This window comes from Bubalus bubalis, chromosome 1 (assembly GCF_019923935.1).
Source record: "Bubalus bubalis isolate 160015118507 breed Murrah chromosome 1, NDDB_SH_1, whole genome shotgun sequence".
Taxonomy (NCBI): Eukaryota; Metazoa; Chordata; class Mammalia; order Artiodactyla; family Bovidae; genus Bubalus; species Bubalus bubalis.
The window spans coordinates 104,295,060-105,448,492 of NC_059157.1; the positions used below are offsets into that span (position 1 = coordinate 104,295,060).

The 1,153,433-nt window shown below is 38.4% G+C and overlaps 2 protein-coding genes, 4 long non-coding RNA genes, 1 other non-coding gene and 1 pseudogene across 39 annotated transcripts; 6 read left to right on the forward strand and 2 right to left on the reverse strand.

Annotated features, from left to right (window-relative positions):
• The first annotated feature begins 9,398 nt into the window (after window positions 1-9,398).
• Window positions 9,399-26,004, forward strand: TIGIT (T cell immunoreceptor with Ig and ITIM domains). 3 transcript variants are annotated; one of them, XM_025280821.3, is made up of 5 exons: window positions 9,399-9,659; window positions 9,761-9,895; window positions 10,898-11,338; window positions 13,625-13,731; window positions 25,498-26,004. In XM_025280821.3, the coding sequence occupies exons 2-5, from the start codon at window positions 9,838-9,840 to the stop codon at window positions 25,726-25,728; spliced, it is 837 nt and encodes a 278-aa protein (XP_025136606.2). In that variant the 5' UTR covers window positions 9,399-9,659; window positions 9,761-9,837; the 3' UTR covers window positions 25,729-26,004. The 3 variants fall into 3 exon arrangements, with proteins under 3 accessions (XP_025136606.2, XP_025136552.2, XP_006073735.3); XM_025280767.3 differs by lacking the exon at window positions 9,761-9,895 and having other exon boundaries at window positions 9,405-9,659; XM_006073673.4 differs by lacking the exon at window positions 9,761-9,895 and having other exon boundaries at window positions 9,413-9,659; window positions 10,898-11,227.
• An 8,619-nt stretch (window positions 26,005-34,623) lies between these two features.
• On the reverse strand, window positions 34,624-904,022 carry ZBTB20 (zinc finger and BTB domain containing 20). 30 transcript variants are annotated; one of them, XM_045166164.1, is made up of 14 exons: window positions 854,969-855,779; window positions 735,522-735,573; window positions 680,256-680,301; window positions 565,229-565,302; window positions 437,960-438,007; window positions 361,794-361,979; window positions 361,046-361,171; window positions 315,972-316,071; window positions 236,163-236,202; window positions 112,953-113,053; window positions 104,448-104,612; window positions 103,877-104,064; window positions 70,702-72,306; window positions 34,624-58,964 (listed from the first exon to the last, which is right to left on the reverse strand). In XM_045166164.1, exons 11-14 carry the CDS (start codon window positions 104,456-104,458, stop codon window positions 58,543-58,545), a joined length of 2,226 nt encoding a protein of 741 aa, XP_045022099.1. In that variant the 5' UTR covers window positions 104,459-104,612; window positions 112,953-113,053; window positions 236,163-236,202; window positions 315,972-316,071; window positions 361,046-361,171; window positions 361,794-361,979; window positions 437,960-438,007; window positions 565,229-565,302; window positions 680,256-680,301; window positions 735,522-735,573; window positions 854,969-855,779; the 3' UTR covers window positions 34,624-58,542. The 30 variants fall into 30 exon arrangements, with proteins under 30 accessions (XP_045022099.1, XP_045022481.1, XP_045022688.1 ...); XM_045166546.1 differs by adding an exon at window positions 211,628-211,683 and having other exon boundaries at window positions 361,046-361,979; XM_045166753.1 differs by lacking the exons at window positions 315,972-316,071; window positions 361,046-361,171; window positions 361,794-361,979; window positions 854,969-855,779 and adding exons at window positions 724,388-724,644; window positions 821,114-821,242; window positions 903,867-904,022.
• Window positions 103,734-106,910, forward strand: LOC123328310. 2 transcript variants are annotated; one of them, XR_006639965.1, is made up of 4 exons: window positions 103,734-103,859; window positions 104,244-104,401; window positions 104,770-104,852; window positions 106,733-106,910. It is a non-coding gene; the product is annotated as an uncharacterized LOC123328310 (long non-coding RNA). The 2 variants fall into 2 exon arrangements; XR_006639969.1 differs by lacking the exon at window positions 106,733-106,910 and adding an exon at window positions 105,458-105,583.
• On the forward strand, window positions 864,536-872,676 carry LOC123328172. The gene is made up of 3 exons (XR_006543056.1): window positions 864,536-864,674; window positions 872,186-872,304; window positions 872,623-872,676. It is a non-coding gene; the product is annotated as an uncharacterized LOC123328172 (long non-coding RNA).
• A 94,554-nt stretch (window positions 904,023-998,576) lies between the features above and the next one.
• On the forward strand, window positions 998,577-999,274 carry LOC102415508 (annotated as a pseudogene).
• A 106,633-nt stretch (window positions 999,275-1,105,907) lies between these two features.
• LOC112584636 lies at window positions 1,105,908-1,142,411 on the reverse strand. Its single transcript, XR_003108963.2, has 5 exons — window positions 1,141,370-1,142,411; window positions 1,140,621-1,140,745; window positions 1,120,672-1,120,848; window positions 1,109,789-1,109,880; window positions 1,105,908-1,106,961 (listed from the first exon to the last, which is right to left on the reverse strand). It is a non-coding gene; the product is annotated as an uncharacterized LOC112584636 (long non-coding RNA).
• On the forward strand, window positions 1,111,267-1,111,339 carry TRNAS-GGA. Its single transcript has one exon. It is a non-coding gene; the product is annotated as a tRNA-Ser (tRNA).
• Window positions 1,142,412-1,142,569: 158 nt separating the features above from the next.
• On the forward strand, window positions 1,142,570-1,145,280 carry LOC123334040. Its single transcript, XR_006551788.1, has 3 exons — window positions 1,142,570-1,143,005; window positions 1,144,071-1,144,134; window positions 1,144,475-1,145,280. It is a non-coding gene; the product is annotated as an uncharacterized LOC123334040 (long non-coding RNA).
• The last annotated feature ends 8,153 nt before the right edge of the window (window positions 1,145,281-1,153,433 follow it).

The following is a 1,153,433-nucleotide window of genomic DNA, read 5'->3' on the forward strand; positions in this document are numbered from 1 at the left end:
TGCATTTGGCTGTTATGTCTCCTAAATTTGTTTTACTCTAAAATAGTCCTCCTCCCTCCTTCTTTCTCCTTGCCTTTGTCTTGAAAAAGTTGTTCCACATTTGCATTTTGCATTTTTCTCTGCTCTGTAGTTGGGGGGAATTTAACCTGTTCACTTACACATTGTACTATGTCTTCTATAAACTAGAAGTCTGCTCAGACTCAGGTTAAACATTTGTTTTTCCCAATAGTCATATACGGATGTGCGAGTTGGACCATAAAGAAGGCTGAGTGTTGAAGAACTGATGCTTTTGAAATGTGGTACTGGAGAAGACTCCTGAAAGTCCCTTGGACTGCAAGGAAATCAGACCAGTCCATTCTAAAGGAAATCAACCATGAATATTCATTGGAAGGACAGATGCTGAAGGGGCGGGAGGAGAAGGGGATGACAGAGAATGAGATGGTTGGATGGTGTCATGGACTCAATGGACTTGAATTTGAGCAAACTCTGAAAGATAGTGAAGGACGGGGAGGCCTGGCATGGTGCATGGGGTCGCAAAGAGTCAGACATGACTGAGTGACTGAACAACAACAAACATTTTGGGAATGAATATTTCATGGATGGCAGCTGCACTTAATTTTGGGTCCTATTATTGCACAATATGCCTGACTGTTCAAGTTTGAGTGGTGTTTAGATTAGTCACTGGGAAAAAAGTGGGGATAGCTTCATCCCTCCCTTGAGCTGTTGCACTTTCTCCCTTGTGAGCAGAAAGCAATCTGTGAGGCTGCCTTAGCACCTTGGAACATCTGCTTTGCCATCACATTTCACCTAATGGTTTCCATTTCCATCAGAGATCCTTAACTGAATCAACAATTCCATTAGGGTTGATGAAATTTATTCTCTATTTATTAGCTAGAATTATTCTGTAAACAAGTGCTTTCCTTCATCAACGGGGCTGTTTTTTGTTGTTATTGTTTAGTTGCTCAATCGTGTCTGACTCTGGGACACCCATGGGCTGTAGCCCACCAAGCTCCTTTGTCCATGGGGATTTCCAGGCAAGAATACTGGAGTAGGTGGCCATTTCTTTCTCTAGGGGATCTTTCCAACCCAGGAGTCGAACCTGCATCTCCTGCAAGTCTTCTGCATTGCAGGTGGTTTCTTTACTGCTGAACCACCTAGGAAGCCAACTGGGCTATTTAGTCATCCTTAAATACAATTCCAAACAGAAAGACAGGATAAATCCTGTCAACTTGAATTGCCAATTTTTAGAACAAGGAGTTGGTGTGGTAACTATCTCCAATAGTGACAAATGAGGCTTGCTTTGTTTAGAATTTTCTGTTTTTGGAGTATCATTTATGGATTTATGGACTTTAAAATATTCTTGTAGCCATTTATCTTTGTCACACAGTAATGGGCCCAGCTTTGGCCATTTGTAGCTCCTGCAAATTGGTCTCGTCTTCTTGACATGACTCCATTAATCTTTGAAAGAGTGAAATGTCCTGGGCTTGTCTTGTATACTCCTTGATACAAACTTGGAGTCAGTTGTTTCTCTTAGAAGCCCTGGTCCCTCAAATGCAGAATGGTTTTAGAAAGCATTCTGCCTCTAGGGATACTCATTACTCCTGGATTATTGTTGTTTGGGGGCTCTTTCAATGGGCTACGCTAGATTTTATATTTATATGTGTGTGTGTTAGGGCTTCCCTGGTAGCTCAGACGGTAAAGTGTCTGCCTACAATGCGGGAGACCCAGGTTCAACCCCTGGGTCGGTAAGATCCCCTGGAGAAGGAAATGGAAACCCACTCCAGTACTCTTGCCTGGAAAATCCCATGGACTGAGGAGCCTGGTGGGCTACAGTCCATGGGGTTGCAAAGAGTCGGACACGACTGAGTGACCTCACTGTCCTGGGTGCTGTGCTAAGTTGCTTCAGTTGTGTCTTTGTGACCCTATGGACTGTAGCCTACCAGGCTCCCCTGTATATATATAATATGTATATAATTTGTGGCTTTATATTGATCAAATTTTCATATTTAACCATCCAGGTTTTACTTAATTGTTTGAATTTGTACTTCTGTTTTCTCTTACACTGAAAACTTGGCTTCTAACAATATTAATGTAACAACTTGGTTGTTGCATCATTATTTCAAAATTATAATACATTGGAAGGACTATAATACTATGCTTTTATCCTAGAATATATTCCAGTGAGTAGATACAAAGTGCTAAGTTTTAAACAGGGTTGATTATTTTCTCTGTGTGATTGTGCTATTGATTTTAAATTTGATTAGATTAATTTGTTTCTTTTTTTTCCTTTCATTTTTAGGGAGTTTTTCTTTTTAATTTTTATATAATATGAATCATTTGAATATGTAAAGCACTCATATGTCTTAGAAGTTCAAAGCTATATTCCAAGAAGTTTCTTTTCCATTCCAATTCCCCCCTCACCTTCCTGTACCTCCTCTGACCACCTAATGGTAACCAAGTTTTAAAATTAATTTTGATCAGTTCTTAGTGTTTCTTATTAAAGATATAGGCAAATTTTTACTCATCTTCTTGCTCCCTTTGCCCCATTCCACAAAGGCTGCACACTAACACACTGGCTCCACACTTTCTCATTTAACAAAGTCTCCTCGTGATCATTCCGTATCCATACATTGAGATTGGACTTATTCTTTCTGTGGTTGCCCAGTTCTCCAATATGTGGCAGTACCATAGTTTATTTGATAAGGGACTTGGGTATCAGTTTATACAGCCAGGAAACTACTGATGGATGTTTGGATTGTTACATGTTTTTGTTTGTTTGTTTTTGCTAGTGAATTATGCCTTGATGAATAATATTGTGCACATGTCATTTCCTATTTAGGCAATTAGGTCTTCAGAATTTATTTCTAGAAGTGGGATTCCTGGGCCAAAGGGTAAACAGTGCTGTAATCTTGATAGTTATGGACCAGTTCTCCTGCAAAGGAGTTGTATGATTTTTTTAATTCCTAACAAAAATAAATGACAGTATTGGTTTTCCCACAGCCTTACCAATAGAATATATTGTTAAAATTTTGATTTTTGCCAGTTTGGTGGGGTAGAAATGGTATCACGGTATAGTCTTAATGTATCTCTCTCTTTATTGAGTAGAGTGAACTTTTCAAATGTTTAAGGGATATTGTATTTCTTTTTCTAAGAACTTTCAGTTCATGAATTTTGGTCTTTTTCATATTGATTTCTAGAAATGCTTTATGTTAAGGAAATGAATCATTTGGTTGTGAAGTAAGTTCCAATATTCTTTCTTAGTTTGTCAGTTGTCTTTTGACCTTTATGATTTTTTAAATGCAAAAGACTCTTTAAAAAAATCTTTATGTAGTCAAATCCCTCAACAGTTGTTTTTAATGATTCCAGATTTTGATCACAGTTTAAAAATTTTCTCAACTTTTAGGTTTTAAAGGAATTTTCTTTTAGTATTCGTATGGTTTCATTTGGAGCTTCCCTGGGAGCTCAGCTGGTAAAAAATCAGTCTGTAATGCAGGAGACCCCAGTTGATTCCTGGCTGGGGAAGATCCCCTGGAGAAGGGATTGGCTACCTGCTCCAGTATCATGGGTTTCCCTAGTGGCTCAGACAGTAAAGAATCTGCCTGCAATGAGAGAGACCTGGGTTCGATCCCTGGGTTGGGAAGATCCCCTGGAGAAGGGCATGGCAACCCATTCCTGTATTCTTGCCTGGAGAATCCCCATGGACAGAGGAGCCTGGCAGACTACAGTCCATGTAAAGAGTGGGACATGACTAAGTGACTAAGCACACACACACACACACACACACACATGGTTCCATTTGAAAATGTATTGGAGTAAAGAGTTTTAGTATGGCTTTTGCACACTTCTTGCTAAATTTATTTCTGAGTATTTTATTTTTGCTGTTGTGAGATTTCTCTTCCAAAATATTTTCTAACTAGTTAATGATTGTATATAGGAAGACTACTTTTTAATTTAGATTAATGCTATATCCTGCTAATTTTACAGAATTCTATTGTTTGTGATATTTCCCCCGTTGAGTCTCTTGTTATGATAACATAACTAGAAATAATTTTATAACCTTATTTCTAACTCTTACTCCTCTAACTGCTTCTTTTAATTGCATTTGCTAATACTTCTGATAAGTTGTTAACTAGATGTGGCAATACTGAGTGTTCTTGTCTTATTTCTGAATTTACCGAGAACACCTCTAGTGTTTTTCCTTCAAAAGAGATGTTGACTCTGGGCCTGGTGTGTGTGTAATTATGTTAAGAATTAATTAAAAAAAATTAATTTTTATTTTACTGACTGGTTTGTTTTTCCAGCCAGTCATAGGGATTGAATTTTCTTTTTAGTGTCAGGAAATGACCATATGTTTTTCCTATGAAGATCTTGTACTTAATATTAATATAAAAGGATTTCCTAGTATTGAATCATCATTTTATGATTCATGTACATGTTTATTCACCCTGCGATAAACTCTAACTGGTGCTTATGTATTTTGTTTAATTTGCTATTGGCATCTGTGTGACAATATTTTATTTAGAATTTCCCCTACCCTATTGGTAAGAGATTAGGATCTGATTTTCTTTTATTGTGAGCAATCTTAATCATTTTTATAATAACTTGAAATTCACTTCACACAACAAATTTGGAAGTGTTTCTTTATGTTTTTTGTCTGTATATTTTAAGTAGCATTGGAATTATCCTCTCTTTACAGGTTTGTTATAGTCCCCCTGTGAAACAATCTTGGTCTGGCATTGTTTTCATGGTGGAGTGAGGATGCTTGACTGTTGAGATGGTCTTTGAACCACACATTCACATGTATTTCTATCGCAATCCTCCTTGTCCCGGATGCTGAGGGATGCAGGTAATAGGAAGTAGGAAGTAGAAAGTAAGTTTCCAGGGATAGAGGACATCTTTCCTGTGGGAGACAGGGCTAGGGGATGACTGATAAGAAAATCACATCCAGGATGGGGGAGAATGGGAGGGGAGCGATGTCCGTGGGTGGGAGGGCTGTGAGAGAGGCTACTGGAAAGGCCTAAGTTGAGGACAGAGGATCAGCTGCTTCCTCCCAAGACTTTTCTTCTGATTGCATTCCAGCCTCTCCTGGGAGTCTCTGTCGTATTTTCACAGCTGGGAAGGCAAAGGGAATTTCCCATAATCCATGAACCTCCTTGGCAGCCTTTGTTGGGGAGGTCCTCAGGGTCACCTCACCCAAGGGGGCTTGGACAAACAACAGCAATCCCACTCCCGAGTTCCTCCTATTTGCATTTGCTCTGAGGCGGTTGCCACCCACAAACCTGGTGGCTCACAGAATTACTAAAGACCGTGAGGTCAGAGATATTCCTTTCATGTTGAGTAAAATGACTTCACGGTGGCAAAGGCTGGGTGGGGCTGAGGGGGATGCAGGGCAGGCTCTTCTGGGTACCCGGGGTGGCTGTGTCCCCTTATCTTCCCAGTTTCCTGGCTCCTGCTTTCTCAGCTCTCTGTAGGCCCTCCAGCCACAGAACAGCCCACAGCAGGAGGCGCTAGCCGGTGAGGCAGAGAGTGGGAGCACTTGGCCGGGGAGGCCCCCGCCTCTGCAGCTGCTGGATGTTGCACTCGGTAAGAGGCTGGGGAGAGTGGGGAGAAGACAGTCATGATATCCCTCAGGCTTCCGCACCCCTTCTGAGCCGGAAGGAAGACTTCGGAGAGTCTGAAGTTCAAAGACACAGCTGAGAGATGGGCCTGTGCCCCGAGAAAATCCTAGGCTGTGTTTCCTATGTATGAGACATGGCCTTGTGGAAAGTGTGACCACTCTCAGTCCTGTGGGTCCAGTGCTGTGACCCTTTCCAGGCCATGGGCTTCCAATTGAAGATGGGAAGTAGGCTGTGGGCTCAGGGGAGGCTTATAGGGCAAAGGGAAGGCTGGGCTGTGAAAGCACTTGAAGGGCCTGGGGAGAGTTTTACTTTCCAGGCCAGGGCTTCTTCCCCTTTTACACGCAGATGGAGTCCCTTCCCCAGTACCTTCACCCACCCCACTGCCTCAAAGCTAACCACACCTGTCCAACCCACAACCTCTCCAGAAGTCAGGGGAAAAAAGTACTGTGGCTCCTTTTAGAGCTTTAAATGCAAATATGAGTTAGCACCCAACTAACCACAGAGGAGCCTGGCAGGCTACAGTCCATAGGGTCGCAGAGTCAGACATGACTGAAGCGACTTAGCACACTCACGACCACAGGGGTTCATGCTTTGCTGCAGGGACTGCTGATGGGCCCCAGAGGCTCAGGGTGGCTTGGGGAACTGTTGGTTCAGACCTGCTCCTTGTGGTTGGTGCTTGGCTCTGGCTGCAGCCAGTGACCTTTCCAGGAGTGGGCCCAGGAGGGGGCTTCAGAGGAATTTGGAAGGTTCCCTGGGGAGACTTTTCCATCATTCACCTTCCTCCAAGGCCTTCTCAGGGTTTGACTGGTACAGTGGCTACTTTTCTGCAGTAACATTTTATCCTTTTATTTGATATCAGATGCCTAAGCCAGAATGAAGAGGTTTGTAGAACATTGGCTTTGCAGTCCAGAGACTAGGGTTTTACTCCTGGCAAAATACTCTACTTAGACAGGGCTATTCTTCTCTGATCTTCCTTTCACTTCCTCAGTTAATGTTTGCAGCAATACTATCATTGATATAGTGATCTCTTCTGTGTTCAGCACTGTGCTGAATACCTTACCAGACATCAGTTCACCGAATCCTCACAATGACCCCATGAGTGGGGGTGAGGAGGGGCCACTACTGTTTTGGTTAACAGATGAGGAAGCTGAAGCTTCAGGAGGTTGAGCAATTTCACAACATCACCAAACCAGTATGAATTCTGGCCCCAGGTAGCTTTCATTCCATAGGGTGTTAGTCACCACCTTCAATGGTGTTTAGAGCACCATTGATCAGAATAGAATTGCCTGTGTTCCTCTTTGGACTGATTGTTTAAAGAACAATTCTTTAACCTAGTCTAAGTTTCTTTGGATTTCTCATTGTATAGTCATTGTTCAGTATCCATGGGGGTTGTTGGTTCCAGGAACCATGCAGGTGCTCAAGTCTCTTACATCAAGTCTCTTACATAAAGTGGCATAGTATTTGCATATACTCTAGGCACAGCCTCCCATATAATTTATACCATTTCTAGATTACTTATAATATTTAATAGCTGCTGCTGCCGGTAAGTCGCTTCAGTCATGTCCGACTCTTTGCGACCTCATGGACAGCAGCCCACCAGGCTCCCCTGTCCCTGGGATTCTCCAGGCAAGAACACTGGAGTGGGTTGCCATTTCCTTCTCCAATGCATGAAAGTGAAAAGTGAAAGTGAAGTTGCTCAGTCGTGTCCGACTTGTAGCGACCCTGTGTACTGCAGCTTACCAGGCTCCTCCGTCCGTGGGATTTTCCAGGCAAGAGTACTGGAGTGGGTTGTCATTGTCTTCTCCAATTTAATAGCATGTAAATGCTATGTGAACGGGGCTTCCCAGGTGGCGCTAATAGTAAAGAACCCTTCTACCAATGCAGGAGACGCAAGAGACAGACACAGTTTCTCTCTCTGAGTCAGTGCGATTCCCTGGAGGAAGGCATAGCATCCCAGTATTCTTCCCTGAAAAATTCCATGGACAGAGGAGTCTGGTGAGCTACAGTTCATAGGGTCGCAAAGAGTCGGACACGACTGAAGTGACTTGGCAGGCAAGCATACTATGTGACTAGTTATAGATACAATGTAAATGCTATGCAAATAGTTGCCAGTGCAAGACAAGTTCAAGTTTTGTTTTTTGGAACTTTCTGGAATTTAAAACAATATTTTCTATCTGTGATTGGTTGAATCTGCACATGCTGAACTCATAATTCCAGAAGGCCAGCTGTATACAAGACAGGTCCTGCCTCTTGTGGCTTCTACCAGCCCCTACTGTAGAAGCAATCTAAGTTTTTTATGGTCCAAATGCCGGAGTCCACTTCTCTCTGTGCTTTATTCCCGTCAGCTGCTCACTGCTCTCCCACCCTTGGCTCTTCTGCCTTGGCAACAATTTCGGAAATGCCCCACTGGTTCAACCTCTGCACCCACATTAGGTCTCTTAGCTTCTTCAGCTGCAGCTCTGTAACTGTGGAGAGGCGGTGGAGGGGATGTGTTGATGTGAGCCTTGAAGGACAGGTTGAATTGGGGTGAGCAGAAAGTAGTTGGTGAGGCATGTGTTGTCTAAGGGGCTGGGGTGGGGGTGAGGTGTATGTTGTACATGGGTCATGGTGTAGACTTGGGAGTAGGCAGTACCCAGGGAGGGGAGGAAACTGGTTTGAGATCGGGCATCCTGCAGGAGGAAAGGAGGACAGGAGTCTGGGCCGTGTGGGATGCTCAGGGTGCAGGCTGGAATGAGGGGCAGAGCACCAGGCTTCCAGTGTTCCCCCTGGCAGAGCAGCAGACTTTTGGGACATGTACCGTGGGGCATGTCCAAGGCAGCAGTGGCGAGCCCTGAGGGCAGGTGAATGTGTAGCCTCCGCCTCCTCTCCCCAGAGTGAGGCTTCACCAGAGAGCAAGCTTTGACTGTGGACTGTCTGAGAGCAGGGGGCTCTGATTATCCACCCTCGTATCTTCAGAGTCTAGTCTCGAGTCTGGTGCTTCACAGGCACTCAGGGGCTTTCACATGAATGAACAGAGAGAGGGGGGAGGGAAGCAGGAAGGAAGGGTGGGCCAACAGCAGGGCTTAATGATGAGCTGGGAGCTCCAGGCAAGTGTCAGCCAATCTCAATCCAGGGTCAGGCAACTGGGGCTTGCCCTCTGCATCCCCAAATGGTTGTGGGGTCACCATTCATGAGAAAACTCACTCTTCTGGTCTTCTCTGATTCTACTGGGTCAGAGAGACTAAGCCTGAATTCAACAACATCTCAGTCCAAATAAATAAGAGCGAAGAAATAAGATTCAAGGAGAGGGAATCTTAGTTCTTTCCCTCACTCAAGGGAAAGCTGCTCTGTTTGGTCAAGACTTTTGTCTTGTTTCTGAAGTAAATGGCTCTTGTTCCCACGATCATTAGATTTCAAGTGCAGTTCCTGGCCTTTAAGTGCATAGACTTAAGCTTCTCTCCTCACCGCACACTCTTTTTTTTTTTTTTTTTTTTAAATTTTATTTTATTTTTAAACTTTACATAATTGTATTAGTTTTGCCAAATATCAAAATGAATCCGCCACAGGTATACATGTGTTCCCCAGTGGGAAGAAGTCGGGGCAACCCAGTGAACCCCATCAGGGACAGGTTCCCCAGGATTGTGGGCATTACACAGATGCTTTTGAGCTTGTTCGATAAAGGCTGATTTTGTTTAAAAAGTGCATTGAGACAGAACTTGAAAACTATAGGCTAATAGTGATCCAAAGACCAGTGTATCTCTAACCACATTTTTGTTTATTTTTAAAGTGTTTCCTTCATGGTTTTTCTTGTGGCTTGCCCAGGGCAGTTTGTGCTCTTGTTGTGAGCTTTATCTGTCTTTGACATTGTTTTTGCTGAACTTGGTTTTTCCGAGACCCTCTCTGCTCAGAGGCTCAGTTTCACCCTGCCATCAGCAGTCAGCCAGTTTCGGTGGCAGAAGGGGCCACAGCTGCTTCCTGTCAGCCCCCCGGGCAGAAGCATGCAGTGGTGTCTCCTCCTGATCTGGGCCCAGGTGCTGAAGCAGGCTCTCCTCCCCGCATCAGGTAAGATCTGAAGTCTAGCCCAGGACAGGACCGGGAGGGAGAGCGGGCGGGAAGGGGAGGCTGGAGCCAAGGCCTCATCCATCTGACGGAAGGAAATACAGTTTTCAGAGTCCTGTGTCCCCTCGTGGGAGGAAACGCTGTCTCTGAGAAGGAGCTCCAGTTCTGTTTTCGGTGGTAGATGAAGGACTTGGGGTTGTGGGGTGCCTGCCTGGCTAACCCAAAAAAAGAAGCAGGAGGTGAGAAAGGGACTAAGGAGGAGGGATGATGGGTTTGCTGGGCGAAGTCCCCTCCTGCTCTATCCTCCTTTCTTCTGTCCTTGAGGAAACTTCTAGAAAAACATAGTATGCTTTTTGTGGGTCAAAAACATCATTGTCACAGATTACAGACATTCTACTGCTATAGATTGAATTTATGTTAAACCTATTTCCTTCTGTATTAAAAATAATAAATAAATGTGTCTGAGGGGGCAGAAATATTTAAAAACTGTTATAATTTTGTTTCCCTGTTTTCTGAACCATCTGCGGGGGTCAGTGCTGAGGAAGGTGGTTTTGCCTGGGAGAAACAGAGTTACTCTCCAAGCTTCCTTTCCTTTAGATTTCGGGGCTTTTCTGAAAATTTTCCAGGCACCCCCAATGGCAGTCAATCGAAACAGCCAGGTCTTATTTCAAAGGATAATGGGCCCCGCGCAGAACTGGCTGCCGATAGATACAATCAGAAACAGAGGTGGTGGCCGACAAGGGCCTATATTCTAGGTAGAGAGACAACGTAAGTGTGTGGAAAAAATCAATGAGCTCATCAGGAAATAATATTCCAGCAGAGTGTCTTGAGAGGGTGAAGCAGCTACATTGTATAGGAATTATGGTGTTTATGGGGGAAAGACAGGACGAACTGGAGAGACTGTCATTCCAAAATCCAATTCTGGTATTTCCCTGGCGATCTAGTGGTTAAGACCTTGCCTTCCTGTGCAGGGGGTGTGGGCTCAATCCCTACATGGGGAGCTAAGATCCCACATGCCTGATGGCCAAAAAATCAAAACATAAAACAGAAGCAATATTGTAACAGATTCAATAAAGACTTTAAAAATGGTACACATCCAAAAAAAAAAAAAAAAAAAAAACAACTTAAAAAAAATGAAGCAAAACACCGAAAACCAATTTTGGCCTCAAAGACTTCTTGGAATTTCTATGGAAAGGTTCAAAACCAGCTGCTAAAAATGCACACTTCTTTCCCCTCCCTAGGAGCTGTGACAGGCAGAATAGTAACAATGGGGAACATTTCTGCAGAGGAAGGTGGCTCTGTCACCTTACAATGTCACCTCTCCTCCACCACTGCCAAAGTGACCCAAGTCAACTGGAATCTGCAAGACCAAGTTGTGGCCATTCATCATGACAGGTTGGGGTGGCACATTGATCCTGCCTTCAAGGAGCGAGTGGTCCCGGACTCCAACCTGGGCCTCACCCTCCGGTGGCTGACCAGTAACGACACGGGACAGTACACCTGCGTCTATCACACCTACCCTGACGGGATTTACAAAGGGGTGCTCTTTCTGCAAGTCCTACGACACTCAGGTATGCCTGGGGCCAGGTGGCTGAGGACCCTTATGCTCGATGATCGAATCACTGCAGAGCGGGACCTCCCAACCCTGGCTCACATTCACATCACCTGGGAGCTTTCAAATGGTACGGAAGCTGGCACCCCATCCCAGACCAGTTCAGTCAGAGCCTATAGGGGCAGAGCAGGGTGTGTTAGATTCTAGAAGCACTCTCGATGGTTTGAATAGTCAGCCATGACTGAGAACCACTGTTTGGATAAAAGCACATCTTATATGTTTTTGTTAGGAAGACCAGTTGTTCAGGTCATTTGAGAAGCGTGTACACACTCAGTCGCTCAGTCATGTCGGACTCTTTATAACTCTACAGACTGTAGCCCACTAGGCTCCTCTGTCCATGGGGTTTCCTAGGCAAGAATACTGGGGTGGGTTGCCATTTCCTACTCTACAGCATCTTCCTGACCCAGGGATTGAACCTGAGTCTTCTGCGTCTCCTGTATTGGCAGGTGGATTCTTTACTGCTGCACCGCCTGGGAAGAACCCGTTTGAGAAGGGATCACATAAATTACTTTAGCAGTGATCATGCCAATTAGATTTAGCCTCTCCATTTATAAAGGATTAAAGCTCAGTGTGTACTAAGTGTAAATGTACAGCAATTTACATTTCTGTGGTACTTGATGGTTTCCCAAAATGCTCTCAGCTTCATTATCCACCTGCACACTTAAACCTCTTTGGAGGGGGGAAATGACTGTTCTAATGTGAGGGACAGGATAGAAAAGTGATGATGGACCCAGACGGCCTGGGTCCAAATCCTAGTGTTGCTGTGACCTCAGACAAGATTATGGGGCTTCTCTGTGCCTCATTTTTCTCAACTGTGAAATGAGGAGAAGATGTAAGACCTTATGAGGTGTGAACATAGGATTGGATTACTGACTAAAAGGAAATGCCCTTAGAATAGCACCTGGAATGTGGCAAGCATGAGGTCAGTGTTAGCTATTAATAGGATCCCCCAAACCCCATCTGACTGTAGGGTGGAGGAAGAAGCTGAGCCTGACCGTTGCTCAGAGTGGTACAGCTGATTTTAATACTGGTTTTCAGGTTCCACTCACACACCCTCAGAGCTGCTGTCTGCTGCCATCAATGGTGTGGGAGTTTAACTCTTATGAGTTAGCAAATTGTGTATGTGCAAACTGAGGAGATAAAAGTTGGCCTGCAAGTTTCTTCTCAAGCGCTGCTTCCTGAGGGGCACCCACATAGGCCCAAGTATCATGTGGGGAAGAGCCTCCATCCTTTGCTGGTTCTATGGATGGCCCTCTGCAGGCCCTTGCACCCCTCCAGCCTCCATCCTTTGCTGGTTCTATGGACAGCTGGCTGTAGCTTAGCTCCCCCTCAGTCCTCTTTGCCTACCTGTGGCCAAGACAGGAGACCGGGTCCTCAGGGCAGGAGGAAAGCAAGCTGGGCAATTTGGGCGCGCCTCCCTGTCCTGGTACCTTGCAGGCACCGTGCGTGCTGTCCCATCCTAAGTGATGGCAGGCCTTAACCACCTTCCTGGCATTCAGAGTCCTCTGTCAAAGGGAAGAGGGCCCAGCCTCTGCTACACCCCTCTCCTTCCAAGACTTCCCTGGACACCTGGATTCTGCCCGAGATCCTGGGAAGGAGGTGGGCATGGGAGGGGGCAGCCTGGAAGCTCGTGTGCCTATAATCCAGCACACAGCCTGGCAGCTGTCCTGTTTCCCTCACACCCTCCTCGGGTCAAGTATCATCTCTCCAAGCCCCCCGACTCTTCCTCCTTCTTGTCTATATTTTACATCTTGATACAGATTCTCCTTTTCGTGCTTTAACTTGTATCACGAGTATTTATTAGGTGTCTGCTAGGTTCCAGGTGCTGGCAAAACAGCGAAGGGTCAAGTTCCAGAGCCTTACCCCCTCCGGGGTCTCACAGCCTAGTTGAGATGTGTTATAGGCTTAAGGTGAAAGGCTATATGCCTTTTTCCTTCTTTGTACTTTAATGTTAATTTTACTTTTTAATTAAGCTTTTCAAAATATCAGATTGATTATAAACACAAAGTTTAATAAAAAGAAAGTATTCACTTTCTTATTTTTTACTGAATGTTATTTGTTTCACTTTGTGACTATTACTGAAAGTGATTTTGTCGAACAGAAGAAAGGAGTGTTAAAAACGGTCTGCTGTGGTGTCAAATGCATGAGGCACAGCCCTGGAGGGATCAGTTAATCATTTCGTGATGGGCCTGGCAGATGCTCTGCTCGCCAAAGGTTTGAAGACTCCAGTCCTGTGGTTTGAGAAAAGCCTGGCCAATCCCCACCCCTGGTGCCTGGACACTGAGGTTTCCCTGGATAATGGTTGCCCTTTGCTTCTGGCCTCTACCTGCTCACCTTAGTTTTGTCTTCCCTCTAGTGGCTGAGTACAGCGCTGGGTTCCAGATCCCATTGCTTGGAGCCGTGGCCGCAGCGCTGGTGGTCATCTGCATAGCAGTCATCGCAGTGGCCACGCTGGCCAGAAAGGTAATGGCTCTGGCTGCCCCTCTCAGTCCTGGGCACCCCATCCCTACCACCCATCCTATCCCACCCCTGGTCCTTTCCTGTCCCCTTGCTGTCTAGATGTGACTCCCCACCCACCCCCCTGCCCCCAGCACTGCTCTCTATGCCTTTTGCCACAGTACTTTCTCTGCCTTTCAGCGGCGTTGTTTGTGCTAGTTCACTGTCCCTCTCCCTTGTCTGGGAGCTCCTGAAAGTTTGGACCTGAATCCTCCACATCATGCTGTCGCCTACAGTTCCTGGCTTCTGCTTGGCCCTTAAGCTACTCCTCTGAGAGTCTATTTATCTACTGTGAGCTTGATGCATCTTGGGCATCTGCTCTGTGCCAGGGGTTTTTGGACATTAGCTCCTTAAATTTTAATAGCCAGTCACTAGTGCTGGTTACCTAGCATTTCTGCAGGATGAAAAATCAACACTCCAAAAATTTAGGGGCAAAAGGTGTATGGCAAGATCAGTAGGTTGTACATCCTCCATTACATTTGTTTAAGAGGCCATGTGGCTGAGAGAGTATTGGATGGGAAATTGGAAATTTCTATTCTCAGCATGGAGTGTGTGACGATAGGGTTGTTGTTTCATCTTCTGGGTCTCCAGTTCTTCATATGTAAAATAGGGATTATGATTCTGCATGCTCTATATCCCAGGATTGTGATGAACAGCTAGCATATTACACGTGGAAGCTTTGTAAACAATGAAGAAATATATTTTCTTCATATATTCATGTCCTTGTGTGGTAACTGGCAGCTAATGTTGTGTGCATGTGTGCTAAGTCATTTCAGTCATGTCCGACTCTTTCCAACCCTTTGGACTGTAGACTGCCAGGCTCCTCTGTCCATGGGATTCTCTCAGCAAGAATACTGGAGTGGGGCCATGCCCTCTTTGAGGGGATCTTCCTGGCCCAGGGATCAACCCAAGTCTCCTGCATCTCCTGCATTGGCAGGTGGGTTCTTTATCACTACTGCCACCTGGGAAGCTACTGATTTGGATGAACAAAAGAATACCCACTCCTTTTTATCTGCCCTCTTGGGTCTTTTTAAGCCATCCAAGGTTGCCTTAATTTAAGTTACTAAACAAACATTTTGGAGAGTACAAGCCTATGATTCCTAACACTGTTTTCCACCCCATACCAGATCCTCCTCCCCAGCCTGCCTTACTTTCCCTCCAACTCTGACTGTACTCAGTTAACAACTCAGCTCTACAGCCTGCTTTATTCTCTGGACTGGTACCTGGTGCTGTTATTCCTGATACATATGGGTTTACATCTACCACCTTATTCTCTTCATGTTTGTTTTGCCTGTTTACTTCCCTAATCTTTTTCTTGCTGCCTTTTGAATTAAGTATTTTTATTATTAAAAGCATGTTTAGTAGTTATGAATTTTTTTTTCTTTAGTAGTTACACTAGAGATTATAAAACAGACCTCTGATTTATTAAGTCTAATATGTATTAGTGCTTTTATCATCTCTTGGATTTTGCAAGAACCTTAGAACACGTTAACTCTTTTCTTATCTCCCCAACTTATTGCTATTACTGTCATGGATTTTAGTTCTCTTTCTATTTTAACCACCCACCTGAAAATGATTATTGTCTTATGAGTCAATGTTTGTTTAGATTTACCTTTCTATTGCTCTTCACTTCTTCACGAATGTTCTTTCTTATAACTAGAATAGTTTTCCTTCTGCCTAAAGAATATCCTTTAGCATTTCCTTGTGAGCAGGCATGCTAGTGGTGAATTATCTCACTTTTTGTTTGTCTGAAAATATCTTAATTTTCCTTAATTTAGAAGTGATCTATTTGTTTTTCCGGGTATAGAATTCTATGTTGGCAGTGATTTTCTTTCAACACATGGAAAATACTGCCCCGTTGTCTCTGACTTCCCATATTTCTGTTGAGAAATTATACGGGAGTCTTATTTTTGTTCTGTGAAAGACAGTATTGGTTTGTTTTCTTGTTCTTCAAAATTTTTCCTTCTCTTTGGTTTTCAGCAATTATATGGTGATATAATTGGATATAGTCATCTATGTATTTATTCTGTTTGAGGTTCAGAGTGCTTTTTGAATTTGTTACTTGATATCTTCTGTCAGTTTTGTATCATTCTTGGCTGTTATTTCTTCATATATTAATTCTCTGTCCTTCCTTTCCTTTCCTTCTGGAATTCTAATCACAGGTGATATTTTCAACATTTTCACTTTTCCCCACATCCCTTACCCTCTTTTTGGAATTTTCCATCCACTTGTCTCATCAAATGTTTTCTTTGGATGTGCTTTCCAGTTTACTAAGTATCTCCTTTGATGTATCTAATCTTCTGTTAAACCCATCCATTAAGTTTTTAATTTCCGTTATCATATTTTTCAGATCCACAACTTCTATTTTGTTCTTTGTTTGAATAGCTTGCAGTGTGCCAAAATTCCCAATCTTGTTTTTAATTCTTTGAAAATATTAATCATAGTTATTTTGAAATCTGTGCCTGATAATCCTGTTTAGTTGTGTTCTCTCTGGTCTTCTAATATTTTCTCTTTTCGCTTGTTTCTTGGACCTATCTTATCTTCTTGACTGTTAATTTTTCATTGAGTGCTGTACTTTCTACTTCAAGACCTGTGGCAACAATTTGAAGCTCTAGGTAGTATCGTCTTCCTCTAGAGAGGATTCCTTTGGCTTCTGCCAGATGACCAGTGTGAAAGCACTAGCGTTCCTGTCTCTTTAATTAAATCAGTGGTGAGAGAATTTAAAGCTGGACCCAACTTTGCTACTTCCTTACTGGTAGAGGGTAGTCCTTTGGGATTCTAATTCAAAGCCTGTAGAGTTTGCCAAAGTCTCCCTCCTCAGTGATTTCTGAACTCAAAGTTTTGTCCCTCCAGACAGAAACTCTGTGGAGTTTATCTGCTTCTTGGCCAAGACTTTCAGGAAATTTCTCTAGAAGAAAATCTCCCTCAATGATCATCTCATCTCTCTGGGCTTCCTACTCCTAGACTTTGCGCCCTAGCCCAAAATTTCTCACTGATTTGATAGATTTCAGATGGCTACAAATAGACACTTATATTATTTAGCTTTTCTAGCTGTTCTCAATGGAAAGTTTGGTTCAAAGCAACATAGGTAATCATTATTCCACCAGAAGCAGAACTCCTGTTTCTGACATTGCATTTCCTATCTGCAATCAAAGGCTGACTCTTTTTTTTTTTTTTCCCATAGTTATTTTATTTGGCTGTATTGGGTCTTAGTTGCAGCAGGCAGGATCTATCATTGGGGTGGGGCTCAGGTTTCTCTCTAGTTGAGGTGTGTGGGCTTTAGTAGTTGGTGTGTACAGGCTTAGCTGCCCCATGGCACGTGGGATCTTAGTTTCCCAACCAGGGATTGAAGCCACACGCCCTGCATTGAGAGGCAGATTCTTAATCACTGGACCACCAGGGAAATCCCTCAAAGGCTGAACTACAAGCAGAACACATTTAGCCGGCCCACCCACTGTGTACCTTGCGCTATATTGGGTTAGGACCCCCAAATTGAGTTCTAGCCCCGCTGTACCTGATTCTTCACCAGCCATTTAGCCTGAATCTGGCTGGGCCACTGCCAGTTCCAGAGGGAGAGATTTAGACAGCTGTGTGTTCTTAGGCTCAAATTCCATGTGTCTTGCTTATTTTGAGTTCTTGTCTTCTTTTTCCTTTTCTCCATCTCTCAGAAATGGACCATCCTTTGATTTTCTCTTCTTTCTTATTTAACATCTATTTAAGATCTCCTCTGAAGATCTTCAAGAGCTGCTTCCCTCTCCAGGCCTCAGAGTTGAGATGAAATTGCACAAATTAGAATTGCTTAATAAGAAAGTGCTATTGTAATGTTTTTCCACTTAGACCTCATGATAATTTACATTTCAAATAGCCTTAATACTGTATAAGTGTCTAGACTTTGTGTATACTTTCCTACTGTTAATTCTGCTTATGGCGTCACACTTTTGTGCATACTGATGCCTATCACCACTGACTAATCTTGAATTTTCAGTCTAATATCTTACATCTTAAATTCTTAGTTCATGTAGATAAACCCACTTTGCTTTCTGTAACCTATCATCAATACCAGGGTATTGATGTAACAGCAACATGTTCCATTTGACACACATTCTGTCTTCATTCAGATCTGAAAGGGAAGAAATCCCAGGAGCCCTTACTCTAACCTTATTTTACTGAGAACAGATTGGAATGAGGATGGGTAAAGGAATTTGGTAGCAGAACCAACGTCTTATTCCCCTCTGAGTGACAAATTGCCCAGGTTTCCCCCAGTCAGGGGTCTAAAAGTGCTTCAGGCACCTGTTGGACTTTGCAGATTTGGTCCAGAGGAAGTGAAAGAGATTTTCCAAATGGTAGGAAAACTCATGTGATAGGTGAAAGTTACATAAAGTCTAATACTAGCATAAAACTGCCTGGTCCACCAACTTGCTTGCAAAAGTTTCTTGTCCTATGGTTCAAACCCTCACTTCCAGGTTTATGAGGCAAACATTTAGGTTGCTGACTGACTTGGTTCATAAGGATGTGGCCACTATTCCTTGTTGTTCAGTAGGCATCATGGAACAGAGTGCTGGGGATCCAGCAGAGGCTGAAATGTGGCTAGTGCTACTGGAGAAATCAATGACTTAATGACTTATAGTATTTTCATTTATGTCTTAGCTATCACAGTAGATGGGTTTCGTAATGAAACCTCCAGGGGAAAATGAATGCAAGAAAAGTGATTGACTAGAGGAAAGAGGTGAAGAGAACAACGATTGATCTGTGAGCTGGAAGGGAGTTGTTATGGTAGCTGGTGAGCAGATGTCCTCTGCTATCACCAGTACTCTGCAGCTCTGGCACATGGAAATATGGAAGGCTCTCTACAAGCAGCAGAACACATTTTCCTGTTAATGATTAAGACTGGTTCATTTTCAGGCCAGTATTCCAGACAAGTTTGTATAAGGGAAAGGGGAAGAGGTGAAAAGAGAGAGTTCAGTAAGTATCGAATTCTGTGGCTCCCCTTCTACAGTGTTTTATTCACCAGCCCCCTCTTTGACATGTCTGCTGCTTCCCGTCCAAATCAGTTCCTCTCTGCTTTTTCCTATGCTTTGGCTACGGCTTCCTGTCTTCTTTCTCTTATTGCTCAGATGTATTTTATCCTTGTAGTATTTAAGGTCCAGCAGAGAAACATAGTACACTTAAGCTGAGTAGTTTGAGGACAGTTTAATAAAGGGATTTACAAAGTATTGGAAAGCTTAGAGGGAAAGCATAAGGGGGCGGGTAGGAATGTATTGTTACCATCCTAAGATCTTTAGGGGAAAGGAGAGAGAATGATTACTGAAACCTGGAAGGAAGGGTGATGACCAGGCCCTGGAAAGAGAGGGTTGTGAGGAGGGGACCACCTTGAGAAGTACTATAATCCTTGATTGAAGATCACAGCCGGTCCAAGTGCACCCTGCAGAGAGAAGGCTGGGGAACATATACCCTCAACCTCACTCTCCTTCCCGCCATTCTCCTACTGTTGCTTTGCATTGACTGAACCCAGACTCAAGCCAGAGAGCAAGAGAAATCACTGGGTCAGTATGAATCCACCTGCAATGCGAGAGACCTGGTTCGATCCCTGGGTTGGGAAGATCCCCTGGAGAGGGCATGGCAACCCACTCCAGTATTCCTGCCTGGAGAATCCCCATGGGCAGGGGAGACTAGTGGGCTACAGCCCATGGGGTTGCAAAGAGTCGGATATGACTCAGCGCCTAAGCACAGCAGAGCACGTGTGTGTAGTTCAGTCTCCTTAGGGCACAGAAGGATGGAGAGTGACGTTGAGGGGTGAACAGACAGTATCCACACCATTACTATTATAGATCTTGACTTGCCATGCTTCAATCTTCTCTCATGTATCCTTGAATTCTTGATTATACTTTTAAGAAATACCCTTGTCAGCTGTCCATCTATATTTCTCCTGGGACCACTGGGCTTTATTAGCCATCTTAGTACCACTGTGGGCCAGGCTTCCTTGGCTGCCATTTCAGTAATTACACCCACTTTGTTTCTTACATGCTGCCATCTGCCCCGTTATTATTTGGGGATCTCCTCATCCCTGTCGCTGCTGGGGATCCAGATCTCTACATCATCGCCTACTTCAACCCCAGCATACAGAGGAGCGCTACCTCTGAGCCCCTCAGTGATGCTGGTGGTTTCTTCATTAGCACATTCCTTTCCACTTTAGGAAAAGCGTGTCCTTTGGATCTTCTCCAGAAACATAAGCAGCTGCTGAAGTTTCAAAATTATGTAGTACAGAGATTGGCAAAGTTTCTTTGTAAAGGGCCAGGATCTTTTAGCTTTTGTGGGCCTTCCAGTCTATGCTGCAACAATTCAACAATGCCATCATACTGTGAAAGGACCACAGATAATATCTAAATGAATGAGTTGGCCATGTTTCAATAAATCTTTATTTATAAACACTGAAATTTAAATTTTATATACTTTTCATGTTTAATAAAATGTTATTCTTTTGAATTTTTTGAACCACTTAAAAATATAAAATCCACTTTAGCCCATGGGCAGTGCAAACGCCTGTGGCGCCCCAGATTTGACCCATGGGCCTCAGTTTGCCAATTCCTGATTTAGTAAGTTGTACTGGGAAAAATGGGCTTTCGTCGAAGCTCAGTCAGTAAAGAATCTGCCTGTAATGCAGGAGACCTGGGTTTGATTCCTGGGTCGGGAAGATCCCCTGGAGAAGGAAATGGCAACCTACTCCAGTATTATTGCCTGGAGAATCCCATGGACAGAGCAGCCTGGCAGGCTACAGTTTATGGGGTTGCAAGAGTCAGACATGACTTAGAGAATAAATCACCACCACCATTGGGAAAACCTCTGTCCTTTCCTCTTCTCTACTCTTAGCAGTGCACAGAACACTTCTGCCACCAGAAGCGCCCACACTGACCAATTCTGCCACATTATCTGAACGCCCTATAAGCAATCCAGTTCTGATACTATCTACCTGTAGTTGACATTGGGTCCCAACAGTTAGGGGCTCAGTCCTCCAAGACAGCCTTCACTTCAGATGCCAGTTGCAAGTCCCAGGCTGTCACCTGTGTCTCTGACTGCTATGGCTGCTTAGTCACATCTGACTCTGTGCAGCCCCATGGACTGTAGCCTGCTATGCTCCTTGTCCATGGCAATTCTCCAGCAAGAATACTAGAGTGGGTTTCCATGCCTTCCTCCAGGAGATCTTCCCCACCCAGGAATCAAACCCAGGTCTTCCACATTGCAGGCAGATTCTTTACCAACTGAGCCACCAGGGAGGCCCGACTAGTTGTAAATTGAGGTTCCCACAGTCCCCTCCTTGGATTTGATAATTTGCTAAGATGGCTCACAGAACTCAGGGGAACACTTACCTGCATCAGTTTATTATACAATAAAGAAGTTGATAAAGGATACAGATGAAGAGCCAAATGAAAGAAATGCATGGGATGGGGTCTCCAAAGGTCCCAGGCACAGGAGCATCTGTCCTCATGGAGCTGGGTGTGCTGCCCTGCAGGCGTGTGGCTGTATTCAGCAACCCAGAAACTCTCCAATCCCATACTGCTGGGGGTTTTATGGAGACTTCATCACACAGGCATGATTGGGTATTAACTCATTTTCGAGTCCCCTCCACTCCCTGGAGAATAGGGGTTAGGGCCAGAAGTTCTAAGCTTCTTTCTCCTCATGGCTTGGTCATTCTGGTGACCAGCCTCCATGTGAGGGCCAACCGAAAGTCACTTCACTGGGGCAAAAGACACTCCTGCCATCCAGGATATTCCAAGGGATGTAGGAGCCTTGTGTATGACATTCCTATCACTCGGGATATGTTAGGGTCAGGAACTGGGATTTAATGAAGACCAAATATTAACTCAGGGTAGAGACCAACATATGCTTCTCACTATTCCACATGGGTCCATGACGGCAGTGTCTGGGGAGTGGGAACGCTGGTCGGGTGAGGAGGCGATCTGAGCAGAATGCCAGCTGCATTTCCTTCAGACCCCGGGAGCCAGTAGGTTGCATTATTTAGGAGTTTGGGCTATGAAATCAGACAGACCTAGGTTTTGGATCCTAGCTCTACCACTTGAGTAGCTTGGCCACCTAACTTTGCTGACCCTCAGTTTCTTCATCTGTAAAATGGGAATAATAATTATGGCACTGCCCTATTAGAGTTGTAGAAAAACTCAAATCAAATAATTCAAGCAAGACACCTGGTGGTGTTCCTGATATGGATTAGTAACTGTTCTTTATTAAGTTCTTATAATTATTATAAAATTTATTTACTATAGCACTTCATAATACCTGGTGCTCAATAGTTAGAGTGCATAGACTGATGAGGACTAAATGAATGGATGTTATTTGATGACCAGCTATTGGGAAAAGTGCCCCCAGGGGACCGTCTGTAAGGGAAAGGAGAGATGGGTGTGTCTAGCTCTGGGACAGTGACTGCCAACTGTCCTTATGTTCCCCAAGAGGACAGCGTGTGTCCCGCAGATGTTCATACTGCGATCTCCATAGCTCCCGTTGGTCCTTTAGAGCAACATCAGTGCATTAATCCCAGACTTGTTTTCTATGCTGATTTTGTAGGGGTCCCAACACAGGATGGATGGAATGAAACAGACCAGCTGAGAGACCCATCTCAGGCATATTTACATTTCCCAGAGGATTTTTGGGAGCCAAAATAGTCCTGTGATTTAAAGGCAAGGGTAGGCAGTCTAAGAATGGGAAGGAGAATACATATACCATCAGGAAAAGTCACAATCAGCTCTTTGAGAACTGGGTATCAGTATTTTTCTTAAATGGATAGAGCTGCATTAAGGGATATAGGACTCCTTTTAAGCACAGCATCACATGACCCACAGTTACAACCCTTTTCTTCACACCCACAGTAAGGTGCAGCCGCTTCTCCTGAAAAGGAGGGAATGACACAGCCTGCAGGAGCCAGCTCCTCAAGGCCAGCAGTGGGACCCTGCTCCTAATTTTTCATATGTGTCCAAGGTGCCCATCCATGCAACCCACCCTTCTGTTCAGCCTCTCTGCATCTACTTGCATCCTGTTGAGCTTGACACTAGCCAGTGAAGATGGTGCTGTTTCTTATTTTGAAGCAGTGAGGTGGACAGAATGAAATGTGGTTTGTGTTCATTGTTGTTTTCCGAGCCTGTGTGCAGCTCTTTGTAATTCTGTCATTTGGATCTATGGTGGGGCTGGGTGACCTGCTTTGGAGCAGCATCTGTGAAAGCTGAGAGACTGTCACCTTTGCATGGTGTGCCACCAGGCACTTCTTCTGCCACCCTGCTTGTGCCTGCTGTTCTTTGCTTTTTTTTGCCTCTAAGCATGACCCTCACCTGTGATACTGTCATGGGGATGTGATGGCTGATTTCACATCCTTGATTTTCCCAAACAGATTTCACTGTCTGTCCTCTTGTCTCATAAGTACATATATACCTGTCTCACCATGAGTCTATATTTTGATTTAAAAAATCTTGTTCATTTAGATTTGGGGCTAGTGGGGTGGGCCAGAGAGAGAGAGAGAGAGTGTTGTGTGTGTATGTGTGTGTGTGTGTGTGTGTGTGTGTATGTTTTAGTCCTAAGACATACAATAAGCATCTGTTATGGGCTCTGAGGTTACCAAGAAGAACACAGCACAGATCCTTCCCTCAGGAGAGCTCACAGTTGGGGTCTAAAGAGACAGAAGGGTAAACAATTCTAGACAGCATTGAAGGTTACAATGAAGAACACCCAGGACCACAGTGGAACACACAGGAAGGATATAACTCTGCTGGAAGGATCAAGGATGTCTTCCTGAAAGCGTGCTGTAGAGCCGAGTCTGGAGGAAGGAGCAAACAACTTTTCAGGGAGCTGCGGGCAACGGACAGTAGGGGTAACATACACCCAGTTGGAGAGGCGGGAAGCAGTGCATAGCATTTGGAAACTGCAAGATGACAGGCAGTTTGGCTAAGAAGAGCATGGCCCAGAGTCAGACAAACTCAAGTCAGAACTGAGATTTCGCCTGTCCGAGCCTATCAGCTCACTCAAAAGTAGAAAATTCAATAGGTGGTTGCTGAGATGACGTAAAGAAACGAGCCCACTTGGTGCTCATAGCAGATTCACAATAAATGGTGCCTCTTTGGCACCCAGGCCCTATACTTGAACTTGGGGTGCTGGTTAGGGAAGCACTGCAGGAAATGAAGCTGGAAAGGCAAGTATGACCAGATCACAAAAGGCATTTTGGGGCACATTACTCACAGTCTCCTGTGGGGCATATGGTGAAACTGTGGACTTTCTTCCCAGAAAAACGCACTTTACAAAATGTTGTTAATACAGCTCAAGGGGTTTGAAGTCCACCTGTGGCATTTATAGGTGGTTAAGCACCTGCCCATAGACACTGGGGGCCATGGATGAGTTTTAGGCAGAAGCATGGCAGGATCCAACTTCTATTTTTGAAGGATGGTGGCCGTGTGGAAGTTGGAGCAGAGGTTAGAGGGTATCTAGAGAGTGGTGAGTCTGGAAGTGCAGGTGAGAGATGAGACATGGAAGTGGATGCGAAAGAGGGGCTCAATTTCAGACCTATTTTGGAATAAAATCAGATGGGATTTTATGGCCCACTGGAATTTTTAAAAAGTTATTTATTAGGCTCTAATATTTGTGTGTGTGCTCATTCGTGTCCAGCTCTTTGCAACCCTATGGACTGTAGCCTGCCAGGTTCCTCTGTCCATGGGATTTTTCAGGCAAGAATACTGGAGTATTGCCATTTCCTCCTCCGGAGGATCTTTGTGACCTAGGGATTAAACCCACATCTCTTGCATTGGCAGGCAGATTCTTCTACCACTGAACCACCTGGGAAGCCCAAGCTCTGATATTTACTTATTTATGTATGTTTTGGCCAACTGCACAGCATGTAGGATCTTAATTCCCTATCCAGGGATGGAAATCAACATCCCCTGCTTTGAAAGCACAGGAATCCTAACCACTGGACTGCCAGGGAAGTCCTGGCCCATTGGAGTTTAGTATTAGCCTCCAGATTTCTGGTCATCTGGTACCATAAATCAGGACAGCTTGCTGCTTGCCCGTGGTGAGGGGTGAGGCTCAGGGTCTGCAGCTGGACCTTGGTGTCTGGAGCTCAGGGCAGAAGCCTGGGCTAGTTTGGATAGGGATGTGGGGATCTTCAGAGGACAGAGGGTGGGTGGAGATGTACGTAAGAATGAATTGCTGAGCTGCTGTACAGAGGAAGAGAGAGTGTCAGGTGTCACAGACCAGAGGTAGAAGCCTGGAAGAACGTCTTTATCTGGGGAGATGAGGTGTAAGCGGAAAAAAAAAAAAAGGAAAAGAGCAGGCTCAGCTACGGAGGGATGTGGGAGACTTCCTCAGGAGGAGGAGGAGAAGCAAGAGAGAGTGATGCCATGGGAGCAGCAAAGCAGGGAAGGCGAACATCTCAGAGGGAAGCAAGCAGTCAGCAGCGTCAGAGGCAGCCAGGGAGTGTGAGAGACGGGCTTGGAAGCCGCCTCGTGGGCTCAGCTGACCAGAAAGAGAATGTGGGGGAACCTGGAGCCCTTCAGTGGAGCGGTTGGGGCTGAAAGCTAAGATGGATCAAGAAATTAAGGGTTAAGTAACTAGTGTTGATAAGAACACAATGTGTGTGTGTGTGTGTAAGATATTATTACTGGATCACGTTGGAGAGGTACTTTTGAATGATATCCCCACATATTCACTTTGTGGGTTTTTTGTTTGTTTGTTTGTTTTGGGAAGAAATCTCTCCGAATCCGTTCTGCGGAAGGTGACCTTGGGAGGGGGCCGTCTGAACCGGAGGCGTGCAGGCCCAGGGTCGTGTCCTCCCCCGGCAGCTGTGTGCAGGCGGATGCCGGGCTGTGCGGTGACCAGGGCAGCGAGGACCACGCCGAGGCTGAGCCGCACGAGTACTTCAACGTCCTGAGCTACAGAAGCCTGGCCAGCTTCAGCTTCCCCACCGAGACGGGTTAGCACCCGGACATCTTCCGGGAGACCCAGTCCAGTCTTTGTCATCACAGATGGACGTATTGGCATCTGCACGTCACGGCTCTGTGTGTATGCATGTGTGTACATGTGTGTGCGAGTGTGTTCTGTCGAGTGAATGCATGTCAGCCTCCTCTGTGTCTATGTTTCCTCTACCAGTCCCTCCAGTTCCATGGTGCAGACCCGGGTGAGGAGCTTGTGTTTGATTACAAATGCAAAGTTATAAAACCGAACAAAGACCTCAGCTGGTTTTGAAGCTGGCAGTGGGAGCAGATCCTGTGGCTGAGATCTGCATCCCCCCTGAAAGCACTGGGCAAGGCTTAGGGCTACAGGGCTTTGTGGTGGGTGATGGTGGTGGGGTGACTGCAGAGACACCTCATTTCCTTTGTCACTGTCGTTTTCATCAACGTTCACACACTGGAGGCCTTTTAGGGATAAGGCATGCTACCAGCTTCTATGGGGCCTCCCAGATGGTGCTAATGGTAAAGAACCCACCTGCCAATACAAGAGATGTAAAAGACGTGGGTTTGATCCCTGGGTTGGGAAGATGCCCTGGAGGAGGGCATGGCAACACACTCCAGTATTCTTGCCTGCAGAATCTCCAGGGACAGAGGAGCCTGGCACACTACAGTCCATATGGTCCCAAAGAGTTGAACACTTTTGAGCGACTTAGCACGCATGCAGCTGCTTCTGTGCAGAGCTTGGAGGATGACTAAATGCAGACTCTTTCAGAGTCCTAGCCCTGTAAGAACTCACCTTTATGTGGGGAGACAATATTTACATTAAAAGGTAGTGAGGAGATAAGGGTCTAAGACACAGGCCTCTGGGAAGAGATGTCAGTTCAGGGTGAGATGGTCAGGATAAGCTTTTCTGTGGGTAAGTGGCTTGGGAGGATGTGGGGAACAGTGAGGCTGGGCTGAGAGAGCAGGAGTTTTGTCTAGGGAAGTCATAGATAGGAAAGTTGAGAGGTAAAAGTCCCACATAGAAGACCCTGGCACCAAGGGAGCAAGCAAGACTTCAGAGTTTATTTTCTGGGCAAACTATTCAAATCTCCTTTTGCCGGATGTACTCAGAGGCCAGTTATGGCCGAATACAGAGAACTCTAGGCTCTTTCAGCCACATGTGGTGGGGAAGCCCACGGAAATGGTGCGGGTCCACAGCAGGAGCTATAGTTTGACCCTTGAACTGTGATCTACTTCTTCTCTATCAATCTACCATTGAGTCTTTGAAGAAAGAATCTGTTTCCCACCAAAGAGGAAATCTTAGTTTTTAAAATAGAGACTCTTCCTAGAAAAACAAAAGAGGATGATAGCAGGTTTAAAAAAATGAGCACCTCAAACTAGCTGCCCAGAACCCTTACAGTCATGCCCTTACCCTTTTGTGCTGGGGTTGGAGTGGCATTGGAGTGGCTCATTTCTGGCATTCAGGCTTTATCCTCCCACCACCTTTCTTAGAAAAATGAGGGAAGTGGCGTTTACAGGAGACTGATTTTCTTCCATGGGCACAGGAACTGAGAGAAAATGTGAAGCAAGACTGTCCTTTGCCAGAGGATCCCCTGGAGAAGGAAATGGCACCCCACTCCAGTTTTCTTGCCTGGAAAATCCCATGGATGGAGGAGCCCGGTAGGCTATGGTCCATGGGGTCGCAAAGAGTTGGACATGAGTGAGCGACTTCACTTTCACTTTCTTTTCACTTTCAAAATAGAGCATTGCCCTGCTCCCTCAGAATCAGGCTGTTGAGGGAGAAGACAATTCAACTCCTTCTCCTCCTTGGATTTTGATTTTTCTCACTTCTGTGTCAAACAGGTATATAGTCAGGAGCAATGAACTGAAATATGTCCAGAGTGCCAAGTCCTTTGGAAGAGAGATAGATACCTGTAAAAATGCTGCTTTTTGCCATGGCAGTTCACAATTTCTTTCTTGCAAGGCTAGTGCAGACTGGTTGGGAGTAGAAGACAATTCACAATTCACAAATGAACTAACATATAATGACAAAAAAGGGAGTGGTATTTTGATTTGAAGAAGATGCAAATTTGGTTGAGGCTGGACCAAGAGTTGGATGCTATTTAACATGACTATGATAGTTATTTAACATGATTATATAGGGAAACATTTCCAAATGTCATTTGGATGGTACTAAAAATACAAAGGGACCCATAGATGTTGCAAATGGGTCAGGTTATTAAAATGAATTAGACAAAAAATAATTTTTTTTGAATTAGACAAAAAATAAATCTGAAGTGGAATTCATTGAAGCAGATTTTCTTTGGAGAACCGAGAAGATAGTCCCCTAAAAGCCATATACCTGGATACCTGCCTGTCCAGGACAGCAGCCGCTCTCCATGTGTGGCTCTCACATGGCATGTGGTTAGTCCTATTGAGCTGGACTGTGCTAGAAGTAGAAAATACACACCAGATTGTGAAAACCGTGTGAATAACAGAAATGTAAATGGTCACATGATTAATTGAAGAATATTGATTACATGTTGAAATTATAATATTTTGTATATATTGTATTAAATAAAATATATTATTAAAATGGATTTAACCTGTTTCTTTTTACTTTCTTAATGTGGCTACTGGAAAATCTAAAATTGCATATGTAGCTCCCATTATATTTGTGTTGGACTGTGAAGCCATAGACTTTAAATCCCAGTCAAGGTGGTACCTAAGGTGGTGTCTATCTCTTGCTGGTGGGCTCTGTCTCTCTCTCTATCATTCAAAATAGGGCCTGAGGAAGGTTTTCTCTCTTATTGTGTCTTTTGAGAAATATGGGAAAAGATCACGAGAGAGATTGAGGTGGGGGACCACTAAGTGTAGGCAAGAACTCTTAAGAGCTTCTGGATCCCCTCTTAGAGTCCATGATAGGGGGAAGGGAGAATAAATGAATCAATAAATGTGAATTTGAAGAAAAATACATTTACACCATACCCCTTATCACTCCACATTCTAAGCCTGGGCATATAATCCAATGAATTACACTGAACTGATCTGTAACCCAATGCATTACACTGAACACGTAAGAGAAATTATGAGTCATGGACTTTTGAGGCAGGTGATCTTCATGAGTGGACAGAAACTTCCCATGCAATTTTATCTTATGACTTGTTCCTTCTCATCTGGACAGGGGGTGGCTGTGTGTGCTTCACAAGAATGGCAGGGTTCTGGTGGGCTCAAACCCCACCAAAGGAGGGAGTCAGCAGCATGGCTGTAGCTGCCAACTATGAGAAATCAGTGTTTTGTTCAGTTTTCTGGTTCTTTCCAGTCCTGCAACCTTGCAGTCAACTCCCACATCCACTCCTAAGCATACCTTCCCAGAGACCCAGGAGAGCGTTATGTGTGTAAAAGAGTGAGTTTTCTGGAAGTCAGAATTATATTCTTTGATGTTTGGGGTTTCCCTGGTGGCTCAGATGGTAAAGAATCTGCCTGCAATACAGGAGACCCGGATTCAATCCCAGGGTTGGGGCGATCCTCTGGAGAAGGGAATTGTTACTCATATTCTCGCCTGGAAAATTCCATGGACAGAGGAGCATGGCAGGCTATAGTCTATGAGGTTGTAAAAAGTCGGACACAGCTGAGCAACTAGTAAACACACTTTGGGAGAATTTTTGCATAAGTTAGAGTCTAGGACTGTGTGCTGTGCTTAGTCGCTCAGTTGTGTTTGATTCTTTGCGACCCCGTGGACTGTAGCCCAGCAGGCTCCTCTGTCCATGGGGATTCTCCAAGCAAAAATACTGGAGTGTGTTGCCATGCCCTCCTCCAAGTGATCTTCTGAACCCAGGGATTGAACCCAGGTATCCTGCATTGCAGGTGGATTCTTTACAGTCCGATCCATCCAATAAAGCTTTCTATAATGACTGAAATCTTCTATAGCTGTGCTCTCCAATATGGCAGCAAATAGCCATAAGTAGTCATGATTTCAATCAGCACTTGAAATGTGGCTAATGTGACTAAGGGTGTTAATGTTAAATTTTATTTCATTTTGATTGATTTAAACTTAATGTAAATAGCAACATGTGACTGGTGCCTAGCGTATTAGATGTCACAGTTCTGGTAATTGCCTTGTGTTTGGAGAAAACACAGAGAGGTGTATCCATCAGCCACTGGATAGATCTTCAGATGTTATGCATTTGAAAGGGCTATCAACAGGAAGACACGTGGAGGTCTTCTGTTCTCTTCTGGCCTTTGTTTGATCAAGACAAGCATGGTACCAAATGCAAGCTATGCATTTCCTTATTTCACACACTTCCCCATAGGTATCTGAGGTAGCTAAGTGGCTCCTGTAAACAGGGCAAGAACTGGCAAGAAGTTTGCAACTCACAGGTGTTATGCAGGGATAGACTTGCATCACAGGACTTTCCTTGGACTACAGTCATCTTGACTTCATATCAGAATGTTGTGAAGAGCATCACCCCTGCTGCTAAAAGTCTAGCTGATTGTATAGACATCAGAAGAGCAGTAGCTATGGTGTGTCATGGATTGGGAGTCAGGGTACTTGTCCAAGCACTGAATGCTACTAGTTAGTTTCAAGGCATTGGATAAGCCACTTAACCTATTGACCTTCATTACAAATGTTTCCTCATTTGTAAAATGGTAATGATAATATCTACCTTATAAGGTTCTTGGAGAGATAAAGTAAGATAACGTGGTTGAGTTTTTTGTAAGCTGTAAAATGTAGGATTGATGTTATTATTGTGCTAGGCATTGCTTTTAACGATGCCACAGGGGTCCCTGGGGGGGGGCATCAAATCTTGTTGGGATTTAAAGAATGCTCAGAAGTTGCATTCTGATGCTGGGAGGGATTGGGGGCTGGAGGAGAAGGGGACGACAGAGGATGAGATGGCTGGATAGCATCACTGACTCGATGGACGTGAGTTTGAGTGAACTCTGGGAGTTGGTGATGGACAGGGAGGCCTGGCGTGTTGCAATTCATGGGGTCGCCAAGAGTCGGACATGACTGAGAGACTCAACTGAACTGAACTGAAGAAGTTGCAGATATATTCTTGCGGCCTGCAAGCTCTTGCTAAGTATTTACAACTTTTGTGTGTTAAGTGAGATGATGGTCTTTAGCAAAGTCAAATGTAGCTTGGATATTGATGATCTTCTTATAATAGGGTATTGTTGTTGTCTTCAGTCTTCATATTTGTGTTTCTAATTGTTGATTTCAAGACATGTGAACTTAAATCGGAACAGATTAGCATGCTCCAGGAGGGTAAAGCAGTGGAAGAGTTTGCAGTAGTTGAAATACTAGGGAAGTGATGGAAGAGCTGGCCTCACCTCACACACTGTCATGTAGGGCTGCTGCAGCTGGACCAAGGCAGGCAGTGCGCCTCCCTTTGTGAGCCCTGACTTCAAGCCAGCGAAGCATCATCCAACATATTACATTCATGTTGTTTATCTGTATTTATTTTAATAGTTTTTTTAAATTACAGTATAGTTGATTTACAATATTATGTTTGTTTCACGTCTACAGAAAAGTGATTCAGTTATACATGTATATGTGCACACACACATATATATTCTTTTTCCTTACAGATTATTACAAAACGTTCCTGTGTTATACAGTAGGTCCTTGTTGATTATCTATTTTATATATAGTAGTGTGTATATGTTAATCCCCAACTCCTAATCTATCACTTCTCTGCTTCCCCTTTGGTACCATAACTTTGTTTTTTTATGTCTGTGGATTTATTTCTGTTTTGTAAATATGTTCATATTTTAGTTTTATAATTCTATAAGAGGCACAAGCATAAAAAATTTACTTGGTTTTATGTTTGAGAATATTTAAGAGAGAGTTTAATAAAAACACATTCCATTAATTATTGATTAATGTATTAATAGACATTAGAACAAAAATAATCAGACTCTCCCCATGGGGAGGGGTCTATGAGAAGTACTTATAAAAAATGAAGTAGTAAGTTTGTTTTTAATTAATTAATTATTGCAGTAGAGTTACTATGTGAGAAGTACTTTTCCCTTTTTTTAAAAAACAATTCTTTAACTGGTGGGAAAATTGCTTTACAATGTTGTGTTGCTTTCTGCTGTATAACAATTCAGTTCAGCCATAATTACACTATATCACCTCCCTCTTGAGCTTTTCTCTCCTCCCCCTTCCCACCCCTCTAGGTCATCACAGAGCACCAGGCTGGGCTCCTTGTGTTATATAGCAACTTCTCCCCAGCTGTTTCACCCATGGTAGTGAATATATTGGAGCAGAGAAGGCAATGGCACCCCACTCCAGTACTCTTGCCTGGAAAATCCCATGGACGGAGGAGCCTGGCAGGCTGCAGTTCATGGGGTCACTAAGGGTAGCATACGACTAAGTGACTTCACTTTCACTTTTCACTTTCATGCTTTGGAGAAGGAAATGGCAACCCACTCCAGTGTTCCTGCCTGGAGAATCCCAGGGACGGGGGAGCCTGGTGGATTGCCATCTACGGGGTCGCACAGAGTCGGACACGACTGAAACAACTTCACAGCAGCAGCAGCAGTGTGTATATGTCGATGCTGCTTTCTACATTTATCCCACTCTCTCCGTCTCCCTGTGTCCACACGTCTGTTCTCTGTATCTGCATCTCCATTCCTTCCCTGCAAATAGTTTCATCAATATCACTTTTTTAGATTCCACATATATGCGTTAATATAAATATTTATTTTTCTCTTTCTGACTTAATGTTTTTTCTTTTGTAAGTGTATACACTTGGCTTAAGTTTGAGAAACACTGGTATGGTATATATATCATTGGATTTCTGAAAGCTTGACTTCAAGTACTAGTTTATTAATTGGTTTATATTGAGAAGGACACATATTTCTAAATTTTGTTTCTATAAATAAGTGTACTAATGTTTCATAAAGCAATTGTAGGGATGGTTAAAGTACATGAAGGAAAAACTTTATTAACTGTTAAGTTTCATATGAATAATCTATGTGCCGTTACTATAGATATATAAGCCAGCAAGGAGATCCAACTAGTCCATCCTAAAGGAAATCAGTCCTGAATATTCACTGGAAGGACTGATGCTGACGCTGAAACTCCAATACTTTGGCCACCTGATGCAAAGAAATGACTCATTTGAAAAGACCCTGATGCTGAGCAAGATTGAAGGCAGGAGGAGAAGGGGATGACAGAGGATGAGATGGTTGGATGGCATCACCAACTCAATGGACATGAGTTTGGGCATAAACTCCGGGAGTTGGTGATGGACAGAGAGGCCTGGCATGCTGCAGTCCATAGGGTCGCAAAGAGTTGGACACGACTGAGCGACTGAACTGAACCGAACCACATTTTCAACAGGTAGGGAAGAAGCCTAAAGTGTCTGTGGACAATTCACAGAGAGTTCAAAGGCTCTGGGTGAAGTTGGCTGGCATTAACATGTTGCTGAGATTCATAGAAATCAAATAGGGGAAGATCATGCATCAGGAAAATATTTTCTTCCTATTTTTTATTTCCTAGAATATCAGGTGAATTTAGGTGTTTGGTGAGCAAGTTGCAAGAAGTCAATATTTAATTCATAGAGGTCACCTTTCAGCCTAGATTTCTCCCCATCCCAGGTCCATGCCTGGGTCTCTTTGTATTCCTCACACTGGTGGAAATGTCCATCTACCTGCACCTCCTCCAACCTGAAGCCTGCATGTTCCTGAGAGTTCCAGATGGGACTGTTTAGTCCTTGGACCCTTCCTTGATGTACCTGCCCAAGTATCTTTTTGTTAGTTTATAGGGCTTCCCGTGTGGCTCAGCTGGTAAAGAATCCACCTGCAGTGTGTGAGACCTGGGTTTGATCCCTGGGTTGGGAAGATCCCCTGGAGAAGGGAAAGGCTACCTACTCCAGTATTCTGGGCTAGAGAATTCCATGGACTGTATAGTCCATGGGGTCGCAAAGAGTCGGACACGACTGAGTAACTTTCAACAGTAATAATAATAAACTTCCACACCACTGAGAGTTTGAATGGTAGAATCTAACTCTTGACATATATGAATCTTTATTTATTTCTAGTTGTTAAATTTTAAAGTTCACCAGAGCTGAAGCAATTTCCTCCATTTCTTGCAAACACTGCACAGTTTTGAGTGAAATGTAGATGCTTACTGGAGACAGCAAATCTAATTCAGTTGTGATGACTTCACCTGGGACAAACAAGATGTACGTTTTCTCCATTAACCGGCAATTTCCATGAGAATGATGAGGTTCAAGAGCTCTTATGGTAGCGTATGAGAAAGAGCCTATGGAGCAAATAGGAGATCTTTGGGAGTCCCCAGATGAAGACATATTTTGAGCCATGAGTTTTCTTTGAATACGAAGATACAGGGATAGATGGGCACAGTGTCATATAAGGTTGGTTATTTCCACAGTAGGCAGAGAGATACTGGTACAAGGAGAAGGGGGAAAAGGTGAATCAATTTAGGTAACAGTAAATGAGCCATAGGGCTTCCCGCTGGTTAAGAACCTGCCTGCCAAGCGGGAGATGTGGACTTGATCCCTGGGTTTGGAAGATCGCCTGGAGGAGGAAATGGCAACCTACTACAGTATTCTTGCCTGGAAAATTCTGTGGACAGAGGAGAATGGCAGGCGATAGTCTATGGGGTTGCAAAGAGTCAGATGTGACTTACTGACTAAGCAACAAGTACAACAGCCAACGGTCCGTGTGCACTTGCGAGGTGTTGTCAGGAGGCCCAGCTGGCCTCATATTTCCCCAAAGTGGTTTCAGTATCATCGATCCTGGAATTCTTGCTTATCGTAGCAAGAGGGTGGATATGTTGAGAATTTTTCGGGCCCTTTAGGTTTAATCCTCAATTTGGATCATCTCAGACTAGACCCAGGCCACACTGTATGAAAGAATGTGTAAAAACAGTGCCACCAAATAAAGAAGACACAATAGGAAACCAAGAGAAGAGTTTTTTTTTTTTTTAATTATTCCTTCATATTCAAACTTCACAAACAGTGTGAACTTGTACAATACCTCAGAAAGTGAAACTTACAAAAAAAGTGCTGGTAACATTTAAAAAAAAAACAACAAAAACCCCAAAAAACAAACATCATTCTTAGCAACATCAATTACTCTTCCACACAAAACAGAAACCTTGTAAAATTTATTTTCGTATTTTTAAGGCGTAATACTTCCGTATAAAGTATATGCAAGAGATAAAACTTCACAGTATTCCAAAATGTCACAATAATAATAATAATAATATAGTATAATGAAGCGCTACAGTTAATTTTCTTTTTTTGAATGTTTTTTTCCTGTTTAAATAACAAATACAAGTCACAGGTAAATATACGTGAGAAAAATACGAGGCTAATATTAAATGGCAGGTAAGGATACTGTCACTGTAAGAAAAAACTGGCAGGATGTGTGTATTTAGTCTATATTTTAAAGCACTTGATAGAAAAGGCGTATGCAAGGTTTTTCAAAACAAGTTTTTGTTTGTTTGTTTGATAACTGACAACAATTTAAGAGTATAATGAGGAAAAAAAAAAAGGAACAAACTCCCTCTCAAAACTATTGACCTGCTCATTCCAAACCACATGTATATATTGACGGGTGGATGGGTGTGTGTGTTCGTGTTTCCATGGGTTGAACGGTACACAGACTGATACAACAGTGTCCCTTGCCCACCTGCAAGGATTGGAGGGGACAATCTCTGCGGTCATCAAGCCTAGGTTCCTCGTGGGAAATTATTCTTTCAGTTTAAAGATCTCTTTTTCCTTGCCTCTTCTTCTTTTCAAACTCCTCCCCAATCCCCAGGTCCTCAGACTGAAAAGACAATCTGGTTAGAAAAGTTGCCCTCCGTTCAAGATTCACTGGGAAATAGAAACCACGTAAACAGTGACAACCACACAAGACACTGAAAATACCACTTGGACGAATGAGTATGTTTCTGTATGTGGTGTGTGTGTGTGTACAGTAGCAATTGCAAAAAAGGGACCATGTTCCTTTCCATACTAAGATACAATGTGATAAGAAACATTTCTGTGCAGGGAATACGGTTTCTTCGAATCTTATCACAACACTGTGGCGGGAAGATCAGGAAACGGGTTCACCTTTCAGCAGTCACCACAGTAAACTTCATTGAAACACGCAGGCCCCGCCCTCTAGTCTGTGCGCATGCGTGTGTTAACAGCTAGCCATTCAGCCAACAGGTAACAGAAAGACAGCAGATAGCAAAACACGTCAATAAGGTGCTCAAAGAAAAAAGTGGCACCCATTCCTTGAATGGGTGGCCACATTAAGGTGCTTCAAAAAAGGTTTTTTTGTTTTTTTTTTTCAGTTTTATTTCAAACATTAAGAGTACTGGTTTGCAAATGGTGGTTCTGAGTCAGGCCAAGGGTTTTGAGATTTCTGACTTCTTCCACTGAAAAGGGCTTTCGCTGTAGTCGTTTTGTTCAGTTTTGTTGTGGGTCATTTGAGTTAAAGAAAATTTAATAGCCGAAAACTGAAATCAAATCAACATGACGAAAAGAAATAGGTGAAATGGTATAGAACATTACTGCATTCCCATTGGATCAAGATGGTTTCGCCCATTTTTCCTCTTTCACTAACACTGTTCCTTTTTTTCTTTGTTACAATCCATTCCTTGTGAACATACAGAAATGACCAAAGTCACTGCAAGTGGCTGTTTTTATTTTTTGTGATCTGTTGCAAGAGTCCAACCTTGTTTCCTCTGCTGCTGTTTGTGTAGCATCTGGTTTTGTAATGAGCATCTGGATTTATGTGCATGTGTGTATATATGCACATATACACACCTATACATGTATAATATATACACTATATATATATGGATATATATAGGAAGTGTGTATACATTTATACATAATATAGTGTATATCGTTTCAACTGGAGATAAACTGAACTGGGTTCAGACACTAGCACATGTTTATCTTTCCCCTGCCCCCTCTGTACATTTTAAACAGTCTGGAGCTTTTATTTATTTTTTTAAAGTGCATTTTCAATGCAGAATGACTGTAATCCAATGATTTCTTGGAAAACATTTTTGATGAGAAAAATCTGACGGTTTTCAGCCCCCAGTAAGAGAAACCCGGGTTCGGTCGTGCCAGGGGCTGACGTGGCAGTGCCAGGCTTGTGCCTGAGTGATTACTGGGCGTTCTGGACTCCGGGCACCTCAGTAGCAGCAGCAGCAGCACCTTTGGGAGAAGGCAGAGATAGAAGAGGAAGGAGGAAGGAAAGCTCAGGTGAGGAAGGATGAGTTTGCGGCGTGTTACAGGTCAGAAGTGCTCACCATGTATGGATGTGTGCAGTTCCTGCTCGGCTTCGGCTAAGAGATGCCATCTAGTCCCCTCCCCACCAGTGGACACCAGCCTCCCCACGCTCCGCCCGCTCCAGCATTGCCCGGGCGTCCCCACTCCCCAGGCTGACTTTGGGTCAGCTCCATGTGGGGATTTGAGTGCCAGCGTCCAGTAGGAATAAGGCACCAGAGAAATCAAAATGTTACAAAAAAGATGCAAAACCCCGTTTCAAAGAGCCTCTCCCATTGCTCCGTTAAAATATTGCATGTGATACCATTCGTGTGTAAAATGTGTCAAATGCAGTCTCTGAAAGGAACTGGAGGCCTGTCAGCACCAGAGATCTTTAGGAATGCACCCTTTGTCGAAACACACCCACGCCCCCCACCCCCATGCCCACCCCACGCCACATGCATAAGCACCAGATTGGGAGAACAAGGTTGTGCGCCATTGCTCACCTCATTTTTGAGAAGGATCAAAGAAGTCTATGAAATCAAATTTTCAGGAATTGCTCAAAAATTAAATGGGTGTAGGCTGTCATGTATCTGGTTACTGGATGCTCTAAATGTCCAAAGAATATGATTAAGGGGTTGAAATCTTTGTACTGACGTTTGGGGAAATGTGCTAAACAAAAATTACTTCCTAAATGACACCCAAGTCCTCCCCCACTAACATTTCAACCTCCTCTATTGTTTAAATGCTGTAAAAAAAAGAAGAGGTTCATCTAGCTATAAAAGGAAAAAATGAAGGCACATGATTTTATTCGGTCCCACAATCCTTAAGAAAAATGGTATTTTGCAAGTATGTGTGTCTGTGTGTGTCTGTGTGTACACGTGCACACAGGTATGAAATGGGAGACCAAGGGCCATTGGGGCAGTCAAAGGAAAGTTGGAAAAGGAGAAGAGGGAATTTCAAGACAGAGAGAAGAAAGGAGAAAGGAGGAAATGGAGGCCTCTCTTCAGCTTTCTGTCACAGACAGTCTCTAGATTTGGCTGCTTTTGGGTCCAGAACGAAATTCATTTGTCTTGGTCTAGAAAGTGCCCCCAGTTTAAATATCTCCAGTTAATCATGTTACAGCTTTTGGTGTTTCCCTTTTCCCTTCCCTCCAGCCAAATGATTAAAAAAAAAATCACAGTTTTAAAAAATTATTTTCTCAATGTTGAAAAAATATGGAAAAGCTATTGAACAGCCTTAGGGCACTCTGCCTCTCCATCTTCACAGTGAGCAGATGGATAGACAAGCCACAGAGACAAAGATGAGGCAGGCAAGCTCCCTTGTGCTAGAGGTCCCTTGCCTCACCTTCCCCAGGGCTGGGGGGCCCTTCATAGCATCCACAGCATTTTCTTTCAACTGGATCCTCCCTACCCCACCCCATCCACGGAAGGTGGGCTGCTGAGAGAGGTGAAGCCATTGCACAGAGCAGAGGTCTTAGAAGACAAGGATGGAGGTGATAGGGGTTGGGAGCTCTCCCCTCAGGCAGGTCAGCATGGCCCTTGGGCAGGATGGGAAAACTGCCCACTGGCAAGTTGAAGCCGCACTCACACGGACTTCATGACCCTTCAACTCTCATCTTTATGCCTCTGTGGCCTCAGAGTTGGCACCCAGTCCTTAAGAAGGCAATGATCCAAGACAGAGAGGCGGAGTCAACCGGCTGTGTCATACCAAAAAGGGCTACGGACAGTGGGATTTCATAAAGAAATTTAACTTTGGTTTTCCAACTTTTTCAAACCATAAAAATTAAAGCAGGGCTTCAGTGGCTTCCATCATCTGACAGCTGTTACATTTTTCTCATTTGGCAAGGCTAAGGCGGGGGGGAAGAGAAAAGGGGTTTCCCATAATTGGTTGAAGACACAGGGTGGTAAAATGCTTCCACACTTAAACTCACAGTCCAGTGTTTTTGACATTTCATAAATAGCTTTTTTTTTCTCTAAAAAAAGAATAAAACAAGAACAATCCCTTTACTTACTCATCTGAAACAAAATAAACAGCAGTGGGTACAAACTTCTTCTTGTAACAATTACAAAAAACAACAATATAATCCCAACTTTTAACACGCATCTTGAATCAGTTATTTTTTTTTTTTAACCTCAAAACTGCAGCATATCCTTAAGGGCAAACTTTTCGATTAGTTTTTTTCTTTTTTTTTTTTTAAATAATGTCTTCACCAAAAAAACAGTCTTGTACCAATAAAATGCATTCAAAAATAGAAAATATTACACAACAAAAATATGTATCCTTCCTTTCCAAAAAAGATTCTTCACAAAAAAATGTAGAAAAAATTCCAACAATTTTTTTCCTCTCCTAAACATTAACTTTCAGTCTAGGGCACGATTATTTATTGATTTAAATGTCTGCTTTTGCATAAAACATGGAAGATGCAAAACAATTACTGTATAAGGTTTGTGAAGTTACGTCTACTCCCACCCCAACTCTAAAACAAAACAAAACCAGAAAAACCCAGCAAACATTAAACAAAAGATACAGCTGGTTGACTAGGAAAAAAAAAATCTGTTTCCTTTCACTGTGCATTTGTATGGGTTAACTGGCTCTCTCAGTGTCTGGGAATGCTCAAGAAGGGAGACCAGATTGGAGTCAAGAGGCTCTTTAGCATGAGCTGATGTTCTGAGAATCCTTTACAGTCTCCCATGTCATGGGCTTACCTGCTGCAAATCCTCAAGGAGAAAAGAAACATCCTGCCTGAGGATGGGCAGAGGACTAAGCTGTGTCCACACTTGTACTGTACAAATACCTCTACACAAGCCAGTTTCTCCATCATAGCACGTTTTTCTTCCCCCTTACAATAGAGCTTAAGCCTAGAAGGAAAGGCAACAGAGAGCTCCAGTGGTGTGTGGAAGGCTGGGGCCGTCTTCTCTGTAGCCACCTTGCCCACATTGAACCAGTCTGGGCATTAACTATAACAATAACGAGATCTCTAATCTTAACGGAATGTCCTATTTTCCCATCCCCACCGAATCCAGGTATCTTTTTAATTTCAAATGTTGTAGCTTTTAAACGATTTATTTTTTCTTATTTGATGGTATTTCTCTTTCATGTGGGAAGTATTTTGTATGGTGTTTTCAGTACAAATAGATTTTTTTTCCCCCTATTACTTACTTGGTTGCTGGTTTTTTCTCTGCGGTTTCTGTTCTGTTTTGTTTCTGATTTTTTAACAGTGAAATATGTCCAATTTTATTTCCAGTGCATTAAACAAATTTTAAATTAAAAGAAGAAATAAAACTTTCCCCCCATCCTTGTAAAGGAAACGACTGGTAAAAGTACAATATAATAAAATCAGGCATTGCCAAAAACAGCATGATGTGCAACCTCAATTACATTAAAGAAAAACAAACAGACAAACAAGAATTATAAAACATAAGCATGAAGGAGCCAAGACTATGTAATCCCAACTATGGTATGACTGGCAAGCACTGGTTAAAATAGGTAAGGCTACTCTTAGATTTCTAACTCGACATAGTTAACCACTGCTCTTCGGTCTTTTCCTTCTTAATCTTTCACTCACTAGTTCTTTATATCTTTAAAATGAACAAATTTGTTTTTATATTTTTGGTCTACAGTAGAATTACATATTAATAATATAATAAACAGATACTTCATTAACAGATTGGTACTGCATTCATGTGGGGAAAATAGAAAAAAAGCACTCACAGAAACATAGCAAATGGACTCTATTCTCATAAAAATAACCACAAATATGATAGAAATTATCATCAGGGCAACAGATTCAACTGAAAACAGGGCAAAAAAGAGATATTTGGGGTAATACAAACTCCTGACAAGTATGCCCTAGAATTGCAGCCTCCAAACCTTTCCCATGATTTCCACCTTTCTATAGGATCACTCACAATTCAAATGGAAATGGAAACAAAAGGAAAAAAAAGTGGACAGGTGATTGAGCAAGCCAAAGCTTCCAAGTTATCTTAGTTGACTGGTCAAGACCAGCTGGAGAGCATTCGAGAAACTGGTAGGCCACAAGGGAGACACTGATGGTATTTGTTTTTAATTTTGGAGGGGTTCCCAGACCACTGTTAAAGAGAGAAACCAAGGAACCAAATAATTCTTCTGGTACCATATATTGAAATGAAATATAATTCCAATAGAGAAGATATGAAGGTGAGTTGGAAAAGAAGAGAGAGGAGAAATAGGCAACCTTTGGGCATCACCTCCCTTTGTTTTCTTCAACACGTTGGTTTCCTTCTTTCTGAGCATCCTTTAGGATTAGCTCTGGGTCCCAATGTCCTCTGAGCAAACATGCATCAGCTCAGCTTTTGACATGACATCTATGCCTACTGGCTTCCCCAAGGGCTCAATGGCTCTGCAGCCTCCCCACCCCCATGCCTTTTATGAAGGAGAGAAGGGTTACAAAGCTGTAATGACAGAAGCCTTTCCACTAACCATTCCTACTTGATGGTTAATTCACACCGATGGTCCAGTGTGGGAATAAAATAAGAAGGAAAACAATTGATAAGAGCTGAGCTTGGTAATCAACAAGTGTGAAGTTGCTTCCAGGAAAAAAAAAGAAGAAGACAAAGAAATGGGATCAGTCAGAAAATACTGCTTTTGGTTTCTTTTCACTTGGAACTATCCTTGATTTTCTCTCATTCAGTCGCTCCAGTTTAACGTTTAGAATCTAGTGCAAATATCATCACATCACAGCATTCCAGGAGCAATACCCTATCCCTTCATCCTAGGGGAGTATTATCCCTTCAGACCTCCTCAGGAGACTGGGGCAATGATCCAGGAAAGCATAACTAAACAGATTATTAACCTAGTACTTGCTACAACAAGAAAGGCACTATCACAACAGACCAGCCTCAGCATTTTCCTTGCCATGGGCATGGATGTTTTAACCCCTCCAGCAACCACAATGAAACCCAAACTGTGGCTTTTCCAGTACTTGAATTCATTGGCCAGTTATCTGATTTCCCTATTGGCCCTGGCTGTTGGCTCCAGCCACGCAGAGCAACGACCTGCTCTGTGTACGCGCTGCCCCATGTTTCACCAATGATCCTTGTTTGGTTCTTAATGATTTAGCTCACTCTCTTCCATGGAAGTTTCTTTCTCTCCATCAGTCTCCAGGTCATGACTCTTTAAAAGACTAGTTTACAGTGTCAAGTACTATCGTATATTTTTTTCCCCTATTTTTTTTAAACTTCTAACCAATCCCTAAGTCATAGAGACAATTCAGTAGCTCCTCTAACAACAAGTCTCCTGTTATATATCACTGTGAACAGAAAGAAAACCTAAGTATCATCACTTGACCACCAAAGCATATCCCTTGAGCCTGTTCTATTTCTTTTGCCTTGTAAGAAAGGAAGTGGGGCTCTAGAGATTAAAATCCTTGGTGACAAAACTGGAGTGGGTATGCAAGTTTTAAGGAAGAAGTTATTTTCCAAAAGCCTCAAGAGAAGTATCCTAGGACAGTTAATGTGAATATATTTTAAAAGGTCAATTATTTCTGTGTATAACTTTGGTTTGGTACAGTCAGTATCTTCTCAGTGCTTACCCAAAACATATCTCTAAGTATCTGTTAAGAGCTCTGAATTTCGAGTTTCTTATTTAAAAGGGAGAGAATACTTTGAGTGCTGAAGGGATCGCTTACATTAGTTCTGAAAGCTCTAAATGGAGTCTTCTGCCTAGCAAGGCTGACAGCTTCCTTAAAAAAATTTCAACTTGGAAAAGTAGATTTGGATGGATACTAAGAGGGAGAGAGAAAGACAGGTATCACCCAAGAATTTTCCACATTGATGCCCCAACATGTGACAGTGATAGAGACATTCAACAATACCCATTGATACGAGTTGTGATCCTTTCCTACTGAACCAGAATCTTCAAAGCTGTCACCTTGGATACTGGAAGAGTCCTTCAGCATCTTCACTCTCCTATTATTATTCCCTACACAATCCATTACTTTTCCTGTGGTGAAAGATTCTTTTATTAATAGTCACTAAAGAGCTGTCAAATTCTAATTATTTCTGAGATTTACAAAGGCAATAAAAATAAATCAAATAAAGGAATACTGAAAACAAAACAAAACAAAAACCAATCCAACTTCAAAACTAGGCTTTTAGGCACTGTTAAGGTCTTCTGTTTTAGAAAGGATAGTCTCTGATGGAGCAGCTAGTAAGTAGGTTCCAATTAATCCTCCAACTCTTCCTCCAATTTCAAAGGTGGCCTAGCTTGTTTCAAAATAAACCTTTCACCTCACTGGTTTTCATGTTTATTGCACTGTTCCCTTACTGTCATCTTAAAGGATTTTTACCACATGCATGGCCTTCCTCTTTGGTTAGCCTGATCTAGGTTTCACCCAGTGATGAAAAAGCATGCTCAGGCTGAAAGGATACCTCCAGTACAGACAAGGTGAGGTTTTTCTGAAAGGAGGCCCTACCCCTGGCCGAGGTGAAGACTTCCCTGTCACCTCTGTTGGCTTCCTCACCATTGAAACTTTTACTGAAAGCTTAGTTGGAGACAACGTTGGGCAAACTTCTCCTTTTAAACATCTTCAATGTACAGTACTAACTCAGCTTCTTTATAATAAGAAAACAGATCCTATCAGCATGGCAGTTGCTAGGCCTGATCAAAGTTGGCAGATTCCACAGATTCTCACCAACCTCGATAAGACCGAGCATGATGAAAACAACCCTCCGTTTCTGTGGTGCTTCTAGTTTCGTAACTTGCATCTTTCTTTCCCATACCTCACACACTCTCTCCCGGCACAAGTAAATACGTTTCAGTAGTGCAATGCAGTGCAGTCATATTTATTTAGTGCAAAACAAAAACAAAAACAAAAACAAAACCAGAAAGCCCTATTACAGACCCAAGCTCAACCCTAAACAACACTTACTAAAAGTTACCAGTGCCACAAAAGTGGGGAATTCAGTCTGCACCTCACACTCCTGTGAGTCATCTCTTTTGTTGTCCCTGTTTGTTTCCAAGGAAAGAAACAACTAGCAAACACCTAGGCATTATTCTGTAAAATGTTAAGCCAATAGGCAGAATATAAAGGGAAGGAGTTGAGTTGAAACCAAGGATAGTATTTAGAAGAGGAAAATAGCTATTTAATGCAAAGGTCAGTAGTGGTTTTTATTGAATGGTTTTCATCATGTCAAATGGCTCCGATGCTAAAGGGAATAGGTACAGAAAAAGATAAAGCTTTCCTGTTTCCCAAAACACGGTCCTAAATTTAACAGTGCTGGGTTCTTATTTTTGAATAGTGCAATCAGCTTTTCCTCAAGGGCTCCAGGCAGCAGCCACCTTACCTAACATAAATAGAGATACTAAGAGCACTCACTTTTTCACATTGACCTCATCTCTCACCTCAATCTTGTCCTGTCCACTTTTTCTGACTTCACATAAATACAGATCTACATACACATACACAGAAATTCTCAAGGCCCCTCTCAGGATGATACATTGAAAACGGGTACAAATAGCTCAATGACACACTAACACAAAAAGTACAATTATTAAATATAAAAGTGAATTATTACACCAAAATTGAGTCTGCATTGTACCTCTTCTAATATTATTAAGAAAAGAAAAATTCATAGCAGGATGTCTGATGGAGCTTACTTTTTGCTTGAGATTCATCTGGACTTAGTTTGGGATATGGGAGTACTGAGTGATTGTGGAGACAGGCTTTGCCTTTGACCATCCTCCAGCATCATTCTCTCCAGTTTGTCTGGGTCTCCACCCTCCAGGTGTAAGTCTGCTTGTCTGCACATACCCACACATACCCTGGAAGTCTCAGGAGAATCAATATGCAGTTTAGAATAGATTCTAGAAACATTTGGCAGGGTGGGGTGGAGGGGTCAGCACACTCAAAGTACTTTGAAACAGTATGTTCCCACAGAGTTTCTTGATTCTGTCAATTTCTTGCCTTGGTTTGCCATGAGGATTATGAAGAGACTCTACTTTCATTTACTCTGAAAACCACAATTCTTTTAACAATAGAGCAAAAAACTAAATTTAATTAGATGTATGAGAGTTACTCTTAATGTATATCTCAATAGGCCCCTGGGAAAATGTAATCAATGGGACAAAGGAAGAGGTTTAAATGATGACAACGCTTTTGAGAATTCTCTCCTTCAAATCTACATATAGATCGCTTCAAATCAAAGTTTGTGCCAGGGGCAGAGTAACTCACCTTACTTTTCAAAGAACCCTCTGGTAGTGAACATATACTAAGCACTTTGGTCTATGTCTAAATCTTGTATCAGATTTGACCATTATTTTATTGTCAGTTCTTTCTGCATAAGCCCCAGAAAGCAGAGTTAGGAATAGGGGCAAAGTCTATAATTTCTCTTATATGGGTTTGATAGTATTAAGAGAAGTCTTAAATCACAAAGAAATGAGGTTAATTCTTAGGCTGATAATAGTGAGAATGGGTGAGAATGGCAAAGGGTAAATGGTGCTGACTTTCCTTGCTAACTCTAAGAACTGGCTTCAGGAATCCAGAACTGTATCAAATTTAGTCCCATCACATGGTCCTGTTTTCCCTCTTTGCTTTTCCTCTGTTCACTTAATTGAAATTGCAATTATTTTAAAGATTCAGCCATGAATGCAAATTATAGCACAAAAGACAGGTTATAAAAAGGTTGTCGGGCTATCTGTAAATTGAGTTGAGTTGAGAACAGTATGCTTGTATGCTTTCAAATGAAGCAATACAATTTCCTCTTTTTTTTTTTTTAGTTTCTAATTTGGTTTTTCCTTCTTGTATAGTGGTGTGAATATGCATGGGTGAAGTACTGACAATGCCAATCTCCCTCTGTGATTGTCACCTCCAGCGCCGGGTTAAGGACATGTGAGACAATGGAGGACTGATGTTTCACCATTTATGACTTTGTGAACACACGCAGTTTTGAAATGAAGAGAACAGAAATCTGAACAATTATAGCAATCCATAGATCCACTGGTTTTGTCATTAGTAGTATTCTCTTTTTCTTTTCTGGTGATTCTGTACTATAGTAATAAAAAATATCCAAAGGGGGTTTTCATTACATTATCCTCAGCCTTATTTCCAAAATTTGAGGAGGCAATAAGATTTGTAGTGTGTAACTCTATGACCTTCCTCTGCAATCAATTCCCATAAGTTTAGGTAAATGGGGTTTCTTTTGCAAGGAATAGCATTTATTTTAACTATTCTACCCTCAAAGTGAAGAGAGAATTTTTCTCCTCAAAGTTCTCAGGTGCTACTAGAAAAGGAAGATAAGCTTTTCATGGAGAAAAGACTCCTTAATGATAGAATGGAAGGCTTTTCATTCTAAGATGGAAAGGAGTAAGATAAAAGTGGGCAGTGATTTGACTGATGCCTAGGGCCAGGAACAGTATCAAATTAAAGAATCAAAACTTGACTGTCTTGAGAAGAAAGAGATAAAGGCTAACAAACAAATCAACAAACAAACTTTACTAAAATACACATTCCTCCAGTTTCAGGTTTCTAAAAAGTAATAATTATGCTTAAATCAAGGTTTACAGATAGCAAACAACTGTTTTAATGTGTACAAGTATTATCCCTTTGCTTTACTATGTTAGTTTCACTTTCTTTGAAGGAATTGTATCTGTGCACACTTGTCCTAAAGTCCAGTGCAGAAAATAAACTGGTTTGTTACCAGCCTCAATCTCAGAACATTTCCTAAGCTATATTTGCAAATCCTAAAACTACGTATCTGTAAAATTAGATGCAGAGTTCCTGAAATGCATTGTGGTGGTGGTGGGGACAGGGGGAGAAAGCAAGCATTTTATGGAGGGAAAAAAAGGACATCCCTTCTTGTCCTCCCAAATATATACTATCATGTTTCTGACCATTATTTTGCTGCATTAGTTACCATTAGGGCTTCTGACAGATGTCAGCTTAGAAAAGTAGGATGCTTGAAAGCAATAAGAAATTCACGTCCTGGACTAGCTAGATTAAACAGGATTTAGACATTAATCTAGACTCATGCAGAGGCTGTGGTGAAAAATCCAGTGTCTTGGGGCTAGAGCTCTTCTTGGAGAGCTAAAGGAACAATGGTAAGAAGGCATCCTGGAAAAAAAAAAAAAAAAAGAAGGCATCCTGGGGGAATCCTGGTGATAAACTGGACCAGGTAGAACCTACAGAACCAGATCCTCTCCTCCTCCACATTATACTTTAAATGATGGCATTCAGGATTTAAAAGAGAGTCTTTTATTCTTTCAGAAGTTAATGCCTGAGGAGAGGAATACTTTAGATGAAGAGCACTGTAAAAAATAGAGTCAGAAGGGACGAAGGAAGAGAAGGAGATCGGAATGATGGGGAGAACATGTTCAATTAAAATGAGTCATAAGCAACATAATACCGATTTTAAGAAGTGTTGGTTTCCTATTACATTCATGACTCAGAGTCTTTTGAATCTCTTTATTTCATCGTTCTCTAAGGTGTGAGATGATGTTAACAATTGGTTTGATTACAGTAAAAGCTGGGTCAAGCCTCAAATCAAATTCAGACTCCATTTCTGACATGAATGTTGCTTCTGTTTGTCAACAGGTAAAGCAAGAAATGAAAGCATACCCCTGGGTGCTCAAAACCTTTAGGTAGCACTCTAAAGGCCACAGAATGGTCCTCCCAAGAGCAGCGAGCCAAAGCAGTATCACAGTAAGTGTTGGACTTTCAGGTCAAGAAAGACTGTGTTATAGAGTTGTTTGGACTGTGTCTTAAACATCCTGTAAAGGGGTAGAGCCAGAACTCTATGGGTCTTTGGGACAATGCTCTGGCAACTAGATGGGAGTAACTCATTGAAATGAGACCTAGCATGATGACCACCAAGTCACATGGTGAATGCTTAGGTACTAGGGAGTGTATTACATGGCTCTTCAAGTATCTGATCTGCCCTAATATTATTCTATTTAAGCACAGGTTAACTTTACCTTTTAAAAAACATCTGGTTGCAAAATAGACATTTTAGAAACTTTAGGAATCCTTTCATCCCTTAGTAAATTACTGCTTAAAGTTCTAAACCAATCAACAATTGTTTTTCAAAAAGATAAATGCAAGAAAAAAATTCTTTCTAATTGTCTCCTATGCCTTTGAGTGAAAGTGGCTTTACTTGTTTTAGAAGAGCTCATTAAGGCTTGAATAGTTATCAAAATTATTCTGAAATGTGACCCCTTTCATTAGATTTCGCTAGGTCTAGACTCTGGCAACTATGTCATTTGGCTAAATATTAGTAGGAGTCAAAGAATCATCATTGATGATTTTTTTTTTCTCCCCCTCAGAAATGGTCTACTCATATCATGAATTCGAACACTGTGGTATTTAAGAAAAGAGGGAAAAAAAAAAAAAGCCAGAAAATATTTTTCTCTTTATCTTTGGCCAGATGTGAAGGTGAAAAGAATTCATGACCTCAGCTAATACGGCTGACATTTAAAACTGTGACTCAGGTCCTCCCACTCTCAAAAGAATATTGATAACTTTGAAGGCCTGAAAGTACAGTGAAGGCATGCTTCACTCTGCCTACGAGTCTGCTGAGCTCACTTGCGACAATGTTCGTTCACCACATAAAGCTTAAAGAAGGACATTCAGAAGGGGGCGGGGGAAGGGAGGGAGACGAGCCCTCAGGGTTCATGATGACTTTCTTTTTTTTTTTTTTTAATTTTATTTTATTTTTAAACTTTACATAATTGTATTAGTTTCATATCAAAATGAATCCGCCACAGGTATACATGTCATGATGACTTTCTTAAGGCAGTGAGGAGAGGAACAGGTAAAGCATTAAAGAGAAACAAGAAATAATAATAATTAAAAGGAAAAAAGAGTGAGGAAAAGGAAAGAGAAAAATAGTGCAGTTCATACAGTTTGGGTATCAAGGGGTCCGAGGCAAAAGAACAGCTCCTCTCACCCTCAACTCACAATTATGGGCTTCCCTGGTGGCTCAGTTGGTAAAGAATCTGCCTGCAATGCAGGAGACCCGTGTTTGATCCCTGGGTTGGGAAAATTCCCTGGAGAAGGAAATGGCAACCCACTCCAGTATTCTTGCCTGGAGAATTCCATGGGCAGAGGAGTCTGGCGGGCTACAGTCCACGGGATGGGAAAGAGTCAGACACGACTGTGCGACTAACTTTCACTTTCTTTTCAGTAGAAATATATGTAGTTGAGAACTTTGGAGAAACAGATGGATAATTTGCTTTTGGACTCAATACTCCTTCCAAGCAGATCAGAGCAGGTAGTTCCTTAATGAGTACTGGGAGTGGAGGGCAAGGAGGGAGTTGGATAAGAAACGGGGCAGGGGGGGACTTGTTGGAGGGGCTGTACAGGAGAATGGGGTGGGATTCGAAAATAAACATTTACTAGAAAAGATGAAAGGGAGAAATTGGTGTTACACTGAGAGGCCTTAATAGCCGTTCAGTGTGGGAAGGGCTCTCACGCTGAGTATGGTGAACAGCTGTTTTCATCTTGTCCTGAATGTGGAGCTGGTCTCAGGCACCCAGGATAGATGTGAAGTTTATCCATCCGTGGGTTGTCTAGGCACTATGTTGAGTAGCTGAAGGAAGCTGAAGAAGCTCTTTATCTAAAATTACTGTTTGAAAATACTTCTTGCTAGGGAAACAGGATGCCTATTTCTGATGTTTCCATGGGGGCCTTAAAGAAGGAAGGCGCCAAGTCCCCACCTTAGCAGACAACTGGAGATGCTGAGGGTGACAGAGTATCTACACATTTCTGAGTTCTAGTTCTATCAGCCTCTGTCACGAAAAAGTCCCTCAAATTCTGATTTTATTAAAAAAAACTCCTAGGAAAATGAATATTATATTGCTAAGCTGCCTCCAGGGAAGCACAGAAGACAAGTTAAAATAATTGCAGGCATACTGAAAACAGAAAGGAGTCAGTAAAGAGCTAGTATTAAAAATCAGTATTTGAAAATACAGTTGGGACAACTAGGCATTTAACTGCCTCTTCTTCTCAGATGAGCAGCCCTTTGAAATGCAGCCTGTAACTGTTGGCCAGATCATATGGAGGTTACGTGGCCCCTTGGTCATATTTTTAAAAGCAAATATAGACAGTGACAGTCCTAGAGGGGATCACAGATACATTCATATGCACTTCTTTTGTTCTTCAGATATTGAGAGGGTCAGCTAAACAAGATCACTTTGACTATGAATCTCTTTGTGTCAACCATACTTAACAAAGTTTTCACTTTCCTACATTTGCTAAGTCCGAGCTTAAAAAAAAAATTCTAAAATCCTGTAAAGACAATACTGAAGCTGATAATATAAAAAGCAAACTAGAGCAGTCATGATTATTATTAAATGCACCAGATTAACTGCAGCAGGTTGGTGATGGGTGATAAATGTGAAGAAATAATATTTCAATCAACTTGTGATTGTAGGCAGATTCAAAAGGAAAAATGAATATAATGTAATATATATTTCAATATAGAGTTGTTATATATAATGTGTATGTTCTAGCTTTCAGAAATACTGCAATGTAGTGTACTGTACTTAAGTAAGCATACCTAAATAGTAACTGATATTCTTCCACGAAGTCACTAGTACTGTTAATTAAAAAAAAAAATTCATTTTTTTTTCCAGTAAAAAGAAATACCTATGGTTACAGTCACAGACTTCTTTTGGATATAGAAAGACAATATACATTTTAAAAAATAATAACAACAAAAAAGATTGTAAGTAGCCTTACTTAATGGGAGAGGGGGAAAGGTCACCAAAATAGAAGAGGAAAGAAAATGTCCTCTGAATTCTGTGAGCAGAAATAATCCACATGTCATAAAAAATAAGAAGCCACCTAATAAAAGAAGGGTGTGGGAGTGGAGAAAACTGAATTCGACTGTTTCCAGGCCACCCTTCAAAGTCAGCTGTGAGAGCCAGGTCCGTTGGTTCAGAACAGTCCACTAGAGCGCATTCTACTTTAATGTTTGAGCTGGGCAAGAGCCGTCAATTCTTAGAGATTACCAAAAAAGATTCTTCTGAGAGTCTATTGGTCTGCTAGACATGGTAAACAACCCACTCCTGGAAAGACTTCGGCAAAGGCCACACTGGTTTCAGGAGACACAGTTTATGAATGATGATGGTTTCCTGCAGATGCAGGCAGGATTAAGGAAGCTTTAGTCTGGGAGTCAAACTCACAAGTGGGTGGGTGTTTGTGCGCATACACTGGGTTGCATAGAGGAAAGGAATGGAGGCCTTTGAGCCACGGAAGGGCTCAGGCCAAAGTCTGTACGGGCCTTGCCTGTCTGGCCCCAGTGCCCCTCCTCCACAGGAAACCTGGGCGAGAGGGGGGTGCCCCAGACTGCTCTCCCTCTTGTCTACTTGCCAGTGGAGGACATCTGTTCTACCTTCTTCTGGAGGAGAGCAGCCTGTCACCGTGGGTTCGTTGTGGATCCAACAAGCTGCCTTTGTTTCTCCCAACTCTGACATGCTGCAAAAAGCAACAGAGTGGGCAGGTGACTGGTTCCTGGGAAGGGAGCCACCAGCCTTGAGCGCAATGGTGGGAAGAGGCAACCGTATCTATGCACCAGGACCTATGCCTGTGTGTGCTTTGTTTGAGATGCACACACGACCAGACTATAGCAAGCACACACGCAAAGACACATGTCCACACACACGTCAATAAACCCCATAGAAGCGCAGTTGGTTACATGCACTCAACTTCACACAAGCATATTCAAGTTTCTCATGAAAGCGGTATACAGAAATCACTGATGGTTGGGCTCCTTCAGAATGTCCTAAAGCCTCATCACAGACAGTGGACAGCACTAACGCATCCAACTAAGGCAACAGAGCAGAAGATACGTGAGACCTCTGACCAACTGGAAATTCCAGACTCTATCTTGTTGTCACCGGGGAATATGAACGTGGAACAGTTTTGTACGGAGAGCACCTCACCCTGCGTGTGTACATGCATAATGTATACTCATTTACAGACATTTTGGACAGCAGCTGTGACATACTAGATGGGTTAAGTCCCTTTCATTACTAGAATCTACATATAAATTGCAATGATTTTGCTGGGCAATGACAAACTTCTGTTGCAACAGTAGTAGAAACAGATGTCTCCTAGGGGGTTAATTTTTTTTTTTTCTGTCTTGGGTGTATTAGAATCTCATTGAAGCATTTTGAATCAAGGAAACCACTGAATTTGAAAGAGGGCTAGTTAGGGACTTTTTACACTCTAATTAGGTATCGCAAAAGCCAGGACTCCAATAACTGTAGCTAGATTTTCCCTACGATCTGCAGATTGTGCTCCTTCATTGAAGATTTGAAAGTTGTGAGTTTGCATTTAAACAAAAAGCCACCAGATAAACCAGATGCTCACTGAAACTGAGAAAAAAAAAAAGTTTAGCGATATACACTGTACAGGAAGAGAAAGCTTTTTGTTGCGATTGTTCTCCCTGCTAAGGAAATGATTCAAACTAGCATCTTAGGCACCTGTGATCATGTCTCACGGGACTCACTATTTAGCTAATAGGATGTCTATTTTACATCCAGCCCAGACCTATGTTACTGAAATAGGATAAGAAATAGCAGCCATTCCTAAAAGCAGCCAGTTCCATACATGTTTGGTGCCTCCCTGTAAAGTCACTGTTTCCATAGTCTTCAGTCATGAATAGGGCTCAGTTTTGCGATAATGCAACCATTAAAAGGCAAGAAAGGGTTACGTCTTCACACCCTTCCAATCTCTCTATTTCTGTTCTCTTCCCTGGGCTTTCTGATTTAAGGCAGTAATTCTTTACTATAAGTGGCTTCCTGTGAAAATACCTTAACTGAGGTCACTTCAGATTAGATTTAGTCTGAAATTATTCAGTTTTTGGAGCAATAGGCTGGGCCTGAAGAAACACTGGAATCCAGGCATTTTTGGTCAGCAGTGTGGAAAAATGATGTTTCTTGTTTCAACACAGGGCATTTCTACCCCTCATGCAGTGAAATACATAGTTGTGAAAAGGGACCCATGCTGTGCAGCCCTCATCTTCTACCTCTTCAGCCTAGAAAGAATCCAAACAGACCCTCGTGCTTCACACTGTTTCCTGGGATCTATTCACGTGCACCACCGACTGCTGCAGAGTCAGCATTCTGTAGATACTCAGAGACTGAGCAAGGTCTTTGGGGTGTTTTGGTCAGGTTAATCATTTGAGTATCTAGTACTAGAAATGATGCTTTGGGTTAGTAGTTTCCAGGCTCTGTGTTTACAGGAACACTGAGTCACCACAGCTTTCCTTCTTGGGGAGGTTGATGCAGCATCACAAATGGCAACTCTGCACAAAGAGCTGTTGGGAATGTTCTCTCCAGAGCAAGAGCTCCTCTGTGCCCCTTTTTTGTCTCCATTTGCAGCCCGAGCACCAAGGCAGAGATTGTTTTGAAAGTTTGCCCCGTGCCATCTATTTCCTGGGCACCTAGGAGAAGAGCCCCTTTCTCTGCGAGAACACAGAAGGGGAAGCAGCTGCGGCCGCCCCTCTGCAAGGTTGCACTTGGCCTTGGGGAGCCTGGTGCAGCTCAAGCACCCTCTTCACACACTAGACACCGAGGGGCACTGGGTTGCCTGGCTCTTCTGTGGAATCAGGGAGTCTATTGAAATTCTAGTGCGCCCTTCCTTTTGTTTGACACCAAGTCACATGGTTGTGTCTTCAGTGTCCTGTTTTTCTCTTTATAAAATCTTTCTCTGGGGGACAAAATTGGCCATTTAAATAAAGTTCTTTTATAGTGAGTGTAGAGGTTTCTCAGAGCCAGAAATCACTCAAAAGAAAGTCTGTTGACCCTACTCGTGGAAAACCCCAGAGCTTTCTCTAAATACATCTTGCCAAACCTCCTAGTTTTGTGATTGGATGCTTTCTGGCTTCGGATTATTGGGTGCTGAATACATTTTGCAAACCTTCTGTTCTCTTCCCCATGGCTCCCAGGTCCCTGGACTTCAACTCATGACTACATTAAAGAATTCTTTTATACGATGTCTTTTAAGTCAGGTCACAACAGACAGGGCACCCCCTCCCTTCTCCTAAATTCCAAGGGCATCTCAGGTGGTGCCTGCTCCTCCTTTGCACGTACTGTTGGTGTACTTGGACGATGGGGGAACAGGAAGTCTTCAGGACCAGTGTGAAACTAACACACCCAGAGGAAACCTTTTCTTTTTTCATATCACAATGCATGCATTCTAACTGCTCATGAGTTAGAAGTTTTCTTGGTCCTTATACAATGTTGGGCTGATACAAAACAAAACCCTGTGACTTTTAAACAAAGTAAATTCAAGTCTTTCTTTCTAAGGCTAGGAGCTACTGTGACCTCCAAGATGCCTAGGAAGAAATGGGCTTCAGCCTGAACAACAGCAGGAAATTATCCACGACACCTACTCATAGAGCATTAGGAATCTGGGGAAGAAAAAGTCTGTAAAATTGTATTAAAAGCTAAAGTTTACAATGCAAACTATATAGTAAGAAATATTTTGATATAGAAATTTTCATTTCAGATTCTTTTTTGTCCTGGCTTATTTCTCAACCTTTTCCCCTGTGTAGATTTCTATCAGATCCATGTGTCCCAATTTCTTCCCGTTTTTGGGTTCTATTTTACTTACTGGGAGTTAGGGGGGTGGGTACAATTATTAGCATTTATTATATTAATGGGGCAAAATTGCCTGTTCTGTGAAGATGCTACTGATGTTTTAGAGTTAGGACATTTTATTTTTCATAAACTACATCTAAATGTCTTGAGATAAACATTCTCCTTTGACTTTTCTCCTTTCCCTTGTCCAGCTAATCCAGTTTTAAATCATAAATTGCTTAAAAAAAAAAAGTACTTTTCCATACCAGTTCTTATTCCCTGTACTTATCCTAAGAGGTCTTATATCTGGAACATTTGATTCCATTACATCTATTGTTTTTTTTCCTGGCTACTGAAAATTTTCTTTTTTAAAAGCACTCATTAACATCCCAGCATGACGTTTGAAATGTAAGAAGACTGTTGGATTTGAAACTAGAAAATAAAAAAGAATCCATGCTTATCTTCTATTCTTAAAGCAAAATGTTTCCCCTTTCCTAAGATGTTGGTGATTATTTAATTTAAAAGGAAGGATTGATAAACTAAAAGCTCCTTTATCCTTTTGAAACAGGTACAGACTGGTTTATTTCCCCTAATGTAGGTCAGTTAGGAAAGCAGCTCTTTCAGAGACCAGAGTATGGAGTAATGACCCCACAGCAAGTTCCCTCTCCCCAAATTTACATCTCCAACTTCAGTTTAGCTTCTTCCTTTCTCCAGAGGACAATCTGTCAACTGTTTTGGACTATGAGATGTCTGGGAGGAATATACACACAGTAAGAAAAAGTCTACTGCTATGTAAACCTGGATAGCACATATCATTAAAATGATTACCTCATTAAGAATTCTTTAGGGGTCCTCCAACATTTAAAAAACAGAGAGAGAAATACTTCATTTGAAGGGGAAGGATGAATATTAGGGTTTAAACTCAACTGGAATTTTTTTCCCCTACATGTTCTAGAACAAAAGGTAAATTTTAACCCAATTGCTCAGTTTTTTTATGTGACAAATCAACATTTAGGCAAATGGGTCTCCCTCAGATTTGAGAAGCAAATAGCTGAATGTGGTCCATACTGGCACCCAGGATCAAGTTTCTGGGGATCTTATAATGTTGTCTACTTTGCTAAGATTTGAGTACGGACACCATTTTAAACCAGCTACTGTCAAATAATTCAAAATATTTTAAAGTGGCTCTTGACCTTCTTCCATTTGTAACATATGCTGAGTGATTTCATGTCATTTTCCTTTAGATTAAAAAGATCTTTTTTAATGTCAAATTTTTTTCTGTATTACATCATGGGTTGAATGACTTGTTTTTCAAAATATCAAAATTCTATGACATGGTTAATTAACTAATGCTCCCTCTGTTGGTAGCAGGTGGAAATACTGGAGTCTAAGATAGCTACTTCAAAAAGCACAATTAGCAAAAGAAAATGGACTTTTTCTGATTTCTGAAGCTGTTTCCCACCAGCTTTTAAAACAGGTCAATTTTGGATACATAGTTTGTGGTAGGACTCCTCTTAGAAATCAGGATGGGCAATACTTGAAGGTCAGTTAATCATCCATGGCTACATTAAAATTTCTAGCAAAATATTTACTGAATTAAGGACCAAGGACCAAATCAAACTCACATATACGCCAGTTGTACTAACCTTACTAATTATCAGCAAAAACTTATGGAAAAGATACAAGTGAACCAATACTAAAATAATGAGTAAAACCAATTTAGTTATTACACAGTTGCTTCCCTTGGAAGATTTCTCCCCATTTGTTGCACAGTTTTTATTTTTTTTTTTTTATAAATAAGTTGCTGATAGGAAAATTAAATGCAAATGCAAAGTAATTTTGAAACTGAGATACATCTTTCCTTCTTTTTTTTTTAACTGTAGTTTAGTGTTTCTGCTTTGTTTAAAGATATACTTTCCCCCTTACAGGTATTAAAATATGCCCAGCAGTGAAATCACCTTTGGAGTTTTTATAAGGTTTAAGAATTCCTATGTTTGAGTTGGAATCCCTTTAGGACACTGTCTATAATGGAAAAATCTCTATTCTGATACCTTAATCAGGACCGAGGAGAGAAATCTCAACTAGGAAGAGAGAGTGGCATCTAAGATGATGCAATGAATTGGTGGTCTTCCGGACGATGGATGTTGGGCATCTAGGAGATTTTTGTTAGTTTCTTTAAAACCTTACCAACAAGCAAGGATTGACAAGGCATCTAAGGAATAATCATCTTATTTAGCCCTCTCAACCAGGGTGGGAACAGAAACTGATCTTTGAAAGGAAGAAAGTGATTGTAGCATTGAGGCATCCTGATCTGCAACAGGCTTCTGATAATGCCGTTCTCTGCAGTTGTGAAGGGTGAGGAGGGACAGCAGAGTTTCGTGAACTCCTCCTCCCGGCTGACCACAAAAGGACCCATTTGTCAAGACTTCTAGAGTACTAGTGTTTCATCAAAGAAAAAAGGTAAAGTCAATAGAAATTCTAGAATCACAAGATCTCAATGAAACTTTCAGAGAAGCAAGACATCTGTTTCTGAACGATAAAGTCCCTCCCGTGAAAAAGAACAGAATTCTAGATGAATTGGTGAAAAAAATATTCAGTGGAGCAACATAAGCTTGCTAAAAGTTGAAAAACTACATATCAAAATACAAAGCAGCAGTTCAAATTACAGCAGGGATGGGCTGGCCAGAGGCCCTCAACCCAGGCAACACTTAAAATAATAAAAATTAAGAAAAATTTAAAAAAATATGAAGAAAATATCCTTCCTCTCTTTCAAATATAACTTTAATTGCCTTTTATTCTTTCTATCTGGAAGCAGTATCGCTAACCTTAACAGTCTTGACTTACCAAAAAATATATATATGTGTGTGAAATAAAATAAAAGAGAAGGGATTGGTGGCAGTGTATGCAAAACCGAAATGAAAAAAAGAAATTACTTTTAACAATCTCACTTTTTTTGTATTTTTTTTTTACACAAATACTGTTGTAAATATATTAAAAAAATCAGCATTCTATCTGGTAAACGTCACTTTTGCCCCTCTATAAAATTTTGAATTAAAAAAGCCTCAAGAACTTTTTATTATTCCCCCCACCCTCCATTTCTCTTTCTTTTTCTCTTCCACAAGAATATATCCTGACACTTTTTTTTTTTTTTTTTGCAAAGATTGTTGGAAAGAATCCTTCTCTTGTACCTAGAAACATAGGTGCAAACCTCTGATATCTTTGTTTTATCTGCATTCCTGCCTTTCATGAAAGTCCCTCTTGATTGTGCTGAGGCTGGAGCTCAGCGAAGACACTGAATAAATACGATAGCCACTGTTGCTTGATGCTTGTCCAAGTCTTCCTGGCTTCTGCTGAAAGGGGGGTGTGGAGAAGGTGGGCCAAGGTGTGTGGACCCAGCAGAATCTGGGGGAGAAGCCTGCCATTTGCCTTCCCCACACCATCAAACCTACACCCCCTCCCACCCCCACAGCCCTTTTTACAGAAATCAGACAACGTGGCAGGTGGAAAAGAGCAGGGCCTTCCCTCTGGGTTTTCAACCAGAAAGTGATATATTCCACAGTTTTAAATGGTTACTGTGAAGTCCAAGCGGCCAGAATTGTGAAAATGTCCACTGAAACACTGCAAGCGGTGTACTTAAAGACAGTAGGCCTTTTAGATTTTGTTATATATTTTTGTAGTGCTCTTCACAAGTGAAAAAAAAAATTTTTTTTTTTACTTTTTTTTTTTTCTAAAGATTTTTTTGTAAAGAAGGGTTGTATTTAGAGGCCAGTAGCTAGAGATCCAACCAGTGGACCTCCGAAGCACTACCAGGCCTTAAGGCCACCATCCAAGGGAGGCTGGGAGAACTATCACTCCCCCCGAGCCTCCAGAAATGTAATGTACCAGCAGGCAAAAAACAGTTCTTCATGTAGTACAAAATGAAACGAAACAAAAACAAAAACAGAAAGTAAAAACGAAACCAAAACATTTCTTAAATTCTAGTGCCATAGCTTTTTTGTTTGTTTCTTTTTTGTTGTTTTGTTTTGTTCATAAGAAAGAGAGAAAGATACTACTTATCCATCAGACACGTGCATCCTCATGTGGTCGTTGAACTGCTCGATTTGGTCAAACTTTGCTGGACAGACGGAGCAGACATAGGTGGTCCCCTCCGTGCAGGCCACCACCCCGGGGGGGCCAGCGCGGGACCCCGGGGGTGTGCCCGCAGGAGGGGTCCCGTTGCTGGCACTGTGCAGGGCCACGTGTCGCTCCAGGAGGGTCTTGTGGGAGAACTTCTTTTTGCAGATGTAGCACTCATAGGACTTCTCGCCCCGGTGGAGGCGCATGTGCACGTTGAGGGAGCTCTTCTGGGTGAAGCGCTTGTTGCAGATGCTACACTGGTACGCCCTCACTCCCGTGTGTGTTACCATGTGCTTGATAAGGTAATCCTTTAAGGAGAAGGAGCGCCAGCAGATGCTGCATTGGTGGGGCTTCTCACCTGGCCACAGGGGAAAGACAGCAGGCAGAACGAACAGAGCAAGACACAGCCAGGGAGGGAGAACAAGAGACAGAGAAACAAGACAACAGAAAACAAAAACAAAAACATTAAAAGAAAATCTGATTGGTTAAGGGAGCACCCCTGATGGAAAAGATCCAGTCCTTCCTGGACTCTCACGTTCTGAGAAACCTTGCTTCAAGGTGCTGCCAGGGAAGTCTAGACTGCTTCAGGTCCCCATGCCAGAAAATGGTTCTCTTGGAAAGCTACATGACATTCTCCAGTAAAAGTCTTCTAAGATCATTCTGTGGAGAGAGAGAGTGCTACTTCAAGGGGCTCACTTTCAATGCCTTCATTAGCTGTATGTCTGCTATTTGCATCATCAAGCACATAAGAAATAAGAGAGAGAAAAGTTCTTTGGAAACATAGGGATCTCTAGAATCTTTGGGAACTAAGGACGGTGGTGACATAGCTTGCCTCTCTGGGGACAATAATCATTTCCAGTATTTTGTCTAGCAAATGCACTCGTGCCTTGATCATAGGTCTGGAAAATATTGGTTTTTTAGGAATAAGTCATTCTAAAGAGCTATGCCTTTGATTTTTTAAAAAATGTATTTTAGATAGAAATCTTCCCAAAATGTAACTTTAGAGAGTTAATTGGTTATTCTGTCTAGACTGCCCTGAGCTGCAGACTGGCCTTGTCTTGTGTGGAGGTTGAGTAGGTGGTAGATAATATGATGATCTCAGAGTCAAATGGTTCTGTTTAAATCTAGGCACCGAGGCACAGCCTGCCACTCTGACGAATCTCCAAATGCCTCTGAGGTACACGGTTCTGCTTACCTCACTGTGCTGGTGTTGATATAAAATACATGTGAAATCACTTTGCAGACCACCAAGAGTGGTGTGGGAATACTTGCATGGTGTTCTTATTATAAGACTATCCATCCCTCCTCCACCATTAAATGGTTCCATACGCCTTTTTTTGAACTCTTGGGTCAATTTTAAAAATAGTTTTCTCTTTCTTTGCTCTCAGTGTGTTGGCTGAAACCCTTCTTTCTCCTCAGTTTACTGCTTTGGTTTGCTCTTGGCTTAGAAACCAAATGATCAAACTTGCTAAAAGCTGTGACGTATATAAGAATATTGTCACTGAATGACCACCTGAAATAGTCTTCTATAAGTAATGTCCATGGGCCTGTACCATCTCTTTGGATAAATAGAGACTTGGTTTTGTTGGTGCTGTGTGCCCTCATCTCTGCTCTTGGAGGGTGAGATGAACTGCATTATGGTGTTTCCATCGTTCCCACCTCACCACTGACTGCCCAAGGCAGGCAGCCAACACGGAAAGCCTGTCCATGTACCCTCCCATGTTGTTTGCTGTTTAGCCACTAAGTCGCGTCCAAACACTGGTGTGGGTTGACATTTCCATGCATGTGTGCTAAGTCGCTTCAGTCATGTCCAATTCTTTGCAACCCTATGGACTGTAGCCCACCAGGCTTCTCTGTCTATGGGATTCTCCAGGCAAGAATACTGGGGTGGGTTGCCATGCCCTCCTCCAGGGAATCGTCCCAATCCGGGGATCGAACCCACGTCTCTTATGTCTCCCGCATTAGCAGGCAGGTTCTTTACCACTAGCGCCACCTGGGAAGCGATTTCCATAACCCAGCCAAAAGCCGGAAGCCTCTGAAACTCTTTGGTCATATTTCAACATCTGAACAAGGCATCAGGGTAGGAAATCTTGAATTTGAGTTAACTTCCACTTAAAATATGTGCCTTGACAGTCTTGCCGTTTTCCTCCATCATGAAACAGATGAGGTTTGGTGTGTCCTAGTGATGATGGTGAGGAGCACAATCACATACATGCTGACTGTGTGCCAAGCTCAGGGTTAGTGCTTTCTGTTCATGATATGCTTTATGAAACTTTATCTCACTGGAAAGCTTTTTTGATGTGTTTGTAAACAGAAAAAGATATATTTCGAAGCACACGATCCTAAGAAATGGCTGTTTGGTTCAATTATAACTCCACAAATTTCTAAACCAATTTCATTGAACTTTGAACTTTTTCCTTTAGTTAATCACAACCTTTTTGGCCTGGCTTTCTCTCCGCTCTGCTGTCTTCCAGTCTTCCTTTCCCTTCATCTTCACGGATGAAACAACATGAGCCATAGGCTCACAGGGATAGAAGAGTTTCACTTTTAGGCTACAATGGGAGAATTTAGAAGCCTTGTTCCTACATGAAGGTTCAATCCCTGCATGGTGTTTATATAGGTACATTTTTTTGAAATAAGAGATTCCGTAAGAGAAACAGTCATGCATGTTATTTTTAGCTGGAACATTTCTGTCAGCCGTAAACATGCTTGGAACTCAAGCTGGTCTTTGCCATCCTCAGGCTTTCAGTGCACTTTCTAGAGGCTGTGACAGGCCGGCCAACTATCTTTTAAAATATGTCCACCTGTCACCTTTAATGGGAAGTGTGCCTTCTTAAAGTTCCAGATGGTATTTTGGCTGCTAGGAAGTTGAAACTCGGTCTGTGTTAAAAATTATCCTGCTGTTTCAAACTTTCACCTTCTTATAGCGTATTTTTCCCTCTAGACAAGGTCAGCGATGATGGCTTTTTACTTTCGCACCTTTCTAATCTATCCATTGGTTCTTCACAGGTGTCGTCTCTCCCTCCATAGCTTATATATGCATGTCGTTTATATATGCACCTGTGCACCTAGCACCGAGGTCTGGCCATTAATTATCCGTGTCACCCTGGGTTTTCTAAGTGTTTTCATCGCTGTGGGTTTGTTCCCCTTCTGTAAGTGAGGAGTTGGACCAAGCACTTGCCACATTCCTTTGCAGGTTTAGTGGCCTTCTGTCCACCATGGCCCACGCCCCAGAGGACTCTGGTCCAGGTCTTGTCAATGCGTGACCTGAGGGCAACTTGCTTAAGTCACTCAAGGCGTCAGCAATCCCACATTTTAAATAGGACAATGTATTCTGCCACAGAAAAAATGGTGTGGTAGTTAAGGAGGAAAAATGTTTGCAAAGCACTTGGGAGCTCCATACAGGAAGGTGCTCTGAAATTATTCGGGTGCCTCACTGGCAGAGCATTGGCATTCCAGGGACTGCCTGACTACTAAACAGGGTGCATTTTCACATTAGTCAGGTGTGAACAACTCATTTCTTTATGTTTTGATTTGAAACAGTATCACTCACTAGAAATGAGTGATTCTTTCCCATTATTTTCCTGCATATTACTTAGAGCGAACCCCAAACGGCTTTCAACATTATACATGAAGTGGACGTGGCTGGTGTTGCTTGGTGCTCTCAATATGGAGAAATGAAATTAAGATGAGTGGTAGCAGATGGCTTTCTGGGTCCAAGCCTGTGGCCAGGAACAGCAAGTCTGATAGGTTAGAAAGGGATACAGAGTACCAGGCAGACACTGGGATTAGACACAGGATGAGGAAGCTCATATAAGCCCCTGTACTTTAAAATGATCCATTTTGGGACCATACAGATGCCGGAGTCAGATATGAATTCCATTTCCTTGGCTGAATGACCTGGGCATGTTACTTCACTCCTGTAAGCCTCAGTTTCCTTATCTATAACTTGAGAGTAATACAGTAAGCACCTGTCTTGTGAAACTATTTTGAAAATTAAAGCAATAAAGCACTTTTGCACAGAGTATGTGATCATTTCAAGAAAAATTCAACTGTTCCTTTCAGCACAAAGGAACTGGTAATAAATGAAATCAACTGAAAAATGACTTGCATGGCATGAGGAAGCCTACTTAGGATTTTGCAAAAAACTGTTTCAGATAATCAATAAAGCAAGTGATTATACTGTAGCTATGCAATTCAGAGTTAAGGGTCTAGTCTAGTCTCAGCTACATATGCTAATGGAAAGAAGTGGCACCATGAAACAAACGCCAGCAAAGAGACAGAGGATTCTTAGCAGGCAGCAACTGTACTCTGGAGGCTGAAAAACCAGACAGCAAGTGGTGGAACAGAAGCGGAGGCAGTGTCCTTTATGATTCCGTGTGTGTGTATGTGTGAGAAGGGAGGAGTAGTGAATGCATATATTTTTCTCCAGTTTCGGATGCCTGCTCCCTAAAGCATCACTTTTCAACTCCTCCTTGTGGACTGGGACTGACACTTACTCTACCATGACTGACAGTGAGAAAAAAAGAGAGGAAGAAAGATATATTCAGGTTAGAGGCTGCAGAAGGTCTGCCTAAAATTTGAGGCTGAGGCACTCCAGTTCTGAAGAGTGACCTCTGAATTGGGGGCTCAGCAAGAATCCATTTATTCTGTGGATTCTTTTTCATTCTAATCAGGCTTTTCCTAGGCTGCAAAGAGGACAGTGACTGCTGTTACAGGACACTTTTTTGAAATACTGTTCCCATCTAGTTCTCACATTCTCTCGGCCTCTCTCATCTGCTCTAGCATACACCTTCCTTCAGGTGAGTACAGTGTGGGGCAGTGTACAGAAAACGTGGTGTTTGCCGAGGGGGCAGAGGGCAGGGAGGGAAGAGTAGGCGCAGGGGGAGGTGGCTACTGCTGAGGAAAGCAGAAGGGGTCTTGGAAATTGCAAGTCCTCTGAATGGGGACAATTAAGATTGGAACAGAAAGGGGGAAAGGTCCAGTGACAAGAATGGAAGGTGCTCAGATGGAGTCATGCGGAGCCTTCACTGGCTGAAGAATCTGCTTTCCACCAGAGAGGTCTAGTTGGAGGGGGACGTTCAAGACCACCTACCAGCCTTTCTCCCAGTCTGGGGTTAGAGGGTGCAGTCCTGGTGCCAGCTTGGACAGTGAGGCTGTCTGGGAAGGGGTGGAACTGCCTACTGGGGACGCACTGCATTTATGAGACCTCTGTGGCTTTAGTGACAAGTACAAATTTTGATGTCAAGAAGACTTTTAAAGATGTCAGGGACCTTCGTCCACATTACTTGACTTTTCTTACAACTTTGTGAGCGGGTAGAACCTTTTCCTCTATCCTTCAGTACTAAGTACTGTTAAGATCTGTATCTTACATGACAAGAAAATGAGGCTCAGATTGATTATAGAATTTACCTAAAGTCACTCAGAAACTGGTAAAATCAAGGCTTTCTCACTTCAAACCTTACATTTGTTTGTTACTCCACTGGCTTGATGTAATTAGTAGCCCAAGTTCTATATGAGGATTATAACATCATGCTCTTGATCGCACTGTTATTACTCTATGGATACCATTGTTACGTTACTATCATCGCTATATCTATTTTTGTAAAATTCAAGGCCAAAATAGCTGAGCATCTCAAAGTAACAGAAAAAATGATCAATTCTGCAGAGAACACTAATGGGCATTAGTGACCGCTGAGTGGACTGTTGATACTCTGACTCAGAAAAGGTCCACATGTCTACCACTTGTTGGTAAAGAAAACACAAGTGGGAACACAGGTACAATATAGTCTTTGTATGTAGAAAAAGAAGAGAAGAAAAAGAAATTTAAGTCTTGGTAAGAAAATAATGAATTTATGAATAGGTTCCCCAAATTAAATTCTCCTGGAAAGTATACTTATAAATTTGAACATTCAGTCATTCACTCAACCAATATTTGTTAAGCAAATACATATGCTAGTCTGTACCATCTATGGATTTTAAAGCAGAAGTCCTAACACTGGCTCTTAAAAGAAAGTTCCACCTGGACAGCACTGCCAGGTAAAATACAGTTAAATCTAGATTTCAGACAAACAACACACACTTTTTTAGTGTAAGTACATCACAAATAGTGAAGGGGTATACTTAGACTAAAAAAAATATTTGTTGTTTATCCAAAAATTCATCTGGGCATCTTTGTTTTCTAAGTCTGGCAACCTTATACCTGGTGACAAAGAAATACCCTGAATGCCATCTTAGTCAGCCTTGTAATTCTGTATGCAATTTTGTTGTATAGAGCAAGGTACAGCAAACAGAATGTGGTATCTGAAATTTGTTCTGATCATTGGATAGTACTTATATAAATGTACAAAGTATATTTGCATTGTTTCTATGGAGCTACATCCTAAAATAAATAAAACAACTCTGTAGAAAAAAATTTTTTTTCCCTTTTGAAAGTGATTAGATATCATTAGAGAAGAATTCAGTTCATTCGTTGATCAAATATTTTCTGAATGTTTACCATGTGGAAGGTATTATGTTGGGTATATTGAAGCGTAAGATATATATGATATATATCATATAATTGGGCTTCCCTGATAGCTCAGATGGTAAAACGTCTGTCTACAATGCGGGAGACCCGGATTCGATCCCTGGGTTGGGAAGATCCCCTGGAGAAGGAAATGGCAACCCACTCCAGTATTCATGCCTGGAAAGTCCCATGGACCTAGGAGCCTGATGGGCTACAGTCCATGGGGTCGCAAAGAGTCGGACACGACTGTGTGACTCCACTATCATATAATTATATATAAAATTGTTTCTGCTTTCATAAAGTTTACATTCTAATGGGAAAGCATAAAAACACTCACATAATGATAATATAGGGCTTCCCAGGTGGCTAAGTTGGTAAAGAATCCACCTAAAATGCAGGAGACCCCAGTTCAGTTTCTTGGTCAGGAAGATCCCCTGGAGAAGGGATAGGCTACCCACTCCAGTATTCCTGGACTTCCCTGGTGGCTCAGATGGTAAAGAATCTGCCTGCAATGCAGGAGACCTGGGTTTGATCCCTGGGTTGGGAAGATCCCCTGGAGGAGGGCATGGCAACCCACTCCAGTATTCTTGCCTGGAGAATCCTCATGGACAGAGGAGCCTGGTGGGCTACAGTCCATGGGGTTGCAAAGAGTCACGCATGACTGAATGACTAAGCACAGCACAGCTATAATAAGTCATTATTATAAGTTAAGTTATTGCTATAAGTTAAGTTATTGTTATAAAATTAAGTGCCCAAAGGAGTACATTTGCCATGGAACCTTGAATATGCAAGATATTTGCTTCCATTAACATAATTTATCACTATAAAATCAAGCTGTTGTTCACTACTCTGATTTACTTTTTTAAACACGTAGGTTTTTGTGAGTGGAATTTTGGGGAACAGTGTTATATAACAAAAACAACCTGAAGCCATCCTCCTCCTAATCACCCAGGCCGTCTAGGGAAGTGATTCACAACTCAGTGTGGATCAGGGCTTGTTAAGACGTAGGTCACTGGGTTCCCATTCAGATCTGGGCTGGACTCGAGGATGCACATGTTGCTGTTGTGGGGACCACAGCTTGAGAAGCACTGTTCCCACGTTATCTTTGAATTTTCCCTATTGCGTGCCTTCTCTGCCCACATTCACCCCAGGCTTATCCTCCTGTGTCCTCTGTCTTTCCCTTCCGTCCCATGCCTTTTTTTGCTTTTTCTCTTGGGAGAGGGCACAGAGGAGTCCTGCTTTGTTCCATGAGAGGATGGTTTGTGTTATCTTTGCCTTTTCTCTAATTCTCTTGTTTTTAAATGTGTCCTTAACTCTTGTTTTCCTGCCCCACAACATTTATGAAACTTCAGTAAAGCAAACTTGAGAAATTCCTAGAAGAGATGAAGTCCTTTCGTGGTTTGTTTGGCAGTAGATAGAGTGGTTTAGTGAGAGATTTTCTTTAAAAAATCTTTAAGGAATGAAAAAAAAAAATTCATGCCATGTAGGAAGTTCAAGGGAAACCCAAGGGGTATCACATTGCTTTGGCATTTGCATTCCAATGAGGAAGGAAACATGTTGACAGTTATTACTCAGAGATTGGAGACAGAGCAAAGAAACTCAATGTCTCTTGGAGGAGGAGGCTAAAGTAATGAGGATTTTAAAGAAAGCATTAAGTAGTACTTTACCTTTTATGCAGAGCTCTCACATGCATAATACCTTTACAGTAGCTCAAAAGGCAGGAAAATTATTGTTTCCACTTGAAGCTCAAAGAAACTGAGGGTAATGAAATTAAGTGACTTGTGTATGGTCACAATTAGAGGAACCAAAACTGAACCCAGATAATCTAATTCCAGCACAGTCATCTTTGACTTATGTCCCTACTCTAAATATCAGTGTTATAATCATCAGGAAATATGCTCTACAACCAGTGCTCCCTTGGTGCTCTAAGGTAGAGGTTAGCTCCAAGGTCAACATGATGGACTACTTATTTGTCACAAACATGTCCTTTTAATGACTATGTGGATCATTAACATAGACTTACACAGAACTGTATTTGGAATTCAGATCTCAGAACTGAGTCTCTCCGATCGTTATAAGTGTGAAAGCTGTTCAGTTGTGTCTGACTGTTTGCGACCCCATAGACTATACAGTCTATGGAATTCTCCAGGCCATAATACTGGAGTGGGTAGCTATTCCCTTCTCCAGTGGATCTTCCCAACCCAGGGATCGAACCCAGGTCTCCTGCCCTGCAGGTGGATTCTTTACCGACTGAGCCACCAGGGAAGCCCCCAGTCCTTGAAAGCAAGTATCATATTCATTAAAAGTTGCAGTTGCTAAACTGCAAAGCTGGTTACCATGCATAGTGGCTGTGATGCTGAGAACCTAAGTTTTTTTCCTTTTAACTCTGTAAAGCTACTCTTTCCTAGTAAGATTCTTTTTGGTTAGATTAAAGGTAGGAAACAGAATCCATCTCTACTCTTCCAGTATACCCAAGACTTTCTAGAATCTTATTTTACACTAACATTTGGACTCTTTGCTGTGGATTTTTATCATTTCCACTGGGCTCCTGTAAAGTTGTGAGGCTCCACTTTTTTGATGTTTTCTCAAGACATTGGAGAGAATTTTGTTTTGAAATGTCAGCCACAGTGAATCCAGGTCCTGAATTACTTCCATATGTTCAAGCTGTCTTGCCTTTTGAAAACTGAGACCAATTGTTCCTAAACTTTGTTAGGTTATAGATTTCTTCACTTAGACAAGTATTGATAGAGAGCTGACCATTCCAAACTGCCACTGCCAAATGATTTGGGGGTGAAATGGAAATGTTGATTCTTTTAGATAAGGTACTCAAGTGATAGATGTACATTATTTATTGTTCCTGGATGTGGTCAGGTTACACACACCATTACAAAGACCTTTATAAATTATGAGGAATTTCATAGTTTCCCAGAGATCTGAAGGCCAACCTTTGAGCATAACTCAGATTTATAAAATGACTTTACTTGTAGCCTTTGTATCTATGATGTCTAAATTTGCAAATCCATTGCTGGTTTTCTTATGGGCAAATCAAGTTATTTGGGTTAACCACAGAATCCTTTGGTAAAATTGAATAAATATGTTCATACACCAAAGAGACAATTTTCTGTAGTACACCAAAAATTTTATGCTCCAGATTTAAAGCCTTATTTTGACATGTGATCTAATAGAGTATGTAAACTTATATCTGCTGGGTCTACTGGAAGAGATGCAAAGATGGGGAGGGTAGACACATTCATGGATCCAAGACCAGAGACGTCAACTTTGGTTAAGAATACATCTCCACAAATGGTCGCTTTTCCCCTCCTTAATCCTTAATTTGATGGATTTACAAGGTAGGTACTCAGAGGAGGAAAGGACATAAACTATGGGACAATACCCTATAAATCATAAATTGCCATATAAATAAAAATATTACTACTGATTAATTTACTAAATAATGATGATACCATACCACATGGAAAAGGTCCTCGATTGACCTCAGGTTATTAGATATTCACATTTACCCTAAGTAAATACAGTGACTTACTGGTTTTTTCCCTAAATGCAGTAGTAGTCAGTATGTTTTTTAGAGGTGTGAAAACTGTCATCTTTAAGAACTGATTCACACAAGGGCACATACATAGATATTTACATATTGTTCTGACTTAAGTTGAACTGCACAGAAGGAAAGTTTCGTCTTAAGGAATGCTCTGTTTCCGTTGTTCACTTCCATGTTGGTATGTCTGTTGCAGTCCTTCCCTTCTATTCCCCAATTTAAATTGATCTGCTTTATGTCCTATCCCCTAGCTAGTCCTGCTGGCTGATCTGAGAAACAAGGTTGCTTTGAGGAACTAACTTATTTTCATGTATTGTAATTCAAGTATGTAACTTCCCCTGACAATTTATTTGTCATTTAACAGAGATATTCTAGAACTAGAGGGTTAGCAGATGAATGACTCCCCTAATCAGTTCAGTTCAGCTCAGTCACTTAGTTGTGTTTGACTCTTTGTGACCCCATGGACTGCAGCAGGCCAGGCTTCCTTGTCTCTCACCAACTCCCGGAGCCTTCTCAAATTCAGGTCCATCGTGTTGATAATTCCTCATAATAGGAATTATATAATTATATATATAATTATATATAATTCCTCATAGGAATTATGACTCTCATAATAGGAATTTAAAATATGGTGATCATCACTGAGTTAGTTACTTTTAGTATAAGAGAAGCCATGTGAAATCATATCACATATATAGCCCCTTATATGGAGGAGCATCCGTGGAGTTCTCACTTTTGTCTGGTCCATTGTAGAACTAGGAAAGGGCACTCACTGGCTGGGAGATCAGGAAATTTTTGCTCTAGAATCATGGGCTCCAGGGATGAAGCACTATCTTGCCCAACTACTTACCTGATGAATAACTGAATCCCCTCTATAAGAAATCACTATGAAATGATTATCCATTCTCTCCTTGAACACCTTTAATTATAGGAACTCACACTCCCAAGGTTATCTACCTATCTTTAGAGCATCTCTGCTTAAACTTCCTCTTTTATTTAATTAAATTATCTTTATAGCTTCTAATCATTGGTGCATTTCTATATATGTGAACACAAACAGAACAAACTTAATGTATCTTCCCTCAAATCATTTAAATAATGCTAATAGTGTGAACAATAGCTTCCATTTATAGAGTGCTTATTATGTGCTGGAGATTGCTTTAGGAACTTCTTCATATGTATTAATTCATTTAATCCTCAAAACAGCACTACTATCTCTATTATCCCCATCATATAGACAAGGAAACTGATGTATAGAAATGTTAAGTAATTTTGCCAAGCTGACAAAGCTCGGTAGGCACTTTCAATTCAAACCTACGCACCGCCAAACACCTCTAGCACCTTCAAACATGACTCATATGCCATGGCTTCACAGCCCTTTCCATCTTAAACATACTCCTTTGAGTGTGCCCCAGAGTGTCTACTGGCCTTTTAAAGGGGAGAACCCAGAACTGATTGTGGTCGCTAGATGTGGGAAATAGAGAACTAGCACTGGAAAACAGTGAGCTTATCACCCCTCTTCATTTCAGGGACCATAAGTGTAGCCTCCACTGGCATTAGCCTTGCTGTGGCCTCTTCAAGCTGTTGGTTCATATGAACCAACAGTAAATTTCATATGAAACTTACTACAGGCTAAAACCCTTATTCCTGTCTGGCCTATATGACTTGGGTCTGTAAAATGAGGTGACTGGAGTATGTGATCTCCAAGGACTTTTCCAGTTCTAAACATCTAGGATCAAAAATATGTTTCAAAGTTCAATGTATTTCAAGGATGTTGTGCCTGCAAATTCTGTATCAGGTTTTCTCATCTGGCCCTTTCCCACAAAGGGTTTCTGTGATTTTGGTGACAGGATGCTTGGTTCGTGGGATGGGAGCATAGTTGGGGCTTCTAGAAGATGGTTTACAATATGGCTTTCTGTAAAATCTGCAAGATGACTCCTACTTTCCCTTCCACCTACAGGTCCTGCCCCTCCCTTCCCCCAGCCCTCTCGGCCTCTCCCCCTGCTGCCAGGCTTCCAGCCGGGCCGCACTCACCTGTGTGTACGAACATGTGCTTGACGTAGTTCTGTTTGGCGGTGAAAGTCTTGTTGCAGAGAGTGCACTCATAAGGCTTTTTTTCGCCCTGCCCACTGGCTGTGCTGTGGCCTGCGGATGGGGCCAGGGGCTGTGGCGCTGGCAGCTGTGCAGTAAAGGTCGACAGGCCGGGCTGGGACACTGTCACAAACTGGGTCTGCTGGCCTGCCAGGGGCTGCGGCAGGCTGAAGAGGAAAGGCTTGGGGCCGCTGCCCGCAGGCTGGGTAGTAAAGAGGGCCGGCAGGTAGGTGTTACCGGCTGTGCCAATGACCTGCGTGTTGCTGGTTAAGGTCAGAGGCATCCTCAAGTTGCTGGTGAGGGTTTCGGTCTGGCGTAAGTAGAGCTGGGTACTTGGCAATGGCTGCCCGATGGACGTGTTGACCGAAGGCTGCTGCAGGACACTTTTGTCGGAGCTGTTGCTGACAGTGATCACCGTGTTGTCCACCTCCACCTCGTTGCTTCTTTCGGGGGAGGAGGCACCGGTCTCTAGCTGGTGCGGCTGCGGGGCGCCCTCGGCCGGGGCTTCCGCAGCCTGCTCAGGTTGGGCGGGTTCGGCCTGGCTGTCCCGCGCCGCCCCGGGCCCGAACTGCTGCTCCACGGAGTCGGGCTCGGTGCCTATGGAGGAGCTGACGCCCGAGTCGAAGCTTTCACCCTTGGGCTCACTCTCGGTGCCCTCGGCCTGGTCGGTGTCTTCCGTGCACTCCTCGGACTCATTGCGCTCCAGGATCTGCACCCTTTGCTGCCCGTAGTAGTCGTAGTCGTCCTCCATCTCCTGCTTGATATGGATGTTGCCCACCAGGGTCTGGATGCGCACGGGCCGGGGCTGCTTGCGGCAGTGCGTGGTCTCGGGGGTGGTGGACAGGTAGCGCTCCATCTGCTGCGAGCGCTCGTGGATGCGCGTGATCCAGCTGGGGTCTTCTATGTGGTGGTCGCGGGGCAGGCCGAGCGCAGTCTCGTGGTGGCTGACTACTGCGCCGCTGTAGAAGGAGCGCTCGCCGCTGCCGTTCTGCATGGAGCAGGCGTACAGCGCCGAGTAGATCCTGTCCACGCTGTGCTGCGGGTGGCTCTGCAGGTAGCCTGACTCGGTGTCGCTGCTCTGGCCGGAGGTGCCCGACTCAGGAGTGCCCCGTGGCGTGTCCTGGCCTGAGTCCTGGATCCCCGGGAACACATCGCCCACGTTCTGCGACACGATGCGCGTGCACTCATCGATGACAGTTTTGATCTGCAGGATGCTGGCGGCCGTGAGGATCTGCAGGGCTTCCGACTGTGAGACGCGCAGCACGCCGCTGTACATGAAGTCAATGAGCTTTTGCACCGACTGCACCGACACCACCGACGGGATCTCGATGTCGCTGTAGCCCAGCAGCAGCTTGTCCTGGAAGAAGGGGCTGCCGGCGGCCAGCACGCAGCGGTGTGCGCGCAGCATGCTCCCGTGGATGCGCACCGTCACGTCACAGAAGTGGCCACGGTTGCGCTGCTCGTTGAGGGTCTCGAGCACGGAATTGCTGAAGTTGTGAAGGTTGATGCTGTGAATGCGCTCGGTCATCCCCTTGCAACTGATGTCACCTGCACGGTGAGACAGACACAACACAGGGCGTGGGTCAGAGCGAGCTGGCTGCATCCCTAACATCTGGGTCTCAGGTGGGCAATGCTCATGGCTCCTAGCAGCACCCCTTTGCAGACACAAGCAGGCTCTGTGGCAAGATGGATAGGCTTTGATTCAGGTCGACCTGTGGGTATGATGTCCTATGGTAACAAGGCCTTGGATTTTGTTGCAACAGGGCCCCAGCTATTTGGGGTACCAAATCCATAATTGATCCCCTAGACCTGCAGCCAGGGTTGTCAGCTGAAGTACAGCGGTCTAAAAAACAGATGGGTCATTGCCTGCTATTCCTATAGCTTCAGCAAATAAGAACCAAAAGGCAAATGAAGACTTGTTCTCAGGAAATTCTGCCTCCACTTTAGACAGACCTAAGCCCAGGTCCTTTGGGAAAGCTTGTATTTTTCTCAATTTATCAAAATTCCTTATTTTATTCATAGACCACAATATTTAATTCCCTTCCTATTAATTAACATGGCACATTCCACAAATCCATACCACATATGCAAAAATTCTTGGAAAATTCAGCTTAGACTAAGGTAGACATCAAATAGCTACCACAGTGTTTTCCAGTGGAGGGACAGGCTCTAGAATGCAATCTTCTTGCTAAAGGAGCACTTGCCCACTGTCTGTATCGACATTTTTCTTATCCTCTTTGGTGAGACCTGTTTGAATACTTTCTAGGGTGTTGTACGTTATATGGTGGTTGTCTGAATTTTCTGAGGCTTAATGAAGAAGAAACGTCAGAAAGGTCAAAGATGGCAGTGTTGACCTGGGAGACTGGAATACACTAGGTGACCATATTCTTCATTCCAACTGGGCACTTGGGAGGACTGTTAGTAAGCAGGTCAGGACGGTAGGGTTAACCTTGAGTGGGATGTACAATTATCTCAGGAATTGGGTGCTCTCTGCTCTTGCAAGAGGGATATATCCGACAGTTGCCAGGAGGAAGGCAGCAGTCAGCAACGTGGAACACCGGGACAGCCTGACCTACTGCCATCCTTCTATCCTAAGGCTGCACAGACAAGGGATAGGCTGGTAACACCTGGATCCCAGATTGAGAAGGAAAACATGTGTCTATAATACTAGGCTGAGGGCTTTCCTATTGTTTTCCTATTCTCTTAAGAATCCCTCTCTCCAAGTCATTCTTCAGTCATTCCCCATTCTTGCCTTTACAACTGAATGATTAGCTTGAGGGAGGCCAAGTAAGTAGGCTTTCAAAACTAGGTGACCTAGGTATGGATTGTTGGTGTGACCCAGATCCCTGTGTCTTGTTAGAAGTAACCCAGAGGTAATGGCCTGCACACACAGGAATGCCCGCCTCCTCAGGTTCTTTCTCCTCTGCCTTGGGAAAGAGGACCTGCTCAGAGAAGTCTGAGCTCAACTAGCTTTTCTACTTGATACAATCCATCTCCTCATTCTGAGTTCAGCTGTTGTGATTGCATCCTTATATACTCATTCATTTCCTTTGCTCCCAACTTTACATTCAGTCAGCCTCACAGAAATCCACTAAACTTAATAAATGCTGCCTACAGGCTCTATGTTATCTTTGAGTGATATGATTTGTGCAAATTTTTACGTAAGAGAATTCCCTTTCCTTCGAATTTCTATTAGGTCTGTTAATGTGTCTAAAACATTTCATTAGATGACTGTTTCTATTTTTCCTTTTATATAAAACAAATTGTCCTTGCCAGGTTAAGGAATCAAGGTGAATCCCTTATAACTGTTAACACAAAACACAGCACCAGAGGAAGGCCCCAAAAACCTAGAAAGGATAAAAAAAAAAAAAAAAAAAAAAAAAAAAAAACCTAGAAAGGAAAATCTAGGAAATCAGTCAGCAGATCATATTCTAATGTCTTACTGAGTCCCTCATGCTTGTGCCCTGTGATAATAATGAGAACAATTTTTTTAAAGTGTCAAGTTTTAACTACTTTATGTACATTGTTTCATTGAGTCCTCACAACAATCCTGTAATGTCGGTAGTATTATTATCCCCATATTTCAGATGAGGAAACTGAGGCCAGAGGAACTGGGAAACCACTCAAGGCCACACGGGTAGTTGGTGGTCAAGCTGGCATTTGAACCTAGCAGTCTGGGTCTAGAGTTCACACTCTTACCTGCTTCACTGTATTGCATGCTTTGCCCCTGAATGACGCCTGGTTCTTAGGTGTCCACGGGTCTGCCATACAGGTGTGTAATAAGGCCTGTCCACTGTACCCTCCAGCTACTTCTATACCTATCCATAAATTAGTGTGCTGTCTCATAGCCTCAGTCATCTAATAAAGCACATTTTTAAAAACTTATAAATGGAATAATGCAAGAGATAAAAGAGAGTTCTGGCACTAAAATGTAGAGGTGTCTATATACAATTTTACCATCACCAAGGTCTCTTTCATTTCATTTTATTAAGTAAAATGGTAAGCACTAAAATTGGCTAAGCCTCTGAGTAGGATGGATTTATTAAAAATTTTTTTCCACACAGGTAAAAACACTCTTTAAACACACAATTGCTCATAGCAGCAGTCACAGCTATATCACTTGAGTTGTCATATATGACAAAGAATTGTCTTCCTTCTGATAACTCTGGGAAGAAGCTCAATGACAATTATCATAATAATTAATAACCATGTAGCATTTTACAGTGTACAAACTCTTTTACAGGTATAAACTCATTTACTCCTTATAACAATCCTATATATTTTCAGGACAGGTCCTATTATTACTATTTGATGCAAAAGGAAGTTGAGGGTTTCAAAGTATCTAAATGACTAGCCCAATGTTTTCCAGAGCTAGTAAGTGGCTGAGGTGGGATTAGATCCCATGTCCCTTTGATGCTCTTTTTATCACGATACTGGATCACTGACAGATGAAATCTGGATTACCCAAAGACTGAGGGCCATCTAATTCTCAGAACATAGAAGAAAAGATAAAGACACGGAAAGTGATGATGGAGCTTGCTGTAGAGATGGATATGGTCACCAACAAGAGCTGTCATTATGTCACACACATTTGTAGATACAGGCACACACACACAAACACACACAAACTCATGAAAAAGAGTTCAAATTGCTTGTTGGGCTGATCCACTCAAGTCTAAATAATCAGGTAAATGTACAGCAATAATAACAAAAAATTGTCTGCTAAATAATCCGAGTTATGATTTTTTCAGTAATGCTGTTGCCAACTTCATTAAAAACCACAGAGACAAAACCTGCACACATATATAGCCTGACCTGACCAACCTAGTTGGATTTTTGCAGACACAATTTTTAAAGATCTCTGAGTGCACTGGTCCTGCACCACAGTGAGCAGCCGTGAAAGGCTGAATCGGTTTTTGCTGATATGTGTACAGATGCGACGGGGGACCCTGCCGGTCCATTCAAGCATGCCTCGGCCCTCCAGCACACAATGCTGAAGCAAGTCCTTTCCCAGGCTTTCTTTCATTTTCAACACTAATACAGTGGGAAAGAGTTTCTGCCACAGCAAGGCAATGTCCAGGCTTTTGTGAAACAGGTCCTTTTCATCCAGTGGGCATTAATGTATAGATTCCAACGGAATAAATCTGAAATACTCTACTGTAGAAGATTTGTTCCCCATTGAAAACAAATCTTGATTAGATGGTTATTCAGAGACTGTATAGGAAGGAATGGTGTGAAAATGCTAACTCCATTCTTTCTTAGATTGGCAGTGAATAGGCATTTGGGCTATTCAAAAAAAAAAAAAAAAAAAACACCAACCTTCGACTCTACAAAACCATACAACTTTACAAAGATTTTGTGCATCTGGGGACGCCACGATACGCTTCCTCCCCCCATTCCCTCCAAAAATCCCCCATGGTGGTGTGAACATAGAACTGATGGGGTAAAATGGAAAAAAAAAAAAAAAAACTGACAAAAATAGTTCTCTGCGTGTTTTAAAATAGTAACCCATCTTCTTTCCACTAGAGTAAAAAATATAGAGTCAGCCTGTGGTGGCATTCACTGGAACACGCAAGGAATTCTATTCCTGAATGTGATCGCTTACTCTAAGTGATTGTGTTCTGCGGGTGAGCACAGTATGGATGAGGCGAGGCAGGAGTGAACACCGGAGGGGGATTCTGCTTGTGGTGAAATAGCTGATGGAGGGCTTGGCTGTCTATGTTGTAGGAACCCAGCTCCTGCCTGTCCCTGAAACGGCGGGTGTCCAGGGATAGGACTAAGCACTAGAATAAAAAAGCTGCCTGTGCACAAGGGAAAAGGAATAAGAAAAGGAAACAGCAGGCAATACAATCTCTTTTAATTAGGTGTGAAATCCAGTCCTTTCTCAGTCCAGATATATAAAATGAGACTAGTGCAAGGGCGAGATGCTGTAGAGAGAGATGGGAATTGGAAGGCTCTGTGGCTGGGAAAGAAACACGAGCTCTCAAATTAAAACCAAGATGAATTTTGGTTGACAGACCGAAGTCAAATGTCAGGGCCAAAGAGCCCTCGAGTTTTCAATCTGGGCCACCAGGCTCATGTGTGCTAAGTGGGTCAGCACATGAAACAGGGCCAGGTGGCCAGGCCTCCACACCCAGCCTCTTATCACTCCCTTTTCCAGATTGTGCTCAATCGCACACCCAAGTTGCTCTTTCATATTATCAGGTGATGAGTGATCATGTTGAACTTTCACATTTTGGCGCTACTTCCCAAGCTGATCCCATTGGGAAGAATCCAGTTTTTACTGGAGAAAGCTGGGATACATGTGCAACTAAGGCCCCTTTCTCCCCAAATCTACATCCATTGTCCTGCCAGATGCCTGACCTCAGTCATGTCTGTTTTACCTCTTTGCCTGGGGTGGACGCTTGCGGAGTCTCTGTACCACAGGAGGTTAGAGGTTGCTTGCTCACAGATTCCACCATCTAGAGCAGATGGTCCTGTATGTCCCTCCCCTCTCTATCTCCCTGGCATCTCCACAGGGTGGCTCTGAGGAAATCACTAATGCAAGTGGGAAGCAGTAGGCAGAGCAAGACTTTCTTCTACCCTAGCTCCATCTGTTGTTGTTTAGTGACTAAGTTGTATCTGTCTCTTTTGCTATCCCATGGACTGTAGCCCACCAAGGTCCTCTGTCCATGGGACTTTCCAGGCAAGAACACTGGAGTGGGTTGCCATTTCCTTCCAGGGGATCTTCCTGACCAGGGATCAAACCCATGTCTGCTGCTTGGCAGGCAGGTTCTTTCAGGTTCTTTACCCTGAATCACCTGGGAAGCCCCCTGGCTTCACACACCTAGCATATCCCTGCTCTCACTGCCTCTGTAGGTGAACTGTGGGAAGGTCATCAGCATTTGAGAAGCAGATGCCTCATACGCTTATCCATTCCTGGTGAGCAGGGGGTGCTTTGAGCTATCTCCCAATGAAGGTTTTCCCTGTCTTCCAGATTGTCATAGCCTGGATTACAGGAACCATTAGCTATTCCATGTTTTTTTTTTTTTTTTTTTTTTTAATGATTGGTAATAGAATTCTTCTCCTAAAACTGAAATCAATTCTTCAGTTTTCAGAAATTTGACTTTCAAACATATTTTCAGTAATTTTATATATATATATATTTTTAAGTTGCTCAGTGGTGTCCGACTCTTTGCAACCCCATGGACAGTAGCCTGCACCAGGCTCCTCCATCCATGGGATTTTCTAGGCAAGAGTACTGGAGTGGGTTGCCATTTCCTTCTCCAGGGAATCTTTCCAACCCAGGGATCGAACCCAGGTCTCCTGCATTGTAGACAGATGCTTTACCATCTGAGCCATATACAACCTGTAAAAGTTGGGAGCACTCTGTATGAAATTTTATAATCACTGCCTATTATTTCATGTTGATGGAAATATTAAAACTACTAATGATATTTTATTTATGATCTCAATATTTTGGTTAGGTATGTTTTGTATTACTTGAATTTTCATTCATATATTAATTCATGCATGTAATGAACTTTCATTCATTCTGGAGCACATTTTAAGTATTTAAAGGTCCTTAAGAAGCATATATATATATATATATATATATACACACACACCCAGGCTTCCCAGGTAGTTCAAATGGTAAAGAATCTGCCTGGGATGCAGGAGACTTGGGTTTGATCCCTGGTCAGGAAGATCCCTGGAGAAAGAAATGGCAGCCCACTCCACTATTCTTGCTTGGAGAATTCCATGGACAGAGGAGCCTGGTGGGCTACAGTCCATGGGGTCACACAGAGTCGGACACAACTGAGCAACTAACACTTTCACATATATAATGGAATACTATTCAGCCATAAAAAGAACAATATTTCACCATTTGCAGAAACATAGATGGACTTGGAGGCTATTATACTAAGTGAAAATAAGTCAGATAGAGAAGAATAAATACTGTATGGGTGACTGAGTGATAGTCGCTCAGTCGTGTCTGACTCTCTGCGACCCCATGGACCGTAGCCCATCAGGCTCCTCTGTCCATGGAATTCTCCAGGCAAGAATACTGGAGTGGGTTGCCATTTCCTTCTCCAAAATACTGTATGATATCACTTATATATGGAATATAAAAAATACAACAAACTAGTGAATATAACAGAAAATAAGCTGACTTGCAGATACAGAGAACAAACTAGTGGTTACCCATGGGGTAGGTGGTATAGGGTGTGAGGAAGTGAGAGTTACAAAGTACTGGGTGTAAGACAGGCTCCAGGATGTATCGTACAACGTGGGGGATACAGCTAATATTCTGTAATAACTGTAAATGGAAAGTAAGCTTTAAAAATTGTATGTTTGTTGTTTAGTTGCTCAGTCATGTCTGACTCTTTGTGACCCCATGGACTGTAGCTCGCCAGGCTCCTCTGTCCAGGGGATTTTCCAGACAAGAATAGTGGAGTGGGTCACCAAGTCCTTCTCCATAAACATTGTATACAAAATAAAAAGTTATTTTAAAATGCATATTTCATATACTTATGTAACTATAAAATCAATGAAGGGACCAGTATCAGCATTACAGTTGTATGAATAAATGTATGCACATAAATGAATAAATGAAAGTTTTGTGATGAATTAACATTACATTTTTACTTGAAAGAGTAAAAATAAAATTAGGCCACACTTTAGCAACTATGTAGGACCTATGGTACACTCTTCTATGTAAAATTTATCCTCTCCCTCATTCAACTCCTTATTTCACTTCTATTCTGATTTCTTTTTATAGCCATACACAAATATATTTTCCTATTTATTAATGTATTGAATATTTTTTCAAGCCAACTTAAATCCTTTTAGTTACGAGGTGAGTTTATTATCAAACAATTAATCAACAAATAATTATATATTAACTTTATGGGACCAATTATAAACATAAGTTAACACTTCATTTTGGGGTATTATCAAGCCACATTCTTTATGAATTTACATACTTTGAGCATCTGATTCCAGTGGAGCAAAAGACTGAAAGTTCAAATACCTTTACTGTCTTACAGTACAAGTGGCGAAAGCTAAGTTTTAACTCTGTGAACAAAGGCATTGGATAACTGTAATTCTAGACAACATTCTGAAAGACACCTATGCCCTCATTCTAAAGCTGTAGTGAAATGGCTTCTTCTTGAAGAGGGAGGACCTGCTGGGACTAAGGGAAAAAGTCAATGAAATCTGAGGTTGATGCCTTTAAATCCTCTTATGCTGTAAACCTTTTGAGACACCTTTAGGGGTTTGATTTTTTCCCCCCCTAAAGCTCTTTCCTTACAAATTTAGCTGCTGCCCTATTGTAACCTTTTCCTTTGTTCACTAAATCTGAGGAACGAAAACACAGAGATACTGCATCTGTGGGTGGGATGAAAAAATGAACAAAAGGATCTACTTAAATTCACAAAGTATGCAGTTTGAACTTGGCTTTGACAGAAGGGTCTATATATTCAAATGCATAGTTAATAAGTCCTTTATTTTGCTTAGGAGAAACTGTACACTTAAAAAGTGTTTACATAAAAACCAGCATCTTTTTACTTACTAATCTATTCTCCTTTTGATCTCTTCATCATCATATACTTATTTTTTAGAGGAAAAACAAAATTTTAACTGCAGTGACTTGAGGCACTCCTTTGGAAAATATCATCAACTGGTGATGAAGTATAGTTAGGTAAGAAATTAATTTTTTGACTTTGGGAAAACTTTTATCTGAACTTCGATAAGTGAGAAAACAGAACCCTATAGTGTCATTTTACAAAAGCTTTTTGACTGAAATAATCACAGAGTTCCTCAATTCACAAAACTTCCTCTGCTGCTCACTGTTCTGAGACTGCTTTCAAAGCAGACATTCAGATTCATGCTCAAATGTTCTCTTTGCTTGTGTCTCCCTAGAAAAAAATAAGCTGCTTTCATTGTGACAACCAGTTTTTAAGCATAGCTCTTTGTTGGCAGGAGATGGATTAACTTTTTCGGTATGGAAAGTGTGGACTAGAGCCATGATAGATTGTTCTACTGAGGAATGAAGGCCTTCTACATGCAGAAGACCCGGATTCAATCCCTGGGTCAGGAAGATCCCTTAGAGAAGGAAATGGCAACCCACTCCAGTGGGATTCTTGCCTGGAGAATCCCATGGACAGAGGAGCCTGATGGGCTACAATCCATGGAGTTGCAAAGAGTTGGACATGACTGACATACAGCATACAGCTTCTCAAAGTAACAAGGAAAAGCCAAGGAAAGAGGTAAATTTGTTTTGCTGGATAACTGATTAAGACAGAACAGAGGTGATTTGATGTGGGCCAGTTTAAGAAAGTAGCAGAAACTACATCTCAACAGCCCACCTAGGGTAATACATTATAGAAAGAGGCACAGGATTTCCTTAAGAAAAAATAAGATGTAAGTTCCTTTTTGGCTCATGCTGAGATGAAGAAGAGTCTAAATAAATGTTGTTAGAACTTAAAAACTTGAAAAGCACTGGTAAGTAAGTGAAGTGGAAGGTATAATTTGTAATTATTCTAATTAGGAGTAAGGTCTGTATTTTAATCTTATTTTTATTATATTCTTGATTGTATCTTTTATATAATGTTTTATTATATTATTTACATATTATATGATAAAAGATAATAAGCTGTTTAAGAGTCTTCTATTGCTATAGGTAACATTTTAATTATCTTGACTTATTTCACCAATTTGATTTGATCTTATCTTCTCATTTTTCCCCAGATAAAATCTCTGCATTAATTCAAGAAGCTGTGTGTTAGTTGTTCAGTAGAGTCCAACTCTTTATGACCCTGTGGTCTATATGTAGCCTGCCAGGCTCCTCTGTCCATGGGACTCTCCAGGCAAGAATACTGGAGTGGGTTGCCATTCCCTTCTCCAGGGGACCTTCCCAACTCAGGGACCGAACTCGGGTCTCCTGCATTTGCAGATATCTTGATGTAGTACATTCATTTGTCCCGAGTCCTAAGATTATCATGCTTTCTCTACTTAACAAATCTTAGGTACCATTTAAGAACCCAATTCAAAGTTTTTCTTTTCTGTGGAGCCTTCTTTGATTACTGAACTCCATCCTGAGTTCTTTCTTTTCCTAGTTCCCATTGATGGTGAGGTAAGAAACAAACATTAATTTCTATTTTTTAACGGAACTATAAAACTTTCATAATAATAAGGCAATTAAGAAAGACCAAGTCTTGCCCTCATTTCTGGGCTCCCTTGGTAGTTGTGGCTTCTGAGCCCAGCTTCCCCTCAAATGAAGAAGGTGCCAAAGTGTGAGGTACACGACTCCAGTTGGGTTGACTGCTTGGCGCACTTTTGGAGGCTGGAAATAAAAAGGCGCTCACTTAGGAGGGACAGTGATGATTTGGGGCTGGGTCCATACTCAGTAGTAAAGACCATTACTACTGCAGTGCTGGGCAGTCAGATGGACCAGTCAAATTGGCGACTTCGTTAGGTAGACAAGGAATATTGATGATGAAGACTATTATAGACTAAGAATCTGACCACTCCTGAGATTTCATGAGTCTTGTACAAGTCTAGAGAGGGGAAGGAAGCCCTGAAACTTGACTAGATTTTTTGCTAACCTTACTGATAGGGACCTTGGTTTAATTTTCTATAGAAAAGTAAGGAAACATTTCTTGTACCTCAATGTTGTAGGATAGATCGGAACTTTCTCATAGTCCTTCACAGTGTGTCATTGATCATTCTGTCTTCATTTTTCTTCATTTGTGCCTGACTTCTCTCTATGAGAGGGCTTCCCAGATAGCTCAGCTGGTAAAGAATCCGCCAGCAATGCAGGAGACTCTGGTTTGATTTCTAGGTCAGGAAGTTCCCCTGGAGAAGGGATCGGCTACCCACTCCAGTTTTATTGGGCTCCCCTGGTGGCTCAGATGGTAAAAAATCCACCTGCAATGTGGGAGACCTGGGTTCGATCCCTGGCTTGGGAAAATCCCCTGGAGGAGGGTATGGCAACCCACTCCAGTATTCTTGCCTGGAGAATCCCCATGGACAGAGGAGCCTGGTGGGCTACAGTCCACGTGGTCATAAAGAGTCGGATACCACTGAGCGACTAAGCACATATTATCTCTATAAGAAGGCTCTCAGCTTCCTGGAGGCTGGTACCTTGCCTTGTTATAACTACAGCTTCATCACAGACCACTGAATCCTCACTTTGCCCACCACACTTCTTTCCACTGAGTAGGTCTCATCTAAGCATTTGTTTGCTCATTTCTCCCCTGCATATCCCAGACATGCTGATGACAACGTATGGGTCCTGAGGATGCTCCTTTTCGCTGAGCTGTGTCTATAGGCTCTAGGCCCAAGGCTATTTTCACCCCTGCAGTTGTGGGCAATGCTGTTCCCCTGTCCTTTACCGCAGCACCCCTTCTCATTGGGGAAGTTCAGTGTTCAGTATGAATTCAAGCTCTAAGGCAAATGGTGTTTTATGTGTTCACTGCATTTCCCACAATCTGTGCTTCTTCATTTGTGATTTTTGACACGTCATACCATCTGCATTGCTTTGGTTCCATTCCCCCTCAAGACGCAGCTCAATGGGGCCTCAAGTCATGTGAAGATGCAGTGGAACTCAAAGCTGAGCCACACTTTGCAACTCAAAATGAGAAGAGATGGCCAATCTGTGAAGTGGTACCAAAGCGATAAGACTGAACTCCCACCACTCTTGCTTAACTTAGGGAAGCTCAACTGCTTGGTAACAGATGTTACAGAGATGATCTATCAATCAGCTTTGACAATGGGTATTTATATTTGCATAAACAGTGTCAGGGATTGTTTAGAATATTTTCACTTGGTGGCCACTGGGTGTCCTCATTTGCAAAGTAAATATGCATCATTTAGTATGGGTCACCAGAGAGAATAAAAGACACTAGTTTTCTCTTTGGCCTCTCGCATACGAGGTAGAAGTTTATTGCTGAACTCATAACCAGGTCACATATTAATACTGTTTAAAAACCTTCAGGTCATACTGTTAAGGTTTATAATCAAAAGTAACTTCTGCAGATTCCAGACATGAATTTACAAGGCTGGGCTTCCTTAGCAGGGGGACTGTGATCCAGCTAATAGAATGAACCCTTATTCATTTGAAAATTGGCATGGGATTTTGACTATCTGCCGAGAGAGTCAGGAGAGAGGAGTGGAGAAGGTCTTAATTTATTCTTGAAAGGAAAGAGAACAGCAAATATCTCCATGGGATATTTGTTAAATTCTGTTTTTATCTCAAGTTTTCTGAAAACCAATTAAAAATAATAATGAGAAAGATAAAATATGCCCTTTGCTTGGAAAACCTGAAATAATGTGAAAAATAGTAAAATGAGCTGTGCCATATAATGCTTATCAATCATTTCATATTTAGAGACAAAGAATTAAGTTATTCCTTGGTGAACCAGTTATCCCACGTGTAAAAGAAAGATACTTGTGCTTCACAAGGATGTTGTAGGACAAATAAAATAGAATAGGGTTCCTAAGAAGAGAAACAGTATACAAGATAGATTGAGGGCATTACTCATATTCTAATTGTGGTTGAGTCAGTTGTGTGACTTGTTCCTGATGGCAGACAGGAGTCAAGGCCAGAGCTCATGCAGCAACAAATAAACTGTTTTGGCCACACCAAGGCATTGGGTGTGACATACTGCTGGGCTATCGCTTCATGCTCCCTAAAGTGATTTTTGCATGCTTAGGATTGTCAATGCTTATATTACACACGTCGCTGATGAGATTATTTCCTTGTATGGCCAAAAGGATTTCTATCTCCCCACCTTGCAAATTCTCAAACTGGAGATTCAAAACCACTACTGACTATAAGAGTACTTGCTTTCAACGAGCTGAACTTTCTCAAAAGCAAAATTAACAGTAATATTTTTTTCACTAATGTATACCCCAGGTTAATAATTATTCTCTGGCATGTCATTTCAGTATATAAATTAGCAATATGATTCTGTGCCGTAGCAATTATTTATACAGATAATATCAGGGAAACTACGAAGATCCACGAGCTAGTCACTGCCTTGCAGATATATTCTCTGGTCTTACTTGGCTTTGCTTAACAGCCTTTTTTGTTTTTAAAGGACCACACAGCCATGCCTCTAGTACACCATCTGTAACTCTTAATCAACTGTTTAAATCCGCAACAGGACACAACAGCCAGGTCACTTTCACCCTGAGTTTCTACTAAAGGATCACCATGTATTCAAAGTATAAGGAGAAGTGTCTCATTTCTTCTAATAGCCTTTGATTTCTGTTCCTTTAATTAGTAGATTCGTTTCTGGACTACTGTAATCCTAACACATATCTGCAGAGCCCTCCTGATTGTGTTCTACCCTAAGCCTTTCTCCTTTCAGTCTTCTCATTCTGCTCCTTTAATTTCACTTTGAGCACTTCTCAAGGCTCAGTGACCGAGCACCACACAGCCCAGGTCTTATCTGATATGCCGGCGCCTGGTGTGGTCTAAGACACACTGATGTTTTGTTCTTGAAGGACAGGACTGATGTTCTGAAACCTGGACTCCAACACAAAGGAGATCATTAGCCCACTTTGAGTGTCTCTCTTCTTTCCTCCTGCCTGGCCCCCTCCTACCCTCCCCAATACTTCCTTAGTCTTGTGCGCTGGCAGCAGATGGCAACCATATTCTGAAGCTGAGTCTGTACGAAATCGTGCCATGGAGAACAGAGTGGTTTCAAAGTTAGCTTTCTATTCAAGTGGGATGGCGGAGGCTTCTGGAGGCATGAACTCATCTCTCATTCATATAATCCTCTCTACATTCAGCCAGGAATTTGTTTTCTGACACATCTTTCTACTGTCCAGCCAGTGGAAGGAGGGTGGGCAGAGAGCTGGAGGGCCCTTTCAGCAGGAGGGCACCAGGATTCTATTCCATGCCAATTGCTTGTTTCCCTGGGCCAGCTCCGTCTGCTGCAGATCACATTACATCCTTCCCCTGAGAGAGGCTCAGGAGCATGGGTGCAGAGTGGATTTCTCAGGAACCATATCTTTGCTAGACTGACACACGCTGTACTCCCTAGGCCAAGCTGAGACCTGGGAAAAGGGTGAGACCAGGAGGGGGGTGTGGGGTTGCTGAAAGCTGTGCAGGATGGTACAGTAACGAGAAGTGGGAGTGGGAAGACCTTTCCTTTTTGTTGTTTCAAGGTTTGCTGGAGCTTTTGCCTAATCATCTGTTTGAGCATCTTGAAAATAAGTGTCTATTTTCATGATATCTATCAAAAACAGGCACCAGATTATCCTACAAACTCGACCTTAACCCTCCCATATTGCTACTCGAATCAAAACATGTAGCAGCCTACATCCAACAGAAAGTGGTTCTGTTTTCCCAGCATAAAAACTAGCGGGTATCTGTGATACACTTTGTTTTGTTGGTCTGCTGAAAGAAAACAACTAGGTGAAAAATCAGTAACTCTACTTTTACAAATGGGAGAAATGCTCACAAACACACTCACTTTTGCTCAGTTCTCCCTACCACATTCATTCATTCATTTATTTGCTCAGTAAACATTTGCTGAGCTCCTACTACGACCAAGCACTTCTCTGCTAGGTGCTAAGAAATCAGCAGTGAACAAAATAGAGTTTCTGCCCTAACAAACTCTTCCACCCAGACAAAATAAATATTTAATAATTTAACTTCTAGAATATTATTTGAGGACTAGGAATAATTAATTTGTCTTACCTAGTATTTCTTCTGATTCTTTCTCAAACATGTCTCTTGAAGGTCCACACTCCTTTAACCACGAAGTTCTGTCCTGAAACTCTCTCTATTGTTATATTCATTCCTTTCTTGGATACAATGTTGAGAGTTCAGATTGCAACTGGTATCTTTTTTTTTTTTTTTTTTTTTTGGTAGAATTGCAACCCTGAGGATCCAGGATCATTACTTTGCAAGCTACACATGTATTTTCTCTGTAAATATTGTATCATCTAATTTGCATCTTTGGGTTCTGCTGATTAGCCATCAACATGTGATTTCAGGAATATGGCATATGAGATGTACAAATCATGACTCAGTAAGTTATTATTTTAAAACTCTGACTTGGGATTTATACTGACTTGCATACAATCTAGTTAAGCATTTGATCTGCGACTATTACTAAAAGCCTTATAGCTCAAGTTCCATACCCATGTGTCTCTGGAATTCTATACTCAGCAGCAAAAGGGCTCCGCAGTTGAGAGAAGCAAATGCCTGAAGTTATCTCCACCCATTACCTCAAACCACGTAGGCACCACGGGACAGGAAAGGCTCACTGGGTACGATGAGCCAACAGGTCTTACTGAATTTCTTAAGACTATGTTTTTTTCCCCAACTGCTGAAAACTGCTTCAGAAAGGAGGAAGGTAAGTGAGCTGAGTGATTAAGAGCAATCCTACTTGGCACTAAAACACATTTACACTTCTAACTTTACCTCTATTTTGATTTATTTCAAAATACTCTGAAGCCATCAAGCAGACCGTCTTTCAAAAAGATAATAGGTGCATTTCTTTAGTTGTAAATGTGTCATTTCAGAAGGGGCCCTCTTCTCTCTCTGACGTGGCAGCACAGCAGTGTGCCCATTCTCAAGACCTGATGCTTTGGCCTCTTCGGGTAATAGGGCTGGAAGATGGAGAGTGAAAAGATGCCTGAGCACAGGAGGGACAGCCATGGGTTCCACAATGCACTCTGAGGACAGACTATACACTCATCCACTCTCCATAATTTGAAAATATCTCACAGATTAGAATATACTTGAGGACAAGAAAGAACAGAGTAGCTTAATACTACACTATAATGTAAATAATTGGCTAAACCTTTCCAAGTCCATAAAAAAAGATTCAGGAACTTTTTTTTTTAAACTTCGCTGAGCCAGTTTCCTTATATGTAAAACGGAGTGTTTTGTAAGAATGATAGGTATTTGACACAAAGTAGATGCTTAGTCGTATTAGTTCTCTTCCAATATTTAGAAAACACAAGAAAAACAGGGGAATAAAAGCAGGAAAAAAGATGATGGAAAAGCTTCCTTGTCTGCCCAGGCCTGAATCTCAGAAGGGACATGGAGAGGGGCATGGCCTTTTCCTGAAGTGGAGAGTAGACCCTCCTACAGACCCAGGGCTTCTGTCTCAGTCACTCTCAGCAGGAGGGAGGGATGGAAAACTTGCTACAAGCTTCACTTATGTTGCATCACTTTTAGTCCGTACATTATTGTCATTCTCATCATGCACTCCAGGACACAGAAACATAGGGAGGTTAAGCAAAGGCACGTAAACTTCATGTATAGGTTGAAGTCGGCCATGGGGCGAGAGCAACAGAGGGTCAAACCCTTAGTCCATTGTCAACATGTTCAGGAAACAGCTTTCGAAGTCTGTCAGCATACCTGCCCGTCCCCTGCGGGCACCCTGAGAACCCACATCCGACCTTCTCCTTTGAATCTTAGTTTCCTTTTAGGGGGCGGGTTTGAGGACACAGGTTCTGACTGGGGTTTGTCCTGGGGAAGTGCCTCTTGCCTTCTTTTAGTTCCCTGACACCAGTCTATGGAAAGTTACACACTGGTGTCCACACTGGCCTGTATCTGTGTGCCTATCTTTTTAGGGCATTCACAGACTCTGAGAGGCAGGCGCAGTCATGGTGCTGGTGGAGTACCTGAGGCCTCCAGGTCAGGAACTCCTCCTCTGGAGGGAAATGGTGCATGCGTGCCAAGTCACTTCAGTCATATCCGACTCTGTGTGACCTCCTGGACCTTAACCTGCCAGGCTCCTCTGTCCATGGGGTTCTCCAGGCAAGAATACTGGAGTAGGTTGCCCATGCCCTCCTCCAGGGGATCTTCCCGATCCAGGGATCCAACCTGTATCTCCTGCATTGCAGGCAGATTCTTTACCATCTGAACCACCAGGGAAGCCTGGAGAGAGAGGTTACTCTCTGCTTAAAGTGAAAGTGAAAGTCGCTCAGTCATGTCCAACTCTTTGTTACCCCATGGACTATACAGTCCATGGAATTCTCCAGGCCTGAACACTGGGGTGGGTAGCCTTTCCCTTCTCCAGGGGATCTCCCCAACCCAGGGATCGAACCCATGTCTCCTACTTTGCAGGCGGATTATTTTCCAGCTGAGCCACAAGGGAAGCCCAAGAACAATGGAGTGGGTACCCTATCTCTTCTCCAACGGATCTTCCCGACCCAGGAATTGAACCTGGGGTCTCCTGCATTGCAGGCAGATTCTTTACCAACAGAGCTATCAGGGAAGCCCTGCCCTCTGCTTAAAGCCTCAGCCCATTGTCACTACTGGAGGACACCAAGGCTGCGGAGGAATGCTGCTCGGCCTGTCAGCCCAGGTATCTGAGGCTGCTTCAATTACTCCTCTGGAACCTGAAGTCAGGAATAAAATGGAATAGGCTAGATTTAGGGATTTTTTTTCTTCAAATTAGAAAAAAACCCAAAAAAAAACCCAGGCCTGAGTAGGGTTTTTCCTATGATATTTCCCTGAAAAAAAAAAGATAGACTTCCTCTTCCATGGGGTTAAGTTCTCAGAGTTGAAGTTCAGAATTTGCAAGTGCATTTTCCATAAGATATGGGATTACACTCTGTAGCTCAAATTTATATACACTTTCCTTTCATTATCGCCTTTATATCCAAGTACCAGTTGAGATATGAGGCAAAGAGACAATAAGTGATTATACAGGAAAGGAAATGATTACGGCAGAAAACTGAATGGCAAAGTTAATTTAGTCACCACTTCTTGAAATTCTTTATGTGGTATTCTACATGCCACACCAAGCCTTCTTAAAAATTATGTCTGCCCTCATCTAAGACTGTGTGAGATTTTGGTGTAAAATTGATAACATGAACCTAGCTAAAACCACAGAGGATAAATGAGTCAGGGAGAATTCTTTTCTGGAGTTGGAGAGGAAAGGAAAACCTCCTCAAGGTCCATTTTGACGTCAACTATGAATTCACTGTTCCCTGTGAAATTATAAAAGCTCGTACTCAAAATTCCTCCATGTGGCTGTTTGTATAATTTCTTGTAGCGATAAAATAATTTTCTTACTTAGGTTTACAGTAATTTAATAGCAGAGCAAAATAACATTTCATTTAGTTGTTTCCAGAGCACCACCCTGAAGTAGGAGGAACTGCAGATACTTTGTTTCCAGGGGACTGTGGCCTTAGGGAAGTCTTTAACCATCAAAGAGAACAATACAGACTAAGTAAACAAGTTAAACATGGCCCACAAATAATGAACTTGATGATGTCTGTGACAATGAGAGAGTACATGAGAACAACACACAGGCTTGTTGTTAGTAACTACTTGAATTGGATCTATCATGAAAGACAGTCACAGAACGTGGCATTTTAAAAATGGATTATGGTTTGAAATAACTTGTTTTAAAAGTTTTTAGAAAATTGAAAGGCTCAAAGTATATAATACCTGTCCTCTACCTAATGCTCAGAGATTACTGAGGGTTAGTGAATATTTGTGAAGTCATCCAAAGAGGATGTAACAATTCTTGCAAAACATTAGTTCTTATTAGCTACAGGGAAGAGAAAGAATTAGAGAAAGAATTAATGTAATAAAATTACTGATTCTTTGGGCTTGGGTGGTGATTTCAAATTTCCTTTACATACATTTATCATCCCAGTTGCCCTGTAAAATGAGAGATCTAATTCTCTCACCTTGCCTGTTTAATTGCAGAGTCTCCCTTAACACTGGTTTTTATTTTTCAGTTTATAAATGGGCTTGGGGCTGCTGTATCATAAAAATATTCATACCCTGCTTTTGCATTACCTGTTCATTATTTCTTTTTAAAGTATTAAGCTTTAAAAAAAAAAAAAAACTGGTTCATAATTGTTGCTTTCCTATTCAATTCTGTTTGCTCCCGAACCCTTTTGTATGGTGTTTTTGTGACGCATCTGGCATCTGACTCTTTTCTCTCGGCAGCCTCCAGGAATCTACCCATCCTCCTTGTCTGAGCACCCAACACCACTGACCCTTCTTTTACCTGGTGGTGTCTCTCAATTGTCCTGCTTTTCAAATTTCCCTTACATATATTTTTGTATATATGCTATGTCTTAGACCATCTTTTCTTTCCCTCCTTTGAGGGTTCACCATTTTCTTTCTCTTTCTTATCATGCAATGCATAAATATTTCTCAAGGTTCTATTTTCATTTTTTTTTTCCTCTCAACTAAATCTTTTTTGAATTTACTTCACATTCATGACTTAAAATATGGCCCTTTTGGTCAAAGCATTTGCTATTCCTAATTTCAAATCCCTCCTGCTCTACTCCAGAACCCTATAATAGAGCTCAGTGTCCGTTGTCTCCACGGGGTCTACCCTGTTATCGCATACTCAGTGAAAGTGAAAATCTTAGTTGCTTATTATTGTCTGACTGTGTGGGACCCCATAGACTGTAGCTCTCCAGATTCCTCTGTCCATGGGATTCTCCAAGCAAGAATACAGGAGTGGGTAGCTATTCCCTTCTATAGGGAATCTTCCTGACTGAGGGATGGAATCCGGGTCTCCTGCATTGCAGGCAGATTCTTCACCATCTGTACCACCAGGGACATCTCATACTCAGCATTGTATAAAATTGACTTGTATTCTGTCCTCTAGTTACTTCTTTTTCATCTTCTCTCTTTGATTTCTTGGAACTGTCTTTGATGATTTCTTCTCTCTTATCTAATACTCTGTTAGCTCCTGGACCTGCCCACCCTCATCCATAACGTCTGTTGAGTCTAGATCCTCCCCATTCCCCTTTCACCAGCCCCCTCAGGTAACCAATAATCTGAACTACTGACAAAGCTTCCTGGACTCTGTCTTCTCTCTAGTCACCTTCTTCCATGTACAAGCATGTTCCACATCCCTGCTGCTAGATTAGATCTTCCCAAAGCAAAGTCCAGATCATGGCAACCCCTACCTAAAACCCCACCACAGCTTTGCCCCAGAATGCAGACACCTTATATGTTTTCCTAATGCCTCACCACCAATAAAATTCTGTTCATCCTTCAAGGGAGCTCAAATGGAACCTTTCCTGATAAATTAAACTGGGTGTTAATGTTAACTGGATTATAATATATTTTGTGAACTTTCTAACTTCTAAGATAATGGTGATTTGAGAGTATGGACTAAGAATTCTTGGTGGCAGGGTCTGTTTGTCTCCACCTTTCTGCCCCTGCAGAACTCACTGTAGTGCCAGACACCTAAGATGTACTCTACACATGGTTGCCAAGCCAGTGAATTGAGTGAATCGATGCTCTGGTGCGTCCAGGTACATAAGGACATAGCTTTAACCACCCTGCAGGGCGGTTGGTGTGAATATGTCTAAACTTTTCCATGAGACTCTAAGTCTCTGAGCAAAGGGCTCCAGTTTATATTGAAAAACTGTATCATGTCTGATGCCTAGGCTTGGTCCTCTACATTGAAAGCATCCAGTAAACTGATGGATGAATAGTGCTGACTCCTTCTGATTCAGAAAATGTACATTCTCTTATTCGCAGACTCAGTAACAGGCAACACAGTATGGTGAGGATGGAAGGAGTAAGATTATATGTTTGGCTCTTCTACTCACTATATTGAGAACCTTTTGGTATGACCCTTGTTCTCTTTGGGCCTCAGTTTCCCCATGTGTATAATAATAGGTTTAGACCAGCTTAACTTTACTCTCTTTCAATGCTGATAAAAAGTTCTAACTGCAATACATTCCTTAGAGAGAACAAAAGATGTAGGAGCCTAAGAAAAGCAAAAAAGAAAGCAGCTGTGCTTATTCAGCCCATGTAGTAATGAGAGGTTTTACTATGGTACCTGGTATGAAGTGATTGGGGGAAGGATCTGACTTGAAATTACCTTCAAGCAAGGAATTCCTAGACTCCTCATGCATGCTCCCAGTTGATCACATATCTGTCTCTGAAGACAGTACTACATTTTTTAAAGTCAGAATGTGAGAAGCCCTGACAGATATGAAGGAACACTAATTTTATATAATGAAATTTGCCACGAGTAGAGGAAGCACATATGAAACTGTCACCAGCGGCTGCAGATAAAAATTAAAGATGTGCTCCAGCAAGATGAGAGAGATGGCAAAATGAAGAATGGAACCCTGAAGATCAGCAGTCAGCCTTGACAACTACACACGGACAATCACAAGCACATGCACAGAGTATCTGGCAGAGTGAAAGGCATGGTGTGACTCAGAGCAATGGGCCAGAGGACCAGATCTGCCAAGGGATTGATTGCTAGAGTCTGGAGGGATCTGGAGGGACCACGAGTCAGTGACTGAGTTCCGCCTGGCACTTCTAGATGACTCTGTGACTCCTGGAATAAACCTCTTAATATGAAAAGTTATTTTGAAGCATTTCATCAATAAATTATCTCTAGATGCTGCCTAATATTTGCCCACATCTACTGATCTCATGCAAAGAAAGGCACTTTCACCCATTAGAAAATAAGTGGTGTCTTGCTTTCTTATTTATCTGGAAAGCAAATGTCTCCAAAGGAACATGCAGTTCAGCCCAGCTGACTTTTAATGACAGGCAGTGTGACTCAAATACAGACTGTCCTGTGAGTTTATATTAAAATGAGGCAAACTGTAAGAAAGTCTGAGTCTGGTAACTGAACTGCTCTGTTTGCTGAGAACACCATGGTCTTTTTGTGCCTCTGTGGTTTTGCTCCTGTCCCTTCTGGCTATAAGGCCATTCACTCCCTCCGCTGCTTTACATACACCTACTCCTTCCTGATCCAGGTCTAATGTCACCTTTCTTGAGAAGCCCTTCCCACTGATTCATGAGCCTGGGAGCTTTTTGTGCATCTTCAGACACTTCCATATTGTAATCGTCTGTCCCTTTTATAGGTTTAAAAGTTGGTGAAAGTGTGTGGGAACACCATGAGTTCCTAAAATTTGGGGACAGTATTTTGTTTGTATCTTCAGCCCTGGTCCCTAGCTGAGGTCTTGGCACAGATGGAGGGGATTGACAGCATTTAATATGTGACTGAACGGAAGAAGGCAGGAGTGAATAAGGTAAGAGTGACTTCCAGAAGTTGCTGCATCAAGTGGCCATGGAAGATATCCAGTTACATTAGCATTGTAGGGAAAGGATAATTTTTATTTAAAAAAGGGAAAATTTTATAAAAAGTAGATTATGACATGAAACTCCAAGATATATGATTTTGAAAAATAAATGTGTCCCCAGATATACTATGCAGAAACTCTAGGAAATAAGAGCAAATAAAAAATTGACTGGCCTTCTAATGTATAAGTGTGGGATTAAGAACTGAAACCTCTAAATAAGAGGGTATCATAGGTAATAAAAATAATTCCAAAGAAATTATGTGTCAATTAACTCAGAGAAGGAAAGAAGGGAAAGGCTATCTTTAAAGAAATGAACCCACACATAATAAGTAAAAGGTTTACTTTGTTAATGAAATAGCAGGAAAAACAAGTTTAAACCATTGGTGATAAAAAGGTAAATATATAATTCTTTATAGGAAGTAGAATAAAGAGAAATGTGAGACACTCTGGGGATAATGAGAGCATTTAGTTACATTAAAGATGCTCTATTTACTGTTTAACTGATACGGAATCTTATTAGAAAATTAATAGAAAGCCATAAGATAATAACGATCTGTAGTGACTTATTTCATCCCATGTTGGCTCTATTTCTTCTGCAAATTAGTGTGACCCCAAAATGTTTTCAGGATTGTCCAACTTGTCCTAAATTCCATAAATAAACTCTTTCAGAGGATGCTGTTTTTTGCCATGTCTCTATTACAGTTCTTCACAGATGGACCATTTTTGTCCTTCCAAAGTCTAAGAATAACTCTTTCAGTTATCAAGACATACCAAAATCCAGTTCAGCTGCTCCTGTGGGATTCCAGTTAGTTTAGACACATCTGCTGAGATACACGCATTTGAATCCAAATGAAGCTTTTGTTTGATGATACATTTTGAACATTTATGAAGGTTTTTTGGGGGCCAAAATGTTTTTCATTTTTTTGGCACTCCAAACAGAGATCTTCAGTTATAAACACTGCCTTCTGAGCACCTCCAGCAGAAATCCAATCTTTTCATGCGAACAGGTGCCTCAGGAAGTTTTTGGAATGCTTTACACTGAATCAGCTTTCTGATTGGAAACTTTCTGAACATGCAGTCAAATTTGCCAAAGAGACCTTCAAACTTGCATGAGTAGTTTTCACTCATCCAGACATACATTCACACGTACAGACAGCCCTAGTGAAAGCAAGTCAGAGCTCTGTAAGACTGAAGTCTTTCTCTTAAAGGTTAAATACAACACTCAACCAAACTAAACAAAAGGAATAAATACATGACGGGAGAGATAATGAATAAACAGCAAGAACCTCTGTTCAACTTCTCCATAAGCATGTTCCCCTTAAATTTACTTTACCTGAGAGTTTAGATGGCACATCCCTTCAGTAAAAATCCACCCCAGTTTCAAATAATACTCCAAGCATTTGTGTTCTTAAACACTGTGGCTGGGGGGATGGCTACTAATTCTTTTCACTAACAAACGTGTTCAAACAGTTCTTTTTGAAACACTTCCTTCTTTAACACAAATAGGTCAACCAGATTCAAATCTGAAGGAATGCAAAACTACTCTCTAAATCAGGGTTCTTTGGAAAAACTTCTATTTTACCTGAGTCCCTACAACTTTTGTTTTCCAGTTTGAATATAAACTGAAAAGCTGTGACAGAGTAAGACAACTTTTGAAGCCTTACGCCTGAACAGTTATTACAGAGTAAAATCACTTCCCCATTGGGCATGGCCGGAATTCAGGGGAAATCTGCTTTCAAGTTTGTCTGATGGCCCTGGACCAGATGCTCCAAGGTGGCCAGAAACCTTTGTCTACACCCACTTAGCAGATTTCTGGCTCTTTATCAGGAACTAAGAGGTTTATTTGCAGAAATGAATCATTTCCTTCAAAATATCCTTTACCCTATTTACATGCTTGCATATTCTTTCCATTTTGTTTTCCCCCTACAGCTTTACTAAGGGAATTAATTATCTAGAAGAACAGGAACATACAGTAAGTACAACTGAGATACAGGATGAGACACAGTATGTCATCTATTAGGCCTGGCTAAGACCAGCAGCTGATGCTAAATGGGAAGGAACATGCACCAAATGTTTTTTAATCACAAAGTTAGTAATTAATTGCTCTTTAAAATACATTTTATGCTTCTTTCTGTCTGTGTACATGAAATGCACATTTATTACATGCCAAAAATTACAACATTATGGTTTAAATGTGACTGGCACGGAAGTCCGGAAATCAGAGTTAATGTTCCCACAGCAACTTTAATTCTGTCCGTGTGCACATGTAGAGCTCTAATCGTCTTCCGTTCCAGGATAATACATATAGATGGTTTGGGAAGGGAAACTCAAGACCCATATCCTCAACTGTAGTTACCGGAAAAAAACAAAGGATAAAAGCTGTGCTCCTTTCCACGTACGTGGATAAAAAACAATGTCCCCACGACCGGTGTTGTGTAATCCGGGAACGCAAGAATCCGCTGTGATGTCGGCACTCAAGGGGACAGTTTCTGTTGCTGTGGGAACCTGAACTTTGCATTTCCTGACTTTGGGGTAATTAAAATGTTAGCCTTAATGTGGCATTAATGGAGTTTGCCATAAAGAAATCCTCTTTGTTTTGTTCTCATAAAAAATTGCTTAAAAGTTCATAATGAACCAAGTGTACTAAAACCTTCAGTCCGGGGGACTGACGCAAAGGTTTGGGAGGGGGGAGGCCAAGTGAGGTGGACAGCCTGAGAGAGCAAAGGACGAGACCACCCGGCTCCTCCCTCAACAGTGCTCAGCCCCTCAAGATTCATGCTACCTACAGAGCTAAAGTTAAACCCGCCCACACAACAGTTTGGTAATGTGTAAAGGTTAAATTAAAAATAAATAAAAACTGTTAACGCATAAGTGCATCTTGGCAAGGACACAAAAAATGAGACAATCTGATGAGGCCAGTGCAAGACACGAGAAGGTAAGTAACCACAGATGTCAGCTTCCAACAAAACAAAGACATCAAACTAGGTCCTTCCAAAGTAGGGAGGCAGCTAAAGAGGGTAGGGGAAATCGCTCCTCCCTTTGACTCGGAGCCTTATCTGGAGGAAGACAAAATGGAAGTGTCTGTTACATGTACATGACTGAGATGTGCTAGGCTTGACAGTTGTCAGGAAAGGTTTTCTTGGGAAGAGCTCCGACTGCTCTCCTGCCTTGGTTTAGTGCTACTTCTAGGTTTAAATGGAGAGCCTGGCTTCGCCCATCCTCAGCCTGTGCAGCGGAAATTGTTTTGTCAGATGCCTAGGGGTTCGATGCCCTTTGCATTCGGAAGCTCATCTTAATGTTTACCAGGAGACAGTTAGAAGTGGTGAGGAGGTGACACTCTAAGGGGTGGTGGGGGTATATTTCTAGAAGGTGATCATAGTGGGCGCCCTGGAAAGCAGCACATGTTTCAGTAGCGATATTAACCTCATCATTTCATCAAGGAAAGCATTTCTCAGCCACATTCCCTCTTGCTTTGACTTTTACTGGAATCTTTTGCTGGATTTGAAGTGGCTCAGCAGGTTAAATAGCCATCAGAATTTCAGAGGTCACACTTGTCCTTTTTGCTCCAAAATGTGGGCTGTGTCTTTTAGAGGTAACAGCGCCATGGGTTCCCCGCTCTGACCAGTTCATACGCAGAACTGACTTTGCATTCATGGGTTTGCTTATCCATCGTGTTCTATAACCCTGTCACGGATATGAGTAGTTGCACATTTTCAAGAAACCTGTTTCGAGCCAGGAATACGATATCCAGGCTCGGAACAGAGAATTCAGGTTGCTCACAGTGACAGCAAATCCACAAACATCCCCCTCTCTCCTCCCCCTAATTATCAAGCATTCATCTACATGGGTGTCAATTTTCTCAGTTTTCACATCTGTAAATTGGGAAGAATTATAATGACCGACAGAAAATGGTCATTAAACCATGCCTAAGAATAATTTTGCTAAACACAGTTCAGTTCAGTCGCTCAGTCATGTCTGACTCTTTGCGACCCCATGAATCGCAGCACACCAGGCCTCCCTGTCCATCACCAACTCCCGGAGTTCACTCAGACTCACGTCCATTGAGTCAGTGATGCCTTCCAGCCATCTCATCCTCTGTCGTCCCCTTCTCCTCCTGCCCCCAATCCCTCCCAGCATCAGAGTCTTTTCCAATGAGTCAACTCTTCGCATCAGGTGGCCAAAGTACTAGAGTTTCAGCTTCAGCATCACACCCTCCAAAGAAATCCCAGGGCTGATCTCCTTCAGAATGGACTGGTTGGATCTCCTTGCAGTCCAAGGGACTCGCAAGAGTCTTTTCCAACACCACAGTTCAAAAGCATCAATTCTTCGGCGCTCAGCCTTCTTCACAGTCCAACTCTCACATCCATACATGACCACAGGAAAAACCATAGCCTTGACTAGACGAACCTTTGTTGGTAAAGTAATGTCTCTGCTTTTCAATATGCTATCTAGGCTGGTCATAACTTTCCTTCCAGGGAGTAAGCGTCTTTTAATCTCATGGCTGCAGTCACCATCTGCAGTGATTTTGGAGCCCAGAAAAATAAAGTCTGACACTGTTTCCACTGTTTTCCCATCTATTTCCCACGAAGTGATGGGACCGGATGCCATGATCTTTGTTTTCTGAATGTTGACCTTTAAGCCAACTTTTTCACTCTCCTCTTTCACTTTCATCAAGAGGCTTTTTAGTTCCTCTTCACTTTCTGCCATAAAGGTGGTGTCATCTGCATATCTGAGGTGATTGATATTTCTCCCGGCAATCTTGATTCCAGCTTGTGTTTCTTCCAGTCCAGCGTTTCTCATGATGTACTCTGCATATAAGTTAAATAAACAGGGTGACAATATACAGCCTTGACGTACTCCTTTTCCTATTTGGAACCAGTCTGTTGTTCCATGTCCAGTTCTAACTGTTGCTTCATGACCTGCATACAGATTCCTCAAGAGGCAGGTCAGGTGGTCTGGTATTCCCATCTCTTTCAGAATTTTCCACAGTTTCTTGTGATCCACACAAAGGCTTTGGCATAGTCAATAAAGCAGAAATAGATGTTTTTCTGGAACTCTCTTGCTTTTTCCATGATCCAGTGGATGTTGTCAATTTGATCTCTGGTTCCTCTGCCTTTTCTAAAACCAGCTTGAACATCAGGAAGCTCACGGTTCACATATTGTTGAAGCCTGATTTGGAGAATTTTGAGCATTACTTTACTAGCATGCGAGATGAGTGCAATTGTGTGGTAGGTTGAGCATTCTTTGGCATTGCCTTTCTTCGGGATTGGAATGAAAACTGACCTTTTCCAGTCCTGTGGCCACTGCTGAGTTTTCCAAATTTGCTGGCATATTGAGTGCAGCACTTTCACAGCATCATCTTTCAGGATTTGAAAGAGCTCAACTGGAATTCCATCACCTCCACTAGCTTTGTTCGTAGTGATGCTTTCTAAGGCCCACTTGACTTCACATTCCAGGATGTCTGGCTCTAGGTCAGTGATCACACCATCATGATTATCTGGGTCGTGAAGATCTTTTTGTACAGTTCTTCTGTGTATTCTTGCCACCTCTTCTTAATATCTTCTGCTTCTGTTAGGTCCATACCATTTCTGTCCATTATCGAGCCCATCTTTGCATGAAGTGTTCCCTTGGTATCTTTAATTTTCTTGAAGAGATCTCTAGTCTTTCCCATTCTGTTGTTTTCCTCTATTTCTTTGCATTGATTGCTAAAGAAGGCTTTCTTATCTCTTCTTGCTATTCTTTGGAACTCTGCATTCAGATGCTTATATCTTTCCTTTTCTCCTTTGCTTTTCGCTTCTCTTCTTTTCACAGCTATTTGTAAGGCCTCCCCAGACAGCCATTTTGCATTTTTGCATTTCTTTTCCATGGGGATGGTCTTGATCCCTGTCTCCTGTACAATGTCACAAACTTCATTCCATAGTTCATCAGGCTCTCTATCTATCAGATCTAGGCCCTTAAATCTATTTCTCACTTCCACTGTATAATCATAAGGGATATGATTTAGGTCATACCTGGTGTGGTGGCGGCGGCTGCCACCAGTGCACTAAGCGCGGCCGAGAGGAGCTACCCCACGTCCGAGGTTAGGGGCAGAAGCCGGAAGGACCCCATGCCCAAAGGGCAGTAGCCAAGAGGAGTTACCCCACGTTTGAGGTCAGGGGCAGCGGCCAAGAGTGTCAGGCTGCAACGGCGCAGGAACGGCGGGCGGAGAAGAGCTACCGGAGTCCGAGGTCAGGGGCTGCGGCTGGGAGGAGCTACCCCGCGTCTGAGGCCAGAGGCTGCGGCCAGGAGAACCAACCCCACCCCAAGGCCAGGGGCGGTGGCCAGGAGAACCAACCCCACGCCCGAGGCCAGGGGCGGTGGCCAGGAGAAGCAATCCCAAGTCCGAGGCCAGGGGCGGTGGCCGGGAGGAGCCACCCCACGCCCGAGGCCAGAGGCTGCGGCAGGGAGAACCAACCCCACGCCTGAGGCCAGGGGCGGCGGCCGAGAGGACCAACCCCACATCCAAGGAGCGGTGGCTGCTTGGGCGCAGGAGGGCCTAGAGAAGCTATCCCACGTTCGAAGGTCAGGAAGGGCAGCGGTGAGGAGATACCCCTCGTCCAAGGTAAGGAGCAGCCGTGAAGAGATACCCCACACCCAAGGTAAGAGAAATCCAAGTAGGATGGTAGGTGTTGCAAGAGGGCATCAGAGGGCAGACACACTGAAACCATACTCATAGAAAACTAGTTAATCTAATCACACTAGGACCACAGCCTTGTCTAACTCAGAGAAACTAAGCCATACCCGTTTGGGCATCCCAAGATGGGCAGGTCATGGTGGAGAGATCTGACAGACTGTGGTCCACTGGAGAAGGGAATGGCAAACCACTTCAGTATTCTTGCCTTGAGAACCCCATTAACAGTATGAAAAGGCAAAATGATAGGATACTGAAAGAGGAACTCCCCAGCTCAGTAGGTGCCCAATATGCTACTGGAAATCAGTGGAGAAATAACTCCAGAAAAAATGAAGGGATGGAGCCAAAGCAAAAACAATATCCAGCTGTGGATGTGACTGGTAATAGAAGCAAGGTCTGATGCTGTAAAGAGCAATATTGCATAAGAACCTGGAATGTCAGGTCCATGAATCAAGGTAAATTGGAAGTGGTCAAACAAGAGATGGCAAGAGTGAATGTCGACATTCTAGGAATCAGCGAACTAAAATGGACTGGAATGGGTGAATTTCACTCAGATGACCATTATATCTACTACTGCAGGCAGGAATCCCTCAGAAGAAATGGAGTAGCCATCATGGTCAACAAAAGAGTCCGAAATGCAGTACTTGGATGCAGTCTCAAAAACGACAGAATGATCTCTGTTCGTTTCCAAGGCAAACCATTCAGTATCACAGTAATCCAAGTCTATGCCCCAACCAGTAACGCTAGAGAGCTGAAGTTGAACGGCTCTATGAAGACCTACAAGACCTTTTAGAACTAACACCCAAAAAAGATGTCCTTTTCATTATAGGGGACTGGAATGCAAAAATAGGAAGTCAAGAAACACCTGGAGTAACAGGCAAATTTGGCCTTGGAATACAGAATGAAGCAGGGCAAAGACTAATAGAGTTTTGCCAAGAAAATGCACTGGTCATAGCAACCACTCTCTTCCAACAACACAAGAGAAAACTTTACACATGGACATCACCAGATGGTCAACACCGAAATCAGATTGATTATATTCTTTGCAGCCAAAGATGGAGAAGCTCTATACAGTCAACAAAAACAAGACCAGGAGCTGACTGTGGCTCAGATCATGAACTGTTGCTAAACACATGACAAATAAAAAGGTGCTATAAAAATTCAGGCACTTGCAAACACTTAGAACACCACATACTGGTGGAATGTTTCTGAAGTTAAAGATACTAACAAGTCAAGGGCACTATTTTTAAATGCCCCAAATCTGTTAGTTCTAAATAGAAACTGAATATTTTACCTTAAAGAAATTAGGCTTTTAAATTAATCTATGGTAAGAATGACATTTGAAAGTAAAAAAAAAAAAAAATTCTCTTGAATGCAAGAAGAGCATCCAAAAATTTTAACAGCTTAAAATAAATCTCTTTCCTGTCTTCTCTCAAGCAATCTCCAAATGGACAGATTTCTGTGAATCTTTCCTCAAAACAATTTTCTTCTAAGTGTAGGCTCAAATCAGGACAAACTACAATCCAAATATATTTGGAGAAAAGTATAATCAATTTAAACAACAGGTTGGGACAGAAAAGACCTACACATCTTACTGGCAAAATCAGAATGACTTTCTGAACAGCTGGAGATTAGGCTTCTCCTCCCTATTTGTTCCCCTTCCAATGGCATTCAGACCTAACTGAGCTCAGATCCACTAGCTTCCTCGGGGTCACCAAGGGGCTGCTCCTTGTACATATTTCATGTTAATGCCACGGGCTGGCCAAAGAATGCTTATGGTAAAGTATAATCAACAGCCCAGCGCTGTTTCTTTCTATTCGGCAAAACATTCATTTGGCTGTAACGGGATTTCTGGGCTAAGGCCATTCTATGTAATCTTCCCCATAAGCTGTGGCAGAAAGCCAGACGTTGGAGGTCTGCATGCAGGAGCTCCAGGCCCTTCTCCACAGGAACAGGCTACCTTCCTGGTAGGTAGGGACAGTGCGCACATGTCTATGGGCACTGTGCCATGCTATTTTCCAATCTTCCTGTAATTACTATTAGGCTGGAGACTGCCAGGCAAGAAGGCCAAGAATGTTACTATTTTGACGGTCCACAGAACACAGTCCCCGCTTCTGACCCCCAAGTTTCTCTATGGAATCAGCAGCTTGGTACAATGCACACAGGTTGCAGAGACTTGGCTCTTGTTATTTCTCGTTTCGTTTTCTTGCGACAGCTGAAGTGTGGTCTCATCTCGGTCATGAGCAGAACAAGGTGGGGTCCCTTTATCTAGAGGTTATTATGATGAAGAAAGTACAGGATGGAATGTCCCAGCCTCATTCACCTCTCGCCCTTTCTGCAAAGTTTTATGTTTGCTTTGTCAGAAAAATAACAATAGGAGATTTAGAATCTCATTTCCTAATTAATAATTTTTGCTTTGTGGACAGGATAAATGGAGTTCTTTTTTGAAAAGAAAACTTTCTTGGTCTTAGCTTAATCCAAAAAGACTCCAGCTTTCTGCCTGACATCACTGTGGAGGTCAGTTCTGAAAAGCTGTTGGAATAAAAGGAATATTCTTTCCCAATGGGCTCCAAGTTACCCTACTTCCTTCCATCGTCAACACACGTGTTGCTCTCTCTGAAGAACTGAGCTATGTTTCAGAAAGAGAAAATATCTTCTAAACGTGATTTATCAACTTTCTTAAAATAGAATTTGAAGAAGTGACTCTCAGATTAGTGGGAAGACAGCGAAAATAAACAGCAATGGAGTGATTTCAATAGCGACAATCTCATTAAGCTGCCCATTTCCAAATTTAGCCCGTAGGCAGTTTTTTTAATTAAAAAATATTTTTAACCTGAGTTCTTATTGGCTACGTGAAGTCTGGGTGGCTTCTGAATTCTTGGAAGCCATTCTCTTTTCTTCTGTAAATTTATGCTGTCCTTTAACCACTTCAAAATAAATTAAAAACTGGAAAGAGAAATTCAGCCAAGCTACAATAACTAATGCAAAGCTGACTTGTGTTATGTAATTTCAAAATGGAAGTTTCCTTTTGAGGTCCATATTTGGTCGTTGAATTTCATCATGGTGGAAGTACCATTATTCAGATCATGGGGACAAAAGAATAATTAGAAAATAGCAACACGGCTTCTGTTTTTGAGTTAATGTTATGAAAGAGAATGCGGTTCATGTAATTAATCTGCCTTTTGAGGCCAAATGGCTGGTCACTTGGTTTTAAAACACACTCTAGCTTTGAAAATATAGATGTTGGCTGACTCAAAATGGTGGCAAGTTACTTTTGGCTACTTTGGAAGACCAAATGGAAACAGCTTGCTCTGAATGCAGAAAAGCCCGGACCCGGGGGAGAAGCCTGCTGCAAGGACCGTGAAGACACCGTCACCTCAGTGGTGTAAGTGGTGTACTCACAGTCAGATGACCCGGGATGAGCGTGCGAGTTTGTCAGTGAATGTGTTGAGTGGATGAGGGCTGGGCCTGGAGACAAAACAGCTTCAAAGTTCAGGCAGGGAAGGCCCGGCTTGGCGCTGGATCCACCCGGCTGAGTAATCTCATTCTCCTCAGATGCCTTCTGGTTTTCAGCTGTCTTGGGTTTCTTCCTGAAAATAAACAAAGGGCCCTTTGAAGGAACTGACTGCATATTTGGGAAAAGGCATTTTTAGAATCTGTTAAAGATAACTTGATTTTTTTTTTCTGAGGGGGGATGGGAAGGAGTCCAGTATGTCCCTTGTTTTAAAACAAGCTGATTCTTGTTTTTTTTTTTTTTTTTTCCCTCCAGTAATGGCCTAACTGGGAACACATGAAAGCATATGGGCCAAGCAAACAGCACCACATTTGGACTCTGTTGGCTGCATAAAAAGACCCTGTCCCAGAACTTTAGACAGCTTGAGCTACGTATGGCTGACATTATCCAAGAAAGCATCCTTTCTTCCCCCCGTAAGAGTTTTAACATGGTCTGGAAAAATACTAGTGGAGGCTTTACCGTTCTAGCATTTGTCAGGAAGCTTAGAGACAGGACCCGTGGAGTAACGGGAGGAGCACTGGACTGGGAGTCAGGAGACTTGAGCTATGGTACTAGCTGTGCCTCTAACTTGCTGTGTGGCACTTGGGCACCTCACTTCACCTCTCTGGGCTTCAGTTTCCTCATCTGTAAAATAAAGGGCTTGGATTAGAAGGCCTTAAAGGTTCCTTCTGGTTTTCAACTTCTATTCATGGAACACATTACGGAACAGTCAATTTTCTTGCTGTTATTAGATTTTGTTTTAGATCAACACATAATTTCAAATCACAATCTAAACTTGCAGGCTGTACCAACGAGAGGGATAGTGATGAAAAACTTTTTAGAGCAGCAAATGAAAAGTGAAAAGAAGAGCTTAGACTCCAGCAGGTAAAGAAGAAAGATGTCACATAGAGATCCTCTATTCCCACTCTTTACTCATCTGAAGCTTAAGATTCCCTTTTTAAAAAATAATTTAGTGCATGATCCTGGAGTGCAGGAGTGTGACTGTTTGTTTGGGAAAAGAAGGGTGAAGGGAAGTAGAAAGTAATTGCGATTTGGGACCATAAATAGGAAGTGGCAGCGCTCAACCATCAGTCAGCTCCTCTCCCTAGGCCCATGCAGCTGATAGAAATGAATACATACTTAGCTTACGCTGCATGTACCCTTGGCCCTGCTCAAACCAAATTATATGTCATACTCTGAACACCATCCCACCCACCCCCACCAGTTTCCTTGGCTCTAAGCTTTTCCTATCATCATAGTATAGTGAACAGAAAAAGTATTTGTAAAAAATATTTTCTGGTAGAAGATTATGTGTGGTACAGAATTTGTTGTAAGTGGGTCTGTTCCCATGTTTCCCTTGTTTCCCTAAGCATGGCAATGGACTTGTTATACAGAATATTTTGTATTGAAATTTCTTGTACTGGGTAGTTAAATCTGCCCTCGCAGAATATGGTGTTATGAATTAGCATACTGTGTTTCTGGTCCAACAGGTTGTGAAATCAAATCTGCTTTTCCAGAGGGCAGGAGGCAGAGATGGCACGGTGAAGATGAAAATAGAGGGAGAGTGTTTAGACGTATTTTTAGGATGGAGGAAGCCAATACAAAAGCAACAAACTGCAGTCCTTTACTGTTGAACGGTGACTAAGGAATGAACCTCCAAATCTTGAGTGTCTATGTGTCTAGGAACTGATTTCTGGTTTTCAGTGTAAGGTTTCTGGTCTATGTGTCTAGGAACTGGTTTCTGGTTTTCAGTGTAAGGAAGTACCCAACTGCTTTTTCTTCATGAAAATCAGCGCTTCCTCTCCAGTCCCTATCCCTCTCACCACTGTCTGTCGCCAGGCTTGTCGCCGTGTTGGACACCTCCGGGTCACACATCTTCCTCTGCCTTAAAGCCATTTTGTCAAGTCCTGAGAAATTGTGCAGCCTTCATATTTTGCACACCTGTGTTTCCTTTCTGTTTGCATTGCTGTCATCTTAACACTTTTTATTTAGACTGCTGTTTACTTTCTGACCCCCATCCTCCTTGACTTCTCTGCTGCCACAGCTTTGCCATCACTGATCTGAATGACCATGTCAGGCTGACAGCTCCAGGTGAATTCCATGCATGTGAGACTGCAAACTCTCTGAGGGTAAAAAGCATCATAGTTATTTTTGAATTCCCTGCGTTCACCCCTTCGTTCCTCCTTCCTTCCCTCCACCTATTCATTTATTCATGTATTCATTCCACAAATACTTACTATGTGCCTGCAATGTGCCAGCATGGGCTTGGAAATAAAACAAGCCTGGTTTCTGCCCCCCTCCCAGATCTGCTGTCTCGAGTATACTGTTAAGCAGAGTAGCTTAGACAAAGCTGTCATTCAATATATGGTTTTGTTGATGGAATGAAATTGAGTTGAAATTAAAGTATATTTTGAGAATAGTTATAGTCTGAATCCAAATTAAGTTTCCTACTCTTTATGCAGCAGGGAAATCTACCTTGACAGGCTGTTTTCCTTGGAATCCATGCAGTACATTTGATAAGAGTAGGACCGTTATGCCCACTGAAGCTAGGCTGGTCCTCATGGGTCATTTAAATATCGAGATGAAACACAATGACAGACATCACGTAACATAAAAAGTTTATTTCTGATGTTCATAAATAAGGTCTAGGCTAGTTTCAGATGTACTGATTTCCTTGGTTTCTTTCAGGAAATTGAAGAAGCCATCTTTCAAACGTGAGTGTATGACCAGCCCACCAATATTACTCTTTGATTTTAACTTTGCAGAAGTTGTACTGTTCTTTCTATCGATGGCATCGCTTCCTTCTCTAGATTTGATGCTGCCTCCCACCTGACATCTTGCATCATACCCTCCTGTCTGTCATCTCAAGGATCACCTCTGGGGACCATTCATAGCACAAGACACTGAAACCATCTCTACAAATACAGAATATTGAAAACTCAACCTTTTGGCTCACTCCTTCATTTGTCTAAAATCCCTTTACTTGTTCTTAGACCACTGGGCTATTTCCCAACTGCACATACCAGAGAGACATTCACTGACCTTAGAAACAATGCGTTTTCCATCTCACTCTCTCTAATAGTGGACTGCTTTTTCCAGAGCTGAGAAACTCTAAAACATAGCAACCATCTACATTTAGACATGCACAGGTGCTGTTATTTTGACCCTAGTTTTGCAGCTCATATTTTATTGAGGAGGAAAAAGGAAGTCCTGTAGTAATTAATTGAAAATACCTTCTTTGGTCGTGTAAAAGAATTACATGAACATGGCATATTCAAGGGCAAGTCTCACCAAGCCTCGGAAGCTGTGTACTAGTCCCTGGAGCCTTTAGAGGGCAGCAGCGTACCAGCTGACTCCAGGCAGCGTGTCAGGCAAACTCCCCACCAGACCAGAACCTTCCTCCTGGTCACCATGCCAAAGGTTGGTTTGCCAAGCTCTCTGGCCGCTTAGCTTCCTTCTTTCTTTTCTGTTTCTCTCTCTCTCCCTCTCTCTCTCGCCTCCCACTTCCCACACTCCCTCTCCCTCTCTCCCTCCCTCCTCAATGTTAAAATTATACACTCTGATGAAGTCGCCCCTCAACCGGAAAATGAAAGCTCCAATGAAAAAGTTAGACGAGCCAACGACAACAAAGGGAGAAATTGGGAGAAAGGGGAAAGGGGGCTGGTAAGGGGGAAGGATTTAAGAACAAGAAAAGGGCAGATGTTTCGTAAATATATGCAAAGCAAAACTGGGTGTACCCTGAACATTTCCACAGAGAAACAGACCAATCACTGTGCACTTCCTCCCGCCACACTGGTAGAGCTCTGCTTTCAAAAAAAAAAAAGTGTGGCCACAGGCACCTGCCTTTCAATGGTCAGTTCTGACATGCTGACTATCTCCCAGTTATCCAAAGAGAACAAAAACATTTTCATCTCCCCACAGCAAACATTTCTGTTAGGAGAAAAAGGCTGCTTCGAGGAGTGGGAAGGCGATTTAAGGTGACGGGCGGTTGAGCTGGCCAGCAGGATCTACTGGTATTTAACTCTCATTGTGCTGGCCATGGCAACAAGTCTGGGGCTGAAACATAGCAGTGAGTAAGGTTGTGGGTGATGTTGGCTCTTTCCTTACTAGACCATATTGTATGTGGCAAGAAATATACATGAAAACATATTGAGGAGATGGTAGGTAATAAGCATATGAACTGCATGGAAATTAAGTAGATTGGTGGCATTTGATGTATAGATTTCACACTTCTTTGCACATATTGCACACATACAGCGATGGCAATGCTCTCTGCGACATATGGAAAATAAATATTTTATCTCTGTGAGCTCTCATCAGTCTCCGGGGGCTGCTGAGGGAGAGTGTTCTCTTCACCAATTTTCTCTCTTCACTGGGCTCCCACCCTCTCCTGCACATTCACATGCCTTCCACTCATCAGCCTGGTTGGGTGGAAAAGAATTAGAACCCCTTTTTTAATAAATACTGAGTCACTGGATCATGACAGTTTTGACCCCTGCCCCACCTGTCCCACATCTTTTTGGTATGGCAATCTTTTCCTTGTTCTGCTTCCCAATAATACACGGAAGAGGCTTAGTACAGTATTTGGGGAGGAGGGCACAGGGGAGGTGGTAACAAACCACCTCAGTGGGGGCTGGCAGTAGAACTGAGCTCTACCATCCAGTAGCCGTGTACCTGAGGCAGATTCCTCTGCCTCTCTGGGCCTCAGTTTCCTTATCTGTAAAATGGAAATAATAAACATTCTAGGGCTGCTATGCTATGCAATGCTAAGTCGCTTCAGTCATGTTTGACTCTTTGTGACCCCCTGGACTGTAGCCTGCCAGGCTCCTCTGTCCCTGCAATTCTCCAGGCAAGAATACTGGAGTGGGTTACCATCTCCTTCCCCAGGGGATCTTCCCAACCCAGGGATTGAACCTAGGTCTCTTGTGTTTCCTGCATTGGCAGGCGGGTTCTTTACCACTAGCACCATCTGGGAAGGTGATGTGAAGATTAAATAATTCCCGTTGAGTGATGGGCACAGCGCTGGCACACAGTCAGTGCCCTGGGAGGGTAGCTCTTCCACAGGGTGTCGGTTGTGCAGTTTTAATTTCAGCTGGAAGGAGGCAATTCTTTTATCTTAGTCATCTTTTCAAATATCTAGATTTGGGCAGGGGCAAATGGACTATAATGGTAGCAAAGGCAGAAAGAATGCTAGGATAAGCAGACTCCTCTTCAACACTTTCTTTTCTTTTTTTTTTCACGGTATCACCCTCCTGACACCTTCTTTCTGTTCATGTGTTTGTCATTGCTGCTACTACACCATTAGCTCCACTTGAAGTTGGGGGTCAAGCAAGCTGCACTTGGCCTAGAGAAGCCCATCAAACCTGAGCACTATGGTCTATTCATAGAAACCAACCTTTGGCACTCTAGCTTATCACGTTTTCTTACAGTTTATCCTTTCACCGCTTGGTCTAATGTTCTCAGATCCATTTAAGATGTTTTCATGATTCAAATATTTTATTCTTTCAATTTTTTTAACCTTCTTGGCAAGGTTGATTTACAATGTTTTTCAGTATATTTCTCCCTCACTGTATCAGTCAGGATCTTGGCAAGAAACAGATGGCACACTGAAAGGTTTTAACTGAAGAGAGTTTAATGAAAGGACTCTCTACTGAGGTACAGAGGAGGTTACAGGACCCTCACGGGAAGCGATGCGCCGAGGACTAGCGATAGTGCATGGTTGCTAATCTCAGCTTTAAACTGCTAAACCGAGGGGGTGAGGAAAGGTATGGAGCTCCCTACGTCCAGTCAGAACTGGAGCTGGGAAGGGGTCTGACTGAGAAGTACCCTGACCGTACTCTCCTGTCTCTTGCTAATGCTTACTATTGTTGTTGTTGCACAGTTGTGTCCGACTCTTTGTGACCCCATGGACTGCAGCACGCCAGGCTTCCCTGTCCTTCACCATCTCCTGGAGTTTGCTCAAGCTCATGTCCATTGAGTCAGTGACGCCATCCAATCATCTCATCCTCTGTTACCCACTTCTCCTCCTGCCTTCAATCTTTCCCAGCATCAGGGTCTTTTCTACGAGTCAGCGCTTTGCATTAGGTGCCAAATTACTGGAGCTTCAGCTTCAGCATTAGTCCTTCCAACGAATATTCAGGGTTGATTTTCTTTAGGATTGACTGGTTTGAACTCCTTGCTGTACAAGGAACTCTCAACAATCTTTTCCAGCACCATAGTTTGAAAGCATCAGTTCTTTGGTGCTCAGCCGTCTTCATGGTCCAACTCTCACATCTGTGCATGACTACTGGAAAAGCCATAGCTTTGACTATATAGACCTTTGTTGGCAAAGTGATGTCTCTGCTTTTTAATACACTGTCTAGGTTTGTCATAGCTTTTCTTCCAAGGAGCAAACATCTTTTAACTCCTTTTGGCCAAATTCAAAGGTAGCCGGAGAAAAAGGCAGCCTGGGTGTCGTAATCTGGAAACGTCGGTCTCTTGGGCCATGTATCAGGGCAGGGAATGTTCTATGGTTTTGCATGTGTGTCAGGGGTGAGGGAGGGATGAATTAGCATACTGTTTCTCCCCTCTCCATATCCTTTACCTTTTCTCCCATTATACTTTCCAGAAGGAAAGACACAGCAATAAAATGAAAGCAATTCTCTCTTGGTGTCCAAGTGCCTATTTTGTCTATTTGCAATTTATGGGGGAAGAAAACTGAACATAAGCTCTGTGAGAGCAGGGATTTAGGTTTGTTTTATTTGCTGCCATGCTTCTGGTCCCTAGAACAGTGCCTGGCACTTGGCAAATACCCAGTAAATTTTAGTTGACTGAGTAAATATACTATTGTCTGCTGTGCCAGACACTATACATATATTATCTCATTTAGTCATCGCAGCAATCCAGGTAAGTAGGCAGGTTGCTGAGCCTGGTTGTGCAGGTGATATGCAAGTAGGTAGGTTTTAAAATCTAACACTTACCTCCTCCCTATCCACCCTTCAAGCCTTGAGACTTCACCCGGGTATTGTAAACACATAGAGAGGGATTCATTTGTAATTAGAACACATTTTTATACCATACAAGGTTTCCCAGGTGGTGCTACTTTGTAAAGAATCCGCCTGCCAATGGAGGAGACTTAAGAGATGTGGGTTCGATCCCTGGGTCGGGAAGATACCCTGGAGGAGGAAATGGTAACTGCGGGCTGCCCGTATTGCTGGGAGAATTCCATGGCCAGAGGAGCCTGGAGGACTGCAGTCCATGGGGTCACAAAGAGTCGGAGACGACTGAGCATCTGAGCGATGTTTATAGCATATTCACTTATTGAATGAAGGTTTTGCACCAAGCAAGTCTCTGTAAGTTTTATTATTATTTCTCTTTTACATATGAGGAAGCTGAACTTAGGAAAAGCAAAGGCTGCAAGAATTAGAACCCAACATCTCCCTCCTCAAGGTCCCGCAAATCATGAATACAGGCACTGGTGTTCAGCACAGAGGCTCCCTTGTGGGCTTCCTAGAAATTTTTAGGAAATCTTAGGTCCCAATTTCTGTCCTGATTCTGGATTCTAGAGAATCCAGAATCCTTTCCCTCCCAAAGGATAAACCAGGCTGAGACTCTGAGACCAGCTGTGCCCTTGTGTTTGCGGTACTGTGCTCTGTGATGGAAACAAACTCGGAAAGCTCTCCGGATGTGGGGATTTCTAAGGCAGTCTTCCGCTTGAACTTAAGGGTGACGGTGTTTACACAAGTGAGTTGCCCACATGGGTACAGAATGAGGACACTCTATTTCTGACCTCTTGTCATGTCTTTCGTCCCCAGTCCCTCCAGCCCATTAGTCCTGTGGATCAGTCTGATAGTTCCGGTCTCCATTCAGGCAGGCCTGATTCTCATCTACACATCCACCACCATCAATTACAATCCAGGTGACTGACAGTGTTAAAGGTAGAAAGCAATGCAGAACAAAACAATCCAAACCCTGACTTCCTCCTCATTGGGTTTGATTTGTGCCCAGAGTAGCTAAAGACATAGAGAATGTGAATGTGAAAATCCTACCTGAAGCCTGGGAGAAACGTTAGTTTCCTAGGTTTAGCATTTTCCAGTAACAGAGATGTCTGTAAAACACCATCCCGTTTCCTGCCTCACACCATAAAGGAAAACGAGCAAGTACAACAACCAGCATGAGTTTTTGTTTTAAAATGTATAATTATTTTGCATGCCTAGCCTCTAAATAATTTAAAGTTCTGGCTTTTCTAGTGAAAGAAGGCATATATTTATCTGTTACTTCTAGCAATGATTAATCAAAACTCGATGTCACTTTTTCATCAGTATTTCCTGTTGGCATCCAGCTCCTACCCCAATTTACTTCTTCAACTTGACTTGCAGGGGTCGTACTTCTCCTATGTAAATGTCTGACTTGAAGGGAACTCAATCGAGTACCCTGAGCCTTGCATCCAGAGGGCAGAGCTGACCTGGGCACAATGGTTTAGAGATGTGGCTGAAGGAGCCCACAGACACAAGGGTGGGTGTTGGCCCCTTGGGTAGCAAGGAGACTGCAGCATGGGGACACAGAGAGGCAGCTACATCACAGGTGGACATGAGCACAGAAAGCTGGCTCACAAATGTGACCAGGGCAGCGTGAAATGACAAGCTGCAGCAAGATGCAACAGAGCTGCACAGAAGGGCGATGAGAGGCAAACACAGAGGGCTGCAGCTGCCATGGCTTCAGGCCGCGGCACAGATGACCCAGCAGAACAGCACCGGTCCCTGCAAAGTGCTTGCAGCTCAGCTCAGCCACCTGGGAAGCGGGCGTGATTCTGCCCGGGGCTCACACTGCAGGCTGGAAGCTGAGAACCAGTGTGGGCACCTCAGGACTGAGTCTGGTTACATCACTGCATCCAAGAGATGAAGCCATCTAAAATTTCGTCTGCTCTTACAATTGTGAGTGCTTTTTTTTTTTTTAATTAAACAAAGTGAACTGAGAAGCCTTTCAGTGGAGGCATAATGTACTCACAGTAGTTTTCAAATAAATGGTGTCACTCTTCAGGTAAATCACTCCAAGGCTTGGGCCTAGTGCAGCTGTTCATTGGGGCAGGGAACACAGAGCGGCTGCATCTGGATCAGACAAGAGACAAACAAAAATAAGGCTGTCAAAGGAGGAGGCAATGGAGATCACTAGTTCTGAGAGAGCCAGAACCCTCGGACTTGGTTGAGAGTCTGGTTCCGCATTTTGCACCAGAGACCTGGCGAGTCAAGGGAGGGAGATGGAGATGGTGTTGTCCACGCCCCATTTTCAGCATTTCTACCCGACTGCCTGTCTGGTGTGAGAACATCAATAGCACCCGCCAGTACAGATGGGGCTGAAGGAGCTGACGTTGGAGCTGACGTTGGTCCTAAGTTGGAGCTGAGGGTGAGGGTAGAGCAGTGGTCCCCAACCTTTTGGTACCAGGGACCAGTTTCATGAAAGACAATTTTCCAATGGACCGGGGGGAGGGGGATGGTTTCAGGATGATTCAAACGCATTACATTTATTGCTCACTTTATTTCTATTTATTTTTATTTCTGAGCTTCCCTAGTGGCTCAGATGGTAAAGAGTCTGACAGCAATGCAGGAGACCTGTGTTCAATCCCTGGGTCCGGAAGATCCCCTGGAGAGGGGAATGGCAACCCATACCAGTGTTCTTGCCTGGAGAATCCCATGAATGGAGGAGCCTGGCGGGCTACAGTCCATGGCGTCGCAAAGAGTTGGATATGACTGAGCAACTAACACTTTCTAACACTCCTTTATTTCTATTATTATTACATCAGCTCCACCTCAGATCCTCAGGCATCAGATTCTGGAGGTTAGGGACCCCTGGGGAGGGGAAGCGGGGGCGGTGCCCCTCCACCTGGCTACAGCTGACTCCTCCAATGCTCATTTCCCCTCAGTCTCTCCCTCTTTGTCGCTCCAAGATTCTTGCCTGTCTTACAGATGCCCACGGACCTGAACGTGTTTCTGACCTCTTGCCTTCTTGCCAGCCTTCACTGCAGGCTGCTTCCTGCTGCATCCTCTAACCCTGAGAGGTACAGCCTCAGGGGTTACAGAACGGACTCCCATCTGTCTCAGAGACTCATACCCAGAGGTACTTTTCCCAGGCCTTGGCCCTTTGGTCACCTGGGCCTGATGACCACTTTATTCCGGAAGCTCTCCTCCCTTCTCATCAGGATACGGCACCATCCTGACTTCGCTCCTGCTCTCAGTTCTCTCTTCTGCTTCCTTCCTTGGCCTCTTCTCTTTCCCCAAATGCAGACATACCTCAGGATACTCTTCACAAGCTTTGCCTACACACCCACCCTCCATGGCCTCAACAATCACTTCTCCAGAGAGAACACCCACATGGCTATCTTTAGTTCTCACTTGTCTACAGAGCTCCAGACACTTATTCTAAATAACTGCTGGTTATTGGTTCATTGATTCATTTGTTTGTTTGTTCATTCATTCACTGTTTACATAGACTCTATTAGGCACCTGGAAAAGATGAATAAGATGGGGCCTCTAACTTTGAGAAGCTCACATCTCCATCGTACACTTCACAGGCACTTCTAACTCAGAAAGTTTCAAGCAGAATTCATTGCTTTTCCCTCAAAATAAGTGCCTTCTCTAGTCTTCCCATTTCCTGCTATTGGTACCATTTCCTTCCATTACTTGTGCCTACAATTGAGGAGTCTTGTTTAATTCCCCTTTATCTTTCATTTCCCATAACCAATAAGCTGCCAAGTCCTGTGGTTTTTACTCAGGCTGTGAATCAATGCTCACTTTTTATCCCTTTATCACCTGTTGCCTGGACTTCTGTGAGTGCCTCCTACTTAGCTTCCCTTCCTCCAGATCCTCTTTACCTCTTGTTCACCCTTCATACCAGCAATGCATTTACTGTTCTGAAGTACCATTCTAAATACATCATTCTTTTGCTCTTTGCTGGATTAAATGCAGACTTCTCAGCTTGGCATTTAAGGTTTCTAGAATATAGCCCCATTCTAATTTCCTTTTCTTTTCTTTTTTTCTACAGTCCATTCTACATTGCAGAAGTTCCATTCCTTCCCATCAGGGTCATGGTCTTTCCTCCCTTTTCCTAACATCTGCATAGAGCTTCCTTAAGGGCAATCCAAATACCATCTCACTTATATGACATTTCCCAAAGCAAAGTGCCCTTTCTTGAATCCTAAAGAACTTTTTGCACCGTTCCCTTTGCACATTCTATGAAAAAGGAAAAGAAAGTGTTAGTTGCTTAGTTGTGTCTGACTCTTTGTGTCCTCATGGACCGTAGCCCGCCAGGCTTCTCTGTCCATGGAATTCTCCAGGCAAAAATACTGAAGTGGGTTGCCCTTTCCTCCTCCAGGGGATCTTCCTGACACAGGGGTCAAACACAGGTCTCTGGCATTGCAGTTGGATTCTTTACAGTCTGAGCCATCAGGAAAGCACTTACATATCCTATGGACTCTAATATTTATTTGTGTAACATTTCTTCCTGCTTAAGCTTCTTGAAGGCAGAGACCATTTTTACTCTCTTTAACCCCATTGTGTGCAATGCCTTACACACAGCTTAGCACTCGGTGGCTATCTGCTGATCCAAATTTAAAAGGAATAAAGATGCTTTCTTGGAGTCATGGAAGTTGAGACTGAACTGGAAAGACCTTGAAGCTCATCTACTCCAAACCCTCATTTTTCAGATGAGGAGATCAAGGGAACTGAGTTGCTCAACACCACATCCTTGCTAGTGGCTGAGTAAAGACAACTGATAGAAAAAGTCACAAATCTCTAAACACCTACCAGTGCTTTCTCAGAACAAGTAGGCCCAGCAGACCATCAGCAGTGACCACACAGAGAGAGTGAGGAGTTGGGGTGCATAATCTGCAAGGATACACTGGGTTCCACAAAATGAAGAACTTTGTTTCCCTTACTTTAATCAACCAAACTAATAAATGGCTTTTTATAGTTAAGTGTTTTAAAAATGAGGGTGGATTTAAAGAACAAGGGAGCAAACCTTTCTAATAATACAAGCAGAAACATTTGTGACAATATTGCAAATACCACTGGAGTGATCAACTCAGGGTGAAAAAGCAGAATGAAGAAATTTCTCATGCTTTGGAAAAGCAGTGCATTCAGCTGAAGTTCTAGGTGAGAACAGGCTGTGGTAATTCTACGGTTAAATTCATCTTTCTATAGACACATAGGCTATTGGCAATCCTGCTATTATGCCACACCAATAAATCTTTTCCCACCTAGCTTTGCCCAGTTTTTATCCTATAGGTTTGTTTAAATGTTTACTTATTTTCCTTTCATTATATCTCCAATCTCCTTGTAGAAAAGGATAGTGACTGCTTCCAAGACTGTTCTAATTTTCATCCCTTATTCTTCTCTTGTGGTAGAAGAAACATTAACTGTTTAATCTCCTCTCTATCCTCATCCTCAAACAGAATCATTTTCTTTCACCTGATGATGGAAAGCCCAAGAAAACATGTTGTGGGGATAGCAGTGTTTCCCTAAGTGAGGAAAACAGACTTTTCCAGGGGATCTCAGTGGTTTTTATGTGTCCAGAAGAACTCAGCTCTTAAGCACTAGCCACCAGTCCTATAAAACTTCATCACCTCCCCAAGTGAGCATGCTATTCATGTTACTCACTGTTAATCCCAGAGGAAAACTTGGTACTGGTTATCATATTCTCTTGGCCAATATGGTGGAGCCATGTGAGGTACTGAGAGATCCATTATACAGTAACACCCTAGGAGCCACATAAACAGCAAATTGGGTTCAAGGGCGCCTCACAGTTCTTACTAAATCGTCACGTGGCTGGATAGATTATCAACAGGTCATCAGACAGAGCTTCCTTCTCTTTGCTTCCTTGGCAACTATATTAAAATGATAGAGGAAATCACTAGTCGATATGTCTAGTACATTGCAATGAAAAATTACCTGGAAGCATACACATCCATTGTGTAATTACGTAAGTGTACATTTTAAATGTGTCTAACATTTGATTTAAATTGTGCATATTATAATTAAGTGGAGACACAATCTTTCTGTCCTTTAATCAAACTCCTCTTATCAGCTCCACAGCCTCTTGCTATGAGTTTCCTTTCCTTTTTGGGCAAACTGTCACCTCTCTCCTTCTTATTTCCCCTCTTGCCACAGCACACACCCGAAGGTTTTTAATTAGAGCTGCTGCATGGTGTGTCATGTTCTACTGCTTAAGGAGTAGTGATGTTCTAAAAAAGACCCAGGGAAATTGACTACATGAGGTTTCATATTTATCCTTTTTCAATGGTATCCATATCCAATGTACTCAGTTTTTAAGTCAAAAGGTAAGAGGCTGCTGGGGTCTTACATTTCCCCCTGAATCTGGAAATCCAGCTGTTCTCTCTGCCTCTTATATCATCGCTGTAAAAATGAATCTTCTCTGGGAGCCCAGCTGGCAAGGTTCTGGATGGTGTCAGAGGCAGAGGAGACAGTGGGCCATTTCCATTCCAGACGCTGTATTGTTGATGGCTCTGCAGATCTGTCTCGAAGCCCTCAGAGAGCAGGGCTGTTATGTAACATGCCGCCACAGACTGCTGTGAGGCACTCTCTGTGGAGGTCTCATTTTAGTATGACCATTTCCATACCAAATCATTCTAAAATGACAGATGGGACTTCTATGACAAAAGCTTACCAAAAAAAAAAAAAGTAACAATAATTTGTTAGATGTTTAACTGTTGTTAGGGACTGTATGAGGAATTTATTCAATCCTCAGCCATGATGCAGGTGTTAATATACCCATTTTATAAATGTGGAAAAGTGAGACCCAGAGTCCTCAATCAACTACTCTAAGATTAGGAAGCTGTGGGTAGTGTGAGACCCATGTCTTACTGACTCTAAATCTGTGCTCTTTTCACTTTACAACAACTGCTCCAACACAGCACGAGCACGTTTCTAGTTCCCACTGTGAGTTCAGCACAAGAGAGAGGTTTATGTTGTTTCCATGAAGGTTCAGAGTCACTGAAAGACCTGGGGGCAGAGATCTCAGGCGGAGGAACTCTTTCAGAAATGATGACTCCTTCCTAGCTCTTTTCTATTTGAAGATGAGGATGCTTTAGGCTGGTTTTCTCAAATGCTGATGAACAAATGAATCACCCAGGATTTCTCATTCAGCGTGTCTGGGGATGGAGTCTGTAATTCTACATTTCTACAGGCTCCCAGGTGATGCTGATGACATCAATCTGGGTACCACAGATCCTATGTCTGACACTCACCTTCCTACTGAGGGTCATTTTCAAAGGAGCAACTCAAGCTGAAAAACTTGGCTACCAGTTCACACAACACGACTAACTTCTGATTCAGGGCCAGTTTGTCAAGTCATCGGACATTAGGCAGAATTCATGGAGTTTCTGGCAGAGAGCACATTATGGGGAAAATAAAAGAGTTTCTGGATCCCTCAGGGCTTTCTTCCCCCCAACTGGAAATTAAAATGATAATGTCTCTAACATGTAAAGTTCCTATTTTTTACATTATTGTTATTTTTAACAATAATTATCTGGTAATAATTCAAATAACACCTTTCCTCTGAGAAATTCAATGAGCTTTACTAACCTTAATTGTCTAACAGCAATTCCCAGGTGTAGATAGAGCTGTCTCAAAGATCACAGTAAATTTAAAATTGTCCCACTTCCCTCCTTTCTTTGCCCCAAATGTAGTGGTGAATTAGTGGCAGTTCAGTTCAGTTCAGTCGCTCAGTCGTGTGCGACTCTTCATGACCCCATGAATTGCAGCACGCCAGGCCTCCCTGTCCATCACCAACTCCCGGAGTTCACTGAGACTCACGTCCATCAAGTCAGTGATGCCATCCAGCCATCTCATCCTCTGTCGTCCCCTTCCTCTCCTGCCCCCAATTCCTCCCAGAATCAGAGTCTTTTCCAATGAGTCAACTCTTCAGCATGAGGTGGCCAAAGTACTGGAGTTTCAGCTTCAGCATCATTCCCTCCAAAGAAATCCCAGGGCTGATCTCCTTCAGAATGGACTGGTTGGATCTCCTTGCAGTCCAAGGGACTCTCAAGAGTCTTCTCCAACACCACAGTTCAAAAGCATCAATTCTTCAGCGCTCAGCCTTCTTCACAGTCCAACTCTCACATCCGTACATGACCACAGGAAAAACCATAGCCTTGACTAGATAGATTTTTGTTGGCAAAGTAATGTCTCTGCTTTTGAATATGCTATCTAGGTTGGTCATAACTTTCCTTCCAAGGAGTAAGCGTCTTTTAATTTCATGGCTGCAGTCACCATCTGCAGTGATTTTGGAGCCCCAAAAAATAAAGTCTGACACTGTTTCCACTGTTTTCCCCATCTATTTCCCATGGAGTGATGGGACCAGATGCCATGATCTTCGTTTTCTGAATGTTGAGCTTTAAGCCAACTTTTTCACTCTCCTCTGTTCACTTTCATCAAGAGGCTTTTTAGTTCCTCTTCACTTTCTGCCATAAGGGTGGTGTCATCTGCATATCTGAGGTTATTGATATTTCTCCTGGCAATCTTGATTCCAGCTTGTGCTTCTTCCAGCCCAGCGTTTCTCATGATGTACTCTGCATATAAGTTAAATAAGCAGGGTGACAATATACAGCCTTGACGTACTCCCTTTCCTATCTGGAACCAGTCTGTTGTTCCATGTCTAGTTCTAACTGTTGCTTCCTGACCTGCATACAGATTTCTCAAGAGGCAGGTCAGGTGGTCTGGTATTCCCATCTCTTTCAGAATTTTCCACAGTTTCTTGTGATCCACACAGTCAAAGGCTTTGGCATAGTCAATAAAGCAGAAATAGATGTTTTTCTGGAACTCTCTTGCTTTTTCCATGATCCAGTGGATGTTGGCAATTTGATCTCTGGTTCCTCTGCCTTTTCTAAAACCAGCTTGAACATCAGGAAGTTCACAGTTCACATATTGCTGAATTAGTGGCAAGGGGTTACTAATTGGCAAAGACCCACTAGCTCCTCATTTGAGGCACAGGAAATTTCATAAGGCAAGGGTAAATCCAAGAAATAATCAGCAGAAAGGTGGTTGTGGGGGCAGAGAATATTGGTGAGAGGGAAAAGGAGAGAGGTAAAAGGAGTAAGAAAAAGAAAAGAGAAAGTAAAATCACAGAACTGGATACATGATCTTGGATGAGTCATGGCTCAGCTTTTTCATCTGCAAGAAAAAGATTTTATGATTTTTAAAGTCCAACTCTGAAAGTGAAAGTTGTTCAGCTGTGTCCAACTCTTTGCTACCCCATGGACTATACAGACCATGGAATTCTCCAGGTCAGAATCCTGGAGTGGGTAGCCTTTCCCTTCTTTGGGGGATCTTTCCAACCCAGGGATTGAACCCAGGTCTCCTGCATTTCAGGCGGATTCTTTACCAGCTGAGCCACAAGGGAAACCCCTTAAAACTGTAATAGTCCCCTGAGAAGAAAGATGGGGGAATTAAGTGGCTTATCCACCTGTTAAACTATTAAACTTGTTAAAGAAATCCATTTGACTTTTAACTTTTTAATTAATTACCTGAAAGGAATTCTGAAGTCTATGTCACCAATCTCACCTTTTTGGAAACTGATGAGAAAACCATTTAATGAATAAGGCACCAGAAGTATCATAGCCAGAAAAACTAGTCAGGAACCCTATCTTCAGCTTTGTGATGCTATAGGAAATGATTTACTTAAAAAAAAAATTAGCTCCTTAATTAACCACTAGTTAATACCCATGTCCAGAAGAATCATCACTGATGGCCTGAAGACCCCTAGCATAGCCCTGCCAATAGAAGGTCCCACTATCTGTCCCTTTAAATTTGTGTTAATTTTCTCTACAGAGATGTTGATTCCTCTTTGACCACTCACAAACTCTGTTAATAAGAGCTGCTCATCCCGGAACCTTAGTGATGTTAGATAAAGTTGATTTTTGTTCTTAAAATAAGAGATCTTTGGGATATATACATATGCATATAAACATGTTTATAAATGTTTGTACATATGATAATACTTTTTCTGGTTTTCATGAATACTTGTGATGGAAATCCCTTTTCTAAGTCATTAGATACTGGAATCTTCTGGTCCAGAAAGCCTGCCACAGGATCTAGTGATAAGGTCACTTCAAACTCCGTAATGAGGATTCCAACATGAGAACAATATATGGTGCAGCACATGACTTGGTGTTATATCAGAGTTATCTATATTTTGCCCCTTGCACTGAGTATATTTTCTGGAATAATCATTGCATTGTGTCTAAATGGAGAAACATCAAAATGGCATTACCTGAAAGAAGATACTGTCACTGTCCCCAAAGTGAAAACCCCTTTCTTCTCCCTGCCCCTATAGCCTCCATAGTAGTGTGGCTACCATTATAAAATGCTTACTGTGCAGTAGGTCTTGTGCTTGGCACTTTTTATATATTATTTAACTTATCCCTTGGACCATAAAGAAGGCTGAGGGCCGAAGAATTGATGCTTTTGAACTGTGGTATTGAAGACTCTTGAGAGTCCCTTGGACTGCAAGGAGATCAAACTGGTCAATCCTAAAGGAAATCAATCCTGAATATTTATTGGAAGGACTGGTGCTGAAGCTGAAGCTCCAACACTCTGGCCACCTGATGCTAATAGCTAACTCATTAGAAAAGACCCTGATGCTGGGAAAGATTGAAGGTGGGAGGAGAAGGGGATGACAGAGGATGGGATGGTTGGATGGCATCACCAACTCAATGGACATGAGTTTGAGCAAGCTGGTGGAGATGGTGATGGACAGGAAAGCCTGGTGTGCTGCAGTCCATGAGGCTGCAAAGAGTTGGACATGACTGAGCTACTGAACAACAACTTATCTCTTACACTCACTCTTTGGATGTGGGAATTTTCTGATTTTACTCATGAGGAAACTGATGTTTAGGAAAGGTGAAGGGTGAAGTTTTTTTTGCCATAGATCATGATGCTAGAGGGCAGCAAAGCAGGGCTCCAGGGCCAGATTTTAAGCACAGTGCTCTGGCTCTTAATCTACACCAAGCTTGTGATTGCTAAGCAGCTCTCTCCTGCTTTCATTCCACTGCTGTTCATTTGAGGTACTCATCATAGACTTATAGTATTAGATTCTCCATCATGGTCCACTATTGCCACCTTAAATCTTTTTTTAACCTTTTCCAAAACCTTCTCTACTTGATTTATGTTTTCCTTTCTTACTTTGATTAATACATCAATCCAAACCCATTACCATTTTTTGTTCAACAAATCTTTATCATCATTTTGCTAGCTGCTTTTTGGCCCTCATTCTCATTCCAAATTATTCTTCTGAGGCCTCCCATTTAATCTCAAATGTTCCAGCCTTAGCTTGAGAACTTGCCTTCCTTAATGCCTAAAGAAACTTCATTTTTCACCTTTTTCAGCAGTAGTAGGCTCCTGCTGACCTCACTAAATGTCTGTTCATTCTGACCTTACCCCATGATCAACCATTTCAACACTCTTCTCAGTGACTCTCCAGATTTCCTTGCTCCCCTAATTTTCTATGTACTGGGCCTCTTCTTATGTTATTCAATCACGAATCTGTATCACCACTCACCATTCCCTGCCACTCTTAGTTCAAAACTCTACATGTGCACACCATCTGTAACCTCACTCCTGCTTAGTGTTGCTTCTGAGTACAAGCCTATAGTAGTTTTCCCTCATATGTTTTACTTTATCAAGTCTCATTCTTCTTTCTCTTTTTCAGTTGATGATCTTGCCTCCTACGTTAATTAGTAAGAGGAAATAGACCGTCTAGTGTGGTAAGCTCACAAGCTCTCACTTCCATCTCCAATATCTTTGAAGTTTTCTCATGTTGTCTCCTTAAGATATATCAATACCCTTTTCTACAATCTCCTCCTATCTTGGAGGTTATCCTCTCCTTCCCTTTGGGCTTCCCTGGTAGCTCAGATAGTAGCTCAGAATCTGCCTTCAATGCAGGAGACACTGGTTCAATTCCTAGGTCTGGAAGATCCCCTGGAGAAAGCAATGGCAACCCACTCCAGTATTCCCGCCTAGGAATTCCCATACACAGAGGAGCCTGGTGGGCTACAGTCCATGGGGTTGCAAAACAGTTGGACATGACTGAGCAACTTTCACTCACTCATTTGGTTTCATCAATGGTGTTTTCTTCTGTACTTAAAGACATATTCATTCACAATAGTAGTAAATTGATCATAAAATATAATGTTTTCCTCTGTCATCTGCTCTTGCCCTTCAAAATCTTTTCAGGTGGTATATTTCAAAGTGAGTTTTATAGAACACTAGAACTTCAAGATGAACCTCAAAAAAGTCCTTTAGTCAAACAAATACAGGAAACACTGAAAACTATATGCCTCTCTTATAAACTCAAAATGTACACTGTCCAAACTTATAGGATTACAGACCCACCCCTTATTCCCCAGTTTTTCTAATGGCACATTTAGTAACTTCAGAATATGCTTAGAGAAAAGATGCTTTAGTAGATTTCTCCTGGTTCTAAAGTCATTAGCCTAGGTATGTTAGTTCACTGAATCTATATCAAATAAGCCCTCTCAGATATCCTTTCCGTCAATACTCCATTTGGTTTAACCTAGTTAACTTGCAGAATGTCAGAAAGACTAAGCATGTTCGTATCTCTGAGTACCTGAACATACCATTTTGACTGTTGGCAAGGCCTCTGTGATCTTTTTCTCATTTAGACCTTTCCTTCTTTCAAGGCCCATATCAAATCATGTATCTTATGAAAACTGCTTCAGCCCATGTTGACCTCTGCTGCTCATATAATAATACTTAGGTAAATGGTTATAGTTTAACCCCTGTTTCCTCTATCACTTGGTAAGAATGCAAATTCTCCAGGACATGGGCCTTGGTTTTTGCATTACAGAAATTCCAGCACCCAGGGTCACCCTTTGTTGCAATACTAGGGGGTTATAATATTAATAGTAGTCAGGAACAGAAATAGTTAACACTGGGGTATGTTAGGTAAACACTTGATTTCCGTAGCTATGGAGACAATTTAATATGCTAAAGGCCCAGGTGAATGTACCACCACCTTGTGGGGAGGAAGCACCATTCACTATTGCCATCATCACCTCCATAAATAGAAACTTGTATGCTTTGGGGAGATGAAGACCAGATCTAGAAGAGCAAAGGCAGCTCTGTCCTTAGGTAAAGATGAGACTATGTGTTAATTGACAGCAAATGGGGAGAAAGTTAAAATAATCCAAAACCAGGGGAACAAATGCCTCTCTACCAGTGACACAATCATTATTCACAATCATTGTATCATGGTATCTAGATGGTAAAAACAAGCCTCTTTTTTCTACAGAAGGAAGTCAGTCTCATGAGAGGATTATCACTGCTCCTTGTCACAGCACTGGAATACAGACTATGCCATTCTGCAGGGTGGTAATCACTTGCAAGATGACAACGGACTGAACGTGCTCCTGCCTTCCAGGCGGCTTCCAGTCTCTAATTCTTCGGGTCAGTCTCAAGACACATTGCACTGAATACGTCAAGACAATCTGGCTGCCACCAGCACAACATTGTAACCCCCAATGAACTGGATCACTTCCATAAAGCTCTTTTACCGCCCCATCACATGGGCTGCTGAGCAGGTTTTAAGTCTCAGGTAGGTCTGCAATAACCAGATATTAAGGAGCTTTGAGTTTTTCAAATTAGATGTTATCTGAAGTTAAGACTTAATGGATTCCCTAATAGTGAGCTTGCAGTGAGGCTAGGACTAGAAATTTGTTCTCTTGATGCCTAGTCAGGGAGTTTGATTATGAGAGAAACAGAGTATATCTTTTTCCCTTAAAACTGCAGCAACTTATGATTTTCACATTTTGGTAGAGGAGAAAATGCATTTCATTAAGGTACAGCTTGTGAAATATTTTGCTATCTTTCTGGATAAAAAGTGGTATGCAAACCAAAGATCTAATTAAAAACTATAAATGAGAATATTTTACTTAGGCTTACTTCAAAATAGGTACAGATTGTATTATGTAATGTATGAAAATAGTAGGATGAAGGTAAAAATGCTGTAATAGAAAACTCTGTTGTTGGTCCTTCATTAAAATTCATAGCAATGTATGAGAGTATTAGTAGCAATAATCAATGATAAGCATTTTTAAAACTGGAATTTTTATTGTGGGAGATTACTGGGTAGGTGAAGCTAACTGGCTTAGTTATTTTCCTGTCATGCCCCTGTTCAGAGTTGCCGTTCTGGACAATTCACACATTTGAGAGTGAAAATGAAGGGTGACCTGACTTTTGAATGTGTCCTAGGCCACCAGGTCAAGGTTGTTGCCATCTGAGAACCATGGGCAGTTTCTGCAGTACAGTATCTTAATGTCTTCTTTTTGTGGTTAAAATAGTTAACTTTTATATTCTACGTGAAATCTGAGATCTCTACAGCTTTCTCCTGTTGTCATGTGTGATGGAGACAACGGGATACTATTGGCAATCTTTGCATTGATTTAGACACATCAAAGCTTATGTGGTACTTCCATAGACACTTTTTAAAAGTGAATTCTCTCCACCATGAGTTTACATAGATGAGAAGAAGATTGGGGTTGGGGAGGGAGGGTAAAGCTGCCCAGCTAATAAGCAGTAGAGTTTAATCTAAAAAAAGTGATTTTCAGTAGAAAATCCTCTTTTATCACCCAAAATGTCCATGGCTGCCAACAAGCTTTGCGGCGAATCTGAGAAGTAGAGGACTGGGTGGGGAATCAGAAATACCTTGTCTTCCTGGATCTGATAAATACTAGTTGTATGATCTTGGTCAAGTCACTAACTTTTCTGAGTCTTATCAAATCATGAATGAGGAAACAATGAATGACATAATTACCTCCTAGCTATGAAATCTTTCACCTGTAAAATGATATTGATTAATAATGGGTGCGTGGCCTATCTCCCAAAGTTGTGAGCTAAAAGAAGCTGATGTACACTGAAGTGCTTTGCATTCTGTGAACTATGGAATCAACATAGTCTCAAAGAATGGCCACTGGAGGGACTAGGGAAGGGCCTCTGTGTGTGTCCACACATACAGCCAGTCCACTTCCACTCAGGTTTGGGGATAAGCTGTAATAGAGCACTGGCAGAGGCTCAAACCCCTCCCCTTCCAGGGAGCTGCTCAGTGTCACCGAAGCGAAGTTAACTTGAGTAGGTGAGCCCAACTTTCAAGTTCCAGCTTTGCTGAGTAGAAGCCACAGAGAATCATGAGCCACCCTGTAGGTGACAATCACTGCTCCTCCAGGTGTGCCTGAAACACTGGGGAGACCCGGGGAGAGCAGTACAGGAAGTGGGGGAAGGCGGTCAGACCTCCCTGCTCCACAGGCCCAGTTTTCTCCTGCACACGTGACTCTCCATCCCTCGTGACTTCACCTGGCAGCCCCAGGAGACAGAATAGACCCAAAAAGAGCAGGAGCCTCCCCTCTGGATAACCTAAGCTCTCTGATGGAAAGACAGAGGGTATCAGCAGAGAGGCTGTACTGAGTCGGCATTGATTTCTCTGGCCTTTGTCTGCATCTGGTTTCCGTCTCGTTTGGAGGTGGTTACTGTTACTACAAGCGGCATGAATCATGTCTCTGTTAAAAAACAGAGCTTCAGTTGTCTTACATAACCCCTGATAACTGAACGTCTAATAATAGCAAGCCATTTACAGGTAGAGAGTCTGTCTTCCTCCCAGACACACACACACACACACACACACACACGCTACTCCCAGTGTCTCACAGTAAAGTGAGGCAGGCAGGGAGGAGGCAGAGGGAAAAAGGGGACAACACAATCGACTTTGGAGGATTTTAAAAAATAATGAATAATCATGCATCACAGGACCTGAGGACCAACATGTTTAACTAAAGTAAGTTTTATAGACTGTAAGAATCAGGCATTCTTCTTTAAAGTATATGAAACAGCAAGGAATCCAAACATACCTCCTCTAGCATTCTATGACTGTATAAAACCCCCAAAGACAGGAGGGAGTGCAGGGGCTAGGAAGGAGAAGTTTTACTGAATTTGAAACTAGCTTACAGCAGGTAGGTTTAATCTTCTCAGGACTTTTTCTCCTCTCCTTTTTGTGTGACCAGAGAAAGATATCTCAAAGGTTCCTGGCTATAGTCATTATGCAAAAATTCCAGACAGTGAAGAGCAACTGGAAACACGGCTGCAGTGTCCCGCTCTGCAGGCAATGCCTTGTCGGGTGCTATTCCCTGAGCCACTATCTTTGGGATGGAGAACCTTGCATCTGAAGACTTGTGTTTTCCCATGAACATAAACTCTGCCTTGTAGGTCAATATGAGGTCTTTTCATACACGACCCCCACTCCACCGCCCATTAAGGTGATGGCCAAAAAGCAAAATAAGAGGACAGGCTGAAAAGAATGACTCAAAAATTACGAATGTAAGTTTTCCTTTAAAACACTCATTTGATTGAGGACAAAAAAAAAAAGCCTCTAGATAGCAAGCTAAATAGTGTATGAGAAAAAAATAGTCTAAATTTGTATCATGCATGTCTCTATTTCCTTATCATGACCATCTTAAGAACAATCAATTCAGGCTATGTTTTTGGAGTATGCATTCCCAGGAGCCCAATAGCTCTAGGGAATAGCTCTAGAGAAATTGGACCAAGGGAGGACTTCTTGGAAAATCATCGACAGGCTACATCCAGTCACTCATCTGGGCTAGGACCACAGAAGGAAAACGTTCTTCTCTGTTTTGATTGTTCAATAACATCAAACAGTGAGCTTGGCTATTTCAAACCAAAGAATGCCTTAGGACACACCCACTTTGAGGACCAGCACCTGGGTTATTCTGTAGTCTCTTCAGCTGTTTAGGAATGCAAAAGGCATATGGATATAGTTATGTGTCAGGATGGCTGTGTGTGCCCTCAAAATAGGATTTATTCTGCCTATTTCCTTTTGGAATATGTCCCACATCCATAAGCAAAAGATTTTTGCATAAGAGGAGGAAAGAAGAGAAAGAAGAACAATAAACAAGAAGAGAGGAGTAGGAAGGAAGATGACTAACGTCCCATTATCGCTGCCTGCAAACCTGGCAGGAGTGGATACAACACTTCTAACTACTGCTGTCTAGAAGTCTTTGCTACGTGCCATGTGGATATGGTTTCTGAAGGAAATGAGTTCTAGATTTTTCTCATGAATATCCAAATGCAGAAAGCAGGGGCTCTTGACCATTAAGTCACCCCCACAGAACAGCAGTGGAAGGTAACTGATGGGGCTAGGCTCTTACTTCATTCACTTTGTGAATTAAAATGCTCTCAGAGCTGGTGTGTCGGTAGACTAGATGTTTTAATAAAAACAGCCATAAGACACCACAGTTTCTTCCAGGTGAGGCTTTCCCTTCTACCTACTGTGAATGTACTGTTGAATGATTCCTGTTTCTGGAAGAGCAGGTGGCTTGCCTCTTCTCCTTTTCTTGGCCTCAAAAGCCAGGCTCTTCTACAAAACTGTCAGGGCACTGCTCACCATGGTATGTTTGGCACTCAAATTAGGACTTGGTGGGCCAGACACATTTAAAATGTAAGCGTGGATTGTTATATTATTTTGTGTTGCAATAGTAAGAGGATTCTGGATTGTGGCTGGCAAGCCGATCATAACCATATGCAGTGCAACAAGCCACATGACACAGCATCAGAAGTTCAGAGGTAATATTTTCAAATGACCCAGAGATTTTTTTTTATAGAGAAAAGATGGATGCTTTCCCCCCTTTCAATAAGTATTTATTGAATGCCTATTGTCAGTGATGGATTTTTTACTCATAGAAGGGAGCTGGGCTATGCCAGACTCTCACTGTGTTCTTTCTCTTTTAATACTGAACAAAATATCAGTAAAATATCAAGTACAGCATTTTTTTTTTTAAACCTGATAGGCAATCAGTATGTAGAAACTGGCCATGCAGATGAGAGAAGGAACTGGTGATACTGATGGCAGTGGGAAGAGCTTCCTTATAAAAGCACATCAGTTTGAGAACATTTCCGGGACAATTCAGGGAATCCCTGCTGACTCAGTGGTAAAGAATCCACCTGCGATGCAGGAGATGTGGGTTCGATCCCTGGGTGGGGAAGACCCCCTGGAGAAGGAAATAGTAACCCATTCTAGTATCCTTGCCTGGGAAATCCCATGGACAAACGAGCCAGAGGGGCTACAGTTCATGGGTTTGCAAGAGTTGGACGTGATTTAAGAACTAAACTCTCAAGGACAATTCAGAGGGAATACCTAAGCAGATCTGGTTTGACCTATGTATGCATTCCAACAAATATCTAGAATTCTATTAACCTTTAAACACCTAATAATATGGTCATGCCATTTTTACAGGAATGATTTTTTTTTTTTAAGAAGAGGCATCTATATTTATGTAGTAAGCTTCTCTGTGTTTGTAGAATACTCACAATACTTCTGTACATGCTAAGTCACTTCAGTTGTGTCCAATTCTCTGCGACCTTATGGACTGTAACCTGCCAGGCTCCTCTGTCCATGGGATTCTCCAGGCAGGAATACTGAAGTGGGTTGCCATTGTCTCCTCCAGGGGATCTTTCCAACCCAGGGATCAAACCCGCGGCTCCTATATCTCCTGCATTGGCAAGGGGGTTCTTTACCACAAGTGTGACCTGGGAATCCCAGAACACTTCTGAGAACCCATCTTACATTTTAGAACCATTTCTAAGAATCCAGCAATTTATTATTTTACAATCAACTTCAGTGCTTCCCTGGTGGTCCAGTGGTTAAGAATGCCTGCCAGTGCAGAGGACGTGAGTTGGATCCCTGCTCTGGGAGGATCCCACCTGCTGCAGAGCAACTAGGCCTGTGCACCACGACTACCATGCCAGTGCTCCAGAGCTGGTGAGCCACGGCTACCGAGCTCTCATGCCCCAACTGCCGAAGCCCGCGTGCCCTGGAGCCCACGCTCCGGGACAAGAGAAACCACAGCAATAAGAAGCCCACACATGGCAATGAAGAGAAGCTTCTGCAACTAGAGAAAGCCCTTGAGCAGCAACGAAGACCCAGCACAGCCAAATATTAAGACATAAACAAAATCAACTTCAAAGCAATTAATTAAGGAGCTCATTGATAACCATGATGCACAAAGTGAGGATGGTGGGATAAGGCAAAGTTAGAATTCTCCAAAATGACTGCATAGAAGCTGAAGAAATGACGGCCCATTTGGTTGGAAGGCATCTGACTACAGATCAGATGACGTGGGTCCCCAGTTATGTTTGTCAAGTGGCTTAGATAAGACACCAGAGAAGGAAATGGCAACCCACTCTAGTATCCTTGCCTGGAGAATTCCATGGACAGAGGAGCCTGGCAGGCTACAGTCCATGGGGTTGCAAACAGTCAGGCACGACTGAGCGATTATGACTCACTCACTCACTCACTTAGATAAGACAAGTCATCAAACTTCTCTTGAATCTCACTTTCACTTGCATAAAGCAGGAGTCCTGGATCTGATGGTCCCTAAGATTCCTTCCAGTGGTAACATCTGATGATTTTAAAGTAAGGAAAGATGACAAAGTAATTCCCTCTTCCTCTCATTTTGCTAAACAGTTTAGGGTTGATTTCCCCTGATCTGTGACTATGTGGTTCACATTCAGTTTTAGGTTTATGGGTTCTAGAAGTCACACAGTAAATTTTCAAGTCATTTTGCCTTATGTACATGAGAAAATGATAGTGAAACAACTCTTCCTTTCTTTCCATATCACTGTTTCTTCTCATATCAGACTCACACGCCTACCATAAAAACACAATCATCCTCGTCACAGGCCCTCACTCATGCTCATGCAAGCTTATAGATTGGGTTATTTCTATATTTATGTCCTGGCTATTTTTTCTCTTCCAACTTTTTTATGAAATCCCTGGTAAGCATAAAGCTGCAAAAACAAAAACAAACAAATAAAACAAAGCAGCTCTGTTTGAATAATTTACTTCAGTGAAGGGAATATAAGAAAACATTCTAATGGGGGAAAAGCTTAAAAAAAAACACTCCCATATCCTAGAAAAGACTAAATAAAATGTTTTATCAGTGATAATTTCATATGTTGTTATTCTTTTTCATCACAGAGAATGCTACATATTGGGTTTATGGTCTGTTGTACAGACGTGGATATTTTCCCCAATATTTCTCAGGCCACTGCATCCTTGAAGCCAAGAAGGCCCAGAGCCTGCCGAGCTGGCTTTACATAGACAAAGGAGCCACACAGAAAACCCAATACCTGGAGCTTATATCATATCCTGCCTAGGCACTCCAGTACTCATGACTCGTTCTTTTCCATCTGCGTCCTGTTCCATTGCTGTTTGATTCCCTTCACCTAGAATGCCCTTTCTTTGCTTCCCTTTACTGCTCAAAATTCTCCCTATCTTTCAAGACCCACCTAGCTCAAGCCCCATTTTAAAGAAGCAACTTAGATTGATCCAACTTGGGACCCAGGAGTAAGTTTCATGGCTAGCAATCAATAATTAGCCCTTGTAATAACTGGAGTCACTGAAAACACATATCTAAGAAGTTCTCAGAGAACACCAGAGAAAAAAGTTTTAGAGTTGCAGGGTCCTCATAAAAGGAGAAAGAAAGCTAGCTTTAAGAAGAGGTCCGATATAGAAGCTGTGGTACATAAAGTAACAGTTGTAGCCTTGTAAAGAAAGGTTGTATCTTGTACAGAAGGGACTTTTTTTTAGAATTGCCTGACCTTTTATTTTTTTTAATAAAGTGGAAGATATTCTTTCTCAAGAGTTAAGACACTGGATATAGCAATGCACAGTACCATGAAGTTTGATTGCATTAATTATGAAGCTAAAATATCAAGATCTTAATTAGAAAGAAAATGGGGCACAGAGTAAAAAGGCAAAGACAGAGGTGTGTGTATAAAATCTGAATTTCATCTTCCCTTACCCCTCCTCAGTCCAATGGCCACACCAGGCACTATGATAAACTCTGCCAGCGCCTAGCTGAGCTTAAGTGATGAGCCGTGATATATTCTGATAGTAAAAGATTGAATGAAGCTAAGGAATGCTGGATGCTGTTATACATGTATATGATTTTATTTATGTGTATATTTTTATATCTATATATACAAACATATATATTTGTATGATGTTTGGCAACCTCACCCATGGTATTCCTGTGAAGTAGGCATGTGGTAAACATAATTAGCCCATTAAACAGATGGTAGGGCTCTGGCATATCTCACCATATTCTAAAATGGTGGAGCTGTGAGCAGGGACTGGAGAGGGAGTGCAGTTTGATATACGGGTAACTGCAAATCTCTGTGAATTGCTACTTTCCTGAAGACAATCTGGGTAGGTTGCATTTGGCTGAGAACTGGGGATGGTTTGGGAAGCTTTAAAAATATACAAGGGGACAACTTTTCACATTCATTCAGATATAGTATCTTCATTTTTACTCACTAGAGACATTTTTTGAAAAACAGCTTTTTCTCTTAACTCATCTGTGTTCCAAGCAAACTCTCAAATTGCTGAGCAGATTAAGAAAAAAAAAGAAAAAAAAAAATCTACATGCCAAGTAGAAACAGCGGGTAAAAGACTTTTTTTAATTGTCTTTTACAAAGTGCACTCTTGGAAAGGATCAAGTTGAAAAGAGGTTTGGTACCATAAACATAAACACGTAGCTCTCACTGTAGTTCAGTGACCAGATAGGTGCAAAAGCACGTGTGAGGAACTTGTACCCGGCTGAATTATGTGGCCGTGGCATTGCCACTCCATGGTACAGCTGGCTGCAGAGAGCCTGTAATCAATATTCTAGTTCAATTCTTGGTCAGCTGAAATAGGGGCTAGCAGAAGTGAAAGAGTTACTAAAAGTTAAGACTTGAATTTACAAATGTATTTGAACCGGCTTCAAGAAGACATGAAACATCAATACATCTGGAGAATAGAACTTGCAATTGACTGCTCTTTACCATCTGGTCTCAAGAACATTTTCTGCTTGGAAGTTGCATAAGCAATGAAAAAAACACACAAACAACTTCCTGCACCATGCCTTTGGTCACTCATAATGACGCATTACAAAGTAAACCAGCTAAATAGGAGAAACTGCCTTACTCCAGATGACAACATACATTATGTAACTAAGATCAGCGACAGAGAACATCTTTAAGACATTTAGACTCTAAAAATTTCAAAATAAATATCCTTCCTTGTAAGGTGTTTGTTGAGTAGTTTTGGCTAGATTGGTTTTTAATGTCACTACAAAATCATATCTATTTTTTTCTAAATTGAAAAAAGAAAACCAGAAAAAGCTATACTGGGGAATAAAATGGTCATATATATATTTTAATGACACAAACTTGCCTCTTTAAGCAATAAAATATGTTACACTTTTTTTAAAAATAGAAAGATTTTATGTATCCCTGTTTTCTTAAACATAATAGGCTGTTATCATTTATATTTCTTCTTATAATACAGGATCATCCTTGCAAAGGTCGATTACTCCTGTTTTTCAGAAATATATTTCTATTTCTCTTGAGAATCAGCCTCTTCTCTCACTGTTCAGTCTAACGGCCACAGGAGCTGCAGCCCACGATCCAGGGCCATACCTCATCGGTGTCACTGTCCCAGTTTTTAAGAGTCATCTCCTTCTTACCTTTTACGGTAGGTGTATTTTCTACTCTGCTTTGGATTGGAAAATCAGATGAACGAGTGCTATAGAGTCAATATTACCTGTAAGGGTTTGGTTGGAAACTTTGGGATACTCATTTTGATGTTTGAAGATCTTATTTATTTCTTTGTTCAGGATTGTAATTCAGAAGTCTGAACTGCAAGAAATCAGACTTCCAGATATTATTGTACAACACAGCGTGACATTTATGCTTTTTTATTGCAAGGGTTTTTATTTTTGAAGAGGTTACCCAGAAATCCATTTTTGATCATTTTATTTGTTAAGTCTCTGATCCATTCCATTTCACTCCCTTGATTTCTGCAAGCAATGGAACTAACATGATAACATTGAGAAGTAAAGAAATAACACATTTTTTAGGATAAGATGGGAGAGTCTTGGTAATTAACTGCATCATAGGGATGGAAGCCAAAGTATAGTCGTTAGAAAATTTCTCTGGACTTCTAATTTTTTCCTAGATTTTGAACAGGACTCTGGCCTTACTGAATATTAGAAAAACATTAAAAAACTATAAAGCTATTTATGTTAACTTAAGCATTCAGAAATGTATTAATAATATCTGATCATCCTTTTTCCCTTTCCCCTAAAGAAGAAATCACTGTAATTCACAATCTGTGATAGTTGGGATAGGTATTTTGTTGAAATTTACCTTTTCCCTAATCTCTGAAAATAGGATTTCAAAGTAAATTAATACTGCTAAACTGTTGGGAGGGAGGGAGGAGAACCATGTTTAACTTATAGGAGAGAAAAATGAAAACTTGAAATATTGAAAAATACTCATACTTTGTATGCTACTGACAATTCTTATTTATTGATATCAGTGTTTAAGAAACTCTACCTGTGAACACTTTGAAATGTCAGTTCAAATCACATTTAAATATTCCATGATTCATACTTTCAGCCAGTTCAGATTGGTCTCTCTTTCCCAGTTTATCTGAACTGGTGAAGTTCTATTAAATAAACATCTGTAGCTTTCGAGAGTTACATTTTTACTTGTTTGACATATTGTGGGTTTTTGTAATAGTGCTTATATGATAAAAAGAAACACTAAGTGTGAGAACTATTTGTTAGAGATTATGTTTGGATCAAGAGAGTTTGCAAGAAACTATCAATTTTACATCAGCCAAGGTTATGCAGACTAAAGCAGAAGTTTCACCCATTCTCCACAACAGCATCTGAAGACATGGTTAATGAGCTCTGAAATTCATTCACAACGTTGCTAATCTTTTAGGAACCTTATAACCTTGCCCGACATTTCCATCATCATGGGAGGAAAACCTTGACAGAATTAGAACCTGTCATCATGATCTCCCTTCCTTCTAGCGATTCACCTATTTTTTTTTTTTTTTTTTTTTTTGGTATTGGAATAGTCATAAGACTCCGTGTTTTGAAATTCCATAGAAGACTTAACGATTGAATAATTTTCTCACATCTCTGTTTGCACTTTCGTAGTCCGGTGGCATTGATTTGTGTCTCATAAGCAGACACTTCCTTTGTTGGTTACAAATCAATGCCATGAACAACCTGCCAGTGCATTCCCACTTCCCCATCCCCTCTTGCACTTTGAAAAACAAAGGGCAGTTTTCTTTGAAAAATTAATTTCATTGGTTGGCAATATATATATATATATATATATTTTTTTTTTTTTTTTTAAAGAGAGAGAGAGAGAAAGACCCAGAGGTTAAAAAAAATGTCTGTGGGAAAAAGAGCTCCTCACCATCTAAAACAGAGACTGCCTAGCGGGAGGGCAGCACTCTATCCTCCCGGTTTGCGTCCTTAATGCAACCATGGTCCTCACTTTCTGCCCAACACAGCACACTGGGAAGCCACAGTCCGATATGATTTCATGGCAGGAAAGAAACAAAAAGGCAGGACAAGTTGAGAGTATTCTGCTTTTATTCAAACCTTCTAAGATGGGGCAAAAGGGAAGATAATTTTTTTTTTTTGCTAGGAGGAAAAAAGCACAGGCTTTCTCTATGTGAATGTGAAAACTGAGTTCTGAAGATACCCTGGCACTTTTACCCCAAGTGGATAAGCACAAATAAAGAAGGACAAAGAAGTACTATCACCATTCTGAATGCTCTTGCCTGCACTTAGCTACAGGTGGAAAGCAAGCAGGCACGATTTGAATTACCTAGATTAAAAGAGCAATTTTCTATCCTCTTTTTTTTTTTTTCCTTTTAAAAATAGCCAATCGATTTTGGCCTAGCTATTGCTGACTGTACTGGGTCCATTTTCATACACCACTGATTAAATGGTGTGCTCATGGCTCAAGGCACCTGAGCAGGAGCAGGCAGAAGCTGCTGAAGGAATGCGGATGGAGACCATAGGCCACAGCGCAGAAAAGCCACAGGTTCACACTCACTGGGGCCTCACAAAGGCCGTAATTACTAGCACTGGACTGTTGATAGCACATTTTAGACTTCGACTAGCTGAATATAATTCTGGGAGTTTAAAGCCTAGAATTCATTTAGCTTTTTAAATTCTGACCTTAAGTATCAAAGGAAAAAAAAAATCAAAGTCCTTTTTTTTTTTTTTAAAGAAATATGGATGGGGAAAATACTCTGTCCTAAATTGCGATGACATCTGACACGAAGCTGGGAATCTGCTTCTCAGGAGCTAGCTTATTTAACTGCTTTATGAAAGTTACATTTTCATCTGTTACAGAATTAGTCATCTACCCAAAGAGGATCCAGTTGTTTGGAGCCCTTGGTGGGTGAAACTGGATAAAAATGAAACCCAGAATACAGGACTTTTATGTAGGGTGACTCTATACTGAGATTCATCGAGCAGTCCTCTGAAAAGAGAGACCTCTTCTAATTCTGGAAACCAACCATCTTGGTTATGATGAGAAATCTTCAGAAATTAACCAGAATCTGTGTGGCTGGGAAAATAAACTCAGTAGGGATTTTCTCAGATCATTCTTAGAGAGACTCAACATCTACAGATGTGTCTTCAGAAAAAGACAAGCCCACCTGACAGGTGAGGCTGGAGCTCAACAGTGGATCTGAGGACATGGGGACTGGGTCTGGGAATTAGCAAAATCCATTTCTAAAAAGTCAACCTACTTTTTTTTCCCCCCACACCTACTGCTTCCTCTCTCCCTTCCCTCCTTTTTTTCCTCTCCCATTATTGTTTACTTAATTTGAAATCTGGCCTTATTGTGGACGGAACTGTATCCAGAGGTACTATTAAGAAATTTCAGGCAGAAGGATTTAATGAGGGGCTTAGGAGTTTTTGGAGAGGAATAGGAAATTATTTAGAGAGAAAGGAGGGAAAAACTAAGAAGTTAAGTATCAGAATTAGCACGATGGCTGGAGACTAGCTTTTGCGAGACACAGAAGGTCTGCGCTCTCCAGAACAAAAACAAACAGGAAATAACAGGGCCAGAGCTGTCTCTCTCCCCCATGCCTCCCTCCCAGTAAATTTAGGGAAAACAAAACAAAACAGAAACGTGTTCAGATCAAAAAGTTTTCTTTCAAATGCTAGAAAGTGACCAAAGTAAAAGAAAAGAGAGTTGGTTCTAGAAGGTAAAATGCCAAAGGGACATCATATTTTGGGGAGAGGAGAAATTAGGGATCAAAGACACACACACAGTCTGGAGAAAAGTCAGGGTCTCTAGCTGATAAGGAAGGATGGAGCCGACAGGTGGCAAATTAGAAGGCTGGAGGAGAGAAAGGGCTTTGTTTCGGGCAGTCCACTTTCTGGAGGAGGGGTGGGGAATGTTAGGGAACGTGACTCCTCCTGGGGTGCGGGGGAGACAAGAGGCTGGGAGGAGGGAAGGGAAAGAACTAAACTAGGGAGTCGTCTGGGGGCATAGAGTCAGGTCAGGGCTCATTCTCGATGATAAGAGACTCTGAGAACCTGGTTTTGAGGCTTAGAAAAAACGGTCGCTGGAACGGATGGCTACCTACAGGGTTAACAACACGCTAAGTTCTTTCATTTCCAAACCTGATGCTGACGTCCTGCCTAGAGCAGCAAGCATATACACGCAAAACTTCAAAACTCCACCAAATGGGGGTTTGGGGCCAGAACGGGGGTGTGTGAAACATGCCACCATCCTCATGCACACCCCAGGACAGCCCAGGGCTCCAGCAGGGAAATTGCCAGCGAAACCAGAGACTTCCAAGCCACCCCACAAAGATAAACTACCCCAGGTCCCCAGTGACTTCAGGCAGCAATGGGGACAGTTTCCATGTTCCAAAACTAATTCAACAGTAAGGAGTGTCCGTAAGAATAAAAGCGGGTGGGAGTGGAGGATGGAAATAAAAGCGGAAAAAAGTGTCCTTGTTGAAAGTTTTAAATTACAGGCTCAGTAAAAAACTGGCATTCCACCACATCCGGTCTAGTTACCAAATGGAAAAATAGGGTCATTAACATGTTTATTTGAATTACATTAGTCCTTCTCTTTCATATTTAATTTATTCTGCTAGAAAACACACACACACACACACACACACACACACAAGGCTCTGCAGGCTGGTGAAAGGCAGGGGTGTAATGGATCAGGAAGCTAAAATGCAATGATCTTCACCCATTATCTACCCTACTAAGGCTTTTCAGAGCTTACTAGGATCATTCGGGGATTCTGCCTCAGGAGCAGAGAAAGGGTACGGAAAGAAGTAAGGCACAGATGCCACTGAGTTATTAAAATACTCAGTGTTTTAATAACATTTGAACTAAGGAGTGGGCATGGGATTTTAATAGAAAGGAAGTTCAGGAAAAGAAGAAAAAGCTGGGATAGGTGACCTCTTCTCTGGACTGAATGTCCAGATGCAAGGTTGAGGCTAGGGCTCTTGAACAGTCTCCACCTGACAGGGACGGTGTAGAACGCAGAGAAATCCCTGTTATTGGCATTCTGGGTACTAAAAGGTTAAGTCTTCAGGATGATCTCATGAGTCTTGCTGTGGTCCAAAACAGTTCCGATCAGCCTAAGTATAAGCAAGTCTAACGCAATACATTAAGGGGAAAATGAAAGAAAGTATATTTTTAGGATGGCATCTAGAGATCACCTGGTTGTCACCGTAGTCTTGGCAAGACCAGCCCTTGCTCGACAAACTCGTTACACTTGCACACATAATTTAATCAGTTTTCCTCATCCATAAAATGGGACCATGAACAGTTAGCACAGAGTGGAGAGGCGCGAGTAGGATAATCTATGTAAAAGTGTTCTCCAAAGCACTGTACACGTGTAAGACATTCTTATTTCCTGAAAGACTGGTGCCAAGCACAGGCCCACAATGTGGCAAATATCCTTAGAAACAGGACTAGAAACAAAGCAGGAAATGCTCTGACTAAACTGAGGGGGACACGGATCTCCCATCTCAGCGCTGACTGGTTGCATCGCTCGCTACCTGCAGGGATTTCTCACCGGGATACTGACCTGGAGTTCACAGATTGCCTTCACAGTAGGCTGCCACCCACTCAGAGTGAGTCATATAAAGTTCAGATCTTTGTGCTAGGATGCTAATATAGAGGTAAGCAGGTTTAGGTTTCTCAGTCGCAGATTTCTGCTGGAATTGTCAAAATGTAGCCCCCTCCTTTCACTGTCAGTCAGCCCAACCTAGACTTTGTTCTGGGCCCACGAGTGCTCCAAGCTCAGAACTTCCAGTTTCAGTGGAACAAAATGGATAGATCTTAGGATCTCCAAAATGTGTAAAAATTTCAGTCTCTACCTTACCATTTAGACAAGTTTCTCACTTTGCCACAGACAGAATCACATTTTTGGTTATGATTCTTCCTTTTGGTCCTGTTTGTTGGATATTTTGCCAGCTGCCTCTAAGCTGAACCTTGGCTCAAATACAACTGTGTTGACATTCAGGTCATTCTGGTTTGAGTCCAGAATGACTATACTTAGGATGTAATTTTGACAGAGGATGCGGAGAGTTAAATGACAACAACTCGAGTAAAGATAATGGTGCCCATTTGTGGGACATTGTTTCTGGATGAAGCACTTCAATAAACAAACAAGCAAGCACATAAATAGATAAGAATAGGAGGAAACTCAGACTCAACAGAAACAAGTCATCATATAAGATGAAGATTTCCATTTATAATGACCAAATCCAGGAAGGGGTATGATATATGTCTATAAAAACATGATAGGCCTGGGTAGTGTTTAGTATATGTGATACAGACGTTATCTCATTACGCTTTAAAAGAAACAATTTAAAGAAAAGTAAAAAATGCTTTATACAGCAGGCAGTAAGCTTAAAAAATTCATTAAAGGTTGATGACAGAAATAGTATCATGAAGGCTTAGCTAAATTCATGGATAATGAGATAAGTTTATAGTGGTTTGTTCAGGCAAACTAGGATGTCTGGAGGAAAGGAACTCTAATCCTTGAAGTTAGCAAAGGACAATTGTGTCTTACGTAACATTTCCCTGGGCCTGTGATCAGAAGGTGTGTGCTGAGCTGAAACGTCCATGGGCCCACCCAGTGGGGCTTTTCTCACAACGATATGCTCTTAAGAAACTCGGGGCTAACTCCAGCACTGGCAGAGGGCATGCTGAGGCCAGATGTGCCACAAATTTTGGAACCTACAGCCACATGTGTGAGACTGCCTAAGACGTGGCTTTGTCTGTAGTAATTGCTATCATCTCCATGCTACAGATGACAAAACTAAGGATCAGAGAAGTCCAGAGAGGAACAGTAATTTAATAATGGTTACTCAGACCTGGGATTTGAATTCAGGATTATCTGCTTCCGAAGCTGTGCTGCTCCACTGTTGCTGCTTTCTTCCCAGTAACCTGAAGCAGTAACAGCTTATAATGACCAGTGTCACTTGTTAAAGCAGTATGAAGTCTTGTTCTTCATGTCCCTCCATATCTAAATTGTATTTCAGTAGTTCCTTGCTAAGAAACATTCACGGCTTTACATTAAGATGACTCCGGGTATCATTAGGAGGGAACAAAAGAAGCAAGCAGATCATGGGAAGGGAAAGGCCTGTGGCTAGTAACACAGACAGCCACACATTACTATACAGTACCCCTGATTATGGTGTATACTAGCAGCAAATCTTACTTCTCCATCAACTTACCTAAGGATTCATTCTTAGTTATCCTAATCTTAACATATGTATTTCAATAAAAGTAACATCTAAGAAGGGTTATCATGGATGCCTCCTTGCCTTATTAATTCTAATAATGACTGAGTTATCAAAGTGGAAGATGGAAAAATGCAAGAAAGATCTGGGTGGTGGGGAGAAGCATGGTGAAGAGAAGTAGACGAATTAGAGAAAATCCCTGGTTCACTTTCTCAGGCTCTAGGTGATTTAGTCCTCATGAGCTTGGTTTCCTCCATATTTTGAAGAGTTTAAATTCAGTAGCAGAAGACTTTGTGATATAAGGCTGCTGCTAACCCAAAGGCTATGATAATGAATTTTAGGAGGTTTCTGTCCCTTGTAACAAAAATAAGAAGCCTTTCAAAACTGTCTATGCCTTTGAATAAGTTGTATCTTAATTTCTGTTCTGTAAAGTGGGGCTAGCTATTTTTTTTTTTTACATAGTCAGGATTTTTGTATACATTTATAAGTGAATAGGAGCTACTTAGGTGTATTATTAAAAATTCAGGTGAAAGTAGAGTCACCTACGATCCTCGACCCAGAGTTCCCTTCCATTTTCTTTTTACATTCCTGTTCAACTTTTTCTGTTTTTTTTCTTTTTCCAGGATTTTAGCCACATGTATAATACATTTCAATAACTGAGAATTCATTGGTTTCACAAATATTCTCTAGGAGATAGACTACCCAACTAGTGACTATCACTTGCCAGTGAAAAATCAGTATGGTTTAATGTTATTTAGAAAGGATTGAAATAATTCTCTGAGTAGAAATTATTTTATTATTTAAGAATAAGTTTACCTAAAGACTTACTTTCCCTTAACACCAATTTGACAATCTCACCCCAAATATAGCCTGGGAATGTGGCATTACCAAACCTTGCAAAGTTATGTCATGATGTCAATGCTTAATTGAATTAAAGAAACTGGTAAGTACCCAAGAAAAACAGAATGTGAGAAAAATGTCAGGAGTTATTGTCTAGACTCAGAAAAATGTCAGGGGATTATTGTCTAGGCTTCTCATTGTGTTAAAATATATACAATGGAATATTACTCAGCCATGAAAGGGAACAAAACTGTGCCATTTGCAGAGACATGGATGGACCCAGAGACTGTGATACAGAGTGAAGTAAGTCAGAAAAACAAATATTGTTATACTAATGAAAATATGTGGAATCTAGAAAAATGGTACTAATGAACCTATGTGCAAAGCAGAAAAAGAGACACAGACATAGAAACAAACGTATGGACACCAAGGGGGGAAATGCAAGTGGGGTGACTTGGGAGACTGGGTTGATATACATGTAAAAGCTATGTAAATAGTTCCCAAGCACTCAACAACAACAACAACAAAAAGACTCACAACATATTTTTTCCTTACTGATAAACTACCACTGAAGACTGGTTAGCTCAGCCTCCTTGAATTGACTCCTGACAGTGTTAAGGTGTGGGCTGATCTCTGCCTGGCTCATGCCCTTTGACCTGGGGGAGGAGGCACACACAGGGGATAGAGCACGAGAGTGGGGCCAGCAGCTTTGAGCTCTGGTTCTGGCTTTTGATACTAATGAGTCGTGTTGAGTTGGGCAAAATGACTGAACTGTTTAGGCCCAAATGCCTTCATCTGCAAAGTGAAGGACTCCTTTCAAATCTAAACCTCCGATTTTGTCTGACTGGTTTTCTTGGTTAGAACCTGGTTTCAATGAGGTTAACATCATAAATTCAGTTCTCATGCAAGTAAGACGGCCCAGGACAGTGCTTCACACATAGCACTTGCTCAATGAACATTTGTTCAAGGACTAAATTTTTTGGTATGGAGAAAAACTGTTTCATAGTTGAAGATTCTAATTTAGGTTAAAACAGAGAGCTGCCAAGAGAGACCATAGGGTTTAATACCAATGCATCTGAGCTCCTGTGCAAAATAATTCAAAACACAGGTCTCACTAATGTTGAGTCAGTGGTATTGCTATAGCTGATTGTGGTCTAAGAACAAGATCATCATTTGCTACTCCTCAAATCAACAAAGAGCCCTCTTCCCAATATGATCTTCCAAAAAGATATTGGTTCTAAAAGAATTCTCTGAACTTGAGATTATGGAATAGCTCATCAAATCCTCATGACAATCATCTGACGTATGAAAATCACAGATAAAGTTCTCTTCATTTTTCATGTGGGAAAAGAGAAGCCTGCTTCCATTCTGGGTCACCTTAGTTGCGACAGGGGTGGAAATAAGTTCACCTTTAATACTTTAATGTTTGAATCACTACCTCTTTGTAAAATACTTGAGTTTAGGCTTTGCCCTTATATTGGATATTCAGTGATTTGGGTGGTGATACATGGCCCAATTTTGCTTCAGACAATGAGAATCATGTCATAAAACAACATGTAAAATATAAATTAAACAGGACAATATCAACCACCTGACCAGCGTGATCAGATAAACCATAGTTTGAATTCTTTGGCAGTACTTTAAAAACTAACTAAAAAGAGGGACTGGAACCTTGGAAGATGAAGAACTGAACATTAGAATAAGTCGCCTCAAATCATGAATGTTCTTGGATATGTTCAGTTTGCTCCCAACATCTAGGGTTTTGTTTTGCTTTTGGTTCCATGACTGTGCAGTGCTTCCTTTTTCTTTTGGAGTCTGGCTATAGATGTGGAGGGGAAAACCCCATCACAGAGGGCTGATGGAGCTCCTCTGCTGGCTTACAGAGCAGATCTGTAAGTCTCAGATCTCTTGGGCTGGCCAGCAGTGACAAGTAAACACTGGTTTTATTTTAGCAGCCCTGTTGTAATTCTGCAGGCAGCTGTCCTTACTGCACACAAGCAGTCCCTCTTTTCAGGGGGTTATAACTCAACCATCAAAATACCAAAATATGCTCTGGTTTGAAACTTGGTGTACAGAGTCCCAAGCCCCAGAATGACTGTGGTTTACTTCCAAATTTAAGAAAATATTGAATTTTGTAAGTTATTTGTTTACTGTTTTCAAATATGTTTGAAGAGTCTTTTAAACTTTCCATAGGAAAATGTACTAAAAAAGACACACCATTTTAGTACCTTTGGTAAGTCATTCTGAATTTCAGCACACCACTGAAAGGACCAAGTGGTAGGAAAGAAAAGAATTTATTTATTTTCTTACCAAATACAGATGTTTTGACCACTTGGGTCCTCATCAGTGTTCAAAATATTGGTGTGTTGTAACACAATAAAATAAAATAAAGGCATTAAACTCCTTTGTTTCATTCCTTTCAGTGATGTGCAGAATGGATTAATGAGTTCTTGTTTTGGCCCTTGTATAACTCAAAAACTCATTTCAACTTAAATAAATTAAGTAAGTAATTAGTTCATAATATGGCCTAATCACCTCTGGTATTTTGAAACAAACAAAAACACAAAAATGGCTGTTGCACATTTGCACTTAATTACTTCCATATAAAATACCCATGTAGATTTTATTATAGGTGACAAGCACTACAAACCTAAGCTTTGTTTGCAATAGAAAACCTGGGCTAAGGTATTGTGTAGATTCTGTGCCCTTCCCTGCTATTTTCCTAAAGAAAGACAGTCTATGAACCCACATTCCTGCTCTCTTAATTGGCAAAGGAAAGCACTTTATTTCAAGAACTCTGGAGAATAGGTTACTTCCTACCGAGGCTCAAAGGATGTTAATAAAAAAAATAGTATCATTTCTAGAATTTATGCAATGTTCAATTTTTGCTCTTGGAGTCTGAGCAGTTCTTGTTTGCATACATGTCTATCTAGGGATTGCTCTTGGTGATCAGGACAGCCTTATGGAAATCTTTCCAGATGAATACACCCAATAGAGCAAAAAATCTTGCTATGTCTCTAATGTAAAGGAAGAAAGGACTTTTAACAACTGTGTAATTGTGAGTTTTAGCCTTAAAGGAATTCTCTTGGCTCAGCTTTCTTCCACCCTCCCCCTCAGATACTTAATAATCAAAGTATATGCCAAGAAACTAATGATGCAAACCAGAGTATCGCAATGAACCTGGATCTCTTTCCCATTGTGTAGTGTGCATAGTATGACCAAGATTGGACCCAGAAAGTCAAGGAAAGAAAATAGGCAAGCCAACGTGATCTATCTGAAGGTGCTGTTACCCTGGGTAGATTCACAGATCCATTTCCAATCCTCTATAAATGGATATAGAGAGGCTGAAGCTTTTAAGCTAATCTAACAAGCTACAAAAGGAAGAAGGAGCAAACCTTCGCTAGTAAACACCCAGGTCATTTTCTTAGCATGAATACACTGCAGTGTCAGACGCACACCTCACTGTTCTTTGGATAATACATTTATAACACCTTTTGAGTTCTTAAACAGAAATCAAAGCACAAACAAAAATTTCCCCAAGCTGTGACAGCTTTATGCATTTCACTCACTTTAGAATTTAGACCCACTTTTCTTTTTGAGGTTGGGGGGAGGATGTTTGGCCTGGGAGAGCTCCTCCTTTAAAAGCTTTCTGACTCATGCAAATCCATTTAATGCAGAGCTGCAACCCTTGTCAGCTGTGACCGTCTCTTCACTTAGTGATGCCTGACACATAGTAGGAACTTCATAAACACTTGCCTTCCAGGATTGAACTAGCCTTAATGCAAGGGAAAAGAGAGTACATAACAGAGTTAGTTCTAAATGAGCTTGAAGAAGCACTGACAGATCTCGAGGACATTAAAAAAAAATTCAAGCCATGAAAACAGTTGGGATTTGATACAGTTTCCCAAGGGAAGTAGTGGAAGTTTCATCACTCAGGGCATTTAAAATGGGAGTAGACAAAACACTCGTGGGGTATGTTGAAATAAAATATGCGAAGTCCGTCTGTGAATTAGTGTTTACTTTCAATATAATTATAAGTGAAGCAACACTGTAATGGGAATTTTTCATACACAGGAAAGCTATGGCTACTACGTTTCCACATCGACCATATGTTGCACATATTGGTTGGTGTGGATGTGTATCCCTACTGCCCTCTAGTGGATGAAATGTAAGACCTACCTGATCAGACCAATCTAGCAAGCTTCTATGGCCTGGGGATATATCAATCCTTAATCATTTAGGGTAGAAAGAAAATAGCTGTGTTGATGCATTTTCCATCAAATTATAAAATTGAAGGGCATTAAAAACAACAGAGTCAAACTCTGTAATTAAGACTGCCATTTAATGTTTGTTCGCACACGGTATTCATTTCTGTGTATCCCTGCCAAAGATCCATTGTGTAATGTTGTCCTCACATGACATTAAAAACACCAGTTCCCTGGAAAATGTAAAAAAGAAATCATGCTGCCTTGAAATACATGGAGTTTACTTTTGGAAACAGAAAATTAATACAGACACAGTACAATAATTTGAAACACAAATAACGGCTAGAAAAAAACTTGAAAATCAGGACTACTCTTTAAATCTGAGCAAGCATATTAGCAAGCAATGGGTGTGCTGGCTGATATTCAGAAGAGGGCAGGGAAAACAGGCTTCAGAACAGGGAAGCTGCTTTAAAAAGTACTGACCAAACACACTCTTACCCAGAGTAATGGGACAGGAAAATAAGTCAAAATATATATTTGGTGCTGTGAGTACATTTTAAATGCTATCGTATTTAAGTTGCTTTTCAGATGTAGAATCCAGATGCTCTACGCACTGAAGAAAGATATGGCTCTGTATAGTTCCTTAGTGTTTTGGCATTAAGACAAGGGGCAAATCTGAAGGCAGTTCTCTTTGTATAATATTAACTGCTTTAAAGAATTTATTCTTTAATCAATAAACTTTAGTTTCAAACATAGCATGTAAAATCATCCTTTTAGCATACTGAGAGGGAACAACTGTAAAATCTGAGTTGCAAAAACAACTGAAATACCAGGTAGAATAAATGAAATCAGAATGAAGAGAAACATATGCCATGCATGCTGAGTGTAGAGGGCCAATGGCCATTACTACAAATGGCAGGTGGGTGTGAAATGGACCAATTCTGTAAATATCATAAATTATTAGAAGCCGGTGGTAATGTGGATGGTGTAGATAGGTGGACATATGAGAGGAGGAGAATCTGGATGGGCATGAAGCCAGATTATTCCCTTTGAAGGAGTGACAGTTTTCACAGCACCTGATTTGGTAGAAGAGTGAAGGCTTAGCAATCAAGGGTTGCTAAGGGATTCCAGAGGACTTCTTGTCAACTTCAAAAAAACAACAGACCTTCCTAGATCAGGACTTTCATAGTGGTTCAGTGGTACAGAATCCGTCAGCAGTGTGGGAGACCAAGGTTCAATCCCTGGGTCAGGAAGATACCCTGGAGAAGGAAATGGAAACCCACTGCAATATTCTTGCTTGGAAAATTCCATAGACACAGGTGCCTGGTAGGCTGCAGTCTATGGGGTCTCAAAGAGTCAGACATGACTGAGCAGGCAGGCATGTATCTACCTAGATCAAGGTGGAAAACAACATGAAATCTCTCATCCCCTGACTGACCCAGAAGAAAATCTGACCCAATAAATATGCTAGAAACTTGGTTTTCACCTCAACTAGATTTGTGGTTGCTGTTGCTTAGTTGCTAAGTCATGTCTGACTCTTGCGATTTTGTGGACTGTATCCCACCAGGCTCCTCTGTCCATGGGATTTCCCAGGCAAGAACACTGGAATGGGTTGCTATTTCCTTCTCCAGGGGATCTTCCTGACTCAGGGAACCCATGTCTCTTGCATTGGCAGGCAGATTCTTTACCACTGAGCCATCAGGGAAGCTCAACTAGATTTACTGTACAGATGACTGATGACTGGAAGCCCCAGGAGAGTTTGGGGTAAGCAGTATGGGGCCACAGGGAAGTAATCCAGCCAATTTCCTATTTAGCACCACGGACAGAGCTGTCAGCAGAAAGGAACATCCTTGAAGTTCTCCTTGGAGTTAAAGAAATAATGAAATCAGTGCTGCGTTTAAAGATGCTTCTTATCCCCAGTATAACTGGCTTGTTGGATTGTATTGGAATGCGTTCTGTGGCTTCCCCACAGTGCAGCCATTGGAGATGGAAAGGACCTGCTCTGAGTAAAAAGGTGTCTTGCCCACCTGTGGGCATGGAGGAAGGAAAGGTTGATTTCAGAGAATGATGCCTCCTTGACCTTTCTGTCACTTTTGGATTTTGAAAAATCATAGAACCCTGAGGAGTACTGTACCCAGGCCTTCTCAGGATGAGATGAGTCCACATGTATTTCAGCCTTAGGATCTCTAGGGCACAGAAATTACTATGGGACAGAACTAAGGGAAGAGATTAAGTAGAAACAACCTTTAAAGAAAGTCAAGTACCTCTATTCTATCTCCTGTTATAGCAGATCACAAATTAGACGACCCTCTTTTTTCTCTTAGTTCTGGTCTTTGCAGGGTGAAAAGCACTGTTTAGTTCTATAGCTGAGTAACAGAATCTGGGAAATTAATGTCATCTCTGTTACACCTGAGCAGTGAGTGGGTCTCCTTTGCTGCCCTGCTGAAGCTTGACACAGAGACCTAGTTTAATGAAAGAAAGCATCCTGGCATGACTTATCGGACATTAAATCTTACTGTCACTTGCTGAAAATTTGGTCTAAGCTTTTCCCACTTGATTAACAAAAAACTTATCATTTCTAAAAGAACCTGATTGCAGGGAACTTCTGGGTTGCAGTTTTCGTCATTTTTTAAAGGATTTTTAGAGTTTTCTTTGATTACTATTTTTCTTAGGCCCTTATGTCCACAAAGGAGTTTAGGGGGCTGTAAAGGTAGTCAGAACCTGGAATTTCTGTCAGCTCACTACACGTGTTCACCAAATGGTAAAGTCCTCACATGAAATCCCAGCAAGACAAGATAAACTCTGTCTGCCCAGCAGCCTTTCAGAGGCATTAAGGGTAAGAGAGAAGGTAAGTAATTCACTATGCGTCCCCATTTCTATAATGGGGAAGGATGTCTTGATACATTTACAATACTCCTCTGGGGATATTTCATCAGTTATACCTAAACTCTAATGGACAATAATTGATTTGAACTTTCCACTTAGCACAGAGCTGTAAACAGCTTCACTGCAGACGGCAGCAATGAGCCGACGTTTTGTAAAGTGGAGAGAGATTCAGAAAACTTTTGTACTGGGTCAGGCTGTAGCCTAACAGCTTTTGCATCCAGGGAAGAAACAGTTTGTCCTCCTGGTTTTAATAGCTGGGCTAATCGAGCTTCAAGCCTTCAGTAGGTATAGGTTATCTGTTGAAGGCATTTCATTTTAACCCCTCACTATTATGATGGGTTTATAACTCAGCCATGAAAATGCATTCCTGATTTAGGCATACCTCAGGACATACTCCAAAACATAACTTTCAGAATGGTAATTTCCTGATGAAGGAAAAAAGACATTAAAATCATTTTAAGGCTAGAGTTGTTTGGTTTTTTTTTTTTTTTTTTCCCAGCTCTCTCTGCTTGTTAAACCTCTGAGGGAACACACTCCCTTTCCTCAGTGTCCCTCATCTGGTTGGCATCACTTTGCCTCTTCCCCTCTCTCCTCAACACCTCATTTTGCTTCCGGCTGTATCCTGGTGCAGTCTCCCACAGAATGGGCCCGAGGCCTGGTCTGCTGCTGGCACTGGCCGAGTACTAGGGTACCTCAGTGTCCCAGCTGTTTCTGCAGCCCCTCCCTAGCTCTGCTGAACACAGAAGGAAGCCAAATCTGAGGGATTCTTTATTCTATTTAACTCCATTTTGCTTAGACCACTGCCTCTTTTGCTCGAACTGTAGGTTTCTTACCTTGTTCTGCAAGTTCTCTAGATGGGATTCAAAGCCCACCTGGCTGCCGCTCTGAGACAACAAAGGGCAGAGACCCCCTTGGGACTGTTGCTGCTGCTTCTCTGGTGTCATCGTGGCAGGACCTTCTACAATCACCAGTTATAGTTTTCTGAAAGCAACTCTGGTCTGCTGTGTGAGGAATGCGCAGCAAGGAGGTGCATTTCGTGAATATAATGCTACCTGTCATTACTTGCCTTATGTGAGTTTGACACAGAATATGAATGTTCTGGTAATTCGACTGATGAGATTATCAGAGCAAAAACACCTCATTGTTAGAAAACAGATTTACCCTCCACCCTCAAGTGAAGCTCCCTTTCTAGAAATCTACAGGAAAAACAAGATACAATCAGACATTTTGTAAAAAGTCTAGGTTCTGAAATGGATTAAAATCAAACTAAACATAACTTGCTCCACTTGGCCTTGAAAAAAACAGTCTGTGAATTCTGAACATCAAACCTAGATCTGGTTTTGATTCTCATTGACTATATAGGTAACACTAAGTGGAGAGAAACATACCCATATATTTATATTCATTCACATTCATGTATATTCATTTGCTGATGAGATGAATGAAATTATATAATAAGCTGCTAGACAAAAAGCTGTTATATATTTAAGGTTCATCACATTTAGAGTGCCATGACCAATGACTGATAATAGTCAAAGTTCAATGCATTGTTTTCACTTCTTGGGTAGAATACAACATGGAAATGACACTTCCTACTTATTGGCTTTTGCTCTAACCAAGCTCTACTCTAAGCAAGCCCTTTTCTTCCACAGTCAAAGGGAAACATTTCAATATTTGACCTTTGAATCAAATTTGGCATCCTCAAATTTGATTTTACCAATGTTTAAAATTCACCTAGGATTCAGTTGAGTCACCAAGACCCTTTTTTCAGCAATAAGCTTCCATGGAACACTCTTTAATCAGAAAATTTCAGACAATGGTACCCTGTGATTTCAATTGATTTTCTCAACAATCAACAGTTTAACAATTATAAGTCTGTGGGTATTTATATTGCAGACCATCACTGTATCAGGTTCTGCTCTCATAAATTTTGCTAAGCATAAAATGTGCTTTAAAAATAAAATGACAAAAGTTAACAAAGAGGTGGATAACTTAAATTCACTCCGTCTTTTATATCAACCTTGGGATTCAGAGTTCCATAATTAATGGAGATGGGAAAAGCTTAAAGAGCGTTCAGGGCAAAGGTCAAAGAACTCTCCCTCCTTCCTTGCCTCAAATATTTTAAGAGGTGATTTAAAGAGCTCCAAAACTGCAACTAGCTGTTGAACAACCATCGGCAGGAAGATACTGGAACCCATCAAAAACAGATACCCCACATCCAAGGACAAAGGAGAGGCCACAGTGAAATGGTAGGAGAAGAACAATTACAATAAAATCAAGCCCTGCTGCGTGGGAAAACCAGAGAAAAATAATACCAAAGAAGTTCTCACACTGTTGTGAAGGTTCTAGGCCCCACATCAGGCTCCCAGCCTGGAATTCGGCCAAGAGACTGGGAATCCCGAGGGAATCTGACTTTGAAGGTCAGTGGGATTTGATTACAGAGCTTCCATAGGACTAGGGGTAACAGACTTTTGGAGGGCACAAACAAAATCTTGTGCACATCAGGACCCAGGGTAAAGGAGCAGTGACCCCACAGGAGACCGAGCCAGACCTACCTGTGAGTGTTTGAGGATCTCCTGCAGAGGATGGGTTAGCAGTGGCCTGCCACAGGGATAGGGAGCACTGACAGCAACAGTCCTGGGAGTTGCATTGTGGCATGAGCCCTCTTGGAGGTCACCAATAGCCCTACTATAGGAACTTATTGACTCCAGGACTGGGTGCCTCTGGCCAAACAACTAACAGGGAGAGAGCACAGTCCCATCCATCAGCACACATTTGGATTAAAGTTTTACTGAGAACAGCCCTGCCCATCAGAGCAAGACCAGTTGCCCCCACAGCCAAGTCCCTCCCATCAGGAAGCTTGCACATGCCTCTTATCCTCATCCACAAAAAGGCAGAAAGAAGAAACAAGAACTGAAATCCCATCAGCCTCTAGAACTAATATCACAATCACAGAAAGCTACCTAAAATGAAAAGAAATAGGATTATGTCCCAGATGAAGGAACAAGATAAATCTCCAGAAAGACAACTAAATGAAATGGAGATAGGCACCTCCCAGAAAAAAAAAAAAAAAAAAAATCAGAATAATGATAGTGAAGATAATTCAGGATCTCAGAAAAAGAATGGAGGCAAACATTGAGAAGATGCAAGAAATATTTACCAAGGACCTAGAAGAACTAAAGAACAAACAGACAGAGATGAACAATACACTAAAAGGAATCAGTATCAGAATAACTGAGGCAGAAGAACAGATAAGTGACCTGGAAGATAGAATGATGGATATCAGTGCTGCAAAACAGAATATAGAAAAAATAATGAAAAAAATTAAGACAGCCTAACAGATCTCTGGGACAACATTAAATGTACCAACTTTCACATTATGGGGTCCCAGAAGAAGAAGAAGAAGAGAGAGAATGGACCCGAGAAAACATTTGAAGAGATAATAGTTGAAAACTTCCCTAACATGGGAAAGGAAACCGTCAACCACGTCCAGGAATCACAGAGAGTCCCAGGCAGGATAAATCCAATGAGGAACATACCGTGACACATTGCAATCAAACTGACAAAAATTAAGGACAAAGATGAATTATTAAAAGCAACAAGGGAAAAAAGACAAATATCATACAATGGAAAATCCATAAGGTTACCAGCCAATTTTTCAACAGAAGCCCTACAAGCCAGAAGGCAATGGCACAATATATTCCAAGTGATGAAAGGAAAGAACCTAGAACCAAGAATACTCTACCCAGCAAGACTCTCATTCAGATTTGATGGAGAAATCAAAAGTTTTCCAGACAAACAAAAGTTAAGAGAATTCAGCACCACTAAACCAGTTTTACAACAAATGCTAAAGGAACTTCTCTAGGCAGGAAACACAAGAGAAGAAAAAAAATCTACAAAAAAGTAAACCCAAAACAATTAACAAAATGGTATATATTGATAATTAGCTTAAATGTAAATGGATTAAATGTACCAACCAAAAGACACAGGCTGGCTGAGTGGATACAAAAACAAGATCCACATGTATGTTGTCTTCAAGAGACTACTTCATACCTAGGGGCACTGACAGACTGAAATTAAGGGGATGAAGGTAATACTGAAGCAAATACTGAAGAAGGTATTTCACACAAATGGAAATCATAAGAAAGCTGGAGTAGCAATACTCATATCAGACAAAATAGACTTTAAAACAAAGAGTGTTATAAGAGACAAAGAAGGACTTTACATAATTATCAAAGGTTCAATCCAAGAAGAAGATATAACAATTATAAATATATATGCACCCAATATAGGATCACCTCAATATGTAAGGCAAATACTGAAAAACATAAAGGGAGGAATTGACAGCAATGCAATAATAGTGGGGGGCTTTAATGCCCCACTTTCATCAATGGACAGATCATCCAGATAGAAAATCAGTAAGGAAATGCAGGCCTTAAATGATGCTTTAGATGAGTTGGGCCTAACTGATACTTATAGAACATTCCATTCAAAAGCAACCAATCCTAGCAATTCTCTAGGATTGACCGTATGCTGGGCACAAAGTAAGGCTTGGTAAATTTAAGAAAATTGAAATAATATCAGGCTTCTTTTCTGATCACACTATGAGACTAGAAATAAACTACAAGAAGAAAACTGTAAGAAACACAAACATGTGGCAGCTAAACAGTACACTACCAAACAACCATTGGATCACTGGTGACATGAAAGAAGAAATGAAAAAATACCTAGAGACAAATGGAAATGAAAGCACAATGGTCCAAAACGTATGGCATACAGCAAAAGCACTTCTAAGAGGGAAGTTTATAGCAATACAGTCTTACCTCAAGAGACAAGAAAAATCTCAAATAAACAACCTAACCTCACATCTAAAACAACTAGAGAAAGAAGAACAAACAAAACCTAAAGTTAGTAGAAGGAAGGAAACCATAAAAATCAGAGCAGAAATAAGTGAAACAGAGACAAAGAAAACAATTGCAAACATCAATGAAACTAAAAGCTGGTTCTTTGAAAAGATAAACAAGAGTGATAAACCTTTAGCCAGACTCATCAAGAAAAAAAGGGGGAGGATTCAAATCAGTAAAATCAGAATTGAAAAAGGAGAAGTTACAACTGACTTCACAGAAATACCAAGAATCATATGAGATTACTATGAACAACTGTATGCCAATAAAACAGACAACCTGGGAGAAATGGACAATTTCTTAGCAAGGCACAGTCTCCCTAGACTGAAACAGGAAGAAACAGAAAACATGAACAGACCATAAGCACTGAATCATAAGCACTGAAATTGAATCCATGATTAAAAACTTCCCAACAAGCAAAAGTCCAGGACCTGATGGCTTCACAGGTGAATTTTATCAAACATTTGGAAAAGAGTTAACACCTATCCTTCTGAAACAGTTCCAAAAAGTCGCAGAGGAAGGAAAACTTCCCAGTTCATTTCATGAGGACACCATTACCCTGATACCAAAACCAGACAAAGATACCACGAAAAAATAAAATTACAGGCCAATACCACTGATGAACATAGATGCAAAAATCCTCAACAAAGTACTAGCAATCCATATCCAACAATACATTAAAAAAGATCATACACCATGATAAACTAGGATTAATCCTGGGGATGCGAGGATTTTTTACTATCTGCAAATCAATCAATGTGATACACCATATCAACAAATTGAAGAATACAACCCATATAATTATCTATAGATGCAGAAAAGGCTTTTGACAAAATTCAGCACCCATTTATGATGAAAACTCTTCACAAAGTGGGCATAGAGAGTACATACCTCAATATAATAAAGGCCATATATGACAAACCTACAGCTAGCATCATACTTAATGGTGAAAAGCTGAAAGCATCCGCTTTAACATAGAAACAAGACAGGATGCCCACTTTCACCATTTTTATTCAACATAGTTTTGGAAGTTCTAGCTACAGCAATCAGAGAAGAAATATAAGTAAAAGGAATCCAAACTGGAAAAGAAGAAGTTAAACTGTCACTGTTTGCAGATAACATGATATACTATATATAGAAGATCCTGAAGATGCTAACAGAAAACTACTAGAACTCATCAATGAATTTGGTAAAGTTGCAGGTTACAAAATTAATCCACAGAAATCTGTTGCATTTCAATACACTAACAATGAAATGGAGAAGGCAATGGCACCCCACTCCAGTACTCTTGCCTGGAAAATCCCATGGATGGAGGAGCCTGGTAGGCTGCAGTCCATGGGGTCGCAAAGAGTCAGACATGACTAAGAGACCTCACCTTCACTTTTTACTTTCATGTATTGGAGAAGGAAATGGCAACCCACTCCAGTGTTCTTGCCTAGAGAATCCCAGGGACGGGGGAGCCTGGTGGGCTGTCATCGGTGGGGTCGCACAGAGTCAGACACGACTGAAGTGACTTAGCAGCAGCAGCAGCAGCAGCAACAATGAAATATCAGAAAGAGAAATTCAAGAAGCAATACGATTTACCATTGCATCAAAAAGAATAAAATACCTAGGAATAAACCTACCTAAGGGGACAAAAGACCTGTACTCTGAAAACTAAGATGCTGATGAAAGAAATCGAAGAAGATATAAAGAGATGGAAAGATATACCATGTTCATGGATTGGAAGAATCAATATTGTCAAAATGACTATACTACCCAAGGCAATCTACAGATTCAATGCCATCTCTATCAAATTACCAATGGATTTTCCACAGAACTAGAATAAAAAGTCTCAAAATTTGTATCAGTTCAGTTCAGTTCAGTTGCTCAGTCATGTTCGACTCTTCACGACCCCATGAACTGCAGCACACCAGGCCTCCCTGTCCATCACCAACTCCTGGAGCTCACCCAAGCTCATGTCCATTGAGTCAGTGATGCCATCCAACCATCTCATCCTCTGTTGTCCCCTCCTCCTCCAGCCCTCAATCTTTCCCAGCATCAGGGTCTTTTCAAATGAGTCAGTTCTTTGTATCAGGTGGCCAAAGTATTGGAGTTTCAGCTTCAACGTCAGTCCTTCCAGTGAACACCCAGGACTGATTTCCTTTAGGATGGACTGGTTGGATCTCCTTGCAGTCCAAGGGACTCTCAAGAGTCTTCTCCAACACCACAGTTCAAAAGCATCAATTCTTCAGCACTCAGCTTTCTTCACAGTCAAACTCTCACATCCACACATGACCACTGGAAAAACCATAGCCTTGACTAGATGGACCTTTGTTGGCAAAGTAATGTCTCTGCTTTTTAATATGCTGTCTAGGTTGATCATAACATTCCTTCCAAGGAGTAAGCGTCTTTTAACTTCATGGCTGCAATCACCATCTGCAGTGATTTTGGAGCCCCCCAAAATAAAGTCAGCCATTGTTTCCACTGTTTCCCCATCTATTTGCCATGAAGTGATGGGACTGGATGTCATGATCTTCGTTTTCTGAATGTTGAGCTTTAAGCCAACTTTTTCACTCTCCTTTTTCACTTTCATCAAGAGGCTCTTTAGTTCTACTTCACTTTCTGCCATAAGGATGGTGTCATCTGCATATCTGAGGTTATTGATATTTCTCCCAGCAATCTTGATTCCAGCTTGTGCTTCATCCCATCCAGCCTAGCATTTCTCATGGAGACACAAAAAACCCTGAATAGCCAAAGCAGTCTTGCAAAAGAAAAATGGAGCTGGAGGAATCAGGCTCCCTGATTTCAGACTATACTACAAAGCTACAGCATTTAAAACAGTATGGTGCTATATTTCCAAAAATGGAAATATAGATCAATGGAACAGAATAGAAAATCTAGAAATAAACCCATGCACCCACAGTCACTTAATCTATGACAAAAGAGATAAGACTACACAATGTTGGAAAGACAGTCTCTTCAACAAATAGTGCTGGGAAAACTGGACAGCCACATGTAAAAGAATGAAACTAGACCATTCTTTAACCCCATACACAAAGATGAGCTCAAAATGGATTAGAGACCTAAATGTTAGACTGGACACTACAAAACTCTTTGAGGAAAACATAGGCAGAACACTCCCTGACATAAATCACAGCAAAATCTTTTTTAAATCCATCTCCCAGAATAATGGAAATAAAAGCAAAAGTAAACAAATGGGACCTACGTAAACTCAAAAACTTTTGCACAGCAAAAGAAGCAATAAACAGAGTAAAAAGACAACCCACAGATTTGAAGAAAATATTGGCAAATGATGTGACTGATAAGAGATTAGTCTCCAAAATTTATAAACAGCTTATGACACTTAATAGCATCAAAACAAACAACCCACTTAAGAACAACAACAACAACAAAAATAATAAAATTTGCATTAAAAAAAAAAAGAAGAGCTGAACAGACATTTCTCTAAAGAGGACATAGAGGTGGCCAATAAGCACATGAAAAGATGTTCAAAATCACTAGTTATTAGATAAATGAAAATCAAAACCACAATGAGATATCACCTCACACTGGCCAGTATGGCTATCATCAAAAAAATCCACAAACAACAAATACGGGAGAGGGTGTGGAGAGGACACATCCTGCACTGTTGGTGGGAATGTAAATTGGTTCATGCGCTATGGAAAACAATATGGAGGTTTCCTAAAAAACTAAAAATATAGCTACCATATGACCCTGCAATCCCACTCCTGGGCATATATCCAGAGAAAAACATGGCCTGAAAAGATACATGCTCCCCAATGTTCATTGAGCACTCTTTATGATGGCCAAGACATGGAAACAACCTAAATGTCCACTGATAGAGGAAAAGATAAAGATGTAGTATAAATATATATATAATGGAATATTACTCAGCCATTAAAAAGAATGAAATAAGGCCATTTGCAACAACACGGATGGACCTAGAGAGTGTCTTACTGAGTGAGGTAAGCCAGACAGAGAAGGAGAAATATCATATGACATCCCTTACATGTGGAATCCAAAAAGAAATGATACAAATGAACATACTACAAAACAGAAAGAGACTCACAGACTTAGAAAACGAACTCATGGTTGCCGGGAGAAGGCATAGCTGAGGTCTTTAGGAAGGTCGTGTACACACTGCTATATTGAAGATGGAAAACCAGCAACAACCTATTGTATAGCACCTGGAACTCTGCTCAATGTTATGTGCCAGCCTGGATGGGAAGGGGGTTTGGGGGAGAATGGAAACATGTATATGTATGGCTGAGCCCCTTCTCTGTTCACCTGAAACTATCTCAACATTGTTAATTGGCTATACCCCAATACAAAATGTTTCTGGTGTTAAAAAAATTAAATTTAAAAAAGTGATTAAATTTTAAAAAGAGGTGATTTGATAATGGTTTTCAGCAAGATGATGTATTAATAGATGTTCTTCATCCATAATTCAGATCAAACATTTAAAAGGGGGGGGGTTAAGAAACATCAGGGATTTAGGTTAGTTATAATATTCTGCTATATATTTCAGGGGATATTAAATCCTCATATGACATACTGTGATGTCCTATTATAAGTTTTATAATAGGTTTCCTAGCTAGAAGGCAGGGTAGGTAAACCAAATGAGTCTTGGACTTTAGCTTTTTAAAAAAGTTAAGAGTGAGTTATAGAGCTTATCTTGAAATACTCTTTCACAAAAAGCATATGTGTGATATGAGGACTGGCACTCCCTCTCCATGCCAAGTTGACTGCTGTCTCAGGGAACCAATCTCATTAGAAATGTCTGATCCAAGTATTGATCAAGTTCTTATAAATGCTTGGCAGAGGTCATGGAAGCAGATACAATACCTATAAAGCAAATAAGAAATGTATTTCCTTGTTTGCTTTCAAAAATGACATTTACTGATTTTTTTTCATTATAGTATTCAGCTGTATGCAGTCATATTATAATTGTCATAACCTTACTTCAGGGACACATCTTTTAAAACAATGTATTATTCAGCAACCTTCAGTAAACATGCAATTTAGGAGTGGAAAAGATGCACACAGAGACAAGTAATCATAGATACAAAGCATGGCGAATTTCTGTGCCATGCACTTCACACCCCAACTCATCTCGCAGGGAAACTAGAGAAGGGGCAGAACCATTTCTATTATGATAATTCACAAAGGGAGGCCATATAGATATGCATGCAAGTCTCTCCCCACCTCTCCATTTACATGCCAGGATTTCAACTCTGCGACACTGAGTCCCTTCATTTAGCCAATTAGTCTTTCCAGCTTCATGTAATGCACGCCAAGAAGAAGGAGAAATAGAAGTGCTGACGTTCACTGCTTTGAAAGTTGCTATTCTAATGCCAAAGCTGCCTCTTGAGCAATTTCCAGAATGTATTAACATGGGAGCAAAGCTCTATTCTGAAAGACATGGATCACATTATGCAGGAGAGCCCCCTTCAATGTGTCACAATCACACAGAATCTCGTCCATCTCTCTCAAGATCTTTACAGTTGTAGTTAGCATGGACTCAAGTTTATGGTCCTTACTCAGGCAAAACCTAGGAGGTCTTCCTGAAGAAAAGGGGCCAATTTAAAAATATTTAACAAGCAAAGCACGACATGTTTTCTGGACCATAGCATTGGCCAAGTCTTTGCATGGCTGTACTGAAGAAAGCCAGTCAAGGTCCAAAGAAAACTAGCTTCTCAGTTTAGGTTAGAGTGTCATATTCTTCAGTTTCAGTCTTCTTCTTTTTTTTTTTTTAAACCAGCTAAGTCTAGGTTCAATTTTAATTATTTTAATTCAGTATGCAGCCCCTAGAATTTCCCCTCAATGTCAAGGATCAAGCTGAAAAGAGTTGATATTTTAAACAAAATATAAATATGCTTCTACACTTGCAAGACTTTTGTGCATCTTGTGCCTGCTTACACATGATCCTGATACTTAGCAGGCAATCAGAAGTTGCTCTGAAATACTAAAAACTATTCATTCCCCTTATTCTGTTGACCATCCTGGCCACAGCTGATGGAGTGATGGAGATTTCAACATCACCCTCTCCTTTTCTCTTATCAATGGATTTACACAAGTCAGTTTGTGTCAGTCTGGTCTCTACAAATTCAGCCTTTCTTTGCTTAATTCATGACATCCACAAGAAGTGAGTGGACAGGTCCTTCATGGAGGGAGCACAGCACATGGATGGAACACGTCACTGGGATCAAACACCCTTATGACCTAGTTCTGGTTCGTCTACAAGTTAGCTTTGCTTACATGACCACTTCTCTCTTTGAGACTTCCTTTTCCCCCACATACAGAATTTGAGCATTGGCTAAGAGAGCACTGCAACATGCCTTCAATGTCTTGTTTCCCTAAAAAGCTTCTCAAAAATGACTTCTTAGTCCTTTCTTCTGACGTTTAAAATCTTGGCTCAGTTTTATCCCTTCAATTGTTACCTCAACATTCCTTTACTGTCTCCTAACTGGGTTGTCCCTTGAAAGGCATCATCTTAAGGTTCATACTTTTTTTCTTCTTATATTCATGCATTTGAGGGGTTGATGCACACATTCATCTTTTCCTATAATCTGCCTCTTTTAGTTATGGTTAATTAAGTTACTTAGTCAACACTTCAGAATACCTTTGATTAGAAGTTCTGCTAGCACCTCAAATTCCCTACAGAGCATTCTCTCTTTCCTTTTAAATCATTCTGCTATTCAAATGCTACAAAACCACAGTCCATGACACCATCCAAATCCCCAAACTTCTGCTAAACTTTCTGTAATAAAATATTTTGCTTCCACGTCCATCAACAAAAGAATGGATAAAGAAGATGTGATACATATATCCAATGGAATATTACTCAGCCATAAAAAGAGCAAAATAATGCCATTTGCAGCAACATGGATGAACCTAGAGATTGTCATATTGAGTGAAGTAAGTCAGATAAAGAAAGACAAATATCATATGATATCACTTATATATAGAATCTTAAAGAAATGGTACAAATGAACCTATTTACAAAAGAGAAGCTGAGTCACAGACATAGAAACAAACTTGTGGTTCCCAAGGGGGGAAGGGGAGGAAGGATAAATTGGGAGATGGGGTTGACTTACACACTATATAACTAATAAGAACCTACTGAATAGCACAGGGAACTCTATTCAATACTCTGTAATTATCTATGTGGGAATAGAATCTGAAAAAGAGTGGAAATATGTGTATATATAGCTGACTCACTTTGCTGTACAGCAGGAACTAGCAGCATTGTGAACAACTATACGCCAGTGAAAAACTAATTAAAAAACCAACCAAATAAATCTGAAAAACAACAAAAATCAACTAATCTGCTGGAATTTTTTTTGTGTGTGCTTCTTCTAGGTATGTAAGAATATAAAAAATTTCTTAAAATGATCTTAACTCAAACACACATTTTTTATTATTATCCTTGGCTATCTCTTGATCAGGCTTCCCTGGTAGCTCAGCTGGTAAAGAATTCACCTGCAATGCAGGAGACCCCAGTTCAATTTCTGGGTCGGGAAGATCCCCTGGAGAAGGCATAGGATACCGACTCCAGTATTCTTGCCTGGAGAGTCCCGAGGGACAGAGGAGCCTGGCAGGCTATGGTCCATGACGTTAACAAAGAGTTGGACACGACTGAGCAACTAAGCAGAGCATAGCACAACTCTTGATCACACTATACGTAGGATATGAAAATTGCCTCCTCACTCCAAACACCTTCTCAATGGTTTGATTGTCACAGTTCCCTTTTTAGTCCTCCAGAGGATTTCTATCCTACTTAAGATCAGTTATGAATTCCAGACTATCAGCACTGAAAGTCTTTTATAGGTTTTATATTTATATTTTATTTATATTTATATTGCTCATTTAATCTCTCAGAAAATGGTGCCATGAAGGTCTCCCTATATCCACTAAGGACATCTCCTTTGCCTTTTGGCTTTTTCCCATTGAGAGTCATTCCTTTACGTGGAAAAGTCCATCTCTGAATCTTTCCCACACAAGCCTGTGTCTGTGGAATAATTCCTCAGCACTGAAGAACATCTCTCCTTCCTTCAAATGATTACTTACAGGCTGCTTCTGCTAGAGAGACTTTCAAGATTGCTGTCAACCAGTGGCCAATCCTCTTAAACAAGGTAAAAACCACTGCATCCGCTTTACCACACTTTAAAAGATTTATTGTACTTTAAAAGTATTTTATGGGACTTCCCTGGTGGTTCAGTGGCTAAGACTCCATGCTCTCAATGCAGGGGGTCCAGGTTCGATCCCTGCTTAGGGAAATAAATCCCACATGCCAAAACTAAGAGTTCACATGCCAGCGCTAAAGATCTTGCATGACGTAATTAAGACCTGCTCCAGCCAAATAAATAAATAAATATAAAAAAATAAATGTACGTTATAATTGCTTATAAATTTCACTGATGGCAGGAAAAAATATAGTGGGTACTCACCCAATACAGTTTGATTAATTTGTTGCATTGCAGCTACAGGTCTTAATTTTAAATAGTATATATGTGTGTATACACACACACACACAGACACACACACGGTCTTGTTTTGTTACTTTAAGACATATAAAGCTACTTAAGTCTCCTGATTTTGGGGAACTGTCAACTGTTATGCATGTAGTAGGCATCAATAAACACTTGTTGAATTGGACTGAAGAGGAATCATCTTAAACAGTTTACTCTTGGAGGAGGGAGCAATCAGAAGAAGACTATTAACATAAATATTCTATAACAGCATCTAAGTGTAATAAAAATAATACTCAAATGAGAGTTACTCAAATTTCTCTCATCCTCTTGATTATTTAATATTATATTGATAAAAATATATTTTTAAAAATAGCTTTGATTTTAAAACACTAAATTTACACACCAAGAATTAGACACTAGAAAAATCTCATAGTCTGATTTATTTCTCTGTAATATATCTGTCTTGAGAACATCAGCAGGAATACACCAAAGAAATATGTCCCTCACGGGATCAACTATATAAAAAGACAGAACACATCATCAGCACAAAAATCATTATCCATCTAATTTCTCCCATTCTGGATGGCTCCGGTGAGCCCCTCCATCATTACTGACTAGGGTTAAGATAGACCTTAATGGATTAATTAAACCAAAGTGGGACTGCACTGCAGACCAAAGAGGAGGAGATCCTGATACAGGGCAGGCAACAACCCCTGTTCTTTTACTCAAATGAGTGAGACTTGGCTCTTCCCAAGTGCTGTTTATTTGTACTGCAAAGGAGTTGTCTAAAAATAAGATTTGGTGCCTATTGTCTGGGTCTTCCCCTTAGCATTCATAAAAATTGAATACTTGGGTGCTAATCAAAAATTATCAGGTAAGAAATTAAATGTTAAGACTCTTCTTTGGCTTCAGGAAGGTGGGAGCATCTGAAAGAGAGGTCAAGTGACAGAGACAGTGTGCTCACCTTGGTCAGGAAGGCCAGGTGCGAGGGAGGCTATTGTTGGAGCACTAGTGAGATTCTGAGTGCTGGCCAGGACACAGAGAACTCTCAAAGAGCTGACAAGAAGAAATGCCCACCACAAAGTCACCGTGTGTGTGTTAGTCACTCAGTCGTGTCCGACTCTTTGTGACCCCATGGACTGTGTAGCCTGCCAGGCTCCTCTGTCCGTGGGATTCTCCAGGCAAGAATACTGGAGTGGGTTGCTGTGCCCTCCTCCAGGGGATTTTCCTGACCCAGGGATTGAACCCAGGTCTCCTGCATTGCAGGCCGACGCTTTACCGTCTGGGCCACCAGGGAAGTCACAAAGTCACAGGGACACACCTAAAGGCAGCTGTCAGTAATGGAAACCCTGAGAATTGCTCATATAAAGAGGGTTTTGAAATTCAAATGTGAAAGGAGAAGATGTTAATCCAAAGGCACAATTTAGGGTCTTTTTCTGCTCCTAAAAGGAAGAGGAAAAAAACAAAAACCAAAAAACCACCCAGTTAGTACTGTACCATACTGGCAGTTTACTCTTTCATGAACAAAATCAGCACATTAATGACATGAACACCTACTTTCCTGATGGGGACAATCACACAACGTTAAATATGCCGGTATTAAAAGAAGAAAAACAAAACCCCCAGGAACACGTCACTCTGGAAATGGTGAGGCTGACTAGGGCAGACTGTCACTACTATCAAGCGTATCCTGAAAGTCTATAAAAGCATCTATGAAGCCATAATGAGCTGGCAAGCCTCTTTTCCACCAAAGAGGAAGTGTCCTTAAGGATTCCAGAAGTGGCGATCTGGGCAGCTTTCAGTTTCTTTTTTGAAATAACAGGAGCAGGGCAGGCTCCTCTGGGGGTCAGGCTGGCCCCACCATGTTGAATGTCTGTGTCTAAATGATAAGTAATTGAAGTGAAAAGACACCAGTTTCAATAGCTGCTCTGAATTTTAAAAGCAAGTACAAATTCCCAGCCCCTTAGTAGATTTCATTTGTGATTCCTGCATTAGGGGAAAAACTGGCACAAAGTTCAAACAATAATAGTATAGCTCTCAAAAACACACGTCATTTCTTACTAAAGAGAAAAAAAATAGAATTATGGAGTTGAAAAGTTTTCCTACCTTAGTGATTATTTAATCTAGTCATTTTGTAAATAAGGAAACTGAGGACTGGCCAGTGATCATAGAGTTAATTATACAGCTGGCAACTTTATCAGTAATGAATCTATAAATAGATTCAGGGCTATCAGTGACCCAGTGGAACTGGGTCCCTCAAGGTCTTTCATTCAAACAATTATATAAATAAATCAATATATATACATACACATATATAAGTATACACACAGAAGGAGAGGTCTATTGATACAGGTATTTATACATAAAATATATTGCTGGACAGTAAAAACAGGATCCTGTGTCACTATCATGGTCCAGAGGTCACTGGATAAATTTGTTTACTCAACATTTACTGAGGTCCAACCTATGTGTATTAGGAAAGTAAAAGGGTATGATTAGACATAGTTTGTGTTGTTGCAAAGAATCTTACATCTGCAGCACAATCAGATAGAATAATGGAGCAGTCATACGTGTTCCCATTGGATAAATATAAAACCTAATCATTAGGTTTGAATCAAGAGAGGAAGGACCCTCTATTAGAGACTGGAAAGAATTAGGAATTTTTCTAGTACCCCAAATCTAAAGGTCGAGCCATTGATTTCAGCTGTTCTATGCATTTGGACATGCTTTCCCTTCAGAATCTACTCCAAATTCACTGCCCTAAGTAGCTCAGAAACAGGGCTCTTGAGGCCAGGCTGCTCCACTCCTGCCCGTCTCTGAGAGGGTATTTAGGTCAAGGATGAGGGTGGAGCTGGGGATGAAGCAGCAAAGAACCTGGCTGAGTCCTGAGTCTATTAGCTCCAACACACTACCTAATCTCCCAGTCATTTTGCTTACAGCTATATCTTAGTATACAACACAGCAGAATGATTTCCTATGTGGTGAACAAAAATCGAGAGGCTAAAACCTAAGTAATATGATTGGTTCAAGTAATCTGGATATGGAGAAAAATCACTAATAGTAAGCTTAAGACCAAAGACGTGATCAGATCACCCAGGCATTTCTCTTAAAAAGAAGGGAGGAGAGAAATAATACATGTAAGTGTCTACCATGTTTCAGACACTATGTTAGGGGGTTTACATATATTATCTCACTTAATTCTGACAGAAACCTTCCAGAATAGAAGTAACCATCCATTGTTCTTCAGGTGAAGAAACTGAGGTACAGCAAGACAGTGGTTTGACCAGCCTCACAAAGTAGAAAGTGCTTTATGACACTCCTATATGGATCTAAGTTTGTCCAGCTACAAAACTTGTATTCTTTGCCAAAGTTTGCCAAGCAGGAAACCCAGAGGTGAAACAACTATGAATGCCATCGGAAAATATACTTAGTAACTGCTATACACTGCTAAAATTGGGTGCAGACAGTTATACAAATACAAACACACAGTTACTACCACCTTGACATTTAAATATGCTAGCATGAACAAACTGACATTGGACCCACCAAAAAAGAATATTACATGTAGACAATTCAAATGACTCATGTCCAGAAGGGTATTCTTTTCCAGCCATAGAAGACAGTCTACCTGGCACTGCAAAGCTTTTGTGAAAGTAGTGCTTAAAAACAAATGAACAAAAAAAATCCCCAAACTCTTTCAGTATCAGAAAAACATGCACAATTCCCACAAAAATCTAGCACAATCAATTCTCCAATAATTGCCAATCATAGGGATTTTTTTTTTTTTCCTCAAAAAAAATTTAAAGGTGAGCACAGAGTTTGTGCATAAAGGCTTCCTTTTCAATCCAGGGTTGACATTGTCACTGCCTCTGCTTACCTTGTCTTCGTAAAGTGTGGGAAGGGAAAAAGGTTTGAGTTTTTCTTCCACATATGAAGGCTTAGCTGTGGGGAGAGGTTGTTGAGATAAAAACACCGAGTTTCTTTCCTCGTGGTAGGCTGGGGCATCAGGAGATTCTCCTCCCCGCTGCACGCCACCATTCACACACACACACACACACACACACACACACACACACTCTCCAGTTCAAGCTTGAGGGGTAGAAAAAGAAAGAGGGGGCAAGAAAAGTGGGGAAGGAAGAGAGGGAGGGATAGGAAGAGTTGCTAAGGAAGTAGTGCCGAGCTCCAGAGTGCTCCAGAAAGTGAAAGTATGCGAAGAGCCCGCTTAGAAGCTCTCAGCTCCTAGCTCTCCAGGGATGGCTCTTGCAGAGCATCAGCTGCAGAACTCAAGCTTTCTGTGGCCAGGATGGCGCTGAAAGAAGGAAGACACTGGGCAGGGGCTGGAGAGTAATACTGCAGAGCTTTCCAGCCCTCCCACCCCACACTGTAAACAAATCTATTCTCGAAATACTGTAACTTCCCAGGGTATATCTGAATGCAAGGAAGAGGTACAACTAAGATGAAATGTGATGTGAGAATCTTTTTAAAATTTACTATGTCATGATTACTTATTTAAATTATTATTTATCGACTGCAACCTCTCATTGCCACTTGATAATCATGATTGACAGCATGTCGTTTTAATTACTTTGTGAAAGAAATAAAAAAGGAGGCACTGAGGTAGACTGGGATTGTATTGCCGTAATAAGAACACATGACCAATATCCCCAAATCAACAGCAAAAATGTTGATGGCATGGTCCTGAAGTCATAGGGGTTTGTCTGCTTCTTCCACGGTCAGAACCAAAGGTGAAATTTAAGGTGTGATAGGCCCTCAATAGGTGGTAACGATGGCTACTGCTGTTAGTCTTTTTTGAGTAAAATTCACAGCTGGGATTCCAAAGATTCTCCCATGCTGGAACCTGCATTCACATTAGCTTTTCTGGGGTGTCGTTACACACAGGGGAGGGGAAGGGTGGAAAAGAAAGCATCCTCGTCTACTCCCTTGATGGGGGTGAGGTGAAGGCCACGGAGAGTAACGGAGGTGCAGTCGGCTCTCTCTTGACAGACAGCAGTGTGGGACGGGGTGTGGGGGGAGGAAATCCACACACTTGTATTTTGCTAATGTAAAAGTCCCAGTGGAAACATTAGCACTCAAAGACATTAATGTGGATTTGGGACACTCCCTGAAGGATTTTGATTCCATTAGAAAAAAAAAAAAAAAGACAGTGACAGATATAATCCTGCTTTGATATGTTTAATGCCATTTAAAGAGAAACTGCACCCATTTACCTCAGGCCGGGACACTGTGAGTTCAAAAAGTGAAATATCAGTTCTCAGTGCAAAGAAAAAGCTTGGAAAATATTATGTGAAAATTAATTTGGCATGCTTCTTTGAAATTTTAGATTTCTGGGATGAGCAAATGGGTACAGTTTTCTTTTAACTGTTTTTGAACACCATGTGTTGAGAAGAAAACAACAGAATGGCAATTGCTCATCCAAAATGCTAACTTGTGGCATGGCACAGTCAAGATGGCCTGCCACAGCCAAAAAGCAGGTGTGTGCTATGCCTCTCACTTCAATAGCACGCCCGCCACATGTCCCTGCAGTCGGCAACCTCTTGCATTTGCTTTTGGAACCTTTCTGAGGGGGGACAGTAAACATGACTCAACAGAACGTATAGCCTGGGACGGCTCCCCGGCTTTCTGCGAGGCAGACTCTCTGAGAAAGAACGGAGGCAAAACTGGAATAATGTATCTAATTTGGAAATCTGTGACCTAGCATGGAAGTGACTGGTTTCAGATCATTTTGTGTGGCTGAGGTGGAGGATCAAATCAGGTTGGAGCATGATGGTGACGCTTTTGCGTGGCCGGACAGGCTCTAAGCAATCGGCTGTCTCATTTGGGCAGAGGACACAGTGAATAGGTCATATGCACCTAATGTAAAAGCTTGGCGTAATAAACCTTCACCCCTCAGGTCCACGCAGAAGCTCAACACACATGACGTTCACAATCATTTGGTGTGCTGGGGTGCCAAAGCTTCCTCAATCTGACGTTATGAATCTGATATTACATTTGTTCCAGAAATTAAAATGCTTTTATAGAGACTAGTTCTCATTCAACTATTTAACACTCCTATGAGGAACAGGAGACAGAAAAAAAAAGATTTTTCTTCTGCCCTGTAAGAGGCCTGATAAAGAAACCAAATTAAAACTCATGACCATTTTTTTTAAGCCTTAGCCAGGTACTATGTGGAACGAAATCTGAAGATACCTGTGTTGCAAGTGTTGACAAGGTCTGAAATAAAGGTGTAGATGGGGATCAAAATAAGTATTTCAACATAAAGAAATGGGAAATTATTGCTTTATTCTATGATTTTAATTGATAAATCAGTAATCATTTATTAAAAACCTACTATGTGAAAATGCTGTTAGTGAAGAGGAGGGAAGAATGAAACCTATAAATACTAAGTTGGGGAAAAATCCTAGAGCTTTACAGATATAACTGAATGATAAACTCTGTAAGCTGCCTTCTGGGTTGGCATTTATGGAGTTTAGAAATGCTAGTTTGTTGCCAAATACTTATATGCTACTGTTAATTTCATTCATTAAAATTATATTATTCACTATGTACCTTTTATTTCTGATGGTACATTCTAGGTGTTGAAGGAGATACAAATTGTGTATAAATACAATCTCTGTATTTATGAGTTTACTGTGCAGTGATAGGAGTGCACAGGAGTGATATCCTGGTGTAGGATAGTATGTAATCAGTGCCGAGTAAGACATATAAATAAGTGCTTTAACAGTTCAGAAGAAGTAAGACCTCTTGGCTATGGAACAGCCCTTCCATAGATTGACTAAAGTTTCTCAAAGCAGGAAAGGAAGGGATTGGAACCTAACTTCAAGGCACCAGCCATCAGTACACAGAGGGGCTAGCTATCTATGAAGGGAGGGATATGTACCCTCTATCAAAGCACCTCTCACACTGAGTTGTCCTGTAATCAGTGTTGACCAAGAACTTGCATGGCTGAAAGAGGAATCAATACAGATGTTAGGCCAGGTCAGTGGTTCTGCATTAGCCCTAGATATTCAGGTGATTATTAATTCACTGTTCAAAGTTGGCATTACAAAGACATCATATTTTTTCCCATAGAATTATGAGAAATTCTGTCTTTTATCCACATCAGAGTAATGGGAGGTACAATTCAGGGCTCTTCCTTGCAAGTGAGGAAAACACTTTGCCCATGCAGAATGCCATTGGTACAGAAATCACAATGTTTTTCAGAACAGCAGCAAATGAAATTCTTCACCTCACCTTAGGTGGGTGAGTCAGAACCCATGCTCCCTAGAAACAATGACAATGGAGTTGGGGTGTGGCAGCTATGTTGGGATTACATAAGCAGTCAGGTTACCATTCAGCAGGAAACAGAATTTGAGTACCCTGACTTCTAGGTCTGGGTTCTATCTATAGAATCGCTTTCTTTTTCAATTTTTTTTCCCTCTTGGACACTCTAGCCCTTTACATCACGAATAGTGGCTTTCTGTAGTTGGTCTCTCTCTCTCTCTCTCTGTCTTTTTAAGAGGAAGGATGGCTTTACTGATGTGCCTTTTGTAAAGAATTCAAGGTTGTCTGGATCTTCAAAGAATGCAATTGAAAAAAAAATACTGTTTCTTTGATTCAATGGTGCTTACATTTGGGCAGAGTTTTCTTTTTCCATCCTCAAATACAGTATTTGAGACAATCTGCCCACAATGGAAAGCTTTTAGAGCTTCAAAAGTGTAGGCGAACCAAATCAGAATTAATCTCTGTGAAAACGGAGACTCGGGCACATGGAGAAAGTTTAGAAAAAAAAGAAATCTGGGCAGGAGGCAGTCCCACAGAAAGATGCCTGACATCCCTCCTAATTTAAGATGAGCTGGAGTAGAACAGGTGAAGAAGGGCCATGGAAAGTTCTAGCTGCCATGTGATCTGCCGTCTTGATTCTATTCATTTACCTTGAGTCTGTGTTATCAAGGGGTCTAGTTGATTTGCTTAAGATGTGTCTTGTGGTCTGACTGTAGGAACCCAGCGAAGGCTGATACAGGGGAGTCTAGGTTAACTGGGCCTAAGGTGAAATGGCCAATAGCTATTAACTCAGAAAGGACTGACCAGACCAGTCCGCAGGGTATCTATAGCAGTGCTGCATTTTATTATCATATTAAAAGCCATGCATTTTATTGGGGGAAAAAAAAACTGCAAACCACAGAGGCAAAAAGGGTAGATGATTATAATGATCATCTTTGAATACTTGGTGTATGCTCATCGGTTTTTCTTCATATGTGGATTTCTCTACATATGTCATCTCATTTGATCCTCAGGCTAACTATGAGAGGTTGATATTTTGCCCGTTTTCTTAGTGAGGAGCCTAAGGTTCAGAGAAGTTAGGTGAGCATCCTCTGGTCACACAGCTAGCAGAGGCTAAGCTGGGATTCAAATCTGAGCAGTAGGACACAAAGCCTGAACTCTTTTCTGTGCCTTGTGCTTTTCATGGCATGAAATCAGTGTTGGGGGAACTCTGCCCAGCATCTCTGGTTAGCAGAGTGAATTGCTTTTATCATTTGCCAACATGTCATAGAAAAAAACCAAAACAACAACAAAAAAATTAAAACTCCTGGCTCTAGGAGATTTCCTATCAACCACCTGAAGTTTGGCTTGGTTACATATTATTTGAATATTTGACAATCTTATAAAAAGTCTAACAACAATAAAGAATTTTTCATTTAGGCTAGCTTCTATGTTAGTTAAAAATCTCCTATTCCTACATAACAATGTGCCTGGGGGACTCTCTCACTGCCAAAAACATATCTGAAAACGCTGAAAAGTCAGAATTTGGGGCCTATATACTGACTAATATTACCAGCTGTGAGTCGGCTTGAACATCAGTAATATGATATTTCCCGCTACAATTTGATTTGGTTAAAATGTGTTTGAAGTTCACCCTTCTATTAACTAGAATTACCACCTCCTGAAACTGGAGGGCCCCTGAGAGCAGGCTGCTAGTGCAATCCAACCTCCCACCTGCCATCAGTGCATTTCCTGGCAACAAATACTATTAAATTGATAACTACAGAAATAGGTCAAAATGTCTTTTCAATAGTTGTTAATGTTCCCCTAATGTTCCATCTCCTCCCTTTGATTCTCCTGCTAACATTTTCTCTAACATCACAGGAACAACAACTAGTCAAGAGAAATGCTAGAAGATGGAGAAGCTGGCAGCCGTGGATAGAGGAGGTCTTAGGAGTTCCCCCAGTTCTCAGATAGAAAAGCTAAACTTCCCTAGGGGCCAGGGGCCCCAAACTCAGCTCTGCTGCTCAGTTGACCCGGAAAAAAAAAAAAGCCATGTCCCATATGAGCCTTCATATCCTCCTATGCAAAAGAGGAAAACTCAAGATGACTGATTATTCAAATTTGCAAAATGCTCAGAGTTCACAGGAGATAAGAGTCTTGACCAATCTCAAAGCAGTGGGGTTTTAAACTTATGCACACTACGTTCATAACTATACCTGTTAGAGCCTTGGCTCTCCAAGGTAGAAACTTACTTTTATATAAAGAAATGACATCACAGCATGTTTTTGTGACAGAGACCCTCTGCGGTCATCCCAGGTTTGATTATTCACTATGTAAACCTACATTTTTTCACCCCCTTTTCTCTCCCAGGAAAAAAATTGGCTTCTCCGAGTTCATATCACATATGTGACCAAAGATAAAGAGGCAGAGGGGTGGGCACAGCTGTATCAGGGCACAACTGATTCTAGGCAGATAGTCTGGCTCCAAAGAGAGGCCACCTCCCTGGGGCCCGGAGCACAAGCCCCCTTGTTAATGAGGTACAGTTCAATTTCCAGCACTTCTGTGAGGCTAATGTATCTTAGGGTGGCTGAACCCCTCATGCCTGGGTGCTCTGATGGTTTCAATCCCCAGAGAGTTACCTCAGTGTAAAGTAGTTTTGAATTGGAGCTGGGGAGAGGGGGTGGCGGGGAGAGGGATAATTCTGGAACAGGGAGGTTGAAGGAAAAAAATCAGATAAATGCAAGGACCCTGGGTCCCTGAGGCAGAGGAGAGGAAAAAGGGGGTGGCTATGAGCGAAAAGTACTCAATCTGTTTACCATTTTCTGCTCAGGGCCCTGTCCAGAGCTGGTGAACCACTGAAAAATCTCTTGAGAGACCCTATGGTCTCTGAGTCGTGTTTTCAGCTTTCCTCTGTGCCACAGGTGTGTTGTCACTAGACAGGAGGTCAGCTGATTTGAAAACTTGCAAAACTTCAGCCTACCTGGTTCAGGCAAATCAAGGTTATTCTAATCGCCTGTAATTTAAACTTATAGAGACCGCACAGTCTGCCACTTCTCCATCAGATTCCTTCTGCCCGCCTTCCTTTCATGAGGGAGGGAGAGCAGAGGTGTGGAAGAGAGCACACCAGGAGAGGAGGCAGGAAGGGTAGAAAGGGCTCGCTTTCCTAGGTTTCTGCTGTGAGTGGGGCTTTGTGTCAGGTAAGCCTGTCTCTGGGTTGGCTCCGGCAACCCAGGAGACACTGTTAGTGTTAGGAAATGTTTTACAGGTTCAGGGAGGCTAACTAAGTAGCCTCAGGGAGGCTACTTAAGGTGGCCATCAGGTTCCTTCTCCCAGCTCCTATCTCCTCTGGCATATTTCCTCCTCCTCCTGGTAATGGGTCTTCCCAGGTGGCACTAGTTGTAAGGAATCTGCCTGCCAATGTAGGAGACAGAAGAGACACGCGTTGGATTCTGGGGTCGGCAAGATCCCCTGGAGGAAAGCATGGCAACCCACTCCAGTATTCTTGCCTGGAGAATCCCATGGACAGAGGAACCTGGTGGGCTACAGTCCATGGCTCACAAAGAGTCGGACCCGACTGAAGGGACTTAGCATGCCCATGCACCTGATGATGGGAGCTTAGAAACCAGTTTACAAACCAGTCATCTAGAATATCTCTTTTGGGAATATTGAGGATGCCCTGAACCATCAAGGGTATACCTGGCTGGGAGTCAGGAGCTTTGAATTCTTCTGGTTAAGACCCAGTCCTACCAACCTTCACTAAAGACACATGGACACACTTGTATGGGATCTGGTCATGACCTCACATCCCTGCCATTCACACTCATCAAGGTGGTGGCAGGGGTGTGAAAGCACCAAATTCAACAGAATCATTCTCATTAGATGTTGTATGTAGATTAAAGAGAGGAATTCCCTCCTCCTAATGCCTGTTTGGGTAAGAAGGAAGGAAAGATTGATAGGAGCTGAAAGCAGACGGGGTCATGAGAAAGATGTGGAATGCACAGCAGCAGCCAGGGTAGGAACTTAAGAGAGCCTGAAGGCAAGGCTAGAGCTGGGACATAAAATTGTTTTTAGCTTACATGGATGTGTTTGATCACACAATGGATGGAAACTCCTAGTCTATGCTAGATGTCCTGTTTAAAATCTCCATTGAATCGTTGAAGTCTATTTTAACTATTCAATAATAGGCAAATACTTCATTACCACAACTATTTCTCCCAAGTATCCATCTCTAGCAAAAATAATATTTGGCTGAGACCACTACAACATTTCTGGTGACAACAAAAGACCATCTGGATGATAACCAGCTTGAGGTGTTTGCAGGAAAGAAGGAGAGATGGGTTCTTCCGAAACATAATGTACCGATAGAAATCTTCAGAGTTGAATGCAGGAATTAGCTTCTGAGAAATTGAGAAAGAGGTTCATTTTCAGTAGAAGAGGATATGGGACTGATATCTTCACTTGGCATGCTAGGAAAAGATAAGTTCCAGGCAGGATCGGCTATATAATCTGTGGGGCACAAGGTAACATGAAAATGCAGGATCCCTTATTAAAAATCATTAAGAATTTCAAGACAACAACAGCAGCGCATTAAACCACACCGAGGGCCCTTGTGAGCGCAGGGCTCGGTGTGACTGCACAGGTTGTACAGACAGGAAGGCGGTCTTAATTCTAGCTGTATTGTTGTCACCAAGGCATTCTAGTCCCATTGTCACCAGGGCCTAAATTAAGAAAGATGCACCACCACTCTCAAAACTCTCAGTTCACCCTGTCTTCTTAGGCTACGGATGCAACCGAATTCTGCAGGGAGGATCAGAATGGTCTGCCAACATGTTTGATGGACTGCAGTTGTGCTGCTTCTGCTCCATTTGTTACAGCCTCTAATCCCCACTTCTGTTACAACCTAAAGATGCCCAGGATATCAGTGACTGGGAATTGAAACATAAAAACACAAATTTCCCTGGAAAAATGAAAAACAAGCAAAAATAATGAAAAAGAAGTTGAGTTTCCTGGATATAAGTCCTACCCCTGATTTCTTTCTGGCCTTACCTTGAGCAGGTCTTGGGCATGTGCATACAGGCTCAGAAAACAGGTGAATTACCACAATAAGTCTTTTCAGTTTGGAAAAAACAGAGGAAACAGGAGAACTTGGTCTTAGCCCAGTAGAAACTTGCTGGGTTCACTAACTGTGTACTTGCTCTCTCTTTCTGTCTGTCTGTCTCATTATGCTAAGTTGGAGCTATGACTTCACTCTCCGTGGAAGCTAAGTTTCTCTTTCCTGGATGCTTGGAATGGGCCAGAGAAAAGCTATTAGAGGGTAATGGTCATGTCTAAAAAATCACATTTATTTATCTTCACCTGCCCTCCTCACGTCATTATCATTCCACTGAGGTCTGTATATAGAAAGCAGAGATTAAATAGCCAAGATGAACATCAAAAGAATAACAGCAGTACCGAATAGATGAATGTGGCCTCTTTCCCAATGGTCTTAGGGGCTTTATATATACTGAGCCTGATTCTCGCAGGGGCAGACCAAGAGCCTGGGCAGATGCCTGGGATGTTTGTGTAGGCTGACGCTGACCCTCTCCTAACTATATATCCCTGTTCCATTTTCTAAAAAACGTGTCTAATATAGAGAACTAGCTCATGTCTACAGCCAGAATTATACTTTGATACTAGACCTTGATTTAGGACTTTTCTTAAAAAAGGTATCTTTTGTTTTGCTTAACAGGTTTGTACTGCCTTGAGTAAGGCCACTAGGGTCCATAAGTAGATGGAAATGCATTTGACTCTGTCTAGTTACACTTAGTTTTCAAAATGTCTTCCACTCCACAGAGATGATATAGGCTTGGTCATCATTTTCAAGTGTTTTAACAATTGGTAGGGCTTCCCTTGTGACTCAGTCGGTAAAGAATCTGCCTGGAATGCAGGAGACCTGGGTTTGACCTCTGGTTCGGGAAGATTCCCTGGAGAAGGGAATGGCGATCTGCTCCTGTATTCTTGCCTGGAGAATTCCATGGACAGAGGAGCGTGGAGGGCTATACTCCATGGGGTCGCAAGGAGTCGGACAAAATGGAGCCACTAACACTTTTAACAAGTGGTAATTAGCAGAAGAGATCTTAAAAAATATAGTGATTGACCTTCACCACAGATGCATACATAAAATCCTGATTCATTTACTCTGAAATCATTCTCCCCTGCTGGAAATAGATAGCTATAATATATACATTTATATATGTGTGCACAATCAGCCTTAGCAATACCACTGTGAAGGAGATGAGGATAGATGGTTTTCTATTTATTTGACAAATACACTATTACATAGACAGGTTAAGTGATTTGTCCTATAAGGAAAGGTGGAGATGAAAAAAAAAAGATGAAAAAAAAAACCCCCAAAAAACACCTGTCACATCTGTCCTCAGGTTATACCACTCTGGAACTGTGTAGCCATTATTGCTTTTGAGCAACTTGATCTAAATGTTTGGCAAGGCAACTTTCCTGAAAAAAGATCTTACACTTCTTTCTTTTCCATTGACACTTTCTTTCTCCCTCTTTCTTCCTCCCTCTGAGATCATTATAAACTCTTGGTAAATGTGGCTGCTCTAAGTTTATGTTTGCTCTTCCTGAGTTCAGGTGGATTTTAGCTCTTCAGACAGCATAAGAAAAAAAAATCATCTCTGGAAAGTAATAATGATAAATAATGCTGAAACAGTGGGTTTGAGTTAATGTCATGGCAACAGTTGATATGGGTACAAGTGAGGTCTTGGACTCACCATTCACAAGAGCTAGTCTACTGGTTCTGAGTTGACTTAAGAAGAAGCACAGGCTTCTCTGAGGCAGAACACACTTGTCAATTCTCTGCTGTCCTCCTGGGACTTCAGACATGGGCCAAACCTTTCTGCTGCACCTTTCTCTGAAGTGCTGCAACTTGGAGCTGTCTCTGTTCTACACTAGGGCTACATCCTCTAAGTTCTTGACCTCAGATAGTCCTTCTCTATTTTGGTACATATTTGCATGATGCTCATGGTGCTATATTTGATTTAAAATATTGGCCTGACTGTTATTTGGCCAAGGAAAGACTGTTATGCTATCACTTTAATTCTTTATTATCTATTTTGCTAATTATTTATGTGAATAAAAAATATCCTCAACTCCTTGCCTCTTTTCATGCTTCTGGTTAATGTTTCACAATGTTATCTCACAAAATACTTGGGAAATACAATTTGGTTTTAATAAGTCCTAAACAAAACACAATTGTGAAAGAAAACTGATAGAGAATGATATAAAATAAAATTTGAAGGTAAGTGTGATGAGTTACTTAGTTCTGAAATATCTATCACTCTTAGTCCTTTATAATAGAATGCAATATTGCCAAGAAACTTGTTACCCATACTAATTGTTTTTTTAATGAAGGGACAAAGTGATGTTTCTTTTCTGATGATAAGAACTGCAAGCCCAGCAGTATAACAGCACCCGAGTGGCGAATGAGATGAGAAACTGGCTTCAGTGATTTCTCTTAATGGAGACTGCTCAGTCAAGACCTTCAAGCAAGCTGCTGCTGTTTAGGACCCAGACTCCACAAGGAACGTCCCGGTTCCCTACAGAACCTGGGCTGGCTGTCATCCCATCCTGTATCCAGTCTGCAGTCGCTACTCAGTCATGTAGAGCGTGCATCTGGGGACGATACACAGTGGAATAGGAAAGGCTACAGAGCTCTGTCGTACCAGCACGTTTATTGTAAGGAACTAGTTATGCTGCAACTGCTTTGCTCTTTTATATTCTAGGCAACACACTGGTGAATATAAGTCATAATGAACATATTCAACATTTTTTTCCATCAGTTCAATACATTATTCATAAATATTAGAGATGGAAAAGACCTTGTTGATTACCGAGTCCAAACTTTCTTTCTGCACTGCCCTTTCCCCCCAACTGTTGTTGTTAGCTCAACAAAACAAGACAACGACAAATCACATGAAGAGAGGAACAAATTCACAAGTTTAACAAGTAAAAAGGAAAGCTCCAATGAAGTTCGTATTGAGGGTAGGCAAGTCCAAGACCTTCCCTTCCTGCTGGTGGAGCTCTGAAGAAAGAGTATGGTAGCCCTTTGCTGTGAAGATGAGTCAAGGGAGAAAAATGCTAATTTCTTCTCTTGAGAATCACAATTCAAGGTAAAGCCCAAGAGGCAATCCCACGTCCTTGGCCAAGTGCTTTCTATCTGTCTCTACGACCTGGTGTGGATTCAGGCATTCTTCTCTCCTGTTGGAATTTGAGATACTGACAGTAATGATAAAATGAAAATGTATAAATGAATAGAGAGTTAAAACTACTAGAGAATGCTCCCTGGGATTATCTGTACTATCAAGATAGGAAAACTTTGCAGATGCTACTGTCTCTCTAGAGGAATAAATGCTTGCATTTTAATATTCTCAGCAGCTGGTTCCTGTTGAATGCCATCAGGATGATTCAGCCACCCACCAGGAACACCAGTAACAGCAAGTGCACACAGAGAAATCTGCAAAACTTTCTCCTCTTGATGCCAACACTATTACTCTGGGCAAGTCAGAACCCTTTATTGAATTACCAGTTCTACTAAATGTGACCTTGTTCCCCTCACAAATACCAACTCGCTCTCAAATAAATGGAACTTCTGGCTGATAAAGATGCAGCATTCTTCCTGATTTGAATACACCCCGCCGTCAGGAGCTCCTTGACTATGGTCATGTGACCTGCCCCTTTAAATTTTCTCACTATTCACTGTGACCCCGAAGAACCAGTCAGGTCCGTACACATTCCAAGTCCACCTTGTAGGCCATCCTGCCTACAGCTGACCCTACACATGTAATGCTATATCTCTACCCCGACATGCCCCAAGTTATTTTTCATTTGCCCGTTTTTAGAAGTCTCTCATTTCCACAGAATGGAGTTGTACGCCCAGAAAACAGAAATGTGAAGATGAACTGCATTGACCCTAGATTTCACTGATACAGAATTATCAGACCATATTCAACTTAAGACAAAAAATTCTATATTTGCCCCCTTCTTCAAACATACCAAATTAGACACTAAAAGAGAAAAATGCCAAAGATGACAGCTAGCTATCAAAAATGTCTCACTGTATCATTTTCTGGTCCCCAAAGTAAAATCTAAAGACATTCACCACAGATTCAGGTGCTCTCAACAGCCATGAAAATATATGGCTGGAGAGGGAATCTATAAATGTAATGAATACACAATTGGCTTATAACAGATGCAACTAAAATTAAATTCGATATCTTGACCCGCTCTCCAAAGTGAAAGTTTCTAGTTCAGGCTGCAGACAGAGGTATAACCAGCTCATTAATCACATGAACCAGAACTATAAGCTGACACTTCCGGAGATGCTTCAAAGAGCAGTCCTGCACGGCTGGGGAGTCTGTGGGGAACCCGAAAGGGAAGGCAGAACTGACAGTTTAGAGTGAGCAATACTGCTGTCTTTTATGGTATCCACAGGTCAGCCAGGGTGACTATTCTAAACTTCCAGGGAAAAAACGGAAAGGTTTTGTAAGGAAGTAATGGGACCTATGGACTTGTATAAAAAGATTTGATACATTTTTATTCAGTTCCTATTATGTAAAAGTAATTGTGATTGTTGCTTGAAGGGAAAGGGAATCTTAACAATAGTAGTAGTAACAACGACAATGATATTGAGTGATGACTACACTCTAGTCATGGTGCTGAGCCTTCTATATACTTCATTTCAGGAATTCTTACAATTTCCCAGCAAGGTAGTTAGTAGTGTTCATCTTCCTCCTTTACAGATGTGGAAACTGAGGCCCAGTGAAATTAAGGGCATTACCCCAAATTACATAGACCTGTTCCTTACATTATAAATAAACACACAAATGGCTAATCTATAAGACAAGACAAAAGCCATTAAAGGACAGAGTATTGTAGAAATAAAGAAGGCAGAATTGCTTCTGCTTGGGACCACCAGGGGAAAAGGAACAGGGGTGTGGGAATGTAGTGTGTGCTTAGGAGACAAGGAGTAGCCTAGTTAACACAGCACTTTCTGGTTAGAAGTCATATTTTGATAAGATGGTAAGATACATTGATCTGTACAGGAAGATTTCTAAAAAGAAGAACTTCTTTCTAAAGTATTTTCTGACTACAATTTCTCAAAAAATTTTTTTCTTTCTTTCTTTTTCTTTTTTTTCCATTGGTGGGAATAGGTGGAAGAAGAGAAACGAGATACAAGCTTACCTTGGAGGGGATATGAGGATCGTGTAGGGGGAGCAATGTTAGGAGCAGAGGGTGTCCAGGGAGTCCCAGGGTGGGTGCAATTTCTTTCATTTCCCAGAATGCTGTATCCTTATCACACATATTTGACCCTTGCCCAATATACAGTAGGGTTATTGGTATCGAAATAGGAACCCTAAAGTCTTGGTTACTCTGCTTTCTTCTTCAATTACTTCTGGAATTTTTTTTTTAGAAATTTGTTTTAGGGGGTCAGGCTTATGATATAGAGTAGTAGCTAGAAAACTTGAATTGTAGTACAATTTGCCTTCCTCATCTTGAGAAAGTTTGATCATTTCTCTGTTTACATTTTCTTATTAGCATGGTATAAGCTCAAAGAGCATTTCTTCTTCTGTTGAGCAGCCTGCCCCTCTGGTGAAAATAAAATCTTGTGCTTTCCCCAAAATTTGCCATTCTTCTCTGTAGAACCACTGGTTTACAGAATCCAATGTATAGCACCACTAGTCAAGATGAATTCGTGGAGATTCAGTTTCTCTGCTTTTTAAGCTTTTATTTTAAACAGTGTTTTCCAAATGTAAGTCGTAATATATGAAATATATATTTAAAAAAATTCTGCATGGTCTTGCACCAGATATTCAGTATTCTTTTCTGGAGAGTTTGATAATCCGCTCATCCTTATTGAGATATCTAAGGCTCCTTCAAGCTCTAAGATGCCATGATTATGATTCTATGATGCTGACACTTGCTTTGTCGACACTTAAAGCGGAGCTTTTCAACTTCAAACAATAGCATAAGTTGCTGTAACAATTACACTTACATGAATCTTAAGCAAATGTACATAACAGCTCTTTACAACTATTATCACACTGGACAGCCACAGCCAAAGCTTAGGAAGTTGTTAAAATTCTCTGCAAAAGCAAATTCTGATTCTAGAAGGAAAAAGTACTGCTTTTCTATCTACTTTTAAAATTAACTCTTGGGTTTTTTGGTTTTTTTTTTTTTTTTTGGTATCTGTTAATTCCACAGCCAGCTATAAGCTTTAAGCATCTCCAATAACTTTCATCATTAGCTTCCACTCTGTCATGACTTCTGTATCTCACCCTCCTGACCCTGGCCACTGAGGTCACTCTTCCTGATGTAATCAAGCATGCTTCTTTGTAGTTACATTCGTCACAGTGCTCATTAGAATTATCATCATTCCTACTGCACCTTAGGTCGACGGAATTAAATGTGCTTATGTGATTTGTTGTCATTTTAATTTTTCAGCCAGGATTTCTTCATCCAGAAGGACAATTTCATTTTATCTGATCAATAAATAACTAGCCAGTCAAATGACTCTGGAAAGACTGGTAGAAAATCATTCTTTGGGGCAAAACCTTAAGTCTAGAGAGCTTTTTAGAAACCTGAAAAGTGGCATTTCACTGACCTGGAATCCATAGGTTCGAAATATACTGATGTCAAATTAGTCTTCCAATATAGTAAAGCAATAAGGATAAAATATACATGATTTATATTTAGGTGTGTGTTGAATTTAATAAATTAGTTAGGAGTCAAGGTATTTTTGAAGAGAATTCAGTCTGTCCACAGTGACTAATTCACTGACTCTCAATAGCCTAAAATATTTTTTGCTGTAGCTTTAACCTCATTTTTTTCAAGATAAAGAATATACATAGACTGTGAAGTGGCAATGCAGACCACTGTGACCTTCTATATATTCCTTAACTTTTGCTCTTTCTATGGTCAGGGTACGTACAAATAAATAAATGTACAATAGTTTAAGTCTAGAAAATTTTTTTTGGCTAAACTCTGAAAACATAGCTTAAGGCGAGTTGAAAGCGTGACATCTCATCATTTCTCTATATTATAAGGCTTACAAATGCCACCTTATAAAAGATATATTTGTTTATTTTCATGTTCAATCAAAAGTGTAGAGTTTCAGGTCTAGGAATGGATTACAGATCGTTTTCTCCTGGTTATTTTTGGCTTTAAGTATATTGATCATTTTATCATTTTCTTGTTTTAAACTGCTTTAAACACAGCACAAATGTTATTCTCATCATGCCAGAAATGGGTTTGGAATTGATTTTGAGTTTCCATCAATTTTACTCTTTGCTCTCTGTGAGAAGTTTTTCACTTGGTTAAATTCAAAAGGATAGTTTTGTTCAAAAGATGTCAGAATACAGCATTTGGAGATCCTTAGCTGGACAAGAAAACTGACATTTTCTACTTTTCAAGAAAAAAAAAGTAATAAAATTTTGCATCTATTGCTATGGACTTTATTGAAATTAGGGAAGAATCATTCATATGAATGCAATTTCAAGGGCTTCTCCCCTCTTTCTCTTCATGTAAGTGTTTGACAAAAGCATGTATCTTCTGAGAAGCTGGCCTGATTGGTCCAGGTTGGCACTGTTTCAGTGTTTGGCCTACGGCGGCTGCTTAGGAATAATTTCGTCTCATCCTCTCTATTTTCCTGGACTGTATCGGACTCAGACACGTGGTATGCAAAGGAAATCCAAGTCCCTTAAAAATGCTATTTCTTTTGGTACTAAAGCCAAGCCCAGTTCTACTTTGGCCAAATGATCTTATCAAGATTTACAAGAGATATTCAGTAATATCTCCAATCTGGGAGAAGACATTCCACTAAGAAAGATCATTTACTACATACAGAATACATATATCTTCCCATCCGCTACCAGGGAAGGACATGATCAAACTTATCCTATTGTTACTGAGAATAATATAACACCGATGCAAATTTTATGCCATTATTCATTTCAATTGATTCAAAAAGAAATAAACAAGTAGTTCTTTCCATATTAAAGCAGATATACTGAAGATCTATTTTCAGTTATTGCTGAAAATATTTTGGCTTCCATAAAGGAACCGTCCTAACACCGCTGGTTTGCCCTCCTCTGCGCTGTCACAATTCAGAATTTGTCACATTTCAGCCAGGTTCCCTAGACTAATTGGATGAAACAACTGCATTACAGTATTAAGACTCCTTTGCAGAATCAAATGAGAGGAGATCTGCACAGTTTATATAGCCTGGAAGATTTGTAATCAACACAGTCCAAATCCTATATGTTACAATACATCTTTCTACGTTTACAGTAATAATCACTTTTATAAAAACTGTTATGATTTAACTTCACACTTAAGAACATCAACAAACATAAGGAGAAATTTAGATATATAACCTTCATTTCCCACCCTATCCTTACTTCTCCCCTGTGCTGTTTCGTGTTTCGGAGCAAAATGCTTACTCTTTTTTGAAGAGTCACGAAATCTCTTCTCTAGCAATCTAAGCCCTTGATTTTCTGTGTGTAGCATGACACACCTTGAAACAGAAAGCCCCACACACCAGAGTGGGACGTTAATTTAAATACAGACTTAGGGGGAAGAGCTCCATCTACTGAATCAGTTAGATCACAGTTTGTACCCTATAGTTATCCCATTCACTCCTTTCAACCTCTTAAAGACTCTGAGGAGAACTGAAAAGTTACAGACCCCCCAAACAGCTTTGAGTCTGATGCCATTTTGAATATTTTCCAGTTACCCCGAACCTCTTTCCTTCGCCCTTCCCAATCTCCAAAGCTTTCCATGTTTCAACGTAAAAGAAAAATGGGATGCTCTGCTGTATAAATCATACCTGGGAAAAGGTAGAAAACCATTGGTAATAGAAAGAAAAGCCCCAGATAGCTGACGGGAAAGCAACAGAAAAAATTCACTCTACCTGACCCATTGGCAGCCCAGGTAAGAAGCAAAGAGAAGAGTAGCCTACTTATTCCTCTTGCCTTGCATCATCGCTGGGGAAGTCTGCAGCCACCCAGGATCAGCTCTTCTGGGCTCTCCCCAGTTGCACAGTGTTGTTGTGGCATTGGGAATTTGCTGTGGCTTCGTAAGATTATGGGGATATGCTTCAGCAAGCCAAAAAAGTCACAAACAAAATTCAGGAGAGAGAAAAAAAAAAAGTACAAAAACAGCTGATCTGACTGGGGAAGCGCTTGGCATTTTCCTACATATGCCACAATTTTCTTTGGTATTTCCTGGTTCTATGATCAGAAAAGTTATCATATCGTGTTTATTACTGTTGTTTTTTCAGGGTTGCTGGTGGCGAGGGGTGGTACGGTGACAGCAAACAGAGTGGGGAGCAGCAAGGTAAAGATTACTTCTACTGCTGTGAAAGCTTTCCAGGGTATCATGAGCTTACAAAGTTCCTTCTTCAGAATACTGAAGACATATAGAAATCATATATAATAAAAAATAGCCATAGTCTTACTGGATTGAGAGAGTAAAAAAGAAAAAACTTTTTAATACGGAACAAAGCAAATCGTATCTGAATAAACCTGAATGTTAATATAGCTGCATAAGATTCAAGGGTATGTAAGACATAAAAAGACTATAAGTTAAGCTAAATTATTAGAATACAAAAAGACAGTAATAAGTATATACACATATTAAATAATCAGAGGGAGGCTACAGTTAGTTGGATTTTTAAATTACAGAAAAATACTAAAATGTAATAAATTAACAAAAGTTTGGATGCATGCTAATCCTCTTTTATGCAAAAATAGAATTAATATAAATGTAAAGTGAAGCTGTGAGTGTGTGTGTCTGTATGTGTATTTGCAGAAAGTATTACTGACTGACATTGAAATATGCTATGTTACATAGAAATGAAAACTTTGAATTATTTTAAATTGGGCATTTAAAGTATCAAATTAACCTGGCAGGTTTTTTTCTTTTTAAAAAATATTTTTTAATTTTCAAGTTCTGTTTTAAATCATGGAAAGAAAAAAATAGAAAAGCACTGCATAGATGCACAATATGTATTTTGTGAAAAATTTCATTTGCATTTCTTAGAATATTTAGTTCTCAAAAAACGGCTAATTGGCTTTTCTTCAAGCCTCTGCAAGACACAAGACAAGTTCAGTTCTGAGTCAAGAAAAACTATGAGAAATTTCACCTCAAAATGAAATTTATTTGGATAGTTCTAAAGGCCTGAAAAATGAGATTATCTCCACCATAACTATAACAAACAGCTAATGAATAAATAAATTCTGACAACAATCAATAAGAACTGCAAAGCCTGAGAGGGTCATCGCAGACTTGAAAAAGGTAAGCAAGTGAGGAAACATCAAACAGACTTAATGGAGATAAAGCATTCTGAAAAATGCAAAGTGTTAACAATCACCGACAGGAAAGAATATACTTCCACAGGGATGACAACAAGAAAATGAAACAAAACAACACCAAACAACTGGAAATATATATTTCCTGGAGCAAAGTATGACTACTGATTCAGCAAGAGGAGAACCTACTTCTTTGTCACTCCCTTTGGAAGCCTTGCTTAAAAAAAAAAAAAAGGTTGCACAAAAGATACATGTGTTCTTTTTCTGGTATTATTACAGGCCCACCTAGATTTAGATTTAGCTCTCGATTCCAGAGGAGAGCAGACATGTTCAGACTAGCACATCCTTGTTCTGTAAGCACAGACTGCTGTCATCTCGCTGGCAAATTCTCGGATCCCCAAATTTATGCACAATAGATGCTCTTAAAAATTTTCTACTTCAGTCAAATACCTCACTGAGTTCAATTTTTTATTATTTCACTCTGCTAGTATTAAGCTGAAAAGTTAAGGCAGGCGACTCCCATAAGAAAGGAAAGTTGAATAGTACTTACCCTAAGTATAATGTGCAAGCCTTAAAGGGGGTATCTACTTCTGCTCTAGGGTTTTTAGAAAGGAATCCAGGTCTAAACTCAGCTCTTGCCCTTTTCCCTTCTGGAAAACTGAGTAGACTCACAGAAGGTGGCTCTGAGAAAGATCTTACAAATCAACAGCCTTACCTGTGGCCATTCAGAAGACTGCACTTTGGTGTGTGTTTAAAACTATGAATAAAGTCAGATACAGCGCATGCTCAGCAGACAATTTAAAAATATTTATAACATTGTTGTTTCAAAAACAAATTTTCTCAAACAAAGCAAAACTCACATTTCTGATCCATGCCAAGTTTAACGTTCTGAGACAAAGCTGTTTTGGAGTTTTCCGCTGGGGAAAAAAAGGGCTTCTAAAATTTTTTGTTGAACGAAAAATAGTTCTCTCTTCCCTTTTGGGTACTCTTAAAGAGATGGAATAAAATTTGCTCTAAGTTTCAACAAAATCCACCTCGGGCTAAGATAAGGCAGTAGAAATTGGAGATCTATAAAAAAAATAATTTTGGAAAGAGTAACAAGGAACTAAAAACTATGAGTTTAAAGAATTTAATGATCATCTGTACCTTCAAGGCAGTCGTGTTTGTTACTATACAAAAAAAAAAATCTTGATACAAACAGGATATATTATGTATACATAAGTTATGCATTGATAAGAATAATGCCCAGACAACTCTTGCATATCTAGAGAAGTTATTCTTTACTTTTGCTAACTAAAATCCGAACTCCTGAAAACTGAAAAAGAAATATATCAAAAATACAGGAGAAACCCAGGAATAATGTCAGTATATTTCCTCTGTTTTTCATAGCAGGCATGGAGAAGAAGGCAATCACATATCTATTAAATTTTGAGTTACACAAAATAAAAATTGGATCAAATACGGGTTTTAAAGTCCTAATTACTGCAGCAGGAATGCCTGTTCCCCCTGGCTGGGAATTTTTCCTCTTTCTCCTCCTGAGTGTCCCTAAGTATTCCATTTTATCATCTATCACCAAACCCTGCATGGCCCACAGATCTCCTAGACCTTATTTAAATTTCTCACGTAAGTCTCTGAATGACTTTCAGCCCCTGCTCTACTTTCCAGGGGTGCTCATCTGGCCTCAGAAAGGCTCCACAGACACATCGTTCAGTATTTCTGACACTTTCAAGCTCAGCAGAGGGTGCCAAAAAAAAAAAAAAAAAAAAAAAAACCCAAAAAACCGATATTAAAAAAAAGTTTATTAAAGTGAAACTAGGAGTGCAGATTTGAAGAAGTTGCCTCTACTTTAATTTCCCTCTCAACTCAGCACAGGTGTTTCCTAACTTATACTATTGTGCATGCTGATGAGGGGGAGGGTGAAATGAAGGTGAGAGAGTGGGCTAAACATCGACCAGGACCAGCAAGCATTTCGGATCTCTAGCCTCATGTGTTAATGGACGTGTCTAAAAATGGACCCCCCAAAACGCCTAGAAGGAGGTTTCTTTTTGGCAAATGATTAAACCAGTATACTGAAATAATTAAAGCTTTGTCCTTAAAGAAAGCATCAGATCAACAGAACAGAAACAAAGATAAAAATTGCACACACATATGCATGTGCACACACACTCTCTCACACACAGATACACACAACTAGCGGGTGAAGGGAGAGGGAAATTAAATAAAAGAAAACAAACAGAGTCCTAACAGGCCATTCTCCGAAAAGGAATCTAAATAAAAAGTCATATGATATCTGATAGTGCAGGACACGTCGCCAAGAACTGGAGCGGATTGCCTACAGGAAGAAAGAGCCAGTGTATTCCAGCTCAAAGAGCTTTTCTTTCCTCCTCCTCTATTTTTTTTCCCTTTTCTCCTCGACTGTGAATGTGTTACTCTCAGGTCAGATGCACGAAGAATCGCAGAATGACAGCTATCACCTTTCCCTACTCCTGGCGGCACGACTGGCTGATAGGAGCTGCCTGAGTTGGGATCGAGAGGGGCTGGTGCAGCTTTCATATGAGCCTCTTCAGGAGCCCCTCTGTCTCTTCCATAAACCCCTTTGGTCACATCAAAAACAGACACCCCCTAAAAAGTACAAGCAGAAAACAAAAATGCAAACACAACAGCCCATGGCAACAAAAGAGTTCAAGACAGAAAAAAAAAAAAAAATCAGAAACAAGTCAAAAGGGAAAAAGAAGAGGAAAAAAAGCTCTTGCTTTCAATATAAAACTTTTCCAAGACCGAGTTTCTTTTCTCTTATTTTGATGACTTTCTTTTTAAAGATCTTTTTCTCCTTAAGCACTCTTAAGAGCATTAAAAATCTCTACAGAAATACAGAAAAGTCTCAAGGCAAAACACTATAAGAAGTGAGTTACCCTAGAGAAATTTGGATTTGCCAAAAGTTCCCCTCATTCTAATGTCTTTCAGCGAGTTCAAGTGCAAACACTGGCCACCTAGCTCTTGTTTTTTTCTCTGATGGGTCATTACTGAGGCAACACATACACACTAAGGTTTTCCGAAAAGACTCCTTGTTATCAAGTTACTTCAAACATAAGGCGCTCACACCTCCCAGCCAGAAGGGCTTACTGACTAGACACCACTCTCTGCCCTGTTATGTATTACATCCCTGAGAAGCAGTTACATAAATGTATTCTAAAAATATGGAAAAATGTATATATCTATATTTTCCCTACAGTTCCCCACCCCAGGGACAAAAACAGATTATATTTTCAGTGGATGAAAAAAAAATAAAAGGAAAGGAAAGAGTTTCTGAACCTTGAAACAACTGTTGTAGCTGGTTTCCACTTAGTTAAATAGTTATTTGTAGTTAGGCACTGCCTATAGTATATATTTAAGGATTTTTGTGGTGCTTGTGAATTTCCCCCTTGTTCAGTTTTGTGTCTATTAAGTATCCTAAAGAGATTTTCAAATAGCAATCAAAATATAAACACATTAGGAAGAAAACTTTTAGAAAGAAAACATTGAGTTTACAATTCAAGGATGTTAGTATAAAGATATAAATGTACAGCATATATAAAAGGTGGAATTGTTTACACATTTTGCACAGACAGTTCACATGATTTCTTTCTTCTTTTGTTGGAGCATTAATTTGAAAATGATAAGCACTCTGGAATGTTTGCTACAAACACAAATTCATGGTGAAAATACACATGCATAGGCAGAAAAATCAAATGGAGAACACGCAAAGCTACGTGGCAATCAGAATCATAGAAAAATCTCTGTCTAGACTATATTTCGCTTGAACTAGTAGATCACGGATGGGCAGTAATCGCTCTGGGTTTTTTTTTTTTTTTTTTTTTTTGCCATTTACATCATTAAATAGAAACAAAAATAAAATACAAATATCTGTTCCTTCAGTACCTTGTCTTAATAACTGACAAGCGACACAAGCAGTACCTTTTAAACGGATGCAAAAACTTGTGAGACCGAATGAACTAATGTACCCCATTGGTATTTTGGGAACCCAAATCCCATAGTTAACTTTTTACTCAAGTGGCAAAAGTAGAAGATGTTCTTGCCACTAAACTGATTATTTTGTGGAGTCTTGTTCTCTGCTCCACAGGATTTTAGGGACCCAGAATTGGGTAAAAGAGATAGTAAGAGAGGATGTATCCTGAACAACTTTTATTGTGAGTAGAAAAAAATACCATGGAGTGAGCATAAGAAAAGTCGGATTTAGAAAGATTAAAAGAAGAGAAAAGAGCAACATATCCAACTTAATTAGTCTTTTTCCTTTTTATTTTTTATGTATATATATATTGGGGTGATGGGGAGAAAAGATAACTGGATTTCTTTGGGAATGTCTTTGTGTCTTTATAGAGTGAATGTTCTGTTCCTGTCTCTCTCTTTTTAGGCGAAAAACTAATAAAAATAGAAAAACATATATCAGACATTAAGCTCACTCCCCCCACCACCCCTTCCCTTTGTAAAGAACTCTTTGTTCTCTAGTGAAAATGCTGAAAAATCCCCGGGCAGCTACTCCCTGAAACAAGTGCAAAACACTTAGAGGCTTTTGGGCTGGCTGGGAGCCAGGAACCCTCCCGCTGTCTGGTTAGAAGAGGAAAAAAAGAAGAGAGAGGGAGAGGGAGAGAGGGGAAGAGAGATGGGGGGGGCAGAGAGAGAGAGAGAGAGAGAGAGAGAGACAGGAAGAGAGAGAGAGAGAGGAAGAGAGAGAGAGGAGAGAGAGAGGGGAGAGAGAGAGAGAGAGAGAGAGAGAAATTGGAGCTTCCTTTAATAGACATAGGAAGCAGCGTTTTTTTTTTTTTTTTCTTTTTCTTTTTTTCAAAACTGGCGGTCAAGCGTTAAGTAACTCCCGTCTAAATCCACCTGCTAGAAATGAACTTGGGTAACCCCCCAGGGGTGCACAAAGACAGGGAAGACAGTAACATACTCCATACTCTTTCCCACCCCCCGTTGTACTGCTTCCATTCTTTCTGCTCCCATACACAAATGCCCACAGATCTCACACCACCCCCTTACCCCCCAACAACAAACACAGCGAAATACATGCTCCCTCAGTCTCCTAAAAAAAAAAAAAGGCTTTTCCATCTCCGTTGCGACACAGTGATAAGGGGTAGCGAACATCTCATACCTGGTGTGAATGCTAATCAGTCAGGAGTTCTCCTTTTCCCAAGACAGGGAACTGTTTCCTTCCAAATTTATTAGAACCTCCTCCACTGCCTCTTTGAAAAACCTTCTTTGTCACCCTCTCCCAAGTCCCGATACTTCTTTAAAAAAAAAATGGCTTCGGAGCTCCTTCTATTCTTGATATTGATTCTCTCTCTCTCCCCCCACCCCTCCTCCTCTCTCCTGTCTGTGTCTCTTCTGAGTGGTCTATTGATAAGTCCCTGGAGGCACTGGGTCAGCCTGCCCGTAGGAAACCAGACACAATGCACAAATCTCCGAGTGCCATTCTGCCATCAGCAAGCAGACCACGTTTAGGAGAGAGAGAGAGAAAAAAAAAAAAAAAAAAAAAACAGTAGAGCAAGAGACAGAGAGAGAGAGAGAGAGAGAGAGAGAGAGAGACCAACCGAGGGAGGGAGAGACCGAGAGAGAGGAGAGGGGGGGAGAGAGAGAGAAGGGGGGGGAGAGAGACAGAGAGAGAGAGAGAGAGACACGGAAGGAGAGAGAGAGTGTGAGAAAAAGACTGATTGGAACAGGAGGGAGGGAGAGAGAGAAAGGGAGAGGGAGAGAGCGCGCGAGAGGGAGAGCGACACTGCCAGTCAGGTTAATCATCCCTACTTTAATTAGCTGTTCGGCTTAGACATAAAACAATTGAATTTGAATGATCTGTCAGCAGGCTCGGCTGAACCAAAGGGGAAAAGCGAATATTACAAAAAGACTGTTGGTGTGTTCTGATAAGCAATACTGCTCGTACTGACAAATCCTCAAAGGGGGAACTATTAAAACTTACAACTAAACAAAAAGTGCAAATATAAATGGCACTAGATAGAGGTCTTTTTTCAAAAATGGAGTTTTCTCCCCTAGTTTTATCAACGGTAGATATTTATATGCAGGTACCAACATATTAGGGTCTGTGTGTAATGTGTGAAAGTTTATTAACGATGGTCTAGGAGTGTAGCAGACAGATGCTGCAGAGAACAAGACAGGTACAGTCAGATGCCGAGTCTAGATCTTGGAGGGAGATGGATGCTGGAAGAAGAGGCACCGTGGCAAGAGATCAGCACAGACAAAGTCAGTGGGCAGACAGGCAGACAGATTTTAGGCACGGCACGATCTCGTCTAAAAAGGCAAAAGTTCTGATGCAATAATAGGTGCAAAACAATCCATCCATCCTCCTCTCCCGGGAGCACTCCAAGGTACAGTTAAAATAGATTAATCTTTGTGACAAACAGAGCTGGCAAGGCAGACTATGGCAGACACTGAAGGCGATTCGCAGACCCAAGAGTACCAGAGCCGGGAAAAGCCACAGAGATCAATCTCTCCAACGCCCTCATTTAACAGATAAGGAAACTGAGGACTAGAGACTCAGGCTAATAAATCACAAGGGCAACGGCAGTGTCGACATCAGAACCCGGGGCTCAAGTGGCCCACCAGTGGTTTCTGTTTCCATCAGATTAGCCAACTTCTAGCTTTCTTGACAAATTCTGGCCCAACAGGTATGGAAATCACTGTTGTCTCCAGAATAACCAGATACTTCCATCTATATAGTTAGTGCCCAGACCTCTAATTTTTAAAAACGTCTAAGTAGTTAACTGGAATTCTAGGGATTTAAGTGCTTAATTCGTTCTCAGAGAAAAGCAGAAAAATATAACATTGTACAGGCCCGATCTCAGCAAGGTATAGCTGGTGCCACACTCCAAGCTGGTGAAGACCAGTGGATCGATCTACAAAGACCTCTCCCAGAGTTTGCAATTCTCTTTGTGAATTTCATCTGCTACACATCACCAGGTAAAAAGATGTGGTTCTTTCATACAGCTCATTTTTAAAATATAGGCACACTGTGGGTGAAAGTGGTTGTCTTTCAGCTTACAGCGTCATTTTCAGTCACGGATGAGATTTGTTACCTGGAAGATGTGCTATAGGCAACTCTTCCTATATATTTCAATTGAAACGAGTTACTAAATTAGAAAGGGGACACTGTATCATCTACCCACGTAATTGATGGTATCTTTTTAGGACACACATGATCATATTCAAGAAGAATCTCCCTCTTACAGCAGATAATTGAAGGTAAAAATTTTTTTAAGGGGGAAGAGGTGCTTATGAAGAGAACAGTGCCATCAGATGTTACAGGAGAGATTAAATCTCTTGTCCTAAAACAAGAATGGTGGTGTACATAAAAGCAAAAACTCTCAGTCATGCTTCAGCAACGACATTGCTACTTAGGGCAAAAGAAGAAAACTGAAAGAAATGTCAGGCACCTAGAAGCCCAGTCGTAGGCAAGTAATCTGAGAGAAGTCATGGCCAGAGTAATTTAGTTTATTTGCATGCCAACCTCTTTAACAATGGCTGCTGCGGCATGTCTAAAACACACTCTCCATCATCAGTTGATTCAGGGGAAAGAGGAATCAGTGATTTTGACACCGGCAGGGCCTCCTGCAGGTAGGTCTCACAGCATCAGGTAGGCAAGAACCCAGGGAAGACAGTGCAGTCCTTAGTGAATGTGTTCTGGGTGATCTGTGTGAAAGGGAAATGAGCTTTAGCCTCAAATGGACCATTATAACAGTGCAAAAGTCACAGCTGCTCTCAGAGGCTCAGTTTCCCTACCTGTATAAGGTGGTGATATCCATCTCATAAAGTTATTTTGAGGATGACATGAGTTAACACAGATAGAGCCCATGGTCATTAATTACATGGTAGTTTTTATTGAGGTAGGCAGACAATCAGGGTGTGAAAAAACAAAACTACATACTATAGATGTGCTGAGTGTGTAACAGTCAAAGCATGCAAGTTCAAGACACATAGTACATCAAGGATCTAATACACAGATTTCTATTCAACAGAGTAAAGTTTAGGGCCCTAAATTCTGGAATGTAAAATTCAAGGATTCTCTGAGGGGTATATGATCTTCTTGTCTCCAGACTTTGGCATATTTCCTGGTTAATAATAATAATAACAACAACAATAATATTCAATATATCACCGAGCGCTTGATTTGTGATAAGCATTCTGTTAAGTACTTATTTTCATCAAACTTTAGTGCCCTGTGAATTACCAATCCTCACTTCATAGAAAAGAAAATCAAGGCATAGAAGAGTTAGGTGACTTGCTCAAGAGCACACAGCTAGCAAGTGTGGAGTTGGAGATGAAACCCAGGCAATCTGACTTTAAAGCCTGCATCCTCAGCCATGATGCTGGGCTGGCACACGGAAGGTATTCAGTAAATATGTGTTGAATAAATGAACAGATGCATAAAATACCAGTGTATTGATTTCATTAGAAAATAAGTGAAAATCTATGCACAAGCTCTTGAGCGAACCTTGCGCTCAGATTGTGCAACCTGTAACTCCTCTGCAGCTTGCTTCAGGTGGCAGCCCTTCCTCAGAAGCCAGGGTCAGCCATGTCTCTGGATGGTGTTGGAAGCAGATGAGGTGAACATTGCTGGCTATGACCACCCAGGGCATTTAAATATCTGACGGCATTTTCAGCACTTTGAGGGTAGTGTTAGCACACGGGTTATTAATTGGCTTAATTCCAGTTCGGATAATTACATCGTGTCTCTTTAATTTTTCCCTGACTATGCCATTCTTCACTTCCTGTCACAAATGTGCTCTTTAAAAAAGCATAGGAACACACACAAACATATAGTTGTATTTAAGGTTTGTATAATCATCTAGGGTGTTCTTTTTTCTAAATGATTAATACATAGTAGCCATGTAATGAATGAATGGGCAAAAGAATTAAAGTCGTTGCAAAATACAGATAACTAGTTGAAGCTGAGATTTTCATTTGGCACTGAAATAAACAGATTTTTAAACCATTTCCTTGGTGACAGGATTCCAATCATTTTTTTTTTTATCATGGGCAGATATTTCAAGAACTGATGACCTGCTCATGATAAGCTGATTTCCTTATACTATGTAGTTTCCAGCATAAAAAATAGCAATGAAAACTAATATTTTAAAGTAGAAAGTAAGACTAGGACCTAAATGACACCTAAATGACACAGTATACTGAACTCATAGGTTTTAGAACAGTCGTTAATCCAGTTATTAGATCCTGACTTATTTAGCAACATTTTTTTTCCACCAAACATATTACTAGAATAATCTTCAAATTATAGAAGAAACAGAAAAAGCTTCCCAATTCAATAAGCTTCGAAAAGTTTGACAGTCATAAACAGACACCACCCATCTCCTTTACCCAAAGAATTCTTGGCCTTTGAAATACTGGTTGTGTCTACGTGATACCAAAGAAAATCTCCTACAGGCATCCATTTAATCATGTGCACAAATAGTTAAATGCTTCCACTGCAGAGAAAGGTTTTTTAGTCCTTTTCAGTGTACATTTGTATGAACAAATCACCAAATATAAGGAACACAGAAAGAGAATAAAGGGTTAATTTATTTACTATGCATGACAGTTTCTAGACCTTTGCTTCCTCAGCTTTTAGTTCACAATTCCATGCATACTCTGCACATAATAATAAATGCCATAATTCAATGTATGCCATAATTTGATTGATTTTCAAGCACCTTTTCTGGTTCAGCTCTCAAAGCTTCCCTTCCTATAAACTTCCTCCAAATTATTCTTTGTGGTCCTCTGTAAATCATCATTTGAAACTGGTGTTTGTGGGATGACTCTAATACTGTAGAGAGATCTGTATCAAACTAGCTATGTTTCCTTTTGAGAATCAGTGGTCAACTTCCATGTCCTTATCGGAGAACAAGACAAATTAAAAAAAAAAAGAATAAAACCCAAGCCCTTTCCCACCTCTTCAACTCCTGTAATAATGGACAGCTGTCATTCAGTGACTGTCCTCTACTTTGTTACTCATGCCTTGAGACTGAGATCTTCAGGATGAGGTCTTTACACTCTACTTGCCGTATTTAATGTATTGTCTGGTATCACAACTGGCCATGTTGGCAGATGATATCTCAGACAAGCTGGAGGCAACAATTGTTAACACTTGTAGTTCTTCATATGCAATTGCAATTTATTTTCTATGTGCCTTAAGTTTCCAATATGTAACAGGGTTATACTTATTGGTGTAAGCCTAGTGATTTGATGCTTAGACTAAAGTAGTATTATTGGATGGGATATTTAAGAATTAGTAAGGGAGAAACACTTGTAGTACTAGAGATTTTTATAGAGTAAGCACTATTTTTTTTCAGTAAGAAGTCCTTGGATAACACGTTCTACATTTAGGTGAGTTTTTAAATTCAAAAGAAAACTTGACAATATTTATACTCAATATTAGAGATAGTAAACAAACTCTTGGTTTTAAATTTAAAATGTCATCGAGAAACAGCCTGATTGATTTTATAAAAGCATAGGATCTTAGACCTAGGTGAGTAGGAGATTCTCTGGTTCTTTCAGTTTACAGAGGAAAGCTAAGTGGCTTATTTTATCTGATAAGTACTAGAACCCAGTTTTGTCTGTTTCCTGGTCCCATGCCCTTCTCAGTCACACTGGGCAAGAGGGCTGTCACACTCTTGCCTTTCCTAGCCCTGGCCATACTCCTTTTGCACGTATATTTTTTTTATTAAAGAGCCTGTTAAATTCTGGTGCTGAGAAAGGGAATCTACATTTCAACTGTAGTCTGATAGCCATGCCACAACAGGACTGTGATAGGCCAAATAATGACCCTGAGAAAGATATCCACATTCTTACCCCAGAACCTACAAATGGTACCTTATAGAGCAAAGCAGTCTTAATGGATGTGAGCTAAATGTAATTACCAGTGTTCCTATAAGACAGAGACAGGTGGGTCGGAGCTAAAAGTAAGAGATGTGATGACAGAAACAAGAGGTTGGAGTTATTTGTGGAAGGGGTCATAAGCCAAGGAGTGCAGATGGCCTTCGGAAGCTAGAAAAGGTCAGGAAACGGATTCTTCCCTAAGAGCTCCCGGGGAACCAGCTCTACCACCAGCTACCTCTATCTGGACATCAGTTTAAACAGCTAAAATATTTCTTAGCTTTTTTTTTTTAAAAAAAAAAAAGTAGATATATTACCTGTTGGTTCAAACTGAGCTTGTGATACAAGACTTCTTACCAGTCTTCAGAAAAATATTGACTAGAATAGGTCAAGAATGGATTTCTCCCTCTTTCCTCTAAGAACTTCCTCCTAAGCTGACATGGAGAAATCTATCTTAATGGACATCTTGGTTAACAGATGAGTTGCCTATGGATCCATCTAATCATGTTTGCCTATGTTTAGTCTTACAACAAACAGTTCTTCAGTGGTGGGTTGGTACTCAGCACCAAGTTAATCTACCACACTCAACAGTAGGTTTTAGTTAAAAGCAAAATGAAGGGTTTTGCTGTGTGATTCTTGGAGACCAGGAGACCTAAATTTTCTCTAAACAGTGAGGTGCTCCCTTACTAGCCCCACATCCCACATTTGTTTCACTTTTACCTTGTGGAGGTCAGAAAGGGAGAAAAGCAGCAGCGTAAGGCAACATGATGCAAAACTAACTTCCTTTTTAGGACTGTCTTGCCTATATATATCATGGCCACTCAGATACATGCACAATCTGTAGGACAGTGCTCCTGAAAGACTGGTTCTTGGCAGCATCAGCATTACCTAGAAACTTCTTAGAAAAATAAATTCCTGCATCCTACTCTAGACCTAGTGAACCAGATACTCTGAGGTGAATATCTGAATGCCTATGAATATATGAGTGCCCTTTGAAAGTGAAAGTTGCTCAGTTGTGTCTGACTCTTTGTGATCTCATGGACTATACAGTCTATGGAATTCTCTTGGCCAGAGTACTGGAGTCGGCAGCTGTGCCCTTCTCCAAGGGATCTTCCCAACCCAGGGATCAAACCCAAGTCTCCTGCACTGAGGCAGATTCTTTACCAGCTTAGCCACCAAGGAAGCCCAAGAAGCCCTTTAGATAATTCTAAAATCCATTTAAGAACCATAGGACAAATCTGTGAGGTCTGGCAAGTATAGTGAAAAACCTCTTGGGCTATGAGTGATATCACCTGTTCATCAGGGTGGATTTAATTGTGGCTCTGTCATGTGCCCACTATATGACCTTAGATCGTGTTCTTAGTTTATCTCATCAAGTACAAAAAGGGAATGACAATATTATTGCCCTCTCTATGCAAAAGGATAAACAGATCATGAATATGAAAACACTATATGCTTTATAAAAGTGTTAGTCCCTCAGTTGTGTCTGACTGTGACCCCATGGACTGTAGCCCACCAGGCTCATCTGTCCAGGGGATTCTTCAGACAAGAATACTGGAGTGAGTTGCTCTTCCCCTCTCCAGGGGTTCATGTCCCAGGAATATAACTGCAGCATTATTATTACGGAATAAATATCTATTTGAACTGCAAGTGTCCTGGAACCAAAGTGTGGGGGATATCCCCTTAATAATCACATTAACTAAGTAATATTAGTAAAAAAGAATTCAAGAAGCTCAAATGTTAGGTCTAATTCTCCAAGCCAAAATGAAGCCTGTAAGTCTGTAGAGTTTTAAAGGATGTGATAATGAATGGAGAACCCACTGACATTTTTAGCTTCTAGAACCAGGTGCTGAATCTTTTGATTCGAAAACTCCACCTTTCTGTTCATCAAGTAGCAAAATGTAGTGGCAGTTTTGAATGCTATAGTGCCAATGAAAGCCTGTGGCTTGTGAGATTCAGAGTCATACTTCTTTATAAATTCCCAGCACCAGTCAGTTTTAGTAAAGTGGCCCATGATTGCTTTCATTTCCATGCCATATTAACTAAGCAAGAAGCTCCAGGAAGCCAGCCCAAAGACAACTGACTATATTCTCAGATTTTTCAATGGAGAAGACATAAATCCTAGTAGGTGGAAAGGGTTGTCCAGATTGAGAGTTTTTCAGATATTGAAATCCAAGCTCTTAAGGAGCCCAAAAATATCTCTCAATGGGTTAGACAGAATCATAATTTTTATGGAAAATCATCAGGACTTTATCCAATCTCATAGTAATGAAAATTCACAGTAATGGCCAATGCTCTATAAAGGCGGGGCACATATATGTTGTAAAAGATAGCTAACCATCAGTTTTCCTTCTTGCATGAAATCATAGCAATTATGCCTTTTGGACCAAGGGCTCTTCCAGTCTCTCATGATTAAAGTCTATGTGTCACATTTTGGCAACTCTTTGGTGCCTGGTGCCTTGCAGGATTGTTGTGGTGTGGAAAAGGGCTGCTTTTGGGTTGCAGCTTCCTCTGAACCAGTCACATCGTGTGCATCGGGGGAAGCATCTGCACCTTGTAAGAGCTCTGTGTCCTTAAGCAAGTCATCTACCCTTTTAAGCTTCATAGATTTTTCACTTGTAAAATGTGGATATGTGACTTCATAATCTCATAAGTTGTTGAGATCACAAGTTGAAGAGCAAAAAGTATAATATATTCCAAATGATTTGTAAGCTAAAGATCCCATTTGCTTGGCATTATTGATGTGATTATTTACACTTCAACCGAAGAGTAAAGGTATATATGGAAACACCGTGTATGGTAGTCTGCATACTTCCAGACATTTAAGGTGTATATACCACCATGGTTTTCTCTTGAACTTACACTAATTTCTTTGTCAGGTTAGAGCTAAGGTGGTTACCAAGGATGTTACTTCCTTTAAGTTCCTACATGATCTTTGGGTTGATTATGATCAACTGATCATAGACGTTGCTGCAAAATTTATTATGGCTCTGTTCTGGCCAATTCTACCCTGAACATATTCCCTAAGAACAAATTCAGGGCTATAAAGCAGAAAAAGAAAAGAAAACATGGCATCAAAAGCTGGTATTGAGGAGTGAAAATATCTTCAAAGGCAAACCGGGGTCTCCTGCATTGCAGGTGGATTCTTTACCAGCTGAGCTACCAGGGAAGCCCATTTCTCAGTTAATTTACATCAAACATCTACCTAGAAATGTCTATCAGTTCAACAAGTATTCCTGAAGAAAAATCTGTAGCTTAGTTACTGAGTGCTCAACATTTAAAAGGACAGGAACATATATTTTGCCAATTTATTGGCAAATTATTATTGCTTGAATTGCCTAACCTTTGTTTAAATTAACCTATGAGTCGAGTTAAGATGAAGTGGTCACGGGTTGTTGCCTTTCAGTAGCTTTAAGAGTATATGGTACTGAATCAATGAGTCTTTCCAATGGAACGGAAATTACCTGGTATATTTTACTGTAAATAATTAATGTAATTGTGTAACAAATATATCTAAATACCTAAAATGGTTATTTAAACCTTTAATTTTGATATATAACCCCATCTTTTCTGTTGTACATCCTTAATTAGACTATATGCTTGTTGAGGATAAACCCTGACTTATACTTCTATGAATTTCCTATTGTCTCCAGTACAGACATTTATACATAGCATTTGCTTCCAAAATATCTGCTTTTTAATTGGATTCACTTCTTATTGGTTTTTCTTGGGGGCAATTAAACCACATAAAGTGCCCATAGATAAAGGTATCGTTTTCACTGAGGTGAAAGTTGTGATTCTTAATTTTTTTTTTTTAATTATGGATTGGGACATTTTTTTTTCCCATGTGACACTTAACCTGACTAATTATAGAAGTGAATAGAAAAACATGATTCTCTTTTAAAAAGCTCACTTTACCTGCAACATTTATAGGAATTCAGCTAAGATGTCAAGCAGAATCACTCTGCACAATGAAGGGGACGGTGAGTACATACTCCAGTTTAGACTCTAGATAGATTAAATTAAAGCAAGCTACCCACAAAGTTACAAAAACATAAACACGCACTCTCTCACAAACTCACATGTGCATATCCTTAAACTTAAATTAATGCAAAGAAGAGATATATTCTTTTGTTCTAGTGGAATACAAATGATGAAGACTAATAAATGAATAAGCAAAGCGCCGGGTAACCAAATCAATGTCTGCTCAATTCTGGTCAAGGAGGTGAAGTGAGGTTTCCCTTTGAGTCAGAGAATGTAGTGGATAAAAAGGACGTGAATAGCTGGGGGGATTTCCTGAGGCCATTGCAGACCAGCTCACATACTGTTAAGAGGCTCGTTTTTTTATGAGACTTTTGGTTGCATTTGTAATGCTCGAGGTCCCCTAGAGCATTAAGTGCCACATCACAGCACAACAACTACAGGACTAAATGTGAGAAGGTGCATTCCAAGCTTCTTTCTCTTTCAGATCCTAATATCCGGGAGTTTGTAGATATTTGCAAGACCGTTTTTCTTCCTTTGTTCCCCTCTGCCCCCGCCAAAAAAAAAAAAAAAAACAAAAAAACCCTTCCTAACAGGACTACATAGAAAGGACTTTCTGTTTTCAGTAAAAATTCTTGTGCTTAAAAAAATGACCAATTGTAAGACCTGTGAATTAGTACAGTTAATTATTTCCATAGATAGAACATATTTCATTAAAAAAAAAAACAAACTTGGTCTGACTGGTAAGTTTGTTCTAGATTAAGGATTTAGCCACAGTTTGATAAGTATTTGTTGTCTATCAGGCTTGGTGCATATTAATTGATGCATATTTTACCATTTTACTACTGCATTAAATTATTGATAATTTGAAATTATTAGCCAGTACTGCCACCAGTTTTTTTTTTTTTTTTTTTTTTGAACAATGCCACCCATTTCTTTCAAGTTTGGTTCAAAACAAAAAGTCTAGACTCTAATTTGTCAAGAAAACAACTGTGAAGTTTAGGAAAAGGATAGGAATCACCAAAAGAATGAGATCCAATTTTAAAATCGCTGCTGCTGCTAAGTCACGTCAGTCGTGTCCGACTCTGTGCGACCCCATAGACGGCAGCCCACCAGGCTCCTCCATCCCCGGGATTCTCCAGGCAATAATACTGGAGTGGGTTGCCATTTCCTTCTCCAATGCATGAGAATGAAAAGTGAAAGTGAAGTCTCTCAGTCGTGTCCGACTCTTTGAGAACCCCATGGACTGTAGCCTACCAGGCTCCTCCGTCCATGGGATTTTCCAGGCAAGAGTACAGGAGTGGGTTGTCATTTCCTTCTCCATTTAAAATCACTAGGGAGAACAAAAGCTCACTTAATCCTCAACGAAAATGTAAAAGTAGGCATTCTGGTTATGTTGATGAAGAAGCTGAGGCTCAGCGAGTTTAAATAAATTCCTTAAGGTGCAAGGTTGAGAGGTGGCAGTACTGTGTGTTGAAGCTTCCAAGGTATTGCTAGTGGTAAAGAACTTGTCTGCAATGCAGGAGACATAAGAGACCTGGGTTCGATCCCTGGGTCAGGAAGATCCCCTGGAGAAAGAAATGGCAACCCACTCCAGTACTCTTGCCTGGAAAATCCCACTGACAGAGGAGCCTGGCAGGCTACAGTTCATGGGGTCGCAAAGAGTTGGACATGACTGAAGTGACTTAGCAGAGTACAGTGCTATGTGTCACACATTGGTCTGTCTGACAATGCCTGTTCTATTTTCTTTTACATGCTCCATTCCCAGAAGGTCTCTGGCTATCCAGAAGTTTCTTTGGGATGTGACATCAGGTTCATGGGGTGACATAACAATTATAACAGCTATAATAATTGTTAAATGTATATGTATTAATATTATGTATCAAGTATATATATATATATGCTTCATATACATATGGCTATATATACTCTATATGCCATGTAAGTGAATACTTAATAGCCAACATGTAGCAATTACAGTATACCAGATATTATTCCAAGTACTCTAGTATTTAGTATTTATTATTTACTGTTTATTACTATTTACTTAGACTCATAACCTCTGTAAGGTAGAAAGTGTTATCATCTAGATAACATTAGGTGAGATAACATCTAGATGAGAAAATAAGGCATACAACTAGAAAGTGGCATCGCCCAAGCTCCTCTCCACTACCCTACCTCTCTCAGGTACATCTTCCTATTTGTTACTACCTTGAGAACAACTTGACCTCTGCCTATCCTTGCAAGACTTGCTCCCTCTCAGGAGACAATGAGTACATCTTAGAAAGTGGAGCAATTTAACTATTTACTAGTCAATAGTTTACTTGCTCGGGAACAAAAAGGATGCAACTTAGTGGAATATTCCCATTTGTAGAAAGAAAGTCTCCAAAGCAAGATATTATGGCTTGGAAAGTAAGGGAAACACTTTGGTTAGGGGGCACTTTCTGGGTCTGTCAAACCCTAAAACACATACAACCACTGATCCATAAACTCAGTTTAACTCAACATATATTTAAGGAGCACTTGTTATGAGCAAAAGACTCTGCTCTAGAACATAGCTACATAAATGAGTAAGAAGCCACAAACCTAATGTTTAGAATATGTGAGAAAATAAACACCACATAACTAAAATACAATGCAAAATAAGATCATTATCATAAAGGGTTGATGACAAAATCCCATAGGCTCAGTGGCTTGGGAAATATCATTTGATGATGGATGCTGGGAAAAAGTTATTCTAGGAAGGCAGTGTTTGAGATGGACCCTGGAATACGGGAAAAGTTTCAACTGTTAGAGTTTAGGCCAGGGGCACAGAATGAATAAAAGCATGGGGATAGGAAAGCACAAACTGTTTTTGTGGCTGATATGACTAGCTTCTAGAATACTTGAAGGATAGCAGCAGGAGTTTGAGACGCTGGATGGCACATTCAGGTGGGAATGTATATTTGGCAGCTGGAAACCTATATCTGTGGTAGCAGAGCCCACAAGCCAGGATGAGATACTCAGATCTTCAGGGAGGCAATAGGAATGTCTGATTGAAGCTAAAACTGCTCACAAACTTCAAGAATTCAGTGAGGGAAGAAAGGAAGGCAAATGTAAATTTTATGGGCAGAAGAAAGGAGAATGGATGAAGGGGCAAGAAGGAGCACTCTGATGAACAGGAGACTCATGAAAACAGGTGTTACAAAGCTCAAAGGGAAAGTGATCTAGAGAAGTGGAGACAGATGGTCAAAACAGTCAAATCAGTAATGGTGGAGCTAGCGCTGCCTGGAGGAAGAGGCATATTTAAGAGCTGGAGTCTTTCTTTATCACTAAACTCATCTTTGAAAGGACCACCTCTTATCCCTTTTTTTACTCTATGCCTAAACTTGTATATGTACTCAACCACATACATAAACAAACTATTTCTTTTTCTGGGAAAAATTTATGGCATTATTGACTCTGAAGCACCCAACCTACATCTGGAAGCTTTATGAGTAAAGTTCAGATTTTGTTGTTTGATCTTTATTTAAAAGATGACTAATTTTTGATGCTCAAGTCAGTTGCTTTTTGATGGGAGTGCAAATTTATTCACATTTTATTTAACGAATACTTTCCTATCTGCCAGGCATTGTGCTAAGTGCTGGGATCAGAATAGTTTCCATAAATGCTTAAATGGCTTTTACCTGTGAGTTTTGCCTCCTATAGTTGGCACAAGTTGATGCACGAGTTTTTGTGTTCATATTACAAAGTACATATTTATGTGAAAATTTTCTGTTCCAAAATGCTTTCAAAATGTTTTGAATAATTTTTGGTATCAGCAAAGGGTGCTTTAGAAGAACAAGCCAATTCCAGGTCAATGCATTGCTTTGCCATGGTGGTAGTCTAGTGTGTGGGCAAGCAGGAAGAGCCTCTCAAGTATTTAAAAGAACTTTGAAAATCTTATTCTTAATTGTATCCTCTAAAGAATAAAGGCAAGAAGAATAATCAGCTTCAGACAGAGAGTTGAAAAACAGCTTCAGGATATGTTCTAACTGATGAGTTAAAAATGGAATAAAGAAATCACATGGAAGGGGATCTACAAAAGATACTCTTGAAGCTTATTTATTAACTTATTTGTATACATTTCTTTACACATGTATACATTTTTAAAGCCAGCTCTAAGACATCAGTTCAGCTTTTTCCCTATGTGTATAAATATTTTTTCTCCTAGAAAATAGGTGTCATATACATTGTAAACTTCCTTCTTTCAAGACATATATTTTTAAGCCCTGTATAGTATTTCATTATATGGCTATATCAACATAATTCAAAGCATTTCTCTATTTTTGGATAATTTGGTTGCACTCCAATTTTGTCATTTTCAATAATGCTTTGTTCAGAAGCACCTGTATGCACACAGCCTTTGCAATATTATCATTTATTGGAAAGCTTTAAAACTTAATACCACAAGCAAAGAAAGCAAGGAAACGATACTTATACTGTAAGCAAAGAAAGAAAAGCCAAGTGCCACTGGTATCCAGGGTGACAGAACAAATGAGTGAAGTGGATGTGGCATAAAATGTGGGGTGACAGGTACTTTGTCTAACTGGAGAAGACATGGCTTATCTGAAGGGAACGGTTATTACTCAGATCCAGATATCTGTCCCATGCAAAAATTCAGGTCTAATATTTTAAGATCGCCATATTTCCTAGAATCTGGAAAAGATCTGGGTTTCTTTTTGGTGAGACCTTTTGATCTTTAACTGTTGGCTCAAACTCTCAAATTATTTTTAAGTATTGTACGGACAAAAATTTTTATAGGCTAATTTGATGCAGCTCACAGGTCATTGGTGTGTAAGCTTCAAATTCAAGAAAAGGAAACCTGGCGTTTGAAATATATTTCTAGGCAGTGAGTTAAACAAATCAAGCTTGCTTTAAGTGTTTGTAGTAACAGGAGATAGTACTGGAGAAACAGAACCTAAACATGAAAGTCTTGGAAGACAGGTAAATTCTGCTCCCCATTTAATTATCCATGAAAGATGAGCTAGAAGAAGCTTCTCAAATGTTTCAGAACTCTCAAAGAACCATGTTTTATTTACATAGAACTTTAACCCAGTGCACTGTATGATGAGATCTAACCATCATTTCCCTTAATTTTCCATCTGAACACATATTTCACATTAACATCCACCTGTACTACTTCCTTTCATAAAGAGGAGGTGGTATTTGGCTATTCTCTGGTTCTGATTCATGAGAAATCAGCCCAAGACCAACATTTCTGTTCTTAACAGATTTTGGTTTTTAAATCTGTAGAACGCAGTGTTTCCTTGGGCTGAGTTCTAGCATGCCAAGTTTTGGCTGGCCACAGACTTTGACATCTGAGTGAAAAATCTTTCAACAATGGCATTTAAACTGAAGAATCAACAGACCTTTAATTATAACACTGCTTGTAATCTCCCCTCCTCCCCCTCCTTTTATCATGATGTTCAAATTGCCTAAAATCACTAACTGCACGGACAGCATGTTATTTCATTTGCCATTGGAAAGATCATCATTTAGAAACTTGGTAGCTTGAGATCCTGTATTAATTTTTGAAAAATCAGTATTGTTTTATTCACTATAAATTAAAGAGGCATATGCAATGAAGTCAAAATTATTGATTCATTAGAAATAGGAAATAAACCCTCAGCATAGACATTTTCAATTTACTATGTTCAAGATTTATTTAGACCAGAATAGTATTTCTACTTGGAAATTAGGCATTAAATATATCAAAATATAGAGTATCCTTTTTTTGTGAAGTTTCTCTAAGTGCCAGGGTATCTTTCCATAAAATGTTAAGTGATCACTTTTTACGGCTTTTTAAAAATGACACAGCCAGAAAGTACTGTGTTTCCCTGGGTTTCATCTGTGTTTCTCTTATATAACAACAAAAGACACCTTTAAACTGCTAAAACACTAGAAATCCTTTGAAAGCTTTCTTTTTAGATATAGATACTGAAAAAGTATAGTTTATATATCCAGTCGGTCTATCTGGATATACTTAACGATGTGCATTCGTGCTAAGTTGCTTCAGTGATGTCTGACTCTTTGAGACCCTAACCGGGGTTCAAAACGTAAATGTGGAAAATTATTTCCATGTTCTATAGTAGCTAAATAGTTTTTTGTTTTTGTTTTTAAATTGAGAGCTTGGTTATATGTGGAAGGTGGACAAAATTTCAGTTCTTTTTCATCTTGAAGAGAAACCTGGCTCTAGATTTCCAGGAAATTCATTTATTTAGACTAAACATCAGGTTTTTATATATAATTTCTAATCTTCATGATATGTCTGCAAGATGGGTATCATTAATTTTTGGGCTGAAACATTTGATTTATCTGAGCCTCAGTTTCCTCACCAGTAACAGATTAATTATAGGAGTTTTTGTGTCTCTTTGTCATTGAATTTTAAGTGGTGGCATTTGGATGTAACCCCAGATCTGACTTCAAAGCGTTTGCTTTCTCTCTGGGGGCAGAAAAACACCTCCCTGAAGAGTAGACCACTCTTCCCTGTGTTACTGACCTTGCTTTCTTGAATACAATGGGTTATCAAAGGGACACTTAATTATGTTCAGCACTCCCTCATGACTCTCAAATTCATCTTCATTCAGAGTATAAAATTCACAGTATAAGAAGTCATGTCTCTGATTTCCTGCAACAGACCTGGTTTCAAAGCTTGCCTTTTATTATCTCCACAAATATGCTTGTATTTATAAAACTATGTCCTGTTTTTGTTCAGAAAATATGGTCCCTATCATTATCAACTTTGTGTGTCAAGTAGCCAAAAAAAGTCAGGCGCAGGAAACTGGTTCTGACCAGCCCAGCACACTCAAGGATTAGCTCCTCCAAGACAGAACCAGCAGAGGAAATCTGAATCAGTGTTGTTGAGGGAAGTGCAGATAATAAATAATATTAATAATAGTAACTACAGGTATTGCACTATTAACAAATGTTCCTGATTCTATTTATATATCATAGTTAATCCTCACAATATGCCCATTTTACATATGAGGAAACAGAGGTTTGGAGATGATAAATACCTCACTTAAGGTCAAACACCTAGGAAGTGGCATCTGACTCCAAAGCTAAGTAAGCTTCATCTGTGTTATTAAACTATCTCCAGGATGAGGGGAACAAAATTTAAAGAGCAGTTATAAGATTATAAATAGAAAATGGAACCAAGACTCAGAATTTGTAGGGGGAACAGATTAGGAACAGGCAGCGGGTCCAGCATGGTAGAGGTCAGTAGGTGTTTGATACATGGGGTGTCATGTGATAGTAGAGTTAGAGCAACATGCAGAGCTGAAAAAGAGAGGCGGGGTGCGGGGGGGGGGGAGGTGTGTGTGCGCGGGGGAGGGGGGGAAGGCGGTGGGGGCATGTGTGTGGGGAGCAGTGGAAGAGATACATAGGGCTGTTGGGCTGATTCCCTATGTTATTTTCTCCTGCTGCTGCTAAGTCGCTTCAGTCATGTCCGACTCTGTGCGACCCCATAGATGGCAGCCCACCAGGCTCCCCCGTCCCCGGGACTCTCCAGGCAAGAACACTGGAGTGGGTTGCCATTTCCATCTCCAATGCATGAAAGTGAAAAGTGAAAGTGAAGTCGCTCAGTCGTGCCGACTCTTAGCGACCCCATGGACTGCAGCCTACCAGGCTCCTCCGTCCATGGGATTTTCCAGGCAAGAGTACTGGAGTGGGGTGCCATTGCCTTCTCCGTTATTCTTTCCTACACATGTAAATAAAACTTTGTGTGTTGGGACACAGCGGGCAGATAAATGTGTCTGAGAGCCCTACTCAAAACTCTCTCTCTTCACATGTCATTATTAACTGGAGGAAAACAAAACTGGTTGTCTAATGAGATTCATTTGAAAATACAAATTTCTCTAAGAGGTCTAAACCTCATTCACACCTTAGAGTAAATGATTTTAATGAGGCTACCAGACCACCTAACTGAGTGTAAATAGTCAAGATGCCTCAGTTTGACTGGGGAAAAGTAATGGATAACTGTGGGGCTGAGGAGTAGAAGCAAGGTGCTGCATGGTGATACAAGTGAGGGGGAGAGAAGGATTTCCCTAGTAGAGAGGGAAGGCACCAAATCTACTTCTGTGAAAATACTGTTGAGATACACGTGAATGTAACGTACCAGCATCATCATTATCCTTAGTTCTCCTCTGCACTTGGCTCTAGAATTTTGATAGTAGTCAGAAATCAATTAAAAATCACAATTGGTTGCTAATTTCTGATATAAATAAAGACTCAGCAGAATGCCCTACTTAGAGCAGCTCCTCAGTAAATACTAGCTGGGCAAATGGGATATCAAAAGTAGTCTGGAAGTGGGAAAATTTCAGATTTCCTGAATTCCAACCTGTTTCTCCAGTCCAACCTGTCAGGTCCAGAAGACTGTTTCCTCAGGAGGAAGGGAGAAAGAATAGAGAAAGTAAAAGAAGAACTGACACCTTAGTGCTCTCCTTCTTCTCATCTGCATGGCCCAGGACAGCATGTTCTAGATTCTGGGCCTTTAGAATGTACCTCTTATTACTGACACAATGCTGAAATAATGGCGCTATCTTCAAGTTCAAACTATGAAATGCATGAAGAAAAGTGAACCAAGCAAAGAGGGTGTGTTAAAGATGAGCCCTTTAATTAAGGAGAAGCTTCATCCCCCACTGGAATTGCAAGAGATTTTTTTTTTAAAGTTTCACTCTAGACCTGTTCTGGGTCTGTCCTATGGTCTAAATGTCTGTCTTGCCCCTCTCTGCTCCCCCATCTTGGGCTTCTAATTCTCAGTATGGTGATATTAGAGGTGGGGCCTCTGGGAGGTGATTAGGTCATGAGGATGGAACCTTCATGAAGGAGATCAGTGCTATTCTAAAGGAGGCCCCACAGAGCTTTCCAGCCCCTCGGGCCAGGAAAGGAGAAGTTTGCCACCCAGAAGAAGGTCGTCACCCGACCATGTTGGTGCCCTCATTTCAGACTTGTAGTCTCCAGAACTATGAGAAATAAATTTCTGTTGTTTATAAGTCCTTTAGTCTATGGCATTTTGTTATAATAGCTCGGACAGACGAAAAGAGTCTACACAGGTGCTTCTGAAATGCTGATCCATGCAATCTCAACAACTGCAGCAGGAGCATTAAAATCAAGTGTAGAGCCTGGGCACCAGTGAGTTTGAGGTGCATGGCTAGTCTCCAGGTGCACAGAGAAGCGCTCCTGTTTGTGTGCACATGCCTTATCTTCCCTAGTTTTCTGCCCCTTCCATCTACCCTTTCACACTTACCTTTCACATTGTATAACATCACAGGATCTTCTAACTTATGTGCTTTTCAAGTATGTTTTCTATCTTACTGTTGACTTAAAGAAGAGAGGGGGAATATTTTACCATAGATGGAATTTGACACTAAACTTGTTATTTTGGATATGTTTTCTTACTTGTGAATTGTGGCAAAAAATACCCATTTTGTCTGAAGACTGGGAACACTTTAGAATGTAAGAGCTGGAATGTGTAGCCCAGTGGTTACTAACCCTGGCTGCATGCCAGAATCACCTAGAAGATTTAAAGAATACAGATCCCTGAGCCCTGGTCTCTGCCCCTCCCTTCTCCAAGTGATTCTTATATAATGTCAGTTTCGGCTGCTTGCAGCCAGTTACGTTGACCACAGATCTTAATCAACATCTTCATTTAACTGATGAGGAATCTGAGACCCAGAGAGGCGCAGTGACTGCTCTAAAGTCACAGAGGAACATACTATACGTGAAGATAAAGGCTGTGGGTAATGTGAAATTGATTCAAATAGCCATATTCCAAATTGCTTCATTACTTTAGAGTATATTTTGTATGTTTTTATGTATAATTCATACATCTGCAAGCCACTTATGCAACTTTCCAAATATGGTTAAGAACAGAAAGAAAGTGAAAAAGACGTGCAAGCAGCCAGAACTGGAATCAAGTAGACCACACATAAATCCCTCACATCTCTTGGAGAAACTCTGCTCTTGCCACTGTGTCCTCTTTGTCTTTGAGGCAAAGTCCTGATCTCCAAGCCCAGCCCCTCTGCTGCACTGTAGCCTCCTGTCTCCAAAGGCCCAGTTGAACTTTCACGGCTACCCAGTCAGCACCTTCATGCTTTATGTTTAAAATTAAACTCATGCTTTCCGCTCCAAATCTGCTCCTGTTCTTAGCCCTCTGCTTCTGTTTATGGCCCCACTTAGGCTCAATAGTAAAATGATGTCTTTGGTGCCTTCCTCTCCCTTGCTCCCAAATATAACGGATATAATTCTTCTGCCACATCTCATCAATGTTTGCCGGCTCCGTTCGTTCCCTCTGCCCCTGCCCTAGTTAGGGCCCTCGCTGCCTCTTCCTGGACTATTGAGATAGTCTCCTACCTGATCTGTGTCCTCTGGTCTCTCCCTTGTCCAATCCATCTTGCTCACGGTGGCCAGATTCATCTTCTGAGGCACAGCTCTGAGGATGTTACTCTCCTACTAAAAACTTTCAACAGCTCCCTATTGTCTACTGAATAAAGTCCAAATTCCTGGCCTGGTAATCAAGTCCTTTCACTTTCTGGTCCCAATTTATTTTTACCACTTTATTGCCCACTACTCGCCTTCACACACTCCATGCTCTAGTTAAACCCAACTACTCCTTTGCAGAGTCATTGCCATTTGATTCTTCCAGGCTTTGCTCATGGTTTCTGAAATGTTCTTTTCTTCTGTCTGCTCAAGTCCTGCTTGCCTTTCAAGGCCCAAATTCAGCATCGCCTCTTCTTGTAAAGCCCCCAGTTAGCCCTTTTCTGAACTGCAGTAATGCTAAATCTCTACTGCTTTCAGAGAGCACATCACTTTCTACTATGGCTTCCAGTGAAGTAGGCACGTATCTCAGACCTGCTGCTGGATTAAAACTTTTCTGATGGCAGGATTTGTGTCTTGTTTATCTGTGTACTGCTGAGTACACACTGTACTGCACTCATTTACATATTTGTCAAGTGAATGAGTAAATGCATGGACTTTATGGGCAACCTAAGTGATGTTAGTTCCCCCCGCCCCCCATCTGAAGCAGATTAGAAGTAGCACATTAGAGAAGGAATGAAGATTAAGATGAGGCTGGCACAACAAGAAGAAACTTAATCACTAAAGAAGGGGAATAAAAACTATAAAAAGGAGACATGAGAACTAAAAATATTATGGAAGTCTGGGGGTAAATAAGCACAGAAACAAATAATCTTAGAGACTAAGGACCAAATAGTTAATACCACATGCAACTGCTTGGAAACCACAAAACAATATTCAAATATACAGAATTATTTTTATACTTCCACATCCTCATCACAATCAGTAGAAACACAACAAAATTGTTGTTTAGTGATGATGACCCTCAATCATTTATAAAAGTATGAATTATGGTAAATATATTCTAAGAAAGCTAAATGTGTGTATCAATTTAAGATACTATATTGAAACTTAATAAAAGAAAATATCTTTTGATAATGAAGAAGAGATTGCATCTGTTATGTGGGATACTCTGTTTGTATAAACTCATTTCCACAGTGAAGTCAGATAAATAAACTCTCTCCCTTTACACACATATATTTTTCTAAATATAAAAGAAATAACTTTTTATCATTAAAAATAAAATGTGCTCATGATATACAATTTAGGAAAACAGAAAAGGGGGAAGATGAAAAAATACAGTCTTCCAGGATCTATAACTTATTACTAAAAAATAGTTGTGATTACATAATATGTATAATTATGTAATTATGTATGCCATCCTTGAGTATATAACATAAATAGTCCACATTATTATAAGCTCTTCATAAACATTTTAATGATTCAAAAATTCTATCTAATGGATAAATCATAAAGCACTTAACCAATTCCCTAGAGTTGAGCATATAGCTTATTTCCAGTTTTATAACATAGCTATGTCTAAGAAGATTTGCCATGAGGTGATTGTTGAAGTTGAGTGAGGAATTCATGAGGGTTCACTATGATGTTCTTTGGGGTCGCACAGAGTCGGACACGACTGAAGTGACTTAGCAGCAGCAGTAGCATGATGTTCTTTCTACTTTTGTATATGTACAAAATATCTACAGTGAAAAGGTAAAAAATGTTTATGATAAACATTTTGTATACAATGTTTTTTATTTGTAACTTTTCTTAGCTTAGACGTTAGTACTAGCTGCCTTGTTCAAGGTCTGACTCCATCATTACCTAGTTATGTAATTGTAGGCAAACTGCTGATGTGTCCTCTGCTTCAGTTCCACCATCTGAAAAATGGGTTTAATAATGGTAACTGATAGGGCCCGGAGTAAGGATTATCACATGACATGACATGCTTCACATGCTTTCCACAGCACCTGGAATGCTGTTAGTGTGCAATAAATATTACCTTGAAAAAACAAAATGCTGGTAGTATAATTACATGTGTTGTGGTTATAAAAAAATCATCATATATAAACTGAGAGACAAGCCAGAAATAACACAGTGAAGTATTCATCATGGCCATCTCCAGGTGAGGTGTTTATTCTAAAGATACTGCCAATGCTAAAATAATTTAGACTCTTAACTACCATTATGGAGCACTTTCTATGTGACTGATACTGGACCAAATGCTTCACATGTTTTATCTCATTTAATCTTCATCAGAATTTTTGGAAGCAATTACTATTACTATTCTAATTATATAACCAAGGAACTTGAGGCTTAAAGATTAATTAACTTGCCCCCAAGGATATAAGAATAGACAGGGCATGTTGTCAAAAACAGGTCTGAACCCCTGGAATTCATCCCTAAGCTACTGGGAATGGCCTTTGGACGTTGATCTTTTTGTAAAGACCTCAGTGTTTCTAATCTTTATCCCTCAGAGGCAGATTTAAGCTTTGGACAAAATTTTGGCCCAACTTCGGAAGTTAAAATGGACCTCTGGTTAGAGCATATTTTCTTTCCTTTTACTTTCATTAGTATTATTTAATTTAAAAAATGCATTCTAGAAAACCATTTAGACAAGAAAAAAGAAATCCTCCATAAATAGGCAATTTTAAATAAAATTTTAAAAATTATTTTATTTTAATAAAATAAGCTATTTTTAAAGAATGTATATCTCATGGTCCAAAAAAATTAATATGCATATTGTTGTTCAGTTGCTAAGTCATGTCCAACTCTCTTGTGACCCCACGGACTGTAGCCTGCCAGGCTCCTCTGTCTGTGGGATTTCCTAGGCAAGAATACTGGAGTGAGTTGCCATTTCCTTCTCCAGGGAATCTTCCTGACCCATGGATTGGACCCATGTCTCTTGCATCTCCTGCATTGGCAGGTGGATTTTTAACCACTGAGCCAACTGGGAAGCCTGAATATACATATTGGTTTACAAAGATTTCCCACTGGTTTGATTAAATTATGTCCACTGTAAAATAATTATCAAACACACACACACATATGCACACTCTTTTGGAAACTTATAAAGCAGTCCATATTACATATTTCACTTTAAATATATAATCTCTAAATGTGTATGCATATGTGTATACGTGTAAGATACAGACAGTGAACGTTTGAATTTAGAATATGCTTCAGAAGTCTGAAAAAGGTGGTTTTCTAAAGATGTTATGAGAAATTAAGTCACAGGAAGTCTTAATTTTAAAAAAGTGGTCAGATGGCAAATTGAGTCTTTTACTTTGGGTCTCAGGAGGCTACTCCTTTGCAGTGTACTCTAGATGTTGTTCAGTCGCCCAGTCACATTCAACTCTGCTACTCCATGGAGTACAGCACACCAGGCCTCCCTGTCCCTCACCATCTCCCAAAGTTTCCCTGAGTTCATGTTAATTGCACGGGTGATGCCGACTAGTCTAGATAAGAAATACCAAAGGGAATGCTGCATCTCCTCTGGCTCAGACAGCACATTTATGCATCTGTATTTTAAAAAACGTGCCAGCTCTAGCAAGCTCACAGTACTGAGCAAAGTGCTACAGTTACAGCTGGGAATTTGTCTTTCAGGACTGGTTCTATTTACTGGTTGGTGGTTTTTGTTTTTGGTCTTTTTTCGGGGGAGGGGGTGTCTATTTCTCCCTGGGGGTCCCGGTGGAGTGTTTTTTTGTGGGGTATGGTGATGAAGGAGGGAGTTTTTCTGAGTTCTATTTTGGATTTTGGTGAATAGGAAAGCAGGGAATTTGCCAGCCTGTTACTCAGTTATACTGAAACACGATGCCTCAGATTTGGAGCACAGAAGGTGCTGAAAAAATTTTCTGAGGAGGTCTTGAAATATCCACGCCTGTCTTCAAGGAAGGACTTGTTTCTCTCAAAAATCACCCAGTAAATAATAGAGTACGTTGTTGCTATCTCTCTTCCCATAAAGGAAGTGGCCCCCTAAGTCCTACCCAAAGGCATCACACTTGAAAGGAAGCCATTATGATATTGAAATTTATGCTATGTTCTTTAATTTTCAAGAGACTATTAAGAGGAATATGCTTGAGTGTGGGCCTTCTTTACAAAGTCACTTCTACATATGTACACTGTTAGGAGTATGGGCTGCAAATGTTTGAACAAGCTGTATTTCCATATTTGCATTGTCCAGTCTTTTTTTGTTTTTCCTATTTTCCTGAATATGCCTGAACATATGTGTATGAACCTACAATTGCATGGCCATGTCTACGCAAGTTTCCAATTCCATAGTATCTTCAAATGGTTAGGCTTTCTAGAAACACAGCCACATAATTTGTTTTGATTTGAAAAACTGCTCGGCAAATGCATGCAGGTCATAATGGCAGGTAACAGACCATTTATTGAAGTGCTGAAACAAACAGAAAACAAAGTCCAGGACACCATCACAGAGCTGCGCTTCCCTTGTGAGATCCTCTCGGTTGAGGAAGGATTGAGTGAGACCACAATAAAACAAATACCCGTAGGCTTTTCAAACAGTAACAACCAGTTCAGGGTTAGCAGCGTTTCAAGACCTTGATGGGACAATGAGGTCCTCAAGCTTTGCTCTCAGACGCTGGATTGCTGCTTAAGTAGCCTTTATCATTTCCCCCCTAATTTTGGTTGAAGATGCCCTTGAAATTAGATCATATTTGTTCCTAACAAAGCATATGCATATTGTGGCATCACTCTATAACCAACGATTGGTTTTAGCTCTCTGAAGAAAAAAATTCCAACAACCTTTCATGCTGAGATTTCTCATGCTAGTTCTCAGCACAGAAGTGATTTTTTTTTTTTAAAGTTGCATAAAGCCTAGCAAGGTTTAAGTTTTCCCAGCAAGAAGAAAGTGTTTTTCAGCTGTTAAATTTTTCAGATGCTTTTTTTGAATTTGGATAGAACTCAAAAACATGTTTGTTTTAAAATGTAAACCTTTTTATGTACAGAGGTTTGCATATAGAGAAATGTTATTACTATGTTTAAAGGTACTTTTGAAATAAGGAAGTCATGGGTACTTAAATATAACAGACCGTATGTTGCTTTATGGACATTTCATTAGGTGCTAACATAAATATGCTGTTCTGGAGGACCATGGAGCACAGGTTTGCTGGTGGGATCACCTATGACATTGGTAGTGGATGTATTTCTGTGTGGGAGCAAATGGTGGCCAGGTTTGGACTGAACAGCATTCTTCCAGTCAGCTGGTATGCTTTCCCAAGACCCTTTGCTCCAGTTGCATGGCACTTTTTGGCCCTAAACTTGCTTGATTCCTCAGCTTGTTGACTGGGCCAAAGTTGAGACAGCATATGGTATTTTAAGCACAAAAATGTGGAAACGCATTGAGGTCTTGGCAGAGAGGCAGAGATGAGGGTAAATCATCAGAAGGCCTGATGTCTGCCTATTTAATGGGTCTCAGTTCAGTTCAGTTGCTCAGTTGTGTCCGACTCTTTGCGACCCCATGGACTGCAGCATACCAGGCTTCGTTGTCTATTAATGGGCCTAGTCACTCTTCAGTTATAAGCACATTGTAGGTATGCTGAATAGAAAAACATATTATCTTGATCTACCTATTTTTTCCAAACATTTTTACTCAGGACTCACAGTAAGTTCATTTTACATTGTGATCCAGTGATTGTTTACATACATGGATGGAGATAACGTGTATACACACAGGTACTACACACACACACACACAGGGTTCCAGAGACAGAAGGTAACCAATCTACTCACATTTTAAACCTTAGGATTCTTCATAATTCTATTGAGTATTTAAAAAAATATTTTATGGAAGTTGATTTACAATGTGTTAATTTCTACTGTATAGCAAAGTGATTCAGTAATATATATGTATATATGTATAGGTACATATATATATATATATATATATACACACATTCTTTTCCATTGTCGTTTATCACAGGGTAGAATAGTTCCCTGTGCTATACAAAAGGACATTGTTTTTTATCCATTCTATATATAATAGTTTGCATCTATTAATCTCAAATTCCTAATCCATCCTTCCCCCCGCTCCCCTACCCCTCTCCCCTCTATAGAATATTCTATTGCTTAGAAAGTTGAATATCAAGGATGAGAAATTCAGCAAACTTCAAATTTCTAATCAAGTACTTTCCAAGATTAAGAAAAGTACCTGGCAACTCGTTTCATACATGATATTTTACATGTTTCAATGCCATTCTCCCAAATCTGCCAGTCCAGGTTTGAAGCACGATACTGGATGCTTGGGGCTGGTGCACTGGGACGACCCAGAGGGATGGTATGGGGAGGGAGGAGGGAGGAGGGTTCAGGATGGGGAACACATGTATACCTGTGGCGGATTCATTTTGATATTTGGCAAAACTAATACAATTATGTAAAGTTTAAAAATAAAATAAGATTAAAAAAAAATAAAATAAAGAGAAAAAAAATAAAAAAAAAAATAAAGAAAAAGAAAAGTACCTGATCTCTGGTTTAGTCTTCGAAATGCCAACAAAATTTACTTTTTCCCTTATTCATTCATAATTTATTCATTCTCCAAACATTTATTGACAGTCTACTATATGCCTTACGTTATATACCTGCAACATATTTCTAGGCCAGTTACTTCACAGTTTCTTTAGAATTTATGGCAGGGTTGGCCAGATGATTCTCAAAAAGGAGAATCTTCCAGAGTAAAACAACTTGTTCATAGTGCTTCCCATCTAGCACCTAAGAGCTCTGATAGCTTTCCTCCTAACCTCTTTCGGTAAAACATCAGTCTATTTTATTTACTTTACATATTTAATCCTAATTCAAAATGTTGAATGCAACCGTGAGACTTAACATAAGTATATTTGAAAATAACTTTTGCATAATAAGGTCTTCCTCATATTTATGTGATACATAGAGGCTATTTACACAAATTTTCCATGCTACAGATATGCAGAAAGCTGACTGTTAACTATTTTATAGTGGTTTTGAAAATAAATGTGCTAAAGTATGTGAAGTTCTAAGAAGCAAAGTAAATAAATATTATCATACTAGTATCTCCAGAGACAGTGTGTCTGCTCTTCTCTTGTTGAGGGCAGTATATGTACAATAAGAAGACAAGTTCTAAATATTTATTACCAGACTTTCTTTAGATGGCCGTGTCCTTCTATTCCAGTAGAAAGCATTATGGAAGTATAGAGCTGGAGCCCAATTCAATTACTTGCATGGCTCTTCCAGGAAATGGTTAACACTGTGGACCATGGACTTAGAAAATGCAGAAGACTGACGATACACACAGGTGGAGGAGACATGAGTCTCTCTCTTCATCATGTAGGTCACAATTCAAGGTTCTGGAGTTGCTACATTTTAAGAGTAAAATGTTTTGAGGCTTTTAAGAGAATTTCAAATGAATTAACTTTATTTGGGGAACTATGATTTGGGAATGATTAAAATATTATAATCGGATATTGTTTCATAAACATAATTATAGGCCACCTTTTCAAAAGATCTCAATAACTCAGTTTTTTTATGGGTATGGTCACTTGCCTGCCTGACTCCATCTTCCATGGAAGATGGAAGTGATTCCATCTTCCAAAGCATGTTACTTTGCACAACTGACAGCTGGCATGTGGATATTGATGCAGAGAAAGAAGGAACTGCTAAGGTTGTGGAAGTTGGGACTTGGCAGGCTTTAAGCACAGAGGGCAAAGGCGCCAGAAACATGGGCAAACAGCTTAAAATTGTCCCTTCTTATGTTTGTGCATTGTTTCTATATGGAAAATTACATTTCTCTGAGAGTATATGTGTAAATATGCATCTGCTAGTGTTTTAGCAACTCTAAGTTACCTAAATTAGTTTTGATCAACACTGTCGGATTTTTAAACCCACCAACGTAATAAAAGCAAGTTTAAAAAAACACAAACAAATCCTACAGTACATTGTGTGCTGTGCTGTTCCAAGCCTCAGTTTCAAGACAAAAGGAAAGCGAGACTTTGTCATTCGCTAGCTGTTAATAATCAAGAGAAGATCTGCCAGACAAGCTCTTCGAGGGCTCTGTCTGTCTGGACCAGGTATATACTGAAATACACAAAGGGCTTTGCAGGGGGAGAAAAATGAGTGTTCATGGACAATGATGCAGCTTTCTTAATTAAGATTTTCATTACTGATACATACATTAAGTTCTGCAACTGCAAGAGCCAAAGCACTGTCATGTGCAGGTAGATGTCCCTGATTCCATCTTCAGGCAGTAAAGCTAAAACATATTAAGTGTGCACCCAGCAAATGTTGTGGGAGCCAGGAGAGTTCCAGAAATATTTCTGTTGAATGCAGAGAGGCCCCATTAAAAGCAAATTTGTAATGCATCTAATAGGCGGGAGAAAAGCCCATACCAATAGACTGTGTGCGCATGTGTCCCTGTAGGGGATTGCTCTGAGCGTCCAGCCACAGCAAAAGGTAGCTGCAGCTGACCTAGAAATAATCCCTACAATCACACGAATAGCTCAGGCCTGAAAAGGACCTTTGATCTTTAGGTTTTTTAATGCCTATTGTTGAGAAAGGAAATAAAAGACTGATTTGGGGTAGTTTTTGGAAGATGGCATAGACTCCAGTCCACAGCTGGCCCTGACTCTGTCCCTCTGGGTCACTCTGTCTGTTTTCCCTGGATCCTCAGGCTGGTCCACAAGTCAGTGTGGTCTGCCAAGGGTGTACTGGTCCCAGGAAATAATCTGACTGTGGTGTGGAGAAATCTTTCTTCTTAGATCAAGTTATTTTTTGCTAAGAGATGAGAGGAAATTAAACCCTGCACAATCCTAGAAATGGATGAATATCTAGAGTACATGTTTTTGATTACATCTTGACTAAAGCCTAACTTGTTTTAGAGTGGCTGGCACTGTTAATGTGCACCCAGCTCTCCCTTGTTTTTCTGGCTTCTAATTACATCCCTCCTTGTTTCAACTCTATGTCCCCTTGGGGAGCTACCCGTAAAACTCCCATCTACTCTTTAAAAGAGGCCTCTATCTCTTGGTCATTACTAAAGAGGAAATGATTATTAGACACTGGACTTGATGAACGATCATTATATCACAACAGTCAAAAATTGTACATTCATATCTTATTAGGTAAAAGCATTTATTTGGAATTTAAATGTAGTCCCTCATTTTCTAAAAAAGAATAAATCAGAATCCAACACCAAAATCACTTAAAAGGTAGTCTTTAAAGTGTTTTCACTATAGTTCTTTGTTGTTTGGGGAAAAGGGGGAAATTCCCAATAATTGTGACCAGTAAGATTTCTCTTGGATTCCTGCTCCAAGATTCAGATCTCTGAAGTAGTTTTCTGAATGTTAGTGTACATTTCTGAAATTTGTCTCTTTTTAGAGAGTTGGAGTGGATGGTGAACACACAACCTACTGTGAGGTGGTTGACCTCTGTACAGATTCTAGATAGGAGATGTTCATGACTGGTGATAATAAGACGACCAAGAAATTGACCCTTTGTATTATCTATATTAATAAATAAATAGAGATAGATAGATTGTTATAGACACCTTGTCAACAGATACTTCATATATTTGGGGGAAACTAAACAGTATTAAGATTCTTTCTAATCTTCACTGAAAAGTGCTATTATTAAAACTGGTAGACTGGTAGTCATATAGGCTCAAACACATTCTAGGAAAAAAAAATCTACATTTTCTTACTCTCCTCCCCAACATTTTATGATTTTTGAGGCCCTCTTTTGCATCTTCATGTTAATTTTTTTTCACAGTGTTTATCACTGCTTTCATAAAATTTTTGAAAATTTTAAAAATTAAAAAAATTATATATATATAATTAAGTCACTTTGCTATACAAAAGAAATTAACACAACATTGTAAATCAATTAGGCTTCAATAAAATAAATAAAAAGTCGTAGAGGAGTATGCAGAATCTCTTGGTGAAGAACCAATGTAGTAGACTATTCGAGTTTCATAATGATGGAAAAAGGAGGGGGCAAAAATCCCAGAAAATGATTCTAATCAGAGACTTCCCACTACTTCTCTTATGCACCCTTGACTAACTTGTATGGACCAGAATGAAGGACATTGCTAGAGGATTTAGGTGTAATTTTTACTCAATTTCTGTCATGAGACACATGCTTCTTGCATTCAAAATATAGGATTAACTTTAAATTAGAGGTGATAATTACTTTCCATGTACCAAAGTCTAGAAATTTCCAGGGGGGAACTAAAAGTGGAATCAGTTTTAGCTTATTAAAAGTGTGAGAGGGTAAGGTGGCCATTCTAAATAAATATCTGGAAATTATTCTCTGGGATAAGGTTGGTATTTCTGATTTATCTTCAATAACCTCACATTAGAAGAAATGAGAAAATGGCTCTCTGGGGAGGCCTTACAAATAGCTGTGAAAAGAAGAGAAGCGAAAAGCAAAGGCAAAAAGGAAAGATATAAACATCTGAATGCAGAGTTCCAAAGAATAGCAAGAAGAGATAAGAAAGCCTTCTTCAGCGATCAATGCAAAGAAATAGAGGAAAAAAACAGAATGGGAAAGACTAGAGATCTCTTCAAGAAAATCAGAGATACCAAAGGAACATTTCATGCAAAGATGGGCTCGATAAAGGACAGAAATGGTATGGACCTAACAGAAGCAGAAGATATTAAGAAGAGGTGGCAAGTATACACAGAAGAACTGTACAATAAAGATCTTCATGACCCAGATAATCACGATGGTGTGATCACTCACCTAGAGCCAGACATCCTGGAATGTGAAGTCAAGTGGGCCTTAGAAAGCATCACTACGAACAAAGCTAGTGGAGGTGATGGAATTCCAGTTGAGCTATTCCAAATCCTGAAAGATGATGCTGTGAAAGTGCTGCACTCAATATGCCAGCAAATTTGGAAAACTCAGCAGGGGCCATAGGACTGGAAAAGGTCAAGTTTTCATTCCAATCCCGAAGAAAGGCAATGCCAAAGAATGCTCAAACTACCACACAATTGCACTCATCTCACACGCTAGTAAAGTAATGCTCAAAATTCTCCAAGCCAGGCTTCAGCAATACGTGAACCATGAACTTCCAGATATTCAAGCTGGTTTTAGAAAAGGCAGAGGAACCAGAGATCAAATTGCCAACATCTGCTGGATCATCGAAAAAGCAAGAGAGTTCCAGAAAAACATCTATTTCTGCTTTATTGACTATGACAAAGCCTTTGACTGTGTGGATCACAATACACTGTGGAAAACTCTTCAAGAGATGGGAATACCAGACCACCTGATCTGCCTCTTGAGAAATTTGTATGCAGGTCAGGAAGCAACAGTTAGAACTGGACATGGAACGACAGACTGGTTCCAAATAGGAAAAGGAGTTCGTCAAGGCTGTATATTGTCACCCTGTTTATTTAACTTATATGCAGAGTACATCATGAGAAACGCCGGACTGGAAGAAGCACAAGCTGGAATCAAGATTGCCGAGAGAAATATCAATAACCTCAGATATGCATATGACACCACCCTTATGGCAGAAAGTGAAGAGGAACTAAAAAGCCTCTTGATGAAAGTGAAAGTGGAGAGTGAAAAAGCGGGCTTAAAGCTCAACATTCAGAAAACGAAGATCATGGCATCCGGTCCCATCACTTCATGGGAAATAGATGGGGAAACAGTGGAAACAGTGTCAGACTTTAGTTTTTTGGGCTCCAAAATCACTGCAGATGGTGACTGCAGCCATGAAATTAAAAGACACTTACTCCTTGGAAGGAAAGTTATGACTAACCTAGATAGCATATTCAAAAGCAGAGACATTACTTTGCCAACAAAGGTCCTTCTAGTCAAGGCTATGGTTTTTCCTGTGGTCATGTATGGATGTGAGAGTTGTACTGTGAAGAAGGCTGAGCACCGAAGAACTGATGCTTTTGAACTGTGGTGTTGGAGAAGACTCTTGAGAGTCTCTTGGACTGCAAGGAGATCCAACCAGTCCATTCTGAAGGAGATCAGCCCTGGGATTTCTTTGGAAGGAATGATGCTAAAGCTGAAACTCCAGTACTTTGGCCACCTGATGCGAAGAGTTGACTCATTGGAAAAGACTCTGATGCTGGGAGGGATTGGGGGCAAGAGGAGAAGGGGATGACAGAGGATGAGATGGCTGGATGGCATCACTGACTTGATAGACATGAGTCTGAGTGAACTCCGGGAGTTGGTGATGGACAGGGAGGCCTGGCATGCTGCGATTCATGGGGTCACGAAGAGTCAGACACGACTGAGTGACTGATCTGATCTCTGACAGAAAGAGTGCAGAAAGAATCTATGAAAGGAAAAAAAAAAAGTATCACTACAAAGACCTCTTCTACAAGAGAGTAGAAAGACTCTTTGACTAATTAGGTGGTATATGTACCATTGTTGTTGTTGAACTCAGTGGCTCAGTTGTGTCAGACAGACTCTGCTACCCTTTGGACTGTAGGCTGCTAGGCTCCTCTGTCCACGGGAATTTTCAGGCAAGAATACTGGAGTGGGTTGCTATTTCCTCCTTCAGGGGATATACCCAGGGATCAAACCCATGTCTTATGCACTGCAAGCAGATTCTTTACCACTGAGCCATTGGGAAAGCCCATTTGTACCAAACATATATATAATGTATATCCTATACATACACCACTGCCCAGCTTTCAATTGGCAATGATGTTTGGGGAAGAAAAGGGTGAGAAAGAATGGAGGGAAGATTCATGCTAATAAATAACACAACACCAATCATCATTATTAGGTCCTGTTTGGCCTCTGAGTATAGGCCATGTTATAGAGGCAGGGGTATAATATGTGACATTTTCTAAGGGCATCAATAAGAAAGTTAAACATTCGGCACTCTGAGCCTACATTATGGCAGTGCCAGTCTTTAACTGCTCCAGGGGCATCACTGAAGCCTAGCTGGTAGTCAGATGCTCCCACTTCTTGGGCAGTTTCACTGCTCAGGTAGAGGAGTTATTTACTAGGCCTGGTTCCTACCACTTGCCTCAGCTTGTAATTGGCCTAAAGGAGCTTCTGTACAATCTTGAACATGATAGTTTCTTTTCTGCTTCCCTTCTGGACACTGCCTAAGGATTTAAGGAACTGCATATGACTTCTGGACATGGTTTTTCTTTAAAGACGTAGAAAAAATGCCCCAGAGCACATGGCATCCCTTATCATCTGCAAATGAACTTTTTGTGCTGAAGGAATGCTCCAATTACCACTCAGAACAGTGCTGCACAACTCTTGCCCCTCAGAGAGACTTGGGGTGCACATGCCGGGAGCCAGATGCTCACTATTCCAAAACACAGGGAAGATGCTCTGTCAGTCTGCGCTGTGAAGGGCAGGGGAGGATGCTGTCAGCGCGGCATTTCTGCCTCTTAGCGTCTTTCACTTTCCCTGAAGTTGCTGAAAAATATTCCATTTCATTAAGTATGTAGTAATACACATGGGAGTCAGAGAGAGGGAAAGGTGGAGGACACTGATGACATGGCCTCTAGCACTTTATTTATGAGAACATCCAGAAATCTCTATCTACATCTGGTAGAAGAATAGTGTCAATTCTGCCCTGGAGACACAGATCAGGCAATGTTGCCAGTGTGTATTTTTCCCTTCCCAATAATTTACTGATTCTGGACTCTGATGGCAGAGCTCAGATGATCACTTTCACATTCATATGAGTGAACAATTAGCCTGTCCCTTTGGGGGAATGGTGATGTCAAATAAACATAAATGTGTGAAACCAGGGAAAGTACTGACCGTCCCTCACCCAGAAAGAAACTCTGCTGGTCTCCCGAGTGGTGCTTCTCTCCCCACAACTTTCCCTGGGAGAGCGGTGAGGGTGGGGGGTGCCAGCAGAGCACAGGAAACAGCGCTAGAGGTGACCTCACAGGACAAGAGTGGGCACTGCCTTTGCAGCAAAGGGTGAGACTAAACAACAGAACGCCTGTGAGGCTGCTCATTCGCCCTTCGCATGTTTTTACTGTATTATTCACCTTTTCATCGTTGATTATATCTACTTTTAAAATATTAAGGATATGTCATAGTATTTCCCTAGTTTTTTAAAAAATACTGTTTACCACAGTGATTTCTATTTCCATGTAATAAAATGTAATATCCTTTAAGTTTTCAGATGGGATTGTATGCTTGGAAAAAGCATCTTGTACCCCAATATAAAAATATTCACTTACATGGCAAAAAGTACAATTGACAACTACAGAATTAGTGAAGATGCAGAGAAATGGGCAGCCTCTTTCTTTGCTGGTAGGGGTATACATGGTTTTCCCTAGTGGCTTAGCAGTAAAGAATCTGCCTTGCAATGCAGGAGGCCTGGGTTTGATCCCTGAGTCTGGAAGACAGCATGACAACCCACTCCAGTACTCTTGCCTGGAGAATCCCATGGACAGAGGAGCCTGGCAGGTTACAGTCCATAGGGTTGCACAGAGTTGGACTTGACTGAAGTGACAAAGCAGCAGTAGCAGCAGGGGATATACATTGATACAATTTTGCTGGAGGACACTTTAGCAGCAGATAAATTTTACTTTGGCAGTTTCACTACTAGAAATTACCCTAAGGAAATAATCAGGCAAGTGAATTTAAAAAAAAAATGCATATATGTATAGAGATGGTTACTGTAGCATTGTTTAGTTAGAAAAAATTTCCAAATATCCTAAATGTCCATCTGTAAGTGACTTATTCAATAAATTACCCTCTACTGGAGTACAATGTGGCTGTCAAAAAGATAATGTAGATCTATATTTATTATTATGGAAAATGCCTGTTACAATGAGTAAAAAAGCAGATTGCAAAACAGCCAGCAGATTTTCCTTTTATTTTGAAAAGAGAAAGACAAAGAAAAATAGACAGATAAATAGATATGTTTGGAAATATATTCCCCAAAGTGTTAACTCTCTGGGTAGTGAGATTTTGAATGGATTTTTTTCTTTTACATCATTACTATAACAAATGCAAACCAAACTAAATGTATACTTTAGAACTAAAAAAATAGAATTTGAATTTTAGGGAAAAAAGCTTAGATAAATCCTGTAACAACTACTTAAAAATTTAAATATGAGTTTCATAGTCATTCAGTTCAGTTCAGTTCAGTTCAGTGGCTCAATTGTGTCCGACTCTTTGCGACCCCATGAATCGCAGCACACCAGGCCTCCCTGTCCATCACCAACTCCCAGAGTTCACTCAGACTCACGTCCATCGAGTCAGTGATGCCATCCAGCCATCTCATCCTCTGTCGTCCCCTTCTCCTCCTGCCTCCAATCCCTCTCAGCATCAGAGTCTTTTCCAATGAGTCAAGTCTTCGCATGAGGTGGCCAAAGTACTGGAGTTTCAGCTTCAGCATCATTCCTTCCAAAGAAATCCCAGGGCTGATCTCCTTCAGAATGGACTGGTTGGATCTCCTTGCAGTCCAAGGGACTCTCAAGAGTCTTCTCCAACACCACAATTCAAAAGCATCAATTCTTCGGCGCTCAGCCTTCTTCACAGTCCAACTCTCACATCCACACACGGCCACAGGAAAAACCATAGCCTTGACTAGACGGACCTTTGTTGGCAAAGTAATGTCTCTGCTTTTGAATATGCTATCTAGGTTGGTCATAACTTTCCTTTCAAGGAGTAAGCGTCTTTTAATTTCATGGCTGCAGTCACCATCTGCAGTGATTTTGGAGCCCAGGAAACTAAAGTCTGACACTGTTTCCACTGTTTCCCCATCTATTTGCCATGAAGTCATTAGCAATTAGTAACTCTCTGAACAGGGTGACACTGTTGCCTGACCATCTCTCGATGGATGGCGTCACTGCCTGCCTTCCTCAAGTTTCCTCCAAGTTTGCCAATTCAGGTAACACATTACATCTTAAAAGACTTTAAAGTATAAAAGTGCACATACTGGAAAAAACCCAAATATCTATACTTAGGGCATTGTTAGGAAAATTCTGGGAGTTTTATATGATAGGAAACTATTCAGACATTATGGTGGCTGTATGTAATTATACTGAAAAGGGCTTACATAATATTTAGTAAACAATAGAATACAACCTTACACATACAGTATATGCTCAATCATGTTAAATTCAGAAGAAAGACTAGAAGGTGATCTAAAAAATTGTTAATAATCACTTTTTCTGTTTAGGGGGATTGTGAATATTTTCTCCATACTTCCTTAATATTTTACAATAAATGTGAATTATAGAATCATGAAAGAAGTAACTATTAAAAAAATACAGCTGTGTTGTTCAACAGCTGGCAAATTTTATCCCAGATGTATCTACAGTTGAGTTTTGAGTCAAATGGTCTTAATGTCATTTCCTAAAGGAAATCTAGGAGAATGGAATGTGTTCAAATAAAGGAAAGCTGTCATCTTTGCAAGCCACCACTTTATAACAGAATACATCTGAATGGGGAATCCTAGTGTTATTGGCAATTAAGAATTTACACATTCTTTAGGTCTTTTTTATATCTTGTTTTATGCTACTAGAAGCTGAAGTTTAGTTAATCTTTAGTACTCTGAAAGGTCTCCAGGTCTGGAAGCTATTTTGGAGCCTGATGACATAGGACACCATTAGGAATGGAGGCTCATCCATTCATTTTAAGTGAGAGTTCCTTGGAGTAACAAAGGTGAGCTGCTATACCAGGTCTTCTATAGATCATTAGCTTTCTTTCCCTTTTCCCCTTCTTCTCTTGTACCTACCCACTCTTCCTCTCTCCATACCTTTTTCCAAGAAAATAAATAAATAAATAAACAGTCTATGTACAGTTAGATGGAAGCTCTTAAAATTCAGAGAAAATTCACCCAGGACCAATACCACACTTCAAGTAGATGACCTAATTGTTCCTAAATGATCATATGTTAGCAAAATGATGATGGAAGAAATCAGAATTGTCACTTACATATGTATGTTGTATATTAGAGGCTTGTCAATAAGGCAGAGAGTAGATATTTAGTGAGAAAGCAAGAAAATAACTAGGTAATGCCAGAATGGGAGGAAGGAGAAGGCAGAAGAAAGTAATGACGTGGGTTTCTGTGTCTTTTGGCAAAGGTTATCTAATCATCTGTTCTTGGCCTTTTGGACTAGATGTCAGCCTTTAAACTAAACTAGACTGTTTTTTCTGTACCAAACACAGTGCCTGGTGCAATGTAGATGCTCACCAGAGGCTTAGAGAGTTGAACAGAGCCCTTTTACTGCCTTTTCATTCTGGCCTCAGATTGGATCAAAAAGAAACTAAAACCCCTAATATCTTTTCACGCTTATTATGTAAAATTCCATCCTAATTTGAACTAAAAGGCACATCTTCTCTAAGTTTCCACCTTGGTCACTGAACTTCTGGAGAAAGTCACACAAGACAGAATGGGTACTATAAAAACCCACCAGACTCACCTAGACCTTCCGCACTGCCAAGGAGAATCCCACTGTGTTCTTCTGGTCAACCTGTCATCCTGTTTGTCCCAAGAACTATTTTACACTTCTACTTTCCTCAAATCTCCTCCTCACTTACTCTTGGCAGCACCTTGCTCCCTAGGAGCAACCATTTGGGACACCTCTCAACCTTTCAGAACCAAGCCTACACACAGCTTGCATCTATCTCTACCCTTCCTTCTTCTTTCTTGTAACTATGGAAGAGATGTTCATCCGTCTATCCTTCCGCTTGTGCTCAGGACCCCGTGTCTCTGTCCATATCAGGAACCATCCGTTCAACAGTCATCTTATCCTATTATCACTCCTATACACTGAATCTCTCCTCTCTACTGTATTTTTCTAAGCATATAAAAATGCTAAAATCTCCATTCCCCTCCAGAAACTTCTTTTGACCTCACCCCACCCCTCCACATTCCTAAGATATTATACTAGCTCATTTTCTTTTCCTTTAAGGTAAAATTTCCAAGACTTACCCACATTTGCTCTGTTTCTTCACTTCTTATGCTTTCCTCATCCTTTAACAAATAAGTTACTGCTTCTACCTCTTCAACAAGCCACCTTTTGCTAAAGTCAACAACAACCTTCAGACTAATATATTAAGTGATATATTTTTCAATCCTTAACTTACTTGACTTCTCAGGGGTCACTAATGACCACTCTCTTTGAAACACTTTCTTTTCTTGGCTTCTGTGTCAATGTTTTCTGATTTTCCTACTGCTGCTGCTACTGCTAAGTCACTTCAGTCGTGTCCGACTCTGTGCGACCCCATAGATGGCAGCCCACCAGGCTCTGCTGTCCCTGGGATTCTCCAGGCAAGAATACTGGAGTGGGTTGCCATTTCCTTCTCCAATGCATGAAAGTGAAAAGTGAAAGTGAAGTTGTTCAGCCATGTCCGACTCTTAGTGACCCCATGGACTGCAGCCCACCAGGCTCCTCTGTCCATGGGATTTTCCAGGCAAGAGTACTGGACCCCTTAGCTATTCCTTCTGAGGATACTCACAGCCTCATTTTTCCCTTCCATGTGATTAAATACTGAGTTCTTCAAGTCCCAGTTTGGGCCTTCTTCTCCATCTAACCTCGTCCCTAGGCAATTATCATCCATGCCAACAGCTTCATTTGTCTTCATTTTACTTCTGAATTCCAGTTGTATACATTCATCTGCCTACCCAATATGAATACTTCTCTCTATCGAAAGCATTTGACACTAGACATCTCAGAAACAGATCTTAACCCCAGTTCTCCTCTGGTGTTTCATAGAACCCTGAGTGGCACCATCCTTCATATTTTTAACAAACATAAAACCAGTAGTCACTTCTTTCTCCTTCATCTCCCACATCCAATCCATATATTTGTTTCAAAATTGTATATTTTGTTTCTGAATTACCTCTCAGTTGCCTTCATCTTGCTTCCATTCCCATCGTCAAAATCCAAGTCTATTTTTTATCTGTTCTATTACTATAGTCTCCTTACTTTTGCTCCTCCTAAACCATTTACCACAATGAAACTAGCTTAATTTTTTAATTTCAGGTTTATGGTAGTTTATTATGCAATTGTAAGAGATAATACAGAAAGGTCTGGTATGCCCTCTACCCCTCTCTCATAATGGCCCAATATAATATCTTGTTTAACTGTAGTACAATATCACAATCAGGAAACGGACACTAGTACAATCCATCCACCTTATTCAGATTTCACTCATTTTACATACACTCGTATAAGTGTGTGTGCGTCGCTCTATGCTATCATATCCTTTTGTAAAGATTTGCATGATTACCACTAGTCAAAGTACAGAACGGCTACATCCTAAGACTATTTTGGGCTACAATTTTGTAGCCACAGTCAGCCCCATCTTCCCTCACTCCTTAATCACTGTTAATCTGCTGTCTATAATTTTGTCATTAACCTGTGGCGGATTCATTTTGATATTTGACAAAACTAATACAATTATGTAAAGTTTAAAAATAAAATTAAAAAAAAAAAAGAATGTTATATAAAGGAAATTGGCCTTTTAACTCAGTGTAACATCTTTGTTATTAATCCAAGTTATACATATCAAGAGTTCACTACTTCCAAGTGTTGAACAGTTCCATGGTTTGGCCATACTATGGTTTAACCATTACTGATTGAAGGACATCTGGGTTGTTTCCAGTTTGGGGCTATTGTAAGTAAAGCTGCCATAAACTTTGTTTTCTGTGTGGATATGTTTCCATCTGTTTGGGATAAATGTACAAGAGTAGCAAGATCTTTTTAGAATACAAAATTGATCATGCCACTTTCAGTCTTAAATGTGCTTTTCCATTGCCCTGAGGCAGGTCCTTAACATGTCGTCAGAGATCCTGAAGTCAACAGGCCCTGAATTATCTCCTCAACCTCAGAGGTCAGCTCAGAGTCACTTCCTCAGGGAAGCGTCTTCTGTACTTCCAGACTCACTTAGATCCCCCTCCTATATTGCTTGTAGAGGACCTGGCACTTTTATTTCACAGCAGTAAGCACAGCTTGCAATTATAAGTTCTTTTGTGTGACCATTTGATTAATGTCCCTCTCCCATCCCCCAGATTGTAAACTCCAGCAGGGCAGAGGCTCTGTGTGTTTTGCTATTAGGTTTTCAGCACTTAGTAGACATTCACTTTGTGTTTAATGAAATTCCACCAAGATTTTAAGACAGATAGTCTTGGATTCAAGTTCTGTCTGTTACTTCCGAGGCATTCTTGGAAAAAATTATTCAAACATGCTAAATATCCATTTCATTTTTATAACATGATCAATTTTGTATTCTAAAAAGATCTTGTTACTCTTGTACATTTATCCCAAACAGATGGAAACATATCCACACAGAAAACAAAGTTTATGGCAGCTTTACTTACAATAGCCCCAAACTGGAAACAACCCAGATGTCCTTCAATCAGTAAATGGTTAAACCATAGTATGACCAAACCATGGAACTGTTCAACACTTGGAAGTAGTGAACTCTTGATATGTATAACTTGGATAACACACAAGACTTAATAAGAGTAGTTTAAAAGGTTAAATCATATAGCCATTAAAAATATTTTGTCTAGTACCCAAAGAAAGGCAAGTACTCAACAAATTTTATCACTAGCTTCACAAAAGATAAGAGTTTTTGTTTTTGTTTCCAATTTGGGTTTAGTTCATTGTCTTCATTTCTTGCTTGTTCCTGGGATTCTGATTCTGGTAATTTTAAGAGTCTAAAAAGGAACCCTCAGTTTAGAACTCCAATAATTCTATGACAGCTGGTTTCAACCTCAGGTATGTCCCCTTAGGCATTTGAGAGCCTTATCTGACCTCTTGGCTCTGGTTTCCATTTTCATTTTACTCAGTACTTCCTCCTCTTGTTTCCCAGCTTGTGGATCTTAGGGTTTGCAGGAAAGCCTCTTCCCCCTCCCAGTTTACATAAAGAAGTTTTCTAAACATATCTTGCCTCATTCCTTATGCTAATACTTTTCCATGGAGGAGAATCATCCTGTTGGTAAGGCAGCCCTTGGTCCCTGTTTCTCAGTTGGCTGGGACTTATCTATTGAAGTTTCTGAGTCTTTCTCCTTTCTAGACTGCTTAGACTAGAGGGAGTCAGTGACCTGGAAAGGCATTACTCTTATGCAGATCCAGATTTCCCCTTGGGAGGAAGAGTCATTGAGCCCCTTCTACCTCTCATGCTAAGTTCTGTCCTTCCACCTCGACTTTAGCAAAAAATTTTGGCTCCCCAGCTATCACTTTTTTTTATTTTTCAATGGGCTTAAAATTTGAGTGGGGAAAAACTGCTTTTTATTGTACCCCTTCAAAGAATCCTACACTTAGGTTTATACTTTTGCTCAGGATATCATTTCTTTACTTTTCCTTTCTTTCTTTCTTTTTTTTACATTCAAGCCATTTTTCAAGACTAGCTAAATGGGAAGCCTGGGGTGCTGCAGTCTACGGGGTCACAAAGAGTTGGATACCACTTAGCAACTGAACAACAACAAAAATCGCATTTTACACGATGTTTTCCAGCCCATAAGTTTTCTTTCATGAAAGAAATCCTATAGTACTTATTGGAGTATCATTCCTTTTGGAATTGTTATTATCTTATGTGTATATGGAACACTCAATAGTATGGCTTCTTTTCGTAACTCAATTTTAAGTTTCTTAAGAACACACAAGGCCAATGTGCTTGTTTATGTTTTAACTCTCCACTAAATATGATTCTGAATCCTAGCTTGAGCTGTTTTCATTTTAGTAATATACTCTCCCATTTCCTTTATGAAAAGCTTATGGAAAGCATTGTTTAATAGGTAGAAAGGCTAAAAGGAAAGGAAGCAGAGAGAGGTAATGCTCCTGGCTATGATAGACTGGTCCGTAGTGTGTTTTGATTCTCTGAATCAAAGATAGAAAAAAATGGCCACTACTACTATGGGGAAAAACACATGAGGAGGAAGGGTCCTGAAAATGATATCTGAGCAATGAAAGACAGTGAATATTTTAAAGATCACTGAATTTAATTTATTCAACCTAAATGCATAAAAGTACAGGTGGGGACATTATTTATGCAGGTATATGCAAATCACTTTATAAAATAGGCAAAGCCCTTCTGCTTTTTATAAGTTGCCAAGGTGGTTCCTGATATTTTAAAAGCTATGCACCTTTCATGTAATTTCCTAAGACTTGGAATCCCTCTATCAGAATCTCATAGTCATTGTCAGAGCAAGTTTATTTTTTTTCTCTCCTCTGGGACATTTACAAGGCTCTCATAACCATCATAAAAAGAGTGGTTTCCACAGAGATGTGACTGGAAAAAATCACTTGGAAATCGCTGAGGAGCAAGTCACAATGTTCAAAGCAGAGAACATAGGCTTTGAAAACATGAACCCATCTGACCTCTTGAATTTAGAACAGTGAATTCCTGAGCTCTGAAACATGGGGCCCGGCTGTGCATGCCATATTGGTGCTATAAGACTGGCAGTAGGTTGGCTGTGGCATGGTCTATTTCAAACTCCTTCACAGTGCCCAGTGTTGCATGTTCCCAGATGACATTTGGTTGGCAGAAGCTGGGCCTCCAAAGCTGGCAGTCTGGAATGCAGCCCACTGTGTTTTGACAAACACATAATTGACCATCTGATCACCAGCCTACGTTCTGCACTCAGGTCACTGAGGGGACCTGGGCTTTCAATAGGTCCCTACTCCTTATCTTGTTCATCTCTGCAAACATTTCTCCAGAAAGTAATACAGAGAAGACTTATGCACACCCACACATATCTTCCCATTTGCTAAAGAGAACATGGCACATGCAACAGAAGCTGCTGAAAACCTCCTTTAAATTGTCCTGGCAGCCCAAAGTGAACAAGAGAAAAGCACGCTTATGGTGAACTCTAATTCAGAAAGAAGGAACAAATATCCTGCATTGTTTCAACACTCGGCTGTGCATAAGTTGCAATTCAGTTCAATGGCTCAGAACTTCTTCTCAGAAAAGGGCAGCCATGGGAAAATGATAGGAACTGGGGCTTTGATTGGCTTTAGGAGGATCTTATTAAGAACTGGCTTCATTTTCAGGTGAAAGAAGGGAAAAGCCAGACTGGCAATATCCCCTCCTTCTTGGCCTGCCAAGGCCACTATGAGAGAAGGAGACACATATTTCTGGAAACCAGTAGGCCCAACTAAAGTTGAGGTCTCCAGTGAAGGGACTGTAAAGGAACATTTCACCTGAAATTTGGCCCCACACAACATGTGAGCCTTCATCCAAGAAGGCAAGGATTGTGCATGGGGCCAAGCCAGGCTGGCGTTAGGCAAACATCAGTGTCTATGCCGCACTACCCAGTGGCCTCTCCTCTCCTTTCCCAGCCCCACTGCACAGTTGAAGCCCTTGGTTTTCATCTTTGACCGGCTCTCCCTTTTCTCAGTCAGTCACCAGACTGCTCTTTTTCTAAAACATAAATCTACTTAAAATTCTTCAAAGCCTCACCAAGCCTGTTACTTCAAGTCCAAACTCCTTGCTCAGCATACAAAGCCTTCCATGATCTGCCTCCTGCTTACCTGCCAGCCTCATCTCCTCTGAAAGGATCTCCTTCAGTCACGAAACTCTAGTCGAGAACTCGGAACCTGCCTGCTGTGCGTCACCTCCTTTGCGCTGGCTTTTTTTCTGATTACGATCTTCTGTTGTTTCCCCCTCCCCCATATTCACCTGGTAAACTACAGTTCACTCTTCAGGCTTTTAGGTTCCGCTTGGGCACCTCCCATGTGCAGGTAGGTGCTCCTGCTTCTTTTTTGTTCCCTTGCTACATCTTGTATACCTCCATTCCAGTGGCCATCACATGGCATGGCCTTTATTTATGTATATCTCCCTATCAGGCTGAGATTTTTAACAATGGGGAGCATTTCTTATTTATTTAGCAGTTTTAAGAACAGAGAATAGTGACTGGTTTTCCATAAACGTTTGTTGACTGAAAACTGAATAAACAGCCATACGTGATAATCCATCAAAACCTAAGCTAAGCAGTAGTAGTAGCTTCTACAAGCAGGATAGGAGCCTCCAAGCAATGCAATGAAGGCAGAAGACCCCAGTAGTAAGGCACTTTGGATGGTTATCACTGGGTGAAAGGAAGAGTGGGAGATCAAGGGTGTGATAGAGGAATGTCTTGTTAACAGAGAAGGTAGGCAGTGAATTTTCAGGCTTTTCAACATTTAGTTTTCAATACGGAAAGGTCCTTTCTGAGAATGCATCTGAGTTTGAACTGTGGACAGTTCTACATTATAAGAACCTGGTTCTCAAATAGGGCGAGTCTGTGCTATCTATTTCAAGGTAGCATGTCAGGTCACGGAGGGCTCCTCTCTGCTCTGCTAAAGATGGATGGGATGAAACACTTTCGGGGGAACGTCTGGAAGCTATTCAGCTCCTATTGAAATCTATGTCAAATCCAGACTGGGACTTTGGACTAAAGGCAGTGCCAAGGAGAAAAAATTCGAACAGGCAGAATGTTGCACCTGCCTGGAGGAGGCCATTCAGTGGCATTAGGAGCTAGAAGCGCTAAGGGATAATGTGTTCACCTGACCCCAGGGAACTTTCCTTCTCCTTCTGATGGGCCCCTTGGGCACCACCTCTGGAGCCATCAGCTGTGTCTGTGGGCACATGAGGTCAGCAGAACTGTAACAGGCCACGTCACCCTTGAAATAAAGGCAGTCTCAGGATTTGAAACAATCTAAGCAAGCATGAAGCCTGGCCTGGGAGGTGGGAAAAGGTTAGTGGGTACATGGATGGGCTCTCAGTCTAGTCCAGGTCATTTGCTCAGCCTCATCTCTGGTTAAAACTTGGATCTTTCTAGAAGCTGCCAGATTGATGGCTGATGTAGTATAGAATCAGTTTCACATTTTCCTATGAGCCAGGCATGGCCTTTCAATTATGTTTTTTATCTCAGAGGTCTCCCCTCGATTTCTAATCTATGACCCAGGTCTCCAGGCCCGTGCACTGCTTGTGTCTGAAGCTTGCCCTCCAGTGCTGACGTCATAATAGCTGAGCCGGCGGGCAGGAGTGCACAGTGCTGACTCATCCCCGATGATGTGAGGATTAATGCCTTGTCTAACACACAGCTATTATGTGAACTGTTTTTACACAAAAGAACTGTAACAAAAATGATTTGCCAGTCAGAGGACTAGAAATACACAGTGCTAGGTAACTGGAGTAGGGACACAGAGACGTAAAGTGGTAACTGCAAGCATGAACGCCGACACCCTCCAAAGCACTGACAGACCCACTCTGTCAACACCGAGAATGAGGAATAACAAGACTTGTCAGGGGCAGAGAGGACCCACCCCTGCTGTATAAATGCATTACACACAGCACCAGTCTTTGGGGAGTTTAATCAATCTCCTTTCTCTGTCAAATAACTGTCACTTTAGACTTTAGCCTTAGCATCCTTTGGAGGATATTGCTCCCCTAAATATATTTGCAACTCGCTTCTAGGAATGTGAGTGGAAGCCACACACAAGCAAAAGAGCCATGGGAACACCCTTTCTGTGCAAATGATTGCAACACACGAAATACCTCGCAGTGCGAAGGCGTCAGTGAAGTAAGACAGAGTGTTGTGAATAGGGGACAGCGTTCACTAGAGAGTGAGAAGCAGCTGGAAGGACGCTGATAATATTTATCCCGTGAGGTGACTACCACTACCTGTAGCCTCACTTGGGTAGTGTCTTACACAGTGACTTTGATTATCTGGGTTCATGGCCCCAGAATCTCTTTCAAGCAGCTCGAGGTAAAATTTATCCAAACCAACTCAGTGCAGCCTAATTTGGGCTTTAAATAATAAATATTCTCTCTTTTCATCTGAAATCAAGTTATTATTTTTCCCCAAATGACTTTCCATCTTTTCTAAAAAGAGAATGGTACCTTCTATAAACCTCCTAGCATAGGTAATCCTGGATTTCTCTCTTTTTTTTCCTGGACTTTACAGTTTCACAGGATTTCAGCCTAAATGACTGAAGCTTTATACTTCAGTCTTATACTTCCTGTAAAAGGATATTAGAAATTTTGTACAAAAAATGAAACCTCTGATCTAGAAGTTGAAGTGAAAAGCTATTGAACCTAGCGATGGGTATATAACTGAAGAATAAATAATTGCCCATTGATTGACAGCAGAGCAAAAGCCCAACTGTTGCTGGTATCTGACTGAAGAATGTAAGCTGTAGTCTAGAAGAGCAGTGACTTTTGCAAACAGCAGCTGTGGCCAAGTCAAAGGCAGTCTTTATATAATACAGCCCAGTGGCTCGGGCTGCTGGCCTTTTCAGCCCCGTCATGATGGCAACTACCACTACCACCAAGAGCATCGACTCCAAACAGGAAAGAAGCCAATACACAGTTACGACGCGCTGCAAACCACAACAAAGCCAACGGGAAAACATGCCAATAAAGACTCACATTTCCCAAACCAGGCACTTTTGTTTTTTTTGAAAAGTAAAGAAACCATTTTACTTACACAAAGAGAAGGGGCAGGCCACAGGCTGACGGTCAAGGAACTGAAAATTAAAGACAAAACAAGGAATTAAAAATAAACCCAATGATACTGTGGAGAGAAGGAAAGCAAATTAAGTTTAGACAGGACTTGTTGCTCCTGAAGCATGAGCAGTAAGAGCCCATTTTGTCACCTGGAGCCCAAGATTCACGACTCATAAAATGTCCAAAGATGTGGCCTCTTGCTGTCTGATCCATGTAGAAGGGGTGCTACCTCTTTCTTTGTCAGCTTTATTTTGATCAGAATCATATAAACAGTTTCTAGAGTTACGCTGTTCAATATAGTAGCCACTAGCCATATATACCTATTTAAATGTAAAATACTTAAAATTTAATAAAAAAGTAAATGTTTGGTTCCTTGGTCTACTAGTCACATCCCTAGTGCTCCACATCCACCTGTGGCTGGTGGCTGCCTTACAGACAGACCATTTCTATCGTTGCTTAAATAGCTATTGGGTAGCACAATGAGAACAAGTAAAAGCTTTACTATGTTGTACATGGCAAATCTTAGCTAATTTTGACAAAGATAGACTTTCATAGACTTTGCTTCTTTGAAGGGTAGATTTAGTATGTTTAATGCTTTGGATACATTCAAAACCTCCATGTGCTGTCAGTCATTACCTGACAGTGGTTACTGCCTTGTCTGCTGCATAGCACCAGGCTAGGAATGTGCCCTCTGACCAAAGGATTTTAAACAAAAGCATCTGTCCCCTAAAATGCATTTCTAATAATAAAAACTTCAGTTTTCTGCTATACATCAACATGAATCAACATAGGCAGAAACCAACATAATATTGTAAAGCAATTATCCTTCAATTAAAAATAAATAAATGTAAAAGGAGGAAAAAAAAACACAAACTTCAGTTTTGGGGGTAGCTGACCTTAACAGTGTCTCATTCCCTATTTCAAGTCTGACAATTTTCTTTTGTAATCGTCAACACACAAGTCAAATAAGCGATTAATGGGCTGGCCTGCTCACTATTGTTTTGATAGCTTTTCTTACAGAGAAATAAAACTGAAGTAACAGAAGATCCAAGAGAATAAACCAAACAAGGATGCTAAGAAGACAAAGCAGGTCTCCTTATCCCACCCCACTCAAATATGTCAAGGACTTAAAATACACTGGTTGAATTTTTGTGTCTCTGACACTATAGCTTTAGCCACTTCACATAAGGCCTCCAGAAAAATGCAAAACAAACTGTATTAAAAAAGATCAAGTAGAAAGACCTGATTAAATAAATTAGCATAGAATAAGGCTAAAGCAGAAAACTGGCAATTAGAGCTTCACTTCTCAGTAAGTTTTCTGGACAAATGCACCATTGTAGAGCTTCCTCCAAAAAATACATCTTTCTTTTTGTGGACTAGATGAAACCCTGTTCCATGAACATGCAGGAGTGAAGGATGGTGTTTACCTCTTTGGACAAAAAGAGTTAAGTTGAAAATCTGCAGCTTGGACCATAAAGAGAGGTCGGGGGTCTCCCAGTGCTTTTAAATTGTTTCGCAAAATTGATGAGCTTAATGAAAATTTTAAGCAAGATAATTAACTTATGTATGATTTACTGAAAGTACACACAAACTTGAAATATATATGTGAGTGTCTATATATATATATATATATAGACAAACTAGCTTCAAAGACTTTAAAACTCTAAGTTTTGCTACATTCTAGTCCCGTCTACAAGCTGGGATCCTAGACTATCACACTAGTGCATCTTTTAAACTATTTTTCCTTCCTTCTTTTCTTCTTTTCTCCTTTCCTTCCTTCCCACCGGCTCCCCCAATATTTTTGAGGTTGCTTTCTTTCCCAACCTTTGAAAAAACAGAGAAAAATATGATTGGTGGTTAATCTGTGCAGTGTGCTCGCTTATTTTTCTGTTGTATGTTATAAACCCAGTAAGTCTCAATAATAATTATGCTCTTTTTGAACTATACTCAGCATTTATGTTCTTATATCTAAGCATACAACTTTCTAAATTTCAAGGAGTATTTATTCATAAAAGTTAATCAGTCAAAATTAAATTTTTGATGTGATCAAAAGAGATCGATGTAAATTATACCCAGATTGACTAATATATCCAAGGTCTGGAATGAAAAACTATCTTTCCTGGATGTCAAATGACACACAGGCTGTCAATGACAGGAATCCAAGATGGAGAGAAAATTCACAGTGTGTATGTCACAGTCTAAGACAAATTAAAGCCAAGTTAAATTAAAGATTTTATTGGATATAATTGTCTTTATGTATTAATGAAAATCAATAATATCTATCCCAAATTTAATATTAAGGCTAAAAATTTAATCTCAGAGTTCTTCTACAATTTATAAATGTTCATAAATGTCAAAAGGCCCCTGTTTCTTGATTGAATTACAATCTGCTATGCAATTTTGAAAATATGTATTAATCTGCATGGGTTTATTTTTGTTCAGCTCAAATTGTTATTTTATTGATATGTGCCCTTTCTGCCTAAGTGATATTCACTTTGTATGTCTGTATATTGTTTTCATCTGAAACGCAAAGAATTATCTACAGTGGTTTTGCACGAGATTAAAATCATTTGCATTAAGCATGCTGGGTTCAAAGCACAAATATCTAGCAAAGAGTAAAGAACTGTAAAGGCCAAATGAATCAGGACCTTAAAACAGTAGGGGAGGCAAGAATAGAGAGAGGGAGAGGGGTTAAGTCTGAGTTTAGTTTTGTGATATCTGAGTAGAGTCCGAAATGCAGTACTTGGATGCAATCTCAAAAATGACAGAATGATCTCTGTTCGTTTCCAAGGCAATCCATTCAATATCACAGTAATCCAAGTCTATGCCCCAACCAGTAACGCTGAAGAAGCTGAAGTTGAAAGGTTCTATGAAGACCTACAAGACCTTTTAGAACTAACTCCCAAAAAAGATGTCCTTTTCATTATAGGGGACTGGAATGCAAAAGTAGGAAGTCAAGAAACACCTGGAGTAACAGGCAAATTTGGCCTTGGAATACGGAATGAAGCAGGGCAAAGACTAATAGAGTTTTGCCAAGAAAATGCACTGGTCATAGCAAACACCTTCTTCCAACAACACAATAGAAGACTCTACACATGGACATCACCAGATGGTCAACACCGAAATCAGATTGACTATATTCTTTGCAGCCAAAGATGGAGAAGCTCTATACAGTCAGCAAAAACAAGACCAGGAGCTGACTGTGGCTCAGACCATGAACTCCTTATTACCAAATTCAGACTTAAATTGAAGAAAGTAGGGAAAACCACTAGACCATTCAGGTATGATCTAAATCAAATCCCTTATGATTATACAGTGGAAGTGAGAAATAGATTTAAGGGCCTAGATCTGATGGATAGAATGCCTGATAAACTACGGAATGAGGTTCATAACATTGTACAGGAGACAGGGATCAAGAACATCCCCAAGGAAAAGAAATGCAAAAAAGCAAAATGGCTGTCTAGGGAGGCCTTACAAATAGCTGTGAAAAGAAGAGAAGCGAAAAGCAAAGGAGAAAAGGAAAAGATATAAGCATCTGAATGCAGAGTTCCAAAGAATAGCAAGAAGAGATAAGAAAGCCTTCCTCAGCGATCAATGCAAAGAAATAGAGGAAAAAAACAGAATGGGAAAGACTAGAGATCTCCTCAAGAAAATTAAAGATACCAAGGGAACATTTCCTGAAAAGATGGGCTCGATAAAGGACAGAAATGGTATGGACCTAACAGAAGCAGAAGATATGAAGGAGAGGTGGCAAGAATACACTGCTGCTGCTGCTAAGTCGCTTCAGTCGTGTCTGACTCTGTGCGACCCCATAGACAGCAGCCCACTAGGCTCCTCTGTCCCTGGGATTCTCCAGGCAAGAATACTGGAGAGGGTTGCCATTTCCTTCTCCAATGCATGAAAGTGAAAAGTGAAAGTGAAGTTGCTCAGTCGTGCCCGACTCTTCGCAACCCCATGGACTGCAGCCTACCAGGCTTCTCTGTCCATGGGATTTTCCAGGCAAGAGTACTAGAGTGGGGTTCCATAAGAATACACAGAACTGTACAAAAAAGATCTTCACGACCCAGATAATCGCGATGGTGTAATCACTCATCTAGAGCCAGACATCCTGGAATGTGAAGTCAAGTGGGCCTTAGAAAGCATCACTACGAACAAAGCTAGTGGAGGTGATGGAATTCCAGTTGACCTTTTTCAAATCCTGAAAGATGATGCTGTGAAAGTGCTGCACTCAATATGCCAGCAAATTTGGAAAACTCAGCAGTGGCCACAGGACTGGAAAAGGTCAGTTTTCATTCCAATCCCAAAGAAAGGCAATGCCAAAGAATGCTCAAACTACCGCACAATTGCACTCATCTCACACGCTAGTAAAGTAATGCTCAAAATTCTCTAAGCCAGGCTTCAGCAATACGTGAACCGTGAACTTCCAGATGTTCAAGCTGGTTTTAGAAAAGGCAGAGGAACTAGAGATCAAATTGCCAACATCTGCTGGATCATCGAAAAAGCAAGAGAGTTCCAGAAAAACATCTATTTCTGCTTTATTGACTATGCCAAAGCCTTTGACTGTGTGGATCACAATACACTGTGGAAAATTCTTCAAGAGATTGGAATACCACCCACCTGACCTGACTCTTGAGAAATCTGTATGCAGGTCAGGAAGCAACAGTTAGAACTGGACATGGAACAACAGACTGGTTCCAAATAGGAAAAGGAGTATGTCAAGGCTGTATATTGTCACCCTGCTTATTTAATACTTCTTCTATACAGAGTACATAATGCTTACTTCTATACAGAGTACATCATGAGAAACGCTGGGCTGGAAGAAGCACAAGCTGGAATCAAGATTGCCAGGAGAAATATCAATAACCTCAGATATGCAGATGACACCACCCTTATGGCAGAAAGTGAAGAGGAACTAAACAGCCTCTTGATGAAAGTGAAAGAGGAGAGTGAAAAGTGGGCTTAAAGCTCAACATTCAGAAAACGAAGATCATGGCATCCGGTCCCATCACTTCATGGGAAATAGATGGGGAAAGAGTGGACACAGTGTCAGACTTTAGTTTTTTGGGCTCCAAAATCACTGCAGATGGTGACTGCAGCCATGAAATTAAAAGACGCTTACTCCTTGGAAGGAAAGTTATGACCAACATAGATAGCATATTCAAAAGCAGAGACATTACTTTGCCAACAAAGGTTTGTCTAGTCAAGGCTATGGTTTTTCCTGTGGTCATGTGTGGATATGAGAGTTGGACTGTGAAGAAGGCTGAGCGCCGAAGAATTGATGCTTTTGAATTGTGGTGTTGGAGAGGACTCTTTCGAGTCCCTTGGACTGCAAGGAGATCCAACCAGTCCATTCCGAAGGAGATCAGCCCTGGGATTTCTTTGGAAGGAATGATGCTAAAGCTGAAACTCCAGTACTTTGGCCACCTCATGCGAAGAGTTGACTCATTGGAAAAGACTCTGATACTGGGAGGGATTGGGGGCAAAAGGAGAAGGGGACGACAGAGGATGAGATGGCTGGATGGCATCACTGTCTCGATGGACGTGAGTCTGAGTGAACTCTGGGAGTTGGTGATAGACAGGGAGGCCTGGCGTGCTGTGATTCATGGGGTTGCAAAGAGTCGGACACGACTGAGCAACTGAAATGAACTGAACTGATCAGTCTCCATGGAAGTAAAAGTATTATTAACTGTAACTGAAAGATTAGTCCATTCTGATTTCTGTGTATGCAATGTTCCAGGGCAATGATTACCAACTTTTGAAGGTGATGCAGATGCCTATGAAAATCTCTCTTCCTAAAATTCTTCAAAAATAACAAGTTTCAAGCATCTCCCAAACTCCAAGGAGGTCTTCTAAGAATTCCAGGTTAGTAACCCTCGGCCTAAAGGGAGAGGGGAGAAAGTGTTCTTTCAGTCCCCTTGCTCATCACTTCTAAGATGTTTTAACAAGTTGCTATAAAGTTAAAGCCAGGAGTAAATGAAATGTATGAAAATGGAGCATACTACATGGGTAAATATGTGTGGCTAGAAACACACAGACTCCTTCACGGGACTTCCAGACTCTGACTTTCCTAGTCCTTGACAACTTCTTTATTAGAAAGGCCATAGAGCCTTAGGGACAATAAGGTAAAGGAAATAATGAGCAAAGGAATGATAATAAGAGGTACTATTCACTGAAGACCTTCTGTGGTTTCAGGTATCCTAAGTAAATGTTCTTCAATTTGAATATGGGCAGACCCAGGGAAGTGGAGCAGTCTGACGAGTATGCAAAGCCACAAAGTAAATAATAAAGATGTGGCTGTCTCTTTAGAGAGTCAGTTGTCCTTCTGGTTAAGTAATTCAAAATCTTATTTGTACATGTACTCATTTATCCAATAATTACTTCTTGAAAGTTACACACAAAAAGAACAGACCCTGTTCTTGTCCCCATGGAACTTCCAGTTTGGTGAAACAAACAAGGATTTGTTGAGGAGCAGAAAGCAGAATATGTACATATTTTTAGGATGAAGCCTGAGACTCTGCTGAAAGCCTAATTTGCGGCACACTGTTTCAGGCATCAGTTCAGTTCAGTTCAGGCGCTCAGTCGTGTTTGACTCTTTACGACCCCATGAATCGCAGCACACCAGGCCTCCCTGTCCATCACCAACTCCAGGGGTTCACTCATACTCATGTCCATCGAGTCAGTGATGCCATCCAGCCATCTCATCCTCTGTCATCCCCTTTTCCTCCTGCCCCCAATCCCTCCCAGCATCAGGCATCAGGCACCCCAAATACTGGATGCTCACCTTAGCTTGAGGATCATCTGCCTAGAAGAGTTTAAAAAGCAGCTCTAAGAGTATATTATTTAATCCTGACTACAAGAGTATATAGTGTCATTTCTACTTAGCACCCCACTCCAGTACTCTTGCCTGGAAAATCCCACGGACGGAGGAGCCTGGTGGACTGCAGTCCACAGGGTCGTGAAGAGTCAGACATGACTGAGCAACTTCCCTTTCCCTTTCCCTTTCTACTTTACCAGAGAAAAAATGAGATTTGAGAAATTAGAAAATTCACCTTAAATCAGACAGTTTCTTGGATTTAATAAGTTTGTACTGTTCCAAAGTGTATATATTTATAAATCCTAAGTTCCCGTACCTTAGGTATTCCTCTCTTTATGCTTGCCCTTGACATCTGGACTAATTCAGGAATTCGTTAGGCTAGTTCAGGCTTCTCCTTTGGAAGGAGACATATTTGGCTTGATTTGGATTCTACATATTGGATGGTGGTAAGGGAAAGCTGTTGTTAATATTACACCTATTTTATGGGCAGAAGCTGAGCCACTTGCCAGTTGAGGTAACTGGCTGGATTAACAAAGGAGCCCAGGGGGTCAGTCTCTCATCCTCTTGACTAACTCCAAGGCTAGGCAATGGTACTGTCCAAGGGCTTTTCTGCAAGTGGGGTTCACACTGGCTGGTAAAGAGTGAGAGAAACTTGCTAAGGGAAAATAATAGTACATTAAAAAAATGGGAAATAATCATAACTCACTCACAAAAACTGGTTACTTTTAGCATTGTGAATAGAAAAGAGAGAACTTATTCATCACAAATGAATCAGAAAATTAGAATGTGTCACAGCATTGATGACAGAGCTGAGGAATTCAGATGAACTGAAGTTCAACACTTATCCTTCTATCTGAACAGGGTAAATGGTGAGACAACAGGACAGAAATGACCTCTTAGACATCCCTTTAATCCTTCCAATCTTTCTTTTCCAACTACTCTCTCTAATATTTAGGTGGGTTTATATCTTTGTTTTCTATGAGATAACATTTTAACATTCTTTTCATGTTCTAGAAGTATTGTGTTAATTAATTCTTATGTGGGAGTCATTCCAAACAGTAGGATGAAGATTTTTTACCTTATTGATTTTCCTAATACCTTTCTGGCTTCCAGTGTTTTCAAAGGAAGAGGCATTATTGGATTTTTAGATTCATATGTCTCTCAGAATAAGTGCCAGCTTCATAGGTTCCTGTCAATTGATATTCCATCTTCACTCTGGATACATGATTTCCTTTATCTGACAGATTCAAGAAATTTTATACTAGATTTAATGACATTTCATGCACCCTGAATTTTGAGGTTTTTAATTCTCTATTTTCTACCTGGCAAAAGATTTACAAGTTAAAGTCAGGTGGAAGGGTTATTCAGATGTGCATACAAAGCATGCTCAATTTCCCATTAGGTACTCTGGCGTCTCCTGCAAGTTTCTTGGTCTTAAGGGGACTGACTATAAATGCCATAAATGGTCATTCATATCTTGGGGGCCTGCTTTTCAAGACAATCTTGAGAAGAACAACAGGAATATCATAGTGATGCTTTACCATTCCTTAAAATACTATGATAATTCTGAATAATGCCTACCTTCAAAATTTAGATGATGAAATAATGATCAGTAAAAGGAGAGAATTCAAAAACTAAAGTTCAGGGGCTTCCCTGGTGGTCCAGTAGTTAAGAATCTTCCTGCCAATGTAGGGGCAGGCTGGATCCCTGGTCAGGAACTAAGATTCCCACATGCTGCAGAGCAGCTAAACCCATGAGCCACAGCTACTGAGCCCACATATCTTGGAGCCCACGTGCCACAACTACTGAAGCCTGTGCACCACAGCTGGAGAGTCCCTGTGACAAAGCGGAAGACACCCCTGACATCATGAAGATTCTGCATGCCACAACTAAGACCCAATGCAACCAAATTCATAGATATTAAAAAATAAAAAAACTCACATGTATCCCATTGTTCATTGCAGCACTATTTACAATAGCTAGAACATGGAAGCAACCTAGATGTCCCTCGACAGATAAATGGATAAAGAAGTGATACATATACACAATGGAATATTACTCAGCCATAAAAAAGAACACATTTGAGTCAGTTCTAATGAGGTGGATGAACCTAGAACCTATTATACAGAGTGAAGTAAGTCAGAAAGAGAAAGATAAATATCATATTCTAATGCATATATGGGCTTCCCTGGTGGCTCAGAGGTTAAAGCGTCTGCCTCCAATGTGGGAGACCCAGGTTCGATCCCTGGGTCCAGACGATCCCCTGGAGAAGGAAATGGTAACCCACTCCAGTATTCTTGCCTGGAAAATCCCAGGGATGGAGAAGCCTGGTAGGCTACAGTCCACAGGGTCGCAAAGAGTCGGACATGACTGAGCGACTATATATGACTGAGCGTATATAGTCTACAGTCCATGGGGTCGCAGAGTCGGACACGACTGAGCGACTACATACGACAGCGTATGTAGTGACTGAGCGACGCATATATACAGAATCTAGAAAAATGGTACTGAAGGATTTATTTACAGGGCAGCAATGAAGAAACAGACATAGGAACAGACTTATGGACATGGGGAGATGGGAGGAGAGGGTGAAATGTATGAAAAGAGTAACATGGAAACTTACATTATGTATGTAAAATAGATAGCCAACAGGAATTTGCTGTATGGCTCTGGAAACTCAAATAGGGGCTCTTTATCAACCTAGAGGGGTGGGATGGGGAGGGAGATGGGTGGGAGGTTCAAAAGGGAGGGGATTTATGTATACCTATGGCTGATTCATGTTGAGGTTTGACAGAAAACAACAAAAGTCTGTAAAGCAACTATCCTTTAATAAAAAAATTAATTAAAAAATAAAAAAACTCAAGTTCAGCAATTAGATTTGGGGCCATTTCTGAGCCTGAGACATTGCTGAGATATAACTTGAGACTCTCCCCATCTCACACTAATCCGCCTGAGTGTTCCTGCTTCTTACAGATCGAAAGCCTGAGGAATTAGAAATGAAGTAAAATCAGTAGGGCTGGGAGGGGTGGCAGAGCAGGGTGGGAGGTAGTGTCAGGGACTGAATTTGCTTAATATATTTAGGACAATTTCTTACAGCTCCTAAAACAGACCTAACTCGATGGCATGATGACAGTTTAGGAGCTCTTTACAATCTGACTCCAAACAACTTTTCCTTCCATATTTCAAACTCCCAAAGTTATAGCTTTATAGATTCCAAATGGATTGGTATACCAGGACCTTTTATTATATAGTACATTAATATTCTTTAAGGGACACTGAAAGGGCTTCTCAAGTGATACTAAGGGGTAAAGAACCTGCCTGATAATGCAGGAGATGTGAGAGATACAGGTTCAATCCCTGGGTCAGGGACGATCCCCTGAAGGAGGGCAAGGCAACCCATTTCAGTATTCTTGCCTAGAGAACACCATGGTTAGAAGAGCCTGGCAGGCTATATAGTCCATAGGGTCTCAAAGGGTCGGACATAACTGAAGTAACTTAGCATGCATGCAAACAGGAGATGCTGTAATGATCTGGCATTGTTATCATGTGGCCCAATCAAGTAGAAACACTTGGTTGTAATGCTGCTCACAGCCCATCATTAATGCCATTTGGTACAGAAAGTTGTGCCTATTATAGGACAAACTCTTCTCCAGACTCCTTGGTATATATAAACACAGAAAGTAACATGTTAGTGTACAGAGGGCTTTGGAATAAATATGGGCACAGCAGGAGGAAGAACCATCCAGATCAGTGTGAACAGAAGGCTGTCTTTACTCAAATGGTTTCCTTGAATTTTTTAATACAAAGGGAAAAATTATGACACAGAATTTATATAAAAAGACATAAATGAAGCAGGTACTTTTACCCGATGGTCAGTTAGATACTAAACCAAGAGGACAATGTGGGCACAGTCTGTGTTTTAAAGACTTGATAAGAGCTTTCTGTAATACAGATTGGAAAATGTTACTTCTGTCCTTGTTACCACCAACTATTTGTTTAAGAGCAATCCAAGATCTTTCATGATCTGGATCTAGCCCCAATCCACCTCTCTTGTTTTCCCCCACCACTGCTTCCTTACACACTGTGACAGACTATTTGCTCTCCCTGAACATGCCCAGGACACCTCTGCCCCTGAGCCTTTGCTAACAGTTCACACTAGAACCTCCCAAGCCTAGCACAGTGTCCTAAACACAGCAGGACCCTCCAATGTTTGTTGAATAAACGCTGTCTATTTATTTTACGAGACAAAGATGATAGAAAAAAGTTGTTAAATCAGTAAAGGAATAGCAGCAGAAAAGGTCAAGGAAAAGTTAATTTTAGCACGTTTTCAGAGTGGGGGCAAGATGAGCCTTTAAGATTAGGAAAACTGATGCTCTTTATTCTTGGGTCTAGCCAATGCTATGAGTCAGTTACTTTTTTGGGAACAAGTTTCAACCTCAAGGTTAAATGAACACAAATGCTCTGTCCATCAGCATATAATGAAAAAGCTGTGGCTATTTCCACATCAGCACAGTGAAATTAAAACATGCAGTGCCTTTCTCAGGGGCATCATGTATGACAGACCTTTTAAAAATACTGCCCCTTTCCATTCATGTACAGAAAGAGCTATAAAAACAAAAGTAAATGTTTAAAAAAACTGGAATAATATCGCATACAAAAGAAAGAGCTGAGGTATATCTTCATAGTTTTCTGACTATAAGCAGGGCTGTAAAGAGGATAATGATAGGCATTTGTGTCCTAGGGCAAAATGATATTAAACTGTCCAGTGAAGAATTTAAGACTTTAGGATGAACATCTTAAATGTACAAGTGGTAAATAATCAAATAGATTGCTAAGAGCTGTTATGAAATTTCTATCTTCACGGTTATTTAAAAATAGGAAAGATCCTCGTCTGTTTCTGATGGAATAAAAGCAGCTCTATCTCCAGTCAGGAGGGTGAATTCAATAGCTTCTCTAGTCTCGTTTTGCTCTATATTACTACAAAATCCTATAACATGCTGATTCCCTGAATTGTATAGAATTACAACACAGTTGAATAAAATACATTCTATGGTTTGAAGAGGACAGTGTGACACAAGAAGTCTGTAACTAAATTCAAAATAGTGTATAGACTGCTTGTATATAGATTCAATTTGCCAAGTGTATATTAATTACTCAAACAGAATTGAGCAAACATATACTTGAATCTACTATGGTTTTTAACATAATGATTAGCTAGAGTGAAACATTCTAACAATTAATTCTTTCATGTCCAAGACATTTTAGCTGAATATTTAATAAACCTGTTATGAATATGCATATAAATTCAATACCCAATTTTTTAAAAAGTTAGAAAAAAGACCAAAAAATTATATACGATTTCTCTGTTATTATTCCCAGGACTATCTTCAAAGACATCAGGAGAATTGGTGAACAAATACTTTTAAATGGCCAAAATGGGCTCCATATGATTAAGAATGTAAATCTAATGACAGACTCAGGGAGAGCTCTAACAGAGGTGGCAAATTACTGGCTTTCTTATCTATTTACCTTTCGGCTTTGGAGCTCAGCAGAAGTGTCCTTTCCATACAAGCACACAAGATTAGATGAGCAGTTCCAAAGACCTTGTCTGAACCAAATCCATTTCATGTAGTTTGCCACATTTCTTAAACAGAAGATGAGCCCTTTCTATCTATGGCCCAGATTTGGGTTGGATCGCTGAACTATTGCCCAGCTCTTATAAGCAAAGCACTAACATGTACCAATCAACAGGCAGCCCATAGCAGAGGTATCAGGAAGGTCAAAATACACACACATAAGACATTGGCAGTACATTATAGAGAAAAGCTATTTCTAAAGATGGACTTTGGCTACTTAAAGCCTTTGAATGTTATTCAACTTTTGTTAGGGGAAAAAAAAAAATCAGTCCCAGTGTTACTTGTAAAGATCTGGTTAAAAAAAGAGATCAAGACAGAGAAATGTAGTTTTATCTTTCAAACCATTATTTTCATAAGGACACAAATCAGAGATAAATTATGACAATTTCTTCATAGCTGACTTCTTGGAAAATATTGTTCTTATCTCCACTAATGACTTCTGGAGGTTGGTTATTGCTGTGATCAGGAGCTGGGAGGATAGAGGCCTAAGACCTTTCAATAGAAACATTTTGTTCAATATCAGTTCAGAAAATAAAGCCAGCATTAAGCTGACTTTGATAACCTATCATATCATTATGGTTGATTCACTCCTTATGCTGTTTTGAATGTGAAGAATGAGTTGAACAGTAAAGGTGTCAAGCTAACCAGCAACTGGAATTTGAAAGGCTATGGTTCAAAAAGCTGATAATAATGTTAGAATTCATAAAACTTACTCCTGGTTCCCTTAGTCCATCCCTTCCTGGTTTCACATCCACATTCCTATCATTAGGCAGGTAAAGAAAAAGAAACAAATGTGATCGGGACTGCCTCTTTGGGGATACAGTTGGTTCTCCATCCTCCCCAACTGTAACCTGCTCTCGGTTATCTGAAAAGTTATCAATTGAAATGCTTTAATACTTCTTCTTAGGGGAACTGGCATTTTAAACTATCTCTACAAGATCCAAATTCAGGTTTTTCCAAGGTAATGAGGAGGGTATTTGGTGATTCTGTGTTTGTGTGTGTGTGTGGTGGTGGTGGTGGTGGTGATGGTGGTAAGTGGTAGGGGTCATGGTAGACTCTCTGAACTATAGATACTGCAGCTTTATTGCCCAAGGGGGTCACCTGATTTCCTATCTCAAGAAACAAAGTTTCCTATGGTTTAATTGCAAATAAAGATATATTCATACATATGCATATATCATATATATATTACATATATATTTATAGATTGATGGTGGGAGGAGAAGGGGATGACAGATGATAAGATGGCTGGATGGCATCACCGACTCAATAGACATGAGTTTGGGTAAACTCCGGGAGTTGGTGATGGACGGGGAGGCCTGGCATGCTGCAGTCCATGGGGTCGCAAAGAGTTGGACACGACTGAGCAACTAAACTGAACTGAATATATTTCTGATTGAAAGTTATAAACATTTGGGGAGTTTCTGTCTATACACTCTATGAAGTGTTCCTACTGATGTCAGAGTAATTTAGGTAGAAACATAAGGAAACATATACGGTTTCCTCTGACACTACAAACATGTTCTTCGTTAGTGATTTCCTCCTGGTTAATTGCCATTCATTCCTGGCTCTTTGGAGCATGTGCTCAAGTAGACTTTTTCACAGTATCTTTCCAGTGGGTGAAATTTACTTATAAATACCTGAATACTTGTATTCACCTATTAATGGCCTAGGAATTGAGGATGTTTTTTTGTCTGCTATTTCACCTTTCACTTCATGAAAGGATTAGATTGTAAACAGCCTAGCAGAATCCTTCAGGCCAAACCCTGGCTGAGCTGATCTCAGCAGGCAGGGAACCAGTGGCAACCTATGAAACACAATTATGAAAATAGAAAGGATTCACTCATACTTTCAGGAAGAAATTACGTTGTTTCCAAGATGACACCTAGAAAATAAGACACATTACAAGACACTGAGCAAGATATGACTTTAAAAAGAGTCAGCAGAGGTAAATTTCAAAAAACACCAGATTTGCCAGAGCCTTCTCAAACTGTAGATATATTTTCAGTGTCTGACCTGCACCAGACACTTTAAGGGAAGTCCATTTGTCTCTGACCAATGAAGCCCAAAATACCCATGCACAAAAGGCAGTGAGTATTTCTCATCTCCAAGGGCAATCAGTTTATGCCCAGAGTATGAGGGTTCATGGCTTTATTTTAATTTTATAAGTCTGTATATGCCTGGTTCCTCCTGCATGAATAGATCCTGAGGAAGTGACCCGTCCACAAGCCCACAGAGCTAATTAACCCCATCCTGAGGGTTACCCCTCCCTCATCTCACTCATCCACTCAGTGTTTTAAATGACCCAGCAGTAGCATGATCAGATGATTTTTTTTTCTCAGTGAGGAAAACATGGTGTTGGGAGAGCTAGGATATGTCTGCTCTAATTCAAAACAGCAGTGGGACCCTAAAATATTATCAAATAACTTTTTATCAGCAGTGCAGAAATGATCAAAAATGCTTGAATGAAATCTTTCATGATATTCATCCAACTTACTGAAGTTTCTATTTTTAAATAACAAATAATACATAATAAATACTGAAGTAGAGAAGTTTGAGCTATATCCAGAAAAAATTTTTTAAATCTCCTTTTACTAGGAAAAAAAAAAAAAAAAAGGACCCATAGCCTCCTTCCTCATCTTTAACAACTTAAAAAGAAGGGCCAATGAGAAGAATGACACAACCCATCCTTTTTCCATTTCAAGGAATAGGCTCATGTTTTTCCAGATTTATTTTTGCCAAAGTGAATGTCTTGAAAACTCTGAGATGATCGCTGTTTTCTAACTTTTCAAAAAAGAAAAGAAAAAAGTGAACATGATGATGGTGGGTGATTTAATGGAATCAGCTTGTCAACATGATGAAACTGAAAAAGCTTCTACAGAATATGTCCACATGCTAAAATAAAAAATCTTTAACATAATGTATATAGTGTAGCATGATTTTTGTTATGGCAAAAGAAGAGAATATCATTAATTTAGACAGTAAGTGTAAGGTTCTGCTAAAAACTCCATGGATAAATCATAGAAATACATCTTGGCCAGACAAATGGAGCCAGACAAGTTCTAGTTCTTTCAGAAGCTATCAAAAGAGCCATCAGATTTTAAGTCTGTCATCTCTCATATGTGATAAGAAAAATTCTCAGCAATTCCCCTCAGTAATACTAGTTACAGCTTCAAAGTTTTAGCAATTTATACATAAAAGGACAAGAAAATGACCTTTTGTGAATGTCCCATTTTAGGCAAACCATAATATTTCTTGCATTCTTAAAAGTAAGTGTGGCAGATTGGCTCATTTTGGTAGGGCTTGGTGGGAGAACTTGCACATCTTGTGTGAACTTTTAACCTCTCCTTCCTCTGCAGAATGGTTTATGCACACACTATTTAATGTCCAGGAATTCTGTAATTCTTAGCACGGTGGTCAGTCAATACAAGGGAAAATCATCTAATATTTAAAATTCATGTTTAGAGTGTCTTAAATCCTATGATCTTGACCTAAAAACCTTATGAAAGTTCTAAAACAATTGAATGCTTCTTCCTAAGTGTCTTATAGGTGTGGTTGCCAACTGAGAGTGTTAGGTTGGTAAAACTGGGTTAATAGGCAAAAAAGGTGCTGGATGAACAATGTTTTTATTTACACTGGTTGGAAATTGTATATTTGATTTATAGCCCAAATCAAGCTCTTATATCAGTGCCTCCAGTCTTTGACTGGAACTGCTTCATTTGATTTCAAAGATTCCTGCCCATCATTGATTCTTGGGATTCTAAAGGACTTAGGTCTATGGCGTCCAATCCCTCACTACTTCTCTAATCTCATTTCTCATCACTTGCATGCAACATTGGTCCAACTGCAATAAAATATGTTTACCTAAGTGGAACAAGAATAGAAACGTGAATTAGGATTGAAATGAATAAACCAATTAGAATTAGTGACTCTATGTTCTTGAGAAAACTCAGCTTTCCCATTGGCGAGATACCTGTGTTTTTAACTGAGCCTAACACAGTGTCTGGACCTTCCTTGAGAATTAGTTAGATACGGGAAAACATGCAAAGCACTGTCGATATGGAGGCATGCTTTCATTCACTAATTTAACAGAAGTTTTTCCAGAGTCTACTATTAATTACTCTGCTGATTAGACTCCATTGCAGCTCTCGAGGACCTCTACTGTAATGTACACTTTACAGTTTTTATGTCTCCAATATTACTGATAGGTTACTAGCTCACTCTTGTAAGTTATCCTAAACATAACCATCTGCCTATAACAACTTCTTGTTCCTTATTCACTCTTTTCAATTGCCCTGTGACATCCAGCAGCAGCAGCAGCAGCAGTAGTTGTGTTAGTTGCTCAGTCATGTCTGACTCTTTGCAACCCCATGGACTGTAGCCCGCCAGGCTCCTCCGTCCATGGGATTCTCCAGGCAAAACTGGAGTGGATTGCCATTCCATTTTCCAGAGGATCTTCCCGATCCAGGGATTGAACCTGGGTCTCCTGCATTGCTGGCAGATTCTTTACCATCTGAGCTACAGGGAAGAACTGGCATGTCCTAAGTCGCTTCAGTCGTGTCCGACTCTGAGATCCTATGAACTATAGCCTGTCAGGGTCCTCTGTCCACGGGATTCTCTAGGCAAGAATACTGGAGTGGGTTGCCATGCCCTTCTCCAGGGGATCTTTCTGATCCAGGGATGGAACCTGGGTCTCTTCTGTCTCCTGCTTTGGCAGGTGGGTTCTTTACCACTAGCGCCACCCAGGGAAACCCCAACATCCATTAAGCCCTTATCAATAATCTGACCCTTTGTGGTCTATATTATCAATTCAGTTCATTTCAACTTAGGTAAGAAACTCCTTCCCCACCATCAACTACCTTGTCTTTTTCAAACCGTCAAGAAAAATCATATATGTCTGCCCAGTACTATTTGTTTGACATGGATCCTTACCATCTTATTTAAAACAGCATTCTTCTCTTTTCTTTTTTTTTGAACAATTGATGGGGTCTCCACTCCTGAGATATATATCTTGAGTTTCAGGCAAATTATGAGTCAATGGTCTCCCAGACACAACACTCACTACTCTCTGGGGAGAACACTTCAGACCCCAACAGAGGATTATAACTTTAAATAAGCTCAGCCTCTGGAAGGATTTAATGGAGCACACATCTCTGGCCCCTTGCTCCTTGTAAGGAGGTACCCTGCCATTATGTTTTAGTCTTTTCTGAACATAGCTATCTTAGGTCGGTTACAGTGAACATGGTATGGAGAACATGAATTCCTCCTCAACATGTTTAATTTTTCCTCCTCAAATGCCGTATATACAAAAACACAAGCATTTAATGTATACAGAGCAGCAAACATTCTCTCCCTGTTTCTTTTCAGATACTTTCTTCTCACATAAACAGTGGCGATAGAATTATAAGTGCCATTGTTCTGCCTCCATGTTAATATTCTTACTATCTTGTATAAACAGGAGTGAATGAATATGTACATGACACCAATCAATCCCTTTCTTAAAAATGCAGTTCTCATCTTTTTAAACAGAGGAGGATGAATTAATGAATTCAACATGCAGTTTATCTGTTTATATTTTGAATGTTAATAAAGTAAAACCAAATTATTGCCTAAGTTCTTTTCAGATTTATATCAGCCATTAACACTTTCCATGCCAGCCTGGGCCAAGGGAAAGTAGAACTAGTAGCCTTGGGTCCAAGTCCCTGGAGTCAGCTGGAGAAGATGTGAAGCAGCTAGAGCAGGAGGAGATAGTCACTGGCAATGAAAGAAAAAAAATATATATGTGAGAAATATACATATATATGTAAGAAAAAAAATGTATATATTTGTAGAGCACATTGCTAGGAAGAGATCATCTGGGGGCATTAGGTAAGAGAAATATCAAAACCAAACATACAAGTGCTCTGAGGGGACTAGGGAAAAGGGAAATACTATTCTTTTCATCTCCTCATTGACTTCCCTTCTTCCTTAGTATGCTTTCTCTTTCTATCACGTCATACTTCTCCCTCCATTCTTCAGGTTTCCCTCTATTTCTAACAAAGAAGCATTTAAGAAAATTTTAGGAAACAGTGAGATCCCTCCCCCCCAAAATGAGAGGAGACTTATGATAACACACTGAACATTTTTATATACACAAGAAAATACAACCTATATTTGATTGACCAAGAACTAGAAACTGGGACTTTTGAGATTTAAAAAATTCATGGTATGTCTGGTCATATTAATCTCCAGACCAGCTGGTTTTTTTAGCATCACTGGAAAGAGCTATAAGAGAATCGTGAGCATAAAAAAATAAGGAAAAAATGGAATTTTATAAGGATTTATATCTGTAAAGAGAAAGGGGCTTTAGAGTTGTCTATTGAAATTCCCCTCAAATTACCAAGGGAAGGAATTTAGGAATTCTTGTTGGGTTTAGGGAACTACTAAACCCTATTATGTTCATTACAGTCATTCAAGCAAATAAAGGATAACTAGAGCATGGTATCTCACAGTGAATAACATGGTCGGTTACTCTGCCACTCTGACATATGGAGGCAGGGCCCACAGGACCAGGGGTCTCCTTATGAATACTACAGAGAGATGCTCAGGTTCATCTGAATGCACAGAGAATGAAGGATTAGCGGGATGGTGTCAGCTGTGAGGTAGCTAAATGTATTCTCTAACCAAGCACCATCATTTTGAGCCTTGCCTTCTTGGAAAAAAATTTCAACACAGAGTTTATGGGAATCCTTTATTTGGTCACTGGGTGGGGGAGGATGCTGGGACTATGACAATATTCAATGGCCAGAGACAAGAGGAAGCGAGAAGAAAGAGGAAACCCAGAAAGCAGGAATGAGTGCCAAAAGAAGGGTGCCAGCTCTGGAGACTCTCTTACAGAATAAATAGAGAATCTTAAAATAAGAAAAAAGAGAGCATGTGTTGAGGAAAACATCAGTATACTTTTGGAATCTGAGGCAAAAACGAAAAATATTTGTCCCTTGCCAATTTTCACCATTGTATCATGGAAGATTCCTTTTTCTTCCACTTTAATATATACAAGTACATTATTTTCCTAAGGGTCAGCCTTCTGTGATAATGACAGTCTTAAGTTATTGGCAAAGTTGAGAATGAAACTCTGACTTCCAGGCTATGTTTCTAAGTCCAGTCTATGCCCTCCAAAGTGTTCAGCCTGTTTTCTGTGGTTTCTTTGGGACCAGTGGCAAAAGATACATGTGGTAGGGGCAGACTTCCTTCTTGGGATATATGCAGCCCCAGAAAATAAATACCTTTTCACCATGACTTTTGACTTTCATTTTTTTCTCTTTTCTCCTAGACTATTAATCTTCAATTTCTTCTCTACCAGTCTGGGCCCTCATGGTTAGCTTTTAAGGCGTCCACCATCAGTTTCTTCGTCTATGACTTTCAATTGTTCCTCACTAGTTCTTGAGGCCATACGAACCCATTCATGTATGTTTGCCTCAACTCCCAGGCTGCTGAGCAAAGCTGAGGGAAAATCACAAAACTGGATCGCCTGGTGCCCTTTCAGAGTTCTGGTTTCCAACCTGAGCTGGGATTTTGGAGCTACTTTACAGTTCTTTCATCTTTTCTTAGTCAGTTTCCTTTTTCAGTCCCCAGTTTCCTTTTATCATGTAATTAACTGCTTGCAACTTACCTCCTACCCTTTATTCTCAGCTACTGTATTAACCTTGCCTTCTTTTCAAACAGAAGACAGAGCTATCAAATGTCAGTCCTATCACACTACCCATCCCTGACATCTCAGATACTTTTTTGCCTAGCATTAATTATCTCCTTCAGGATCTTACTATATCAGTTACTCCTTCTATCTTCTGCATTTTCCATTTTCCTACTGCATGCCAACATGCTTCAGTTGCCCACATGTGAAACAAACAATAACAATCACAACAAACTAACAAACAACAGATCATCTTCTGTGGACACAGTCTTTCCTTCCTTTGAACCACTTTTAAGCTTCCTAAACCGATTCATTCCTCAACACAGTAAAATCTGGTTTGTCTACCTGTGTTGCCAATTAAATGACCAAGGTCTCTAAAAACCTCTGATTGCTAGCTCCTAAGATCCATTTTGCCTGGAGAATCCCAGGGACGGGGGAGCCTGGTGGGCTTCCGTCTATGGGGTCGCACAGAGTCGGACACGACTGAAGTGACTTAGCAGCAGCAGCAGCTGCAAGATCCATTTTCCAACCTTGTTGCTTTATTTCTTTCTTTTTAAAGTCAGGTCCATTGATAAATAATTTGCATACAATAAAATTCACCTTTTCTTTTCATACCTTTCTACAGTTCAATAAGTTTTGACTTCTGAGTTGGTTTCTTGATATGTGTAAAATAAAATCCAAATGCTTTGAATTCATACACAAATCTCTTCAAAATCTCTTAACAGTCTTCCCCATGTAATCCATTGTCTGGTCATATACCCTTTAGCGAGATAAGTTCTGTACATTTAAGCTTCTAGAACTTTCTTCAGTTTCCTCCCTGTAAACATACATGTTTTTGTGTAATATAGTAAATGCTGTATTAATATCACATCTAGTTCCATATAGAATTATAAAACTAGATGCTATTTTGAGAAATTAATGTTTTCAAAATAGAGTGTAACTTTAAAGATCCCTTTTGTTTTAGTGTTATGGGTTGAATGGTGTCCTCCTCAAATTATTATGTTGAAATACTAGCCCCTAGAACCACAGAATGTGACTGTATTTGAGAATAGGGTCATTGCAGATATGACTGATAAAGATGAGGCAATCTTGAAGTAGGGTGGATTACTATCCAATAAGACTGGCATCCTTTTAAAAGGGGGAATTCGGACACAGACAAACACATGAGGAGAACGCTAGGTGAAAATGAAGGCAGAGATTAGTGTGATGCTTCTATAAGCTGAGGAACACCAAAGATGGCCAGCAACCATCAGAAGGTCGGGGAGAACTATGGAACAGATTCTTCTTTAGAGCTCTTGGAAGGAATCAATTCTACTGACACTTTGATCTTGGGTATTTAGCCTCTAGAGCTGTGAGACAAGAATTTCTGCCTCTCCATTTTGTGGCACCTTGTTATGGCAGCTCTAGTAAACTAATACCTTTAGTAAATAAACATCTTTGAGTATGCTGGAATACTAATTTGCTCATTCACTTACCAAGTCCTTAACGGATACTTCGTATGTGCTAGGGGCTTCCCTGGTGGCTCAGTGGTAAAGAACCTTCCTGCCAGTGCGGGAGATGTGGGTTTGAACCCTGGGCCAGGAAGATCCCCTGGAGAAGGGAATGGCAACCCATTCCAGGATTCTTGCCTGGGAAATCCCATGGATGGAAGAGCCTGGTGGGCTATAGTCCATGGGTCACGAAGACTCAGACACGACAGAGCAACTAAATAACAACAGCACTAGGTGCTGGACACTGTTCCAGGATGTGATGAAGCCAGGTACACATGAGAAACTCAAACTGTTTGCTGCATGAATGACTAAGAACTTCATAATGTTCCTGTATTTTGTGTGTATTTACTAATAAGCAGTTAATCTATTCATCAGCATCAGATCAGATCAGATCAGTCACTCAGTCATGTCCGACTCTCTGTGACCCCATGAATCGCAGCACGCCAGGCCCCCCTGTCCATCACCAACTCCCAGGGTTCACTCAGACTCACGTCCATCGAGTCAGTGATGCCATCCAGCCATCTCATCCTCTGTCGTCCCCTTCTCCTCCTGCCCCCAATCCCTCCCAGCATCAGAGTCTTTTCCAATGAGTCAACTCTTCGCATGAGGTGGCCAAAGTACTGGAGTTTCAGCTTTAGCATCATGCCCTCCAAAGAAATCCCAGGGCTGATCTCCTTCAGAATGGACTGGTTGGATCTCCTTGCAGTCCAAGGGACTCTCAAGAGTCTTCTCCAACACCACACTTCAAAAGCATCAATTCTTCGGCGCTCAGCCTTCTTCACAGTCCAACTCTCACATCCATACATGACCACTGGAAAAACCATAGCCTTGACTAGACGAACCTTTGTTGGCAAAGTAATGTCTCTGCTTTTGAATATGCTATCTAGGTTGGTCATAACTTTCCTTCCAAGGAGTAAGCGTCTTTTAATTTCATGGCTGCAGTCACCATCTGTAGTGATTTTGGAGACCCAAAAAATAAAGTCTGACACTATTTCCACTGTTTCCCCATCTATTTCCCATGAAGTGATGGGACCAGATGCCATGATCTTCGTTTTCTGAATGTTGAGCTTTAAGCCAACTTTTTCACTCTCCACTTTCACTTTCATCAAGAGGCTCCTTGGTTCCTCTTCACTTTCTGCCATAAGGGTGGTGTCATCTGCATATCTGAGGTTATTGATATTCATCAGCATAGGACTGATTAAGTGCCTACCATTTATTCATTGATAAAATATTTATGGCATACCTACTATGTGTCAAATAACATTCTAAGCACAGAGGATAAAATTATAGATAGGACAAATTCTCTACCTTCATGAAACTTGAGTTCTAATAGGGGGACATCAGACAAAAACAAGGAAATAAATTATGTAATTTTACTCTGTGCCCCACAATGACAGTCATAAGTATTTATCCTGTAAACCCTCTAACTCTTGAACAATGCCCAGGGCAATACTGATATTAATAATATTCCTAAATACCACTCCCTGTTATTTCCCTTACATTCCTGCATTCTCCATATAAGCCTGAATATTTAAAGTCATTAATATTCCCTGGTGGCTCAGATGGTAAAGAATCTAAATGCTATGCAAGAGACCTGGGTTCAGTCCTTGGGTCAGGAAGATCCCCTGGAGAAGGGAATGGCAAGCCACTTCAGTATTCTTGCTTGGAGCATCCCATGGACTGAGGAGCCTGGTGGGCTACAGTCCGTGGGGTCACAAAGAGTTGGACAGGACTGAGTGATTAATTCTCTTAAGCTGTTCTTCAGACTTTCTGATTTAAGCATAATTTTAGGAGTTTATACATTACTTCAGAGTCTACAAACTAAAGATTAACACATTGAAGTCTGAGAGTGGAGCTAGGGTAATCCACAGGCAGTGTACAGGCTAAAAATGTTTGGGTAGGACACCCAAAGTTGGCTTTCTCAGTCAGCCAGTGTCATTCAACACCTATTTCTTAAGTGCTTCCAGGATGTCAGCCCCTGTGCTGAAGACAGAAGAACTGTGGGAAAAGCAGGCATGGTGCTGACCCCCACCAAGCTCATGTTCTAAAGGGAAACACCTGAACAGCTGGTTTCACAGCCCTTTCTTACTTACAGCTGTGGTGGGGCTGTGTGAAGACGCCGAGAGAGCTCGGGTCGGGGACTCGGCCACGAGGGGCTTGTGAGAAGCCTCCTTGAGGAAGTGGTACCTCAGTACTGACTTTGGGGCTGGGGTATGTATGGATCTTTGTTTCAGCAGGGATCACAGACTCTTATGTTTCTTCCTCCTCCTCTCCTTTCATCCATGTACACATTTCAAATACTTAAAAGCATTCTTCAAATACAGTAAGAACACCAAAACTAAACACAAGAGAAGGACTCTTCAGAGGAAAGGGGCCAAAAATAGAAGGGGAAAAAAACCCCTAATCTCACCATTTGTTTTGAAAACATCCAAAATGATTAAAACACATTATAAACTAAAACATATGAACTAATCACTTGCCAAGTTTCATTTTTAAATCATAGCCGTTCTTGAGGTTCATAAACTAAAAAAGAGTCTTCAGTGTGAACTTGTGTTTTTCTTTGCTTGGCCCACAGTTGGCCGGCTGTGAAGCTGTATGGAGGAAAATCCAGCTGGTCAGGAACACATGGAGTACCTCCACTGGAAGGTAAGCTCCATGAGATCAGGCCTTGGTCTATTCATAGCTGTGTCCCTAAAGCACAGAAGAGCACTTGGAAAACAATGGGGACTCAATAAATGCTGAATGGCTGACTGAATGAATATTCTGGGGCTTTGAAGGAATTCTCCAGATAGCTTTTCTTACCCAAGCCACATCTTGCTTTAATCCAGTGGTCTGGGGGCAATTTTTATCCCCCAGGAGATGTTTAGCAACATCTAGAGACACTTTTAGTTGTAAAGCTCTTGGACAGCAAGGAGATCAAAACAGTCAATCCTAAAGGAAATCAACCCTGAATATTCATTGGAAGGACTGATGCTGAAGCTGATGCTCCAATACTTTGGCCACCTGATATGAAGGGCCAACTCATTGGAAAAGACCCTGATGCTGGGAAAGATTGAAGGTAGGAGCAGAAGGGGGTGACAGAGGATGAGATGGTTGGATGGCATCACCAACTCAAAGGACATGAGTTTGAGCAAACTCTGGGAAGTGATGAAGGACAGGGAAGCCTGGCGTGCTGCATTCCATGGGGCTGCAAAGAGTTGGACACGATTTAGTGACCGAACAACAAAATCTAGTGGGTAGAGACCAGAGATGCTGCTCAACATTCTACAATGCATAGGATAGCTCTGCACCACAAACATTTACCTATCCCCAAATTTCAGCAAGGACAAGGACAAACTCTGCCTTACGCCCTTTTTTTACTATTGGGCTGTATTTGTGAGTATGGGACTCCATATATTTGGGAGAAGTTGAGTCCTGGAGGCACCAACCTGAAGAGCCTCCTTGCTTCATCCTCATTCCCTTCATGGTCCAATAGAACTGCCCCACTGGGCCTTTTGGCCCCACTGGATCAATATGCAGTTTCTGGGGAAACCAGCTGAAAAAGATCTGTCTTTACAATGGTAGGGAACAATTTTTACTGTGTATTGGTAATTTCACTGAGCTTATCAAAGAATATAACCTAATTTAAATAAAATTAGCTTGTTTAGAGTCTACTCATGTGTCTGTAAGAAAAACAAATGTCCTCCCCTAATTCAACCAGTTTCTCCATGTCTGATCAGGACCTGCACATCAGTCTAGCTTTATAATAAATAAGATCAGCTTCAAGAATCCACCAAACCCCAATGATAATACAGTATAGAGAGACGGGATTGATAGCTTTTCGTCTGCTCTGTTCCTTGCCTTGTGTATTAAAATAGTAGTGCTTGTTTCGGCTTCAGTTGGGAAACTTCCATGGTGCCAGAAGAGTGCATGTGCCGATTTCCCCATGATGGTGGTTGCTCCAGGAATCTTGGTATTGTGGCATGGGTCCCAGTTACCATAGAGACTGCATACACCAACAGTGCAGCATTATGATTGGTGAGGAAGGCATATTTTGCAGAAGCTTTTTGGAGAGATAAAGAGAAGACATGGGAAAGGGAGGCTCTCAATAAAGTCACACAGCAAAGAGAAGTCCCTGACCATCACAGATTCTAGACATTCGGGACGATAGAGATTACAACTACTATTACAAAGCCAACATAAACTTTTCCCCCCAAGGCTGTGTCAGTCAGGAGAATTTCAAGTATGAGGAGAAAGAACTGATATATTCTCAAACAAAAAAAGTAAACAAATGAACCTACCAAGGTCTCGAGGTAACAAAAATGATACGGCAAGAAAATATTTTTAAGTGATTCAAGGCAAAGGAAGAAAAAAGGAATCTAAGAGAACAATAAAATCAAAAGTTACATTCCTGAGGATGGCTGATTTATGGATAGGCTGGCAAAGAGTAACTTAAGTTCTGAGTACCTATGTTTCCTGCCTTGAAAGTGGAAAGGAAAAGAATAAAGATGAGTCCCCTCTCATTTTTAACAAGGGTCTCCATAAACCTCCCAAAGGCTTGACATTATAGCAGATGAATATGATGCACGCCAGTCAAAGAAAATCCGACAAAAACTCTTAGCAAATACATAGAGAACATTGCCCATGATGCAAGCTGGCTCATTCCATAGTTTCATAAAATAATGAGAGCTTAAAGTGTGTTTTCTGACAGTGTGTTTTCATGTACATACTATTTCTCTGTATACATTTTGAGGTATAGAATTTTTACAAAGATCAAGGCATGCGTTCCATGTAAAGGGTCCAAGTGTTGAACTGTAGATATTTTCAAATAGGAAAGAAGGCTGGAGACAGGATGTGGGTCAGTGCAGGGGATGAGTGAGAAGGAACTTAGGAGAAAACCAGTCTAGGGAAATGTCAGGTAAGTGATCATAAGTTCCGTGATGTCCAGGTCTATGTCTGGTAATGTTTTATTACATATACTTTAGCCTAATATAGCCAGTGGAAACAGTGACAGACTTTATTTTCTTGGGCTCCAAAATCACTGCAGATGGTGACTGCAGCCATGAAATTAAAAGATGCTTGCTCCTTGGAAGAAAAGCTTGAACAAACCTAGACAGCATATTAAAAGCAGAGATATTACTTTGCCAACAAGTTCCATATAGTCAAAGCTATGGATTTTCCAGTAGTCATACATGGATGTGAGAGCTGGACCATAAAGAAAGCTGAGTGCTGAAGAATTGATGCTTTTGAAGTGTGGTGTTGGAGAAGACTCTTGAGAGTCCCTTGGACTGCAAGGAGATCAAACCAGTCAATCCTAAAGGAAATCAATCCTGAATAGTCATTGGAAAGACTGATGATGGAGCTGAAGCTTCAATATTTTGGCCACCTGATGCAAAGAGCTGACTCATTGGAAAAGACCCTGATGCTGGGAAAGATTGAAGGCAGGAGGAGAAAGGGAGGGCAGAGGACAAGATGGTTGGATGCTATCACCAACTCAATGGACATGAGTTTGAGCAAGCTCCAGGAGATAGTGAAGAAGAGGGAAGACTGGCCTGCTGCTGTCCATGGGGTTGCAAAGAGTTGGGCATGACTGAGCTACTGAACAATAATATAGCCACGGGCCACTGGAAATCCTTGTCTCCAAATTTTAATTATCATCAATATATTAATAATCTCTGAAAACTATATCTTGAGCCATTAGTTCTCAAATCTATCTACAATTTTGAGCCATTAGTTCTCTCCTGACCTCTAGCCCACTATATCAAATGACTTATTGGACAATTCCAACTGGATAGCACAGCATGTCTAAAGTTCAATCACCTTTTCCTTTATAGTTTCTCTCCTTCCTATGCTCCCTATGTGAGCAAATAGCATCAATATTCACCCATATGTCCAAGTCTCATACCTGGGAATCATCACCCCTCAAATAATCACCAGATTTGTAATTCTAATGTAATTTCTTTTAATAATCAAAAGGCTTTTGTGCATAGAAAGCAATATTTACAGTTAATTGGGTTTTAAACTATCGTGTGTGTATGTGTGTACCTATCTATATACACATATATTATCCTATTTATTAGTCTAACAATTCCTATACAAAAAAGGAAAATGTTTCCAGGAAGGGTGAGGTTACTAGGTAGAAAATTTGGGACCTTTAACTATTTCAACTATTCAGGGGGTTGGAAGAGTTAGGATCTAATCTAGGAGCACCTTCTGGAATGATTCTTTAGGGTGTCACCAATGAACACACTGAATATTCTTAGAGTGACTATGATGATGAGGAGTTTTAAGGTAACATTCTACAAAGGGAATTTTACAACCGTGTCTTCTGTGTTCAAGTTCTGTGCTGCTTGCTCAGTCATGTCCGATTCTTTGCGATCCCATGGACTGTAGCCCACCAGGCTCCTCTGTCCACAGGGATTCTCCAGGCAAGAATACTGGAATGGGTTGCCATTCTCTCCTCCAGGGGAATTTCCCAACCTAGGAATCAAACGGGGGTCTCCTGCATTGCAGGTGGGTTCTTTACCAGTTGAGCTTCCCAGGAGTTCTGCTCTTACCTACTTCTTTTATAATAAACTTTACACTTGGTAGCGTAATAAAAGTAGACAGTATTTTGTTTTCTCCATCAGCCAGGTACCTTGACTCTGGTGACCTTTTACTTTTGATGTTTCTCACATTTCTAGGTGTCTTGTTCCCACTCCACCACTTTAGCTTAGGCCTCCATTACCTGTCATTTGTAATATGGTAAGGGCCCACTGTACTATGTCCCCTTCTGTTTCTGAGTCTTTGCACATGTCACTACCCGTGTCCATAACAGCCATATTCCCTGATAAGCATTTACCAAATGAAAAAAATAACAAATGCTTTAGATGTTGCTGCTTTGGGTACTAAACAGAAATAGTAGCCCACCTAATATTCTGGATAAACCTGCACAAAGTGCTCTTACTCTCAAAATTAATTTTGAAGAACTTGAATATTTTGCCATGGAGAATCATGGGGGCTGTGTTACAATATTAAGTTTTGCATCTAATAAAAATGCCTGCAACACAGAGAAAGAAGGACTCATTTTTTTTTTTCTTCAATTCATCCAGCAAATATTTGTGAAACACCCTTTATATATCAGGCACTGTTATAGACACTGGAAATTTCTCAGAGTACAAAACAGACCAAAACTACCCCTCCAAGATACAACCCCCCGCGATTATGGGCTTATAGGCTATGACAAGGGGAAATAAATATGTAAATAAAGCATTCATCTGAAGGGAATGATCTCTATGATGAAAAATGAAGCAAAGGTAGGGGGTACGATTTTAAATATGGTTGCTATGAAAGGCTTTCCTTAGAAGTGAAAATTGAGTAAAGACCTGAAGATAGTAAGCAACCAAGACTTATCTGGGAAAAGCATTGCAAGCCATGAGAAAAGTAAGTGCAAAGAGCTCTGAAGTGAAACATGTATGGTGGGTGAGGGAAGCAAGGAGGTCAATGAAGCTTTGGAGGTATAAGCCAGGGCTCAAGTGCTAAATGAAGACACAATTAACAGAGGAAACTGATTGTGTAGGCCTTGTGGACTATTGCATAGGCTTTTGTTTTTCCCCCTCTGGATGGATGGGGAGTCATTAGAGACTTTTGAGCACAGGAGACATGTGGTCTGACTTACATTACATGCATTACAAAGTATCCTTCTGCCTACTATTTTGAGAACAAACTGCTTGTGGCAAGTACACAAACAGTTTCAGAAACAGAAAAGGTAAAGATAGGAGGCTACTGCAGTAATCCATGTAAGAGTTAGGATAGTAGTAGTGGTCAGGATGAGAAAATGGTAATATTTTGGATGTATTTTGAAAGTACATTTGCAGAATTTGTTGGTAGGTTGGATTTGTGAGATAAATAAAAGACTGTGAGAGAAACAGATTTTTGATTTGAACAACTCTAAGGATGGAGATGCTATTTACTGGGCTGGGAAAGAATGCCTATTTGTTACGTAAAATAAAAGAATTCCATTTGAGTATTTTACGTTTATGGTGCTCATTAGACTTCCAGTGGAGATTTTGAGTAAGCAGTTGAATATATGAGCCTAGAAGTCACATATTCTAGCCCAGGGTAAAGGCCTGGACTAGAGATAAAAGCTTAAGCTGTAAGCTTGGGTATGAATATTAAGGAAGTGAACAGAGATTAAAAAAGAGGTTCAAGGACTGAGTCGCGTGACCCTCCAGTGTTTACATGCTGGGAAATGAAAATGTATCAGTCAAGAAGAGTGAGAAGAAATGGCCTGTGAGGTAGGAAAAAAATCAGATGAGCCTGGAGGACTGAAAGCTAAGTGAAGAATGTGTTTTGATGGAGAAAGTTATGCAAACAATGCTGAGAGGTCAGGGAGGACTGTGAATTGGTTGATGGAGTTAGAACCATGGAGGTCACTTATAATCTTAGTGTGAACTGTTTTACCACATTGGTGGGTGCAAAGGTAATCAGAGAGGGCTCAAGAGAGAATTGGAGAATAGGATTGGAGAGTGTTCATAGTGAGTATCATGACATTTCTTGAGAAGTTTTGCTGAAATGGGAATCAAAGAAATAGGATAGTAGCTATAGTGAGTGTCAGAAGAGAGTATTTTTTAGGGGGAGATAAATGACAGCATTTTGTGTGCTTGTAGGAAAGGTTTGGTAGATAGGGAAAACTGATCAAGGAAGAGAAAGGGTGGAGCTTTTACAAGAGCAGTGTAGATGAGTGTGTGAAAGACGGCGGGGTCTAACGCACATAGAAGGGTAGGTTGAACAGGAGCGGGCAGAGTTTCTTCACAGTTATGGGGAGAAACCAGGGTATGTGGGCACGGATGCGGATGGGAGGGTAGGTGTGATGGGGAGTGAATGCGCAAGTTCATTTTTGAGTGCTTCTATTTTCTCAGTGGAGTAGGAAGGAAGGTCATAAGTTGAGATTAAGGATGGGGAAGGAAGTGTTCAAAGTTTGAGAAAGGGAAAGATGAGAAATATTCTTATAGCAACATGGGGAAGGGAATGGATAGTGATGCTATGCTATGCTATGCTAAGTCACTTCAGTCGTGTCCGACTCTGTGTGACCCCATAGATGGCAGCCTACCAGGCTCCCCTGTCCCTGGGATTCTCCAGGCAAGAACACTGAAGTGGGTTGCCATTTCCTTCTCCAATGCATGAAAGTGAAAAGTGAAAGTGAAGTCGCTCAGTCGTGTCCGACTCTTAACGACCCCATGGACTGCAGCCTACCAGGCTCCTCCGTCCATGGGATTTTCCAGGCAAGAGTACTGGAGTGGGGTGCCATTGCCTTCTCCGATGGATAGGGAAGTGTGATGTAATTGCAGGGCAGCACTAAGAGCCTCTCTAAGCAGTTAGAGTTTAAAGGGAGAGTCAGGTGACCTGTATGTTTTTCTCCAGCCACATTCAGCTAGCCTGTAGGCATGGAATAGATGGGGAGTTGCAAATGATCAGTGTAGTTGAGACTAGCCAGTTGAGGACAGTGAATCAAGAGACGATCAAGGGGACTAAGGATGTATGCAAAGATATGATTAGAATCGTTGTCCATGGAATCTAGGTATACAAGGAAGGGGTAATATGAGGGCCTCGGGGTAGAATCATTGTACTGGAGGCACTCGGAGGCTTCAGGGATTGCTGTAACAGAGGGGACAGTGGAATTGGGTTAAGAGAATATTAGGTGGTTGGTTGGAGAGTGGGATGCTTGAAACTGAGATTATGGAAAATTTGTAATTATTAGTAAATAAAAGGTCAAAAGTATAACCACGGGAGTGAGTAGCTACGGTAGGGTAGAGGACAGATCACGAGTGAATTAAGGGATTGAGAGGTAAAGTATCAGAAAGATTATATATTTAGACACTGAAATGACCTTGTATGGTGATGTGGTAGAAATGAAAAGAGCGTTAGTGAGCCAGTGGCTAAAATCATCAAGAAACTGGAGGTGGCAGCCAGAGATGTAGTGGATCACCGCAGGGGACAGAAAACTTTTCCTACCCGTCCTCAGCTTTCCCCCTCTCTCACTATCTTCACAGCTTATATGACTGGCATTAGTAAACTTTTAATTTCCCAGACTAGCTAGCTGTAAGTAACCCATGACTTCCCTTTGTTCTTTCTATTTAAGTTATTCCTAAGTCTAAAGAATTTCCACTTTCAAATATTTACTCTTCTTTCTCCCCATTTTGGGCCATCACTACTCTTGCCAGTCACTCTTCCCTATAACTCAGTTTAATGTTCTTTATAGTACTAAGCACTGTCAGAAATTATCTTGTTCAGTTTGTTTGCTTTTTGTTGCAGGGAGATTCTATTTTCCATCATGAGAATGTAAGCTCTGGAAGGGGAAAAGCCTTGACTGTTTTGTGTTTGAAACATAATATCCTCCGCAATAAATAACCCTAGAATGAATTAATGAATGGCCCCCTGTTACATGCTGATGAATCCTAATTTTCTGTTTCACATACAGGCATTACTTTACCTACTACCTCTTTCTACTTCCTCTCCTGCTCAAACCATCCATTTCAGTAAGTTAAGGGCATTATACTGCTCCCCCTGAAAATTTTGTTAATTTCTATCCTGGTGATTTTATCATATTTCTCCCCTGTTTTTAAGTCAGTCCCCCACACACCAGTTCTTCAAGGCTAAGCTTTGGTCTCTTCTCTTGGATGGCTCCTGCATGATTACTCTGAGACCTGCTGATTTCTCCCTTCTCGAAAAACCTGCTATGCTTAATAACATCAGCTGCCTTATATTTTGTAGTTGTTTAAGCAGTGTTCATCTTCTCTTTTCAGTTTGAATATAGGTTTATTTTTGGCTCAGGGATCCTGACTTACATCTATGGTATCAGTTCAGTTCAGTTCAGTCACTCAGTCGTGTCCAACTCTTTGCGACCCCATGAATCACAGCACGCCAGGCCTCCCTGTCCATCACCATCTTCCGGAGTTCATGCAAACTCACGTCCATCGAGACAGTGATGCCATCCAGCCATCTCATCCTCTGTCGTCCCCTTCTCCTCCTGCCCCCAATCCCTCCCAGCATCAGAGTCTTTTCCAATGAGTCAACTCTTCACATGAGGTGGCCAAAGTTCTGGAGTTTCAGCTTTAGCATCATTCCTTCCAAAGAAATCCCAGGGCTGATCTCCTTTAGAATGGACTGGTTGGATCTCCTTGCAGTCCAAGGGACTCTCAAGAGTCTTCTCCAACACCACAGTTCAAAAGCATCAATTCTTCGGTGCTCAGCCTTCTTCACAGTCCAACTCTCACATCCATACATGACCACTGGAAAAACCATAGCCTTGACTAGACAGACCTTTGTTGGCAAAGTAATGTCTCTGCTTTTCAATATGTTATCTAGGTTGGTCATAACTTTCCTTCCAAGGAGTAAGCATCTTTTAATTTCATGGCTGCAGTCACCATCTGCAGTGATTTTGGATCCCCCTGCCAAAAAATAATCTGACGCTGTTTCCACTGTTTCCCCATCTATTACCCACGAAGTGATGGGACTAGATGCCATGATCTTCGTTTTCTGAATGTTGAGCTTTAAGCCAACTTTTTCACTCTCCTCTTTCACTTTCATCAAGAGGCTCCTTGGTTCCTCTTCACTTTCTGCCATAAGGGTGGTGTCATCTGCATATCTGAGGTTATTGATATTTCTCTCGGCAATCTTGATTCCAGCTTGTGCTTCTTCCAGCCCAGCGTTTCTCATGATGTACTTTGCATAGAAGTTAAATAAGCAGGGTGACAATATACAGCCTTGACATACTCCTTTTCCTATTTGGAACCAGTCTGTTGTTCCATGTCCAGTTCTAACTGTTGCTTCCTGACCTGCATATAGGTTTCTCAAGAGGCAGGTCAGGTGGTCTGGTATTCTTATCTCTTGAAGAATTTTCCACAATATATTGTGATCCACACAGTCAAATGTTTTGGCATAGTCAATAAAGCAGAAATAGATGTTTTTCTGGAACTCTCTTGCTTTTTTGATGATCCAGCGGATGTTGGCAATTTGATCTCTGGTTCCTCTGCCTTTTCTAAAACCAGCTTGAACATCTGGAAGTTTATGATTCACATATTGCTGAAGCCTGGTTTGGAGAATTTTGAGCATGATTAGCGTGTGAGATGAGTACAATTGTGCAGTAGTTTGAGCATTCTTTGGCATTGCCTTTCTTTGGGATTGGAATGAAAACTGACCTTTTCTAGTCCTGTGGCCACTGCTGAGTTTTCCAAATTTGCTGGCATATTGAGTGCAGCACTTTCACAGCATCATCTATCAGGATTTGGAATAGCTCAACTGGAATTCCATCACCTCCACTAGCTTTGTTTGTAGTGATGCTTTCTAAGGCCCACTTGACTTCACATTCCAGGATGTCTGGCTCTAGGTGAGTGATCACACCATCATGATTATCTTGATCATGAAGATCTTTTTTGTACAGTTCTTCTGTGTATTCTTGCCACCTCTTCTTAATATCTTCTGCTTCTGTTAGGTCCATACCATTTCTGTCCTTTATCAAGCCCATCTTTGCATGAAATGTTCCCTTGGTATCTCTAATTTTCTTCAAGAGATCTCTAGTCTTTCCCATTCTGTTGTTTTCCTCTATTTCTTTGCATTGATCGCTGAGGAAGGCTTTCTTATCTCTTCTTGCTATTCTTTGGAACTGTGCATTCAGATGCTTATATCTTTTCCTTTTCTCCTTTGCTTTTCACTTCTCTTCTTTTCACAGCTATTTGTAAGGCCTCCCCATAAAGCCATTTTGCTTTTTTGCATTTCTTTTCCATGGGGATGGCCTTGATCCCTGTCTCCTGTACAATGTCACGAACCTCAGTCTATAGTTCATCAGGCACTCTATCTATCAGATCTAGTCCCTTAAATCTATTTCTCACTTCCACTGTATAATCATAAGGGATTTGATTTAGGTCATCTATGGTATACTCCATAATAATTAACATAACATAGGATAGGTAATGAATGTTCCAAAAAATACCATGGCTTCATGGAATAGTTTCATTGACTTCTATTATCCTCAACAATCTGACCAACTTGACTCCTTTCCCACTTTTCATTGTGCTTTTTGCTAAATCTGAGTATTCTCTGACTAATATTGTCTTCAGTACCATGCCCTCCTGTCCAAAGCAGAGTTTTACACCCTTGCATTGCAATTTTCATAACTACATCATTGGCTTTGCCATTATTGTTGCTGGAGTTTTTTTGGCAATTTTAGTATATTCAGGACACAGCTGCCAAGATTATCTTTCTTCTTGGTTGATTTGATTCTTTCTTTAAAAAGAAATCCTTGCAGTTCTTTTTCATCACACTTTACGTATCCCCTTGGGATTTATTTTTTCCTTGGCTCCATCCTTGGCCTGGTTCTTCTCTAGTTTCTCTAACTGTGTTCAGTCCCTGCTTCTCACTAGATTTGCCCTTTGTCTCATTTAAAGGAATTGGTTTTCACACCTTCTTTCAAACCACCCTGTATATTTAGAATAGTTTCTCAAATAATATAAAATTTATAATATTTATGAATAAGTGACACAATGCCAAGATATTCTGTCTCTTCTTTCAAATAACATCTGAAGATGCACCTGTACCACTGAGTTCTATATTTAAGATATTGAATAAGTATCATTCATCCATCTGCTTTCATTCTGTCTTGCATTTTTCAAGACCTGCTTAAGAGTTGTATTGTGAGGTCTTTGGGGCTGGGGATTGTCTGGCATAGAGTTCACAAACTGGCCTTTGCTCTGTATATTCATATTTCTTGACAAATAATAAATAATAATAATAGCCCATTGTGCTTTTTTACATTCCATGCATAAGTCCCTGGAAAAAGGAAAACTAATAACCAGGGATTATGATAGAAACATTGAAACAAAACTAACCTCTTACTAGGTTTTGCTACAGTAACATAGACTTCTAGGCCCATATTCTAATAAATAATTACCTACTTAAGTCATTTGTAAATCGTTCCTTTGCCAACATTGTGTATCATATCAAATGCCTATGTGGCTTTTAGGACAGAGAAAAACAACTAGAACATTACAGCTATGTGGGGGATCAGAGCGAAAGCAGCAAAATAAGAGGTTTACTCTGCTGGGTGCACAGTTTGTAAGAATTAGTCTCACAAGCAGAGCTACTTGACAGAATACACGCCCGCTCTCCAGTTCCCTCCTCCCCCTCCCTTTCTCTCCGCCACTCCAGACCTCTTCTCAATAGCGGAAGACTTGCTTTTTCTTCTTTCTTTCTTTTTCTATTTTTTTAAAATCCAGGTGGGTAGTGTGTATCATTCTGTATGAAAAATCTGCTTTTCCTGTGAGTATAACAAATGTTCTGATTGAAGCTGCTCTATGAAAACGGCTGTATGTCTAACGGAGGAGGGGACTGTGGTCATGGGCGGAGTGTCTCCATACTTATCCACAGATGAGCCACATTCAAACTCCAGTTTTCAAATGAAGACAAAAATGTTACCATTGCCTTGTTACTGCAGTGGCCACTAGATGGCAGGTCCAAAAATCTGAGTGGAACCTCAGAGGAGGGCAATTCTTACATGGGAAGTAAAATAATTCTGGTACTCAAGCACTGGTTTATCAATAAGCCTCTGTTCTTCACCAAAACATTGGGTGGACAAGGCAATATCCATGTGATTTCACAGAACTGCAGTGAGAAGGAAGCCCTTTGATATCTAGGTGTGTAGAGTATTGTCTACACACAATCCACATATAGCTAGATTTTTAGACTTCTATTAACAGACTTTCTCAGACATGGTTTTTATAAATGTTCACTTGTATTTCATTTATCTTGTGGTCCTGGCACTACCTTGCCATAATCTCAGGGGGTATAAAATGTAGTTGTTTAATCTGCCTCTGTAAGAACACAGAGAAAAGACTGTCAAACAGGCTGTGAGATAAATACACACACACACACACATACACACACACACACACATACACACACACACATACAAATAAAACTGCACTCTGTATCACTTAGCAAAATGTATTTACCAGTAATTCTAATTTAGAATTTTATATATCTGTCTATATGTCTATCTATATCTTTATTTTCTATACTAGAGGCTGATCTTATATCCATGTAAATTGTTTTAGAAAAGAGAATGAAAGACATTATTGAATAGGAAAAACAAGTAGTCCCCATGATTGAAGCACATATGAGTAATGAGTAAATTTAGAAAAGTTCTTTGTCTCACCCAGTGTTGTTTGCATTTTCCTGGACTGAGATGGAAGACTTCTAAGAGTGGAGCTTAAGAGGCTACGAAAGAAGTCATTCTTACGCCAGTTATTCTGAAGGTAGATTGCATCTCTCTCTTCAGGATTTTTTTCTTTTTTGGTTACTAGATTATCCTGACATAAGTGGTTTGACTACATGGACATTGAGCACTTTTCTTTACCTTTTAATTAAAGAACTGACCTTATGATTTTTAAAAGTAAAAAATCGCAAGTCTGAGATAATTTATCCTTCTCACTTGAGAAAATATGTTCTAAAGTCAAATTTATGTTTGTACAAAAGCTGTGACATGCATTTTGATATACATTTCCGCATCCTTGCCAATTAAAATTCTGTAACAATGAAAGCAACATAAACTCAATTATAGCCACACAACTCTCTCATCACCTTTTGTTCCCTCTTTCTTATAAAATTTAGGTAAAAGAATAATAGTAAACAAGTTGATTTCATCTACCCTTGCTCCGTATCTTTGGACAGTTAAGTGTCTACATGAGACATGAGAAGAGAACATATACTTATTCTTATTTTTCAGAATAAGAAACAAGCTTCTTTTTTTTCTCATAAGGAATAAATATGGACTATCCTGATTAGCAAGAAGAGATTTTACATCAGCACTAGCTGACTTCCTTTCGTTTGGCAGTAGAATTTAAAATACGATGACAGAAACAATTTATGATGAAGTTCCATGGTTATTTCTACATAATTGTGGTGAATGGAATTTAACCTCCTCTTCTCCTCCCGCCAAAAACGCTAAAATTTGTGCCTGCCTCACAGAAAAAGCACTGGAATGGAAGCTGAAGCCTGGGCTCTACCCTGATTTTGAGGGTATTTCACAGGGTGAGAGCCAGAGGGTATGGCCTCCCTCTGGGCTCCTCTTCCTCACCTCTGAGGCTTTAAGGAGAAAGTCTGGGATCCTTCTCTGCTTTAACATTCAATATCCAGAGAAGGGAATTACCATGCATCCCAGATATTTTTTTTTTTCTCAGAAATAGACGAATTTTCTCAGATGAGAGAACAATACTGTTAAGGACTTTGTACTGAAAGTGAACACGTCCCAATCAGCATAGTGGATCTGACTCACAGAAGGGAAGCCAGAATTGATTCTTTCTTTCTCCATTCTGCATCACTCTTCCACGGACTCCCCCATGGTCCATAAATCTAAGTCCTGCCCCAGAGGACCTTCTTGGCAGTCCCTGGTTGATTATTCCCCAAACCCTTTACTTTTCCTCTTGGACATAGAGCCAAACTCTGTTTCCCAGTCCTCCCTGCAGACAGCCACGGCCTTGTGACCACATTCTGACCAGTGGGATGTCAGCAGAAGTGACATGCATTGCTCCAGAGCTTACCCATAAAAGTTCCTTCGCAATTATTGCTTTCTTCCATCAGCAGTCTTCTGGCTGGAGGTCACCTGAAGGTGACCTTGGAAGCTATGTGCTGAAGATGACAAAGCTTTGGCCAACCTGGATCTCTGACCAATCTTTACATGAGCAACAGAGGAAATTTTGCATTAGGCCTCTGAGACATGGAGGTTTAAGTAAATAGTATAGAAACTAATATTATCTTAATTAAGAAGCCCTCTAAACCAGAGATTTGCTCTCCCTCCAAGACATTTTATGTCTCAGTGACTAGGTTTTCACATTGTAGTAGATTCCTTACTGATATGTAAGATCTTTGAGGACAATATGTATTTTATTCATATTTATTCATATTCTCATCTTCCACAGAACTCTAGCCAGCTGAATAAGTGCTGAATAGAACATGGACAGTTTGGAAATTGTAGAATGTAGTAAAAGAAGTATTGATTAAAAAAAAAAGTCCTAGCTTTTTTCTTGTCCTATTTTTTCAGAGTGGTAATGCTATACTGTGACCACCATGTATGTGGGTGTGTATGCTTAGTCATGTAGCCTTTTAATATATTTTATGTATAGCTTTCCTAATACTCATGCTCCAGAAATTAAGTGCAAATTAAATATTTTGAAAAATTAAAAAATACAAAATCAGGAGATAAGTGAAGTGATGAATTGAGAAATGTGAAAAATAAAGGATTAAAAATTGTCTGGATCATCATTACATGGGTCTTCTACTAGCCGTTATGAAATTATAGCTATAAACTATTACCTCAGATAAACCACCGTGCTTTTGGTACCTTACTTTCAGTGTTAGTATTGACCTCTTTTGAGCCAAATTCCTTAGACATTTTCTGTTCTATTTTTAGCTGGTCTCCCCATAGCCCCTCCCTGAAACACTTCACCCTGGTTTCCTCAATACTGGCCGGATTTTCTCATTCTCTGTCTCTGACTGTCCTCTTCCATCTTTTCTTTGGCTCTCTTTCTCATCCACTCTTTAAGTATTAGAATTTCCTAGTATTCTGCTCTGGGTTTTCCCCGCACAGCTTGTTCTTGAGTCATCTCAGTCGTATGGTTTCACTGACCACTTCCTCACAAATAACTCCTGAGTACATCTGGCCCAGCACTCACTTTCTCTAGAGCTTCATACCTGTATTGTCTATGGTCTCTTGGACACTTTAAGACAATCTAAACATCTTGTAGCAAACTTGAATATGGCAAGTCCCAAAGCAAAAGCATGACTTGCCTTTTCCTGGCAAACTTCTCCCTCCTTCTCTGCTCCCTGTCTTGGTAGACGACACTGAGTTAGACATATGAAACTCTTCTTACTCTTCTCTGTCCCTGATCTAAATTAGCTAATTAAATTCTAAATCTTCAAGTGTCTTTACAGTACTTTTGAGATTTTTAGCCTGTTTGAGGACTAGAGAAGTAGAGGCAGATTAAAAATAGGACTTCTTTTAACTCAATGTTGAGACCTACCACTATGAATTTCTTCACACAAACATAAAAGAGGCAAGAAGAACAGAATGACAAAAAGATTTTCAACCCTTCCATCACACCTGAATTACCCTGTGAACTGGCAGAGAATCACGAGAACTGTTCTGAGAGTAAACATTCTCACATTCCATTTCTTCAATCGGGACTGCTTTGAAACAAAATTTAATGGAAAGAAAAGATTTTTTCAGAGGTGACAGGAGCTGTCCTCACTGCTCTTCCTTCCATAACCTCTGCAAAAGAAGAGTTTAAAAAATGTCCCTAAAGCCCAAACCTGCAGAAACTCTAGGCCTGTGGTTTCCATCCCTTCCTGGGTATAATTGTGAGGGCTTCACTGGTGGCTTAGACTGTAAAGAAACTGCCTGCAATGCAGGAGACCCAGGTTCGATCCCTGGGTTTGGAAGATCCCCTGGAGGAGGGCATGGCAACCCATTTCAATATTCTTGCCTGGGGAATCCCATGGACAAAAGAGCCTGGCGAGCTAGAGTTCATGGGGGTCGCAAAGAGTCGGACATGACCTAGCAACTAACACTTTCACTTCTTCTTTTGGGTATAATTGTAAGGGCTTGCATTGATTTTAAGTGTTCTATTTTCCACTGACATTCAAATGAGACTCCTCCCTCATCTAATCAGTTACTTTGATTTCTTGATCTTAAAATTCATTCTTCAATGTTTTCTACAATTCTTCAACATTAATAATAACTTCCTATAGCAACTATGGTTCTTTTTCTTTCCCTAGTGATATATTTATCATCTATTACACAAACCTCCTCTTTGCTTCCCCCCTTTGCACCACCAGCTCTAACATCTTAAATTTTCATTTGACATACTGCTTACCTAAATTATTTCATGTGTGTTCCCATCCATGGAAATTCATTTTTGTGTGACATAAATCCCTACCCTATTCTATTTCACAGTAATAAAACTTTATACTGAATTGCCAAAGAGCTAGGTAACCAACCACGCAGTTTAAATTAAGTGCAAGATACACATGTTTGAATATTCTTCTCTCTGTCTGAGATGTGTAGAGACAGGCCCTGTTTGTGTCTGAGCACTCTGTCATCCTACTCAAACTGTTGGAGTTAAATCACATAAGAACAGTTTTCTCACTTTGAGTCAAAAGTAACTTCTGTTATGAAAAATAAAAAGCACTGTAATGAAATCATATGTGCATTAAAAAACTCTTATAAATAATGGTTATGATTCAGTACAGTCTATGAAAGAAGCAGCTCATGACTTGAGCACATGCCAGTGAGATTAAAACTCAGCCAGGGTTGGCATTCTCATTGATTGCTGTCCCTCAGCACCTTCAATGACTTCCAGTCCTTGTCCATGCTAACCTTTGCTAGCTGTTGTAGCCATGGTAAATATCCTGTTTATTGGATTTTATTAGCATTTTAAATTTTGACATTTGGAAAAAGTACAATCTTCCTTCTTTTTCATTCTGTCATTTTTAATGTATAAGTGTCCAGGCTTTTTCCAATTTTAAGTTTCTTTCTCCTAGCTTCAGAAAATTATAATTTTGGAAAGTCACAATTATATTGCTAGTTTGTGGCCAGAACATATCAACCTCATACAACAAAATTTTAGTCAGAGGCGTTATTCATACAGCTTAAGCACCAGAGTTTAATTCTGTTTTAGTTATTTGGCATTTTTGGTGAAATGAGTTTTGGTTTGAATCACCCATTTAACTATGTCGATTCTCCACCTCTTTTGGTGATATAATAGTTATAATGCTAGATATCTGCTCAGCACTATGAAGTTTTCAAGGTGCTGCCATATACACAGTTCTTATTTAATGCTCAGTATGTTTTGTTATAAGCAATCAGATATTACAGCTATTTCTGAGATAAAGAAACACAGAAACAGAGAGTGTTAATATTACTCCAGATCACACATGGTTGGCAGCGAGACCAGAACCAACTCCTATTCCAGGGTTCTTTCCACCACATGCATGCATGCCTGTGTGCTAAGTCGCTTCAGTCATGTCTGACTCTTTGTGACCCTATGGCCTGTAGCCTGCCAGGCTCCTCTGTCCACTGGATTATCCAGGCAAGAATACTGGAGTGGGTTGCCAGGCCCTCCTCCAGGGGATCTTCCCGACCCAGGGATCAAGTCCATGTCTCTTACATCTTCTGTACTGACAGGTAGTTTCTTTACCACTAGCAGGACCTGGGAAGCCCTCTTTCCACTACATCACATTATTATTATCATTAACATTTATTTACCACTGCATACTTATTATTGCTTTTTAATTATCCAACCATCATGTCCTTCTCGTCATGGCACTGATGTACTTAACCTATTTCATCTGATCTCTTTCCTAGGTTGTATCCACCCTCCCAGTTCTCCATGGCCCTCACTAGACTGTGAACGACTTGAGGACAATGTTTCATCCATGTTTGGATTGCTAGCCCCTGGTGAGATCCTACCATGTGTTTGTAAATATTCACCTTCTCTTAGTTGTAAACTGTTCTCAACACATGAATTAAAAAAAAAATGATATAAACGTTAGTATTATCTGAGAGGAAGGCATTTCCTCCATGTCACAAGTAGGAGAATGGAAAAATCAAGAGTGAGTAGCTTTCTTTGAGAGTATCAGTGAGTCAGTGATAGAGATGTGAAACAAAAACAATCCAGGGATCTTCATGCTCAGGTTACATCTCTACCACCACAGTCGAACTCACTGGGACCAGACAGAGTGTGGGGCTGTGCAAACAGCATGAATATAGTATTTCCACATCCCTTGTGCAGGCTATAATTGTTTAAAAGAACTGTGGCAAACTGGACATTTTGTTCCCTTCTAATTTATCTGTGTTCCTGTAGCCGTGTCTTCACTTCTAAACACTAATCACTTCTCTAGGTGAGCTTAAGTGCCTAATTATTAAGAGCCCTCCAAATTTCTAGTGCCATCTTCAATATAGTTAGTGCCCTTTCTGTCCCATTTGCCCCCTGTGCTTGGTACTGAATCAGTGTAGCAAATATCCCTAATGAAGAATCATGACACAGGGTTAATTTTACAAATTAAGCAATTCCTTTAGTTTTTATGTCGATTCCTTTCATCTTTGAATCCCCATCCTCCATTTGCTTAAAATACATCCTACTGTGAAACTGAAAAAACAATGTTACTCTGACAGTTCAAAGGGAAATTACTGAAACCTAGGCTATTTTCTACAGATTCTTGTCACCTGTCAACTCTTGCATGTAGCATCAGATAACCTAGTCTTCCAGGGAATGGTAGGACAATACATTAGCAGATTTAATATTAATCTCTAGAATCCCAGATTTATTCCTGTCCAGGTTAAGTGCTCTTTTGGTTATTATACCAAAAAATAATACAAAAAATCGATTACAACCATTAATGGAGGCTTAAAATATTAACTTCCATAGCTTTAACCCAATATCTATAATTAAATGCAAAAAAATGCTAAGTTAATGAAATTTTAAGGTTGAGCTTCTAATTGCACAAAAATCATGAAATTTAAAATTAAGGTTTCTAGTGCCACTATCTTGTTAGTTCTGCAACATTTCTCATATGATTTTCTGCAATATATGTTTCATTTAAATGTGTATGTGATAGAGTTCCTAATAAAGAATATAAAGTACAATAGCTTGAATTCACCTCATAGATGTCTGCTTAGAGCTTTATATAATCAAAAGTATTGGGAAAATGCAATTAGTTTTAAGTTACAATGCCCCATTTGAGTGATTATCATGCTCTTGTTTAGGAATTTGTCCTTTTCCCCTATAAATCCTTTAACCATCACTTCTAGCCATCCCCTGGAGAAGAAAAGACAATTTATGTAAAAACAATCAATCTGTGGGCTGGGATAGTACATATGAGTCTGTTCTTCCAACATTTGACAGAAGGTATTCATGTGAAACTATGACTTAAGAGAGTATATCAGAGTATTCAAGTTTATGGGTATATTTAATAGACAAACCAAGACTCTGGGGATGGTTCGATAGGGATTCAATCCTTTTAATGCTACTTACTAGCCAAGGTGACTTTGAGCAAATTATTTAACCTCTCTGAGTCTTATTACTGGAGTAATTATACCCATTTTGTAAGGTTATCGTGAAGATTAAATGAAGTGACGTATGTCACACAGGTTTTGTAAAGCTCTCTTGGAATTTATAGTACCATTTCAACTACTACCATTACAGAATGAATAACCATACTTTAACCATCATTTGGTTGTCCATATGTATTTCTGAAACACAAAATTATCATTTAGGTTTATTCTATTAAAAGGTATATAGTGGTGTGTTTTATATATATATATATATATATATTTTTTTTTTTTTTCATAATAGTTCCCTTAGGATAGGTATGTGTCTGTGGCTTATTACTCAGCATACAGATGTGTTCAATACATGATGCATCAGGTACATCAGCTAATTCTGAAAGCAAACGAATGAAATGAATTCCTAGATATTGAGGTACCATGCTCAATATTTTCTTCAAATGTTATGAAACAGTTGTGTCTAAAGAAAGACTATGCTTGAGAAATTCTAGTCCAACATGCAATTTAGAGGGAAAGTTAAAAATCATAAATATAAGGACTTAAAGCTAAAGTGCCACCTCAACCAAAACAATAATAAAAACTCCTAAGTGCATCCTGGCACGAATAAATAAAAGCAGCAAAAAAGCCTGTTGTGGACGATGCAGAGCCCAGGAAGGCAACCAAGTGACTAAACAGTAAGGCAGGATTATCCTCATTTGGGAGGAATCCATTCCAGACAGGAATTAAGGGGGAGGGGGTGAGGGAAGGAGAAAGGAGGTTGGGAGGAAGGGCTTTTGCATGTAAAAGCAGCTAAGTTACTTTGTGGAATGAAAAGGAAATTTGCTTTTCCCTGTCAACAGTAATCTTGTTCGAGGTCTAGCAGACAGGTACAGAAAAGATACATGTGTTCCACCTACTTGGCTTTTCTCTTCTGGCAGTGGGGTATACAGGCAAGGTTCAGGTTAATCAAACCCACTCAGAGTAACATGGCCAAATTTCTTTCCAAAGGTATAAATACATATTCTTCAATAGCTTTATTCAATAGACTGATAATTTATTGCACAGTTCCTGGCACATTCACAGCCAAATGGATTTGCTCCTGGGTGTACTACAATGCAATAAGTGGATTTAAATGAAAGGTAGGGAGATTTATACTGAAGCCATGAATCACAATTGATAATTACTGAAAGCAAAAAGTTTCATATACATGTAATACCCAGAAAAAAAAAACAACAATAATTTCTGAACCTTGTTGGCTTTTCCTATGTTAAGACAGTGGTAGAGATGAGATTTCAAACAGAGGAGTAGCTGGATCAATGATGTCAGCATCACGTATCATCTCTGATTTCCTGTGATGTGAAGCAAATTAACCTATCTTCTTAGTACTTCATTTTATTACCAATTAATAAACTGACTATAAAACCTTTGACTAATATAAATTCTATTAGAAAGTGGCCTGTTTCCAGAATAAGCCAAGGACCCTAGATTTCTAAACCCAAAGACTTATATTCTCCAAGCTTTTTAGCAATATCAGCATACATCTATAATATTGCAGTTAACTCTTTTAAGACTAAGAAAGTAGTTAAGGTTTCAATGGTCATGAAGAAAGCAATGGCTATTTTCTGAGAAAGGCAAGACTTTTCTTTCTATGATAGTTTAACTCAAAAACTTTTGAAGTCCTTTTCTTTAAAGATTTTCATAATTTACCTTTGAGAGTAAGCATGAAAAAATCTCAGGAAATGAGTAAATATTGCTAATTTAAATACCTCCCTCCCCACTCCAGGAAACCTCACAACACTAGATGACAATTTGGAGGTATTTCATTCAGCAACAATTTAACAAGCACCTACTAAGTCTGACATGAGGCAGTGACCCAAAGCGTTCATATCATAGTTCACCATCAGCTAGTATCATAAAGGCAAGACTAGTCATAGTTAGGTTTAGTGGTTTTGGTTATAAGGTAAATGAAGTTCAAAACAGTAATCATTTAAGTTTTATTTGATTAAAGAATTTGAAATAATCATTTATATCATTTAAGTGTTTGTCTACAAATGATCTCCTTGCTAAAATGCTGAGAATTGCCACCTAGAGCCATTTTTGAAATAATGAGAACAAATCAGTAACAACAACAAAAAAAACCCCCAGTGATTTGGGTGAAGAAATCTATTTTATTTAAAAAAAGTCATATTACCTAAGACCAAAAAATTAAATAAAAAGTGTTCTTAAAAACTAGATTTTTATCTCCCAGCTATGTTGAAAACTTTTTCATTCAGCCTGTATTTAATTGTTTACTAATTGAACATGGAAGATAGATAGTATCTCTACGAACTTCTTTTATTCCATCAATATATTGAGAAGAATGACTCCCTATTTCAAGCAATTATCATGAAGGAACCCTGTCAGAAAACTACAATGAAGTGGCTCATGAAGTTGATACAAAGTTAAATAAAATACAAGAATTCTGCTCATACCCCTTCTTTCTCCTTGGAATGGCAAAATTCATGAGAATCCCTGGATATGAAGGAGGGAAAACTGCTTTGGATATTTATGCACCTGGCTAGGCTAGTGAAAAATGAACATGCACCTCATTGTTACTGGATGCTTCCAGATGGCCTTTCGTATATAACAAAGAGGGCTGCTAGTAACTTGAGAGTGTTTAGAATAAAGTCCATTTATTCTCTTTTTGGGGTAATCTGAACATTGCCCTTCTCAGGACTTTCTGTTTCTCACATAAACTACCATTTGTGAACCACTTTATAGTTTGCAAAATGCTTTCACGTGTGTTGTGTTGTTCAGTTAGAAGGCAGCAGAGTGGGGACTAAGAGAAACGGCTTTGGCACCGGAGAGATCCGGCTGTTTACCAGTCACTAGCTGTGTCCTATGTGCAAGCTGCTTGGTCACTCTAAACCTTTTTCTCACTTGTAAATTGGGATAATAATGCCTACCTGCAGTGAGGTAGAGGTTAGCTATGGTGCTGGGAAAGTGTGATTGTCATCGACAACCGTTGCAGGGACACCGAAGGCTTCTCATAGGCTGCTTCTCTTTATCAGGCTGGAGGAAGGGGTTCTACCCCATTACTTAAGAGTACATAATCCAAGCCTCTAGTTAAAGTAATGGTCTCTTCAAATCTTTGATCTGAACCATCTTCATAAAATATTTCTTTAATTCATGGCCAAAACAGACCTTTCTATATACTCTCAGATAGACAGCCCTTCTTTGGGAGCAAGATATAAAATTTAATTCTAGCTCTTTTTTAACCCTGAAACTATGTTCCCTGAAGCAATCCATGTGCTGCCATCAGATTTTATTAGGTGGGCTAAAACAGAGTCAGAAGGAGATTTTCTTACATAATAGCTGACCCCAAGAGACCTTCAGAGAGTCAGTTAAAGTTTTCTAATGAAGAATTTTTGAGATCCATAAGTACAGGAAAAATCTTGATGGCCTCTCTCCCTTACTGGTTCATTGATAATTCTCAAACATGGGGCTGGCACAACTAGAGTAAAATTCTGCAGAGTGTAAAGTGGTGGGTGTGGATGTTTTCGGAGCCAGTCAGTCTCTGGCAGCTGACTGAGTCACACTTGTGCTTTGCTGCCCACTTACATCTTCAGAGAGCAGCCTGGGTGGGGATGCTCATCAGATGTGCTCATTTAAGGACAAACCCATTTGAATATTATAACAACATTTGGCAAACTTCCTCTACCGAATGGTGAACCTGGCCCACTGCCTCTGAGAACTATTGCTTGGCTAGGAAACATAGGTCCTTTGATGTTCTTCACATGGTAGATCATATTCAGGGCCTCCCGACTAATAAATAAGTCTTGCTCCTCAATCATTTTCAAGCTCTTGACCTGCACCAGTGGGTTACAGATGTGTGGTGCATCCTTTTTCAACATATGGCTATTTTCAATCATGTCTGGAGAATCCAGATGTCTTACTGAGATCCAGTGGTCACATGCTTAATTAGGCAGAAAGCAAATGTCTACTGAAGAAGTTCTGGGTGGAGAATTCTGCACCGTACTTAAAGCAACACTCTCTACTCCCTTAGGATGTTTGTAAGTCTTTCTGGGAACTAGGAGCAACAAAACCTATACAGGCAACACTACTTAACACTTACAGATCAACACACAAGTGAGTACAAACAGGATATATAAAGACTTCAGGGTAATAGGACAACAGAGGATGTGGAAGGGAGTGATGGATCTACATTTTCTAAAGTGAGAGAGAAGAGCATCCCAGAGTGGAGAGAGAGCATGGATCAGGGCATGGCTATGGGAAAGGACAGGCTCATTGACCCCTGATATAGAGAGCACAGGGCAATCAGAGCAGGAGGGACACTGTAGGTGCATGAGGAACTGACTCACTTGGTCACAGAGACTGCCAAGATGCCAACCAAACCCCTGTTCATTCTGCTTTTGGGGAGACAGAGTTCATGGTGACCTTGGTGTTGGGGAAGAGAGGCCAAGGAGAATAAGTGTTACTAGAGGAGGTGACAATCAGAGGATGAATTGGGATTTTAATCTAGAGATAGAAAAGCAGAAGAGTAGTATCCTAAACCAAGAAAATGAGATAAAGAAATGATGGGTGACAGCAATGATTTTAGACGCTTAAAAGACTGTTTTCTGAAAACAGTCTGAAGGAAAGGTGGCCTATTTCTATTGGTTCAGAAAGGAGATGCGAGCCATTTTCTCCAGGCCCACTGTGAGGTCCTGAAAATAAACAGAAGAAAAAGGACAACTCAAGAGATGTTGGGAGAGAACTAGAATTTAGTGACTAATTAAATGGGAAGTGAAGGGCAAAAGAAGAGAATTTTAAAATGATACTAATGTCAGGGCCTGAGGAAAGGGTCTGCTGCTGCTGCTGCTGCTGCTGCTGCTGCTAAGTCGCTTCAGTCGTGTCCGACTCTGTGTGACCCCATAGACGGCAGCCCACCAGGCTCCCCCGTCCCTGGGATTCTCCAGGCAAGAACACTGGAGTGGGTTGCCATTTCCTTCTCCAATGCATGAAAGTGAAAAGTGAAAGTGAAGTCGCTCAGTCGTGTCCGACCCTCAGCAACCCCATGGACTGCAGCCTTCCAGGCTCCTCCATCCATGGGATTTTTCAGGCAAGAGTACTGGAGTGGGGTGCCATTGCCTTCTCCAAGGAAAGGGTCTAAAGGACAGTAATTAGAAAAGAAAGTAGATTCCTGGAGTGGAAGATGCTTTGGGCAGTGATGGGATATCCAGATGATTAGGGGTGTGTATGTGTGTGTAAATCATAGACACAGATTTAGAAGTAAAGCCCTTTTTCTCTAATGTTACATAACAGCTTACAACTTTAATTCAGCTACCTAATTTTTTATTAAGCAAGTATTTATGAAGGACCTATATGTGTGTAAGGTTTACAATACAACTATGTGTAAAGCTTATACTAAACAGACATAAAAGTTCCATCACTCAATGGAAAATGGTTTAAACCTGTTTGCAACATTATATAAAGAGTACATTTTCATTTTTTACATTAATTTTCTATTGTTTGTAATTCTCGGGCCACCGATAGAGCAGTGCTTTCATCAGTGATAGATGTACCATCTCGACATAATTTATAATCAAGTAATTTGTATTAGTATACTTGGATATCTTTTTTTTTCCTCTCAAATAGCATTTATGCATTTAAATGAAGCCAGTGAATAAGATGTCTTTTGGTTACAGCAGGTTTAAATTTCTACCCAGATCAGTCCTGATTAGAAACCATGCAGCTCCCGGAAAGGATACATGCTCACTCGCTGCCTCACATGAGTTTTGGCCTTATGGCCATTGTATTAAAACTACTATCAATAATATTGTGAATTCCTGCTTGTTTAGGGTTGAGAGGAAAAAGCAAAATACACACTTATTTTGCACAAAGCAATGTGCAAGAATCCAGTGGCGGTAGCTTCTGTTCATCCTCAATTCAGGTGTGGTGGAAAGCCATGGGGAGCTGACCTACACCCCTCTACTAATCTCTTACATCATCTCCCTTCTCTCGGGCAGCTGATGTCTAAGGAGCTGCAGAGCCTCAGGCTATCAGTCAGTCTCAGAGTCAAGTTCACCCATAAGTATACCAAAAGGAAATCAAGTTTTAAAAACATGGCTGGATTCTTTCTTAACCATTAATATAAAGGAAGAAGAGCACAAGAAATGGATGTAGAAATCTTATTTCTTTATAACTATTAAGACCTGAAAACTTACTTTGAAGAAAACTAGTCATGGAAAAGAAAATAACTTTTTCACAGAGGTTAAAAAGTACCCAAAGAAATAAACATATGAAAGCCTCTTAATATACCAAGGTATTACTCTATTTATTTCTGACCTTTGGCTACTGACAAAATATGAAGGATGACAATTCTATAGCTATTCTATATAATGGCAGATGCTCCTCTTATTCAAGGAAACAAAATCCTTTTATGACATTTCACTAAATGTCCATCCAACCAAAGAGCATTTTATGTGTTCATTTTAGTCTTGTTCACCAGTCCTTATAACTATAAATAAGAGCTTACCTTAAGCAGTCCACCTTGTGTGTGTTGAATATTTTCTTCAAGTGTTAATTTTATAGTACATGATGTAGTAGAGTGGGACAATTATATACAATTCTATCAGTCCCATATTTATATTTCCCTATCTAAAATATATTTAAATTAATGGCAGAATTCTGGTAAGTGTTCACTGTATATCCTCACTGTTTTTTTTCACCACGGTACTATTACTGGTACCAAAACGGCCCCTCATGTCTTAAGTCTATATAGTGCAATCCATTCTCTATTATAGTATCATTTTCTTTTTGTAGATAGAAATTTGGCTTTCACATAGCAATTTCCACCAAACTATAAAAGTGCTAATGATGCCCAATTTAGGACATAAACAATTTACTACTGTCTTCCTTTGAGCCTTTCTCTTTTTTAATTTCTCTAACTCATTACACAAAGAATATTCTTTCCTGTAAAGCTATGGACAGGGTTGATTTCATAACCGGTTACAAACTGACATTTTTGAACTGATGTTGATATCAGACTTTTGGTTAACCTATCAGTTAAGAAGTATACTTTGTACGTGACACTTTTCTTGCTTGAGCAATTGACTCCAAATATCTTACTTTTATTTTGCTTTTCTCACTTTCCTTTCTACTTCTATTTAACTATATCTTCTTTATTTTTTTAATCAATCAGCACATCTGATCCTATTTTTCTTATGCAATTAAAGTATTTCCTGAGTACATTTTAATTCAGTAATTAGTTGTATTTGTATCACTTAATCCATAGTTTGCTTGATTACTTGGCTAAAGCACACATTTATCAAATTGACTAATATTCACTGTGAATAAACCAAAGTCCAAATTGCAAGTGGATTTGTCTTTAGCTTGGTATAAGCATGGCACTAGACAAGACTGCCATTCTTTAACTCTGTTTCTTCTTCACTTAAAGAGTAAGCCTTGAAGACAATAAATGTGTTGTTTTAGCTTTGTGATCTTTTTTGGTTATCCTTAAGGACTAACATTCACCCTTTAGGAAGAAAATTACAATTTCTTACTTTCTGGTTTCATACTTGATTTCTTTATTTTCTCCCAGTTTTCTTCCATCTTAAAAATCATAATTCATGAGTTATCTTTTGAACACACAGAGCTTAAGATAAATTTTTTTAAAGAGGATCTGGAGTAAAAGATGCCCAAGTTTAAGAAACAAAGGGAGCTTATAGCTTACTTTTATTGTCTTTCTAATTTTGGATATAAAGATGTTTTTATTTATAAGTCTGTCCTTTAAGTAGTATGGAAAACTCTCAAAAAATTCCCTATTTAAAATGAAAGAGATTCAATTAGAGTTATACTATTTATTGAGAATTTACTATGTCTAAGACATTATACCAAGTAAACTTATTTCACTTAAAGAATTTACATCTAGCAGAGGAATCAGACTAATACCAGATGATGATGAAAATTAAGTACTAAGTTTCATACAAGCACCACCAAAAATTGTAGGGAGAAGGGTGCCTAGGAGGAATCAGTGACCTTTGCTAGAGAGAAAGGTGAAAAGAAGTAGGCATGAAGGATTGCATGAAAGTAATGAACTTTGAAAGGGACAGACAGAATAGCGCAATGGTTAAGAGTATGGATATTTTCAGTTGAGCTTCCTGGGTTTAAATCCTGGCTCTGCCACAAGCCACCTGTCTAGCTTCCTTTCCTGTATTTCTATTTGGGCTTCTCTGGTGGCTCAGAGGGTAAAGAATCTACATGCAGTGAAGGAGACCTGTGTTATATCCCTGGGTTAGGAAGATCCCTTGGAGAAGGGAATGGCTACCCACCCCAATATTCTTGCCTGGAGAATCCCTTGGGCAGAGGAGCCTGAGGAGCTACAGTCCACGGGGTCACAAAGAGTCTGACACAACTGAGCAACTAACGCTTTCACACTTTAAAGATAGACAACATTTGACAAATGGAAATGAAGAAAAGGTATATATGCAATCAAGTAAAGAAAAGAGCATTAGGTCAAAAGTGAGATATTCAGGGAAAGAAAGTGCTCTTCTATGGAAACCACAGATAATATTTCAGATTTTACTCTTACAAACTATTTTAAGTGAAGTTCCACTCATTATGTGGTATTCAATGTAAAATTTTCTCCTAGCCTTTAAGGTACATTACTAGTGAAGCCAGAAAGGAAGTAAGTAGATTTGAGGCTGTCACTGAACATATCCTGATTGTGCCTCAGATGTTTCTGTAAACTTCTAATACGGTCTTTAAAGAAATAAACCTCACAGAACTTTTATTGTTTTAGAACACTTTTAATTCCATAAATAAATGGAAACATCTGCAGCTAAAAACATGGAGATTCTAGATATCTAGGTATCTATTTCCTATTAGAGCTTAACTATATTTCCTTATTATTTTTGTCTCTAGCTAAAGTTCTCTGGCAACAGACATCAAGGGAGAAGACCTCATGAGTTATGAAATCTAATCCAAAAAGATGATGGAGTCAAGGACAGTGGCACCTTTTTAAACTTTTTACTTGAATCCTCATGATTTTTTACTTCCTTAAATTATTCACTACTCTATTCTACTTTACAACCATTGAAATAACAGAAAAGTTACAGAGATTCAGTAAATGTTCCCGTGGCCTATTTCCAAGCAGCCCAACATTAATGGGGTAAGTAAAGGCAAAAGAGCTTTTTCTCTGACATGAGTTTCTAAACAATATAATTATGGTTTACTCTATGGTTATAAGCTTTAGGAGCTGCCACAAAAAAGTCTCTGCTGCAGATGTGGCCACTGTCTGCTATCCCCAGCAATCTGATACATGTTTGTTGTTTTAAACACACACGTGCATGCGCCTGCATGCACGCACGCACGTGCACACACACACACACATGCAAAATCTTGTAGTTCGTAGAGCAGGATGAAGCTGGACACAAAGGTCAGGTATTCCAATATGGTTTCTTTCTATTTGCTTGTTCATAACCATGGTGGAAGCTTACACATTTGATGCATGTAAAGACTGTATCTATTACCCTGTGTTCCATTTCTGACCTCAGAATTATTTTTTTCAACAATGCTGTTTTATATAAGCACAAAAAAATAAGTCCAAGCTGACTACTGATGTTGGGTCACTCCAAGAAGCGTCTTCAATGTAGCTTCAAAAATTTACCTTCTCTCTAAATCTAGGTTTATTTCATGGAACAGTTATACAGTATCTTTCAAGAAAGTAACTGAGAATAACCCCTCACATTTAATTGGGCATTTAGACTTGAGAAAGGAGAAGGCAATGGCAACCCACTCCAGTACTCTTGCCTGGAAAATCCCATAGACAGAGAAGCCTGGTAGGCTCAGTCCACGGGGTCGCTAAGAGCAGGACATGACTGAGTGACTTCACTTTCATGCATTGGAGAAGGAAATGGCAACCCACTCCAGTGTTCTTGCCTGGAGAATCCCAGGGACGGGGGAGCCTGGTGGGCTGCCGTCTATGGGGTTGCACAGAGTTGGACACAACTGAAGCGACTTAGCAGCAGCAGCAGCAGACTTGAGAAGTAATCCAGTCCAAGACTTTACCATAATATCTTATCTATTGTCATAGATATCCATGACAATATAAAAGACCTTAAGAACTCCAGCATTTTGTTTGCTACATAGATCTAGGATGTTTCAAATAAAGTATTAACACTTCATGAGATAGTAGCTCAATTTTTACTAATTCCTGGCATGTACATTAAGCTATTTTGCAGGAAAATGTAATAAATTGAAGTATAATTTAACTCCTATTTTCCCAAACGCTAGCCTCCTCTTACCATCTTTCCTGAAGTATTTCCTTGATCCTTGGAAAGTCAGTGAAAAAAATCAGGATTTTGTGTTTGATTATGTGTACATTTATTAATAGCATACTGGGCTTCCCTTTTCTGATACTATTAGAGATTAATTATGGCTTTCCTAATCCAACCTTAGTATTAGACAGGTAAATTTTATTAGTTAAAATGAGCACCATAAATTCACAGTGTAACTTATCTGGTACATTCCTTCTACTCTAGTTTGAAAATATGCTGTTCAGGGCTGAATGGCTCAAATATAATCAGGTTTTATTTTTAGAGATGCAAACTCTATACTTGTATGTGACCCCATCAACAATTAACTATGTCCTAATGGAATTAATACAGCATATGAGTTCAGAATTGGGTAGATGAGAAGAGGAAGGGAGAATGAAACTCATTCACTCCCTTGCTAGGTTCTGCAAAATAGCTTCCTTATTCCCACAACATGACATTTCTCTTCCTTATTTCCAGCATAGTTAAGGTCAGTAGCCCTAAAAATCTTCTACATAGAGATTTACGTGTTTCCCCTAAAAACATAAAGATGAGCTTGTGGTAAAAAAAAAAAAAAAAAAAAAAGATGTCTCCTGCTAAATTATAGTGTCAAGATGGAACAGTTACCAAGCAAAATTTTGAAGATTTAGTCACACTTCATGCTACCTTTCTATTCTTGTCTGCTTCACAGATTTGAGGACGGGGGTCACAGCTAGTTTATCCCTTTTGGTTAGAAAGCCTTTCCAGATGAGGTCATCATTTTCATTACTCTGTTTCTTTCTCTCTCACTAGAGCATCTTTCTAAAGGCAACGGAGGACCTCTTTAGTGAAATATTGAAGGCAGGGGATGCCTAGAATGATTAAAAGACACAAAGCTTTCCCATAGCACTTGTTCTTTTTTCTGTAAGGAGATGAGGTAATATATAATCTCCTTCCTATATTACTACCACAAGGGCAATTTGTGGGAGGAAGAGATGGATTTCTGGGAGTAAAATCCTATTGCATGGCCAGGGCTATTTTCAGAAGGGCTTATCTTCAATATCCTCATTTCAGAATTGGTCTCTTTGCTCAGAGCAGTAACTTGGGCAACACTGAGAACCCCTAACTTCAAGGCAGGAATGAAAGTTATTTACTTGTTGTTGAAATACCTGATGAAGAAAAAGGAAGATGTAAAAACAAGCAATTCTGCTGAAATAAGGTGATGTATATGAATAAATGTCACATCCTTCTGCTATTTCTCATGTGGTTTGTGTCTCATACCTCTATTTACTCGTTTGCTCTGCTGTTTCTACCACTGGGCAGCCCACATGTGTAATCTAGACAGACAACTAGTTTGCTCATACATAATTAAATAGTCTCTAGAGGCAGTAGATCTTTTTATCTTTTTAATACCTCAAAACTTGCTTCAAGGAGGAACAGTTACAGAGAATCTTACCATATGTCTGATTCTTTGTGACCCCATGGACCATAGCCCGCCAGGCAGCTCTGTCCATAGAATTTTCCAAGGAAGAATACTGGAGTGGGCTGCCATTTCCTCCTTCTGGGGATCTTCCCAACCCAGGGATCGAACCTGCATCTCCTGTGGCTCCTGTATTGGCAGGCAGATTCTTTATCACTGTGCCACCTGGGAAGGCTGAACCTTACCATAGGACATGGAATTTGCACTTGTCAAAGATATCACTACACATGTAAATTAGAAACTAATCATTACTTCCTTTCTGGATACAGTGCCAGCTTTGCCTCAGAGTTTATGTTGAAATATACATTTTTATGAAATATTTCTCACTGCAGTCAGCATCAATTTAGGAGTATCAAACATTGATTCCCAGTCCTCTCATACCTCAAAACCAAAGAGAAGGAAGAGCTGAAAAGGGTAATTGACAAAGACCTGGACTCTCTTACATTTTAAGAGGCCAGTTGTATTTGTAAATTCCTGATTAAAAAACCTGACAATCGTCAATGCCAGACTATTCCTGGACTTCTTCATCATATACTTTTCCCTAAAGTCTCTCAAAGAACTGAAAGGCGTCCAGAGATTAAAATAAACTTGACAATCATGTTGCAACTCAAACAGATCCTGATTCTTTTCGTCACTTTTTAATTCATTGCAGATGGTGTAAATGGGATGTTTACTGGCTGGCAGGTAATGAGTCTTGTTGTAGATAATAGTGATGGACGGGCTCTCACGCCTGTTGACAATCCAGCATCTCAGCTGCTGTATATGGCTATCACCTATTGCTTGGTAGCACGCACACTATCATGACAGGATGCAAACTGAAGTCCATTTCTCCCAGTAGAAACGATTATTGGTACATCTGAATCTCACTAGTCACATATGAGTTGCACTGATTTCATCCTCACTGTCCACACGGGTAGACAGTCTAAGATGTGATCTAATGTCTACTGCTCTAAAAGGAAAAGGTAATCTGTTTAAACATCCAAACACTCTTCTTCCCAGGTACTGCCATTCATCACCACTGTCAGTGCTTCTGTGGAAGAGTAATGACCCTCAGGCATGGGATAATGCTCCACAGGGGCCTTATGAATGCCACTGCCAAGCACAGAAATTGATCGGTTTTCAGTGGAGCTGGTATGTGCATCATGAAAGACCTGCACTTACTCACTAAATTACAAGTGGCTGTTTACTCCTTATACAATAAAGCCTGGGTTAGGGAGCCACAGACCCTGCTGCCTTTAATTGTCCCAAACATGTGAGCACTAGATTTGGGCCTGTCAGTGAGATAGATTTAAACAGCTTGAAACTGAAAGTTGGATCAGAGTCATTCAAAATTGCATTGGGAAATAACGTAGGTACTGTTGCCTTCCATTCTTTTTTCTTTTCCTTTTTTATCCTCTCCAGCTATGGAAGGTAACAACATCCCACTTTCCAATATAAACACAATTTAAAACAAAAACAGGGTAAGCATGCCTATGAAAAGTTAAATCTTTGTTTACTTCCTGTGGGTTTCCCTCCATTTCTGGATTGCTCATGCATTGTTTCTACAAAGTAGGATAAAGATGAACAGTTACATAGTATGAACTCGTGATTTTCAAAATATCTCCCAACAGCTCTATTTCCACATTCAACCTATATTGACCTTTTCCTTTAAATCCTCCCTACACTCCCAATCTCATCTACGTTTACTATCAAATCTCCTTGGGAGATAGGCTAACTTGCACTCTATAAACTATTCATACCTTGGTAAATGTTCTATTCTTTGAAAGTTTTATTCCAAATATATCTCTTCCTCAGCTAATATACCTTTAATTTTTAATTTCTGTTCAATCTTTTTTTGCCAATAGCTTCAACAGCATCAAACATTTAATGACTGTAGTTTATTTTTCAGTAAATAAGTTTTGGTAGTTCTATTACTAGCTTATGAGATTTTTATGCTTTTTTTTTTTTTTTCTTTAAGTGGGTAGAGATAGCCAAAACTGGAGGGACAATAAAAGATACCCTTCAGAATGTCACATGTTAATTTACAAGACACTGGTTGGTCTTGCCTTGAAAATTGTTTTTCAATGTGTATGTGGTGAATGGCTCAACATAAATAAACAAAGGAAATGAAATCCTTTATCATACTGGCTCATTCCATTTTAAGAAGATTCACTATATAGTGAATGGGTCCTTATGAAATTATAGTTAGGAGAGCTCTTTCTACTTGAGAGTTCTCTGTTCCTTTGGCAGTTCAGTGTTATGCCCAACTTAACTACACTTTTTGTGTTCACAATTTTCTGATTATTAATATCTCTAATGATGGGACTCAGACATTTTCCTGGGAAGAGAGACTTACAATTAGAGAAATCTTAATAATTAGTGAAATATACCAATGAGATAATGAAATTGGAAGCTCTCAGTATACTGCCAGAGATGAAGAAACCTTTTTGAAAATTAAGAATATGTTAGAAGACAAAAGATCAGATAGTGAACTGAGTTGAGTGACCTTTGATGTAAAGTGTCAGTTAGAAATGTCAATCCAATTCAAGACTGGATACAAAGGGACATTGTGTCACTGAGCAGAGAGGTATTAAGTTACCTGATTATCTTCTCTGGAAGAATGCATTATGGTTTAGACACTTTTATTACCTGAAAGATGCAGACAAATCAGGAAAGATTAACAACCAGTTTTATTAGGAGGTAGCAGATGAGCTAGTCTGAATAGCACTGGTTGTTAAAAGTTCTGTATTCTCTTCCCAGCTTTGATATGCTCTCACGTGGGAATAGTCATTCCTGAAATTTAGATAGGATAATTTATATTCTGTTCCCCAGAGAAAGGGCAGTTTGGGAACTGAAGGGAGGGAAGGGTTTAAAATAGCAGGAAGACCTGGGGCGGCAGAAGGGCAGGAAGTTCTATTATAAGATTTTCAACTTTAATTAAAACAACAAAACAACAACAACCATTTTGTTAAGCTTTCATTTAAATAAGCCCAGTACATTTAGTATGTGCAATATGTCTTTCATATTTAGTACCTAATTGTTTTTGGTACATGGAATAAGATTATTCCATAATACTAAACTATTATGTGCATGTTTCCCTGGAAATGTAATTTACAAGGTCATTCTAGAAACTTTGATTATGAAATTCAATATCACTTTCAGCTAGTTACCTTTAATTCTAGTGCAGCTTTCTCATCTCTTTACACATACCCTGAAGCTGTAACCTCTGGTTTCATAAGAGCATCCCATTGGAAAAGGCTCCTATTCCTTGCTTTCTGAATTATTTTCTAGATATATTTTCAAGTACAATTGCATGTCTTACCAATTAATACCAGTTATGAATATTATTGAGAAATGATTCATGTAATTTTCTAGTTAATTAGTGAAAATAAGTTGTCCAGAAGCTAACAATAAATTACCATTTTTACACAGGCCATTATTCCTGGGCATATTTATTATGATTTACCATTTATTAAAGGGTTTCTATTGGCTGACAAAGTATAATAGAGCTAAACTTCTTTCAAGGAATGAGGATGACTCACTAACGTCCCAATACATTGTACTAATACCTATCCCAGGACTTCATCTTTTAATTCTATTGGGAAACACCTATAAACATAACATAATTTATTTCTTTTCTGATGTTCATTCAAATTCATTTGTCCCTAAACATTGTAGTTATCTTCTCTGTAGACTACTTTGAGGGGTAGAGTGGTGAAGAATCAGGACATTTCAATTCACATTTAAAAGTAGCAGAAGAAGGATTTAGTTGACAAGTTATCTTAGTTATCTTAGGCGAGAAGAGGCAGACTTATGATGACCCTTAGTACAATAAGCCCAAGCTCTCAGTCACTCCCTTACCTATTGAGGTGCTCAGTTGCTGGTGACTTTCTCAGTTACTTTAACGATCTTCTCCCCACCAAATAACTCTCTTCATTTGCAAACATTGTTGGACTGTGTTCACATTTCCTTTTCCTCTTCCTCTAAGGAAGAATGTTTTTAGGCCAAAATAATCCTTGAATAGACCAAAGACGGGAATGCTACAGGTCATAAATCAGTTTCGGCTCTCTTGGCTACTCAACATAAGATATCGCAAAATCTCCATGAAGTAATATATTACACTGTCATGAGATTATTTCCTATCTTCAGTTTTGGAAATTTTCTTAACTATTAGTGGGAATTACTTCTCTTCTTGCTCCCCTACTCTTCATTATCTCTATACAGCAAAGACAGTGATTTCCTCAAATGTGAAATCAAATCCTATTACATAAATCTCCAATAGCCACCCACCACCATGAGACGAAAATTCAAACTTCCCACTTTGAGGCCTGCATAATCTGGTTTCCAACTTCTTTTCTGATCACATCTCCAATATATTTCTCCTTATTCCCTGACCTTTTTTCATAATTCACATGCCTAACTCACTTTAGGCTCAGAGTTTTTGCTGTTGCTATTCCAATTTCCTCCAGATCTTCACATGACTGGTTTCTAACATCACTTGAGTCTCAGCCAGAGGCCATCTTTGTACATGCTGTATCTGTTAGGTTATACTCGTATTTTCTTCATTTCACTTGTCAGTGTGTGCTAGTATGTCTACATATTTATTAACTCTCTCCCCTAACTAGAACGTCCCATGAGGAAAGAGGACCTGTAAGTCCAGGTCACTATTATATTTCCAGTGCCTAGAATAGTGGGGGCTCAATAAATATTTGCTGAATGAATGAGTAAAAGAGTGACTGAAAAATAACAGAATGAATACTGGAGTGTGCTTTTCATCCCAATGGTTCTTTAAATGAACCTCAAATGCTTAAAAAACAAAAATGCACTTTCCTAGCACATTAGCATCAAAATTGCTAATTTTACTAATTAAAAGACTAGGCCTCAATGTACATTAATGACTGGTACAAAATCATGTGACAAATAAGGATTTCACAATTCTGATCTCAAATTATGTCAGATGAATTAGTCCCACAGTGTTTTTCTTAGAAGAAAGTGTAAACCAGGGATAATTAATCTGAGGTCCAACATTAGGCTTTAGGTGGTCTGTGAATCCTCTGAAAAGGTATTATGTCATCTTTTGGGGAGAGGGTCAACAGCTTTCACCAAAATTTCAAAGGAAGCGGTAAGTGGGAGGAGGCTAGGAATCCTTTCAAGCAATAGCATTGTAAAGCACTATGCTATCCCACCCCTTCCTCCATGATACTGCTATTATGTTCTTTTGAATACAAAGATGCTAGGTAGCAAGTTTCAACCACTGCCTATTTGAGTGTTTTTTTCATGCTCATTGTCTGTGTCTATTAGGTAAAGCTCACTTTGCCCTACAGCATTCTTACAGTTTTAAGACTGACACTTTTTGGAAAGAGATACATGCCTACATCCTCAATTCTGCTAAAATACCTTTGGCCAGTTGGGATTCAATCTCCTTTTCACCTGAATATGTTATATACAATCATTTTGAAATTCTCTGGCATTTATTAATTATAAAATTTGGGGAAAAATTTAATCCAAGTCCTAGAAGGTTCAAATGAAATAACACTGGGTAAAAAATAACATAATAGGAAAATAAAACAAACAAACAAACTGGGTGTGCTGAACCATATGAAATTGCTGTTTCTCTAAGTCAAAACGGTTGAATATTGGCAAAGTGAAATGGTTCAACCCGTGGGTTGTTAACTGCTATTGTTGTTAGAAAAATGATTCTTACTCTCCAATTCTCCCTTCCTGTAAACATTTCTATTCATGTGAAATGTATTGTGGGTAACTGGTGCTGGGGGGTGGGGTTGAATTTGCCCATTATTTTAATTCATAATGCATAGGCCTTCTTAATTCTTACCATAGTAGGTACCTCCAAATGACAGAGAGCCTGGAGAATAGGTATTAAAAAACTAAATTCACAGAGGCTTATTTTTCTCATACCCAGATGCACTTTTAACTGGAAAAGTTTTAAATGGATGTCAAATCCATGGAGCAAGCTCATGGGGACCATATTGGTTTCCTATTGTTGCTGTAACTAAATACCACAATGTTAATGTCTCAAACAAATCTGTTAAAGAGTTTTGGAGGTCAGAAATCCTTAAATCAAGGTGTCAGTGGATTGCATCTTTCTGGAGATTCTAAGACAGAATCCCTCTCCTTATCTTTTCTAGCTTCTAGAGGCAGGCTACACTCCTTGGCTCATGGTCACTTCCTCCATCTTCAAAGCCAGCAGTCTAGCATCTTCAAATCTCTGCCCCCCGCTCTCTGATTCTGCTTCCTTTGTCATATGGCTTTCTCTGACTCTGACCCCCTTTCCTCCGTCTTTCTTTTATAAAAACACCTGAGGTTACTTGAGGCCTATCCAGAATCCAAGGTAATCCTTCAATTTCAAGGTTCTAATTTACTCACATTTGCAAAGTCCCTCTTGCTATTTAAGGCAATCTATTCACCAGTTCTGAGGATTAGGGCATGGGCCTCTTTAGGGAGGGCTTTCCTGGTGGCTCAGTAGTAAAAAACCTGCTTATAATGCAGGAGACACAGGTGACACAGGTTTGATCTCTGGGTTGGGAAGAGTCCCTGGAAGAGGGCATGACAACCCACTCCAATATTCTTGCCTGGAAAATCCAATGGACAGAGGAGCCTGGTGGGCTATAGTCCATGGGGTTGCAAAGAGTCAGACATGGCTGAAGTGACTAAGCACGCATGCCCGCTCTTTGGGGAACAGGTCCATTATTCTATTGCTGTGTTCAAAATATTCCAGGACTCAAATTGAAAATAAGATAGTATTATATTTCTTTACAGCTGCATAGAAAATTTTACATATACCCACTTATAATTTTTAAAGACACAGAAACTTAACTCTCTAGCCTCACTTTTGGCATAGTGTGAGGAAATCATAGTCTAAGTTTTGGTTTGTAGGGTCTTACAAACCAAACCTAGTTTCAGTTAGTCCTACTTATATTCTAACTTGTCCTTTCGGCAGAATTCATACTACTATCTCTAGTTAAAGAATTATTAATATGGTAAGTTCTTTCAGTAGTACGTTCTATTAACTCTAAAAATAAAGACACAGATTTTTAACCAAGAACCAACCAGGACAGATTCCCACACTTCCCATCATATCTGTCTTGTGCCTGCCTTCAGGCACTGTATACAATCTGTCTGAATAAGCTAACCAGCATTTGCAGATGTTAACACACGACTGTTGTTCAGTTGCTAAGTTGTATCCGACCCTTTGTGACTCCATGGACTGCAACACACCAGGCTTCCCTGTCTTTCACTGTCTCCTGGAGTTTGCAGGTGTTAAGGTATGACTCTACCATGAGAAATTTCCTCCCTCTGATCCTTGCTTGGATAAACTTAACTCAGATGACTTCCTTCTTATCTCACTTAAAAAGACCTGTCTCCCTGACCTGCATCTCGCCCATGTACTATCTCAGTGAACACTAGCCCTTAAACATTCCAGCCTCATCAACACAGGCCCATCATGACAGCATAATATCCTTGTCCTGCTAGAAACTATTCAGCATCCAGAGGACCATCTTTATGCTGATAACACTAAAATATAAAATAATGCCAACAGCTGGTGCTACAAATGGCTTTTAAAAACGATGTTCATTCACTAAAATTCCTCTTGCTACTTTTGACATGAAACACGCAGTCTCTAATTATTCTGATCAAGATGGTGAAATACAAAAACAAACTTTAATTGTGTTTAACAGATATTTAATCAGGACTCACTGAACTACAGATTAAAGCTGAAATTCATAAACCATAATTACCCGATTGTCGCAATCTTTTGGTCCACATTCTCCTTCCGTCTGGGCGTCTGGCACCTTGCCCCGAATTTCTTTTACTGTCTTCTCAGCTTCGTTACTGTTCATGTTTTCCAGCAGAGATTTAGCACAGATTACAAAATATCTGTTCTTGGCAACTTTCTTCATTAGCTTTTTTTCCCCCTTGCAAAAAAGTTTATTTTTTTTTTCCTACCAGAGTAGCTGGAAACAGGCGTACATTTAGGGTGCTTTGGTGACGCAAACTAATTATACAGTTATCAGAAGATAATAAGGCAGTGATAACGAGAGTTACTAGTGCTACCACGTAGGTATCATGCAATTTCTCCAGTATGGCATGCGGTGTATCCCAGTCACCATGTAATTACCTCGTGTCACGACCTCATTGTTTTATGGAAAATGCTTATCTCACCCTAACAAAACCTTTTCTGCCACATTTGGTAAAAAAAGTGTAACTCTTAGTTCTTATTTCCAGTACCACTTATTCCCAGTAAGATGCTATCTTGCAAATTTAAGAGAAATACCTGTCCTCTCCTAAAAATTTGCTTTTACATGGAGCAAATGGAGCAGTTCTGTTTTCTTTTGCTTTATTTAACCCAGGTGAAAGAAGTAACTACCAACAATACATCTTTCGCTTCTGCTTTTTCTTTTTTTTTTAAACAACAACAACAACAAAAAACCCACAAACAAACAAAAAACACCAAAAGAAGAAAAAAAGACCCAACCTCACCCTATTTACTTAGGATTCGTTTAGTCTGGCACTTCCCCCCTACTCTTCCCTTTCAAATCTCAGTCACTCACATTTGTTTTTTCCTAGAATTATGGTGTAAATCATTCTTAACAAGCTAGCTTGAAACATGTCTCACTCAGTAGAAACACATAACGCCACTGTAATTGAAACATGGAACTGTGAGCTTGAAACTCTTTCTATTTTTTTGGGCCTCTCTTCAGAAGGACATGCCGAGTTTCCCTCACAGTGCCATAACCCCTGTGTCACACAGTTAGGATAACATCACAGACCAAGGCAAGAGTATAAAGAGAAGGCGCTGGCAAAAGAAGAGGTGGGTGGTTCCTTTATTCCCCCTAGTTGAGCAGACACCCCTATGAGGCAAGGATTGTAGTTACTACTTATTTATCTCAAGTCGGTGGCTTGAAGTTTGACCTCACCAAGACCTCTGGATATGACATCCCACCTGAGAGTTCCAGTTTAAAACAGGATAGAGTGGCTTACTTTACAGCACAGATGAAAGCTGTTTCCAATTCTGCTTTTATTAGTCATCTCCCAGTCTGATCGCTTCCATTCAATTGTACCCACTTAACTCAAGTTGGGGTCAAAATCACCCCCAGATTTAGAAGGGCCAGAAAAATTGCCTTCCCATCCTAGAGCATTGTTCTTCAATCACACAGTTCCTCTAAATATAGTTGATGGCCTTTGAGATGCAAAATGCATCACTTAAATGTAGTAGAGGTCCCTTTCACTGCATTGCCAAATCTATTTAGCAGAATCTTCCTGGAATAATCTGTCCCTAGACCTGAGGATGCGCAGTGATTTTAAGCATTTTAAGCTAACGATAATGGTTAGTGCTGAGAACAGATGTACCTGGCTGTGATGTGATCTATTCCAGTAGGCTTTTACGAGCTGTTCATTCCTATTGACTTAGCATTTTATGTCTCTGCTTTTGCCTGGTGTGATGGTTACATAGGGGTGTCGTGTGTGTATTTTCCTGATGTGTGATGGCAGCATAGGGGGCTGTGTGTATTTTCTCAGTGCAATGGCTACACAGGGTGTTGTGTGTGTGTTTGCCTGGAGTTATAGCTGCACGTGTTATTGTGTGACTCTCCTCCCACCCCCTGGTTTGATGCCTGCTGGCAGGGTCCTATGTGTATCTTTTTCTTAGTGCGATGGTTGTACTCATTGCCCTGCTAATGATGGACATTTCTAGCGATTATCTATCTACAGGGTCCTGGGGAAAGAACAGCAGTAAAATCAATAAACGGTTCTAGACAGGGCCTTGTAAACATGAAATGACACCCCTGCATAAATGCCTTTTCCTACCATAGCATGTTAAATCCAAGTGCTGTTACCTTATTGGCATTGGGATAAAATTTCTATGGTCTCTCCATCTCTTCCATATATTGCAATCATTTGGGGGAATTTGAGATTACTGCTGGTTGGAGGGCTTTTACACATGAATCTGTCTAATGACATTTTTCACTACATTGTCCTACGCATCACCTCTTATACTCCATCCTGACTTGCTCTGGGATAATAGCTGATATTCTGAAAGTGAACATGCCTTTTATTTATTCCTGCAGTCTCACCAGGCCCTCCCCACATGCCCACTACATCACACACACACACACACACACACACACACACCCCGCCCCCTCCCTTACTGCTCTCTAGTCTCTGTATCCCTCCTGTGTTCACCAAATGGAACTGACAAAGCAAAGAACCAATGAGGTTAAAGTCTTTTGAAATCCCTGGAATACAGATGAGCTGGGAGGCATCTGGAAACAAAACCAGACACTTGAAATCAAAGAGACAAGTAAATTACTATCCTAATCTAGGAAGAATAACTAAAGGTGTCAGTGGGGTTCCATTGATAGCACTTGGCCCTGAGCCAGAATGCCAAGGGTTCAAACTCCACACCAGTTTTGGGCTCAGGCCCAAGACTTGACACTGCAGGGTGCAGCAGCATGTGCAGCAGTGTTAAAGGTGTCAGCCTTCTGCAGAGAGGTTAAGTCCAAGTCCTTCTGCCTGCTTGTCATTATACCCCAGAGGGATGCAGAGATAACCCTCGCTTCCTCTTCAGTGCCTTTCTCAACAGGACAGACTGGGGGGGAGCCAGGACTCAGCAGCAGTATTTACTAATATCAGTAATGTACAATTAGTGAAATGCCCCTTTTCTGATAAGGCTGCTTGAAGAAATAAAGTATGTGCAAGAACATCCAACTGCCTCCCCTTCTCCCTCCAAAAAACCTGATGGCTTTCCTAAAGATTCTTCCATCAATGCAAAGAGCTAAGTTTGGAAACCTAAAACCACGTGTCTAAATGAAAGGAAATGTTTTCATTGGAACAGCTTACATGTCTGGTACGCTTGCATAAAAACTATTGCATAGCATTTTAGAGCTAAAATTGCTATAAAATGCTTAATACAGTAAGAATAATTATGAGATTTTGCACGCACAGCTGGTATACAACTAAAGTCTCAGCTACAAATTCAGTGAGGCATGGGAAAACCATTTATAAAAATTCCTGGTATGCCAATTTGACTCACCATCAACAGCCCATCAACACTTCTCCATTCTTTAGGTGGAGAGGGGAGATATTTACCTACGGAAAGCTTTATTTCTCCTTTTATGGCTGTCATTAATACTGGATTCAAGGAATTCTAGTCATTACTTGACAGTGGCAATATAAATAAATTCTAACAGGACACAACTGACCTGAACACAAAGCTTTTCCATTGAGCACAGTAGGGACAAATATAGTAGGCAATGAACCAGAAGACCAAACTATTAAGTTTAGCTGCAGAACCATCCCCTCTTGTCCTTCCTCTTTCTTCTATTCCTTTACCGCTTCTCATCTCCCCTCTCCTTTTCTAAGATTCAAATCCTTGAGTGACTTCCTAGGTACTCTGGACGCCCCTGGTCACAGCCCACCTGGCCTTGCCTTCCCCTGGATAACACCCCAAGGACAGAACTCCACTCTCTCCTCAAATTATAATGGTTCTTTCTTCTCCATTCCCTTCAGCATCAGCTAACGATTATTTAAAAAGGAGCTAAGTAATTTGGATGAGCTGTTAATGGTTAATAATAACTCAATAAAGATTATTTCTTGATTAAAATTGAATTAAAAGATAAGGAAGAATCTCTTTATTATGGCTTTATAGGGTCTATGGAAAATGCCATAATAGATGAGATGACTGTCATCAGAGGCATTGCTGAATGCTTCCTTGCATGGCCTTGGTCATAGAAAGAGAAGCCACAGTGGATATATAGGAACCCTCTGGGAGATAGTGGGGGACACAAAGGCAGCACACTACAAGATAAAATGAATTGGACCAGAGTCAGGAAATCAAAGTTTGAACATCAACAAACCTTGCCAACATGTGTTTGAGTAAGTCATTATATTCTCTTAGCTGAACAATGAGGCCCTTGGATTAGAAAATCTCCATGGCTCTATCTAGCTCTGAAGTGAAGGTTGTGTCATGGCTCTCTGACTGAAGATCAGTGACTGTTCCTAGGTTAGCTGCTTCCTCCAGCTAAGAATTAGTGGCTCTGAGTATAAATGGCTGATATTCCACATGGAATCTAACTGAGGGAGTACTGATGACCGTAAATAAGTCTTAAGATCTTTGCCTCCTACCTGCACCTATGACTTCTGAGTCAGCTCCTTGATGTTATCCAAGTATTTTCTTAGCATTTTGTTTTTCCTTGTTTCAACAAACATTTAATGAATTCTCTACATATGAAATACAGAACTAGTCATTGAAGACAAGGCAGAACAGGACACCATCTTTGTTTCCAAGAAGCCCCAGTGAGTCTACTATTCTTGTCCATTCCATCACCCCTTCACTTCTGTGCATTACCATGTATACTTCTAAAACTATAAATGTAGTATAGAAAAAAATAAGGGGAATTAGACTTATCTAACCTGTGCCCAGTTCAAAGTGCTATTTATTGTCAGCAAAAGACTCTGATAATAATTGAGATTAAAAATTATAGTCATTCAAATGTGCACTTCAATTGTACAAAGGGTATTTATCAACATGTATTTTGAGGTCACTGATGTACATTAAGAACAGCAATTTGGGTGGCAAGAAGATTATAAAGGCAAAACAATCCTTCCTGTAGTAATCCTGATAAAACTGTAGGATTAAAATCAGTGAATAGTCTCTGGGGAAGTAAGAATACAGAATTTTTTTTTAGTATTTTTTTCTTCTGAGGATTTTAGGTTCTTATTCCTTCAAACTTTCTTCTTGAATTAATACTAATAACTGCCACTTATTGCATGCATATTAAATCATAAACACTTTCAATATAATATTGCATGATAAGAAAATGATTTTGCAATATGGATATTATTACCCTCATTTTACATATGTGAAAACTGAGGCTGAGGAGGGTGAAATAATTTGTCAAAGATAATACAGTGTGCAGAGTTGGGATTTAAACTTGGGTTTGTCTTTGTCTGTGAAACATAGCTCCATAAACATGTCTTGGTTCTGCCAAATCTATTCAAAAATAAATAATCCTGCTTGAATGCTTTGTTAACAAACAAGGAAAACAATCTTCATATTCTTTCTTCACATTCATTCATTGCATTACATATAGTACGATGAAAACAGGAGATGGTTAAGATTTTTCTAAGAGTTGGCTGCCTTTTCATATTTATTTGGACTGAGATGAATAATTAAATTTGGGGCTCTCGATCAAAGAATGAGCTATTTGCTATCTGCATAAGTATTTGTTGTTAATTGATCAGACACGGATAAGGTGTGTTATTACAACTATATTTGAGGTCTGATTTACATTGTTCTACTGCATATTACCCTGTGCTGTTTTTCATTTTCCTGCACTTTGGACTTTTTGTTTGGTTTTTATGAATTTAGTCACAGTTGGTTGTGTATTAAACTTTGTAAAAATGTAACTCTAAGAAAATTAAAAAAAGAAAAAGAAAATATTTTCAAAATGATGTCAAAATCAAATCTACCCCTCACTAATTTGATTTGTAGGAAATGGAGAGTGAAGTATTGTAAGCAGAATGCTTTTAAATACATCCTAATTACTTCAATGTGCAAATGCATTGACTAAATCAAAGCATGCATTTAACACTTTGCACTTCAATTGTGCTTATTCGTCTAAGTTCTATAGATAGCAATTTCATTTAAAAAAAAGAGATAAACTTCACTATAGTTAGTAATTCTATAGTTACCTGGGGAAAATGATCATTCTTAAATTCAAGCTTACTTCTCAAGTCTGCTCACTTTTGGACTAATGCAGAATATCATTAGTGCAAAATACAAAATAACAGATAATTAACTGCAGCTACTCAAGTTTTCCCAATTGATCCTATCTTTCTATTCTCTTCTGCTGTTAGTGGGTGAGGTGAGGGGTGGGACTAGTGAAGCCATACAGGATGAAGCAGACAGACTGAGTCCCGAGCAATGAAGCCATGGACTGGAGGGAATCCACAATCGAGGCTGGGATGGAATTATCATGTCAAGGTCACTTAGGGCTTGGTCTGGAGCCACCTGCATCGGAATCTCTTGAGGAATATGCTAAAAAGACATTTCAGAGTTTCATCCCAGAGCAACTAAACTGAATGAGTATCTCTTGAGGTGGAACTCAAAGATCTACATTTTGAACAAGCTTCCCAAGTAATTCTTAGGCTACTGAAGCCTGAAAAGCACTGGCTTATGTTCATTGGAAGGACCGATGCTAAAGCTGAAACTCCAGTACTTTGGCCACCTCATGCGAAGAGTTGACTCATTGGAAAAGACTCTGATGATGGGAGGGATTGCAGGCAGGAGGAGAAGGGGACCACAGAGGATGAGATGGCTGGATGGCATCACCGACTCGATGGACGTGAGTTTGAGTGAACTCTGGGAGATGGTGATGGACAGGGAGGCCTGGAGTGCTGCGATTCATGGGGTCGCAAAGAGTCAGACACGACTGAGCGACTGAACTGAACTGATGGAGTTCTCTGATTCTACACCCAGGGATAGAATGCTAGTATACCTTTGTTCCTTCTGTCCCAGTTGTCAAGATATATGTGCAGGTACAAATAGCTGACCTGGGAGGCATTAATGATAGTAACGATAGCCCAAAGGCTAGATAGTCATGTTTAATATGAACAATCTCATCTGATCCCTACAATAAGGATTGTAACTTAAGTGTTATTACTATTCCCCTCTTTCAGATGAGGAAACTGAGATTCAGAGAGATGTAATAATTTCTTGTTTTGAATGTCACACTGATTATTGCAAGAGTTCCTAAGTTTTAACTCTAGCTCTTAGCCTTGTGGAAAAATACGTTCTTGAAAGGTGTTTACTTTCAAAGATGTTCATGATTTGGTGGTAACATCATTGTAAAGGGTGTTAAGTACCTAAAATAAAATGATAACATTACTGTAAATGAGGTACAGTGCCTAAATACTAATAAAGTTGGTTATTTATTATAATACATAGGATGTCAGCATTTGTATTCAAGTAACTCTTCTCCTCTGTATTTTTATAATTACTAAAATCATCTAAACTAAATTGCTGATCTTTGATTAATTCATTCAACAATTATGCATTTTGCCAAAACCTGAGGTATAAAAGCTAAATAGGACACAGCCTCTGCCTTCACTAGGTTTACAGTTCAGAAAACAGAGATGAACATGTAAGCAAATGGTTCTGGTTTACCTTGTGCTCAGTGGGGGCCTGAGTTAGAAAGACAATGGTTCTTCTCTGGGCAGAAAGCAAAAAGGGTGTGGTCTGGAAATTTTTAGTTACTCTAGCACTTTTTGCCATTGGCCAGTGTAAGGAATTTTGATTTTTTAAGATTACATTTTTACTTATATAGTTTTGTTAGAAAAAGGGCAGACTGAGTTACTTGTGTACTTTGGGCTGATAAAACTTTATGTGGTTTATTCTTTCTGGCATCCAACCGGGTTTCTTTTTTGGCTAAATTCTGGGTACAAAGCCAAGTTAGTCATTATGTTTATTCATTCTTACATAAAGCAGCTGAAATTTTCCTTCTGAGATGGATGCCTGATAAATGTTATCAGTAGTAGGTCATGCCACTCAATAAAAGTGACCTATAGATACATATTGGCTATGTCCTTTGTTTTCATCTGTTTCAGTTACTTAAAATGCTATTATTGGATTATGAAATTTTTACAATATGAGAAATTTAGAAGTTAAAAACGGTTGAAAACAAAGAGTACTCAAGATTTCTTCCCTTGAGATAAGCTCATATACATGCAGATGTGACCTGAGCATATTAATGTCAGAGCTGATTGATGAACTAAAAAAATGAGGTTCTGGAATGTGAAAGCACAGGCTGATAACCTAAGGCAAATGTTCAAGAATCCAAAAAAAGAAAGAAAGAAAGAAAGAAACTCTGGGAAACACTGGGCAATAGAAAGTATATGATATGATGTAGAAAATATATATCATATTTTAGATGATAAGATTCTAAAAATTGATATCTCAAGTACTTCAAAAGCTTAATAAATTGGAAAAGGAAGACATTTTAATCCCTTTATGAAGTGATAAATAATAGACATGTGTTCTTTTCTCAAGCTGAATTATTATCAGATTTGGAATTATTTTTATTTACATTATTTACTGTTTGCTTAAAATTTTTTACTTTTCTAATCATTAGAGTATTTTCAGAATATTTAGAAAAGTTAAGGAAAAGAAGAAATAAAATATCACTTCATTTCATCATACAGAGGAGGTACTAGTATTATTCACATTTTAATGTATTTCCTTTGATGTAACCAAATACTTTCATTCATTTTTCTATTGATAATTTGGGACCATGTCAGGTATACAAGTTCCTTTTGGATCAGGCATTTTCAGTTACAATGTTTCATGAACATTTCCTAGTAAATTAATATTTAAAATATTTTAAAATTAATAACTGTAGTTAATAACTTTATACAAATAATATATACATATGTTCCATAATTTGCTTAATAATTTATTTGATTAAATATTTAAGATTTTCTCTTCTTTTACTTTTATAAATGACATTGTGATGAATAGGTCTTTGTACACAAATCTTTGAATTTCGGGTTCCTGTAGATAAATTCCTAGAAATTAAATGACTGGGCCAAAAGATACATTTTTTAAAGAAAGTTTCTTGATAATGTAATGCCTATTACCTTTCAGAATTTGGTGTCAACACATGACCCCCCACAATTACTATTATATGAATGACAGTTTTACTGTGCATTTATCAGCATTAAAGATTACTGTTTCTATAAATCATGTCTTTGAGTACTAGTGAGTTAAAATATTTTTTCATATGTTTATCAGACAATTGCATTTCCTCTTTCATAATTTTTCTTTTTATAATCTTTTTAGATTTTTTTGAACAAATAGGTACTGAACGTCTCAGTACCTTCTTATCTTTTGCTTCCATTTCATTTCTGATGCTGTCACTATACCGTAGACTCTCCTTACCTAATCCTGAGCCTGGACATCATGTCTGCCTAGTCTGTAGCTCATATTTCTTCCATTCTGATCCATTCTGTACACTGCTGCCTAACAGGACTTCTGAAAATACTGCTGTTGTCATGTCAGTGCTGACTAAGATCCTACATTAACTCCCAGTTATTATTTATCTATTAGCTAAATTCAACTGCCATCTTCAGGGGAAAATTAATCCCATTCTTGGCTATGTCCTTATGAATTCTGTTGATTAACATAGGTTATTGAGATATGGAACTTATATGCAGTTAACTTTTTATATGTGAGTACATATATGTGAGTATACAGAGACACATGCACCCAATATTGAATACTAGATATGAGTCTTGAAAGGGGATTTACAGAGCTTGAAGCCCAACTTTTTATGTTTATAAGTGAAGAAACTGACTCAAAGAGTTCAATAAATTACTCAAAGTCATAGAGCTAGTTAAATGATAGAACTGGGACTAGAAACCAAGTCTCCCAATTCCTAGTTCAATGCCTTTAAGTAGGGAATAATAAAAAAATCATTTGTATAATTTAAAGAATAGAAACAGCTAGGAAACCCATTTAATTTCAATCTGTTCTTATGGACAAAAGATTGTTAAAATCATGTCACATAGAAGGGTTGAGTGTTCTTCTAAACATGAATAATGTACTTATAAATTGATCAAATGTGTTATTAAAATTTTCATAAAATTTGCACATCAGCAAATGACCCAGTTTATACTAGTTTGCTTTCTTCTTGTTAATCTATATTGTTTTACTTAATCTGCTTTGCTACAATAGAAGCATGGTGTTTTTATTCTAGCATATTGCAAGATCATCATTAAGTTTCTTGCTAATATCTGCTGCTGCTAAGTCGCTTCAGTCATGTCCGACTCTGTGTGACCCCAGAGACAGCAGCCCACCGGGCTCCCCCATCCCTGGGATTCTCCAGGCAAGAATACTGGAGTGCTCATATTTAGTGGTATTCAATGGAAAATCCAATTTTCCTAGCAACTTCTATAAAGAATTTCCTCTGACAATAATTGGGGATTATAAGAACTACCCTAAAAAGAACTATGTCAATGTGCCTCTATTTAAATAGTAAACAACACAAACTATTTTGTAGGAGAATGGGCTGTGAGACTGGGAGTTGCCAAATATACTAATTATTTAGAGGGATAGGGTAGGGCAGAAGGGGTAGATGTGGGAATAGCTATGACTTGAACTAACTTGGATAGAAGCTCATTGATTGTAAAGGGTTGATTTAAAAGCATGTGTTTGCCCAACTAAATTGACAGAAAGAGTATTTATTAAATCATATGGCAGTTAAACAGTTACAATATCCAACGTTTAAATGAATAGGTGGGTCATCCAGTGCTAGAGGACGCTAAAGAGATCTTAGCTATGTTTTCTTTCTCTGTGTGAATGTGTGTGCACACAAACTAGGCCTATTCATTTCATACTCAACAAACGTGTTTAAGCACATACCAGAAGCTCTCTATTACTGAAGAAATGATCCAGCTTTCTGTGATTATCCTCTCCACAGCTATATCACAGAGATGGATAATAATCTATACCTGACTAATGCATTATAACAAAAACTGAGAAAGTGGGTAGGAGGAGAGGAATGAAGAAGCAGCACCCTAAATTTCTCATTTCATGCAGCATATGATTTCTTTAACAGCGATAATTAAAAAATAGTTAATGTTTTAAAAAATAACTGCTACTTTTTCTAATATTATTTTAGTATTTATTTTATCTATTACATCTACTACTAATAATATATACTATTTATTATTTTCTAGTATTCTTCATTATTAGAAAAATAAACTTTGCTTTAAAACTTCTAAATTGATATACTAATAACAAACAGTTATATACCATAAGAGAAAAAGACAGAGAGAACCAAGAAGGCAGAATAACATAGAAAATACTCATTTTTTACAACAATAAATATTAAGTCAATTAATTTATTATTAAAATAAAAACCATAACATAGGCTTAAAATTCCACAAAATCTAACCATACAATAGTACTTTAAGAATACTAGTTTTGTAGTGGAGAAAACTGAATTTAAATATTACTTCTGCATTTACTAGTCATCACCTCTTTCCTAAGGAGAAATTTACTTAGCTTATTTATATCAATTTCCTTAGTTTATAAAACATGAATGAAAGTGACTATATAGAGAGGATTGAATAAAACTATCTATAAAGTTCAGTGCCCAGCACCACTAAATAATCAATAATAATAAATATTATTTGTAATATTTGTTTTAAAATGGTGTATCTAAATGAAAGAGAGGTAAAAATCAAAGGAGTGTTATACAAGATATACTGATAAGTGAAAAAACTGATACAATATAAAATGAAAAAATCTAAAGAGGCAGAGTGAGACTTAAAAAGAAGAAAGTAACCATTTCTGCAAAGAAACTAAAAACAGTGAGGAGGGCTGAAGCCATAAGCCTACTGAAATCTGGATAGAGAAGCACATAGAGGTGGCTGGGAATCTAGGTTTTTGGAGTAATGGGGCCAAAAGTGTTCCATATGAAATGGTGGACCTAAGTCTGTTTTGCTACTTCAACAAGAGGCTGTAAAAAATATGGCCATCTGCTGCCTGGGGCAATATCTTATACAGAGCTGCAGGCACTGAAAGGTGGAAGGATGAAGGTATAGATTCAGTCTCATGATCAAATATTCTTAAAGGTAAGCTAAAGACACCATTATAAGATTTGGATTGGGACGAGAAAGCCAGGAATGCAGATAGAGGCAACTGGAAAACCATCAGTCAAGGAGGTATGAAAAAATTAGAGAGAGAGTGCCAAGAGGGAAGACAAAAAAGCTTTATGACCAACATTAACCTGCAAAACAAAATTCTAAAACACAGCAAGGGAAGTTCATTTCTAGCTATTTTATTCTTTTGATGTGATGGTAAATGGAATTGTTCCTTAATTTCTCTTTCTGATCCTTTGTTGTTAGTCTATAGGAATGCAAAACAACCACAAAATTAATAACTGGAATATTCACTCCAGATAAATTTGATTTTATAGAATTGTCTGATAATGATTTCAAAATGAGTGTATTTGCAATGAACTTTAAGCCCAGCAATAAAATCTATGTACTAGGTCAGAAAAGAATTAAAAAAAATTTTTTTCAATCAAAACTATATACAACACATCTCATTATAATGGAATTGAATTCAGAATCAGTAATAAAAATAGAGTAAATACATGTTTGCCATGTAGAAACATATACTTTTTTTTTTTTTTTGGCTGCAATGCATGGTATGTGGGATCTTATTTCCCTGACTGGGGATCAAACCTGTGCCCCTGCACTGGAAGCATGGAATCTTAAACAATGGACCACCAGTGAAGTCCCTAGAAATATACAGTTCTAATTAAGGGTAAAAAATAAATCAAAAGAGATATTACAAAATATTTAAAATTAAACAAAACTATATATCAAGACATGTTATGCAGCTAATGAGACACCTGAATGAGAATTTCGAGACAGATTCATTTTAAAAACAATAAAAAGTATTAAAATTGAATGAGAAAAAATCAACTCAGGAATCTAGAAAAAATGATCTAAATAATAAAATAAAAAGAAAAAATAATGTTGACAAAAGCATAAAGTAATGATATAGAATGCAAAGACACAATCAAGTCAATAAGCAAACTCAAAAGACAATTTTTGAAAAAAGTAAATAAAACACAAAAGTGTCTAACAGCCAGTAAAAGAAGAGAAGAGGTTAATATAAATAATATTAGGAATAAGAAGGGAACATATCTAAAGATAAAATTAAATATCATAAGAATTTATGAAGAGCTTTGTACAAATAAATTTGAAGTGTAGATTAACTGTTAACTGTATATTTTCCAAAAACACCTCCTTAAAATTGACTTAAGAAGAACTATAACACTTGAATAAAGCAATAGCTATGGAAGTAAAGGAACTGATGATAATATAACATCTACCTTACACTACCTACCACCTACTAATACAAAATATTAGGTCCAGATGATTTTAGAGGTAAATCTAACCAAATCTTCAGAATAGGTAATCTGTATAATATAAAAATAGTTTCAGAAATAGAAAAAAATAAGAGAGAAATGTTGCTCAACTTATTTTACAAGGCTAGTATCACCATAACACCAAATGTCTATAATAAAAATTTTAAGAAAAGACTAATCTCCCCATGCAAACATATATAGAAAATTATCAGCAAATTAAACTCAAGACTGGATTTAAAAAACACACCAGGACCAAGTAAAAAAAATTTTTTTTTGCAGGAATGTAAGAAATGTTGACTATTAAGAAATGTCTTAGTATCATATAAAATACTAACATATTAGTGGGAAATTTTATCATGTTATTGATGCAGAAAATGCATTAGATAAAATTCAATGAGTATTCTTTTTTTTAAAAAAAAATTTATTTATTTATTTGGCTGTACCAGGTCTTTAGTTGTGGCAAGTGGGATCGTGTTCCCTGACCAGGGATCAAACCCAGGCTCCCTGCACTGGGAGCATGGAGTCTTAGCCACTGGACCACCAGGGAAGTCCCGAGTATTCTTGATTAAAAATACTTAGCAAACTTTAAATAGCTGATGGGAACTTTTCAATAATAATTTTGATTTATCAAAATCCCAAGCAAATATCACATTTCCAGAACATTTCCATTAAAGAATGAAACAGAACATTCCTAATGTCATGGCTTTTACTCCACACTATATAGAGATCTCTGGAGAAGGAAATGGCACCCCACTTCAGTGTTCTTGCCTGGAGAATCCAAGGGACAGGGGAGCCTGGTGGGCTGCTGTCTATGGGGTCGCACAGAGTCGGACATGACTGAAGCGACTTAGTAGTAGTAGTAGTATATAGAGGTCTCAGTAATGCAATATGACAGGAAAAATAAATTGAATTGAAAATTAATTGATAAATTGGAATTGAAAATTAAGAGATATATTGGAATTATTTGCTAATGATACACATGTCCATGTAGAAAACCTAGGAGAATTTCAGTTTAGCCAGTGGAACTAGTAAGAGAATTCAGCAAAGCTGTTGAGTACACACCAATAATAACAAATAAGCAATAAAGTGGAAAACAGATTTTATACATAATATCATGAAAATTAAGTCATATGAGAGGAATTCTAACAAATAAGATCAAGCAAGACTTTTATGGTGAAAATTATAAAACATTATTATAGAACTGGAAGGAAGAACTCATCAAGTGCAGCTCTCAATGTTAAAAAGACACAGTGTCATAAGAATATCCATTCTCCTCCAGATTACTATCTAAAGTTAATGTAAATACAAATAAAATTCAACAGGGCTTTTGCTAAACTTGACTAAACAACCCTAAAATTTACATTGAATAGCAGAAGGCCAAGAGGAGCAAAAAGAATTTTAAGGAAGAACAATGTAGAGAGATTTACCTTACCAAATAATAAGATACCATTGCATCTTATTGCAATAATTGCAATAATAATAACCATTGCATTATAAAGCAATGGTAATTAAGGCACTTTGGTGTTAGCACAAGAATAGAGAAATAGTCCACTGGATGAAATAAAGATACTAAAAACAGATTTGATGTAGGTGAAAGAGGCATTACAAATTAGTGAGTAAGGATGACTAATTTGTTAAATGGTGCTGGGATGACTGTGTTACCCACAAGGAAAAAAAAAATAAAACAGGATGCATGTAAGATACCATACACAAAAACAAATGCCAAGAAGATTAGAGATCTAAATGTAAAAGAAAAAACTTTAAAACTGTTAGAAGAAAATATAGGAAGGTTTCTTAAGGATCTTGTCATATTGAAGGGTTTTTAAAATGAGTCGGACACGACTGAAACGACGCAGGAGCAGCAGCAGCAAGAGGACAAACCATAAAGGAAAACATCAATAAACTTAACTGCATTAAAATCAGAAGGTTTAAAAATAAATGCCACTATATACAGTTAAAAGAGAAAACTAAAAACTGGGAAAGGATATTTGCAATCTATATTGCTCAAAAGATGAGAATCCAGAGTATTACAACAACTACAAAACCAAAACCAAAAGCTGTCCATAACAGTAGCCAAACAAATAACTCAATCAGAACATAGGTGAAGATATAAACCGGCAACACACATGAACACGCATGAGGAAATCCCAGTGGTTTATAAGTGAAAAACATTTTCAATGATATATTATTCAATCCCCTCAGTCTGACAAAAATGTAAGAACCTTGGTCATTCCAAATGTTGTGAAGCATATGGAGAAGGTCTCATAGACTGCTAATGAGAATATAAATCGATACTATCACTTGAAAAAGAAAAATTGCATAATTCTTAGTAAAGTTATTAAACTTTAAAAAATAAGAAGTTATTTAATAAAATTTAAAAATATTTTTTTTTCTTATAGTTAAGCATTTCCTCCTTTGCTTCCAAACATGTACAAAAATGTTAAGTACAATTTTGGTGGCAAATGGGAAATACCAGAAATAATGTTTAACAATTAGAGACTCAGATTTTAGTGACACATACAGTAAAGTTCATTTTATATAACCCATAATGTATGGTTTATGTAAAACTAATTCATGATGATAGAAATCAGAAGAGTTGTGCTGTGTTTAATCTTGTGTTAAAGTTTTGGAGGATATAGCCTGTAAGGGGGCATGAGGGATTCTCCTAGGTATTGTGGATGTTTTGCATGTTGGATTGAATATTGTTGCATGCATGTATACTCACATAAAATCTCATCAAGCTATACAATTAATCTGTGTACTTCACTGTACGTAACTTAGAATAATACACGATAAAAACAGGTTTGGAAATAAATTTTCCACATTGAGGTTTGTTTAACTTGGGTGCTGGATTCTTGTATGTTCACATTATAATTCATACTTTTATATGTTTGAAACATTTTACATTAAAAATGACAGGACAGACTACTGCTTTTCCTAACTAGAATTAATCAAGGTAGAAGAAAACACCAGTGTCATCTTTTCCTCTTCACTGTCCATGACACTAGGGCCAACTGTTCCAGGAATCAATAAACACTTCACAGCCAAGTGTACTTACAAAGTGATCATTTAGTTGAATCAAAGCAAAACTTTCAATTCACTCTTTGACTATGTGTAGAATCCAGGCTTTCTTAAGTGAATGACCAGCATCATGTATTAATACAATGCTGCTGCTGCTAAGTTGCTTCAGTCGTGTCCGACTCTGCGTGACCCCATAGACGGCAGCCCACCAGGCTTCCCCATCCCTGGGATTCTCCAGGAATACAATGCTACCAACGCATGAAGATCAGTCATCCATTTAGGTGTTTCAAACATGAAGTGGGGGATTGCCAAGGATTTTCTGATGTGAATCAACAGGTGGTTTGGCATTAATATTGCTATTTGTTTCTGGGCTTCACCTCTGGTTTCAGAAAAGAAAAAGAGACAATACCTTTTCAGTGCTGTATTTCAAGTTAACCATATGGAAAGCAAGGTTTTATTCCAGCCAATTCTCTTTGTCTCAAAGCGCGGAGGAAAAGTGCCAGCCACTGCTACTCTCGCCACCAGCCACGGTACAGATGTTTGGAAAATGCAAAAATAGAGAAATGAAACAAAAAGGAAACCCTCAAAAATAAGTTTTGCATAAATGAAAAATGGAGTATATAATTATTATAGCTGCAAAAAGGTAAATGCATTTTTTTTCCCATTGTGTTAAACGGAAAGAACCAAAACAAACAAAAACATTGATGTTTTAACTTAATGTTTTGTTGAAACCGACGATTACAAGGACCGACTCGTATGTGGCTAAAAATGGGAATAAAAAACAGATTTCTTTTAATCTGATAAGATTTTTTACCTCAAAGAATTCTAGAATATGACCTACTTAAATGAATACTTATAAAAGAAACAGATTCATTTAAAAATTCATGTTTTCAGGTGCCAAAATGGGAAAGGAAAAGTGTTTCTATGAAATCTTATAAGAGAAAAGAAATAATTGAAATTATAATGGTTCCTTATACAACTCAGATAAAACATAGCTTGGTAAGAAATGTCTCAAAACTGTTCAACTGTACATTCCTGAATTAGCTTAGCTAATTTACAGACAGTTTTTCCGAAAGCAAACATCCTGTTAGATTTAAGCACGCCAATGTAAATCATTCTTTGTTTAAAAGAAAAAGTTTTTTAAAAATTATGTAATTTCTGAGAGAATATTGGCTGGATTGTAGGTCAGACCACGATTTAGGTCTGACTCTGCCACAGTCCTGTTGTGTGTACCTTTGTTCCTGTTATAAAACAGGTCTGGTCTCAGCGTCCATATCTGTGAAGTGGACACGTGACACAGAGGCACAGCCCTATCGTCAAGCTCGTTTCCAGTCCCACCATTCTATGAATCCAAGGAAATCACTCCAGCACAAGAGCTTTTGTTTTCTTCCTTCCTTTCTTGCTTTCTTAAAATAAACAAACAACCAGATAAGTAAGTAAATATATATTAAAAGCACATATACTAATCATCTATCTCTCTGAACAGGAAGAGAGAACATTTTTTTTTTTGTTACCATTATCTATTCCCTAACGTATATTTAAAAAGAGAGTTCCCATATAAAAAGATCTTTATTTTTTCCTGAATCAAAAATAGCATATCATTTCTTTGCCATTTAAGTTCTATGAAGAAAACAGAAAATCATTACAGAAATCATATTAGGAACTTTAAGAAGGAAGAGAAAAGTCACTAAAATTTCTTTTAAAATTCAATGGTTTGTTTACATGTTTTCTGTGACAGAAGATGTAACTGCCACTTCAAACTACGTTCACTTCCTTTTCCTGGGGCAATACTTAACTCTTCACACCTTTCCCACCTGCCTTCTGAGGTAACGAGGCTGAGGTATAGATTACAGTCTGAGATACCTAGGATGGGAATTAAACATTTCATCTGGGAGACAGGATTGTGATCAGTTTGCCAAATCTAAAAGAAAATTAAGCCCCATTACTACTTTGGCAAGAAATTTGAGTTCTCGTGGCTGAACAATGATCATCATTTTTACACAAGACTTTTCAAAATGAAAGCATCTGGGGCATCAACCGGAAAAAAAAAATCTGAGAATGCAGCGTTTTCTGTCAACATTTAAACCAGGTAAGACACAAGCAACTGCCCTTAACCCTTACAGAGAGGTATGAAAGAATGAGGGTGACTGACACCTTGATGAACAATGGAAGCTCCGCTTTATGAAAAGGCCTAAGTCTTTGGGGCGAAAGCGCTATTGCTCCAAGTGCTGATCCACCTAAGGCACCAGCAGAGGCAGAATGCTTGGGGGCAACAGGCCAGGCTCCTGTTTAAGGCTCCAGCTCTGGCTGCACGCTGCTAAGCCTGGGACCCACCAGACACACTCAGGGAACACCAAGTGTGGGTCCACCTGCCAGGGGAGGGCCTCTCAAACAGAAAGGCAAGAGTCTGAAGTTGCATAGTGTGTGAGCACTCCCTACTGGCTGCTGAAGTTGGAGATGAACCGGTGGTGTTTTAGAAAGGGCTGCCCCAGGTTTCTGTGAGGAGGCTGAAGGACACAGCTCTTTTTCTAGGGGATAAGGGTGTGGCTCTGATTAGGCTTAGACTGGTTCAGATGTTATGCTACTTGAGAAGCAGGTGAGGAGAGCTTACTGATAGGAGGAAATCCAAGAACGGGCAAAAACTGTGTAAAACTGGTTATAATTTTCATTAACTCTTTCAGCTACAGTACCCCCTTCTTATCCAAGGGGGCTAGGTTCTAAGAGCCCCAGTGGATGCCTGAAACCACTGATCCTGCCAAACCTCATATCCACGATAGCTTTTGCTGTACATACATACCTATGATAAAGTGTAATTTATAAATCAGGCACAGTAAGAGATTAACACCACCCAATAATAAAATGGAAACAGTATAACAATATACCATAATAAAAGTTACGTGAATGTGATCTCTCTGTCTCAAAATATCTTTCTGTACAAATCAAATGACGTTTCCGCCTTCACTAAGCATCATCGTGCGCTGTGGCCTCAGCAATTACAGTCTGAGGTGCGACAGCAGAACTAGCGTGAATTTCTTTTTCCTTCTTCACAATTTCGCTGAGAGAGATTCATTCCTACCATAGATCTTCGTAACCTCAGCATACGACTTTTTTTCCTGAGTAAGTTGAGAACTTTCACCGTTTCAACAAAAAGAAACACTTTACAGCTTTTCTTTGGCATAATTGATTTGCCAGCATTACCGCTTTTATGCATTGGGGCCATTATTAAGTAAAATAGGGTGACTTCAACACAAGAACCGGAGTACTGTCTCGGTCGATCTCATAACTGAGCTGCCTACTAAGTGAGTAACTGGTGGGGTGCTCTGGACAAAGGGATGATTCACATCCCAGGTGGAATGGCAGGAGATTTCATCATGCTACTCAGAACAGTGTACAATTTGAAACTAATGAACTGTTTATTTCTGAAATTTTCCATTTAATGCTTTCAGACTGCAGATGGCTGTGGCTAACTGAAACCGAAACTGGGGAAGGTGGAACTGAGGATAAGAAGGGACTTTTGTATTAACATTTTATATACAGGCCCGTGTATGAGCATGTGTGTGTTTGGGGTGGAGGGGGTGAGGAGGAAATGAATTTCTGTGTGGCTCACTTTGTTTTAGTAATAGGAAATCTTGGGACAGTCCAATGTGTTTATACCATTTATGTTTTACCAGAAAATCCCATATATAAACTTGATGGAACTGCCAGATATGTTCGCTATACCACTACACCTAAGCCCTAGACAGTGGTCTCAAGTCTAGGGCAATGATACTGGAATACTGAATGTTCCCAGGGCTCTGCTCTGTTCTGGTTCTTCTGTATAATAAGATGAAGGTCAAAATGGCAGCCTGCTAAAAGCAGAAGCATTTCAGTTGCAGGAATAACTTGCTTGTCATCAACTTGTTAATGCAATAGTCAAACATTTCTTTGACATGCACAGTATCAGCTAACTTCAGCAGATAAAGGGTCTAGAACAGGAAGATGCTGCAGATGCTTTAGCTTGGAGGAAGGCTTAGCAGAGCCAAAACGTCAGCAGGGCCTGTTTGTTCCATACTTTCCATCGGGCTCTGTGAAAGAAATGTTAGATTACTGCAATGACAAGTTTGTGACAAGCAAGTCATTTGTGCAACTGGTGCGCTCCTGTTTTTATCTGTTTACCATTCAGACTTGTGAATGCCATTTCAAGCACTTACAGGATTTCTGGCTCCCATTAAGGGGAAATGGTTTCTCCATGTTTAGAATTTTCTGCCTCAAAGAGAATTACTAAGCAATTATTTATCCCTGTGGTCACAGTGTCACACAAAAGCACTCTTGAGTTGTTTAGTTGGACTCTGAATCATGAAATGGAGTCCTGGGGACTGGATAGCTTGGAGCATCAGAAATTTTTCATCTAGTTTATTGGAATGACTACAAAGCAAGCCTGTAAGAGTCAATAAAATTGTGGCCAGCTTGAAATACCTTGCTCTTTTGCTCTAAGATCATATATCAAGGCCATATGCTTCAAGGCCCATAAACTCACTTGTAATGAGTAGATCCTGAGAAGCCAAGGCCTGACTGTGTCACAGACGCTGACATGTGATCTAACATATGATAGTCTTGGTGACAAGGACTGCTTTAACTTTTGAGAAGAGAACTTACATGGCCTTCTCCCCAAGTTCTGAGGGTAACCGGAGGCCCTATCCAAATCCAGGAAACGTTTTAAGTGTTTGGCAAAAGGTAATATCATAATCTAAAATTAATACTTGGGATCATCCTACCAATGATGACTTCTGCATAGCAAAGGGCAGATTTTGGGTCAAGAATTCAAGACTGTCTCCTTAGATTCTTCATCTGAGATTGCTGAGTGACTTTTAGTAAGTTATTTTAACCTCCTAGGAGGAGGGTACAAAATAATATCCCTGGTGGCTCAGAGGGTAAAGTGTCTGCCTACAATGCAGGAGACCCGAGTTCAATCCCTGGGTCAGGGAGATCCCCTGGAGAAGGAAATGGCAACCCAGTCCAGTACTCTTGCCTGGAAAATCCCATGGACTGAGAAGACTGGTAGACTACAGTCCATGGGGTTGCAAAGAGTTGGACATGACTGAGCGACTTCACTTTCATTCTTTGTTTACCTGCCATGAATGATCTCATGGTCAACGTCATAATACATGAAGAATGCCCTCAGAACTCAAGAACAGTATTTCCTAAAAGCCATGTATTTCTCCTAATGATTTCAAATTTTGTCCATTATTGGCACTGAATTTCTAAATGATTCTAGGTATACCTCTTGAAGAACATGGAAGCATGAAGTTCTGAAGCGAGAAGGCAGACACTTACAATATCTAGGGAAGCAAGTCAAAGCTGGAACAGAGCTAGAGTGTTAAGAACCAGCCAGAAAGTGATGATGAAACATGAGGCAGAGCTTGGTATGCATGACTAAAGAATGTTACAGAAATGGATAATTGTCCTTGCTGAATAAAAATTTTATTGTTAATAATCATTTCCCAGACACTACAAGCATAACACAATTTACATGTCTAATATCATCTTTACAATGGCTCTGTGGTGTGTGTATTATCAATTTCTTTTTACTGTGGAAACTAAAACTTTAGAGAAATTCAAATACTTCGCCATAAATCTGTAAGTAGCAAAGGTGTGACGCTATTTTCCCTTCATCCAAAGCCCTGATACTCTTAACCACTAAAGAACTAAAGTCACTTCCACTGCCTGCAGAAGACATTTCTCCCTAGTTTACTGGAAAACATTTTCATCTTAAAATGTAGATATTCAAGAATTTGATAGAAAAGGCCTGGTGAGATTATTCTGACTTTAACTGTGTTGCAATCCTTGTTAGGCCTCTGGGAAAGCTGAGCTTCATCAAGATGTCGTTTCTTTTGCCTGGACCTGAACTAGTCCGGCTGAAATGCACTGTGGAAGAGGTGGAAGGGATTCTAACCTAATCGTATCTTTGTGCCATGAGTGCGGTGGTGTTTGGCTGCATCTCCCTGTGTCCATGCCAACTTCTTTCTCTCTCTTCATACGCATAGCCTCTAGTTCACCCTACTCTTTGCTCCTAAGTTACCTCCAGGGAGACTTCTTTTGTCACTTGTCTGCTTTTGTTTTTAGGTGTGGGGGAGGGGCGGACATCTTTCTTACCATGACAAGGATTACTGAAACAGTCTAAACTTCCAACTTTGCACAGAATGTAGCCTTTGTTCAGTCTTCTGCTTTGTTTCTCTTTAATGATAGCTTTGCCACAGGTTTTCCCTATGTAACTCAGAGCTATGCAAATCAAACTGGTTAGCAAGACTGCAGCTGTTCTATCTCAAAATGAGTCCGAGAGGTGGAGGCCTGAGTGAGGCACGTCTTCTGAGTATTACACCTCTAATTAACAGCTGCTTACCTTGCACGAGTAGCAAAGAATGAGCTCAGTGAGATCTGCAGTGGCTTTCCTTGGTCCGTTTTTAGTGTGTGTTTAGACTGGATCATAAGAAGTTTTAGCTTACACAAACTTTTAGTTTCCTGGTATTTATACTTCCCCAAGCACAAGATTCTTACTTAAAAGTTACTCAAAAAGACACCATGCATCATGCAGAATCGTAAAATCTCAGGGCAATGTGTAAAGGACCCTAAAGTCCTGTGGTCTGCGTCTTGACCTGGTGCCTGAGTTTGCTTGCTGGGGCCATTCAGTCCCTGTTGCACACCACCAGGGACACGGTGCGCTTAACCTCACGGGCAACCCAATCCTGCTCTAGGACTTCTGTTTGTACAACATGTTCTTCCTTTTATTATATCTTAACATGTCTTTCTAAAATTCCCCATCATGGCTTCTAGTTATTTTTTTTTACCGTGTCCTCCAATCCTGAAAGCTTCTGGGAATTCGTAATTTAATGGTTCATTTAATGACAACTCTTGTGCATTTCATATACAAACAAGGGGGTTTAGATCATCTTTTTGCCTTGTCCCTCTTCCCTCACCACACAGAACTTAAATACCTTTTCTAGCCCTCTGTCAACCCTGGGAGAAATGAAAGGCAGTCAGTCTACCCAGTTTTATAATTTCTTTTTGGATATAGATAACACAAATGGCAAAGCATTCTTAATCTCTTTGATTTTCTGTCCTATCCTGGGGAAGATCTTTCTAGACCACCTCAGGCAGACTTGACAGCTACAGCTATTCATAGGGTGACCATAGAGTTTACTGTCCAAACAAGGCCACTTTTTGAGGGTAAAAGGACTCTATCGATAATTATACCAAGATCATAGGCATAGAACAGAAATGTCCTGGGCATATCTACACAGTACTTGTCACCTTCCTTCTAACCAACTCCCATCTCTTCACACCCTAGGTCTCTATTTCTATGTCTGCTTCTCATTCCTGTCTGTCTTCACTCTTTAGCAATGGGCACATTTATCCATGCATCTCTAGTTCCTCGAAGAGAACGTGGCAGGTAGGAAGAGGTAGGCTATATGTTATTTTTTCTTTTAAATTGGGGATATATTTTTTTTCCTCCTTGTATACTCTGGACTTCTTCCCTTATTTCTTAAGCAAATACCAGCAACACACATTGGTTTCATATTTCTGGAGATGAATCAGAAATACTTAGTGTCACAGGAAGGGAATGATTTAATAGAAATGAGTCTGACTTTGAATACTGAGAGCAAAAAGCAGAGAGTGAAATGTGTTAACTTTTCCACTAAAAGTCTACTGTACCTCTTTACAGAACACCGAACAATAAGTTCTAATCTCTTTGTTCACAAGTAGTTGTTTCAGCAGCTGTACCCACAATTCCAAGTTCATAGTAAATCAATTATTATAGGCAATAATGGCAACATAGTGTGATGGTTATATTTGTGATCATATGAAACAAAGGGTAGCACAGGGAGATTCCTGAGAATTCTCCACTAAGACATTGGGGGCACTTCTGTTGCTTTCAGAAGTGTCCTTTTTCTGTCCTTTGGCCAAGGACATTTAGTAGTGCTGGTGCCTTTTTAGCAGTGTTTGTTTCTGAGTAATAGTGATTTTAAAAAGAGAGAGAAAAAGAAAGTCCTGAATCATGAGAATCACCTAGAAAAGGCGCTCCTTCCCTTCTTTACATGTTTAGAATATTCCATAAAGATGAGAGTTTATCCTGTTTAGGTTTAAGCACTTTCAAGAAGACAAACCCAGAACTTCTCTTTCAGTGTTTAGAAGCCTCACTATCAAGAGTCTACCTCATTTTCAAACCTAAACATGTTCTGTTGTAGTGTAAGCCTATTTCATCACTATGCGGCCTCAGTGAAGAAAAGAAAGTCTTATTTCTTACTTCCCATAACTTGCTTAAAAAAAAAACTAGTCTCAGCTCACTATCTTAACCTTCTTTTTCTTCTAAAAGATGAAACAATCTCAATGTTTTGACTTCCCCTTAAATATTTTTTTTCAAAATTAATTTTATTTTAGTATAACTGGTTTATAGTGTTGTGTTAGTTTCAGGTAAACAGCAAAGTGAATCTGTTATACATATATCCTCCCTTTTTAGATTCTTTCCCCATGTAGGTCATTACAGAGTAATGAGTAGAGTTTCCGTGTGCTATACAGTAGGTCCTTTTCAGTTATCTATTTTATATATAGTAGTGTGTCTATGTCTGGAGTAGAAAATGGCAACCCACTCCAATATTCTTGCCTGGAAAATTCCATGAACAGAGGAGCCAGGCAGGCTGCAGTCCATGGGGTTGCAAAGAGTCAGACATGACTGTGTACATACACACACCGTATACATGTCAATCCCAATCTCCCAGTTTATCCCTCCCCTTATCTCCCACTGATAACCATAAGTTTGTTTTCTACATCTGTGACTCTGCTTCTGTTTTGTAAATAAGTTCATTTGTACCATTTAAAAAAAAAATTTCACATATAGCGATGTCATATGATGTGTGTCTTTCTCTGTGTAACTTTCTCTACTCAGTATGACAGTCTCTAGGTCCATCCATGTTGCTGCAAGTGGCATTACTTCATTCTTTTTTATGGCTGAGTAATATTCCATTGTGTATATATACCACATCTTCTTTATCCATTCATCCATTAATGAATGGATAAGCAATTTAGGTTGCTTCGATGTCTTTAATTTTAAATTTTACTGGGAGGGGTTTAATAACTTTTTCTCTCCAAGGTGTTCATATCTAATTTCAGTTGTATTTCAAACAGACATGATAAAGTGTATGATCTATGCATAGAGGAAATAGTAGAAACATCTATATTCTTCATGTTTCTTACATAATCAACTATTATAACTATGCTTAAATCTCAGTTTTGCATTTTATACTCTTGATTAACTTTCTATGCTCTGCTTCTAGATGTTGTTTTTCCCTTGAAACTAGTCATTCTTTATTTTCAGTCCATCAGTGATGTTTACCAAACCATCATAGATAATGGAAAATATGACTTGCAAGAAGATTTAAAAACAAAGTTATAAGCCTTTCTTTGTATGAAACAAATTTATAGAGAAAGAAGACAACTGTAAAGAGAAGAAGAAACGTGGATATTCATATTTAAGTATGTGGTGTTAGTTTAGTAAAGATGTGCAAACCAAAATGTCTATATGAACTCAGATATGAATGATGAGAGAGTGGGATGAGTTGCCACTTGTGATGTTTATTTTTCTCCCTGAAGAATATTAACATTACCTTTTATTTAACAACATTCTGTTGATTTTCTGTTTTAGGGAATGTTAATTTCAAATGACTATCTTTTTTCTAAAGTGGATGGTTATATCTATGTCTTAAACTGTTGTTATTTGGAAACTGTGCATAAAAGCACTTTACTTTCAAAGCATGCATTCCCTGTCTGACATCTAAAACAGTGATTTACAGCTAACTGCTTAGAATTCCTGGTGTCCCATTGCTCATGGGATTTTGCATCACTCTTCCCTGACTATTCCTCCTTAAAATATAATTTTTACACTAAAATTCATTTTTTTTTTTAAGATTTTTGAAATGCTGCTACCAATGATTTAGAATACACTGGATTTGTTAATACTGGAAAACATGTGTCTATTAATCAAGGTAGTAAAAATACAGAATCCAAGATGACATACCATTTCTACATTTTTTCATATTGACTACTGAGAATTCTGAAGTTCTTAGCATCAAATAAGCAATTTAGAAATGGTTTTTGTTTGCTTGTCATTTGAGAAAAAACCAAAAGTTCTGCCATTTACATGGAGTTAGATCATAACTCTAGCTTTGCCTTAGTTCACCAAAGCTCTCATTGGACTCAGAAAGAAGACAAAGTATTATACAGCATGGCCTTAAGATGGTTAATACCTAGAGTCCTGCTATTGTCAAAGGATTACCAAATATGTTTTACCAAGGCCTTCCTGGGATAGTTTATTGCACATAGGTTAGACTTCCATGTTTATAACTTGCAGATAGTAGTATTGCTGCTGCTGCTAAGTTGCTTTAGTTGTGTCTGACTCTGTGCGACCCCATAGATGGCAGCCCACCAGTCTCCTCTGTCCTTGGGATTCTCCAGGCAAGAATACTGGAGTGGGTTGCCATTTCCTTCTCCATGATAGTAGTATTAAATGGTTGTAAACGGTAGTTTCCCAAATAGTGAGTTTCATTTTGGCAAGAAGAGAGTGAAGGTAAATATGAAGGTATCATCATTCACAAACCAGAAAGGTGAGCTAGACCATAACTGTTTCTTGGGTGCTCAGCCACAGAGCACCACTCTTTTTAAATCGAACTATAGTTGATTTACAATGTTGTGTTAGTTTTTGGTGTATAGCAAAGTAATTCAGTTATGTGCATATATACACATATATTCTTTTCCACTGTAGTATATAATAGGATATTGAATGTAGTTCCCTGTTCTATACAGTAGAACATTGTTTATTGATTTTATATATAATAATTTGTATCTGCTAATCTCAAACTCCTTATTTATTCCTCCCCCACCCCTTTCTCCTTTGGTAACTGTAAATTTGTTTTCCAGGTCACAGAGCACCATTTATGTAAGAGTCTGAATTTCTATCATGACTTTAATTTTGAATTTCATTGAATGTAAATATAATACTGTTGTTATTAAGCAGCTCACTTATTAAATTTATAGAGAAACTTTCTCCAAAATAGTATATTTAGTCTAATCTATTATTTCATCTAATCTATTGTCTATTTTGACCCATATATTGCCTTTACAGAATTTTATTCTATAAAAATCTACATTATATATTTTCTAAACAGCATAATCTATTCTTATACCCAAGGTATTCCACTCCCAACATTCAGTTCCAAGAGATTCACAGAAATAACTCAACAGTCATTACTTTGGGGTACATGGATGGTCTCTGGGTCCATGACTGCTAGTTAAGCAGGTCACTTCTGAGCCACTATTACATGAGTAGAAACTGCTTTATAATTATTGGGTAAGAGAACACTTTCATTATGGAGGAACATATTTCAAAAGCAGTGGCTTTCAAAAGCAATGATCCCCATTCTCATAAATATTCTCAGAAATTCGGTATTATTTCCCTCCCTCTACCCTTTTGAAAAGTAGATCTCAAAGTGAGTACTGAAAAGCACTCCTTTGGTAATAATAACACCTCTTACTTTGAGTTAAAAGTTGGCAAGCAGATTTTTAGGAGGGCAGAAGCAGTAGTCATTATAAAATCATTCAGTCACTAATAAACTAAAAATAAAAATGACAGTTTATTGGCCAAAAATAGAGGAGGGCAAAGGTAACCTTGTGGCTGGAACTAGATGGGCCATTTGCTTCTGCTGCCTTTTGGGGTGGGGGTTGTGGTTCTCTAGTTTAGTGGTGCCTAGCACTAAGGCATCATGGAAGCATCAACAAAGCTCATCTACATAATAACAATAGATTTGAATTTATGTTAAGATAAACTTTTTTAATTAAAAAAAAGGTTTTATTTTTATATTTTGATTGTTAGGTTAATAATGTGATTTTATTTTTTTCAATTTTTATTGGGGTATAGTTTATTTATAATGTTGTGTTAATTTCAGGTGTGTAACAAAGTAAATGACCATGAACAGAGGAAGATATGATACCCATCTACAATGGAATATTACACAGCCAGAAAAAAGAACAAAATAATGCTATTTGCAGCAGCATAGATGGACATAGAGATTGTCATATTGAGTGAAGTAAGTTAGACACAGAAAGACAAATATCACATGATACTGCTTATATGTGGAATATACAAAGGAACTTATCTACAAAACAGAAATAGAGTAACAGATGTAGAAAATAAACTTATCACTGGGGGATAAAGAGGGAGGATAAATTAGAAGATTGGGATTGACACATACACAATGCCACATATAAAATAGATAACTAATAAGGATCTACTGTATAGTAGAGGGAGCTCTACTTAATACTCTGTAATGGCCTCAATGGGGAAAGAAGTTAAAAAAGAGCAGATATATAGACCTTTTAAACAACCCTATCAACTGTTCAGTTGCTTACAGCCATATAGTTAGGCAGCTATGTCTTTTCTGGCAGGGTAGCCAAGGCAGAAGAGGTAATATATGTGCCTTTCCTGCTGCAGTAGGATCAAACATATTCCCAGCAATTTGGTCCCACTGTTCTCATTTTTTCTCATGTCACTCTATTAGAGTAAACAAAATATACACCAGGAAAGAAAAGAGCTGAAGAAGTTGCTGGGATTTCTAAGGAAGAAGAACCCAAATCTTTCCTGCTTTAGGCAAGAGAACATTTTACTATTAATGAAAAGAGAGGGCTAAATTATAGCCCATCAAATTTCAAATACAGTTCCAAAGAATGTCTAAAAATGATCCAAAAGAAAACAAAATTCCTCCTGTTCTTAACTATAAATTCTGAAGGCTAATCCTATGTTCTCATCTTATTCCTATTTCTTGCTCTGCCCTAGAAAGGATTAGTGTCTAACATTAAACACATAATATACAATAAAGAACATAAATAAAGAACAATGTATGCTCATAAAATTCTGAGTTCAGAGCAAAAGGAGGGTAAGTTCTTAGCCCAGCAGATGAGTCTTACTGACAGTACTAAAGACACGTTTCTAACTCATCCATTGAAGATTCTGAAAATGTTCTCTAATATGTCTTGAGATAAGGTTTTGGTGGTGTAAAAATCTTGTGACTAATATGGCATATTGCTGTTTTTGATTTTCTTCCTCTCTGGGACCACAGGAACATATCTAAGTATAGACAGAGGCAGGAGAGCATGTTTCTCTCTTCATTAGAAGTTATACATGTTACTATATTCTATTGTGGAGAAGGCAATGGCACCCTACTCCAGTACTCTTGCCTGGAAAATCCCATGGATGGAGGAGCCTGGTAGGCTGCAGTCCATGGGGTCGCTAGGAGTTGGACACGACTGAGCGACTGCACTTTCCCTTTTCACTTTCATGCATTGGAGAAGGAAATGGCAACCCACTCCAGTGTTCTTGCCTGGAGAATCCCAGGGACGGGGGAGCCTGGTGGGCTGCCGTCTCTAGGGTCGCACAGAGTCGGACACGACTGAAGTGACTTAGCATAGCATAGCATATTCTATTGTAAATGAACTGGAAAGAAAAATACCAAATGCCTTGATGCGGGGATCGGATGTTACATATCCATGTATACCTATGTTTTCTTTTTTTCCTATTCTTTCATTTTTTGTGCCCTTTTTTTTTTTTTTTTTTTTTGAGGCTTACCCTTACACTACCAGACTATTTCTGGTGGTTGCAGCCTCTGTGACATTCCTTTGACCATCCACACTGTCTAGTTCAATACAAACTCCCAAGGGACTTTTCTCCTACCAAAGATGGCAACTGATTGAATTAAAATGATGACTTCTGTATTATGTCATAAAAAACCTGGAGTTAAAATGAACTTTTAGTCTTATAAATAACTCCTAATTATTAGGCAAATAGATATATGTATTTCCCTTTCTGAAGTATAACTAAAAGCCCTGGAAGTCCTAAGTTTATCTTCAGTTGTTATATTGAAACTGCAGTAATGCTGTTCCTTAAGCATTTCTTTTCTCAATTCCAACAAGAACCACCCTAAAATCTTCTACGGTATATAACAGATCATAGCAGCCCACATGAAAGCAAATGCTCAAATGTTAAGGACTTAGTGAAAATCCAGACTGGGAAAGATCTGTGAGTTACATGAAGCTTGGGTGAATTCATTCAACTGCAGAATTTATTGCTGGTCCAATGGATTAAAGGAAAAGGAAAAGTAATGGTACTGATCCACTCAAGGGGCTTCAAGAACTTCAGGATAGTCTCTTGGCTATCTGGAAACCTGGATTATTTGACCTGAGCATGACCTAAAGTTATGCAGATCTCCAAGACACTCTTATCTTCTACTTCCTTTTGTTAAAGTTCAGATTCTTGAAGTATTTTCATTATAAGGTATGCACAGGTTACACATGGGTTGAGGGCATATGATAGTTTAGAAACTATAGTGTTGCCTTATTATTGGTCTCCCTTACAAACCCTGAAAGGTCAATATGCTATTATCTGTGGCAGTTCATGGCGAAGTTGACATAATACTGTTTTAATGATTCAGTTTATAAATGGGCCATTTCACTGGTACAGTAGGGCAGACTCTAAGAAGCATTTGAAATTGTAAATAGTTTTTGTTCCAGAGAACAACCTTATCTCTCTTAAATCATTAATATTTCTTCACTATGTAGCTAAATCTCTATCACACTAGGCTGATACATAGTCTAGGAAGATTTTACTTAGAAAGCCCCAACATACAGTCTGCTTTCCACATCCATCGATGCTATTTTATGGAAGAATCTTGGACATCTGTGAATTTTGGTATTTGTAGGGGTCCTGGAAAGAATCCCTCATGGAGATGAAGGGACAACTACATATATGCATTTCTACCATAAAATGGCAACAACAATTCTGTTTGAAACATCATAACCTAAGCAAAAAGAAACACCTAAAATATAATAAAAGTGCATCACCTGTATGCTGCTGCTGCTGCTAAGTCGCTTCAGTCGTGTCCGACTCTGTGTGACCCCATAGACGGTAGCCCACCAGGCTCCCCCGTCCCTGGGATTCTCCAGGCAAGAACACTGAAGTGGGTTGCCATTTCCTTCTCCAATGCATGACAGTGAAAAGGGAAAGTGAAGTCACTCAGTCATGTCCGACTCCTAGCGACCCCATGGACTGCAGCCTACCAGGCTCCTGCGTCCATGGGATTTTCCAGGCAAGAGTACTGGAGTGGGGTGCCATCGCCTTCTCTGCATCACCTATATATATATATATATATGTATATATCAGTTCAATTCAGTCGCTCAGTCATGTCTGACTCTGTGACCCCATGAATCACAGCATGCCAGGCCTCCCTGTCCATCACCAACTCCCGGAGTCCACCCTAACCCATGTCCATTGAGTCAGTCCATCTCATCCTCTGTCGTCCCCTTATCCTGCCCTCAATCTTTTCCAGCATCAGGGTCTTTTCAAATGAGTCAGCTCTTTGCATCAGGTGGCCAAAGTATATAGCTATATACAGATCTTCCTTGACTTATGATGGAGTTACATTTTGATAAACCCATCACAGATTGGAAATATCTTAAGTAAGGAATGCATTTAATACACCTAGCTACTGAATGTCACAGTTTATTCCTAGTTTACCTTAAACATGCTCAAAACACATTAGCCTACAGTTAGGCCAAAACCATCTAATGCAAAGCCTAGTTTAAAATAAAGTGTTGAATATAGCTCATATTATTTATTGAATACTGCACTGAAAGTGAAAACCAGAATGGTTGTGTGCGTACATAATGGTTGTAAGCATATCACTTGTTTACCCTCATGACTGTGTGGGTGATTGGGAACTGCGGTTCGTTGCCACGCCCACCATCGGGAGAGTGTGTTGTATTGCATATCATTAGCCCAGGAAAAGATCAAAATTCAAGATTCAAAGTAACATTTCTACTGAATATATATTGCTTTTGCACCATTGTAAAGTCAAAAAATTGTTAAGTGGAACCATTATAAGTCTGTCTATAAAACCCACCAAATCAAGACTGTGCAACAATGCTGTTGGCTTCAGTTTCATTTTAGCAATTATTTTAGATTCCTCTTTTTGTACATAGAGGGGAAAATGACATTGTATAAATGAAGGAAACAGGAACGTGCAGAGGGCGAATGCAAGATGCCCATATACTGTCTACCAAGTGTTGCCAGTTGTGAAAGATTTGACATGCTAATATCCACTCATTTGGACTCGTTACTGAGACACTAAGAGCTTGATAGCTGGCAGGCACTACATTTAAGTGCGGTTACAGAGGCCCCCAAATATTGACAGAGTGCCAGATTCTGAGAAACTATTGATGTACACAGCCGGCCACAGCTCCAGACACCTCTCAGACAGAGTCTTTAAATGTCACAGATAAATGAATTTTCATGAAACCGGGAGAGAGAAAGGAAGGACAAGAAGAAAGAACACAGAATGGGAAGCAGGATAAGAAGAAAAAGAATAAAATCAGTTTTAAACCATTGACATGAAAGCATGTGGCATCTCATCTCTAAAGAGCCTTACAAAGGATGAGATCAAGCCTTCTGAAGGCATTCTGTGTTACCAAATGCTAAATCACCTTGAATAATTTCATTGTGTTTTTAAAAAGTTAAGGGAGATACAGGATAAAGAATAGCTTCAACAAACAATTTCTGAACAAAACATAGCTCAAATGTAAATATTGCAGAACTCAATGTTGAAAAATTCAAAATAAAACAAAGGAACATAAAATCAGGGAACCATGGGTACAAATAAACATCAGAACAACTTCTAAGCTGTTCTCTATGTATACTAGAGGTTAAAAGTCAAGGTACCATGAAATTTGTTTTTCGCCAAGGCACAGATGTGTCCTCTAACAGTCTCCTTTCCAGAGTCCTACTGAAAGCAATGACACCTGAGTTTATAGCAAGACATTGAGGAATAGTTCCTTCTTTACCTCTCTCTCCCTGACTTTCCACAGAAAACATCTACCAGGGAAATATATGAGGTAAGTCAGTTACTTGACACACGATAACAGAAATGAGCCAGGGTTATAACTAGAACAACCAAGTGTTCCTTAGAAATCATGTGTAACTCAATACATTTTAAATGTAAATGAAGCCTTTTCACTTTGAAAGTCTCACATCTGCTGAGGGCACCTTCCCTTGACCTTGATGCACTGTGTCATTAAAAGCAACAGCATTTTCCAGATTAGTTAGAACATGGTTTGCTTGTGCATTTACTTTCCCATATTAGAGTTGTGCAATCTCCACATTTTACATAGACCAATCATGCCAATGCCTACAAACAAAATTCTTCCTTCTTTTCAAAAGCACGTGGGTAATTTTTTTTTTTTAACCTGCAGCAGTGTGGTTTTGAGAAGCATCATTTGCCTCATTACTAGCATCATAGTAAGTCTTGATATATTAATGGATTACTTTTCTTCATCTGATTCTCTCTTTCTTGGGTACCAGGGACATTAGAAGTTACTTGAAGAATAAAGTTCCACAGCTCAAATACGCTAAAGGAGTTTTGTTTTTGTATCAACTTTTCAATCACTTCTTAGTGCTTTTCTTTTTATGATAGGAGATAAAATGAGTTCCTTCCATGAGAAAAATAATTATTTTCTGTGTTTTTGAAGTCTTTTATTTTGAAGACAAAATTAGCTTTAACTCAAGTGGAAAATGCTGTAAAATCTCAGATACTGTAATCAGTGACTGTATTAAAGCTCTCAAAAAGTCGGCCAACTTCCATGTGAGGCCACAATTCAGCCAGAATCACAGAGACATTTTCCACCTTACCTCTGGCCATTCTAACATTTTATACTGTAAAATTATGGGTCAAGACAACTATCTCTATCATGTTCATACAAATACGCATACACACACACTGTCATTTTTTCCTCCTGTGACTGTGTAATAAGCAGAGAGAGATTCTGATTTACTCTAGGTTAAGGTCTAGCAAATATGTAAAAATGGGCATTAAATTTTTCTGATTATAAAAGTATTGATAATAATCATCCTCAAATATTTAGCAACTAATTAAACACCTGTGGTATACCCCTACAAGGAATACCATGAAGTTGTTAAAGAGAATGAAGTAGATTTATATGCTATATGACAAGATATAAGACATATACTATATAGTCTCTCTTGTATGAATAACATGAGGACACATACAGGTACAAACTGGCATATACATAAATACTGTTTGTGGGGAGGATGTATGAGACACTTAGGATTGGAGGGACGAGGAGAACTTTACTTGATGCTGGGAAAGACTGAGGGCAAGGGGAGGAGAGGAGGACATGGTTGGATGACATTATTGACTCAAGAGACATGAGTTTGAGCAAATGCTGGGGAGATAGTGAAGGACAGGTAAGCCTGCTACTGCTGCTAAGTCGCTTCAGTTGTGTCCGACTCTGTGTGACCCCATAGATGGCAGCCCACCAGACTCCCCCGTCCCTGGGATTCCTCCAGGCAAGAACACTGGAGTGGGTCATATAAGCCTAGTGTGCTGCAATTCATGGACTTGCAAAGAGCTGGACATGACTTAGTGACTGAACAACAGATATTTTTAAATTATTCATTTTTCAACATGTTTAAAAATTAACGCCAAAGTGCTGGGAAGACTGGACAGCTACATGTAAAAAAATGAAATTAGAACATTCTCTGTAACACCATAAGCAAAAATTAATTCAAAATGTATTAAAGACCTAAATGTAAGACCAGATACTATAAAATTCCTAGAGGAAACCATATACAGAACACTCTTTTACATAAATTGCAGTAGCATGATTTTTGGATCTATCTCCTAAAGTAAATAAAATAAAAAACAAAACTAAACAAATTGGACCTAATTAAATTTAAAAGCTTTTGCACTGAGAAGGAAATCATCAACAACATGAAAAGACAGCCTACTGAATGGGAGAAAATATCTGCAAATGATACAACCAATAAGGGATTAATATTCAATGTATATAAGCAACTCATACAACTCAACACACACAGACACACACACACACACACACATACACACAAACCTGATTATAACAAAAAAATGGGTAGAAAATTGAATAGACATTTTTCCAAAGAGCACATGTAGATGACCAATAGGCATATGAAAAGCTGCTCAACATTGTTAATCATCAGGGAAATGCAAATCAGAACCACAATGAGATATCATCTCATACCTGTCAAAACGGCTATCACTAAAAAGAACACAAATAACAAATGCTGGAGAGGATGTATAGAAAAGGGAACCCTAATATGTTGTTGGTATAAATGTAAATTGGTGCAGCCACTGTGGAAAACAGTACGGAGGTTTCTCAAAAAACTAGAAACAGAACTATCATATGACCCAGCAATTCGACTCATGGGTATATATCTGACAAAAACAAAAACACTGATTTGAAAAGATAAATGTATCTCAGTGTTCATAGCATTTGTCATAATTGGCAAGATATGGAGATAACGTAAGTGTCCATCAACAAATAAATAAAGAACATGTGGCATGTATATACATTATATGTACATTATATACATGGCTACACACAGTGGAATACTGCTCAGTCATAAAAAGAAAGAAATTTTGCCATCTGCAGCAACATGGATAGACTTGGAGGGCATTAGGCTAAGCGAAACAAGTCAGAGAGAAAGGCAAATACTGTATAATATCACTAATATGTGGAATCTAAAAAATGCAATTAGTGAATAAAACAAAAAGGAATACTCAGATATAGAGAACAAACTAGTGGAGACTGGGGTTATCAGTGGGGAGAAAGAAGGGGTAGGGGCAATAAGGGGTAGGGAATTAAGAGGTAAAAATGATTAGTATAAAATAAACTACAAGGATATATTGTACACAGGGAATGTAGCCTACATTTTATAACTATAAATGGTTATAACATTTAAAAGCTGTGATTACTATATTATACACCTATAACGTACATAATATTGTACATCAATTCTATTTCAATTAAAAAATTAATGCCAGTAAGGATATCTGAGTGCAAAGTTATGAGAGAACTTTTTCCTTGTTTTTTCTCTGTATTAAAAAACAATATAGGAACTAAAAAAATCTTCAAAATAAATTATGTAAATGTAATTCAGGTTAGTTATAAGAAATTTGAAAGCACTAAAAAAGCATAAATAAAGTCAAAAAAAAAAGCGTATAATTCTGTGACCCAACAGTAACTGCTGTTGAATTTTTGGTGGGTTGTGTCCAGTTTGCAAAGTCTCTTCTCTGTTCTACTTTAGAAATTAAGAAGGCTCCTTTTCATTCTTTTAGGGACAGGGACCCAAAAGAGTTTCAGGAGATGTTTTGCTCTATAGCTCCCTGGACACCCTCCAATACCACATTTTTTTTTTTTTTTTTTTTTAATTTCTAGGACATTCTTGGAGCAGCATAAGCTATATGTGACACTTCTCAAAATTTCACAGGTCTTCCTTCCTCTGGTGTTGCTCTCTGAAAAGCATGATCCCTGTGCCACCTCCTGATCTTCACAGAGTTGGAGCTGAGGGGACCTCATGATGCCCCACAATTATTGTAATATGTGCACTTAAATCATTTCTGGAGGACTCAGAAATGCTGTTCTCCCGAACACACAGAGATGCTTCTCTGAAAGATATCTGGCCTTATAAGATCTTGAAAAGTGAAGGAAGAACACAGATATAGAGGTGATATACTTTTTTTTTTTTTTTAGCAACTGACCTAATGATTACAACACTTTTATTTGTTCCGGATCATTTTCTGAAAAAGAGTATTAACCCTCTCTTCCATGTGGACACTAGAGGATTACTGTTACTGTATGTCCTTTAAGTGCTTTATCCTCCTCTCTACAAATTTAAGCATCTTCCACCTTCATTGTTGCTGTTCTTGAAAATAAGAAAAGACTGATAATCACTATCTTTATTATGGGTAACTTCCATTGATTGCTTTCTGTGGGCTAGGCAGTTTACTTACAGTTATTTCATTTAATTCTCAAAATACTCTTTTTGGTTATTATTATTATTGCTTTATTACAGATGAAAAATCTCAGATTCAAGAATATTGAAAAACTGCTAAGTGTCACAAATCTAGTAAGAAGCAGATGAAGACTCGAATCTATACCAGACTGATTTCAAACCTTACTTAAGACTATTTTCCAGATTAGATTTATGTGACTCCTTACTCACAGGTACAAATCATGCCCAGAGTTTTCTTCTCTCTTCATTATCTTTCTAAAACTGTGTCTGTGTATGTGTGTGTGTGTAGGAGAGACAGAGAGAGAAAGAGAGCCTCAGATAAAATGTTATAAAATTTCTCTAGAACTCCATTTTCCTCGCCTCTAAAATTGATAGCATCTACCTCAGAGGTTTATTGTGAGGACCAAATGAGATAATATAAGTGAGAGCACTTAGTACACCTAAAATAAAACATCATCATTATTGCTGTACAAGTTTCCCTCCTTTGCATAATGGATGTGTTCTAGAGAAGGTGATTATGAAAATGTATAGGCTTAACTTCTATTATCAAATCACAGAGCAATTGCATTATAAAATCATAGAAAAAAAGACTCAGATTGAGAGGAAGGCTTGATGTAAGGCAGGGGTTCAGGTAGAGGTTGGGTCTATGAAAGTCATACTGGGAGCAGTCTGTATGTTGGCAGCACTTTCTAGATTCTCTTATCTCCCTCTCCTCAGCCTCCTTGGTCTAGTAATTTCTCAGCTCAGTTACTCTAGCAGTTTTCTGAGATGTTTTCCTTCTTTTCCTTTGTCTGGTGATGAGGCCCAATGGAATTTGTAAGCAACAGTATTTCTCCTGATGGCCCTATCTCACACATGATACAGAACAGTTAGAAATTCCCTTTAACTTGAGATTTCCAGTTACGTAAATTTGTTAGTGCCCTACTTTCTCTGAATGTTTAGTTATAAGTTTCAGTCATATATGTATTAATAATATTTGCATTCGCTTCCTCATGTTTATTATTTTGAAAGGCTTCTGGGTCAGAAACTATGTCTTCTACTTTTTTGGAAACCCTACACTTACTAGTGAGTCCTATAAATAAAATGAAACTTTAAATAGTACTGACTTCACCTTCAAATCCTAACTAAACCTGACTCTGGGCTTGGAGTGCTATTTTCTCCATGTAGTCTCATCAGATATGAGTGTGTCATGTTACTAACTGAGGCCAAACTATATGCTCCCACAGTTCACTTCTAACAACTGGCTGAGTCTCAGTACTTGCCTTTTCTTGAGGTACCAGGACTTATTGTCATATCAATGCCTTAATTTTCTCAGCACATCTTTTACATGTGGAAAATATTCAGAAAGAATGGAATTTAAAAAATAAACCATGTGCTGCCCAGATCTTAGGAAAAGCTGTGATGTTTGAAAGCATCAGATTCAACTAATCAAAGGCACAGAAGCCTTATTAAATGCATTATCTTTAGAGCTCAGGTAGGAAACAAGATCCAACCTCAGCATACCAATGGGTATCAAGTGAGAGACATCAGCAGAGCCTGCACCCTTATGAGGTAGTTTAGATATGAGTGTGGAGTCTTAGCCACTGGGCCACCAGGGAAGTCACATTAGATACATCAGCTATGCTGCTGCTGCTGCTAAGTCGCTTCAGTTGTGTCCGACTCTATGCGACCCCATAGACGGCACCCCACAAGGCTCCCCCGTCCCTGGGATTCTCCAGGCAAGAACACTGGAGTGGGTTGCCATTTCCTTCTCCAATGCACGAGAGTGAAAAGTGAAAGTCAAGTCACTCAGTCGTGTCTGACTCTTCGCGACCTCATGGACTGCAGCCTACCAGGCTCCTCTGCCCATGGGATTTTCCAGCAAGAGTACTGGAGTGGGGTGCCATTGCCTTCTCTGTACATCAGCTATAAGTATTCTTAATTTCTAAAAGGGAACCTTGTTTCAGATTACCTTACATATGGAGAAGAAAATGGCAACCCACTCCAGTATTCTTGCCTGGAGAATCCCAGGGACAGAGGAGCCTGGTAGCCTGCCATCTGTGGGGTTGCACAGAGTCGGACATGACTGAAGCAACTTAGCAGCAACAGCAGCACATATGATAGCAGCTTGGAAGCCACCAGACAGACTCACTAGATCAATTCTAGATCAGTTCTAGATCAATTCAAACAAGGCTCATTTATATTTTATTTAATATTTTTCATAAGACTAGGATCTACTCAGGACCACTTTTATTTTACTGCTTGTTCATTTTCCCACATCAGTCCTCTATCCCCCCATTTTACCATTCATCCATTTATTCAGTATATAAAAATATTAAACACCTTAGGGGATGGGTATATAGATAGATGATTGATAAACAGATCAATCAATCAATAGATAGATAAATAAATAAATAGTAGATAGCTGGCTTGACAAAATATATGAGAAGTGACCTTAAGAAATGGTTAAGGAAAGAGATTTCACATAGAAAATCCTTTAAACCAGGTATTAAAGGATAGATGGGATTTCAAAGTATACAAAGGGAAAATAAATCATTTCAAGAAGAATAAATTGTATGAACAAAAAAGGTCATCATTGGGAAAAGCAAATCACTTGGTTTGTGAAAGAGAGTAGCAAGAAATAAACTGGTAATATTTAGGCAAATTAGGGCTAGATCACAGGGGAACTTGAGTGACAACCAAAGAACATCACTCTGTCAATAAACTACATCTGAAGGAAGTTCAGTAAACAACTCAAAAGCATTATAATTTTAATAGACAGTATTTACTATATCACAGACCCTGAGGTTTGGGGTTCCATGGGGGAGATGCTACCTTAGTAGTAGAGAAAAGGTCCTCATAGCTATTGAGTCTTATTTCCGCTAAGGTTCCATCTATTAAGATTAATCATATCACATGACTTAAATAAGAATCTTACCCGCGCCTAATCACATTGACATTGGTCCTTCATTCTCAATAATAAAATGCAAGAATAGTAGAGTGGGTTGCCATTCCCTTCTTTAGGGGGTCTTCCCAACCCAGGGATTGAATTCAGATCTCTTGCATTGCAAGTGAATTCTTTACCATCTGACCCACCAGGGAAGCCCAATAAATTCTACAGCGTTGGCTAAAGGCTGATGAATCTGGCTTCAACGGGAGAGCTGAGTAACTTAGGCACATGTGAGATGTCTGTAGACAAGTTTGACATAAGCTGAACTTGAATAGAGCTAATATGTTCATACATAATTTGCTACTTACGTATGTTTAGCTCTGGTTCTTTCTGTGATACAGAAGGTCATTTCAATGTATTTGGAACTTTAAGATATCCTCACATATCCTTCAAAGTTTATTGCTAAATGTGTAGGATTCTTTGACTTTAGTCATCCAAGAAACACCCCTTTCCTAGTACTTCCTTTCCCCCTCTCTCTTTCTTGTTCTTTATAGTACTTTCAGTCCTCTGATATGCTTTATATTTCGCATGTATTTGTTTATTTTCTGCCCTTCTCCTCCAACTATTAGCACTTTGAAGACGAGTTTTGTTTTGTTTTTTTTGGTATGTGTCTGTTTTGTTCACTGCTGTAATGCCAGTATCGAAGACAAATACTTGTTGAAAGACCACTTTTGAAAATGAAGGTAAAATATAGAAGATGGTGAGCCAATACTAACTAGAGTGTGGGAAAATAAAGTTTTCTACATAAAACTTCCCTCAAAAAAATCATATGCTGTATCATTTGAAAATATCATCAGCTAATGACTTCATGACCTAATTTTCTATAGAACATATTTAAAAATTTTATCCATTTGCTTTTTTACTGTTTTTGAAATAACAATTTCATTCTTTCCATTGACTGCAGATGGAAATCATAGCAAGGAGAGATGCTTTGGGGTACAGCAGATCAATTCAGGACTTTTGACTCCAGGGGCTAGGTTCTATGCATGATTTTATACCAGCTTGTAATTCATAATTAATAAGATTTTAGTGCTGAATTGCATAGGATACTAGAATTTGAACCAATAAATAATGTCATTAGCTTGTAGCCTCTGCTAGAACATGGCTTTCTCACAGAAACAAAGAAACAAACAGCAATCCAGAAAGAAGAAAGGTGAAGACCTTGAAAGGTTAAACATGGCTATTCTTAATTTTCCTTTTAAAATACAGATTGGCCTTTTCATAGTAATTATATTGATGCTTTTGGAAGAAAATGAAAGTGTTAGTAACTCAGTCGTGTCTGACTCTTTGTGACTCTATGGACGGCAGCCCACTGGGCTCCTCTGTCTATGGAATTCTCCAGGCAAGAATACTGGAGTGGATTGCCATTTCCTTCTCCAGGGGATCGTCTCAACTCAGGGATCGAACCCAGGTCTCCTGCATTGCAGGCAGATTCTTTACCCTCTGAGCCACCAGAGAAGCTCCTGGAAGAGAGGAATGAGATTTAGTATACAATGCAAATGACGGGCTTCCCTGGTAGCTCAGCTGGTAAAGAACCTGCCTGCAACACAGGAGACCCTGGTTCCATTCCTGGCTCAGGAAGCTCTCCTGGAGAAGGGACAGGTTACCCACTCCAGTATTTTGGGGCTTCTCTGATGGCTGAGATGGTAAAGAATCTGCCTGTAATGCGGGGGACCTGGGTTCGATCCCTGGGTTGGGAAGATTTCCTGGAGGAGGGCATGGCAACCCACTCTAATAGTCTTGCCTGTAGAATCCCCATGGACAGCGGGCTGCAGTCCATGGGGTGGCAAAGAGTTGGACACGGCTGAGTGACTAAGTGCAGCACACACAGCACATGCAAATAATAGCAGGTCAACCACAGCTTATCAAGCTCTGGAACACTGTGGCTTTTCCTTCCTAGGTCCTCTTTTATTCTGAAAATATCTTTTGGATTAGAAATATCATTCAATAGATTTCATTTTCAATACAAAAATCTAAACTATCAAAGTGTCAAAAGAAAACATTGACAAATCCTTTCATAATCTTGGCAGGGGAAGGACTGTTTACCTGACTCGGTATCTAGAAGCCATAATAGAAAAGATTGGTAAATCTGATTATATTAAAAGCAAAGTTCTGTATGGCAAAAATATATATCTCATAAGCAAAGTAATTAAAAAAAAACTGGGAAAAATATTTGCAACTCATATAGAAAAAAATAGCAATAAGTCAATAAGAAAAAGATCAAGAACCTAATCAAAAGAAAAGACAAAAAGTTAAATAGGTGCCTATGAAAAACAGTTACCAAAATCATTAAAACATATTAAAAGATTCTTGGCATCACTCATGATAAGGAAAAGGCAAACTGAAAATACAGTGAGATATCATCTTTTACCTATACAATTGGCAAAAATCCCAAATTTAAAAAAATACTACTTTGTTGAGGCTGGGAGTAAAAAGGCACTTTCATATATTGCCAATGGGAGTCCTCAGCAATACAACTCCTGTCGAGATCCATTTGGTAAAATTTCTCAAAATTTAAGATGCATGTAATCCTTTGACCAACAATTTTACTTCTGAGAATTTATCCTGCAAAAAATTTGCACATCTATGAAACGATTTATGTACAAGGTTGTTCACTGGAGCATTGTTTGAAATGACAAAAACTGTTTATAAATAGGAACTGGTAGAATAAACTATGATACATTTACATAATGGAATACTGTGCAACTGAATAAAAGATTAATGTAGCTCTCTATGTACTGATATGAAAAGATCTCCAAGATATACTGAAGAATGCAAGATTGAGAACTGCATTGAAAATGCACTGAAACATGTGAGATGGCTAATTCAAGAATAATCTCATATAAAAGTGAAAATGAAAGTGTCTTAGCTATGGCAAAAAGGTTCCCTTGCTCCCCCATCTTTTAGCCACTGGTGTAGCCAATATTTGGGCAAATGTGGCCAGTGTTCAGCATCCCTGGGACTGTATCACCTTGAATCATAAAATGCTCTAGGTTCTCCCCTCCCTAGCTCTGTAGCTTTCTTATGATATTATTAGACACCTGCTCCTTCCTAAATCCAATAGAGTTATTAGTAAAAATCTAAAATGCCATAAAATGCTTCAACCGTGAACTTGTTGGGACAAATCCCATCTAAAAGCCTGGCATGATTCCCAATATGTTCTACTTTCCACGTGTTGAGTGGAAAAGATCTGGTAATCCACTTGTTACTATAAAAGTAAAAGAAAACACATTTCTCTAGGAGTTTATATGTATGAGATTATTGAAAATAATGAGTGTAATATATTCATCTGATAATATTTATCAAGATTCTAAAATGCTCAGGTGAAGTCTGAGCGCTGAAAGTAGCCATGAGGTTATTAACATGAGACAGAATATAGCATTAGGCTGATTATTCCAAAGTATTCAGCATTACGCTGAATACTTTGGAAGCTTATATAATCAGTGCATTATAATTAATAATAAATTCAATAGCAGCAGCCTAATTTTTTGTCAAATAAGCAACACATTCATTCACTAGTCAGAAATTATAACAGTAGTCCAACAACCCGTTTCCCTAAAGATTTCCTCATATTTTAGTCAGACTGCTATTTGGAAGAACCCAGAGATCACAGAAAAAAGCAGGGTTACACTCCTAACTTTGATTTCCTAATTCCTTTGGGTCATTAGTTATTTTGGTAAACGGGTAACCAGTGGGTTATCCATTCTGGGTCGAAATGTCTTCCTCTGTGTTCTGTTATTTATTTTAGGCAATTATTTTAAAACAATGAGGTAAGTAAGTAGAGAGTATTGATTGATTCTTCATTAGTAAAACATCCAGTACATTCTGGGTATTTTGCTAACATTAAAGGGCGGCCATGAAATTAAAAGACGCTTACTCCTTGGAAGGAAAGTTATGACCAACCTAGATAGCATATTCAAAAGCAGAGACATTACTTTGCCAACAAAGGTTCGTCTAGTCAAGGCTATGGTTTTTCCTGTGGTCGTGTATGGATGTGAGAGTTGGACTGTGAAGAAGGCTGAGCGCCGAAGAATTGATGCTTTTGAACTGTGGTGTTGGAGAAGACTCTTGAGAGTCCCTTGGACTGCAAGGAGATCCAACCAGTCCATTCTGAAGGAGATCAGCCCTGGGATTTTTTTGGAAGGAATGATGCTAAAGCTGAAACTCCAGTACTTTGGCCACCTGATGCGAAGAGTTGACTCATTGGAAAAGACTCTGATGCTGGGAGGGATTGGGGGCAGGAGGAGAAGGGGACGACAGAGGATGAGATGGCTGGATGGCATCACTGACTCGATGGACGTGAGTCTCAGTGAACTCTGGGAGTTGGTGATAGACAGGGAGGCCTGGCGTGCTGTGATTCATGGGGTCGCAAAGAGTTGGACATGACTGAGCGATTGATCTGATCTGAAAGGTACAAAGATGAAGATACAGTGCAGGCGTGCATACCAAATCGCGTCAGTTGTGTCCGACTCTTTGTGACCCTATGGACTGTAGCCCACCAGGCTCCTCTGTCCATGGGATTCTCCAGGCAAGAATACTGGAGTGGGTTGCCATTTTCTCCTCCAGGGGATCTTCCCAACCCAGGGATCGAACCCATGCTTCCTGCAGCTCCTGCATTGCAGGCAGATTCTTTACCCCTGAGCCACCAGGGAAGGCCAAAGGATACAGCGTGTGTGTGTGTGCAGTCGCTCAGTCAGGTCCGACTCTTTGCAACCTTTTGGACTTCAGCTTACTGGGCTCCTCAGTCCATGGGATCCTCCAGGCAAGACTACTGGAGTGGGTTGCCATTTCCTTCTCCAAAGGATACAGTACTTGCCCTCAAATATTTTGGTCTATTGTTGCGAATGTAAAATAAATATGCAAATAATTATGACATGGGGTGATGCCTGCTATAAATGAGTTAAGTACAAATCACCATGGGAAAACAGAGGTATGGGACACTGACTTTTAGTGAGGTGAGGTGGAAAGGGACACAGGTAGAGGCAACAGAAAAAAAAATTACAGAAAAAGGCAGAATAGAGTCTATGCAGGGAACTGCAGGTGGCTCCAGACAGAGTTCTGGGTAGCACTTGGAAATAGCAGGAAATGAGGCTTTAGGGGTGGGTAGAGCTCACCCAGGTTGTGATGGAAGTACCACTTTAGATAAGATGATCAGGGAAGGCTGAGACCTGAATGAAGCGAGTCAGCCATGCAAAACTCAGCGAGAAGAGCATTCCCTGCTGAGAACTGTACTTGGTGTAGAGATAAGTCTATTCCAAGGAGTGGTTAGAGGGCTGGGGCTCTGATTCCTGGTTGTCAGAGATGAGCAGAACTATTCCAAATACTATTCCCCTGACTTTTATCTAATCTCATTTGTTGTCTCTGGAACCATGGCTCTTTCCCATCAATGAATTCATTCAGTCCCTGTAATCAACTCTGATTAGTGTTGTTTAACATCAATCTTTTCTACTTTTTTTCAAAGAAAGATACCAATCAGTTCTGCACACCCCTGCTTGTTAAAAGCAGCACCTCTCCTGCTGACTTACCGTTCTCTTAATCAAAAGGGCAGGAGGAAGCAGTTGGGATTCACTTTTCTTTTTTTTTTTTTTCTTTCAAAGTACACAAATGTCAACTTCCTCAAGGATGTTTGGCATAGCAGAGTTCAGTCATGTAACGAACAAAGTCAACTTGATCAAAAGGTTGCAGGCTGCCCACTGCTGAAATGGAGGGAGAAAAGGAAACTGAGGATTTCTCTGAAGTGTGAACGAGCACAGAGGCCACTGTCACACGTGTATTTACACTGAGGACACGCTGAGCCGACAAGGGAGCTCAGGAAGTGTATACCTCTACAGCTATGCTTCTCTGTCTTCACCTTTGAAACTCAAGCCACATTCTGTTTTCTTTCCCACTTTTATTGTTATCTCCAGCTAGGGACTTTCTCTTTAGCTTTGTAGCAGCCCCAAGTCATGGACATGTATAGGTATTTAAAAAATTATTTTGACTGCCAGTCTCCTGATGTTTAGCTGAAGAGTATAACCATCCTTGCCCCCATGAACTTGAAAGTGTCAGCATGGAGAACACGTTGTTCATTCATTCACTCATACCTTCCCTTACTCTTTTAACAAATCAGTATCCATCATGTGGCTGTCAATATGACAAACCCTTGTCAACGGTTCCCATGGAAGACACTTCTGTCAGAAGCAGAAAAATTTTCCAAAGAGTTTATTATTTTAGATTAAACCATAACTCAATTTGATTTCAAAAGTAGGCAACAAATCTGTAAATAAAACTTAGGGATATGTCTAAACCTGAATACACATTCCCATTAAGCTCAGAAGTCGTCATATATGGTCCCCAAAGTTAAAGAGGTTATTTCATGTTTGTAACAATGTAGAGCTGGTATAGTTCACAAAGAACATTTTGTGCAAGCTCATCATTATTATAATATAAAAAAAAGTGACAAGAAGGGGTAAAGTCATAGAGCTCTGAGTTCCAGCCAGAACTAGAATTCAAACTCCAAATTCCTAACCTAAGGACTTTTATTTCATTTATTAGGTAGGTCTGAGGGATGGGGAAAAGAGGGATACAAAGTCTTAAGGTCACTGATATGGAGGGACAAGGAGAGACAAAAGATTCTAAAAAAATCACTGGCCTAAAGAAAGGCTCTCCTTTACTTTCTTGAAATGCCTCTCAAATCTTGGGAAGAACATAAGAAGTATGTATATAAGATCATCATTCCCACCTCTTTATATGTTCTGAAAAAAATCTCAGAGCAGTGTTTCCCAAAATTCCTTGATCATAAGCATCAACTGGGTTTCTTGCTTCAGATACAAATGCCAAGGTCACTCCACGGAAGTTCCTGATTCTCTAGGTCTGGCTCAGGGGAGGGCGGACCCAAACAATGGGTATATTTCACAGGTGACTCTGATGATTCTTAGGATCAGGGATGTCTGGGGAAACAGTGTCCTAGACAAACCTTTGCCACAGCAGCTAGAAAATTCTTCATTCCTAATGAATTGTCCCATTTCAATGTTTCTGTTGTGCCTTTTAAGCAAGTGTAGGCGGAGAAGGCAATGGCAATCCACTCTTGTACTCTTGCCTGGCAAATCCCATGGACGCAGGAGCCTGGTAGGCTGCAGTCCATGGGGTCGCTAGGAGTCGGGCACAACTGAGCGACTTCACTTTCACTTTTCACTTTCATCCATTGGAGAAGGAAATGGCAACCCACTCCCGTGTCCTTGCCTGGAGAATCCCAGGGATGGGGGAGCCTGGTGGGCTGCCGTCTCTGGGGTCGCACCGAGTCAGACACGACTGAAGTGACTTAGCAGCAGCAGCAGCAGCACACTCATAGTAAGCCATGAACTTACAAGTTCTTTAACATGACTTTGATACATGTACAGAGTTTTAAGGGCTTTTAGCAACAGCGAAAGGTCAAACAGGGTTCTTACCTAGCTCATTCTCACAGAAGCAGCAACCCTCAACTCCCAATAATCAATCCCTAATTTATTTTTGTAAACAAGCTTTTGCTCAGGCAACATACTTTAATAGAATATAGGACTCCTTTTTTTTTTTTTCCATTTTTAGTTTACTGTCTGTCTGTCTGGTTGATCAAATTAATTTTTACCCTGCTGAAGATGATATTCAGAAAAATCATCCTGTTTTTGCATAGATATTAAGAATAATAATGAGGAAGGCATATGAAATAAAAATGACTAGGAAAAGGAAGTTCTACATTTGAACCCTGTCCCTTTCCTCCTATTCAGTGAAACATCTGTCATATATCTTTTTGACATATAGAAACAGGCCCTTTTCATATCATCTCTTCTCTTTGATAAGACAGTCTATTTCTTTCTAAATTCTCCCTGAGACTAACTCTCCTGTTTTCCTACCTACATTTTAGAAAGGCAAAATCAGCAAACACTGTCTCAAATGAGCTCACTTCTTGTATCTTTCGGTCAGATTTTGTTAAATGGATACTGCACAGACCAACTAAAAAACCCAAAATACTCCCATCACTTCTTTTACAATAATGCCACAATCTTGAGCAAAATTGAATTTTGGGGAAAAGAACGGTCCATGCCCTCATATAAGCATGAGAGGAGGGGCAGCGACTATAGAGAATATCTGTTAATTGCTGTTGTATTGTAGTTATATTAAGAATTGCACAATTTCCTTTATCGAATTAAACTGGGAAACAGGCCTAGATAAAAACACTTGTTTGCTTTGATTGTTTTCCTCAGTTCTACACAAAGTAATCATAAATTCAGTTTGCCGTCATTAGTATGTTTTCATTTTGGGGGGAAAGTATCTTTTTCCTCACAAGGAATAGTCATACCGAGATGATGAAGTCCACAGTCAATGATGTATGTAGTTGTAGGGGTGTGGTAGCTACTAAAGTAAGCGCCTAGTTCAGTAGACTGTTAGAATTAGGAAGCTTGATGCATGGTAATTTTTCCTATTGGGAGGGAGCGTGTCTCCTGAGTGGGGCAGAGGCTGAGAGGCAGTGAGTGGTGCAGCCTGCAGCAGGAAATACACTTGACAGGCAGAATCCAGGAGCATCAGACAGCCTCAGAGCAGCAATACAGTGCCAGGAGACAGCAGAGACGTGTGGGCCCTTGAGGCACGATCGAAAGATGATCGATGGTGGGTGACCATGGTTTTTAAGAGTCCATCCTCAACGACAACAACATTGGCCACCGCAACACTGGCAGTCAACATTTTAAAAATCTCTCTAATTATGTCGATGACCAGACTAACTGCCCAGGTTGGGCTGGAACTACAGCTAACAAGCTGCCCCTAGCCTCCTCCAGGATTCAAATGATAAAGCCACAGCAATCACAGTGGTGGTCGCAGCAGCAAGAGCACGGCTTTGACCTGCAGTTCTTGCCCATCAACGAGCTGTGACCTGTCTGCTCCCACTGACAGGCAGATAAATACAGAGATCTGTTGGCAAGTACATATTTATGTGTAGCTACAGCTCCTTCATCCAGACCTACAGAGAATGCATAACAGCTTCCAGTGGTGTAACACATGGGCCCACTAATGGGGTGAGACCCATTACTCACAAATGGGTGAAAAGAAGCATCAATATGCAGGTCTTAACCCCAGTTTGTGGGCAGAAACCTGTCATTCCATTGCAGGCCGATAGGTCTCCTATTCAGACAGTCCTTGTTTAATTTTCCAAACACCCTTCCTCTAAATGGTGCCACTCTATGCTGTGCAGACAGACAGGTTTGACAGGCAGAGCCATCTATTTCACACTCCCTATGCCAACTGCTGGGAAAAATTAGTCTCGGTAAGTACCCAGGATTGACTTGCTGGGGAGGCAAACGAGTTTGGCACTTAGGAGGTATTTTCCATATCAGAACTTCGGATGTAAGCCTCACAGAGGGTCGTTCCTGTTCAAAATGCATGAAGTCAAGAGAGTCTAAAAAGGTGTACTAGTGGTCTACTTCAGGGCATATGCTATGCTGAAACCAGAAGATAAAGAGAAAAGCAAGGCATGGTCTTCTTTAGAAGGAGTTCTGTGTAGGCAAGAAAAGGCAGTCACTTAAAGAGCCATAAGATAAAATGGGGCACTTGTCTTAGGAATGGAACACAGCAATGTGCACATATGATTCTTGGCCAATAAAAAAGTTGAATACAGATGTGATATGCTGGCCAAATTGTTACCCTTCAAGAAATGTCAGAACTGTCCAAAGAAAGGCCAATTGAGTGCATGACTGATAATAATGGCACACAGCAAGAGACAAGTTAATGAGCACCATTTCTTACAACCAAGTACGAGGATACCTTTGGGATCTCTGAAACTGTTTAAGAGTAAGACAAAGCTTGGGATGTTCTTGAAATCTCTGCTAACATATAGTTTCTACTGAGGCTTCCTTTTGATGTTGATCTGGTTTAACTGCAGAAGGAAGGGAGAAAATGTGGGAAAAGGGTTCTACCACTATTTCAGGAGTTAGATAGTGAGAGTTAAGAGCTACATAGTTGAGAACAGTCCTCCAGAATCTCTCTGAGCGAATTAGACGCTTTGATATGCAGGATTTCCAGAGCCTCGCCTATCAGGAACCGTAAGTGTGAACCCAAAGGAGCCTGTGTGTCCCCTGAGTTTATTCCCCAAGGAGTCGAACTTCTAGAGCACATTGCATTGTTCAGGAATATAATACAATTAAGCCCTTACTGATCAGAGGCTTGAATAAGCCTGAGGGTCCATTCTCCATACTGATCCTGCCTTGTAAGTAGTGACGGACTTCACTAAAATAAAAAAGCAAAGAGGATCCCACTTTTAGGAGACATTTTCCACTTAAAGTTATGGTGGGATTAGGGTTACAGTTGGTCGGAAAGAGACATGGAGAGTGCTGTTAATGTTTTTAAAAATGTCCCTTTTCTATCTTCACAGTCATCCTGTTTTTTGAGTGTTGGTTGCTCAACATCTGAGTGACCATCATTGCCTCTCAGTTGGCATCTCTGACTAGTCTTAACCCCCTCAGTCCACACTGCACATTATAGGCAGGTTAACTCTTATAACACCGCCTTCATTTATTTCTGCTAGCCTCACTAAAAAGTGTCAGTTATTCAGCAAATCCGTATTGAGTTCTAACTGTGTAACAGTCATTGTTCTCATCAGCCATATAACATACACTTTAGACTCCACCTGCCTTTTGAAATTCATGTCCTAAAAATCTTCAGCAACATGGATCTCATTTCTAATTTCATTACTTCCTGTACACATTAACTTCATTCCCATTGCTGTGCCTTCTTTCAGGTTAAATTTTTTTTCTTCTTTCTCCCTATTTCTTTGTTATCTGATATTACTTCACTGCATTCCATCTTCCCTTCTCTCCAACGCACCCTTAATTTTTCATCCTTCATGCCCAGCTTTTATAGCTACAGCTAAAGTTCTCCCTCCGCTATCAAGCCTTCCATATACCATTAGAAGCCACTCTGATGGGAGTTCTCACAGCACTCACCGCCTTTCTTTACTGCTCATTTTGGTGCATAATAACAGGCTAGTGATTTCTACCTAATTAGCTTTAGGATCTAATTACTAATCTCTGCAATAAGATTATACAAACTAGAAGCTCCTTGTAAGCAGGTGTAGTTCTGATGATGGTGACGCCTGTGACTATTGTGAGATATACTAATTAAGTTTAGCATCACACTTGCTTCTAAATTTAAATTGTATCTCTTCGTTTACAAACTTTTTCTCTCCTCTTTATGAATCCTGTCAAAAAAAAGGTAACAAAAAGAGGAACACAAACACATTAAAATGTAATGGCAACTGATATTTACCAGTTGCAATGATGTTGGATTTTGCTGTTAGTTTCTCTCCTTTTGACATGGATATTTACTATTATACATACTCTACACTAATGCCAATATTGCCTAATTAAATTTTACATTAATTAAGTTTTGCGTGGTGTTAGCATCAGCCTAGGGGTAGAGCAGGTATAGGGCAAGTGAGACCAGGTTCAGGATATCAGATCTCTGATATTCATCAAGAGGCTGAGATAAGGACATTGTGGCCGCATAATGAATGGTCCAACACATGGTCTGCCAAGGTGGATGAATGCTGTTTCTTACAGATAGGGCTATCAGGTTTCAATTATGATTGAGGTAAGCATATTTTTCGCAAAATATAATCAATATAGAAAAGGATATGTGAATATATGACATGAAGAGCAAAATCAAGGTTAGAAACAAGGGTATCAGATTAAAATACAAATGGATAATACAGCTTGTAAGATTAAAGTCCAAATTTCGAATGGGAAGAAGGTACAGGCAGAGGCATAATGAACACAGTTCTGAGGATACTGTCTGTGGATCCACAAAGGAAAAATGAGGCAGACAGGAGGGCAGGTCTACTGTAGTGACTGGATATCAATACTGAGAGTTTCAAATTAGGCAAGAGGAGAAAAATAGCTAGCAGAGTCTGGACTGGAAGACAGAATAGTAACACTGAAATTAACATATAGGTAAAGCTTACGCCCAAGGCTGAGGTAAGCAAGCACTGTTAATTGGACAGGGTGTGTGCAAGTGTGTTTGCCTGTGTGTATTTGTGCATGCACACACATGTGTAGGTATTTCCCTGACATGTATTACCTGAGACTCTGTAGCATAGGAATAAGTGATGAACAGCAGGATGATAATGGTAATTATAATAGCAGCTAATGTTTATTGAGTACTTACTGTATATACCAGTAAAACATATAAATATTTTACATTTATTGGATCATTTACTTTGCATAATAATTTTATGATGAAGGTATCATCCTCATCTCCATTTTATGTACTAAGAAACTAAGAATGAAATAGCATTTCTAGGATCACACAGCTAGTGACCCAGAGACCAGAGAGTGACCCAGTCCCAGAGAGTCTGCCCTCCTAATCACTCTGCTATGCTGCCTAAATCCAGAACAATAGGAGAGTTGTACTTCCTCATGATGGAGCTTATCTATGTCTACATAATCTCTCCTTTTTTATTCCCATATATATAGATGATTTGAGGATACTCTTACTAAGAACAGTAGCACTTCTCAGAAATGTGACAATGACATATTATGTTGTTCAGGAATATAATGAAAATATTGTGGTAACAGATGAGAGAGATTCAGCTCTTATAGACTTTAATTTTTAATTATACTATGTAACCAACAAAGAAATATTGTGGTGAAGCAGTAGAACAATAATCAGGCTAATATGGAAAGTAAAACTTTAGTCTCTGCCACTAACTGTGGGTCCCACTATCTACCTCTCCATCCTCCATTCCTTTTCAAGGTGATATGAGGGTTTATAAGATAACCGAGAAACACATTTGCCTTATGAGGAGTCATAAATTCTATTACTATTGTGGTTTTCTGAATCATGATAATCCTTTGGGAATTTGTATTTAAGGCAGTATGTAGATGGATGACTCCCAAGTCCAGGAAAGAGAGTGACCAAATAGAATGTTAGCCATCATGACTGATAAGCTCAAACTCCAATGTCTAATTTTGTAGTGGCATCTCTGGACACAGTTGATAGTTAACATGGGGGTACAAACATTTTCATTAAAAACCAAAGAGAAACATACATAACTTTGAATCTTCCCTTGTTGGTCTCCTAGATCAATCCCAAAGCATCATCTAATAAACATGATGACAATTTGCAATTTTATTTAAATTTCTTTAGTATATAAACATTCAAGTCAATTATTTTGGCTTCCAATTTTCAGCTCGACTATATCTCAGGACAGAATGGACTCCTTAAACGTCTAGGGAATCATTTAGACGTGGGTCACTGTATCATCTGTACCTTACTGGGTACTACTCTAACTCTTCAGTACTAGTCTTTTCACAAGTGAGCATGGGTCAAGGCAAAGAGAGGAAAGAATGGGGCAAATAGTTACAAGCTGTAATCCCTGTTGTACAGGTAGGTCTAAAGGTCCCTACTTTTCTAGCCTCAACATGCTGGAAGACTCTGACCTTAAACAGAATAGAGAATGTCTTCAAGTAGGAAAACCAAAACACCTGTATTCTGAACCTGTTGGAGAGTTTCTGGCCCTTTTTAACATTTGACCTTCAATGAATAATACAACTGCTTTTAGCCCTTAGCTCACACCAGTTGCAAAGGTGGCAGATACCTGTCATATTTTAGGACAGCTTATCACCTTAACCCCTGGAGTGATAGAGTATTTATAGACACAAAGATAGAAACATAAAACACATATGTATAGGCAGGAGTTCCTTGGAGGTGGCGATTAGGACTAGGCAGTAATTTTAGCTTGAAGTTCCTATGACTTAAATAGCCACTTGAGCTCTGCTCTCACAGTTTACGATGTCAATGGAACCCCTAAATGAAATTACAGCCTTCTGATACGCAGCAGGATATCCTTTCTTTGCCATGCAATATACACGGCCAGAGAAATTGCTCTGTACATGGAGTTTCACTAAGGCAGAATTTATCATAAGGCTGCTCTGCTAAAATATCATTAGGCTGTTATTCACTGGATAACACATCTAATGACTCGGGGTGCACTTGATAGCCATGTTTCAGTGAACACACACGCACGCCCTGATGTGAACTGGGCACTCCAGTGCTTCAAAGCACTATCGATTTCAATTCTACCATAATTTACACCTGGCTTGTTTTGCCAATAGCTTGAACCCATGCTAACACTGGAACATACACATTCAAGTATTAGAGGAATCAGAAATGAACTGTGTTGCAAAATGCATGCAGCAGACTTTCCAGGATTCTGCCTTTATCATCTCCCTTAATGCTACTGAAATATCCTATACTATTTTCTCTGTTATTTTGTACATTTCTTCTGTTAGCACTGTCCATTGTTGACGGTGAGAGTAATCTCATATTTGTACAAACTGTGGGTACTTCCAGGGAAGGAACTGGGTGCTAGTCATCCTGGTTCCTCCAACATCTAGCACAGCACCTGGAGCATAATAGTTGCTCATAATAATTTTAAGTCTCTTCTTCCTTTCTCTGTTCCATAAATGTGGTTTACTCCAGGGGTTTGCTCTCTTTTGCTTTCTACCAATACATTTTCCTTGAGAAAAGTGCATTCTTTAACTATGATGCTGAAGCTGATGCTTCAGATGACTGCCAAACTTACATCTATTCCTGACCTATCTACCACTTTCCTGACTAAATCCAACAGCCTACCAGGCATCAGTCTGGATGTTTCCCCAACATCTCAAATTGAACACAGTCAAAGACAAATTTATCCCCTTCCTCCAGCCTACAAGACCCATTCCTCCTCCTCATAGCTATCTTGCTTAGTTGTGGAAGGCAGAAACTTGGGAGTAATCCGAAATTCCTTTCTCTTGTTGCCCAGCCCAAAGGTTATTAAGGTGTGTCCATTCTGCCTCTTATCTCTTGAATGTGTCTCTTCCTTTCTATTCCCGTAGTTATTGTCCTAGTTCAGAGCTTCATTGTGTTCTGTCTCAACAATTTTAGTTGCCTCCTAACTCATTTTTCTGTCTCTCTTCTCCCATTCCTCCACTCCATCCTCCACCCTGCTGCCTGGGTGATCTTCTATAACACAATTTGATCATTAACCTTCTCTACTTAAAACTTTTAAATGGCTCCCCACATACCCTAGGATGAAGTTAAAAGTCTTTGCATGGCAATCAAGACCCAACAGGATTGTTCCCTGCCTACATCTATAGCATAATTTCTCTACACTCCTCCACTAAACGTTAGTGATACTGGTCCCCAGCTCTGCTATGCTATTTCCTACTGAAGTGTCTTTGCCCCTGCTGGTCCCCTTACTGAATGTCCTTCCTCCCTCTGACCACTTGGGAAAATCCTTCAAGGCCTAGAAGGGATTTATTAGCTCTTTTATGAAGCTTTTCCTAACTCTACAGCAAAATACATTCAGGTAAACTTTTGCTATTTTGTGCCTCCAAGGTTCCTTGCGCATCCTTCAGTTATGATTCTTAGCATATGGCATTATCCCAACTTGTTTCCCTATCTGTCTCTCCACCAATGAGCAACTTGAGGTCATGTCTTTTCATCTTTGTATTGTCAATGACAAGACCAGACTTTCACAACAGCATGCTCAGGCTCCCACTGCCTCTCCTGTCACATCTACCACTCTGCTGCATGCCCACTCTCATCCTGCTACAAAGACTGCCTTGTTACCACTCAAACTTGCCTGACACAGTCTTGCTTCTTCACCTTTCTCAAATGTTGTCCCCTTAGGGAGGCATTCTGTTTCCATTATTTTAAAATCGCAACCTTAGCCCTCACACAACCATACTCTCTTTGTCTCTCTCCTCTTGTTTCACTTTTCTCCATAGTACTTACCAGTGCTATCTAACATACTTTATATTTTACATATGTACCTGTTTTTCATCTTTCTCCCTTGCCTAAAATTCAAGTATTTTGAGAATAGAGACTTCTGTTGGTTTTGTCTACTGTAGTATCCCAAGCCCTTGGAAAAGCCCTAGGTTCACAGTATGTGCACCTTAATAAATACTTATTAATAAATGAATCAATCTTTAACTGTTAGAACAATACCTGACACAGAATATGGTTCAAAAGTGTTTCTCGCATTAATAAGTATATGAGTGAATGAATGAATGTTAAATCTATGTTTAATGAATGTAATGAAGAGACAGTCTTTGTAATCTGATCCTCATAACAATGCTGATAAATAAGTCAAATGGGTACTATTATCCTCATTAGACAAATGAAGTAGATGAATAAGGTTAGGAGCCTAAGTTAAGGCAATGTGGGTAGTTGAAGCTTTGCTACTCTTTTTCATTTCACTGTTAAAAGGAAGAGACATTTTTTTTTTGCACTCTGTTCATGATGTATGTCTAACATTTATTACACTATTTTGGTTCCTTTTGACTAGGAAGGCAATTAACAGGAGATGCAAGGTGCTAACACTTTTTATTACAATTTGTGTCTTTCCTTATTAGGTGCTTTTCATAAAAACAGATCCTTTTCTTTCATTTTCAAAAGTGGATTAGGCACTCATACAATTTTGCCCCTCAGAGTTGTTTGTACATGACTACCCAAGAGGGCATCATGCTACAAATCCTGCCAGAATGAACTGGAAGGTGAGTGTGGCATTTGTAGATTGAAAATGAACAGGTTGTTTGGTGCCAAGTTTGAGCTAATGGAGATGTCCTCTATGTGTTAACACCCAAAGGAGAACATATTCAACAACAAAACATTTCAGTTTTTGGCATGTCTATGGAGAGTTAACTTTCCATTGTTCAAGGGTTAATTATCCATTATGTGAATCATTTCTCTTTCTCCCTCTGGCTGCTTATATCTAGGAATTCAGTTTACTAGAGGATAAAGGGGAAAAATAAAAAGAGAAGGAAATAAAACCAGTACATTTCATTTATATATATTAGAAGCTCTAGAAAATAATTCAATGTAGGAGACAGAATTAGATGTAGCTTAGTGATTACTAAGTTGATTGACCATTGATGACAGATATAATTAAATTTCACAAGATATTTTGGATTCTTTTAATTATTGTTTATTAGGGTCAGTTTGTTGTATATGAAGTTAGTCTCTGAATGTTATTTATGTCAGCAGGGTACCGTTTAGGGTGCTGGAATGGTTCCCTCTCCTCTGATGTGTCCAGAGCACCAAATGTGCCTTAGTATGCTCCAGCTTACTGATTGAAGAAGCACCTAGAGATCCCACCAATTTCTTTATGCATTCATGAGAAACAACTGCACTTGGCTATTTTCAGTTATTATCTGCCTGAGACAGGGCATTTAATTAGTACTTTTTAAGATAGTGGAAATGATTGGGCAGTCTGTCCTCTTGACCCTTTCTTTACTGTGTTGTCTGCCCAACCCTCTCCTGTCTAGTTCACGGGTATTCATAGCTAGTCCTCATGCCTTTCCACATCTGATGTCAACCTGCGCTCCTTAGATATTGAGTTTGAGGACAGGAAGAACCACTGACTGACTATAAGCAAATACTGACAAACTGGAGAAGTTTTTGGTCAATATGATACTTTACAGGTGAGTTTGGTACTTTCAGACTGCAGGAGCAGAACAGCAGAACAAATGTAGGTATTTGGCACCCTCATGAGTCCTAGGAAATGAATGGAACTACTGCATGCTCAAGACTCCATGTCCCATCAGAAATCACTTGGGCATTGTGGAGATTAGAAAAGCTACCTTGGCAAATGATGCCATCAGCTAGTTGGAAGATCTAATATGGGAGTTTAAAGGATTCAGATACAGAAGAATTTATTGATTTGTTTTCTGGACATATTTCTTCCGTATGATTAGCAATATGTACTCAATGTCAATACACTGCCATATAGATATCATCCATCCACTCATCCATTCATTCATTCATCACCTATTCATTGATCCTCCACTCAGATTGAGGCAATTCAACATTGGTTGGAAGGGAGGTAAATAAACATAAAAGGTAGCACCTGCCCTCTATCCACTTGTAGTTTCATATATATCAAAAACTTCAATACAAAGCAGTATATGATGTGTCAAATGAAAGCTACAGATTTTTAAAATGCAATTAATGTCAGAAGGGAAAGTTCACTTTTAATCTAGGTTTTTACAGAAAGCTTCAAAGAAAAAAGTGTGACTTCACAAGGATATGTCTTGGCTGGGTATCTTGAAAAGGTATCTGGGAAATTATAGTTGCTGATGTTGATATGTAAATACAGCATCAAAGTATTTAATGTACAACTAAATCACTGAGAAACTAGAATAAACTGGGTCATTTGATATAAATTCATTCTTACAAAATAAAGTGAATCATTAAATATATTATGAATTTTCAGATAATTAAAAGCAATTTCATTTCTTTCTACTTAAACTACTTTATACATATAGCAATTAATATTTTGAAGTTGTACATAAATAGAATTTAGGCTCATAATTTAACATGTGTGTTTGATGAAGGATAATTACCAATCTTATCAGCTAACCAAATCTTATCTTTTGCAGATACTGTTCATAAATATTTGTGTAAAATTTCTGTGTTGTCAGTGTGATAGAACGTCAACTACATTTCACTTATGGTTAATTTGTAAAACGTTTGATTGAGTTTAGAGGCAAGTGAACCTAGCTAGGATTTGGTTATATTTTTAATAGCTGAATATAGGTATGTTGCCTGGAGGAAGAAATGGCAATCCACTCCAGTATTCATGTCTGGAGAATCCCATGGACAGAAGAACTTGGCGGACTACAGTCCAGGGGGTCTCAAAGAGTTGGACACAACTTAGCAACTGAGCATGAGCACAGGTATACTGAATACAGATTATACACAAGGTAACATACATATATAATCACATGATACAATGAATCAGCACCTTCTTCCTAACGTTTAAAAACACGTGTCTTTTAAAAGGAATCACATAAATATCAAAAAACATTTCTATATAAATAAGAAAGAATAATTTCTTATTGAGATAATAATAATTCTGTCATGTAGAAATGTTATTTGAATCTATTTGTGACTGCCTAATTAAATGAATATAACACATGGGCAGTGCTTACAGCAAAAATGTACATGCAAGAAAATAGATATTTTATAACATGCATCTTCTGAAATTAAAATAAAATTTTTAGAATCAGCACTCAGAAAATTGAATTATCAATAGTACATTATGGAGGTTTATAACACAGGTTTTGAAAAGATCAGGAAACTATTTACAACCATTTCAATGGAAAGAAATACATCATTATCTTGCCTTTCTATCAAAGGTGTACTGATCAAACTAACTTAAATACTCTAACTCAGCCATGCAATTCTTTCTTCCACAGCCACGTGGAACTCCAGGTCTTGGCAACAATAAGGAAAATTTCTCTGGCAGGTTATCTTTTTAAAATGTCATCTTGGGATATACTCTTAGATATTTGTGTTTACCTATTTTCTGCTTAAATATGCTCACAACATTTTGTGTACAAGCACAGAGGATTTCAATAGTAAAATGTTTTCTAGATGTTAGCTATCCAGCTTACCCTGAGTGCAGTCTTAGCAGATATCATCTCTATGAGAGATAACGGACAATTCTCCCAGGAGTCTGTGGAGCCTGAGTGTTAACTGTGAAGGCACAATCTCACATAGGTCTTGGTAGTAATGGGTAAAAGTGAGTTACATTTATATATCACACTTTAAAAAATTTTAACACTATTTTCCCTTTCAGCTTCTTTCCTCAGAAAAACAGAGAACTAATGGAAAATCCCCAAGAAATATTCCGCATGCATGCAGTATAATTAACATGGCCTAGCTGAAATAAGCAAGCTTTCCATTAAATACCATCAAGCTTTGAGCATACTGGTCCTAATGAAACTCTGGGACTGCTTCCTATCACAATGACAGCTCAGGAATTTGATGTGCCTCACAAACTATAGGAACCATGAAAGTAAGCTGACTCTGTGTCCTAGAGGTCACTGACAGAGCCTGATGAGGCTGTAGCAGGGGTCAGTGTCTGTAAGGAACATGGGACTATATAAGCATGAGCTGGTAAGGAATCCTTCTGCCAGTTCAGGAGAGCTGCAGGAGACACAGGTTCAATACTTGGGTTGCGAAGATCCCCCCGGAGGAAGAAATGGCAACCCATTCCAGTATTCTTGCCTGAAAAATCCAATGGACAGAGGAGCTTGGTGGGCTATGGTCCACGGGGTTGCAGGAGTCGGACATGACTGAGCATGCACGAGTTCTATGGTTAAGAATCTGAATCACCCAGAGTAGCAAACAAAATTCCAAATGTAAGCATCGATGTGATATGCTGAATGATTGCACCAGCTTGGACAGGAGTCCACACAACAGGCACACACAATACACATCTGGTTAAATGCAAAATCAACTAGTGCTAAAGCATTTCCAACTTTGAGGAAGAATCTACTGGCAATGTGTTAATAGCAAGGAAAACTAAAACAATAAATTAGCATCTCTTTCCAAATATTTAAGAACATCGAGTGAGTGCCCCTTAGGCTGGGTTGTGGTTCTTGGAAGTTTTAGCCTATGAGAACCATATTGGGGACATCAAAGACTCCTCCTTGCCTCCAAAGAGCAATTCACTTCAGATGCTGCCACACAGTCAAATGCTTTTATGGCCACCATGTTTTTTTGGTTTTTATTTTTTCCACTCTTAATATTTTGGAACACACTGGATTCTTAAAATTGGAAAGAAAACAAGAAAACACAGTGAGATCAAATACCTCTGAAAAAGCAACTAAGTAGGGACCTGATGGTAAAAGATAAACACACGTTCCAACTGAAACTCCACTTCCAGGGAGAGTGTGAATTATTAACAAGGACATGGAAGGCAAGTAATGGCACCAGAAGCTGGTCTGTTGACTCCTCTGCTAGTCTCATATCACACAGCGTGCCACCACCCCCATCTCATTTGTTAGACAACTTCAGAGCACACTCAATCAGAGGCTCTTATATTGAGGACGATACTATATTTGGGTTTAATACTGTGAGGACAGTCATCTAGTTTTCCTGTGTCACGATGATAAATTTCCCTGGAACCAAATAAGGATTCCCCTTGCATTCTTCTGTTTAATATCATGAATGCAGAAGAATAAAGACAAGGGTATGACAAATAATATTTTCCAAAGGTTGGGTGGAGGAAGTTTCCCAAACGTTTAAAAACAGCCAGTTCTTAGCAAAGTGATCTTCAGAAGAACAGTATTAAACAATATTCTTGTTCCACGCAGCCACTTTTACTCCTTGCTTAACTGGGTACGTTACGTATTCTGAGCATAATGTAAATGTGCAGAGGAGAGATGCACAAAAAGCTGGTACAGAGAAACTCCAAACGGATCCTGAATCCCACTTTCACTTCCCCCTCCTATAACCCCATCTGCTACCTCCCAGCCGCACTCACTCACCTATCTTTCTCCTCCCACCAGCATGTTTGCTAGGCATGTCAAGGCTGACATCCATCGGTGGTAGCATGAAACCTAAGCCTGCAGGCTCCTCCTGAGCACAGACTCAAGGCTCAGCCATTGTCCATAGAGTGCTCTCAGCTGTACATAGTAAAATCTTCATCAGGCCGTTGGATTGTTTGGTAGCTTTTTAAAAAAAAAAATTCCATTTTTTTTCCATTTAAAAAACACTCGTTATTTTCTGACTGCCTCAGAGACACCAAGAATAGAATCCTTGACACATCAAATTCTGGAACCTCACCACTCACCAGGACTGTGGTTCCTGATCCAAGGAGTGTCGCCTGAGAATCAGCACAGACTCCCGAGGCTGTCCAGGCCTGGCAGCTAAGCTCCCTGCTTTGATTAGTTCGTCGAGTTCACGGTGTTCCAGAGTGCTGAAGCACAGAAATTAGGGAGGGGAGGTGGAAGGAAAATCACTGGAGCCTCTTACGATCTAACTTCCACTAACTGAGAGGAAATGTCTTATAAATAAACAACAGCAAGAGAAACAAAAAAAAAAAACCCATCCCGTCCTGCCAGAGGAATGTACATTATTGTCTCCCGACGGAAAACTTTACACCACACCAGAATGCAGCCATTTCTCCTGAAACTACCTCCCTCAAAACAGAAAGGAAAAGAGAATCAGAAAGAAAAGGAGAACAAAAAGAGATTTTTTTTTTCATCTCCTTGAATTCTGTTGGGAAGTTCATGTCAGTTCCCAGTAGACACATAAGCAGTTTCAACAGTGTCACTGTTCTAGGATTTCTTGTGGAGGCTGCTTATTAGCAAAATTTCATTTCTGCCCAGATGACTGCTGTGCCATCCGGACATTTTCAGAAGGGAAGTTCAGGGAAGGGGGGAGGGTGCGATTGTGGAGGAGAGGAAGAAGAGAGGACAAAGGAACATTCCTGATGAACCGGAATGCCCTAGACTCGGCCATGAAAAAGCCAGCCCCCGCCCACCACCCTACTATTGCTTGTTGAGGGCATGGTGATGCAGTGTGTTTAATCTACTTACTCTTTCTGCTCGAGAGGCTGAGGTTCCTACATTTCCAGCTCATGCTGGACTGTACCGTAAGCAACAAGTGAAATGAGTTCAGTGATCTCATTCTAGTCCTTCGACTCCTGTCCACATCGCTAAGCGACTGCACAGCTTGGCACAGGCCAGGATGAGTCAGCAGTCTCTGGTCATGAGAGGCCAGGCCTGGAATAGCAGGGGTGGGGGGGTGGTGTTAGGTCAGGAGCAAAATGAAGCAGAAAGGCAGTTTAGATGGCAGGGCTCAGCTCTGCAATTCACAGAGATACTGCAGGTCAAAATGAAAGAGCCTCATCAGCTCTGGGGTGAAGACTGAAGGACTGTACAAAAAGGAGCAGCAAGGGAAAAACTTAGAACAGCTGCCTACCAAACATAGCAAGAACAAATTAGAGTACCGCAGACCGAAAAAGAGGGCATCAGTAGAGCCCTGGAGGAGAAAAGATGCTCATTAAGATCTCTGTAATACCTTTTTTTCCATGTGCTCCTAAACTTGATTTAAGAAAAAGTGGTTACCTATACACTATCCTGTGGTATTTTGGTATTGCTTTCCCTATTTGATAAGTAGCAAAACAAACAAATAAAAGAAAAGCGGTACAGTAAAATCACAACAGGAAGCCTCATGTTCCATAAAATAATGTGATTATAAGTAAAAGCCTAGTATCTCAAAGATGTGCATTTGGGTCAATGACATCCTCGCAAAATCTGGTCACAAAATGGTTAAAGAGAAGCACTCCAGTTAAGCTTGGGTGGCAGTAGAGAAGAGCTAAGAGAAAGGAGAGAAGTAAGTTCAGTGTTGAAACACAAAGGGAATATGAGATGGTGTCTGTATTTCTGCTCCGTGGGGTCAGCATGGACCTCCATCAGCAAGTGACACTTCTTGTCAACAGGACTTTCCCACGCCTCTTCCTGTCAGGAGTACTGTTATATAGCAAGAGGAGAAGGAAAATAAAACAGCCAGAGGAAAAAAACAGGTTCAACCTAAAAAATAAATCAATTAACAGACATTTTTTTGGAGGAGGCTAATAGCCTGAATGAGTCAATGGATAAAGAAAAGACTTAGCGTAGGAAACAAATTCAGAGGGAGCGTTTCTAGATAAGGAAACTGAGGTGGGGACAGAATGGTCAGCAAATAGTGGTGATGGCCCCCAAACAAGGGAGAAAGCAACTTGAAAAGTCAGATGGGGTACAGCAAGAATTGCAGGAAAAAGAGAACACCATCAACAGGGCTGGGAAACACTAGTAAAAGATTTCTTTACAGAGCTTTAAAGAGAGCTAATAAAGACCCACTGTGTATTCCTATTATTGTCTAAAGATGAATAGTTGCATAAGATGTATAAAAAAATGTAGAATAATTTTTTAGTTTTCATTCCGGAGATCATTAAATCATCTCACCACCTCTTTGATAAATGCTTAACCTTAAGAAAATGAACTTTCTAGCCTCAGTTTTCTTTTTTTGAAATGGAATATTATCACCTTGAATTATTATAAAGATGGAATCAATGTTTGCTGATCCTTATCATGGTAGTATCTATCACAGGTTGGATACTCAATGAAATGCTAATTGTTTGTATCTTATTAACCTATCATCTTCCTAAGTACTCAGTGAAAGAATCATTTCCAGTGTTGTTGCAATAGATTCAGAGGATCCAATAGGAAGACCTTAAATCTAGTAAATTCCTCAGAGAACGTTGCTTCAAAAAGCTTGTTTCTATCTGGAGATTTGAAACGTTATGTATGAACACAGAGGATGTTAAAAACCTATTATGTTAAAATCTCAATTTGGGGTATCTATATTGTTCAAGCAGCTTGGAACTTAATAACACTAAGTAACTAGAAACCTGAAAAAGAAGAGGGATTTTTAGAAGCATCTCCAAAAGCAACAGGATAAAAGTGCTATTGGCCTTGACTGCATGATGAGGGTTTTTTACCAAAGGGGAAAACTTAGTCCAGTTGATCATCCCAGCCTAATTGATTAATTGTGGGTCTGACCATCTGGCTGATGAATGCTGACACCCAGCACTGATTACTGTGTAACACAAATCCGGGTGTGCTCTGCCTGCTGCCTCCCACAATAATGGCAACGCTGAACTTCAGGTTAGCTTATTCAGGCCTCTTGGCTCAGTCTCTTCATGGAACAGTGGTTGTGGCAGGGAATATTTTACTAGACCTGGTCAAGCATTATCCTCTCTTATTTCAGTTACCCACTCCTTTCCAACTCCACGCCTACCTGCTCCTGAGCCCTCTTCTTGTATATAATCACTTCCCATGCGAAGCATTCCATCTGTAGTTTTCATCATACTGTCTGACTCTCTCATTTCCGGTTGCTCTATTCTGAAACATATTCAACTTGTCTGAAAGACCCATACTGTTATTTCACAGGGTATCCTACGGAAACATTTTTATTGTCTCTCCTTTGTTACTGGTTTATTTCAAAGTATCCTGTGCTTCCAAATAAAATTATTTCACCTAACTCATGAGCCTTATTATGAGGCCCACATATGGCTTAAGTTTTCCAGGAGGTTAACAGAATACAAAGGTTAATAGAATATAATTCTTGCATCTTAAATCTACATTTGATCCTTAGGGTGTCCCTGGGAGAAGATTCTCCCTACAAGGACTCTGGAGCACATTTAAGTGCTAGGCAAAAGAGTCAGGCCCACGTAAATAACAGGAATCAATGGGAATGCCACACACGAACTAATCAAGACAACTTGTACATGGGAGAATTCTCAAAGTAAATCAAATCTGAATGTGTAAATATAAACCCTGGGGAATTACAACCAAATTATTTTATTATTTTTTTGTAGAAAGGGATGGAGGAGTAAACTGATAGAAAATATCTTTAGAAAAGTTGGCCAGAGAATCACAGTGAAAGAGAATCATTCATTTCCCCTCTCTTTTTTCTCGGACTGATTTCCATCTCAGAATTCATTTTTCTTGCTTCTCACAGATGCTGAATTCTTCTATGTTCCAGGCTGGGTTAGTGTTAATTTTCAGTAGAGAATGGCAGTAGCATGCTGAACTACAGAGTTCCAGACTGGGAGTTGGGAAATGTTTTTGGCCTGACTGTCAGTAAACAGCTATGTGTCTAGGGCAAGTCAAGTCCCTTAACTCCCCATGTCTCAGTGTCTTCATTGAAAAATGATAGGGTTGGACTGCATGAACTCCATAGTCTCTGCCAACATGAAGATTCTATGGTTCTATAGCTCATTTCCTTTTTCTCTCTGGCATCAACTGCTCAGCAACTCTGCTTCTAGTCATTTCCCTGCTCTCAGTTACTGATGGAAAAATATCGCCTTCATTTACTACCCAGTATTTGGTATTTGTAACCTTTCTCTCTCTCTCTTATTTTTTTTGATGCTAGATATTTTGAGTCATAAACATGAACATATCCAGATAGATGCTTTAAATTTGAAAGCATTTAAGGAGAATAGCTTTCCCATGTAGAAACATTTAGTGCAGCTCGGCATGGAGGAAGCCAGGCATCCAAAAGTGGAGCAAAGGGGCCAATTCACAAATGAGAGGAAGCCTTTCATAATAAGAGTCTCTAGACTCTCCAATTTAGATAGAGCTACCAAATTCTAGCTACTTTTCCAATCAATCGCAGACACCCTCACAGACACTTAGAACTACAAATTTGAGGACCAGCACTGGCAGTGATGCAGTTCTTATTTCACCTCCACCATGTATTGCCAAGTAGGATTTAGGATGGCATAGTAATAAGAGCCAAGAGGACAATCTGTCATTTATTTTCCTCCAAACTTTTCAAAATTTCCCATTTGGGCTCTGTTTCCCAGTTTTAATTTGGTAACTGCCATTTTTCAGCATTTCTTTTAACAGGTTACTAATAATTTCTGATACAGGATCTCATATTTCATTTTGTGCTGCTAGAACTGCTGTTAATATTTCATCTGCCTTCAATTCAGCTCTGAATCAAGGCTGCTGGGGTTTTGATACACAGTTAACACTTTGGATCTGGGGATTTGATCATCAGTGTTCACCCAGCTTGTCCATATATTTTTAGGTAAGAGTAATAGATTGTCTCAGAACTATCTCAAAGTGTGCTATACATTTTAAGGATATGTTAGAGTATCTCTTTCTGGATTTGGTATCTCTTCTGTGTTTGGTCTCCCAGGTAGCTTGCTATTTATTTCAGTATTAGTGTTCTGATAGCAGAGGGCAATGGTTCAGAGTCAGGCCTCACAGTCAGATCTAAGCTCAAAACCTTGCCCTGAGATGTACTACACAAAGCATGTTAGGTCAGTTCCTTAACCTTCCAGAACCTCTATTTCTCTATTTGTAAAATAAGGATAATAACAGTGTGTGTGTGTGTGTGTGTTAATCGCTCAGTCATGTCCTGCTCTTTGCAACCCCATGGACTGTAGTCTTCCAGGCTCCTCTGTCCGTGGAATTCTCCAGGCAAGAATACTGGAGTGGGTAGCCATTCCCTTCTCCAGGGGACCTTCCTGACCCAGAGACAGAACTCGCATCTCCTGTACTGCAGGCAGATTCTTTACCCTCTGAGCCACCAGGGAAGCCCCATCTACCCCTGTTGCTATGAGTTCTCAAAAAACCATGGGAATCATTATTTCCCTAGCATTACTAATCTAAATATTCACATTATAGTGTTATTATTTTCCAACATCTTTTCAAGGCCAACAAATTACTTTTGAGTCCAGGCTTTTGTGGTCTGCCTTTTTACAGTTTACATTTTACAAAACTCTCAGTGAGATCAAGTAAAATATTTTAAAATCAGATCCTTAAAACCATATGTACAGTTAAAAATAGTACACGCGTCATATTCTTAAGTCACTTTTCAATCTAGCATCAAATTCTCAAAACTCTTTGTTCCTCTAACAGCGAGGCTGGGATAAGGCCCATCATACTAATGCTAATCCATTCCATAAAGATATGATTTACTGCTACCTACTCCCGAACAATACATATTACTTCAATCTTTTATAGTCATGGAGCAGTCATGGTCCATCAGGAAACAGAAACCACACAGTAATTTGAATAGGAAAAGTTTAATATAAAGAATTATTAACTATAACAGGGGTTTGGAGTAATGAGGGAGTGACTAATGATAAGACAACTGTAAATTATATAAGATGGGCTCAATAAAGGACAGAAATGGTATGGACCTAACAGAAGCAGAAGATATTAAGAAGAGGTGGCAAGAATACATAGAAGAACAATACAAAAAAGATCTTCATGACCCAGATAATCATGATGGTGTGATCACTCACTTAGAGCCAGACAACCTGGAATGTGAAGTCAACTGGGCCTTAGAAAGCATCACTACAAACAAAGCTAGTGGAGGTGATGGAATTCCAGTGGAGCTATCAAATCCTAAAAGATGCTGTTTAAGTGCTGTAGTCAATATGCCAACAAATTTGGAAAACTCAGCAGGGGCCGCTGGACTGGAAAAGGTCAGTTTTCATTCCAATCCCAAAGAAAGGCAATGCTAAAGAATGCTCAAACTACCGCAAAATTGCACTCATCTCACACGCTAGTAAAGTAATGCTCAAAATTCTCCAAGCCAGGCTTCAGCAATAGGTGAACCGTGAACTTCCAGATGTTCAAGCTGGTTTTAGAAAAGGCAGCGGAACCAGAGATCAAATTGCCAACATCTGCTGGATCATGAAAAAAGCAAGAGAGTTCCAGAAAAGCATCTATTTCTGCTTTATTGACTATGCCAAAGCCTTTGACTGTGTGGATCACAATAAACTGTGGAAAATTCTGAAAGAGATGGGAATACCAGACCACCTGACCTGCCTCTTGAGAAACCTATATGCAGGTCAGGAAGCAACAGTTAGGACTGGACATGGAACAACAGATTGGTTCCAAATAGGAAAAGGAGTATGTCAAGGCTGTATATTGTCACCCTGCTTATTTAATTTATGTGCAAAGTACATCATGAGAAACGCTGGGCTGGATGCAGCACAAGCTGGAATCAAGATTGCTGGGAGAAATATCAATGACCTCAGATATGCAGATGACACTACCCTTATGGCAGAAAGTGAAGAAGAACTAAATAGCCTCTTGATGAAAGTCAAAGAGGAGAGTGAAAATGTTGGCTTAAAGCTCAACATTCAGAAAACTAAGATCATGGCATCCGGTCCCATTACTTCGTGGCAAATAGATGGGAAACAGTGGAAACAGTGGCTGAGTTTATTTTTCTGGGCTTCAAAACCACTGCAGATGGTGATTGCAGCCATGAAATTAAAAGACGCTTACTCCTTGGAAGAAAAGTAATGACCAACCTAGACAGCATATTAAAAAGCAGAGACATTACTTTGTCAACAAAGGTCTGTCTAGTCAAGGTTATGGTTTTTCCAGTAGTCATGTATAGATGTGAGATTTGGACTCTAAAGAAAGCTGAGTGCCGAAGAATTGATGCTTTTGAACTGTGCTGTTGGAGAAGACTCTTGAGAGTCCCTTGGACTGCCAGGACATCCAACCAGTCCATCCTAAAGGAGATCAGTCCTGGGTGTTCATTGGAAGGACTGATACTGAAGTTGAAATTCCAATATTTTAGCCACCTGACGCAAAGAGCTGACTCATTTGAAAAGACCCTGATGCTGGGAAAGATTGAAGGCAGGAGGAGAAGGGGATGACAGAGGACGAGATGGTTAGATGGCATCACTGACTCAGTGGACATGAGTTTGAGTAAACTCTGGAAGTTGGTGATGGATAGGGAGGCCTGGCGTGCTGTGGTTCATGGGGTTGCAAAGAGTTGGAACATGACTGAGCGACTGAACTGAACTTAACTGAAATTATATAAGAACAAGCAAATATAAGGAGGAGCCACAACTTCTAAGGCTGATAGAGAGTGCCCAATCAAGAGTCCCTTACACCTTTGGACCAGGCTCCAGTCTTTATTGGGCAAAGTGAAAGGGTTAGTCACTCAGTCGTGTCTGATTCTTTGCAATCTCATGGACTGTAGCCTGCCAAACTCCTCTGTCCATGGAGTTCTCAAAGCAAGAATACTGGAGTGGGTAACTATTCCCCTCTCCAGTGGATAACTATTCCCTTCTCCAGTGGATCTTCCTGACCCAGGGATCAAACCTGGGTGTCCTGCATTGCAGGCAGATTCTTTACTGACTGAACCACCGGGGAAACCCATTGTTGCACAAGGCACAGCCAATGACTGAATGGCAGAGAAACTGCTAGAGAAGTATGTCAGAAAAACTGGCTGGAAATCTATATTCCAGGGTGTCTGGGAAACTGTTCATAGGGAGGCTGTTTCATCCGAGGCACTCTACCATGTAAACCACCACCCAATGTGTGCATGTGTGTGTGTGTGCATATGTGGTGGGTAATAGAGGTAGCTGCTGGACACTGGAGAAACTACCTGAACTTTGGCTGCTGGGCCACAGGGCAGAAGTGTGTGCTGCAGGAGCCAGGCCCTGGAGAACCATGCACAGTGCAGGAGCCTGCCAAAAATGTACAGGCAACCTGGAAGGAAACCCTCTTCCTCCTATAATGTCTCTCTGAATCCTCACTGGCAAAGCACACACACACAGACAGTTAGGAACGGGAAATATTTAAAGGAGCCAGATACATTTTTGTTGAGCAGGCAAGGAAGGGTGAATTTGGATCTGAGCGGCAGCACATGGATAACAGGCAGGGTTATTAGATTATACACTTGATGAGATAACTCACTTTGGAGATTACAATCCAGTGTTCTCTTACTATACTACTAACTAGACCTGTTTATCTTTGCTAATGCACTGACTCTGTATAATTAAATACGTATTGTCAGAATTAAGGACAATAATATTCTATTAAATAAAAGTGGCACTACTAGTATTGGCATGATGACCTCCCCAACCCAAATGCTGCCCGTGCGTGCTCATTCTCTTCAGTCATGTGGGCTGTTTGTGGCCCCACGGACTGTAGCCCACCAGGCTCCTGTCCATGGGATTTTCCCAGCAAGAAGATTGGAGTGGATTGCCATGCCCTCCTCCAGGGGATCTGCCTGACTCAGGGATCGAACTCACATCTCCTGTGTCTCTTGGACTGCAGGAAGATTCTTAACTGCTAAACCACTGGGTAAGCCCCAAATGCTGCCCACATGTTTTAATTGTTCACAGTTAACAGATTAGGAAAAATGTAAAGAAACACTAAACTGTTGACCTAGATTTATGCATCGGTGATCCCAGTCCAGAATTTCAACTAAGTGGGTACATCAGGAGAGTCATTATGAACAATCCACAGCTTCAGGAGTGGTAAAAATGAGCTCAACTATTATCTTTCCTTTCTCCTTTTCTTTTTATTGACTCTAGAACCCATATTTGCTGTTCTATGATTCATTTTGGGGGAGGCTGTTCATTATGGGTTGCTGTATTTTAGAAAAATGTATCATATATTTAGTAGGGAATTTTCCCTATGAGTCTTGTCCTATATTGTTCTACCTTCAATATTATATAGAAAAGCTTAAGTAAATGACCAGTGGGAAGCATTCCTTAAGGTATACAGTGATCACTGACAGAACTGATTTTACATATGGATGGGGAGGTATACTTAAATATCTCAACTGTTTTCACCTAATTCTTTTCTTCCTTTTAGAAGAGGGCAGAACTATTTCTTCTATACCTAGAGGTAGGGTTTAAAACACAAACCCCTGACATAGAAAGGGTTGTGTGGTGGTAAGGGGCTGAGAGCACAGAAAGCAACTGGGTGAGGAGCGAGTGCTATGGAGAGGAGACTGGCTCAAGACTAAGGCCACAAAGCACCTGTCCCACCCATTTGTCTGTTTTCACTGATGCCTGGTCATAGTAGTACTATCTGCTCTCACTATTATGGGAAGGATCTACTGGATTCCTTCAGTCGTGTTTTCTGAAAACCAGTGGGATTATCAAGCAAAGCCAGCCCTCTTGGGCTGTCTCACAATCATACTGTAGGCGTTGCTTTAGGATTTTAGACAAGTGATTGTCTTTAAGATTTTCTTTTGTTTGTGTTGTGTGTGAAGACTGAGGATAAACTAATGACCTATCATACGTTTGATCCCCATCTCCCCAGCAAACAGATATGCACACCTCTCCCCTGCAATTGTTGAGTCCGAAAGGAAACGATGACAAAGGAGAATCATAAGGCCATGTGAATCAGGCAGGCAAGTCCATTTTATTTTAGTGTGCCCTTCTGTTCAGTTGGCTGTTCTGCTTTGACCCACTATATTTACCCTGTCGGCTGCTCTTACTAGCAACATGCCTTTTTAATCAGCCTTCCTGGGGTCTGCATTTGATTACAGCATTTGTGTTCTATTTTGATTCTTTTGTACTGTGCCCTGTGGTGTTAGCTTGAAAGGTGTTATTTATAAAATGAAATTCTATTGTATTGCCACTTGGATTCAAAGAGGACATATAATATTAATGCAGAATGTATTTAATAATATCTTGAATCTATTAAATCAATTTCTTCATGAGAACATAAAATAGGAGGGATGCAAGTAGGTTGGTAACCCAGGTAATAAGTCTTAAGAATTACCTGACTCTCCTTCACAGGCATTCATAAAAGCTGGCATGAGAATCTTTCTCTTAACGTCACGGTTTCCGAAAGGAGGAGACTACCTTTCCTCAGCCAGACCAGTGAAGTGTGCACCTGTTTAAACATTCAATTGTGAAGACCAAACATTTTCCTAGGCCTTGGATGCAAATTTTTGACTAAGGAAACCATGAGACGAAACACGGATATGACTTTTTTACTACCTAGGAAGATTTAGGTAAAGAAGGAAATATAATCAACTGTTTCCAAGGAGCTGCTTTCAGAATTTGTAAAAAAGAAGAAAATTCATTATGTTCTTAACTTCCCTCAAAAGCAGGTTAGGAAAATTCTAGTGATACTAAGGATTGAGACAGAGTTTCCAGGGTGGCATGTTTAGAGTGACACAGGTTTCTTTATGGCTGCTGGGCCTACAGACAAATGCTTATGGATCAGATTGACTGAGTCCTCAACTTTTCTTCACTTCTAATTTTAATGCAAACTGAAGACTGGAACACTATATCACTATATCACAGGTTGCATGGCACATCTGTTGTTGTATACATTCCACTCTTCCACTATACCGCTTTTTTTTTCCTGGTGATACATCTGAAATCATCAGTGACTAAGCTACTGTTTAGATAAAAAATAAGGAAGGATCAGGTGTGGAAGACAGGTTAGCAATCAGGCTCTGCAGAATCTGCTAAAAGAAACTGTCACTCACAAGGGAAGCTGGTTATGCAGTCCTAGGTTGAGGGTTCCTAGATTTTTTGCCTGCTCACTTGCTCATTGTATATCTCCAGGAAATCTAGGGTCCATTTTTCTAATCACTAAAATATGGATAACTATATTTACTTCTTTCTATTTTCATTGGACTTCTTTAGAGATGGATGTGATAATGGTCTGGAAGGCTCCAAATTCTCTGCAATGAGGGTAGGATACAATTGCACAACATAATTAAAATAATAGTTCAGACCCCTTTTTAATTTCTCCAAATTCAGATATGAGAAACATTAACAAATGAAAGAATTTCCTCCCCTTTGGTAATAAATCATATGCCTTCATTCATAAATGACATCCCAAACATGAGGAGCTAGGACATGTTGAGAAATATATACCTCAATCTTGAATGAAGCCAATTGCAAACTCCTTGCATGAAACAATCATGTTATTTATCTCTGTATCCATCTGGGCTCTACCATGTTGATTTGCATTATATAAGTACTTCATTAATGTTTGTTGAATTGAATTGAAAAGTGAAATCATACAATTTCAGAGTGCCAATAGCTAGAGATCATGTAAGTCCAGTTGCCTCATTTTGATGAGAAAACTGATGCTCAAACTGAGTGACTTATTCAAGTGCAATATTAATAATGTTAAGTCTTAGGAATAGTTAAAGATCTGTCACTGTAAATATATAACTCAATCAATTAAAAAAATTTTTTTCTGTCAAAATAAAAAGTACTCTTCAGCTTAAATAGCCTGAAGTATTCTAATCTAGGGCTTCTGAGGTGGCGCTAGAGGTAAAGAACCCACCTGCCAATGCAGGAAATGTTAGGAGACCTGGATTTGATCCCTGGGTCAGGAAGATCCCCTGGAGGAGGGCATGGCAACCCACTCCAGCATTCTTGCCTGGAGAATCCCATGGACAGAGGAGCGTGGCGGGCTACAGTCCATGGGGTTGCAAAGAGTCTGACATGACTGAAGTGACTTAGCACACACACACATTCTAATGTAACCAAGGAGGCTGAAGCCTAAAGCAGTAAGTAAACTTCACCAAATGACCATAGACCATAAGCATGTTAGAAATGCTGTTACTAAGTTGGCACATTTTAATACTATGCCGGCTATCCCCACTCCACTGGCATATTTTTTTGTGTGTAAAGTTGTCTTGAAAACAAAAAGGAGTTGCAAATCATTGAAATTATGCAGGATTTATGGATGTGCAATTCAAGAATCAAATGACTTTCATTTATTATTTCAGTTTACTACTTAGCAATATTGTAGATGGTAAGCCAATTTTAAATTCTAGGGTTCAGGACACAAAGTAGGACAAGACAGTTTATCCTTGGCTAAATAGAAAGTGAGCAAGACTATGAGAAAGATAATTTCCCTTTAGTGGAAGTTACTCATTTGGTATTTGCAGAAACAAGTCTGTCTGACTCTTGCCTGAGTTGTCTGGTTGAATTTGTACCATAGCAATAAAAGCCAGTCAAATTATCCTTTTGACCAACTTAATTTTTTGTGAACAGTATTAAATTTCTTTTTCTTCACTTAAAACAATCAAGAGATTTAAATTCTTGGTTAGAATATAAACAATTGGTAGTCAGGTATTTTAATGATCTCCTAAAAACGGCAGCAGAGAGACTGGCAAAGAACAGAAACTGGACAAAAGTAAAATGTCGATTATTGTAAAGTAGGAATCTAGGAATCTCCCACGAACCACTTCACATTTTTCCAGAGCTCCTTTCACAGTAGAAATCTCTGAAGGTTACAGAGAACAGAACTTGAAGAAAAGGGGGATAAGTGATAGCAACAGACTTGATGCTTCCAATACCTGGAGGGCCTGCTGGAGGCCAACATTTGTATATTACCGAAACTTTACTCTGGAAACATAATCAGGTTTTTACAGATTAAGTTCAAATTACTAACTTGATATTTCAGCCTCCATTTCTTGCTCTACTTCCTTAGATGTCCCAGGTTCCAGTACTACCCAGCAAATATTCCAGAGTGTAGCCACACTATATTAGTATTTCCCTTTTCTTGGCATTGCCAAGGGAGGCCTAAATTTTAATTTTCTATTCTATTATCCCCATGATTTATTAAATCATGTCTGGACTTCTGGGTTGGAATATTATGCATTCATTTACTATGATTCAATAAGCATCTATTATGTGTGAGACACTAGGAAAATAAATAGGAATAAGCCTTACTTCCTGCCTTCAAAGAATTAAGGAATTCACAATGCAGTGTCTACTTCCTATAAATAGCATATGTTCCTTTCTTAAAGCTTTTGTTCTTCTCTTAGTTGGAGTGTCCTAGTGTCGTTCTTTTATTAATCTAATTGCTTTAATTACCTCATAGCCTAGGTTATATTCTATCATATCCATAAACTGTTTCCCAGTTTTTGTGGTCCACATTAATTCTCTTTTTTCTTCTTTTTTAGACTAGTACAGCTGGAATAGACACTATTGCCAGTCAATATCCATTCCCCAATTTCTTCCTACCTACAGACTCCTATTTTGTTCAGAGTGGCAGTGTGCTCGGTCCTGAATGATGAGTTATGATATTTCTAAGCCAATTATGACAAATCTGTTCCCTGATTTCCTTGCCTCCCTAGCAACCAAGGGGGGCCTTGGGACCCAGTTCTAGTCAATAAGATCTATGTGGCAATCTGCTTGAGAAGCTGGTTTCTGAGAAAGTTTTTTCTCTTCTGATAGAGGTAAAAAGCAATCCTTCTGCTTGCCTCTTCTCCCTTTGAATATGGACAGTACACTTCTAGCTGCAGCAGCTGTTTTGTGACCATAAAGCAACAAACGTGAAATAAGAAATAAAACAGCAAAGAGAAACAAAGAGATGTTGGCCCTCACTTTATCACATAGCAGCAGCTCTTTACCTCTGGACTTGTTATGTGAGAAGCACAAACCCCTATTTGTTTAAGACACTCAGGTCAGAATTTTTGCTACAGAACACATTTCTAACCAAGAAATAACTTTCATAAGTTAGAATTATCCAAACTGTTCTTCCTAACTAGACGGTAATCATCAGTCACATTCTTGGTATGTAATAAATATTCATTGGCTTCATATCTTGATTATATATACTAGACATTCAATAAATGTAATGAAATGCTCACTCTGAAAGCAAAGGGGAAATCTGTATTGAGAAAGGAGGATTAAACCAGGTCAAAACAGAAAAAACTGAGTCTAAAATAAGAAGTTCTATGACGAGAATTTGTTACAACCTAGTTCAGTTAGTAATAAAATAAAAACAAACTTGTAAAAGTTTTCTAAAAATAGTCAAAATATATTTTAAGTAAGAAAGAAGACATTAGACTAAGTTCCAAAGGCATGGATATTTTAAAGAAGAGATGATACAAATAAGATTTCTATTAAATATAGAGAAGACAATGCAATGCAGTTCTGATTCTGTTAAAACTAAGCGAGGAGCCGGCACTCGTTAAGTAGCACTAACAAGACATTTTCTCTGTCCCTCAGGTAGCGTGGCTGCGACTCACGCAAATGCTCCAGACTCCTTTGCATGCTAACTAGTTTCCAAAATCTTTCACCTGACGTTTGAACCCATGAATGAGGAACCTATTAGAGCATTTGCTTTGGGAGAAAAGGCTACATAAGTTAGGACAGAAACTATTTTCAAGTATTCCAAGTATTCCAAATAATGGGGAACTGTTGAAGAGAGAAATAAGTAGCTTTGGGTCGTTTTAGGTTAGTGACCTTAAATATAAGGTGTGATTTAATCAGAAGCCAGAGTAATCATGGCAGGAGGTGGGGAAAAAGACTCAGAGCTGCCTGGAGTTTGGGAGGACTTTGGTGGCAGTTTTCAGTTCAAGCTAAAACGGAGCTAAAACTGCAGGATTCTGTCAGAAGCTCCACAAACAAAGGGCTGCATTATGTAATGCATCTTGTATTCCTTTGTGAACTAGTCCACAACAAAGTTTCATTAGTTCCCCACCCGCCAAGACATTTTACCACTTCCAGGCTGCAACTTATTGTCCAAAAGGGAAACTTTCTACCTCAAATTAAAAGTTTAAATTGTAAGAAAACTGACATTTTCCCATGAACTTAATCAAGTCAATCTGAACTTCATACAGACCAGGAAAATTTTACTTCTTAAGCAAGGTATTGTTTTGCTTAGTTGCTCAGTCGTGTCCAACTCTTTGGGACCCCATGGACTGTAGCCTGCCAGGCTCCTGTCCATGGCAATTCTCCAGGCAAGAATATTGGAGTGGGTTGCCATGCCCTCCTCCAGGGAATCTTCCCAACCCGGGGATCAAACCCAGGTCTCCCACATTGCAGACGGATTCTTTACCGTCTGAGCCACCAGGGAAGCCCTGGTGGACCAATGTAATTTCATTTGAAGAATTTCCAAATAACTCAGCAATAATTAGAAATAGTTATCAAATTCTCTCTTGAGTTATCAAACTCTCTCATTTTCTGATAATGTTATTCTGTTAAGCACACCAGTTCTCTGAGGGTCACTGTTCAGTATAGCAGTTTATTGGCAAAATAGGAAGACAGCATGTTGCACGCATGGTATATAGCAATACATTCTCTAAATACTATCTTTTCTTCAAAATAAAATTCATTTTTGTGCCGGTCATGAGGATATTTTAAGATTAAATACAGTCCTACATTATTAAATTTAATTTTTGTATATAAAAATCCTTTGCTTAGCAGTTTAATTATTTTATCAATTACTAATGTAGTAGTATATAAAGGAGATCAAACCAAGCAAAGGAGAAGAGAGTGACAGTGGATGAGATGGTTAAATAGCATCATTGACTCAATGGACATGAATTTGAGCAAACTCCAGGAGACAGTAGAGGACAGAGGAGCCTGGCATGGTCCATGGGGTGGCAAAGAGTCAGACATGACTTAGAGACTGAAAAATGTAGTATTATATAATATTATTTTGATCAACTGTAGAAATTTATCTATTGGATATATTTTTCCCTCTTGACATTTCAAATGTTTGCTTAATGCCTGTTAGTTTAGACCCCTCTGAAAGTGACTAAATTTTACTGGGGAATACTTCATGAGAACTGGGATTCAGAGCAACTTACTGGTAAGGTATATGTATATAGATTTTCATTCTTCTGGGCTTTGTTTATTCAAAATGCATCACTCTGGAACCAAGAATTATGTCCTGTAAGTTGAGTAATCATATCTCTCCATTTAGTCAGGATAGTTTCAGTGGAACAGTGGCCACGTTCATTCTCAAAAGTGCCCTCATTTGGATGATAAATTATGGGGTTATTCTACACATAAACTTTAAAAAAGTTACTTATAACATCATTTATAGTCATGATTGTTTTTAGGGCAAATTAAAATAGTCACTATTGGTCCACTTCTGTAAAGTAAAAGAGATAAACTATTAAAATAAAACTTGATTACTTTAATCCCAATGCTTCAACCAGAGAGATTTTATGGTATGCAAGTTTAAGATAAGAATAATTTTGGAAAGTCATATTTTTATGGATTATTTACCATAACTAATTTTAGGCAGTATGGGGGTGGCTTAGCCCTATTTCATGCAAGAAGGTATATCTGCCCCTAAAATTTGCTCTAATGAAAAAAGCACAAGATCTGAAATACAATTCTTTAACTCTAGGATTTGAATCCTAATTCAACTATTTGCTCAGTTGTCAAATTCAAATGATCTCTGTGAGCATCATCATTATTAATCCCTTCTAAGCCACCTTTAAGGGCATTTTAAAAATTAGAAGTGAAAGAGCTATATATTCTATAAAAACCTGGCATGATTTCAAAGTAGTTGTTATTTTTTTTATAATAAAGACAGTTTTGGGATGGACTTCAGAAAAATTGTCCACAACAATGAAGATTGAGTCACACATGTGGGAACAGGAGTCTGTCTCTAGAATCTTCTTCTTTTATGGCTTCATCACATTTCTGGGTAATACCTGAGAGTGGACTTTGATGGCCCACAAAGATCTAAGGGGGAAAGACGAATAGACCCTGTGCACAGAGGCCAGAGAATGAAAGTCTGAAATTTCAAGTGTACAACTCTGATCAAATGTTTTGTTAGTGGTTTCATGAGTTTCTGATACAGATAAGTGAAAGTGAAAGTTGCTTAGTCGTGTCCAACTCTTTGCGACCCCATGGACCCATGGAATTCTCTAGACCAGAATACTGGAGTGGGTAGCCTTTTCCTTCTCTAGGAGATCTTCCCAACCCAGGGACTGAACCCAGGTCTCCTGCATTGCAGGCGGATTCTTTACCAGCTGAGCCACAAGAGAAGCCACCTGATACAGATAATCTTTCTTCAAAATGGGAGCTAGGGGAGCTAGAGTAGGAATTAGTTTGTGGAGCAGAGCAATTTTCTCTTTGCTCATCACATTTTAAAGAGATTCCTAGATTCCTACTGATATGTTCCTCTTTCTTCATGTGGATGATTTCCCTCTTTCTTCTCTGAAATATTAAATTCTTTGGCCCAGAAAAAATTCTAAGTGTTCAAAGTTAATTCTCTTGATCTGACATTAAAATTATATGGAAAGTTTTTTTTTTAATTTTTCCTCTATATTTATGTAATTAAATGATTTTATTTTTAAAAGGTCTCTAACCTTTCCCCCAATTAAAAAATAAGCATTTATTTCTTTTAGTAATTATAGGAAAGTTCTTACAAATTCTTCTTTATTTAAATAATTAAATAGATAAATACACTAAATGGAGAGTTAATCCTTTAACGTATGGCATTTTTGTCTGTTTAAATGGACTACTGTGAAATTTAGGGCTCTAGTACCTAATTGGAGGCCCAAGAACCTTCAGGTTTATACAAAGTTCTATCAAGCAACTCTCTAATAATTCTGTTTTAAATATGTACTATTTGCAAAGGTTATTGGTAGGATAAATAGAGGTGTGAATGGTAAGAGCTTGCAGATGGAAGAGGAATGTCAAGGCTGTATTTAAAGAGCTCTGGAACTGTCCCCATCCCTCAGAGAAAAAAATCTCTCTTACACATTCCTTCTATTAGAAGTTCATTTGTGTTTAACAAATCCCTTTTTTAAAATGCAAATCTGCCTTGTGAACCCATAAACCTCATTCACACCTTATTAGTTACTTTGATATTCTAGAATTTTATCAACACTTAACTGATATTGGCAATCTGGGAATGAACAAATAGCTCAGGGTGGGACAAGGGAAATTTGGGTAGAGTGGGGCTGGAGGTGGTAGGGTAAGGCTTTCATTTGTGAGCAATAGTGAAGTGAAAGTCGCTCAGTTGTGTCCGACTCTTTGAGACCCCTTGGACTATAGAGTCCATGGAATTCTCCAGGCCAGAATACTGGAGCGGGTAGCCTTTCCCTTCTCCAGGGGATCTTAACAACCCAGGGGTGGAACCCAGGTCTCCCACATTGCAGGCAGATTCTTTACCAGCTGAGCCACAAGGGAAGCCCAAGAATACTGGAGTGGGTAGCCTTTCCTTTCTCCAGGGGATCTTTCCAACCCAGGAATCAGACTGGGGTCTCCTGTATTGCAGGCACATTTCTTACCAGCTGAGCTACTAGGGAAGTCCTTGTGGGCAATAGGGCATACTGATATTTTGCAGTTTTGTCCAGGGGAGTGGCAGTAGCTTGGCGTATTACAAAACAAGCACTTTTCTCGATTGCCAATGCCTGACTGAGATCAGAACAAGTCTGGAAGCCTGAAAATTTTCAGGTTTCAAATATTTAGCCATAGCAAGTTAATTGAATTTACTCTTTCCTGAAAACCTTTCTAGCTAATTCTCACTATTTCTCCAACAGCAACCTTGGATTCTAAGACCCATGATTCAGCCTCCCAGATTCAAAGCTCAACTGAATTCCACCCCACCCCCACAAAAAGAATTTGAATGCGGTCCAGTCCTTTTTCATTGTCTCACTGGTCATTCACAGTTTTGGAGATTATGGTTGGTATGTAATCCTAGAATATACTCTAAGCAGTTTCATAAGAATATAAGATGATATATTATTTATATATGTTTTAGTAAGTGCCATTCAATCTGATATCAAAAAGTTGCAAAATTTGAATTAGACTTCAGTTGAATTAAACTGCAAGTCCTAGTTAGACTGAAATTCAAGGAAAAATGCTTTATGACATCTTAAACCATTATTAATCACCTCTCCTTTTATATGAAAAATAAATATGCTAAAGTCTTCATTGTTAAGAAAGGGGGTCATCTTTCCCGCCAAAATGGCTAATTTTAGTTTTTATGTGGTTGGATACATTTGTAAACTATTACATGAAAACATATGGTTGGAACATGCTTATTCCTTCATGAGTATTCTTTTGAGGCTGCAAAATTTTCCTTAGTTGTTCCATGTGCTAGTTTGTTGTGCTGATGGCTTCTTGTTCTAAATAGTTTTCTTCCTTTTCCATACTTAATGAAATAAATTCTAATATGGAAAAAAAAAAAGAATCCCTTTAAGGAAGATCTCTTTCTTGTAGAGGTAGGCTGGGAACTGACATAGGTCACAGAGGGACAGCAAACATTATGTCACACATTCTTCAAGTAACCGATCTCTTTGAGGTTTATTCACCTAAACGTATTTTGACAAGTAGTGAAGCAATAGTGGGAAAGGGATCACTGGTGTGGCTAACTTTCAGTTACCTGTAAAGTGCTAAACACATTTTTCTTTTTATTTCTTACTATCTACACACGTTTCTGATCCATAAGATCAGTGAACTACCATTTTAAGCTATGTCACCAATAACGAACAGTGAAAAGTCCCAAAGGTATTAAAATTTCACAAAGCCTGATCTTGGACTTTGAGTATATGATTCTCAGTTGATACTTGAGTATAATAGTCAACTGTTAAATTGGCATGGTTGAAGTGAAGGTCTTTCAAATAGAAGGGTATTGAAGAAAAACTGAGATTCCCTCCAACTATTTAATCTGATTTTTTCTTACTTTATATTTTGTCCTTAGCTTTCCTTATAATACTCCTCTTTTTTCCCCTCTGTGTATTTACTTCCAAATCTTCTCAATTCTGCTTGATAGAGAGGCTTTACTGTTTTGGCATATGAACGATTCTCTATAAATGCTTGTTGAATGTACAAATCCACTTGAACAAATATTTTGAAAAAAAAAATAGAAAAACTTTAAAATAAGCAAATTAACAAATATACAACCTTGGGGAAAAAATCCATGAAAGAAACAAAATGATTAATAATTTTAAGTATATTAGGAAGGATGAAGCCAGAAAGTTAAAAATTAGAAACCATAGAATTAGAAGGAAAAAAAAAAAAAAGAAATACATTTTGACACAATTGAAAGCACATGCAGAAGGAAGCTAATATATTGATTATTAACAGAATTCAATGGAAAAACTGAAATTAGAATGTTAGTATTATTGTATCAAAGCAGAAAGTTATTTCTTTCTTCTCCAACTCTAAAGATAAAATAAAATTCTCTAATGTCACCAAGAACAGAATAGAGCATAACATTTGGGATTTAAGAGTTGCAGTACTAGTTGTTCAAGGTAAGCCACATTGGGCTGTGTGGTTCTGGCTTCCAAGATGACCCTCAATGATCCCTGCTGGCTGGTATTCACACCCTTGTATAGTCAAACCTACAACCCCTATCAGGGTTGACTTGTGTGACAAAACAATGTGGCAAAAGTGATTTGTATGACTCTCAATTTGAGGTTAGGAAATCCATTGCTCCTCTCTTTCTGCTTTTTGATCACTCACTGTGAAGTCAGCCTCCATATTGTGAAGACACATAAGCAAATTAACAAATTGGAGGTCTACATGGCAAGAAACTGAGACAAAGAGTCAACACTGACTTCTGTGCCATGTGAGTTAGCCACCTTGGAAGTGGATCTTCTAGCCCCAGTCAAGCTTTCAGATGGCTGCAGCCTCTGCTGACATCTTGAAATCAGAATCACAAAAATCAAAGCTCTGAAACCAGAACCACCCTGCTAACCTGCTCCTGAATTCCTGATCATGAGAGATTCCTGAGAGATAACACATGTTCTCTTTTAAGTTACTATGGTCTTGAGGTTTTTTTTTTTTTTTTTTTAGCAATAGATAACTACGGTAATCTATGTGTGCACCAGGAGACTCCACAGAGACTAAGCCAGACCTACCTTTGAGTGTTTGAGTGTTTGAGGTACGGGTCAGCAGTGGACTGCCATGGGGGCAGGGGCTCTGGGTGCAGTAGACCTGGGTGTGGCATAAGTCCTTCTGGTGGAGGTCGCCATTAACCCACCATAGAGCCACCAGAACTTACACAGGACTGGGGAAACAGACTCTTTGAGGGCACAAACAGAACCTTGTGCACGCCAGGACCCAGGAGAAAGGAGCAGTGACCCCACAAGAGACTGACCCAGACCTGCCTGTGAGTGTCCAGGAGTCTCTGGCAGAGGCGTGGGTTGGTGGTGGCCTGCTGCAGGGTTGGGGGCACTGAGTGTGGCAGTGGGTGCATGGGACCTTTTGAAGGAGATTGCCATTATCTTCATTACCTACTCCATACTTTGGTCTCAGGTCAACAACAGGGAGGGAACACAGTCCCGCCCATCAACAAAAAATTAGATTAAAGATTTACTGAGCATGGCCCCGCCCATCAGAACAAGACCCAGTTTCCTCCTGTCAATCAGTCTCTCCCATCAGGAAACCTCTTATCTTTATCCATCAGAGGGCAGATAGAATTAAAACCACAATCAGAGAAAACTAATCAAACTGATCACATGAACCACAGCCCTGTCTAATTCAATGAAACCATAAGCCATGCCGTGTAGGGCCACCTAAGATGGACGGGTCATGGTGGAGAGTTCTGACAAAACGTAGTCCACTGGAGAAGGGAAAGCCAAACCACTTCAGTATTCTTGCCTTGAAAATCCCATGAACAGTATAAAAAGGCGAAAAGATAGGACGCTGAAGGCAAAAAGGACACTGAAAGATGAACTCCCCAGGTCTGTAGGTGCCCAATATGCTACTGGAGATCAGTGGAGAAATAACTCCAGAAAGAATAAAGAGACAGAGCCAAAGCAAAAACAACACCCAGCTGTGGATGTGACTAGTGATAGAAGTAAAGTCCGATGCTGTAAAGAACAATATTGCATAGGAACCTGGAATGTTAGGTCCATGAATCACAGTAAATTGGAAGTGGTCAAACAGGAGATGGCAAGAGTGAACACCGACATTTTAGGAATCAGTGAACTAAAATGGACTGCAATGGGTGAATTTAACTCAGACGACCATTATATCTACTACTGTGGGCAAGAATCCCTTAGAAGAAATGGAGTAGCCCTCATAGTCAACAAAAGAGTTCAAAATGCAGTGCTTGGAAGCAATCGCAAAAATGACAGAATGATCTCTGTTCATTTCAAAGGCAAATCATACAATATCACAGTAATCCAAGTCTATGCCCCAACTAGTAATGCTGAAGAAGCTGAAGTTGAACAAGACCTACAAGATCTTCTAAAACTAACACCCCCAAAAGATGTCCTTTTCATTATAGGGGCCTGGAATGCAAAAGTAGGAAGTGAAGAGATACCTGGTAACCAGTGAAGTTGCTCAGTCGTGCCTGACTCTTTGTGACCCCATGGAGTGTAGCCTACCAGGCTCCTACATCCATGGAATTTTCCAGGCAAGAGTACTGGAGTGGGTTGCCATTTCCTTCTTCTGGGGATCTTCCCAACCCGGGGATCAAACTCAGGTCTCCCACATCGCAGGCAGACACTTTACCATCTGAGCCACCAGGGAAGCTCTGTTTGGTCCATACGCCTGTTTTAGTAGCTTACGGTGGATATCTGGAGCTGACTGAGTGAGAAATCTATCTTTAAGATCACTCTTCCCTTTTCACTTTCGGAGTCAATCTCAGTGAGTCTGTGAAGGGCTCCTCTCAGTCTATCTAGGAATTTACCAGGAGCTTCCTTCTCCTGCTGTTCCATGTTTGCCAATTTGGCATAGTTTAAAGTCTAAGCATGCACTTGCCTGAGTCCTTCAAGAATACATCTGACAAAATTACTCTGATCCCATCTTCCTTTAGCCATGTTATACCTGGAGGCAAATTTGGCCTTGGAGTACAGAATGAAGCAGAGCGAAGGCTAACAGAGTTTTGCCAAAAGAACACACTGGCCATAGCAGACACCCTCTTCCAACAACACAAGAGAAGACTCTACACATGGACATCACCAGATGGTCAATACCAAAACCAGACTGATTATATTCTTTGCAGAGAAAGATGGAGAAGCTCTATACAGACAGAAAAAGCAAGACTGGGAGCTTACTGTGGCTCAGCTCATGGACTCCTTATTGCCAAATTCAGACTTAAATTGAAGAAAGCAGGGAAAACCACTAGACCATTCAGGTATGACCTAAATCAAATCCCTTACAATTATACAGTGGAAGTGAAAAATAGATTCAAGGGATCAGATCTGATAGACTGCCTGAAGAACTATGGACAGAGGTTCATGATATTGTACAGGAGGCAGTGATCAAGACCATCCCCAAGAAAAAGAAATGCAAAAAGGTAAAATGGTTGTCTGAGGAGGCCTTAAAAATAGCTGAGAAAAGAAGAGAGCTAAAGGTAAAGGAGAAAAGGAACAATATACCCATTTGAATGCAGAGTTCCAAAGAATAGCAAGGAAAGATAAGAAAGCCTTCCTCAGTGATCAATGCAAAGAAATAGAGGAAAACAATAGAATGGAAAAGACTAGAGATCTCTTCAAGAATATTAGAGATACCAAGGGAACTTTTCATGCAAAGATGGGCCCAATAAAGGACAGAAGTTGTATGGATGTAACAGAAGCAGAAGATATTAAGAAGAGGTGGCAAGAATACACAGAAGATCTATACAAAAAAGATCTTCATGACCCAGAGAACCATGATGATGTGACCACTCACTTAGAGCCAGACATCCTGGAATGTGAAGTCAAATGGGCCTTAGGAAGTATTACTATGAACAAAGCTAGTGGAGGTGATAGAATTCCAGCTGAGCTGTTTCAAATGCTAAAAGAGGATGCTGTGAAAGTGCTGCACTCAATATGCCAGCAAATTTGGAAAACTCAGCAGTGGCCACAGGCCTGGAAAAGGTCAGTTTTCATTCCAATCCCAAAGAAAGGCAATGCCAAAGAATGCTCAAACTACCACACAATTGCACTCATCTCACATGTTAGTGGAGAAGGCACTGGCACCCCACTCCAGTACTCTTGCCTGGAAAATCCCATGGACGGAGGAGCCTGGTAGGCTGTAGTTCATGGGGTCGCCAAGAGTCGGACATGACTGAGCGACTTCGCTTTCACGCATTGGAGAAGGAAATGGCCACCCACTCCAGTGTTCTTGCCTGGAGAATCCCAGGGACAGGGGAGCCTGGTGAGCTGCCGTCTGTGGGGTCGCAGAGAGTCGGACATGACTGAAGTGACTTAGCAGCAGCAGCAGCAGCACATGCTAGTAAAGTAATGCTTAAAATTCTCCAAGCCAGATTTCAACAGTACGTGAACCATGAACTTCCAGATGTTCAAGCTGGATTTTAAAAAGGCAGAGATACCAGAGATCAAATTGCCAACATCTGTTGGATCATTGAAAAAGCAAGAGAGTTCCAGAAAAACATCTACTTCTGCTTTATTGACTATGACAAAGCCTTTGACTGTGCGGATCACAACAAACTGTGGAAAATCTGAAAGAGATGGGAGTACCAGACCACCTGAACTACCTCCTGAGAAGTCCATATGCAGGTCAAGAAGCAACATTTAGAACTGGACATGGAACAACAGACTGGTTCCAAATCGGGAAAGGAGTATGTCAAGGCTATATATTGTCACCCTGCTTATTTAACTTATATGCAGAATACATCATGTCAGGCTGGATGCAGCACAAGCTGTAATCAAGATTGCTGGGAGAAATATTAATAACCTCAGATATGAAGATGACACTACCCTTATGGCAGAAAGTGAAGAAGAACTAAAGAGTCTCTTGATGAAAGTGAAAGAGGAGAGTGAAAAAGTTGGTTTAAAGCTCAACATTCAGAAAACGAAGATCATGGCACCTAGCCCCATCCCTTCATGGCAAATAGGCGGGAAAACAATGAAAACAGTGAGAAACTTTATTTCTGGGGGCTCCAAAATCAGTGCAGATGGTGACTGCAGCCATGAAATTAAAAGACACTTGCTGCTTGGAAGAAAAGTAATGACCAACCTAGACAGCCTATTAAAAAGCAGAAAGGTCTGTCTAGTCAAAACTATGGTTTTTCCTGTGGTCATGTATGGATGTGAGAGTTGGACTATAAGGAAAGCTGATCACAGAAGAATTGATGCTTTTGAACTGTGGTGTTAGAGAAGACTCTTGAGAGTCCCTTGAACTGCAAGGAGATCAAACCAGTCAATCCTAAAGGAGATCAGCCCTGAATATTCATTGGAAGGACTAATGCTAAGGCTGAAGCTCCAATACTTTGGCCATCTGATGAGAAGAACTGACTCCTTTGAAAAGACCCTGATGCTGGGAAAGACTGAAGGCGAGAGGAGAAGGGGACAACAGAGGATGAGATAATTGAATGGCATAACTGTCTAGATGGACATGAGTTTGAGTAAGCTCTGGGAGTTGGCGATGGACAAGGAATCCTGGCGTGCTGCAGTTCACGGGGTCCCAAAGAGTTGGACATGACTGAGTGACTTAACTGAACTGAAATAAGGTAATGATTGTGGCCCTTTTTTTTTTTTTTTGTACCTCTGGTATATGGAATTAGATGAATCATAATCCTTGGTACACGATACATACTCCTTACTGGACCTCAACTAGCCTACTTTATTCATGTAGTTTTTTTTTTTCAAAATTAATTAATAAACACTAGTGCCTGGAGAATCCCAGGGATGGGGGAGCCTGGTGGGCTACAGTCCATGAGGTCACACAGAGTCAGACACGACTGAAGCGACTTAGCAGCAGCAGCAGCAGCAGCAGCAGCAGCAAACTATGTCCCTGAAAGAAGAGTCAGGAGCTTTTTAATAACCTACATCTATCACTCTAGCTCTGCTCATTTACACTCTTGCCTCTTCCACCCAAGCTAGCCATTATTCTGATTCTTAAGTCTATCATTTCTTTGTTTCCCTTTTCATGTAGTTTCATCTCATCTGTTGGTATTCTTAAATTTATGTTTGTGTGTGTATATAAGTATACATATATACATATACATATACATATACATATACATATACACGGGCTTCCCTGGTGCCTCAGTGATAAAGAATCTGCTTGCAATGCAGGAGAGGCAGGATGTGCAGGTTCCATACCTGGGTCAGGAAGATCCCCTGGAAGAGGAAATGGCAATCTACTCCAGTATTCTTGCCATGAGAATCCCATGGACAAAGGAGCTTGGCTGACTACAGTCCTTGGGACCACAAAGAGTTTGAGACAACTGAAGCAACTGAGCAAACATGCATGCATTCGTATATGTACAATTATTATGTATGCAGTGTGTATATAGTTCGATTGCTTTTAACTTTATGTGTGCAAGTGCTCAGTTATGTGGGACTCTTCGTAACCCCATGGACTGTAGCCCGCCAGGCTCCTATGGCCATAAAATTTTACAGGCAAGAATACTGGGGTGGGTTTCCATTTCCTACTCCAGGAGATATTCCCCACTCAGGGACTGAACCTACATCTCCTGTGTCTCCTGCATTGGCAGGTGGATTCTTTACTCCTGAGCCACCTGGTAAGCCCACTTTTAGCTCTATAAAATGTTATTATGCACTATATAATGCTTTGAGATTTAATTATTTTCACTTAATATTACAATGTTAACATTTATCCATGTTGCACATCACTGCAGGGCTTCCCAGGTGGTGCTAGTGGTAAAGAACTCGCCTGCCAATGCCAGAGACAGAGACGCTGGTTCAATCCCTGGGTGGGAAAGATCCCCTGGAGAAGGGCATGGCAACCCACTCCAGTTTTCTTGCCTGGAGAATCCCATGGAAAGAGGAGCCTGGCGGGCTACAGTCCACAGGGTTACAAAGAGTTGGAGACAACTGAAGTGACTTAACTCGCAGGCAGACTCGCATATCAATGCAGTTCATTCATTCTGTGTCTAACTATCCATCCATCAATGTTGCTAATGTTGCTATCGATGTGGTAAGAAAGCCAGAAAAATGGGACTAATAAGCCCTTATATTTTGGAATTATGTAGTTTTGAGTAGGCAGGATAAAGTATATTTAGGATATAATTTAAATGAATTCACTAGCTCTAGAAATGAAAAAATAATCAGAAAATTAATATGGAAATAAAAAAATCTTTCTCTATGGATAATGGATATTCAATAGCATATTTTTTAAACCCTACACACATCATAAATATAACATAGTTTGTTATATACAGACATGTGGGCCCCACAGTTGTTTGTTGAAGTGATTATTACAAATATCAAAGGCATATGAAAATATAGTAAAAGTTCCCTGTATAAAAGTAAAATGTTAATATTCTAAAGGACTCATTGTAGGAGACTATATTGGTGAGTGAATACAAAAATCACCTACTCTTATCTTTAAAAATTCACATAATACATTTTTATGTAACTAATAAGTATGTACAGAAATTTTCTTTATTACCAACTGTTCTCAAACACATATGCATTATCAAAGAATTCCTGTATATGATTAACTAATAGCTCCCTTAAACCTTATAACTACAATCCAAAGCAGTAATGACAAATCTAATTAAATATCTAGCCAAATGGTGAGGATCTCTCAAACTCACCTCTCACCCTTTTCCCAATCACTCAAAGACTATATTCCTTTGTCTTGATGGCACTATCTGGAAGCTGGACTCATTTGTCAATTCCAGAAATGTTTCAACTATACTTGTTTCAGTCAGCTGTTTCCTGGTATCTTTTGGGCTAGCATCAGTTTACAATGGATAGTATTTTTGAAATTCAATGTTATTTTATTGTAATATTATTATTAGCTCCCCCACATTCACTCTCTTCCCCAACCCACCCAGCGCCTCAAGAGGGGGTGTTGAGTCATAGCTATTTAATGACTCCTGTGAAGAAGGCTGAGCGCCGAAGAATTGATGCTTTTGAACTGTGGTGTTGGATAAGATTCTTCAGAGTCCCTTGGACTGCAAGGAGATCCAACCAGTCCATTCTGAAGGGGATCGGCCCTGGGATTTCTTTGGAAGGAATGATGCTAAAGCTGAAACTCCAGTACTTTGGCCACCTCATGCGAAGTGTTGACTCATTGGAAAAGACTCTGATGCTGGGAGGGATTGGGGGCAAGAGGAGAAGGGGATGACAGAGGATGAGATGGCAGGATGACAGAGGATGAGATGGCTGGATGGCATCACTGACTCGATGAACGTGAGTCTCAGTGAACTCCAGGGGTTGGTGATGGACAGGGAGGCCTGGCGTGCTGTGATTCATGGGGTCGCAAAGAGTCGGACACAACTGAGTGACTGAATTGAACTGAACTGAAGCTAAACAAATTCTGAAACAGATCGGAATACCAGACCACCTGACCTGCCTCTTGAGAAACCTATGTACATGTCAGGAAGCAACAGTTAGAACTGGACATGGAACAACAGATTGGTTCCAAATAGGAAAAGGAGTACGTCAAGGCTGTATATTGTCACCCTGCTTATTTAACTTATATGCAGAGTACATTGTGAGAAATGCAGGGCTGGATGCAGCACAAGCTGGAATCAAGATTGCTGGGAGAAATATCAATGACCTCAGATATGCAGATGACACTACCCTTATGGCAGAAAGTGAAGAAGAACTAAATAGCCTCTTGATGAAAGTCAAAGAGGAGAATGAAAATGTTGGCTTAAAGCTCAACATTCAGAAAACTAAGATCATGGCATCCAGTCCCATTACTTCATGGCAAATAGATGGGAAACAGTGGAAACAGTGGCTGAGTTTATTTTGGGGGGGCTCCAAAATCACTGCTGATGGTGATTACAGCCATGAAATTAAAAGACGCTTATTCCTTGGAAGGAAATTTATGACCAACCTAGAGAGCATATTAAAAAGCAGAGACATTACTTTGTCAACAAAGGTCCATCTAGTCAAGGCTATCGTTTTTCCAGTGGTCATGTATGGATGTGAGAGTTGGACTCTAAAGAAAGCTGAGCACTGAAGAATTGATGCTTTTGAACTGTGCTGTTGGAGAAGACTCTTGAAAGTCCCCTGGACTGCCAGGAGATCCAACCAGTCCATCCTAAAGGAGATCAGTCCTGGGTGTTCATTGGAAGGACTGATGCTGAAGCTGAAACTCCAATGCTTTGGCCACCTCATGCGAAGAGTTGACTCATTGGAAAAGACTCTGATGCTGGGAGGGATTGGGGGCAGGAGGAGAAGGGGACAACAGAGGATGAGATGGCTGGATGGCATCACCGACTCGATGGACGTGAGTCTGAGTGAACTCCAGGAGATGGTGATAGACAGGGAGGCCTGGCGTGCTGTGATTCATGGGGTGGCAACAAGTCGGACACAACTGAGCGACTGAACTGAACTGAACTGAACTAAGCTAAACAGACTTCTAATACAAGTAGATTTTTGTTATGGAGTAGCCAAATTAATTTTATCCATTAAATTAGGATTTATATAGCCACTTGGCTTTACAAAATAGACACAGTTACTTTATCTGACTTGATAAAAATCACAAAGAATGCGTATGAAGACTATAGAGCAGGAGATATTTCATGCTCAATTCTTCACTGAATGAATCATTTAGATGGAGGACTAGAGGAAAAAGATTGATGGAATAGAACCTTCAACTATGGTATCAAGTCCAGAGCATGGTCAGAAAAGAATGCAGAAGATTAGCAGGATTACTGAAGGCGATCAGAAAAACTGACAGAAAAGAGTCACTTTTTTATGCTTAGTCATTTTCCTAAGGCCTTTTATTAAAAAAAAAAAAAAAAATGGGTGGGGGATAAATATTTTAGGAACAAATTTTTCTCAAATTTCTCAGTTTTCAAAAAATCTCCACACAAAAATGTCTATGTGAAAAGCAGCTAAGAAGGAAGACAACAGGAGTCTGTAGACCAAAAAGGAAGTTACCCAAGCCACCCCTTGCCATGATACCCTCTCTCATAGGATTATAGTGAATGGGAGAAATTAGGAAAACATTGATTTGGAGATGAAAATAAAACGTGGAAACTCTAGTTTAAAGACAGCAAAAAGCCTATCTTTTCTCCCTTGTACTAGAGTTTGTATTTGGAAAAGGGTCTAGTTTCTCTTAATGAAAACTACTTCCTAATGAAAACTCCACTAGGAACATTTGCAATAGTCATGGCACGAGGCAATGGCAGTGGAAAAGAGAGATCCGTTTTAAGATCTTCTTTGGAGGTTGAATTGATAGAATGTGCTCAAGCTATATTGAACAATAAGCCCAAAATAGAATAATCTCTTTCTTCCCTTCTATTGTATATTGGAGAGTTAGTTGACTTTTATAGTGCAAATATAAAGAAAACAAAAGTTTCATTCAATCTTCTGTAATCATGCCAATCTAATTTGCTATTAAATTTCCATTCAAATGTTCTATTTTGTTTAGTTACAAGGGATATGATCCTCTTAAACATTCCCAGACAGTTTGTATGGAAGTCAGTTGCTAAGGGTATTCCTAAGGGAAACTGCAAAATGTTGGAAGATAAACAACCTCAGTAAAATACGCAGATTAAGTGGAGGGGAAGGCTTAAAAGTTACCTTTAGTAAGCAAAAGAAAAGTCTTAGAATTCTGGGCTAGAGTTGCTAATCACTTACTGGAAGAAACTTTGTCAAGGTAGTTATACACTTCTTAAAAAGGGAGGACTTTTACGTTTTTCCTCTTAGGAATAAAGGTACAAGTTATCACGGAGGAAGCTGAAGAGGAATGCTCATCACTCCCCACCTTACAACGTTCCTTTTCTTCTTCCCTCTGCCTCTAAAGTTCTTCCTTTGGTAACCGAGAAAAGGAACTAAGAATAGGAAGCTTAGACGACAATTAGAGGTCTCAAAGTCTAAAGTGAGGTTAAACTTGTAGGAAAAGCTTTTGGCAATTTACTAAGGTTGAGTGGAAAAAGCCAAGTGATATGCTAAGAAAAGCATTGGTTTTGGGTCAGACAGCTGTTTATTTGAAACCAACTCTACTACTTATTATCAGTATGACCTTGAGCAAGTTAACCAGCCTGTTTAAACCATAGTCGTCTCTAAGATGGTGATTACCTATATGTTATACATACTATGCAGGTACTCAGTAAGTACTAAGTACTTTTCTGCTGCTGCTGCTACTGCTGCTAAGTCGCCTCAGTCATGTCCGACTCTGTGCGACCCCACAGACAGCAGCCCACCAGGCTCCGCCGTCCCTGGGATTCTCCAGGCAAGAACACTGGAGTGGGTTGCCATTTCCTTTTCCAATGCATGAAAGGGAAAAGTGAAAGTGAAGTCGCTCAGTCGTGTCCGACTCTTAGCGACCCCATGGACTGCAGCCCACCAGGCTCCTCCGTCCGTGGGATTTTCCAGGCAAGAGTACTGGAATGGGTCACCAGTACTTCCCTAGTATCTCTCTAAACCAGATTTGGAGTAAAGAGCTAGTAATCGTGGCATTTACATGAGAGAAAGGAGAGATGTCTAGTCCTGACAGCACGCACTGTCCGTAACAATCATTTGACAATTGACCAGATGGCACTTTGTTGACATCCCTTTATTTGCTAATTGATAAAATGTTAGAAGTAGAAGAAAAAAGATTAATTTCCATCATTTGAAAATAAACTAAAGATCAGAACTAAGAAACAGAAAACAGTACTAGATTATTTTTAAGATTAATCCTTTAGAGATTTTTCACAATTATATCATGTTTAGGGTTCCCACATTAAAGAACATATTTTCCACTTATACTTCAATATGGTTGTAATATCAGAAGAGTAAAAAGATGTACTTTTAATGTAAATATCCCCTAAATTTTGTGCTATGTTTTATAGTCATTTTACCTGTATTAATGAGCTTGTTATGGTAGTCTTTCCATTATTGCCTTAGCAGTCCAGTTAATAAAAAAGTTTACTAAAGAAATTATTAGTTAAGATAACTAATATTTATTATTTGTTATATACTAGACATTGTATTAATCACAGTCTTATTAGTATTTTAATTCTATTAACAATTATGAACATATTATGTATAGTATAATAAAAATAGGAACCATTTATTGAATGATTATTGTGTACCACATTTTGCTAAGCATTTTATATACATTTTAAATTAATATTTTCACAGTTAATAGTTTTCATTAACCTAATGGGTTAAGTATAGTAAGATAAACGAGGAGACATGATAATCTTTTATTAAGGAAAAACTCTGCACACCCTATCTTCCAAGCACTGATAGGCTAGAATGGTAGTATCTTAGAATTGAAAGTGCCAATCAAAAAATGTACTCTTAACTACTTTATTAATTTGTGTTCTATACAATGGCAAAGTTATATTACATAGGACTGGCTTCCCCCTAAAAGACAGCATTGATACATTATATACAGTAAATTATTAGAATAACAGCTTAATAGAGGAATGAAATTCTATCTAAAGTACAGAGAAAGTTTAGAAAATCCAAATACTTTAGGTTGTCTAGAATTTGTCCTAATGTATCTTAAAGTTCATAAATATAGTTGGCAAAGGTCAATGACACTGTCAAAGGAATTACCTTTAAGTTTCAACACAAGGGCAACAAATTCAAACAATGCAAATATAGAAAGTAATGCTTCCAAAGTAAAAGTACAGCAAATATTATGATTTACTCCAGCTCTTACTGGAGTAAAGAGTTGACTAAACCAGAAGGCTCAAAAATATGTCAGTATCTTAAAACAATACAACTTTAAGCAGTTGACCAGTATGTTACTAAATAAATGATTCCAATTACATTTGAAGTGTCTCCCAGTTCAAAAATTTAACCTATATTCATCCGTTTAATGGCAACTCACTCCAGTATTCTTGCTGGAAAATCCTGTGGACAGTGGAGCCTGGCAGGCTACAGTCTGTGTGGTCCTAAAGAGTTGGATATGACTGAGCACACACACACACACACACACACACACACACACACACATCAATTTCCTATCTCCCTAGATAATATAATAATTTACTTATACCATAGTTTAATCTGGCAGAGAAGCCAAAGAGGACATGATATTCTTTCATAGTTGCTTTACTTTAGTGCAAGGAATACATAAACCATATGGAAAACCTTACTTTTGTGTGTATGTGTGTGTGTGTCCCCACAAAGTTAGAAACATTCAAGAGAAACTGATAAATTAAAAAAGATAAATAGATTCCAGAAATGTAGTTTTTGAGAAGCTAATTACACATAAAAGGGTTATTAAAAATGAAAGAGTTAGAAAATCTTCTGAGCTTTTTGAATATGAAAATGTGGAATTCCAGCTGATTTTTTTCTGAAGAAACTACTAACAATGTTGTAGATCTACAAGACCTAAAAGGGTGCACAATGGATTCAAGTCTCTGCTTTGTGACACATGGGTATGCTTTATCAGGTTGTACTTCATCTTTCACAGGATCATATAGGTGAAAGAACTGACAGTTTAAGGATAGAGAAGTCCACATGTGTCATAGGGATAAAACGGATTGATCTCAAGTTCTGTATACATTAAAAAGTATTTCTAACCCAAAGTTAGTGGTGTTTTGTCTCTAGAATGCCCCCTTCTTTTGCTTCTAGAATGTAACTCAAGTTGCTTTAAATTTACGCTAGCTATATTGTATATTTCCGAAATCTTTTATAAAAAGATAGGCTTAATGAGAGTCCCAGGGACGGGGGAGCCTGGTGGGCTGCCGTCTATGGGGTCGCATTGAGTCGGACACGACTGAAGCGACTTAGCAGCAGCAATGAGAGAACTTCTAAAGGCAATTTGGAAATATTCTTTTAAAAGTAGCAATAATAACAGTAGCAATACTAATATACAGAATAAGAATGAACAACTGGATGCACACCGTGTATCAAGCCCTACAATTAGAGTTTTATATGCATTCGTAAACTAATAAGGCAATCAATACTTTTGAGATCCTACTCCAGACTAGGAACTATACAGAATGTGTCACACACACACACACAAGAGAGAGCAATTTTAATTACACAAAAGAGCTAGAAAATATAATGGTATCATGGGAGATTTTTGGTAAATCTGAGTAGGTCTTTTCATATTTCACTGTTTGAATCTTTCCAAACATCCCTAATGTCTGCTCTTAAAAAGAAAAAAAAATAATAATTTTGAAAAAAAAATTCACAAAGAAAACTCTCAACTCTTTTACATAAAGCTCTTAGTCTTAACTTCTTAAGACACACAATATTCTCTACTGTTTCTGAAAAGTCATTGACAAATAGCCATAAAAACTTAAATAACTTAAAATAGTCTTCAGGGATTAACAGGCCAAGAAGAATTTTTAGAATCTGCATTGGCCTCCGTGCACATTTTTCAAAGCCATGTACTTTCATCTGTTTCTTTTGTTGTTTTTATATTCTTAGATTGAGGAATATCAGCATTTGTTTAATGAGGGTGCTTCCACAAATGCATATTCTTATAAAGACCAAGAAAATATGGGAGTCATAGTATTCTGAGGCCATTTAGTCTTTTTTCTTATTACTATCACTATTCTTAGGCCTACTGCCTATTTCCAATAGGCTGAATCTTTCATTAGACCCCAAATATAGCAGTTTTTATTTAGGACTTGGACATAAATATCAGTTGTTCAGTTGCTATTTTCATAGTCATTTTAAGTGATTTCAACCTTAAATGCTTTAATTTCCTGAATATCCTAAAGCAGTCTAGGTACAAATATACTCCCACCACATTCTTCTATGCTAAAACAGTAATGTAGCTAGAACCAAGTTTCATTAAAATATGTGAGGGAAATTAGTACATTATTGACATTTAAAAATGTAACAATATACACGATAGTCACAGGACGTAACATGTAGTCAGGATTTTAGAATTTCTGATGCATAATTTTAAAACACCTTTTTATCATTTTGATAAAGCTGAGGTCAAGTTTCTAAAAATGCAACTTGTTAAAAGCAGGAATAAATGAATGAGGGATAAGTCAGCTCATTTGATGGAAAGGGTAAGAAATACTTCAAAAGCACACCACATAACTTGGTAAATATTCAGTGTATCAAAATGCAGTTGCCATCTGGCATTGATAGACTGGGCTGGAATATGTGTTTACAAAAAAACAAGAGAGGAAATAACTCAGCCAGGTTAATATGCTCTTGTCTATGTTTCATAATTCAGGTAGTAGGTGGTTTAAAAAATATTCACTACAAAAGAAAGACTATTCTACAGTCTAGTATTTGTTGGGGGTGGATGAAGAGGAGTAAAATAAGACAAGACCTGATGACACCTATGTAAGCTAAAAACAATAGGGTTTAAGTAAAGCAGAATTCTCAATCATATGATAATATTGCCAAAACAACAGCTTTAAGGTTAACTGCAGGTAAGTGGTAAGCCTACATTTGTAAAGAAACTGAAATCTTGCTTATTGTCAGCTTTGAATATTCAATTGTTTTTTCTTTGACTATGACTCTTTAAAAGTATAGAGCAAACCAGAGAATAAACAAAACTTTTCATTGACAGCAGAAAGAAAAAATTTAAAGCCCTGAAATTCTTCGAAGTTTTTAAGCTTAGAGTTTGCTATTAACTTTGCAATATGTAATCAAACAAAAAGTACATGTAAAGGACTTTATATCCCTTTTGCTCAGAAACAAAGCAAATCTAGAAAACAATATCATTATTAAAAGAAAACTGAACATAATCAGTGAAAACTTGCTTGAAGTAGCAATGCTTAGCCAAGGCTATATCTGGACTTACTAGATTCCTCTTTTCTTATCCTTATACATTTCTTGGGTTTCCAAATCTTGACAACTTATATTTTACCATATCCCTTGGAATTAAGACAATAGGCAAACATAAATGTTTTAACATAGCTTTGAAGGTTAACTAGGACAGAGTCCAGGGAAACTGCTGGCAAAAATGGATGAAGCACTTTAGGTGAGAGTAGATTAGAGTTAAGAATATGTACTTCTTTTTAATTGAGGTAAAATTTACAGGAAGCAAAGTCCATGGATTTTAAAGTATATATAGTACAAAGTGTAACAGTTTTGATAAAGTATATACCTGTGTAACCACTATCCCAGCAAAGATAAAGTTTCTTTGTGCTCTCTTCCAGTCAATTCTCCTTTCTCTTAATAACCAACATTCTGATTTTTATCACTGTAATTTTGCCTTCACACAGATAGAATCATACAATATGCAGTCTTTTGGGTTCCGGCTTGTTTTGTACGACCTATCTCTAAAGTTCATCCACAGTGTTGTCTGTGTTATAGTCCATTTTGTTTTGCTTGCCTGTTGTGCAAGCTTAGTTGCTCAGTCGTGTCTGATTGTGACCCTTTGGACTGTAGCTCTCCAGGCTCCTCTGTCCATGGGATTTTTGAAGCAAAAATATGGGTGTGGGTTGCCATTTCTTCCTTCAGGGGACCTCCTGGACCCAGGGATTGAACCCGTGTCTCCTACATTGCAGGTAGATTCTTTAACACGGATCCATGAGGGAAGCCCATTTAGTAGTTTACTCTATGAATATGCCACAGCTTGTATAGCATTTTCTATATTTGGATATTTCCATTTTTAGGCACTTCTGAATAAAGTTACTATAAACATTCTTATGAAAGTCTTTTTGAGGGCGTAGTTTTCATTTCTCTTTGGTAAATACCCAGGAATGCAATTACCAAGCAATAGGGTAGGTTGATATATGTTTAACTTTATATGATATTAAGTGTCCCAAAGTGGAACATTCCCAGTAGTGATATAAAAATGCCAAGTATTCTTCATCCCTGGCAATGCTTGAATGTGCTAGTCTTTTTTGTTTTAGTCATTCTAGTAAGCATGAACTATGATTTCCTTGTGGTTTTAATTTGAATTTTCCTGATGACTAATGATGGCTGAGTACCTTTTAATGAGTTTATGGCCGTTTTTAGATCTTCCACTGTGAAGTGTCTATTCACATTGTTTGCCTATTTTTAAATTTCATTTATTTACTTATTATTATTATTTTTTGTTTATACTTTAGTTACATTATGATCAGGGAACATATTTTGCAGTATCTCAATCTTTTGAAAATGTTTGTAACTCATTTGATGGCCCAGATTGTAGTCTACCTTGATAAAAATTCCATGAGGAGTTGTAATGAATGCATGTTTTGCATTTGGGAATGGTGTTCTATTCAATACAAATAGGTTGAGGCATTTGATGGTGCTTTTAATATCTTTATGTCTTCGCTGATTTTCTATCTACTTATGCCATCATTACTGTAAGAAGGATATTAAAATTTCCAGTTTTCTTATGAGTTTCTCCATTTCTCTTTTATTTTTTGTCCATTTCCGCATAGATGTATATCTTCATGATAACTACATACATGTCATTATGAAAATCCCTCTTTAACTTTAATAATTCTCCTTGTCTTAAAGTCTCCTCTGTCTAATATGAATATAGCCAACCCAGCTTTTTTATGCTTACTCATATTGTATGTTTATTGTATATATCTCCCTATTCTTTTACTGTCAGTATAACCATAATTTGATATTTAAAGTGCTTTCCTTGTAGACAGTATATAGTCAAGTCCTACTTTCTTTTTTAATCCAGTTTGACAGTCTCTGTCTTTTAATTATAGTGTTTAGGCCATTTACATTGAATGCAGTTATTGCTATGGTTGAATTTAGATTTACCATTTCATTATTTGCTTTCTATTTTTTTTCCCTTTTTTGTTACCCTGCTTTCCTTTCTGTTTTTAATTGCTTAGCAGGTAATTTATTATTTCATTTAAAATCCACTATTGGCTTTTTAACTGCATTTATTTTGTATTATTTTTTAAGAATTGTTCTAGGGATTACAGTATGTTTCTTCAATTTATCACTGTCTATTTAGACTTAATATTGTATCACTTCATGTAAATACGTTGAGTCTAACAAAAGTATAATTCTGTTTATTACCATTCTGTCCTCTATGGTACTTTTATATATTTTTAAATTTATAAATATTATAGATCCATGATAAAGTTATAATTCATGCATTAGACACTATTTTTAAATTACCAGTATAAAAAAACATATTCTTTTACATGTACTTAGATTTACAATTCTTAGTGTTTTTAATCCCCTTTTTAAAACAAAGTTTATATCTGCTGTCCTTTCAGCCTAAACAACTTCTTTTCACATTTCCTGTATGAGTTCTGCTGACAAATTTTATTTATATGAAAAATTTTATTTTTTTGTTATTAAAAGATGTTATTACTGTAAATAGAATTCTGGGCTGGTAGTTTTTCTTTCTAATCATTGTTTCTAGCCTCCTTCAATTATGATGAGGTGTCAGCTGACATTTATCTAATTGTTCCTCTAGTGTGAAAGGGTCAGTAGCTCCGTCGTGTCCAACCGTTTGCGACCCCATGGACTGCAGCCAGGCTCCTCTGTCCATGGAATTCTCTAGGCAAGAATACTGGAGTGGGTTGCCATTTCCTTCTCCAGGGGATCTTTCCAACCCAGGGGTCGAACCCGGATTTCCCACATTTCAGGCAGACTCTATCATCTGAGCCACTAGGGAAGCCCATTGTTCCCCTATAGGCAATCTATTTCCCAAATCCCTTTGGCTGCTTTCAGCCAAAAGATTTTGCTTTTTATATTTGGCTTATACAAGTTTGAAAACAAGGCCTACATGTGGTTTCCTTTGTATAATTTTGCTTTCCATTTAATTTTAAACATTTTTAGCTATCATTTCTTCAAATGTCATTTTTGTCTCATTTTCTCTCCTGCCATCTCCAATCTGCTGTTAAGTCTTCCCAACGAATTATTTTTATTTCATCTATTGTACTTTAACCCTTTGACTCTTCTTAATATCTCAATTGATCGTCTCTTTTCCTGAGATAGTCTAAAAATATTAGATGGTTTAATGTTGTTCTACAGATCACTGACACTCTACACATTTTCAGTTTCTTTATATTAATATTTTACTTTATCTTCTTTATATTAATATTTTTTATTAATCTCTATTCAAGTTTACTGACACTTTCTCCTGCTTTCAATATGCTATTAAGCCTTTCCAATTATTTTTTGTTTGTTTCTTACATTGTACCTTAGTTTTTTGGTTTTTAAAAATCATTTCCATTTCTCTGCTTATGTTTTCAACTGTTTCGTCATTATGACCATATTTTTCTTGAGTCTTGAATATTTTTATAAATTCTGCTTTAAAGTTCTTGTATGCTTATTTAAACATCTAGATTACCTAGGGATTTATTTCTGTCAATTGTCTTGTATTTTAGGTTAAAAGTCATTTTCCTGTTTCCATGTCCAATGTCCAATCATTTATTTAAGTGCATATTTACCTTATGTATAAGACCCTTGGTTCTGTTATCTTCCTCTAAAGAATTATTTTTTTTTTAAATTCTAGTAGGCAAATTATTGGTTGACAACCTTGATATTGTGGTGGCTTAGATTTGTCTTTTTTAGGTCTTTCAATGTTGCAGTTTTGTCCCTTTTTCTCAAATTAATGTCTTAGTCCTGATTCATCATCTATATTTGTATAGGGTGGCTCTTCTGTGTTTTAAGTAAAGCCTTAGACATTTACCAAACCTTTACAACTTAGTTAAACTCATACTCTTAATTTTATCTTCCTTTCATCAGATACTTCTCAGCTCTTTTAGCCTTTTGGTTGTTACTTTTCTCCAGGCTTCCCTGGTGGCTCAGATGGTAAAGAATCTGCCTGCGTTGCAGGAGACCTCAGTTTAATCCCTGGGTTGGGAAGATCCCCAGAGAAGAGAATGGCTACCAACTCCAATATTCTTGCCTGGAGAATTTCATGGACAGAGGAACCTAGCAGGCTACAGTCCATGGGGTCACAAAGAGTCGGATACTACTGGGCAACTTTCACTTTTTCACTTCTTTTTCCAAGTCCTTATAGACCCCCCTCTACTTGCACAGTTCACAAATCAGCTAAGACATTAGGAGACATTACAGGAAGACTTATGGGTTCCCTCCCTCTGTGGCTCCATCCTTTCCAAAATTTGCTTCCTCAAATTTAGTCACTCTGCCAACTCTGAACTCCATCCTCTAACACCTCAATCCAATAAGATTTTGGCTTGCTGTTTCAATTCTAACTGCCCCACATCACATAGATGAGGGAGTTCCTTGAGGGAAAAAGCTATCATAAATGTGGATGTCACCCTGCACGTTTCACTCCAGATTCTGTCTGCCTTTGGTCACTTTCCAGTGCCTTCAAATAATTGTTCATCAGTTTTCAACTGTGGTGGTTTTTTTTTTTCAATTGTAACCAGAGTTTAAAATTCTTATGTGAGGATATGTTTGCCTTGAAATAGTACAAGCTACTCCTCCATTAACAAAATCAGAATTACCAAACATGTTTTATGGTAGATATTTAGAAATTGATTTGGAAAATCGTATCATAATTAAAGTGTCAGCAAATTTTCCTCTTTCAATAGACTGCTTCTTCCTTATGAGAATGGTCATAATTTTTTCATCATTTAAAAAAGTAATTCACAGTGCCTAGGTAAATGGTATGTATCCCACTAAATATGGCTAAGAAATAGTTTTATAATTAAATTCACCAGAATACTCTATCTGAGTGAAATGAAATACAGTTACAACCAAAGAAAGGGCCCTGAAAGAGCATGCTTAGGAGATTAGTAGTGTGAGATATTTCCGATCATGACAGAGAATCTGGACGTGTGGTACAGTTGTGATGGGAAAATGGGTAACTTCATCCTCACCATTTATAAAGTCTTATTCTAAGGTAAGCGTTTACTATGTATTTTATGTACAGAATTTATAAAGTGGCCCAGGTAGTCAGACTCTAGAGTTAAATTTCAACCATTCTCTCAAATTTCCAACTTAGAATTGAGATCAAACTCACTCACAGTACTTATCATATCTAACAGTATGCATTTCCTATTAATATTTTTCCCATCTCCTATATTAGCAACTTGCCTCTTCTATCTTATAAACTTGCTTCCCATCCTTCCCAGACAATTCCTGCTCATTTCATAAAGCAGCAGAAAGATGGAGATCTCAGATCGAAGAAGTATGTGGTCAAAAAATACTTCTGGAATCAATAAACCTGAAACAACCTGTCCAGTTCTGTCCTTTAGAAATCAGTTTCAAATTCCTCTCTTCCAGACAGCCTCCAGTATTTAACCTGGAGTATTTAACCTATTACCCTATCTCACCAATTACCATGGCAAACTGATATAACAGATCAATTATTAATTATTTATTTTTATATCTCAGCAACATTCCAGGTGCTCTGAGGAAAACAAATTAAAAACAAGACAAGGTCCTTAGCTACAAACAAATTACATTTTGGTTAGGGAAATTCTTACCCATCACACAGTCACCTACAGTGTAAACTTCATCCAACTTATTTTATCAGTCTCTATGTATGTATATATTCTAATATGTTGTTTCATTTTTCTTTCTTCTTGTAACAATTCCATGCAGGCTATTCATTTCAAGAACCTGACTGGCTTTCTATTGGTGCTCATCCCTTAAGCCCTGAGACCTGAGGGCCTAGTGGAGCCCTGTGTAACTTATCAGGTCCCTCTGGAGGAATTCAGTCCTTGCTGCCTCATCCAGCCTTCCGCACTCGGCTTGTAATCAACTTAACTGTTAAAGTCTTTGTACACATTAGGTAATATTTGTCCTCGGTACTCCCAGGGGACTGTGGTCACTGCCCAGCTAGGAAGCCCTACCCTTCATTATTCAGCCACAGCTTGAAGGGTATTCTAATCCTAACCTTCCGCCATCTGACGAACCAGCTGCATCAAAGGCTGTGTTCCCTTATTTGTTTGTTTTTTCCTAAAGCAGAATCAGTATTTCAAACTAAGTCATTTATTAGAAAAGTAAGGACTCTGGGTCCAAATTTTCAAAACATGTCTCTTCTGTGAACCACGACAAATCTAAACTGAATTATGCCTCATATTAGAGTCAGGACTCATGTGGTCCCTTTTTCTCTGCCCCTCTGGATCCCTGTATGCTGTTCAGGGGAAGTTGCTGGCTTTTGAACTGACAGTTTGAAAATGAAGGCATTTTTCTTTTAGGGAGAATAGTCCTTCAGTGATTCAAACAACGAGCCTTGTGATCAAAATAATTCATAAAGGAAAAGATTTATGAAGTGACTTCACTAGCACACAATGCATTTTTTAAACTTTGTTTTTTAAATAAATCTGTCAGTACACAAGCCAAGACAACACATCTGAATGCAATATCAGACACACCCTGAATCTCTTCTCCTTTGCTTGTCCAAGACTGTGGCAGAAAGAGAAAATGCTTCTCTTTGTCTTTTTTTTTTTTAATTTAGTATTAGTTTTTTAATTAAAAATGCGAGTTCTGAGAAAAGACTTTTAAAAAGTGTGTGTACTATCATTTCCTACATAAAACCTGCCTTTAAAAAATGCAGTTTCCAGCTACCACTTGTGCTTGTTTAAGAGAATAAAAAATAAATAAAGAAGTCTAACTTATAATGAATCCCTCTGGCATAAGAAAGCTTGTTCTAATCTCCCTTTATCAGGTTTGAGTGATAGTTCTGCTCAGCGAGTATTGACAAGGCCGTCCTGTTTCTCAGGGTTTCGTCTCCCTCAGTTGGAGAAGGATACAGTGCATTTTCACATTCTCAAAGTCTGCAGTTGTTTTTATATAAGAAGCAATTTGCTTGGGTCACGTCAGGTCGAATGGGATGCCTGCCCAGCTCTTGGTTTTAAAGGAAAAACATACAGAAAGACACAAAAACACAGCAGTTTCCTTCATTAAATTCCACTCTACCTGCCATGGGCTTCTAGCCACAATGGAATTTCCCACCCTGGCCTAGACTAGCCTAACTTTTATTTTTAGGGATTTTTTTTCCCCCCTCAAATCTTATGAGCGTTCTTTCAAATGAACTTTGAGGTAAGAATTATTAAATGATAGAGTAATTGCTTGGTTTAAAAAGAATCAGATGTGAGAAACAAATGCCTGGTGACCTTACATAATATTATTGGATAACCACTCCCTAGATAACAGACTTTCAAAAAACGGTTCATAATCAGTACAAGACAGGTAACGTAATTCCAAATCAAAACTTGAATCATGAAAGAAGAGGGGAATGGCACCTTCTCAGTAATACTCTCTGCTTACCACTACATTGGATAGAGAGAATTTTAAAGGGAAAAATGTAACTGAGTAACTAAAAGAAACAAAAACAAAAACAAGGAAGTACATAGAGAGAAGAGAGAGAAAGAGGCAAGCTTTTGGACCATTCTCTCCTGAAAACCATTTATGCTTTTGTCTATTGCCTTGGGGCAACTGATTTAATCAGGGTTGTTCATGTGGATTATCTAAACTATGAAAAGCAACAGGGAGAACTTCCCAAGAAATCCAGACTGGGTCTGCTGCAAAACACTTGGTTTGCGGCCTGGAGCTAAGTAGTCTGTTCACATTGTACTCAGGGTCTTAAGGAAAATGGATCAATGCCTCTATAATTCTTTGTCCCTTTGATGTACCTCACCATTTGGTGTCTCTTGGCATTAGGAAAGCTCTTGAAAATGACCCTGCCTAGTTAAATGATTTATAGTCTGGGGACAAAGAAAGTAAAGAAAGAAAACAGGTCTGGTAATGAGGGAGGAACAATGTACCTTCTTGCTATCTTTTCTCAGCATAAATAAAGATTGAAAGATGTGATTTTGGGGGATTGTGAATCCCACTCTCCCCACATTAACAATAGCCCTGTCAAAGCCAAACTGAGGCCTTATCTCAACCAACTCTTTAGAACATATCAAGTTGGCCCTCTCATTCATTATTTTCAAGTGGATTTTGCATAATCTTCCTTTAAATCATGAAGTTTATTTTTCAGCATGTCATTTGCTTTGTTGTTGTTCTTCACTCATTTTAGCTTCTTATCCTCAAACCCCTGTTTCCTTGTTCAAGCTGATTGTTAATGCAGCCGTCCCAGGAGCATCAGAGCACATTTATAAACCAAAGACGGGTTTGCTCTACCTGGCTTCCAAAACCATTTGCTGGTTTAGACAAATTCATGGGTTTGTCTACTCTTGTGAATAAACAAAATTTTGTCTATAATGTGAATTTGGAGAAGGAAAGAGCAGCTGCATGGAACAAAGTCTACAGATGCCAAAATTACTGCCACAAGTTTCATGGCCTTTCCTCCTGCATGTGCTATATTCTACATTAACTTCTTCTTAGATATTAGGATTTTGCTGCTTAAATGGATTCCGTTTTCTTCCAGTAAAACCAAGTGGTTTACCCTGACATTTAACAGTGATTTAGTGATTTTAGAGTTTCTTCTAACTCTAAAGTAAATGTTCATGAGACTCGTGAACTTGTATCTTGACAATTCATCTGAGCTTTTTAGCAGTTCCCTGAGGCTGCATATGGTCTCTCACAGACCCTTGGAAACCCTGAGATTTTGAGCCACTCTAGTTTGTGCCTGTGCTGCCAAGGAGTAAAGCAAAATCATTACTTACGGTGACTCTCCCTCAAGCATAGTGAACTGAAATACAGGGAAACCCGGCCTAGACTTCAGACAGAACATTAGGATTAATGCTGAGAACCAAGGAACTAAGCCTGTAAATATACCAACTCAAGAAGGAGAAGACAACAAAACAATATTGGGGTTTAGACACAAGAGTAGTAGTGTATCAATATGTAATTATGCACCAGTTGTTACAACAAAACTAACTGAAGGACAGCCTCAAGGCCAATGGTGATATTTTTGTGTACAATTCTTGAAGCACAACTTGCACTGGATCTGTAGCAAACGTTCTCACAGGTGTGTTCTCCTTCTTCTTCTCTCTCTCACGCACATACATGCATATGTACACGTAGTAGTAGACTATGGCTACGGTGTTAATTTGCATCTATGAAACAGTAAGCAGCTGCTTTATATATATACCAGAGAAGAATGAAAGTGAGAAAACGGGCGTAGCTATGGTTTTTGGATACTATCAGAAAGAAAGAAAATAGGCTTAGAGCAAGTTAAAGGTAAATGGACAGTGATGAGTATAGAGACCAAGTTAGGATTCCTTAGGAACTAAAGACAGGACTAATGTTACTTAAAACCTGTATAAATTACTTGCTCACCCCAGCATCTTGCAGTAGGCCTGGCACATAGTGGAAGCTCAATTACTTTTTGCCGAATTAACCATTGGTGATGGACAGGGAGGCCTGGCGTGCTGCGATTCATGGGGTCGCAAAGAGTCGGACACGACTGAGCAACTGAACTGAACTGAACTGAATCTGAAACTAAAAGTACACAATAAATTATCCAAGTATATGGATGGAATTAGATTTTCCTGAGCAGGATTAAGCTAGCTGATGGAGCACAGCATTTGTCCAGGTGTGCAGAAAGGTGGCAGTATGAACATGGACAACCAAAATATTCAAATATATGAAAAAGATAGCTTTAAGTCTTAACCAGGAAAGGGACTTGAAGGTCACTGAATTCTTTCAGGCAAAAAACGAAAACAATAAAAACAGTACTACAAAAACTTGGTTGTTATTAAGGAAAGTATTAAAATAAAAGTTATACTTCCTTTATACTAAACTCTCTGCACTTAGGTAAAACCATCTGCACTTAGAATACAAAGTTTTTCTGACATAACATCCCAAAGCCCCTCACACAGGGCAGTCATTAAATTCAAACTAGATTAGTATAATGTAAGCTAGTAGAGAACAAATTATTTTGTGATTTCATAACAATTCATCGACTATGAGAAAAATGCAAACAAACATGGTTGTTAATAAATGTTATTTAGCTGATGTCATATTGACATTTCTTAGTAACTGGCTACCAAGTCTTACTTTCCTAGTAAGTCCAATTTCCCCCACTCCCTGAGCTTATGGACTAGTGTCTTATGGACTTGTTGTCTGGATGTTTATATTCATTTATCCATTTGACAAACTTTTACTAATGCCTTCTCCAATTGTACCAGTCTGGTAAGATCAGATTGGGTTCTTTAGGTATTGTCACTACCCTAAATGATCATACACCATACTTCCTTTACCCCTTGCATTTTCTGTTTTTATTGGAGGCTATCTCTCAGGATTGCAAATTCAGATCCTTGATCCTAGTTCCTTTCTTACTTTTTAAAAAATGTATTTCCCTTCACCATATGTCTTTCTTCCTATGAGTAATAAGAGGCTGTACATTTCTTAGCAGTGGCCATGGTACTTCTAGCATGGAACTCCATCAGTCCCAAACACATTGCCTTGTTAAAGAGATACAATGTACTTTCCACAGTTAAGAAATGATTTGATTTCCTTTGCCTAGGTAGAAATATTACAAGTTAACAGAGGTCTCCTGTTATAAACCACAATAACTGGTCTGCTTACCAACATCAGTTGCTAAATTGTATCCTGATAGAACGCTAAGATCCATGGTAAGTTTTCTTTCTTCAAGTCCCCTATTTCCTTTGAATACAGTTAATTCACCTGGCAACAAAGATTAATCAGCTGCTTCTTTTTTGTATGCAAAGAGAAAGAAGTATGATTTCTCTTTGCTTATTAGAACTTCTGGTAAGTGGTGATAGGTTGCTTTTCTCTTTTGGCAACCACGGTTCAATTATCAGGAACTCCAAGTTCAGAATTGAAGAACACTGATTCTGTTCTGTGATTTTACATCCCTGCTAGGGATTAGTAAATTGCTAAAGATTTCCCACATGGAAGATGAGACTGTTTTCTTCACTTGCAAGGGACAAATAGGCATATTAAAAGGGGTTTTAGAGTATCTAAAATATGATAAACGTGGCTTACTTTTAAAAATCTATTCATGAGATTCTCCTTAGAAATAGGAGAGACTATCTCATTTCTATGAGTGGAGATCCCAACTCTAACACTGTTTTGCAAAGAGACATGCTACCAATGCCTTTTCCAGTGAGATGCAGATTCTAAAATCATATAAGCTAGACAAGATAATTTTATAATACAAGTAGAAAATAATAAAATCTACTGTGATAGTCTAGAAAACATAGGAAGAGTGTAAAAGAATAAAATGAAAAGGTTTTAATTTTTAAAAAGCTGCAACAGAAATTCCCTTCCACTGTAATCTTGCCTTTTACAATGTATATCAAAAGTAACTTTGTTATATTCATGAAGAATGACCTTGATAAGGATGGTATAACTAGAAGCAAAATAATTTTTAAAGGATGAGTCTATATATATAATTTCATCATTTCTAGAAACATGGATGTCATTAGACATGAAGATAATCAGTGGGTTAAACCAACTTATTCTGATATTAACCAGAATGTGACTTAATTATAGATTACAGTGATTTAACACATTTGGAAAGAAATGAGTCTCTCTTCTATTCCTCCAACTGCCTACACCTCTTTTCCTCTTCCACCACAGATCTATGGCAGCTTAACTTCTAGCTAACAAATTAGAAAACTGGATGAAGCATCAATTTGGTAATTTGTATAATTTTAAAAACTATACAAAACCAAAAGAAGTGACAAATGTTTTCGTGGTTGCTAAATATTTAGTGGGTAGAATACACAGAAGAACTGTACAAAAAAGATCTTCATGACCAAGATAATCACGATGGTGTGATCACTTACCTAGAGCCAGACATCCTGGAATGTGAAGTCAAGTGGGCCTTAGAAAGCCTCACTATGAACAAAGCTAGTGGAGGTGATGGAATTCCAGTGGAGCTCTTTCAAATCCTGAAAGATGATGCTGTGAAAGTGCTGCACTCAATATGCCAGCAAATTTGGAAAACTCAGCAGGGGCCGCTGGACTGGAAAAGGTCAGTTTTCATTCCAATCCCAAAGAAAGGCAATGCCAAAGAATGCTCAAACTACTGCACAATTGCACTCATCTCACACGCTAGTAAAGTAATGCTCAAAATTCTCCAAGCCAGGCTTCAGCGATACATGAACCGTGAACTTCCAGATGTTCAAGCTGGTTTTAGAAAAGGCAGAGGAACCAGAGATCAAATTGCCAACATCCACTGGATCATGGAAAAAGCAAGAGAGTTCCAGAAAAACATCTATTTCTGCTTTATTGACTATGCCAAAGCCTTTGACTGTGTGGATCACAATAAATTGTGGAAAATTCTGAAAGAGATGGGAATACCAGACCACCTGACCTGCCTCCTAAGAAATCTGTATGCAGGTCAGGAAGCAACAGTTAGAACTGGACATGGAACAACAGACTGGTTCCAAATAGGAAAAGGAGTATGTCAAGGCTGTATATTGTCACCCTGCTTATTTAACTTAAATGCAGAGTACATCATAAGAAATGCTGGGCTGGAAGAAGCAGAAGCTGGAATCAGGATTGCCGGGAGAAATATCAATAACCTCAGATATGCAGATGACACCACCCTTATGGCAGAAAGTGAAGAGGAACTAAAAAGCCTCTTGATGAAAGTGAAAGAGGAGAGTGAAAAAGTTGGCTTAAGGCTCAACATTCAGAAAACGAAGATCATGGCATCTGGTCCCATCACTTCATGGGAAATAGATGGGGAAACAGTGGAAACAGTGTCAGACTTTATTTTTCTGGGCTCCAAAATCACTGCAGATGGTGACTGCAGCCATGAAATTAAAAGATGCTTACTCCTTGGAAGTAACCTAGATAGCATATTGAAAAGCAGAGACATTACTTTGCCAACAAAGGTTCGTCTAGTCAAGGCTATGGTTTTTCCTGTGGTCATGTATGGATGTGAGAGTTGGACTGTGAAGAAAGCTGAGCGCCGAAGAATTGACGCATTTGAACTGTGGTGTTGGAGAAGGCTCTTCAGAGTCCCTTGGACTGCAAGGAGATCCAACCAGTCCATTCTAAAGGAAATCATTCCTGGGTGTTCATTGGAAGGACTGATGCTAAAGCTGAAACTCCAATGCTTTGGCCACCTCATGCGAAGAGTTGACTCATTGGAAAAGACTCTGATGCTGGGAGGGATTAGGGCCAGGAGAAGGGGATGACAGAGGATGAGATGGCTGGATGGCATCACCAACTCGATGGACATGAGTTTGGGTTGAATCCGGGAATTGGTGATGGACAAAGAGGCCTGGTGTGTTGTGATTTATGGGGTTGCAAAGAGTCAGACACAACTGAGCAACTGAACTAAAGGTGTAACTGGATAATTCAGGGTATTAATCTGCTGACTAATATTGATACTTAGAAAATTAGAGGTGTCAAGATGTTCTTTCAACCACAGTATTCCAGATCTAGTAATTTTTAGTGGGCTTAGTATAGGAGAAAAGATGCTTAGATATGCATACTTAAAAATAATAATATCTGATTTATTTATCATCCAAGCCCTTGTATTTTCTGGAAAATGTATTAATGAGAGAGGGGCATTATCTGACAGTTAAGAAAGGAAAATGGAAACCATCTGTTCTTTGTCAAATGGGCTTATGAACAAAACAATATTCTCAATCCTTGAAAGGAAAGGAGTAATATAAAATAATTTGAGACTCTAGAAAGAACTGAAATATTCTCTGAAAATTTTGTAAGTGCTATATATTTTAAAAATAGTATAACTATAACATAGCTGATTATTTGGAGAAGGAAATGGCAACCCACTCCAGTATTCTTGCCTGGAGAATCCCATGTATTTCATTTCTTTCTAACAGTCCTTCTCCTTTAAATCTAAAGGGTTGATTAATTTCTTCATCTACTCTTTTGGATAAATACCATGTTCACAGATGCTTGAAATCTAGCCCATCAGTTTCCCTTTAACATATTTTAAGGAACTTTAGAAGATCATGAACTCTGCAGTACTGACTAACCGGGAACCTGCCTCCATCTCTTACAGGCTGTGTGACTTTGACCAAGCTACTAAAATTCTTAATATTCCAGTTTCCTGCCCCATTGAGAATGGCATGATAACCGTACCTACCTCCTATGATTACTAGGATGATTAAGGAGTTTCATATAGGCAGTGTGAAGTTGCTTTTCTGAGTCTTTGGAGGTGTTTGAAATCAGATTGACTAAGCTTTGGTGTTTTGTTTGGTAAATTCACCTTCAAGTCTTGGATCAGTGGGGCAAAGAGCTGCTTGTATAATTGCCATCTTTCTGCCTCAAAGCCAAGATGGATTTACCTGTTAGTTTTAGTTTTCACTAAAGATCCCTCTTCAGCTGTGTGCAGTAAGGGTGAAATATCAACTATTAAACTCTTTGAAGCAGGCAAATGTTGAAAGGTGAATTTAGTTAAGTCAATAGAAGTGTGCTAGCTTGGTCTGCCTCTCAGAAAGATCACTGTAATAAAAAGACCAATAAATAAATTAAAGGTATAAAATATACATCTATGCAGAATCTTAGAACCCTTTCTCTAACACGTAAGTCATTAAAGGAAATGTGTCCTGCCTATTAATTCAACATTTAAAATAGAACCTATCATAGTTCTATGGAAGAAATTCACAGATGAGAGTTACCGAGTTTCTTTGCATCAGATTTTTCTGTATTTCATTAATAGCAACAACAACAACAGCAACAAATGAATAACAACAGTGGTTCTGGTCGTATATTCAGTGGCTGCATGTGTACTACTCTTCTAGTGGTTCTTAACGGGGGACAATTTTGTCCCGTCCTTCCCCCAATCCCTAGGGGACAATAGGCAATGTTTGCAGACAATTTCGATGATCAACTGAGGGGTACCACTGGCATCTAGTGGGTAGAGGCCAGGAAAACTGCTAAACATCCTATGGTGCAGAGGATAGTACCAATCTGCCCCCATCAAAGAACTTTCTGGTCCAAATTGTCAGTAGCACTGTGCTGAGAAACCCCGCCTTGATTTGATATCACAAAGACACTGGCCTTGAACTAGCAGCCACTTCAACATTTAAGATACTCAGTTTATGGAGTAGTCTGATAGTTGAAGGGTACACCTAGAAGGAACACCACTTTGAATGTATAACTGGCAGATCTGGATACAGTGCTAAGGAAAGAACTGGTGAAGCACATAATTGTTTGGTAGCTACTTATGCCAAAAATTATAAAAACATAATTTTACATTACTGAGTAAATCAGACTAATTTTTTTCTTTAACCCCAGGAAGTCTAACAATATGAAGTTATGGACTATGCAAATTTATCCTGACACATATTTTGAAACAGTTTATAAAAAGCAGTAAATATATATATATATATATATATATATATATATTTAAAAAAGATAGCCCAAATGAGGTATGAAGAATTAGAAGTCATTTTTCTACATCAGATTTTTTTTCCCCTACTGATTGTATTTTTCAAATGTATTGCAAGCATTCATTCATGCAAATCACAAACTACACTTCTAACATTATTTCTCTCTGATGGCAAATAAGGCTAAAACTAAGAATTTAAGAACCATTTCTGTACCAGAGTAACTTTCAGCTAAGAGAGCACAACACAAGCTCTAAGGTAGGTGTGAAATTTATTTTTAAATTAAGCCACAACTATTCTGCAAACATTACCTCAGAACCACACCACTGTTACAGAATATTGACTCCATATGAAAGGAAGACCAACGTAAATGAAATTTGAAAATGAAGAAGATAAAATACGTGAAAGTTATTTTTAATATGGCTAAAATTCAAATATGGAATTGTTTTTAAAGGTTACATTGTTAAAGAAAACAGGTATATTTTTCCAATAAAAGAGGATGACTGAAATTGACATTCAGGTGAGCGTTTAGACACTACCAGTGTGTGATGTTGCACAAAATTACTCACCTCCAGAATTATCCTCATGCTTTCGAATTTTATTTTGGTTCATGGTACCAGGAGTTAAAATGAATTGAGGGTCTCAGAAAAATTGACTTTTATTTATTTTCACTTGGAACCCCAATTAGTTGCTTCCTAGGCTGCTGCTACTGCTAAGTCGCTTCAGTCGTGTCCGATCCTGTGCGACCCCATAGACAGCAGCCCACCAGGCTCCGCTGTTCCTGGGATTCTCCAGGCAAGAACACTGGAGTTGGTTGCCATTTCCTTCTTCAATGCATGAAAGTGAAGAGTGAAAGTGAAGTCGCTCAGTCGTGTCCGACTCCTAGCAACCCCATGGACTGCAGCCTACCAGGCTCCTCCATCCATGGGATTTTCCAGGCAAGAGTACTGGAATGGGGTGCCATTGCCTTCTCCTAGGCAGGCACTTCTTATTGATGATGAAATCCAAGGTGAAATAACTGGTTTAGCCATAAAGAGAATGGGAGGAAGGTCACTGATTTCTGAGCTGCCAATGTATTTTCTTCTCCTTTTTCTCATTTTAACTTCTAGATTTAGCTCCAAAACATTTGCTCTTTCTCCCTTAAGGGGAAATTCTAGGGTCAGAAGGTTAGTGGAGGGGAGGGTAGAGATGGTTTTAGGTTTTTATAGTAGTTTAATTCAAAATTGTTAAGTATCTCCTACCAAGAGACCACCACTAAAATTGTTTCTTTAACAGAACAAAGCAAAGGGAGAGATTTAAATATGGGTAAAAAAAATTGAAAAGAAACTAGAAAACTCTGGCACTGTGAAAGATTCAGAAAAAAAAAAAATCCAATATCTGCTCTCAAGATACAATCTTATTCTAGAGAAAAAAAATGAATTCCACTTTAAATAGCTAAATAACAAAAAGAAGCAATACAGGTAACAAGGTGTGGTAGAAGCAAAATGCTATGGGGAAGTCATATATTTTACATCTTTTCCAACTAGAGAAAAGAGACAGTGGGTCAAATGCAAGCCACTCTAGTTTTTGATATTAGTTTTGTAATACAGCTATAATCCCATTTCAAAGAACTTCAAGGAACTGATGACATTTTTTTTCTGCCCTGTAGTTTATTGTCTCAAGTATTGCTTGAAATACCAGGCTACATGCAGTGAGGTCTGCTCTAAGGGTATTTGTTGACCTGCGTTAAGTTTGGGTCAGCCTGAATAAATGGAGATGTACACTATACAGGGAACCAGTTAGTCAGACGGTTTGTAGTTAGGCTTTCACTATTTTTACAATGCTTTATTATTAATATTTTTACCCTGAAGACTAATCACTATTCTCAAATAATCTTGTTATTATATGAAACAGTAATATTTATTAAGGGTGCTTCTGGAAGTCTCCAAATGGGCATATGCAGAGGTGCATTTACTATGAATTTAATGGAACTTAAACTTCAGGGTCCCTCACTTGCACAGTCTCCCCCTTCCTCTGCAAAGACCTTGTACTTAATTTTTAATCATACTTCTGTATTCTTTTCCTTAAAGAGTGTCCCCAAAATAGCTTAAGTTTCTGGCAGAATCTTGATCTACCTTGGGTATAAAACAATCTTGAAGGAGTCAAACCTGACTACCCTTAAAGGCCAATTCAAAGAGTGATACAAGATGCACTTTTACAAGCATATACAAATGACATTTCCAAATGTATCCCTCTTATTGTTGTCATCTTCCACCTCGACTCCCCTGCCCTCCAGGCAAGGGCTCGATGCCATCTTACTGTTACAAGGTCTCTAGACTCTTTTAAATAAAATCTGTCTGTGCAGTGATTGGGAATGATCATAGTGTTTCAGTAAAAGATGAAAAATTCAGAGACATAAGATAATTTCTAAGAGTAAAAAGAGAGACAGAAAATGTTTTTATGTAAACAGTAATACTTGTTATACACAGCTAAGGATTACATGCATTTGAGAAAAGGAAGGACGTGGAAACTCTCTCAATACAATTTACAGTGGCACCTACTGAAAAGCGTGGTGAGTTTACGCAGAGTGTGGGAATTTTTACCACAAATAACACCACGTGTCTGTTTTTTTGGTTTCTGAAAACCCCAAATAAATCCCACAAGCACCTCTAAAGCCCACCACGGAATTCTGACACTTCTGAGTAAGAAGTTCAGAAGAAAATAAAAACTTTGGATGCACTATGTCTGCCTACAGCTTTTCCTATAATGCCCTGTCCTGCTTGTTAAAGAAAACTGAATAAAAGATAATTCAAAAAATGAATGAAATTATCCCAAATGAAATATTAAATTGAAAAATAATAGTTAAATTGTTCATGACTATTTCCTGTTATATTTTTTCTTTCACTCTTAGAAATGGAGTTAAGAACACTTCAGATAAAAAATGTAAAGCCCATCCCATCCTATAAAGGGCTAACTCACGTAAACAGGAAGCTTATTAAAAGAGCTTTTCTTGGCTTCCTGGCAAAGACTACTTTTTATTTTGGTGGCAGCACCTATTTAAGTAGAGGTCTTTTTGTGGGCAGGGTGAAAAATTAAACATTACAATCCATTAGGCACCCACAGGATTAGAGTTAGTTGAGGGTCTTGTTGACTAGAGGAGACAAGGTTGCTCTGAGATCAAGGAACAGGCTTTGGTCAAGCCCTGCCCTGTGCATGCTGGGCTTCTCTATCCAGGCATCGCAAATCAACTCCAAGTTCCAAAGGACTCAGTAGACAGCAGTTAATAACAGTGCAAAATGTTTCATATGCACTTCAAACTATTCTCTTGTTTCCTTTACATTTAAATGCTGTTTTATCTGTTTCTCTCTTTGCTTTCCCTTTCTGGGAAGCACTCTAATATAATGGAAGGTTTCGAAATTTGAAACCTTGCTTTCTTTCTTTTTTTTTTTTTTATAGGAACACTGTTTTTTTTTTTTTTCAATGCTGATTAATCACATTTATTTATTTATTTTTTTTAAATTTTATTTTATTTTTTAACTTTACAATATTGTATTGGTTTTGCCATATATCGAAATGAATCCGCCACAGGTATACATGTGTTCCCCATCCTGAACCCTCCTCCCTCCTCCCTCCCCATACCATCCCTCTGGGGCGTCCCAGGGCACCAGCCCCAAGCATCCAGTATCATGCATCGAACCTGGACTGGCGACTTGTTTCATATATGATATTATACACATTTCAATGCCATTCTCCCAAATCATCCCACCCTCTCCCTCTCCCACAGAGTCCAAAAGACTGTTCTATACATCAGTGTTTCTTTTGCTGTCTCGTATACCGGGTTATTGTTACCATCTTTCTAAATTCCATATATATGCGTTAGTATACTGTATTGGTGTTTTTCTTTCTGGCTCACTTCAATCTTGCTTTCTAGTCCCTGTTCTGCCAAATACTGTGACACCTTGCCTTCCTGAGCCATCATTTTCTGATCTGCAGAATGGGGACGAACAATTCTTCTTTAATCAGTTCAAGCTTTTCATAGGTAAGCATCACCCATCTCAAAAATCACCTGAGGTGAAAATACAAATTTCCTGATTCTCTGCAAGTTAGAAAGCCTTGGAATCTGCATTCGAAGCCCTCTTCCCGGATGACTTTTGTACATGCTAAAGTTTTTGGACCACCTCCTAACTCGTCTGAATCAGAATCAAATTAAATCACGTAGAAGAAATTTACCTGTTAACTGCAAATCAAGATGTGTGTGCTTAGTTGCTCTCATTTAGTGATATTTTCCAGGGTAGCTCAAAGAATAAAAGCAAGGACAGGACCATTTTCCCAAAGATCTTGCTTCAAGCCATTCCTGCCATGCCAATAGCATTCCGCTTTATCTTCAGATAGACAGGTAGGTTCACTGGGGGTTAGTGGGGGAGTAGAGCTGCGGGCTGTGACACAGATGGGACTTCCGCAGAATTTCATTTATGTGACTATACCTACCCCACAGGGTGATATAAGGATTAATTCCTATTTGGTAATTTACTGTGTGTAAAATGCCTTGAGCCCCTTGGAGGAAAGTGCTATATAAATGTAAAATAATAATTATAATAATAATAACCTCAACTATTTAACTGATCAGTGAATTAGCCAGAAGATTTAGGCTGCCAAGGGACAAGGCTGAAAGCATTATAAGCAGGAACATTTTACATCATCATATCTCATAACTGTTATCACAAAAAGGGGAAACAAAGGGTGAAAATTAAGATAAATCCATGTTCTCCACTGATTTAAATGACAGAGGATCACTAGTAGTGGCTCATGAAAGCCAGGAAATGTAAAAATGACAGCTGCATTGTAATTCTAACTCAGTGTATAAAATCCTGAGATTAAAAAAAAAAAAATCCTGAGATTTTATACACTTTGGTCTTTTATTTGTACAGAAAATGTCTCACCAGTGCAACATCTGAAATTTAGCATTATTAAGGCATTTGACTGGACTTACCTGATGGCTCAGCTGGTAAAGAATTCGCCTGCAATACAGGAGACCTGGATTCTATCCCTGGGTTGGGAAGACGCCCTGGAGAAGGGGACGGCTACCCACTCCAGTATTCTGGCCTGGAGAATTCCATGGACTGTATAGTCAGTGGGGTCACAGAGAGTCAGACACGACTGAGCAACTTTCACTTTCACTTTTTTAGGCACTTAACCGTGCTTTTGTTCAGTTGGAATATGTTCACAATTCACTCCTATTGGTAGATAACGGTTTTCCTCTCTGAAAGATATTGGTGTTATTCTATGAAATTCCAGGTAATATTTGAATCAGTTATTTACAAACAATTTGATTCCCATGTATCTTCCTAGGAACACTAGGGATTTAGTTTCCTTCCTAGGAAACTAAAATATATTGGAGATAACTTTTCTTCCCAGCAAGAAACTATTTCAGTACATAAACTTACATGAGTTCAACTGTCCTCAGCTCTTACATTATTCGTTTTATTTATTTGATTCATTTCATGCAGATCTTTCCACTAAAAGCTCAAGGGGCTAAACCCAGAACTTTCATATACTGAACATGAATCACTTCTTAAACCACAAAAAGCAAAAGAAAGGGCTATAGAAATCTTAATGGGCAAGCTTCAGATGCTCAAAAGCAATTGTTTAGTTACTCTACTTAGTTATGCATCGTTCAAAACACTTTCTAAATCGGGCAAGAAAGGTTCTTTTGTGAAGAATAGGCTTTGGGGCCTTGGACAAGTTTTAATTCTAGTTGTTTTATAGCTCACACACACATAGCAGTTTCGATGTGTATGTAAGGCGGTACAGTACTTCACGTGACAAAGTTTGCAGTTGAGTATTGAAAGGAGAAAGGGAATAAAGAAAGCTAGGAGAGGAATTGAGCATGTGGTACCCTGTTCTATTTTTCATTATTAATTCCAGACTGAAAGGTTTACGCTTTTAAATTATTCAATACTGAGTGTGTAAAAACAGGTGTAGACTAAGGTGAATGAATACCAGAAAATAAAGTTAATCAGTATAATTTCTTATAAATACTAAAATTAAGCTTTACTCTCTCTATAAGGAGAAAGGCAGAAAAAAAAACAAAACAAAACCAGAGTTTATGATGAATTTTCTTAGCCTGAAATAGTTAATACTTCCCTGGTGGCTCAGACAGTAAAGCATCTGCCTATAATGTGGGAGACCTGGGTTCAATCCCTGGGTTGGGAAGATCCTCTGGAGAAGGAAATGGCAACCCACTCCAGCACTCTTGCCTGGAAAATCCCATGGATGGAGGAAGTAGTTAATGCTAGATATACCTTCTGATTTACAAGAAATCATGTGATACCTAATCCCTAAGATTACAAAATATTCCAAATGTGATGTGTTTAAACACATAAATACATAAACACACATGTGCACACATCCACACATACATCAAAAATACGGTGTTCTAGTATAGATTTCTCACTTTAAAGGACCTCTAAAAAGGGGAGAAGAAAACGGGTATACAGAAAAAGGAATCAACTGGGGTCACCAGCAGAGAGCAAATCCAGTTAAGTGCTGCCAATAATCATTTCTACTACAAACATTTAAAAATCCATCTTTTCTTGACAGATGTCCTTTCCTCCGGTATAGCTGATGTGGTGGCCAGTGCCCTGATCTTCTAGTCACACTGGCCTTTCTTGCCCTTGTATCACAAGCTCAGCCGTGCTCATCAAAGTGGAGAAGCTGACAGCATTGTCTGAAAGACACAGCTTGGGATAATTGCTCCTTGTGGTTCCCCTGTCAATGAATATTATCATATTCTTCTCACGAATAAGTTTACTGTACTTTCTTTTTTTTTCTACACACTTAGCCACTAAGCACACTACTATTCTTTTAATGAGATGGACTAAACATGACAGTGTGAGCTTTGGCCTAACGGTCTCGAGATTCTGTCTTAAAGCCTCTGTGTTCATATTTTTTAAAAATGATCTTTGTCCAGAAGAAATAAAAATTACACTAATTTTTTACTTGATATTACTGTTTTCTTAAGAAGGCTAACTAAAAATTCAATGGATAGGCGCAAAGCAAAGAAAAGAGCACATGAGGCTAGCAAACATACTCTCTTACTGAATTTCTTTCACTTAAGTATATAATGGAATCCTCTGCACAATATGTTTTCTTTTCCCATCATGTTAGACTGAAGGATAGTTCTCGGGCAAAAGTAGAAAGAACATACTTTCAGTCTTCTCATGATCTACACCTTTGAAATGTTAGCCTCTCTTTTGTTTTAAATGCTAGCCATTTATGAAGGAAAACATTTCAATGTACGGCTGTCACTAATAACAGCAGCAGCAACAGTAACGATAATGATATTCACATCAACATTTATTAAACTCTTAGATGGCTCAGATGGTAAAGAATCTGCCTGCAGTGCAGGAGACCCTGGGTCAGGAAGATCCCCTGGAGAAGGAAACGGCTACCTACTCCGGTATTCTTGCGTGGTAAAACTCATGGACAGAAGAGCCTGGTGGTGCATAATCCATAGGGTCACAAAGAGTCAGATGTGACTGAGCAACTAACACCTTAGATGCCCTAGGCACCACTCTCCTCATAGGAACTGACTCATTAAATCTTCACAACAACTCTATCAGGTAATAGTATTATTACTCCCATTTTTTGGATGAGAAAATATATGCACAGAGAGATTAAAATTTATGCAAGATTGCACAGACAGTAAGTAGAGGAGTCAGGATTCAAATGGAGGGAGCCAGAGTCTGCCACATAATGAGCATTTGACTCCACAGGGCCGAGTGTTCCTTCTTCTCCTGAAGCTCTTCCCCAAGTGGCCAGCGATCAGTGTTTACTTCCCCTGCTGAACACTTATGTATGTGCTGACACATAGCCTGTTGTGAATAACACTCATGGTTAAAAGCTCAGTATCTGGAGGCACATATAAGAGATTTATCCTATATATCAGCAGGGTTTAACTCTACCAATATCTGCCTTGGCTTCCTCTTATGTAAAATGGTAATAATAATACCAATTTCATTAGTTGTTGTGAAGGTTAAATGGGATAACACACATTTAAAGCTCAATGGAAGGTCAATGAATAATAAATGTTAACTTCATTATTACTGAGCTTAATCTCTTAATATATATATAATCCCTTTCCCCAATTAGATTTTCTTTCACAGAAATTATCATTATGAATTCTCGTTGTTTTGTGTTGGGCTTTCCAATTGTTTAATATATGTTGCTGAAATCTTAGTTGTCTTGGGCATCACTGTAATAATATAGGTGGCGCAGTGGTAAAGAATCTGCCTGCTAATACAGGAGAAACAGGAGTCACAGGTATGATCCCTGGGTCAGGAAGATCCCCTGGAGGAGGAAATGGGAACCCACTCCAGTATTCTTGCCTGGATTATCCCATGGACAGAAGAGCCTGGTGGGCTACAGTCTGTAGCGATGCAAAGAGTTGGACACAACTGAGCGACCAAGTACATACATACACACAACTCCTTAAATTTCATTAACAATTCTGTCAGGTAATATATGTATTTATAATATTATAAATAATAAAGTATTTAGACCAATATCTAAAATTAAGTGAGCACTTACTATCTGCCTGGAACTCTGCCAAATGCATTATACCAATATCTCATTTAATTCTCCCCAAACCTCTGAACTACGGACTTCTAAAATCTCTGTTTTACACAAGAGGAAACTGAGGCCCTCTGGTCACTCAGCTAAGCGTTTCAGAATGTGAATCTTCAACCACAACCCTATACAACCTGGTAAAGAATGAATGTAAGATAGGTATTCAATAAATATTTGTTCCTGATGATGAATTGACTATTATCTTAATGATTTCTGTTACCAGAAAACCGTGCTTAAAGCAAACTAATGTGGCCTAGCTAATATCATTCATTCATTAGTTAACTATTGAAAAGAGATTACTGTGTGCTAGGTCCATGCCACATACTGGCAATAAAAAAAAATACTATGCATCTAAAATTTTCTCATCAAAAGTAATTAAGAATTTAATATAATTTCACCTACTATCATTTTCTATGTCAATTCTTATAAAAATCAAACTTCTTCCTCTCTCCCTTTCCCTCCCTGCCCACTCTTTCTTATTTTTTCTTTTAAACCCAAGTTTCATAGTATTACATTTATATAGATTTTCACCAATAAGAAGCTTATATGTCAAGGCAAGGAACCATTTTAATTATATTTACTCTTCATTTTGAGGATATTTCTTTTTCATATCTGACAAAGACTTTTGAAGTGACTAAATAAAGGCAAAGCAACCTGATTTAAAAATATTCTTTCATGTACAATCTTTTGTCTGTAATATTCTCATAAAAGCTTCGAAATTTTAAAAGAAGGTTTTAGCTGTTTTTATTCTTTTCAAATTGGCAAAATTTGACTTTTTTTCTTCACATGTTTGGATTTCCTTTAAAATCAACAAAGAGGAAAACAAGAGCATATTCAATTTTTAAAATACACTCGTCATTGGTGCCCTGGCATCATCAACTAATATCAGCATCACTCTGAAAACTATGTTTCAATTCTTTAAAAAAAATAAAGAGTTGAAAATGGACCCATAGAACTCACACAAAACCAAGACTACTATCTTAGGAAGAGAAAATGTTTAAGGGCAATGGGAGACCATGATCATTGATATTAACAAACTCTGTGAATATTTCCTTCACCTCTACACAGAAAGTATTTCATTTATCTGTGAATTAAAAATAAATCTATTTAAGGGTTTAAGTGGATAATTCAAAAGTCAATAGGCTTCAGGTATACTTTGCAGAATCATTATTTCTTATGTATGACTTTAAGTTATATTGAGTTTATAATAAAAGAAAGTCTCCTAAACCTCTGTCATTAAATGATTCAACTAGGCAGGATTATTTAAAATGTAATAACGAAGAAGAACATTCTCTATTTATCTAGAGTGCATACTCATGAGAATGACCTTAGGGTGTTAAACTCATTCATTAATTAAAGCTACATTTATTGTGTATGTACTATGTACTAGGCATTTAATGGACAACGAAACTACAAAGAGTAATCCAATTGATCTGAAAAACAGTATGGGGTATATAGATAGTGCTGGTGAGAGAGAACAGAGATAAGATAATAAAGTGATTATAATCATAGCTGTCACGGGCTGAGGTCCTATTTCATATCGAGGGCATGTACTAGGACTTTATAAAAACCACTTCCCACCAACACTCATAATCTCAGAGATGAGAAATCAAATGGTTGATGGATGATAAACGACTTTGTAATGACATATAACAAATTTTATACTTCATTTTGTATGTAAAAGGAAACATTTTCAAGATGAAGAATGACAGAATTGACCTTTTGTTTTAGAAAGATACCTTTAGTGTTGAGTTCATATTTGATATAGGATCACTTTCACTAGCTAAAATGTCCACCACACAAAGATATGATATTTTGGGTGGAACTGTGTAAATTCTCTAACTAATCCAGATTGCAGCACCTATAAAGCCCGGTATGAATTAAATACTATATGATTTCCGAAAAACATAGATTGGATATCACTATTCTTTATATTTTTCATGGTCATCTTTAATGAATCCCATTAATTAACCAGTTGAACTCCATTCTGAGACATCTATGATCAACTCCTGAAAACTGAATAGCCTTGTCTCCCACTAAATTCCTTAAAGCCCTAAAAGTCTTGCTACACCAGTCTCCTCACTGTTTCTGAACACATCAGATTCTGTCACGGCTCCGGACCCTAGTTCTCCTGATGTTCCATCAAATATACTGCCTTGTTCTTTTTTCTATCAGGTGAAAACCTCATTCATTTTCCAACATCTACTTAAAGATCATTTTCTTTCCAGAGTTTTACCTCTCACTGATCTTAGATCAACCACTTCATTTTTTTCCCTGGCTTCCTTCATTACTTTTTTTTCTCCTTCTACAATAGCACCTTTTCATTCTGCTTTATATTAAAGATATTTGTTTCTGAGTCTCCCTCCTTCTATTGACAGAATCTATTTGGTAAACAGCCTGAGAGTAGTGGTCTTGAATCTTTCATCTAAGGTTACAAAAAAAAAATAAATAAAACACCAGAAAAGAAGCAAAGTGTATCATACTATTGGCCAAGTAATGGTGTCCAAACAATGCACTGCAATAACCAATGCTCAGTAACTGACTGGTGAATGAGATGGTCATTCATTCAATCATTTATTCTCACTTTTTCCTTCAATAAACAATTCTATGTGCTCATATTTAGTAGAAAATAAAGGTGGCTCAGACCATAAAGCATCTGCCTACAATGCAGGACATCTGGGTTCAATCCCTGGGTCAGGAAGATCCCCTGAAGAAGGAAATGGCAACCCACTCCAGTACTCTGGCCTGGAAAATCCCATGGATGGAGGAACCTGGCAGGCAACAGTCTGTGGGGTCATAAAGAGCCGGACACAACTGAGTGACTTCACTTCACTTAAAGGCTGCTTTGCTAAAAAGAAAAAAAAACGTTTCTGTTCATTTGAATAAAACTCTTCTACAAATCAACAGGCTAAGAAAAAAATCCATTATAATTACTATTATTGAATCCAACAATGGGCCATCTGAAGAGTACATATCATCTTAGAGGCAGGAAAACTTGTGATAAACGGAGAATTGCACCAGTTCACTGTTTAACATCACTGCCTCCATACAGCCTGTAGATATTTATTGACTGGCTTAAACTAATGTGTACTGTGGTACTGGCAGAAGTATATGAATTACCTGCCCAGAGATACTAATAGACATATACAGATATTAAAACAAACAAAACAATTTCATAGCACCACGAGAGAGAAAAGGCTAGTGTTTACAAAACTATTTATTGTCCAGGCAAGACTGTAGAATTCAAACATATTATCTCATTAAATCCTCTTAAAAACACTAAAATGGCTAATGTTTACACACTTTAAGTAAAAATATAACTGAGTATGAGAATTTTAATCAAATTCCCAGAGGCCATAATATTAGGAGGCTGAATAGCCAGAATTAAAAAGCATAGAAACCTTAGACTTTCCCATTTATGTTATTTATTAGGATTGACTTCTAAATCAAAGAAGTTGAAATCAATGTAGGTATATATTTTAATAGAAGCATTCATGGAACAGTGGTATCTTAATGTAAAGATCAAAAGATAGATTAATAGGGAATATTTATTGAGTCTCTCTTGCAGGAGATGCAAGAGATACATTCTGGATGTATTAACTCATTTAATCCTTACAGCGTTTTTTGGAGGTGATTAATACTATTACTAATATTATTATTACTAAGCTAAGATTATGACATCTGGTCCCATGACTTCATGGCAAATAAATGGGGAAAAAGTGGAAACAGTGACAGATTTTATTTTTTTGGTTTCCAAAATCACTGTGGATTTTGTGGATTGTGGATTTTTTTAACCGCAGCCATGAAATTAAAAGATGATTGCTCCTTGGAAGAAAAGCTATGACAAACCTAGACAGCATATTAATAAGCAGAGACATTACTTTCCTGACAAAGGCCTGTATAGTCAAAGCTTTGGTTTTTCCAGTAGTCATGTACAGATGTGAGAGTTGGACCATAAAGAAGGCTGAGCACCAAAGAATTGATGTTTTCAAACTGTGGTGCTAGAGAAGACTCTTGGACTGCAAGGAGATCAAATCAGTCAATCCTAAAGGAAATCAACTCTGGATATTCCCTGGAAGGACAGATGCTGAAGCTCCAATACTTTGGCCACCTGATGCGAAGAGCCAACTCATTGGAAAAGACCCTGAGGCTGGGAAAGATTGTGGGCAAGGGAAGAAGAGGGTGACAGAGGATGAGATGGTTGGATGACATCATTGACTCAATGGACATGAGTTTGAGCAAACTCCTGGAGATGGTGAAGAACAGGGAAGCCTGGTGTGCTGCAGTCCATGGGGTGGCAAAGTTGGACACAACTTACGACTGAACAGCACAACAATATTTTTAGCAGTACTGTTCTCACTTTTCAGGATGGAAACTGAGCCATAGAGAAGATAATAAACTCCCATGAAGTCACCAAGCTGGTAAGTGGCTGTATAGTAAAACTTCTTTTTCTATAGCTCATAGAATTTAACTACTATGCTATACTGCCTTATTAGGCTGTAAGGGTATTTAACGTGATGGTTTGAATAAAGTTGCAAGCAGGGGGCTATTACCACCACATTGGAAGTTATGGCTTCTACATATGAATTGGGGTGGGGGTACAAACATTCATTCCATAACACTAGCACTTCCCAAACTTTTTCATGTCATGGCACAAATAGAAAAGGGTAATATTTGTTTTGTGTGCTTACTGGGATAAACTGGAAGGGATTTGGAGCCTTGAGGGAGGCTCTGCTGGGACAGATATGACTAGCCCTGGACAGATATGACTGCCCCTTGGCCTCCCAGAGAGGATCAATAAGTATCCTACAAAGTTTGGCAAACTATACACTTTACAAAACCATAAACTATTCAGAACACAAACAGTATCAGCCATTATAATCACTGTCTCAGAACCTCATTTTGGATCTTTCATGATTTAGCTGATATTTTTCTGGAAGACATTAGTGTGGAAAGGGGTTTCCTAGGAAGCTGATCAATAATCACTGGAGCCAAGGTGAGAACATGTAGAAAACTATGCTGCAAGGGACACATCTCACTTTATTGAAATAGAGTATTTCTTAATACGAAAATAAAAATCATTGTTTAGATTATGCATCACATCCAACTAACACTGAGTACTTACTTACATGTGTCAGGGCAGTGCTAGACACGGGAGACCACAAACGAATAAACATTATCTCTCCTTCCAAAGGTTACAATCTATTGATATGAGTAAAGGGGTTTCTATCTAGCTTTGGGAACCAGGCTATAAATGAGCAATAACTCATTGAGGGTAGTATAAACAGTAGAAAAGAAGATGCTGTGAACTGACTAATTAAAACAAAAAGTCATCTGACTACCTGTCTCATTTTGGGCTCCTTCCAAAGAAGGGTCTGGGACAAGGGGACCTCAGAAGGCAGGAGTGAAGCAGTGATGAGAGTGAATCAGGGAGAAGAATTAGCAATAGTGAAGCTATGTCAAAGAGGCCATCAGAAGTGCAATGTCATCAGGGCCTCTGAGATGTATAGACAGTGCCTCCAAAGATATACATCTGGTAGAGGCTGGAATATTTCTTTTCCAGCTCTGTTCCTCCTTTAGTTAAGAGTTACCCCCACAGGGAAATAAGTTGCCATGCTAGTTCCCCCAAATCCAATATAGATTTGTTGAGCTCTCCCAGCACTAGAAAAGACCCTGGGCCAGAATGTGGAAGAGCACTACAGAGGCTGGAGTCTGGGCTAATACAGAACTGTTTCATTGTGGTTAAAATGAGAGGTGAGCTGAGGGATAACAACAGAATGCCCAATACATTGACTAGAGTAACCTGTAAAGACATCTGGGGATGGGGCATGCTGCTGCTGCTGCTGCTGCTGCTAAGTCGCTTCAGTCGTGTCCAACTCTGTGCGACCCCATAGACGGAAGCCCACCAGGCTCCCCTGCCCCTGGGATTCTCCAGGCAAGAACACTGGAGTGGGTTGCCATTTCCTTCTCCAATGCATGAAAGTGAAAAGTGAAAAGGAAGTCGCTCAGTCGTGTTCGACTCTTAGCGACCCCATGGACTATAGCCTACCAGGCTCCTCCATCCATGGGATTTTCCAGGCAAGAGTACTGGAGTGGGGTGCCATTGCCTTCTCCGGGGGATGGGGCATAGACACTGTGAAATCTGATCTAGCACAATCTGACCTAAAGAATGGTTGAGGAAAGCTTAGATGGACATCTTACTAAATTATATTCCACAGAAAGTGTCTCTGGTTCCTACAAGCAGTCAAACTTTGGGGTAATAAATCCTGACACTGTCCAGCTAAGAAACAGAAAAATGATGATTTGCTCATGGGCCTATCTGATTCTCTGGCTATGAGGTCAAGATTGGACTCTTAGCAGTTCTTATGAAAATCCTGACACTCATTCACCAATTATCTTCTAGGAATTGATGTGTATTGCTCTCCTTGTGTTTCAGGACAGAAATCTTTGAATTGCTTTAGGGGGTTTTTCCAAAAACAGTGATGTAGTTTTGCATCATTTTGTCATGACTGGGCCTACTGAAAATTTCCTGACATTCTGAATTCATGGCAATAATATTTGTGCTGTTGTAGCTGGTTTGTATTTTTTTGTTGTTGTTTTGTATTAAAGTAGAGGAGAAATAAGAAAAGGTTAAGGATTGCATCTAAATGTATTAAGCTTGAAGGCTTCAACATAAATGAAAAGATTTATAGAAAGTTATTAAGACCTTTAAGTTTCTATAAAAATTTCATCATTGCTGACAATATCTACTCTCATTAACTCTGCCCAAGCAGTTCTTGTGTTGCTGTAAGGCTGAAGGTGAGTTTATTTTACAATTTACCAAGCAGTATAGGGGTTTTCTGGAGAATTTTCGTTGGAGGCCCAAGGTTAAACAATAGATATTTTTATGGTTACAAGAGAACATATATATACTCTTCTCTCTTCTATCATAACATATAAGGAAATAACTATTCTTAATCCATAGAAACTGTGGTGGTGGTGATGTGGGTACATTACGGCCCTTTATTGAACATATGTAACTTCTCTTTGACCATGAGTGGACAAGTCTTTTTAAAAGTATACCTGTGGCGGATTCATTTTGATATTTGGCAAAACTAATACAATTATGTAAAATTAAAAAAAAAAAAAAAGTTCTGGGGGGTGGGGAAGAGCTCCAGGGACCACGTGGGCTCTGTCAGTAAGTTCCAGTCTGGGACATCAAATCCAGTTGCACAGAAACCAAATGTCAATATTTATAAAGCTCTTTCCATCTTATATCCTGCTTCCTTTTCTTTTTATGCTTTCTCTTCCCCTTTCTTTCCTCTCTTTTCTTTGATCCTCTTCTTCACTCTATTCCATTTGCTCTCATTTTTCTCCTGCCCACAGTCTGTACATTCTGAAAGAGGATTCAGTGATGGAAAAGAAAGGGCCTCAAACAAAGCTGTCCTCCAAGACAGAGAGCACTCTGGAGGGTGGTGGCTGGAGACTGGAGCCAAGCCCAAGGACTAGTGCTCAGAGAGCCCTGAGACTCTCAACTGAAAGAAAGCATTAGGCTTCTTCAGGCTTGATGGCTGTATGAAGCCTCCGGATTTCAAAGCCTTCCTGGGCTGACAAGGACTTGCTAATTCCAAACATTCTAACCAATTACTCTCACAAAGAACTCTGGACAATAATCAGAGGAGCAGGGTGGGAGTGCTGGGGAGGAACGGCCCTGCAGGTTTTACTCTGCTGCTCTGCCCCTCAACATGGAGTCCATACTCTGCTCCATGAGTAAATAAAAACAGTGCAAAATACAAATGTGCTCAATGGGTCCTCCTGGCTGTCTTATTCTCAGTAATGGGGTACATAGGGACCCTGTCCTGCATTTAGTCCAGTAATTTCTGATGGTGTTAATTAAAAACTTTTGATACTGATTTGAATGGAAAATACCTCAAACAGTGTTTTCTTTATTGAATCACAAGTTCCAAGCCATGGATTATTACGTTAAGCTCTGTCATCAGTGAGACCAATACAAACGCTTTTCATACCATCTGCTTTGACAAATAATAATAATAATAATAATAATAATAGTGATAAATGAGAAAGAAGAGAAACCATTTGGATTGACTCTTTTATTTTAACCTGTGTTTTAAAGGACTAAATTGAAAATCTGTGTCCCTGAATGTGGAACATATGATTTTTTTAAAAATCTTTTTTTTTCAAATCCTTGCAGAACATTCAAATCACCCAATGTTCCAGGACCTGAATTTTTTATATTTTAAAATGGGGAAAGCTGCTTAAAATAAGTGAATCAGCTGCTAAGTGATTTCTCTCTGTCTCTTTCCCTACTCTCCCTTTCAAAAGGCTGGAAAAATACTTAAAATGGTGTATGCAGTTGATATGTGCTGCTTAAGAAGCTTAATATAATTATGGAGGACTCAGACTTTCTATTTAAATACAAGATAGGCAAGGGAAATAGAAGCTGAGTTGTGAGTATGCATCTCTTGTGAGGTATGGGGAATGTTTCCAAACGTTTAATCCACTGAGCAAGGTAAGAGGTGCAAAGCAGTTATCCACAGGTTTCTCTGTCCTCCTGGAAACCTGAGAAATCCAGAGAGCAATGTAAGCGGATCATGTGACAGACGCTGTGCAGGAAGGAAGCAGGTGAAGAAAACTCCACTCTGCAACCCAAAGCTTTTGTGAAGCACTAAGCATACCACCAAAACATCCTAATTGATTTCTAAGATTTGTCTCCAATTTTGTTTTTAATTTTCACTTTATACCAAGGCTTGAAGTCTTGGACACCTAGTTTGAGAGTTCCCTTGCATATCGCCTCACAGATGACATCTTTTCTTTTTCTCTTCTGTGTTTCCATATACCTATCATTTTCCATTTCCTAACCTGTTTATTCAAACTGTCTGTAATATTATCTGAATCCTTGAAAGACCACAAGATTTTCCTTCTTCATCCTGAAGGTCTTCATCACTCTTGCTCTTGTTTTGATTTACAGATCTCTACCAGTGGACAATTCTGAAAGAGATGGGCATACCAGACCACCTGATCTGCCTCTTGAGAAACCTGTATGCAAGTCAGGAAGCAGCAGTTAGAACTGGACATGGAACAACAGACTGGTTCCAAATAGGAAAAGGAGTACGTCAAGGCTGTATATTTTCACCCTGCTTATTTAACTTATATGCAGAGTACATCATGAGAAACGCTGGGCTGGAAGAAGCACTAGCTGGAATCAAGATTGCCGGGAGAAATATCAATAACCTCAGATATGCAGATGACACCACCCTTATGGCAGAAAGTGAAGAGGAACTCAAAAGCCTCTTGATGAAAGTGAAAGAGGAGAGTGAAAAAGTTGGCTTAAAGCTCAATATTCAGAAAACGAAGATCATGGCATCTGGTCCCATCCCTTCATGGGAAATAGATGGGGAAACAGTGGAAACAGTGGCAGGCTTTATTTTTTGGGGCTCCAAAATCACTGCAGATGGTGATTGCAGCCATGAAATTAAAAGACGCTTACTCCTTGGAAGGAAAGTTATGACCAACCTAGATAGCATATTCAAAAGCAGAGACATTACTTTGCCAACAAAGGCCCATCTAGTCAAGGCTATGGTTTTTCCAGTAGTCATGTATGGATGTGAGAGTTGGACTGTGAAGAAAGCTGAGTGCCAAAGAATTGATGCTTTTGAAGTGTGGTGCTGGAGAAGACTCTTTTTTTTTTTTTTAATTTTATTTTATTTTTAAACTTTACATAATTGTATTAGTTTTGCCAAATATCAAAATGAATCCGCCACAGGTATACATGTGTTCCCCATCCTGCACCCTCCTCCCTCCTCCCTCCCCATACCATCCCTCTGGGGTGTCCCAGTGCACCAGCCCCAAGCAACCAGTATCGTGCTTCGAACCTGGACTGGCAACTCGTTTCATACATGATATTTTACATGTTTCAATGCCATTCTCCCAAATCTTCCCACCCTCTTCCTCTCCCACAGAGTCCATAAGACTGTTCTATACATCAGTGTCTCTTTTGCTGTCTCGTACACAGGGTTATTGTTACCATCTTTCTAAATTCCATATATATGCGTTAGTATACTGTATTGGTGTTTTTCTTTCTGGCTTACTTCACTCTGTATAATAGGCTCCAGTTTCATCCACCTCATTAGAACTGATTCAAATGTATTCTTTTTAATGGCTGAGTAATACTCCATTGTGTATATGTACCACAGCTTTCTTATCCATTCATCTGCTGAAGACTCTTGAGAGTCCCTTGGACTGCAAGGAGATCCAACCAGTCCATTCTAAAGGAGATCAGCCCTGGATGTTCTTTGGAAGGACTGATGCTAAAGTTGAAACTCCAATACTTTGGCCACCTCATGTGAAGAGTTGACTCACTGGAAAAGAGCCTGATGCTGGGAGGGGTTGGGGGCAAGAGGAGAAGGGGACGACAGAGATGAGATGGCTGGATGGCATCACCGACTCGATGGACATGAGTTGGAGTGAACTCCGGGAGTTGGTGATGGACAGGGAGGCCTGGTGTGCTGCGATTCATGGGGTCACAACGAGTCAGACACGACTGAGTGACTGAACTGAACTGAACTGAAAGAGGATGAAGTTCTCCATAAAGGCTAAGCACTTTGGCAAGTCTCCTTTCCTTCCCTCCCTCACCACAGGCTGCATTGACCTCACTCTCTTGGAAAAGTTTGCAGAATTGGCCTCCTAGCCTGGTGGGACATGATATGATCCTTCAATAATAACAAAGACAATGATAAAGATAACAGAAAATACTCACAAAGCAGGTGAAGGGAATGCATAGGGCAACAGAACTAAAACTCCAAAAGGGAAACAGGCGTGAGCAAACCACCACCTGAACTCCTTTGTTCACAGAATTTATGATTTTGCTCCCAGAGAAAATTGATAGGTGACATTGTCTATAAAGAACTAGTAAATGTAAATTAACAGATATGAGGCAAATGAATGCACTTCATGATGATTTCCAGCTGAAATGATCTTTTTTTTCCTAAAGACCAAGTTTTTGTTAAACTTAATCCTTACTCTCTTCCTTCCCCAGCAGCAGAAACATCTGGTCGGTTTTAGATTCCCCTTGGATTTCCAACTTCAAAGGGAATTATAAAGAATAACAAATTCTTGTACCAGCAGTAAAAAAAAAAAAAAAAAAAAATTAGAGCAGCAGGAGAGAATGGTAAAATTGTCCTTATTTGACTGCTAGTGACAGGCGCCACAGGCGGAACTAGGAGAAAAGACAAAGGCAGGCTCACCGGGTGACAACCTGAGTTCCTGGAAGAGACTGAATCTTTGGCTATACTCAAATATGCACAGGCTCTTACAAACTCAAAGGAATTTTCTCCTTGCGTAAGTGAAAAAGTATAAAGAGTTAGGAAGGTTAAAAAAAAAGAAATGGGTTCACCTGTACCTGTCACGTAGTAAGCATCAACAAAAGTTTGTTGAAAGAGTGATCAGGAGACAATTGTAAAGATTCACTTAACCTCTGGGTTTTTAACTTAATTTACAGAAAATGGTATGAGGTTCTGATTCCACGAAGGGCTGGATAAGCCATCCCAGAAATAACTCAGGTTCCTAAGAATCCACCAAATCGATCATGTCCTCATAGAAGATCAGACCTCCCAGGGTTTCCAAAAAAGTCTGCTTCTTCCTTGCTCTGGTTCCTTATTAAAGGATGGGCAGAAATCAAAGTCCTACCAGAGTGGAGGAATAGAGTTTGAATGAACTATTGATAACTGTAGTTGTGCCAACTTGTGCTTGACATCACTTTATAGAATTGGATTTATCTTTCTCCTCTGTCATTTTCTTAGCAAAACTGAAATATACTTCTTAGAGTGTAGGTCTTGATGTAATCAGAAATTAGAAAATGAGAACAATTAAAGAAAGTACAATTTTGCCATTGTAATTACTTCTTACAAATAGCCTTTCCTCTTTCCTGTTTTATGTGCATTGTGTACAACAACAATAAACAGATAATCCAATCAACTTGTTTGTGCGTAAAGAGAAAGAGTTAAAAGCTAACGTGTCGTTAAGTAAGTAATTATAAAAGTCTTTAAACTTAGCATTCAGTGGTTATAGATCTCCACATCACAAATACATTAGGTTGATTCATAGTGAAAGCGTTAGTTACTCAGTCAAGTCCAACTCTTTGTGACTCCAAGGACTGTCACCCACCAGGCTCCTCTGTCCATGGGATTCTCCAGGCAATAATAATGAAGTGGGTTGCCATTTCCTTCTTTAGGGGATCTTCCCAACCCAGGGATAAAACCAGGGTCACCGGCAATTTTTGCAGGCAGATTCTTTACTGTCTGAGCCACTGGGGTTGGTTGATTCATAGAATGGCCATCAAAAACTCAAAAAGCAAATGACTTCTGATAAAAAAAAAGTATACATCAATGGCATCTTAAGAATATTTCATAGAGTAGGATAAAATAAATAGAATCAGTTCTCTATGGAGCCCAGCATGATTTGCTAATGGAGTAGTCCCCTCAAAAGCAGACCATCTCAGAGGAAGTTCTATATATCACAGACTTTGAGTAATCTCTAGTGAAGGATGAAACAATGAAGACTTCGCATTTCCAATGTAAAAGAACTGAGCTGGCTGCAAAGTCTTCTCCTTAAATATCTTTGCCTTGAATGGAGTCTTCATCCTTCTCTCACCCCTCTAGGTAAGGAAGAGAATCACCAAAGTTATCTCAGTAAAAGCATGCTGTAATTCCCATCCTTGTGTTAATTGTGTACGATTGTATGTTATGTGTCTGATAAAATCTATCCAAAAAATATGCCAACTTCTTCGAAGATGGGTCTGATGGTGTGAACAAAACATTTTTCTTTTCCTTTTGTAACTATCTGTATTTAAGTCTAAATTAAAGTCTTGGCTTGATGGGGGGGCATTTGCAAAAAATTTCCTGCCCTATTTAAGTAGAATCATCCAACCATGATTTTGAACTATACTACAGGGAAGGAGGTAGAGAATATGGAATACTACTTTATTTCAAAGGGTTGTTTTATAGCAAATGTAAGAATTGAATAAACACCAGACCCCAAGGCCAAGCATAAGAATATGCCACACACACACACCAAGAATCAAACACTATTATTAAGCATAGTAGTAATAATAATAGTATCTGTTATTGTGATGAGACACTTAAGGTTCACTTGGGCATAATGAATAATACTTTAGCTAGAAAGAACTATGGGTAAACTTCCTCTTCTCCCCAAAACCCAGTTTATAGTCTAGGTTTATATGACATGAGCTACATAATCCAACACCACATGTAAGAGAGAATGCAGGAAAAAGTGAAAACTTATGCCTTTATTTCAGTTGTTGTGTTGGCAATATCAATCTTAAAATAATGATGATAAGTTAACTCTTTCCAAATATGGGTATTTTGGGTTATGGTGAAATAGCAGTAGCTTTAAAACAGTATAGTAGCTAGATCCTACCTATCTTTTCCTGGAATGCCCGCTTCAACACCAAGCTGTCAGATACATTTCTGAACTTTTGAAGACATTATAATGATGGTAATGCCAGGCCAGGATAAAGAAAAACAGAAATGATCAGAAGACTGAGGGGAAAAAGACACGAGATGGAAAAAAAAATAGTTCGTATTGTCGACATCGTCCAGTCTAGCAATTTTTACAGATGCTTTCTGTTTGCTTGAGACAGTTTATTGCTTATGTTATTTTTTCTGTTTCTTTTTTTTCCATGTGCTTTCCTCCACCAACTTTGTTCAAAAATATTTTCTATGTGTCCATACTGCAAACCCTCATATCTTTCTAGATTTAGTGCAGTGGAAGAACTCTTATTTTTTTTCCTCTAAGGGTTAAGACACATCAATATTCCAGCTACTCACTTTCAAGGCCAATGGAAAATGTGCTCCTAAGATTAAATAGACCTGAGTAACACATAAATCCAGTTTATACTGATGCAGGATGGTACGCAGTTACTCACATCCTGAATCTCTGATGAGGGGAATACACCTGTTGGAACCGTCACTGACCTGCAGGTCAAAGACAGCCAGGCAGGATAAAACCTTCACTACTGGTCCTCTGCGGACAGCCTCGTTGCATGAAGCATTCATCCTTGTGGATTTGGGTGTATAGGAGGTGGTCTAGCTATAGGAAACTGACTTGAGGCTCTTTAAATATTCTGAGGATAAACTAGAGTAATACACATAGGCACAGAGGCAATGAGTACCCCTTGTTCTGCAATGCACCATCTCCCTCTATGCCCACTTTCCCAGACATAGTGCTTTTTTTTGAAAAATTATTCAGACTATTAATGTATAATTCCTCCCTTTTCAGACTTCTTAAGTGTCCCCTTAGGAAGAAGCCTTTTGTTTTGGCCAATTAAAACAAACAAAAAATACCTATAAATGTTTAAATCCGGTGTTACATTTGGTTTAAGTAGGTTCGCCATATTTATCTAGGATGTGTTGGGTGCAGCCATGCTGGACTTCTCAGTAGTCAGAAGGTTACGTTTCCTTTCACCTCAAATATGGAATTATATACAGCACAGAATATATCCGATGATGAGTGTAGTTAATGTGGTATTGATCTGGCATTCAAATCATCATCCTAAGTTTGAATCAAAGGAAAAAAAAATACCTCCCCCCCAAAAAAACCCCCAAAAAACTCATCCAGGAAACCTAGCCAAACTTGTAAAATATCTCTGTAGTCAACTAACTTGCCCTTTGGCTTACAGATGTGCATAAAAATATTTTGAAACACATGTCTGAGATTTTATGATCAATGTTTACGTTTCAGAAAATATGACAGTAACACTCAGAAGAAAAATACTCCTCTATATAATGATCTGAATGTTTTTAACATTAAAATGTAGAAGGTTCTAATGGGCCTGAAATATTGATGGGCCAAATGCTATAATGACTGGGGTTTGCTTCAGAAAAACATGGAGATAGCATAGGAAAACAACAGGCCATGGCTTTAGTCACTGGTCAAGCTGGGTCATGAGCACATGGGATTCATGGTAGCGATCTGCCTACACTCATGTATTTAAAATTGTTCACATAAACAATTTAAACATTTATACTGATTTGAACTTTCATTTACTTACAATTTATTGACTGATTCATTTACTTTTTATATATAAGATTATGGAAACAAAATATAAAAACGAAAATAAGAAAATACTCTTGGACATTTAGGTGAAGTAAGCTATTCTTCTTCAGAAACAGTATATATTTATTTAAAATGATGGTTATAAGGACTATGTAATTACATGTAGAATTCTTAGGTTAAATTTTGAAAGCAGGACATAAAATTATATGGAAAGTATGATTACAGCACGTTTTAAAAAATATATCCTCAGGGGAAAATGAGAGTAAAGAAATATATCAAATGGTTATTAATGGTTGGATTTAAATTATAGAAATAATTACTTTAATTTTTCTTCATTTTACTCCAATGTGTTTTTTCAAATTATTTTTAATAAGCATATATCATTTTAAAATGAAAATAAATATTTATTCATTAGTGGATAAGATGTGCTCTCCTTTCCGAAGGAGCTTTTCATTTACTAAAACAGAGAATCTACAAACACCCAGCATTGCCCTGATAGTTTAAATCTTCATACCTAGATGTGAAATACACCCATCAGATTTTATCTGATCATAGAAACATAAAGAGCTTTCTGTGTGTTGGATAGAAATAGGAGAGGAACTGGTTTCTTTGCAAGCCAGAAAAAGTGTGACATTCAGGCCATTTTGTGATGAGATCACTTCACAATGAATGCAAAGGGAATGACTAAAGTTACCCAATGAGCCTCTCCCTTGAGTTCTAAACATTCACACTGATAGGAGTTTCTTTTCGGGCAGCATAACAAGCAAAGTTTGAAGTGAGAGTAGGGAGTTACAACCTAAAGGCTTGTGCCCTTCACTGGCAAGATGGGTACCTTCAGAGAGACAGATAGATGTACAATAGAACTAGAAACAAAAATAAAAGAAGAAACAAAAAGGAAGCATTCATCCTTGTGGGTCTGGGTGTATAGCAGGTGGTCTAGCTATGGGAAACTGACTTGAGGCTCTTTAAATATTCTGAGGATAAACTGGAGTAATATACACAGGCACAGAGGCCTATCTATTGTACAGATAGATGTACAATAGAACTAGAAACAAAAATACAGTGACATCTGTAGATTATGTGCAATAGATATGGAGAGTCTCTGCTAGAAAGCTATCTTTATTACCCAAGAGATTATTTCCCTCATCTTATGCACATTCATACAAACAGAAATCAAGAGTATAGGTGCTAAAATTTTGGAGAATATGATGTTCAAAACTAAATAGGCCTGGCCAGGGCCAGGCAGAATATATTCAGATGCCAGGCAAGTCACCCTTTCACTCTTTCCTCTCTGGTATAACTGTCAGTGCATTTCTATGCAGGCTAATCTCTAGTACACTCAACTCTTTCAGGTCCTGTCTTGATGATGTTCTACCAATATTCCCTCAGTCCAGACCTGCACTCTCCTCCCAGCCACTGAACTCTCAAGAATTCCTGAAACTCTGATTTTTAAAACTTTACAAATTCTCACAAGACACATAGACCTTGTTTCAAACCTAGGTTCCCTTGCAGCCTTGATGTTGATCCTCTTACTTAACTGGTAATGTTGGTGGTAGTGGTGAGGGTTTCATGTCCCTTGTGTTGGTGGGTATACACAGGAGCAATCATTGATTCACACGAAGCAAATGCATTTCAAATTTGTAGTATATCATCAAATAATAGCAGGTAATTCAACACATCATAAAATATGTTTGGAGAATTTTGTCTGCATAAGGCAAAAACACCCAGTGTTCCACATGGAAACATCCATGTTCAGCTTCACCAAATCACCTTCTTGGTCCACTCAGGGGACTCCTTTGGAAATAGACCTATATTATCTCCAGAGAGTTTTTCAAGCAAGTCCTTTGAATACTTCCTCCCCCATGCAGCAAAATCAGTGTAAACTGTCTGCTGAACTCTGTGACGATAGGTTCTTAAGATCATGTTTCTTACCATTCTAAACGATGGTATTTCAAATGAATAAATAGGAAATGGAACAGGTACTCTTCACCAATGTCAAAGTACTTTCTGTTCAAATCTAGCATTTGAGGTGGTGGACATGCCACAGTTTTAGGTCTAATTCTTTCTGAGGTTGGGAGAAATATATTTGACTTCTGTGCACCTCAATATTTTGGGCCGCCGTTTAGAGATGATGAAAAGTTGCTTACCAGATAGCAATGTCACGAGGAATATCCAGTTAGTGATAGTGAAGCATTCTGAAATGAAAAGAATATGGTAAAATGTATGACAACATGGCAATCATAGAAAATAACACATTTACTTCTCACTCAGGACACTGACATACTGACACTATATAAAAATAAAGGATGCTCCCCTTTGGGAATGAAAATACAACTGCACCCTGAGAAAGGGCTTTTGTATTTGCCTGTGTGTTTTAACTTTAAGGCTCTAACCAGTTGTAACCAGTTGTGAAAGACTTGCTGCCTATTTCTGTAATTCACTGTAACTTGTGTTGAGAAAGTTATGTTTTATGGTTAATTATCCATGGTCTGTTTAAAAAAATAAATCAAACCATTGTGAACCACCAGGATTTGCAGCTTCATTTGAACTTCACTGTACTTTTGATTAAACATTTTGTAAATAAAAACAAACTGGTTTCTCCTTGTTTGGGGTTGTTTGTTCCTTGTGTTCTGGATATAAATATTGCGGTAAGAGTGGTGGAACAAGCTATGGATTATTTACCCCTGGTTTCATGAGTTGTGAGTTACTGGCCTTATCCTCTTTCATGTGTATAAATAAATGTATAGCATTATATTCCAAGTCCTGTAAGACAACTGGAATGAGTGAACTGAAACCTTTTAAAACCAAAACCTTTTATGCTAAGTCACAGAGCAACAAAACAAACCCCAAATTAACATTTAAAAAGCTTCTACTGTGGAGAAACAAAATCCCCAAATATTATATAATCTGCATTTTTAAAATTGCTTCCCTAACAAGCAGCAAGTCTATCAACAATTCCACATGGAGGTCTTTCCACTGCTTTTATAATGGAGATGCCATAGACGGTTTTACCAGAGATCACCTCCCACCCACAATATCACCATCAGAATGAAGCCCTGAAAATAACCAGAATGATAACTTAAGCCAAAATTGATTTAGAAAGATCAGAAGTTACTGTAGCTAAAGATAATGAAACATTATAAAAGAAGAATTCTGTATAAAACTTGTCATCATCCTATGACTTATATAAATAAAAGAAGCCTAAAAAATAATTGCCTAAGCAAAGTGAGTAAAGTCAAGATTCAAAAGACCTTGTGGCAGAGTGTAAGAGGAGTATATTTGAGACCCATAATCATATGGCCCTAACACTGCATATGAAACTCAATAAGGATCCCTAAAGTACCTTGCGCAAAATTATGTTTGTTAAACAATCCAATGGTCTGTGCATCACTGACCATTAAAAAGGACCTCCAGGAAAGATATAAAATTTCTTTCTGCAATTTGTTATTTTTTTAAAAAAGATAGAGACAGGATAATAAGGTCTTTCTTATAAAATGGGGTGGTCGCCCCTGACTGAAGTTTGAAGAGCACTGTATTTTATCTCATCTGACCCCTTTATTACTATCATGGCTTACTGCTTACTTGCGTAAGCTCTAAGAGGGGACAGTCACTGCAGCTCACCAAAATATTTAGGTAAAATATTCCTAAAGCAGCTACTATGTGCTGGGCACAACTAGAGTGATTCTTGTTGAAAGAGTATAAGTTAGTGACTGAGGTTCTTGTTGAAACATTTAAAAATATCTATTACTATTGCCAATAGCAAAGAGAAGCCAGGTTTACCCTAAGAGTTGTGAAGGACTTCTGAAAAATTAAAAGAAGTTTAAATTTTGCCCTATCTTCCTGTATGCCTGGAAATAGAAAGCTTAGGCTTGTCAACCCTTCCTAGGCCTGGATCCCGTACTGCAGAAGAAAAGCTAGAAGTAGCTTACAAGTTCCCAGGGCCATGGTTACAACCAAGAAAGAGTGCTGTTCAAAAGCAGCTGGAATTAATGGGGCATTGAAAGGTCAATTCTTCCCTAAGTATGTTTCAGAGAGTGCAAAAATCGACTGAGAGGGAATTGAAAGTTATTCTGATAAACTGAGGCAGGAAAAAGTCCAAATATGCTTTACTCAAAGATGTTTTCCCTACTCTTTTGATAACCAGATAGCTCCAAATATTTTTGACAATCAAGAAAATGCTCCTCCATAGAGGAATAAGGTTTCATCTAAATTCAAGCAAACCTGTTTGAAAATCAGGGTATTCTAAATGATTCCCTGTATACAGAACTGTAGACCAAAACTAAGTGTTTGGCTACAGATTAATCATGTTAAAATTACATTATAAAGAAACATTTTACATGGTGCAGTATTCAATTTGATAATCAAGTACACACACACACAAAACTGCCTATTGGAATCCACACTTACCTACAATTGAGAAAATCACAATTCAAAAAGATTAATGCACCCCAATGTTCATAGCAGCACTATTTACAATAGCCAAGACATGGAAAAATCCTAAATGTCCATTGACAGATGAATGGACAAAGATATGGTATATTTATACAGTGAAATACTACTCAGTCATAAAAAGAATGAAATATTGCCTTTTGCAGCAACACGGATGGACCTAGAGATTATCATACTAAGTGAAGCAAGCCAGACTGAAAAAGACAAATATCATATGATATCACTTATATGTAGAATCTTAAAAAAAAAATGATACAGAGGAGTTTATATTCAAAACAGAAATAGATGCAAAGACATAGAAAATAAACATGGTTACCAAAGGGGAAAAGGGGAAAGAGATAAATTAGGATTTGGGGATTAATATATACTCACTATTATATATAAAATAGATAACCAACAAGGACCTGCTGCACAGTAGCAGGGAACTATACTCAATATTTTATAATAATCTATAAGGGAAAATAATCTTAAAAAGAATTATATATAACTAAATCACTTTGCTGTATAACTGAAACTAACACAACACTGTAGATCAGCTATACATTAATAAAAAAGATTAAAAATATGAAGGACACAGAAAAGATATATGTGTAAATATATATGTGAATATCTTGCTTAAAGACTAGAATATTGTGACCAATTTTCATTATGTTTCACAAACAAATCTGTCTGAATTATAGATTCTTTCAAGGAAAAAAATCTGAAAGGAAATGTATTTACAAAATACTTTAAAAACATATGCAAGCTTAATCATTATTCATATTCAGACAACGAAAGATGTGCCCATGTCATCATACATACAGAGATAATACAACCCCAGTGATCTTGATCATTCAGTTGTTACAACAGTGAACCACATATTTAGATAATGAAACCTGAAAAACCAGACAAAACTCTCCTGGCTTTGATTTTTATCTTTATGCACCAGGTTTTTCCATACAAAAGGAATCCAAAATTCAATAGCTAACATATAAGAGAAAGTCAAACAAACTAGGAAATAGCCTGAATCTTTCATAAAAAGTATAGAAAAATCTACCTTCTTCCTTTAGTAAATCAAATGAACCAATTCCATACAGCCTTACCATCCAGAAGTAAAGTATGATCTAAAGGAATGATACTGATCCCAAATACACAGTGATCAAGAGCTTCGGTAGTTCCTACTCAGATCCATCCTCTCTCCGGCCCCGTTTCACTTTTCCTGATTGCATTAAGAACCCTCAGAACTACTGGCACACCACTCCTTACATACCTGGTCTTTCCTCTAGCAGAAACCTCAGAGTGCCTAATGCTGTGCTCACTAGCATTTTGTATCTATTTGAAAACCATTTGATAGGCAGAAGCTGAAAGGGAAGAACAAAACCAACCTCCAAAGACCTCTAAACTCCCTCATCAGACAAATGCCTGGTGCCCAGAGGACATCAGCCAGTTAAGTGAAACAAAATATTGTAACAGGGAAGGAAGACTGATAAACCTCCTACAAATCTCACCATGTCCCCATTTGGGAAGGGAGTTACTCCAGTGAAAAAGTAGGGGGTATAGCAAAGAAGTGAAGAACAACAACAACAAAAAACACTTTATTATACATTGGAGACTTAAAGGCAGTGCAATGATCCAAAGGTGTTCCAGGGAATAGTGCGACAGAAAGTTCTAAATGAGAATTCCAGAAACTACAAGTTCTTAAATGGATCTGTTGTTTAAGGGATGAATTCTGTAGGGAGTTTGAATTAAGTGTCTGCTGTAGCATCTAGATGTTTTCTCTTTCATTAAGACTTTGGGGTTTGAATATACTTTGTCATGAGAAAAAAAACTGTAGGGCTTTATCCAGCCCCCAAAGTAAAAAGCAAGAGAAAGACAGGGTTTATATAACCAGCTTTTTACATAAATATTACATCAGGATACATTTCAAATGAAAACACACACATACACACACACAGCTGTCTTCCTTATCCTTTCTATTTTAAAATTCATTTCTTACTTTAAATGTTGTTGATTTTTCACAAAATAAGTAAAAACCAAGTCAGCATTAAACACCTCAGAATAATTTTAGTCTTATGTTACCTGGAAAATTTACCACATCATGGAGGGTCACAAAATCTTGATTTAAAGCCAGTGAAGGCACTGACAATTATGGGATGTTTTGCTGCAGCTCGGGGCAACTAGAAATGGTCATGAATGTTAGCTAACTCCCTTCTCAACAGTCTGAAAAAAGGGAAAAAAAAACTGTAAGTTTTCCCCATCTGTTATTTCCTTTTTTTTTCTTTTTGGCTGTGGAAAAGTAAAATTATGCAAGAGCTTTTGAATGTAAAGGCTGTGTGTGCTTTTTCCCTTTTTGTCTCTGTGTACCGGTTATGCGATGTTGCGTAACTGAGTACAGAGTAGGCGGTTAGCGTTTACTATTGATTTACACTATGCCATCTAATGAATTCAGAACACTAAAAAGAAAGGAGCAGGAAGGCAGGGAAGAAAAAAGAGAAAGAGAGAAACAGGGAGAGGAAAAAAGGACCAAACAGAGGGGAGAGAGTAACAGTCAATTAGAGAAACAATTCTAATAACTGGAATAGTTTCATTCTTATTACCTTTAGCTCTGATTTTCAGTTATTGTTCAGGTCTCAGAAAAACGGATTTGAGTTAGTGACCCCAATATTCTGATCGTATGTCTAATGAGGATTACTGGCAGGAGAGTGTCTGAAAGTACTAATGTGTCAAATCACTTGAAAGCAATTCCACTGCATTGTCAGACTTCTCCATATGCTCCTGTTGTCATTCTCTCGATACCTTTGGGAATCCATACCTGCGCTAGCCAGTGCTATGGTCTAACTAGTTTACCTAATAGCAAACATCATTTGAAAAACACACAGAGATATCACCAGGGCAAAGAGAAATATCTTCAGTTTTACCCTTCCCCTTTAAAAATACATGAAGAATGCATATGGAAATCTTTGAATAGGTCACTATTTTACTTTGGAAGAACGTATAAGTGAAAGTCGCTCAGTTGTGTCCGACCGACTCTTTGAGACTCCATGGACTATACAGTCCATGGAATTCTCCAGGCAAGAATACTGCAGAAGGTAGCTGTTCCCTTCTCCAGGGGATCTTTCCAACCCAGGGATCGAACCCAGGTCTACCGCATTGCAGGCGGATTCTTTACCAGCTGAGCCACAAGGGAAGCCCTGGAAGAAGATATATACACATTATTTGACTAAATAGAACAGCCCAATATAGGGCAATGAAAGAGAAACAGTCAATGAGAAAAGATTCTAAACTGATGAAGATGCTTGTAAGAGAAATTTCAATGATTTCTAATATTGTGCTTATGGAGAGCACCTAAAATTAACTTTTGATCTGGATGACTACAGGCATCTCCAGTCTTCTGAGCCTGTCTGATGCTTCTTGTGCCACATAATGAGTTCCCAAAGCTGAGGCTAGAAAGTATGGGTGAAGTTGACTGTGCTGCTAGGCACAGGACCATCCTGTACCTGAGTACCCTCCTATGGCTGAGGACAATCACTAAGTGATAAAAAGAAATAGAAATTCTCTTTATTAGCAGCCAGTTAGAGAGCAAGGCAGTACCCTTCTTGAATGTGTTTGTAAATGGTGACTAGAAAAAAATCACAGGAGGTCACCTAAAGGAAAGAACAAGAGTTTGAGGTTACATTTCTGATCCTCCAATGTTCTCTTTTCTCCCATTTTAGCTTAGAAAATAAAAATAGATGCCTACTCCATCCATTTTTCAAGGATGATTCAATGACTGGCAGCCATGTGCCTACAGTTTATACCTAGTACCTAGCACAGTGCTTCGGAGAAGGCAATGGCACCCCACTCCAGTACTCTTGCCTGGAAAATCCCATGGACTGAGGAGCCTGGTAGGCTGCAGCCCATGGGGTCGCTAAAAGTCGGATACGACTGAGCGGCTTCACTTTCACTTTTCACTTTCACTTTCACTTTTCACTTTCATGCATTGGAGAAGGAAATGGCAACCCACTCCAGTGTTCTTGCCTGGAGAATCCCAGGGATGGGGGAGCCTGGTGGGCTGCCATCTATGGGGTTGCACAGAGTTGGACACGACTGAAGTGACTTAGCAGCAGCAGCACAGTGCTTGGCACATTCTCTATGTTCAGCAATACTTGTTGAAACAGTAAAATGGTTATGGAAGAAAGAGCCCAGTAGGAATAGTATACTAGAAAAGCCTCAGAAAACATATGTCAAAGATTTACAGAAAATCTTAGGCTGTGCTTAGACTGTAGACACAAAATAATGATGTAGATAAAGTGTCAAACAGTTATTTGGGGATCAGTTGACTTTAGTTTCATTTTATTAGAAACAAAGCTTAACAAAATTGCAATACTAGTAATATCAGCAAAGTTTTGTGTTCATTTCCACCATCCCTTTGGACTATTTTTCATTTCAGTCTTGGGCACAGAAAAATCCATTTTAATTTCCATGGACACATTCTAAAGGAAAAGTCATGGGATAGCAACATAATTCATCTTTTAAAAAATCCTGAGAAGAATGCAGCCATTTAGTAATGGGGGAAAATATAGCTTTTTGTTGAAGGGCAAGGCAGGTTGAGTTTTGATTAGGTTATGTAAATTTAAATTAATAGAAGGGCAACCAAGAATGTACTGATTTCCATTTTCTTGGTTACACAGGAGTTTTAAATTTCTGGATTAGAAAGTCAGAAATGCCATCTTTCAGCTAATTGGTGAATAAGACCTTTAGAGAAAGAGTTGCAAGTATAATATTCCAGTTGAAGATTTAACTAAAAGTGTGTTTGGCAATGGTAGCCATAGTACTTTCTATAAAGTGGGGCTACCTTCTTGTTAACTCATCTGGGACTAAGCATGTACAAATCAGTAAAAACTTCCCAAAGTTTTTTTTTTTTTTTATCATTAGTATGATCTAATCTAATTCAGAACTTCCTTCATCAAGCATCCAAGCAGCAGGTCAACAAGATCATTCCATGTGCTGCTTCATTTCATGGATTCTTAAAAGTGGATGAGACTATGCCTGGACCCCTTACTTTGTATGTGAAGATTATGATGCTCAGAAGGTAATTTTCTCAGGAGTTTATATTTTGAGACAGAGCTGAGACTTGTACCTAAGGCTCACAGCTCATTTCTCCACAGGACACAGTAAGTCAAAGTTGCATAAAGTGAATCTTATTTTAAATGCTATAAAGAGAGATTTCAAAAGATTTTATATAAGATAAAGACTGCTTACATTATGTAAAATGTTCCCCTCAAAGCTATCTTATAATTTTCCATCTTTAATCTGAGTCTCCTCTTCCTCCCCTTTTTCTTCCTCCTTATTCTTTAGACCTTTGGACTGAGTCTCTCTTACTCTGTTTCTCACTCATTTATCTCTATACCTGGCTTTACCTGGTGACTCAGATGGTAAAGAATCTGCCTGCAATACAGGAGCCCCAGCTTCAATTCCTGAGTTGGGAAGATCTCCTGGAGAAGGAAATGGCTACCCACTCGATTCTTCTTGCTTGGAGAATTCCACGGACAGAGGAGCCTGGTAAGCTATAATCCATGGGGTCGCAAAGAGTCAGACGTGACTGAGTGACTTACACACACTGGCTTTAAAATTTTCCCTTTTTCTCACTTTTTATCTGCTTCTACGTTTATTTATTAGTCTTCTTCATAAAAAAGATTTCTTTTTTTAAATGTGTTTTGAGAGTCTCAGAAATCTTAAAGGATGAAAAGGTTTGGGTTTAGCACTATACAATAAATAGGTATTTGGTATACATTTAAATGTTTTATAAACTGAAACAAGGTGCTGACAACCTGAGGGTAACCTACAGCTATAGACTCTGCCTGTGTGTCCAGACCTCCAAACTGCTGGGGAGGAAAGTGAGCCTTGTGTTACAGGAGTCTCATTCAAGATAGAGAGCAAAGGCTCACAATCTCCAAACACAACCACTCATTTTTCTATCACATCAGTTTCCTTTTCTTTCTTTCTATTCCACAGTCACAACTATTTTGAGACTGATTGTGGCATAGCAGGAAGAGATCCAGGGAAGTCCTAGTGACTTAATGTGGTTTAATGACATTGGCCAAACTCTCAATGCCAGAAAAAGACAGAGAGTTGCATACTAAATCTGCAGATACACAGAAAGTGAAGTCTGAGGAGGTTCAAAGTGAGCTTAGATCTGATAAAGAGATCTCTGTATAACAGGGACATTGCTGCAAGAATCATTTAGATTGTGTCATTGTTTCCTTTATAAAGCTTAACTCCTGTGGGGTTTACAATTCAGTTAAAATGATTGGCTCTAGGCTGAAATGCAGCTGTAGATATCTTAGAGTGGGAGGTGTCCCCCCTCCCCGCCCTGCTTATTCCCTAACAAAGAAGGTATACAGCAACTATTTAGCCATTTCAATGACATCTCCAATACTTTGGCCACCTGATGCAAAGAGCCAAATCATTGGAAAAGACCTGATGCTGGGAAAGATAGAGCGCAGGAGGAGAAGGAGGCGACAGAGACTGAGACGGTTGGATGGTATCACCAAATCTCAATGGACATGAACTTGAGCAAACTTGAGGGAAGCCTGGCATGCTGCAGTCCATGGGGTCACAAAGAGTTGGACATGACTGAGCAACCGAACAATAACAATGTCATCTGGATTCTGACTGCACATGCATGTGTGCTAAGTCACTTCAGTCGTGTCCACCCCTTTGTGACCCCATGGCCTGTGGCCTACCAGGCTCCTCTGTCCATGGGATTCTCCAGGCAAGAATGCTGGAGTGGGTTGCCATTTCCTCCTCCAGAGTTCTTCCCAACCCAGGGATCGAACTTGCATCTCTTAAGTTTCCTGCATTGGCAGGCATGTTCTTTACCACTTGTGCCACTTAGGAAGCCCTCTCTGGCTGCACACCTCGCCCTAAAAAAGAGTAGGTGCTAATCAAGGAGACTAATCTACAGTGAGTGAAAGTGAGTAACATCCACTGTGGAAAGGATATGAAGCAGATATAAGCATGGGCAATAAGTGGATGTTTTATTATTTCAAAAGGCTTAATGTGCATCACTTGGATAGATATTTCATTACACTTTATTGGTATGAATAGGATTCTGGCAATACTTTGGTAAACGTCTACCATTTCTATTTCTTGACTAGAAAACATTACAATTACAGGAGGCAGAAATTCCTGGTGGTTTCCTTAGATCTCCTTCTTTGTAAGCCCATTACCAGGGTAGCCGTAATAATCAATAATAATATTTTAAATGCCTTATTCCTATGTCTCTAGCATTGGTTAATGTCTATATCATGATGCTAGCCACAGTGGTGAGAAGGGTTAGGAGGAGGAAGTCCCAGACAGAAGTTAAAATTAATAGGCCAGAAGTAAACTAGCATTTATTGAATACATATTATGTGCTACATCCTTCCATGATATCATTCATTTAATGCAAATCCCCTGTGAATTAAGACTGGCCTAAGTTTCATAGATTAGCAACCTAGTTACAGAGCTGTTAGCTTAACTTGCTTAAGGACACAGCTAATTAAAGAGTTGCGGTGAGGAGAGCTAGGACCTACTGGGCTCCCATGGTGGTTCATACATAGTGTAATGTACCACAAGGCCAGGAACAGAATATGAAGCCATCTAACCAAAGAGAAAATTCTCCACACCAATGATGAGAACCACTAAAAGTTCCAAGTAGGGGGTGGGAAGGATAAATGACTGCTAAAAAAAAAATAGATTCTAGCTTTGCTCTTGGCTATGACAAATCCTTGTTTTCCAAACTCATATCTGGAAAATGTTCCTTATCAAAGCTAAAGAAAGGCACAATTTCTCAGGAATCTTTAAATCACACCAGATATTTGAGTGTTTTTAAAAATTCCTTTAAAGATTTATACTGAATAAAGGTAAAAAATATAATAAAATTTGACTAAAATTTGATGATTTGCATATTAACAATTGATGTATCTATGCATGTGTATTTGTGTCTATGTGTGTTATATATATGTGTGTATGCAGGTCAGGAAGCAACAGTTAGAACTGGACATGGAACAACAGATTGGCTCCAAATAGGAAAAGGAGTATGTCAAGGCTGTATATTGTCACCCTGCTTATTTAACTTCTATGCAGAGTACATCGTGACAAACGCTGGACTGGAAGAAACACAAGCTGCAATCAAGATTGCCAGGAGAAATATCAATAACCTCAGATATGCAGATGACACCACCCTTATGGCAGAAAGTGAAGAGGAACTAAAAAGCCTCTTGATGAAAGTGAAAGTGGAGAGTGAAAAAGTTGGCTTAAAGCTCAACATTCAGAAAACTAAGATCATGGCATCTGGTCCCATCACTTCATGGGAAATAGATGGAGAAACAGTGGAAACAGTGTCAGACTTTATTTTTCTGGGCTCCAAAATCACTGCAGATGGTGACTGCAGCCATGAAATTAAAAGATGCTTACTCCTTGGAAGGAAAGTTATGACCAACCTAGATAGCATTTTCAAAAGCAGAGACATTACTTTGCCAACAAAGGTCTGTCTAGTCAGGGCTATGGTTTTTCCTGTGGTCATGTATGGATGTGAGAGTTGGACTGTGAAGAAGGCTGAGCGCCGAAGAATTGATGCTTTTGAACTGTGGTGTTGGAGAAGACTCTTGCGAGTCCCTTGGACTGCAAGGAGATCCAACCAGTCCATTCTGAAGGAGATCAGCCCTGGGATTTCTTTGGAAGGAATGATGATAAAACTGAAACTCCAGTCCTTTGGCCACCTCATGTGAAAAGTTGACTCATTGGAAAAGACTCTGGTGCTGGGAGGGATTGGGGGCAGGAGGAGAAGGGGACGACAGAGGATGAGATGGCTGGATGGCATCACTGACTCGATGGACGTGAGTCTGAGTGAACTCCGGGAGTTGGTGATGGACAGGGAGGCCTGGTGTGCTGCGATTCATGGGATCGCAAAGAGTTGGACATGACTGAGTGACTGAACTGAACTGATGTGTGTTATATACATTTTTCCTTTATGCCAAAGTTTATGATAATTATTGTACTATGAAGTACTTGACAAAGTCTAAACAATGGATCTGAGAAGCCAGGAGAAAAGGAACAAAACAAAGAATAAGTAAAGGAGAAGCATGTGTGTGTGTGTGCGCATGTGTATGTATGTGTATACATAACTTTCCTCAGAATTTTAGTCCAAAAATATTTAAGCTAAATAAGCCATAATGCTGTAAGTCTACATTGTGTATATATGTTTGTGTGCATACATTTTTTTACTCCTTGCCAAAATTTTGGGTAATTACTATAAAGTACTTGACAAAATCTAAGCAAAATCTGAATATGTTAGGCCAGGACAAAGGGAAAGAAGCAAAGAACAAGAAAAAAGGAATTTGCCTCTGTGTGTGTGTGTGTGTGTGTGTGTGTAGACAAAAAGTTTTATTATGTTAATCTGGCAAACAGTTATTTTTCAAAAGTCTGCTTCTCTATCCTGAATCTTTTATATGTAGACATATTATTTTATACTACTCATAAATAAACACTTGTTGAAAATAACATTAGAACACATCAAATAAATAAGAGCAGTTCTGAAAAGTCTATAGTTTGAAGTATTATTGAGTTTACCAACTTTACACATTGCTAGGAAGTATTCTTTCAAAATAATTAATAAAATGGAGAGTATACTCCATTTTTCACACACTACAGGCTTTTGGAATGAATTTTTCACAACTATATTAGTGTGTGCGTGTGTGTGTGTGTGTGTGTGTGTGTGTATGACATATTATTCTCAAGACCTCTGGGACACTTTTCTTGATAAATGTTTACAGTCAAAATTTGGTGAGGAAGTTAAAGTAATAGCAGCAAAACAGGCCTGAAAGGAAGAATGAACAGTTCTTGCTGCTGCTGCTGCTGCTAAGTCGCTTCAGTCATGTCCGACTCAGTGCAACCCCATAGATGGCAGCCCACCAGGCTCCCCCGTCCCTGGGATTCTCCAGGCAAGAACACTGGAGTGGGTTGCCATTTCCTTCTCCAATGCATGAAAGTGAAAAGTGAAAGTGAAGTCGCTCAGTCGTGTCCAACTCTTAGCGACCCCATGGACTGCAGCCTACCAGACTCCTCCATTCATGGGATTTTCCAGGCAAGAGTACTGGAGGGGGGTGCCATTGCCTTCTCCGGAACAGTTCTTAGGCAGCACTAATTTATTTCTCATGTTCTAAAGAGTCCTTGCTCTGTCCTTCTCTCCTCTTCTTACTCAAGTCTGAATGTGTTTTAGAGCAAGAAGGAAGAAACAGTAGCTTCTGGCTTCAAAGAAGCACAGAAGAGGAGAGAACGAGACCACCTTCTGGGCCCCCATTTCCTGCCTTTATAAGGAAAAGCAATAGTAAAATGATCAACAGGAAAAGCGATGACAAGGACTTTGACAGTTCTGTGGTGTGAGGAAAAAGCAGGATTTGCATCTGCATAATTTCAGGGACTTTCTTCACAATTGAGCTTCCCTGGGTATTCTTATAATGGATGGTGAAAAAGTCACATGATCTGTTGTGGGAAATAGGTGAGATTTATAGGAAAGAGGAGGCACTCTTTATTTTCATATGATATTTAAACTCATGATCAAGATGTAACTTTCAACATTAAAGAAAATTACCCAGTTAACTCAAACCTGCTCAAAATAACTCACAGTACCCTCCCCACTAAAACAAAACAAAATAAAGCAAAACTCGCAACCAGTTATTTTGACTGGTGCAAACAGTGACATGAAAGTAACAGATGGAAGCCCAGTTTTACTCACACAACATACTCACTAAACACAATCACACGCAGTCCCACGAAAATAACTTAACAATGGTGAGTATGGCCTTATGCTTCAAAATATCTCCTTTAGGTGGGTTTCCTTAAAGACTTCAGGGGGCTTGTGAAAAATAACATGGAATGAAACTAACTCGTCTGTCCATATCTACAGATGGGAAAGAGCTGCCAATCACAGCCCGCAAAGAAGAGTAATCTTGTCACCTTTGTCAAGTCCTTTCTCAGGATTGGAACAGGTGTTCTTTTCTTATGCATTATTTTTTTGTTGTCTGGTAGTATTTTTAGGAAGGGTGATGATATATCTGTACTTTTAAAAACACCACACTACATAGCATCTAAAAACTTTCATAATCAAATAATTAAAAGTAACAAATCTTCCTGCTAATTGCTCCTCAAAGTTGAAAGAAAGGTTATTTTCTTACCTTACACCATGCCTTCCGATCTGACAGTGTCATTCAATCGATAATTTCAATGTCAGTTACTGATTTTCACCTCTTTTATTAAAAAGACTTCCAGCAATAATGAAATGGTGCTGATCTGCTTGTGTTCACTCTATATAAGGTCTATATTTATATACTTTGCTTCTATTTGGATCTATATTTATCTGCTTTATCTGCCTACAGAGCATCTGTTTCTCATACACACAGACATATATTTATATATATACACACACACTGTATATATATATATATAGGTTATATATAAACACACATACCCACAAAAATGTATGAATGTATGCTAGTGTGCTTGCTTCAACAAGCATGCAGGTGCATACATACTCAGACACATGACAAATATACAAAGAACATAAATGTACATGTAAACAGAGTTGCACAGCGAGAAGGATACCTCAACACTAGGCCTGTCTAGATACTTGGCTCTTGGCCTTTGAAGTTTTACACACTGCTGAGTGACAGCTATGTTCAACTCTGGGAAGAAGAAAAGTCTTCAGAAGGAAAAACTTTATAACTAAGTAGAGAGCATTCATTCTGATTTATTCACTTTTAAGATGAGAAACAGACACTGCGAGGCTAAGAGTAAAGATTTTACAGCTTTTCAGTGGCAGAGCTGGAAACAGAACTGGGGTCTCTGCCTCCAGTACTCTTGCCTGGACAATGCCATGGACGGAGGAGCCTGGTAGGCTGCAGTCCATGGGGTCGCTAAGAGTCGGACACGACTGAGCATCTTAACTTTCACTTTTCACTTTGATGCATTGGAGAAGGAAATGGCAACCCACTCCGTGTTCTTGCCTGGAGAATCCCAGGGATGGGGGAGCCTGGTGGGCTACTGTATATGGGGTTATACAGAGTCGGACATGACAGAAGCGACTTAGCAGCAGCAGCAGCTTCTAGACACTCTTTTTTTACGCTGAATGGAAACAATGAAAACATTTTGATGAAACCCAATATCATCTTCTAATTTCCACTCTTTTTTAGTTTCCCCTTTCCTTGCTGCATGAAATCTAAGCAACCAACATTAGAGGGTCAGGCACTGTACCACTGTACCAAATGTGTTATTTCATTTAATTTGCACAATATCTCTATAAAGCAGGTATTATTATTCTTACAGATAAAAAAAAAAAAACAGGCTTGGTGGGTTAAATAACTCATTCAAAGTGACACAGCACATAAGTAAAAGAGCTGAGCTCCTGTGATACTCTGAGGGCCATGTTTTATCCACTATATTATAATGCTTTTCTTAATATACACCTCAATATCCTATGAACTTCCTCTCTGCCCCACAGCCTAACCATCATACAAACCTAATAACTGGTCTGTCTCAGACACATAACAAGCCTAAAGCAGAGATTTTCTCAGACTAAGAAAACAGTAAAAAAGAATGGAACAGGTATAAGTTACATGTCTCCAGTATGCAGCGCACATCCACTACTGGAAGCCGAAACATGCAAAAGGCAGATCGAAAAATTATCCCATGGGTAGTCTCATGTGATTTAAAGTCTTAATAACTTCTAGTCTATGAATGTTTGATGTCATTTTCACCAAAGGAGTATAGCAAACTGATGAAGGAGATCAGTTGGGAAACAGAGGCACAAGAAAGCAAAAGGAAGATAGCAAAAGAAGACAGACACCCTCGTCTCTTTCTCCTCTCCTGAGGCAATGCTTCTAAAACAAACACCCATCAAGACGTACAAAGCTAGATTCCATATATACGTGTTAATATATGGTATTTGTTTTTCTCTTTCTGACTTACTTCACTTTGTATAATAGACTCTAGGTTCATTCACCTCGTTAGAACCAACTCAAATGTATTCCTTTCTATCAGATCAGATCAGATCAGATCAGTCGCTCAGCTGTGTCCGACTCTTTGCAACCCTATGAATCGCAGCACGCCAGGCATCCCTGTCCATCACCAACTCCCGGAGTTCACTCAGACTCATGTCCATCGAGTCAGTAATGCCATCCAGCCATCTCATCCTCTGTTGTCCCCTTCTCCTCCTTCCCCCAATCCCTCCCAGCATCAGAGTCTTTTCCAATGAGTCAACTCTTCGCATGAGGTGGCCAAAGCACTGGAGTTTCAGCTTTAGCATCATTCCTTCCAAAGAAATCCCAGGGCTGATCTCCTTTAGAATGGACTGGTTGGATCTCCTTGCAGTCCAAGGGACTCTCAAGAGTCTTCTCCAACACCACAGTTCAAAAGCATCAATTCTTCGGCGCTCAGCCTTCTTCACAGTCCAACTCTCACATCCATACATGACCACTGGAAAAACCATAGCCTTGACTAGACAAACCTTTGTTGGCAAAGTAATGTCTCTGCTTTTGAATATGCTATCTAGGTTGGTCATAACTTTCCTTCCAAGGAGTAAGCCTCTTTTAATTTCATGGCTGCAGTCACCATCTGCAGTGATTTTGGAGCCCAGAAAAATAAAGTCTGACACTGTTTCCACTGTTTCCCCATCTATTTCCCATAAAGTGATGGGACCGTATGCCATGATCTTTGTTTTCTGAATGTTGAGCTTTAAGCCACTGTGTATATGTACCACAATATGGTACTGATGAACCCATTTACAGGGTAGCAATGGAGACGCAGACATAGAGAACAGACTTTTGCACACAGGAGTTGGGGAGGAGAGCGTGGGACTAAACGAGAGAGTAGTATGGAAACATGTACATTACCATACATAAAATAGATAGCCAACGGGAATTAGCTGTATGACTACTCAGGGAGATCAAACCAGTGTTCCGGGACAACCTAGATGGGTGGGGTGGGGTGAGAGGTGGGAGGGAGGTTCAAGACGGAGGGTCATAGTATACCTATGACTGATTCACACTGATGTATGGCAGAAACCAATACAATATTGTAAAAAAATTATCCCACAATTAAAAATAAATAAATAAGAAATACATAGCTAGTACCAATACTTGGTATTTTGCCTACACTGAATGGTGCAGAACAAATTCAGAAAAGAAACCATGTCTACATATGGTAAGGTAATTTTACAAAAATTCCCTCAGCTGGTAACCAGTCATGAGCTATCCCAATACATAGGAGCTTTCCACTTTGTTCAGTTCACACAGAACCCAGTACAAGGAGATGCCATGTGGATTTGTGAAACTCCCTGGGGCATACTGCATCCATAAGCCAAGGGAACAGAAATTACACCGATCCATACGTGCAGCTCTTCATCTGTGACATATTGATAATTACTCTTTATTTGTGAATTACATCCAAGTTATAAAAACAAGTTTCAGACATTTGTCACAAACAGGATATATTCTAGTTAACTCTTTCAGAACAGCATCTCAATATGGGTGTACAGGAAACGGGAGCTGTCGTATGACGGAGTATGATTTTTTGGAAAGATTATGGCCTTGAGACAGAGACTGACTTGAGTCTGAATCCCAGGTCTTCTGCTGGCTGGCTATATAAATATAGGCACATCACTTAAACAACTCTGAATCTGTTTCATCACCTGTGGATGAAAGAATAAAACTACCTATTTTGCAGGAACATTATGAGGATTAGAGATAGTCCCAGTGCAATGTCCTACTCATAAAGAGGGGCATTAAATATTAATTATTGTATGTTTAAGAAGGCCTTTTGACTGTGACTTTTTATTGTAGATCTGATACAGAATTCTTCTGGAGTACTTTTTATGTTCATTTAATCAGAGATAAACTTTCTGGTGATCAGGTATGTTCCAAGTAATGATAGAAAAAAAAAAAAATCATTTCAAGGGGTAGCATTTTCACTGGAAGATCTTAAAGTACTTAATAACCTTCAACTTTTGTGATTGCTGGTACTCTTATTTAAGGATTGGGCAAAATGAAGCTCCAGGATACAGCCCCCAAATGATTTGTAATAAAAAAATTCACCAGCAGGAGTGAGTAGAATTTCCCTCTCTAACATCTAAACCCCATAGTGTCCAGCTGAGTAATAACTGCTGCAAGGTCACAGATACAAAGGGCCATGCTTTCCCCAAGGCTCTTAGAGATTATTCACCGAGGCCAAAAACATTAGGTAATGCTGTGTACAGCTGCTGAGATAACAGGGCTGAGTCAGGGTTAGGTCAGGGTTTCAGGTTATAGGGGTGGGGTGAAGAGTGGCTTTCAGATCAAATGATGAGAGTAGTTTAATTTAGGCAGAGAATGAGCCATACAGTATTGAATGTAAGAGGAAAGGAAAGGGAGACAGCCACAGCCAAGAGGGGGTGGGTGGGAACACAGACTCTGTGGGGCTCAAATGGGTAAATCTGTGCCTCCCAGAGGAAACTCTCCCATGTTCGCACACACTGAGACATGAACAAAAAAGCCCAGGGTGCAGCATAAATCCTGCCATCCCAATAACACACACAGATGTTCCACCATTGTTTTCTTTTATGCACATTTTAATTAAGAGATCAGAATCAAGCATTAAAATGTTATTAAATGGCTTGTTTACATTTTCACTATATGTCATTTATTATGCATTTTCTAAATGTGTGCATATCTATTCAGAAGGATTATTTGGAATTTTTTTGTCACTGTTACAACTGTCCCTCTAACTCAGGCCAGTTTCAGCTAATCGGGTAACCATGGGAAAGCCTTTCTGGTCCAAGCAGTGCACTACAGACTCTCACTTTAATTCTCAGTCAAGCAATTCCCTGTATCCTGTATCCATCTCACTCAGTCGTGTCCGACTCTTTACGACCCCATGGACCACAGCCTGCCAGGATCCTCTGTCATGGGGATTCTCCAAGCAAGAATACTGGAGTGGGTTGCCATGCCCTCCTCCAGGAGATCTTCCCAATCCAGAGATCGAACCCAGGTCTCCCACATTGCAGGTGGAGTTTTTATTATCTGAGCCACCAGGGAAGCCCAAGAATACTGGAGTGGGTAGCCTATCCCTTCTCCATTGGAACTTCCTGACCCAGGAATCGCATCGGGGTCTCCTGCATTGCAGGCAGATTCCTTACCAGCTGAGCTACCTGGGAAGCCCATTCCCCCAACAGACCTCCTTGCTCAGTGACACTGCACACCAGCACTCCAACACTACAGGAAGTCCCAGGTCCACTACAATCTTTATGATTACTAATGAGAGGCCCAATTTCAAATATTTCCCCTTGTCCTCATACTACACCCTTTCCCTAAGCAGTTCTGAAATCCTCAGAAACTCTAAGCTACTACATGGAGGAAACTGGCCTCCTCCGAGTGGCATAGACTCCCTTGGAGGGGACACAGTAGGAGAAATGGGAATAAGTAGATTTTTCTGTCTCCAACTCATCACCTACTGCTAGTCTACCACTTATGTCGATTTCCCACTATGGAGTCCTCTGAGTTTTTGGTATTATTCTGGAGTTGAAGCAGATAGCCACACTTCTCCTTCTTCCTGACTCCACAAATACTAAGACTTATTCACACAATCCTCCCACAAGGGTGGATCACAGGTATCCTGTAGTCTGTCTGTATCATATGGTTCAAGCACTTAAACAAAAGGGCATTGTCCTAGAAGCCCACGATTCACATAATGCCTTATGAATAATGGTACATGGAGTTGTATGGTCTCAGAGGGCAGGACTCATGTCTCCTGCATGTTCAGGTAGCGCTAGCACATTGGGACTGTTCAAGAGGTGGATTTTTTGTTGTTTCTTTCTTTTTCTTTGTCTGTTTTTTTGTCCAGGGTAAGCAGAACACTTTTACAGAGCAGGAATAAGATAGGAATACATTCTGATTCCACTGTCAAATTATATTCTTTCATCTTTACAGCATAAATGATCTAAAAAAGGTTTATGTATAACCTTAAGGTAAGAGTTAAGTGGGGTCTGCTGTAACTGGTGGACCAGATAGGACTCAGAGAAGAGTGATTGGTACCACTTTAAATTAAGTTTCTTTTGGAAGGAAACTTTTTAGTCACCACAGACAGAATAAAATTGGCACAACTCTTGGGAGACTGTCTTAGCAATATGTATATAAAACTTTAAAAGATATAAATGCTATTTGATCCAGAAATTTCACATCTAGGAATTTATCTAAAGGAAATATCAAAGATCTGCACAAAGATTAAGAAGCAAGTGCTTATCATGGTTTACTTACAACTGTGAAAAACTGAAAACCTTGTCTGATGATAGAGGGCTGATTAAATAAATGATAGTACATCCATATAGTGGAATGTGTGTGCTCAGTCGCTTCATGTCTGACTCTTTGCGAACCTATGGACTGTAGCCTGCCAAGTTCCTCTGTCCATGGGATTCTCCAGGCAAGAATACTGGAGTGGGTTTCCATGTTCTCCTCCAGGGGACCTTCCTGACTGAGGGATCAAACTCACGTCTCCTGCATTGCAGGCAGATTCTTTACCTCTGAGCCACCTGGGCAGCTCAAACAGTGGAATGCTATACAGCTATTAAAAGTAATATTAGGAATGGAATAAATGAAAAATGTATATTAACCAATAATATGAAAAAGTCTATTGCATAAGTAACTACTGCTATGTTAAAAATTGAGATGTGTACACACATAAATGGGAAGAATGGAAAATATATACATAAACACTAAAATTCATTGTTTCTGGACAGAGGAATTTTAAATAATTTTTATTTATTTTGAACTTTTCCATAATTAACATTACAGCAAAATATTACTTAAAATATTAATCTATACTAACCTTCCTTCCCTAAAGTTATATAAAGTTATTTTCTATAGGAATTTTTGTTCCTAGTAGTTTTCTCTCTCCTATTTTTTAGAGATAGTATATATTGCTTTCTAAAATTTTCAGTGACTGAGACTATGTAGTTATAATAGATCCTTTATTTCTTAAATCAAAATCTTTGATAACCTTAAGATTATCTTGGTTGTCTCCTTGAAAACATTCCAACGACCTGTGAGTTAATCTTAAAAATTAGAACAGAGCTTCTGTACATATTTATCGTAAAGTCCTAAATTTTGCTTTCAGTTCAGGCTTTATAATAGCAATTAATATCATTAAGATATATTATTTAGGCCCACAGCTTAATCTGTAATGCCCTTTAGGATTTCCAAACTCTTTCATTTATTTCACCAGTGCTATATTAAGAGATGCTGATGCTATAGAGTACAGGCCCCCAACCCGCAGGCCATGAACTATTACAAGGTCTGTGGCCTGTTAGGAACTGGGCTGCACAGCAGGTGAGTTGCAGGCAAGCCAGTGAAACTTTACCTGTATTTATAGCCACTCCCCATTGCTTTGCATCACCACCTGAGCTCTGCTTCCTGTCAAACCAGTGGTGTCATTAGATTCTCATAGGCCTGTGAACCCTACTGTGAACTGCGCATGTGAGGAATCTAGATTGCTCACACCTAATGAGAATCATCTTGAAATCATCCCCCCTCACACCAGTCCGTGGAAAAATTGTTGTCCATGAAACTAGTCCCTGCTACCAAAAAAAGTTGGGGACTACTGCTATAGAGAATAAATAGAGTCAACCATTCAGAAAAAAATCATCATAAGTTTGGTCAAATAAGGAGGAGCTTAATTCAGTGCAGTCTAATTCCCTATGTGGTATTTGATGTAATAATCCCTGTACTTCTCATACTGGTTGCTCCTTTTAAGAGATTAATATTCACCTGCACACCCACACCCAGGCATAGGTGATTGTGCAAGGGACCATAAAGTAGGAAGAAAATGAAGGAGCCATAACAGGCCACAGGTGGTTCCAAGTTATAAAAAGCAGGAAAGGATGTACAGTCTATTAATACTAAAAGAACACTAGGCAGAAAAGTGGAGAAAAGCCAAGCCATGATATTTAGTCTAGTATCGTAAAGTTTCATGAACTCCTGGCACAAAGTTCCTGGAGCAGTCCTGGATCTGGAATGATCTCTCCAGAACCTCTCCTTAGAATTTCTTTATTGTGCCATCTCAAAACATATCTTCCTCACTTGAGCAAACTGTGTCTCTATTCGTTTAAATAAAATAATAATAATAAAACAATAACATCTGACAGCCAAACTTAGAGGCTACATTAGAATCTAAAGCACAGACTTTCCTGAAACCCGAGTTTCTGATTTCACCATGGCAATTTCACATAGCTGAAGTGGAGCATCACAAGTTTGTATGTCGGGTCTGTAGGATTATAAATTTAGGTCCATGATATAGAATAGCATAGCAACCACTTACAAAGATAGGGTGTTACACTTAAAATCAATTTGTAGGCTCTGGATAATGGCGGCAAACTGAATCTGAACCCTACAAACATCTTCCAAAGTAATGTAGATCAAAAGGAGAGAAAATAAAGCCACAACTGATGCCTATAGCACAAACTAAAGAGAGACAAAGTTATAAACCTCAAGTTATGTGAAGGCAGGGTAATAAATCTTCTAAAACAAGAGAAGTCAGCATGAGTGCCCACACTAGTATGGCGACTGGAGATGACTCTACCTAGGAGCTCAGCAGGACTACTGACTCTAGAGAAAGTGTTAGTTGCTCAGTTGTGTCCTACTCTTTGAGACCCCAGGGACTGTAGCCCACCAGGCTCCTCTGTCCATGGGATTTTCCAAGCAAGAAGGCTGGAGTGGGTTGCCATGCCCTCCTCCAAGGGATCTTCCTGACCCAGGGATCAAACTGTGTCTCCTGCATTGCAGGCGGATTCTTTACCCACGGAACCATCAAGGAAGCCCCTATTAATTGTAGTAAATAATCAAAGTTTTAGGGAAGAGGTATGCCCTGGAAGAAGTTCCCCATGTGAGGAGAAAAACAAACAAACAAAACAAATGGTAGCGCCCTTCCAAGACCTATGAAATCAGAATTTCCAGAAGTGACACTCCTGACTCCTCCCTATCTGGGAAGCCCTGCCTGCTCCTTCCTGCCTAAGTCTTCTTCAGTTCCAAAATCGGGTTCCAGTTTTACCTGCCTTCTTCTAACTCACACTAATCCCACGCACATTAATAAACTACAGAAAATGTGTTTGCCCCTCTGTTTTGCATTATTATGGAAACAATAAGTTATGTTTGTCTTATATTCTAGTGAGATTGTAAACCATATGTGTCCTCAGGAAGTGTTCATATGGTTTTGTTGTTACCTCTTTACTATACACGTCCCAGACTTTCCAAAGACAGACAAATGAATGAAAGTAGCACCTGTTTATTCATCATTATATAATACAGGGTGTGCACATCTACCTTCAGAAACTGCTCAGTGTCCATTCCTTACACTCCATAGGCTTACATTCTAAAGAAAATACTTATGAAGAAGTAAAAAAAAAAAACAAAAAACAGTTTGCATCTCTAGCCCTAATCCCCGCTCTGAGCTCCTGAGTTACATATCTAACCACCCTCTCAGTTTCTTCACTTGGATAAGAATCTCAAGGTCAACATGTCCCCACATGAACTCACAATTATCTCTGCCCCTAAATTTGCCCTGTCCTCAACATCCCTATTGTACCCCAATTCTGGAGTTACTGACAGTGCTATTCATCCAGTTGATCAGACCAAATACCTGTGACTCATCACACCTGATGTATTTCTTTTTATTCTATACCACATCAAATCTCTCTGCAACTGCCTTTAAATTACAGCTAAATTATTCACAAGTGAATCACTTTTCCTCCTCTCCACTGTCATGGTCCATCTCATACTTGGCTACCACAGTAAGTTCTGACTAGTTTTCCTGCTCCACCCTTGACCCCTTAGGTCTATTCTCCACAAAGTAGTCAGAGATCTCTTTAATCTATAAATTAGATCATATGCCCTTAAAAAAAAACCCTCTTATGGCTTCCCATCAGACTTTACCATGGTCTTCCTGGAATATTTAAAAGTTGTTCTTACTTCACAACATCTATCCCCCTGCCTAAATTCCTCTACCTTCTGATCACCTCATACTTGTAAAAGTGAAAGAGTTAATTGCCCAGTCATTTTCAACTCTTTGAGATCCATAGATGCGTAGGCAGCTAGGTTCTTCTGTCCACTGGATTCTCCAATCAAGAATAACAGAGTGGGTTGCCCTGCCCTTCTCCAACCTCATACTTAGCTCCCTCTAATTATTGATATCTTTGCTCAAATATCTCCTGCTCAGTGAGACATTCCCTATTACCCTTATTTCAAACAACAGTTTCTCCATTACTTATCCCTGTTTCATACCCATTTGAATGCAGAGTTCCAAAGAATAGCAAGGAAAGATAAGAAAGCCTTCCTCAGTGATCAGTGCAAAGAAACAGAGGAAAACAATAGAATGGGAAAGACTAGAGACCTCTTCAAGAAAATTAGAGATACCAAGGGAACATTTCATGCAAAGATGGGCTCAATAAAGGACAGAAATGGTATGGACCTAACAAAAGCAGAAGATATAAAAAAGAGGTGGCAAGAATATACAGAAGAACTATACAAAAAGGTCTTCACAGCCCAGATAATCATGATGGTATGATCACTCACCTAGAGCCAGACATCCTGGAATGTAAAGTCAAGTGGGCCTTAGGAAGCATCACTACAAACAAAGCTAGTGTGTGGTGGAATTTCAGTTGAGCTATTTCAAATCCTAAAAGATGATGCTGTGAAAGTGCTGCCTCAATATGCCAGCAAATATGGAAAACTCAGCAGTGGCCACAGGACTGGAAAAGGTCAGTTTTCATTCCAATCCCAAAGAAAGGCAATGCCAAAGAATGCTCAAAACTACCGCACAATTGCACTCATCTCACACTCTAGCAAAGTAATGCTCAAAATTCTCCAAGCCAGGCTTCAATAATACATGAACCATGAACTTCCAGATGTTCAAGCTGGTTTTAGAAAAGGCAGTGGAACCAGAGATCAAATTGCCAACATCCGTTGGATCATCGAAAAAGCAAGAGAGTTCCAGAAAACATTTATTTCTGCTTTATTGACTATGCCAAAGCCTTTGACGGTGTGGATCACAATAAACTGGAAAATTCTGAAAGAGATGGGAATACCAGACCACCTGATCTGCCTCCTGAGAAATCTGTATGCAGGTCAGGAAGCAACAGTTAGAACTGGACATGGAACAACAGACTGGTTCCAAATAGGGAAAGGAGTACGTCCCTGCTTATTTAACTTATATACAGAGTACATCATGAGAAATGCTGGGCTGGAGGAAGCACAAGCTGGAATCAAGATGGTTGGAAGAAAGGTCAATAACCTCAGATATGCAGATGACACCACTTATGGCAGAAAGTGAAGAACTAAAGAGCCTCTTGATGAAAGTGAAAGAGGAGAGTGAAAATGTTGGCTTAAAGCTCAACATTCAGAAAACTAAGATCATGGCATCTGGCCCCATTGCTTTATGGCAAATAGATGGGGAAACAGTGGCTGACTTCATTTTTTTGGGCTCCAAAATCACTGCAGATGGTGATTGCAGCCATGAAATTAAAAGATGCTTACTCCTTGGAAGGAAAGTTATGACCAACCTAGACAGCATATTAAAAAGCCAGAGACATTACTTTGTCAACAAAGGTCCGTCTAGTCAAGGCTATGGTTTTTCCCATAGTCATGTATGGATGTGAGAGTTGGACTATAAAGAAAGCTGAGAGCCAAAGAATTGATGATTTTGAACTGTGGTGTTGGAGAAGACTCTTGAGAGTCCCTTGGACTGCAAGGAGATCCAACCAGTCCATCCTAAAGGAAATAAGTACTGAATAGTCATTGGAAGGACTGATGCTGAAGCTGAAACTCCAATACTTGGCCACCGGATGCGAAGAACTGACTCATTGGAAAAGACCCTGTTGCTGGGGAAGATTGAAGGCAGGAGGAAAAGGGGATGACAGATGATGAGATAGTTGGATGGCATCACCGACTTGATGGACTTGAGTTTGAGTAAACTCTGGGAGTTGGTGATGGACAGGGAGGCCTGGTGTTCTGCAGTCCATGGGGTCTCAAAAAGTCAGACACAACTGAGCAACTGAACTGAACTGAACCCTGCCTTGTCTTCTGTTTTTTTACCATATCTTATCATTATTTAAATGATACGTTTTTTTTGCTTCCTTTATTATTGCCCCTCTCTCCTTTCAGTACAATGCAAATTTTATAGGGGAGTTTATTTAATTTCCCATAATTAGTATTAGAATAATACCTGAAGTATTACAGCTGGTTGATAGATCATAAGTGACTGAGTGAATAAGTGCATGGATAGTGTTCCAGTACTGATCACTCTCATCCCAGTCACACCATCTTCAAATAGAAAACCTTTGTTCTGCCTGATGTAGTGGCTGCTCTAGCCTGTCCCAGAGGCCTCTGTTCTTTCCACTTGACTGCACAGGCCAATCTGGGCACCCACTTAATGCTATATAGTTCAGGTCTTATGATTACTGGTCTTGGGGAAGGTAAAGTCAAATTAGATGGTTAACTAATATTCCTATCTCCGAGTCTATAAAAGGAATAGTTTTCCAGCCAAACTGACCCTGTTGACTTAGACTGGCATGAGATGGATGCTGACATGCCGATCTTGTGCCTGAGGAATTCCGGATCTAGAGGGGAAGTGAGACACCCTTTTATTTGTGAAAGTACCAAGTAAAATTCCCCTTTGTGTCTGAAAAGTTCAGAACATTTCTAAGTAGGCAGTGAAGCTCCAATTAATGCTTATTAAACAAATGAACAAACTGATCCATGAAACATACAGTAACAGGATTTTAAGTGCCATTCCTCTCTGTCTAGGCTTTGTGATAGTGTTAACTAATCTCAATGAATAAAGAGGTTGCCTCAATCAGACATATGATATGTAAAATTCATTCTTGCAAAATCTTTCTCTTTGTAGATTAGATTAAAAGCTCATTGTGAGGGACCATGTCATATCTATCTTGCATCCTTGGTTCTTAGCATGGTGTCTAGATGTAAAAGGAGAAAAATTCCAAAGCAAAGGATAAAGAAGTTTGAAGTCCTGGCAGGAATCTGTGAATATTAAGGAATGGCAGTCTGACATGATTATCAGATGTTAGGTGATGAAAACCATGCCAACTAACATATGGATTCCTACCCTGTTTCTATGGAAGACTCGAGATCTAAAATTATTTCCTGAACACAGGGGATCAGAACTGATTCTGATTATTTACTATGAGACTGCTACTTTTCAGAATATTGCTGATCAAAGTGCTAGACACTCAATGTATGAAAATCTACACCTCTTTACTCAACTCTCTCTTATAGTTAGATAAAATGCTTTAGCAAAGGGATGCTTAAAAAAGGGTTCTTAACAGCTATTTTTTCACTAAATATGAAAGCCTTTTCAAATACAAGATGAAATATAGAATACAACCATTAAGTCAAATGTCTTGAGAGTATCTATCATGGTTAGAGTATTAATTGCCTTGCTTTGCCTGAGATTGAGGAGATTCATGGGGCGGGCAACTGTCAAGGATAAAATAGGGAAAATTCTAGACTAGCCAAGGTATCTAAGATAGTTTGTCAAACAGATCATCGGATTTCATTTATATCTATATGTAGCATTTCTATATAGCTTGCTAAATAAATAATCAGATTTCTTAGGTATCGATATGTAGGATTTCTATATAGCTATAGAATATAAGATAGATAACTAGGTATTACCAGGCTACAAATACAGGCATGTGAGGAATTAGCCTTGTTGTAGTATACCATAAGAAGTGCAAATCCCTTCTCTTTTCATTTTCTCTCCATTTCTCTCCTATGGTCACCTTCTGACTTATGTTTAAAATTGTATGCTTGTATTGATTTTATTATAGTCAACAGATATTAATTTGGGTGTTAGGGCAATTTCTGTCTCTTCAAAAGAAAGGTAAAAATGAGAACCAGCAGTGGAGACTGGTCTCAATAGACGCATGGGCTCATCTGTTTTTTACAGTCCCAGATGTGGTAATTTATGATGGTGATATCACTGTGGAGAATTAAAATTTTCCTAACTCAGAATGTGTGTTTTCTACGTATTCCAGAACTGAAAACAAAGAGATTAATTTCCATAATCCAAGGTGAGATATCAAAAACTATCTCAGCCCAAATTCTGCTGAAGAATTTATTATGACAGACTGAGACAGACCCTTGCAATCTCCTCCAGATTCTCTGGCTCTTCTCACAATTGTCATCTGGCTTTAAGAAGCTCCAAAAGAGTGATACTCAGTGTTTGGGTGCAGAATAGCCATCAGAATCTGGCCTGCAGTCTGAAAAATAGTGCATTTTCCCAAGAGTTTACAATGTCAGATTTTTAAATATCGAAGGGAAATATCTTCTTTCTAAAGACGTCTGGTCAGTCTTAGCAACTAGACCTACTTTTGAGGCTCCATTTCTTTCGTGTCTTTTAAATTAATGATAAAGAAGACATATCTAAATTTATAATACCCATGAAACAGTGAAATTAGGGAAAAAATTCTATTTGATGTGAGTCTTTTTTTTTTAAGCTCTCATGACTAAGAAAATCAACAGTTACCTACATCTGTAATATTTATGCCTCCTAGACTCAGTGTAATGAGTTTCATCTCTGATCGAATTTTTATAACTGACTTTCATTTACCTGTGAAATAGAAAGTTTTGGTAGGCTCTTGCCCTACAGAATTGGATGCAAAAGTTTGTTCTATTGCAAGGAACAGAAAGAAAAAAAAATGTCCCCCTAATATGCTACTATAGCTTTCCTCTGGTTTTTGAAGGAGAAAAGCTTTGAGTTCCAGATATGATTGCCAGATTTCAAGAAGTACAGAAGACTGATGAATCTAAATCTAAAAATCATAGCCTTCCCCTCTCTTCTATAAAACTGTCTTGTGTGCGCTTAACTCTGACCAAGTGCCCAGTTCAGAGGATTCTTCCACGAGATGAACATGTTTCAGAGCAAACCCTTATTCTAACTGAGGGTTTAAAGAAGCCAGACCCTACATTCTGTTCAGAGCTTTGGTTAAGGAGGTAAGCCAAAACAGAGGAGACATGCCTTCCTCCATTTAACTGGCTAGAACCCAGGTTAAGCTAATTCAGCCTAAATAGAAAACCTCTGCTTTTCTATCCCTTTGTTCTCTTGGATGTCACAGCTCCCTGCTCTATTCGCGCTTCCTTTTATAGTCTTTCCTCACCAAGCATTTCAGGGGGAAAAAAAAAAGCTAAATAAAGATCACAGCCTGTTCCATTGTGTCCCCTTCTTCTTCATCATCTTCCTTTCCATTTGTGCAATGTTGTGGCACCTATTAACTACCAATGTTTTCAGAATGACATTATACAAGGTGCAGGCTGTACCACTGTGCCCTAAAAATATCAACAACTGCATTAGTCTCACAATAATTAATGGCAGGCATTATGCAAATGACAACTTTTTCGCTGCAAAATAATGACATTTCTTCATTTTGAGCAGAGTTATGCAAAACAATGAATTTAGGATGATAAATCACACAGGAGAATTAAGAAAGCCATAACGTTCCTGCCCAGGCAGGCAGAAAGATAGACAGACCAACAATTTAGAAGACATTGTTTGTTCTCACACCACCATAAAAAATCATAGCCAGTCGGCCATTAATGTGTGTGGGTTTTTTTCCTTCTCCCCTTTAGGCAACAATGCATAAGGGGATGCTAAATTCTAGCAATTGGATCATTACAAGTCACAAGCAAATTTTTCTTTATTAACCTTAATAAGTCATTCACTCAGAGACTATAGTCATCAGGCAAATAAAAAGTATCACATGCCATTCTGCTACACATTAACTAATTCCTTATGCAAACATCACAACATATAGCAATTACTGCTGCTCAAAAAAAACAAAGTCATTTTCAATTTATTTTATTGTTTTTATACTTGGCCATTTCCTGTAGCACATTATCGTTTCTTTCCATAACAACCCGAAGGTGGAATGGAGAAGAATTTCAGTAGAAATGAGCATCTTCTCTCGCCACCCGTGTCACACCTTTTTCCCTTCCTGGGGCTGCTAAGGGAGGTTATCAGGGTTGTGTGTGCTCCTTCACAGCACATCTTCAACAAGCATTGATTGGAATGGCACATTCAGCCCCTATCCTTGTGGCAAAGAGGACTAGGGCCAGGCAGAAAGCCTGGATCTGACAGTCTCCCACATTTGCCACCATAATGTTGCCAGCTTTCCTTGATTCTGTAAAACAAGGTAAAAGTGCAGGTTTAGATTTGCCACTGACAGGTGAACATTAAAGTAATGTACTCCGTGTTAAGCTCAGAGATGCCCATTATGTTTAATGAGAATTATGAGGCTAGTTCGTCATGCTCCACTCAGTGCATAACGTGTCCCTTCAAAAGATATAAGCGAAGAGCAATAATACATATTGAAAAACCACCCCTCAGTGTTAAACAGAATCTCTTTGATTTTTCTGTTTTATTCCATATCACCTTTTGTCCAAGACTCTCAGGATGGGAAACACCTGAAGTAAACCTTGTATATGGCCAATAGATTTTTCTAGCCCATTTTACAGACTGAAAAATGGATTCTAAGCAACTAGGGGCTTTTCACAAAGCTGGACAATGAAACAGGTTGGATCTGAGAAATTCTTCAGTGTTCTAGCCTCTGAGGCCCGTGGCTTCTGTCTCATAACCATGAGCACTCTTTCCTGCTGGTAAACAATCACGCTGAAACAGTCTATGCCATGTCCCCACACAATAGGATCGTCATCTCCCTCTATTCTCCCAAATCCACAATCCATTCCCCGCTTTTTAAGGTAGAACACTTCCAAAATACACGAGGGAAAAGCTCCCTTTTCAGTTTCTCTTCCTGAAGGTAATAACATTTTGCAGTTCTCCTTAAATAAAATCCAGCCCATGCTGGATCAATAAGAATGATGCCCATTTCCCTAATGGCAGCCGATTGCCATTTGCTATTCAAATCAGACTAGATAAATTACAGTACATGCCAGGGAACAGGCCAGTGAATTAAGACAGGCCTCCAGAGGACCAGCGATATTATTAATCTTTTAAGACACTATCATATTTCTTCTTGACAGTGTGCGTAGACTCACAGACACACTGCACCCAGATTGAAATATCAGCTGCTGAAAAAATCAATAGTGTTAGAAACACAATAATTTTTGGTCTGCAGGGCCTACACTAAGCAACACTTGTACTCTCCGTGCCATCTCTTCCCCTCCTTCCCATTTCCCATTTTCCCCTCCTACCTTCTTGCTCTTCTCTTTTCATTTTCTGGTTTTAAAAGCTTATGAGCCCAAATGATGAGATATTATGAAGTTTCCACTGCTAACACTGGTCACTGTGGTCAGAGCATTGATTTTCCATGAGCTGTCTGAAACACAATTTCACTAGACTAGTAAACTGTTTTGGTGTGGGATTGTCCTTCCTAAGCTCTTAATACAGAACCCCCAAACCCTATGCACTTGGCTATGTTTTAAGAAGAAATGCAGATATGTAGGGAGATGGATATACCCAGAAAGCCCTGGGGAAAGTAGAATAGATAGAAAAATAATGGGAGCCTGGACCAGATATGAAAATAAAAAGTACATTCGCTGAAGAGAGAGGGTAAGAAACAAAACAAAATGAAACACTACTGGATGAGCAGAGGGAGACCACTGCAGGGTGGGAAGAACTTTGAAAATTTGTGTTTAAAATATTCTGAAATATTTTAAAATATTCTGAAAATTTATGTTTAAAACCCTACCTCTGTTGTCTGCATATTAAATTATTTTGACAATTACTTAGTCTTTCAGAGCCTTGGTTTCCTTATCTGTTAACACACCAATATAATCATTTACTTTGTAGCAGTCCCGTGAGGGTTAATTAGCAAGATGTGTGTGCTTCTGAAATAATAAGGTGCTCTGTAAATGGTTAAAAATGGTTATAAATTCTGTTTCAACTAGAGAGAGATTTTTGAAATATACCTGATATTTTTTCTTTGAATTAGAATACCATAAATGAACTTAAGACGTTATCAATAAATAACTAGACTGATGGTCACAGATGTTATTTAGGGCCATTTTACCAACATCTGGTAGAACTTGAGCTAGAACCCAGATCTGTTGATTATTAACCAATACTTTTTACATTTTACCAGACTGGCTTTGCTTTCTCCATATTTTTTTTTACTCTAGATTTGAGGCTTTAATTCTCTATCAAGTTGTTTTTCAACTGGGGAAGCAGATTAAACAAATGCAAAACATAAAACAAGACAAAAAAACTACCGCGTTTTGCAAATCTTGATGATACACTCTGGATTCTAAATCTCTCTCCAGTTGCTTCTCATTTGTCTTTTTCCTTTAATAGCAAAATTTATTGAAATAATTGTCTCTATTAGCTATTACCATATCTTCACTTCCTATTTTTTCCTCAAGCTGGTTCAATGAGACATTTATTCATTCTATTTTACCATATCTGTTGCTGCCAAATCCAATGGTCACATTTTCACTCTCATCTTACTCAACTTTTCAGCAGCAGGTTAACATGGTTAGCCACTTCCTCTTACATAAAACCCCGTGGTTATCTTCTGGGACATTTCTCTTTCCAAATTTTCCTACCACCTGATCGGTCACTTAAGAATTGAGAAAGTAGTACTGACATATATACACTATCATGTGTTAAGTAGACAGTTAGTGGGAAGTTGCTAAATAACACTGGGAGCCCAGCCTGGTGCTCTGTGATAACCTACAGAGGTAGGATGTGGGGAGGAACGGGAGGCTCAAAGGGAGAGGATATATACACATGTATATATACATACATACGTGTGTGTGTGTGTGTGTGTGTGTGTGTGTGTGCATGCTAAGTTGCTTCAGTCGTGTCTGACTCTTTGTGACACCATGGACTATATAGCCTCCAAGGCTCCTCTGTCCATGGAATTCTCCAGGCAAGAATACTAGAGTGGATTACCATTTTCTTCTCCAGGAGATATCTCCAGGAGATATACATATACATATATATATATATATATATATATATATATATATATGACTGATTCACATTTTGTATGGCAGAAACCAACACAACACTGTCAAACAATTTTCCACTATCAAAAAAAAAAAAAAGGAAAAAAATTATTTAAGTCCTATCAGTTTGAAATCTGTTGTGAGAACTTCAATCTCAAGTTACTTCTGATTTGGGATAAAGACAGTATACTTGGCAAAATAATCAACTCTTGGAAAGTGCATATGAGATATCTAGGTCTTGAATGTCTGGCTTTATGACTTTGAAATGCAGAACAGAGAAGAAAATTTAGCCCCTTGGCTTGATGCCCATTTATTCTTGCTGCAAAAATTTATTAGGAACTAGTTTTAAAATATCCATAAATGATCCTTTACCTAGAAACTTGCTAAATGGACAGATTTCTACATATGGGTAAAACAGAGTGTCTTCATTGGACCAGAATTTCAGAGACCTCCATATTGAATTTGAAATTCACATATATGCAACACCTCATAGTTCTCTCAGATTCATTTAATTGCTCCACCCTGTTTTTCTTAGTAATTGTTCCTTGATGTCTACATTGCAAGAAGTGAAGATGAAAACTGTTTCCAAGTAAGTCAAATTAACCTGAATATGGTTTCAGTGCTAGGCTGTACCCCTGACTTCTAGCAAAAGAATGATGACTTCTTTTTAAGATATACTCTAGCAATCATCAGATGGAACTTGTCTTTGTCTTTGAGTTTGTCTTTGTTTCGGGAGAAGTCCTTCTTGACTTACGAAAACAGCTGGAGGGCAGTACCTGAACAGAGTGATTTCTCACCCTGTGTCTGACTCCAGCAAGTTTTGATCATGATGTAATACATAAAGTCAATGACATGAAAAAATATCACAAGGCAGCATAGGGCTGATCAAAGCCAAAAATCATTCAAATATACTATTTGAAGAGAAGAGCAACAACTTCTTTTGAATGAGGTATTGGCAGGAATATGAACAAAAGGCATTTTCCTAGGAAAAACAGGTTTTTCCACTATTTGCAAATCACCTGCCACCTAGGAGTAAACTCTAGCTTCCTTTCTGCTTAAATTCTTCCACAAAGTCCACCTGCCAGGTCTATAGTCAAGGTCTTCTTTTATCTACACTAGAACAAATATTCCGTTTACGGTCATGAGAACATTATCAACAAAATTCCCAGAGTTAATACTTTTATTTAATTATATACAAATACATTTATTTTTATGTGTTGTTCCACAAAGTTAAACTTTAACTATATTAATCCGGGGAAAAACCCCTGATTATCAACTAACAGTTTTGTAAACAGTTATCTCATGAGTTAAATAGTAACTTGAAAAATTTAAGTCAAAACGCCAAACAAGCAGGAGCCAAAAGGCCAGTGGGAAGGAGTAAAGATTTCCCTGCCTTTGTTATATCAGGTTCCTTTGGAAGCATGGGATATAGTAAAGCGAGGGAGTATTTTGGTGGTAGCTGGATTGTTTGTAGGAATAGGGGCAAAGGATTGAGGAAGTAAGGAGCATGGAAGATACCTACTGCTTATCATCAAAATCTCTAAACTTAGAGCAGACAGGTTAGACCTTATAGAAAAGAAAATTCATGAGAATATGACTCTACTGGTTAATGTCCATAGGAACTCAGGGATAATAGATGAATGCACTGCAAGAATATGGACACTTAAAAAAAAATCAACGTACTTTAAGCTATCCAGTGCAAAGTTGGCTGGCCCACACTGCCAGCCTACCTTGAACCTCACGTGAAGCACTCTAATACCACTCTCTCACCAGAAACAATGGGGTGAAGACTAATCTGCTTTTCCTGGTTCCATTTAATAATAAGGGGAAAACAAATATGTCTTCCTGCAGTACTGAGTTGTAAGGGACTATGATTTCAAGTTTCAAGTTATCATCAAACTGCCCATCAATTTATCCCCTAATAAGTAGAAATGCTGCTGCTGCTAAGTCGCTTCAGTCGTGTCTGACTCTGTGCGACCCCACAGATGGCAGCCCACCAGGCTCCCCCGTCCCTGGGATTCTCCAGGCAAGAACACTGGAGTGGGTTGTCATTTCCTTCTCCAATGCATGAAGTGAAAAGTGAAAGTGAAAAGTGAAAGTGAAGTCACTCAGTCGTGTCTGACTCTTAGCGACCCCATGGACTGCAGCCCACCAGGCTCCTCTGTCCATGAGATTTTCCAGGCAAGAGTACTGGAGTGCGGTGCCATTGCCTTCTCCAAATAAGTAGAGATAGCCACCTATTAAAAAATTGAATCCAGGCAGTAGACTAATGTCTGAAGAGCAATACTATAAACATTGACGTTGGTGAGGTTTTTGACTCAAAAATTTCCAGAGTATCCACATGGCCAGATAATTTGCACAATCTTGATATCTGTGATGTAGGATAAAGTTGATTTATTTTTAAGACTGTTTAAGGAATGGTTGGGGACTGTTAAGTTTCTTCCTCTCAGTCTGTTAAAGATCAGTCTTGCTTGCTGATTTAAAAAAAAATTCATAAAAAAGAAAATATTCTCAGTGAAGATCTTTTAAGGAAGGCTCCCATTTGCTCTGTAGATGAAAAGCATGAGACCAAATAACATGAGCTGCTCATGAGAAGGCTGAGACTAGCTGGAAAAAAGGGGAAGGTATGTGAATGTAAAAAGTATCATCCTTAGATACACATGTAAATCTTATTAAGAGTCAAGAAATACGGCCTCTCAGACCTTACTTTTGGTATTTTTAATTATATATTTAATACATGGACACAAGCTTATTGGAAAATATGTAAACACTATAAACTATATAAAAAAAAAACTCATAGAGCTTTCTTTTTACGGTTCATAAAATACTTTCACTACGTTAGCTTTTGACTTTCTGATAACTCAAAAAAGCAAAAAAGATCAGTTTCTCCATCTCTGTTCTATAGACAAAGAAATATCACCCCAGCATTCATGTAGTTGGTACAGAGTGAATCTGAACAGAGGAACCAGGAATCATTAATCCTGGCAATCTACATGAACACGAGGAGGGAGGGGGTAGCATGATGACTATGAACTGGAAAGACTTTATAAGTGGTCAGAGGAGGGTCATCAAGGATGGGGAGGTTTCAAAATATTCAAAAGAAAGCACAGACAAGCACTAGGAATAAAAATAATTCAGAATGATCTGTGGTAAAGAAAAAGTGACTAGAGCAAGGAAACAATTGCAAATTCAGATCACTTACTTGTTTAATTGTATAGCTACTATGTTTGAATTTCTCTGGAAGCCATTGGGCAAACAGTGATGACCTGTGGGAGGTACTTAAAATCTAATTTTGGAGACAAAGTCCAAAAGTAAGTATAACACAAGGCAGTTCAGATATCCAGGACAGGAGTTTAGAGAAAACCATATCTAATAGGCTGACAACGGAAAACCTGACTATAGCAAAGGAATCTAGCTGAACTTTGTAAAGATTCTGCGATTAACAGTTGGGAAGTGATATGAAGATTCAGGTTATGTGAAGAGCATGAGAAAAGGCAGGGAAGCAGAAAATTGAAAAATATATTTGGGAGCAGCAAATAAACAAGTTACCTGTAACTGTAATAGGAAATAATGTTGGAAAGATAGGTTGAGCCTGGTATGGAAAGGGAACCCTTGAATATTGGGCTGATCAGTCCACTTTATTTTATGGGCAAAAAGATCTATTAAAGGCTTGTAAGTAGGACAATGGCACATCATAATGGTATTTTAGCATTTAGTATAAAAAATTGGATATGGTGGGCAGAAACAGGGAGAGCCTAGAGGTATTGAGAGAGATGGAGAAAGAGAGGGAGAGAAAGAGAGACCATTGCAGTAACCCAGGCAACATTTAGTAGTGTTAGTAGAAAAGAAAAAAAAAAAAAGAGAGAGAGAGAGAGATGTTCTAGAGACACTGTGAAGAAGAAATGGTAACTAATATTTATTAAACCTCTACTATGTGCCTGGCATCGGATATCTGCTTTATCTAGATTAACTCCTTTAATCTTCAAGATAGCCCTAGAAGGCAAGTAACTTTATTGTTTCTAATTTACAGATGAGGATATTAAGCAAGTTATTCAAGTTTACATAGTTAATATGTGACAGAACAGGATTCAAACACTGATCATCTGACTCCAGAGCCTGCCTGCTTAACCTCTGGGCTTAGGGGTTAAGCATTGGCTTAAGGGTTTTGGTGGTACTTTATCTATGACAAGATCTGATAGAACCTGATGACTGGTGGATGACATAAGACACTGATATTCTTGGGAATCTGGATTCTGATATTTTGGAGTGATGGTTAGAATGGTAATACTATGAATAAAAACAGGGAAATAATAAAAAAAAAACTTCTGGATTTCACATTTTACACTTGCTCTTAATGGTCCAGTTGCTTTTTGTATTTAACATTTCAATTTACCATTAAAGTCACAAAAGCAACTGAACAACAAAACTTAAAAACTTTTGCAGACAGGTCCTGGCTGATTATTCCTTTCTATGAATCCACATAATGAATATGTGGAATATAGTATAGTGCTTGGTATATAGGAGATGCACAATAATGCATTAAATAAATCATTGGAGGATTATTAATCATAAATAAATGTGCATAAAAGGAGGGTGGGTAGTAGTGTCAGAAGTATATGACCCAGAGTCAGACAAATCTTGGTTCAAATCCTGGCTCAGCAGCTTTACCACTACAGGAAACAGGGCAAGTTACTTCAAACATTTTATATAATACAGGGTAATAATTCAAGAAAAATCAGACGTCTTTCTGGATTCAGTACTTTGTAAGGCAGTGGGTCTATGAGAGTTTAGAAAGGATGCCTCCAAAGGCCATTATCTCTGACAGAAAATCTGCAACACTCTTCTCTTATTGTGTTTAATTTACAAAAATTACATTGAGATCTATACAAAAAATGTCTGCCAAGTAATTGCCAGTTTTAAAAGAAAAATAAATTATTTTCAGAGAAGTGAAAACTGGAGTTTCAACTGAAGGGGAGATTTTAATTGCAATGAGACATATCAGCTGAATGGTTTGGCTTGGACTTGTGGGATCAGTAGCAGCCAGTGGGATATATATTAAAGAAAAAACCAAGTTTAATTAGCCTTAAGATTTTATATAGCTTGGCTCTTTCCTCCCACATCTAGTTTGATTCCAGTGGGTCAATATCCTTTTCAATCATGGTCTCTTCCATCTTTTTCTCAGTTGCTGTCATGACAAGCCAATGGGAGAATGACATACAGATGAAAACAAGGCTTGAATAATTACTGCACTGCGGCTGGTTGTTGTTTGAGCATCATTTTATTTCTTCCAATCACACAGGTCCTTGGACTGCACAGCCCCATGTTTCAGATGGGGGTGATGCTGATTATATTATGACATTACAGCAAAGACAGGCAGATCAGACAAAGTGAATTTCACTCCATAATTAAACTGCAGTACCTTTCGTCTGAAGTCCAGGGCAGGATTAATCTAAAGGTAGCTCTTTATCATCTCGATTAGTGCTGGGATTTGAAGAGTGAGCTCTGATTTGATAGCTAGCCCTCAGTCGAGCTGACTGGTGGCCTCATATCTGTCTAACTGGCAAAAATAATATCAGATAAAGATACATTTGCAAGGTTATACCCTTTCCTTTTATTTTTATCTGCAGATAAATTCAAATATGCTGGCATTTCCATCACCCTGTTTTCTACTACAAAAATCTCTACTGAAAAGAACAGGTCCTTCTAAATCCCACAGCATTTTACAAATGAGTTCCCATAATTCCACTTAGCTCCATGCTCTAATGGCTGCTTATTTCCTGCCTTTTCTTTTTGTGAGGCTCTGATCTGAATATTTGGATGGCCTAAGCAACAGCCTCTCAAGCTGCTCACAGGGTCCCCTTTGATTTCAAAGGACTCACCCATGTAGAATTTATGAAGGGATTTTGCTTCCTTCAATTGCTCTTTTGACGTATATGATATTCCCAAATTCTTCATAATGTAATGAGCTAGATCAGTGATTCTCAACCTTAAATCCCTGTAGAAGCACCTGTGAGGCTTTGTAAACAAACAGTAATCTAGCCCCCACTCCAGACCTGATGCTTCATTATTTGTGGAGTTAGGCCCAAGCATCTGTATATTTTTAAAAGTTCATAGGTGATTTGAAAGTGCTTCCAGGGTTGAGAACTATTGAGTTAGCTAAATAGCACATCAGTAGTATTTGCAAAAGACTTATCAAAACAAGTCATTGTTAAGGGAAATGAAGGCTGATACTGTTCTGAAAATAATTTTCTTAATACAATTATAAAAATGTTTATTTTAGTAACATTTGCATAGAAAAATACATATCAGGTCTTTCAAGAGCTATGGAAGACAAGACAGACTATAAAACAGACAGGTTTATGTCAACAATGCTTCCATTGATCCATCTGATAACATTAAAGGTGATGATTTATTGACTGAGCTCATCACAGGATAATACCATAGCTACCAACCATATAATTTAAGATGACTCTCGACTAACATCATAAAATCTCAGAGTTTGGACACAAACTTGGAATTAGCTGTTATCTACTTTAATACTTTTACTCCTCAGCTGTCTTTTTAGAAAAGACAGGACTGAAAAGCTCTGATTTCAAATTCTGGCTCTGCCTTGGTTTAGAGTTTAAGAACACTCATTCTGGACTCAACTGAATCCAGTTATCAGTTGGTTGGCCTTCAGAAAAATATTTACTTCTCTAAGGCTCAATTATCACATCTCTAAAAATGGGGCTAAGAATCTTATCTCACAGAGCTATTTGGGTTTTACACTGATTAATTTAGATAAGAGTGCCTGGCAAACAAAAGTATCAGAACTAAGTATCTGTTGAACTGCAAATACAGCATTTACTAAATAAAGGTTGTCACTGAGCCTCTGTGCCTAAAATTGTCAGTTTTGAGATTCACAGATCAGTTATCTGGAAGATATGATCCACTAGGGAAAAAAAAGAATAAGTCCGAATAGGAATGGTGTTCATTACTTTTTTGCATAAGCATCACCTGAAATGATTGTTAAAAATATAATCTGTTGGGCTTCAATCCCAAAGATTCTGATACTGTATTTAGGGATGAATATGCATTTTAGCTACCATCTAGGTGATTGTGAGTTAGGGTAGAGGATCCTCATTTGGGTAAAACAGTTATAAAGGAATAGAAATTAGCCAAATATTTATCTGCCCCTCCACCCCAAATCACAGTGCAGCCTGACTTGGAAGAGATCATGTTTTCTGTTCCTTAGGTCAGAATTCAGTCAGATGAATTTGAGTTATGAACAAATGTAACATTTTCATAGAGTATGATTACAATCTAACTAAAAAGTCTATTTTTTCTTCAATTAAATATACTTTCTGAATAATTATTGTTTAGCCACTCTTATTATCTTCAACTTTTCATCACCACTAGGTATATGTAAGTATATAGTCATGGGTCAGATTCATTATCAACTCATCTTTTTTCTTTTATAAAGCAATAAAATAACTTTCTGAAAATTGGTAAATTATCTAAATAAACAAAAGTAGCTATTTCCTTCTTTAATGCTTCATAGAATAAAGTGTTTCTGAAATGCCTTAATTAAAATGGATGAAAATCAGTGGACAATTATAAATTTAAATGCAATTGATAAATTAGTCTGCTAACATGAAGATACCCAACCTACTACTGGAAACTGTTCTGGATTTAAGGAGAAACTTAAAACATTTTCATTTTCAAGATTTTCCTAAGGAAAGACAGTGAGACAAATGCCAGAACTAGGTTTAGTTTGTAATATGCCAACAGATACACATCATCTATATTCTAAAAGTTACTATATAAGACAACAAGAAAATTATGGTCTCCAACTACAACTGAGCATATCATTAAGCTGGGAGAAAAAGCATCCCAGTTGAGAAAAGCTTATCAACCTTACAGGACAATATAGCTGAGTGGCCAAGTGCAAGTCTTTTTAATACATAATATGTGAGCTGGGGTAGGCTACTTAAGATCTCAGAAACTCAGGCAGTATTTCTTTGAGAGGGTTGAGGTGACCATAGTGAGCCCTGAATAAATGTAAGCTGTTGTTCATTGTAAAAGCTGTTGACAATTTATTAGATGAGATCTGTCACAGATAAGACTTAAAGGAATGACAGAGACACTGAGAGCTATAGAAACCTAAGATTGAGAGAATGTTGACATGATTGGAATGATTTTGAGTTAGATATTTCAGAATGGATAAGATTTGGGTAGACAGAGGGACAAAGACCATTTTAGACTGGGTGGGGAGGTGTGGGTCTTGATATGAGCTGCAGGTCAGAGGAGTTGCTTCAGTTGTGTCCAACTCTTTGCAACCTCATGGACTGTGGCTAGCCAGGTTCCACCATCCATGGGATTCTCCAGGCAAGAATACTGGAGGGGATTGCCATGCCCTCCTCCAGGGTATCTTCCTGACCCAGGGATTGAACCCATATCACCTGTGTCTCCTGTACTGGCAGGCAGGTTCTTTATCACTAGAGCCACCTTAGGGACTGTTTAATAGTTTGGGATAAAACTGAAAGTTAACTTGGGATAAAACAAAAGAAGGTTCTGATTTTTAAAAGTCACTTTGACTTTTTGGTAGAATTTTTAATTCCTCAAATATTTTCTCAGTGTAATTCAATATCTCTTTAGAACAGTGGTTCTCACATTGTAGTAACACCAGTTACCTGGAGGGCTTGTTCAAAGACAAGTTGCAGTACTCTACCTCAAGATTTAAGATTTAGTAGATCGGGGTGAGATCCAAGAGTTTGTGTTATAATGTTTTCCTGGTGATGCTAATGCTTCTGGTCACTGTGAACCATGGCTTTAGAAGATGCTAAGACAGAGTTGGAGAGAGGAGGATTTTCCTTAAAATAATAAATAATTCAATAACTGAATAGCCCTCTTTAGTTCTTGTACAATTTCATCCTCACTTTTATGCCAAGTCATAGAAAAAACTATATGGTGATTACTTAAGGGAAAAAAAAAATGCTTACTCTGACTCCCTAATCTCTTAATCAAGTCCAAGTCCTTAACTCTCTTAATGAAGCCCAAGTCCTTAACTGTGATAATGAGGGGCCCCTGATCCAAAGGACCCCAGGCCAACCAGCCTGGAAACTTAAAAAAGACTTAGTATTAAGGATGTTGAAGAATTGAAAATAATAAAGCCAAGAGATTGGAGAAAGCGGGTGTGGACTTTTTATTACAAAGAACCTCTATCAATCTGTGCTAGACATTTTGTACTTGGGTAATACTTAACTGCCTGCCCCAGAATCATCCACTAACTATTTTCAGTTTTTCTTCATTTACCTTGTTCCTTTCTTCAATAGGTACTCAGCAATGAGCAAGGGGAACAAGAACTCTCAGGTTAAACCTGGGTCACTGCTGAAGCACCTCCATCTCCTGCTTCAAAATCTTTCTCCAAAACAAACATCTACTATGCAGAGGCTATATTGTAAGATATATTTTAAAAGGCAGAAAGAGGAAATAGAATGCTCTGTGAGACTCTATTTTCTATGTGTGGCTCCAAGGGCACACTATCACAAGTTAGTACTCTATTTTCAATGACAGACAAAAAGAAAATGTTGTGTTTTAAGATTCATGTAGAAGTCTTTGTGAAGAAAAGAGTCAAAAACGGAACTAAAATGTTTGAAACTCCAAAAATCTCTCAATTAGAGAAGCTTGTTTATTCCCTAGCTATTTATCTTTTCTTAAAATAAGAAGCTATATAATTACAAAGTATAATTAATAATAATAACAACAATTACCACAAGTACAACAGAAATAATGATAGTAAGCACCATGGGCCCAGATCCCCATAGTCACAAAAGATAAGAATTTGTCTCAGTATTTTCAAGAACAGACAGCAGCCCAATAATACAGGGGTAAAAAAAATCTTTCTTATGCTCCCTGGAAAATACTACAGAAAAAATAGACAATAAACTTTAATACCTGTTGTTAAGGATCTTCATTTTACAGATCAGTTCAGGCAATTTAAATAGACAACAACATGAGGCCTCTAACGTCTCTTAGGAAACAGTATCAACATTAATTCCTGTCTGGTCCCAATTCCATTTCTAGTTAAGCATCCCCATCCACTCATAAGAAGAAAGAAATAGCATTTGTATAGTGTTTTACAGTGTATAAAGCACTTTCACAAACATCATATTATTTGATTGTCTCAACAATCCTGTGGGATATGTAAGTAGGGGAAAGTATTAATATTATACCCATCAGAAGATGAGAGAATAAAGGATCAGAGAAGGAGGAAATACATTAATCTTAACTAAATATCTACATTGGGTCAAACTCCATTTAGACTTGAAAAGAAATCCTACATATAGAGTTTTACATAACATGAAGTAGGCTCAGAGAGTCTGATACCTGTCCAAGATTATAAATAGCAGAGCTAGGACTTGAATATAGATAACCCAGTTCAAGATACCCTGCTCTTCCATCAAACCCTAGACCTGACTCTCAGTTGTAAATATCTAGTTACAGAAACTGGCTCTTTCAAGAGGAAGCTTGTTCAATTGCCAAATAGCATAACCACTACTAGTTTTAGGGGTTTTGTGTATTTTTAGTCAGTCTGATGAAAAAGGTACACGTTACTTGAGAAAATGTATACATTTATAAATCTAGTATGATAAGAGGAAGGAAGAGAGAATGCATTATTTCATTGGCTTAGAACACTGACTTTTAAAATCCAGCTACTCACAGACACAAGAGACAGCACAGTCCCATTTCCAACAAAATACTCATTACAAGAAACCAAAAGACTAACCATTCTCAAAGGTTAGATTCTGGCAGGGGCTCAACTTTAAACTACTCTTATCTAAATAAATGACCAATACATATGCATACTAAAAAGAAATAACAGTAGAATGTGTATTAACAAAATAAATCACCCATTCCTTATTTTGTCTCAAAGCTATAGATTCAGATTTTGAAACTTTCTGGTAATACCATTTTTTATTTTTAATTTGCATTTACTTATATGATTTTCTGTTTTCTTTTCTTTTTGTTTTGTTTTAAAATACAAGTTATACATCAAGAGAGAGAGAAAGAGAAGAGTGAGGGGGGGTTCTTGCTTCAGAATTGAAATTGTCTTATGTTTCTATATAAGAATAAGTTGTGCAGTATATTGAATAAACATATTATTCAATTCATAAAAAATTTTTGAGTAAATATCACAATGGATTGAATTGTGGAGAATAAATTATATTAAAAAAAACTTTAAAAAAAGATACAAGTTTTAGTCTCCCTCCACTTAGTATGTACAACTTCTGATTTAGAATATTTCAAGGTTCAGCAAAGCAAAATCCCACAAAAGAGACAAAGGTTTCACCAAGAAGGTTTATTGGGAATTTGGGCTGCAGGGGTTAAGGGAGTTTAGGATATAAGTCAATGTTTGTGAAAATAGATTGAATATTTAAGTAGTAAAGAATACATTTATTGAAAGAAGATTGCAGTATGTACTGAACAATTACCTTGCCGCTACTGAGCATTTTCAGAGAATTCCAGAATTTCAGAGTTGCTGCTATACTGGGGGGTTTATTTTAATAATGGCAGAACATACGTGTTCAGTTCAGTTCAGTTACTAAGTCCTGTCCAACTCTGCGACTCCATGGACTGCTGCACAACAGGCTTCCCTGTCCTTCACCATCTCCTAGAGTTTGCTCAAACTCATGTCCGTTGAGTCAGTGATGCCATCCAACCATTTCATCCCAGGTCATCCCCTTCTCCTCCTGCCTTCATATTCATGTTGGATTTCATTAAAATTATAGATTACAATCATATGTCTAAGGCTTGAATATCCTGTGAATATTCATGTGAAGCATTTGTCTATGCTTAAACACCTTGATATTAGGGAATTAATAACTGTGGATATTAGGGACTGTTGGAAATTGAATACATTCCCTTTCTCTTCCATTCACATGTTGAAGCCCTAACCTTCAACGTGACTGTATTTGGAAATAGGGCCTTTAAAGGAGTTGCTGTTATTGTTTAGTCAATAATTCATGTCCAACTCTTTTGTGACCCCATGGACCATAGCCCACCAGCTCCTCTTTCCGTGGGATTTCCCAGGCAAGAATGCTGGAGTGGGTTGCCATTTTCTTCTCCAGGGCAAATGTCAAACCCAGGGATCAAACCCACATCTCCTGCACTGGCAGGCAGGTTCTTCATGACTGAGCCACCAGGGAAGTCAAAAAAAGAGTGGACATATGTATTTGTGTAACATTTTCACTTTGCTGCACACCTGAAACTGACACCATAAATAAGGTCCTAAGAGTGTGGTTCTAATCCAACAGGACTGTTGCCCTTAGGAAAAGAGGAAGAGACAAAAGGGATGGGTGTACATAGAGCAAAGGCCATATGAGGAGACAGTGAGGAGAGTCATCTGCAGGCCAAGGAGAGAGGCCTCAGGAGAAAACAACACTGCTGGAACCTTGATATTGGACTTAGAGCCCCCCAGACTGGGAAATAACTTCTGCTGTTTAAGCCGCCTATTCTGCGATATTTCATTATGGCAGTTCTAGAAAACTAATAGAGGCACTAAGGTTTTCACAACAACCTGCAAGCTAGGAATTGATTAAATTTATTTTAGCTTCCCTGGTGGCTCAGGCAGTAAAGAATCTGTCTGCAATGCAGGAGACACGAGTTTGATCCCTGGGTAAGGAAGTTCCCTTGGAGAAGGAAATGGCAACCCGCTCCAGTGTTCTTGCCTGGAGGATCCCATGGACAGAGGAGCCTGGCGGCCTATGGGGTCCATGGGGTCACAAAGAATGAGAAACGACTGGGAGACTAACACTACAGTGACTACATTTTACTGGTGCAGAAACAGATTATGGGAGAGTTGCGACATGTCCCAAGTGACACAGAAACAGGATGTGGAATAACCAAGATTAAACACAGATCTCTCCTTTAGACCAATATTTTTTCCTCCTTGTCTATTTTCTACCTTTGAGCACATAAGAGTATTAAAAAGTTAGTTTTTATATTGACCTGAATATTTTATTATTGTATGTTTCATCACTGGCTTGTGTTCTACTTGGAATCACAGAAAACTACATAATTTATCTTCTTTGTGACAGTCCTAACTTTTCAAACAGTCTCAGTTCCGTTGACCATTCCTCCTATCATTTGTTTCATTTCCCTACCATCCTGGTCACCTACTCTTGAAGATGTTGCTGTTTATTCATATTTCTTATACAGGATTGTTAAGCTATATCTTGCCTCTATCATCCATGAGTAGTCTTTTAGAAATGTAAAGACAAAATCCTTATCTATCCATCTAAAACATTTCATCTAGTTAGATGTAGCACAGCATTCTAGTCTTTCAAGATGTTTTGGGAACTTGATTACATCATTTAAAAACTTTTTTATGTATTTAGATTTATGTCATGTGCAACTCTGTTGAAAATGTTTTTATCTGAGTTATTGAAACAAAAATGGTGGTCAAAATGAAGCTTAGAATATTCCTGCAATATGCCATAGATTTCCTTCCACTTTGACATTGAGCCATTTGTTTGTACTTAATAATGTTGACATTCAACCAGTTGCTAATTTATATGTACTTAGATTAGTTCCTTGGAGAAGGCAATGGCACCCCAATCCAGTACTCTTGCCTGGAAAATCCCATGGGCGGAGGAGCCTGGTAGGCTGCAGTCCATGGGGTCACACACAGTCAGACACGACTGAGTGATTTCACTTTCACTTTTCACTTTCATGCATTGGAGAAGGAAATGGCAACCCACTCCAGTGTTCTTGCCTGGAGAATCCCAGGGATGGGGAAGCCTGGTGGGCTGCCGTCTATGGGGTCGCACAGAGTTGGACACGACTGAAGCAACTTAGCAGCAGCAGCAGATTAGTTCCTAACATATCTGTACATCTAACCCAGGTGAGATAGATCATATATTCTAGACATGCTTTCATTGAAGCCATTCTGGTTTCTAGCAAGCACCATTTCTTTCTGGGGATCATAAACCATGGCTCTATGCTTTATTGTTTTAATAACCCATTTGGGGCTCTTTCTCAGGACTGACAACAAGCTGTTTATATGTATAAACTGCCTTCTTATACTTTCTAAAAATTAGAACATTTTTTATATCTCTAGTTGCCTAATATTTTTCTCTTCTCCTCAGATATGAATGGCAGTAACTGATCGTATTAATAAACCCTCTCTTTAGCCTACAGCTCTCTAGCCCTATTTCTAGGCTTCTCTGTTTTTCCTTTTTTCTGTGTCCTCCCAAGGAATAGAGTCTCTATGTGTAATCATGAGCTTCCCTGGTGGCTCAGACAGTAAAGAATCTGCCTACAATGCAGGAGACCAGGGTTTGATCCTTGGGTTGGGAAGATCGCCTGGTGAAGAGAATGGCAACCCACTCCAGTATTCTTGCATGGAGAATCTCATGGACAGAGGAGCCGGGCTGGCTATAGTCCATGGGGTTGCAAAGAGTCAGACATGACTGAGAGACTAACACACACACACACACACACACACACACACGTAATCATAATGACACCTAGAGATAGTCTGCTGGTCAGACATGTATCTGTAAACCAGAAGAGTAGAGAGTACTTAGGGTGCTGACTTGGGCCTGGCTGTGCTGGCAGAGAGGGGGCTGTGATCAGGGGAGGCTTTCTGCTCATCTCTGTGTATGGCTCTGCCCAACTTCTGTTTTTCACTTCTGGCTGTGAACCTGGATAGGATTATATCCTTTTCCTATTCATTCTGGTTGATTTCTTTTGCCAAAGATTCAAGACAGCTTTGTATTTTTCAGTCTTTAACTGTGAAATGTTGTGATATATGATTCATTTATTTTCCCATGAAGACTCTCTCTGAGGCAGGCATGTACCCTGACCTTTACCTAATCAAGAAAAGTTGTTTGGGGGATGGGAGATGGGGAGGCAGGTTGGACTTTAAATGCACAAATCAGTTCTAATAAAAACACTGAGATTCAGGTGCCTGAGGTTAGAAATACTGGAGGGAATTCAATTATACTAATTAATATTTAAGAAGGGCTAGAGATCACATGCTGAATGTGGAAAACTAGGCCAGTCAGACATGAGCATATGGGGAGGGCAAGATCAACTGATAAAAGTAACAAACAAATCATACATAAATGCTCCAACAGGAATGAAAAAGAGAGTATAAAATAAATGTTCCAAATGACACTGCAGAGGAGGTAAAGTAAATGGTCTACCAGATATAAAAGCAAAATGTTCTAACACACACAAGACTTTTTATTGGTTTTATATAAACACATATATTAGAAAAATGTTTTTTTCAAATATAATAGTAGGAAAAGTTACCCAATTATAAAAACAGAGACTTAGTTTGGGATCTGTTGATTCAGAATATACTGTATTTGCTTGTGTTTCCTCACTGGCTCAAGTAGTAGTCTTAATAAGGCTTGGCTTTCTTAATAGGTGGTTCCCTAATGGTTCAGCCTACCTGGATGCCCAACACATGATGGAAGGTTGGAAAACAACAGAGTATTCTGGGTTCTATACAGGTTTTTGGAGAAGGAAATGGCAACCCACTCCAGAGTTCTGGCCTGGAGAATCCCAGGGGCGGAGGAGCCTGGTGGGCTGCCATCTATGGGGTCCCACAGAGTTGGACACGACTGAAGCAACTTGGCGGCAGCAGCATACAGGCTTTTTAGTTCTGCCTCTGATATCATTTGGTTGGTATCACAGCTTATACCACATTTTCTCGTTTAATTTGATTTTTCATTTGTGGCCCAGACAGTTAATTCTGATTTGTGGTCACCTTGTATACATCAAAGCTTTCTAGAGAAGGCCCTAATGGTACCAACATTACTCTGCTTCTACCATATAAATAGTTCTTCCTTCTACCCTAGCACTTGCCTACCCTTTTCCAGTCCCTCTCTACCTCTAAGCCCTGTCTTCCTCTGTCCTTTTGCTCAAGTTCATGGTAAAGTTAGGCACTGAACTTTGTTCTACTACTATACTCATCTTATTCTTTCAAAGCTCCACCCTCTGAAAGCCACAATTTATCAATTCATAGCCATGTCTTAGAAACTTTGGAAACTGGAAGTCCAGAGAATTCACTGGATTACTTTTTGCTATCATCATGAAGAAGCAGAAGTAGAAGCCAGAGTAGAAATGGGAAGAGGACTGAGACTGAGATTTGGGTCCCTTTCCGAATTCTCTGGTATACATAGATGGTAACTACATGACTTTGGACAAACCCTATGTCTATGTACAATGTATAAATGTTAGGCTGGTGGAGAGAACAAAGCAAAAGACAAAAACAAGATTCTTGTTCTTCAGGAGTTTAACCTCCAGTTGAAGAAATAATTTAAATAAACCAAAACCTCCAAAATAAACCATCCTCAAATGATCAAATTGTCCTTAAATAATAGAGGAACAGAGAGAGGGAATATGGTTACTTCCTAAAAATTTGAACCAAATTAGTGGTTTTAAAACACTATGCTTCATGTCCTCAAGTTTAAGAAGAGATGATTAAGCAGTTAAATATTTAAATAAAATATAAATTAAAAAATAATATACTTGTGTCCATTTATAATTGTCATAATAATGACACACAAATTTAAGTGTATAATATACATTTTTAAAAGGCCAATGTGTTGTTACAAGTTAAATATGTACAATAAGGTTAACTAGTTTTCACATAGCCTCAAATTAAGACCCTGAAATTGGAAGGCAGACTGTTTTAAAAAAAATAACAGAAGTCAGAAAACAAAAATCCTATTACTATATGCAACTACTTAACTGTATATAATGATTTTCTTGACATCATACAGTAGTCCATTCCTCATACAAAAATACATTGAATTCTTAATAATAATGAATGAAAGTTACTTAGTGCATTGCCTACTGCATAAAAAGCTCTAATAAATATTATTAACTGCAATAATCAAAACTGATAAACACCTAAAAGCCAGTTGTTTTCCTCTGGTTAATTTTTTATAGAGTTTTTTTTCTTTGCTTCTAGAATGTTCTATGAATAAGATCTCTTCAGCTCCATCCGAGTTATCACATGGGATTGTGGGGGTTCATTTTGGTAGTTTTGTATTAGCTTTTTTGTCATTGCTTGTGTTATTTTCTCGTTCCTAATCAATGGTTCAAAAAGTAAAACTCAAGAAAGAGCTAAACGTTATGAGCAATATATTGAGATGAATGGTTATCACAATTGGGCAAAAAAGAACATTATTAAAACTAAATCACACTAAGGAAGAGCAGCCGATGATAGCAGCTGTTAAATGGCTGAACATGTTGGGGACCAGTGAGCCCCAAAGAAACAAAAGAAAAAGAAATAATGGAAGGCCATGAAACTTACATGATTTACGAGAGAAGTATAAACTTAATGAACAGCCACTGAAGACTACAAAAGACAGAAAAGTAACTTCTGGATGAATATTTGGACAAGACAGTAACATGGGAAGGACTGATGTTCTCTATCAAATGGGAATTACTAATGAGAATAGAATGAGAAATAAGACAAATGGAATTTTTCACTGTATTTGATTTCTTTACGGTTTAACCTGCAATGGGGGGACAATATTTTTGTGTATACCAATATAGATGGGATGTTTAAGAAATGTTTGATAATAACAGCAACCACAATGAGGATGATACAGTTTTAAGAGCCCAAGTTAGATGTTCATGGACAAGATAAACTAAAATTAGAACCCATGTTGGCAGGCATTGTGGCAAGTTATTCTGTGACACAAAAGCTTTTATTAAATAGGACTCTGAGGATTTAATTGTTTGAAAAATATTTTATGTAGGCAACACAAAAACACACAGTTCATTCTGCATGCAGACATATGGCTTTTTGCCTTGTACCTGGGTACAGACCTGCCACTCAACATCCATGAACACGGAATTCAGTTAAAAACGAAAAACAAAGATATTGCCAAGGAAATTGGGATGGTAGTATAACATTATGCCTGAGAGAATAAACTATTGAGACAAGATGAACAAAACCAACTGAGATGAGACAAGCAAATTTAACACAAGTCAAGGAAGCTGTCTATAGTGTTAAAATAAAAATGCTACCAAACAGAACCAAACTTGCTATTCACAGGAATTCATGGGCATAGCAAACAAAGAATTTTTTTTCTCAGAATCTATGCTGATAACTTCTGTGAGATTACTCCAAACATGGGGAATTTTTTCAGAACTGCCTGTTTCCAAAGGAAATTTTTAAGACATTTCATGAAACAAGTGGAACTTTATCAGAAATAAGCCTTTAAATTACTAAAAATAAAAGGTGAGCCTACTTAGGAAAAGAAAACTCATCAAGCACAAATGCTGAGGTATCTGTGATTTAGGGAGACATAGTAAGAAATATTTTCATTAAAGCCCGATATCTTTTGTTCTCGAGACGAAATTGCTCCACTCTGCTGAGCTCCAGCTTCTTTTGTACAACATATCTCCAAAACTCATCCATTCTGTTGTCTGCGTTACAGTCCATTTTGGTTTATTTGCTTGCTGTGCATGCTTAGTTGCTCAGTCCTGTCCAACCTTTGTGGCCCCATGGGCGGTAACCTGCCAGGCTCCTCTGTCCATGGGATTTGCCAAGCAAAAATACTGGTGCGGTCTACCATTTCCTTCTCCAGGGGATCTTCCCAACTCAGTGAATGGAACCCAAGTCTCCTGCATTGTGGGTGGATTCTTTACTGACTGAGCCACCAGGGAAGCCTGAAAATCTGTATTTAGTTATAAACCCTTATTCACTAATTTTCATTTGAAATCTCCATTTAGGAAAAAAAATCATATTCATTTTCATTCCAACATGAACTATGAGAACTTTGAAAATTATTTTTTTTTTAAAAAATCACTGTTCCTTTTAGTTTAGTGTTTTTGCATTTTCCAGTAGTGGACATTTGGAAAGTAATATAATAGTGAATATCGTCACCAGGTCAATAACATAATTTAATCTATAACTTTAAATCAGGTTTTTCTTTTCATGCTGTTTTATAAATAACTTCTTTATTTTACCACAATTAAAGTATCTTTTTATCAAATTTTATATAAATGCACTAGATACAGTAAATATATTTTTGGTTAAAAATGACAACGATGCAAAGTATATGATAAAGATTATATCATTGTCTCATTTTCATTTTGATAAAATGTCTTTTTAGGTGATATCATTTTATATTATGCTTTTTTGTGCTGCTTAATATTATAATTAATAATTCATATTTTTGTCTTTTCCCTCTCACTCTGACAACTTTTATTTTTAATCGGTGGGCATGTGCCAAATTGGTTTGTTATTTATTTATAATGTAAAATGACAAGGGAATTGAATATGTGAAATAAGATGGAGAGATTTTCTTTCATACGACAAAAATTTCTTAGTAATGGGGATGTTTCTTGCTTACCCTGTGGACTAAGGATTTTGGAGAGGTTAGATCAGATAGCACCAGTGCCTCATATGACAATGTAGGATAAATATATTGAATGGAATTGTTCATTTATGTCTTAAAATTCATTTTAGTTTTGTGAAGACAGCTGGGCACAAGCATAGGAAGAGGACAAAAAATACCAAAATTTGTGAAAGACTCCCTATTTTGATAGATGCTAAAGTGCAAATTAAGTAAAAATTCTGACCAAACAGATCTATTTGCATTCTTTCCTAAATGCTAAAACATGCAAATTTAATAGGAACAAACAGAAAATTTCAAAGATATGGAATTTCCATTGACACAAATAAAAAGCTCTGTCTGTAGGGCTTTATGGAGCATTAAATAACCCCTTCAGTTCTGCCCATAACCAGAAACTACACAATGTGAAGGCTAGGGCACTGAATGGTTGTGACGGAAAATTCAGAGTGTGATCTCAAGGACATCAGCAACCAGATCACCAAGGCTGATCTCAATGAAGAATCACAGGCTTGCCCAAGAATTACAGTGGAATCAGAATCTGTAGGGATGTGGCTCTCGAATCTGCACTTGAAGCCAGCTCCTGAGGTAGATTCACGTTTGAGAATAGTCTTAGGGCAAACCCCTGTATGTCACCAGAGCTCCTCACTGTTAGACATGCTCTTCCAATTCATTATTTGTGTTGAACATTAGAGACTCACAAGAGATAACACATTTGATCAAGCAATATGCTTCCTCAAAGATTCCAGTGTCTCAAATTTCTTCTATTAATTTCAAAACCACAGTCTACCTGTGACTGCCCTACTTAAGCCAGCCCCTTATTTCTGGCTCTGCCTTTGTTGCCAACCTGTGCAGACTTCCAGTCTTTGACATCATTCAATTAGTCTCCAACATTTGGAACAGAGGATCTTCTCCCCAATAGTTGGTCCCAATCCCCACTTAAAACTTGATGATTAACAGACTATACACTGAATATTTCAAAATAATTTTATGACACTAACTATTTTGATCATTATTAATATATAGGAGGTCGATTTTGAGGTAGATGAGAAAACCAATGCACCAGGAGGTTAAATCCTTTAACTAAGATTGACTCATTAAGTGGCAAAGTATGAACGAGAGCATAGGTATTCAAACATTATACCACATTGCCTTTCAACCTTTTTCCTGAGCAAACCTTTCCCAGACTTTAAGGAATATGCCCATTTTATGGGGTCTGTATCTTTGACATATTTTCATCTATACTAGAATGTACCTGATATTTATCTTTCAGAAATGGATGACCCAATTTTACTGTGTTGCTATAGGATTATGCATTCTGGGTGGTCCACTTTAAAATGGCAATAATAACGATGCTGAGGTGCCATTCTTGTGAGGTACTATTTCTGACCTGGTAATAGATACATTTTAAAAAGTTTATCATTTTGAATTTTCATAATTCATTTTAAGGTTTGGTACTATTGTAGATGGTACTAAAGGAAATCAGTCCTGAATATTCACTGGAAGGATTGATGCTGAAGCTGAAACTCCAATACTTTGTCCACCTGATGTGAAGAGCTGACTCATTGGAAAAGACCCTGATGCTGGGAAAGATTGAAGGCAAGGAGGAGAAGGGGATGGTTGGATGGCATCACTGACTTGATGGACATGAGTTTGAGTAAGCTCTGGGAGCTGGTGATGGACAGGGAAGCCTGGAGTGCTGCAGTCCATGGGGTTGCAAAGAGTCAGACATGACTGAGCAACTGAACTGACTGCAACTGACTGACTGACTACTGTAGATATGAGAAAGAAAAAATAACTGCTGTCATGTTGAATATGTATCAAAAAATTGCTAATAGCCATGACTACTACTTGGTTGCTGCTGTTGCTATGTCGCTTCAGTCATGTCCGACTCTGTGCGACCCCATAGATGGCAGCCCACCAGGCTCCCCCGTCCCTGGGATTCTCCAGGCAAGAACACTGGAGTGGGTTTCCATTTCCTTCTCCAATGCATGAAAGTGAAAAGTGAAAGTGAAGTCGCTCAGTCGTGTCCTACTGTTAGCGACCCCATGACTGTAGCCCACCAGGCTCCTCTGTCCACGGGATTTTCCAGGCAAGAGTACTGGAGTGGGGTGCCATTGCCTTCTCCGACTACTTGGTTAGCTATACTATTTGAATGTAACCACGGGAAGTGAAGTTTAGAAACTCATTCATAACAACTGCCATATAATGAAAGCAACTAGGAGGTACTACCATAGGTATAAAATTAACAAACTGGTGAATTCTCAATAGGGTTCTACCAGATCGGATTATTTAAAAAATATGCCTCCCCGCTTAAAAATCTTCATATTTAAGTTTTTACAGAAGAGTGCCAGTAGACCTATTTATTAAACACTTTACTTAAAGAGCATTAGAAAACCTTTCAGAAATACGAGGTGGATTTGATTTCAGTATTTTTGATCCCCAGAGGTTAGGGCAGGGGGGCAGCCAGAGGAAGAGAAGAGTAGGTGATGGGTATGTAAACATGGAGGAAGGGGCCTCTTTGTATGAATTTAAGCACCCTGAGTATAATGAAGAAAAATTTCATTATTCTGTGTTTATATATCTTTGTGTGAAACAAGTACTGCTCTCTAAAACTGAAGTTTACATAGGCTCTATTGTAACACCCTATGAGAATTTCTTTAAACATCAAAATTTATTTTTCCAAATAAAAACCTTCCATGATTTAGCATTATTAAAATCTAAATGAATGTTTCCATTGATTTGTCCAGAAGAGGGATCTAAGTACAGTTTCTAGAGCAACCTTTTTAGTGATGATTGGTAGCAACGTTTCCCTTCTATCAGATGGCAAGCTATAGAAACACAAAGCAATGGATGTACACCTAGATAAAAATAATACTGTAGAGTCCAACTGGTATCTGAGAGTTGAGGACAGGCTGAGATGGACTCCTTGGCTTCCTTCTGTCCAAAAATTTTCTGTTTCCCTATTTCCTATGGTTACCACCATGGAACATGTTAAAATCTCAGTAGGGACTCTGTTTCAACTTTTCCTTTCAAAACACAGTGAAAAAGCTTAATGGAAAAAAAATGTCCTTCCTATCTCCATGCCAGGCACAGTGTAAGATCCACAAACTTAAAAGCCAGGCAAATAGTCTTTTATTTGCCCTAAAGCTAAGCAAGTGACCTAGTGCTACAAAAATTCCCAAATAGGCATGTGACCTGACTAATGTGTGCTGTGAGATGAGTCAAGGAAAATGGAACCATCTGTACTTTTATTGGACAGTCAAATAATTCCTCTCTGTCTATCCAAAAACATAATTTATATACTTGAAGAGAGATACAAGGATCTAATTTTTAAAACTGGTGATACAAAACATAACCTAGAAAACATAGGTAGAGATTAGCAAAAATTGCTTGAGAACCATGATTGCTCTCAGAAATTCTTACTACTCATTTGTGTACTAAAGCTTCTTTAAGACTTACAGGAGGAAATCCAGGAAAAGAATGGGAATTAACAAGATGGCATAGGGACTTCCCTGGTGGCTGAGTCGGTAAAGAATCCACCTGCAACGCAGGAGACCACCTGCAGTGCAGGAGATAGGAGACTCAGGTTCCATCCCTGGGTTGGGAAGATCCCCTTGAGAAGGAAATGGCAACCCACTTCAGTATTCTTGTCTGGAATATCCCAAGACAGAGGAGCCTGGAGGGCTACAGCCTATGGGGTCGCAACAGTCAGACATTACTTAGCAACTAAATCACCACAACCAACAAGATGGCACAATCTTCAAGCAGTGGGATCTGTGTACCCTTCTTTCTCTGAGATGAAAGCTGCCAATGAATGAACTCTGAGAGTGAGTGATGGCAGAAAAATAGCAATCAACTGTAGGGCCATATTAATTTTGTAGGTTTATAAAGCTTTGCCATTGTTTTTTAAATTTATATGTCAACCATGCACCACACTTCCATTATCCTATATGGGAATTTCAGTGAATTTTTTCTATCAAGTTCTCATCAAGTTCGTCTCAATTTGTTCATCAAGTTCTCAATCTTGATGGAAAACAAGGACAGAGTAATAATAGTTGGTAAAATATAGTAATAAATAGTTGGTAAAATATGTCTTTCAAAGACGGCACCTAACTAAATATGCATGTTTAGGAAGTGAAAAGGCAAGAGGGAACTGAGCAGGATACTGTGGATAAGGTGACAACCAAGTATCCACAGAGAATCCCAAGATACCTGCCTTTTCTTTCATACTAAAGTGCCTCCTCACTTTATCAATAAGGAAGCCAAAGTGAAATATAATAAAAGCAGTAAACATATAATATACTTGTACCACAAGCCTAGAACTATGTCAAATATTTAAATGCATCATCTCATTTAACTGTCACAAATATCCGACAAGGCAACTATTATAATTTGAATTATACCAGTGAGAAAGCTAAAGCTGACAGAGAATAAGTAACTTATTTAAGTTGCACAGTAACTAAATAGAAGAGCCAGTATATGAACTAAGATCTGTCTGATTTCAAAATCCAGGCTCTTAACCACGAGGCCAATAGTTCTTAACCCAGACTGCACACTAGAATCAACTGGGAAGTAAAATCGATACTCAGTCCCTACCCTCAGAACAACTAACCAGAATTTCTTGTGCATGGGATGCAAATATGTGTGTTCATTTCCAAGCTCTCCTGGGTGATTATAATATGCAGCCTGGATTGCAAACCACTGTACCATGCTCAGTCTCTTTGCAGTTGCTTTTCCCCAGCCCCACTACATACTCCTTGCTATATTCCTTCATCAAGACTATTGGAAAAGTAATATATATGTGAAAGTTTTTAAAAAGCATTGTTATAACAGAATATGGTCACAAGTCCAATCAAAGAGACGCCCGTTCATTTCTATTTACAGGCTATGATGAATGAACACAAAGACCCTCATTTATCACTCTCATCTCCAAAAGGGAAATATAAAGCTGGCCTTAAAAGCCCTTCATACCAAAGCTAATCAATAAAATTTGGAAAGTCCTCCTCCTTTTCTTTCACAAATCTAATGAGTAGCTACTAGACCCAAGGGGAAAATCCAGTGGCCGAATATTCCCTTACAATGCTATTTCATACAGGATTCATCGCAACCAAAAGCCATTCCAAACAAAGAAGTAGTAGAAGTAAAGAGGAAATGTATGTTGTAACCAAGTGAGATTTCAAGTCAGAAGTCTTGTTTCTGTCTGTACTCTGCCACTTTACTGCCATGAGTTGAGGCTACAATCAGTTTCCTATTCTGTACTGAAGCTACATCTCCCTTAGTGAAGTGATTTTAAAAGTGTGGTCCCCACCAGCATCACTTGGGAACTTGTTAGAAATGCAAATTATCAGTCCCTACCACTAGACTCAGAATCAGAAACCCTGAGAGTAGGGCCTAGCAGTTTGCATTTTTAACAAGCGGTCCATGTGATTCAGATAATTTCCAGGTGATTCTGATGTGTCTACTTCATCTGTGTGTGTGTGTGCGCGCTAAGTTGCTTTAGTCATGTCCGACTCTTTGCGATTCTATGGACTGTAGCTCTCTAGGCTCCTCTATCCATGGGATTCTCCAGGCAAGAATACTGCAGTGGGCTGCCACACCCTCCTCCAGGGAATCTTTTCACTCAAGGATCAACCTGCATCTCTTACATCTCCTGCATTGGCAGGTGGGTTATTTACCATTAGCATCACCTGGCAAGCCCGTCTACTTCATAGGGTTGTTCTCTAAAGACAAAAGGATATTGTGTTAGTTTTTATTGCTATCTGCTTAAGTCAGAAATCTCAAATTCTCTAGCAGAAACAGAGAAATAATATTACAGTGTACATTAGTTAGATTAATAACCTCATTTCTGAATTTCACTTTGAATGTGTAGATGAGGCACAAGTCAACCAGAGGTTATGCAATTAGCTTAGAGTCAAAGAGAAAGCAAGGAGTAAAGCTGAGAAGGAAACCCCAGAATGAACTTGATTTTAATTCAATCAAACTGTTAAAGTACCAACCACGCACTTTCATCTATAATCACAATGAACCTTTTTATAAACAAGTCTCTATCTCTCAGCTTAAAAAAGTATAACAGTAGCTTTTTGGATTTTAAAATGGATTGACTTCTATAATTCTGGGCTAAAGGCAGCTCAAGAAGCAATAAGAAATCACAAGCTTTCTACAGTGAGAAGGTTCAAGTGCCCAGACTTCTGTATGTGTGAACTGCAGACAAGTACTCCCCTTGGTCATGTCACATTTCTGATTATTGCAATGGTGGAAACCATGAGAAATGAAAGTATCTAGTGGTTGAGTTTTCACTCAAACATATATATATATATATGTATATACATGCACACTTCTACAATATTATTGTTTGGATGGTATAAAACACAAAAGGGATTTCAGAAGATGTTTTGGAATGCTTTTTTTTCCCTCTATCCCCCTGTCAGCAGCATTCTATCTTTTCACTGTAATTTATCTGATATAGCTACTAAGATGCTTGATAGCTTTACATGCAAGGGTGCAGAAAAACAAAGAGCAAGGGAATGGGTTGTTAATGAAATTCTCTGATTGTAAAAAGCACTTTGAAATGATCAGGTGGTAAATAATAATAAGAGGAAACAGCGTCAAGTGCTTAGATGCTACAGCAATACTCACTATATAAATGCAGAAGAGATCAGACATGAATAGAATTTGCATTTTATGCAGCTTCTGTGTGTGTATATAGAATATACAGTTGCTAATTTTTCAACAGTGCTGGTAAAATATTGTTCAAAATCTATTCCTACTATCTTATCACTTTAAAAGTCATCATATAGAAGGACCCATCTGTCCCAGTGAAATGGTGAATGTGTTTAAAGAGGCTAGAGAAAGAGCCTCTTTCACAAGAAAAGAAAAAGAGCCCAAATAAAAGGAGAAAATGAAGAAGAGTAAATAGTAACACTATCATAACAGCTATGGAGACATACACAAAGATGATCTCTGAGAAACATCAGGGACAAATAACTCTGTTAATGTGTGGCCTCTGTGGAACTACAATAAAGATATATGATCATACACCAAAAATACAGACATGAGCTCTTTCTCTTTCCTGGGCTATTTTTATGATGGTAGTTGTTTTTAAATGAAAACAGGGAGAGGGGAGTGAGAAGAATGGGTTTTTTTTTTAATTGTTATTACCGTTACTGTTTACCTTAGCTATATTGCTAACAGAAATTCCATACCAGGTACTTCCAACAGTTGCATGACCTCAGTGCTTATCGTGAATTTGCCTTCAATTTTCTTGTTATTTTTTTCCTTAGTACTTGTTCATAACCCAATGCCCATTCATTAAGGTATACCAAACCCTAGTCCATGGTTACTCTTGAGGAGCTAGAGAAAATGCTAAAAGTTGGAGAGTCGCTTAGTTACAGAGGGAAAGTCTGATTAGAATTCTGAGATAGCAGAGATCTTAATAAAAAGACCACTAGCCAAATAATAGAGCCCTGAAGATTGAATCAGCCTAAATACACAATTCTTTCCCTTCCTTTGTCCTCTTTCTTTGCAGACCTTTCTGTCTCTACGATCTTTTCTGTCTCTGGTCATTAAAAAAATCCAGGTATTTCAAATATCACAAATTTCCAACTTGGAAGAAAACACAAAATTTTTCAGAGAAACTCTGTGTATTCAATAAATTTGCACTTATCTCTGGAATAAGAAAATGCAGAGAGAATTACCAACATAAGAAAGGAATAATAATAATATTAATAATGATATTAATACTAATACTTTGGATTCTAAAGGTGTTTTATCACAGAGATTCACAAGTATTAATGGAGACTACAGAACAAAGTGTTGATTAAGCCAAAGTCAGACTCTCTGGAAAGCTGCAAATGGTCTCAGAACAGGCTTTAGTAATAAATGAACACTGGGCCTGGGCATAAAAGCATCTCCCTGTCCCTTGTTCTAAAAGTTAACTATTAAACCATATGTTGTTCATGTTGATTTGTTTTACTCAATTCTAGAAACAAGGACATGTCGATCAGATTGCACTGGGCAATTGAACATTTAGTGAAGGCTTTGTGAAGACTGTGTTCTTCCCACTGGTCCTACCCAAAGGGCTTCTATTATCAGACTATCAAGTCTGTGTTGCTATGAAGGATGGAAAGTATCTTCTTTTGAAGAACAAGTTCTTCCTCTCCCTGTTTTCTGGTTCTGGTACATTCAACATTTTAAGTGCTTGATCTCTTCCTCATCCTCACTCTTCCCAGACCATTTCCTCTCTTCTAATCTATTCTTTTAATTATTTACAGACTTGCTTGCCTGGACACTTCATTTTAGTAGAAGTTGGCTGATTTTTTTTTTTTTTTCAGCACATTTTAGTGGAGTGCAATAATAGATGAATAGAGAGGGAATTGGTCTTTAATGTTATTTTTAGGTTTCATATGTGACAGAGATTTTTTTCCCTTTATTGATTTTCCCTGTATACTGTCCACTCTACAGCTTGAAACGGCTACCATGGTGTTGGCGAAATTGGTTGTTCTTCACTGTTGAAACCACTTTTTAAAACAGTTTTTGCAAGTCACATTTTACTCTGTTTTAAGGAAAGTTTTGTTTGGTTTTGCTTTCTTTGTGGAGTCATGCTGGAAGAGAAACACAGTCTAGAACATTGCTTTTTAAATGTGGTATGATTGGGATTATAACCATATTGATTCTGTATTTAAAATTTATTAGATTGAGCCATGTGCAGCAAAAAGGAAAAAGAAGTCATAAGTCTTTAATATTCTTCACAAATATGAGCACCAAGGGATGCAAATGTTAAAATTCATCAAGCACAACATGACATGCCACTGTTGGAAAGAAGCTTTCTCATGTCCAAAATTCACCTGGGGTAGGGCAAGGAGTGGGGCATTTATGTGTGGAATTTTCCTCCATATTTTTGATAACAAATATCTGGGAATATATCTTAATATTTATGTAATATTATAATACATTTCTGAAAATGATAGGTTAGAAACAACATTTTGAATATAACTAAGAATAGGAAATTTTCCTATGCTAACCTTCTGGAACTGTTCATTTTCACTTATATTTCCTGGACTCTATGCTGTACAGAGAAGAATACAAGCTGAACTATGGGATAAAGAAAAAGGGTAAAAATAGCCTATGGTATTCAGATTTGTAAAAAATGGCAATATTTATTTGTTTAAAAAACAGGATTTGGGGCTGAGTTTTACAGTAATTTTAGATAAATAAAGCCTACTGAATCTTCAAAAAGTGTAAGAATGAAACATCTATTTTAAATTTAGAGTATTAAATAATAGTGAAGACATATATCAAAATTGGCAATAGCCAGAATTCCAGAAGGAAACTGAACATCCATTGGGAGTAGAGGAAGGGTGAGTTTGCAGGCTAAGAAGAGCACTCATGATGTGTAAACCAAAACTTTAGCATCACACAATAAGGTTTTTATATTTTTCTTCTCTTGGGAATATTTGAAGAAAGATGGTTCCAGGGCTCTTGTTACTGTTTTTATTTTCTTTTCTTTTTTTAAGCTAAAATTTCACTCTAAATGCTAGTGAAATTTCCAGAGTTCCTCTTGGAGGTTTTGACCCAAATGAAGTTAAGTGGTTGTGGCAAAGAGATAAATTAGGCCTATCTACACTAACATTCAAGTTCTTGCTCAAAGCAAGGTCTTAGGATTTGGATTGCAAATGGGCAAATTGAATGGTCCAACTGCACAAGGGCAAATACCAAGTATTAATCTGGAAAGTAAAGATTCTCAGTCTCGGCAGGAGGGTAGTCCTGCCACTGCTTTACTGCATGTCCAAACTCCAGCTACATTTTATATCCCCATCTGAAGTGAGCCCAAGGAAAGGGCAATGTCCTCCTCAATGCTATCTCTTTGGTATGTATTTTCCAAACTGTAAACCATGAAGTGCTATATAACAGCAAAATAGTATTAGTGCCTCATAAGATAAACATATAGATGATGAATGTATTAAAACTGCATTGTGTGTTTACCTTATAAAGGTACTAATACTAGTACTACTAATAACAATTCTTCAGAAATTTGGTGGGAGAAAAGATCACAGAATACATTTGCTGAGAAAAATCATCAGATTTCAGTTTTGGAGAAAATAACTAGGAGAAGTCACCGGAGACTTTTGAGGGGAAACCTGAAATCCCTGGTCTACGAACCACCCATTTTAAGCTCCAGTTTATTCAGAACGAATAATAACCTGTCTCTTTAAACCAAAGGGAGCAGTAAAGAAAGTTACCTACATTCATGTGCTTCAGCCTCCTGCAGATCTAGTGACTCCACAACCTGAGGCTCATATTTCTATAAAAAGGATAACAGTGAAATCTCATCGTTACTCTGTTTGCTTTGAGGAAATTGGCTATGCCCCCAATTAAATTATACTACAAACTTCTTTCCCATTACCAAAATATAAATACATAACCAGGCACAAGAATGTGGTAAAGGAGGAAAGATGAGTTTTAGCGTCTTAGAACCTTGGGTGTGTATCCCATTTCCACCCCTTAACAAGTTATTTAACCTCTCTAGGTCAAAGTTTTCTAATCTATTAAGTGAAGATAAAGGTAGCTATCTCACAGGACTGTTTTAAGAATTATATGTAAAATTCTTGGTGCAGAGAGGTCACTCAATAAATGGTAGCCAAATCACTGTCTGTAGTAAAATGCAGATAAAATATATTTCACCCGGACTGTTGCTCTGTGAGGTAGATTTGGTGTCCAAGCTACAAAATCCATTAAGCCAAAATAACTTGGTCATTTTGACAATGCATTTTAGAGATATTTTTAAATGACATTTTCCCAAAGTCAAGCTAGCTTATGGCTATATCAAATTACTGTATTTAAAAGGGAGCTTTATTCAGTTCATAAAATAGTGTATCTAGTTTTGTTCCCCAAATCTAGGATCATAAAGATCTTCCACCAAAGAGGATAAGAGTGACATTTAGAAAACAAATTAAAAAAAAAACCACTATAGTAGGAAATGAATGTAGGTTATCAGGATGACAGGAAGTCAAAGCAACACGGAGAAGAAATGTGTCCAGCAGATGAAGAAAAATAGAAAGACACGTTACTCCAGAGAGATGGAGTAAAGAACAATCCCATGCCCTAGAAGCCTGTAGGTTAACAAGTGATTGAAACTCTGACTCTAAGGTGAGAGGTAAAGAAAGATTCAAGAATACCTATCAGTAGGAAGAAAAGCAGTGAGAGCAAAATTCCTAGGGACCAGATGCATTTAGGAATAAAATCCTTAAAAGTGGTCTGCTCCATGGTGGTGCTAGCTTCAGAAAATACAAATATTGATGGGTTAAATTAGGACTGGAGAAAATATAAAGCCAAATATGGGCAGCTCTGAGGGAAAAAAAAATAGGCAGCTTGGGACTCAACTGTCAGCACAATTCATTTGTGTTTCACATCCCACTGTTTGTGACATTAACAGAATTTCGAATTTAGCAATGAACTATTTTTGTATTGTGAATATCTGCAGCCATTTTCCATATGTAGCTACCACAGAAACTAGAAATAATAGCCCTATGATCTTTAAAATGCTTCCAATTAATACTATCCAGATTAGGGGTCACCTAAGAGTCTCTCAAGTTAATTCACTTTTTCTATCATTTGAAATAGAGTATTTTCCCTGCTCTTTATTTGCATTAAGTTCAAATTATTTGACTATGTTAGTAACAGATCTTTTGGTGGCTTTTGCTTTTATTGTCATTCTTCAAAAGATAGAGTTGGTTTTAGATTTTTTAATTTTATCTTCATTTAACTAAAATAAATAAGGCAGACCTTTTCATAATAGCATTTAAATAGGTAAAATTTACATGTAGCACTTTAATGGTATGTCAAATATTAAGCAAGGCAATTTCAGGTATTAGTATTTATTATATTGGAATGTATATACCAATTCATATGAATCATATATATATATTCTACACATAATAGGCTTATATTTATTGTACACAGGGTTTTTCTTATTGTTGTTATTGCCATTGTCAATAGATATAATTTATCTATCATGCTCGAAGAACTCTTCTAGGCACTACACAAACTTACCATGCAATGAGGCCATTATTGCCCCATTTTCTGTTCAAGGACTTAGCAACAAGAAATAATGTATCCATGATTATATAATATGCAAATAGTGGAGGGAATACCCAAATACATGGCTGTGCAACTACAAAGTCTACATTCTTTTCACTGTACATTTCTGCCTTTCATACTGGGGCAAGCCTACTATTTTAAAGTTAACATAATATGTTGTCAAGATTCCACACAAATGAATTTTTCTAATATATTGTTTTTCTACTGTGCAATCTTTCTCTTAAAATCATTTACACTTCTATAGAACATCTACACTGATGTTCATGTGCTTTTTCTTGCAAATTGTAAATCAATTCAAAATATGTATTTAAGCGCCTAACATGTGGCTGCTAGGCTAGATATTTTTGTTCACTATCATGTTAAAATACAGATCTTGACAATGTAGAAGTCTCTCCTTCCTGAAGATGCCTCATTAGGTCAAGTTATGTTTCTAATCTTTTTCAGTCACTGATGGTATAAAAAATACAGTAGTATGTGAAAAACATTAGGGCTTTGGATTTAAAGTTTCTTTAATTAAACAAACCTAGTTAGGTTTGGACAAAATATGTTTTCAGCAAGTTTCCTTGGCAATGAAAATAACTGTAATAGTAATAGTAGTCAGCATCATAATGACAGAACTTACTGAATGCTACACTAGGTGCCAAGGACTGTGATTCGCACTTTATATGCATTATCTTATTCATTTCTCAAAACATCTTGTGAGGTATATACTGTTAGTAATCCAATTTGACAGAGAAGGACACCAAGACACAGAGAGGCCAAATAACTCGCCCAAGGTCACACAGGCTGAGAAGAAGCAGTCAACAAACCTGACTTTCACACCTCTCTAGGTGAGGGCGGCAGCAGGTGCCATGTTTGTTCCGGAGAACACTCATATATGCTCTTCTAGCTACACTAACTCCAGGTGGGACCCAGCTGGTTTGTAATACCAAATCTGAAGACAGCCAACAGGAGTTAAAGTTTGAGTTGCTTCTATTCATATTGCCTGCTAATTAAAATGTTCCCTTCTGAGAAGACTGTGGCTGGCTGGCATAACCCTGGAACATAATACGTTTTCAAAAAGTTTCATATGAACGTTAACAATGGTTTCTCTCAAGTGCTGAGTTAACCAATGATTTCCAATACTCCCTTTTTTTTAAAAAAAAATATAGGTTGTCTTATTGTCTAGAATATTTTCATCATGGATACATATTAGGTGACACACTTGGGTCATACCTTTGTGATCAGGTGAAAAATTAGTTTACTTTAAAAAATATTTTTGTTTTGTTTTACTGTTGCGTTGTTAGTCTAAGTTAAAACCTGAATCCCTCTGGGAAACTTTTCCTGTTGCCTATGCTCTGATCTCTTCTAGGACAGTACTGCATCCTTCATAGAACCTTATCAAGGCATATACTATTATTAGTCATTTGTCATCTTTACTTTGTTCACTTGAAGATTGACCCTAACTCTTAGACCCCAGGGTGTCTGGAGTGCCTAGCATTTAGATCTTAAACAACAAAAACAAAACCCAGGAAACATACACACAAGTAAGCAAAAGGATGGAAAAGAAGGGTCTTGCATTTGACCGTGCACGCATATTGATCCTTGTAGTGTGCTTGTTTTTCCCCTTACACTTTGTGCAGGTCCCTATGAAAAAAAGCTTCCCACAATAAGCAGAGTCCTGGATTGACTAGTCTGTTCTCCAGTGAAGTCTATAAATGCATCAAGAAATAGGTATTTATACACACATGCACACACACAGATACATATATATATATACACACATTATGAAATAACATGAATATACTTGTAAGTCATGGAGGGTGCAGCAGGCAATGTTTTTAAAATGAATCATATTATACTTGCATTACTCTACATTTTACATTTAGTAATTTTATTCCCCTTCTAACCCTAATACATTATATACCCTAATATAGATTTCAGGAAAGTAGAAACTCTATTCATCACTCTATCCCTAAAGTTCCTAAACGAAAGCATGGCACTAAATACATAGCAAATATATGTTGAAGAAAAGGGAAGGAAAAGAAAAAGGATATGGAAGGTCTCACAATATTTCTCATATTGTTCTGGAAATAATAAGGGGGGAGAGTGTCTCCAGTACTTTTCCAGGAAAACATGAATCATCAATGAAACTGCAAGTTCTATCCTGTTCCTCAGACCAACTACCAGATTCCTTTATGCATAAAATGTCTCTTTTAGCCTGTTGATACCAATTCCTGGTACTAATGAGACTTTGGAGCAGGGTACTAGGCAGGATCACTCAAGTTCCTCCATATTTTGCCCTACCTGCCAACAAGGGAGGCTAGGCTCCAGCATTTCCTACAGGTCAGCTGAGGCCTTAGATGAGGCAGTAGAAAAGGACATACAAGTCTTCATAACGTCAGGTGCATTTACTTACTCATCCCTTTCCTCCTCTCAAAAGGAATCCCAGTATCAAATCACTGATAGAGGACAAAGATGGAATTAGTAGGTCCCCATGACACCTCCCATTTCAGTACTGGGGGATGCAGTCAATTGCTGAGGGGAAGAAGGAGGAACTGACAATGATTTCTTGCATTTTGCAGCTTCCAAGTTGTACCAGGGTTTATTATATAAAATTTCTATCAAGTATAAATTCATACTGATATAATACAATGGAAATCTTCAGTTTTACTCAAGAGAATATTATGTGCAATTCATACTTATCCTAGCACAGAGAAGATAATATCTTAGTAGTAATAAATTATCCTAGAATATGCATTTTTTCAGACAATGGATGGAGTTGTTCTTTTTCATCTTTGTATCTCTACTACCCAGATGCAACACATGACTTAGCACATAGTAGTTTTCAGTAAATGATAGCTAAAAAGTTTAAGAACATCTTCCTGTAATGGTGAGATATGACTTGAAGGGTTCAAACAAATTCAGAATGTTTTTCTAAGCTTGATCTTCCTAGTCTCACGAAAAGGCCATCCATCATCACTTAATATGCCTTAGTGTTTTGGTCTGTGTTATACATAATTAGCTCTCATCAACTGTAGAGTGGAAATTCTACCATTTTATACTCATATACTAGAAATTTTAAAGTCACAATCTTGAAGAATGGTTTTCAAACTTTAGTGTATGTAACTAACCTGGGTAACTTCCTAAATTGCAGATCCTCAGACTCTAATCTCAGAGCTTCTAATTCAGAAATTCAGGAATAGGGTCCAGGGATCTTCATTTTGACAAACACCCTAGGTAATTCTGATACAGGTGGTCCTTGGACTACTTACTATGGATTGTGCTACAAAGGAAATGTGGAAAAAAAAAAAAAACTTTATGCTTTACTTTTTCAATATGGAGAAAAGACAGACCTATTCAATGTGACTTAACCATCAAAATTGCCATGAAAAGACCAGGTAGTTTGCTAAGACTTTTGAAAATGAACCAAGGAAGGACGCAAAGGCAAGAAACATTCAATTCAAGCCAGAAAAGATTCTTTTTAAAACTTCACAAAGACTGACAGTGTGCTTCAAGTAAAAGTAGGAAAAAAATGGCAGGAGTACAGCAACATTTCAATAACAATTTAGGGAAGCAGAGTTGATTCAAGAGGTTTATTTGATAAAATGTGTTTTAATGGCTATTATAAAAGTGGATGCCTTCTAAATTTTTGATTTTTTGTTAAACTATATATGTATACATATATTTATATGAGATAATTATTAAAATTTCTCCTGAAATCCCTATTTTCCATAAAACCTTGGTCTTGCCAACATAACTGCACTAATTGAAGCTTCCCCTTCCTCCTCCCAAGAAACTTCTCGCCTGGGATTGAAAAGAGATTACTATAGTCTATTCCTCTACACGTGCCTCACAAAAGTGTAACTGCTGATTCTGCCCTGACCTCTAGGTCTCTGTAGCCTATAATTATTTTCAGTGGAAGCTCCATTAGGACTGAGTTCTCTAAATATTCAGAGTCTGTCATTCTTCAAGAACCTTAGCAATGAATGATGGAGATTTTTAAATTATTCTTATGAGTGTTATAAATTGCATAACTTGCCATGGTTTTCTCTTTGACTTGACTGCATGCAAGTTTAAAGGAAAATGTATAGCACTTCATCGAATGTAGTTTGTGTACCAACTTCACTCTTGACTGTATCTTTGCCCTTGTTTATTGTTTCTTTTCTTGTTTTTGCCTTTCTTATCTACTTTTACTTCATGTATTTCACTGTATTACTTGCATCTTTTCCTTTCTCAGTCATTTTAATTCCCTTTTTGGAACTGGATGGTAGAAATATATGAGAAAAACAAAACAAACAGTGTATGTGTCTCTGTGCGTATTTACATATATGTGTGTGTGTGAAAGTTGATCAGTTGTGTCCAACTCTTTGTGACCCTATGGACTGCAGCCTGCCAGGCTCCTCTGCCCATGGAATTCTCCAGACCAGAATACTGAGGTGAGTAGCCATTACCTCCTCCATGGGATCTTCCCAACCCAGGAATCAAACCGGGGTCTCCTCCATTGCAGGCAGATTCTTTACTAACTGAGCTACCAGGGAAGCCCATATACATATAAAACTCACCTAAAATATAAAATAAAAACTAGCCTTTTGAAATAGTGGAAATATTTTATAGTCTTTGGGCTAATAAATTCATTTGATTATTTGCAGGACTGCAATATAGAGAGGCATAAAATTAAAATTACTACTATGAGAATAGCCATGTGAATTTGAACATAGGTATTTTTGGCACCAGATCATTAATTTTGACATCCTTCAGTTTTGAAAGCCAACTATAGCTGTGTTAAAATCTGTGTGTTCAGTCTTTTAGACTGACTGTATTAAAAAAAAAAAACAACAAGAAACAACCAATTCCTAGGTTTAATCAGCCTAACAAGGTGTGTAATTTATATTTTTTCTTTTTAAAATTATAAATGCATGCATAGAAATATATATGAATAATTATTTACTTATATGAATCTTCCATACATATATATGTATATATCTTAAAATCTTCAATGAAACTCTTTAGTCCTCTGCCTCCACTGTTACTTTCTTAAATAATTTTCATTAAGCAACAAACAGGGATAAGTCATTTCAACAATGAAAGCCTCTATTCAAAAATGGGTTTAGTTTATTTTCTGTATTTCCTCTGATAATGATCCAGCTAGTCTCAGACTGATTCTAGTAACAACTCAGGTAAGTTAGAAGAACTCTAATTGGGCACTGGACATCTTAACAGTGACATTCATCTTAATTTGTCCTTATCTAACCACTTTGGGCTGAAATATTATTGTGTTGAGACACAAATATGATTTTTGTTATATTAATTTCTGGATCTCATATCCTTTCAGATATCAAAAGAATATAGCACCATGCAGGAATAATGCCAAGTTGCCCTTGTTTTTTTTTTAATTCCCCACCCCCCCCATCATGGGCACCAACAGTTGATTGATACTTGGAATACATCACAGTTGGATTACAGTTATGCTCTTTAGTCTGACCTCTACTTGTCTCTTGCAACTCATTTGTAGACAGTCCAGAAGCTAGCAGCTGGATTTCATTTTTATTCTAGCAGTCACCATTTTATGTTTCCTCGGTTCACTGTGAGTTTCACTATTGATAAGTCAATCCAAAACTCTAAGAGGCATTTAAATGGAGGGAGTTAAATCAGAGCAAAAATATTACCATTAACTTGCCATAGGTTCATATCACTCAACTACATTTTGCCATTGACTCCCCATACATCAAAATGGTGTAATGATACAATTCTCTCACAGAAGAACTAATGAAATACTTGGCAAGAGTAAGTGGTTACAAAGCACTTTTTAAAACAAAAGTGCTGTATTTTTTTTTTAAATCTTGTACAGAACTCTGGTTCAGTTTCTGAGCCTTTCCAAGTCCTCATAATTCTGTGGTATTCATAATAAAGCAGGCAGATGGTTTAGTCTCTGAACATATGCTTTAAATGCGCCCTTTGCTATTTGAAAATAATGGACCAAATTGTGCCCTCAAATAGTCACAAGAAACTTTAAGGGGGCTGCCTCTTGAAATTTGAGGACAGAATGTTATCCAGTGGGAATTAAACCTTTAAAAAATACACTTTCTAAACTTTCTTCTGAGCTCTATTCTACATATTAAGAGAAGTCATTTTCTAATAAAATAGATATAGTAAGGAAAAATTGTAGCCAGTACAATATTGCATGGTTCAGGAATAGATTAGAAGGTAAAATAAGTTAAATATTTACATTTTAAAATTCTGATTATCTAAAAACTTGTGCTAGTTATCTGATTTCATTTTTGAGTGATTGCCAGACTTTCCACTTTTATTATTATTATTACTATTATTCTTACTGTCTTGAAGATGTTTTATTGTTAAAGTACTTTGCAATTATTAATTAGTTAATTTAGTTTAAATTATGTTTATGCCTTTGTTTTAAATCCATGTTATTCATAGTTATTACAATCCTCAAATGCTATTTCGCCAGCCAGTTACTCTCATTTCAAAAACAGTTTGTTGTCGATGAAAGCACATATCCAGGTTTTCACAGAATATGAAATTCAGTGGATATATGTGTTTTGATAATATTGTTCACTTAACCCAGCTGTATTAGCAATACACCTCTGTTTCTTAATGTCAGTATTTTATACATAAAATGAGCCTTCATTTCCACACTCATGCTTTTATGTATTTAAATGTCATTTGAAAAAGTCTCTAACCTAATCTCACTTATCTTAAAATGTCCACGAAACTCAGTAGTCTGATTAACACTTCAGATAAAAAGACCACACAGTTGACAATAAGGACACTCTGGTTATTACAGAAGCCCGAAGTTTAAGTAACTATTCTGGAACTGTAATGTCCCTTTAGAAATTCTGAACAAGGACTAGCTTGGTGCTAATGTAAAACAGAGTTTACTCTGAAAAGTAAAAGCAATAGTTGTACCCAAACATGTTTGGGATGCTCTTAAGACAGATCATAATGAATAATACTGAGAATAACTGAGGAGACTTAAATCAAGTGATAGTTTTATACAAATATCCACAAATATCTGAGCAAAGTTTAAAACTATTATTGGGGCAAAGCATTAACATACTCTTCTGCTGATAAAGGCACAAAGTAACTCTGAGAAACCTCCCTCCTTCTCATTTCTCTAACTTTCACAATAAATCCAACACTGAAACTAAACTCTCAGTCAAGGCAGAAATACGCCGAGCAGTATTTCAATAAACAACAAATTGATTTTTAAAAACCCACCAGATTAAACATTTCCCCCATTTTCCCCTTGCTTCCCCTTGTTGTTTCACTTTCCATGCACACATAATCGCACTTACCTGCACAAGTCTGAAACATCAGTCTAGGTAATTTTTTTGAAATGTACTCTGTACCGATGCATTTTTCTGTGTTTCTTTCTAACCCTCGGGAATGTTAAGAATTTAGGAAGAGAGCCACAGCTTAAGAGAGCAATTATTTGCCAGTAAATACTCAATTTGCTTGTCCTGTGATTTTTCTTCTAACTTGCATATTCAATAATCCGTCCCTGACTGCGTCACAAGCACAAAAAGTCTTTTCTCCAGAGGAGAACACTTTCGCCAATCAACCTTCAGCCATGCCAGGGCACAGCTCGTCAGGGTGATTTGTTAGCTTTAATTAATAATTCCTCACGCTGGCCATTTTAACAAATAACGCAGTGAGCCTGGGACGCTAGATGGCCATGATTCAGGCCGATAAAACTACAGTGGAAAGAGGTGGGGAGGGTGTGTGTGTGGGGAATTCAGACGCCGTTTATAAACACCTCTAATCATACTCTTTCGGTTTACAATGTAGAGGACATCTCCGCTGAATTACCACGTTATGTCCACCAATTTGTATTCAGATGGGAGCCATATGTTCCTCCACTTTATCTGCTAAGGCCCTCTCAGTGCCAACACAGTCATCGCGCAGACAACATTTACAAAAGAGGTCTCTAGCCTCCAGATTGCAAAAGTTTACTGCAGGGTGAAGTTGAGAAATCAGACATATACAGCACTTCTCAGTGAGCTTGTGTAACAGTCTAGAAACACAGAGGTAAGAATTATTGAATGTCAGATTTGCTGTCCCCCCGGCTGCCTGATACTGGGCGTTTCATTTAGTCTTTTTTTTTTTTTTTTTAATCTCATACCTCAAAACAGTTAACAATAATGGCTGACTTATTCATGCATTCCACAAACATTTATTGAGTCCTAACAATATGCCAAGCACTGTATTAAATGCTGAGAACTTTTTTGAAAGTAAGATTTTTATTTTTCTAGTTAACTGAAACAATCCATGGATTTATTATGTAACATGCAGATAACGTGCTTGACCAAAGCCACCAAACAGGCAATGTGTGAATGAAACTAAGGATTCAAAATGCTGTATGGTCCAGTCAAACAATCAGTACTTGACAGCACACTTGTGTCTATGACAAAAATGATGCTCAAAGTAAAAACAAAGAATAAGAAAAGGTAAAAAAAAAAAAAAAAAAAAGAGTTTTTTCAAAGATTAGAAAATTTCCCTCAAAGTGACCAGAACATTCAGAGATATATCAATCTGTTTATAAGGAATGTTAAAAGGTTCATAAGCACTTGAAGAATATGCAAAGATATAGGACATGCTACTCATGCCCTGATCTAATATATGTGTGTGTGTGTATGTGTGTGACTGAAAGTTCATCAATTTATCAGATATATATTTATTGAGCACCCTACTCAATTCTAGGAACTGAATAATACTATGTATTGAGAGATAAATAAAACACAGTTTTTGTCTTCAAGAAGCTCACAATTTAGTCACCAGACTTAAAAAGGGAAAATCTAAACATAAAACTACAGTACAATATAGCATAAATATGTATAAATGTATGAGGCAGGGCTTCTAGAAGTGATCCATAGACTGTTTCGAAAGGTAGAGGAGTAATATCATTGGTAAAGGAATATTCTAAGCAGAGCAAACCTTTGAACCCTTTCTAAAACTTTCATTAGAATTAGATTACCAGTTATTTAGAAACTATGATATTTAAAGCATGATAAAGTCAGGTACATAATCATAAAACATTTCAGGATTTTAAAATCAATTTCTTAAGAAAAAAGATTCCCTATATTGTAATATCTTGACATCATCATAAAAGTAAGCAGTGCCTCCATGCTGCTGCTGCTAAGTCGCTTCAGTCGTGTCCGACTCTGTGTGACCCTATAGACAGCAGCCCACCAGGCTCTGCCATCCCTGGGATTCTCCAGGCAAGAACACTGGAGCGGGTTGCCATTTCCTTCTCCAATGCATGAAAGTGAAAAGTGAAAGTGAAGTAGCTCAGTCGTGTCTGACTCTTAGTGACCCCATGGACTGCAGCCTACCAGGCTCCTCCGTCCATGAGATTTTCCAGGCAAGAGTACTGGAGTGGGGTGCCATTGCCTTCTCCGAGTGCCTCCATAACTGGTACAAATAGTGACTGTGTATGTCATTCTTACTTTCAGTGTATTTCAGTTGTCTTACGCAAATAGGAAGCGTTCCCAACATATATTGACTGTTTTTTCCAGCCACTTCTCTACTTTTACTATGTACAAACTTACATACAATTTCTGTTTTCATTGCACCATAAGAGAAATAATATCTATATGGCTAATAAAGGAGGGGGAAAACCTATTTCCATTTAGTGGTCACACCTATAACTCTAACCAGAGAGTTTATGCTATACAGTACTAAGGCAGAAGATGTTGAAGAAAAGAAATGATACCCCAATACTGAAAAAGCTCTTTCAGAGCTAGGAAATGCTCCTGAAAATTGCATAGAGTTCTTAATGACATTAAACACTTTGTTTTATACTAAACTCAATAGTGAGACAGCCACCAGCATATCGTATATACCATAAATCATTAACAGCTAGCCAATTTGGAGTACTGATGTAATTTATTAATTTATTCAGTACATATGTATGGAAATCCTGATGTCTACCAAGTGCTTACCAGTTATTGTTTGATTTTTATTTCTGCAATAATTAAATATAATAAGTTTACCATTTATTGAGTGCTTACTATATGCTAGGAACTGATCTAAGGACTTTACATATATTATCTCATTTAATCCTCACAATATAATGAAGTAGGTACTATTACCATCTCCATTTAATAGGTTATGAAACTCACAAATGGTGAATCTGGATATGCATTATGTGGATTCATTCTAAATAATGAGACCAGTGCCACTAATACCCACGCACCAGCAGTTTCAGTACTTGATAGTTACTTGGTCACATATAATATTTATGCCATTACTTTTAATTTAGAAAAATTACGGTAGTTTTGAGGTTAGTTTGAGAATTAAGCTAAGCCCCTATATTTAATGAGAGACGTGTCTCAAAATAAGACTGGAAAATAATAATTTATTGTACCAGTAGGCTAGCACTGGGAGACAAACCGACAGCTAGCTTGAGTTGGCGTGTTTTAGATGATGGAAACATTACATCACATGCTATGACCGCTCCCTTCTCCCTTATTAGAACTTCTCAGAATCTCAGAAGGTAATTCAGAATCTTTTACACCTTTACAAGAAGAATGAGATAATGGTCTAAAAAGTGAGAGGAAGACTTTGAGTCAGAAAGGCTTAGGTTTGAATCCTCGCTCGGCCACTTACTAGGTGTATGCCATCTATCAAATTAATTAGGTTCTTTGAGGCTCAAATCTCTTATCTCTAAAATGGTTTGTTGTGAAAATTAAAGGAGATAATGTACTTAGGATTAAAAAACATAGAAATAAAAAGCCCCGAATAGGTGTACAATGTGGTATTTGAAGCGTTCAGAGCTAAAGCTTATCACATACAACTGAAGTTTACTGTTTTGGAATCAAATGACACATGTAATATCTAAGTCTGCCTTAGACAATACATGTAAATAAGACAGCTAAAGCAAAGTGGACTTGGAAGTCTGGTGGAAATCCCTTTGAGAATGTTAATAATATAGCTGAAATGGTGGTGCTTAAGAAAACAGAAAAGTGAAGTGAAAGTCTCTCAGTTGTGTCTGACTCTTTGTGACCCCATGGACCATACAGTCCATGGAACTCTCCAGGCCAGAATACTAAAGTGGGGAGCTGTACCCTTCTCCAGGGCATCTTCCCAACCCAGGGATCAAACCCAGGTCTCCTGCATTGAAGATGGATTCTTTACCAGCTGAGCTGCCAGAGAAAAGCTGACCCACAAAATAGAGATAGGTAACACAAGAATTTACCAGATAATTATAGAACAAAAAAAACTTAATTTTCCAAGTGATTAATACAATGCTACATTTTATTTCATGGAGATGTAAAAACTTATTTGGGACTCACTGGGGAGAGTACAGAACTCAGCACAGTCGTAAGCTGTCCTCTGACCAACCCAATGCCACTGTTTACTAACTACAGTTAACTACCAGCATTCTCCAACTCCAGGCACCCTGATGCCCTTTCCACATACTTTCTTCTCACTTGACCTTGATTTAGTCCAACCATCTCCAGTATTGTATAGCTTTAGTGAACTAAAGTGTAGAGTAAATATTAACGGAACACACATTTACTGATGGTGATGAAGCTGGTCGTAGGTAAAACGGGGTATTATTTCACAGAAGGGGTCATTGGAGGGGCTTCAAGAAGGCTCTTCTCATTTACTTGAATGGGTAAGTAACATTTTTCCTTTGAGGATTCCTTTGGGATAAGCAACTGCCTAGATCTTCTATTATTGATTCTTATTCAATGGCCTCTAGCTGAGATCATCAGATGGGGAAATCAGCAGATCAATTAATAAGTATAGGAGCTTTCTGAGCCACACTTGCCTGAGTGAGCTATCCTGAGTCAGAGCTTTCTAGAATTTGTTTATTTCTCAGCTGGAACTCCTAATTGGCAGAACGTAGAAGCATAGAAGGGGCTTCCCTGGTGGCTCAGATGGGAATGAATCAGTCTGCAATGCAGGAGACCAGGGTTCCATCCCTGGGTCAGGAAGATCCCCTGGAGGAGGGCATGGCAACCCACTCCAGTATTGTTGGCTGGATAATCCCTGACATAGGAGCCTGGTGAGTTACAGTCCATGTGGTTACAAACAGTTAGACACGACTGAGCAACTAACTCTCTCTCTCTCACACACACACAGAAGCATGGAAGATGACTACTTCATGTACTCTTTCCTGAATAATAGGTTTGATAACAACAATTTAGTAAAATTCTGGCCAGAATTGATCTCTACTGCATAATTCTCCAGCCTTACTTAGGGAAAATTAATCTTCTGGTTAAAAATGATGACAAGCATTCATTATTATCTGGGAAAGATTGAAGGCAGGAGGAGAAGGGGACAACAGAGGATGAAATGGTTGGATGGCATCACCAACTCAATGGACATGAGTTTGACTAAACTCTGGGAGTTGGTGATGGACAGGGAGGTCTGGCATGCTGCAGTCCATGGGGTCACAAAGAGTCAGACATGTCTGAGCAACTGAAATGAACTGAGACATTATTATAGAAACATCTCAAAACTGATACTATTTTGTATATTTTTATATCATTTTCCCAAATAAATTCCATATACTTTATGGTTTCCAAACTTATTCTTTTTTATATATGTATATAAATACCTAATATCTAAGTTCTTTACTAAGTGATAACTAGATAACAATGGAGGGGAAAGGTGATTTAATTCCAGTTTCAAATTTAGAATTCTGTTGAAATAAGAATTTTAGAAATATTCATAAATTGTTAAGTGGTAGTCAATATATTTGGCTGTGTTAGGTTGAGATTATAACTTTAAATTGCTCGAAAGGTCCTTGTCACTTGAGGCCTTACTTTTTCAATGAAAGTCTCCAACCTTCACAAGTGTGAAAATTGGGATTCCCTGAAGGAGAAAAATATTTCTTGTCAGAAAACTCGTCATGCCTAGTTCACAGAGGGAAGGAGTCCAAGATCTTATCAGCTTTCCAGTGACCTCGCTATGTGATTTGCTACAAGTCATTTAATATCCCCTTACATGTCAATTTCCTTCTCTTTATCTATGATACAAAAATATTATCAAGATAATGTGGAGAAAATATTTTGATCATCTCATAGAGCATATGCGAAAGCCCTATATGTCAGAGTATCCAAATGATACTGCCAGTATCAAGTGGAGAGAAGGACATCAACACCCTAAATCACCTTAAATAACCTATTTAGTATCTCAGCTTTTTGCTTTTTTATGCTATAAAATGAGCATAATCATGTTTACACTTTTATCAAATAATATATTAGAATAGAAAATAATCTATGAAAACTTTTCAACAAAATTTCATATAATGTAAAAAAAAAGTGACCAATATAATCAAGTCACCAAAACTGATTTTCAAGTATATTAGAGGAGTTGATTTTAAAATATCAAGGCATAAGATGAAGTAAATATTTCTAAGCATATTCATATATTTATTAAGGAAGACTCTTTCTAAGATGGGAAGCAATACTGCCTTTTATTTGAATGGCTGGCTGCATTCTAGGATGGATCTAAGATCTTAGTAACAAGAAAGCCGAATCAGGGAAAGCAATTTTTAGCAGACTGTTGAATGATATATAAAGTAAAATATATTCACTAATAGGTCGCAGAAATCTTACACAAGCTTTTAGAACAAGAACTGCTTAAGCAGCTTTTTGTATCTGGCAAAGTCATGTTCCTGCACTGTCCTCTCACAACCTCCTCCCACTTCTCATTTTTCGTTCTATAAGGCCAGGTGGGAGTAATGACAAAAGGGTGGGGCAAAACAAACAGAGGCAGTCACGGTGGCAGGAGCCACTCCAAAGATCAAACAGCCACTTTGGCTCTGGCTGCCAGAATTGGAACCACAGTGGGTGGCTCATCAGCACGATGCCCTGAGAACCACATGGGCCGCTCCTGGTAGGTCAGCACCTGGGGGTACAGGCCCCTCATCCTGCAGGTAGAACTGCCTGCTAAGAACTGATTGTGCACCTTTCCTTACCCACTCACAGCATTGGATTTCAACACAATTCTGAACTTCCATTATGTTTGCTGAAAAACCTCAGTGTTATAGACACTATACAAAAGCATAATTCTGTTCTACTAATTTCATATCTACTACTAATTTCAGTATGGGGAACTCAGATTTTCCTATACTAATGGGCAGATTCTTGGCTAAGTGGTAGACAAGATAATTCAATATCTAGTATTTTAATCAATATATTGCTTTAACTTTAATATCTGTCTTGAAAAAAATAATACTTTAATACTTCTAGTTACCCAGCCATCTCATATTCACCTATAAGTATATCATGATTTAACATGGTCAATAACCCAGATAAAAGAAAATACAGAGTCCTTAAGAAACTAAAACAAACAAAGATGTCATAAAGCACACAGAGTTGTTCAGATTTATCTTTATTCATCAGTGATTCTTTAACTTGGAACCTATATATTCTTCCTTAATACCCAGTAGCATCAGTTATGCTGATCTTTCAGGGTCTTTCACTCATGTTACATGGAAAGATGGGTTACTTCCAGAAGAAAGCACAATGGGAACTGTAAGAAATAACCCCTCTGTGCCTTAGAATGAAGAAGAAACAGAGGACGTGAGGGACGAAGTATTCAAGGTTAAGAACTATGTACAGTTTGCAAACATACATATAATTGTGTCCAACAGATATCAAAGTGATAGAGCTCTACACAGAAATATTTACATTTGCTCTGGTTTGAACTATATTCCCTCAAAATTCATATGTTAAAGTTCTAACCCCCAATAATTCAGAATGTGAATTTATTAGAAATAAGGTCATTGTAGATATAATTAACTAAGATGAGGTCATACTGGAGTAGACTGGAACCCTAATCCAATTTGATTGGTGTCTTTATAAAGGGGGATTTTGGACACAGACGTGAACATGGGGAGAACAAGTTCTTGAGGATGATGGCAGAGATAAGAGAGATGCAAGTCAAAGAACACCAAAGATTGCCAGCAAACAATCAGAAGTTAGGAAAGAGGCATGGTACAGATTTCTTCTCAGAACCCTCAGAAAAAATCAACCCTGCTGATTTTACTCAACAGAACTCTGACACTTTTGTTGTTTAAGGCATCCTGTTTGCGCCACTTTGTTACAGCCCTAGGAAACCAGTACAGTAATGATGATCACAGAATCACCATGCAAAGGTTAACTCATGTTTGCAACACTTTGAGAAGGTTGAAAAATATAAGATTCACTTCAGAAAAAGTGTCATTGATATGCCTTAAGTAAACAAACTCTTTCATGTTTGATGACCAACATACATGAAACATACAGTTTTCAATTTCTGCTAATGCACTGAGATATTGCCACCTTTGCTAACAAGACAAAGTGATAAGTGCTCTACAGAAGACATTAAAGAGTCCCCAACCCCGAAAAGAAGCATTTTGATTAACAAGGCCGATAAATTTGAATTTATTTTTGTTATTACATAGCCCAGTGAGTTTGGGATGGTTACCAAGAGAAATTATTGGTAGAGAAGAGGCTGGCTACATAGAAGAGATCAATTAAGAAATGCGTTTTGAGTCTGGGTCAAAACTAGGAGACGTTTGTCCAGATGAGAAGTTACAGATAATTTTAAGTATGAGGAATACAGGGGCAAAGTAAGAAGACTGAGGCAAAACAAGAGAAAGAAGGAAGGGGTGGAACAATAGCGGAGGAAAATGAGAGGAAGTAGCTGGTATTGAGAGCAAAACAATCTGAACTAGGCAGAGAAAATGATAAAAAGTCTTATAGATGTTAAGAAAGACAAGAGAAGGTAGCATTCCTGTGTTCTGAACAAAGAGTTAAAAACATCTAGTGTAAGAATTAAGCTCTCTTTAAAACTAGTGCTGTGAATGCTTTTGTGTGAAAAAGAAAAGACTGTAGTTTTATTTTTCTTTAAAGATTCAATAGTGGAATGGAAACTTTTTTTCCTTTAAGTGTAAGCTAAGCAGTTATGGCAGGTAGGTCAAGGAAGAAATACTTCATGGAACAGGAAGCCATAACTTTATACAATGTGTTCTCTGGAGAAGTTACAAAAAAAGTACAAAATAGTTCCACAAGTTTGTTTGTTTTGTTAAGTAGCTTTAAAATCCTACCTCTCCTAATTGTTCTTAACATTTTATTCAGCCAATTATCAACTTAATCTAGGGAAAGAAAAATCAACTTGACTTTTTGACAGCCAAGCCAATCCAACTGGAAAATTCTAATCCTATAAGAATAGGGCACAAGGAAAACTCTGCCTAGCAACATTTTCAATTGTCAACAAAAATTCATGATATTATAATCATCTTTTTCTTCCTTTCCCAAACTCATTTCCTCTAAAGAAATTAATGATGGTACAATGAGATTCTTGGGTAAAATGAAAAAGTGAAGAGAGTCATTCAGTCTTTAAGGTAATAGGACGTTCTTGTTAGAGAAGGTCAAATTATAATCTTTTTATATCCTTCATAGAAGCTAGAGATGGCCTTGTCCATGTCTCTAAAATAACTCAGTTGTATCACTAAATAGAAGTATTACAGTTTAATTTCATCTATTTTCTATGTTAAATAACTCACAAATCAATTTATTTGTTGTATCTATTCATTGAGGGAAATTTTAGCTTAGATGATGACATTCAAGTAGGGAGATAAAATGTTAAAAATGAAAGATTGAAAAAAAACCAGGTATTTCTTTTTCTTTCTATTGATTTCTAAATTAGTTGTGCTTTAGAAATGCCTTCTGCTAAGCACAACAGCTTCTGCTGGATGGGAAATAACGCTCTCAAAACTGAGATAGTAGTAAAATGAATACATTCACATCAATGCAAATGAGAAGGGAATGAGGAAAGGGATACTGCTACAGCATTAAAAAATATATTTTTGACCCTAACTCAAAATAATGCTTGTTTTAACCTTTCTCCTCTGAAGAGGAGGAATCGAATAAAGAAAGAAAAAGGAAGGAAGGAGGAAGAGAAGGAGGGAAGGAAAAGAAGAAAACAGTGGAGTGATTAAGCATAAGAGCCATAAAGTAAGAAGTTGAGATGGAGAAGGAAATGGCAACCCACTCCAGTATTCTTGCCTGGAGAATCCCAGGAACAGAGGAGCCTGGCAGGCTATGGTCCATGGGGTCACAAGAGTTGGACATGACTTAGTGACTAAACCACCACCACCACCAAGAAGGTGAGAAAGTAGGAAAGAAGGAGAGAAAGAGAGAAAAACGTTATAGAGGTACTCTCTTATCCCCTTCTCACTGGCTGGCCCTCTAACCTTTTTTAATCTACTATCTACTCCAACTCAAATGTTTCAGACACAACTGGGATCATTGAAAGGGAGTGGGGAAGGAAAATTACTCCCTTTAATTGATGCTCATTTAGGTACCAATATCTGCAGTTTAGTAGCTCCTAGTACTTTTAAGCTCATGTACCTGCTAAAATTCATGAATCCCTCCAAGGAGGAAAGAAAGGGCATGTCTACCAAGACATATAAAGTACGTGTTGCATACTTTTAACAATACACACACATACATAGGATGCATATTTTTATGCATTCTCAAAAGGATCATATAAACTCTAAACTGATTCTTGTACTCTCTAACCATTCATTAGCTCAGTGTATACTGGCTCTAGAATCTGAATGAAGGCAAAATAAATAGAAGAGGGTAGGGACTTGGAGAAGGGGAAATGGGATATAAAACAAACAAATAACAAACACTTACATAAAAAATATGTTTGTCTCCAAACCAACCCTTAAGCTTCTGACTCTTTTCATTGGAGCTTAAGACTGATGAACTATTTAATTAACAAAAATATACAGTAAGATGTACGATATTTTAGTGATTCTGCATGTTTTAAACATTCTTCCCTGTTAATTGTCTTTGATAGTGCACTGACATCTAATACTGTTCTGATTTTTAATATTCACTCTAATAATAACAATAATATTGAAAAGCAATGCTACTTAATATTGTGGATATCAACTTATAGGATTCTTAAGAAATGACATGGAGACTTGGTCATATATGTGTAAAAAATCAAATAAGAATAATAAACTTTTCATCTATTGTCTAGTTCAACATTTTAACTAGGCTGCATGTTTGAGGACACAGCTCATGCCTTAGCTATAATAATGAAAATTATTTATATTCATTTAAAAAATAATTTTTTCATAGTATTTCACAACCTTTAAATGCCTTGAGGTATCTTTATTTCATCTAATTTGGATTTCAATTCTGTTAAGTAAATGGAAGAGATATTATCTTCATTCTACAATGAAAAAACAGGCTCTACGTGATTAACATGCTTAATATATCTAACAGGTCGCAAAGCAAAGTTGAGAATTCAGGAACTTTGATAACTTACGCAGTAATTTTTTCTGCTATCCTATACTGCACTCAAAAAATGTTCATTACACATAACTTATTCAGGCATTTATGTTGTCTTACTTTAGAAATGAGGATGACGCTATATAACCTCACTAGGTCCATATACAAGACATTTATTTCCCATGCTGGGATTTTGTGGATGACATACAGTGAAACAGAAAATATTAGCTATTTTATAGGTGCACAGAGATATACTTAAATGTCAGTGCACATGTTGTGGATCGTTTCTATAAATGGGTACATGTATATAGGCATGCCCATGCATATACATGGGTGCGTGGGAATTAAAGGTGTGCTTACTCAACCCATTAGAAAACAATATTGTAAAGTTAAGCTTGCACTTTCTACTATTAATCTTGCATTTGGTAGTGGGTGGCACATGTTCACAAATAATTTACAAATCAAATCAACATAAATACATGAATGGCATAGCAGGGAATACTTTGAGAAAAAATATCAATACACATATATCTACCTTCAACTATCCTTCCTATTAGTCAATAAAACTGATTATTTAGATTTATTAAATTAGAGGTAAAAACTGACTTAAAAATATACTAGTATATTTTTAATCTTCTCTTATAATTAGAATCCAAAATTTAGTTGTTAAAGTTTTACAATTTGAGTGGCCTTATATTCCCTGTTTTCACTTGGGAAATTAGTCTTTGAGCTGGGAAATCCTCCTTCCTATTTTTTAATTTTAATTTGAGATAGATGGTCATATTTTAAAACAATAAGATGGTAGATTGCTAGGATGAGTTAATTTATTCCTCGAAGAAGCGTTAGTGGCTCAGTTGTGCCGACTCTGCGATCCCATGGACTGTAGCCCACCAGGCTCCTCCGTTCATGGGATTTTCCAGGCAAGGATATTGGAGTGGGTTGCCATTTCCTTCTCCTTCCTTGAAGAAAGGGTATAACAAATTACAATCTAGTGGATTTACCTGTTTTTAATCTCTTAATGTCCAAAGCAAGCCTTATATCCCAGATATCATAACCCAACTTGAGAAAAACTATGAAATATAGATGAAATTTGTCCCCAGTTTCTATTCCTTATCATCCTTTGACTTGTTTCCTTTTGACCTTCTTACGCTTCTTTCATGAAATTAAAAGACACTTACTCCTTGGAAGGAAAGTTATAACCAACCTAGATAGCATATTCAAAAGCAGAGACATTACTTTGCCAACAAAGGTCTGTCTAGTCAAGGCTATGGTTTTTCCAGTGGTCATGTACGGATGTGAGAGTTGGACTGTGAAGAAGGCTGAGCGCCAAAGAATTGATGCTTTTGAACTGTGGTGTTGGAGAAGACTCTTGAGAGTCCCTTGGACTGCAAGGAGATCCAACCAGTCCATTCTGAAGGAGATCAGACCTTGGATTTCTTTGGAAGGAATGATGCTAAAACTGAAACTCCAGTCCTTTGGCTACCTCATGCGAAGAGTTGACCCATTGGAAAAGACTCTGATGCTGGGAGGGATTGGAGGCAGGAGGAGAAGGGGACGACAGAGGATGAGATGGCTGGATGGCATCACCGACCTGATGGACATGAGTTTGGGTGAACTCCAGGAGTTACTGATGGACTTGGAGGCATGGCGTGCTGCAATTCACGGGGTTGCAAAGAGTCGGACATGACTGAGTGACTGAACTGAACTGAACTGAACGCTTCCTTCAATCTTATTAAAAAATTTATTTCTGGTTCCTTTTCCCTGGGATACTAGAAATTCTACTTTATTTTCAGCTGTAATCTGCTGTCTTTATTCAACTCAGATTCCTCCTACCACATCTTTAGCCTACCTTGCCAATCCCTCCATTGGAACACTGCCATGTATCTGACCAATTTCACTTTGCCTTATGTCATGCCTAAACTCACCAAATCTTAGATGCCAATGAGAGACTTAAGATTTTCCTATTTCCTGGCAAGTTATAACTGCATTTATCTCAGCCCTCCATGTAAACCATCTCTATTAATATGTTAGGAATCCCATTTCAGGTTCATTCAATTTTGGCTTACTTTCCTTCCCCGGTTAGGCTACCACTATGGTTCTAGCACGTTCTGAGGTGTATAAAAGGTTGTCAGTAAACAAATAAACCATAAAACTGAAATGTCACCTGAAACCTGAAAACTTCCAGTCTAGCTCAGGCTCTAATGACCAACATGGCTTTTCATGTGCCCTAGTTGTTTTATTTATCAAGTGAGAAAGAAGTACTCTTTACCATGAGACATATGAGGATAAACGTTTAAGTTGTTTTCAGGAGGAAACCTAGAATAGATTCTGTAAGTATCACACTGCTTTTCCTTCTGCTTCTAGAGCCAAAAGGAAAAAAAAAAAAAAGAATACTCAGAGTGCTCCAAAATAAATATTGGAAGTAACCCTTTATTCTAGAATTCATCTGTAGTAGACAAAACAATTATACCCCAAAGTATCCACTCTCAAAAACCTAGAAACTTGAGTACATGGCAAAATGTTACATGGGAAAAGGAACTTTGCTGATGAAGTTAAGATTATGGACCTTAAAATAGAGAGATATCCAGAAAAACATCTACACTGCTCTATTGACTATGCCAAAGCCTTTGACTGAGTGGATCACAACAAACTCTGGAAAATTCTTAAAGAGATGGAAATACCAGACCATCTGACCTGTCTCTTAAGAAATCTGTATGCAGGTCAGGAAGCAACAGTTAGAACTGGACATGGAACAACAGACTGGTTCCAAATAGGAAAAGGAGTATATCAAGGCTGTATATTGTCACCCTGCTTATTTAACTTATATGCAGAGTACATCATGATGTATGCTGGGCTGGATGAAGCACAAGCTAGAATCAAGATTGCCGGGAGAAATATCAATAACCTCAGATATGCAGATGACACCACACTTATGGCAGAAAGCAAAGAAGAACTAAAGAGCCTCTTGATGAAAGTGAAAGAGGAGAATGAAAAAATTGGCTTAAAGCTCAAATTCAGAAAACTAAGATCGTGGCACCTGGCCCTATCACTTCATGGCAAATAGATGGGGAAACAGTAGAAACAGTGATAGACTTTATTTCTGAGGGCTCCAAAATCAGTGCAGATGGTGACTGCAGCCATGAAATTAAAAGACACTTGTTACTTGGAAGAAAAGTTATGAACAACCTAGGCAGCATATTAAAAAGCTGAGACATTACTTAGCCAACAAAGGTCCATCTAGTCAAGGCTATGGTTTTTCCAGTAGTCATGTATGGATGTGAGAGTTGGACTATAAAGAAAGCTGAGCACCAAAGAATTGGTGCTTTTGAACTGTGGTTTGGAGAAGACTCTTGGGAATCCCTTGGACAGCAAGGAGATCCAACTAGTCCATCCTAAAGGAAATCAGTCCTGAATATTCATTGGAAGGACTGATGCTGAAGCTGAAACTCCAATATTTTGGCCACCTGATGTGAAGTAGTGACTCATTTGAAAAGACCCTGATGCTGGCAAAGATTGACGGCAGGAGGAGAAGGAGACAACAGAGGATGAGATGGTTGGATGGCATCACGGACTCAATGGACATGAATTTGAGTAAACTCTGGGAGTTGGCGATGGACAGGGAGGCCTGGCATGCTGCAGTCCATGGGGTTGCAAAGAGTCAGATGTGACTGAGTGACTGAACTGAACTGAACTGATCCTAGATTATCCAGTGGGCCCAATCTAATTACCTTAATAGCTGAGAACTTTTTTCCAGCTGGAATTTGAAGAACAGATGTGGTATATGGAGAAGACAGAGAGAAGTCTGGGTGATATTGATTTGAAGCACTCTTGCCTAAAGATATAGGGGCCTGTGTGCAAAAAGCTAAGGATAGCCTCTAGCTGACAGCCAGCAAAGAAAAGGAAATCTTAGTCATATAACCACAAGGAACTGAATGAGCCTGGAAGCTGCTAAATTTGTAGTCATTTGTTATAGCAGCAATAGAAATGAATATACCATTCTAGTTCAATGGCTACTAGATACAATAGTTTAAATTTGTGTGGTAAAGAGTTGGAATGGGAACCCATATTATGAATACAAACAGTTCTTGGCATTGCTGCTGCTGCTGCTGCTGCTAAGTTGCTTCAGTCATGTCCGACCCTGTGCGACCCCATAGACGGCAGCCCACCAGGCTCCACCGTCCTTGGGATTCTCCAGGCAAGAACACTGGAGTGGGTTGCCACTGCCTTCTCCAATGCATGAAAGTGAAAAGTGAAAGGGAAGTCGCTGAGTCCTGTCTGACTCTTCGTGACCACATGGACTGCAGCCCACCAGCTTCTCCGTCCATGGGAATTTCCAGGCAAGAGTACTGGAGTGTGATGCCATTGCCTTCTCTGGTTCTTGGCACTACAAACACATTTTCCCCTGGATTTTCCTTCTTTCAGTTATATCCCCAGAGAAAGTAAAATAACAAAGGACTAAAGGACAAGGATCACAAGGTATGCACGCTCAGTCACTTCAGTCATGTCCCACTCTTTGTGTCCCCATGGACTCTATCCAACCAGGCTCCTCTGTCCATGGGGATTCTTCAGGCGAGAATTCTGGAGTGGATTGCCATTCCCTTCCCTTCTCTAGATAATCTTCCCGACCTGAGTTACCCACATTACAGGCAGATTATTTACCACTGAGCCACCTGGGAAGCCAATTTAAATGCAGTGTCCTTAACAAGAAGCTTCACAAATATACCTTTTTGTCACAGGCAAGAGTATTATACCAATGGTACTACAATACTCATACCAACTAAGTCCACCGTCTTGAAAAAGAAAAAGAAAAATCAGAGAATGGTTCAAAGGATTATAAAGATAAGATGATAATGGCCATTTAAGAGATAAGGAAGACAGAATCCAAGCAAATGTACTCATATGTGTACTGGGGTGTGCTTTCCCCACTATACAAGTTGTCTTCCAAACACACACGCAAATAAAACTATTTTCAAAAAGTATGGTTGCATATTTTTTATGGCATTGACAGAGCCATTTCTCAAATGTAGCTTCCAAACAATTTTCTTTCTTATTCACATTTTTTTCCCCTTTGGCAATCCAGATTCTGGCCTTGACAGAAGAAAACAATCCTGGAGGAACGGCAGCAGGTCCCAGTGACTCTTTGGCATGGAAGTTTCAGAGAACTTGACTTTTGTAGGTATGCTCAAGTTCAGAACCTAAAACTTTTTTGAGTTATAACATCATGCTGAAAACAGATACTTTTGTAATCAATTAGAAATGATTCTCACAATAAAGGGTAAATTCTCAGCAGGTTGTATGTAGTCTGCATTACAAATATATCACAGTATGAAATAATACAAATGAAAAAACAAAGAGAAACAAATAGAGTGATTAAAAGTTCTTGTAGAAACAGGATAAATGAAGTTAATTTTTTTATGTAGAGACAGGAAATACACGATGTAAAACTTTCTAACACCACATTCTGCAGCTTCCCTTTTGTGTTGCATGAGGTCACAACTGCAAGTCTCGCTCTACTGGCCTGGTTAAGGACTGTGTAGGATGAAGACCATGTGAGAAAAAATACTTTTCTTTTGAACACTACACTCTGTTTACTATAGGTCCCTGAAACTTGCTGAAAACTTTAGTCATTTTATAAAGAGTTATCATGATCGTGAGGAACTTTGAGTCTCAGGTACAGCAAATTAATCCCCATTTTATGTCTGTCCCAATTTAGTATTTCTAAAGGGGGTGGATAATAATAAATTCTGCCAGCTCTCTTTTTTAAGGGCTATTCAGATACTAAATAAACCAGGAACATTTTAAAATGCAATCTCATAAAAATCTGCTTTGCTTAACCTTCTCTCCCTCTTTAAAAAATAAGAAAGGCATGATGTTCTTTTTTTGTTAATTAATTCACTTTAGACAATTCCTTAAATTTTCATTTTAATAAATTTTTGTGTGGGTGCATTAATTACTTTCAAAGACGCTTTACAACTGTTACCTATTAAAAGCCTTTGTTAGTGAATAAAAAAAAAAAAAAACTTCCAACATGCCCCCTCCCTTCTCCATTCTGAGCAGGTCCTCGCTATCAACTGCTGGAGTATGCTCGCTTTGCACCTAGAGCTATAATTATTTTGCTTTAATTTTACAAAACCTTTTGTTCCATTCCCACGAGCCCACCTGATCCTTATATTACACTCGCTCTATTAAAACACTCATGCAGAACAAAGCATGGCTGTACTGATTCATAAGTAACTTTTTTTTTCGCAGTAAAATGCCACTGGCTAGGGCTTGGGACATAGTCCTGGGCTTCCCCCTCCTCTGCCGATTTTCATGTGTTAGAGGGAAAAAAAAATATGTTGTTTCAGAGTGTTGTATTCTTCCCAAACGTCCTTTCTTTGTCCTGCTGCTTTTTTAATGTGTGTTTTAAAAAATATTTTGTTATCCACAATTTTAATCTGCTGCAATAGAAGTGATACAATGTTAAGGATGGTGGGCATATTAAGGATTGTAATCATGTTGAGATTTCCTTTATTCACATGATTAGGATCTTTTAAAAATCGCTCTTGTTGCCTTCTTTAATGTTCCATCTCTCCATACTCCACCCATTTTCCTTGACATCTTGCAACACATGTGGGCTTCTGGCAGAAAAAAAAGTGCAGTGACTCATCAAGAGAATTGTTTGTTTGCTCTGAGGAGCACCCTGAGGACCCTCTGGGCTGCACACGGAGCCCTTTGATCCTAGGAAGTTCATTTCTTCCAGATGTTTTCCCCACAGCCACCTTTCTGCAATGTCCCTCTTCATTACATAGCATAAGGAGAAACACTCAGGACCCACAGCTGCAGCATACAGTTCTCCTGAATGGAGTGTGACAGGGAGCTGACATCTGATTGAGCCATTGGATTCTCCTTGCCTTAGGCACAATGATGGGGGAAGGTTAACCCTGAGGAAGGCAGAACCGGGGCTGTTCAGGCAAATCTCCTTAGAATGAAGACAAGAATTATGTGAATTAGGCCAAATCCAATCCAGTCCATTGTGTGTTCAGCCATGTCCTACTCTTTGTGACCCTTTGGACTATAGCCCGCCAGGCTCCTCTGTCCATGGCATTTCCTGGGCAAAAATACTGGAGTGGGTTGCCATTTCCTCCTCCAGGGGATCTTCCCTACCCAGGGACGGAACCTGTGTCTCCCACATCTTCTGCATTGAAGGCAGATTCTTTACCTGCTGAGCCATTGGGGAAGCACTCCAAAATACACAGATCTGAAGACCACTGTTCATGGACCTAGCCTTATCCAATCTTATAAAATATTAATGCTTGGATTTGTCGTGTAACTTGCCCACTTGTCCAGCCTAAAATATAAAGAGTGAATAGGAAAGTGAAATCTTTGGACATCTTTTGTATTTTTTTGGTCTGGCTGAATGTGCTGGTAGAAATGAAGGGAGAACAAGGCAGGAGATGAATAACAGGTACACAGGGGAAAATGGTCTGCTAGGCTAAATATACATCCTTCCCCACAAATGATAGCCACATCCTGATCCCTGGAAACTGTCTGTTACCTTATATGAGAAAAACTACTACACAGATGTAATTAAGTTAAGGATTTTAAGATGGGAGACTGTCCTGGATTATCTACATGGGTCCCGAATGCAATAAGATGAATCCTTAGAAAAGGGACATTTTCAGGCAGACACAGGAGAGCCACTTAATTGACCATGAAAGCAGAGGTTGAAGTGATGCAGCCACAAGCCAAGAACTGTTGACAGTCAGCAGAGGCTGGAAAAGACAGGGAAACATTCTTTCCTGGAGCCTCCAGAAAGAACAGAGCCCTGCTAATGCCTTGATCTCAGCCCATTGATTCTAATTTTGGACTTCTGGCCTCCGGAATTGTGAGAGAAGTTTCTGATATACTGTATGTAGTAATTCGTTAGGCAGTTATAGGAAACTAACACACGTGGTAACTGCTTTGAGGCTCCAGTGTTTAGCACATTTCTGAAATCACCCAAAGTTTCAAACTGAAGGAGTGAAAAATAGGGTGCTAAGACTTGACAAAACTCTTTGTGGAGATGCTGGAGTTCTTAAAAGCATTTGTGATTTACAGCAAGTTGAGAGTGAAAATAAACAGAAAAGAGAGTACATGAGATCATTTAACAGATTCTATATACTGTAAATATAAACACTCCAATTTTCTAATATTAGTTTGCATATTTTATGAAGTAGGGCGAATGTATTGTATTTTCCCTTTAAAATAAACATTGTATATGATGTCTTAGGAGTCATTTTCTCTTAAATTGTCAGTAATATCATGAACCACAGCAACAATTGTTTTGGCACGTATATATTTTGCACATACAGACTGCTATAAAAGTGAAGATCTTTTGTCTGCACTTGAAGTAACTTTCTTTTTGCTAGTCAAAGGATAGTTTGTTTTAAAGATTAACTCAAAGAGCTAACACCTATCCTGCTCAAACTCTTCCAGAAAATTGCAGAGGATGGTAAACTTCCAAACTCATTCTATGAGGCCACCATCACCCTAATACCAAAACCTGACAAAGATCCCACAAAAAAAGAAAACTACAGGCCAATATCACTGATGAACATAGATGCAAAAATCCTTAACAAAATTCTAGCAATCAGAATCCAACAACACATTAAAAAGATCATACACCATGACCAAGTGGGCTTTATCCCAGGGATGCAAGGATTCTTCAATATCCGCAAATCAATCAATGTAATACACCACATTAACAAATTGAAAAATAAAAACCATATGATTATCTCAATAGATGCAGAGAAAGCCTTTGACAAAATTCAACATCCATTTATGATTAAAACTCTCCAGAAAGCAGGAGTAGAAGGAACATACCTCAACATAATAAAAGCTATATATGACAAACCCATAGCAAACATTATCCTCAATGGTGAAAAATTGAAAGCATTTCCTCTAAAGTCAGGAACAAGACAAGGGTGCCCACTTTCACCATTACTATTCAACATAGTATTGGAAGTTTTGGCCACAGCAATCAGAGCAGAAAAAGAAATAAAAGGAATCCAAATTGGAAAAGAAGAAGTAAAGCTCTCACTGTTTGCAGATGACATGATCCTCTACACAGAAAACCCTAAAGACTCCACCAGAAAATTACTAGAACTAATCAATGACTATAGTAAAGTTGCAGGATATAAAATCAACACACAGAAATCACTTGCATTCCTATACACTAATAATGAGAAAACAAAGAGAAATTAAGGAAACAATTCCATTCACCATTGCAACGGAAAGAATAAAATACTTAGGAATCTATCTACCTAAAGAAACTAAAGACCTATATATAGAAAACTATAAAACACTGGTGAAAGAAATCAAAGAGGACACTAACAGATGGAGAAATATACCATGTTCATGGATTGGAAGAATCAATATAGTGAAAATGAGTATACTACCCAAAGCAATCTATAGATTCAATGCAATCCCTATCAAGCTACCAACAGCATTCTTCACAGAGCTAGAACAAATAATTTCACAATTTGTATGGAAATACAAAAAACCTCGAATAGCCAAAGCGATCTTGAGAAAGAAGAATGGAACTGGAGGAATCAACCTACCTGACTTCAGGCTCTACTACAAAGCCACAGTTATCAAGACAGTATGGTACTGGCACAAAGACAGAAATATAGATCAATGGAACAAAATAGAAAGCCCAGAGATAAATCCACGCACATATGGACACCTTATCTTTGACAAAGGAGGCAAGAATATACAATGGATTAAAGACAATCTCTTTAACTAGTGGTGCTGGGAAATCTGGTCAACCACTTGTAAAAGAATGAAACTAGAACACTTTCTAACACCATACACAAAAATAAACTCAAAATGGATTAAAGATCTAAATGTAAGACCAGAAACTATAAAACTCCTAGAGGAGAACATAGGCAAAACACTCTCTGACATACATCACAGCAGGATCCTCTATGACCCACCTCCCAGAATATTGGAAATAAAAGCAAAAATAAACAAATGGGACCTAATTAACCTTAAAAGCTTCTGCACATCAAAGGAAACTATTAGCAAGGTGAAAAGGCAGCCTTCACAATGGGAGAAGATAATAGCAAATGAAGCAACTGACAAACAACTAATCTCGAGAATATACAAGCAACTCCTACAGCTCAACTCCAGAAAAATAAATGACCCAATCAAAAAATGGGCCAAAGAACTAAACAGACATTTCTCCAAAGAAGACATCCAGATGGCTAACAAACACATGAAAAGATGCTCAACATCACTCATTATCAGAGAAATGCAAATCAAAACCACTATGAGGTACCATTTCACACCAGTCAGAATGGCTGCAATCCCAAAGTCTACAAGTAATAAATGCTGGAGAGGGTGTGGAGAAAAGGGAACCCTCTTACACTGTTGGTGGGAATGCAAACTAGTACAGCCACTATGGAGAACAGTGTGGAGATTCCTTAAAAAACTGGAAATAGAACTGCCTTATGATCCAGCAATCCCACTGCTGGGCATACACACTGAGGAAACCAGAAGGGAAAGAGACATGTGTACCCCAATGTTCATTGCAGCACTGTTTATAATAGCCAGGACATGGAAGCAACCTAGATGTCCATCAGCAGATGAATGGATAAGAAAGCTGTGGTACATATACACAATGGAGTATTACTCAGCCATTAAAAAGAATACATCTGAATCAGTTCTAATGAGGTGGATGAAACTGGAGCCTATTATACAGAGTGAAGTAAGCCAGAAAGAAAAACACCAATACAGTATACTAACGCATATATATGGAATTTAGAAAGATGGTAACAATAACCCTGTGTACGAGACAGCAAAAGAGACACTGATGTATAGGACAGTCTTATGGACTCTGTGAGAGAGGGAGAGGGTGGGAAGATTTGGGAGAATGGCATTGAAACATGTAAAATATCATGTATGAAACGAGTTGCCAGTCCAGGTTCGATGCACGATACTGGATGCTTGGGGCTGGTGCACTGGGACGACCCAGAGGGATGGCATGGGGAGGGAGGAGGGAGGAGGGTTCAGGATGGGGAACACATGTATACCTGTGGCGGATTCATTTTGATATTTGGCAAAACTAATACAATTATGTAAAGTTTAAAAAAAAAAAAAGATTAACTCAGCGATAATTTGGAACTTAAATCTAAGAATTCCTAAGTAGATGCATTAAAAAAATAAATCTGGGGTGGTCCAATAGCAAAAAGATTATTATGTGACCAAAGTGCTCAGTTTATCATTTTCTCTAGTTCATCATTAAAAATCTATGGCAGATGTATTATTTAAAAGAACAAGAACGACTCCTCAGTTCCCATAATTCTTTTCAGCTATTGGGCTTTTCAACAACCAATCATTAATCTTCACAAACAACTTGAGGTCAGTAGGCCTAGACCACTAATATAGATGAAGAAATAAAAGATCTGGAGAGCCTAAAGAGATTCTAGATCAATCAGCAAATGAATAGAACTGAAAAAATCAACTAGAAATGTTGACTCTATTCTTCAGGACCTTTGAGAAGCAAATAGAGATTGAGTTATCCTTTTGAAGTTGATACTCCAATGACAAAGTATGTTAAAGGTGGTTGCTTATTTTTTGGCTACCACTGAGTATTCATTTGACAATAGGTTTAAAAACAGGAAAACACAATACTCTATCTTTTAACAAAATAAACAAATGATAAACTTATGGTTAATACGACTAAGACACTGAAGAAAGATATCCCAAGGCATTCAGGGTACCAGGACGCTAAAGAAACTGGTATTTGTCCCCATGAGCCTACATTTGGGGAAGGAAGAATAATGAGAATCTCCTTGCATTTCTTCTCCACTTTCGACCACTACCAGCTGTACCCTGATTTGAGGCAGTTCAAGCACTCAGGATTTCAGAATTTCACTATCTGGAGTGAACAGCAATTGGTACAAATTCCACCTTCATACTCCCATGTCTCACTGTTTCATTTGCTTTAACACTATGTACACCTTATATTTGGAAGATCAGAATGCATATCTTTACTTTGAGGGTGGTACAGGTTTTCACAGCACCGTATAATTATAATTGCCCTCTACTCATGTATTAACCCTCCCAATAACTCAGGAGGCAAATGTTACCTTTCCTATTTATCACCGTCCCAGTTGTTTCTGTGAGTTCCTGGAGGGCAGAGAATATGTTTTTCTTTCAAGTAGCTTTCCTTGGGGCTTACCAGGTGGTGCTAGTGGTAAAGAACCTGCCTGCCAAGGCAGGGGACTTAAGAGATGTGGGTTTGATCACCGAGTCGGGATGATCCCCTGGAGGAGGGCATGGCAACCCACTCCAGTATTCTTGCCTGGAGAATCCCATGGACAGAGAAGCCTGGTAGGCTACAGTCCACATGGTCACAAAGAGCTGGACATAACTGAAGTGACTGAACAAACAAACAAAGCTTCCCTTAGCTCTAAAACACCTAATAAATTCTTAAGGAGTAACTAGCTGACATATAACTCAAGGCACAGGAGAATGGGTGGCCAGGATCAGTGTGAATTGACCCATTTGGCTTTCTAAACTTTGTAATAAAACACTGCTTGCTGAAGAGATAAAATAAATAAATAAATAAAAGAGTAAAAAAAAAATACTAATACAAAAGTACCTTTACTCCTTTAGTACAGATAACGATCCTGGAAGTTAAAAATCTTTACTGTTCCATAACAAATACAGTGAGCCATAACAAATATAGGAGGATGAGTTTAGAATAATATATTTTACTGTGATGGAGAAATAATTGAGATGAATGGACATTCAAATCAAGAGTATTTTGGGAAGATATAAGAACATATAAGATATAAGAAAGATATATTTTGGAACAATGTAAGATGTAATTGGGTACATTTAAAATGAACAAAACTTTTTTACAGCATTTTAGGCATCATGTTTCTGGGACTTAAATTAATCAAAGTCACAAGTCATTAGTTACTTAGTATAAGTTTTCCAATTAATAAAATTTGATATGCACTTAGATCTTCAAAGTGGGAAGACTGATATGTCCCCTTCTACACAGGCAAATTATATATACAAAAAAATGAAAAGTTAGTCTTTTTTTCTCTGAAGCAGTTTAGTGAATTTTTATGAATCCATAATGAATAAAACCAGACTTTAAATATGGATAAAAATGTTGTACATCAGTGACTACTGTGATGTGTCTTGGTTACATATTACTGTATATTTTTCTTAATAAAATGAGATCTCCATCATATATAGATAGATCATAGAGTCTTCCCATAGGAACATTTAAGATCATCTAATCCAATTGCTCATTTTACAGATGAATAAACAATATGTGAGTGTTTTAATAAAGCCTATTTTAATATTTGCCTTGACACAAAATGGATGCTACATGAGAGAAACAGAAAAGACTTAATAGTAGAAGTTGATAAAGGAGAGGGAGCAGAAAAGAGAAGAGTTTTTTCAGTGGAGTAGAGCACTAAGCAGAGATGCATTTTCTAATGTTCATCCAGGTCTTTGAACAATACAAAGATGGCAGCATCCGTTTCTTAAAGAATTTCTTAGATTGTTAACATATAAACAGTTTAGACAGATTTACATCTAGGGATTTTCATAACTTAACATAAACAAACACTTCTAACATGGTAACTGTCCATTCATTTATTCTGCACATCACCACTCACTTCCCCAGCATATATGCAAATTAAAGGGAAATACAAAGACCATTATTAAAATCTATATTAGGATAAAGGTTAGACCCTCCAAAATACAGAAAATGTGAATATTTTTTATTTTTTGTTTGTTTTGTTTTGTTTTTTTGAATACTTTTTAGAGTTACATAAAGATAAGTTTTAATTTGGATGTTTGCTACTAGGAACTATGTAAACTTGTTAAAAGTGTAGGCTTTGGAGTCAGATTTCCTGGGGTTAAATATTGGCTTTGCCTTTTAGTTGACTTTGGGCAAATATATACATATATATATATATATGCCTATAGAGATTGCCACTAAACTACTTGGTCTTTCCAAGTGGCTAAATGGTAAAGAATCATCCTGGCAATGCAGGAAACTTGGGTTCAATCCCTGGGTTGGGAAGATACCCTGGAGAAGGAAATGGCTAACCACCCCAGAATTCTTGCCTGGGAAATCCCATGGATAGAGGAGCCTGGCGGGATACAGTCCACGGGGTTGCAAAAGAGTTGGACACAACTTTGGGACTAAACAACAGTAAAATCAGATAACAACAGTGAAGTAGCGAGGACGATGAACTAATGGAACTCCATATGTAAATCTCTTAGAACAGAAACTGGCACATAGTAACTACTCAATAAACAGCCATTGCCACTAATATGTACAAGCCTTAAACATTTTCAGGGGGTAAGGGCATTCTCATTAATGAGACTTGTTTAAGTATTCTGTATTTCCATCTGTGGCCTAATTTAATTCATACCAGCATTCCAGCTCAGCATGAATAATGTAGTATGAGGAAAAGCCTCAGTTTGATTTACTTAGATGTGTTTGAGACAGGGATTATCATTCTTTTAAAAGGAATAAGCTAAAAGGCTGCACCTGGTTCTGACTTAAAATAACCGAGAGGGGACTCTTAAAAGGCAAAGGAGAAAATGAGAGAGCAGGAGACACTTACGAAGGTGCATATATCATCTGACGTTGTGGGGAACATGAGAGAACACTCTAAGAGGAAAGTGAAGGTGTAAATACCCCACTTACATGACCCCACGGTCTCTTATGTATGTCTCGATGTCATATAATTACTATGTAATTATTTGTTCATGCATTTTTTTTCCCAGTTGTACAGTGATCCACTTGAGGACAAAAAGTAGTCCATTCATTTTTGTTCAACAGTTGCTCAGTAAAATTTCACTGAATAAATCAAATAGTGAATTAGTAACAATTACTACAATGGGGGAGGTGAGTTAACAGTCCCCCCAAAAAGAGCTAAGACTCTCTTAGACAGTCCTAAGTGTTGACGTAGAAGTGACTGGCCATGGATCTGGCAATAGATCACTGATCTCTGTGCTGGGGATAAATGCTCTCAGTAAGAAAAAATATTTTTAAAGTCTTAATTTGTGTAAATTTTGTGAGTTTTCCCCAATAGCTTTCTTTTAAAAAACTCACAAATATTTGAGAATCTATATATAGTACTTTAGAAGGCAGAAGAAACAAGTACAATGTGGGAAGCAAATGTAATCAGACTAATAAACCATGGTAAAAGTCTAAAAGTAAATTCAACAAGAATCCTATACAATGTGCTGTGGAAGATGAGAGAATAAGTAAATACTAATAGCAGGGGCTTTCCCAATGGCTCAGCAGGTAAACAATCTGCCTGCAATGTAGGAGCACAGAAGGCATGGTTAGGTGCAGGTTCAATCCCTGGATTTGGAGGATCCCCTGGAGGAGGGCATGGCAACCCAGTCCAGTATTTTTGCCTGGAAAATCCCAGGGACAGAGGATCCTGGTGGGCTACAGTCCATGGAGTCGCAAAGAGTTTGACATGACTGAGCATGCATGTAAGTACTTATAGCTGGACAAATAAAGGTAATTTTGTGTATGTGCTCAGTCACATCTGACTGCTCAGTCACCAGGCTCTTCTGTCCATGGGATTCTCCAGGCAAGAATACTGGAGTGGGTTGCCATTTCCTTCTCCAAGGGATCTTCCCAACCGAGGGATCAAACCCGAGTTTTCTTCATCTCCTACATTGGCAGGCAGATTCTTTACTAGTTGAGCCACCAAAGTTCATGGCTATTAGCTGATAATTATGTCCTTGAAATGGCAATAAATATAGGTAAATAAAATAGTGATAATGCCCCTTAGAAAATCTATTCAGTTAGGCGATATTCATTCATCCTTTTATTCATTCAACATAATGTAAGGACATACTGCATATCAGATTTTGATCTGTGCTGGGTACACTGGATAATAGAGTGATTAAGATGGAATAGGCTTTCATTCTATGTAAGATGAGGAAGTGGATGTTATGGGAATACATATTTGTAAGTTATTTATACTTTAACTCATTCCGGAAATATGGCAGAAATATATTTGGACAAATATAAATTGCTAGTGGTTTTTATTGACCTTGAATTCTTCTGATTTGGTCTTGTTTAAATCTACAGAGTAGATTGCCACATGTGGGTGTTTTGCACACTGCTTGCTCTTCAGAATTTTACCATTTGAACTATCTATCTAATTATGAATACACTGAACAGAAAAAAATTAATTTTCTTAATTTCTTTAAAAGTCACCATGGCAGCATTTTTCCTACCTCAGGTTTTATTTTTTTATTTATTTTTCTGTTAAGTCTATTCCATCTTAATCACTCTGTTATCCAGTGTATTCAGAACAGTTCAAAATCTGATATGCAGTAGGTCCTTACATTAGGTTGAAAGAATGAAAGGATGAATGAATATTCATAAATGGATAAATTTTCTAAGGGGGATTATTATTATTTTATTTACCTAGATTTATTGCCATTTCAGGGACATAATTATCAACTATATAGACATGAACTATATATTATTTAATGCTTATTATAAATGACAGGAACTTCAGGAAGATGACTATGATGATGCATGAAATAGATGAAAAACATGCTTTCTTTTGTGAGATTGTATTTATAGACCTGAGAAAAGTAAAATCTTGCTTGGACCAGTAAATCGAACTCCAATGTTAATAGGAATCACAGAGGAAGTAATTATAGTCAACACTGATTCTTACCATTTTAATAAGTAAGGTCTGAATTCATCTTTTTGTTGTGATTCTTCAAATCCAAACCATAATCTATTCCCCATACCAAATATTTCCACTCAAAGTGTCAACCACACAGTGGATCTGTCTTAGAAAACCAAAATTCTAGATTTATTAAAGCAGAAAACATATTGCCTTCTTTCATTTCAGCTCTTGGGGAGGAATAAAATTGTAATTTTTTTTCTTTGCTTGAAAAGTATAGTTATCCTGTACTTTTAACTGCCACAGTGTAGAGGACTAACAGGGTAAACTATCAAATGATCCAGTACCTAGGGCATTTATCTCACTGGATTTCATCTAGTTCAGCATCACGACTTTATAGTCTAAGCAATAGATGAAGAGCATCAATAAACTGAGCAAGTAATGTTTTATATGAATAGCATAGAGAAGAATGGACAAAAATACAACACTTCGCCATTACACAGAATACAAGAATTGTATTGTTAAAAAAAAAATAACAGATAGCAGCTGACTCTCTGTCTCATCATTGAAAGGAATGTGATCAGTTCGGATAGTCTTAAATAAGCTGAAAATGTCCTCAGAATATACAGGATGAGAGAACAAAATGGTCTCACTCTCATCTGCTGGACTAAAGGGGCAGGTGTGCTGCCTGGCTGTCATTTAAGTGTTCTATGCTTTTCTTCCTATCAATACTATAAATTATGCATGCATGTTTATATTTTAGAAGTACATATTTTTTTTGGATTAACTCGTGGAGCTATTGTAAAGAAGGATGAACAAATCATGCTGAGAAAATGAGAATGTGAATAAATGCCAATTCTTTCCCAGATCTGAGATGAGATACCCTCACTCTTATTGTAAGAAAATGAAAGATAGGATGTGAATTAACCCCTTCTCTGAAGGATATCCTATTAATTAAATATACTGACACTAATTATAACAGTAACAGTTAATGAGCACTTACCATGTGTAAGGCATTGTTATGATCATTTCATATATATTATCTTATTTAATGCTCACAACAATACTACATTACAAGCAAGAAAGCTGAGACAAAGAAGTGAAATAACTTGTCTAAGATCAGCACGCCAAGGAAAGGTGGAGTTAGGATTCAAACCAGAAACTCCAGAGCCCCTAGATGTTAGAATATTGTGACCCAAAGAGATGAAATGTATCTAACCGATACCTTGGGATATCATTCAGTTTTGTTCAACTTTAGGTCCTTTATCAAGGACAGGGGTCAGCAAACTTTTTCTATAAAGAGCCAGATCATAAATATTTTAGGTTAGGTTTTGTAGTTTAAATGGCAATATCAGATTTGCTATATTATGTAAGCACTTGTATAACAAGAGAGAAAACCAATCACCTTGTATATTAAAATTTTTTTTAATTTAAAATAAAATTATTCAAAAAATAAATCACATTGTTATTTTATTAACACAATTTAAAATATAATAATAATTGAGTCTACATATTTTTTTTCAGTACAGGTCTCCTAATGGCAAGAACAGAATTCTTTTTTATATCATAACATTTTGCTTAGCTGAGATTCAAAGACAGTGTCCTTATCACGAAATCAATTACAAATGTACATCTGTAAAAACCATTCTTGCCTCACAGGCCATACAAAAACAAGCAGCAAGCTGGATTTAACTCACAAGCCATAGTTTACTTTCACTTTTCACTTTCATGCATTGGAGAAGGCAATGGCAACCCACTTCAGTATTCTTGCCTGGAGAATCCCAGGGACGGTAGAGCCTGGTAGGCTGCCGTTTATGGGGTCGCACACGGTCGAACACGACTAATGTGACTTAGCAGCAGCAGCAGCAGCATAGTTTACCAACCCCTTATCTAGAAAACAAAGTCACTATACTAGATGATTTCCGAGAACCCTTCCAATTGCAAGATTTTATGGCACTATTTTGCTTACAAGTATAATAATCTTGATTTTTCAATGCCTTTAGTACACTTAGCTAAAAAGTAACATTTAAAAACTTTACACATTCTAATAATTAAGTGAATAGACAAATGTAACCATAGCATCGAATATTTATATCTGCTTTGCAGATTATTGTTTTCTTAATTTTCTTGGGACAGTTTAGAGTTTATTGCATTTCCAGGGGCCCCTTTGAATGTCATCACAAAGGAACAAGGTTTTTGTTGAAAAAGCACTGGAGTGGTATGTTAGAGACAGGGAGACAATCAACATAGCCTTACAGTGAAACAAGAAATGATTAAATACAACATACAGATAATTTCCTTACTGAAGGGAATGTTTATATGATTTAATTGTGCTTCTATACTAATATTTGGTACCTTAAACTAATAGTATAGATTCATACTTCACATAAATTGGCATTGTATTTTCAACCTGTGACTTTTATACTGCCTTATTTTTATTATACTGTTGTTGTTATTACTGAAACTCCTATGGTTCGTCATGGTAAGTTCTCAAGAAACTTCTAGATTCCCTGACAGTTGTAGGAGGTTGTAAAAACATATGGCTTTCAGCATACATAGAATCTTTTCAATATACAAAGTAGTTTTCTTGTCCTTGTACAGGCAAAAATACGAAGAACTTATTATCACACATTTATTTACACTTAAATACCTATTTTTAAAAAAGAATTAAAAAGTCATTCTATGATATTTGAGGTCAAATGTCATATGATTTATCAATCATTTAAGGCATAATTGAAAGATTTGATAAAATAATAGATAATTAACAGTTCTCATTGACTTTATAGAAACTTACAGAAGAAATATGGTGTTGGTGTCTGGTTTCTGATGGAGTTAAAGATCTATAAAATAGTGTTATTATGCAAATTCCTTAATGGTCCTAAATAAAGTTGGCCCTAAGCAAATTGCTAAGTCTTCAGAAAGGCTTACTTTCCCAAAATTCTATTTTGTATTTTCCCACAACTCTACATTTTATTTTCCCTGGTAAGAGTGAATCAACAAATCAATTAATGCTACTTCATATACAGTTCCTAGTGGTTCTTCCAAGGCAACATTGTTAATTTTGACAGGGACTTTTTCAACTTAATTTTTTTTTTAATTTGAAAACTACTGAAAATTATCTCATTCCCCCACAGACAACATAAAATAAAGTTAAAAATTTACAATTCTACGGCTTAAAAATAAACTTTAAAAAGAAATGAAAGAAACCTTCTTTCTTTCGGCATTCTTCCTCAGTTCAGTTCAGTTCAGTTCAGTCTCTCAGTCGTGTCCGACTCTTCACGACCCCGTGAATCGCAGCATGCCAGGCCTCCCTGTCCATCACCAACTCCCGGAGTTCACTCAGACTCACGTCCATTGAGCTAGTGATGCCATCCAGCCATCTCATCCTCTGTCGTCCCCTTCTCCTCTTGCCCCCAATCCCTCCCAGCATCAGAGTCTTTTCCAGTGAGTCAATTCAGTCACCCCCTAAGCTAACCAGTTTGAAGTGTATTCTTCCCATTCTTTGTAACAGTTGTAGTTTACTTTTATCAGTGTAAAATAAGAGAATTAGCTATATTAAACCTACAAATTTATAACAAACTTAACACATATTATGTAAATTTTCAGGGCAGTATATATGGGTCTATTTTATGCTTTTAATAGCTAGATATAATCTAATGTATATTAAACCATTTATCTATTGATGGAAATCTAGTATACTTTGAAATCTTTGCTACTTTGAATAAAGCGGCAATGAAAATTGTTGTAAAGCATGTGCAAGTATTTCTTATGGAAAGATTACTAAGATGTGGCTTGCTGATACTTAAGATATATTTCTCTTAAAAGATTTTACAGAAGGTGATTTCTTTAAACATTAAAATACCAGGCAAATTTGTTAATAAAATAATTACCACTATTTAGCACCTAACATTCTAGGTAGGCAGTATGGCATGCCCTTTAAAAGCATTAATACATTTCTATATGCAAAATTTATTATATATAGAAATTCTCATGGTCCAATTCTGAAGGACCTTAATTGTCATACTTTGGAGATGGATAACATGTCTATGGACAATGAGGAGTCACTGCCAGTTTCTGAGTAGGGGAATAACCCATCTCCCTCATTCATAATAAATCATTTCTAAGATGGGAAGTTATGACCAACCTGGATAGCATATTCAAAAGCAGAGACATTACTTTGCCAACAAAGGTTCGTCTAGTCAAGGCTGTGGTTTTTCCTGTGGTCATGTGTGGATGTGAGAGTTGGACTGTGAAGAAGGCTGAGCGCCAAAGAATTGATGCTTTTGAACTGTGGTGTTGGAGAAGACTCTTGAGAGTCCCTTGGACTGCAAGGAGATCCAACCAGTCCATTCTGAAGGAGATCAGCCCTGGGATTTCTTTGGAAGGAATGATGCTAAAGCTGAAACTCCAGTACTTTGGCCACCTCATGCGAAGACTTGACTCATTGGAAAAGACTCTGATGCTGGGAGGGATTGGGGGCAAGAGGAAAAGGGGACGACAGAGGATGAGATGGCTGGATGGCATCACTGACTCGATGCACGTGAGTCTGAGTGAACTCTGGGAGTTGGTGATGGACAGGGAGGCCTGGCGTGCTGCGATTCATGGGGTCGCAAAGAGTCGGACACGACTGAGCGACTGATCTGATCTGAAGATGGGAAGAGGGAAAAAAGACCTATCCAGTTGGAGGGGACTTATTAGATATATCTAGAGGGCATGAGACCAGGCAATGAAGAGCAATCCTTGCAAAGAGATAACATCAGAGTCTTACTTAACTTAGAGCCAACTTCTTCTGCACCCAAAAGTGAAGCAGCGTGGCAGCCTTAACAGGAGATAAGCATTTCCCTTCAAGTATTACCTGTCAGACAATGACACTTGCTTAGAGCAAGAGTGGGTTAAGCGTGTGCTTTCTCATCCTGCCTGTTGTTTCCAATGGCTCCAGATAACCATATCTGTTAAACTGGGAAAAGTGGAGATGAGGAGAGTACGGGGTCAGCTAAAAAAAAAAAATAAATAAACACAGAATTTCCAGGTTTAATGACTATCTAGTTGATGGGACATCCCTGGTGGTCCAGAGGTTAAGATTCCGCATAACCACCGCAGGGGGTGCAGGTTGGATCCCAGGTCAAGGAAGTAAATTCCCACATGCCCTGTGGCGTGGCAAAGAAACAAATAAATGAAAAGCATCCAGGTGAGAATTTTGCTATCCTTACTTATGTAAGGAAAAGACCTGAAACAAACAGGCCAGAAGCCAACTAAATTTCAGAGGAAACGGTCTTGTCAAAGACAAAAAGAATAAGAAAAGAGATGAAATACAGCATAACTGGAGCAGTCCCCTTCCATCAGAATGGTGCTATTCACAGAGATGAGGTGGGCAATCAAGATCTCTTACTTAATTTAAAATGCCAACTAGACATCCAGGGCTTCCCAGGTAACACTAGTGGCAAAGAATCTGCCTGCCAATGCAGGAGATGCAAGCGCTCAAGTTTGGTGCCTGGGTCAGGAAGATCCCCTGGAGAAGGGCATGGCAACCAACTCCAGTGTTCTTGCCTGGAGAATCCCGGGACAGAGGAGCCTGGGGGGATACAGTCCATGGGGGTCCCAAAGAGTCGGACAGGACTGAAGTGACTTTAGCACGCACTGCACTAGACATCCAATGGAGACAGCCTGTAAATGGTTGCATTTATACATCTAGGGCTCTGGGAAGAGATTAAGTTGAGATGAGATAAAAGTCTTGGGGTCATAGATATACAGTTTTTAAAGCCATTGGATTGGATGAGCTCATCTAGAGTGTATAATGGAGCAGAGAAGAGGACCTAACAAAAGAGAATGACAAGTCAGCAAGGAAGGAGGAAAATCAGGAGAGTGTGAGGAGCATGAGGTCATAGAAGCCAAAAGGTGACACTGCTTACAAAAAATGCAAAAAAGAGGATTATTTGATGTTTTAAAAAGCCTCTGAGTGACTAAGCAAAATGAGAGTAGGCGTCTGTATCAGGAGGTAGACAATACCAGCAGCAAGGAGGAATAGTAAATAAATTAGTTATGTTACACTGTGATGTAAAGTCCATCTTTGTTAAGAATGATAAAAAGGCTGCCTTTCTCACCATCCTTGGTAGCTAGACATAAATCCGGGAAAGATAGTGTTAGTTTTTAATTGTTAAGCTGGAAGGAATTTTAGAGATCACAAAGGCCAACTTTCTAATCTTATGGACAGGGAAGTGAATTTGGAGGGGTGGAACTACTGCTCGAGCTCCAAAACTACAAAGTGGCAGAAGTGGTCTGTGATGCAAGTTTCCTAACCCCAGGACAGGGCTCTTTTCTCTAAAATAAAATGTGTGTTCATCAACATATGTTTGTTTTCATTTTTTCCCAAAATACTATTTTAAATTAGAGACCAAGACCCATTCAACACCTGATGTGCTGATCTCAAAGAATGTTATTTCAGCAACCACATTCTTAACATTACCTGCCTCAACATTAGAAGTACAAACAGAACTATAATTTAATTTTTTTTCAGATTGTCCTTTCCTACTGTATTATGTATTTTTTACCTAATGGGTTGAGGTATGGCAAGTATTCAACAAACGTGTGTTGAACAAACACATTAATTTTTTATCCCTGATATCTACATTTATATAGGTACATACACTATTTTAAACTACATTAGAATTTGATATAAACAGGTGATTTTTTTTTTTTTAGATCTTTAAGAAAGAAATATCTGAAAACTTGAACATACTATCATAGACAAAAATAGCAATTCTGGGAAAAGTAGGGTAAAAGCAACAGAGTCAGAAATATAAAGATAATAGACTACATTTTTTTTTCCTATGGAAAAGTATACATATGAATGGAATATCTCTAAAAAGGGGTCAGGAAAGATTATGACCCCAGAAACACATCATCTATAGCTTTGAAAAATGTACTTAAGAGAAAAAAATAAGCGTTTCTACTACACATCTATCACAATGACTAAAAAAAAAAAAATAAATTAACAATACCAAGGGTTGCCAAGGATGTAGAACAATGGATGGGAACACTTAATTCCTTTGTTTTTTCTCTACTTAGACTTTTAAATTTTTTTATTTATTTTATAATTGAAGGATAATTGCTTTAAGGATTGTGTTGTTTTCTGTCAAACCTCAACATGAATCAGCCATCAGTTCAGTTCAGTTAAGTCAAGTCGCTCCGTCATGTCCAACTCTTTGTGACCTCATGAATTGCAGCACGTTAGGCCTCCCTGTCCATCACCATCTCCCGGAGTTCACTCAGACTCATGTTCATCGAGTCAGTGATGCCATCCAGCCGTCTCATTCTCTGTCGTCCCCTTCTCCTCCTGCCCCCAATCCCTCCCAGCATCAGAGTCTTTTCCAATAAGTCAACTCTTTGCATGAGGTGGCCAAAGTACTGGAGTTTCAGCTTTAGCATCATTCCTTCCAAAGAAATCCCAAGGGCTGATCTCCTTCAGAATGGACTGGTTGGATCTGCTTGCAGGCCAAGGGACTCTCAAGAGTCTTCTCCAACACCACAGTTCAAAAGCATCAATTCTTTGGCGCTCAGCCTTCTTCACAGTCCAACTCTCGCATCCATACATGACCACAGGAAAAACCATAGCCTTGACTAGATGGGCCTTTGTTGGCAAAGTAATGTCTCTGCTTTTGAATATGCTGTCTAGGTTGGTCATAACTTTCCTTCCAAGGAGTAAGCGTCTTTTAATTTCATGGCTGCAGTCACCATCTGCAGTGATTTTGGAGCCCCCAAAAATAAAGTCTGACACTGTTTCCACTGTTTCCCCATCTATTTCCCATGAAGTGATGGGACCAGATGCCATGATCTTCGTTTTCTGAATGTTGAGCTTTAAGCCAACTTTTTCACTCTCCATTTTCACTTTCATCAAGAGGCTTTTGAGTTCCTCTTCACTTTCTGCCATAAGGGTGGTGTCATGTGCATATCTGAGGTTATTTTTCCCGCAATCTTGATTGCAGCTTGTGCTTCTTCCAGCCTAGCGTTTCTCACGATGTACTCTGCATATAAATTAAATAAGCAGGGTGACAATAGACAGCCTTGACATACTCCTTTTCCTATTTGGAACCAGTCTGTTATTCCATGTCCAGTTCTAACTGTTGCTTCCTGACCTGCATATAGGTTTCTCAAGAGGCAGGTCAGGTGGTATGGTATTCCCCTCTTTTTCAGAATTTTGCAAAGAAATAGAGGAAAACAACAGAATGGAAAAGACTAGAGATCTCTTCAAGAAAATTAGAGATACCAAGGGAACATTTCATGCAAAGATGGGCTCGATAATGGACAGAAATGGTATGGACCTAACAGAAGCAGAAGATATTAAGAAGAGGTGGCAAGAATGCACAGAAGAACTGTACAAAAAAAGATCTTCATGACCCAGATAATCATGATGGTGTGATCACTCACCTAGAGCCAGACATCCTGGAATGTGAAGTCAAGTGGGCCTTAGAAAGCTTCACTATGAACAAAGCTAGTGGAGGTGATGGAATTCCAGTTGAGCTCTTTCAAATCCTGAAAGATGATGCTGTGAAAGTGCTGCCTCAATATGCCAGCAAATATGGAAAACTTAGCAGTGGCCACAGGACAGGAAAAGGTCAGTTTTCATTCCAATCCCAAAGAAAGGCAATGCCAAAGAATGCTCAAACTACCGCACAATTGCACTCATCTCACACGCTAGTAAAGTAATGCTCAAAATTCTCCAAGCCAGGCTTCAGCAATATGTGAACCGTGAACTTCCAGATGTTCAAGCTGGTTTTAGAAAAGGCAGAGGAACCAGAGATCAAATTGCCAACATCTGCTGGATCATGGAAAAAGCAAGAGAGTCCCAGAAAAACATCTATTTCTGCTTTATTGACTATGCCAAAGCCTTTGACTGTGTGAATCAGCCATAGGTATACATATATCTGCTCCCTTAGGAACACATACATTTCTGGTGGGAGTGCAAAATGGTATTGCCACTCAGCGAACTGTTTGGGAGTATCTATTATAAAAATAAACACACATATTATATCCGACCAAGCAATATGACTCCCAGATATTTACCCTAGAGAATGAAAAGTATGTTCACACAAAATCCTATACACAAATGTTTATAGCACTTCTATTCAAAACTGCCCTAACTTGTAAAAAAAAATGAAATGTCTTTCAATCAGTGAATGCATAAACAATCTGTGGTACATCCATACAAAGAAATAATACATGGTAATAAAAAGAAACAAACCACCAGCACTTACAACAACATGGCTGAGTTGTAAATACATCATGCTGAGTGAAAAGATCCAGTTTCAAAAGATTACATACTATATGGCTCCATATATATGACAACTCTCAAAAAAAATAAAACTATGATGATAAAGAAGAAACTATGGTTACTGGGGGTTAGTAGTTAGGGGAGTGTTAAAGAGATAGCATACAGGAGTTCTTTTGGCTGATGAAACTGCTCTGCAACCTAACAGTAATGGTGGCTGTTACGAAAATGTACACATGTTAAAATTCATAGAACTTTAAGCCAAGAAATATATGACTCAGTTAAAATGTTCAGCATTTTCAGGAAAATAAAAAAAACAACTGGCTCACATACTGAATTATTGGAAAAGTATGGACTCATACAAAGCCATGGCTTCTCCTACCATGAAGATAATTTGGTAAGAGATAGTGCTGTTGGTGAAAAAGAAAGCTGAAGTTCTGTCCCTAACATCAGTTGATTAAAACATGAGAATTCTAATATAGCTATAAGCATTCAATTATAAGCATGTTTACTTAAAATTTGGTCTTTGTAGTTTATTATAACCATTACTGCTTGAGAATCAAGGATAATACCAGCACTTGGATTTTATATGTATGAATGGCCTCAATAACAAAGTGAAGACTATTAATTAAACTAATAAATTATTATATTTCATAAAACCCTAACGATTCTGTGAATAGACTACTCAGTTCAATTGTGCTGTCTAAACCCTATAGCTGCAATCCATTTTCACTGATAAGTCTTAAAAGTTTTCAAATGTACATTTCCTTTTTAAATGGTAGTAAAATATATAAAACATAAAATTTACCAGTTTAACTATTTTTAGGTATACATTTTAGTATAGCATTAGGTACATCAATATTACTGAAAACTATCGCCATCATCCATCTGGGAAACTTCTTAATCTTTGGAGCGCATTAAACAGTGACTCCCCAGTCGTCCCTCCTCTCAGCCCCTGGTAACCTCTTTCTACTTTCTGTCTCTGTGAATTTGACTCTTCTAGTATCTCATACACATGGAATCATACAATATTTGTTATTTTGTGTCTGGCTTATTTCACTTAGCATACTGTCCTTAAGGTTCATCCACGTAGCATGTGTCAGAACGTCATTCATTTTTAAGGTTAATATTTTATTGTATGTTTACACACATTTCATTTATCCATTCATCTAGTGGTGGTCATTTGGGATGCTCCCACCTTTTGACTATCAATTTTGCACCCCTTTGACATTATTGTCAGATACAATTTATTTCCCCACAAATCAGACTAAAGGCATATTCTGGTACCCTTGAGTGATGTAGGGCATTTCATATTCTACAGTCGGGTTTAAAGAGGACTTTTAGAATTTCATTAACAATACTTAATTTTACATTAAATTATGATACAAGCAGTTCTATGTATATCAAATTTTCATTCAGGTTTGGTCATTAGCGTAATGTGTGTGTGTGTGTGTTACATACATCTCTATGTGATGATATATAGATGCAGCTGTATTCTGCATAATGTTAAAACTCTACTATTGCCTGGTTAGGAAAGTAGTCATCCAGAAGATATGGCTTTCCAGTGTGAAGAAGCATGCTAAATATTAATTGAATTGAAAATTTTGAGGTGAAATAAGAGTTTGATACCTGTAAGGGTCTAGCATTGTACTAATAGCTAAACTCCACCCTGACCAATTAAAACAGAATATCTGTTTTAAGGGTAAGGCCAATGCATTTTTTATTTTATTTTTTTAGCTTCATAGGTAATGTGCCGCCAGGATTAGGAATCTGTGAGCTGGAGAAAGAGATCCTGAGTCAAGGGGAGTGAAAAATGAAAGAAACAATAAAAGGCAGTTCAGGTCTAAAGCACACAAAAGTGAGGACAGAGAAATTTAGAATTGTAAATGACAGAGGAACTATTCAAACTGGGAGAAATTAAGTAGCCTTTTATTGATAGTTAAAAGCAGAAGAGGTGTCAATTATAAGGATAATTAACATATCTACATTTTAAAGAGCCGCAGAACCTAAACTAGAACATAAGCCTTGAAAATGGTCTAAGGACTTCAAAAGGTGAGAAAAAGATAATATGTAAATATTTAGAAGACCAGGAGTTACAGAGTGTGGGAAATATCAAGTCCCTTTATTATACAGTCTTTTGCTTCATTTGAATGTGTGTACCAACTGAGCTTTGTAAGTGGAACATGAAGTAATCTATCATTTAAGTAAACATATATATGTATATGTATAGGGCTTCCCTGGTAGCTCAGCTGGTAAAGAATCCACCTGCAATGCAGGAGACCCTGGTTCAATTCCTGGGTCAGGAAGAGTCCCTGGAGAAGGGATAGGCACCCATTCCGGTATTCCTGGGCTTCCCTGGTGACTCAGATGGTAAAGAATCCACCTGCAATGTGGGAGACCTGTGTTCAATCCCTGGGTTGGGAAGATCCCTGGAGGAGGGCATGGCAATGCACTCCAGTATTCTTGCCTGGAGAATCTCCATGGACAGAGGAGCCTGGTTGGCTACAGTCCACAGGGTCACAGTCGGACATGACTGAGTGACTAAGCACAACACAGCACATGTGTTTGTGTATATTTGAATATATCCATTGACCTGCCTTGCTTCTTTTGACTATTCTTACCTTAAGGGACAAGTGTTCTGTTTGAGTTATAGTAATCCATCACCAATAATTAGATAATGAACCATCTACCTCACAATCCCATTCTCTCAATCACTCCACTAAAGCTGAAGGGCTGTCTGAGTATTAAAAATGACCAGAACATTACACTATAATAGCATTTCTAAAGAAAACAAATTCTCAGCAAGAATATCATGTCACTCAAATTTGAGATGAAATCTCTTCATTATAAGCAATGCAACCATTAAAATTACTTCATAGATTAAACAAACAAACTAAAAAAGAAGGATATTCCAAGAGCATGTTTGCTTTTCTTTTCTATTTCTTTCTTGCCATTTTGGAAAATGAAAACAAAGGGAGAGAAATGGACAATAACTTTCCAGAAATAAACACAATATTTTAGGCAAGTTTTGTGTCTTGTTTTCATCTCTTGATACTATATAATCATTTTCTCATGTCATTAAAATCTCTTCATAAACATTATTTGTTTTTTTAACCATACCTATATTATGTGTCACCTTTCTAGCTAGAGTGACTGTTCTTCCCATACTATTGGGATTCAGGTAGTAGTCACATAAGATAAACAAGAATTCATATTTTTCCTGTGTAAATTCCTTAAACTGAAGACATAGAGCAAACTTACAACTTTGGATAAGCTTGCCATGGTCTGCTGCCTATTGATGTCTTCAGTTCCCCGGAGGGAAGGAATACAAAGTAATTTAGTATATTCTAAACAGAGCTTCCAACAACTGTAAATGTTTCACTCTGAGTCAGCACTCTTTAAATGGAAGGAGAGGACAGCTGACTGGCTGTAAGTGACAGAAAGACCCAGCCCACTCAGGGTAGGACTCCTAAGGGAGCAGGGAAGATTTCTGCAGATGTAGAGAAAGCTTGGGGTATCAAAATACACTTAACTTTTTTATTCAACACATTAACCACCTTCTTCCACTCTGGTACTCTCTCTCCTTTTTTATTTGGGAGGAGGATGCTCTCCCTTTCTATCCCTTCACTGTCCTAGTTCTCTCATCTCTCCTTTCCTCTCCCTCCTTTTTCTTAAAAGAACTGACTATAACATGAAGTAAAGTACATCTGGGTTTAGCTGTGGTTATTATAATACAACTTTCCTGTGTTTTTAATTTAGCTTATGGTAACTAGTTTTTTTTATCCATAATAGGTGAATCTTTGTCAGGATTACTCTGTGCTGTGATCCAGAATGTACTGGTTCTGGGAAATACAGTACCTTAGACTGTGCAATTCTCTCTTGCTGATTCCAGTTCAGATATTCAGCCCAACTCATTGGCCCCAGTTTATTCAAGTACATTCTGAAGGGGACTTCTGATGTTTCTTTTTAAGCTAAGGCCTTGGGTCTGCTCCTTCAATGACTTAAACTTCTATGAATTTTGTGCTGGGAATACAGTCTTGGAAACTTATCTTGCAGAAGGTTTTATTTGTTTATTTTTCCTCAGTGAGTGAGAGATGTAGAAGTCAGAAATTCTAGTGAGATTTACAACAGAAAGAGAAGAATTAAACAGATCCAGCAAGGAATTTGGAAATGAGCAGAAAAATTAATTGACCTGGGCCGAGGAGGGTTCGTGAGAACTCTTGAAGAGGAGAGAGATGAAAATGTAGGAGAAACATTGTGGGTGTCTACAATGGAGACATGTACTATGCATGAGAGAGATGACAAATAAAAGAGAATTCTTAAGAGGTTTTTTTGTTTTGTTTTGTTTTGTTTTGCATTTCAGGTTATATATCCAGAGAAACTAAAGAACTGAGTTACTTTTAATAACTTTTGCTTGCTCAACAATTATTTCTTTGTATGTGGCCCTAGGTATGAACCTGCATTATGAAAAGCCACACACACACACACACATTGTGCTTGCTAACAAGAACTAATCCCATCATTCTTTTCCATGTTCATACCAACACACAAATAAATTTACTCAAAAATATTCATTATTCTGAAAACTTGCTCTTTTGCTTAATAAATTATGATCATACTTTCAGGTTCAGAGCAATAGATAAAATTCATTCTTTTCCTTCTACAACTCAACAGTGCTATCAGCCATTCCAGGCAGGGCCACTCAAGATGGATGGGTCACAGTAAAGAGTTCTGACAAAATGCGGTCCACTGGAGGAGAAAATGGCAACCCACTCCAGTATTCTTGTCTAGATAACCCCATGGACAGTATGAAAAGGCAAAAAGATATGACACCAGGAGATGAGCCTCCCAGGTAGGAAGGGGTACAATATGCTACCGGGCAAGAGTGGAGGGCAATTTCTAAAAGCTCCAGAATAAATGAGGTGGCTGTGCCAAAGCAGAAATGATGGTCAGTTGTGGATGTGTCTGGTGGTGAAAGTAAAGTCCAATGCTACAAAGAATAATATTGCCTAGGTACATGGAATGTTAGGTCCATGAACCCAGGTAAGCTTGACATGGTCAAGAAGGAGATGGCAAGAGTGAACATTGACATCTTAGGAATTAGCACATTGAGATGTATGGGACCAGATGAATTAGATTCAGATGATCATTATATCTACTACTGTGGGTAAAAATCCCTTAGAAGAAATGGAGTAGTACTCATAGTCAACAAAAGGAAGTCCAAAATGCAGCACTTGGGTGCAATCTCAAAAAAGACAGAGTGATCTCTTACTCATTTCCAAGGCAAACCATTCAAAATCAGAGTAGTCCAAGTCACCCCAAGCAATGATGCCAAAGAAGCTGAAGTTGACCAGTTCTAAGAAGACCTATGACACTTTCTAGAACTAACACACAAAAAAGATGCCCTTTTTTTGATAGGGGATCAGAATGCAAAAGTAGGAAGTCATGAGATACCCATATTAATAGGCAAGTTTGGCCTCAGAATACAAAATAAAGCAGGACAAAGGCTAACAGAATTTTGCCAAGAGAACACACTGGTCATAGCAAACACCCTCTTCCAACAAGACAAGAGACGACTCTACACATGGACATCATCAGATGGTCATACCAACATCAGATTGATTATGTTCCTTTCAGCCAAAGATGAAGAAACTCTGTAAAGTCAGCAAAAACAAGATCTGGTGCTGACTGTGACTCAGATCATGAGCTTCTTACTGAAAAATTCAGACTTAAGTTAAAGAAGGGAAAACCATGAGGCCATTCAGACATGACCTAAATCACATCCCTTATGATTGTACAGTGGAAGTGACAAATAGATTCAAGGGATTAGATCCGAAAGACAGACTGCCTGAAGAACTATGAATGAAGGTGTGCAACATTGTACAGGAGGCAGGGACCAAAACCAGCTCAAAGCAAATGAAATTCAAGAAGGCAAAGTGGTTGTCAGAGGAAGCTTTACAAATAGCTGAGGAAACAAGAGAAGTGAAAGACAAGGGATCAAAGGAAAGATATATCCAAATGAATGCAGAGTTCCAGATAATAGCATGGAAAAATAAGAAGGCCTTCTTAGATGAACAATAGAATGAGAAATAGAAGAGAACAATAGAATGAGTAAGACTAGAGATCTCTTCAAGAAAACTGGAGATATCAAGGGAAAGTTTCATGCAAGGATGAGCATGATAAAGGACAGAAATGGTAAGGACCTAAAAGAAGCAGAAGAGTTTAAGAAGAGGTGGCAAGAATACATAGAAGAACTACACAAAAAAGGTCTCAATAACCCAGATAACAGTGATGGTGTGGTCACTCACCTAGAGCTGGACATCCTGGAGTATGAAATCAAGTGGACCTGAGGAAGTGTTACTACGAACACAGCTAGTGGAGGTGACAGAATTCTAGCTGAGCTACTTCAAATCCTAAAAGATGATGCTATTAAAATGGTGCACTGACTATGTCAGCAAATTTGGAAAACTCAGCAGTGGCCACATGACTGGAAAACATTATGCTCAAAATCCTTCAAGCTAGGTTTTAGCAGTACATAAGCCAAGAACTTTCAGATGTAGAGGCAGGGTTTTGAAGAGGCAGAGGAACCAGAAATCAAATTGCCAACATTTATTGAATCATAGAGAAAGTAAGGGAGTTCCAGTAAAACATCAACTTCAGCTTCATTGACTATGCTAAAGCCTTTGACTGTGTGGATCACAACAAACTGTGGAAAATTCTTAAAGAGGTGGGAATACCAGACCACCTTACCTGTCTCCTGAGAAACCTGTATAGGGATCAAGAAACAATAACTAGAACTGGACAAAGAACAAATGACTGGTTCAAAATTGGGAAAGGAGTTCGACAAAGCTGTATATTGTCACTCTATTTATTTAACTTATATGCACAGTACAGCATGTGAGCTGCCGGGCTGGATGAATCACAGGCTAGAATCAAGATTGCCAGGAGAAATATCAACAACCTCGGATATGCAGATGATACTAATATAATAGCAGAAAGTGAAGATGAACTAAAGAGCCTGTAGATGAGGGTGAAAACGCCAGCTTAAAACTCAACATTCAAAAAACTAAGATCATGGCATCTGGTCCCATCACTTCATGGCAAATAGATGGACAAAGAGTAGAAATAGTGACAGATTTTATTTTCTTGGGCTCTTCAAAATCACTGGCGACAGTGACTGCAGCCATGAAATTAAAAGACACTTGTCCTTGGAAGAAAAGCTATGACAAACCTAGATAGAGTATTTAAAAATATACTACTTTGTCAACAAAGGTCTGTATATTCAAAGGTATGGTTTTTCCGATAGTCATGTAAGGATGTGCGAGTTGAACCATAAAGAAGCCTGAGTGCTGAAGAATTGATGCTTTAAATTGTGGTGCTGGAGAAGACTTTTGAGAGTCCCTTGGTTAGTACAGAGATCAAACCAGTCAATCCTAAATTAAATCAACCCTGAATATTCGTTAGAAGGACTGATGCTGAAGCTGAGGCTCTAATACTTTGGCCATCTGATGTGAAGAGCAAGTTTATTGGAAAAGGCCCTAATGCCAGGAAAGACTGAAGGCAGAAGGAGAGGGAGTGACAGAAGATGAGATGGTTGGATATCATCACTGACTCAATGGACATGAATTCAAGCAGACTCTGGGAGATAGTAGAGGACAGAGGACCTGGTGTGCTACAGTCCATGAGGTTGCAAAGAGTCAGACATGATACAGCGACTGAACAATAACAACATACAATCTTAAATATCATCATATATCACATGGTATACATGTAGTCAAATTAATGAATTCTGTATTCTTTTTTTAAAGCAAATTTTACTAAAACCTTACTAAATTTTTACGCAGGATACTCAACAAACACTTACTGAATACCTATCTGCTGCCAGTTTAATGATTGTGAACATTAATAAATTACCCATGGTACTTTCCCTCAAAAAATAAAATCAGTCTAATGTGAGAAATATAGCAGTTTAAAAGTATTTCTTAATTTGAAGAGAATCTGCTCAGAGAATTTATAATAAAGAATGCTTTAAAATAAATCTTTAAAAGAAGCAATTTATCACTAGTAATTCATTCTTAGTCATTGTTTCCAATGTGTGAATAGTACTTAGCAACAACAGAGTACTTCTCTACTTGGCAACTCAAGAAACAAACTAATTTCTAACCACTAAGAGCTCAGATAAAGCACCTTACTCCTGAGACCTCAGAGTGATTTATAATTCTACTAATACTTTTACTGTGATAGTAATACATGATATTTATAAGCTATCTTTATTCTGTGGAACTCTAAATACTTAATATATATCATTTGACTTCTTTGCATAATATCTGTAAGATAGAGAAAAGTGTCCCCTACAGATAAGGAAAATGATGTTAAGACAGAACTGTTTGACAATGCCTGAATCAAGTCTCCAGATAGTCAGCCCCACGCTCCTTCCTCTCAATTATACTGGCTGCCTTCTTAGTGGGAACTGCAGAGATTATGTGGATGGTATTATGTCATCAATCAGAGTCTTGTATAGCATGATAGAGTCAGTTTTTATTTTACAAAAAGAGAGCTTTTCATGTAAACTGTTTCCTCTGTCTACTAAAAGGACCTGTAAATAAAATTCTGCTGACAAGTTTTCTCGGTGAGATGAATCTGAGCAACCAATCTAGTTGGTCCCTCCCACTTTCCAGTTCTATAAGAAGAAAAGACAAATGTAGCATTGAATGTGTAACCCAAGCTCACAGCTATTCCTGGAAGCCCTAATTCATAGAAGAAAAGAGAACACAGTAACAACAATGGCAATGATAACAATGTTAGACATACATTGGTTATTGATTATTTGATAAAGTTCTACAGCATTCAAATAAACAAAGAATAGTTCAGTAAAATTGTAGTGAAGATTATGCAAATTTCATATGGTTAAGTTGGTATAATTGCAAATATGTAAACAACTTCATCAAAAATCTAGATCTAATACTCAATAACTATTATTTTCCTATATCTCTGAAGACATTTTATCATAAGACATTTATAACCCTGAGAATCCGATACTAACCAGAACAATGACTTCATTTGGTATTCCATTTCTCATGACCTCCTGAAAGAATGTCAGTTCAGCATGGCCTCCTTCCTTTTCCAGTTGATTCAAAGAATGGTGTTTTCAAATTGCCATTTGGGATACATGAAGCGGTGCATTTGGAGTCAATGTGCTGCAACCTGAAGTGTAACACTCTTTATTGTTCTTGAGAAACGTGTGCCTAATTCCCTGGAAATTTACTGTTTCAAAGAGTCACAAGTCTCCTGATTGCTTCTCATCAGTCTTGAAGAGATTAGATAAGCTTCCTCCTTCTTACAAAAGCATTTTCTTCATTCAAAATTCCTTTGAGAGCAAAACACTGAACCAGAATTGGATTTTTAGCAAAATATTACAATATTGTAGGAAACATATTTTTTCTCCTGAGGAGACCCAGCAGTTCAAAACATATACTTATGTACTTTCTCATTTAAGGCCACTGGCCACATATTGAAAAGAGCAAGGATGAGTAAAAAAACAAAGTCCTTTCTGTGAAGCAGGAAGGATGTTTTTCACTGAGTTATTTTAGAAGACTTGAATGGACTGCTAAGGGCTTTCACATAAAAAGATATGAAAGTCAAACTCAAGAAACAGAGGGGTAAAAAACAACTACAGATCTATAACAGGCACTGCTTTTAATTATCATAAACTTGTTATGCACACGGGTGCTATTCTATAGTGACAGGTTTAGAATAATTGTTCAAGTGTATCAACAATAGAAATGACCTCCTTAGAAATTGAGTTATATATACTTGGTGTTGCAAAAGCTGACACAGAAGGAATCAGGATCATGTTTGCAGTAGGATGTGACATCAACAAATGTTTCAACATCTCCCTCTTTCTCTTCATCCATATTCTCTTTTCCCCTCTCTCTCCCTTACTCTTTCCCTTCCTCTCTCTCTCTCTCCTACTTTCAACAAGTAATTCACTTCTAAGGTAGTCCTCAGTGGTCATTACAAAATAATAGTAACAATTGATAACTATGTTTGGGTTTTCTTCTACTTTGCTTTTTTTTTTTTTTTTTTTTAGTAGCAGTAAGATGTGCACTTTCATTGACCTAGATCTCTGATCAGGCTTATAAAGCTTCAATTAAGCTAGGCTTCAGAAGGAAAATGTACACCTCACTTTTTTCTCATTAGTCTAATTAACACAATATTTTATTTCTTTCTCTTTACAAAGAGGTTGCCAAGGACAATCAAAGTTAGTAGTGCCATTGTCTGTGATATGACTGGGATCTTGGACTCAGAGACACTGTGAGTCAAGATGATGTAGATATGAAAGACTAATGTCATGGATTTGACCAATCTTCCCAGCCCTGATAGCTCAGTTGGTAAAGAATCCACCTGCAATGCAGGAGACCCTGGTTTGATCCCTGGGTTGGGAAGATCCTCTGGAGAAGGGAAAGGCTACCCACTCCAGTATTCTGGTCTGGAGTATTCCATGGACTATATAGTCCATGGGCTCACAAAGAGTCAGACATGACTGAGTATCTTTCACTTTCTCTTTTCTTTCCCAGCTCTTCATTTCTCAAAGATGGAAACATGTATAGGGGCTCTGTATTTATTTCCAGGCAAGATAACATAACTTAATTATAAAAGCATCATCTCAACATATTCTTTTTTCTTGGGAAATCTATGAGACCATGTATTAAATTCTATTTTGCCATATAAGGAGTTGAGGATGTGGACCATAGAAGACTAGCATCCAGGAGAAGAGCAGACTTGGCATGTGGGTATAATAATGGAAAAATACTTGGGTCAGACAAATCTATGTTTGAATCCTGGCTTGGGCTTTTATAATAACATGGGGAATTGAAGATGGAACTATTTAATCTCACTGACCCTCAGTTTCCTAAAAATATAAACTAAAGGTTATAGCCTCTATTTTGAGACGTTTTAAGAATTAAATGTAAAGACCTTTATGCAGAGAGGGTACCTTACCTAAAGAAAAAGGTAAAGGTCTTTTCTTTACCTTCCTAACTTTTTTCAAAGAACTTCCTAACATTTTTTAGACATTTGGACTATTAGAGAACTAGTGACCTCTGTGACCACATGACCTAAAGTGGTAACAAAATTCACCAGATAAAAACACCCAGCAGGGGACAGCACAGGGTTTGAATCAGGTCTGGCATCAATACAAAACTCATTTACTGTCTTTGCAATCTTGGATATTACTTAATCTTTCTGGATCTCAGTATTCTCATTATAAAATGGAAATTATTCCGAGTTTGCTGAGTCGTTGCTGAGCGTGGTAGTGAGGATTAAAGACAACTTTTATAAAGCATCTGGTACATTAAGTAAACAGATTGTGAGTAATACTTATTGTTCAGATTTTTATTAATTAAAACTTGTCTGTAGACTCATCTCCTATACTTAATATTCCTTTTTCCACCCAAGACCTTGAAAGGGTTACAATAGGGGCTTTGATCACAGATTAGCTGGTTTGGCTGTGTTAATCTAGTTCTTAAGAATTAGAGTTCCAGCCTGCCATTAAATGTTTAACTGTACAACTTGAACAGGAATTCTAGGCCTAAATTATGTTCATCTCCAAAATGAGGAGACTGGAATAAATAATTCCTATAATTCTCTGTAGACATAATATTTTAAGATTCTGTGTCTTTTGACTGAGTTACAGTGGATAAGTACTCATATCTTTAGAGCTTAACCTAGTTCTCTATGGTTTAATTTTCACATTCTCTCTACTCTATTTCTTCTTTAATTGCAAAAGGGGATAATTTCCATCACTTTGCAAACAAACCAATATCTCTCTTCTGATTTAGTGGCATTCCAGAATATTAATGCATCATACTTTAAGACAGTCTGGCTTGTTTCTAATCCAGAAATTCAGTCATAATATAGGTAGTATTAATGAGGAAAATGAGGATTTATTTTCAAGGTTTTTTATGCCTCCAGGCCCCTGGACATTGCACATGATAAAATACACTCAAATTAAAAATAAGATTAAGGTTTAACAGTTAAAAATACATTCTAAGAGTAAAACACTTTTTTCGGTACTCATTTCTACATTACAGAATGGGCACTTAAAAATAAACAAAAATAACAGATTCATTAACCAGCAACAGAATTTTAATAATCATTAACTAGAAAGGAAATAAAATTAACTTGACCTTATCTTAGAAGGTTGTCAGAGACTATTTTGGTTATGTAGATGGGGAACATGTTGTGAACTAGTAGACCTCTGTTTCAAAAGTCCAAAACCCTCCTCAAATTCAGAAGTAAACTTTCAGTAAGGCTTCAGAACAAATATATAGATCTATTGTTTACAAGGTACCTTTGAATTGTCTTCATCTTGCTCTCTTCTTAAGCTATTCTTCAATTAATATTTATTTATCCATCTACTCACTTTTTTTGCATGTCTACTATGTGCTTTTCCAGTGTATTCAGAATAAAATCCAAATTCCCCACCCTGGCTACTTCTCTGACCTCACCTCCAGTTATGCTCCTCCTTTCCTCCTTCTGCTTTAGCTACTCTGGAATCTGTTTACTTCCTTGAATTCACAGTTTGCCCTTGCCTCAGGGCTTTGTCCGTGCTGTTTCTGTCTGGAACTTTTTCCCCTCTCAAGCTTCCATCCCCACCCCAAATTCTTCACCTGGCTGATTCTGTCTTTCAAAGTCTCAACTTAAACGACACTTTGTCTAAGAATTATTTCCTGAGCACCCAATGGAAAGTATAATAGATTTTCTCCACCCATTCTTGTCTTGCATATCTATTAGCTCTTCTCATGGACTACAATTTTTAATTTTATAATTATTTGTTTACTTATTTAATGTCTGATTTCCTTCAGTTCAGTTCAGTTCAGTTGCTTAGTCATGTCCGACTCTTTGTGACCCCATGATTTGCAGCACGACAGGCCTCTCTGTCCATCACCAACTCCCGGAGTTCACCCAGACTCACGTCCATTGAGTCAGTGATGCCATCCAGCCATCTCATCCTTAGAAGACTATAAATTTCATGTGATCCTAAGGGATCATTTCTATATTCCCACTATTTGGCATGGTTGAATATTGAATTAATGATTCTACTGTGGGAGATTCTACAGGGTTGAGAAAAATCAATTAATATGGACTCTAACCCTAAGAATTTGCTTTCTAGTTAAAAAAACAATAAGGCATGTTCATAAATATTGTTTAAAAATATAGAAAGTAACTCATGTCTCAAAAAAAGTGTAGGTGGGTGATGTATTAGATTTTTAGGCTTTGGTAACAAATTATTATTCTTTACGATCTGAGCCACCCAGAAGCCCAACTTGTTAGCTTAAAACATATACATTCTCTCACAGCTTTAAAGACTAGAAGTCCAAAATGAAACCGTTGGCAGGGCTACTACATGTGCTAAGTGAGTTTGGTAGGTAGGGGAGAGTGTAATATTTCTGGCTAGGTCAGGGAGAGAAGGTTTCATGGAACAAAGAGCATTTAAAAGTAGCCAGGAAGGATGTGTTAGATTTGCATATGGAAATACAGAATGATGAACATTTCAGATAACAGGAACAACACTAACAGATGTGGGTGAGGAAATCTGGCCTAAGAGTACAGTATATTAAATCATAAAATTAAGTAAACAATGGGGATAAAATTAGATTTTAGAGTGTTCAGAAATATTGGTTAGGAATTGTTTGGTAATTAATATAGAATATTAAAGTTTTGTCTGAAAAAAAAGTGACATGATCTTAGGGCTCCTGCTTCATGAACCCCAATGGGCAACAGTATTTAGGATGAACAGATCTCCCTTCCCTCTGCTTCTCCCAACTAAGAGATTAGTACAACAAGAGAAGATGAAAACTTGATGAGGACAGAGGTACCAAAAAAAGGAGAAATATTGGCCATTTATTGGATACATAGGGGGATAGGAGAGGCAAGAATGAGATATTTTGAGTCAAGACGACCTTGACAATTGGGGTTAAAAAATATCAGGATAGTCAAAGGAGGATGATTTTTTAACTAGGAAGATAAAGTTATGGCCAACCTAGACAGCATATTTAAAAGCAGAGACATTACTTTGTCAACAAAGGTCCATCTAGTCGAGGCTATGATTTTTCCAGTGGTCATGTATGGATGTGAGAGTTGGACTATAAAGAGAGCTGAGCACAGAAGAATTGATGCTTTTGAACTGTGGTGTTGGAGAAGACTCTTGAGAGTCCCTTGGACTGCAAGGAGATCCAACCAGTCCATTCTAAAGGAGATCAGTCCTGGGTGTTCATTGGAAGGACTGATGTTGAAGCTGAAATGTCAATACTTTGGCCACCTGATGCGAAGAGCTGACTCATTTGAAAAGACCCTGATGCTGGGAAAGATTGGAGGAGAAGGGGATGACAGAGGATGAGATGGTTGGATGGCATCACTGACACAATGGACATGGGTTTGGGTGGACTCCAGGTGTTAGTGATGGACAGGGAGGCCTGGAGTGCTTCAGTTCATGGGGTTGCAAAGAGTCAGACATGACTGAGTGACTGAACTGAACTGAACTGAATTACAATTTTGATATAGTGATTCTGAGAAAGTGGTGTAATATCCAGTTGAAGATTAAATAAGGAAATTAGAAATATAGGACTATAATTTGAGACTTAAGATACAAATGCGTGAGGTATCAACAGTGAAATATACAACCCTGAAAAAGTCTCAAATCATGGGAAAAGTATGCATGTGGTGTTTGACAGACATATTCACATCCTATCTCAACCATTTGCCTTTTGTATGACCTGGGACAAACTGCTTATTTCTTCTACTTTCTCATTTGTGAAAACAAGGGGGAAATAATATTATCCCTTAGTCAGGATTATACCAGTTGAGTATTTCATATCTGCTTTCATATTTTGATAGTGTGATTCCCAGTAAGTAATATATTTATTTTTCAATCCATTATCTTTAAAATTTGAAACACCCTATTTTTATACACCTTTTTCTTTGATTCTATTTCTTAAAAGCACCATGACTGTGATCCTCTAAACAGATTTCATGACCTATGAATGAATTGCAACCCATACTTCGGGAAACACTGGCCCCAACCAGCACTGTGTAGTCCATCTGAATCACCAGGGAAGCCCCATTCTATAATCAGATCACACCGTTACCATTCTTTCTTCAGTTCCTCTCTGCTTAGGCTGCTTATTAATATTATATTATTCCCTGATGGCCCAGAAGAAGTGATAACCATTTACTTCCTCTACTATATCTATAAAATATTTTATCTATAAGAAAGACATATCTGTTGTCCAACTAGATTATGAACTCCTTGATGATAGAAAATAGGCACTATTTATCTATATATTCTGGTAAAATTAATTGTTCATAAGAGGCATAGAATAAATTTTAATTCATTATTATGGAAAAAAGAGGGAAGAGGTCTGAGGAGAAACTTTGTTGGGTACCTACATCTAAGGCCTTGCTCTGGCATCCTCATTCTCTAATTGTCCCTTTTCTATATGCCAAAGCTTCCATGACATGTTTTAAGGCAGAACAATGTCTCCTGTTTGGGACACAAAGACTTAGGCCACCAATTTTTTGTCCACAGTGACTTGAGTTTCTTCATGGTGGGAGTTGGGAAATTCTGGAGAGGATAAATACGTTTGAGAAAGAAACTAAGATGTACCCAGGATTTAGCTCTGGGTAAAATAATAAAAAAGTCCCTACAATGGTCTCTTTGGATTGCTAAATGTCAGAATCCAATAAAGGAAACCTGAAATAAATTACTAGAGCAAGTAATTTATTTTAAATTATTAAAGTTTATTTCAATTTTTTTCAGACCCAAAAAACTTTTCTCTGATGGAAATGACCCTTGGCAACAATGACATTCTGACACCATGCATGATGCACCCTTTTGGGAAGTCTGAATTTCATGTCACAATGGCTCTGTTCAGATTACCGGTTTTATCTTGCCTGTAAGCCCAATTAGACTACTGAAGTTACTAATGGCCTTCTGTCTGCTTTGTAAATCATCATGCATGCATGCTGTTGCTTCAGTCGTGTCTGACTCTGTGCAAACCTATGGGCTGTAGCCCACCAACTCCTTTGTCCATGGGATTTCCAGGTAAGAATACTGGAGTGGGTTGCATGCTCTCCTCCAAGGGATCTTCCCAATCTAGGGATCGAACCCATGTCTCTTACGTCTCCTGCACTGGCAGATAGTTTCTTTACCACTAGCGCCACCTGGGAAGCCCCAGAAATCATCATAAAGAATATTAAGTCAATAAATTTAATTGCCTCTATATGACATAATTTTGCCTCTATGTGACTCAATATACAACCAGAGGCATAATATCATAATGTACCATAATGCTCTTTATATCAGAGAAGGCAATGGCACCCCACTCCAGTACTTTTGCCTGGAAAATCCCATGGACAGAGAAGCCTGGTAGGCTGCAGTCCATGGGGTCGCTAGAATCAGACATGACTGAGCGACTTCACTTTCACTTTTCACTTTCATGCATTGGAGAAGGAAATGGCAACCCACTCCAGTGTTCTTGCCTGGAGAATCCCAGGGATGGGGAAGCCTGGTGGGCTGCCGTCTATGGGGTCGCACAGAGTTGGACACGACTAAAGCGACTTAGCAGCAGCAGCAGCTCTTTATATATGAATTTTGGACTAGTTGGAAGAGGGCACCGCAGTTAAGTGGGTCTCATAAGATGAGCCTGAGACGGTTTGCTCCTCAGCAAACACAGCTCAGACTCTGAGTGTAGAAGAAAGATCAAACACTCAGAGTCTAAAACTGGGTCTACTCTCAGTCCTAGATGTCTGAGGGTGATTTGCATTGGTAGTCAGTATCATTTGGGTAACCTGCATGCCCTACCCTGGGACTCCATTTACTTATTTCAAAATAAGATGACTGGACTTTTTATTTCTTATATACTTTCTACCTGTAATTTTTGATGATACTTTGCCCTTAAATCCCTTTCACCTCAATCTTTTAATCTTAAAAAATATTAAATGTGTTTATAAAGTCATTTGATGTCCCTAAACATTATTCCACATGATAACAGTACAGTTCATGAAGCTTAAATTTTATCATTTTAGCTTTGCCTCAGAGGCCAAGTTTTATGAGAGCCTTCATTTGCATCACCAGAAGCTAATTTAATAAAAATAAAGGAACCCCTTTTAGAAATAAATTAAAATTGGTGTTGGGGGGCAGAAAACTTTATGTTAAAAAGAAAGCAAAACAAGCAAAAAAAAAAAGAAAGAAACCAGGAAGCTAAACTTAGAAAGGGTCAAATGGTTCTGAGTTCTAAGGAATGCTGTCATCTTATTTGTGCTGAGAAATTGGTTCTGGCTCTCAATGCACTGAAAGTAGAAGTTTCTAATGGCAACTTCCCAAATCTCTGGTCTCTTGACCCAGTATCTTTTGTACCATTTGCCCCATTTTCTTGAAGCACAATCTGCTACATAGACAAGCAGGTACACAGCACTATCCATCCTAGAGTCAGGTAGATTTATCTTTGGAGACGACTTCAGTATATGACATGTAAGACACAACTAGATGGAAAACTAGTGAAGCCCACTTCACAGACAAAAAGGATATGGTTTGAATGGGCACTTCTCATTCTGGTCAGGAGAAAGAAGTATAAAGTCAAAGAAGAGAAGGGCTAGGAGACTGATGTCTAATGTTATATGGTGAATAATAGATTTGTCTTTGACAAATTCCTTTATAATTATCTTCTTCACTGTCAAAAACTTCATTCAACACATCTCCACAATAAATAATTTTTGAATGAATAAATCCTAAAGTTCTGACTTAAATTTCCTAATTGTACTAATAACAATAGTTATTTCTTGATTACTATTACTATGCCAAGCACTGGGAATCACAAAAATGAATAAGAAATAGACCCTGATTTTAGAGAGCTTACCATCTATAGTTCCTGACTCTTATAGTTATGACAAAAATAACAATAATCATCATGTATTCATTCATATCAGCCAGGCACTATGCTCAGTGGACAGCATACATTAATATAAGCTGCCAAAGTTCCCTCCAGTTCACCAGATACCCTGACAGTGAGGTGATCTTGTTCTGTCCATGCATCATCTTTCCAAAAAAAATGGACCTAGCAAGAATTTAGACAATAGGCAGGGACGTTTAAGCAATGTCAGAAATGTCTACAGTAAACATATGAGAACTGTAGTTGATAATGAAAGAGTGAAGTAAACCAAAGTGAAAATGGAAGAAGTCATCTGAATCACCTTTAGTGTACTCTGTCTAAAGGCACCGTGACACTCTGAAAACCACAATGCAATACACCCCACATTCGGCATTCCAACATGAACAAGGGGATGAATGCTGTTTAAGTGTTTAAGACTCTCTAGCAAAAGACCACATAGCACATTAAATGGAAACTTAGGAGGACATCACAACCTGCTGGATTTCATTACCAAAATATATTTTTTTATCTAAAATTTTTAAAATTATAACATTGAATTTCCTTGTAGTATTTCATAACCTTTGAGTGAGGCATTAAAGTGTTTTTCCTTTCCCCCCACCAACTATAAGCTTCTGTTTTCTTACCCTGGGCGTCTGAATCTTTTATATGCTTGGGTTCTATTCACTGCCTGTTATTCAGACGTTGAAATCCCAAATGTTAATTGTTCTTCCAAGTACATTGACAAAACAGCAGCTAAATAAGGGTAGACCAGACTGTGGTAGACTCTGACATGCATTTATGGAACAATGGGGCTCTGAGAGACAGCCTTGTAGCTCACGGGAAGACATAAGATGTGCTATTTTGACTGCTTCATAGCAGAATGGGGAACACACGCACACAAGGGAATTATGCATTTTACTTAGTTTTGCCCAAAGTCCTCAAGGCAACAGAATCTTGTGATGTCATCATGAACTTTCTTTCTCTCCATTTACACTGACACAAAGGCTAAAAATTTCTAATGACATCACAAAGGAAAAACGGAGTCTACTTTGATTCCATTAGAAATCTGTTACTTTCAAAGAGACTTGTACCAAAATGTAAGGATCCTTCCTGACAGGGTGTGTGTCACTGTGCTGATGCACGGTGGGTGACACCCTCCCGAACGCAATTCAAACCAGCCAAGAGCAAGGATTTAGGTTGGATAAAAAAGACATACTGAATATTGAGCCCTACAAATTTTCTTTTTTTAAAGAAGGAAATCATTTAAACATGTATTTCTTCAGGGATATTCAAATTTCTTACTCATGTCTGGTTACTATGTGACCACTATTTTTGTCCCTTTTTGAGTGGGTCACAAAAATACAGAGGAAGGTAGAGGAAGCTTTCACTCACAGGAATGCAGCGCAGCTCAATCTTTTGTTTTTAAGGTGCAGTGATTTCAGTCTCTAAATGTAACTTCAGGCAGTCTGAAAAGAAACAGGTTAAAATCTCTTTCAGTTATAATTGGTATTTCAGATTTAATTAAAAATTAAACTTTCATAATGTTTCACCATCCAAAGCAATGCATTATCAGTCAAGCGTAGCTTTTTTTTTCTGTTAAGGAAAAAAAAAAAAAACCCCTCTTCCCAGAGTAGTTTTTTAATGAAAAGAAAAGGATCTAAAGAGGAGAAAAAGCAATTCTGAAAAACAAAATATGCCTCCATGTTAAGGACTTCATAATGATATGACTAGAAAGTCAGTGTTTCTAAATTTTACCTATATTCTGATTAAAAAAAACACAAAACTCCTAAACAATTTCAAAGCTTCAAGATTACATACAATATTATTTCAGAGAATAAAGAAGAAAATCTACAGTCTGAATACACATATTAAAGGGAAATTACAACTTCAAATAAAATTGGAAAATAACATTAGACCCACTGCTTTCAAATGACTGAGGGGCAAACGGTGAAGCAGAGGCAAAGAAACATATTTAGCAGTACAAATGCCCATTGCAAGGCATTAAGGGTTTAGTGCACTCCAGATGACATCATACTATAGAGCTTATTGTATGAAGCACTGCTGTTTTAAGCAACATGGGAAGACCATCAGGGTTTAAACTACCTCTCTTGGTTTAAATAACCATAAATGCATCTTTTAAAATATCTATTTTTAATTTTTGAATTAAGAGTCCAGGCATTAAGATAAAAGTATTTAATAACTATCTGGGCTTAAAATGTCATATTAATTTTTGTAGCCCTTTATTTTTTCATACAACATCACCTATAAATAAGATAATATTTAAAAAAACCAGACAGGATTAAGTCATCCTTATTTTTAGCTTCAAATAATTGATACAACAGGTTTAGAAAAATATAGATTTTTAGTATAAAAAGGAGATAACACAATTATCTTTTACTTTACATCATGCTGTCCATTTTTTATATATTTGTAGCACTAAATGTGGTATGTTTATGTCCATCTTCATATTAATGCAAGGTAATATTTTAACATCTCCACATATAAGAGCATAATCATAAATCGGCCTTGAAACTGCATCTATTTTTGAAAATGTATCTATTTCTTACTTGTGAGTTCTACTTTCGTTTTCCCTTGGATTATATAAAAGAATATTTTGTGTATTGTGTCTATTTGATGCACACAGTTTGTACGTTCAAACGGGTTCAAATTCACTAGATCTATCCATGAATGGATCCACACACACACACACAAAATCACTGACTAACTAAACTTTTCCCCTGCTTCTCACATGCCTGAATTAGACCAAAAATGCACCAGTGTAAAGACAGAAATTATGGAGGCGTCACCAGGGACAACTGACTATGAGGAGGGGAGTGCACATATTTCCTTATAAGGCAACAAAACATTCATAAAAGAAGCTGACAAAAATAACTCATGCTCAGAAATAATGTCGAATAACAATAATCCCTAATAAATGATTCAGAAATATAAGAGCTGCCCATCTCTATATAAATCTGAATCACCAACTGATACTGTTCTACTCACCAATCACATATGGTTAGTGAAACTGATTCACTGTCTAGTTTAGATGAGAAAAGGCGATAGAAACAAGACTGCATATTTATATATAAACTGTTTAACTGACAACTTGCAGTTCAATTTAGTGTCAGATTTCCTTTTCCTTAATTCACCAGATGTTGAGTGAATTGAACTCAGTTCAAAACAATAAAGCAGTTTCTATGAATAGAAAGTCTACTAAGTTATAGTCTCCTCTTTGCATGTCATTCCTTTCTCCTCTTTGACCTTTATTTTCCCTTTTCTGTCTCTGCCTGTTTATTCCTTACTTTCACTTTCCTCCTTATTTATTTTTTCCCTTTCTCTTTTTTCCCCCTTGGTGTGGGTAATGAAGCTCAAAAATAACATCTTGTATCCTGTTGAGGGAAACTTGGTCACAACTATCCTTCCAGATGACAAACTCATTCTTAAATGTCTGTTTTCCAATCCAAAGAAAACAGAGCAATTGAGAAAATAGAGATGCAACATCACTTACCACTACCACCACCACCACTTTTAATTCCCATGCTACATTCATCATAAGGAGGACTGAAGTTTATTTATATTATCCCCTAACCTTAAATAGGACCGCAAATAAGACTAATAACAGGACCATTTTGTGGCACTCAAGCAAACGGCTGGGCAAAACAGATGGATCTTACTTTGCGCCAGGACTCAAAAAATACAGTCGCCAACTCACTGTTGGCGACTACGTATCTTGGCCCAAAGATGGACCTGGAAGTGGGACCAGTTGTCTTTGATATGAATATGGTTCCTATTCATATCAGCCTCATGAGAAATCATTAACTCTGCTACTATGCAGTGGGGTTAAGTATTGGTTAGAAACTGTTTGGAAGACTGGTCATCAAGAAAGTGAAATATTCTGAAGGCATGCCAGATTAGATTAAGGAGCAGAGAAGTTAAGACTAGGATCTTATTTTTGGCACTATTGTCTACTTTTCAACTTCTGTTTTTGTTAAGTTCAGTACTGTACACTGAATCCACCTTTAAAATACTAGATTTCCGGAGTACGTGTCATCAATAAGAATAACTTGCTCTTGACATTTCAAGTTCCAAAATCTGTTAAAATTTTTTCAAGTTATCCAGAACAACCTTAGTTATTAAAATTGACCACCAATGTCAGACTTCTTTAATCAAGATAGAACTTTGCCAGGCTTTATAGAATACAGTCAACAGCCAGTGATGCACTGGTAAACAACTCAGTAATCAATGCAAATTACAAAGCCCGTAAGAATGCTTCTCTTGGCAGAGACCCTTTAGCAAAGAGAGTTGTACATATTCTGCACTAGTTAAAGATTCTGAATGTCTTTCCAGAGAAGTAGCAAATGCATTATATTACAGCAACCCATCCTAAGTCACAAGGCCAAAAAACAAATCCCCAGACAATAAAAAACTTAAGAGGGGTGAAGAACTATAGATCTTAGTATTGACTAGGAAAAAGGGCTGCTTCTGACTACACTCTACTTTTTAAAATCCTCACATAGGTAGAGGTTTTAGATATCACCAGGTCACAGAACTTCAAGGAAAGATCAACAAAGCACTCCAGCTTAGGAAGTCTATGCTCATCCAGGCAGTTCTCTTAATGCTCTCCCAATTCTTCAGCACCAATTATATCCTGCTCAGATTGTTTTTGCGAGTTCACTCACCTCTCTATGACCACACTCGCCTGTGGTCAGCATAGAGACCAAATGACGATATTTGATTATTTCTCTTAGTCTTTGTTTCCTTTTCACTTAAAATTTATTGTGAAAAAATTCAAACATATGCAAGAATAGAGAGTATAGTAAAATAGAACTCCCCTCTCCCCAAAAGAAAAGAACTCATACGTATTTATCACCCGAGGTCAATGTTTACTTCATCTATGCTCTAACTTTTTTTTCCACCAGATCATTTTAAAGACAATCCCAGATGTCATATTACTCCATCCATTAATATGTTAGTATGTATTATTAGAAAATAATGACTTTAAAAAATCACAACACCATTGTATCACATCAAAAATAATCGTAATTATTTAATGTTACTAAATATTCTCTCAAATGATTGACTTTATTTTTTTTAACAGCTGACTAGTTTGAATTAAGATCTGAACAATATCTGCACATTACATTTGAACCACAATTCCCCTTTAACCTATAAATTTCCCATTTCTTTTAAACATTTTAACTTTTAATTTTGAAATAATTTCACATATATGGAAAAGTTGCAAAGGTAGCTCAAAGAATTCTCATATTTCCTTCACTATGTTCTCTTAACTTTAACATTGTACATAACCAAGGTAAGAAATTAACACTGATACAATACTATTACCTAAACTACAGACTTTATTCAGATGTCACCAGCTCTTCCACTAATATATTTTGTCTCTTTCAAGGATCTAATCCAGGATACCTGAATTAATCTACCTGGTATCTTGGATTAGATCCTTGGATCTAATGGATAAAAGATCCATGGATAATTAGATAAATGCATCTAATTAGATCCATGGATAAAAAGATGCATTCAGCTATCTTTTATCCTAAATCTCCTCTGCATGCTAAATTGCTTCAGTTGTGTCTGACTCTTTGCGACCCTATGGACTGTAGCACATCATTCAGATTCTCCAAGCAAGAATATTGGAGTGGGTTGCCAAAATGCTCTTCTCTAAAGTCTCCTCTGATCTGTAACAATTTCTCAGTTTTTTCTTGTTCTTCAGGACCTTGATAGTTTTGAAGAGTAGTGGTCAGATATTTTGTGAAATGGTCCTCAGTTTGGATCTGACTGATGTTTCCTCATAATTGGGCTTCCCTTGTGGCTCAGCTGGTAAAGAATTTGCCCACAATGCGGGAGAGACCCTGGGTTCGATCCCTGGGTTGGGAAGATCCCCTGGAGAAGGGAAAGGCTACCCACTCCAGTATTCTGGCCTGGAGAATTCCATGGACTATACAGTCCATGGGGTCGCAAAGAGTCAGACACGACTGAGAGACTTTCACTTCACTTCACTTCTCATAATTAGCCTGGGATTACAGTTTTAGTTCAGTTCAGTTCAGTCACTTAGTTGTGTCTGACTCTTTGCGACCCCATGAATTGCAGCACACCAGGCCTCCCTGTCCATCACCAACTCCTGCAGTTCACTCAAACTCACGTCCATTGAGTCACTGATGCCATCCAGCCATCTCATCCTCTGTTGTCCCCTTCTCCTCCTGCCCCCAATACCTCCCAGCATCAGAGTCTTTTCCAAAGAGTCAGCTCTTCGCATGAGGTGGCCAAATTTCTGGAGTTTCAGCTTTAGCATCACTTCTTCCAAAGAATACCCAGGACTGATCTCCTTTAGAATGGACTGGTTAGATCTCCTTGCAGTCCAAGGGACTTTCAAGAGTCTTCTCCAACACCACAGTTCAAAAGCATCAGAGAAGAATGCAAAAGAATGAAGTGCTCTTCTGATAACATCATGTCATGGGGTCTCTGATATCCATATGACTTATCACTAGGGATGTTAATCTTGGTCATTTGGTTAAGGGAGTATCTGCCAGGTATCTCTTTCCTTAGTTTTAATAAGCATAATTTCTTTAAGTTTATTGAGGTATAATTATGTAATAAAATTCATCCTTGTAAGTGCAAAATTTAATGATTTTAAGTAAATTTAGAGTTCAGCTATCATCACCACAATTCATTTAGAACATTTTTGTCACTCCAAAAAAGACCCTTCATGTTCTTAGGCAGTCAATCCCCACTATTATTCCCAGTCCCAGACAACAATTAATCTGCTTTCTGTCTCCAAACATTTACATTTTCTGACCATTTCTTATAAATGCAATCACACACTATGTGGTTTCTTGCATTTGGCTTTTTTTTTTTCTCTCTTATCATAATGTTTTTCAGATTGATACATGCTGTGGTATATAGTGGGACTTCCCAGGTGGCACAGTGGTGAAGAATCTGCCTGCCAATGCAGGAGACATGGGGGTTTGATCCCTGGATTTGAAGATCCCCTGAAACAGGAAATGGCAACTTACGCCAGTATTCTTGCCTAGAAAATTCCATGGATAGAGGAGCCTGGCAGGCTGCAGTCCATGGGCTTGCAAAGAGTCAGATACAACTGAGTGAGTGAACACACAGGCACAAAGCATATAGCAATACTCTATTCCGTTTTATGTATGAATAGTATGCCATTGTATGAATATATGACATTTTGTTAATCCATTCATCAGTTGATGGACATGTGGATTGCTTCCAATTTTTTACTATTATGAATAATGCTGCTACGTGCATTTGCATGTATATGCCTCTCTGTGGACATGTTTTCATTTCTCTTAGGGAGATTCCTAGAAGTGGAATTGCTGGGTCAGAAAAATAAGTTTAACTTTTAAGATATCAAGTTATTTTCTGAAGAGGCTGTGCCATTTTAAATTCTGACCAGCAACCTACGAGGGCTCCAGTTTCCTTCTGTCTTCACCAGTATTTGTTACCCCACCTGTCTTTTATTACAGCCACAACTGTTGGTGTAAACTAGTATCTCACTTCAGTTTGAATTTATGTTTCCTTAAAGATTAATGACACTGAACATCTTTTAATGTGTTTATTAGACATTTTAATATATTTTTTTGTGAAATATCTATTCAAATATTTTGTCCAATTTTTTCATTGGGTTGTTTGTTTTTTTATTATTGAAGAATTCTTTATGTATTATGAAATTTAAAAATATTTTATTAGATATATATTTGTAGAGCATAAATTTTCTCCCAGTATTTTAATTTTAGTGGAATCCTTTGAAGTGCAAGAGTTTTTAATTTTGATGAGACCCAAATTACCAAACTTTTTCTTTTTTGTATCATGTTTTTAGGGTCAGATATAAAACTCTGTCTACCATAAGGTCATGCAGATTTTCTCATTTCCTTATAGAAGTCTTATAGTTTTAGCTCTTACATTTAGATCCATGATCTATTTTGAGTTAATCTTTGTGTATGCTGTGAGGTAGAAATCTTTTTTTTAATTTTTTAAAAAAATTTTTGTATACTCTTAGCACCATGGATATTCATTTATATTTCACATAATAAAATTACTTACAATTACATTTACTGACTTCTATATCAGTACTGTATGTTCTTCTTCATTATAGTTTTTATTAAAAAGTTTTTAAAACCTGGAAGTTAAGTTGTCTAACTTTGTTCTCCTTTTCAAAATTATTTTTATTGTTCTGAGTCCTTTGCATTTTCACATGAACTTTAGGATCAGGTTGTCAGTTTTTCTAAAAATGCCTTTATTCTTTTTGATTCTTTTTCTATTCTTGTGAATAGAATTGTTTTCTAAATTTCATTGTTTGTGGCACAAACAAAGAATAAAGTGAAGTACGCCTGTACTAGCACAGTACTACATTTGCTTTATTGTACTTTGTAGATATTGCATTTTTTACGAATTGAAAGACTGCGGTAACTGCATCAAGCAAGTCTACAGACACCATTTTTTCCAAAAGCATTTGCTGATTCCATGTACCTGTGTCATACTTGGGTAATTCTTTCAATATTTCAGTGTTTCATTATTTTATTTCTTATGGCAATATGCCAGCAAATTTGGAAAACTCAGCAGTGGCCACAGGACTGGAAAAGGTCAGTTTTCATTCCAATCCCAAAGAAAGGCAATGCCAAAGAATGCTCAAACTACCTCACAATTGCACTCATCTCACACGCTAGTCAACAAATGCTCAAAATTCTCCAAGTCAGGCTTCAGCAATATGTGAATCGTGAACTTTCTGATGTTCAAGCTGGTTTTAGAAAAGGCAGAGGAACCAGAGATCAAATTGCCAACATCCGCTGGATCATGGAAAAAGCAAGAGAGTCCCAGAAAAACATCTATTTCTGCTTTATTGACTATGCCAAAGCCTTTGACTGTGCTGCAAAGTCGCTTCAGTCATGTCCGACTCTGTGCAACCCCGTAGACTGCAGCCCATGAGGCTCCCCCGTCCCTGGGATTCTCCAGGCAAGAACACTTGAGTGGGTTGCCATTTCCTTCTCCAATGCATGAAAGTGAAAAGTGAAAGTGAAGTCGCTCACTCCTGTCCGACTCTTAGCGACCCTGTGGACTGCAGCCCACAAGGCTCCTCCGTCCATGGGATTTTCCAGGCAAGAGTGCTGGGGTGGGGTGCCATTGCCTTCTCCGTTTGACTGTGTGGATCACAATAAACTGTGGAAAATTCTGAAAGAGATGGGAATACCAGACCACCTGATCTGCCTCTTGAGAAATTTGTATGCAGGTCAGGAAGCAACAGTTAGAACTGGACATGGAACAACAGACTGGTTCCAAATAGGAAAAGGAGTTCGTCAAGGCTGTATATTGTCACCCTGCTTATTTAACTTATATGCAGAGTACATCATGAGAAATGCTGGACTGGAAGAAGCACAAGCTGGAATCAAGATTGCCAGGAGAAATATCAATAAGCTCAGATATGCAGATGACACCACCCTTATGGCAGAAAGTGAAGAGGAACTCAAAAGCCTCTTGATGAAAGTGAAAGTGGAGAGTGAAAAAGTTGGCTTAAAGCTCAACATTCAGAAAACGAAGATCATGGCATCCGGTCCCATCACTTCATGGGAAATAGATGGGGAAACAGTGGAAACAGTATCAGACTTTATTTTTCTGGGCTCCAAAATCACTGCAGATGGTGACTGCAGCCATGAAATTAAAAGACCCTTACTCCTTGGAAGGAAAGTTATGACCAACCTAGATAGCATATTCAAAAGCAGAGACATTACTTTGCCAACAAAGGTTCATCTAGTTGAGGCTATGGTTTTTCCTGTGGTCATGTATGGATGTGAGAGTTGGACTGTGAAGAAGGCTGAGCGCCAAAGAATTGATGCTTTTGAACTGTGGTGTTGGAGAAGACTCTTGAGAGTCCCTTGGACTGCAAGGAGATCCAACCAGTCCATTCTAAAGGAGATCAGCCCTGGGATTTCTTTGGAAGGAATGATGCTAAAGCTGAAACTCCAGTACTTTGGCCACCTCATGCAAAGAGTTGACTCATTGGAAAAGACTCTGATGCTGGGAGGGATTGGGGGCAGGAGAAGAAGGGGACGACAGAGGATGAGATGGTTGGATGGCATTACTAACTTGACAGACGTGAGTCTGAGTGAACTCTGGGAGTTGGTGATGGACAGGGAGACCTGGTGTGCTGCAATTCATGGGGTCGCAAAGAGTCGGACACGACTGAGCGACTGATCTGATCTGATCTGATGGCAATTTGTTATTATTGATTTCTGATGCAAAAGACTCCAACTAGGGGAAGTCTCAGATGATAGCATTTTTAGTAGCAAAGTATTTTAAATGAAAGTGTGTACATACATAATGCTATTGCACACTTAATAGAACTACAGTATAGTGTAAACATAATTTTATATGAATTATTGAAATCAAAAGATTTGTGTGACTTGCTTAATTGAAGTATCTGGAACTGAACCCTTAGTAATTCTGAAATATGCTTATATACAGAAATACAATTGACTTGTGTATAATGCTCTTGTACTCAGTGAACGTGTTATGCTCAATTTTTAGATTGTGTGTGTGCATGCATTCCTTAATGTTCTCTACATACTTATAACATTTTCTGCAAATAACACTTTTTACTTTCCAATCTGGATACTTTTGATTTCTTTCTTTCCTGGTCCTTTTTTTTCTTTCTTTGCTTTATTTCCTCTTTTTCTTTATTTTTCTTACATTTCTGGACAGATATACTAGTACAATCTTTAGCAGAAGAGGTGAGATCTGACAGCCTTGCCTATTTCCCTTATCTTAAACCACTCAGTTTTTCATCATTAAGGATATTAATTGTAGGGGTTTTTTTTTCTTGAATGCTTCTTATTTAGGTATATAAAAACAAAATGGCTGTCTGGGGAGGCCTTACAAATAGCTGTGAAAAGAAGAGAAGCGAAAAGCAAAGGAGAAAAGGAAAGATATAAACATCTGAATGCAGAGTTCCAAAGAACAGCAAGAAGAGATAAGAAAGCCTTCTTCAGTGATCAATGCAAAGAAATAGAGGAAAACAACAGAATGGGAAAGACTAGGGATCTCTTCAAGAAAATCAGAGATACCAAAGGAACATTTCATGCAAAGATGGGCTCGATAAACGACAGAAATGGTTGGACCTAACAGAAGCAGAAGATATTAAGAAGAGATGGCAAGAATACACAGAACTGTACAAAAAAGATCTTCACGACCCAGATAATCATGATGGTGTGATCACTGACCTAGAGCCAGACATCCTGGAATGTGAAGTCAGGTGGGCCATAGAAAGCATCACTACGAACAAAGCTAGTGGAGGTGATGGAATTCCAGTTGAGCTATTCCAAATCCTGAAAGTGAAAGTGCGGCACTCAATATGCCAGCAAATTTGGAAAACTCAGCAGTGGCCACAGGACTGGAAAAGGTCAGTTTTCATTCCAATCCCAAAGAAAGGCAATGCCAAAGAATGCTCAAACTACCGCACAATTGTACTCATCTCACATGCTAGTAAAGCAATGCTCAAAATTCTCCAAGCCAGGCTTCAGCAACATGTGAACCGTGAACTTCCTGATGTTCAAGCTGGTTTTAGAAAAGGCAGAGGAACCAGAGATCAAATTGCCAACATCTGCTGGATCATCGAAAAAGCAAGAGAGTTCCAGAAAAACATCTATTTCTGCTTTATTGACTATGCCAAAGCCTTTGACTGTGTGGATCACAATAAACTGTGGAAAATTCTTCAAGAGATGGGAATACAGACCACCTGATCTGCCTCTTGAGAAATTTGTATGCAGGTCAGGAAGCAACAGTTAGAACTGGACATGGAACAACAGACTGGTTCCAAATAGGAAAAGGAGTACATCAAGGCTGTATACTGTCACCCTGTTTATTTAACTTATATGCAGAGTACGTCATGAGAAACGCTGGACTGGAAGAAACACAAGCTGGAATCCAGATTGCTGGGAGAAATATCAATAAGCTCAGATATGCAGATGACACCACCCTTATGGCAGAAAGTGAAGAGGAACTCAAAAGCCTCTTGATGAAAGTGAAAGAGGAGAGTGAAAAAGTTGGCTTAAAGCTCAACATTCAGAAAATGAAGATCATGGCATCCGGTCCCATCACTTCATGGGAAATAGATGGGGAAACAGTGGAAACAGTATCAGACTTTATTTTTCTGGGCTCCAAATCACTACAGATGGTGACTGCAGCCATGAAATTAAAAGACCCTTACTCCTTGGAAGGAAAGTTATGACCAACCTAGATAGCATATTCAAAAGCAGAGACATTACTTTGCCAACAAAGGTTCATCTAGTTGAGGCTATGGTTTTTCCTGTGGTCATGTATGGATGTGAGAGTTGGACTGTGAAGAAGGCTGAGCGCCAAAGAATTGATGCTTTTGAACTGTGGTGTTGGAGAAGACTCTTGAGAGTCCCTTGGACTGCAAGGAGATCCAACCAGTCCATTCTGAAGGAGATCAACCCTGGGATTTCTTTGGAAGGAATGATGCTAAAGCTGAAACTCCAGTACTTTGGCTACCTCATGCGAAGAGTTGACTCATTGGAAAAGACTCTGATGCTGGGAGGGACTGGGGGCAGGAGGAGAAGGGGACAACAGAGGATGAGATGGCTGGATGGCATCACTGACTCGATCGACATGAGTCTGAGTGAACTCCGGGAGTTGGTGATGGACAGGGAGGCCTGGAGTGCTGTGATTCATGGGGTCGCAAAGAGTCAGACATGACTGAGCGACTGATCTGATCTGATCTGATTCTATTTTTAGATTGTTGAAATTTCTGTCATAAATAGATATTGGATTTTCCCATATGTTTTTGAATATCTAGTGCAATAGCTATGTGGTGCTCTCCCTTACTAATATGTTCAGTTTAGTTCAGTTCAGTCACTTAGTCCTATCTGACTCTTTGAGGCCCCATGGACTGCAGCACACCAGGCTTCCCTATCTGTCACCAATCCTGGAACTTGCTCAAACTCATGTCCATCAAGTCAGTGAAACCATCCAACCATTTCATCCTCTGTTGTCCCCCTCTCCTCTTGCCTTCACTCTTTCCCAGCATCAGGGTCTTTTCTAAGGGGTCAGTTCTTCGCATCACATGGCCAAAGTATTGGAACTTCAGCTTCAGCATCTGTCTTTCCAATGAATATTCAGGACTGATTTCCTTTTAGAATTGACTGGTTTGATCTCCTTGTTGTCCAAGGGACTCTCAAGAGTCTTCTCCAACACCACAGTTCAAAAGCATCAGTTCTTTAGTGCTCAGATTTATTTATGGTCCAACTCTCACATCCATGAGTGACTACTGGAAAAACCAAAGCTTTGACTATACGGATCTTTATATTACATGAATTGATTACTCGATATCAAACCAATTGCACTCCTAGGATAAATGGTTAGGGTATATAATAATACTACAAATTGCTGTATTTGCTTTGTGAATACTTTGCAGAGGATTTTAGTTTCTAGAATTATGAGGTATACTGCTTTACTTTCTTATGATGTCTTTGTCTGGATTTGGTCTCAGGGTAATACTATTGTAATAGAATGAATTGAAAAGTGTTCCTGCTCTCTCCATTTTTGGAAAAATTTGTGAAAAATTGGTGTTATTTCTACTTTAAATATTGGATAGGATACAGTGAAGTCATCTGCATCCAGACTTTTCTTAGTAGGATCACTTAATTAATAATTCCATCTTTTTACTGTTATAGGTTCATTTAGATTTTTTATTTCTTTTTGAATCGGTTTTGGTAATTTATGTATTTCTAGAAATGATACCATTTTTTCTAAGTTGCTTTATTTCTTGGAATATGTTTTTTCATAGTATTACCTTTTAAATTTCTATGGGGTTGATAATGTCTCCTCTTTCATTTCTGATTCTGGTAATCTGTTACATCCTGTCCTTCTATCTTGGTCAGTCAAGCTAAAAATCTGTCAATTTTGTTGCTCTTTTCTAATAATCAACTTTTGGTTTCATTGATTTTCTCTATTATTTTCTTGTTATATATCATTGATCTATGTTCTGATCCTTCTCCTTTGAGTTTTTATATACTTATACCATATTTATGTTTACCTAAATAATTACATTATCAGTGTTATTTATTTATTTGGGCATATTTTAAATAATGTTTGCTGTCATTTCTTTTTAGCCTAAAGAATTTCCTTCAGTATTGCTTATGAGGCACATCTGCTAGCAGTGAATTCTCTTTATTTATTTATATTTTAATATCTTTATTTTACTTTCATTTTGAACAGTTTTTCTGGATATGAAATTCTTTATCATCATTTTTAAAATCTTTATTTCCTTTAACACTTTGAATATATTACCTCTCTGCCTCTGACTTTAAATGTTTTTGATGGGAAATCAACTGCTAATCATGGTGTTCCCTGTATTGAATCAGTCTTTTTTTCTCTTGCTGCTTTCAAGAATCTCTCTTTCTCTTTGGCTTTTTTTTGTGAAGTGACTATGTATAGATTTTTCATGTTTATGATGTTTGGAATTTCTTGAGCTTCTCAAGCATGTAGATTAATATTATTCATAATATTTGGCAAGTTTTGGGCCACTGTTACTTTGAATATTCTTTTTCTTCTCTTTCTCTTCTGCCCTCATTCTCTCCCATCACACATGTTAATATGCTTGATGGTTTCTCACAGATCTCTGAAGCTCTTTTTATTTTCTTCGTCATTTTTTTCTGTTTTTCAAATCAGGTAATTTCTACTGATCAATTTCAAGCTCACTGACTTTTTTTTTTATTATGCAGTCTCAAATCTGCTTTTGAGTCCCTCCAGAATATTTTTTTTTATTTTAATTCATGTTCTTTTTAACTTCAGATTTTTGTTTCTTTTAAAAATAATTTATACCCTTATATTAATATGCTTCATATGACTAGCAATTGTAGTAATACTGTATTTAATTGTTTAACATGATTTCCTCACTTATTTAAGCATATTTGTATTAGCTACTTTCAAGTCTTTTTTTGCTGAATTCAACGTCTGCTCTTCCCCTAACCTAGAGATAGTTTCTATTGACTGCTTTTTAAACTGGGTGTGGGTTAAAATCCTGTTTTCTTACATGTCTCACTTTTTTTTTTTTCTTGCAAATTGACATTTTATATAATATGCTGTGGTAACCATGACTTCTAATTTTTCCCCCAGGGTGTTGTTGGTGCTATTGCTATTTATTTGCTTTTTACTGACTTACCTTTCTAGTTCTGTGGCATCTGTCTCCCTCATACTATGTAGCTACTGAAGTCTCTCTATAATTTCCATTTTCATTTCTTAACTAAGACTTGCCATCAGCATCACTTGCAGTTTATATCCAATGGCTGGTCAGAGTTGTACTCAACTTAGGTCAATAAACTAACACACTTTGCTGATAAATATGTATATGGGCTGGAGAATTCATTCGAAGTTCAGTCAGTTTACAAGTCTTCCTTGGTTCTTACATTCCACTAGGCTCTTTCTTATCTCCTCTACAGTCTAGGATATGTGAATATCTTGGATCTTCTCTGATCTTTCCTGAAATATGCATGAAGACTTCCAAACCACCAGAAACATGTTAGTTTTATCAAGGAGCCATATGGTAGTCTTCTCATCCAATCCTTCATATTAAATTTCTGGTTAATATGCCAGGCTATTGCCTACCCCAACCTGAATTGCAATCTCAGTCTAGCTATGAGGTTTACACTTCCTTTTGGTTTGCCACTGAGATTGCTACTATTTTGACATTACCCAGAGACATGTGGTTTTTCACGTTCTATTCCACCAAGCCAGCAGTGTAGCTGTGGTTTTCATGGCTTGCCCTGCCCTGGCTGAAATATTCTGCTACTCAAGTTTGGGTAGGGTGAGGAGTGGAGGTAGGCCCGACTAAAACACCAGACCCCACTTACACCAGTTGTATCACAATAATCTTTAATGTAGCTCCTTTTGCTCTCAAAAACATCCAGTTTAGGTAATAAAATTTATAGTCTCCTTCTACATAGTGATCCTAAACAATTTACAATATTCCTTTAGCAAAATTATTTGCCTTTTAATGCAAGAATCAGAGACCCAACTGCAGGGATGTGTGTATGGGTGGTTGAGGAAGTCCAACTGCTATTGAATGAAAGTTTCCATGATGGTTAGATGTGTACAGAATATCCTCAACTGCCTATCTGCCTACAGCGTTAGAAAGTACAAATATTATGGGAGACAAGAATGTCTGTCAATTCTGAAAATCCTTAATTGGGGTTGGGCCATGGGCTTCCCTTGTGGCTCAACTGGTAAAGAATCTGCCTGCAATGTGGGAGGCCTGGGTTCGATCCCTGGGTTGGGAAGATCCCCTGGAGAAGGGAAAGGCTACCCACTTCAGTATTCTGGCCTGGAGAATTCCATGGACTGTACAGTCTATGGAGTCGCAAAGAGTCTGTCACAACCGAGCAACTTTCACTTCACTTCACTTCACTTTATGAGAATTGGGAGGTTGATGGAGGATCAGGATTAGGGTGTTAAACTTCACCCATCGGAGATAAATAATTTTGCCTTGCTTTACAGAGCTAAGAGGAGTCACTCAATGAGAATAGGTAGAATTACATGGTTTATAGAGGACTGCTAGGAAATTTAGAGCTTGAATGAGCTGAAATAAATCCATTCCAAGTGATTGTGGAGAACATGTTATCTAGACTTAATCTTTTATAAAATAGTAGCTCAGAGATCTCACTAAAGAGGTTCAGATACTTACTTGGATCAGGTTAGTATTCACCAAATTATTCTTTCATGGTTTTCTGTCTCACTTAGTTTATATCCACCCAGGAACATACTAAGGTGATGTATTCCTCCGGGAGCTTAAATAACTCTTATAAAACAGAAAATTCCAATATAGAAATGGGAGTAATATGCACTTTAAAAGTGATTTTTGCTTTACATGATGATCCACGAAAAATTCCCTTGAGAGAGTCTCCTAGAGCATTTAAATTATGAATAGATTTACAAAATCACTCTTATCACATAAAATGAGATAAACATGTAGTATCTGCTTCTAGGAATTTTCAAAACTGTTTTTTTCCCTCAAAAAGACTGCAAGGAATGGGAAAATCGGCAAAAATTTGTGCAGTAGAAATTCAGAATATATGATGCATTAACTTCAAATATCTTACTGATTTTTTTTGAATCAACATTACGCTTCACAATTTACAAAGTGTTGAAGAAATCAAAGTGTTCACCAAACTTCATCTAATTAAAATGTCATGATAATTCATTTTTGACCCAGGAATGTGTAATAGTAAATGTTACTATTTCTATTTGGAAAACAAAGAATCTAATCCATGAAACAAAACATGCAAACATTATATAAATTGCTTAAGGATGTGAATAAGTCTGATGATGGAGTGTTTGATGAAATTCCATCAACTTGTAGTATGTATCAGTTAGGCAATACACAGGGTACAACAAAGAAGAAACTTGGAACCTCCACCTTTCTATTATGTAGATTAGAGCAAAATCAAAACAAATGTTTAGAGAGATTTTTTGGACCTAATAATAGTTCTCCAGCTGATCTCTCAGGTAAAGAAGGTAGATACTTTCTAGCTGTGAGTTTTTATTAGGCTTTTCAATTTCTATAGAAGAATTTTAATACATCTCCTAAACTGATTACTATTTCTGCCTTTAATTAACAAAGAATAGCTGGATTCTAAGTGTTTCCTAGTAATACCATCTAGAATTCACAGTCATCCAATACCAATCGAAGGCCTAACTTAGAGAAATAGTATATATAGGAAATTAAAAGTTATACAGTCCTTTCACTGGAGTTCAGTATCTAGATAAATTCTAAAATCCTAATTTGAGTTATACCAGAATGAAGTGTATTCTACCTGGTCTGTATTTTATGGGATTGAAAATACCAAATTGCACGTTAATGAAATGTTATTAATCTATATGGAGGGCCACAACTGAAATGCACCTATAAAATATTATTTGTTTCTCATAAAAATCAATATTGGTCATGCTATTCATGATAAAACATGGTGATCTCTTTATACACTGATGGATATCATAGGAAGATATTTATTTTTAGTCTTAATATCAGCAATATAGTTTTTCAAAACATACAAGAATCAACCTAGTTCTAGGAACTGGACTTGATAGACTTATTTATACCTTTATGGTTACTTTATTTCATTTTCTTATACCCTCAATGCTATTCAAATTAGATGTCTGAAGAAAAGTTATGTATTTGTATCATGAGGGTTCAAGACTAAATTAAAACTTAGATAAGCATCTTTTACAAATTCATCTGAAGGTGATTCTTGGCTTTCTATGCAAGAATAGAATAATTTGGAACCTACGGAGCAATAGTAGCTATTTTCAACTCACTAATAAAGCATATAAAATAGGGCAGCTATGACTGACTGTGCAGGTTGCGCCCTGTACAAGGGCACCTAGTCCAGCAGTGTGTTCTGTTTTATAAGCCATATTCCCTGGCCAAGCTACATCATCTGGAAGAGGGTTTCCTTTAATAATTACGCAAAGGTGGAACCTTTTCCTAAGCTGTTCTTAACCTCCGCATAAGTAACAGAAGCCCTCTTATAACATGTTTTTAGCATGTAACAGAAGCCCTCTATAGTATTTCTAACAAAATATAATTGATTGCATTGATACTTAGTCAGTTTCCTAGCTGTTACATGTTACATGAATGCTCGGGTAAGTCTGCTTACCACTTGAGTTTGAGTCTTCATGACTTGGACTAAGCAGTTTTTAAAAAATAGAATGGTAGTTATAAGTACAGCTTTCCTCAAGGAGACTAACTTTGAAATAGGATAGGAGAAAAGGATGCTGCTACTGTCTTTCTTTGTAGGAAAATATACTTTATATCAGATCATATTCTCAACATACTAAAGGCTTTTCTTCCAGAATAGAGTTGAGAAGTGAGTATAGAGCATAATATTATTCATATTAAGATCTCATTGATTAAATTGTCTCCATTGTGGAATTTGAAGCAATGAGAAAAGAAATTTTTAGAAAATCTTAAATAAGTTTAGAGACAATGGGTTATTTGTATAATGGACTGCTAAGTCACTTCAGTCATATCCGACCCTGTGCGACCCCATAGACGGCAGCCCACCAGGCTCCTCTGTCCCTGGGATTCTCCAGGCAAGAACACTGGTGTGGGTTGCCATTTCCTTCTTCAGTATAATGGAATACTTTCCCCTAAATTTAGCTGGTGGTGTCCACTCTCCCTGAGAAATTTTATACAGTTAACTCTCAATAAATGATTTGCAAGTGAGTGAAGCATGAAACATTTTATATTAATCTTTTTTTGACTACAAAATTAACACATATTCATTGCAAAAGAACTGTAATATACAGAAAAGTATAAGAAAAAAACTACAAACACCGGAAGTCTGATCACAGGGTCAGTCAACCACTACCGACACTTCAGCATTTAATTCAGACATGACAATTTTAATCCCAGTTTGGCTTTCTTTTTCTCCTCTGCACATCATTGCCTCTTATTTTCACTATTTGGTACTTACTCAAACAATAGTAATTATTTTTTGCAAATTAATTTAATAATTAACCAAGTATGATTTTATTTCATAGATCTTATATAGTTTATTATTCATTCTTATTGTTCATTGTTGTTGTTGAGCTATTCATTAGAATATAAGCTAAATTTTATCTGATCATGCCCTATGAAGATTATCTATTATACACAACAAAGTATGACATTACATACTTTGTGTCAGATCATTTCTGTTTCATAATATGGATGCTAGGAATAGCTTCCTTAACCTATGAAAAACAAGAAGTAAAATGGTGAATTTATGCCAAAGTTAAATATTGTCTACAAAACCAAAGACAAATCATTTTCGATAATACACTTGTTACTTTATTTTGGCTTTTACTGTATTATTTCAAACTACATTATTAGTATGGAAAAAAACAGAGAGTTAACTATGCTTTAAAGCACCATAAAAGCCCCAGTGCATCTCTTTCAGGAGGAGCTATCTGAGGAGCTATCCTCTTTCTGTGAACTCTGTCATGTAGAATTACATCATCTCCCATGGCTCAGATTATCTCCAATTCATAAAATGCTTTAACAAAAACTGTTATTAAGTGGGTTCTGTTATGTATTCATATAACTTCCTCCTCACTTTGGTTTAGCACAGAAATACACAATACATCAATATGTGTTTCATTAAGACAGTTGTTTCGATATAGTAACAAGCTGGGCAAATAGAGGAAGTGTGCTGGATGTAATTTATTTACATTTTAGTAAGACCTCGGATGAATGATACCACACAGGAAGCTCATAGTGAGGTTATGAAGAAATAGTGGCTGAAAAATGCCTTGAAGTTTGGAAGCCATTAACTATTACTTAATCAATAGCATTGCTTCTGAATTAAGATAGTATAACAGTCCCACAGGGATAGGTACTGTGGTCTATGACAAATATTATTCAATGCAAGCATTAAAAATTAAAGGGGGATATAAATTTTCCAAAATATGATAAACTTTTGAGGTTGTAACTTAGAACATACATCAAATGCTAAAGTTTTAAATGGATGGCCTACGATATAAAAATTCCATCAAAGTCCAAAGGATAGGACTATGCTTCCCTAATATATAAAAGCTTACTGCTAAAATTTCCTTTTAATAGAGATGCTAACTTTGTGTTAGCATTTGGATGTCTCCTACTTAGCATGTTAATCCTTTTGTGAATGATTATAAATATCAAAGCAAGTTCTTTAATGAAATAAGAAATTCAGAAAACAACGATTTTCAGTCTACAATTATAGTACCCTGTACTATTTCTGTCTCCAAATTCTGAGCAGGTCACCTTTGCTTTGTAAGACAAATTATTACTGGTAATATTTCAAAGATTAATGTGCATGGCATTTAGCTATCCAACATTGTTCCAAAGAGAATTTTTAAGAATCTTGAAAAAGTAAATAAAATTTTCAAGCAGAAACTGAGAAAATAATGATAAAAGTATGATAAAGATAGGAAAAGCAAAAAGAGGCCAAGGTGAGGACAACATACAAAAGGTATGTTGTGAATTTTAATATATTTGCTTAAATGTAGAATAAGACTATATTTGTATTAGCCATTATAAAAAGTAAATATTTCGTTAGCATTTGTTGTTTTTGCACTTTCTCTTTGTATCTTAATCTGCCAACTAGAAAGTAAGCTCATTGCAAGTAAGAAATTTTTGTTTTCCTGTACTATAATTCATAATAATTAGCATGATGCTGAGTAGAAAATTGATTTGCAGTATTTCTTTATTTGTTTGGTGTGAAATATAAAGACCTGTCCAAGAGGGTATAGTTTAAAAATAATGACTCATGTATACTGTATAAAATAACAAAATAAATGTTTCTAAGAATTAAAATAAATTATAACACTAAATGGGAAAAATGAGATAAACTATGCTAAACTGCACTAAAGCATTAAAATTAATACAAAAAACTACCTTCAACTGAAAATAAATCAATGTCAATGCACACTTAAAACTTACAGACAATTAAGACTTCCAGAGAAATGAAAACATGAAGATGGCATCATGAAAATGATTTGGCTCAGTATCATATACCATTTCTGTCATACTCTATAAGAGGTGATAAATTATGATAAGAATTCTAATTTCCTGATTGTATAGCATATGAACTATCTATATTACAATAATTTATAAAATTTTGTTTTATAGATTTTTTTGATGAGAATTTGAGCAGTATGACTTCAGATGTTAAAAACTCATAATTTCAATTGTAAATCAAAATTTTAGTTTTAACAATTCTTAAAAATCACATTTTGAAATGGTCAACAATTAGGTAGCCTTTGAAGTATTGTTAATAAACTCTTAAATGTAAAGTTTTTCTAGCAATTCAGGGGAAATTTAATAATGGGAAATCATTCATTATAAATCTCTTAATGAATTATCATGGTCTGAATAATCCTTATGTTTTTAAGGGAAGAGGTCATGAATCTGAATTCCAAAGCTTAGTGAACCATTTCTGGCACATGGTAAGTGCTGAATAATTGAAAAAGATATCACAAGAAAATTCTATGTCCATCAACCAGTTAGAGTTTGACAATATTGACCCCAAAATGCATGTGATATACTTTAATACATTCTTAATAAACAAAGAAAGGGTTAGAGAATAGTATTCTAAGTCACCTTACCAGCATAATAAAGAATATCTGTCTTAAATCAATAATTAATATCCATATTAACAATGGAATAAACTAGCATCATTATCACATAATCAAGAACAAGAATGTTTCCTATCACGATGATTATTAACTTCTAGTCAATGAAACAGAACATTAAACAGAAATAAGAGGGAAAAAGAAGATAGAGTCATTATTGTTTGCAGACAATTTCATGATCTTCAAAACTCAAGAGAATTTATAAGAAGCTCTTAAAATTGTTAAGAAAGTTGAATAAAACAGTTAGGTTATAAATATCATAAGAAGATATGGCTTTTCTCCTGAACAATTAAAAAATAAAATGTAAGCAATTAAGGACAATAACAAGAACACAGCATGCTTATACTTGAATTAAACAAGGAATCTGGGGACCTAAATGAATATAGGCAGCTTAGTTACATCAGAAGCATTACATAAATAGATACATGCAATGCTTCTAAAGGTGATGGCTAAATATTGCATACTACTTTACAGGTTTAATAAAATTCAATGAATCATTTTTATAAAATCAATGAAGTAAATTAATCTTGAATAATAAGTAGGTGATACTAGTCAAAGTATTCTTAAAAAAAGAAAAAAAAGGAAGGATTTGACTTAGATCTGTAAACATACTGTGGAGTTCTAATGGAAACAGTATGGAACCAGTGAGAGAAATGAAAAAACAGTCCAAAAATAGATCCTAATGCTGATTAAAAAATTAGTAAGCAAGAAAGATGATACCCAAATTAGTGAGGAAATGGTGCTGGGACAGTTGATTAACTATTGGGAACAAAATTAAGACACTTATACTTTAGGCTAAACTAATTTCTGGAAAGGATAGAGAATTAAAAATACAAAATAAAACCGTGATGATATTATAAAATTGATGAATACTTACTGGACTTCAAGTTGTTTGAAAAGAAGATAAAAGCAAAGGCCACAGTCAGAAAGAAAAAAATACAGCAGAATTGACCATATAGATATTTAAAATTTTCTCACACCAACAACAGCAAAATGGCATATGAAAATTGGGAGAAATCCTTTTGCAACAAGTTTGACAAAATCAATAACTTAGCATTTAAAAAATCTTATAAATCATTGAGACATATATGAGTAAAGGATATGAGCAAACAATATTTAAAATGAAAACAATGGCAAATAAGCATATGTAAAACATTCTGGCTCTGCATTAATCAATCCAATGTGAATTAAAAAAAAAATAAATCCACTTTTTGTTTGCCAAATTGGCAAATATTTATAAAGGATACTATTTAAAGCAGGTAAGAATATGGTTAGAAAAGTACTCTCACATATATTTAGGGAGGAGTTATCTAAAGGACTTTGAAAAGTTTATGTACTCTAATCCCAAAATCAATCTTCTAATTAATGTTGAAAATATAATCCAAATTGCAGATAAAAATCTAAATATAAGACTAGTCCTTACAGCAGTGGGAACAATGGCGAAAAATAGCCAAAATGTCAAATATGGAGGATTTAAAAATTTTTGTTACATAAATATGTTTCAGTATTAAGTAGCCATTAAAAATGAGTACTTTATGACTATTAGAACTAATAATGCAATAAATGCTTAAGAAGTACAATCCAATTTTTATTTAAAAATACACATACAAACATATATATGAAAATAAATACTTAGAAATATACATATAATTAGAAAGAAGCAGACCAAAATCTTAGAATTATTCATTCCTATTTAAATTTTATTTGATATATATTTCTATTTTCAGTTATTCTATTCTATGAGCATACTTTACTTTTAATATAAAAAAATATTTTAAACCTAAAAAGAATTTATATGTATTCAGAATCTACTCAAGAGAAAAAAATTCAAGCATCAATAAAAATCAATTTTCATATACATATGGAATTACTATGCCCATTCATCTGTGAATCGCCATAATTTTTTTATTAAAAAAATCAACTGAGATACCTGATTTTTTTATTTTTATATCTGAATAACTTGATATTTTCTTTAAATTAAGAGCTAAAAATGTAAAGTCATTTTTAAGTTCCATATTTGACCACAGTGTTCTTCAAGTGCTCTAATGGCCCTTCCTCTAACAACTTCTAAAGTTTACCTGTTCATCAATACTCAGTCTCAGAATGTTTATTTGGCCCATTTAGCCAACACCAAGGAAGTCACCTTCAACCAACTGTGACAGACAATAGTGAACTGTGCATTTGATTTTCTCATTTCTTTTGCCTGGAACACCAACCATGCTGAGTATTCTGAAAGTAATAATGGATGGAAGTAGGATTTTTCATCAGTGCTTAAAAAATAGCTGCCAAAGTCAAGACATGCAATAACCTTCTAAGTAAGTTTGCTGGCTCCATATTGTGCTTGAAGGCACACCCCCTCCAAACGTCTGCACTCACCATCTGCTACTCAACTGCAGAATAATGCACTCAAGTCTGGTGTTGCTTGGCATAGGCAAGGATAGTCAATGTCCAACTCCATTCTGACATGTGCACCATATCAGGAACCTTATGACACAGTCCTCAACATCAATGCAGCACTTTCAAGCCCCACTGAACATCAATCAAGTACGAATGACAGTCAAGCTGATAGACAAAATCAAAGCCAACCCTAAACACCTACTGAGCATAGAGCTCTCCAGTTTGCCTGCAGCTCACCTTCTATTAAGATGATAGCTTTGGCCTAGTCTTCCATGCCAAAACAAGTCCATGGAGTCACTCTGGCAAGAAGAAGGGTCTATATCAATGTCAACAAACAAGTTCCTTGCTGCCGACCCTACCATCTGTCCTCCTGCTTCCCACCTACCTTACTTTATGTGGACCTTGATGAATGGGATTCTAATGGTCCAAGATTCTAGTTCAGCCAGCCTTTGCAGATGGGGTCAACATGACTGCCCTCTGGCCAAACACCCAGGGTAACATAGCTGAAGGGTTACCAGGATAGTGTTTTTTTGCAAATTCGATGTTAGAAACAAAGCAAATGACAAAGTTTCTATCAGTTCTTTAGCTTCAGGTTTGTGAATAAAGTGTTTTGTTCGGTGGTTAAAGTGAATATGATTTCCCCTTAAATTCTTTGAAAATGTTAAACATACTAAAGAATAAATTTCATTTCAAAACTAAGGATAAGGGAAATAAATACATAAAGATAAAACTGAGATTGTTTTAAAATATCCACGATGAAGTTTTAAGAGAAAGACTTGAAGAAAATTTCAGAAATATATAGAAATAAGACTTCATAATGTAATATTAATATAGAAGTATAACATTTCATTCTGCATTAGATGAAACAATATTAGAGAATATTGCACATGCTAAGTGGAGAATAATAGCTTTCAGACTTATTCTCCAGAAGTTGTATAGCACTTACAGAGACTTTATGGTAGAGCAGTAGAATTTGATGCAATCTTAAATATAAATAGTTTCTGGGGAAATCAAATTTTCTGATCATAAAAAAGACATATGAAATATAATGCATCAACACTGCCTTAAAAAGTAGTAAATAAAATTAGTTTTCTGAACATTTTGACAAATCTTTTCAATTAGGTCATTAAAAATACACTTCAGACTGAAACTAACATCATATAAAACAAACAGAAAATTTCAGGAAATGCCACTGGTTCCAACCAAAATCAATTTAATATGCTGATACAATTATGTGCCTTTATTTTTTGTTCAAGGTATACTAAATGTATTTCTAGAATGGTCTATGAATTTACCAAAAACAAACAAGCAAAAACTCTGCCCAAATTCAACATATCACTGATATGAAACTGTAGGCTCTTTAAATAACTAATAATTGTAAAGAGAATCTTTACCACATAAATCAGATAATGAATGTGAAAATGTTATATACCATAAGGCACCATACACAGAATTATTCACAGCATCTATTACAGTGCTTTGCATATAGTAAGTACTTACTAAATGTTTATAGAATTGATTAGAATTTAATTAAAAGGAGAGGTATAATGAGACTTCTATAAGTAGAATTCAGATCCTTTCAAGATCATGGGAAAAAGTTCAATCAGATTATATTACTGGGTACCATCAGTTGTCTTTGATGTTATGAATCAAGAAGAGCTCCTATTGTATCTAAAGAAAATTTTTGTAGAATTCTCTTTGGAGAAATTGCAGAGGAATAAAAAGCAGAATTATTTTTAATTTCTAAATATCTCCAAATTTTCTAGCATTCTTTGGTCAAGTAAGATAATGCTAAAGAAATTCCACATAAAACCCGAACTTACAATGTACCAGCCTAATCATCTGGATAATCTCTTTGAGTTTTCCTAAAATATGCTCCCATCCCATTTTCTATGGGAATTCTCCCACTGATTAACACAGAGAATGAGAATTTGGCCTGTGCTCTATAGACACCATTGAAATGTGGCCACCTGAGGCATGTAGGGAGGACATCCAGCTGGCACGTCACATGTTGCCCTGGAGTGGTGTACAATGAGACGGATATTTTGGCTAAGAATACCTGGACAGTCTCTACAAAGGCCCTGATTATGAAAAGGACTTCAGTATCATCATTGTCTCTTGAGTGAAATATGAGCCAGGGAAACTTCTGTTTCTAAGTTTATATCTTTTACCCCCAAAAAGCACTTATAATAAAAATCAAAGAAAGCTGGGCCATTTAGAATAGAATTTGAGCACTATTCACATCACTGGTAGAAACTTTTCTGAGAACCTCAGAGACTTTAAAATTGATGCTGGGGCACATTACAGACTTGACCATAAACTAAAACATAGCAAACTCTGTAAAACAAAGGATGTGGAAACACAGAACGAAAATTTATGTCTGTAGTGCAGTTGATGGGCTGTATATTATGAAAATCAATTAAGTTCATACTTATTTAAGAAATATCTGTTGGTATTATTTTTATTTTAAGCAACTAGTGGGAAAGAAAAGTCAGACATTTGAACTGCAATGCCAATGAAACAATTTTGTCAATTTTGAATCTATTTTTTTCAAAACACCATACGTGATTAGAACACATAATGCACTAGTATTTTTTGCCAATTTTTGTTTTAAAACCAAAGCTGTTTTTGTGTTACATAAGCACAAAATCAGAAATTCAAAACCAGCAAACATATTTAGGGGTGAATTTTAAAATAAGCCCACTTGATGCTTTGTTAGATCAACTTTGAGCGCCAGGAACATTTTTGTAAAATTCCACTGGGGTAAATAGGGTAGCTAGGAAACACTCCTCATAGTGAGAAAGAAGCATATGCATTATTTTCAAGTTTTGTTTAGCATTTTTTCATCCTCCTACTGAATATTTCTGGTGATATTTACAATACGATACAATAAATCTTAAGAGATTTATGATGCTGAGAAACAATTACAGCTGGGATTTACATTTGTGTTTATGTGTTATTTTGCCTATAGATTCCAAAAACCAATGAAGAAAAATTTTGATACAAAACACATCTTGGAATTGAAAGACAGATTCCATCTATCAATACACCAGTTGATAGTAGTTCTAAGACAGAGTTTGACAGTAAGTGAAACAAACAAACATAATGGCTTAAATATGCCACTTCAGCCACTAGAGCTGTCATTTAAGAGGTGTTTTTTTGAATCATTAATTTAATATCACACAAATAGGAATTCTTACCTTTCAACAAATTTTGGTGACAACTTGTCTACACAAAGGAAACCAACACCTACAGGGAAACTTTTGTCATCATGTAGGTTCATTTTAACTTAAAATATTATAATTTAATTTACACTTTTGTTCCCTAAAAGCTCAATAAAATCTCAATGATCTTAGTGTTCCTAAGACCAATGAGTCCTAATTTATGTCAGAGAAAATAGAAGCTCAGAGAGATAAAGAGTATTGGCAGGGATCATACGGCAAGTCCTGGAATACACTTACTACAGTCACTTGGAATCCTAATAAAACCATAGAAATGACCATCTTACATTTTTATTAACCTATCATTTTGCTTAATTCAAAACATTGTGCAGGACAGTTTTATTGCTGGCTTAAGCAACTGAAAAAATTTATTAATTGAATTATTTTTGTAATTCATAAACAATAAGGTTTGGCTTACATTTTGTCTTTTTCTTCAGGAATTTAGAGACTTCACAAATCTTAATATCCTTATGGATGTTTACGTCCTAAGAGGACAGAAAACACTGAGACAGAAGTTGGCCCCCCTTCTATCTTTATTGACAGAAATTCTGACTGCCAATAGCCTGCTCTGCTGGCTGCTGATCATCATATCTAAATATTGATTCTTCTAAAACTTGTGTTTTGAGGCTTTCCTCATTTTAGAATTATAGGTGGAAAGTTACTTCTCTTTGATGCAAACTGCATGCAACAAAGAAGGAGGCAGTCCCACACAATAAACATGTAAGGAATGGTTTTCCACCTCTGCGTGCTGCAGAAAATCCCACTGAGTTAAGTAGGGTTCTACCAAGACCACTTAAACATATTAGCCTATTATGCTCCACATTTCTTTATTGTTCTCAAAAAGCTAATGAAATGTTCTGGTGTAATGTTTATGCTGGAGTACTTTTAAAGGCCTTTTAGAAGTGATGTTTCTCTCATAACTCCAGAAGGGGGTTCCACTTCCTAGAAGTGTTTAGTAGACCATGCAGAGGCCATGCCATCTTATTACTCAAACTGTTTAGCTGCATAGCTGGAGAAGAAAATCCTTAAAGATACTCACTGAAGAGTTTCAGTGAGGGTTTTAGCATTGCAAAGTGACAGGAATTTAAAAAAAAACTGGCAGGCATCGATGGTATACTGTACTACTGAGTGAATAGATATTTTTAAAAATACTATGTATTTTCTATCTGTAGATAATGTTGAGATATATTGTCAGTCTATTGGTTCAGAGTATTAGTGAAAAACCAAAGAATCACCTGTTTCTCCAGATTCAACTATTTTATAAATATAAGGAAATATAATCTTCTTTCACTGAAACTCAACCTGCTATCTTGACCCTGTTGCAATGTCAGTTTCTTCATTTGGAAGATGAAGGACTCAGACCTATTTATATCTATGATCACTTCTAGTTCTATATTTGCTGGTTTTATGATTCTAAATATCAACACCGTATGTTGAGGGATAGCAAAGTAGGCAAAGAACAAGGAACAAAACTTCATTAAGGTACTAACTATACAGTAAAATTGAAGGTGAATAATTCTGCCTTGAGTTGCCATACACAAACACCTCACCTACTAAAAATCATTAATAATATGAATGAAAGGTTGAATATTAATGCCACATGTGATAAGATGAAGGCTAAAGTCAAGACTAAGAATATAATAATGAATAGAGAAATGAAATAATTATAAACTTCTATTGAACTAATATGCAATATGCTTTGACAAATGGAAATTTCTTATACAATTTTACTCAAAAACAACAACTTGGAGAGATCTTGGCGTTTTTACTTTATTTTCAAGAAGTCAAATCATAATACTAAAAAAGTGTTTAACATAGTTCATAGCGCTGACCTCTACTGGATAATCCTAAGAATATCTTGTTTGATTTTTTTTTAAATGAGACATTAACAGTTAATATAGATACTGCAATTAATTAACGCTATGTTTCTCATCCTTTATTTGCATTAACTCATGTAATCCTTCCATCAACTATAAGGTAAGTGCTATTGGAACACAGAACCATAGGGATAGCTATCAGTAATGCTAGACTATCAATGGGTATCCCCTTTTTTTCAGTCTGCAAAGTTTACACAGTGCAGCACAGTGTTTGAATAAATAATATGACTCATAATAAATGAATACATTTTTGTATTCTTCTTAACAGTAACTACATGAGTAATTTATTCTTCTATACATGAAAGTGAAAACAGAAGAAATGAAATTGGAAGGTATATACTTTTTTTCTCACTATAAGCTTGAAGTGCTTAGTCGCTCATTCATGTAGGACTCTTTGCAACCCCATGGACTGTAGCCAGCCAGGCTCCTCTGTCCATGGGGATTCTCCAGGCAAGAATACTGGAGTGGGTTGCCATGCATTCTTCCAGGGGATCTTCCCAACCCAGAGATCAAACCTAGGGGGTTCGCTTGAACCTAGGTCTCCTGCATTCCAGGAGAATTCTTTACCATCTGAGCACCAGGGAAGCCCATAAGCTTGAGGATATACCCATAAATTATTAGACACATAAAATCCAAACAATGTGAATTAAATTGTTTGAAGTGACATAACAAGCTTTTTAACAAGCAAATTCTTATAGAATAGTGAACACTAAAATGGGCAAAACAGATATGTATTATAGTCCTGAAGCTGCCACCATCAAATTGTATCATCTTGGACAAGTTACTTAACTAATAGTGCCACCAATTTTAATTTTTCCTAAAATGGGGGGATTTAGATCTCAAAGTTCCTTCCAATAACAGCATTCAGTAGTAAGCTACCTATGAAGTCAAGCAATGATTTATTTTGTTTCATTTATTATGTAACAGTTACTAATCTAAGTGAGTGGTAGACTCACAACTAAACTACAGCAACTATCTGACCTGCTCTGTAGTTATCTAACTGCAGCTTCAACTTAATAAGGCACTATGTTGAACACTGAGGGATGTGCAATTTTCATTTATGCTCAAGATTTAGATGAAAATATATCTTTGCAGTAATCAGATAATATAAAAAATCAGAAGTGCATAAATACAAGGACTTAACCTTCTAGACCCTCTCCTATAATTTTTGACCACCATTTAAAATCTCAACCTGCTACCCTTGAATTCTAGTATTGCCAAGTACAAAAAAACTTTCTGGATATAGTACCTGAGCTGAGTAAGAGGCTTGAGAAAGGCAGAGGGAGGGGCAGAAGTAGTATAATTCAGTAAGACATTTCTCAGGCTTCTTACTATTTTTTCAGTTATGTTAGTTTCAGGAACTATTTTAACACAAGACTATGAATAGAAATCATGTGTGGCAGGCTGGTATTGTAAGCAAAAACAAAAAATCAGGGAACAATGGAATATTAGGTCTTAGTGTTTAAGCATTTCTACCACTAGAAATACTTGACAAGAATACCACTTTCTCTGTGTTTTGGAAATTGTTTGAAGGTACAACCAGATAGCTGAAACCCAGGTTCTATATTTTGGGCATTCAGAGGTCATTTGCAAAGGAGAGCCCAGGTCAAGAGCAAGCCCCTTAGGCCTACTCCAGAAATTTCGCTAGAGGGTGCTCTTGGGCTTTTATGAGTTGTCAGTTCTCCAGTAAGAAAACCAAGAGTCACTTAGAAAACACATTCTGCCTTCACATACTTGGGCTTCATCATGGAACCCATATCCAACACTTCCATATAGATGTAAGGATATATCAAGTAGACTTGGGCCTTGTTCTTATTTTCCTTTGTAATTGCCTTGTTTCTACTGGTAGAACACTTGTAGGCTTCATAAATGTAGGGCCCACAAGAGGTCTCCAGAAGTCTACATTCTAGTTAGATAACTACAGAAACTTCCTGAGATGTCAGCAAAGTTAAATGGGGTTATTTTTGCAAATAGGTTTTAATCTTTGGTTAAAGATTGGTAGGTTCATAATTTATATACCTACTGAAAGAATTTTAATTATTCTATAGGACCTATAGATATAATTTTACTGTTAAATAGAACAATATGAAGCAGTTATTTATATTTATTATTCATATTTATAATGAAATCCAATATTGAGCCCTGAATAAGTACTCAATAAATATTCCTTGATCCCTTATTGAATATAGAAATTTCTGTACTATGTTCCTGATAGAATGACATGATTACATCTTAATCTCTACTCCATATGTTAGAATTTTTTTCTATAACTGAGTTTATACTAAATGACTTATTCTAGTTATTTCTAATCATAGCTGCTTTCTATATGTTTCCTGTTTTTGTTATGTACTCAAGAGAAAATGGAACAGGGAAATTGCTTTGTTATGTGGTTAACTATTAATTTTTTTTTTTACTAGAAAGATTGAGTAGGTTGCTTGCTTACACATTAAGAAATTGGCAATGATGTATAACCACACATAGTAATGTTCTTCTTCAGAATAAAAACGAAAGACTAAGTAAAGTTCTTCTTCACCTTAATAATATAAAATTTCTTCTGAGCCCCTGATGGCCACCTGTCATTATGCCTGTTATCACGTTGAACTTCTCATCACATTTTGCAATCTTAATGACTTTAGCATCTTTAGGATTGATAGGATAATTATGAAGATTATTATGGGATACTAAGGCTTTGTCTGCATTTCCAGTTTGGTTAAATTGAAGTTTCATTATTACATGATTGAATTAAGCTTAGAAGTTTCTCTCAAAAACCACTCTGAAGTTTCTGACAAATAAGAAATTCAGGGCTAAATAGTAGTCCTTTATAGTGTATACATTTGTACAAAAATGTGTCTTAAAACTTTCATTTGGTAAAAGATAAGCCAGTTTCATTTGTGAATTCTGTCCTTTCGTCACCCTGCATAGAATGTAATAAGCATGTAAAGTTGAGAAATTTTGAAGTGGATTCAGAGCTCTTATGGTCACCTGAGCTCTTGAGGGGCTCTCTTTGAGAAGGACCAAAGAGTTTAAGCATACACTTCTGAGGCATGTTATCCCCCATTCAGCTTGCAGAGCAGAGTCACTAGCATATATTCAGAGTGTATTTTATCCAAGCTGGTTGTAAATAAGCTTAAAGCACTCTATAAAGAATTGGCAAAATTCCCATGGATAGTGTGAAAATAAAGAAAATCAATGAAAAGATATAATTATTTTAGCCCTATATGTAATTAATTGTGGGTAAGGTCATTTTCTCTCAAACACAGGTCAGTGTTTGCTGGCTCATGGGAGGAACAACCATTTGGTCTAAGTTTTCTCATGTTCATATTCATTTCTATGTCATAGCAAAATACAATGTCTTTTAAATCATCATATCAGCAAAAGAGAGTTCAAGCTGAGGCAGAGTGAAAAGTATTGTTTATTGGGAATAAGAAAACTTCTTAACTATTAAGTGTTCCTTCTCTAATTTCCTGTTCTTTCTACTGGAAAGAAACAAAATAGTTTTACCTCATTTATGAATCAGGTGCAATATTTTTTTTTATCTAGAAGATCTAAGGAGATCTTAGATCTATAGGAGATCTAAGTCTGAAGTTGTTACGTTCTAGTTAAGGCACAGAAAAAAATTAGTGGCTTCCTATCCCCTGCCTTGCAGTTAGTACATGGCAGGTCTTATCCAGGGTTCCTACTTCAGTGTTCTTTCTATTTCACAACTTTCCATTGTTTGTTTGTTTTTTTGCTTGTTTTCTGAAAGATCTGTATTATGTCATAATTTCATGTTGATTTCCATTGAAATTTCAGAGAAAGAAAAAGAGATATAAAGAAAAATATGTCTTAAGTATCCAACTCTTCAATTCAGGAAAAATTCTTATGTGCAATGGTCTAATGGTCAACTGACCTATATGAGCTTGCATGCTCATTAGAAATGTATGTGTCACCAAGTACAATTAATGTTCTAACTAACTAGAGTGACCTTGTATGTTCCTGTGGTTACCCAGCCTATGTCATCCTGAATCTAAGAGGCACCCTGTATGTCTCTGAAAGTCAGCCCAGCATGAAAATACTGCCTACCTTGTAGGAATAAGAGTGCAGTTGTACTCTTTGCTCTAGGAAGACTCAATGTGCCAAACTCTAAACTTACCAAACAGATAAATTAGGGGGTGATTATTCACTATAAAAGGATTCACCACAGGATGCTTTTAAATCATAAGCTTCTCTACTGCATTTTAAATAAGTTGATTTACAAAGCTTCCTTTATAAGCACTTTTCACAATCCAGAGTCTGTGGTGACCTTATCCAAAGGCAGTGAGAGATTGGTAAGCATAAAGTCCTACCACTTATTACCTGCTAGGCCAAGATTCTTTTTCCATATGAAAGAGTAATTAGCACTGTAGTTCATTTTTGATTAATGAATATTTCACTCCTAAAAAATTCATATCTTCTGAGCACTTACTATGTGCCTGGCACAGTGCTAGGCGTTTTACATAATAGTCTCATTTATTCCTCTTCACGACAATTCTGGAAGTTTAATACAATTATCCCAATTATAGATAGGGAAATTGGGACTCAGAGAAGTTTTAGAGTTAAGTAACTTGACTAAGTTCATGCAGCTAACAAGTGATGGTGCCAGAATTCAAAGTAGGATCTGTCCAGAGCTCTTGCTTTTACTTGCCTTACAATACAGCTTCAGAAGAAAGTAATGGTGTCCCTTTCCTGTCACCTAGCTGAGCATAGTTGTACTCCAGCGTACTACGCCAATGCAGCAATTCTGTCTACAGAAATAGAGACCTGCCACGTGGCCTCTATCCCCAGAGATGGAGGAGTCACTAGCAAGGCTGCCTATTCTGATGACTGCACTGCTATATTAAACCAGAACCTACCTTCTTATAACTCCCACCTCTTGGTCCTAGTGTTGTACATGGTTGCTGAAAACAGTTATAACCTGATTTCTGCATCACTGTCATATATTTCTCTCATGGCTGTTTTCTTTTCCAGGTGCAATTCTTCAGTTCGTCCAGCCTTATATTTTATTCAATGGGTATGTCTACTATTCACGTATATGTTACTCTTTCTTGAAACTTGTTCTTCTGAAGCCCTCAGAAGTCATCGATGACATTTCTAAGCAAGTACATAACTAACAAGTGTTTGAGAGAGGCTGCACAGGGGATAAGGACACAAGCTCTGGAACTCAGACTGACTGAGTTCATTCACAACTAAGCTCCATCACTTAGAACATCTGTTTCCTTGTGGATTTACTTAGTCTCCTGCCTCCACCATACTATGAAATGAACATAGCAATAGTACATTCTTTGTAAGGCATTTTATGAAGATTTAAAAGACAGACTGTAAGTTAAATAATTTGGGTCCTGCCTAGCAGGTTGTAAGTGCAATAAATGCTTTCCATTGTTATCGATGTTGTGAGAGTGGATGAACACGTATCTGCCTAGAAAAATGTATGACCTGTATCTTTCTATGAGATTGACTCTGTTGTGCAGATATAAAAGAATCAAGCTCTACAAGAAAAAAAGCACTTGACTGGAGACCAGACACCTGCTTCTAGACCCAGTTCTTTCACATACCCCAGCTTAGGGATCTTAGACTAGTCACTTTACCTACATCATATATTACCCAGGAATAGGAACATTCTATTTCTTAAATAACTTTATTGAAGGATTCTAAGATTCTTAAGTCATATTCCCTTAGGTCCTGCTTAAATTTCATTACTGATTATGTTTGAGGGCTATCATTAAAATACTGACTTTTATCTGAGCTTTTACAATAATCTGTTGAAATTTCAAGCCATTTAACTGCATTATTTCCATGACAGAGAATAAACTTCTTAGATTCTCCTGGAAAATGAAAGATGCTATAATTTCATAGAAAGGAATTTAATGTTGCTTTTGAGGTGATAACACAAAACCCTACCCTGCCATATCAGCTGATCCCGCCCTTTATCTAGCCTACCTGGCCCAGTCCATTATCAATCATCTTGCTCAATCTCAGAGCGGTCCTTTGGGTAAACACAAATTCCAGGTTTGGATGAAATACTAAGTTGATACAATAATTATTAAGTGCTCTTTTTCACAAAAGTGAATCTAAGTTGGACTACTTCCCTACCCCCAAATCACCATATTCTGTGATATGTGTAACACTCAGCTAATTTTTTATGGCTGAATATGGCTGTGCTACTCATGTGCCTTATGATTCGTTTCTAGATCTAATGAAGGCCTGCTGTCAATATCAAAGCAATTGTCTTCCAAGAGAGTGACAATCTATTTCAACAAAATAAATTCCATAAGGGGGCAAAGGGACAAGCACCCCAAATTCACTAGTGACAAACTCTTTGACATTTTTAACTGAGTGCATTTTAAAAATGCACTTTTCTATGAATAAAAATGATGTCATTGTATTCCTGAAAGCCATGAAACATTATCTTTTCTATTTCTAAAAATCTCTCTGCTCAAAGTCAACATGTAAGTTTAATTAAGTGGTCTTAATTGCATGGACAGTTCTGATGTTTCAAATCTTAGATACTAAATTTGTGCGTGGAATGAATCTCCATTCCCCCACTTAGATGTGACCATTTCTGTTCTTACATAAAAACAAATATGAATATTTTTTAGGCCAGTGTCCTATTTTTGATAACTGATTTATATAGCATCTGTCTAAGTAAGTGGAAAGGTGACAGCTTATTTCAGGATATCTACAGCTTCATAACACTAATATGGCTTTTAAATAATTCTGCTTAAATAACATTTAACTCACATTCTATCTGTAGCCTTTGCATTGTGAAGAAAAGCTTGATGCTGAAGTAAAGATTTCAGTAAAAAGGATATGAGCTTTATATTATGAAAGGTTAGAAACATTAGAATGAAAAAGAAATGGAATTATAAATTTGGAAACTGGCTTATTTCTTTATATACATAAGAAAGTAGTATGGCCCATATATACTGATTACTGAAAAATCATTACAATATCACTCAGATTGATGCTAACTCTCCTACATCAGCTTTGTTTTGGTTAATGTTTGCAAGATAATTCTGGTTATTATAGCAGAATACTCAGCAGAAACAGTCATTTTTACATTTGTTACATTATATATGTACAAAATTTTCCCTTAAAATGCAACACTATTGTCTTTGAGAAACAGTCCTTATATAATATTCATTAAAAGAATTAAATCAACATTTCTTAGAACTTTAAGCTTCCTGGTAACTTAGACGGAAAAGAATCTGCCTGCAATGCTGGAGACCTGGGTTCAATCCCTGGGTTGGGAAGATCCCCTGGAGGAGGGCATGGCTACCCACTCCAGTATTCTTGCCTGGAGAATTCCATCGATAGAGGAGCCTGGCAGGCCGCAGTCCATAGGGTCACAAAGAGTCGAATATGACTGAGCAACTAAGCACAGCACAAGAATTTTCTGTTACTACATGGTAAGAGAATCTTAGAGTAAGTTTTATTAACTCCATTTTATAGATTAATAATAATAGTAAGACACAGAAAGGTTAAAATGAGTAGCATAAGGTCAACAACTAGCAAGTGGAATTAAGCCAGGCTTTGAACTTTGACATTCTGTATGGTAATCTCAGTGCTCTTCGTTTTTCCCAAAGCACCTTGTTAATATCCATATCAGACTGCACTGATGTACTGAGGATAAAGGAGACCCATTATCTCTGTATAATCATACAGCTCCTAGAAAATACAGAAACCTGCTAAAAACACCACCCGATCAATGAGTTTGGTAAAAACAATTGAACATTTTAAATCTTAGCTGCATTGGAAAGTATTTAAAATTTTGAAAGTTAAAGAATAGCACCAAATTTCAGTCCCTCTAAATTTGTAACCCTATGAAATCTAAGGACTCTAAAATGAATTTTTAATTCCTGACTTATAAACCCCGAAGAAGGAAATTCATAACAAAACCAGATAACGCTCTTCCAACTGTGCCTATGACAACATGGCTATACAAATCTGCCCCATTTTATAGTACACAAAGAAGACTGGAATTCAGCTGTTATCAGAGATAATAATAAACTTCTGGCGAGTCAGTCGCTCAGCTTCATATTTACATTCCCACTGTCAGCAACAGTTTTTAAGTTAAACGTTTTTTAGAAGTAAAAATTCAATAAACAATATTTATATTACCAACAGAATGTGTTTTCCTTGCTTTGGTGATAAAATATCTGATTATTTTAGACGTTGCTCTCTTCTTTCTTTTGTCCATCTCTTAGCTACCTCACTAAAAGCCATGCCCCCTCTTCACACTTGTTCTCTCCCTGAAGCTTCAAGGAAGAGGACCGCAAACTGCCTGGATGCCTGGACCCTCACGATTCTGAGATTAAACCCAGATCCACCCATGGCATGGGTCCCATTCTTTGTCTGAAGCCAGCGTCTGATTGAGTCAGATATGAAGTCATTATCAAATTGAACAGCAAGCCTGTATTTTCTTGCAATTTATATAAAAATATATGATATCTGTATAAAAATGACTATCTAATAAACTCTCCCAAAGAAAATAGTCTCATTATATTTTTACCTTACTTCCTCATTCCATTCTTAAAGCCACAGTGAAAGGAAAATTGTTGTGGTCATTCCAAATATTCTTTTCCACTGCCAGTTAAAGTCTGGTTTGGGCAAAACTAAGCAATCATTCATACTTTGCATTTAGGATACTAGTTACCACTTACCTATGAGGTTATCTGGCCTAGTGAGGGGTCTGTGGTATGATACCTGAGTTTGCCACTTCCTTGGTATTATGTTGTAGCTGTTAGGAAGGATTTTCTAAAGCTAATTTTCTCTCTTAGTTCCATTTTATCCCCACAGGGAGTAAACAAGATAGAAGGGTATTTTCTCTCAAAACAAGGCTTATGGCATTGACCAAGGCATTTAAATGTATCTTTACAATCCTCAACTTGGTCTCCCAGGAACAGTTTTTATAGATTTAGATATTTTTTTTGTCATGAAGTATTCTATTTATTTCTCAGCAGCTGGTGTCAAAAAAGTTGTTGTGTTTTTTTTTTAATATTCCTTTTAAATAAATAAAATCTGTTTTCATATTGTGTAAAATTAGTTTTGCCTGCTGTGAGTTTGTGGCATTATGAAGTGATCATTTCTTCCCATGAATTATTTAAAGTGAGGATATCAAAATCTGATGAAACAATACAATGCACTATACAATACAATTTAATTTTATACTATGCCACTTCATACCGGGATCTCACAATGCATAGCAGTTGCAATACACTGGCTCAGAATTAACAAATCATGCCTGTGCCCCTCAGTTTATTATTTTAGTATCTGAGGGGCAAGTCTAAATTTTCCAGTGGGTTGGAGAATCTTCTCAGATTGGGCAACACATGGATACTTAAGTACATTTTTGCTAACTACTCATGCAGGGCACTAATGTTCAAATAACCTTGGTGATATTTACCTTTAAAAAAAATTCATTGGGCAATTGTTCACTCTTTCACTACAACACACTGTTGGTTTATCAGCATTTCTTCTGGATTTTTCTGATTACTTTTTCTCATGGGACAAATGTGTCTACGTAACCACAATCATTCTCACTACTTATTCTTACTACAGAGGTTGTATAGGAAGGGGAACAATGATGTTCTCAAATTCCCCACTGAACTTACTAGACTTACAGTAAAGCTGCTACTAACTTTTAAGGTGAATGAGGTAGCATGAATGAATTACTCTAAATATGGAAATATATGATTACAAGCTATAACAAAGTTTGAATGAAGGAGATAGCAAAGCTTATCCTGTATGTAATATCTGTGTTGTAATAAATTATAACCAAAATACTACCCTGATTTTTTTTCTTCAGTGAATTTTGTAGCACTCCATAAGAAAAATTATATCTGATTAACTAACTCACTGTACTGAAAGGATGAAGTTAATTTTTGTTATTTCAGCATTCAAATAGCCTCTGACAAGATTCTACTACAAAAGGTAAAAAATAAAACTCACCAGGATTCAACATATTATGAGATGTTAGAGGTGGTTTTCCACAGCAAGAAACTAGCTTAAAGCACAGAATAGAGATCAGTGGGCACTTCCCTTGCTAGGGCCACATGCTCTAGACTAATGTAACACACCAAGTCTGTAACACCCATATTGCCACCCCTTCTGCCAATCAAACTGCATTTCCTCCATCTCAGTGAAAGGTGCCATCATCCACCTGAGTGATTAGACCAAAGATTAGGAGCCTTTGAATTCCTTTTGTCTCACTCAACACACTGAATCCATCAATAATCCCCATTAACTCAACCTGAAAAGTACATTCCAAACTCAACCATTTCTCACCATCTCTGTTGCTGCCAACCCAAACATGATTATCTCTTCACTGGTCCCCTAATTGATTTCTCTGTTTCCATTCTTGTCTCTTACAATCCATTTTCTAAACAGAAGCCAGAGTGGTCTCGAAATGCAAGGCAGACCTTGCATAAAATCTACAATATATAATGTAAGAATGATATTTCAAACTCAATACACTAACCTACATCTCTCCATTATCTGTTCCTGTCCACCTGTTCCCTGGAGAAGGGCATGGCAACTCACTCCAGTATTCTTGCCTGGAGAATCCACATGGACAGAGGACGAAGGCAAGCTATAGTCCATGGGGTCACATAGAGTCAGACATGATTGAAGTGATTCAGTACGTCCACCTGTTTGATCTCATCTCCTACAACTCTTCACTTACTCACTGTGGTTCTGCCTCACTGACCCATGATGTCCCTCAAACAAGCCAACGCTATTCCTAATACCCCTACTCTGTCTCTGCCTGAGCTCTCCTGCCCCGACAGTTTCACGATGAACTAACTCCTCATTCAGTTCAGTTCAGTCACTCAGTCGTGTCCGACTCTTTGTGACCGCATGAATTGCAGCACGCCAGGCCTCCCTGTCCATCACCAACTTCCGGACTTCACTCAAACCCATGTCCATTGAGTCAGTGATGCCATCCAACCATCTCATCCTCTGTCGTCCCCTTCTCCTCCTGCCCTCAATCTTTCTCAGCATCAGGATCTTTTCCAATGAGTCAGCTCTTTGCATCAGGTGGCTAAAGTATTGGAGTTTCAGCTTCAACATCAGTCCCTGCAATGAACATCCAGGACTGATCTCCTTTAGGATGGACTGGTTGGATCTCCTTGCAGTCCAAGGGACTCTCAAAAGTCTTCTCCAACATCACAGTTCAAAAGCATCAATTCTTCAGCACTCAGCTTTCTTTATAGTCCAACTCTCACATCCATACATGATGACTGGAAAAACCATAGCCTTGACCAGACGGACCTTTGTTGGCAAAGTAATGTCTCTGCTTTTTAATATGCTGTCTAGGTTGGTCATAACTTTCCTTCCAAGGAGTAAGCCTCTTTTAATTTCATGGCTGCAGTCACAATCTGCAGAGATTTTGGAGCCCAGAAAAATAAAGTCAGCCACCGTTTGCACTGTTTCCCCATTTATTTGCATTGAAGTGATGGGACCGGATGCCATAATCTTAGTTTTCTGAATGTTGAGCTTTAAGCCAACTTTTTCACTCTCCTCTTTCACTTTCATCAAGAGGCTCTTTAGTTCTTCTTCACTTTCTGCCATAAGGGTGGTGTCATCTGCATATCTGAGGTTATTGCTATTTCTCCCGGCAATCTGGATTCCAGCTTGTGCTTCTTCCAGCCCAGCGTTTCTCATGATGTACTCTGCATATAAGCTAAATAAGCAGGGTGACGATATACAGCCTTGACGTACTCCTTTTCCTGTTTGGAACCAGTCTGTTGTTCCATGTCCAGTTCTAACTGTTGCTTCCTGACCTAACCAGTACTTTACAGAGTGATCTTTCTTTCTCTGATCATGGTGTCCAGAGCATCCCCAATTCAGTCTTTTCTGTTTTATTTTCCTCTTAGAATGAATTCTTTCTCATTTGTATATATTTTGTGTGTTGTGGGGACATATAATTGCTATCAGAATATAAATTCCATGATAATGAGACTCTCAGCCATACTGCTGTAATAGTTATCTATTACTGCTTGACAAGTTATTCCAAAACTTAGTAGCTTAAAAAAAAAAAAAAAGAATTATCTCATGGTTTCTGGTGGGCCAGGAATCTGTATGCAGTGTAGCTAGGTGCGTCTGGGTCAAAGTTCAAAGTCCCTCAGGAGGTTGTAATCAATCTGACAGCCAGAGCTGTGGTTTGAACTGAAAGCCATACTCTAAATTCACTCACTTGGTTATTGGCAGGCCTGAGCCCTTTGTCAGGTGGGTGCCTCCACAGAGCTGTGTGATGGCATGGCATTTGACTTTCCCCAGATAGAGTAACACGGGAAACAGTGAGAGAGGCATTCAAGATTAAAGCCACAGTCTTTTTTAAAACTTAATCTGAGATATTACATCCCACCATTTTTGTCTTTTTTAGAAATGAGTCACTAGGTCTAGTCAATACTAAAGGAGAGGGAAATACACAAGGGAGTGGGACATGGGCTATGGAGAGTCTGCAAGCCATCTTAGGGTTGTCTACAACAACTGACTACCTCTGTACTCTCAGTGTGCATAATAATTCCTGGAATTTAATAAGTGAATGAATAGAAATGAATCTCCCCATATTAGTACTGGAAACTGTCCTAAGTCAATATTTTGTCAATGATGAAGAAAAGTAGTGAATAAAATCTCCCTGAAGTAGTGACAAAAGAGCCATTCAAACCAAACAGATAATCAGTCAGGAAATCAAGTTATGTGAGTAAGCAAAAAGTAGCAATAGAGTCTCAGTTTCTTCATCTGTAAAACATAGAAAATACTTGTACATGTTGGAAATTTACTGAGGTAACTCATATGGAATATTTCATACATGGCTTCCAAATCAAAGGCTCTGAACAAATATCAATTAGTATTCTTAGTGAGAATAAAAGCAAGGCAAACATTTGGGGGGGAAAATAACAGAAATTGTATTTTTAAGATGATTTGAGATATCAGATACAGCAAAAAAAAAAAAAGTATCTGTAAATTACTCTGAACTATTTACTAATGATATTAGCTTAATAAGAACCTGTAGCCGAAAAGACTAATAAAATGTTGGGACTCATAACCTGTACTGAAAGCAAGGTAGAAAGGTTTACTATTTTTATGTTTCATGCATTGGAGAAGGAAATGGCAACCCACTCCAGTGTTCTTGCCTGGAGAATCCCAGGGACAGGGGAGTCTGGTGGGCTGCTGTCTATGGGGTCGCACAGAGTCGGACACGACTGAAGCGACTTAGCAGCAGCAGCATGATACATTTGGATATATGTAATGATACATTTCTAGCTGTGTAATCTATGAAAGCTTAAATAGAGAAGGATGTGTGCCGTTTGAGGAGTTTCAGCTTTGGCCACCTGATGCAAAGAACTGACTCATTTGAAAAGACCCTGATGCTGGGAAAGATTGAAGGCGGGAGGAGAAGGGGACGACAGAGGATGAGATGGTTGGATGGCATCACCAACTCGATGGACATGAGTTTGAGCAAGCTTCAGAAGTTGGTGATGGACAGGGAAGCCTGACACACTGCAATCCATGGGGTTGCAAAGAGTCAAACACAATTGTGCAATTGAACTGACTGTGTGCAGTTTTGGAATAGAAAGATCCACAGCATGACTTGGGGTTAAAGTGTCTGAAAAGTTAAAGGAAGGGCACTGAACTTGACCTATTACATAATGGTATTATAATAGTTTTGGAGAGGGTAATCACAGAATTTTTCATGAAACCCTAGATTATCAATACTACAGGGAAAACTTGAAGTTTGGAAAAGTACAAATAGAGTCAGAGAATGAAACCCTCTTCAGTATTTTCAAGAATACCTACCTTGAAATGAAAGGTAGCAAAGACTTAGAGATTCATTAAGCAGTTGGAGAAATTTTATGGAGGATATACCAAAATAGACTACAATGGTATTTATATTTGAGATTGGCATCATGGAAGAAAATCAAATGTCTTTCAACCTATTGATTGATGTCTCCTTTTGCAACCAAACAGGCAGGATGGATCACAGCTTTGATGAAGCTACTTCAGAAGTATGAGCAGCACTCCTTTAAGATGTTATCATTTTGTCCTGTTAGGGACAGGGTAACAGTCACTGCTTTACGGCTGGTCTTCATGGAGAATCAGCATTACCTAGCCATTTGTAAATATTTCTCTATACATTTGTAAACTTTACATTTCTGAACCTTGACTACTGCATATTCCAAAGATATATACCTACTGTTCTGAGAGCAAAATAGTTTATCTGATGCCAAGTCTTGTGGGTTGAATGGTGGCTCCCTAAAAGATATGCCCACATCTCAATCCTCAGAAGCTGAGAACGTGGTCTTATTTGGAAGAAGGGTTTTTGCATATCTAATTAGGTTAAGAATCTCTAGATAGGATCATCCTGGATTATCCAAGTTTGTAACCCTGGCTGCATACTAAGTCACTTCAGTCATGTTTGATTCTTTGTGACCCTGTGGAACACAGCCTGCCAGACTCCTCTGTCCATGGGATTTTCCAGGCAAGAATACTGGAGTGGTTTGCCGTGCCCACAGGGGATCTTCCTGGGCCAGAGAAATACAACGACATGCCTCTATAAGAGACAGAGGAAAAGACACAGACACAAAGGGAAGGCCATGTAAAGAAGGAAGCATAGACTGCAGATAAACAGCTGCAAACCAAGGAATGCATGGAAGAGCAAGTAATTCTCCCCTTGAGCCTTCAGAGTGAATGTGGCCCTTCTGATTCATTGATTTCTGATTTTTGACCTCCAGAGCTGTGAAAGACTACCTCTGTTGTTTGAGGCCATCAAGTTAGTATGTTATGGCAACCCCAGGAAACTGATATACTTAGAACAAGGAATTGTTTCACAAAGAGGTAATGGAATGGATTAGAAACAACATTTATGCAAGACAGACTCAGATTTTAACCTAGATTTTCTCTGTACAAATTGTGTGATATAAAAAAGGAAGTTACTTAATATCTCTGATCGTCACGCTTCTCATTAGTAAAGTGATGATAAGTTCTCAATGTAGGGTCACTGTGGGATATGGAGATATGTAAAACACCTCACTTACTGTAAGCATTACAACAGCAGAATATTATTCTGATCAATATTCAATACTCGATTAACCAATTAATAATTAACTCAAAAATGTGCCAAATATCTATAAAAGTTAAAAACTGTTGTTTTCCTTGAGAATAAACATTTTAGCAAGGTATTAATTAGAGCATAAGGGATTGATTAATGTGGAAACTGGTTGTGCAATACCAAATGTTTCGAAAAACTTTTATTTCAAACTTACTATTCATGCCATTTTAAGCCACCTCCTCAGTTGTCAGTGGAACCATATTCAGTCCTGTTCCTTTACTGTCTCATATTTAACATCCTCCCTAGTTTCTTATAGACAAATAATAAAAAGTAATGCCAGAGTATTATTGGAAAATATTTGCATCTAGCCTGGGCTTAAGTCAGCCAGATACAGAAGCAAAGACTGTGTTAATAGAATTCTCCTAAATGTTAGTCTAAGAAAATTGACAATAGCATAATAATCTCTAGGACAAAGTTATCAAATTCATACCAGTCGTGAACACCTTTGGTTATTCTTGACATTAAGGCAGACAAAACAATAAAGGTAACTCTAACAATAATTTTCCTAGAGGGACAATATAGGAATCATGCAATTTGAGTATTTCATGTTCTGGAATAACTCCTTAATATCAGAAAATTGAGACTCTAGTAAAGCTATTGAAAATACATGCAACAAAAGTGAAATAAATTTTTAAGAATTGATGTTTTTTGCTTTTCTAAGGATAAATATTTATAAGAATAAATACAGTAAAAAATAAACGTGAAAAATATAACACTAGTTATAATACTATGTATGGCTATTAAAACACTTATTTATTCTTTCACTCACTCATTCTCTCAACAACTGTTTATCAAATGTCTCATCAGTATCAGGCATTATGTTAGGTATAAGAGATAAATATCATTGAATGAGATATAATATCATTTCCTATCTTAAAGAAGATTTAACTAAAACAATCAATTAAAATAAGGCTTACATTATAGGAGCACAATGTAAGACAATTAATTGGGGAAAGAGGGAAGACATCCAAAGAAAATGCACCATAAATTGAGACCTGCTAAGTTATTTCTGTAAGGGGAAGAAGGGGAAAATGGAGACATTTTCCATCCATATGGAGGATATCTGTAAAGACCAGAAATGAGAGTGAGGTGTGTGCTGAAAGCATGAAAAGCAGTTCAGTATGATTGGGGCATGGGCTTCCCTTGTGGCTCAGCTGGTAAAGAATTCACCTGCAATGTGGGAGACCTAGGTTTGATCCCTGGGTTGGGAAGATCCCCAAGAGAAGGGAAAGGCTACCCACTCCAGTATTCTGGCCTGGAAAATTCCATGGACTGTATAGTCCATGGGGTAGCAAAGAGCCGGACATGACTAACCAACTTTAACACACACATGATTGCAGCATAGGAAGCCAGGGAAAAAGTGATTTATTTAAGTCAGACTGGAAGAGGAGACAGGGGCTAGATTTTAAGATTAATATTAAGGACATCAGGAGAATGCTGCAATAACTTGGGTGAGGTAAGATGGTACTGTAAACTAGAGTGTTAGCTTTGGTATGGAGAGGATACATACTTAGGAGAAAGATCAAGAATATTTCTAAACATACTAGCCTGATACCCTATTTAAATTTACTACCTACCTACTCACTGTATGTAAGTCTTCATCTCTTTTGCCCTATATTTAAAAACAAATTTGTTGAAGCATAATTGTAAGACAATAATTGCACAAATTTAAATTTGATAAGTTCTGACACATTGACCAATGAAATCACTACTACAATCAAGATAGCAAAATTATTTATCACCTTCAAAACTTTCCTTGTGCAAGCATTGATCTACCTTCTGTCACTATACATTAGCTTCTATTTTCCAGAATTTTATATAAATGGAATCTTATAGTATGCACTTGTTTTGCCTGTTTTTGATTAGTATAATAATTCTGAGATCCATTAGGTTGTTCAGTTCAGTTTAGTTTGGTTGCTCAGTCATGTCCAATTCTTTGTGACCACATGGACTGCAGCATGCCAGGCCAGCCATCACCAACTCCTGGAGCTTGCTCAAACTCATGTCCATCAAGTCAGTGATGCCATCCAACCATCTCATCCTCTGTTATCCCTGTCTCCTCCTGCTTCAATCTTTCCCAGCTTCAGGGTCTTTTCTCAGGAGTCAGTTCTTCACATCAATGTCCAAAGTACTGGAGCTTCAACTTCAGCATCAGTCCTTCCAATGAATATTCAGGACTGTTTTCCTTTAGGATGGACTGGTTTGATCTTCTTGCAGTCCAAGGGACTCTCAAGAGTCTTCTTCAACACTACAGTTCAAAAGCATCAATTCTTTGGTACTCAGCTTTCTTAATGATCCAACTCTCATATCTATACATGACTACTGGAAAAACCATAGCTTTGACTAGATGGACCTTTGTCAGCAAAGTAACGTCTCTGCTTTTTAATATGCTGTCTAGGCTGGTCACAACTTTTCTTCCAAGGAGCAAGTGTGTTTTATTTTCATGGCTGTAGTATGTATCAATAAACTGCTCCTTTCCATTGTTAAGTAGTACTCTATTGTATAGATATGTTACAATTTGTGTATCCATTCACCTCTTGATTTAAGTTGTTTATAATTTAAATATAAACATTTAAGTTATTTATAATTTTTAGCTTATACAATAAAGCTGCTAGGAACATCTGTGTACAAGGTTTTACAAGGACATACTTTCCTTTCTTTTGTGCAAATACATAGGAGTAGAATGACTGGATCACGCGAGTATATGTTTAACTTCAAAAACAACTGTCAGACTGTTTTCCAAAGTGGCTGTACCATTTACTTTCCCACCAGTAATGTATGAGGTTTCTGATTTCTCCACATTTTGCCAATATTTAGTATGGTCAGTCTTTTTAATTTCAGCCATTCTAATAGGTGTAGAGTAGTGTCTCATTGAGACTTCCCAGGTGGCTCAATGGTAAAGAATCTGTCTGTTAACACTTGAGACTCGGGTTCTACCCCTGGGTCAGGAAGATCCCCTAGAAAAGGGAATGGCAATTCACTCCAGTGTTCTTGCCTGGAGAATCCCATGGACAGAGGACCCTGGCAGGCACAGTCTATGGTGTTGCAAAGAGTCAAACATGACTGAGCAACTAGCAACCGCAGTTTCCCTTTGTGGTTTTAATTTGCATTTTCCTAATGATGATCGTGAACATCTCTTCATGTGCTAATTTACTAATCCTATATCTTTTTGGGAAAGTGTGGTCAACTCTTTAGCCCTTTTTAAAAAGATTGGGTTATATTATTATTGAATTTTGATATTTCTTTATATTTTCTGCCTATATAAGTTCTTTATTAGATATATTCTTTACACATATTTTCTTAGCCTGTGATTTATCTTTTAATTATTTTAATAATGTTTTCAAAGTGTAGAATTTTTTAACTTTGATGAAGTCCAATTTATGTTTTTATGGATCATGTACAAATGGATTGTATATTTATCATCTCCTAACATACTTCATAATTCGCTTATCTTTTTCACTAATGGATCCCAAGTATCTAGAATGGTACCTAATACATAGTAGGTATTCAATGAACATTTGGTTAACAAATAAAAATTTCCAGAAGTCAAATGCAAATTGTGGAGACAGTTTGTAGACAACACAGAAAATAAAACAGTCTTAAGTGCAAGGACATATTCAATTTTTGCTATCTGATCTAATACAAACATTTATTGATATGAGTACTCAATATAATAAATTCTCTCAGTTAAAGAATTGGTACCCTTTGCCTGGAGATAATTCTCCCCCAAAATATGAATTTGAGATACTGTAGAACTTAAATGTAAATAGTGAGTCTCCTACCCATCTCCATCCCCCACACCCCCAGTAACTCAAATCCTATATGAATTTTTGTAAATAAATTAGAGCTGCTGAATTCTCGAAAACTCTAATTGTGCCAATTATAAATAAGCCTCGGGATGGATTTCAACCAGCAGCATCCCCAAAACCATTATCTGAAACTCTAATCCATTATTTTTTCTTTTATAATTAATTTTTCTAAGTAGGTCAGTACTATTCATTTTATTTAAGTGCTGTTCCAGCAATCCCATTTTCTCAATAACCAAAATCAACTATAACTATATACATATATTTTTAAATTAAATATACTAAAACATTCTTATATTATGTAAAACATTAATTAGACCATTAAAGTTTTTTCTAATAAGTAATAAGATAATGTGGAGAAGAAAATCGCTACCACTACAGTATTTTTGCCTGGAGAATCCTATGGACACAGGAACCTGATGGGCTATAGTCCATGGGGTTGCAAAGAGTGGGACATGACTGCTTATAAGATAATGCACTATATTGGTACTCAATCTTGACCATACACAGTCAAATAGAGTCTTATAAGCACCTCAAGGATGTCTAGATATATGGGTGCTTAAATAGGTATATCTCATAAGAAAAAACTTAGTTTATTATATTTTAGCAACCAAATCACTAGGAACAATTACCAGAAATTTATATAAGTAAAATAAACACATGATATTGTAGATATACATTTTACATGTTATATGTATAACTATATACACCTGCTGGAGAAGGCAATGGCACCCCACTTCAGTACTCTTGCCTGGAAAATCCCATGGACAGAGGAGCCTGGCGGGCTGCAGTCCATGGGGTCGCTACAAGTCGAACATGACTGAGTGACTTCACTTTCACTCTTCACTTTCATGCATTGGAGGAGGAAATGGCAACCCACTCCAGTGTTCTTGCCTGGAGAATCCCAGGGACGGGGGAGCCTGGTGGGCTGCCGTCTATGGGGTCGCACAGAGTCAGACACGACTGAAGTGACTTAGCAGCAGCAGCATCATATATACCTGCATGTTTTGTGTGTGTGTATGAAATCAAAACTCAACTCACCTGGAACACAGGAGATAAAATGGTCAAGCAACCAACAGAATTTGTCACACTGAGGAGCTTTAAATCTAAGAGAGCTCCTCAGGTCCTCCTCACTTAGAACTTACATATTCTCTACTAGGCGCAATTCTAAAATCTTTGGGATCTGCTTTCCTATCCTCAACAGATTAAATATTGATAATGCAAGAGTGGAGGGGAGTTTGTGGTTGATGCTAGCTGCCAGCAGCCTGACACAGGGAGAAAAGAGAGCTGATAGAGCTCTGATAGAGCATCTAGGCAATGGGGGCACTGAGCCTGCTGGTTAGGAAGAAGCCTAGTGGAAATGGGCAAAATTTCTGGGAGGAAGGGTTTGATTCACTTGAACATTCTCAAAGGATGAAATTGTTGAGACTCAGTGACAAGGTGATATGGATCCAATAGGAGACTGACAGTAATAGAAATTCATTATTTTGTTATATAATGCAAGTTGCTTTTTAAATTATTGTTTCCCTATAAACTTTACCACCATGTATTTGTGAATATTCTGAGTGAACTGATACTACCTGATGTTTTTTAAAAAGCACTTTCGACACTACAAATTAGCTAACTCTTTCTTAAAAGATAATGAGAAGATGAGATCATGCATTTCTCATAGAGCAAAATAGAACCATCACAAGTGTATCCATTATAAACCCCTGAGGTATGAATTTAGGAAAAATTAGGCTGAATATGGGGCTTCCCTGGTGCTCAGTGGGTAACGAATCCTCCTTCAATGTAGGAGATACGAGTTCTATCCCTGGGTTGGGAAGACCCTCTGGAGGAGGAAATGGCAACCCACTCCACTATTCTTGCCTGGAGAATCCTATGGACAGAGAATACTTTCCATGGGGTCACAAAGAACCTGAAGCGACTGAGCACACAGGCTGAATCTGGGGCTGCTGTCCATGGGGTCACAAAGAGTCAGACATGACTGAGCAACTAAGCACAGCACAGGTGGCACTAGTGGTAAAGAATCTGCCTGCCAAGGCATGAGATGTAAGAGATGGGGGTTCGATCCCTGAGCCAGGAAGATCACGTGGAGGCGGGCACAGCAACCCATTCCAGTGTTCTTGCCTGGAGAATGCCATTGACAGAGGAGCCTGGAGGGCTATGGCCCATAGGACCAAAAAGGGTCGGGCATGACTTAGGCGACTTAACACGCACACAGGCTGAATATGCAATACTATCTTAACTTTCTGCAACACCCCCTGAACTGTCATCAGAGTTCTTAATTCAAATAAGTACTCCTGATCTAAAAATATGCTAGCCCAAGAAACTGAATGATTACCCCTCAGCTGAAAGCATATTTAGTGACCTGAGATAGGAGAGATTTCATTTCAGTCAAGCAAATGGTTTTGGTTTTCCAACCAAGGGAAAGCTTCATCATGTAAGAGCCATCATTATAATGGAATGTGACTGATTTTTTTTTTTTAAAAGATGTGTTTTAACATAGACCTTTAATAAGGGCTATTTTTCATAGCAGTCACCCTGGTAGAAACTTACTCCAGGGATACTGTCATTACTTGAAAGTTGGGGCCATTGCCTTTAGAATTAGTTTCTGAAAAAAACAGCCTTTTTGCTTCATAGCTACCCTTTCTCTACCACCTCATGCTGCTGTTTACCCTACTATGAATGTGCCTCACTTACACTGATTAACAAAAAGCCTCCTCCTGGATTTGGTATCATGGTCTACTTATCCTGAGCTTTGCTCAGGGTTGGGGGTTGGAGAGGGTTTATGGGATTTAAGAGAGTCTATTTTTGACCACTGAATCTGTGTGGCATACCAAATTCCTTTGGCCATAAAGCAATATAAAATTGAGATTACCAAGGCCCTAAACCCGGGACCAGAGAATAAAAATTCTCCACAACAAAGAGGACTTTTAGGAATCATTTTCGTCTGAAGTTTGTGTGCACGTGTTTCTGGCTTGGCTCTTAATTGACCTGCTTTTCCAGTACATGGTGCCTAGAGTCTGAGGGAGAACTTTGTGCTTACCAGCACAGTTGTCATAGAGTAACACAGTAAATAAAGTATAATGAGTTAAATTTGAGCACCTAGTCTAGGGTTCTATGTACCCTGTGGGTCTTCCGTAAGAATATGCTAATTATGTCTGACTCACTTTCAGTGTGAATAAACCACATACATGCTGCTATTAAAATAAAACAACCAACACAAATACTTTCTAACTTCCTGAAAGTAAAAAAGCGAACTTGCAGAATCACTCTCACCCTTCCTAATCCCCTCTCCCTGCAAACCAATTCAAAGGAAGAGAATACAAAGGGAAAGTGAATGTAAGAAAAACAATTAGCCACTGCAGTCTGCAAAGCCTGTAACGTTATCTAGAATGATAGCATGGCCATTGTTCAGGCTGCCAGAGCCCTGCATGTTTGCTAGCTCACCTGGGGTCCTGGGAGAATAATAAACTAAGCAGATTAGATTGTAGACCGATGCCTCAACGCCACCACCTCCTCACACAACAAGCAGACTGTTCTAAGCATCTGAACACATGCAGGCAGGTAAACCCAGAGAATGGGCACTCCATGTTGGCGGGAGGGGAAGAGGCTGCCAACAAACAGGGCCTGTTTATTATTTAACAGTTGGTACTGCTAGAGGCCTGGCACCACTATAGAGCACTCTCTGTTTCAGTGCAAGTCAGCCTGATTACGAGAGCGTGTGAGCCAAATCGTGTTTACCATAGTCCGTGAGAACCTCAGTGCCCCCAACAGACATGGAAATTCTTACAACAGTTCTCATCCAAACAGAGAACATAGCTCCTGAGATGGAGGAAAAAGGCTTTGTGTGCTTAAATCTTGTCTGATCATCTGCTCAGTGTCTCTACTTGTACTTGCTTTTCCTCTGCTTAAGACTAGTCATTCCTCTTCAGTGACATGTGACTCTGCTTTTGGTTACTCTCCTTTGGGACCTAAATCAATCAAATAATGTGTGAATCGCCCATCTACTAATAGTGCTCAGGCTAGCCCGCATGCTTTGGCTTTCTAGCAAAAGAATTTGCTGCACATGACACCTACCTCCTGATTCGCCAGGACTGCCTCTGCAGTAAGTCTTCTCTGCCAATGTGGGCCACAGGTGGATGCCTGCCTACAAATCCAATCAGCTGGATAATACGCAACTATCACAAGAGTGGACCTTAATAACAAAGAGCCCTGCTTAGATGGGTCACCCCATTAACTTTGATTTGATTATTCTGCCCCACCAGAACACTTGGCTTTACAACCACAGATGGCACCAGCTCAACATAAAACCTGTAGAGAAAGGAGTCATGTTGGGTTCATAGATTTTCAAAATATTAAATATGATATAAAAAATAAAAATGGTAAGTACTGAGATAGTCTCTGGCTCCTTAGGAAAGCACTAATTATTTTTAATAAATAAAAAAGGTCAGACTTTGATTCTGGGAAAGATTGAGGGCAGGAGGAGAAGGGGCAACAGAGGTTGAGATGGTTGGACAGCATCATCGACTCAATGGACATGAGTTTGAGCAATCTCTGGGAAATAGTGAAGGACAGGGAAGCCTGGCGTGCTGCAGTCCATGGGGTCACAACAACAATAGAGCACATGAGACAATTGTGTTAATTAGGCAACACAGGTCATCTAATCATTTCCTTTGAAATTTAACATAAATCAACCACTCTTTTAAGTGTAAGAATCTTGGCTTTTATCTTTAATATACACCAATCTTCAATACACACAATATATATCAAGCTTTTGATACCATGCATTCTATACATTTTTAAATAAATTTGAGATAAAATGGGCTCAACGTAAACTAATTCAATATTTTGAAACTTAATTGTACGTTGGATACTTTCCCTATGATCATGAGTAAATCACCAAAATGCTGTCTACCAGTGAAGAGAGAGGCACAATAAAACATAATGTCTTACCTGAAACAATGTATATAAATTTTTCTGTTTTGTTTTGTAATTGACAGTTGATATTTACATGCTGAAATATCAAAATGTTTTTTGTTTATTTTTCCTTAATAATCTATGTGTTTTTCCTTAATAATCTGCTGCTGCTGCTAAGTCGCTTCAGTCCTGTCCGACTCTTTGCGACCCCATAGATGGCAGCCCACCAGGCTCCCCCGTCCCTGGGATTCTCCAGGCAAGAACACTGGAGTGGGTTGCCATTTCCTTCTCCAATGCATGAAAGTGAAAAGTGAAAGTGAAGTTGCTCAGTCGTGTCTGACTCTTCGCAACCCCATGGACTGCAGCCTACCGGGCTGCTCTGTCCATGGGATTTTCCAGGCAAGAGTACTGGAGTGGGGTGCCATTGCCTTCTCCGCTTAATAATCTCTCAAGTTTAAATGCTGCTCAAAGAAAATAATATATGCTAAGTATAGCTGAATAAAGTTAATTTTATATTTTTCATTTTATTATGTTTTCAAAGAAAGTACTTGTCCATAAGTCATAGGTCAGATACACATACATAGTAAAGAAAGCTACAACAACAGAACAGGTAAGAAAAAATAATGTCCTGGTTTCAGTCAGTTCAGTTCAGTCACTCAGTCGTGTCTGACTTTGTGACCCCATGAATCGCAGCACGCCAGGCCTCCCTGTCCATCACCAACTCCCGGAGTTCACTCAGACTCACGTCCATCGAGTCTGTGATGCCATCCAGCCATCTCATCCTCTGTCGTCCCCTTCTCCTCCTGCCCCCAAGCCCTCCCAGCATCAGAGTCTTTTCCAATGAGAAAAAAACCAGTCTTTTCCTGGTTTAGGCTAAAGTTAATTCCTAACTTAAAATTTAATCATTTCTTCTACTGATCAGAGATACTTCATAAACAGCCCCAAATTAAGGAAGTTAATTTGAAAATCGAGGGGCTTCTCTCAAAGCATCCTGCATGTAATAATGCTCATAAATGCTAGTTAAGAGCAGAGCAATGGGTCCAATTATAGGTTCACAAAAGAAAAAGTGCTATTTCAGTCATGACAAAAATATGAACCAGGATTTTTTCACAATGAGTAGATTAAAGATGAATGACATGTGTTTATCTTTGCACTAAAATACTTCACAACTAGGCAGAGACATTAGTAACAGCTCATACGGTTGACAGATGACTATGTGCCAGATACTCCTTTAAGACCTTTATATGGATGTACTCATTTAATCCTCACAACTGAATAAACATGTACTATTATTTCCACCATCTTACAGATAGGGAAATTGAGGCACAGTGAGATTAAGTAACTTGCCTGAGGCAGACTCTAATAGCACTGATCAGTCCATCTGAGGTCTGTATTTAATTTAAAGCTATGTGGTCCCTGCTGCTGCTGCTGCTAAGTCGCTTCAGTCGTGTCCGACTCGGTGAGACCCCATAGATTGCAGCCCATCAGGCTCCATCGTCCCTGGGATTCTCCAGGCAAGAACACTGGAGCGGGTTGCCATTTCCTCCTCCAATGCATGAAAGTGAAAAGTGAAAGTGAAGTCGCTCAGTCGTGTCCGACTCTTAGCGACCCCATGGACTGGAGCCTACCAGGCTCCTCCGTCCATGGGATTTTCCAGGCAAGAGTACTGAAGTGTGGTGCCATTACCTTCTCCGTATGTGGTCCCAGAGGCCTGTAAAATGTTAGTGCTAAGGCAATTTAAAATTATCTAGTGCATGGTTCTGGAAAAGGCAATGGCAACCCACTCCAGTACTCTTGCCTGGAAAATCCCATGGACGGAGTAGCCTGGTAGGCTGCAGTCCATGGGGTCGCGAAGAGTCGGACACGACTGAACGACTTTACTTTCACTTTTCACTTTCATGCATTGGAGGAGGAAATGGCAACCCGCTCCAGTGTTCTTGCCTGGAGAACCCCAGGGACAGGGGGAGCCTGGTGGGCTACCGTCTATGGGGTCGCACAGAGTCGGACATGACTGAACCGACTTAGCAGCAGCAGCAGCACCAGTACGTGGTTCTAGAATTGCAGGTTGGAAAGGAGGTTTGGGAAGACTGTGAAGCCTCAAAATTTTGTAAATAGATATACTTTTCTGAGAAAAGAATATGAACTATGAAACTAGTCTTAAGTTTCTCAAGTGAGAGATTAAAGAAATAAAGCTATGCATATAAATGTCATGTATTACAGTTAGTCCCTCACATTAGAACCTTCAGGTTGCAAACTTTCAAAGATGCAATTGTGCCTTCCATCAAGGTAGGTGTGAGTGGAATTGCAGCTTGCCCTCTGTCTCCTATTGCTGACGATCTTCCAGCTCAACCATGTCCCACCTTCTCTCCCTCCTCCAGTCAGTAACTCTTCTTGCCTGAACATGTGATGCCAGCCCTTGTACTGTACTACTACACTTTTCAAGGTACTGTACTGGAAGATTAAAAATGTTTTATTTTTTGTGTTTGTTTGTTTTTTACATATTATTTGTGTGAAAAGTATTATAAACCTCTTACAGTGCAGTACTATATAACCAATTGTGTTAGCTGGATATCTAGGTTTGTTGGACTTCTGAACAAATTGGACTTATGAATGTGCTCTCAGAACAGAACTCATGTGTATGTTGGGAACCTGCAGGAGAAAAAAAGTAGAAGAATGAAGCCTGGAAACCAGAGCTCCTTTCATTATCTTCTCAACGCTAACTCCCTCAGCTGATTTGGCCTTCCACGGCAATAGAAACCTGAGTGAAGGAAACAAGACTTTACCTCTGCCATTTCCCTATTTCTCACTAAAGCAAAGGAAGGAGACAAGAACAGAAACTCTCATGCAGTCTGCTCTTGGATAGTCAAAGCTAATGGGGAAAAGGTGAGATACAAATTTAAAAATTCTTGAAATTTCTTTTTATTTCTCTTGGATCTCATAACGGTAATTTATATTTACACAGGAATCATCTATTTTTTTTTTTTTAATTTTATTTTATTTTTAAACTTTACATAACTGTATTAGATTTGCCAAATATCAAAATGAATCCGCCACAGGTTTACATGTGTTCCCCATCCTGAACCCTCCTCCCTCCTCCCTCCCCATTCCATCCCTCTGGGTCGTCCCAGTGCACCAGCCCCAAGCATCCAGTATCGTGCATCGAACCTGGAATCATCTATTTTGTCCAAATTTTTCAAATTTATGTGTAAAGTATTCATAGTAATTATTTTAACTTCTTCTATTTCTATGATTACTTCCCTTCCTGTATTTCTAACTTTCTGTATTTGTGGGCTTTCTCATTTGGTGATTAAATCATGTAATGTTGACTTGGTCTTTCCAGGTGGAGCCTGTGGTAAACGACCTACCAATGCAGGAGACATAAAAGACACAGGTTTGATCCTTAGGTTGGGAAGATCTCCTGGAGGAGGGCATGGCAACCACTCCAGCATTCTTGCCTGGAGAATTCCATGGACAGAGGAATCTGGCAGGCTACATTCCATAGAGTCGCAAAGAGTAGGACATGATTAAAGGACTGGAGGGACTTAGCACATATGCATGCAATGTTGATTTATTTATTGTTTTGTCATTCTCTTTGTAAAATACAATTCATGTCTCTTTTTTATTTTCGAATTCATTAACTTCTGATTTTATTTTTTATCAATTTTTTCCTTCTACTTTGCATATTTATTTTTCTTTTAACAAACTTCCTGAGACGAATGCCAGTATGTTTATAATTATTTTTCCTCATAATGTTAATATTTAAAGCCATGGACTTTCCTCTGAACACTGCTCTAACTCTGCCCATATGTACTTATTTTCTGTACATTCTGTAATCCCTCTTTAATTAAAAAAATATATTTTAAAAATTTAAATTTTACCGAGATAATAGTTTTAATTTTTTCTTTAATATTAATCTCTAAATCATTATGTTATGATTCAATATAGCCTGAATTTTCTCAAATGTCCTTCAGGCATAATAGTTTTTCTTCTTTGATCTTTTAACATGGCTAATTGTATTAGAAGACTTCCTAAAAATAAACTATGTTTTTAATAGATGACTTTTTAGTCTCATGTTTACTGTTTTAAAATAAAATATATTCTTGATCTTAATTCTTCCACCTTATTTTATATTATTTCAAAATCATTTCTTTTCTCTGATTTACTTCATTAATGTGTTTTCTTCCTAATAGTTTGAAAGTTTTATCTCAGTTTGTTAATTCTCTTATTGAAGTGTTTCTCAAACTTACAGGCTTTATTTTAAATGTAGGTTCCATGTCTCATCCCTCCCCACCAAAAAAATTCAGTAGGTCTGGATTGAGATACTGGGTATTTTTTAAAAGGCTTTGTAATGCACATTCTGATGGTCTGATGACCACATCTTGAGCAAACTTTTCTAATGGTTAACTTTATCCATTTTAATAATGGAGATAAAGTCTTATTTTTTATTCCGTGACTTTATAATACAAATTTGGTTTATCTAAAAAATTATTCTAAAAATCATGAAAACACTCCACTATATTCCTTTTACCCTTCCCTCTCTCTTTCTTCTTATGGCTGGACTTTGCTTAAATTGTTACCTTTAATTATTATTACTTTTAGAGCTTTATAATTCATCTACAGGGGCTTCCCAGGTAGCTCAGTGGTAAAGAACGTGTCTGCAAAGGCAGGAGAGTCAAGTTCGATCCCCTAGTCAGGAAGATCCCCTGGAGAAGGAAATGGCAACCTGTTCCAGTATTCTTGCCTGGGAAATCCCATGGACAGATGAGCCTGGTGGGCTACAGTCCATAGGGTTGCAAAGAGTTGGATGTAACTTAGTGACTAAACAACAATGCATCTACATCTCTTCACTAAGTTTGCCAAATTTGGGCAGTATTGATCCCTCATTCCCAGCTTTTAAACACAGGTGAATTCATCCAACTTGCCTCATTATTTCCTCCTTACCTTTCAAACCTCTCAGGTTCTGTCATCTTATTATTTTTATATCATCAAGGTTTATACCATTTACATTCTATTATGTAACATCTTCTCTTCCTTACTTGCTTTGTTTAGTCATAAGTCTATTTTTAAGTTGATCTGAGATTCACTAATGTTTATTTTATAATGGCTTCTCTTAATATTTTGGTAGCCTAAACTCATCATTAAACATTTTGTTTTGTCTTATTTGTTTACCAGAATAGTTCATGGTACTATGAATACTTGCATTTCAATATTTTGAGGCAAATTAAATCTCTCCCCTTTTGATAGTTTATAATGTATGCTTTCCAGGTGTCTTTCTTCAGCCATAAAGTTCTGTAATTTCAACAAGATAGACATGAGTGCTTACTGCTCATCACCATGAATTTCCTAGGATATAGTGTGCCTTGTTCCATATAAAAATTCAGGACACTTTCCAGAAAACTTTTATTCTATTACACATTGAAATTGTTTTCCATTCATTCTGTTCTTTTTTCCTTCACAAATATCAGTTGTCTCTATATTTCCTTTGCCTTCCAAAGGTATAACATTAAATTGTATTTATTCAATTTTAACAGATAATACCTTTACATGATTTCAGAATACAAATGTGTGAAATGATACAGTAAAAGGTCTACCTTTTATTCTGTTTCCATTCACCCAGTTCTTATACATCCTATGATATGTAACTACTGCTATTAATTTGCTTGCTTTTTAAAAACAGATATGCCAGTAAAAAACAGCAACACTCACATTCTTCTCTTCATATGTATAGTTTTATACAATACATGCTGATCTACACCTTGCATTTTTCACTAAAAATATGTATATTGAATGGATATTCAATAGTCCATTAACTGAATCCTCTACTGACAAGCATTTAGATTGTTTCCTATATATATCCAACAACAAACAATGCTGTAGTGAATAATCTTGTGTATATATTATTTTGGGTTTCCCTGGTAGCTCAGTGGTAAAGAACCCACCTGCATTCAGGAGATGCAGGTTCAATCTTCAGGTTAGGAAGATGCCCTGGAGAAGGAAATGGCAAAATGGCAAGCCCTCCAGTATTCTTGCCTAGGAAATCTCATGGACAGTGGAGCCTGGTGAGCTATGGTCCATGGGGTCACACAGAGTTGGATTCGACTTAGCGACTAAACAACAACAACATATATTATTTTATTTATGGAATAAGTTCTTAAAATCAGAGTTGATGGGTTAGAGAGCATATGTACTTGTTATTTTGGTAGATATTATAAAATTTATTCTCCATTTGAAGTTGTTTATTTTTGGCATTTTGATAGTTGAAAATGCATCTTGGTGTTTTTCTTATTTGCATTTCTCTTATCATGAATATTTTAATCTTTATTTATCTTGAGTTGAATATATGTTAATATGTTTAAGGGCCATTTGAATATTTTGTGCCAGTTTTCCTATTGAGTTGTTGGTCTTCTTTCTTATCAATTTGCAGGAGTTCTGATTTATTAGGGAGATAATATTTTTATTTGAGATATGAGTTGCCAATCATAATTATCATCTTCTCACATCATTTAAAAAGCATTTTTAAAGTTTTTTTTTTTCTCATTCACAATTCTAGTGATATTATTAGAAGTTCTTTCCTTCTGCTACTTTCTATATCTAATATGGCTTTTAGTTCTGTAATAGCTCTATTTTTGTCTTCCATTTCTTTCCTGTTCTCTCATAGGTTACTCTATCTCTTTGTTGTCTTACCTCTTTAATCCTGTATATCTAATCTATGACCTCATATTTTTATAAAGCTACAGTTTCTTCTATTTCTTTGCTATTATGAGGAAAAGATATTGTTTTCAAGTACAACTCTTTTACTGGTATATATCTTGATCTTCTATTCCTTATGTCACTTTTGATTTAAATTAGCTACGAAGGGGTTCATGCTGGTTCCTTTCTGATTATTTCTCATCTTTCAGTCAGCCAATTTTATTAGCTGTTTACTGAACAGGAAAGGCTGGAGGAGTGAAATGGAGCAGTACAGTTTCATCTTGTGCCATATTTGCTGCACATCGTATCTTTTCTCTTCAGTTCTACTATGCACACTGTTCAAGGGATATGCCTGTGCTCTGTGACTCCCCACTTGGATGATGGGAGCCCTAAAGGACTTGCAAGAAGCCCTGTATGTCTCAGATCTTGCTGGCCATAATTAATGTTTTTTTTACTTTTCCTAAATGTGATCAACAGGGCAAAAGCTAAAGTGGGTTACTATCTCCACAATGCCACCCTTACATCCTGTTTTGGTACATGTGGCAGGCTGGTGCCAGCTTCTCTGTTGACCTGTGTTGTAGAACAGGGCTCAGGCTGCATCCACAGACACTGAGAGCCTAGATTTTCCTGTTTCATGTAAGCAACTATAGTGTGTGTCCCTCAGAGTCATTCCAAATACTTTGGATGTTCTGGCTATCACATATGTTTAACATACTCTTGATATCCTGTTTGACTTGGTCTAAATTTCATAGTATTCCTTTGTGATGTGGGATTGTGTCTGTCTCCTAAGAAGATGGGTTTTATGTGCCTCATTTTTATTTGCTTATTTGTTTCATTGCTTATTAGTTTTTGTATAAGGAGGTATGAAGTAAAACTGCATTTACGTTTTCATCTATGTCCTCTTAATTGGCAAACAGATTACCTCACTTATTAGCCCTTCTTCAACTCTGCCCTCAACTGATTGGCCTTCCAGTCCCCAAAACTGGACAAATCCATTGTAAGCGGCCAACTAAGTATTTACATGAGTTGACCATTGTATGTATCCCCTTATAAGCATATTCGCAATAGAGGCATTTAAACCCTAAACTTGAGACTTTCAGAGGAAGCCATGAAATGAAGCGAGACAGCATATTAAAGTGCAGAGACATTACTTTGCCAACAAAGGTCTGTCTAGTCAAGGCTATGGTTTTTCCAGGAGTCATGTATTGATGTGAGAGTTGGATGGTAAAGAAAGCTGAGCGCTGAAGAATTGATGCTTTTGAACTGTGGTGTTGGAGGAGACTCTTGAGAGTCCCTTGGACTGCAAGCAGATCCAACCAGTCCATCCTAAAGGAGATCAGTCCTGGGTGTTCATTGGAAGGATTGATGTTGAAGCTGAAACTCCAATACTTTGGCCACCTGTTGTGAAGAGCTGACTCATTTGAAAAGACCCTGATGCTGGGAAAGATTGAAAGTGGAGGAGAAGGGGACGGCAGAGGATGAAATTGTTGGATGGCATCAGTTGGGTAAAGTGCGGGAGTTGGTGATGGACAGGGAGGTCTGGCGTGCTGCAGTCCATGGGTCACAAAGAGTTGGACACGGCTGAGTGACTGAACTGAACTGATGAAATGAAGCTATGGATATAGAATGACAAATAACATGGAAGATGTGGGAAAGAAGCTCAGTTCAGTTCAGTCGCTCAGTCGTGTCCAACTCTTTGCGACCCCATGGACTGCAGCACGCCAGGCCTTCCTGTCCATCACCAACTCCCAGAGTTTACTCAAACTCATGTCCATTGAGTCAGTGATGCCATCCAACCATCTCATCCTCTGTCATCCCCTTCTCCTCCTGCCTTCAATCCTTCCCAGCATCAGGGTCTTTTCAAATGAGTCAGCTCTTCGCATCAGGTGGCCAAAGTTTTGGCGTTTCAGCTTCAACATCAGTCCTTCCAATGAATATTTAGGACTGATTTCCTTTAGGAGGGACTGGTTGGATCTCCTTGCAGTCCAAAGGACTCTCAAGAGTCTCCTCCAACACCACAGTTCAAAAGCATCAATTCTTCGGCGCTCAGCTTTCTTTATTGTCCAACTCTCACATCCATACATGACTACTGGAAAAACCAAAGCCTTGACTAGACAGACCTTTGTTGACAAAGTAATGTCTCTGCTTTTGAATATGCTATCTACGTTGGTCATAACTTTCCTTCCAAGGAGTAAGGATCTTTTAATTTCATGGCTGCAATCACCATCTGCAGTGATTTTGGAGCCCAAAAACATAAAGTCTGACATTGTTTCCACTGTTTCCCCATCTATTTCCCATGAAGTGATGGGACTGGATGCCATGATCTTCGTTTTCTGAATGTTGAGCTTTAAGCCAACGTTTTCACTCTCCTTTCACTTTCATCAAGAGGCTCTTTAGTTCTTCACTTTCTGCCATAAGGGTGGTGTCATCTGCATATCTGAGGTTATTGATATTTTTCCCAGCAATTTTGATTCCAGTTTGTGCTTCACGTAGCCTAGCATTTCTCATGATATGCTTTGCATATAAATTAAAAAAGCAGGGTGACAATATACAGCCTTGACATACTCCTTTTCCTGTTTGGAACCAGTCTGTTGTTCCATGTACAGTTCTAACTGTTGCTTCCTGACCTGCATACAGATTTCTCAGGAGGCAGGTCAGGTGGTCTGGTATTCCTATCTCTTTCAGAATTTTCCACAGTTTATTGTGATCCACACAGTCAAAAGCTTTGGCATAGTCAATAAAGCAGAAATAAATGTTTTTCTAGAACAAGCTTGCTTTTTCAATGATCCAGCAGATATTGTCAATTTGATCTCTGGTTCCTCTGCCTTTTCTAAAATCAGCTTGAAGAAGTTAGGGGGCTGCAATTAGTATCTGAAAAATTACCTGAAGTGGGTGACTGATAGATATGTTTGAGTTGCTTTAATCTCTAGAATTTGCTACTACAATGCCTCATTTTCTCTACAACAGGAGAATAATAAGAGAAAGTAAATTTTCTAATTAACTCTTTTAACAATTTTCTTTTAAACATTAAGGTGGAAATATTTATTTCCAGTTTCTAAAGAAATGATATCATAAAAGTACACTGGCATGAGAAATTCTGAATTCTTAAACTCTGCCTGCCATGTACTATCAATAAAATTTTGGCAAATTATTTAACTTACTCAAGCCTCCGTTCTCCCATCTGTAAAATGGGAACAGAGATACTCTTTTTTTTTAAACCATAAATAGCATAGATCAAAATGCTTTGTAAACTAATAAACAACCAGAAAAACAAAAGGTTCATAATAAAAAAGGATGATCGAGATAAAAATAAGGTATTATGATAATGTCAAAGATAATATGAAAACAAGGTGGCCGTTTATCCTATAAACATGATATGCTTTTGTGACTTTTTTGTGTGTGTTTTCTAATTGTTCATCTAGGCTTTGAACTGCCGTTTCACTTCTCATTGCTTTCAGTGACTCTGCCTCTAGGAATAAAACTTTCTCTCTGCTTCCTCTTCCACAGTACATTTATATAGTCATTGTGTACTTTTTAATTGCCTCAAATCTGCTGTGAACGATGGTATACAGTAATGAAAAGAGAAAGAAACTCTGAAGTCAGATAGATTTGGTTTGAATCTTGGGTCTCTGTCCTTGTGCACTTCATTTAATATCCCCGAATCTATTCCCTCATTCGTAAAATGAGTTATAAGTAGAGTTATGAGAAAACAAATTGTATCATGTCTACATAATGTTTGGTACATAGTATGGATTTTAAAATCAGAGATACTCTGAAGAACTATCTAATGGGTAAAGTTCTTGGATTTCATGAAATTTCATTTGCCTTCCTAAAAGCATATTTTGCTTATTTCTATGTTTCTTTAATAGAGGTTTTAAGACATTCAACAACTGATATATTACAATACTTTGATCAATAGCTTATTTTTGCATGAACCATTTCACTTTTTTATAAATGCTACCATAGAATCTACTTTTCCATAAGATCTATTCTTTGTTGATATCCTTGACTAATCTTATAATTCCAACAATTTCTCCATTTCAATTAAGATCTTTTTGTCTTAATTAACTTTTTTCTCTCTTGTAAAATAATATATTCCAATCATAAACTTTCAGGACAGAGACTATATTATCTCTGTTCACAGTGCTCTAAATATTATGTAAAAACTGTGCCAGTATTAAGTAGTGATTATGCATGTGAATATTACAGATTCCATGAATTTATCCACTCTGCCTGAACTCATTCCTAGAAGATCACAGAATATTATTATATGGCACTTACATAATCCTTTATCATTTTGCAAACATCCCATAATCATTTAATGGAAGTCCTCAAAACACTAGAATAGGTTGATCTTGTTATTACTGTTGCTGAGAAAAGGAAATAAAGATGAAATGATGAAAACTTGTCAGATATCACATCTCCTACTACCAGGAAAAACAGGATTAGCACTCAGTCTCTTATTCTCTGATCTGCTGATATCCATTGAGCTAGAGTTATCTTAGCATCAGAGGAAGAAATAAATCCATTCATTTCTAAGAATTATAATTTGGAAACGATCTGTTCAGTGCTAAAGACGAGGTTCTCTTTATTTTCAAAATAAATAAAATGCAAATCCTGGTGATTCTTGGGACTTGGGGGTGGAAAGGGAGACAAGAAAATTGCAATGTAGGGCCAGTGAGCAGGAAGGAGGTAAAAGAGATGAAAAAAAAAAAAAAACAACAACTGATGGTGGGTGAATCCTCAGTCTATCATCACATGGGAAAAGGAGTTAAAAAGCCAGGCCACTGTCTTTTCTCATTGGTTTCCTCCAGAGCCTGTGGGAGAGGAAGAAATACTGCTGTGCCTTCATTTGGGGAGCAGCAGGGCAAGGCAGTGTCTCTGCAGCCAAAAGGATCCCTTCTGATAGATGTGGGGTTAAGTACTAGAAAACTATTCCCTAAAATCACTATCGTTTAGTCAGTCAAAACAAACAAGCAAACAAAAAACAGCTTCAAAGAGAAAACAAGGTAGAGAGATTAAATAACATACAAAATTTGATGTAACCATCTAGTATTTTTGTGGGTTTAGGGTAGAGAGTAGAAAACACCCTGAGTTGGGATTTAGAAGTCCTGGTTTTAGTTAGAGCAGTTACATAGCTAGCTGTGTGACTTCAAACAAGTGGCTTAAACTCTCTGGGCCTCTGATCCTTCATATTTAAAATGAGGGGGTTGGTTACTAAGTAATGTCTAAGAGTCCTTCTAGAGATCGAAATTTCCCAATTTATAATAGCAATAATTAACATTTTACAGTGCCTTCCCACCTACAAAATGGTTTTCACATACATTATCTACTTTGATTCTTGTGCCAGGTCTGAGGCAGTATTATGAGTATGCCCATTTTAGAGGAGAGATTTAGAAACCACAAATGGCAGAGTTGGCATTGAACAGACATTCCCAAGAAGAAAATACCCCTTCGGTAAAAGAACTAGCTAATGCTAACAAGGATAAGTAATGGCAGATAATCTAGGCTGTGAGCTCTTGTTTAGGGGGTGCCACAGAATTTCTGGATGCTGCACTGGGGCAATGATAATCTACCCTGTGGAATGTTATCTGATGATGTATTTATCAAAAAAAACTAATAAAAAGAAAATTAAAAAAAGATACAATAATTGTTACTGCACTACACCCTAATGAATTATTGTGTTCAAGGTTCCTACAAAAAAGAAAGTAATATTATACTCGGCTTATGTTTTAATTGATTTATTAATATTTTATCACAGGAATGTAATTTAAGCTCCTCATGATTTAGATCTCATAAACCTTTAGCATTTTGCAAATTCAAATTCCAATTTAAAGCCAGGGCGAGCAATTAACTTTTCTATCATCTTGTCAGGGGAGAAGGTTCGTGTTTAATTTGAGACAAAGTGACAGAAATATATATACACTGTATGTATTACTCCAATTTAATTTATGAGTCAGCACCATCCACCTTCAAAATGTAGATTTAATAGAAGGGGAGGAAGCAAAGGCCGTGCTGTCATGATACGGCTGTGATATCTGCCCTGAATTTCTTATATTAAAAAAAAAAGTCCCTGCTTTTCGAGATACCGGGCTAGATGGATTGCAGGCCTATTTTCAATTCTTTTGTTTTAAATCCATTTGCTAATTCTTTGCTCATACAGCGTACAATCTCATGCAGATCACAGGGAGCTCCTACCCCCCACTTCTACCTCTGCTCCTACTTCATTGCTGGTTTCATGTAGAGCTGCCCCTCTGGATTTACCCTAAACCTAGACAAGTGAGATACATTGTGGAAAATACGGTCTTCAGTTCATTTCTTGTCCCTGTTCTCACGTTTCAAAGCAAAAACCTCCCCAGAACTTTATATTCGAATTTACAGGATATACATGGCAAGTTAAAACCGTGGCACTTTCCAGTGATCCTTTACAGAATATTTAAGGACAGGATCAGAAGAAACGAGCTCAAACCACAGAAGGTAGTCAGGTGAACAGAAGGGAAGTACTTCCCTTTGGTGGTTATTAAAGACTGGAACAGGGCTGCAGAGAGAGGTTAAGGAATTCTTCCTAGCTGTGTTATCCTATAATTCACCAAAGGCGCACAATGCTCTATGCTGATGAGATGAGTTACATGACATCTCCTCCCTGGTTCAATCAAAGGGAAGCAATTTACATCTCAAACCAGTTCTCTCATCAGTGAGACATAAAAACTGCAGAAAAGAGACACAGCAAATGCGCTTATTTATACAGCATCAACTCAGTTGCCACTGTTCTTTATTATTTTCCTTCACTGCCTCCTCTCTTGTATGGTGGCCATTTTTAATAGGATGCCTTAAATTCTAAAGTGAGTAAAACACAAGAATAAGAACAATTCAGGGCCAAAAGTAACTAAAGATTTCTCATGATTCTGACAATCACTGGCCCTTGTGGTACTGGGCCAGTCCCTTTGTTCTATTTAAAAATAAAACCGGGTTCGCTCTGCACAACACAAGAAGGGAATTTGAAGACAGTTAATGGAAAACTCTGGAAGGTAGCCTGGCAAATGTTTATTCACTTCCCAGGCATACAAAGCCGTGCTACATAAGTGAATGCAGTGCATTTGTCAAAGAAAGGCTATGCTGAATGAGTGTGAGGTCTTCATTCATAAAACAAGCTTATTTTACTAATAGTCTCGATTAATCGTACCTTAATTATGTCAGATGTTTTGCACTTACACACGGCAGTGAAAAATCACCAAAAGTGCATTTACTGCACCTGCTTAAATGCAGTCATATCCCTAAAAACTATTCCAGTGAAGGGGAGACAGCTCCTACAGACATGGCTTTTAGGCAGAATATGGGATTATGGCAGAGGGGTTTAAATACAAGAGGTAAAAATGGTAATCATATTCATCAAGTACACAAAGAAGTAAAAACAAGAAGCTCTAGATAATTCTTTTTAGTGGACTCACTAAAATAACAATAACAGCTTGATGAAGAGAACATGATTGTCGAAAGCTTGTCCGTTTTACATTTTCTCTTTACATCGTGCAATAAAAAGGAAGCACCTGCAGTTTCTACTTGTGGGTCTTTTTTTTTTTTTTTTCTGATGTTAAAAGAAATCATGGGACATCGTATTTGCTCTAGGAACTCCTAGTCTAATCTCAAGCACACTCTCCCTCCTGTAAAGATACGTTTGAGCCCCCTAGGAATACCTGTGCAGTGCAGAGAGTTTCTACAGCCTTCAAAGTACAATCTTTCCTTCACACCCTTTTTCTTCATTCAAACACACTAGCCCTTTTTCATTTTGGACATTCAGCTAAAATCGACTTCTCTGTCATGAACAATTTTAGACAAATTATACCAAAATATGTTGTAATTTCCGTTACTTGGTGGCCTCTATTTTACCGACTAACATCATCCCACTGTAGTCTCACTGTAGTGGTGTCCTGACTCTTACCTAAAAAATTCTATTAACTACCCATCGTGGGTACTCAACATGCATTAGAAAGCCATACACTTAATTACATTGGAGGGCTGGTGTGATCTCACATGAAACTTGAGCTATCTTTATTAAAAATAGAAATTGCATTTACTTAATGCTTCTTACAGTAAATCAGTCCATTTTAAACTTTCAAGATTGTATAATGAAACAAAACAACATTTTTTAAAAAAACAGAAAACATCTAAAGATTTTATAGAAGTATTTTACATGCCAGGAGAAGCATTATCTCTCTCTTTTCCCTTTGAACATTCTTTCCTTCCTTTTCTTGCCTTTTTCCCCCCTCTCTCCCGTCCATCTCTCTCCTTCCCTTTCTCTTTTCTCTAATATGGAGGAGGTGATGGCAAACTTTGAGTAAGGAAATAACATTTTTGTTTCAAAATTCATGTGCTTTCACTACCCCAAACGCTGATTTAAAGGAAGGTTTGTGGTGACTTCTTACAACATTCTCTCTTTTTCCCTTAGAGTCTATAGATAGCCTTTGGGGATCAAGCTATTTCCACACATTCCTATCATGGCCTCCAGTACTACACACTGTGGTTTGTGACATATCCTAACAAAGGTACTCTTTTACAAAAGGCTGCAATAGCTAGTGAAGAACTATTTTTTTCAATTACTTTTGTAAAGGCACAAAGTAAATGACAGTGGAGTGTGTGCATAAATAAAGTGAAGGTTCAGACTATACTTAACAACTACAGTGTCACTAATAGGCATCATCTCCCCTGCTGTTCTACATATCTAGATTCAAGTCTGAGGCTTTAAACTCTCTTACAGACAAAGTAGGGAGATGGACAAACACGTCTTTCGTGTTCCAATACCAAAGACAATAGGGGAGAATAATCTATTTCTACAGGTATCTGTCACAATAAACACTCAACACACAAAATTCTGAAGTTATGACAAATTTATATGTTTTACAAAATGGTTTTTCACAGGCCTCTATTGATGAGATAGCAATTGTACGTGCAACAAAAATTGTGGTTTAACTTTTTTATATTCATATACCTTTTAAAGAAAGATTGCTATCATATAAGAAACGTCAGTATTTTCAGATCAGAGATTTCCAGAAGAACAGATTACAGCAATACAACAGACACTCCTCATACTCATGCATCTAATAAGATCAGTTAAACCAGTGGGTAGGAGGTGCCTACAGGTGATTGTGAGGGCAGGTACTTTCCAAGTGGAGGAGGCTGAAAATAAAGTCACACCTACAGTGCTGTGCTTTCATCTTTCTCTTGCCCTCCCAGTCACCCTGCATCTCTCGCTGATGTGCTTTAACTGTCTTGTGGCATTCCTCTTCAAGCACTTTAGAAAACTTACAGTCTTATGAAAGTCGATTCAATCCTGTATCACCGACTGAAGGCATTTGGTCCTTTAATGGTTTTACTGAAATCAAAAGTATCATGAATACACCTTAAAATTTAAGTCTGGGAATCATATTTTAAGGATGCCTTAAAGTCTTTTAGACCTACAGGTTGTATAGGGCAAACATGTATACATTATATGGGCCAGTCTCTACCTGGCTCTCCAAGATTTTGAAGACCGTCAAAGTTCATAAAGCATTCTTTTCTTTTCCTTGGCATTCACTAGACTAAGTCTTACCTCAGGGGCTGAGGACATTTTTTTAACTATGCCTGGAGTGTTCTTCCTCTAGAGTTTGGCTTGTTCGCTCTCCTCCTTTATTCTTGTCTCTACTCAAATACCATCATTGCAGGAGACCTACACCGACAATCATATTAAAACAGCTTCTCGCCTTCATCCTACCTTAGCTTGATTTGTTTTTTTCATAAAAGATGCTTGCTCCTTGGAATAAAAGTTATGACAAACCTAGGCAGCATATTAAAAAGCAGAGACATTACTTTGCCAACAAAGGTCCGTATTATCAAAGCTATGATCTTTCCAGTAGTCATGTATAGATGTGAGAGTTGGACCATAAAGAAGGCTGAGCGCTGAAGAATTGATGCGTTTGAACTGTGGTGTTGGAGAAAATGCTTGAGAGTCCCTTGGACTGCAAGGACATCAAATCAGTCAATTGTAAAGGAAATCAGTCCTGAATATTCATTGGAAGGACTGATGCTGAAGCTGAAGCTCCAATACTTTGGCCACCTGACGTGAAGAACTAACTCATTAGAAAAGACCCTGATGCTAGGAAAGATTAAAGGCAGGAAAAAAAGCAACAACAGAGGATGAGATGGTTGGATGGCATCACCAACTCAATGGACATGAGTTTGAGCAAGTTCTGGGAGATGGTGAAGGACAGAGAAGCCTGGAGTGCTGCAGTCCATGGGGTCACAAAGAATTGGATACAACTGAACAACAAGAAATTTCTTCCTTAAATTATATAATTACTTGCTTATTATCTGTCTTCCTCAATAAAATATGAGCTTTATGACTCAAAGACTTTCATCTTACTTCCCATCGCTTAGCATCACTAGTGACTGGAACTGTGTCTAACACATGGTAGCTGTTCACCATATATTTCTCAAAAAAGAAAACTTATGGCTAAGATACTGTCTCTTAAATTTCACAATTTAGTTTCCATCTTCTGCTGAGAAGAGAAGGTACCATACAGTGGCCTTTCACACTTTAGACAAGGAAGAAGTCAATGTGGAAGAACCCTACTCTAGGAAGAGTGTGTTCAGACATGGCTTGAAATCACAGCCTGTTGCTGTGGAGCGTTTATTTATTGCCTGCCATTTTAGCTAGACCACTGAACTAATGGAATTAACCAAGGACCTGACAGGTCACAAGCACACAAACACCCCCATCACCACCAAAAAATAGGCAAACAGAACCTCCTCAAATCCTCCTTACTCTTGGAATTGGAGTACTTGCTACTTTACTCCATGCCAACAACAGCTAAAGAAGAGAGGCATAAATCAGGAGAATTTTGAAAGCTATTTCACTGAACCTGCCACCTATCACTCATGTAAGAAAAGGCAATAATCCATCTATCCAGACTGGTGGGTCATGAGGTTCTAAGTGTCATTTATTTATCTGAAACTAGGGATTCCTTAGGAGAAGGCAATGGCACCCCACTCCAGTGTTCTTGCCTGGTGAGTCCCAGGGACAGGGGAGCCTGGTGGACTGCCATCTATGGGGTTGCACAGAGTCGGACACGACTGAAGCGACTTAGCAGCACCAGCAGCAGCAGGGATTCCTTGAAAATATGTTATATCACATAATAATGAAATGACATGATCTTTGTTTTTCCTTCAGATAAACATCAAACATTTGCTTTAAGATGGCATATAACTTTTAAAATACAAACACCAATTAAATGAGGTATTTTTTAATTAGAGAAAAATGTCTATCATAATTTTAGTGGCAATAATAGTTCTGTACATTTCTCTTAGCAGTTTTAACCTCAGATTTCTAAGCACTATGCAAACATTAATTTACTAAGTTCTGCTGTATTCTCCATGTGAATTAGAATTTTATCATTTCTTTATTATTTTCAGATGAGAATCACACAGACAGGTCCATGACTTGCCAAGATCATATAGCAAGGGCATTAAAGAAAAAAAGAGCAGGATCTTTCCATTTTGAAAGTGGGTGCTCAGGGAAGAGTAAAGAAATACAATAAAAAAAACACCTAAAATAGCACCTGGCTTTTCTTACCCAGTACTCTCATTCAAATTTGTTTTGGGAAGGAAAATAAAGTAATAGCTCAGTTCAGAGGCAAGGACTCTGAATAAACATCCCTGAAACTAGTAGGGTGAATCTTTAAGAACAGTAGTTAGCTATTATTATGTGCCTGGCACTGTCCTAAGAGCTAGTGGAAATAGGGAAATGTGACTTTTCCCCATGGTATGCCCCAAGTCTAGAACTGTGACTGGGCCAGCATGAATGCTGAATCAGTACTCATTGCTATACATGTATAAATGAGAGAAGCATTTTTGGTTCCAAATGACTAAACTGTGTAAATTTTTAAACACAGCCTGTTTGTAAGTTAGAAGCAGCCTATATAAATGCTGCTTGAGTTGGAAGGAAAGTTATGACCAACCTAGATAGCATATTCAAAAGCAGAGACATTACTTTGCCAACAAAGGTTCGTCTAGTCAAGGCTATGGTTTTTCCTGTGGTCATGTATGGATGTGAGAGTTGGACTGTGAAGAAGGCTGAGCACCGAAGAATTGATGCTTTTGAACTGTGGTGTTGGAGAAGACTCTTGAGAGTCCCTTGGACTGCGAGGAGATCCAACCAGTCCATTCTGAAGGAGATCAGCCCTGGGATTTTTTTGGAAGGAATGATGCTAAAGCTGAAACTCCAGTACTTTGGCTACCTCATGCGAAGAGTTGACTAATTGGAAAAGACTCTGATGCTGGGAGGGATTGGGGGCAGGAGGAGAAGGGGACGACAGAGGATGAGATGGCTGGATGGCATCACTGACTCGATGGACGTGAGTCTGGGTGAACTCCGGGAGTTGGTGATGGACAGGGAGGCCTGGCGTGCTGTGATTCATGGGGTCTCAAAGAGTTGGACACGACTGAGTGACTGATCTGATCTGATCTAAATGCTTGCTCTTAAAAGTGGATGAGAAAGGAAGAGATTTGATATGATCTGATGTGTAACTAAATCTAGGATAGCAGCAAGCCTCTTTACAATAGAATCCATTGATTTAACAAATATTTATTGAACACACACTGTATTTCAGGTATTATAAGGGGTTCTAGAAGGCAATGACACCCCACTCCAGTACTCTTGCCTGGAAAATCTCATGGACGGAGGAGCCTGGTGGGCTGCAGTCCATGGGGTCGCTGGGAGTCGGACACGACTGAGCGACTTCACTCTCACTTTTCACTTTCATGCATTGGAGAAGGAAATGGCAACCCACTCCGGTGTTCTTGCCTGGAGAATCCCAGGGATGGGGGAGCCTGGTAGGCTGCCGTCTATGGGGTCGCACAGAGTCGAACACGACTGAAGCGACTTAGCTTAGCTTAGCTTAGCTTAGGAATAAATACAATGTCTTTTTGTTATGGAGCTTAAATTATTGTTTATGTATCTGAGAGGAGGGTATCTTTGTATTTATGCAATTATGAGGCAAGAAATTTAATAAACAAGTAATTCCTGTTTGTTTAGATTTACCATTTTATCATCCTAATTTGCCACTGCTTTGACAGTTCAGTCTCTTCCTGGGCATCTATGAGGAAACTATAAAGAAATGTAGGTGTACTGATTATTTAAACTATATATCCATAAATTTCATAGTTAACTGACAATTACTTAGACAATGTAATCAATGTCTGAAGTTTAATTTAGGCATCAGAATGAGTTCTGAAAGGTCTGAGTTATCTATTTTAGTTACTCATATTGTCAATTCTCTCAATTCCACCTATACAAATACACTCTAGAGCTTCCATTTGGACTACATAAAATTGCATTTCAGCCAAAAGAAATTTAAAAGTACACAAAATATTAAAAGATAAAAAGGCCTCACAAACTCCCTGTAAAGGCTGGCAATCTTCTCTATGGTCACCTTTGGGTGCTATCTCTTTTTTTTACTACACAGACTCTCTCAGAACATGACTGACCCAAGTGTGGCTTGTTGGTAAGTAAGCATAGCTGCATTCATTTCACTCTGATAATCCACTAGAATTGTTCAGTTTTTAAAAAACAATCTCATTTCTTTTGCCTTCATTTTTAGGACAAAATATCAAGCCTTTGCAAATATTTCTGCTTATAAACAAATTCTTCAAGTTTGCTATGGAAGCTTCACTCTGTAAGTAAATCAACGAGATACAAGGAAATCTAAGTTTGATGTTTAATGGTGCTCAGATGGTAAAGAATCTGCCTGCAATGTGGGAGACCCAGGTTCAATTCCTGGGTCGAGAAGATCCCCTGGAGAAGGGAATGGCAACCCACTCCAGTATCCTTACCTAGAGAATTTCATGGATAGAGGAGCCTGGTGGGCCACAGTTCATGCACAGAGGAGCCTGGGTGGCTATAGGCCATGGGTTTTCAAAGAGTTGGACATGACTGAGCGAATAATAAGTGCTAGCAGCCCACTTAAGGTTATTTCTCCTCCAAAAATTAAACTGAAATACATATTTTGGCTGGGAGTTCAGCAATGCCAGGGAAACACTCTAAAAATCTGTTCGCAAAGGAAGAAAATAAAAAATATAGTATTGAGGTATTTGATTTTTAGTGTACTGAATTCAAGAACTAGATTCAAGTGACAGATATGCTTTAACCTGCTGGCTCTGTGCATTTGAAAAACTGAAATTTGATATCTAACAATCACCCTTATATTCAGAATTACTCAACATTCCTTTTCTGTTTATACACCTCATTCAGTGACATGACAGCCCCAGGCAGTCTACTACCAATCTCCTTGTACATGTCCATTGACATGGTCTCTATCAAATTTGATTCAGTAAAATTAAATGGAATTAAATAAAATGGTCTTCTTGAGCCTCAGTATTTCTCATCTCTTATTATATTGTATTTCATATCATTTCTTATTTATTTAGCTGAGGCAAAAAGGTTTCCAGACTCAATTATACTTTTCCTCCTGGTTTTCTATTTCTTAAGTATTTTTTCTCTGAGAAAGGTTGTTCATGTCAATTGCCAAAAGAAAAGACAGAAAGAAAGAGAGAATCCTTAAATAACTGTATGAAAATAAAATGAATATAATAATAAAGTAACTGCTATTGTATATCAGAGACAACATTTCCATCTGATGTTTCATAAAATTTTCATCTGATTCTAATAGTTTTCACATAATAACAAACACAAGTATTGCCTACTTTGAGAAGATTCTAAATTGCAGATGGTATATGGGTGGTAGGTAATAGGGAGAAATTGGGTAAGGAAGACAGATTTCTAGCTTTGGCTTCAAGAGTTAAATTTTAAAAGGAAGTAAGTAGTAAGTGTTGAAGATGATATGCGATTGGCTTACAATTTTCCCATCACTTTTAGACATGAGGGTAACTGTAAATTTCCTCCCTTATTTCCACACTCCCTTCAGCCTGCACATGGATTCTATGCTTCCCCCTCAAACCTGCTCTTAATGTTAATTTTAAGCTGATTTCATGTGTTTATAAACATTTTGAGGGGGATTAAGAAACTCCAATACTTTGGCCACCTCATGCGAAGAATTGACTCATTGGAAAAGACTCTGATGCTGGGAGGGATTGGGGGCAGGAGGAGAAGGGGACGACAGAGGATGAAATGGCCGGATGGCACCACCGACTCGATGGACGTGAGTTTGAGTGAACTCTGGGAGATGGTGATGGACAGGGAGGCCTGGCGTGCTGCAATTCATGGGGTCGCAAAGAGTCGGACACGACTGAGTGACTGAACTGAACTGAACTGACACAATTGGTCTTACCGGGCGGCTCAGTTTTAAAGAATCTGCCTGTGATGCAAAAGATGCAGGAGATGCTGTGGGTTTGATCACTGGGTCAGAAAGATCCCCTGGAGAAAGGAAAGGATACCTACTCCAGTATTCTTGCCTTGGAAAATCCCATGGACAGAAGAGCCTGGTGGGTTACAGTGCTGCACAGAGTCGGAAACAACTGGAGCGACTGAGCACAAGACACACAGTATGATTTTTCTCTGGAATTCTCTTTCTGTAAGCAACAGCAAGATGACAGTCAAATACTCATTAATCTCCTGGGGAAAAAAATCAGTAAGTTTCTTGTGTCCTTCATTTAAGATTGGTGTTTATTACAAATCGTGCTGAAAGACCTCACACACAGCAAATTGAAGTATGTGGCATGTAATCCATCACACAGAATGATCAAGGAGTGAGTCAACACTTCTAGGGCTTCTACACCCCTCAACTATGGGCATTTCCATGGTGCACATTTCCATGGTGTTCAGACTTCCAAACAAACACATTTGTCTAAAAACAAATACATATGTAGGAAAACAGTTCTCCAGGGCTCTCGCCTTTTCAGCTGCTCTTGGTTGACAGATGAAAAGTCAGATACAACATCTTGAAATTCTAAGTCTTCTTGTCTTGAAACAGAAATATTTGTCCCAAATAGTGAGTTGTTCATAGCTTCTATTAAATGGACGAAAGAGTCACAAAAAGAGGCCCTTGGGTTTTCATCCTGTAATGGTCTCCTCCTTGATTTCCCTCTGACTCACGCCCACTGGTTTCAACTTCATTTTGAGGACACATAAAATTATTCTGAAATAAATCATCATTTTCATTCTCTTAAAAGAGTTTCCTAAGAAACTTGTTTCAAAACAAGGTGATCTGTAACACTAAGAATATACCAGTATCTTTCAATACTTCTTTAGAGTTTATAAATCTTACCTATTCAGGGATCAACTAATACAATTTGAGGGCAACTGAAGAAATCTCTCCACCATCTTCCTGTGCCTGAAATTCTATCACATGAAATTCATAGAGAAATGCAGAAATCATTTGATTCTATGTTACTCTGAGAAGGGTACCATTTTATTTTAGAGATGAAGAAACCAAGGTACAAAGAAGTTAAGTAACTTGCCGAAAGTTTTTTCGTAAGTCAAAGGGCCAGGATTTGAACCCATTGGTGTCTGATACCATGGCCTTAGCCGTTATATTATACCAATTCTCTGTGAAGCAGAGATTAGTAGAGAGGAATGGTTAAATGCATGATTTTGGAGTCAGACAGTATAAGCTCAAATCCTAATTTAACCACTTACTGGCTGTTTGAACTTGGCCATGGATCTTAACCTCTATAAGCCTTTATTTCTTTGTGTGTATCAAATGTAGCTAGCTTTCACTAAGTAGTAAAGCTATGTCCTAGTCATCAAAGCAAAGTATTTTACATCTATTATCTCGTTTAATCCTCACAATATCTCAACAAGGTATGAAGTATTATCATCCCCAAACTAGAGATGAGGAAATTGAGATTAAGTAACTTGCCTACTGTTCTACTGTAAGTGGTGGAATCAGAATTTGACAAGGATAACCTCACTCAAGCTTACCTGGTGGCTCAGATGGTTAAGCGTCTGCCCGCAATGCAGCTGACCTGGGTTCGATCCCTGGGTCAGGAAGATCCCGTGGAGAAGGAAATGGCAACCCACTCCAGAACTCTTGCCTGGAAAATTCCATGGACTGAGGAGCCTGGTAGGCTGCAGTCCATGGGGTCGCAAAGAGTTGGATACGACTGAGCGACTTCACTTTCACTTCCACTTTAACCTCACTCCAGAAACCAAGATGTTTAACCATTAAATCTGATGAAAATAATAAACAGCATTTACCTCATCAAGCTTTGGACTGTATTTTGGTCAGGACTAAATGGGGCTTCCTGGTGGATCAGATAGCAAAGAACTTGCCTGCATTGTGGAAGGCCAGAGATTGATCCCAGGGTTGAGAAGATCCCCTTAAGAAGGGAATGGATACCCACTCCAGTATTCTTGCCTGGAGAGTTCCATGGACAGAGGAGCCTGAGGGACTACAGTCCATGTGGTTGCAAAGAAGCAGACACAAATGAGCAACTAACACATACATGCACACACACATACACACCGCACACACACAAATGAAGTAAAGAATGTGTGATGGTTACTTGTATGTCAGCTTTACTGGGATACCAGTGCAGATATTTTCTAGGTATGTCAGTTCAGTTCAGTCGTTCAGTCATGTCCAACTATTTGTAACCCCGTGGAATGCAGCACACCAGCCTTATAAGTCCATCACCAACTCCCGGAAGTCGTTCAAACTCATGTCCATCTAGCTGGTGATGCCATCCAACCATCTCATTCTCTGTCATCCCCTTCTCCTCCTGCCTTCAATCTTTCCCAGCATCAGGTTCTTTTCCAATGAGTCAGTCCTTCCCATCAGGTGGCCAAAGTATTGGAGTTTCAGCTTCAGCATGAGCCTTTCCAATGAATATTCAGGACTGGTTTCCTTGAGCACTGACTGGTTTAATCTTCTTGCAGTCCAAGGGACTCAAAAGAGTCTTTTCCAACACCACAATTCAAAAGCATCAATTCTCCTGCCATCAGCTTTCTTTATAGTCCAACTCTCACATCCATACATGAGTACTGGAAAAACCATAGGTTTGAAAATACAGACTTTGTTGGCAAAGTAATGTCTCTGCTTTTTAATATGCTGTCTAGGTTGGTCATAACTTTTCTTTCAAGGAGCAAGCATCTTTTAATTTCATGGCTGCAGTCACCAACTGCAGTGATTTTGGAGCCCAAGAAAATAAACTCTGTCACTGTTTTCATTGTTTCCCCATCTATTTGCCATGAAGTCATGGGACTGAATGCCATGATGTTAGTTTTTTGAATGCTGAGTTTTAAGACAGCTTTTTCACTCTCCTCTTTCACTTTCATCAAGAGGCTCTTTAGTTTCTCTTCATGTTCTGCCATAAGGGTGGTATCATCTGCATATCTGAGGTTATTGATATTTCTCCCGCAATCTTGATTCCAGCTTGTGCTTCACCCAGCCTGGCATTTCACATGATGTACTCTGCCGATGAATTGATGCTTTTGAACTGTGGTGTTGGAGAAGACTCTTGAGAGTCCCTTGGAGCAAGGAAATCCAACCAGTCTCTTCTAAAGGAGATCAGTCCTGGCTGTTCTTTGGAAAGAATGATGCTAAAGCTGAAACTCCAGTACTTTGGCCACCTCATGCGAAGAGTTGACTCATTGGAAAAGACTGTGATACTGGGAGGGACTGGGGGCAGGAGGAGAAGGGGACGACAGAGGATGAGATGGCTGGATGGCATCACCGACTCAATGGATGTGAGTTTGAGTGAACTCTGGGAGTTAGTGATACACAGGGAGGCCTGGTGTGCTGCAATTCATGGGGTCACAAAGAGTTGGACACGACTGAGCAACTGAACTAAACTGAACTCTGCATATAAGTTAAATAAGCAGAGTGACAATATACATCCTTGAAATACTCCTTTCCCAATCTGGAAGACATCTGTTGTTCCACGCCCGGTTCTAACTGTTGCTTCTTGACCTGCATACAGATTTCTCAAGAAGGCAGCAAGGTGGTCTGGTATTCCCATCTCTTTAAGTAAGAATTTTCCACAGTTTGTTGTGATCCACACAGTCAAAGGCTTTGGCATAGTCAATGAAGCAGAAGTAGATGTTTTTCTGAAACTCTCTTGCTTTTTCTATGATCCAATGGATGTTGGCAATTTGATTTCTGGTTCCTCAGCCTTCCATCTTGAACATCTGGAAGTTCACGGTTCAGGTACTGTTGAAACGTCACTTGAAGAATTTTGAGAATTACTTTGCAAGCGTGTGAGATGAGCACAATTGTGCAGTAGTTTGAACATTCTTTGGCACTGCCCTTCTTTGCGATTGGAATGAAAACTGACCTTTTCCAGTCCTGTGGCCACTGCTGAGTTTTCCAAATTAGCTGGCATATTGACTGCATATTTTACAGAGTAATCTTTTAGGATCTGAAATAGCTCAACTGGAATTCCATCACCTCCACTAGCTTTGTTCATAGTGATGCTTTCTAAGGCCCACTTGACTTCACATTCTAGGATGTATGACTTTAGGTGAGTGATCATATCATCGTGGTTATCTCGGTCATGAGGATTTTTTTTTTTATAGTTCTTCTGTGTATTCTTGCTACCTCTTCTTAATATCTTCTGCTTCTGTTAGGTCCATACCATTTCTGTCCTTTATTGTGCCCATATTTGCATGAAATGTTCCCTTTGTATCTCTAATTTTCTTGAAGAGATCTCTAGTCTTTCCCATTCTATTGTTTTCCTCTATTTCTTTGCACTGATCACTGAGGAAGGCTTTCTTATCTCTCCCTGCTATTCTTTGGAACTCTGAGTCAAATGGGTATCTTGTCCCTTTTCTCCTCTGCCTTTAGCTTCTCTTCTTTTCACAGCTATTTGTAAGGCCACCTCAGACAACCATTTTGCCTTTTACTTTTCTTTTTCTTGGGGATGGTCTTGATTATTGCCTCCTGGATGATGTCACGAACCTCTGTCCATAGTTCTTCAGGTACTCTACCAGATCTGATCCGTTGAATCTATTTGTCACTTCCACTATATAATCATAAGGGCTTTGATTTAGGTCATATCTGAATGGTCTAGTGGTTTTCCCTACTTTCTTCAATTTCAATCTGAATTTGGCAATAAGGAGTTCATGATCTGAGCCACAGTCAGCTCCTGGTCTTGTTTTTGCTGTCTGTATAGAGCTTCTCCATCTTTGGCTGCAAAGAATATAATCACCGTATTGACCATCTGGTGATGTCCATGTGTAGAGTCTTCTCTTGTGTTATTGGAAGAGGGTGTTTGCTATGATCAGTGTGTTCTCTTGACAAAACTCTGTTAGTCTTTGTCCTGCTTCATTTTGTACTCCAATGCCAATTTTGCCTGTTACTCCAGATATCTCCTGACTTTCTACTTTTGCATTTCAATCCCCAATAATGAAAGGCACATCCTTGGGGTGTGTTACTTCTAGAAGGTCTTGTAGGTCTTCATAGAGCCATTCAACCTCAGCTTCTTTAGCATTACTGGTTGGGGCATAGACTTGGATTATTGTGATACTGAATATTTTGCCTTGGAAACAAACAGATCATTCTGTCATTTTTGAGATTATACCCAAATACTGCATTACAGACTCTTTTGTTGACTATGAGGGCTACTCAATTTCTTCTAAGGTATTCTTGCCCACAGTAGTAGATATAATGGTCATCTGAGTTAAATTAACCCATCCCTGTCCATTTTAGTTCACTGATTCCTAAAATGTCGATGTTCACTCTTGCCATCTCCTGTGTGACCACTTCTAATTTACCTTGATTCATGAACCTAACATTCCAGGTTCCTATGCACTATTGTTCTTAACAACATTGGACTTACTTCCATCAGCAGTCATATCCACAACTGGATGTTGTTTTTGCTTTGGTTCTGTCTCCTCATTCTTTCTGGAGTTATTTCTCCACTCTTCTCCAATAGCATATTGGGCACCTACCGGCCTGGGAAGTTCATCTTTCAGTGTCATATTTTTTTTTTTTCCTTTTCATACTATTCATGGGGTTTTCAAGGCAAGAATACTGATATGCTAGGTATATCTGTGAGGGTATTTTTTGATGATATTAACATTAGAATCTATAGACTGAGTAAAACAAATTAATCTTCCTGTAAAAACAGATTAATCTCCCTATTAGGAGTGGCCCCATCCAATCAATTGAAAGCCTATAGTAACAGGGAATTCCTCCTGCCTGCCTATATTTGAGCTGGCATATTAGTTTTTTTCCTGCCTTTGGACTTGAACTGAGACATTGGCTCTTCCTGAGCTCAACCTACCAGTCTTTTGATTAGAACTATACCATCAGCTCTCCTAGTTCTCAACCTTGAAACTATACTCCAACCACATGATCAGTTCTCCTAGGTCTCCAGCTTGACAATTTCAGATCTTGGGACTTGTCAGCTGTAATAATTGTATGAATTAATCCCTTGTAATAAATGTGTGTGTGTGTAAATATACAGTTAGTTGTATGCATATAGAGATCTATCTCGGAGAAGGCAATGGCACCCCACTCTAGTACTCTTGCCTGGAAAATCCCATGGATGGAGGAGCCTGGTAGGCTCCAGTCCAAGGGGTCACTACAAGTTGGACACGACTGAGTGACTTCACTTTCACTCTTCACTTTCATGCATTGGAGAAGGCAATGGCAACCCACTCCAGTGTTCTTGCCTGGAAAATCCCAGGGACGGGGGAGCCTGGTGGGCTGCCATCTATGGGGTCGCACAGAGTCAGACACGACTGAAGCAAATTAGCAGCAGTAGCAGCAGAGATCTGTCTATCTATACATCCTATTGGGTTTTTTCTTCTGGAGAACTCTAACAAATACGTATGCAAAGTACCTGAAATAGTCATAAAGAAATGGTCAATAATTGCTTTTTAAATTGCTATCCTAAGAAAAGCCAACAGAAAAGAAATTACAGGATGGCAAAGTCTCCTTCAATAATGAAAGCAGATAAATCTAGAGAAGGAGAATAAGTAATTTGTAGGCAATAGGTTCTTAAGAAAGGAGGGGGAAATTAAAAAAAAAAAAATCTCCAGCTAAGTCAGATGATTAGTTTCTTTATGTAAAATAAAAGATGGTAGAAAAACTGAACATCAAGAATAAAAGCTACTCTAATCCTCCCCTATATTGACCTTAAAGGAACTTTGGTTCTTTAACATGATGGTAAAACTTGGTGAGAAAACAGATGTGACCTTCCCATTTGAGAGGTAAGAGGTAATAGGGAAGGGAGAGAATTAACAGAAAAAGTCAGGTATATTTAATGCCCGACTTACTGCATACTAATTCAGCCAATTCAATTTCTATATATGCATTTTGTTCCCAGCTATAAACTATGATGAATATAGAAAATAAAAAAAGACTTCTCCATGGAACAGGTTAGGTCTCCAAGATTTTTCAGCTGAAAACATCCTGGACATGGCATATTCAAGTTTCCTAATACATGTGATTGACACTGATATCCTTGAAAAACTGCTTCGATTACCCCCACCACTGTGGTCTTCACCCATGAACACCCCTCCCGGACAAATCTCTTTCTGAATATATTATTTTGTTCGGGTTAGCCAGTATCTTGACTTCAATGAGTTCATATCAGAAGAAAAGAAGGGAGCTTTCCTCTGGGTTTCAGTGAACATGTGTTACTCCCATCATCTGAGCTAAAAATCAAGGAAACTGCAACAGCTGGGAAGGAAGGAAAAGCAAATTTGATTTTTAAAGAAAATAGAAAATAAAAGCAATTCTTCCAATTCCAATGTGTGGCATCTATGCTGATTTTTCTCAAGGAAAAGTGCTTATTGCTGCCAAAAATCCCCAGGGTAACCACAGCTGACACTCTTCTCAGCATTAGAGCACTTGGCAACTGGTGATATGGCCTGCTCCTTTCCCAAGCAGATGAGAAACCAGGCACTTCCTAAATAAAACCAACACAGCTTTTCTTGACTCTTCAGCTGCCTGCATGTCTCATGAGCATAGCATTTTGTCCTGTGCAATGAAAGTTCATGGAGCAAACCTATTTCACCCACAGAATCAAAATCAGTATAATGAATTCTTTATGTTCTTCAGGCTGCATTGATAGAAGAACCTACCTTTATTGCACACTCAAATGCTGCTGCTGCTATACATATTGTAATTGTACAAAGGACTGAGAAATACTGTCAATAAACAAAAATAAGCCCTGCTAAAGAATGTCTAAGTATGCAAAAGGATGCAAATATAGGCCCTCTACCATACACAGGATCTTTGTTTATACCAATTGCACATGATCAATGGAAGAGGACATTCAAAACACTGTAATAAGCAAATTCCCATCTTGCATTAGCTTATATCAATAGAATTCTTCTAAATATCTTTCATAATAAAATGTGTTTAGATTGATTATTTTTCACTCTTATCAGAGGAAAAAATCATCTGATTGAAGGTGTTCTTCTTAAGTGAAAGCAGGAAGCCAATTTCAAGGGCCACCATTTTCATAACAAATGCCTCCATTTATATTTGTATTAAAAAGTCTACTTCTCTATCTAAGCTCTATGCAAGTATTTCTACTTATCTCACAATCATCTACATGTGTGAAATTCCATGGGTGTTATTACCAATATTTACTTCTGATGGCCACAGTTTTTTTAATCTTTGTGTAGCCATATGCTTAATGTTGCATAATCCAGTGGGACTTCCTTTTCTAAAAACACAAAAATCAAATGGAAATTTATGAAACTGTATTCTTTTTTAATGTGAAAAGTAAAAACAAAAGAATGGTTATAAAATAAACATTGGATAATGTATAAAATCTACCTTACAAAAAGTGTGTTATTTACATCAGGAAGTCTTCATTTATCCCTTGAAATCCCAGCCCTGGGGAGGCACCAAGTTCCTAGATACATTAACCGAAGCACATCCACATATGTCAGTGGTTAATCTTACAGAGAACAATGTTGTGACTCAACAATTACCCTGGTTGAACAGCATTTAATTCCTAAATAATAATGACTAATAGTGTTTTATTGGATAATGGTTAATTGCTAACACATTTCTTATAGGCATTTTGATTAATTGTCTATCTAATCTTCCAAAATTTATTCCAAAAATGCCTAAAATGCAGAGTCCCATCCTTTGAAACTAAACACAAATTTGTTTTGACTAATGTAAAATTACTTTGCAAATCTGACCCCTAACAAGTATAAACACATGAATTAAGTTCAGCATGCAGGTGGCATGTACTAGAAATTAGGTCATATCAAGGGACTGCTATCTAGTATGACTCATGTACTGGTTGGCCATCATCCCTTCACTTCTATACTTTAATGGGCTTAAACTCAACATCAAGAACAACTGATGAAGAGAGCTTAAATCACCAAAGAAGTCTATTTGTGAAACACTGGCACAATTCTGAGCCTTATTTCCTCACTGTGTTGTGTTTGTAATGGAAGTGGCAATGTGGAAACAAAGCTGTGATCCAGGTTATACTTAGATTAGACCCAAAGAAATAGTAGCCACACATAAAAAGCATACTAAAAATGATTTCAACTTTTGTTCTGTTTCTCAAGAAAAACACCAAAAAGAGAAAGAAAACAATCCCTTTTCTCTGTCTTGACCACATTGGAAATGGATCACACCTGGGTTCAGAATCTCTATTCTTCCTCTCCCTCCCAGCTCAGATCTCTCTCCAACTCATCTATCCCCCACAAGCATTTCCCACCCTGCCCCCCCGTTTATTTTCCTTTCCATCTATACCTTTCCCTCTTACTTTAGTGAAATTCTGGCACTTTAATAACGAACTCTCCACCCTTCCCCCACCCATAGTCACTTTTCCAGTAGTGAAAGTGTTAGTGCAAGGGATTCTCCAGGCAAGAATACTGGAGTAAGTAGTTATTCCTTTCTCCAGGGGATCTTCCTAAACCAGGGATCGAACCTAGGTCTCCCACATTGCAGGCAGATGCTTTACCATCTGAGCTACCAAGTGATATTGATGAATATATGGTAAGGAAAGATGAAGTACATTGTTTAAGGTCATAATATAGCAAGGGTGGAGTAGGGCTTCCACTCAGATTTGGACCTTCTTTTTGAAATTATCCTTTTTCCTGTATATATTGGCTGCTAAACATTATCATTTCTTTTTTCAGACAAACATTTAATGTCTATATTCTTGTGAAGAAATGTTCTCTTTACCACCAATATTCATTTATTTTTGAAAGCTAGGATTATTCATACAAGACTCTAATCAACTCCCAGATCCTTCATGATATGCTTCTAATCTACCTTTCTAGTCTTCCCTTGTGTCACCTGATCCCCTGCACTCTAGCTGCCAATCAACTTTTTGTACCCATGAGATTTTATCTCTGCCTAGAATTCATTTTATCTTCTCTTTTTCCACAAAGAAAGAAAGAAGTACTTTTTTTAAAGGTCAAATTCAAACATCGTTTGTTCCAGGAAGCCCTTCCAATATTTGTTCCATGAAGCTTTCAACATCTCCACTTCCACAACATTTTCATCATATATATGATCCCCAGTAGACCATATATGCTACTGTTTAACAACTGTTGTCTCTCGCTAGGTTGTAGAATTCTTATTGGCAGAGCACATTCTAAACACAGGGAATATACTTGCTTTTGGCTTCAAGAAATTTCCAATATAGTTACGGGGTCAAAAGTGTAAACAACTCCAGTCAAATTCTGACACAAACAAAATATTTCTACATAATTGGTTTGAATTATTCCCTAGTGACTCAGTGGTAAAGAATCTTGCCTGCCAATGCAGGAGACATGAGTTCGATCCCTAGGTCAGGAAGATTCCCTGGAGAAGGAAACGACAACCCACTGCAGTATTCTTGCCTGGGAAATCCCATGGACAGAGGAGCCTGGCAGGCTACAGTCCCTGGGGTTAGAAAAGAACACAGCTTAGCAACTAACAACAAAACAACAAGATAATTGTATACATTTTTGTCATAGTCAAGGCTACGTTACATACAGCAAATATAACTACCCCCAAATTGACACGGTATAAGCAGGAAAGTGGTCAAAGTACATAAAAAGGAGAACAAAGAGAAATAAACTATAAAAATGTAATGGGAGAAAAAATATTGAGCTAATTGAAGTACGGGCTTAATGCAGGAAAAAGCAGCTTGGGGAAAGGAAGTTGAATTAGTTCGAGATATTCTTGGTAGCAAGAGCCAGAAAGACTACAGTTGCCATAAATGAGAAAGGGACTGACTATGGAGCAAAGCTATCCTCCAGTGTGCCGCTGGGCATTGAGTTCAGTGATTTGTATTGTTTACTTGAACTAATACAGTCACCCTGTGAGGTGGGATCTGTGAAGGAACAGAGGCTCAAAGCAGTTACGACTTCTCAGCTAATAACTGGAAGAGCCAGGATTCAAACTCAGAACTGATTCCAAAGTCCACTCTTTATATATTCAATATTAGTTTACATCCAAGGAGACTGTGTCCACAGAATCAGCCAAAAATTACTTCATTTCCTCAAAGACCAAAGCCTAACAAAAATTTCTATTATTGTAAGGCTCTTAATATGATGATAATGTACACTTACATATTTAAATAGCTAATACATGTATAGTATACTCAGCTAATACACTTTCTTTTTTTTTTAATTTAATTTTATTTTTAAACTTTACATAATTGTATTAGTTTTGCCAAATATCAAAATGAATCCGCCACAGGTATACATGTGTTCCCCATAGCACATTGAGATGGAAATACCTTGAAAATCTTGTAGCCCAACATCTTATTTTGTAAATATTGAAGATACTAAGACAAACTAGTTGAATTACATAGATTACTAAGGAGAGAAGTTCTGAGAAGAAATCAAGAGCAAACTCTTTGCTCCTAAGGCTGAAGACCGTGAGAAAAATACCATCTCATCTTGTGTAAGTGAATTCTATGATGTCAGCTATCTTGTCACTTTTTGGCTAATTGTATTTCATTATCTGGGACATAAATGGTACTGTTATTAACACACAGTTACTAGTACACACTTTATAAGAGGAAGTGCCCAAATAATATTTGATTAATGAAGTGAGGAATGGGTCTGTGGATTAGAGTGTATATGATGAAGGTGCAAGTGTACAATTAATCAAGAGATTGTCCATATTAGATGGTACTAAATTAATTTTAAGTGCCATTTGGATCACATCATTTTCTCCTTGACACAGTGACATTTTAAATGCCTTACATAGCAACGTTTTTGGGTTCAAATACCTTTATCAGGAACCAAGAGTTTAGTATACCATCAATACATGGAATTTACAAGGTGTCCTTATGTAGAACCATTAAGAAATCTTTTTAAATTTGTCAAGAAATAACTCAATAGATTTTGATAAAGTGGTAATATGAACATTTTATCCTTATCTTAGACTCAGGGGGTTGGGAAATACAGAAGTGATGTTTCATTTATAAAACCCTGTTCCCATGAAGCTGAGCAGAAGGATGGCTTATAACAGAATTTTCCAGCCAAATTCTCGAAGGGCCCCCAACAGGCTTTCTCAATTTGTGGGCGCTGTCCTCTAACAATCTATTCCTTTTCAGACTCTCCTTGGAAACCAAAGATTTATGTCATTCTCTTCATATTTTAAAATGAAATTGGTCTTACAGAAAAAATAAAAATTCAAAGCTTGTCTTTATTCCAAGTACCAATGCTTCCTGGACAAACACCTGATTAATATGCCCCAACAACTTTGCAGCATTCTTACCATGATTTGGACATTTCTAGAAATCAAGCTCAATATAGGCATTTGTGAAGATGAGTTGTGCTTAGACAGAGGCCTAAAAAAGGAAGGTAAATAAATACTCGGTTTGTCAGCCTATAAAGGGGAAGCAGACTCTCCTTATATAAGTGACTTAAAAAGGTCCTGCTCAAATTCCAGACTAAATGAAAAGTTACATGGACTAAAACCAGTTTTTAAAAATTACTATTCATTTAGTAATCCTGAAATGCTTTCTGCTCTTTGAATACATTCAAACAAGTAGGTATCACAGTATTTCACTGATAGCTTATCAAACCACAGAACAGAACAGGAGAACTAAATAAAAAGGGCTTTCCTAAGGGAGCTCCACGGTCATTGTTCTATAAAAACATATGAACATATTGCTATAAACTCATCTTCACAGGAAGTCACCCAGCTTAATAAGCACAGACCTGCAAGTTAATATTAAAATTCACTTTGATTTCAGCAGCAACAAAGCTGATCCAACTAGGAGCTATTACATAAAACCCTTATTGTCATATTCGTCATCACCATTCTCAATAGAGACCACTGCAAGCACCAAGAAACCCTCAGTTCACCTCAGGAAATATGCTGCTCAGACAGCCATCCCAATAACAATACAGTGGTGAGATGGCCCTGTTTATTTTATCAGAATGGCACTCCCTTAATTTTTCAATTCTCTTTATTGATGTCCTCTTTCATGTATAGGTCTATTAGATTCTACTTCCTCTACTGTCCTCCCAGGAATTGGTGCTTGCCAACTACAATAAGTTGTTTTGACAACTTGTCTAGCTATACAATACTCTGTTTCTTTCCCTCTGCAGTCTTTTTGGCTTCAAATGAGTGCCTTCAAAATATAGCAGAGACTATCTAACCAAACTATGCAACAGGGGGAGGAAATCAGCTTTCTATGTGTAGGCACCATTCTGCCAAAATCACAATCTTTCCTGTGCCCAAAGTTATCTTTCCTTTTCTCTATACTTATGTGGATAAATTCCCCTTGCTATCTTGTCTACCCCTATCTTAATAAGGAATGACTGCCATGACTACCCCCATCTAGCTTACGCCATTCACTGCCAGCACCTCTGCTCTCCTCGTGTGCTTCAAGAAGAACTGATTAGCACTTTGCATAATTAACCTGATTAGCACTGTGCATAATCAAACTGATTAGCACTTTGCATAATTAAAAAGAAATAATAATAATAACAATAATAAGCACTAAGTAATATCAAAAGCTGTTAGTCCCACAGACCTTTGGTTACCTCCAAGATGAGTTCAATACAGCATATTTTGCACCTTCCCACTGAAATCTTTTAACTCAAAAGTCAAGAAACTAATTAAAATGCTTTCAGTCCATAGACCTATTACGATTCTTCCTATCCCTATCAGTTACCCAGATCATCTGTTCCTGTCCATGTATACCTCCCTCACTTTTAGTCTTGCATATTTTACCCTTGCCAAAATGGAAAAAATGTGCATATAAAACCAAACTGATGAAAAATATTTGGAATAAAGTTAGAACCAAGATGAATGCCGATTCTCTAGCTATACAATTCTCCCATACACTGTTTCTAGGTAATAACGAAGTATTTGAAAAGAACTAGACAATCTGTCAGGAAAATCTGACTCTGACACTTACTGTGTCACCTTGGTTAAGTCACTGAAGATCTCCGAACCTCAGTTTCTTCACTTGTAAAATAGAAATAATAAGTTCTACAACCTTAAGGGTTGTTGTGAAAATAAAATAAGACTAATTCAGGAAGATACTTTGTAAACTAAAATATAAGGTACAAAATATTGATGAGGTACCGATTTTGTCTCCAAATCTCTTATCCCCTAAATTTTATTTCATACCATGGAAACCTTACACATTATTAATAATAATAACAAAATTTTATATTTCTAGTACCTTAGAATTTAAAAGTTATAAAGTATTTTTTGCATATTTACCTTATTTCCTATTCAGTAGCTGTGATTAAAATTTTAACTTGGAGTTATAATTTCACTTTAGTCATTATTGTATCCATCACAGCCCTCATTTTTGTTTCCACAGAGGTTAAAATCAAGCTGTTGCTGTAAATTCATGAAAGAATAGAAGAAAATCCAGTATATTTCCATTAACTTGGGACTGCAACGTAGAAAACTGTACAACTTTGCTCTTTTCCACTCCACCAAAGACAACCATCTGCTCCTCATGACTGTCAAGACTTATTGCTTCAGTTCCACTTTCTTCTAAGAAACTATCTCAGACACTTTTTAATCAGAATTTTTCTCTTTCTCTTTCATTCCCTCATAATATTTTATCTGTAACTCCACATTGTACAATTTGCTGTGTATTAAGTATGGGTATGGCTGATTCCTCTAGAAACTAGGAGCTCCTAGAGAGACTACACTGCTTACTTATTTTTGCCTCCACAATAATTGCCACAAGAAGTGATGCAGTTGTTTAGCACTCAACATCTTTATTACTTGAGAAAACAGGACAGCAAAGCATTTTATTTTTTTCGCTACACACTTATCATACAACTGCTATATATGCAAACCTGAGGAATTGCTTCAGTGACTGTCTTCTGAGAACTATAAGGATATTGACATACCCATAACCACTTTACTGACTATTAAAATATTTAATGTATGTGATATTACATTTCATTTATTTATCAACTCATTCATTCTCTTAACCATTCAGAAATAAATATGAGTGCTTACTAAGTGCTAAGCATTATGCTAAACATTTAATACAGCATTGATGAAGTTCAAAAGGAACTGTGGGTTCGTCTCAAGGAACATATATAAGAAGCCTATGGTAACCTTTAAGAGGCTGGGGTGGAAAAGTGTGAAAGGGGAACCTTAAAGCAGTCAAGGTGATCGGTTGCAAGGTACCCACCATGGAGCCACTAAGCCTCTATCCACCTAAAGGAAAGGAACCCAAATAAACAGTCAGTGTTTCTGGGCCAATCACCCATTTTACAATTCATTTAATTCAAGAAAGAAAATGCTGCTGTGGAGATTATTCAAGTCCAAATGTTCCTGGTGAAGGTGCTTCCAGTAATTCTGGGAAAGAAGCCAATCCTCTAGTTTTATATGTAAATATTTTAAAAACACACACATATATATAAGCACAAAAGAAAGGTCAGGAAGACGTAAGTCTTTTAAAATCTATTTTAATAATTTTTTTCTAAAACTGTCCACAAAAGTTTGGGCTTTTTTGTAGCCTTACATTTTCTTTTACACAATACACCTGCTTTTTTTTTCTAAACTAAATATTTCTTCCATCTAATGACTCTCTTTATTAGACAGCATCTAATTTGCATACATTTACATACAATTTAACTGCTAGCTTGTGAGAACAAAGAAATGGCTCTGTATTGTACTGAAGGACAATACTCAGTAAAGGAAGGTATAAAAACCAACCAGCTCGGTGACTGTGTAAGCTCTTTGTTTCAGATATACCAGGCTCATTTCTTTTTTTCAAAAAACATTCCAGTTAAAAGGGGTAAAAATTATTTCATCAAACAATGAAAGAAAGATACAGCACTACTTTGTTTAACTGCCCATTTCCTCCCCAACCTGGCTACTACAATTCAGGGGTCCAAGTTCCCTGAATCTACTACAATTTCCTTTATTAGATTTGATGGATTCCATCCCTTCCCATATTTTTGTTTCGAATCTTATACCTAAAACAACCTGGGATCCCACTGTGATAAAGCTTTGTTCTGATGCTAATTTGTACTGCCACCCTCCCTGTTCCCCAGCAGATCTGGGAGAATATGGCATTCTGTTCTCCAGTGAACAATACATACCCTTACCCTTGGCAAGTTAACAGGTTTAACTGAGACTTCAGGCTTTTATGTTATGAACCAGCTCTTTAAAAGAATTTTTTTTCGGTGTCCACTGAGGAGTAGATGAGAAAAGAAGTCTTGAATACAGGGAGGGAGTTTGTGCTGGTGAAAAAGAAGTTAGAGGTAAAAGAGTGCTTGAGTCAACTGTTTTTCCACTTAGCAAGGATCCCTTTGTGAGTCTCCAAACTTCTCATTTGAAAGTGAATTCACATACTCTGTGACACAGGCTAAGTCACAAGTCACCTCGCCTCTTCTATGTGCCTCTCATCCTTGACGCATAGCGAGGGAGACTGGGGGGAGGAATCTTGAAGAGTCTAGTCAGGTGTTTTGTAAATATTAACTACTGAAAACACAAAAAATAAGTAATAAAACTGAAGTTACAACCAACTGAAAACAAACACGAGAGGGATTCAAGTTTTTGAAACCCCATATGTAAAATGTCACAAAAAATACAATATACAAAAATACTTCAAAATGATAACAAGTGATGCAAATATAAGGCAGCATTTAGGACACATTGAAAAACATAAAGCTGCCTATGAACTGGTGACATAGGCTTAATGGAAATATCATTTGTGACTGAGTGCTGAAAGTGGTCCGAGGAGATGTACTTCTTTGGAAATACATTTAATATTTCTAATTTGGCCTGTTTTCTGCATCTGATAATGTAGATTTACAATTTTAATGACCAAGAGAGGTGTGAACTTGTTGGGGATAAGTGAAGAAATTCTACCACTCTGTGGGGCTGCAGAATGCCCACATGATTTGGAACCTTCAGCAACCCAACAGATTGCACAATCTCTACCAGCAATCTTGAAGCATGTCTGCTTTTTCCACCTGGTGAGAAGAAGCCTGAGTTAGAGACTTGTATTAATGCTGGAGTGCTGGCATAGACCAAGTCTGCCAACTTCTTAACCCATAAGCAGTTATGAATAATGATAAAAAAGAAGTAGCACTTAAAAGAAACATTTAGACACTATCCTTTTAAAAACCCTGACTAGATTTTAGTCACTAGAATGAGTAAGCAGGAAGGTGTTGACACCCTGAAAAACCACAGCTTATTTCTAAAAATGTCCTTAAACTATAGGGAACCTGCTCTGTCTCCTAAACTCTTTACTCAAATGGGAAAATGGGACAATCACGTTATGAGTGATCGTAAGTTTTACTGTCCTTTCAGAGATTGTAAGTCTTGAAAGTTCTATTTTTGCAGCTCATTAGATCTCTTTAGTTAATATAAATTTGAGGTAGTACTTGTTTTCATGTCATGGAATAGTATCTGTTGGTACCTAGCACCAGACCTATTTTCTATACTCTAATGCATTACATTGTGCCTTGTTTATTTGTAAAGCATCTCTTAATACTTACTCAGCCAACATCCCCTGTGCTGGAGGTAGTTAAGATCCACCTCCCCAAAGCATGTTACCACGGTGACAAAGTAGTGACCTAATTTGCACACACCTGCTGGGTTAATTGGGCCAAAATGAAAGATGATATATATGCTTAAAATCCAAAACTGATTTTTTCCTCAAAATTAAATATTTGATTTTTTAAATTAACAGTTTCTAAAGCTCAGTAATATACTCCAGGTGTGGATTTGCCCGTTAATATACCCTGAATGTTTCATGACACTTGAGGAGCAAAATATATTGAGTAATGAATACAAATTTTTTAATGTATTTTCTGTGTGCAGTGATTAGTATGAGTAAGTGGTCTCAATCACTGAATACATGAGGTGTGCCTGAAGGGTCGGGTCACTGAGTCAAAGCAAATAGGGACGGGGGAACTATGGCAAGTTAACATGCAGAGTCTGAGCTGTCTCCAAAAGTGCAAGTTTGCTTTGGAGAAAGCTGCTCTCCAAAGCCTGCAATAGCCTCCCACATTTCTTCAACAAAAATGGCTCTCACCTCTGCTTCACCTCTTCCCACCTCTTTGTACTCACCCTTCCCAGACCACTGAGAGCTTTTCTGTGAACCACACAGAGTTATACCAAGAACTGATAGAATATGAGCAAAAACAGACACTATGAGACTGCTTCTGAGGCCACAGCAATGTATAAGTGGTATGAAGTGAAGTGAAGTGAAGTCGCTCAGTCGTGTCCGACTCTTTGCGATCCCATAGACTGTAGCCTACCAGGCTCCTCTGTCCACGGGATTTTCCAGGCAATAGTACTGGAGTGGATTGTCATTTCCTTCTCCAGGGGATCTTCCCAACCCAGGGCTCGAACCCGGGTCTCCCGCATTGTAGACAGACGCTTTACCATCTGAGCCACCAGGGAAGTCAGGGAAGTAAGTGGTATAACTGAATGCATTAAAAACTTGAAAAATGTGTATCTTTAACTCAAGTATTCTACATATAGTAACTTGTGCTAAGGACATAATCAGGGATGTTCATAAGAATGTGTACACAATGATATTAATAAATAGGTTATTTGTAATAGAGAAAAACTAGAAGCAACATTAAGTCTAGGAATAAGAAATGGACTAAATTAATTTAACACATCCACTGTATGGAATATTATATAACCAAAATGAAAATCATGCCAGAGAAAAATCATTTATTAACAGAAACAAATGTTCATAAACATGAAGAGTGATTTTATTGTCTTCTTTCTGTATTTTCATGTTTTCCAAATAGTTTTACTATGATGCTCTGTTACTTTTATAATGAAAAAAAAAGAGAATAGTCTATTAAAAATAAAGTGAAGGGTAGGAAAAAATTAAGTTGCATTTCTTGATTCCTCTCCCTCACAGATTCACATTTCATCTGTCCTTACTTCTCTCCCAGGTGGCACAGTGGTAAAAATCCACCAGCCAATGCAGGAGAGGAAAGAGACTTGGGTTCATTCCATAGGTCCAGAATATACCCTGGAGAAGGAAATGGCAACTCACTCCAGTATTCTTCTCTGGAAAACTCCACGGAAAGAGGAGCCTGGCAGGCTACAGTCCATGAAGTCGCAAAGAGTCAGACATGACTGAGTAAATGAGTGTGCACACATACTTCTTTCCTAATCAATTTTAGTCATAAATATAATAGATGTTAAACTGAATATGGGCTTCCCAGGTGGCACTAGTGGTAAAGAAGCTACCTGCCTATGCAGGAGAGATAAGAGACACAGGTTCTATCCCTGGGTGGGGAAGAGCTCCTGGAGGGTGGGGGGTGGGGGGCATGTCTACCCAGTCCAGTATTCTTGCCTGGAAAATCCCTTGGACAGAGTAGCCTGGTGTTCTACAGTTCACAAGGTTGCAAAGAGTCAGACGTGGCTGAAGTGAATTAGTGCACGCACATGGAAACTGAGTATTGTTCTTTTATTGACAAATATTCAATCTTCTAACTGAATGGCTGCTTTACTTATTTACAAACCATACAAAGACGTCAGCTATCAGAACTCTTAAGAGTCTCCAAGCTGCTTTGCAAGCTTACAAAAACCATTCAAAGTAATCGCCTTTTAGGGATGATGATGATTTGAAGTGAACTTTTCAAGAAACAGATACATTTATGCATCACCAGGCTACTACGTCCTGCTTAAATTAGAACATTTACATTTTTATTTTACTTGTACAGCTATAGATTCTTACCGAGAAGTAAGTGCTTTTCCTAAGTAAAATTAACATTACCATATGAATTGAAATTGCTGTTAAAAGTGTTTTGCTAGGGGTTTGATTTATTCTATGATACTTTCACTGATTTAATCATTCCTTAGATTATCTAAATATAATAATTTATTATCATAAGTAAAAAAGTTTATTGGGATTTTTGTATGTCATAAACAATAGACACTAGTGATTGATAAAGAAAAATAGGTCAATTTTGACATTTCAGTTCTCACTCTGCCAATTTTTTTTTTTTTAATTGAAGTGCTGAACTCTGCCTTTCTGAGGTACTCAGGGGCCAAAAAAAAAAAGAAAGAAAAAACTCAGTCTGTTTTTTCAAGTGATACAATAAAAAAACATTTATTTTAATTCCCCAAAATATATTAATATTTTTTTAAAAATGTAGTATACAAAAATAAAATTTTGTTGAATTAAGGATATAAAATTTAAAAGAGACCAAATTACAAATGTCCTAGAAGAAAATATGAATAATTTTTCTGCGAATTTTCCTACATCATAAAGGAAATGATTGATAATGCTGGTATGTAAAAAGACCATAACAAAAGTCAAAAAGTAAATTAAAAGCTGAGACATAATTTAAAACCTAATATGGTTATTTTCCATATATGGGGAGGTTATACAAATCAATAGAAAAAATAAAACAATAGAAAAATAGGAAGCATTTAACAGCCACTCACAATTTTGACAGCAAAATTTTTAAATGGTGTTTAGCTCTACTAATAAATAAATAAATACAAATCAACACAGTGATTAAATATCATTTTCTCTTTTCAAATTAGAACAAACATTTGTTAAAGCCAAGTATTGATAAGGGTGCAAGAAAGTAGGTATTCTCCTACACTGTTGTTAGAAGTATATATTAGAACTATGTTTTTAAAAGAAAATTTGTAAAAGCTATCAAAATTTTAATTACAAAAGTATACCTAGGAAATTATATTATGTATACTTTAGAATGGGTTTCCCAGGTAGTGCTAGTGGTAAAGAATCTGTCTGCCAATGAAGGAGACACAAGAGACACATGTTCAATCCCTGGGTCAGGAATATCCCCTGGCAGCCCACTCCAGTATTCTTGCCTGTAAAATTCCATGGACAGAGGAGGCTGGCATGCTACAGTCCACAGAGTCAGACACGACTGAGACACTGTGCACATACATTACAATAATTAAAAGCTGTATTTAGAAGACTGTTTTAGGTAATGTTTTTTGAAGAGGGAAAAAATTGAAAATAACCAAGTATCCATAAATTAGACCATGGTTAAATACATTTTGTTACACTCATAAAATGGAAATATTATGAAGCTATAAAAAAGATGACATAGCATAACATACTATAATAAATTCTATAAAATCTCTAAGATATAGTACTAAAAAGAAAGCAAAATACAAACAAAACCAAAATGATGTGACTCTTGTTCATTTTTAAAATGCAGGTATATAGGTACATTTTGTACATATACACTTGAATCTATTTCTAGTAATAGCACTTTAAGTTAGTAAAAACATATTTCTCATTTTACATCTTTGTGTGCCATTTTATTTTTAAAAATTTTCACCATGTGCATGCATTTTAAAAATAAAGATAGCAGAAAAATTGTTGTAGATGGTGAAAAGTGAAGCAAAATTGGTGAAGATGGAAGTAAAGAGTACTGCTTTACTCAGTTCTTCATTCTGCACTTGTCTAGTCCTATTCAATTTCACTGTTTCCATTTCCTCATCTGTAAATCACTAGATTATACTAAAAAGATAATGCAAATTTTCTTATAGATCTAACAGTTTACACTTCTAAGTCTTAATAATATAACACAGAAGAGGACAGCAGAGAATGAGATGGTTAGACAGCAACACTGACTCAAGGGACATGAATTTGAGCAAACTCAGAGAGACAGGTGAGCCTGGTATGCTGCAGTCCATGCAGATGCAAAGAGTCAGAGACGGCTTAGCTACTGAACAACAACAATCTAATACAGAACAGTGGGAGGCATGTTTGAGATTTAAATATCTATTTTGAGCATCTGTAGCTACTACAATGAATAAATATCTATTTGGTACTTTGTTGATGGACTGTAATCATGTCTTCATGACAAAAAGAAACAATGTGTGTGATAAAAATCTTCATAAGCTGGAAAAACTAAATAATATCTTAAATACTATACTCATTGGGCAAGTTGTGCTTCTAGGTCTCTACAGTTTAGTTCTGCAAAGGTATTGAAACACACCAAATAAGACTAATGAGAAATGCATTTTTTATATAATTCATTGTCAACTTTTAATATTGGCCCAGTTGCTCAGTTATGTCTGACTCTTTGCAACCCCATGGACTGCAGCCCACCAGACTCCTCTGTCTATGGAATTTTCCAGTCAAGAACTAGAGTGGCTTGCCATTTCCTACTTCAGGGAATTTTCCCAACCCAGGGATTGAATCTGCATCTCTTGTGTCTCTTGTATTGGCAGGTGGGTTCTTTACCACTGTGCCACCTGGGAATCCCCATTGGCCCTGGAGTTTTCTTGAATCTATTCTTGATATATACTTTCAGATACACAACTTGAGTAGAACAAAATTTCAAAATTGTTTTACAATTCAGGTATATATTATCACAAATGCTCTTTAACAGGTTTGTGATTTTCTATGACATTATAGTGCATGCTTACAAGTTATAAAAATGTAATTGGTATGTTTTTTATTTATGGTATTTGAAGCTTCAGTATGATAATGGCCTTCTTCCATTACAACTTAATATTCTTGACACTTGGATAGCTGTTTGTAAAAGCAAAATCTCAGTCATGGTTGGATGACAAATTGAATAGTTAATTCAGTTACATAGTAAAAATTGTGCACTGTAGTATTTCTGAAAAGGAAGTAGCTCTTGCCTTTTTTTTTGGTTTCTGTTATGATAAAAACAAAACTATGGGAATTTGTGTGATAATATTCAATGGTATAACTGCTAACAATTTGTGTTATCAATCACACCACAATTTGGTTTATAAATTAGAATGTACATAAAGTCTATCAACACAGTGGTAAAGAATCCGTGTGCCAATGTAAGAGATGCAGAAAATACCAGTTCGCTCCCTGGGTCTGGAAGATCCTCTTAAGAAGGAAATACACTCAGTATTCCTGCCTGAAGAATTCCATGGGCAGAGGAACCTGGCAGGCTACAGCTCATGGAGTTGCAAAGAGTCAGACACGACTGAGCATGCATGAATGCAAAGCGTACCAAAATTTATACTGAGAGGTTCTTAGTTTCTCTAGTCAGAAAAATGTAAATCTGCTCATCGAAAACCACATTTCTGAAAGTGTTATTCTGCTCTATTTTTCAAATACTCACAACAGAGTGTGTATTTCATTGTGCAGTTTTTCATACAGTATCATCCTGGGTCCTGGTAATACTGTCATCTGTTATAGCAGCAAGCAATGGGCAATAATAATGCCCTGAGTGTAATGTTGATTAGACACATTAAACTCAGAAAAATTCAAATTTTATCAATTTCAATAATTTACTACCACATATTCTTGTCTAGTTATGGATAAACAATTTAATTTTGAATGAAGTATGTGGAGAAATTCCTGCTTGAGAATGAAGGTAAAGATGAGAAGAACAGATTTCTTGTGTGCAATTCAAATGGAAAGATAACTGTGTTGTGTGCTTAGTTGCTCAATCCTGTCCGACTCTTTGGGACCCCATGGACTGTAGCCACCAGGCTCTTCTGTCCATGGGGATTCTCTAGGCAAGAAAACTGGAGTGGGTTGCCATGCCCTCCTCCAGGGGATCTTCCCAACCCAGGGATCAAACCTAGGTCTCCTGCATTGCAGGTGGATTCTTTACCATCTGAGCCACGAGGGAAGTCCAAGAATACTGGAGTGCGTAGCTTATCCCTTCTCCAGGATATCCTCCTGTCCCAGGAATTGAACTTGGGTCTTGCATTCCAGGCAGATTCTTTACCAGCTGAGATACCAGGGAAAGATAACTACATATTCCTAAAAAGTTATAGCTTAACCTAATTATACGGAGAAGGACGTAGCAACCCACTCCAGTATTCTTGCCTAGAGAATCCCGTGGACAGAGGAGCTTGCTGGACTGCTGTCCATGGGGTCACACAGAGTCAGACACCACTGAAGCGACTTAGCATGCATGCATGCATTGGGGAAGGAAATGGCAACCCACTCCAGTATTCTTGCCTGGAGAATCCCAGAGATGGAGGAGCCTGGTGGGCTGCTGTCTGTGGGGTTGCACAGAGTCAGACACGACTGTAGTGACTTAGCAGCAGCAGCAGCCTAATTATAAGACTTCCCTGGTAAAGTAATCTGCCTGCAATGTAGGAGATCTGTGTCTGATCCCTGGGTTGGGAAGATTCCCTGGAGGAGGACAGGGCAACCCACTCCAGTATTCTTGCCTTAAGAATCCCCATGGACAGAGAAGCCTGGTGGGCTACAGTTCATGGGGTCACAAAGAGTTGGACATGACAGCAACTAAGCACTAAGCACACAATTATAAGTCTAATAATTAAAAAAAATTAAATCTAAGGAAATTCCATTTGATTTTCCGTTTTCATTTATGGCCTTCATGTACAGAAAAAGAGGAAAGGGTATGATATTACTCCTAGAAAAGATAATTTGGCAAAGGGAGAAATGATCAAGAATTTGTGTGGCTCCTCTACTAACCCTTGAGATCAAAGCAGGTGATGGAATTAATAAACGCAGCTAAGAATAACAATAAATCTAGTCCATCTCCTTGTAGCTTAACTAACTTAGGCTTTCGAAAACAAACAAGAAGTTTCTAAGATTTTAGGAAGAAATAGTTAAGCTTCTTTAATCCATTCCTGAATGCTTCTTTTTTTCTGTGTTCACTATCAGGATGAACAGGAGGGTCAACTGGATGCCCTTGAAGCAGACATTTTAATTTTACATTGTTAATAGTGGACAAACAGGACACATATCCCCTTACCTGACTACTCTAACATACCTTGTGTGCACAACACTTAGAAAACTATAAGAATTTAGAGGTCAAATTTCTTGTGCTCCAGATTTTTCCCTGACTGGCTTCTTTATATTTTCCTGCTCCTAGTTCAAGTGTTATTTCCACAGGAAGTCCATCAATGACCCTCTCCCCTTCCCCAACCATTCTTGTTTTTGTTTTTTTTTTCCTGTTGTACTTCCTAAATAGCCTATAGTGTTTTCTGCTCAGTCATTCAGCGATGTCCAACTCTTTGTGATGCTATGAATTATAGCCCAGCAGGCTCCTCTGTCCATGATAAGAATACTGGAATGGGTTACCGTGCCCTCCAGGAGATCTTTCAAACTCAGGGATCAAAACTGCATCTCTTGCATCTCCTGAATTGGCAGGCAGATGGTTTATCCCTGGTCCACCTGGGAAGCCCCTCAACTTCTAGTACCAATTCTAAAAACTTAGTATATGCCCATTGTATTACTAAAAAACCATGAAATCCTTGTATTACCAGTAGATCCTGGGAAATTCATATTGCATTCTTGAAGAGGCGGAATTTCATTTACAAGAGGGCCATCTAGTAATTCAACCCTGGATGGAACAGCTGCTTTCTAGACATATCTGATTAATTTCTCTTTTTGTTTCCTCCCATACACACATAATAGTCAGGCAAGAGTGAACATTGACAGTTTAGGAATCAGTGAAATAAAATGGACTGGAACGGGTAAATTTCAGATGACCATTATATCTACTACTGTGGGCAAGAATCCCTTCAAAGAAATTGAGTAGCCCTCATTGTCAACAAAAGAGTCTGAAATGAAGTAGTTAGGTGCAATCTCAAAAATAACAGAATGATCTCTGTTCGTTTCCAAGGCAAAACATTCACTATCACAGTAATCCAAGTCTATGCCCCAATCATTAATGCTGAAGAAACTGAAGTTGAATGGTTCTGTGAAGACCTACAAGACCTTCTAGAATTAACAGCAAAAAAACATGTCCTTTTCATCATAGGGAACTGGAATGTAAATTAGGAAGTCAAGAGATACCTGGAGTAACAGTCAAGTTTAGCTTTGGAGTACAAAATGAAACAGGGCAAAGGCTAACAGTTTTGCCAAAAGAACGCACTAGTCATAGCAAACACCCTCTTTCAACAACACAAGAGAAGACTCTACCCATGGACATTACCAGATGGTCAATACCAAAATCAGATTTATTATATTCTTTGCATCCAAAGATGGAGACGCTCTATACAGTCAGCAAAAACAAGACCAGGAACTGACTGTGCTCAGATCATGAACTCCTTATTGCCAAATTCAGACTTAAATTGAAGAAAGTGGGGAAAACCACTAGACCACTCAGGTATGACCTATATCAACCTATATCAAATCCCTTGTGATTATACAGTGGAAGTGACAAATATTCAAGGGATTAGATCTGATAGAATGCCTGAAGAACTATGGACAGAGATTCATGACATCATACAGGAGGCAGTGATCAAGACCATCCCCAAAAAAAGAAATGTAAAAAGGCAAAACAGTTGTCTGAGGAGGCCCTACAAATAGCTGAGAAAAGAAGATAAGCAAAAGGCAAAGGAGAAAAGGAAACATATATCCATCTGAATGTAGGGTTCCAAAGAATAGCAAGGCAAGATAAGAAAGCCTTCCTAAGTGACTGATGCAAAGAAATAGTGGAAAACAATAGAAAGGGAAAGATTAGAGATCTCTTCAGGACAATCAGCAAGGGAACATTTCATGCAAAGATGGGCACAATAAAGGACAGATAATGGTATGGAACTAATAGAAGCAAAAGATATTAAGAAGAGGTGGCAAGAATACACAGAAGAACCATACAAAAAAGATCTTCATGACTTAGATAACCATGATGGTGTGATCATTCACCTTGAGCCATACATCCTAGAATGCGAAGTAAAGTGGGCCTTAGGAAGCACCACTATGAACACAGCCAGTGGACGTGATAGAATTCTAGCTGAGCTATTTCATATTCTAAAAAAAATGATGCTGTGAAATATGCACTTAATATGCCAGCTAATTTGGAAAGCTCAGCAGTGGCCACAGGACTGGAAAAGGTCAGTTTTCATTCCAATCCCAAAGAGGGGCAATGCCAAAGAATGGTCAAACTACCACACAATTGCACTCATCTCACATGCTAGCAATGTTCAAAATTCTCCAAGCTAGGTTTCAACAGTGCATGAACCGAGAACTTCCAGATGCTCAAGCTGGATTTAGAAAAGGCAGAGATCAAATTGCCAACATCAGCTGGATCATTGAAAAAGCAAGAGAAATCCAGAAAAACATCTACTTCTGCTTCATTGACTATGCCAAAGCCTTTGACTCTGGATCACAACAAACTGTGGAAAATTCTGAAAGAGATGGGAATACCAGACCACTTGACCTGCATCCTGAGAAATCTGTATGCAGGTCAAGAAGCAACAGTTGGAACTGGACATGGAACAATAGACCGGTTCCAAATTGAGAAAGGAGTACATCAAGGCTGTATATTGTCACCCTGCTTATTTAACTTAAATGCAGAATACATCATTCAAAATCCCAGACTGGATGAAGCACAAGCTGGAATGAAGATTGCCGGGAGAAATGTCAATAATCTCAGATATGCAGATGATACCATCCTTAGGACAGAAAGTGAAGAGGGACTAAAGAGCCTCTTGATGGAGATGAAACAGGAGAGTGAAAAAGTTGGCTTAAAGCTCAACATTAAGAAAACTAAGATCATGGCATCTGGTCCCATCATTTCATAGCAAACAGATGGGGAAATAGTGGAAACAGTGACAGATTTTATTTTCTTCGGCTCCAAAAGCAATGCAGATGTTGACTGCAGACTTAAAATTAAAAGATACTTGCTCCTTGCAAGAAAAGCTATGATAAACCTAGACAGCATATTAAAAAGCAAAGACATTACTTTTCCAACAAAGGTCCTTCTAATCAAAGCTATGGTTTTTCCAGTAGAAATGTATGTATGTGAGAGTTGGACCATAAAGAAAGTTGAGCACTGAAAAACTGATGCTTTTGACCTGTGGTATTGTAGAAGACTCTTGAGAGTCCCTTAGACTTTAAGAAGACCAAACCAGTCAATCCACAAAGGAAATCAGTCCTGAATATTCATTGGAAGGACTGATGCTGAAGCTGAAACTTCAATACTTTGGCCACCTGATGTGAAGCACTGATTCATTGGTAAAGACCCTGATGCTGGGAAAGATTTGAAGGCAGGAGGAGAAGGGGACGACAGAGGATGAGCTGGTTGGATGGCGTCACTAACTTGAGTTTGAGCAAGCTCCAGGAGTTGGTGATGGACAGGGAATCCTGGCGTGCTGTACTTCATGGGATCACAAAGAGTCGGACACAAAGAGCAACTGCACTGACTGACTGATACACACGTACTGCCATCCTCCTGCCATCTTAACTCATGAGTTACAGCATCTTGCTCTTCTTGCTCAGAGCAGTATTTCCACTGCCCGAAACTGGGTCTGACGTTCACCACCATACAAGCTTGATCCATACCAAAAAGTAATCTGCAATTTAGCAGAAAGATACTTTTTTGCTCTTTGGTCCTTATAGCAATAGGAACAAGACATATTAGAAGAGTTAATTCAATTAATATATTTTGGAAGCAAATCATAATTTTGTATATCAAAATCACTTTGATATTTAGCTATGTTACTATTTCAGAGATTACTTTTCATTTCTATTTAATCTCTATTTTTTTCTGGCAGGGATATCTAGTACCTACTTTTAATTCTGTCTGTCCTTTGAGCATACAATTATATTATCCAGAACAGAAGTACAGCAGAGGAGCTCCAACCTATAAGAACTGTTCAGTAGATAAGACATAACTATATATTTTTAAAAATTCAAATTGTTGGCCTATTGAGTATTTGTAAAGAAAACACACCTGTAATATCACAAAATCATGAGTTGGAAAGGACCAACACATGCTTCCAATTCTATTGCAATTCTCTCAGGACTGGCTTTACTTTCTGCTCCCTCTGTTTACTCTTATCTAATAATACTTCTCACTTACATTTTCAGCATAAAAATATTTCAACCCTTTGGAAACTAACTTGGGAGAAGTATAAAGAATGCAGGTTTTGCACTTGAATAGAGTTTAGTTTAAATTCTGTCTCAGTCACTTACTGGCTCTATCAGGTTAGATATTAACCTCTCTGAGCTGAGTCTTGCTTTCTCAATTAAGTCCTGGATGCTCATGACTTCCAGTTATCACTTAATGAAGGTGTATTTTTATACAGCCAGATTCATAACACTCTAATAAAGATCTTGTCTTCTCTCATTGCTACAGTAAGCTGTTATTTAGTGCAATGTTCTTTGTCACTCTATGACACTAAATTTTAGGTGCATACTTGGCCTATAATATCTTGATATCACTATGAAAAAATTTTGTAACTAATAATTTATGTCATGAGTAAAGAGGCTTTACAAATAGCTGTGAAGAGAAGAGAAGCAAAAATCAAAGGAGAAAAGGAAAGATTTCCAAAGAATAGCAAGGAGAGACAAGAAAGCCTTCCTCAGTGATCAGTGCAAAGAAATAGAGGAAAACAACAGAATGGGAAAGACTAGAGATCTCTTCAAGAAAATTAGAGATACCAAGGGAACATTTCATGCAAAGATGGGCTCGATAAAGGACAGAAACGGTATGGGCCTAACAGAAGCAGAAGAGATTAAAAAGAGGTGGCAAGAATACACAGAAGAACTGTACAAAAAAGATCTTCATGACCCAGTTAATTACGATGGTGTGATCACTCACCTAAGAACCAGACATCCTGGAATGTGAAGTCAAGTGGGCCTTAGGAAGCATCACTATGAACAAAGCTAGTGGCGATGATGGAATTCCAGTTGAGCTATTCCAAATCCTGAAAGATGATGCTGTGAAAGTGTTGCACTCAATATGCCAGCAAATTTGGAAACCTCAGCAGTGGCCACAGGACTGGAAAAGGTCAGTTTTCATTCCAATCCCAAAGAAAGGGAATGCCAAAGAATGCTCAAACTACCACACAATTGCACTCATCGCCCACACTAGTAAAGTAATGCTCAAAATTCTCCAAGCCAGGCTTCAACAATATGTGAACCATGGACTTCCAGATGTTCAAGCTGGATTTAGAAAAGGCAGAGGAACCAGAGATCAAATTGCCAACATCTGCTGGATCATCAAAAAGACAAAAAAGTTCCAGAAAAATATCTACTTCTTCTTTATTGACTATGCCAAAGCCTTTGACTATGTGGATCACAATAAACTGTGGAAAATTCTGAAAGAGATGGGAATACCAGACCACCTGACCTGCCACTTGAGAAACCTGGATGCAGGTCAGGAAGCAACAGTTAGAACTGGATATGGAACAACAGACTGGTTCCAAATAGAAAAAGGAGTATGTCAAGGTTGTATATTGTCACCCTGCTTATTTAACTTATATGCAGAGTACATCGTGAGAAATGCTGGGCTGGAAGAAGCACATGCTGGAATCAAGATTGCCGGGAGAAATATCAATAACCTCAGATATGCAGATGACACCACCCTTAGGACACAAAGTGAAGAAGAACTAAAGAGCCTCTTGATGAAAGTGAAAGAAGAGAGTGAAAAATCTGGCTTAAAGCTCAACATTCAGAAAACTAAGATCATGGCATCTGGTCCCATCACTTCATGGCAAATAGATGGGGAAACAGTGGAAACAGTGGCTGACTTTATTCTTTTGGGCTCCAAAATCACTGCAGATGTTGACTGTAGCCATGAAATTAAAAGATACTTGGTGACTGGAAGAAAAGTTATGATCAACCTAGACAGCATATTAAAAAGCAGAAACATTACTTTGCCAACAAAGGTCCGTCTAGTCAAGGCTATGGTTTCTCCAGTAGTCATGAATGGATGTGGGAATAGGATTATAAAGAAAGCTGAACACAGAAGAATTGATGCTTTTGAACAGTGGTGTTGGAGAAGACTCTTCAGAGTTCCTTGGACTGCAAGGACATCCAACCAGTCTATCCTAAAGGAGATCAGTCCTGGGTGTTCATTGGAGGGACTGATGTTGAAGCTGAAGCTCCAATACTTTGGCCATCTGATGAGAAGAACTGACTTATTAAAAAAGACCCTGATTCTGGGAAAGATTGAAGGTGGGAGGAGAAGGGGATGACAGAGGATGAGATGGCTGGATGGACTTGAATTTGGGTAAACTCCAGGAGTTGATGATGGACAGGGAGGCCTGGTATGCTGCAGTTCATGGAGTGTCAAAGAGTCAGACATGACTGAGCGACTGAACTGAACTGAAAGTTACTTGAAAATACTATGGACCTTAAAGTATATTTAGTATCTCAACATACAAAGATTCACAGAAAAGTTGGACATACCAAAGTCAGTTTTTAATTTTGTACTGCATCTGTGAAGGAACTATAACTCTGTTGATTATTTCTTCTATGCCTTAAGTTCAGCATCTATAATGAAGTGGAAATTTCAGTAGTTTAAGAGTATGGAAGAGAATGTACTCACGATTCAACTACATCCTTAAAAATACCAAAGTTTGAATGCAGCAAGTATTCTACAAATGCTGAACAGATATATTTTGTCAACTACAGAGGAGAAAAAGAATTAATGTGTTAAGTATACACATAAGCCTTCTGTAGTTATTTACTACAGAAAATTTAAGTTACACTCTGTAGTATGTTGAATACATCCTCCAAATTTTCATGTCTATCTAGAAACTCAGAACCTGACATTTATGGAAATCAGGGTATTTGTAGACATAACTAGTTAAAGATCTTGTGATGAAATCATCTTGGATTTAAGGTTCAAGTCATTTAATCCAATGACTGGTGTTCTTATAAGAAGAGGAGAGAACAGAGAGATACACACAGAGGGGGAGGCCACATAAAGGTGGAAACAGAGTTTGAAGTTATGCTGCCAGATGTAGATGATTATGGTATTCATATAATCAGGTGGAAAACGAATACAGTTATGTCAATAGATAGAACTATTTGCATTGAATGAATGAATGAATGAATAAATAAAACAAAAAGGTGATTTTGAACATGGATCAGCATGAAACAATTATTTTATAAATTAATATTAAATCTTTGTCACAGAGGAAAGAACATTGTTACTAAGAAGCAAATGATTTAACAGTATTAGTAATGACTAGGTTATAGAGTGTTTCTTAAATTCTTGTTTCTTTTTAGATAAGTATAATGTTCTAATCAAATAAATCCTATGTTTCATGTTATTTCAAGGCCTAGCTCAAATCCTGTGTTTTACTTGCAGCTCACTGAGCTCTTATTTCCACTGAAATCCTTTGTAATTAATGACTTGTTCAGCCATGACAAATGGGTTTCATCTTAAATCAACTGCCATCAACTGGTAAGTTAGCTGAAGTGTTGTCCTCAGGAGAATTCTTAGAGCAAGTTCTGGTCTAGTGGAAGAGAGAATCATGATAGATCATTGATAGATTCATTGTCCTTCATGGGCAATGAAGGGCAGTAGGGGGACATTGGGTCCAGAGTCATATTTGACAACAAGAGTGCTAGTATTTTTACTTTTATAGCAATTATTTTTCACCAAATCCAGGTCTAGAGTATACATTTAATATTGAGTATCTTACTTTAATTTATATCCTATATCTTCAAGTATACTATAATATTCTTATAGCCAAAAACCATATATACTTTACATCTATAGCATAGGTTCAGTCATACCTTGCAAAATAGGCATTTGCTGATAACAAAATGACTTTTTTAGATTTTACTCATATTACTATTATTCATAAATGTGAAAGTGAAGTCGCTCAGTCGCGTCTGACCCTCAGCAACCGCATGGACCGCAGCCCACCAGGATCCCCCATCCCGGGAATTTTCCAGGCAAGAACACTGGAGTGGGTTGCATAAACAATATCTCAAAAGATTATTAATATTAAACCATTCTAAAGTAACTTTAGAATGCTTACTTAACTTATATGCAGAGTACATCATGAGAAATGCCCAGCTGGATGAAGCACAAGCTGGAATCAAGATTGCCGGGAGAAATACCAATAATCTCAGGTATGCAGATAATATCACAATTCATGGCAGAAAGCGAAGAAGAACTAAAGAGCCTCTTGATGAAAGTGAATGAGGAGAGTGAAAAAGTTGGCTTAAAACTCAACATTCAGAAAACTAAGATCATGGCATCTGGTCCCATCACTTCATGTCAAATAGATGGAGAAACAATGAAAACAGTGGCTGCCTTTATTTTGGGGGGCTCCAAATTCACTGCAGATGGTGACTGCAGCCATGACATTAAAAGACTCTTGCTCCTTGGATGAAAAGCTATGACCAACCTAGACAGCATATTAAAAAGCAGAAACATTACTTAGCCAACAAAAGTCCATCTAGTCAAAGCTATGGTTTTTCCAGTAGTCATGTGTAGATGTGAGAGTTGGACTATAAAGAAAGCTGAGCACTGAAGAATGATACTTTTGAACTGTGGTGTTAGAGAAGACTCTTGAGAGTCCCTTGAACTGCAAGGAGATCCAACCAGTCCATCCTAAAGGAAATCAGTCCTGAATATTCATTGGAGGGACTGATGATGCTGAATCTGGAACTCCAATACTTTAGCTACCTGATGCAAAGAACTGACTCATTTGAAAAGATCCTGATGTTGGGAAAGATTGAAGGTGGGAAGAGAAGAGGACGACAGAGGATAAGATGGTTGGATGGCATCACCAACTCGATGGACATGAGTTTGAGCAAGCTTCAGAAGTTGATGATGGACAGGGAATCCTGGCGTGCTGCAGACCATGGGGTCGCAAAGAGTCGGACACAACTGTGTGACTTAACTGAACTGAAAGAAACTTTACTACTTAAACTCCCAATTTTAGGTAAATATGTTTACTTCATCAATTCCAGGTTCAAATTAAACATCAATAAATCAATAATATTTCAAAATTAAATATATGCCTGCCAAATAATATTATTTGTACAATATTATTATCTGTTACAATAATGGAACAAATAGAAGATAAAGAAAACAACCATTCAAAAATAGATTTAAGCTTTTTAAAATTCTAAATATACATCTTTTAAAAATACATTATATATATTTAGTATGCCCTACAATTTCTATACCTTTTTCAGTAGACTGCATCTTCTTATACCTAGCAAGTGCTGAAGAAATCCATGTCGATTAGTTTAGAGTTACCTTAAAGAAATAGTTCCATTTTATATTCCCTCCTGCTTAGCAAATGTATTTATCATATTCCATAACAGCTCACAGTTTGTTATACATTAACTGCTCATTCTCTGTGCCAATAAGACTGTGTTGGAACAGCAAATGAATTTGGTACGTTCATTTAAATGATTCTGCAAACCACAGGCTACTCAGTTGTCTAATGATAAGAGAGTCCCAAAGCCACCTGATCACCATTATACTCCCTTATTTTTTGGACTAGTATGGTCAATACTGTCAGGATCTCAACACAGAGAAGAATGAGAAGGAAAAGTTTACCTCAGACATAATCATGAAAAGGGGCTTTATTAATTCAGGCACCAATGGTGATGTGGCTAGATTGGAAGGAGAATGGAATATAGGATTTGAAGTGCTTTATCTGCTCCAAGACCAATGCTGGTTTTGGCACTTCTTTCACTCTAGTGAGTTGCAAAAAAACAAGCAGGTGCTAGCAATCTGAGAGACCACATGCCAGCTACAGCTGCTTCAAACTGATTCAATTACATCTGCCTGAATAGTCCCAGGACATCAAACCAGTTGAAGAGATCTATAGGTTGCAAGGAGACCTTGTCTATCCTAAGACAACCACCTGCAAATCTCCACATTTGGATAAACGTGATCATTCTGTCCCCAGGCACAGGAAAACAGACTGGAGTTGGGGGCGGGGGTGGGGGGGAGGGGAATGTGATTTTAATTCACTTTAAAATTAAAAATTGGTTGGAGAGAGAACACAAAAGGTCCCTTTGAATTTTCATCTTTAAAATCTGAGAGTAGCTGAGGTCTTACGGAGACTTTGAAACAGTCTGATTCTGTGATAACATTTCCCAAATCATTGGGTTCAGCGCATTTACAGAACATGCTCTTGGGATCTGGACTTCGCTCCAAACCTTGTTTGTACAAAAAGGGGCCAAGCAGCTGGGAAATTCTGGAGTGGAGTGTGTCCTCATTAGTTCCCATCTGCCACCAGAACTCAGCTCATGGCAAGTTTGGCTAAGTCCTGGTGTACTCAGGTCCAAATGTGGGTCAGTTTTAATTACACTATACAGAATTCTGTGTGCAGTTTTTAAATCCTTATTATACAGCACAGAGGAATGGGCAGCTCTCCAGCTAATCAATTTTTTAAAAGTACATATATAAAAATTTTAAACCAGGCTAGACAACAGTGGGTGGAAAAAAAATCTTATAAATGAGTACAAGGGTTACTTAAGAGAATTATTAGTGAAATTGGGTCATGAGCAAGTCTGCTTTAAGACTTCAAAGTGAGACAAACTGTTCCAATGGTAAGATAGAAAACTTAAAATGAAGTGCACAATGCCCCTTGCTCCTCCGTGTAAATGAGTAACAACAAGGCTGTGACCAGTTTATCGTAAATACCTACGGCAACACTGGCTTTCACATAAGCAGAGATATTCCTTATTTTGTTATTCTTTACACTTACTTCTTTTCAAGGAATAACTCATGGTAGATATTGTAAAAAAGGGGGAAAATCATAAACTACCTGTTAAGAGTGAAAACAAAGATGAAGGAGAGGGGAGAGAGAGAGACAAGGAAAGCAGAGTGCACATGTGTTGAGAAGCAGACTCTGAGCATGACTTGGCTCTCAATGCCATCCACACAAACCGGGGCCAGAATCAACCCATGCAGTCTATGTTCAGAATCCATCCTATCCAAAAGCTTCATCAGGTGCAGAAGAGCTAAAACACAGCCTTCAAAGACAACTGTCAGCAAAAAATTCAGGATTGAAGATGTAGGCAGTCAATGGTGGACATTTATACAATAGCATAATGCACCATTTTTGATGGATAAAATGTCCTTTGGCACAATCCTTAATGACAGAAAAAAAAAATCCCTTAAATGCTCAGAGTATTCTGGGGGCTTTTGACTGAATTGTTAGGAAACTGATACATTTAAAAGGCAGGACTGAATTTTGGGTTCAAGTACTACCATTTAACATTTACTGGCAGTATGATCTTGGACAAATTGCTTATTCTTTCTGTGTATAAGGTTTTTTTTTCCCCACCTGTAAAATGGGCAAAACAGCATTTACCTAACAGATTGTTGAAAGAATTATCAAATATATATATAATATTAATATAATATACATAAAAATATATATAAATATATACAAATACATATATATATATATATATATATCTCCCTGGGTTGGGAAGATTTCCCTAGAGAAAGGAATGGCTACCCACTCCAGTATTATTCTTGCCTGGACAATTCCATGGACAGAGGAGTCTGGCGAGCTACAATCTAATGGGTCACAAAGAGTCGGATGCTCCTGAGCAACTAACACAACGTATCTATATATAAACATTTCTCTCGAATATAAAAGTCACTCTGTATTGGTATACACTCCTTGAGTTAGGTTTCACTTCTTGGATGAAAAGCTATGACCAACCTAGACAGCATATTAAAGTCAGAGACACTACTTTGCCAACAAAGTTCCATCTAGTCAAAGCTATGGTTTTTCCAGTAGTTATGTTCTTTTTTTTTTTAATTTTATTTTATTTTTAAACTTTACATAATTGTATTAGTTTTGCCAAATATCAAAATGAATCCGCCACAGGTATACATGTGTTCCCCATCCTGAACCCTCCTCCCTCCTCCCTCCCCATTCCATCCCTCTGGGTCGTCCCAGTGCACCAGCCCCAAGCATCCAGTATAGTGCATTGAACCTGGACTGGCAACTCGTTTCATACATGATATTTTAGTTATGTTCTAATGTGAGAGTTGGACCATAAAGAAAGCTGAGCGCCAAAGAACTGATGCTTTTGAACTGTGGTGTTAGAGAAGACTCTTTAGAGTCTCTTGCACTGCAAGGAGATCAAACCAGTCAATCCTAAAGTAAATCAACCCTGAAAATTCATTGGAAGGACTGATGCTGAAGCTGAAACTTCAATACTTTGGCCACCTGATGAGAAGAGCTGACTCACTGGAAAAGACCTTGATGTTGGAAAAGATTGAAGGCAGGAGGAGAAGGAGTCGACAGAGGATGAGATGGTTGGATGGCATCATGGATTCAATGGACATGAGTTTGAGCAAGCTCTAGGGGTTGGTGATGGACAGGGAAGCCTGGTGTGCTGCAGTCCATGGGGTCGCAAAGAGTCGGACATGACTGAGCAACTGAACTGAACTACCCACTATACTGTGTAACCCTGACAAGTACATGAACTTTTCTGAGCTTATTTTCTCATCATGGATAAAACAAAGATATTAAATAGATAACTATTAAGATCCCTTCAAGTTCTAACCCTATGTGATTTTTAGAATTTCTTCTAAAAGAAATTAGAGGTAATTAGATAGAACTTTTAGAACAATCAATGTGACAATGTCCAGACCAAGATACTTGCTCTCAGGCAAGTAGGTGATCTTCCTTCAGCATCTAAGTTGTAATAGTGGTGGGGATAGTGTTGGAAATAATAGTAGTTGGGCTAAGATTTATTAACAGCATTTGCTATATATCAACCACTGAACTAAGAATTTTACATGTGTTGTTATATCTAACTCAACACAGCAATATATAATGTAGATACTACTATTTTTCCAATTTTCCAAAGGACTAACAAAGCAAACAAACAAATAAAAAATTAGGTTAACTTGACTGGGTCTATACTAATAAGTGGTGAAGACAAAAGGAGCTCTGTTGACATATCTCTGTATGCTCTTTGAGAGCAAGGACACTGTTTTATCTACTTAGCCTAACTCAGTGTCTAACAAATGGTACGTATTCAATTATTGTGTGGAATAAAAGAAAGGAAGGAAATGAGGGAGAAAAGGAAGGGGAGAGAGAAAGAGATTATATCTAGACATGCTATGTCCTCAATAAATATTTCTTCCTTTAACCTTTTCTTTCTTTAACCCTGAAATCACGGGGAAATCTACAGTTATGCTCAGGAATCCTAGGGTTTAGTGATCTCTCCCTCCTGAGTATTCCAAATTGTAATTCCTAGTACAGGTCACTGAAGCATCTGCTATCATCTGGTTTAGTATTCTAGCTAATACATAGTTTTGGTTCTCTCTCAATTCTAATATTAGTCTAACAAAAGAATATAGTTGAGTCTACCACATTAAGTTTCTGGAAAAAAATAATGTCCCTGATATTGGTTTCTCAGCCACTGGTATAAACTAAGATGAAGGAAAAGCTGTTCCCAGAGGAAACAGCTTGTGTACTTTCAAACCTAATAGTACACATGAATATCATCAACCAGAATTTGAGATGCCTAAGAAAGATGTTTTGATGCAGATAAAGGGATCACTTTGCTACTTCTGCCATTGTTATATGACTGCCTCGTGCCATACATAATGGAACTTTAGAGGGGTGTTAACTAAAGCAGGTCATGACAAACACTACTTTGACTCTACTTCTACTTGGCTTTTTCTTCATTTATTTACAATTATAATTCAGTGAATAACAGAAACCTTAATTATAAACATGTGTACAGTAAATACAGGGCCCATTACTTATGCTTAGGAAAACACAAATTTTTAAATGTGATCTGATCTACCTGATCCCAAGAAAGCCTGCATAGTTTGTGTTTTCAGTGAGATAGTGATAGGGTCGGGGTAGGAGGGTTTGGGAGAGAAAATGATTGCTTAGGAAAGCCATAGCATTGCTCACACAACACAGAATTTTATTTACATCTATGCTGAAAACATTTTCAAGGTGATTAGTGACTTAGTCATTGAATACCTCAGCATTCTGTGTAAAAGAGGGATAATGTAAAGACTTCTCATAGTCAGCACAATGAATGCAAAGTATATTGCAAATAGTGTTATGGCAATTCTTGACTGTGTTGAGTATCAATTCTTATATATTCATTTCTCATTTTAAGGAAAGAATTTATCAGTAGTCTCATCTCCATCTCATCTGCAGTGTGACAGCTAAAGGAAGTACATGAAGACCATCCAAAATATAAAGCAAATAACAAGTTTCTAGGCCTCTGTTCTTTCAGAAATGTTTTATTTATACATGCATTCATTCAACATTTACTTACCACCTAGTATGTACAAGGCATTGTATTAAGAGACTGTGGAAAACCATAAACTTAGCTCAGTACCTATGTGTCTTACTCCCAAAGAGGTCAATTAAATTCATATTATGGTAGTTAAAAAAAAAAAACAGATTTAAACAGGTCAATAAAAGGAGAAGATACACAAGCTCTAAGATTTTATGTTATGAAATACCAATAGAAACTCGTAAGCATTTTTAAAAAGACTAATGCAAGTTATTTGAATAAGTTTTCAATATCAGGAATTTGGTACTACCAAATAAATTATTTAATTAAATGCTTTGTATATTGAGTTGCCTCTTTTTATATATTTATAGAACTTTAGCTAACTAGTACAGGATATAGTTCACAATAGCTTGTCTATGTTAAAAATATAGATACTTGTCAGAAACCTTGTAGAGCTGTTTCCTAAAAGAAACATCACTAACAGAAATGCTTAGGAAAAAACATCAAGTGACTAGGATTTGATAAAGGATTTCTTTTGTGGCTCAGCTGGTAAAGAATCTACCTGCAATGTGAGAGACCTGGCTTCGATCCCTGGGTTGGGAAGATCCCTGGAGAAGAGAAAGGCTACCCACTCCAGTATTCTGGCCTGGAGAATTCCATGGACTGCATAGTCCATGCGGTTGCAAAGAGTTGGACACGACTGAGCGACTTTCACTTTCAATTTCAGGATTTGATAAAACTAAAGGATGATATTCCAGTCTTAAATTTTACATCTGGATTTTAGTTCCTTTTCAAAGATAATTATCTAATTTTTCCTTATTTTCTCTCTCACTTCCACTCAGCTGCAATGGAGACACATGCACAAATCAAGAAATCATCTTGAATGTTCTTAATATCACTTAAATTTTCTGAATATGCCCCATGTGTCCACTAATAGCCAAATGCTTTCAAATCTGTTCAGCTAAATGGATCAATAACTACATCCAGCCTCACATAGTGGGGTTGCCAACATAGTGAAACTGAGCCAAACAGAAAATGTCTCTATGAGGACAAAAATTATTATCAACCCAGTTATCTTGAGAGATCCACTCTCCCCAGGTATTCTTTGGAGAACTTAGCATACACATTATCTAGGGCAGTCAACAGTTGCTAAGAAAATATTTGAGACTGAGAACAAAGAATTTGGATAAAATATTTGGGAACTAGAATCAATGAGTTTTATAATAAACCAATGTAATAGCTCAAGGACTCTATCAAGCAAGAATCTTTCAAACTTGGAGGACACAAAATATGTAACAGCACAAGCAAACTGCTAACAAGCTTCTCTGTGCACTCAATCATATGACACAGCTGCAAACAACAATTGAGCAGGTGCAACCAAGCTTTTGAGAATTCCTGCCTGTTGCCCAGAAACCACACCACCACACAGTTGAGGTTTTCAAACAGGTGCAAACATTTTTCTTCCCATTACTCTAGTGCTTGAGACAGTGCAGCAGACAGGAAGTACATCTGCAACTACTCCTTACCTAAAGCAGCCACCACAGAAAATAAACTCAAAAGTGACACAAAAAAAGTTTTAACATAAAACAATAGTGTCAAAAACAGTAGTTTTGTAATAGTCTCTGATCCCACATCAGGAGCTGCTTTAATAGAACAGTTCCATAAAACAGTTTCTAATCTTTCCATTAGATGAATGCTGTGTAACTGAAATTATTCTGCTTCATCAAATCTTAGAAATGTTTATTTGATTCTTACAATAGAGTGAAATGCAAGGTATGTATAAAATGTAATATCCTTTGATGCTTGCCAATATTTGAAGGTACTCAAAAATTAACATTTTCACATTATGAAATCTTAAGCAATTTTAATGCCCCCAAATGTAATCACTTACCAGCTAATATGTAGATTAACATAACTATAGGTAATTCACATACATACCTGTGCAGCTATGGGGCACAGACAGACTTGCAATTTATCAGGTACTCTGAAATGTAAAACAAATATATTTTGTAAGAAAAAATAATTTTCGAAGTGGAGCCAGTATTTATGCTGAGACAATTTCTGCAGAGTAGTAGAAAAGATTGTAGTCCTTAAACAAGTGTGCTATTTTATATCTGAATTTTCCCCATAGGATATTTCAGTTCCCCTTAAATTCATACGTGTGAGTATATGCACACACAGCTTCCTGGAACAGTGTGATCAAAAACAAGTACCAGCAAGGGACTAAGACTCACCATGGTCTCTGAAATGAAAATATTTTTACCAGAGGATGAAACAAACACTTAAAATTGATTTTTTTCTTTGGTATTGTTCCATGACTATTGCCTTCCTAATACAAATATGACTGCTACTCAGATTCATCAACGCTCAGTTTGGACTGGTGAGGAAGAAAGGTGCTTTTGTAGAGCAGTCCACAGAAATGCATAAATAAATAAAAATAAGCTCTATGCTCATTAACTTCAAGTTGCAACAGCAAATAGAAATGAGATTTCTATAAGAGGAAATGCTAAAGCCACATTAGATATGATGCCTCAGTGCAACACAGTAAGAAAACTGCCATCGAAGTAGGTATCGGAAAGAAGTCCAGCTTAAAAAAAGTATGCAGAGTTTACAATTAGACCCAAAAAATATTTGCATGAAGGTGGAAACTGTATTGCAAAATGCAGCCTCTGAACTACTGTGACCCTTAAACATATTTCATAATCTCTCTGAAAGCAAACTAAAATATTTAATCTCTATACCTCTGAACATAGTTGATGATAGGAACATATTAAAGTCATTAAGTTTAGTTGATAAAACTTGCTTAAAAGTGTGAAAAAAAATAATCAATTTTTATGATGGCAGTGAAGCACCTCTTCATACACTTCTGAGGGGAGTATGAATTGCTAAAATTTTTCTGGAAAACTATTGAGTAATATGATTAAGAATTTAAAATTCAGAATCTCTAATTCTACAGTAATTTTAATTCTAAAACTCTACCTTACATAACTGAACATCAACAGAGATTTATGTTAGCAAAAAACTAAAACTAACCTAGCTAAGCTAAATTTTCAACAGTAGAAAAATAAAGTATAGCACATCCATATAAAGAAATATTTTGAAACTATCTGCAGGGTAGTTTGTGGTTCTAAAGTATGTTATAAACATACAGAGTACCAATTGTATGGACATAATAGAATTTGTGTGGCTGAGAGAAAAAATAAGAACACGAAAAATTAAATGATTATATTTGGATAATAAGATTATGCATGATTTTAATTTTTTCTTTTTACTTTCATACATAGTTAATCACTACAATAAACATTACTTTTATAATAAGAAAAACACTAGTTGTCAGAGAAGGGTAAAGGAAAAAAGTTTTAGAGGGCCATATGGAAATGATAAATCTAACCTTCATATGTGAAATAAATTAACTCAGTCACACATGAAATCCACTAAGAATACCTACAGTGAAAAACACATCCTCCCTGGTTCCTCATAGGGGTACAACCAGGGTCTCTTTTATCCCATTGCTGTAGAATATAAACCAGTAATTTGATAACACATTTTTTAATCATCTTAGTAAAACTTTCTTAATTATGCAGAGTGAAATGATAGCAAGAACAATTTAGGACTGCAAATCTGTTCAACCTATTACAAACTAATTTATTTAATAAGTCAACAATATTTAGTGAGCATCTATTGCATGCAAAGTACTGTTCATTATATTTTAAAAGATAAATTAGAAAACACCTCATAGAGCTAACAATTTAAAAGGACTTTTAAAATTAATGCATTTCTTTTGCTGTTTCTCATACAGGGTTATCGTTACCATCTTTCTAAATTCCATATATATGCATTAGTATACTGTACTGGTGTTTTTCTTTCTGGCTTACTTCACTCTGTATAAGAGGCTCCAGTGTCATCCACCTCATTAGAACTGATTGAAATGTATTCTTTTTAATGGCTGAGTAATACTCCATTGTGTGTATGTACCACAGCTTTCTTATCCATTCGTCTGCTGATGGACATGTAGGTTGCTTCCATGTTCTGGCTATTATAAACAGTGCTGCGATGAACATTGGGGTACACATGTCTCTTTCAATTCTGGTTTCCTCGGTGTGTATGCCCAGCAGTGGGATTGCTGGGTCGTATGGCAGTTCTATTTCCAGGTTCGATGCATGATACAGGATTCTCGGGGCTGGTGCCCTGGGATGACCCAGACGGATGGTACAGGGAGGGAGGTGGGAAGGATCAGGATGGGGAACACGAGCACACCCGTGGCGGATTCATGTTGATGTATGGCACAACCAATACAATATTGTAAAGTAATTAGCCTCCAATTAAAATAAATAAATTTATATTTAAAAATTAATGCATTTCTATTAATTTTACTGTGAATCCAAAACTGATCCAAAATAATAGTCTTAAAAAAACAACAAAAAACAAAACAAAATTTAAAATATTTACTACAGCTCAGATAAAGACATAAACACAATACATACGGTTTAAGGAATTTGTGACAGATCTGGCACACTTTGAGAAAACATATCAGGTTGACTTTTTTGTATTATTGAGCAAAAACTGATATTTACATAACACTCAAAAAGTCTTAAGTACATGAATGTGTATCACTTATAAAACGCCCTAGTAAATTACTATAAGAAACGCTGGACTGGAAGAAACACAAGCTGGAATCAAGATTGCTGGGAGAAATATCAATAACCTCAGATATGCAGATGATACCACCCTTATGGCAGAAAGTGAAGAGGACTCAAAAGCCTCTTGATGAAAGTGAAAGCAGAGAGTGAAAAAGTTGGCTTAAAGCTCAACATTCAGAAAATGAAGATCATGGCATACGGTCCCATCACTTCATGGGAAATAGATGGGGAAACAGTGGAAACAGTATCAGACTTTATTTTTCTGGGCTCCAAAATCACTACAGATGGTGACTGCAGCCATGAAATTAAAAGACGCTTACTCCTTGGAAGGAAAGTTATGACCAACCTAGATAGCATATTGAAAAGCAGAGACATTACTTTGCCAACAAAGGTTCATCTAGTCAAGGCTATGGTATGGATGTGAGAGTTGGACTGTGAAGAAGGCTGAGCGCCAAAGAATTGATGCTTTTGAACTGTGGTGTTGGAGAAGACTCTTGAGAGTCCCTTGGACTGCACGGAGATCCAATCAGTCCATTCTGAAGGAGATCAGCCCTGGGATTTCTTTGGAAGGAATGATGCTAAAGCTGAAACTCCAGTACCTTGGCCACCTCATGCGAAGAGCTGACTCATTGGAAAAGACTCTGATACTGGGAGGGATTGGGGGCAAGAGGAGAAGGGGACGACAGAGGATGAGATGGCTGGATGGCATCACTGACTCGAGGGACGTGAGTCTCAGTGAACTCCGGGAGTTGGTGATGGACAGGGAGGCCTGGCGTACTGCGATTCATGGGGTCGCAAAGAGTCGGACATGACTGAGCGACAGATCTGATCTGATGTATTTTTTATCCTTATGTAGTCTACTTTTTGTTAATAGAATTATATATTAGGAGACCAGTATGAAAAAAAATTGATTCAATCTCAGATACCAGATGTGTAAGACTGTCTCTGATTACCTAAAGCTACATAAAACATATGCACAATTATTAACAAGATATAGTTATTTATTGTCACCCAAAGTAAATAAGTGAGTTACTTTCTAACTTTGCCAAAGACAATGCTGTACAATCATCTCCAGGAAAGAAGGTAAGGCTGGACAGACCAGTGCTGAGGGAATCCCTGATAACCAAGGCGGGTGGTGGTGAGGGATGTGAAGCACTTGGTTGCGCAGATAAAAGAATGCAGCACACAGTATCCTTGTGACCTGTAACCATAGTGGGCATTTGCCTCTATGAAGCTAGTGCCACATGATGGCCCTCAGGTTCAGTCAATGGGGTCAGTCTGTGTGAAGCTGTGCCACGCAGTAAGAGAAGCTATTTATGGGATCAATGACCTGTGGGTCTGGGAAAACAGCAGAGTTATATGAGGCAGGATGGTGGATAGCTGATTAGCTTTTGCTACCAGAGAAACCTAGAACTGAGTTCTAGATCCCTCTTTTCAATTGTATGATCTTAAATGAGTTACATTTTCCCTGTCTGTAAAATGATGATCAGGCTCTCCTGATGGTGCAGTGGTAAAGAATACACCTGCCATTGCAGGAGATGTGAGTTCAATCCCTGGGTCGGGAAGATCCACTGGAGAAGGAAGTTGCCACTTCAGTATTTCGTATTCAGGAGTTCCCACTCCAGTATTCTTGCCTGGGAAATCCCATAGACAGGGGAATCTGGCATGCTACAACCCATGGGGTCGCAAAAAGAGTCGGACATGACTTAGTGCCTAAACAACAACAAAAATGATGATCATGTTACCTAACCTATAAGATTGTTTGTGCCTATGCATCCCTGGAAGCTCAGCTGGTAAAGAATCCACCTGCAATGCAGAAGACCCTGTTTCAATTCCTGGGTCCAGAAGATCCCCTGTAGAAGGGATAGGCTACCCAACCACTATTCTTGGGCTTCCCTGGGTGACTCAGATGGTAATGAATCCATCTGAAATGCGGGAGACCTGGGTTAAATGCCTGGGTTGGGAAGATCCCCTGGAGGAGGGCATGGCAACCCACTCCAGTTTTCTTGCCTGGAGAATCCCCATGGACAAAGGAGCCTGGTGGGCTACAGTCCATGGGCTCTCAAAGAGTTGGACATGACTGAGTGACTAAGCACATATTATATGTGATAGGCATGGAAAAGAACTAGCACAGTATGAAAGTAAACGTTGCTGAACAGAAGCTATTGCTGCTGCTGCGTCACTTTAGTCATGTCCGACTCTGTGCGACCCCATAGACGGCAGCCCACCAGGCTTCCCGTCCCTGGGATTCTCCAGGCAAGACAACTGGAGTGGGTTGCCATTTCCTTCTCCATTGCATGAAAGTGAAAGTGAAGTCGCTCAGTCATGTCCGACTCTAGCGACCCCATGGACTGCAGCCTACCAGGCTCCTCCGTCCATGGGATTTTCTAGGCAAAAATACTGGAGTAGGGTGCCATTGCCTTCTCTGAACAGAAGATATTAGTATTGTCCTAATTGTATGAGGAAAGGAGAGGATGTTTGTACCTTTAAGCTAAAGAAGGAGTAAGGAGTTAGAAAGATAGCATGCTCAATATATCACTTTCTATTCTACAGCTCATCTAGGAGCCAGTCATATGCTGGATGTTCACAGAACATTTCTGAACCAGTAAACACTTGAACAATATTAATAGCTACAATGTGCAACTCTAACCAGCATTTTAAAGCACCAATTCTATTACACAAGAGGAAGGTAGTAATATGTGCCCATTTTTCTGAATGAAAAATGAAGGACCACTGTCTACACTTAACTGAAACAATCAGGAAATGGAACTATAAGGGCAAAGGTAAACAATTATTCAGCTGGAATCAGGACCAGGTGTTGTAGGCTCCCTAAAAATCACACATGAACAGTATCACTTTTTAAGGTATTCTAAAGAGACTCTTCAAATGACCTGAGTTCACATATAGCACAAGGTTTTGCAAATAGAAGTAAAAAAATATTACAATTGGCTTTGCTTTCAGGGCTTAAAATACACAAATTAATACATACTGAGGTTCTAGACCTTCTGATTTGATCTGGAGGACAGCACAAAGAATTGTTACACAGTACCTTTAGAATCTATTGCAGTTTACATAATCCCTAGAATTGTTTGGGTTTTATGAGGGTGAAGTTACTATCAGTACCATTCCTGATGGAGATATACTATAGAGGATTTATTTTTTAAGTTCTTTCTACTTCTAGGTTGGCATAGCTGTGTTCCCCAGTGGGAACTGAATAGGTCTGACTTTGTGCTGTGTTGACTAAAAGTTTATCTTCCCTTCATACTGGATGGGCCTGGCTAGTGATGGAAGAGGGGGTGTTTAATGTTACCTCTTGAGCCATTAATAAATTGAATACCTAATTCACTTATTGTGGTGCTGGAGAAGACTCTTGAGAGTTCCTTGGCCTAAAAGGAGATCAAATCAGTCAATCCTAAAGGAAATCAACACTGAATATTCATTGGAAGGACTGACGCTGAAGCTGAAGCTCCAATACTTTGGCTACCTGATATGAAGAACCGACTCATTGGGAAAGAACCTGATGCTGGGTAAGACTGAGGGCAGGAGGAGAAGGGAGTGACAGAGGATGAGATGGTTGGATAGCATCACTGACTCAATGGACTTGAGTTTAGGCAAACTCCAGGAGATAGTGAAGGACACGGAAGCCTGGTGTGATACAGTTCATGGAGTCGCAAAGAGTCTGACAAGACTTAGCAACTGAACAACAACAGCAATTCACTTAAGGCACTGAAAAGAGTCTCAGCTGGGTCTGCAGGAGCAATGGCTCCATAAAAGAACTCTGAGCCTAAATTTAAACTAAAAAATATTTCCCCTATGGCTGAATGAACATTCTTAGGAATATTTAGTAGTTTACATTTTAAATTTGGCTTATTTTAAGAAAAGATACTATCTAATCTAAAATACTTTTATTTTATTTAATATGTATTTACTTCTTCCAGACCTACAATTGATCTGGGTGCTCAATCATTATTATATTATAAAATATAGATTTTAATAATCAATAAAGCCAGCTTATTATTTTACATTGAGGTGTCCTGAATTCTGGAGTTTACCTGAACTCAAAGTTTATGAAGATTAAGAGGAATATAATTTTAAAAGCAGATTTGAAAAACTTGTTAGTTATGCTTATTTTTATAAATTACTAAGTTAGATTTAGCCCTATCAGAAAGGGGAATAAAGAGAAGCAAAAGTTATCTACTTATCAGCTCTGTGAACGGGAAACAGATAAAAGGCAATAAGGAAGGAAAAGGAAATCATATGATAAACACCCGTTAATCCAAAGGCATAGTTGGTCTGTCTAGACTTAAGGTCACACTTGCTCTAATAAAGCTATAGAGTGTATTAAAAGCTAAGCTTACAAAATAATTCTGTATGTAAAATTTCTATTATTACTGGCTACTACTTAAAATGAAACAATTTAATATCACATTTTATGTATAAACATGATGAATTTGGACTCTCCATAGAACCCTGATCCACAATATACTAAATATTAATAATTCTATCCTGTAAGTCACACTTCAGAGTTTATTAACTAGAAAATAGTTTTTTAATAGATGACTTTTAAAACTTAACTTTGTACATTAAAGTTTAAGTGTTAGTAAAGAAAATTAACAAAATTAAAGCTTAGAAAAATGTTAAAAATAATATTTTCAAAATATTCTCAACTTGAAGCTATGATTATGGAAAAGATTTATTTTTATGGAATGTGAAAATTCTACTGACCACCTTGTACACATTCCTGGGTCTTAATTTAGGTGTTATCTCCTCGAGAATCTGATGTCCTGTGTTTAATATTGTCATAATAATCATCACACAGCATTGTAATTGTCTTTCACATAAGACTGTAAAAATGGGAAACAAAGGCTTTGTCTTATTCACCATTATGTCATTAGTTCCTAGTACATAACCGAATGAATTAATAGTAGGTATGGGTTAAATGGATGGAGGAGCCTGGTAGGCTGTAGTCCATGGGGTCACTAGAGTTGGACACGACTGAGTGACTTCACTTTCACTTTTCACTTTCATGCATTGGAGAAGGAAATGGCAACCCACTCCAGTGTTCTTGCCTGGAGAATCCCAGGGACGGGGGAGCCTGGTGGGCTGCCGTCTATGGGGTCGCACAGAGTCGGACACGACTGAAGCGACTTAGCAGCAGCAGCAGCATGGGTTAAATGGGGTTTCCCTTGTGGCTCAAACCATAAAGAATCTACCTGCAATGCAGGAGACCTGAGTTGAGTCCCTGGGTCAGGATGATCCCTGGAGAAGGGAATGGCTACCCATTCTAGTATTCTTGCCTGGAGAATTCTGTGGACAGAGGAGCCTGGCGGGCTACAGTCCATGAGTTCACAAAGAGTTGGACATGACTGAGTGACTAATACACATATGGGTTAAATATTCGGTATTTGGGTTAAATATTGGGTATAGGAATACCGAATGAATTGTGTCACATCTATTCCTAATGATTAAATAATTCACAATGCATTGAAAAATTAAAGAGCTACATCTCTAAACAAAACATTTTTCAATCTTTAAAGGCCTGATCTTGCAGCTTCTTTATTTGACTCTTCCTTCCTATTTTTCCTCTTAATCAGTACAAAACTAAATTATCAGAATCTGAGTCTCAAATTTAATAACAGATTACAAAGCCTGGTTGGTTTGATCCCAAGGTGGACAGGTTGATTCTTATCTCCCTCTTCAGCAGATAGCTGGTATGGTAGACTTTGACACACACAGGTCCCTGAAAGAGTTCTGCAGTTCCTAACCAATTGTGTACTTCTCCTCAGTCTCAGAGAGACTGGATCTGACTACTGTTCCTGAGACAGACCCAACCATTATTTTATTCTTTCTGGAATCCATTGCAATTTGAATTATCCATGCGGTTACTGGTTTAATAGATGGTAAAGAATCCACCTGCAATGCAGAAGACCTTTTTTTGATTCCTGGGTCCAGAAGATCCCCTGGAGAAGGGATAGGCTATACACTCCACTATTCTTGGGCTTCCCTGGGTGGCTCAGATGGTTAACAAATCCATCTGCAATGCAGGAGACCTGGGTTCAATACCTGGGTTGGGAAGATCCTCTGGAGGAAGGCATGGCAACCCACTCCAGTTTTCTTGCCTGGAGAATTCCCTCTCCCTCGCTAGGTTGTACATGCCATAGAGGCCACATTATTTTGCTCAGCACTCTATACCCAGGGTCTGGTTTAGTGCCTGACACACAATAAAACACTCAATAAATATTGGTCAGATGTGTAAATATAAGGTTTGGAGCAGCAGTTTTCAATCAAGAGAGACTGTAAAATTAGATAGGTAACAGCTACCCCTACTGTTGTTTTCTCTACATTCCAAGTCTATCTGCCACATGGAAGACTTGAAGCTATAGGCACTCTTTTATTATAAATTCTGTTCAATCAATGGCAAACTTCAAAAGTAATACTAGGTAGACTGGAGGTACAATATCTAGGAGATGCAATGGAGTTATAATGAGAACAGCAACCACTTCCAATAAGAAGTTTAGGATTTGAATTCCAGCTTACTACGTGTATATCCTAGAGAACTTACATAATCTACCTAAATACTCAGTTTCATCTTATTTAAAATGGGGGGGGGGATTTTGTCTAACATGCAGAGTTTTTAATGGTAATTGAATAAGACTGTATATATGAAAGCAACTGATGGTATAATTCATGGCATTTAGGAGAACGGGCTTACTACAAATTAGTTCTTTTGTGTTGGCCAGCCAATGTCTGCAGCAAAATAGAGATATGATTTGACTAAAAGTCCAGGAATGGACATTTTGGGTAGAGAAAAATAAAATAAAAAGGATTTAAAGGCAAGAAAAAAGTAAGTAGATGTGAGGGACAATACGTTAAAAAAAAAACAACAAACATAAGATAGAGCAGTAGGAACATAACAGCCATTAGAAATGGAAAGACATTTTAACATAAAAAAAGAAAAACCTGACAAAAAACTATTGGCTTTTTCTTAGGTGACACACCTTTCCCACATATAAATAAAATAATTACTACCATTACAGTTAGTAGAAAAATCAACTGAAATGTATATTAAATACCTATTAGAGATTTAACTGGAGAAGGCAATGGCACCCCACTCCAGTACTCTTGCCTGGAAAATCCCATGGACCGAGGAGCCTGGTAAGCCGCACTCCATGGGGTCGCTAAGAGTCAGACACGACTGAGCGACTTCACTTTCACTTTCCACTTTCATGGATTGGAGAAGGAAATGGCAACCCACTCCAGTGTTCTTGCCTGGAGAATCCCAGGGACAGGGGAGCCTGGTGGGCTGCCGTCTATGGGGTCGCACAGAGTCGGACACGACTGAAGCGACTTAGCAGCAGCAGTAGCAGCAGAGATTTAACATTCTTCACAGGAATTCACATGCTGAAAACTCAACCTGTGTAAATATAGCTGTGAACTTTATTATTTACTATGATAAGGCAACAGCATATCCTCTTCTGTGTACTACCTGCAGAGTTGTAAAAGGCAAATGTGTACCAGCTCTTTAGGTACAATTACAGGGCATCAGAATTTAGAGTTAGGCCCCTTCTTTGCATTTGTGATTATCATACAGTGGCACTGGAAGAAACTGAATATTATGAAAACTTTATTGAAAATTCATTTTTCATGTTGTCATTGTTGTCGGTCAGTCACATCTGACCACATGAACTTCAGCGCACCAGGCTTCCCTGTCCTTCACCATCATCTGGAGCTTGCTCAAACTCATGCCCATCAAGTCGGTGATGCCATCCAACCATCTCATCCTCTGTCATTCCCTTCTCCTCCTACCTTCTTTCTTTCTCAGATCAGGGTCTTTTTCAATGAATCAGGCTCTTCACATCATGTGGCCAAAGTATTGGAACTTCAGCTTCAGTATCAGTCCTTCCAATGAATATTCAGGGTTGATTTCCTTTAGGATGGACTGGTTGGATCTCTCTGCAGTCCAAAGAACGCTCAAGAGTCTTCTTTAACACCACAGTTCAAAAGCATCAATTCTTTGGTGTTCAGCTTTCTTTATGGTCCAACTCTCACATCCATATATGACTACTGGAAAAACCATAGCATTGACTAGGTGGATCTTTGTAGCAAAGTAATGTCTCTGCTTTTTAATATGTCAACTAAACCGATAGTTAACACCTCACCAGCAACAACAGAGTCTAGAAAACAGTGGAATAGTATCTTCAAAGTATTGAGGGAAAATAAGTACCGTAGTTTATATAGTCAAATAAAATGTCATTTTAAAAGTGAGAATATCAAAATCAAAACTGCAATGAGATATAACCACATTCCAGTCAAAATGGCCATCATCAAAAAGTCTACCAATAATAAATGCTGAAGAGGGTATGAAGAACATGAAATCCTCTCATACACTGTTGGCAGGAATGTAAACTGGTGCAGTCACTATGGAGAACAGTATGGGGGTTCCTTAAAAAATTAAAAATAGAGCTACCGTACGATCCAGCATCCCACTCATGGGCAGATGCCCAGAAAAAACAAAAGCTCTAATTCAAAAAGATACATGTACCACAATGTTCATAGCAGCATTATTTATAATAGCGAAGACATGGAAGCAACCTAAATGTCCACTGACAGATGAATGAATAGCAATATATACAATGGTATATATATATACATATATATAATGTATAAATATAAAAATATAAAATTTATATTTATGTATCTATAAAGGCTTCCCTTATATATCCATAAGGGATTCCATGGTGGCTCAGATGGTAAAGAATCTGCCTGCAATGCAGAAGACCAGGGCTCAATCCCTGCACTGGTAAAATCCCCTGGAGAAGGGAAAGGCTACCAATTCCCGTGTTCTTGCCTGGGAAATCCCATGGAGAAAGGAGCCTGGCAAACTACAGTCAGGGGGTCACAAAGAATCTGACATGACTTAGCAACTAACACTTTCACACTTTCACAAGGGCTTCCCAGGTGGCTCAATGGTAAAGAATCTCCCTGACAATGCAAAGAGATACAGAAGACACATGTTCAATCCCTGGGTTGGGAAGATCCCCTGGAGGAGGGCCTGGCAACCCACTTCAATATTCTTGCCTGGAGAATCCCATAGACAGAGGAGCCTGGCATGCTACAGTCCATAGCATCCCAAAGAGCCTGATACAACTGAAGTTCAGAAGATTTAGGAGATATGGGTTTGATCCCTGGGTCAGGAAGATCTGGAGGAGGAGATGGCAACCCACTCCAGCATTCTTGACTGGGAAATCCCATGGACAGAGGAGCCTAGTGGGCTACAGTCACAAGGAATCAGACATGACTTAGTGACTGAGCATGCATGTACATGAACAACTTTATGCTATTTATTTGAACCAATTATTAAAGCTATTTTAAAACTTAAAGGATATTTTCTTTGAAAATGAAACTAGCTTGGAGTAATTAGAAAACCTGAATAGATTTTTAGAAATTAAAATATTACCTAAGCAGTTAGAAATCTAGATAAGCACACACACACACATACACACACACAGGCACCTACACAAGTCCAAGTACATTTTAAGGCAACACTTAATAAACCTTCAAAAACCAGTATAGTCTGTTATAAAAACTATACTGCAAAACCTGAAAAAGCATCTTAACTTATTATACAAGACTACTAAATATTCATAACAAAATTAGAAAAAGGCATTATAAGAACAGAAAATTATTTTCTATAATAAGGATTAAGAAGTACAACCAAGCAAAGAGCATTTAGGGAAAAAAAGAAAGGTAACAAGAACTATTATTTATTTAACCTCCACTAAGTGATTTGCCAAGAGTCCTGCATATATAATTTAATCTATACATCATCCATATAAGGTAGTGTTATTTGCATCTTTATCATCATTTTATAAAGGCAGTAATTGGTGTTCTAAGAAAAGAAACTGTCTCAAGGTCATAGACTTAATAAGTGGCAAGCTTGATGTTAGGAGACTAAAGCCTATTCAGTTCAGTTCAGTCACTCAGTCATGTCTGACTCTTTGCGACCCCATGAATCGCAGCACGCCAGGCCTCCCTGTCCATCACCAACTCCTGGAGTTCACTGAAACTCACGTCCATTGAGTCACTGATGCCATCCAGCCATCTCATCCTCTGTCGTCCCCTTCTCCTCTTGCCCCCAATCCCTCCCAGCATCAGAGTCTTTTCCAATGAGTCAACTCTTCACATGAGGTGGCCAAAGTACTGGAGTTTCAGCTTTAGCATCAATCCTTCCAAAGAACACCCAGGACTGATCTCCTTTAGGATGGACTGGCAGGATCTTTTTGCAGTCCAAGGGACTCTCAAGAGTCTTCTCCAACACCACAGTTCAAAAGCATCAATTCTTCGGCGCTCAGCTTTCTTCACAGTCCAACTCTCACATCCATACATGACCACTGGAAAAACCATAGCCTTGACTAGACAGACCTTTGTTGGCAAAGTAATGTCTCTGCTTTTGAATATTCTATCTAGGTTGGTCATAACTTTCCTTCCAAGGAGTAAGCGTCTTTTAATTTCATGGCTGCAGTCACCATCTGCAGTGATTTTGGAGCCCCCAAAAATAAAGTCTGACACTGTTTCCACTGTTTCCCCATCTATTTCCCATGAAGTCATGGGACCAGATGCCATGATCTTAGTTTTCTGAATGTTGAGCTTTAAGCCAAATTTTTCACTCTCCTCTTTCACTTACTTAAAGACTATATTCTACTGTTTCCTCATCTTTATTTTTTTTTATTTTATTTTATTTTTAAACTTTACATAATTGTATTAGTTTTGCCAAATATCAAAATGAATCTGCCACAGGTATACATGTGTTCCCCATCCTGAACCCTCCTCCCTCCTCCCTCCCCATTCCATCCCTCTGGGTCATCCCAGTGCACCAGCCCCAAGCATCCAGTATCGTGCATCGAACCTGGACTGGCAACTCGTTTCATACATGATATTTTACATGTTTCAATGCCATTCTCCCAAATCTTCCCACCCTCTCCCTCTCTCTCAGAATCCATAAGACTGTTCTATACATCAGTGTCTCTTTTGCTGTCTCGTACACAGGGTTATTGTTACCATCTTTCTAAATTCCATATATATGCGTTAGTATACTGTATTGGTGTTTTTCTTTCTGGCTTACTTCACTCTGTATAATAGGCTCCAGCTTCATCCACCTCATTAGAACTGATTCAAATGTATTCTTTTTAATGGCTGAGTAATACTCCATTGTGTATATGTACCACAGCTTTCTTATCCATTCATCTGCTGATGGACATCTAGGTTGCTTCCATGTCCTGGCTATTATAAACAGTGCTGCGATGAATGTTTCCTCATCTTTAAAAAATATATTCAAATGCAACATTGTAATATCTAAATAACAATAAATATAATTTTGAGTGCAATATTATTTTTAGCTTTCAGTAATTTTACTATGATATGCCTAGGTATTGTTTTCATCAAATTTGTTGTGTCTGGGGTTTGGTAAAGTCCTTGAATATGTATGTCTTTCAAAACCTTTAGGAAGCTTTTACTTTGATTCTTAAAATACTTAAATAATTTTCCTACCCATTCTCAACTGCATATATAGTAGATGCTTTAAAATTTTCCTTCAGGCTTCTGAGTTTCTGCTTATTCTTTCCATTCTTTTTTTAATTACTCTTTTTCAGATTGGATGAATTATATTTATCTATCTCAAGTTCACTGACATCCTTCAGCCACATCCATTATGCTATTAATCCTACTCGGTAATTTATTTCAGATAATGTATTTTTCTGTCCTAAAATTTTCATTCTTTAATACAGATATATATTTTAGAATTTCTCTGCTGATATTTCCTATCTTTTTGTTCATATTAACCATATTTTCTTTTACTTCATTCACCTGTTATAATTAATAATTCAGCTTCTTTTAATTTCTTTCCTGATAATTTTAATATCTGGGTCATTTCAGAATTTTCATCTATTGATTTTCTTTCCCTTTGAGAAAGGATTACAATTTACCATGTTTTTTGTATTTGAACTAATTTGGGGTTGTATCTTGGACACTGTCAATGTTAACGGTAAAAATTCTGGATTCAGTTATACAGAAACAGGGAAAGCTGGTGTTTTTGTTCCAGCCAGTCATTAGCTTGGCTAATCTCAAGCTGCAAACTCTGTCCTATTCAGATCTGTTCCAATTGCTTTCAGTCTTCCCTGTGCATGTATGGTTCCGGGGTCAGCCAAAAAGTGGTAGGCAGAGCTTGAATATGGAATTTGAGTTTTCCCATCTCTGTCTCTTTCTTAAGTTACCACTCACTCTCTGGCATCCCTGTCCCTTCCCATATTCCTCCAGTCTGAAAGCATCAGGCTCTCTTGTGAAGTTTAGTTTCTTTTTTTGCCACTACAACTGCAGATGCTCTCAAGAAAAGCCACAAAAATGTGAAACTCACCCCACCCTCTGCTAAGTGCTTAATACAAGTTTCAACTCCCTTCTAAAAAGCTTCCTTCTATTATTGTTCATTCTCCAAAATGCTAATATCATTGTAGTTTGTTTTGTTTTTCTTTGGTTTTGTTTCTGGTCAGAGCTTATGGTTGTTATTTGTAGGTGGTTGTTTGATTAGAGATTTATTTCTCCACACCAGAAGTAACTCATGAATTATGCTTCATTCTGGGAATAGAAGGAACTAAATAGGTACCAAGAACTACAGATAAGATTTGAAGTCAATGGGCTAGAAACACATCACTTGCTTTTGGAAGAGGCTTAAGCACTAACACATGAAGAAAGTGGAAAATAAAGTGGATAATAAGCAAATTTAATGAAATAATGTACCACCAAATAGCTAAAAATGTAAGTCAATATATATATGCATATGTGTGTGTGTGTGTATATATATATATATATATATATATATATATATATTTCCCACTTCCCAAACTTTTGAGCAATATTTCTCAAAACTTTGGAGAGTGGGGAAAAAATAATGTCAGTTAAATGTCTCAAGACCAACACCCTTCATCAGATCCCAAAACCAAAGTAGGAAAAACAAAAGAAACTAAAAGAATCTTTGTCCAAAATTCTTTGCCAAGATTTACAGTAACCCATAACATATCTCAAAGCTTGAAAAACTATCTCAAGAACTAGTAATAGGACTTCCCTGGTGGTCCAGTGGCTAAGACTCTGAGCTCTCAGTGCAGGGGGCCCAGGTTCAATCCCTGGTCAGGGAGCTAGATCCCACATGCTACAACTAAGACCTGGAGCAGCCAAATAAATAAATAAAATTAAAAAAAAAAAAAGAACTAGTAATAATCAAGTTCCCAAGTAAATTATATTTTATAAATTAAAAACAAGCACACACTCAAATGCAAAATATTTTTTCAATTGAAGCTAAAGCAAATTCACTTTATAGTTGACAATAGAGCCCATATATTTCTATCGTTACAAGGTCTAGTTTCAGATCTTGATGCATTATAGGATATGGCTATATCAGATGGTAAGGAAAGAAAATCCTATTTAAAATTCAGCAAGAATATAGTCTCTACAAGAGAAACCTTTTTCTCCTTTGGTATGTTTCTGGATCTAATTCTATTAGGCTACAGCAAAAAGCACTGCCCCTACCACCATCAACCATCAGAAGATATGGTTCCACTACTAGGCAGCTGTGGGACTTCGGAAAATTTCCTATCAAGGCTTGAGTTTACCTATGTGAAATGTCAGGCTAGAAGAGATTTTTTTTCTACTTTCCAATTGTAGCATTCTTCAACTATACAAATAGCCTCCATTTGTTGTTGTTGTTGGCTGCAAAGCATGCAGAATCTTAACTCCCAGTCAAGGATGGAACCTATGCCCGCTGCAGTGGCAGTATGGAGTCTTAACCACTGGATCACCAAGAAAGACCCTGCTGCTGCTGCTGCTTCTAAGTCGCATCAGTCGTGTCCGACTCTGTGCGACCCCATAGACGGCAGCCCAACAGGCTCCCCTGTCCCTGGGATTCTCCAGGCAAGAACACTGGAGTGGGTTGCCATTTCCTTCTCCAAAAAGTCCCTAAATAGCCTTATTTCTGGAATTTTCATATTTGAAGACTTGCATGATATCTACAAAACAACTTTGGATAATTCCTCAGATTTCAGGCCCACAGAGAATATTTCAAGAAAGACAAATAGCCCCTTGAAGAAAAGTGGGGGAAAAAATGCAGGCTCTCACATACAACCTCAAGTAAATCATCAACTGACACCCGAAGCTGTCATACCATACAGAGATAAGAAGCTTGTTTAAGTTTACATCAGTACTTCAGATGACTGGGAGAATGTTGTGATTGATGTATTAAAAATAATTTTCAGTTTGAAGATTAAACAAGTGGACAATGACCAAAAATTTCAAGAAAAGATGCTGCATATTATTTAAGATTCTGAAATCTTTAGATCTATTATCTGAATTTGTCTATTATTATAGATAATAATAGATAATATAATCTATTATTTATATTAACATAATATAAATAATAATATAATCTATTATTATATATTATAATAATATATTATATATTATATCTATTATTATTATATTATTATCTATTATTTACAAGCAAAAACAGATAAGTAGTACAATGCTATTTATAACTGCTTGGATTCCATTCATTCAAATAACATTAGTAAGCATTTATTAAACACCTGGGGCTTCCCAGGTGGTGCTAGGGGTAAAGAAGCCGCCTGCCAATACAAGAGACACAAGAGAAGGCATGGGTTCGACCCCTGGGTCAGTAAGATCCCCTTGGAGGAGGGCATGGCAACCCACTCCAGTATTCTTGCCTGGAGAATCCCACGGACAGAGGAGCCTAGTGGGCTATGGTCCATAGGCTTGCAAAGAGGCAGACACAAGCGACTTAACATGTATGCACACATGCATTAAGCACCTGGTTTGTACAAGGTGCTGTACTGTTCACTTCTAGACACAAACATGTAAGACAGAGTTTTGTGTTTGTCTTTAGAGAGTTAGTAATCTACCAGAAGAGATATACACAAGAATATATACATACAGATATACATATGTACTGAGAAGGCAATGGCACCCCACTCCAGTACTCTTTTGCCTGGAAAATCCCATGGACGGAGGAGCCTGGCAGGCTTCAGTCCATGGCGTCGCACAGAGTCGGACACAACTGAAACGACTTAGCAGCAGCAGCATACATATGTAAATAATAATGGTGCATAGAAGAAAATGGTAAACACTATTAAGAAGGAACAGAAAGCCCTGTGTCTCAGGCTTGATTCCCTATAGGGAATTATGGTATCAGGGGTCATAGTGCAGAAGGAGGCCAACCACACAGCATGCAGGGCATTCAGAGCTAGTCCAGGAAGCAAGAGATGGAGGGATTGCTGGAGAAATCTGGAGAAACCATGGCAGAGCAGTGGACCTATAGGACAAGCATTCAGTTGAAGACCTAACAAGTGCTTGTCTCCTGTCTGGATGATAGCATCTAATTTCTGGGCTAATAGCTCAGTTGGTAAAGAATCTGCCTGCAATGCAGGAGACCCTGGTTCAATTCCTGGGTCGAGAAGATCCACTGGAGAAGGGATAGGCTACCCACTCCAGTATTCTTGGGCTTCCCTTGTGGCTCAGCTGGTAAAGAATCTGCCTGCAATGTGGGAGACCTGGGTTCAATCCCTGTGTTGGGAAGATCCCCTGAGAAGGGAAAGGCTACCCACTCCAGTATTCCGGCCTGGAGAATTCCATGGACTGTATGGTTCATGGGGTTGAAAAGAGTTGGACACCACTGAGCAACTTTCACTTTCACTTTCTGGGCCAAAATCAGGATCCAAGGAGGATTCTGTGCAGGTGAGAGTTGAAAAAGGAAAGCAACAGAGCGAGTACTCTGTTATGGAAAGAAGGATGTTCCAAGTTGGGGAAATATCAAGAATAGCAGAAGGAATTTTTTTTTCTAGTGTTCTGTCTCATGGACATGCTATGTAAGCAGAAATTATCTGAACAAGTAACAATTTCTATCAGTTTACAAATTCTGGCAGGCTAAATTAAACCTGAAGATGAGGACAAAATTACCTTCAAGTTCCTATTTATAACTTTCTATCCCCTAAAAGGCTATTTATATAGCTTATATGTGCAACTGACTTGCATCCTTTCCAAATCATTCTATTCAATTGTGAAATATTTTGAATCAAATATCATTGGTTTTCATTTTGTTTTAAGGGGCAAAAAGAATGAACTAACCTATAATCACACCAATGGCAAGAATAAGAATTTAACTCCTTCTTTTGAAATGAAGAGACAAATAATTTAGCCAAGAGCTTCCAAGTTTAATTTACAAACCACAAAAATCTATAAACATAAATTATGTAGTGAAAATTTCACTTATTCTTACTTGAATATAACTATAATCTCTTGAATATCAGTTTTAACAAAATGAATAAGAGTGCAACAGAGTTCAGATGAAGCTTATTTCTTGCCCAAATCCATATGAATGCCAAATACCTTCCAAGTAGATTGTCCAGCCACTTAGTATAAATGAATCCTCTTGCCTTCCATTTGAAAAACATTCCTCATATTGGGCACTTGCAATTAAGTTACAGTCTCCCTCATCACTGCTTAGCAGTGAACAGAACTAAGGGAGATAGAGTGAACCCTTTAGGCCACATGAGTACTGACAGTGGACCACATGTATTATGCTTCTCTAGAGACAAGCTACAACAGTAAGAAAGATCAGGTGTATTATGTTTTACCTACGAATCCTGATTTACAAGATGGGGAAAGGAAGATTGGGAGAAAGGGAATTAATATTTAATTGCACCCTCTTTTGGGCTAGGCACTTAGCAAATATTTTACAACTTAATCTAATCACAATCAGATGAGGTATTAATACCATGCAATACAAAAAGAAGTCTATAAAGAAGGCTGAGCACTGAAGAACTGATGCTTTTGAATTGTTGTTTGGAGAAGACTCTCTAGAGTCCCTTGGACAGCAAGATCAAAACAGTCAATCCTAAAAGAAATCAACCCTGAATAATCATTGGAAGGACTGATGCTGAAACAAGCTCCAATACTTTGGCCACCTAATAAGATGAACCGACTCAATAGAAAAGGCCCTGACGCTGGAAAATATTGAAGAGAGGAGGAGAAGGGGATGACAGAGGATGAGATGGTTGGATGGCATTACCTAATCAACAGACATGAGTTTAAGCAAGCTCCAGGAGATGGTGAAGGACAGGGAAGCCTGGAGTGCTGCAGTCCATGGGGTTGCAAAGAGTCAGACACAACTGAGTGACTGAACAAAAACAGCAATACAAAAAGAAATGAGATTCCAAAAGGCTAAGTTACTTTCATGATGTCATATATTACCTACTTGATGACATCATGACCTAAATCTTTTCCAATGAGTCAACTCTTCGCATGAGGTGGCCAAGAAAGAGTTGGACATGACTGAGCGACTGAACTGAACTGAACTGAATTGACCTAAGTCTAATTTGACCCTGATGTTTCTTTATCTCCCTTAAATTTATTATTGTTTACATCCCAGTTTAAAAAAAAAAAAAAGCATATTTCATTAGGGTCGCATCTCTGACAGGCAAGAGATTCCTCTCAAGCTGTTTTGGGGTGAACTTGTTTGCCAGGGGTAGTACTGTTTGTGTTGACATCCACCTCTTCTTCAGATCTAGTGTCATGTTTCACTGTAATACAAGCTGAAGGAGTATTTATCTAATGCACAACCCAGAGAATTGACTTCAAAAGTGGTGAGTCTCACTACCACAGTGATGGCAGCAGCCTATTCAAAGACTGATGAAATTTTGTCTTTGCCCCATTTGTTTCTGCTCCTCAGAGTCACCAAGGGTCACTCTACCATGGGTGAGCCTACAGCCATGGTATCCTTTCTTCTCAGGCTTTTCTCCCTGCCAAACTTAACACGTCAAGTTCTTTGATATCATAGATATCATCCGGCCCTAAGTGTCTCGAGGCTTCTTTTTGAACCCCTTTAACGTTTTCTTCTTCATGCAGCCCAAACCCTGTGGCTCATCACTTTATTCTTTTACTCATACTGTGTTCACTTTCTGGCTTTCCTCTGTCTCATTTACCTCTATTTCTTTTGGTTAAGATCCTGAGATGAGAATTCTATGTAAGTAGTTTATTGGAATCTGATCCCTGGAAACACTAGTGAAGGAGAAAAGTGAGACAGAGAAGGGAAATGAGAGAGTCTGTAAAGATCATCATCAGTGGTTCTGGATCCCTATTCTCACATGTTGCCCCACCCATCAAGAGAAAAAGTTTGCATTCCCCATCTTGAATCTGGGTTGGCCTTGTACCTTGTTTTGGCTATTATACTGCAGCAGAAGTCACACTGTGTCAGTTCTAAGCCAAGGTCAGAAGAGTTCTAGCAGTCTACGTTTTTTGCTTTCTTGGGATGTAGACACCATATAAAGAAGTTCTGACTACATTAATGAATAATTAGAAAGCATATAGATAAAAAGAGGTTCAGACTCCAGCTATTATTTCACCCTTTGCACTGAGGCCTCAAACTTGTACATAAAGCCACCATGGACGTTCCTGTCCCAGTCAGTCTCTCAGTCAGGTGCAGCTATATAAGTGAATTCTGGTATTATTAAGCAAAGCAGAAGAACTCTCAGCTCAGCCCAATCACCCCACAGAATTGTGAGAAAAAATAAATCCTACTGTTCTAAGCAACTAACAAACCACCTAACGAGGTATTTTGTTACACAGGCATAAAGGAAATAAGTTAGTCAATAAAGGGTGCATTTATTAAGCGGCTTACTACTATAGTGAACTGGAGCTCAATCCTTTTGTTCTATTCTGGCAAACAGGATAGAACATGCTTCACAGTCATCCCACATAAAGGGTGGGGATGCTAGGATATTTATCCACTAACTTGCCACTAGTTATTTGCTTAAAGCATCTTCTAGGGACATTAAATCTTTGGCACTTTAAGCATGGCCAGAACTTGAGCCAAACTTGCTGAATATCCAGGAAAGGAAAACCATTAGAGAGCCAGAGTATCAGTCATAAGAACTCTTCAGTGACAAGAAATGAGTGGTGGAGAAAAATAGAGTCACAATATCAGTGAAGACCCAATCCTGGAGCAGTCTCACTATCTGCCTTCTCTATTCGTATAGTTCAGAAGCTAAAGATGGTCTCACGAACTCACTAACTATAACCACCATTCAGCCTCAGCCTCTCCACATAGCTGGACCCTAAATACTATTTAAAAATCCTTCCAGGTTTCCCTAATCAACTCCCTCTCTACTTCTGTATATGACAGCTATTTCAGATCTTTGTTCTTGCCTGAAATCTTCTACTCCTCTTTCAACATCTGCAAAGAAATTGGCTATCTGTACCAATGAGAAAATAAAGACCATTATATCAACTTTTGGTATCTCACTTACAAACAACTGCCTTTATACACTTCTATTTATCCTTGCCTACTATTACTCCAGGAAAGGATCTACCTTACTCCAATGCTAATCCATCCACCTCTTCACCAGTGGAGCCCTCTGCCTTGGGATTTTGCCCCTCTTATGTAACTGCCCCTACCTGTCTCTCTTAACACACAAATTCTGAAGAAATGGAAGGATATGATCTATTAAAATCCTACACAGTGTTCCTATTGCCTGAGATTTACTCTTTTTTTTTTCTCCTCAGCCCTCCCTCAGACTCTTGCCAGGCAAACTCCTCATTATCCTTTAGGGCTCAGCTTTCTATTACAGTCTCTGGAAAGCCTTCACTAACCTTGCCACTTCCCAAATCTAAGGTTCCCTCATCACAGTGCTTTGCTCTGTATTGAAATTGTACATTCCCTTTCCTGATATTTCTCCTTTCTCCCCCATTGAATGTAAGGTCCTACAGATCAGGTACTTAAAAGTTTTCAAACCACAGTCTCCATGTTTAGAACACAATTGGTGTTTAATAAATAATTACTGAATAAATAAATAAACAGGGTCCTCTCATTCTCTCCTCACCATACCAGAGTAAGTTTAGTGAAAGCCACATGCAGGACATACCATACTGTGGCCCTTTCTTTGTCATTATCTTTGCTTCCATTTAGTCTACTATAAAGTATGATAGTGTGGTCCTTTTTAATTTGCATTCAGTTTAGTGTTAAAAAAAAAAAAGCAAAACACACTTGCTTAGAAGCTCAGGAATCCATTGTTAACTTGGAACTTTTTGTTTTGTTATAATGCTGTGAAGAATCAGACTTCAACTGCTGCTGCTGCTGCTAAGTCGCTTCAGTCGTGTCCGACTCTGTGCGACCCCAAAGATGGCAGCCCACCAGGGTCCCCCGTCCCTGGGATTCTCCAGGCAAGAACACTGGAGTGGGTTGCCATTGCCTTCTCCAATGCATGAAAGTGAAAAGTGAAAGTGAAAAGTGAAAGTGAAGTTGCTCAGTCGTGTCCGACTTTTAGCGACCCCATGGACTGCAGCCTACCAGGCTCCTCTGCCCATGGGTTTTTCCAGGCAAGAGTACTGGAGTGGGGTGCCATTGCCTTCTCCAGACTTCAACACTGGATTCTAAAATGGAATTTGTACTTCTCATCAACAGAAATTTGGAACTTTTTAAGTTTTAAAAGAATGTTCAGAGGCAAAAATGCATACTTGTATATTCACAATGAGTTGCCTAAAAAATGTTTCTAGAAATGTAAAATAACTTTCTTAGTAGTCACATTGATGGGCCTAACTATATTAGTTTCTATACGTATGGTTTTCACTTTCATCAAAAAATGAGCCCTCAATTTTGAAAGAAATGAAAAAAGAATCAATTTGGGCTTATGATCACTTTTTTTTTTTTTTTTTTTTTTTTAATTTTATTTTATTTTTAAACTTAACATAACTGTATTAGATTTGCCAAATATCAAAATGAATCCGCCAGAGGTATACATGTGTTCCCCATCCTGAACCCTCCTCCCTCCTCCCTCCCCATTCCATCCCTCCGGGTCGTCCCAGTGCACCAGCCCCAAGCATCCAGTATCGTGCATCGAACCTGGACTGGCAACTCATTCATACATGATATTTTACATGTTTCAATGCCATTCTCCCAAATCTTCCCACCCTCTCCCTCTCCCACAGAGTCCATAAGACTGTTCTATACATCAGTGTCTCTTTTGCTGTCTCGTACACAGGGTTATTGCTACCATCTTTCTAAATTCCATATATATGCGTTAGTATACTGTATTGGTGTTTTTCTTTCTGGCTTACTTCACTCTGTATAATAGGCTCCAGTTTCATCCACCTCATTAGAACTGATTCAAATGTATTCTTTTTAATGGCTGAGTAATACTCCATTGTGTATATGTACCACAGCTTTCTTATCCATTCATCTGCTGATGGACATCTAGGTTGCTTCCATGTCCTGGCTATTATAAACAGTGCTGCGATGAACATTGGGGTACTCGTGTCTCTTTCCCTTCTGGTTTCCTCAGTGTGTATGCCCAGCAGTGGGATTGCTGGATCATAAGGCATGTCTATTTCCAGTTTTTTAAGGAATCTCCACACTGTTCTCCATAGTGGCTGTACTAGTTTGCATTCCCACCAACAGTGTAAGAGGGTTCCCTTTTCTCCACACCCTCTCCAGCATTTATTACTTGTAGACTTTTGGATCGCAGCCATTCTGACTGGTGTGAAATGGTACCTCATAGTGGTTTTGATTTGCATTTCTCTGATAATGAGTGATGTTGAGCATCTTTTCATGTGTTTGTTAGCCATCTGTATGTCTTCTTTGGAGAAATGTCTATTTAGTTCTTTGGCCCATTTTTTGATTGGGTCATTTATTTTTCTGGAGTTGAGCTGTAGGAGTTGCTTGTATATCCTCGAGATTAGTTGTTTGTCAGTTGCTTCATTTGCTATTATCTTCTCCCATTCTGAAGGCTGTCTTTTCACCTTGCTAATAGTTTCCTTTGATGTGCAGAAGCTTTTAAGGTTAATTAGGTCCCATTTGTTTATTTTTGCTTTTATTTCCAATATTCTGGGAGGTGGGTCATAGAGGATCCTGCTGTGATGTATGTCAGAGAGTGTTTTGCCTATGTTCTCCTCTAGGAGTTTTATAGTTTCTGGTCTTACGTTCAGATCTTTAATCCATTTTGAGTTTATTTTTGTGTATGGTGTTAGAAAGTGTTCTAGTTTCATTCTTTTACAAGTGGTTGACCAGAGTTCCCAGCACCACTTGTTAAAGAGATTGTCTTTAATCCATTGTATATTCTTGCCTCCTTTGTCGAAGATAAGGTGTCCATATGTGTGTGGATTTATCTCTGGGCTTTCTATTTTGTTCCATTGATCTATACCAGAAAATTACTAGAACTAATCAATGACTATAGTAAAGTTGCAGGATATAAAATCAACACACAGAAATCCCTTGCATTCCTATACACTAATAATGAGAAAACAGAAAGAGAAATTAAGGAAACAATTCCATTCACCATTGCAACGGAAAGAATAAAATACTTAGGAATATATCTACCTAAAGAATCTAAAGACCTATATATAGAAAACTATAAAACACTGGTGAAAGAAATCAAAGAGGACACTAACAGATGGAGAAATATAACATGTTCATGGATTGGAAGAATCAATGTAGTGAAAATGAGTATACTACCCAAAGCAATCTATAGATTCAATGCAATCCCTATCAAGCTACCAACAGCATTCTTCACAGAGCTAGAACAAATAATTTCACAATTTGTATGGAAAAACAAAAAACCTCGAATAGCCAAAGCGATCTTGAGAAAGAAGAATGGAACTGGAGGAATCAACCTACCTGACTTCAGGCTCTACTACAAAGCCACAGTTATCAAGACAGTATGGTACTGATCACTTTTGATCCCTCCTGTTCAATTCGGCGCTGTGTGTGCTAAGTCACTTCAGTCATGATCAACTCTTTGTGACGCTATGGACTATAGCCTGCCAGGCTTTTTAGAGCCTTCTTAAGCCATAAACCAGATTCCCTGGGAAAGGATTTGGAACAAAGAATATATACCTCTTTGCCTCCTCCCTCCTATGTTCAAAGCAACTGAGGAAAGTGGGTTAAGTCTTTCATATAATATTAATCCCACTGCTTTGGTAGGCCTGAAATCTGCTCAGAATGGTTCCCACCTTCCCCCTTCCCTTCCATTGCCATCTTTTGGAAGAGGTGACGGAGCTGAGGTGGCTTTTTAAAGCTGGTCTTCAGGGAGATAAAGACATTGAAATTCCACTCCAATTATTTTTTATTTCTTACCATTTCAAAACCTGAATATATGCTCTATTATGAAATATTTGTGTTCTTCATTAAAAACAACCTTCTAATTAAATGTTTAAGTTTAGATTAAAGCAAAATGCAGAAAAGAAGGATGTAATCAGATTACCAAATCATCCGAAAAGCTTTGTCATTTACAAAAGTTGGTAAGATGGAGGAAGATGCATGTTTCCCAGTCTGCTTTCTTGGTTTGTGGATACCTGGGATATAATTCAGTTTTTCATCTCCTGTTCCCAGAGCAGCTCACTCTGTTTAGCTCCATCTTCAGTCTGGCATATAATTACTTCTTCAGTTCCTGTGCTATTTGGTTTTAAGCACCTCTTACCCCCAAGGCCTCATCGCTCTAAGGGCTTGTTGAATTTAAACAAGCACATTTAAATCTTTGTCTTTAAACGAGTAAAATAAAAGTCTTAACACCTAACACAGAGTACTCTTCTATCCACCTACACTCTAAATGTGCATGTTATAATTGTCTACCAGATCATAATGAGTATCTATCCATCCTCAAAATCAGAGAAAGGAGGACTCATTCTAGAGGCAAATTTACAATAAATGGTTTTATTCTTGATTAGCTATGTGTGTTTGGGGACACAGAGATTGGCATGTGCATAATTTAACTACCTAATAAATATCAGATGATCAGGGATACCTTGGAAATAAAGGTGGGAAAAGATAGTGAAGGAAAAACAAAAGAAAAAAAAGCAAGACTACTAACAGAAAAAAAATAAGACAAGGAAGTAAAGGAATTTTAAGCTTTACCTCTTTTCCAACAAATTCTGCACACTTACACAACTGCTACTCATGCATGTCCATGGATATGTTCATACACACACACACACACACATGTTTTAATTATAGAAATGTCAAACTATATGCCTTTCCTGGAGACATATTGTAGGCCTGGATTCCACTACTACCACTGCTAGCAAAACATAAATATTATCTGTGATCTTAATTTAGGCTTGAGTAAATGAGTGATCATGATATTCGTCTTACATTCTTAATTTACCCCAACTACTTTAAATGAATATTGAATGAGACTTTCATCCAAATACACTGTCAAAAATGCAGGAAAAAGTATTGTAATTATGACTATGAATTATAAGAAAAGTTTCTCGGTGAAATATGAATAGATTTTGTAGATCTCAAATGGAAAAAAAGGGATATTTAGTCTAATGAAGGAAACAAATTCTAGAAGTGGAATAGCATTCTTTCATCTATCAATTAATGAACATTTTAAAAAGAAAAGAACAGTGCTGAAAAGCTGCATTGCAATGGAGGTTTAGACTGGTACAAGGTGCTTTGAAAGTAAACTGGACACTATATATCAAGAGACTGAACAATGATTATATGCTGTGTCAGGTTAGGTCCTCTGGTGCCAAGAACCACTGGGCTTAAGAGATCTTTATAAGGAGAATAACCTGTGAGTGATAAAGGAGGAGGGGCTTAGGCAAGGAATCTGCTCAGACATCAGTGAAAGTCTTACCCTTGTGAAAGGAAAGAGGGATGGAAGAGCTTCACATGGAGAGCAGTTCTGAGAACGTCTCAGCCAGGTTGGTGGGGAATCCTTGAGCAAAATGGCCGCTTAGAAGACTCTCCTGTAGTGCAGGGATGCCTCAGTTCTAATACTACTGATATGCTCCTGGGCCAGGAGCATCACAGGAGAAGCACACCTCCCATGTGAATGTCTACATGCTGCAGTGGATCCAAAAGTGTGACAGCTAGAGGTTGTCAATCATCTATGCTCTCCACAACTCCCTCTTTTGAAAGGAGATCTAAAAAGGACACCTCTATGGCCACCACATAAGGTTTTATTCCAAATCTAGGAATTTATCTCAATTAAATACTCTAAATTCCAGGAGAAATGAATGCTGTATGCACAAAGAAGCTCATCATGTTCTTTTTTTAAAATAACTGAAAGCTGAAAACAATTTTTGTCCAAGCATAAGAACTGGGTGACTATAGTGAGTGCATGGGTGCTAAGTCACTTCAGTCATGTCAGACCCATTGCGACCCCATGGACTGTAGCTTTCCAGGCTCCTCTATCCATGGGAGCTCCATGGATACTCCATGGAGTATGGGGGGGATACTCCAGACAAGAATACTGGAGCGGGTAACCGTTCTTTCCTCCAGGAGATCTTCCCAATCCAGGGATTGAGCCCAAGTTCTTATGTCTCCTGCATTGGCAGACGGGTTCTTTACCACTAGCACCACCTAGGAAGCCAACTGTGGTATATCTACTCAGTAGAATACACTACAGCTATTAAATGAAAAAAATACTTATACTTTAAGTAAACTTTACAATTAAGATACAATATAGTATAATCATTAAGGTTAAAATATTCTAAAGATATATTTTTTTAAGACTGGAAGAAAGTAAACCAAAATGGTAATAAGAATTGTTTTCTGAGCTTTCTAAAGTTTTCCAAATTTTGTATATGACTTTTAATTGGGAGAATAAAGTATGAAAAATAAGGGAAAAAAGCTTAATATTTTTAAAAATTTAGACTGTAAAGTAAGTAGGGACATGAAAAAATATATATATATCTGAGAAAACAAGACCAAAATAATTTGAAGAATACTATCTTTAAGATTCTGGAAAACAATTTCATAGATACAACATACCATAAAACAAACCTAAAGATAGGAACTGAAAAGGGAAGTTGTAAAAATTTTAATTAGGGTATTGGGTACTTGAATGAAAACTAACGTTTCATACACTCTTCTGTGACTATTCAGTATAGGTGTTCTACAATCACTCTAAAGAGTGTTGTCTGCATATTCCTCTGTGTGTTCATTAGCATATTTATTTTCCAGCATATAACTGAAAAAGTTTTTGAGAGTCATCATATGCACTGTGCAAGTAAATCAAAGATCATGGTATAATGTGATAAAATGTATGCTTTATACCTATATTCTAAAAGTGTTTATGGTAAATACATATTTCAAGTATAGCACATTTCATTGCTTTTTAGATTGTCTTCAATATGGACGTGAATGACAGAGTGTGATTATAATTTTATTCTTACAAATGAAGAAAACAGGACGTCACACATTCATTTCTGACTCTCTTCAAACTGTGGAAGGTATCCTATATTGCAGTGTGTCAAAATCTCTCAGGGTAGAAATTTACTTCAGTTCAGTTCAGTTCAGTTGCTCAGTCGTGTCCGATTCTTTGCGACTCTATGGACTGCAGCATGCCAGGCCTCCCTGTCCATCACCAAGTCCCGGACTTTACTCAAACTCATGTCTATGGATTCAGTGATGCCATCCAACCATCTCATCCTCTGTCACCCGCTTCTCCTCCCACCTTCAATCTTTCCCAGCATCAGGGTCTTTTCCAGTGAGTCAATTATTCTCATCAGGTGGCCAAAGTTTTGGAGTTTCAGCTTCAACATCAGTCCTTCCAATGAATATTCAAACTGATTTCCTTTAGGATGGACTGGTTGGATCGCCTTGCAGTCCAAAGGACGCTCAAGAGTCTTCTCCAACACCACAGTTCAAAAGCATCAATTCTTCGGCACTCAGCCTTCTTTATAGTCCAACTCTCACATCCATACATGACTATTGGAAAAACCATAGCCTTGACTAGACAGATGTTTGTTGGCAAAGTAATGTCTCTGCTTTTTAATATGCTGTCTAGGTTGGTCATAGCTGTTCTTCCAAGGAGCAAGCGTCTTTTGATTTCATGGCTGCAGTCACCATCTGCAGTGATTTTGGAGCCCCCCAAAAATAAAGTCAGCCACTGTTTCCCCATCTATTTTCCATGAAGTGATGGGACCAGATGCCATGATCTTAGTTTTCTGAATGTTGAGTTTTAAGCCATCTTTTTCACTCTCCTCTTTCACTTTCATCAAGAAGCTCTTTAGTTTTCTTCACTTTCTTCCATGAGTGTGGTGTCATCGGCATATCTGAGGTTATTGATGTTTCTCCTGGCAATCTTCATTCCAGCTTATGCTTCTTCCAGACCAGCATTTCACATAATGTATTCTGCATGTAAGTTAAAAAAGCTCACAAGCAAAGGTTTCATAGATTGCTGTCATCCTCCCTAATTACACAAATGTGTTTTTCAGGTATATTTTAATGACATCTCTGATGTAATGCATACCTATCTTCTTATTCAGCCTATGCATACTTTTTTTTCACTTAGAATTCATCCATTAATAATCTGTGATCTTCAAGTAACTAAGTTAATGATTACATGAATTAAAATAATACATGACCCTTCGAAGAAACCAATATATTCTATATTTATGTTACAAAATTTTCCTTGGGTGAATATCATTCATTCCCTGAATTTCATAATGCTTTAAGGACAAACTGTTTCTTCTTTGGAATTCAGTAAGTTGTTCCAAGAGACTGTTGCTTCTCCACTCAACAATGAGTAAAATTCATTCAGGGAGGGATCTTAGGGGACCTATTCTTAATAAGATAGAATCCTATCCCAGTTTGCAAAATTCACTGAATTTATAACTCATTGTTACTGATCAAGGAATTAATCCAAGCTTGTTATTTGATTGATCTCATACTACTCACAGATCAAATTTGGTGCCATAAAAAAAATTATATAACCAGAACAAAAATACAAAGGATGCAAATAAGTTGTAGGATAGGAAAGTAGACTTTATCATCAGGCAAACTAGAGAAAATTTGTATCAAAATTGTTTTCAGCTTCTCAGCAGTGCTATAGTCATCCACTATCATCAGTACCACTAATGAATGATGATGAGGGTAACAATAATCCCCTACATTTACATAATACTTTTACTTTGAGAAAAGACTTCTATAATACATCTTTTCATTTGATCTTCATGATGATTTTTTGAAAATGTAAGGTAAATGCTTTAAAATGTCTCATTTTATGAAGGAGGAAATTAGAATCCAAAGAAGATAAGAGACTTGCCTGACAGCAACACAAAACTGGAGCTAGGTTATTGGCCACCTGACTCCTATTTCAGAGTTTGTTTTTTAATACTTTCAAATCAAAAGAATCCATGATATGCAAAATTTTTCCAAATTTTGTATAAACTACTTAGAGCCATAAATTTCTATCAATCATAGCAGTTTTAAAACAGGCAATTGGTTAGCAGGTGTGTGATAAACAATTTACAAGTTAGAAAGGAAGATATGTCTCTAATTAGCAGGGCAAAAGGGAAGATAAGTCAAAGATATCTAAACATTCTACAGCCCTTGGAATAATTAATTAGTACCTTTACTTATCTTCATTGTTTCAAAATATATTCAACTTGTGAGATTTTCATCACTGTAAAATATAATGAATTATTAATAACAATAAATAAATCTCTAGTTGTCTAAGTAGGTATGCTCATCTAGGTCACTATTCAACTTCCATTATAAATTGCTTCATTTTACCAAAGTTTCCAGTACTGGATCTCCTAGGACAAACACTGATATTTATCTGTTGCTACTGGTTTTACTAATTGAATATTATATTATATCTATATATATATGGAATATTACATTATATATGATTCATTTCAAGCTGCATATATGCAGATCTGATTTTAATCAGTATACAAAAGAAATTGAAAACTAAATTAACATATTAATTGACCACTGTACATAGTCATCTGAAAAAGCACTGAAAAGAAAACTGGCATTGAAATCATAGAAGGCAGCTTTTAACTTGTGACCTCAACCTAATCAGATTAATTACATACTAAATAAAACAAAATTACCAATATTCTCTATAGAATTTAACTTAGATTCAAAAATCTTATAATGTAAAAAAGTCCAGGTTGCAATCCAAAATTATTAGGTATATGACGAACCAGGAAAATCTCAACCCACATGAGAAAAGATAATTAACAATCACAAACACTGAAATCAGACAGATGTTGAAATCATCTGAGAAAGATTTAAAATTAGCTATCATAAAAATGCTCCAACAAGGAATAGTCTTGAAACAGAAAAATACAATCAACAACAAAATCACTCAATAACAAAATAAAGATGATAGAGAAAAGAGACACTGAGCTTTAAAACAGGGCAGATTCAATAGGAACCAACAAAGAGAAAAACAGTATAGGCTGAAGGACCTGTGAGATAATAAGAAAAAAATCTAGCACTCATGTCATCATAGTATCAGAAAGAAAGGAAAAAGAGTTTAGTGCTAAAAAAAAAAAAAAAAAAAAATTGGAGAAACCACAACTAGAATCTTCCCAAATTTTGTGAAATACATAAATATACAGGTTTGAGAAGTATGGCAAACTTGAAACAGAATAGAAACAAACAACAACAACAGCGATAAAAACCCATATCTGGATACATGAAAACTAAACTATGGAAACTGAAAATCAGGAAAAATATCTTAAAATCTTCTAGAGAAAATTACACATTACCTATAAGGGAACAATGATCCAAATGACCATGGGTTTCTCATCAGAAATCACAGACGCCAGAAGAAAATGACATGGTTTTTTTTTAAAGTGCTGAGAGAAAAGAACTATCGACATAGAATTCTATAAACAGTAAAAAATAGCTTTATCAAAGTGAAATAAAGATATTGTCAGGTGAAAAAGAACTAAGAAAATTGGTTGCCAGAAGAATTGCTCCAAAAGAATTGCTAATACAAAATTGTAATTAGCCTCCAATTAAAATAAATAAATTTATATTTTAAAAAAAATTGCTAAAGGAAATTCTCCAGGCAGAAAGAAAATGATATCAGAGGAAACTTTATACACCAAGAACAAGGAAAAGCAAAAGGAAATGATAAACATGAGTAAACAGAATGAACTGTTCTCCTCTTAAGTTCTTTAAAATATGTTTGATAGTTGAAAGAAAAAAATCTCAACATTATCTGATACAGTTTTCAATGTATGTAAAGATGTGGCTCAGACAGTCAAGAATCCATCCACCTGTAATGCAGGAGACCTGGGTTCGATCACTGTGTTGGGAAGATACCTTGGAGGAGGGCATGGCAATCCACTCCAGCATTCTTGCCTGGAGAATCCCCATGGATTCTGGTGGAATCCAGGGGAGCCTGGCAGGCTACAGTCCATGGAATTGCAAAGAGTGGGACACAACTGAGCAACTAAGTACACATATACAAAAAGATAATATATAACAACAATATTGCAAAACTTTGAGAGTAAAAGAACTTATATGGCGACTAAATTTCTACATTCTGCTTGAAGTGACAAAAATTGATTCTAAAAAGGTTGTGAAAAGCTACATATACATATTATAACCTATAGAATAACCCCTAAAAATATATAAAGATAAATAGTCAAAAGCACAATAAACTAAAATGAATGATAAAAAAGTTCACATAACCTGAAAATAAGACAAGAAATGGGAAACAGAAGGAATAAACAGGAAACAAAAAATGGTAGACATAAATCCAAATATACCACCAATTATAATAAATGTAAATGTAATTATTGACACAGATATTTACAATTTCCTGGAGCCATATACAGCTGATCCTCCATATCCACAGGTTCTGCATCTGTGGATTCAAACAATCACCCACCCATCAAAAATATTTTTAAAAATTTCCAGAGATGATCTAAAGTATAAAAAGGGATGTATGTAGATTTTATGCAAATAATAGGCCATTTTATATAAAGGATTTGAGCATCCTAGATTTCCATATCCTTGGGAGTTCTAGAACCAATTCCCCCACAGATACAAAGGGACGACTATACGCTAAGAAAGAAGTAAACACTGTGCCATGGTATGGATTAAAGAAGGGTCCTACCTTAGATAGGATGATCTAAGAAAGTTGCTTTGAAGAAGTATCATTTAAGCTGAAATTATGGAGTCAAGAAAGATCCATCCAAGAAAAGAATGAGTTTAAGAAGCACCAGTTCCAACATGCTTCAACAGAGCGCTGAGAAAAAGTGAAAGTTAAATAGTTACAGTTCTCTTCCAAAGCAAGATAAGATTTGCAGGGCCAATTCATTGGAAAAGACCCTGATGTCAGGAAAGACTGAGGGCAAAAGGAGAAGCGGGGAGGAGAGGATGAAACGGTTAGATAGCATCACTGACTCAATGGCCATGAATTTGAGCAAACTCTGGGAGATTGTGGAGGACAGAGGAGCCTGGCATGCTATAGTCCTAGGGTCACAAAGAGTCAGATATGACTTAGCAACTGAACAACAACAACAACAACAAATGCACTCAACAGCAAATACTGTTAGAAACCAAGCACTCGCTGAGGGAAATATCAGCGGAAAGGAAAAACTTCACTGGGCCCCATCTGGAACAAAATCTTGTGGAGATAGATCCCACTCTGCCCTGGCTGATCTTGGACATCAAGGGAAAAAAGATGCTTTCACTTGCAGCCATCAATGCTGTGAACAAAGCTCCTCAAGCACTTTGATCATGGCCACCAAGAAGTCTGGAACTCTGCTTCATCCCATAGAAAAATCTTCCCAAGGCAGGTGTGTTGGAGATCAAGCATTCAGCCCCTTATCAGCACAGGGTAATAAGGCATTCCATGACTGTGGATGAATCCTGACAACTCCAACTCCAGTATCTCATGGACAACTTCCTAAATGGCAGTAATGGGTGACAAAAAGAGCCTCCTGCTACCTACCTGTGCATGCTAATGGACAGTCAGACATACTATTCATATGCCAAGGGGTTAGGACCAATATAAACAAGATACAGTTTCCTCAGTTCTTTTCACACAGCTTTCCCAGAAATGTTTTGCCTTCTCTCTCCACATTGCTTTTCTTCATTTTTAGCTTTTGGATTGAATTCACTTGTTAGCTGCACTACTGTGCTTTGGGTTTGTCCTCTGATCTTGGCTTCACTGACTTAATGACAACTACTCTCAAAGGACTTGAACAAAATTAAAAAAAGTCACTGTTTCTTTTCATGCTGCCCAACTCAAGAGGGACAAGTCTTAATGATCTTAGCTCTTGTACTCAGCCCTGACATCATCCACGAAGATGTCTCACAGGTAACCTTTTTCTCATTGTAAGGGACGGTTATGACACTGGTAGGTCACCTTCTTCAAATAAGAAACGGTGGCTCCAAATGAAGAAAGGAAAGGAGAACTGTCACTCCATCACTCCATCTCTAACTTTGGCTTTCTATGAAGTCTGTTTATCTGGGCAAAGTTGAACTAAAAGTTGGAAAGAGGAGAACACATTTTGTTTTGTCTGTAAATAAATGCATCTATTTCTACAAAACAATGAGTGGAAAGTAACTCGGAAAGGAATCTAGTAAGAGCGAAATAAGAAAGGGCAACTTTTGTGACATACTAAGAAAGGGCAACTTTTGTGACATACTAAGTTCAATTGTTTAAATCCCTTTTAAAATTTGGTGCCAGGTAGTGTGAGCGACTTCACTTTCACTTTCCACTTTCATGCATTGGAAAAGGAAATGGCAACCCACTCCAGTGTTCTTGCCTGGAGAATCCCAGCGACAGCAGAGCCTGATGGGCTGCTGTCTATGGGGTCGCACAGAGTCGTACACAACTGAAGCGCCTTAGCAGCAGCATCTATAAAGTTGTTTTACTTTATAGATGCATCTGAAGTACCATGTATAATGCTAAATATTTAATACTAAATGTGTTCTACTATTGCAAATAGGACCAAGGTCTCTAAACAACCAGATAAGAACATACTATACTAAGAGTTGAAAAAGTGCTAATAAACTCATGGAAATGATTGCTATGATCTTACTCCCTAAATATAAATCTCCAACTCAAGGCATTCTGCACTCGTCACTGGGTCAACACAACAAAAGCAAGAGATTAAGTTAAATCCTGGCCTTTTCAGTCAAACAGATAGATAGACAAATACTCATGAGAACACCACATGGACCAGGAAGATGATAGCAGAAAATTACCCATGCTCAGCTCCCCTCTGCGTGACTAAACCCTGTTCTGTAGGTTTTCTTACAACTTCAGAGAGCAGGGTTGCTGCTGCTGCTGCTGCTGCTGCGTCGCTTCAGTCGTGTCCGACTCTGTGCGACCCTATAGACAGCAGCCCACCAGGCTCCGCTGTCCCTGGGATTCTCCAGGCAAGAACACTGGAGTGGGCTGCCATTGCCTTCTCCAAGACAGCAGGGTAGGTATCCTAAAAATAGGCAAACAGTGGACCTCTAATGAGGAAGACATACTGAAATCATTAGGGCTGCTTTGTTTCCCCAAATTAACCTTTCTTTCCTTCAGGTGAGGATATAATTGGTATAATCGCTTTAGATAAAGGACATGAAGAAAATTAAGGTATAACGGTAGGCTTGCCATCAACGTCACTGACTCAGTGGACATAAGTTTGGGTAAACTCCAGGATTTGGTGATGGACAGGGAGGCCTGGCGTGCTGCAGTCCCTGGGGTCACACAGAGTCAGACGCGACTGAGCGACTGAACTGAACTGGACTGCCATCAGTAACTATGCCGATTAAAAATACTCTGACAAACTAACACTCTGACAATATTCTGAGAAGCAAGAATGTTGGTTAACTTTATACAACCATGATAAATTAGACACTGCACCAAATCGTGAAGGCTACTTGACTCCACATTTGCCTCAATCAACAATATGCAAGGGAGAGACCCAATATGCCAAGTCACCATCCCACAGCTTACAGATGACTCACTTGGACAGGAAGAGCAGAGAGTTTTACTCTCATCTCACTGAACTTTGTACCTTTATATAACACCATGTGGTTTCTAATATGTACCACAGGGGCAACTTTGAGTCTTTAGATCCAAATGCCAGCAGTGAGCTGGGGTAGTGCTCTCTGTTTCCCTTCCCTAGCTATCACCCCTATCCCTTCCCTATCTCTTAGCAACAGAGGGGCAAGGTGGCAATTAGGCCTTATATTAGGACTGCTGGCGTATAGGCCCAGGCCTCTCCCCCAGAGAAATCCGGACCACAGTCTCATATGGAAATTCTAAACTCTGCTTAGAATAAAAGGAAACCAAGACATACTAAGGCAAGTTATTTTGTCTTTTATCCTGATCTTACTAGGAAATTTAAAGACATCTAAAACATTAAACTGTCCATTGGTCTTGAAATTAAGATAGTGGTTTTAGACTTTAAAAGAAAAAGAAACATAGAATAGGATAGAATGAGATAAAATTGACAGAATGGAAAATATTGGTATCATGGATAGAATGGAAAAATGGTATCATGCATAGAAAGGGTAAATATTGTAAAATTTTTGTTTCAGTGTATATATATACGTCTACGTGAGCATACAAAGTCATGATTTAAATGCATTTCTTTCTGTGGCTTATGAAAATGCTTGAAAACTACTAACTATAAGTGATACCTCTCTGGTTGCCCAAATATTGGCTTTGAGAGCTGGTCATGCCACCTTTTAAGTAATTAGTTCACCTATTGTAGGACTTAAGGTCATGTCTTTTCCCTATCTACTAAACTCCAATAGTGCTTCCTGTCATTGTAACAACCACCCATTTCCAAATGCTACCTGGGAGGTGTGTCCCCCTCTATAAAGAAATGTGAATTTATAGATCAAAGATCTCTAACTCAATTCATACCTGCTGAAAAGAGTGTTTCCAAGTATCCTTTTGTATGGAGAGCTTCACTTCCAATGGAGATCGCTTTGTAGGCCCTTATCTGGAAAATATATACTGTTCTACTTAAACTGCGAATTAAGCCTTCTGTTCCAAGCACCCATCAATCTGATACTAAATTCATTAGCAAAGTGAAATGAAAAGAACACAACATAAATTGCTATTAATGGAGTTCCACGTATGTCACTCCCCACACAATGTACTAAAAATGCACAAGTATCTGTACTTTTTAATACACAGCATTCCAGGAGGGAGGTTTTCCTTCAGGGTACAAAGACACTTTATAAAGCTCCCTTTCAAGGCTAAACTTTAGGAATTTTCACCATCAGTTTATGTTGACTGAGTATTTACTCTTTGGTGGATTCTCTCTTCTATAGACAGGATCCAATAAGGAGAAATTATGGTCTCTGGACTAAAGAATTGAAATTGTAATATTTTTTAGGGTCCAGATATTTACTTCCTATGACTTATTTTTTATGACAGTGATAAACAGCTCATAATGCTTCATCTGTCATTCTTACCCACAGAATCTAGGAACAGTATAATATATAAAATTTGGAAAATAAAGACAGAATCTGCTGGTAACATCCCATTGAAGCATAATATTTACATTTGCACTTGAGAAGGGGAATTTTTTCTTCTCTGGAGCAGAGTATAGTCTTTACAGATAAATTAGCTCTCCCAAGTTTTAAATAATAGATATTCTGAAGATATCAAGAGAAATAGTCTAAATTTATAAATTACTCAGAAATGGTAAAATGGCATTTGAATTTTTCACAAAATTTCCAATCTCTGGCTAGCTGGGGACCAAACTATATGTAAATCAAGATTTAAATAGACCAGAACCTAAAATTCACAAAAAGTCTAAATTACCCAGCTATTTTCCTTCCAGGACCCCAAGAGGAACTGAATAGCATTCTCACTTCCCTCACATCTCATAATGAGCACCGAAGGACGATTAGTTAGAGATGAACAAACAAACCCTAAAGGACTGTTTTTAAAACAGAAAATCACACAGTTTACAGCTTACCTTCAAATATTTTATTGGATAAAATGTGAAGAAACAAAAAGATGGACATGAAGGAGGATAAAAGTGGAAATGGAGAATAATATACTGTATATTTAAATGATAAAATGAACAAAGAAATATGAGGAAAGAAAGACCGCTTAATTGTTTTAAGTGGCAAGACTGCTCAAATGAGTAAAAGAAGACCACGTAGTGAACGATCTTGGGGATAAATCCAGGTAGACTGCACACTGCAAATGTTCAGTAAAAATTATGCAAATTGAGAAAGAAAATCCATTAGATATAGGTAAGATTAAATAAATAAAATCCATAAGAAGGAAAATGAAGCCCAATTTGCATTGACAGCAACACCAAAACCAAGTGAGTATTATTTTATTGCTCTTATTTCAACTTTGTTCATTTTTTTACACCAATGGACTAAATCAGCTAGTAGTATGCAGAAATTCAAAGATATTTTTATTAAATTAATAATAAAAACTTATATGCACATACTAAGAAAATACATACACCCATACACACATGCACATGGAAGGCATTAAGTAGATTCCCATGCCTCAGATGTATTTGAAGCAGACAAATTTAGAGGTTCTGGATTCAAAATAATGACAAATACAAAGCTTGTCATAAAATTCATTAATAACTTAAACACAGATAAATCACTAGCATTAAATGGTATCTGACTAAGAAGAAAACTGTCCTGAATATCTAACCAGCCTGACTCTAAAGTGGCCATTTTTATGGAGAACTGAAAATACACTGGCAATGCAATCTAATCACAAAAGAAAGGGTTTAGCCAAATATCAAAATGAATCCGCCATTTGGCAAAACTAATACAATTATGTAAAGTTTAAAAATAAAATTAAATTAAAAAAAAAAAAGAAAGGGTTTAGAAGCAACCTTGTTAACCAAAGACAAAGAAGAGAAATATGCACAAAACTGTAATAAGACACTTGAAAATCTTAAACCTCACTTGGTTAACTGAGACTGTCACATCTGGGTTTCCTGTGGGGTTAAATAAGCACTGGTCAGTGCAGTAATTATAATATAAAATCTATTCACATGTTAAAAAATATTTTGATCAACAGTTCAAAGAAAAAAATGTGCAAAAAATTTTAAGTAAACACAGAATTAGGAATATATATGTATATTTCCACAAGCATGGAACTATCTTAAAATAGGAAGTAAAATGTGAAGTATAGATGTATAATAGAAAAGACACACAACCGTTTGTATAAGCTTTGACTATGTAATTCAAAGTGATAGCCTCACATCCTTTCCAGTTCACTGACCTCTTCAGGTAGTAAAATATGAAGCCATAGCAACATGGAATCCTAAGGAGCTGGTATGGCTCCTCATATACTATAGATTAAGAAACTGAGATTCAAGGAAGATTAATAATGGCCTAATATTAAAGCATAAACATCAGGAAGATTTTATAAGATGTACAAATTAGAACAAAAGTTATCAAATGAATTTACCATAAGAGTTTGCTGGGAGGCATGTAGTTGACTGTATTACTATAATAAAGAACGGGCTTCCCCTGTAGCTTGGCGGTAGAGAACCCATGTGCAATGCACAAGCCGCAGGAGATGTGGGTTTGATCCCAGGATCAGGAAGATTCCCTGTAGGAGGGCATGGCAACCCCACTCCAGTATTCTTGCCTGGAGAATACCATGGATGGAGGAGCCTGGTGGGCTATAGTCCATAGGGTCGCACAGAGTCTGACATGACTGAAATGACTTAGTAGGCAAGTATGCATAATATGTGCTGTGCTGAGTTGCTCAGCCATGTCCTATTCTTTGTGACCCTATGGACTGTAGCCCTCCAGGCTCCTCTGTCCATAGGGATTCTCCAGGCAAGAATACTGGAATAGCTTGCATGTCTTCCTCCAGGGAATCTTCCCCATCCTGGAATCGAACAAGGATTTCCTACATTGCAGGCGGATTCTTTACCAGCTGAGCTACCAGGGAAGCCCATAATAAAGAATACAAGACTGTATATTTAAATATAACCTTTGAAAGATGATCCCCCCGAAAGAAGACCTTAAAATAATTATAGTACCTCCTCTAAAAACATCTCAATTTGTTATGGCTATACTGACACCAATAATACTGGTTATGGATAGAAGCCTGTTGGATCCGGACTTTAGGATTACCAACACTTGACAACTGGATATCAGAAAAGATGCTGACAAAAGAGATATCAAGGGAATAACAAGGGGCTTAGGAAGAAAGTCAGGAGAGACTGATGTCGTGGAAAATAGAGCAGAATGCATTTCAAAAAGGAGGAAGTGGTCAGAAAGATGAAATGCTCAATGAGATCTCAATAAGAGTTACATTGGTGAAGTGATACAGGTCTTGGAGGCAGATGGGGTGAATTGATGATTGCACTGGTGAGGAAATGGAAACAATATAAACATGTATCTGGTGAAGTCTGAGTGTAGATATGGAAGAGAGAGAGAGCAGTAGCTAGTTGCATTTTCTGTCTTTATATATGAAACTTTCATTCACCAAATCCAAGAAGTTGGCTTATTTATAATTCCTCCACCATATTCCAAACCCAGTTGATCATCATGTGGATCATTGTCTTTCCACTCTTAAATACATCATTTTATACTGGTCTTCCAGTGGCTGATCAATAGTGACAGGATAAAACCCAATCTCCCTGGTACAGGATTTAGGGCATTTTATAGTTTGACCAACATTATCCATCCAATCTCACTTCTTACTTCCACCCTAAGATGAAGCCTTACTAAACCAGTTGCCATGTCTTTTTGAGCAAGACTCTTTCATTGCCCAGGGCCTTCATGTTACCTTCATGTTACCTTCATGTTACTGTTACCTTTTCCTAGAATATTCCTCCCAATGCAACTACCCACCCACCCCCACCCTCTGTCCACCCTTCACCTATCAAATCTATTAATCTTTTAAAACTCCATTTGAATATGATCTTTGTAAATCCTTCCTTAATCTCCCAAGTAGATATTATGTTCCCATAATAACTTTTTAGGCCCCTCTTAAATCACCCTGTTTATTTAACTTTTATGCAGAGTACATCATGAGAAACGCTGAGCTGGAAGAAACACAAGCTGGAATCAAGATTGCTGGGAGAAATATCAATAACCTCAGATATGCAGATGACACCACCCTTATGGCAGAAAGTGAAGAGGAACTCAAAAGCCTCTTGATGAAAGTGAAAGCAGAGAGTGAAAAAGTTGGCTTAAAGCTCAACATTCAGAAAACGAAGATCATGGCATCCAGTCCCATCACTTCATGGGAAATAGATGGGGAAACAGTGGAAACAGTGTCATACTTTATTTTTTGGGGCTCCAAAATCACTGCAGATGGTGACTGCAGCCATGAAATTAAAAGACGCTTACTCCTTGGAAGGAAAGTTATGACCAACCTAGACAGCATATTCAAAAGCAGAGACATTACTTTGCCAACAAAGGTTCATCTAGTCAAGGCTATGGTTTTTCCTGTGGTCGTGTATGGATGTGAGAGTTGGACTGAGAAGAAGGCTGAGCGCCGAATAATTGATGCTTTTGAACTGTGGTGTTGGAGAAGACTCTTGAGAGTCCCTTGGACTGCAAGGAGATCCAACCAGTCCATTCTGAAGGAGATCAACCCTGGGATTTCTTTGGAAGGAATGATGCTAAAGCTGAAACTCCAGTACTTTGGCCACCTCATGCAAAGAGTTGACTCATTGGAAAAGACTCTGATGCTGGGAGGGATTGGGGGCAAGAGGAGAAGGGGACGACAGAGGATGAGATGACTAGATGGCATCACCGACTCGATGGACGTGAGTTTGAGTGAACTCCGGGAGTTGGTGATAGACAGGGAGGCCTGGCGTGCTGAGATTCATGGGGTCACAAAGAGTCGGACACGACTGAGCAACTGATTTGATCTGATCTGATCTGAAGTATTAATACTTATAGAATTTTTTTGTGTTTGAGACCTCAGCCACCCATAGGTCTCTTGAAAGCAGATACCCTATATTTTCATTTGTATATCTCTATGCTTAAGTTGGCACTAATAATGTTTTGCAGTGAATGAAAGGATGCAATTATTACCAAAGATGTGTTATACCAAAATATAACTAGCTTTAGATTAGGTCATAGGTGGGAGATATATATATATATATATATGTTGTTGTTCAGTCACTGAGCCATGTCCGACTCTTTCTGACCCCATGAAATGCAGCACTGCAGGTTTCCCTGTCCTTTACTATATTCCTGAGTTTTCTCAAATTCACGTCCATTGAGTCAGTGATGCTATCTAACCACCTCATCCTCCACTGCCCTCCTCTCCTTTTGCTTTCTATCTTTCCCAGCATCAGGGCCAATTATACATACATACATATATATATATATATATATATATATATATATATATAATTGGTTGCTAAAGAAAATTAGTGATTTATAAGTCACCGGTGAATTTATTTCCTTGAAAATTATATATGTGAAAGTTAAGATGAATTACATTCTGATGCAAAAGAACTTTACTGAACTACCTTTCAATTTGGTGGCTCTCAGTGACCACAGCTTCTCTGCATTTAAGATGAGTCGGTACTGCATACCTGTAATATGCAGAACACTGAAGAGTACTCCCACACACCATAATCTGGTCAGGATTTAAACATGCAAATATATTCTGCTTTGAACCACCTTCAAGTGCTATTTGGGCAATAGGTACCTTATAAGTAGCAAAAAAGGTATATAGTGAACCTGTATAAAATGTTCAGCTCGGTTAATGTCCCTAAAATGAGAAGACATTTCATTCTAGAGTTTAAAGCCAAGAAATCTCATGAATCTCAGCAAGGATGATCTCTCCTATTTTAAATAGGTTTTAAATATCCTCCCTATGTAGAGATGGCAGAATGGCCACAGGTAAAATCACTTTGCCTGTCTTTCTAGCATCCAATTTAAAATGTATAATAGAAAACATGAGAAGTTAAAAATACGGAAATAATTTTAAAGGATTCAGTTTAAGTACTTCAAGATGCAGAAAAGGTCCTTCTCTATTGCTGTGCAAGATAGATGGGTAATTAGGAAGAGCTCAATGATTTTTTGTGGCTCATTCAGAAAACTTGGCCTGTTTTACATGTATTCAAACCTCAAACTTGACAGCTTTTGTTTTTGTTTTTTCCTCTTCAAGGTTTATGTGTTATTTTGGGGGGGGTTGCTCTTTTTTCACTGAACCCCCAAATTCTGTCTCTCTTAACATAAAATAGGAAGATATGATAAGGATAGAGGAAAATTCTGTGATTTAAAAATTGCTATTCAGTTTTCTATATTTAAACTTTAAAAGATTAAAAGCAGCCTAATTATCAATTGGTAAACTGTTTTCTAGTATTTTTGGCTCTCAGACAAGCGTCTATACACATAATTGTCTACTTGGGGAAGGTTAATTTCAAAAGACCCCACAGGTGGTAGTTTTGATCTCTACTTTCTCCACTTTGCGAATCACTGTTCTCCTTATTCAGGCAGCTGATGTATTGCAGCTGTGCTGATTGACCTATTTTTCTTACTTTCGGACTTAAAATTTTATCCTAAACTCTAGAAAAAATAAATACATGGCAACTGGTCAGGTTTTGAACACATAGTTCCTATAATTTTAAGAGATGATTAAATATTACCCATAGTCAGGCTCTTTTTCCCACCATAATTCCCAGTCATACCTGTCGTAAGCCTGCCATGTGCATACGTGGCACTTGCTCAGACGTGTCTTTGTGACCCTTTGCACTGTAGCCCGCCAGATTCCTCTGTCCATGGGATTTGGAGAAGACCTCAAATGAACTTACTTAGAGCTGTCCTCTTTTAGGATGGAAAAAAAAACAAACAGGCATCTGGATTCCAGTAGAGGTATAGACCTTGCAAGTCATCTGTATTTTGGTTTAATCAGAGATTTTCCAAAAGTCTGAATATGATGATACATCTTTAAAAAAAAATAGAGAACCATAAACTAAACTTTGCTCTGTAAACCACGGGAAAAAGTATCTAAAGAGATGCCTTATGGGGTCATTTTTTCACATGATAAAGCAAGAAGAACAGGGGCCCAAGTCTCAGAAGTCTTAGATCATTAGAATTATTCTAACTAATGAATCTTCTTCAAGGAAAAAAGTGGGCTCCGTTTCTGTTTTTAAAAATCCAGAGTGTCTGTAATAGTGCAACTAATGACAACCTTCCCGTTATTCTCACTTAAGAGGAAACCCTATAATAAGAGCTTCCCAAAATGTCAAATAATACTTGTCTCATAACAGGGTTTCTTTGTTCATTCACCACATCTCTTTTGATATGCACAGATAATAAAAGTTCATGTAAAACTAAAGGTAATATAGAGCAGAAGCCAACACTAATTCTGTATAAATATGTCTGATTAATAAGAGTGCCATTGTTATGGTTATTTCATAATGTCACGATTGCTACAAGAATGGAGGATAGAAGTACTCTTACTCTTGCTGTTTTTGTTCATCCTCTGTCAACCAACCAGTCTGTGAATTTTTGCTCAATGAGGGAAATGAAGGATAGATTTTTGTCCATTAATTATTTCTATTTCATTAGTTCATGTCATAAGCTGTGAAACTAACTTTAAATTCAGGGGAAAAATTAGGGGTTTTATTCTAAAATTAAACCTCACATTCTCTTAAAAAAAAAAATGAATACATGCTCCAGGCTTAATTTCTAAGCTCTCTTTTCTACATACACAACTACTATATCCCTCTGGTGCTCACCAACGATAAAATTTAGCATGCTAGCACTAAGACGTTCCTGTGGGCCTAACATGTATTACCTAAAGTACAGTTTAATACTACAACCATAACCAAGGTTGTATGTGAGATTCAATTCCAAAAATTAGAAAAACCCCACCCTGTTAAGTAACAAGGAAGTCCAGAAATGAGTATATGGTGCCTTATTGGAATGGTGATGGAAAACAAGTAATAGATCATAGCGCACATTCACGGCAAACAGACAGGATGATAGATTTCAAAGATGTGTCTGAGGCTGGTAGCTAAGTTTGTATTGTCATTACTTTTCTTTTCTCTTTAAATTCTTATCTCCTGCATCCTAGCTTCCCCCCTTGGGGCAGCAGTATAATATAAAAACTTAACAGTTGATCTTAAATTTAGCTGACATTTTTATATCCTTCACAACACACTCTTTAGATTGCACCCAAGAAGGAGATTATTAAATAGTAGCAGGAGACCAGTTACCAAACCATTTTGACTGAACAAAAAACAGCACTGTGACTTCTTACTGACAAATGAAACAACATTTATACAATCATTATAATCAATTTCATAAATAAAGAGCTATTAACAACTGGAGAAAAACAGGAAAGAATCCTATTTCTCTTAAGTTCCTTCATCCTCTCCTCAAACCTCACATTCGTTTCAGCAGTGGAGGAGGTTATGCATGACAAAGAATGGACTTGGCTGAACTGGAGTCTCCTGTGAAGCAGATGCTGTCAGTCAGAAGGCAAGGACACATTTCTGTGATTATTTCAGGCTTTTTATTTTTTTTTGGTAATGATTAGCCAGAGTTCCATTTTGCTGGGGCTGGCATTGCGCACAGCTCACTTTTTTTTTTTTTTTTAAATTAGGCTTTTCTTTCCTTTTTATAAAGTAAATTTACATATTTTCAGTCTCTCAATCCCTTCTATGTTTTATTTATGAATACAGCCCTTCTTGATGGTAACTTTAATGTGAAAGAGGTAGTTATTAATGTCCCAATCTGCTAGGTTAATCCCTTTCCACATTCTCTACAGAGAAGTTTAAGGTAAGTAACAGTTTACAGTCAATATTAGGTTTAATTATGCTTAATGAGAGTTAGTGTCTCTGTTTACTAACTGCATTTAGGTGTGTGGATCCTAGATGAATTTTCCCTTGGCCTCATTCTGCTCTTTTAATAGTGCCACTGTGTGCTATATATGCAGTGCTTAGATCTATAAAGCTGCTCCAGGAGAACAAAGTGGGGAAGACACCTGTTTCACTTGAGACACCATTAAATGAGTGCAGCCTTAATACAACTGCACCTTTCTTTGGGAAGGGAGTTCCTATTTTATAATGCTTTCCAAACAGATCCATTTAAGAGACTAATTATTGCCTAAGTTTTAGATCCTGGGTAAGTCAATACAAAGAAAAAGCTGTTTCATACTAAGTACTATTATCACTAGTGGATAATGTAAATTTAGAGTATTAAACACTTCTAAGACTAGTAATCCTTTAGTGTCATCAAGTATTAAGATATAAAACTTCTTTGACAAGTCACTGGTTTGGTTTAGTCTTTCTTTTTGCCACCTAAAGACTGTTTTGTCTTAAAATTGAATTTAAATTCATTGTAGCATATAGGACAAAACTTTTCTTTCCTTACTGAGTTGTCACAATAAGCATGAAAACAAATACTCAGACCTAGAGGGAATCCTGTAGCAGTGACCCAAAGGAAATTTAGTAGACATATAAATATATTTTTTAAGAATCCTTTTTTTTGCTATGCTTGTGTTATGGACAAATGTTGAGTAGAATTGATTACTACAGTTAGTTTCTTTAAGTCTACTGATAGGTTGATCAATTCAATAAACATTTATTAAGTATCTGGTCTGAGCTAAACAGAAAGAATGAAGAAAGCATATTCTTTTCCCTCAAGAACCTTACTGCATGGGAAAGGAAACATACATAGTTGGTGAAATAAAAAATTGCTTACAATTAGCTTCAGAAATTTTTTTGTCTTTCAAAAATTCTACCCTGAGTTAATATAATGTGAGAGTTGGACTGTGAAGAAAGCTGAGCGCCGAAGAACTGATGCTTTTGAACTGTGGTGTTGGAGAAGACTCTTGAGAGTCCCTTGGACTGCAAAGAGATCCAACCAGTCCATTCTGAAGGAGATCAGCCCTGGGATTACTTTGGAAGGAATGATGCTAAAGCTGAAACTCCAGTACTTTGGCCACCTCATGCAAGAGTTGACTCATTGGAAAAGACTCTGATGCTGGGAGGGATTGGGGGCAGGAGGAGAAGGGGACGACAGAGGATGAGATGGCTGGATGGCATCACTGACTTGATGGATGTGAGTCTGAGTGAACTCTGGGAGTTGGTGATGGACAGGGAGGCCTGGCATGCTGCAATTCATGGGGTCACAAAGAGTCAGACACAACTGAGCGACTGAACTGAACTGGACTGACTTAATTTTTGCTTTTAGAAAAAAAAAATAGAGGCAACTATTTCCTTAAAAACCACAATTAAATGGGTTTAAAGGAAAATAGTGCAATCCAAACTATATGCTTAATTATAAAAAGACTTTCTACTGCTTAGATCCTGTTTTAAAAGTAATTTAGAAATAACTAAACACATAGTTTCGGAGAAGGCAATGGCACCCCACTCCAGTACTCTTGCCTGGAAAATCCCAGGATGGAGGAGCCTGGTGGGCTGCAGTCCATGGGGTCTCAAAGAGTCGGACATGACTGAGTGACTTCACTTTCACTTTTCACTTTCATGCATTGGAGAAGGGAATGGCAACCCACTCCAGTGTTCTTGCCTGGAGAATCCTGGGGACAGCGGAGCCTGGTGAGCTGCTGTCTATGGGGTCGCACCGAGTCGGACACAACTGAAGCGACTTAGCAGCAGCAGCAGCAAACACATAGTTTATGATAAGTGTTTGCCTATTTTTGGAATATCAATTTCCTCTTTTGGAGTTTCTATAAAGTAAATATTTTTTACTTTTAAATCTTAAAGTACAAAGAACATACAGGGAAATGTATTTCCTAGGAAAAATTTTAGGAACAATACTATAGATCCTATAAGGGTCACATTCCTTAAAAGGTCTTTATTTTCAATGTTATCATATAAATTAACTTTTCTTAAGAAAAAAATCATGCTAAACTTAACTAGAGAAGAATCTGACCAAAACCAAATTAACCATTTTTTAATATACTTGAAATACAAAGGGATGGTTATATACCTTTAAGAAAAATTTTCAGATGTTTTTAAATAATCATCTCTCCATGATATTTTAGATTTAATTTTGTGAACTTAGCAGCAAAAAACCTGGTTTAGTACAAAATGAGAAGATAACTACTTTGGAAGTGAAGAAATTATCCAATATTATTAGATTTTTATTAAAGAGGAACAGAAAACCATATGCTGAAATATTTTCAGATATATACATATCTTCTTTTTATACCATAAGACACTACATTCCTCCATTTCAAATATGAGGATACCAGCAACGTGTACACATATCTGGATGTCTTCTTGCATTTACTTAAACTGACCTTTCTGTATGTACTCTCTATCTCAGTACCCTGAGCTATGCACATTTGAAAACCACTGACTAGTTTATATTCTCCCTCACCATATTACTTAGAACCATCTTGATTATCAATTGCTATCAGACACTGGGCATAATACATAGGCACCTACTTCTGTATCCTTGCTCAACACAAAAAAGGGAAAAACCTAGAATCAATTAGTAATAAAGTTCCTCTCACCCTGCTAAATATTAAAAAGTCAGTCTCAATCTGACACGTTAAATAAAATAAGTATGGTCTTAGTGTTAACTCATAGGTTATTATATAAAAATAACTATAGTTATGTATAATAGACTTCATATATACATATATATATATATATATATACTTGAATATAGCATGTATATGCAGGACAGCTACTTGTTATATTTGAATGTATATATTTTATATTTATATTACTGTTTTTACATGTCAACATTTTTCCCAGAAAGTTAAAAGGAAAATACTTAAACTGTTTTCATAACACAAATTCTAACTGAAATAAAATGTTCTTTAAAAACTGTAATTAATGGCTGCTGTGTCAAATAGTGAACCAAAGGGTCAAACCTTATAATTCACAGTTTGAGAGGTCATAGCTTAAATTATAACTTTAAAAAACTGATTATCTGTGAGTAATTTGACAAATCCAACTAATATACTCTGAATGCATATAAAGTCTTTTTGAGAGTAAAAACAATGTATGTCCAAGTGGACAGTTGATGGAGGAAATGGCCTTTTTACTGAACAAGGCTGAAGTCCAGCATAATGACTTGGAATGCTTTTGAATGAGCATGCAAGGCTGGAAGGCCAAGTGGTATACACATCCAAAGGGAGCATAATGAACAATCTGATCTGCAGACAAAAATATTCCACACACATGTCCAAAGAAAGGAAGGAAAAAATATACACTTCTATCAGTTAGTCTTTCATCACCACTGCTACTACTACCGAATTTACAGATAAACTCAAACTATGGAGCATTAAAAAATAATACACATGTATACCTGTGGCAGATTCATTTTGATATTTGGCAAAACTAATACAGTTATGTAAAGTTTAAAAATAAAATAAAATTAAAAAAAATAATAATCTTTAAAGAAATAATTTTTATAATTTAAAAAAATGTTAGAAATTCCCACTGTTTTTCAATCTGAGATTGAAAATACTTATGGAGGTAACCTATATTATATATAGTAAGCCAGATTTCTAAAATTGCTTTCTTTATGACTCACCTTGAAAGTAAGTATCATTGCACCTATCTTCATCCCAGGGCCAACCACCCTTCAAGACATAATCTGAAATAATTTTGCCTGCCTATATTTTTTAAATCTAGAAGAATTCCTCTATTAAGAAGGCAGGCCATTGAAGACCAAATTTCTTAACTCATGTCAGAATTCAGAAGTCCATAAAAATAAGTCATTTTTATATCTTTTTATATATTAATAAGTCAGTTATATATCTATGTTATAATGTTTACTTATGTGTGTATTTTGTTTTCTTATTAGTCCTTCTTTCTTATCAGGGCTTCCCCTGTGGCTCAGCTGGTAAAGAATCTGCCTGCAATGCAGGAGACCTGGGTTTAATCCCTGGGTTGGAAAGATCCCCCAGAGAAGAGAAAGGCTACCCACTCTAGTGTTCTGGCCTGGAGAATTCCATGGACCATATAGTCCATGAGGTCGCAAACAGTCAGACACAACTGAGCAACTTTCACTCATTCACCCTTTCTTATGAGTCCCCCAAAGGGGAAAAACTATGTCTTATTTTTTTCTACAGCTATATCTAACCCCTAGGAAGTTCTTGGCACAGAGCAAACATTCAATAAATATTTGCTAGAAGGTGGAAAGAAGGAAGAGAAGAAAGGTAGGAGGCTTATAGTTAGTTAGTCTCTTCTAGAATTATGTATGTTATGGTGGGAAGAAAAATCCAAAATATAATGTACTCTCTATTTACTCAGTTTACCTACCCAGCAATTTGCTGACCCATGCATCTATTCTAGAAACCAAAAAGATTTAAAACAGATTCCAAAAGTACATATTAAAGATATAAATGAAAAGGATCGAAAGTAGAGTGGGAAATAAGATGTTTATGTATGCATGTAAAGACAATTACAGGAAAAGAAAGGAATTTGCTGTTTTAATTTCTTCAGTTTAAACTAATTCTTATTATAACCACTTATTATAATGCTTTTATTACAATAAAACATTAAGGGATATTTACTAGTTCCTCATCTGGCCATACACTATAGAAACATTACATAACCAGATTTTTTCGTATCATGAATCATAGAATCTATGAAAGAGACAAATATTCAATTATAATAAAGTGTAATAAGTAAGTTATAATAGCAGAAACATAACTTTGAGAACAAAGAACTCTTCTCTGAACCAGAAAAAAATGTTTGCTGCATGGTAACTGCTTTACTTCAATGCTACTACTATGTCCTATTACACATCTCAGAAGAGAGACTTTTATAAACATTATTGGCTCCTGATGCACAAGGAAATATATGCACTCAAATGTTACTGGTATAAAGGAGATCCAAACATGTAAATTATTATATCATAAGAAAACACATTTGAAAAATATTCTTTTTTCTCGTAAGTGAAAGCCAAACTCTGATTCCACTTAGCCTTTTAATGTTTCTCATTCCGTTGGACCAGCCCACACATACTGGGCTCTGGATAGGTCCTGGGCTCAACCATCTGGCCCTTTACTTAATTCTTTTTTAACACTGACAAGTGTATTAGTAACACTTCCTTGATTGCTGGTAAATATAGAGCCACCACACAACTAAGATTTTCCCTAATTCTGAAAATCACTAATTAGTTGTGGGTAGGGGTCGGGGAGTATTACAAAGATATGTTGAGCAGTACTACAATAAGTAATCTAATTCCCAAGAAGAAAGTATGTTAATCTGCTTCCCACTTCATTAGAGGAATAAAAAACATCTTGTCATCACTAAAGGATACAAAGGAGACCTGGATATTTAAAGAAATGGTAGGTAGGGATGAAAAATGAATGCAGCATTTCATCAAGAAAATCCCCTACACTTCGTGAACAACAGTCATGGTTTTTCTTGGTATCCTCTGATTACTCTATTTATCAGTGTGTTCCATGAGCGTAGTTTATTCAATTAATATAAATACAATCTTCCAAAAGAAACACATATGGTAAATGAATCCTATTTAATAGATAGGATTTAATCCTATTTAATAGATCATTCTACTGGCACTTACGCATTACGCAACTTTGGAAACTACCTTAATACTTTCAAACCAGTAAGGTCTTATTTGCCTGACCTTGCGGTATAAAATACTGTAGGTTTAGAGGAGAGAATGCAATTTCTAAAAAGTCATTTACAGAGAATATATGGTTTAATTTGTTTGTTTGTTTTTCCACTGGATAAGAGATAGTCTAACGCTGTTTATTTTCCTGTAAGGTTTAGATTTGTCAAATAACATCAGCATTAGGCTTAAAATACCATAACTCAACTCCCTAAATCTAAAGATTCTAACTGTGTAAGGTTGAATTGGTTGTCCTCATTTCTAAGATCAAGAAACTTAACACCAAGCAACAGTTTTTAAAAGGCTATTTCAGGTTTCAGTCTATCTCCTTTGTTCATCTGGGGAAAGGATGATTTTCTCTTATAGTACTTACACCAAATAACTATAATCTCAACTAAAATCTTACAAAACTGTGGATTGTGAGGCAGGTGTAAATATTTCCAAATCTTATAACTAATGAATAAAATTTAATTGGCTTATATGCAGAAGTAAATTTATGAGAGGCTGAAGAATAGAATAAACAAGGGGGGGGAAAGTACATTGTTTACTATGTAATTTAAGAACTGTCAGAGAAGTGGGGCATGTCTTATTTACTGGTGTATGAAAAGAGAAGAATGAATGCTTTTGCATACAAATAAATGCAGGTATAGAAACATAATAGAAGCTTCATGTCACAATGGAACTTAAACTTCTCTGGGCAGTGATCAGCTAAGGAGAAACAGACAGTTACAATGCAGTGATTAACTAGCTGACAGATCTATTATTCATGGCAGGTATGTAAGCAGTCAGGGCGGCGATGTTGGTGGCCTCTCCTCATCAAGCGGCTTTGCCAGTACAGACTGGATGTCTGGAACCAGGCAAGACACAACAACAGTAAAAGCTAGCGCCAGCTAAGGGAAGATACAGCACAATTCATCTCCAATTTTAAATAGTACTAGAAATCTTCACTGAAGAAGATTTTTCCTTGGGATTGGCAATATATTGTATTTATAGGATGTAGACCAACCCTGCCCTCTGATTTATCTTACAGCACTTAGCAACATGCCTAAAACACCTACCCAGAAATTTCCAGTATATTACAGAAAAAAAGGAATTTTTAGCATTAGTTGGCAAAAATTTCTGTTGATAGGTATGACCATCATGTCATTACATGAACAGATGGTCAAAGTGAGTCCATTTCACTGACAGTGTATTATGTGGGTCTTTTTATCTCTGAACAACCAAACCAAACAAAAGCATAGCACAGAAGAGGTCATTGTGCCTTCTCTGATTTGGTTGGTAGCTTTATCTTTGAAATATGAAAATAAAACCAACATAACTATAATCCTCCACAGTACCATTTCTGCATAATATTTAATTGTCTATTTAAGTATTCACATTCAAAAATCATCCAGATATTTGTGAAGATGGAAAAACAAATCAGATATTTTTAACTTTCAATACCATGATCTCCAGTAAAAGGAGAAAATATAAAGTAGCCATATTTCTTATTCTTCAGTTTTATCTAACCGTTTACCAAATGTTTATTGGCAAATTACAACTCTTTTTTGGTATTCAGGTATTTTAATGAAAGATAAGGGAAAATGTATTTTAAAAAAGCAAATGTCCATAAAAATATATATTTTCATGTGAAAGGCTATGCTCTATATATAGATTATTTTTACTTAATAATGTTAAAGTATAACAAATGAATATTCATAACCAAATAAATTAATAGTCTAGCAGATAACCAATCACTAGTTACTACATTTTGCTCCATGAGATACATACACACAGACACACACACACACACACACAAACACACACGTATTTGGATGCTTATTATGATAGCTTTATCAATATAACCAATTCAAAATATAATTTACTTTGATTTTTTGAAGTAAAAATAAATAATACTATGAGGCAAAAGAAAGAGAAAAAATAAGAATATATGTATATCTATAACAGCTAGTAGTCAAAACAACAGCTTAAAATTATGCTAAAATGCATCTACACATGTGGCTGTGAAAACTTAAGTGCAGGAAAATTCTGGCTACCCACATCCAGAAGGAGCTGATGAAGTATGAAGTCTAAGAGTACATCTTTAGTACTTCTGTACCTTAAAATATTGCCGAGTATTAATTTTTCATCAAGTTGTCATTTTCTCTGACATTTGGTTTTATTAATCAAGGCATTTATCATTAATTTGTAGAAAATATCGTAATTAAGCCAAATAAAATAAAATCCTTAAAAGGTTAAAATTAGAAAGCAGGTGAATGAGAACTTTGACATTACCCTGTTGACATACAGGAGCTTTTTGAAAGTATGGGAATCAAGTTTATGAAGTGAGTTTGGTGCCTCAATCTTGGGGCTGGCTGTGTTTTTTTTTTTTTTTTTTAATGTTATAAAGATTTGATTTAAAGCTCCCTGACAGTTTTGACATTCAGGTGAAAGTACTGCTGCTGCATTTGGAACAATTTGCATATCCCACTGCTAAATGGAATGTTTGAGGTGTGCACTGGTGTAAAGAAATTAAAAACAAGCTATCACACATGCTTAAGTGTATGTGTTCACAAAACTGATGGTTGGATCACATCACCCCTACCCCCTCCAATGTAATCTGTGATTTACTCCTCTGTAATAAATTACCCTACCATGTTATTCTTGCTGGAAGATCTAACCATGCATGTAAGAAGCAAAGTAATTACAGCCCCCTCTTGTATCAGAAACTTTCTTCAAACCGTACAAGCTCTTTATACACAAAGCAGCAACACATCTATTGTAAAATTCTTGCCTGAATTTCTGGATTTCTGACCATGAGTAGCCACTAAATCTTGTCTACATGGTTTTGTTGTCCCCTCAAAAATGTATTTTTATTTCTTATAGTTAGTTGTAAAGCTCTTCCTAAAGAGCAATAGGTACTGACTTTTTTACTTTGAGCCAACATGTCTATTTAGGAAAAGGGCAGGGCATAAGATCAGAAGAGTTCCAAACTGCTTCAAAAATCAGGGGAGGGACCATAGTATATTCCCAAATAGAAGGCTGAAGGGATACAGCAACACCAAATTAGGCTGACATATTCTGAGACAACAAAAGCTTTTTCCTTTTTTGACTCATAATGTTAGATTATTTTTAGGTATACATAGAAATGTTTATTTAATGTGTTAAAGAGAAATAAAGAAAAGACCTGAGGGAGTAAGCTGAAGGTCATTAATATTACGAAACTTTTCACTAAGATGAAAACCTATTGAACAAAATACTGGACATTACCTTTAGCCTTCAGAGCATCAAAGGGAAATTCTTAACACTTCTTTTTGTGTGACTGTAAAAGAGAAACATTTAAAATTAGGAATTACATTTCCATAATATCTTTATGATTAGTCATGAGACATAGGTAGTTGAATTTGTATATGTCAACTAATATCTATAGCTTTAAAAAGATAAAGGCTAACATTAATTTGTCTATGTGCAGAACAAGTACTTGGTAAAATATAGCATGAGTTTACAATGGAAACCACTGTACAAGGTTTAGATGGAGAACAGAATATTTACTATAGCATTATTAGAAGCTTTATCAATTGATACAAATGTTTTTACATTTATATTTTAAAATTAAAACACTAATATCAAATAGTCTGTATCCCATTTATTTGTTTATTCTTAGTTACCAGAGATGTAGCAAAAATCTACTACATATAATACACTGGTAAGCACTGGTTAAGTTAGGAAGTATACAAGATAAGATACTGGCCCTATCCAAAAAATATGATAGCAGTTGGAAAGATTTTTGTAAAGTGCATAATCTAAAGAGAATAAAAAGTAAATGGGTGGAAAGAAATAGGGAGTAGAAGGTAATACATTCAGTAGAACTTGAACTGGTCTTCAGTACCTAATGCACTGATATTAGAATGTGGCTTTATGTTCCCAGTCTCAGCAAGCAAGGTTCTAGGAGGGTCCTACACAGATTTACTTTGCAAGTGGCACATTGGTAAAGAATCCATCCACCTGCCAATGCAGGAGACACAAGAGATGCAGGTTCAATCCCTGGTTCGGGAAAATCCCCTGGAATAGGAAATGGCAACCTGCTCTAGTATTCTTGCCTGGGAAATTCCATGGACAGAGGAGCCTGGTGGGCTACAGTCCATGGGGTTGCAAATTTGGGGCACAACTGAGCATGCATGCACACACACACACACAGAGGCAGGGAGGTTAGCCAGATAGATCAGTTATTTTCCAACCAAATGCATTTGATAGTGTAGAATCCCAACTAGGACTGGGAGCAGTAAAGCAGCAGGATGCTGAGGTGATTTTAACGCCAATTTGATGAGTTAAAATATAAAAAGATTTAATTAGAAACAACTCCCCTATTAAATACTGAGTTTGATATTATATGTCCTTGAAAAGTGATCTCTCTAAATTTGTTATGAAATCACACTGAGAACCTTGATGTCATATTTGCTAATAATCTTCACAGACACTCAGCCATTCAAAGTCTCAAAAGCAGTCTTACTAATGGAAAAACATACATAAACATAAGCAAATCCTGTAAACCAGTACATCTACAGTAAAATTTTTATTAAAATGAAGACAGTCTAAGGTTTTCAACTGACTAGGTCTTTAAGGTGCAGAAACAAAAGGGAAACAAAGAACCAAACAGCAATCCATACCAGCAATCCTGAGCTTATGATGTACTAATACATAAAAAACGGATCCAGAAAAGGAAGGTTATAGTTCTGCCATAGTAGGTTACCTGAGTAATACCACACTTATTCTGTAACATTGATCTTTAGAAGAGGCCCTAAAAATTTCAATCTGCTAGGAGGAGTGAGATAATACCCATTAAGCATGGATAAGCAGAGGATAACTTGGAATGGAAAAGAAAAAAATACTGAGGTTATGGGGATGAAGTAGGGAAGGATATTTCAGAGAAAATTAATTTAGCCATTATATATTATGTTATAAAAACAATTTTTATTTACTTTTTGTCTGTCTTCCCTACTGGAATGGAAGTTCCATGAGGTCAGGCCCTGTCTCTTTTACTGTACATGTACATGAATAGTGTCTGCCACATAGTATGAGATCAATGAATATTTATTGAAGGAAAGAACCAACAGCCTGACCAACCTATGAATGAGGCACTAAGTCTACATCTATTTACAGATGAAACAATTTAAGCTTAAAGAAGTTAAATGTTATATATTAAATTAAACTTTAAGCTTTTACAACTATCAACTACTGCAACTCATTTTTCATAGTCTTCTACTCAATATTCATTCTAGCAGGGGACTCAAATGATTAGCAAATAAATTGCTAAACTAATAATGTCCTATAATTCACACTACAAGGACAGACAAAGCAAGGTAATAGCATTGACAGTTACATGGACTGATATTTTAGATAGTTCTGGACAGAAAAGCTGCTCAGAGAAGGCAACAATAATAAAATTGCTGAGTGAAGTAAGGGAAAATGTCTAAAAATATCTGGAGGTTATGTGGGCTATTACAAGGATTAAAGGAGATACACATTACCTTTCTTAGTATAATGGCTTGCAAACAGTACTCTCAATAACTATTATTTTATTATGTTGCTATTATTTTTATAAATGGTGAACTGCCCGATAAGATTGTAAGTTTGTCAAAGACATCCATTTTTCTTTCCCTACAGCTCCTTAAATAGTGCCCAGCAAGAATTCTCAAAAAACATTTATAGAACTGAAAATAGGAAGACACAAGTATCAGTTCACTAATTAGAAAAACAGACCATATGAATACAAGAAAGTTACCATGTTTCATAGGCATAAATCAATCCAATTCTGTTAAATTAATGTCACTTAATAAAGGGAAATATATAAAATGGATATAGCCAATAAGTCATAGATTAAAAACAAAGTAAGAAATAATCAGAAAAAAATGAAGGCATTGATACTAGGTCACTATCTTGACCATTCACAAGCTCTGTCTGCCTCCATCAAGTTAATACACATTTCTAGTGCAAGAACCCTTCTGCAACAAAGTAGTAGAGAACATGGTTAACTTTTACCGAAGACTGAAATGTAAGTGACAGTGTGATAACCGTCTGGAGAAGGAAATGGCAACCCACTCCAGTGTTCTTGCCTGGAGAATCCCAGGGACAGCGGAGCCTGGTGGGCTGCCCTCTATGGGGTCGCACAGAGTCAGACACCACTGAAGCGACTTAGCAGCAGCAGTGATAACTGTCATTGTTAGACACAGATGTGTAGAACAGATCATAGGGACTTAGTACAGGGTAAATATTACAAGTTGCATTTCCACAGTGCTGAGATGGTTGAGTAATTAAAAGACAAACAAATTTTGTTCCCTACATTTTGCCATGTACCAAAATAAAAATCATAAATATATATTAGGATAATAAGTAAAATAATCGAAGAGCTTTAATAAAATTTATGTATATAATTTTCTAAACTCCAAGGTAAGAAGGCCTTTTGAAACACACAGATAATAGTATATAACATAAACACAAAGATTTCTTAAATTGATTAATTGAAACAAAATTTTTTTATAAATCCAAAAATATCTTGAACATAATTAAGATGCCCACAACAAATAAAGATAAATATTTTTAATGTATATGATATTCATAGGGTAAATAGTCTTTAGGAGGAAAGAAAACAAATATCTCATTTTTTAAAATGAATAGGCAATTAACAACAGAAGAGCATAAGGTATATATGAAACAATATTGAACTGTAATTGCAATGAAAGAAATGCAAATTAAAATAACCTAAATATTCCATAATAGTGAACTGGTTAAATAAATTATATGTGATATAATAATAACCTTCCATTAAATATGGCAAGTAAAAATTTACAGTACACCATTAAGCATAAAATGTAGATTGTGAAATGGTCATGATATTAAAATAGCAATTTTTAACAATTTGTATATATATAATATACATAGGCTATGCAAATTTTTGGTCATATGCATATATAAATGTTGATCTGTATGTATGTGTGAGTGCATATGTATTAGAAAAAGCATGTGTGTTATAAAAAGCATGTAAACACTTTTACGTGGGCTTCCCAGCAGGAGATGTGGTTCATCCCTGGGTTGAGAAGACCCCTTGGAGAAGGAAATGGCAAACCACTCTATTATTTTTGCCTGGAAATCCCGTGGACAGAGAGGCCTACTGGGCTGCAGTCTATGCGGTAAAAGGTGAAAGAGTTGGACTTGATTCAGCAACTAAACAAAAACACCAAAGCACCTATATACTAAATTATTCTCAGGACTTATCTCAGATATTAAGATATAATAAGTGCTTATCTCAGATATTAAGATATAATAGATATTTTCCTTTTTAGAATTTCCTACCAAATATTGTTGTTGTTGCTGTTTAGTCACTACGTCGTGTCTGACTCTTTTGCAACCCCATGGATTGTAGCCTGCAAGACTCCTCAGTCCATGGGATTTCCCAGGCAAGAATACTGGAGTGGGTTGCCATTTCCTTCTCCTAGGGATTTCCCCACCCAGGGATCAAGCCCATGTCTCTTGCATTGCAGGCAGATTCCTTACTGCTGGATCACCAGGGAAAACTGTACCAAACAGTCTACAATACATAAAGATTACTTTTCATAAAAACAAAAGCAGTAAAAAAAAAAAACAAACTCAGTCTACAGTGCAGAAAAAAATTAGGTAATATATCATTAAATTTGCTGAATGTTAAGAAAGCCACATGGAAATGTCTATCTGTCCTATTTTTGGTGAAAGCCACCTCCATTAATTGTATATATATATATTTTAAAATAAGTAAATAAAGTAGATGGAGTGATGGAAGGGAAAAAAGAGAACAATAAAGCAAGAAAGGAAAGTAAAAGGAAATAAAAATAATATTTCTTTTAAAAAATCACTCATAATTGTACCTATTAGATTCCTAGAAGTCACATTTTAAATGTTCACATCTTTGATCAAATTTTCAAAGAAAGGCACAGCCTGGAATGTAGAAAATTTAAGAATTTTGACATTATATTGATATAGTAAGCATATTATTATAAAAGAAAACAGATAAAACATGTATTAGTTTTAGCAATAGGAACACAACAGAGGGACAAACAAAATTCGCCTTGAGAACAAATGAAGCAGTTTTGGAGGTAGGAGTAGTATAATTTTGAATAAGTAAAAATTCAAACTAAGTAAATAACATGTTGGGACAAAATGAATAAAAACTGTTAAAGATTATTCACTATCAGTAATTACAGAAAACAAGTATTCATCATTAAATAAAAAATGAAGTACAAATTTTGATTGTATCTGATCAAAGACCCCAAATGAAAACCAATTTACAATACTTAAATAACATCAGAAAGAAAGAACCTATACATACATGGTCAAGAGGATAAGATATATTCTAAGACTAGAAAACACTAATTTAGTTCCAGTTAATCCATAATGGTGCTTCTGAAGGTAGAGGTATTCAATCTGGCCTTGGGTATTATCAGAGTTTTTAAAACACCAGAAAAATCTGATAAGTCCTACAGTAGACTTCTCCAAGAATCCATAAAAATGACCTGGCTAAATCCTACACTAAAGCCATCTAAAATCAAATTCCAATGAGCTTGAGCTCTAGGGCAAGAACAAAAGGTCATTCACTTAACCCAATTATTCTTTCTGTTAGGTATTTCAGTTTCCCTTCCAAATAGAGGGGAGAAGTTCAGAAAGATTATGTACTAAATACTGCTTTTAACCCTAAAATCCAATCAATTCCTTTTCCCCCTCACTTGTCTCTTTAAAAGTAACCCAAGACATTTCCTTTATTATAGATAGCTTCACTCTGTTTATTTTTATTTCCCAATAGCAGAATGCCTTAAATAAATTCTTAAAAACCAACACACCGACAAATAAATAAATTAAAACTCCATGACTATAAAAAGTACATAGTCTAACCTGCTTAATTATTAACAGGTAAACAGAATGCATTTCTGAATTATTTACTTAATCTCCTTCAATTAAAAACTTTAAAGTTTGTGAGCTTGGAATGTGTACCTTTTCCAAGGATTCATAAAACAATTATTTTAAAATATTCCATCAGCCATTTTAATAAAAGCAATTAAAAACACCAAGGTAAATGTGAATTTAAATATTTGCATAAGTACATAAGAAATACAACACATTTTGAACATTTCAGAGTGTAGTAAAATTCCCTTTCTTCCCACTTCCCATTGTCCTGTTTCAGATACTTTATTCCACAGTATGTTTGGACAGAATGAGTAGAAATATTCTGTACTAAATTATATTAATGAGATTGATATAATAATGCTTTGAAGCAAGCATTCATATAATGCTTTACTCCTAAGTATAAGAAATACATAATTATGAAACTACTACAAGTGTGAATAATTCTGAAACTAGGGTAAGAAAAAAGAACGAACAATAGACAAAAATCACCATTTTCTCTGGACAAAATACATACTCAGCTGATATACTGAAGAATGATTGCTGCCTGACACAAGAAAACATTGATTACCTGGAATTCTGGTTCATTAAATTTTCTGACTAGCTAAAAGTTCACCAGAGAGAATAAAATTTTCATTTTGATCCTTTTAAACTAAAAATCTAAAATATACTATAAGGTTTTGCTGCCTCCGTAAATAGGGTATCACACTTTTATCTTCACTGAAGACAAAAAATTTATATTACTTCAGAGGATGGTTGTTACTTTTGGGGGGATCATAAGTCCCTCTGAGATGATGGTAAAATCAAGAATCTCTTTCTCTCGAAAAGTGTATATGTTCACAGAATTTTGAATAAAATTTCTAGGAGTCCACAAACCCACATAAAGACCACTTGTCTTCAAATTTTACAGAATTCTAAATAGTTAGACATAGGAGATTGTACTGACTACAAAGTGACCTCAAGACACAAGGATCTTTAGACTTGCTTTTTGAAAACACCCCTAATGGTGAACTATTAACTTATGAGCTATCTCCTTTTTTTTTTTTTAAAGACAGGAATATAAGAACAATTCTGCTTAATTTAATCTAAGGTTAAATACTGTCTCAGTTTAGGACAATTGCTTTGAGTTTTAAAACAAAATAGTGCTGTTTTCAAATCATTCCACATTCTTGAAATGGCAACAAATTTTTTATACTTTAGTAATTCTTAGAGAAGGTGGGGTCAAATAGAAACTTACTTAATTTTTATTCTTCTAAAGATTATCAGATAATAGCAAACACGCAATTCAGTTGCTCAGTCATGTCCTACTCTTTGCAACCCCAAGGACTGCAGCATGCCAGGCTTCCGAGTCCATCACCAACTACTGGAGCTTACTTAAATTCATGTCCATCGAGTCAGTGATGCCATCCAACCATCTCATTCTCTGTTGTCCCCTTGTCCTCCTGCCTTCAAACTTTCCCAGCATCAGGGTCTTGTCAAATGAGTCAGTCCTTCATGCCAAGTGGCCAAAGTATTGGAGTTTCAACTTCAGCATCAGTCTTTCCAATGAATATTCAGGACTGATTTCCTTTAGGATGGACTGGTTGGATCTCCTTGCAATCCAAGAGACTCTCAACTGTCTTTTGCAACACCACTGTTTAAAAGCATCAATTCTTTGGCACTCAGCTTTCTTTATAGTCCAACTGTCATATACATATATGACTACTGGAAAAACCATAATTTTGGCTAGATGTACCTTTGTTGGCAAAATAATGTCTCTGCTTTTAATATGCTGTCTAGGTTGGTAATAGCTTTTTTTTTCAAGGAGCAAGTGTCTTTTAATTTCATGACTGCAGTCACCATCTGCAGTGATTTTGGAGCCCAAGAAAATAAAGTTTGTCACTGTTTCCACTGTTTCCCCATCTATTTGCCATGAAGTGATGGGACCAGATACCATGATCTTAGTTTTCTGAAAGTTGAGCTTTAAGCCAAAATTTTCACTCTTCTTTCATCAAGAGGCTCTTTAGTTCTTCTTCACTTTCTGCCATAAGGGTGGTGTCATCTGCATATCTGAGGTTATTGATATTTCTCCCAGCAGTCTTGATTCCAGCTTGTGCTTCATCCAGCCCAGCATTTCATGATGTACTCTACATGTAAGTTAAATAAGCAGGGTGACAATATACAGCCTTGACATACTGCTTTCCTGATTTGGAACCAGTCTCTTGTTCCATGTCCAGTTCTAACTGTTGCTTCCTGACCTGCATACAGATTTCTCAGGAGGCAGGTCAGGTGGTCTGGTATTCCCATCTCTTTCAGAATTTTCCAGGTTGTTGTGATCCACACAGTCAAAGACTTTGGTGTAGTCAATAAAGCAGAAGTTCATGTTTTTCTGGAACTCTTGCTTTTTTGATGATCCAGCATATGTTGGCAATTTGATCTCTGGTTCCTTTGCCTTTTCTAAATCCAGTTTGAACATCTGGAAGTTCATGATTTACATACTGTTAAAGCCCAGCTTGGAGAATTTTGAGCATTACTTTACTAATGTGTGAGATGAGTGCAATTGTGTGGTAAACAGAGCATTCTTTGGCATTACCTTTCTTTGGGGTTGGAATGAAAACTGACCTTTTCCAGTCCTGTGGCCACTGCTGAGTTTTCCAAATTTGCTGGCATATTGAGTGTAGCCCTTTCACAGCATCATCTTTTAGGATTTGAAATAGCTCAACTGGAATTCCATCACCTCCACTAGCTTTGTTCCTAGTGAGCTTCCTAAGGCCCACTTGACTTCGCATTACAGGATGTCTGGCTCTAGGTGTGATCATACCATCATGGCTATCTGGGTCATGAAGATCTTTTTTGTATAGTTCTTTGTGTATTCTTGCCACCTCTTAATATCTTCTGCTTCTGTTAAGTCCACACCATTTCTGTCCTTTATTGTGCCCATGTTTGCATGAAATGTTCCCTTGGTATCTCTAATTTAGTATCTTAGTGCAAACACATAAGCATTTCCTATACTCAGGCTTTGTTGTAAGTACTTTTATGCATATTTACTTAATGTAAAAAAAAAAAAAAAAAACAAAAAACAAACAAACCTCTAGGAGGTAGCTACCTCAATATCAGATACATCCCTATTTTATTGATGTGTAATCTGAAACACAAAGAGATTAAGACATTTAACAAAGATCATCTCTACTGAGTGGCCAAACTAGGATTCTCACCCATTCAATCTTTCTGCGGAGTCTGTACTCCTACAAACCATACTACATTTTCAGGTTTCAATTCTTCATGAGCTTAAAGGTTATCTTGTGTGGTTTTATATTTCGCACAAGTCCATCTTTTCACTACCATACAAGAAACATTCACAGTGTTGTGCCCAGAAATAGTCATTTTGGAAATTGTTCGTAAGTTGCTGACAAAACTGATACCACTTTTGTGACAGTTATACACCCTTGTAAATTTCCCAGAGTCAACTACCCAGAAGAAAAATAAGGCACCATTACCTCAGTAAATGCAGAACCCTACAGCAAAAGCTGATCCCTCATTTCCTTTTTGGAAATAGGTCTGATGAGATACAAAATTGAATGATTATACATAGTGAGGGCCAACCAAGGTAATAATAGAAGTGGATTATCATAAGAGAACTGTTATCATAATAACAGTTCCCAAAGGGAAGACTGTCTGTAGTTCCTAAATTGTCTGAAGAGAGGAACAAACCAAATTATATGATTTTTACTTTCTAGTCTGAAAATAGTTTCTATGAAATAGGAATATTAAAGTAAAATGTATATTTAGTGAGGGCATTCAAGTTTCTGTCTGTGGTCAAACCTGCCACAACATGAAAATTGCCTTGGCATATCTTTCTCACTGACAGATTGAGTGTTCCCAGAGATAGCAGCCACTTTGTCTCTCAGGATTTGCTTTTGATGTACCAACCTTCACATTTTCAGTAGTTCCATTAAAAGCTAAGGCTGATAACTAATGAAAGAAAGAGAGGAAGGAAGGAAAGAAGGAAGAAAAAAGAAAATAAAGCAGAAAATCCCATCTTTATAGTTTGCACAGGAATATTTTCCATTATATACTTGTTCCATTTAATTTTTATTGAACTACTCCCTACGTATAAATACAATCAAGCAGGTACCAGTGAGAGACAAATATAAAAGGATACAATAAGGCCTTTCAGAGTCCTGAAAAATGGCTAAAGATCAGATAGCTAGGAAAGAAGGTATAGTATAAGGCAAATAAAAATACAGATGCAAGACTACGTAACAAGAAAGAACCTTGGTAACTGAGACAGCTTTTTTTTACTGGACCCAGGGACTTTTGTCAAGTAATTGATTGCAATGTAGCCAAACCATGCTGAGAATGAGAACCTGGTTAAAATAGAAAGTATTCCTGGAATAAAATATCATTCTTGGTTCCTTTCTCTTTAAAATGTCCTAAATATCATAATAAAACAAATATTTGGAAATCATCCAGTTATTATCTTATTCCCTATAATGATTCCCAACCACTTAAAATACCAGTTCCTTTGTTCTTGGTTTTCAGAGTCCTCCATAATCTGGTTCCATTATGCATCCTCTTTTCCAAATATTACAGAAATCATACCCTCTAACCTTATCAAATAAGAATTCAAAACAATATACATTTGTTCAACAAATGTTTATATGAGCCTACAATGTGTCTAGGAGTTTTCATGTAACTGAAATCTATACAGTCTTAGAACCAAAGAACCAAGCTGTAACCTCCAGTTTTTCCAAAGTGCTATGTGAATTCTTTGCCCTTCCCACTCTGCTCTTATTCCTATCCAGATACCTACACATGATCTTCTGTTGGATTCAACCAATATTGATTCAAATAAAATGAACTTAATCACTACATTTTAGCTCAAAAAAATGACATATCTGTTTAGAAACTACTGATTCTTTGGGTACCCGAGAAACAGAAGACTACCCTGTTCTACTAACACTCTTACACAGACACAAAACATGGTGGGTCTTAACACAACACACACACACACACACACACACACACACAGTCAATAGGGTTGTCCAGATACACTGATCTTCTTTCTATTACTTTGTGAGGTCACAACTGTTTGGGACTTTTGAACTTGTTCTTCTAAAAGCTCTTCTCCCAGATCATTTCATGATGGCTCACCCTTCTTATCTCTCATTCTTAACTCAAATGGCACCTCGTTATTCTTCACCCCACTATCCACCCTTTCTGACCCAAATCACTCTTTATCTCTCTGCATTCTTTCTTTTTTTTATTTATAAACTCATTCATTGCCCACACATTCGGAACCCTATCACTTAGCTACATACTTTCCAAGTGGCACAGTGGTGAAGAATCTGCCTGCCAATGCAGGAGACACAAGAGATACAGCTTTAATCCCTGGGTCAGGAAGATCCCCTAGAGAAGGAAATGGCAACCCACAGCAATATTCTTGCCTGGAAAATCCCATGGGCAGTGGAGCCTGGTAGGCTACAGTCCAAGGGGTTTAGCATGCACGCATGGTCATGGTCATACACACTTTTCACTGCCAAATCACTTGCTCCAGGGCATTATGCCTGGCACACAGTAAGCACTCAAATATCCGAGGTATGAATAAACAAACATAAAAAAGCAATTATGAAGTTAATATTCAAGCTATAAATATTTATCAAGCATCTACCATGTACAGGTGATTTTTTGTTCAGTTTAATCACAAGCTGAGGAATGCTCTGCTCCCAGTATAAGTACATTGGGAGAAAAGTCTAAAATAAATTTGATGACACTTATTTTGTAAGATTTCTAAACAAAATAAATTTTAACAGAATAAGACTTAAAATGTCTTGATACTTAACACAAACAATATTGTTTTTCTCAGTCATAGTTCCTCTCACATTCCCCCATTAAGCCTATTGCTATATCATCATTAACTTTAATGATATCAAGAGCAGTTGAACGGAACTTAGTGAAGGCAGTGAGAGTGTCATATATCTCATTTTGGACTCTCCTGAAATGGATGAAACACAGAAGATTTAGAGTAAAACTAAGCCCTGAGAGTAGTGACATGTACAAATTCACTTCCTTCGTTATACAATGTATAAATATTCTACCTATGCACAGACATGACAACAATTCTAATGCTTCTAAGGGTTAAAAAATCCATTTAAACCAGGAGTCAGCAAAATATCTGTAAAAGGCAAAATGATTCATATTTCAAGCTTTGTAGGTCATATGGTTTCTGTCTCAAATACTCAATTCTGCCATTGGAGCAGGAAAGCAGCCAAAGGCAATGAATTTATAAACAAGGATGCATATATTTCAATAAAACTTTATTTAAGAAATAGAGAGTGGGATCATCAAGGAAAATGAAAATCAAAACTACAATGACATTCTGTGGTGGCACCCACAAACACCAATGTCCACATGGTGGAAGCAACTCCCAGGAATGGCTGCTGACAGTGTTTACGGGTGAGCTGCACTTGCTTCCTGCTTCCATGGGAAACTTTCCGAGGCCACAGGGATTAAGGGCCCCACACAGGTGGAGGATAGTGACATCTTGCTGAGATCCTAGACTAGTAGGAACCAGAGGTTCATGACTGAGATTCCTGGAACACCACCCTGTTACCTCATCACCAACCAATCAGAAGAAAGTCAAAAACCTTGAAGTCATCACCCCAAATGTACCTTTAAAGACTCTTCCCTAAAAATCATCATGAACTTCAGGTCTTTTGAGAATATGCCATGTCTTGTCCTTGCTTGCCCTTGCAATAAATCTTTTTCTGCTCCAAAAGAAACAAACAAAAAGAAACTCATTGAAATATGTCACAGCTGTCAAAATAGCTATTATCAAAAAGGCAAGAAATAATAAGTATTGGAGAAAAGGGAACTTTTATGCATTATTAATAGAAATGAAAATTGGTATAGCCACTAAGGAAAACATGAAGGTTTCTCAAAAAATTAAAAAACAGAACTACCATATAATCTAGCCGTTCCATTTCTGAAGGAAAGTTATGACCAACCTAGATAGCACATTCAAAAGCAGAGACATTACTCTGCCAACAAAGGTCCATCAAGTCAAGGCTATGGTTTTTCCAGTAGTCATGTTGAATGTGAGAGTTGGACTATAAAGAAAGCTGAGCACCAAAGAATTGATGCTTTTGAACTGTGGTGTTGGAGAGGACTCTTGAGAGTCCCTTGGACTGCAAGAAGATCCAACCAGTCCATCCTAAAGGAGATCAGTCCTGGGTGTTCATTGGAAGGACTGATGTTGAGGTCAGTGATGTGGAGGTCACTCCAATATTTTTGGCCACCTGATGCGAAGAGCTGACTCATTTCAAAAAACCCTGATGTTGGGAAACACTGAAGGCAGGAGGAGTAGGGGATGACAGAGGATGAGATAGTTAGATGGCATCACCGACTCAATGGACATGAGTTTGGGTAAACTCTGGGAGTTGGTGATGGACAGGGAGGCCTGGTGTGCTATGGTTTATGGGGTCGCAAAGAGTCGGACATGACTGAGCGACTGAACTGAACTGAACTCATCTATAGGAAATAAAAACAATACCTTGAAAAGGTATCTGCACCCCCGTGCTCATTGTAGTATCATTTACAACAGCCAAAACTTGGAAACAATGTGACTACTCAACAATGGATGAATGGATTTTTAAAAAACTGGTTTATATATACAATGGAATATTATTCAGCAATAAGAATCAAATTGCCATTTGTGACAACATGAATGGTTGAGGGTATTATGCTAAATGAAACAAGTCAGACAGAAAGACAAATACCATATGGTCTCACAGATATCTTATGGAATCTAAAAATTTTACTGTAGATACAGAGAACAGATTGGTAGTTGTCAGAGGTTGGGGCTGGGGTGGTCAAAATGCCTGAAGGTGGTCAAAAGATACAAACATATTTAGTTATAAAATAAATATGATCTGGGAATGTAATGTATGTCATGGTGACTATATGGTTAATAATACTGTATCATATACTTAAAACTTGCCAAGAGAATGTATCTTAAAAGTAGAAAGAAAAAATGTGTAACTATGTGGGATGATGGATATTAATGAGACTTACTGTGGTGATCAATTTGTGATATACACAAGTGTGTGTGCAAGTGTGCTCAGTCATGCCTGACTCTTTTGTGACTCCATGGATAGGAGACCACCAAGCTCCTCTGTCCATGGAATTTTCCAGGCATGAACACTGGAGTGGGTTGCCATTTCCTCCTCCAGGGGATCTTTCTGACCCAAGAATCAAATCCATGTCTCTGCCATCTCCTGCACTGGCAGACAGCTTCTTTATCACTGTTAACACCTATCACACAATTATGTTATACACCTGAAAATAATATTATATGTCAACTACACTTCAATAAAGACAAACAAAACAGAGAGTAAGAGATTTATTGACCACTGATCTAAAGCTGTAAATAAAGCCTCTGGAATTCTTATATAGGGAGAACATGTGAAAAGTTAAAGTCCTTCAGTCGTGTCCAATTCTTTGCGACCCCATGGACTGTATAGCCCATGGAATTCTCTGGGCCAGAATACTGGAGTGGGTAGCCAGTCCCTTCTCCAGGGGTCTTCCCAACACAGGGATCGAACCCAGGTCTCTCACATTGCAGATGGATTCTTTACCAGCTGAGCCACCAGGGATTAGAAGGGACTCTTGGAGGACTCGTATTAGAAGCCATCATTATGTGATATGCATATTGCTTTTACATGAATTGTATGAGTACTTGGAGGGATCAATAGAGATTATGGGGGACCAAGCCTTTTAGGACACCCTTGTCCCTGCCACCTTTTCCCAATTTGGGTATATTTTTGGCACTACATTTTGGCCTTAGATGTTGGCCTCATTGTCTTTCCATAAATATTTAATCCATTGTGACAGACATATACATGCTATTGATGCTATACATAAAACAGACGAGTAACGAGAACCCACTGTATAGCTCAGGAAGCTTTACCCAGTGTTCTGTGGCAACCTAAATGGGAAGGAAATCCAAAAAAGAGGGGACAGATATATATGTATAGCTGATTCACTGTACAGTAGAAACTAACATGACACTGTAAAGCAACTATACTCTGACAAAAATTAATTTAAAAAATATTTAATGCATTAGACTATTTGTATCCTAATTTTAAAATTATTTTTGAAAAGCTACAACAAATTTTTAATCGAAGTTAAAAAATGCATTCCCTTTAAACACACTAATTCTGCAATTCTATTTTAACAACTATTAATTTTGTCAGACATGATTTGTTTGAAATAAATTCATCTTGTTCATTGCTCATGATTCCTTTGTCTTCAAGATGTTTACTGATTTTTCTTCCAGTACTTTATTGAAAATATTATCAAACTATTTCAAGTTACATTTTCATGACATTCATTACAAGAATTGTTTCTTACTTAAAATCTTTAGGTCTTCTAAATTTCCCAATTAGAATAAACCTCCTCAAAACCTCCTTTACCTGATTCTGGATGATAGCCATCTCAAAATGTATTTTAAACTCATTTTGTACTTCTCAAAATTGTATTCCAACATTGAAGTAGCAACACAAATAAAACTTGGTTGGCAAACATTCTAAATGATAGTACGTTGTTCTACATTGTCATGAGATGCATTATTTATTAATTAGTAGCATTATCACTTGCTATTCTCTGTACTACAGTTGCTATGATAAATTCTACTGCCAATCAGCTTTCATTAAGTTATCAGCCCTTCTGTTTGTGATAACCAATAAATTGCACTCTATCTTTTCACCATCCAATTCTGCTTTATCTGTTCTGGCCACATAAATCTCTAGAAGCTATGGTGTCAAAATATTTTTAAGCTTCAAATAGGCTCTTGCACAAATGTTAAAGTTATAATATCTAAATGAAAGTTGACAGTTCAGTTACATCAGCATGTAGCATGTCATATAATCATGAATTTTAAGATATAAAAAGAAAATATAAGATTTTAGACAGTGTTATAAAAGCTGCTTCAATTGGAGTCAGTATTCAATAAATGAAAACACTTGAGAATCCTAGTAAAAGTAAACCTTGAGATGGTTGAAATATCCTTTTTAAATAATGGGAACATTTAGGTAATTGTGTGTTCAAAACAAGGATCAGGCTTTTTGAGGTTATAAAATGCTTGACCTTCCCAGGTAAGATGAATGGGGAAAGCTTACCACTAAATTACACAATAGGAATAACGTTGTTGAATCTATCTGAAAAATAACATTTTCAAAAGCTCCATAAAGTAACTGATTCATTAAAGAAATAATTGGAAAGATTTTTTTTCTCTTTTCTGATATGAAGGAGAATCACAAAATGTTGCAATATGATGAAGTGTTCACGTCTCACTTGTGAAACTTGAATAACTTTATTATTCTTGCTACATATAGAGAATGTTGAAGAAAAGCAGTTCCAAAAGAACACAGGTTTGCTGATACTTGGTTCCTGTTAATATCACATGATAGAATAGGCGCTTTCACACACAATCAAGCTGACAGTCACTTACTCTACTCAGAGGGAACAATTTTCCTCCATAGACACGAGTAGAGTACAAATTGTAAAGTGCCAAAAAATTAAGTGTAAGTGCAAACCTCTCAACTTCACTCAGGTATTGGCAAAAAGCACCAGTTGAGCTGCATGTGAAAAGAAGTCAGATTTAATGAGTTGAAGGGGAGAGCAGATTGGAATTAGAATAGATGATTGCCTCTGCTACAGTTCATCTGCCTCACTGAAAAGAATTAAGCCAACCTTGCCAAAGATTTGTCTTGTTTAGGTACAAGCTGTCTTATCAATACAATCTTGCCCACTCCCATGCTTTTCCCAGCTCCCCTCCTCTCCTAAACTATCTTTTTCTTCATAAAAGTCTGATAGTCTCTTTTCCACCTAAACTCTTTAACATCTCTCTTTATCTTCCTCTACCTCTCTTCCACTACACACACACACACACACAAATACTCATTGCATGATGTTAATTATTAAAGGATATTCTCTTTGAAAAAAATTTCATATGATTATTGATATGACACAGAAGTATGACAACCACTGAAGAATTAGGGCAACATGATTCAACTTAAGTGCTAGACATATTAACATAATTACAGTACATTTTCTATGAGGGGATAACCATGCTGTAAACAACTTTAATAAAGATTAAGGGAAGATTCTATTGGACATACTAGAAGTAAAGACAGTTTATTACAAAATGCTAATAATTTCAGTAAATATATGATAGGGTTTTCTCTCTCTCTCACTTCAAATACACAGATACTTAGGGTAATTTTGATTATTAAAAGCTGACCAAACTAGATGAAAGATAGAAAAGGAAATCTCTAAGTGTTAGAAAAGAACAGATAGCTCAAAGCTATAGCCCAGGGTAGAATTCAAGCCTTATTGAACCCTAGGGCATCATATACACATATACCGAAACATCTGGGATGATTTATGGAGAATTAACACCAATGTGAGAACAACAGACAAACCTAAAGCCAAGGAGAGGGTGAAGCAGCCAGTGAGGGGGTGGAGCAGCATCTGAGACATGTTGATTAGTAAACTTAAGAGTAGAAAAAAACCTATAGACTGCCTTGAAGAAGCAGTAAGAAAACTTAAATTCTTCCTAGTGCTCTTGCTGTTTAAAAATAGTAATAATCACACACACAAAAATGAAAGCCAGATATGTTCCATGGTCATCACCATAGGAATCAGCATTTATACTGTATTTTGTGGACAGAAAATCCAAATGTAAACAATAACGCAAAAACAATCAGGATTTCCTTAGGTTTATGGACACAGATCTAAAGATATGGTATAGAAGAAAATGCTATATCATTGATAAGACCATCAAACTCTCAAAGAAAACAACCTGCTTCAACTGAAAATGAGCTCCCCTTAATATCAAAAACTGCTATTCTTTTGTTCATTCAATCAACAACTATATATTAAATGTCTCTTTTAGACAGGTAATATTTGAGGCCCTGCCAAAGAAAGGCAATGCAAAAGAATGCTCAAACTACTGCACAATTGTACTCATCTCACATGCTAGTAAAGTAATATTCAAAATTCTCCAAGCCAGGCTTCAGCAATAAGTGAACCATGTACTTCCAGATGTTCAAGCTGGATTTAAAAAAGGCAGAGGAACCAGAGATCAAATTGCCAACATCTGCTGGACCATCAAAAATACAAGAGAGTTCCAGAAAAACATCTATTTCCGCTTTACTGACTATGCCAAAGCCTTTGACTATGTGGATCACAACAAACTGGAAAATTCTGAAAGAGATGGGAATACCAGACCAACTGACCTGCCTCTTGAGAAACCTATATGCAGGTCAGGAAACAACATTTAGAACTGGACATGGAATAACAGACTGGTTCCAAATAGAGAAAGGAGTACGTCAAGGCTGTATATTGTCACCCTGCTTATTTAACTTATATGCAGAGTACATCATGAGAAACGCTGGGCTGGAAGAAGCACAAGCTGGAATTAAGATTGCTGGGAGAAATATCAATAATCTCAGGTATGCAGATGACATCACCCTCATGGCAGAAAGCAAAGAAGAACTAAAGAGCCTCTTGATGAAAGTGAAAGAGGAGACTGAAAAAGTTGGCTTAAAGCTCAACATTCAGAAAACAAAGATCATGGCATCCAGTCCTATCACTTCATGGCAAATAGATAGGGAAACAGTGGAAACAGTGGCAGACTTTATCCTTTTGGGCTCCAAAATCACTGCAGATGGTGACTGCAGCCATGAAATTAAAAGACATTTGCTTCTTGGAAGGAAAGTTATGACCAACCTAGACAGCATATTAAAAAGCAGAGACATTACTTTGCCAACAAACATCCATGTACTCAAGGCTATGGTTTTTTCAGTAGTCATGTATGGATGTGAGAGTTGGACTATAAAGAAAGCTGAGCACTGAAGAATTGCTGTTTTTGAACTGTGGTGCTGGAGAAGACTCTTGAGAGTCCCTTGGACTGCAAGGAGATCCAACCAGTCCATCCTAAAGGAGATCAGTCCTGAGTGATCATTGAAAGGATGATGTTGAAGCTGAAACACCAATACTTTGGCCACCTGATAGGAAGAGCTGACTCATTTGAAAAGACTCTGATGTTGGGAAAGACTGAAGGCAGGAAGAGAGGGGACGACAGAGGATGAGATGGTTGGATGGCATCACTGACTCAATGGACATGAGTTTGAGTAAACTCCTCGAATTGGTGATGGACAGGGAGGCATGGTGTGCTGCAGTTCATGGGGTCACAAAGAGTTGGACACGACTGAGAGACTGAACTGAACTGCTTTTAGACCCAGAACATACAGTAGTAAATAAAACTGTCTTCAGCAAGTTAATGCTCTAGTAAAGGAGACAGTGAACATATAAATATAAAATATAATATCCAATACTAATAAACACCACTAGGAAAAAAGCAGGATAGGGGAAAAGAGACTGAAGATATGGAGTAGTAGATGTGTTACTACAATGTTGACAGAAAGGCTTTCTAAGAGTGTGAAATTCCAGCAGAACACTGAACAAAGTGAAGAAGTGAACCATGAAGCAAAAAACACCTCAAGAAGTAAGAAAAAATAAAACTAGTAAAGATACAGAAAATTTAAACAATATAACTAATAATTTTGAACTAAATAGTATGTAGAAATTTTCCCCCAGGGACTACATATTCTTTTCAAGCTATTGTGTAGCATTTCTAAAATTCAATAATTATTGATCCATAAAAGAAGACTCAACAAACACCAAAGAATTCATATATTACAAACTATGTATCTGATCATAATGCAATAAAATGAGAAATTAAAGCAAAATTTCTTACATAGGTATACCTATGACTGATTCTTGTTGACGTTTGGCAGAAACCAACACAATACTGCAAAGCAATTATCCTTTAATTAAAAAGAAATAAATTAAAAAAAAAAAACAAGGACCTACTAGATACCACAGAGAACTATATTCAATATCTTGCAATAACCTATAATGGAAAATAATCTGAAAAATTATGCATATACATATATATATGTGTGTATATATATAGGGCTTCCCAGGTGACCCAATGATAAAGAATCCACCTGCCAATGCAGGAGACATAAGAGATGCAAGTTTGATCCATGGGTGGGGAAGATTCCCCAGAGAAGGACAATAGCAACCCACTCCAGTATTCTTGCCTGGAAAAATCCATGGACAGACGAGCCTGGGGCGGCTACAGTCCAGGGGATTGCATAGAGTTGGACATGACTGAGAAACTGAGTGCACATGCACACACACACATAAACACACACACACACACACGCATATGAACATATCTGAATCACTGTGCTGTATACCTGAAACACTGGATATCAACTATACTTCAATTAAAAAAAAACTAAAAAGAAAGAAAACAGCTATAAATAATCCATGAGTCAAAGAAAAAATCATAATGGAAATATTAAATATTTATTACTAAACAACAACAAAGATACTATATATCAAAACCTGTGGGATACAGCTAAAGTGATACTTAGTGGAAAATTTATGGCCTCTAATGCATAGATGTGATATTAAAGAATTATAAAATTAATTGGCTAAGGATCTAATTTAACAATCTAGAAAATAACAGTAGAATAAACCAAATAAAGAAGGAAATAAATAATGGAGATTAGAACAAAAATTAAATGACAAAGAATAAACATATAATAGAATCAAAACTGGTTCTTTAATGAGATAAATAAAATATTAGGTTGAACCATATGAAACTGCCAAACATTCAACCTATAATAAAGTATATACTGATCAAAATATTATTAATTATTAACTATTAAGGAAGAAAAAAAGGAAATAATTAGAAGCTTTGGAAATGAAAGGATATATCTCTAAAAATAGAGGAAACATTAAAATATCTATGAGGAAATACTGAACTACTAAATGACAATCAATTTACAAATCAAATGAGATGGGAAATTTCCTAGAAAACTTTAACATATGGAAATCAATACAGTAAAAAATAGAAACACTGAATAATGTTATAATCAACAATTGATAGTGAAATTGGCAGTAAATATAGGGAGCATGAAATAGGAAAAGTATATTCTGATCTCATTTAAGAATTTAGATGCAAAAATTCTAAATAAAATAAGAACAAATCAAATAAAGCAATGTACATATTCATATGTATGTATACATATAAATCGGAGAAAGCAATGGCAACCCACTCCAGTACTCTTGCCTGGAAAATCCCATGGATGGAGGAGCCTGGTAGGCTGCAGTCCATGGGGGTCATAAAGAGTCGGACACAACTGAGCGACTTCACTTTCACTTTTCACTTTCATGCATTGGAGAAGGAAATGGCAACCCACTCCAGTGTTCTTGCCTGGAGAAGGCCAGGGATGGTGGAGCCTGGTGGGCTGCCATCTATGGGGTCCCACAGAGTCGGACACAACTGAAGCAACTTAGCAGCAGCAGCAGCATACAAATAAATACATAATAACTACAGAGAATTGATCCCAGGAATGTAACAACTGTTCAACATCAGAAAATATATTAAGTGATACACAATATATTCAGAGATTAAATTAGTAAAACCATTGTTCTCTCAATATAAACAAAAAGCGAAAAAGATACAAATAAATGGAAAGATATACCATGCTCACATATTAGAATAACTAATATTTTTAAAATGCCTATACTACCTAAAGCATTCAGAGATCTAATGCAATCTTAATCAAAATACCAATGGCATTTTTCACAGAACTAAAACAAAAATTCCTAAAATTTGCATAGAACCACAAAAGGCCCAGAATAGCCAAAGCACTCTTGAAAAGAAAGAATAAAGCTGGAGTTACTATGTTCCCTGATTTCAAATTACACTACAAAACTTACCTTAGACACTCCATTTTGATAAGGACATTGCCATATTAAAAAGCCTATGGGTTTGTGTGGGGAAACATGGAACAGTGAGAAGCCTTGAAGTAGTGGGGTCAGCTGACACAACGAGGGAGGGATGGCTTGAAAAAGTGAAAACCAAGAGAGATCTCTAGTATCTACATATTCTTCGTAGATTATCAGGTAGCTAGAGGATCAGGTAGTTATAAAATCACTGGAATACTTTAGGCTAGATCTCCAGGATTGACTACTAGGACCACATTGAAGAATCTTTGGGGTGGTGAAAATATTCGAGAATTAGATTATGGTGATGTTTGCACAATCTTCTGAACATATTAAAGGCCACAAAATTGTATACTTTAAATCATTAAAACCTTATGGTATATGAATTATTCTCAATTTTCAAAAAGGAGCCCATTAGGTCTAGTGTAATATAATCACAAATGAAAAGTCAAGAAAAAGGAACAGTACAAACTGTGGCTTCAAACAGAGAAAAAAGAAATAAGGTAAGAGAGTTCATCTATTAATACTATTAATGACATACTTATGTCTACATTTAAGTGAACTAGCATAAACTTTCTCTTATATATACCCAACCCCTGATTGTTTCTAGGAAGAAATGATATCTTGAGTGGCCCTTTCTAACCCTTATGTCATTTCCCATAGATCAAAAAACCACAAGAGCCTATACTTTAAAATGTCACAAGTGCTGTAGGATTCTGGGGAAAAAAAATAAATACACTTTAGTGTTTTACAGGTTTTTAAAAAATGAGTACTTAAAATTTAACAAAAGTTAAATTACAAAATTAATTCCAGCCCTCTAATAAAAAAAAAAGTCAGAACTACTATTTTATTTCCAATGGGATACACAAATGAAACTCATAATGTTGTTGGAAACACTTCATGGTATATTTGACATATATTCCAGAACACAGTTAAATATGAGAATAAAAATATGAGTTTTTGACTAACAGAAATATTATAAATTTATCACAGGAGGCTGTTTGTCTTCTAATCACACACGGAAAAGAATAATTGGAAATCACATGGAAGCAAAGAATAATGGATTTTTATTAGTCTAGGTTTTCTGGAATATTTTTGTTTGTCTTCTGTTTTGTTTGTTGGTTAGTTGGTTGGTTTTTGAGAAAACAAGAGTCAAGCATTACAACTATATAAAATTCAATTGCTTTCTCCTATATCACTAATTAACAACTGAAATTTGAAATTAAAACACAACACAATTTACATTAGCATAAAAATATTAAATAAATTTTGGGTCTAAAGCTAATGAAATATACAGAAGATCTACATCTACATGAGAAAAACTAGAAAACTTTGATGAAAGACATCAAAGAACTAAAGAAATGAAGAAATATCCCAAGTTCGTGAATAGAAAGGTTCAATATCATCAAGACATCCATTCTTCTCAATTTGATCTACCTATTCAATGTAATCTCAGTCAAAATCCCAGAAAATTATTGTTTAGATATCAACAAACTGATTCTAAAGATTATGTGAAGAGGCAAAAAATCAAATCTATATTGAAAGAAACTAACAACATCAGAGGACTCACACTACCATACTTCAAGACTAACTATAAAGCTAAGTTAACCTAAGACAGTGTGATATTGGTACAAAAATAGATCAGTGGAATGGAAATAGACCCACATAAATATTGCTAACTAATCTTTGATAATGGAGCAAAGATAATCTTCAACAAGTGTTACTAAAACAACTGAACAGCCACATGCAATCAATCAATCTATTTATCTAGACTTTGACATTGTACCTTTTTTGAAGATTATCTCAAAATGAATCACTGAACGAAGTGTAAAACTATAATGCTTCTAGAGTATAACATGGGATAAATCTAGGTAATATTGAGTTTTACAATGAGTTTTTTGATATAAAAACAAAAGTATGATCCATGAAAAGTATAACTGATAAGTTATAGTAAAAAAAATTCCACTTGGTTAAAGATAAGTCACAGACAGAAGGAAATATTTGCAAATAATACTTCTAATAAAGTAGTGGTATCCTAAATAGACAAAGAACTCTTATAACTCACAATAAGAAAAAAAAAAACTTAAAAATGGGCAAAAGATCTGAATAAACACCTCACCCCTCCAAAAAAAATATAGACAGCAAATAAGCACATAAAAATGTCCAATATCATAAGCCATTAGGGAGCTATAAGTTGAAACAACAAGATTCCAGTACACACCTACTAGAATGGCTAGAATCCAAAACCACTGACAACACCTTGTAGTAGTGAGGATGTAGAACAGCAAGAACTCTTATTCACTGCTGGTGGGAATGTAAAATAGCACAGCCACGTTGGAATACAGTTTGGCAAAAATATAGTGTTACCATATGATCCAGTAATCACACTCCTTGGCTATTGTTGAAACTTAAGTTCATGTCCACACAAAATTCTGCACATGAATGTTTATAGCAAATTTTATTTATAGTTGCCAAACATGGAAGTAACCAAAGTGTCTGTCTTTCAATAGGTGAATGGATAAATAAACTGTGGCACATCCATACAATGGAATATTATTTAACATTAAAAATGTGCTATCAAGCCATTAAAAGAGATGGGGGAGTCTTAAATGTATCTTACTAAATGGAAAAATTCAATTTTAAAGGTTACATACTGTATGATTCCAATTATATGACATTCTGGAAAAAGGAAAACTATAGAGACAGTAAAAAGATCTCCAAGGGTTTGGAGGCCAGACAGTAGTATAGGGGAGAGGGTAAATAGGTCAGAGAAATTTTAATTTTCAGGTTGACATAAGACTATGCATTTGTCAAAACCCAGATAGTTGTACCATACACAGTGAACCCTAATGCAAACTAAATATTTGAGTTAATAATAAGGTATCAATATTGGTTCATCTATTGTAATAAATATACCATGCCAGCATGAAGTTAGTTAGTAAGAGGGAAAAACTGAAATAAGGGTTAAAGGGTAACAGTATGCACTTGAGAACTCTGTATAGTCTGATCAGTATATTTTTTTAAAGCTTAAAACTGCTCTGAAAAATATTTTATTCATTTTTAAAGAGTTAAAACCACCTATTCCTAAAATTAAGAACAGGAAACATAACTAAGTTTAACAGATCTATTTCAATTCAAGTGACAGAAATCAAAATGGAAGGAAGACTATGACAAGGGAATGGAAGAGACAGGGAAGGTGAGAAAGAGATCAAGAGGAAAGGAAGGAGATAGAGCAAGAGAAAGACATAGGCATGACCACTAAGAAAAGACATACAGGGCACACACACACAGAGAAAGAAAAAAACACAAAAGACAAAGGTTTTGGGAAATCATGTGCATGTGTACTCAGTTGCTCAGTTGTGTCTGACTCTTGGAAAACCCATGGACTGCAGCCTACCAGGCTCCTTTGGCCAGGAGATCTTTCCAGTCAAGAATACTGGAATAGGCTGCCATTTCTTCCTCCAGAGGATCTTCCTGACTCAGGGGTCTAACCTGCATCTCCTGCCTTGGCAGGTGGGTTTTTTACCACTGGAAAAGCCCATTGTGAGATTCAACTGCGTTAAATTCAGGCATATCCTATAGTGCTGATAAAGTTGAAAATAGCACAGTTTTTAGAGTGAAATTTGTGATTAGAAAGTAAAATGTTCATTTTTAAAAGACATAAACCCCACTCTACAATTGAACAAGTCAATATCTCTTCCTAGAATATCTTTTCTTCTTTACCCACCTGTCAAAGTTTCAATCTATGTACTTCTATGCTCAACTTGACTGTCACGCCTCAGTTACAATGAATCTCACCCTCCCCTGTATTTACATAGTGCTTTTTAACTCCAAGAACACTTAAGCCTGTCTTGCAGTCCAGTCATTGAAGGATATTACCCTCCCTCACTATTTGTCCATGAGTTGGGACAGAACATATTATTTTTTCATCTTTGCATTTTATATTAGTGCCTGCCACAGTGGTTTGAATAATTCACATACTAAATATTTACTGCACTGAATTGAAGATACATATCACATATCTAAAAGTTAAGGATCCAAATACCCTTTATTACAGTATAAGTAATGTCTTTATTCCAATAATTCTATCGTTCTTGAAGTTACACCTCTTTTGAAATTGCCTTTGGAGACTGCACAAAACCACACAAGATAAATGGCATTATTATGTCTGTAATGTTAAAAAAAAATACTCTTTTGATCATGCAAAAATGATAGGCCATAGGCTTACAAAGAGTAGTCTGAATGAAGTAGATGGGGCAACACTGCCAAACTGGAGTAGGCTGAAGAGGTGGAGGTAAGGAAATGAAGATATTGGTTTTAGAGAACCCTACCAGTCAGACTAGGCCAGGTTTTGCTATGGCAATAAACTTGTGAACATGACTCTAAATTACCTTGAGATAATTAAAAAAAATAAATCAGTTTTTGTCAATAAAAGTATTAAAAAGGATATGTCTTCAGCTCTGAAAGTAATTCGAAGACAGTACAATATTTAGAGCAATGGCTGTACTTCTTAAATGAAGAAATATCTCACAAGGTGACTACTTTACAAAGAATAATACTCATTTGGATGCATAAAAGTCTATTACATAATGCACAGTTGTATTTGTCTTAAAAACATTAGTTTTAGAAAAATGAGTCAATTCTTTTTACATGTTAAACATGTATAAGTCAAAATTTGTAAAGAAATAGTACTTATAAAATATTTTATAAAATGTAATCTATGTATCAAATCATCACTTCTTAATTTGTCCATTTTTGCAAATCCTAAATATTCACAAACTAGGTTTTTTAAAGTGGAGATCACTTGAATTATCATATGGACAGATTTTAATCTTGGGAACAAAAGTCTTTAACTTTTATTCAAAATATTTTGAATAAAAAGCTGTAAAGGCCAAAATACTGCTATTATTCAGAAAAAAATTGAAATGCAATGAATTTCTAAAATCACTATGTGTGTGCTAGTCACTCAGTTGTGTCTGACTCTTTGTGACCCTATGGACTGTAGCCTGCCAGGCTCCTCTGTCCATGGAATTCTCCAGGCAAGAATACTGGAGTGGTTGCCATTCCTTTCTCCAGGGGTCTTCCCAACCCAGGGATCAAACCCAGGTCTCCTGTGTTCAGGCAGATTCTTGACTGTCTGAGTCACCAGGGAAGCCCCCCAAATCATTTATTAGTGTGTAAACTGCATATTTATTTTGATCCAAAAGTCCATGCGCTTTCAAAATACCTCAACTCATTTTTTGAATGAGAACAACATTCTCTGTAGAGATGTGTGAAATATTTTAATATAGTATTTAGTTTGACAAAGATATAAACATTTCCATTAGAATACACTTATTTTTTTCAGTTTTACTGAGATATAATTGACATACAGCACTGTATAAGTTTAAGGTGTACAATATAACGACTTGAGTTACATACATCATGAAATGATTACCATGATAGTTTAGTGAACACCCATCATATATATATATGTGTGTGTGTGTGTGTGTGTGTGTGTGTGTGCATGCGTATACATTTATAGGACATTAAATTAGTGGAAGAAAATAATTATTGTCCTTGTGATTGAAGAGAACTCTTAGGATTTACTCTAACAACTAATTTATAATGTATGCCAATGTTCATTATCTTTATTGCAAGTATATTACATCTGTAGTACTTATTTATTTTATAACTGGAAGTTACTACTTTTAACCACCTTCATCTAATTTCCCCCCCAGTCCTAACCCCACACCTCTGGCAGCCACAAATCTGATTTTTTTTTACTATGAGTTTATTTTTTTTAAGTATAAGTGATCTACAGTACAGTTAGTTCCTGGTACACAAAATGATCACCATTATGAGTCTAGATGTCTTCGGTCAAAATTACAAAGATATTACATAATTATTGACTGCATTTCCCACATTGCACATATAATGCCTGGACTTATTTTGCAAATTAAAGTTTGCACCTCAAAGTTTGCACCTCTTAATCCCCCTCACTTATTTCTCTCCCTCTGCAACTCCCTTCTCTCCTGGCAACAACCTGCTTGTTCTATGTATCTGATTCTATATCTGTTTGGTTATGTTTGTTAATTCATTCTGTTTTTTAGAATATACCAATTTTAAGTGATGGTAACTTTTTGAATAAGGAGGAGAGTGTATTTTTGATTTGTAAAAGTAGACCTTCTTGATGACAGAACTATGATAATGGCATTATCCTTTAAACAGACCTCCTCAGTTTGTATAGTAAAATGTGCAAATATGTTTATCTTAATAAGGAGTCATGTTGGATAGTGACTCAGGTGCATTCATTTACAAAAAATTTAAAATGAATTTTCACATTGTAGGACATCATTGAAAAGAACAGCTTCATTACACAGAAACTTTATTTAATCATATTTTTAATTTTGCATAAGTACAAGGTTTTTTTTACTTACAAACTTTCTGTGTCTGTATACATTGCATATATATGCTGCTGCTGCTGCTAAGTCGCTTCAGTTGTGTTCGACTCTGTGCGACCCCATAGACGGCAGCCCATCAGGCTCCGCCATCCCTGGGATTCTCCAGGCAAGAACACTGGAATGTGTTGCCATTTCCTTCTCCATTGCATGAAAGTGAAAAGTGAAAGTGAAGTCGCTCAGTCGTGCCTGACTCTTAGCGACCCCATGGACTGCAGCCTGCTGCTGCTGCTGCTAAGTCGCTTCAGTTGTGTTCGACTCTGTGCGACCCCATAGACGGCAGCCCACCAGGCTTCCCCGTCCCTGGAATTCTCCAGGCAAGAACACCGGAGTGGGTTGCCATTTCCTTCTCCAATGCATGAAAGTGAAAAATGAAAGTGAAGTCGCTTGGTCTTGTCCAACTCTAGTGATCCCATGGACTGGAGCCTACCAGGCTCCTCCATCCATGGGATTTTCCAGGCGAGAGTACTGGAGTGGGGTGCCATTGCCTTCTCCGGGACTGCAGCCTACCAGGCTCAAATATCAGAAAAAATATATATATACATTTTACATTAACCTTGTTAGAGAAAAATAGTGCTTTTTAGTTAGAAAGGTTCCTTTTGTCTCTGCAGTTAACCTTCATAGGTTTAAGCCTGATTTCAATAATAAATCAGGATGATTATATCTGAAATCAAACATCAAGTTATTTGAACTCATGCAAGCTATTAACCTAGAAAAAAAATAGTTGAACATTTCTCTAAAAAATACTCTAAATTAAAATGGCACTCCAGGGAATTCCTTGGCAGTCCAGTGGTTAGGACTAGGTGCTTTTACTATCATGGGCCCAGGTTTGATCCCTGGTCAGGCAACAGAGATCCCGCAAGCCATACCACATGGTCAAATAAATAAATATCAGAAATAAAAATGGCACTCCAAATACATGAAGGAAAAATCAAATAACACACACATATAAAGTTGACTTCTGTAGCAAGATAAAAATTGACCATTAATGTAAAGTACAAATTATAGAAATAACAAAGGAATGAAAAATCTGCAGCCCATGACTGCATCTTGCTCTTTACTCCATTTAACAGCCTGTGAAAATTTAAATTAAATTCTACAACTAATAGGACATCCAGCCATACAAAGTATACTGTAGCAATACAGTTCTGCTTCAATTTAGTGTTAAAAGAAGCTTCCACGTAATAGAAGGGAAGTCTTTAATTTGTAATAAAACTATCTCATGTAAAATCCACCCAAAATAACTATTTCAACAAATATTTTAAAAGACTTACTAAATAGAAGATAAGTAAAAGAGAATATGCACATTTGTATATGTACATATAGAAAGACTAATAAATATTATACACATGTGTTTATTTAAAGAAGGAGATGAATAAATGTGAAGAAAAACAGATTTATGTTTAAGGCAGAAGAGAGAATATAATGAGTACAGAACAATGAAGTTCCTAGATTTCACCTTTTCTTTATCAGCCTCAAAATAGACAATTAAATGTATAAAAAGAAAAAAGAAAGAAAGAAAATATTTCTTCATTGAACTGCTTTTAAGATTTCTTTAGGTTAAAGACTGTGACTGCCATCCACCAGTTGGGTCATTAATTTATCTAAATCTGTCCAGGCCTGACTACAATGTTTCTCATTATATGTCTCTGAATTCATTATCATTTGCAAAGATCTGAAAGCTTTGTCACTGGGTTTTTTTTTAAATACTGAGGCTAAACTGACTGCTGATTGACTATTATTGGTGTTATTTTTGGTAATCCATAGGTCAGCATAACCATCTTCATATGCAAATAAATTTTAAAATTATATTTGTCTTTTTTTGTATAAGTCATAAAACACTAAAGATCATGTGTTACATAAAACCCTGGGTACTTCAGGTGCGTAGACATTTGGCTTTCAAGGTTTCACTTCAAAGTTCATTTGAGAAAATGAACTAACCCTAGTGCAAAGTTGCATTGCTCAGGAATATCTTGATCTCCAACTCTTATGCAAAAGAGCATGTACTTCATTTCCATTTGTGTTGTCTGCTTTTTGCCCACAAAATACTAAAATGCTTTTCCATTAGCTGGGCTGATGTACATTAACATTTCTGAATTTTTGTTGTTCCTGTTTTTGTTGAGACATTTTTATCTCTTTTCTAATTTTTTCTAAGTCCTCTCTGCATTTTTTGTTTGGTCAGGTTTTCATTTTATTGCTTCACTGCCACCTCTTCAGAGCCCTCTGTCCCACCAGAAATTTCACTGCAGTTTTACATAACCACAGTGACTCTTCCTGTCTCTTTTGGATGCCTGGACTTTTTAGGAAGAGACTGCACTTTGTTCCATAAATATTCCTCAAAAATCCTCCACCTGCATGCAGTATATATTCAGACTTCATTTAACATTTTTCTAAATTCCCTTTCTGCCTTTAGTCCATTAATTTTGTAATATAACTTTTATATGAAACAAATGCTTCTAGGCACACTGAAAACTAAAAGAATGAATAAAGTACTCACATATCCTCTAATTTTCCATGGGTCTAATGTTAACATTGAGACCATTTCAATTTCTATTAAGTCTGTAACTTGTTTTTATTATATGTACAGTATGAATATTTGAGTTTTGAAAAACTGAAAAATAGATAGGGCATGCACTAAATGCCTCAGGGCAGCCCATATTAGATAATTCAGTTCATTAGATGCCAGCAATTCTCAGTCTTCATTGTATTTAAAATACAGCAATTTCTTTTGATGGATCATAATTCTTTTTAAAATACAATCCCCAAATATGATCATTAATGACACATCAACAAACTAAGTTCCAAATTAAATCTATCTCAAATTGTTTTCTCTGTCAAGGATAGTTAATCTGCTGTTTTTAAAAGATAAAAGTAACAAAAGAATTGAGAAAAAATGGATTTTTCTTTCTTCATGGTGGTACTTAAAAAATATTTAGTCAGAGTGGGTGAAATGAAGTGAAGTGAGTAAACTGCTAAAGTCCAAACTAATTATAATTTTACCTTAGTTCAAAGGACAAAAATCATACAATTTGTAGAGGAGAAAAGTTAACACTCTAAATTGTCAAGCAACTTCTAAACTAGATCAATTGCCTTCATAATATTCTCAGAACAAAATGTTCTGTAAGAGCAGATCTGATATGAAGAGCCAAAAAATGGAAAACATTCACTATCAATTTACTGCAGTCACCCATAAACTATTACAAGAACATTATGTATTGGGGTTCAAGCCAGCAAGCTATTAAAGCAGACTGCTCTGGTGTCTTTTCATTTTACTTTAATGCTACCAAATCATTAATAAGTCCTTGGAGAACTGCAGTTATATTGAAACAGTCTTATCATGTAATCAATTTTTCAAATAATCCAAGTCTCTTAAGGTGAGCTGTATTTCTTTTCTGTTTCTTATTGGTCAATGTCATTCTACCTTCACAAATGCCATCATCATTTTCGTTTGTCTGGTCTCAGTCATGCTTTCATCTTGGAAATATATCAATCTAAATAGTGCTAATTGCCGTAGTTAATAAGTGCCAAGACATTGAGCACCCTTGGCCCCATTGCCACTTTCAGTGCTTCTGCTCCTGTAGAGATCAAAGAACAAAGGATAGAAGGAATCATCTTCAAAAAATAAGAAGATGCCACATACACACTTTTTTTGGTCTGTTTGTTTGTTTAAAAACTTTGATTGAGGGCATAAATAATTCTGCTAAAATTGCTTTCCTTTATAGTCCCTGGTTAATTTTAAGTTGTTAAAAATTTTCTAACTTAATTTTTTCTTATTTAAAGGATAGTAATGATACTCTGTCAAAACATGATTAACCCAATGATCTAATGCTTTTAATTCACTATTCACTGTTTTCCCTTGGTGACATAAATTCCAGGCAATTGAGGCATCTGTCAATCTATTGCACTAATGGAAAATATTAGTGCATATAAACTTCCTGCAAAATAATAAGTCTCAGTCACTTTCATGGGTACAAATCAGTAATGATTCCATTTGTAATTGAAATTGTAGGAGAAAAGAAAACTAGGCATAAGCAGGTTTAAGTTTGGAAAAGTTACTAAAATATAAATCTCAACCAACTAGATATTTCTTACCAGTACAAAATTAACCACAATTTAGTAGCATTGTTGTTTAGTCACTAAGTCGTTCCAATTCTTTACCTGAAAGTAAATATTTATGTAATTATTTAATACGTTGTTGTGTGTGAGTATATATATGTGTGTGTGTGTTCTATAAATACACATATCTATCTCAATTAAGCTGTATTCATGAGCCATGCTTCTTTTCATCACCATTGAATCTCCAAATTCCACCGCAATTCCTATAACACAGCATTTCCTCAACATATTTCTGTATATGTAGGTGATAATATGAGTACAATAGTAAAAAAATTTAAAAATTTTAAATCCTAAATATAAAAGAAATCCTGGGAAATCATTAGTGATCACATATTTCCTCAATGGGTAGTTCAATTTACATCTCTCTGCGATAGCTTATTATCGTCTTTTTCTTGGTCTGCTGCAATGAAGATTGCCAACTTAAGTATTAATTTATACTATAAATTTGTCTTGAAAAGATTTATTGCCAATTCAGTCCAAAATAACTTTGTCAACCCTATCATGCAGTAATAAAACGGTATGTTTCTTTAGTTGTGTGCAAATCATACCTTATTTTTACCTCATACTGCTTATCTTAATTAGCAGATCTAGAATATTCCTGTTTTATGTTTCTTATATAACTCTCTCATGTAATTAGTCACATTCCAATCAAACTTACATTAAAATAATAAGCAATGATTTCTCTCTGAAATAGTTTATAGGTCACTTGAGACCCATCACACAGCAGGTTAACAAACATAGCTCTAGTTAAACTTCTTCCCATTCCTTCTATGTTATCTTTTTCATAAAAGGACTACAAGAAGTGATGTCACTAAAACAGTCAACAATTTTTGTTGAAATTGTTTCCTCAAATACTTATCAAGTGATGACACTTTTATAAGTTCATAAGTAAGGTCATATAGTAAAGAGCTAGTTTGTTATGTCTTGTTCTGTTTTGTTTCACCAGACTTCTTGACAAAACGCTTAAGCCAATGTTTTAAGGAGAAATATTTTAACACTCAAATAAAAAACAAAAATTAAAAAGCCAAAAATAAAAACACTGAGAAATATTCTTTGATAAACAGATACTTAATTTTAAAGCCACCTCTCAAAGCTAACACTAGACTATAGACTCCATGAGAATGCTTTTTTGGTTCACTGAAATAATTGTAGTACCTAGGAAACTGTGTGATTCACAGCAAAACCTCTATAAATATTTATTGAATTGATTTGCATACATACTTTAATGACAAAAATACAGCAGACCAGGGCTAAATGAGGCAAGCAGTTTGAAACTGAAAATGCTCTGTGTTCCTTTACCTTTCTGGGTATTCTGATTAGACAAAGTCATAAAATAGGATACAGATGAATCAGGGTGTTAATTTAAAGAAAGACTACAAAGAGAATTTCTCTAGAATAACTCTTTTTAGGACCAAGAAAGAACTTTAAAAACTGTATCTGATATAGTGGCATTTTTATGAATGAAATTTTATACTAGATTTAATTTAAAATAATTGAGTTTGGATGTGCTTTACTGACCACTTACTAATATTGAAACTATGTGATGGACACTTAGGAACTCATTATATCATACTTTCTTCTTTTGTGTAAATTTAAGATTTTCCATAATAATTTTTAATGAGAATACACATATATACATTACATATTTTATCATTTACAAAATAAAACTTTAAAAGTTCGGAGGCTTCTGACAGCTTTTCTCACCTTTCCACCCCCAAAATATTGCTAGCAATAATTAATGAATAGAAAAGACACAAGTTTCTTCCATAATTTTAGAAAACTGGAAGCCAAGAAAAGAGAGAAAACAGATATAGCTCCTAATTTGCAACATTCTCTCCCATCTGAAATAGTTTTTTAAAAAAACTGAATGAATATACTCCTGTAACAAACTTCATTAATAGCCCCCAAGTTAGCAAAACATTTACAAAGAAGTGTGATAACCTTAAGATTGGAGTAGGGGTGTTTTAAAAAAAAAGACAAGACTAGAAAGCCCTCCAAACTTCCTTAGCTTGGAAAGCTAAATGGTCAATGCTTACTATTTTGTTTTTTCTCTACTAGGAGGAAAGTAGGGGGGGGAAATGAAAAAGTCATGTTAGTTTCTTTAAACTAATTACCTTTAGTGATAAACAGGCACTTAATACAATGAAAAGCAAAAGAGAAGAAAGAATACAGAGTCTTCAGAAGACAGAGGAGTCAGGAGGGAAGAGCCACTTCAATAGGCACAAACACAGTCCCTAGTTGCCAGTTCTAAACTATCATGGAGTGAACGTCTGTGCCCCCACCATCACCAAATTTATAGCTGAAATCCTCACACACAATATGGTGATATTAGAATGGGGGCTTTGGAAGGTAACTTGATTTTGAGGGTGGAGCTCTCATGAATGGGATAAGGCCAGAGAGCTAGGAAGCTCTCCCCAACCCTCCATGTGATGATATAAAGAGAAGTGAATTGCTTGAAACCTGGAAGACAGTACTGACCAGAACCTGAGCATGCTGACACCATGATCTCAGACTTCCAGCCTCCAAATTTCCTTGTTGATAAGCCATTGCATTTATAGTATTTTTGTTATAGAAGCCTGAGTTGACGTAGTCTAATGATGTCACAATAAACTGTGGAAAATTCTGAAAGAGATGGGAATACCAGACCACCTGACTTGCCTCTTGAGAAACCTATATGCAGGTCAGGAAGTGACAGTTAGAACTGGACATGGGACAACAGACTTGTTCCAAATAGGAAAAGGAGTACGTCAAGGCTGTATATTTTCACCCTGCTTATTTAACTTATATGCAGAGTACATCATGAGAAATTCTGGGCTGGAAGAAGCACAAACTGGAATCAAGATTGCCGGGAAAAATATCAATAACCTCAAACATGCAGATGACACCACCCTTATGGCAGAAAGTAAAGAGGAACTAAAAAGCCTCTTGATGAAAGTGAAAGAGGAGAGTGAAAAAGTGGGCTTAAAGCTCAACATTCAGAGAACGAAGATCACGGCATCCGGTCCCATCACTTCATGGGAAATAGATGGGGAAACAGTGGAAACAGTGTCAGACTTTATTTTTCTGGGCCCCAAAATCACTGCAGATGGTGACTGCAGCCATGAAATTAAAAGACGCTTACTCCTTGGAAGAAAAGTTATGTCCAACCTAGATAGCATATTGAAAAGCAGAGACATTACTTTGCCAACAAAGGTCCACCTAGTCAAGGCTATGGTTTTTCCTGTGGTCATGTATGGATGTGAGAGTTGGACTGTGAACAAGGCTGAGCGCTGAATAATTGATGCTTTTGAACTGTGGTGTTGGAGAAGACTCTTGAGAGTCCCTTGGACTGCAAGGAGATGCAATCAGTCCATTCTGAAGGAGATCAGCCCTGGGATTTCTTTGGAAGGAATGATGCTAAAGCTGAAACTCCAGTACTTTGGCCACCTCATGCGAAGAGTTGACTCATTGGAAAAGAACTCTGATGCTGGGAGGGATTGGGGGCAAGAGGAGAAGGGGACGACAGAGGATGAGATGGCTGGATGGCATCACTGACTCGATGGACGTGAGTCTGAGTGAATTCCGGGAGTTGGTGATGGATAGGGAGGCCTGGCGTGCTGCGATTCATGGGGTCCCAAAGAGACGGACACGACTGAGTGACTGAACTGAACTGAAATGATGATGTTATAGCAAAACCCAACAATTTTTAACCGATTTGTCCACTCTCCCTGAAAAAGTATGAGAAAGTACAGTTGGGAGAATTGGGGAATAGGAGAATCTAAGCAACTGCTGCTTGACTGCAAAAGTAAAATTTTAGTTTTCAAACAAAAGCACAGAAAATATTCAGTAAGTTTGGATTCAGGTGGGGTGTGAAGAACATCAAGGAACTTTTACCCACACAGTTTTCAAGCATACAGATTAGGGGCTATATAGTACTTTCTACATTTCCTATTGTGAAAGTCCCTCAGTCACTCCAACTCTTTCCAACCCATGGACTCTAAGTCCATAGAATTCTCCAGGCAGAATACTGGAGTGGGTAGCTGTTCCCTTCTCCAGAGGATGTTCCTAACCCAGGGATTGAACCCAGGTCTCTCTCCCACATCGCAAGCAGATTCTTTACCAGCTGAGCCACCAGGAAAGCATTTCCTATTAAAGGAAACAATTATGTTAAAATAGTATAGGAAATGTGTGTAGCATGAAAAAAATGCCTATTTGAGGAATGCATTCCAGGAGAAAATGTAAGTCAAGTAAGAAACAAAAAAATTCAAGAAGAAAAAGTACAAATAACCCAACAGAAAAATGATCAAAGGAAATGGAAACATGTTTCAAAGAAAAAATATATAAGTGTCCTAGAAATTTTGAAAAGAAATTCAAGGAGGAAGAAGAAATATACAGGGACAGGAAGAAGAACAAGCCTACAAAGGAATCTTAAGACAGGCCAGAGAGAACCAAGAGAAAACCAAAAACCAATGAGAAGACAGAATTTCCAAAGAAAGAAGCTGTCAAAAATGTTAAAAACATCAAAGATACAAAGTAAGGTCAAGACTGAATATATTCTATTGAATTTGACAATTTTATTATATTTTATTTCATTGGGAATAATTTAAATTACACTTTACGGACAGAAGTCAGTTTTCAGTGAACTGTAGAAGCAATGAGAAGTGAAGAATTAAAAATTCCTTCCTGAAATTTTTAATTGAGAGAAGAAGAAATGAGAGAGAAGAAAGTGGTAACAGCGAATCTTTAAAAAAAGGATTCTCTTTCTGTGTTGTGTTTGCTTATTTTTTGCATATTTGATGGAAGATGTTTACACAAGTGTTTATATACTAAGAAGAAAGGCTGACAATATAGTTGAGAAAAAGGGGTAAGTAGCAGTACACACAGCAAGTGTTAATAAGTGTTTACTCAACAGTTGATTGTGCACTGGCGAAGTCCTAGAGGATGAAAGTATGATGGCATTCAGAACACAGTACACTTTATTTAAAACACTTTCTAATTTTCTTTTCTATCTTTTTGTTTTAATTTTGGAAAAAGGTATCCCTACATTCTTCAAAATTAGTAGGCATTATTTGGTAAATTAAATGATGAAACATTGAAAAAATATCTTAAGAAGTTGTAGCCATACATGGTAAAAAGTATGTGTTAGTCACTCAGTCATGTCCAACTCTTTGTGACGCCATGGACTCATTTGTGATGCCAGGCTCCTCTGTCCATGGAATTCTCCAGGAAAAAATATTGGAGCGGGTAGACATTCCCATCTCCAGGGGATCTTCCCAACCCAGGGGTCAAACCTTGAGCTCTTGCACTGCAGGTGAATTCTTCACTGTCTGAGCCACCAGGGAAGCCCAACCATACATACAGATGACCAAAAAGCACATGAAAAGATACTCAACATCAATAATTACTAGAGAAAGGGAAACCGAAACTACAATAAGGTATTACCTCACACCAGTCACAATCAAAAAATCTACAAACGATAAATCTGGAGAGGGTGTGAAAAAAAATAAACCCTCCTACGCAGTTGGTTGGAATGTAAATTGGTACTGACACTATGGAGAACAGTATGTACATGTGCTCAGGTGCTCGGTAGTTTCAGACTCTTTGCAACCCCATGGACTGTAGCTTACTAGGCTACTCTGTCCATGGAATTTTCTAAGTAAGAATACTAGAGTGGGTTGTCATTTCCTTCTCCAGGGGATGTTTCCTGCCCAAGAATAGAATCCATGTCTTTTGCATCTCCTGCATTGGCAGGCAGATTCTTTACCACTCTGCAACCTGGGAAGCCCAGAGAACAGTATGGAGGTTCCTTAAAAACTCAAAATAGACTACCATATGACCCAACAATCCCACTCCTAGGCATAGGTGTCTCCCAGAGAAACACCATAATTTGAAAAGATATGTGTACACAAATGCTCATTGGTGTACTAATTACAGCACTAATTACAATAGTCAGGACGTGGAAGCAACCTAAATGCCCATCAACAGAGGAATGGATAAAGAAGAAGTGGTACATATATACAATGGAATATTACTCAGCCATAAAAACGAACACAATAATGCCATTTACAGCAACATGGATGGATGTAGAGTCTGTCATACTGAGTGAAGTTAGCCAAACACAGAAAGATAAATATGACATGCTTATATGTGCAATCTAAAAAATGGCACAAATGAAGTTATTTGAAAAACAGAAGTAGAGTCATAGATATAGAAAACAAACCTGGCTACCAGAGGATAAGAGGGGAAGGGATAAACTGGGAGATTAGGATTGACATACACATACTACCACATATAAAATAGATAAATAATAAGAACCTACCGTATAGCACTGGGAACTCTACTCAATACTCTGCAATGGCCTATATGGGAAAAGAATCTAAAAATGAGTGGATACATATGTATATGTACGGTGTCACTAGTGGTAAAGAACCTGCCTGCTAATCCAGGAGACAAAGAGATGCAAGTTCAATCCCTGAGTCAGGAAGATCCCCTAGAGGAAAGGACAATCTGCTCCAGTATTCTTACCTGGAGAATTCCATGGACAGAGTAGCCTGGCGGGCTACAGTCCATAGGGTCACACAGAGTCAGACACAACAGAAGCAACTTAGCACACATAAATGATTCACTTTGCTATATGCCTGAAACTAACATAACATTGTAAATCAAATATACACCAATCAAATTTTTAAAATAAAAAAGATATAGTCATAAATTATATTTTACTCAATTTTATCAATAAAATTGATGTGTTTTTCAGAGGAATCAAGAAAAAAATTAATTTGTCAGAATTTTACTTGAAACATTAGACTGATTATGATGTGAATACAGTGACTGACTGAAATAATAGAATTGGCACAATAAAAAATGCAAAAAAATATAGATGGAACTATTCTGCATAAAACTTTTCAGTATTCTTATTTTCATCATTAAGTTTACTAACAATCTAAAAATCTTAACCAAAAAATATCACTATACTAATTCAAGAAAATATTACCTTGAGTTTTTAAATAAAAATATATAGCAAAAATAGGTTAAACTAAAGAAATTTTAAATTAATATAAGGGCATAAATAGTGAAAATTTAATAGGAGAATCTTGGAATGTATTAATGCATAAAACTCTACCTAAACATTAATGTCAGGCTATTAAAACAGATTAAAAATTAGATGGATTTTCTTAAAAGATAGTTCCTTGAGGCTGGTAATCTCCAAACACTGCTTCTAGGACCACTTGTTGAAGGATCTGCAGAGGAGGCTCAGGTTTCAAGGGGGTGATGGGAATAGATAGGATTTAAGGTGTGCTTCATTTCAATGACACTATAATTTATGGTTCTGTTAGATATTTGCTAAAACACAAAGCCACAATATGTTTCAGGGTGACCTATTAGGAAGATAACATGTTCTGAACAAGGAATAATATTCAAAGGAAATAAAAGAAAAGCCATCATGTTACATATTCCAAACTTTGCTAAAGGACAACAAAAATACCCACAGTAGTAAAGAATAAAATATACATTACCAAAAGGATAAATTTTATGGCTATATTTAATCAATATGAGAATATTTTATGGTGGAGAACATACATATATATGTATGTATATACTTAGCTGTATATTCTTCTAGCAAGTATTTACTGGGTGCCTACAGTGTTGGACACTGTACAAGAGTAGCAGATAAAATGAAATATTCTGACTTCACAGAGATTTCAGGATAATATGAGAAGAGAGGAGATATATAGTGAACAAACAAAAAGAAAACAGTTAATTACAAATTAAGAAGATTCTCTAACAATCACTAATAAAGATGCAGGCAAGGGGGAAAACATGAATGTTTCAAAAAAGTGATATTTTAGGATGAAATGCATCCAATGATGCAGATAGTCAGGGCAGGGAATAATAGCATGTGAGAAAACTCCAAAGAAGAAAAGCACTTGACATTGACTAGAAACAGAAAAGACATCAGTGTGGCTAAAATGTTGTAAGCTAAAATGAGACTAAGATTTAAGGTGAGGTTAAAGAGAAATAGAGACATAGACCTTACAGAATTGTACTCTAAGTGAAATGAGAAGTCACTGAAGCATACTTCTTGGACATAATCCAAGAATAAACCTGTTTCTCAAGCAGAATTGCAAACAACAGGACAGTTAGTGAGGAGACCAGTTAGGGGACTAAGCCAGTGGTTCAGGATAAAGGCCATGGTAACCTCTCCTAAGAAGGCAGCAGTGGGAATGAAGAGAAGTGGATAGACTTGTAATTAGGTCCTGAATCACCTTAGTTCTTACCTACATACTTTGGGCCTCGATTTCATATTCTATAAATTTGAGTTTATACAATGCTAAGAGATCTTCAGAGCATTATGTGAGAGAAGATTAGTGCCTGATATAAGGGAAGTTGCAGTAAATCTCAGTTCTTTAAGAATACTTATTAAAAAATAATATTCACTCCACGTTCATACTGGTGATAGCAACTAAATATCCATTAAGATATGAACATTTTGCCTTTCCAACATACATAATTTCTGAAGTAACAAAGTAAAATGTTTAGGTTTTTATTTATAAAATATTTGGGATTATATAAAAATTGCTATTTTTCAGTCATCAGTTGTGTATAAAAGTTATACAGATATTAATCCAATACCCAACTTATTACAACAGAAAGTAAAGCAAAAGGTAAATTTTCTATTTCAATTAGTTTCAATCACATTGTAACAAATATTTTAAAAACCTACTAATTTAAAAGTGAAGAATTAAAAACAAATTCTTCATAATAAAAGCCCTCTCCCTAGAAATGGGCTTACTGGCTGGAATGCAGTGACTGCTCACTTTCCCTCTTTGTCTTTGCTTCTCCTCTGTCAAAACACACACACACACATAAGCATACACACACACACAACGTTTAGCAATCTTGTTTTGCATTTGGAAAGAAATATAATTAGCTGACATGATAGAAGAGAGATAAGGAAATATGTTGCATGGGCTCTATATAACTGAACACTCTTCAAATTCTTTAAACAGAAATTTCAGTACCATGGAGATCCTTAAAATGAAGACAGATAAATGTGACCAATTATAGCCAAATATCTCTTATCAAAAATTTAGAGCTCTTCCATGAAAATGATAGATAAAAATCTCACTTTCAAACTATAAATGTGTTCCTCAATTCAAAATATACGATACCCTTTAACATAGAGCAAGAGAAAAACTGCCTGTGTTCAGTGTGAGAATACACAGAATCTTCATCTCCGAACAAAGAAAGAAATGGCACCCAAGGAAGTGGACCATGGCAAATGAAAGAGCCTCTTGTGTCCATGTATAAAACTGAAAAAAGAAAAAGATACAAACCTTAAGGCCTATTATACTACACAGAACCTTGGTTTCCAAGACTTGGTGCCGAATCTTGCAGTCTAAATCCCCAAATAGCTATCTTGTAAAAAAAAAAAATTAATAATAATCTGTATACCATAAAAAGAAAAGAAAAAGGAAGGAAGGAAGGGAGGGGAGGAGAAAAGGAGGGAGGAAGAAGAAAGAGTAAGACTCTTGATCACAGAATATTTCTGTATACTAGCATGTTCAGTCCTGCATACACAGAAATTATAAATGAGGTAATGTTTCAGTCATTTTCAATAATGGTGATTCTGGATATATAGATAGCCCTTCACACTCTTTTCAAGACTAACGCAAAACTGGGTAAACTCTAACAATACGGATTCTCAACAATTCCTTTCTCTTTATACTTCTTTCTTTCCTTTTCAATTTTCATTCTCTCTTACATTTCCTTTTCTTACCTCCAACCTTTATATTTTTCCTCCCTTTCTCCTTTGTCTCTCTCCCTTTCCTAATTTTACATTACATTGCTAATGGATGGGGTGAGGCTGGAATGAAGCTATTGGTGCCTACAAGCTCAGTCCTTCAGTCGTGTCTGACTCTAAAGTCTATAATGGACTGTAGACCTCCAGGTTCTTCTGTGCATAGGATTCTCTACGCAAGAATACTGGAGTGCATTGCCATGCCTTCCTCTAGGGGATCTTCCTGACCCAGAGATTAAAACCCCAGTCTCTTGCATCTCCTGCCTTACAGGCAGATTCTTTACCACTGAGCCACCAGAGAAGCCCTGGAATGATGCTAGAATAAAACAAATACTCTTTCCAATCAGAACATTACTAAACAGTACCTCCAAGCATCGCTAGTTTAATCTTGAAAGTTCAGATAGGATTTTAATGATGATTCCAAGTTATATCTCCTTTCAGGATCAATATTAAAAGACTATTAATTTAGAGATAAAAATGGGGTTTCCCTGGTGACTCAGACTATAAAGAATTTGCCTGCAATGCAGGAGACCAGGGTTCGATCCCTGCATCAGGAAAATCCCCTGAAGAAGGGAATGGCTGCTCATTCCAGTATTCTTGCCTGGAGAATTCCATGGGCAGAGGAGCTTGGTAGGCTACAAACAGTCCATGGGAACACAAACAGTCGGACACAACTGAACAACTTTCACATTTTATCAAATTATGTTTAAAAGAACTAGACATTTACATTTGTTGTCTATGTGAAATAAAATGTTTTCTGCTCTGCACTCTACCAGTACACAAGCCTTTTCCCAATGCAAATTTCTGAGCCCAGGTGAAACAAAGCCAGCTCTTTGGAAGCCATCATCTACTTCCTCCCTGGTAAGCGCTGAGGAACTGAAGAGGCAGCCATTCACCACATTCTCTTATGGTAAACAAGGAATTAGTATGTGAAGGATAGGCAGGATTGGCCCCAGATAGCTAGATGCATATGAAAGAAATTATTTCTGCAAGCCCAGACACTTGTATTTTCCAATACTTGGAAGATTGCTAAATCTCTACAAGTGAGAGATTTGGTTTTCTCTTAATTAACAGTAATCTTTTAATATTCAGATTACCTGCCCCTTGCTGCAAACTTGTATATAGCCTGACTCCTCCCCTGCCTCCTTGGAGTCAGCTCTCTCAGGGTTACCTGAAATACTGTCTCCATGGCTCGAGTTCTAACACTCCGACCGAATAAAACCTAACTTTCAACTTTTAGGATGCACGTTTTAGTCGACATCTACATCCTATTTTCCAACTATGTTACACAGTATAATTTGTAGTACATAAGAAACTTCTCCACCTCTTGCAGGACTAGATCAGAGATCTACTGCTGGCATAAGGCAAAATTGGTCAAGGCAAAAAAGCATACTGATAGTGATTGTCTTCAGATTCTCCCCTTTTCTTCTTTGTAATTACCCTGACCTCCCAGATTCCCCTTTTTGCCTTTAGCCAGTCAATAAATATTTACTGAATCCTAATTACTTTGCTAGAAACTATGGCATTTGCTATTGGTAAAGACATGAAATAGGCTTTCTCTGACATAGAAAAGTTTATGTTTTTTGACATAGAGAAGTTTCTCTGACATAGAAAAAAACCTAAGTGGAGAGACAGGAATGTTGTTGTAGCCACGCGTTCCGGGAAACAAACTCACTCAGAAGGACAATGCAGACAGTGGAGTGCAGTTTATTACACCCGCGGGCCCAAGGCAGACTCTCCTCTTAGCCAAGGACCCCGACCAGCATTTGTGAAAATCTTTTATACCCCATGTGTACGTGTCTGAACCCACCACTCCAAATTCCTTGAGACTTACATAAACCAAGGTAAATACAACCCTAATAACCCCATCATTCACATGATATGTGCTCATGTGCTCAAACAGTCAAACAATTGGCCAATAATCAATAAACCCAAGGTTACACTCCGATTGATACAGAAAAATTTATGGCCTGTCTGGAGAAAGGGGTGATTAGTGTATGTTTTCTCTTAGGCGATGAGTAACCTAGATACGATCTTCAAGGTTTCCCTGTCTGGAGGGGGTCTTATCCTTCTGTTGTTGTTTTCATAGGCACTAAACACAGAGTTCAGAGTCCATTGGAAAGGTGGCCAAGCATGATCAGCATGAACAGGCCCAAGATGGAGTCCAGGCCCTATGAATTCCTTCTTCAATGTAGCTACAGTATATTTTGATAAGGCCCTTAATGGAAATAAGAACAGACTGCAATCCTCATTACATAAAAGTGTCCTCTCCTTTATTCCTTGGATTTTCCCTATACTTAGAACCTCACTATCCTTCTCATTACAACTTCAGTTCAGTTCAGTTCAGTTGCTCAGTCATGTTCAACTCTATGCGACCCAAGGACTGCAGCACGCCAGGATTCCCTGCCCAGTCACCAACTCCCAGAGTTTACTCAAACTCATGTCCATTGAGTCGGTGATACCATCCAACCATCTCATTCTCTGTCTTCCCTTCTCCTCCTGCCTTCAATCTTTCACAGCATCAGGGTCTTTTCCAATGAGTCAGTTCTTCACATCAGGTGGCCAAAGTATTGGAGTTTCAGTTTCAGCATCAGTCCTTCCAATGAATATTCAGGACTGATTTCCTTTAGGATGGACTGGTTGGATCTCCTTGCAGTCCAAGGGACTCTCAAGAGTCTTCTCCAGCACCATAGTCCAAAAGCATCAATTCTTCAGCGCTCAGCTTTCTTTATAGTCCAACTCTCACATCCATACATGACTACTGGAAAAACCATAGCTTTAACTAGACGGACTTTTGTTGGCTAAGTAATGTCTCTGCTTTTTAATATGCTGTCTAGGTTGTTCATAGATTTTCTTCTGAGGAGCGAGTGTCTTTTAATTTCATGGCTGCAGTCACTATATGCAGTGATTTTGGAGCCCTCCAAAATTAAGTCTGTCACTGTTTCCATTGTTACCTATTGGTTAATCCCATTTTTCCCTTCAAGATACACCTCCTGGATAGGTAGCTTGGGAAAACAGTCTCAAAAATTGTCACACTGAATATTAAAAGAGTAAAGCATGTACACCACACCTTCTTTGCATATTGATAGGTCATTCCATTTGAAAGGAACTGATGCTAATGTTGAGAATTTCAACTTTAGTTGTTATATAGTTGTTAGGGGAAGCACATGACTGAAAACTGCACACCCTGGCCAGGCACCATAGTAACCATTTGCACGAGTTGTTTAACGACAAGAGGTCCTGGTAAGGAACACATAACTAATAAGCCACCACCAACCAGAAGAGTTCAGGAAAGGTCAAAAGGAGACACCACATGTCCGACCACTTCCCAGAATCCTTCTTGCTGGCATCAATCTTGGCTGAACAAGGTGTGAACCACCAGGAAGGACTCTGAGTCAGAATGACTGGCTAAAGACAACCTGGAAATTAATCCCATCACCATAAAACTTAAGACTTCAAGCCACGTGGCAGAGCAGTTCTCCTGGGTTCCCTTACCTTATTACTCTTTACTTGGGTGCCCTTTCCCAATAAAATCTCTTGCTTTGTCCGCACATGTGTCTCTTTGGACAATTCATTTTCTAGTGTTAGACAAGAGCCCAGTTTCAGGCCCTGGAAGGGGTCCCTCTTCCTGCAACGTAGTAAGCTGTTATGAAAGAAATCTTGGGAAGAGCTTCTTCATACGCCACAACAGCAAGGGCTACCTAGTCCACATAAAATAAGTCTTTCTATGCCTTGACATTGTTATTATTAAACAAAACAACACATTACATACTTATTCATTTACGAAATGCAACCAAATCTAATTATTACTGTTAATAGTAGTGGTAGTAGGAGTTACTGTTAGTAAATGTTGTTACTAAAATAGGGACTATATTGATTTAAAATTATAAAAGCTTGCCTTAATCCTTGACATTATTATGAAAGTTTACCTCAGATACAAAAAAATAGCACAAGATAGTTTTCTAATTGGAACTGAATGATATTTACAATAAAAGGAATAAAATAAAATCATACATATTTAAATATGTCAAGAAAATGATTCATGGAATCACATAATGAGAAGTGTACCTATTGAGGAAAACAGAGATTATTTAATATAATGTTTATAGGAAAAGATAATTTAATATCTGTGGAATAAGGTTTTCTCCCCTATAAAATGAAGGGTTTAAATCAGAATAAACTCTGTTTGCTCCTAGGCTTGATACATATGTGAATAATTTGCATAAATATTTTTTGATTCTCCTGTGACATGAAAGTTTACAGATTCCACAATATCATAATGGAGTTACATAAATAATTGAAACCTCTTTTATATTTGTATCCCCAATGCTAACAATGCCTAACCTAAAATAAGTGGCTTAATAAAATTAAAGTGGATAAACTGAAGATTGTATAATCAGAAAAATGCATAAAGGAATGTTGCAAAGTTGGGGATATACCCAAATATATGCAGACATTTAGTAATAGAACCAGAAGACCCCAAATAAGTATTTTTACAGATTTCAAGTCTCAAAGAGGAGCTTAAGAAATAACTAATGTTTAGTTTGGGGGTCAAGGCAGCAAATTTAAAAATGGAGAAAACTCAAGTTAAATAAGGTTCATTTTGATGAAGCCTATTCATAAAGATTCTCCTTCCTCCACTTTCTGCATGTTCACTGTACTGTGCTTACTGGCAATCTATCCCAAATTACTTCTTGGTAGTTTGAAATCATACTATCTATAATATATAAATGCCTCACTTGTTTCAATTATACAAATCCCAGATTTTATCTCACTGAACTTTTTTGGAATTTAATTGTTCTTCACGTAATATCTTGTGAACTCAATTTCCTCATCTGCAGAACAAGGATACAATATAATAGGGTTATTATGATAACCAGATGGACTCAATGCATGCTGTATTTTCATTTATTTCCAACCTACTATCATTTCCTTTTATTTGAGGCCATTTCCACTTGTATGCTTAATTTTTATATCTCTCAAATCTCCGAGACTTTGCTCTATCAATTATCACTTCTCTCTCCTTATAGTCAATGAATTCTTTATCGGCTTTTTATTTTTCAGAACATGTAAATAACCCTGATTCTAATGCAAATCCCCTTGACCTAGTGTCTCCCTTGAACAATATTTCTTCCTTCTTTTCTCACTTCTGGTCACTGATTACATAAACAAAAAGTTTAAAGAATTTATTTTTCAATATAAAAATATACATGGGCTTTTACTAAGAAAAGTATAGGAAATAAAAAGCAAAAATAACAAGAGCAAAAAAAAAAAACCTCCAAACCAAAACAAGAATAACAAAAAATGCCTATTGTCAAATACACACATTTATTTACAGATGTTATTTATAGTCACATATAACTAAACTGCACCCTTTGCCTAAAGTTTCAGTCCAGCTTTTCCACTTAACAAATCTATATGTCAATTCTCCCCAAAACAATTCATAAATGTAAAGCAACTTCTAAAAGAAGTCCAATGAAATTGAAGTCTGGGCAGGTTTCAGGGGTGAGAGGGCAGTTACTAAATTATTCTAAAGTTCTTATGGAAGATTAACTGGATAAGAATAGTCAATATTCTTATAAAAAGAAAAAGAATAAAAGGGAACTCTCAACAGGTTTAAACTATATTGTAAAAGCCACAATGGTTAAAATAGTCCAAGTAAAGAATACAGAAACCAAAAGAACTGGAGAGAAAAAATAGAAAAGCTGGAAATGGAATGGAAAGGCATGAAACAAACCCATTTGTAAATTAAGTATTTAGCATATGATAAATAATGTATTTTGAATCAACGGGGGAAAACATAGATTTTTCAATTGATGGTGCTGGGACAACCGGTTAAATATTTAGAACAGAGTAAATTTAGAGCCTATCTCACCCTGTATATCAAAATAAAATTCCAGATGGTTTAGAGAGTTATATGTAAACAATGAAACCATAAAAGAACTAGAAGCAAATATAGGAGAATTGCTAATCTAAGTTAGAGAAGGTCTTTCTAAGCATAAGCACAAAGGCAGAAGTCATAAGAAAAATGTAAAAGATTTTTTTAAAAAATAGTTGATTTGTACATATAAAGAATAAAAAGTTCTATATAGCAAAAACAAATATTAAAAGGCAAAAAATAAATTCTGAAGAAAACTATTTGCAACATGTGACAGAATACTTTGTAACAATTTTTAAAAGTCCTGTGAATAATTAAAAATTTGAGAAAAGATGATTAGTGTAGGCTATTAAATGAAAAAATGTTACAAAACGCATGTATGTTACAATGCTAATTTTATAACATCTATACTTCTTTGGGGATAATGACTTCCCACACACACCATTTTGATAATCTCCTTGTTTTTACTCACATAATTGTCTCTGACCCAAGAAACAATCCCTCCCTCGTCTAGTCATCTCCTTTTCATTTTTCAAGGATCATTTCTCATCTCTCTACAGATATCAAGAAGTTTTCCCAGGCTTCAGTAGTTTCCTTCCTTTGTTTGCCCATAGCATACTGTTGCACACCATCAAGCTAATATTATGTAATACTACTATCTATCTCTGTGTGCATATATCATTCCACTCCTATGAGTAAAGTTCCAAGAGAAAGGGCTACATTTTGTTTCTCTCTTATTCCCAGTGCCTACTGCTGTATCTATAAATGTACTATGCATTCAAAAAGTATAAGTTTGAAATACTGTTGAAAACTCTTTTAATCAGGATTATTCAAAAATAGAGCTAATGTCAACTGGGAGTTGAACAGTATAAGAAGGATCAAACAGTATAAGGCTGAAAGAAACAAACAAAAAAAAACCCATCTACTTAATGAGAATTCATTCTGTCCTTCTTGCCAAGAGAGACCAGAAGCTTCCTTCAGGATAGAACTCAGTGATTTACCTTAGAAAACCCCCAGATCATATTGATTTTTTAAAAAAATCTAGAAACACACTTATGGACTGTGTCCCACAATTATCATTTAAAGTTTATTTTTATTTAATTATTTCTTACTTGTGAATATCTCCTCTTTCATCAGACTTTGAGTTCTGTTACAAGAAGAGGCCAATGCCCTATTCTGGTGAGATATTTTATGATATATTTGGGGAACTAGCTAAACAATTGAATAAACTTTTAACATGTACATATTGCATTCATAGCTTTAAATAATTTTCTATGTTTTTGTATATGTGCATGCATGCTAAGTCACTTCAGTTGTGTCCAACTGTGCAACACTATTGACTGCAGCCCACCAGGCTCCACTGTCATGGAATTCTCCAGGTAAAAGTACTGGAGCGTGTTGCCATGCCCTCCTCCAGGCGATCTTCCCGACCCAGGGATCAAACTCACAACTCCTGCGTTGGCAGGAGATTCTTTACCACCAGCACCACCTGAAAAACCTATTTTAATGTATATCTCTTCATTATTCTCTAGGACAGGGCAAATTGACTCGTTTCCTTCCTTCCCCATCACCATCCAAAACGGTAGCTATATACAGGGTAATGCAGAAATACTTATACTTTCTGAATAAACTTGATATAATCTAATCAAAAGAACACCTTTATCTGTGTTATCCCAGCTGTGCTAGGCCATAAATCTTTCCAATTTTTGTGAATTAGTGAAGGTAACATTGTCTCACTTACTAGTAAGAGTATATGAGGATATTGAAATGAGCTTATCTTACTCAATAATAGGTCATGTTGAGCTAAATCATGACAGGAGGCACAAGTTAGTTTTTTTTTTTTTTTCAGTTAAAATATTTTTCTGTCAGATAAAACATGTTTTGGATATTAGTATAGACAATGTCCAAAAATACACAGTACTATATACTGCTAATGCCAAATTACTGCAACATTGCTTGACATAGTCCAAAGTTTTCCAACGATCTACTGACCTACAGACTAAAAATAAAATCATTATATTTCAGTTATTTAATGCCAAGGAAGAAAGTCATCTTTTTCTCCTTCTCATGTCTTTGTTTCACAAAATTATTATCATACAGGACATGGAAACAACTAAAAACAAAAAATTATATGGTATAGCTAATTGAAAAAATGCTTTTGCTGCACACAAAAATTGACACTAAGTGCTGTATTAGCAGGAAATCAGTGATTTTCAATTGACATTGCACAGGAAATCATTTAGTGTCAATTGATATTAAATGGGCAAAATTGTACTGAATTAGTACAAAATGATTTGGTAGAAAGAAATGTGCTTCCATTAGGTGACTTGATATTAAGTGGACTCAAATATAATAAGTTTTAGAGGTCACTAGTCAACAAAAATTAGGGCATGCTATCCAACCCTGAATACATCAGACTGGTTGCTTTTAACATATTTATCAAAAGATAAGCTAGTGTCATACTATCAGGACAAAATTGTCTCTCTCATAGCTTTCAAGGAAAGTAGGAAAATTCAAATTGTTTAAATGAACTAAGTTAACCAGTGGTAAGAGTCATGACTTCTTGGGCTTATTTGGTGGTCCTACTCCTTCTAAAATATATTGTTAAATACTTGTTATTTTCTGGAGGGTTTTTTGTCTTTACCAACTGAGCTATGAGGGAAGCCATATTTTCCTGGAATTTTTATCATAAAATTGAAGGTACATTTTCCTGAAACAAGTTTATCTCTAAATATAAAGAATGCCTCCAACCTTAGAGAAATCACAAATTTTATTTAAAAGTATATAATTTTATAAATCATTAACATTGTGTTATATTCAACAGAAATGCTAAAAAGATTGAAATTTAAATTACACTGTAGTTCTAAAAACTACCAAATACTTTGATTAATATGTCTGCAATATGAAAATGGCAAAATCTAAAAGTTTAGCATTATCATAATATTTTCAAGTTTTTAGCCAGTGCAATGTGTTTTAATTCACACAATTTTCACCTTTTTATTCAACTTTTTCTCCTTCTTTACTGAAGATTACTTCTTCTCCAATATTATTTTTAGATAATATCTCACCGACCTGTTACTGGATGTTTAGATAGAAAGAGATAGTATTTCCAAGAAGGTCAATATGAGTCAACTGTGTGATAGAGACATTAAAAAAAATCAGATTAAATCTTAAACTGTTCTAACAGATTAACAGCATCTAGAATGAGATAGTAGTCCCCCTCTTGTCAGCAATGATCAGATGACATGATCAATATTGTGATAAAGAATGACCCAGAACTACTGTAATATTCTAAGAAAGGGAACAAAAATGGTGCAAGACTAGAATAATAACAGAAAAGAAACAGTTGAAAGAATCAAGAGAATTGATGCTACTACTTATGGGATTAGGGGAATGATTAGAGTAAGAAAGGTTTCAAATATTTGAAAACTTTATATTAGATTTACTCTGCATGGTCTCAAGGGATATACTAAAATAATGGGTAGGAAATACTAGATACAGATTTCAACACAAAGTAAATAAGAACTTCCTAATAACAGAATTGCTCGCACACAATATATCCTGCCTGAAATATTAGTGAGAATATGAACGCTGGAGGTGTTTGTTCACAAAGTTCGGAGTTGGACTAGATTACCCAGAAGAGCAATTTTACCATATGATTCAATGATTCTTTTCAAAACTAAAAACTGAAATAGTCAATATTCAATCTACTAAGTCATGGATGTTTTTCTGATGGTTTCTGAAATCTGCAGTTATCAATCTACTATTGTCTGATTTTTATTCAGTTCAGTTCAGTTCAGTCGCTCAGTTGTATCTTACTCTTTGCGACCCCATGAATTGCAGCATGCCAGGCCTCCCTGTCCAGCACCAACTCCCAGAGTTCACCCAGACTCACGTGCATCGAGTCAGTGATGCTATTCAGCCATCTCATCCTCTGTCGTCCCTGTCTCCTCCTGCCCCCAATCCCTCCCAGCATCAGAGTTCTTTTCCAGTGAATCAACTCTTTACATGAGGTAGCCAAAGTACTGGAGTTTCAGCTTTAGCATCATTCCTTCCAAAGAAATCCCAGGGCTGATCTCCTTCAGAATGGACTGGTTGGATCTCCTTGCAGTCCAAGGGACTCTCAAGAGTCTTCTCCAACACCATTTTTATTAGCAAAATATTAAAAAGTTGTTCTATTTCCCTATAATAGGTAGTTTATACAATGATGATTGCTTTCAAATGCTGTTGTTGATTTTTTTTACTTCAAGTAGTGTGGTCTGACAAAGTGCTAAATGACTCCAGGACTGAATCATTCAATCATTCATTCAACAAATAATTATTCAGAGCCTGATAGTGCCAAAGACTGCAAAGTGGCAGACAAAAAGAGAGAAAAAGACAGGGCCTCTGCTTATAATCTGTTGGAGTAACTATAACAGCCACACACAAAAATTGTTATTTTATAAAGTACTGAGTCTTATTCCAGAAGCATGTGCTCTGAGAGCATAGTGAAATGATGGTTAACTTTCCCAGGAATAACAAGCAAGACTTCACAGAGAAGTTGATATTTGAGCTGGAATTTTTTTAAATATCAGAATTTCACTAGGTAGTAAGTTAAGGGAAGAGAATGACATTTTAGGCAGAGGAAGCATGATGTGATCTGAGGCATGGAAGTACATCATGTGTTCGGGAGAAATGGCAAAAAATTTGGTAAGGCTAAGTGTAAGAGGCTAAGTGAGGAGATATTGAAAATAAGATGAAGTATTTTGTGGTTAAATACCAGAGGACAATATAAGGACTTGTGTCTACCTTGAGAACAAAAAGATGATGCTTCCAGGTAGAAGGGTGTCATGATCAGATTTGCATTTTAAAAAATTTATGAGTAACAGTGTGAGAAATTAATTTCTTTCAAATATCAGTTTTTTCTTTGAAACATACTTCAAGGGGAGTTGAATCCTTCAAATACTGGCATCAACAAGGGTAAGTTAATAGGCACCAGATGGCAGAATAGAGTGCCCAATTCTTTATAATATCAGTTATTATTTCTGAGCCTCTATTTTTGACTTAAATAATTCCTTTACTCAAAGTTCCATTAAAAGAATGAATTCTATTTGGACTGATACAAAGTAGATTGCTAGAAAGGAAATGCATTCACATGTGCTTAGACACTCAGTCGTGTCCAACTCTTTGTGACCCTATGGACTATAGCCCATCAGGCTCCTCTGTCCAGGGGACACTCCAGGCAAAAATACTGGAGTGGGTCCTCAATTCCTTCTCCAGGGGATCTTTCTGACTCAGGGATGAAATCCCCTTCTCCATGTCTCCTGCATTTGGCAGGATTCTTCTTTACCACTAACCCACCTGGAAGCCCTTTTAAAGAGTTAAAGACCACGTTGATGCATAAAAGGGAAAGGGATTTAACTTAAAGAGGATAAAAATATCTAGATCAAATTAAAAATGCAAACTTGAGTTCATTGGGCTTTTTAATTTCTCTTGCAGAAGTTGCCATTTATTTTGAAATAATAATAAATGTATACATCCCCTAAAATTTGTAAAGCCATTTTGTATCCAACATCTCTAGTTTCTGTCTTGATACTCACCATGCCTAAACCAACAAACATTACAATTCTTGTTTTAGCAGGAATGAAACTGAGGCTCACATAAATTAGATTACAAGCTCAGCTTATGTTACAGTTAATAAAGGATAGCGCCAAAACCAAACCTCTAGTTTCTGATTATAAGTCCAGTCCTTGGTTCACTTTGTCATGTTTCACAACTGAAAACAGTTGTAAAACTAGGACAAAGTTAAGGTAAGGAGATGACATAATCAACTGACTAGACAAATCTGCGGAAAATGCCTTGAAATTTTTAAAACACATGAATACTGTGTGGCCAAGATGACACCATAGAAAGACTCTGCGTTCACCTCCTCACATAGGCACATCAAAATAAAATTACTTAAAGAGTAACTATCTATGAGAAAAACTTGAAGAGGAGTGGAAAGGATTTTCGATAACTAAAGATGTAAAGAAGGAACCACAGAAGAGTAGATTAGGCAGAGAGGCAGAATAATCAAAACCTACATCATCCGGTAGGAGACCCACAAATAGGAGGATAATCACAGTTACAAAGGTAATCCCCAAGGAGCAAGGGTTCTGAGATCCACATTAGGCTCTCTGGTCTGGGGGTTTTGCACTGAGGCCCCAGAATGTCTGACTGTCAGCAGAGCTTGTGTACAGGAAAGAGTGAGGGCTGTATAAAACAGAGACTCTGCTCTTAAATGGTGCATGCAAAATCTCACACACCAGTTCCAGTACAAAGGCAATAATATGAATGGAGCCTAGGTCAGAAAAACTTGCTGATATTGGAGAGTCTCCCAGAGAGCAGGAGGCAGCTGGGACTCCCTGTGAGGACACAGACACTGTTGACAGCCATTTTGGGGAGCCGTTTCTACCATGAAGACACTGGCGCTGGCAAGTGTTATTTTGGAGTGTTTCCTTTAGCTTATTAGTGCAGAGGGCTTATCTGCCCACTAGCAAGCTGCCACCAACCCTGGGCCCCCTGGCTCTGTAGCCAGCCACCCTGGGACCTGGAACCCACCCACCAGTAGGCTGGCACCAGCCCCAGAGCCAGATGTGCTGGGCCCAGGCCATGTCCACTAGCAGACTGCATTAGTCCTGACCCAGTGAAACCCCACAGCCAGCACACTGGGACCCAGCCTCACCTACCACTGGGCTAGCAGCCACAGCAGGTGGGAAGACCTGGCAGGCAACTGGATTGGGGACCACACTGCCTACCAGTACTTCCACAGTAATTGATCCCACTACACACACACAAAAAAAAGGCTGATGAAGGCCACACAGAGGGCATTCCTAGAGCACATAGCTCTGGTGACCAGAGAGGAATGTGTTACTCTGCCCCTTGTAGCACAAGGCCACATCTACAACATCACAGAAATATAACTTACTTAATACCTGGAACTAACACAGAGAATTAAACAAAATGAGGAGATAGAAGAATATATTCCAAATGAAGGAACAAAATTCCAGAAGAACTAAATACAGATAAACAATGAACCTGATAAAATTTCAAGGTAATGAACATAAAGACGCTCATGAACTCAGGAGAAAGAATGGCTGAACAGTTTTTTACTGTAGAGTATGTTAGCTATGGGTTTGTTATATATGACCTTTATTATGTTAAGGTATGTTCCCTCTATCCCCACTTTCAGGAGAGTTCTTATCATAAATGAATGTTGAATTTGGTTAAAGGTTTTTTTTAATATCTATTAAGATGGTCATATGGTTTTTATTCTTCAGTTTCTTAATGTAACATATCATACTGATTCATTTGCAGATATGGAGAAATTCTTGCATGCCTGGAGTAAATCCCATTTGTTTGTGATGTATGATTCTTTTAATGTATTGCTTTTTGGTTTGCTGATATTTTGTTGAAGATTTTCACATTTATATTCATCTGTGATACTAGCCTGTAATTTGCTTTTTTTTATGTGTGATATCTTTGCCTTATTTTGGTATCAGGTTGATGCTGGTCTCATAGAATGATTTCAAAAGTGTTCCTTCATCTGCATTTTTGGAATATTTTGAGGACAGGTGTTAACACTTCTCTAAATGTTTGGATGCCAACTCTCACCATTTATTCAACATAATTTTGGAAGTCCAAACCACAGCAACTAGAGAAGTAAAAGAAATCCAAATTGGAATAAGGAATAAGTAAAATTGTCACGGTTCACAGATGACATGACTCTATATATAGACTATCTTAAGGACACCACCAAAAAATTGTCATACTAGACCTTATCAGTGAATTTAGTGAACCTGCATTTGGTAAACCTAACATACAGAAATCTGTCACATTTATATACACTAACAAAAAACTATCAGAAAGAGAAATTATATCGTCTTATCCAGAAGAATAAAAATACCTTGAAATAAACTTATCTAAGGAGGTAAAGGAGAAGTACTCAGGAAACTAAAAGGCACTGATGAAAGAAATTGAAGATGACACAGATGGAAAGATAAGTCATGTTCTTGGATTGAAAGAATCAATATCACTAAAATGAACACAAAACCCAAGGCAACCTACAGATTCAATGTAATCCCCATCAAAATACCAACGGTATTTTTCACAGAACCAGAATAAATAATTTTAAAATTGTATGGAAATATAAAAGACTCCAAAAAGCCAAAGCAATCTTGAGAAAGAAGAACAGAGTTGGAGGAATCATACTCCTTGACTTAAGATGATACTACAAAGCTTGAATAATTAAAACAGTATGGTACCAACACAAAACAGGTTATGGAATAGAATAGAGAACCCATAAATGCACCCAGGCTTATATGGTCCATTAAGCTATGAAAAAGGAGAGAAGAATATACAATGTGGAAAAGCAATCTCTTAAAAAAATAATGTGGGAAAACTGGACAGGTACATGCAAAATAAACAAACTGGACTACTTTCTCAGACCATATATAAAAATAAATTAAAATCGGATCAAAGACTTAAAGGTAAGACCCACAATCACAAAATTCCTAGAGGAAAACAGGCAATTTACTTGACATCAGTTAGCAATATTTTTTGGAAATGTCTCTTCAGGAAAGGGAAACCAAAGTAAAAATAAACAAGTGGAACTACATCAAACCAAAAAGCTTTTGCACAGTGAAGGAAACAGGAAGCTTACTTAATGGGAGAGAATATTTGCAAATGATATATCTGATAAAAGGTCAACATCCAAAATATACCAAGAATTCAAATAACTCAACAACAACAAAAACATGATTGAAAAATGGGCAGAGAGCCTGAATGTCTTCCAAAGAAGACATATGGATGCCAAAAGACATGTGAAAATATGCTCAACATCACTAGTCATAAGGGAAATGCAAACCAAAGCCACAATAAGATATGACCTCATACCTGTCAGAATGGTTATTATCAAAAAGACAACAAATGACAAATATTGGCAAGGATGTGGAGGAAAGGAAGTCTTTGTGCACTGCAGGTAGGGATGGAACTGGTACAGCCAATATGGAAAACAGTATATGGGGGCTCCATGAAAATTTTAAAACAGAACTACCATGCAATCTAGTAATTACACTTCAGGGTATCTTTCTGAAGAAAACAAAAACACTAATTTGAAAAGATATAAGCAATCCTATGTTCAGAGAAGCATTATTAACAATAGCTGAGATATGGAAGCAACCTAAATGTTCACCAATAGATGAATGGATAAGGAAGATGTGGGAGATATCTATAGGTGTATAATAAAGAAAGATATATAATAAATGAATATTTTTATTGTCTAGTCGCTACGTCCAACTCTTTGTGAGCCCATGGACTGTAGCTTGCCAGGCTCCTCTGTCTGTGGAGTTTCCAGGCAAGAATATGGGAGTGTGTTGCCATTTCCTTCTCCATGGGATCTTTACAACTCAGGGATCAAACCTGCATCTCCTGCATTGGCAGGTGGATTCTTTATCACTGAGCCACCAGTGAAGCCCAAAAGGAATATTACTTAGCCATAAAAAAGAACAAAATCTTTCCACTTGCAAAAACAAGGACGGACCTAGAGGGTATTATGCTGAGTGAAATATCAGACAGAGAATGACAAATACAAAATGATTGCACTTATATGTAGAATCTAAAAAACAGAACAATAAGTAAACATAACAAAGCATAAACAGACTCACATGCACAGAGAAGGTAGTGGTTACTAGAATGCAGAGGGATAGGGGGAGCTGAGTGAAATAGGTGAAGGAAATTAAGAGGTACAGATTTCTAGTTATAAAATAAATTAGTCACAGAGATCTAATGTACAACATCAGGAATATAGTCAATAATATTGACTTTCTATGGTGACAGATGATAACTAGATTGGTCAATAATATATAAAAAGACCCAATTACTAAAAGTTGTATACCTGAACCAATATAATATTGTAAATCAATCATATGTCAATGAAAGAAGGGATTAGGTCAGAGATAGGAAGATCTGGGGATGTCAGTGTGCATAGTATGAGAAATAGAAAGGTATGGGGCATAGGGGACAGATAGAGTGGAAGAGCAGAGAAACTCAGATTAGGAGGTATTAGCAGGGAAGAGAAGGATAAGCTCTCCAAACCAAAATGGGTCCTTGAAAATTAGAATTCAGAAACAGTCAAGGTCAAATCTTAAGTATTTAGTATATTCCACAATGTGAATGCTCTTCTAAGATCCCCAACACACTTCTTCCCCATTTACTATATTTCACCACTTTAACTAGAAGTGTCCAGTTAAGAGAAAACAAGCAAGAGAGAAGTATAAGTCTAAAGTTTCAAAATTATATACATTTTTAAATGGATTTTTTTGAAAGTATCATTTGAAAGTTATTGATTAATTCAGGGAGTTTTTTCTTCTCATGATTTTTTTCTTCCTACATTTTTATCTTATTACTTAAAATATATTTAAAAATTACAACATGCTCTTTGTTTCAAGTCAAACAGTATTGAAATACCAAAACAAAAGAATGAGTATTCTCACCTCCTTGCAATAACACCCATTAAAATGCAATAGTTTGATGTCTCTTTATACATTATAATAAAATAGCATATATATATATATATAAAAGGATCCTCCTTTTTTATAAAAATGACAATATATATTTTACTAACACTGCTGTGCTTTCATTTATATATATATATATATATATATATATATATATATATATATATATAACAACATGTTAACGACTACATGGCATTTCAGGTAATAGATATATAGTTTTCCTACATCCCATACTCTTCTGATAAATAGTCCAGCTATTTCTAATGTTTTGGCAGTACAAATAGTGTCAAAATAAAAATCATTACACTAAATAAGTAAGTAAATAAAACATATAAATCTGTTAACTGATTAAATCACAATAGACATTGTCAAGTTTAAAACATACATGGCATAGTTTTTTGTTGTTAACGTTTAGAAAGAATTATGAAAAATATTGGCTGCTTTTAACCTATAAGAGTCAGTTTCCTCATCCTTAAAATGGGCAGCATGATTACACTGTGTGGATATTGTGACAACTGAATGAAATGATGCTTGTCAGGAGCTTAGAACAGTGACAAGGTATGCACTAAAACTTTTGTAGCTGTTGTTGCAATTAGACCTCTTGCTGTTCTACATGGGCAGAGCTATGGAGAGGAAATGGTGTGCCTGGAATAAGAAGGAAGAATACTCTTCAAAGTCAACCTCAGCAAGCAATGTGCTACATCAGTAAAACAGGGGAAAAAGCAGCAAATCATATTTGGGCTACCTCTTATATTACTCTCACTGAAGCATCCTTACATCACACACAAGACTGACTACAGAAAGCTCTGTAGTATCCAACATTCAACTTCCTCTAAGAACTTATCAATTCCGTTCACGAAGTTAATCATATTTAACTTCAATTTTCCTATATCAAAATTCTAACCAACTATAAAAAATGTAGCATATGATCTTACCTATATATACATACAAATGTATATAAATATACATATAGATATATTATATATAATGCTAAAATAGCCAGGTGATTTTTCTTATTCAATTTTTGTAATTTTTTTGATATATTAAACAATAGGGCTATTTTCACTTGAATTAAATAAAATTTTTATCTATTAAAAAACACAAGATGGATGGACCTCGAGTATACTATGGGGACTGAAATAAGTCAGATGAAGACAAACACTGCATAGTTTCAAAGAGAAACAGGCTCACAGCTAGAGAACTATTGGTTGCCAGAGGAAGGGGGTGGGGACGATGGGTGAAATAGATGAAGCGGATTCAAGGGTACAAACTTCTAGCTATAAAATAAGTCACAGGGATGCAATGTACAACATAGGAAATACTGTCCATAATATTGTTATAACTGTATAGTGACAGATGGTAACTAGGCTCATTGTGGTGATTGCTTTGTAATGTATAAAAATATTGACTCACTATGCTGGGCACCTGAAACTAGTATAATATTGTATGTCAATGATAACTCAATAAAAAAACATCAAAAAGAATATTGAGAAAATACACTTTTCTAAAACTACATTTATACAGAAGAAATTTGTCCATTTGCAAAAATTAAAATTTGAAATTTTAATTGCAGTACTGACTTCACAATTTCTTAAATTAAAATAAAAGGAAAAAAAAACTGACAAGCAACTAAATGTGATCAACTCAGTCAAACTCAGAGAGCTTCATATTCTCTAGGACATCACTAATAGGGAAAAGCCTTATAACAGGTAAAGAAAAACTAAGTAAGAGAGGAAGGGGATATGAGTATAGGGTTTAGCCCTCCCTTTCAGAAAATTAGGAAAAAAAATTCAGGTCAGTGATATTTCTTTCTCTCTACCACTTTCATATTTTCTCCTTAAACTCATATTCTGATCCGAATCTTTTTCTTTTCTCTTTCTATTCATATTGTAAAATTCTAAGACTGTTTCTCAAAACTATTGACTTCTGCTAGATCACTTGATGAGGGCTCAATAAATGTGGACCACCAATTTCAGTCGAAATAATGCTACCATTTTCAGTCTTTCATCAACATATCTTTATCTGGCTCAATGAGGAGTTTTTTGAGCCATAGATCAACTAAACCAATTTTTAATGTTTTTTAACTGAACAGAGAATCATAATTTACAATTATAGGTCTTTGGGGTTAGCAGCAAGTTAGAGGTGTCTCTGTCAGGCAGTTCTGGGCTACTTATAGTAACTGTTAAGCCCAAAGTTATGGAGATTCTCTTTGAGAACTACCTTCAGGATGTGTCAGGTGCTGCATCAATAATTACTCAAACCTCAAAGGCTGAAGGTTTCAACTTGGATTATTATTTCATCCAATGGCATATTAAAAGTGTAGCATCAATCCTTTGCCCTCAAAATGAAAACGAAGACAGCAAATGTTGAATAACGGTTTCACTCTCAGTAATCACGGGGCCATTTGCACCAGAGTTGCTATTTTGAAGAAATCCTGTTTTATTATCTCAACTAAAATTCATGTTAACCTTAAATTAAGAACTTAAGGCTACTTAAGAACTAACATGTACAACTTGACTATGCTATTTGCAATTACTGAAATAGTCTTTAGCATTGTAAGCATTAGGAAGAAATATTTCTTTCATGCATCATTCATATTTGCCAATGTAGGTTATGAATTAGATTTTTTTAATTTTATTTTATTTTTAAACTTTACAAATTGTATTAGTTTTGCCAAATATCAAAATGAATCTGCCACAGGTATACATGTGTTCCCCATCCTGAACCCTCCTCCCTCCCCATTTTAAGAGAAACCACTTTAATATATAACAAAATCCCACCTTGCTATGGGCAAGACTGTACTCCATACTGTAACAATGACAATTTTCCAGTCAACACCATAGCTTGGAAAATAATTATTAAAACAAATACAAATCTCTATTGCAGAATATGGGTTTTTAGTGATAACAGAAGAAAAAGCAAGTATGTTTCCCTTAGATATTCTTGGCACAAATGCCAAGAGCCAATGTAGACCCTCCAACTTAAAATTATTTGCTAGCACATATATTAGATGGTATCTATTTTTCTAAATTGTATCAATGTGTTGATATATTTCAAAATGGGGCTTCCCAGGTGGCTCAGTGGGCAATGCAGGAGGCATGGGTTTGATCCCTGGGTCGGGAAGATCCTCTGGAAGAGGGCACAAGAATCCACTCCAGTATTCTTGCCTGGAAAATCCCATGGACAGAGGAGCCTGGCAGACTACAATCCATGGGGTCCCAAAGAGTCAGACACGGTTGAACTGAGTTAGCACGCATAATCCAAAATGAAACCATGTGATTTGATAAAGTACTTTTATGAATATTTTCTTCTACTTTTGCTTTAAGCATATTTGTCACAAACTTCAAGGTTGATTTACCAGTTTTAAAGCAACCCTGTGAGTTATTTGTTTTTCTTTGAGGAGTACAACTTTGAATTAAGCCTTTGTAGTTTTTATCTTTTCACACTTGGCAGCAAAAGTCATCAAATTGTACCAGAAAGTGTTATAAATGACAAAAAGCTTCAATAGCTTCCTTTGATTATTTGACAAAATTTGAGAAAAGACATTAGGAACTAGTTGGAGAAAGAACTATTGGTATTTATCATTGGGCTTTTTTACTTGTACTGTTTAAAGTACTTGTATGAAATTGTCACAACTGTGTATTCACTTTTCTCAGCTTTTAGTAAACATAAGATCTATATTGCTCCAGAATATTCACTATGTATATTAGTGATGTATGTACTAATTATATATATATAAGCAATATTATTATGAATTATTTAGTTAAAAATTTCACTAATACCTTTACATTTTAATGAATTTATTTTTCTCTACTAATACATTTTTGTGAATTGGGAATATAGTAGAAATGGCAACCCACTCCAGTGTTCTTGCCTGGAGAATCCCAGGGATGGGGGAGCCTGGTGGGCTGCCATCTATGGGGTTGCATAGAGTCAGACACAACTGAAGCGACTTAGCAGCAACAAAAAACATCTGCAGGTTATATAAAACATATCAGCTAAGACATATCAATATTGTATCCTATTAACTTATTATTGAGATAAACTATCTTTGCAAAACATGTTAACTTTAAATACACAGTCTGTGAAAGTATAATGTCTTATGTTTTGAAATGATTGTAAAATTAATGTGAACAAAATTATTATTTTTATTTTTTATTTGTTTTATTGATTTATTTGGCTGTACTGGATCTTAGTTGTGGTATGTGGGATCTAATTCTCTGACCAGGGATCAAACCCAGATCCCCGGCATTAGGAGCATGGAGTCTTAACCATTGGACCACAAGGGAAGTTCCGTGAACAAAATTATTTCACTGTTTTTTTTTCTCTCTAAAACTACAAAAATTTATGAGCCTTCTGATAAACTGCCAGGTTCACAAGCAACAAATGAGGAAAATACTGTTATAAAGGCTAAAACCCAAAAGTCTGAGTTGGGATAGATGATGCAGATAAGATAATTAATTACTACATACTACAATTACTTGAAGTAGTTGAGAAGCTTTCAAAAACAGCAACCCATTCACATCATAAACAATCTTCCTTGCCATTATCTGTGACTGAGAAACATGCTTCATCTAAACACCTTGTTATGAAACACTGTGAAATAAAACACCAGCCATAGTCAATAGATTTCTTGAGTAATAAAACTCAGATACACAGTCTAGTCTGTATAAATGTGGCCTTCCTTTGTATAAAATGGCTTTTATGGCATCTAAAAAGGATCTTCCTCTGAGTAATAATTCAAACAAATAAGCAAAACAGAACACCACATTGTAGATGTGATTTCAGTGGATCTGATTTCTCAGAGTTTGTTTTATTTTTACAGCAAGCTCATGCATGCATGTGGCACTTAAAGATACAAATTCTTATGTAAATTCTCACCTTCTAATGCCCATACACTTCAGTCACAGTACCATGACTTCTTTAAACATTTTGCAAAATGAAAGACCTAGGAGAATATGGGAGTAGAACCAAGAAAAATAAAAACTGTAAATATGCAATGCAGGTTCTTTGAAATTAGGTCTTTCCTTCTTCCATGGTATCAGCTTTCATGAAGTCTTCATTGTTTTTCTATTGCAGTATTGATATAATATCTGCAGTGGTAACTTTTTCTACTTATTAAAGGTATACTGTAACAGGTTCTGCTTTTATGAACACCAGACATTTTTGCCCCCAAAACAAATGCTCTATAGGTTAGATGGTTAACAAATACAACCTGGAGAAGCTACCTCCTTCTCTTTCCCCTGGTGAGTTTTCTTACCCTACACATAGTAGCTCAGTTGGTAAAGAACCCACCTGCAATGCAGGAGACCCCAAGTCAATTCCTGTGTTGGGAAGATTCCCTGGAGAAGGGATAGGCTATCCACTCCAGTATCCTTGAGCTTCCCTTGTGGCTCAGCTGGTGAAGAATCTGCCTGCAATGTGGGAGACCTGGGTTTGATCCCTGGGTTGGGAAGATCCTCTGGAGTTGGGAAAGGCTACCCACTCCAGTATTCTGGCCTGGAGAATTCCATGGACTACATAGTCCATGAGGTCACAAAGAGTCAGACATGACTGAGCGACTTCACTTTCATATATATTACAACCAAAATTAACTTAGGTAACAAAAATGGACTTAAGAGTATAAACTGTAACTTTTTTTTCTAGTTATTAAATTCTGAGTGTTTATTATTTATTTAATTGTTCATTAATTATTTAATAATTCCTGTGGTTGGAATTATTATATTTTACAGGAAACAGAAACACAAAGAATCTGAGGCTGTATCCGAATGTTGTCACAATTTTCTCAACAAAAACAAATTATGATTTAGTTGATGATGAACAACTTGCTCCCATATATGTTTACCCTATACATGGTGGAACTGAGTGTTAACAATGCTTGTCTCCTATGCCACTACCTGGAATTGTGGTAACTCCCTGATCCCAGAGGCAGTATGATCATAAAGATGGTATAAACAAAAAAAATCATTAATAGCTGAAAAATGTTTCTATATCAAATACCAACTCTCTTTTTATTTGAAGAACATCTATATACACAGGAAAATCTATTATTTCTATTTCAATCCAATTAGCCTTTTATTCCTGAGTTAATTTGGCTAAGACAAAAAAGTTGCCATACATGCCTGTGGAACATCTCATTTAAAGACCATCTCAAGGCTTGCTTATTTAATATGGTTTAAAACCTATGCCAAAGTCAGGGACTTGGGTTCATCTGATTTATATCGATAAATCATAATGATAATTACAATAATATCCCAACAGAAGTGTCTGTCATTTCAGGTAAGATAAATAATCTTGGCTTAATTAAAACAAATGTTGAGATGATTATTACTGTGTACATTTCAAAGCAACTATAAGCTTCACAAAATGAATCAAATTCACAGTTGCTACTCTCACAGAGCTTATATATTAAGGACTACTATGAAAGGTCAACCATTATTCTTTGTTCACACATGCAGGAAGCAAAGTCAATGATCTGCCCTTTGTTTATAAAGTTGTGATACTTTTGAATTTTTATTTTCATTTTAATTGATTATTTCTTAAATAACTGTTTCAAAATTGTAATTTTTGGATGATCTACAAAAAAGTATCTATTAAAGACTAAAAAGGCATTTATAAAAATCCATGCATTTTCTAGCTTGTGTGTGTGTGTGCTCAGGTTGCTCAGTTATGTCCAACTCTTTGTGACCCTATGAACTGTAGCCCACCAGGCTCCTCTGTCCATGGAATTTTCCAGCCAAGAATGCCGGAGTGGGTTGCCATATTTTGCCCCAGGGGATCTTCCCAAACCAGGGATCGAACCTGCATCTCTTGGGTCTCCTGAATTAGCAGGCGGATTCTTTACCACTAGCACCACTGGGAAGCATTTTCTAGCTTACTGAAACAAATTCTTTTTTCACAAGTACACACACTCTTACCTACAAACTTCAGCCATATTGAAGTGTCTACACACTCATGAACCTCTCACACACTCTTTTCTTTTTTTAAACCTCCAGGATTTTGGACAAGCTGTTTTCAGTTTCTATAATATCCTTAACACTTCTATCTTTGAGTAACCTTTTTGGTGTCATCTTAGCCATCCTGTCCTACATGAAGTCTTCCCTGGCTTGGGTTAGGTGCCCTCCTATCTACCTCCATACCTCTCTGAGGTAGCATGTTTCCATAGTTACTATAGTATAGTAATGAAAACGTCCAAAGACCTGCCAGTCTCTCTCTCTAAACCATATGTTCTTTGAGGACAGGGAGTACTTGGTGATTGCTGTTATGTCTCTAGCACCTAGACAAATCAGAGATATTGACAAAACAGTATATTTCAGAATATAAGGTAAACTGTTTCCTCAATATTACTTTTCAGAAGAAAGGCTCCATTTATGGAGCACACTCCCAATTACTTATTTTAAACAACAAAGTACTATTTTAAAAAGATGTATTATCTAAAAATAACTGCATTCATTATTGGTTTTGAATGGTCTTATAGGTCATTCTGATAAAACAGCTTAAAATGAAGGCAAAATTTTAATACATGGTTACTGTTTCTTCCTGGCAATATACTAAAAACTGCAAGTATAAGGTGCCAATGTAAGTAAGGTTTTCAAAGATCACTTAGAAAAGCAAAAAAAGTATATGGTTACATTATAGAGGTGATAAATGCTTTAAGGGATAAACGTTAAAAACAATCTCATTGTTTTACAAATGGTATTTGTATCTTATAATGGACTTAGAGGTGACAGTATATAATACTTATTAGATTGGATTTAAAACATGCTGTAACTAAAATAATGGGCTTCCCTGGTGGCTCAGTGGTAAAGAATCCACACGACACTTCAGGAAGCATAGGTTCAATCCCTGGGTCAGGAAAATTCCCTGGAGAAGGCAATGGTAATCCATTCCAGTAACAGATAAAATTGAATGTTACAGAAGAGTTTGAAAAAGACACTAATTTGAAAAAATGTTTGTTAAAAAGTTGAATAAAACTGGCTCATAAAATTAGGATTGAAAAATAATACAGTAATTTAAATATTATGTGGCATTTTAATTATACTTATGTTACTAAACTCCCCTGAAAAGTTTTTTTCCATGATAAAGTAGGGACTCCAGTGACTTAAAATTATCTTCTTTGGGGGCATGTACAGAACTTGATAAACATGTGATTAAATAAGTGATCAAATGAAGTCAATTCTCTTTCATCTTCTTTAAAAACAAAACAAAAAGAAAAAAAAAAAAGAAACCAAAATGACTATTACAGTATTAAACACTTTCATGTAAAAACAACTTATAACACATTTTACAAATTAAAATTACTTGATAATATGCATATTCACAGATTGATCCTCTGCATAACACAATGGTTTTTGACTTTTATTTCATGTATAATACATGCTATAAATAGTAAAGCACATTTAATTTCACAAATATATAGGTTAATTGGCATAAAATCTTAAAGAACTTTTCTACAAAATTTTTTATGTATAAATGCCATTTATGATTAAAGGTATGATCAAGGGGTCAAATGACATGGACATATGACTAGAATATCACTGTGCCATTTTATCTACAGAAAGGAGTGAAAATAAAAGGATGGTAACAAAACAAAAGCTACGATAAAACTCAATTAGAACAATAGAAAGCTAAGAAAGGGCAAAATTATAGAATACTGAGTTTTAAATGTTGTTCTATCATTTTCAAGCACTTTTTTCTATTTTAGATATAAACTTTTGTCTTAATACTCAAAAATTCCAAATTGTTGGTATATAAATTATAAATGATTTAATTGAAATTTCATAATGCTAAAGCTTTAAGCTTAAAATACCTCAGTCAAATTTTTGACTGGGCATAGCCATTCAATAATTCATTCAGATCTTTAGATACTAATTCAATAAGTAAGTATTGAGATTTTATTTTGAGTATATGTTAATTTTTAGAATGACAATGAGAAGAATAAAACAGACATAATCCCCTGCTTTTATACAACTAACATCTACTGGAAGCTAATAATTTATAACCATACAAGTGATTACATACCTATTAGTAGAGATAAGATTTTGGTGGAAAAAAAATGGAATCTATGATAGTATTTGAGAAAAGGATCAGACATACGCTTAAGAACATTCCTTTGCAGAACTGATGTTAAAGCTGAAATGTGATGGATGGGTAGGAGTTTAGTGGGTGACAAATCAAAGCTGGTAGGGGCTAGGATTAAAGTTTAGAGGTTTATTCTTAAATGAATATATAGGCTAGTAAGAGCTGTTAGTTCATTGTTGGAAGAGAAATTAATGTTGCTAAAGCAATATCTGAAAGATAGTTTGTTCTGCTAAGTAAGCTAAAAACTACTCTAGTCATGTTGGTCATAATTTCAATGTGCTTCATAAACTCCTTTTTTACAGAGGTCAAATTTAAGCAAGTTCTTTTCCAATTCCTTTAAATTTGAAATTAGTGATATCTTAGTAGATAATGTGTATTCAGAATTTAATAAACTAAAGCTTTCTAAAGACAGAAGTGCCTGGACCACAGTACTATTTTGTGAACTAAAGAAATATGGAGTCAAAAAGATGAGATTAAAATTATGTTGTACTATTAAATGGGAATTCATCATCTTTCTTTTTGAAATATTTAACTAGAAGATAAATTTTCCACTTGGAAGAGGCTTGTCAAGCTTTCACTCCTACCACTGACTATCCTATACAAATAAATAAACAAATGAAAAAGACCCACCCAATTCAATTTTAAAATTAATAAATTTAAATTTGTTTTATTATAATTTTGAAGTATATTTAATTTTTTATTATAAAACCATAAGTCCTTATGGAGGAAATGTAGAAAATGTAAAGAAATGAAATTTTTCAGAATCCCACCACTGCAAAACAAGCACTGTAAACATTGTAGAGTTTGAATTTTTAGTTACTACTAATAAAATTTCATTGTTTAATTGGGTTTTAAATTAAATATTAAAATATTTATAATTAGTCTCTCTGTGGCATCCCTGGTGGCTCAGACAGTAAAGAATCTGCCTATAATCCAGGAGACCTGTGCTCAATCCCTGAGTTGGAAAGACCCCCTGGAGAAGGGAATGGGCACTGGAGAATCCCATGGACAGAGGAGCCTGGTGGGCTACAGTCCATGGGGTCGCAAAGAGTTGGACATCACTGAGCAACTAAGAAAAATCTATAATAAGGACCAAAATGAACACTAAAAATCTGTGCCTATAATTCTGTCATTTGGAAAGCCACTTTGGCTCTCTTTCTGAAACAGCTATTTTTCACTAAATAAGTATTGTGGGTGCATGTGTGCATGCGTGCTAAGTCACTTCAATTGTGCTGGACTCTGCCACCCTAAGGACTGTAGCCCATCAGGTTCCCTTGTCCATGGGATTCTATAGGCAAAAATGTGTGTGTGTTAGTTGCTCAGTCCTGTCTGACTCTTTGCGACCCAATGGACTGTAACCCACTAGGCTCCCCTGCCGGGAGCCAGCGTGACAACCTCTGCCCTTGGCAAAGGTCATGAGGAAGGAGGCTCGACATACGCAAAGGTGGGATCGAGCCTCAGGAGTCCCCCTGGAAATTCTCGAGCATCTACCTCCAAAACCAGAGTCTGCCTACTTTACTGCTTTGTGCTCTCACCTACACCTCTGACTTTACGGGGGGCTGTCCCCCACCACCTCTTTCAGAGAAGGAGTTAACTTAGAGCTCCAGTTAATAACAATTCCTGGGCGTGATAGGAGTGTTTCAACCTACAAACTCCTCTGAAGGTTCTCTAGCCTGCCTGAGAGGCTTGTCCGGCCACATGTGATTGCTTACAGCCTCCCAACCATGAGAGGCATGAGATGCTTTAAACCTTCTAAAAACAGGTTCTTTAGAGAAGTTAGAAAACTATTAGTATAAGTATAGTGGGCTGATTAGAAATTGTATTGGTGAAGGGTTTTTCATTTGTTGAGCCAATGTTTACTGCTAAGTCTCCACATCCCCTGCCCTTATACACACTAATGAATATATAGAAGAAATAAGTATTAACCTTTGATATTAATCACGTTAGACCTTAGGCTAAGCAAATTCTTTCCTTAATTAAAACCCACTACACCCTCACCCTATAGGAATGTAACTTTATCTGGTACCTTAGGAAGGTGGCATCTGTTTCAAAAATAATCACTCCTGGAGAAATAAGTGTTCTGGTTAACTGACCGCTGTCACAAGGAGAGGGTCATAAATTGTCAGCAGGCCCCCCTGGCCAGAAGATGATGTAACACCCCTAAGACCTCTGTATACATTTGTATGAAGCACCTGACTTTAATAAAAGTCAGGACTGCTGACCCTGTGTGACTTTTGCATAACATCTCAGTGTATAAAAACAGATCGTGGAAAAATAAAAAATGGGATCAGTTCCTCGAAAGACTGGTTTCCCCATGTCGTTCTTTCTCTCACCTTCTGGCTGAACCCCCATCTGGAACGTGGAGGCTCGTCAAGCCTACTAATTATGCCTGGGCTTCTAAGATCTGACCAAGGAGGCCTTAGTGTCTCCTCTCCTTTGGGAGAATGGGAGGATGCCTGCAGTCTATGTAGGTGACGTAAATTCCTTGCCTTGGAATTTTATTAGCTTTCCACATAAACCAAGTTATTCAGCCTCTTTTCTCCACTGAATTTTCCTGCTGAGCTATCCTCATTCTATTACTCTTTATATCTCTAATTAATATTTAATTAAAGCTATTGTATCCTGATTGCCGAAGTCGTCTCGCCTTCAAATTCCCTGGATCCACCGGGGCTGGACCCCGGCACTCCCCTGTCCACGGGATTTTCCAGGCAAGAATACTGACTGGAGTGGGTTGACATGCCCTCCTCCAGGAGATCTTCCTGACCCAGGGGTCTCTCATTTGGAAAGCCACTTTGCCTCTCTTTTTGAGAACAGCTATTTTTCAACTAAATATTGTAGATACAGATAAAGAATTATCAAGCAAAGCCTATGTTGTTTTAATGTGCACTCCAAACAAAAGAAACTTAAATCTAAATCATTTGATCTATCCCTTTGAAAGATGTAGCATTTTGAAGACTATACACCTTCTTTCCATAAATCCATTTTATTTTATTTCTTCATTTTTAGAACTATTTTTTGTTTGTTTTGTTTTTCTTTCAGTTGAACAACTTAGGATGTAGTGGGATTGATTTCAAAAGCTACATAGTGTATTTTTAAGTTTCATCAAATATTAGGAATATTCAAATCACTCAGAATGGTAAGATGCTCACACGATAGTACAGGGATCAAAGCCTACCACGCCCTCCTGTCTCACTCTGAGAATGATGAACTCACTAATGAGCAAGAGCTCATTTCAGCAAAATACGTATTAGATATATATATTTTTTTCTTTCAAGGAATGTTAAATTTGTGTAAGTTAAATATGCTTATATTAACATATTTATTCATGAGATTTCACTGTACTTCTTCCTAACTTTCTTACAGTATATATTCATTATATAATTCAGGAATTTCCATATTGAAAATGGAGAATCATATTTGCTCTTTACTTAAATTATCCCAATATCCTCTGAACCAATTCATTGCACTTAAATTATTAATCAAACTTACAAGAGATACAGTATGATAACACCCACAAAATAACTACAAAAAAGATGAAAACAGACTACAAAAGTGTATTACTATCAGATACATTGCATAGTTTTTATTTGGTTTAGCTTGTGGTCGGTTTGACACTGTATTCCAAAAAAAACACCACTATCTTTACCCTAAATTACTAATGATTGTAATTTCCATTAAATCAGGCTTTCATTTCAAGTCTGGAAGTTTCTCACCAATTCCTAATATTGAAGATGGATAATTTAGGTTCGAAGAGATTATGTGAATTGCCCAAGATTTTTGTAGTTATTTGACAGCAGCATTAGAACCCAACTCAACACTACATCATGTTCTAGTTTTAGTCTTTCTAGATTTAGGTTACATAGTTCAAGTGAAAATCATGAAAATAGAGTTATCCATTATCACACAAGCAACAGTTACTTGGATAATACAAAATTGGTTGGTTTGATATTCTGATCCATACAAAACCTAAAACAAAGAATCAGAAAAGGCTCCTATGTTGGCCCATAGAGGAATTATTAATATCACTACAAGTAAAACAGTCTTGTTGAATTTTTTTAGTACTTTACCCTTTTTATGATCAATAATTTTATAATGTTTTATAGGCCCTGGAAAAATATACAAACTGATCATAAGATCTATTAATTACAAGACTTGCTCCAGTTCTCCTGCTAGTTCATGTTGAAGGTCTTCAACCTCAAGTCTGAGTTGTAGAAGTCACAATTTTTACAGATAATGATATTTTCCTGAAAACACATAAATATTCCAGAGGCTCCCTGAAATAAGAAACATGTACAAAACACAGGTCCCAGCTTTTTAAATTTCCCTTTCCTATTACTAAAATATAAAGCCACAAAACAATTTTAACTGTCACAAATTTTTGCTATCTCCTTGCATTCTCTCTCTCTCTCGGGTCACTTACCTTGGGAGAAGCCAACTGATACGTCACAAGGACACTCAAGCATGCCCTGTGGAAAGACCCCTGTAATGAAGAACTGAGACTTCCAATCAACAGTCAACAAGAAATAGACTTCTTGCCAACAGCCATGTGTATAAGCTACCATGGAAGCAGATGCATTCCAGTTCTCATAAGACTGATACCCAAGCTAACATCTTGATTAAAACTTCATAAGAAATTCTGAATTAGAACCAGTCAGCTAAGTAGCTCCCAAAGTTCTAACCCACAGAAACAATAAGACAATAAATGTTTTTTGCTTCAAGCCACTAAGTCTGGTGTGATTTGTTATATAACTATAGATAGCTAACACCTACTATATGAAATTAGGTAAGATAGCTCTCTGAATCTGCTTTTTCACTGTTATAAGAAAATAGACCTACTAATAGCTAACCTATGTTATTGTTGTTGCTTAGTAACTAAGTTGTGTCTGATTCTTTTTGACCCAATGAATTGTAGTCTACTGGGCTCCTCTGTCCATGGGATTTCGCATGTAACAATACTAGAGTGTGTTGCCATTTCCTTCCCCAGGGGATCTCCCCAACCCAGGGATTGAACCCAGACCTATAAAAACAGCTTGCATAGCAGATAGTAAAAGCTCAATAAGTATTATTATTATTTTCTACTAATATTATTATAAAATATTATCATTAGTAGTCATAGAAGGCTATATTTCATAATATTTTGCTTCCTCATGTTTACCTCATTGGCTAATTGGATTAAATTTATACACTAAACTACTGAGAATCAAAACTAATAATAGAAAATGAAATAATAAAAATATTAGAAGAAACTATTAAAATTATTTGCCTAGATAGCATATTCAAAAGCAGAGACATTACTTTGCCAGCAAAGGTCCATCTAGTCTAGGCTATGGTTTTTCCAGTGGTCATGTATGGATGTGAGAGTTGGACTGTAAAGAAAGCTGAGCACCAAAGAATTGATGCTTTTGAACTGTGGTGTTGGAGAAGACTCTTGAGAGTCCCTTGGTCTGCAAGGAGATCCAACCAGTCCATCCTAAAGGAGATCAGTCCTGGGTGTTCACTGGAAGGACTGATGCTAAAGCTGAAACTCTAGTACTTTGCCCACCTCATGCGAAGAGTTGACTCATTGGAAAAGACCCTGATGCTGGGAGGGATTGGGGGCAGGAGAAGAAGGAGACGACAGAGGATGAGATGGCTGGATGACATCACCGACTCGATGGACATGAGTCTGAGTAAGCTCCGGGAGTTGGTGATGGACAGGGAGGTCTGGCGTGCTGCGATTCATGGGGTCGCAAAGAGTTGGACATGATTGAACGACTGAACTGAACTGAACTGAGGGAGGAAATTTTTCCATAGCATATTACCAAGGTAAGAAACTTTAAATCAAATACTGAGAAGTAGGACTACATAAAAATTAAGACTACCTGCAGAGTAAATGGGAGAAGGCAATGGCAACCCACTCCAGTACTCTTGCCTGGAAAATCTCATGGACAGAGGAACCTGGTTGGCTGCAGTCCATGGGGTCGCTAGGAGTCGGACACGACTAAGCGACTTCACTTTCACTTTTCACTTTCATGCATTGGAGAAGGAAATGGCAACCCATTCCAGTGTTCTTGCCTGGAGAATCCCAGGGACGGGGGAGCCTGGTGGGCTGCCGTCTATGGGGTCGCACAGAGTCGGACACGACTGAAGCGACTTGGCAGCAGCAGCAGCAGAGTAAATGAGGACTTCTCTGGTGGCTCAGTGGTAAAGAATCCACCTGTGATGCAGAAGATGCAGGAGACCAGGGTTCACTCCCTGGGTGGGAAAGATCCCCTGGAAAGGGCATGGCAACCCACTCCAGTATTCTAGCCTGGAAAAATTCCATGGATAGAGGAGGCTGGCAGACTACAGTCCATAGGGCTGCAAAGAGTCAGGCAGAACTGAGCAAATGAATACACACATGGCCATAAGGAGAGTATCAGGGGAATCCTCAGTTTATATCCAAAATCAAATCATACAGCTATCTAGCTTTTTCATAGACATATCTTTTCAATTTATAGCACGTTGTTTACAACTGCTGCTGGTACTGCTAAGTTGCTTCAGTCGTGTCCGACTTTGTGCGACCCCATAGACAGCAGCCCACCAGGCTCCCCCGTCCCTGGGATTCTCCAGGCAAGAACCCTGGAGTGGGCTGCCATTTCCAACACTGATTACTAATTTTCCTTACAGCATGTCTGGGCTTAATATGAGAAGAGAGGGAGAAAACACATAGCAAAAGGAACACTTTTTCCTCTTCTACTTAATCGTACAATTTGGAATGAAAGTATCTGCATAATGATAAAGTTGTATCGAATTTGTGCCCCAAAGTGTTTTAATCTGTTGGAATTTTAACTGGATTTGCATTGATTGTACAGATTGCATTGGTAAGAACCAATATTGTTAACAACACTGAATTTTCAAATCCATGAACATGGTTTATCTCTCTTTATATTTAGTTCCTCTTTAACTTCTTTCAGTAGCATTTTGTGAATTTTCAATGTACAAGTCATATATGCATCTATACGTATACATCCTTTCTATCTATCTATCTATTTAGGAGTTCATTTTATACCTAAATATATCCGATTTTATGCTATTATCAATGGTATTTTATATTTTCTCCTCTAAACCTTAATGTTAATTATTTTTCAAATGGGAGTAACAATGTAGAATCACCTCAAAAGGATTGTCAGGAGAATATATAGAACAGAGTAATAGTCAATAAATGCGATCTAATGTTATTACTTGTAAAGCTTTTCCCTATTTCTGTATATACACATACTATTCATAATTCAAAATCCAGTTAAAATGCACCTTGATAAGAAGTCTTGCCTCTACATCCAAGCTAACAGTGTGCTTTCTTAAATACGTCATTAATAAATATTTCCCCAAAACAAACAAACATAATCAAGCATTACTAAGAAAAGGTTTTCACAAGTTCATGAATCGACTTAAACCTACTGCCATCATTGTGTTAAAACCCTTGCTTACACAAAGATACATACACTTGCAACATTTTCTTATCTAACAATCTAGTTTATTTTATCAAAAAGAAAAATGAGGTTAGTGTGACATGACTTGCTCTTGGCAAAATAATGATATGGGTGTTAATAATCACCTTGGTTTCTACATGATCACAATAATCTATTCATGTTCAGAATAGATTTCAGAATTTTGCTGGAGATAAAATTAACTCTGTAGATTACAGAATTCATCTTTATTTTAAGACTTTATACATTTGCTTATATCCAGTATTTTATACTTTCCAACTCTTTAAATGTGATCATATCCAGAAGTTATGAATTTTCATCGGAAAAAAAACACTGGTTTTCCATTGGGAAAAAACTGCTTAAGGCTTCACAGAGCAAAAGTTCTTAGGTTTGGATTCCAGGTGGTCCATAGATGGACCACTATGTTGCTTGAAAAATAGTATTTAATTTCAGTTAACACATCTATGCTGCTGCTGCAGCTAAGTCACTTCAGTCGTATCCGACTCTGTGTGACCCCATAGAGGCAGCCCACCAGATTCCTCCGTCCCTGGGATTCTCCAGGCAAGAATACTGGAGTGGGTTGCCATTTCCTTCTCCAATGCATGCATGCATGCTAAGTCACTTCAGTTGTGCCCAACTCTGTGCAACCCTAGGGACAGCAGCCACCAGGCTCCTCTGTCCACAGGATTCTCTAGGTAAGAATACTGGAGTGGGTTGCCATTTCCTTCTCCATAACACATCTATACATGGAGATAATAGCATCTTCTTGGGTATAGTGAATATTAAATGAGAGTAAGTATTCAAAATTCTTTAGTTTTTCTGTTTACTCACCTATAAAATGGGAATATTCATCCTGCCTTACTACTCAAGATCACCATCAGGACCCAGTGAAATATACACACTGACAGTGCTTTGCCAAACACACATTATATAAATGACAGGATTTTTTTTTCAAAAATATAATTATCATTCCAGAAAAAACTGCCATACTCTGTGAGAATTTGATTTTAAATTTACCTAAGTGGCCTCTTACTAACCAGCTCAATCATTGATTTCCATTGCCTTCTTTCAATCTGAGTGCCATTCCTCTCAGCAGAGAAAAATATAAGCAAAATAAATGTTTGTCGTCTCTTCCTACTTTGTATCACCTCCTAACATATCATATTCTTCCAAGAAATGGCTTTATCTATTTGGTTGGTATGACTTTTCATACCCCTTCTCAAAGTTTATTTTTCTAAGAGACTAAATTAGGGACTTTCTTGGCAGTCCAGTGGCTTAGACCTCGCCTTCCAAATGCAGGGGATTCAGGTTCAATCTCTGGTCAAGTAGCTAAAATCCCACATGCCTCAAGGCCAAAAAACTAAAAACACCAAATAGAAGCAATATTGTAACAGATTTCAATAAAGACTTTAAAAAGTGGCCCACAAAAAAAAAAAAAAAAAAAAAAAAAACCTTTAAAAAATTTTAGAGAGATTAAAGTAGAATTATGGAAAAGAAAGTTGAAAATTTTTGGAGTTAATTTTCACAGATAACAGAAATAATTTCATTGAGGTATTCTAAAATATCAATAACTAAGTATTATAAGTGTCAATTACATTATGGTGAAAATATTTTAACGTAGCTATATTGAGCATAAACTGGATTGTCTTTCAGGCCATAGACATTATTAGTCTTTTCTACCAATGACCACACAAAAACTAAATAATATGCCCTCTGCCACAAAAAGACAATATAAAAATATATATTCCCATCTCTATTAATTGACCAGAAAATATTTTGTCACTCTGAACTTAGACTGACCATAGTACAGAATCTGTCATTAAGTGTTCAGTTCACACACATACATGCCAAACTGGTCCAACAACTTCTATTATGCCAGTTACCAGCATTGCCAGCCCCTTTGCCCTTCACTGCCTGGAGAACGTCCATCAGAAACAGGGAAGCAGAGCAAGCTGCCACAATGCACCATTGATGCTTGAGCAAGGCTGCCCAAGCAGCTGCAACAACAGGGCAACTCTTCAAAGTGTCAGCATTGAAACTTAGAATTCTCCTTCCCATACAACTATCAATGAAAACCTTTATAAGCTACAATCAATTACAAAATAAATCTCTGAGACAAATCATGTTCTTTTTTCATTTCCCCTCTCCTCTTTCTCCTTTCAACACTAAATGTCCTTGGTTTAAAAAAAAAAAAAAATCAAGGAGAAATTCCCTCCTTTTCTTCCTCGATCTCTGTCTGCCTCTCTTATGTTCTAAAAATTCTCTCAAGGAGGTTTAAGGATTTGTGCTAAACACTTTTGTTTACAAGACATGTCCTGGGTTTTTTGTTTGTTTGTTTGTTGTTGGGTTTTGTAGTTGGAGTTTCTCATTTAAAAACTTCAAAAGGCACTTGAAATTTTGAGCACACTCATTCTGGAATTTTTGGCAAAGCATGTTTTTGATTATTGAAAGATAATCTAAATTCTGAAGTGCAAGCACTGAATCACATAACCTCCATATTTTTGTAAACCACAACAAAAGTGGTTTTACATTAACTATAGATGAATAAATAATGAGTCAGTGAACAGTTAAAAGCATTCCATGAGAATGCATGAACTAGCCATGTGAACTTCTTGATAGAAAAATCCTAAGTGTTTAGACATTACTTAGAATGAGGGAAAGCTACTCTTTAACAAATGCAGTATGTTTAATCTGTCTTATGTGACTAAACCTACCATATCAAATGAAAATATACTTTTGTTTTTTTCTATTTCTCCTTAGCCACAAGTAGGTAATGACTTATTTTTATATGAAACACATACTTGAAACCTGATAATTGTAAAAAACCACTTTTAGATTTAACTCCATATCTTTTACCAGGTAAACAACATGAGTTCCTTATAGAAAAAAGAGGGAGCTCCTCTAAATAATATTTATTCTCAAGAGAAGAATGTTCAAATTTCAGCATTGCCAAGGTGTAAACCATTTAATTCTTCTAGATAACTAAAACATGCACACTTCATTGAGGTTTCTGGATGAAAAATCAAAGTCCAAAATATTTATATTCATAATTTGCTATAATTTTAAAATTGTTAATTTAAATTTTATAATATTAATTTTAATTTAAAAATATTAATAATTTATCATTCTTTTCAAAGTAATGCATCTACATAGTTTACTAAATAGTAACACAATGTTTCTTAAAAAACACAAAAAACAGCAGCCCATATCTCAACCTTTGAGACCTCTGTCAAAATTCTTTCTAGTGTTTACCTGTTTAAATAATAAGCTTATATTCTTATTTTTTATTTGTAAACTATAGACATTATTAATTTCTTACCACGGAAGATAAAGCCTTAGCTCTCTTATACCACCCACTTTCCTTTTATTCTCCCAGTATTTAGCCAACTGGTACATTTTTAATACATATCCTTTCTTGAGTAAAAAGTTTTCTTTCTTACAATTCATATTGCCCATTTTTTCCCCAAGCCCAAGTTTTGCAAGAGAAATATAAAATCTCTCTGAATATATCTCACTCTTAAATGTGAAGCAATGCACAGTTGTTATCCAGGAACTTATCTTCACCTTTCTTATCTCATTCTCATCACTTATTTCCTGAATCCTCTCCTTCTTCTCTCTCCCCAGTTTTCCTTCATTTGGATACAGCATAGCCACCAAAAGATTCCTGAGAAAGCAACCTTGGGAGGTAAATTATGAAGATCGTGCAACTAAAAATGTCTTTCTTTCTACCTTCACACCTGATTAACAGTTTGACTAAGTATAGAATTCCAAGTTCAAAGTAATTTGGCCTCAGAACTTTAAAGCCACATCTTCTAGCTTTGAATGTTACCATGAAGAAATCAGATACCAGCCTGATTCTTGAACCAATGTGTACATAAGGTTTATATTTTCTCTCTAAAAGTGTCTATCATCACCTATAAACCGCTGGTAGTTTGAAATTTTCCAGTTATATATGTTGGTATAGATCTACTTCACATTTTTTCCAGTTTTATGAAGAAATAATTGACATGTCACAGTATAAGTTTAAGGCATACAGAGTGATGGTTTGATTTAAATATACTGTGAAATGATTATGGCAATAGGCTTACCTAACATTCATCATCTCACATATGATAAAATGATAAAAATAAAAAAAATATTTTCTCCTTTACACTTTTTATGGGCACCCAGTAAATCCTTTCAAAGTAGAAATGCTTGTTCTCCAGTTTGAAAAAAAAATTATGATATAATTTCAAGCTATTCTCTTCCTTATCACTTTTCTGCTTTTCCCCATTTTCTTAAAATGTTATTAATCAGAGTTTTGTTTGTGAGACATTCTGATTTTATCTGCTCTCCTGTTATCCATTTGAATTTCTTCTCTGAAAATTTCAATCCTGTTAAAGTTATTATAGCTGAGTGCTTATTCTCTGTTATTCATTTTTTATATTATTCTGTCATGTTTCATGGAAGTACTATCTTCTATCTGAGTATATTAATTATACTTTTACTTCAGCCATTGTCTTCCAGAGGAAGTACTGCCTCCAATTCTTTAGCCAGTTCTGGAGCATGAACTGGCTTGCTTTTTCCTTGGCACAATACTCTCCAGGCACTTGTATTTAGCTTTCTCCATTCTACTAATTCCTTCATCCACTTTCAGTTCAGTTCAGTTGCTCAGTCGTGTCCGACTTTTTGTGACCCCATGAATCGCAGCATGCCAGGCCTCCCTGTCCATCACCAACTCCCAGAGTGTACTCAAACTCATGTCCATCAAGTCAGTGATGCCATCCAGCCATCTCATCCTCTGTCGTCCCCTTCTCCTCCTGCCCCCAATCCCTCCCAGCATCAGAGACTTTTCCAATGAGTCAACTCTTCGCATGAGGTGGCCAAAGTACTGGAGTTTCAGCTTTAGCATCATTCCCTCCAAAGAAATCCCAGGGCTGATCTCCTTCAGAATGGACTGGTTGGATCTCCTTGCAGTCCAAGGGACTCTCAAGAGTCTTCTCCAACACCACAGTTCAAAAGCATCAATTCTTCGGTGCTCAGCTTTCTTCACAGTCCAACTCTCACATCCATACACAACCACTGGAAAAACCATAGCCTTGACTAGACGGACCTTTGTTGGCAAAATAATGCCTCTGCTTTTGAATATGCTATCTAGGTTGGTCATAATTTTCCTTCCAAGGAGTAAGCGTCTTTTAATTTCATGGCTGCAGTCACCATCTGCAGTGATTTTGGAGCCCAAAAACATAAAGTCTGACACTTTTTCTACTGTTTCCCCATCTATTTCCCATGAAGTGATGGAACCAGATCCCATGGTCTTCGTTTTCTGAATGTTGAGCTTTAAGCCAGATTTTTCACTCTCCTCTTTCACTTTCATTAAGAGGCTTTTTAGTTCCTCTTCACTTTCTGCCATAAGGGTGGTGTCATCTGCATATCTGAGGTTATTGATATTTCTCCCAGAAGTCTTGATTCCAGCTTGTACTTCTTCCAGCCCAGCGTTTCTCATGATGTACTCTGCATATAAGTTAAATAAGCAGGGTGACAATATACAGCCTCGACGTACTCCTTTTCCTATTTGGAACCAGTCTGTTGTTCTCTGTCCATACCAAGACATAAAAAAACAAAATCTTGCCATTTGTGACAACATAGATAAATCTAAAAGGTATTATGCTAAGTGAAATAAATCTGAGAATGACAAACATTGTATGATTTCACTCATATGTGGAATTTGAAAGAAAAAATAAACAAGTGAACAAACATAACAAAACAGAAACAGAGTCACAAATACAGAGGCGCTAAACAAGCTGTTGCCAGAGAGGGAGGAATGGAGGAAAGATATTAAAAAGTACAGACTTTCAGTTACAAAATAAATGAGTCATGGGGATGAAATATACAGCATGAGGAATATAGTAAATAATAATGTAATAGTTTACAGTAGTGACAGATGGCAACTAGACTAATCATAGTGATCATTTTGTAATGTATAGAAATATCGAATCACTATGTTGTGTACTAGCAATGTTGGAGGTTGATTATACTTCCAAAAAAAGAAAAAAAAAAGACAAATAATCTCATAGAAAAAGAAATCAGATCTGTAATCACTAGAAGCAGGGGGTGGAAGGGAAGGGAACTGGAAGAAGGTGATCAAAAGAAAACATAAATAAATGCTAGGGATGTAATATACAACACGATCAAGATAAATAATACTGCTTTATGTTATATATGAAAGCTAAGAGAGTAAATCTTTTAGGTCTCATCACATGGAAAAAAATTTTTTTCTTTTTCTTTTATTTTACATCGATATGAGATGATGAATATTCACCAAAGTTACTATATGAATCATTTCATGGTGTATGTAAGTCAAATCATTATGCTACACACCTTAAATGTATGCAATGCTGTATGTCAATTATATCTCAATAAAACTGGGAAAAAATAAAATAAATATAATTTTTTAAGAAATCAAGGAGCAGGCCCAAGGGATATGAGTCAAAAACAGAGCACTGTGAACATATTCAAACTGAGACTACTCTTTTCTATTTCTGTAAAGGTCCTTAGCAAAAGATTCTAAATATCAGGTTGAATAACAGGAATTTCCTCTGAAAAAAAGAAATTCTCTTGAATCCCATTACCTTAAAAATATCTTGTATAACAAAAAGGTGTAGAAGTCTGAATGCCGAGCATATCATATTACAGAATAAAGATGGGTATTTTCTGGGATGCTATCTAGTTTTTATAAATTCCACTGCTGTCCTCACCTAAAATGACTATGGAAATGGTGTAGCTAGAGAAAAAAAGGGATGAAATTTAAATCAACAAACAAAGAAATAAAAGTATAGGCTGTACATGTTAACAAATGCTGACATATGGAAGAGCAAAGAAAAATATGTTAAGACACACTCCTGGGCAAAAGGCTGAGGACAGCCAAAATTGATAGGATATGTAATGATTGAAGGGCTTCCCAGGTGGCTCAGTGTGTAAAGAACCCACCTGCACTGCAGGAGTTGCAGGAGACATGGGTTCAATCCCTGGGTTGGGAAGATCTCCTGGAGGCGGACATGGCAACTCACTCCAGTATTCTTGCCTGGAGAATCACAGGGACAGAGGAGACTAGCAAGCTACATGGGGTCGCAAAGAGTCGAACATGACTGAAGCGACTGAGCACACACGCACGCATAATGATTGAAACAAGAGTACAGGAAAGACAGAGTAGATGAGAAATTTTAATATAACTAGTGGGTATAAAAATGCAAAATGTTCCTTGAAAGGAAAGCTATGACAAACCTAGACAGCACATTAAAAAGCAGAGACATCACTTAGCTGACAAAGATCTGTATAGTCAAAGCTATGGTCTTACCAGTAGTCATCAATGGATGTGAGAACTGGCCCATAAAGAAGGCTGAGCACAAAAGAATTGATGCTTTTGAACTGTGGTGTTGGAGAAGACTCTTGAGAGTTCCTTTGACAGCACAGAGATCAAACCAGTCAATTCTAAAGGAAATCAACCCTGAATATTCATTGGAAGGACTGATGCTGAAGCTCCAATACTTTGGTCACCTGATGTAAAGAGCCAACTCATTGGAAAAGACCCCAATGCTGGCAAAGATTGAAGGCAAAAGAAGAAGGGGACAAGAGGATGAGATGGTTGGGGGCAACACTGACTCAACAGACATGAATTTGAGCAAACTCTGGGAGATAGCAGAAGACAGAGGAGCCTGCCATGCTGCAATACTTGGAGCTGCAAAGAGTCAGACACAGCTAAATAACTGAACAACAACAACAAGGAAAATGTATGTTGTATAAATTGAAGCAATCCCAATGATATAAAGAGTCATGAAGCAGAAAAACAAGATTTCTTCTATTCAAAGGTTTTATGACCAGTAAGGATGGACTACAGTATGAAAATGAAATAGACCTAATTCCATAATAGGCATAGAAAGTGATCAACAGTGATAACTCTATTGTTTAAGGACACAAAGTGGTACTTAATAAACTTCAGATTATACCATTTAAAAATTGTTTCTCAACTTTGGAAAATGTTTTACATTCCCCTTGGCTACCTATTTTCTTTAGCTTTTAAAATTATGGAAGTGTCATGCAAACCATCTATAGAAGGTAAATAACAACACTTCTATGAATAGTAGTAATTAAAAAGAACCCATTGATGATACATTCATTCCAAAGCCACCAGCACTGAGTCAACCATTATACTGTGTGTATGCTAAATCACTTCAGTCATATCCAACTCTTTGCAACCCTATGGTCTGTAGCCCTCCAGGCTGCTCTGTCCATGGGATTCTCTAGGCAGGAATACTGGAGTGTGCTGACATGCCCTCCTCCAGGGGATCTTCCTAACCCAGGGAAAGAACCCACATCTCCTGCAGCTTCTGCACTGCTGGCGGATTCTTTACCACTGAGCCACTAACATCCAAACCCTGGAGGACACTATCAGCATTGCTGGTAACATCTCTGCTCTTAGAGTTTGGGTCTTTTTTCCTATGAAGAGCACATTCTTACACAGGACAACAGGATGTGAAATGATATGAAAATGTGTGTGTCAGCACTTAGAAAATTCTCCTCCTAAAAGCAGTTTCTAAATGTGGAATCTTTAATAAAGACCTGTAACCTACTGGTCAGCAGAAGCATTTAGGAACTGAAGGCATACAGTACAATGCTTATCCTTATTCCCATTTAGCTACCAGGGGTTTTTTGCTCAAGATTTCTTTTTTCTTTTCCTTGTTCTCTATATACAATTGTGAGAGAACTCTGTAGAGAAACATCTTGACTAGATCCAGGAGATGGTAAAGGACAGGGAAGCCTGGCATGCTGCAGTCCACAGGGTTGCAAAGAGTCGGACATGACTTTGCCACTGAACAACAACAAATGTGGAAAAGCATCCTGACTGGATCTAGGCTCAGTGTGGGTATATGCTGTGTAAGCACTACACACAACTCCACCAATACACCTGAAACTCTCCACGGTTCAATCCTTTTGATAGTCTTCAGCTGAGACTACATCTAACCCTCTCACTTATGTTTCACCTACAATTTCAGGTCTCAGCAGTTCCTGAGAATAAATGAGTTATAGTTATACTTCCTCTTCTCATAAATCTGAAAGAGTAGGGTGGGGTGGGCTTAGGAAATGGACAGTTTCACTGCCAACCCAAACATAATATTCCAATAGCTGGCTGTTGTGATCTAGAAGATTATTTTTTTTAATATCGGTGTATGTAAGCCCTTCAGCAAATAAACTCAGAGGATGAGAAGGAGGACGTGGGGAGAGGAAATGATATTGATGATGACAATGATAGCTAATGTTTCAGTACCTGTGTCATGCATTGTTCTAGGTGCTCTGCACTCTGCATGTATTATCTCATTTAATCCTCACACATTCAAAAAATTTCGTGTTAGGTAAAATCATTTTTATCTTCATTTTTTAAACAGGATACAGAAAAACAGGGGGCAAGTTGTTTAAATGAATTTAAAGATATTTTGTTCCTTTAAAGTTAAAACAAAAAATTTACACTGATTGACCAATCTTTTATGTAAGATCAAAGGCTGTCATCGACTCTTGATCTGCTAAGTCACATTATTCTCCTTACTCAGACTGTTACACAATGTAGCATTTAAGTAAAGTCAGTGAGAGTTTAAAGATTTTGGTTTATTTAATGGCAGTGAGTGCTTAAAGAGACTTGCAAAGCAAGTTGAATGCAGGACCCTTCCAATTTTTACGTTCATCCGCTACCCTTGCCCTAGGAGATCTTTCATGTTGTCTACCCACACTCACTTGTTTTAGTGATTCACCTTTACAAAGTCTTTCTAAAGCAGCCAACTTAAATTTCATAATACCAATGCTGCTGCTGCTGCTGCTGCTAAGTCGCTTCAGTCGTGTCCGACTCTGTGAGACCCCATAGACGGCAGCCCATGAACTGCGGCCCACCAGGCTCCTCCATCCATGGGATTTTCCAGGCAAGAGTGCTGCAGTGGGGTGCCATTGCCTTCTCCACATAATTCCAATAGACATTTATACTTTTTTTACTCATATTTCACCAGTTTGCATAATTAAATTACAATTGCACATTCAATTGGCATAAACAAATTTAAAAACAAACACAAATGACTCTAAGTAAGCATAACAGCAAGTAAACAGGGAGACAGAAATACACCATATTTCAGAGTTTCCTATCAGCCTAAAGTAGGGATTGGCCAGGAGGGCTTCTACTATATTCATACCTTCCCTAATCACAAAGAATATTATTTAATAAGTATATTAGGATTCTGGCACAATGGATTTACAATTGAAAAATATAATCATATTTTATAGGGGGTTTACAGTAACACACTATACTAGGAAGTTAATACATTCCTTCTTATGTTTCTTAAATAGAAATACTGGGAGACTACTTCACTGATAAAAACTAAAGTCATAAAATTCTACCCTAAGCTCAATAAAGTATAACAAAGCCTGTTCCCTACTTTACGTATGTGAGTATGTACATATACACTCATACACATAAAAACATGTACTTAATAAATGAAGAAACTCAGACTTTAAGAAAGAAAGTCCCTACCAGAGGAAACCATCACCTTATGTGGTAAAAGCTCTAAATTTAAAGTTCAGGTTCAACCTGTTACTACTTATTTGATGTGGAATAATTCACTTCCCCTCCCTGAATTATACTTTCCTTATTTAAAAAAGGAGACGACAATATTTTCTCTCTCCATCTCAAGAACTATGGTCAGAATTACATAAAATAAAATATATGAAAACACTTTACAAACTATCAGTCATCATACATATATAATATACTGTTACTAGAAATCCTACCTTGTACTTTGAACATAGAGTCAGGGAGGTCATTTCACAAATGATGGGGCTGAGAGCCCAAAGCCCAAATTACCTTCCTCCTTAGAGTGGCATGGATGACAGAGCACAAGTAGAGAATACTCGATTAACCTGGAAAGGATATCACCAGTCATGAGAGTGAGAATCAATTGGAGATTCAAGAAAGCCAAAATGCCCAGAATGAACTAATGCTGCAGTAGAGACTGTGAACAGAGATAAAATGTTAAAGGCTGAGCAGTTTCATATAATAAGTTCTGGCAGTAATTTTGGTGAAAATATGAGGAGAGACAGAAAGATCAAACCCTCAAAAAGTTCAGCTATATAAAACACATATTTTTATTTCATCTTATAGAACAAAATGTTGAAGCCTTTTCAAACTAAAGAAAATTGCAAATTTGAGATAATTCTCTTATTTATGTGATTCCTTTCTACTGGCTGGAGAAATTAGCCATAGGTTAGGAAGTTGAGAAAACAATAGGATGCACATCAGTAAAGTTCAAGTACTTTAATTGGATTGATTTGGGTACAGTTTGTCTTCCTTTTTCTCTGGCCATTAATCCAGCAGGGGAAAGTGATCTAACACAGCACCATGGCACGAAGGGACAGACCCTGAGAGCCTGTCTCTATGATGACTGTTCTTGCGCATCCAGGCCGCCTATTGAAACTAACAATGCCTGCCTCTGCTGCCGAAGAGGATCATCCAAACTCCGAAAATGAAACACATCACACAAAGGGATGAAAGAATTCTTATTCCACAGGGTTTAGCTTGCAGCTGGTCATGCATGGCAGAGGGATGTGCCATGAGGATGAGAAAGAAGCTTCTAAAGAGAATAGCTGGGGCAGGCAGTTGGACATTTTGAAATACTTAGGGAATTATTCTTTTGAAACTAAAGCAAATAACTAGACTTCTTTACAGCGGAACTTAGAAGAGACTGGGTTTTTTAATCACTAAAATTCACCCAGGTGTGAATATTCTTGCCATTAAAAGAAACTGATAAATTCTAATTGATTATATGTTCTTGGGGTTCCCCATTTAAAGCAAGAGATCATTTTATATAATTGATTTTTTTTTGTCCTCAGGGCTGGTACTCAAAATCACTTGGGCGTTTAAAACTGTATCTAGGGATAAGTGTTGAGTTTTTCAGAAACTGATGCAAGTAACTAAATAATATGCTTATTATACACAATAAAACACTGATTAGGACCATCGACTCTGAGACTAGATCAGAGTTGAAACCAATTTGACTTTCAATGCATGGTGTTGTGTCCAAGGTGCTCTAATGGCCTGGAATAGTTTCACGGAGTAAGTCCGCCCCACAAAAGATGTTCCAAACATAAGTTAACACTTATTAAAAAAAAAAAAAAAAACAACTTCCCTGCAGTCACCATTGCTCCTGACTCCTCAACTGGCCTCAGCAAGGCATAATGCAGTTTTGAGTTGCCCTGGACATCATTGTACAAAGTAGTGCCAAAAGCAGCACCTAGAATTTTGTAGAGACATGCCACAGGGAGGCATCAGCATTCACGGATACACTCACTCCAACCAGTCAGAAACACAAACACTTGCCCGCGTCCCTTAGCCCTTTTCAACTCCTATTCCAAAACAGATCATCTTCCTCTATCTACTGGATGAAAGGTAAAAACTCCTTTCACTGCACATGACAGAATACACATTAGATTTAACAATCTCTTTTTACCTATTATACCACTGATTCCAAATAACTTGCTATAACTAGATATGTAGCTTTATGGAAGTTATTTAATCTAATTTAGCCTTAGATTCTTCACTGATAATATGTAAATAATATCTGCCTTATGAGGGAGATAATATTTACCTCATAGTTCAGTTACCAGCACAAAGAGTGACTCAATAAATGGTAGTCACTGTGTGTGTCTTTCTCTATAACAGGAGTAACACATAGTTTACAGAAGAAACTAAAACGAGAAATGGAATGCAAAATTAAAAATATTCCCCTACCTTGTCAGGATGCTATTGTTGATTCAAGCATTGTATCATTCTTTTCAGGTTAGATCACATTTTTATTAGAAGCATTACTTCCTTACAGGATTGAATGAATAGAAGTCTCTGGGAGAAAATTTTCTTTCCACATTTTCAATCCATTAGTTCTAATTAATGTCCTTCAGACCACTGTAAACAAGTTCTTGTTGTAAGTGTTTTAACTTTTCAAATAGCTATGATTATATTTAATACCTAAATGTTTGGCATTGGAGGGTTTCCATAATTGTTCTAATGTTTCTTGTTCCCCCACTTCTACCACAGCTTCAACTCTCTCAGTAGCTCTTCTAACTTCTCTCAAAAAGAGAAGACAATTTGGCTGAAAACTGATACTACAAAAGAAACTTTGAAATATTTTTGAGAAAAATTAATTCTTACACTCAGTTCTTCTACAGATACTATCCCACACAACTGTACAAAATGAATTTCTGAGTCCAAGACCAACATACTCTAAAGACTAAAAGAAGCAATCTTTCAGAAAAACCTAAAAACTAACGAGGAAAGAGAAATATATACACACATAGATATAGTAACCAATGAAAAGAGATTATAATGAGGGAAAATGTATGTAAAGAGAGACAATGATATTTAAAGTACAATGAAAAATTTCTACATAATAAAATAAGACCCACAATTGATTTCCCTTAAGAATTATAAAAATTTCAAATTCAAGCTTTATTCTAGTAAAAAAATAATTTAAATCCCTACCATTAATTACTTCTTTGCATTGTGAATTTTTGCTCTCAAATTTTTATACTAAAATCCTTAATTTAGGTATCAAAGACAGAAGAACATAAAATTTAATTCTAAAGGATTTGATCAACAATTTTGAAAACCTGGGTCATCACTTTTCCACCACCCCTTTTAGCAGCACCCATTCAAACAATCCCCAGATCCTGTCAATGTTCTTTCTACTCCCACTGTACTATCTAGAATCCTAAGTAATCTAAGTATTTTCATCCTCTAATCTCTGCCATCCATCTTTATGCTTCCAGAATTACCTTCCATAAAAATAAAGGCTCAAGGAATTTCCCTTACCTCCTTAAAAACCTTGGGTGGTTTACCAAATAAAGTCCAAACTCTAGCATAACATTCAGTCTTTCACAGTATAGCATTAAACTACAACTCATGGTAATTATACTGAATGTAAAAGATATTCAGTAACAGCTTGCTATGTTCCAGACTCCATAGCAGCAGGCTGGTAGTAGGAATAAACGTGAACCAGACACAGTCCCCATTTTCAAAGAAGCCAGAGCGATGAAAGGCAGATAAGTGAACTAAATATTGTAATGCAATGAAGTGAGTACAACAAAGGTAACTAACAATAGGGCGCTAACAAAATTAGATAACGCCCAAACTCAATGAGGAGAAAAGTGAAAGTAATATCTTAGTCCTCTGCTTCAGAAAATGATGGAAGCAACACAGGAGTTAACCTCCTGCATTAAACAACTAAAAATTGGACAAAATACTTTATAGACATTGGACAACAGGCAGCACATGACAAGGTCAGCCCCATAATCACTATAACTTACTGTCTAGACAGAGTTACCAGATCACATCTCAGAGGGGAAGAAATCAAATAGACCCTGTGTTGCCCAGGGCTACACTGCTAATAAGGAGTAAATTTGGGCTTCAGATAGCAGTCTTTCTGATTCCAAAGTCCAAGAAGTTTTTACTTTTACTTCTCTACCACCTTTAAATCATTGCTTAGACTGTCCACCTAGGCTAGAAATCAGCTCACTCCTACCCCTCCATATTCTCTCGCCCGACAGAAATTATGTTTCAAGGTTTCAGTATAAACATCACTTCATCCAAGAAAACTTCCCTAATTCCATTGCCCCCAGCCATAGAAAGAAAAAAATCAGTATTACCATCCTTTATAATACTGTATTTTTTTGTTCATTAATACTTCATTTTTATTGTTTTGCAACATTAATTTTATTCTGCTTTATCTAATAATTATATTAGTTTAAGCCAATGTTTATCAGGGCTTTCCTGATAGCTCAGTTGATAAAGAATCCACCTGCAACGCAGGAGACCCCAGCTGGATTCCTGGGTCAGGAAGATCCACTGGAGAAGGGATAGGCTACCCACCACAGTATTCTTGGGCTTCCCTTGTGGCTCAGCTGGTAAAGAATCCGTTTACTGAGAGCTTACTGTATTATATTAGTGCTAACCAATGTTTATCAGGGCTTCCCTGATAACTCAGTTGATAAAGAATCTGCCTACAACGCAGAAGACCCGGGTTTGATTCTTGGGTTGGGAAGATCCACTGGAGAATGGATAGGCTACCAATTCCAGTATTCTTGGCTTCCCTTGTGGCTCACCTGGTAAAGAAATGTTTACTCAGAGCTTACTATATCATTGCTCTATACGATGTACATGAACCCCATCACTTAATCCTCGGGACAGTCCTATACAGTAGGTTCTATTTTCAGCTTCATTTTGTATATAAGGAAACTGAAACACAGATAGGCTAAATAACTCACTTAAAGTTATGCACTATTTCAAATCCTAAAAGATGATGCTGTGAAAGTGCTGCACTCAATATGCCAGCAAATTTGGAAAACTCAGCAGTGGCCACAGGACTGGAAAAGGTCAGTTTTCATTGCAATCCCAAAGAAAGGCAATGCCAAAGAATGCTCAAAATACCACACAACTGCACTCATCTCACTCTAGTAAAGTAATGCTCAAAATTCTCCAAGCCAGGCTTCAACAATATGTGAAATGTGAACTTCCAGATGCTCAAGCTGGATTTAGAAAAGGCAGAGGAACCAGAGATCAAATTGCCAACATCTGCTGGATCATCGAAAAAGCAATCGAGTTCCAGAAAAACATTTGCTTTGTTGACTATGACAAAGCCTTTGACTCGGTAGACCACAACAACTCTGGAAAATTCTTCAAAAGATAGGAATATCAGACCACCTGACCAGCCTCTTGAGAAATCTGTATTCAGGTCAGGAAGCAACAGGTAGAGCTGGACATGGAAGAACATACTAGTTCCAGGGAGGGCGGCAGCGGTTTAAAACAAAACAAAACAAAACAAAACAAAAAAGAACATACTAGTTCCAAATAGGAAAAGGAGTACATCAAAGCTGTATATTGTCACCCTGCTTATTTAACTTATATGCAGAGTACATCATGAGAAATGCTGGGCAGGAGGAAGCACAAGCTGAAATCAAGATTGCTGGGAGAAATATCAAAAACCTCAGATATGCAGATAACACCACCCTTATGGCAGAAAGTGAAGAAGAACTAAAGAGCCTCTTGAGGAAAGTGAAAGAGGAGAGTGAAAATTTGGCTTAAAGCTCAACATTCAGAAAACTAAGATCTTAGCAACTGGTCTCATCACTTCATGGCAAATAGATGGGGAAACAGTAGAAACAGTGACAGGCTTTATTTTTGGGGGCTCCAAAATTACTGCAGATGGTGACTGCAGCCATGAAATTAAAAGATGCTTGCTCCTTGGAAGAAAAGCTATTACCAATCTAGACAGCATATTAAAAAGCAGAGACATTACCTTGCCAACAAAGGTCCATCTAGTCAAAGCTATGGTTTTTCCAGTAGTCATGTATGGATGTGAGAGTTGGACTATAAACAAAGGTGAGTGCTGAAGAATTGATGCTTGTGAACTGTGGTGTTGGAGAAGACTCTTGAGAGTCCCTTGGACTGCAAGGAGATCCAACCAGTCCATCCTAAAGGAAATCAGTCCTGAATATTCATTGGAAGGACTGATGCTGAATCTGGAACTCCAATACTTTGGCCACCTGATGGGAAGAACTTACTCATTTGAAAAGACCCTGATGCTGGGAAAGATTGAGGGCAGGAGGAGAAGGGGACAACAGAGGATGAGATGGTTGGATGGCATCACCGACTCAATGGATATGAGTCTGAGTAAACTCCAGGAGTTGGTGATGGACAGGGAGGCCTGGCGTGCTGCAGTCCTTGGGATTGCAAAGCATCAGACACGACTGAGTGACTGAACTGAACTGAACTGAACTAAGCTTCAGAGCAGGAATTCAAACCTAATAATCTACCCTCAAAGTCCGTGCATATAAGCTAATTGTTTCCTGTCTGACTAACCTACTAGACTTCTTGAATAGGAACAGTTCATCTAGGTAATCTTGCTGTTTGTATATCTTATACCACCCGGGATTCTGTTGTTTTCCATATGTATGAATGAACAAAGGAGAATTCTGAGGCTGTGGAGGAGTAATGATACTGAGTGCTAAATAAGAACTCTGGCCATCTCTAAACTATGACAAAAGATATCTATGATTCTTCGAGAGAAATTATTCTTTATCCTTGCAACTCCTCAGAAATTTTATCCACAGCAATTAAAGTTCTTTTATGCTCCAGTGATGGAGTCTTACTTCACTCTTAGCTAATTTCAATGTTGACAAATTATAGATATATTCTTTTATGTTTATGTTAATGACCATTGTAAGACATATTTCATATATTTATTCTAAGCATAGAACAACACTACTAGTAAGAAAAAGAATATATAGAGGTGGGAAATACATGTGGGAGTAGAGAACTGGCAAAGGTAATAATAAAATAGTAACCAAAAAAATCAACTACCATTTTCAAACCCTTACCATGAGCTAGGCACTTCCATTATTGTTATTAATAATGGTACTATAATTTCAATGCATTATCTCACTTAACCCTCAGAACAACCATGAGGTGGGAATATAATGATCTTGAAATTCTGATATTCTCATTTTTTTAACAACAGTGTCAGATGCCTTAAAAGAGTGTATTCACAAAGTTCACAACCATTTTATTAAAGTAGAAGCTTAAAAATCATGGGACTACGTTTTTATCAATTACTGTTTTTCCATCAATTTCACAAGTGTTATATAACAGACTGGCAAGCACTATTATTCTACATACGTTAATGCCATCATGAGTTCGTTTATGTTCAATATCTACTCCACACAAGCTCATTCACAAGTTAGTGTCTACTAACATTGTTTACTAAAAAAATATAAAGTTGTCAATTTCTTATGGTAGAACATAATGGTTGTTGTTGTTAGTTGCTAAGTTGTGTTTGACTCTTTTGTGACCCCATGGACTGTTTCCTGCCAGGCTCCTCTGTCTATGGATCTCCCAGGCAATAATACTGGAGTGGGTTGTCATTTCCTTCTCCAGGGGATTTTCCTGACCCAGGGATCGAATCCACATCTCCTGCATTGCAGGAGATTCTTTATCACTGAGCTACCAGGGAAGACTGTCATATCACATCATATTACATTAACAATGGATATCAGTAATTGAGTCCCTATTATGTGTTGGGCTTTACAATATGATCTCATTTAGTCTCCATCACTGTGGGAGTTTGGTTTTCTTATCTGCAGTTTATAGGTGAGTAAAATGGCTCAGAATAACTTGCCCATGGTCTCACAGTTACTAAGCAGTGTGCTAGACGGGAGCTCAAACCCACCTCAGGCTACGACAAAAATGAAGAGAATTTTGTAAAGTGGGAGTTTGCAAAATTAACACACAAAATAAATAGCCTTTCTATACAGAAACAAACAAACAAACAAAAAATATTATGAAAACTGTTTAGGATAGGAAGGATGTAAAAAAATAAAGTGTTCATTGCTGAGTCATATCTGACTCTTTGCAATCCCATGGACTGTAGCCTGCCAGGCTCCACAGTCCATGGAATTTTCCAGGCAAGAATACTAGAGTGGGTTGCCATTCCCTTCTCCAGGGGATTGAACCCAGGTCTCCTGCACTGCAGGCAGATTCTTTACCATCTGAGCCACTAGGGAAGCCAAAAAAAAAAGCAAGCAATTAAATAAACAAATGAATAGAACACCAAACCTTAGTAGCAAACATTTAAAACCTTTATAAGGAAAACTGTATAACACTTTTGATAGACACAGAAGTTATTTAATAAGTGGAGGGGGAAAGCAGATTCTTAAACATGGAGATTCAACTTCATAGAGATATTAATTGTCCCTATGTTGATTCATGAACTTATCATAATTCCAATAGGGTTACATCAGTTTTATTTTCCCCTTGAAGTCTGCTAGTTTATTATAAAGTTCATTTAGAAAAACAACTAAGCAAGAAAAGTCATAAAAACCCCGGACAAAAAGAGCAATGGTGGGGGTGAGGTGGGAGGCTAATACTTTATATATTAAAACATGATCTAAGTTTTTTATAATTAAAAAAGCAATAATGGCATATGAATAGATAGCCCAACATAGAGTAGAAAACCTAAAATTATGTATAGCAGCATAGGAAAAAAATTACAATAGAAAAAGCAAGCACTGGAAGAAAATATATATGAATTTCTTTATAAACTTCAAGTGGAAAAAATTTTTCCAAATGATGCCACAATGACATAAGACTTCACAGTCAATTAAACAATATTAAAGGCAAATGCCTCTTTTAGCCAATAATCATCACTGTCATGGATTCTACGAAAAGCTAAAACCAACACACCTCTGGGAAATCACAGAAACTGCAGAATTATTCATTAGAACTAACTCTAATACCTTCTCTTTCTTCACCACCATTTTTAAACTACAGCTCAAAGACTGTAGGAATATAACCAAAACCTAAAAGAATCTAAGCCATAACCACAGAATTTGTTGGAATTAAACTATACTACTCCATAGCCCCATATAATCCAAGACCTCTTGTATTTCAGTATTATGCAAGCATGCTAGGTTGCTTCAGTTGTGTCTGACTCTTTGTGTCCCTCTGGACTGCAGCCCACCAGGCTCCTCTGTCCATGGGATTCTCTAGGCAAGAATACTGGAGTGGGTGGTCACATCCTCCTCCAGGCTATCTTACCAACCCAGGGATGGAACTGGCATCTCCTACAGCTACTGCATTGCAGGCGGATTCTTTACTGCTGAGTCATGGGGGGAAGCCCCTTCAGTATTATACTTACTTTTAAAGGGATTCCAATTCCTGAATATCTTAATCCACTATTATAGTAAAAAATACGCAAGTGATTTCTATGTGCCCTGGGGCAAGGTAGATATTTAGATTTATCCTATAATTTAAAATAATAATGCAAATGTATACCAAAACTCTGTAAATGATATTTAAAAAAAAAAAAAAAAAAAAAAAACAACTTGTTCTGGAGAAGGATCTGGCTGGATTCAAGCCTGTCAATTGTGTAGCTGCTGACTGCACAGCCTCTGAGTCCATGAAAAGACAGCATCTTTGCTTACTCTGAGATATTTACTTCACCCTTAAAAGTTGCCAAACCTCTAAAATTTGTAAAGAATATGTTTAGGAAGAAAAATCTAGATTGTTGTACATTTTTCCCAACATTTCAAGAGGCATGATATGGATTCTTTGGACACTGAGCATACCATTATTTACTGATTGGAATGTATTTCAGACACAGTAATTACAGTGTCTGATTAGTATCTCCAGAACATATAGATAACATCTACATTTATAAAAATTAGAACTATTTCCACAAGTAGCTTCGGAGAAAAAGCTTTTTAAAAAACAACATAAAAATGGTCCATTGGCAAAAGATATGATCAGAGCCTTGCTGTACACTAACATTGCCTTGCAAATGAAAACCTGCGCTGTTCCTTATGATCAGGGTTTTACCCATTTATTTGGTTAATCATTCAAATGGCTAAACAGACCTCTAATTTGAAAATAAAAACCAATTGATGCAATCACAAACAAGTTCTAAAATTGCGGTTTATAAAAATTGAAATCTTGTTCTAAGCCAAAACACACACACAGTTACCTTTTCCTAATCAGAGCATTCATTTCTCCTCATTATGATCTCACAAGCACATTAAAATCTTATTAACATTAATTACTTCTGAGCGCCTATGCATGAGCAGTGACAGTCGTGAGTGTGCGCGTGTCTGGATCATATCTACATTTATATACCTTGCTGCACTTTGCTTATAAAACATGTGAAAATATTTCTGCTAACACCAATTAGCTAATTTCACACACACACAGATAGTAAACTGCTGTCTCGCTGCACAGCCTATCAGAGACCAGCAAACATATGGACAAACGGACGGGAAAGAAAGCAGAAACACCTCTTGAATGTGAGAACGAAAACGACTTATACTTGCTCCTTAACTCTTGAGGTGAAAACAAGTTGAGAGAACAAAATAACAAAAAATAAATCATTAACATTTTAAAAACTAAGCATTCTATTTTCTACGCAGATGGGTTCAATGATAAAAATGATAGAGACAAAGAAAAACTGGCAAGCAAAAAGCAGCAGACTCAGGAGAGATAGAAAAAGACAAAGGCATAGAAATGAAAGTGTCCTTTTTTACACATGTACACACACATGCACATATACACACTTGCTTTGTATAATCATATTCACATTATAATTTGAGAAAAACTATATATATAATCTTTACTCTGACTGCAAAGTAAGAATAATAGCACACCAGATGTCAAAATCAAACAGGTCTATCTTCACAAATAATAAAATTCCAAGTCGACCTAAATGATTTATATATTCTATTTATACCAAGACAATTATATATAGGAGCCCCTCAGTTTTTACAACAGAAACTCTATGTAAATGTACAACACTAGGTAGTTAAAGCCATAAAACCACATATAATCTGTATCTCTTTTCTTCACACTCTCAATATCCAATGTATTTTACCATTCACGCACACACTCCATCAACTTAGGTCCTTCTTTCCCTCATCATGTGTCTTTTAGTAGGAATATTCATAAAGAATAAACCACTGACCATTACATCCACATTTTTTTGTTTGATCCATGTATCTATCTTCCCTTCATGGCCTACAGTTTATGCTAAATGTAAAAACCTATGTAATACTGTTGGATAGAATGTTATCCACACATTCTATCTTGAGTCTTTCTGCCATCTTTAATTTCTTTGTTGCCAGTGACCACTATCCCAATGCTATATCATTTTCCCAAAGAAAATATTTCAAAATTCCTATGGAAAACACTAGGCAATGGCCAAAAATACTCATGTTTAGTTCCATAATGACTTTCTCAGTGAAAAAAAAAAAAAAAAACCTCTGGGTCACAGTACCTAGGTTTATAAAAAAAGGAAATAATTCTAAGAATATACTCATTAAATAATTTTAGAATATTTGACTAAGAATAAAATATAATCAAATATATTTGAGACATTCAACAATACAGTACAATTAATGTTCAAGATGATTTAAGCAAATATAGCTCATTCTGTATTTACAATGTTCAACCTGTTGTTCAGTGGCCTCATCGGCCTAAAGCACGGCAGTCAATTACACACAGCAACGCAAGTGTGCACCCTATAGGTGTGCTATGTAACAAAGGTCTTAGTGCTTTTTCTGTGTAGGATATAATGCATATGGGAGTAGAAATAACAGGAAGCAAGATTTTTTAATCTTCATGAGATATTTAAAATATATGACTGATATCAATATGAAGTTTAAAAGAAAGCAAACAATATACTGAATTTTATTTTAATTCAGTGTTAAACAACATGCTCACAACTGAAAAAAAAATTAGTAGACATTCTCTGGGAAATCTAAAACAAGCTAATATAATATCATAAGCAAAAGGAGTGTTAAGAGTTTTTTTTAAATAAACTAGAAGATAATAAAATAAGGCCAAATATAGTAAAATGGTATCTAAAACTGAGAAAGAGTTATGTCAATTAATTGCCAACTTACCATAACAATTCAGAATAAAACTCATAGACTTTGTATAGGTCAGTAGCTTGTTACAGTACTATTTATGACTTGCAAGTATTCTGCTTTACCAGATTTATCAACTAAAATTAAAGGTGCCCTTTATAAGAAAGCCTATAGAACTGAGAAAATCTAGATTTGAAAACCTGAAAAATCAGTCGTTGTCTGTCATAACACAATAGAATGCTATGTTTAAAAAATATATTAGTTTTAGTAAACACTTAAGTGTTTGTTTATAGGTCATTAATAGCGTAACAGAATCTGGGAACCAAAAATTAAAGTATTAGCACCCAGTGCCAAATGGAGACTGATTTTATTTTGTTTTTAAACCTCTAAGTTTATAGATCAGTGAAAAATTATGAGATTTATTCAAAAAATCAATTGACATTGACATTTTAAAGAATGTATTGTATTAAGATATATCCCTAATGATCAGAGAAGTTTGGAAAAGGAGGAAGCAGCAAAGAAATAATCTTGATTAAACTTAAAAAGAACCACAATATTCCATTTTCAGTCTGCTCTTATGCAGCCAGTTTCCCAAAGATCCATTGATATATGACCATGACAGAACAACTTGCAAAAAAGTGCAGAAATAGATTGAGACTTAGAACACATCTTCCCTTTCAAAAATGCTACATCACAAACTGCAAAGACTAGATGGTCAAATTTCAACATCAAAAGTACATTTGACATTTGAACCAGATCTAAGAATTATGGTCTTTGTTTTCCAATAAAAGTCGGTAAACTGAAGTTTACTTAACTCTTTCCTGTGTTTATGAGCTTCTCAAGGATTACTGAAATTAGAGACTACATATGAAAAAGATAGTTCATCATTTCCAAAAAAGATATTCATCCAGATTGCCCTCCAATCCGTGAAATCTGAGATGCCTAAGGAGTCTTCTTTGTGAAAGCCTTACAAATATATCCAAAGATGGTGAGTCCCATATGGCTCTGATAAATGAAACCCGTTATTGTGAATTTCAAGCTCTTCTTTAAAACAAAACACTATTGGGTGGATTTGGTGCTCATGAAATAAAGCACTAATTGCGTGGCCTAACAACACTCTGAATCCTCTCCCTAGCAGACATTTTAAGTTGTGCCAAATTGGTTTTGGGATGTGAACAAATATTCTGGAGCCAGACTCTCACATGCACGCACTACTCCCTGGAAGTAAGTTGGACACTCTTGGAAACTGCGTTAACTCTTTCAGGCCACCAGGGAACCTAACTCTCTCAAAACGAAAGTTCTCTTTCAAGATGAAAATAAGTCACTCAATTTCAAGTCAGACTCAAGTAAAAGGTAAAATAGAGAAAAACTGATTTGGGGTCAGTTCAGCAATAAAGTATCCATAGATATTAGATAGCCCCTATACCCCAATGGATGCTTATTCACTTGTATCCAGAAAATCTTATTCTTTTCCTATGTGTGTGCATAATTTCCAAGACATTAATAAGAGTTCTGTGCATTCAGGAGAAGAGAATTCATTTTAATCTTAATATGCCACATTTGCCTCAGGCAGAGTGATAAGAAACTTTTGTTTCTTTGGTAACCACTTTCACCTTATTATAACAGAAAACTTCTTGAATTTTTGTTTCACCACATGAAATATAATTTCCACACTAGAATTTTTTCTATGCTCTCCCCATCATGGTTCAAAATGATGCCTACAGACCTGGAACTGCATATTTAAATGGTAATTAATCTAATCCCATCTCCCTTTCACTCAAATTTAAGAATTAATAAAAACATTTTTTAAAAATAACTAAATATAAGAAAAAAATTATAAATATCAGTTTCTGTCTCTTTTTAATCTTAATTTCTTCAGAAGCAAAATAATTTCTTAGGAACAAGGGTTACTTTTTAGGGAATTTTAATTAGCATTTTATTTGCAGCATCTTGAAAATAACATTTCCCATTTAGCTCACTGACAGATATCCTGGCTTTTATTTGTCCTCAAGATTACCCAAATTCCACTAACTATAATTTTATACTTTTAGGTCACTGTCATTCTGTGCTGTCACTTTCCCCTTTCATCTAAAAGGCTTAGTAAAAATATAGATAAAAGGAAAATTACTTTTTTGGGTAGAAAATAACTAAATGCCCATGGAGAGTTTTTTTTTAACCACTTCACTTCTAGTGTAAGCCTTCTAAGATATATTTTGTTAAAAATCATATTTAATTTCCAATTGGTGTGAATTTAAGAGTATTACCAGAAGCCTATGTTCCATTTCTAACAAAGCCTTATATTCTAACAATTAGCCTGTGTGTACTGCTGCCAATGACTCTATTGCTAAGACAAAAAAAAAAAAAAAAAAAAAAAAAACCTCATCAGACCCTAAGAGGAAATGAGCTGCTATTCGCAAGAAGATAGGACACATTTGGTGAATCGAATGCGTAGGTGCTTCGGACATCGGTTAATTCCAATTGCAATTCTTAGAAACCAAGTCTGCAAATGTGTCAAGGTGAGAACATGTACCTGACTTTCACTGAAGTTTTTCAGTTCTGAATAATTCTTAAATGTTACACAATAAAATCATAGAGAATCCATTATTGCATTAAGGCCTATTTGTACCATGGCTGATATAATGGCATTATTTCTATGCTCTGGGGCATACTTGTTTAGTTAGTTGCTGGTAACTAAGTAAAACTCATGTTCTAGTTGAGCTTGATACTTAGAACCATACTAATGGTATTAAGAGGTAAAGGGTAATACTCAATAGGCAACTCTACATCAAAATTGTTTTACCTATTTTTTAAAATAAATATTTATTACATCAGTAAGAAACTGAATACATATTGAAAATTTCCAAACAGAGAGATTCTAGGACCAAGCAGCAATTTTCTCATGGAGTCCAAACAAAAGGGATATTGGGGCAGTTATAAACCCTTTATAGAAGACTGAAGTTTTGATTTAAAGCTCTACTGTGGTTCTCTTTTCCAACCTAAATCCATATAATGACATCAGTTTAGGAAAGACAGTATCAAAACTTGGCATATGTTCTTTCAAAATCCTATGATTAACAGTAATTACAAGATTAAAAAAAAAAAAAACAAAAACAAAAACAATGATCTTTCTTTGCATGCATGCTAAGTCATTTCAGTCATATCCAATTCTTTGTGACCCTATGGGCTGTAGCCCTCCAGGCTCCTCTGTCCTTAGGATTCTCCAGGCAAGAATACTGGAGTGGACTGCCATTTCCTTCACCAGGGGATCTTCCCAACCAGGGATCAAACCCCGATCTCTTACATCTTCTTCACTGACAGGCAAGTTCTTTACCAGTAGCACCACCTGGGAAGCCTAGTCTTTCTTTAGTAATACGCTTTTACTCCTCCCTCTTTCTGTGCATGTATTTGCTATAAGTTCTAGGTTTGTAGTTACCATGAAGCTTAAGTACTGAAGAATAAGCAAAGCTCAAAGTTAGTAGAAGAAAGAAAATAACAAAGACTAGAACAAAAGTAAATGAACTAGAGACTAAAAAGACAATAGAAGAGTCAATGAAACAAAGAGGAGGTCCTTTGAAAAGATAAAATTGACAGATCTTTTAAGATCTGTCACTACACTAAGAAAAGAAGAGAAAGGATTCAAATAAATAAAATCAGAAATTAAGGAGGAGATATTATAATTGTTATCATAAAAATACAAAAGATCATGAGAGACTACTATCAACAATTATATGCCAACGAACTGGACGACCTAGAATAATGGATAAATTCATAGAAACATACAACCTACCAAGATTAAATCATGACGGAATACAAAATCTGAACAGACTGATTATAGCTAAAGAGATTGAATTAGTAATCAAAAACCTCTCAACAAACAGAATTCCAGAACCAAATGGATTTACTAGTAAATTTTTTTCAAATTCAAAGTAGAATACCAATTTTTCTCAAACTCTTCAAAAGAATAGAAGAGGAAGAAACTCTTTCAAACTCATTTCATGAGGCCAGCATTCTGATACCAAAATCAGACAATAAGATGCAAGAAAATTATAGGCCAATATCCCTGAGACCATAGATGCAAAAATCAACAGCAAAATAGTAGCAGAGTTCAACTACACATTAAAAAGATCATACACAATGATCAAGGAGAAAGCAATGGCACCCCACTCCAGTACTCTTGCCTGGAAAATCCCGTGGATGGAGGAGCCTGGTAGGCTACAGTCCATGGGGTCGTGAAGAGTCAGACATGACTGAGCGACTTCACTTTCCCTTTTCACTTTCATGCATTGGAGAAGGAAATGGCGACCCACTCCAGTGTTCTTGCCTAGAGAATCCCAGGGACAGAGGAGCCTGGTGGGCTGCCGTCTACGGGGTCGCACAGAGTCGAACACGACTGAAGCGACTTAGCAGCAGCAGCAGCACACAATGATCAAGTGGAATTTATTCCAGTGATTCAAGAATGATTCAATATCCACAAATCAGTCAATGTGAAACACATTAAAAAAATTAAGAATAAAAATCATATGATAATCTCAATAGATGCAGAAAAAGCATTTAAAAATTTCAACATCCATTTATGATAAAACAATTCTAACACAGCAGGTGTGGAAGGAACATTCCTCAGCATAATAATGATCATATATGGCAGACTAATAGCTAACATCATATCCAATGGTGAAAAGCTGAAACTTCCTTTAAGATGAGTAACAAAAGAAGAATGCCTACTCTCATCACTTTTATTCAATATAGTATTGGAAGTCCTACCCAAAGCAATTAGTCAAAAAGAAAAAAACTGGAAAGGTAGAAAGAAAACTGTCATATTTGCAAATGATATATCAGTGTGTGTGTGCATGCTCAGTCATTTGTCATGTCTGACTCTTTTTGCCCTTATGAGCGGTAGCCTACCAAGCTCCTCTGTCCATGGGATTCTCCAGGCAAGAATACCAGAGTGGGTTGCCATGCCCTCCTCCAGACCTTCCCAACCCAGGGATTGAACCCACATCTCCTACGGCTCTTGCATTGCAGGCAGATTCTTTACTGCTGAGCCACTGAGGAAGCCTGATATTATATGTAGAAAACCCTAAAGACTCCTACAAAAAACTATTAGAACTGATAAATGAATTCAGTAAAGATGCAGGACACACACACACACACAAAATCTTATGTGACCATATAGTACCAATAAACTATCAGAAAAAAATTAAGGAAACAATCTCATTTACAATTACTTAAAAATTAATAAAATAACTCAGAATGCATTTAACCAAAGAGGTGAAAGACCTATATAGTGAAAACTACAAGACATAAATAAATTGAAGAAAACACAAATAAAAATATATCTCATGCTCATAAATTAGAAGACCTAATATTGTTAAAATATCTGTACTATCCAAAGTAAACATAGATTCAATGGAACCCCTAGCAAAATCCCAGTGGCACATTTCACAGAAATAGAACAGAAACTCATAAATTTTTATGGAACAATGAAATACCTTGAATAATCAAAAAAATCCTGAGAAAAAAGAACAAAGCTGGAAGCATCATGCTCCCTGATTTCAAACTATATTACAAAGCTATAATCATTAAAATTGTAAGGTATTGGCATAAAAACAGACACACATACAGTGGGGAAAGGACAGTCTCTTCAATAATGGTATTGGGAAAATTAAAGTCACATACAAAAAAATGAAACTGAACTGCTTCTTTATACCATACATAAAACTTAACTCAAAATGGATTAAAGACTTAAATATGAGACCTGAAACTAAACTCCTAGGAGAAAACAAGTTAACAAGGTTAGTCACTTGATATGGATCTTAGAAATCATTTTTTTAATCTGTACCAAAAGTAAAAGCAACAAAGGCAAAAAAACAAACAAACAAACAAACAAACAAAGTGGGACTGCTGCTGCTGCTAAGTCACCTCAGTCGTGTCCGACTCTGTGTGACCCCATAGACGGCAGCCCACCAGGCTGCCCCGTCCCTGGGATTCTCCAGGCAAGAACACTGGAGTGGGTTGCCATACATCAAACTAAAAGGCTTCAGCAGAAAGGAAACCATCAACAAAATGAATGGGAAAAAAAAAATTGTGACCCATATATCCGATAAAGGGCTAATATCCAAAACATATTTTGAAAAACTCATACAACTCGGTAGCAAAAAATAAAATAAAATCCAATTTTTAAAATGCACAGAAGATCTGAATAGACATTTTCCCAAAGAAGACATACAGTTGGTCACTACCTATGCAATAAAACACTCTACATTATTTATCATCAAGGAAATGCAAATTAAAACCACAATGAGATATTACCTCACTTGTTAAAATGGCTATTATCAAAAGAACTAGAAATAAGCATTGGCAAGAATATGGGAAAAAAGGGAAACCTTCTGCATGATGGAGCAGCCACTATGAAAAACAGTAGGGAGATGTGCCAAAATTAAAAAACAGAACTAGAAATACCATATGATTCAGCAATTCCGCTTCTGGACTTTTTTCTGAAGAAAACAAAAACACTAATTCTAAAAACTTATGTACCTCCATGTTCACTGAAGCATTATTTACAGAACTCAAGATATGGCAACAACCTAAGTGTCCATCATTGGATGAATGGATAAAGAAATCAATATCTATCTATCTATTCATTGATCTATACAGACCTTTGCCAACAAAGGTCCATCTAGTCAAGCTATGGTTTTTCCAGTAGTCATGTACAGATGTGAGAGTTGGACCATAAAGAAAGCTGGGCACCAAAGAATTGATGCTTTGGAACTGTGGTGTTGAAGAAGACTCTTGAGAGTCCCTTGGACTGCAAGGAGATCCAACCAGTCAATCCTAAAGGAATCAGTCCTGAATATTCACTGGAAGGACTGATGCTGAAGCTGAAGCTCCAATACTTTGGCCACCTGATGTGAAGAACTGACTCACTGGAAAAGACTCTGATGCCGGGAAAGATTGAAGGCAGTAGGAGAAGGGGGTGACAAATGAGATGGTTGGATGGCATCACCGACTCCATGGACATGAGTTTGAGCAAGCTCCAGGAGTTGGTGATAGACTGAGAAGCCTGGTGGGCTGCAGTCCATGGGGTTGCAGAGTCAGATATGACTGAGCAGCTGAACTGAACTGTTTCATCTATCTATCTGGCTATACATTATTATTTAGCCATAAAAAAAGAATAAAATCTTGCCATTTGGATGGACCTTGAAGGCATTATGCTAAGTGAAGTAAGTCAGATGTGGTTCAGCCACTGAGTCATGTCCAACTCTTGTGACCCCATAGACTGTAGCCCACCAGACTCCTCTGTCCATTGGATTTTCCAGGCGAGACTAGTGGAGTGGGTTGCCATTTCCTTCTTCAGGGGATCTTCCTAACCCAAGGATCGAACTTAGGTCTCCTGCACTGCAGGCAGATTCTTTACCAACTGAGCTACCAGAGAATTCCCAGATAGAGAAAGAGAAATACATGTGGAATCTAAATACATATATTTTTAGGCTAAGCTCATAGACACATTGAATACATTGGTGATTGCCAGAGGCAGGAGGTTAGGGATGGGTGAAATGGGTGAACTGGTTTTCTTGTTTGTTTAAAGAAATTTAATTTTTAAAATACTAAGAAAATTTGAATAAATTATGAACATTATATAATAATAATGTATCAATATCTGTTCATTAATTTTAACAAATGGACCATGTTAATGTAAGATGTTACTAATAGAGGAAATCATGGTGTGAGAGAGAGTACTATGAGTAATCTTTACCACTGGCTCATTTCTTTTTTTGTAAATCTAAAAACAAGCAAAGAAATAATAGCCTGTCATTTATTAGGTGTCCATCATATTTTGGGGGCTTCCCTGGTGGCTCAGATGGTAAAGAATCCACCTGCAATGCAGAAGACCTGATTTTGATCCCTGGGTTGGGAAGATCGCCAGGAGAAGGGCATGGCAACCCACTCTGGTATTCTTGCCTGGAGAATCCCCATGGACAGAGGAGCCTGGTGGGCTACAGTCTATGGGGTCACAAAGATTTGGACACAACTGAGAGACTAAGCACAGTGCAGCATCACATTTTTCATATTTAGAGATATGCCATGAATTCAGACCAAATTTATTCAAAACTATTTTTTTCTGGTTCCATGTTCATTTCTTACATAACTCCAATAAAACAGCGGCAAGAGGCTTAACATGATACACACTGTTCTTACAGTTCAGCTAGTTCTAAATGGCCTTAATAATCAAAACATATTTATTCAACTAGCTTCTAAGCCTGAAATTATAAGAAGAAATATTTTTTTAGATGTTAAAAGACAGTAGCCAAGAAAAAAGAAAAAAGAAGGAGGGAAAAAGGAGAAGCAGTGTTATTAGAAAGGCATCGTGATCAACAGAGAAGCTGGACTGTCCAGTTGTCTTATTAAAACAAGTAACCTAGTTCCTAGGACTAATCTCAACAATGGAAACTACTATGTAACTTTAGGCAAGTTGTTTAGTATCTATTGGTTTCTATTTCTTACTCTCTAAATCAGGGGTAAATTTCAGACACCAACTGCTTTCTTTATCCCTGCACTGGCTAGGATCTTTTAAAATGTATTCCCTGAGCCAAAACCTCACCCACATGCCATAGTTATTTTCCCTCCTTTTTCCCTGTCTCCTTTGACTCTGCAGAGAAATAAAATTAGCAGTCAAAGTTAAACAAGCCCAGTGGACAAGACAGTCTTTGGTTTAAGGAAATGGATGGAGTAAGTTGTGTTAAAGTGCTCATTTGGCCCCAAAGATTCATTGTTGGGATACTACCTCCCACAACTAGCTCCACTGGAATTTTTCTCAGGAAAATGGAGAACTGTTTTAAGATAGACATGCCCTTTTAGCTGGTCTCAAATCAAAATAAATTTAGGATATTCAAAAACACCCTACAAGATTTTCCCTGTGGAGCCTAAATAAATCACTGACCAAATTTTCCAATTTATGCTCTGCTGCTAAATGGGACTTTCTTTAGAAAAAAATACATGTTTTAATTTCTATATCTGAAAAAGGAGTATAGGTGAAAGTCTTCATTTTATGTTTTCACCCTTCTCTTTTCATGGTAGCATTCATTTGTGCAACAGAATTTAAAGAATGCTGTTTGGGAAAGACCACCCATAGAGAAAAATGTTGAAATAAAACCTAATTTTCTAATAAACCTGAAAGTCTGCTAAAGACAACACTATATCCCTTGCTTAATGATTTTGTGAGTCTCTTTTAAAAATATATGTTTTCATACATAATTACAGAGGAATCAATAATATCCTCAAAATATATGCATAACAAATTTATAAATATTTTCATAATTATTTTCATACTTAAAAGATACATTTTGGAGTTCCAAAATTGTTAACAACCCTATTGCATTTAAAATATTATTAAATCTATAAAAACTCACAAACATAACATTTTTAGCAATTCATATGTATACATAGGCTGTCATTTTATACCACGAGGCATTAAAACAAAATAATAAGGATATCAGGAATGCTCAGGAATCAGTTTTTGAATTTTATAAAGTACTGATGCATTGATTCTATTAATGTTTTTATTTTATTTTAAATGCAAACCAGTTATTTTAAGACCAATAACATGTCTATGGAGGCCATGAAACTGCTGTGTTGATGGCAGGTCCTACAAGGCAAGATTGAAATTGTCACTCAAATATTCTGTTCCAACAAAGAGTTTCAACTCTCAAATAAAAATATAAACAAAAGATAGCTCACGTCAACTGACCTCCCTAAGGCTTTATGCATAGTTAACACCAAACTTTATTAGACTTAAAAAAAATATTACTAGACTCGATTAAGTGTGGCAAAATGGTTTGTTCCCTGCAAAAAAAAAAAAAAAAGAACTTAATTCCCAACAAAGTGTAATTAGCAATTAGTGGCTTGTACATACAAATTGTGGGGGCAGTCTGATTCTGCAGATTACCTGTAAAACAGAGTTAGAATTGCAGGTACTGGGGGTTAAGAGCATTAACTGTGATGTCAAAATCAGATTGAACCACAGGTCAGTCCTGGTTCTGCCACTTGTTCACGCATGTGTGCTAAATAGCTTCAGCTGTGTCAGACTCTTTGCGACCCTATAAATGGTAGCATCCCAGGCTCCTCTATCCACGGGATTACTAGATTTGAAAACTCGGGTAAGTCACTTACCCATTCCAAACCTGACTTTCCTTATCTGTAAACCAGTTAAAAAAACACCTCATAGCAAAGACATGGGGGTTAAAAGTGATCCTGTAGAAAACATTTTTTAGTAGTTCAATAACAATTCTTATTTATAGTTAAGCTCCTTACCATTCAGAAAACTTGAATTCTACCTACAGTTAAAAATTATTTCTCAATGGAAGAATAAGAAAAAAATTCAGTTACTTTTCCATGGTGTAAACAATACTTACACTGTATCAGGAAAGCCCTCTGTGGCCCTTAAAGCTAAACATCATCACTTAACATAATAGAAGCCTGCTGCTGCTGCTGCTAAGTCGCTTCAGTCGTGTTTGACTCTGTGCGACCCCATAGACGGCAGCCCACCAGACTCCCCTGTCCCTGGGATTCTCCAGGCAAGAACACTGGAGTGGGTTGCCATTTCCTTCTCCAATGCATGAAAGTGAAAAGTGAAAGTGAAGTCGCTCAGTTGTGTCCAACTCTTAGCAACCGCATGGACTGCAGCCCACCAGGTTCCTCCATCCATGGGATTTTCCAGGCAAGAGTACTGGAGTGGGGTGCCATTGCCTTTTCCGAATAGAAGCCTAGTAAAGATTTAATAGATTAGAGACAAAATGCGATGATACTGTATAAAGAATACAGATGTTCTGAATCCTGGCATTGACACCTAACAGGTATGTGAACTTGGCAATTTATGAGCTTCAGGGTTGTTGCTGTAACATAAAGCGAAAAACAAAGTATACAACAGAGCTGTGAAGATCAAGCAATTTATGTGAAAAGTGCTCAGGAACTTCTGTTTTCCTTAATGTTGGTGTTATATGGCAAGAGTGGTAATTGCTGTTTTTCAAGACTAAACTTTTCTTACATAACAGTACCAACTTACCCTTCTATTTAAATTGAGATTATGTTTAGTGAAGGAATAATGTGAACGATGAGAATGTATTCAGATGCAACAGTAAACATATTTTAAAAATATACCCTAAACACAAGAGTGAATCTCAAAACTTCCAACATTATTAGAATCTACAATGCAGTTTTTGTAAAATACAGATGCCTGAATATCAGTCTAAAGATTCCGATATTGGATATCTGGGAGTAGAACCTAGAAATCTGTGCATTTAAAAATCCCCTAGCTGATTATGATGTACAATAGCAAAAAGTAAAACGCTTTCTAACATGTGTGGACCAGCTGAAACCCATAATGGAATCCTAGGAGGGAGAGAGTTCAGAAACCTTAATTGTAACAAACACCCACAGTAATTCTTAAGCACACTAAAGTTTAAGAACTACTGGACTAGAGTCCAATAATACAATACCGAAAAGGTCGATAAAATTTTTCCTCATATTTGGTTATTTAAAATTTTTACTTATTTTTTTTTAATTTTTACTTTTTCTTTTAAGAGATACCACTCTCAAAAATGAATTTACCAAAAGACATATTGTACAGCAGGGCTTCCTTGGTGCTCAGGGGTAAAGAATCCTCCTGCCAGAATGGTTACGTGTATATGTATGGCTGAGACCCTTCACTGTTCACTTGAAACTACCACATTATTAATCAGCTATACCCCAATACAGAATGGCTTTGGTGTTAAAAAAAAAAAAAAAAAAAAAATCCTCCTGCCAATTGCCAATGCAGGAAAACAAGGGTTTGATCCCTGGGTTGGAAAGATCCCCTGGAGAAGGAAATGGCAACATACTCCAGTATTCTTGCCTGGGAAATGCTATGGATAGAGCAGCCTCATGGGCTACAGTCCATGTGGTTACAAAAGAGTCCAACACAACTTAACTAAACAACAACAATATTGTACAGTGCAGAGAAATATAATCATTGTTTTGTAATGACATTAAATGGAGTATAATCTATGAAAATACTGAATCACTGTTTTATACCTGAAACTAAACTAGTATCTAAAATCAACTATACTTCAATCAAAAAATGAACTTATAAACGATGCATAAAACATTTATCTAAACATCTGTCTTTAAAAAACACTAATTTTAGGCTCACCAACATTGCCATTATTGCTGTTGTCATTATTATTACAGGTTTTTAAATAAAAACTTAGAAAATTGGCTAAACATATCTAGTCATCACCAGAGAGCCCATACCACTGAGAAGCACTCCAATGAAGAAATGCCTGGAATTCCAGTGTTTTGTAAATTTGTGTGTTTTGCTTTGATTTAGGTCTATAATTATCCATTCTTTCTTTAAATTGTTCTTAAATTGGTATAAAAATGTTCTTAAATTGGTATAGTGCTTTACTATTTATAAAGAAATTCCATATACATTGTCATTTAATCTTCACAATTACCCTGTGAGGTAGATAAGATGGGTAACATTTATTATCACCTTTCTGCAAATAAGAAAACCAAGCTTAACAAGCCTAAGCAACTCGCCAAAGTCATACAGTTTGTTGTTTCAGGTAATACAAAGACTAAAAACTCCATATATAAATTCCATGCAAAAAATCTGAAATTTAAAACTACACACTCATTTAATATAACACTCAAGTGTTATATAAAAATTTTGAACATCACACGTTTCTAAATTGCAAGTAGTCCATAGTTCTATACCAAATCATAGGCTCATCTTGTTATTTATTATAATTTATTTTACATATAAAGTTTAGAAGAAAGGCTAATTAACAAAAATCAATTAGCCAATCCCCTTACCCCCAAATTCTACCTTAATTCTTGCTCTTTCTCATCCCACATCCAATATGTCTTGAACGTTGTACCTTCTAATTGTCTCTTTCATGTGTCCCTTCCCACCTTGCCTTTCAGCTACAGCCCTAGTCTCATTTCTTTTGACTTGGACTATTGCTTTCATTAGTTTTCTAGTCTCCTCCCCTCTGTCTGATGCCTTCTAATACTATTTCTCAGCCATCAAAATAGTCTCTATAAAATGAAAACCTGATCATGACACTTTTTTTTTCACACAGCTGTTGCAATAAAATCTAGCAAAAATACTGACAAAAAACTTTTCTTAAGTATCTTAAAATCAGCTAGTCTAGCCTGCCCATTTAATGAATGGGAAACAAATCTAGAAAAGTTAGGTATCTTACCTAAAGTAATATAGCAAATTTACTGTAAAGATAGAACTAGAGATTAACTATCTTTACCCCAAAGTCAACTACAATATACATTTATGGAAAGGCAATACATTGTTTTCAAAATCAAAAACAATCATTTTTAATATGAGAGAAAGTATTGATAAATTTATAAAGAGATGTTTGGAGAGTAGGTGGTATCTGATAGCATTTTTCCAAAGAGAAAAAGCTCTAGAATTACTTAAAATTCAAAAACAAAAAATAAAAATAAAACAAGTTATAAACAAGCCTGACATAATCATTTATTCAGATCGCAAACATTTGAGTGCCTCTGGGCTGAATCCCACAGAAAGTTCTAGAGGCAGAAGGATGAATAAGACCCAAACACTATCCTGGAGGAAATCATGGTTCAGTTGAAAGATATGCTTACAAACAATGGCAGTACAATGTAAAAAGTGATGTTACCAAGGTATGCCTATAAAAGTTGCTGTGAGAATGTGCTGGATCAAGGATCACCTCACAGTCTAAAACAACAGGGCCGAGGCCTTACAAGTGGTAAGAATTAGGTGAGTATCTTTGACAATTCCTGCCTTCTTCATCCCCAATTCTAAATTAAACACATTCCTGTTTGTGCCTGGAATTTTAAAGTATTTTTAATATACAATGGAATGAGAGAATGGGCAAAGTGAACACATCCTAACTTCTCTCTGCATGTAAGAATTGCCAAATACACTAAAACATAGATTTTCATGCGGTTACTGCAAAATTAGAGGTTGGAACAATATGCCCAATTTTTGCAAATTCCTGTTCTTTCCTTTTCACTGTGTCATGCATCAGTTACTCTCACAGCAATAGGGACACAAGGTGGCACTGTCGTGCTGACATTCATTTCAGGACCCTTTCAAAATGGACAAATTGGGAAAAGGTAGGAGGCCCTATTGTGACAACTAAAAGCTGAGTCCTAACCTGGCCTTCTCCCAGGTCCACCAACATTAATAGTGGTCAGAGAAGGGGCAAATCACTCTGCATTTCAGGACTACCACATCATGCCTGTACAGAAGAGAATATATTCTCTGATGGTTTCTGCAAAATGTCATGTGTATGTTCACAGTTTCGTTCAAATGCACGTAGTGCAGCTTTGCTAATAGAAAGTTGGAAGTGAGCTGTTTACCACGGGCAAGGCCATGGACATGGACCACCTCTCCACCTAGTGGCCACTGAGGAGGAATGGAGCCATAGTAACCATACTGTGCTTCATTCAGTTAAAAGTAGCTTTTTTATCCAACCATCCATAGGCAATCATGTCACTTTGTCTGAAAAACGACAACTTTTGGTTTACTGCATTCATTGAATTATTAATTAGCCCTAATAATATATTGTGATATCTACTTAAGCTGAGGACAACAATAGCCAAAAAATTAAAGTGTGTGTGTAGTCTCTTAGATCACCTAAATTGCCTTTATTTTTCCATTATTACCAACCTAAACTTCTCTCCATACATTTGCCATTTATAGGTAGAAAGTGCAAGCAGAATTACATATGTACATATATATATATACTTATAATAAATGCACACAATCTTTAAGATAAAAGAAAACCTAATAAAGAAATTTATCCTTCATTTTACAGGCAAAGAAACTGAGGAACAGAGAGATTATGATTTATTCAAAGTCATATAATCAGTTAGGACTAGAAACCAGGTCTGCAATTCAACCACTTTAAATCCTTTTTGACATTAGTTAATGCCTCGGTACTCTAAGACACTGTCTTTTGTTTGGTTGGTTGGTTGGTTGGTTTGGTTTGGTTTGTTTACCACACCATAGGGTTTCTCTCAACATACCAGGGAAAAAATTAGTTCCTAAAACTTTCACTCATGTATTTTCATGCTACGCTGATAGTATTGTAAAGAAGTCCTAGCACATCTTTATATTTATGGGTATATTCTGAGCCCATCAAAAGAGCATTTTTTTTTTAAACTAAGGAATTATTCACAGTTATTTAACATTTAAAAAGTGAAGAAGCAAGTGGACAGGGAATAGAATGTGCTGCTCAAAACCACTATACAAAAATGGTTTCAGAAAGCTGCTCTAAAAAGAAATCTAAATCCATTCAGACTGACACGAAGTTTAGAGTTGTTTTTGTTTTGTTTCATATAAAAAGCATTTAACTTTAAGAGAAGAAACACACACACACACATGCATGCACATAAACTTACTCAATCACTTTACCCATTTTAATTAAACTCATGATGCTCTTCCGTGGCATGCCTTGGGAATGCTTTGTTGGGAAGCTTCTTACCAAAAAAAATGAAATCGATTTACCAACTAGGAAAGTTTGCTCATAATCCCCAACCCAAGGTTTAAAAGGAAAAAGATATGAAGAAAATCTGGCAGTGAATATATTAGAAATGTGATTCCTTACGACTTTCTCTCCTGTGATCTTCTCTTGGTGGTACCATTGGACTCTTTCTTGGAGGAGAAGGAGAATTTAGGTAAATCTGTTTTTTTAAACAGGCATAGGGAGAAGAGAATGCTGTGTCCAATAGCTCAGATGGCTTTTATTGAGTGTTGGGGAGAAAGTCTTTTTCTTTCATTACACTTACACATTTAGAAGCTTCAAAAGGCCCCTTTCCCTTCACCCTCAGCTTTACTTATACATATTCTTATCTTCATTTGCTTCTTAATCATCTCTATTCTTCTCTCCTCTAGAGATGAGGTGCAGGGATAAAGCTTTTTGTTGATTTGAACAACTAGAAAAAGTAAGAATGACTTCAGCTCTTTTTGCCCAATATAAAGCTGGGGTGACAAGTGAAAACAACCCAGAAGATGGAGATGTTAGTAAATATGCACAGACCCAAAGTAGTTTATTGGGTCAAAAAGAATTTTAGTGTGTCCAGTATTCAAAAACAGTAAAAAAACAACAACAAACCAACCATATAAAGCCGTCCCTGAGATTACCTATATTTGCCTGAAAGTGAAAGTGAAAGTGAAGTCGTGTCTGACTCTTTGGGACCCCATGAATTGTAGGCCACCAGGCTCCTCTGTCCATGGGATTCTCCAGGCAAGAATAGTGGTGTGGGTTGCCATTTCCTCCTCCCAGGGATCTTCCCGACCCAGGGATTGAACCCAGGTCTCCCGCATTACAGGCAGACGCTTTAACTTCTGAGCCACCAGGGAAGCCCCTTATATTTGCCTAGTTCCTATTTAAACAATAAAAGAGAGGGCCATATTCTCATTATTTAAATGTCTTGGTGTCTAAATAAGGGGATTTTGTTTATATTAATAATCATACAGTGTTCATATACATGCATACTATCTCCCAGAAAAATTACATCACCTGAGATTCATAGTTTTCTGCTAGTAATAGTTTTTGTTTTTTTTTTAAACTTAGTTTTTTTTTACTTAGTTTTAATTTGGTACCTAAGCAAACTGACAACATTCTTTTAACTTTTTCCCACTTGCATTTCATTTATGGAAAGAATCTCATACTATAAAAGAAATTTGTCAACAACAAATCATAATTTGATTACAATAGCAATTCAGAGAACATCTCTGAAAGAAAAGGAAAAAATAGCAAATATTCAGGTTCATTTAATAAAAAATAGCCTTCTAAACATTAGACAGAACTAAAATTTAAATAATTTAAATTCAAATGTGGTTTTCAAAAAAAGTTTAGATGGAAAATTTCTAAAGAATGAAATAATACTATTATATATTAAGATTAATAATTATTACCATTTTTAGTTTCAATGTACTGAACATCTTTTTAATCTCCAAAAACCCCACACTCTATTAAATAGTTTTATATTTTTTTGAATGCAAATTTTTACATTAGTTATTTATTATGTAAAGCTTTCAAATAAATTCTTAACATTTTTAAATGCATAATGTGTAATATGTATGTTGAATTCATCATATCTCATGACAGAATTACGCAGTGGCAAAATTACTTGTAGTATTAAGAAAATAAACACAAAGTACAATAATTACCACCCTTCCCATCAAAGTTTCAAAGGTAAGACTCCATATTCAGAAATTAGTAATAATACCTTTAGTTTCCATCTGGTAAATAGATGGATCAATGAATTTAGCCCTTGCTCCTTTCTCAGCATACTCACTTGGAAGTCAGTAGCTAACTTTCCCTAAGTTAAAGCAGTTATATAAGGGTAGCACTGGTTAACTGAACTAGAGAATACCCTAAGCTGAAGGTTCAACTGAGTGTCAAAAGATTCCAGAAAGGCAAGTTCCATGTCCTCAAGCTGATTATTTTCAAGTGAACTGTAGAATCACAAAAAAAGCTTGATCCTATAGTAGAGAAGAGGTTATGAAGCCAAAGTCAAGCATAATTTTCCCACATTTTAGTGTGGAAATAGCACGCCACTTATTCATTATTACAGTTGAACAGCTAGAGTGGCAGAAAAGCCCTTTTTTCTTATAGGCCCTTAAATGTTGTTTCTAACATCTGCTGTAGTGGTTACACATACATGATAGTAATAATAGATGGCATTATTTCTTCCCACAGCCCACATTGAAATTAGAAGTAATAGAGCTCAAAGAATCTATTTTGATACATTAAACATAACTGACATCAATGTTATTTGATGATTATATAATATCTATGTTACAGGAAAATACATGAATTTAGACTTTCTCTAGGAATTCTAGGATACAGATATTGCCCTTGGGTTTTTGGTAAAGAATTGAAAGGATTTTGCTAGTTATTTGCCATTGGTTATAATCCCTGAGGATTCTGCAAAATGCTAGAAATTACATAAGCAATGGAAATGCATGAAAGACTGGTTTTCAAGAAAACTGCAAAATTCACCAAGTTTTTGCCAAATAAACTGGGAATTGCATATGTAATTTGAAAGTCTGGAGCAAAGAATCAAATGGCCAATGCTGACTCTAGAAACATTATAAATAATGTTACATAAGCTAACCAAAATGGCTTATACAACATGAAAAAAAAAATCATATAAAAGGGTTGATTTCTAATTGAATAATAACTCTTAGATGTACAAACTTGCACAATTGCTAGTGTTTATTGCCCTTGATGTGGGGTGAACCATTACTATGTAAGCAGTATATGATTTCTATGTGCTTGTGATAGGGAGAGGGTGGGATGATTTGGGAGAATGGCATTGAAATACGTATAATATCATACATGAAATGAGTCGCCAGTCCAGGTTCGATGCACTATACTGGATGCTTGGGGCTGGTGCACTGGGATGACCCAGAGGGATGGTATGGGGAGGGAGGAGGGAGGAGGGTTTAGGATGGGGAACACATGTATACCTGTGGAGGATTCATTTTGATATTTGGCAAAACCAATACAATATTGTAAAGTTTAAAAATAAAATAAAATTAAAAAATAAAAATAAAATAAATAAAATCTTAATGAAAAATACATAAATAAATAAATGAAAATATTTAAGTTTTCTTTTCAGTGCTACGCAACTCTTCACGCTAATTACATTCTCACTGGCTAAGGACCTTAAGGTGAGGTACCAGCTTATTCCTTTGTAGAAGTTTAATAAAGTACATTTTCCACTGGAAAATGTAGTTTGCTAAAATATGTTTCCAAAGTGGCCTCCAAGACAAGTCAGCTCTAATATCTATTATCAAGTTTTAGACTTAAAAGAGGCCACCCTTGGGACTGAAGAAGGCTGGAACTAGTGGCATTCAAAGAATGTCAACATCAGTGCTTCCTTTGCCAGAAAGGATCACTAGTTAGTATCAGCCAGATGCTGCCTCTACACACCTTGCCAGACCCTGCGGCAACGCATTTGCTCAGGGTCTGAACTTGGCTCCTCTGCGGCAGCAGGACTAGCCGCTACTCAATCTTGGGTAAGTTCATGAACACAGCCACTGATAATTTCTATATTTATAGAAAGCCAGAACATGTGTAGATAATCACACAATTGGATATTTATGAAGTGCCAGATTTTATGAATACGGGAATTTGTTAATTAGCACAAGGACTAATCATTAAAATTCAAAAATAGATAAATAAACAGGAATACCATTTATTTGTTCACATTTCAGGGATAAATATGCAGCTGCTATTCCTTTGATGAATGTAGGCTTCTGGAGAAAAAAATGTGAAGAAGAAAAGTATCCAAAAGTCTTGAAATCTTAATGAGTACAATCCAAGAAATCACTATATAGTCTTTATATTAAAAATGACCATAGTGATTCTCCCCTTAAGTTAAAGAAAAAAGTTTGAACCAACATGTGCTTAGCATTTGAATTACGTTGCCTTGCATTCCACTATTTTGGTCCTTTTCAAGGAGTCAAAACTGATTTTCATCGGATAGGAGTTAAAAAGCACATAACACGTCACTCAATACCAAACTGTTTTAGCTACAGGGCATGGCAAAGCATGAAATAACTGCTTTAGAACACTTCCTCATGTGGGTGTGTTAGATAACTGTCTGCTCCAACATTAAAACGAAACATACTGTGACCTAACCAAGACTTCGGGCTTCAACAGGCAGATTTCATGTGCTAATAGGAAAAGCCCACCATAACCAGTAAGGCTGGTTAATGAATTCTTCTGGCACTCTATAGCCCTCCTGTGATGCAAGCCTTTCAGCTTTCCAAATCCCTATATAGCAGAATACACTGGTTTTAAGTTTACTTATGCACGTTTTATTATGTCCTGCTGTATTTAGATTGTGACAGTCCCTCCAAGAAAAGGCTGTGATTATTTTTCATGCTAAAAATATTTTAGATCTACTGAAGGCTCAGAATTATAATGCAAAAGAAAATATAGACACATTCTAAAAATCAAACCGACCATAAAAATGACTAAATGTTTACTGTTACTCTTTCTAGAAGGTTAAAGGAAATTTTCATATTCTCTTAAAAACCTATTTTTTTTTGCTTGCTTCTAATTAACCTAAATATGCTTAACATAAAATTTTAAGATGTCATATCCTCAAAGAATCTGTTTCCTTTATCCACACATGTATGAGAATATGTACATAAATATATACACACATGCACACAGGTATCTGCTCATACACATGTGTACAGAAAAACAGAATTATTAGTCAAGAGATATAGTAAAGATTTCTTTTTAAAAGGTTAGAATTTTAGGTAGTTCTCATAATATTAATATAGAAAATGACAGGTGCATCAGACATGCACACTTTGACACTAGTTTTTAAACAAATGTTTGGGTCAAAAGTCTCAAATGGAAAAAAAATCACATTTGAAATACCATATATTGCATACAATATGAACATACACTTTCAGTAGGTTCCCCCAAAGTTCCCCTTTAGACCTTCAGGGTTAAAAAAAATCCCTGACAGGACCTCACTGAGTGTCCTCAGCATCTGTACTACTCTTGGTCAAAGCTGGCCTTCCAACTTAAAAGACAGTTTTTGTAATACAAGCAAATTAAAAGTCTCTGAACAAATTTTTTAAAAGAAAAGGAAAAAAACCTTTTAGTAGCAAAAGTTCACCACCTTCTTGGAATAATGGATTTTTAATAAATATTTTGCTAGGTTTGAACATCGAGAATGTGTTTGGGAATCTGCTCCAGCATCCCAGGTGGGTTAAGAATATTGCTTTATGGACTACTTTGTGTTGTCAGAGAGGCCTAATGGAATTAAAAAAAAAAAAAAAGTGCCACTTCTATTAAATAAATAATTTATTATGAAAAAGGTGATTATTACTATCAAAGATCTCTATGGATTAGCATCCATTTTCTATCATTGCTATGTGTATGTTGAAAATATTTGTGTATCTTACCACCTGACTTAATTTTTGTCAAAGGAGTAACAGTTTTACTTTCGGACAAACCCAAATAAAACTCCACTAAGGAGACCATTTCAAATGGACCTATTTAACTAGTTCTTTGAATCAAAGAACACTGTTCTGGGAAAACTCTTCAACAATGTCAGCTAGTTGTGAAGGCAACTTTTCCCACCATAAAAAAGAAAAATAAATAATAAAGGAAAAAGAAAGCACCTCAAAACTATGCTTGAACTAACAAATATATTATTTATAGTTCCCGAAATGTTAAATGAATACTTACAGTTGTTGCACAAGATGGCCTGATACACTTCATAGCTTCCACTTTGTAAAAAGATGGCCAGCCCCCGACTCCTCCCTCCCCAAGCATAATAAACAGTAACATACTAAAAGGAAACTGTCCCAAGATAAAAACTTGTTAAGAAAGTTGCATTCTTACTAACCACAGTGATAGCCCTATAAATGTAAAAGTTCATCTGCAAAATAAAAGTTACAAAACAGAATAACTTATTCCTTTCAAAATACATCCCCAGATGTAATATAGAAGAGTATGTAATAATAAAAATAATTCCTAGATTTTTACCCACCCTTAGTGACAACCCCTCACCTTATGGCCAATGCCATCAAATAAATATACTGGCAAAAGGTATTTAAACTGCTTCAAGGATTTAAACTGTAAATATGGACTTTAAACTTCAATGTAAAACAAAGAACAAGAGTCTCACTTTAGTAATACCCACGCTGTCACTGCAGCTAAAACTCATTGGCACATAACTAACAAAACCCAGTTTGCAATAAATAAGGACAACATGATATATAGACAGACAGATGGAATTGCATAAACAGACAAGAAAAGCAAAGAGACTGACAAACATACGGAGGGGTCTGTTTTAAAAGAGTGAAAGATACTGATTTATTTGGAACTTTAGTGAGAAAAATAGGTTTGTTTGTAATTATTTTTAAAGTAATTAAACTAAATCACAAGGGCACACCCTTAAATAAGTAGGAAGAAAATTAGTAGAGGATAGGCCTCCTAGAGATATTCCAAATTTTAAGCTAGCAATAGCTCTGTCAAACTTAAATCTGGAAATTAAAATTCAAGGGAGAAAGAATAAAAGCATGGGGGCTAAAGGAGATGATAGGTAGAGGGGGGATTGAGGGAGCAGGATTTTTTTTTTTTTTTTGAAAGTTGTCTGCCCTACCTTCTTCCCCAGCGCTGAGTTTCTCTTCTCATAATCGGTGTCTCCCTGGAAGTACAGTGTGAGTGGTAATGACTGCCTGCCTCCCTAATGAGTCCATTTTCCTGCTCTTGATGTTGTGTATATACACACACTGCAACCTACCTTACAAACCACAGAGACGGGAAGAGAGAGAGAGAGCAAGAGAGAGGGAGGGAGGGGGGGCAGAAAGGGAGAGAGAGACAGAGACAGAGCAAGCGAGTGAGAGAGAGAGAAGAGGAGAGAGAGAGAGAAAGAAAAACAGAAAGAAACAGAGAGAGAAAGGCACAGACAAAGCCCTCCTACCAGACAGCAGACAGCCTTCCTTCCCCTATCCAGCAAAATGCAACTCGTCTAATGCAGCAACAGGTTCAGTATTGCCAGACTAAGAGAGTGAAAAAGGTATATTCTCTATAGCATTACTGCTGCAAATAAACAGTTTAAGAGCAGCTGGCTCCACCTTCTTTATTTATGCTCCATTATGAGGAATGCATTGTTTCAGTTCTGGCATACAGTACATGTAATTATCATAAATACATTTTTTGCATATTAGCAGGAAATAGTGAAATACATAGCCTATTTGTGCAATCTTATAAATTTATTTTTTTAATGTGAAAAGAGTGTCAACAAATCTGCTCTGACAAAAGCCTAGTAATGATTTTAAAGTCAAAGCAGTCTTAAAGGAGGCTCTGAAAGAAACAGACTCCATACAATAGGAAAACTGATCTCAGACAAAACTGATAACTGCAAAGAAGAAATCATTCCTCAGTAAATAAATCAAGACCATAAGCAAAATCGCAGACAGAAAAAGAATTCAGTTGAATTAAGTAACTAATAGATTGGTACTCTAGAAGAAGGCAGATTGGTTTCTTATTTGAAGCATCTATCTGTACAAACATCACAGTGCCATGTACTTTGTGTGAACAGGTGCAATGCATATAGTACATAGTGTTACAACAACAGAAATAAATCCCACAAGAAGCTTCCATCACTAGCAGGACAAGATTACATAGAATATGGATCTGAAACCACAGCAGAAACCCCTTGTTCTTTTATTAGGAGGAAAAAATAAAAATAATCAATGCTTTTAAATAAAGCTTCCTTAAAAGAAAAGAAAAAAAATGTTTTTCTTTGTCTGATGCCTCTAATCATTTTTTTTTCGCTACATGTTGCTTGAACCAAAATAATGCTGATACAGCACTCCTTACCACATCATGTGTTTCCCCACCCCTTCCCCCACTCCCAGGTGCCTTTTCTCCCATAAGTGATACATTTGCAGCCATGGAATTACAAAGATCAGAAAACAGAACTAGTTTCAAGCCCTTCTCCTTGTCTCCCAGTTTTTTAAACTAGACTCTGCCTGTGTACCTAGATAGCCACCTTTCTTAAAATATTTCTCTACAGTTTGGCTGTGTGTCATCTAGACAGAACTTAGGAACAGTACAATAGAGGCTAAATATTCTAAAGAAAATTCACATACAAATGAAAAATATAACTGATTCTGACCTATTCAAACTCTGCATTTAGGCACCAATAATTAAGTATATTAATTGTAAAATCATCCTTTTTACTTGGTTTAGTGTTTTACAATTCTCTCAAAGCAGGATGTGTTCCTTTGCATAAACAAAACTACTTCATTGTATAAGCATCAATTCCTTTGTTTAAAAGTACCTTTTCAAACCCAAGGAGAATAAGAAGACAGTATTTGATTTCTACCAACAGGAACCAAAAGGAATGTAAAGGACCATGAAGTCTATTCACCTCTTCTAAAGAACAACCAGTTGGTTGAATTAAAAAAGAAAAACAAATATTTTGGCTTAGTGAAAAATGCACAACATCTCAACAGTTTCTCCATATCTGCATACTTTACTAGATTCCAAGCACAATAAGTGACATATTCTTAGTACTTTCTAGAGTTCAAGATACACTTTCCTTGCTGGAACTGGTGACCCATGTATTAAATTAACCATTGCACCACATGAAACAATAATCCTAATTGACTAGCAGGCTCTGAAGTTATAAAGTTATTAAGTTAAATTGTTTCATATGTTGATATGCCATGGGGCAATTTCATCCTGTAGAAAGATTCTAAGGTGGAAGTTAAGAACTAGTTTTGGTCCCAGTGTTATTATGAACACTTTGTGTAACCTCAGCAAGCCATGTAGCCATTCTCAGTTTCACATAAAAAATTAAATTAAATTTAAAAGGAAGGAATTGACCAGCTTAACATAATAATGATAATGATGATAGCTAATGCTTAAGTCCTTACTATGTGCCAGAAACTCCTATAAGTACTTTGCATTTATTAACTCATTAAGTCCTAATAATGACCCTATGAGGTAGGCATTATTTTCAGTTTCATTTTCCAGATGAAGAAACAGAGAGGTTAAGTGATTTGCTCAAGATCACACAGCAAAACAGTAATAAGACCTGAATCTAGCCTGGCTGGTTTAGAGATCATGTGTTTAATTTCTATACCATATCGTCTTCCAATATCTAATGCTAATTCAAACCTCATTTACCCAGAAGATTCTGTGGTTATGAGTCAAATCCAACATATCTTGACACTTCCTCTTACCTTGCTTACCAATATAGCATGGTGCAAATTTTTCTCCTAATTTACACCCATAACTCTCAATACATTTAGTTTAAGTGTCTAGTAATTCAAATCCCAAAGAAAGGCAATGCCAAAAAATACTCAAACTACCGCACAATTGCACTCATCTCACACGCTAGTAAAGTAATGCTCAAAATTCTCCAAGCCAGTCTTCAGCAATACATGAACCGTGAACTTCCAGATGTTCAAGCTGGTTTTACTAAAGGCAGAGGAGCCAGAGATCAAATTGCCAACATCCTCTGGATCATCAAAAAAGCAATAGAGTTCCAGAAAAACATTGATTTCTGATTTATTGAGTATGCCATAGCCTTTGACTGTGTGGATCACAATAAACTGTGGAAAATTCTGAAAGAGATGGGAATACCAGACCACCTGACCTGCCTCTTGAGAAATCTGTATGCAGGTCAGGAAGCAACAGTTAGAACTGGACATGGAACAACAGACTGGTTCCAAAGAGGAAAAGGAGTACATCAAGGCTGTATATTGTCACCCTGCTTATTTAATTTGTATGCAGAGTACATCATGAGAAACGCTGGACTAGAAGAAGCATAAGCTCGAATCAAGATTGCCAGGAGAAATATCAATAACCTCAGATATGCAGATGACACCACCCTTATGACAGAAAGTGAAGAACTAAAGAGCCTCTTGATGAAAGTCAAAGAGGAGAGTGAAAAAAGTTGGCTTAAAGCTCACCATTCAGAAAACGAAGATCATGGCATCTGGTCCCATCACTTAATGGGAAATAGATGGGGAAACAGTGAAAACAGTGGCTGACTTTATTTTTCGGGGCTCCAAAATCACTGCAGATGGTGATTGTAGGCATGAAATTAAAAGACGCTTACTCCTTGAAAGGAAAGTTATGACCAACCTAGACAGCATATTAAAAAGCAGAGATATTACTTTGTCAACAAAGGTCTGTCTAGTCAAGGCTATGGTTTTTCCAGTGGTCATGTATGGATGTGAGAGTTGGACTATGAAGAAAGCTGAGCGCCGAAGAATTGATGCTTTTGAACTGTGGTGTCGGAGAAGACGCTTCAGATTCGCTTGGACTGCAAGGAGATCCAACCAGTACCTCCTAAAGGAGATCAGTCCTGGGTGTTCATTGGACGGACTAATGTTGAAGCTGAAACTCCAATACTTTGGCCACCTGATGAGAAGAGCTGACTCACTGGAAAAGTCCCTGATGCTGGGAAAGATTGAGGGCAAGAGGAGACGGGGACGACAGAGGATGAGATGGTTGGATGGCATCACCAACTCAAAGGACATGGGTTTGAGTGGACTCTGGGAGTTGGTGATGGACAGGGAGCCCTGGCATGCTGTGGTTCATGGGGTTGCAAAGAGTTGGACACAACTGAGCGACTAAACTGAACTGAACTCTATTTTAAAAGGTTACATAATCCATTTAATCATCTTTCTTGGTTTCCCAATGTCCATAGTATATGCAACCATTTGCTTGAAGTGGAAAATATAATAATTTGTAACCAATAAGGCTATCAATTCATAAAGCCCAATGGCAACCCACTCCAGTATTCTTGCCTAGAAAATCCCATGGACAGAAGGAGCCTAGTGGGCTAGAGACACGGGGTTGCAAAAGGGTCAAACACAACTTGGTGACTACACAAGAAGTAGCATTATATGTAGTTCCCATACATTATTCTCCTCAATGCCCTGTGTTTAAGAAAGAAAAAGAAAGAAAGAAAGAAACTACACAGTTCTTAAGGTTTCCCTAGTTCGAATTTCAAATACTAATGCAAGTGATTGTTTAAATAATTAAATAAATAATAATATAAAATATAATTTAAAAATTCTTGTTTTCTGTAGCCTGAGAGGCATGAAAAACAAGGATTTAATTATAAATGATTTGTTATAGATGCTGAATAATATCCTATGATTTTTATGTAGTTGGTTTTAACTTTGAACTATTTAGATATATTCTGAAGGCTTTTATACTAAAGTTTTATTCTGCAAGAGAGAATTTAACCACTCTGATCTTTGTGTATTAACTGAACATGTATTTTGTGCCCAAATATGTGCCATATTACTATATTTGAGAGTGAAAAGTAAAGATCATACGTGTGATGTAGTTTCTGCTTGTGAGGATTTCACAGGCTGGTGGGGGACAGACATGTAAATAATATTAGAACAAGCAGATAATCTTGCCACTACTTCCTGTAATATCCCATGTAATGCAGTACCTTAAACTTCCTGAACTTTCCTCAAAAAACTAAAGTGAAATTAAACAAAACAAGCATATATACCTAAATTTAAAATATGCCTTATGAAAGAAAGACGTGTGTGTGTGTGTGTGTGTGTGTTGCAGGGTGGGTACTGAGGTTAGACTGAAGATAGCTTTTTCTCCAACAGTGTGGCTTATAGACTCATTAAGTAAATTTTGTCATTGTCCCCAGGGTGCCTAGTAAAGTCTTCTACAAGTACACAGTGCATGCACTTCTTAAATGATGTGGAAATCAGTGATACCTATTGCCCTGGAGCATCAAATGCCATTAATTTTAGGGTTACAGTGTAATTTGATCAGAGATTGTTGACTTGGCAAATGAATACTTCCAAAAGTAAATAAAAGATGGGATTTTTTTTTTTAATTTTGAAAACAAATCAACTAAACTCAAAAACATTTGAATATATACCCCTAGCCCAGGTATACTTTTTGCCAAGTCCTTTCTAAGGGATCATTAATGTTTTTATATTATGTGAAGCTCAACAGGAAAAAAAAATTGGAATAGCTTAAGATTGTTCACAAGAACATTCCCAAAAGATACCTTTATTGTCTAGATTAAAAAAAAAAAAGAAGAAGGGGGAGGAGTCAAAATATGAGTCAAGTTGCAATGATGGACATTTTATTTATCCATTATTTCTTTCACATCTACAACATATGTTCTAGTATAAGTCTGAAACTGGCCTTAGAGTTCCTTGTAGGAATGGAACCATATCCTTTAAGAAAAATAGCTTTTAAGCTGGTTAAGGTCAAAGAGTAAAACCTGAATAATTCTTTTTGTGTGTTTAAAGTGTGCTGCATACGAACTAAATAACAGTTTGAAGGTAGAGGAGCATAGAAATGAGAGGGGAGGAGGAAGAAAGGAGAATCACAGGAAAGAGGGGACAGTAAAAAATTCCCCAATGTCAAGGTGGCCACAGATGTTTGTTTGCTGTTTTTTTTTAAAGTGTTGCCTAATATGAAATTCCAAGAGCTCTGCGTTTTTGCAATACAAACCTTCTTTCCAAATGTGGAAAGCTTGGTATATTCTATAACCCTGTTTATTAGCTTCTCCGAGTGTGTGTGTGTGTGTGAGTGTATTCATGCACGCGTGTTGTCACATCTGACTGGAATCCCGTGGACAGTAGCTCACCAGGCTCCTCTGTCCATGGAATTTTCCAGGTAAGAATACTGGGGTGGGTTGCCATTTCTTACTCCAGGGGATCTTGCCAACTCAAACTCGGGTCTCTTGTATCTCCTGCACTGACAGGCAGATTCTTTACCACTGTGCCACCTGGGCCTTAGCCCAAATGGAAAAATCAAAGTACAGCCATAGGAACATATGGCTCCTATGCTATAGACTCTGAAAACATAGGCCCTTCTTAATGAGACAGTACATACTTCAGAGTTCCAAGGAGTGACCAGTGGCACTTTGAATAGTGGCCAGTAAATGGTGAATAGTGAATAGTAAAAAGCCAAAAGTCTTTTCTACATAGAATGACTTGAATATGGATATGAGTCAATCACCTTTTTCCCCCACAAATACAAAGGAGAAATATGGTCATGTGAGAAGACACAGAGATTGTCTGAATTACAAGATTACTATTGACTATTATTGTTGTTATTAAATACTACCTCTATAAACTGATCTTAAATGACATGAATATCTTCAGAAATTTAGAGAGTACTTTCATGACACAATCAATACAATTTGAATCAAAAAATTAAAAAACATAAACATGTCATTCTCAGTATCTCCCTGGCTCTAGAAAAATGTATTAGGTATATATACTACATTAACTCTATCTGCTCCCTGCTCAGTCTTCTCTCCTAAACAATCTAGAACAGTGTTAGTAACTGTCTTTAAAGTTTCAACACTTACATAATAATTTATTCATATGTACAGATTATATTCAGTGCACAAGGAAAAAGAAACAGGAACTACAGAGGGTATTTCATAGGAAAAATAAAAGTTACATAGAAGTTATAAAAGAGGTATCTTAACTGCTATAGACATTGTCCAGCAGGTTAGTGAGATCCCCACTGTTCTGCTTGGTAACTCTATATGCGAAAACTCAAACTCCATATTGTTCTCATCTAAAAAGTTGCTACTGTTAGTAAGGATGCATTCTTATAATAAAAGTTACCACTATTGCAGAGAGTCAGGAACTGTACTTAGTGCTACATAACTAAGTAGTACTACATAACTGCACTTAATGCTACATAACTCATTTAACCCTCCCCACAGCATTATAAGAAAGGTATTATTAATGTTTTCATTTATAGATGAGGAAACTGAGCCCAAAGTCTTGTAGCAAATAAGTGGTAGAAGTTAGGTCTAAACTCAATCCAAATGGAATTTGAAGGAATAAAGGGAGTGGCTTGACAAAACTCCTCCAAAATTTTCTAGAATAATAAACTGGCCAGATTAGGAAGAAATTTGGGGAGAAAAAATAATGATAAGAAACAAGTCTGAGAACAGCTATATTCCCCAGATAATTTCAACATTTATTTTAACCAGATTTGAGAAAAAGTACACACATCTCAAAATAAAATTTAAAGAAAGGATCTGAAGAAAAGCAGAGTATAAATAAATAGCTTTCAAACAGGATGAAAGAAACACCAGAAACCAGTTTGATTAAAGAGTTGGAAACATTAATAACAATCTGTCCAGTAATATTGAAGCCAGTTATTAATAATAGAGTCAGCATGATAAGAGCCTGCTAACTCCTCTGAGGCAACAGGCCACAGGGATAATTCAAAATGGGTAGAAACAGTATCTCTAATTTTTAAGAAAGCTCATTTAACCCTGATAAGTTACAGGTTTTCAATCATAACCTTTGAAACATATAAGGTTATATCAAGTTTTTGGAAAAGAATCTACATAAAATCTCAATCTTCTTAATTTCTATTAACAACAAATACAGGAAAACCTCATTAATCAGAGTACATACAATCAGAATGTATAATGTGTCAGATACATTTACAGGATTCTTGTGAAATAGAAATTTTGAAATGAATTACATTATACTTTAATAATTATACTGGTTGTTTCAAAATTATCAGATTATCAAAACATATTCTACTTTATGTTGAATAGCTATAAATTTAGGCTTATTCTTAAATTAAACGTGGTATCCTCCTCTATTTCAAACTGGTGACATTTTACCACTTAAAATGTAACAAATGGACCTTCCACAACACAAATAATACACCCAACATCATCTATGTAGAATATGAACATAAAATAAGTGTCTCACCAGGAAATAGCTTTTATTAGTAATCAATAATCAAGAATACTGCCCATAATTAAATCTGCATTAATTATGAAGAGGGTTATGAAAGAAATAAATCATCATTGTGGATTTCATTTTAGAAATTTAATGATCTGGGATTTCAATACACACTACTTATGAAGTCATACCCCAAAATTTGATACTGAAATAAACTGAAAAGTACTTTAAGCTAATATTTTAATAAAATTCATGTGGTTTTGTATAAAACAAACTTATTTAATTATACTCCCTCCACCAATAAATGCATTTAATTCAATATGCCATTCAATAATTAATGCTATAGCAGTTTAATTGAATGTTTACAATATACTCAAAAATAAAATATTATAAAATATTTGTTATAAAATAAAATATTAAATATTATATTAAAAAAAATTCTGAAGTTTCCCCAGTGCTACATTTAACTGAAAGTGAAAGTCGCTCAGTCATGTCCCATTCTTTGCAACCCCATGAAGTATATACAGTCCATGGAATTCCTGGTACTGGAGTGGGTAGCCTTTCCCTTCTCCAGGGCATCTTCCCAACCCAGGGATCAAACCCAAGTCTCCTGCATTGCAGGCATATCTTTACCAGCTAAGCCACGAGGGAAGCCCAAGAATACTGGAGAGGATAGCCTATCCCTTCTCCAGGGGATCTTCCTGACCCAGGAATGGAACCAGAGTCTCCTCCAGTGTAGGTGGATTCTTTACCAACTGAGCTATCAAGGAAACCCCTATTATTTTTAAAATTAAATTAATGAGTGTATAGAAATAAATAATAAATCAGAGCAGTTTTTAGTCAGTGGTGGGTGATATCTAAAATATTTATAGCTGGAAAGGCATGGGCATAGACCAGTAAGAAACATTACTATAAATACTAATCAAAACAGATACTGGCTATAAATAAATGACTTATTGCCAGTGTGTACCTCCTGAAAAACAACCCTAGCTCTAGATAACAAACCAGAATCTATTTTCTAAAACAAGTTATAAAATTTGGAGGAATATGTGGTTTTACTACTGAGCTACTACCCCTGTACTCTAGATCAATAGATTCTCCAATTTTAAAAAATATACATCCTATCAGTAAAAATATTTTGAACCTTATGTAGATCATTTGTCTGTTGGTTCTCAACTCCATTCTCACCTCTTCCATGCTCTCTTATGTGGCTGAACCTGAAAACTACATTTCCTAGATTGCTTTGCTGGCATGAGTAGCACTGGCAGAAGATCAAAGGGAATTTTTTTCCCTTCTGTTTTTGAAACCAGCAGCCGCTGCAATGGTGTTTCAGCAGCCTCTGCAGCAGAGATCTTGTAGCACAGATCTTGGGATCTGGCTCTCAGGACCGCTGGCTGCAGCAATAGGACCACAGCTGCAGAACAGCAGCAGCCATCACAGGTGACTGAAGCTCTACGAGCCTTGGCAAGTTCAACAGCACTGGAGGAACTGTGGACCCCTGGGCTCCTGCCCTGTCAGTAGAAGTGTGGTTACCTGGCTTCCCGGGAAGCAGTGGCCATGGCGATTCTAGCATTCACAACCTCGGCGGTGCTCCAGCTTCCTCAGCAGCTCAGTGCTCATAAACTCTAGGTAACCAAACTTTCCATTGCTTTTTACAGGTGTTAATGTTAATCTCTCAGTCATGTCTGATTCTTTGTGACTCCATGGACTATAGCCTGCCAGGCTTCTCTCTCTGTCCATGGGATTTCCCAGGTAAGAATACTGGAGTGGGTTGCCATTTCCTTCTCCAGGGGATCTTTCTAACCCAGGGATAGAATCTGGGTCTCCCACATTGCAGGCAGATTCTTTACAGTCTGAGCCACCGGGGAAGGCCTACTTCCTACAGGTGCTCATTGCTAAATAACACTGCCACCTTCTTTTCTTTCCTCCAGACTTTCCAACACTTTTGCAACCAATTTCTTGGATTAAAATCCCTCTGTTCTGAGTCATGTTTGTTTTTCTGCCTGGGCACTGATTAAATATAAACCCATACTCCAATATATACAATTATTTATAAATTATAGACTTATACTACCATTTGTATTATATATATAATAAACATATAAACATATTATATATATGTTTGTATTATAGAACATATGGAGTAATAGGTGTTTTAAAGAATGAGATAAACAAGAAATAAACAGTTTTTAAAGTAAACTTTAATGTTTTATTTATCAACAATTTTCAAACATTCTTGTTGTCACTGAAAAAAAACAAAATTTTTAGAGTATAATAAGACTAAATATTTGTCACTCTTGGTATTTCAGCTTCGTTTTACCCTTTATGAAACAGTCCTTTGAAAATCTGGTACTATGTCCAGGTTATTGTTATATTTAGCTGTAATGGTTGTCATGGAGGGGGAAAAGCCTCACAAAATAGTAGGTCCAAATGAAAGAACAGCATCATTAGCTGTGCTTATTAAATCACAATATTCAATTTTCAATCCCAACCACCAATTGCATAAAAGATTTTGTTGAAATTTGGCTAGTAAATTTCCATCTTCCCATGTGTCCACCAGTCATTCTTAAAAACTAAGAGGTACATGTAGCACCTTCATTTTTTTTAACCAAAAAAAACTGTTAATCTGTTTAAAGATTTCATTTGGAAGATTTTATAACAAGTTATAAAATTCTGTTTCAAATTTTAAAAAACATTCAGGTACAGTTTTGTGCAGTTTTAAAATTATACAGAAACTAGAGTTTTACAATTGCATTGGCTTTGGCAACAGTCACACAACTTGAAAATAACAACAAACATTCAATATGAAAATGTCTGCTCCATACTACGGCTCTTTCAAAAAGCAGTTATCTTCTCATTCACTGTAAGTATGATTATTTTTAAAAAAAGATCAAGTATGTTTCTTTTTCCAAAAATATATGTTAAGAGAGTACCTATTATCACAGAAAAGGTCAACAAAATTAGAATTCTTATTCTGTAAAAGAAAAATGCATAACTGCAACAACTTTCATATCACTTCTCAATGACCTCCCACTGAATAATCAGTATACCTCAAGTGGTGCAAATAATATTACAGCCACTCTCCCATCTTACTACCCAAGTATTGTAAAGACTCCACTTCTATATTTGATTCTGTTTTCTATTACATTTTAAAGATTTTATTTTTAAAAAGAAACATCAATGAAACCCTACAGCACTTGTGCATCCTTTCCATTTTAATTGATTTGCTAAAATAGCTCACTTATATGTGACGAATAGATGAATTTCATGTGTGGAAGTTGCTCGGTAATCTTATCCAGAAATCTTTTTCCATTCCAACCACACCGACCACTCCAACACTACAAAACTATGTTAACATAGTTTTTTCAGAATGCATTTTTTAATTAGAGGGTATTTTGATGCTTGGCAAGTACCTTTTCCAGTAATCCTTTTAGTGATTCATAAATCATAGTTCTTAGTATTACTGAAATTGAGCTTATCAAATATCATTGGTTGAAATGATAGAAACAGTGATATTTCCATGTACCTATACAGTGAACCTTTCATACTATATAATTTATTCAGATACTTATTTATTCAAATCTTCAATGTTTTCTATGCATCTTCTAATACCATTTGCTCACAAATAAATGTGATATTGCTTGCTGTCATATTTTTCATGCATTATTTCAGTCATTTTTCTCAAGGCATGCCATATACTCAGGGTGAGGTTCATCCCTTAATAATAGTGAATGTTAAGTCCAAATTTCAAATAGACCTCTTGGTCATTATTTTTGGTTGTGCTGTGTCGCTCAGTCATGTCAGATTTTTTGCAACACCATGGACTGTAGCCTGCCAGGGTCCTCTGTCCATGGGGATTCTCCAGGCAAGAATACTGGAGTGGGTTGCCATGCCCTCCTCCAGGGGATCTTCCCAACCCAGAGATGGAACCCAGATCTCCTGCATTGCAGGTGGATTCTTGATACTGTCTGAGGCACCAGGGAAGCCCAAGCATACTGGACTGGGTAGCCTATTCCTTCTCCAGGGATCTTCCTGACCCAGGAATCGAACTGGGGTCTCCTGCATTGCAGGCAGATTCTTAAGCAGCTGAGCTACCAGGGATGCCCCATTTTTTGATGACTTAGTGTCATATATGATTAAATCATCATTTAAAAAAATTTTGTAATATAGTCAACAAAAGATTCATACAATGCATTAGAGATATTCTTGTTGAAATGTGCTTATTAGTATTTATCTTTATTCTGGTATCTTTTCCCAGAGTTGGTTTGTTTTGTGAGAGTTTATCTATTTAACACTGGACAATGTAATCCAAGACCCATCACAAGGCACAGATAAAATTCAATACCTCCAAATCTTAAAGCAAATCAATGCCCACCCCCACCTCAGAATGCTTTAAATAACTTACAATGTGTGTAAATGATACTTTGACAGTGTCAGCAACAATCTACATATTAGTAAACTTTAATTTCTTAGATTTTTAAAAAATAAAAATATATATAAATTTTCAGTAATGTGTTATGGAAAAACCTGAGTGAACTTTTTGGTCAACCCAATGTTTCCAACAAAGCAAGTTACACTATGAAAAGCTGACTTGGAAGTTAAGCGTGACTTGGAAGTTAAGTTTTCTTAACCCATGTGTGTAACCCACATCACTTTGATTACTCAAACTATTAATACATGGAACTCGCCTTTTCTCAGACCCTCTCCAGAGAATAAGAAATGTTTAAATATTGGTTTCCATCAGGATATTTTGTGCATAAAGTAGGCAATTCTCATCAATGAATTTGAAATCATGATGGCCTAGATATTATATAATATCAATTTAAATGTATTAAATATATTATGTAAATATATTAAATATATTATGAAATATATTAAATAACATTTGCTTCACCAAAATTAAGAATTTTTATTTCTTTATAAAATACTCATTTTTAAACGCATTATAAACCATTAATGTTCTTTGTGATGCCTCAGATAAGTGATCTGAGATAACCTAGCTGGTGATATATAATATTTAGTTACTTAATTATACCTGAAATTTCACAAAGTTTTCTGTTCAACTCACAGTGCTGATTAAAAAAAAGCAAATCATTTTGAAATATTTAGAGAAAGTAAAAGGAGGAATAATAACTATAAAGCATCATTGTATCTTAATGAGAACTTGAAAGATTAGCTTTTCACCTTATTCTCAATTATTCATGGATGATACATTTCATCTCTAGGTGTGCAGGAAGTAGAGCGCTTTAGCGGGGAAAAAAAAACATGGGCTTTAAAGTCAAATAAACCTGAATTTGCATCAAGTGTCCACATTTACTAGTTGTGAAAACCAAGTGTCTCATTTTCCATGATTTTATTTCCTCATTAGGAAAAATGGGGCACATGTAGTCAATGAAAATAGATACAAAGTGTTTGATGCATAGTAAAAATTCATTAAATGATAATATATTTTCTCCTTTTATTCCTAAACCAGATGTCCTCATTTTTTTGTGTTATTATGAATCTCTTCAAACTAGTAATGATTCACACCCACAATTTATATTTTGCCTGTCATATAAGAGCTTAAAAACTTTCTTCACATAATTACTAAATTTAACCCTCCCTGCCACACTACGAAGTAATTGGACATTATCCTAATTTTTCACAGAAATAAACTGAGCTCCAGAGAGAGTAAATAATTTGCACAAGATCTCACAAGAAGTTAAAAAATTGAACTCTCACCTACCATTCTATAAAGTCTGCTTCCCCAGCCTCTAAAAAAAAAATCCTAGCTAGAACTAACAAACAGAATGTTTTATACTAAGAAAATGATATATCTAATGATAATAAACATTATTAAACTATTTACATAGGCCCAAACTGAAGTACATATGAATACAAAGGGCATATTCACATTACTATTACTACTGGTTCTAGGATCTGAGAATTTGGTTGGTGAAGCCAAATATTTTTGTAATACATTCCTAGAAAATGGCTTTTTATTAAAAAAAAAAAACAATTAACAAAGATATACTCATATAAAAACTTGTAATTGCTAGTATGGTCATTTAAGGTGGAGCTTGATTTTCAAGGAGTGTAATTTTATACTCTTCAGTAAACCCTAAGTTTTCTATTTATGTCTTCCCAAATGATATTATAAGATAAATAACTTTTGGAGATCTATGTACAGTAAGCTGATTATAGTCATGTACAGCATGCTGATTATAATACTGTATTGTATACTTGCAATTTGCTAAGAGAGTAAATCTTAAGTGTTCTCACCACAAAGGAAAAGAAAAACTATGTGAGGTGATAGATGTGTTAATTAACTAGATTATGGTAATCATTTCACAATGTATAGGTTTATTAAAATATTACATTGTATACCTTTAAAAAAATCATGCTGTACAAGCTAAATATATTCAATTTTTATCAATCATACCTGAATAAAGCTTGGAAAAAGTTTTTAAATAAAAAGTGTACATAATCTTTAAAAAAGCAGTTGTCTGTGAGCACAGGAAGCATACACTTTGTTTTTAAATACTTTTCTGCATTTTCAATACTTTCTATACAGCACATACATTATTTTTAGTTATAAAATGTATTAATAAAATAATTACTTTTCATAAAAAATAATACTGGAAAATAGGTGTATCTAAAGTATTGGGTGGTCTATTAAAACAAGGTCACCATTTCATTGAACCAATTCTGAAAGAATAGCTGATTAAGAACTTAAATAACCACAAGACTCTCAGGATCACATTTAAAAAGTCATTTCTTTGAGCCCTTAGTTTCTTTTGTATCTGTTTCTTACTAATTAGGAGAAAATAAAGTATAAAAGTTAAAGGTGTATGGGTTCTAAATTCAGACTGCTTAAATTCAAATCTTGGCCCTACTACTTCAGACAATTCCTTTAATAACATTAACTCTTTTGTCTTCATCTTTAAAATGGGAAAATAAAGTACGTATAGTACAGGGGCTTTTGTGCTAATATAGTAATCCAAGCATTGGTAACAACTAGCATTTCTGATATGAGAAACATAAGGTCCACTGTCCCACAACTAGAAAATCAGAACCAAGATTTAAATCCAGTAGACTATTTCTGGAGTGTGCGTGCATGGGTGCTAAGTCACTTCAGTCAAATCTGATACTTTGGGACTCTGTAGACCATAGCCTGCCAGGCTCCCCTCTCCATGGGATTCTCCCAGGAAAGAATACTGGAGTGGGTTTCCTTGCCCTCCTCCAGGGGATCTTCCCAACCCAGAAATCTAATCGGTGTCTCTTACGTCTTCTGTCCTAGAAGGCAGGTTCCACTAGCACCATCTGGATTATAAACCTTCAAATGCTAAACCCTCAATAAGCTCAGACACATATGAAATGTTTAATAAATCTTAGTTTGTGGTTTTGTGCTTATTTCTAGTTTACCTAAATGTCAACCTCTAAAGTAAGCTGAGTGAGTGAGTGATAGTATCTCAGTCATGTCTGACTCTTGGTGGCCCCATGGACTGTAGCCTGCCAGGCTCCTCTGTCCATGGATTTCTCCAGGCAAGGATACTGGAGTGGGCTGCCATTTACTTCTCCAGGCTAACGTAGTTTAAAACCTTAGTGAAAAGTTTACTATTCTGTGAGTAGTGTTGATAATGGGGAAGTCTATGCATGTACGAGGGAGGAGTACATGGGGAATCTCTGTACTTTCCTTTCAATTTTATCGCAAACCTAAAACTGCTCTGGGATTCCTAGGTGGCCAGTGGTAGAGAATCCACCTCTCAAGGAGGGAAACATAGGAGATGCAGGTTAGATCCCTGGATAGGGAAGAGCCCCTGGAGGAGGAAATGACAACCCACTCTAGTATTTTTGCCGGGAAAATTCCATGAACAGAGGAACCTGGCAGGCTATAGTCCAGGTGGTTGGTCACAAAGATTCGGACATGACTGAGCAACTGAGCCTAGTAAAACTTTTCTAAAAATATAGTCTTTAAATGTAATATGGTATCCTGGATGGGATTCTGGAACAGAAAAAGACATTAGGTAAAAACTAACGAAATCTGAATAAACCATGTACTTTAGTTAGTAACAAATGAACACTGGTTCATTAATTGTGGCAAATGTACCACAGTAATATAAAATATTAAGGAAAAATGGGTGTGGGATACATGAGAACTTTGCATACTATGTTCTCAATTTTTCCAAAAATCTAAAACTCTTATAAAAAATAATATCCATTTGAAAAAAATTCAACAGAAAAAGTCAAGAGTTGTTGTTCTGGGAATGCAAACCTAAAAATTAAGATTTGAGGGGGATGATAGTGTCAGGATGCATTTAGGTCAGATGGGAGCAAAATAGAGAATATCCTAGTACCTTAACCCAGAAAAGGCATTTTTAAAAGATATATAGCTTTGAATGGTTAAAAATTCTCAAATGGGAAATTGAAGAAGATTTAAGATTAGAAACTTTTAAGGAGTAAATTAAATGTCCAGAGTCATAAAGCTAGTCTGTGGGAAAGCATGACTCCTAACGCAGTGCTCTTTCTACTCTGGCACACTGACACAATAGAACTTGCCTGCCTTAAGGCAGTAACTTGGTACACTGAAGGGAAAAAGATCAGAAAAAGAAAGGAAAAAGTACTGATAACAAAATGGAAAATCTGTGAGTCAGACTCAACTATTTTATCTATAATGGCAAAGAATAGGCACAATTTAAAAACAGCTTTAACTAGAAAATAAAGAGACTAGAGATTTAAAAGTAGACGAAACTTCAAAATTAATGGGAAGTGATGACAGGCTTCTCTGTCTGTAGTTTCAGACCTGAGCTTTTGCCTTTAACATAGTAATACAAAGTAACTTTAAAGCCTGGACTGAACACATTAAATAACATAAAATTATAATCTGTCAAGATAAGGTCAATTTTACAGTCTGTGCCCTGAAATTCCCTGAATACATGTCTTCTTAAAAGTAGGCAACAAACCCATCACTTGGTTGAGTTTATTTAATTTTTATTATTCTGACTGCATTTAAAAACTTTATTATAAAAAATTTGAATCACACAAAAATAGTATATAATGAATGAATTATCTTTTACCCATTATATACTTCTAATAATACACATTTTACCTATCATATTTTACCTATTGCTTGCATCTTCTTTTTTTTTTTTTTTTTGTAGTGACTGAACTAATTTAAGATGAAGAACAGAACCATCTTTGAGGAAAGGAAGAAGAAAGGATGGAAGCAATATTTTCAGTCTGCTATTCATTGAGACTCAAACCAGAAAGATTCCAGACTGTAAGGCAAATAAACACAAGAGGAAAGGATGATAACAGTGAAAATATGTTAGTGGGATAGCTTAGCTATGTTATTTGACAATCAATGAAATTATTGTCTATGAGGAAGGAGGGTATTTTAAAGAATTCGTTTCCAACTTTTTAGTTTGACACAAAGAAGTAAGGCAAAAAAGATTATAAAGCTTCATTGAGATTTTAGTTTCTAAAGATGGGCTTATCTTTGAGGAACATAAAGATTAATTTCATCATGTTTGAATTCACATATCTAATAAGCATCTATAAAGATAACAGTCTGTATGTACTATTTGCAAAATTTCAGTGTCACCAAGCTGCTTTTGAACTGTGGTGTTGGAGATGACTCTTGAGAGTCCCTTGGAGTGCAAGGAGATCCAACCAGTCCATCCTAAAGGAGATCAGTCCTGGGTGTTCACTGGAAGGACTGATGTTGAAGCTGAAACTCCAGTACTTTGGCCACCTGATGCGAAGAGCTGACTCATTGGAAAAGACCCTGATGCTGGGAAAGATTGAAGGCAGGAGGAGAAGGGGATGACAGAGGATGAGATGGTTGGATGGCATCACCAACTCGATGGACATAGGTTTGGGTGGACTCCTGGAGTTGGTGATGGACAGGGAGGCCTGGCATGCTGCGGTTCATGGGGTCGCAGATAGTCGGACACGACTGAGCGACTGAACTGAACTGAACTGAAGTCTCAGTTTATTGTGAAAGCTCAAAGTTTTTATAATAAAACATTTTATTTCCCATTAAGTCTCTTTCTGTGGTTGAGAAAGTTTTCCTATTTTTAGATTTTGAAATTTTAAATTAGAATATAAAGTGACTTTGGCAAGTTCAGTGATATTTTTTGTAATCTTAATAAAGGTTTCTAGACATTGGAGAATAAAAATCTCTCCTAAGTTTCCTGTCTAACTGTTGAAGGTCGAGACCATTAGAAGCTGGGTATGCAGCAAATATAAGCGTATCTAAAACATCTTCATTGAAAAGATTATGTGAACAATGTCATGCTTAACTGTCTCAGTTTTCATCGTGAAACAAAAGGCAAAAATTAGCAGGTAGAGATTGGAGATGATGGGGAAAGAGGAGTTAAAATGAAGTAACTAGCAAGGCACAGCCTAAGTTTTAAAGCACAAATCTAAATATCAAATAAACATTCTTTTTCTCAAATTTACATCCTTCTGATTGACTTTAAATTACAAATCCAATGAACAGAGATGCATTCTTTCCTCTATATTAATTACCAAAATGTTAGCATGTAGCTATCTCTTGCTCTCCATTCTCTCTTAAATTTAGAAAAATTTCCTTAAACATATTCTTTCCTATGTTGCATGTAAATTAAATTAAATTAGATCTATGTACAATCCTATATCTCTGGGGATATCCTTGGTTCTCTGAGTGATTTTAATTCACTCAAAAGGTATCACAATTCTGTAATGCCTTGATATGCCCTGCTGTTCCATAATGTCTAAGTGCCTGCTTTTTCAATAAACAGTTGTCTATAAAGATCATTCACACATTGATCCTACTCTTTGCTCTTTCTGATCACACATTGCTACAATTGCTGCACAGTCTGAGTAATATATTTCTATACCTTGTAAGTATCTCAGTGCCTATCCCCTGCTTGCAATCAACTTTTCACTAGCCTACATTCACAAAGCTAGACCACTTTCCAACTACAGCTTCTAAATTCTGTCTTCTCTACACTGATTTCCAATACTGAACACCCACTCTTGAGGCAAAACTATATCAATTAAAAGGTCAGGGCCAAGCAATTTATCCTAAAATTCCAATCACTGTGGAAAATATACCTGATTTTCCATAAAGTTCTAACTCTTGTTTCTTGGTCACAGGCTAGTTCTGTGTGCTGTGCCATTATATACCTCTCCCTACTGCAGCCACTCCAGGTCAGTGAGGAGTCTTTCTTCTACTTTCTTTAAATCCATATCCCCTTAAGATATCCGGTCAGCATACAGTAGAAAAATTAGGAGTCTCATATATCAGCTCTCTGTCACAATCTCTTAATATTTTTGTGGGCACTTATTTTCATTCCATTCCACAGAAAACTCTTTTTCCTTAACATCGAAGTATCACATAATTTAACAAATACTAATACCAAGAATAGCATATTAATAGTTGAATATATTTTAATATGTGACTTATTAGTAAAACATTATTTACCTATCTGATTGTATATTTGTATTTTAAAAATCTAAATAGACACAGAATAGAAAACAAAAGAAGCATTCAAGAAAACAAAGGTTTAAGAATGGAGGCGGATTAAATTGTCAAAAGTGAGTCTTTACTAGAGACAGTAAGCAGAATACTTGTCAGTCCTGACAAATATGCCACTATACAAGCTCTGGACATCTGAGGAGGGAAAAGGCAAATGAATGAGGGAGGTTCCACTAGCCAAAGCTAAATATGACCTGAGCTCTGATGCCACGTCACATACACAATCAACCTATTACTCAAAACCAGTAACTATACATCCAATTTTCCATCTCTAGACAATTTTACATACTTTCTCAAGCTTATATATAAGCTTGCAAAATATATATATATATATATCTTATATACACACACATATATATACATACACACACACACACACACACACACATATATACACATATATCTTTTATTATCTCTCAAGATGACTCTGATGTTAATGTTTAACTGATTCTCCTAAATAAAAATAGTTGGTGCTAAGGCAAAACAAAAGGCTGAGGTATTTAATCATCATAAAATTAATTCTGTTGAAGGACAGCTCAATGAAGTTTTCACAAGCAAACACTCCTTAGTACTACCTGGACTTACCATCTGAATCCCTAGTAAGTGAGTTACCAAGCTGCTTAACCTCTTTTAGCCTTTGTTTACTCATCTGTAAAGTGGCGATTAACAATATTAACTATCTCATGGAGTTGCAAGGAACCAATGAGCTAAAAAATGTTAAATATTTAAACACTGTCTGGCATTTGGTGATATTAAAGACAGCTAAAATGGATGAGATTCCATGGGGTAACTTATATTTAGATTCACAGAAATACTCCCAAAAGCAATTTTAAGTGAGTAGTATACATTTTTATTTTCTTAAATTGAGAAATTTTGATATCAACTTGGAATCCTAAAATAAATAACTGAATTTGGAGTGGTATTCAAGTTGAATTAGCTTGAATACTATAAGACTGGCATTATATTTTATTGTTTTTTGCTTTTAAGTTTCATAGGCTGGCTTCATCAACAAACTGCAAGCCAAAATAAGCATTACTGTAAGAAATGCTTTGGATAAACTTGAAGATATTTTATAAATTATGTATTGATAACTAGGTTGTATACATAAAGAATGAAGCATATACCTTCTAAATTAAATTTTAGTTGGGTAAGGGGAGTCTGACATTTAAGGAACGATAGAATTAAAAAGATGAATTCTGGGAAACTCTCCCTACCACACAAAAGAACATATTATAAAGCTCCAGTAATTAAGAGAATGTATGAGCACAGGGTGGAGAAGGCAATGGCACACCACTCCAGTACTCTTGCCTGGAAAATCCCATGGACAGAGGAGCCTGGTAGGCTGCAGACCATGGGGTCGCGAAGAGTCGGACACTACTGAGCAACTTCACTTTCACTTTTCCCTTTCATGCATTGGAGAAGGAAATGGCAACCCACTCCAGTGTTCTTGCCTGGAGAATCCCAGGGACGGGGGAGCCTGGTGGGCCACTGTCTATGGGGTCGCACAGAGTTGGACACGACTTAGCAGCAGCAGCATGAGCACAGGGATGGTCAAATCTATCAAGATCACAGAAAAGAAAGTCTATAAATAGACCTTCATTTATGTGGACTCTTGCAATGCAAATCACTGAGGAAAAACCAGACATTTATTAAACAAAGCTGTAAAATTTTATATCCCTTTAGAAAGAAACCTAATCTTTGATCCATATAGAACATACAAAAATCAACTTCAGAGTATGATTTAGCAAAAGAAAGAAAAAGCACTAACCATAAAAGAAAACATTGCTAAGTATGATGACATATTTTCTGTTCATTGGAATATCCTATAGGAAATGAAAGGATAAGCTACGAGGTAGCAAAAGAAATAGAATTAGTATCTAGAACATATAAAGAACTGGTATTCAGGATTTACTTAGAAGTAAAAGAAACTTCTTTCCTGAGAAGAAGAAACTGAAAGAATATTAAGAATTAAGGATAATATTCAATACTCTATAATGACTATATGAGAATAGAATCTAAAAAGAGTAGATACATGTATAACTGACTCACTTTTCTGTACAGCAGAAACTAACACAACATTGTAAATCAACTATACTCCAATAAAAAATTTAATTTTTTTTTTTAAAAAGGAATTAAGGGATAATCACTTTGGTTTCTTGAGCTGAGATCAATTGATTACGTGAAGACTTCCTTGCAACTTCCTATCAAACTGAAACTTGCTTTAGGGGTAATAATCATTGGTGGTTAGAAAATTTTTTGAAAGGAGATAGAAAAGAACAGAATTTAAAAGATGACTGACAATGACATATACATCTAAGTATGCATACAAAGTATTCTAAAAACTTCTGCTCTAGTAACACTAGTATTGTTAGACAAAAGCGAAGAGATATAATAAAAATATATCCATCACAATTGCTGTTAACTTCATATTTGATAAAACAATCAAAACACAAATAGAAAGTACGGGCTTCCCTGGTGGCTCAGTTGGTCAAGAATTCAACTGCAATGCAGGAGACCCGGGTTCAGTCCCTGGGTTGGGAAGATGCCCTGCAGACGGCACTGGCTACCCACTCCAGTATTCTGGTCTGCAGAATTCCATGGACAGAGGCGCCTGGCAGGCTACAGTCCATGGAATTGCAAAAAGTCGGACATGACTCAATGCCTTTTACTTTTTCCAACAGAAAGTACAAATATAATGATTAGAATGACTTCATTAAGTAAAATAGAGAATATCAAAAAGATTAATTCAGGTCGTTTCTACCACTGACCTTGAATAAAGTCTATTTAAAGAAATGCAGACAAAGATTGATATCTTTTAGGATCTATTTTGTCAACTTTCTTATAATGTTGTCTTCACTACTGGAGGGGCTTTCCTGGTGACTAAGACAGTAAAAAATCTGCCTGCAATGTGAAACCCAGGTTCAATCCCTAGGTTGGGAATATCCCCTGGAGAAGTAAATGGCTACCCACTCCAGTATTCTTGCATGGAAAATGCCATGGACAGAGGAGCCTGGTGGGCTACAGTCCATGGAGTCGCAAAGAATAAGACATGACTGAGTGACTAACACTTTCCACTACTGGAAGAATAGCAGAGAAACTGAAGGAAATTAGATGAGCAAAATGGCAAGAATATTTATGGAAACATTACTAGGGCAAGAAAAATTTAAAATGAGAATGTATTCTTGGAAAGTGTCAAGTATAATTTAATTAGACTTAGAGAAACAAGTCCATCCACTCCATTTTTTCCAAAACAGAATCTAAGTATTCCTAATAGTATAGCACAGTATAGTTTCTCTAGTATTAAGATTATACCTGTTTCTTCAATAATGTAAATGGTTTTACTCTTTTGTAGTATTATTTTCAACCACAAATCATAATATAAGTATTTCCTGATAGTTGCACACACACCAAAAATTAGGCAATAGCACAACCTGTGTCTGGTTACTAAAAGATGATAAAGCTTTTACTATTTATTTAAAGTATCCATGCTATAGGCACTGTTAAATGCAGCTATAAATTACAAGGGGAGAGTTTCTAATGAACTATAACAACAGATTACACAGCTGTGCTTAGCTGTCCAAGGCCATTTATTAAGTTAAAACACAGTGCAACATTATTATCATGACCAGATGTGATGAAGGCCCAGACTTCCCACAAAACACAAATATCTCTATACTAAAAAGAGAACATCAGGACATATACCTAAGTAAAGAATTTCCCTTAATGACCAGCAAAATAAAGAAATTCTGGAGACTCATCTTAAATTTCCAGCAATTGAACATATTCACACCTTCCATAGATCCCACTGTTCTGTTGATTTGATGCTTTGATAGCTTCATCAGTATACATTCTATTATGGATATGTCAGAGACCTAACATCCAATATTCAAATATATATGTGGTGGTGGTGGTTGGTGGTTTAGTCACTAAGTCATGTCCAAACCTTGCGACTCCATGGACTGTAGCTAGCCAGGTTCCTCTGCCATGGGATTCTCCAGGCAAGACTACTGGAGTGGGTTGCCATTTCCTTCTCCTATACACACATATCCATTAAGTGTAAAAACTGGCCACCTTCAGATTTTCATCATCATTCTTTGCACAATTAATGATGTTTTTCAAAGCACTTATATATTTACTACTTCACTTGAACCTCAAAGACTGTGTAAAGTAGGTGGTGAAAATATACTATTGTAAAGATTAAGATTCTGAGACATAGGAGTCAAGTGATTTGTCTGAAATCATACTATATGCTAACTTCTTTTTATTTTTAAACACCCTTAAATGCTTTCATTTCAATATTTTATTACCTTATTAAAAATCATATTGTACCTAAAATCTATAACATAAATCAGCAAGTATTTATCAGTCAACTTCTATAGGCAAGTCTTCCATTCATGCATAACTGTTGTTATAACTAATTTGTGAAATGGCAGGGGTAATATTAGAAATATTTAACAAATGACACAGAAGGTACCAACCAGAGAAAATAAACACTGAACAAAGTGAAACACATCACCTAACTCTTACCAAGGGATATCAGCTATGTTATCAGCCCTGACATGGAATGATCTATGCAATTTGATTTGATATCAAAGTATAAGTCATAATGTCTATCTGGCCTAAAATGCTAGACAATTATCTAAAGATTTTTTACAACATGTAGAAAATTCTAGTAGCATGTGACACAAAATTAAATAAACTACAAATGTAAAAAAACACAAAAAACAAAAAACGCTTGGTGCCAATACTCAGAAATATAAAGTCATCACCACCAAAATTAGTCGTAATACCTTTAAACATTTTAATTTCTTCATACATGTATAGCCAAATATACTTAATTTTATTAAAAAGCATAAGTGGGATTTTTAACATGCTGCATGCTAAGTTGCTTGAGTTGTGTCTGACTCTTTGTGACCCTATGGACTATAGCCCACCAGGCTTCTCTGTTTAAGCAATTTTCCAGGCAAGAATACTGGAGTGGGTTGCCTTGCCCTCCTCCAGGGGATCTTCCCGACCCAGGGATAGGACCCATGTCTCCTATGTGTCCTGCATTGGCAGGCAGGTTCTTTACCACTAGCACCATTTGCCTATTTTGGAAATTTCATATAAACGAACTCATTTTATTTAATTTCTAAATAATAATTTTGTCACTTTATAGAAACTTCCAAAATTCTAATTACAGTAACTTATAATCAGAGGATGTGCTTGCAAAATCTCTGCTTTCTAAAATTTATAGTTTTGTCACTAAGCACAGAGATACTTAAAAATATTTAAAGAAGGCAGTGGCAAACCACTTCAGTATTCTTGCCTTGAGAACCACATGAACAGTATGAAAAGATGAACTGAAAGAGGAACTCCCCAGGTCGTAGGTGCCCACTATGCTACTGGAGATCAGTGGAGAAATAACTCCAGAAAGAATGAAGGGATGGAGCTAAAGCCAAAAAAACACACAGTTGTGGATGGGACTGGTGATAGAAGCAAAGTTCGATGCTATAAAGAGCAATATTGCATAGGAACCTGGAATGTTAGGCTGATGAATCAAGGCAAATTGGAAGTGGTCAAACAGGAGATAAGCAGAGTGCACATCAACATTCTAGGAATCAGCAAACTAAGATGGACTGGAAAGAGTGAATTTAACTCAGATGACCATTATATCTACTACTACGGGCAGGAATCCCTTAGAAAAAATGGAGTAGCCATCAGAATCAATAAAAGAGTCCGAAATGCAGTACTTGGATGCAATCTCAAAAACAACAAAATAACCTCTGCTCATTTCCAAAGCAAACCATTCAATATCACCGTAATCCAAGCCTATGCCCCAACCAGTAACGCTGAAGAAGCTGAAGTTGAATGGTTCTATGAAGACCTACAAGACCTTCTAGAACTTACACACCCAAAAGATGTTCTTTCCATTATAGAGGACTGGAATGTAAAAGTAGGAAGTCAAGAAACACCTGGAGTAACAGGCAAATTTGGCCTTGGAGTACAAAATGAATCAGGGCAAAGGCTAATAGAGTTTTGTCAAGAGAACACACTGGTCATAGCAAACACCCTCTTCCAACAACACAAGAGAAAACTCTACACATGGACATCACCAGATGGTCGACACCGAAATCAGATTGATTATATTCTTTGCAGCCAAAGATGGAGAAGCCCTATACAGTCAGCAAAAAACAAGACTGGGAGCTGACTGTGACTCAGACCATGAATTCTTTATTGCCAAATTCAGACTGAAATTGAAGAAAGTGAAGAAAACCACTAGACCATTCAGGTATGACCTAAATCAAATGCCTTATGACTATACAGTGGAAGTGAGAAATAGATTTAAGGGATTAGATCTGATAAACAGAGTGCTTGATGCACTATGGACAGAGGTTCGTGACACGAGAACCTCCTGTCAGGAGAGAGGAGACAGGAATCAAGATCATCCCCAAGAAAAAGAAATGCAAAAAAGCAAAATGGATGTCTGAGCAGGCTTTACAAATAGCTGTGAAAGGAAGAGAAGCAAAAAGCAAAGGACAAAAGGAAAGATATACCCATTTGAATGCAGAGTTCCAAAGAATAGCAAGGAGAGAAAAGAAAGCCTTCTTCAGTGATCGGTGCAAAGAAATAGTGGAAAACAATAGAATGGGAAAGACTAGAGATCTCTTCAAGAAAATTGGAGATACCAAGAGAATATTTTATGTAAAGATGGGCTCAATAAAGGACAGAAATGGTAGGGATCTAACAGAAGTAGAAGGTATTAAGAAGCGGTGGCAAGAATACACAGAAGAACTGTACAAAAAAATCTTCATGACCCAGATAATCACGATGGTGTGATCACTCACCTAGAGCCAGACATCAGGAATGTGAAGTCAAGTGGGCCTTACGAAGCATCACTACGAACAAAGCTAGTAGAGGTGATGAAATTCCAGTTGAGCTCTTTCAAATCCTGAAAGATGATGCTGTGAAAGTGCTGCACTCAATACACCAACAAATTTGGAAAACTCAGCAGTGGCCACAGGACTGGAAAAGGTCAGTTTTCATTCCAATCCCAAAGAAAGGCAATGCCAAAGAATGCTTAAACTACAGCACAATTGCACTCATCTCACATGCTAGTAAAGTAATGCTTAAAATTCTCCAAGCCAGGCTTCAGCAGTACGTGAACCATAAACTTCCAGATGTTCAAGCTGGTTTTAGAAAAGGCAGAGGAACCAGAGATCAAATTGCCAACATCCCTGGATCATGGAAAAAGCAAGAGAGTTCCAGGAAAATATCTTTTTGCTTTATTGACTATGCCAAAGCCTTAGACTGTGTGGCTCACAATAAACTGTGGAAAATTCTTCAAGAGATGGGAATACCAGACCACCTGACCTGCCTCTTGAGAAATCTGTATGCAGGTCAGGAAGCAACAGTTAGAACAGGACATGGAACAACAGACTGGTTCCAAAGAGGAAAAGGAATACATCAAGGCTGTATATTGTCACTCTGGTTATTTAACTTAAATGCAGAGTACATCATGAGAAATGCTGGGCTGGAGGAAGCACAAGCTGGAATCAGGATTTCCAGGAGAAATATCAATAACCTCAGATATGCAGATGACACCACCCTTATGGCAGAAAGTGAAGAAGAAGAACCAAAGAGCCTCTTGATGAAAGTGAAAGAGGAAAGTGAAAAAGTTGGCTTAAAGCTCAACATTCAGAAAACTAAGATCATGGCATCCGGTCCCATTGCAGCTGCTGCTGCTGCTAAGTCACATCAGTCGTGTCCGACCCTCTGCAACGCCATAGACAGCAGCCCACCAGGCTCCCCCATCCCTGGGATTCTCCAGGCAAGAACACTGGAGTGGGTTGCGATTTCCTTCTCCAATGCATGAAAGGGAAAAGTGAAAGTGAAGTCGCTCAGTCGTGTCCCACTCTTAGCGACACCATGGGCTGCAGCCTACCAGGCTCCTCCGTCCATGGGATTTTCCAGGCAAGAGTACTGGAGTGGGGTGCCACTGCCTTCTCTGCCGGTCCCATTACTTCATGGCAAATAGATGGGGAAACACTGGAAACACTGTCAGACTTTATTTTTCTGGGCTCCAAAATCACTGCAGATGGTGATTGCAGCCATGAAATTAAAAGACGCTTATTCCTTGGAAGAAAAGTTATGACCAAGCTACATAGCATATTAAAAAGCAGAGACATTACTTTGCCAACAAAGGTCCGGCTAGTCAAGGCTATGGTTTTTCCAGTGGTCATGTATGGATGTGAGAGTTGGACTGTGAAGAAAGCTGAGCGCCGAAGAATTGATGCTTTTGAACTGTGGTGGTGGAGAAGACTCTTGAGAGTCCCTTGGACTGCAAGGAGATCCAACCAGTCCATCCTAAAGGAGATCAGCAAATAGTGAGAGTTTTACTTCTTCTTTTCCAATTTGGATTCCTTTTATTTCTTTTTCTGCTCTGATTGCTGTGGCCAAAACTTCCAATACTATGTTGAATAGTAATGGTGAAAGTGGGCACCCTTGTCTTGTTCCTGACTTTAGAGGAAATGCTTTCAATTTTTCACCATTGAGGATAATGTTTGCTGTGGGTTTGTCATACATAGCTTTTATTATGTTGAGGTATGTTCCTTCTATTCCTGCTTTCTGTAGAGTTTTTATCATAAATGGATGTTGAATTTTGTCAAAGGCTTTCTCTGCATCTATTGAGATAATCATATGGTTTTTATTTTTCAATTTGTTAATGTGGTGTATTACATTGATTGATTTGCGGATATTGAAGAATCCTTGCATCCCTGGGATAAAGCCCACTTGGTCATGGTGTAGGATCTTTTTAATGTGTTGTTGGATTCTGATTGCTAGAATTTTGTTAAGGATTTTTGCATCTATGTTTATCAGTGATATTGGCCTGTAGTTTTCTTTTTTTGTGGGATCTTTGTCAGGTTTTGGTATTAGGGTGATGGTGGCCTCATAGAATGAGTTTGGAAGTTTACCTTCCTCTGCAATTTTCTGGAAGAGTTTGAGCAGGATAGGTGTTAGCTCCTCTCTAAATTTTTGGTAGAATTCAGCTGTGAAGCTGTCTGGACCTGGGCTTTTGTTTGCTGGAAGATTTTTGATTATAGTTTCAATTTCCGTGCTTGTGATGGGTCTGTTAAGATTTTCTATTTCTTCCTGGTCGAGTTTTTGAAAGTTGTACTTTTCTAAGAATTTGTCCATTTCTTCCACGTTGTCCATCTTATTGGCATATAATTGTTGATAGTAGTCTCTTATGATCCTTTGTATTTCTGTGTTGTCTGTTGTGATCTCTCCATTTTCATTTCTAATTTTATTGATTTGATTTTTCTCCCTTTGTTTCTTGATGAGTCTGGCTAATGGTTTGTCAATTTTATTTATCCTTTCAAAGAACCAGCTTTTGGCTTTGTTGATTTTTGCTATGGTCTCTTTTGTTTCTTTTGCATTTATTTCTGCTCTAATTTTTAAGATTTCTTTCCTTTTACTAACCCTGGGGTTCTTCATTTCTTCCTTTTCTAGTTGCTTTAGGTGTAGAGTTGGGTTATTTATTTGACTTTTTTCTTGTTTCTTGATATATGCCTGTATTGCTATGAACCTTCCCCTTAGGAATGCTTTTAAAGTGTCCCACAGGTTTTGGGTTGTTGTGTTTTCATTTTCATTCGTTTCTATGCAAATTTTGATTTCTTTTTTGATTTCTTCTGTGATTTGTTAGTTATTCAGCAGCGTGTTGTTCAGCCTCCATATGTTGGAATTTTTAATAGTTTTTCTCTTGTAATTGAGATCTAATCTTACTGCATTGTGGTCAGAAAAGATGCTTGGAATGATTTCTATTTTTTTGAATTTACCAAGGCTAGATTTATGGCCCAGGATGTGATCTATCCTGGAGAAGGTTCCATGTGCGCTTGAGAAAAAGGTGAAATTCATTGTTTTGGGATGAAATGTCCTATAGATATCAATTAGGTCTAACTGGTCTATTGTATCGTTTAAAGTTTGTGTTTCCTTGTTAATTTTCTGTTTAGTTGATCTATCCATAGGTGTGAGTGGGGTATTAAAGTCTCCCACTATTATTGTGTTATTGTTAATTTCTCCTTTCATACTTGTTAGCATTTGTCTTACATATTGTGGTGCTCCCGTGTTGGGTGCATATATATTTGTAATTGTTATATCTTCTTCTTGGATTGATCCTTTGATCATTATGTAGTGACCTTCTTTGTCTCTTTTCACAGCCTTTGTTTTAAAGTCTATTTTATCTGATACGAGTATTGCTACTCCTGCTTTCTTTTGGTCCCTATTTGCATGGAAAATCTTTTTCCAGCCCTTCACTTTCAGGCTGTATGTGTCCCCTGTTTTGAGGTGGGTCTCTTGTAGACAACATATGTAGGGGTCTTGTTTTTGTATCCATTCAGCCAGTCTTTGTCTTTTGGTTGGGGCATTCAACCCATTTACGTTTAAGCTAATTACTGATAAGTATGATCCCGTTGCCATTTACTTTATTGTTTTGGGTTTGAATTTATACACCATTTTTGTGTTTCCTGCCTAGAGAAGATCCTTTAGTATTTGTTGGAGAGCTGGTTTGGTGGTGCAGAATTCTCTCAGCTTTTGCTTGTCTGAAAAGCTTTTGATTTCTCCTTCATATTTGAATGAGATCCTTGCTGGGTACAATAATCTGGGCTGTAGGTTATTTTCTTTCATCACTTTAAGTATGTCTTGCCATTCCCTCCTGGCTTGAAGAGTTTCTATTGAAAGATCAGCTGTTATCCTTATGGGAATTCCCTTGTGTGTTATTTGTTGTTTTTCCCTTGCTGCTTTTAATATTTGTTCTTTGTGTTTGATCTTTGTTAATTTGATTAATATGTGTCTTGGGGTGTTTCGCCTTGGGTTTATCCTGTTTGGGACTCTCTGGGTTTCTTGGACTTGGGTGATTGTTTCCTTCCCCATTTTATGGAAGTTTTCAACTATTATCTCCTCAAGTATTTTCTCATGGTCTTTCTTTTTGTCTTCTTCTTCTGAGACCCCTATGATTCGAATGTTGTAGCGCTTAATATTGTCCTGGAGGTCTCTGAGATTGTCCTCATTTCTTTTAATTCGTTTTTCTTTTATCCTCTCTGATTCATTTATTTCTACCATTCTATCTTCTAATTCACTAATCCTATTTTCTGCCTCTGTTATTCTACTATTTGTTGCCTCCAGAGTGTTTTTAATTTCATTTATTGCATTATTCATTATATTTTGACTTTTTTATTTCTTCTAGGTCCTTGTTAAACCCTTCTTGCATCTTCTCAATCCTTGTCTCCAGGCTATTTATCTGTGATTCCATTTGCAGATGACATGATCCTCTACATAGAAAACCCTAAAGACTCCACCAGAAAATTACTAGAACTAATCAATGACTATAGTAAAGTTGCAGGATATAAAATCAACACACAGAAATCCCTTGCATTCCTATACACTAATAATGAGAAAACAGAAAGAGAAATTAAGAAAACAATTCCATTCACCATTGCAAGGGAAAGAATAAAATACTTAGGAATATATCTACCTAAAGAAACTAAAGACCTATATATAGAAAACTATAAAACACTGGTGAAAGAAATCAAAGAGGACACAAATAGATGGAGAAATACGCCATGTTCATGGATTGGAAGAATCAATATACTGAAAATGAGTATACTACCCAAAGCAATCTATAGATTCAATGCAATCCCTATCAAGCTATCAACGGTATTCTTCACAGAGCTAGAACAAATAATTTCACAATTTGTATGGAAATACAAAAAACCTTGAATAGCCAAAGCTATCTTGAGAAAGAAGAATGGAACTGGAGGAATCAACCTACCTGACTTCAGGCTCTACTACAAAGCCACAGTTATCAAGACAGTATGGTACTGGTACAAAGACAGAAATATAGATCAATGGAACAAAATAGAAAGCCCAGAGATAAATCCACGCACATATGGACACCTTATCTTTGACAAAGGAGGCAAGAATATACAATGGATTAAAGACAACCTGTTTAACAAGTGGTGCTGGGAAATCTGGTCAACCACTTGTAAAAGAATGAAACTAGAACACTTTCTAACACCATACACAAAAATAAACTCAAAATGGATTAAAGATCTCAACGTAAGACCAGAAACTATAAAACTCCTAGAGGAGAACATAGGCAAAACACTCTCCGACATACATCACAGCAGGATCCTCTATGACCCACCTCCCAGAATATTGCAAATAAAAGCAAAAATAAACAAATGGGACCTAATTAAACTTAAAAGCTTCTGCACATAAAAGGAAACTATTAGCAAGGTGAAAAGGCAGCCTTCAGAATGGGAGAAAATAACAGCAAATGAAGCAACTGACAAACAACTAATCTCAAAAATATACAAGCAACTCCTACAGCTAAACTCCAGAAACATAAATGACTGAATCAAAAAATGGGCCAAAGGACTAAATAGACATTTCTCCAAAGAAGACATACAGATGGCTAACAAACACATGAAAAGATGCTCATCATCATTCATTATCAGAGAAATGCAAATCAAAACCACTATGAGATACCATTTCACACCAGTCAGAATGGCTGCGATCCAAAAGTCTACAAGCAATAAATGCTGGAGAGGATGTGGAGAATAAGGAACCCTCTTACACTGTTGGTGGGAATGCAAACTAGTACAGCCACTATGGAGAACAGTGTGGAGATTCCTTAAAAAACTGAAAATAGAACTGCCTTATGATCCAGCAATCTCACTGCTGGGCATACACACTGAGGAAACCAGAAGGGAAAGAGACACGTGTACCCCAATGTTCATCGCAGCACTGTTTATAATAGCCAGGACATGGAAGCAACCTAGATGTCCATCAGCAGATGAATGGATAAGAAAGCTGTGGTACATATACACAATGGAGTACTACTCAGCCATTAAAAAGAACACATTTGAATCAGTTCTAATGAGGTGGATGAAACTGGAGCCTATTATACAGAGTGAAGTAAGCCAGAAAGAAAAACACCAATACAGTATACTAACGCATATATATGGATTTTAGAAAGATGGTAACAATAATCCTGTGTACGAGACAGCAAAAGAGACACTGATGTATAGAACAGTCTTATGGACTCGGTTGGAGAGGGAGAGGGTGGGAAGATTTGGGAGAATGGCATTGAAACATGTGTAATATCATGTATGAAACGAGCTGCCAGTCCAGGTTCAATGCACGATACTGGATGCTTGGGGCTGGTGCACTGGGATGACCCAGAGGGATGGTGTGGGGAGGGAGGAGGGAGGAGGGTTCAGGATGGGGAGCACATGTATACCTGTGGCAGATTCGTTTTGATGTCTGGCAAAACTAATACAGTGTTTCAGGTTTAAAAATAAAATTAAATTAAAAAAAAAAAAAGGAGATCAGTCCTGAGTGTTCATTGGAAGGACTGATGCTGAAGCTGAAACTCCAATACTTTGGCCACCTGATGCGAAGAGCTGACTCACTGGAAAAGACCCTGATGCTGGGAAAGATTGAGGGCAGGAGGAGAAGGGAAGAATAGAGGATGAGATGGTTGGATGACATCACCGACTCAAAGGACATGGGTTTGGGTGCACTCCAGGAGTTGGTGATGGACAGGGAGGGCTGGCGTGCTGCGGTTCATGGGGTCGCAAAGAGTCGGTCACAACTGAGCCACTGAACTGAACTGAAAGAATATCATATTCTATAAATATATTGTTTTGGAGTTATATTATTCAATTTCTCTTAATTGTTGTTCACAGATATTTAACAGAGCTGGCTAGATCTTTCCAATAGTTTTTACTGTACATATTTGTCTACTATAAATAAACATGCTCTATACATATTTATGTTGCTTTTTTCTTCATGAACTGTGCCTTTTATCCTTATAGTGCCCCTTTTGATAACAATGCTGTCAACTTACATTTTCCTATTTTCTTTTTGTTTGAATTTGTGATATTTTTTATGTTCACCACTTTACAAACAACATTTCTTTATAATTTTGACATAGGTATTCTTGTAATAAAATCTGAGTGGCTTTTTTTTTAAATTTAATCTAACATCTTTTTTAATGGAAGAATTTAGTCCATTACAGTAAATATAACAATGTGCTTAATATTGTATCTTCCAATTATATTTATTTCTTATCCTACATTGTTGTTCTCTTAGTTCCCTTTTCTGGATTTTTTTTTTTGCTTAAACAAATGGCTCTGCATTTTTTTCCTTGCTGCTAGGAAAGTTCTAAAGGATGTTCTATCATGCTAATCTTCCCTTTCTCTACTTAAGTAAGAGGTTCTATTCCCCAACTCTTTCTCCTAAATAAATAACATGTTCAGGATATCCTCACTTTTCTTCCTCTTCATTTCCTTTCTTCTTATCTCCTACCACTCATTTTCACCCTCTTTTTACATTTCTCTTGTTTACTCCCTCTATCAATTAAGTTTTGATCAGTTTAGCACATTAAAACTTTTCTTTATATAAATATGATGCTTATTTCAAAAGCCTGAAATTGTCTATTTCATTACTATTATCTAGTAATTCCCAAGAAGGGTAACCATCAAACAATTGCAATCATTTCCCTTGCTAGTAAGGTCATGCTTAAAACCTTGCAAGCTAGGCTTCAGCATTATGAAAACCAAGAACTTCCTGAAGTTCAACCTAGGTTTAGAAAAGGCAGAGGAAACAGAGATCAAATTGCCAAACAGATCAAATTCGCTAGCATATTCGATCATAGAGAAAGGAAAGGAATTTCTGAAAAACATCTACCTGTTTCATCAACTACACTAAAGCCTTTGACTGTGTGGATAACAAACTGTGGAAAGCTCTTAGAGAGATGGGGATACCAGACCATCTTACTTATCTTCTGAGAATCTAATGTGGGTCAAGAAGCAACAGTTAGAACCTTTTATGAACAACTGTTTGGTTCAGAATTGAGGTGTATGACAGGGCTGTCTGTTGCCACCCTGTTTATTTAAACTATACGCTGAGCACATTATGAGAAATGCTGGGCTGGATGAATTACAAGCTGGAATCAAGATAGGTGGGAGAAACATCAACAAGCTCAGAAGTGCAGATGATACCACTCTAATGGCAGAAAGCAAAGAGGAACTAAAGAGCCTCTTGATGAGGGTGAAGGAGGAGAGAGAAAAAGCTGGCCTAAATTACTAAAAAAACTAAGATTATGGTATCCAGCCCCATTACTTCATGGCAAATAAAAGGGGGAAAGGTGGAAGTAGTGACAGATTTTCTCTTCTTGGGCTCTAAAATCACTGCAGATTGTGACTGCAGCCATGAAATCAGAAGACAATTGCTTCTTGGCAGGAAAAGTATGACAAACCTAGACAATGTGTTGAAAAGCAGAGACATTACTCTGCCAACAAAGGTCCGTATAGTCAAGGCTATGGTCTTCCCAGTGGTCACGTATGGTTGTGAGAGCTGCATCGTAAAGGCAGAATGCCAAAGAACTGATGTCTTTGAACTGTGGTGCTGGAGAAGGCTCCTGAAAGTCCGCTGGAGAACAAGGCAATCAAACCAGTCAATCTTAAGGGAGATCAACCCTGAATATTCACTGGAAGGACTGATGCTGAAGCTCAGTATTTTGGTCACCTGATACAACTGCCAACTCACTGGAGAAGTCCCTGATGCTGGGAAACATTGAGGGAGAAGAGGGCATCAGCAGATGAGATGGCTAGATGGTATCACTGATGCAATGGACATGAACTTGGGCAAACTTTGGGAGATGGTGAGGGACAAGAAGGCCTGGCGTGCTGCAGTCCATGGGATTGTGGAGTCAGACACAACTGGGAGACTGAGCAACAACAAGCCATCTATCTTTATCTCTTAAATGAAATTATTCACACAACACACACTCACACAATTATAAATAAATGTTCATTATTCACCACTATTTCTTTTGCTTTTCATCTGGAAATCTATGCCCTGGTTCATTTGTTGTTTGCTTATAATTTATTCTCAGGTCTTGCATAAGGAATAATAATTCTGTGTTCTGAGTTTTTAGTTTTCCCTAAATGCATTTCTTTCACCTTGACTAGCAAATGACAACTTTCTGGGCACTGAAATTCTTGGCATGTAGTTTTTCTTTTTGCAGTCCATTAATGTCATTCCACTATCTTCTTGCTTCCTGTGTTAGAGATACAAAGTTCTATGATACTTTAATATTTTACCCCTGTATAGGAGAAACTTGTTCTTTCTACTTGGGAATTTATGTTTCAATTTATTTTGAGAGTTCAGAACCTTTATCAGGACATGCTAAGTGTGCCTTGTCTTTCAATCAAGACCATAAATCAATAAACCCTTTCAATTCACAGACTCTGATATTTCTTAAACACAAAGAAATTTTCTTCTATTATTTAATTATACCTCTCCTCTATCTGTTCTTATTTCTCCCTCTGTAATTCCTATTATTTGCATTTTGATTTCTAAACTATCCTCCAAGACTCATCCTTGGAGTCTCATCAAGATTTTCTTCATGTTTTATTTCTGTGCTATGTACTTTGATACCTCATACTTGGTCTTTCAGTTCACTGATTCACACTTCAACAGTGATCATGTTCTCTTCTGATTTTTCCACCAAGTAGCTCAACTGAGATATGTTTGTCTTAGTATCTGAAATTCTTCTTTGATCTGTATTTGTATTTCCTTAAGTGCTCTTGCTATATTTCAAAATTCAGGTTTCATTTATTTTTGCCAACATTACTAGTTGCTTAGAGTATGTACTCCTAATTTTCCTGCCTGATCTTCCTCTCTCCCTTACTATTAGGTCCTTAGCGAGGACATGGAAGCAACCTAGATGTCCATCAGCAGATGAATGGATAAGAAAGCTGTGGTACATATACACAATGGAACATTACTCAGCCATTAAAAAGAATACATTTGAATCAGTTCTAATGAGGTGGACGAAACTGAAGCCTATTATACAGAGTGAAGTAAGCCAGAAAGAAAAACACCAATACAGTATACTAACGCATATATATGGAATTTAGAAAGATGGTAACAATAACCCTGTGTATGAGACAGCAAAAGAGACACTGATGTACAGATCAGTCTTATGGACTCTGTGGGAGAGGGAAAGGGTGGGAAGATTTGGGAGAATGGCATTGAAACATGTATAATATCATGTATGAAACGAGTCACCAGTCCAGGTTCAATGCACGATACTGGATGCTTGGGGCTGGTGCACTGGGACGACCCAGAGGGATGGTATGGGGAGGGAGGAAGGAGGAGGGTTCAGGATGGGAACACATGTATACCTGTGGCGGATTCATTTCGATATTTGGCAAAACTAATACAATATTGTAAAGTTTAAAAATAAAATAAAAAGGATTATTTTTTATTGATATCTCACTGGAGCTCTGATTTTGTTGTTGGAGTATCCTAAATGGCAAAAGTGTTAACACTTGGAGAAAAGAAATGTAGACAGTCTACCAATTCCCTGCCAGGTCATGAGGAGGTAGATCACTGTTGCCTTATTTCTGAATTTTCTTTCAGCCTCAGGGACAGAGAAAACTCAGCCAGTGCACTCAGCTACTTTGACTTTTTAGATAGCTGGAGAGACTTGGATATATAAAACAGGCAAAAATTAACCTTTTCTCATTGTGGTTCACAGGCCTCTGAAGCCCAAACTCTTGGTTACAGTGTCTACTGTTTTCTGATCTTTATCCCTGAACTCCAGTACTGTTCTCTAGTTGCTTGCCCAGCTGAAGGAAAAAAACCTTCAAAGCAGTTTTTCTCTGTCCCAGGTGTCATGGCAATTGTTCACAGATCTCAGCAGCGATTTGATACCAAAAGTCAGGAACTGGCAGTGAAGGAGAAAATTGCCATACCTAGGTCAAGTTGTTCTCTGAATCCTTAATTTTAAAAATATTGGTGGCAGGGGGTGGGGGGCACATATGAATCTGGAGTTATCTGGGACTTTGTTATAATTATTCCCAAGAATCAATACTTCTCTCACAAAGTACACTCTTGAATATATAAAAATGGCAATAAACTCTCTTTATGTTCTTAGGTACAAATTCAAAAAAAAAAAAAAAAACACTACAGCTATTAATCATTTGAAGTACACTTTAATGAAATCCCAGTTTTAATTATTCTAGGACATAATTATCTTTTGTTTTGGAAACAACAAATCAATGTGCTGCTGTTTCAGTTAGTAGAAAGACAAACTACAACTTCGTCCAGTCATGTTAAGTCTCCTACTGTCCAACTAGCAAGTCTTATAAACAAGAAAAAGCAGGTCAGTTGTTATATAGGAATTAAACATCCATCCTACACAATGGCTTATATGACACTACCCTCCATATTGTTCATAGCCCAATTACCTTTTTTGCTTTCTAGGAGAGCTAAGGATATAACATCAAGAACATTAAAGTGTTTCACTGAACTAGACTTCTAAACATAATAAGGTAAAATAATCTAAAGCTCTGTTCTATAAGTGTGTGAAATTTTATGAACTTATGTTTTTTTAAGAATTGGGAAGCTCATATAAAATGCTAAAAATCTCATTACAGTCTATTAAGTGTAAAAAAATACTCTGGACTGTTTGTTCTACTATCCAGATAGGAATCATATAGGATATGAAATTTGGATTTCATCCTTGAATCACTAGGTAATGTAATTCTGTGTACTCTATTCAATACAATATCCTGAATTGATTGTAGTAGATTTGCTTTACCATTGATGGGCCATATCTGATATATTTCTTTTCTGAATCACGGTAAATACAATTTTTTATTGGAACTTCTGCCATGACAGAATTTCATTAAGTATCTAAAAGGATAGAAAAGCATGTGCATGTGTAAAAATATTTGGGTCTTAGAAAAGTACAGAGAAAGCCTATATTAGGTAATAACAACTGGAACAATGCTAAATTTGAACCAGTCAACAGAAAATAAGGAATGATAGCCTGGTAAGCAAGGATCAAGGTAATCTTTCAGGAAAGTTACGAAAGAGTCTAATCAACATTGAATCCTCCAATGTGCCAGGGACTGTGCTAAGCACGAAGGCTTCACAGATTAATAAAATATGGTACTGCCCTTAAGGATCTGCAGTTCAGTGTAGTATAAATGTGAATGCTATCTTTCCAGGTGATGAATGTCAAAGAATGGATGCATCCAATTCTGTATAATAAAATTGATCATTACACAAATAATAGAAACAGGTATACACGACATGAAATTACAGAAAAAGAACAATCATTTATTTGGGGGTTTTATAAACTCTGGCAATTCACTTTGTAACAACTGCTGAAATACCTGAATCAGAAAGGTCTGGAATCCTGTTCATTTTTCAGCTCAAATCACGCCTTCATCATAATATTGCCTTGTTCTCAAACCTTTGCTAGAAGAAAGATTACTGAGAGGCTGAATTTTCAAAGGTATTTCTCTAAGGGTCAGATAATATAAAGGGAAAGTAAGATGCAAACAACATAGTTGTTGAAAAGACCAGGTACTACAGGATGTCAAAAGAACAAGAACAAAAGAGTACCAATGACAAACTTGAATGATAAACTTGAAGGGGAAAGATGTCACACATAAACTGAATGTTGATTATCTTTCTAACTTCACAGTATATTGTATTAGAAACATACAAATGCATATTGTAGTATATTTCTTAATGCATCAGAAATGAGTCTGAAGAAAATATCAGAGATATTGTCATAAGGAAAACTAAAGACACATATGTGATAGTGTAGCTCTTCCATTATTCATTGAGTCTGCCCCACCATCTATATGTAATATAGCTCAACAATGAATATTACCTCTTAAAAACTTTTGAAGTCTCCAGTGCCTTGTAGAATAAGGGTGAGTATGCATTCAGGTATACCTATCTGTATTTGGTTTGATGTCATTAAAATTATTTTAAATTAAAAAACATCACTGTAAAAGTTTATATAATTCCCTTTTCACTAACTCATGGGCAATCATAAATATAATCCAAACTCATGTATATTAACTTTGCCTGCACTGATCATTTGAACCTATTATTCCAATAGAAATGCAGTCATCCTATCAAATAAAATTAAACCTTTCTTTTGGTATAGCAACTTGGTATAGCAACAAATGAAGGAAAAGTTACTGTTACTTAGAGGAGTCTAGACTCTATTCCACCTTAAGTCTGCTAGAGGCAGGCTCCATGAATATGGGAAGAGGAGACATCATAAGCTAAATTACAAAATGAAATGAAGTAAAATTAGGCTATAATTTAATTTGTTTTACTCATCAAATCCTCAGCAAAGCTAACAGGTGTTTTCTTATATTTAAAAACTGGACAGCAGACAAAAACTTGTACTATAAATGCCCTTCAGAAATAGTGATTTCAGAATTGAGGGGCACATGGTAGGTACTCAATAAATGACAGCTATTCTCAGATTTACCCTATAGGCTTTTGTGCTAAATTGCATTTCTTGGTACTGCATCTAAATTTACTGGCTAATTTTAAGTTAGTATTGATGATCATGCTTTTTGTGCCAAAACCATAGCAGCCTTTGTATCCCAAACTCTAGGTGGCCCCTATTTAAGCCAGTTGTTGGTTCTGAAACAAATATAGGGGTTCAAACAACAAAAACTTTGGTGCCTTCCAAAGTCAGTAGGATTGACCAAAGTTTTCAATATGTTTCTATTTTGTGTCACCCTTATTTTTCTGTATGATCCCAGTTCTTGGTTCCTCAACCTGATCAATTGAGGTCTCCTTTTTGACCTCTGCCTTCCCAGTACTCCCAGTGTCTAATGCTTCCTTTGACTTGCTCCTACTCATTTTTTTCCATCTGCTTTTATATGTTACCCAGCTCCAATGCTGCATCCGAACAAATCAGGCAGCAGCCACCAGGTCCATCCACTGTTAAAACCTTCAGACAAACTCCCTCTCAGGATCTGTACTTCTAGACTGAAAAGTTAATTTAAAAACAAACTTTAGCACAGCAAACATTCCTCCAACTTACAGCTCTTTCACATTGTGCCCTTCTCTGGAACCTTCTCCAAATCCACTATGTCTTTCTTGAAATAAAATTACCAGTACTAATCAGGGCGGGTATTCAGTGAAAATGGTCCCATAAGGGGCATGATGAGGAGTGATTAAGACCTTAGATTTTCTGGAGTTGGACTTGAGTTTGCATTTCCACCTGTTATATTCTGTGACTTTTAAGAAGTTACTTAACCTTCCTGAGCTTTAGTTTATCTTTAAAAATGACATAATAACAGTGTCTCTCTCAAAATATGCAGATATAACCAATGTCTGGTACTGAGTAAGTGCTCATAAATGTTGGCTATTGTAGTTGTTATTGTTATCATTGTTTAGTACAAGAACAGAATGTGTTTTGTTTTCTTCTCACTATGCTTACAATCAATAAGCTTGCTAGTACTTTTGGTACCAATGTCATTAGGAAAGGGTCTACATTAATTCCTCAGTACATGGGCTGGGTTTCAGTTAACTTCTATTATAAGCCTCCTTTCTAAATATCTCTCATTTTCCCCCTTATTTGCATGCATTGAAGTATTCATAGCACCTTTTCTGCACTATGGTTGATTTAAATTTTTTCATTTCTCCCAAATAGCTTCGGTGTTCATTTGCTTCAGTTGTATCCAACTCTTTGCAACCCTATGTAGCCCGCCAGGCTCCTATTTGTCCAGGGGATTCTCCAGGCAGGAATACTAGAGTGGGTTGCCATGCACTCCTCCAAGAGATCTTCCCAACCCAAGATTGAACCCGCATCTCCTGTGTCTCCTGCACTGTAGGTGGATTCTTTACTGCTAAGCTACCGGGGAAGCCCCCCAAAATGGCTTAGCATTGCCTAATACATTGTTGAGTTTATTGTATATTCTATTAGGTAATTTATAAAATGTTAAGAGCAGTACCAAGAATATCAACAGTTATGGATAGGTGTATGAGAGGGAGACGAACCAAGAATTATATAGCTTTCTCCAGATAGCTGCTTCCATTTGTGAACAGGCAAAGGGTTTGATGGTTTTGAGCCTCTCATTAACACTCAGACTAGCCAAAGGAGTATGAGTCAATCAAAAAGAAACCGAGAATGAAATTCTAAATGAAAACTTTAAGGTCATCATTAAACAAATACCTACAAGTAGGTACACAAAAATTGTGTGCAATTTGTTTCTGTATATGACAGCACAATAGTTGCAAAGGCTTTTCTAACACAAGTTCTTCCCACTATTCTTCATCAAAATCGAGTCAACTTCCTTAGTCTATCTTACTGTCCTTCCTGTGTAAATCTATCCCTGGGTGGGTACAATGTAGAATCAAAGATCAAATGCAGCAGTTAAGAATTACCAGTTTTATAAGGTCGATATGGAGATGGCCCCTCATTACTCAGTTTATTTATGGTTTACTTTAAAATAGCACAGAAACCAAGTTAATCTTCTTTATTCAAATATATCTATCTATCCATATATTTTACAGAATTAGAAAATGACTGAGATAATTTTCTGTTATTACCTTTCTCCACTTAAGCAACTTATACAGAGTGAAATGCAAAGAATCATGTTTATAAATTATATTACCAATATATCTACTTGAGTGAAGGTGAGCTGGTAAAAATTTATGTAAACTAATAGACTTATTATAGTTACCAACTATAAAAGATTATCAGTACTTAATATTGTGGCTCTTAAACTTGCACTATTATACTATATTTAAAAGCAAGTATCATTAAAATGAAACTTTTATCCACGGCTGAAAGTAAAAGGCAAAAACAAATATTTTACATATACTCTTTCCTGTGCCCCTCTGCACATCACATCTAGTCACATTACCTGAAGATAAATAAAGACTTAAGTATCAAAAAACCACACTCACAGAACAGAAAGAGACCGTGAAGATGAAGGAAGCGAAGGTAGAGATCCAAACAGATCATGTAACATGCCTAAGATCATACAACTAGTTAGCTGTAGCACTAGATCCAGAACAATCTTTCCAAACTCTACATCTGCAATTTTTGACAAAGTGCAATAAAAAGATAATTCAACATTAATATATGAGGGATTAGCCAATAAGTTAGATGTTGTCCCCTCAAGTTAAAAACTGTTGGACTTAATGACTTCTCCCTTGATTTTATATTCCTGGAAAATAAATTTAAAATAACATAAATCTGCAAAAACTGACTAGAAGTAATATCAATTACAAAGAAAATGTATACCCTTTCTTAAATCAAAACCATGTAAGAAATATTTTTAATGCCTAAAGGAAGTCGAAGTCAAAGATTTACTGGTTGTGTGTACATGTGTAGTAGTGATGGGGTTTGTTTCATTTTGTAAATTGTTTGAGGTTACTTTTGTGATGTTAATTTGTATCCCCAAAATGGAAGTACAAAGAAAATGAATTTCTGATCATTTATAAAGCACTGTTATATATAAATAAATAAGTCTCTAGAAACAAATATCAGTAAGAAAATGGTTGCCAATAATTTCAAAACTAAAAATCTGAGTTTTAATATTGTTTGACTAATTGAAAATATTATTGTTTATTATTATTTAAAAGAAAACATTTTTTAAAAAAGGTCAAAAGTAATTGAAAAAGAGATTAAAGCAGTCTACTTGATTCTCTAAACTGTGTGTGCATTTTTCCTGAAGTGTATGTTCATGAGCTGACAGTAGAGACAGGCTGCCTGCTTTGTTTGACTATAGTTCTGTTTACCTCATACTGTCAAGAATGGATTTTGACACTCACAGTATTAATATTGCTATTTTTATTGATATAATTAGCACTGCTATAAACAATTCCTCAGCCTGGCATATCTAAGTATATCATTACAATCAGCAATATTAGGGCTTCTTCTTCTTCCATGATACCTCAGAAACAGACTGCTGGCCCAAACAACAATGGTGACTTCATAATGTGGAAGTTACGGGAAAAAAATAAAATTGCCCTGTCAATAGAGACTACTGTTTTGTGTATGACTTCACTAAACAAACGAGTTTATATTTGTTTGAAACTAAAGTTTCTCACCAATCTGCTGTTTCAATTTCACATCTCACCATATTGCACCTAAAACATGCAATCTGGATTCCTGTTGCTGCTCTCCCCATCCCCCCCAATAGCTCAGGAATGGGTTTGAAATATGAAGCTTCAATATATAAAGCAAAAGAATTAAGACACCCAAAATTCAGAATGGGTGGGTGAAAATAAGTGTGCTTGAAGTCACTTGTATAACTGCCAATGGGTGGCCCACTTGTGAGCTTTTGATCATTACACTGAAACAAAATCAAAACATATTTTATCCTGCCTCGAGATCACATCAGCTGCAACAATAACCTTATCTAGACCTTGAATAGTTTGTTCATAAAACAAAGTGGGGTGACTGACCCAGTACATACTTAACACAGAATATGAAGGCCAAAACAAAATGACAATACAATTTAAAACAAGTCTGTGGAAATTTTAGGCTAGTATATTAAACCTTTCTTTGTCTCGCTATCACTTGACAGATGGTTAGCCTTTACACAGCCTAGTATCTCTGGCAAAGAAACGACTGTGTCTAGCCAATAACACCCCAAATTTTGACTTAAAATGCATTGTAGACATACTTGCACTTACCTTAAAAATATGAATATTAATAGAATTAGTCATTATTTTATTACTATTGAAATTTGTCAGATGTCAAGATTTTATCTTTTACTCTATGAAATACTTCTTTTTCAAACTTGCAACTATCTTATTATGTCAATCCAGGGTTAGAACAATTCTTCACTTCAGATTTTATTCATTTTATGTGCTGCTTAGTAATCATGCTTTGAAAAACTTCCTTGAGACTTCCCTGGCAGTTCAGTGGTAAAGACTCCTTGCTTCTACTGTATAGGTTCGATCCCTGGTCAGGGAACTAAGACATAAAATCCCACAGGCCATGTGTACTGTATGGCCAAAACAAAGCAAAAAAGTTTCAAAAATAAATTTTAAGCCAAAATTAACACAAAATTTACTACGTTGTTACTCAGAGCAAAATTTTGGTAGGTAACAAAGTGTGTTCAACAAAATCACCTGGGAACTTTGAATGCCTACCACAAGGCAGGACTAGAATTATTTATCTAGTACTGAAATAAACCTTTATTCAAAAACTGATCACATATAAATATATATTTACATGCACATAAACACACATTGATCAACTATCTTTACTAGAATTAGAAAAAGTTCCTAATTTTTAACATTCTATCAATCATTCTTTGCTTTCTAAAAAAGATTTCAGCTGAAACAATACGCTCTATTAGCTACACTCTCTTGTTTTTTGTCCTAAATCTTCCTTCCTATTGATAGCTTTCAGATTCTGCCAGGTCTGTATTCAAATAGCCACAGGCACTCTCAAAGTTCTCTGAAGTGTATTAACATGTACTCTTTCTGGAAGAGTTGATTACTGCTACAAATTAGCATAGAGATCTAGTGTAGGTAAAGAAATTCAAGCTCTTCACAGCAGGGGACGGAAGAACTGGAGGTAGGATTGTGTGAACTCATACTTGACTAACAAAATAAAATTCACTGTGTTAGAGAAAAATAAGAAAATCAGAACTTGTTATTTGAGAACTGTGAACTAGGTTTTGGAAAAGTTAGACACCCACTACTTGAAGTAACAAACTCACTGCTAAATGTACTCCCTTAACCAGGCACCAAGTTTCCTTCAATTAGAAACCTAGGATTTTTACACCTACAGACTAAATGATTAAAGTAATGCTAAAATCTTCTGTAATGTTCCTCTTGAATTACAAATGGGCTATTAAATCAGAGAAGTGCCAATCAAATGCTTTTGTAGTTTGAAGGAAAGGTTTAAATAACAAAGCATTTTTTTTGCAGCCCTCTCTTTCTCTCTTTAAAGTCACCTATAAATTAGTTACAACAAATTTCCATCTTCTCTTGATAAAAACCACAACTGAAAAAAAGATTTAGGCACTTGATTTTTCAGACATATTCTTAAAACAAATTAACTAAAAAAATTAAAATATTCTAGATTATGTTTTACCATAATTTGCCGACAAAAGCTCCATAGGAATTTCAGAGTAAATTCCAAGACACAGATTTTTTTTTAATATAAAGTAATATTTTATTTATTTCAAAGGCATGCTTAAAAGTAAAACCCTATCTGTTAAAAAGATCTACTGAAATGTATGGAGAATGTTTCATGACAATAACAAAAGGTACAAATCAGCAATAAAGTACTGTAAAGTCTTCCTTTCTTATCATTGGCAGTTGATGAACACCTCCCTGATCCTTGAAATGAGAAAACAGCTAGGTTTTAAAGTTTTATACAAAAAAACCTTCTTCTAGCAATCTAAATACACAATGTGTATGTGACATTACAATGAAAACTTCACAGGGGCAGAGAATTTTTTTTTCTTGTTCACTGTTACATCCCAAGTGTCTAGAACGGTGTCCAGAACAGTTAGATGAATTTAAATATCCATTTCAGAAACAAATTATTTCAGAGAATAAGTTAGAGCCCATTAAGGTACACTTCTATATTCCAAATGTTTTGAAGAATCTCTTATCATTTATTGTAAAATATCTGGAATAAGTTGTAATTCATTTATAAATTTTAGATCCTTCTACAGGAACTTAGTTGTATCTTTTATTAATCTTCTGAAATGACCTAATTTTTTTCTGGGAATTCCAATTTGGTTGGAAAGTCTCCTGAAGACTGACTCTGTGTCTGTCTGTGGCTCAGTCGTGTCCAACTCTCTGCGACCCCACGGACTGTAGCCCACCAGGATCCTCTGTCCAAGGAATTCTCCAGGCAAGAATACTAAAGTAGGTTGTCAGTCCCTTCTACAGGGGATCTTCCTGACCCAGGGATCGCACTAGGGTCGCCTGCATTGCAGGCAGATTCTTTACCGTCTGAGCCACCAAGTAAGTCCCTGAAGACTGACTACTGAGATAAAAGTAAGTCATTTAAAATGTTCCCCCACCTTTGGACTTTATTCCTATATGGAGTAATCAAAGTTATATTAATTTGACAACAAGAGTAGCTGGATATTTGTGGACCTCAAAAACTTGCTGACCACTTCCGACACTGGCATCACATTAACTAGTAGTTCTGAACAACGCCCCTCTTCCTCCCACCATACACACACACCAAAATTATAACCCTCACATGTAAATCGTTCTTTCCTCTAGTAATCCATTTAAACTCCAAGTCTTTCAGTAGCCACTTGCTAGTAGCTAGTATACACATTAACTACATATTTTCTTGGTATAGTAGGAATTTTAAAATACTGGCACCTTAAATGAACTAAACAGGTAAGCACAAAAACTTCTTCCTAAAACTGGATAAAATTTGACAATTTTTAAACTTCTTTCTTCAGTCTGTTAAAACTGGGATCTCACCATGAAGGGGCTTATTGCTTTGGAGGTTGTAGCCAGTTAACTTGTCACCTGATCTTCATAAGCAAATGGCCTTTATTCCCCTGGTCTATGATATCTGATTTTACAAAGCCCAAAACACCCAACTGCTAAACTCACTGAGCAGCTAATTATATTTCTAGAAAACTCACTTTTTTTCCTTCTCATCTGTTTATTTGAGCACCATGTATTCTTAAGCCTTGACAGCTAAACAATGAGTAACATCAGCAGTTCTTCAAGGGCAACTTCAAAATTTCTCAAGACTACTCCCAAGAAGACACAGTGAATGGTATTACCATGTACTATATGTGCACTCGATACACTCTGATTAAGAATGACAAAGAGCAACAAGGGCATTTAAAAAAATAATGTAAATTGTTGCTGTGGTTCTTTCCTACAAACAAGGGAAATGCAGGACTTAGTCAAAATTGGACTGATCAAATTTATACGTGGGGGTGTGGTGGGGTGGAAGGGTTTATTTTAACTATTCCCAAGTGATAGCTAAGGGTGTATGGTACCGGGAGCAACAGATAGGAAAGTCAGTCATTTATTAATTTGTTGCACGCATGCACAATTATAACATTATTTAATGTGTAAAGCTGGAGAAGTTTTTTTACAAAGCAGTCATAATTCATGTTTTAAAACTTTCAATACCAACAACAGTAACTTTAGAACAGAGTTTGCTTGGAAACATTGTTCTCTGTTCATTTTCTTGGCTGAAATTTACACATGACCACAGGATAAGAAAACTCCACTTGAGCAACATTTCGGTTTTTCTAATGCTAAGAAGCAGCTGAGACAATTTTCACAAGTCTAGAACATTAACAAATTCAACATATCTTGGGCCAATGCTGATTTTGAAGACAGTACTTAACCCACCGGCTGCTTCCAAATTACTTCCTGATTCATTCAGATTTTTATTGGAGAACTGTCACCCTGCTACTGACCCCATTCAACTGGGCTGCCTTAAGAGATCAGCGGATTACCGCGCTAGGTAGGATAGCTGTACGCCATATTGTGTTTTCCGCTCATGTTTATAGTTTGTGTGCCTAGCATATGTTTGTGCAAGTGTGTTTATCAATAGAACTTTTAGAAAATCCCTGCCTCCTGCCTCTTCAGCATCCTTAAAAAGGATAACAGCTTCAAGAGGGGCGGGGCGTGGGGCGGGTGGTGGGAAAAGACCAGAATGCCACACGGATAGTAATGCATTAAACAATGTAAAACAGTGCATTTCTTTCAAACTTTCAAAAAGCTTCCAACCATTTCTCTCGGCTATTGAAAACCGTAAGCATTTTTTTTTTCTTTTTAATGTTTCCACGGGGGCCCACAGGAGAGAAAGAAGGAAAGGAGTGTCTTCCCTTCCCAAGCCCCCTCCTCTAGAGTCGTAGCAGCGAAGCAGGCGGCGGCCGGTAGCTCGGGCGTCTGGAGGGGCGTCCAGCGACTCTGGGGCCAGGACCCCTCCCGCCCCCCAGTTCTCAGAAGACGCTCCAGAGACCGCCAGAGCCACGGCAAGCGGGGGAGGGCGAGAAGGGAGGGGGCGGAAGACAAGCGGGCGCCTCTAGTAGCTCCTGAGCCCAGGCTAGTCCCCCTCAGCTCCTCTTCTTGGAAGCGGCAACTCCAGGCGCGAGGAATAGAGAGAAGAAGGCAGAAGACTCGTTTCCAGCTGCGGGACGCCCCGCCCGCTCCTAGGACCCAGGACCCTCCCGCGGTCCCTCCCTCCGCGCGGGGTCGGGCGAGGCCGCCGCCGCAGCCCGGCGCGAGGAGGGGCGCCAAGAGAAGGGGGAGCGAGGCGGGGCGCCCGGGGGAAGGGGCGCGCGCTCTGCGGACCAACGGCCCGCGGGCTCGCCACTCTAACTCGCTCCCCCAACCCCACCCCGCGCCCCTCCTTTCCCGTCCCGCCGCCCCCAACTCCAAGCGCCTCGCAGACGCCCCGTCCCCCACGGCACGCACACACCCCTCCCGCCCGCCTCACAACAAATTAGAGTTTTTGGCGTTACCTCCTCGCGCTCTTTAATCTTCTTTCCTCAACTCCTAAACTTCCCCCCGCCCCTACTTCTTCGGCAGAAGGCCCACATTGGGCGCCTCACATCGCGAACCCTCTATCTTTTCCTACTATTGGGTTGCCCTCATGCCACTCTTCGCTTCAATGAGCCAATAAGGATGGGACGCCCCTCGTGAGGTTGCCGCCCATAAACAAAATACACTCTTCCTCCTCCCCTTCACCTGTCCCCACCCCATCTGCCTCTTTCCTCATCTCTTCCAGCTTCGATTGGACTAGGAGAAGCCCAATCCGCTATCCCAGGCACACATTGGATCATGGAAACTTCGCTCAGAGAACTGTTAACAAGTGATTGGTCAAGAGTCTTCCCACTTCCCACCCTCTGCCGCACCTTTGCCCACTCTGGAGAGGTCAGTCATATCTCGTTGTTCAGTGATCCGAGAGTTAGGAGGCAATTGGCTGCGAGAGCCCGTCAGACTGGACTGGGGTGAGTCGTGATTGGTCAACACACACACAATCAAGTTTGGTTGTCTACTCCTCCGCCCCCCTCCCTTTTTTCCACGCCCCCGCCCCCTCCCGACTGCTTTTACTTTCTACGCATTTCTATTTCCTCCTTTATTTATTTATTTGTGATAAACTTAAATGACCCGGCGACGGAGGCGGGACTCGAGGCGAGGCCGAAGATGACGAGCGACGGCCGGGGGCCAATTGCCGAGAGGGATGCCGGGTGAGGGGCAGCGGCGGTGGCCAGTGAGAGGCAGGTGTCTGGAGCGCGCTAGGCCTATGGAGCCGGGATGCCCCAGCGGAGGCGGCGGTTACCCGCTGTCTGGCGCGGCGAGCTGGCGGGGGAGCCGCAGGAGGGGAGGAGGGGGTGTCGCTGTCGCAGACAGCTGAGGCGGCTGGAGGGAAGCTGGATCCCGAGTGATGGGAGGGAAAGCGAGAGAGAAGGTCTGGGGAGGCGGCGGCGCTCGAGGCCCTGCTGAGTCCAGGCTTGGTTCCTGTGGAGTGGGGTGCAGGTTGCCAAGCCAGGAGGTCACCGGAGGCCGCTGAAGCAATGCCAGTGCTGAACGGGAAAATGTGTTCGTTCAGGAGGTCTGGAAAAAAGACTGTAAAACAGTTCGGAGTAAGCCGCCCTTAATACAAATGAGGATATTATCCTAACGGGAAAAGCAGATTATGTTTCTTATTACTAAAGACCTGAAGTACCAACGACCCAACTGGAGCCCACAAAATTCAATATCCTGAGGGCTAGAAGGAACAAATAAAGCAACACGGAAAATTAAATGCGGTTCAGACGCTTCAACAAAACCTTCATCCTCATCCATTTGTCACTCAACATAGCACTCCCCAGAGCCAAATTCTTACATTGGTTCTGTACTCAGGCACAGAGGGGTAAAAAATGAGTATTAAAGCCAGCAGGAGGCTTAGGGAAGGTTCCTAAAAAGGATTCCTAAAAAGGGCTACGATGAGGGTTGAGGGGGTCGGGGTGGAGGGCGCTTTTCACTAAACAAACAACAAAACCTGCAAAAATGAAAGTCGCTGTGTTTAGGGAACTCATCACAAAATAAGGGACTTTATTAAACATACCATGCTCATAAATAATACAGTGTATTTACAGCTTGAAAACTTTTTTAAGTAGGACATGTATTCGATGTGTCGTTTCTAGTAGACTCAGGTCTTCTGAATTTTCTCCTAGGCTTCCTTGGGTTATAGAACATGCCATAAATTAAAAAAATTAGTCATGCAACTTGTTAAAGATGATTAGGCAGACTTTATTCAGGACCATTGAGTTGGGTATAGATAGGATCGTTGCAATCGAATTTTGCATGGGGGTAGAGAGGTTGAGCTCAAGTTTGTGTTTAGAATGGGCAAGTGGGAACAAGGTGAGGGTCAGTGGATGGAAAATTGCTGAGAGGGAAACGTTAGGGGTAAGGGAGATTTTTGGCTAAACAAATCAAGCAGGATTCTTGCTGAAGACAGGCCAAGATGATCAGACATCACCTTGGGGATAGTGGAAGATGAAGAACCTGATCATGTATTTAGGGTAATTAGGTGTATGTTGGGGGGAGTCATTGCTAAAACTATTTTGTGAGGAAGTGTACAAATAAATGCCTGGCTTTGGTTAATTTGTTTTAGTAGGATCTAAGCAAAATAAATTTGCCCTGATGAAAAAATAAGTGTACAAGGCTTTGCCTTCATAAATAACATTAGATCTATCTTTTGAAGAATATTTATACGAGGGTCTCAGAAGCCACAAAATTACTGCATCAGGTGTCAGCAAATTTAAAAACCAGTATACAAATTTCTGGTTTTTAAATTTGCTGACACATGATGCAGTAATTTTGTGGCTTCTGAGACCCTCATATAAATATTCTTCAAAAGATAGATCTAATGTTATTTTCTTGGAGAAGGCAATGGCACCTCACTCCAGTACTCTTGCCTGGAGAGTCCCATGGACAGAAGAGCCTGGTAGGCTGCAGTCCATGGGGTCGCTAAGAGTTGGACACGACTGAGCGACTTCACTTTCACTTTTCACTTTCATGCATCGGAGAAGGAAATGGCAACCCACTCCAGTGTTCTTGCCTGGAGAATCCCAGGGAAGGGGGATCCTGATAGGCTGCCGTCTCTGGGGTTGCACAGAGTCGGACACGACTGAAGCGACTTAGCAGCAGCAGCAGATACAAATTTCTGTAGCATCTGGAAGCCAAAACATTTCAGAATTTATGTATAAAATCATAGCTACAAAGTAATGGGATTTCTTTGGAAGGAATGATGCTAAAGCTGAAACTCCAGTACTTTGGCCACCTCATGCACAGAGTTGACTCATTGGAAAAGACTCTGATGTTGGGAGGAATTGGGAGCAGGAGGAGAAGGGGACGACAGAGGATGAGATGGCTGGATGGCATCACTGACTCGATGGACGTGAGTCTCAGTGAACCCTGGGAGTTGGTGATGGACAGGGAGGCCTGGCGTGCTGCAATTCATGGGGTTGCAAAAAGTCGTACACGACTGAGCGACTGAACTGAACTGAACTGAATGTAGTGACCATAGTTTAAGTGTTCCACACAGAATAATCAGCTTCACATGAGAAAATTCAGCAAAAGTTAACAAAAGTGTTTAAATAGTTTAATTCCACAATTTTACTGAAGTACAATGGCCACTCCTTGTAAGTACTACGTAAAACTCAGTCCTTTCCCACAAGTTTTTAAAGTTATCATTCAGTATAAGGGCATGAGAGCTGTTAGGAGTATAAGAATATAGCATTAGGAAAGCAATGTAAAATATTCTAATTCAATATTAGTGAGCAGGTGAGGCCTTGGATGTTATTGCCCCTATTTGAGATAGTGGTTATTTATACCAGTTCTCCTGATGTTAGAATCTGGGGTTAGAATGCTTCTATCTATAAGGAATGCCTCAATCTTTATATTTACATTACACATGCACAGACCTCAACCACCACCACCCCCCCCCCAAAACACACACACACACAGAGATACAAACATGCCAAAAGATGTAGCAGGAATTCCATAGTAACATTAAATAGCTTTCCTGCACACAAGCAATAACATAAAATGTAGTGTAAAAAATATCCCTTTTTACAGCTGTGCAAAAAGCTATAAAACATTTTCCATGTGAACAATGAAACATTGTGTGATCTATATAAATAAAACGGTAAACTTGCCAGTGAATACCAACTAAGACTTACAAATGTCAAGTTGCAAGGGACAGAAACTCAGTTCAAACCACCTTCACCAGTTAAAACTGTTGGCTTGTGGTACCAGAACAGTAAGGATATAGTTGTCCCAAGCACAACTAGATCTGGAGTTCAAGGAGGTCCCTGAGCATTATGCTGAACATTTATTTACCTTTCAACGTATGCTCTTTTGGGAACTGTTCCTCCTAAAATCCAGTCATGTGATTCAGATAGAACTACCCGATATAATGCCCACCTCCTTTTAGGTTAAATGCAGAATGTAGTCCCTGTAGCACCCGATATGGATTTTTATATATACTATGTAAACTAGAGAGTCAGCTAATTTTATGTGTTTACATATTGACTTTGTATACATACATCTTGGTGGACTCATTACTTATCATTTATCAGTTGACTCTCTCGATTTTATGTAGAAATTCATATAATCTAACAGTGATAGTACTTTGTTTCTTCAGTGTTTGTAATATATTATTTTTCTTATTTTGTTGATCAGACAGCAAAATGTTGAATAGTAGTTATAGTAGTGTGCATCTTTGTCTTATTTTTGCATTTTTGTTGTTGTACCTTTAATTATGTTTATTGCTGAAAGTTCTGTTAAAGAAGTTGCTGTATTATCATAGATTCCAAAACATTGAATTTTAAAAATTATGAATGAGAATTGAATTTTATCAAATACCTCTTCTAAGTGTATGAAAGAATCATTGTTTTTATTTGTTCTGTTAATGTATTGAATTATGATAGATATACCTAGATAAATTTGTTAATTTTATTGCTAGTTAATAAATAATGTGTTTAATTTTCTATTTTTATTTTGGAATATGCATGCTGTAAACATTGATATTCCTAAGTAGCATGGACCTTGTTGAACCTTCATCCAATTTTGAAATTTTTATTAGACTAGCTTCTTGGAACTGGAAAAATTTTGTCTTTTACCATGCTTATGACTTATTTCCTTTTTAAAAAACGATAGATCTTTACTTTCTCAATTCTGTAGTTTGTGGTTATTGTACCTTTCTACCTCTTCTTTAGATATTTTGGTAATTTAAATTTGCTTAGAAAAATCTTTGTTCTAGATTTTCAAGTTTATTTTTTAACTTTACATAATGTTATTTTATCACTTATCTTTTTAAAGTGTCCATAATTAGTGTCTATCACAGCACCATATTTATTTCTTAGTCAACAGATTATTTGATTGTGTATTTGTTTATATAATTGTGTTTGTTATTTCTCTATTTAGTTTTAAAAATTATTTTAGCTACATACATCTGAATCATCTTCCTACATCAGGGGAATTTTATAATTTTACCTAATCTATTACCATGCAGTAGATTATTCTAAAACTTAGTGACCAGTAACGACCATAGTTTTATTTGCTCCTGATTATATGAATTAGCAGTTTGGGCTAGTTCTGCTGAGTGGCTTTTCTCCTGGTGCTCCCAGCTCTGTGTCTGGGGCTTCATTCTATATCACACGAATGTCTAAAGTCCCATTTGTTTCCTCTCTATGCTCTTAGAGTCCTTCTGTAAGGCTTCTTTTCAGTACATGCAGACTCAATAGATACTCAGAAAAAAGTAGTTGGAGAATTCAGCTTACCCGGGAGAAGCTCTTCTCTCTCTAGTATTTTAATTCATCAATTCCTCTTTGCATCCACAAGTCTCTGATATTTTTAAAACTTTAGTTTTTGTAATGTATATGATATTTTTTCCTAATTCAAGGGAGTTATGGTCTGTTACTATCTTCACCATTCTTTCTGGAGGCAGAAGAGAAAATTTAATTTCAAATACAGTTTTTTCAGTTGTAGAATTTGTTTGATTCCTTTTGATGAAGTTGTGTCTATGCTGAAATTTTCCTTCTTTTCCTCGTATTCTAAACATATTAAACATATATATTGTAACATGAAAAAGTGAATGTGTTAGTGGCTCAGTCATGTCCAAATCTTTGTGACCCCATGGACTGCAGCCCACCAGGATCCTCTGTCCATGAAATTCTCCAGGCAAGAATACTGGAGTGGGTTGCCATTCCCTTCTCCAGGGGATCTTCCCAACCCAGGAATCAAACTGTTGTGTCCTGCATTGTAGGCATTCTTCACTGTCTGAGCCACTAGGGAAGCCCTTATTGTAACATACTTGAGTAAAACTCTCATAACTGTAAGCCTACTTTTACTATTGTTTTCCTCTTCATTTGAATCATTCATTCCAATTTTTTTAGTATGGCTCATAATTTTTTTACTGAATGCTGGAGATTGTGATGAACAATTATGGAGATGAAGCTTCTGGGAGGCAGAGTCCAGGCAGATTACCTTGATCATTATAAAGGTCGGTATTCCTTTTATTCAGGCAGGTCTGTTTCAGGCAGATTTGTTTCCATAAACATAGCCTTTCTGGGGTCCCACATCAAAGTCTCGGTGTTGCAGCTTCTCCTTTAGCAATCTCTGAATTCCAATCCTCTGTCTGCCAAGCAAGGAATTTCTGCTCTGCAGTGGCCTCATAGTTACTGTTTTGTTAGTCTGTTCCATATCCAGATTTAAACTTCACAGATTTTCCAAGGGGAAAATCAAATATAGAGTTTTAGACTGACTTCTCGGTCACTCCTTTCCACTGAAATTTCTCAGTCACTTTCACTTCCACTGAAATTTTGTCAGTCTTCAATCACTTTGGGTGAAACCCTGTCTTCTCTTGCCTCTCCCCAGTGAGCCTATACTTTCTACTGAGACTCAGTTCCTTCACTTTGTGAATTAGAAATGCCTCAGGGAAAAGGCCAGGTTGACTTTAGAACTCTCCTTGTTATGTTTCTTTTCTTCTCAGAAATCATAGCTCCTCAAACCCTGTCTGTATCAGTTGTCTTCAAAGAGATGTTTTATATATTTTATTTTTAATTTTATGGTTGTTTCTGACATAGAATTAATCTGAGAAGTCCATTATAACTAGAATTTCTGTGAATTAATATAAATCATTTCACCAAGCTGAGCATACAAAACCAGGTCACAAATCTTTTAATTCTCAAATATTCCTAACTGTTGTCAAATAGACCAGGTATGACTTTCATCTAAACTCGGAATGTGCTAAGTCTTGAGATTTTCGGAGTTCCTTACTAAGTCCACAAGATCATTTTTACTCATTGTATTGATAGTTTATGGTGAATGATGTCGGATTTGTGATCTCTGAAGCAGAAGATTGAGCTTCGAGACCAGGGACCAGGCTTGATCACTCAAGAACTTTTGTGTAGCAGAGTTTTATTAAAGTATGAAAAGGGAGAGAGAAAGCTTCTGACATAGACATCAGAAGGGGGACAGAGAGTGCCCGCCTCACTAGTCTTAGCAAGGCCTTAAATGCTTTTATCAGACCCACTCCCACAATATACATCTTAAGATAACAGGATTAGTCAGAAGGTTCTTGTTAGGGAGAAACATATCCTTAAGCAAGATACATTGTTGTTACAGAATCCTTACTAAGACTAAGGAATATAGAAAAAAATGTTTGTCCTTTCCTCCTTCTTGAGAATTCCAGATCCCTATCTCCTCAAGAGACCCAGACCCCTCTCTCCTCCGCGGGGACCCTGGACTTCTTGTCAACCTGCCTAGGAATTGAGTCTCTCAGTATCATGACCAGAATATGTGATTTATTCACAAGGGAGGGTTTCTGTTAATGCTGTTGCTTCCATCCAGTGTTGCTATGAAAATCGATGGGTCTCTCTGTATGGTAGATAGTGTTTTTAGTGTATGATACAAATGTCACTATAGCTGATCTACCCTGATTTCTATAGTATGGAAACCCTTTTTCCTGTGTGAGTAGCACAAGCCTGCGATTCAAATTTCATAGTGATTTTATTGTAGGGATCTTTGGGTGGAGGTGGAATTTTCTCTTGGAAAGTGATGGCATGAGAAGGATTTCTTGCTTCAACCATATACTGAGCCAGAACAAGCCCTTTCCTGCAAACTTTGCGTGTCCTGATCCTCAAGTAAGAATGGAATTATTTCGCTCACTGTCCTAAGGTCTGCTCCAGATTCTGTCACTGGTTAAATCACATTTTGGCTAAGGAAAAATTTATGATGATACCAAAGAGCAGTCATTTAAATGTGATTTACCCAACAAGGTTCTCTATTTCTGGGTCTCTTTGGTTCAGTGAATCCCTCAATGTTGACATGAGGGCCGCTTTTAGTGTTAAGGAATATCCACTGATGTGGTTTACGTTGGAAAGCTACCAGAGAAGATGTGTGCATTTCTTACTGTGTTGTAACAGTTATCACAAATTTAGCGACTTAACACAAATTTGTTATATTACAGTTTTCTGTATCAGAAGTCCAAAATCAGTCTCTCTGGGCTAAAATCAAGGTATTCCAGGGCCTTTTTAGTTTCTGGAACCCACTGCATTCCTTAGCTCGTGACCTCATCTTCCATCTTCAAAACCAATAGCATAGCATTTTCTAATTGTTCTGTCTCTAACATTTTCTAACTCTCATCCCTTGCCTCCTCCTTATGAGGATCCTTGTGATTACACTGGGTTACTTGGATAATCTAGAATAATCTCCCTATCTCAAGATCTGCAAAATCTCTTTTGCTGTGTAATACATTCACAGATTCTGAGAATTAAAATATGGACTCTTCTAGGGGCAGAGGGGATGATTATTCATCTTACCACAGAAGGCTTCTTGCCACTTGCATCATTATCCTCAGACAAGCCCACAGAATACAGGGCTCTAATTTTTAAAACTGAATTTAATTCTAGACATATTTCCCTAGGTCTTAACAACAGTCCTTGAGTAGATCTTTTTTTATATAGAATTCCATAACCCAAAGGTTAAACTGCTGAATTTCTATAGCTCAAGAATTTTTAGACTATGTCCTAATGTGCAGACCCTCAGAGGGTTAGGGTAGATTAGATAGGGATGGCAAGGAGGGTTTCAACTTGCTAATTGTTTTTTAGAGAACAGGTTTAAAATCTGTTTTTGTACTGTCTTGTGAAATTATGCACCAGGCATCGATTTGGAAATAGTTCAGTTTACCAAAGATTAATCACATGTCTCTCACAGGCCAGTGGAAAATGCAGTGGCCTCTAATCAAGCATCACAGCCAGGAAGCTAGAATCAGAGGAAAGATTGAACTCCACTAAAGTTTCTTCTCTGTCTCCTTCCACAAATCCAGTAATCCTGTTCTCTAATAGTTATTTTACATTTTGTCTATCTGTAACTGGCAGAAAGAAACAAAAAGACCTTTCGTGACCCTGTTGTTTTTTTTTTCCCCCTGAAAAATATGATTTTTACTTTATGACAGAGGTCTCTAGCTTTATGAACCCTTTACCCTATAGGTAAAGAAATATTTAACATTATCACCTGCTAGAGAAAGTATAAAAGAAATTTGAGAAATTAGTTTCTTTTATTTTCAAACTGAGCATCCCTAAACTATTTGTGTAGAAAATTAATATGTGTAGTATTGTGTACTATTAATATATGTAATATTGTGTAGAAAATTAAGTCACTAGAGAAGATTTGTTTAAAACCTCTTTTAGTAACTCTACTGTTTTCTTCAACATCTTAGTTAGAATTTTAATGTTTCCAAGTTTATGAAATGCACCTAAATGAGGGATACTCTAAATGCCAAGGACATTTTAAGTTTCAAAACAGGATGCCTTTATGAGATTCAAATTTAAACAGCTATCCTCATAAAAATCATTGGAAAGTACAGAAGCCACAGGGGGAAATGACAATAAACTTTTAAGTTTGAAAACTAAACTAGTATTTTGAAGGAAAAAAAAAAAAGTCTACTTCCAGTGCCTTTTAAAGATATGCAATAAGTTGGTTCAAGAATATACAAAGTATATTTTGTTTGATCTTCTTGGCTTATTTACAGATCATAAACTCCCCCAAAATGTAAGCCTTCCCCTACTAGTTTTTCATTTCTTTCAAGCCTTTATGGGCTATAAGTGAAAGTCATTCCATCGTGTCGGACTCTTTGTGACCCTGTGGACTATACAGGCCATCAAATTCTCCAGGCCAGAATACTGGAGTAGGTAGCCTATCTCTCCAGGGGATCTTCCCAAGCCAGGGATTGAACGTAGGTCTCCCGTATTGCAGGCAGAGTCTTTACCAGCAGAGCCACCAGGGAAGCCCAAGAATACCAGAGTGGGTAACCTATCTCTTCTCCAAAGGATCTTTCTGACCTGGGAGTCCAACTGGGGTCCATTGCAGATGGATCCTTTACCAGCTGTGCTACCAGGGAAGCCCATCTCATGGGCTATGCACTTTGCAAATGTTTAAAATTATGAGACTGCAGTACTGTCATTTTGAAGGAAAAAAAATTTTTTTTGGATCTATACACATGTTTAATATTTTATATTTTCAAGAAATTGGGATGATTTAGATTTGGGAGACAAGAAAAGAAATGGTTCCTTATAAATAAAAAGGTCCAGGAGCATATAATCACAGCCCTTGTTAGCTCTTCTATTTCTGTCACTCCTCAGGCATTTTAGTGCTTTCCATATCAGCAGTTTAAGAGAAGTGGTGCTTACGTCTGAAGTAAATTTAAGTTCCTTCCTAGAGGAGCAGAAAACCAACAGAAAGGGAAGGAAAGCCATTTAGACCTGTTTCCTGATTCTCATTTTGATCACCTTGATTTACTTTATTCTCTACATACTGGGGGCTTCCCTTGTGGCTTAGCTGGTACAGAATCTGCCTGCAGTGTACATACTGGATGAGTGCTTGCTTTTCTTGTTGTCCATATTATCTTTACTTCAGATTCAGAGAGAAGATAATTGAATTTGGTAGAAATGCAAAGCAAAAATCTTGAAAATTATTACATTATTGCATTGTTATTTCCATTTATATATGATTATTTAAATATGATTTGTATGGGGCTTAACTATTGTAGGAAAAGTCCTTTTCTCATTCTCCTTCAATAGAAGTTTCAACTCTAAACGTTCAATTATTTATGTATTGAACATATGTTTATTGAAAGCTTCCTAATTTTGCTAAATATTACACACATAAATATAAATTAGTTATGGTCTCTATAATCACACAGTCTACTAAAAGAAATATGATAATTCTATTACTATATAATAAGGGCCATGGTAAAGGTATGTCTTAATACTTAACATTTGTTAAATACTTACTGTAAGGCTAGGAACTGTATCTACATTTTATTTTTCTAATAGCTTTATGAGTTAAGTATAAATATTATCTTCACTAATACAGATGAAGAATTGAGGCTTGACAATGTTAAAAGCATAGTGAATTCATAGTGTTAAATAATTTACTGATTGATACTTGTTACAGTTGAGGTATCCTTTTTGTGTGATTAATTCTTGAGATTTTTCTGTTTTTGATAGACTGATTGAAGTATCATCTAATACACATATCCTCTCTTTCAATCTCTATGTTAACTTTCAAGCTTATGACCTGCTTGTCTGCTTCCCCCAGGGTTCTGCCCATTTATCAGAGCCTCAGGGTGGTGGGGGAAAGATGGGGCCAAAACCCCTCTGACAATAATAGATTCTTGGGAGAAGAGTCCAGAAAAGGTTAAAAACAATACCCGAAAAGAGATTTACAAAATGATAACTGCAGAGAAAAGAAAGAAACGATATAGATGTCACACACATGGAGATGTCATTTTGGAAGTTTTAGCCCTTAGCACTGGAGCTCACCAGTGCTCTTGGCCTTGATCCACATAATCTTTCTTATTCATGATGGTGCTGGAAAGAGAGGAAGCCTTAAGCTTCCTTTAGAAACTGGAGTATAAAATAGATAAGAATCATCCGAAGGGAGCATATAAAATGGGCACCAAACCAGGTATTGAGATGGTGATAAAATTTATCTATACTATTAGTGAAACTCTTTAATAAACTTCAGTCACTGCTTTCCTTTAAAGTAGCAAATTGGTTATTTTGCCTGAATTGTAACTTCAATTAAGGTTTTCTGACCAGTGGTTATATTAAACTTAGTTCTGAAAGATCATGATAGTTGTAATATTTCTGTTTTCTTTTGTTTCTAAATCTAGTTCTTGTAATGGCCCTTTCAATGGAAGAGTAATCCAGTCTTGGAGCCCCTTAATTGTTCAAAACAGAAATACTACTGAATTAGTCAGGAGTCTATGTTTGCAAGTATAAGAATCCCAACTCAAATTGATTTAAATGATAAAGTATACTGTATTAGCTTACTTTGAAGATGGTACCTCATTGCTATCACCAGAAAACAATCTCTCCTGTTGTTTTCTGGCTTTTTTTCTTCATTTTATCTTTATTCTCAAGTGGCCTATCTATTAATGGCAAAGATGGTAATGAGAACTTTATGCATACATGATCTTCAGCACAAACTGGTTTAAATAATAAATGTTGCTGGTTCACATAATAGATAGAAGCCCAGATACAGTGCAGTTTGGGTTGTTGTTTGATCAAATTCTCTGGGATTCTCTTAGCCCATCTTTGTGTGTTAGCTATAATTATAGTGGTCCTTGGCCTCACAGATGCCATGTCATCAGAGTAAGAGAACAAATCTTTTCCCTCAATTATTGGACAAAAATTCTGAATTTTGTTCTGTGAAGAACAATGAAATCATTGCCCATTCTGGAACCAAAATCTAGAAGCAAGAGATTGAGAAACACTGATTGACATATACTAATCAGGACCCACTTCTAGAGTTATATCAATCCAACCCAGACCAGATGCCTATTATATAATGGGTGACAGGTAAGATGGATACTGAGAAAGGTAATAAAACCATGGAAGAACCAATTAAATTTCTGTAAAGTCCGGGGGTGGGGGAATATGGTGGCAGTGTCCTGTTGGGACAGTTTCATTGACTGACACAAGCCTCAGGCTTATCTGGGCCCTTCTAGAGTTAAAAGTAGAGAATGAGTGGGTCTCCATAAGGCAGAGAAGAGTTTGAGGAACAGGCCAAGCAATAGCTCTCTGTACTAGAGTATACTTTTTAGATCACATCTCCAATTGTTCTGTTTTATGTTCTGCATGGAAATTAATCTTGTCTACTGCCATGGAGACACAGATTAGAAAAATTACATTTTAGAATTCTTAAACACTAAAAGGTGAATTTTTATTTAGAATATTAAAAGATTAGATAATATTTTCTAATGGGAGGAAAAATTGAGTTTTATAGCAATAGCATTGCTTATATAGAAAGAAGCAATATCTGTTTTTCTGGAAATGAAAGCTGCTGCTGCTGCTAAGTCACTTCAGTTATGTCCGACTCTGCGACCCCATAGATGGCAACCCACCAGGCTCCCCCGTCCCTGGGATTCTCCAGGCAAGAACACTGGAGTGGGTTGCCATTTCCTTCTCCAATGCATGAAAGTAAAAAGTGAAAGTGAAGTCACTCAGTCATGTCCGACTCTTCGCGACCCCATGGACTGCAGCCTACCAGGCTCCTCCATCCATGGGATTTTCCAAGCAAGAGTACTGGAGTGGGTTGCCATTGCCTTCTCCAGGAAATGAAACCTGGAAGAAAATAAATCATGTTCTAGGAGAAATTGGTGGAAAAAGTTTCTCCCAATCCTTTCATAAAATGTTAAAATTACCATGGCTTTCATGACTGATACGGGGACTTGATTCTAATGAGAGGACACACAGAATAGTCTTTGGTATTAGGAAGAATATTTATGCAATTTTTTCTTAATTAGAAGAATATAGTACAAGTAATTTGATCCTGAATACATATATATATATATATATATATATATTCCTGCCTTTCTTGCATCTTTATTGGGTACTTTTAAAGTTAAAGCTGAAATTTATGAAAGTTTCAGATTCAAGTATGGACTTCCAAGGAAGGATCAAAGTTATGAGACGTAATTTAAGACTATTGCTAAGTAAAATACTTCCAAGTTACCCTACCTTTGATTTATCTTTTTTATTAAAGATTAATAGTTTGAAATGTCAAAACATCACAGACTTGAGAAAAACTTAAGCCTTGTAAAGTTACTCTGTATACTTACATATGATGAGCCTTTCTGTCAGAAAGCAGTGTGGAGCTGAAAGCAGAGAGGTAATACCCGCCCTCCCCTGCTTCTAGCCCCAAGGTTGGGGTGGTTAGTGGTGGGGCATTTCAACTGCTGACAATACACATAGCTGTCTTCTGGCCCACCTTCATTTGTCACTCTGCCTCTATAGTTATTTTTTCACCTCCAGGTATGATTTTGATTTGTGCAGAGAACTGAGAAATGAAGTTCTGTCAGCAGACATTTAGTGCTGTGACTAGACAGTAGTGGTTTAGAAAGGTTGCTGTTTGATTCTTCATTTCTAGTGGAGGTAAATTAAATGCAGGAGAAAATAATAGATTAGATAAACTGTTCTGTTCTTTCAGCTATCTGGGAAAGAGCCTTACAGGACACCCCACATCTGAAAGAATTCAGCTGTAAATTATTGAAAATGGCATATTACAAATACACTTGGGATAATTTTTAAATTAGCTTTAGAATAGGATTAGATGTCACTCCAGTTTAATGTATTCTCCCTGAGGATCTCATTGTATGTGAACACTGTGCTAGCCACTTTGGGAAGATACATAATACTTCTGCCTTCAAAGAGCTGATGGTCTCAGTAACTAGAAAGACATGTAACTTGCAATAAAAGACCCAAGAGAGCATATAATAAATGGAGAGTGTTTTAGTTATTTTCATGTCCAGTCATAGAGACTTGCTGGGGGTTTTCATTAGAATTCACGTGATAAAAAGAGAGAGGACATCTCATAGAGCTCCAGGGTAAAAATCCATGCCAAGGCAACATAGGAGGGTGAAGGGCCAGAGATTTTTTGTGGATTCAAGGCAGCTGGTAGGACCCCCGCACAAACGCTCTACCATTAGTGTGATGTGACTACTTGGGTATATATTTTTTTTCTCTGCCTTTCTGCTGTCCTCTCTTTTAGAGTTCAAATTCTCAAGAGAGAATCTGTGTGACTTAGCTAATTTTGCTGAGCTTTTCTTGCCCAGCAATGCCAGTGGGTAGAAAAACTGTTTGTTGGGGTTGAGGAGAACAAGCATGGTCTGTGATGAAGGACACTGTTTCCTTGGGGTACCTCTTTCACCAGGCTTTGTGAGTGTGTGGCCGGGAGTATTGTAACCAACATGAAAATAGCAGTAAGAATATTGGCAGTAAATTCTCAGAGAAATCAAAGAAGGGAGTACTTACTATGGAATTGTTAAGCCTAGTGAAATTTCATGGCAAAGAGGGATTTGAGCTATGTCCTGAATGATGAGCAAGAATCGAGTTGTAGAGACTAGGGAGGAGGGATTCTAATAAAAAGTGTTGTGCCACCTGAGTAAGTACAAAAATTCATAGTAACTGGGATGAATTTTTAATATAACTTAAAAAGTTTGACTGTGAGCCCAAAAACACTTATAGCATTTAATTAGTCAGATTAAGGACCAATTTTCTAGTGTGGAGGTGAAGCCAGGAGCTTTTTTTTCCCCCCCTCCCCCCACTAATTGAGTGGGTCTTTATGCAGAAATTTGATCTCCAAGTAGAGATAACAGTGTGCTGACTATAATGCCATCCTCACATGAACTAAGAGGAGGACAAAGGGGGAAATTTCTAGCAAAGGGGAAGGATAGTTTCTTAAGGCTCCATGTGAATTATATTAGCCAATAGATTGAAGCAGAAATAGAAGTATCCAGTGTTCAGCCTAAGTCAAGAGGACTTGCTTTTTGCTTTTTTTTTAAAATCAGCTTTATGCCCTTCTGCCATTGCCATAGGAAAAATAGGCCTAACCAGCTCACTGGATTCAGGAAAGAGAAACATGCAGAGCATAAGTTCCACGGCTGGGTTACTAGCCCATTCTAGACTAGTCAACCTCTAGTCAAATCACTGATGAATGAACTAAGTAAATGCCACTGAGATTTAGAGGTTCTTTTTCACATAGTAAGAGGTGACACAGGCAGATTTCTTCAAAATATGTTTGTAGATGTAGTAGCTTTAACCAGAATGGGGTTGTGGGCGTGACAGGCACTCAAAGTGCCACAGACCTTCCTCCAGCAAGGAGAAAGCCCAAGACAAAGAGACAAACAAGTCAAAAATTGATCAAACAAAAAACTCTAATAAGGAAGAATGCTTTTCCTTGTATAACTATAACATATACAAAAATCTCAATCCTTGGTGCTCTGGACTCTGCATATGGATGGTAAATTCAATGTAATGGTTTTAAACCAGGCAAGGCAAGGAGTCACAGCCATCTATTGGAAAGGCAAATCTGTTGGTAGCAGAGACTTTCTCATTCTGTAAACACCACTCATGGGGAGCTGTAGAAAATGCAGGACAACATAGATATTAGAATCAGGAAGTGCACATGGGATTTCAGGTATGCCTTGGACCAAAACACAGGATCCAAGAGCAAGACTTCCTCTGGGGAAGGATCTTAGTTTTATGAGGTAGGAATGTCAGCGTAGTTGTTAAGAGTATCCTGCAGAAGCTTGAGACTAAGAGAAGCTTTTTATATCCATTGCTTCTTAGACTCAGGGCAAGAGTGACTACCATTAGTATGCTTGGGGCAGTTGTAAGCATGCTAGCAAATAATAGACTTTGCCTCCCATGTGCTATTCAATAATTTTACCTTGATTTTATTTAAATAATTCTTTTGGTACTCTGTGGTTAATGTGTTTTCAAGGAAAAGATGGGACTATGTATAAAGCTTCCCCAAATGTAAAGTGAGATTTTCCTAGGCAAGGTATGGCTCAAACCGAAAGAAATGTGTAACACTTAAAAGATATGAAGAATAGTGTACATACACCATTTCCTGTGGTTGAAAAGACAAAATTCTTAAATATATGAAACAACTGTTAACCATGGAAAAACCTTAATTGGCCAAGGAACTTTCTAGAAAAGTTTTATTCTAGAAAATACTTTAGGATAGCATTCAGCATAATAATTCAGCATAATCTCCTTGGACTGCAAGGAGATCCAACCAGTCCATTCTGAAGGAGATCAGCCCTGGGATTTCTTTGGAGGGAATGATGCTAAAGCTGAAACTCCAGTACTTTGGCCACCTCATGCGAAGAGTTGACTCATTGGAAAAGTCTCTGATGCTGGGAGGGATTGGGGGCAGGAGGAGAAGGGGACGACAGAGGATGAGATGGCTGGATGGCATCACTGACTCGATGGACATGAGTCTGAGTGAACTCTGGGAGTTGGTGATGAACAGGGAGGCCTGGCGTGCTGCGATTCATGGGGTCACAAAGAGTCAGACACGACTGAGCGACTGATCTGATCTGATCAGCATAGTAAATGTAAGGCTGGAACAAAAGCATTTAATTTTTTCTCTTTCTAAATTGGTAAATACGTTAGAAATAGTAAACTATGCTATTGTCTAGGGCAGACTATACTATTAATTCTTTTTAGCCTTTTATGCTATGGCAATCTGAGAAAATAAATGAAGACTCAAATAGGTATGAGTCAGACAGTCAAACATTATTATTAATGTATTGTACTTTTATGATCCTACATGTAATTTTATTTGAAAATGTTAAACTTATGATAATGTGGAAGACTCTTGAGAGTCCCTTGGACTGCAAGGAGATCCAACCAGTGCATTCTAAAGGAGATCAGCTCTGGGTGTTCTTTGGAAAGAATGATGCTAAAGCTGAAACTCCAGTACTTTGGCCACCTCATGCGAAGAGTTGACTCATTGGAAAAGACTCTGATGCTGGGAGGGATTCGGGGCAGGAGGAGAAGGGGACGGCAGAGGATGAGATGGCTGGATGGCATCACTGACTCGATGGACGTGAGTCTGAGTGAACTCTGGGAGTTGGTGATGGATAGGGAGGCCTGGCGTGCTGCGATTCATGGAGTCGCTAAGAGTTGGACACGACTGGGTGACTGAACTGAACTGAACTGAATGTGGAAAAGACTTCTTCCTTATGATGTTAATTTTGAAAATTTTAGGCTTTAAGAACCAATTTTTGCATTTATGAAATGGATAAGATTTCTTGGTTCTTTGCATATTGTTAATATATGTAGATTAATATACCACTACATAAGTGTCTTTCCCTCAGACATATAAATAGCAACAAATACCACTATAATAACCACCTTGAAATGAGTTTTTAATTGATTTGATGACTATAGTAGCAATTCCCAAAATATGCTAGCTCTGTTTACTTTTAATTTTATTCAGCATATGGGCATAGGAAATCATTAGCATTTTCCAATTCCAAGGACGAATGTGTTTAATGTTAAAATAACTCAGAACAGTTTCATGTTTTTCATCATGAAGTTCAAGCAAGAAATATAAATACAGAAACTTGGGTCTGCTGCTGTTTTTCTGTATAAGTTTGGTCAAGCTGTCAAGGATATGATTACAGAGAGCTTGTAGATCAACTATTTGGGCTTCCTTCAACCATCAGCTCAATTGAACACATGGTACAATATTATTTTCACCAATAAAGCCAGTATTGGAAAACATTCATACTGTGTAGACATGTTTTTAACCTCAGTTTTATCTGTCATCAGTTTTAAATATCCTTTTCCTACAGAGAAGAGGCTGTAGTGATTGGTGCCATACCTGGTAGTAGAGTTATCAGAAAATGACAGGAGTTTGGGTTTGAGTCTTAGTTCACACAGCCAGTTTGCAATAAATAAAACTCTCATCTCTTACTTCTCTGCTGAATTTAGTTTCAACTTTGAGACCTCATTCTACTGAGTGGTGTAAACACAGTCACTTTGGGATTATACCAGTGTTCTCCCAGTGTTGAGTTCAAGATCCATGGAACTTGTAAAGTGCCAAGTCTTTGGGGCTGGGGGTAGAGGGAGAATTTGGCATAGGTTGCATCTATCAGTCCTGGCATCTTCAGGAGCACCTTCTCAACTGATCTTCAGTTGTCTATCAGCACAGAATACTTCTGAGTTTTTATTTTTCCTGACATTAAGAGTCTTACAAGTTTTCTCCATAAACTTGTGTTCTATTTTCAAAGCCAAACAGAGCAGATGCTTATAAAGTTTGTCTCTTCTCCATTTAATCTTTAGGGGAAAATTTCGCTGGGCAGGAGCTACAATAGCCATGAAAGTGTATCTGTGGCTTCTTGTAAAAGCCCAGTCAACCTTTTCTTTCTGCTATTTCGCTCCTACCTAGCAACCTTTACTCAAGCTGTGCTGTGCTCAGAGTAGAGGCTGCCACAAGCTGGAAAGCTCTGTCCCTTTACTATTCTTTGGAGTGTCACTCTCTGCTGTGGCTTTGCCCTTGGGTAAGGCTTTTGCTCTGCACATTTGCAGAGATACATACATGTGTCTTGCAGTTGTGTTTTTTTGTGCATGTGAGACTATGGAGGGCTTGGGAATGAGGCAAAAATGAGTGGGACAAGGGATTGATGCAGGAGACAGAAGGGATAAACAGTCACTTTTCTAATGATATGGAAAATTGAACCAATTCCAGGTACCTTCTGTTTTATATATAAAATTAAAAAGCAAACTGGAATTACCAATACCAAATAGGGTATGGTGAAGTTGGATCTCGAACACAATATGGGTAAAGTTATAACCAAAATAATCCAGTATCTATCAAGTCAAAAAAATCCAGAAATTCTACTTCTATTAATTGTTTTTGAAGGAAATCTGAAATGATGGCATACTTTTGCACTTGCAAGGTTACTTCTAACACAGACTGAGGATAATATAAATATTCAAGAATTATGGAGGTGGTGAGAATGGTTTTCAAATATGATTATGTATGTATATAATGTAATATTGCATATCCATTAAAAATGTTTACAGTGTTATCAAAGGGGAAATTATTCTGATCACTAAGCTTAAAAAAGCATATTACAGAATTAAATGTGTGCTATGCCTTTAACTATGTAAAAACATGCATTAAAAATAGAGGAATTATGTCAAGATTTAAAGCACTATTTGTCTCTGAGTAGTGGGTGCTGCTTTTCCCACCTTCACATACTAATACCAGCAGATTTTCAGTCTGTGTTCCTCTGCAGGATGTATTTTCTATAGCATCATCCTCGAATACAGAATACCACATCATTATAATAAACGGTGATAATTGATTTAGATAGGTTACAATATTACCTTACTTTCCACTATCCAACTTTTTTCCCTGCCAAATGATCTCTCTAGGAAATCTTACAGTGCCCATGTTAAGAAAAGTCTGTTTTAGCTCTTTTTAAATGTTACAAAAACAAGGGAGCAGAAATGATGAAATATAGTCTTTAGTAGGGATTCCTGAGTAAGATGTGTTTCTGAGACTAGCAGCATCAAGGTCATCAGGAAACTTGTAGAAATACAGATTTCTGAGTTCCTGCAGAGACCTGCCTAATCAGGAACTCTAGAGATGAGGCCTAACAATCTGTGCTTTAAGAAGCCTTAAAGGAGATTCTGATGCTCTGCTATAAGAGCAACTACCTGCTTGTTGCATATAAAATATTATTGAAACATAACCTTGCTCACTGTCTTTGGCTGCTTGTGGGCTACAGTAGTAAGCTAGAGTACTTTTGACAGAGACCTTATGACCCACAAAGCTTAAACTATTTATTCTTTCCAAAAGTTTACCATTCCCCATTCTGGAGGATAGAATCCTTTTGAATTTTAGCTCATACAGATTTTTTTCCCCACTGAATATACAAAGTCTTTGTTAAACATTTACCCCATGACAAGTGTTCTATGAAAAAATATCTGTGAACTTGTAACTTTAATTGAATAGGCTGTTGTGGATTCCATTAATGTAGAGACTTTTTTGAGTAAATGTAGAATGCTTATTCTTGCCTACTATCTTAACTTCAGTTCTATAAATAAATATTAAATAAAAAATAATTCTTAAAATTGAAATCACAAAGGCTTATCAATTGCTGTGTTTAAGTTAGAGAAACAAATCTAAAGGGTTCCACCTGCTGGTTGAAATTAAAAATGACTACAAATTAAAATAATGTACTTTAAAAATTATCTGCTAAGTCAAAAGTGATAGTTTTGGAAGTTTAGGCTAAAAAGATGATCATCTAATCTCTTCATTTAAAAAAGGAACTGACAGTATAGAAATTATAATCCATTTAAATAGATTATACAAGCATACAGATAAATTTTTTTCCAACTATAAACTTTGTGAAGGTAGGAGCCATGTCTTTCCTACACATCAGGATATCCCCATCACTAAGTAAAGTACTGTGAAAATATGTATAAATAATTTTGTCATCTGATTTAGAGTTGCATAAAACAGTTGTTACCAAAGATTTTGTATTTTTAATTAAAAAAAACAAACCATAAAGTTATAACACTTCAGAAAACACATTTAGTAATAATTTTACTCCTTAAATGGAAATTCTTCATTAAAGAATTTAGCAGAAATATAATACATTTTATTTCTTAAAAAGATAAATATGTCATTCAGGATAGACGCTTATGCTATGATAAAATATGATTCCTGAATCTCGGTGGTTCACAGCAACAAAGGTTGTTTTCTGATTCACATCCTTTATGCTTGCCTGCAGCTCTCCTCTACAGGTGTCTTCATTGTGGGAACCAGATTATTGAAACAGGCTTATCTAGAATGCACCTGGTCATCTTGACACAGAGAAAGAGACTCGACCCATACACAGACTTTTTTCCTTTTTAAAATTTCTTTATTGAGGTATAATTTCCATACCATAAATGTACCCATTCTAAATGTACAGTTCAGTCAGTTCAGTTGAGTTGCTCAGTCATGTCCGACTCTTTGGACCCCATGAACTGCAGCACACCAGGCTTCCATGTCCATCACCAACTCCTGGAGCTTAAACAAACTCATATCCATCCAGTCAATGATGCCATCCAAGCATCTCATCTGCTATTGCCCCCATCTCCTCCTGCCTTCAGTTTTTCCCAGCATTGGGGTCTTTTCTAATGAGTCAGCTCGTCACATCAGGTGGCCAAAGTATTAGAGCTTCAGCTGCATCATCAGCCCTTCCAATGAATATTCAGGGTTGGTTTCCTTTAGGATTGACTGGTTGGATCTCCTCGCAGTCCAAGGAACTCTCAAGAGTCTTCTCCAACACCACAGTTCAAAAACATCAATTCTTCAGTGCTCAGCTTTCTTTATGATCTAGATCTCACATCCATCCATGACTACTGGAAAAACCATAGCTTTGACCAGATGGACCTTTGTTGGCAAAGTAGTGTCTCTGATTTTAATATGCTGTCTAGGTTTGTCATAGCTTTTCTTCCAAGGAGCAAGTGTCTTTTCATTTCATGGCTGCAGTCACCATCTGCAGTGATTTGGGAAACCAAGAAAATAGAGTCTGTCACTGTTTCCATTGTTTCCTCATCTATTTGCCATGAAGTGATGAGACCAGATGCCATGATCTTACTTTTTTGAATGTTGAGTTTTAAGCCAACTTTTTCAATCTCTTCTTTCATTTTCATCAGGAGTCACTTTAGTTCTTCTTCACTTTCTGCCATAAGGATGGCGTCACCTGCATATCTAAGGTTATTGATATTTCTCCCTGAAATCTTGATTCCAGCTTGTGCTTCATCCAGCCTGGCATTTCACATGATGTACTCTGCATATAAATTAAATAAGCAGAGTGACAATATACAGCCTTCATGTGCTCCTTTTCCAATTTGGAAACTGTCCATTGTTCCATGTCCAGTTCTAACTGTTGCTTCTTAACCTACATACAGATTTTTCAGGAGGCAGGCAAGGTGGTCTGGTATTCCCATCTTTTGAAGAATTTTCCACAGTTTGTTGTGATCCACACAGTTAAAGGCTTTGGCATAGTCAATGAAGCAGAAGTAGGTTTTTCTCTGAAATTCTCTTACTTTTTCTATGATCCAGTGGATGTTGACAATTTGATCTCTGGTTCCTCTGCCTTTTCTGTATGCAGCTTGAACATCTGGATGTTCTCTGTTCATATACTGTTGAAGCCTGGCTTGGAGAATTTTGAGTGTTACTTTGCTAGTTTGTGAACTGAGTGCAATTGCGCGATAGTTTGAACATTCTTTGGCATTTCCTTTATTTGGGATTGGAATGAAAACTGACCTTTTCCAGTCCTGTGGCCACTGCTGAGTTTTCCAAATTTGCTGGCATATTGAGTGCAGCACTTTCACAGCATCATCTTTTAGGATTTGAAATAGTTCAGCTGGAATTCCATCACCTCCACAGCTTAGTTTGTAGTGATGCTTCCTAAGGCCCACTTGACTTCATAATCTGGAATGTCTGGCTCTAGGTGAGTGATCACATCATTGTGAATTTCTGGGTCATTAAGATCTTTTTTTGTATAGTTCTTCTGTGTATTCTTGCCACCTCTTAATATCTTCTGCTTCTGTTAGGTCAGTACCATTTCTGTCCTTTATTGAGCCCATCTTTGCATGAAATGTTTCCTTGGTATCTCTAATTTTCTTGAAGCGATTTCTAGTCTTTCCCATTCTATTGTTTTCTTCGGTTTATTTACATTGATTACTGAGGAAGACTTTCTTATCTTTCCTTGCTATTCTTTGGAACTCTTCTTTCAGCTGGATATATCTTTCCTTTTCTCCTTTGCCTTTTGCTTCTGACTTTAACCAAATTTATAGAGTTGTACAGCTGGTCACTGCAATCCAGTTTAAGAACACTTTGTCACCCCTAGAACATCTCCCATCCCCATGTGCAGCAAATTCCTATTCCTACTTCTGGCCCTAGGCAAAACTTAATCGCTTTCTGTCTAATAATTTGCCTTTTATGGATATTCCATATAAATGGAAACATGCAACATGTAATTTTCTGTGTCTGACTTATTTCACTTGACATATTTTTGAGGCTTGTCTGTGTTGAAGTATATATCAGTAGTTTATTTCCTTTTATTCCTGAACAATTTTCCATTGTATGGATACATTGAATTTTTTTTAATCTATTCACCAGTTGATGGACATTTGTGTTGTTTCAAGGTTTTGTGTTTTTTTGGCTATTACATGTAAAGCTCTGTGTACATTCACACACAGTATTTGTATGGACATATGTTTTCTCTTGGTTAGATACCTAGGAGATTTGCTAAGTTGTGTCATAAATCCATGAGTAACTTATTAAGAAACTGCCAGACTTTTATAGAGTAAATTACCATTTTATGTTCCCACCAGGAACATATGAGAGTTCCAATTTCTCCATTGCTTTGCAAACACTTATTATTGTTTGTCTTTTTTATTATAGCTATTTCAATAGGTACAGAGTGGTAGTTCATTGCAATTTTAATTTATATTTTCTAGTTCAAATCTCTAATGTGGTTTAGCATCTTTGATGAAATATCTATTCAAATTCTTTACCTTTTTTTTTTTTAGTTGTCTTATTGAATTTCAAGCGCTCTTTATATATTCTGGATAAAATATTTTTCAAATATATAAATGAAAGATATTTTCTCCTAGTCTGTGTCTTGTCTTTTTATTTTCTTAATGTGTCTTTTGAAGCATGAAAACTTTAAAATTTTTACAGAATCCAGTTTATCCAATATTATTCTTTTATGAATTATGCTTTTGGTGTCACATGTAAGAACTTTTTGTCTAACTTAAGGTCATGAAGATTCTGTTTCCCTCTAGAAGTTTTATGGTTTTTATTCTTACATTTAGGATAGTTCATTTTGAGTTAGTTTTTATGCTTAGTATGAGGAAATTTGTCTCATTCTTAATTTCTCCCCCTTAAATTTCTGACTGGTTTGTCTATTGCTTGCCCTAAACTTAATTCACAACTTAAAACTTCCTGTGATATTGTCTCTCCTGATTGTTTGTCACAAAGTTCACTATTGTTTTTGACGGTGCCCTGGATGTGAAAATTTTCCACTCTGTGCAAGTCAAGTAGTCTACCTCCACAGTAAAGATGATGATTTGCATGATCTGCCTGCCCTGAGGCAGGTATAGGAGTACCCCCAGGGTAAAATGTCATAGGTTCCTACTGTCCTTACACAAGTTTCAGTAGTTTTTCTTGAGGAGATGTTTCTTGGTTATCTGTATACCTTTGGTTGATTTTCATAATTGGGATTTTTATTCTTTTCAAAATAAAAAATATTTTTGGCTTTTTGTTGTTGCTTTCTTTTTGGGGAGAGGACTTGCCAAGCTTCTCCCTCCACTTTCCCAGAAGTACCTGCCTCTCTGAAACAGTTTTCATAACAGGATTTTAAAAGCTTTAAAACCTAATAAAGTATGTCATTTCTATCTAGATTTCCTGAGTCAAAGCAGGTCACATGGTCATTTCTTTGCTTAACAAGATGGGGTTAATCCTCCCTTAGAGGAACATCCCCAGGTTGATGTCATAGGCACCTTCTGATGTAGTTCTCAATAGTTTCTGCCTTTTGATAGTCACACTGTTGTGTCATCCCTTCTCCCTGTGTGTAACCTAGACTTAGTGACTGTCTCCTAATAAATAAAATTCAGCAAAAATGATGGAGTATCATTTCCATAAAATTATCCAGCACTGTTACTGCCATCTTGTTAGCTCTTGCTGCCTTGTGCTCCTCCTTTCTTTTGCCTTCTTGGGTTACTCACATGGAAAACATGCTATCATATTGGAGAGGCTCACATGGCAAGGAATGGAAGGTGACCTCTGGTCAAAAGTCGGAACAGAACTGAAGTCTTCCTGTTGAGTCCAGTAGCCCCAAGGAACTGAATGCTGCCAGCAACCAAGGAGTGAGCTTGGAAGCCTGTTCTCCCTCAGCTGAATCTTGAGATGGCTGCAGCCCTGGCTGACACCCTGGTTGCAGCCTTGTATGAGACTCTGAAGGGGAGGACCCAGTTAAGCCATGTGTGGACATGGCTTCTATATCCACAAAAAATTAGATAATGAATGCTTGCTGGTTAAGCCACTAAGTTGTGGGGGTAATTTCTTACTAGCAACAGATAATAATAGTTACAAAAATATTTGGTGAAGAGTCAAGTAATCTATGGCAATAAGTACAATAGATACAGAGCTGGATAGGCTGCTTTATGCCATATACAAGATCAATGCTTCTAAACACATCAAATTTTATTCAGAGTAGTTTTCCATGGAACTTATAATCTGGCATTTGCCCTGAGTTTCTGTTCTTATTTTATAAAATCATAAAATATTGGGGTCACAATTTCAGTAGCCCCAGAAATTATACAAATACTGCTAAGCCACAACAAGGAAAGTATATTTTTGTAACATGAGATTGAGAACATTAGATTTTCTTGGGCATTGTTTATGAAGTGCTCACATTTCTCCTTGATTATTTTATAACTGGCAAGTATTTTGGGGACTGTCTACTCTTTATGATTTAAAATGGTATAGAAATGCTAAAATCAACCCTCCTTACATAAAAAATTATTAGAAATATAAGGGAGTTTCTTTCAAAGAGTAGAGTATGGAAAAGGAGACTGGAAAAAGTAACTTGATAGTGGAGAAGCCTAACTAACAAGACCTCTAGCCAAGTGACCGTGTCGGTAATATGTATCCTTGATAAGATGTGATGAAAATGACACTTTTGCTCTGTGGCATTCCTCCCCAAAACACACTACCCAAATCTAATGATGAGAAAAACATCAAATCTTAGTGGAAGGACAGTCTATAAAATATTTGACCAATAATGCTCAAAACTTTGAAAGTCATCAAAACCAAGAAAAGCTTGAGAAACCATCATAACCAATACTGAATGTAATATGGTATCCTGGAACAGGGAAAAGAAAACAGTAAGTAAAAATGAAGGAATCTGAATAAAGTATGGGCTTTAGTTATTAGTGAAACTGTGTAACTCAGACTGGGGACTCGAACACACGTGGCCAGGACTTGAACCTGGCCAAAACCTCTTCTAACAGAGATCACACACCTGGTTTCAGTACTTAATGAGGTTCACATTCTTGATGTCTTACCTCAGAATTCAGTGAGAGACAAAGTGATAAATAAGAAGTGGATTTATTTAGAGAGAGACACACTCCCAAGTGTAGGATGTCTCAGGAGAGAGCAGCCTTGAAATAGAGCAGTTAGCTTTTATGGACTGGGTAATTTCATAAGCTAATGAATGGGAGGATTATTCCAACTATTTTGTGGAAGGGGTGGAGATTTCCAGAAACTGAGCCACTGCCCACTTTCTGGTTTTTCATGGTTCACCTTGGAACTAATTCCCAGGTGGCTCAGCAGGTAAAGAATCTGCCTGGCAGTGCAGGAGAGACAGGAGATGTGGGTTTGATCCCCCAAGTCAGGAAGATTCCTTGGAGTGGCAGCCCACTCCAATATACTTGACAGGAAAATCTCCCGGACAGAAGAATCTGGAGGACTATAGTCCACGGGGTTGCAAAGAGTCAAACACAACTGAAGCAACTTTAGCACGTACACAAGGTCATATATGTGGAAAAATTCCTACCATTCCTACCTTGGAACTGTCCTAGTGCCTGTGGGTGTGTCATTTAGCTTGTTGATGTGTTACAGTGAATGTATACTGAGGCTCAGAGATATTACTTCATTGACAAGTGTTCATATAGTCAAAGCTATGGTTTTATCAGTAGTCATACATGAATGTGGGAGTTGGATCATAAAAGCTGAGTGCCGAAGAATTGATGCTTTTGAACTGTGGTGCCAGAGAAGACTCTTGTGAATCCCTTGGACTGAGAATATCAAACCAGTCAACCCTAAAGGAAATTAGCCCTGAATATTCATTGGAAGGACTAATGCTGAAGCTGAAGCTTCACTGCTTTGTCCACCTGATGTGAAGGGTCAACATTGGAAAAGACGCTGAAAGACTGAGGGCAGGAGAAGAAGGGGGTGACAGAGGACGAGATGGTTGGATGGCATTATTGACTCAATTGTCATGATTTTGAGCAAACTCAAGGAGATAGTGAAGGACAACGAAGCCTGGAATGCTGTAATCCATGGGGTCATAAAGAGTTGGACATGAGTGAGCAAGTGAACAACAACAAAATAAAGCTATACTCATTAAAATAGTATAGCACTGGTAAAATAATTGTCTCTTTTTGATATATGTTGTTGTTTAGTCACTAAGTCGTGTCCAGCTCTTACAACCCCCATGGAGCCCACCAGGCTCCTCTGTCCATGGGATTCTCCAGACAAGAATACTGGAGTGGGTTGCTGTTTCCTTCTCCAGGATATCTTCCTGAGCCAAGGATCAAACCCATGTCTCCTGCGTTGGCAGGCAAATTCTTTATCCCTGAGCCACCTGGGAAGCCCTCTTTAAATACATCCTATTTATCAATTTCATATAGAACTGACAGTATAGTGTTGAAGTCAGATATCCCTGTCTTCATAGAGGTTACAGTCTATTGGACTGCACCCAACAGACCTGTAAGCCTTGTACTTGCCAAACCTCAAGACTGAAGAAAGAACCTAGAGTCAGCAAAAGAGACTGCTGGTTTAATGGATAGGGGAAATCTTACACATCTGAAGAAAGTTTCTGGAATGATACACCACTATGTAGGGCAGATGTAGAGATGGGAACAGGAAGGTGGGGATGGAGAGGGAGGTTACTAGTTATAGAGGGAACTGATTTCAGGGAAACCAGCAAAGGGGCACATCCCTTTGATAAACTATCATAATGGTGATGGTTCTAATCTAAAGATTAGGACAACCACTGGCTGGGGCTGGAGGTGGGTGGTGTGTATATAGGCATTTATTGATTAGGCACTATGATTAAGAGGGAAGGTCAGTCAGGTGAGTAAGGTATAGGTGAGGCAGGGGCTAGTAGAACAGGGATGTACAGAGAGCAAGAGAACAGCCATCTTGGGTGGGCTGATCACACTCAGTGTATTGTAGAAGTTAGCTACTGTTTACAGTTACAAGTGTACTTAGTGAACCAGCGAGAATGTATTAGAGGAAACTGCGCTTTAGTTAAGACTGCAAGAATTTTAAGTTAGCTAGATGTAGGAGGGAAAACAGTCAAAAATTCATAACAGGCAAGGTAAGAAGTCCATGTGAATGCCATCTTCAGAAAGATGTCCACTATTACTACATATGGAAGTCAAAGAGAAGTGTCATGAGATCAGTGACTAGAGAGTTCGGTAAATGCCACATTGCCTAAAGTTAAGGCAATGCCAAAGAATGCACAAACTACTGCACAATTGCACTCATCTCACACGCTAGTAAAGTAATGCTCAAAATTCTCCAAGCCAGGCTTCAGCAATATGGGAACCATGAACTTCCTGATGTTCAAGCTGGTTTTAGAAAAGGCAGAGGAACCAGAGATCAAATTGCCAACATCCGCTGGATCATGGAAAAAGCAAGAGAGTTCCAGAAAAACATCTATTTGTGCTTTATTGACTATGCCAAAGCCTTTGACTGTGTGGACCACAATAAGCTGGAAAATTCTGAAAGAGATGGGAATACCAGACCACCTGATCTGCCTCTTGAGAAATTTGTATGCAGGTCAGGAAGCAACAGTTAGAACTGCACATGGGACAACAGACTGGTTCCAAATAGGAAAAGGAGTTCGTCAAGGCTGTATATTGTCACCCTATTTATTTAACTTATATGCAGAGTACATCATGAGAAATGCTGGGCTGGAAGAAACACAAGCTGGAATCAAGATTGCTGGGAGAAATATCAATAACCTCAAATATGCAGATGACACCACCCTTATGGCAGAAAGTGAAGAGGAACTAAAAAGCCTCTTGATGAAAGTTAAAGTGGAGAGTGAAAAAGTTGGCTTAAAGCTCAACATTCAGAAAACGAAGATCATGGCATCCGGTCCCATCACTTCATGGGAATAGATGGGGAAACAGTGGAAACAGTGTCAGACTTTATTTTTCTGGGCTCCAAAATCCCTGCAGATGGTGATTGCAGCCATGAAATTAAAAGACGCTTACTCCTTGGAAGGAAAGTTATGACCAACCTAGATAGCATATTCAAAAGCAGAGACATTACTTTGCCAACAAAGGTCCGGCTAGTCAAGGCTATGGTTTTTCCTTTGGTCATGTATGGATGTGAGAGTTGGACTGTGAAGAAGGCTGAGCACCAAAGAATTGATGCTTTTGAACTGTGGTGTTGGAGAAGACTCTTGAGAGTCCCTTGGACTGCAAGGAGATCCAACCAGTCCATTCTGAAGGAGATCAGCCCTGGGATTTCTTTGGAGGGAATGATGCTAAAGCTGAAACTCCAATACTTTGGCCACCTCATGCGAAGAGTTGACTCATTGGAAAAGACTCTGATGCTGGGAGGGATTGGAGGCAGGAGGAGAAGGGGATGACAGAGGATGAGATGGCTGGATGGCATCACTGACTTGATGGACATGAGTCTGAGTGAACTCTGGGAGTTGGTGATGGACAGGGAGGCCTGGCGTGCTGCGATTCATGGGGTCTCAAAGAGTCGGACACGACTAAGCGACTGATCTGATCTGATCTGAAAGTTAAGAGTTTTAGTTTTTACCCTAAGGACATGGGAAATCAGTGAAGTGAGTGAAGTCGCTCAGTCGTGTCCGACTCTTTGCAACCACACTACTGTAGCCTACCAGGCTCCTCTGTCCATGGGATTCTCCAGGCAATAGTCCTAGAGTGGATTGCTATTTCCTTCTCCGGGGGATCTTCCCAACCCAGGGCTTGAACCCGGGTCTCCCGCATTGTAGAAAGATGCTTTACCGTCTGAACCACCTCAGATATGCAGATGACATCACACTTACAGCAGAAAGCGAAGAAGAACTAAAGAGCCTCTTGATGAAAGTGAAAGAGGAGACTGAAAAAGTTGGCTTAAAACTCAACATTCAAAAAACAAAGATCTTGGCATCTGGTCATATCATTTCATGACAAGTAGTTGGGGAAACAAAGGAAACAGTAAGAGACTTTATTTTTTTGGACTCCAAAATCACTACAGATGGTGACTGTAGCCATGAAATGAACAGAGACTTGCTCCTTGGAAGAAAAACTATGATGTAGACATCATATTAAAAAGCAGACATTACTTTGCTGACAAAGGTCCGTCTAGTCAAAGCTACAGTTTTTGAGAGTTGAACTATAAAGAAAGCTGAGTGCCAACGAATTGATGCTTTTGAACTGTGGTGTTGGAGAAGACTCTGGAGAGTCCCTTGGACTGCAAGGAGATCCAACCAGTCCATCCTAAAGGAAATCAACCCTAAATGTTCATTGGAAGGACTGATGCTGAAGCTGAAACTCCAATACTATGGCCACCTGATGTGAAGAACTGACTCATTTGAAAAGACCCTGATGCTGGGAAAGATTGAAGGCAGGAGGAGAAGGGGACGACAGAGGATGAAATGGTTGGATGCCATCCCTAACTTAATGGACATGAGTTTGAGAAAGCTCCGGGTGTTGGTGATGGACAGGGAAGCCTCATGTGCTGCAGTCCATGGGGTCTCAAAGAGTCGGACATGACTGAGCAACTGAACTGAACTGATGGACCAGCTTTTCAGAAGGAAAAAGACTTTCTAAACACAGTAGTAGTAAAAACACCAAATAATTGTGTGAAAAATTATTTTTACTTTGTACCTAAAAATTTTCAGGCATGTGGAGAAAGTCGAGAGAAAGGAGTTAATATTTGAAGAAAAAGATAAACACCCTAATGAAAAATAGGGAAAGAACATTAATAGACATTTTGTAAAATGAGATTTACAAGTGGTTGAAAAGCATAAAACTATTACAACTCAGCAATGATAATTGCTATAAAATTGTTTTCTCATGACTGACTCTCTTGTGACCCCGTGGACTGTAGCCTGCTAGGCCACTCTGTCCATAGGATTTCTCAGGCAAGAATACTGGAGTGGGTTGTGATTTCCTTCTTCAGGGGAGCTTACTGATCAGGGATTGAACCAGTGTCTCTTATGTTGGTAGGTGGATTCTTTACCACTGAGCCACCTGGGAAGCCCAAAATTTTAAAATAATACAGTTCTAATTTTAATTTCTGAAATAGGTAGGTAAAAATTAGTGATAATATCCAGTGTTGGTGAGAATGTGGATAAAAGATAGTTATCTCACAATTCTAATGGAAGTCTAAATCAGAACTCTTTATAAAGGACATTTTAGTCATATACATCTATAAAGAGTTTTTCAAAACTTCATACCTTTTAACTCAAAATAATTCCAAATTTCAATCTAAGGAATTAGTCTGTGATGTGAAGAAAGTATTTAATTATGTAATAAAATGTTTTCACTATAACACTCTTATGGCAAAAACAATTTTTAACAAGATAAATGCCCAATATTAGGGAATTGTTTAAATAATAGCGAGAAATGATTTGGAGTCATTGAAAATTATGTTTTTGGGAAAATTTAATGACATAGCAAAGCACCATGACCTAATTTTAAAGAATAAAAATTTAACACAAGACTTATGTAATAGTATCCCAAATATATTCAATATAACAATACATTTTAAAATAATTATTTCATACAAAATTAATACATATTCATTATAGAAATTTTGAAAATATAGAAAATTTAAAAAACAAATTTAGGTCATTTATATTTTCAGCCCCTGTGAGCAAATACTATTAATGTTTTAGGGGACAATTTTGACTTCTTAAATTTTCTATGTATATTTATGAAGCTCCAACACTCAGTGTTTGTTTTCCACCAATAAAACGGGGGTAAAATAGGCTTACCTTGCAGATTTGGTGTGAGAATTAAAGATTGTATTATTTAGGATTCTTTTGGTTGCAAAGTGACAGAAGCTTACTACAAACTGGATCAAACAAAAAGAAATTTATTGACTCATGTAACTAGAAAGGAAGAAGAAAAAAAAAAAAAAAAACCCCAGGGAATAGTGGAGTCTAACTTTAGACACAACTTGATCCAAGTTGGAACACATTCTCAGAAATTTTCTCTACTTATCTTTGTTTTCCATAGTGCAGATTTCATTCTCCTGCAGCTGTCGCCAAGTTGAACATTGGGTTTCCAGGTTTATTAAAAGCCTGGTGCCTCTTTTCCAATAGTTACAATAAAAGTTCAGAGATTAACTCTAATTGATGTAGCAGGGCCCCATATCCCATGCCTGAATCAATTCTGTAGCCTGAGGGGATGGATATACTTTGTTGAGATACAAAATCAGCTCCAGCTGAATCACAGCAACTGAGACTTGAAAAGGAAAGATATACCAAATCCAAATTAGTGCTGTAATGCTGTAATAAAGACAGATGCAGAGTGGGTTTTAAAAAATAATAGAGATTCACTCCAAAGATATTGTGCTTAGGTCCTTGCCAGACATACACCAAGGTTCCTCAAAGTGACACTTATTATTTATAGTATTTTTACATTCAACAACTGCTACAGTTAATTTCTGTGAATGCTATAAAATGACAGCCTTTAAAACAGGCTTTAAGAAGTCATTTTAAAATGCTTTCTTATAGTCTGTGTACTTAGTCACTTAGTTGTGTCCAGCTCTTTACAACCTGACAGGCTCCTCTGTCCATGGAATTCTCCAGGCAAGAATACTGGAGTGGGTTGCTATTCTTTATTATAGTCTAGTTATATTCTAAGCCCCTTGTAGTTCTTTTATTCATTCATCTGACAATGATCAAATACCTATATGCCATAACTATTGTTCTGTTTTATTGTTATAAGGATAGGGAAGAGTGAAATCTGTTTTTAGAACTTACTGTTTTGTAAGAGTGATATGTGCACATATTACTTGTTATTAACTGTTAACTATTATATAAGAGATTCAGAGAACATACTTCAGGCATTGGAAACTACTTCCTGCTACTGCTGCTGCTAAGTCACTTCAGTCGTGTCCGACTCTGTGCGACCCCATAGACGGCAGTCCACCAGGCTCCCCCATCCCTGGATTCTCCAGGCAAGAACACTGGAGTGGGTTGCCATTTCCTTCTCCAGTGCATGAAAGTGAAAAGTGAAAGTGAAGTTGCTCAATCGTGTCCGACTCCTTGCGACCCCATGGACTGCAGCCCACCAGGCTCCTCCGTCCATGGGACTCTCCAGGCAAGAACACTGGAGTGGGGGTGCCACTGCCCTACTTCTTACTTGAGGCTAAATCAGGAAAGGCTCTAAGAAATAGTTTATATCAAAAAGAATGCAAGAAATTGAGCAAGTGGAGATGAGAGTTTAAACACTCCTGTGTTCAGCAAAAACCTTGAGCAAAAACATAGACACTGAAACGTGTACAGCATACTTTGAGTGTAGAGAGCAATTCAGTTTCTGGAGTATGAAGACGACTTGTGAGAGAAGATTGTAAAATGATAAGTTAGTTTTTCTGATAGTGAAGACCACCCCCTGAGAACACACCTCTGGCAGGATTGCTCAATCATTCTTTGGAACAGTTAAAGGAAACATGAGAAGTACTTGGAGCTGAGTTCAAACTCTTTCTCCTGGTTGCCATAAAACTGAGGGACTATCAGTCCAATGGGTTTCAATTCACTCCACTAATGTTTGATATTGCTTTTAGATGATTCATCTGACAAGAGCCACAAAATGAGAAATAGAAAAAGGAAGAAATGGTGAGGGTAAGCTCAGTTGCTCAGTTGTGTACGACTTTGCGACCCCATAGACTGCAGCACACCAGGCCTCCCTGTCCATCATCAACTCCTGGAGTCCACCCAAACCCATGTCCTTTTGAGTCAGTGATGCCATCCAACCATCTCATCCTCTGTTGTCCCCTTCTCCTCCCGCCTTCAATCTTTCCCAGCATCAGGGTCTTTTCCAATGAGTCAGCTATTCCCATCAGGTGGCCAAAGTATTGGACTTTCAGCTTCAACATCAATCCTTCCAATGAACGCTCAGGGCTGATCTCCTTCAGAATGGACTGGTTGGATCTCCTTGCAGTCCAAGGGACTCTTTAAGAGTCTTCTCCAACACCACAGTTCAAAAGCATCAATTCTTTGGTGCTCAGCTTTCTTGAGAGTCCAACTCTCGTATCCATACATGACCACTGGAAAAACCATAGCCTTGACTAGATGGACCTCTGTTGCCAAAGTAATGTCTCTGTTTTTAAATATGCTATCTAGGTTGGTCATAGCTTTTCTTCCAAGGAGTAAGCGTCTTTTAATTTCATGCTGCAGTCACCATCTGCAGTGATTTTGGAGCCCAGAAAAATGAAGTCAGCCACTGTTTCCACTGTTTCCCCATCTATTTCCCACGAAGTGGTGGGACCGGATGCCATAATCTTAGTTTTCGGAATGGTGAGCTTTAAACCAACTTTTTCACTCTTCCTCTTTCACTTTCATCAAAGGGATCTTTAGTTCTTCACTTTCTGCCACAAGGATAGTGTCATCTGCATATCTGAGGCTATTGATATTTCTCCCAGTAATCTTGATTCCAGCTTGTGCTTCCTCCAGCCCAGCGTTCCTAATTATGTACTCTGCATATAAATTAAATAAGCAGGGTGACAATATACAGCCTTTATGTACTCCTTTTCCTATTTGGAACCAGTCTGTTGTTCCATGTCCAGTTCTAATTGTTGCTTCCTGGCCTCCCTACAGATTTCTCAAGAGGCAGGTCAGGTGCTCTGGTATTCCAGCTCTTGAAGAATTTTCCACAGTTTGTGGTGATCCACACAGTAAAAGACTTTGGCATAGTCAATAAAGCAGAAGTAGATGTTTTTCTGGAATTCTCTTGCTTTTTTGATGATCCAGCAGATGTTGGCAACCTGATCTCTGGTTCCTCTGCCTTTTCTAAAACCAGCTTGAACATTGGGAAGTTCACAGTTCACGTATCATTGAAGCGTGGCTTGGAGAATTTTGAGCATTACTTTACTAGCGTGTGAGATGAGTGCAATTGTGCGGTAGTTTGAGCATTCTTGGACATTGCCTTTCTTCAAGATTGGAATGAAAACTGACCTTTTCTAGTCCTGTGGCCACTGCTGAGTTTTCCAAATTTGCTGGCACATTGAGTGTAGCACTTTCATAGCATCATCTTTTAGGATTGGAAATAGCTCAACTGGAATTTCATCACCTGCACTAGCTTTGTTCGTAGTGATGCATCCTAAGGCCCACTTGACTTTGAATTCCAGGATGTCTGGCTCTAGATGAGTGATCACACCATTGTGATTATCTGGGTCATGAAGATCTTTTTGTAGAATTCTTCTGTGTATTCTTACCTGCTGGTGGCTGCGACCGGCGCACTTAAGCGCAGCCAAGAAGAGCTACCCCCGCATCTGAGGTCAGGGGCGGCGGCTGGGAGGACTGACCCCACATCAAGGAGCAGTGGCTGCGTGGGCGCAGGAGGGCCAAGAGGAGCTATCCCACGTTAAAGGTCAGGAAGGGCGGCCGTGAGGAGATACCCCTTGTCCAAGGTAAGGAGCAGCGGCTGAACTTTGCTGGAGCAGCCGTGAAGAGATACCCCACGCCCAAGGTAAGAGAAACCCAAGTAAGAAGGTAGGTGTTGCAAGAGGGCGTCAGAGGGCAGACACACTGAAACCATACTCACAGGAAACTAGTCAATCTAATCACACTAGGACCACAGCCTTGTCTAACTCAGTGAAACTAAGCCATGCCCGTGGGGCAACCCAAGATGGGCGGGTCATGGTGGAGAGATCTGACAGAATGTGGTCCACTGGAGAAGGGAATGGCAAATCACTTCCGTATTCTTGCCTTGAGAACCCCATGAACACTATGAAAAGGCAAAATGATAGGATACTGAAAGAGGAACTCCCCAGGTCAGTAGGTGCCCAATATGCTACTGGAGATCAGTGGGGAAATAACTCCAGAAAGAATGAAGAGATGGAGCCAAAGCAAAAAGAATACCCAGTTGTGGATGTGACTGGTGATAGAAGCAAGGTCTGAAGCTGTAAAGAGCAATATTGCATAGGAACCTGGAATGTCAGGTCCATGAATCAAGGCAAATTGGAAGTGGTCAAACAGGAGATGGCAAGAGTGAATGTTGACATTCTAGGAATCAGCGAACTCAAATGGACTGGAATGGGTGAATTTAACTCAGATGACCATTGTATCTACTACCGCGGGCAGGAATCCCTCAGAAGAAATGGAGTAGCCATCGTGGTCAACAAAAGAGTCCATAATGCAGTACTTGGATGCAATCTAAAAATGACAGAATGATCTCTGTTCGTTTCCAAGGCAAACCATACAATATCACAGTAATCCAAGTCTATGCCCCAACCAGTAATGCTGAAGAAGCTGAAGTTGAACGGTTCTATGAAGACCTACAAGGCCTTTTAGAACTAACACCCAAAAAAGATGGCCTTTTCATTATAGGGGACTGGAATGCAAAAGTAGGAAGTCAAGAAACACCTGGAGTAACAGGCAAATTTGGCCTTGGAATACGGAATGAAGCAGGGCAAAGACTAAAAGAGTTTTGCCAAGAGAATGCACTGGTCATAGCAACCCCCCTCTTCCAACAAAACAGGAGAAGACTCTACACATGGACATCACCAGATGGCCAACACCGAAATCAGATTGATTATGTTCTTTGCAGCCAAAGATGGAGAAGCTCTATACAGTCAACAAAAACAAGACCAGGAGCTGACTGTGGCTCAGATCATGAACTCCTTATTACCAAATTCAGACTTAAATTGAAGAAAGTAGGGAAAACCACTAGCCCATTCAGGTATGACCTAAATCAAATCCCTTATGATTATACAGTGGAAGTGAGAAATAGATTTAAGGGCCTTGAATTGATAGATAGAGTGCCTGATGAACTATGGAATGAGGTTCGTGACATTGTACAGGAGACAGGGATCAAGACTATCCCCATGGATAAGACATGCAAAAAAGCAAAATGGCTGTCTGGGGAGGCCTTACAAATAGCTGTGAAAAGAAGAGAAGAGAAAAGCAAAGGAGAAAAGGAAAGATATAAGCATCTGAATGCAGAGTTCCAAAGAATAGCAAGAAGAGATAAGAAAGCCTTCTTCAGCGATCAATGCAAAGAAATAGAGGGAAACAACAGAATGGGAAAGACTAGAGATCTCTTCAAGAAAATTAGAGATACCAAGGGAACACTTCATGCAAAGATGGGCTCGTTAAAGGACAGAAATGGTATGGACCTAACAGAAGCAGAAAATATTAAGAAGAGGTGGCAAGAATACACAGAACTGTACAAAAAAGATCTTCACAACCCAAATAATCACGATGATGTGATCACTGACCTAGAGCCAGACATCCTGGAATGTGAAGTCAAGTGGGCCTTAGAAAGCATCACTACGAACAAAGCTAGTGGAGGTGATGGAATTCTAGTTGAGCTATTTCAAATCCTGAAAGATGATGCTGTGAAAGTGCTGCACTCAATATGCCAGCAAATTTGGAAAACTCAGCAGTGGCCACAGGACTAGAAAAGGTCAGTTTTCATTCCAATCCCGAAGAAAGGCAATGCCAAAAAATGTTCAAACTATCGCACAATTGCACTCATCTCAAGGCAATGGCACCCCACTTCAGTACTCTTGCCTGGAGAATCCCATGGATGGAGGAGCCTGGTAGGCTGCAGTCCATGGGGTCACTAGAGTTGGCCACGACTGAGCGACTTCACTTTCACTTTTCACTTTCATGCATTGGAGAAGGAACTGGCACCCCACTCCAGTGTTCTTGCCTGGAGAATCCCAGGGATGGGGAAGCCTGGTGGGCTGCCGTCTATGGGGTTGCACAGAGTCGGACACAACTGAAGTGACTTAGCAGCAGCACATGCTAGTAAAGTAATGCTCAAAATTCTCCAAGCCAGGCTTCAGCAATACGTGAACCGTGAACTTCCTGATGTTCATGCTGGTTTTAGAAAAGGCAGAGGAACCAGAGATCAAATTGCCAACATCTGCTGGATCATGGAAAAAGCAAGAGAGTTCCAGAAAAACATCTATTTCTGCTTTATTGACTATGCCAAAGCCTTTGACTGTGTGGATCACCACAAACTGTGGAAAATTCTGAAAGAGATGGGAATACCAGACCACCTGACCTGCCTCTTGAGAAATCTGTATGCAGGTCAGGAAACAATAGTTAGAACTGGACATGGAACAACAGACTGGTTCCAAATAGGAAAAGGAGTTCGTCAAGGCTGTATATTGTCACCCTGCTTATTTAACTTCTATGCAGAGTACATCATGAGAAACGCTGGACTGGAAGAAACACAAGCTGGAATCAAGATTGCCAGGAGAAATATCAATAACCTCAGATATGCAGATGACACCACCTTTATGGCAGAAAGTGAAGAGGAACTAAAACGCCTCTTGATGAAAGTGAAAGTAGAGAGTGAAAAAGTTGGCTTAAAGCTCAACATTCAGAAAACGAAGATCATGGCCTCTGGTCCCATCACTTCATGGGAAATAGATGGGGAAACAATGGAAACAGTGGCTGACTTTATTTATTGGGGCTCCAAAATCACTGCAGATGGTGACTGCGGTCATGAAATTAAAAGATGCTTACTCCTTGGAAGGAAAATTATGACCAGCCTAGATAGCATATTCAAAAGCAGAGACATTACTTTGCCAACAAAGGTCCATCTAGTCAAGGCTATGGTTTTTCCTGTGGTCATGTATGGATGTGAGAGTTGGACTGTGAAGAAGGCTGAGCGCCGAAGAATTGATGCTTTTGAACTGTGGTGTTGGAGAAGACTCCTGAGAGGCCCTTGGACTGCAAGGAGATCCAACCAGTCCATTCTGAAGGAGATCAGCCCTGGGATTTCTTTGGAAGGAAAGATGCTATAGCTGAAACTTCAGTACTTTGGCCACCTCATGTGAAGACTTGACTCACTGGAAAATACTCTGATGCTGGGAGGGATTGGGGGCAGGAGGAGAAGGGGACAACAGAGGATGAGATGGCTGGATGGCATCACTGACTCGATGGAAGTGAATCTGAGTGAACTCCAGGAGTTGGTGATGGACAGGGAGGCCTGGCATGCTGCGATTCATGGGGTCGCAGGGAGTCGGACACGACTGAGTGACTGAACTGAACTCTGTGTATTCTTGCCACCTCTTTTTAATATCTTCTGCTTCTGTTAGGTCCATACCATTTCTGTCCTTTATTGAGCCCATCTTTGCATGAAATGTTCCCTTGGTATCTTTAATTTTCTTGAAAAGATCTCTAGTCTTTTCATTCTATTGTTTCCCTCTATATCTTTGTACTAATCACTGAGGAAGGCTTTCTTTCCTCTCTCTGCTATTTTTTAGAACTCTGCATTCAAATGGGTATATCTTTCCTTTTCTCCTTTGCCTTAAGCTTCTCTTCTTTTCACAGCTATTTTTAAGGCCTCCTCAGACAGCCATTTTGCTTTTTGCGTATCTTTTTCTTGGGGATGGTCTTGATCCCTGTTTCCTGTACAATGTCACAAACCTCCTTCCATAGTTCTTTAGGCACTGTAGCAGATCTAGTCCCTTATATCTATTTCTCACTTCTGCTGTATAATCATAAGGGATTTGATTTAGGTCATACATGAATGGTGTAGTGGTTTTCCCTATTTATTCAATTTAAGTCTGAATTTTGCAATAAGGAGTTCATGATCTGAGCCACAGTCAGCTCCCAGTCTTGTTTTTTCTGACTTCATAGAGCTTCTCCATCTTCGGCTGCAAAGGATATAATTAATCTAATTTCAGTGTTGACCATCTGGTGATGTCCATGTGTAGAGTCTTCTCTTTTGTTGTTTGAAGAGGGTGTTTGCTATGATCAGCGCGTTCTCTTGACAAAACTATTAGCCTTTGCCCTGATTCATTCTGTACTCCAAGGCTAAATTTGCCTGTTACTTCAGGTGTTTCTTGACTTCCTACTTTTGCATTCCAGTCCCCTATAATGAAAAGGCCATCTTTTTTGGGTGTTAGTTCTAGAAGGCCTTACAGGTCTTCCTAGAACTGTTCAACTTCAGCTTCTTCAGCAGTACTGGTCAGGGCATAGACGTGGATTACTGTGATATTGAATCGATGCCTTGGAAATGAACAGCGATTACTCTGTCATTTTTCAGATTGCATCCTAGTGCCACATTATGGCCCCTTTTGTTGACCATGATAGCTACTCCATTTCTTCTAAGGGATTCTTGCCCACAGTAGTAGAGATAATGGTCATCTGAGTTAAATTCACCCATTCCAGTCCATTTGAGTTCACTGATTCCTAGAATATCAACATTCACTGTTGCCGTCTCCTGTTTGACCACTTCCAATTTGCCTTGATTTATGGACCTATCATTTCAGGTTCCTATGCAATATTGCTCTTACAGCATCAGACCTTGCTTCCATCACCAGTCACATGCACAAGTGGGTGTTGTTTTTGGTTTGGCTCTGTCTCTTCATTCTTTCTGGAGTTATTTCTCCATTGATCTCCAGTACCATATTTTGCACCTACCGACCTGAGGAGTTCATCTTTCAGTGTCCTATCTTTTTGCCTTTTCATACTGTTCATGGGGTTCTCAAGGCAATACTGAAGTGGTTTGCCATTCCCTTCTCCAGTGGACCTCATTTTCTCAGAACTCTCCACCATGACCCGTCTGTCGTGGGAGGCCATACATGGCGTGGCTCATAGTTTCATTGAGTTAGACAAGGCTGTGGTCCATGTGATTAGACTGGTTACTTTTCTGTGATTGTGCTTTCAGTCTGTCTGCCCTCTGAAGCCCTCTCCCAGTGACTACCATCTTACTGAGGTTTCTCTGACCTTGGACATGGGATATCTCCTCTCTGCTGCTCCCCGCTCAGCGCTATGCAGCCAAGAAACAGTAAAGAAGCCAATATTGAGTTGATGATGATTGGTGGTTGAACTGAGAAATGGTGAGAGTAATAATGAAGTGTTGTGTGGACAGATATTGAGGTGGTAAAATCAATAGGATTTTGTAATTGGACCTATAGATACAGGAGCTGAAAGGATTCTTAGAAGGTTATTAGAAGGGTGATGCCTTAGTCCATTAGAGTTGCTATAAGAAAATAACGTATCAATAGATCTTGTAGCTTATAAAGAAACAGAAATTTATCTCTCACATCTGGAGGCTGGGAAGTTCAAGATTAAGCAGACTGCTGATTCAGTGTCTGGTGAGAGTCTCCTTCCTGTTTTATAAACTGCCATCATCTTACTGTAACCTAACATGAAGGAAGGGGACACCAGAGTTTTCTGGAGTCTCTTTTTTAAGGGCACTAGTCCCAGTCTTGAGAACTCTGACCTCATGTCTTGATCCCTTCTAAAAGATTCTGTTATATTGTGGATTAGGTTTCAACATATGGATTTGGGGAGACACAAACATTCAATCTAAAGCCAATGATATTGCCATCTGTGGAAAAGGGTAATTTGTGGGGGGAGTTGATGAATACTCTTAGTCATTTTGAGTTTGATGAACTAATGGGAGAATATCAACTGGAGATCTCCATCATGCCATTGGCACTTCAGTGTTTGAGCTGTGAGACAAGTGGGACCAGAAATAAAGGCACTGTGTCTTCTCAACCAGTCATGACTACTTAATAGCATCAGTAGAAATCCTGTAAGTGACTGGAGTTAGCAAAGAAGTCAGCCTGAAAGAACAAGCTATTTCCAGAAATTATGAAATTAACTATATTTAAGGGCTGGCAGGGAAAGAGAAGCAGAAATGAAATGAGATCGAGGCACTAAGGCAAGTGAAGTAGGGACAATTGTGTCTGAGTATGCAGGTCAAGAAGCAACAGTTAGAACTGGACATGGCACAACAGAGTGGTTCCAAATAGGAAAAGGAGTACATCAAGGCTGTATATTGTCACCCTGATTATTTAACTTTTTTGCAGAGTACATCATGAAAAACGCTGGGCTGGAGGAAGCACAAGCTGGAATCAAGATTGCCCGGAGAAATATCAATAACCTCAGATATGCAGATGATACCACCCTTATGGCAGAAAGTGAAGAACTAAAGAGCCCTTTGAGGAAAGTGAAAGATGAGAGTGAAAAAATTGGCTTAAAGCTCAACATTCAGAAAACTAAGATCAGGGCATCTGGTCCCATCACTTCATGGCAAATAGATGGGGAAACAATGGAAACAGTGGCTGACTTTTATTTTTCTGGGCTCCAAAAATCACTGCAGATGGTGATTGCAGCCATGAAATTAAAAGACGCTTACTCCTTGGAAGGAAAGTTATGACCAACCTAGATAGCATATTTAAAAGCAGAGACATGACTTTGTCAACAAAGGCCCATCTAGTCAAGGCTATGGTTTTTCCAGTGGTCATGTATGGATGTGAGAGTTGGGCTGTAAAGAAAGCTGAGTGCCAAAGAATTGATGCTTTTGAACTGTGGTGCTGGAGAAGACTCTTGAGAGTCCCTTGGACTGCAAGGAGATCCAACCAGTCCATTCTGAAGGAGATCAGCCCTGGGATTTCTTTGGAAGGACTGATGCTGAAGCTGAAACTCCAATACTTTGGCTACCTGATGAGAAGAGCTGACTCATTAGAAAAGACCGTGATGCTGGGAAAAATTGAGGGGAGGAGGAGAAGGGTACGACAGAAGATAAGATGGTTGGATGGCATCACCGGCTCAATGGACATGGGTTTGGGTGGACTCCGGGAGTTGGTGATGGACAGGGAGGCCTGGCGTGCTGCGGTTCATGGGGTCACAAAGTCGGACACAACTGAACTGAACTGAACTGATGAACCACTCTATAGAACCATGTAAAATTTGGGCTTGGTTAGTTCAAGGAAGTAAGAAAGAAAAATAGAAAAACAAATAGGATTGTATGTATTTTAAGACTTAATAAAGCAGTGACTATGATATAGGATAAAAAGAGAGTGGACAGTAGGTGTTCTAAAAATTATTAAAGAAATGCACCAGCAAGTAAACTTTTATATTTTTCTATAATTCTCAGTTTTTCTCCTTTATCATATGTTACTTTCTTAAGATTAGTCAGTAATGTATAGTATAAATCTTTTTCCTAAAAGAACAAAAGATTATTGTATTTTTTAAAGTATATTTTACAGTGCCAGGAGGCAAATGTGATAAAAGGGATTACACACAGCCTTATCTAGCTAATATATCTCATCTGTAAAATGGGGATAATAAGACTTGTCCTCAGCTGCTCTCAGAAAGTTGTCATGAGTTAATTGAAAAGAACTATGCAGCACTGTATGAATGTGAAAACTATGCAGCATGTATGAATGTAATGTGCAACATAGTTCATATTTATGGATGTTTTTGTTTTGATCTTATGCTGGTAAAATTGTCATTACTTTAAATAAGCCACAAATATCTATTTTTTACTATTATCTATGTTAGGTAATAAATGTTCTCGTCTTTCTTGCACTTATAAATTGACTATAATTTTGCCTTCTTTGAGATGTTTGCATTTATCTTATTTTTGCCCACTTCTGCTCTGACAAATACATGCCAAATAAAATGTTAGTATCAGCAAACACATTTTTGTTGGGTGTGTCCACACTGCCCAAATGTTTGTGTTTAGCCAGAACTATTTGTTTCAAAAGCTTTCATGAAACATGCATTTGTTTTTGAACCATCTCAACAGTTCAAATATTCCTGTCCACATTTCCTTAGGTCACCTTCTATTCAGCAGTTTTTATGAATTCTCCTGCTGGCCAGAATTTTTTCTGAGGCTTCAGTAGTTGACTAGTAGGAATGCTTATAAAAACATTTGTGGATAGCCCAAACATTTTCAATAACATTTGCTTGGAAAAATTTTACTGGCAGTCAAGACACATTATTTAAACATATTTCAAAATATTTATGCATCTCTGCAGTACTTTGGCGGTGTCTGTATATCAAGGCTGAATTGATGGTTTTCTAGTTAAGTCTTTTTGTTTGTTTGTTTTTGGTCATTCATAATGGTTGATCAATGTTTGATAGGATTTCCATGCAATTAATTTGATTGACTCCATAGGTGACTATAAAAACCAATGAGTTTTGAACTAACTTTCTTTTCAGAGGAACTTAATAAACAAATTAGATTGACTTTACTGTAATCTCTTCAGATGCTTGATTCTCAGTTGCTATTTTAGCTCTTTCCTTCATCTGCTTCCCAACAGCAATTCAGAAAATGGTAGATTTGTTAGGATCATTTTAGCTCTAGTATTTAGTAAAAGAAGTAGTTTTAGTGAGACCTGTGGCTCTTAGATAGGATTTTCATCATTTTTAAAACTCATTTTTCATATTCCATGACTCCATCTAAATGAAGAAAGGAAATGGATAAATCCTTTGTACAGTTATTTGGAATAGATAAAATAATTTGTTTTATTTTGTGTGTATTTTATTAGTAGGGTTCATTTTTGTAATTCTCCAAAATAAAGAGGGAAATCTAAGCTTGTGATTATATGTGGTCCTTGATTTTAGATGATGCTATCTACAAAAGAGTAAGAAATAGTACCTAAACTCTGGCTTATCAGAGATGATAAGGCCACATAAATTTAAAAAGTTTTTAGTAAGGGCATCTTTAAAGATCATATTAAAGAGTTTAGTTCATGAAGTCCTCCTTTCTGATTTTGCATCTTGCATTCTTGCATCTCTCTTTACTTTTGGGTGTAAATATTTTTTCTCCATGTGTTTGTGCTGTATTTTTATGACTTTTTCTCTGTATACCACTGTGTATACTGATTTGATTATGTGTCATTTTCTATGCTTGTATATGTATGCCCAGTCTATTTTTCCTTTGGGTTTCTCTACTGTGATCTCTGTCTGTGCCTTTATCAGTACATGTCTTTGAAAAAAAAAAAAAATATACATGTCTTGTGTCTGCATGTCTGTCTGTCTAGATGTATGAATTTTGTGTTCTCTCTTTCTATGTTTGTTTCAGTATATTCCTCTACTGTATGACTTTGTTCTCTTTCTCATTGTCTTTCTGAGTTTCATTTTACATATGGCTTTCTCAATTTTTGTCTTTCAGTTCTCTACATATGTCTTCTTTTATGATTACAAACACTGGAGTTTTGCTGTGATGTTATGTTTGTCAACTAGAACTTACAATTTCCTGATCCATTCTATTAGGTAAACATGTTAAAGATTATGAACAGCAATTCATAAAAGCAATACAAGTGGGCTAATCTATAAAACACATATATTCTTACTAGTATAAGGGGCTTCCCAGGTGGTAAAGAACCTCCCTGCCAATGCAGGAGATGCCTGAGACAAGAGTTTGATTCCTGGGTTAGGAAGATTCCCTGGAAGAGGACGTGGCAATCCACTCCAGTATTTTTTCCTGGAGAATACTATGGACAGAGGAGCCTGGCAGGTTACAGTCCATAGGGCCCAAAGAGTCAGACACAACTGAAGCAACGTAGCACACACAAAATAATGAGATTATAGTCATTGACTATTGGATTGACAAAGATATCCATTGGGGGGAAATAATAATAAGTTATAATAGTATTGAATCAACATTTTGAGAGAAAAACATTTATTAGAGTTTTAAATATATATAAACTTTGATTCAGCAATTCCACTCCAGGTATTTGTCAAAAATAACCAGACATTTGCACAACTGCTTTTTTCACAATTGCCTCTAATAGTATAAAATTGAAAGCAAATGTCAGTTGGTAGGGAATTGATTAAATAAATTATGATACAATAAATAAAATATTACAGAAAATTGTATATTGATAACCAGACAGTAATCAAATTCAATGAAGTATGTCAAATGTACATATTGTACATGCTGTTTATTATTCAAACAATATGTACTTTGTGTCCCTTCTATGTGCTCAGCCCTCTAGAGGCACTATAGACATATTCATATTGTTTTATATGGGGTGTTAGATAATGAGAGAACTTCTATCTTCTCTTTATATGGATTTAACAATCATATATTATGAAAAATAACAAATGTAGCATCAACTTTGAGAGAAGAGTTGTCTTAAATTTTAAAACAAGTGGATATTTCTGTTTTGAAATATTACATTGATTTCTCCTTTTGTGGTTTTTCTTTTCTTTTCTTTTTCCCCCTTCTTCCCCGACATGTGGATCAATGAGCCTCTATAGAAAGTGATTCCTAATTGTAACCAAGGCAGTATTCTTAAGTGTTCTGGAAATGCTATACCTTAGTATATATTGAATTGATGAGTTGCCAAAAAGAAATATTTGTTTAAAGCCTTTGGAAAGGTAGAAAAAAAGTTAAGCCATGTAGGTGTCAAAATGTCATTCCAGTGTGAAGCATGGAGAGTTAATGTGATGTGAACCTGTGAAGAGGAATGCTTTACTCGGTCATGGGAGTTGACACTAGTGTCAGTGGAAAAGCAAACTTGAAAATGGAATGTATAGTACAGTGATTCTCAAACCTTCCTGTGATCAGACTCAACTAAGGAGCTGTTTTCAAATGTAAATTCCTAGACCCACCCCTTGAGATTCTCATTTGGTAGATCTGAGTGGTGTCGTTTAATAAGCTTCCCAGGTGATTCTTATATCCATTCTGAGTTTTAATATCTACATTTCAAAAAACCATGCTAATGAGTAAGTTTAAATAGCTAATCTACTTTTTTAAATGACAGATTTTTGTTAATCTTATCTACTAAGTACATTTCCAGAAGAATTCTTTGAACGAGGTTCTTTAAGGGATCATGAAATTTATTTAGGGGCATTGTGAGGTCATAGGCAGGTTACATTCCATTTAAGACCTATTGACTTTCTGGACCTCAACTTTGAGCCAAAATTTTAATGAGCTGCCAGTGTTTACTTCTGTCAAATAAAATTGTCATGCCTTTTTCTCAAACAATGGCATTAATATTTATAGGTTTCCTTTCATTCTTATTATATATAGTGTTCCCAAGAATATTGTTGTAAAAGAATGACAAATAAAATATAGATAATAGACCACTACAAATGCAGAATTCTAATCAGTGAAAGCAACTATGTAGTATAGATAAAAGACTACTTTAAAGTACTTACACACTATCAGAATATCAAATCTCTGAGTCTTAAAAGACTGAATTATATACAATAAGCATATCGATTGCTAGAATATTTTGCCTCGAAAATAACTCTGAACTTCCTAAAAGGAAGGATCTTGAGATGTACTGCAAGAAGTTTACATTGTTTTTGCAACATACCATCACCTACCTGTGTATAACCAAAGTGTACACTAAACATACAATTTAACTATTTTGTGATCATTCAGTAACTATAATTCTATTTTAAATAAAGTTTATTTGGATAAGAATCCAAAAAGCCTTTCTCAGTGAAGCTGATAATGAAAACACCTGATCAATACAGACTACCAGAGAGTTTTATGGCTGGAAAACCATTCAGTTTAGTGTTTCTCAAAGTTTAATATGAATAAGAATCACTTGGGGATGTTGTTAAAATGAAAATTATGATGCTGGTCTAGGGTGTGGGACCTGAGATTCACATTCCAAACAAGCTGTTGTTCCAGGGACCATACTTTGAACTCCAAGTATTTATGTCAAGCCTTTTGTTTAATAGAAGGAATTGGCATGGAAGGAGCATGGCATTGCAGGATGTGACTGTGACTCTGGTGGACTTAAAGTCATTGGAGCTCAATGGTATTATATTAATGGCAGTTCCTCAAACTCTTATCACTATGGTCTCTGGTGGGGCCTGGGCTGCTGCCCTTCCTGAGTGGAGGCTTTCAACTTTTCCTTTCATTCTGTGAGAGCACTGAAATTGCTCCTTGCAATGAATTTTCTTTTTGCTTGAGCTATCCAGAAAGAGTTTCTGATGCCTACGATCAAAAGAATGTAATACAGGCTCTGGGTTGGGACTTCCACTGCAAAAAAAATATTTACATCACAAGGGAATAGATTCTTCTTCCTCTAGAACACAGTAGTAAATATATTTTCTTAAATGTTTACACAAATCCACTAGTGACTCCCAAAGGCCTCTTTCCATCATTTTTCCAGGCTCTGTCCAACTTCCTATTTGATATCTGTATTTGAATATCTAATAGGCATCTCAGACTTAACATATTCAAAATTGAATCTCCCAAACTTGATGCTTATGTGACAAATGGCACATCTTTTCGTGCAGTTGCTCAGGTAAAAACCTAGGAATCATCCCCATTTTTTTTTCCCTTCTCACATTCCACCTATTAGCAAGTTTGTTGGTTCTGCCCTAAAAATCTAGCCAGAAATTAACCATCTTAATGGTTACTTTTCCATGGCAATTTTCCATCTTAATTGCCTCATTCTATTCTAAACCATCACTATCTCTACCTTGGGCAACTACAATAGCTTCCTAATCCTTCTTTTTGCTTCCGCTAGACCCCTTCCTCATGGCAACTAGAGTGACACTTGCTCAAAACTGGTCAGTTGCTTCCCATACCACTGAGGAATAAAATATAAACTCTTTACCATGATCTGCAAGACCTTATGTTATCTGAGCCTTTACTAAATCTCCTACTTCATCTTGCTCCAGTTTCTTCCTTGCACATGCTGCACCAGCTTACTGCTCTCCTGATAACTCTTCAACTAGAATATAAATCCCAAGGACAGAAAAGTTGTCTGTTTTACTCACTGTTGTATCCTAGTACCTTGTGAGGCCCTGAGCAGAGAATCCAGGTGAGCTACTCTGTGCCCAGATTTCTGGCCCATTCTGTGAGGTAATAAAATGGGCAGTCTTTTAAGCTGCTAAGTTTATGGTGGTTTATTGTGATGCCAGTAGAAAGCATACACAGTAGGAGAACTAGAAGAGTCTAGTATCACAAAAGCTAGTGTAGAAAGAAAAGATGGAGTCATTAAGAAGTCATTGGCATTTCAGAAAGTAGTTTTTCCTCTTAATGAATAAGGTTCACTTATGATCAGGGATCAGTAACCACCATGAAATATACAGCTTAGATTTGAAGCCCAATATCCAGCAGATTTCGCCTGATGTGAATCATTTCTTTATTAGCACTTTATTTTTCCAATGTACTGCACTTCAGTTGGGGACTGGGTCTTTTTCCAATCAAAATGGCCTCAGCTGCAGCAATATTAGCTCTTATTATAGCATTTTGCTGTGCAGCTGGGGCCCTTAGGTAGGAGTGGGAACTGAAGCCAGTGATAGAGGAAACAGGAAACTGTGGGAAGAACAGAAGCAAATCTTCCTTGAGGGTAAGGATGGGATGCACAAGAAGGGGATGCTACTGGGAACAAAGTCCTGTGACAGAGGAGAGGGCAATGTCAAGGGACTTCTCCCAACTGCACACTGGAGGCTGATAAGTGTGCTCTGGGGTGTGATATTGTGATTTATAAGAAATGTATGTCTGGTCTGTGTCCCTGTTGCTTCTGGCACAGAGCTTCTAAAACCCCTGCAATTTCTTAAGTGCAGAAACAACTTGCCTCTTGTTATGTTAATTAGGTGACTTTTGGACTGCAGTTAAGGATGGGCTGGTTGCCAGGAGAACCAACAATGTGATTGGAGGGTTGGAACATTCAGTCCCATGACCCACCCCCACGCCCCCTCTCATTATGAAGAGGGACTGGCAATTGAATCTGTCACCAATGGCCACTGATTTAATCAAGCATGCCTGTGTAATGAAGCTTCCATAAAAGCCCAAAAATATGGACTTCTGAGAGCTTCTAGCTTGGTAAACACAGGCACAGAAGCTCCACATACCTTGCCCTCACATCTCTTCCATCAGTGTGTTAATCTGTATCCCCCGTCATCTTTTTACAGTAAACTGGTGAATGTAAGTAAATTGGTTTTTTTGAATTCTGTGAGCGACTCTAGCATTGAACCCAAGGAAAGAGAGTTCTGATCTATAGCCAGTCAGTCAGAAGCACAGGTTACCACCTGGGCTTGCAATTAGTGTCTGAAGTATGTGCTTGTGCGTGTGTGTGTGTGTATGTGTGTGTGTGTTGGGGAGTGTGGGGCAGGCAGGCTGGGGGGACTGAACCCTTAACCTATGGAATCTGGTGCTATCTCCAGGTAGATAGTGTCATATTGAGTTGACTAGTAGGACACCCAGGTGGTATCAGAGAATTGCCTGTTGGTGTGGGGAAGATGACCCCTCCCATGTTTGAACTGGGTCCAGGAACCTAAAAGTGGGAGATTGAACGTATCTGTAGTGCAGGTAGCACACACTAATGCCAAGGGAGGCAATACTAAAAAGAAGGAAGCAGTCATCAAGCAGAGACCAAGATGTGGCCCATAGCTACTCATGGTGAATTTACCAGGTGTTAGCTGTTCTGAAACTCTTTCTCATGCTTTCTGGGAGGGAACAGGAAAAGGCTCTTACATGGATGATGTTAATGAGGGCCTGAGTCAGAAAGCAGTTTTTGGTTGCTGTCATGACCCACATACAGTAATTTAAACAAACAAACAAAAAAATCTTTTCAGATGGATGGAGCCTGGGGCAGCATCTGTTGTATATTTATAATTTTTTCTAAGTCCCTCACAAAAATATTTCTTGTCTGATGGTTAATTCAGGCTCTCATTATCTATCCAAGCAATTTGTTATTAAGTAGGCTTTCAGTTCCTTTACATACTTAGAACAAAGATTTTCTTGGTGTTAGGCTGCAAAAAAAAAAAAAAAAAAAAAAAAAACCCTAAATGGCAGCTTCTTTCCATTCCATCTTTTCAGATGCCAAGATAGCATGTGATGTTTCTAGCTCTTTTATCTTAAAACCCTAGTTCATTTTATGTATAATTTTGTCACCATCATTCACTTAATCAAAACTGATAATTACATCATTGACACAAGTTAAAGTATATGACCCGCTATTAACTTATTTCTGGAATGTAAGCATGGGAAGAGTATCCTTTCTTATGTGAAGGTTTCTTTGTTGAGTGGTTCATCTTGTGTCTTGGTTTGTACTCTGGCAGCTTGCTCAAATACACATCTCTCAAATCTGAACCTCCCTCTTTATTTCCATTGCCATTGATTTATTCCAGCTCCTCATTATTTTCTCCTGGGACTGTTACAATAGTTCATCTACCTCTGGCTGCACCCACACTTATGACCCATACTGTATACTGTAGCAGGAATGACTTTTTAAACACACAAATCTAATTATGTCAATTTGTTCCCTGTAGTGCTTAACATTGCTTATTAGATAATGTCTAAATGCCTCAGGATGAAAAACCAAGACTTCAATGATCTCTGCCTACCTGTCCAGCCTCATCTACTTGCCTCTTCTAAATAAATTCTACATTTAAGCGATACTAAATTACTTGTAGTCCCTAGCCTCTGTGGTTTTGTGTATGGTGTTTCTTTTTTACCTTGTCAGTCACATCCCTGTCTCTGTGCTACAAAGCACCATATTCCTATCTCTGTTATGGTGCTTAGACATGTGAACAGCTACAAACAATGCAATGTCTCTTCAAATAGTGAAATTCTGGAGGGCTGGAATTATATCTTAGTTATCTTTGTTTATTAAATGAATCATTCAATTTCTAGTTTGGAATTCAGTTTGGAATTAATAGTGATTTCGTATTTGTCTCAAATAGTGATTTTGATATTTGTTAATGTTCCTAAAGGAGATGAGTCCTGGGTGTTCATTGGAAGGACTGATGTTGAAGCTGAAATTCCAGTACTTTGGCCACCTGTTGCAAAAAGCTGACTCATTTGAAAAGACCCTGATGCTGGGAAAGATTGAAGGTGGGAGAAGAAGAAGGGGACAACAGAGGATGAAATGGTTGGATGGCATCACCGACTCAGTGGACATGAGTTTGGGTAAACTCCGGGAGCTAGTGATGGACAGGGAGGCCTGGCATACTGCAGTCCATGGTATCACAAAGAGTCAGGCATGACTGAGCGACTGAACTGAGCTGAACTGAATGTTTCTTTCCCCTTTTAAAATGTCCGTGTTTAATACTAAAAGTGTGGCCATGCACCAACATCCAGGTATGGACATCACCAAGGAACTTCTTAAAAATGCAGTCTCAGGCTCCAAAGTGAATGGAGATCTTCATTTTAACAAGATCCCTATGTGCTATTTACAACACAGTTTAAGAGGCACCAGTGTAGGAGATACTTCACCTAATAGTTCTTGTGTATTCAGGACACACAGAAACCCCTTTGCCAGTGTCTCACGTATGTACTTTAATGGAGTATACAGTTTTAGGAGTTGATGAGCTTTTCCTACCAGCCACAAAATCTTTGCCTTAACATGACAAAGTCAACTTCTCTGAAGAAATCTTTATCATTTGTTAAAGAAATTTATGCACCTGAATCTAGGTAGTATGCAAATGATGAATTCTTCAAAGTAACTTTTAAGCAATCACCCTCCCAAATAGGAGTACGCCTCACTCATCACAACCCTACCCTTTCTTGTGGACAGTTTGGCATTTGCATTGACCTCGCAGCCTTCCCTGGATGAAAATATCTGTGTTTGTTTTGTTATCTATTCTGTTCTACAAGAATATTTATCTTGGGTTGCTTCTTTCAGTTACTCTATTGACTTTAAAAGCTAACTCTAATTTCCCATTTTCTTTTCTTCTCATAGTTCTTCTTTGTAGTTATATTCATCTATCACTCTGTCCTTAACATAGCCTAACCTTAGTGTTACCCAGCTCTTTGTTTCAAGTATATTAATGATATAAATATGAAAGACTGCATATCAACAATTCCATAGTCTTTTGTTTATTCTTCAGTTCTATTCAGTTACCTCAGAGTTTCAGCTTCTTTGTATACTTTCCCTTTTATATATTTTCACATACGTGCTACTACTAAACGTTTATGTTTGGGCATCAGTATATTTCCTGAAGCTGCACTCACCTACCTTGAGCAGTGTCCTTCCTTGCTTTTAGGACTTGACTATACTCTAAAAGCAGATATATACTTAAAGTCTAAGCTCCCAGTTTTCTAGCTAGCCTTTCATATGCTTAAAATATTCCACAGATTTTTCTTGAATAGCATCATCTCTATAGGTCATTTTTTTATAGCAATTGGTTTGCATTGTTCTGTGTGAATGAATGACATGCCCTGCGAGAAGCAAGTGAGGAGCCCTGCCCTGCGGTTCCGCAATGACCCCATATGGCATTATGACAGTAACCCTGTCAGGAGTTTATACAGACCTGCCAGTGGACATCCCTGGTGGCTCAGATGGTAAAGCATCTGCTTACTATGCGGGAGACCTGGGTTCAATCCGTGGGTCAGGAAGACCTCCTGAAGAAGGAAATGGCAACCTACTCCAGTATTCTTGCCTAGAAAATTTCATGGATGGAGGAGCCTGGTAGGCTACAGTCCATGAGGTCATAAAGAGTCGGACACAACTGAGTGACTTCACTTTCTTTTCTTTTGCATTGTTCTACTTTGCTTCTGCAAATTTAATAACTGACACACTTCCTCTTAAAACATCTTCTCTTTACTGAATCTTTCAACACAGATCAAATCATGTTTGTTTGCTCTCACTACCATAAATTTCCTTAAGTGTGTCAGAGGACATGTCCTGTTAGGAGAGCTCATCAGTTGGTCACAAAGGGCTTAAAGTCTCCTCAGAGTACTTGCCTTAAAACTTCATGGTCCAGCAACACAGTGTGGTTAAGCAAGGTAAAAGGACAGCAGGGGAGAAAACAGGAAATTATACTATCACAGGAAATTGCAGTAATAAAGTGAAAAGCCAAGGAAGCAACTGGCTAGCAAGTCATAAAATTCTAATGACGCAGCAGGGATACACTGAAGCTCTGCTCACTGGCTGGCAGAGTTCTGTATTGTTCTTTTAGTCTTTATTCACATCTAAGTGGTTACAATCGAGACTTGAAGGCCATTTGGCCTTGAGATATTTAATGATATGCTTAATACTTGAGATTTCATCAAATGACTGCTAAAACCCAGTTTAGGATCTGGGTCCTCTGATTTATAAAGCAGGACATTTTCCCTAATATTAGGACATTTCCTAAATAAATTTATCAAAGGACCAATAAGTTGCCAAGTCCTGTCCTTTTCACGTTTTAATGTAGTAAATCCTCTCCTCAAAGCTCTGAAGCCTACTTCCCATTTTACAGATGGGAAATCTGAGGCTGTGGGAGGCAAATATGAGGTTCTTCATTATGAAAGTGTCTGCCTTCACCCCAGAAGATAGGCTCGCATGCATGAAATGGCTTTCTCAGGTGAGCAATACTATTTTACAGACCTGAGAGGGTTGGAAGATGAACAAACTCTTTCTCAAGGAGGATAGGTGTCCTGTAGTTGCTGTAACAACTGAAAACTGATGCAGAGACATTCCAGCTAGAGACTTTCCATAGGTAGAAGATGTCTTTCTGTCTGATCAAGAACTGAAAAAGTTTGATTGGCTTTGTTAATTGGAGCAGAGTCGTACCAAATAGCATGTACCCTAGGAAATATGCAGGTCAGTCTCCTGGAGTTTGAGAAAATATTGTTTAAAAATCTTTTTTATTGATATATAATCTGGTGGCTCATATGGTAAAGAATTTGCCTGCAATGCAAGAGACCCAGGTTCAATTCCTGGTTGGGAAGATCCCCTGGAGAAGGGAATGGCAACCCACTCCAGTATTCTTGCCTAGAGAATTTCTCAGACAGAGTCTGGCAGGCTACAGTCCATGGGGTTGCAAAGAATCAGATGTGACTGTTACTAACACACACAATATGTACAGATATGTACACATATCATATGTGTGTAGCTTATATACTTATTTTCACAAACTGAAACATCCATACAGCTAACATCAAGATAAATAAAATTTTAATTTCATCTTAGAACTTAGTCATGTTCTTTCCTCTAATCAGTACTCTACCAAAGGTAATCACTAGCCTGACTCCTAATGCTATACATTACTTATGTTTGTTTTTTGAGTTTTATGTCAATGATACAGTATACACTTTTTTGTATGTCTAGTTTGTTTTACTTGATGTTATGTCTATGTGGAGTGTGACCAACTTTTTCATCTTTTTTAATTTTTATTTTTTATGTATGATGATGTATAATAGTCCAGTATTAGACCCATATAGTCTATAAATAAGCATAACATTTATCAGGGATGTGCGCTTAAAAGTTTAGAATTCTTGGGTTCAAGTATGACACCACTTCTGTGAATATCCCGAGTTTAAACCTCAAGTAGACTCATTAACTTTGCTCTGAAAGAACTACTCATAACTAGACTACGATCGTGACCTCAGCCAGACATTTGCTTTCAATAACATATTTTTTGAACAGCCATTACAGGTCTTTGTAGGTGCCGTGACAATTACATAAGCAAAAAAAAAGACATGGCTCAGGGATCTCAAGAAGTCTATCACTAGTGGGAGAAATAGAGCAATGAACTCAAATGATTAATACAGGCAGAATTAAGAGCCTGTAAAAGAAGCACAATTATAATGATGTAGGAGGCTGAGTGAAGGGTAACCAATCTTCCAGGAAGCTAGTCAAGTCTCATTAAGAGTTTTACTAGATAAACTGTGAATCCCATTCTGCTTTCCAGTTTCCAAGATTTAATCAGATTTCTCATCACAAAAATAGTGTCTTTATTCTCACAGTCCATCCATTGGGTATGATACCAGTTTAAGGCTGCATGGTATCTATAGCTCTTAACAGTCAAAAGGGGGCAGCATTCACCCTTTTTCTGAAAATCAGAGAGCAGTGGCCACATCCCTTTCTTTCTAGGAAAAGAATACTTTTATCAGATAGCATTTTAGAACAGACATATATTTAAGTGCCCTGTTTTAATTGTCACTTTGTAGAGATAGCAACTGATTCGCACCTTCATGTCACTGAGACCAATATATTACACATCTATAAACAAAGTCAGGCTGTCTCTGTCTCCAGAGTTCCCTTATTTCTGCCTTTGTCCCGTGATTGGGCGTGGCAGTCTTGCTCAGACAGAGATTGCTAAAGGGCGGTGGCTGGAATGAACAAAAGGAATCAGACCTCTACTTTCACCCAGAGAAAAAGATTGCCAGAGGAAACCTTGGGGAGGAAGAGAAATGCTGTGTGCCTCCATGATTGTTTTAATTGCCAAATGCTTTTTTTGTTTGTTTTCCTCTTTTGAAATCTTAACCTTTTAAAACCTCTATTTATAGGCATAAAGTCTATATTAAAGGTAGGTAAGTGAGATCTGTGCACTGTGAGGACATATGACTGCACTCAGTCTTAGGGCCAGTCTTTATTAGGCACTTTAAGCAGTGCACAGTTGCCTGCAGTTCTTTTCTTGCTGGTGCAGTAGCAGAGGGTGTGGTGGTGGAAACTGCAGAGGTGTTAATGCTGAAGCTGTCAGACTGTGTATCTCTCTGACCTCTAACCACAAGACCACCAGATGACTGATTATGTAATATTGTTAGTTGAAACACTGATGTTAATGACTAACTTATATCGCCTCCCATGTTCTACTTGATTGGTTTTGAGAAAATCAATGCTGACGGCCAAATTCTAAATTAAGGATCCCTTTCTAGATTTCATCATAATGTATACAGCCCTAAACAGTCTTCTGAAGGACTTTTTTTTTTAATTTAAAGATTAGACCTTAACCAAATGTCTCTGAATGATAAAGGAGAGTTGGCCCACCCCATAATTAGGTTTTGTAAATACCAAGTCAAAGGTCAGAGCAAAGATCATCTGATTTCTTTCTTTTGTGAAGAAAACAAGGGTTTTAGACACTGACTGATTTCAGAATAGTAGCTAAGGATTAGGTCATTGCTTCTTTCCTAAACAGAGACTACAAATGGAATAAATTTGGAAGAGCTACAGAAATAATTACATTCATTTTAATATCAAATAACAGCTGATAATTTTTGTAGCAGTTACAAATACCTGTACCCTTAGTTGCAGATTTTGTGAAGTGTTTTGCCCTGTCAGATAAGTGATGCTGGGACAATAGCTCTTCAGCAGATCACAGATGACATTATGTCACTGTGCTCTGACCCTTTTGAAAGATTTTATACCAGGGTCAATACAAACAAGCAATGTGGTATAGCCAAGAATTTCAAAAGGCAACAAACAAAAAGAACCCTCTATCAGCTTTCAACTCTATCAGCACCAGTTTTCCTAAATTACCTAAATAAACAATAGGCCTCATGCTCATCCGCAGTCCTATCTGCCTCTGTGACCCCATGGACTGTAGCCCATCAGGCTCCTCCGTCCATGGGATTTTCCAGGCACAAAAACTGGAGTGGGTTGCCATTTCCTTCTCCAGAGGATCTTCCCAACCCAGGGATCTTCCCAACCCAGGGATCATATCTCCTGAATCTCCTGCATTTGCAATCATATTCTTTACCACTGAGCCACCTGGGGAGAAATAAGACAAAAATATTTACACTTCTGTGGAAATTAAACATCATAAAATTGAGAATGTTATCCTTTTAAACCAAGTGAATTTAAAAACATTTGTATCAAGTGATGAGTTAAGACTTACCAGAGGAGAAACCTGGGTGACTGACTACCTTACATCACCAGGGACTGAGAAAGTCTCCAGGAGATGAGACATTCAGTCTCAGGCAAACCTGGAAAAGTTGGTCACCCCAGCTGGAAGAGATCTTTGAGACCATCTGGCCCCATTACCTCATTTTACAGTTGAGAAAAATGAGGCCTTTGGTAATTAAGATCTACTGTGTGATCGCTGCAGAATAATTTTTCTCCCTAATACTTGTATGTGTCATGCTTTTCCCATTTTCTCAGGTCATATGTTAAATTTAGACCATAATATCATCAATAGAAACAACTGGCCTTTCTCATCAGTGGGCCTAGGAGCTAAGTGTTGAACTGAGTGGTTTCAAGAGTAGCCATTCTTAGGCTTCCCTGGTGGCTCAGTGGTAAAGAATCCACCTGCCAATGTAGGAGACACAGTTTGATCCCTGATCCAGGAAGATCCCACATACCACAGAGTGGCTAGGCCCATGCACCACAACTTTTGACTCTGCTCTAGAGCCTAGGAACCACAATTACTGAGCCCACGTGCCACAACTACTGAAGCCTCATGGCCCTAGAGCCTGTGCTCTGCAACAAGAGAAGCCACCACAATGAGAAGCTGGCTCACCGCAACTAGAGAGTAGCTCCCTGCTCGCCACAACTAGAAAAAATCCAGAGCAGCAACAAAGACCCAGTACAGCCAAAAAATATATAAAAATAAACAAATAAATAAATATATAAAAAAGAAGAGTAATCATTCTTCTTGGATCTGAAGGTCATTTGGCTTACTGTGGGAATGCCTGGGTGTTTTTCAAGGCAAGTAAAGGATACCCTTATCAATAGCTTGAACACTGCTTTATATCTTTCTGAGTGACACAGCAAAGTATCAGAGAAGTGCAGCATTCACAGCCACAGTCGGGGGGAGGGGAGGGGACTAGGTTCTGAGACTTGGACTTCATCAGGGATTCACAGCCTTTCAAAAGTAAGGGACCGTTTACTGACACCTGTTCGTCTGGGTCATAAGGAAAGCAGAAAGTGTAATTAAATCAGTCAGCCTGATTTAGGGGCTTCATTTATGTTCATTTCTAGGAGGATTTGCCTTTCCATGAGGACCATGGAGGGTAATAATTAAATGACTGAAGTGGTTGAGTGGGAGGTTTTATACAGCTCTGTGTGTTGATGAGTTAGTTGGTGGAGAGTAGGGTAAAGACTGCTTTCAGCATTTTCTTCAAGTCATTCCACAGAAATGACTGCCTGTACCAGAAAGAAAATGAGAACTACTAACAATATTTCATTTCCATTCATCAAGGAGAATAATTATAGAACTGAAGAAGAAAGCAAACAGGGTGAAAACATGGTGCAAATAAGTTAAAACATGCTCAAAATAGAACATATGGAGGCAAGAGTAATCAAAGCCACTCAGTAAACAAAGCCACTCACTACAAGGTTATTTTTCACTACAATAGAGACCTGTGTCTTCCATCTGCTATTTGATCTGCCAAATGCATCACTCCCATCTCATTTCAGTAGACCTTTCTATACTTATTGTTAGATCTCACCCTGAATATTACTTCTTAGGAAAGCATCCCCTAACCCTCTAATTCTATTTTAGGTCACCCTGTTAAAAGCCTTTATAGCATTCTGCGCTTTACTTTTAAACCACGATTTGATATAAAAATTAAAGTTAGCATGAATTACACTAAAATTACACTTATAATAATTAAATATCTGTATCCCTGCTAGACTTTAAATTTCTTACACACACAGACTGTTTTTTCCTTGGTCATTGTTGATTGAGGTCCCTGGCACATAGTAAGTATTTAATAAATGCTAATTCCTAAGTTAATGAGTTAATTCCAACCATTAGGATGAGCTCAGGTTTTCAAATTTTGTGTAGACTTCCTATTTGATAGATTTTCAATATGTGGAAAAATCAATAAAATGTATTATACACAAAATATCTCCAGCGTGTGTATGTAGTGTTGATGTTAAGAGAATCGGTTCTAAAGAAAACCAACTGGATCCAAATGTTGGCTGTTTTACTATCTCTGGAAAGTTAGATTGAAAAAGCCTCATTTCTGTCATTTGCAAAATGAGGATGACTGTGTCTACTTTAAAAGTTTCTTCTGAGGATTAAATGAAATAACAAAGGGTAAATATTAAGCATAGTACCTGGAACATGATATGTTTCCCATCCTTATTAGGTTATTAATTCAAGTAATTAAAATATAGAAACAGGCAAATTCCCCAAATTTCTCAAGATGGTGGAAAATGTAGCTGACCATGTGTCTAGAAATAAAAATTTAGTTCTAGCTTTCCCACTGAGTTATCATGTAATTTTAGGCAAGTTATAAAATATCTTTGGGACTAAATTTCTTAAAAATGAGAGATCAAAACCATTTTCTTAGAGATCATGGTGAAAATCAGAATGCTGTGAATATCCTAAATTTATATAAAGTTGAATGTTTATGTGGCCATATTTTTCTGAACAGAACTGTATCTTTTATTAGATTATTAAAAGAGATTGTATCTCAAGTGAGGTTGCTGGGGAGCACTCAGATGGAGATCAGGGTGCAAGAAGTGTACATGGAAGTGCTTGCAGCATTAACACCAGTGGAGAAAGGAATGAAACAGGTTTGGACAGAGGGAGAAGCAGTCAAAGGCCTTGACAAAACCCTCCTTGGTGGATATTTTGCTAGATTCTGTAAAATGAACATGACCAATATAACAAATGTCACACCTTCAGCATTTCTATAATTTAGAGGAAAGCATGGCAGACACTTCTGGTACTATCTTCCCAGCATCCCTTCCCTTATGAACTGCTGCTTTTTTCATCCCAACCATGCAGTTTACAGGGTAGATGCCACACTCTCCCATGCTCTGCCACCTTGCCACTGTTGACTGTTCCTGAGTTGAGTACCTAACTTAAACTCAGATGGTGTCATTTGAGTAAATTTTTAAGTTTACCTGGGGAAGAATTAACCTCTGGTGATGGGGACCAAAATATGAAACTCAGAATCTGGCCTTGCTTATGACCTCTGTAGGTGAGGAAGTCATGATGCACTTCAAAACCTACCCATGCATATTACATAATAAAGAATTCAATCTCTAAGAAGTCATAAGGATTCTAAAAATGTACACACCTAACAGAATTTCACATTATATGAAGCAAAAATTGATAGGTGAATCCACAATTATAGCTGGAGAATTCAACAGTCTCAGTAATTCAGAGTACAAGAAAACAAAATCAGTAAGGTTATAGAAGACAGAAACACCATCAACCAACTTGAACTAGTGGACACTTACACAACACTCTACTTAACAACAAAATAATACACATTCTGTTCAAATGTATATACAGCATTCAAGGGAGACTTTCTGGACTATAAAACAAACCTAAAGACATTTAAAAGGTTGAAATTATGCCAACTATGTTCTTTGACCACAATGGAATTAAGCTAGAAATAACATAGTAGGAAGATAATCTGGAAAATCCATGTATATTTTGCAAAGTAAAAAACATAACTTCTAAAGTTAAAGAGGAAGTCACAAAGGAAATTAGAAAACAATTTGAATTAAATGAAAATGATACAACACATCAAAATCTGTGGGATGAATCTAAAGCATGCTATATGTTCAATTTATAGAATCAAAAGTTTATATTAGAAGAGAAGAAACATTTCAATGTTTCAATCACCTAAGCCTTAAGAATCTAGAAGAGAAACAAACCTCAAAGCAAACAGAATGAAGGGAAACATAAAGGTAAGTGTAAAAATAAAAAAGCAAGAAGGTAGGGACAATGATACAAAATACCTGTACTTTGAAGACATCAACTTAATTGATAATTCTCTAAGCAAGGGGGAAAAAAGAGAAGACAAAAAAATGACTAATATCAGAAATGAAAGAAAGAACATCACTGTTGATTCTACAGACCTTAAAAGGAAAAGGGGTTATTTCAAACATCTATGCTTATACATCCGTAACTTAGATGACATGAACAAATTAGTTGAAAAACAACTATCAAAAAGCTCATTTAAAATTAAATAGATAACCTGAGTAATCCTGTGTTTATTATAAATGATTTCAGTTCTTTTGACTAAACATTTAAGAAAGAAGTAATACCAAGGCTACATCAACTCTTCCAGAAAATAGAAGAAAGAACTCATTAACTCATTTTACCTCAATACGAAAGCCAGACAAAATATTATAAATAAAGCTAAAAATTAATATCTCTCATGAAGATGCTAAAATCATCAAAATATTAGAGAATTGAGTCCGACAGTATATAAAAAGGATAATACATTATGACTAAGTGGGGTTTATCCTGGAATTGCAAAGCTAGTTCAATATTCAAAAATCAGTGTTACTCACCATATAGCAGATACTTCTAACAGAGAAAAACATAATATTTATAATAAATGTGAAAAAAATTATAAAATTTAATATCCATACATGATTTAAAATAACAGTTATGCAACTTTCAGCAAGCTAGGAGTAGGAAACTTCATCAAGGTGATAAAGGGTGTATACAAAAATACATTTGGGTAACCTCATATTTGGGCTTTCCTCATAGCTCAGTTGGAGAAGATGATGGCACCCCACTCTAGGACTCTTGCCTGGAAATCCCATGGACAGAGGAGCCTGGTAGGCTGCAGTCCATGGGGTCACTAAAAGTCAGGCACGACTGAGTGACTTCACTTTCACTTTTCACTTTCATGCATTGGAGAAGGCAGTGGCAACCCACTCCACTGTTCTTGCCTGGAGAATCCATGGGACAGGGGAGCCTGGTGGGCTGCTGTCTTTGGGGTCGCACAGAGTCAGACACGACTGAAGCAACTTGGCAGCAGCAGCAGCATGGCTCAGTGGTAAAGAATCTGCCTGCCAATACAGAAGACATGGGCTCCATCCCTGGGTCAGGAAGATCCCCTGGGGAAGGAAATGGCCACCTATTCCAGTATGCTTTCCTGGGAAATCCCATGAATATAGGAGCCTGGCAGACTATAGTCCATGGGGTAACATAAGAGTCAGACATGACTGAGCAAATAAACAGCAATCTCAAACTTAGTAATGGATTACTGAATACTATCCCCCTAATACTATCCCCTAACACTGGGGAAGAAAAACAATGATGTTCTCTCATACTACTCCTGTTCAACATCACACTGGAGGTCCTAGTTAATGTAATAAGGCAAGATCAAGAAATTACTGGTACATGAAATAACGTGGATAAAAATCTCAAATATGATTATGTTCAGTTAAAGAAGTCAGATTCAAAAGGCTGCATACTATATGAATTTATATGACAGTCTGGAAAAGGCAAAATTGTGAGGACAAATAATGGATCAGTGGTTGCCAAGAGGCTAATTTACAAGAGGAATTTGACTATAAAGAGGAATTTTGGAGGGTCATAGAATCATTCTGTATATAAATATGTATGTATATGTATATATATATATAAACTCATTTATAATGGTGTTTATATAACAGTATTGTTTGCCACAAGTCATAGAATTGTATACTAAAAAGGGCATATTTTCTGTACATAAATTTTACCTCAATACAATTCACAGAGAAAAGGAAACCCCACCCACAGAGAGAAACTGTGATGAGAGTTTTTCTTTGGAACAAAATTGGCATTTTTATCTGTGGTTGAAGTGTTTTTCTGAGTATCTGAGTGTATCTCTGGTCTTCTTTGAAGTTTGGTAATTCATGTACTTTATGAATTACATGAGTCACCCAGGATATTTTCAATTTAACCTTCATATTTTTACCCAAGCAAGTTCAAATTAGGTTTCTATCGCCTGCAACAGACAGTCTTGAGTAATGCATGGAACTAGCCACATGCACAAGTAATTGTCATATGAGAATGTGTGAAAGTGCTATAATAGAGGTAAAAAGGATATGAGAGCAGAGAGGGGAAAGTGATTAAGTCTGACTGGGAATATCAAGGGTGGATAGTAATTGAGTTGGCCTTGAAGCCTTTTTGTAGTTGTAGTAAGGGGAAGCATATCTCATTTTCAGGGAACAGCAGGAGCATACGATTAAACAGACAGATGAATGAAAATGTGTGGTGTCTCTGGGGATAAGAGGTGCAGTGGGGCTGAAATATAGAGACCATGAGACCAGGCAGCTGGTGGAAGATGAACTTGGGAAGGTAGATTTTTACCAAGGATCAGAGAGACCTTCCAGTGGGCAAATGTTTGAACTTTATTCTAGAACTCCATAGAGAATAGGGTATGCTCAGATAAGAATTTTTGAAAGATAATTTAAATGCAGTTTGAGAAATTATCAGACAGGATTATAGATAGATTCAGGAGGCAGTTACTCTAGATTACATGGTTTAAAGATGTTAGCAGTTACCACTTACCACTTTCTATGAGCCAGGCATTGTGCTAAAGTGCTGTAGATACATTATCTTGTTTAATACTGACAATCATATAAATACTGGAGTGGGTAACCATTCCATTCTACAGGGGATCTTCCCTGTAGGGATCAAACCCAGGTCTCCCACATTGCAGGTAGCTTGTTTACCATCTGAGCCACCAGGGAAGCCCAAGAATACTGGAGTGGGTAGCTAATCCCTTCTGCATGAGATCTTCCTGGCCCAAAAATAGAACCAGAGTCTCCTGCATTGCAGGGAAATTGTTTACCAGCTGAGCTACAAAGGAAGCCCATCATATAAAGTAGGTGGTATTATACCAGTATATTGCTGCTGCTGCTGCTAAGTCGCTTCAGTCGTGTCCGACTCTATGCAACCCCATAGACAGCAGCCCACCAGGCTCCTCTGTCCCTGGGATTCTCCAGGCAAGAACACTGGAATGGGTTACCATTTCCTTCTCCAATGCATGAAAGTGAAAGTGAAGTCGCTCAGTCGTGTCTGACTCTTTGTGACCCCATGGACTGCAGCCTACCAGGCTCCTCCGACCATGGGACCCTCCAGGCAAGAGTACCTGAGTGGGGTGCCATTGCCTTCTCCATACCAGTATATTAGCCAATGACTTTTCACTTAGTCCATGTGGGTACAGCTGACCCCATTGCCTTTCCTACCTTCTCAGAGGTGGGGACCTTAGGGATAGGCACATGTCCCAAGCCATCTAAAAAGCATATTCTTTTTTCCCTGGCCAGAGCAAATGGTGCATGTATGCTAAGTCACTTCCATTGTGTCCGACTCTGTGCCACCCTATGGACTGTAGCTCACCAGGCTTCTCTGTCCATGGGATTCTCCAGGCAAGAATACTGGAGTGGGTTGCCATGCCCTCCTCCAGGGGATCTTCCTGACCCAGGGATGGAACCCAAGTCTTATGTCTCCTGAATTGGCAGGCAGATTCTTTACCCCTTGCGCCACCTGGGAAGCCCAGCAAATGGTGAGGGATAGGTATATAACTCATTACATTTATTTATATTTGTCCTATGACTTTGGTAGGAATTATCAGTAAGATAAGATTAATTTCATCTGGTTTTGATAAAGTATAGGTGAGAGCCACCTGGAGACATTTGTTAATTTATGTTTATTCTTTAGCCCTGTGTTTCCCAATAGGTTTTCTTTGAACATTAGTCCTAAGAAATATTCTGTGAAAAATTGTTCCATTTTACACATTAACTGGGAAAATATGGTGCATTTTATCTCCCTCTGAACATATTAAAGACTCTAGAAATTCTGCAGTAGAGAACTGAATTTAAACTTTGATTACTTCAGCTTTCTCAAAGGTATGCAATGAAAGTACCCTTTCCCCACATTTGTTGATTGTTATCTACAACAATTTAGGAGATAGAACTGTAGGTATTTATTTGACTACCTGTAGTTACAGCATTCAAAGCTTCAATAGCTGTATAAAAGGCATTGCTCACATTCTCTTACATCTTTCTAGGCTGTGTTTCTCAGCCACTCCCTTGGAACACTCACAAAGTTGCAGTTCATGATCTGAAAACAAATTATGTAATGTAAAAGCCAGGGGCTTGTTTTCGTCAATTTGGACTTACGCAATCCTGTATAACACCATTCTGCTATCTTAAAGAGACCCTGGAAGTCATCACTCAACAACTGTGGAGAACCTAGTGTCCCATATCTAGTGTCTCATCATGCCTAAGACTCCTGAAGAAGAGACCTAAACAGATTACTTAAGAAAATGAAGGGATGTTGAATGATAATGTGAAGTAGAAGTAGAATTTGACATTCTCAGCAGCACAGTCAACTGAGGGTTTCATTTATTAATCTAGATATAAAACAAGCTTAAAGAGTAAGTAAGGAAATGCCCAGCATGCTTGGTGTAGTGCAGGGGGTGGTAAATACAGAAATAAAAAGATCCAACAATTGTTATCTTCATGGAGCATTCTTGCAGCTTCAAGTGACATCTCTGAGAAGCCTCCCATCAACTTATAATTTATCTCAGAACCCTACCATATAGCATTTGATGAAGTGATACATAAAATGCAACAAAAGTGAGAAAAGGAGAACCAACATCATTTCTGAAAGAGAAAAGCATTTTACAAGGTAGAAATAAGAGCAGATTTATAGGAAATGTCATCAGTGGGGCATCTGTGACTAACATAGGATCTGAAATAATACCAGTGATAATTAAAAGCACTTCTTTCTGAGGTGTTTCAAATGAAGAAAAACTCTTCTCTCCTCAGGAAACTTCACAATGTTTTGCTTATGACAAACTGGTGTAATAAAGATAAAGACACATTGAAATGGAATTTTTACAATTGTGAGTCTTAAACACTTAGCTCTGCTGTGGGGCAAAAAAAACACAATATACATTTACACACCCAAGCTATCTTATTTTAGCACTGTTTTGCAAACAATTGAGAGTTTTAACAATCAATCCAGGTTAAAATTAGCTCAAAACTTATACTCTCTAAATGAATTATGTTGAACATGCTCAGGGAATATAAGATGATTTTAGTTCTTCATTTTGAAACCCTACCACTGGTGTTTTTCATCTTGCTTAGCAGCTTTTTGCCTATAGCAGGGTTGATAATTATAATAGATACTTTTAGAATATATACATGTCTTAGAGATGATGGCAATTTTGAAGCTGAAACAGTATGGGAGACAGAAAAGACAATGGGCAGTGTTTCAAGAGTAGATATAATCTCTGCTCTGAGAGCTTTTGGAGTGGGTAATAAACATGTACACAACTGAATCCAGTTAGGGGTATCATGGAGCGAGAATGGAAACCATCCACACTGCTTATTTTTAGATTAAACTGACTTTGTTCTTCACTGCTGTCATCAATACAACAATATCGTTTCCATGTAGAGGAGGAAAAACTTTTCCTCTCTCAGTTCTACCCTCCTAGTTTCTCCAGCTGGTGCTCTGTAAATGAGACTGACAAAAGACAGATGAAAAGAAAAATAAACAGGTTTGTTCACATGTGCATTGCACAGATGGAAGGACCAGAGATGACTAACTCAAAGGGGTGTTTAGAACTTGGGCTTATATAACATCTTAACAAAAGAATGATGAGTTCTAGAGAAGTGATAAGACAAAGGAAAAGGACTTTGAGGTTCTAGGGGAAGAAAACTCTGGGAATATAAATGTATGGAGGAACTAATGGAAGATAGGGCTAGTTAGTTAAGTTATGTAGATTCCTCTGGTGCTGTCTCTGGACTGATAAGAGTCTCGAGTTCTCTCTGGTGATTAACTTCTCTCCTTCCTGATAGAGAGTTGAGGGGGGATATCTTTACAAATTTATGTCCTGCCTTTAGGAAAATAAGGACAGAGAAAAGATGGGGATTTTGTTTGTTTTGTATCTGCTTCTTCTCAGTTGACTTCAGCTCAAAATAATCCTTACACCAAAGTGCATGTTTTGTGATGATGTATCCTGCTAGTGCCAAAGAATGCTCAAACTACCGCACAATTGCACTCATCTCACATGCTAGTAAAGTAATGCTCAAAATTCTCCAAGCCAGGCTTCAGCAATATGTGAACCGTGAACTTCCTGATGTTCAAGCTGGTTTTAGAAAAGGCAGAGGAACCAGAGATCAAATTGCCAACATCTGCTGGATCATGGAAAAAGCAAGAGAGTTCCAGAAAAACATCTATTTCTGCTTTATTCACTATGCCAAAGCCTTTGACTGTGTGGATCACAATAAACTGTGGAAAATTCTGAAAGAGATGGGAATACCAGACCACCTGATCTGCCTCTTGAGAAATCTGTATGCAGGTCAGGAAGCAACAGTTAGAACTGGACTTGAAACAACACACTGGTTCCAAATAGGAAAAGGAGTTCGTCAAGGCTGTATATTGTCACCCTGCTTATTTAACTTATATGCAGAGCACATCATGAGAAATGCTGGACTGGAAGAAACACAAACTGGAATCAAGATTGCCGGGAGAAATATCAATAACCTCAGATATGCAGATGACACAACCCTTATGGCAGAAAGTGAAGAGGAACTCAAAAGCCTCTTGATGAAAGTGAAAGTGGAGAGTGAAAAAGTTGGCTTAAAGCTCAACATTCAGAAAACGAAGATCATGGCATCCGGTCCCACCGCTTCATGGGAAATAGATGGGGAAACAGTGGAAACAGTGTCAGACTTTATTTATTGGGGCTCCAAAATCACTGCAGATGGTGACTGCAGCCATGAAATTAAAAGGTGCTTACTCCTTGGAAGGAAAGTTATGACCAACCTAGATAGCATATTCAAAAGCAGAGACATTACTTTGCTAACAAAGGTTTGTCTAGTCAAAGCTATGGTTTTTCCTGTGGTCATGTATGGATGTGAGAGTTGGACTGTGAAGAAGGTTGAGCGCCAAAGAATTGATGCTTTTGAACTGTGGTGTTGGGGAAGACTCTTGAGAGTCCCTTGGCCTGCAAGGAGATCCAACCAGTCCATTGTGAAGGAGATCAGCCCTGGGATTTCTTTCAAAGGAATGATGCTAAAGCTGAAACTCCAATACTTTGGCCACCTCATGTGAAGAGTTGACTCATCGGAAAAGACTCTGATGGTGGGAGGGATTGGGGGCAGGAGGAGAAGGGGATGCTAGAGGATGAGATGGCTGGCTGGCATCACTGACTCAATGGACGTGAGTTTGAGTGAACTCCAGGAGTTGGTGATGGACAGGGAGGCCTGGCGTGCTGCGATTCATGGGGTCGCAGAGAGTCGGACACGACTGAGTGACTGATCTGATCTGATCCTGCTAGTATTCAGCAGGATGCTCTTACCCTGGAAGACAAAAGTTACTAATAACTTTATTGTTCATTCCAGGAACTTCCTAAAAGACCCATCAACCCTTTAGTAGAAAGCATCAAACACAGCTTACACCACAGGACCTCAGAACTCTTCACTGCAAAATACCTGTGTCTACCAATTCTAAACCATCATCTAGTTGTCATTGCTCAGTTCAAACCCTCTCATCACTGAAAGACCTGCTTTAAACCAGTCTTTTAAGTCTCAGTAAATACCCTAGCTTATCTCTTCCCTCTAAGATACTAGTAAGACTGTCAAGGCAGTGCTCTCCCTTACCACAGTGAGCTTTATCTTACTAAAAAGTTGTTTTGGTAATATTTCCGACATTTGGGGGCACTAGCATTTGAAACAGAGAAGGCAATGGCAACCCACTCCAGTACTCTTGCCTGAAGAATCCCAGGGATGGGGGAGCCTGGTGGGCTGCCGTCTCTGGGGTCGCACAGAGTCGGACACGACTGAAGCGACTTAGCAGCAGCAGCTGCAGCGGCATTTGAAAATCTTGGAGGCTCAAGGAGATGTGATTGAAATGGGGAATCAATTGTTTTGACTTGAACACAGCTGTTCCCTTGTGGTCCATCAAGCCTCTCTGACCCCACCCTGGGATGTGTCTCACATTGGCTTGAAGTTTGGTTTCTTTTCATTAAGCACTCTGAATGCTGAGTTTATTTTTTCTTTTAGGAATAAGGAACACTTTTCAGGAATTTTTTTGTTTATCTGATCATATTTGAAAAAACTGGTATCTGTGGTGGAAATCTTATTACCAACAACATTATTCTTTGTCTCTGTGGTTGAAATTTTGTTCTTTCCTCCCTCCTAAGATAGATAATTATTACCAGCTCCTCAGATAGATAGTTATTACTAACTCCTTTACTGCACTGGCTTAGACTGCTAGTGTGATATCCATAGCGGGAATATCAGGGCAGAGCAAAAGACTGCTGGAGTAAAGAGTTGATGAAAATGCATATGGGTTGATCAACCTCATCAATGAGTTCTTTGCTCTTCCCTTCCCCTTCCTTGAAGAGAGTGTTTCCTTCTGGTGCTGTCCTATAGGTAGAAAGGAGAAAAGTTGAAACCCTTTCCAGGGATGATAGCAAACAGTGAACAAGAGTTGCTGGTTGTGGTGGTAGGGAATGGTAATAAAATACCAAATACTGGGTGACTTAAACAACAGAAAGCTATTTCTCATGATTCTGGAAGTTGAGAAGTCTAAGATGTCAGCATGGTTGGGCTCTGGTGAGAACTCTTTTCCTGGCTTGCAGGTGACTGCCTTCTTTCTGTCTCTTAAACATGGCATGGGGGGTAGGGGCTAGGGCGGGGAGGGAGAGCAAGCTCTCTAGTCTCTTGTTGAAACTGAAGTCGCTCAGTCGTATCCAACTCTTTGCGACCCCACGGACTGTAGCCTGCCAGGCTCCTCCATCCATGGGTTTTCCCAGGCAAGAGTACTGGAGTGGGGTGCCATTTTCTAGTCTCTTATTAAGAGGATATAAATCTCATCCTGAGAACTCCACCCTTATGACTTCATCTAAACCTAATTATCTCCCAAAGGTCTCATCTCTAAATACCATCACATTGAGGGTGTTTCAACATATGAATAGCGGGGCACAATTCAGCCCATAGCAGGTGGTAATCAAGAATAATTACATTCTTCTCCTGGTTTCTCCCTTACCAGTTTATCCCTGAGCCCTCCTCTATATCCCTGGAAACTTCCAGTACAGTGATCTCACTGATACAGTTATTAAGCATTAGCTACGTAGCCTGGAGCTTTGGAAGCCACAGGCACTAGGATCCCCGACAAGCTCTGAGGGAAAGGGATGGTGGTAGTAATAAGATCACCTGTGCTGTGTGTGTGTTCAGTTGCTCAGTCATGTTCGACTCTTTGTCAGCCTACAGACTGTGGCCCACCAGTCTCCTCTGTCCATGGAATTTTCCAGGCAGGAATATTAGAGTGGGTTGCCATTTCCTTCTCCAGGGGATCTTCCTGACCCAGGGATTGAACCTGCATCTTCTGCATTGGCAGGTGTATTCTTTACCACTGAATCATTATAACTGATGCTCCTGTTCTGTGCTTGGTTGCTCAGTCGTGTCTGACTCTTTGCAACCCCATGCACTATAGCCCACCAGGCTCCTCTGTCCATGGGATTATCCAGGCAAGAATACTGGAGTGGGTTGCCATTTCCTTCTCCAGGGGATCTTCCTGACCCAGGGATTGAACCTGGGTCTCCGGCACTGAAGGCAGACTCTTTGCCATCTGAGCTACCAGGGAAGCCCTCTGATAACTATAACTGATACATGAATGATAAATCAAGGAGGAAAGAACTAGTTTTAAGTGCTTGGAAATGCATGGATAGGCTCAGCTCTGAGAATGAGAAGAATAATATGTCAGACTTATGTATAAGTTTCAAAGAGTCAGAACTATTGGGAAATAAGTCATTTTAGGTAACAGATTTGTCTGCTTAAAATTTTATTTAAAATTTAAGGTATCTGTTAATATTAAGGAAAGATTTCTAAAATGGATTGCTTTCTTTACTGCCTTCTTAATTTAAAAACGGCTGAATGTTATTTAACCTTTTCTTGATGATTCAAGGTCATCATTGTGCATATCCGTGATTATTCTATAAAGCAATGATGCTCTCAAGGACCATCAGGGTATACTGGGCTGCTTGCCTCTACATAAGTTTGTATCCACTCTTAATTGCCTTAAATTTTGCAGGTACCCCACACGTACCTTTTCTCACTACTATCCATGTACAGTATATTTGATCAAATAAATCTCCTCCCTAATAAAAATGTGTTGGTTATCATCTGCTGTGGTCTTGGCAACCATGAAGACAAACTTTAGAATTGTGCACTGAAAATGATTAGGTTCTGATCATGCTCTAGCTCACAGCATTATTAACAGTGACACTGGCTGCTACATTCCCCTCATATGTACCAACCCCACTCATATTCCAGTTAGGTAAGGAAAATAAACGACATTGTTCCCCTGATAGGTAAGGTGCTGTTGAAACAGAAAGCACAGGCAGACTGCATTGTGATTGTCAGTTCATTAGTGACATCATAGCCCTCCTAGAGGATTAATGCTTGCTTCTCTGTGCAGAGTTTCATGCATCAACTTGAGTAAGAGCCCAGCATCCCTTTGCTTGAATAGTTAGCCTAAGTTTCCATTTTAGTCAGTGATTTTTTAAAAATTGAAGATAAAAATGATGCTTTGTTTGTTCAGTTGCGTTCGACACTGTTATTAGCACCTCAATAACAATTCCTCTTGAAGTCACTTCGCTGTTTCTGGAGTATTTTTCCACATATGTTCTCCTGGATTTTCACCATCACCTTCTGCAGCAGAACTGCCCCAAACCTGGCGCTGGATCAGGGCCATTAATTTCCCAACAGGCAGGCTATATAGATTCTTTCTTAAGCTCACTGTCTCTGAGATCTTTCCTGCATGTCAATGAGGCAGTCATCACAAGCAATTGTAGTAATTGTCCTACGCAGAAGTAACAGATACGCTAATTAAAAAATTGCTGAGGAAAAGGGTACAAACCTTGAAAGGCTCCATCAAAAATAAATAAATAAAGCAAAATTACTGTGCACACTGGTTTAGAAGCATCTGAGGAATTCTCCACAAATGAATGACTATCTCACAGCAGCCTGGCTGCATTCTTCAGTATTATTTTAAATAATCTTCAATCTAAGAGTCACAAACAGCAAGGACTATTTACTTGCAAGAAGGAAAGCCATTTTTACTTTGGAGTATTTTTCAGTTCAGCCTCTGAACCTACACTTCTGCAATGCAGCAAGTCTGTTTATCTTATGACTGCCTTCTTCCTGTGTGAAGGACTTTTTTCTTTTTTTTCATTTTAAATCAGTACAAAGAGAGAACAGTACAGTAGCTATGGATCTTACACTAAGGGAGTTTATTGTATTCAGAATCTCTCATCTGAAGTAGCTATATATACAGTCAACACGTTTCTTGAACTCCTGCAATGGTACTGTTCTGGATGGTGGGGTTTCAGCAGTGAACCAGAGATTAATGCTGGAGATGGGAAAGGCTGAGAGATTCTCGTGACCTGTAGTGTATGGATTAATATATAGACGACGTCAGATATGTGATGGTATAACAAGCAAGAATCCCAAGAATCAAAATAGCTTACTATTTTGATTGGAGAATTTTTGTCTCCCAATTCTACATTAATGTAGGAGAGCCTGGGAAATGGAAGAGTTTAAGATTTTATTTATTTCACTGAAAACCAGGACTTGCTTCTTGTTTCACCCTGGATTTGCAATAATAAAACTTTAAATGTGGGCTTTAAGATGGTGCTGGGTTGCAGTGGAAAGATGAGAATCAGTAGACCAGGGTGGAACCCCAGATTTGGAAGACTGCATGACTTGGGGCAAAGATCATGTCTTTGGAAGTCAGAGAGATTTTATTTGTAACCAGGCTCTCTGACTTCCTAACTGGAGGACCAAATTATTTAAACACTCAGATTTTTGTCTCTTGTCTTCAAAATGAATAATATTCAGTAGAATTAGAATATTAAATGATTTTTATACAAATGGTCTAGTTCTGGCTAATAAATATTAGTTCTTTTTATTTTGTTTTTGCTACTAACTAGATGGATGATTGGAGAAGGCAATGGCAACCCACTCCAGTACTTTTGCCTGGAAAATCCCATGGATGGAGGCTCCTGGTAGCCTGTAGTCCATGGGGTCGCTAAGAGTCGGATACAACTGAGCAACTTCACTTTCACTTTTCACTTTCATGCATTGGAGGAGGAAATGGCAACCCACTCCAGTGTTCTTGCCTGGAGAATCCCAGGGATGGGGGAGCCTGGTGGGCTGCCGTCTATGGGGTCGTACAGAGTTGGAGATGACTGAAGCAACTTAGCAGCAGCAGCAGCAGCAGATGGATGATGTGTGTGTGTGCATTTATCTGTTTACATGTGTGTGACAACTGAAATTGATTTAATAAAAAAATAATAAAAAATTCTGGAAAAATTTTTAAAGATTTAAAAATTTTTTTTTAAAGATTTTTTAATGTGGACCATTTTTAAAGTCTTAATTGAATTTATTACAATATTGCTCTTGTTTTATGTTCTTTGATTTTTTTGTCTAAGAGACATGTGGGATCTTAGGTCCCTGACCAGAGAGGGAACCCGTACCCCCTGCATTGGAAGGCGAAGTCCTAACCAGTTGCCCCTTCTTGGAATTTTGATGTTGGCTGAATTCCCTTGCACTGTTATTAGTCTGTGACTGTGGTAGTATAGCCTACTATTTACGTGTAGTCGTCTGTTGTAATATGAACCGAATTGTTTAGGGATGCCATATCAGAATTGATTTGTACCTTAAAAATCCATATAAATTTGTGCTATTTAGGTTGAGTAAAGATGACCCCAGAAGTGCACTATATACTGTTTAGTAAGTTTTTTGTGGTTGTTTTGCAAATGATAAAATGTTCTGCCTAAGATGTGTATTATTCCTCTGGGAAAATAAAAGTGGTCAAAATAAATTTAGTCTTCTCAATCAGGATATAAAGATACATAATATGTTTTTTGTTATGAAATTGAAATAACATCATTTATAATGTAGGAAAGACAAGTGTAAATAACAGCATGGATTGGACTACTAAAAAGTTCAAATTGTTATAAATAATGAATGAATGTTATACTTAAGTTTAAGCCATGAGGGTGCTTACTCAGTGATTTAAAACATCAGTACCCTAACAGTATTTATAGGAATAAAAAGATTTCTCTCATGCTCTTCCTCTAAAAATGCAATGTATGACAATGTCAGCCATCTCTTTATGAGAGATGGAAACACTTATAGACAGTAGAGTTATATACATAACTGACTCGTGTGTGTGTGTGTGTGTGTTAGTCACTCAGTCATGTCTGACTCTTTGAGACCCCAGGGACTGTAGCCCACTTCTGTCCAAGGGATTCTCTAGGCCACAATATGGGAGTAGGGAGCCACTCCCTTCTCCAGGGGATCTTCCCGACCCAGAGAGGGAACCTGTGTCTCCTGAATTCCAGGCAGATTCTTTACCTTCTGAACCACTAGGGAAGCCCCTATATACACAGCTATTTTTAAGCAAACCCAAGGTTCAAGAGGGGGCAAATTGGGATGTCATTTGAGGGGCAGTCCTGAATTAAGGATTCAGAGTAGCGTGAAGGGAGAGTGGCCGAATGAGGAGGTAATCCATTTGCCTCTCCTTTCACTGACTGGTTATGCCTGATAGAGAAGAGCAGGGTGTGTTTACAGTAAAGGGTAAGGAGTGGAGATGTATCACTTTAGGTTACAGCAGCGCTTCTCTACTTTGGCTATATAGAGGTGGACTCTGCAGTGGTGTTTTAGAGCTGGTTCATTCCAGTTCATGAGAGCAGATTGTTAAATTTTCAGGGATCTTTTAAGTCAGTTGTTACATAGCCATTATTAGAAATTAAATCACACTCTTGAGAAACCTATATGCAGGTCAGGAAGCAACAGTTAGAACTGGACATGGAACAACAGACTGGTTTCAAATAGGAAAAGGAGTATGTCAAGGCTGTATATTGTCACCCTGATTATTTAACTTTTTTGCAGAGTACATCATGAGAAACGCTGGGCTGGAAGAAGCACAAGCTGGAATCAAGATTGCCAGGAGAAATATCAATAACCTCAGATATGCAGATGACACCACCCTTATGGCAGAAAGTGAAGAGGAACTAAGGAGCCTCTTGATAAAAGTGAAAGAGGAGAGTGAAAAAGTTGGCTTAAAGCTCAACATTCAGAAAATGAAGATCATGGCATCTGGTCCCATCACTTCATGGCAAATAGATGGAGAAACAGTGGAAACAGTGTTAGACTTTAATTTTTTGGGTTCCAAAATCACTGCAGATGGTGACTGCAGCCATGAAATTAAAAGACGCTTACTCCTTGGAAGGAAAGTTATGACCAACCTAGATAGCATATTCAAAAGCAGAGACATTACTTTGCCCACAAAGGTCTGTCTAGTCAAGGCTACGGTTTTTCCTGTGGTCATGTATGGATGTGAGAGTTGGACTGTGAAGAAAGCTGAGTGCTGAAGAATTGATGCTTTTGAACTGTGGTGTTGGAGAAGACTCTTGAGAGTCCCTTGGACTGCAAGGAGATCCAACCAGCCCATCCTAAAGGAGATCAGTCCTGGGTGTTCATTGGAAGGACTGATACTGAAGCTGAAACTCCAATACTTTGGCCACCTCATGCAAAGAGTTGACTCATTGGAAAAGACCCTGATGCTGGGAGGGATTGGGGGCAGGAGGAGAAGGGGATGACAGAGGATGAGATGGCTGGATGGCATCACCAACTCGATGGACCTGAGTTTGGGTAAACTCCGGGAGTTGGTGATGGACAGGGAGGCCTGGCGTGCTGCGATTCATGGGGTCGCAAGGAATCGGACATGACTGAGCGGCTGAACTGAACTGAACTGAACATACAATTAAACCAGTAAATTGTATGAACAAAAGCAATAGATAAAGATAGCTCATCACTTCTTAACTGTTTTACCACATTTTTACTTTATGTTGTTATGGACATCTCCTGTATTAGTATGGTGACAATATCTTCAAATAGTGTGCTGCTGTGTTTCTCTTGAAATTGGCCACAGTAGTATTCATACAATGGAAATTAGAAAATGCTACAAATCAGGTTTTCTTTTTCCATAAGGCTGGTTTTTAAATATTTAGCAGTGTACCCCTCTATATGAGGGTGACAGACTGGATTGGACTAAACTTAGAAAAAAAGTACTTCATTAGGAAAGGTTTCAAATATATACAAAACTAGAATAATATTAAGAATACCCATGTACCTATTCCTCCACTTCAATAATTATCAACATTTTGTCTGGAGTATTATAAATCAAATACCAGTTTTCAATCTTAAACAATTCTGCATACATGTCTAATGCCTAGGTGTTTAAAAAGATATAATTTTATTATGCCACATGACAATAAGGAAAACTTTATGAAAATTTTAAATCTCAATCCATATTCAGATTCACTGATTGTTTTGAAAATACATTTTGAGAGTTGGTTGGTTTGAATCAGGAACCAAACAAATGAACTGGTCTTTTTAACAACTAAAAGAGACCAGAGAGCTGTGAGATCTGTCTGACATGTCATTAAAGAGCAGGAAGGGAAGATTTGACAGAACATAGTTCAAAGTAAGGATTAGAGAAAAATAAAACTGTTTCATGTTTATATCCTACTGAGATCAGACTCTTCAATAAACTGGTTATACAAAAAAAGCACACAATATATTCTGTGCTCTTAAAAAGCTCATGGTTTGGGGCAGTGGTGATATTTAACATTTGAGGGGGTTATAGACATGTTTAAGAGATTATGAAACTTACCTGCATATGTGTAGCCACACTTGCTCACAAAATTATGAATGCTATTTGAAGCATAAACTCATTCTGCAGCCAATGGAATCAGAGTTAAGACATAGTATTAAGAAGACAGATACATTACCATATATAAAATAGAAAGCCAATGGGAATTTGCTGTATGACTGAGGGAACTCAAACTGGGGCTCTGTAACAACCTAGAGGAATGGGAGGGAGGTTCAAGAGGGAGGGAATATAGCTATAGCTATTGCTGATTCATGTTGATGTTTGGCAGTAACCCAAACAATATTGTAGAACAATTATCCTTCAATTAAAAATAAATTTAATTATTAAAAGAGGGCAGGGAGGAAGACATGTAAATGAATAGTTTACAATCCAAAGCGATAATATTAGAACAAAACATGTGTGCTATGGGAGCCCAAAGCAAAAGAGTGCCTAATTTCTCTTAGGGCACAGGGAAATTGATGTTGAATGTGAACTTTGACATTTTGAATAAGAGTTTCTCAATCAGAAATGGTAACTAAGGCTAACAAGCTAAAGTTGCGGATGACAAGCGATGGTGCTAAATAAAGAGCTTAGCTGGAGGTCAAGAACCATACAGAGCCAAATTAAGGAATCTGAGTTTTCATTTGCCCCAGTCACTGTAAGATATTGAGAATGATGTGATCATATTTATTTTCATAAGGGACATGCAGCAACAGTGTTGAGGGAGGACTACCAGGTAGAGAGACTAAACACAATGAGGTCTAGTAGCTGCTATTATAATCACTGAAGTAAAATACATCAGTATGGACTATGGCACAATCAGTGAGGTCAGAGAAGAAGGAAGATTTTAGAAGGTATTTAAGAGATAGAAGGAAATAGTACATACAAGTAAATGATAAGAAAAAGGTGAAATCTAGGAAAGCAATAATTCCTGTTTTAAGGTTCTGGTAGAGAAAGTAATGCTTTTTACTGAAATAAAGAATACGGTATGCTGTGGTCAAGAAAAGAGAGGGGACAGAAATAGGCCATTAGTTTGAGGCATGTTGAATCTGAGGCATCTGTGGAACAAACAGGAAGGAATTTCCAAAAGGAGAAAAGAGCCATTCTAGGACTTGGTCTGGGCTTCCGTGGTGGTTCAGTGGTAAAGAATCTGCCTGCAATGCAAGAGACCTGGGTTTGATCCTTGGGTTGGAAAGATCCCTGGAGGAGGACATGGCAACTCACTCTAGTATTCTCGACTGGAGAATTCCATGGACAGAGGAGCCTGGTGGGCTGCAGTCCATGGGGTTGCACAGAGTTGGACACAACTGAAGTGACTAAGCCGCAGCAGGAGTTGGCCTAATGCTTTAAGTGCAGAATAAGCGTGGTCATTTATGCTCAGAGATAGACCACAATTAGTTTTGGGACCCAGTGAACCTTTAGGCTTTCTCCATGGCCAAAATCTTATTCTCTAAAACTCTACCCAAGAAGCACTTAGATTAAAAAAAAAAAAAAATTGTTAATTTCCCTATATTCTCTCTTTTTTTTCTTACTTAAATCCCATTTTATCTACAAACTGCAGATCTTCCCAAATGCAGATCTGATTAAACCCCTTTCCTGCTTACAACTTTTAAATAGCTCTCCATTGCCCCAGGACAAAGCTCAAACTCTTACCCTCTCTTATTTAAGATAAGGATGATTATTTTTCAATGTGGATGTTAAATCTTCCAGGGAATCCTTCCTGACCCCCTAGGGACTCTGAAGCAGAAAGTATTATAATCAATTAATTAGTTAATCAGTTTCTACTTAATCCACCCCTTCTGCCAGGCAGCTTTCAGAAACTGGCTTCATTGAGTGATTTAGAAGAAGGTGGTTACTGTGGAGTAGGATTGAAGGCCTACTTTGTGCCAGGTTCTTTGAAAGGAGTTGAAATGACAGTGATGAGACGATTGCAAAGTAAACTCTAAATTGCTTTGTCTCAGTTATGTATTGTGTCCTCAAGAGATTAAAATTATAAAGTTACTTTTTAAGCATAGGATATGCTCCTGATCATTTCTCCTGGATTGATTATAGAATTCTCTCTGGTTATAAAACTGGACTCTGTGTTGGCCAGTTTCTGCCTTCTGCTCACTCCCAGAAGGGCAGTTCTTTAACCTGTCCTCCATTGAATTTCTTATCTGAGAATGAAAAATAAGAGTCTAAATTAAGAGTTGAAGGTGAGAAAGCAGGCATGGAAACTGGGTGAGAAAAAAATAAACAAACAATGTGTAATTTTTACTTCGGAAAGGCAGCAAGTGAAATAAGCAAAAGAACAGGCTATTTGAGTCACATTAAATTCTGTGCTGTGCTGTGTAAACACATCAAGAGGAAAGTGTTAATCTAATGCTGAGCACACTATGAAAATCTGTCAGTCCAAAACTACTTTCTATTTTCAAGGGACTAGAGCTTTGCATTTCTTGGAAGCATTGATCAGTGTAAGTGCAGGTCGATCAAGTCCTTTGTGTTTGCATTTGAATGTTAATCAATCACATTTTATTAAAAATTTAAGGCAAGTGTGAAAATGGGAAAGTGTATGGGTCTGTGCTTATGACAAAGAAGTCAAGTTGAGATCCATTCAGAAATGGCTTGAGAATTTCATAATGCGTGGCGTATTTGGGACCCTTCTGGACAACAGATACTGGTGGTAGTAATGGTGAGCTGGGGTTGGGGTAGGACTAATGAACATTTATTGACAATCTCTCATTTGCAAGATGAGAAAGTGCCTTCCATGATGTCTGGACAAATCAACAGTGCATCTAAGCATTCCATTAATCATTACACAAACAATTATAGTAATAATTATCATAATTTAAAGTGTTTTGAATAATGCCATTTAAAAATATGTACTTTTTTTTTTTACTGTGGTAACACATACATAAAAGAATTTATCATTTTAAACCATTTTTAAGTATACAGAAGTGTGACATGAAGTACATTCACATTGTTCTGCAAACATCACCACCATCTACCTCTAGAACTTTTACATCTTCCCAAACTGAAATTTCGTATCTGTTACACAATAACTCTCCATTGCCCCCTCCCCTGAGCCCCTGACAACCACCATTTTTCTTCCATCTCTATGAATTTGACCACGCCAGGTATCTCATATATGTGGAATTATACAATATTTGTTCTGTTGTGACTAGCTTATTTCACTTATCATAATGTCCTCAAGGTTCACCTATGTTGTAGCCTGTGTCAAAATGTCCTTCCTTTTTAAGGCTGAATAATATTTCACTGTGTATGTATCAAATACACTTTGTTTATTTATCAACACACTTTGGTTGCTTCTATCTTTTGGCTATTGTGAATAATGTTGTTATGAACATGGGTGTACAAATGAATGTTCAGATCCCTGCTTTCAGTGCTTTGGGGTATATACCCAGAAGTGGAATTGGTTGATCACATGGTAATACTATATTTAATTATTTGAGAAACTACCATTCACAGTGGCTACAACATTTTATATTCCAGTCAGCAATGCACAAATATTCCTCAAAATTTTATGTAACTGAAAATTAGGAGGAGAAACATTGTAAAATGTTGGAAAGGAAAGCTGGGTTATTAAAAGGTAAGTGGAAGAAAGGTCCCTTGTCTTGCTCTTCATTTTTAATTCTCTAAACCAGAAGAATTTCACAACTGGTGAGCCTCAGTGAAGTTTCAGGTATGTTCTGATGCTGGTCCTCTAAGCTCTGGTGCAGAGGGAAGAAGTAGACTGTGGGGGAGATGGTACTGGGACATCAGGCAGGGCCTGGGGCTAACAGCCTGCTACTTGGAACAGCTTTCCTCATTTTTCACGCCATTGTGCCTAACAAAGTCATCATTTTCCATGTAGGCTAGTATATGAAAAAGTTTAGGAGGCACTAGGGATAAATCCAGGATTAAAATTGGGAAGAGGTGTAAAAGTATAAAATATTTGTTCAACATTAGTGTTTATTGAGCACCTGCTCTATTCCAGTGCCTGGGTCAGAATGTGAGGATACTGTGAGTAATAAAAAAAATTAGAAACATGCTTTCAAAGAGCTCAGTCTTGAAGGTGAGGTATAAGTAAATAAGAAACAAATAGCTTGTAATCTACTGAGGGATGAGCAAACTACAAGGCCTTACATATTTACCACAGCCACCAACCCCCACCCATTCAGATCTTGAGATTTGAAGACAGACCCCTCTGAACTCTTATTTCCTGTCATGGGAGGCCAAATGTAACACCTACTTCCCATTTTGTGGGATATGGATGCTCAAGGCCATGTCAGAAGACATATAGACTACATGAGTTGAATGCCACTGCTTTTTAAAAATTTTTTAAATTGATGGATAAAGTGTCAGGACTCCAGAAAATACTTTGCATTACAATAGAAAAAGAATTATAAAAACTCAAAAAAGCCATCCCAAAGACTTCTCTTTAACTGGTCTCCAGGCTGACTCAGATTCTGAGTCTCAGCACCCTGGATTTATGTATTATGAGAACCACAACTGTGTAATACTATTGTTTGATTTTTCACCTGACTCCCATTTATCTCTAAGTGTCATGGTGGAATAAATCCTGCCCAGAAATATTTGTTGGATAGATAAGTGAGTAGGTAGAAAGAGAGCTACAACATAATTGGGACCATCTACATGCAGCAGTCAAGATGCTCACAGAAACTTGGAGAAACTGTACTCGGAAATTAGACACGACATATCCACTACTGGGAATTCCGACAAAATGGTGGCATGGTACGACCACAGTTCTTCCACTGCAGCACAGTAATTTTCAAAATGTCCTGCTAGCTCTCTTCCCTAAAATCTTCTCCTCCCCACCCCACAAATAATCAGTCTATAACTGAGTGTCTACATAGGTTGCAATTGTCTGAATTCATGATGTTATTGTACAGTTTTTTGTTAAATGTGTATAATGCACAAATGAGACCCAGAAATATTGCCACACTTTATCTAGAGTACTTTTAAGAGATTATTATCATAATTAGGACAATCATCTCAATTTTTCATCCAACTTTGATTGCTTATATTAAAAATACATTTGATGTTTGATTTGAGGTCGAAGGATGATAGAAACCTCTCATTTTAGCTTTCCCATTTTTAACCCAAAGTAAGATTATTTTACAAAAGTCAAAAAGAATATCCCAGAGAAATAAGGAAATAGGGGGTGAGGACTGTGGTAAAAAATGGTTTGTAATAAACATTTTGATCTGAAATTTTGTAAAAGCATACACGTCCTGATGGAAAGAGGATAATATCTTTTTAACCCAAAGCATCAGTGTTCCAATCTGGCTGAAATTCTGGGAAATGCTGGAAATTCCCAAAGCAAAGTGCCAGATGTCATTTCTGGACCATGGATACATGGGCTTGGTTGCTAAGAAGATGCTGCCTTCCCTTCGCCACACTCATCTGATGCCCGAGCAACAGGGAGTTGATGTAAGCAGAGCAGGGATCTAACAATGTCAACTGTGCTGACATCATCCTAGCTGTGTGGAGCTGATGGGAATTCAGAATATCAAACATCTTATCAAGGGCAATGACCAGGTGTGACTCATTTCCCTGGAGAAATGGGAGAGAGGAAGGGAGAGGGCAGGATTATCTCACACTGGCACACACACAGCCTTTCAAACTGAGCAATCTGACTGGCTTATTTAAAAGCAGCAAACAGTGTTCTGTATCCCTCATTTTTCTACCGGAAATACTTTATATTCTATTCTTATGTATTTCAGTGTAGAACCAAGCATTTCCACATTATAATATATAAAAATACACATCCCTTAGGATCATTAATTTCTATTTTATGGAAGCCTGGCTATGAGGACAGTTCATACAAAGAATTTTGATTTTCTCTGTTTTCCTTTCAGCTATCACCTACTGAACTGTCGAGGTATCACTGATTTGAAAAAGAGCTGAACAAAAGAGCATGCGATAGAGCGGATGAGGTTGCTTTGGGGTTGCTGAATGAGCACAGCGCTTCAGTATCATAGCAGGGTATATTGCTTGGTGCCGGAGGAGGGGATGCACAGTGAATGTTTCTTGGGTGAATAATATGAAAACCCTGTAAGTTTGGGATTGTGGGTGCCAATATACAGACTCTCACCTACTGTATGGAATTGATTATTTATAAATTACTTTTAATGGATAATGAGCAGTGAAATTGGGCAGTGATTACCACTGGTAATTACTGCTATAGTAATCAAAATTTGGTGTTGATAAAGGTACTGGTTTCACAAAGTTCTTGTACATTGGAACCTTTCATTAGAATGGTGGGGCTAGGGCAATTAGAAAGGAATGTACATCAGAGCTGTCAAAAGGCCTGCTTATTCCAAAGATTTAGTGTATTTTACCTGGTGGCTCAGATGGTAAAGAATCCTCCTGCAATGCAGGAAACCTGGGTTTGATCCCTGGGTCAGGAAGACCCCCTGGCGTAGAGCACAGCAACCCACTCCAGTATTCTTGCCTGGAGAATCTCCATGGACAGAGGAGCCTGGCGGGCTACAGTCCAGGGGTCACAAAGAGTCAGAAATGACTGAGCAACTAAACACAGTAACCCAAGAGGTAGTGTAGGACAACTGAGGGTTATATGCTCTCCAGAATAATCCCAACATGTCTTATCACTCTGTGGAATACTAATTTATCTATGTCTTATGTCAGCCATAGCATAAGGAATCAAAGAGCAATAATTATTTTTACCTTGTACTCAATGTTAAAGTACCATTTATTCTTTCATTCACTATAAATGTTTAGTAAAATGGCATTGCCTGATAGACTGTGAAACACTTTGGAATAGATGTATATCAGTTATGATAAGTATAGACTGGACAGAAACAGAATGATTATTATATTTTAGATCAGTCTAAAGGCTAGTACTTAAACAGTTCAGATGGTGTTGGGGGCAATGGGAGGGGAACGTAACAAAGGAGGAGTGGCTTCTTTAGGATGATTTCTAGAATAACATAAAGAACTCCAGGTGGTTGTTATGAAGTAAGCTGATAAGAGAGATGAAAGAATGCTAGCAAGTTCCTAAAGGCATCTTTAATGTCTGGAGCAGATGTTGGAAAATGTAGAACAATTTTATATTTCATTTCCTCTCCTTTGAAAGTTATTTTGTAAGGGATTTCTCTCTTTGTCTCCAGTCATAATTCCTAACAGGGAGACTGAGAATCATACAGTGGTTGCTAGTAATGTTTGATGATGATGATGGTGAAGAAGAATTTGTGCATCCTGGACAAGTAATTCTCACACTGGCTCTGAGGATCCTCTAGAATGTCCTGGTGGAATATCTCCATGTTCCTGAAGAGTTGCTCTCATAATATTCCCTGGATCATGACTACTATAAAAATCTGTTCATGTTTTCTCCTTCAATTTCCAGAAGGACCTGCCTGATGGTTGTTATGGGTCCCCTTTGGGGATGACATGATGTTCTGCTACAGGGTAGAAAGGGTAAAAGATGTGAAATCATTATCCTTGAGACAGAATATTACTTCAGTTGAGAGCATGTGGTTATCACTATTTTATAAATCATGTGGACTAAGGCAAAGCTTCTCCCTCTGAACCTTATGGAGAGAAAATAGTATTCCTTATCACCAATGGACAGAACAACACTGTAGCATGTCTCCCCTTGGGGGGCCAATCTTAATACTTAGCCTGAGATGTGAAGGAAAATTTAGAAGCTATAAGGGAGCAATTTTATAACTGCTTAGAAAATCCCTCCCCTTAGGTTTTGTTTAGAGAATGATTGTATGATTTGTATGATTGGTAATCATGCCTACATTTCTTTTGAGGAAGACAATAGTTGTTTCTCTCTTCAAACAATCACATCTAGTAAAGAAAGCTCCTATACACTTCTGCTGCCATCAGGATGCTGAACTAGACAGGATGTAAATGAAGAATATGGAGTTCTTGAAAACTTCTTGAGCTTGAAATGCAGAATAGAGATCAAAACAGTTATAAGCAGTGTTCCTTGTTACTTTGCTGACCACACAGGGTTATGAAACTGTGATTAGCCCCCTGCTTATTTAACTTCTATGCAGAGTACATCATGAGAAACGCTGGGCTGGAAGAAACACAAGCTGGAATCAAGATTGCTGGGAGAAATATCAATAACCTCAGATATGCAGATGACACCACCCTTATGGCAGAAAGTGAAGAGGAACTAAAAAGCCTCTTGATGAAAGTGAAAGAGAGTGAAAAAGTTGGCTTAAAGCTCAACATTCAGAAAACTAAGATCATGGCATCTGGTCTCATCACTTCATGGGAAATAGATGGGGAAACAGTGGAAACAGTGTCAGACTTTATTTTAGGGGGCTCCAAAATCACTGCAGATGGTGATTGCAGCCATGAAATTAAAAGATGCTTACTCCTTGGAAGGAAAGTTATGACCAACCTAAATAGCATATTCAAAAGCAGAGACATTACTTTGCCAACAAAGGTCTGTCTAGTCAAGGCTATGGTTTTTCCAGTAGTCATGTATGGATGTGAGAGTCGGACTGTGAAGAAAGCTGAGTGCTGAAGAATTGATGCTTTTGAACTGTGGTGTTGGAGAAGACTCTTGAGAGTCCCTTGGACTGCAAGGAGATCCAACCAGTCCATCCTGAAGGAGATCAATCCTGGGTGTTCTTTGGAAGGACTGATGCTAAAGCTGAAACTCCAATACTTTGCCCACCTCATGCAAAGAGTTGACTCACTGGAAAAGACTCTGATGCTGGGAGGGATTGGGGGCAGGAAGAGAAGGGGATGACAGAGGATGCGATGGCTGGATGGCATCAATGACTGGATGGACATGAATTTGAGTGAACTCTGGGAGTTGGTGATGGACAGGGAGGCCTGGCGTGCTGCGATTCATGGGGTCACAAAGAGTCGGACATAACTGAACAACTGAACTGAGCTGAACTGAGGTCCTTTATGAATAATTGTATAATCAGTGATTATTATTAGAGTAGGGCTTACTTATTTACCTTGGAAAACTCTACTAGCTATGAGATTTGGGGAGTGTATATTAAAATAAGTGGGAGGTGATTTACTATGTACACACTAAAACTGCTGTCATAAGAGCTCAAAATACAGATGTTTAAACAAGATAAAGTTTACTTCTGTCTCATGCAGTAGTCCAGAGTGGTAAGGTGGCTCTGTCAATCTCAACTTCAGTCTTTTATCGCTGGGTGCAAGAGAGCAGTTCCCTTTCTTTCCATCTCCCAGGCAGCCAGTGGATAGGAGGAAGAAGTCAGGGTAGTTCATGTCCAGTTGTTTTAAAAAACAAGACCTGGAAGGGACACATATTGCTTCTCATATCCCACTTGTTTGAGTCTATAATATGGACAGATTCACCTGCCAGGAAAGCTGAGAGGTCTTGAAATACTCTGGTAAAACTATTGCTATGGAGATACTGGGGACAACCAGTAGTTGTCCACAAGGCCTTAGGAGATCTGGGTTTGGAGGATGCTGAGAGATATTAAGGGCCTCAGCTATAGTGCTCTTCAAAGTACATTTCCTCACAGCCTGGAAGAATCATTCTATCCTAATGGAGACTGTAGTAGGTTAGTGACTTTCAGTATTCAGAGGAGGAGCATCTATGGGAAAGTGATAATATGTGATGCCCGGAGAAATTGTTTCACCTGGTACTCCCAAGATAATGATTGACAGCATGGCCCTAAAAATCCCTTAGAATGCTTCTTCTCAAGAGAGGCTAAGGAAACCTAAGCTTTATCCAGGGGCTTGGAGCCACAGAGTCTTTCTGCCATATGAGCTTCTGTGAAAAGGAAAGGGCAAACCAGCACCTTCAGGGGAAGGTATAGTCAGATTTTACGGAAATGACTTGTTAAAGAGGATGGTGAATTTCCACTAGAAAATGTTGACTAGAGTCATAGGAACACTAGATCTTCAGTGATTTGAGGTTTTGGAATAAAATCTGAAAAAAGATAATTGATAAAGAAGGTGGTACTAGAAAGGGGTTGGCAGTTACAGGATCCTTTATTTTTGTTGTTTGTTGTTATGTAGTCACTTGTTGTGTCCAACTCTGTTGCTACCCCACGGACTGTATATAGCCCTGCCAGTTTCCTCTGCCCATGAGATTTCTTTTAAATAAGGCCAAATTAAGGGGAGGCCTGTTGTTAGCTAATGTGACTGGTTCCTTAGGAGTTCCACTGTTGCCCAGAAGACTGTTATATATTCTGTATAATTTTAAGACATGTAGGATTTGCCACAATGCTTTAGTTAAAAGTATGCCAGCGTTGGACACAACTGAGCGACTTCACTTTCACTCTTTACTTTCATGCATTGGAGAAGGAAATGGCAACCCACTCCAATGTTCTTGCCTGGAGAATCCCAGGGATGGGTGAGCCTGGTGGGCTGCCATCTTTGGGGTCGCACAGAGTCGGACACAACTGAAGTGACTTAGCAGCAGCAGCAGAAAGGTCATATATCTATGACTACAAACATGAGGCATGGTTGGCAGAGCTGGTGATGGTGGTAGTGGTTGGCAGTGCTGGGTATAATATGGAGGGTAAGTTAAGTGCAATACACACAGGACCCACAGTTAATCCATAAGATTTTCCTGGTTCAAGTTGCTTATGAGTCAGTGTTCCTCTAAAAGTGGATAAAGGTTTGAGGATGCCTTAATGAGTTTCTAATTACTCTGAGAACCTGTAAAAATCTTATTTAGATTGTCCTATTTAGATCTCAGAAGGTCCTCTGGAATCATCTTAGACTGGCAGAGTTTACTGGGTCACCAAAACTTGTGATAAGTAAGTTCTGACACTGATATAAAAATATGTCCCTTCAGCCCAGCCTATTTCTAATCTGAGCCCTGGTATAGTTTTTGGTCTCAGGGCCTTAGCCAAAACAGTGCCTCTGGCAGTGTACAGTCTCTGCAAAAGGTACAAAGAAGAGGTGTTTCCCCATCTAGTTCAGTTCAGTTCAGTCGCTCAGTCGTGTCCGACTCTTTGCGACCCCATGAATTGCAGCATGCCAGGCCTCCCTGTCCATCACAGACTCCTGAAGTTCACTCAGATTCACATCCATCGAGTCAGTGATGCCATCCAGCCATCTCATCCTCTGTCGTCCCCTTCTCCTCCTGCCCCCAATCCCTCCCAGCATCAGAGTCTTTTCCAATGAATCAATTCTTGGCATGAGGTGGCCAAAGTACTGGAGTTTCAGCTTTAACATCATTCCTTCCAAAGAAATCCCAGGGCTGATCTCCTTCAGAATGGACTGGTTGGATCTCCTTGCAGTCCAAGGGACTCTCAAGAGTCTTCTCCAACACCATAGTTCAAATCATCAATTCTTCGGCACTCAGCCTTCTTCACAGTCCAACTCTCACATCCATACATGACCACTGGAAAAACCGTAGCCTTGACTAGACAGACCTTTGTTGGAAAAGTAATGTCTCTGCTTTTGAATATGCTATCTAGGTTGGTCATAACTTTCCTTCCAAGGAGTAAGCATCTTTTAATTTCATGGCTGCAGTCACCATCTGCAGTGATTTTTGAGCCCAAAAAATAAAGTCTGACACTGTTTCCACTGTTTCCCCATCTATTCCCATGAAGTGATGGGACCAGATGCCATGATCTTCATTTTCTGAATGTTGAGCTTTAAGCCAACTTTTTCACTCTCCACTTTTACTTTCATCAAGAGGCTTTTTAGTTCCTCTTCACTTTCTGCCATAAGGGTTGTGTCATCTGCATATCTGAGGTTATTGATATTTCTCCCAGCAATCTTGATTCCAGCTTGTGTTTCTTCCAGCCCAGCGTTTCTCATGATGTACTCTGCATAGAAGTTAAATAAGCAGGGTGACAATATACAGCCTTGACATACTCCTTTTCCGATTTGGAACCAGTCTGTTGTTCCATGTCCAGTTCTAACTGTTGCTTCCTGACCTGCATACAGGTTTCTCAAGAGGCAGGTCAGGTGGTCTGGTATTCCCATCTCTTTCAGAATTTTCCACAGTTGATTGTGATCCACACAGTCAAAGGCTTTGGCATAGTCAATAAAGCAGAAATAGATGTTTTTCTGGAACTCTCTTGCTTTTTCCATGAGCCAGTGGATGTTGGCAATTTGATCTCTGGTTCCTCTGCCTTTTCTAAAACCAGCTTGAACATCAGGAAGTTCACGGTTCACGTATTGCTGAAGCCTGGCTTGGAGAATTTTGAGCATTACTTTACTAGCGTGTGGGATGAGTGCAATTGTGCGGTAGTTTGAGTATTCTTTGGCATTGCCTTTCTTTGGGATTGGAATGAAAACTGACCTTTTCCAGTCCTGTGGCCACTGCTGAGTTTTCCACATTCACTGGCATATTGAGTGTAGCACTTTCATAGCATCATCTTTCAGGATTTGAAATAGCTCAACTGGAATTCCATCACCTCCACTAGCTTTGTTAGTAGTGAGGCTTCCTAAGGCCCACTTGACTTCACATTCCAGGATGTCTGGCTCTAGGTCAGTGATCACACCATCATGATTATCTGGGTCATGAAGATCTTTTTTGTACAGTTCTTCTGTGTATTCTTGCCACCTCTTCTTAATATCTTCTGCTTCTGTTAGGTCCATACCATTTCTGTCTTTTATCGAGCCCATTTTTGCATGAAATATTCCCTTGGTATCTCTAATTTTCTTGAAGAGATAGCTTGTCTTTCCCATTCTCTTGTTTTCCTCTATTCTTTGCATTGATCGCTGAAGAAGGCTTTCTTATCTCTTCTTGCTACTCTTTGGAAGTCTGCATTCAAAACTACTTAATATATGCCTATAAGCTTCATTGGTGAGACAATAGTAGACTGGACCCACAAGCCTCCTAGGATTTACGATTATTTGCTCAAATGTTGTTGGTATATTTTGTACTTTTTATAGTCACAGAGTCCTATCAAAACTGTATGCAAGTGACTAGAGCTTTATGCTGTTGATAGTATTATGATGATATTTGGCCAAGGGATCCAGAGTATTCATATCCAGATCTTTACTGGCCATTATCACCTAGGAAGACTCCATTAAGTAGTTGCATAGAGAAGGCAAATAAAAGTCATATTGTTATTATCTGCACTACATCCAAACTCCAATGCAGAGCTCTGGTGCATTTAGCTGGACTTTTTTGGTGAAGTCCTTTACTTAAGCATTGTATACGTTGGACAGCAAAAAGCCAGAAGCTGAAAGGCCCACTTGCTTCATTTTCACCTCCCAGCTAAAACCTTGGCTTGCATATTACAGTTCAGGCCTCACACACCCTTGACAAGCAGAAAGGAAAGCAAGGTTGAGAGACCTAAGTAAGGTGTATAAGAGTTCAAACTTTAGGATCATATTTTAAATCTCCAAATTCCTGGGACTCAGCTTCCAAAAGGGACAAAATGACCCAGAGGCCATTCCTAATTGCCTTGAAATTCTAACCACTGGAATTGAGGCCTAGTGTGTTCTCTTGTTTGACCAATTTAGATCAGTTCAGTTCAGTTCAACTCAGTCGCTCAGTTGTGTCCGACTCTTTGCAACCCCATGAATTGCAGCATGCCAGGCCTCCCTATCCATCACCAACTCCCAGAGTTCACTCAAACTCACGTCCATCGAGTCGGTGATGCCATCCAGCCATCTCATCCTCTGTCGTCCCCTTCTCCTCCTGCCCCCAATACCTCCCAGCATCAGAGTCTTTTCCAATGAGTCAGCTCTTCGCATGAGGTGGCCAAAGTACTGGAGTTTCGGCTTTAGCATCAATCCTTCCAAAGAACACCCAGGACTGATCTCCTTTAGAATGGACTGGTTGGATCTCCTTGCAGTCCAAGGGACTCTCAAGAGTCTTCTCCAACGCCACAGTTCAAAAGCATCAATTCTTCTGTGCTCAGCTTTCTTTACAGTCCAACTCTCACATCCATACATGACCACAGGAAAAACCATAGCCTTGACTAGACAGACTTTTGTTGGCAAAGTAATGTCTCTGCTTTTGAATATGCTATCTAGGTTGGTCATAACTTTCCTTCCAAGGAGTAAGCATCTTTTAATTTCATGGCTGCAATCACCATCTGCAGGGATTTTTGAGCCCAAAAAATAAAGTCTGACACTGTTTCCACTGTTTCCCCATCTGTTTCCCATGAAGTGATGGGACTGGATGCCATGGTCTTAGTTTTCTGAATGTTGAGTTTTAAGCCAACTTTTTCACTCTCTTTCACTTTCATCAAGAGGCTTTTGAGTTCCTCTTCACTTTCTGCCATAAGGGTGGTAACATCTGCATATCTGAGGTTATTGATATTTCTCCCAGCAATCTTGATTCCAGCTTGTGCTTCTTCCAGCCCAGCAACCCACCTCTTATTTAAGGGTATAGAGGAAAGAGGGCATTATAGAGGATATCGGTGGGGAGGGGTTATCAGTGTGCCCAGGAGGTCCAAGAAGCTCCTTTAAGGGGCCCATAGCTACCTCATTCTCTCCAGAAATATGATATTGTTCTTGGAATAATGCAAACCTAAGAAATAGGCCACAGTTATGGATATTCCCAACTGAGAATTCTGCATTTATGCTTTTGGTTTTACCTGGTTTTATAGCATAGACTCTGGATGAATACTGAGAAGGAGTGAATGGAATTTATTTGGGATGCCACCAGCAGACACATTGTGTGGCTCAAATTCTTACAGTAATTTCAATGGCATAATGTAAAATAGAACGCAGAGTTTTCACCATTAGGGTTATTGCCCTGACCAGATCAAGCTTTTCCCCTTCCTTTGAAGAAATGCTGCCTGTGTTGAGTTCTGCACACATGCTTTAAAATAACTCATTATTTTCTCACAAGATCTTTTGTTAATGTTTCATCATTGAGATATTATTTCCCTGATTTGTATTTCAATATTTTCTTTCTTATTTTACAACATTAATTTTGTTTTAAATCCCCTATCTCCTGAAATGCACCGTTTTCTTGCCTGGGGATATAGTTTTCCATTTGGTACTTCCATTTTGATTGAGGGATCAAACAATAACGGCTCATCTCTGTACAAAGGACAATTTATTATTTATGTGTATCAGAAAAACGTGTAGCTTTCTGCAGTGTGTGGGAAATGGAGGGAGTGAATATTCCACCTATCTGATTGATAGTTATATTAAAGGTTGTAGTCAGTTAAATAAGTCCCTTTGGGTTGATATGATAAGAGCCTTATGTTTTCTTTGAAATATTATTTCAGTAAATATTCGGTATTTATAATTTATTTCTTGTCCTGCTGTATTTTCCAACTGCTGTCCACCAAAGGATCACAATAGGAATGTTGTTTGGAAAATGTTAATTGTTGAAAATGTGTTTTGAAAAATAACACTTAGGGAAAATATATTTTAAAAAATTGTATGCTTCCTGACCTAAATATTGACATTTAAGGTCTGGGATTATTGCATTGATTTTTCTCTGGTGGCTCTAGAAAAAAATCCCTTCAGGCAATATTATTTAACATAATTGGTTTTTAGCATATTGAGAGATAAGGAACAATGTAATCTAGTGTTCCAATTTGGAACTGGAATGTCATACAGACCAAGGCCAACTGTGATTTTCTCTACAATAGGGACTGGTATATTTTTCTGCTGCTGCTACTGCTGCTGCTGCTGCCAAGTCGCTTCAGTCGTGTCCGACTCTGTGCGACCCCACAGACGGCAGCCCACCAGGCTCCCCAGTCCCTGGGATTCTCCAGGCAAGAACACTGGAGTGGGTTGCCATTTCCTTCTCCAATGCATGAAAGTGAAAAGTGAAAGTGAAGTCTCTCAGTCGTGTCCGACTCTTAGTGACCCCATGGACTGCAGCCTTCCAGGGTCCTTCGTCCATGGGATTTTCCAGGCAAGAGTACTGGAGTGGGGTGCCAGTGCCTTCTCCAATGCATGAAAGTGAAAAGTGAAAGTGAAGTCGCTCAGTCGTGTCCGACTCTTAGCGACCCCATGGACTGCAGCCTACCAGGCTCCTCCATCCGTGGATTTTCCAGGCAAGAGTACTGGAGTGGGGTGCTATCACCTTCTCCAATATTTTTCTAGGTTGAAATATTCTTTATTGTTTTTTTTTTTAATCTCAATCCATCATCAGTATTAAAGGTTTATTTCTAAAAGAAAATAAAATTCTCCTCCAAAAGTACGCTGTAAAGATTGATAATAATAATTTATTTTTAAAAATGTCATGTGGCTATATGGCAAAACCAATACAATATTGTAAAGTTAAAAAATAAAATAATTTAAAAAAATAAATAAAGGGTTAGTACCATCTATCAGGAAAAAAAAAAAAAAATCTTCAGGTTGCTTTTAACTTTTTTTTCCCCCCACTTGGTTAGAAGTATTTTAGAAGTTGAAAAGCATAAGTCTGAGCAATATCCTGAAGTAGTGACACTAATTCTCTGTTTGAATCAGTGACAGTGACTCAACTATTCTTCTTACCTTCTATTGGATAGTATCAAAATACGAAAAGTAACCCTTTTTATTCACTATCAACATTTATATCCTTTTAGAATTCTTGAGTCCTCAAACTCACATTGAAATATAAATTGCCTTTCCAACATCAAAACAATTTTGTAACATACTATTTTTTGAGGGGAAATAAAATGGACCAATGGAAGTGTCTTTAAAATGATTATGTAATAGAGTGGCTTTCACACTGTACAATCCCATCAAAATATAAGCACTGGGGACTTCACCATGCACGTTGCTACCTATTACCTTTTGGGTATCAGAGTGCACACCGTTTTTTCCAGGGGCTTACAAATGTCCTGGAGATAGTCATACTAGAAAGTTCAAATGGAATTCAGTCAAATCTCAGGTTATGGTTTCATAAAAGCAAAATTCAGATATCTTGCAGGACTTGACTGTACTGAGTAGAATGTCCAACTGCGATCTCAGGGCAGTGTTTGCTCAGCTGAATGGCCACAGATAGTCTGCACATGTGGGTTTGGCCTCCCACGTGGATGCCCTTTAAAGGATATTCTAGGTCTTTCCCCTTAGCTTTTGGTTCTATCCATTTCATCTATGATCATGCTCTACTCCCCATTCTGCCAGTCTGTGTACCCCTCATTTAGAGATCCTTCACAGAAGTTTTCTAGGACTTTCTATCTATTGTCTGTCCCATCTACAGTTTTGTATACATCTATATCTTGCCTATTTTTCAAGAGCTTTTCTTCTCTTAACAAATTTTACCTTTTGCAGATCCAAATTCATATGAATCAAAACTATTGTCAAAACTATTGTTTTTGAAGAGGGCTTTAAGAAACAATTTGGAAGTTAAAAAAAAAATACAAGAGATTAATGACTAGCTGAACTTTGTGTACTGCTACTATAAATATTCCAGTTCCCCTTGAGGCTGACCAGGACAAACTCATCTCCAAAGGAAAGAAAAGCACAGAGAATAATCCAAGTTTCTACTTACTGCCTTCACTATACTTCAGAGTACCTCTAAAGTAGAACTACTATACCCAGGCAGGATTACTGAAAATAGACACTTTGGTGAAATTATTGAATTACGAAGATAAACAGAAATTTCTGCAAACTTTCAGTCAGTTGACTTAAACAAAACAAAGCAACACACACACACACACACACACAAGCCCCAAACATACAGGACACTCCCGTTTATTTAAAAAGGAAAATGGCTCTTTTTGCCACATCTACTGCGAGAATGAAGACCATTCTCAGCAACCAGACTGTCGACATCCCAGAAAACGTCGACATTAACTTGAAGGGACGGACAGTTATTGTGAAGGGCCCCAGAGGCACCCTGCAGAGGGACTTCAATCATATCAATGTAGAACTCAGTCTCCTTGGAAAGAAAAAGAAGAGGCTCCGTGTTGACAAATGGTGGGGAAACAGAAAGGAACTGGCCACTGTTCTCACAATCTGTAGTCATGTACAGAACATGATCAGGGGTGTTACACTGGGTTTCCAGTACAAGATGAGGTCGGTGTATGCCCACTTCCCCATCAATGTTGTTATTCAGGAGAATGGTTCTCTTGTGGAAATCTGAAATTTTTTGGGTGAAAAATATATACGCAAGGGTTCGAATGAGGCCAGGGGTTGCCTGTTCAGTATCTCAAGCCCAGAAAGATGAGTTGATTCTTGAAGGAAATGACATTAAACTTGTGTTAAATTCAGCTGCTTTGATTCAGCAAGCCACCACAGGTAAAAAGAAGGATATCAGAAAATTTTTGGATGGTATCTATGTTTCTGAAAAAGGCACAGTTCAGCAGGCTGATGAATAAGATCTCAGTGATCCTGCTGCAGAAACAACAAGATAGCAGATGGTTCTATGGACTCAGTTGTGATGTTTTAAAGAGACAATAAAAACTCTTGATTTGAGAAAAAAAATAAATAAATAAATAAAAATAAAAAAAATAAATAAATAAAAAGGAAAATGATACTAGTATGAAACTTCTCATCTCCAACGCTGAAAGCTGGAAAATAATGAAACAATGTTGTAGCATAGTTTCTTTAAAAAGGAATATGATCTGAATAAAGTAATTAAAATATTTAAAGAAAATTTAGAAAACTATTGTATGATCTTGCACCTGTAGGAACCTAAAAAAGTAAACTCAGAAATCATATAGGAAAAAAATAGAGGTATTAAACTACATTAAAAGTGTTTGAGTATAATATATTCAGTAAATAAAGTTTAAAAATAACAGAGTTGACTGGAAAAATTATTTGCAACCCAAATGATACCAAAAAGCTAATCTATTTGATTCTACATATTGATAAGATAAAAGATCTAATAGAAAGATGTACAAAAGGTATAAATAACTATGAGAAGAGAAAAATCTATATGGTATTTAAACATTTATTAAAATGCTTTACCATATTAACAGGAAAATAAAAATTAAAGCAACAAAAAGATATTCTTTACCCATCTAATTAGCAAAAACTACAGAGCTGTCAAAGATACAACATAGATTGCTTTGACACTTGGCAAGGTGAAGTGCTATAACTTTGCCATGAAAAATCTAGAAATTTCTAATATAATTTTAAAACATATCCTAATCTATGCCCCAACCCCACTGATGCTGAAGAAGTTGAATTTGACCAGCTCTATGAAGTGTGTGTGTGGACGCACAAGACCTTCTGGAACTAACACCAAAAAAAAAAAAAAAAAAACATGTCCTTTACACCATAGGGGATTGGAATGCAAAAGTAGAAAGTCAAGAGATACCTGGAGTAACAGGCAAGTTTGGCCTTGGAGTAAAAAATGAAGCAGGGAAAAGGCTAATAGAGTTTTGTCAAAAGAACACATATCATAACAAACACTCTCTTCCAACAACACAAGAGACAGCTTTACACATGGACATCACCAAATGATCAATACTGAAATCAGGTTGATTATATTCTTCGCAGCCAGAGATGGAGAAGTTCTATACAGTCAGCAACAATAATACTGGGAGCTGACTGAGGCTCAGATCATCAGCTCCTTATAGCAAAATTCAGGCTCAATTGAAGAAAGTAGAGAAAATCACTAGACCATTCAGGTATGACCTAAATCAAATCCCTTATGATTATACAATGGAGGTGAACAGTAGATTCAAGGGATTAGATCTGGTAGACAGAATGCATGAAGGACTATGGACAGAGGTTTGTAACATCGTACAGGAGGCAGTGATCAAAACCATCGCCAAGACAAAGAAATGCAAAAAGGCAAAATGGTTGTCTGAGGAGGCCTTACAAATAGCTGAGAAAAGAAGAGAAGCAAAAGGCAAAGGAGAAAGGGAAAGATATAGCCAACTGAAAGCAGAGTTCCAGAAAATAGCAAGGAGAGATAAGAAAGGCTTCTTAGGAGAACAATGCAAAGAAATAGAGGAAAACAATAGAATTGAAAACACTAGAGATTTCTTCAGAAAATTAGAGATACCAAGGGAATATTTTGTGCAAAGATGGGCACAATAAAGGACGGAAACAGTATAAACCTAAGAGAAGCAGAAGAGATTAAGGAGAGGTGGCTAGAATACACAGAAGAACTATACAAAAAAGGTCTTAATGACCCAGATAACCATGGTGGTGTGGTTACACACCTAGAACCAGACATCCTAGAGTGAGAAATCAAGTGGGCCTTAGGAAGCATCACTACAAACAAAGCTAGTGGAGGTGATGGAATTCCAATTGAGCTATTTCGAATCCTAAAAGATGATGCCATTAAAGTGCTGCACTCAATATATCAGCAAATTTGGAAAACTCAGCAGTGTCCACAGGACTTGAAAAGGTCAATTTTCATTCCAATCTCAAAGAAGGTCAATGCCAAAGAATGTTCAAACTACCATACAATTGTGCTCATTTCACATGCTAGCAAGATAATGCTCAAAATCTTTCAAGCTAGACTTCAGCAGTATGTGAACCAAGAATTTCCAAAGGCACAAGCTGGATTTAGAAGAGGCAGAGGAACCAGAGTTCAAATTGACAACATGTGTTGGATCATAGAGAAAGAAAAGGAATCCTACCAAAACATCCATTTCTGCTTCATTGACTACTTGAAAGCCTTTGACTGTGTTATTGTTTTTCAGTTGCTAAGTTGTGTCCAACTCTTTTAGACTCCAACTGCAGAAGTCAGGCTTCTCTGTCCTTCACTATCTCCCTGAGGTTTCTCAAACTCATGTCCATTGAGACAGTGATGCCATCCAATCATCTCATCCTCTGTCATCCCCTTATCTTCTTGCCTTCAATCTTTCCCAGCAGCAGGGTCTTTTCAAATGAGTCAATTCTTTGCATCAGGTGGCCAAAATATTGGAGCTTCAGCTTCAACATCTGTCCTTCCAATGAATATTCAGGACTGATTTCCTTTAGGATTGCCTGGTTTGATCTTCTTGCTGTCCAAGGGACTCTCAAGAGTCTTCTCCAGCACCACAGTTTGAAGGTGTCAATTCTTCAGCGCTCAGCCTTCTTTATGGTTCAACTCTCACAACCATAAATGACTGTGTGGATCACAACAAACTCTGGAGAATTCTTAAAGAGATGGGAATACCAGACCTCCTTACCTGCATCCTGAGAAACCTGTATGCAGGTCAAGAAGCAACAGTTAGAACCAGACTTGGAACAATGGACTGTTTCAAATTGGAAAAGGAGTACATCAAGGCTGTATATTGTCACCCTGCTTATTTAACTTATATGCAGAGTACATCATGTGAAATGCTGGGCTGGATAAATCATAAGCTGGAATCAAGATTGCCAGGAAAAATATAAACAACCTTATATACATAGATTATACCACTCTAATGTCAGAAAACAAAGAGGAATTAAAGAGCTTCTTGATGATGGTGAAAGAGGAGAGTGAAAAGTTGGCTTAAAGCTCAACATTCAAAAAACTATGATCATGGCATTTGGTCCCATCACTTCATGGCAAATAGATGGGGAAAAGTAGAAACAGTACAGATTTTATTTTCTTGGGTTCCAAAATTACTGCTGATGGTGACTGCAGCCATGAAACTAAAGACACTTGCTCCTTGGAAGTAAAGCTATAACAAACCTAGATAGCATATTAAAAAGCAGAGACATCACTTTGCTGACAAATGTCCATATAGTCAAGGCTATTGTTTTTCCAGTAGTCATGTGCGGATTTGAGAGTTGGACTAGAAAGAAGGCTGAGCACTGAAGCACTGATGCTTTGAAATTGTGGTGTTGCAATGAGGTACTATCTCATGCCAGTGAGAATGGCTGCCATCAAAAAGTCTACAAACAATAAATGCAGAGAGGGTATGGAGAAAAGGGAACCCTCTTACACTGTTGGTGGGCATGCAAACTAGTTCAACCACTATGGAGAACAGTGTGGAGATTCCTTAAAAAACTGGAATTAGAACTGCCATACGACCCAGCAATCCCACTGCTCAGCATACATACTGAGGAAACCAGAATTGAAAGAGACACATATACCCTGATGTTCATTGCCGCACTGTTTAGAATAACGAGGACATGGAAGCAACCCAGATGTCCATCAGCAGATGAATGGATAAGGAATTTGTGGTACATATACACAATGGAATATTAGTCAACTATAAAAAAGAACACATTTGAGTCAGTTCTATGAGGTGGATGAAACTGGAGCCTATTATACAGAGTGAAGTAAGTCAGAAAGAGAAACACCAATAGAGTATATTAATACATATGTGTGGAATTTAGAAAGATGGCAATGATGACCCTATACGAAAGACAGCAAAAGAGACACAGATGTAAATAATAGACTTTTGGAGTATGTGGGAGAAGGAGAGAATGGGATGATTTGAGAGAATAGCATAGAAACATGTGTATTACCATATGCAAAATAGATGACCAGTGTGAATTCAATGCATGAAGCAGGGCACTCAAAGCCAGTGCTCTGGGACAACCCAGAGGAATGGGGTGGGGAGGGAGGTGGGAGGGGGGTTCAGGATGGGGGGACACGTGCATCCGTGGCTGAGAATGTCGATGTATGGCAAAAGCAACCATAATATTGTCAAGTAATTAGCCTCCAATTAAAATAAATGAATTAATTTAAAAATTGTGTTGGAGAAGACTCCTGAGAGTTCATTGGACTGCAAGGATATCAAACCAGGCAATCCTAAAGGAAATCAGCCCTGGATATTTTATTGCAAGGACTGATTCTGAGGCTGAAGCTCCAATACTTTGGCCATGTGATGCTAAGGGCAGGCTCATTGGGAAAGACCCTTATGTTAGGAAAGACTGAGGGCAGGAGGAGAAGGGGGCAACAGAGGATGAGATGGTTGGATGGCATCATTGACTCAATGGACATGAGTTTGAGCAAACTCTGAGAGAGGAGATAATGGACAGGGAAGCTTGGTATGCTGCAGTCCATGGGGTTGCAAAGAGTCAGGCCCTACCTAGGGACTGAATGACAACAACAATCCATGACCCAGTGACTTCCTAATGAAAATTCATCTTATAGAACTAAAATCAGAATGTTGGCAATATGCACAAGAATGTTTTACTGTGGTGCTATTTGTAGTGATAGAAGTTTCTAGAGATTTGATTTACTATCAATAGGAGGATGATAGAATAAAACTAATGTATAGTTTTGGACAATTTTGTAAACTTTACCATGAATGAGTTAAGTCCTTTATCTATTGACCTGATAGAATGTCTATAATATACTATTAAGGAACAGTATTCATTTAAGGGTAATATGAGGTGTTTGAAATCCCATTTTTTAAAATAAGAAATGGCAGCCACCACAAAGCACCCTGTATATGATATTTTTGTTTGCAAATATACATATGAGTATGCGGCAAGATATGTAAAGAAAAATAAACTGATTAAATGGGAATAGAGGAAGGGTGAGGAAAAAGACTTTTTTTTTAACCACTTCTTGTATTTATCTTGTATTTATACACTATTAATAAAGCAAAATTAATACATTTTGAAAATATTGTGTTTATTGGATGTTTGTATTAAGAATATTGAGAAAGAATCTCTTTATTTTGACTTTCTAATCTATGATCCAATTTGCGGAAGAATTTTTCTGAATTGTTTACCTTGACAAAATTCATAATGTCTAATGTCTACTATCTGGGTTCTTATAATTTCTCCTATTGATAATGAAAAGCTATTTTAATCAATATATAGCTGTTAGGGTATAAACTCCTTAAGGGCAGAGTCTTATCTTTCTCAGGATTTTGAATAGTGTTTGTGGAAAATAGGCTGAATTGTACCCTTCTTTTTTTTTTTCTTTAATTACTGTGTTCCTTCTAGACTTCAACAAAAGAGTAAAATGGATTTTATTGTATTTAGAAAATCAACAATTGCACTGTGGATTCAAATATCACTGTTTGATGCAGCCAACTTGAACCAAAGGATGCTTCAAATCCCTCTGTGCCGAAGATAAATATAGTCAAAGCTTTGAGAGTGTCTCTTGAGGGAATTCAGAATGAAGTAGACTCTCGGCTTTACTTCACAATTTTAGCTATCAAAGGGGTAAAGTAAGACCATCTTGTGACCAAGTGAGGATTGCTGGGGCCAATCTATGTGTTCGTTTTAGTCACCGATTTTAAATAAACTTTTTCTTTTAATACGTTAAATGATTTTTTCTGAAATGTTGTATATATGGTCAAATCTTAAAAGAAGTATTACGTGCCATATAGCTTAGTGATTCAGAGTGTGGGCTATATATCTAGCTGGCTTGTGTGCAAAACCAGCTCTGCCACCTACCATCTCTGATACCTTGAACAAGTTACATCATCTCTGTGTGCCTCAGTCCCTCTTCTGCAAAATGGGGAAAATGAGTTACCTACATCCTAGGGTTGTTGGGAAGATCTTAGAAGAGTTACTGGCACATAGGAATGCTAAAAAATGATAGTCACCAATGTTTATCATATGTTTGATAATTATTACAAATATGCTTAGAGATTATGGCTCACAAGTCAGAAACATGCAGAGACTTGGATACTGAAAGTGGTCTTTTATAAATGTCTCATAGGCACAGCTCAGGTATTCACATTTTTGAACTCTTCTCTCTTAAAAATTATTTCCCATTTTTCTCTTCTTCTCTTCAAACTCAGTGGAAATTCTTTGGACTTTCTTATTCCTGTGATTACAGCTACCATGATGGGCTTATGTATTAGTTATGTATTGCTTTGTAACAAATTATCATGAAATTTATAATCTTCCAAAAAAAATACACATATATTATCTCACACAGTTTCTGTGGGCCAGACATTCTGGAGCAGTGTAGTTGGGTGATTCTGGCTTAGGGTGTCTAAGGAGAGTGTAGTCAACGTGTCGGCTAAGGCGGCAGTTATTTGAAGACTTGACTGGGGTTGGGGGAAACACTGCCATGATGGCTCACTCACGCAGTAGGCAAGTTGGGGCTGGCTGTGAGAAGGAGCCTACGGTTCCCCACTGTGTGGCCAATCTATAGGGCTGGCTGAGTATTCTTATGACATGGTTGCTCCCCAAGAGCGAGTGATGGAAGAGAACACAAAGTGAAAGCCACAATATATTTTTTGAAGATTGTATTTGTTTAGAGAAGTTTTAGTTTCACTGGAAAATTGAGAGGAAAATACAGATTTCTGCACATACTCCCTGCCCTCACATGCATAGCCTCCCCCATTATCAACATTCCTCACTTGAATGGTGCATTTGTTACAACTGATGAAACAACATTGCCACATCATAATCACCCAAAGTCCATAGTTTACATTTTGGTCACTCTTAGTTCACAATATCTTTCATGATTTCACTTTGTAAGTCGTATTCTGTTATTTCTGCAGTATCTCATTGATATTCGGTGTGGGAGGGAATTACACAAGGGCATGGATACCAAGAGGCAAGAATCCTTAGGATGTTGACTACTACAACATTTCTCATTTCATGTATTTATTCAGTTAGTATATCATATGTGCATTATCTCTTACATTTAAGGCACTACTAGGCCAGGTGCTGTATTGAGGCATAAAGATGTGTAAGTTGTGAGTTCTGCTCATAAAAGCTTAATATTTGGTGCAGAGAATGAAATCCTCACTTGCATAGTTGTAGTACAGGGAAGTATGGAATATATATCAAGGAAGTATTGATATCAGTAAGCTTCTTAGGTGTTCAGAGAAAGAGGAATAAGATCTGGCTGAAGTTTCAGATGAAATGGAATGTAATCTGGGTCTCTAAGGATAAAACAGAATCACTGGAAGTGGCGATGAGGGAAAGTGCATTTCATGCAGAGTAAAAAATGTGAACAGAATCACAGAATTGAGAAAGCAAGATGAATTTAGAGGCCAGCAACAAGGACATTTTAGAGTAAAAGAGTACAATTTATGTAGGAAGGTAAAGGGAGACAAAAGTAGACAAAGGCCAGTTTAACCAAGTCCTTAGATGCTTTGTAAGTTTAAACTTTTAAAAACATGCAGCAAGCAAAGGGAGCATATAGAGTTGGGTTTTTTGTTTTGTTTTGTTTTTTAACTGACAAGTAATATGATTGCAGTCATGAAATTAAAAGACGCTTACTCCTTGGAAGGAAAGTTATGACCAACCTAAACAGCATATTAAAAAGCAGAGACATTACTTTGCCAACAAAGGTCTGTCTAGTCAAGGCTATGGTTTTTACAGTAGTCATGTATGGATGTGAGAGTTGGACTATAAAAAAAGCTGAGCACTGAAGAATTGATGCTTTTGAACTGTGGTGTTGGAGAATACTCTTGAGAGTCCCTTGGACTGCAAGGAGATCCAACCAGTCCATCCTAAAGGAGATCAGTCCTGGGTGTTCATTGATGCTGAAGCTGAAACTCCAATACTTTGGCCACCTGATGTGAAGCACTGACTCATTTGAAAAGACCCTGATGCTGGGAAAGATTGAGGGCAGGAGGAGGAAGGGATGACAGAGGATGAGATGGTTGGATGGCATCACTGACTCAATGGACATGAGTTTGGGTGGATTCCGGGAGTTGGTGATGGACAGGGAGGCCTGGGGTGCTGCGATTCATAGGGTTGCAAAGAGCTGGACCCGATTGAGTGACTGAACTGAACTGAATGTGACAAAAAGGGTATTTTAGGTTATTTTCCAGGAGGAGTTAGAGATGGAAAGATGGGAGACAGAGGAACTGGTTAGGAAGAGCTTATAACAGTCCTAAGGAGAGCAGATAATACAACAAATGCTGTAGTAGGATTATAAAGTAACAGGAGCAATCTTGAAGGGGGAATTTGCAGAATTTAGCAACTAATTGGATACTTCATTTGAGGAATCTTCCCCAATAACTTGGTTTAAAAAGGAAGATGATCAATTTATAATAGGACGATGACTTTCAAAGGACTAGAAGATCCCATGATGCTCTTTCCTTTTTTCCACAGTAAGCCTGAGCATTTCTGAGGAATCCTAGCACTGAGGTGAGAAAAGAGCATAATAGGGGCATAAAAGGGCTAGAATCTCAAGAAATATAGTTAAATTCGTTGGCTTAAGGTTTTGTTCAGCTCAATTGGTAACCGTTTAAGAGTGGGCAAGGGATGGGAAGGTGAGAGGATTATGGGATGAGAATAATATAGTTGAGGTCACATGTTTGAGATCATATGATGGACATGGTTTCAAGTTTAGGTCTCCATTTCTAGCGGAACTAGCTATTAATCTTCAGGAACTTCAGTTTCCCAATTTTTAATAGGATTTGTAATAGAGTCTTGTGAAGTTTCAATAAAATGTTTGACATGTATAGCTCTTGGCATGATAGTTGGCAAGTACTAAACACTCTTTAATAAACAGGTTTATTGAGATGGTGAACTTTATGCTACTGCAATAGGAGATTGATATTGTCCCAGGATGTTTTAGACCAGGTCAGCAGAATTGCTGATCTCTTTTGGAATTTGATTAGTCCCTTACTGCATATAGTTGGGTGAGATAAGTGTATTTATATTATCAGAAGGTATCAGGCAAATATCTCAGCATGAATGTGCCAGTGTACCAATACCCTAATACGCATTCTCATTCCCTATGAACTTTTATTCTTGGTCAGTAGTTTTAAGTGTAGTCTTCCCAAAGGGTTAAATGAGTGTCGGCATCCATCCCTCATCAGCAAGTGAGGGTTGGCACCCATCCATTTGTAGGATCCATCCCAATGGGAAGATATATTAAGATGAATTACATGCTTATAAAAGTATATATAAAATAAGAAATATTATTTCTTAATGACTTATTCTTTTTTTTCAATTAGCTAAGATTAAGATTAATGGAAGGAATGTTAGTATTCTTTGGGATGATTTGTAAAATACAGGGATAAGTTTGTCAAGAATCTTTGAGTTGAAAGTGACAATAAATTCAATTCAAGCTGGATTAAGAAGAAGGGGAATTTATTGATTCAAATAACAGGAATTCCAAGGGAAAATGGCTTCTGGGAAAGGTGGAACCAAGGACTAAATAAACAACAGCTTCTCTTTGGTACTTGCCTCTCCTTATCTCTGGATTAGAACAATTTCTCAGGTAGTCTCTGTATTTTAATGGCAATATCTTTGCCAGCAGTTTTAGGCTATTAATCTTATGTTTTTAGTCCAGGTTCCATGCATGAGACAGGGTGCTCAGGGCTGGTGCACTGGGATGACCCTGAGGGATGGGATGGGGGTTCAGGATGGGGAACACATGTACACCCATGGCTGATTCATGTCAATGTATGGCAAAAACCACTAGAATATTGTAAAGTAATTTGCCTCTAATTAAAATAAATAAATTAAATTCTTTAAAAAAAAATAGAAATCTCAGCAGAGAGAGGGCATTTCTTTTATTGTGGTTCCAGAAAATAGTCTCAGGATTAGCTCAGGTTGTTTTTGATATTATATCATAAAATGCTATGATATGATATCATATCATATCATGGGTGCTCTTCCTGGAGCCAGTTGCTGCGGCTGGAGCTAGGTCATGCTGATCACCTTAGCCTGCTTCACATGCCTTCCCCTGTTACTGGTGATGGAATCAGTTTCACCAAACGTTATGGATTCAACGTGGGAGGAGGTGTTTCCCAGGGAAAATCAGTATCTAATTAACAGGGGTAGGGGAAGGGATACTCTGAAGACAAAACCTTCCAACAAAAATTTTCTGTAATTCATGAGTTAAGTTGTAAGTCAAGATTCAGGCATAAAAGCATCAAGTACAGCCGGTGAAAGGGGCTTAATCACTCTCCTCTCTGTAGGTTTTCTGCTTTTTAGCCTGCTAACCCTGTGATAGCACATCCTAGGCAGTCAATCAATACTTGTTGAATTGAGTTGAACCTGATTCAGACTCATGCTTTTGACCAGTGTTGAATGAGTCAGGTTTGTGGCCACAATTCATTTCTATTTAATCTTCAGAACCATTTCAATAGATACATCAAAAAGAACAGAAGATCAGGGGTTCTAAAAACAAAACGTACTTTCACATTTTTTGCAGAGTGACCCTATATTCCTCTCTTCCTGCCCTTCAAGCATCTCAAAGCTTTTCCAAAGGAGGAAAAATGAATGTCTCGAATGACCAGTTTTGTTTAAGAAGAAGCCCTGGTGGAAAGTTGGAAAAACTGTGCCAGATGTAGAAAATTAATAGATGGATGGAAAAACTTAAGGTTCCCTAGATGAGACAGAAGAAGGCATCTCTTTCCAAGTGCTCTGGAGGGGCAGCTCAAAGCACTTTAATTTGATGAATGTGATTGAACTCTTTCCGCTACTCAAGGAGAAATAGAAGTGCTCACAAGGCTCATCCTGTGCTGGCTCCCTGCCACCATCAACCCTGCTTTCTGAATAATTATTAGGCCTCTAACTTTCTCTGCTTCTACTATTTTAAAATGCGTCTTTCAGACAAGAAAATGTAATAGATGAGACACATGTGCAAATGGAAACCAGGTATTACAGTAAGCTAGCACTAGAATGAGAGCCGGAGAGGGCAATGGCACCCACTCCAGTACTCTTGCCTGGAAAATCCCATGGACGGAGGAGCCTGGTAGGCTACAGTCCATGGGGTCGCTAAGAGTCGGACACGACTGAGTGACTTCACTTTCACTTTTCACTTTCATGCATTGGAGAAGGAAATGGCAACCCACTCCAGTGTTCTTGCCTGGAGAATCCCAGGGATGGGGGAGCCTGGTAGGGTACCGTCTATGGGGTCACACAGAGTCAGACACGACTGAAGTGACTTAGCATAGCGTAGTGTAGAATGAGAGCCAAGAATTTAAGGTGGGATGCTGCATTAGGGGACTTCACACAGCTCTAAGTTCTGAATGTCTGTTCTGTTATCTATCACTGCCCACACTCCAAGAGTGCCTCCTAGCAACACTATCCATATATCATGGAATAGGTACATGAACAAAGATGTGGTGTTACAGGTCCAGTGATGCTAGGATGAAGAGCAATGGACAAAATACGTCTTCTGGATCAATACAAAAAATATTTGCTAGTTAATTAAAAGAACATAACTCTTTCTTTGACGGTAAAATACTTACAAGTACATAGGAAAAGATTAAACAGTTCAACCACATACCAAGACTGATAAACACCTTAGCATTTCTGTGTTTAAATATTCTCTACCACCTTTAACACATATGGAACTGTTCTGAGGAAAACCAAGAGAAACACACACAAATCAACTAACAAAATGATGGCAGATCCAGGCTAGAGAAGACCTAGAGAAAGATATCCCCAATCACCAGGATCTGTGCCTACCACAAATCTAAGGTATTCTTCTGTCTATGGTAGAATGCTGCTTTTTTGTGTTATCTCGACTGACACTACAATTTCCTAACAATCCATCTATATGCATTCTGAAAGAGCATACAGAAATCAATTAGATATCAGAGTAGGAGGAGTATTTCCAGATGTGTGCACATGCATGTGAGTGTAGACAAATGTGCTACAGCACATTCCATCTTGGAAGATATGCTCCTTAAAGCAATGTAGGTAGCAGTATACACTGAAACATACAGAAATCTCCATTTCCCATGCATTTTCTGGATTCAGAGAATCAGAGACCAATATAGAAATGTAACAGATGCTGCCACTTTAGTGGAAAGGAGCTGCCCAGGTGAATGACTGCACAGAAATGAGGAATGAGACAGTTTAGCTTTGACTTAGAGCTGTAAGTCCATGTTTGTGCTTGTTTTCCAATTTTTTTTTAATCAGGAAAATATTATATTAAAAACAATCAACTCTCACTGTCTCTATACTTTGTAATTTATGAAGCATATATTCACCTCTTTTGATTTCTGAAATAATCCTGTAAGTTAGGGGTGGTAGATGTTATTCTACAAGCAGAGATGGCAAGACCCTGGGAGATGTTTGATGTCTTACTTATTTTAGAAGAAGGGAATGTTATCAAACATTCTTACACAAGTCCAGTTATCCTGCTGTAAAGTTTCAGACAAAAAACCTAACAACAACAAATACAAAGGATTATACCAAGGCCCACCAGAAATATTTGGAGTCCAAAACAGAGTAAAGAGTAGCAGATGGCTATCTTGTAATTATAGTCTGCATATTAAGGTAAGACAGTGCTGCGGGAAGAATGAACTAGGAAGGAGAAATGAGGGTAAAATGAAGAAGTTGGAAAAGATGGTGTTCTGGAATAGTTTTTGCTGTTGTTATCGGTGGAAACAGTGTCAGACTTTACTTTTGGGGCTCCAAAATCACTGCAGATGGTGATTGCAGCCATGAAACTAAAAGACGCTTACTCCTTGGAAGGAAAGTTATGTCCAACCTAGATAGCATATTCAAAAGCAGAGACATTACTTTGCCAACAAAGATCCGTCTAGTCAAGGCTATGGTTTTTCCTGTGGTCATGTATGGATGTGAGAGTTGGACTGTGAAGAAGGCTGAGCGCCAAAGAATTGATGCTTTTGAACTGTGGTGTTGGAGAAGACTCTTGAGAGTCCCTTGGACTGCAAGGAGATCCAACCAGTCCATTGTAAAGGAGATCAGCCCTGGGATTTCTTTGGAAGGAATGATGCTAAAGCTGAAACTCCAGTACTTTGGCCACCTCATGCACAGAGTTGACTCATTGGAAAAGACTCTGATGCTGGAGAGGAATTGGGGGCAGGAGGAGAAGGGGACGACAGAGGATGAGATGGCTGGATGGCATCACTGACTCGATGGACCTGAGTCTCAGTGAACTCCGGGAGTTGGTGATGGACAGGGAGGCCTGGCGTGCTGCGATTCATGGGGTCGCAAAGAGTCGGACATGACTGAGCGACTGAACTGACCTGAACTCTGTTTTTAACTTTCAAAATCCATATAGACAAAAAATACTTATTGTTGAATTTTTGACACATTTATTGTTTTCTGGATGTGGAATATATATATATATATTTTTTTTTTTTTTTTAAACTATTGAATTTGTTACAATATTGCTTCTGTTTGTGGCTTTTGTAGTGGGCACAAGGCATGTGAGATCTTAGCTCCCCAACCAGGGATTGAGCCTCTATTCTCTGCATTGGAAGGTGAAGTCTTAACCACTGGACCACCAGGGAAGTCCCACTGGCACTCTTCTGGAATAATTATTTGTTGTCTCTCCTGTGGCTTAAAAATAACTAATCTTCCCCAGTGGCTTAGACCATAAGGCATCTGCCTACAATGCGGGAGATCTGGGTTCGATCTCTGGTCAGGAAGATCGGAGAAGGAAATGGCAACCCACTCCAGTACTCTTGCCTGGAAAATCCCATGGACAGAGGAGCCTGATAGGTAACAGTCCATGAGGTCATAAAGAGTCGGACACAACTGAGTGACTTCGTTTAAGTTTTCCTTGCTACCAAGGCACCTCTCCATCCATAATCAGAAACTCCTAAACTTCTCTATTAGTTTTGCTGAAACACCTATAATAAGCTCCCAACAATGTCTGCCCAATTTAAATTGCAAACCCATGGAGCAGGCACCAGGAATAATGCTCCTTTGTTTGCATCTTATCTTGAGCAGACTTGCAGAATACCAAGCCTTACTCCACCCCCTTTATCCTGCCTGCTTTTGTGCTCTGGTCCTCTTGCTCATCTAGCACTTTGCAACCTTACTGGGAAAGTAAGGCTGTAGCCAAACAGGTGAACATGGAGCTTTATTTAGAGTTTATCTCTTCTGTTTTAACTCCTTAGTGTCTGATTTCTCTTTCTACAAAGCATGCAAACTTAGGTCTGAATGTATGCTCTCCTGAAACCAGAAATGTGTGAAACTCATCAAGTCAAACCAGCGCTATCACTGATCTCCACCTCAAACCTCAGGAAGCCAAGCCAGGCATGATATCTTCAGCTTTTATCTTCCTTTCCTTGCCTGACCTGGAAAGTTGCAGATAGGATGCATCTAAAATTGGAGTTTAAGAGGAATATTTTTTCAATGGGTTTTTACTGGGCAGGAAATGCTATATCTTAAAGAGTAGCCCTGTGTTCTTATAGCTGTTACAGAAATCTGAAATCATTTAAAACCAGCAAGAAGGATAACCAAAACTGAAGTTTATAAATTCACAAGATAGAAAAAAGAGTTGGCAGTTTTTTGGATCATGTATTCACTGCAAAGAACTGATTAAAACATAGATAATTCAGGATCTTTTGGACTTAGCGGGCCAACCAACAGCATAAATGGAAAACAAAAATCATTATTTATATTACTTAAACTATATCACTGCAGCTATAACTTCTGAAAAATTGAATGAATACACGAGGACCAAAGTTTTGGTCAGTACAGAATAAACCTCGCAGCTGGCGCTCGTGTGGTCCCAGCTTCTTTTCCTGGCACGGTGCTGAAATGGCACATACAACTTTCATCAGCTCTAGCACGTTGCTCATTTCGCATTTAGGAAACAGTGAATAGCAATTACCAGTCGAATAGCTGGGAAGCAAAAATGACCTAGTAATCAGAGTAAATATACATTATGCTGTCATATTATAATGTGTAAATATTGGAGAGAAATAGCAGAAGAACATGGACATTCAGAATCTTTCTTCTGAAGGCGTGTATGAATGCAAGCGCCGTCTTGGCTCTCCCACATGCTTTTTGGATGACGGCTATTAAACACGCCGGTTTGGTAAATAGCAACTCATCCTCATCATTTGCTCACTTAGAGGTATCATGACCAGAAAGGCATTGCCCTGTTTTTTATAAATCCTAAACTTGGCTCCCAATGACCAGGGGACATATGGAGAGATGATAGCAGCTTGGTGGGAGTTTAGACATCATAAACCTTACACAGCCAGTTGCTGTAGCTGCTTATTCCAGTCTGACTCTGTGTTAGTATTACAAAACCCTTCTTCCTTTGTGAAGCTTGGAAAATATTAAAAGCTGCCAATGTCATTTTGCTTATCATCATCTTCCAAGCAAATCAGGTGGGGACAGTATCAGTGTTAACAAAATGTTGCTAAACTGAGTACCTGGATTAGATGCTATGATACATAAGGGCACAGAAGAATAGGCAGGATCTTTATTTCAGAAGCTTCTGTGACTACAGTATACTGGGAAGATGAGGATAGCTGATGGGAGACGTTCTTTTGCAAGGTTCTAAACAGCAGGCCCACATAGTTTCCCCACTCTTTCTGTTGAGGGCTAACAGACTTAGAATAGATCTATTAATGTCTCCACGACTGAAGAGAAAGGTGGGTGGTGACTGTGGTAAATGTTTGTGGTTTTGGAGTCACCCAATATTCTTCTTCCATTGCTTAAAGCTTCTTGATACTTCAGGGAATAGAAGGGGGTGGATTCTCTACCTGTGTTGGGTGACACCTTTGTGAGTTGGTAGATTCAGGTGTCTGTCCCATCTCTGTGGATCATGGCCTTCCCTAGAGGTTCACTCTGCCAGATTCTCTTTCTAAGACAGCCAAGCAATAAGCATGTACCCTAACTTTGCCAACATCTGCTGGATCATTGAAAAAGCAAGAGAGTTCCAGAAAAACATCTATTTCTGCTTTATTGACTATGCCAAAGCCTTTGACTGTGTGGATCACAATAAACTGTGGAAAATTCTGAAAGAGATGGGAATACCTGACCACCTGACCTGCCCCTCCTGAAAAATCTGTATGCAGGTCAGGAAGCAGCAGTTAGAAGTGGACATGGAACAACAGACTGGTTCCAAATAGGAAAAGGAGTACATCAAGGCTGTATATTGTCACCCTGCTTATTTAACTTATATTCAGAGTACTTAATGAGAAATGCTGAGCTGGATGAAGCACAAGCTGGAATCAAGATTGCCAGGAGAAATATCAATAATCTCAGATATGCAGATGACACCACCCTTATGGCGGAAAGTGAAGAAGAACTAAAGAGCCTCTTGATGAAAATGAAAGAAGAGAGTGAAAAAGTTGGCTTAAAGCTCAACATGCATAAAACTAAGATCATGGCATTCTGTCCCATCACTTCATGGCAAACAGATGGGGAAACAGTGGAAACAGTAGCAGACTTTATTTTGGGGGCTCTAAAATCACTGCAGATGGTGATTGCAGGCATGAAATCAAAAGATGCTTACTCCTTGGAAGGAAAATTATGACCAACCTAGACACAGTCAGAGCAGTTTTCTTTGTAACTGCATATTAAACAGACAGCATATTAAAAAGCAGAGACATTACTTTGCCAACAAAAGTCCATCTAGTCAAGGCTATGGTTTTTCCAGTGGTCATGTATGGATGAGAGAGTCGGACTATAAAGAAAGCTGTGCACTGAAGAACTGATGCTTTTGAACTGTGGTGTTAGCGAAGATTTTTGAGAGTCCCTTGGACTGCAAGGAGATCCAACTAGTCCATCCTAAAGGAGATCAGTCTTGAGTGTTCATTGGAAAGACTGATGTTGAAGCTGAAGCTCTAATACTTTGGCCACCTGATGAGAAGAGCTGACTCATTTGAAAAGACCGACCCTGCTGCTGGGAAAGATTGAAGGTGGGAGGAGAAGCGGACAACAGAGGATGAGATGGTTGGATGACATCACCAACTGTATGGAGATGAGTTTGTGTAAACTGGGAGTTGGTGATGGACAGGGAAGCTGGTGTGCTGAAGTCCACGGGGTCGCAAAGAGTTGGATACAACTGAGCAAATGAACTGACCTGAACTAACTTTGACTAGTCACACTCTGCTGAGAGACAAGAAAAGAGTTCTCTCACTTCAGCAGACATGAGATTTTGCTGAGAGCTTCAGAAACTACCTGCACTTGATTTTCCTAAGTTGGGTTCTGAGACCTTCTATTTGGTCATTGTCCATTAACATTCTAATAATAAATTTTTGATCAAACTAACTAGCTACTAGCTAGTTTTTCAGAGAAGGCAGTGGCAACCCACTCCAGCACTCTTCTTGCCTGGAAAATTCCATGGACGGAGGGGCCTGGTGGGCTGCAGTCCATGAGGTCACTAGGAGTTGGACACCACTGAGTGACTTCACTTTCACTTTTCACTTTCATGCATTGGAGAAGGAAATGGCAACCCATCCAGTGTTCTTGCCTGGAGAATCCCAGGGATGGGGGAGCCTGGTGGGCTGCCGTCTGTGGGGTCACACAGAGTCGGACACTATTGAAGTGACTTAGCAGCAGCAGCAACAGCAGCAGCAGCAGCTAGTTATTTCTATTCAGTTCAGTTCAGTCGCTCAGTCGTGTCCGACTCTTTGCGACCCAATGAATCACAATCAAAAAAGCCTAAATAGTTTTTGTTATTTTAACCTAAAATACTGAGAATAACTACTTACAAAAGCAGAGGGTCAGAAAGACCACAAAGTCTGGAGTGAATCTTTGGTAGTAATAGAATCAGTTTGAATATGGAATTATAGCATTCAGGTTATCTAAATCAAAAGGATAATCTTAATACCTCAAAATGGTGCTTCCTCCCATTTTTCTAGGTCTGTCTTTACTTCATCTTGTCACAGCTTGATTAATTAGGATGGAGTTGGGCCATCTGTGCCTTCTGGCCCTAATAGACCCATAAACAATAAGACAAAGTTACTTAGAGTGATCTTGATTCAATGTACAGCTCAGATACTGTCTATACTCAGTAGGCAGGGTTACAAAGAAAACTGCTCTGACTGTGACCAGATGGAATAGATTCCCTTGTCCATAACTCAGCAGCAGTTAGGAAGTGTTTTATTAATTTTTGAAAAGTCTTTACAGAACCCTGAAATCAAAACATTTGTTAACAAGGGTATACAAGTTATTTGTCTTAGCTGCTGTAAGGAAAACAAACAGAAGGTACAGGTTCTGCCCACAGAAAGCACATGACCTTTTGAAAAGGTTGCCAAATAAACAGACTTGAAAGTTCTTTGAGAAAGAAGGTAACATTTTTTTTTTAAGCCGAAGCACTAGGAAAAGCAGAATTCTATTCAATGTGAATTACTGCTGATTCTTAGCGCCCAGCTGATTTCACAGAATTAACCCAGTCTAGGCTAGGCCTGGACAGTTTCACTGCTTTGTCAGGCCCATTGTTCAGCTGATTTAACTCATTAGATGGCCTCTATGGAGGACAGCTCAATGATTTTCGTTGTAGGGGTGTGTGTGTGTGTCTGTGCGTGTGTGCGTGCATGTATAAGGGAGTGTCAAAGAGTGACTTATCAGTTTTCTGCCTTCCATGACCTTCCTTGACAGCAGAAATGGAAGGCAGAGTGTTATCGCAAAGCAGTGTATTTCATAATGTTTTAAATTCTTGTGAGGAGGAAATTTGTGAAAAATCAGTGGTGATGCACAAATAATAAACAACTATTTGAACTGAGGCTCAGAGGATGAGCACCTTGTCTACTTGCTCTCTCACTAGGCCCAAACATGTCTGAATTCTTTTAGAATGTACTGTTTGCTAGAGATTTAATCTCTGACACTTGCTAGGTCTATTCTCATATGGATAAGCCAGGCCAGATTGATTACATTTTCCTGCTCTTATTTGGTTGAATAAGGAAGCAGTATTTACAGGTTCCCATTTTGAGACATGGGCTTCCCGTGTGTGGCTCAGCTGGTAAAGAATCCACCTGCAATGCAGGATACCTGGGTTTGATCCCTGGGCTGCGAAGATCCCCTGAAGAAGGGAAAGGCTACCCACTCCAGTATTCTGGCCTGGAGAATTCCATGGACTGTATAGTCCATGGGTTTGCAAAGAGTTGGACACGACTGAGCGACTTTCACTACACTATTTTGAGACAGCATGTGAGAGAATTAGGGTTCATTATAACATTTACCCCTTTTACTCACATTATAATAAAATATAGGAGGCAGAAACTAGTCTCCATTTTTTTTTTTCAAGCAGGGAGAAATTGAGGAACTTTCCAAATATAACTCAATGGCAGAGTCAGAATGGGAAGTCCAGTTTTCTGACCTCAGGCATCTTGTTTCACTAGGGCATGTTGCTTCCCTTTGAGCATAAAATAAAAATAGCCCAACTTAATCAAACTGTTTGCCAAGTTCCAGTCTACAGGGAACTTTTACTTTTATAGCCAAGAGAAACAAACACTTTAAAGCAGCGATTTTAATGGCAGTATTGGGACAACCTATACTATAGCTTCACAAATGGAGTACAAACAGCCCATGGGCATATTTACCTATTGAGAGTTGTGTTAGAGGAGAGCAGTCCACAAAGATAAATCTTGAACACTCCACCCAGCTGAGGAAAATCTGTTGTTTAATTCTGAAGCCAAAATATCATTTACAATGATGTCCCTCCTCTACTATTTTATTCAATATTAGAAAATTATAACTCCTACCAGGCAAGGCCTACATCTTTTCCCTGCCTCTCACAGATAAATGTTTTTTGAATGAATTTATGAATAAATGAATGAACAATCTTTAAGTCAAACATATTTTGTATATATTTTCTATCCAAATAGGAAGCAATGAGTAGACAAATTGAATCCAACAATAATGTAATAATAGTGTTTACTGAGAGGCAAATACTGTACTAGGAGCTCTATGTATATTAGTTCAATCATTGAAACAATTCTATAAACTATGTATTATTGTTAAGAGAGTGAAAGTCGCTCAGTTGTATCCGACTCTTTGCAACTCCATGGACTATATAGTCCATGAAATTCTCCAGGTCTGGATACTGGAGTGGGTAGCCTTTCCCTTCTCCAGGGGATATTCCCAACCAAGGGACTGAACCCAGGTCTCCCTCATTGCAGGCAGATTCTTTACCAGATGAGCCACAAGGGAAGCTCAAGAATACTGGAGTGAGTAGCCTATCCCTTCTCCAGAGGCTCTTCCCAACCCAGAAATCAAACTGGGGTCTCCTGTATTGCAGGCAGATTCTTTACCAACTGAGCTATCAGGGAAGCCCTGTATTATTGTTAGCTCTCTCTCAAAAATGAGAGAAGATGAGATCAGCGTGATCAAGTTTGTACTCATTGTCTCACAGCTATTAAGGTAAGGAAGAGGGATTTGAGTCCAAAGCTAGTGCTTCTGTGATTTATTGATACTCAAATAGCCATGAAAACTGCCCATTAGACTATGACTCTCCCAGCAAAAGCCCTCCTACTTTGACTAATATGTAGGTGACCTTTAACCTGACTATCCACACCATGGGACAAGGCAGGTCTCTTTTCTAGAGGGACATGGGCTCAATTTCATTTAGCACATGGAGGGGGAAAAATGGAAAAATCAACAGTTAAGCAGCTGTAGACAAATTACAGCATTTCAGAGAAGAAAATCGTAAATGAGAACATTTCTGATGTCACTTATAGTTTCCAGAGAAAGTTTGGTTCCTATTTTCTTGGGTTGACCCAAGTCAGGGCAGCAATGTGATAGCCTCACTCAGAGGTGGGTGCATTATAAAATATAACCTTTTTCTGAACACCTGTTTACCCTAGACTACAGGTAGCCCTCAACTTTCAGTCCAATGTTCCCTTGACCTTGGAGTCCTTCTAACCTCTCAAAAATAGGCTAGAGAGCCTTTCCTCAAGGACTTCCTAACACTTAATCACATTGGCTTAATAAGACACTTTGATTTTGCCCACCTTTCTTCTTCAGTTTCCATTCTACATAATTATGAGCAAAAATAACCTGATATTCACAGTGAAAAGAAGGGCCATCTCCATTTCCCTTCTCTCATCACTAGTAAAGTTGTGTTCTCTGTACCAAAGTTCACTTGCTCTGGAGCATGTCTTCACTCTCCTGAGCTCTGAGGGAAGAAAGGGCACAACATAACAGAATATTTTGTTTTCAAAGAACAAGATACTTGGAAAATAAAAAGATCATTTTGATGTTTGGTATAATTTGGCTTTTAGTTAAGGAAAATGTGTTTTGTTTTTGTCTTCTTTGGGTCAATACACAAGAAAACCTATTCTGAAAATTACCTGTCAACATTATCTGGCCTTAGTAACTCTGATCCAGACCAGAGATCCCAAGAAAATGTCACTGTGTGACATGACATGGTGTAATAAAGGCACCAGGATCAGGAGGTGAAGAGGTTCCCTGGGACGTCTAGGAGGAACATCTGAACACTGCCCATTTTTACCATCTTGTGTTTAAGGAAGAAAGGAAATAAGATGGCTCTACAGCTCCATCATGACCACTTCCCATGGAGTACCACACACTCCATTATTGATGTAATTCCAGAAATACATGTGATTCTTTCTGCTGACTTGATTCTAACTTGACAAGTGTGATCCACAAATCTCTAAAGAATTCTGCTCTGTTAAATATTCAATTCAAGAGAGTGTTTGACAGAGGGGAGAAAAGGGAAATTAGCAGAGGCAGAAAAGAACTGTGTAAAAGAAATAAAGCAGTTATGGGAATTTACAAAATAGGAAGGAACTTTTTATATACCAAAGATTTTACTGGATCCTATTGGAAGAAATGAATCTACTATATCTCTTATTAACATTTAACCATTATTTCCATTAATTTATAGTATTTCAGAAAAGAGGATAATCAGTTTGTGACAGTATTATTCCCTTATAATTCCTTTTGTTTTATTTTATTTAAAATATTTTAGGGTTAAGTTATTTGGAGAAAGTATCCTGTTTCTTAGTGAGAAGAAAGCCCCACCCATTTTTACATGGTGTGATGATTCTAGTCCAAATGCAATGAGTTTCTGGAAATGGCAAGTGAGACACTTGTTGCCATGGTGATTGTTAATAGTTCTGACTCAGATATAGTGTTGCTATAGCAACTGCATCCAAAGCCCTTGGGAGGTGGTGCAGTCTTTTTTTTTTTTTAAGAAAGAGGCCAGGAAGAACCATTTTAGTAGCTTCTTGCTGCACTGCAGTGACGAAGCTTTCAAGGCTATTTCATCCAGATGAAAGATTGTCTTGTTCCTGCACTGATGAAGCAGATATGTTACACTGCAGGATAAATATAGCTTCATATATCTTAGTAGCAAGTACAATATCTGCCTGTTAATGAATTCTAATTTTCTGACTGCAGTGGTTTCTAATAACATAGATAGTGTCAAGTGAATATCTTGAAAAATCCTTAAATGCCACTGGCAATACAAGAAAGCCAAAGGTCAAAGATCAAATAGTGCAAAATCTTCGAGATGTAGACTGTTTCAGCTGAGACACATCCTTATAAGTGTGGGGCACATGGCTAAGAAAACATCCTGAAGATCCATTTTGGATGGTCTGGATTTGGTTCTCAGTAGTGGATGTTTCTATAACATCTTACACATACCCTGTTCTTAAAACAGTGATTGGCATACAGAAGGCCCTCAACAAATATTGTGAGTGAAATAATCAAACTGCAAGGCATGGCCAGTAGTGTTTACTTTTCCCTAAGACCACTCATATAATTTGGCATCATTCAGGGCCTTTGATACATTCTAGAATTTTAAAAGCATCCCTTCTGTGTAGCCTCTTTTCCCCTCAGTAGATCAAAGCAAGTCTCTCAAGACTCTGCACTACTGAATCTGGATTTGAAAATGTTGGGATAGCATCACTGACTGGACCCTAAGACTGCCTTTTCCTAGTGTAATCCACTATCAACTGCCTCTTTTTTTTGTTTGTTTGTTTCCTCCATGGACACTTGAACTATGGTACATTTTCCCTCCTCCAATATAAAGCTCCCTGGGGGGCTCAGACAGTGCTCTGTTATCTGTGCACATTTCACAATACCTACATGGTGGCTTCTGGAGAAGGCAATGGCACCCCACTCCAGTACTCTTGCCTGGAAAATCCCACGGATGGAGGAGCCTGGTAGGGTGCAGTCCATGGGGTCGCTGAGGGTTGGGCATGACTGAGCGACTTCACTTTCACTTTACACTTTCATGCATTGGAGAAGGAAATGGCAACCCACTCCAGTGTTCTTGCCTGGAGAATCCCAGGGACGGGGGAGCCTGGTGGGCTGTCGTGTATGGGGTCGCACAGAGTCGGACACGACTGAAGTGACTTAGCAGCAGCAGCACATGGTGGCTTCAGATAGTACGAGCCCAGTAAAACCAAATTAAATACAACAAAAGGAAATGGAATGTTTTCTCCTACTGCAACTTACCTTTTGATTGGATTCCTTCTTCCTGCCTCTGAAGGTAGCAACTAGTTGATATGAGAAAAACATAGGTGTTAATGCAAATAGTTATGCAAATAGTTGGCATTAATGGGAGCATTGCCTTTTGGGTGAGAAGAGAGGAAGGCCTCTGAATAATTTGAAGAAACATTGAAATTCTCTGTTATCACACACCCTGGAAGCAAGCTGCTTGTTCTGCTCATTTGAGATCTAGACCTGGTTCTGTTTATACAGTAAATATTTGTGGTATGAGTGATGATCTTTTTCTGGAATCTATAAGCTTTATACACAAATTGTTGATTCCACAGGATAGTAGGCTGTCTTAGTTTTCTGTCTTCTTGGTGCTCTCTGCACAGCTGGAAACCATAAAAGAATGTTGGCTATATGCTAATGAACAATCTAAGGCTCATTAGGTCAGTGTTGAAGACAATTATTCTCTTAAATAAAAATATTTTTGCAATGAACTTACCAGGATGGCTCTTTGTGAATTTTTCTTTTCCCATGTTGTTAGACTTTAAATGTTTGAAAGTGCCTGGAACCTGTCATTTCCCATCTTGATAGTTCATAACTGCTTCTCCCTTTCTAATCCATTTCTAAATTTTTCAGGGACTTGGTATTAGGCTGCTTTTTTCTTAGTTGAAAACTTTTAAACATGAATAGATAGTTGACTTGAAATTTGTTTAATGAGCTTTTTTTTTTTAAAAAATGGGGCTTCTTGTGTAAAAGATCACCTGGATAGTGGCTCCTAATTTAAGTTCTGTCGTGTCTTCCCATGAATATGCCTATGAAGATGAGAAAAAGGTAGAAATTTGCAGTGACAGTGAAAATGGATGACTGATAATCGACTTATTGTTGGCATCTGAGGGAATGTCTGTTCACTACAAGGTGTTTGGATCTAGATTAAAAGACTCAACTGTTGACTTATCTTTATCATGAATAACTGAAGTACTTAGGAGGACATTCATCTCTCCTTCCTCACCGTCAGGATATGCCCCTTGGTTCACAAAAGCTCAGTTTCATATAAAAACTTGGCAGCTGCCCCTCCATCACTTTTAGGGTAGCCATAATGCTGTCTTCTGCTTTTTCCCTTTTCTTTGTTCCAGATAAAGACCTTTCTCTCTTTTTAATTGTGGTTAAAAAAATAAAACAATATTAAATTTATCATCTAAACCATGTTTAAGATTACAATTCAGTAGTGTTAAGCATAATCAGTAGTGTTAAGCATATTCATCCGCTTCCCTGGTGGCTCAGACAGTAAAGAATCCACCCACAGTGTAGGAGACTGGGGTTCGATATCTGGGTCAGGAAGATCTCCTAGAGAAGGGCATGTCTACCTCACGGGTATTCTTGCCTGGAGAACTCCTTGGACAGAGGAGCCTGATGGGCTACAGTCTGCGGAGTCACAAAGAGTTGAACATGACTGAATAACTAATACTTTCACTTTCTTTCTTCAACCGTTTTCATAATATTTGAAGACCTCTCTTTTTATATCCAACTAGAACCTATAACACCAGAAAAAAAGGGGGAAAATAAGGCGAGAAAAGAAGAGATTGACAGAGCATTGCATTATAGGAAGTGTGGAGATATAGTCTTCACAGGTAAAATATAGTTGAGAAAAGGGACAGGGAGAGTGTTGGCTACAGTATACATCAACCCCAACTGTCAAAGTGTCAGAAAACGAGGAAGTGGGCCATTTCAGCTCCCTGTTGTAGAAGTCCCTGTTGCAGATATCAGTCCAGACCACTTGTATATCAAAGAGCAGGACTCAGCAATACTTAGCTATATAGGGACTAGGAACCAATATGGTGGCATGAAGAAATATTGCTGAACAAGGAGAGTAAAGTTATTGTGGAAACTCAAAAGAAAAAGCATAACTATGAAAACAATTTTGCAAGATCCAGAAGATGATTTTAGAAAATTGACGTTTTGAAAAGAACAGAATACATAAAATCTAGGAAAGGGAAGCAGGAATCTGAAAGCATCATAAGATGGAATGCAAAGGCAAATAGATAACATATAATATTTGTCTAACACTGTGCTCAGCTTTGTGGACTGGTATAAATCACCTGAACCTAAGAAGCTGTTGAATATTAACAGATTAAAGAACATCTAGAAATCTAGATGATATGCAATAACCTGTTAATTAAGGGCTGAAGTAAATGATATAGATCTTCTGTGCTCTGGGCAGTCAGGAAGAGACAAGATCAATTTTGGTTGGAATTATCAAAGAGAACTAAAAAGACTTAGCTCAGTAGGAGAGAAGCCAGAATAGAATTCCAGAAAGAGGCAGTAGCATGAGCAGAAGCTCTTATTGGTTTTGAGCAAATGCCACCCTCCTCAAACTGTCCTCAGAAAGTCTTATACTCACAATTTTTTTTTGGTCAAATGTTTAACATTTTAAAATCTGAAATAGTAAAAAGACACCACTTTCTGGTCGATATCTTTTTACTCATGCTCCTTTTTAACTTTTACATAAGGTTTAATTAACCTATCCATCTCTAGCTTATGAATTTCTTCTTTCAGACAAAACTGTAAAACGTTAAACATCTAACATACTAACTTCTTTAACTTCAGTCAGATCCAGAATTTTTCAGGCATTCTCTTCTCACAGTAATGTTGTGTCATAGTCAGGCTGATGATAATCATCCCATCTACAGGCAATAATAATAAAAAGTTAAAGGACTTTCCTTCTATAAAGAAGGAAAATGGTTAGGAGTTAAGTCCAGGTTTTTGATTCTTCATCTTATGTTGTCAAAGAGACAACGTAAGTGACTGAGGAGCAAGAATGTTGAAAACGAGCAAGCAAAGATGTTTTACTTAATTATTTTAAAAGATAGGAGTAGATCTGTGGATGTTTGAAGAAAGAACTCGAGTTTCCTCTCCAACCACAGGCATATATACCCCAATTATTTACTCAGCTGTGAAACTAAGGATGTTAGGATTAGAGTGTCATTTTTGAGGAAGAAAGGTTAAGGTACATAAGATATGGGCCTAGTGAGAAGGGGAAGTCCATCTGGATAGGAATTGGGACCATCAGGTTCAGCTCTTCACCAGGTTCTGGAAGAGCAGAAGTATAAAATGTAAAAATCACTTGATTTAGCAAGAGAATACAGTTAAGTAGAAGCGACTAAGAAGCAAAGAACAAGGAGTGAAAAACCAAAGAAAGGAGAAAAGCTAAGATGAGTGATGCTCCAGGGAAGAAGAGCCTAGTGTCTATAGGCGATATTTCAGATAAGAGAATATCACATACCCAGAATTGTGATGCAAGTTTGGTGACAGCTATTTGACAACCGACAGTTAAGGAATCATACTTACTTTCAATGCAAGATAGTGCACCTCTCTCTGTCTCTTTCCCCAGTGATTCTACACAAGGGAACAGTGGTCATGCCTTATTGACAGTAGAGAGCTGTTGTGGGGAAGCAGGATTCTGGAATGACTGGAGGGATAACTGGTGATACGACGTTTTCACATGACAATAAAGTAGCGTAGGATAGTCAAACTGGTTTAACAGTCTAATGTGACTTCTGCCAATTTGTATCTTCTTTATCCTCCATGTACTCTTCTGCACTTGAATTTTAACAATGTTGTTAATTTCAGTGTGTCCCTTCTTCCCTGTTTAAAAGGTTTATGAGAAATCATGTGCAGGGATATAAAGGCCAGAGGTCCTATAAGTGAGTACAAGCATGGTGATGCTTTCTTCACTACCCTTGAAAACTTACAGAGCTGCACTTTGGCGTACTTTCAAGAGAATAGTTAAAAATTAGCATGCATTTTAATTTTGTTTTGTTTCGCCCAGAGAATTAATTACCATTCAGGCTGCAGGCAGTCACATTCCCCACAGTATTTTAAACCTGGAGAAAACCAGGCTGCTGGAAGAGTCTGACTTTTCAGGCTTATCTCATACTCCACCTTGCCTGACCTGTTTGCTGCCAGAAATATAATTCTGAACCCTAGAAGCACTTGGTAACCCTCTCATTATTTTAATGTGTTTTGGATATACATAATAAAATATTTGATTTCCCTCCTTTCTTTTCCATTGAATTAACATTAATTGGCAGTCATTGTTTAGTTGTTGGTTCCTTGTCTGCCCTGCCCTGAATTCTTTCCAGTTTCTAGACCCTCAGCAGAGAAAGTCATTTACCTAACCCATGGATATGGCCCATCTTCTTGAGAATTACTGGCACTGCCTTGGAATTATATTAGTTTCTAGGGCTGTGATAACAAAAGTACCACAAACTGGGTAGTTTAAACAGCAGAAATTAATTGTTTCCTAGTTCTGAAGGCTGAGTTAGTCCAAGGTCTGTGTCAGCGCAGTTGGTTCCCCCTGAGGCTCTGAGGAAGAATCTGCTTGTACCTCCTAGCTTCTGGTGGCTTGCTGGCAGTCTTAGTTTGCTTTGGTAGAAGCATCACCCCAATCTCTTTCTTCATCTTCACATGGTGTTCTCTTGGTGGGCATATCTATTTACAAATTTCCCCTTTTTATAAAGACAGCAATCAGACTGGATTAGAGTCTAGTTTAGTGGCTTCATTTCAACTTGATTATTGTTTGTAAAAACCCTAACTCCAAATAAGGTCACCTTGTGAAGCCCTAAGGATTAGGCTTTCAAATCTGAATTTGGGGGGGCACAAAATTTTACCTGTAACAGGAGTATAGACTTTCAATATCAGAAAATACAAGAAGACAAAACATGCTTAACGAGTTACTATGGAATGCATTCCTCCTGGGTTTGGCTACTTTATCTGGCCTTTATCTTTCTCTATTTCTCTTCTTTAATCCTTTCTTGTCCAGGACTCTCCCTTCGAAATCTATTTTCTTTCAATCCTAGTTATGTCTTTTAAAACATTTTTTTTCTTTCTTCTTTTTTTTTTTTTTTAATATTTCTACTTTCTTTTCATTGTGGATACCTGCTTCTGCTCCCTTTATTCAAAAGAAAGGTTAACATCTCTCTGAACCAGTGATTATCAACCAGGGAGGTAAAATACCCTGGGTTGAGTAAATCCCCAGGTTGTGAAATGTGAAATGTGTTCAGATAATTTATTCCTTATAGCTGTGTAAACATCCAATTCTGGCAATGACTTGCCTTTTTAAAATGTATGTTTCAGAATAAACCCTTGATAGTCTCCCATTTATCAATATTCTGATATGTTCTCTTGAAGAAGGAAGGAAGAGAAGTCATAGTCAGCTTGCAGGAATTTGTATATAATGAACAGACCACTTTATCTGTGTCCATGGGAATGTGTCATACATGTGACTCTCATCCATCATGTGTGTCAAAGAAGAAAAAAGGATGAGACCCCAAAAGTTCTTTGATACAAGGTACCTCCCTTGGGGAAGTAGAGAATAATTTGTTTTCAGTCTGGTGATGTCCTATTTAAGTGTAAATCATATATTTTATATAAATTCTCAGATAAGACAGAGCTAATTTTGTTATAAATGGCAAAATTTAATTGACTGGCTTTATATTTTGATATTCAGTAAATCTTTGTATGTTAATAAGTTTAAATCTTCTCATCAAATTATAAATATCAGTGATCAGATTCTCAGATGAGTATCATCAACACTGGGCAGGAAATTGTGAAATCTGATTTTTAACCACCATGCAGATACTAACAATGTACTGTCATTTTGACATACAATTTCTTTATTTGTGAATTATGGTATTTACATCAATAGCTGCCAAAAATTATTTTATACATTTTAAAGGATAATCTCTTCAAATGTAAAGTTATAAGTCTCATACTAACATAAAATGAACAAATGTCAAAGATTTTTATTTAACTTATTAATTAATTAGGGAGCCAGTAAGATGCAACAATTAGTTCCCCCCGCCCAAATTTAAACACACACACACATATAAGTAACAAGAAACAAGTTTAGTAATGGATGCTAACTTATCAGTATCCACAAGGCAATATTTCAGGCATAAAACAAACCATTTGCCTTCCTATGGACAAGAATCCTTTTGCATTACTGTATTTTATAACTTACAGAGCTGTGAAATACTTCAAAGGCAATGAAAGGTACAGGCTTCTTCAAATAAAATAACCTGGAAGCAGGTACTTGACAGGACATTCAGTAATCTATTTTTGTTCGTTTTTAAATCTTTAACAATTTTTCTGAGATAAATATTGGAGTCCTTTGTTTCAAAGGACATGTTCTATGGAATCAATCTCTAGTCATAGCTCATATAAAAAGAAGAATCACTTTGGTTGAAATGAGTATAGGGGCTTCTGACTAAGCTTCCTCCTTATTTTTTCTCTTGGATTTTTCACTGAGACCCTAATCCAGAGTTTTTAGATATGTACAAATCACAGCTTGGAAACCATAAAAATGATCTCTGTAATTACTGATTTGCCTTATATTCAGTCCCTCCATTTTCCTTTAGAAGTTCCCATGCCCACACATTGACCCATGTTTCTAAATGTTCTCTACTAAACACACACACACACAAACACACACAGAACTGTATTAAGTAATGAAAGTATCCCTTTCAGCATCCTTACATATTCTCAAAATTATTCATGACTCCAAAACTATTCAGGGCTGCAGAATTTTCCATTTCTGAATTTCATAGAATAATTGAAAGTTACCTGAAAGAAAACTTCCCACTTCAGTAAATAACCTGCATCCTAAGAGTCTTAGCATAGTCTTGAAAATAATTTACAAATATATTTTTAAATTGGATTTTAGTTGGATTTTAGTGAGAGGCCTCCTCTGTCATTAATGTATGCAGTTTATTTTCTTAATTTTGCAAAACATGGCCATATTTTTAGATGCCTCTGGGCATATGTACCAAAATATCTTTATAAATTCTGAAATCATGCTTTATTTAAATCAGTTCTTTATTTCTATTTCAAATTATATGGATTGTGAACGCCTGTTGTCATGTGAAGATTGTGAAAGACGTTCTTATAAACAGGACACTGTTTCATCACTACCCATTCTGTTCTAAAATATTTCCTCCTCTATCCTGTTTGTTGACTTTACAGTAGTCTGGCTCAATCCTGATCCTGGGCATAACATACGTGGGATTCTTAGTGGCAATGGTAATTTCATTTCTTAGAACCCAGGGTCATTGTTAGTAATTCCCATCAAATGATCCCCTGTCTTATTGTTCCAACTCCTTATAGTGAAACTCAGATCCTCAATTAATTTTCTGATTCATGCTACTTGTTCTTGAAAGTACCCTTCGTTTCACTGACCTATAATCAACTGTCTATTCAGCTGATCTCCTAGACTTGACCTTTTTGCCAAAATGCCTTTCCATTTCTTTTTCCTTGACTTACCCCAGAATAATTCTGTATGTGCTCTATACTCCTGTGCCATTTTGGCTAGTCTTTCCTGTCCTATCCTGTTCTTTAGCTTCCCAAATCCTCACCTGAGCTTCCTTCTATATAATCCCAGAATTGTAAGAGACCAAGATATTAAACTTCACTGTTACCTAGTAAAATACCAAGTTGTTTTTCTTGCCCTAAAGCTATCATTCATCCCCACTGCAAAATCCAACACAGTGATGTGGAGTATTTTCTTAAGAGATCAATATTTTCTTAAAACAGCATCAAAGAAAATCACTAGTTTAAGTCTGTTAGGTCCACTGAAAAATTTTTATTCTTCCTTCCCTCCTCACCTAGTCTCTTGACTAGGGTAGAAGCATAGACCAATGAGAAAACTTGATAAGATAGTTAATTTTGCTAAGTAAAAGACTTAGCAGTCCTTTATTATTATTACCCACTCCAGTATTCTTGGACTTCCCTTGTGGCTCAGCTGGTAAAAATCTGCCTGCAATATATATGTCAATCCCAGTCTCTCAGCAAGAACTGGGAGTAAGGACTTTCTCAGCTGGTAAAGGACTCTCTCAGCTGGTAAACAATTAGCCTGAAATGTGGGAGACCTGGGTTCGATCCCCGGGTTGGGAAGATTCCCCTGGAGAATGGAAAGGCTACCCACTCCAGTATTCTGGCCTGGAGATTTCCATGGACTGTATAGTCTATGGGGTCGCAAAGAGTCAGACACGAATGAGCGACTTTCACTTTCACTTTCAAGGACTGTATACTAAATATGTTAAATGTTTTAAAAATCTTATTCTTCACAATATCCTCTAAAGGGAATACTATTACTATCCTCATTTTATTGATGAGAAAAGGCTGAGTAATTTGCCAATGTCACCCAAATGATAACTTTTATAGACAGGACTCAAAGTCAAGTCTTTCTGACTTCAGAGCTCACTAAACTCGACATCCTCCCAGGATAACACACTAATATCACAATCTAGTACTAAATGAGTGGCAACCTTGACTGATTTGCATTTCAAAACATTTACATTCATTTGTGGTAGAAAAGTTCAGAGACAAATCGTTAACCAGAGGGAAATCTCAGAAAAAAGAAAAGCATCAAAAATAATGGCAAGGGCACAGGTCAAAAGATAAGGAGGCCCAGATTCTCGTCCCAGATCTTATAGCAGAAGCTTTCAGGTTTTCTGTTTTCTCATTTGTAAAGTCAGACTTTAAAAAAAATTATTATAGTTGCTTTACAATGTTATTTTCTGCTGTACAGCAAAGTGAATCAGCCATATATACCCTCTTTTTTTTGCAAAGCAGAAATAGAGAACAAATGTTTGGATCCCGAGGGAGCAAAGTGGGCAGGTAGGAAGAACTGGAAGATTGGGATTGACATGTATATTGCAGGTGGATTCTTTACCAGCTGAGTCACAAGGGAAGCCCAAGAATACTGGAGTGTGTAGACTATCCCTTCTCCAGCAGATCTTCCCTACCCAGGAATCATACCCAGGGTCTCCTGCATTGCATGCAGATTCATTTCAGGCAGATAGCAACTGAGCTATCAGGGAAGCCCTACATATATACACTACTATGCATAAAATAGATAACTAATGGGAACCTCGGAGAAGGCAATGGCACCCCACTCCAGTACTGTTGCCTCGAAAATCCCATGGATGGAGGAGCCTGGAAGGCTGCAATCCATGGGGTCGGACACAACTGAGCAACTTCACTTTCACTTTTAACTTTCATGCATTGGAGAAGGAAATGGCAACCCACTCCAGTGTTCTTGCCTGGAGAATCCCAGGGACGGGGGAGCCTGGTGGGCTGCCATCTGTGGGGTCGCACAGACTCGGACAGGACTGAAGCGACGCAGCAGCAGCAGCAGCAGCAGCAATGGGAACCTACTATATAGCACAGGAACTCTACTCAATGCTCTGTGGTGACCTAATGGGCAGGAAATCTAAAATGAGACTTTTGTGCTAAATAGTCCCTAAGGTTTCTTCCAAAACATAGCTATTTACTTCCTGAGGGGGCTGAAAAAATCCACAGACAGTATAATCAGTCTCTGAAGTTGAGAGAGAGCTATGACAGCACTGTACCTGGGTTGGGCTTGTGTAGATTGAGATTAATTATGCAAGTCAGTCTGGCTCACCTGTTGGTCTTCTCCTCTCTTGCCCTGTATCAGGACACCTGCTGAGTGAGTCGATGAGAACCAGGCAAGTGTGAAAGCAGTGTTACTTCCTAGGAGTGCTGTCATCAAAGTGGCAGGTCAGAGCAGCGCCTGGAAGGTAGTTGTGCATTCTACCTTAAAGTCAGTCTCTCAGCATGGAAGAGCCATTCCAACTTGAAGACACTGGCGTGGGCTCATGTGAACAAAGGGAGAAGTGTCCACAGCAAATGATGTATTGTAAGTGAAAACTGATAACTACAAGATGAAAATCTGGGAAACATGCTGTACAGTTTCCATGGAACACAGCTTGAGGGAGGAAGGCCTGGATGAGTATTGTTGAGCAACAGCAGCAGCAGATAGATCACTGGTATGCGGTAATCACAAGTGAGGGTATCAGAACATCTGTTATTATGTCTGCCTGGCTGCCCTTTCTGTTGGAAACTGCTCCTCTACCACATCAAGCAAATCTGATGTGGCTATATTTCCTGCCACCCAAGGGTGGGCAAATAACTCAAGGGGGCCAATCAGAGTATCTCGTTTCCAAGAGCTCAGATACTGATTGACCAGAAATGGGCATGAGGCCTAAGTAGGGCCAATTAGTGTCTTTTGGGAAGAATTTCCATTGTTATGGGAGAAGAGGAATTTGTTTTGAGTTTATGAGCTATAAATATCATTGGAAGATGGCTGCACCACTTGGAAAGAGTAAACCAACGCGAAGGAAGGAAAGACAAGGGACATCACCTAAATACCCAGCGCCAAACATGCCTGAAACCAGAAAACACTCAGTATCTTAACTAGATGAGCCTCTAAATTCCACCCCCCCCCCATTTTTGGACAGGTTTATTGGGGCACAATTTACATGCAGTAAAATTCACCCTGTTTAGATGAGTAATTCCATGAATTTTGATCAATGTATAAAAATGGTATAATCACTACCACAATCAAGATATAGATTATTGCTGTCACCCCAGAAAGTTTCATCATACCCCTGGGCAGTCTCCTACCTTACCCTGCCCCTGGCAAACACTGATGTGTTTTTCTATCCCTATAATTTTGTCTTTTCCCTGCATGCTTAGTCACCTCAGTTGTGTCTGACTCTCTGCGGTCCTGTGGGCTGCAGGCCCCAGGCTCCTCTCTCCATGGGATTCACCTGGTAAGAACACTGGAGTGGGTTGCCATGCCCTCCTCCAGGGGGTCTTCCCAACCCAGGGATTGAACATGGGTCTCCTGCTTTGCAGGTGGATTCTTTACTGACTGAGCCGCCAGGGAAGCCCATAGTATTGCATTGTTTGGATATATCACAGTTTTGTTTATTCATGGGTTCACAAGTATATAGACTCTTTCACTTTTGGTGAATATGAAGAAAGCCACAATAAATAATTGTTTTTCAGGGTTTTGTATGGATACGTTTTCATTTCTCTTGGGTAAATATACCCAAACATGGGATCGGCTGAGTACTATGATAGATATATTTCTGATATTATAAGAATTTTCTGAACTATTTCAAAGTGGCTGTACTGTTTCGCATTTCAACCAGCAATGGAAATTTCTATTGTTCCTTTCTTACCAGCATTTCATGTTTTTTTTTTTCTCTTTTAATTTGAGCAATTCTAATAGGTATCTCTTGTAATTTTAGTGAAAAGTGATGCTAAGTGTCTTTTTAAAATGTTTTTCCAGTATTTATTATGAATAAATTGGACCTCCTGGAATTTTGTACAGAATCATAATTAAATAACCCTGGTGGTGCTACCCAGGCTATGTGAGGAGCAGCTTGCTTTCAAATCAAAATCAACCATCTTTTCATATGCTGATTTTTCATTCATATCTTTAGTGAAGTATCTGATCAAATCTTTTGCCCACTTTTAATTGTGTTTATTTTCTTATTATTATATGATTAGAATATAGATTCTGGATACAAGTCCTTCATCAAATTTATGTTTTGCAAATATTTATTCCTAGTCTGTGATTTGTCTTTTCATTTTCTTTGCAATGTTTTTCAAAAAACAAAAGTTTTTACTTTTGAAGAATTTCAATTTGCCAATTGTTTTATTTTATGGGTTATGTTTCTAGTATCCTATGTAAAAAAAAATTTACTAAACCTAAGGCCATGACATTTTTTTCCTAAATTTTTTTCCCCAGACACTTTCTAGTTTTAGATTTTCCATATAGAATTATGATCAGTTTGGGTTTAATTCTTTAATATAGTGTTCCTCCCTTTTAAAGCTGACTTAATTTGAGTTTTTGCCTCTAATGTCTAGAGTCTTGACAACTATAAATGGAGTTGTTCACAAATGTTGAATGAGAAGTATTTTAAGGAATTATTTAGTGGAAGAATAAAGGTGTGAGAATAGCAATGAATTTTATAAAAATAAAGAGACTTGGGCTCTAGATATTAAAACATACAGTAAACCACAAGAATTAAAGCAGTATGGTGCTGGTATAGGAAACAGTGAGCAAAACAGACAACCTAGACATAGGCCAGCATATATGATTTTATCAGTATAAAATTATTTCCCAATAAATAGTGCAGGTAAACTTAGATTTAAAAATGTAAGTTATATTCTTACATTCATCATTTAAAAGTAGATATTTAATTTCTAAACACATGGGGTTTTAAAAGTATCTTTGGTATTAATTTCTCATTTTGATATTAATTTCAAATTTAAATGCTTTCTTCTCTGCAATCACCACCTGTGTTTTCTTAGTCTTCTAACTTTATCGAGGCTTTCAATGGCTAAGTCAAAGATCTCTTGATAAATGTCGCATTGCACTTGAAAATATGTGGGTTATTTTCAAATATCTTTTGATATTGATTTCTAACATAATTCCATAGTGATAAAGGAACAGACTCTATCATTTCAATACCTTTAGACCATGAAAATTTTGCACTTGTTTTATGCCCCTAGATATGTTCCAGTGTCTCCTAGTTTATAGTCTATGGGAACTTGAATTCGTATCCTACCATTGTGTGAAAATTGTATAAATCTTAATTACGTTGAATTGGTTTATGGTACTTTTCAGGTCTACTATATCCTTCTACTTTTCTGTATATTTATTATATTGAATTTTGAAAGTTTGATATTGAAAACTCCAACTAAATATCTTAATTTATCTACTTAAAGAAACTGTAATATATAATAGAATTATGTGTAACTGTGTTCTGTATTTTCCAAGTCTCCTGGTAAATGTGTTATCATACTTTCATAATTTAAAAAAGAGAAAAAAATGAATTATATTCTTAAATAACATCAAATTCCAGGTGCATTAGAATGAAATATGAAAGATTAAAACATCTAGGGGAAAAACTTCTGAAATGGTAATTCAGGGTTGACATCTTGGTTTTTTCAAAAATCTGTATCTCATTTCATTATACTCAGGTCACACAAGAATCTAGATTATATCGATCTTTTATGTTGAAAGTGTAAGCGCTCTCTTTTGATGCATAATTTTATTAATTTTCATCTATCACTCTCAAAAGTATGGGTATTCAGGCAAGATTTGTGAAAATATTTTTCTCACCAAATTAAATATTGCTTCTAATATATTCCAGCGAGAATGTTTTATAGTTAACTCTGTGGGTGTGGGGTCTGGGGGCAAAGTCGAGGGCTGAATTGACTGCAGTGTTTCTGTGAGCTGAAGCCACATTTTTCTTGTCTTCATAGATGCTTCAGCCTGGGGGATTAGTGTTTACCTTGATTTAATGTCTCATCAGAAGCATGACATCTGCAGCAGTCTGGCTGCAGCAGGATTAAATGAAGCATGGCCGTTTCTTCAAGAGAGACTTAGCCCTAGAGGGGAGGGGCAGGAGATGAAGAGAGAACAAAAAAATTTACTGAACTACAGAGTCAGAAGGAATGATTCAACCCCCTTCACCACGGGCACTATGTAGGGGCAGAGAAGAGGTTTGTACTCAAGAAATCTAGGAGTTGAACTCAAGTAGGAGGCTTCAGACTTTTAGGGAAGCTGCTCTGGGAGTTCAGGGAGGGGCTCAGCTTCTCTTGGACCACTCCTGCCCCTACACCACACCATTTTGTCTTTAAGGGAGAAGAAATGGGGATTATTTTCAGTGTTTGGAAATTGACTCCAGAGCCCTGTGAGGACAAATTTTGCCACAGCAGCATATTACTTCTCCCAGAAGCAAGCAAGTGAGTATAAAAAATGCTAAACTAGGGCAAGGTGAAGGTCAGTCCATCCAGAATTCTGCCTCTGGCAGAGGATCAGGGAAGGGCTGTGGGAACTGAGCATTATGGGGTTCTTTTTGCATCCCCAACCCCAAATCTTCTGAGTTCCTCCACTGAATCATTAAGGATCCGAGGCTCATGAAATTATTTAAGTGTTTCTTATAACTCTTATAGGTTTACTATTTTAATGAGATAACAAGTACTTTAAATTCACTCTTATTGTGTAAAGCGGTACTTCTAATTTGTCCTAAAGTTAACCACTTTGAGTTTTAGTGAGTGGATCTATATTCATACATAGCAGAGTATTAGGATTCTCACATTCTTTCTGTCCATCTTTTTCATGACTTCATAGGCTTCTATTCAGTTCAGTTCAGTTCAGTTCAGTCGCTCAGTTGTGTCCAGCTCTTTGCGAGCCCATGGACTGCATCAGGCCAGGCCACCCTGTCCATCTCCAACTCCTGGAGTTTACTCAAACTCATGTCCATTGAGTCGATGATGCCATCCAACCATCTCATCTTCTGTCATCCCCTTCTCCTCTGACTTTCAATCCTTCCCAGCTTCAAGGTCTTTTCAAATGAGTCAGTTTTTTGCATCAGGTGGACAAAGTATTGGAGTTTCAGCTTCAACATCAGTCCTTCTAATGAATATTCAGGATTGATTTCCTTTTAGGATGGACTGGTTGGATCTCTCTGCAGTCCAAGGGACTCTCAAGAGTCTTCTCCAACACCACAGTTCAGAAGCATCAATTCTCAGCACTCAGCTTTCTTTTTAGTCTACCTCTCACATCCATACATGACTACTCAAAAAACCGTAGCTTTGACTAGACAGATGGACCTTTGTTGGCAAAGTAATGTCTCAGCTTTTTAATATGCTGTCTAGGTTGGTCATATACTCTGCATGTAAGTTAGATAAGCAGGTGACAATATACAGCCTTGATGTGCTCCTTTTCCAATTTGGAAACTGTCCATTGTTCCATGCCCAGTTCTAACTGTTGCTTCTTGACCTGCATAAGGATTTTTCAGGAGGCAGGCAAGGTGGTCTGGTATTCCCATCTCTCAGAATTTTCCACAGTTTGTTGAGATCCACACAGTCAAAGGCTTTGGCATAGTCAATGAAGCAGAAGTAGATGTTTTTCTGGAACTCTCTTGCTTTTATGATGATCCAGCAGATGTAGGCAATTTGATCTCTGGTTCCTCTGCCTTTTCTAAATACAACTTGAACATCTGGAAGTTCACGGTTCATGTACTGTTGAAGCCTGGCTAGGAGATTTATGAGTATTGCTTTGCTAGCATGTGAAATGAGTGCAATTGTGTGGTAGGCATTACCTTTATTCAGGATTGGAATGAAAACTGATCTTTTCCAGCCCTGTGGCCACTGCTGAGTTTTCCAAATTTGCTGGCATATTGAGCACAGCACTTTCACAGCATCATCTTTTAGGATTTGAAATAGCTCAACTGGAATTCCATCACCTCCACTAGCTTTGTTCATAGTGAGGCTTCCTAAGGCTCACTTGACTTCACATTCCAGGATGTCTGGCTCTAGGTGAGTGATCATACTATCATGATTATCTGGGTCGTGAAGATCTTTTTTGTACAGTTCTTCTGTGTATTCTTGCCACCTCTTCTTAATATCTTCTGCTTCTGTTGGGTCCATACCATTTCTGTCCTTTATTGAGCCTATCTTTGCATGAAATGTTCTGTTGGTATCTCTAATTTTCTCTAGTCTTTCTAATTGTATTGTTTTCCTCTAATGTCTTTGCATTGATCACTGTGGAAGGCTTTCTTATCTCTCCTTGCTATTCTTTGGAACTCTGCATTCAAATGGGTATATCTTTCCTTTTCTCCTTTGCTTTTTGCTTCTCTTCTTTTCACAGCTATTTGTAAGGCCTTCTCAGACAACCTTTTTGCATGTCTTTTTCTTGGGGATGGTCTTGATCTCTGCCTCTTGTACAATCCCTGCTTCCATCCATAGTTCTTCAGGCACTCTGTCTATCAGATCTAATCCCTTAAATCTATTTCTCACTTCTACTGTATGATCATAAGGGATTTGATTTAGGTCATACCTGAATGGTCTAATGGTTTACCCTACTATTTTCAGTTTAGGTCTGAATTTGGCAAGAAGGAGTCATGATCTGAGCCACAATCAGCTCCTGGTCTTTTTTTTTTTTTTTTTTTTTGCTGACTGTATAGAGCTTCTCCATCTTTGGCTGCAAAGAATATAATCAATCTGATTTCGGTATTGACCATCTGGTGATGTCCATGTGTGGAGTCTTCTCTTGTGTTGTTGGAAGATGGTGTTTGCTATGACCAGTGCATTCTCTTGGCAAAGCTCTATTAGCCTTTGCCCTACTTCATTCTGTACTCCAAGACCAAATTTGCTTGTTACTCCAGGTATTTCTTAACTTTGTACTTTTGCATTCCAGTCCCCTGTAATGAAAAGGACATCTTTTGGGGGTGTTAGTTCTAGAAGGTCTTGTAGGTCTTCATAGAACCATTCAACTTCAGCTTCTTCAGCATTACTGCTTGGGTCATAGACTTGTACTATGATATTGAATGGTTTGCCTTGGTAATGAACAGAGATCATTGTGTCATTTTTGAGATTGCATCCAATTACTGCATTTTGAACTCTTTTGTTGACTATAATGACTACTCCATTTCTTCTAAGAGATTCTTGCCCACAGTAGTAGATATAATGGTCTTCTGAGTTAAATTCACCCATTCCAGTCCATTTTAGTTCGCTGAGTCCTAGAATGTCAATGTTCACTCTTGCCATCTCCTGTTTGACCACTTCCAGTTTGCCTTGATTCATGGACCTAACATTCCAGGTCCCTATTGCAATATTGCTCCTTATAGCATCAGACTTTACTTCCATCACCAGTCACATCCACAACTGGGTGTTGTTTTTGCTCTGGCTCTGTCTTTTCATTCTTTCTGGAGTTATTTCTCCATTGATCTCCAGTAACATATTGGGCACCTATCAACCAAGGGGAGTGGGGAGGGGGGTTCACCTTTCAGCATCCTATCTTTTTGCCTTTTCATACTGTTCATGGGTTTCTCAAGGCAAGAATACCTTGCCTTGAGAAGTGGTTTGCCATTCCCTTCTCTAGGGGACCACATTTTGTCAGAACTCTCTACCATGACCCTTCTGTCTTGGTGTTACAAGGCATGGCTCATAGTTTCATTGAGTTAGACAAGGCTGTGGTCCATGTGATCAGCTTTGTTAGTTTTCTGTGACTGTGGTTTTCAGTCTGTCTGCCCTCTGATGGAGAAGGATAAGAGGCTTATGGAAGCTTCCTGATGGGAGATACTGACTGAGGGGGAAACTGGGTCTTGTTCTGATGTGCGGGGCCATGCTCAGTAAATCTTTAATCCAATTTTCTGTTGATGGATGGGGCTGTGTTCCCCCTGTTATTTACCTGGGGCCAAACAATGGTGACCCCAGGTAAATATGGGCTTCCCTGGTGGTTCAGCTGGCAAAGAATCTGCCTGCAATGTGGATGACCTGGGTTCAATCCCTGGGTTGGGAAGATTCCCCTGGAGAAGAGAAAGGCTACCCAATCCAGTATTCTGGCTTGGAGGATTCCATGGACTGTATAATCCATGGGGTCACAAAGAGTTGGATATGACTGAACGACTTTCACTTCCCGTCACTTCAAATTATGGTGGAGATAATGAAGACAATGGCGATCTTCTTTGAAAGGTCCCATGCTGGCACTGCTATACTCAGTGCCCCCAGCCTTGCAGCAGGCCACTGCTGATCCACGCCTCCACTGGACACTCCTGGACACTCCTGGGCACGTCTGGGTCAGTCTCTTGTGGGGTCACTGCTCCTTTCTCCTGGGTCCTGGTGCACACAAGGTTCTATTTGTGCCCTCCAAGAGTCTATTTCCCCAGTCCTGTGTAAGTTCTGGCAGCTTTATGGTGGGGTTAATGGCGACTTCCTCCAAGAGGGCTTATGCCACACCCAGGTCTGAGGCACCAAGCCATACCCAAGTCTGCTGCACCCTGAGCTCCTGCCCCTGCAGCAGTCCACTGCTGCCCCTTACCTCTACTGGAGACATTCAAACACGCAGTGCCTCAGTCTCTCTGGGGTCTTTGGGTCCTGGTGCACACAAGGTTTGTTTGAGCCCTTTCAGCATCTCTGATAGGTATTGGGTTTGATTCTAAATGTGATTTCGCCCCACCTACCGCCTTTCTGGGGCTTCTCCTTTGCCCTTAGATGTGCGGTATCTCGTCACAGTTGCTCCAGCACTGCGTGGCCACTGCTCCAGTGCCTACTGTCTTGCTGAGGACATGCAGTTTTTCTCAAGTTTCCCAAGCATGCCATCGAAAGGGCTTGCATATGGTACATCACTTGATTCAGTGGTGAAGAAGAGAGGACTTTGGAACTGCCTGAATCCAGAAGCTGGGTGATCTGGGGAAGTTCATTTCTCTCTCTGAGCCTCAGGATCATCAACTCCACAGGAGACACTCAAACACCGTTCTGTCTCTGTGGGTCTCTGGGTCCAGGTGCATACAAGATTTGTTTGAGCCCTCTGCGTGTCTCTGGCAGGTATGGGGTTGATTCTAAACGTGATTTCACCCCTCCTACTGTCTTGCTGGGGCTTCTGTTTTGCCCTTGTATGTGGGGTATCTCCTCAAAGTCATTCCAGTGCCACACAGCTGCTGATCCTGTTAGGCTTCTATTAGTTCTTTCCTATTGTGGTCACTTGCCTCCCCTTCCAACTTCTTCCTTCCTCTCTCCCTCTCTCTTTCTCTTTGTTGTTTTTCTCCTTGTCTTTCTGCCATATTCTCTTTCTGTCTCTGCCTCTCTCTTTCTCTTAGTAATGAATGCTAAGGAGAATTATTCACTGTAGGCCTTTAGGCCATGCTCTTCCTTCCATCATGTTGCACTTCTATTTAAGTCAGTGCTTAGTTCTATAAAAGGCAGTGGACTTGCAGATAGAACATGGGCTAAAGAGTCAGACAGAGCTAGGTTCAAATCCTTCCCATACTATTTACTACTTTCATGACATTGAGTTTTTTTTTAAGCTTCTTTTTTTTTTTAAATTTGAGAATAAATATGCATATCCTCATGAGTCATTATGAAGATTAAGTGATTTGAAAAACTTTAAATGGTTTGAAGAATATATAGTTCAATATTATTTTGATAAAACTTATTTAATTTATTAAACAAATGAATACAAGTCTCAAGACAGGGTCTGACTTGTTATCAAATCTTCCCTGTACTTGAAAAATAAAGTTTTCCAGGTAAATGGTGAAAACTTCCTCCTTTGCCTAACTGGCAAGAACATGGCAGTCATTGACCAATAAGTAGAGAAATAGTTCATCACTTCTCCATTACACCTGGTAGTGTCGGTCTTGAGGGGACAAAATGAGGGAATTTTTATCAGAGTAAACCTAGAAGCTGATCATGTATGAGCTAATGCTTGCTGCTATACTCTACAACCACTTGGAAACTGCCCTTAGTACAAACATTCCCACAAAATGTTTAAAAGCCTTGGACAACCCAGTGGGGAGTTCTTGGGCAAGAACGGTTCATGAACATTTCACCTTTTGGACTGAAATTGCTGGGACTTTGTAGTCCCACCTCACTAACTCACTGAATGTGGGCTTCCCTATTAAAGGCGTGACCTCAGGAGAGGTATTTCTCAGTAGCTGAGGTAAACTCTGAAGGACTGACAGTTAGATGCTGTCTGCTAACTGCATTCCTACATCTGGGTAGCAAGTTCTTCCCTGAAGGAGGGTTTGAGCATCATATATGGTCTTGTCTGTCACGTTAAGATATTATCTTCAAAATATGTTCTAGTGCTTTTTATGTCTTTATTACTGCTTCTTTAGTAAAAATCTCTGTCTTTATTCCTATGTCTTTAATGAAATAACAAATAATATTGCTACTTGCATTATTGATATGTAGTAAAACACTCCAGTATTTAGTGACTAAAAGTAATAATGACTTAGTATTTCTCAAAATTCTTTGTGTTGTCTGGGACCAACTGTATAGTTCTTCTGCAGTCTTGGCTGAAGTGACTCATGCACCTCGTCATTTTCCCTCTCTGTCATGGATGAAGGATATAATGGGATCTTACTCACATGTCTTGGGCCTTGGTGTTGGCTGGGTCTCTCTCCATGTGATCTCTCACTCAGTAGTTTAGCCTATTTCCCTATGTGGGAGTAGAGTATTCCAAGAGGCAAATGTGGAAGCTATGGGACAGTCACCAGATTTGGTTGCATTCTATTGGTCAAAGCAAGTCATAAGACTACTCAGATCCAAAGAGTGGAAACGTAGATTCTGTTTCTTGATATTAAGAGCTGTAAAATATTGTTGCTCCATTTTTTCAATCTACCACATTCTATTCTCTGGCTCTCAAGTACAAAAGGCACTCACTCTCTCCCCACGAAGCTGTTCAATGCAGCACCATTATCAAGTTTGAAGTCCACAGTCTCAATGTAACTTGGAACAAAGCTTGATCATTTTTATTGCCATAGATTGTGTTGTGCTAAAGAGATCTGCCATCTAAGAAATGCAATTTTTAAAAGAGAAACTCTTTTGATATCCTTCGTGATGCAAGTTACTCCCTAATTTCTACTTTAGGTGTAGCTGATTTTTCTGGGTGACTTAAGAAAAAAACCTTTAGATCTGCCATAATGACTGTAAGCATCCTATGTTATTAAATACCAGGGCTTATCATTGTAGAAAATAAGTTCTGTTAATGTCCAATCAAATTGTGATTTGATCAGTCTGTGTGGTAAATAGGTCTTTCAGATGGCTCTTTCCATCATAAATCTTATTTGAGACAAAAAGTGCAAAAGAGTTGTAAAGGATTGTTTGTCAAAAATACCTTGAAAACTGTAGCACTTCAAGAAAAAGTTGTAGATGGGGGTTCATCTTTTTAATCTCATTTTAAAAATATTTTTTATCTATAATCTCTGTAGATAAATAATATTTATATACTCTGCTTGGAAAAAAGTCATCTCAAAATTTCTTTTGACTCCATGAACCTATTAAAAATCTACTAATAGCTATGAAAAGTGATCATACACACAGGATTTAGGGGTTTGTGGCTTCTATGAAATCTTTTATGATAATGCTTGAGTTCTCGAAATTTTGAATGCTTATAAATATGTTGAGGTGTTTGTCAAAGTTTGAGTTCCAGGCTCTAGAAGTCACGATTTGTGACTAGATCAGGCCAGATGAGGATCAGAGATGTCCATTTTCTTTACAAAAATGCCAGATGAGTCTGATGCAGGTTAGTTTTGAGTCTGATTTCATTTGAGAAACCTAGGAGTTCATAAACCTTCCAATTAAACTCTTTGCTCTTTCCAGAGATAGATATACAACTAAAAATAGTAAATGAATCATTTTTTTCCTTTCCTCTGGTCCCAGAATACTTAACAAGAATTTCATCGATTTATCTATTACATCTGGTTCAGCTAATGATTACAGTGGAGTAGATTTCAATTGGATGGTTGTTTCATTGTAAAAATAAAAATATGATATGGCTTTGATTACTTAGTTGCAATTTTAAAGTTCTAATTCCTTGAACATTTCCTAAACTGCCCTTGAAAACTAAACACCAGAGATTAACATTCTTCAATTGCTGTTAATATGTTTGTATTCATTTTCACATAGCTGGAATCAGCATAGTAATCTTTCTTGTAACATTTTCCATATACAAGGCTGTATTTAATTCCCTTTATCAAAATCATCTACATACTTGTATTTTGTATAGCTATAATATCCCACTGTGACATGTGTCAGAATCTGTTTTATTTCTTATTGGTAAGCTTTGGCTTGTAGATTCAACTTAACATCAACTTTATGCAATGATATCTCTTTTTTTAAAATAGGTATTGTGAAGGAATTATCATGTGAAAGCATCCTGTAAACTGATCTTGAAAGATACTTGGGCCTTATATTGACACATAATTAGTCCACAAAAAATGGGTAATAAATTGAACCCAAAATGTTGTCAAGGAGGTAAACACAATTTTAGGCATCATTAAGCATGATGTTAATAGATTCTAGACAGGAATATGGCAAGTGGAAATCAATCAAAAAGAAGGGGTGGGAAGAAGCTCCTCCCAGAAAAAAATATACCAACTCTATGCAAATTTATAAACTTGAGTTTGTAAGCATGGCAGAGGGCAGCTGGATGAAATGATATTGTATGAAGTTTCACAAGCCTCCTCAACAGACAAAATATGCTTCCTTAAGGCAGATTATAAAGATATATATTGGTGTTTCAGGAGACTTCAATTCTCTTGAAATCTGTTAGAACTCTAAATTTGGCTAAAAGGAGGACATCTGATAAATTTTTGACTACCTGACTATTTTATTACTGAGAAAGTAAGAGATTAAATGCAGGCAAATTCATCCTGGACTTGATTTTGACTGAGAAGGAAAAACTGATTGTTAATGTAACAGTAAATGCTTAATACCAAAGAAAAGGAACACTAGGCTTAGTTATTCATGTGCCCTAGACTTTCAAAGCCAGTTGTTAAAATGCTTCCTTGAGGCTTTGAAAGGGAGACTAGATGATGAAGGGCAGAGAGTTCTATAAATGTAATTCAGGCTGTATAAAAGTTTTTAAAAGTTCAATGAGAAAGGCAAAAGGGAAGACATCTAAGGAAAATAATGTGGTTGCATAGGTATTTTACTCTAAGTCCAGATTCATAAAAGACTTTTACAAAAGACATAAAGAGAGACATAAAGAGGAATATAAAAGAATGACTGGAATATAAGAAATGCACCAAGTAGCCTAAGGCACAAGTGAAGTGAATGAGGTAAACTTTAGAGAGACAAAACATTGACAAAAATGGTTCTAACTACATAGAGTAAGAAGAACCTTAGGTCCGTGGTCCAGACCTTTCTGGTCCGAGGTACCAAAAAACTGGAGACTTGCATATGCTATTCCAGTTTTTAAAGGGAGACATGTTCATGTCAAAAGGTATGAACTGAACAACTGAATTTTAGTTTTAATCAGTAAATGAGATTGGATTTTTAAACATAAAGTTTGTGAACCTTTAGAAAAGAATACAAGGATCACCAAGAACCAATATGTACTCATCAAGCAGGGGTGAAGCCATATTGGTTTCATATTTAAAGGTGATGATTGACTGCTAATTCAGGAAAAGTGTCATTGACTTAGTACCTACTCATTTCAGTGAAGGGTTTGATTATTTTTCCTTCATGTTATTTGGGATAAAATGGTAAAACACTTCATGGATCATTAAATGAATTAATAACTTGTGCTGCTGCTGCTGCTAAGTCGCTTCAGTTGTGTCTAACTCTGTGTGACCCCATAGACGGCAGCCCACCAGGCTCCCCTGTCCCTGGGATTCTCCAGGCAAGAACATGTAGCTACTGTTTAATACTTAAGGAAAAGAGGTCTTTATATGAGTAGAAAATGTTCTATTCTTAGCAATTCAAAATTTACACCAGTGACTTGAATGAAGGAATATATTGTGTACCATATAACACACATGAGTTCTAGATAAAATATATCTCACTAAAACGATTTTATGTAGCTCTTGTTTTGCCACTCACACTGTTCCCCGAATCCAGGGTAGATGAGGTGCAACCAGGAAAGCTGGAAGAAGACTGGAGGAGCCATGGTGACTATAGACATGTTTATTCTCTCAGGGCACCAGCAGCAGCATTAGAGTCTTCAAAGACTACTGATATACTAAAACAGACAAAAGTGGCCCGTGGCCAAGCGCATGCGCAGGTGCAGTGCTACCAGGGTCAGCAATATCGTTGTTTAAGGAACATACGGTGTGAGGCCATGAGAGAGTGGGGCGGGAGAGCCTGCCTGACGCCACGTTGTCAGTTGCTTTCTCCACGGATGTTGTTTACTCAGATTTGAGCCTTGAACACCACAAGCGAATCTGAGCCAACTAGAGCCACGTTGGACTATATGGATTATAAGAAGGATTTATTGACTATTATTAACTAACCCTCTATCTTCAAAAAAAATTGTGGAGGGTTCACCCCTCTGTAGTAGGCTGAATGAATGCCTCTCAAAGATATCTTAAGTCTCAGTCCTTGAAACCTGTGAGTCCATTACCTTACCTGGTGAAAGACACTTTGCAGATGTGATTAAGTTAAGAATCTTGAAATTGGGAGATTGTCTCGCACTGCTTGAGTGTAGCCAATATGATCACAAATGTCCTTATGAGAGAGACCTAAGAGGGTCAGAATCAGACAGGTACACAGAAGCAGAGGTTGGACTCTGAGCAGCCTCTGGAAGCTGGAAAAGAAGTAACTGAAGTCTCCCCTGGAGCTCCCAGAGGGCATTCAGCTCCGGACATCTGACCTCCAGAACTGTTAGATAATAAACTTGTGCTGTTTTAAGCCACCAATTGGCTCCAGCCAGGGACTCCAGGTTGTTGGAGGTGGGGTGAGGGAAGAGAGACCAGAGAACTCAGGTGGTTGGCATCAGCAAGTGTGAACATCCTTGGGGCAAAGCTTGGAGAAATCGGCAGGGGTCTTCAGCAGCTGTGCTGACCCTTAGTTTCTTCAGTTCTGGAAAGTGCCAGGACCATCTGAAGAGATGGTCACTGGCAACTGCTGTTGCTTCCACTGCACAGAGGATATTGGTAGGTCCTGCTTTTCTTCCTTGTTCCTAACCATCTCTATTCATCTCAGCTATACCTGTTTCTGTCAGGAGTGGTGGCGGTGGTGAAATGAATCTGGTTCTTTGTATCGTGCTTGGAAAGGCTAGGAAACCTGACCACTCGCCTTGCACTGAGTTTGAGTAAGGGAAGCTTTTTCTAGCTTTCTGTCTTATTGTGGTCCGGTGCTGGCCTACGAGATGGGGTGATACAGACAAAATGAGGCTGTTCATCTTTCCCTTGTTGTGTGGCTATTCTCAAGTTTTTTGTTTGTTTGTTTTGTTCCATGGTGTTGCTGGAGTTTCCTAAATGAACTCCAGAGCTCTCCCAGAAATGTCTTTGTGTCTAAGTGTCCACTGTCTAACTGTGGAGCTTTGTGAGGGGACAGACACTGATCTCTTACTCCACCATCTTGGTGACATTACTGTAGAAATAGCTTTTCAATTCTAGCTCTTCATCAGGCTTTGTTTCCTTCAAACGCTGGTGCTGTCTATAGAGTACTGTAGCTCTCCATTGGTCTAGTCTATGTGTTCTGCATTGGTGTTCTTTTCTGTTCTGATAAGTGCCCTCTGCTCTGGCACCAGGATTCTTAGTGCACTGTGTCAAGAAGAGGGGAGTTTTTAATCCTATAATGCATTCAGTTGAAAAAGAAACCTAGTCATTGAGATTTCAGGGGATGTCTGGATGGAACAAATTACATCAATAACACGTGGAGGTGTCAGGTCAATTCGTGGCAGAGGAGAAGTAGTGAAGAGAGCAGTAGGACCAATTCTTCTTATGATAAATCATACAAACAATTAAGGCCATTCTTAATACCTCAAACGAAAGATGACAGTCACCTCCACAGAGAAGTAAAGGGGGAGGGGTCTTTCCTGTCTTAGAACCACCCTTCTTAATGAGTACTTAATGGGGTTAATAATTTATTACTGGACTCAGTGCCAATTTAAGTAGCTTAGTATAACCCTTTAAGTTTGAATCAAAAGATGACACCTTCACAAAAGCCAGAAGTCATAATAAAGGCATGTTTTATATTCAGGCAACAAACCAATGAGTAATCACTACCTATGTTCCCATAAAAAAATGGGATAATGCTCTCTCTGTGAGGAAAGAAATAAAACCATCAGATTTCTACCAGGAAGGGAATCAACTCATCAGATTTCTATCAACACCAACCTCTTGATAGTCTTCAATACAACATAAACAGGCCATGAAAGGGCAATAGAACCATACACCATCATAAAAAAGATTTAGCTTTGAGAGCAACCATTGAACAGAAAACCCAGACGTAATGAAGGATACATTTTGCTCCTATAGAACTTTGGTCACCCTACAGTCAATTTTACAACACTATCTGGCTTTTGGCAACGTGAAATATATGTCTAGTTCAAGATGAAGAATCAAAATGATTTTTTAAAAGTATTCAAAAATAAAATTGGGGCTAAAATACAAAAATATTGAGCCCAATTAATGGCTAGTGCCAAAGATACAAGATACAAGGTTAATTAGTAGCTTTTCAAGTAATAAGGTGAATTGGCTAAACTGGAAATAAAAAATACTTGATCAGTGAATGGCATTAGAATTGTCCTTGTCCTTACACTACCAAATCCCACAGCTGAATCTGTTTAGTCTCCATCAGAATTCTTTGCACTGCTCCAGTTTGGTTTCTATTGCTAACCAAGGGAAATTATGAGAAATGATAGACCAGTCACTCAGAGGTATGTGTCAAGACATGTGTCAAAGACTTTTGTTCGATTGTGAAAAAACCTGCCTGCCAAGTAACGATAGTGTCAAAAAGTTCTTTATGATCCAGCCAGTTGAGAATGTTTTGACTCCCCATTCACTTAGAAAGAACATAAAGAAGACCTTTACTTAGCATATCAACTAATAGGCATCAAATACTGATAAAAATAATTTTAAAAATGAGACTTCTAAGTACTTTATTATACGGGAGGATGGGAAGGAGAAACCTTCCAAATTTATAGCTTATGTTATTTGAATGTCCTGTAATTGAGCAGTGCCATGCCTCAATGTTCTCATCTGCAGCTGCTCAAATGCCCGTAATCAACTATTAACATGATATTAGTTATCTGCCAGAATGTCTATCCAACCTCTGCCTTACTAACCCAGTTAGTTCTTCAAGACACAGCTGTCATGTTATCACCTCTGAGAATGAGACTTCCTGACCTGGGCTGGGTGCTCTCTCTTAGGAGCTCTTATAAGATGCTGCACTCTTTCTCTTTTTCTAGCAGCTTGTGCTTTGTGTTCAGTCTCTCAGTCAAATCCGACACTTTGCGAATCCACGGACTGTAGCCTATCAGGCTCCTCTGTCCATGCAATTTTTCAGGCAAGAATGCTGGAATGGGTTGCCATTTACTCCTCCAGGGGGATCTTCCCGACCCAAGGATCGAACCCATGTCTCTTGCATCTCCTGTATTGCAAGCAGATTCTTTATTGCTGAGCCACCAGGGAAGCTCTTCTAGTAGCACTGCCAGTTTATTATTTCTCCTTGGGATTAAGTTATTCAAAGGAAGGGATTGTCATTTTTATGAATGCTTCTATAGGAAATTCTGATACATTGCAGACGCACAATGATGTGCTGAGTCAATGAAAAATGAGTGCATGCATGACTTCTCCATAAACCAGAATAGAACAGACATCTAAAAGGGCAGATTTCTTAGCAAAAGTCTCTAAAGATAGGGTTTAAGAGCTTAACAATCTCTATTAGAATATAAGTGCCATGAAGGCAATGACTTAGTTGGTTTTATTCACTGTTGGCTCTTCAGAACCAAGAACATTGTTAACAGACAGTAGGTACTCAGTGAAAGTGTTAAACGAAAAAGTGGAAAATAATGAACCGAGGCTCATTTGAACTAAAACCTTGTTTCAAAGGCATCTATGAGAGAGTCTCAAAGGTAACTGTAATTATAACTCGAATGGTATTTTACAGTTCACAGAACATACTTCATTTAATTCTCTTAACATTGCTCTGTAGATTTTATTGTAACCCACCTCCATTATGCAGAGGAGAAAACTTGAGCTGAGAAAATGGCACAATCAGAACTGAAACCTTAGATCTCCGACCACAAATTCTGGGATTTTTCTGCTGCACTGAACCTTTTCAATCCCTAGCATTAAATGTAATTGCTAGGTGGGAATAAAGCAGCCCTTCCGCAGAGAGAACACAGCTTTGTTTCCAAAATAAACATTTAAAAAATCTGACCATAAAATGGGACAACAACGATTCCCTGAATAACATTAAAAGAAATGCATAAGATACAGTGTCTAGGACGCAATTCTCCTTTTTGAAAACAGAAGAAAAGCAACAAGACCTTTAGTGTGATAGTCCTTTGAGAAAGAAAATTAATTTGATTTTTTAGCTCACTGAGTGAAACTGTCAATATGCATACCTTCAGTGACAAGAAGCTGACAAGTCTTGGAATAATTCAGAAAAAATAATTACTTGCAGGAATTAATATAAGAACTGATTATTTGTAACTGTGCTCTCAGTTCAGTTTAGTCGCTCAGTTGTGTCCGACTCTCTGCGACCCCATGTATCACAGCACGCCAGGCCTCCCTGTCCATCACCAACTCCCGGAGTTCACCCAGACTCATGTCCATCAAGTCAGTGATGCCATCCAGCCATCTCATCCTCTGTCGTCCCCTTCTCCTCCTGCCCCCAATCCCTCCCAGCATCAGGGTCTTTTCCAATGAGTCAACTCTTCGCATGAGGTGGCCAAAGTACTGGAGTTCCAGCTTTAGCATCATTCCTTCCAAAGAAATCCCAGGGCTGATCTCCTTCAGAATGGGCAGGTTGGATCTCCTTGCAGTCCAAGGGACTCTCAAGAGTCTTCTCCAACACCACAGTTCTAAAGCATCAATTCTTCGGTGCTCAGCCTTCTTCACAGTCCAACTCTCACATCCGTACATGACCACAGGAAAAACCATAGCCTTGACTAGACGAACCTTTGTTGGCAACGTAATGTCTCTGCTTTTGAATATTCTATCTAGGTTGGTCATAACTTTCCTTCCAAGGAGTAAGCACCTTTTAATTTCATGGCTGCAGTTACCATCTGCAGTGATTTTGGAGCCCCAAAAAGATAAAGTCTGACACTGTTTCCACTGTCTCCCCATCTATTTGCCATGAAGTGATGGGACCAGATGCCATGATCTTCATTTTCTGAATGTTGAGCTTTAAGCCAACTTTTTCACTCTCCACTTTCACTTTCATCAAGAGGCTTTTTAGTTCCTCTTCACTTTCTGCCATAAGGGTGGTGTCATCTGCATATCTGAGGTTATTGATATTTCTCCTGGCAATCTTGATTCCAGCTTGTGCTTCTTCCAGCCCAACGTTTCTCATGATGTACTCTGCATATAAGTTAAATAAGCAGGGTGACAATATCCAGCCCTGACGTACTCCTAGGTAATAATAAATAACAAAAAATTGGGAAAACGTTAAAAAGGATTCTACTCTACAGTATCCAGGGAAGAAGACATCAGTTCAACTTTTAGAGATACAAAGTTGATTGCAGCTGGATTTTTAATAAACTCAAGATCTGTGCATTCTATCAGCAGTATGTTTAAGGGTCTTGCCCGAAATACATACACAAATGTGATAGTCTTAAAAATGCCCTCTCCACAAAGATATCTATATCCTAACCCTTCTACAAGGGAATTTTAACTTATATGACTATATATATAATATATATATATATAATTTTTTTTTGGCAGGTGTGATTAAATTGAGAATTTTGAGATGGGGAGATTATCTTGGATTATCCTGGTGGACCCTAAATGCCCATGGATTCTTATAAAAGGGCACAGAGAAACCCTATCAAACAAATGAAGATTTGGCACAGATGGAAACAGGGAAGGTAGTGTGACCGTGGAAGCAGAGCTTGGAGTGCGTATCCACAAACCAAGGATTGCTGGCAGCCACTGGAGCTGGAAGAGGCAAGGAATGGATTCTTCCCTATAGTATCTGGAGGGAAAGTGGTCCTGCCAGTACCAGTGAAACTGCCTTCGGACTTCTGGCCTCCAGAATTACAAAAAAATAAACTTCTATCTTTTAAGCCACTAAGTTTGGGGTAATCTGATCATAGGAAACAAATACACCCACTACACATAGAGCAGCACTGGCAGGTCGTTTTGCTGAAATGCTATCTTGATTTTGCTGAGGAGGCTTCGTAAAATGAACATTAGCGACAAATGATTTTGAACTTATCTCCAGTCCCTAAAATGTAAAATTTTCTGCTTGATACTAGAAGAGGACTCTGTTGTTTCTCTTTGCTAAGCAATTCAAATTGGATTTGAATTTTGCAGAGGGAAATATGGAGAGCATCGTCTTTCGTTGAATGATCCTACTGGAAAGTTGAGGAATGACTTAGTTTTTTGGCTTGGGCATGTAAGGCCCATGAGGAGTTAGAGGAACCAGTTGGGATAGTATGGGCAGAAGTAGAAATCTTTTTGACACATTAAATTTAGGCCGTTCGTTAGACACCTAAGTATACACATCAAATAGGCAATTGAATATATGAAATTAAAGCTCAGGGGAGAGGCGAAGGCAAGAGACAAACATTTGGAAATAATCAGCAAAGAGTTACAGAGAATAAATGTTATTAATATAAATCTGACATACTTTTTTTCTGAGTAGCTAAAATACTGATGTTTATTTTATGGTTTAGAGATTTGTTTTTAAACAGTATTACTATTTCTTGCCATTTTTCAACCCTCTCTTTGTTAATTAGGGCTATATGCACTATCATTGAATCCCCATACCAATTATTCTTTAAAAACTATGATGCTCAATGAAGTCATTTCCCTACACACAAGTAAAATGTGATAAAATCTGTCCATACTAGGTATCTTTCTCTCATTAGAGGTGACAGAGATCTAGCACTTAGTTTTTAGCAGCTTTATTTTTATCAGAAATGAGAACAAGCTGACCTCTTGCTAAAACAATCACAGAAATCAGAAAAGGAATATCATTATATGCAGCATAGTACTACATGTAATTATATGTGTGTGTATGTATGTGTGTGTTTTACTGTAGAAAATTAAATGCTTTCCAGAGCTAACTCTTGTAAGAATAACTTGCTGTGCAAACTACTAGAGATGTGGGAGAATATTTTTTGTAAATTAAATGCTTTTTAAAATTGTACATTCTCTGAGAAACTCTTTATGATAATATCACTCCAGATACTCAAGTCTATAGCTAATATGAAATGTATTATAGTTGTGATACACAAATATGTTCATATAATTTTATATTTTGAATCATCCTCTTGAGTCTCCACCTTTGCTTTTAGCAGCATATCCAGACTTCTTGAAATGTCCAAGAATGACAAGGTCTTAAGAGGTTGATTCAAAATATAAAATTATATGAACATATTTGTGTATTGCCACTATAATACATTTCATATTAGCTATAGACTTGAGTATGTGGAGTGATATCATCATAAAGAGTTTCTCAGAGAATGTATAATTCTCAACATTCAGAAAACTAAGATCATGGCATCTGGTCCCATCACTTCATGGCAAATAGATGGGGAAACTGTGGAAACAGTGACAGACTTTATTTTTGGGGGCTCCAAAATCACTGCAGATTGTTATTGCAGCCATGAAATTAAAAGACACTTGCTCCTTGGAAGAAAAGTTATGACGGACCTAGACAGCATATTAAAAAGCAGAGACATTACTTTGCCAACAAAGGTCCATCTAGTCAAAGATATGGTTTTTCCAGTAGTCATGAATGGATGTGAGAGTTGGACTATAAAGAAAGCTGAGTGCAGAAGAACTGATGCTTTTGAACTGTGGTGTTAGAGAAGACTTTTGAGAGTCCCTTGGACTACAAGGAGATCCAACAAGTCTATCCTAAAGGAGATCAGTCCTGGGTGTTCATTGGAAGGACTGATGTTGAAGCTTAAACTCTAATACTTTGGCCACCTGATGCGAAGAGCTGATTCATTTGAAAAGACCCCGATGCTGGGAAAGGTTGAAGGCAGGAGGAGAAGGGGACGACAGAGGATGAGATGGTTGGATGGCATCACTGACTCAATGGACATGAGTTTGGGTAAACTCTGGGAGTTGGCGATGGACAGGGAGGCCTGGCGTGCTGCAGTCCATGAGGTCACAAAGAGCCAGCCACGACTGAGTGACTGAACTGAACTGAATCTACTTACATAGTCCAAAAATGAAATTCACCTACTACTCTTTCACTGAGAAAGAATTGGAGTCTGATTAGTCCACTAGCAGTGTTGTTTCTTACTGTCAAATGGTTCCATAGATGAAGACTGGTCCTACACAGCCTATTTGACTATGCTTATCCAAGGCTCATAGTAGGGTGCTCTATGCCTAGGGTACTGAAACTTTAGCCCCAACCCTCAGCTTAACATCACCTACCAAGGATTAGCTGGTGTTGAGATTCCTTTTCTGGTATCTATCTGTGTATCAGAATGATTTTCTTTCTAAACCTTTCAGACAACACCTTCTGAAGATAGCTGTTATCAGAGAGTCAAAAGTACATTATCCCTCCAAAGAAGAGTTTATAAGCAATTTTGAAGGAATGTGGCAGGGGATCCTTATCAACAATAAGAAAGAATCACAATTTAACTCATTTGGGCTCATTCATTTAATAAAAGATAAATAATTCCAAATAAATTCTAGCTTAAAAAAATCAATGTGCCCTCCTACTGTTATCCAACATATAACTGGAAATAAGAATATAGGACTGTTTCCTACACGAGGGAAACAAATAAGATGTGCCCTATGATAGCCCCAGCTTGCACCCTCAAGGTATCTTCTAGACCATAAGGTAGGAAGAGAAAATGAAAGCAAAGCCTGGCGTGCTCACTGAATCAAGGAGACAGAGATTAGGGATAGAGAGGTAGAGATGGTATCTGGAACTTGTGGAGAAGAGAATTGGATAGAGGCAAACTATATATAAAAAGAGCTCCAGAAACTTGCATAGGGGTTCCTTATATATGTTGATGAATATGAAGCTGTGCATAATGGAAAGGACAGTTCCACATGGTCATATTAGTACTGTTGGGGAGATATAAACTGAACAATTCCAAGAGATACCAAGAACTGAGACACTTTCAAGATCTAATCAGTCAGAGTAAAGACTCTGTTAAATACCTGGGGTATTCAGTAGAGATCCCAAAATGTTGTAGGGATTAGTAGGGGTAGAGAAATAGATACTCTAGACCTCACCATTCTTGAAAGTGAAAGTGTTAGTTGCTCAGTTGTGTCTGGCTCTTTGTGACCCCACGGACTATGGCCCACCAGGCTACTCTGTCCGTGGAATTCTCCAGGCAAGAATACTGGAGTGGGTTGCTTGCCCTTCTCCAGGGTGTCTTCCTGACTCAGAGATCAAACCTGGGTCTCCCACATTGCAGACTGGTTCTTTACCATCTGAGCCACCAGGCGAGCCAGGTACAATGATCACCACAATCTAATTTCAGAACATTTTAGTTATCCTGAAAAGAAACTATATACCCATGAGTAATCGGTCATTAGTCACTCTTTCCTCTAGCCCCTAGCAAACACTCATCTACCTCTGTCTATATGGATTTGCCTTTTTGGGAAATTTTATGTAAATGGAACCATATAGTGTTTTGTGACTGAGTTCTTTCACTTAGCATAACGTTTTCAGGGATCATTCATGTTGTAGCATGTTGCAGTAGTCCATTACATTTTATGGCTGAATAGGATTCCATTCTATGGATATACTACATTTGGTTTATTCATTTATCACTTGATGGGCATTTGGAATGTTTTCAATTTTTAACTACTATGAACATTTTCATAAAAATTTTATGTGAATGTATGTTTTCATTTCTCTTAGGTTATATCTTAGTAGTGGAATTCTTGGGTCATATGGTAACTTTATGTTTCATTTTTTGAGAAACTGCTACAGTGTCTTCCAAAGTGGCTGCACCATTTTATATTACTATCAGCATGTATGAGGGTTCCAATTTCTCCACATCCTTGGCAACACTTATTATTGTGTTTTTAAAATCTTAGTTATTTTAGTGAGTGTGAAGTGGTATTTTACTGTGGTTTTGATTTGCATTTCCCTGATGACTACAGATCCTGAGCTTTGCATGTGCTTACTGGTCACTTATATATCATTAGTGTACCTATTAAGTTCCCTCCCATTTGTATTAGTCTGTGAGGGCTACCATAACAAAATGCCACACAATGGTTGGCTTAAACAACAGAAATTCATTTTCTTACTGTCTGGCAGATGGAAGTACAAAATTAGGGTGTCTGCAAATTTTGTTTCTCCTATGGCCTCTCTTTTTAGATTATAGATGACTTCCTTATCACGTGACAATTTTTTTCTGTGCATGTACCTCAGAACTCTTCTTATAAGGGCACTAGCCATACTGGATTAGGGCCTCAACCTTATGACTTTATTTAACCACAATTACTCCCATAAAGACCTCTCTCCAAGTCACATTGGAATTAGCACTTCCACATACAAATTATGAGGGGAGACCCAGTTCAGTCTGCAACACCACTTTTAAACTGGGTTGTATTACTTAATTGTTGAGATGTAGAAGTTCTTCATATATTCTGAATACAAATATCCTGTAAGACATAAAGATTTGTGAATATTTTCTCCCATTTCATGATTTTTTTTTTTTTTACTTTCTTGATGGTGTTCCTATAAGCATAAAGGTTTTCAATTTTGATGAAATCCAATTTATCTATTTTTGTCTTTCATCATCTGTGCATTAGGTACCATATCTAAGAAATTGCCTAAACTAAGGTCACAAATATTTACTCCTATGTCTTCTCCTGGGAATTTTATAACTTTAGATTTTATGTTTAGTTATTTGATCTATTTTGAGTTAGTTTTTGTATATGGAGTGTAGTAGGGCTCCAACATCATTCTTTTGCATGTAGATATCCAGTTCTCCCAGTAAGTAAGTGTTAGTCACTCAGTCATGCCTGACTATTTGCAACCCCATGGACTGCAGCCCACCAGGCTCCTCTGTCCATGAGATTTTCCAGGCAAGGATACTGGAGTGGGCTGCCATGTTAAAGACTATTCTTTCCCTATTAAATTATCTTATCACCCTTGTTGAATATAAACTGACCATAATATAAAGGCTTGTTTCTGGGATATGAGTTATATTCCATTGATTTAAATATTGAACCTATACCAATGCTACATTCTCTTCATTACTATAGCTTTGTAGAAAGTTTTGGAATTGGAACATATAAGCCTTCCAACTTTGCATTTCCATTTAAGTTTTAGGATCATCTGGACAGCTGCATTTTTATAAGCATTATGTTAAATCTGTAAATCAGTTTGGGAAGTATTGCTATCTTAATATCATTGTCTTTTAACTCATGAACATGGGATTTCTATACATTTATTTGGTTCTTTAATTTTTTTCAACAATGTTTTATGACTTTTAGTGTGCAAATCTTACACTTCCTGGGTTAAATTTATTCCCAGGTATTTTATTCTTTTTGATACCTTTGTAAAAAATGGTTTTCTTAGTTTCACTTCCAGGTGGTTCATTACTAGTATATACAAAATGATTTATTTTCATGTATTGATCTTTATCTTGCAATACTGTTTAAATTATTTATTGGTTCTAATAGCTTTTTGATGAATATTGCAGATTTTCTATATATTAGATCATGTCATCTATACATAGAAATAGTTTTACTTCTTCTTTTCCAATTTGTATCCCTCTTATTTCCTTTTCTTGCCTGTTTTTCCTGATAGAACCTCCAGTACAATATTGACTAACAGTAGCAAGAGCGTACAGTCTTGTTTTATTCCTTACGGAAGGCTGAAAACATTCACTCTTTCACCATTAAGTGTGATATTAGCTGTGGGTTTTTTATAGCTGTCTTTTATCAGGTTGAGAAAGTTCCCTTGTGTTCCTAGTTTAAGTATTTTTATTATGAAAGGTTGTTGAATTTTGTCAAATTGTATTTTTGATCATATGATTTTTGCCATTTGTTCTATTAATGTGGTATATTGCTCTATTTTCATATGTTATAGCAACTTTGGCTTCCCAGGTGGCTCTAGTGGTAAAGAACCTGCCTGCCAATGCAGGACACATAAGAGACGTGGGTTTGATCTTTAGGTTGGAAGATCCCCTGGAAGCATGAATGGCAATCCACTCCAGTATTCTTGCCTGGAGATCCCATGGACAGAGGAGCCTAGGCATTTCTAGGATAAATATAACTTATGTGTGGTATGTAACACTATTTACAAGTTATTGGATTCAGTTTATTAGTATTTTGTTAAGGAATTTTGTGTCTATATTTGTATGGGATATTGGTCTATACATACTTTTCTTGTGATATCTTTAGTTTCAGTGTCAAGGTAATACTGGCCTCATAGAAGATGTTGAGGGATTTTAAGCAAGTGAATGGTGGTAAAACTCAACTTGGGCAGGAGTAACATAATTTTTCAGGAAGGTCACTCCAGAACATGGTGAATGGATTAGAAGATGTGAGGATGGGAGGGGTTAGAATTTGGAGTCTTGGAGACCAGGAGAAGATAATGAAATGATGCAAATTGGAAATGATGAGGCTCTGAATTGAGACCGTTGGCATGAGGATTGAAAAGAGGTGCTAAAAGCAAAATATATTGAGGCCGTATATGAGAAATCTCATTTTTATATTCTCTAACCTGTATTTTCTTGGTGTTCAGAGGATAGCTATACAGGCCCTTGGGGTTCTTTTATTTTATTTCTGCTGACACTGCTGTTCTCCCTTCGTTTATCATGCAAGCATTGGGAAAACTATTCTCTGACTTTATATAGCAGAGATCAGATGAATTTTAGAAAAGGAATTTTCCTAAAAGACCCATGGATAAACAAAAGAGAAATAAGAAAAGAAAGCATGCAATACATACAAATGTGCCTAAAAGCAACATCAGACGAACATAATATAGGTTTCTGACATTCCAATAGCTGATTCTTGCCAAGTAAACAAGCCCAGTTCTAATTTGTACCATATACAAAGACCAAACTTGGAGAATTATCTTTTTGTTTCCCTCCCATGCCCCCTTTACCAGAGTCCATATTCAAACAGAAGAGGTAACTGTAAAATTCAGTGGTAAAAATCAGTGGTATTATAGGTATTTTAGTTAGCCTTGGTAAAATAAATTTTCCTTAAGAATCCATCATCTTAGAAATAAATTGTCTGGGAAGAGGGATTCACTTTTTCACTTCCCTTAAAGGATAAGATCATTAAGAAAGTGTTTGCTTTCTTCTGTGTCAGAGTTCATCCTCAGATATTCCGTAATTTGGTAGAGGTATCAGTCGTTCATGTCTCCCAAAGGGTAGAAAGGAGCACCTACTCATCCATTCATTTAACTTTTTATGACAGCTCTCTGTGCATCTGTCAGTAACTTACCAGGCCCTATATTCACAACAACAACAACAACAACAAAAAACCATCCACTGTCCTCAAGAGGAAGGAGTTGAGGGAAACAGGGAACACACCCAAAGAACCATTACAGTACAACATGATGAGAACTGTAAATGTTAGCAGAGAGAGCACATAAGAACATCTCATTTGAGCCTGATGTAAGGAAAGGGTATCTGGGAAGACTTCTTGGGAGTAGTGATTTGTGTTTGAACAACGAGTTTTGATTAGCCAAGAGGAAAAAAAAAAAGATATTTGTGTCAAGGAAAAGCATTAAAGCAAAAAATAAAAAACTATCTGGATTTTGTTTGTATCTGCTTTCAGGATACTGTAAAGTTTCCCAAATAGTTAGGGTTGCAATAATTAGGTTGCTGCAAAAGTAATTGTGGTCTCAGGCCATGGATTTTAAATCATTATAACTATGCTCAAACACATCTTTATTAATCAAAATAGAAACTATTACAATAAACACATTTTTGTCAATGAGAAATAAGTTTGTTCATTACTCTAGCATAAAAATTTGTGCTTTGGGATTTGACAAATTCTTGGAAAGCATTTTCTGCCTTCTTCTGGTTGTGGAATCATTTTCCCTGCAAAAAGCAGTTGAGATACTTGAAGAAGTGGTAATCAGTTGGCGAGAGGTCAGGTGAATATGGCAGATGAAGCAAAATTTCGTAACCCAATTTGTTCAACTTTTGAAGTGTTGGTTGTACAATGTGCAGTTGGGTGTTGTCATGAAGAACTGGAACCATTCTGTTGACCAATGCCAGCTGCAGGCATTGCAGTTTTCGGTGCATCTCATCGATTTTCTGAGTATACTTCTCAGATCTAATGTTTTTGCTGAGATCCAGAAAGCTGTAGTGGATCAGACGGGCAGCAGACCACCAAACAGTGACCATGACCTTTTTTGTTGTTGCAAGTTTGGCTTTGGGAAGTGCTTTGGAGCTGATTCTCGGTCCAAACACTGAACTTGTTTTCATATAAAATCCACTTTTGATCACATGTCACAATCCAATTGAGAAATGCCACATTGCTGTTGCATAGAATAAGAGAAGATGACACTTCAAGACGATGATTTTTTTTTTTTATTTTCAGTCAGCTCATGAGGCAACCACTTAAGGAGCTTTTTAACCTTTCCAATTTGCTTCAAATGCCTAATGGCCATAGAATGATCAACATTGAGTTCTTTGGCAACTTCTTGTGTAGTTCTAAGAGGATCAGATTCAGTGATCGCTGCCATTTGTTCATTGTCAACATCTGATGGCCAGCTACACACTACTCATCTTCAAGGCTCTCGTCTTTTTATAAAACTTCTTGAACCACCACTGCCCTGTACATTTGTTGGCAGCTCCTGGGCCAAATGTGTTGTTGATTTTGAGAGATGTCTCTGCTGCTTTATGACCAATTTTGAACTCGAGAAAATTGCTTGAATTAGCTTTTTGTCTAACAGCATTTCCATAGTATACAATAAATATAAAATGAACAGCAAAGTAATGTCATTAGCCAAAAAACATAAAGTGAGAAATACACATTAAAATGATGTATAACATAACCACATTTATTTAAGAATGTATTCCAATATCAAATGGCAAATTTCAACAATGCAATAATCACAATTACATTTGCACCAACCTAAATCCAAACCAGTCATCTGATAGAACACTGAAATGAGGCTCACAGATTGCTTCTAAACTCTTACACAAGTTGCTTTATCTGTCTAAGCCTTATTTTACTTTTAAAAGAAAATATTTGTATTCTTATGAACTTTATTATTCTAACATTGCATGCTCTCCCTTGAAGAGTATTTTTTGGTCTCTAAGTAGGTAGTAGAGATGTCCAGAAGGGACTTTTTGTAGTGTAATTGGAATCCTGGGATGGTTGGAGAGATTTTTGGTGTGGGGCAGCTGAAAGGACTGAAATAGTAGGTAGATTGGGAGGGAGGTAGATTGGAAGTAGGTAGATTGCCGAAGCTTCATTTGGGAGTGGATCAGAGGAGGGCAAGAATGTAGCGATGGTCGTCATGCACTTGGGTTATAGAAGATTCAGAAAGGATCCTCTTCTATCTGCCATACACATAGTTATGTGTGTGTGCATCATTCTGAAATTCATAAACCGTGGTCTAGTATAGCAGCAGTGTGGTTTGTGCATGTACTCAAAAGACGTACAGCCCAGGAATGAATGAGTGAATTTCTACCTTTCTTTCTCTTCCTTCCTTCCCTTATTTTTGGCTTGTTCAGAAGGAATTCTTAATCTTGTCACTTTTCCAGAAAGTGCTAAAAGTACTAACTGAAGAAATGTCATTCTTGAGGAAGATCCCTTTATTAAAGTGTGCTACATATCAGAAGCACAAGCTAGTGTTCTCTGGGCTGAATACTATACATGTTTGGTCCATAAAATGTTTAAGGATCACAAGCCATAATTCAAAACTAAGATTTCACATACACATTTGAATTCCTAGCTTCTTTTATAAAATCACAAGTCTTGATAGCATTGAAACACTAGTCTTAATGACAACAATTTGTGGGGCTTGAAGGCAGGAGGAGAAGGGGACAACAGAGGATGAGATGGTCGGATAGCATCACCGACTTGATGGACATGAGTCTGAGCAAGCTCCAGGAATTGGGGATGGACAGGGAAGCCTGGCATGCTGCAGTCCATGGGGTCACAAAAAGTCGGACATGACTGAGCAACTGAACTGAACTGAGTAGTATTTGCCTCCTTTACATGAGATATGTGCTTCTAACCTAAGTGCTTTGTGTTCCAGTTTTTCTACCTTTACCTTGGGAGATAAGGGAACCTCATGGTTTGGAGGGTTAAATAAATGAATATGTGTCAAGCTCTTCAACCTGTGCCTGGTAGAAAATAACTGCCATATCAGTGTTTGCTGTGATTGTGATTATTATTCCTTTCTTGAAAGCCTGGTTGGTGGAAGTAAGCCATTTAGTTTCTGAGTGGGCTTGGCTCAGCATCCAATTCTCAAGGGGTGCTGGTGTACTCCTGTGCAGTAACTCTCCTGAGGGGCCATGGAAAGGGGAACATCTATTGCAGTGCTCATCTGACTATCAATATATGCCCTCTTTGTACCTCAGGATCTATGGTATTTTTCACTGTGATACAATGTTATCCCTGCTTCTATATTAAAAAAAAACACTCTAAACACAATTCTATGGGTCAAAGGGTTGAAACACATGAAAAAGTTGTGGATACAACTGTGAATAATTTGTATGAGAAGGAAAAGAAGGGATCTAGTTAGAAACTAAAGGGCTGCACAGAGAGAAGCTGCCGGTTCGGCATTGTTAATGGACCCAGGCTCAAGATGGCTAGACAAACATCAAAAATGAATTTCAAAAGGGGTGTCAGGTACTTGGATAAATAGTCAAGGAAAGCAAAAATCTAGCAGGAGCTTACTTTTGGGAAAAAAAAAGGCAACTAATAATAATACAGGATCTTGGGTGGAAAGTAGAAAATGTATAGGCAAGGCCTGCTGTTGCAGAAAAATAAATGTGATATTAACAGATAATGAAGAGATAAAGAGAAGGCAGAACTTTCTGACTCAGGTCTTGTGACCATCTTTTCTGGTAAGTGGAGGTGTCCAACAATGCAATAGCTTGCCTGGCAAAGTTGTACTATTTTTAAGACATGGGAAATGTTCAAGCAATGGCTGGAAAATCACTAGCCAAGTACAAAGCCACCAGGCTCTTGCTCCCAGAGGTCCCTCTGCTCAGGTGGACTAGGGACATAGGTTCTCCAGTGGGCCCCTGAATCCCTGTCCTGCACTGAGGAAGTACCACAGGACAGACCCACTCTCTCAGTTCATCCCTCACTATCTTGTTTCTGCTGCTCTTCCCAGCTCCTTTGGATTGTGTTTTATTTGACTGACTCTTTAGTTTGATTCCATTTTCTTTCCAAAGTCGCTAAGGAATATTTTACCCATCTGGAGTTCAGCCCAGCCTCCTGACCCTTTTCTGTAGCTTGAAACTGCTAGTCTAGAAGAAAAATTAGAGTGTGTTATCATAAATCTGGTGGCCAAGTGGGGGAATCTCATTTTTCTCAGCACTTTTATGGGCCTATCTTTCTTTTCTATTTGATGAGATTCCACTGTAAGTAGAATATTTGGCTAAATCACCATTGTAGAACCGTTCATGTATTTGGAACATGATTGTATGATTTTACAGCATTTGGAGAAACAGTTCATCACATTTTCCTAATAAGCAAGGGAGAAGAGAAGCTGACTACAGAAGTTGCAAAAACAGGAAGGAAAAGATTTTTCTGACGTCCCTTTATCCTTCTACCGTGTACTCAGTGTGCTCAGTCGCCCCCAACTCTGCAGCCCAGTGGACTGTAGCCTGCCAGGTTCCTCTGCCCATGGAATTTTCCAGGCAAGAACCTGGAGTGGTGTGCCATTTCCTACTCCAAGGGATCTTCCTGACCCAGGGATTGAACCCACATCTCTTGTGTCTCCTGCATTGGCAGGTGGATTCTTTACAATTAGCACCACATGGGGATCCCCTTTGTACTAGAGTTATATGTGTTAGTAAGAAGACACGCTGCTTTGCCTCCACACACATGACAGGCTAGAAAGGGCCCTTACGTCTGACCGTGGCATTATGCTATAGCTGCATTCGGGGGTCCTCCCAGTGCTGCTGTTACATTCCTCTTTGGCTTTACGGGTTAAACTGGAGTGCAAAGTAGAAATTGGCCCTTAGCTAAATATAACTGCAGGTATCGCTTGCCCAGTTCTTGGCTATTCTAGTAGGGTTTGTTGCCGGATCACAAGAGTATAATTAATGTGCCTCTCTTTCCAGCTGACAGAAGTTACCTTTAAAGAACTGGCGAAACATGTTTCTTCTGTAAGTTCCAATTCCCCCATCAGAAAATTATGAAATTCATTAAAAATGTTGCAATGATCATAATAGGTTACTTGTTATATGTGCGCTTTCAAGATACAGAGAAATATTGTTGAAATCACACGATGGGGAAGAGGGGTGGCAGGATAGATGGAGGGGGAGAAAACACTGTGAAAAGTTCTTCCTTGTCCTTAAAAAGATAGAAAATATTTCTAGGGCATAGTGTTCCGTAGAACATGCTGAATGGACAGTCTTGTGAGACCCAGAGGCAAACTGGAGTTTTGCCCCTACTGGCCGGCCATTATGGATAATACCTCCTCTCTCGCTCTCCCCACCCCGACTTTCCACCCTTTCTCTTCCCCTAGTATCCCTGTCTGTTTTTTAACCTCTGCTTCCATCTACTTCTTGGACTCTGCTTGCTTCTCTTTTTCTTCCTTCCTCCTGTATCCTCTAACTTAACTTCTATGCTTCAGTTCATCTCTCTTTCATTCATTTATATAATGCATCGGGACCACTTCCTCTGTCCTGTCTGTGTGTATGAGCCCCCCATCTGTCCTCGGTCATTGACTCATGGTGTGGACATCCTTTCCTACACACCTATGCCCACACACTTCCTGTACTACATGGCTTCAACTGTTCCTTTGTTGGGGTCCTCCTTTGCCAGCACTGACTCAGTGGTGCTTCCTCTGCAATCATGTGTTGATATCTGTTTGGATCAATGCCATTTTAGTTTGACATGCAAACAAAGTATCACTCCAAGTTGTTTCTATGGAGCAGAGAGCAAGGAAATTATCCTGGGGAAAGAGAGACAACGCCACCTGACTCTAAACTCAGTAACATGACTCTTGATCCTCACTGTTCTTAATTTAATGAATCCTTACACGAACATGTAATCTGTTTAATGAGCTCTAGGTCATTCCCCACATTAAATGGTTTCGTTCAGGAATTTTTAGTTTGTGTTTACTATTTATTTATAAAAATTTAATTTTATTTAATGATCTATTCATTTACTTTTTTAAAAAAGATTTTTTTTTTTAAAGAGCAGTTTTAGGTTCACAACAAAGTTAAGAGAAAGGTCCTGAGGTTTCCCATATACCCCTGCTCCCACACTTGTATAGATTCCTCCATTATCAGCATCCTCCACCAAATATCTAACTTCTTAGGTTTCTGCTGCTGCTGCTGCTGCTGCTAAGTCGCTTCAGTCGTGTCCGACTCTGTGTGACCCCATAGACGGCAGCCCACCATGCTCCCCCGTCCCTGGGATTCTCCAGGCAAGAACACTGGAGTGGATTGCCATTTAGGTTTCTAGTTGTATGTTTTTCCCAATTTGTTATGTGATTTATCTTCCAACCTAAAACCTTCTCCAGAAGGAGCTAGTTCCCTTTGTCTCTATTCTACAGGAGCAACCTGCGCCAGTAGCAATATGTTTCCATCGTGTCAGTTCTCATGCTGCATTATAGTTATATGTTTACATGCATCACTTTCTCTTGAGGAAGAATTTTTATTTTGTTTCAGTCAGTTCCAAGAAGATTGTATAGCAACTACAGAACTTACCTTTCTACACATGTGGCAGAATTAGTCATGCCTGTTCTCAGGAAGCACCTAAATAAACAGAAATAGAAAAATCTTAGGTTCTACAGTGCACAGTCACATAACAAGAATTGCATAATCTGAAGTGGAGGTTCAGAAATAGAAGGATCACACAAGCAAAAATTTAAGTACCCAGAATGCTTAAAATGAGTCTGTGCAATGTCCCTTTGCTAAGGAGCATACTTTTGCTCTATATGGAAGCATAAGTTATATCTGGACACCTTCATGGCCACTCCCACAGAGGGTAGAAAAAAATCTTGGTAAACTCCTTTTCAGATTCTCTGATCTAGCTGGTTCCTTTCTCCATGCTGACTGCCTACCAGCAGCACCACTGTAGATACCCTACCTCCAATAAAAAGAAAGGGACCCAAGGTGCTTTGTTCACTCTGATGTAACTCTTTGTGGTTCTCCTATCATTTTGATGTTTGAGGAAGTTTGGACATGGGATTGGCCAGTGTCCATGAGTTTCTTCCTCAGGAACTGAGGAAGTCCTTATCTTTTTAGACCAGGGTCTAAGATAGAATTTAATGAAGAAATTGGCCACAAAATCACAGTTTGATATTTTAAGTCCCATCATAGTCACAGGTTCTGCCCACACTTAAGGAAAGGGAATTATAAAGGGAGTGTACACCAGGGTAGAAATCCTTCCTCATCAAAGTTTTAGTTAAACTAAAAATTTAACTAAACTAAAGTTAATGTTATTGTGTATGGCCCCCATTAACCAATAAAGGCTTAGTGATTTGTACTTGAGGCTATAGAAATGTACAAAATATAATTCATTCCCTGAAGGAATTAGTTGTAACCATGTAAGAAAAGAACATTAGATTGAGGGAGGGGATTAAGATAATTTATACAAGTTGTATAATGCATACACGTACTGTAAAAGGTAAGTATGGGAGATGTCAGTGCAGACTGGAGTAGTATAGAAAGTTTCCTGGCAAAGATAAGTCTAAATTATGGACAGAAGCAGACACTGACGCATGTAGCAATGTTATTCCTCTGTTGGTTACTGTCTGTAGGTATTCTCTACAGATATCATGGAATAGGAGGAGTACAGAGAGTACAACAGAATTCATTTTCTTGAGGGAGCTATGGCTAGACAGTCTGGTGGAGAGCACAGGTATGGAGGAAGGATTGGCAGGCAGTACAGGGACTGCTCTCCAAGGTTCTGAATCATAGTTTATTAATTCTCCTAAGAGGTCTGCAAGGAGATCCAACCAGTCCATTCTGAAGGAGATCAGCCCTGGGATTTCTTTGGAAGGAATGATGCTGAAGCTGAAACTCCAGTACTTTGGCCACCTCATGCGAAGAGTTGATTCATTGGAAAAGACTCTGATGCTGGGAGGGATTGGGGGCAGGAGGAGAAGGGGACGACAGAGGATGAGATGGCTGGATGGCATCACTGACTCAATGGACGTGAGTCTGAGTAAACTCCGGGAGTTGGTGATGGACAGGGAGGCCTGGTGTGCTGCGATTCATGGGGTCCACAGAGTCGGACATGACTGAAGTGGCTTAGCAGTAGCAGCAACCTTGACTGGGGCTTCCCTGGTGGCTCAGTCAGTAAAGAATCCACCTGCAATGCAGGAGATGTGGGTTAGATTTCTGGGTTGGGAAGATCCCCTAGAGAAGGAAATGGCAACCCATTCCAGTATTCTTGCCTATGAATTCCCATGGACAGAGAAGCCTAGTGAACTACCCCCATGGAGTTGCAAGAGTTGGACAGGACTTAGCAACTAAACCACCACCCACCTAACCTTGGCTGATTGGTTCAAACTCTCAAGAATGCTGAACCACATATGGGCAGAGGTGTGGAAGGGGAAGAAGAGAAGGAGTAGAAAGTAAGATAGTGTCCCAGTGGTACAACCATGGGAAACTGGCAATTTTCAAATAATTGCAGAGACAGGAGAGAGTCACAGATCATGTCAGGCAAAATAATGGATAACTGTATTTGGTTTCTATTGCTGTGTAACAAATTCTAACAAATTTGGTGGCTTACAAACAAAATAATTTATTATCTTTCAGTTTCTGTGGGTCAGCAGTCCAGGCATAGTTTAGTTTGGTCTTTTGTCAGTCTTGTGAGGAAAAGATCAGGGTGTTAATTTTTTCATTCCTGTCTGGAGGTAAGAGTGTTCTTTCAAGCTCATGTGGTTTTTGGCAGAATTCAACCTTGTGGTTCTTTATGGTTGTAAGACTGAGACCCTTACTCTTGTTGGCTCTTAGGCAGAGTACACTTTGAGATCTTAGAGGCCACCCACAATTAGTTATCACACAATCTCTTTCATAAGTGCTTAAAATCTCTGTAACTTCAAAAAGGACCTACTCTCCTTTAAGAGTTCACCTAAATGGGTCAGGCCCACCCATAATCTCATTTTTTATTAAGGTTATCTTATTAGTAACTTAGGGCTTCCCTGATAGCCCAGTTGGTAAAGAATCAGCCTGCAATGCAGGAGACCCCAGTTTGATTCCTGGGTTGGGAAGATCCCCGGAAGAAGGGATAGGCTACCCACTCCAGTATTCTTGGGCTTCCCTTGTAGCTCAACTGGTAAGGTATCTGCCTGCAGTGCAGGAGACCTGAGTTTGATCCCTGAGTTGGGAGGATCCCTTGGAGAAGAGAAAGGCTACCCATTCTGGTATGCTGGCCTGGAGAATTCCATGAACTGTTTAGTCCATGGAGTTGCAAAGAGTCGGACACAACGGAACAACTTTCACTCACTCAATCATTTGTAACTTAATTATAGGAGTGGTATCTTGTCATATTCATAGGTTCTGCCTCCACTCAAGGGGAAGGAATTATACAGGGAGTGCACACTAGGTTGTGGAATTTGGGGGGCCATTTTAGAATTCTGCCTACTACAATAAACAAAGGAAAGATAAACTTGTATAACAGCTTCTTTATTAAAATGCTTTTGACTGCAAATAGCTGTATGAATTCTAAATAACTTAGGCTAAAAAATAATTAGACACATACTAGGCCATCTTCGGAGAAGGCAATGGCAACCCACTCCATTACTCTTGACTGGCAAATCCCATGGACGGAGGAGCCTGGTAGGCTGCAGTCCATGGGGTCTCTAGGAGTCGGACACAACTGAGCAACTTCACTTTCACTTTTCATTTTCATGCCTGGAGAAGGACATGGCAATCCACTCCAGTGTTCTTGCCTGGAGAATCCCAGGAACGGGGGAGCCTGGTGGGCTGCCGTCTCTGGGGTCGCACAGAGTCGGACATGACTGAAGCTACTTAGCAGCAGCAGCAGCAGGCTATCTTACTGGAGAAGGAAATGGCAACCCACTCCAGTATTCTTGCCTGGGGAAACCCAGGGACAGGGGAGCCTGGTGGGCTGCCGTCTATGGGGTTGCACAGAGTCGGACATGACTGAGGCGACTTAGCAGCAGCAGCAGCAGCAGGCTATCTTACAGATTCCAAGGAAGAATTGGGCAACCAGCCATTAGTAATAGGCTCTGGGAAAATACTAGAGAACTCATTTAGCAGACCAGTTCTTCAATGAACCAAAGTAATTGTGCCTTTAGTACCAAAGTATAGTAAAATCCTAGGAGAAAATTTGGAGAGAAGTGTCCACCCTAAATCAGTCAAATACAACCAGGGATAGGGTCTCATAGTATGGACATAGTTTATGAAGCCCACTCCTCTGTATTAGAAAGCTACCCCAATGGGAATTTATGCCACTAGTGAGGCAAAATGATGCAATGTTGCCAGTTATCAATGAATTTTGTGTAGACAGCACAAAAAATGTCACCCAAATAGAAATAAATTAAAATATTATATTGTTTAAGTTACATTAAAATATTCAAATTTTCAGTGTTAACAGATTTTTGTTTTGATTAAACTGTTGCATTTTAATTGATGCAATTTAAAGAGCATATAACCACAGTCTATATAGTTTTATTGATTTTCAAAAGTTTTGACATGTTTCCAGTAAGTTGAATATGTATCTTTCCTGTCTTAGAAGTTTGGAAGTGGGTGGGAAATAGTCCCTGTTCCCCAGGTAATCTCACACTATTTCTGACTTGTGAGATGGACAGTAAGGGTTAGACTGGGTGGAAGTAATTTGAGAAAAGTTTTGGCATTGTATGCTAACCATACCTGTCATTAGAACACCCCATCTGTGTGTCAAAGGATGAAACATACTTTAGTCTTTGGCATAGGTGGGTTTGACACTGCAATTTCTGATGTTCATAAGCAATACCGAAAAATTATATATATTTTACTTTTGTAAAGACATAAATTGGAGTCATGTATACTGGTAGATTGAGGTAGAATAGTGAGACGCTTTGCTAGTGAGTGGGCACTACTGACCACCCAGTCCCTGAAACACTGTTTAAACATTTATTTTGTCTCTACTACTGTTGTACATTTTGTAAGATGAGAGGAATTATTTGCAATAGTAGTATTATTCACCTTGATTTCATTAAATTTCCAAGGTGTGTTTGTCTTTTAATATAATGATCTTATATGCAGCTTAATATATATTTATATAATACTCAGCAGATTATCAAGCACTTTTCTATATATTATCTCTCTTGATTCCTACATAACCCTTTAAGGCTGTCAGAAAAACCCTCTTCAGAGGGAAGAACTCAGAGGGCATTGAAAGGGAATGTTTTCAGATTCTCAACCAGAATCCCTTGTCTTTCGACTTCTATTCCTGTGCCTTTTCAATAAAACAATGCCTTTGCTACTGTCTGAAATTGTGACTGCCATTAACATACCTGTGAGTGCTCAATAAATATTCACTGTGACATTTAGGCCATTTTTTTTATTTTTCATAACTGAGAGTCCAAGAATCTCTTAGTTAAATGTGGAATCATCCCGGTAACGTTCTTCCTCTTTGGGCTCTGTTCCTGTTAGCTCTTTGAAGCACAAACAAAATAGACTCATCAGTTATAATTATTTTTAAATTTCTTTCCAAATGGGCATCAAAGAGAAAAGACACCGAGCTATAAAAAAAAGAAGTGATACAGAATTAGTGACAGGTTGGGCCTTGGGGAATCCCTGGGAGTCCAACAATGCAAGACACTGGTCTTAATTAACAGAAGTGAATCATACACAGGCATACACAGAGTTTAGTTATGCCTTCCATTCCCTTGTTAAGTTAAAAATTACTGGACACGAGTATGTGTGTGTTGGAGTGATGCTGGTGACACGGTGGGCTGGAAGGGGCAATGATAGACGACCATTCTTCTATTGCTTTTTTGGCCTCAGTAATCTTTCTGGACTGGTAGTCTTTTGACTTACAGCTGTATTCTGCTAGTTGGTTATGCCTGTTATCTTTTTTGTAAGTGAAAAACAAAATGAAAAATAAATGCAATATATCTGTTTGGTATTGTTTAAAGACACAGTCATAAAGATACTTTTTAAATGTAATGTTGTCCTCAGGCTCTGCATGGTCCCAAAAGTCTGCTGTGTTGAAGATGTGTATAAAACCTGAAGGTGATATTGCAGATTAAAAAAAGATTTTTGCCAAGGCAATAAACATATGATGCTTTAGTGTCTTTCACATTATCAATCCTTTGTATTAACGCCCATTCCTTCACCTCCTCTCTTTACTCCCTGTGATACAGGTTTTGAATCACTTCTTCTCTCGAGGTGTTTTTTGTGATTTTAGGGGTAATGATTTGGTATTTTTCCATTTCTCTCTTCAATGTTCATTCTTTCAATTTTTGAATCACTTTTTTTTTTCTTTTTTTAACCATAACAACCATTATCTCAAGGTCTATTGAAGAGAAAAATTATCTTGGTAACTAAATAGCAATAAAGTGGTAGTAATTTCAGAGGAATTTGCGTTTAAAAGAGGATGTTTGCACTGGGACGACCCAGAGGGATGGTATGGGGAGGGAGGAGGGTTCAGGATGGGGAACACATGTATACCTGTGGCAGATTCATTTTGATATATGACAAAACCAATACAATATTGTAAAGTTAAATAAAATAAAATTAAAATAAAAGAGGACGTTTAAACAACTTTTGAATAGGGGAACTTGCTTGAACATTCAGTAGGTTTCACAGATGAGGAAGTGGGCTCAAAAGTGGTCAGGAATTAGCCCAGTTAGTAGAGGATGCAGGTGAGATTTGTCTTCCTCCAAAATCTGATCCAATTTTACTAACTAGCAATGCTGACCACAAAGGAAAGAGTTTCTTATAGAGGGAATTGCTGATAATGAGAATAATGAAATTATACAGTTGTGAGGTCTTGCAGAGAACTCCCAGACTTCACTGTGTTCATTTACACTGCTCCAGGAAAACCTTACGGCCCAGAAAAACTTTGGTAAAAAGGAAACCCTGCTTTCTTCTCTTTGTGAAGGTGGGCTCATTGAGGGTGGGGGGGGTGATGGCAGCGAGTGGGAAACAGAGGAGCATCAGTTCTGTGCTCTCCTCAGGTCTTCAGTTTCTCCTTGCATATCTGACTCTTTGAAACCCCATGGACTGTAGCCTGCCAGGCTCCTCCGTCCATGGATTTCTCCAGGCAAGAATACTGAAATGGGTTGCCATGCTCCCCTCCAAGGGATCTTCCCAACACAGGGACCAAACCCAGGTCTCCCGCATTGCAGGGAGTTTGTTTACCATCTGAGCCACCAGGGAAGCCTCATGAAGCTCTGTGTACAATGCTTAAGATGGGAGCCTGGTATCAGTCAGACCCAGATTTGAAGCCTGGTTTTGCTGTTTATTAACTATGGGACTTCACACAAGTTAATTACCATCTTCACCTATAACATGAGATAGCATCAGGGCCTACATACATCATGGGCTTTTGAGTGGATCAAAGGACATAATGAACATAGCATGTCTGACATAGAGGATGTGTTCAATAAATGTTAGCAAATTTAAAATTGCTAATTTAAATAATTCCTATATGAGCTCCATGTAATTGTTCCTTTCAGTCATAGCACTAACTGTGTGAAGGGCTTCCCTGGTGACTTAGCTGGTAAAAAATCTGCCTGCACTGTGGGAGACCTGGGTTTGATTCCTGGGTTGGGAAGATCTCCTGGAGAAGGGCGTGGGAACCCATTCCGGCATTCTTGCCTAGAGAATTCCATAGACAGAGGAGCCTGGCGGGCTACAGTCCATAGGGTTTCAAAGAGTCAGATATGACTAAGCAACTTTCGCTTTCACTTATCATATAGCTTCATCCCGCAATCCCTACTGACCCCAACCACACTCGTGGGCAGGTTGAGAGTAATTCTACATCCCTCAAAGAACTAACTGGTAAGTTATTCTATGCTCTCCCATTCTGAGCATGACCAGACACTCTGTCCAGGCTGTTGTGAAGACAGACCTGCACATGGGTGCAGGGAGAAACTGAAGACCTGAAGAGAGCACAGAACTGATGCTCCTCTGCTTCCCACTCGCTGCCATCTCCCCCCCGCCCCCTCCAATGAGCCCACCTTCACAAAGAGAAGAAAGCAGGGTTTCCTTTTTACCAAAGTTTTTCTGGGCAGCAAGGTTTTCCTGAAGCAGAGTAAATGAACACAGTGAAGTCTGGGAGTTCTCTGCCAAACCTCACAACTGTATAATTTCATTATTCTCATTATCAGCAATTCCTTCTGTAAGAAACTCTTTCCTTTGTGGTCAGCATTGCTAGGCAGTAAAATTGGATCAGATTTTGGAGGAAGACAAATCTCACCTGCATCCTCTACTAACTGGGCTAATTCCTGACCACTTTTGAGCCCACTTCCTCATCTGTGAAACCTACTGAATGTTCAAGCAAGTTCCCCTATTCAAAAGTTGTTTAAACTTCCTCTTTTAAATGCAAATTCCTCTGAAATTACTACCACTTTATTGCTATTTAGTTACCAAGATAATTTTTCTCTTCAATAGACCTTGAGATAATGGTTGTTATGCTAAAAAAACAAAAACAGAACACCTAATTGTGTGGCCTGCTACTAAATGACATGCCCTGATGAAAGAGAAAAGAAGAAGGGATGTGTGTGAGGGAGAGAGGTAAACCTGGCCAAATGACCCCAAAGCTAACATCATCAGTGGCCTGGGAAGAGCCCTGGATATCCTCTTGGACTATAACCTGCGAGTCAAGGCCTCCTGAGCTATGCTCTGGGGAGGTGAAGGTGCCGTTTCTTGCAGTCCTGGATATGCGCTTTGTTGCAGGCCCCCCACTTTGCTCGTCTTTGCAGGGCTGTCACTGGGTGATTCATAACTTAGTATTAACTGCAGATGAGGGAGGAGTGAATAGGGGATTTTTTTCATGTGACATAAAGTAACCGGCATCAGGGCTTTTCCACAGAAGCATTAATTACCCTTGTCAGTCTAACCAAGAACAGATTTTACTTCAACCAAGGATCATGGTATTTCATTGGCACCCAGCAAATGTGCAATGAAGGCTTTGCTATTTATCCATGAGTGTAATAAGGTTAAAGTCTCCTGTGATTTATGATTTTCCCCCTTTCTCTTTAAACTAGCATGGTACCTATTAATAATAAGCACACAATTCCAGAATGTGAGACAGACAAACGGAAGATTATTGGTGACAAGACCAGGTTAGCAGTGTGGAAATTAAGTTTTTTCAGACCACTCTATTCATTGGTTTTCTTACCCTTTTTCTTATTCTATTATTCCCTTTACTGATTGTGGAAACTAACTGAATATTAGAATTAGAAAGAGCCCAAGAGATCATCTAATCTATTTTAGGGAAAAATTGTGAAAGACTAAAATTTGATGAGTGTCCTGTTTGATTCTTATCTTTGATGAGACTATTTTATGACTCTACCAAGATAAAAGTTAATTTATAAAAAACTGATAGTAGTGCTGCTGCTGCTGCTGCTAAGTCGCTTCAGTCGTGACCGACTCTGTGTGACCCCTTAGACAGCAGCCCACCAGGCTCCCCCGTCCCTGTTTTCTCCAGGCAAGAACACTGGAGTGGGTTGCCATTGCCTTCTCTGATAGTAGTGCAAATAATAGCTATTTATAGAAATGCGTCTGGTAGAGTCCAGTTAGTTTTCACTCTATGGATATAGATTAGTTTTACTAGTTTTGCATTTGTAAATTCAGCATTCCTTACCTGACTCCAGTTATGAGGCACCTTGCATTCTGTTTTGAACCAGTTGTGGTATCTTCTTGGTTCCCTCATCAAAATCTTGGCCTGTGTTCATTTTACATCTGTACAAGGAGTATGATTTTGTCTTTTTTAAAATGATGCCTTAACATTACAGATAATTAAAAAAAAGAGAGAGAGATAGTAAATTACACAAACTTTTTGTCATTGTTGAACTCAAATCCATGTCTCTTGACCTTGATTCCAGAAACTGAAATTGACACCATGAACTCTTCCCCAATCTAATTGCCTGTATTCTATACTTCCTCACGTTTTCTTGACCCTTTGAAATCAGACCACATCTCCAGAGCACAATAATTGATAGCTTCGATATCTACTTGGTATGTTTCCTTCCGCCCCCTCCCCCTATAAGATATGTAGCAATTACTTTGCAAAAGGTAGGGAAGGTGTTAACTATGGTGTATGCTCTGAGAGCTACTGAGATCCTCTTTGCTTCCTTCTGCACACCCCTTTTCCCTGACTGTTCAAAATGCATCCCCTCATCTGACTCTCACTGACACTTGGGTGAGTACTAACACAGCATCATTTATTTGACCAGAAGGAACTGATCCTAAATAAAACCCAAATTTACTTAGAGGAGTAAATATAGTATTTCAGACAAATGAGTTGATTGAATTATTTCCAGTTTGCGCTCTAGATGAAGGACGGTTGACAGAAGACTGATTTAAAGGCTATGGACATTTGGTCTTTGGTGGGGAGAGGCTTATTCTGTCACACGCATCATTGATCTGTTTCTGTAGTTCTGGGATTTGAAGGAACTGATTTCTGCTCTTAAGTGCTTGACTCCTGAATCATTGTGCCCCTACCTTATGTGTTCTTCTCTCTTCACACAGGATAAACTTAGTGGCGAAAAGTTTCCTATGACTGAAGGTGATGACTGTGGGAACCTCTGAAATCTGTATCAGAGAATTCCAAATTAGTTTGCAAAGTCATATTTTTCTACAGCTTACTGGACTTATACGTTTTATACCTTTCTCTCTTTTAACCTATTCAGCACTAATGCCTTCTTAAACTGATTTGTTTACCTCTGGTGCCCTCCTATGAAGCTCTCTTCTCCTCTAAACTTTCCTGATGGGCCTCATGATAATACATCACCATTCCTCTAGACGACCCCAGGTTTTTATCTAATCACTAGAGACAGGTATCTACCCGATTACTTAAACTCAGTTATAATAATCTCTTTTCATACATAGGCAAGTACTAATGAGGTTTCACATATTGCGGTATTATACAGTATGTTATGGAGGTTCATAATTTGTGCAGACCCTTAATCTCTGGATATTGTTATATTCTAGTGAATACCCACTTTTCTATATCACAGGGGCATCCTTAAATTTCTTACTTAACTTCTTTCCACCTTATTTCTTTTCCTTTTTTCCCCCCTTTTCTCTTCCCTTCTTTCTTCCCTAAGTACTTACTAAGTTCCCAATATGTGTCTAGTACTTTGCTAGACACTATGGAATATGCTATATCATCCAAATTAAACATTTTTCAAGTCAAAGTTTTAGAGGTTATATAAGCTTAGAATGTATAAAAGCCATTTTGCCTGGAGATGATTTTCATTTGTTTTTGTAGGGAGACATGAAGAATATCTTCTGAAATTTCTACCATTTAGAAAATGTAGACAGAAAGGCCAACTTTAGGTTGGGTCATGACAAAATTTAAACTTTCAGCATGGTTAATGAGTACTTGTTTTGGTAGATATATTTAAAATATCAATAACTATGAAGATAATAACAGTTATATACATTCGGAGCATTTTCTATCTTGGTCCTCTGTAAGGAACTTTGTATATGGTTGGCATGATCAAACTTTGTCTGGGACCCAGGGCTAAAGTCCTTAACTAAGCAAAAAGAAATCATATGCAATGATTGAAGCAAGAAATTCAATTGAACAGGTACTTCTAATTGATTAGATTCTACACTTGAGACAGAACCTCTAAAATAGTTATTTTATTAAATGAGGTATTTTTCAAGCCAGGACTCAAATTGACCAATATGAGTTCTATTGAACTCTTCCTTTTTCATTCGGATAACTCAATAGTACTACAGATTAACCTTTGGAAAAGCATCCTTGAATTTTATGTTTGTGTGAAATTCCCCTTTATTAAACTGTTTCATGTGGTAAGATGTAAGAATGAATCCTGCTGGATATGGAGAAATTGGAACCCTCACACATTGCTGGTGTGAGTGTAAAATAGTGCATTTGAGAAACAGCTTTGGCAGTTCCTTAAATGTTAAAGATAGATTTACCATATGACTCAGCAGCTCTACACCAGATTTACCATATAACTCAACAATTCTACACCTAAGTCTAAACCCAGAGAAATGAAAATATATGCTCATACAAAATTCTTATACATGAATGTTCATAGTGGCTTATTTATAATAGCCCCAAAGTGGGGGCAACCCAAATATCCATCTACTGATTATTGGATAAATAAAATGGAGTATGTTCATGTACTGGGATACTGACAGTCAAAAAGGAATGAATCTTTGCTGCATGCTGCTAAGTTGCTTTAGTCATGTCCGACTCTGTGCCATCCCATAGATGGCAGCCCACCAGGCTCCCCAGCCCCTGGGATTCTCCAGGCAAGAACACTGGAGTGGGTTGCCATTTCCTTCTCCAGTGCATGAAAGTGAAAAGTGAAAGTGAAGTCGCTCAGTCGTGTCTGACTCCTAGCGACCCCATGGACTGCAGCCCACCAGGCTCCGCCGACCCTGTTACATGCTACAATATGAATAAACCTTGAAAATATTATACTAAGTGAAAGAAGCCAATCACAAAAGACTGCATATTGTATGATTCCATTTATATGAAATTTCCCAAGGAGGCAAATCCGTAGAAAAAGAAGATAAATTAGTGGTTGCCAAGGACTGGAGTTGGGGGTAAATGGGTGATTGCTAACTGGTAAGAAGTTTCTTTGGGGGCTAATGAAAACGTTCTGGGATTAGATTGTGTGTGGTTCTGTGAATATAATAAAACCACAAGAATTTTGTACACTATGTGTTTAAATAGTGAATTTTATGGTATGTGAATTATATCTCCACAGAACTGTTTTTAAAAAAATAACTTTCTGGATAATATGAATAAATGTAAAAAAAAAAAAAAAAGGATCTACAGTACATAGATTTCCTTCTATACCAAGAATAGTACCAATATATGTGAGGAAACTGAATAAATATTATTTATCTGGCTAGCTGGAAGTCTGGAAGTTTGAAGTCTTCTGAATTCTAGGCAGTTTTTTCAAGGAGAGATTGGGAGAGTCAGTAAAGCTGTGGAGGTTACTTCTACCACTAAGGGTTACTGGCTGTGGCTGCTGGATTCTGTTTTCTGTTCTTTGAGAAATGACAGTAATGATGTCCCATGGTGGGGCATGGGGTGTGTGTGTGAGGGAGAGAGAGAGACTGAGAAAGAGAGACAGCCTGACACATGGGGGTACATTATTATTTTATTATGAATGTTATCATTACCTTTATCTAGGAGAGCACAGCTTCTGTGCCTGGTGTAACATCTAGGACTTGGATTTAGCATAGGGAATATGTTAAAATAGCCACAGAGACCCTTGCTCCTCAGCTCTTGCATATCTAAAAATAATTTTCTTGTTTGTCTCAGCAAATTATCATTTTAGTGAAATAATATTTTTCTTTCTGAATTTTCAAAGTGTACATTTTTACCCTACAATACTTTCTATGAAAGGACTTTTTAAGGAATACCTATTTTTAAAAATTGAGGGCTACTGAGATGAAGTGGAAAATTAACTGGAAGCTATGTAAATTTAAAATGAACTGAATTTTAAGAGTGAAAGAATTATCAGTTTAAAGACAAAGAACAAGGTTCTAATTAGTTAATGAATCAATGGCAAAAGTATTTCTCTGAGGTGAAGAGATTTTAAAGACTCAGTGAAGGAGCCAGGTGTAAAAACAGAGAGAAATTTGAGGTTAAAAATTACAGAGAGAAAGGCAGAAAATAACACCAATGCTCCCCAAAATTCAGTGTTAAAAAGCTAGCACATTTAATGAAACTTTTAATTAGCTTGAAGTTTAAAAAGTAGTAATATTTGAAGCATAAATGGGTTTAAAAACTTTGTTTTTCAAAGAGAAATCAAATCTTTATTCAAGAATGTGGTATGTATTGTAACATATTTTTAGAAACAACTAGTCACAAGTGGAATTATCGTATGTTTTCTACATCAGAGGTTTAAATAATTTTCTACTTTAAAAGTGTAAGAAAAACACATTTTTGTATTATAATATTCCTAAAATTAAAAAAAAAAAGTTGTTTTGAGAAATGGTAGAATTTTTTTTTCTTTTTTCTTTGTTTTCTGAAAGCCTTAGTTGTGTCTGACTCTTTGTGACCCCATGGACTATATGCTGCCAGTCTCCTCTGTCCATGAAATTCTCCAGGCAAGAATACTGGAGTGGGTTGCCATTCCCTTCTCCAGGGAATCTTCCTGACTCAGGGAAGCTGCTATAAAATCAGAGTGCTATTCAGTGACATCAGACAATTAAGAAAATTGGTAAATGTTGTGCTACATTATGGCTACAGAATGGAAGTTTCCTATAATAAATCTAGACTTCATTATACAAAGAAGTGTACTAGAAATATGGACCTTTACAAGTCAGGAAGCTAAATTGTGTTACCACCTATGGCAGCGCATTGGCATGCATTTAATAGCAAAACACTGAAGTCCATTAATATTCTGAACCATAGAGAATTAGAATTGTCTAATAAATGTGGCTATTTAATTTAATTGCAATAAAGTAAAATAAAACATGTAGTTCCCCAGTCATATCAGCCACGTATGGCTAGTGGGTATTGGATTTTACTGCTTGGATACAGAATATTTATATCATCTCAGAAGGATAGTTGGATAGTTCTAATAAACAAAGCTACCAAAAAGATATTTGTCTTTGTTAATGGACTGGCTTTATATCTAAGTTGATTGATTGAGGTTACTCATAAGGCACAATTTTGACACCAACCTAGGGCTTTAATTTCACATAGAATTTTCTCTTTAGAGGCCATAGAAATGTCCTTAAGCATATCCAGAAGCATCACAGATGTGTTAGTAGACCCAGGTACTAGAAGAGAGAGCATAAAATAATTATTCCATTATTCATTCATTCATCAAGTACTCATAGAGCACCTGTTATGTTCTGAGCATATGTTCACTCATGCTAGATCCACTGGTACAAAAAGGAAGATATTGCCCTTGGCCTAAAGAAACTGTATCAGAGCAGACAGACTTAAGTTAGGCTATTATGGGGAGCTCAGAGAGTACAGAATCTACCTGTAATGTCAGAGACCTGGGTTTGATCCCTGGATTAGGAAGATCCTCTGGAGGAGGGCATGGCAACCCAACCGAGTATTCCTGCCTGGAAAATTCCCATGGAGAGAGGAGCCTGGTGGGCGGCAGTCCATGAGGTCTCAGAGTCTGACAGCAGTGAACAACAAAACGCACAGCACACGTTATGGGGCTGGAAATGCAAGTGGTTCTGCGGGAACACTGGAAGGAACTGGGTAACAAAGGGAAATTATTGTGAGTCCTACTTTAATTTTTTTTTTAAGTGGTATGTGACCCTTTAAAAAGAAGGTTGGTTCCATGTTAGTGAGGAAAAAGGATTGCATGGACTATTTCTCTTTTATCCCTTACAGAATCTAACATAATCCTAAATTCATAAGAGTTGATTCAGTTGATCAACTGAATAATTTAGCAAGCTTAACCAATCACTTAACGTTTTTTAGAGGACTTTTCTTAAAGTAGCTGTCTCTTAAAAATAAATTTTGAAAAAAAAAGACAACCAACCAGTCAAAGGAAGAACATATCAGGATGAATCCTAAAAATGCAGGTTAGTTGTGTGAGGAGCAATTAAGAAAAATATAATTTTTTTAAACATCAATGTATTTTAAATTTACCCTTATTTAATATCGACCAAAAGGGCCTTATAGACATCAACTACAGAGATTTCTTTTTTCCACCTAATTTATGATGTACTGTAGATGATTGACAGGGACTATAAGAAGAGGTCTGAGCACTACCTACTGGGTTGGAAGTAGTCTGGACTTGGTAATGCTGAGACCCTGCTAAGAGAGAATAAGAGTCAGGAACCAGGATGATGTGCTGTAGATTAACCAGTTGTGGTGAACAGTAGGGTGGGCATCAGCTCTCCTGAACATATTTATGGTTTGAGCAGTTCCAAACAATCATTTTATTCTTACAGTTACCACCAGATGGACTGTCCAGTTCCTCCTACTTGATATTAAACATGTCTAATAAATATTCAATGCTTAGCACATGCAAACTGCACTTGTTGAGCCTCTCTAACAGCCACTAATGAGGACATTAGCTTTCAATTAACTGTGTAAAGCTTTGGGTTTGGACTAGAACATTCATTCAGCACAGGCATCAATTTGTAGATCATTACAGGATATTAGCTGGTTGCTTGACAACCACATGGCCTAGCAGATTTTAGGCTGAGCTCCAATGATAAGCCAGGATTTCAGCTCTTAAATTGGGTCTTATTATCTCTTCCACCTGGACTATTATAAAAACTCTTTGAGTCTTACCTGGCAAAGATTTAGGGGAAGCAGCTGCTAAGTTCAAAAATGAAATAAAGTATGAAAAAGTAGAATATTTATCTTGCATGCACAGGTAGAAATGTTAGCATAGCTTGAGACTAGTGACAATTTCAGCCAAACTGCTAAGAGGACTGCCATGGGATATAAGATACAATTTTACAGTTTAATTTTAGTGTCTTCTTTGGATTTTCTAGAGTTTAATAATTATTATCATAATAAGATTTTTCTATGAGAAATGACTTACAAATATTTTCTATAGTTTTGTTTCATTATATATAAGTATTTTCTATCTACATGTCTGTGCGATTCTAAAGCAAACAGTATAAAAAATAGAATATAATGTAAATATTACTTTGCAAAAGCAAATTTCTCTACCTTAATGATCTACTATTTAGTTAAGTGTTCCACAAGTGAGGCTTCCCCAGTGGCTCAACGGTAAAGAATCCACCTGCAATGCAGGAGACTTAGGAGAAGGGCATTCGATTCCTGGGTTGAGAAGGTCATCTGGAAAAGGAAATGGCAATCTACTCCAGTATTCTTGCCTGGAAAATCCCATGGACAGAGGAGCCTGGAGGGCTGCAGTCCATAGGGTTGCAAACCGTGAGACACAACTGAATAAGAGCATGTTCTACAAGTAAACCTGAATAAGCAGATCTCCCAGATTGTGTAAAATGGCCACAAGACAGTGTTGCCAAATTGGGAAAGGTAATAACTTGATTTGTACCTTTCACACTTTTGAGTCAGATTTGCAAATTTTGTGAGCCTTGTCTGCGGAGTCCAGTCATCATTGTGGCTTCTGAGATTACTCTATGGTTTATATTGCATTGTATTCATTCCATGAAGCAAGATACTGTTGTTGTTGTTCCGTCACCCAGTCATGTCTGACTATTTGTAACACCATGGACTGCAGCGTGCTAGGCTTCCCCATCCTTCTCCATCTTCCAGGGTTTGCTCAAACTCATGTCCCTTGAGTCAGTGATGCCATCCAACATCTCATCCTCTGTTGTCCCCTTCTTCTCCTGCCTTCAATCTTTCCCAGAATCAGGGTCTTTTCTAATAAGTCAGCTCTTTGCATCAGGTGGCCACAGTATTGGAACTTCAGCTTCAGCATCAGTTCTTCCAATGAATATTTAGGGTTGATTTCCTTAGGATTGCCTGGTTTGATCTTGTAGACCAAGGGACTCTCAGGAATCTTCTCCAACACCACTGTTTAAGAGCATCAATTCTTCAGCATTCAGCCTTCTTTATGGTCCAACTCTCACAGCCATACATGACTACTGGAAAAGCCATAGCTTTGACTATACAGAACTTTGTAGGCAAAGTAATGTCTCTACTTTTTAATATGCTGTCTAGGTTTATCATAACTTTTCTTCCAAGGAGCAAGTGTCTTTTAATTTCATGGCTGCAGTCACCATCTGCAGTGATTTTGGAGCCCAGAAAATAAAGTCTGTCATGATTTCCATTGTTTCCCCACGTATTTCCCATGAAGTGATGCGACCAGAGGCCATGATCTTAGAAACAGGTTATAAGTTCTGCCTATTCCTTCCCTATCATTAAAGGTTGAATCTAGTGTATAGTATAATATACATGGTCACTTAGTCATGTCCAGCTCTTTACAACTGTATGGACTGGAGTCTGCCAGGCTCCTCTGTCCATCGGATTTTCTGGGCAAGAATACTGTAGTTGGCTGCCATTTCCTCCTCCAGGAGATCTTCTGGACATAGGGATTGAACTCACATTTCTTGCATCTCTTGCATTGCTGGCAGATTCTTTACTGCCTGATCCATCATTGTTGTTCAGTTGATAAATCATGTTCAACTCCGCAATCCCATGAACTTTAGCATGCCGGGTTTCCTTGTCCCTCACTACCTCCTGGAGTTTGTTCTGATTCATGTCCACTGAGTCAGTGGTGCTATCTAACCCCATCTCAGTCTCTGCCACTCCTTTCTCCTTTTGCCTCCAATTTTTTCCCAGCATCAGGGTCTTTTCCAATGAGTTGGTTGTTCACATCAGGTGGCCAAAGTATTGGAGCTTCAGCATCAGTCCTTCCAATGAATATTCAAGGTTGATTTCCACTAGGATTGACTGGTTTGACCTCTTTGCTGTCCAAGGGACTCTCAAGAGTCTTCTCCAGCACCACAATTTGAAAGCATCAATTTCTTCAGTACTCAGCCTTCTTTATGGTTCAACTCTCACATCTACATATGATTACCAGAAAACCCATAGCTGTGACTATATGGATCTTTGTCAGCAGAATGATGTCTCTGCTTTTAATTATGCTGTCTAGGTTTGTCATAGCTTTTCTTCCAAGGAGCAAGCATCTTTTAACATCATGACTGCAGTCACCATCTGCAGTAAATTTAGAACCCAAATAAAATCTGTCACTTCCTCCACTTTTCCCCCTTCTACTTGCCATGAAGAGATGCTATGGGACCAGATGCTATAATCTTAGTTTTTTGAATGTTGCATTTTAACCCAACCTTTTCACTCTTGTCTTTCACCCTCTTCAAGAGGCTCTTTAATTCCTCTTCACTTTCTGCCATTAGAGTGGTATCATCTGCATATCTGAGGTTGTTGATATTTCTTCCTGCAATCTTGATTCCAGCTTTTGATTCACCCAGCCTGGCATTTCTCATGATGTACTCTGCATAGAGGGCTTCTCTGGTAGCTCAGCTGGTAAAGAATCTGCCTGCAATGCAGGAGACCCCGGTTTGATTCCTGGGGTGGGAAGATATGCTGGAGAAGGGATAGGCTACCCACTCCAGTATTCTTGGGCTTCCCTGGTGGCTCAGACAATAAAGAATCTGCCTGCAATACAGGAGAACTGTTATCAGTTCCTGGGTTGGGAAGATCCCCTAGAGAAAGGAACAGCTACCCACTCCAGTGTTCTGACTTGGAGAATTCCATGGACATGGAGATGGAGAATTCCTGTAGCCTGGCAGACTACAGTCCATGGGGTTGAAAAGAGTCAGACACAACTGAGTGACTTTCACACACACTCTGCATAGAAGTTAAATAAACATTGTGACAATATACAGCCTTGACTTACTCCTTTCTCAATTTCCAACACTAGTTCCATGTGTGGTTCTAACTGTTGCTTCTTGACCCACATACAGGTTTCAGGAGACAGGTAAGGTAATCTGGTATTCCCATCTCTTTAAGAATGTTCCACAATTTATTGTGAGCCACACAGCCAAAGGCTTTAGCATAGTCAGTGAAGCAGAAGTAGATGTTTTCCTGGAATTCCCTTGCTTTCTCTATGATCCAACAGATGTTGGCAATTTGATCTCTGGTTCCTCTGCCTTTTCTAAACACAGCTTGTACATCCAGAAGTTCTCATTTCCCATACTGTTGAAGCCTTGCAGCATTTTGAGCATTACCTTGGTAGCATGTGAAATGAGTACAATTGTGTGATAGTTTGAACATTCTTTGGCATTGCCTTTCTTTGGGATTGGAATGACAACGGACCTTTTCTAGTCCTGTGGCCACTGCTGAGATTTCCAAATTTGCTGGCATATTGAGTGCAGCACTTTAACAGCATCATCTTTTAGGATTTGAAATAGCTTAGCTGGAATTCCATCACCTCCATTAGCTTTGTTCATAGTAATGCTTCCTAAGGCCCACTTGACTTCAGATTCTAGGATGTCTGGCTCTAGGTGAGTGAACACACCATTGTTGCCATCAGGGAATCTCTAAAGGTTGAATTATATTTCCCTAAAATTTATATGTTGATGTTGTAACCCCTAGCACCTCAGAACATGACCTTATTTGGAAACAGGGTTGTTGCATATGTAAATTAATTAAATGAGGTCATGTTGGAGTTGGGTGGAGCTTCTAGATATGAACACCAGGAGAATTCTATGTGAAGATGAAGGCAGAGATCAGAGTGATGCTACCCTAAACCAAGGTATACCAAACATTGCCACAAAATCACTGGAACAAGTTTAGAGGCATAAAACAGTTCCATAACCCTCAGAAGGAAACAATTCTGTTGACACTGTGATCTCCTTCTAGACTTCAGAAATGCCATGATAAATTTCTGGTTGTTTTTTTTTTTATTTTTTAAATTTTATTTTATTTTTAAACTTTACAAAATTGTATTAGTTTTGCCAAATATAAATTTCTGTTGTTTAAGCCACCCAGTTTTAGGTATTTTCTTCTGGCAGACCTAGAAAACTAATATACCTGTAGCAGTAAAGTGAGCAGATATGTATTCATTTTCTGAGGTAGTCAGTTCTACAAAATATCCTGCCCTGCGGTAAAGCTTCAGGCTACTGGCCATACAACACTTTCAAAATATAAAGGGGGTAGAATCAATAGACTTAGATGCTGCTGAAAATTCATTTGTGTCATCCATCAGTAATACAGTCCTTGTGGCTGATCCATATCAGCTTGATTCCAGCAAGCGATTTTCAATGGTATCAAAAGAAGTCACCCCCTCTATTCATTTTCAAAAGCATGTGTCAGTACTCCCTAAAACCCTCACTGATCTCTTTCCAATAGCCTCCCCTGCTTTAAGGACAGAGAGAAGGACCTAGTAAAAGCCAATAAAAAAGATTTGCCATTGACTGGGGCACTTTTCTGGAGGTAACTGAAAGCATCTTATATATCTTCAGTCCATTAGGGTAAGCCACACTTGCCAGAGGCTCATTGGCAATTAAAAGTTACAAGACACTGAAGGTCCCCAGTGAGTCCTGTAAACACACATTGAACTGGAAAAGTGCAGTGCATTATGATGCTCTTCACATCTGATTCAAGGCCATGGTTGAGCTCCATGGCCATTAATACATGTATTGTTTCTACCTGGGACTAGTCTCTTTTGAAGCAGTTTCCTAAAACTGTTCATCATACATAGTACACACTTAGAAAAATCTGATTAAATCAATGGAGGGATAAATAAATAAAACTAATTCCTTAGAAGTAGTTTCTGGATTCACCCATAAGCTGTAAGAGCCTTTTTTAAGAACCTTTGACTGGGTGCTAGCACTGTGTGATCACAATGTCTTACACACTAACAAAATAAAGTTCGTATATCTCCTTACCACAGGCTGCCCTCTTGCTATACCTCTTATCTATCTATTATTTGTCATCAAGTTGTACCTCATTCCGCAAATTATGTCAAAACTCATGTAGCTCATGATCTGTTTCACAGATATTGCTGACCATGTGTTCACTCAGTTGTAAAAAATAAGTTTTATATGTTGATCAAATTTAGTGACCACATAAGCTGCAGCACGGATTGAAGACAACTAATTTATTGTTTGTTGGGATTTAGATTCATTTAATCTCTCCTGGAGGAGCCCTAGAACCCCTTCAGTTTATGTTATTAATTAACCACTCTAATCATTGCCATATGAGTATTCAGTTATCAGCATAAACATACACACTCAGCATCATTCTCTACACTGAAGCAGTAGTAATGGAGACTGGAATTCAGAACTCACAACTGAGATCCCTAGTAAAAGTGCAGTAGTGGATTAGCAGACATGTAAGGTCAGCAATTTTTGGCTGGTTATTCTACTAAGAAGAGAAGTGAAAGGCAAAAGAGAAAAGGAAAGACATACCCATCTGAATGCAAAGTCACAAAGAATAGCAAGGAGAGATAAGAAAAACTTAAGTGAACAATGCAAAGAAATAGAGAAAAAAATAGAATGGGAAAGACTAGAAATCTCCTCAAGAAAATCAGAGATACCAAAGGAACATTTCATGCAAAGATGGGCCCAATAAAGGGCAGAAATAGTATTAACCTAACAGAAGCAGAAGATATTAAGAAGAGGTGGCAAGAATACACAGAAGAACTGTACAAAAAAGATCTTCATGATTGAGACAAGCACAATGGTGTGATCACTCACCTAAAGCCAGACATCCTGGACTGCAAAGTCAAGTGGGCCTTAGGAAGCATCACTACAAACAAAGCTAGTGGGAATGATAGAATTCCAGGTGAGCTATTTCAAACTCTAAAAGATGATGCTTTAGTGCTTCACTCAATATGCCAGCAAATTTGGAAAACTCAGCAGTGGCAACAGGATGAGAAAAGGTCAGTCTTCATTCCGATCCCAAAGAAAGGCAATGCCAAAGAATGTTCAAACTACCACACAATTGTACTCATTTCCCATGCTAGCAAGATAATGCTCAAATTCCTTCAAGTTAGGCCTTAACAGTATGTGAATCAAAAACTTCCATATGTACAAGCTGGATTTAGAAAGGCAGAGGAACCAGAGATTAAATTGCCAACAGCTGTTGGATCATAGAGAAAGTAAGAGAATTCCAAGAAAACATCTACTTCATTGACTATTCTAAAGCCTGTGACAGTGTGGATCACAACAAAGTGCAAAAAATCCTTAAAGGGATATTAATACTCGATCACCTGACCTGCCTCCCAAGAAACCTGTATGCAGGTCAATAAGCAACAGTTAGAACCTTACATGGAACAACTGACTGGTTCAAAATTGGGAAAGGAGTACATCAAGACTGTATATTGTCACCCTGCTTGTTTAACTTATATGCAGAGTACATCATGAGAAATGTCAGGCTGGAATGAAGCACAAGCTGGAATCAAGATTGCTGGGAGAAATATCAATAACCTCAGATATACAGATGAACCACCCTTATGGCAGAAAGTGAAGAGGAACTAAAGAGCTACTTGTTGAAGGTAAAAGAGAAGAGTGAAAAAACTGGCTTAAAATTCAACATTCAAAAACCAAGATCATGGTATCCAGTCCAATCACTTCATGACAAATAAATGGGAAATAAATGGAAATGGTGACAGCCTTTATTTTCTTGGGCTCCAAAATCACTGCAGATGGTGATTGCAGCCATGAAAATAAAAGATGCTTGTTCTTTGGAAGAAAAGCTGTGACCAACCTAGACAGCATATTAAAAAGCAGAGACATCCCTTTGCCAACAAAGGTCTGTATAGTAAAAGCCATGGTTTTTTCAGTAGTCATGAATGGATATGAGAGTTGGACCATGAAGAAGGCTGAGCACTAAAGAAAACTGGTGCTGGAGAAGACTCTTGAGAGTCGCTTGGACTGCAAGGAGATCAAACCAGTCAATCCCAAAGGAAATCAACCCTAAATATTCATTGGAAGGGCTGATGCTGTAGCTCCAATACTTTGGCCACTGGATGCAAAGAGCTGACTCATTGAAAAAGTCCCTGATGCTGGGAAAGATTGAAGGCAGGAAGAGAAGGGGATGGCAGAGGACAAGATGGTTGGATGGCATCACTGACTCAATGAACATGAATTTGAGCAAATCTGGGAGATGGTGAAGGACAGGGAAGCCTGGAGTGCTGCAGTCCATGGGGTCGCAAAGAGCTGGACATGACTGAGTGACTGAACAACCGAATAACCAGTTCTATTAAGAAGGCTATGATTAATCGAAATGCATCTTGCTAGTTCCTCTCCTGATCTAGACCGCTGGAATCTTTATAATTGCCTTCTTTGACATTGTGAATGATGATACCTTATCATTTAAAGGACAGAAAGTAACTTAAATTTATAGAAAGACAAAGGTCAAGTCCTGCTAGCCTTTGGGCACAACAAAGATGGCACGGATGACCCATCATCAATGTATCTGTTTACCCTTTTTTATCCAGGGGTCAGGATGGGTTTCTTCTCATCTAGCTTACACATTCTTATTTGGTGTCTTTTTGAACCACACTTTGGATACATAAGGCTCTGGCCTGAATTTGGACAGTGGAAGAGAGTAGGCTTTGGCTCAGAGTTAAGCCAACACAAGGTAAGGATCAACCTTATGGCTTCATCAACATGATGTTCTCATCTGAGGGAAACAAAGAGTAGAGAAACCATGGTTCTCAGAGCCAGACATACCTGGAATCGTATGTCTGCTACTCATAAGCTATGCTTATTGAAGACTTATTTATATTCTCTTAGAAACTCAATTTCCTTTTATTTAAACTCAGGATAGTAATAGAACCTTCCTCCTATATTTGTGTATATATGTGTGTGTATCATGAAATGGCATATGTTAATAGAATAATATATTGGAAAGTATCTGCCACCTTGCCTGGCATCAAGCAGGTGTTCAATTGCTAATCCCCTTTTCTTCTTTCTTTTCAACCAAACCAGGATGCTGGAAATGTTTTCTCTGACTCATATATCCCTGCTTGCAAAACACTGCCCCCTTTTAAATCAGAAACACAAATAAATAAATATCCAATTTGGACAAATTCTTTTTAAATCAATAAACTTCACCTTTATGATCAACAACAAAAACCCAGTTGTTCCATTTTTAGCCAGTCCATAATTGTTACTGCGTGATCTGGAAGAGAGGTGGGTATTTTGCTGAAATACAAATGTTGTAGGTGCTTTGAGTGCATGAATAATACATATCCTGTTACTACCTGTCTGCTAGAAAAATGTCATTTTTAGGATTTGGGGAATAATAAAAAGGTACAGGTATTGATAATGAATAAACCTCTTCCCAATTTGATGTATATCGTATGTTCCCTTTTGCTTGATGTTATACATTTTCTTTGTTTGAAAAATAGAGATCATTTTATAGGTAGTAACACTTTGGCACAGTGTTTGTCAAAAGAAGGGGCTTGTTTATGTCTCTTTTGTCTGTATTTAGACAGAAGGCCTTCAAGGATCTTGGGCTATTTTGTAATCTTTCCTCTTACTTAGCATAGTGCTGGTTACACAGGAAGTAAATTTTCAGTGATTAGAACTGAATGAGTCAGAACACAGAATTATGACCAAGAATAAAAGAGCAGGATGAGTCAGAGAGGAGTGAGAGGAGCCAGAGTTTGAATGAGAAAGTAGGAGGAAGAAAAAGGAGAGACTAATGTGTAGAGACTGCAACTGCTCTGGGGGTGGCGGCTGTTTGGAGAAACAGACATCCTGGAATCCAACAATCCATGTCTGAAACATCAGCCAAAAAAATCCTGTCTTATACTGTGCTGTGAAAGTAGAGGAGGACCTCATCCTATACATTTGGCTTTTCATATTAGTCTCCTCACCGCCTTCTGGGCTTTGCTCAAGTATCAAATTACCAATTAGTTCTTCTGTGACAGCCCCACCCCTCAATCTATCCTTGGATTCCCCATAACTTTCATTATTTTTGTTTTTCTCCATGGCACTTATCATCATCCACCATATTAATGTTACTTATTTGTTGGTGTTGTTCAGTTACTCCGTTGTGTCCAACTCTTTGCGACCCCATGAACCACAGCACGCCAGGCCTCCCTGTCCATCACCAACTCCCAGAGTCCATCCAAACCCATGTCCATTGAGTCCATGATGCCATCCAACATCTCATCCTCTATCGTCCCCTTCTCCTCCTGCCCTTAATATTTCCCAGCATCAGGGTCTTTTCAAATGAGTTGGCTCTTTGCATAAGGTGGCGAAAGTATTGGAGTTTCAGCATCAGCATCAGTCTTTCTAATGAACACCCAGGATTGATCTCCTTTAGGATGGACTGGTTGGATCTCCCTGCAGTCCAAGGGACTCTCAAGAGTCTTCTCCAACACCACAGTTCAAAAGCATCAATTCTTCGGTGATCAGCTTTCTTTATAGTCCAACTCTCACATTCATACATGACTACTGGAAAAACCATAGCTTTGACTAGACAGACCTTAGTTAACAAAGTAATGTCTCTGCTTTTTAATATGCTGTCTAGGTTGGTCATAACTTTTCTTCCAAGGAGCAAGCGTCTTTTAATTTCACGGCTGCAATCACCATTTGCAGTGATTTTGGAGCCCCAAAAATAAAGTCAGCCACTGTTTCCACTGTTTCCCCATCTGCCATGAAATGATGGGACCGGATGCCATGATCTTTGTTTTCTGAATGTTGAGCTTTAAGCCAACTTTTTCACTCTCCTCTTTCACTTTCATCAAGAGGCTTTTTAGTTCCTCTTCACTTTCTGCCATGAGGGTGGTGTCATCTGCATATCTGAGGTTACTGATATTTCTCCCGGGCAGTCTCGATTCCAGTGTGCTTCTTCCAGCCTAGCGTTTCTCATGATGTACTCTGCATATAAGTTAAATAAGCAGGGTGACAATATACAGCCTTGACGTACTCCTTTTCCTATTTGGAACCAGTCTGTTGTTCCATGCCCAGTTCTAACTGTTGCTTCCTGACCTGCATACAAGTTTCTCAAGAGACAGGTCAGGTGGTCTGGTATTCCCATCCCTTTCAGAATTTTCCACAATTTATTGTGATCCACACAGTCAAAGGCTTTGGCATAGTCAATCAAGCAGAAATAGATGTTTTTCCCAATTCTGCTTTTTCCATGATCCAGCAGATGTTGGCAATTTGATCTCTGGTTCCTCTGCCTTTTCTAAAACCAGCTTGAACATCTGGAAGTTCACGATTCACATATTGCTGAAGCCTGGCTTGGGGAATTTTGAGCATTACTTTACTCGTGCGTGAGGTGAGTACAATTGTGTAGTAGTTTGAGCATTCTTTGTCATTGCCTTTCTTTGGGATTGGGATGAAAACTGACCTTTTCCAGTCCTGTGGCCACTGCTGAGTTTTCCAAATTTGCTGGCATATTGAGTGTAGCACTTTCACAGCATCATCTTTCAGGATTAGTTGGCTACAGTTCATGGGCTTGCAAGAGTTGGACATGACTAAAAAGACAGCATGCATCCATGCACGCACTGTAAAGATACCAGCTATGTAGAAAAAAGGACATCATCTACTTTGAACCCATGGTGTATTGGAGTCAGCAGTTCAGCTCACAAGAGCCAATTCTTAAACTTTCAGAAATCCTGAGCCAGTTGTTAAACATCCATTACTAAAAATGAAATTATACAAACTTTCAATTAAATATATTGAAACAAAGATGATAAGGATGCCAAACATGTTTTACTGCATTTTGCTATTAGCTCTACTCTTGAGCAGATTTGTATTTATTATCTCTGTGTTGTGGAAACACTTTGGAATGAAGTCATGAACAATCTCTTCCCCAAACCCTGGATTCAATGATGACGTGTTGATAGCTAGATGTCAGCCATGTTTGAAGTATTTACTGCATGGAAATTGGCAGGCACTAGGAATCATGTGGGCTTCCCTGGTGGCTTAGATGGTAGAGAATCCACCTGCAATGCGGGAGAGCTGGATTCAATCCATGGATTGGGAAGATCCCCTCCAGTATTCATGCCTGGAGAATCCCTATGGACAGAGGAGCCTGGTGGGCTACCGTCCATGGGGTCACAAAGAGTCAGACATGACTAAGCACAGCACAGCACAGGAATCATATGCCTCCTGTCCAAAAAGCTAGTCATTAAATGTTTTCTTGCATATCACTGCTTTGAACCCAGAGACCTAATAGTTTGAGGGTCTGAAGGCTGAGTTTGTCAGATTTGGCACACAGAGTAGACCTTCGTCCTAACTGTAGCTACTCAATACATTTTAAATGCTTTTCTTATATTTTGGTAAGTCTCTTAGGTGTATTAGAGTAAAAAATGGCTCTCCCACCTCCCACAACACTAGGCACAGGTATGTGACCTAAGAAGGGGGTGCTGCCTGGACTCTGTCTTACTTGCAGTGTTGGCAGAGTGTGAGGGAGGGGTGTGGAGAGTCAGGGGCAGTGGTGGGGCTGGTCCTATGGTACCCTTCTGGGTCTCCTAGGCTGTGAAAACTGTGCTGTCTGTTGTGCCTTGTGATGGGTAGATCACACATTCAGGGTACTAAACGGGTGATCTGGTTCTCATTCAGGGCTAATCAACCTTGGAGCTGAGCCTCAGCCTGATTTTCTGACTGTGTGCTTCTGGAGATTTTGTGATCTTCCTCTTTCACCCATTTATTTTCAGCATGAAATAACTAGATGGCTTCTGAGGTTTGAAACAAAGGGCCCCTTAATGTAGCAGCTTATTTCTGTTTTAGCACATCATAAATGAAACTATAATTGTTTAAACTTTGACATTATAGAACAAAAATTATGTGGCACAGATTAAAATCTTTATTACAAATTTATTTATATTTTTATAAAAATGTTTAAAAGTTTAAATGCACTTATTACCCATGACTCATCACTACTAACACAAAATTTCTTCCTTTCTCTTTTTGTTCACAGTATACATTCTTTTAAGAGCAAGCTCACACTGTTTATGTTGTCTTGCATTATATGACATTGGTGGCATTAGTCATATGTATTTAATAAGCATTACCTGCATTTGTCTTTCTAAATCAAAATTTTATTATAGACATTCTTTTGAATCTGTTTCTTCTGAAGCTTTGCTAAGGTTTTGATTCAGGGAGAGACGATCATATTCTGGAACAAGCATGGCCTTTGGAATTCATTTATTCTTGCGTTCATGTATTTAATAATGATTGTTGAGTATACACCATGTACAGGGCACTGCTAATAAGTGATAGAGATACAATAGTGAGCACATTGAAAAAAAAATATCCTTGCCCTCAAGGAGAGTATATTTTGATGGGGAGATAGACAATATAACTAATGAGCATGTACATTAGCCTGTGTGGTAAAGGTGATAAGGTACTATGGAGAAAAATAAAACTGAGCAGGGAAGGTGGGAAATGCTGGGAGTAGGGAAAGTATGTTTAATTCTAAGCAGGGTAGTTAAAGTAGGACTCAATATTTTGCAACTCTACTCCTGGGCATATGTCTGGGCATAATTCAAAAAGATACACACACCCCAGTGTTCACTGAGGCAGTATTTACAATAGCTATAACATGAGGCAACCTAAATGTCCAGCAACAGATGAATGGATAAAAAATGGTACATCTATACAATGAAATATTACTCAACCATGAAAAAGAATGAAATGCCATTTGCAGCAACATGGATGGACCTAGAGATTATCATACCAAGTGAAATAAATCAAACAGAGAAAGACAAATATCATATGATATCACTTATATGTGGAATTAAAAAAAAATGATACAGGTGAACTTATCTATGAAACAGAAATAGACTCAGGGACCTGGAAAACAAACTTGTGGTTACCAAGGGGAAACATGAGGAGGGGGGTAGATTAGTAGGTTGGGATCAACATACAAGTGCGATATATAAAACAGATAATCAACACAGATCTACTGTATAGCATAGGAAACTCTACTCAATACTCTGTGTGTGTTCATCACTGAGTCGTGTTTGACTTTTTGTGATCCCCATGAACTGTAGCCCACCAGGCTCCTCTGTCAATGGGATTCTCCAGGCAAGAATACTGGAGTGGATTTCCATGCCCTCCTCCAGGGGATCTTCCCAACCCAGAGATCGAACCCAAGTCTCTTACATCTCCTGCATTGGCAGGCAGGTTCTTTACCACCTGTGCCACCTGGGAAGCCCACTCAATACTCTGTAATAACCTATATGGGAAAATAATCTGAAAAAGAATGGTACATGTATATGTATAACTGAATCACTTTTTTGTACACCTGAAATTACTACAACATCATAAATCAGTTATAGTCCAACTTAAGATAAAAATATTTTAAATAATAAAATAGGACTTGCTGATAATGTGACAATTAAGTCAGGACTTAAAAGAGTTGCTGAGGAAAAGCCTTCTAGGCAGAGAGAAGCTGGTAGAAAGGCCTGGGGTAGGATCTTGTTTGTTGTATTTGAGGAACACTGAGAAGGCCAGTGTGCCTGAAGTAGAATCAGCAAAGGGGAGAATAGTAGTAAATGAAGGTGAAAGAGAGGATTCAGAGAGTTTGGATCATTTAGGATGGTTGGCCCCTACAAGGAGTACAGCTTTTACACTGAGTGAGTTGGAAAAACAGTTGGATTATTTTGAGCCAGAAGAGAAACATGATTTCAATTGTGTTTTAAAAGCATCACTCTGACTTCTGCTATTCAAAGTGTTGTCTATGAACCAGGAACATGGTCATCACTTGGAGCATGTCAGAAATGGAAACTCTCAGGCCCCACCCCAGATCTTCTTAACCAGCATCTGTCTTTAACAAGATCCCCAGGTGATGTGTATGCATAATACAGCTTGAGAAACAGTAATGCAGACTGAGGAGGGGGGTAAGAGAAATATCCAGTGACCAGTAAGAGGCTCTTGCTAAACTTGTGGAAGAGGATGATAATAGCATGGGCCAGGATAGTGTCAGTAGAGGGGGAGAGAAGAAAAACTGAGTGTGAGTCATAAGAGAAAGGACAAACCAAGACTGACTTTGTAGTTTTGGGCTGATGCAAGTGGAAGGCTGGAGCTCTCATTACCTGAGTTGGGGAAAGAAAACAAGTAGAGATTTGTCAAATTATGTTTGAGATGCATGAAGGTTAATTACAAGTGCTTACTTGGAGAATGTTTTGGACAAGATTAACATTTAAATTGGCAAACTTTGGATAAAGCAGATTGCCCTTCATAATGTGTGGGCTTCATCCAATCAGTTGAAGGGAATAAAACAAAAGCACTGATTTCCCCCAGCAAGAGGGAACTCTCCAGTAGACTGCCTTCAGACTTTTCTGAACAGTTGACTCAGGATATCTGCCTATCAGCCCACACTGCATATTTGAATTTGCCAGCCTCCATAATCATGTAAGCCAATTTGCCAATTCCTTATAATAAATTTCCTTTTGGTTCTGTTACTCTGGAGAGCCCTAACTAGTACAAGATGTTAAACAGTTCTGTCAGTTTAAATTTTAGGGAAAGAATAGGTCTCTGAACATTAAAAAAATTGAGAATCAGCAGCATAATCTAAAGTCACTGGATTAAATAAAATTACCAAGGAAGTGAGGTAGATAGAAAAGGGAAGAAGTCAAAAGGACTAAATTCTGGGGCCCTTCAATGTTAAGAGGTCAGAGAGGAAAGAAGAAATCAGCAAAAGCTGAAAAGGAGAAAAGTGAAATGTTTCAACAAAGAGGTTGTGAGTAATGTGTCTAATGTTATTGATAAGTGAAGTAAGATGAACACTGAGGATTACACACGTGGAAATGGAGGTCTCGGATGACCCTGATGTGCTGAGTGTCCATGCAGAGGTGGGACCATGGAAAACCCAACTGGAGTGAGTTTAGGGGAGAGTGGGAGAAGGAGTGATTAGTTAAATGTGTGTGTATGAATATTTTATTTATTTTACAATGATTTTTAAAATCAATGACTTTATAACAATAGTGGGTTTTGCAGAAAAATTGAGAAATATAGAAAATTCTATTATACTTAACTCTCATCATTTCTCCTGATAATAACATCTTAAATTAATGTGATATATGTGTTACAATTTATGAACCAATATTGATACATTATTTTTTATAGCATTTTATTCTTTTATTTTTGACTGCACTGGGTCTTCGTTGCTGCACATGGGCTTTTCTTTAGTTGCAATGAGTGGGGGCCTACTCTTCTGTTGCTTCGCTCAGGCTTCTCATTGCGGTGGTTCCTTTTGTTGTGCAGCACAGGCTCTAGGGTGTATGGGCTTCAGTAGTTGCTGCATGCAGGCTCAGGAGTTGTGCCTCACAGGCTTAGTTGCCTTAAGGTAAGTGGGATCTTCCCTGACGAGAGACAAAACTGTGTCTCCTCCACTGCAAGGCAGATTCTTAACCTTTGAACCACCATGGAAGCCTCAAAACATTATTCTGAATTAAAGTCCATACTTAACATAGAGGAGAGTGGAAAAATTGGCTTAAAGCTCAACATTCAGAAAACTAAGATCATGGCATCCGGTCCCATCACTTCATGGCAAACAGATGGGGAAATAGTGGAAACAGTGGATGACTTTATTTTGGGGGGCTCCAAAATCACTGTAGATGGTGACTGCAGCCATGAAATTAAAGATGCTTACTCATTGGAAGGAAAGTTATGACCAACCTAGATAGCATATTCAAAAGCAGAGACATTATTTTGCCAACAAAGGTCCATCTAGTCAAGGCTATGGTTTTTCCAGTAGTCATGTATGGATGTGAGAGTTGGACTATAATGAAAGCTGAGTGCCAAAGAATTGATGCTTTTGAACTCTGGTGTTGGAGAAGACTCTTGAGAGTCCCTTGGACTGTGAGGAGATCCAACCAGTCCATCCTAAAGGAGATCAATGCTGGGTGTTCATTGGAAGGACTATGTTGAAGCTGAGACTCCAATACTTTGGCCATCTGATGCAAAGAGCGGACTCATTTGAAAAGACCCTGATGCTGGGAAAGGTTGAGGGCAGGAGGAGAAGGGGACGACAGAGGATGAGATGGTTGGATGGCATCACTGACTCAATGGACATGAGTTTGGGTAAACTCCAGGAGTTGGTGATGGACAGGGAGGCCTGGTGTGCTGTGGTTCATGGGGTTGCAAAGAGTCAGACATGACTGAGTGACTGAAGTGAACTAAACTGAACATTAGGGTTCACTCTGTATAGTATAGTTCCATGAGTTCTGACAAGTGTATAATGGGTCAATCCACGGTTACAATGAAACTTTTGAGTCTTAGATCAAATGCTTACTAAGCTATGTGACCTTGAGTGAGTGACTTCAAACACTGAATCTCTATAAATTATTATGCTTAAATAAGGTAAAATAGATGAAAATGCCTACCATAATTAATGACATCATTAAGTGTTAATACCCTTCCACTCTCTTTTGAATGGAAACCAGGAGGTCTTGCCAAATACTTGCAGTTTTGTTAAAATGCAACATTGCAGTTTTATAATAATGTAAATGTTTCCAGCTTAATGTGACTTTTTTTTCATCTCAGGGCATCCATCTTTCCCATATAACTGTTTAACTACCATAATTGTTAGAATTTGGTCCAGATGAGTGTTGGTTCCAAGTGATGAAGAGGTCAAGTCATCTGTTCATCTTTATATGGGTCAGTTAGTTCTACAATAAGAAATATAGTTACATTGTCACAGATAACACATCTCACCAACCCTGGCCAGCCACCTCTTGTGGACTGACCGGCCTCAGCCTGAGCATGCAGATATCCCAGTGCAATTTTAATCACTTTTAGAAAAACAACTAATGCCATAAGACTTTCAGGTGGTTTAATACATTTTTAAGCAAAAACTATTTCCCATTAGAGGTTTTGGTAGAAGGAGTTTTAACACTGTATGGAAGGTTAATTAGACAAACTGTAAGGACCCTTTCAGCCTGATTCTTTAATTTATTTAAGAGCTAGTAAAATAAGTATGAGATTCTGGAGTCAAAGAACAGTACTCTTATGGGAGAAAAGAGCATAGACTGTTGAAAGGATATCTGTTTGAAAACTTGAAATTTTGATGGGCTTCATAGAGCAGAAGGAAGGTGAATATTTCTCTAAGCTCTACTAGAAGGAGATTTGTTTTTTGTTTTTTGTTTTCTGGAAGGTATAATGATCACTCCATAGAATCAATTTTTTTATAAGATAGTATTTTAGGAAAATATCTAGTTTGTGGAACTAATGACTAAGCTGAGCTGAAATGGATTGGTTCAATAAGAACATAGAAACATTTTTTTCCTCAGTTTTTCTGAAAAGTGCATTAATTATAACCTGTCCTTTGGAATTTTTGGTGGAAGTCTGATGATACTTCTGGAGTCTCAGACTGACAATGAGTTCTGGCATGGAGGTGGAGTTCACTAAGAGTGGTGAGTATGTTAGTAAAGGTGGTGGTAGAGGCTCAGAATGAGACATCTACCACGTAGAATAAATTGTCAGCAGCAGTTATTATAGCTGCCCAGAGTGGGACAAGGGAGAATTAAAGTGGGCATAATTTCAGCACTGTGGATTAGAGCTTCAGATAAAGAATAGGTAAGACTTAGGGTCAGGTTAACCAGATCAGGGTAAAGGAAGTCAGGAAAAGCAAAGCCCACGACATGCCAAAGAGAACACAAAGATGAGACCAAACCTTCTGGTTAAGCCGGGTTGTTTCATTTCGAGTGACTGTCCTGGTTTCTGAGACAGAGCCATCGACCAGATAACTCTTTACTGCCCTCACATAATTGTTTCCATTTACTTAATCATTCGTGTAACATCTTCATTAGTTTTAGTGTATTCAACTAACACTATATGATTAGCTGCTTAGTATATTTTTATATAGATTTTAAAAACCATGAACTTTATGTCTGTCTTCTTTAAAAGGGAATTTTTTTAATCACTATTTAAAATGTGGAAACTTTTTGTTATAAAAAGAAAGCCAACTATAAACATAATGGAAACAAAGCAATGTTAATTAAATAACTCATTACTCTTTCCTGCATCTTTCCAGACTCTGATATTGATATCCATTATCTCTTTATTAAATGGAAGATTACCCTAGTATTGGATCACTGATTGAGTAGTATCAAATTGAGTCTTGCTCTCTAGTTGGAAGGGCTGAAGGAAAACAGAAAAAGGCATGATCACTTTTTCACTATTTGATTCAATGTTATTTATTGCCTGTTCTAGGCATGATATGAAACCTTTTAACACAGCACCCCAAATCATCACATTTACAACTCAAATTTATTTTAAATGTCATATTTGGGGAGACACTGTGTGAGTGTGTGTGTGTTAGTCACTCAGTCGTGTCCGACTCTCTGTGACCCCATGGATTGCAGCCCGCCGGGCTCCTCTGTCCGTGGAATTCTCCAGAGAAGAACACTGGAGTGGGTTGCCATTTCCTTCTCCAATGTAAATTCTAATAGTGGTAGTTTTGTCGCTAAGTCGTGTCTGACTCTTGTGACCCCACAGACTGTAGCCTGTCAGGTTCCTGTCCATGGGATTCTCCAGGCAAGAATACTGGAGTGGGTTGCCATTTCCTTCTCCAGGGGAGATACTGCTCTAGAATAAAATTTCTAAAATCTGGAGAACAATTTCCAATCCTTAGTGTATAGACTTCTGTTGATCTATCAAAGGATTGATGATGGCCCATATTGAAATAAAATTTTAAAATAGGGTAATATGTGAATTTTTTCTTAATGCTAAAATTATTCATTTTATGATTGCTATGAGATTAATCTTATTTTTTAATTGTAAAATGTTGATTGATATGAAATGACAATAATGATAGAGGATTAATTTTATTCTGTTTTTATGTTAAAACATATATAAAGACTTATCCTTTCCAATTTCGAGGAAAAAAGTTTCCGATTGGCCAAGACCATAGTTTGGAAGCCTCGGGTCTAGACTTTTACCTTTAAAAGCCTACAGATTCTCTTAGTAGTGTGCCCCTTTTGCTCCATCATCTCAGAATGTGGATCTTATCCTCAAGGTTATCTTCTTGGTTCCAAATGGCTGCTGCTGCTCAACTGCCATATTAAAGTTTCAGGTGAAAAAGAGGAAAAAAGGAGAACACATAAAATTGGTGCCTGATGATTTATGTCCTTTTAAGCAGCCTTTCTGGTTGTCCACACAACACTTTAGCTTACATATCATTGGCCAGAACCTAATCACATGGTTACAACCAGGTGTAAAGACACCGGGAAATGTCTTTTGACTTGGTTTCCATACAAATAGAGTTAGGTTTCTTTTACTAAAGATAAAAAGGAAAATAGATGTTGAGTGGCAACTGGTGTCTGTACCACACTGTCTTTCAGTTCTAGCTCAAGTCATGTGGTTCTTTTTCTGAAACACATTGTCTCTTATAGATTCTCTCACCTAAAATAGAATCTTTGCAGGATTCATTTGTTTTTTTTTTTTAAATCACATTCCACCTTCCTTGCTTTCTTGTCTTTTCTACCCAACTATATAATAAGCTCTTTACGTGCAGGAGTTATTTTTATACCTCTTTAGAGTTACATGAAGTATCTAACCAGTCTTATATATGCTTGATGATTAATAAATTTTGTCAATTATTTTATTAGGGTATCAAAAATGAGTAAAGAGGCTGGGTTGGAAGGATAATAAGTAAATCTCAACTCTCTGCACCAACGTACCTACCCTCTCCCCAAAGTTTTTCTAGGATTGACCCAGTCTGTACTTCTCATCTGGTGGGTCTTCCATGCAATTGTTACCTTTTCCCAGGGCTACTTCCCCACATGTAAAACTTCCTTTCAGACTTCATTTGTTTGTGTGTGTGATTCATGACCAAGAGAAAACTCTTCAGGAGTATAGATGGTTCTCTGTGAAGCAGGAGTTGGTAGCCATCCAGCTTCCCTGGGCAGAAATCCACACTACAATCTGTGAGTGTCTAGCTTGGCAAGAATTCTCTGGATTCAGCAGAAAGGACACTACCTGGACAGACAGCAGAATTTGAAGTCCAAATTGCCTTTTCTGGCTTGAGTGACTCCCTAAAGCTCATTGCCAGCAGGGATGAGCTTTGCGTGTTCCACTGACTCTAGACTCTTCATGTCCTGGGCCCTCCAGTCAAGAAAGGATTAACCTGGATCTTTCTCCCAGGGCTATATTTTGAAAAAAGAAGAAAAATGAGAAGAGAGCCTTTGTTTCTCAGTCACCTGCAAGTATATCATTATAGTCTAAGAGAAGTAAAACATGGATAGTTTCCTGTAATTATCACCATATATTTACATATATACACATTATATATTTACATATATAAACATTAAAGATGAATGCTAGACTAAATAGGCTGTGTGTCTGTATGTGCATATGTACAAATCAGTATGTTAAATATATCTGGTAAATTTTTTTATGTTTTTTGATCAGTGTGTGTGTGCATGCTAAGTCATTTCAGTCATGTCCAACTCTTTGCGACTCTATGGACTGACTATAGCTCGCCAGGCTCCTCTGTCCATGGTATTATCTAGGCAAGAATACTGGAGTGGGCTGCCATGCCCTCCTCCATGGGAACTTCCCGACCCAAGGATTGAACCCAAGTCTCTTAGGTCTTGTGCATTTGAGCAGGTTCTTTACCACTCGCACCACCTGGGAAGCCCCTTTGAGGCTGTGTGTGTGTGTGTGTGTGTGTGTTAGTTGCTCAGTCGTTTCTGACTCTGCAATTCCAGGGACTGTAGCCCACCAGTCTCCTTTGTCCATGGAATTCTCCAGGCAAGAATACTGGAGTGGGTTGCCATTTCCTTCTCCAGGGGATCTTCCTGACCCAGTATTTTCCTCGAAATGTTTTAACCTAGTTAGCCTTTATTACTTGGAAAGAACAGCTGAAAAAAAGGAGTATGTCAGATAAATACATGAATCTGTGAAGGTTACAGTGAAATAAAATCATGAAATAAAATATTCAGGGCAACTGAAAAATACCTATTACAGACTTTCTAAGAGACAGCTGAAATTTCCAAAGAAAATACACTGGGATCAGAAATCAGTGATGCAACTATTAAAAACAATCTCAGCCATGTTCTTCTGCCTTTTTTTTTTTTTTTAGCAACTTGAAAATGTAGCCTTTATGGTGTGGACAGAGAAATCAGTGATTCCTGACCCGACATGTTTAGTGAATTGTGCTATCCTGATGACCCGGACTAAGATTAGAGTATTTGAACTGTAAGGAGGTAATTTTTGCTAACCCAGACCACTGAAGGAGGATGTACAAAATAATGTTCAGATACATACTTTCTTAATCTCTTTAGGCTTTGGTTTCTTCACCTGGCACCCCACTCCAGTACTCTTGCCTGGAGAATCCCATGGATGGAGGAGCCTGGTGGGCTGCAGTCCATGGGGTCTCGAAGAGTTGGACATGACTGAGCGACTTCACTTTCACTTTTCACTTTCCTGCATTGGAGAAGGAAATGGCAACCCACTCCAGTGTTCTTGCCTGGAGAATCCCAGGGACGGGGGAGCCTGATGGGCTGCCGTCTATGGGGTCACACAGAGTCGGACACGACTGAAGTGACTTAGCAGCAGCAAAATGAAAGAACTGGACCAGACTATCTCAGAGGCTTGTTTCAGCTCCATGTTTTATGGTTCTACAGAATCCACTGTGTAGAATCAAGAAGGTGCACTAAGTTCATGCCGGGTTTGATGAAATTTCTGACACCTTTAGTAAGGTTTTGCTGTCTGAACCAACACAATAACATTGAACACTGATTACATTATGCTTCCTAGCTCTTCCCATTTCCTCATAAACATGGGTTGTTGCAAACAGTTTTCCTCAGGCTTAGACTGTGGCTCGGTTGAATTCTTACTGACTCATTTGGGTACTGTATCATTATCTAATTTTGCTCATTGCTCACTTAATCAGGTGCTTCTATGGAATGCAGTCTCCAGAATGTAAAAAGCAAATTGTTAGGCAGAGCAAGAAGTGGAAAGCAGGTGCACTATGCTCAGCACTTCTAACTTAATATAGCAGAAAACTATAATCTGGTTTCTGGGGGGCACCCAGCCCTACCTATCAAAACCTGGGTCAAGTTATTGCTTCACCCTCATAGCTTAATCACTCACCTTCATTCTCAATATAGATGAAGCAATAACAACATCAATACCATCTCCCCCTCAGGCTATTACAGCACCCATAGCTTGTGTTTTCTGATTGCTTCAGACTTCAGTGAAAATAAGGCATATATTACTTTTTAAGTCCCTCTCCTTTTCCATTTATTTCACTTGAAAGTTGTGACTTTCTTTTTAATTAAAACAGATAACTGATCTTAAATGGCTTCACTGCCTTCATCTACTTTTGTTCATTTCTCCCACTGATCTCAAACTATCCCTGAAAATAGTATATTTCCTTTTAAATATTGAATGCAGAGCTAGGCATGTAGTAGGCCTCTGAAGAGTTTTTTTTTGTTGTTGTTGTTGAATAAATGAAATGTTTCGAGATAAGAATAAATGCAGATATAGATAAATCTGGACCAGGGAGTCCTGGCAAAAGACTATAATAAAGATTTAAAATAATAATGCTGAAGATGGGGAGAAGAGTATGTATTTGAAAACTATTAAGGAAGTTTAATTGATGGAAATTGGTGATTTTTTTGTAGGTTGGTAAAAGACAAATGAATTCAAAATGACAACCAAGTTTATGATTTAGAGAACTGGGTTGAGAAGCCTATGACATTCAAATTTGGACAAGTTGGATTTGAGATATAGTACAAATTGAAACATTCATTTGGATGTTTAAATCAGGAACTCAAGAGATAAGCTGAACATATATAGTTATCAGTGAATAAGAAATAGTTAAAATCATGGAGCCTAAGTGGAATAGAATAACATGAGGACCTAAGATAAAGCTGGGAAAAAGATGGGGACTTGAGAATGCCAATCATTTTGATGGATTTTCCTGCTTCCCCATTAGTTGTGAATTGCTCTCCCATCCATTGAGTTAGCTGAAACATACTGATGAAAATTTGGGTTTCTAAATGTGAATTTTATAATGAGCCTGACCAGCAACAGAACATAACAGAAAAACAGTGAATGAAAATAATAACAATCTGTACAGATAAGTAGGAAGATAATAATTGTGGTGGGCATTTTAAGTAAGAAAACTGATTCGAGGGAGACTTGTTTTGGGAATGAAACTCGGGGACATGTAACTTGGCGCTCAGTTGTTGCTAAAAACTAGAATTACATCTAGAGTATAACAAGATGCAGTATCCTTAAGAACTCAGGCTAAGAACTGGCTGACCAGCCTGAGAATGAAAGTGATTGGATTTATAAAATTCACTTTTCTGAATTATACTGTGGTAAGCTGGATGTTATGGTTAATTTAACTGTATGAATTCTTCATCCTAGAGGAAGGCAAACTCTATATAACACGGCTAAATAAAAAAGCCACATGCTGACATTCTACCTCAAAGGCTGTAGAATACAAAATTAGACTGTGACCCCAACGTAAGTTTGTTTCCTTGAACAGCAGAATTCAACAGAAGGTCTCCCAGAGGATTTGGTATAGTAATATGGTCTAGGGTTTCACTAACCTTTGAGTTAAGAGATTCTTTTAAATTTAATCATTTTGGTTAATAATAAAGCACTTGTTCTTCCCTTAATAGGAACAGAAAATAATCACCCACTATCAGTCCTACAATATCCAGTGATATATTAAAGATTAACCAACCCTTCCTACATTTTTTTCTGTAGAACATGTAATCTCAGCTCCTTTGGGGTTTCATACTGGTACTCGTTTCACTAATCTGGAATCATTTTTGTTTCTGTCGTCTTGAATTCCACCAAGGGCCCCACATCACACTTCATTTGTGTCACCAAAATTTCAACAGTTTTCTCATTAAAGATAGACAAATATTAAAAGTAGAAAGGAAATTCAAATCCAGTCTAATATACTGTGCTTCAGTCTTTGAAAGCCTAGTAGCTTTTGTTCACCGGAGAAGGCAATGGCACCCCAATCCAGTACTCTTGCCTGGAAAATCCCATGGACGGAAGAGCCTGGAAGGCTGCAGTCCATGGGGTCACTAAGGGTCGGACACGACTGAGCGACTTCACTTTTACTTTTCACTTTCATGCATTGGAGAAGTAAATGGCAACCCACTCCAGTGTTCTTTCCTGGAGAATCCCAGGGACGGGGGAGCCTGGTGGGCTGCAGTCCATGGGATCACGAAGAGTCAGACACAACTGAGCGACTTCCCTTTCACTTTTCACTTTCATGCATTGTAGAAGGAAATGGCAACCCACTCCAGTGTTCTTGCTTGGAGAATCCCAGGGATGGGGGAGCCTGGTGGGCTGCCGTCTATGGGGTTGCACAGAGTCGGACATGACTGAAGCGACTTAGCAGCAGCAGCAGCTTTTGTTCACAGCATTCCATTGCTGAGTGGTATTTAGCTTGTGCTGAATATAGCATTCTAACCTAGTAAGTCAGGCTCGGGAAACAAAACTATATTTTCCATGTCACTGAGGCAAGCCTATTTAATATCCGTTTTATGTTAAGACTACAAAAATAATCAAAGGAATTGGGAGGTGATGATATTGACATTTAAAGGATACAAGTGTATTCAGATTTTTTTTTAATAGAGGCTTACAATGGGGATTTTTTTTTTTTCTTTTAATGAACATAAAGGAGACAGGGAAATTTGAAGATGTTGATAAGTGGAATGAACTAGCATGGCTCAATCCACGGGTGGAAGAATATTGAGAGAGAAATTTTAATCACCCTTGGTTCATTCTCTTCTCCACCAATTCTTGCTCAGGAACCCTGTCCAAAGCTTCAGTTCCCTTTCCTTCCCTCTCTCCTTTGTCTCTCTCTCCTCTGTCTTTTTTCCCCTTCTGCTTTCATCCTACCTCTTTCTTTTTTCCTTTATTACTGAGGTTTGTGACAGGAAATATAGAAAACATGCCAGTCTACACACAAGTGTAAGGAATAAATAATAGCAGGGGTAAATAGGAGCTAGAATAACTGGGAAACATGCCACATAAATTCCACTATTCCATAAAATTAATCCACTTCAACAATAATTTATAAAGCACCTCCTACATACAAGGCACCGTGGTAAGTAAGCACTGGGGACATAGAGGTGGAAGCTATCATGTCATCGTATTAAAGGATGTTCCAGGATATTAAATTCAGAAATTCATTGTTTTCCTTTGACTGAAGAGAATTGTCATCTTTCCGCTTTTCATTTACTGTTTTCTACGGAGTTACCGAATATAGCAGCATCTGAAGACTCAACAACAAAGTTCTGGGAAGGATGATGGTTTGCTGTTGTGTTGCCTGGCACAAGTGTTCATCAGAGGAATTCTTTATGTGCATAACCGGCACAGCCTTGATATTTAAGACTCTAGCATTATGCCATTACTTAATTTTATCCACCTGGAATCAAGAACAGAAAGATAAAACGAAGTCCTAGGCATCTGTTTTTGTCTTTATTGTAAATGTGTTAGAACTATTTCATAGTGAAGCTTCTAAGCTGAAAGCTCCAGGCTGGCTTTGCTGTGTTTGGACACCTTTCCGATGCACAGAGGGAGGCGCTTGTGATGGTGGCTGGTACTAATCAGAGGTTTCTCTCCTCAGCCCTCCGTTCTTTTCTTCCCACTTTCCATTTCTTTCTTAAACATCTCTTGACTCTGTACTACTATGAGCTAGGTACTATGCTTTAGTAGTATTCCCTGACTCTGCTCTTTCTAACCTAAGCTTAGACATCTCAAGGACACCTATGGCATCTGAAAACATAAGGTATATGAATCATGGAAGTTATGCAGCATTTGTTAATTTTCACATACAACTTTAAGATTTCATTATTCTTTTTTTTAATTTAATTTAATTTTATTTTTAAATTTTACAATATTGTATTAGTTTTGCCAAATATCGAAATGAATCCGCCACAGGTATACATGTGTTCCCCATCCTGAACCCTCCTCCCTCCTCCCTCCCCATACCCTCCCTCTGGAAATGCAAATCAAAACCACTATGAGGTACCATTTCACGCCAGTCAGAATGGCTGCGATCCAAAAGTCTACAAGCAATAAACGCTGGAGAGGGTGTGGAGAAAAGGGAACCCTCTTACACTGTTGGTGGGAATGCAAACTAGTACAGCCACTATGGAGAACAGTGTGGAGATTCCTTAAAAAACTGGAAATAGAACTGCCTTATGACCCAGCAATCCCACTGCTGGGCATACACACTGAGGAAACCAGAAGGGAAAGAGACACGTGTACCCCAATGTTCATCGCAGCACTGTTTATAATAGCCAGGACATGGAAGCAACCTAGATGTCCATCAGCAGATGAATGGATAAGAAAGTAGTGGTACATATACACAATGGAGTATTACTCAGCCATTAAAAAGAATACATTTGAATCAGTTCTAATGAGGTGGATGAAACTGGAGTCTATTATACAGAGTGAAGTAAGCCAGAAAGAAAAACACCAATACAGTATACTAATGCATATATATGGAATTTAGAAAGATGGTAACAATAACCCTGTGTATGAGACAGCAAAAGAGACACTGATGTATAGATCAGTCTTATGGACTCTGTGGGAGAGGGAGAGGGTGGGAAGATTTGGGAGAATGGCATTGAAACATGTATAATATCATGTATGAAACGAGTTGCCAGTCCAGGTTCGATGCACGATACTGGATGCTTGGGGCTGGTGCATTTCATTATTCTTAATCAAAGTTTAAAATGAACTTTATTTAAGGAATCAAAGAATATATGACATTAAAAAAATCTAACAGCACTCTGTATCCCTATTTCCTGCTCTGCCAAGGAAAATTCTTCCGACACTAAAACTTTCTTTTGAAATATACCTCTGTATTGCTAATGCGTCTAAATTGCTGCTACTTATTTCTTTTGGTTGTTTGTTTTAGGCATTACCTATTAATTGGATGCTTTGGAAGATAAGCGTGCAGCTCTCTTTTTGTTGCTTCTCCTTAACACCTTTGCAGTTCTTAGATGGGTCAGAGTATAATCCTTCACAGTGAAGATGGAAGAAAAGTCCACTGGGATGTGTGTTAGACATCATTATGGGACCTGGCTCACTTTCAGCTCACCTCTGTGCTCTGGCCACTGCTGCAACAAGCAGGCATTTATCTCAGTATAGCTCACAGCACTTTATCAATTTCTCATTTTCTGCCTTGGACCATCTCTGTGAGGTACAGACATATTCATGCATTCATAGAACAGAAGTACAACAGGGTTAACTTCCTGGGTCAACCCTTGTCTAGTGGGGGACAGGAGCTGAGAGATAAGTGTTCCCTTCTTCTGTGTCCTGAATGGACAATACTGAAGGATGGCCTACATGGTTCTTCAGAGGCCTCTGAAGACACAATTGCCTATGACAGTAGCCAGCTTAATAATGTATCTATACACTGACTTTCCCTCTTCTCTTGTTTCAGTCATCCTAGCCCTTCTCCCCACAAACACTACCTCTGTGCATCTCTTATTCTAGGCTGTGTGTTTTGGGGAAATTCAGAATAGTATAGAGGTTTTGGGGAAAGATGATCCTCCCTGATTAAAAAGGAAGAGCTCCATATGGAGAAAGATTTGCCCTTTGATTTCACTTTTGGGCATTGCATTGAGAACATGATACTTGGAGTTATGAAAAGAAAAGTCAGAGAAGCACAGAAGATTGAATTTGCCAAAACAAACAAACAAAAAAAACCAACAACATAAAAGAGGAGCTCTGATATTGTTAAACTGCTTAATTAGTCAATTCTAGAAATACCTTCTTTTGGATTTCCTGTTATGTGAAATAATAGTGCTTTTAAAATGTTGCTATCTAGTAATTTTTAAATTCTAGCTAAAAGTGTACAATACAAATTGTGATCTCTTTGGCTTTATGCTCATGCTGGTGAGTACTGAAAGCAGCTTCCTCCCATGTCTTCACATTTGCACATGCTATTCCTTCTACCTGGAATGACCTCCCATTTTCTTCCTTTTATTCCTATTTTCTCTCTTCTCAGCTACCTAATTCTCATTCTTCTTTCAAGATTCAAGATTCACATTTAGTTTGGATTAAACACCCCTCCTCCATGCTTGCCTAACACATTGTGTGTGCTTCTTTCAGAACACCTAAAAGAATATGATATAATCTTCTACTTGTCTTTATGTTTCCTTTATAGATTATAGTATCCTGAATACAGGAAATCCACTCCAGGGCTTAGGACAATGCCAAACATTTAGTTATATACTTACTGAAAGATAGGCCTTGCTTGGTGGAGGAAATATTGGCAGAGATGGACAAACTCATATTGGACACAGAATCAAGGTCATTTGGTCCAGGACTCCTATTTCATAGAAAACAAAAACAGGTTGCATATAGTTAGTCAAGAATTCCTACTGTAAAAAAAATTACTAAGATACTATACAAAACAAATGAATACTATTAGATGGCCCTTATGATGCCTCACAAAAGGCAACAAAAATATATTATTTATTTTTCCTTAAAGAAAATACCATATACTGGCAGAGTAAGTCCAGGAGTCAAATTTTTTTGACATTTAATCTTTTTTAAAAACTCTCCCTTGTCACTATTTCAATGGATACATGAATAGATATCATTATTGAAGTTGACCCAAGACAACTATGAGCAGAATCTATGGGTAAATAACAAATGATTAAAAACAAAATAACGTGCTGGTTATCAAGGTACTGATTTTCAGATTCAAACTTAATCTTCTATACTCTGGTCTTGCTGTGTCTGGGACTCCACAGACTGCATTGCTGCTTTGCCAGCTGGTTATCACAAGGTTCTGTCAACAGAGAATACTAGAGGGATTCTAGAAGGCAGGAGGAGGGAAAGAAAATGGTCGCTCTTCTTCCTATTGGCTTCCTGTTCTCACCCGAGCCATGTCTTGGCCCAGCAGCAATGGCTTATAGCAGTTTGTTTCTGTTTGCAGTTTTTTTCTCCATTTGCCCATACTCAGCCTTCTTCCTCACAAATATCTGCACCAGCTGAGTCCTGCTTCCTGGGAACTCTTCTCTGAGCATCAGAGTCATCAGCATCAGCCATGCAGCGCTTCTTCAGGATCCTGGGTCTCAGTGTTGTAGGGCCATTCTCCAAACTTCTTTGTTCTAGTAACTCATTTCCCTCCCTGACCCCAGCCCTAGTGGGTCAGGGAGAGAATTGTGCATGTACTAACCATTTTGCATATATTTGCTCTAATTCTTCCATAAAATCTTACTGATTAGTTATATTTTTTTCATTTTACAAATTAAGAGACAGACTGTTAGAGTCTAAGTAAATTTTCCAAGATTACATAGCTAGTTAATAGCTCTATGATTTAACCAACCCCCCCACTCCCCGGCCCTTTTTTTTTTTTTTTTTTTAACTCCAATGACCATTGTCTATTATGATGTCATCCAAGGGCCTAAGTTTTGGACTTGTTAAACTGAGATTAGAAAAAATATTTAGTGTTTTTATATCAAGAGCAATGTGCTCTAATAAGCACTTGAAATTATTGTGGGCCAGTATGACAGAGAAGAGTTTTAAGAAAACTTACAAGTTTGAAGTTTTTTTCTTCAAAATAATACTTTTCTTACACTTTCCTAATGATCATTAAATATAATTAAATCTACCACTGAGCCAGTGATAGGCTTTAGTCAGATTATTCCCCTGAATCTGAATCCGGTTCTCTGTTGAAATTTGAGATTTAGTTTTGCTTATCTACCATTCCCTGGTGGCTCAGAGGTTAAAGCGTCTGCCTGGAATGCAGGAGACCCAGGTTCGATTCCTGGGTCAGGAATATCCCCTGGAGAAGGAAATGGCAACCCACTCCAGTACTCTTGCCTGGAGAATCCCATGGAGGGAGGAGTCTGGTAGACTACAGTCCGTGGGGTTGCAAACAGTCGGACACAACTGAGCAACTTCACTCACTTTTGCTTATCTTGTATCAAAAGTCCTTGGGGGCTTTTTCTTGTAAGGGTTGGTAGTTTTACCTTCTCTGTCTAAGATGATAAACTCTGTGTCATCATTAGAGAGTTATCTCTATTAGCCATTGGTCTTATTTTCAATCACTGATCTTAGTTTTTCTGTTTTTATTTTTCTCTCATCAGTTCAGTTCAGCTCAGTTGCTCAGTTGTGTCATGTCTGACTCTTTGTGACCCCATGGACTGCAGCACACCAGGCCTCCCTGTACATCACCAACTCCTGGAGTCTACCCACACCCATGTCCATTGAGTCAGTGATGCCATCCAACCATCTCATCCTCTGTTGTCCCCTTTTCCTCCTGCCTTCAATCTTTCCCAGCATCAGGGTCTTTTCAAATAAGTTAGTTGTTTGCATCAGGTGGCCAAAATATTGGAGTTTCAGCTTCAGCATCAGTCCTTCCAATGAATATTCAGGACTGATCTCCTTTAGGATGGACTGGTTGGATCTCCTTGCAGTCCAAGGGACTCTCAAGAGTCTTCTCCAACACCACAGTTCAGAAGCATCAATTCTTCGGCACTCAGCTTTCTTTTTAGTCCTACTCTCACATCCAGCCATGACTACTGGGAAAACCATAGCTTTCACTAGACAGACCTTTGTTGGCAAAGTAATGATGTCTCTGCTTTTTATTATACTGTCTAGGTTGATCATAATTTTTCTTCATAGCAAAGGCCAATTCTGTACTAGAGATAAATAAGATAAAACTACTGATCTTGTCAGAACTAAATCCTCAGTTTGACCAACACTACAGGAATTTCCCAGTGTGCATTTCTGCTGAATTTATTGCTCATCCTTTCTCACCCTTTAGAAGAATAGAACAACTCCTTTAGCTAGAACATGTATAAATTGATTCACACATGTTAATAGAAAGGCCCTTAGCCTAGCAGATTGCTGCTACCAGCAGCTGATTTCACATTTATACTACCTCCTCTCAAGGGCCCTTTATGTCTTACACAAAATATTCTGAACAAAAAAACAGAATTTCTGAAATAAGATTTCCATAGATAGAAGAGAATTAAGTTTTGACAACACTGTATGTGGGGGAATACATGTTGAGCATAGACCCAGAGCTAGTTTAAGTGAGCTAACATTAGAGAGACTTTAGGAAGCCAAGGGAAACTATAACCCCTCCCCTAGGAATTCTCTGAGGGATGATATCAGAGGAGAAATGAGCTTGCTGTTCAAGGCAGGATTTATTGACCTCCTAATGTTTTCCTCGGAGAAGGCAATGGCACCCCACTCCAGTACTCTTGCCTGGAAAATCCCATGGGCAGGGGAGCCTGGTAGGCTGCAGTCCATGCTAAGGTTCGGACACGACTGAGCGACTTCACTTTCACTTTTCACTTTCATGCACTGGAGAAGGAAATGGCAACCCACTCCAGTGTTCTTGCCTGGAGAATCCCAGGGACAGGGGAACCTGGTGGGCTGCTGTCTATGGGGTTACACAGAGTTGGACACGACTGAAGGGACTTAGCAGCAGCAGCAGCAGCAATGTTTTCTTAGGACTGACCCTGTTAGTAATCTGCATTTCCTAGAAAAGTGCTAAGTGAAGATTTTCTGGTTTCAAAATTAAAAATGCAAAGTGACATGTAACCCATGTATATAGTCCATTTCTTCTAATTTGAAAAGGGAAAGAGGTGCTAGTGATTTATGGAGAAATTTCAAAGCAAGAAACAAGATTAAATATAGGAATTGCTACAAAAATTAAAAGAACCCTAATGAAGATCCTATGATCCAGAAGACGATTATTATAATTTAGTGCACATTCTCTTACTGCTTAATTGCTGGTTTTCAAACCAGTCTGCTAGAGATGTGGGAATGTAACACTAATTTAACCTTTGCCTGAGAGATATATTTATGAATGCAAACTGAAGAATACCTGTAAGAATTTATGTTAAAGAATACAAGGAATCTATTATGTATCAGACATTGCACTAGGTATTTAAAAAAAGAAAATCTTTAATTTTGAAGTAATTATAGAATCACATGCAGTTGTAAGATAAAAATGCAGAAAGAGTCTATGTATCTTTCACAGTTTCTTTCCTCCAATGGTAACATCTTGCAAGATTATAGTATAATATGAAAAGCTTGTTTACTCTAAAAATCCAATTCTATCCCATTTGAAGTAACAAAATTTGGGGGGAGAACTTAAAATAATGCTGAACTTCACCTAGAAAAACAAATCAAAGATTAAAATTGAATGTGTTTTAGATTCACATTTTAGCTATTCACCCAAAAGCAAAAGATATCTGTGGAAAATAATGTAAAAAATAAACATTACTAATAAACATGAGTGAATAGCCTGGGAGATTCTAAAGAAAGAAGATAACTTAAAAGGAGTTAAAAATTAGAAGGTTTAGTTCCTATGAGCTATTAAAAGATGATAAATCTACAATAATAAAGAAGTTTGGTATCCAGGAAGGCTACCAAAGTAGATCAGTAAAATAGAATACAATGTTTAGAAATAGAACCAAATAGATACATAGCTTGACTTTATTATAAAAGAAAAATCTAGAATTAGCACAGAAGAGATGGAATGTTTAGAGACCATGACGATAATTTGGCAAAAGAAAAAAAGCTGAAATTCTACTTCATTATATCAAAATTGCAGATTAAACCCAAATTTTAAAGGAAAAAATATAAAAATATTATAATTAGATAAGGACTTATTTTGAAAATATTACTAGAACTGAGAAGAGCTTTATAACCATGACACAAAACCCAGAAGCTATATTGGAAAAAAGATAAATTTGACTTCATGCAAATTAAAACTATTGAATAAGGGAAATGCCATTAAAAATTTAAAAATCAAACCACAAACAAGAACAAGTATTTGCAATATTTATGGAAAAGAGTTAATTTCTTTTACAAAACACTCCAGCAAATCAATAAGAAAAATACCAACAAGCTAGTATTAAAAAGGCAAAGAACATAAAGGGGAAGCTCAGAGATAAATGCAAATGATGAGTAAGATATAGAGCAATTCTGAATATATTCGGAATGATGAAGTTGCAAAATAAAGCATTAGTAGAATGGCACAAATTAAAAATTAGATATTGAACAATATTAGATAGAAGGTGGAGAAAAATAGGCACCCATGTATATATGTTTCAGTTTAGTTTAGTCACTCAGTCGTGTCCGACTCTCTGTGACCCCATGAATCTCAGCATGCCAGGCCTGCCTGTCCATCACCAACTCTCGGAGTTCACTCAAACTCATGTTCATCGAGTCGGTGATGCCATCCAGCCATCTCATCCTCTGCCGTCCCCTTCTCCTCCTGCCCCCAATCCCTCCCAGCATCAGAGTCTTTTCCAATGAGTCAACTCTTCGCATGAGGTGGCCAAAGTACTGGAGTTTCAGCTTTAGCATCATTCCTTCCAAAGAAATCCCAGGGCTGATCTCCTTTAGAATGGACTAGTTGGATCTCCTTGCAGTCCAAGCATATATGTTTAGGGATGATAATTGCTGCATAGTTGTTAATAGCAAAACAGAGCACAGCAAAAAGTAACTTAAATGTAACTTAGATGTAACTTAAATGTGCCTTAGAGACCTGTCAGTTGAGTAGAAATGGGTGGACCTTGTACCACAGTTTAGCTGAGTCACTGATGGAACCATACTGTTGGCTCAAAAATTGAGGTCACCCTTAAAAGAAGGAGGCCAGAGGCGTCAGTTCATTGCATCCCTTGAAACTAGGCAAGAAGTTCTTTCTTGAAAGGGGTCTGAGTGGTTCAAAAGAGTAAGCTAATATGTTACTACTTGTATATAAATGTTACTCATATACATGAATTTACATATACGAAGATAGGAGTTTTGTAGAATACACAAGATAATAATATTATTATAATGTAAAATATTATATATATTGATAATATTAATATCTCCCTGAGTAGTAGGATTGAGAGGAGGCTATTGGGTTTTTTATATCCTGTTATTGTTGCTGTTCATGTGCAGCTCTTTGTGACCCCATGAACTGTAGCATACAAGGTCTCCCTGTCCCTTACCATCTCCTGAAGTTTGCCCAAATACATGTCCATATCCTACTATGCTCTAAAAATGTTTTAGTAAGTGCATTGTATTGCCTTTATACTAGTATCAAAAAATCTTGATGAATTTAGAAATAATTTCCAAGCTTCACTGAGACCCTCTTTAGTTAAAGGCTATGACCAACATGCTTAGAGTTTCTTATATCCTCACAGGCTCACAGATTCTCCTGCCTAAGGTATTTCCCGTGCCCTGTCTCAATCATTTTTCTATTCAATTATCCTGCTTTAATTTTCTTTGTATACTTTATTCCAATATGGGGTTTGGCTTCCCCCCACCCATTTACAGTTGCCATTTGCAACCCCAGGTTGTAACCTCTGCATCTGACCAACTGGCTTCATAGTAGAGGTTCCATGGCCTCTTTCTGGGTTTTCACTAATTTGCCAGAGTGGCTCACAGGAATCAGAGAGACATTTTACTTACTAGATCACAGGTGTATTATCAGATCAGATCAGTCACTCAGTCGTGTCTGACTTGTTGTGACCCCATGAATCGCAGCACGCCAGGCCTCCCTGTCCATCACCAACTCCCAGAGTTCACTCAGACTCATGTCCATCGAGTCAGTGATGCCATCCAGCCATCTCATCCTCTGTCGTCCCCTTCTCCTCCTGCCCCCAATCCCTCCCAGCATCAGAGTCTTGTCCAATGAGTCAACTCTTCGCATGAGCTGGCCAAGGTACTGGAGTTTCAGCTTTAGCATCATTCCTTCCGAAGAAATCCCAGGACTGATCTCCTTTAGAACGGACTGGTTGGATCTCCTTGCAGTCCAAGGGACTCTCAAGAGTCTTCTCCAACACCACAGTTCAAAAGCATCAATTCTTTGGCGCTCAGCCTTCTTCACAGTCCAACTCTCACATCCATACATGACCACAGGAAAATCCATAGCCTTGACTAGACGAACCTTTGTTGGCAAAGTAATGTCTCTGCTTTTGAATATGCTATCTAGGTTGGTCATAACTTTCCTTCCAAGGAGTAAGCGTCTTTTAATTTCATGGCTGCAGTCACCATCTGCAGTGATTTTGGAGCCCAGAAAAATAAAGTCTGACACTGTTTCCACTGTTTCCCCATCTATTTCCCATGAAGTAATGGGACCGGATGCCATGATCTTCGTTTTCTGAATGTGGAGCTTTAAGCCAACTTTTTCACTCTCCACTTTCACTTTCATCAAGAGGCTGTTTAGTTCCTCTTCACTTTCTGCCATAAGGGTGGTGTCATCTGCATATCTGAGGTTATTGATATTTCTCCCAGCAATCTTGATTCCAGCTTGTGTTTCTTCCAGTCCAGCATTTCTCATGATATACTCTGCATATAAGTTAAATAAGCAGGATGACAATATACAGCCTTGACGTACTCCTTTTCCTATTTGGAACCAGTCTGTTGTTCCATGTCCAGTTCTAACTGTTTCTTCCTGACCTGCATACAAATTTCTCAAGAGGCAGATCAGGTGGTCTGGTATTCCCATCTCTTTCAGAATTTTCCACAGTTTCTTGTGATCCACACAGTCAAAGGCTTTGGCATAGTCAATAAAGCAGAAATAGATGTTTTTCTGGAACTCTCTTGCTTTTTCGATGATCCAGTGGATGTTGGCAATTTGATCTCTGGTTCCTCTGCCTTTTCTAAAACCAGCTTGAACATCAAGAAGTTCACGGTTCACATATTGCTGAAGCCTGGCTTGGAGAATTTTGAGCTTGTGAGATGAGTGCAATTGTGCGGTAGTTTGAGCATTCTTTGGCATTGCCTTTCTTTGGGATTGGAATGAAAACTGACCTTTTCCAGTCCTGTGGCCACTGCTGAGTTTTCCAAATTTGCTGGCATGTTGAGTGCAGCACTTTCACAGCATCATCTTTCAGGATTTGGAATAGATCAACTGGAATTCTATCACCTCCACTAGCTTTGTTCGTAGTGATGCTTTCTAAGGCCCACTTGACTTCACATTCCAGGATGCCTGGCTCTAGGTCAGTGATCACACCATTGTGATTATCTGGGTTGTGAAGATCTTTTTTGTACAGTTCTTCTGTGTGTTCTTGCCATCTCTTCTTAATATCTTCTGCTTCTGTTAGGTCCATACCATTTTTGTCCTTTATCGAGCCCATCTTTGCATGAAATGTTCCTTTGGTATCTCTGATTTTCTTGAAGAGATCTCTAGTCTTTCCCATTCTGTTGTTTTCCTCTATTTCTTTGCATTGATCACTGAGGAAGGCTTTCTTATCGCTTCTTGTATATTATAACAGGTTATAACTCAGGAACAGCCAGATGGAAGAGATGTATAGGGCAAGGAGTGGGGAGGAGTGGGGAAGGGGATGGAGCTTCCATGCCTCCTTGGAGCATGCCGTTCTCCCCACACCTCCCCATGTTTATCAACCCCTGCAGCCCTCCAAACTCATCCTTTGTGGCTGTTAGGGAGGCTTCATTATCATAGGCATGATTGATTAAATTCTTGGCCACTGATGAATGAACTCGGTCTCCAGCCTCTCTCCCAATCTGGAGGTCAGGAGGTAGGACTGGAAGTTCCCACCCGCTAATCACAAGGGTGGCTCCACTGGCACCAGCCCCCGTCTGTAGGTGCTTTTAACAAGTGGCCTCATCAACATGTCAAAAGAGACCTTTATCACTTTTGCAACACTTATAAAATCTGAACTGTGGAGGAAGAACAAATATATGTGAGAAGTATTAATATCTTGTGGTCATCTGAATAATCAAATATGTATTTTTTGTTACAAATCACAAATCAAAATGTTATTTATAGCAATTCTCATTATCTGAAATTCCTATTTGTTTGCATTTTCACTCCATGCCTCCACCAATATATACTCAACTCCAAGAGGGTAGGACTTACTACCTGACTTGTTTACTGCCTCAGCTTCTAATAGAGTGCCTGATACATAAGTAAGCACTTTTCAATAAATATTTGTTGAATGATTTAATGAATTACAAGCAATAGAAGAACGGGCTACATGTTATCTCATTTTACCTAGAAGGCAAGTTGGATTTCTCCACCTTGGAAACTTGGCTTCATTCTCTATTCTTCAATTAATACAATGTACAGTTAGAACCCACTGTCTAGAAGAGCCATGAGCTGTGAGGCATAGCAAAGTAAGGTCTGTCTTGTCTTCATAAACCTTAAAATTGATGACAGGTTATTTCTATCCAGCAACCATCAGCAAAGGGGTCCCTGAGACAGAAAACACCACGCAGGGTGAGAATGAGAGAAGCAATTCTTGTCTCATTAACTGGTGGGGTACAGAGGAGTTTTTGCCTCCCAACACCAGAAGATCGGGGCCTGGAGACCACTAGCACATCAAATCTCCTGGGATTTACCCCATGTGGAGACAATTCTGATATACTATCCCTCCTCTGCCAGTGTTTCTCACACATATGGTTTCTATGGTTGCCCTGAATCTCCGATGCCTGGGAGGGACCCCTGCCATGTATGCCAGCTGGCTTGTGGGCCCTGTGTTCTCACCTCATTTCTGCCAATCCTGTTTCAGAGAGCTGGGCCTTGTTCCCAATTTATCCAGCCTATCTCTGAGAGTGTTTTTCTGAACACAGTTGTCCTCAGAACAGGAAAAGAAATGTAATCAGGATACAGCAGCATTTCAATACTCTTTGGATTTTCTGTCTGAAAATTTGCGCTATTAGAGACTTCTTGGAGTTAATACATTAGCCTTTTTTGGGAATAAAGAGGGGCACCTTCAAATATTAAAGCAATAAAGAAGTAGCAAACAAAACTACTAAAACCTTAGTGTGAAAATGTAAATTAGACATTTGGATTATATCAGTAGTGAAAGATTATATCTTTCACATATATATGTGTCTGTGAGTGTGTGCGTATATGTATATATACTTTCAAAAATGTTTTTTCTTCCCTCTCATTTTCACAGCATGAGGACACAATCCTAGGAAAGCACAGAGGCTTGGCTAAGGTCACAAAAAAGTTTCTTGAATCCCTGCCCTTTTAAGAATTCATGGGGAAGAGCTTGTCAACTATTAAGTGGAAATCCTTAGGACAGCCATCAACAGACTCTGACACTGAGTACCTGGGTTAGTATCATAAAGAACCATGTTTCTGGAAGCCCTTTTCAGTTATGTAATAGTTAAGGGCTTGGGTTCTGGTTACAGCAACATAGATTTAGCTCTTGCTTCACTATGCAAATTGGACAAGTAATACCATCTGTAAGTTGCAGTGTATTCACCTGTAAGAGACAGATGGTGATAGTATCTGCTTTGTAAAGGTGGTATAAAAATTAAATGAGCTGAAGAAGGAAAAGCATGGAGGAAAGTCCTTGGCTCATAGTAGGTACTTGATAAACACTGGCTGTTCAAAGTAAATGATTAAAGACAAGGTTTAACTACTTCACAGTGTTGTGAAGGGCTCTCTCAACTAGCCTCTCACCACACTGCTTCTCTGCATCTCAATTTTCATAGCTGCAAAATGGAGTTGATGATTAATTTCCCCTACCTTCCCCCAAGAATATCTCATTTTAAAATAAAACTGTTAACTTTAGATAAGACCGTGTGCACTTGGGCATCTTCAAATCCATACTGGAGAATATGGAAGAGCTAAGGAGTGTAGAAGAAGCAATGGAAATAGTAGAGTTTTGAGATACTTAAAGTTGCCGTCCACCTTTTTCCTCTGTTATCCATTGGCAGAAATGTAGTATGGATTGAAACTTGGAACATTTGGAAGGCCACTGTTCCCTGGAAATTCTACTCTGAGGTTTAGAAATTAGGGGAAAGTTGCGTGTGGTTCTAGTATGCTCCATCCAACTCTGATTCATCTCAAAGATCCAAGAGGAATACAGAGTTTATCTAGCTAGCTTAATCCAGTAATGGAGGTGGGCTCAGACCTTACTCCAAAAGAAACCAACTTCTTTAAAAAAAAAAAAAAATCATGCTCTTATAGGAAAAGCAGCCTTAGGCCTTAAACACTCAAGTGAAAAGACAGAGTCTTTTTCTTCTTCTTTTCATAATAGCCTAAGCTTCTCTGAAGGCCCATGGAATCACCCACTAGTTTGAAAATGCAGATTCTTGACCTCTACCCTACAGAGAATTTGATTTGGTAGATTTGGAGTGGAGCTTGGGAATAAGAATTTTTAGTGAGCGCCCTTACCTGATTATGAATTGAGGGGCCATCTGAAGCACACTTAGAAATATATTAAGTGAAATACTTGCACATAAATTCCTATGCCAGTTAGAAAATTAACACAATCCTCATCTCTTTCATGTTCTTAGCTTCTTTTTTCAGGAACCACTCATTTTAGCTGGAGCCAAGATACAATTTCATTACCTGAGAAGTTGAATAGAACAGAATGAAGGAATTTAGAAAGATGTGTCTAATTTCAAATTTTCATATTGAAAAGAAAAAGAACAAGGTAAAAATGGTCTGCTACCATTTTTGTAGCAAAAGGAAATCTGAACACACATACATATAAATAAACATTTTCGAAGGGAAGCACAAGATGGTTAACACAGAAACTAAGGTAATTGGTTGTCTATTGGAGATGGGTGAAAACAAAGTGATAATAGAGGGATTGATATTTTCCAAGTTTACATTTCAATTTATTTTTGACTTTTAAACCACATTAATGTTTTGTATATTCAGAAAACATTATTAATTTATCAAGCATATAGTAAAATCTAGAAATTGAATACAAACACATGAATTGAATTCTATGTAGAAGAAGCAAAGCCAGAATTAATTCCAGTAAAAGCTTTGAACCTTACTCTGACTGCATCCCACCTTCAGTGGTATATTTTCTAAAGATGAAAAGAAACTTTTGGTGGTTGAATAGTTTGAAACAATTCTGTGGGTATTGCACAACCGAGCAAACAAGCAAATATATTGATGTTTGGGGGGCATGGAATTCTCATGGTAGGAGAGTGGCAAAAAATGGGGAAAGGGGGAAGGAGAACTCTGCTGTATTGGATTAGACTTGGAAGTATCAGTACAAACTCAAACAAAGAGCTTAAAAGTAATTATACTTAAGTAGCAATGAATGTATTTATCAATGCCAAAGAATGCTCAAACTACCACACAATTGCACTCATCTCACACGCTAGTATAGTAATGCTCAAAATTCTCCAAGCCAGGCTTCAGCAATATGTGAACCATGAACTTCCTGATGTTCAAGCTGGTTTTAGAAAAGGCAGAGGAACCAGAGATCAAATTGCCAACATCCGCTGGATCATTGAAAAAGCAAGAGAGTTCCAGAAAAACATCTATTTCTGCTTTATTGACTATGCCAAAGCCTTTGACTGTGTGGCTCACAAGAAACTGTGGAAAATTCTGAAAGAGATGGGAATACCAGACCACCTGATCTGCCTCTTGAGAAATTTGTATGCAGGTCAGGAAGCAACAGGTAGAACTGGACATGGAACAACAGACTGGTTCCAAATAGGAAAAGGAGTACGTCAAGGCTGTATATTGTCATCCTGCTTATTTAACTTCTATGCAGAGTACATCATGAGAAACGCTGGACTGGAAGAAACACAAGCTGGAATCAAGATTGCTGGGAGAAATATCAATGACCTCAGATATGCAGATGACACCACCCTTATGGCAGAAAGTGAAGGGGAACTAAACAGCCTCTTGATGAAAGTGAAAGTGGAGAGTGAAAAAGTTGGCTTAAAGCTCAACATTCAGAAAATGAAGATCATGGCATCCGGTCCCATTACTTCATGGGAAATAGATGGGGAAACAGTGGAAACAGTGTCAGACTATTTTTCTGGGCTCCAAAGTCACTGCAGATGGCGACTGCAGCCATGAAATTAAAAGACGCTTACTCCTTGGAAGGAAAGTTATGACCAACCTAGATAGCATATTCAAAAGCAGAGACATTACTTTGCCAACAAAGTTTCATCTAGTCAAGGCTATGGATTTTCCTGTGGTCACGTATGGATGTGAGAGTTGGACTGTGAAGAAGGCTGAGCGCCGAAGAATTGATGCTTTTGAACTGTGGTGTTGGAGAAGACTCTTGAGAGTCCCTTGGACTGCAAGGAGATCCAACCAGTCCATTCTGAAGGAGATCAGCCCTGGGATTACTTTGGAAGGAATGATGCTAAAGCTGAAACTCCAGTACCTTGGCCACCTCATGCGAAGAGTTGACTCATTGGAAAAGACTCTGATGCTGGGAGGGATTGGGGGCAGGAGAAGGGGACGACAGAGGATGAGATGGTTGGATGGCATCACTGACTCGATGGACATGAGTCTCAGTGAACTCTGGGAGTTTTTGATAGACAGGGAGGCCTGGCGTGCTGCGATTCATGGGGTCGCAAAGAGTCGGACAGGACTGAGTGACAGAACTGAACTGAACTGATCTGATCACCTTATCTTGGTTTCTAACTGCCAACTTCTATTCAAAGGAACCAGGACTCCCTGGAAAACTGACAAACCCTAAATCTGGGGCAGTGAAGTACAGGGTGAGCCAAGAACACTGAACTGAATCAAAAAGTAAAGAAGTGCTCAAACACTGATAAGACAACGTCAAAAAATCATTGGTGCCAGATTAAAGAGGCTTACATTGAACAAATCTGTGACAACTAGAATATTATTATAAATATTGGCCAGAATGGATTACAGTAAACCTCTCTGAGGCCATAGTGGTAGCAAAAATAATGGAGGTGAATGGAGAAAATAAAAATAAACATTTATTTCTACAAAAGAATAACAACTCTTAAGTGTTGAAAGAATGTAAAGTGATTTTCTAAGGCTATCAATGACTATTGTAATAATTGATTCAAACAAAAATCATCAAAACATGCTAAAACTATTGTGTAAAACATTGATCTTACAATCACCCAGTTTCAGAATTATTAATAACAGAAGGAACAGGCTCTATTTACAATGGAGAAATTTGACAGCATCACCTTAACCAAATGGTGAAACTTAACAATCACCAAGTTTGACAAACTGGCAGCATATGCCTCCTGAAGTGATGTACTATGAGAGACACATCCTGCCAGAAATGTTTAACCTTATTCTAATCGTGAGGAAGCAATCAGAAAAATCTAAATTGAGAAATGGTCTGCAAAACAACTAGTCCAGACACTTCAAAATGTCAGTGTCTTAACAGTTAGAAAAGCTAGGCACAGTTCTAGAATATAAATTATTAAAGAGATATGATTACTAAACAATGCATTTTTTTATCAAATCCTGGATGTTTAATAAAGCTATAAAAGACATTGGAACAACTTGGGAAATTTGAACATAGATTGTATGTTGTATAATATTACTTGTGAAAGCTAAAATTTCCTGAAAATGATCAATTCCATTGTGAATATGTAGGAGAATGACCTTGTTTGCAGAAAATACATACCACCACAGCATTTTGATGTCTACCACTTAATAGTTCACCAAAAAGAGAGAAGGAAAATGAAAGACAAAGCAAATGTGGCAAAATATTAGCAACTGGTGAAGCCTGCATAATATTATCAGGTGCTCATTTTATTACCAGTGCAACTTGCCAATGGCTTCCCTGGTGACGCAGCGGTTAAGAATCTACCTGCAATGCAGGAGACTCAGTTTCTATCCCTGGGTCAGGAAGATCCTCCAGAGGAGGGCATGGCAACCCACTCTACTACTCTTGCCTAGAGAATCCCATGGACAGAGGAGCCTGGCAGGCTGCAGTCCATAGGGTCGCACAGATTCGGACATGACTGAAGCAACCGAGCAGCAGCAGCAACTTGTCAGTAGGTTTGAAAATTTTCAGAATAAGAAGCTGGAGGGTCTGCAGGGGGCAAATAAAGCGAGCAGTATTGGTTGCAACCAGCATTGGTTGCCAGAATGGTGTGGTGTATATACTTCTGTTTATCTCTCATCATGTGGGGCATGCACCTGCTAACCCATTCATTAATTCATTTCCCTCTGCTGTCTGGCTGTGTCCCATCCCCCTCCTCTCACCAGGATGTGCTTAGGTACAATAGTGAGGGGAGGAGGCGTATGGAGAGCTTTCTCTGTATTACCATCTCAGAGGGATATTCCCACTTCTAGCACCTCTCCAAAGGGCTAATGGCCTACAGAGCCTTATTACCATCCTGAGATAAGTTCAATTTTTTTTTTTTTTATGATAGCAATTTGTTACACCAGTTTGCCACTTGCCTGCTGCTTCCTTGTTAATCCAATAATCTATATGAGAAAAGCAATTTGACGTACCTCCTTCCCATCTGCCGCCCATCATCCAATCTATATCTTAACTATCAGTGATTTATTAATGGTGTCTACATTAAGCACGTCTCTGCTCCGTTGGCGCCCTCCTTCTCAGTCTCTCACTTGGATACCCTCTCTGGGTGTGTCAGGAGACAAACTCAACATGGAGATTAAAAACAACAGAATAATAAACTGAGCCTCAGTTCCAGGAGTTGCTCCTTTCAGACAATTTAATTTACACACAACCATGAGCTTATCAGATCCATTTCAGAGCCAGTCATAAGAAATGTGAGAATCTAGGATATTTCTCATCATATTTGTCACTCTGTCTTCAAACTTGATTTTTTAAAACTGGTTGAAGTTAGCCATTGGAACCTGCAAATAAACATTGTTAGTATTGCCCCTGTGCTGTAACTGAATGTTTCATTCCTTATCCCCAACTTCCTGGATGTCCATTCACTTGAATTAAGGGCCCACATGAGCCCTGGAACCTGACCTCTTTCCTGCAGAGATCCAAGGGGCAGGTAGCTATGGGCTAGCTGTACTGAAGCACCTCTGAGAAAGGCCTTTATTCTCGAAGGTGTGAGCCTGGTTCTCTGCACATCAGGGCATTACTTGCAATTGCCAAGCTTCGTTTTTCTCCGTGTACTCTGGCCTACCCAGAAGAACAAAGGCTCAAGGCTACTTCCAGAGGAGGGACATAATGGAGTCAAGTGATTGAAAATGGCACATATAGCAATGTCTGCAGTCTGCTGTGGGCTGAAGATGCCATTCACTTTGACTTTGTGCTATCCTTTACCTATAGAAGCTAGATGCACACGGCCCAACCTAAAGCCCATTGTAAGAGAAGAAACATGGGCATTGGATGGAAATTTCCAGAATCCACTGCTATTGGTATCTACTTGCAGTTTCCCGAGTCCAGCGAAACTGAGAGTCCAGATGCTGTAGTGGTTAGCTCATCAGCTGATACGTTAATTCTGGCTCTGCAGATTCCTGTCTCTCTGCTCCATAGCAAGTTTCTGAATCTGGAAAATGGGATTGCTATCACCACTTCATAAGGTGGTGATTATGATTAACAGTGATTAATCAGTAAATTATTTTTATTGTCCTTTTTCATCAAATGTGATGTGAATTTTAATTCTGTAATGGCTCCTCTCCCTCGCTCTTTTTTTTTTTTTTGTAAGCTACTGTTTTCCATTAAGTCCCTCAGGAGTCCTACTTGCATTGCCTTTTGTCCTTGCTTCTGTTTGCACTGGTCTAACTTTTACCTGCGCTGTTTGGCTGCTCTTGGGCTTGCAGTGCCTACCATTCCTGTTTCTTCCATTCTAGGCAGTGACCTTGAACTCTCTGCTGGGTAAATAACATGTAGCTTGTGGTGGGGGTGAGCTGCTAATAAGTAGAGGGGTATTTTCTTGAGTTGATGGATTTTAAGAAAAGAAAAATGAAAAAAGACAGTCAACCTGGCTCTGCAACCTACATTTAACACATCTGTTCTTCCAAAGTCAATGGTGGCATCTCAAGTTGTCATCCTTTTAAACTCATCCTAGCAATGTGCTTATAATAAGGCAACAGTTCTAAACAGCTGGTATGTTCCACCTCATAAGTGACCAAAACTTGTAATTTTGCATAGCAGTTGTTGGTATAAACTTTTTATCCTTGCAAATAAATGCCAATTGCTGAAGAATAGAAACTAATCCCATTTCTTTTCCCCTCATGAAATTCAGCATTTCTCAGTAAGTGCGGGATAAATGCATGAGGAACAAGCAAGTGTGGTTTCACCTTGAAGAGTGATGACCTATTTTACTTTGATTTATTTTCCTTTGAGTCCTTGTCTTTCAAAACTCTCTATTAAATTTTTCCCCTCTGTTCAGGAGTTGTATTGCTTTCTAAAAACACATCCCCGTCCATCTTTTCTTAATTAACAGGCTTTTCCAGGACCTTTTTGTTTCTCGGTGACAGTTTCCCCTATTGTCTGTCTGCAGCTGTTACATGGTTCAGAAGCCGAGGAGACATGCTAATGAGCGCCTGGTGTGTGGGAGGAACACCTCTAAATTCTCCTGGACTGGCCTTGCCGCCTGTTCCTACTTACTTTTCCTAAAATAAGCCTCTAGTTGGCAGCCAGGGGATGGGTTATTTGCAGTTTCTTTCTGTGGAGGAAGTTCTTGCTTGGACTAGCTATCTGTGTTTCTATTTAAGCACAAATAAACATATTGCTGCTCCCACACTCCTTAGGTCTACACCACACTCCAAATTGTCAGAGCTAGCCCTCCTCACAAACTCCGTCTGATGACTGGAAACCAGCTGTGGTTTCTGTGTTTATTTCAATTAATCAGTTAATTTAGCAAATTTTGTGTGTGTGTGTTTTTCTTTTGTCCACATCCAGTCTCTTCCTACATTGGTCTTAAATACATTCTCTAGAAAATTGAGTCATTATGACACTGAATGGATTTGGTCCTTGTGATTGTCTTTGGAACTCTTGTGGCTTAAAGTGAAGTCCATTGAGGAATTTTGAGCCCTTCATTGCTTATTCTCTTCAGGAGCCTTGAGGAAATGATACAGATAGTTCCTTTTCCAAGAGGGGTTACATAGGTGTCTGAATTTCCTGGCATCTGGGATGACAATCCATAGTATTAATCTGAGATTCTCATTCTGAGTCATGTATTTCAGTCAGTAGGCTGGAATCAAGCTAGTTAATCCCCCTTCAAAATGTTTTGCAGCTGTTAGGATTCCATGACCTTTACGCAAAGACACAGAGAATCTTACTGATCAGAGAGCAAGCTGGAGGGGAGGAGTTGGAAGCCTGCAGAGATGGCAGGCTTTGAACAAGGCACAAGGTGATTGCCAGCCACCCTGCTAATGCAGTCAGGGTCTGAATGGCAAAGATGCTTTTAGCTTTCCAGGCTGTTCTACGACTATTCTTCTTTTCTCATCGAGCTTCTAAGGTGGCTTTTCCTTTGAAAATAAATGTCTGAAGTGACCATGCCTAGAGAAGTGGCCCTCATTAAAGACTTAAGACAGCAGGTTAAGTTCTTTCTATTTTTAGGGGCTCTTTGGAACATAACCACAGTGTCCATTAAAGACCAAGAAGCCATGTAGAAACTGGAACTATGAGGATTCTTTGACAAATCTTTTACCCTACTGCCCTCTGAACATAGAAGGGACCTATGGAAAAACAAAATCACCTCTGAGTTTTTCTCTCAGGGGAAGAAAAACTTTCTCTGAGGAGGTAGGAATAAGGGCTAGACAAAGTAAGATTATATGTTCTTGTGAAGGGGACTTATCTTACTCATTTTCATTTCCTACTTCTTTGTCAATTTGTTCTTACTCTTACCTCTCCAGGACATAAGTGAATACATCTTGGGCATGTTCCCAAAGTAATCTCATCTGTTTTCATAGATTCACATATACCGCCTGCAGTAGTAATGAGATTCAGTTGAAATTAGCACCAGTTTTATTTACATGTGCCAGGAGCTGTGGACTTCCTCAGTGCCTCAAAATACAGCGGCACAACGCATTCCCTGAATTCTACCCCTCAGCTCAGTTGTACCACTTACGCTGCTCTAAATAAGTCGTCAGGATAAATTGCTGGTGGGCATTACCACTTTACTCGTCATTTGTCTCAGCTGGGGGAGTTTTTTTAATTGAAAGAGTCAGTATAAAAAGTAACTCACAGCTGGAGAAGTTGAAAATATGTGATGAGATCATCAGACTAATTGGCCAGGTCTGCTAATCAGTAGGTAACCCAATAATTTTGACATAGAAAACAAACAAGAGATTGAGTGGAGTACCTTAAATTTTCCAACTATGAAGAAAACAGTCTCCCTTTAATGTGGGGAGACTATTCTGACTAGAGACGCTAGGATATTTTAATTTCTTCGTATTACATATTGATTTCACTCACACACTGTGAAACTCAGTACTGACGGTTAGCTGAATCAGCACTGCAGTTTGGTTAGGATTCCTCCTGACATGGAGAACGTGTAGAGGCAGAAAGCTTGAGAATATATATCAGGCCTGCTGATAGTGGACATTTGTTTTTAATCCATTGGGAGTGTGAATATAATGGCACTGCTATCACCAACAGTAAAATGAACAGTAAAATGAAATCAAACAAACCCTGCTCCCCTCTTGATGCCATGCCTCTCTGTCATCCACTGTCTCAACCATCTGTCACCAAAAGAAGTCATATCAGTAGTTCTTCCTGTGTGGTCCCACCCACCAGCAACATTCTGCATCCCATGGAGTCTTCTAAGAAATGCAAATTCCCAGGCCCCACTTTGGCCTACTGAATCAGACACTCTGAGGGTGGGGCCCAGAAATCTGTTTTATCACATTTAGCAGGTGATCCTGATGCACAATAATGTTTGAGAACCACTGGTCCACAACTTTACTACTCAGAATATGGTTTACAGACCTGCAGCCAGGCAATCACTAAGAATTTGTATGTAATAAAGAATCTTGAGCCCCTGCTCATAGTTTGCAATTTTAAGCAAATCCCCAGGTGATTAGGATGGCTATTAACATATGTGAAGCTCTAGTCATTATCCCAACTTGAAATAAAAATTACATTTTTGAGCCTACCTTGCAAGTAGGTTTAGCAGTTTGGGCTACTGAAATCTAGGCAGGAGTCTTCTAGGAAGACTTCCTGTCTTTCAAGACAGGAAGCGTGAACCATTTAGTCCTTCCTCCACTTTTCTGCCTGTAACACGGAGGTGCTGGTCAGTCACTCACAGCAGATGACTTCTACTTTAGTATGTATTTTACCACCCCTCATTTCTTTTGTTTCCATTTCCGAGGAGGAGGTTCTGGTCTTCTTCCCTGCCGAACCCACTGAACCTAGTTCTAGGCCTCCTGCCTCAAGATGGCATTTGTTGTCATAGAGAAAGCACGGCCTTTGGCCCCTGCCACACAATGGCTAGAATTTCAGAGCTATTGTGGATATAGATGTATGTCCTGGAGCATCTTGTTTAACCTCCTTGCACCTTGTATTTTCATCTGTAGTAGATAATAACATCTTTCACACAGCGCTAATGAGTACCAAATAAGAAAACGTAAGTATATCTTGCATAGTAGGGCTTTCCTGATGGCTCAGCCGGTAAAGAATCTTCCTGCAATGCAGGAGATACAGGAGACATGAGTTCAATCCCTGCGTTGGGAAGATCCACTGGAGGAGGAAATGGCAACCCATTCCAGTATTCTTGCCTGAAAAATCCCATGGACAGAGGAACCTGGCGGGCTACAGTCCAAAGGGTAGCAGAGAGTCAGGCATGACTGAGTGACTGAGCATAACTTGCATAGTGTTGGGACAAAGTAAGCATGGAATGAATGTTAGTTTATTCCTTTTCCCTTGTACTGTGTTAATAATTCTTATCCTGTTTTTGGTTTTTACATAAGCTCTCTAGCTCCTTTCCCTTTGTGTACACATGTGCTTATACACACGCTACTCGAAACAAGCTTTCCTTCATCACTAAGAAATAAATGCCATGATCTTTTGTTAGTTCTAGGAAATTTAGTTCCTTTTCTTAGTTCCTCAGTCCCAGGGATATATCTGATGCTATTGACTATGCTTTTTTCCTTGTAACTGTTACCTCCCTTGGTTTCCATAAGTAAGTTGCTATCCTACCTCTTACTGCTCCTTATTTCTTAACATTTCTGGTTCTTTCTCCTGCTGCTACTAACCAAAAAATTAAAAAGTACCTCTAAAATTAGACCCCTGCTTTCTGCCCTTTTCTTTCTACAGTTATTTCCCCAGTGTTTTGATTCTCTTCCATGGGCACAATTCTCACCTTTGAAATGATTTCTACTAGCAAATCTCCCACGAGGTCCAATCCCAGATTTCCATCTACTCATCTCCACCTGCCTGTCCTAGCAATACCTTAATATTTATTAAACTGAACTCTGCATTTGCTCTTCCTAATAACTCATCCCAAGAGGTGCCATTATTATTAAAAAATAATCTTTACATTTTTCTCTACCTTGCCTCACATCTAATCAATTGCCAAGATCCCTTAAGGATACCATCACAAGTTTGTGTTTCTTTTCAGAAATTATGGTTCCTAGTGCCATTGCTTTACATCTCAGACATTCATGATCTCTCCTCTGTACCTTAGAAGTACATTCCAAGCCAGTCTCCCACCTATATCTACTTCCTCCCTCAATGCTAGATATACTTAGCGATATTTCCCAACTCAAAACCCTTTGGGAAATCCCACTACTTTCCAGCATTCCAGTTTCTTCATAATGTTGACCTGGCCTGTTTGACACCATCTAACTACTTAGCAGTCTTTACCCCTATGACCTGCATTTCAACCAATCTGGAGTATCTATCCTCCAAACCTGCCTTTCCTCTTTTTGTCTTCGTTTACTTATTTTTACTTTACCTTCGTTCTGAAATGCCTTCTGGGTCTCTTTTTATAGTTTGCAATCCTACCTTGCTTTTAAGACTCATTTCAAATCATTCCTCCTTCCCAGTACTTTGGCCACCTCATGTGAAGAGTTGAGTCATTGGAAAAGACTCTGATGCTGAGAGGGATTGGGGGCAGGAGGAGAAGGGTACGACAGAGGATGAGATGGTTGGATGATATCACTGACTCAATGGACATGAGTCTGAGTGAACTCCGGGAGATGGTGATGGACAGGGAGGCCTGGCTTGCTATGATTCATGGGGTCACAAAGTGTCGGACACGACTGAGCGACTGAACTGAAGTAATTTATATTCCTCATCTAATGTCTCTCAATTTTATGAGATTTTTTTTTGAGAAATTAATTTCTTCCTCATATTATTGTTATTTGTACACTTATCTACTATACACATAGTATGTTGTCTAAGAGCTAAACAGTGTTTGCTCATCTTTTTCTCCCATTTTGTGCTAAAAACATTATCTTGCTAATAATATTTAGGCCACAAATATTTGCTGAATTGATTTAATTAGAAGTGCACACTGGTTTATTATGTGCAAACCAAAACTCTGATTTAAAGAAAAAAGACAGACTAAATTATTGATTGTTAGGCTTTTTGCCCAAGACAATATAGAAGTCCACAAAACAGTCTATAAACACAAAAAAAATAAATAGCTAACTAAGAGTGGATAATCAGGTAACAAGTAATAGAGCAAGAGAAAGAGAATGACTATTTAAGACTTGGCTTTAAAGGATTACCATAGGAGCAAAAAAAAAAAAGCATTCAATTTGGTAAGCTGGCTTCATTTTGTAGAGGATTCAGTTTAGCATTTGGGAGACAATTATTTGCTTGCTCTTAACAGTCATTTCCAGGGTAGGTGACAGCTATCAAAATAGTAACCTTTAAAGTCTGCTACTAAACATATACACAAAGGTTAAACAAATGTCATTACCGTCTACACCTCCATGGATTTGGAAGTGTGTGCTACATGCTTGTGGCTCAATTCATTCAATTTTCAAATGTCACCTCCTTAGAGAGGCCCTCCTCGTCCCTTCTACCTAAGTAGCATTTATCTATCATATGACCATCAGCCCCTTTACCTTTTGTTCTTCGTAGCAGCTGTGTGACCCGTGTGTCTTCCTCACTGGAATGTAACCACCATCAGGGCAGCGGCTCAACTATTTTGTTCTCAGCAGCCTCTCTACTCTAGAACAACCTGCTATGTGCTAAGAATTCAATAAAGAAATATATTTTGTATGAACAGAAGTGCCAAAAATAATTGACCCTTCTATGATATGTTTATTACAACATCCAGTTTTTTAATAAGACAATGCTTTATTTTGTATCACTCAGGTTTTGCTCACCTAGGCAATACAATTGTAAAGCTCTCTAATCCTTTCTAGAATTACTCTTTCCGTTCACTTTCCATGATTTATTTTGCTTATTACATGAGAGAAGTTGGCTCAAATTTTCCCAGTAAGTGAAAATGGGTCTCTAATTTGGGCTTTCACTCATTATCCTTCCCTTTTAGTTCATGGTCCTCCTTGTTCCCGGCTAGTCCCTGCTGACCCACTCAGCATCGTTACTGGGAACCAGAAGATGGTATGTAATTGAATTGGTATCGCTGCTGTCACCATCAATTTGTGTAGGAAAAAAGGCTGAGGAAACACAAAGGCCAAAACTATAATTGAATTTGGTTGCTCCAAAGGTAAAACACAGTTGCAATTTTCAGAGAGCATGGCAGGTCAGATGGTGAATGTGAAGGGGCTGAGTGAGATGGATTATCCCTAGGGGATATGAAAACCAAAGAAATGGACTTCAGCCAAAATGGATGGTCAGATGTCACTAAACCCACAGCTTTCACAAGGTCAATTCTTTTTCTAGGCGCTCAAGTACAACGAACACTGGATTATGAGGTGGATAGGGGATACCTGGGGATATGGGTTCTAGTTCCAATTTCTTCAGTGGAGGTAAAACAATAAACAAATTATTTAACTGCCCTGGACCACAGTCATCTCACTTATAATATTGGGACAATAAGATAATTCCTGGCTCTCGGGGCTGCTGAGAGGACCCAATAACATGGTATCTTTGATTGCTTTTGAATAGGGCTTCATGCTGTTTGAAAGCAAAGTCATCTTATTATATGATCAATACCTTATTTCTACAGTGACTAATCATTTCAGTTAGCTTTTTATCCGTTACAAAAAGCATACCACAGAGAATTGACTTGCTCAAATTATGTTTATTTAACTTCCAACCTCCCATTAATATGTATTATCATGACTAGGAATTTAACAGCCTACAAGCCAGGAAATATGGAAGTGATATTTGCATAGCATCGTTACATATTAGTACTTCTCTTGTCACAGTGAGGGATGATATTTACCTTGAATATATTTTATCAAAGTCATCCACTTATTCTGATGCCTAAACTACTATTTTTGTGACTTTGTTATAAATACTTTTTGGAGGGGACCATGTGACTAGACAGTATGCCCATTATGGATCAGTCCTTTATCCTCTCTTCTATGCACAAGTTTTACCTACCATTGTTTGGCTTCTTGAAAACTTACCACATTTGGTAATTCTAGAACTCATTTATTGCCTTGTTCTAAGCCTGGCCCCAATCAGTCATTGAACAGAAAGAGTGCAAGCTGCTTAAATTTTGCTTCCCTGTTTCATATGTCTCTAAAACTGTTTAAAAGTTACCAACAGACTAAATCTTATTTCCTTTTGTAGCACCTATTACTCTCAAAAATACTGGCAACTGGATATAAAGTTAAAAGTTTGAAATCCTAGTAAGGGTCTGGAAAGTGGTTGTCAATTAAGGACGGGTCACCATAAAACCCAGTGTACCTAGAGGATTCTGGGTTATACCTGATGTCTAGGAATAATTGTTAATTGTACTCCTCTGCCAATCACAAAATGTCTTATTTTAATCAATAAATAACATGACCTCCCGGTTGAGGGCAGTATTTCCACTGAGGACAGTGTAGCTCTAGGTGTGATCTGAGGAAGAGGTGTCCCTGTAACAGCGGTGGATGCCATGGAGGGCTGTGCTCCTTACAACGTTTTTGTGCCTTATGGCTCTGCCATTCCTAATCCAATGAATATACATACCCCTTCCATCTTAGTTCAGCTTGACTTTATGGCTTGATGGGTCAAAAAGACCCAGCTCAGGATGGGCAGTCTTGGCTCCATAATCAGTTGACATCCCATGATTTTCCTCTATCAGTTCCCAGGAACATAGCAAGACTTATTTTGCAAATGCTATCTTGATCTCTAGCAGTTTCCTGCAGATGTTATAGCCTTACTCTAAAATATTAGAAGTTCACTTTAAAATTTGCCTACTGGGACTGATCACAAACTATCTTTTCCCATCGTAGATAACCATTAGTGTTGCAGTACCGCAGGCCCATATATGTCAGCCGTTCAGGCTACACAGCCTTTCTGACCTGGGTCTTAATCAAAGCTCGAGTCTTTCTGTGTCACATTGGTGAATGGGATGAAGCAAACTTCTGAGTATTAAATATGTCACTCCAGAACTCAAAGAGGACTTAAAAGAGTCGAGCTTCTTCTTAGGGGTTGTCGTAGTTGTTCAGTTGCTCAGTGGTGTCCAACTCTTTGCAACCTCATGGGCTGTAGCCTTCCGGATTCCTGTGTCCATGGGATTCTCCAGGCAAAAATACTGCAGTGGGTTGCCATTTTCTCCTCCAGGGGATTTTACTGACCCAGGGATTGAACCCTTGCCTCCTGCATTGGCAGGCAGATTCTTTACCACTGAGCCACCTGGAAGGCCCATGAATACATTAGGTTGCTCACAGCTATGATAGTAATCTTGGATGGTTGGGGAAGGCATGTGCCTTCCAAAGGCCAAGGAACCAATACAGAAATTCTGCCAAATATGAAATGTGCCTGTTCCAACCTTACATTTGGGGATTAAGGAAATGATTACATGCTGAGTCCATGAACCTAGTGAACTCACTGAAATGGAATTAGACCAGGTTTTTATTATTTGGTTCTCATATGCTTTTACTCTAATTAATGCCACATAATTTTTCAGGTCCCTTATCACTGTTTACTTAGAACCTATGTATCACAGTACTTGAAATGACTGCTGCTGCTGCTGCTAAGTCGCTTCAGTGATGTCTGACTCTGTGCGACCCCATAGACGGCAGCCAGTGCTAAGGGCGCATAGGCGGCAGGCTCCGCCATCCCTGGGATTCTCCAGGCAAGAACACTGGAGTGGGTTGCCATTTCCTTCTCCAATGCATGAAAGTGAAAAGTGAAAGTGAAGTCACTCAGTCATGTCCGACTCTTAGCGACCCCGTGGACTACAGCCTACCAGGCTCCTCTGTACATGGGATTTTCCAGGCAAGAGTACTTGACTGGGGTGCCATTGCCTTCTCTGACTTGAAATTACTGGATATTCCCATTTTTATTGGGGCATGATTATTAAAATAGTCATAGATGCCTTGAGGAAGTACTGAGGGAATTCTCATGTGCACTTAATATGTGGTTTCAGATCTCTTCCTCTTGAAGACCTGACTTCTTCAAGTAGTGGGATCTGGGGCTGAGAATTGGCTCAGAAACTGAACAAGGGATTTTGACTTTTTATTGGACTAAGTTCCCTTAACCTCCTGAATAGATCAAGCATACCCTTGTTGACTGCCTAGAGATACACTGTGTTCTATTAACCATCTCTTTGGCCCTATGTGGGTTAGGTCTTCCTGGCTCTTATTCAGACTGTCCATTTATGATGATGATTGTGATCTTGTTTTAGATAGCTAGGTGCTACCACCTAACCTGCATTATTTTGGCATTCTCTTCATTACCATCAGGGTTCCCAATTCTATAATTGCATCTTCTATCTTCAGCACTAGCCTACAGAGGACAGCAAACACTGAGCGTCTTATTTATGCTGGTGATTTTCTCATCAGTGCATTTTTTATCATTATGGTAAAGGGAGTGTCCTATGGGCCCTTAAGTGAAACACGGTTAGTTGGTGGGTTTCTGCTTCACATAGTACATCCTCTCTAGCAAGCCTTCTCTGAACCTTTTGATCTCTTCTTTCACCATGTGCCATGGAAGTTCAGGTATTTTTAATTAGCAAGGGCCAAGCCTTTGACTGTGTGGATCACAATAAACTGAAAGAGATGGGGATACCAGACCACCTGATCTGCATCTTGAGAAACCTACATGCAGGTCAGGAAGCAACAGTTAGAGCTGGACATGGAACAGACTGGTTCCAAGGAGGACAAGGAGTATGTCAAGGCTATATATTATCACCCTGCTTATTTAATTTATATGCAGAGTACATCATGAAAAAAGCTGGGCTGGAAGAAGCACAAGCAGGAATCAAGATTGCCAGGGGAAATATCAATAACCTCAGATATGCAGATGACACCACCCTTATGGCAGAAAGTGAAGAAGAACTAAAGAGCCTCTTGATGAAAGTGAAAGAGAAGGGTGAAAAAGTTGGCTAAAAGCTCAACATTCAGAAAACCAAGCTCATGGCATCCAGGCCCATCACTTAATGGCAAATAGACAGGGAAACAGTGGAAACAATGGCTGCCATTATTTTTGGGGGCTACAAAATCACTGCAGATGGTGATTGCAACCATGAAATTAAAAGACACTTACTTCTTGAAAGAAAAGTTGTGACCAACCTAGACAGCATATTAAAAAGCAGACATTACTTTGCCAACAAAGGTCCATCTAGTCAAGGCTATGGTTTTTCCAATGGTCATGTATGGATGTGAGAGTTGGACTATAAAGAAGGCTGAGCACAGAAGAATTGATGCTTTTGAACTGTGGTATTGGAGAAGACTCTTGACAGTCCCTTGGACTGCAAGGAAATCCAACCAGTCCATCCTAAAGGAGATCAGTCATGGATGTTCATTGGGAGGACTGAAGTTGAAACTGAAACTCCAATACTTTGGCCACCTGATTCGAAGAGCTGACTCATTTGAAAAGGCCCTGATGCTGGGAAAGATTGAAGGCAGGAGAAGGGGATGACAGAGGATGGGATGGTTGGATGGCATTACCGACTCAATGGACATGAGTTTGGGTAAACTCTGGAAGTTGGTGATGGATAGGGAGGCCTGACGTGCTGTGGTTCATGGGGTTGCAAAAAAGCAGACATGACTGAGTGACTGAACTGAACTGAATAGCTTTCCCCAAGCTTCTAAGGACCATTCAAGCAGCATGTAAGCACTGTCTCCTGGGTTGCTGACAGGGTGTTCAGAGGATAATATTCCCTGCATCAGAGGATAATATTCACAGATAAATAAATTCTCCCTTATCCAAATTTGTTTTGCCTTCATTCCCCTCCCCTACTACCTGGACCCTGGATCAGGCTCAAGTCCCATACATTCTTTCCTGGTCCTGTTGACACATGTTGGCTGGGGCCTGCAGCTCTCTGGGCGCATAGTTCCTTCCTTCTGCTAATAGACAGACCAAACATTTTGCAAGCCAGTTATATTGTGACCCTAGTTATTGTTCTGGTGGCCAAGAGGGAAAGTGGTAAAGTGAAGGGGAAAGGAAAGGAGGTGTAGGTATGTATCTTATCTTGATGTCTTGCAGAAAAAAGAATGTGATAGCTTTTAACCTGAAGAACTACAGCATTTCTAGGGGTTCAGAGGAGACTAGAGATTCAAGATTTTCAAGGGTATCAACCCAAATAACCCCATCCCAAGCCTCAGAGCTTTACTCCTTTTCAGTTAAGGCTGTAACCTTGGTGAAGCAGATTTTCCAGGTCAACAAATCAATGTTCTCTGGAATCTACTATACTTTAAATCACATTCTGGGTTTGGTCCTCTGCCCTTCTGCCCTCAGGCCCTCTGGCTTTTTAATTTTGTTCTGAATTTGAGATTAATTGCTCTCAGTCCTTCATTGTCTTTCACTAATGCCTTGGTAGAACCCAGGCAAACCCACCTGATTCCATGGCTTTTATAATCATTGCATTCCCAGAACCTCTTGATTATCTGAAGCAGTGCACCTGCAGTATATTCTCTTTTAGTTTCCATTCCAATTTACCATCAGTGAAAGATGTAACTTGCATTGTGACAGTATTCTAGGAATTACCCAAATTCCATTCGATGTACCACCAGTAACAGGTTTCTCATCGTCAGCTATTCAAAGACTAATATAGCTCCAAAAGCGCACTTCAAAGACAAGTCTTGGTATCAACTGTTTCCCAGGAAACAGACTATGAAGCAGAGATTTGAATGCACTATTATGGAGAGGGCTCTTAGGAAGGAAAATGCTTATAAAAGAGTAAGGAGAGCAGGATTAGGCAGAGGGGGAAGCTGAACAGCAATGTGGTACCAACAGAGGACTCAGCGCATCCTATGGGGAAGCACTGAGTTGGAATAGCATTCAGAGGTCTCCCCTTTTGAGTACTTGGCTTTATACACCTCCATTGACCAGTCATGGGGTATATGTTGCTTCTGGATTGGGGTGCAACTTTGTGCATGGTATCTTCCTTTGATGTAAGGCAGTTCCTTCAGGAATTCTCAGCTATGTGTCGGCAACAGCCAGGACTTCTGGGAGTTGTGGAAATGTATGTCTCGATCCCAAAGGAAAGATACACTTGGGATAACACAGGAGCCATTACACTATGTGCTTTTGTTTTTGCCGAACTGCAAGTAGTTCAGTAGGTCTCAGGTGTGGAGTATGAGAGGGAGAGGGGATAAGTGACAAGGCCTGATGGATAAGCAGCTTTCAGATCAGGGAGAGTCTCTGTCTTGCAGTGTCAACCTCCAAAGGGTAGTAATGCCCAACAGGTACTTAGACATACATTCTGGAGCTCAAGAGAAAAATCTTGATAGAAAATTATCTTATATCTGAGATATAGAGTTGAGGGTCATTAGGGGAAGCCAGTTCACCTAAGTTTGAATTCTAGCTCCACCCACATCACTTCAAGTCCTCTGAACCTGTTTTCTCTTCTGTAAAGGCCTGACAGGGTTATTGGAAAGAGCAGGTGGGATGACTCATACAAAGCACTTAAGCAGAACTCTTTGCAAATGTTAAACCTTTATATGGCACATTAAACCATCCAACTTTGTTCTCAAGTCAACCCAAAGATTAATCCTGAACTGACAAAACTTCTGTCCCCATTTTTCCTTTAAAAACACTTATGAAATGAGTGTGTGTATGGTGGGAGGGGAGCTTTTATGATGTTATTATTTGTCTTTCATAGCTGGAAAAAATTGAAGGCTGAACTGTTAAGCTCTTTGGTTGTTATATCACAGCAGGATGAGTCAGGATAAACAATTTTGATCCTTAAACTCCTTGTGCTACTTGGCTCTGTAACTACCCAACTCATAACCTACTGGGAAAAGAAAAGGACATTGATGTATAATGCTAATCCTATAACCAATGAAAAGAGCTTTAGGGTCATCTTTTTGAGATCATTGCTCCGAGGTTAGGCCCCAGGTGTTGAGAAGCATAGACATTATAAGGTCTATTGAGAAGATTCTGACAGGGCTTCATTATCAGGTGACAGGGTGATGAGGTGGGTGATAAGATTGCACCTCAGCTCAGAGGTCAGCCTCAGATTGAAGAAGGCAATGTATTTGACTCTCTGGTAGGGGAGGTGAATTTTCAGTGACTTCTCTCTGGAGTGAAGATATGCGAGCTAATGAACTTCTAGTCTTAGATAGCAGACTTCCTCTCCTGGGTCTGATCAGTTCTTTAAGTTTCTTACTTTCTTATGGCCCCTTTTTATGTAGATATCATTTCAAGAAGGGAAGGCAGAGAAGCAGCCCTGGAAATCCCAGTTTTGTTTGTCGTGTTGAAAACAAAGCTACAAACACAATTTAGGGGGAAAAGTGTATCCCTTCCTCCCACCTACTGCTGTGGGAGGAAGGGATACATACTCTGCAAAGAGATGGATTAGCTGGAGGGAGAAGGGGAGAAACAGAGGAAGAAAGGTGTGACTGGCAGCAACTATCAAACAGGAAGATTTATCTGTTTTCTGAGACGAGAGGAGGCAAGGTGAAAGCAGAACTTGCTAAATATAAATGTCAGCTGCAAGCCTGATCTATAGAGTAGTGAAAATAGTCCTTGGTAAAAAATAAAATCACCAAAATTCCGCTTTATTGTCATCAGATTTGTTAAATAATTCTTCTAATTTCCCTATTTGGAGTGGAAGAGGAGGAATCAGTGAATAATATACATCAGTGCTGCTTCTTTACCCACCCCCAACTCAAGAGGCAATAGGGTAAACATTTAGGAGCATACTACTGATAAGGATCATCTGAAAAATGTGTTGAATATCCACACAACATTTACAAAAATAAGTAATGTGGGCCCATCTACAAAGACTTTTAGCCAACTCCATAGTAATGCTGATGTGAGTGGTCTAAGAATCAGACTGTAAAAAACACTACTTTTCTACATGACCAGTGCCCATCCCAACTTTAACCCAACAATCATGGACATCTACAGCACATAAATAAACATTTGTTTGACCAACCCAAATAAGAAAACAGGATAAGAACATTACTATTAGTGTAGACACTTCTTCCCCCTGGCAGGTGGCAGTGGGGGTTCTTCTAAAATAGGAATCTTCAGAGGACAGCTCTTTCCAAAACAAAGGATATTCTGCTCAAAGTTAATTCCCACTTCTTCCTAGAAGGCAGAAATTGCTCGTAACTTTTAATTCATTTTTTGTTTGCTTTTTACCTTTTAAAAAATGCTATAAACCTAGTCTATATTCTGTTATAGGTATAATATCAAGTCCTAGCCCCAGACCGCTTTCCTCATTTCCCAAAAGCACCTGAAACAAAAAGGGTAAACTATTTTTACACCAAAATAATGGGAAATGGAAAGATAAATAGGATTGCTTCGGCAGGGATTACTTTTCATTGTTATTTTTCTTTTTCTATTCATTTTTCTGTTAAAATATTAATATTAGGCTAAATTTAATTTCTGCCTTTTCCATTTATAGCTACCCAGGAGAACTTTTCTTTGATTTGATGACTAAAACTAATGTTGCATTAGCAGTTTGACAAAGAAACTGATTCGGAATTGGCTTCTTAATATCTGAGACTTGTAAAAGTCAGGCAACAACAAACCAAAATATAATGATCTACTGGGGCACATGATTGAGACTGCAATATTTGGGACCTGCGAGGGTTCTCAGAGAGTACTTATCTATCTTTGTTCATCCAAGCCCTTTGAATTTGGGACAGGAAGTTGGAAGTCTCATGCTAAATCATTGATTTAATATTAAAAAATGCTCTTATCTCCAACCTTTGGAAGTAGAGGAAACCTCTTGAACTCAAATCTTTTTCAAGTACTACACCATTATTTTCTTTTTTTCAGCCAAACTTCTTGAAAGAATTGTCTTTGGTTGATGTCTCTCCTTATTGCTACCTATTTAGTCTTCAGCTCTGTTCAGCCTTGCTTCCAGCCTACCATGGCTTTGAAACTCCTCTTGGCAAGGGAACCAATGTTACCAAATCTAACAGTTACATGTCTGTACACGTCTAACTTGACATCTCAGCAACAGTCAATGCAGCTTACTCTTCCCTTCTCTGATTGTTTGGCACTATACTCTTGTTTTTCTCCAACTTTATGGATTTTCATTACCAGATTCTAATCGGCAGCTCCTCCTCTGCTTGCTTAGCCTCTTTTATATGTGGGAATTCTTGGGCCCTCTACATGTTTCCAGCCACCCTGTCCCCAGGTGATTTCATTTAGTCTTTAATTAAAGTACTATCTATAGCCCAATTAATCCTAAATGTATATCTCCATCTCTAACCTCTCTCCTGTATTACAACCTAATGTATTCAACCTGCTACTTAAACATATCTAAATAAAGCTATTGATTGCCTCAAATATTATACTTTCATGTCTTCCTTCAGTACCATATCCCTGTTTTTTCCAAACTCTTGAGTTCATTCTCTCCTCAGGGTTTACAGACTTTTTTTTTCCGTCTAGAACCACCTCCCCACCATGTCTTCATACAATCAACTCCTTTTCATCATTGAGATCTTGGTTCAACTGTCACTTCCTCAAAGAGGCCTCTTGGCCACACTAGCTAAGGTGGATCTCAGACATCCCAGAAAACCTCTGTCACATCACCCAATTTTGTATCTGTGTAGCAAGTCTTGTTCACTTGTTTATTATTTACTCACTCCCCAAGCCCACTAGATTGTAAGTTCCATGAAGGCACCACCTATTCTTTAGATTAATGCCTAGCAGATAACAGGGGTTGGAGAAGGCAATGGCACCCCACTCCAGTACTCTTGCCTTGAAAATCCCCATGGACGGAGGAGCCTGGTGGGCTGCAGTCCATGGGGTCGCTGAGGGTCGGACACGACTGAGCGACTTCACTTTCACTTTTCACTTTCACGCATTGGAGAAGGAAATGGCAACCCACTCCAGTGTTCTTGCCTGGAGAATCTCAGGGACGGGAGCCTGGTGGGCTGCCGTCTATAGGGTTGCACAGAGTCAGACACGACTGAAGCAACTTAGCAGATAACAGGGGTATAAAAATTATTAAGTTATAAATTTTAGGATTATATATAAATCATGAATTATTCAAAACCATAGACTGTTGACAATGATTGAGCCCTGTAGAATTTCTTATATTTTGCTTAGAGTAGTGGGTCCTGAAACTGAGTTATGTCTGAAGGACTGTAATAAGTTGGTGGGTGAGAAGCTTCTTGGTATCTGTTTTATTGATTTGTGTTCACTGATGATATCTTTAAGAAGGGAGTTTGGGTGAAAATTCAAAGAATCCAAGAGCATCTATGGAATGGGGGTAAAGATGTGAAAGAGAGAAAAACTCTTTTTCAGTCAAATCCCAAGTGCTAGAGACCACATCTATGTGGAAGGAAGTTTCCAGAAGAAGCAAACAGAGCCATTAAAAAAAATTAATTTGGTAAGAGACAAGCAACATTGATTCAATTATCAGGTAGAAAAGTAAGACACTGTATTGGGAAAAAGGCATCTCAGCATCTCTGCACACCTGTCACTCCAGTGCAGCATGGGACCCGCTGATGCTGGTTCCTGTGACCTGGCGGGGGTGGGCTGCTTTGGGAGACCTTGGGAACAGTCCTCTGGGAGGAGAGTTGGAGTTCTCACTTTTTGACTCTGCTCTGTTAGGATTAGCTCTTGTCTTAAGCCACCGTGATGGCAAATTGCTGAGGCAGAAGCGGACGCTCCGTATTCTCTCATTCACATCCAGTGGGAAGACAGTGAAAGTTTCTTGCTAGAAATTCTAAGAAAAATTCTCACTCTGTCCCATTATCTCTGACTCATCCTAGACCCATTTTTTAATCAATCCGCCTGATGAGAGAGGAGGTACTCTAATAAAAAGCTGAATCCTGGGTATTCCATTTCTAGAGGTCAGGGCTGGGCTCCCTCTAAATTAAAATTGGAAATGGTAAGATGACCCTGACCCAGGAAGTTGAAGTGATTTCTTTTCTTTCATTCATCAGCACTTACTGAGCTCCGACCGTGTTCTTGGTGCCTATCTAGGTGCTGACGATACCACGGTGAACAAAGCACACAAAACCCCTTCAACTGTAGCAAAATTCCTAAAGTGTCAAGGCCACTTAATTACTTTTGGCACTACCTTGGCTGACCCACTCATTTTTTAGAAACGGGGGATGAGGCCAGGGTAACTCTCCTCCATACCACAGGAGAAGCGAATGTTCATCACGGCTGGCAGTTCTTTTCAATTGTAAGTTTTATATAATATGACTCCCAGGCTACCAAAAGCTACAATCACCCAGGGCAACCATCACCTGTTCCCTGAACTCAAAGGTTGTCAGCTGCTGAAGTTGTCTTCACGCAATAGCCAAGCATAGGCATGGATGGAAGCTGTGAGGGCAGAAGCATGGATGATGGGGTCATGGTCTCCCCTAGATGCTGGAGAAACTTCACCTGTGTCCTCCTGACAGGGAGCATTCACTGCATTTTAATATAATGTTATTCTTTGCAGTGATTTTACTTTCAGACTAGTGGAGAAATGAGGCCTCAGAAGAAAGAATGCAGACGGGGGTTTGGTAAGTGACAGAGAGCTAATAAACATTTCTTTTCCAACCCAATATGAAAACACCCACATTTAAGGATATGTAGTTTGCATGAGAAAACTCAAAATGAATTATGAATTATTGATGTTTAGTAAATCAGGAACTAACATTCTACCGTTACCCCACCCCATGCTCTTTCACTTTTGGTAGTAATCAATGGAAGTCTGCCCTTCAAATACCACCCAATATTTTCATTTTACCCTCCTTTCTCATTTTCATTGTCTTTCTTATTTTTTCTCTCTCTCTCTCCCCCTTCCATTCTCCTATCTCTCATTCTCTTACTCCCCCTCTTTTCTCTTCTTTTTTGCTTTAGGGTGTATCCTAGCAACAGCTATTTCAATTAAAAAAGGATGGGAAGGGCCACCAGTGTTGCCAAGGTTACCAGTATTTCCTGCTGTCACCAGAGGAAGTTAACTTGTGCATCAATCATAAGGGAATCAGATGCTCGGCACTTTGCTACTCTGCCTTTCTCCTCAAGATAATCTCTTTCTCATTCAGAGATAATGAGGGTTCTCCACATCAAAGTTTTACCAAGTTTCTCACAGTGTCATGGGTGTTATTATTTAGTAAGAAATTACTCTATGGCCCAGATGTTAATAGAAAAGTTTGGGGAAACATAAAATACCAATAATAACACTAGATTTTGACATCATTTAAGGGAGCAACAATTCTATTCATTTGATATGCCCTCCTATTTCCAATAAGATAACAGTTTTAATTGCCAACAGAGCCATACTGTAATAATGCCTCTAAATCAGATATGTTTGATTATTTTTTGGGCGGGGGAGCAGTTTAAAACCATTTTATTGAGGGGCTTCAGTGGGCTGAGAGGACAATGAGACCTGACATCGTTCTCCCAGCTGGGATCTCCCCAGCTTCACAGTTGCTGAAAGATACTTTTGCTTTTAAAAATAAAATCACCATAGTACTTTGTACGTACATACCATTATTTAAGTGCTATACTCAATTTTTTAAAATGACAAGATTTAAAAACATCTCTCCAAATTACTCTTAACATCATAAAAATTTATTCAGCAGTATCTTTTCTGCTCGTCATAGTGTCCAAAGACGGTCTCAAAGGAGGCCGAGAGCACAGGCTCAGGGCCCAGGAGACCTAAGGAGCAGCCCCCACGCGTGGCCCCAGTTCTGAACCCATATTCCCCAGACTAATCAGGTTAAAATATTTACAATTTTCCTACATCAGAGCACCTGACATTAGCATACCCTCTCACAAAGCCCTTCCTTAGTCTTCCTTATTTCATGCCCACAATGGCTCTGAAAGGAGGCATTTTCCCTACCTCACAGATGGTCAAACTAAAGAGATATGCATGATTTACATGGCCGAGGACCTGGCACCAGACCTTTTGACTCCCACCTTAACTCATTGTGCAGCACCTTCCTTCCACCAGATGCTGGGGAAACCGCATCCATGCATATTTTTCTCCCTTACTTCCTTACCAAGTCCCCCTGGAAACACTTCCTGAATAAATTACTTATGCAGTAATCCTCCTCTGGGGTCAACTTCTGGAGGACCTCCCCTGAATAAGGTTTCAGCTCCTATCGGGTGCTCCAGCTCTTACTATTTTCTTCCTTCCACCCCTCATGCCTGGGGTTTGTAACCCTTCCCACTGTTGCTAGTCCCAGAGTACTTTAACAGTCTTGGGGGTTCCCTTAACCCTCCTCATACTCTTTTTAGTTCTTTAATTGAAGCCTCATGAAATAACCTTAGTTCGTTCTTGTTTAATGCAGATAACATAGTTGAAAAAGCCAACTCACTGATCTCCTCTCATCCTTCCCTCCCATCAATCCATTCTTCATAGAATGGCCGAAGTGACATTTTTAAAATCTTAATTAGATCACATCACTCCCTACTTAAAACCATTGATGGATCCCCACCATGCACAGATTATGTCTAAGCTTCCTGCCAACATGCAGGAGGTCTTTCATGCTTCAGCTAGTGTCTTCAGCTTAAACTCTGACTACTTCCTTCCTAATAAGATGCAGCATAGCAAGCTATGTGTAATTCCGAACACAGACCAGGCTGGATCTCACCTCTGTGCTCTGGTTCAGTCATGCTGCTCCCAAACTGTGGCGTGCTCTCTTCTCCAACATCACTAATTCATGCTTCCCATTCAAGCAAGTGTCATTTCTCCTTGGAGACTAAGAGTTCCTAGAAGATGTGGATTACTTATTTATTAATTTTATCCCCTCAGTTTCAGCCTGACATAGAATAGAAAGTGTGTTAAATGAATGGTCTTTCAAGGAGTGAAAAGAGTTACTACTATGTCTAGTCAAGGCAATGGTTTTTCCAGTGGTTTTTCATGTATGGATATGAGAATTGGACTGTGAAGAAGGCTGAGCACAGAAGAATTGATGCTTTTGAACTGTGGTGTTGGAGAAGACTCTTGAGAGTCCCTTGGACTGCAAGGAGATCCAACCAGTCCATTCTGAAGGAGATCAGCCCTGGGATTTCTTTGGAGGGAATGATGCTGAAGCTGAAACTCCAGTACTTTGGCCACCTCATGCGAAGAGTTGACTCTTTGGAAAAGACTCTGATGCTGGGAGGGATTGGGGGCAGGAGGAGAAGGGGATGACAGAGGATGAGACGGCTGGATGACATCACTGACTCGATGGATGTGAGTTTGAGTGAACTCCAGGAGCTGGTGATGGACAGGGAGGCCTGGAGTGCTGCGATTCATGGGGTCACAAAGAGTCGGACATGACTGAGCGACTGAACTGAACTAATGCTAAACAACCTTGACAAACCCGCAATTATTACCGGAGATGTCTTTGAAAAGTGAACCAATAATGTTAATAATCACTATTTATTTTTAACAACTCTGCACCAGACACTTCATACTTACTTAATGTATGTTATTATTAACTTTCACAACAAATATATCCTGGTGGCTCAGCAGTAAGGAATCCACCTGCCAATGCAGGAGATGCAGATTCAGCCCGTGAGTTGGGAAGATCCCTTGGAGAAGGAAATGACAACCCACTCCAGTATTCTTGCCTGGAGAATCCCCATGGACAGAGGAGCCTGGCAGGTTACAGTCCATGGGGTTGCAAAGAGTTGGACATGACTTAGTGACTAAACAACAACAAAAACAACAGTATTAACTTTCACACAAATATAAGGTATTATTATTTTTTAAATATGAGAAAACTTAAGATCAGAAAGATGAGGAATGTCCCTTAGCTCACACAGTGAATAAGGGAAAGATTTGGCATTTGAGTCCTTCCATGTCAATCTTCATTACAAGGACTATGCTCTCTCCTTAAAGAAAAGGGTCAGTGTCATGATGTAGAGTAGGATAGCACCTATGACCTCCAGGGGCAAAACCTTCACCCACTTCCACCCCCAGTCTCCTGGTTAACATGAAGAGGAACGCTTGGTGGCTTCATCTACCCATGTTTATATTAAATTCACAACGCTTCAGCAGCATGAACACTACTTTATATGTGCATTTATTTCCAGACACTTTAGAAGCCATTTTCTTTGGAGGTGTTTCACCTGAAGAGACGGTAGAACTAGAGACAGTCAGATATTTACAGGGAATAGACAAATCCTTACCATATGCTCTATGCAATGAAATACTCATGGAGCATTACTTCCCTGCAAGAACCACCACCACAGCCCGCACTGCTGCTAATATGTTTTCCCAGTTCTCTTCAGGGCTCAGCAAGGCCCCGATCACATGCTGATCACACACACAGAGCCAGACTCAGACAATTAAAGTCATGATTTGTTTTTGTTTCCCTCAAAACTTGATAACTAAATGGTAGCAGTAGTTAATGTAGCATTTTATAAGCAACAGTGAATTACCCATGGTTAGTGACTAACAATAAATTAGTGTGGTTATACTCAACACACACACACAAAAATCCACAAATGGGAGATCATGTCACAAGCATGAAAAAGAGGAAGTTTGATCAGGTTACACAAAATCACAGAATAGGCAATTCAGGAGAACAGACCTGCCTCCTTTTGACTTTTGTCTGACTTCAGAGCTTGCTTTTAGAGTCTTTTTCACCGCAGCATGATGTGGCCACTCCCACAGCAATAAAGCTCTTCTCTGCCCTCTACCACCCAATTAAGGGACCAACTTGTCCTGGTTCTGCCTAGGACTTGACTGGTTTCAATACTGAAAATTCCCACATTCCAGACTTCCAGTCATGGTAACTGTGGTAGCGGAATATTGGCTCCCAAACAATATTCTAATCCAGGAATTCCAAGTCCTGGAACCTATAAATATGCTACCTTTCATGGCAAGAGGGACTGGACAAATGTGAGAAAATTAAGGATCTTAAGAAGGAAAGATTATCTTGGATTACCCTATCTAATCACATGGGTCCTTCCTCAAAATCAAAGAACCTTTCATAGCTATGGTCAGAAGAAGACATGACTACAGGATGCTAGTTACAGAAAAATAGCATTGCTGGCTTTGAAGTCAGAGCAAGGGGGCCTCTAGAAACTAAAAAAAAAAAGTATTGTTTCTACACCTTCAGAAAGAAACACAGCCTCATTAACACTGGTTGTAGCCCATGTTGGAATTCTGATCTACAGAATTGTAAAAATAACAAATGTTTTTGTTTCAAGCTATAAGTTTTTAGTAATTTGTTATGATAGTAATAAAAACTAATATAATAACCAAGTCATTCTTCTTTGTCCAGGACTGTCCTGGTTTTAAAACAAAAAACCCCACATCCTGGAAAACTCTTCAGTCCTGAACAAATGGGACAACTGGTCACTCTACCCCCATTTCTCCATTGATACCTAAGTATCCTTCAGTTGAAATTGTCTTCTGAAAAGATGTCCTAAAGCAGTGATTCTCAAACACTGCTATGAATCAGGATCATCTGGAGGACTTAAAACAAAGTTTTGCCCTCCCCCGCCATCCCCAGGTTTCTGATTCAGTAAGTCAAAAATAGAGCCTGAGAATCTGCATTTTAATATGTCCTTAGGATAAGCCATCATGTTGGTCTGAGAATCATACTTTTAAACCACTGTCCTAAGACACAAAAACTGGGAAAACCATGAACAGAGTTTCATTTATTCATCCAGATGCCAGGCACAGATAAAAATGAGATGGATTTGTGGGCATATACCAGTTATTAAATCTCATCAAACACACAACTCTGAAATCTCCTCCTTGATCTGCTATAGCAGAGGTTCCCAACCTCCAGGCCAAGGACTGGTGGTTCCTTTCAGATCAGCAGCAGCATCAGATTACAGATAAAGTGAACAATAAATGTAATGCACTTGAATCATCCCCAAACCATCCTCTCCACTCCTGGTCCCTGGAAAAATGGTCTTCCATGAAATTCATTTCTGGTGCTAAAAAGGTTGGAGACTGCTGTGCTAGAATACTTGTGAAAACACTTACACTGTGATGGAGTGGAAGGGGTTCTTATCCCATTCCTGCCTTTAATAAACATTTGGACGTGGGGCAAATTACCTACTGGGGCTTCCCTGGTGGCTCAGTGCTAGAGAATCTGCCTGCCAATGCAGAAGATGCAGGTTTGGTCTCTGGGTAGGGAAGATTCCCTGGAGAAGGAAATGGTAACCCACTCCAGCATTCTTGCCTGAAGAATCCCCATGGACAGAGGAGGGCTACAGTCTATGGGGGCAGCAAAGAGTCAGACACAACTTAGTGACTAAACAACAAATTACTTACAGTTTTGGTTCTCAGAGTTGGAGCTAATGCATGTAAAGTACCTGATATGATGTCTGGCATATGAGGTACGCTCAGTAAAGTGATAGCTGTACAAGAAGCCAGGCCTTTCCAAAATATCACTCTCACATAGCTCATATAATCTGATAAGAATGTAGAAACGAAAGGTGGATGTTTGCTGTTCAACCTTGGTGTGAGGATTTGAACTCTTGATTATATCATTCTAATTCAGCAACATTTCAAACATATTCCAATAATATAGGTTTTCTGGATTCTTCTGTTTTTAATTAATTCAAAAACACAGTTGAAGCACCTCTTATATATAAATCTTCATGTTAAATGCTTTAGTCCCTTCTAAGGCTAGGATTCATCCATTCTACTATTTATTTAACAAAAATGTGTTAAGGGCCTACACAGTATGCCAGACTACTGTAGGTGCGGGCATTATGAAGGGACAGAAGACAGAAAAGATCTCTGCTCCCGTAGAACTTTTTTTTTTTTTTTTAGGGAATTGAGACAGATAAAAGGAATGAGGACAGGAGAAAAGAGAATAAGAATATCAGTGGTGTTAAGCTCTATGATGTGATAAAAAAGGCAAAGGATTGCTTTGTCATAAAAAGGTAGTCAGGGGACTTACCTGGTGGTCTGGTGGTTAAGACTCCACTCATCCACTGCAAAGGCTGCAGTTTTGATTCCTGGTTGGGGAACTAACATTCTGCATGCTGTGTAGTGCAGCCAAAAAATAATAAATAAAGGTAAATGTGCTTAAGGTAGTCAGGGGTGTCCTCTCTAAGGAGGTGATACTTGAGTTGAGATCTAAATAATTAGGGGAAAATCACTTCAGAGAAACAGCTAGCATAATCTAAGAAAGAATGAGTTTGTGTATAACAAATAGCCAAAGGAATAACAATATGTATGAATCATGGAAAGGAATGCTTTGAGACGCAAGGATTCTCTGACCCTCTGATGTTGTAGATCTTAGATTGGTGTGGATTAGCATGTGGCAGCAGGAAGGCTTATAAGGTAGGAAAAAAAAAATCTTATTTTAAGGTGTATTTTCCATACATAATTAGCTTCTGATAGCTAATCTGGTTTCAACTTATAGTAAACATTTGTTATTAATTTGCTATTATTTTCAGTTCAACATTTCTTTTTTAAAAAATTGAAGTATATAGTTGATTTACAATATTATTTCAGATGTATAGCAATGTGATTTAATATTTTTATAGTTTGTACTCCATAAAGATAATGGCTATAATTCTCTGTGCTCTACAACTTACCCTTGCTGCTTATGTATTTATACACACTAGGCTGTGAATCCCATAGCCCTAATTTGGTCCACTTCTTTTACCATCCCCTCACTTTCAGTTTGTGTGTGCCTCTAGCCCTGAAGTGAATTTCTTGTAGGTAGCATATCGAAGAGTCTTGTTTCTTTTATCCAATAAGCCATCCTATGTCATTTTTTCCCAAAGCATTTAGTCCACTGACATTTAAAGTAATTATTAAGAAGTATGTACTTATTTGCATTTTAAATCTGGTTTTCAGGTTGTTTTCTTAGTTCATCTCGGTTCATTTCTTCTTTTTGTTTCTTTCTTCATAATTTGATGTTTTTCTTTAGTAGCATGCTTGGGTTCATTTCTTTTTTGTCTTTGTTATCTATCCTAGTTTTTTGATTTGTGGTTACTATAGGGTTCATATACATTGCCCTATAATTGTATATACTTTTTAAAACTGGTATTCAAGCATATTTCATTTCTCTCTCCCAGATTTTATTTTACATCTTCTTGCTTTTCCCTCAAATGTTTACTGTAATCATAGCTGCTTTTACATTTTTCTTTTTGTATTTTAGTCAAAGTACTGGCTTATTTACATTGTTGATCTTCAGTTCTTACTGTTTGCCTTTCCAAGTAAAAACTTTCCCTTTCCTATATATTCTTACTTCTTTTCCATTTAGAGAAGATCCTTCAACATGTTTTTAAGGGTAGGGTTAGCCAGTGTGACTCACGAGTGGAGTCCAGGCTTTCATAGCCCTTCTATTTGTGCCAACTGTCTTCCAACCAGTCAATAGGCTTATCTCCTCTGAGTAGGACCCCAGGACTGGGACCTCCCAGTCTGTGCTTGACCCACTCACTCCCCAAGATGGGTGTCCACCTGTGTAATCTCCTTTTCCCTGAGTCCACTCCCAGGGGCACATGTCCTTGCTAGATGGCTTTTCTTCCCTTCCCACCTAATATGATAATGTATTTTTTTTTTAATTCAGTTGTGGTTGTACAGGCTTCTTTCTGTCAGTTTCCAGTTAGTTTTCAGTGAGAATTGTTCCACATGTTGATGTATTTCTGATGGGCTTATGGCGGGAGGTGAGCTCCACATCCTCTTATTCTTGATCTCCTCGATCATCTTGACCTGCTCCCCCCATATTTCTTTTTCTTCTTTTTCTACAAGAGGAAACAGTTTTACTCCTTTCTTATTGTTGATGGGAATGTTCCAATCAATCAGTCGTGTCCAGCTCTTTGTGATCCCATGGACTGTAGCTCACCAGACTCCTCTGTCCATGGGATTCTCCAGGCAAGAATACTGGAGTGGGTTGCCATACCCTCCTTGAGGGGAGCTTCTCGACCCAGAGATTGAACCCTCATCTCTTATGTCTCCTGCATTGGCAGGCTGGTTCTTTACCACTACTGTCACCTGGGAAGTCCAATTACCGCCCCACTGACTGGTTTATCAGGTCCTAATATTCGAAAGAAAAAAGGGACTATGTGCCCATACAGACCTAAATAAACTGAGATGTGTGACCCTTAGTGCTGGTGCTGAGATTACTGATGCTAATTTGCAAGACACTGTGTCACTGCTCTGAATGACGTGAGAAAGTGAGATCAGCTGCACACGGTTTTACAAGGTGATAGGTTTTTGGAACTGAACTATGAAGCTGTTGTACCTTTGGAAGGGTTGACAAAATAATATATGCAAAACATTTGGTTTCCTTGGAAGACAAATATGAGCAAAATCCAAAGTAGGATTAATTATTGATTATCTGTGGGAAGGAGAAATGGGGAAGCAGAGAGACATGCTTCTCTTTTGACATCTTTTACATTCTGCCTTGTATTGCAATTATTTCTTCTATCAGGTTGCAAGCTCTGGGAGGTGAGGGGCTTTGTCTTATGAATTGTTCATCCTCTATCAGTCAGTTCATTTCAGTCACTCAGCTGTGTCCAACTTTGCAACCCCACGGACTGCAGCACGCCAGGCTTCCCTGTCTATCACCAACTCCTGGAGCGTGCTCAAACTCATGTCCATCAAGTCAGTGATGGCATCAAACCATCTCATCCTCTGTCGTCCCCTTCTCCTCCTGCCTTCAATCTTTCCCAGCGTCTGGGTCTTTTCCAATGAGTCAGTTCTTTGCATCAGGTGGCCAAAGTATTGGAGTTCCAGCTTTAGCATCTGTCCTTCCAATGAATATTCAGGATTGATTTCCTTTAGTATTAACTGGTTTGATCTCCTTGCAGTCCAAGGGACTCTCAAGAGTCTTCTGTAACACCACAGTTCAAAAGCATCAATTATTTAACACTCAGCTTTCTTTATGGTCCAATTCTTACA

Bases quoted from the DNA above. Each gene is read 5' to 3' on its own strand.
- TIGIT (XM_025280767.3), top strand. From the start codon at position 9,596: ATGCAGTGGTGTCTCCTCCTGATCTGGGCCCAGGTGCTGAAGCAGGCT. The intron at 11,339-13,624 runs GTACGGAAGCTG...TCTTCCCTCTAG, and splicing joins CACCTGGGAGCTTTCAAATG to TGGCTGAGTACAGCGCTGGG. The intron at 13,732-25,497 runs GTAATGGCTCTG...TGTTTTGGGAAG, and splicing joins TGGCCACGCTGGCCAGAAAG to AAATCTCTCCGAATCCGTTC.
- ZBTB20 (XM_045166105.1), bottom strand. The intron at 72,307-103,876 runs GTGAGTACACCA...CTCACCGTGCAG, and splicing joins TCATCCCGGGTCATCTGACT to GTGACATCAGTTGCAAGGGG. The intron at 58,965-70,701 runs GTGAGTGCGGCC...CCCTGTGGCCAG, and splicing joins GCACATGTTCGTACACACAG to GTGAGAAGCCCCACCAATGC.